The sequence below is a fragment of the Gopherus flavomarginatus genome, chromosome 8, assembly GCF_025201925.1.
Source record: "Gopherus flavomarginatus isolate rGopFla2 chromosome 8, rGopFla2.mat.asm, whole genome shotgun sequence".
Classification (NCBI taxonomy): domain Eukaryota; kingdom Metazoa; phylum Chordata; order Testudines; family Testudinidae; genus Gopherus; species Gopherus flavomarginatus.
In genome coordinates this window covers 33,777,791-34,890,617 of record NC_066624.1, presented here as the reverse complement: position 1 = coordinate 34,890,617, position 1,112,827 = coordinate 33,777,791, and the positions used below count along the sequence as shown (strand labels likewise).

The following is a 1,112,827-nucleotide window of genomic DNA, read 5'->3' as shown; positions in this document are numbered from 1 at the left end:
GGAAAACTCAAATGGGGAGGCACAAGTGCACGAGAAGGGTACAGGCGCACGAGGGGGGGGGCCAAACAGGGCGATGGGGCAGTAGGGAAGGGGCTCAACAGGGCTGGGAGTGGGGCGGAGGGACCAAGGGACCGGTTGCAGGGCTGAGGCAGGACAAACAAGACTACAAAGGGGGGGGGGACGGGCGGGACAGGCAAACAAACTGAAGCCGGGAGTGGATGGGCAAAAAGCTACAAGGGGCAATGGGGCAGGCAACAAGGGGAAGGCTGGGGGGCCTGACACGGAGGGGAAGGGATCAGGTTGGGGAGGGGGGGTGCGTGCACCCACGAGCACTTGTGCAGGGGCTAAAGGTGTGGCTGGCTGCTGCTGGAGGCCCAAACGCTGGCAAAAGGGCGTGGCTGGCCAGGCAAGCAGCTGAGTCCCAGAGGTGGGGACCGAGGCAGATGGTAAGCAGTCCGTGGGGGCGGTGGAGGGGGCAACGGTGGTGGGGGGGGGGTTGGGGGGGGCACAGACGGACCAGGGGGCAGGCTCCACACCACACCCCCCGTGCCCCCACAAACACAGTCTACACCCCCCCCACTAGAGCACAGTCAAAGAGTTACTCAGTTCCGAGGGCCCCCTCCACGGCGGTCTTCAAGGTCGTCCTGTGCACTCCCCCAGCAGCCGGCGGGCCTCTCAGGCCTCACACGCCTCCAGGTTCCAGCAGCTCCCCCGGCAAACACAGCTCTAGCAGCAGCAGCAGCCCCTCCTCCAACAACCCAGGCGGCCAGGCAGAAAGGACCCCACGCAGGTGGAAGCAGCGGTGGTGGCGGCGGTGGTGGGGTCCTGGCTTCTCCCTCCGGAGGTGGAGGAGTGGGGGCTGGCCCACAGGGCCCCCCACCCCTCGTTCAGCAGCAGTAGCAGCAGTCCAGTCAGCAGCAGCAACCCAGGAAGGGAGAAGGCGCTCCAGCTATCTATTGGGTGTCCGGGAAGTGGGCGGGCGAAGCCCGCCCACTGCTAAAGGATCCCCCTCAGCCTAAAGGGAGGACCCACAGGACCACAGAACCCACTGATTTCGGGGGACAACTAAGAAAAGAACAGGGACAGGAGTGAGATCAAAGGGTCATAAGAAGGGAGCCTGAGGGGGACACCGAGCAGAGAACCCCGGACAGCGCCCACTGCTCCGCGAAGGCGGCAAGGGAGCCAGTGGACGCCGCCCAGAGGAACTCCGCCCGGATGCGTGAACGGACCAGGGATCGGAAACAAGCCCCACAGTCGCCGGGGTCTCCATCGGCCAACCTCCTCTCCCTGGTCGCGTGGATGGCCTTTTTTGCCAGGGCAAGGAGGAAGTTGACCAGGAGGTCCCGGGACTTCGTGGGGCCACGGATAGGGAGTGCGTAGAGAAGAAGGTGAGGGGAAAAGTGCAGCCAGAAACGTAAAAGGATGTGAATGAGGAGCCGGTGTAGGGGCTGCAACCGGGCGCACTCTAAGTAAACGTGCGCCAGGGTCTCCCTCACGCCGCAGAAGGGGCAGGTGTCCGGGACAGGGGTAAACCGCGCCAAGTACACGCCCGTGCTCACGGCCCCATGAAGGAGCCGCCAACTGATATCCCCAGTGGGCCTTGGGACCAAGGTGGAGTAGAGGCTGACCCACCGGGGCTCCTCACCCTCCAGAGGTGGCAGGAGGTCCCTCCACTTCGTATCGGGGCGGGACACGAGGGTGAGGAAGTGAAGGGTGTGGAGCACGAGCGCGTAGAGCTGCTTCCTAGGCGCGGTTTGGAAACGGACCGGCTGCAGGTCGTGCAGCCGGCTCGCGGAGAAGGGGTGGGCAGGCCGGTGGGGCCTACGGGGCAGGGGCCCGATGAAAAGGTCCGGAGGGCCTGGGGTAGGGGGTGGGCGGGGCGTGCCCTCCCGCAGGACCCGGTCGAGGTAGGCCCGAGCAGCGGGCGGCAAAGCGGCCTCCACCTCCTGGAGTACGCGCCGGGGAGTACAAGGTCTGGAGAGCCCCATGCGGTGAGCGAGCGTCAGGGGATCCAGCCAGCCTCCCCGGTCATAGTCCAGGAGATCTCCGACCCTGGTAGCTGCCGCCAGGACCAACCTCCGGCGCACCGCGGGGGACTCCGCCACCTGCACACGAAGCTGGGGATTGTGTAGCAGGGGCTCCGCGAGGAGGTCGGCCCCCGCGGTGGCCGCCACGGACCTGGTCGCAGAGAACAACTTCCAGGTCCGGAGGAGGTCCTGGTAGAAGACCGGCAGCCCGGAGAGGTCTCGCGGAAGACCCCTCGGTTCGAGATAAAGGAGCTGCCGGTCGTATCGGAGCCCTCGGAAGCGGCGGAGGAAGGCGTGCGCCAATACGCTCCATGCCGGACTACCCGCACCAAACAGGAGCCTCTGCAGGGCCTGGAGGCGGAAGACATGGACCTGAGTGCGTAAGCACGTCAGGCCCTGTCCCCCCTCCTCCAGGGGCAGGTGGAGGACCCCTGCAGAGACCCAGTGCGTCCCAGGCCAAAAGAACTCCAGAATCGCCGTCCGGAGGTTGGCCAGGAAACCCGGGGCCGGGACCAGGGTGTTGAGTCGGTACCAGAGCATGGACAGGACCAGTTGATTGAGCACCAGTGCCCTCCCCCGAAGGGAGAGGCACCGGAGTAGTCCTGTCCATTTCCGGAGCCGCTCCGTCACCCTGCCCTGCAAATCCTGCCAGTTCTCCGGCGGAGACGGATGCGTGGCGGAAAGGTAAACGCCGAGACAGAGCAGCGGACCCGCGCTCCACCTGATGGCCTGAAGAGCGGGTGGGAGGGAGCCTGCCTGCCACCCGTCCCCGACCACCAGGCCAGAGCTCTTGACCCAGTTGACCCGGGCGGAGGAGGCCGCCGAGTACACCGCCTGGCAAGCCTCCACCCGCGCCAAGTCGCCTGGGTCCTGGACCACGAGAAGCACATCGTCGGCGTACGCCGACAGGACCAGCCGCAGCTCCGGCTCCGGAAGCACCAACCCCGTCAACCTCTTGCGGAGGAGACAGAGGAAGGGCTCGATGGCCAGAGCGTACAGCTGGCCCGAGAGGGGGCACCCCTGCCGCACTCCCCGCCCGAAGCTGACCGGCTCGGTCAGGGTCCAGTTGAGCCTGACCAGACACTCCGCGGAAGCGTACAGCACCCGGAGAAAACCCACAAACTGGGACCCGAAGCCCAACGCTCGCAGAGTGCCCAGGAGGTACCCGTGGTCCACCCTGTCGAACGCCTTCTCCTGATCCAGGGACAGGAGGGCGAACGACAGACCATCCCTGCACCCAAGCTCCAAGAGATCCCGGACCAGATAGAGGTTATCGAAGATGCTACGGCCCGGGACGGTGTAGGTCTGGTCTGGGTGGATCACGTCCTCCAGCACGGACCCCAGCCGCAGCGAGATGGCCTTGGCAATGATTTTGTAGTCCGTGCTGAGGAGCGAGACGGGACGCCAATTCCGTAAATCGCGGAGGTCCCCCTTCTTCGGTAATAAGGCGAGCACAGCTCGCCTGCACGAGAGAGGGAGGACCCCGCCCCGCAAGGACTCGGCCCAGACGCCGGTCAGGTCTGGGCCGAGGACGTCCCAGAACACGCGGTAGAACTCCACGGTCAGCCCGTCCATGCCCGGAGACTTGTTGGTGGGCATGCGACGGAGGGCGTCCGAGAACTCGGCTAGAGAGAGAGGCAGCTCTAGCCGGTCCCGGGCGCCCGCGCTGAGCGTCGGGAGCCTGTCCCAAAGCACTCTGCGAGCGGCAGGATCGGTCGGATCCGGAGAGAAAAGGCGCGCGTAGAAGGTCCGGGCCCTCTCGCACATCTCCGCCGGATCCGTGAGGGGGGTGCCGTCCTCCGCCAGAAGGCAGGTGACGTGCTTCCGGGCCCCCCTCCGTTTCTCCAGGGCGTAGAAGAAGCGGGAGCCGCGATCCATCTCCCGCAGGAGGCGGATGCGGGAGCGAACAAAGGCGCCCCGAGCCCGATGGTCCTCGAGGACCCGGAGCTCCTCCCGCTTCTCCTGGCACGCTCCGCAAAGGGATGGATCCTCGGGGCTGGCGGCCAGACGCCTCTCCAGCTCTAAGACCTCCCGTTCCAACTGCCCTATCGCCGCATCCCTCCGTCGGCTGACGCCCCGGGTGTAGTCGCGGCAGAAGAGCCGGGCGCGCACCTTCCCCACATCCCACCAGCGCCGTGCCGAGGGAAAGGCGCGCCGCTGCCCTCGCCAGGCCAGCCAGAACTCCCGGAAGGACGCCACGAAGCCCGCATCCTCCAGCAAGCTGTTGTTGAAGTGCCAATAGGCCGGCCCCGGCCTCTCCGCACTGAGAGAGGCCGCCACGGTGACGAGGTGGTGGTCGGAAAAAGGGGCCGGCCGGACGCTGGAGGACAGGGCCCGTGAAAGGTGAAATCGCGACATGTAAATGCGGTCCAACCGGGAGTGGCACGACCGATGGGCTCCCACCCGGACATAGGTGAACGTGGAGACATCGTCCGGGTGGTGGTCGCGCCAGACGTCCACCAGGGAGTGATGGTTGACGATCTCCCGGAGGACGTCCGCGGCGGCCTGGCTCTGCTCGGTCCCCGAGCGGTCCCGCTCCTCCAGGATGAGGTTGAAGTCCCCGCCCAGGACCAGGCACTCACGAGGATCCAGGGAGCCGAGGAAGGCGGACGCCTGCTGATAGAACGGCAACCGCTCCGGGGCCGATGTCGGGGCGTAGACGTTCACGAGGTTCACCACGAGCCCCTCCAAGCGGACCCGGAGGTGCAGCAGGCGGCCCGGCACAGCCTCGGCAACCCCCAGCACCTCCGGCCGTAGGTCGGGGGAGAACAGGGTAGCCACTCCAGCACTACGGGTGGTAAGGTGGCTGAAGTAGACCCCGTCCCCCCACTCCAGCCGCCAGCTGGCTTCGGCGGCTGGATCCGTGTGGGTCTCCTGCAGGAAAATCACAGAGTACCGCCCCTCCCGAAGGAAGGAGAGCACCTGGCTCCTGCGGAAACCCACCCTACAGCTCCGGGTGTTCAACGTGGCAAAAATGATGGGCGCCATGAGGAGGGCTGGGGGGGATCCTCGCCGGCAGGGACGCCCACGGCCCCCAGCGGGCCGCGCAGCAAACCGTGACCCACCCCGTAGGCGAGCAAGGAGTCACGGAAGCCGCGGACCCGCTGGTAAGTCGCGGCACCCTGCTTCCCGGTCCTCTTGCCCTCCCCCATGAGGGCCCTTGCGGCTCGGAGGGTCTGATGGAAATCCCCCCAGCGCTGGAGAGCAAGCGCCACCTTGTTGCGGGAGCCCCTGACGTCTTCCAGGAACTCCCGCAGCTCCTCTCGCAGCGCGTGGGGGGGTGGGGCCCCTGGCCCCTGGTGACCCACCGGTGGGGCCTCTGGGACAACCCCGTGGCCCAGGGGGACGGGAAGGCAAGGGGCGGACCCCCGACGTGGCGCCTGATGGGCCGGCGCCACACGGTCCGCCACAGAGCCCGGCTCGACGGGGGGCGGTGGAGGGAAGAGTGCAGCCCCGAGGGGGTCGGGACAGTGAAAAGTAAAGGCCGCCCTCTGGGGGTCACCCTCCGGAAAAGGGAAGGGGACAGCCCCAGGGGCGGCAACAACAGCAGGGGCAGGGGAGGGGACAGGGACGGGGTCAAGGGCAAGGGCGGGGCCGAGGTCAGGGAGAGGGACAGAGAAGGGAGCCGGGACCGCGGGAGCTGAACCGTCAGGAGTGTGCTCCTCGCGGCCAGGCGCGGAGGTCAGAGGGGCAGGGAGGGGGTCCCCAACGATGCCGGGCTCAGGCTCGGCGGTAGGCGCGCTAGCCACGGCATCGGGAGACGTAACACTATCGGTGGGGCCCCCACCCGGGAAGGGAGTCAGGTGCCCCGCACCACCGGGGGAGACCCCCGTGAGCCCGTCTCCTGGCCGTGGGGCACCGGCCGGCGCCTCAGCAGGCCCGGCGGCCGTCAGCGAGGTGCCAACCACGGCCAGGCAGGGCAGGGAGTCTAGGGGACCCCCGGAGGCGGGAGCGGATGCAGCGGCCAGGAGGAGGGAACACGGGGAGAGGGGAGCTGGGGTGAGGACGGCGAGGTCAAGGCCCGCTGGCGGAGGGTCATCCTCCCCCTGGGTAACCGGGGTCAGACCCAGGGCCTCGATATCCTCAAAAATGGAGGGGTGCTCACCCCCCACCACCCCGAGGTCCTCCCCGCTGGAGCCGGAGGCAATAAGCGCCCCGACCGTTGCAGGGGGCACAGGCGGCAACGGAGCAGGAGGGACCAAAGCCGAGGCCGCCACAGAGGGGGCCTGCAAGGGAGGGACGGTGGAACCCCCTGGTGCCACCACGGCGTCCCTGGCTGGAACTGGCGGACGGGCCGACCCCGAGGGCACAGCGGAAGGCTCGGCATCCGTGGCCCCCTTTCTGGTCTTACAGGGGGCTCCCGCTTCAGGTGGTAAGAGCGGAGCTCGAGCCTTCCGCTCGCCCCGCCTACCCTGGACCAAGGTCCAGCCCTCCATGGCGTCGCTGATGGGCTGGGTGTCAGGGGTCGGGTCGGAGGGCAGGGTCGGTGGGTCGCGGACCTGGAGGGGCACCGGGGGGACAGCAGGAGGAATGGAGGATACCCCTCGGGGAGGGCTCTCTCCCACGCCCGGCAATACCCCTGCCACACCCTCCTCCGCAGGCCCCGCCACAGTGCAGGCAGCGGAGGCAGGGCCCACCCGCTCATCTGGGCATGCCGAGGGAGATACCCCTGCAGCCCGAGCGGGAGCAGCGATGGATGGAGGAGGAGGAGGGGCGGCCCCGGGCACCGGGCGGTCAGGGGCGCCGGCGATGACGGGGCCGGCGCCCTGCCGGGGCCCGGGGGGCCCGGGCGCTCCTCCGAGCCGAGCCAAGGGGCAGTCCCTCCGGACGTGCCCCGTCGCCCGGCAGAGGTAGCACCTGGCCTCCCCCGTGGAGTAGTGCACCCGGTAATGGGCCCCCTGATAGGGGACCAGGAAGGACCCCTCGAGTGCCTCTCCGCCACGTGCCGCCGGCGGCAGTTGAAGCTGCACCTGCCGGCGGAACGAGAGGACGTGACGGAGGGCGGGGTCCTTGCAGCCCAAGGGGAGAGGGCTCACCACTGAAATGGGCTTCCCGAGAGTCGAGAGGACAGGCAATAGGGCGGCATTGGGGAGGAAGGGGGGGACAGAGGTCAGGGTAACACGGACCCCCAGGTCCTCCAGCGGCTCCAGGGGGACGAACACACCCCCCACCGCCAGGCCCTTCTCCACCGCCTCCTGGGCGGCAGCCTCCGAGGCAAGGAAGAAGACGACCTTGCCATACATTCTGGAGGCCGCCACGATGGCCGTGGGCCCCACCACCCTCGCCAACGCCCGCACGTAGGTCTCCACGTGGGGCGAGGCGGGCACCAGGAGGCAACGGACGCCGTGCTTCCTGGTCAAGGTGGGGAAGGGGCCTCGGCCGCTATAGATGGTAGCGGAGGCGGCGGCCTGGGGAGATGACGAAGCGGCAGGCGGGGGGGCCGTCGCCACCTGGGCGTACGCCCCAGGGGCCGGGGGAGGGACACCCGCAGAGCTGGTGGAGGGAACAGCAGGGAGGGGCGCCGCGGCCGGTGGTGGGGCCGCGGCAGAGGTGACAGGCTCCGCCATGGAGGGCTTAGGTTTCCTAGCGGGGCCCTTTCCCTTCTTCTTGCCCTGGCCCTTCCCGCCAGCCGGAGGGGGTCCCCCAGAAGCAGAGGGGGCGAGGGACGTGGCGGCAGCAGAAGACACCCCTGCACCCGCCGCTGCCGGCGCCGCAGCGAGAGTGGTGGCAGGCGGTCCGGCAGCAGCGGCAGCGGTGGAGACTAGGGGGGTCGCTGAGGGAGCAGGGTGGGCGGGGGGAACAGGGGCCGTCCCAGGGGTCCTATCCGCCGCATCCCCCGCCATGACGAGTAGGGAGGGAGGGGAAACACCAGAGAAAGGGAGGGGAGGGGAAGCAGGGCAACCACTCCTCCCTGCTAGGCTGTAGGCAGGGGAGGAGGGTGCAAAAAATGGGGGGGGGGCAGAGAAGGGGTCAAGCAAGGACTCGGGGCGGGGATCAGTCACCGGACACGGGAGGGAAAAAAACCGGCTCCTCTAGCTGCACTAGGGGAGGGAAGGGAAACTAAAGCAATGGGGGGGGGTGCAGTGCCAGAGGGGAAAACTCAAATGGGGAGGCACAAGTGCACGAGAAGGGTACAGGCGCACGAGGGGGGGGGGCCAAACAGGGCGATGGGGCAGTAGGGAAGGGGCTCAACAGGGCTGGGAGTGGGGCGGAGGGACCAAGGGACCGGTCGCAGGGCCGAGGCAGGACAAACAAGGCTACAAAGGGGGACGGGCGGGGCAGGCAAACAAACTGAAGCCGGGAGTGGATGGGCAAAAAAAGCTACAAGGGGCAATGGGGCAGGCAACAAGGGGAAGGCTGGGGGGCCTGACACGGAGGGGAAGGGGTCAGGTTGGGGAGGGGGGTGGAGGGGTGCGTGCACCCACGAGCACTTGTGCAGGGGCTAAAGGTGTGGCTGGCTGCTGCTGGAGGCCCAAACGGTGGAAAAAGGGCGTGGCTGGCCAGGCAAGCAGCTGAGTCCCAGAGGTGGGGACCGAGGCAGATGGTAAGCAGTCCGTGGGGGCGGTGGAGGGGGCAACGGTGGTGGGGGGGGGGGTTGGGGGGGGCACAGACGGACCAGGGGGCAGGCTCCACGCCACACCCCCTGTGCCCCCACAAACACAGTCTACAGCCCCCCCACTAGAGCACAGTCAAAGAGTTACTCAGTTCCTGAGGGCCCCCTCCACGGCGGTCTTCAAGGTCGTCCTGTGCACTCCCCCAGCAGCCGGCGGGCCTCTCAGGCCGCACACGCCTCCAGGCTTCAGCAGCTCCCCCGGCAAACACAGTTCCAGCAGCAGCAGCAGCCCCTCCTCCAACAACCCAGGCGGCCAGGCAGGAAGGACCCCACGCAGGTGGTAGCAGCGGTGGTGGTGGCGGTGGTGGGGTCCTGGCTTCTCCCTCCGGAGGTGGAGGAGTGGGGGCTGGCCCACAGGGCCCCCCCACCCCTCGCTCAGCAATAGCAGCAGTCGAGGAGGGGAGCACTCCAGCTAGCAGCAACAGCAGCAGCAGCCCAGGAAGGGAGAAGGAGCTCCAGCCATCTATTGGGTGTCTGGGAAGTGGGCGGGCGAAGCCCGCCCACTGCTAAAGGATCCCCCTCAGCCTAAAGGGAGGACCCACAGGACCACAGAACCCACTGATTACGGGGGACAACTAATAAAAGAACAGGGACAGGAGTGAGGTCAAAGGGTCATAAGAAGGGAGCCTGAGGGGGACACCGAGCAGAGAACCCCGGACAGCGCCCACTGCTCCTCGAAGGCGTCAAGGGAGCCAGTGGACGCCGCCCAGAGGAACTCCGCCCGGATGCGTGAACGGACCATGGATCGGAAACAAGCCCCACAGTCGCCGGGGTCTCCGTCGGCCAACCGCCTCTCCCTGGTCGCGTGGATGGCCTTTTTTGCCAGGGCAAGGAGGAAGTTGACCAGGAGGTCCCGGGACTTCGTGGGGCCACGGATAGGGAGTGCGTAGAGAAGAAGGTGAGGGGAAAAGTGCAGCCAGAAACGTAAAAGGATGTGAATGAGGAGCCGGTGCAGGGGCTGCAACCGGGCGCACTCTAAGTAAACGTGCGCCAGGGTCTCCCTCACGCCGCAGAAGGGGCAGGTGTCCGGGACAGGGGTAAACCGCGCCAAGTACACGCCCGTGCTCACGGCCCCATGAAGGAGCCGCCAACTGATATCCCCAGTGGGTCTTGGGACCAAGGTGGAGTAGAGGCTGACCCACCGGGGCTCCTCACCCTCCAGAGGTGGCAGGAGGTCCCTCCACTTCGTATCGGGGCGGGACACGAGGGTGAGGAAGTGAAGGGTGTGGAGCACGAGCGCGTAGAGCTGCGTCCTAGGCGCGGTTTGGAAACGGACCGGCTGCAGGTCGTGCAGCCGGCTCGCGGAGAAGGGGTGGGCGGGCCGGTTGGGCCTACGGGGCAGGGGCCCGATGAAAAGGTCCGGAGGGCCTGGGGTAGGGGGTGGGCGGGGCGTGCCCTCCCGCAGGACCCGGTCGAGGTAGGCCCGAGCAGCGGGCGGCAAAGCGGCCTCCACCTCCTGGAGTACGCGCCGGGGAGTACAAGGTCTGGAGAGCCCCATGCGGTGAGCGAGCGTCAGGGGATCCAGCCAGCCTCCCCGGTCATAGTCCAGGAGATCTCCGACCCTGGTAGCTTCCGCCAGGACCAACCTCCGGCGCACCGCGGGGGACTCCGCCACCTGCACACGAAGCTGGGGATTGTGTAGCAGGGGCTCCGCGAGGAGGTCGGCCCCCGCGGTGGCCGCCACGGACCTGGTCGCAGAGAACAACTTCCAGGTCCGGAGGAGGTCCTGGTAGAAGACCGGCAGCCCGGAGAGGTCTCGCGGAAGACCCCTCGGTTCGAGATAAAGGAGCTGCCGGTCGTATCGGAGCCCTCGGAAGCGGCGGAGGAAGGCGTGCGCCAATACGCTCCATGCCGGACTACCCGCACCAAACAGGAGCCTCTGCAGGGCCTGGAGGCGGAAGACATGGACCTGAGTGCGTAAGCACGTCAGGCCCTGCCCCCCCTCCTCCAGGGGCAGGTGGAGGACCCCTGCAGAGACCCAGTGCGTCCCAGGCCAAAAGAACTCCAGAATCGCCGTCCGGAGGTTGGCCAGGAAACCCGGGGCCGGGACCAGGGTGTTGAGTCGGTACCAGAGCATGGACAGGACCAGTTGATTGAGCACCAGTGCCCTCCCCCGAAGGGAGAGGCACCGGAGTAGTCCCGTCCATGTCCGGAGCCGCTCCGTCACCCTGCCCTGCAAATCCTGCCAGTTCTCCGGCGGAGACGGATGCGTGGCGGAAAGGTAAACGCCGAGATAGAGCAGCGGACCCGCGCTCCACCTGATGGCCTGAAGAGCGGGTGGGAGGGAGCCTGCCTGCCACCCGTCCCCGACCACCAGGCCAGAGCTCTTGACCCAGTTGACCCGGGCGGAGGAGGCCGCCGAGTACACCGCCTGGCAAGCCTCCACCCGCGCCAAGTCGCCTGGGTCCTGGACCACGAGAAGCACATCGTCGGCGTACGCCGACAGGACCAGCCGCAGCTCCGGCTCCGGAAGCACCAACCCCGTCAACCTCTTGCGGAGGAGACAGAGGAAGGGCTCGATGGCCAGAGCGTACAGCTGGCCCGAGAGGGGGCACCCCTGCCGCACTCCCCGCCCGAAGCTGACCGGCTCGGTCAGGGTCCAGTTGAGCCTGACCAGACACTCCGCGGAAGCGTACAGCACCCGGAGAAAACCCACAAACTGGGACCCGAAGCCCAACGCTCGCAGAGTGCCCAGGAGGTACCCGTGGTCCACCCTGTCGAACGCCTTCTCCTGATCCAGGGACAGGAGGGCGAACGACAGACCATCCCTGCACCCAAGCTCCAAGAGATCCCGGACCAGATAGAGGTTATCGAAGATGCTACGGCCCGGGACGGTGTAGGTCTGGTCTGGGTGGATCACGTCCTCCAGCACGGACCCCAGCCGCAGCGAGATGGCCTTGGCAATGATTTTGTAGTCCGTGCTGAGGAGCGAGACGGGACGCCAATTCCGTAAATCGCGGAGGTCCCCCTTCTTCGGTAATAAGGCGAGCACAGCTCGCCTGCACGAGAGAGGGAGGACCCCGCCCCGCAAGGACTCGGCCCAGACGCCGGCCAGGTCCGGGCCGAGGACGTCCCAGAACACGCGGTAGAACTCCACGGTCAGCCCGTCCATGCCCGGAGACTTGTTGGTGGGCATGCGACGGAGGGCGTCCGAGAACTCGGCTAGAGAGAGAGGCAGCTCCAGCCGGTCCCGGGCGCCCGCGCTGAGCGTCGGGAGCCCGTCCCAAAGCACTCTGCGAGCGGCAGGATCGGTCGGATCCGGAGAGAAAAGGCGCGCGTAGAAGGTCCGGGCCCTCTCGCACATCTCCGCCGGATCCGTGAGGGGGGTGCCGTCCTCCGCCAGAAGGCAGGTGACGTGCTTCCGGGCCCCCCTCCGTTTCTCCAGGGCGTAGAAGAAGCGGGAGCCGCGATCCATCTCCCGCAGGAGGCGGATGCGGGAGCGAACAAAGGCGCCCCGAGCCCGATGGTCCTCGAGGACCCGGAGCTCCTCCCGCTTCTCCTGGCACGCTCCGCAAAGGGATGGATCCTCGGGGCTGGCGGCCAGACGCCTCTCCAGCTCTAAGACCTCCCGTTCCAACTGCCCTATCGCCGCATCCCTCCGTCGGCTGACGCCCCGGGTGTAGTCGCGGCAGAAGAGCCGGGCGCGCACCTTCCCCACATCCCACCAGCGCCGTGCCGAGGGAAAGGCGCGCCGCTGCCCTCGCCAGGCCAGCCAGAACTCCCGGAAGGACGCCACGAAGCCCGCATCCTCCAGCAAGCTGTTGTTGAAGTGCCAATAGGCCGGCCCCGGCCTCTCCGCACTGAGAGAGGCCGCCACGGTGACGAGGTGGTGGTCGGAAAAAGGGGCCGGCCGGACGCTGGAGGACAGGGCCCGTGAAAGGTGAAATCGCGACATGTAAATGCGGTCCAACCGGGAGTGGCACGACCGATGGGCTCCCACCCGGACATAGGTGAACGTGGAGACATCGTCCGGGTGGTGGTCGCGCCAGACGTCCACCAGGGAGTGATGGTTGACGATCTCCCGGAGGACGTCCGCGGCGGCCTGGCTCTGCTCGGTCCCCGAGCGGTCCCGCTCCTCCAGGATGAGGTTGAAGTCCCCGCCCAGGACCAGGCACTCACGAGGATCCAGGGAGCCGAGGAAGGCGGACGCCTGCCGATAGAATGGCAACCGCTCCGGGGCCGATGTCGGGGCGTAGACGTTCACGAGGTTCACCACGAGCCCCTCCAAGCGGACCCGGAGGTGCAGCAGGCGGCCCGGCACAGCCTCGGCAACCCCCAGCACCTCCGGCCGTAGGTCGGGGGAGAACAGGGTAGCCACTCCAGCACTACGGGTGGTAAGGTGGCTGAAGTAGACCCCGTCCCCCCACTCCAGCCGCCAGCTGGCTTCGGCGGCTGGATCCGTGTGGGTCTCCTGCAGGAAAATCACAGAGTACCGCCCCTCCCGAAGGAAGGAGAGCACCTGGCTCCTGCGGAAACCCACCCTACAGCTCCGGGTGTTCAACGTGGCAAAAATGATGGGCGCCATGAGGAGGGCTGGGGGGGATCCTCGCCGGCAGGGACGCCCACGGCCCCCAGCGGGCCGCGCAGCAAACCGTGACCCACCCCGTAGGCGAGCAAGGAGTCACGGAAGCCGCGGACCCGCTGGTAAGTCGCGGCACCCTGCTTCCCGGTCCTCTTGCCCTCCCCCATGAGGGCCCTTGCGGCTCGGAGGGTCTGATGGAAATCCCCCCAGCGCTGGAGAGCAAGCGCCACCTTGTTGCGGGAGCCCCTGACGTCTTCCAGGAACTCCCGCAGCTCCTCTCGCAGCGCGTGGGGGGGTGGGGCCCCCGGCCCCTGGTGACCCACCGGTGGGGCCTCTGGGACAACCCCGTGGCCCACGGGGACGGGAAGGCAAGGGGCGGACCCCCGACGTGGCGCCTGATGGGCCGGCGCCACACGGTCCGCCACAGAGCCCGGCTCGCCGGGGGGCGGCGGAGGGAAGAGTGCAGCCCCGAGGGGGTCGGGACAGTGAAATGTAAAGGCCGCCCTCTGGGGGTCACCCTCCGGAAAAGGGAAGGGGACAGCCCCAGGGGCGGCAATAACAGCAGGGGCAGGGGAGGGGACAGGGACGGGATCAAGGGCAAGGGCGGGGCCGAGGTCAGGGATAGGGACAGAGAAGGGATCCGGGACCGCGGGAGCCGAACCGTCAGGAGTGTGCTCCTCGCGGCCAGGCGCGGAGGTCAGAGGGGCAGGGAGGGGGTCCCCAGCGATGCCGGGCTCAGGCTCGGCGGTAGGCGCGCTAGCCACGGCATCGGGAGATGGAACACTGTCGGTGGGGCCCCCACCCGGGAAGGGAGTCAGGTGCCCCGCACCACCGGGGGAGACCCCCGTGAGCCCGTCCCCTGGCCGTGGGGCACCGGCCGGCGCCTCAGCAGGCCCGGCGGCCGTCAGCGAGGTGCCAACCACGGCCAGGCAGGGCAGGGAGCCTAGGGGACCCCCGGAGGCGGGAGCGGATGCAGCGGCCAGGAGGAGGGAACACGGGGAGAGGGGAGCTGGGGTGAGGACGGCGAGGTCGAGGCCCGCTGGCGGAGGGTCATCCTCCCCCTGGGTAACCGGGGTCAGACCCAGGGCCTCGATATCCTCAAAAATGGAGGGGTGCTCACCTCCCACCACCCCGAGGTCCTCCCCGCTGGAGCCGGGGGCAATAAGCGCCCCGACCGTTGCAGGGGGCACAGGCGGCAACGGAGCAGGAGGGACCAAAGCCGAGGCCGCCACAGAGGGGGCCTGCAAGGGAGGGACGGTGGAACCCTCTGGTGCCGCCACGGCTTCCCTGGCTGGAACTGGCGGACGGGCCGACCCCGAGGGCACAGCGGAAGGCTCGGCATCCGTGGCCCCCTTTCTGGTCTTACAGGGGGCTCCCGCATCAGGTGGTAAGAGCGGAGCTCGAGCCTTCCGCTTGCCCCGCCTACCCTGGACCAAGGTCCAGCCCTCCATGGCGTCGCTGACGGGCTGGGTGTCAGGGGTCGGGTCGGAGGGCAGGATTGGTGGGTCGCGGACCTGGAGGGGCACCGGTGGGACAGCGGGAGGAAGGGAAGGTACCCCTCGGGGAGGGCCCTCCCCCACGCCCGGCAATACCCCTGCCACACCCTCCTCCACAGGCCCCGCCAGAGCGCAGGCAGCGGAGGCAGGGCCCACCCGCTCATCTGGGCATGCCGAGGGAGATACCCCTGCAGCCCGAGCGGGAGCAGCGATGGATGGAGGAGGAGGAGGGGCGGCCCTGGGCACCGGGCGGTCAGGGGTGCCGGCGATGACGGGGCCGGCGCCCTGCCGGGGCCCGGGGGGCCCGGGCGCTCCTCCGAGCCGAGCCAAGGGGCAGTCCCTCCGGACGTGCCCCGTCGCCCGGCAGAGGTAGCACCTGGCCTCCCCCGTGGAGTAGTGCACCCGGTAATGGGCCCCCTGATAGGGGACCAGGAAGGACCCCTCGAGTGCCTCCCCGCCACGTGCCGCCGGCGGCAGTTGAAGCTGCACCTGCCGGCGGAACGAGAGGACGTGACGGAGGGCGGGGTCCTTGCAGCCCAAGGGGAGAGGGCTCACCACGGAAATGGGCTTCCCGAGAGTCGAGAGGACAGGCAATAGGGCGGCATTGGGGAGGAAGGGGGGGACAGAGGTCAGGGTAACACGGACCCCCAGGTCCTCCAGCGGCTCCAGGGGGACGAACACACCCCCCACCGCCAGGCCCTTCTCCACCGCCTCCTGGGCGGCAGCCTCCGAGGCAAGGAAAAAGACGACCTTGCCATACATTCTGGAGGCCGCCACGATGGCCGTGGGCCCCACCACCCTCGCCAACGCCCGCACGTAGGTCTCCACGTGGGGCGAGGCGGGCACCAGGAGGCAACGGACGCCGTGCTTCCTGGTCAAGGTGGGGAAGGGGCCACGGCCGCTATAGATGGTAGCGGAGGCGGCGGCCTGGGGAGATGACGAAGCGGCAGGCGGGGGGGCCGTCGCCACCTGGGCGTACGCCCCGGGGGCCGGGGGAGGGACACCCGCAGAGCTGGTGGAGGGAACAGCAGGGAGGGGCGCCGCGGCCGGTGGTGGGGCCGCGGCAGAGGTGACAGGCTCCGCCATGGAGGGCTTAGGTTTCCTAGCGGGGCCCTTCCCCTTCTTCTTGCCCTGGCCCTTCCCGCCAGCCGGAGGGGGTCCCCCAGAAGCAGGGGGGGCGAGGGACGTGGCGGCAGCAGAGGACACCCCTGCACCCGCCGCTGCCGGTGCCGCAGCGAGAGTGGTGGCAGGCGGTCCGGCAGCAGTGGCAGCGGTGGAGACTAGGGGGGTCGCTGAGGGAGCAGGGTGGGCGGGGGGGACAGGGGTCGTCCCAGGGGTCCCATCCGCTGCATCCCCCGCCATGACGAGTAGGGAGGGAGGGGAAACACCAGAAAAAGGGGGGGGAGGGGAAGCAGGGCAACCACTCCTCCCCGCTAGGCTGCAGGCAGGGGAGGAGGGTGCAAAAAAAAATGGGGGGGGGGCAGAGAAGGGGTCAAGCAAGGACTCGGGGCGGGGATCAGTCACCGGACACGGGAGGGAAAAAAACCGGCTCCTCTAGCTGCACGAGGGGAGGGAAGGGATACTAAAGCAATGGGGGGGAGGTGCAGTGCCAGAGGGGAAAACTCAAATGGGGGGCACAAGCGCACGAGAAGGGTACAGGCGCACGAGGGGGGGGGGCCAAACAGGCAGTAGGGAAGGGGCTCAACAAGGCAGGGAGTGGGGCAGAGGGACCAAGGGACCAGTTTCAGGGCTGAGGCAGGACAAACAAGGCTACAAAGGGGGGGGGGGACGGGCGGGGCAGGCAAACAAACCGAAGCGGGGAGTGGAAGGGGCAAAAGGCTACAAGGGGCAATGGAGCAGGAAACAAGGGGAAAGGCTGGGGGGCCCGACTCGGAGGGGAAGGGGTCAGGTTGGGGAGGGGGGTGGGGGGGTGCGTGCACCCACGAGCACTTGTGCAGGGGCTAAAGGTGTGGCCGGCCGCTGCTGGAGGCCCAAACGCTGGCAAAAGGGCGTGGCTGGCCAGGCAAGCAGCTGAGTTCCAGAGGTGGGGACCGAGGCAGATGGTAAGCAGTCTGTGGGGGCGGCGGAGGGGGCAACGGTGGTGGGGGGGTGGTGGTTGGGGGGGGCACAGACGGACCAGGGGGCAGGCTCCACGCCACACCCCCCGTGCCCCCACAAACACAGTCTACACCCCCCCCACTAGAGCACAGTCAAAGAGTTACTCAGTTCCGAGGGCCCCCTCCACGGCGGTCTTCAAGGTCGTCCTGTGCACTCCCCCAGCAGCCGGCGGGCCTCTCAGGCCTCACACGCCTCCAGGCTTCAGCAGCTCCCCCGGCAAACACAGTTCCAGCAGCAGCAGCGGCCCCTCCTCCAACAACCCAGGCAGCCAGGCAGAAAGGACCCCACGCAGGTGGAAGCAGCGGTGGTGGTGGCGGCGGTGGGGTCCTGGCTTCTCCCTCCGGAGGTGGAGGAGTGGGGGCTGGCCCACAGGGCCCCCCCACCCCTCGCTCAGCAGCAGTAGCAGCAGTCGAGGAGGGGAGCACTCCAGCTAGCAGCAACAGCAGCAGCAGCCCAGGAAGGGAGAAGGAGCTCCAGCCAGTAGGGCAGCCAGAGAAGGGTGGAAACGCTCCAGCTCCTGCCCTGAAGGGGTGAAAACAGCCCTGGGAGGGGGCTGTGGCTAGAGGAAGCAGCTTTTAAGCTGTGCTGATTGGGGGAAGTGGCTGCAGCTGGGGCCATGCCCCAAACAGACTCAGCTGGCCCTATAAAGGCAGAGAAGCCAGAGACAGATGAAGTCTCTCTCTGTTTGTAGAGGGAGATGGGCCTGGCTGCAGGGAACTAGACAGAGACTACCTGAGTGAAGCAGGGCTGGGGAAAGCCTGGGGAGCTCTAGCCTGGAAAGTGTCAGGCTGCAGCCTAGCAGAAGGCCAAGGGGTACTAGGGGTTGCAGATGGCAGCCCAGGGGTGGGCCAAGGCAGCAGGTCCAAACCCAACCTTGCCAGTGATGAGTAGGCTGATACTGCAGTTTGCTCCAGGGTGCAGGGGTTAGACAATGACTGGCAGTAGCCTTATACTAGGTGAAGTGGGAATAGTGGGTGGGGGTTCCCTGGGGAGGGGAGACCTAGAGAGAAAGGAGTTACTGCAAGGGGGCAGCACCTCAGGTAAAAGGGCACTAGGTTCAGGGAGGGACACAGGAGCCAGAGGACAGGTGAATCACTAGCCTGCAGAGGGCACTCTGGAGCTGGAACTGAGCTAATTCCCAGGATTCACCAGCAGGAGGTGCTGCAGGGGTGAGTCCACTCCTCTACACTACCAAAGACTTCTCTGCATTTGAAAAATGCTATATATTAACATACTGACAAACAATTAGAAACATAAAGAGAGAGACAGTGAGGAGTTTCTGCTTGGAATAATGCAAATTGATATGACTCATGGAAAAAACCTCTTCAACCCAGATAGTAAGTGGGAGCTAGAAAGCAGTAATGCCAGAGCTCTAAAGTCAATACAAGTATTCATTTTTGCAGAGGCATAACGAGCCAGGGATGTAAAACACCCCTAAAGAGCTAGTTCACCTGCATCTAGAATATTGTATTCAGTTCTGGTGGGTAACTATCACCAAATGTTTTTGGAAGTAAAGATGTTTTTATTTTGTTTCTCTTTATTATTATTTTCCCAGTAAAAGGAATGAAGTTTAAGATGTGAGAAAATGTAACTTTTTTTAAGCCTTTCTCCAGTTTTTCAGAGAAAAAAGGGGAAAATACATACCTTTTTTTTAAACACACAAGTCCTGAGGAAATTCTAATTCAACAATATTCATTTGAACATTTATCATTTAAAAAAAAAATTTCCAGCTTACATTGGAGGAGGTTAGAGAAATCAGCTGAAGTAGCCTAGGAACTGATATGCCAGAAATGAAAGAAAATAAATATAGATTGGCAAAGCAATGGCTAAGGCAAAGTCTTCAGATATTTTTTTATTTCTGTACAATGATTTCAGTCACCCCATACCCTACTAAGCTAGATACTACACTGATGAGAAAACAGATTAAGTGACTTTTACACAGGGTAACAGGTAGTTTATGGCACAACCAAGAATACAGCCCACGTCTCCTCCTGTGCTTTCACCATGAAACCATCCTCCTTTTGTCTACAGATACCTGAAGGATGTTGTCATGGTATAATCCCCACTCTGAACCTTAGCGTCCTAAAGATGGGGTTCCAGCATGAATTCCTCTAAGCTTAATTACCAGCTTAGTAATTGTAGCGCTGCCACCAACCAGGAATTACAGTGCCTGATACGCTCTGGTCCCCCCCTAAAACCTTGCCCGGGGACCCCCAAGACCCAGACCCTCTGGATCTTAACACAAGGAAAGTAAACCCTTTCCCTCACCGTTGCCTCTCCCAGACTTCCCCTCCCTGGGTTACCCTGGAAGATCACTGTGATTCAAACTCCTTGAATCTTGAAACAGAGGAAAATCCACCTCCCCTCGTCCCAGATTCTCCCTGAGAGAGAAAGTAATCCTGACACAGAGAGAAAATTAACCTTTCTCTCCCTCTTCCCTCCTTTTTCCCCACCAATTCCCTGGTGGATCCAGACCCAGTCCCCTGGGGTCTTACCAGAATAAAAAGAAATCAGATTCTTAAACAAGAAAAGCTTTTAATTAAAGAAGAAAAAACAGTAAAAATTCTTTGTAAATTTAAGACGGAGTAGATACAGGGTCTTTCAGCTATAGACACTGGGAATACCCTCCCAGCCTAAGTATTCAAGTACAAATTAAAATCTTTTCAGCAAAATACCAATTTGAACTCCTTTCAGCCAAATACACATTTGAACTCCTCCCAGCCAAATATACATTTGCAAATAAAGAAAACAACCATAAGCCTAACTCGCTTTATCTACCTTGTACTCACTATTCTGACCTTATAAGAGGCTGTATCAGAGAGATTGGAGAGAAATCTGGTTGCACGTCTGGTCCCTCTGAGCCCCCAGAGTGAACAACAACCAAAAACTAACAGCACACACAAAAACTTCCCTCCCTCAAGATTTGAAAGTATCCTGTCCCCTGATTGGTCCTCTGGTCAGGTGACAGCCAGGCTCACTTTACTTGTTAACCCTTTACAGGCAAAAGAAATATACAGTACTCCTGTTCTATTAACTCCTACTATCTGTTTATGACACATGTGAATTACCATAATAATAGGAGTTCAATTAAAAATAATTGAAGGAAAGTGAGACAGAAAAATTGGGATAAGTGCAAAAAAAAAAAAAAGTTTGACATTGAAATCTACTGGTCTCCCAAGCAAAGTCGTAGAAGTCCAATCATTTGACAGATTTCAAACTAATACTCTAGCAAATGCCCTGGGTTCTAAACTGGGATAGAGACACTAAAAGTATTTTTCCAGCTCTGGCACCTAGACTTAATTTTGTCCTGGAGAGCCAATTTTTCCAATACTGTAATGCTTTACTTTTCCAATGAACACTTTTGTATGGAATTACCCCAAAATATGAAAAAATCATTGAAATGTCCTGCTATATTGTGCATTTTAGTCATTGATGAGAGAAGTTTAGACTGGTCTTGTAGTATTACATCATTCTTCCAGGTTATAGAAGTGAAGGTTTGCTTTCTCCATATCTAAACATCTTCAGTTTAAATGCTAATTAGATTCCATGAAACCAAGTTCTACCAGCCTTACTTCACTTGACAGAAAAACATACTGGGTCCTTGACTCTTCTCTTGCCCTGTTCTCCTTTTTTTCCTAAGATAAAAAATTATATGTACAGATTTTCATTATGACTAAGCAGTGCCAGCTTCCTCATCTAAGAACACCAATGCATGGTTGGTTATTCCACCACAATGCACGATGTAAGATTGAAAACATACATACAAATAGTTGCAAACCAGGTTCATGGATTGTTTTGAAACACGTAAGGATAATACTAACCTATGATTGGAAATATTTTTCCCTTGCAGGCAACATTGTTTTGAAACAGTTGGTTAAGTTGACAAGGCTAACGCGCAGGCAGCTGTGCCTCATCTCTAAGAGTGAAAAGGCTTGTTTAGGGGTCTCTATGAACTGTTCTATACTCTGTCTCTTTGCTAAGACTGAAACATAATTGCCATTTGTGAAACTGGAAAATCCTCAGTATAACAAACAATTTTAATTATGATCTCACATGCTTCTTGTCCTCTGCCTCTACTACCACACACACACACTGCCCACCATACTTAACTTGTGCACATTGTTTCATCCTGAATATTTGCTGATGTTATTAAAGTTGTAATTAATGTTTTGCATTACACTGTGAGGGAACAGAATGCACGTTGCTGACTCAAAGAAATCAATCATGAGTTGTGCCCCCAAAAAATCATGAAACTGGCTAACAGATTAACTCTCTAGGGTCCGTTGTCTTTTGATGTTTCAGCCTTTGTGGTTCCATTTTCCCCCCTCCATGACAGCTAAAACCTTATTTAAAAAAAAAAAATCCACAACTGAGATTCTTACTTATTCACATGGTTCCAGGAAACGGGACTATCAGACCAATCCCAGCTATAAAATCATGAGATTTGTGTTTAAAATCATGAGAGTTGGCAAAACTGTAAATGTAATGGATGTATAATTTGTTTCTTTAACACTTGGAAACAGAAATAAGTTCTGTGTGTTGATATACACCAACAGTGGAAAGATGCCATAACAAATTTCCTCGATTTTTAAATGATGGCTTTTCTTCAATGGAACTTTATTTGGCCTACCCACAGCTCCTTAGACAGTGGTCACATAGTGACAGATGAGGAAATAACAGCAAGCTAGCTGAGCAGTAAGGACATAACTAGAGCTGGGTGAAATTTTTCAACCAAAATGTTTTGCAAATTTCACTTTTAAATAATCAAAACATTTCATTTCAATATTTTCAAAAGAACATTTCAGTTTAAGGTTTCAAAATTACTGTTCATTTAATAAATTTCCTTCAATGTGTTTACACATTTTTTAAAGTTTGAGAATATTCAAAATCAAAACATTTTACTTGACCCAAACCCATTTTTTTAACTTTTCAATTCGCTAGGAACTTAGGAAATATGTTTAGTCCAACTGGAAATCTTTACTTTCTGAAATTTCCAGTGAACCAAAAAATAAGTTATTTACCTGACTCTCCTTATAATACACATTTCTGTAAGGCAAATTGAAGACAAACTATAATATTTGTTTTTTCTATCTCCCCTGGCACCCTGACAATTGTTTAATACATCAACTGAGTTTTATTAGCTTGTAAGCTCTTCAGGGCAGTCTTTTACTGCGTTTGTACAACGTGCAGCTGAATGATCCTGACTGGAATTTCTAGCCAGCACCTTTACTCATATGGACTAGCCCCTTACTCCGCTACAATCTCATTCAAGTCAGCAACATCACTCTCAGTAAGGGGCTACTGAACAGGAAGAAAGGTGACAGAATGTGGCCAAAAGCAACCAATAACGTTTGGTCCTTAACATTGCTTCAAGCATATTTCTCCACACTGTGTATATGGTTCCTGTTTGTTAACTATGTGTAAGAAAAGATGAAATCTTTTACTACTGGCCTATCCTTCAAACGCCCAGGGGAGCAACTTCACTTATTCACTTTAAGTGTATTTTGCATACATAAGTGGTTGTAGGAGCAGGTTCTATGTTTCCTGTATCATTTTTTTTTCTAGAAACAAAGTGCTCTCTGAAAGAAACAGTGGAATTTTTAAAAATTATCTGTTAAAAGAGTTTTTGCTTGTGACAAAGTGGGCTGTAGCCCACGAAAGCTTATGTTCAAATAAATTTGAGGTGCCACAAGTACTCCTGTTTTTGCTGATACAGACTAAAACGGCTGCTACTCTGAAACCTTGCTTCTGACTGGTTCTCATAAAATACAATAAACTGAAAATGACAGGGCTCAATCTTTCTCCCACTTAAAATGGTTTCATACCACTGTACCCACACAGATTTAATTGAATTACTCCTGATTTACACCTTAATATGTAAGAGAAGAATTAGGCCCTGACCCTCCATCTAAAGTGTATGTAGCATATGTATGTAACTGTCAAAGGTGGAGAGGCCAAGTCTTGAGCTGTAAGAATAGAACTTCATCCTTCACCTTTGCTTCATTTGGGTGGTTTGTATTATAATTCAGCCATTGTGGTGTTTAAACATGTCTTTTGTCATCTTTTCCTGTAGAAAACAAGGAAAGTGGGAAAAATACCTTTACATAACTGAGAGAAAATCTTTTGTCTCATAAAAATTGAAAATGTTCACATCCACTTAAACATTATCTATGAAACATACAGTTCAGTGCCTTTCAATTGGAGTTTCTTGGTTTAACTTAATCAAATCTAAGGGTGCTAACAGTGATTATCTGTCTCCTCTTTAGTGCAAGAACATAATAAAACTGGTCACATTAGGAAGAAAATAATTTATTAGTAACAGTACGACAGAAGTTAAAGAAAATACAAGTCATGGAAGGTCATATGCTTTTTGCTGTATTTACTTGGGAGGTTAAACTTTTCCAACTTCTCGCATAAACTTGAATCTGGTGAATTAAAAAAAATCCTTGTATACATGCAGTATGGAATAGGAATGGCATCAAAGGAATTATAATCTTTGAACCATGCCATTTTAAAACAGTTATATTTCTTCAAAAGACTGGGCTGCATTCATTTGGAGTTTTTTCAGCTCAACACATTTTTCATATACTGAAGAGCGTAATAAAAGTTCTCATGGAATTTTATGACCATATGTAATACCCAAGCACTGTAGCCAGTTTGTGGTTTACACATTGTTTCTCTAAATCTTTGTATGACCCTCTCCCATGTTAGAGTATTGGTTCATTGTGACTTGCATACTGTGTTATGAAAGATTCTGCAAACTAGTATAAGAGCTCTATCAGAGTTAATATGCTCTACATGCGGAGGGATAGTTAGTAGGTAGGTGGAACGGACAGTCTGCATATGGATCTTACCACTGAAGTACAGAGGAGACTACCCTGGGCTGCAGTCTTTCCTCCAGGCCTTATCCTATCCCAAACCCCTGGAAAAACAATCAGTAGCATCATGGCTCCATGTGTAAGGAGGACCAGGATTTGAGCAGGAATAGATACTCATCCTTCCCATTTGCCTTGCAGAAAACACTCTCTGAAGATCTATTTAAAAGGCTGAATTTAGCATTAATTCCATGAGGGGAACCTCAGTGAGCCACCTTCCCCCTTTCCATCCCCATACCACTCCATTTCAGAGTACAATCAGGCTTTAAAATAAAATTACACCCGCAAAACCCCACCTCTTACAGAGACAATGTTTGGTCAAACTTGACCCAAAAATTATAGTTTTGAGAACATACTTTCTAATAACTCCTTAGGCCTGTCTTAAATCTTTCTGAAATATTGTCATGGGGGTATTGGGAAAAACATTCTGTTGTGTTCTCTACATCTCACGCACTATGGTATGAATGAAACCCTAAAAGTAAAATTGACTGAAGATTCATTAGTCTATTTTCATTGCCAAGCTAAGAATCATTCAAGGAGTAAACAGAAAGCAGAATAGTAGTAGTTGTCGAGTTGGGCCTGAGGCAGGACTCTGGATTCTAACCCCAGTGCTGCCGTGATTCATTGCATGTCATTGGCCAAATCAGACCCTTAGTCTCTTGTCAGTTTTCTGTTCTGCAGAAATATACCATCTGCTTCACATGGGTGGTGGTGTGAACTGATGCTTAATCCATCTTTGTGGAGCATGTTGAAATCTTTGGATAAAAAGTAAATTACTATGTCTTTCTTAGGTATTCTTTTGTCATATTCAGACTTTAATACCTAACTTAAATATTGCACATGTTCACCTGCTAAAATATCTTCTGAAGGTCTTTGTGGTGTTGCTCTAACAACTTATGGGAAGACAAACTCATCTAATGTAAGAAGGATACAGACAGTACAAGGTTTACTAATTTACTGAAAGGATTTTGAGAATAGACAATGTGTTCTTTTACCAGGGTTTTCGTGTCAATATGACGTGTTTATTATGGAAGTATGGCTGGCTGCATTTCCAAACAACGCATGCATGGGAGAGGAAATCCCACATTCACAGTTACTCCACCACTTCTGAACTAGCTTCATCCGTCTCTGTTATGAAAATGTGTGTTAATGGTCAAATTTCCGGCACATGCAGAAATAAGCTACTGTATATGACTGATTTGTTACATTTAATACTGAAATCTATAAATTGGTTCAAGCAAGAAATAATTACTTACTGGAGAAACAGATCACATGACAAATGAGATATTAGTAATTGAATTAGAGATATCATTTACTGCATCTGATATATTGTACAGTGAGGCAGGTACATCCCCTGCAGAATTAGATGTATTACCTGCTGAATCCATATATATTGCTTGCATCAGAAGCATCACCTCTCAAACCAGAAACATCACCTTCTGAATTAGATAGATTATCTACTGAATCTAATACATAGCATAATAAATCAAAGTTACCACCTACTGATTCAAGAATATTGCATTGAAGCTGTCCTCTCAGTGCATACATCTTTAAGAAAGTCTGAATGTGTGTCAACTTCATTTGTTGAATATTCTATTCTACCTCAGAGAGGAATACCCCATTCAAAGGGAGCCAATAACAAGAAATTTGCAGCTTTCAGTACATTTTCTGTATTTATTACTGGATATGTTCAGGGGTATTGATTAGAAACAGTTGTCGTTTTGTTATGTGGAATGTAACTTTATTTTGCTTCTGGAACTACCTCAAAATATTTATGTTTTTTAAATGGATTTGGATTTTAACCTAAATGAGCTGATACCCACCACTAAGCTTCACAATATTACATTGGTAAAATGAAATAAAAACCATTCACTTACAAAACTCAGTGAGTTTGTATTTATTGAGAGAGGGATCCCATGAATGCCTTTAGTTCCACTCTTGTGTTCTATACATTGTCTTTCAGCAGCATCTCATCTGAAAACATGTATTCCAAACACAATGATCAATAGAACCACAGATCGTCTAGGCAAATGTTTGCCATCTCACTTTTTCTCACTGGCTGCTCCAAAGTGTGCTTGAGCAGAACTTTAGCTATAGACATGTATAGGGAAGGAAATAAAGCAGGAGAGAAGATGTTTGACATGGGGGAAGGAGAGCAAAAAGAGGAAGGCTTATTTTTTTCTTTAACAATTTTTCTTTCAGCATTTTGACAGTCCCATTTTTTATTATTATTTCGACAAGATAAGGCAGTGTCTGTTGCTGGCAAACAGACTGAAATATTCTGAGTAGTGGAGCCACAGCAAAATATGATTATAGTAGCTAGTCAGAGTAAAAATAGTTACATATTATGCAAATCCATGTCCTCTGATTAGCTACTAACTGCTGTCAGCCAATCAAAGTGTAAAGATTTATGTGCTATGTGGTTAATGACAAATAACCATACCATGTTTAATCATGAGACTCTAAAAACAAATGAAGGTAGGGCCTGAATAACCAAGGGGTGAGTAGAGGATAGGGAGTTACAGCTATACATCAGTATTCAACACCCCTGAATTCTGATTGGAAGAGACCATTCAGTTTCAGCATAATTGTTACGGAATATTTCCCAGTCAGTCGTCAGCCTTAGTAATTATAATTTTGTCTACTTTGCAATTTAGATGAACCCAACACCTTTATTTTACACTGTACCTCTGATACCCCGTACAATCTGTAAATTGTGGAGGACAAAATATCTATGCAACACTTCTGCTTATGTGATCACCTCCCCTGTGTGATTAACGAAGGGGTAGGGCTGACCTAGGAGGGAAGACCTTAAAAGCCAGAGGCTATGCAACCAAGGGGAGCTAGCAAACAAGGGATCGTAAACAGGGGAGCTTGAGAGGGGGTTTGTAGGAGGGAGTCATAATATAATTGCTATGGTTAGGAAGGGCTGTGTCACCAGTGCCAGACAGAAAACCAAACCATGGCTGCCTCCACCCAGATCCTGGTGTGGATTTGTGGAGACTGTGGCCTGCATTTTCAACTCACAGAAAACCAGGCTGGGGGACCATCCAGTGTGAGAGGTGCCTGCTGGTGAAATCTCTCAGGAAGAGGAAGAGCTACAGGAGGAAGTGACTAGGCTGAGAAATTCATTGACAGTATTCATATAGAGACTTCCATGGCTGAGGACACTATCCAGCTAGAGAGGACTGTTGTCATGCCACCAGGGAAGGAGGAGAAGTCTCTGGTACAGGGAGGATACTGGCCACTGGTTACTTCTGGCACCAGGCAGTGCTTCACCCCCATTCCCAACCCACCCACCATGGTGGTGGTGAACCATTATGTTGCCCTGGCTATGAGTGATGAGGAATCACCCTCAAAGGTTGAAATGGAGAAGGCATGTACCCCCAAGGCTGGGAGGATCACAACTACCACTCCCAGAAGGAAACATAGGGTAGTGGTGGTTGGCGATTCTCTTCTGTGGGGGACAACAGCACCTATCTGTCACCCTGACATGCTATGCCAGAAGGTATAATGCCTGCCAAGAGCCCATATCCAAGATGTTAACGAAGGGATTGTGGAGGATCATCTGGCCCTCTGACTACTACCCCATGCTACTTATCCATGTGAGCACTAATAATATTGCAAGATATGACCTTCAGATCAGAAGTGACTACAAAGGTGAGGTGTTGGTAAGGTAAAGGTGAGGGAGTTGGGAGCACAAGGGGTGTTCTCTTCAGTTCTTCCAGTCAAGGATAGGGACCTTGGCGGAGACAGATGCATCCTGGAGATGAATGCCTGACTGCAAGAATGGTGTTGCCAGGAGGGCTTTGGCTTCCTTGACCATGAGATGCTATTCCAGGAAGAAGGACTGCTAAACAGAGATGGGGTCCACCCATCGAGGAAGGGGAAGAGCATATTTGGCTACAGACTGGCCTAACCCAGTGAGGAGGGCTTTAAACTAGGTTCAATGGGGGCAGGTGACCAAAGCCCACATGTAACATGAATACCTGGGAGAAGGGTCAGAATCTGGAGGGAGCATGGGGTCTTATAGCAGAACTGAGAGAGAAGACAGAACTGTTGCGGCTAAGAAGATATCTGTATACTAATGCGAGAATTATGGAGAATAAGCAGGAAGAACTCGAAATGCTAGTAAATAAACACAGCTATGACATAGTTGGCATCACAGAGACTAGGTGGGATAATACACATGACTGGAATATTAGTATAGAAGGGTACAGCTTGCTCAGGAAGGACAGGTAGGGAAAAAGAGGAGGTGTTGCCTTTTATATTAAAAATATATACACTTGGACTGAGGTTGAGATAGTAATAAGTGACAGACTTATTGAAAGTCTCTGGATAAGGACAAAAGGGGTAAAAAGACAAGGGTGATGTCATGGTAGAGGTCTTCTATAGACCACCAAACCAGGAAGAAGAGGTATATGAGGCTTTTTTAAACAACTAGCAATCATCCAAAGCACAGGACTTGGTGGTGATGGAGGATGTCAACAATCTAGACATCTGGGCACAAATTATCCAACAAGTTCTTGGAATGTATTGGAGACCATTTTTTATTTCAGAAGGTGGAGAAAGCTACTGGGGGGTGGCTGTTCTAGATTTGATTTTGACAGATAGGGAGGAACTGGTTGAGAATTTGAAAGTGGAAGGCAACTTGAGTGAAAGTGATCATGACATGGCAGAGTTCATGATTCTAAAGAATGGTAGAAGGGAGAACAGCACAATAAAAACAATGGATTTCAAGAAGGCAGACTTTAGCAAACTCAGGGAGTTGGTAAGTAAAATCCCATCGGAAGCAAATCTAAGGGGAAAAACAATTGAAGACAGCTGGCATTTTTTCAAAGAGACATTATTAAGGGCACAAGAGCAAACTATCCCCCTGCATAAGAAAGATAGAAAGTATGGCAAGAGACCACTCTGGCTTACCCAGGAGATCTTCAATGATCTAAAATGTAAGAGTCCTACAAAAAGTGGAAACTCGGTCAAATTACAAATGATGAATATAAACAAATAACACAAGCGTGCAGGGACAAAATTAGAAAAGCCAAGGCACAAAAAGAGATCAAACTAGCTAGGGACATAAAAAAAAAACATTCTACAAATACATTAGAAGCAAAAGGAAGACCAAGGACAGAGTAAGCCTATTACTCAATGAGGGGGAAAAGACAATAACTGAAAATATGGAAATAGTAGAGTTGCTTAATGGCTTCTTTGTTTCAGTTTTCACCAAGAAGGTTGGTGGAGATTGGGTATCTAACATCATGAATGCCAGTGAAAATGAGGTTGGATCAGAGCCTAAAATAGGGAAAGAACAAGTCAAAAGTTACTTACACAAGATAGATGTCTTCAAATCAGCAGGGCCTGATGAAATGCGTCCTGGAATACTCAAGGAGCTGACTGAGGAGATATGTATGAGCCATTAGCAATTATCTTTGAAAGGTCATAGAAGATGGGAGACATTAGAGAAGACTAGAAAAGGGCAAATATAGTGCCCACCTATAGAAAGGGAAATAAGAACAACACGGGGAATTACAGACCAGTCAGCTTAACTTCTGTACCCACAAAGATAATGGAGCAAATAATTAAGCAATCAATTTGCAAGCACCTAAAAGATAATGTGATAAATAACAGTCAGCATGGATTTGTCAGGAACAAATAATGTCAAACCAACCTGTTAGCTTTCTTTGACAGGGTAACAAGCCTTGTAGATGGGGGAAAACGGTAGATGTGGTATATCTTGATTTTGGAAGGCGTTTGATACTGTTTCTCGTAACCTTCTCATAAACAAACTAGGGAAATACAACCTAGATGGAGCTACTATAAGGTGGGTCCATAACTGGTTGGAAAATTATTCCCAGAGAGTAGTTATCAGTGGTTTACAGTTGTGCTGGAAGAGCATAATGAGTGGAGTCCTGCAGGGATCAGTTCTGGGTCTGGTTCTGTTCAATATCTTCATCAGTGTTTTAGATAATGGTTTAGAGAGTATATTTATAAAGTTTGCGGAAGATACCAAGCTGGGAGGGGTTGCAAGTGCTTTGAAGGATAAGATTAAAATTCAAAATGGTCTGGACAAACTGGAGAAATAGTCTGAAGTAAATAGGCTGAAATTTAATAAGGACAAATGCAAAGTACTCCACTTAGGAAGGAACAATCACTTGTACACATACAAAATGGGAAATGACTGCCTAGGAAGGAGTATTGCAAAAAGGGATCTGGGGGTCATAGTGGATTACAAGCTAAATATGAGTCAACCGTGTAACACTGTTACAAAAAAACCCAAACATAATTCTGGGATGTATTAGCAGGAGTATTGTAAGCAAGACACAAGAAGTAATTCTTTGGCTGTACTCCGCACTGATTAGACCCCAACTGAGTATTGTGTCCAGTTCTGGGTGCCACATTTCAGGAAAGATGTGGACAAATTGGAGAAAGTCCAGAGAAGAGCAACAATAATGGTTTAAAGTTCTAGAAAACAAGACCTATGAGGGAAGAGTGAAAAAAATTGGGTTTGCTTAGTCTGGAGAAGAGAAGACTAAGAGAGAGAACAGTTTTCAAGTATATAAAAGGTTGTTACAAGGAGGAGGGAGAAAATTTGTTGTTCTTAACCTCTGAGGATAGGACAAGAAGAAATGGGCTTAAATTGCAGCAAGTGCGGTTTAGGTTGGACATTAAGAAAATCTTCCTAACTGTCAGAATGGTTAAACACTGGAATAAATTGCTTAGGGAGGTTGTGGAATCTCCATTATTGGGGATTTTTAAGAGCAGGTTGGATAAACACCTGTCAGGGATGGTCTAAATAGTCCTGCCTTGAGTGCTGGGGACTGGACTAGATAGCCTCTCAAGGTCCCTTCCAGTTCCATGATTCTATGTGCATTTCAAATCAGCTCCATGGAAAACTACTTTTGTCTGTATATTTAGTGAAAAATTTACTCTATGGCTTTAGTTTGTGGGGTTCTCTGAATATATGAAAATGTATGATAAATAAAAATAGTCTGAAAACAGATATAACTCAAGTATTGCTTTACTCTATAAAAGACTGGATATACTTTCCGACCCCAGTCCTTAGAGACATAGCTGAAAACGGTGAATGCCTCCCTGACTAGGTACAGCAAGTATTTGAACTGGTATCCATGGCTGGAGTTCTCTAAGGGTCTACAGTGATCTTGAGTGATACAAGCTCTCAAATAGGCTTTTTGAGATGGAAATCGCTGCTAGTTTTCTCAATGTAAGAAGTTTTGATACCTCTGAAGATGCAGGCTGCAGACATGGGAGACCGAATGGCTGCCCTGACTTACTATGTTGGGCCCAACTGAACTGATCATATGTCATAGCTTTCCCTTTTCCAAGGAAACTACCTCCTGGTAAGTGTCAAGCCGCCTCAGCCTTGTACTATTTCTGTAGTTTCAGACCATCTGGATCCAAATAATTTGCTAAAGGCTGCCAGCACAGTGAAGAAGTGGCAGTGCTAGGATGTGAAAACTGTAATCTTTCCAAATCACATTTCTCCACTGTGTAAGAAACAAAAAAGGATTTGCCTCAGTAAAGAAAGCACTTTGTTATATGAATCTCTCCCTCCTGTAGTTTTGTATCTTATGTTCAAGAGGTAAACTCTGCAAGTCAGATTTATATGCAAGTATGTTTTGTTGCAGCAAAATCTGAGGCAGCAACATCACAGAGAGATCTAAAAAGGAGCAGATTGGAACTGAATAAACCTTTTTTATAATTTTCCTTACTTGGAGGCTTTCATGGTTTTAACAGACAGCCTGAAGTTTAACTATGGTATACTGGAAAGGTGGTGGGTAAAATTGACTTTCAATTGGATTTAAGCTTCTAAGTGCTGAACTCGCTTTTGAAAGTGGGGCTTAGACCTCTAAGTCCCTGAGACAGTTTTTGAAATATGATTGATGTCCATAAATACATGAAAGGGATAAATACCAGGGAGGGAGAGGAGGTATTTAAGTGAAGCGGCACTGTTGACACAAGAACACATGGATATAAACTGGTCATCAACAAGTTTAGGCTTGAAATTCAACTAAAGTTTCTAACCATCAGAGGAGTGGAGTTCTGGAAAAAGCATCCAAGGGGAGCAATGGGGGACAAAAGAAATCTAACTTGTTTCAAGACTGAGCTTGATAAGTTTATGGAGGGGGTGGTATGATGAGATTGGCTACAATGACGTGTGGCCCATTTGTGACTGCTAATAGCAAATATCTCTAATGGCCAGAGATCGCACACCAGATGGAGAGGGCTCTGGGTTATTACAGAGAATTCTTTCCCAAATATCTGGCTGTTGGGTCTTGCTGGCATCCTCAGCGTCCAACTGATCACCATATTTGGGGTAAGGAAGGAATTTTCCACCAGGTCAGACTGTCAGAGACCCTGAGGGTTTTTCGCCTTCCTCTGCAGCATGGGGTCTGAGCCATTTTGAAGTTTAAACTAGAGTAAGTGATGGATTCTCTGTAACTTGAAGTCTTTACATCATGATTTGAGGGCTTCAGTAACTCAGCAAGAAGTTATGGGTCTATTAGAGGAATGAGTGGATGAGGTTTTGTGGCCTGCAATGTGTGGGAGGTCAGACTAGATGATCACAATGGTCACTTCTGGCTTTAAAGTCTACCCACTTTCTTTTGTATTGGATGAATGCTATTTATTTATGACACCACAGAATTTAAAGTATTTAATAAGAGCACGTAATATAAATAGTAAAGGTATTTATCTCTGGATATAAACTGGATTTCTCTTTATAATTTTGTTACTATAATAAACTTGCAGTAATGCTCAGGATCTTAGAAGCTCACTGTTTGAGGAGCCTAAGTATTAATTATTGTTGTTAATGTTCGCACCTAGAAGCCCTAGTCATGGACCAGGACTCAATTGTACTGCATGATGTACAAAGACTGACAGCTGGGGGCAGAATCCACAGTCAGCCTACCAGGGGTGGCTCTAGGTATTTTGACGCCTCAAGCACGGCAGGCAGGCTGCCCTCGGCGGCTTGCCTGCGGGAGGTCCCCGGTCCCGCAGATTTGGCAGCACGCCTGCGGGAGGTCCGCCAAAGCCACGGGACGAGCAGGCCCTCCCTCCGCAGGCATGCTGCCAAAGGCAACCTGCCTGCCACCCTCATGGCAACCGGCAGAGCGCCCACTGTGGCTTGCCGCTCCAGGCACACACTTGGCATGCTGGTGCCTGGAGCCGCCCCTGCAGCCTACTACCTCAGTGGCACCTTTTCTATTAATGAGGCAATAGTATGCACACCTACCCTGTTTAAAAATGGGCTCGGTTGTTACAAAGTTGATACTTTTTTCAAATATACCTTTAGTCTTGTTATTTCTCTTCAGGAGACTCCTTTTATGTGGTTTTTTTGATATCTCTGTACATCTAACTAACTGCAGAGTATTACTTTGCAATATCCTCATTCCTCCATTTATTCTTCTCTCATTATGTGGCTATGGCAGTGTGTTTATCTAGTTTTTATATAGCTTGGTGCCTGGCAAAAGCAACCAACATTTTTATAGTCTCATGCATGAAGTATTCAATTATGTAAGCAATTCCAACATTATCATAATGGCCTATAGGCCACCCTCCTGAAGGAAAGTGCATGGAGGGCAGAGTAGATAGTAGGGTTAGACCAAAGTGGTCAGGATCAAAGTCCTCAACGCTTATGATCTGTCATGGGAGAGAAGAAACAAAATATGGATATAATGAATGTGAAGGGGTTACATACTGAGGGAACTGGACAGACTGCATAAAGTGCCCAGCTGATGCCACCACTCAGGGTCCATCTGCCTTACATCCTGATATGACCAAACATTCATGTAGAAGACTCTTAACTATTAAAAAGGAATTTGCCTATTAAAAGCAGTAAGATTTTAATGGATCAAAATGGTGGTTTCAAGGAAAGCAGACATTTCCCTAAATTCTCACTTCACAGCTGTTGAGGCAGCAATTACCCAGTTTATTGCCATAGCTGAATATATTGGTTGAACTGGAACATTTTGCCGTGTTGATTTAAATTTGAACTAGAAATAAATCTGATTCTTCTCCCAATCCAGATTCTCAATGTTTGCACCATATTAGGTCATGTCCACCTACTACATTCTGCTTCTGTAATCCTATGAACTCAGTGATAGAACTAGTCTCAGATACACTCATAGCATTAACATTGATTTTAAAAGGAAACTCAGAGCTGAGAGTAAAAATAGTCTCTGTTGGTTGACCGCTCTTTCATAGATCTTCAGAATATATCTGGGAAATTTGATGAAGCTGAAAGGAGGATCAGGGAACTGGAAGATTAGTGCCATGAACTAGAATCTGCTAAAACTAATTTTTACTGGCAGTCTATTTACAATTAAAAGTAGATGACCCAGAAAAATCACTCCCAGCAAAATTATATATGTATAGATTACTAAAAAGGGATGCACAAATTCTGCTGGGCCCAGTTGAATTTTATTCCCCTGCTATTTCTGCATGGATTCATCATTCTCCAGGTCAATTAACACTGTTCTGCCAATTGCTTTTCCTCATCTAGATGGGAAACAGGCATAATCAGCACAGTGAAAATAAGATCCTAAAGTTAGCTAAGGGAGGGGGAGAACCAGCTATTCTTCAACTCCCATAAAATTGATTAGAGATTTGGTTTAGTGAGCCAGAGGTGACTAAGAAATTTAATGTTGAAGCAAAAATTGGACACTCCATGTTGCATATTCAGGGTCTGCAAAAGCATAGCATGAGCTAAATGAGAGATGCATTTCTACTGATACTTCTCAGAATTCAAATTTTACTGGAACATGTCCTAAATATCATGTTGTCCAGACTGACTCTTGCAATAAGTCATCCTTCAGTAACAAATTTGTCTAAAGTTTAGATAAAATATACTTAGCAGCCCTAACAGTGCAGTAGATAGCCCAATGGTCTGCATCAGTCTGGCAATCTCTAGGCCTCTCTCAATAACATGGGTTTTCTGAACTAATGGTTCCTGGTTTCTCTGTACTGTCATCAAGATACCAATTCATGCACTGTTAATTATCTCTTCATTTGGTATCTGAATCTATTCCGAGCCAGGTAAATGGTTGTTGTTTCATTTACTTCAATGGAAGTTGGATCCATGTCTTTTAGGTAATAGAGGGAGTAGTCTTTGTGAAGCAATATCCAAGTCTTGTTCCTTTAGTATTTCCAATCTCTTGTAACTTGTGTTGGCCAGTAGTTAATATAGATAAAGATCTCTGCTTTGTTCTGCCTATGGATATATGCATCTGTGAAGTGGTTCCATTCACCGCAGGTGCACCTCTGGGAACTAGTTCTTGCCCTGTGTGGGACCTTCTTCCATCCGTTAATCATGTTGTGACCACTCTCACTCCCCTTTGACTCAGGGTGCTCTTTTTTTGTGACTCAGCCCTCTAGCCAGGACATTATATGGTCCTCCCCTTCTGGAATCACCAAGTTCCACAGGACAACCCATCCACATGCCATTTCAGGCAATTTTCTATTCCAACTCCAGGTCCTGTGCCACTTTGTCAGTGACTGGTAGGGGAACTCTGGCGCATCCTCTACTCCAGGTTCCAGTCCTGGGACCCTCTGACTAGCAACCTAATCTGCTCAGTATTAGACCCTATTGCTGTTTCCCTGCTCTCCTTCCTATCCCACCTCTCTTTTAATTTGTTTGTCTCTGGGTTTACCTCTGATAGCCTCCTCCACTTCCCATAGCTACTTCTAGGCCTCATGTCAGACTCTCTAGTCCAAGACAGGATCCCAAGGCTTACTCTTCCCCTGGATTTCCTCCTTATCCCTGGCCAACACCCTTTACCTCTAGGGAGTGACTACAGACCTCTGTAGGGAATCCTCTTCTTGTTTTATAACCTAATCCAATCCTATTCTATCCCAACTCCTCCCCAAGATGGGATGCTTCTGACATTAAACCTTATCAAGCCCTGGCTCCCCTCCAGGTGCAGCAGATAAGGTTAATTGGTCCCATCTGGCTTACATTAACTTGCTCAGGGTTTGTGTGGGGAGGACATCCCATCACTTCATATTTTGGTAATGAGATTTGGCTTCATACTCTCTTTTTCTTTCATAAATTTATTTTTAATGTAATGGTTCGTTTCCTTTTAAATTTATTTTCCACCCAATTGTACTTTTAAATATATCATGGAAAGCACAAGGGCTTGATAATCAGACTAAAAGTGAAAAATAGATTTCTGTCCCCACCCATTATCTGTAAATATATTTGGTGCTGAATGAATTAACTAAATTAAAGTTTCAAAGTAGCAGCCATGTTAATCTGTATCCACAAAAAGAACAGGAGTACTTGTGGCACCTTAGAGACTAACAAATTTATTTGAGCATAAGCTTTTGTGGGCTACAGCCCACTTCATCAGATGCGTAGAATGGAACATATAGCAAGAAATATATGTGTACTGAGAACATGAAAAGATGGAAGTAGCCATACCAACTGTAAGAGGCTAATTAAGATGAAGTATTATCAGCAGGAGAAAAAAAAACATTTGTAGTGATAATCAAGATGGCCCATTTTAAACAGTTGACAAGAAGGTGTGAGGATATTTAACGTGGGGAAATAGATTCAATATGTGTAATGACCCAGCCACTCCCAGTCTCTATTCAAACCCAAGTTAATGGTATCTAAATTAAGGAATTTAAGTTTTTAAAATAATATAAGGCTGGTTCTTTTCACCAATATACTCGTATAATTCCATAGGGGAGAGAGTGGAGAATCATGCCCCAATCTTAAAATCAGTGCTAAGGATATAAGCAATTTTAATTAAAGTATTACTTGGAAGGTAATCCTGCATTATATAACAGTCAGATATTCTAGTGTTGTTATCAACATCATTAAAACACTGAATGAACTTGTGAACAAGCAAAATCCCTCATGTGCCCTATAGCAAAGACTCAGGATTAGTGTCCAAAAACTCTCCATCTCCTCTTTCTGGGGGGGGGGAGGGGAGAGGGGAGAGTGAGGTTATTTTGTTCTTAACTTGAATCAAACCTGACCCTGAGCTTTGTCGTGAACTGCCTATTGTTAGTGATTTTCCTACATGACCTTCCATCTTAACTTCTAGTCCCTCCGGCAGATGCAAACTCCTTTCATACTCATAGACAAGAGTTTGAGGTTCATCTGTTGTGGCTAAGAAGGAAAGTCAGCATAAGAAACCTGAATCTCCATATAGAATCCTATAACTTGACCTCCTGTTTCAGTGTACCTAAGGTATCTGATGAACTAAAGGAAGAGACCAAAGCAGACTGTGAAGAACTTCAAAAAGGTCTCACAAAACTAAGTGATTGGGCAACAAAATGGCAAATGAAATTTAATGTGGATAAATGTAAAGTAATGCACATTGAAAAATATAACCCCAAGTATACATACAATATGATGGGGACTATTTTAGCTACATCTAATCAGGAAAAAGATTATGGATAGTACTCTGAAGATATCTAGGAAGTGTGCAGCGGCAGTCAAAAAAGCAAACAGGATGTTAGGAATCATTTAAAGGGGATAGAGAATAAGACAGAGAATATTTTATTGCCCTTAAATAAATCCATGGTACACCCACATCTTGAATACTGTGTACAGATGTGGTCACCTCATCTCAAAAAAAGATATACTGGCATTAGAAAAAATTCAGAGGAGGGCAACTAAAATGATTAGGGGTTTGGAACGGGTCCCATATGAGGAGACATTAAAGAGGCTAGGACTTTTCAGCTTGGAAAAGAGGAGTCTAAGGGGGGATATGATAGAGATATTTAAAATCATGAGTGATGTGAAGAAAGTAAATAAGGAAAAGTTATTTACTTGTTCCCATAATATAAGAACTAGGGGCCACCAAATGAAATTAATTGGCTGCAGGTTTAAAACAAATACAAGGAAGTTCTTCACATAGCCGACAGTCAGCTTGTGGAACTTCTTGCCTGAGGAGGTTGTGGAGGCTAGGACTGAAACAAGATTTAAAAGAGAACTAGATAAAATCATGGAGGTTAAGTCCATTAATGGCTATTAGCCAGGATGGGTAAGGAATGGTGTCTCTAGCCTCTGTTTGTCAGAGGGTGGAGATGGATGGTAGGAGAGAGATCACTTGATCATTACCTGTTAGGTTCACTCCCTTTGGGGCACCTGGCATTGGTCACTGTCAGTAGACAGGATACTGAGCTAGATGGACCTTTGATCTGACCCAGTACGGCCGTTCTTATGTTTTTATATTAAATTCACTATTAACAAGTTTTGCCCATTTTCATTAATATGGAGTTTATTTAAAAAATAAAATCTTGCATTATTCTTAGAAATCCCAGTTCTGTTCCGCTAATTGTACCTAATCATAGTAAGATATAATCCCCATTTGTACACATGGGGAACTGAGACACAGTTTACATACCTCACCCAGCATCACAGAAAGTCTAAGACAGCGCCAGAAATTGAACCCAGATCTGAATCCCAGTCCCAAACCACTTTTTCCACTACATAAATAAATAAATGAAGAGATACATAGGAAAAAATGTTTTGTTATGATGTGGAAGAGACAGAATCAGAGATAATAATCCCTTCCATCCCCCAGGCCGACAAAGAACTTTCCATATGGACTTTTTTTATGCAGGAGGAACTTGTAGTTAGAGTTAAAGAACTCAATTATTTATGCAGTGCTCTTTCAGATCATTTTGCACGCCTTAAGAAATTGGACCAGAATGCAAAAAAGGAATAATTTTAAGTTACGGCGACTTAATGCTTCTCTGCTAGGAATTCCCAACTTCACACATTTTTCTTGCAGGCAATACAATTTTTGCTTTGAAATGAATTCAGTTCCCCTTTGGTGTCATCTCCCTTCTTTGGGGAGCCTGCAAGGCAATTCTAAGAGGTCACATTTTGCATATTCCATGCCAGTAAGAGGAAAAGAATTATTTTACAGTAAATTTAATATCTCTAAAATGGAAAGGGACTACCTACTACCCAGTTCATCACAGATGGCTGCAACTTTCGACCTAAATTAAATGTTCTATGTTAATCAGGCAGTTTGCAGTACTGATAACATTTGTGAACAGGAGAATGAGGATGGGAAACTTCTACCTTTTTAACCACCTGGACAGCAAAGAGCTTTTTGGCATCCTAAAAGTTCAAAACAGAAATGAGCCAGGAGTCTGGAAATTACAAAGACACTTGTCATGTAGCATCAGTGTTGCACCCCCCACCCACGCACACACACACACAGCGCTACTTCCTGCCCTTCCTCAATTTAAAAGGCCCAAGAACAATAATAGATAACATGAGGTTATTGCCTCAGGTAGAGTAGATTCATACAGTTCAAGTCCTTTAAGGGAAGTCTCCAGGACAAAACTTCCTAGTGAATGCTACAAAATATTTGATGAGACCTCTTTTAAGCATCTATAACATTTTTCCAACCAAAATCAGCCTCAGCTGCAGCAAGCCCACAAGTGTCAAGTGATCTTCCCGGATTTTTAATCCTACTATTTTAATCCTACATTTTAATCCTGCACCCTACTCCTAGATCTATCAAGAGAATAGTTAGCCCTTAGTGATTCTATGTATAAGCCTTATCACCATGATATGAGTGTAATTCCTTTCCACAGCATAGCATTAATGCCCGGTATTATGCAGCCATCTGAACTTTTTCCTTTCCAAGTACCGGAATCAGACTCTAACCAGTCTCCTGACACCCTAACACAGTGACTCTCAACCTTTCCAGACTACTGTACCCCTTTCAGGAGTCTGATTTGTCTTGTGTACCCCCTAAGTTGCACCTCTCTTAAAAAACTACTTGCTTTCAAAATCAGACATAAAAATACTGCACAAAAGTGTCATAGCACACTGTTACTGAAAAATTGCTTACATTCTCATTTTTACTATATAATTATAAAATAAATTAATGGGAATATAAATATTGTTCTTGCATTTCAGTATATGGTATATAGAACAATACAAACAAGTCACTTCTGCATGAAAATTTTAGTTTGTACTGACTTTGCTAGTGCTTTTTATGTAGTCTATTATAAAGAAGATCTCTACATGCCCCTAGGGATACATGTACCCCGGTTGAGAACCACTGCTCTAACATAGGGAAAGAGAAGGAAAGATTCTTTCCTGCTGAAATTGAATTGATCAGTCAATCAAAATATTCTAAAGGGGCCATCAGGACCAAAGTTATGTTCCGCATGAATAGAGCTGGGAGTCCCATCCATTACCTCTTCAGTGAGACGGAGAGGAGATGGCCCTACCGCCAAAAAGAGAACTTTAAAAAAAAAAAGTTTGACCTCTGTCTTGGAGACGGATTATGGAGTCATTCCTAACTGCTGCATGAGAAAGAGGACCAAACTAGAATTTGACAGGACCTTACTTGCGGCAATAAAATGGGGAATTCAAAGATGAGTTTAGTTAGTCCTTTTATTTCAAGCTTATACAATTATGCTATCTTTTTCCTTAATGTAATTCAAAGTTTGCCATTTCATCTCTAAAACGTTTTACGGCAACGATGAAAAGCTTACCACCTTTAATACCCAATTATTAACACAACAGAAGGTCAGAGGAATATGACCTCATGAAAGATTATTCTGGTTTCCTGGGCTAAGATGATGATCCTTTTTGATTAGCTGTGAAGGAATCTGAATCTTGGTATATGCTATACTCCTGAAGGACTCCTTGGAAGGAGAAGAGATAAACTTAGCCATTAGGGTGACCAGATGTCCCGATTTTATAGGGACAGTCCCAATTTTGGGGTCTCTTTCTTATATAGGCTCCTATTACCCCTCACCCCCTGTCCCGATTTTTCACTTTTGCTGTCTGGTCACCTTAGTAGCCATTTGCCATCAATGCTAAAATCTCACATGTACATTTTGTAACAGAATATGACTGGTGTATTTTGATTAGAGAAATAAGGGGAAATGCAGGAGATATTATCTATTCAAAAGATTTAGGGATTAGCAGTCAGCACTCTTGTGTTCTGTTTTAATTTTGGTCAAGTGGTTTAGTGAATTGAGCTCTGGATTGAGACCCTAGAGACCTGTGTTTTATTCCTACCTTTGTCACTGGCCTACTGGGTGTACTTTGGCAAATGTTTCCTTATTTGTGAAATGTGGCTAATGAGACTTTCTGGCTTTGTGAAGCACTTTGAGGTCTTTGGAGGAAAACTGCTATGCAAGAGTTAGATGATGATATTGTTGACATCCTGGGTCTGCAATGCCCAAAGTGTCCATAAATTTGGGCTGCCTAATTTGCCACCTAAGTATTTCATAGTGGGCCAAAAGCCAAGGTGCAAAACATTAGTTGGCATTTGGCTTCTGGGTTATATTCTTAATTCTGCCAGAGATGCATCGAGTGACCCTGGGCCTAATAATTTTCCTTTCCTCCTTTGATTAAAAAACAGTATCCTGGGCTCCAATTTCAAAGCATTTTTCGGAAAGGTCACATTTGTATTCCTTTACTTCACTTCAGTGGAAAATCCTCAGAAGCTAAATTTACTAATGAATGAGAACAGGGGAGGGGTAGCCCATCCATATTTTCAATTATTCTCCATCTCAATGGCAATTTATTATAGCTGTAACCTCTCTTGCATGGTAAGAACAACCCACTTTTGTCATCTTAGAATAAGAAAGAGCCCATTTAATTTATCTTAAAAAGAGGTGATCTAACAAAATCAAGAAGAAATCAATATAAATGACACTTGCTTCACTGAGGACTGGGAGTGGGCGCAGTCAATGACAACCACATTTTTTGGCTTTCTCCCTTTGAGAGTTGACTTACAACTGCTGTGGAGGTGGATAAATTATACTTTCATTGTATACTGCATGGGCTGCATCATATGGGGAGCTCTCACTCATATCAAGGCATGTCCTATGTTTGGAACAAGAGCACTGTTTTGTTGTTAGTTTGTATTATGTACGGAAGTTCATATGTGGCCTCGACTCTATACTTGGATCTGCCATGGCATCTTTGGACTAGATCTTTCAAGGTATTCAGGCACCTAATTCCCATTGTAATCACTTGAAGTTAGGTGTCTATATACCTTTGACAATCAGGGCCTTTGTGTCCATGTGGAGCCCCAGTAAAGTGTGTAGAAGTCTACTCACACAGATCCAATTGTAGGATCAGGACCTTGATTTGTAGTCATTCTTGTATGAAGTCAATCACAATACTGAACAAAGTGTGATAATTTGTGTCCTCTGTATTGGTTTCTTTTTACTAAATTGATTCAGTTGCATAACAGACTGTTTTGTATTCCTCTAATAAACTGGTCTATTAATTAAACATTGTCTTACTTAAGTTTATAGGTTTGTAACAGATCAATTGTATGTGTAAGTACATGAGGTTCTATGGCAGCTTAATTAGTTTGTGTATGAAATTCATTGATTCATGATTAGAGTATATTGGTTTGCATGTGTAGTAAACTTTGTTTACAGTTTGTGTGCCGTCTGCTGTGATCCATAATCGTCTGCATTTATACACAGTCCCATCTGTTTTAAAACATATTGGGTTGTGTGAACATTATAATACACTGTGGCAATTTACAGGAGTCACAGATTAGGATGAAGTTATGCATCTGTATTAAATAAATGTTCATATAATATCCTCTATCAATAGATCCTTCCTATTGCATGGAAAAATCAGGTTAGGAGTAAAGCTATTTAGAAATGTTTACATCTGATACTATTTATTTTTTATTCTTATTTTATACAAGTGATGGGACCCAATCCACCAGTCTTTACCGAAGAAAAACTCCTATCAGACTCAGTGGTAGTTTTGCATGCTTAAGAATTGCCATATTCATGTGTATTACTGCACTTCATGTACAGCATAATTTATAGTTTCAGCTGCATTGAAAAGTAGTCTAGAGTAATAAGCACAAAATGAGTGCAAAGTAGGTGTAAAAAGCTATAATTCTACTTTGGTATAAATTGACTCTACAAAGAAGTGTAAGCAGCTACACAAGATGCAAGACAATAGAGAAGCAGGCCCATTATATTAAATACCGTGGACCACCAGGTTCTACTTTAAATCACACTATTGTAAATCTCAACTAATTTCATTAATATCCATAAATTTTACCCTGAGTTATTTCAGACTAGATTTACACGGTTAGCCCCATGCATCCCATCTGAAATAAATCTTCTTCTAACTAGAGATGGGCTACACAGAGTAGTTGAGTTTTTTCAACAGTAAAATGGATGTGTTTTGATTTTCCATTTTTATCCACGTCTCCAAACTGGATGGGTGTGGGTTCAGATTAGTAGCTATAGACCACTTTTACTTTCATATGTTTTACAATTATATTGAGTAAAACATATTTGTTTTGACAATCACTAGTAATGATATATCTATTGTAATAGTATATTAAATGGACTGTAATTATTACATAAAACTATACCATTTTTTCTACATTAGTTTGCAATGTGTTCATGGAGTAAATTTGATAAATATTTTACGGGTGTGAATAATGTCTGTTTGGTTGATCAACTTTGCGAAGTTTGAGTAGAAGGTTTAAGTCTATTACTTTATATGGGACTAATCTTGGCAAGTTTTGAGTGTCCTTAACTGTCATGGGAAGCAGCCAGAGCCTCACAGGTTGTGCCCTAATTAAAACAAATTGAGTGTATATTCCTACATGTAATAGGATTCAATAAGAACTAGGAAGTGCAAAAGTCCTTAATGCGGAAGTGTCTTGGCTTCAATGGCCATTTGGACCATATGCTCACATCCTTACTCCAGCCTTTATTGCCTTCTCCATTCCCCTTTGGCCTTTGTTCTGATGATCTACCACTTGATGTTCTAGTCTTCAGACATCTCCCAGACCTCTTTGGGTCTTTTTCTTAGCCATTACTAACCCTCTCCAATGCAAATCCAACCATTCTTGTGCTGTTCCCTTATCATCATTGCCTCAGCAACTTGCAAAAAATCTTTGGTATCATTTCAGATCCTGGCATCTGAAAAGATGGCTTTCCTGGAAAGTTAAGGTATTTTCTAAACTTCAGCCTCACTCATATGTATTTACACAAATCCTTTGCTATGTCAGACCCAGAATATCCAAAGTATTTGATTTTCTCAAATATTTATGAGTCATGAAAGATTTTCTTTGACTTTTTAATGTATCTAATCTTATTTATTGTTACTAGAAAAAATATCCATCATATAATGTGCCTATTCACAACAGCAACAATAGTTCTATAGATAGTGCATAGATCTGTTTGACATTATTGCTGAACAATTTGCAATTTCAGTATAGAATACTTCACAATCACACTAGAATTACCACAGTAGCACAGACTTCACTGCCCGGTGCTATGTTTCTGCAACATTTTGGCTCTGTAGCTTCAGTACAGCACACTCTCTACTATTAGAGTTTGGCATTGAAGTTTAATGAGAAATAACACTGCTCTACAGCCAAAATACTTCTGAAATAAATGTAGTCCAACTTTACCAATTCTGGGTGACTGAGAACAAAAATGATGCTTAAAATTGTTGATTGGCTCTAGTTTTCAAGATATGCTTTTGGGTCAGTATATACGACCCTTGACTTGGGAATGGCGGAGGATAAGTGAGTTATAAAGTGAAGGGATCTCAATTTAAACCAGAAATGACTAAAATACATCTTTGACTGGATCTATGAATAAATCTATGACTGGGCTTGGACAGTACTTGCTTTTTAGGCAAAACAATGAATGATGCAATCTGAAGCTGGTATTGCGTCATACATGATATGAATTGCATCATGTTATTCCTAGAAGTCATGGATGATGCAATCATAACGAAGCTTACATAACTCTGCTGAACAAATTGCCCTATATCAGCTCTAGAAATCATACAGTGTGGTGCTCTCTTATTTGTCAGTGTTTGATTTTGCAAAGGGACACATTTCTGTTTAGCCAAAGTGAGCAGAGATGCCTCGTACTTGTGTGAACAGCGCAGATAACTTCTGCTATGTTTGTGGTGAAGTGACTTTTGCATCACAAAAGCGCAGTATAACCACTATGGTTAAGAAAGCCTATCACCTTTCTTTTGGCTGCAAAATTGGAGATCAGGACAAGAAGTGGACCCCACACATATGCTGCAACACTTGTGCAACAAATCTTCGCCAGTGGTTGAACAGGAAAAGGAATTCTTTGCCTTTTGCAGTGCCAATGATTTGGAGAGAGCCAACAAATCATACTAGCAATTGTTACTTCTGCATGGTGCCTCCAGTTGGGAAAGGTGTGTCAAAGAAGAAAAAGTGGACTGTGCATTATCCAAACATTCCATCAACTATACGCCCAGTACCCCACGGAGAAGGCCTGCCGGTTCCTGATGCACCAGAATCATTCTCACTTGAGTCAGAGAAGGAAGAGGAAGAGGATGAAACTTCTGGTCCTGAACCATCAATGTCACAGGACCCACATTTTCTCCCATCCTCCTCTGAACCACACCTCATAACAAAAGGTGAACTGAATGACCTTGTCAGGGATTTGGAACTACCCAAGAGTAAGGCAGAGCTGTGGGGCTCCAGACTACAGCAGTAGAATCTCCTGGCAGGCTATCAGGGCAAATGGAGCCCATCAATGCTTGCAGACTATTGCTGGACAGTGACAAGAGATGCTCCATTTAATGAATACAAGAGACAAGCCAAGAAGCGCCGAGTAGACACTGAATAGGGTTAAACTATGTACATAATAGTTTTTTGCCTTTTGTTTCATAATAAATTTTATTTATATAACCCTTTTGCTGATTTTTAAAGTCTTACATAAACAGGACAGGTGAAATATTATCATGTAAAGCAACCATAAACACATGAAAAGACCTAGGTTTACAATTTATGATTAAAACTCTACTATCTACACAATATACATAGACATAAAATGTAAAAACTTAAATATCTTAGAAACAGTAGCCAATCAGTTGTTTTAATTGTCATATTTGAATTCAGCACATCAAAATACATAATAAATATCACATTTTATCTCTGAAGCAGATGACTTCTCAAAAATTGTAGACCAGTGTAATTTACATTTGTTATATTGTATCTGGATGAATAACTGGGCTATTGTATTAATGATGCTATATACCTACAATAGTGTTCAGTACACCACCATTTTGTTTTTATTTCCAAAAAAGTCATGTTCGGAGTATTTCAAATAAAACAGTCCAATACTTGAGTTGTTTATTCAGGCAAAATGCCCAAAGACTTCAATAGGAGTCATGAAAGACTAAGAACCCTAGGGCCTGGTCTCACAAGAAGTTAGAGAAAGGACCAAAGATTGCCCAAGCAAAAAGAGTTCACAGCCCCCAAACTAGCTCAGAGTGCTTCTCTGCAGAAGCTTCCAAATGGGTGCTTTTCTTTGAAAAAAAATTGTGTTGCATCATACACGAGATTTTGGTCACTAGCAATGAAGGGTATGGTGGGCTCAGGCTATTTTTCTAAGAGCATTTGTATACTTCCCAAAACCAGCATTACTTTTAGTACAAGAAGTGCATGGAACAGGATGTGGAGATCCAGGGAGGACTGAAAAGCATTTGTAGAGTTGTATATGTAGCACCTTTGTATGTACTATGTTTTGCTCAGATTCCTTTCCTCATTTTCTTGAGAACTATGGAACTGATCCAAAGTCCATTTTCATAGATTTCAAATTATTTTGGCTCAGTCCCAAATTCACATTCTAAACCCACTCTCACTTTTTAGCAAAACCAATTAAGAATAAAAAGTATGTATTTTTCTGTACAGAAAAGGCAGTAAATAGTTGACCAAAGAGGTCTGTGACCAACATTTTGTGTTTTACACCTTGTGATAGATAGAAGGCTTTAGACATTTCATAAATGTCACTGCATTCAAGAATGGAAAATATCCAGGGACCAGTGCTCAAATGATGTTACTGGTTGCTCAATAGGAGGGCAATGTCCATGGGAGGGCTGCGCATAGGAGGGCTTCCTTGACCATAGGGTGCTATTCTGGGATGAAAGACTGCTAGGAAGAGGTGGGGTCCACCTGACCAAGAAGAAAAGCATTGTTATATCCTTGGGGGCAGCCGGTTTAGGAAAAAATCACTTGAGAGCAGACAGCAGACAGCTAACAAAACTACCATTTATTTACAGATACAGAGCTCGCCTAACCTGCCGAAGCTGGCTGGGCTATCCCCTAATAATCTAACTCAGTTGCCATAGGAACAAAAACCATGACAACCAAATACACAACAAGCATCTTCACACACTGAATAGCCAACCTAGAGAGAAGGGCTTTAAACTAGGTTCAAAGAGGGCAGGTGACAAAAGCCCACAGGTAAGCATGAAAAAGGCAACTTTAACAGAGGGCTAGATGTTGTGTGGGGACATGGAAAATGTAATAGGGTCCTAGGAGCAGCAAGAGTAAAATTAGTTGGGGAATATGCTCAACATCTTAGATGTCTCCACACAAATGCAAAAGCATGGGGAATAAACAGGAAGAACTGGCAGTCCTACTACATGCGCTAAACTATTACTTAACTGGCATCACAGACACTTGGTGGGATACATTCTATTATTGGAGTATTGGTATTGTAAGAACCTGTAGGGCTGGAACCTGAGACGAGGGAGGATTCTGGGTTGCTGATGCTTCCACATCACCACTGGAGGCTTAGACTAAGCCTCTGCTGAGCAGCTTGTGAAGTTAGACACTGCAGGATGTACTGCCCAGCAGGGCCTGTGTGGAGCCCCGCCCCCCAGTCCACTGATTGGCTCATGCTGGTATATAAATGAGGAAGTCTGGATGGGGAGCTGTCTGAGCAATGATGAGACAGCCTGCTTGCTTCTGCTTCAGATTTTTCCTTGCTGTGAACCCTAGACTGTGGCTTCTGGTCCTGCTTTGTCCCCAACTCTGCTACTGGTCTGCTGTCTCCTGACCAAAGTTTGATAAGTGACCTGTGCCCGCAGGCCACCCATGGCCTAGTCCTGACAGCTATAGAGTGATATGGCTTGTCCAGGATGCATGGAGGTGTTGCATTATATACAGAAAGAACATACACACCAGTTCTGAGATCCAGGTGGAAGTGTGAAGCAGACCAGTTATAAATTTCTGGGTAAAGGTAAAAGAGGAAAAATAGGGATCTGCTATAGACCACCAAATCAGGAGGAGGAGGTAGACAAGGCATTTCTAGAACAAATAACAGAAATATCCATAACACAAGACCTGGTAGATAGAAATGGAGAACTACCCAGACAGCTATTGAAAAGCAATACATCAGAACATAATATTAGCTAAGTTCCTGGAATGTGTTGGAGACAACCTTTTGTTTCAGAAAGTGGAGGAAGTAACGAGGGGGACAGCCATGTGAAATGTGATTGTGACCAACAGGAAGGAATGGGTTGGAAATCTGAGGGTGGAGGCAATTAGGGTGACCATAATCATGAAATGAGCGATTTCATGATTCTAAGGAAAGGAAGGAGTGAGCGCAGCAGAATAAGGACAGTGTTCAAAAAAGAAGACAAAAAACCCGGAGAAATGGCAGTCAAGATTCCATGGGAAGAAAATATAAGGATTGACAGAGTTCAGGAGAACTGGCAGTTTCTCAGGGACACAATATTAATGACACAATAGCAAGATAGTCCAATGCAGAGGAAAGACAAGAAGAATATGAAGAGGCCAATATGGATCAAACAGGAGCTTTTTAATGCTCTAAAAATCAAAAACAAATCATACAAAAAGTGGAAAAATTGACAAATTGCCAAGGAGCAGTACAAAAGAATAGCAGAAGCATGTAAGGACAAAGCTAAGCCTTGAAAGCCTAAGAGAGGCTAAGGCACAAAATGAGAACAGCTACCAAGAAACATAAAAGGCAACACAAATAATTCTTTAAATACATTAGGAGCAGCAGAACGATGAAGGAAAGTATACTTCGTCCACTAATCAGGGAAGGAGAGCTAATATGGATGACATTAAGAAGACTGAGGTGTTTAATACCTATTTTACTTCAGTCTCAACTAGAAAGGTTAATGGTGACCAGATACTCCACACAATTAATATTAACAAGAAGAGGGAAAGAACACAAGCCAAAACAGGGAAAGAACAGGTTAAAGAATATTTAGGTATATTCAAGTCAGTAAAGCCTGATGAAATTCATCCTAGGCCACTTAAGAAACTAGCTGAAACAATCTTGGAACCATTAGCAATTATATTCAAGAACTCAAGGAGAACAGGTGAGGTTCCAGGGGACTGGAGAAGGGCAAATACAGTACCTATCTTTTAAAAGGGGAACAAATTGGGAACCAGGAATTATAGACTAGTCAGCCTAACTTTGATACCAGGAAAGATATTTGAACAAATTATTAAGCAATCAATTGAAAGAACCTGGAGGATAATAGAGTTCTGAGGAACAGCTAACATGGATCTGTCAAGAATAAGTCATGCCAAACCAACCTGATTTCCTTCTTTAAGTTACTCACCTAGTGGATATGGGGGAAAGCACTAGATGTGTTATATCTTTTATTTTTTAGTAAGGCTTTTGTGACAGTTCCACAAGAGATTCTCATAAGCAAACTAAGGGAATATTGTGTAAATGAATGTACTGTAATGTGGGTGCACAACTGGCTGAAAGATCATACGCAAAGGGTAGTTATCCATCGTTTGCTGTCAATCTGGAGGGGTGTATCTAGTGTGGGGGGTCCTGCCTGGGTCAGTCCTGGATCTGGTACTGGTACTAGTCAATATATTCATTAATGACTGGATAATAAGTGGAGAGTATGCATATAAAAGTTGTGGATGACTCCAAGCTGGGAGGCGTTGAAAGCTCTTTGGAGGACAAGTTTGGAATTCAAAATGACTTTAACAAATCAGAGAATTGGCTTGAAATCAACAAGATGAAATTCAATAAAGAGGAGTGCAAAGTACTTCACTTAGGGAGGAAAAAATCAAATGCACATCTACAAAGTGAGGAATAACTGGCTATGCAGTAGTACTGCTGAAAAGAATCTGGGGGTTATAGTGGATAATAAATAGAATACGAGTCAACAATGTGATGCTGTTGCAGAAAAGGCTAATATCATTCTGAAGTGTATTAACAGGAGTATCAAATGTAAAACATAGATGTAATTGTCCCACTCAGGGCCAGCTCCAGGGGTTTTGCTGCCCCAAGAAGCCAAAAAAAAATAAAAAAAGCCGCGATCGCAATCTGCTGCAATTCAGTGGGAGGTCCTTTGCTCCTAGCAGAAGTGAGGGACTCTCCGCCGAATTGCCTCAGAATACTTGAAAGTGCCGCCCCGCTCCGGAGTGGCCACCCCAAGCGCCTGCTTGATAAGCTGGTGCCTGGAGCCAGCCCTGGTCCCACTCTACTCTGCACTGATGAGGCTTCAGTTGGAGTATTGTCCAGTTCTGAGTGCTACATTTCAGGAAAGATGTGGAAAAACTGGAGAGAGTCCAGAGGAGAGCAATAAAAACTGACCTATGAAGAAAGAAATCTGAGAGGGAAACCTGATAACAGACTTCTGATATGTTAAGGGCTGTTGTAAAGAGGATGTTGTTTAGTTGTCCTTCTGAACAACATCCTCTTTTATAACAGACCTTTATAATGTTCACTGAAGGTAGTGTGACAGATTTTTGTTACTAATCTGCCTGAGGCTTCAGGTGATTAGGCTGAGGCAGCAGGATCATTAGGAGAGAAGGAGCACACCAAGGGTTTAAGTTTTAAAGCTTTATTAATGAAACGACAGCAGTGAATGTGGGGGCTCCCCACGTCACTCAAAGGAAGGAAGAAAGCATTAGTGCCTTTGCCCTAACCCACTTTCATACTCACACACGCAAAACCCAAGGCTGGCCAAGCCTGGGTGTAATATAAGAAGAAGAGGAAGAAGAAGGGGAAGAGTGGACAAGAGTTTTGTCCTGTGCACAAGCCATCCAGGGTCCGCTGTTGATTTCTGATTTCTTTCTGCTCTTAGAAAGGTTTTAAGTTCTGAGGTCTTTTGGGGACCCTGTGCTCTTTGTACCAGTACAAACCAGCTTTTTGTAGCCTCCTCCGTGTTCCCAAAACACAGTAGCTTCAGGGACGTGACACATTTTTTTTCCCCTCGCTGACTTTCACTGTCTCCCTATTGTTTTTGTAATCCCCTGCTGTCTGGTTCAGCTTGCTTCTCTTTTTTTCACAGTTGGCTGGGGTTGGGTAAGATTCAGGTACAGCTGTAGGCTTTTTGGCTGCATAGAGTTTGTTTGAACGCAGTGACCTTGGACTGGAGCCAGTGTCTTATCTTCGAACTGAGCAGAGGCGTCACGTTAACCCATTCTCTTCTCACTTCCTTTCACTTCAGCCTCTCACAACCTGCAAAGGAATCTTCCACTTCACACTTACACGTTTAACCCTTTAACCCTTCCTAAAATGCCTTGTGATCTTTGCAACAGTGTTAGCAACATACAATGCTGATTTGCTTCCCCAGGGGACCTCCTGAGGGAGGGGGCCACTGGATTGTGACAGTCCCCCCCTTGACCCTGAATTAATATTTTGTTGAGAGAGGTTACCACTTAGGTTTTTATTTTATTTTTTTCTGACACAGTGACTAGGGTTACTGTTGGTTTTTTACATTAACAACAATATAGCACAAACAAAATAGTTAGGTAGCAACAATTGTATACTAGCCAGTAGTGGCTTTTAACTTTATTAGTAACATAGCATAACATATTTTTTTGTTGTCATAGATGCCCCCTTTGGATGGCTGTGACAACGGCGGCTTTTTTTAGATTAAACATGCTGCAACACCGTAAAGGAAGAGGCATTTGTTTGGAATATAGTTAGTTGGTTTAGGGTGTGCGTTAAGGGCAGGAAAACGTTGGATGTAATTTATGAAAAATTAAACACAACATAATTAGAGATCTTAACCATACTTTGCATAACCATGGGACAATGCACCAAAAAAATTTGTGCCTGACAGTGTAACAGCAAATCGAGGGTCACCCTGGGGTAGGGGGGGGGTTTAAACACACACAGAGGTATTGGTAAACACATGAGCTTTAATGAGGTCATATTCCGATGCCTTCCCTTTTCAGCAGATGTGTTGATTTAACATTACAAAAGCAGCCTGGCATTACCTTTTTTTTACATATTATTTGAGAGGGCTTTATAGGCCACAATTGCCAAGTGTTGCCCTTTGCAATTTATATGTGCTGATAGTTCAAACACGTAGTTCGCACATACCGCTTAGCCATGTTATTGGGGGGCATCACCTCTCACACGTCACGATGGACCACCTAGTTTTAGAGGCAGCCTTTTTAAAGGCCTGGTTGGATTTTTATAGCAGAGGCCCACACCCCTTTTATCCTCTGACCCTCCCCCCCTGCCCGGTACAATTGGGAAGGACTTGGAACCGTTTTAGAGGCAAATAAATGTTTAAAGCCCCTAAAATGGCATTAAGGAGGATTTTTAGCATTGAGTGGCTGCCTTTCATTTGGTGGCTGGTAAAATTTGCCACCACCACTGGTGAGGGGGAGATGTGGAGATGCCTTTCTAGAGTTATTTTCTGAAGACTAGGGAGTAGGTGGAGGAGGATTGTATTGCAATGAAGGATTTTGCAGGCCTGAAGCAGCAAGAGTGGTCCGTAATGCTTTGTTCAGTTTAGTGTTAGATATGTCCTGGAAAAGAACTTCCATTACCTCTTGAGACCATTTTACATTCATGTTCTCCGGGTTGTGAAGCATTTTTAAGGGTAGCAAGGATTCCATCAGCCAAAGGATCGCATAATAAGTTTGTTGAAATGATAATCTCAGAGAAAATTCAAATAACTATGTCCATTTGGATCATGTCATCAGCCAGAGAGTTTAATATATAACAGCATTTCTCACAATTCATGAATATGTATTTGACAATATTTTTTATCAGTTTTACCATTTAAGTAGTAGTGAAAACCGCTAAGTGATATTAATGGCACTCTGGCATTATAGGAGGCTTTTTTGGAGACTAAAAATTTCTACCTTATCTGACACAATATGAGTTAGAACAGTGGTTATCAAACTGGGGTCCACAGACCCTTGAGGGGTCCATGAGGCTACTCCAAGTGGTCCACTGGCCCCACTGATCAACTCCTCCCCCTTCCTGCCAGGGTCACTTTCATGTCCAGCTGTCCAGCGGTGTGAAGGAGGCACTGGGAGGGAGATAGAGGAGCACGGTCAGGTGCTTTGGGGCCAGGGTGGAGTGGAGGCAGAGCCTTAGGCTGAGAGGGGGTTGAGCACCCTTGGGGAAAAATAGAAGACAGCTTGGGGGTCTGCAAAAAATTTTAAATCAAAATGAGAGTCCTCAAGTTGCTAAAGTTTCAGAACTGCTGAGTTAGAAAATTATTTGTAAAGGTTTTTCTTTATATATGTAGATTTGTCTCAGCCTTAACCAACTTCCCATTCTTTGTGCCCCGTATTATATGGAGATGCAATTATTTTCATCCAAAACTGAGATACAAAAAAGGAGAATGAGTATTAAACATTCAACCCTATTTTTTTTCTTTCCAGAGAACGGAGTGTGTAGTATAGGTGATAAACCTCATGATTTGCTGGAATGCCAGTTTTAGATACAAAAAGCACTAGAAGGTTCTTTGTGCATCCTCATTTGTGGAGTCTGGAATGCTAGAGAGAAATAACTTTCAGGCTGGAAGGCTGGAGGAGGGGTCAGTTTGTGCCACACTCTCTGTACTATATGTGATACTAGCTTAAATAGAACTCTCACGTTGCAACCAAAGCTATACAATGAGTATATGGACAGAGAGTGTATCATACAATCACAGGAAGTGTGTTTCAATCTGCCTGCTGGGCCTTGGACATGACTACTCTAATGAAAATGGAAAATGGATGCAGTGAAGTGTATTTTCTCCAGGCAGAAAACTTAAGAGATTTTGAGGTGAAATGTAATAGTTAGAGATGGAAGTGATCATTTCATTCATCCTGCTGCCAGTCCAGAAATGTTTCTATGAAGGAAGGATTTGTGTATTCCCTAATGCTTTGTTCAATTTGGTGTTAGATATCTTTTGGAAGAGCACTTCCATTACTTCTTGAGACCATTTTACATTCAAGTTCTCCGTATTGTGAATTTTTCTCACTCCTTAGCCAAACTATTCATAGTTTTAAATTTCACCCTGATTATGGCTTCCAGTGTACAACATCGTGCCAAATTATTGCTCTTCTTTGTTAATGTTTAAATCCTTCAGATATTTATAGATTGCTTGAGTGTGCCACAGTCTGTCCTTTGCTTATTAAGAAACCATTTCTGTCACAACTGTTTTATTCTACATCAAGCAGAGAGGTATGTTGATGAGGCTTTCCGGGACACTGTAGAATTGTTCCACCTCCGGTCAGACAGCCTCTGTGCTGTTAAGGAGGAAGAAAGGCCCAGGGAAGCAGAGCAGTCAATGGGAGCAGAGGGAAACCTTCCCATAGTTGGGACCCTCCTTCCAGATGGTGCTGGGGTTGCCTCTCGCACTGAGGTTACCTCTCCGGGGGAGGGAACACCAGTTGCTAGGAAAAGGCAGGTGTTAGTAATGGGAGATTCAATCATTAGAAACATAGATAGCTGGGTTTGTGATGACCGGGAGAACCGTATGGTGACTTGCCTGCCTGGTGTGAAGGTTGCGGATCTCTCGAGGCATCTAGACAGACTTATGTGTAGTGTTGGGGAGGAGCCGGTGGTCGTGGTACATGTAGGTACCAATGACATAGGGAAGGGTAGGAGAGATGTCCTGGAAGCCAAATTTAGGCTGCTAGGGAAGAGACTGAAATCCAGGACCTCTATGGTGCATTCTCAGAAATGCTCCCAGTTCCACGCACAGGGCCAGGTGGGCAGGCAGAGCTTCAGAGTCTCAATGCATGGATGAGATAATGGTGTAGAGAGGAGGGGTTTACGTTCATTAGGAACTGGGGGAACTTTTGGGATAGGGGGAGCCTATACAGGAGAGATGGGCTCCACCTAAACCAAAGTGGAACCAGACTGCTGGCACTAAACATTAAAAAGGTTGTAGAGCAGTTTTTAAACTAGGAGATGGGGGAAAGCCAACTGCTGCATAGGAGCATGTGGATCGGACACAGACTTCTCTTAGGGGAGAGTCTGATGATAGGGAATCTCCAGGTTATAGTCAGGAACAGAGAACGGAAAAGGATAATGTAAGGGCCGGATCAGATGATAAACAGTCACATAAAAAAGAATCTGGCACATCAGATAAGGGCAGGCAAATAAACAGGGACAAGTTTTTAAAGTGCTTGTACACAAATGCTAGAAGTCTAAATAATAAGATGGGTGAACTAGAGTGCCTTGTGATAAAGGAGGATATTGATATAATAGGCTTCACAGAAACCTGGTGGACTGAGGACAATCAATGGAACACAATCATTCCAGGGTACAAAATATATCGGACGGACAGAACAGGTCATGCAGGGGGAGGAGTGGCACTATATGTGAAAGAAAATGTAGATTCAAATGAAGTAAAAATCTTAAGCGAATCCACATCTTCCATAGAATCGCTATGGATAGAAATTTCATGCTCTAATAAAAATATAACATTAGGGATCTATTATTGACCACCTGACCAGGACAGTAATAGTGATGATGAAATGCTAAGGGAAATTAGAGAGGCTATCAAAATTAAGAACCCAATAATAGTGGGGGATTTCAATTATCCCCATATTGACTGGGAACATTTCACTTCAGGACGAAATGCAGAGATAAAATTTCTCGATATTTCATGGAGCAGCTGGTACGGGAACCCACAAGGGGAGAGGCAACTCTAGATTTAATCCTGAGTGGAGCGCAGGAGCTGGTCCAAGAGCTAACTATAGCAGAACCATTTGGAAATAGTGACCATAATACAATAGCATTCAACATCCCTGTGGGGGGAAGAACACCTCAACAACCCAACACTGTGGCATTTAATTTCAAAAGAGAGAACTATACAAAAATGAGGGGGTTAGTTAAACAAAAGTTAAAAGGTATCGTGACTAAAGTGAAATCCCTGCAAGTTGCATGGTCCCTTTTTTAAGACACCATAATAGAGGCCCACCTTCAATGTATACCCCAAATTAAGAAACACAGTAAAAGGACTAAAAAAGAGCCGTGGCTTAACAACCATGTAAAAGAAGCAGTGAGAAATAAAAAGAAGTCTTTTAAAAAGTGGAAGTCAAATCCTAGTGAGGCAAATAGAAAGGAGCACAAACACTGCCAGCTTAAGTGCAAGAGTGTAATAAGAAAAGCCAAAGAGGAGTTTGAAGAACGGCTAGCCAAAAACTCCAAAGGTAATAACAAAATGTTTAAGTATATCAGAAGCAGGAAGCCTGCTAAACAACCAGTGGGGCCCCTTGACGATCAAAATATAAAATGAGCACTTAAAGATGATAAAGTCATTGCGGAGAAACTAAATGGATTCTTTGCTTCAGTCTTTACAACTGAGGATGTTAGAGAGATTCCCAAACCTGAGCCGGCTTTTGTAGGTAACAAATCTGAGGAACTGTCACAGATTGAAGTGTCACTAGAGGAGGTTTTGGAATTAATTGATAAACTCAACATTAACAAGTCACCAGGACCAGATGGCATTCACCCAAGAGTTCTGAAAGAACTCAAAAGGGAAGTTGCGGAACTATTAACTAAGGTTTGTAACCTGTCCTTTAAATCGGCTTCGGTACCCAATGACTGGAAGTCAGGTAATGTAACACCAATATTTAAAAAGGGCTCTAGAGGTGATCCTGGCAATTACAGACCAGTAAGTCTAATGTTGGTACCGGGCAAATTAGTCGAAACAATAGTTAAGAATAAAATTGTCAGACACATAAAAAACATAAACCGCTGAGCAATAGTCAACATGGTTTCTGTAAAGGGAAATCGTGTCTTACTAATCTATTAGAGTTCTTTGAAGGGGTCAACGAACATGTGGACAAGGGGGATCCAGTGGACATAGTGTACTTAGATTTCCAGAAAGCCTTTGACAAGGTCCCTCACCAAAGGCTCTTACATAAATTAAGCTGTCATGGGATAAAAGGGAAGGTTCTTTCATGGATTGAGAACTGGTTAAAAGACAGGGAACAAAGGGTAGGCATTAATGGTAAATTCTTGGAATGGAGAGGAGTAACTAGTGGTGTTCCCCAGGGGTCAGTCCTAGGACCAATCCTATTCAATTTAATCATAAATGATCTGGAGAAAGGGGTAAACAGTGAGGTGGCCAAGTTTGCAGATGATACTAAATTATTCAAGATAGTTAAGACCAAAGCAGATTGTGAAGATCTTCAAAAAGATCTCACAAAACTAAGTGATTGGGCAACAAAATGGCAAATGAAATTTAATGTGGATAAATGTAAAGTAATGCACATTGGAAAAAATAACCCCAACTATACATACAATATGATGGGGGCTAATTTAGCTACAATGAGTCAGGAAAAAGATCTTGGCGTTATCGTGGCTTGTTCTCTGAAGATGTCCACACATTGCGCAGAGGTGGTCAAAAAAGCGAACAGAATGTTAGGAATCATTAAAAAGGGGATTGAGAATAAGACAGAGAATATCTTATTGCCCTTATATAAATCCATGGTATGCCCACATCTCGAATACTGTGTACAGATGTGGTCTCCTCACCTCAAAAAAGAGATTCTAGCACTAGAAAAGGTTCAGAAAAGGGCAACTAAAATGATTAGGGGTTTAGAGAGGGTCCCATACAAGGAAAGATTAAAGAGGCTAGGCCTCTTCAGCTTGGAAAAGAGAAGACTAAGGGGGGATATGATAGAGGTATATAAAATCATGAGTGATGTAGAGAAAGTGGATAAGGAAAAGTTATTTACTTATTCCCATAATATAAGAACTAGAGGTCCCCAAATGAAATTAATAGGTAGCAGGTTTAAAACAAATAAAAGGAAGTTCTTCTTCACACAGCGCACAGTCAATTTGTGGAACTCCTTACCTGAGGAGGTTGTGAAGGCTGGGACTATAACAATGTTTAAAAGGGAACTGGATAAATTCATGGTAGCCAAGTCCATAAATGGCTATTAGCCAGGAAGGATAAAGAATGGTGTCCCTAGCCTCTGTTCATCAGAGGATGGAGACAGATGGCAGGAGAGAGATCATTTGATCATTGCCTATTAGCTTCTCTACCTCTGGGGCACCTGGCATTGGCCATTGTTGGTAGACAGATACTGGGCTAGATGGACCTTTGGTCTGACCCAGTATGGCCGTTCTTATGTTCTTATTCAACTCTTATTCTTTATTTAAGTTTTCATATTCTGATGCCATAATCATCTTCTGCCAAAAAGTGATATACTTAAGCATTTTAGGTGAAGAACAACAGAGCGTTGCCACTTTAAGAAATAAACATTGGAGGGAAACTTCCATTTCGGCATTTGTCACAGCTTCACTTTGGAAGTTCTCATCCATCTGCTGCAGTAATGTGTGGGGAGACAAGACAAAGGTTCTCCTGGAAAGTGTCTCAAACTTGAACACTGATCCGGCACTCAACATCAGGCAAACTCTCAATATGCTCAATGAGAGTTTTGATTGAAATAAGTAGTATAGAATCAAAATTTATGAATTCATAAACAAACATCTACAAAGAAAAAAAAAGTCTTTCCTGTAGGTGAAACATCAAACCCTTTTCCTGCTGTAGAATTCTAAAATACAGAAAATATAACCTCAGCACTACTGTTCAGTTGTTGTATTTTAGGAACACACGAGTGTGTTATGTATTTCAATGGGAGCACCAATGAGTGTGCATAATTAATTTTGCTCTTGCACCGCTCTTATACTTTAACATGATATTTGCTGTTGTAGAACTGATAAATGAAATTGTTTTCAATTCTTCACTTTATTAATGTAACTTCTGTTCACCATTCACTACACTTGCCTATACTGTAACTTCTGTTCTATATTGTAATTCAAACCCCATTTTAAAACACTCACTCCATTTCGTAAAAGCTTCCTCCAACCTTCATTTTTGCAAACCCTGCTGTAATCTTATTAGTTTAGTTTAGATGTGTGAATGAGGTATGTATGAATGATGGAATCAACCTCCAGCCCCAGCCTGTCCTGATGAGATAAAAGTTCAAATACCAACGGCTGAAGACCTAGACAACAGCCCTAAACAAAGTAAGAAGCATCCACCCTAAAAAGAAAAGGACAACAGAACAACAGAAGGAAGATCAAAGCCAGGTCCAAGGCTGAAAGTCATGCCTGCAATTGATGGGTGATCAATCTAAACCCAGAGGCAGCGTGACACAGCAAGACCTATAGACTTTGAATCCAAACTAAAAGCCTATAAAAAAGAAGGGTGAGATGAGAGACTCTGGGTAACATTCTGCTGCCAACATGGAAGAACATCGGTGCCTGCCCAACAGAGATCCAGCTCAGCCTTGTGCCCAGCTTTCCTGGCCAGTTAGCTGCCACAAGCTACGAACCCAAGCTGCAAAATCAAGCCATGAACTTAAGCTATCTTCAGGACTGGTAACTATGCAGCAGCTGCAGAACACCTGATGAATGTGGATGTGTGTGTATGAATGTGTGTGTGTGTATAGGTATTAGGTATAATGTGTGTGTATAAGAATTAAGATATTAGTTATTAGTCATAAATTGTTATCATAATAAATGTGGCATCTTTGTCTTATCCCCTTTAAAAAGATCCTGCTGGTTTTTACTGGTCTAATATAATTGGTACAACACTGTCACAGCTAAAGAAGCCCACTTGTCACACTGTTAGTTGCAGGGCTGAAGGGAATTGGGCAAATCTAAAATAATCCCTTTCCCTTTCATTCTCAAATTTGCCAACCAATTCCTGACATATGTTTGCATTTACTGCTTTAAAGTAGAGACCAGCAGAATGGCGGATTCCTGGAGAGAAATATGTCATTGGTGATAAACAACCCCGAAGTCACTGGAGCAGATAATGCATTGCATGTCAGAAACTACACCCCAGACAATACTGCGCGTGCAGGTAACACACCAAATGTCACATCTGAAGGAGGCAGTACTTTTTTTCTGCTACTACATCCTCAACAAATTGTAGTACATGGCATGAGTTACTTGCTGACTCAGAAGCATGAAGGATTTTTAGGAGGCAAAAGAATGCATTTACATGCTGTACAAAATAGAGCACAACAAAAAATATAGCACAATTAGCAACCCAGTGCTCATCAAGGATATTAGCCAAACAGTAAATCATGTTAGAATGTAATTGTAATCTACAAACAAAAGTAATTGTTCTTTATAGCTGTACATTAACAAATTAAGCCTGCTAGACAGAAAAACACCAACCTTAATAAGGTTTGTTTGTTTTAAATTTAACACGTTTTATCATTTATATATGGGTTATAAACAATGCATTCATCTTTTAAAGTCTGCAGATGAATTCGTGTATATTAATAATAATTCCTAGTGCTCAGTCTCACATACCACAATGCTTTATATTTTTGCAGCACTAAGATGTAACACATTAATCTTTGCAGCATTCCAGTGGTTTAGGCAAGTATTCATGTTTCCATTTTTACAGGCAGTGAAAAAGAGACAGTGTTAAGTGACCTGACAAGGTCATATGTTAAGTCAGTGGTAGAACTGGAACACAGGGCTTTCTGAGTTCCAGTCACATCTTTCTTCCACTAGCCCATGCTTCCTCTTCTGGAGGAGCTGCCTCAGTGTATCCCAGAGTTTAGAGGAGGAGATGTCCATCTGTATCAATTCTGCCCACAGACAAAGCTAAATTGTAGAGAACACTCTGGGGCAAAAGTTCTTATTGAAGTCCCTCTTCTTGGCCAAAAAGATTCCATAAAGCAAAGGTCAACACTTGCATCTGAATATAAATATGCATGCATATGTGGATATGAAGAGAATGTAGCAGCAATTCTATAATCCATTGGGGGCAGCGGGGAGGCAATGCTGCCAATTAAATAGGCCCCCTAATGACTTAGTGACAAACAATACAATTTTTAAAGGGCAGGATTTGTACAAGGCTCCCTTCTACTGTATTCAATATGTAGCCCCAAATTCCTTACACAAAAAATGCTAAATTCAGCAGTGCACTATCCAGAGGTGATATCCAAAAATGTAGGAACAGTTTAAGTTGGAAAGCATGGCAGGTCCATTTACTATAATGAGCTGCTACTTGACAATATGAGAATATCCCCATTAGGTCTGGTGCCAAGGAAAAAGCTGGAATAGTTCTGAGTCATCATCTGTCTTACCCAGCAGGTAATTCTATTAATGACTTATAGGCCCAGCTTTGTGCTCAATGTTTTAAGGATCAGACAGTTTGTCTGATACAGCAATGTGGTAAATGGTCTACAATAGCAGAGTGTGACAGAGTCAGCATTTTCCCCTTCACAACAGGTAATCAAACAAGTATGAGCTAATAGTTCCAAGCTGAGAAGTGATACAGTTTAAGAAAGTTTTCCCAACACATCATGCATCTCCTGTGGATGATTGAAAGGAGGGTTAGTAATTAGTTACATGAGGCATCAGTCAAGTTACCTTTCATTTGTGGGTTTAGGACAATGTGCAATGGTCTGCTATTGTTATATTTCATTAAATATTTAGAGAGGTGATGGGAGAGTTGAGGGCTGGCTGTAATCAAGGGCAAGCAGGACGATATGCCTACCCAAGGATTTACTATCCTTGAATTGCTCTATTTTTTCACAATTCTCCTTGCACAGCTTTCAATGCCCACAGACATGGTGATTGTGCAGGACACATCAAGCATGGAACCATGAACTGTAAGGAATAGCAATGGGCAAGCATCAAGAGGACTGGTTGGGATGATATCTTCAATTTTGGCTGCTTTCCCAACCTCAATCTGGGCCCAATTGCAACACTTCTTACCAAGTTTTGCTACATTTGGGACAATCCACAGGCACTGGCACACAGCCTAGGTTTTGAATTTCCACGGTGCATGGGCTTGAAATGCCTTCAGGAAGTGAGAGGCATGACTTAATTGACCAATACTATTATAGCGAAAGTCAGTGCATTTTTCAAGCTTCCTGGGCAGATGTCTTCAGTTCTGATGCATAGAGTACTGCCATAGCCCATAGTCTACATAAATGTTGAAGATTGGAGGAGTCATGTAGAGCAGTGGTCCCCAACCTTTTCATCTGGCGGGCACCAGACGAAGGACCATGGTGTCGGTTGAGCATCCACAGAAATGCCTCCAAAATTCGGTGGTATTTCAGCAGCGATGCTCCTGGATGACGTTGCATGACAGCAGCAAGTGACGTCATCGAGAGGTGTTGCCGCCGAAATGCCGCTGAATTTCAGCAGCATTTTGGCAGATGCTCAACCACCGGACAGGACGCGGACGGGCCTGCGGGCACGGCGTGGGGGACCCCTGATGTAGAGCAAGATGGCAATCATCTTGGTAACAGTGAGTCAACTGCAAGTTTGCTGTAGGAAACTGATGGCTTCACTTCTTATGGCAAAGGGAAAACAGCACACTCTGAAGAGCATGTTCATGAAGGTGACTATTTAGGAATTGATATTTCAGTTTGTCTATGCCTATCCAGGTGGTGAGAGTCTGAGATGCCTCGCCAGAGATATAATCTCTCCATACGCTATGATAGCATAAGGAGCTATTACCCAAGTCTTTCTTACTGCATAGATTTTGATCTTCAATGCAGAGGCCACTGTGTAGAACAGCATAATGAACTGGTAACTTTGACCAGATATAGGCCAGCTGCACAGAAGCCTTAGTCATTAGTGGATAATAGTGTTATTTATGCATTATTAATGTAGTTCTGTTAAGTAATCTATGCTGTAATGTAATTAATGATAATTGTTAATAAACCTGCCACTTCTTAATGCCAATGGATGATTGTTAAGTGTGGGCGGGGGCGTCTTAGAATGTACAATTCATACTACCATTCTCTAGCAATGAGTATTCATGCATTTTTCATTACTGGAAGAGCAATTTCTGTATGCCTTGTACAACTACTGAATTTATGGCTATAGAAATGTTGCAAAGTCCAGAACATGTCACATTCAAATATAAAATATACTAGATGACAATATCACATCGAAACTGCAAACTATACATATGACAGCTGTCTATAATAGTCTTGTCAAATGCAGTAGAGATAGTTACATATAGATGAAGGGAGTAGGTAACAAATCAGACCCATCAACAGAGACTAACTTAAAATACACAACCTATGGGTCCAATTCTGCCTTCACTTACACAAGTGCCAGCTCATGTCAGTTTCAGTGATAAGTGAATGCAAAACTGATCCCTGTATTTTTATTTTATTTATTTACCTACTTTTGTCACTCCTAAAAATGGAGGAGACAGTTAAACAGTAGAATTTCTTGGAAGGCCTGCAATGAGAGTCTGAAATTTTTCCAGAGAGCTAAGGAAAATCAGCGTGCATTCTTTCCTGATAGAAGACCTACATAACCTAGGAAACTTCCCAATCAATTCCGTTGTCTTCTATGTTCCATTTCTAATGATGATACTTTCTGTATGCATCTCAGAGCATTAGAATTGTGCAAATCCATTTGCACTACTACAAAAAAATAAGCCAGATTTGATCTGACCAATGAAATAATTTGTTATAGACCAGATTAATTTTACTGTGCTAAATTTGTTCTTCCCCTGGCCCCTATAAATTTGCTCACACCTGGGGGATGGAGAGGAGAGAGACATGCAAGACCTGGCCTTTTAGGCCACTTAGACATAAAGAAAATAATTTTCAAAATTTTCTTTTGCCAACCCTCTAGGATGGTCCTGGAGTCTCCAGGAATTAAAATTTAACCTTTAATTCAAGATTGTCATGTGATGAAACCTCCAGGAACACATCCAACCAAAATTGGCAACTCTAAGCAGACTGTTTGCTAAGTGGCTTCTCTCACTGGGAGCAGATGACACTACTGCTCTGATCTGTACTGGCTGGCTGTTGGTTTCTAGGCAGCGTTTAGCTTGTTGTTTTTTTGATTCACAGAGCCCTGATTGGTTAGGACCTGCCCGCATAAGAGACTGCATAGGGGAGGCAGTGAAGCCCACTCATTACAAAAGAGGGAGGTAGCAGTGGCAGGTTATAAACTCAAGGCCCTCACAAAGAACACCACACTTTCTTCCACCTTGGTTCTAAAGAGCCAAAATCCACCCTTTAGAGACTCTGCTGCAAGGCCCATCATTACCCAGGCCTGTGCGCCCACAATAGCAGCTGGTGCTTGCAGTTGGGGGTATTAGCTAAGTTTTTATTTTATCTTTGGATAATTGTTTTCTGATGTTTGGGTACTGAGCTACTGCTGACTCGCTCTTTGACAAAGGTTCTAGCACAGAATATAAGGTTTTTGTTCTATAAATAGAAATGAAAATACCAAGTAGCAGTATTAGTCATGATCATTGGCATTTACACATCCTCTCCTCATGTGGGTAAAGAAGAGCTAAAAAAGTAGTTGACTTCTGCTTTAGCTCCCATATTATAGCAATGATCCAATTCATGGCCATTTAGTCCCACTGTTGGCAGAGTCACTAAAGCATCCTCTCTGTATGTGAACCAGAAGTAGGTCCAGCTTTCTCGTTGCTGCTTCTCCATGTGAGATGTGGCATCACATGCCAAGCTTGGCTTCCAGAACAGGCTGATAGCAGAGAGATGTGATGACGTGAAAAATAAAATTCTCATAGGTACCAGTGACTTAGCTTGTAGTAAATGCTAACATAGTTATGGTACACAGAAGCCAGAGCTGTTACTGGATTGTCCTAAGTGCCTGTGCTCACGGTGTTGCAAATGTGCTGTAAAGCAGATGACAATGTGCTTGATAGGAAGAACTGTATCCCCCTTTAAAGGAAAATTGCACTGTTTGACAACACAGCAACCTGGAAGTTCAGAAGTTGGAAAACACTTCTCATTCTGACAGAACTCAACCCTAGCTTGGCAGAACATGTCCACTCCAGGTTCAGGCCTTTGCTATTAAAGCTATTTATTTACAGACATATAAGACCAAAAAAGGCAGACTTGGACTGTCCAGTAATCAACCTGGACTTTTATCTCCCACAGAAAATCCAGGAGAACTGAACTTTTGTTTCCTTCAGCAGCATTTACCAAAATATCCAGCACCTTATCTTGTCCCCATCCCTCCTTTCCATGCATCAGAAAACTCTTCCTCTCAAAGAGTGTCACTGGTAACATGTACTGAAAACCTGTGACGCATCCAGTGCTCACTCCCTCTTGTCCTTGTCAGACCTGAATTCAAGACTAGGTGATTGCTTGGAAAGCAGCATTTTAGCAGGGCTTCAGCAAGGGAGAGTCTAAGTAGGGGGCCAAAAAGATTTTAAATACTTCCAAGTGAAGTCTGCATCGCATTAGTGGCTTATTAGCCCTTCTCTTACTAAGGGAAGCTTGATCTAGAAATCGGGTGGGAAGTGATTGATTCTATATCAGAGAAGCTACAAAACCCCCAACTCCCCCTTTTCCATGTAAACTCATCTGTCCTCTGATGATAAATATTCAATAATTTCCAAAGCCAATGAATGTATTTAGCCCCTGTTTTTAGGCTTGTGTTATCTGTTGCTAAATGCTGTTTACCTGTCTGCAGTTTGTAGTGCTTTGGGACTTCTCCCAGACTAGGAATTTCACAAACACGTTTATGCAAGTGAGAAAAGGATCTTGAGGTTTGTCCAGGACTCAGCATTGTTGGTCTTGGTCTAGAGTGGAAATATCACAAAAATGTTGTCTCTTTTTTTCTCTTTCTTCTTCCTAACCCTGATAAATGTGGGTGAATTTGTTTAATTTCCCAAATATTTTCAGCCCTCATAGACTTAGGCATGGGTTTTATTTGAGTTCTGGATGGATATTAGTTATTTCTATTTTTTAATGCATCCAAAAGGTTCCTCATGATAAAGGTAAAGTCACATGATCCGTGCCCCATGGGGGGTCACAATGTAAGGACCCACTCCTGCTAATATGTGCCTAATTTTATTCAGCTGAGTAGTCCCATTAAATTCAATAGGAATGTTTAATGCTAATCATGTGCATATGTATTTGCAGGTTCTGTATGGATGCAAATAAATAATTCCAAGCATGTCAATAGTCCCAAGTGAGTACTCATATGCTGGAACAGACCCTCTTTCAAACATGACCACATGATTGGATACTAAGAAAGTAGATGGAAGTTGGAGGAAGGAAAGGATCGTTATCGGTGCAGTTATTTGAAATCGCTAATTTGTGATATGATACGGTAAAAAAGGCTTGTTTAAAAAAACCAGTACTTCAGCTGGACAATTTCTTGTAGGAAGAAGCAGATCTTGAGGAGGGATCTGAATTATGAGAAGATAAAGGCCTTGTGGATCAGCATGAGAAGGATGTTCCATGCATAGGTTGTTTGCATATAGCACAACAGGATCCTAGACTAGGGTTCCTACGCACTACTGTGATACAAATAATAACTACCAGTAATATACAATTGTATAGTTGTGGCAGATACAGACAAGCAGGGTGTTGGGGTTGGCATCATTGGCGGATCAGCTGAAGCTTGTTTCATCTAAATTGGTTTCATTATCTCTAGCATCCACCCTCTTGATTTTGTATTCGTCACTCTTCCCTTTTTAATGCACAAAGCAAGACAAGTGACAGACTGGGGTCAAGTACAGATAGGCCACTGCTGCAACAACATTGTGTTGTACACACTTGTATTGTGTAACCACAGTGCTTCAGAAACACCAGTAAAAATCAGTTTAATCAGATTTGCGAAGAGCATAAATGTAGTATTGTTGCCTTGTTCTATAGCAGCAGCTGTAACATTTTGCAGCTGCTCAGTCCCTCTGTCTATATTCAGCCTATTGAATTGTAAACTCCTCAGGGGAAGATGCCCTGAACCTGATTCTCTTCTCACTTACACCAGCCTAACTATTGACTTTAGTGGATTTACTCCTGTTTTACATCAGTTAAGACAGAGACATAGCCCCTGTTTAGTCTTGTAGAGCAGAATCAAAATTAGCAATTCTCCATCCCTCCAATGTTAATGCAGAGACTTCTCCATCCAATGTTCTGGATATGGAAACAGACTTGGTGGCCTAAATTAAAGAGGCCCCTCACCGCATTTGATTTTTCTCTATTGGGGAGAAAAACTGGGATTTATGTTTGTTTCCTTTGAAAAGTCTCTAGGTATGTGATTAGGAAGCATGCTATTGACAGTATTCTTTTGTTTATTTTGATCCCAATAACTAAGTGCTTTGGGCTTACTAAAATAGAAGAAAACTGATAAACATATGGGCACAACAGATTTATAAAGTTCGTACACACACTGCTTCATGGATTTACAGAGCCCTCTGGAGCATTAACACACACAGTTGATGAAAAATAAAAACTGCATTGTCTTTGTTTCTATTAATTTAGTAGCAGTTATTAAACTAGAGCTTCCTTTCTGGCAATACACCATGGAACTTATTTTTCTCCCTCTCATATTGGCGCAAAGCCTCGAACCTGCAAACCCTTCTGTGCACATGAATAAATGTTTGCAGCATCAGGCTTAAGTTAGGAATCACTCATTAAATTTAGCGAGTTTATGGCATTGTAGGAGAGACGAGCAGGCCCAATGACTTCTATGCTAGTTTAGCACATCAGCTGTCAAGTTCTAACAATGACATTTTAAAGGATGTAACTGTATTGGTTATATCTGCAAGTAATATTTTTTTCTGCCTCAGTATTTTATAATATACTTACATTATTATATGCCTCATTCATTTATATGTATAAACAATTGTACCTTTGCTTTAGAACGTGTTGTTCCCCTAAGACATGCAAAAAAAGGGGGAAAAGGCCAAGATCTGAAAAAGTGAGGAATCAATTAGCTTAATATCATGAAAATATGTTTTCTTAAAAGTTTTCTGTTTGTACTACAGATCTCAGCCATCCTAGCTAGTTTTATCACCCATGAAAATACAATAAACCCACTTTCTTATCAATTGTTATAATTTTTAAAAAATTCAGTTTTTAACTTTTGCAGACACTTACATACCTCCCCCACACACACACATACACAGTATATTACCCTAATAAGCTCAGAGCAGCCTCTTGGGAAAATTAGCCAACAAGCAGGTCTGTGTTTATTCTATGGCTGTGCAATTTGCTGATGGCAGATCCTTCAGAATCTAATCTTTCTTTCAAAATATTACCCTTTGTAGCAATACCTGCCAGAGGCTGTTGACAGCCTAAAACAATAGCTAAGACAAAGAAGTGAATTGCCCTAATCATTTCAGTGGGGTGTGAACTCTAAGACCTTATGTTGGCATTTGTTGTAATCAGCTGTGAAATAGTTCCACATTCATCTATGTGCTTATCCTACAATCCCAAAATGTCCCCTTCAGCATCTCAATGCTAAAAGCTTAAACTCTTTTCCATCAAGCTGCCTAAGGCAGCTTTTCTGAGCTGGGGCACAGTGAAAGCCTGTATATGTGAAGCTTGTACCAAACATCCAATCAGTACAACAGCCCCAGTATTTATTATTTGTGCTCACATCTAATCCAAATGAAGCCAAATTCCCAGTCTGCTTCACCAAATTGAGCAGAAACTAAGGATGGTACTACAGAATATGAGTCCTGCTTGCAGCAGAGTGCATGCGGCCTTTGGCAGAAAAGTTCCTGGGCCAGATTCAGCTTTGGTTTATGTTACCTTCTGGCAGGCCCTCTCAGAGGTCCAGAGAGGCCCAGGCCACTTCCAGCTTTTGAAGCCCCTGCCATAATAAAAATTAAAAAATGACTACACATGAAAACAAAATAAGGCACCAAAAAAAAAAGAGTGAGACATCATTTGAATATTTATTTTTTATTTAACAAATGCTTTTCTAGCCTTTTTCTGTGCAAATGTACTAATTATTGAGGAAAAATCTAGCTTTCATGCAATGTTACAGTTGATATTAAGCATGGCGAGCCCATTCAAACGCTCTTGTCCCATAGTTGAACGGTGATAGTTCTTTAACTGCTTCAACATGTTAAAGGTGCGTTCACCTGAAGCCACTGATGCAAGCAAACTGACAAAAATACACAATGCAATTGTGATATTAGGAAACACTCCAAAGAGTCCAAGTTTCAGTATTTCTTAAAGCAATTCCTTTGGCTTGCAATCCAATTTAAAGTGCGTGGAATATATTCATTTGAGAAAGATGACCTTGTCGCTGAGCTTTTTTGAGATTTCTTTGTTGGACTGTTGCTGAAATTGTTCAACTGCAGAAAGTACGTCTGCATTACTCAGTCTGTTGAACTGCCAAAGAAACCCAAGAAGGGTACAAATTAGTTGCAGTGACTCAAATTGACATGTAAGACCTGACTAAATAGAGTCAATGATGACAAGGAAGACATTGACCCTATAATGCTGCTCGGCATCAGATTCGGTAGGTAAGTTGGGATTGGTGGAGAACTCAGATGAAATGTCAATATTCTGTGCTACTAATTTACAATCAGTCAGGATCACATCCCATTGTTCACAAATCTGTTGAATGTTATCCCTCTCAACATCAAGTGTAGCATTGCATGCTTCAGTTACCAGATTAGTTTGGTGGATCACTGTAAGTAGCTTCATCCACAAAGATGACATCAGAAAGCATTCAAATTTGGACGCGTGCTTCTGAATAGACTGAAATTCAGTTCGAGCCTGTGCAATGAGATTGAGAGATTCAGGCTCATTTAAAGCCTTTCTCACTGAATTCAAATTCTGTGCAATTGGTTGAACACCTTCAATCCATGAAGACCATCTAGCTTTGGACATCCCATGCAGTGAAACAGGAAGATATTGCTTCAGAATTTCCCACTGTTGTGGACTACTGCTGAAGAAATTATATGTTTGCTGACCAGTTCCAAAGTAAGTAAATGTCTCCTTGCATGATTCAGCACAGTCAACACCTACAAGGTTTAGTGTGTGGTTTCCACAACTGGATAAAATACAGCTTGAATTATGCTCAAGCAGAACTGCCTGTACACCTTTGTACTTCCCATCCATATTAGATCCATTGTCAGAGGTCTGACTGATGCAGACTTGAAAATCTAACTTAAAACCTTCTGGAATTGCTAGTACTCGAGCAGCAATATCTTTTCCAGTCTTTCTCATGAAATTATCAAACAAACTAAACCTTTCTTCAATTGAAAATTTTGAGCTGTCTACATCTTAACATATCAAATAACCATAGTAGTCTGTTCCTTGTTAGAACTATCAAAGTGCTCTTAGTTCTCCAGTCTTTCCCTTAAAATAATCAAAAAGCTTTTCCTAATAGTAAAATACCTATCTATACATCTTGAGCAAGATAGCATCTCCAAGAGCTTTCCTTCTCTGGTGTTATTTACTCCACTTAGAAGAAGAGCCTGTATAATATAAGACCCAGACTCATCCTGCAACTAAGAAGGAAATTAGTAGCCAGGCCTCCCATCTTTTTTCAGTGGAAAAACCTGCTACTAGTTTCTTGTAGAGGGCGGCTAGATTAAAGTTCCAAATGCATATTTCTTTTCTTCTGCCAAAAGGAGTGAGGTAACGCTAGGGGAAAAGAAAACCCTGGCTTCCTTTTTCCTCAGGTTTCCAGCCCTGGGAGCCCCAAACAACTTTTGAAAAAACAAATCCAGCTTCTTTAAAACCATGAAGTCACCTTTCCTAAAGCTCTTTCTATTTTTTTCACACCATACTCTGTCATAGAAGGGTATGTACTGGAAAGTAAGTTTTGTTTGCCCTTTTTATTTATTTCTTTTTATTTTTTTGCCTTTTTATAAAAACTCAGAAATTGCAGTAGCAAGTGTTGATCTTTGCATTTATTCTGAAGGTTTCAGGAACAGTCACTTTGATTAAAAAGTCCATATTTCACAACAATTTCCACCCATTTCTCTCTATATATAGAACAGAAAGCAGCTATGTAAAAACTGTTAGCAAGCAATGACTTTTAAGTTATGACGGTGTAATCGATCTTATTTTAATAATATTAACATACCTCTCCATAAAGAGAGGCAAAAAGTGTTTGCACCTTCCCGTCATTATTTGCATCCTTTCTCAGGGGAGGTAGTCATGATGTTACCCAATTCAGCAGTGACCTTTGGGCATGTCTACATTGCAATTAGATACCCATAGTTGGCCCATGCCAGCTGACCATCGCTCACGGCTGGGTTGCAGGCTGATTAATTGCAGTTTAGGTGTTCGGGCTCAGGCTGCAGCCCAAGCTCTGGGACCTTCCCACCTCATAGGGTCCTAGAGCTCAGGCTCCAGCCCAAGCCTGGAAGTCTATTCTGCAATTAAACAGCCCCACAGCTCAAGCCTCACGAGCCCAAGTCAGCTGGCATATGCCAGCTGTGGATGCCTAATTGCAGTGTAGACACACCCTAAATGGCCAGGTTTTTGTCTCAAATTTGTTATGTTGCAAAGGAGAACTTCCTTCCGTGATGTAGAGGCCTGAAGGAAAAAATGTGGAACTGGTATCAATTCTCATTTTTGTCTAATTAATTCTGAATTTGGAAAGACATGAATAAAACTTAATGTATTCACGTGTGCATGAGATAGACAGATCAGGGTTTGAAACGCAGGCAAATATGACCATAATATTATTTTTTTCCACCTCTCAGATTTTTGAATGCATCCAGATGTCACTGCTCAAGGACCTGATGAAACTGGTTCAATAAACAAAATCGCTGACTTTTTTAAAATAGCAGCATTTGTTGGGTAATTTATCTGACTCTTAATATTCCAGCAGTAGTTTTTAGTCAAAATAAATAACATGGAGTTCTGTGGACAGCCTTGTCATGTTCTTATCTTATTGAAAATGTGGGATGTAAATATAATGTATAATGACAGAAGCCTTAAGACAACTAAATAGTGTGTACATGCTATAAAATCCTTTTGCATCCAAATATCTGTAATATATCAAACATCTATGATCATATAATGCTGTCAAATACCTTTTTGGATAAAGGGAGAGGGCATCATAAGTTCATCCAACTTTTCCTGTACATAGACCTTGCATAAGTATGAGAAAATGTTCTGCTTCTGACACTTACACTGCATGACATTGATAAAATGAAAGAATCAAGCAGTTTACTAACTTTCTAGGAGAATGTAATCTCTGGTATTTGAGATATGGAAATATCTTTGAATGAAAGGACATTACACAGTTGGAATTAAACAAATATCGAGCTCTTCCAGCGACAATACAATAATGGAGCTTGTTTAGCAGGATGGCTGATACCTTATAGGCTACATTTTAACACAGGTTTTTGCACATGAAACATGATGCAATTCTGAACATGAAGATGACTTAAAAAAGCAACCCCTTAAAATTACTGGGAAAACACCACTGGTCAGATACAGAACTGTTTTGTAGGTCTGCATTCTAGAGCTAGTCCATATAAAGGATTCCATAGAATTTACTGGGCTCCAACATAAATACATCACATGAAAGTATTAGCAAAAGACAAATGTTGGCAATGTAGTATAGCAAAGACAATGTTCATGCATATGCTCTGGGAATTCCCTATCACAGCCCTCTTTTGGGAAGAAAGTCATAAAAACAATGCAATTGTTGCTGAGTATTGCTATAGCTTCAGATGGCCCTATTTTGTTGCTAGGATACACTAATCCTTGTTATACTCTTATTACGTTAAAAAAATGGTTCTTGAGAACTATCCTGGCAGTGAAAACATTATCCCAACAAACTGGGAAAACAAAACCATGCCAAACATAAGGTACTGGATTCTTCCCTGCTAAACATGGCTAAGAATCCTTTTGGAGCGCAAAACAAAAGAGAATCCAGTTTACCTGCAACAATAACTGATAACCTAATGTGGACAATTTTTTCTAGAACTACATCCAATTTAGTTTACTTATAGTGCAACCTTTCTCCTGACTGCCCAGGGGAAGACATTTATGGGGATTAACAGATTGGAATAAATGCAATCCCCCCTTCCAGTTCCTTTCCTTTCCTCCTTCATTTCCCCTCTTTTACTGAATATTCTGTATTGAGATAATTCTGATGTATCTACTTGAAGATTCAGATGTCTCCTGATATACTGTAACTTTTATAGTACTTGGTATATTTCAGGCATGGGCACTATGGCACGTATTATACTATCCCAGCTGAAGAAGCTATTTCACAAGGAGTTCTGATTTTTTTTAAAATGTGGCCTCCCTTGCAGATTCTCCCAGCTAGTATCCAGAAATGTAGGTGCAAATTTGTAGGTGTAAATGTTCACATAAGCCTGTAGCTACAATGCCTGATTGCACCCACAAATGGGTGACTTTAGCAAAAGCTTTCAATATGATCTCCCACAGTATTCTTGCCAGCAAGTTAAAAAAGTATGGATTGGATGAATGAACTATAAGGTGGATTGAAAGCTGTCTAGGTCATTCAGCGGAGGGCAATGAAAATGATTAGGGGGCTGGGGCACATGACTTACGAGGAGAGGAACTGGGATTATTTAGTCTGCGGAAGAGAAGAATGAGGGGGGCTTTGATAGCAGCCTTCAACTACCTGAAGGAGGGGCTCTGAAGAGGATGGAGCTAGGCTGTTCTCAGTGGTGGCAGAAGACAGAACAAGAAGCAATGGTCTCAAGTTGCAGTGGGGGGTGTCTAGGTTGGATATTGGGAAAAACTGTTTCACTAGGAGAGTGTGAAGCACTGGAATGGGTTACCTAGGGAGGTGGTCGAATCTCCAAGCTTAGAGGTTTTTAAAGCCTGGCTTGACAAAACCATAGCTGAGATGATTTAGTTGGGGTTGGTCCTGATTTGGGCAGGGGGTTGGACTAGATGACCTCCAGAGGTCTCTTCCAACCCTAATCTTCAATGATTCTTCTATGATTCTATGAGATTTTGTTAGATATCTACATTCTGTCATTTATGTTCTTAAATATTTGTGCCTGTAACTCCCTGCATGAAAACTAGTTTGTGAGCAGAGAAGTTAAGGTCCATTTTAAAAATTAGGGCCAGAGTATATAATCTTTGTTTTTTCTCATGTTTTGAAAATGTCTGGAATATGTCCCAAACTAGATGATGATTCCAGAAGTATGTAGGGAATAGCTGCAACATCATAAGAAACCCTTTTCAACAGCATTGTGCTGTGGGAGCCAGGACCATCTCTTGGATTAACCAGATAGGCTGAGTTGGAGGCAGCACCTCACTTAGGGACACATGCTTCTAACATAAAGAATAGATACTAGAGGTGGTAGAGTCCCCTTAGTTCAATGATTTTCAAACTTTTTTAGGCTGATTACCCTTTCCAAATAATGTAGTCTTCCACATACCCCCATCTGTGATAGGGTCATAATATACCTATGATTAGATTGCCAAGTCTTACTAAATAAAATGTGTTGTCTGCCATTACAGGATTTTTCTTCCATACCTCCTGACAAGAACTTGCAGACCCCTTAGGGGTATGTGACCCCAGTTTGAAAACCACTGCTATCTTATATAGTCCAGCAGCCAATACACCTAAAGAATCAGAGCTTGACTTTTCAACACCATAAAGAACTATGTAGAACAGAAGCACCCACTATGGTTCTGGAAAGGAAATAAAGAATCTACCTTCATGGCTTAAATGTATACTATGTTCCTTAGTTAATTTAGTTTATGGCCAATATTTGCAAAAGTAGGAGGCTAAGATTAGGCTTCTTGTTGGGCTCCGAGAATGGAACTTTCAAAAGTGCCTATCTACTGAAGGCACCAGTCTCCCACTGAAAGTAAGTGAGAGGTAGGAGGCTAACTCACTGATGTACTCATGAGTACCCTTAGCTCACCTGATTTTCAAAAGCTCAGATCATACAGCAGCTCTTAGTGACCACAGGGCTTGGCACTTTTGAAAATCAGCTTACTTGTTAGAACGCTAGATAAGGCAGTGAGGAGCCTAAATTGTACTGCATCTCAGTGGGATTTGGAAGAAGGATTTCAAAAGTGCCTAAATGATTTAGGAACATAGGTCTTATTGTCCTAAATCATGATGGCACTTCTGAAAATCCCACTTTGGCACCTCTGAAAATCACAGCCCAGAGTCCTAATGTTAGGGTTCTCTATTTTTATTTCTATAGAAACAGATCATGCAGTCCTCAGATTAGTAAAACTTCCACTGAAACCAATGGAAGTTTTACCTCAGTGAGGCATGCAAGCCGTAGAGTAGCTTTCATGTGGGGGAAAAGCTCACTTTGGAGAATTTGTTGGGCTTGAGGTTTTGCTATAGATATTAATCTGTACTAAAAACAAATGTATAAATCAGTTCTCATTAATGAAAAATTCAACAAAGATTTAATAATGGGGTGGAAATGGGATAAGGAAGAACTATTCTCGCAATTGGCTTCAATGCCTCCAATACTATAGTTATTCTAAGCACTCTTCTGGGCTTTCAGAAATTGCCAGTCTCTGTATTCATATCATGCTCATCACTGTGGTGTTTGTGTTCTAGACGCAAAAACACAGAACACATCCTTAGTTATGTCTGGATGACTTTATGTGAAACCATTCTGCATTAATTCCACTCTTAGCTGAGATTCTATCCACAGAGATTTGACCTCTGTTCTGCTACATCTACAATATCTTATCTTTCGTGTGTTCATATAAACAATTGAAAATGGCAAATAAATTATTGAGGAGAGCAAAAATTGCATTTGAAGCAGTGACATCTGTAAGAATATATATTGCAAACATTAACTCCAGGTGATTACCAATAGATTGTTGCATATTTGTAACCATTTATGGTCAAGAGTTTATACACAGATTAAATATAGCAAAAAATGATAAACTCATGTTGCTTCAAATTTACAGAAGAAAGAAGATTGAGAAATCCATTGTTATCCTGAACTCAGCTCATTGTGTCTGCATATTTGCAGTACGCATGGAGAACTACATGATGGTCATGCTAAACTGAGAGTCTGAGATCCATGGAGGTACAATGGACTGAAGCAATAATAGAAGATGCAACTCTATCAGTTTGTGTAAAATGGTTAAAATATATTACTAAAATCAAACACAAAGGAAATATAAAATTCCTGCACACATACTCTTTGGAGTTAAAAGTTGGGGAACTGAGTCAGATGCATTTTTCCTACTGGTTTTACAGTTTCTGGGTCATGTGATTTTATGTCACCCTTCCCTGGATCTTCGCCAAAAAAGGGCTTTTTGTTGGTACAGGCTTGTATGTTTTTACCTCAAAATTTCTAGCACGTTTCCTTTGTTCCGTCAGCAATAACATCATTTTCAGCAAATCAGCAGTTCTATGTAAAAGAATTGGCAAAACTGCACTTAAGCCAGCAAGGCCTTGGCCTAAGTGTTACCTCATCTGTACTCTTTCACTATCCATAACTACAAAATCATTAAAATATAAGTAACAAAGCTTTTAGTTTTACCATTTAGCAATCCTTCTGTAATTTTATAATTCAGTGTTATGAGTCAGTACATGTTAGCCTCTTAGTCTATTTGGGAAGGCAAGTGTGGAGAGAATGCTCTGATTCTTTAATGTCAACATTTCTTATCCTTTTTAAACATGGGCTTTTCATTCAAAGTCCTATTTTGGGGAGTGCAAGGACATTACAAAAACTTCATTAGCAATTTTCCTGTGAATACATTTTGAGGGATGTCTCAATTTTAGGGCCACAATATTTAGTTGCTTTTAATGGTACCCCAACCCACTCATACACATGCAAACTGACTCATTATTATTATTATCGGGGTTATCTTGAACTCATGAGAAAAAGGGGCACATTCAGCCTTTATTATTTATTTGTATTGTGGTAACACCTAGGGGCCCCAATCATGGATCAATCATTGTGCCAGGTGCTGTAGAAACCTAACAAAAAGATAGCTCTTGCCCTGAAAAGTTTACAATCTAATTTCCACCTCAACCCTTTTTCTGAATCTTTTTTTTTTTTTTGGCTAAGGTTAAGGGACATAAATCTTGTGTGGGATCCACAAACAGCCTCTCTTTTCCTGTGCAGACCCTAGAAATATTGAAATGGTATATCTTCCCTACTCCACCACTATCTCAGGAGTAGTATGTTCCTATGCCTGACAGTATTTTGCCTGAACCCAATACCACCATGTTTGGTGTTGGCTCACTGTCAAGGCACCTCTAGATCCTTGTGAAAGCCATGCTGCCACCTCCAGAGAAATGGATTGTGGAGATGTCACGTTCATCCATCTGGGCCAAGTATCTCTTTTGAATCAGCCTCCTCCATTCCTCTCCCTCTGCAGCAGAAGCACTGGATGCCTGTATTTTAGGATATAAATAATTCAAGATTAGTTTGGAAGATGTTGCCTGATAGATAGCTAGATTAAGTTTTTCACTTGAGCACCATGAAAAGAATTGGAGGCATTAAGGTGTTTTGGAGACATCCACCTTAGGCAATCTTGATACCCCTAACTGACAAGAGGCAAGTTTTGTTTGTGATAATGCCTCCCCTTTGCTAAATGTGCCAGAGTGTTAGTCCTGATGAGCAGGCTAGACACTTGGTTAGATTTCCTGGTGTGGAGGCTGTGAATTAGAGTGCAAGCATTGATGAAATTCTCTCTAAACCAGTGGGATTCCTTGACTTGAGTAATTCTAACCACCTAGGACAATGTTATATTGAAAAGTCAACGGGAGGGGATATTTCTAAGTCTCTGAGGTGGCCGCCCCAGCTCCATGGGAAAGAATACAGCAACCTATAATATCCATTTCCTAATAGGTCCCACTATTTTAACTTTCTTTTGTATTTTACCTTAAATATATATTTAAGTCAGTACAAAATGTTAAAAAACTAGATAGAAAGACCTCTCTGTCTTTGGTGATAATGGTAGAAGTCAGAAATGATGATATTCTCAGGGTTCAGTGACAGGGCCAAATCAAATGAAAGACACTGCTCCATGCCTAAATCCAGGTTTAAATCTAAAGCCCTTAACAAACAATTTCTGTGGTGTCCCAGCCATTTTCCTGGGCCATGTCCCAGCCTGGAAAGTCAGTTTAGAAAAGAGGAATAGATCTATGCAATGCCCTCCTCACCATTCCCAAGAATCCAAATTACTGGGGATGTATCAAGTACCTAAAAATAAGTAATGTGTCAGTGGAAAGTAATCGTGTTGGAATTGCCATTGACCTCAAAGGCTTTTCACTGTGGTTGAGAGAGCAGTATTTAAACTTCTTAGGTATTGGGGGGTGAAAATGATATGTGGGTTACTATACTCAGAAGAGCTTCTATGTCTGTATATCTTTGGCCAGGGTCAATATCAAGGTCTCTATTATTTCTGGTAAATATTAGCACCTTCTCCCTGTTAGACTTTACTGTTGTCAACTTCAATGGGATTTACGGTTTCTCAGAACTGCTGAGAATCAGACCCTTTATCTGTGGGTGCCTAAATGTGGATTTAAAACTCTAACTTTGTGCAATCAGGTTTGAAAAATTGGGGCTAGAATCTGCAGAAAAACCTCTAGAGAGATCCATGTGAAAGTTGGAAGGTATCTAGCAAAATAATGCCCTCACCCTTTATCAAGGACCTCTTATCTTATCCATAAAAAAGCAGCCTGGCCACTGGACAATATCAAAAAACAAGGCTAGGCTGGGGGAGTATTCATATTCAATCGCACACTCCCCTCCTCTACAGAGAGGCTGAGACAAAGTAGAACACACTGAGAGTTAATACTTTCCTCTGCTGCATCACAAAGTAGAGAAGGAGCCCTGCAGCCAAGAGCAATATGGCTACTGATGATATCATAGTTACAGAGAGTTGTCAGTAGTGGAGTTAAGGGCAAGCCCTTATGTACATCTGGAGGGATCCAATGGGAGTGGCGGGTTTGGATCCCCATGAATCCTTTGCCTTTGGTGCCTTTTCATCTCAACCTCTGGCCCATTTGCATCTCCATTGTAACAATCTACATGGAATTTGGAGTGAGCACAGGTTGCTTGCAGGCTGGAAGAGGTTGCGGGAGGCACCAAGAAGTCAGCTGGTATCTACACTGCTGGGATGTTAGCTGCAGTAGCAGTATCTCTGCAAATAGTTCTCTGAATAAAGAGCCAGTTTAATTTTAGAAACATGGAAACCCATCTCTCATATTGTTACCCAGCATGTGGTACATGAAACACTCATGGTCCTGCAGACCAGAAGTGAGGAGTGTGCAGACTGCATTGTCCGAATCATTGGCATTAATTTGTCTCTCTCCTTTGACCTTTGGCAGACAGATAACATATGGACCTTAGCCTCTGCTCCTGCAGAATCAGACAGTGAACTGCAAAAGTGGCAGATCTACTAATTATAGTCCACCAGAATGTAGCGTTACCAATTCTTGGGATTTTCAAGTCCTGCAACATTTGATATTTTTCTGGCGTCATTTGAACACATGGAAATTTCAGCTTTAATTCAAGTGTGGTTAGCCCTCTTGGTTGCAGAGAAAAGCTTGGAAATGAGAACTGAGTGCAGCCTAAAGTTTCTAAAACCAGAAGCCAAATAAAAGGAGCCCAACATTTATAATTTCTAAAATAATCTCATGATTTTCTAAACTGAGTTCATGATTTTTGTGGCCCTGGATTTGGCAGTAATGACTCTGGGAGGGAAAGGAGTACATGCATACACTGGAACAGAGAAACATGGAGACATCTCACCTCTTATCAGTTGTATTTTCTTGCTCCATTTTGCCCTGTAGAAGAATTGAAAAAATATGCAGAGCTGTGGAACTTTGCAGATGCCTAAAAATAAGCCTTTATGGCTGTTGAAGGAGGCCTTCTTTATCCACAAAGGGCCACTGTCAAAAGCTAGGCCATCTACTGGAGCTGCAACTATTGTAAGTCCCTCAGGATGAGATGCAGAACTGATTGGATTTAAAGCAATCTGTTTTGCAGAGTGTTAATTCACTACATAAAAGATTAGGAATTTTTTCAGACTGTTTGTACCACTGATTCAAATTTGGAGTCTTTGTCCCAGACACTACATCAGACTGAAGTGAGTATTATACTCTCTATACTCCAGCCAGTCATGGCATTTAAATAAGTACAGTTACATTAATTAGATCAGAATAACAAGAAGTTAGCAAAGTGAGTTAAGCCAAACTAAATTAAGGCCACTTTAAAACTGAATAACAGCGTCTGCACAGGGATTTAATTCCACTTAACTAATTCATTTCAAATTCACACCTTTAGTTAATTTAGATTAACTTTCCTAGAGGTCCCATTTTGACAAGCCCTAAATCTCTCCATGCCTTAGTTCCATATCTGTAAAATGGAGGTGTTAGTACTTCCCTGCCTCACAGGGTGTTGTGAAAATAAATATGTGAATGGCTGTGAGGCACTCAGAGGAATTTGTGAGTTTATGTTTCTTAGGTACTTGAAGGTATTAGTTACCATTTGTCAAAATAATGTGGAATGAATACAGAAAAAGATGAACTTTGATTTTTAAGAATAGATAATTCTATTTAATTCATGGAAATATTGAAAAATTCACTGTATATTTGTTTCCTATCCTCTGGTTTCACAGGCCTAATCCTCTTGGTTTTATATAGCGGAAGGTCAGCTTCCACCTATTCTTCTAATAACGTAAATTATTCAGCGCTGGTTTAAATATGCAGCCAAGGGATTTGACTCAGTGATGTCTTATGGCTGTGAATTCCTCAAGGTGCCTGTTTGCTGTGTGAAAGCATATTCAGTGTATTTGGAACAATACCGCTAAACACTTCAGTGATTTTGACAGCTTTCCAAATATCACTTGCAGTTTTTGTCACCACAGAAGAGCAAAGTCTTTATCCATAAAATATGATTGATACATATTGAATGCAGCCATCCCCAAGTTCCAGCTCTCATGGCTTTGTCTAAGATGGCACATGTTTCAGTGTACCACATAACCTTATCTGATGATGAAATTTGTGATTGTTTTCATTGTTTTCATTAGCCTGCTGCTGGAGTTGTACAGGTGATTACTTTAACAGGAAAGTCACTCAGACACACAGGAACCCTGAAACCATTTCATCTAGGTAGGTCAAAATTAGAATTGCACTTGTTCATTGAGGCAGTTACATAGTTTTGCACAGTTTACAATAACGAATTAATCTGATAGCTGTCTTTCAGAATTGGCTTTAGTGCGTTCCAGTTAAATTTCCTAGCACTCTCACAATATATTTTGATGGTTTCTTTTTTCAAATTCAGAACTTCAGACTATTTCGCTTACTGTACTTATTTATAACAGTAGATCAGATATTCCTGTTTTCAGCTGTAAGAAAACTACTGTGTGGGTCCCAATCCTGCAATTCTTGCACAAATACCTTGACTCGGGTGTGCAAAGTATGAAAGATCAGGCTTTTTTTAGGCAAATAGTGTTATTGTCTTGAAAAAAATGTTGTTTGCTTATTTAGAATTAAATATTTTAGGAGAGAACAATCCCAGGGTATTCTCTTCATAAAAGGGTTTGTAGTACATTAACCTACATTCATTTGGTAGCAGTTAAGTGCTGCACAAGCACAGGTAAAATGCTATAGAAAGCAAAGCTTTGGGAAGATTTATATAGTAAAAACTGAGAATTTGTATTATGAATCTACTTTCTCCCAGTGGTAAAACTTGTGATCCATGGTTGTGATACCATATTGGCCATGTGACTCTTGTAATGCTGTCACAATACAAACTCTGAAATTGTGTTTTCTGTGCATTCTCAGTAAGGTGTATTGAAAATATATTGACACTTCCCACTGCCTTCAGGTAACTCCAAAGGGACTAATCTCCATGTCACACATCAGCACTTCACAGAATCAAGTACTAAATACTTGTGGATTATTTCTTTTTTTCTTAAAAAAAAGTTATGTCAGGTATTAGAGTTTGTCTAAAATCCAAACTTAATCTTTAACCATCTAAATATTTTTTAAATTAATTGGCCTTTTAAATTGGACTATCTGTGGCAAAAAAAACCAACAACATATTTAGGCCAATCAGTTTAGAAACTGCTCAGCTATTCCATTTTCAAATTATGGCGTTATCTTGTATCTTGCATCAGTAAATCAATACAATCTTCTACTCAGTGTATTTTGGCTAAGATTTTTAAAAATGGGTGCCTAAACTTAGTATATGGACTGATTTTTAAAAAATGCTGAGCACTCAGCAGCTCCCATTGAACTGTTTGAATTTAGTGGCTGGAGACCAGGGAAAGAACAACCCACTGACACGGTTCACATGGGAGATCTATGAAATTTTAGTCAATATGTTACAACTGACTGCAGATACTGTGGGATCCTTTGATGTGGGGAGGGGTCTATCCAGTTTCAAGGCAGAGAAATGTAAATCCCTATATGCATTCACGCATGCACCCTTCTCAATGAATGAATGCACAGAGAACCTCACTGAGTCTCTTGTCCCCTGCACTGTGGAAGAAAATGAAGGTATGCATGTGAAGGTTTTGGAGAAGGTGCTTGCCCAGTGGTACGCCACCAGAGCTGAGCATCTGCTCCACTGAAGCTTAGGAAGTGTCCAGAACATGTGACTTCTCCAGCTTCTAAGGAGCTTCCTCCCATGCATGTTAGGAACTCTATGAAAGTAGAAGTAGGGCAGCCTGGCTGTCTGTAAGCATTAGGACTCCACAGCCAGGGACATGTCTCCTCTGCTTAGGGCCCAAGTTTTCCAGGAGCTCTGTCAGGCAGAATTTAGGAAGCTCTGCTGTGCTAGCACCTACTCCAAGCCTCCTGCAGGTTTCTGGCATGCAGCCCTGACCGTAAGGAGACTCTCGCCTCCCTCCTAGCTCCACCCACACGTCTCCTGGAAAAGGAGAGAAGGTTAGCTCTAACTTGTAGTAATAGGCTGGGAGATGGAGCAAAATCCTTTCTAAGTTGCGCTAGAGCCCCTGAGAAAGGGGAGGGAGGCAGGGTGGTAGTAGCAGGTCAAACTTAAATCTACATATTGACATTTGGTGGGAATAAAGCTAAGCCACTTAGGTGCTTTTGAATTTTTTTACACTGTTTGAATGTCAGAGTTGGGGATGGGGAGTTCTTTATTGTACGGGAACTTGCTGTGTAATTTCAAGGTCTTGCCTCACAATCTGCGACTTATGCTTCGTAGTGCTTTTGGCCTTGCTAACAAGGCAAATCGGCCCAAATTCCAAAGCACTTGACCAAGGGCTTGTCTACACAGAGAAACTGCCTAGCATAGCTATACTGATATCATTATACCACTGTCATTTAGCCTGTGGGATTTAGTGTGTCCCTTTTCGGTTGAGCTTAAACCACTTCCCAAAAGGCCTAGGCTAAACTGAAAAAAGGCATGCTACTAAACCCCAGAAGTGTGTGTCCACATAGTGAATTATACCGTTGTAGCTATGCCAGTCTTTTTCCCTGTGTAGACAAGCCCTAACTAATGCTGCAACTGATTGGAGCTCTGCTTTCTTCTGAGTATCCTGCAGCTCCCATTGATTTCAGTGGGTGTTATGGCTGCTCAGCGCTTTTGAAACTCAAGCTCCTCTTGCAATATGAGATATCTAAACCATGTTACTTGTTATCCTCTTCTCATTGAAGAATAGATTCTTTCAGTATATGTATATGAGTGATTTAAGTATTCTGTCAGTAGAAATACTGACAAAAAACATATTGCACATAGTGAAATCAGGGAAAAGATGCCTGCCACAGCAATATGTTTGAACACAATACTCCAGTCATTAAGACAATGTGCTGCGATGTAATGCAGATGGCTCTAAATGATATGTGCAGGATGACATTGATTTACTGTAAAAAGTACATTGCTTTACTATAAGATACTAACAAAAAAATTTAACAGTGAACTAAGGGTCAAGTCTATGCTGAATTCCACTTATGTACCCTCAGTTTGTTCACGCTGGTTTTAATGTTGGGATGACAATATGCCCTGTATAAGAAAATATCTTGAAACATGTAGTCAAAACAAATTTTAAACTATTGTATTTTTAGATCAAATTGTTTAATCTTCCCAGGACTCCAGATGGCACTATCCAGTCTTCTCTATGAAAGACTGTGGAAGTTACTGTATATTGCTACTAGTTTTCTGTAGTTCTTAAAATCTTCTTTAATACTGTTGGAGAAGCAAAGACTTTCCTGACAGGAATAAGATATATATGAAGAAAAAGAGCAGAAATAAAAGTGAAGAGTTCAGAAAGTTCAGATTAATTCTCTAGTTGAGGCTTTCACAGACGGCTCTTACTATCAGTCACATTTATAAGAACTGCATTCAGTTGTCATTGACTTGTCATTGATTTCTTACTGATTTTTTCTTCATTAATTTTACAGCCTTGAATTTTCTTTTTCATTATCCAGAGACTCTCTCTGCAAATGAGAGTTCCTAACCTCCTATTAAAATTAGTTATCCTCTTAACTGTGTAGTGCCAATTATTTGATGAAAAATATTTAACAAATCACAATTAGTTGTAGGTGCAAACTGGGCAGTTTTAAAAATCATACGTTTTAAGTCTTAGATTTTTTTTTTTGTATATTGTTCATCATTCATTTCAAATGTTTTATCTGAAAATTATCAGCTGTATCTAACTAATCTGTTTATCTCTGTTTATATTATAAGACACTGCTTCAACTGACCCTTAACTTGGAAAGAGGACAGGCACTCATAAAAATGATTACATAGTATGTGGACTGTGACTTGATACAAGAAGCAATAAGAAAAGTCCTGCTAGACCTTTGCAATTTTTAATTAAAAATATTGTAATGTTTTGAAACAATTTAGGGAAAATAATGTTAAGGTTACTCTTGGGAAAGCATGGAGAATACAGCAACACAATAATACATTGTTGACAGAGGACTTCTGACAAGCTAGAAATGGTGCCCTTAAAAGTGGGCTACTGTCTAAAGGCCGGATTGTCCAAGTGGCATGTGCTGTGCAATGTGGGGGAGATGCGCCACCTGAGGAGTCTATGGGAAGAGGAGGGAGGATAAAAATTAGTTGGCAGTCAGACTGTGCTCCAATAGCGAGTAAGGCTATGGATGTCTAATCTGACGACAAGCTACTGGAACAAATTTTTCACTTGGAAGGAAGAGTGGGTGGCCTGGAGCATTACACACATGCATGTGTACACGCACAGACACACATGCATGCATGCACACATAAACACACACTGCAAAGCTAAAGTGACAGTTGGGAAAGTTTAAGGATTCTCATTAGGTTAACAGGAAGATTCAGGTGAGATACGGGAGAACTAGGATGGAAAGGATGCTAGAAGGTGCAAACAACATGAGGACATAACTCTAATTTAAACAAGGCTGCTAGACCAAAAGTTCCCCAGATTCATATCTAAGACCTGTTATTATAGAAAGATTCCCCACTAAACCACAGTTAATAAGTCTACTTTATTAAACAAGTCTAGTATTATTGGCTTAGGGTAATAGATTTGAAAAGTAAAAATCAATTTCTTCTAAGCACCAATGTGCCATTTTCTTCAAAGCAGTCTCCCCACATAGAAAAATCAACTCATAAGAAAAAACACTGTGGAGGAGGGAGCATAGAATATGGTCTTTCCAAGAAGACACCAAGGCCTTTTTTTATATATAAGGTACGTAGGTAACAATGGAGTTTTATTTATCTTTGGCACTTACATGACCCTTGCTGCCATGGTATCTGAGCATTTCACAATCGTTAATGCATTTGACCTCACCTCACCCCTGTGTGGTAGAGAAGTGCTATTATCCCCATTTTACAGAGGGGGAGCTGTGACATACCAGGGTACAATCCAGACTAATAAGTAGCTGTGTCGTCACAGCCCTGTAACCTGGGGTCCCTTTACAATGCCTTGCTGCTCATAAACAGCCTCCAGCATGTAAATTATTCCCAGCTATGTCTCTGTGTGTGCTGCAGCCAGCCAGCCACACCTTAGCTCTTACCAGCTATAACATTTACCACAGGGGGCCACAACATGTTCCCAGTCCTCAGATTTTCACCCAAAAATGTATGTCCTGTACTGCCCAGCAGTCTCCTGGACAGTACAAGTATACTGTGTCTGTTATTCCTTTATGGGAATAATACACACACAACTTGTTGCCCCAGTTGGAGTTGCCCAGACATTTCAACCTGAACACCTTTGATTAGATAAAACAATAAAACAAATTTATTAACTACAAAGAGAGATACTAGAAAGTGAGTACAAGTGATGGGGCATAAAAGTCAGAAATGGTTACTGGAAAAATAAAGATAAAATGGTTACTACAGTCTAACTTAACAAATTGTATCAGATTCAAGCAAAGTTTCTCACCACGTGATTTCGGCAGTCTTGCTGACCAAACTCTTTAGATCAGGACCCCTCTCCCCAGAACCATTGAATGCTTCCTTTGTCTCTTCAGGTGCAGTGAATGCAATCAGCAGGGAGAGGATGGGAGGATCCTTTGGGTGTGTTTGTCCCTCCTTTTTGTAGCTTCAGTCCCCCTCTTGAAAAACATTTCCAGCTGAGAACCAGGAGCCAAAGAGTTTATGTGGAAGGATATTCCCTGCTGGTTCTTTCACATTTGAACTTCCTTTGTCTTCCCTTCCTGCTTGATGTCTCTGTTTTCTGCTTAAATGCAAATTATGCAGAGCACACATTCCTTTGTTTAGATACTCGTGTTTGCCAACTTCTGCCTGGGTAGGGCTGTGGAGTTTGGGATGTGTTAATAACACCATACAGAAGAATGTTATAACTTCACATACAATGCCGCAACACACTTAATCAGGACAATATTATGACCGGCAAATTATGAGTTTTCAAATGGTGCCTTACCTTGTAGAAAGATTATTAGAGTAGTGTGTCATATGTGAACACAGGGGTATAGTTTGTCACAGGAACTTAGACACCAAAGGCCAGGTTTTTAAAGGTATTTGAATGCGTAACTCTCATTACAAAATCTGGCCCTGCAAGAGTAACTGCATCCAAGGACACACTGGAAATTTGCTGTGGAGCAAGGAATTGAACTCTGCTTTCTGAAGTCTCAGATTAATGCTCTAATCACTGGACTGTTCTTCCTTCCTGTAGGTCAGCATCTGGCCTGAAACTTGGGTCTTTGGATCACTAGCGCAGACCTCTACTCCTTGAGCAGCAGGAATAATTTAATATTGCACAGCTGGCTAGCTCTTTTAGATAGATGGACAGATTAGATTCCTCCTCTTTAGTCAGTTCTATTAGAACGTCTTGGAGAATTGTTGGGAGTTGTAATCAAAGTAAATTTCATCTCTGAAGTTTGAGCAGTTTATATTCCAAAATTATTTAGTCTGGGAATAATGCAAGCCAAGTAAAGCTAGCAGGCTTACTTTATACACGTAACAATTCATTTATTGAGTGAACCCTGAATCAGCAAGTTTGCTTCAAACAAAACTTGTAATAGAAAGACTTGGATAGAGGGCAAAATCTTCATGGTCCTAATCAGGTACATTGTCATAAAATCTGACGCCTTGTTTACTATTCCATTATCTTATGGACATTCAGAGTTCTAAAGAAACTAATTTAAAGAGAGACCTGCAATATAGACAAGCTACTGCAAATCAAAAACTAGTCATCCAAGATGGAAACAAAAGAGAACCCCAATTTACCTGATAAATCTCTAGTAGAATGGTAGTGTTATAATTAATGAACATTAATGAACAGAAAAGCAGAACCACATCAAAATCCTATGGTTCATTAAAGCAAAAACTGACTAGAATTGCAAGAAAACAACTTTGAGGATAATTGTATATTGTGATTAGGTCTTTAGTGAAGGAGAATGTGAGTTTAAGTCTCATTAAATATGATTTAAAAGTAAAGTACAGTCAATAATAGGCTGTAGTAAATGGTAATACAAGTTTCTGAGTTGAGATTTCCTGAAAGCGCATGTGTATTTTGCCCCCTAAAATACCACCTCCTATTTATATAGCCCTTTTCATCAGTAGATCACAAAGCTTTTTACAAAGAGGTCAGTATCATTATCCCCATTTTATAGATGGGAAAACTGAGGCACAGAGAGCTGAAGAGACTTGTCCAAGGTCTTACAGCAGGAGTTAGGAGTAGAATGCTGATCTCTTGAGTCTCACTTCAGTGCTCTGTCCATAGAGCTGCTGATAGGGAGTAAGGTGATTAGACCCTTAGGGTATGGCTACATTTGGAATTTCAAAGCGCTGCCCCGGCAGCGCTGCGGGAGCGCTGCCGCGGCAGCGCTTTGAAGTGTGAGTGTAGTCAGAGCGGCAGCGCTGGGAGAGAGCTCTCCCAGCGCTGCATGTAAACCACATCCCTTACGGGTGTAGCGTGCAGCGCTGGGAGCCGCGCTCCCAGCACTGCTGCCCTGATTACACTGACGCTTTACAGCGCTGTATCTTGCAGCGCTCAGGGGGGTGTTTTTTCACACCCCAGTTGCAGCGCTGTAAAGTGTGAGTGTAGCCAAGGCCTTAGTCATCAAAGCATTTAAGCACATATTTAAATTATCTCTATATGTTTAAGTGTTTCATTGAATCAAGAGCTTTTTGTGCAGGAATGGGTGGTGTTGAGCAATGATCCCCCACCTATAATGCTTAGAAGAAATACAAACACCATTTGCAACAGTGAACAAGCATCCCCCCCCCTTAATGATCTTCAAATAACTATATATCCACAACAGAAAATTTCTTACAGATCTTTTTAAAATGCCCCTGACTTAATTTCAAAACCTTCTTCCTTCAAAGAAGGCAAAAAGCACATAAATACTTACAGTATGAGCATGCTGTGTTTGGAGTCATAAAGCGTGTCTGTTTCTGATTAATCTAATTTTGAAGCGGAACTTGAAAGATTTCTCACCTGAAAAGTTACTACTTCTTCCTCTTCCCTCCACCCAAGATATCTTGATGACTTCAATGACTGAAAAAGTGCTGGTGGGGTAAAACTGAGCATGCAAATTGACAGCTGAAAAGGTATCCATTGAGACATTTATATTGGAAATGGGACTCAAGAACGGCCACCTTAAGAACTGCAACTTAGACACTGAATTGTAAAATTAAATAGGTCCCAGGCATAATTCCTGGTTGAGTCAGCTTCTCTGTTCAGCTGCCCTTGTCATAAGGTGGACTGACCCTTGGTTCTTTGTCCCTGTTCTTCATTTCCACTCATTTCAGAGGTATTCTGTGAGTGGTAGTTTCCACTATACATGGGAACTGAAGGCCTGACAGGAAGAGTCATATAGGCAGACTTCTTTTTGTTCATGCAGCGAGCAAGTAAGATCAGTGATGTGTCTGACTGCTGAGGTGAGCCGGGCAGAGAGCTCTGGGTTTTTCCCATTAAAATTGGCTTTGGGAGGAACCCTGTGAAAGGGGCCTGAGTGTACAAGGATCTATACCAGGTCTGTAAATGTGTTGGTGCAACTCCCTAGTGTAAACATGACAGACACTAATGCTGTGTGATTTGTACCAGCACTTTAAGGTGGGCTGAAACTCTGTTGGGAGCATTCAGATCACACTCCAAGGGCTTGTGCAGAAAACTAGAGAATGACCCCACCTGTCCCTCACTTTATTAAGTTCCTCCAACAAAATATCTTGATCCTCTCTGTTAATGGAGGACCACAGATTATGTCATTTCAACTCAGCTCTGCAAATGTTGCATCTCTGGTGACTAAAATCCTAGTGTATTCAAGATCTGAAAGGCTAGCAGCAGAAGGGTTTCCTGGACAAGCTCAAGGGTAAGCAGCAGCTCTGGGAGAAAGAAAAGCAGGAAAAATTTGGGATTGGACCAGATGATTGCTTCATTGTTTAAGGCTCCAGGGCTCTAGCCCACAGAAGAGTGAGGCTATGATCTCCTGTATGGCTCTTGGGAGCCACTAGTGAGCATTGCTGTCATACCCTGAAAGAAAGGAAATTTCTTAGTGATCCGCCACTCTTTTTCTTTTTGTCAGGCTTCGTGTTGTTGGGTAACGTGTGTGTGTGTGTGCACGTGCGCTCTCCTCCTTCTACCAGCTGAGCAAATCAAAGTTTTTAAATGTATTTTTTCCCTTGAGCAATAAAAACTGCAAACTTAATCAACAGAAAATGCTTAATCACTTCTAAGTAAACTTACTAGTTTTATAAGTCATTCCTCCATGTCTCCTACCCCTCAGATGCCAGCACAAGCTCTCTAATCTCTGCCTTTCCCAGTGTGAGTGCTGCATGCTGATCATGTAGATAAGATTCAGCTGGTTAAAATGTATTGCGGCAAGTGAAGTGTATACTTTCACCTTTAGCTCCATCTCTCTGCTCCAATGCACAAATGTTGTTTTCATAATAGCCGTTTGGCAGGCTAAAACTGTTTTTTGCTTCTGGCAAAACCTCTCTGAACTGTACCTCCTCGGAAAACTGGCAAACAGTCCAAATGAGATGGTCTTGCTTTGCGTGCTAAACAGGGAGAACAAAAGAAAGGGTTCAGGTTCACCAGGACCCATCACTCTGCACTCAGGAAATGGATTATGTGCTTGGGAGCTGCTCACACTGCTCCTTTTAAATATTATTTTGTATGAACTTAGCCCCTTCTTGGGCTGGCAAATCGCCTATGAATGGATCCCGATCATCTCTGTATGTATCTGTTATGCACAAGATTTCTCTGAAGTTTAGAAATTAATTCTGAGGCTGATTATAGACTACCTTATTTGTGTTGAATGTTTGGTGGTGCTGCTTCGGCTCCCTGACTGGATGACTCAAACCTTTTAATCCGGGGAATACCAAACAGTGACCAATGCCCTACAGGTACAACATTTCACACGAATAAGCATTCTGGGTTGACATCTGAAACTTTCACTGTCTGTAAACATTCTTACAGATATTTGGTAGTGGCTGTTATGCTTGTATCACATCAGTACTTAGAAAGCACAAACACAAAGTAATAGACAATCCCTACCCCCAAAAGCTTAGAATTGAAACAGATGAGACAGTCCAGAGGTGTGAGGGGAAATGGAGGCACAGAAGTACCTTTTGCCCAAGGTCACACAGCTGTTCAGCTACAGAGATGGGAATACAACCCAGTCTATTTCTCTGTTTATTGGACTTTGCTGCCTCTGTTCATTTGTGGTTCACTAAATTGGTTGCTTTTATTCATGAAAATTGTTTTTCTATTTGACCAGCAACTGTACAAGATGACCACTTGCTCTTAGCAGGCACTCCTTGCTCATTACTTCATAGGCCAAGTAAGTTCTTGGTAAGCGTCATGGGGAGAGTTACTGGTTAATCACTTTAACCATAATTTAGGAGAAAGAATTCCCATACTTTAATCATAAGATCTTGTTTATGTTCCAAGATATGTTGCCATTGGTGTACAAGTAGTTGTCTATTTTTAACCCTGTAAAATGGATTCTGTCACTTTCCCCAGAAAAAAAAGAGAATTAGAAGCCTCTGACAAGAAAAAAATACCTCTTACATATTTGTGTTATCTCTCATATTACGCCCCGACTCCTGAAAAAATGTAAAGTTTCCTACTAATACACAAACCCATTGCAAAATGTTCACATTTCAGTCTGGAGTGGTTGGTTATGCTTGGTTACAAAGGCCCCGTGATATTAGTTCTAGTCCTCCTGATTGATTGAGTCCTACTGTATGCAGACAGGAGGGTTAAAAGAAGCCATCTTGATTCTTGTTCTCTCAGGGAGTGGCCGTATTTCTACATGCTTGGTTGAGGTGATCATTATTTTTTTTAAAAGATCAGCAGTGGTGAGGAAGAGGTTCTGGGCTGTTTCCTGTGGAAGTTGATTGGGGTGAACAAGGCCGGGGGGAGGTCACCTGAGTAATTCCCAGCTGCAAAACCATTTGAGATTTTAGGCAGAGAACAAAGGTGAGGGTATTTTCTATCTACCAAATGATGCTTGGGTGGGGGGGAAGCAGGAGCTTGAGCTGAGCTCAGCTGCCCAAAACAATTTGATGCAGTATACTCTTCTTCATGTTTTTAAAGCCTTTCACACAGCTTTAGTTCCAGCTAATATCTCTAAAAGTTGAAGTAATGTACTGTAGCTTGATATAGCTGGCAATCTATAGTAAGCTATGTTGTATTTAACCTACTGGATCAAATTCATCCCCGATGTAACATCACTAAGGATAGCTACCTCCAGCGTGCCATGGGCCATTATGGATTCTGTTAGTTTACAGCTGTACTTTCTGTATTATTATATTTAGTGTAATATCAAGAACAGAAGTTCATATTAAGAAATCAGTAGTAACTGGACACTAAAGCCAGTAAAAACTTTCTGAACAGAAAGCTCTCTTACTGAAAATACAATTTTGATCTAACTAAAAACTTTTCTGAGGAAAATGTCAAATCTGATGAGAAAAACAATTCCTGTGGGAAATGTCAAAATGAAAATGTTCCTTTTGACACATGTCATTAAGTTGAGATGAAACACAAACTTTCAGATCGTTCTGACTTATAAGCCAAAAAGCCAAGATAAATTGACATATTTAAAGAAATGAAGTAACATGACATTTATGTCAATTAGGAATGACAATTCATTTTCATTTTGACCTAATGTTGCTTTGTTTCAGACTGAAAAGCCAAAACAAAATTGTTGAAACAAAAATTGTCTTGTTTCAGAATGTTGAATTGAATGACATTTTTTATGTTGAAGCATTTCAAAATTTCCCATGGGAAAACCAATTTTTTTTTCTGGTCAGAAAAATATAAACAAGAACGATGTTCAAGATTTCATGCAGAAAAAAAAACTGGATTTCTGTCCAGCCCGTTGGGATATCATTCAACAGAACCAGGGAGGCTCTGACAAGACTAAAGAAATACAAGGGAGCTTGCAGGAACTTTGTAGGGGGCATTGACACCTTTCTGGCATCACCCCTACACAAACCTAGTGTCCCATGTGGCAATGAAAAGAGGTATTAGAATCCACCTATGGGAGGAGTATGCTGGACAGCCACAAATCAGTTTGATGGTCACTGCCAAATATGGCCTTGATGCCCAGGATGCCTGTATATAACTCCACAAGCACAGATCTGAAACTAGGTGCTGCAGCAGGGTTAGAATTTGGCCTGATGAAATGAGAGAAACAATAGATATTGTAGCAAAATTCTCTCAAAGAAGATTTTTTCCATAAGTCACCATTTGGAGTCAGCAACTCTTCAAGAAACCTTTCAGATAACAATTCTTTCCTTTGTGCCTGGAAGCTGCTTGTTTCCACTCTCTGATGTAAAGTCACATCATGGTGTGAAGATGATCTGCATAGAGTTTAGGCTGAGGCAAGCAGGAAATACAAGTCCTCCTTTAAATGTTGTGTTTGCACTGTCCTAAGCTTGTAGCTCAGTTCAGGGCCACTTTTCATGGCTGTGCTAGAACAGCCTGAAGGGTGCTCTAATTTATGCTCTGCTGCATTGGCAATCAGAAATTGTGAACACAGTTGAAGATTAAGTTGATGAAGGGACAGCCCAGCTCATCCCTTTTCCCCGCTCTGCTGGCACTGGGATGGGGAGTGGTGTAACAGTGCTTACCTGTGGTCTACACCTTAGCCAGTTACATTCATTCTAGGCCAAAATATTATGGCAGTGTGGTGCAGAGCACTCTCTCACTGTTGCCAATTCTTGAAATTTAAGTTGAGTCTCCTGATATGGGAGGGGTTACTTAAAGTTCCAGCTCCTGGAGTCATGTTACTATGTAGAGTCTCAACATTTTATTTTAAATTAAGTTTGAGCTCACTATTGTGGGGAGAAGAGCTAGAAAATATGAACCCTCAAGCCTCAGAAACCAGAAGGCAACTCCCCATGCCCATCTCAATTTTGTAAATGATTTTAAAACCCATCGCATGATATTGGGGGGGTCAGGTTCATGATTTTTAAGCACTTGGAGTTTGCAATACTGTTCATTGCACCAGGGAATCAGATCCCTAGTATGCCTAATGCCAGAGACAGTTTGAAAAGGAAATTAGACGTAAAGCAGTAAAATATATGGTTTGCAAAAGGTATAGATGTGCGATCTGTGCATTTACAACAGACACAACCAAAACTAATTACACTAGATTTTTTTTCAGTTCTGTTCTCTTTAGCTTGCTGTTCTGTCAGGGAGAGAATGAACAAGAACATGTTTACTTCCTTTCATGCTGGAATGAAAGTTTTAATTTTGATTTATGCTGAGCTTCTCAAAGATGCAATTTTTATGCAAACAAGTCTGAGGCACCGGAAGACGTTTCTCAGCCTGCTCCACTTTTGATTCTTTATTACAAACCATGTGCCATTGTCTCCAGGCTCTTTTTGGAAGGATCTTCAGCAACTGGATGATTTTCTAAGATGCTCATTGTGTGTTTAGTGTTGAATAATCTCACAGCCAGGAAATTTTATTATTTGATGCTATCCTTCCTTTTTAACAATAAAGATGTGGTAGATCATCTTGGCTTTGCAGTATTTAACTTGTCAAATTCGGTTGCTGTCTTAAGCCTTGTCTACACAGTGATTCTAGCCACTCTTGTAGCTAAACTGGTACAAACCTCTGATTAGAGTTGATTTGGACCACTGCAATTTAATCTGGTCTCATATCAAAGTAAATTGTACCAATGCAAATTGCACTGTAGCAGAACACTTCATATCTACATTAGGGGTTTGCAGTGATGCAGCTATCTCAGGGTAGACAAGCCCTTAGTCATTTGACAGTGTTGTTTTAGGGACAGATTTTCAGTCACAAGCAACCAAATTTATATTCATAAATGTATGTACAATTGTACATGCACACATGAATATTTGCAAGTGGGGCAAGTGGGGCACAAATTCCAGTTTTGCACGTGTAAACAGTTGGAAATGGAAAATTAACGGCTCAGTTTAGGAACACTGAAAAGCATCGTCCTCTTCAGTACAATTAAGTGAAGTACTGAAACATTAGAGAAAATATCTGAAATATAGTTTCAAAATGAGTCACAGCCCAAGCAATAAATTCTTTTTAAAAGGAATTTGTCAGAAAAAAAATCTGCACTAATATTTGTAATAACTTCCTAAGTAGTATTACAGGTTTTCCATTCCTTCTTTATTGTTTACCTCTAGAAACAATGTCATGGTCACTTTATGGCCTTCTTGGATCAGAAGGCGTTCTTAACATGGGATCCCTCCTACAAACAGCCTACCCCCATTTCCTGCCACAAGCTGAGGAAAGTCCCTGAGGTAGCCTGGCCCTTGCCATTGAGAGCATTGATAGTGAGGACTGTGAAGCAGATGCAGAATTGAATAATGAGACCACACAGAGCACAAATTTTCAGTGTGAGGTGATGTCCCAGTGAGGAAATGAGCCAACACTCTGTACTGGGCCAGGAGAAGCTTATGGCCTTAGGGTTAGATCTAGGCAGAAGGCGTCGCATGAGGGACAAAGCAGGAATATTGTGGCTAGGTCTGCTTTTCAGAGAAAGGGAAAAGTCTCCCTATTAATGAAAAGATGGAAATGTCTGGGTGTCTAGACGTAGAGAAGAGTCCAAAAGGAACCTGGGACTATGCCTACCCTAGAGCTAGGGCTGTGATTCTGCTGTTCATGTTCACATACTTGCGCTGCCGCTCGTCGAGCTGTCATGAGTATCACTGCCAGTGTAGCCATGGTAGCACTGTTAGAGGGAGCAGAGGCATGCCTGGGCCGTGGCAAGTACAAACCGGTGGGTATGCACTCTGCACAACTCAGTCCTGCCTCTTCTGCCACTACCCATGCTACCGCAGCTACACTGCAATTGATACTCATAATAGCTCAGTGTGAGCTAGCACAAATGTGTATGTGTGAGCAGTAGACTTACAGCCCTAAACTGTAGTGTAGAGAGAGTCTGAGAGTGCAGCCCTCTTGGAAATGGAAGGCACATGCCTCCAAAAGAAGGAAATTTGCTTTCTACCTGATCAAAGCATTTCCCTCTTTCAGCTAGGCTTAAGCCAACTTCTTACACCCAGGAGGTTATTTCTCTCAGATATTCAGGCAGCTGGGTGGTGATTTGTTTCCTCCTGATGCACGAGGTGTATAGTTAGGTGTCATTAGCATTTCAGTTTGGAACCTCTTCTATTTCCCACTAGTGGTTTGACAGATGTTGACTAAGATAGGGTCAATTCTTATGGGACCTGGCATATGAAAACATTCAGGTACCAAAGAGTAGCTGCCTATCATAACCTTAGTCCCAGATTTGGACCTTAGCGTCCAAAATATGGGGGTTAGCATGAAAACCTCCAAGCTTAGCTACCAGCTTGGACCTGGTACTTGCTGCCACCACCCAAAAAATTAGAGTGTTTTGGGGCACTCTGGTCCCCCTAAAAAAGCCTTCCCTGGGGACCCCAAGACCCAAATCCCTTGAGTCTCACAACAAAGGGAAATAATCCTTTTTCCCTTCCCCCCTCCAGGTGCTCCTGGAGAGATACACAGACACAAGCTCTGTGAATCCAAACAGAGTGACTCCCCCTCTCCGTTCCCAGTCCTGGAAACAAAAAACACTTTCCTCTTCACCCAGAGGGAATGCAAAATCAGGCTAACAAATCCAACACACACAGATCTCCCCTGATTTCTTCCTCCCACCAATTCCCTGGTGAGTACAGACTCAATTTCCCTGAAGTAAAGAAAAACTCCAACAGGTCTTAAAAGAAAGCTTTATATAAAAAGAAAGAAAAATACATACAAATGGTCTCTCTGTATTAAGGTGACGAAATACAGGGTCAATTGCTTAAAAGAATATTGAATAAACAGCCTTATTCAAAAAGAATACAAATCAAAGCACTCCAGCACTTATATTCATGCAAATACCAAAGAAAAGAAACCATATAACTTACTATCTGATCTCTTTGTCCTTACACTTAGAAACAGAAGATTAGAAAGCAGAACTACTTCTCCAAAGCTCAGAGAAAGCAGGCAGACAGACAAAGACTCAGACACAAACTTCCCTCCACCCAGAGTTGAAAAAATCCGGTTTCCTGATTGGTCCTCTGGTCAGGTGCTTCAGGTGAAAGAGACATTAACCCTTAGCTATCTGTTTATGACACGCCCCCCAAATTGCAGACAGTGGGGAAGCTCACTGGCGTCGATTTCCTTCTGGAACTTGAAAATAAACAGATTAATACAACACATGCACCTTTACATATACCCCTAAGTATATAACTAACAGACTTCTACATTTTAAGAACACTTTTTAACTACTGAATTCTGGGAAACTCTCACGGGAGAGTGCATCAGCTACTTTGTTAGAAGCTCCTGTGATGTGCTGAATTTCAAAATCAAAATCTTGGAGAGCTAAACTCCAACGAAGAAGTTTCTTGTTGTTCCCCTTGGCAGTATGAAGCCACTTTAGTGCAGCATGGTCAGTTTGTAGTTGGAACCGCCGTCCCCAAACATATGGGCGTAGCTTTTCCAGGGCGTACACAATGGCATAGCATTCCTTTTCACTGACTGACCAGTGACTTTCCCTCTCAGACAGTTTCTTGCTGAGAAACACGACAGGATGGAAGTTGTGATCTGTTGCTTCCTGCATGAGCACTGCTCCTATACCACGCTCAGATGCATCTGTGGTTACTAGGAATGGCTTGTCAAAGTCCGGGGCCCTGAGCACAGGGTCAGACATGAGTATCGCTTTAAGCTGGGTAAAGGCCTTTTGACACTTATCAGTCCACTTAACTGCATTTGGCTGGGTTTTTTTGGTCAGGTCGGTCAATGGGGCAGCGATTTGGCTGTAGTGTGGTACAAATCGCCTGTAGTATCCGGCCAAGCCTAAGAAGGATTGGACCTGCTTCTTGGACCGTGGGACAGGCCACTTTTGGATAGCATCCACCTTGGCCTGTAGGGGGTTTATGGTTCCTCGACCCACCTGGTGCCCCAGGTAAGTCACTCTGTTTTGGCCTATTTGACACTTTTTGGCCTTAACAGTTAGTCCGGCCTGCCTGATGCGCTCAAAGACCTTTTCCAGGTGTAGTAGGTGTTCGGGCCAGGAGTCTGAAAAAATGGCCACATCATCGAGGTAGGCAACTGCAAATTCTCCCAGTCCAGCTAGTAGACCATCTACCAGCCTCTGGAAGGTGGCGGGTGCATTTCGAAGGCCGAAAGGAAGGACATTGAATTCATACACCCCCGCATGGGTGACGAATGCTGACCTCTCCTTGGCAGGTTCATCTAGTGGTACTTGCCAGTACCCCTTGGTTAAGTCTATTGTAGAGATGAACTGGGCACGTCCCAACTTTTCCAATAGCTCATCGGTGCGTGGCATTGGATAGTTGTCCGGACGAGTTACCGCATTTAGCTTACGGTAGTCCACGCAAAAGCGTATTTCCCCATCTGGTTTGGGTACCAGAACCACTGGAGATGCCCATGCACTGGTAGATGGGCGGATTATACCCATCTGTAGCATGTTCTGGATCTCCCGTTCTATAGCAGCTTGGGCATGAGGAGACACCCGGTAGGGTGGGGTTCTGATTGGGTGAGCATTACCTGTATCAATGGAGTGGTATGCCCGCTCAGTCCGTCCTGGGGTGGCTGAGAACAATGGGGCGAAGCTAGTGCACAGCTCCTTGATTTGTCGCCGCTGCAGACGTTCCAGGGTGGTTGAGAGGTTCACCTCTTCCACGCCACCGTCTTTTTTCCCGTCATAGTAGACACCGTCAGGCCACTCAGCATCATCTCCCTGGACTGTAAACTGACAAACCTGTAAGTCTCTGGAATAGAAAGGCTTGAGAGAATTAACATGGTACACTTTAGGCTTTAGTGAGGAATTGGGAAATGCTATGAGGTAGTTTACAGTTCCCAGGCGCTCTTGGACCGTGAATGGCCCTTCCCATGATGCTTCCATCTTATGGGCCTGTTGTGCCTTCAAGACCATAACCTGGTCTCCTACCTTGAAAGAACGTTCTCTGGCATGTCTGTCATACCAGGCCTTTTGCTCTTCCTGAGCATCCTTTAGGTTCTCTCTAGCAAGGGCTAAAGAGTGTTGGAGGGTGCTTTGTAGATTGCTTACAAAGTCCAGAATGTTAGTTCCTGGAGAAGGCGTAAACCCCTCCCATTGCTGCTTCACCAACTGTAATGGCCCCTTAACCTCGTGACCATACACAAGTTCAAATGGTGAAAACCCTAAACTGGGATGTGGTACAGCCCTGTAGGCAAACAGCAACTGCTGCAACACTAGGTCCCAATTAGTGGAGAATTCGTTGATGAATTTTCGTATCATGGCCCCCAAAGTTCCATTGAACCTTTCCACCAGGCCATTGGTTTGATGGTGGTACGGGGTGGCAACCAAGTGATTCACCCCATGAGTTTCCCACAGTTTTTCCATGGTCCCTGCCAGGAAATTAGACCCTGAATCTGTAAGGATGTCAGAGGGCCAACCTACCCTGGCAAAGATGTCTGTTAGGGCCAGGTACACAGTGTTAGCCCTGGTGTTGCCTAGAGCGACTGCTTCTGGCCATCGGGTAGCAAAGTCCACTAAAGTCAGTACGTACTGCTTTCCTCTGGGCGTCTTTTTTGGGAAAGGGCCCAGAATATCCACAGCTACTCGCTGAAATGGGACCTCAATTATGGGGAGTGGCTGGAGAGGGGCCTTGACCTGGTCTTGAGGCTTTCCCACTCTTCGGCATACCTCACAAGACCGGACATACTTGGCAACATCCTTGCCCATCCCCTCCCAGTGGAAGGACTTCCCCAACCGGTCTTTGGTTCTGTTCACCCCAGCATGGCCACTGGGATGATCATGGGCTAAGCTTAAGAGCTTCCCCCGGTACTTAGTTGGAACCACCAACTGTTTTTGCGGCTGCCATTCTTCCCGGTGTCCACCAGAAAGAATTTCCTTGTATAAAAGTCCTTGGTCTATAACAAACCGGGATCGATTAGAAGAGCTGAGAGGTGGTGGGGTGCTCCGTGCCGCCGCCCACGCTTTCTGAAGGCTGTCATCCGCTTCCTGCTCAGCCTGGAACTGTTCCCTTGAGGCTGGGGTCACCAGTTCTTCCTCAGACTGTGGACTTGGGCTTGGTCCCTCTGGAAGCGATGTAGGTTATGGGGTTGTTTCCGTTGCTGTTGAACCGCTCTCCGCTGGTGCACCTGAGGGTATTTCAGGCTCTGGCTGAGCCTGTTGGGTATGGCTGTCTTTTGCTTCTGCCAGTTCTGGCTCGCTGGCGCCCTCTGGCGTTGAGTTTGAAGATGTGGTTGCACTGGCTGGTGCTGGTTGCTGTTCCAGTTCCGGGCCTGGGACTGGAGGTGCTGTGGCTGTTTCAGTGGTTGGCATGGAATTTGGGTCCACTACCTCTGTCTGGGTCTCTGGTAACACAGACGGGGCGTCTGTGGACGGTTCAGGAACAGGAATGGGTCTGGAAGCTTGCCTGGTTTGGCTACGGGTAACCATTCCCACTCTCTTGGCCCGCCTCACCTGGTTGGCCAAGTCTTCCCGCAGTAGCATGGGGATAGGATAATTGTCATAGACTGCAAAAGTCCACATTCCTGACCAGCCTTTGTACTGGACAGGCAGTTCAGCTGTAGGCAAGTCTACAGCTTGTGACATGAAGGGGTAAATTGTAACTTTGGCCTTTGGGTTGATGAATTTGGGGTCAACGAAGGATTGGTGGATAGCTGACACTTGTGCCCCCGTGTCTCTCCACGCAGTATCCTTCTTTCCGCCCACTCTCAAATTTTCCCTTCGCTCCCAGGGTATTTGAGAGGCATCCGGGCCTGGGGATCTTTGGTGTGATGGTGGTGTAATGAATTGCACTCGCATGGTGTTCTTTGGACAGTTGGCCTTGATATGTCCCAGTTCATTACACTTAAAGCATCTTCCATCTGATGGGTCACTGGGCCGAGGTGAGTTACTGGAGACTGGTGAGGTGGAAGGGTAGGGTGTCTGTGGCTTTACTTGGGTGGTATGTGGGGTCTTTGGCTGTCCTCGGTGGTAGGGTTTATGGTCTGTGTGCCCCCTGGGGTAATCGTTCCCCTTGACAGTAGCTTTCTTGCTTTCTGCCAGTTCCATCCATTTGGCTCCAATCTCCCCCGCCTCAGCGAGATCTTTGGGTTTTCCATCTTGTATGTACCGTGTGATGTCTTCAGGAACACCATCCAAGAACTGCTCCATTTGTATGAGGAGGTGCAGTTCTTCCAAGGTTTGAACGTTGTTTCCTGTTATCCAGGCCTCATAGTTTTTTGCAATGTAGTAGGCATGTTTGGGAAATGACACCTCTGGTTTCCACTTTTGGGTTCTGAAGCGCCGACGGGCATGATCTGGGGTTATCCCCATTCTGTATCTGGCCTTGGTTTGAAAAAGTTTATAGTCATTCATTTGCTGCTTAGGCATTTCAGCTGCCACCTCTGCTAAAGGTCCACTGAGCTGTGACCTCAATTCTACCATTTACTGGTCTTCGGGGATGTTGTACCCAAGACAAGCTCTTTCAAAATTTTCCAAGAAGGCCTTGGTGTCATCACCTGCCTTGTAGGTGGGAAATTTCCTGTGCTGTGGAGCAATAATTGGCGCCGGGTTGTTAGGGTTGGCTGGCACATGCAGCCCAGCTTTTGCCAACTCCAGTTCATGTTTTCTCTGTTTTTCCTTCTCTTCATTCTCTTTTTGTTGTTTTTCCATTTCTTTTTGGTGTTTTTCCATTTCTTTCTGGTGTTTTTCCATGTCTCGGCGGTGGGCCGCCTCTTCTTCTGCTTGTTTCCTTCGGTAGGCCACCTCTTCTTCTTCTAGTTTTCTTTTGTGTGCTGCCTCTTTGATTTGTTCTTCTCTTTCTTTCATCTCCATTTGTCGCCTGTGTTCAGCTTCTTTGAATTGCTCTTCGGCCTCAATTTTTGCCTTAGAAGTCATGATTCCTGTTTTCTTGTGTTGGGGTGCCCTCAGGTGTTTATCTTCTGAACTGCAGGTTCTCTGTTGCCTCCTGAAGTCTGCCTAGCAACAGTGCCTTTAGCTCTTCTTCAATGTTAAGTAAACCTGAAAAACCACTTTATTTGCATGTATATAGTGCTGGTAATGACTCCTAATGGGAGTGCTATTGCATGACAAAAGACCTGTAACAGCTCCTTAATGGCTTCTTGCTTAACATGTAAGCCACAAACTGCCAGAGAGAGCAGAAAAAAAATTCTCTCTGGTTCCCTTTTAAAACCAAACTGTTTCTCTCTGCTAAAAAGCCCTTAGCAGAGAAAAGAAAAATATAATATTCCTACTGGCTTCTGGATTCTGTCTATATCCCAACCGCTGCTACTCATATCATAACCTTAGTCCCAGATTTGGACCTTAGCGTCCAAAATATGGGGGTTAGCATGAAAACCTCCAAGCTTAGCTACCAGCTTGGACCTGGTACTTGCTGCCACCACCCAAAAAATTAGAGTGTTTTGGGGCACTCTGGTCCCCCTGAAAAAGCCTTCCCTGGGGACCCCAAGACCCAAATCCCTTGAGTCTCACAACAAAGGGAAATAATCCTTTTTCCCTTCCCCCCTCCAGGTGCTCCTGGAGAGATACACAGACACAAGCTCTGTGAATCCAAACAGAGTGACTCCCCCTCTCCGTTCCCAGTCCTGGAAACAAAAAACACTTTCCTCTTCACCCAGAGGGAATGCAAAATCAGGCTAACAAATCCAACACACACAGATCTCCCCTGATTTCTTCCTCCCACCAATTCCCTGGTGAGTACAGACTCAATTTCCCTGAAGTAAAGAAAAACTCCAACAGGTCTTAAAAGAAAGCTTTATATAAAAAGAAAGAAAAATACATACAAATGGTCTCTCTGTATTAAGGTGACGAAATACAGGGTCAATTGCTTAAAAGAATATTGAATAAACAGCCTTATTCAAAAAGAATACAAATCAAAGCACTCCAGCACTTATATTCATGCAAATACCAAAGAAAAGAAACCATATAACTTACTATCTGATCTCTTTGTCCTTACACTTAGAAACAGAAGATTAGAAAGCAGAACTACTTCTCCAAAGCTCAGAGAAAGCAGGCAGACAGACAAAGACTCAGACACAAACTTCCCTCCACCCAGAGTTGAAAAAATCCGGTTTCCTGATTGGTCCTCTGGTCAGGTGCTTCAGGTGAAAGAGACATTAACCCTTAGCTATCTGTTTATGACACTGCCCATCTCAAACCTCTGGGAAAAGAAACAAGTGAAGTCAGGCTAATGTCATCCTCATTGATTCACTGTGTGTGTGCGCGCAGCTGGGCCAGCTATAACTTATGACTCACTACATTGATATTAGGACAGTAAACTCCAACATTTTCCTATGCTAAATATCTGATGCAATATTACAGAGAATATGGCATATCAAGATAAATTCACATATACGGATCTATTTATATGAAGGTGTTAGTTGTCTCCTGGAATTTTCATATCAGAAGGGTTGTACCAAAATCAGCATGGAAACTGATCCTTGCCTATGGGCGACTGCGTGGTCTGATAGCCAATCAGAGTTACCTCTGTACAACCTTCCAGGTCCACACTTTAGAAGTGTTACTAAACCAACAGTTGCTAAATCCCAGTTTTGAAAACAAAATCCCAGGAAAACACATGCTTAAAGATCAGAATGTTTACTCAGAAGTTGCTTGTGCAGATATATTCTGCTGTTGAAATGTACTGCAAATAAAATACATTGAAAAGGTTTATTTTTAAGATTCAGTATTAAGAGTGCATGCCCTGAAAGAAAGAGCTGGTTTATATTGTAGTAACTGTAAAAGCAACCAATATGATGAACACAGTATAAACACAGGAGAAGAAGAGAGAGAGAGACTGATTATCAGAAGTAAATATAAAATAAAACGTTTTCAGGAACTACACAAAAATACTCTGTTTTGACACGCAAAACAATTCAGGTCCCCCTTAAATTATAAACCAAATCTGCCACTTATTAATTTTTGATTGCTGTGAAACTGTACTGAAGCATTTAGGGACTGATCCAAAGCTGATTGAAATCAATGGGAGTCTTCCAATTGACTTCAGTGGGTTTTGGATCAGTGTCATAGCTCATGCAAATCTCACATCCCAGAGCAACACAGATTCTGCATTAGTGCAAAAGATTTAAAAGGGGGGATTTATGCTTTGTTCAAAAATATATTAAAAACAACATCATACGGATAAAAAATATGTCTGACCTTCAATTTGCACTGCAGGATGCTATCATCTCATTCGTTCCACTCTCTGCCATTTTTGAAACAAGAGGTTGTTTTGTCAGACAATTCTCTCTGAAACTGCAACAAAGTTTTATCATGGGACTGAAAAGGCAAGTAATACTGCTATTAAAATCCAGTCTCACTGAAGAATAAATCTACTGACATTACTAAGGTTACCCTTCCAGTGTATTCCAATGTGTTTTACTAGATTTATGATGAATACATGTTGATGCAAAAATAGATTAGATTGGATAGAAGATGTGACAAACAGTGTAATATATTTTCTTTGACTCTGCTTTGAGCTGCTTTGGCTATGCTAGAGTGAGTGCTTGTACACACACAGTATATCACTTCCCTTCAGCAAAGATAATGATATATTTTTCCATACAATATTTAAAATTAAAATGACTCTTATTTACATTTTAGGAAAATATTATAGAACAAGTTCAGTGTATACATCATGCAAATTAAATTAAAATGTATATCTGAAGGAAATTTGCATATAGTCAGGGCACAGAGAATTGTTTTTCTTGAACATGCTCCAGCTTTTTCAATATGGTTTTTGACACACAAGGAGATAAGATGTTTACCTCAGGGTCATAGCACATAATAGCTAATGGGAATTCTATTTTATGCCACTCTTTCATTACAACTAGGAAACATATCCACATTGGGGGACCTTCATTTCCTTTGGGAATGTAGCTCATGGGAGCAGCAAAGTCCCATTGCTCCATCTTGTATTTTTATTCTTGGGATAACTCCATCTGAAGGAGAAATTACCTGGTCACCGCTCTTCTGCCACAAAATACAAAGCTCATCTGAATAGATGCCCATTGAATTTAGTGGCAAGAATCCCATTGGCTTCCGTGGGCAATGGAACAGGTCCTAAGGGCTCAAACCTGCTCTCACTGAAGTCAGTGGGAGTGTTGCTTTTGATCACTGGGAGTAGGATCAAGGCCCTAAATAGAGCTTTGGGAAAGATCACCCTCCATGACGGAGGCTGCAACTTCAAAGCACATGCAAGTGTGGGGAAAGCTGTTGAATTCCTCAGCTTGTTGGCCAGTTTTCAAGTAGCTGTTTGGTGTTTATACTTTACAGTTCAGACACAATCCACTCCTCCTATAGGTGGGCAGGGAGCTGTGAAGTGATGTGAAAGTTCACTGTAACCCACGTGATTAAATTGTAGGTCTAGTTATAGCTCCTTCATCTTTACTGACTAGTGGATCTGATCTGTGGTGAACAACCTTGTTTTCTTAGAAACCCCATAAGACTAGCATGGGAGCCACCTCCTACCATTTTCCTGATCGCTGTTCCCTTTCACCATGCCCTGACAGTGTTGCTAAGTTTCTATTTCTTGTACATGCATGGACAGTCTCTCTTTCTCAGCTCAGTATCAGTCCTGGAGATGGGCTGCCACCAGGGCATGGGCTAATGCCAGATCAGCCATCTCCCTTCTCCCTCTGCTTTTATTTTTTGCATGATCTGAGACATAGACACCTCTGTGGGGTATCAAATCCCCAAGTGCATGAGAACCCATTTGGGGCAGGCAGGCACTGGGTAATGTGAACAATTTTCACTAGTAGGGGAGCAAAGCTGAAGCTTGGGTGCTTGCAGATAGTAGCAAAGTAATCCTTCTTTAAGGAGGTAAACAAATACCAGAAAAGGAGCCCTGCAGAGATTGTTCAGGACAATATCAAGCTGCCAGTCAGGCCTGTGCCTAAGGCCACCTTGGCTTTGTTGCCATCAGAGTCTAAATGGTGCACTCTTCAGCTTAAAATTCTCATTACACTGTGATTGGCAAGTTTTCAAAATTTATGTTCTTTATTCTGCAAAGCGAAACCACATAAATGAGGTTAACAGCCTCTCCAGGAACTAGACATATTTACAATTCCTTGTTTAAAACTGTAGAGTAAAACTTGCTTTATGTGAAGTAAATTGACAAAATAAACCACGCTACAGCAGGTATTTTTTGGCATGGCTGCAGTTCTCTGGTTTTCATAAGCTGGAAATGAAATATTTGCTTGCATACCAACCTTTGACCACTAAGAAGATCTCATGTGCGTCATGCCTGTACAGCATGCAATAATGAAACACTGCAATCTGTTGAAAAAGTTCTGAGGGCAAGTCTACGCTATCATGCTACAGCAGCACAGCTGCATAATTACTCCACCTTAACAAGAGGCGGAAGTTATGTTGGCAGAAAAGCATGTCCCGCCAACATAGCATGGTGTGGCCATGCTCTAAGTCAGGCCTGCACAACTCATAAAGCCATATTACTCCAAAGAAAACAACTGAGGGCTGAACCCCCACCCCGCTCCACCAACCCCCCCCTCCAGTACCGCCAAGCCCCCCGAAACACAGCACCCCACCCTAGTGTCACCTAGCCCACCCTGAAATACTCCCCCCGAGCACTGCCCACCCTGTGGAAACAAACCCTCCTTCCCCAGCACTGCCCCCCCACGGAAACTGCGGTATTGAACCTTGGTAATGTTATAGTGGGCCCCTAAGGTAGTATAATTAAGGTAAAAGAAAAATGGCTTTTTGCTAGAAGTAGAATAAGCTCTTCCCTCCACTTTGTAATCAATTGTCCTGTTGAATGAATGAGGTGTGAAGGAGGAAGACGTGGAAGACAGGCTTCTCCAGACAGCTGCAACCCTTGGAGAGGGGATGGGAGCCAGACCAGATCAGCAGAACAGGTCAGCCACTGACTCCTCGCTCACCTCCTCAGCCCCTCACCCCTCCGGCTTGCCTCCTCACCCACCCGCCTCTGCCAACCCGCCTCTTCAGCCCCCCTCCCTTACCCACCGCTTGCCTACTCACTCCCCATGGGCCGCACAGTGAGCCCACATGGGCCGCATGTGGCCCCCAGGCCGCATGTTGTGCAAGTCTGCTCTAAGTCAAAGTAACTTATGGCACTCAGGGGGGTGGCTTTTTCCTGAACAACGTAACTTACAGCAAGTTAAGTGGTAGTGTAGACAAGGTATTAGTGTTTGCCTGCCAGAGAAGAAATTGGATCAGTCTTGTATTCCTGGTAAACTGTCCACTACATAAAGAAGCACTTATACAGGGCCAAATTTCAAAACCCTCTGCATACCTTCTGAAGGCTCAGGAATCACTATGCAAGGATTGGGAAGGTGACTTCTGCAGTCTCCAACATACCATGCATCTGGACTTCACATGGGGACCTCCTTGGAAACACAGAAGGGGGACTGTATGTGGGACAGAGAGTTTTAAGATATCACACTACATGAGTTGATATGCTGGATTTTACAACCCTTAGAGGAAATTAAAATAGTGAGTGTAACCAGGCTATGCTGTTACTCTGTGCCCTATATCTTGTTTGGGGGAACATTTGGTCTGCCCTCAACATCTGCATAGCTCCCTAGTAAACAGGCTAGAATTTCCCTCTTCTTATATGTTGGAAAATATGCTAAAGTAGTCATTATGTGGGAAGTGAATCCTGTGTTATGGTAGTGAATGACGTGACTCCTAAGGGTGAATCCCATGGTGCATATTCTCAAGGATCCAGACTTTGAAAGGGACTGTCCTGTACTGCTAATATATGTTCCTTGAAGCTTGTTCTACAAGTCTGAACAATCAAATCTTCTCTGTAGTCACAGTGGTTTTTTTGCCTTCCTCTGCAGCATTGGGGCATACGTCACATGAAGGTTTAATCTAGTGTAAATGGTGGAGTCTCTGTAACTTGAACTCTTTAAGTCATGATTTGAGAACTTCAGTAACTCAGTCAGAGCTTAGGGGTTTGTTACAGAAGTGAGTGGGTGAAGTTCTGTGGCCTGCAATGTGCAGAAGGTCAGACTAGATGATCAAGATGGTCCCTTCTGACCTTAAAGTCTATGAGTCATGCAAAACCACTTGCATCTCACTACAAGTCTGGTCCTATTGAAGGCTGAAGGTATGGCTACAGTGCATTATTTTGCAAATATCAAGACATATTTTGCAGGTTTTCCTACAAAAATATAGTGATACCCCCCCCTTTAATTTTTTTCTGATAAAAGTATTTTTATGATGAGATAAAGAAAAGGAAGTATAATTTTTCTCATTTTGCCCTGGGAAACTGAAGCACAGAAATATAAACTGACTATCCATAGTTACACAGCAGATCAAAGGCAAAGCGAGGGACAGACCCTACGTCTCCTGACTCCCAGACCAGGACCCTTCTCACTGAACTATGCGGCTCCCTATAATCAACAGTTATTACCTGTGCCAACTGACTTTCAAAAAAATAGCTCTCATGAGTCAGGTCAGTCTGAATGTAGATGTACATTTTAAGGATATAGCTTGAGTCCAGAATAAATCCTCTTCTGGTTCTCTGAAGGAAACCCTACACAATTCTGTACTGTTCTGTCTAGGTTCTCGTACCACATCCTGCACTATGGTATCTGAGTGCCAAAGCAACATTCCAAACAGGATGCTACAGTATAGGGTATTCCCAGATCTATATCAGGAAACTCCTTGAGACAAATAAGTGATAATGTGTAGGAAATGGCCAAGGAGGCAAACTCAGATGCAGATGTTTTTATTACATTCCCAGCCCTGATTCTCTGCTGCCTTGCCCACTGTGTTGTCACTCACAGACATACCAACAGCTACCAAATCAGAATTATTCACTCTCTCACAGCATGGTCATAGATTGACACCCATTTAATATGTCTTTTAAAGGGGCATGCCAACAGCGAATAAGAGTCTCTGCATCAACTGGCATAAAAGTCTATTGCACTGGCATAGTATCTGGCTGCCTGGCTTGAGGATGATGCCTGTCCCTTACGTCAGTATTCTCAGTGTGTGACTCATGCTCCTTTAAGAGGCCATTGTATGATCATAAAGGTAAAAGAGTCCAGTAGCCTATTCTGGGGCTTCCTGCTCCTGGAAGGCATGTGAAATATTCACTCATCAGTGTAAAACCCCACTCCCCTCTATGAAGAGTGAGAGGTTAATATGACTAGGGATTCCCTTTGTTGCAGTGTGAATAGAACATTCAAAATATTCAATTTGAGTACAATTTGCACTAGTTGAGGTTCTTTGAATAATTCAGATGCATTCATTTACTTTTGATTAGTGGATCACATTCTGCAAAAAGTGAGTATTTATTTTATTTTATGATATGTAGCATTAATAATGTATTACTTTTCTCACAAGCAGCTTTTTAAAGAAAGCACATACAAAAAATTTCAGGGAGACACGGCTTGTGAATCGAGATTAAGGAACCATGGAGACACTTAAGCTGTCATTTGAAGAGGTCTATTGTAACTGCTATTCCTCAGAGAAAAAAATATGCAAGCCTGATAATCATGAGAGAGTGAATACCTTGGGTTAAACAGGTTATACAAAGTTAGACAGTTATAACAATGATTTCAGTACACATGAAAACCAAGTGGCAGAGGGGAGGTGGCTTTCCATAGGCTCTTTGTGACAAGTACTTGCTCAGCGGGTAACCTTTTATATTGTGCATGACGTAGTAGACTGAGCCTCTTTGGATTATCAAATAATGAGTGAAAATAGTAATGGGTAAATAAAGAAATAAAGACAATTAGTAGGGCCACTGGAAATAGTCATCCTGGCAAGCGAGCTCTGCATCACAAATTAAGGGAGGTTGGGTATTTCTAATACATTCTGCAGAATTTTAAGCTGTTATTCAAAGAAGAAAAAAGTTTCTCTAGCCTCCGGTGGTGAAGATATCCTTCTGAAGATTCTGCAGACTTAGTAGAGCAATAGCTCTCAAGAGATGTGAACTGTACCATTAATCTCAGTTAGTTGTTAGCACTGTTAACTGTACAATTGTACTCAGTGGGCATCATAGTTGATATTTTCACTATTGGAATCATCCAGCTAATGGGCTTTATTCTGTGTGGTTGGATTTATTGGCGAGCATGTGCTAGAGCAATACAGTTAAGTTTTAAAGATACTGTGAGAGGCTGAGAGAATCTCTTTGAGATTCAATAAAAGCTTCTTTATTTAAAAGTGTCTTTAAACAAAAAGTGCAGCACAATACTAAAAACATTCTTTATACTGTTTTGGGAGTTTTTAATCATAGAAGCTTATAACCCAGAGTTCATGGCATAAGCCTGGCCTTTACTGGCCCCTCCAACGGAGACAGTTGCCCACATGCAGCTCATACCATTTATGAGCTGAATTTACAAACCACTCACTTAAAGGATTGTAATTTTCTTTAAATCTCTTATTATCCTATTTCAATTCCCCCAAAACAATAATACTTCTTTTAACCGATTATGACAGACATGCCAGAAAAAGCGAGTCGCCCAGCTTTTCAATTACATTTCTCAGGTTACCATAGGCTTTTAGGGTAAGATTTCGTGGATGCTTACCAGAAATAAATGTTCTAACCTCTGAGTCTCCCTCCATTTTAGGGTGCTCTGACTGCTCCAACACCCAGGGCAGACAACTGTGCTTCAGTTCACCCTGGGTAATCTAACTGGATGCATAATCCACCTGTACCATTACAGGAGGGAACCTTTCTGACTATTGGTGCATTGACCTATATCTGTCCTCTTCAATAGACTTTTCTCCGGGCTAACTCCTTTGGTACTAACTCAGAGGTCTCAGAAGACTAGGAGAAGGGCAAACATGATATCTAGCTTTAAAATAAGGAAACAAAGAGAACCTGGAGAATTATAGACCACTCAGCCTAATTTAGATACCTGAAAAGATACTGGAATAAATTATAAAACAATCGGTAAGCACCTCGAGGATAGGATGAAAAGTAGCAGCCAACATGTCAGACCAATCTAATTTCCTTCTTTAAGAGGGCTACTGGCCTAGTGGATAGGAAGGAAGCAGTAGACATTATATCTTGAATTAAGTAAGGCTTTTGACACTGTCCCACATAACATTCTCATAAGCAAACTAGGGAAATGTGGTCTATATGAAATTACTATAAGATAACTGGTTGAAAAACAGTACTCAAAAAGAGAGAATAATAGAACTGTAGACATGTAGGGCTGGAAGGGAATTTAGAAGATCATAAAGTCCAGCCCCTTGCACTGAGGCAGGACTGAGTAAACCTAGACCATCTCTGACAAGTGTTTGTCTAAGCTAGTCTTAGTAACCTCCAATGACAGGGATTCCACAACCCTCTTTGTAGGCCTATTCCAGTGCTTAACTATCCTTATAGTTAGAAAGCTTTTTTCTAATATGCAATCTAAATCTCCCTTGTAGCAGATTAAGCTCATTTCTTGGCCTGCTCTCAATGAACATGGAGAACAATTGATCATCATCCTCTTTATAACAGCCCTTAACATATTTGAAGACTGTTATTGGGTCCCCCCCCAGTCTTCTGTAGGATTGAGCCCCAGAACATGAAAATACAGACATCAGAAGGAAACTGATTAAAAGAAATAATATTTTTTGCTCCCTCTAATAATACAAGTTATCATAGTTTTCAAGTGAACTAGGCCAAAGTGAAGGAATGGACAGTACACGAGTGGAAATAGCACTCAAAAGTCATGTCAAAAGCAATAGCCACAAAACTGTGATTGTCAATATGACTGTGTGGTAGGCTCAGTGAAAACTGCAGCACACAGTTGGCAAGAGAGGAACATTCCAGCTGAGTTTAACACCATGAAAAGTAGTTATTGCTTAAAGCAAATCCTAAAGCAAGGAATTCTGTGTACACACTGAAGTTTGGTGGTACTTATGGAAGTAATTGCACTTTAGTTACTGCAGCTGCCAAAACTAACTAAGGATATTGCCAAAGATGTGCCTTTTTCATCAATGTTATTTTCCATTTAACTTTATCTTGTGTGTATTATTATGGTAATGTTAGTAGTGTTGCAAAGGTAGCTGTGCAAAGAAAGAGCTTTGCTAGGGGTGTAAGTCCCTGTAGCACTTCCACAGCTAGCAGTGTTCCTTCTCTTTATTTGCAAATATCTCTGTTAGTTTGAAGTAACAGGAACTGCTGAATGTTGAATAGTTTGGAGAAGACGCAAGAAGTGTGACTCAGAGGCTAGAGCAAGACAAGGTTATGTTAGTCCAGATGAAAGGGACTGTAACATGAACCAGGATTTGGGCAGTGAGGATTCAGTGAAGAAGATGGATTTAGAAATGTAGAGGGAGGAGTGACAACAGTTGAGAAGACCTTGGATGGAAGGAAGATATCTCCAAGGTTTGAGTGATGGGGATCTTTACAGTAATCCTGGACATAAAAAAGAGCCAAGAGGATTGAGGAGGACTGACCAGACATTCATGTTTGCCATAGTTAGTTTATGTAACAGAGTGGTTTTCCATGAGGCGATATTGAGGAGGAGTCTGGACAGACTGGAAGCGATCAGTAGGAGAGGTGGATTTAAGAATCGCTATCTGTATATAAACTGTATTGCTCATTCTGTGGCTCTGTGTGAGGTGGCTGATGTGAAAGATGAAACAGAAAGAGAAGACACTATCAGGAAGATCACCCACCTTTCCAGTCCCTTTACACCTTGAAAATCCACATTTTTTTCACTCCTACCACCCTTTATTGCCTATGTCTGAGCAAACTTCCTCCAAATAGCGCTGGCTGAAGCTGTTTCCAGGATTTGTTGTGAGCACAGCTTGCTCAGACACAAGAGTGCCAAGTACTTTACAAGCAGGTTAACTGTTTTAAAAATTAAGACTCCCTTCCCACTGTGTGATTCAATTTTAATGAAATATAGACTATTTGCCAACTTGTTTTTACACTATAGCAAACTGCTCCCAGCATCTCTCTCTTGTTTAATTTCTTCTACACAAGAGGAAATACATATTTTTTGGTTGGTTCCTTTGTTCTACAGGTGCACACTCCTAAGCACAGCTGGCTCCTATGCCCTTCAAGAAAGATTTTTCACAGAAAATAAAGCTAGTTGTCAATACAGCATTTAACAAGAGGGGTAGGGGCAGAAAGGCAACAATTGTAGTTCCTGCATTGTTATTTTTCTAAAATATGTTCTGTTTGACACTACAGGTGCACACTTTTGTGCATGGCTGGCTCTTGTGCTTGTTAAGTAAAACTTGTCATGAGGAAAAAAATATTTGCCAACTTGGCTTTAATGTAAAACATATTATTTTATATACATCATATATCAGCCTTCCAATGCACCATTGACAGGAGGCTGGCATGAAAAGGAAAACACGGCCAGTGTACCAGCCAAAATGTTTTGCAGAGGTTAGCAATGGCAACAGTGTTGCTTTCTTTTTTCCCCTTGCAAGCAGAGATTCTGCTCTCAGCTGAGTTGGTCTAGCAGCTAGTCAATCTCTCACAATCAGTTCCCATTGTTCTCCTTTCAAGCTATGATATATATATAAAAATTAAAACCAATTTATAATTTCTAGAAGCTGACATTCCTAGTGTATTGTGGCTAATCTTTTTTGAGGAAGCACTAGTTACATTAAGAGCACCATGACTAGTCTCTCAAATGTACCCAAAAGTAACAACTCATTACAGCCTCCCTCAGATCACACCCTCTCACCCTCTCTAGCTAGTTGCTAAGACCCTGGCTTAGCCATATGCCCCTAAAAAGAAATAATCTTTTCCATCTGCAACTATCTCACTTTCGCTCATTCCTATTTGTTTTTTGGCATGATCCTTTTCCTTTCCCCTCCTCCTTGGCATCACAAATTAGGATTTTAGCTCACCTCTGACTACGATACAATATACTCAAGTGCATTCATTCATTCTTTATCCAATTTTGTACTGGGGATTTCATAGCCTGGCAAATATGCAGCAACCTCTGCATTACTGATAGCTAGGAAATAAAGCTGCCTGCAGCCTAGATCCGGTTGATATTCTGATTACACTAGGGAATCTCTTGGCTTCAGTCTCCAGAATTCAACTGAAGCTGTAGTTTGTCAAAGCACTGTAAATAGACACAATTCAAATTAAGAAAACTGACTATTCGCGTACATATACTAGAATGAAGTAAAAGTTTTAACTTACGCATCTCAATACTTCTGTTGCTCAAAAGGATGAGACTACTGTAGTTAATTTTTATTTAATTTTTGACTTAGGATAGAAAATCAGTCAAGATGCCTGTCAAAAACTCCAAACCCCTTTTAGATACTAAAAACACAAATTGTGCAAACAGGACTAAAACTAGAGATCCCTTCAAATGTGCCAAATCATCAGGACTGGTACTGGCCACATAGTACTTGAGGAAGCTAGTTCTTAGACCTGGATATTTTGACAATTAAACTTAATTCTGCGATTTCACCCAGCCTGACCACTCTGTCGTCACTCCAAATGTATAACAGCTTAATGCTGATTGCACTTAAACTTTTAGCCATATTTTAGCATGTTAACAAGCACATACTAATGAACATGAACAGTGTGAATTCTACTGTAGACATTACACAATTTTTTTTCTAGGGCATGAACAGTTGTTGCTGGTTGTGATATTCCCCAGGGGTACAAGACACTTTACTGCTAACTATCCTTGCATGAGAAATTCTTATTTGTGCCAACTGTGGGTCAACTCCCCACCAGCCTGTGGCAACACAAGCACTGCCTTCCAGGCCTCATTCTCTCTTTATAGATTAGTGATAGACACACACCAACCTCTGAGCATTCCCTGGAGCATCCAGCCTCTTATCTACTGAAAACTGAGAGAATTTACCAGACTGTTCTAAGGAACACTACATTTTATCATAGAAGATTGGGGGTGGAAGAGACCTCAGGAGGTCATCTAGTCCAACCTCCTGCTCGGAGCAGGACCCACCCCAACTAAAACATCCCAGCCAGGTCTTTGTCAAGCTATGCTTTAAAAACCTCAAAAGATGGAGAGTCCACCACCTCTCTAAGGTAACCCATTCCAGTGCTTCATCACCCTCCAAGTGAAATATTTTTTCCTAATATCCAACCTAGATGACCTCCACTTAAACTTGAGACCATTGCTCCTTGTTCTGTCATCTGCCACCACTGAAAACAGCCGAGATCCATCCTCTTTGGAACTCCCCTTCAGGTAGTTGAACATAGAACACAGTTCTGCTGAACACACACCACCTGGATATGTAGAGAAAACAAGAAAAAGCTTATTATCAAAGACCAGAGATTCAAGTGAGTAAGAATATTGGGAATAAAAAGTTTATTTCTTCCTGCTACTTTTCTCTTTGAAGTCTTCACAATCATTCGTTAACATTCAGTTCAGGCTGGAGAGTGGAAGGACCAGTGCACACCACACAATAATCGGTTTACATGTAAACAGGCAGATAGATAAACATTTCTTGCCTGAAAGAATACTTGTTTATCCACCTTTCCTGGTGACCTGTCCCTAGACACTGACCTTAAGAACATCATTTTCAATGTATATACGTAACTCCTTACACAACATCCATGCATCCATTTGCCAATGATAGATGACCAGTGTGACATAGGCTTTTATTAGCAACTCGAAACAGCACCTGTGGTTTGGTGAACTAGAATGTAAATACCAGACCAGAGGAGCTCAGTAACCCCTATTCACACTCTTCCGTACTCTTGCCAGGTGGCACTGGGAGGTTCCTGGGGCAAAGTTGTGTTTAATGTTCATGTTATAGCTGCATTTGTGTTGGGTAATATGTTGGGGCACAGCTAAAGATTTTTCTCAACTAGAATTTAAAGGGGTGTTAGAAGGGATTCAAACATGTTCAAAACTACAGTGTAGATGAGAGAGCCTTCAAGTCCATCCATTTAGCATATGTTAATATCTCCATTGCCTTGGTTATACAGGAGTGTCAGAATCTATTAGCTAACACCATCTAAAAATGCAGCTTTATCTCCTAGTCAGGACAAACCCCGAAAATTCAATTGTAGACAAACCTGATGAGAGTGGAAGACAGGACATAAGCTTGATATTTTCTGAGCATATGGGTCACTCCTTAAAGAAGATGCTGCTTAGAAATTGTTTGGTGGTTCCACATTTAAACACCAAGTTACTGACTATAATTGGAAATACACTTCCCAAGACCTTTTATTTCTAATATTAAATAGACAAGAATGGGCTGGATGTGTGTTTTTATTCTAAGTCTGTCAAGGTTTTTTCCCCCACTTTGAACTTCAGCGTCCAAAAAGTGGGGATCTGCATGATCACTTTTAAGCTTAATTACCAGCTTAAATTTGGTAAGCTGCCACCAGCCAGAAGTCTGTGTCTGGCACACTTCTGTTCCCCCAAAACCTTCCCTGGGGAACCCAAGACCCAAACCCCTTGGCTCTTAAAATAAGGAGAAATTAACCAACCCCTTCTTTCCCCCCCCCCCCGGACTCTCCCCTCCCTGGGTTGCCCTGAGAGGCTACACAGATCCAAACTCCTTGGATCTGAAAACAAAGAGGAATTAGCCCTCCCCCTTCCTTTCCCACCACCAATCCCTGGTGAGTTTAGACTCAAGCCCTTGGATTCTAAAACAAGGAAAAAATCAATCAGGTTCTTAAAAAGAAAGCTTTTTATTAAAGAAAGAAAGGGTAAAAATTATCTCTGTAAAATCAAGATGGAAAATGCTTTACAGGGTACTCGGATTCATATAGACTAGAGGGACTCCCCCACCACCCCAGCCTGAGATTCAAAGTTACAGCAAACAGAGGTAAAACTCCTTCCAGCAAAAGACACATTTACAAGTTAAGAAAACAAACATAAGACTAATCCACCTTGCCTGGCTATACTTACAATTTTGAAACATGAAAGACTGATTCAAAAAGATTGGGAACACTTGGGTGTACCTCTGGTCCCTCTTAGCCCCAACAGCGAACAAAGAACAAAACAAACAACACAAACAAAGACTTCCCTCCACTAAGATTTGAAAGTATCTTGTCCCCACATTGGTCCTCTGGTCATGTGTCAGCCAGGTTCACTGAGCTTCTTAACCCTTTACAGATAAAAGAGACATTAACCCTTAACCATCTGTTTATGACAAGGTCTCTGGGCTAAGTTTGTCTTTAGTGTAATTGCTGGTACTTATGTGCAACTACAGTTTGCTCTGAGTTCTGATAGCATAAAGCACAAAGCTTGAGTGTCTGAATTCCCCCTTGCTGCACAGAGTCTAAAAGGCATTCATATTCCTGACCCCTTTGCATACAAATTCACCACAATTTGACAGCATAAGCTCCAAACATTGTTCACTTTTTAGATCCCTTCCACAAATTTTAATAGTATATTTTGATGGAAATTAAGATGCATTAAAAAAAACACACTAGACTGCTAGAATTGCTCTTGATATGTTGGAATGACAGCTCCTTGGATTAGAAAAATAAACATGAAGTTAATTTATCTGTATGTAAATATTTAGCAGTACTACATTGGCAAAACACTTCTGCAATTCAATGGGTTGAAATACGAAAATGATAAAAGATGTTAGAACAAATCTAAGTAGACTGAAGTACAGTAATTGAGAAAGATGCTCAAATAAAAAGGCTACCTTAATGTGCTGTCTTACTTTAAATGTTCACTCCTGTATGAATTAGACTAGGTAATACAGCACATAATCCTCAGACATGATTCTGTGGATTATTCTGCAGCATTAAAATACTTGTTTAGAATATTTGGAACTTGTTTTCTTTGCCAGTTTCTTGAGCGCATGTTTTTTTCTTATGAAGCCATCAGCCCAGTCTTTCTAATCTTCTGAGATGTCAAGGTCTCATATTAGGCTTCCTACGTTACTGGGCAGCGACAGTGCCAAATGTCTTAGTTGCTAGAACTGGCTCATTTTTTTAAATTAAAACAAACGCTCATCAGCAAGAATAGGCAACTTCAAGTTTGTGTCCATTTACAAAATTATACAAGTCACTTTAGTGTTACACTGACCTTTACATCTTTTATTTATGGTGCACGAATCTTGAAAGCAAAAGCCTATTGGACAACAATTCAGTTGAATGGTATATGTATGTAGATTATGTACCTTATTGTGTTTCCTAATGATTGAAGTCCCAATTTTTAAATTTTAAAACCTGTATGCATCTTGTACTCTCTTTAGTTAAGATTATTTGAAATAGCATCGATGACATTGATCTTCCATATTTCCATGACTCAGGAATGAATTTTAAGCTACAGACATTACCTGTAAATGGTGAGACTGATACTTGGGCTGGAGATATTACATCTAAAGTCATGCCCCCTTTCCCTGCAAGAAGAAAGAAAACTTTTATATAGGGACTCTCTGATATTAACTAAACTTTAACCTGTAGGCCTACAGGGGAGTAGGGATTTTTCAAATAGGCAGAGTCATATTCTGGAAATCTCTAGTATTTCATTACAAACTTTGGTTGTGTTATGGACTGGGATGTAGGCAAGTCTGGCCTACTAGTCAGAGAAGTAGTTATGGTTAGTGGGTGAAGCAGGCATCCAGGTTGGGGAGCAAAGCCAAGAGTCCGCACCAAAGTCAACTGCCAGATACCAGAGCCAGGGCTCAAGCCAAAGTCAGAACCAGAAGTCAAAGCTGAGGGTCAGAGCCAAAGGCAGATACCAAATTCCAGAGCCAAGGGTCAAGCCAGAGTCAGGGTCAGAAGTCGGAGCTGGAGCCAGGATGTGTAACTGATGATTGGAGGTGAGGCAAGCATCAGGCATGGAGCAGGAACACAGTGAGAACAGTAGTGGAGGTAGGAACAGAGCAGGAATTAGGAACAGGGTTGGGTGCAGGAGACAGGCACAAGCAGGGTCCAATGCAGCCACAATACAACATCACTTGTTGCTCAAACTTCCTGTGCCTCTTTCTGGCTTAAATAGCATAGTTGGGCCAATTGGTGGAGCTGGTTATCCTCCAATCAAGGTTCCTGTTGGTCGTGCCTTGGCTGAGGCTATAGTCCAACTAGTTTCTCAGTCCATCAGGTTTCAGTAGAGATATTCAGGCGTAGAATATCACAAGTTTGTTTTTTCAATAGATGCCTTTTTACCAACTTCCCCCTCGCCCCAGCAAAGTATATATTGTTCACTAACCAAATTAACACTGTAGCCTGCAATGGCTGTTCACTGCTGTTTGGCATCTTTGTTTACAGTTTGGTGAAGCTGATCCTTTTACTTTACTTCTGATTCCTTCCCTTCCCCAACTCCCCACACACCCTTTTGAGTATTTCATCCCTCAGTATACAACACAGTCATTGTTTATCTTCAAGCCATGTAATCTTGTTTCATTGTTCAGTGGGTACTTTATTTTCCATTTGGTTAACCTACCAGCACATAAGCCATTTCTTTACTCTGGACATGTTTCTCCCCCACACCTGCAAATTAAAGCTGGTCTATGAATGTTTGGCTAGCAAAACAGACACAGTTACGCAATGAATAACTCGATTCTAATCCCCTGGAATATTTCTGTGTGCACTTACTATAGACCACATTAGAGCTCATTAGAGCTGAAGAAGTTTGGGGCAGTGCTTCCATGCCACTTGATTATCTATTAATCACATAGTTTAGATGGGCATGCATATTATATTGCATTATTATAGGGACTTAGGCTGAGTGTTGCAGTGTGTACAGTTTAGGCATTTTACCTAAAGTGGAATCTTCATGCATTGCACAGGCAGAGTTAGTTCCTGAAGAATAAGGTTCACAGAAGCCAGGAAGCTGAACAGGGAGCCACCTAGGCTAGCCAATAAGAAATATAGAGGAGAGATGTGGCTTAAGGCCTGCCCCACAAAGGGACTTTTGTCCCTAAAATGGCAGTTAGCTGCCTAAATCCCTTTGTGGATCTTACCCTTAAAGGCTTCCACATCAAACTATTTACTACTGTTGTCTAGGGTTAAAGGCAGAATCATAAGTAGATAAAAGCTTCAAATAACATGGTCTTCATGACATAAACATTGATTTGAAGTAAAGAAATAAAAGAGGTCTAGGGTTCAGGTCACATGCACATCACCCAGTAGGTCCTGTGTTTCAAATCTAGCCTTGGTTAGTAGTGAGCAAGATTCATTACCAGCAGGCGGCTGTTAAGTGACTAATAATAATTATTATTATTAATAATGAAATTATGTTCTCAGCTCCATTGTAGTGGACAAATGTTCACAACACTAAGACACCCCCCCTAAACATGACATATTGTCATGCTTGACCAAGAGTGCATGGGTTGAGTGGGTGTGAGAAACTAGCCCTTAGAAGGTTTAGGCGTGCTGACGCTGGTGAATCTGCTTTTAGTATAATGGATGACTTCAATCTCTGGTGCTGTCACTTTGGCAGCTTCCACCTATACAGAATTTGATTATTTTTAAGTATCAAGAAGATGCTTGAATAGCTCCTTTATATATATATAAAACTTTTTTTTTTAGTTTAGTCAGTCATACCACAGAGGAGGATGTGATGCAATACCTTTGATTACAGTTGCTTCTGAAGATACTGTTCACTCAAAAGAGTCAGCAGTGCCCTACTCCACACCCAGCTTACTCCTGAATATTAAATTGTGTGACACTGGAAATGAAATGGCATCTGTAGCTAATGTTAACAGGGTAGCGATTATTATGTTTAACATATCTATTCTTTTTGGACCCCGCTGCCCCCTTGTTTCCTTCTAGCCTTCTTTTTGTTCATGCTTCAACTGTTCTTGCTGGTCTTATGTTGATTGATGCGATGGCAATTTATCGTGAGAACAGGCCAGACTTCACTAGTTTTTATGCAGTTCCAGTATCTCAGGTGTCTTAAGAGGCAATGAAGCCTGTGATCCACAACTTATAGTTTAAATCTTGAAGTTACTTTCTTGCTTCCATGATTTTTGGAGCATTTTGCCCTTGCTGTTATGTCAAAACTTCTGATGCTAACTGGTCTAGTGGCTAATCATCATAATTGACCTAATTACTCCTCTTTATATGCCCTTCTGTGTCTCAGCTGGGTGGGTTTTCAATGTCTTAACTTTCTCCAAACCTCCCTTGCAGTTTAAATATTAGAGAATATTGTTTCCTAAACATGTAACGTTTATCTTTTTAATTCTTCTGGTTCCAGTAAGATAGAATAGTGGGTATAGTGGAAGGCAGTGTCAGAAAACAGTCTCTGTTTCACGTGCTGTGTATGATGTTGTACAAGTTATTTAATGTTTCTGGGCCTCAGTTTCTCAGCTGTAAAGAGGGACTATTTCCATCTTTGCCCTTATGTAGTGCTTTTTAGTCAAGGATCTTAAAAACATTGTCCAAAGTCTTTCCATCTGACTATGGGAACCTACTGGGACCCTAAGTGCAGGTAAGATGCATAGTCTCTCCACAAGCTGCTGCAAGAAGTTATCATTTTAAAATATAGAAAAATTGCTTCTCTAAGCCTCTTCCTATTGTGGTATAAAAAGAAACAGTTTATGTGGCAATAATTGAAGGCACCTTTTAGTACAGTTTTATTATATTCAGTTGCTGTGTGATCGCCTTCAGCATTGCACATTGTTTTTTTCCCAGTCTGGAGACTCATAGAATAAGCATGATTAATTGCACTCCTATTGAAATTTGTTTCTATACAGGTACTACTATATGGTTCTCTTCACTCAGGAAGGTTATCTCATTACATTCTGAGGTATGTTTTAGGAGTAGTCCACCCTAGAACCTAAACTTCACAGACAAGTGTTCAAGTATCTCCTTGATGCGTGACATAATTTCCATTCCAACAATGCCTCAGTACTCTTTCATAGCCAGAAAACCCTGTTGCTGAGTGTTGTGTCCTTTGTTCATGCATGGGTCTCTACTGTATGTGGCTGTGGTATGAAATTCAGTTGTGACCTGCAATATCCTTGAAAAACCTTATTGAATTAAGTTTATGTCTTTGGAATCTGTTATATTAATGCAAGGGTTATGTGTTATTCTGGGCCAGGTTTGTAGGTTACCTCTCTGCTGGGAGATGTGATATGAACCCTAGAAAATGTTATGAACTTCAAAGGAGTGCATTGAACAATGTGCTTGACAAGAGTGGACTTTGGGGACAAATGGTTTGTCTCTAGGGGGAGATGAATGCAAATTCCCCACTTTCAGTTATGCAAAACCTGACTTTTGAAGATATGCCCTGATTACCTATTCCCAGAGTCTCAAGATCAAAGGTTCAAAGTGTATAAAGGAAAAACTAACCAATTCACGAGGGTGCTAGTTCTGAGTTAAAGCTGTTCTGAATTCATAATCATGGAAAACCCCCTTTTAGTCCAGTCCCCTACACTCAAGGCAGGGCCAAGTATTGTCTAAACCATGCATGACAGGTGTCTGTCTAACTGCTCTTTACAATCTCCAGTGATGGAGATTTCACAACCTCCCTAGGCAATTTACTCCAGTGTTTAACCACCCTGACAGTTAGAAATCTTTGCCTAATGGCCAACCTAAACTGCCCTTGCTGCAATTTAAGCCCATTGTTTCTTGTCCCATCTTCACAGGTTAAAGAAAACAATTTTCTCTCTCTTCCTTGCAACAAATTTTAGGTACTTCAAAACTGTTATCATATCCTCCCTCCCAGTCTTCTCTTCTCCAGACTAAACAAACCCATTTTTTTTCAATCTTTCCTCACAGATCATGTTTTCTAGTCCTTTAAACATTTTTATTGCTCTTCTCTAGACTTTTTCCAATTTGTCCACATCTTTCCTGAAATGCGACACCCAGAACTGGACACAATACTGCAGTTGAGGCCTAATCAGCGCAGAGTACAATGGCAGAATTACTTCTCAGGTCTTGCTTACAACGCTCCTGCTAATACATCCCAGAATGATGTTTGCTTTCTTTGCAACAGTGGTACACTGTTGACTCATATTTAGCTTTTGGTCCACTGTGACCCCCAGATCCCTTTTTTCAGTACACCTTCCTAGGCAGCCATTTCCCATTCTGTAGGTGTGCAACTGATTTTTCCTTCTTAAGTGGCATACTATGCATTTGTCCATATTGAATTTCATCCTATTTACTTCAGACCATTTCTCTAGTTTGTCCAGATCATTTTGAATTTTAATCCTATCGTCCAAAGCACTTGCTATTGTTCACAACATCTATAAGTGTACTCTCTATGCCATTATCAAAATGACTGAAGATATTGAACATAACTGGATCCATAACTGATCCCTGCAGGACCCCATTTGATACGCCCTTTCAGTTTGACTATGAACCACTGATAATTACTCTCTGGGAATGGTTTTCCAACCGTTATGCATCCATCTTATCATAGCTCCATCTAGGTTGTATTTCACTACTTTGTTTATGACAAGGCCATGCAAGATAATATCTAAAGCCTTTTTAATGTCAAGATATACCACATCTACCACTTCCCCTCCATCCATAAGGCTTGTTACCGTATCAAAGAAAGCTATTAGGTTGGTTTGACATGATTTGTTCTTGACAAATCCATGCTTACTGTTAACTATCAACTTATTATCATCTTCTAGGTGTTTGATCACTTAATTATTTGCTCCATTATCTTTCCGGGTACTGACGTTAAGCTAACTGGTCTATAATTCTCCAGGTTGCTTTTATTTCCCTTTTTTATAGTTTGAACTATATTTGCCCTTTTCTAGTCCTCTGGAATCTCACTTGTCTTCCATGACTTTTCAAAGACAACCACTAACAGACAAGCTAGATATTTTCAAGTCACCAGGGCCTGATGAGCTACATCCTAGAACACTCAAGCTAGGCAAGAACACTGAGCTAAGTAACTTTTAATTTCCCTGTTTTAGCCTCTGCTCATACCTCATTTTCACTGGCATTCATTAAGGTAGATGAACAATTGCTACTAAACTTTTTTGGTGAAAACCGAAACAAAAAAGTCATTAAGCACCTCTGCCATTTCCACATTTTCTGTTATTGTCTTCCCCATCTATTTAAGTAATGGAACTACTCTGTCTTTGGTCTTCCTCTTGCTTCTAATATTTTTGTAGAATGTTTTCTTGTTACCCTTTATTTGTCTAGCTAATTGAATCTCATTCTGTGCCTTGGCCTTTCTAATTTTGTCCCTACATACTTGTGTTATATTCATCTTTTGTTATTTGATCTCGTTTCCACTTCTTATAGGATTCTTTTTTGAGTTTCAGATCACTGAAGATCTGATTAAGCCAGAGAGGTTTCTTGTACTACTTCCTATGTTTCCTATGCAGTGGGATGGTTTGCTCTTGTGCCCTTAATAATCTCTCTTTGAGAAACTGCCCACTCTCTGGAACTGTTTTCCTCTTAGACTTGCTTGCCAAGGGATCTTACCTATCAGCTCACTGGGTTTGCTAAAGTCTGCCTTCTTGAAACCTATTTTCCTTATTTTGCTGCTTTCCCTCCTACTATTACTTACAATCATGAATGCTATCATTTCATGATCACTTTCACCCAAGCTGCCTTCCATTTTCAAATGCTCCACCAGGTCTTCCTGTTTGTCAAAATCAAATATAGAACAGCCTCCAGAACGTTTCAAGAACTTGGTGGATAATCTGTCGTCTGCTGTGTTATTTTCCCAATAGATGTCTGGATAGTTGAAGTCCCCCATCACCACCAACTCCTGTGCGTTGGATGATTTTGTTAGTTGTTTATAAAAAAGCCTCATCCACCTTCTCTTAGAATTATAGACTCATAAACTATCAGGGTTGGAAGGGACCTTAGGAGGTCATCTAGTCCAACTCCCTGCTCAGAGCAGGACCAATTCCCAACTAAATCATTGCAGCCACGGCTTTGTCAAGCCTGACCTTAAAAACCTCTTAAGCAAGGAGATTCCACCACCTCCCTAGGTAGCCCAGTGCTTCCAGTGCTTCACCACCATCCTAGTGAAAAAGATTTTCCTAATATCCAACCTAAACTCCCCCACTGCAACTTGTTCTGTCATCTGGTGCCACTTTTTGTTTTGTCATCTGGTGCCACTGAGAACAGTCTAGATCTGAGAACAGTCTAGATCCATTCTCCATATCCTCCATTCTTCTCTTCTGCAGACTAACTAATCCCAGTTTCCTCAGTGTCTCCTCATAAGTCATGTGTTCCAGCCCCCTAATCATTTTTGTTGCCCTCTGCAGGACTATTTCCAATTTTTCCACATCTCTCTTGTACTATGGGGCCCAAAACTGGACACAGTACTCCAAATAGGGCCTCACCAATGTCGACTAGAGGGGAATGATCACACCCCTCGATCTGCTGGCAATGCCCCTACTTATACAACCCAAAATGTCATTAGCCTTCTTGGCAACAAGGCCACATGACTCATATCCAGCTTCTCGTCCACTGTAATGCCTAGGTCCTTTTCTGCAGAACTGCTGCCTAGCCATTCGGTCCCTAGTCTGTAGCAGTGCATGGGATTCTTCCATCCTAAGTGCAGGACTCTGCATTTGTCCTTGTTGAACCTCATCAGGCTTCTTTTGGCCCAATCCTCTAATTTTTCCAGGTCCCTCTGTATCCTATCCCTACCTTCCAGCGTATCTACCACTCCTCCCAGTTTAGTGTCATCTGCAAACTTGCTGAGAGTGCAGTCCATGCCATCCTTCAGATCATTAATGAAGATATTGAACAAAACTGGCCCCAGGACCAACCCTTGGGGCACTCTGCTTGATACCGGCTGCCAACTAGACATGGAGCCATTGATCACTACCCATTGAGCCCAACCATCTAGCCAGCTTTCTAACCACCTTATAGTCCATTCATCCAGCCCATACTTCTATAACTTGCCAGCAAGAATACTGTGGGAGACCATATCAAAAGCTTTGCTAAAGTCGAGGAATAACACACCCACTGCTTTCCTCTCACCCACAGACCCAGTTATCTCCTCATAGAAGGAAATTAGGTTAGTCAGGCATGACGTGCCCTTGGTGAATCCATGCTGACTCTTCCTGATCACTTTCCTCTCCTCTAAGTGCTTCAGAATTGATTCCTTGAGGACCTGCTTCATGATTTTTCCAGAGACTGAGCTGAGGTTGACTGGCCTGTAGTTCCCCAGATCCTCCTCCTTCCCTTTTTTAAGGATGGGCACTACATTAGCCTTTTTCTAGTCATGTGAGACCTCCCCCAATCGCTGTGAGTTTTCAAAGATAATGGCCAATGGCTCTGCAATCACATCCACCAACTCCTTTAGCACCCTCGGATGCAGAGCACCTCCAAGAGTGATTTGGCCTTCCTGATTTCAATCCTGCATGCCTGAGCAATATTTTTTTATAATCCTCCCTGGTCATTTGTCCAATCTTCCACTTCTTGTAAGCTTCTTTTTTGCGTTTAAGATCAGCAAGGTTTTCATTGTTAAGCCAAACTGATAGCCTGCAATATTTACTATTCTTTCTACACATCAGGATCGTTTGTTCCTGCAACCTCAGTAAGGATTCTTTAAAATACAGCCAGCTCTCCTGGACTCCTTTCCCCCTCATGTTATTCTTGGTTAGGTGGTCTGTAGTAGATTCCTTACCATGACATTACTCTTGTTTTTTGCTCCTTTTATCCAAGTCTGCTTCCTGTTTCCACCTCAACCTCAGTCCAAGTGTATACTTTTTTTTTATACAAGGCAACACCGCCTCCCTGTTTTCCCTGCCTGTCTTTCCTGAGCAAGCTGTAACCTTCTATACCAATATTCCAGTCATGTGTGTTATCTCACCAAGTCTCTGTGATGCTAACTATGTCATCGTTTCTTTATTGACTAGCATTTCTAGTTCTTCCTGTTTATTGCCCATACTTCTTGCATTAGTATACAGACATCTAAGATACTGATTTGATTCCCCCTCCATTCTCTCTTGTCTCTCCCTTTTACCTGTACAGTTGCCCTGAACTAAGACTTAACTCTGGGGCATTAAAGCATTCCATGGAGAGTTGTTCTAGGACTGATGCTTTCATTATGTGGTACACTGTAATTGCCAAACTGGTGGTGATCTTCTGCTACTTACTGTCCCTTTATCAGGATTCAGAGAACATCGCTTGTCATGGGAAGATTTGTTGCTGTGTGTCAGATCTTCCTCAAATATAAGTGGCCTTGTTGGCTTGAAACTACACACTGAGGTGTAAATTTATGCTGCCCTACTTCATCTATTCCCCTTGTAACCTAGGGGGATTGACCTTGATGGAGGGCCTCTTTATCATGAGGAAGGGCTCCAAGGTACATTGAGAGCTTGATAAGCTTCATTACAACTGAAACTTCTGCTGGCAAAGAAAGACTCTAGTCTGAATTTGAACTGACATGTTCAAAACTAGCATTGGGATGATTGAGCCTTTGTACTGTGGAAAAATCCACTCCTTGCAGCCTGCCAAATGTGATGCAAACCCATGTCTATAGCATCTGAGTGTGTGAAAGGGCTGGGGGTTTTTCCTCCTGTAGTTTTCATCTTGGCTACCTGACATCTTTTGCTGTGTTCAGACCATGTTCTTCAAGCAGTGGCAAGGATGCATGCAAGATGTCCCTGTGGAAGCTAAGGGAAAGAAATCTCTGTAGGTAGGGTAGTAGGGTAGCTACTGAAGTGGTTACAGCAGCTGGTATGTTGCCCATCTTTTATATCGTTTCTCAAGCCTGCTCTCAAAATCCCACTACGTGCTTAAGCAGAAGTCTGCTTTGTACAAGGGATGTAAGACATCAACCCCCCTTTATGTTTCTGCAATATTTATTGAAAAAGGCCAGAATCTGGCCCTTTATCAGGTGGTGAGGGCTTGTGATATCCCAGATAGGGTACTTCACTGCCTTATTCTGCATCTTCTCTGATTTAATATACTGCTTGTTTGGTCCATCTGGTCTTTGAACTTGAGGCTTCTGATCTAGAGCCAAAATAATCAACTCCTTCATTGAAAGTTTCTATTTTGAGTTCCATTCAGACAGATCCCTTCAGGTTTTTAAGTTGAGAGCTAGATATATTTCCAAGTATTGTATGGTAGCCAGCTCCTGATTTGACATTAATTTATTAGCAATGTGACCATGGAAAATACTGAAGTGTTTTGTGTACGGTTTTGATGGCAAAATGGCAAATTTGTGATGGTGGCAGACAGTGGAGCAGGCAGACAATCTACACACACAACTTCCTTTAAGAATATCTGCACGTGAATAAGATAAGGTCATTATTACAAAAGTGTCTTTTGAAATACTGTAACTGGATATTAAATCATTTTGAAGTAGGAAATCAGGCAGTGATGTCTCTTGCTCTTTATATTGATTGTGGCTTCATCCCTTTTGTACACAAGCTGAGAGGATGGTCTTCTTAGCTCAGTAACATTTTATGCTCAAATTTGAGATGCTATACTTTAGGTCTTCAGAAGAACCCAAACCTTTTTTTAATGAATTATAATGAAAAAGAAGCATGTCAAATAAAGAATTGTGTGTGATGTAATTAATATTAACCCCAATCCTAGAAACTGTAATACTCAACTTTGCACACAACTAGCTCCATTGACAAGGGGACTACTACTCATCTACATGAAGTTGAACATTTGTACAAAAAATTAAACACTTGCCTGACTTTTATTTATAAATATCTTTACAGAGGAAGAATTTGTGGGGGTGGGGAGGAGGAAGAGAATGTAGGAGAATTTATTTTAATTTGTGAAATACTATTTAAAACCCACATGTTCCTAGAAGGGTAATCATGAAACCTAAAGAATAAAACAATCCAGAAGCGCAACCTTTGGTTTTGTGATCTAGTTTATTAACAAGAATCTTAATTAACAAGACAACATGCTGTACAGAACCTGGAATAGAACTACTGTGGATTGACTGGACTTCAAATGCTGTTGGACTATGGCACATGATGTCCAACTGCACGATCTCTAAAGTGTGATTAGGGCTGTTTCAATACACAGACATACACTGCTCACTTTCCGATCTGGTAGTATACTACAGAGTGGGGAAATTTCCCAAAAATACAAACTCAAATATTTACAAAAGGTTTTTACTATCGCTCTGAACAAGGGTAGACATAAGTTATACACATTTTTCCTACATTTATCAAATAAAATCTTTGCCTTCAACTTTATTTTGTTTGTTTCTATACAAACCAATTTCCTCCATTATTAGTCTACCAGTGTGGATCTATTTTGGACACAAAGGGGTAACCCATCGGCTAGAAAAATGTCATTGCAACCCTGTTAGGTACAGTTGGTGGTCACCACCAAGTGGGATGTAAAGTGATGCCATTTTTCTGTATCACACAGATAAACAGTACTGGGGATCCAATTAGAAAAAATAATAAAATCACAAAAAATGGCCATAACTCATAGAAACATAATTTAATTTGGGCCAAAATTGGCAGAAAGCCTCTGAAAGGCAACTATAGACTCAAAATATTGCTGTTTTGGAAAATATTTAGCCCACAGTGATATATTTATGCATTTTTACTTTTTTATCTTTGGTTAAAGCAAGTCTGTAGTCACACGACAGTATGAGCTTATTTGTACCATGTTATACATCAAAATATTTGTCACTGTTTGTAGAATAGGCTGATTTGAGAAAAGCATTTCTGTCTGCTATTTTGATGAAGTTATGTACACGTAAGACCTCCTACCCTGTGATTATAAAAAATGTATTTTTGATGTTATCTGCTTGGCTGGAACCATAACTCAAAAGCATACATGATACAACTGTAATGATCTTCTTACGATCACCGAATCCAGTGACAATATATATAAACTACTTATATGACAGTCATGACTCTAAGTAGAAGGTTTTGTGTGAATAACAATGTATAACCATGTACCCTCATGTAATACCTACATATAACCATGAGCTACTGCATGTCTAATGCATCACCACTTCAAGCTATATATACTCACAAAAATAGTCACAGCAATTTGCAGGCAGTTGAAATGTTTCAGTTTCCCCTCCAAATCTGTGTCTGATGTGTTAAATGCTCTGCTGCTGCACTTGCTGTCACATTTGCATGCACTGGAGCACATCAAAGCGTCCCTGTGGCATTTGTACCTCCTTGTTGCACAGCTACACTGCACCAAGGTGAGGATGGCTTCTGGACCACGTAGCAGGCAGCACCATCATTTTAGGATATTCCATGCTATCTATCACCCATGTGTTGATGACAGGAGACTTGAAGAAAGTGAACTGTTATATGATTCCATATGTATGACTGATAATTTGCACGTTTCTGGTGCTGCCTGAAGGAGGCTATTGTTGGTGGTAGTTTCTCACTTGTGGTGTTCTTCTTAGCAAACAACACACAGTACACATTATACAGAGATGATTTCTTCTTATCACAGTACAATAAAAATCCCAGTGAGAATTAGGGTGCTGACTCTGAAAAAGCTGCCATTACCTATCGTCAAATCTTACTAGTGATTCTGTTTGATTCAGCTATTCACTGGTTCTTCATTAAGTCTCTGGTTAGGTAAGGTCTGTCCATGCCATAAATTCAAGGTAGTTGTTCCAATTTATAAAGCCATCAAAAGGCAGAGGCATCACTACCTCCTAGACGGTTGTATCAGCTTTTGAAATGTGATCATGTCTCAGTGTTTCTGCTCTTTGCCCTTAAAAATGCTCATGCTATAGGTAATGAGAGCAGGCTTATAAGTCACAGCATGCAGTTAGGTTACTGAAACACCACAGCTGATGTTTCACACTTGTTCCTGAGAAAGGAGGAAATCACTTCTCTTTTGAACAAAGCTAGGGGGGAAATGAGCAGCATCCACATATGTGTGTCACTAGCCTTCCTCTGAGCTGACCAACACACAGTTAAAAAAACTCAAAAAAACCTAAGAATTATTAGCCTTTCACTTTGATTCTACACAGTGGTGCTGCTGTGAGCAAGACACGGACACATGAGACACACAAAGGATGTGTAGCATTTGTGCTTTCTAAGGGCTCTAAAGTTCATAAGAAGCATGAGATTGGCTTGGAGAAGGCTTTGGGTAATATTTGTGATGCACATTTGGGGTTATAGTCAAGAGACTCCTTTGATACAGCTCTCGTCCCTTCCCCCCACATGAGTTGTGTTTAATTTTAAAGTGCTTTAAAATGCAAATGGGGAGACTGAGACGTGATATGGCAGCCAAAGACCCAGAGTATTGTCTGGGATACAATTTTTGGGTCAGACAGTGACTGGAGCATCCCCCTTCCCCGACCTGTTTTTACAATGGGACAAATTACTGAGGGAACTCCAGCAGAGTTTTAGTTGGTGATAGAGACAGCACTGATGCAATGCTGAGCTGGGGCATGAACTCAGAATGCGTGTGCTCCATACATGTCATGAGAACACAAAACCAGATCCATAAAGGGCGTAAGGTACCTAAGTCCCATTTTTACACACCACTGTGATCCACAAAACTGCTGCTCAGCTGCCACCCAATGCTCTAGGTGCCTAAACTCACTTGGCACCTACGTTTTTGCTCTAAAAGTTTTCTAGGCACCTATATTTCTATCTTTGAGCATGTTTTCTGCTACCTCAGTTTAAGCACTAGATGCGTATCTATCTCATGCCTGAGACTCAGCATGATCCTCTACCAGGGGCAAATAGGCCTTGCCAATCTTCCCTGTGGGACTTGATCTGCTTGATAGGCATGCTCCAAGGCCACCTAACTCCACACAAAGCAGCCAGGGAAGAGACAGCCTCCCTTATAAGGTTTAGCTCAAGGGTGAGGGTACTAGTCCCAGTTTCCTCTGTCTGCAGGACATGAGGAGAGATCTGCCACCTCTCAGATGACTGTGCTGAGAGAAAAAGTAGCTCTGTCTCATCTTTAGCCCAGTGGGTAGGGCACTCACCTCAGATGTGGTAGACTCTGATTGAGTTCCCTACCCTGCTAGCTGAGAAGGCTTCTTCCATCTTTCACGTGAATGCCCTAAACTAGGGGACATTCTGAGGAGGGTTGCTCTTCATCTCTTGTTGAAGCCATTCCACTTTAATTAAATATTAATTTGGCCACAGAAAACATAGAGGTCATTTTATAGTCCAGTGGCTTGGGTACTTGCCATGGACATGGGAGAGGTTGTTCAATCCTCCTACAGTGTTGAGAAGGGATTTGAATGGCAATCTCCTTACCTTTCATATGAATGTCCTAGCAGCTGGCTAGTGGGGCTCCCTCTCATTCTTTCTGCTTGAAGCTGCTCTTCTTTAATTAAACAGTAAGTGGGCCAAAGCAAACATGAGAAGCCCTCTGTAGTTCAGTGGCTTGAGTACTGAGCCAGTAGAGTAGAGATCCTGCTTCAGACCCTGGGCTGTGAGGTAGCCTGATACAGGTTTTCCTCTTGAAGCTGTTCCACTTTAATTAAATAGTAATTGGGCCAAATCAAGAACCTGATATGAGAAGTTCTCAATAGGCCTGTAGTTAGGATATGAAGCTGTGATAATGGACATGGTGATTCAAGTCCTCCCTGCCCAGGCTGCGGAGGAAAAAGCATGCAAATAGGAAGGCAGCATCTCTTACTTCACTTTTAAAATAAACTTTAATTGGGACACATGAATCTTTTGTCCCCAATGGTTAAGATACTCACCCAGGCTGTGAGAGACCCCAAGTCTTCATCCCTACTCTGCGAAGGGATTAAGACAAGGCCTTCCCACCTCTCTGGGTAGTTGGAGATCCCTGTTCCAACCCCTTCTTGAACAGGCAGAACAGGCTTTTGAACCAGAACCCTCCCCCAAGCAAGTACCTTAATCACCAGACTAGGGAGTGAGTCTAACCCTTTTTCTGGTCCAGACAGTACTTAACAAAAATGGAACAGCTTCACCAGTCAAGTCTGAAGGAGCCCCACCTCTCAGCTGTAGACCTCTTTGTCCAATGATTAGAGCATTCAGCAGAGAGGGGGTGTACCCATGTTCAAAGCCCTTCTCCTCATCAGGCAGAGGGGAAAACTGAATCAGAGTCCTCCATATCATACCATTGAACTAATGGTCACAGAGGACACTTCTGCCTCCTTCCCCCTCTCCCTTCGGCTGTTTTGGGGGTGTTAGGCAGGGCCTTCCCAATCTCCTAAGAACTGGTTTAGGCACCTAAAACACCTCTCTCCAGAACTTGGGTTCCTGGCTGCAGATTGCAAGCAGAGATTGGCATCCAACACCGTGAAAAACAGGGCTTACCAACCCGCCTCCTTGCATCGCTTAGGCTGCTCACTGCCTAGCAGGATGCCTTTTGTGGATCCCATTCATTGACGAGAGAGCCCAAGTTCCTAATTCAGGCTTTGGAGATCCCATTATTTTTCCAATTATTTTCTAGACATCTAAAAGTTAGGGATGGCAACACTATATTGCCAACTGTAAGTCCCTCTGTGGATCTGGGCCACAGGGCTGAGACAGGGTATACGTGTTCCATATCACTGGCAAACAGCATTGGGACTGTAAGAGAGATGAGAATGGGCATACCGCAGGCATATAGCTCTGAGATCAGAGGAGGGTGTTGCTGAGAGTGGGAATACTCAGCTCATACCACAGACACATCACTAAGACCCAAAATTGCTGTTAATGCACATGCTTTTTGAATGCCACAAGCACTGACATCAGGGTGGGGAATGCATAATAGACACCATCAGTGCAGGCCACAGCTTCACTCCCAAGACAAGGGTGGGGAAGTGAGAATAAGCAGATTCAGTGTAGCCATAAAAGCAGCAAAGAATCCTGTGACATCTTATAGACTAACAGACGCTTTGGAGCATGAGCTTTCGTGGGTGAATACCCACTTCATCGGATGCATGTAGTGGAAATTTCCAGGGGCAGGTATACATATGCAAGCAAGAAGCAAGCTAGAGATAACGAGGTTAGTTCAATCAGGGAGGATGAGACCCTGTTCTAGCAGTTGAGGTGTAAAAACCAAGGGAGGATAAACTGGTTTTGTAGTTGGCAAGCCATTCACAGTCTTTGTTTAATCCTGAGCTGAGGGTGTCAAATTTGCAGATGAACTGAAGCTCAGCAGTTTCTCTTTGAAGTCTGGTCCTGAAGTTTTTTTGCTGCAGGATGGCCACCTTAAGATCTGCTATTGTGTGGCCAGGGAGGTTGAAGTGTTCTCCTACAGGTTTTTGTATATTGCCATTCCTAATATCTGATTTGTGTTCATTTATCCTTTTCCGTAGAGACTGTCCAGTTTGGCTGATGTACATAGCAGAGGGGCATTGCTGGCATATGATGACGTATATTACATTGGTGGACATCCAGGTGAATGAACCAATGATGGTGTGGCTGATCTGGTTAGGTCCTGTGATGGTGTCACTGGTGTAGATACGTGGGCAGAGTTGGCAATGAGGTTTGTTGCATGGATTGGTTCCTGAGCTAGAGTTACTATGGTGCGGTGTGCAGTTACTGGGGAGAATATGCCTCAGGTTGGCAGGTTGTCTGTGTTGTCTGTGGCAGGCCAGTCCTCGCCCACACACCCTTGAAAGCTGAAATAGAGTCACATCCACTGGCAGCATGAATGTTTGGCAGCATAAGATACTTGTTCATTCCTAGCTCTGTAGCCACTCTGTGCACAGGAATGAATCTCTTCTTTTGGCCAACACGAGTTTTGAAATAGAATTAATCTATCTCAACAATAGCTCAAGAACTTGGGCACGTACATGCAACATCTGAGTCCAAGCTCCACACTAGCACCCTGTTTACTTAACATGTTTGCTTTGCATGAGCAACATCCAAGAATGTGTGTGAATCTGCTTTCTCATGATCTGCCTCAAGTTCTGGTATTGTAGGCACTACTTTCACTGCTCATGCAATGTCATGAAATCCATCAGCAACATATACCTTATGACCAGGTGACAATCTCTGGTTATGCTTCATGATCCAGCCACTAAGTAGAATGTTTGCAGTGGTCAATTTAGTCTTTGAATTTGCTATCATCTTCATTGCTTTGGTAATGGTGTTAACATGGTGGGGTTCCAAACTTCTTGCATTTGGACATTTCCCCTGCAGGCTATTTCTCCGGATTTGATTGATTCTTCATTTGCATAACTGTCACCAACACCACCGCTGTATTGACATTTGCATCCAAGGATAATGTTCAGCAGCTGATCAGACAGCTCCCCAAAAATTTTGCACTTGGCGCTATCAATGCACACCATCTGTAGAAGCATCATGAGGTCAATAATAGTGAATGCTGGCTCGTCGGATGCTGGTATCTCGACCACTGACAGATTTTTCTCTAGCCAAGACAGAGTGTTGCTCTTTTGGGTCTTTCCTAGAGATCCATCCAGAGGGAAAGTGGGACAGGTGCCAGCTCATACTTCATCAAACACTGAATACCTATATCTCTGGACTGGGAAATAACTGACAGCTTGCTTAATATCTGATGAGCAATAGTTATTGCTTGTGTTGTCTGCTTCTCTTTTTGTTTGATTGTTTTGTTGCGATTGATTTAAGATTATGCTGTTTTATGGGCTCAAAGAGGTCTACCTCACTCCTTGTTAGCCTACTGGTTACAGACTGCTTCATTTCTTGTGTGCCATTCTCTCTTATCATGCACAAACTTTCTGCAGTTTCAGGTGGGGACACAGTAGATGTCACACGTGGCTGTCTGTTGTCTGGGTTTATTTCAGGTAAATGCAAAAAGGATTTATCATTCTTTAAGTCACAACTTTTATACTATCTTGGACAGTAGTTTTGTCTGCAGCCATATGCTTTGTGGTGGCGTCTTTGTGGGGAATATGCTGGTGAAGGCAGCATTCCACACAGCTGACTTAAAATGTGTTGTCAGATGATACTTGGTCAGAGCCTTGTCTTTTGTGCAAATATGCTGATGCTTCCCATGGTCCTTGTTGAGAGACTGTTTGATGGCCATGTCATGCCACAAACCACTGAAGGGTAGGGCAGTCCAGTATACTACTCCCTGCCTATCAACTAGGGCAGGGGTTCTCAAACTTCATTGCACTGTGACCCCTTTCTGACAATAAAAATTACTACAGGAGGGGGGGACCAAAGTCTGAGCCTGCCTGAGCTCCGCCGCCCCGGGCAGGGGGTCAAAGCCCAAGCCCCACTACCCCAGGCATGGGGACCAAAGCCCAAGGGCTTCAGCCCCAGGTAGGGGGCCTGTAACCGGAGCCCTACTACCCAGGGCTAAAGCCCTCAGGCTTCAGCTTTGGCCCTAGGCAGTGGGGCTCGGGCTTCGGTCCCAGGCCCCAGCAAGTCTAATACCAGCCCTGGTGATTCCCTTTGAGTCCCGACCCACAGTTTGAGAAATGCTGAACAAGGGCATGATATATATCTGGCTTCTCCTCCTCCAGTATTCTGGCTTCTGCTACATTTACACAACCCCATTTAGCATAATTCACACAACCACACTGGAAGTCAAGTGTAATCATCAGTGCAAATGTCCATGGATTGTTATTGTCTCTCTTACCTATTATGTAATCATCAGTAGTTGGGAGAAATCTGCTATATTTTTGTTCTGAGAACAGTATGTAGTGGAATAGGTTTTTTCCTTGGGTAACCTAAGTGTCCATAAGCTGGTGAGGAGTGACTGGGTGCTGTTCAGGAAGTCTGTCAGAGCATTCGGTGCTTCCAATCTGTTTTTTTCTGTGTGCTTTCTTCACATGATCAAATGCTTCAATGCATGTTTGAGCTTTCTCCAATATGCATCTCTTCTCATCTGCTGGGGGATCATTGTTCATGGAATCACCAAGTGCAATTCATTTCCTCATTCATAAATATTGAGTTCTACAACGATGTCACCAAACCCAATTTCCTGTATCACATGGGCTATATCACTCATGAAATTCATTGCTTGACATATACCTCCCATTTTAAAGTGGTCATTGTCAAATTTGTTGTGACTCCTCTATTAAATCAACTTACGTTTTGCAATAGATTGTTTCATCATATACAACGTAGGTCAGTTCAGAGAATCAAACATATCCTGAAAATATTTCATCATGTTTTACTCATCAGTCGCCTGCTCGAATCACTAGATAGTAGCCAATATTCATAAAATAGGAGACAGAAAAACTATTCTCAGATCATTCCATTCTACAAATAATGGCAAATGTGTTGATGTATTACATAGTATAAACAAGCTCATACTTTGTGTGACTAAAGACTTTTGCTTTAACCTAAAGCAAAAAAGTCTGGGGAAACTGCATACAACATACCACCTGGGGCTAAATATTTTTCAAAACAGTACTATTTTGATTACATGGTTGCACTATCAGTTGTATTCAAGGACATTCTGTTAATTTTGGTCAAAATTGAATTGCATTTCTTTGAGTTATGGCCTTCTTTGTGAATCAACGATTTTTTCAGATTGGATTCCCGATAACATTTAAACATTATGTGATATAGAATAACTGCACTGCTTCCTGTATTTACATCCGTGCTGGTGATGACCACCAGACATGTGCCTAGGATAACAGCAGTAACAGTCTTCTAACTGATGGGTTAACTTAACTCTTGAATAAAACCACTTTTTAAATCTGACTGGTAAGACTATATTATTATGTAGCCTGCTAAATACTGGTTATTGATTGCAATGATTTAAAAAAGCTACAAAAACTGATTTCCTTTAAAGACTCCATTTCAAATATCTTTGTCACAGTAATTGCCTTGCAATGTTGTTTACTTCCTTGCCCAAACCCGGAAAATGTTTGTTCCCATGAAAGGAATAATATTTTCTAGACAAACTATGCTAATTTGTACTACAAAATGATTGTTGCCAAAAAGGCGGGAGGTGAGGGGGGCATCTGAGGAAAAAAAGTGTCATAAAATGACATGATTTCTTTCATGAAGGAAAATGAAATGTTGACATTTTTGTAACACTAGGCAACAGAAAATGCAGTGCTATTGCATAACTGTTATTCCTTCTTTCTTTCTTGGCAGAATTAAGTTTACAGTTCAGAGTGTTTGAACCGTTCTTTAAAGTACATCCTTCAAGGCTGGTTTGCATGTTTTACTTCAAAATGGTAAGCCCCTGGTCTACAATACAGAGTTAGGTTGATGCAAGGCAGTTTACATCAACCTAACTCTGTAAGTGTCTACACTAAAATTTCACTCTTACCGATGTAATTTTCCCGCTGCACCAACTTAATAACTCCACCTCCATGAGCGGTGCAGAGTTAATGTTGCTGTAGTTAGGTTGATGCAGGGTCAGTGTAGATACTGTGAGGCTTACATCAACTGTTGCTGGCTTTCAGAAGCCGTCCCAAAATGCCCCACACTCAGGGCCGGCTTTAGGAACTGCAGGGCCCAATTTGAATACCCGGCCGCAGTCTGGGTATTCAGCGGCATTTCGGCGGCAAGAGGTCATTCACTCACTCCAGACCCCCGGCTGCCAAAATGCCGCTAAAGACCCAGAGCAAGTGAAGGATGCCCCGCCGGTGAAGTGCCACCGAAGACCCGGACCGCCCCTGGGTATTAAAAAAAATTTAAAAGGTGCCTAAGACGCGGGGCCTGATTCTGGGGAATCGGCCTAAAGCTGACCCTGCCCACACTGTTAGTTCAAATGCACCGCTGACACAAGGAGTAAAGTGTAGATGGTAACAAGTGATGTAATTACTGCAGCAGCTGTATGCTGACATAAGTTAGGTCAACTTAATTTTGGAGTGTAGACATGTCCCAAGTCTGTACATAGTGTTAAAAAACAAAATGAAACAATTCCTCTCCCTGACCTCTTTAAAATGAAGAAAGGACCTTCTCATTCCCCTTTTTAATTAAATGTTTACGAATGCACCAGCCATGCCTCTGTCAGATTTTTTTTTAAATTACAGTTAAGACTGTGCAACACTCAGTTTGAAGAAGGCAAAGGTTTTCCTTTATTGTTACACTGTATGAAACAAATCTATTCATATAACTACCATTGTACTGTGTACCATATATAGGATTGTTCCTTTTCCACAAATTCACACAAATAAAGTAAAATAAGTTAAATGACTAAATAAGATTACACCAAAAATGTACAGTCCATGTCTAGATAAATTGTTTATATGTAAGATGTATAAAGAGTCTACAGTGATGTTAGTCCTCTGGGTATTGACACAGGGCATTTCCGCTTGCCTTTCGGGAAAATGTTGCTTCAAGCAAAAAAAATTAAAATTATATATATAACATTTTTAATTATTCTGTTATTGCTTGTTATAAGCAAATCATAACATCATAACTGATTTCTGCAGCTTTATACTGCATTTTCTATGGCATATTTATTGATGCTGAAAAATGTTTTACTTCTCTTGTGACTCCTTTATACTCATATATTGGAATTTCTTAAGCAATACACCATACAACTTTTGAAACATTTACAGGAAATCACAGTCATACTAAATTTAGCCAAAGCTGTTCAGGTAGGCATCTCTTTCTTCTAACTAACAGAAAATAGGTAATTTTAAAATTTATTATCATTATAGGCTGATTAATGCAAATTCATAACTAGGCAGCAACAACCCACAATATATCAAGTTCGATTTTGCTGTAATTCTGGGAGAAACAGTGAAATGTAAGTGTAATTCTTTGTAAGTAGTAGTACTTAATTTGAATGTCACACTTAAAATGATCGACAAAGTTTGAAATAAATTTAGAATAACAGCCAAGAGAGCCATTCAAATGGAATTCACACCTTTCATAGAGGACCATCAATGAGGAAATAACTTACAGATTTGGGGACAAATGTTGAAAATGGATCCTTCTGGAGCCCCCTTCCTTCAAGGGAGTTTTGTGTGGGTGCAGGAAACTTTCTTCAGGGGAGTTCTGTGTGGGGCAGGATGCCTCTGGCTGCAGGATCTCTTCCTGCACTGATCTGTATGGGTAGACTCCTGTGTGATACAGCGCCCCACAAAAGCCAACAGGACTGTTGCTTGAGGAATAATAGTAAGACTTTTAAAACTTGAATCTTTGTCTATTCCAAGTTCTACTAGATGTAGCAGGAATCCTGAAAATTCTCAAACTTCACAGGATGGACTATATCTTAACAGAGAGCACTTCACTGAAAGCACTTGAGAAATTTGTCATTGTAAGTTTTTCTTCTTTAACTTCTTAGTTTTGATGAAAAATGATACTCTAAATCAAAATCATTTTTTTACAGCATGACTGCATCTAGAAAACCTTTAGGTCTCTGAAAAATTACCCTTAAAGTTCTCTGGGGAAGGATCAAGTCTGTTTCCTAAACATTACCATACTTTAGAAAGCAGAGTTGTGTAGAGCAGTGTTTCTTAATCTTTGTGATACCAGGGACCAGCTTGCTGCCTTCCTAAACTGTGTCAAGGAGATCTCAGGAACCGGTGCAAGTCCACAGACCGATCCTTGAGAAACAAGGGAATAGAGAGTTCAGTGATCCAATCAAACCACTTCATACAGAAAGGGTGTGATTTTTTGTGCGGAGGATAAGGTATGGAGAAAATAAACACGAACAACAATAAAAATAGACTAAAAGGACTACCGAAAGCTGAAAGTGATGTTTGTTTTGATTTTGGAAAAATTCTGCCAATGAATTTCCAATTTACATCCAGTAATTTTGGCAGTGAAATGCTGCGCCAGAGAACATTCTCTTGCAATTTCCAGCCTGACTGGAAATCTTACAGGAAGGATTATGTTTGAGAGTTTTCCACCACAAGTTTTCCAATAAAGAAATACAGAAGCCTTTATATAGATTTTGTCTGGATTAATTTGTCAAATTCTTACTTATGCCTGAACTAGAAGTAGCTATTGTGTGTCAATATCCAGAGGATTAACATTTTTTTCCAGGATTTACATGCAACTGGAAGACAGTGTGCCATATCTGTCTTAAACATTATTGAGAAATATATATAAAAAGGAAAAATACACCATTAGATATTCTGAGGTTTCATTAATTAAACCCTATCAATAGGTTAAAAGAGAAGCTTCTTTTATTTTGCACATTAAAACTAAATGTGATTTGAATAGATATACAGTAGGGACAACAATATATAAAGCTACTTATACCTGCTGGGCACATAAGAGAAGCTGTCTTAGCATTCATTGGAACCCTGAACACCTGGAATTTCTATAAATTTTACAAGCAGCTTATATTACAGCATTTTTACACACATTTTTGTTTATAAATTACAGATTTAAAGTTACATTAAGAAGCCTACACAGAATTCCATCCACAGGAAGTAGCCACACATTCCCTTCCCCCTCCCTCCCATTAAACTTAGATTGTCTCTTGATTTAAAGTAGCATTTTAACTGATTTTGTTATGAAAAAAATTGTTTGATAGTGGAATGTATGTATCGTTCCTGACATAATGGATGGACAGAAACAAAATACCAGGAGGAAAATATTGTAATTCTTTCATCTAAGAAAGACATCTTCTTTGTGTCCAATATAGGATTTACTAGCTTTCTTTTATGCTATGTAAAGATTATCTCATCCAGCGCTAGGTTCAGGCAAGACTGTCTAATCTTTCCAGTACATCACCTTGAGCTCCTGTAGAATAACATAATTGGGGTGTATTTATAATTATATCCATTCAACATTCACCTCCTGGCTTCCTCTTTCTTTGCAGAGTAATGTCAGTAATTTTCTTCAGTAAACTAAGCTAGAATGACAAGAGCGCCTTAGTCTAATAGGTTTAGTGTGCAGTATCTACGGTTATATTTAATTCTTCACTGAAAACCTGCAGTGACTGACTATAGGGCTGTAAAATTAACATTTAAATCACCATAATATTCTCTAGACAACAGTAGTTTACAGCCACGGTACTGCATCAGCTGTAACATCTACCCAGTTTCCTTCTGTGTTTATGTAATCCCCAATTCACAAAGACATTAACCAATATCAAATTTGCAAGGTAAAGATATGATTAGTGATGGATTCATGGCTGAAAACTGGCAGGTGGAATATGGGTTGTGACTTAGCTTGCATTAGTGTAGAAAAACAAATTTTGGAAAGCAAGAAACCCTCTTTGTAAAATTGCAGTCCAGTCATCACTACAGACGTATCTATTTAGCAACAGGACATTAAGGTCAAATAAAATATTCAGCTTCATGCTTCATTTAAGCAACTGTTTTTCCAAAATACGAATACAGGTAAGCTGAGTGAGTGCAACTTTAAAATAAAAAGCGAGAGAGATCAGGAAGACTTTTAACACACTTCTCTTTCCTGTCATAGAAAACATAAAATATTGTAAAAATGCCTTGCATCCAAAGAATTAAATCACTCATTTAATTACTGATTTCGAGTAATAGATTGACAAACTGCCTACTTGATCTCTTTTTTGCTATTGACTGATGAACAAATGGAAATGTGCCCGATGAATGTGTTAAATATAATGTACATATAAAACAAAAAAGAGAATTTGAGAGTCATCTATATGACTATTATATAGATTGTGATAGTGCCCAAAATGTGTTGGGAAATTACCAAATAGAGAAACGGTCCCTGCCCTAACAAGTTATTATTTGTGCTATGATGACCCAGTTGGGGAAATAAAATGAACAGGGTTTTGTTTGTTGTGCATACTTTTGACTAACAATTATGGTAAATTTCCTTTAACTCAGTACTAAGGACTCAGTTCTTCAAATTCAATTCAGAATTCTATTTACATAAATATCCACAAGCCTAACAGATTTGTATATTCACTAAAGTTAACTGTTAGGCTGAGACTATATACACTTACACTTTAAAGCCTGAAATAGCTGATTTTGATAGACATGCTTTTATAGCTGGTGCTCATGTATAAAGGTGTTACTCCCAGACACTCCTGCCTGTTGAGATGGAGTGAAGTTTGCCAGGGGTATCACCTTGACTGGATCTTCAGTGGTACAATGTCTTTCACAGGTGTTGTAGAACTGGGGCCGTGGACCACCTTGGCTTTTGTCAGTATCATCCTTCGGCATGGGCCTCCCAAGCGCGTGTCTTCCCTCGGGTATGGTTCCTCGACCCCATCCTTGCTGGAAGCCAAATGATGGCAAAGGAGGGTTGGATTGTTGGTACTGTGTCAAAGAAGGTGGCATCCAGCAGTTGTCAGAATGACCTAGGATAAGACATTCTTGTGTGCAGGTTTCGGAAGCTTCAGCAAGGGCTTTTTGGAGATTAACTTCAATAGCTGGGGAGGGGGAAAAATGACAAGAGATTATCTAGAGTTCAAGAGATTCTGTTGAGAACAGATTGAGGCATACTGATGTGGGCCCCAATCCTGCAAATGCTTATACGTGGTTGCAAGGAAAATAAGCATATGTGTGTGCAAATGCGAAGGGCCATAGTGCTCATTAGCAGATATACGAAGAAACATTAATATTTACGCTAGAGACTATACCACATCTTGTAGCCATATAATTAAAGTTTTCACAGTTCTACTATTTTCCCTCCCTGGACACAAAACTATCACCTGCATTATACATCAACCTGTAAAATCACCCCCTATTAACTAGAAAGTTTGCACAGAATTGGCTTGTACAGAATTTACCATTGTTAAATAAGACCTTTTTGAATAAGTTCTTTGAACATTTGACCCTTTAAAAGAAGGGCAAAGTAAAATGAATCTGGGCACTTAGTCTACTGGGATTCAAAGACGTGCTTGAGAGTTTTAAGAATGAAAGACACTGTAAAAGCTATCATAAAGGAAATTGATTTCTCCATGCCTTCTATATTTGAAACCTTGACGAATCAGAGGGTAATAGGAGGAAAAACTGTAGCCCTCTATAAAGTATGAGGTGTTGAATCACGATAACTTGTGTAAATGCAGCAGGTTTCATGCACTTGAAAAAGGATTATAGACATTTTAATTTGTTCAAAGATATGTTACTTAAACTACATGACAAATTTTTACAGTACATAAAATGTAACATACTGTTCCTGAAATAATGCTGGTCAGTTACGTTGAAAGGCTGTTAACTTTGCTATATAATGAAACTTTTAATGATGCATTTAATTAGACCTACCAGTGCATTATATTCAAGTGTTTTCAGAATGTATGTATTTTTTTGTGAGAATACTGTTTGAGTATTCATCCCAAAACAGCCAAAAGGCTTTTAAAGAAAGATACTTTGTGTTGGCTACATATCACTAAATAAGCAGGCCCTTACCAAAAAGGGTAATTTTTAAAACCCTTTTTAACCTCTGAGCCTTTACCAAAAGAACTTTTAGAAATGAATTCTACCATATTATATATTTAAAAATAAATTATGCATGCAATAACTAACCTCTAAAACTAAAGCAGTGCAAGGTTCTGAGAGAGTTTTTTTTTTTTTTTAGGTTTATATCAAATAGACACTGCAGTGCTGATTTTGGATATTTTTAGAAAGTCTGAGTATGGCTAAAATGTACAATATCTACCTTCATGCAATGGCTGTACATCTATGCTTAGAGATGTGCTGTAATATGTATATACTGTGGGACACACAGAATATAATTATTTTTGTTAGACTACTACTGCCAAGTAGGAAATTGTCTACTATAAAATATCTTGGCTAGCATTATGAAAATACCAAACGCTGGATTACTCCACATAAAATACACTGAAAAAGTGTGTGTTTGGTAATGAAATATCTGGTTGTTCAAAACAGCAAGTTTGTTCTGATAAACTGGGCAGTTCAGCAACTCTCTCGTCAGTCTCTCTCAATAATTTTTTTAATTTAATCCTGACAATGATTTGGCACTCCTGAAATACACATCCGGTTATGCTGGGTAAAGGGCCAGATGGATAGTACTAGGCATAAATGTAGGAGTCAGTGAAGTGTTAAAGGCCAGATGCGTGCGCACGCCCAGACACACACACAAGTTATTACCGATGGACTATTCCAGTCTTTCCAGCATCTCACAGTAACTTTTAATGGCTGCATCTGCTAAGATACATGTAGTCAAGTTTACTTTAAGTTCTTATATAATGGGATTGTGTGTACTACTCATCTACACGTGTGTAAAATTGGGGTAAGTCACATATATGTCACTGACTTCAATGAGTTACTCTAGTTTTACACCAATGTTAATACAAGTAGAATTTGACCATTTTCAAGCATTAGTGAAACCTTTGATACTTCCAGCACCTATGCTTAGTCCCTCATTTTAAATTAAAATGGACATGCGTCTATTTACACATAAATACTTAAAGAAATCAAATTGTTTAAGATTTTTGGCTGTATACAAAAGATGATATAGTCCTTAAACTGTACTAATATCTCAACATCTGGAAGGGACTAAGCATAGCAGTAAATGGCAGACAGCATGATTTCCAGTGAAGACACTAGATGAGGCAATGGTGGACTATAGGCCAATTTCGGAAATATCCGCTACAGCCATTTTGGCAGATCAGTTAGAGCGATGTTTTGCCAGATGAACACTGGGTTCTGAACACACTTTAAATCAAGGATCTCAAACTCAAATCACCACAAGGACCACATGAGAACTAGTACATTGGCCCAAGGGCCACACCACTGACACCTTTTCATATAAAGATACAAAAGTCCCGCCCGCTTGCCCTTGGCCATGCCCCCACTCCACTCCTTCTATGAGGCCAGACCCCTCCCCCACTCCCATTAAAACCCCTTCCCCAAAGTCCCCCACTCCGCCCCTATTTCAACCCCTTCCCCCCGATCCCTGCCCCGTCCCACCTTTTCCCCTGAGCGTGTGGCTCCCCGCTCCTCCCAGCTTCCTCCTGAAAAGCACTAAGCACCACCAAACAGCTGTTTGGCAGGAAACAGGAAACACCTGGAGGTAGGCAGAGGAGCGGGGATGTGGTGTGCTGGAAGGGGGGCCGGCAGGGGAGGGGAGATTGGAAGCTGCAGGAAATATCTCCAGGGGAGTGGGGAGCTTGTGGACCACAGCAAATAACACCGTGGGCCACCTGTTTGAGATCCCTGCTTTAAATGTTTGCAGAGAGACATTCTCTTAACTGACAAATATATTTCTCTGATTTTCAGCTTACGCAGAAATTTAACAAAAGAATCCTGGCAAAATCTAAGTATAGGTCATAAGTCATAAATACTATACAGTTATTTCTTAGACCACAAACTGTGCAGCTCTAATCTTGTGTGCAGGATTGAGGCCCTAGATCAGTGGTGGGCAACTAGCGGCCCATTGGCCGCACATGGCCCATCAGGGTAATCCACTGGCAGGCTGCAAAATAGTTTGTTTACATTGACTGGCCGCCACTTCCTGCAGGTCCCATTGGCTGGGAACAGTGAACCGCAGGCACTGGGAGCTGCGCGAAGTCAATGTAAATAAACTGTCTTGCAACTCATCAGCAGATTACCCTGATGAGCTGCGTGCAGCCCGCGGGCCACAGGTTGCCCACTTAAATGGTAAACTCTTTGGGTGTGTCTACACTGCACACTAAGCCTTGGTCTGTGGGACCCAAGGTTGTGGACTCAGTGTTTCCAAGACTGTGCTTGAGTAGGGTGACCAGATGTCCTGTTTTTAAAGGGACAGTCCCGTATTTAAGCCCTCCTGCTGGTGTCCCAACTTTTTCTTAAAAATGGGTAAATTGTCCCCTATTTTCTGTCTCCTCCCCCATCAGTACTGGTGGGTCCTGCTGCTGACCAGATTCCTGCTCAACAGCTGCTCAGGGTGGGTGTGTAAGGCTGGTGATAGGATGAAGATGCAGCAGCTCCCCCTGCATGCCAGCTCTTGGCCAGCAGGGCAATGGCTGGATCAGCATCTCGGGAAAGCCGAAGACTCACTGGCCAGGAGGAGCCGAGCCCTGCATGTGCCAAAGCCCCACACAGTGCTGGGATGGGGAAGCCTTTCCACCCCTCAGCTAAGCTCTGGAGTGGCGGGAAGTGATTTCCAGCCTGGTCACACTCTGAACCTGCAGGCTCCACTGCAGCACCCCAGGCAGAGGCTTAGCATGGTCTTCAACGCCCCACTCCTCCCCGCCCCCAGGTTCTGCCCCAGGGAGCACCGTCTCCCACTGAGCCATGTCTCTGGCCAGGTTCGCTGAAGTCACCCTATGCTTGAGCATCAACACTGCATTGTAAACACTTTACAAATGCTGGACCTGGGTCTCATAGTCATCCTGGGTCTCATAGCATTAGCATCCATAATGCACTACAGAGACTTTCTGACTTGGGTCTGAAGTTTGAGCTGTGCCTGCACTTCAAAATGGCAGGGCATGAGTCACAGCTGGACTCAGGTTCTGACCTTCTCCCGACACCAGGGTCCTAGGACCTGGGTCCTTAGTGCTTGTTAACCCAAGTCAGACTGAATTGTGAATGGAAAGGCTTAGTTTGCAGTATAAACATACCCTCAGTGGCCAGGACCTTACCTATCTATATGTTTGCACAAAGGCTAGCACAGTGGGCACTTGACTGTGGTAGTACCTGGAGACCTAATCATTATAACATATGTATAATGTACAACTTTCACTAATTCTACTGAGGGATAACACCATCTCAGCTAACCAGCTTTTCTGGGGAGATGAGGGAGCAGAAGAGCAAATAAAATACAGTTAATAAACTTAAGCAAACCCACAAAATCTTCTCTGCAGGATGTCTGACTTTAGAGTAAATGTCCCTCACAGTGTAGTCAACTCTTTGTTAAATAAATGTATATGTTATGCTCATTTTAAAAACACAAATTGCTTATAAGGATTCTTAGCTAATTGTCTTGCTTCAAAAGAACCAAAGATCTGAAAGATAAAAGATATATATTTTTTTAAATCTAAATTGGCTGTGTATAGGAGGTACCATCAGTGTAGCTCTGAGACAATCATTCTCAAGAGACTGAGTATTTTGCAGGAAATCAAAATAATTCAGGATGTCACAATGAATATATTGTGAGACAGGCAAGGTCCCCAATATTTACATGTAAAGGGATCTTGGAAAACCTCAGCAACTGATCTTCAGCAATAAAATGTGCTAGCAAGGATAACTGGGATGCAAAACAGTCTGTGTTTGGTAAGGAGCAAAAAAAGAAAGAAAGAAAAAAGACAGCAGTATGAAATATTATGTTTTTAGCCCAATGAAATAAGAACCATTGTTGGAACATAATTCATCAGCTCTTGGCTGAACCTAAAATGAAATATAGTAAGAGTTCTGCATGAATATTCACCAGGCACCATCTTTTTTGTACCTGCTTTTTCCAAGCAGTGTTATGTATCTTTTTTCTTTCTGAGACTAATTCATTCTCCTTTTTCCTTCTACTTTGTCATTCTCTTTTCTTTACCATTTTGGGCCTCTCTGAATAGCAATTTGGCACTGGTGCTTCATTGATGTCTAAACTAGGATTTAGTCATACAGTATTTTTTTTTAATGATTCTCTATTAATAGGAAAGAGGAGCTTCACACAGGTGAAATATTATACTAGGAGTACCAACTGATGCATAAATATTGCACCTGATTTCTGAGTATTCTGATTGCGGATCATTGTTACTGATCTAGAACAGAAAAAGATCATTGTCTTTATGCAGTTATGTTCCCACTCACCATAAGATTTAGCTCTTTCATCTCAGAATGGGGTTGCTGGTTGGAATGAGAGGAATAAAGAGGCTGCACAGCTAAGGTAAGTGTGAAGTTCAAAGTTTAGGAGACCAGTTGCCAGAGGCAGCGTGACTGACCATGGTGCTTTCTGGATTCACTCCCTTGGCTTCCCTCTCATGTGGCCTTTGTGTGCATGTATATACCTGTGACAGGTAGAGCTGGGCAAACATTTTTGTCAAACTTTTTTTTTTTTCAGAACTGCCAGCGAACTAAAAATCCATTATTCACAAAGCTCAACTGGCAAGCAGCACTGACAAGTCACTGTTGGATTAAGGGTGAGACGGAATTTTCCTGAACCTCTTTTATTGATTGACAGGCGAGGGGTTGAAATACTGGTTCTCATTCTGTCCCTTGCCTCATTAGTATTTTTGTGAGAAATCATGGGTACATCACCTCACCAATCTCACTGGCACCTGGTCCTGCCTCCACCAGATGAACTGAAGAAGGCCCTTGATGCTTCCTGCCTTGTAGCTTTTGAAGATCATATTTTCAATAGCCACGTGTTGCTTTCCACTTGCTACTGCAATGCAGAATCTCTAAAGATCCCTCTCATATGCCACAAGGAGTGGGGCTATTTTCCCTGAAACCAGGAAGGGGAGGATATATTCTCAATATCTACATATAAAAATAAACAATATTGGAAAAAGTAGACCTAGATTGGGTTCTGATATTTCTGTCCTTATGGACTCTCACTATAGAGCACTTATCTATCCTCACCAGCTCTTGTATCTTTCCCATTTATAGTGTGAGTTGTGTTTTAAAGAAAGATAGCATTTTCAGTTCACAGAATGGACTGTACTCATTCACAAAAATACACTTACTATTTTTATTTGAACCTTAGACTGCTTTTGGCAGCTAACTGGGGGATCATGTTTATTTTATTTGTCTGCCCCAGAATGAACAACACTTTTAAAGGACTACTCTGCCACATGAATTCCTGTCTTCTCAGAGCAGTCAAGTCTAACTGGAAGCACAATAGCTAAAAAGCTTCCTTCATTGTTCCACAGCCTTTGTCATTTGTAGGGTAAAGCAGTTTTCAATAAAGATATGTAAAAGCCAAGTTTCAAACTCTAGTATTTCCAGTAGCCAGTCTTCAGTTCAAAAACTGATCATTTAACCTTATTTGCTTCTCTAAATATGTGCAGATAGGCTTTTTGCCAAAGAAAGAGCAGGACAGTACATACAGTACGTGTAAATATCGTTTGACTACTTTTCCCCCCCAAGCATTAATTGCTCAGGTTGAAACAAAGAATCATAGAAAGGTAATCTTTTCCTTTCAATACATAAAGGAACCCAAGAACCCAAAATTCACACAAACAGGCATAGACACATGAAATCTGTATGTTTGCAACAAAACTGTGTATTTCAGCGCCACTATTTCAAAGCAGCATTCTCTATATTCCACTGTGAAGGACACTTATTTCTGAGAGCATTTTAAAAAGCCAGGGTTATCAACTGCTAATTCTCATTAGGTTTGGTTTTGATATAGAACTTCTGTTTCTCACTGTTGAGGTTTGTGCACGGTTTATGAATGACTATCAGTTCTGTGACACTTGATGCTGAAAAAGATGATCATATGGATAAGAATCAGTCAAGACATCTGGTTCCTGTTACCATTGTGCCACAGACTTTCTATGTGCCCTTGAGCGAATTACTTGGGGTCAGATTTTCAAACATGCTCAGCTTCTAAGCTTGATGCCTCAGTTTTTAAAAAAGCTGAGCACTCAATGTGCGAAATTCTTCTGAAAATGTCCATGCCTCAGTTTCCTCATCTGTATAACATGGGCAAGAATTGTTATCTATCTCACAGGCATGTGAGGCTTTATTCATTAATGTTTGCTGCGCATGTGGATATCTGTAGATAGAAATGTATAGACATATCTAATCTACCTTTAAATGTACTGTATCATTGCTGGCTTTGTGCCTGCTTTGGTGCACATAGAGGACTGCCTTTAAAAAGGAAAATTAGGAAACAAGTTAAATACATAACTTAAAATATTTAGGCAGCCTAAGTTATCTAGTTGAAGTCTTAACAAAAAGCCAGTCCTGAATATGACATGTTCCGGATGTGACCCATCCAACATTCCATTTAGCACACTCTTGTTTCATTACAAAGCAAGCAACAATTAGCACATAATTAAGCAAATTGCCCATAATTATGCCATCGCTGAACTATTTTTCACATTTTCACAACACATCCCATGCACAAATACATAGGTTGTGGTGCCAATGCTATTCTGTCAGCAGCAAGAAGTGCCTCTCATTTATTGAAGCATTTCTTATTAAAAAAGCTCCAGTAGCATTTTTAGTGCTATCTGCTCAGCAGGAACTCACCAGAGTGATGCTGATGAGACCCTTAAACTGCTCATGTTGGCCAACAGCTAATAAAAAATGGATCTCTCTTTTTTTGTGCAGGAGGTGGTACTCAATCTAAGATGGAATGCAGCCTTAATATAGGGAAATTATGGTCCAGAATTACCCTGGTGACCAAAACTAGCCACTTGGGTAACATATTTTAGAAACCTTAGCTATGTAAGAGACCAGAAGTGACAGTAAAAATTGAGGGGGTAAAAAAGAAAGTTGAAATGGTCTGTTAGTATAAGCTGGGTTGCTTTAATAAGGTCAGCAGCAAGATGCTTTAATGTAGAAATCCTAAATGATTGCTGTTATAATATACTCTACCTTTTTGCTTTAATAATAAAATAACTTTGGGAGCAGATTGCTATGAATATTTAAGTTTCAATAAATTGAAGAAAAATAAGAGAGAGAGTGATTATTCCAGGCTTTGAAACACTTTATTCAAAGACCCACTAAAGCACTAGGCAGCTTTCTTTAATTCTTCAGTCTGATATACAGGTCCCATTCTCTACTGGGCCAAGACAGAAATCGTACATTAATAATGGGAGACCCTCCATCTCTTCTGTTTGGGTCCAATCTGAATGTGCATTGAAGAATTTAGATACTTATCTGAGCTATCAGAACTTTCTGAGCCTGCAGCCTCTGGCTGGAGATTTTTCAAGAACAGGCTTCCTGCCACCTTTGATTTCAGTCCAACATGAAATGAATTGTTTCCTGACAGGAGCAAAGCCCAAAGGTAAGTGGGGAACATGGGTCGGAAACAAGACGGAGCGTGAGCTATAATGGCAGAGAGAAAGGAGGGTTAGGGCAAAACTGGGAGGCAAGATCAAACCAGTATCTTAGATGCCTACATACAAATGCGAGAAGTATGGGTAATAAGCAGGAAGAACTGGAAGTGCTAATAAATAAATACAACTATGACATTGTTGGCATCACTGAAACTTGGTGGGATAATACACATGACTGGAATGTTGGTGTGGATGCGTACAGCTTGCTCAGGAAGGACAGACAGGGGAAAAGGAAGGAGGTGTTGCCTTATATATTAAAAATGGACACACTTGGCCTGAGGTGGAGATGGACATAGGGGACGGAAGTGTTGAGAGTCTCTGGATTAGGCTAAAAGGGGTAAAAACAAGGGTGATGTCATGCTAGGAGTCTACTACAGGCCACCTAACCAGGTGGAAGAGGTGGATGAGGCTTTTTTTAAACAACTAACAAAATCATCCAAAGCCCAAGATTTGGTGGTGATGGGGGACCTCAACTATCCAGATATATGTTGGGAAAATAACACAACGGGGCACAGACTATCCAATAAGTTCCTGGACTGCACTGCAGACAACTTTTTATTTCAGAAGTTGAAAAAGCTACTGGGGGGGAAGCTGTTCTAGACCTGATTTTAACAAATAGGGAGGAACTCGTTGAGAATTTGAAAGTAGAAGGCAGCTTGGGTGAAAGTGATCATGAAATCATAGAGTTTGCAATTCTAAGGAAGGATAGAAGACAGTATAGCAAAATAGACAATGGAGATCAGGAAGGTGGATTTTGGTAAGCTCAGAGAGCTGATAGGTAAGGTCCCATGGGAATCAAGACTGAGGGGAAAAACAACTGAGGAGGGTTGACAGTTTTTCAAAGGGACACTATTAAGGGCCCAAAAGCAAGCTATTCCGCTGGGTGGGTAGGGAAGATAGAAAATGTGGCAAAAGATCACCTTGGCTTAACCAGGAGATCTTGCATGATTTAAAAAAATAAAAAGGAGTCATATAAAGAATGGAAATTAGGACAGATTACAAAGGATGAATATAGGCAAACAACACAGGAATGCAGAGGCAAGATTAGAAAGGCAAAGGCACAAAATGAGCTCGAACTAGCTATGGAAATAAAAGGAAACAAGAAGACTTTTTTTCAATACATTAGAAGCAAGAGGAAAACCAAGGACAGGGTAGGCCCACTGCTCAGTGAGGAGGGAGAAACAGTAACAGGAAACTTGGAAATGGCAGAGATGCTTAATGACTTCTTTGTTTCGGTCTTCACCGAGAAGTCTGAAGGAATGCCTAACATAGTGAATGTTAATGGGAAGGGGGTAGGTTTAGACGATAAAATAAAAAAAAGAACAAGTTAAAAATCACTTAGAAAAGTTAGATGCCTGCAAGTCACCAGGGCCTGAAGAAATGTATCCTAGAATACTCAAGGAGCTAATAAAGGAGGTATCTGAGCCTCTAGCTATTATCTCTGGAAAATCATGGGAGATGGGATAGATTCCAGAAGACTGGAAAAGGGCAAATATAATGCCCATCTATAAAAAGGGAAATAAAAACAACCCAGGAAACTACAGACCAGTTAGTTTAACTTCTGTGACAGGGAAGATAATGGAGCAAGTAATTAAAGAAATCATCTGCAAACACTTGGAAGGTGGTAAGTTGATAGGGAATAACCAGCATGGATTTGTAAAGAACAAATCGTGTCAAACCAATCAGGCAGCTTTCTTTGATAGGATAATGAGTCTTGTGGATAAGGGAGAAGCAGTGGATGTGGTATACCTAGACTTTAGTTAAGGCATGATACAGTCTCACATGACATTCTTATGGATATACTAGGCAAATACAATTTAGATGGGGCTACTATAAGGTGAGTGCATAACTGGCTGGATAACCGTACTCAGAGACTAGTTATTAATGGCTCCCAATCCTGCTGGAAAGGTATAACAAGTGGGGTTCCACACGGGTCTGTTTTGGGACCGGCTCTGTTCAATATCTTCATCAACGACTTAGATATTGACATAAAAAGTCCGCTTATTAAGTTTGCAGATGATACCAAACTGAGAGGGATTGCAACTGCTTTGGGGGACAGACTCATAACTCAAAATGATCTGGACAAACTGGAGAAATGGTCTGAGGTTAAACAGGATGAAGTTTAACAAAGACAAAAGCAGTGCTCTACTTAAGAAAGAAAAATCAGTTTCACGCATACAGAATGGGAAGAGACTGTCTAGGAAGGAGTATGGCAGAAAGAGATCTAGGGGTTATAGTGGACCGCAAGCTAAACATGAGTCAACAGTGTGATACTGTTGCAAAAAAAGCAAATGTGATTCTGGGATGCATTAACAGGTGTGTTGTGAGCAAGACACGAGAAGTCATTCTTCTGGTCTACTCTGCGCTGGTCAGGCCTCAACTGGAGTATTGTGTCCAGTTCTGGGCACCGCATTTCAAGAAAGATGTGGAGAAATTGGAGAGGGTCCAGAGAAGAGCAACAAGAATGATTAAAGGTCTTGAGAACATGACCTATGAAGGAAGGCTGAAAGAACTGGGTTTGTTTAGTTTGGAAAAGAGAAGACTGAGAGGGGACATGATAGCAGTTTTCAGGTATCTAAAAGGGTGTCATAAGGAGGAGGGGGAAAACTTGTTCACCTTGGATAGAACAAGAAGCAATGGGCTTAAATTGCAGCAAAGGAGGTTCACGTTGGACATTAGGAAAAAGTTCCTAATTGTTAGGGTGGTTAAACACTGGAACAAATTGCCTAGGGAGGTTGTGGAATCTCCATCTCTGGAGATATTTAAGAGTAAGTTAGATAAATGTCTAGACAGTATTTGATCTTGCCATGAGGGCAGAGGACTGGACTCGACCTCTCGAGGTCCTTTCCAGTCCTAGAATCTATGAATCTATGAATGTTACGTCCTGATCAGAAAGTGAAAAATCCTTCCCAACATTTTGATACCTTGGACAAATAGTTTAATTCAACATCATATCTCAAAATGAGCAGAACTGGGGTGAGGCACTTAATCCAAAATGAATTGTTCAATTCTATAAACAGAATCTGCCCTTACATTTTGGGAGAGTTTCTTTGGATATAGCTCTACAACTCCCACTCAAGTAAATGGGAATGCTTTAGTTCAACTCCCGACAAATTTCAGAAAATGTAAAGGTAGATCATTGGCAGGGTTGCTGGAGGGTGATGGCTCCACCCTGCTTCCATTTTCTACCAATGCATTCCTATTCTGAAATTTAAGTAGGGGCTATGTCTTCACTGGAAAAAATAAAAAAGGTGTGGTTTTACATTGAGGTAGCTAACTTGATTAGGCATCTCAATGTAAAAACCTAGTGAAGACAAAGCCTGGGTAGTTTTACCTTGATGTAGTAGCTCAACACAAATTCAGGTGGCAGTTATAGAAATCACCATGACTAGCTACACTGAAGTTAAAAACTTGTGTCCATTAGAGTTTTACGCTGAGACACCTATTTTAACGGATAAAACCCCACACTTTTTGCAATGAAGACAAAGCCAGAAATAAAACTCTAATAAACAGTTCAAAACATAAGCCTTTTTAGGAGACTTCCAGGATCCTGCATCTCCTTCCTAAATCTGGATCCTTGCAAATGTAGTGAAGCCTAGGGCAGAATATAAATTCATTGGATTGTGTCTATGGGTTAGTGACATGCTGAGACTGGGCTAATGGGAGCAGCCAGGCAGTTGATTGCACTGTTAGGGAGGGAAGATGTTTTGAGGTAAAAATAGTGCCACCAAATATTTTTTCTTTCTTTCTGTTAAGGTGTACTGTGATATATAAATCCCTTGCTTACGAAGAAGAGAGTAGACTCTTTAAAGTGGAAAGGTATAATTGAATAGTTTGTTCTCAGTGACCAAAAACGTTATTCATGCTCTCATCAGATGTTTCTACAGCATGTCAAATCTTGGTTAGATGCAATTCCTTGTTTTCCAGTGAATCCACCTATCCTTGGTTGATAGAAGACAAGGACAGACTTGCTGGGCCTCAGATTATGATGCTGTTAGGTAACAGTGATCATGCAAGAATATAATCCAGTTCTTGGACCTGATTTTTTCAGAGGCGCGGTGTACCCACAACTTTAACTTCAGTGTGATTCATGAGTCCTCAGCAACTGTGAGAAGCAGGCTTTCAATGTCTACTTAATGAACCACACAAGCTAGAAAATACTGCTATGCACACTGCTACAGTAATTTACAAACATATTGAAAACGACCAGTAGGCCCTCAGGCCAGGCTAAACAAACAAACAAAAATCAAACAGGGCAGCACAGGCCATTTATTAGATTGATCAGGACGTTTTTTCAACATGTCAAGCATCCTGGGCCAGTGTGCTCTTATCAAAGAGCCAATCCAGGGTCTGGTTAACTGTGCCATTTTCAGCCTTCTTTTACTATGACTGGCCAGCCCAATACATGGTATTGCCAACCTAAAAAGCTTCAAAATCATGACTCAGACTCCCAAAATCATGATATTATTGGCACAAAACATGAGTATATATACAAAGATTATACTAGTCCTTTTAGTTGGTCTTTTGATTTTCAAACTCTCTCTGCCCCCCACCAAAGTGTGTATGATTATTACAGTGTTGCCTAAATTTATACACCAAGGTGATGATGGTCTCTATTAAAGGAGTTCTTGCTGGAAGACCCAACTGAGATCAAATTACAAATGATACAATTATAACTTGCTGTCTACAGGGACTAAGCTTCCAACTTCTTCCCAGACCCTAAAATTCCAATGAATTAATTTTATGCCCCCACAGCCTGACATCTATCCTGGCCCCTCAGTGCACCTGGTCTCCTCCTGCAGCACCAGGGTTTCTTCATGCCACCCTCACACTTTTTTGCCTGGATGGAGAGAGGAGTGACATAAGAATGTCCCCTTAGCTAGTCAATGTGTACAGGTAATATAGGATTGTCCATTTAAGAGTACAGTCACATTTCATATATTATTTATAAATGAAAACTTAATATGCAAAATTATAAACATGTTACAGACACAAGTAGCATGTGGTACTAGATGTTTTTCAGCACATCATTAAAAGGGATTATTGCTAGTTATAAGCACTAGTTATAAGTATCCTATTGGCCTCTGGACTCTATAAGAAACAACTGATTAAATAGCTATTAATCATTTACTACCTCTTTAAAATGATGCCTTCATATAAAGTATGACCAAGATTAAAATTGAATTTTATACTAGGCAATAATTTAAATTACTACACTGCTCACATCTGTTTTATGGGATTCAGGGCCAGATTTGTAATCATAATTAAGCACCTAAAATGCAGACAGGAGTTTAACACAGTTTGGAAGTCAGGGCCTAGATTTTAAAAAGTATTTAGGTGTTGCAATGCCTAACTGATTTAGGACCCTAGATCTCGTTTTCAAAAATGTCTTAGGCACTTAAGCCCAAATCCTCAAAAGTATTTAGATATTTATATGGGAGTTAGAAACCTAAACATATTTGAGGCTCTGGGCCTTAGGCACCAAAGTTCCATTGACTTTCAGTCAGAGGTGAAAGTAAGCCGGTCTGGTCTGGTACAGCGTACCAGCAAGAGCCAGTACGTCATGCAGGACTGCACCGGCTTCTGCTGCTGGGATTAAAAGGGCTCTGATCCTTATGAAAAGATTCCTGTTTGGAAAAGGAAACCTGCTTGAAAATATCAAAAGAGTATCACTCAGCTTAACAAAAAAAGAGCTTGCAAGAGAAATAACTGCATGCCTATTTTCATTAGCAAAAACACAGTTGGATATGTTCTCTGCAACAGAAAAGGTGGTGTCACGCAAACGTGGCACTTCAGAAACAAAAGAAGGGATAATTGACAGAAAACTGCTTAAACCCTGGACATTTTGTAAAAGTATCTATATTCACTTTTACCATCACTAATTATTCAAGTACCGTACCTCATTAGGAAAGCATATAAGAGTCAATTACCACCAATTAAACAGATGTGTATTCACTTAAGTTCAATTATTTATTTAATCAAGACCTAGTACAACATGGTACGTACTTTCATTACATACATTCTTTAGGAGAATCTTTTGTCTTCTGGCGATTTTTGGTCAATATTATTATTTTAGATGAACTTGCAATAAGGTAAAAGCAGAATGAAGAGAGAAAAGAAAAGAAATCTTGAATACTATGAGTAAAAACCACTTTTAGATTCCTTTACTAAACATCATTTTAATTCAGATACATTCTTGCATCCTATTAAATGTAGTTTATCATCACTTATATACAATTATTTTTCAACTATTTGGAAAATGTGCTTTACAGATGAAATTTGGTTACTGTTGTACTGAAAACATGGCAGTTTTTCCCGGGAAAAACTGAGAAACAGATATGAAAAAAATATAATGCATGGGATTTTTGTTTTACCAGTAAGGATATCCTTTACTGTGCAAGAAGTCTGTTTGCTTCAGAAAATGTAAATGAATAATCCCCAGTGCAGCTTTTTTGTATCTTCTGCATATAAACCTGGGTTAAGTATGTAAAATAATTTCTTGATCCCTTTAAAAGTACCAAAACTGTTATATAGCTGCAAGATTTTACTAGAAATTACTGAATTCTCCACATGAGGTGGAAGAAGTTGGTATACAGAGAGCTCAAATCCTTAAATCTTTATAGCCTCTCTTGCCTAGGCAATATTGAATGTTACATATAAGATGTTCCTGTAAATGCATCTGCTACTGACATCTTAACTGGTTGCAGGCTGAATAATTTTGTTCTCCTCCAAATGTGCTGTGCACGTGTGAACACAACTATGTACCTACCCTTTGTCTATCATTTACTGAGTTTAAAAAGGAAAGAAGAAGTGTGAGGGTGAGAGAGCTCAGATCTCCCAATTCTGGAAAGAATAAGGCTAATCTAATTAAACATATTTCAGTAGGTAATTTCTAAGTGCTATTAATGGCAGTGTGATGCACTCCATATGTTTTATGAAAATCGGTTTATGAGTGTGAATATTATGTAACTGGAATATGCTTTAAGCAAAAGGTCTCTTGTAAGGTAACATAACAAAGGTTATAACTTACTGAATATATTCCTCCTATTTGTATGCATGTATCATTCTTGTATCTGAAGCTAGAAATATGAAGTATAGCTCTGAGGTCCTATTGTAATTATGCAAAGTGTGGGCCATTAATGGCGGTTTAGAATCTTGATGGCTCCCACTGACTCGGACAATTGGTTGTAAATGGTTTATTTACCTGCAAGACTTCCCATGTATATGTGGGACAACCCAGGAAGAATGGAGACTAGGGGTCTTACAGTGACATGTGACCATGTCACATGATACTGGAATCCATCTTAATTCTTTGAGCTGGGGGGGGACAAGCATAGACAAAAGACTCCCGCCTTGTGCCAAAGCTATAAAAGGGGGTGTAGCAGGACAAAAGAGGCTGCCACTCATGAGAAAACCCCTTCTTCTCACCTGGGATGTCTGCTGGAACTAACAAGGACTGTACCAGAGGAAAGATTGGACCCAGACTAGGAAGGAGTCTAGTCTGTGAAACAAGCTTATTGGAACATCTCTGAGAGTGAGATGTTACCTGTAATCAGTTTCTTAATGTATTAGGCTTAGACTTGCATGTTTTTGCTTTATTTTGCTTGGCAACTTACTTTGTTCTGTCTGTCAGTACTTGAAACCACTTAAATCCTACTTTTTATACTTAATAAAATCACTTTCATTTATTAATAAACCCAGAGTAAATGATTAATACCTGGGGCAGCAAACAGTTGTGCATCTCTCTCTATCGGTGATATACAGGGCAAACAATTTATGAATTTACCTTGTATAAGCTTTATACAGAGTAAAACAGATTTATTTGGGGTTCAGGCTCCCAGAAAGGCTGAACACTGGGTGTTGGGAAAGTCTCTGTTAATTGAGAAGCCCCTGGCTGAGTGGATCTCAGTTAACTGCAGAGAGGCGTGGTTCAACCTCTGGGTCTGTGCTGGAGCTGACTGGAGTGTCTAACTCAGCAAGACAGAAGTAGAGGGGCATCTGTTCTGGCAGGAGGGTTGTTCTCAGTGTTATCTCAGCTCATTGGGTGACAGTCTCGAGGGGAGTCTCTGTTACCAAATCCGTCAAGGGCAGTCCTGGAAAATGAGAGCCTCTACAATCCATAAACTAGGTACAGCACAAGCAGGAACAATGCAGACTGCACTAAGCCTGAACTGCAAGAACAACCTCTAAGATCTCAATGCTCACCATACCATTCAACCTTCAAACTCTCCACTGATGATCACTGAAATGAGGCCACAGGATGGCTAGAAACTGCTTTTGAGATGTGTAAGGTTTTCTCTTCTTTGTAACTAAGCAAAGGAGGAACCTTCCTCACTGGGCTTCATAAAGTATCCTGATGAGGAATGTATTGCAAAGCATTTCCTCTCTTTTTTAAAAATCTCTTTAAGATTGTTACTGTTGAATGGAAGAATTTCATACAGACTGCCATAAAAAGAAAAAAATCCTACAGCCTCTGTAGGAAGGTTGTGCTAAGTGTAAGGTCTTTCTGGAGGCTAAATTCAGGGTCTCCAATCCTCCTCTTTTACAGTGTTCTGCAAGGGGCTATGGGACCTTGCTCAGTAATAAGGATTGTGATGTACAGAGATATCATAAACAGTAGTCAGTAAAGGTGAGCTGACCTCTTGATTACCTGGCCCACAGCTCAGTGCACAATCTCCTATTCTCTGATGTATATATACAGTGAGTCCCCATCTCTCAGAACATTGCCCAGACTTGGCAGTGCAACAGAAACATTCTGAGTCATCTGAAATACAGAGTCACGCACAATTCAGTACAGCAGAGAGCTGTGTTGTTCAGTGTCAACAAAGATACTAGTAAGACCCAACTGAATCACATAGTTTTATAATGTGGACATCTGTCAAATTGAAAATAGACTAAGACCACTAATTTGTTTTACAAACTGGTAGGTCACTACCCAGATAGTAATTGCTATGGATAACTTTGGCCCCAGTACTCATATCAGCTCCGCGTAGACAGACCCTTGCATCTGTATGGAGTCTTGTTGACCTAAGTGGGGTCTGCCAATGGAAATTGCAGGATTGGAACTTTGTTTTTAATTACTTGGGAATCATTCCAAATGGGGAATTCAATGTAGGCACTTTAGTCATTGCCACTCCCTTGAGCCATCTATGGCCCTGCTAACATGTTTAAAGAAAGGAAAACAATTACATTTGTTTTAAAATCCCACATGCAATCAACTGACAAATGATATGTATGCAACTCAAAGGGATACATTTAGAAGAAGAGAGGTCCACTTCTGCTCTAAAATGTGCTCATACTGTTTCTGCTGACTTTACTGACAGTTGCATAGGTACATCCAAGTGCAAAACTTGGCACTAAACATTATTTAAACCTGTCTTCTTTAAAAAAAGAATATAAAAACACAGAGTTGAATGTGTATTAATATTGTATTACATTAAATTTTAATTGAATTATCTCTCTTAAAAAAACTTTAATTAGCTTTAACTACACTGCAGCAATGCATTTCGGCATCTACCCATGGCTCAGATATTTTCATTAAGACCTAATATTCAAGACAAAACAATGAATGTCTGCTGCCAAAAAAGCTAGTGTACATTCTGTCTTTGAGTTCCTAGCCAGGGCCGGGAGAGAATGCTTTGAAATTATAGTTTCATTTGGATGCATACTGTCGTCCAGAAAGCAGTCTGAAATCAGATGCTTCTCTAACCACAAACACTGGGACAGCTATAATAATATTCTAAAAACCTTCATATGGATGTTATACTGCTATTATAATTAAATCTGTATTTGCTTTATTAGTCATAAGATCTAGGAAAATACTCAGTTTTATTCATGTATTTAGCTTGATTTTTTTAAAAAGCCAATTCCAATGGCTCGTAACAGTTTTACAATATTTAAATACAAAAACCAAGGGCAAAATCAATTAAATATATATATTAACTACTGATACAAGCTACCTATAGTAAATTTCCTTTCCATAAAAATAAATTAAATCTTCCTAGAATGATCCATTACACATAACTTAACTCACACCATCTCTAAATTCCTGATTTAAAAAATAAGTATTTTTCAGCATTCCCTAAAGATAAACAAATATGGATTCTACCATAATAAGGGCATGAGTGGAGCACCTTAAACTAAACTGTGATGGGGCACCACACTGGGCTCTAAGGCAGTGCTTCCCAAACTTGGGATGCCGCTTGTGTAGGGAAAGTCCCTGGAGGGCCAGGCCAGTTTGTTTACCTGCCCCGTCCGCAGGTTCTGCTGATGGTGGCTCCCACTCCCAGTTGGCCTGGGGCAGCGGACTGCGGCCAGTGGACTGCAGTTGCCACCAAGGGAGTGGGTGGACAGAGATTGCAGGTTCCCTGGAATGGAGGTAAACAGGGTGTAGCACAGCAAGAGTGCAATGTCACTGAAGAGATGCTGTAGTCCTGAGAGGGGCACGGGTCCTGGAACAAAAGTGATGGCGGGGAGGCAACATCAGAGGAGGGTGCCGGGATCAGAGCTAATTCCCATGACAGCTGGCAGGAGGCACTAGAGTGGTGAGACCTGCCTTGTCACAGTACCCAGAAATCAATACAGAGCACTCAGATAACGTGTTCTTTGCACACAGCACATCTTAATATTTGGGCTGTTGCATTCTGTATTAACTTTAGCTTGCAAAGTGAAACATGGAAAACCACATATAAATGTATGTGTATGCACATGTTTGAGACAGTATGACATCACTGAACTGTAGCTACTTCTTCTAGGATGTTATGTGGTTGCTCTTTATAAGCAGTAAAACACCCTATAGAGTGCAATTCTGGATAGCAATGAAGAAAACCACATCTGACCAAAGGCACAGGAGGTTGAGCAATTACATATAATTAACACTGGTCCAGGACATGCATTTAAACACACTATTATTATGAAAAGTGCCATGAGACTTTCAATTACTGGGAGTGGCATAGTGCTACCAGTAGATTGTAAAGACACCACCTCCAGCAGCACAATTCTTGTCAGTGCTATGACTTGGATATATAAGTACTCTCAATTTGCTGAATGGCTAGAACTTACCAGTTCACTCATATCCCTTTCAGCTGGGAAAGAACCAATACCACTGTTACGATGAAAAATATGCATTAAACCAAATACAGACATCAACATGAAACAGAGGTGTGGATGTAAAATTCAATTCACCAATTCCCTTCCATATTTTATTTAAATCTTAAAAGTGTCTTGAAAGCACTTGGAGTTTGGGTGGATATCACCTGGATATTACCTTTGATTGGCACATTATAAACATGCACATCCAAATATTTTGGTTATAGCATGTACATAGAGCTGGTTAACATTTTTTCACAGAACAGTTTTCTGTAGGAAAATTCAGTTTTCATCAAAATCTGAATGTTTTCTGGGCAGGTGTTGCTTTCAATTAATATTTTGGCAGAGAAACTCTAATTATATATAAATGTTTGATTTGTTGCTTTTGATCTTATACAAATTATATTTATTATACTGAATATTGTCTATATCATATTTAACATTTGTTTTGACATTATCATAAGGAAACATTTTTGCCTTATCAAAATGACATTATTCAGCATTATTAAAACAAACTGTTTCAATGTTTGTTTTTTTTAAATGTCTGTTTCACAAGAAATTTTGAAATTCCCATTTTTTGTTCTGATTCACAAGGAAAATCAATTTCAGAGCGTCAGAATTTCCTGCAGGACAGACATTCCTTTTTCTGATCAGCTCCACACAAACAATATTACTGAGACTGAAATCCTAAGAAAGCTACTGAGCATTTTAAAATCACACTGTAGAAAAAGTCTTCATTTCAACCAAATACCTGCTACATTATGATGATCAGTCAGTACTAAGAAATATTATTGGCACGCCATACCTCCTAAAACATTTGCTATGGATTAAAATGAGCACATAGCAGAAGAAACAAGAGCTAACTTAATCTATCACATTTTCATATTCTCTGTGACTCCCCATCATTGCCATAGAAGTACAAACCCTAAATTGCAGCTTAAACCTTGAAAATCCAATAAAAAAAGATCATAATTAGCCTAATATGTGGGGGTCAACAGATCAAATTTATTAATGAAAAAGCACAATTTAATTTTCCTGAACTGGTTGGTGGAGTTTCAATTCTGTTGTGCTTATTAGTCTGCTTAATCATGTTGTACAACCTTGGCTAGAAAGACAGAGTGGCAGAACAAGACCTTGGCATACACTGTGTCACAGCAGGACAAAGCACCTCGCCTCCCACAGCCTTTTTTCCCCCATCCCAATGTGAGACTTTCCTCGATATGGCTGACACAGGGGTGGGTCTGTCACTTGGAAAACCCTTTGAACCAGGGAACTCTTGATCACTAGACAAAGGTTTGTAACCAGTTCTCAACACTAGTGTTCTGACACTACCACTTTGTCAAATTGCCAAAGCACACCCTCAGCTGCATTTTAAATCTGCTCTTCCTTTCATTAAAGGAAAGAAAAACATGGAATTCAGAGAAAGGGCAGTGTTTGATTAACAACGTTCTTATCAGTGCATAAATGAAATGTGAAAGGTAATAATTACATTTGCCATTACTTAGACTTAAGTCTCTTATGTTTTCTATTTCCTCTGTTTCTGGGCAGCTGGAGCAATGACTCATTAATAATAATAAAGTCATTTAACCCTGCAGGCACATTACAAGGAGAAAGATGTCATTTGTTATCAACGCAAACAGAACAATCATTGGATGGTACAAAAAGACCATATTCATTGCAGAGGATAAAAAGGACATTTTGCACTCATTCTTAACATGACATCCCAATGTGCTACTTAATTATCAATAAACATAAGGGGACAGCAAACAGTGTATGAGGGACTACTAATGGTGTATTGTCCTGCAGTGACATTTCCATAATCACTTTAAATCTACCCTATACATATGTACTAGTTAAAGCTTTCTGCTGATGAACTTGTACCCCCCAGTAAGAAATAAATTATGCTTTGTAGTTGTAGTGCATTACAGCCCTCTTTAATGAGTGTGTGAATATGATACCTGAGTTATATGGTCTCTTTATGTAAGTGATACAAGTTGGCAGTCTGTTGCACTTGTGATTGATTACAGTCTGACTTAAAAATAATTTGATACACTTGCAGAAATCTGGGAATTAAATAGAACACAAGTACACTTATTACATCAGTGTAAGTTGTCAATAATAGTCACCTAAAGTTATGCGCTTCATACGGTTTTTGTAAAAACAATATCATAGTAACAGTAATACTACCCTATTAATTGTTCCCAACAGTAAATTATGTCTATTTCACTTTTATAAAGCCACTTTTAACATGTGTAGGAGTCCAATTTTTCACCACATAGAATCAGACAAGAAAAATGAGCTCCAAACAGTTATATACATAAAGCCAACTTTAAAGATATTATCTGATGTACATAAGAACTTCTATTCATTGAGATGCAATTTTTAAAAAATAAGTATAACCAGAGAACACTAACCTACAGACAATATTTTGCAATAGCATTGGATACAATGATAAAATCATATATTAACACAGGTTGCTACTAATTCAGTATCTCCTGATAATATTTTTCAAGAAGTATGGTCTTGGACCAAGGAACTCCTGAATTTGTATCCTGACTCTGACACTGATTCTTCCTGTAGCCTTGAGCAAGTCACTTCATCTCTATTCCTCAATTTCCCAATCTGTGGAAAATAGAGGTAACATGTATGTCTCCCTTGGACTGTTCAGTCAATATTTGCAAAGTGCTTTGAATATATAAAGCGATATATAACTACCTAGCAGTTTTATCATTATCACGTGGCTCAGAAAAAATCAACTCAATGAATCTGATATGTATTAAAAGCAGGGAGTGCCTACAAACACAGGATGGCAACAAAGCCAATTGTGAAGATAACTTTTTTTTAATACTGTTCTGATTCTCATTACAACAGTTCTGTGAGAAATACCTAGATTCATCTACTTTAAGTACATAAGTGAGTATTTCAGAATTTACTGGACAATTATTTTGAAGAATTACCGAGATATCTTTCTGTTCATGAAGTAAAATGTCTAAAGGAGGAAGAAGGGACAAGACACTCTATCTTCCCCCCTAAAGGAAATATTTATTTTCAGATTTATCCACAAGGAATTCAGCTCTGAGGAAAATCTAGTGAATGTCACACTATGATATGACAATGGGAAAAAATGAGACTGAGATTTCATGTGAATGAAAATCACTGTAATTGGAGCTTTATCTAAATCAGGCTAGAACTTTAAAATTCTTCTTTGTGTTGTACACATCTTACACATTCATCTAACCATCCTGCGTATGAAAAGGACCCTAGTACAAACCTAACAACATGAAGTCTAAATTACTCCTTGGTACAAACAACCCCTTCCAAATCCATTCATATTTTCTAGAGTTACCATCATACATTAGTGTAAAACTTTATGAAATTTATGGCAAATATATTTCAGTGTATGACACAGACTTGCATATCAAGAATAAGAGAGTCAAATCCAAAGCTTATGTTTTCATTATTAAGATAGCGGCACCACAGAAAAAGCTAAATGTGAAATGACATGTCTTGTGAGGCATCAATTTAGTGTTTAAAAAAGAGGTCTAGTCAAACTGACAAATGGAAATAATAGGAGCACTAGAATTTTCACATCAATTTGAGGTAAAATGTTTTGAATTACAGTCATTTTTATCCTATTTGATAAAGAAAATTATCTTAAATGGGTGATAATTTAAAACAGCATAATCCAGATTTCATTGTGCATCAGACATAACCATGATGTGTGTGTCTGAATGATTTGTAATAACATACAGTATTTTTGAATAATAGTTCAGTGCTACATTCAGAATATGCATTTGAAAGAAGGAACAGAATGGCCAATTGGAGCTTACTTCATTCATTTACTTACATACATTCACATTCTCATAAGACCAGAAAATCACCTACTGTGACACAGTTTTACTATCTCCTTGGTGCTCACTAGGCACCGATGGCACCTTGAGAAAATGTGCCCTGACTCTGAGAGTGTACTGCTAATGCAGCTTTCATCACTTCAGACATTCATCTGTGTCCAATTTGTGCATAGATGGTGCTTCTTTCCTTTTCTATGACACTCTTCCAACTACTAAGACGTTCGTTCCATGTAAGTATTTTTGTCTACAAGAAACTAATAAACAAATGCCACAACTTCCCTCCTTTTTCCTATTCTACCTCACCAGAAACTACATGCTCTTACAAAATCCACTCTGTTTAACAGTTTTCATTCGCATCTGGTTTATTTTAAACCAAATATAACATCATGTCCCAGCTTCCCTGTAAAATTATCTTTATTTCTCAAAAATAAAAGTAAGTAAAATGAAACCCACCTCATTTAAATCATGGTGAGTATGATGCTAATGGTGGCTGTGCCTTTTTCAACCTAAGAATAAAAAGCTAAAAACCCCTTTAGGTCCTGGCCAACTGTAAATCCTTTATGCTGGGATGATGCTTGATACTGGTATATATTTTTTTCAGTTCAACAGCTAAGCAAAAGATGTAAAAAGGTGTATAATAGAGAGTATATCACTTTGTTGATCTGCTACTTTTGTTAGATGTACACAGGGGCAGCTCCAGGCACCAGTGTAGCAAGCACGTGCCTGGGGTGGCAAGTTGTGGGGGGCGGGCTGTCAGTCGCTGTGAGGGCGGCAGTAAGGCTACCTTCCACAGCGTTTCTGCGGGAGGTTAGCCGGTCCCGCAGCTTCGGTGGCAATTCGGTGGTGGGTATGCTGAAGGCGTGGGACTGGCGGACTCCCACAGAAATGCTGCCGAAGGCTACCTGACTGCCATGCTTGGGGCAGCAAAAAACATAGAGCTGCCCCTGGATGTAGATTGGGCACCACATATCCTCAGAAGACTATAGTATGATGACCTTAAGAAAGCACAAGTCTATGCCACTTAAATTGCATTTAAGATTATTTTGAAGACTTTGTGCTGGCTTTTGGCATAGGGTGAATTTCATCCTTTGTGACTAATAAAAGGGTTGTCTTTACACAGAAATGGTTTCAAGCACCAATTGTTGGGGTGAGAAAGAAAGATTAAAAACAGATCCAGTTCTCCAAGAAAATAAACATCAGTGCTTAAAAACAGAATGGTTTACTACTGTTCTTCAAAGAATTTCTTTTTAATTTGAATATAGAAATTTCTTCCTTACCATAGCACATTATCTACATAAACTGAGAATCCCAAGGAGCTGCAGTATAACTAAGGAGCTTCCAATTTCATAGTTCTGAACAGATCTTCCTTGTAAAGCACAATATAAAATGATTTTCCGGATTTCCAGATATACACTTAATAGACCCTAATTGTCTTTGTTAAAATTTAACCTTTATTTCTCTTGATGACTGTTCATATGATTATATTGAAGAAAAAAAAACTGCATTGAAATCACAGATTTAATCTCATTGTAGACAAATTTTCATACTTATTCTAAGATCTAACATAATAATGCTGTAAAAAGAGGCTTGTAATCAGCATTCAGACTGTTCAGCAATTTATCACCTCTGTTCCCTGTTTTGGAATATATGCCTCAATCAGCCATTTCTCTATTGTATTTGACAGTTGCTCTCTGTTGCCTATGTCCATTATGCAGGGATGTACCCATTAATACTGCTCTCAACTCTCATAAAATCAAGAGTTATTGCAAATAAACTCCTGAATTCTAAACCAAAAAAGTCCATCTAATGGCCAGGTTAGTTTGCCTGATATTTCCTTATTTATGGATTTATGCTTGGGGATGACATTAGAAGTAGAGAGAGAGTTAGGATGGTCCAGTGGTTAAGGCAATAGCCTGAGATTTGTGAGATCCAGATTCCATTTCTTTCTCTACCACAGATTTCCTGTGGGCAAGTCGCTTAGTTTAGCTATGCCTCAGTTCTCCACTTGTAAAATGGGGATAAAAGTACTTTCCTTCCTCACAAGAGTGCTGGGAGGTAAATAGATTGAAGACTGTGAGTTGCTCAGATACTATGGCAATGGGGTCCACCTAAAATAAATACAACAAAAAATGATTTTACAGCACCTCCATTTGAGGACATACTTAAAAAGTGCCCAACTTCCATTGTGAGAGAGAGCTCAGCACCCAGCTCTTTTGAAAAAATGGCCTTTCATGTCTGAAACTGCAGAGCTCTTATGAAAATCTGGGTGCCATGATCTTTGGGATATTCTGGCCATCACAGATACACATTATTTAAATATCTGCACACCCAACTGAAGTGATCTCAGAATGGTTCCCACCAGAAATGAAAGTTCAGATCCTAAAACTAAGCCATACAATTTGTTAGAGACCGCAGATCCAGGAGGGCATGACTCGTTTATTGTTTTATTTAAGCCCTAGAGAAAGTACAAGCTACAAATCTGGGCTAAATGCTACTATGGCGAATGTAGAAAGCTTTCATTGTGCTTGGCACACAATACCCGAGTATGAAGAGTGTGCATACCTGAATCTCTGAGAAACCCTTTAAACTTCTGTGGGATAAATGCAACCATTTTAAGAGTGGTGGGAGGGAAAGAAGAATTTATACCTGTTCTGACAATTTGCCAAATGGGTCCTTTAAAATCTCTCTGTAGTATTTAATTAAACAATATTGAATATAAAAGAGCCTAAGAAGAAAATTACCAGCATAAAGCTTATTAGCAGTGTTCATGTGCCTGTTATTGCACCTTTCCACCTATTTATCCATTAATTAATCTATCTTCCCTTAAAAATGCCATTAATATCCTTACAGTTAATTCATTATAGCCTATTGCTTTCATTCAAGTCCATGTTAGCAGAATATTTTCATCATAAATCAGCAGACATGAAGAGGCAGATTGGGATTCTGACAGAGAATAATTTATTGTGGCTGAGAAGAAGCCTCCCACCAACTGGGATGTTTGAAAGTTGGAAGATGAAAATGTAATGACAAAAGAACCTCTGCAGAAAAAGAAATTAAAGGCTGGAGGAGAAAAAAAACAGAGTTTATGGCCCAAAATATGCAGGGTTACTGACACCATTTCTTTTTACACTCCCAGACCTTACACCTCACTCTCCTGGCTGCCTCAATCATTAAAGATTTTTCTTTACCTCATTTGCATTGTGCAGAAAGTACAAGGTGTGCAGTGACAACTCAACATACTAAAAAGGTTGACAGTGAATTTCAAAGCTTTTCAGAAACGTTATTGATCCATTCAGAATCACAAACTGTTAATCAATATGCACATTTAGCAAAGGGCTTCACCTTAAAGCTACATAAAGTGATGTCACTGGATATTTTTTCACTCATAACATACTTACTATGATTATAGTTTCTGTAACGGTGACTAATAGAGTTCTAGGACTCTGGCAGCTCCAAGTATTATATCACATTTTCTAGGAATATACAGATTATTTGAGTCTCAGGAGCAGAAGCGTACAACCGCATTAATAATGTGCTATTATGTACTACTATAATGGAAAACTGTCCCATTGTTTTTGCCATTATAACTCTACTATATTGTAGAACTGGAAAGTTTCCTGTTACTGTCAGGTACTGGGCGCTGAAGTAACATTAATTGTAGAGATTTGTTATAAAACTTGCAAACACTTGAATAACCACATTGTGGACCAAATTCTGGTCTCTCAAGGCACAGATCTGACTGGAGGATTGGGGGGCCGGGTTCTCCCCTCCCCCGAACCCCACGACCAGAGGCTACTGTGTAAATGCCAAATATGCTCCCAAATTCTGGGGCAACTGAAATAATGAATGACACAGACACTTCTCCAGGATCCACAATAGTTTTATAAAATTCTTTTTACGCACACAATTTCAGGTACTTGCCCTGAACCCCATCGCTTTTTGTGGCATTTTGTGCAGGTGATTGTAGTCTCAGGGTTAGGTTTAGCTATATCCCCGAAAATAGATCGAAGGAGACCAGAACCTGTGCCAGACTGTTCAGGAAATAGGGAGTTCACTTCCTGACCCTGGCCAGGTCCTTTGCACAAATATTAGGGGATGATCAGACCCTAACTAGTTAAATATGCAGGTTCCATCTGTTCAGTTTTGTGTTTTCAATGGCAGGCCAAAGAGGAATGCAATTCTGCGTTTGATTAAATGGTATCCAAAGCATGATACTGACATTATTCTGTTGTTGCATTTCTGCATGCATTCGCAGGAAATACACTTCAGAGTTTTAATCACTGCTTTTCTACTGTATGTTAAGGACACCTTGAAACCATAAGAAATACACTGACATAAAGCTATTATGTAAATGTTCTGTAGAACTGCTTAGTATATACCATTACATTATATATTTTTTAAAAAGTTGCACCGCCAAGCACTCAAAAGTTAGGAAATGCGAGTGCAACCTGATTCAACCACTCTGCATATGCATTAAGATTCAGTCTTTCGTTACATGATCATATACTTTTTTCCTATCTGACCTCTGCCTCACTCAGCAAATGGATAATTATTCAATATTTCTCTTTTTCTGTGAAAATTAGTGTGTGGCCACAGACCCTTATTTAAAGAATACCATCCAAATCCTGCTCCAAATACAGAATTATTAATTTCCTCACGGATATTTTTAAGGTGCTGTAATCATGGTATCTGAGTACTTCACAAACATTAATGGATTTATATTATTTATCCCTGCAAAATTCCCATTGGGGAACTGAGGGACAGAAAGATTAAAGCCAAGTTGTCAAAAGTGTCCACTAATTTTCCTCAGCATTTTTATAGCACTGTATATAAAAGCAAAGCACAGCTCCAATCTACATCAGTTGCAATAGTGAGCACCAAACAATTCTGTAGATCTGATTCCAGGTGTCTTACGCAGGCACCCAGAAAAGATGGAGCACACAATTAGTGGCCACCCTTGAGCCTGAGGGTGGAAAACTTCAGCCCAAACTGTTGGAGTTTGGCAAACTGTAAACAGGGTTTGATAAAGGGAAGTGTGGCACTACCAGCTTCCCTACTAATACTACAGTACAGTAATTAAAGCTAATCGTGTTTTGTTGAATGTGTTTTGATGACAAATGATTATTAATTTCTGAGCTTTCTGTTGAGTTTTACTTTAGAATGTTTATCAGTTAAATATAAAGAACGTGTTTTGAAATGAAATAGTAGTTTCAACTTTTTTTCACATCCCTCATAAGTAGCGGTTATACATGCAATTTATAGGGGGTTTTTAAAAATATTTTTCTGATAACATTTTATTGCTAAATAAATCTGTTTCCACCTATTTTTGTTTAAATTGTTTTGTTAGTTTATGAAATAATAAGGTTTTATAGTAAATTTAAATTTCACCAAAATCTAACTTTACTTCAGTCAATTTTGTATGTACTTAAACACTACAAATGTCAGGCTGTGGCATGAAATTGTTGAAATACACAATTAATGTGGTTTCATAAAAGGCACTTGTGACAGGTGTCATAGCTACAGGAGAGATAAATATTGATTCATGTTGGGGTGTGGAAGGTAAGTCACTGAAGCCCATTTCACATAGTCCACAGTTTCACTGATCTCAATGGAACTACTCAACGTTCATATGTCTGTAAATGGAAATTACTTAAGTTCACTCCTGAGCTGGAACTAGACTTGAACTGGTGATCGAAAATCTCTGTACCCCATTACCATTCCTTTCAAGAATGAACTCTGCACCAGTTTACTTTGAGCTTTGAAAATATGACAATACTGTACAGATATATACGATAAAATGCCGGCCACCAAAATGTAATCTAATTTAGATGTAGCCATAACAGTTCAAACACATCTCCAAGAGCATTTAGTGTCCTTAACTCATAATACCATATACAGAGCACACTTTATTATTCACTGTATGGGAAGTCTTTTCCAAAGGACTTTTAAAAAAAGAAATTAAGAAAGCTAAGCCCTTCCTAAGGCTGGATTCCAATATTCTTTTTTAATGTTCTTCACCTGAGCTGCAACGCTAAAGCTGCTGGACACTGCCAGCTGAAGCTAATGGGATTTCTTGGTGCACAGTACCTCTTAGGATCTGTCCCTAAAAGAGTGTACCATCAGTGTATGTCAATTATCACATGTGCTATCTTGCATGTATCACTGTGGGTGAAATTTGCTCCTGTACAAAGAGCTAGTATAAAGCCTGCTTAGCGGGACTTAAATCAGCTTCTTCTGGCCCTTTACACAGGATGGGCTGAATGTCTCTCATTCTATTTCTAGAGAGAACATGGTGAAAATACAGGCAAGTGGTCCTTCGCATAATATCATTTTCAGTGAAACATAAAAGCATAATAGAATACAGCAGAAACTCTCCTGTTTTATAATATATATTAATGTGTAAATTTGTTACAACAACCTTTTTCCACAAAAAAAACTGGTCAAGGTTCATTTAAAGAATAGGCACAAATTAAATTGTTATAAAAATAGCTCTCTCTGGGAGTTGGACTAGATGACCTCCTGAGGTCTATTCCAACCCTAATCTTCTATGATTCTATGACAGGAATCGGCAACCTTTGGCACGTGGCTCTCCAGGGTAAGCACCCTGGTGGGATAGGCCAGTTTGTTTACCTGCCGCGTCACAGGTTCGGCTGATCGCAGCTCCCACTGGCCACAGTTCACCATTCCAGGCCAATGGGAGCTGTGAGAAGCTGCGGCCAACACATCCAATGACCCTGGTGAGCCGCGTGCCAAAGTTAATGATCCCTGTTCTATGATATGAAATTTGATCATCAAAATACGATTTTGACCAAAAGGCCCTCTTTCATATGGTGATCAATTTATATGTGTATCTCAGTCCAATATATTCGTTGCTGCAGAAAATGCCAAAGAGTCAACTGTGCTTTCAGACGTAGTCAGTGCAACTATTCAGTAAGAACCACTGCAGTTCAATTAATTATATTGCACTACAACTCTACTCTGAATTATCTGGGATTCCAACACTCCCATTCACATATTTTTCAATTAGCATAGAGCCCTGTTTTAATTTGCAACTTAAGTAGTGTCAGTAAAGTTAATGTTATAGGAAAAATATAGTTGCGTGTTCAAGGTGCGGGACTGGGGTCTGCCACAAACTTCCAGTGTGACCTTGGGAAAGTCACTTAATCTCTCTGTTCCTTCCTCCCTCCCCCTATGCAAAATGCAGCTAGTATTACAGCGCCACTGTGAGGATAAATATATTAACGTTGGTGAGGCCTCAAATGCTCAGGGCCATAAAATATCTGTGTTTTCAGTATTAAACTGATATACGCTATCAGGTCCTAGCAGAAGTGTCTTTCTCCAGCTTTGTGTACCCCACACAGTGGCCAGACAAAACACCAGGCCCTGTGCTGGGAGGTGGGGGGCGCAGCTCTGATAGTCAGGAATCAGACATCTCAAGGGGAGAACGGGAGGTTTGAATCTTCTCAAAATAAGCAGCTAAACAGCAGATTGCATACTGTGTTATTGAACTATAAAAGTATATTCAGTAAAGTCTTTTATGAAAGCTGGTAATGTTCGGAACTCAATAGTCATTATGAGCTATGTTTACAGATTGCGGTTATGAATTTACATTTTTGCGTGTATAGTAAGCTGTGCTCAAAGTTTGTGGTGCAGTCAGGAGGGAGGAGTTGCGAGACTAGCTCCAAGCACCCACCCTTGAACAACCCAGGAAAAGACAAATGATGGGTCATTAGAGTTAATAGGAAGACATTGAGACATCCCAGCTAGAATTTCCCCACCCTGAATAACCATGTATCACCATGACATAAGAGAAAAGAAAAAGGGGGAAAAGCCCTTTAAAAATGAGGCTTAAAACTGAGGTTTTCCATCCAGAAACTATGGGACAGTTACTTTGCGGCAGCTGTCTATGAGATGCTAGATGTCCTGTATAGTAGGTGATATGCTGGGAAACTATTCAAAGGCAATAGGTAACTTGTGTTAGAAAAAGGAGTTTATTTAGTTTGACAGTGTAAAGCCTGAGCCTGCGTCTTTGTGTTTCTGTGACTTGCACATGGTTGCTTTTCCTTACTGTTTCATCTTTGAATCTGTCATTTTTCTACTACATGAACAGTTTATTTTTACCCCAAGGAGGTCTGTGCTGTGCAAACGGTGTGGAGGGTGTGTGCCAAAGTAAACTGGTATCTGGGGCTGTTTTCACATCTTCAGAGGTGACAAACCAGTTTGGAAAAGTCCAAGTGTCCTGTAGTTAAGAACTTGGAGTGGATGGATTTGGGGACACTTGGGATGGGAAGAGTTGTTGGTGTCAGTTTGCAAGGTGTGACTAGGCTGGTGGAAGCCGGGGGAAACCTTGTGTTTGTGAGCAGGCTACTAGTGTCAGGGAATTGACCCACTGCCGCACAGCAAAAAGGCACCCAAAGTTACAGGACATGGCAGGTGATGACAGAACCACTTACTGGTCTGAGTGATCCCAAAAATGTCACAAGGGGATAGGGATTACTCCCTCCTAGAACACCTGGGGGCACCAGTTACCCCCAAATGAAGTTGGGAGGAGGCAGAGCCATGGCCCTGTCCCCACAGGCAAAGGAGCCTGTGGTAAATATCCACATTATTCCTGAATTTTTGGGTCCTCTGTGAGGGATTTTTCCCCATTCCCCAATTCATTCTGTGCCTACCTGGCACAATCAGGTCCTACGGAGGAATATGTTGCAACAATCCCAGGCAAACAAGCAAGCCCTCCTCCCCTTGTCTGTAAACTACTGTATCAAACACAAACTGTCTGAGCACAGCTATTTCATGTTCTTTTTATAAGTCTAAGGAAGATGACTGCAATAGCTCAGAAAGCATAGGGTTAGATGATGATACATATCCATCAAGGGGACAAAGCGTCCATAAAATGCTAATACTTTCACCAAAGGGAAAATCAGAGAATTATATACAATTCTCACAGTGACAGTTTTTAAAGCTCTTAGACCAGAGGTGAGAGCATTAGAGCTGAACACTAGTCACTGATTATGTAGATTAGGGTCATCCAAACTTTGACCCATTGACTGTGCACACCTTTAGATTACACTGTGTCTCACCAGAAACTACAGCTGCCAGCATGTAATACTCTGTTTTAGTCCAAATGATCACCTATCCACTATTAATCTACAGTAATCAACTTATTTTTAATATTCCTACTGGATTTCCTGCCCAGAAGCTGATGTCCATGAGAAAGCAGCAATGTGAACTGTGAATGTGAAGGCCTGGGAAAGTTCGATGCTGTAGGTACTGTATTAGGGATGTCACACAGCAAAACTGCCTCCTACTAACTAATCCTGTTCTGTACTGATAATCTATGATGATGGAGCAATGTTAATGTGTCCTGTCAAACACTGGGAAGCTGTGATATGTTGTGCGCATATTTAATAATAAAAGATCTATGATGATACTTTTTATCTCAAGGCGTTCTACAAGTGCGACTCATTCAATGACATAAAGAGAATTCCACAGACAGTCTATCACTGAAGATTCAAAATAGAATTGAGTACAGAATTTTAACCCATACTTAATAATTTCTGCTATTTGCTGATTATGTATGTACATTCATTTTGAAAACAATATTTTTTTTCATTCCAGTCAGATAAAACAATGAAGATGCCATTTAGATTCTATACTGAGTTTGGGGTAAATTAAAGTGAGCCTCAAGCGCTAAAACAATCAATAGCATTTATTGATTTTGAGCTTCTGTCCATTTGTAAGTGACATGCTAACAACTAGCTTTTCACAGTCATTATTAAACCTATACATTATTCCGGAAGACCAATCCACTCTTTCAACAGTGCCACTACCATAAAGAGTTAATGAATTATTTTAATACAAGGTCATAAAAAAGGCCTAGAGTAAATGGTTTGATAGCGGTATCAAGCCCTGGTGTATTTCCAAAGATATTACCCATCTTAACTTAATTAAATCCAATTACTTAATAAAGTTCTAGTTAGTAAACCAATATCCTAATTTCTTGGAACTTGTTTTAATGAACTTGTTTGGAATCAGATTTTTTTCCCCTTTGTGAACCAGATTCAAATGTAGTTGGAAATGTCTCCATTGAAAATACAATCTCTGTTGGAACTGATTACCTATATAAATCATCAGTGGATTCCTTTTTAAACCATACACACTCCACAGATGCAAGCACCAAAAGTAGCTCTGAAAATCACATGTAGATTAGTCCAATTGTACATGAGTGAGTAAAATCTACTTTCACAACCTAAGTGTCCTTTTCTGAGATAATGGGGACCATCTCGATATGAAGAGTCTATTGAGTAAAAGGTGGTGAAGGTCTGATAAGCCGTGCTCCTTCTCACTTATCCCTGCAGTCAGGCTACACTTTTTATCCCATAAAGGTGCATACTTTTCCCTGGACAGTCAAGTTACATACAACTGTGGCTATTAAAGGAGAGAAAGGTAGTGCATTCTGAAGAAAGGGAAGTATACTTACAGTAGTGAGTAATCTGCTCTGCCTTTCTGACCACTGCTCCCTCTTCAGAAATAGTACAGACACTTTTACAGATTACTTTGATATAGACAACAGAAGATGAAGGGCCAAATTCTGAATTGTTGCATAAAGTAACTTAGACTCCATTGTATTCACTCATGCTCCCCTGAAACAACTGACAGTTGCTTTATCCATATCTGAAGGCATTAGGTTGCTGTCACATAAACAACGAGGTGCTGGAAAATGTAAGGTACAGTAGGTTGGGGCTACTTTTAATTTACACCTTGTTGCTCCTCTGCATGTAATTCAGACCAACACAGACTCCCCTCCACATGGCAGAATAGATGAAAGTAGGCCGAGGGAAGTCTAAATAGGAGGGAGGAGAGGAAAAGAGGTCTAACCTACACCACCTAATGCAACTATTCATACTTTGACCCCACACTATTAATGTTACAATGATTAGCTAAAGCAGGCATTGATGGTGAAGGGAGAGAGAAAGCAAAAGTGTGTGTATGTGCACACGGGTGGGAACAGACAGAAATTAGCTTATCCAGTGTACAAATATGTTTCTCTTTCAAATGCATTCTGAGAGTAGAGGAAATGTGTGTGTGGCTGGGTGTAAGATGTGCGTGATGACAAGGTAGTTGGGGACATACTGACACGCAATTAGTAAGACTGAATATAAGGTACAAATAGAAACTCAATTCAATGTTACAAATGGGAAATAAAAACATACTGCATGTTGTATGCTAAAATACATTGTTAGTCATGAAACTCTGGGCACATACACCATATTCTGTCAACTTCCTCCTCCTTGTCCTTCGAAAGTGAGAAGGAAATATAATCTATATTTGACAGAATTCCCATTCCAGCAACTCTCCTCTGCAATATTCAGACTGCTTTTTCATACATCAGTGGATGTCCTGCAAGATAACTATCGGCCTGCACACATCACCTAAGCGTGTATCTGCTACTTGGACTCAGAGATAAGCCATTAAAATAAAATGTTCAAAAAGTGATCTGATACCTGTCACCAATTCATGTCTTTAGTCACACAACTTAGCTAGACTATAACAACATTTTCTTGATCAGAAAAAGAAACAGTCATTCCATGCTTCACAGCTTTCCTCATAAGACTGCTACAACTTCCCGCTTGCAGCTTAGCCATCATCCAACCCCGCTGCTGATCTTTCTTGTCTCACCTTGTCACATGCTCTTTTATGGTTCTTTCACTGGATCCAAATATCCTTTCACATAACAATCAGTTTGCCCTTGTCTTCAATGTTCTACATAGCTGTGCCCCTGCTTTGACCTTGTCTCATGTATCTGATCATTTCCCTGCTCAGATACAAGATATGTATCACTTTCCTATCCTCCTAAAAGCTGCAAAACACTTCACCTCCATGTTACCTCTTGCTTCTAGAATGTCATTCCTAACCCTGCAGGCATTCAGTCTCCCTACTTTCCTACTTCCTCCTTTGCAAAGTCTACTTCTTTCTACTGTCTCTCACTCCCAAGCCAAACTAATAAATGAACATTAGGAAGTGGATATCCATGTCCCTGGAGTCCAAGGGAGCGAAAAGGATGACATGAGAAAGAGAAAGGCATTACCCCCTCTATCCTTCCTTGAGATGAGAAAATGTAAGGTTGAGAAGAGGAGATTCAAATCAAGATGGCCTCCAGGAGTTCTCATGCCAGCACTTGTAAGTAGATCCTGCAGGTGTTGCAACCACTATTCAACACCGTCCCCATTACTGTGATGAAATGAGGCTGTCTGATTCCCAGGATGGTTGTTCTGTTGTAAGCAATTTGCAGACCCTGGTAGAGATTTGTTCAGTGAAGTGTATTTTCCAATTTGAGTTTTAAGAAAGAATTAGGGAGGCCATTTGTCTAAAGAGTTTTAAATATAACCAAATTTGAGAAGTCTCACAAATTCATAATAAGCATCCCGAGTGCAATCTGCACTCTTCATCCAGCAAATAATCCATTCAGGATGCCTGTTAAATTCAACATAGCTAACATAACATTTTCTGGACCTGCAAACTAATGGGAACTGCAAGGACAAATGTTATTTACATATAGCTATGCTGATGATAAGTTTGGGATGTCATCAAAATGCTATCACAGCACAACAATCCCTGCTGGTGTACCTGGATACAACCTAAAACAATGTAATAGTGAGCATATTTCTGTTTCATTGAAATAATGGCATGCTGGAAAAACCTCTAAAACCTACAAATTCTTGACACAATCCAATTTGCAGTATGAAGACACGTGAAAAGATACATAAAAATTAAAAAGCTTAGGCAAGCCATTGTAATAACTGCCACTGAATTTGAAGGGTTAAGATTATGTCCACTTCAGTGCCAATGCTACATGAGGTTATGATTTGGTTCACTATTTTTACTCCCATCATTTACCATTTATGTAATGGTCATTATATCCCCAATCTTGAAGATGTATTTTTCATGAGGGTCACCTCCTCACTTTCTGTGATTGCAACAGAAATTGAGGAGGGGAAATAATTTGCTTGCCGTATAATGATCATAAAGGAGTGTTTCCATCAAAAATTCTATTGATCCTACTCAAGTCCAAGACAGTTTTGAAGCCTTCAGGGTTTCATTGGAGGCCCTGTTAACTTTTTAAGAGCATGCACTTGTATGCAAATCCTTTGGTCTAATGTTCCATCTCTTCTTGAGAGATCACCTTTCTCTTTGGTAGTTACTATATTAACTAGTCCAGCAAAAGGGGAATAATCAGAACAGAGAATCATGAAGTGTCCAAAACAAACTTATCATGAAGCTAGTGGCTTCATTCATTTCATATTTTTTCCAATTCACAGAAAGGCTTAAGTAACATACTAGGACTGCCAAATTGTATTCTTGTTTGCAATGTTGAATAAGGATATGTCTACACTGCAATTAGAAACCTGTGGCTGGCCTATGCCAGATGGCACATGGGGCTGTTTAATTGCGATGTAGATGTTCAGGCTCAGGCTGGAGCCCAGCTTTGGGACCCTGTGAGGGTGATGAGTCCTAGAGTTCAGGTTCCAGCCCAAGACTGGCAAGCCTAAACCCTACATAGCAATTTTCAGCCCCACAGCCCAAACCCCGTGAGACCAAATCAGGTGACTTAGATTAGCCGGAGGTATGCTGCAGGGCTGTTATCCCCATGTAGACATATCCTCAGTCCTTGCCCTCAAAGGAAACCTTCAAAAGATGAGCACAGGAATGTAAATTCATAACTCTTCTGGACACTAAAAAACATGATCTTAACAGAGATGCTGGTTTTATGGCTCATTACAAGAACTTGTAACACACCCTACTGCCTGCTAATCCTTCATTGCCCACTTCATTTGAAGTAGTCTCCTTCAGTATGTGTGAACCCCTTATCTTTAACAATCTGTCCCATCTTGTATTTAGATTGGCCTAGGCCTGCCAATCCTCCAGGATTGCCCTGGACTCTACAGGAATTAAAGATTAATCTTTAATTAAACATTATGTCATATGATGAAACCTTCAGGAATACGTCCAGCCAAAAAGCTTGCACAGTGGTTACCTTCTCCAGATGAGAGCAAGAACTTCTGCAACAGAAGTTGATCCAATAGAACATATTACCTCACCTACCTTTTCTCTCACATTTGATTCTTGATCGTCCAAGCCTTCATGAGCAAGCTAATACTGAAGTGTGAGTGTGGTCGCAGCACCAGCGCTCTCCCAGTGCTGCACGTAAACCACATCCTCTATAGGTGTAGCTTGCAGCGCTGGGATCCGTGCTCCTAGCACTGCGGCACTGATTACACTGAGGCTTTACAGCGCTGTATCTTGCAGCGCTCAGGGGTGTGTTTTTTCACACCCGAGCGCGAAAGTTGCAGTGCTGTAAAGTGCCAGTGTAGCCATGGGCTAAGAGCTGATGCTTAGGTCTAGGGAGTGCTAGCTCAACTCTAATTTTGGTGCTGGATTTCTTCTTCTTAGTTAGAGAGGTTTCAAGGTTACCTTATATGTCTTATGAAGAATTATTGTGGTAAAATATACAAGAAGAATGGATTACTGTTTTCAGAAGAGAAGATCAAAAATGAATACACAATAATTAATTAAAGCACCTATTATGCCAAATAGTGACCATATCAATGAATAAAGTGGACACTTCTTAAAGTTTATACTTGAAATACAAGCCACCAAATCAGCCCTTTTCTTTCTATTAGTGATCGGACACAAAACATCTAAAATTAGTCCAGACTGCTATATATTTGTCAAAATAATCCCATAGGGTAACTGTTTTTAAAACTTCTCTAATAATACATCAGGATCCCACAGTCTGAGATATATTTTGATTTCTTGTGCTTTGGTACATAAATTCCAATGACAGTTTATGCCATTCATTGTATAGCAGTTGTGTTACCAACCAAGGTGAATACTTCACAAAGCATCTTGGGAAGGAAGAAAAAATAGGTGAGAAGAAAAAACTGACATTGCAGTATTGAGTTTGGCATGTGTTTCAACAGAGATGGCTTGGATTAACTGAAATTCGTTTTGGGGGATGCACATCATGTTATCACAATTCTGACAAGATCAGCAAGTGTCACTGCAGATGCTAGTGACAAGATGCCAGAAGGACCGATAAAAGAATAAAAAATAAACCCGTGGGAAGGGACTGGGATGCTTCCTTTACTGTATTTTACTGATATTGGTTGCAGAATATAAACCTGTATTGAGGGGGAGAAGAGGGAGGGAGAATACTATTCATGACAAGGATTATCTTGCCTGGAGCTACTTGGGCATTAAGGAGTCTGTTTTAAGTGAAGAGACTTCAGATCATTTCAGATCACTTTTCACAGATCTGCTACAACTCATTGAAACAGTTGCTTTAATTTCCTTCTTGTCCCTAGAGGGAAGATGAAATGGCATTTTAAAAGGTGACAATGGAACACACAGGGCCTACAAATAATTAATTTCCTATATGGGCAACGAACAAGGATTCCATTTCAGAAAAGGTACAAAGCACAGTCCTGTTTCACTGCTGTTTTTATAGACAAGAGGGAAGTAGAGTGAGGGTGGTAACTTCTTCAGTATAATAAATTACCAATTACAAAACACAACAAATGATCAGCTGCAGTTTGCTTCCCATGACAAGTGAATGTGGTGGGCTTGCACTGATTAAACAAAATATGCTTTAAAATTGAGCAATTGTTGAAAGCTACTAAAATTCATGCCACTGCAACATGCATTTTTAATCCTGGTAACAGCATAAGCAAAGTAACTGGGAAAGTTCATGAAGAAATGAAAACACACACACACCCAGGTTGTACTCCTAGGTGGAAAGTCTAATCTGCATTTAAATAGAATTTTTCCAAATAACAAACAAGAGCCTCAAGCAACATTTATACAGAAAGGCTTGCTGCTAGTTCATAGTGTTTTATTATAGAGCCTAATCTTTCTATCTCTAATTCTCTCTCCCCTTGTATGCTCACTTCCCTACCAGTTTATCAAGGCATCTCAGCAGCTCTGAGCTCATGGCAGCAACAGTCACTGGTGGTATTTCCTCACTAGAATTTTGTACGCGCAGACTGAAACGATTTCAACTTTGTAAGGTCTGCAATTCAAGGTGAGCTATGATGAACAAAGCAGCCTTTATTAAAAAGAGATTCGGGGTTGGGGAAGTCTTAACTGAAAAAGCTGGAGTTGACTGGCTGAAAAGGATGCACTCCACATAAAGTAATACTAATTACAATGGAAACGTAACACTTCCAGAGCATAACTAGAATATGCCGTGATTGTTATGTAGCTGCAAAATGTTACTAAAAATGTCTCTGATCCCTTTGAAAATGTCACCATTAGAAATATGCTTCTACTCAGTCCTTAAAAGTTAAGAACAGAATACGTAAATTATACATTTTGCTGAAGTTATGTCCTAAAATCGCCATATAAAAAAACCCATTGTTTACTGTTGTACTGCATGAGGTTCCTTGTAGTTTGTGCCTCTCCAAGTAAGTTACAAAAAACAATACTTGCAGAAAGTTATGTTCCCTAAGTAGAAATCAAAAGAATGCCAAAGTGAAAACAAGGTCAATTATAACTTAATTTCATTTTGGACAGATACTGTGCCAACAATGAAAGTCCTTTAATATAAAAATGGATAAGCTTAGTTCTATCATATCTAAAAGGGAAAGACAATTTGGAAAGTTGTTGGTATTTGCAAACGTTGTTAACTCATGTTCAACAAAAAAAATAAATCCTCTACGATTCCAGTCAAAATGGATATAGAGAGTTTTACAAAATGCCTGCACTACATTCATTTTTTTTAAAAAGGGACTGTAAATATACAGATGTTATAAAAGCCTGATCCACCTCCTATGAGAGTCTTTGCACTGAGTTCACTGCACGTTTTAACAGGTCTACAGAGAATTTCAATATATATCAACTTAATAGGCATTATACTATGACAACTACTAATAGTGTCAATGGAGACTATAGGATGGTAAATGTCAGCACAAGTGATCAGAGGAACACACTGCTACTCTAAACAACAACAAAATACTAGGAAGTATTTACCAAAATAGGTGAATATTACAGACCAAGTTTTCAGCTTAACATTAATTAACCCTCAGGATTTTGCACCATAAAAAGTAAAGAATTTCTAACTAGGTAATCTGCAAGCACCAGGGCTGCCCAGGGGTGGGTGGGGGGCAAGTGGGGTAATTTGCCCCAGGCCCCGGGCTCTGCAGGGGTCCCCAAGAGAACGGGTGAGGCTCCCGCCCTGGCCCGACCCCGCCTCTGCCCCTCTCCAGGAGCCTCAGTGCATCCAGGAGCGTCCCTGAACAGCGGTGCAGCATGGCTCCAGCGGGGCCTGACTTCTGCCCTGCTCAGAGATGTGTGGTAAGGGGGCGGGGCTGGGAGCTCAGGTCCTGCTGGAGCTCACAGCCCCGCCCCCTTACCACCCGGCTCTGAGCAAGGAGGCACTCAGGGGCCCCGTCGGAGCCAAGCTACACTGCTGTTCAGGGATGCTCCTGGATACGATGTGCTGAGGCTCCGGGTGAGGGAGGAGCCAGGGGTAAGGAGCCAAAGCCGGGGGGGTTGGATAAGGGGCAAGGAGTCCCGTTGACAATCAGGGGACAGGAAGGGGGCAGAGGTTGGGGGGGCAGTCAGGGGACAGGGAACGGGGGGGTTGGATCATGGGCGTTCTGAGGGTCTGTCAGGACTCAGCGTGGGGGTGGATAGGGGTCAGGGCAGTCAGGGGACAGGGAGCAGGGGTGGCTCCCCGGGGTGGTGGTGGTGGTGGGTCTCTGGGGGACGGTGAGGGGGCAAGGAGCAGGAGTCTGAGGGGGGCAGGCAGTTGGGGGGCAGGAAGTGGGGGAAGTCAGATAGGGGACAGGGCCTGGCTGTTTGGGAGGCACAGCCCTCCCTACCCTAAAGCCCATTCAGCAGTTTGAGGCTTGCAGAAGAGCCAAGCTGTTAGCTTTTCCATTAGGACTACCATCCCTTTCACTTCTCAAATACCAAATTATAATCTATATTTAATTTCAGTGCCATAGGGAGATTCATGTCAGGGGAGGGAAGCTTCATTTAAAATTAGCCACTGGGGAAGGGATCACATGAGAAGAGCAATATCCTACACCACCTACCTCCTTCCCAACTCTGCCAAGGGAAACCCCCCCCCCCCCACACACACACATTCCCTGAGGCTTCAGAGGGGTTAATTCAGTGGTTCTCAAACTTTAGTCCTGGTGACCCCTTTCACATAGCAAACCTCTGAGTGCGACCCCCTCCTTATAAATTGAAAACACTTTTTATATATTTAACACTATTATAAATGCTGGAGGCAAAGCGAGGTGGAGGCTGACAGTTCGCGACCCCTCGTAATAATCTTGTGACCCCCTGAGGGGTCCCGACCCCCAGTTTGAGAACCTCTGGGTTTATTTAATTTTAGCACTCTGTGTCCATTCACATGCATGTGCTATTTTGAGCATGTCAGTTTTCACAACATAGGCTCATCCCAGATTCTGGAACAAGCTCAAATGCTCAGTTCATGGAGCATGTACATAAGCTATGCTAAAGACAAACCCACAGTAACTGTCTCCAGTTTGTGAGGGACCCCATGGAGCCAGTCTCTAGGAAACAGATAAATGCATGGAGATTAAGTCCATTAACGGCTATTAGCCAGGATGGGTAAGGAATGGTGTCCCTAGCCTCTGTTTGTCAGAGGGTGGAGATAGATGGCAGGGGAGAGATCACTTGATCATTACCTGTTAGGTTCACTCCCTCTGGGGCACTTGGCATTGGCCATTGTCAGTAGACAGGATACTGGGCTGGATGGACCTTTGGTTTAACCCAGTATGGCCGTTCTTATGTTCTAACCTAAATGAATCCAAAGTTATGGACACAGATATGAGTCAAGGAAGCTAGCAGAGTATCAGAAACCTGGAAAAATCTCTGACTGGATGGGCTCAGGCGTTTGGTCACAAGCTGAGGTGGTTCAAAAGTTTTGGAATTTTTTTAAGCAGAATTTTTTATTGTTTCTTTAAACAATCAAACACAGCAAGCAGCAAACATTTGGCCACACACTTCTGAAACCGCAAACCATATTCAGGTTTTGGCAGACTAATTTCAGCTTTTCCATTAAAAAAAAACACAACAAATTATGAAGGAAAGCAGTCCATGATTTTTTCTGCTTTTTAAAAACCCCTAGTTTTTGATCCCAAAAAAGTTTTGACGGAAAATAGTTGTCCAATCCTTTTAATGAGCTTTAGTGCCTTTTAGCACTAGCTGATTCTGAGAACCAGTGATACCTTGTAAAGAAGTTTTCTCAAAACTGGGTTTGTGCCGAGATCCGGAAGGTTTATTTTTCCCAGGGCCGCCCGTGGGGGGGGAGCAAGTGGGGAATTTGCCTGGGCCCCGTAGGGGCCCCCACGAGAATATAGTATTGGAATTTTTTTTATGGAAGGGGCCCCTGAAATTGCTTTGCCCCAGGCCCTCTGAATCTGCTGGGCGGCCCTGGCAAGCACAGTCCAGCTACTTCGACATTTAACTAAGTAGTAGGAGCATATCATTGCAGGTGCAGATGTCTTCTGCCTACAGACTGTAGCTACAAATCGATGGCCATGCTTTAAAAATCTAGGATGAAATCCCACCCCCGTTGAAGTCAGTGGCAAAACTCCCATTGATTTCAGAGGGATCAAGACATTAATCCTGGCCTTCAAAATGAATGATACCTCACCTCACAATTCGCCTTCGGTTTGGAACGATATTCTATAGATTTTGAGGGCTGTAAGAAAGGGACAGTGTTATCTATGGGGACTGCATCAAGGAGGGGGAAGAGGGCAGACCCCCCCACATAAAATCATGTGAATCTGTGATTTCAGATGGTTTCTTATAAAAACGTAGATGGTTTTGACTTGTTTTTTTTATTAATTACTATTTTTTTATTATGGCAGCACCAACCAAAATCCCAGTGCGGTAGGCACAATACAGAGATATAATAAGAGCACCAGTACAGAAGTTTAAATTGGCAATATTCTATGATATTCTATGATTCTATAGTGGTGAAGCACTGGAATGGGTTACCTAGGGAGCTGTGGAATCTCCTTCCTTAGAGGTTTTCAAGGTCAGGCTTGACAAAGCCCTGGCTGGGATGATTTAGTTGGCAATTGGTCCTGCTTTGAGCAGGGGGTTGGACTAGATGACCTCCTGAGGTCGCCTCTATTCTATGATTCTAAGTCAGACAAAGGATGGGGGAAAGGGAGTATCATTATTATTCCATTTACAAGTTCAAAATTGAGACCCAATAACATTTAGTGGCATGCCCAACGTCATGGAGGAAGTCTGTAGCAAACCCAGAACTTCATCGCTGATCTCCTGATTTTACTTTGAGATGAAGTTCATTTGAATGCAAAGGGCAAACAAGTATTATATTGAGCACTTGGCTTGGACCAGGAGAGGGGCAATCTCACAAACACAGACAAAGCACACTTGCCAGTTTCTACTCAGCTTTACATTTTGAATAATTAGAATTCCTTACTCCTCCCCAACCCATCTTACACATTTATTCCTTGGGAATGTCAGCGACGGTTAAAGGCAGTGTCACGGCCCTCTGTATAAGCACAATAGTGATTAGTAAAGAAATTGGATGCTGACATTTAATTCTCCTCTCACTAATGTGTAGAACAAGAATTACCACTACTATATTTTGCTTGTCATCAGCCATAAGCTTAAAGATTTGCTGGAGAGAATATACACTTTCAAGTTTGGAACACTTATTGAAGATTTAAGATTAATAAATATCAGATTTAACCTACCAATTTTGGAAGGTGCCTGGTTGATGAGTTCTGAGAGAGAGGCCTATATTGTTTGTCTGCACTTTACAGAGTATTACAAAACCTCCTGACAAGTTAGTTTTGTATTTTGGCTCAGTAAGTTGACTCTGGGCTAACCTAACACTGGGCACAGTGAAGAGAGTTCTCATGAGATGGTCTACTCAGTTCCAGCGATCTATATTTTTTAGATGGAAGCATGCTCCCAATTGTGCAGGGTCGTCTTTGCACCTGATGAATTGTGCTGACTGCACTAAAATCTGTTAGTCACTTTCACATATCAAGATATATGAAAACTACTATAAGTCCGCCCAGTTCAACCGCCGTTGAAAAAAATGACGCTGCACAACTGGAGAAAATGCTACAGTTATATAGACGAAAAAGCCTAGATGATCAATGTGTGAGTTAAAGGGCTTTGGAAGTACAAAAAATAAAAGGAATGCTATAGAAAATGTTAGAAGAAGTTGTCATAAAACTGCCTCCTTTATTACTTTTCCTCCACCGCCAGTTTTCTCCTCTAAGAGACTGTCTCTGCTGCAAGCTCCCTGTTCCTCAAAGACCTTGCTTCTTGCAAAATATTCTGTGTGTTTCAGTCTCCATATTTTCCTTCAGGACTTGCTCTGCTCTCAGCTGAACCTTCTCTCTCATCAGAGAGAAGACCCGCTCCAGGAAACTGAACAGGTTTGTTAAATCAAGTTTCTGTGGCTCAGCTTTATAGATGGGTAGGTGCCTGGCTGGGGAAAAGGTAAAGTGTGAGGTTGGAGTGAAGATGCCCATCGTCTGGGATGATAAAGAGTATGTCTGAAGAGTCAAGATTGGGATTCAAGGAGCCAAGGTGAACATTTTCAAAGAATGGAAGCAGCAGTGGGAGCTTAACAGATTAGCTGGCTTTTCTTTACAGAAGTGAATTAGGTTATGGCAGATAAGCAGAATGACTGTGTTTCACTGACAAATTGCAGAATTGCCTAAATCTGAACTTCTATGAGAGTATGTGAGTGTGGAATTTGGAGTTTGTGGTGACTGTGGTTATATAGCTACCCAGTCATTGTTTTAGATTCCCAAAAAGTCAAGACTATTGAGGAAACATTTGTAAAAGGAATAATTTATAAAATTATTTCTTCTGCATAGACAAAAAAGATATAGCTTTGCTCTTAAGAATGATTGTTAGTTTTGAACTAAGCTCAATTACTTGAGTGTGTGAAACAGCAGAAATAGTCTGAAGTGCAAATCTCAACACCACTTTAACTATGCAGTCTCTTACAATGCCTCATACACACACGTGCCTCAAAAAGTGCTGTTTAGAAATCCACTAGAATATGCAACTATTAACAATGTTTACCCTTTTAGAATGGTTCTATTTCCAGATTTGTCAGTGTCCCACTGTGTAGTCTTGGGTAAGTCACTTAACCTACTATGTCTCAATATTCTCAGCTGTAAAAGAGGAATAATGATTATTTGCTATGCACCCTGCTGTCTTTGAATGAGTGCTGAGTATAATATCTATAATAAGATATATTTATGTAAGTAGGATACATTTTGAGTTGAAAAAGTAATCAGATGATAGTGGGTTAGATAGAGCGCCTCTGAATCTAGCTGTGAAAAGAAACAGATAACCTGTTACATTTGCTCCACCTGTGTATGTTACTAATGCTTTTATAATGAAGTTCTTCTGGATTTAGCATGTGGCAGATTAAGAATAATCTAATTAGAAAGATTACAAAAATCACAAAGTCACGTTTGGGAAGGAAAGATGGAATATGCTTATGAAGACTATCCTCTTACTTAAATGTCAAAGAGAAAAAAAAGTGTAACTGGTCAAAGCATGCAGTTTTCCCCATCACCCTCTAACAGGTAACCTGCCAGATTGTTCAAAAGAAAAGGCTGGGACAGCATCTTCTGAACAGAAACTGAACCTCAGGTTTGTAGTGGAATGTTTATTATTTGACTAATACTTTGATGAAGACTATTAATGGAAGCTCGCAAATATGATAAGGCCTTCTCTTCTGGAATGAAAACTCAAGACCACCATAAACTGCATTCTCAATGTTCTCATTTGAATTCCTAAACTAAAAAATCCTTCAGACACTAATATAATCTATCCTTTCCGTAAAGAAATGCAAGCATCAAAAATTACACCATAACTGTATTAACAATAAATCAAATCACTCCCCATTCCTTAAAAAAAACACAAAAAGCAACAGTAGATGGAGTCAATAGAAATGTTTAAGGAGGGTATATCCTTAATTATCCCTCATAACAGCTAATTTCCTTACATTTGTGCTTTCAGCACCAAAAGCCATCATCTCAATACTCCTTAAGGCACTTTGCTGTCCTACTTACTATATCACTATAAATAGATTTTCCAAATTGGGATTATATTTGCTAGAGATCTCTTAACCAACATTTTTTAGTAAGGAAATTTTTACTAATTTATGGAGTTTAAGAGAATTAGTTATTTGGGAAGGATAGATAGTTATTTTAGCAAAAGGAAGATTTAAAATGTGTAGAAAATTCCTTTAGGCCTATATTTCTCAACAACTTTCCTTTCCATCTGCCCTGATAGCATCACCATCTTATGATCTCAAACTAAAACCCACCTTCACTGAAAATAACATTGGGCAGTGACTAGTTTAGTGCTATAGGCTAAGAAGATCTGCTACAGAATTCTGTTTCTTTGGTATTGATCCAAATCTTACAAGCTCCCTTGGCTGTGACTCAAACCTTGCAAGTCTCTTTCTAGATGTCTTGATCTTATGAAGTCAGTTTATTAATTCACCAGAATCCTCCTACATTTTCTAAAGTCATCAGTACAGAAGAAAATGAAGAAAGATTAGTCTGAGGACAATTAGTTCGAGTAAAGTGATATGAAGTGACTTTTCTGTACTTACAATGCAGACACCTGGAAAAATATACATCCTAGCCTGGCAGAGAGATCTTGCATTTATACATGATGACTAGGAATCCCCTAGAAGAAAGTTAGGTGTTTTTTAACTTGAAGGATTGCTGAAGGGGCTGCAGAAAATGAGATGACTTTTCACCTTCTTTTGTTTCAGAGAGAATTCCATTCACTGTGCAATTTACATCTGGAATCTTGATGTGCCTTAAACAGCTCAAAAGCCTTTGAGTTTGATTTCCCTATGGAACTGGAAAAATACTGAAGTGGCTGCATAGGAAGGTGATTTCCTGCTCACTTACGCATATAGTAAACACTCAGAGGAGCATATTTTACAAATAGAACTTTCGGCTAGACTATTTTCAGTATACAGCCACTGCAATTAATTTCTAGTGTTCCAAATTAGAAATCAGGAAATGCCAATCTAAGCAAATCTCTTGGTTGTAGAGATAAAATTGCCTTCTTATGGATTTTTGAATTCTTTATGATAACTAGCCTTTTTCAGAAACATGAAATTCAGAACCAGGGCCGCCCAGAGGATTCCGGGGGCCTGGGGCCATGGGCGGCAGGCGGCTCCGGTGGACCTCCTGCAGGCGTGACTGCGGAGGGTCCGCTGGTCCCGCGGCTCCGGTTGAGCATCCTCAGGCACGCCTGCGGGAGGTCCACCAGAGCCGCGGGACCAGCGGACCCTCCACAGCCATGCCTGCGGGAGGTCCACCGGAGCCGTGGGACCGGCAAGCAGCAGGGGGTTCCCCACGCGGCGAAATGTCTAGAGCTGCCCTGTTCGGTGGCGGGGTCCCTTCTGTTCTGGGACCCGATGCTGAAGTGCCCCGAAGACCCGCAGCAGGGGCCCCCCGCCGGCGAATTACCGCCGAAGTGGGACCCGCCGCCGAAGTGCAGCCCGCTCTTCGGCGGTAATTCAGTGGCGGGGAGCCCCCGCTGCGGGTCTTCGGGGGACTTTGGCAGCGGGTCCCTGAACGGAAGGGCCCCCTGCCGCTGAATTACTGCCAAAGACTGGGTTGCACTTCGGTGGCAGGTCCCACTTCGGCGGTAATGTAATGGCGGGGGGGTCCTTCCGCCCCGGAGCGGAAGGACTCCCCCACCAGCGAAGACCGGGAGCGGAAGAAGCTCCGGGGCCCGGCCCCGCAAGAGTTTTCTGGGGCCCCCAAGCGAGTGAAGGACCCCGCTCCAGGGGCCCCGAAAAACTCTTGTGGGGGCCCCTGCAGAGCCCGGGGCAAATTGCCCCTCTTGTCCCCCCTCCCCCGGGCGGCCCTGTTCAGAACTGAGGGAAAGCCTCCATTTTTCTTGTGCACTCTGAATTATCTGGAAAGAAGGCTCTCTGGAGAGTGAAAAGGCACTTTATTGCATTTTTAAAGTAGATCCTGAATTCCTTTTATTGTAATTCCATTGAACTTTGTAGACTTCTGGCACTTCAGAGGTTTTATATTTTGAATACGTTTTATATTTTGAATAACCACATGCCAAAAATAAATTAGAGCGTCTTTTGAAATGGCAGACAGAATCCAATTGTCTGATGCTATTTTGCCCCCCAGCATAAAATGTTTTATTCTTATTTCCAGAGGTAGTAGATTTTTACATTAGCTATACTCAAAGACAGTTGTTGAAAATTCCAGCTATCCTTTGTTTTCTGCCCCAGAGAAGTACTTACATGTTGAACAGCAGGAATTAAAAGATCACCCGAAAGAAGGCGGCTTTTCCTTAAATATATAAACTCTGAAGAAAAAACTTCAGAAATGAGAAAATTCTCTGGAGAGAAAACTGAAGGGATCTAGTAACTTTTTCCACTCTCACTCTCTTAGAATCCTCCTATAGGTCACTATCAGTTTGTAGGTGAGTGAGGACAAAATTTGATCCTAAATTTCAGCAGATGAGAAGCAGAAAGCATTCCAAAGTAGGTTTACCAGCTTCTCTCTGTCATTGGAAAGCTTAGTGTGGGCTTAGTGATCAATAATCAATTGATTATTGCAAATCATTCTAATTAAATGAACAAGCCACTTCTGTATGGATCATAATTTCCAGGTCCGCTGGACTTTTTCTCCTTAAAAACGTCCACCTCAAATTTTCTCTACACTGAACCTGACTGCATCATCTTAAAAGAAATATTTATGAACTCTACAATACAGGGGCAAATTTCTGGCTCTGCTGCATTCATGACTTCTATTTTAAGCCCTTGAGCCTTTCAAGTGCTGAGCACATTTGACTGTCAATGAGCCAGTATAATCTGAAGGTGCCAAGCACCTGGCAAGATCAGAACCCAAGAACTTGAAGGTTTCTCCAGGAGACACAGGTTATAATATGAGTTGTGAAAGAGCTCTTTGATTGTCAAGAGGCAGAGATTACCTAAAAGTCATTATTCCCCCAAGAGTGTCTGTAGCAATTATTCTCTTTGGTGAAGGAAAAGCCTGCAGTATTAAGGATTCGCTAGAAGGAATCAGTAAGCTCCTTTAGCTAAAGGAGCTCAGGATAAGGAGCTGAAAATCCCCCAAAGAAAAAATCTTATTTCTCCTGCACCCTTAATAGGGTTGGGGAACAGAAATGATCACACAAAAGTGCAGCAATCTGGCAAAAGAAGTTACCAAAGGAAAATTGCCTTGAGGGTCATATGATTGTTCTTAATCATTTTCAATTTCCTTACAATGGTAAGGAAACATACTCAACTGGGTATTAATACGAAGAATGAGGGAAGAAATACCTTTCACTTGAAAACTCAAACTAAATAAGGAATTTTGATTTTGTAAGAGGAGAAGGCTGAGCAATTACTGAGGCGTTGGCTAGACTTGCAAGTTACAGCACAATAAAGGAGCTCAGGGCGCACTAGCTCACTACCCGTCCACACTGGCAAGGCACGTAGAGCACTCTGACTCCACAGCTATAGCGCTGCTGGTACTCCACCTCGGTGAGTGGAATAAAGTTTGATGCGCCCCCGCTGGACTGCCGCAGCACCAGCGTGGATGCCCTGGTCCCATAGTGCGCTCTGATCGGCCTCCAGAAGTGTCCCACAATGTCTGTGCTAGCCACTCTGGTCATCACTATGAACTCTACTGCCCTGCCCTCAGGTGACCAACCGTCAGACCTGCTCTTTAAATTCTCTGGGAATTTTGAAAAATCCCTTCCTGTTTGCTCAGCCAGGCTTGGAGTGCTATCAGCTAATCTTTCCAGGTGACAATGCCTCCACGTGCCAGGCAAGCCCCAGTATGGAGCAATGGCAAGTTGCTGGACCTCATCAGTGTTTGTGGGGAGGAAGGTGTTCAGTCCCAGCTGCACTCCAGCCGTAGGAATTACAATACTTTCAGGCTGATATCAAGGGACATGATGGAAAGGGGCCATGACCGGGATGCACTGCAGTGCAGGATTGAAGTGAAGGAGCTGTAGAACGCCTACCACAAAGCCCGTGAGACAAACTGCCACTCTGGTGCTGTCCATGCAACCTGCCATTTCTACAAAAAGCTGGACGCGATACTTGGGGGTGACCCCACCTTCACTCCAGGGACCACCATAGACATTTCAGAGCCCAGTTCAACAAGGCACGAGGAGGAGGAGGAGGAGCTGCAAAGTGGGAAAGAGGATGCTGAGGCAAAGGAAGACACCCCGGAATCCCTAGATGCATGCAGCCAGGAGCTGTTCTCAAGACAGGAGGAAATTAGCCAGTCGCAGCAGCCAGAGCTTGGGGAAGGACAAACAACAGAGGAGGGTCCCTGTAAGCGACTTTTATTTTGGGAAGAAAGTTATTCGGTGCAGGCTCTTGGGGTGAGGAGAGTTAGGGCTGCATGCATGCCTAGATGCGGAATAGGGTATTGATGTGCTCTCTCACATCGCAGTAATCGGCCTCAGTGATCTCTTCAAAGGTCTCATCCAGGAGTTGGGCAATGCGCTTGCGCATGTTTCTTGGGAGAGCCACTGTGGTCCTTGTTCCAGTCAGGCTAACTTGTCCGCGCCACTGTGCCGTGAGGGGCAGTGGGACTATTGCTGCACACAGGAAACTACATATGGGCCACAGTGGAAGCCGCATTGCAATGGAAGACCCTCTTCTGCTTCCCAGGTCACCCTCAGCAGTGAGATATCTTCCAGGACGAACTTCTGTGGAAAATGTGGGGACAGTGTTCAGTATAGGGGCTCCCTGAAGCTGTTGGCTCTCCCCAAGGCACAGAACCCCAGAGGATAGTACAGCCGTGAAACAATCAGTCACGCTTGACCCTGTGCTTAGTCATCATTTTGGGGTTATGTGTGCTCGCTTTGGGACTGGCAAATTATGCTATTGTATAGACTGTGCTTGTCCTTAAGTACAGGGGAATCATTGTTCCGTCTGGTGTGAACAATGCTGCCTCTGCTAAGTGTTGCATTTTGCCTTTACATATGCAACCTTGAGATCTCAGGTGTCCGTGTTATCACTGGACGAAAGACTTCAAAGGATCAGAAAGAGGTCACGTAGAAGGAAGACATGTTGCATGAACTAATGCAGCATTCAAGTAATGAAAGTCAAAAAGTGCAGGAGTGGTGGGAGAGTGAAAGGAGAGTCCACCAGCAGAATGCGGATCGCTGGCATTAATGCAAGGAGTGGCTGCTAAGCATCATGGAGCGTCAAGCAGACTCGATACAGGCGCTCGTAGCTATGCAGGCAGAACATTACCGCGCCCACTCACCCCCTGCAGCCATTGTCCCCAAACTCTTTCCCTTGTGCCCCCATTTCACCTCCAACCCACTTTCCCCAACATCCGGGTTCTTACCACCACCTGCTGCCTCCAACACCTGTTGCTTCACCACCCAGCCCTGAAAACTATGACCCTTACTCACTGCACTCAACCTCCATCACCATGCAGTATAGCCATCCTGAAGTGCAGCACTCATTGCACAGCACTTCAGACAGGACATACACAAACCTGCGATTGTACCGTTCCCCACCCCACCCCCTTGCCCTTTCTGTTTCAATAAATGCATTTTCTTTTCAATAAATGGATTTTTTGGCTTTGAAAACATTCTTTATTATTTCACGAAGTAAAAGATACCTTAGCCCAGGGAAACAACAGCCACTGCAAGTCAGCGTAGCAAACGCAGATTCCTACTAACATTGGAATTACTGCATTTCACTCCCATGCAGGGCACCAGACATTACTGGTGGCTTTCAGCCTTAAATTGCTCTCTCGAGGCATCCCTAATCCTTGTAGCCCCACGCTCAGTCCCTCTAATAGCCCTGCTCTCTGGCTGTTCAAATTCAGCCTCCAGGCATTGAACCTCCAAGTTCCATGCCTGAGTGAATCTTTCACCCTTCCCTTCAGAAATGTTATGGAGGGTACACCACATGGCTATAACCCCGGGGATGCTGTCATCCGCCAGGTCCAGCTTCCCATACAGAGAGCACCAGGAGCCCTTTAAATGGCCAAAAAGCACACTCCACAGTCATTCTGCACTGGCTCAGCCTGTTGTTGAACTGTTCTTTGCTGCTGTCAAGGCTCCCTATGTAGGGTTTCATGAGCCATAGCATTAAAGGGTAAGCGGGGTCTGCAAGGATCACAATGGGCATTTCAACTTCCTCTACGGTGATCTTCTGGTCTGGGAAAAAAGTCCTGGCCTGCAGCTTCCTGAAGAGGCCAGTTCCGAAAGATGCGTGCGTCATGCACCTTTCTGGGCAGCCTGCGTTAATGTCAATGAAACACCCACAGTGATCCACAAGCACCTGGAGAATCATCGAGAAATACCCTTTCCAATTAACATACTCGGAGGCTAGGTGGGCTGGTGCAGAATTGGAATATGTGTGCCATCTATTGCCCCTCCACAGTTAGGGAAACCCATTTGTGCAAAGCCAGCCACAATGTCATGCACATTACTCAGAGTCACGGTTCTTCTGAGCAGGATGTGATTAATGGCCCTGCAAACTTCCATCAACACGATTCCACCGGTCGACTTTCCCACTCCAAACTGGTTAGCGACTGATCAGTAGCTGTCTGGAATTGCCAGCTTCCAGACTGCAATAGCCACTCGTTTCTCCACCGGCAGGGCAGCTCTCAATCTCATGTCCTTGCGCCACAGGGTGGGGGCAAGCTCCTCACACAGCCCCATGAAAGTGACTTTTCTCATCTGAAAGTTCTGCAGCCACTGCTCATCATCCCAGACTTGCATGAAGATGTGATCCCACCACCCAGTGCTTGTTTCCTGAGCTCAAAAGCGGCGTTCCACGGTGTTGAGCGTGTCCGTGAATGCCACAAGCAAACTTGTGTCATATGCATTACTTGAGTCGATATTATCGTTGGAGCTCTCACTCTCACTTTGGATCATAAGAAATAACTCGACTGCCAAATGTGTCATGCTGGCAAGACTTGTCACCATACGCCTCAGCAGTTCGGGCTCTATTCCTGCAGACTAAAAGGGAAGACAGAATGTGCAGTACAAAACACATTGAAAGATGGCACCAAATGTGGACAGAAGCAAAGGAAATGCTGGGATGCGAACTGGACGCTGGGACAGGACTCAGAATGCCCCGCAGTCCACGCCCCCTTCCAACAAGTCACAGTGTCAGAATGGGAAGAGGTGCTCTGTGGGACAGCTGCCCATAATGCACCGCTCCCAATGCCGCTACAAGTGCCGCAAATGTAGCCATGCCAGTGCGCTTGCAGCTGTCAGTGTGGACAGACTGCAGCGCTTTCCCTACTGTGCTCTCCGAAGGTGGATTTAACTCACAGTGCTCTACACGTGCAAGTGTAGCCATGCCCTGAATCTCTAAAGGAAACACATCCCCTTAAAGAAGAATGTTGCTCCTGAGCCTTGCTTAGACAAGTACTTGGAAAGAAAACAATTATATAAGATAACATTTTAAAATGCATCTAAGTGACTTAGGAGCCTATGCCACATTTTCAAAAGTGACAGGCCAAGTACATTGGAAACTTGTATCTAATGTTCCTTAGGGGTGTTACTTTAACAAAAAATTACTATTCCAGCAAAAGCCTTAGTGCACCTACTATTGTTATAGTTGAGAAATCTTTTTGCCAGTATAGCTTATTTCACTCTGGGAGTCACGATAAGTGCAAAGCCAAAATTTAGCTCATTTAGTGCATGAAACAGATCATCAGCAGGTTTTTTGCCAATATGAGCTGCATCTATACTATGAGAGTTTGCTAACAATACAGGCAAACCTTTATTACTGTCGACTAGCCTAAGGCAATTACAAGACTAAGTCTCATTGATTTTCAATTCAATATTCATTGTTTAAAATGAGACGTGTCTATATGAATCCTTTAAACCATTTTAAGCTTCTGATGCATTGTTTTCATTCCCCTTACCGGTACTATTTTAGAGGTGGGGGAAGGCAGTCAAATGCCTCAATTTTAAGGTTCTACTTAGAAGACAGGAAATACTTAACTGAAGTAAAGTAATGGCAATGTTTGAATTTCTGAAATCAATATGCTGGCTGGTAGATGAAATGGGACACCAGATCAGAGAAAATTTTAACATGTACAGTACATCTCCCTCCATATTTTATTCCATTGAGATTTTACTTTCATCTTATACAGTAATTCACTTAGCATGATAATGTTATTGGTCCAAAGCAAACTTCTAGAAGAATTTTGTATCTTTCAAAATTCACTTGTGCTTCGTGTGTATAAATTTAAATTCCTGTTAGGAGGGGATGGGGGCTAAGGGAAGAAAGCTTACATCCAAAATGCAGCCAATTTATTACACATCTGTAACTCGTCAAAGTTGTTCTGATTATTTAGCTGTCAATTATTTACAGGAAGCTGTACCTTCAATACCTTCCTTTTCATGAGCTTATTTTAGCTAATGCCAATTGTTTAGTCAAGTGAAGAGGGGGAAAAGGCAGGCATTGAGGGTAAATCATAACAACAACATGATGAGGATATGTGGCATAATTTAGTTTACCTAGATTGATCTGTAGCAATGTGGCTATTTTACTAAATTCTGTATAATCTTAACAGAGAATGCCAGCAGTGCATCTGTAAGGCATCCGTAACAATGGAGCCCTGGCCCAGTTAAGGCCTTTAAGTATTACAGTAATACAAATACTTGTGTCCTGTAAACTCTTGGGGCCAGATCCTCCCACCCGTTCTCATAACGTACAATAAATTTATCTGTGAACAGCCTCATTTTGGTCAATGGGGTGACTCAGCACAAGGATGGTAAAATATAATCGCCTAGCCAGCACTGAAATGCTATATGGTTTCAATGTGTATGAACAAAAGCAATTTTACTATTTGACATTTCTTTCTGTTTTTAATCATGAACTGTCCAAAATGGAGGTTGTAGAAAATTATTCATTGCAGTATTCGTTAATTGTTAGCTTTCAGAATGAAATGATACTTTGTGATTTTCCTTTAGATGAGAGAGGTCCTGATCCAAACAGCCCTGCAAATTCCAACTTCTAAAGTCACATTTCTTTGGCAGCTGGCTTTCATGTCCTTCCCACTCTGGATTAGAGAAATGAGATCATGAATTCATCTCTGATATTGCTGATGGATCAAAGAGGGGCTTATTAGAGAAGAAAAAATAACAACAGCACTTTGCACTTCTGAAATGCCCTTCATCCAAAGATCATAAATGACTTCACAAAATATATTGTAGGGGACGTTTTAATGAATAGCTGCCAAAAGAAGTGGTTTAATGCTCCACCCTCTGAATGAAAAAGCACGTACTTTTAGTGGAGCGATAAAAGCACATATAAAAGATGATCATGGACATAAAGGGCTAAGTAAAATGGTGTCCAGAGTTGCACATGCATTCAATTATGGGTGCTATTTTATGGGTATGAATAATTGTAGTTAGAAATAATAAGAACATATGAATGGCCATTCTGGGTCAGACCAAAGATTAAGGCTAAGATTATGCTTGTTGGAATCCAGGACATTTCTCGCTTCAGCCACGGGGCCGTGGGGCTGGAGCTGTCAGTGGCTCTGGCAGCTCCCAGCAGCTGTGGAGGGACCCAGAGCTCTGAGTCACCAGCCTGAGAGCTCCAAGCCACCGCGGCCAGCAGGGGCCCCCACAGCTCTCAGCAGCTGAAGGTGGGGCGGGGACCCAGAGCTTGGAGACACTGGCCATGGAGTCTGGTCGCTTTTACTAAAAATAACCACACAAAATCTTAATTTTACCAATGGTCCATGTGGCCCAGTTTCCTGTCTTCTGATAGTGGACGTTGCCAGATGCTTCAGAGGGAATATACAGAACAGGGCAATTTATCAAGTAGTCAGTCCCTGTCATCCAGTCCCAGCTTCTGGTAATCAGAGGTTTAGGAACACCCAACACATGGGATTGCATTCCTGACCATCTTGGCTAATGACTGCACCACAGCTAAAGGTGGGGCAAAAGTTGTCTGGGCTTACCCAAAGAAGGCAGCTCTGCTTTGTAGTTGGTTGGGGAGGGAAGGTCAGAAACTGCTGCAAAAGGTGCTTTGCAGCAGTGACTCACGCCTCCTCCCTTCTCCCAGGAATGTGCATAAAAGTACGAAACCTGGGTGGGGCAAGTCTCTAAGGCTTGCTGTACGACCACATGGAAGCAGCACTGCCCCAAGAAAGCATGGCTCCACAAAAGCAGCAAACAGCATTGGAAATAGCATGATTCCAGAGACATGGAGCAGGGGGGCTGTTACACCATCCCGCCCCCCCAGCCCCAGGGATAGGAAAGGGCAGGCACAGGCAAATTAAACAGAAAGGGGACAGTGGAAAGAAGGGGAACTAGCATCCTCTGCCAATGTACTTCCACCCCCAGGCAGGCTGGAAGCTGCAACAATCGGAGTTTGCAAAGCAAACAAGCAACATGCCTTGTGGCAGGGGGTGGGGATAAGGAAGGCATTGTACTTCTCTGTTTCATGTACCAGCCGGCCTTGCAAGCTGCAATCGGGGAGGGGACTTGGCAAGGACACAAAATATGCAAGTACAACATAACAAGGAAAGCTCATAGTCACCACCCTGCACTTTAAGTGGGAGGAAGGGGGGAAAAGGGGGTCCAGCTGGCTGTGAGATCAGACCAAGGCTTTCTGGATAGTGGGATGAAGGGAAACATAGCTGCTGGAAAAGCAGTCAGTGTGGTGGATGACTCACCACCTAGGAATGAGGAGTTATAAACATCAGTTTGGCCCCTCCTCTCATTTCACTAGGAGCAAGCCAGGGGTCTCCTGGGAGGGGGGGGGGAGCAAGGCAAGGGACAATTACTGGGGGGCAGTGGGCGCGGGAAATAGGGACAAAGCAAGGCCAAAAAAAAAGTCAACTCTTTCAGGATGGCGGTAATGCTGACCCTGAGGGTGAGTATAATCTAAACCACACAGAGGTTGGAGAAATGGGTGGCAGAGGTGGTATCCGGCCTTCCAGCCTGGCAAAGGGTGGCAGTTGCAGGGGCCACAACCAGGTGCAGGGACCGTGCTCAACCAGTCACTCAGCGAGTTCACCTAAGGGAAACAAGAGTCAGTCGATTGGGGTATTAAATACTCTGGGCCCAGGAGTGGTAGATCGAGAAATCTGGGCAGACCCACCTTGGGGGGGCACCTTCAGTGGGGGGCAATGACAGTATTACACAGCTGCTGCAAGCTAATTTGCATTTACAAACAGCAGCTTCAGGCAGCTAGATGTGAGGGGTCTAAACAGGGTGACAAGGTAGGCCCAGCGTGGGCTCAAGTTTCAGCAGCAGGACAGGGAAGGGCATATGGCAAATCATCGGCCATCAGGGCATGTAACCGCAGGGGACAGAGTAGACACTTTTAGGGGTCTATGAGGGATCAGGGCTCTGCAGAACTCCCTACATGCAGTCCTCAGTACGGTTATGCTGGGGTAGCTTACCCGATGTGAATTCACCTACTCAGTGCAACTAAATATATAATTCACTCACAGGCAAATTTCTCCATGTAATATCCCTGTGGCACAGGAAGGTGTTCACAGACAGTAAACATGGACAAGGCAAGCAAAAGAGCAGACTGCCCAAGAAGCCAATGGTGTCTGGAATATGAAAAAATTTGGGAGGTTGTCCTCGTCATCTAGGCAGGTGTTGTGATACAGGCCTACCCAGACAGCAGCCCAGCCTTTGTTAATTATATGAATATTATTAGACGGGCACCCAATATGTTTGGGGACATGTCATAAGCAGCTTACATTAAGGGCAGCAACACTAACTGGAATAAGGTAGCATCACATACTATGGTTCAAGGGCATAACACCAAGGCTGCCAGGGGTTTGTTCATACCGCAACAAGCTCGAAAGGAGCCCCAGGCCCATAATAGTATTTGCTGGACATTTAATAGTGGTCGTTTCCGCAACCCCTGTAAATACAGGCATGTTTGCAAGATGCCTGCCACCCTCAGTTTTATTTCCACAAGGCTATGCTCATGGGCTGTTCAGTATCCTGTGCAACCTTTCAAAAATTCAGTACAATGTTGCACTGGGGAGTGGTGCAGCCAGTGGCACTAAACCAAATTTTGTTTGCAGGGCGAGCTGGGTCAAATGACTGTTTTCACCTGTCAGGCACATTCCAGACCCTGGCTAAATAGTTGGGTGAAACAAACAAAAACTCTTTCACTACATTAACCTACATGGGCTTGGAGCTGAACTTTGCTTGCAGGATTGTTGCCCCAGGGTGGGCGTTTTTGTGCTCAGCTGGCAGCGGCAGCAGCTGGCATTGCCAGACCACACAATTATGTATGAGTCACTACACAGATGTAGTAAGACTTGTGGGTTTGGAAAAGTTTTCTAACTCAATTTAATGGGGTATCGTTGTGCAGGTACAAATGGTTATTAATTTGGGGCCAATATAAGGGTGTGCCTCTGGCACAATAACATGGCAGTGGTACAGGTGATCAATCGCCAAACTTCCAAATCGCACAGCATTGGAAAGTTGGTACGGGCATTTGTTCTCCAATGCTTAACCTTCAAAATCTGTTTTTTCTTCCAAGCACATGCTGGGCATGGATAATGGGATAGCAGAAGCCTTGTCTCATTTCCAGTTTGCCAGATTACGTAAGCCACGGGCTCTATGGAACCTCGGAATGTCATGTGGTTGGCGGAATGCACGTTATTGGATCCAGCATACAAGTTGTTCCTTTTGTTTTGTTTTAAGGAGTCCTGTCAATTCAAGGATTCAGAATATGGATCACCTCCATTAAGGGCAGTTGCTGCAGTACCAGGTCAAGAACAATGCAGCTGCTGGTGCCCCTTGACAATCACACATGGGACAGTGGGTTCTTTCTCCTCAGTAGGGCTGCTAGCCAAGAGGTCATTGGCAGATGTCTGGAAACTCAGCAGGGTTGGGGGGCAGGCAGCCAAGCAAATGGCTGGCGCCTCCTTGTGGCGGATGTTCAGTGCAGGGAGGGCAGCCAGTGACCAGATAAATGGCCTGGTAAAGGACTTAAAAGGAGGTTCTGGATAAAGGAACAGAACGGGGAAGGAGGTTCGCGGACTCCTATGACTGGATCCAACCCCTTCCATTCTCATAGCCCTCCTAACCCTCTCACGAGGCTGGTGGATGGTAAGGTCCAAGCCATGGGTTGGCTGGGGGACCTGGATGGAAAAAAGGGGGACTGGTGAAATGCCCGGAAAACTGAGTTGAATAAGCATGGATTAAACCAAGGGGGGGGCTGGCGAAAGCCCCAGAGAATTGATTTAAATAAGCATGGATTTGCCTGCACTGTACACTTTATCCGCCACGTAATCTCAGACATCTATATAATAAAATTGCGGTCGATTAAAACCCATAACAAGTCTCTTGTCCTTCTTGTGGTATACCCAGACAATATCCTCCATGAATTTATCTAATTCTTTTTTGAATCCAGTTATACTTTCAGCCTTCCCACATCCCCTGGCAATGAATTCCACAGGTTGACTGTGCATTGTGTAAAGAAGTACTTCCTTAGGTTTGTTTTAAACCCGCTGCTTATTAATTTCATTAGGTGACCCGATTCTTGCATCATGTGATGGAAGTAAATATTCACTTTCTCCACACCATTTACGATTTGATAGACCTCTAGCATATCCCCCGCTTAATCATTTTTTTCTAAGATGAAGAGTCTCAGTGTTTTAATCTCTCCACATATGGAAGCTGTTGCATATCCCTAATCATTTTTGTTGCCCTTCCTTATTTTCCATTTTTAATATATCTTTTCTGAGATGGGGTGATCAGAACTGCACATAGTATTCAAGGTGTGGGTGTACCATGGATTTATATAATGGCATTTTAATATTTACTGTCTTATTAGTTATTCCTTTTCTAGTGGTTCTTAACGTTCTGTTAGCTTTTTTTGACTGCTGCTGCAGATTGAGCAGATGTTTTGAGAGAACAATCCACAGTGATTCCAAGATCTTTTTTGACTGGTAATAGTTAATTTAGTCTCCATCATTTTGTGTATATAGTTGGGATTATGTTTTCCAATATGCATTAGTTTGAGTTTATCAACATTTAATTTCATCTGCCACTTTCTTGTCCTGTCACCCAGCTGTGTGAGATCCCTGTGGAACTCATTGCAGTCACCTTTGGACTTAATTAATTTGTATAACTTCACAACCTCACCTTTTATCCTTTTCCAGATAATTTATGAATATGTTGAACACCACTGGTCCCAGTACCCCGCTATTTATCTCTCTCCACTGTGAACACTTCTCTTTAAATTACTGAATTTAAAGGCCGGATTCTGCCTTGTTCTTACATGGGTGGTGAACCTGGGGAGGGCATAAAAAATGTATTCCAGCCCCTGCACAGTCCAGCTAAGGGCCAGGCAAGGGACTGCTCCTGAGGGCACATGGCAGGACAGAAGAGCTGGAAAAGAGGTAAGACCCCCTATTACCCACTGGGCAAGGAATGTGGGAGGGTTGGTGGGGAAGATAAATAAACTGAATCCCACCAAGAGTTATATAAGTGGGTGCAAAGAGGCTGCATGATTGGCAGAACAGGAAGACATTCTTCCTCCAGAGCCCTTCTCTGGGCCAGTGCAGCTCCGTACTACTCATCACTATTAATTTGGTGCAATTGGCACACTATAGCCCAAGGCACATTACCTGGTGTCCTGGCCCAAGCAATCAAATGTCTTATTTATAATGAGGCAAAATGAAAATAAAGAACAACTATGAGAAAAGTGTACTCTTTTGAGGATGTTCCATGAAGTTGCATCCACTTATGCCTGATATGACATTGGATGTGACTTTTCAACAGTGAGGGAAAGCCAACCTAAAGAAAGAAATCCTATAAAACATGATGGGGATGTGGTCAGCTGAGAGGAACAACTTTCTCCTACCAAGAGACGAGGGCAGTTGTGAGTGGATATTTGAGTGAAGAAATCAGTATTGAGGTACACCACAAGCACTCAAGAATCATGAGTCAGGCCCAAAAAAATCAAAAGATTTGCTTTAAAAATTATGAGTTTAAAAAAATAATAATTTGAGATTCTTCTGTTTATTGAGCCTTTAGGATTAATGTTTTCAAGCTGTTCTCTGCAATCACGGGGGCTAGAAACTTACTTTTTTAAAAAGAAAGCTGAAATTCTAGCAAAACAACATGATGCCAGGAGATGGGACTTTCAGAAAAATGCCAAATACTACAAAACTCACAGTAAAACCATGAGAGTTGGCAACACTGGTAGAGAAAAATTGTCTATATACCACACAACTGCTAAAGTTTATTGAATCATGGAACCATCTAAACTAAAACCTTTACACAAAGTTGTACATTTTACTAATGTCTCCTGCAGTTATTTTGCTGTTTGCCACATTTTTGCTATGTTTAAGTGCTTTATCACAGTAATTGCTTGTTCTCAAGAACTACTAAAATGAAATAATAGCATTCATAAAGTCACTTAGAAGTCAAAAGTAAATAAGAGTTGAACTGAAGTAATTAGACCATGTAATATAAATGATTAATCCATTAGAGTTCACAGCAAAGGTAAGATGCTGATATTACATGTACAATATTGCTAATGGAGAATGGATCTAAAAATTTTAATTAGATGGAATTAAGTGGCCACCTCTCTTAATTAGAATGAATACTGAATTTAAAGTAAATCAGAGGGAAAACTAATTTTACAAATAGCAATATAAAGTTCCCCCTCCCCATCTTTTGGGCAGCCCTGTGCATCCTGACTGGATCTCTCCATTAGTTTACTTTATGTCCCTGCTGCTCCCAACACCATTCAGGCCGAGCACCTTCTTTCAGCTGGGGATGACTGGGCAAGATTCACTTTAGAGCCTTCACTGCCACTTCTCACTCAGCCAGAAGGGTTATTGTTGAAGCTGAAACACACACTCCCTCAGGAGCTGAGCATGCCAATTTCCTTACCACTCTAAGCATTGGCCAGTCATAACAGTGAGATGAAAATAAAAAGAGAACAGAATTGCTTACTATCAGACCACAATAAAACATTCATTTCACCATTACTGTGGACAATAAGGAGACACAAGTTATTGATATACATGTATCTACCCTATACTCAGTTATACTTTATCTTGGTAGTCTATAGTATCTGTGATAGTATCAAAGATCTGGGAAGATCATTTCAAAGGGGAAAGTCTCTCAATAAACAGCAAAAAAAGGAGGTCTACTATAGCTGTATGCAGAACCTTAGCATTGCCCAAGATACTAGGATTGCACATCAACTTTAGCCTCAAAATATCACAATTTTAGACTCATTTCTAAAGAGAAAAGCTTGTTAATTTGAGGAACACAGGTAACTCCTGAATATTAAGATTCTTAATGAAGTTGGGCATTAACATAACAAATCACACTTCTCCCACACTCTTACTAGGATGCATGTGGAAACCATGGCAACTATCTTGATGTACAAATTTTATTCTCACACAAACACAGAGTACTGCAAGGATTGCTATCTAGATAGTCTTAGAGCTGCAATCACTTTTTAGCTGTGGCCTAATAATATTAGTAATTGGAGTTTAGCTGTATTATTCCAATCAAGCAACAACAAAAAAGAGACTGTTGCTAATATCGAGTCTTCTGTGCTTTCTATGTCAAGATATCCAGTAGTGATTAATAATAGAGCTGTCTCAAGTAACTGAGTAATTAATTACACTAGCTTGAATTTTACTGAATAAAGTCAGGTAGCAGACTTTCACAACTTGGTCTTCTTTTCTTCTTATGCTTATGGGCACAAAGGATGCATGTAATTAAGATCATTTAGATAACTAAATCAGGTACCTAGATGGCCAAATGATTTAAACTGTGGATGCAGAAAGAGATACTTGATTAAAGTCGGTCCAGTGATTTAAAAAAACACTTTGAACAGTATTAATCATCCAGTTTTGAGAGGCCTGCTGCACTTTAGAGATCTCTTCAGCACATCTATCACCTCGAAGGTACCTAAACGTTTTCCCAAGCACTCAAGTTCTTCTTCATTGCAGTTTTTCCAGGATACTATTTAAAATACACTGAGGAGAACATCACTGTCCTAAATAAACTCTTCCATTCCTCCCCGCTAACAAGGTACAGAATGCTGCCTGTAAGACAGAGGCTAGGGCATTCTCAGTAGAATAAATAACTGCAAGTTCCCCCTCAAAGTTTCAACTGCGTGGATGGGATATGAAGGGGAAGATACAGTTTGATTCCATAGTCCTCCAGAAACAATGTGTGGACTGTCTCGGAAAACTTGTAGCATTCAAGAGTTCTGCAGATTCTATTGTCCCATCCACATTGTCTTCCAGTTCACTAGATAGCGAAATCACCTATTCTACTGCTGTTCCTGGACCTCCCCCAGCTTCAGGGGGATGGGGGCTTACATAGCTACATGGTTCTCTGACAAACTCAACCATGTTCAGGAATAGATTTGTTGAAAGTCACAAACCTTCTAAGTGAACCTTTGTCCAAGGTCATTGTTTTGCAACAAAATTATACAAAATGCATGACATGGTATAATTTCCACATAAAACCAAGAGAAACTGGACATGTTTTGTTCAAAAGTCAAAGAAAAATGTAGGGGGGTTTGCAAATCCAGGAAGACTGAAACCAAAAAAAAGCATTCATATTTGCATACACACATCATCATATCTCACACAAGTTTATTTGTAATTACTCTGTTTCAGCTGTCAGAGTAGCAGCCATGTTAGTCTGTATCTGCAAAAAGAACAGGTGTACTTGTGGCACCTTAGAGACTAACAAATTTATTTGAGCATAAGCTTTCGTGGGCTACAGCCCACTTCATCGGATGCATGCATCCACTACATGCATCCGATGAAGTGGGCTGTAGCCCACGAAAGCTTATCCTCAGATAAATTGGTTAGCCTCTAAGGTGCCACAAGTACTCCTGTTCTGTTTCAGTTGTGTATTTAGACAAAATATTTTTTCATATTATGGGCATATTTTGGTGCTCAGTACAATCTACCAATTTTATGCATCTAATATACTATTTAAAATATAAAGTTGTATTTCTGAGTGCACAAAATTATATTTGGAATTCCACAAAGTCAGAACCTTTGTTTCTTTCTGACTTCTGAAAGTATTATTCTTAATACTCACAACTTGTTTGGTTTCCTACATATATGACACCTTTGAATTTAATTTACATGAGATGAGAAATCTCATTTGAATAATACAGTGCAGAGTCTTAATAAAGTACAAAGTGTGAAAATAAAACTGGGACATCTTTACTTCATACTGGCTCTCCAGGCCTGTAACCATCATTACAGACTAAAAAATCTGTTTTGTCTATCTTTCATAAACAACCGATGTCAGGTTATCACACTACTGTTGTGAATAACAGCATATTATTAGTATTTACATACTACATGGTACTGTGCATTTGTCTAATGTTTAGCTTCTATCTAACTACCTATTTACCTATATGGCTATCATCAGAACATCTCACAAGTACTTAAAAATAGAAATAAACATACTCTTTATTTCTTACTATCTCTAGGGAGAAATAACTTGATTATAGACTAGTGGTTTTATTTGTCTGTGATGTACATGTGTGAAAATTGAGGGGTGCATTCGTGTAAATTCTATTTCCAATATAGGCACCAATTAAAAGAGAGTATTTAACGATTTCACTATTGTTCCCCATTGCAATTTCTATGCACTAGTGCAATATATTGGCACTTTTGCAAGGCACCGATTTCCCATTCCACTGGAATGTTGGTACTTTAATTACAATGTACTGGATACGTGGGGCATGATTACACATAGGTTCAAAATTGGGTAGGTAATTGATTTTTTGTTTTGTGAGAAACTAAATGGATCATTACTTAATCTGTGGAAAACTGTGAGTGGCTGATATGTTATGGGTTTGCTTTCTTGCTTCCTGCTATAGAAACCTCAGAAGGCTTTGACTCAAAGATTCCTTTCCCTTTGTATTTCATTGTCCTATATCCTGGAGTTTTATGGGGCTTCTAGTTATCATATGTCACTGTCTTTTCTTCCAGATGACTTGGTACAGAGTCTAGTCAGCTCTTTTCCCTAGGATGCTATCTGATCTCAGAAAGGTCCCTCAATGTTGCACCTCTTGGGCAAATTATTTCAGGCTTGTCTTGGATTGAGATCATGATTCAATTATGATTTGGAGTCTGTGGGTCAAACATACTCCTGGTCCGTTCAGTAAAGAGAGTCGCCTCCTTGACAGGTTTCGATTGGTTCAACACTTTACAGGACTGCTGACATTATAATGAGCAACTAGTTTATAATGAACAACTACTATAAAACACATATAGACATTGGGCTTTAGGGTTGCAGCTCTACCTTGAACCATGTGATTTTGGTTCATTCTGTGCCTACTTCAAGTTTTTAAACAAGAACTAATAATTTCCAAACAATTATTTGCAGCTTTTTTGGATAGATCCCAAACTCTGTAGAAAAATTTTACACTCATAGTTATAGGTTACCCTTTTTTAACAGCCCTTGTAGTGAATGAAAATCTGTTTCTCTTCTAAATGTATATTTCTGGTTTAAGTCAGTAAGGAGAAAGTGAATTACAAATGGATTATATTAAAAAGATTTCTTGCCTTGCTTGAACTGTTTTTGCGACTCCAAAATAATTAAAAATTCTCAGGAGAATAGCTGAATTTCCTTAGTCTTCTTACTGTTGGCATAGTCTGCCACTGGGGCAAATGATTGCACAGGTGTAATTGAGCTAATCAAAATAAGGCCAGAGCTTTTATCAAGCCTATTTTCTATTATGGATTACAACACCCTTTGATCTGTGAATTCCTAATATTCAGTGCTACAGTGTTTTGGTGTTTTGTTTGTTTGGTTTTTTAGGAAAAAGTCATGCAAGAGTGTTCAATTTGCAACTGCACGATGACATTTCAGTTAATTTAAACAGAGCTAATAGCTTTATCTGTCTTCCAGATCTGTCTTCCAGAAGATACGACTATTTTCTGAACAGTGGGAGCCCTGGAGAAGAACCCTTTAGCCCCATCATCCTTCTAAATCCTTATAGGAAGAAATTTACAATACTGCGCTGAACTCTGACTTTTGCTTACAAAGCCTACAAGAGAACAGTGAACAGTCGCTGCTTGATTAGGGGTTAGTTCTTCACCATCTCAGCTCAAATAGAATGACCCTGAATAGCATTCTCTTTTCCTGCACAGATAACTATTCTCTGCTGTATAAGTTACTGTCTTATTGAATGCTTACAGAGAAAGGAAGAAACTAACAAATAGAAGGAATGTATGCAAGCTATTACCATAGTGAAGCATGATAAGACCATAAAAGGGAACATTTGGAGACATGTGGAAACACTTTTAAAGGACTTCCATAATTGCACCTGAAATATCTGTGATCACATATCATGTGTATGTTTAATTATCACAGTGGAGAAATGTCTTCAAAAAACCCATTTGTGCATGACCCATTGTGCATGCAAAAAACTCACACTCGACACACAAACAGGAAAACTGCTCTTAACCTGTTTGTTTGTTCAGTTCAGCTAAGGTGTTTACACAAATAGATGCTCGTTTGCATGCTCAAAAAAGTATTTTTAACAGCAAACATTTTAACTCACTTATAAGGCAGGAGCAATTAAGGAAGCCTTTAAAAAGTTACCAGACAAGGACATAGCAAATACAAATTGAGATTAAATTTGCAAAGCTCTTTTTATTCTTTATTCACCAAAAAAGACACAAATAAAACAGAGAAAAAGAGTGCTGAAAATAAAATATTATTAATATAGTTTGGCTCATCAGCCCCGTGAACTCTAAAACTTGTCTTTATCAATTCAATTCTATTGCTCCAACACCCATCTTATTGTCATTTGACTATGCCAGTAGATTGATCAACGAGTCAATTACTGTTTATTATCCTCCTGCCACGGCTACTCTCCTTCATCAAAATGTATGAACATCAATAAATAACGGTGAAATAGAATTAACCTGGCGTGCCAGAGGGATGGCTGCAACATTAAATGATAGCTGCAGTAGACTGTGATTATCATTTCACTGCAGGGAAGCACAGCTGTGTTCTGCTGTTAGAGTAACATTCACAACCATGGAATAAATTGGAATCAGTGTTGGAAACCCTGATTCAAATGCATCTAGCATGAACTAACCACCCAAAAGAACAGAAATGGCTCTCTCACTTTCCTACATGAAAGATAGCAGCAAACTCATCTGTGTTCATCATTTCGGAAACCTCTCCCTTCAACTATCTTTTATTTTCTTAGACCAAATCCATCTCTTCAATATTTTTCCCTGCTTCACACTTTAGGGGACCTTAAAGTAAAGCAATATTTATATTATCTTTTATAAATCATAACCACAAATATGAGCTGTTCTCATACAGGCGGACAATACTGTATTATATACTAAAGTATCTTTTGTTATGTCAAAGCATATTACTCACACGTACAGATTAAGCCAAACGCCCTAGGAAGAATGCAAGTAATGTGACAGCCATTTTATAAATAAGACATAGACAGCTTTAGCGATGGTCCCAAGGTAAAAATGGTGAATAAGTGGTATTGCCCAACATTCCCAACTCCAGTCCTCTGCTCCAATATCCAATCTATATTTCCTTCTGACTGAGTCAGCCTAATGTATCACACTATAGCCTGGCTTCACAAGTCAGTAGTGAATTTCCACTTTCTCAACTGTAATGTTTGGACACTTGGAACAGATCCATGTTTGCACTAATTAATACTGCAGCAAAAAGAGTAAATCCAGGTGTTTGACCTGAACTTCAATCTCTTTGAAGACATAACATTACAGGAGACACACATAAATGAACTACCATCACCAGAAATAAAAATGAGTTCACCCTTTAGTGAGTTGGAATTACCAGTGTTCAGGGGTCTAAAAGTGGAAAAGGGAGACTCAAAATGCTTCAACATTTATCCTACTTGGATCAAAGGGACTGGAATACATGGCGGATAAGAATGATTTGGAAATGGTATAAAAGAGAATGTTAATGTATAGTCCTCCAGTTCTGTTTTACTTCAAAAAAGGGAGTTGGTTAATTGAAAAGTACAGTTAATCACAATGAGGAAATTACAACATCATGGCACTCCTGTGGATGTGGAGGCCGTGGACATGAATCCTATGCTGAGCATAAGCATCACAGCTAGCTGACAGCACATGCACAGAACTACCGTAGTGGTAGCAGCAGCTTTGCAGTCACAAAAAGTACCATAACAATGGGCTTGAATCCCATATCCAAAACCACCCTGAAGTATGGGAAAATTTAGGTTCAGATTCTAGTCTCTGTAAATTACATGCATATAACAGTTTAGTTTCCCTATTTTGTAGCTTGTGTTCCAAAACGTCATCCAAACCTTTGGTGAACCTTGGAGGAGAATAAATTAAGCATAGAAGAGAAATCATGTTGCAACATGTGGCAGACATTTAGAGAAATCATTTGGGCACAAAAATAATTGTGATGATTATATAAAATAACCTCCTCCCCCCAAGAAGCGGTGAGTTGAATGCTGCTTTAATGAGTTGATGGTGAAGTCTTCATAGACTCATTTTGATTTAAGGGCAGATGGGACCATCGTGATCATGTAGTCTGATCTCTACCTGGACAATACAAGTCAAAGAACCTCACCCACCCACCCCGGGCTGAGTTACTGAAGTCCTCAAATCATGGTTTAAAGACTTCAAGTTACAGAGAATTCAATATTTACGCTAGTTAAGCCTGCAGGTACCCGTGCCCAATGTTACAGAGGAAGGTGAAAACCCCCCCGAGTCTTTGCTAATTTGACCTGGGGAGAAATTCCTTCCCGACCACAAATATAGTGATCAGTTAGACCCGAGCATGTGGACAAGACCCAGGAAATAATTCTCTGTAGTAACTCAGAGCCCTTCCATCTAGTGTCCTGGGTTTGGCTGTTGTAGATTTTTGCTACTGGCAGTCACTGATGGGTAGGTTGGATGGATGCGTGCGCTAGAGAGGAAGCAGATGCACTGTGCTGTGCAGTCTCTGTTTGCATTATAGTATGTCAGCTTATGTCCAAGCCAGTCTGCCTACGGAGGAGGAAATGACATCAGAGAGCAGATGAGGTTGAGGTTATATGGGGTCATGAAACTGAGGCCCTGTAGCTTGACTAGAATCCAGTAAAATACAATATGCTCAGTGAGGACCATGAGATGGTTGGAAGGGGAAGATTACTTAAGCAGCAGGATAATGAGAATTACCATGCAGATAGTACTGTGAAATTACACCTCCTGGAGCTCTAACTTTTATTGGATTAAACTTGATTACTTCAGTAACTTAACTAAATCATGTGAAATGTGCCATGTGCTATTTTGTCAGATGAATACATGATTTCTGATTGATTTATATCTTTAAAGATTGAAACTGGCATCATTTTTGGAGGGGCTTCTTGCCATAAAGATAACTCTAAAATGCTAGAGCATATGGTAAAATTTAGATTCCTTCCTCCTTATTAGTGTTCTCATTTGGCATAATTTGTCATTTTCTGATTACTTTAATAGCGGAGAAGTCCTAATTCAGCATGCATAATTTTTCAGCAAGGCCCAAGCATAATTTAAGCACACAAGGTCAATGGGACTATTCTGGAGCTTAAAGTTATGCAAAGGCCTAAATATCTTGCTGAATTGGGGCCACATTCAGAAAATTATTTACATATGATTCTCCTTTCCACTGAAACAATCAGACCAAACCTTCTAAGCAGATTTCCACTTGCTTTGGTGACAAAGGGTAAAATGGAAGAAAAAAAAATAGTCTGTGCTGTTGCAATGTAATAGATTTTGGGGTGTAACTCACAAACTATTACAAAAACATCCTTAACATATTGTGTATGTCAAAAATAATTTGCATAAGCAATGGACGCAACTTGAAATATTGCCTGGCACATTTAAGAAGATCTTTTGAAAAAGTAGTTCTTCAAGACCAGCACATGCTTTATAGGAAACTTTGTGGGCGGAAAAATTGATCCCACTGATTATTCCTCACTTGAAGTCTGCAAACTGCATAGCATCAGATTAGGCCTCAATAAAGACTGGGAGTGGTTGGGTCATTACAAAAACTAAACTTAATTTCCCCAATTCTAATTTCTTCCTACTGTTACTCACATATTCTTGTCAACTGTCTGTAATGGGCCACTCTCTTACCACTTCTAAAGTTATTTTTCCTCCCTTGGTATCCTGCTGTTAATTGATTTATCTTGTTAGACTGACCTCACACTTGGTAAAGCAACCCCCATCCTTTCATGTATTTATACCTGCTCCTGTATTTTTCACTTCATGCATCTGATGAAGTGGGTTCTAGCCCACGAAAGCTTATGCCCAAATAAATTCATTAGTCTCTAAGGTGCCAGAAGGACTCCTCGTTGTTTTTGCTGATACAGACTAACACGGCTACCACTCTGAAACCTTCAGCTCTCAGTAAACTGGCACATCTCTCATTGACTTAAATGAGAATTGTGCTCACATATCAGAAGGCTGAATTTGGTCTGTTAACCTCCATTTGTGCCACTACAGTTGTTGCCACTGAGAAATGTTTATGATGTTACAGAGAGAGATTTTATTACTATAAATGCTAGACTGCATTCATGAACTGTTCAGAAACTAAGATCTTATTTAAATCAATATAGTCTATGTATTTTTTTTGAAATAAGAAATAACCACAATAGCAGTCTTGTGCTTTGTTTCTACATTTTTTTTCCAGTTTTCTATGAGGTAAGAGCAGTTCATTAGGAAAACAGACTAAGAGATGAATTTTGTTATAATGAGTGAGTAGCCATACTGAGAAACAAAAACAAAGAAAATCCTATATTGTTGTTTTTTTGGGGAGTGTTTGTGCCTCCAAGAGATACTATTTAGTACCAGGCATTCAAGCTACCTGACTATAAATTAGCTAATTTAATCAAATATTCTCAGTACAGATCATGCTAGAAATTAACCTGTAAATCATGACATTTATATATTCCATTGTTTGCAGTGTTGTTGTAGCCATGTTGGTCTCAGGATATGAGAAAGATAAGATGGGTCAGGCAATACCTTTTATTGGATCAACTTTCATTGGTGGAAGAGAAAAACTTTCAAGCTTCACAGAGCTCTTCTTCAGGTCTGAAAGAGGTAACCAGAGGAAGAGGTGTCACATCTAAATACAAGGTAGGACAGAGTGTTAAGCATAAAGGGTTAACACACATTGCAAGAAACCACTTAAAATGAAGTGAGCAAGTAATACCTCTGCAGTCATAAACAAAGAAGGTTAGTAGGTTATAAATAGTTGTAAAGAGCCTGTGGCAGGGTGGACTAGGCCCTGCTGGAGGCCTCGCAACCCTGCATCACCCTGTCCCAGAATAGAGCAGCGAGAAGTCCTCCATTAGCCAATCCGGGGCCATAAGAGCCCTACAGAAAACAAGCAACAGAGCAGAGAAGTTCAGTTGCTGTATGGAGCTCAATGAGGGAGGACTGGAAAGATCAGCAGGACCGTGGAAAGATCACTGTGGATAGCTCACCAGGCAGAACTGAACCCAGGGAAGGCTGCCAAAGAGTCTGGCTGGATGGATGAGCAGTAGGACCATCAAAAGGCCATTGTGGACAGGCTGAGCCCAGGGGACTGAACACAGAACCTGACCAGACCAGATCAGGATACCAAAATGGGCCCTGCTGTTCTTGTTGCAGACTGAGCCCAGGGAGGGTTGATGAAAGGCACCAGCTGAGGGTACCGAGATGGGCCCCGGCTTGGTGGTTGAAGAAGGCAGTGCCTCTGGGAAGAATCCTAAGAGCTACAGCCCCATACCAGGGCCATAATAAGAACTTGAGACTGTATATCCCGGGGGGGAGGAGGGAGCACTGTATGTGGCTCAGCCGGAGAACTGAGTCACTGAAGACCTGCCGAGAGAACCAATATACTACCCCAATATAAGAACTAAAATCAAAAGCAGGCTCACATCCAACCAAGAAAAGGGGACCATCCACGAGAGGTGGGTGCTGCCCCATGAAAAATAACTTTATGAGGGCACTACCGGCCAAAGAAAGGGGGCGCTCATGAAAGGTCTCGTTACAGACCCATAAAACTAGTGTCTACATTGAGACCATGATTTTTAGCAGAGTTATGGATTTAAGTTCCCAAGCTCATCTTCAGAAGGTTTTAGGCAGGTTTCCTTGGAGGATGAGGACTGATTGGTCAGATATGGAGTGATCCCTTTGTGAAAATTATTCACAGGGTATTTTTGTCTTTTTCCAGATCTGAAAAAGTGCTCTGTGAAGCTCAAAAGCTAGTATATTCCACCAACACATGCTGGTCCAATAAATGTTATTACCTCACCTGCCTTGTCTCTATATTAATATAAATATTTGGAGTTCATTTAGAATTAATTTTGAAAATAAAAAAATGATGCAAGTATTTTATGAACCTGCAAAGTGTTCAAAACCATCTTAAGCTGTATTTGGGCACATAAAGCTTCTGGTGCCCTAATGCAGTCTCTTCAAAAACTAGAGATTTTTACACAAAATAAAAGAGAGGCATTTTGAGTAAGGGTCGGTGCTCCTAAGCTTTGTTGTCTTGGGGAAGAAAGAGGAGTGCCTGTGTGAACAACTTTGCATGGAGGTATAATCACCAGGGATTCAATGGTCTGCTCTCTGAATTTTTAATATCTGAGTCAATACATTCAAACTGTAAAGCTCCCTTTAGTGGCTCAGTTCAAAACATGTTCCAGCGTAGTCCCTTTCAATTTCCAAACAAATATGAACACACTAATCATTAAGTACAAAGCATGAGAATATTTCCCTGAATTCCCCACCCAAAGAATCACTAAGTTTTTTTATACATTTTCTTTTCAATTCTAGGATCTATGTTCAGATGTCACTAAGGCCCTGTTACAGCATGTGCTTGGATAACTGGAATTATAGACACTCCAGCTCCTGCTTTCTGTTGCCAATTCCTCAAATCATGAACAGTAAATCTGACAGAAAGAGGGAGAGAGGTCTCAAGTTTAAGATTTTCCCTGTTTCTAACCAAGGACCAAAAACTTGTATGATCATTCAACCCTAGTAAGTGGGCTGAGAACAGGAGAATTCCATAGGACACACATGGAGAAAGGTTTCAGTGGTAGCGCGTTAGTTTGTATCAGCAAAAAAACCAACAAAAAACGAGGCGTCCTTGTGGCACCTTAGAGACTAACAAATGTACTTGGGCATAAGCTTTCGTGAGCTAGAACCCACTTCATCAGATGTATGAAGAAAAAGATATAGGAACAGGTATAAATATATGAAAGGATCCTTCCATATAAGTGAGAGAGCAGAAACAGAGCCTCACCATCATACCTGCTCTATCCTAAATACCCCAACGTCCTCACCATTTTCCTCCACGGTGAGGGGAATGGAAGATCAGACAATTCATACTGCTGCTTAGCTCTGATTCCTTACAGTGCTGGATAAGTTCCTGGAAGGTAGGACTATCAACAGAATTGGTAGGGATGCAACACTATGCTCTGAATGTCACTAGCCTCTGTTTGCCAGAAGCTGGGAGTGGATGACAGGGGATGGATCACTTGATGATTGTCTGTTCTGTTCATTTCCTCTAAATCATGTGGCATTGGCCACTGTTGGAAGACAGGACACTGAGCTAGATGGACCATTGGTTTGACTCACTATGGCCACTTTATGTTCTCATGGATTCCAAGCCACATAGAATTTTCAATGCTTCTTTCTTGGCATTCCCGAATCCTGCCTTCTCTGCAATAACAGAATCTGTGCAGAGGGCCCCCTACATGCACATGGAAAAGAGGATTTCTTTCCATATCTCTCAATGTGTCTGTAAAGAGCACAAAGGCCATACACTAATGCATACCTGAGATTTGCCCCAATATCAGGATATAGATTTAAGAATAAAAAATATTACATCCACTCTGCCTTTAGATTGTCCAGCTGCAATAAACTTAGTACTAATCATGGCCTACAGTTTGTTTTGAAGCATAGGACAGAGGTTGGAAGGAGGTGGTCTCAAAAGAGTTCAGACTGTCAGCTTTTTTTAAAACTTCAAGAACTTGAAGGCAATTTCTACAAGATTTTTTCTCTTACAAGTTAAATCCTTTTCTCCTCCTCCTGTTCCACTCCTCTTAACAAAAAGCAGCTCATAAACCAAACTTTAATCAACCTGAAAATCCCAATTTTATTTCTTCAGCTCCCTAGGGGGTCAGAACATTTTGAGAAATCTTTTATTTTCTAAACTCCCCCACTTCAGGACTTCTGTTTGCTGCCTACCTTCTCTCAAAAAAAAATTACTTTCATTTAGGATTATCACCCTCCTTCCCTTTCATGCACACACACATGCTTCTTCAGCCTCCTGTGATTGAAAGTTTTTAAAGCTCTGCAATTTAATTGGAAGAAACATGATGTGAGGGATTAGCAACCCTCAATTCAATATGCAGAATTATGTTTACACAGCCAAGAAAAGATTAATCTATTATTTCTTTAATTTTGCTCCTGTTTTCAAATCACAAAAATCGAACACCCAGCCAGTACACTGGGTACTATATGGAGAAAATATGCCTGCAGCACAAGATAGTATCACTAGCCATAAACACTGTTAACAATGATTATGCTGAATTTTCCTAGAAAATGTGTATAGTATAAATACATTGTCTTGCTTGAATCTTCTTCCCCGCTATACAGATTTGATTTTCGGAACAAGGTTCTGATCCCTTGATCACAAGGCCGGCTCCAGGCATCAGCACAGGAAGCAGGTGCTTGCAGCAGCCAATGGAAAGGGGTGGCACATCTGGGTCTTCAGTGGCAATTCGGCAGCAGGTCACTCGGTCCCTCTCGGAGGGAAGGACTGGCTGCCAAATTGCTGCCGAAAAATGAAGCAACACGGTAGAGCTGCCGCCGAAGTGCCACCGATCGTAGCTTTATCTTTTTTTTTTTCTTTGCCACTTCGGGCAGCAAAAAAGCTGGAGCCGGCCCTGCTTGATCAAGAAATCAGTTGATGTCAATGGACTTTGGATCAAACTCTGAATGAACTTTAACAATAACAAACCATGACTGTGTCGGTTTTAACAACTTATTAATGTTGCCATTGTATTTGTAACATATACATTTGCTCCAACTGCTCTTAGCAAAACACTGGTCTGGCTAGAAAGTATTTTGCTTTAAAATTTGGACTAGATCAAGCATAATTAACTGTACAAATGAGATAATAAATGTTGCTTCTTCCACTTTGCATATTACAATTTTTTAAGTGCAGAACAGTTTAAAATCTGATATTTGTGAAGTTACTAAGTCCCTTTAAGGCAAATTTATGGTTAGGATAATGGCAAGAATGAATAATAAAGCAGTCTTAGAATAGTTGGATAAGGAGAAATGCAGCCAGGACAAACAAATGAAAGGAATGTTTCCTACAAGGCCCCCTTCTGTGGTTCCCAGAATGACTAGCACTGCCTCTAAGGTGGTGAGATAAGATTTCTATTGCAATTTAGGGAATCACTTCCTACAAATGAATAGAGTTATGCCTAGGCCATCAGTGTTGAAGGACATGAAAGCCTCCCAGCAAAGACTTTTAAAAAAAATTGTCTTGTTTCTTCATCCTCTTACCTACTTGTTTGCTTTTATTATTTGATATGAACTCTGTGCTGCAAGGGGGAAATACAAAAGAAAACTTCAAACAATTAAATTTCACTGTTTCAGTCAGAGGCATGCTCAGAATTTCTTGTTGCAGATGTAGTTATTTCCTTTAGACCTATTTGACTGGCTAACATCAAGAAGTGGTTTTGCATGGTCTGTGCTTTCTGGAGTTTAAGCAGGAATATATGTCTTTGATTTTGAAAGATGGTTTCAATGTGAGACATTCAAATTCACACAGAACACCTGCCAGACTAAAAGGAAGGCTGGAATGTACGTTTTAATAACAAGACACACAAAATAAAATCATTGAGTTGGATTTTTCTGACAATGGAAGTGTTAATATTTCTCATTTAGCAGCAGGACCGTCTGGGGCAAATAAAAATCAACGGCATTTCTAATTTGTGGAAATATTTTACTTTAAACCACACAATTCTTCTATGAGAAACAAGTCCCAGCCCAAACACTGATGCCATGTGGACACGTACAAGTATATCAAAACTTTTTTATATCTGAGCTACTGCTTACATTCACTAGATCCAGCCAGGTTCATATCCAGAAGTAATGAAGTGTTATGTCTCAAAATAACAGCAAATCAAGACTTTTTCTACATATCTGATGTGTCCACAGATAGCTCAATTGTTCTAGTGATATTTATAGGTAAAAAGTGAGGGGGTTTTGGATTTTTGCGGTCTCACTCTTTTTTACAAATCACAATAATTTACTAAATTACTAGTACACAATACTGTACTAAATTTAAATTAATTACACAGATTATCATCATTGTTCCCACTGTGTACGCATAATATCCAGTAAACTACTTGCATCAGCAACCATGTCTTTATTCAACTGTAGAACGCCATGCACACCTCTGTAACTATCTGTAAATGTTAAATGACAGAAATAATGCACATAAATACCCTAACGTAAGAACCAAACTGCTACTTGTTCTGCCAAAATGTCATTTCTGTGCATAAATCAGTTTGTGCTGAAAATCTCTAGATCTGGTTTAAACAGGATCATTAGTTTGATTGGGTAATGTGAACTAAACCACTGAACTGTAATTAGACTCTTTAAACATTTTTCTTTATGTTCTTTATGTTTTGTGTCATTGTTCAAACAGACTTCCAATAGAGTAACTTCAACAACAGCAGTTAACAAAGGAGTTCTTCTGAGGAACTAATCTCAACTCCACACTGAATGTTATGAATTTAGCTCCTTCAGGACATTTAAACTGTATTTGTAAAATATTATTTAGAACACTAATGGGTTTTTTTGTATAAAATCAATATGGATGACTGTAACTTGCAAAATAATGGTCTATGTTAACCAGTTGGCTAGTTTACTGCAATGGAAAATGTTGCATGCATCTGGGCAGGCTACATTTCAGGGAGATGTATCTATCTACTCTTCCTGTGAGGAAGATTGCACAGTTCAGATACAACTCAATGAACTGTGCAGCTGGTATCACTCCATCACTTTCAAAAGTACAGGTAAGAGAATAGGGATTTGCATGAATGTGCTGATGCTTTGGAGAAATGGAGGACTACTTTAATGTGTCCTTCACACAGCAGATGGTACGTGAAATCTGTTTCACAGCTGATAAGCATTCTAAAGGCTTGTAAAGATTTGTGGCCACTGCTCTAGTGACAGAGCAGAGTTATGTGATCAGGTCAAAGGTACCAAATTTCTTGGTAACAGCACCCATTTTATAGAATAGTTGAAGCACAGATTCTTGAACTGTGGAAATATACCTCAGTTTTGGTTAAATCATGGACATGATGAAAACAGTTACATGTCCCCCAAAGAATGAAACACTGCTCATGTTATTTGACATACTGTCCCTTAAGGTTACTTTCACAAATAGATTTTTCCCCCAATCTTCTTCCTAATAAGGATGAAAGATCTTTCCTTTTCTAAAGCCATTACCGCCACAGTTGAGACTCCCCATGAATGCCAATGATTGAATGGCCTGGGTACTGAAGGACCCTCTCTACCACAGAAGTCGTCCATACAAATAATATCTGAGACAGAATGACAAGGTGTCATGGGTCCTGTTACTGTGATGAATATCCATTGTTGTTAATGACATTTGCTACATTTTCCCAAGTGCCACACTAAATAGCTATCCTCCAATGAATGTCAAATAGCATGTATAAATATAATTTTACTTTTGTAATCTGTCTTTCATGTCAAATATACAGCGCTAGTGAAATGGTGCCACCCATGAATAAGGTATGGTAGTGAAAAGCAAAACCAGGACAGCGCATTCTACTCAAGAAGGAAACCAACTGTTACAAATAGTGCCATAAAAGCTGTAGTGTCCACCCACAGCAGAAAGAATTTTGGTTTTCAAGTCTCATCTGAAGGACAAACCAAATTACACAGAACTCTGCTTATCTACCAGAGAAGCATGAAGGCTAATTTAATCCTTTCAGGATTTAAATCTGAGTTTGCAGGGAATGTGAGTGTTGCAAACGTGATGTGAACACCACACTATCAATCCACTAGAGTTTTATATAAACATAATTTGCACTTACAATTTTTCAGTTTTACTTTTAACCTCCTCCTTTATCTTCACTCACAATAATGCAGGAATTGTCATATTGGAGCTGACTACTTCTTCATCTGGTCTGGTAACCTATCTCTGACAGTGACTCAAAAAACAACAGAACATACACCACAGCTTAGGCTGCTCAGTGACCCCAGGAGTATTCAACAAATACCTATTTTGAGACATCTTTGCAAACAGTAACCTATTCTTCTGAGATCAAAAGTCTCAGTTCATTCATCTCTTTTCTAAGCCTAGAGTCCCAGTCTTTTCAATCTCTCCTCTAAGAATGTCTTGCCATTCTGCTAATCATTTTTGAGGCCTGTCTCTAGATAGCCTATTATTTCTGTTATTTCCATTTTGAGGTAGGGTGACCTACTGAACACAGTACTCCAGGTGGGAGCATAAAATTGATTTATATAAAGGCATTATGATATGTTTAGTATTATTTTCTTTCTGATTACTCATGTACCTTCATGTTTTGCTTACATTTTTGACTAGTACTGCATACTGACCTGAGGTTTTCAGTGAGCTGTAAAAGCTTGTATTGGTTATTTTCCTGAATGGTTACAGTTCATTTAGTACCCAGGAAAGTACATGAGTAGTCAAATTATTCTTTCAAATGTGCATTACCTTGCATTTATCAATACTAAGTTTACCATTTATCAACAAATCTATCATTTTGCTGCCCACTCACCTAGGTTTGATAGGACCTCTGAAGTTCCTCATTCTTCTGTAGTCTAGGCCAGTGGTTCTCAGACATTTTTTTTTCACAGACCCTTGAAAATTGCTGAGGGTCTTGGAGGACACTTAATGATCTTTCCAAATGCTGTTTATACCGTCAGCTAACTATTGTAAAGCGCTTTGGATAAAAGTGCTACACAAAAAAAAACAAAAAACTTTTAACTGTTTTTGTTCCACAAATAAAAGCACACAACTCATATTTTAATATCAGTAGTCTTACCTTTCTAATGTGATAGACGTGCCCTCTTTCCCCTGCTGTGGCAGCCCCCAAACTGGGTCTGGGAAGGAGGGGGGTCTCTCCCCGGCAGCTGCAGCCCTGGAGCTGGGGAAAGTCATCTCTTTATCTGGCCACCGCAGCCCTGCACATCCCAAATTCCCCCCACTCCCTCTTCTCACCCCATTGCCCCCTCCCATCTACCCCCTATTCCCCCCCAAGCAGGGCCAGCTCTAGCCATTTCATCACCCCAGGCATGGCGGCACGCTGCGGGGGGGCGCTCTGCCGCTCGCCGATCCCATAGGCGTGCCTGCGGATGCTCCACCGGAGCCGTGGGACCAGTGGACCCTCCACAGGCACGCCTGCGGGAGGTCCACTGGAGCCGCCTGCCGCCGTCCCGGCAACCAGCAAAGCGCCCCCCGCGGCATGCCACCCCAAGCACACGCTTGGTGCGCTGGGGCCTGGAGCCGGCCCTGCCCCCAAGACCACCATCTCATCTTACATGTGCATCTTTTCTAGGGTCCAGGCACCTAATTACAGGAGCCACGCCTGTGCGGCTCCATTATTTAGGTACGTGGCCCTTTATTCTCGCATGTACGGCCACCCAGGTGCGCACCTTAGAGGGAACTATCCATGGACCACCTAAATGGAGCTCGCGAACCACTGGTGGTCCACGGACCACAGTTTGAGAACCTCTGGTCCAGACCAACCCACATAACTATGTGTCATCTGCATATTTCACAACCTGCTTGCTAGCTCCGTTTTACATCAACAAATGTATTAAAGTGAACCTTGGAGCAAACCACTTCCACTCTTTCACCGTGTTGAAAATTGCTAATTTATTCCTGCTCTTTATTTTCTGTATGTTAGCCAGTTTCTAATCCAAGACAACACTTAATTTGCACTACATGACCACTTAGTTTGTTTATTAGCCTCTTGTCTGGGACTTTGTCAAAAGCTTTTTATGGACCAAATGAATGTCAGCTGGTTCTAGTTTATCCACTATTTCATTAATATGTTCAAGGAATTAACAAATCAGAGAAGCATGATTTTCCTTTATAGAAGCTGACCTGGTTTGTACATATATTCTATCATCTTTAGCCACAGGTTTTATAATTCTTTCAATTACTGTTTCAACTAGTTTTCATGGTACTGAAGTAAAACTCACTGGCCTGTAATTTCCCAGGATCAGTCCTTGCACTTTTAAAAAAGAGAGATACAACATTTGCTACTCTTTCTTCTGGTGCTATTGTTATTTTAACATATACTGTTAACCACTTGGCCACATAACTAAGTTCCTTGAGAACTCTTAGGACTGGTCTACACTGGGAACTTGCATGGGCATAGCTATGTCTCACAGGAGTATGAAAAAAGATATAGCTATGTGGACCTAACCCCTCGTGTGCACAGTTCTAAGTTGATGGAAGAATCCTCTTCGGGGGCTGGATCAATTAGAGCGATAGGAAAACCCCTCTCATTCTTATAGTGAGTATCTGTGCTGATGTGCTACAGTGCTGCAGCTGTGCTGCTGTAGCATTTTAAATGTAAACATACTCTAAGATGATTAGTGTCTAGTCCCTGGGGCTCAGTACTCTTTAATCAATCAATTTGATACTGCACCAAAATTACCACCTCAATTTCTAACAGAACCTCATTTTTATTATCTGTTGTGATGTTTGCACCTTTCATGCAGAGGGCCTGCAGCCGACCCTGCCCAGTTGTCAAGCAGTCAATGAGTGCATCTGGGCCACAGCAAAACCACCTGAGTGGGGTCTTAAGAGCAGCAGCTATAGCGGCTCTGTCATAAACAGATGGTTAAGGTTTAATGTCTCTTTTACCCGTAAAGGGTTAAGAAGCTCAGTGAAACTGGCTGACACCTGACCAGAGGACCAATAGGGGGACAAGATACTTTCAAATCTTGGTGGAGGGAAGTCTTTATTTGTGCTTTTTGTTTGGTTCGTTGTTCGCTCTCGGGACTGAGAGGAATGGGACATCATTCCAGGTTCTCCAGTCTTTCTGAATCAGTCTTTCATGTTTCCAAATAGTAAGTAATAGCAGGCAAGGCGGATTAGTCCGATGTTTGTTTTCTCAACTGGTAAATGTGTCTTTTTGCTGGAAGGATTTTTACCTCTGTTTGCTGTAACTTTGAATCTCAGGCTGTGGAGGGGAGTCCCTCTAGTCTATATGAATCTGAGTACCCTGTAAAGCATTTTCCATCCTGATTTTACAGAGATAATATTTACCTTTTCTTTCTTTAACTAAAAGCTTTCTTTTTAAGAACCTGATTGATTTTTCCTTGTTTTAGAATCTAAGGGATTGAGTCTAAATTCACCAGGGATTGGTGGGGGGAAAAGGAGGGGGATGGTTAAATTCTCCTTGTTTTAAGACCCAAGGGGTTTGGGTCTTGGGTTCCCCAGGGAAGGTTTCTGGGGAACAGAAGTGTGCCAGACACAGACTTCTGGCTGGTGGCAGCGTACCAAATGTAAGCTAGTAATTAAGCTTAAAAGTGATCATGCAGGTCCCCACTTCTTGAACCCTAAAGTTCAAAGCGGGGAAAAAACCTTGACAGCTCAGTGGCTGCTCAATGCATATATCTGCAGATTCTCTGCCTCCCTATGCCTGCCCTGCTCCAAGCCCTGCACCTAGCCTTGCTCCAGCCTAGACCCTGCCTTTCACCTGCTTTCCCTGACTCCAAGTAACCCAGTTCTAGGGTGACCAGATGTCCTGATTTTAATAGACAGCCCTGATATTTATACAACCCATATATCACTCTGGAGCTAATTAAAAATTTGCAAATGACAACTGACCAGACTGTTGCAATATGGGAGATTCAGAGGAAAGACAAGGTCACAGCTGATTTTACTGATGCCTAAGTGTTGTATCTTCTCATTTATAGAATATTCTCAACCAGCTATATTTGAGTGGACTGGAAATGAATTATAAAGATTCACTCTTACCTTGCAAATATTTCAGAAAATTCTAATTCTATATTAGGTCCCTAAAATGTTATTCATAGTTTGACTACTGTATGCACAAAATAACTGATAAGGCATATTGATTACTGCTCTTGTCAAACCTACATTTCATTGTTGTGCTTCAGTTAAATGAATAGAAATGTCATGCTTGAATAAGAGAATATCAGTAAGAATATACTACCAACCACCTGACCAGGATGGTTGATTGTGAAATGCTCAGGGAGATTAGAGAGGCTATAAAAACAGAAAACTCAGTAATAATGGGGGATTTCAAATATCTCTATATTGACTGGGTACATGATACCTGAGGATGGGTTGCATAAATAAAGTTTCTAGATACCATTAATGACTGCTTCATGCAGCAGTTAGTCCTGGAACCAAAAAGGGGAGAAGCAATTCTTGATTTAGTCCTAAGTGGAGCACAGGATCTGGTCCGAGAGGTGTCTATAGCTGATATGCTCAGTAACAGTGACCATAATGTAATTAAATTTAACATCCTTGGGGATGGGAGGAAATACCAAAGAAGCCCTCCACAGTAGCATTTAACTTCAGAAATGAGAACTACAAAAAATGGGAAAGCTAGTTAAACCGAAATTAAAAGGATAGTTGCAAGATCGAAATGTCTGCAAGCTGCATGGAAACTTTTAAAAACACTGTAATACAGGCTCAAATTAAAAAGAATAGTAAGACTGAAAGAGGACCAAAAAAATGCCATGATGGCTTAACAACTGAATAAAAGAGGCAGTTAGAAGTAAAAAGGAATCCTTTAAAAACTGGAAGTCAAATCCTACTGAAAAAAATATAAAGGACCATAAGCTCTGGCAAGTCAAGTATAAAAGTATAACTAGGCAGGACAAAAAAGGATTTGAAGAGCAAACAAAAAAGACTTAAAAACTAACACCATTTTTTTAAGTACCTCCGAAGCAGGAAGCCTGCCAAACAATCAGTGGAGCCACTGAATGATCGAGGTGCTACAGGAACACTCAAGGCAAGGCCATTGTGGAGAAGCTAAATTAATTTTTTGCATTGGTCTTCACTGTGGAGGATGTGAGGAAGATTTCCACACCTGAGCCATTCTTTTTATGTGACAAATCTGAGGAACTGTGCCAGACTGAGGTGACAATAGAGGAGGCTTTGGAACCAAATGACATGAAACCATAAGAAGTCACCAAGACTAGATAGTATTCACTCAAGAGTTCTGAAGAAACTCACATATGAAATTGCAGAACTATGAACTGTGATATGTAACCGATCACTTACATCAGTTTCTGTACCAGATGACTGGAGGATAGCTAGTGTGACCCCAATTATTTTTTAAAAGGCTCCAGTGGTGATCCTGGCAATTGCAGGCTGGTAAGCCAAACTTCAATATCAGACAAACTGGTTGAAACTATAGTACATAGCAGATTTATCAGACACATAGATGAACATGATACGTTGTAGAAGAGTCAACACTCCTTTTGTACAGGAAAATTATGCCCCACCAATCTACTAGAATTATTTGAGGGGTTACCAAACATGTGGACAAGGGTGATCCAGTAAATATATTGTACTTGGACTTTCAGAAAGCCTTTGACAAGGTCCCTCACCAAAGGCTCTTATGCAAAGTAAGCAGTTATGGGATGAGAGGGAAGGTCTCGCATGTATTGGTACTGGTTAAAATACAGGAAAAAAAGGGTAGGAATAAATGATCAGTTTCAGAATGGAGAGAGGTAAATAGCAGAGTCCTGTCCCCCACAGGTTTGGTCCTGGGACCAGTGCTATTCAACTTATTCATGAATGATCTGGAAAAATTGGTAAATGGTGAGGTGGCAAAGATTGCAGATGATACAAAATTACTCAAGATAGCTACGTCCAAAGCACACTACGAAGAGTTACAAATGGATCACACAAAACTAGGTGACTGGGCAACAATATGGTAGATGAAAGTAAATGTTGATAAATCCAAAGTAATGCATATTGGAAAACAGAATCCCAACTATATACACAAAATGATGGAGACTAAATTAACTGTTACCATTCAAGAAAAAGATCTTGGAATCAAGGTGGATAGTTCTCTGAAAACATCTGCTCAACGTGCAGCAACAGTCAAAAAAGCTAACTCAATGTTATGAATCATTAGGAAAGGGATGGATAATGAGACAGTAAATGTCATAATGCCACTATATAAATCCATGGTATGCCCACACCTTAAAAACAACATGCAGTTCTGGTCACCCCAACTCAAAAATGATAAATTAAAAATGGAAAAGGTACAGAGAAAGGCAACAAAAATGATTAAGGGTATGGAACAGCTTCTATCTGAGGAGAGATTAAAAAGACTGGGACTGTTCAGCTTGGAGAAGAGATGACTAAGAGAGGATATGACTGAGGTCTATAAAATCATGACTGGTGTGGAGAAAGTGAATAAGGAAGTTTTATTTACCCCTTCACAAAACCCAAGGTAGGTCACCCAAGGAAATTAATAGGCAACAGGTTTAAAACAAAAAAAGGAAGTACTTTAGATAATGCACAGTCAACCTGTGGAACTTATAGCCTTGGGATGTTGTGAAGGCCAAAAGTATAACTAGGTTCAAAAACAATTAGATAAGTTCATGCAAGATAGGTCCATCAACGGCAATTAGCAAGAGTACTACAGTACCAGACAGTGATATCCAAAAGACAGTGATCAGATCTAATGCATGCTCATTCACTCTAATTTTAACTGAAGAAGAGAAAGAGAAGCCTAAGGAGAACCCATTTTGTTGGTTTCACTTTTGTTAATGACTCCCTTTGCCTGATCTTTATTCTCTTGTTTTCCTTGAAAAGAGATTGTGGCAAAATTTGTATCTCATAGTATCTATCTTCTGAGCTTTTCTAAGAACTACGTTACAGAAATCAGGTTTATGTATCATAGCAGGTCTTGTAGCTGATTTCCTCATATGCATGCTTTTGTTTGTTTTTTTCTCCTACCCTAAGATACGCAGCACAATTTTCATCCCATCATTTTGGCTAAGAAGCAAATCTGACAATTTATTACAGCCCTCCTGTGACAGATAATGGTCCAACTGATGGAATGTGACAGAGCAGCTTAACTTCAAGAGCCACTACTTCTTCCTAAAACTGCTGTCACTTTTGCTTTTCTCAAAAAATGATAAATTGCTAAACTGCTAAATGATTTTCCCGCTGCTGTTTTAATTTTGGTATGTCTTGTTAACTCAGGAGGCATCCAAGAAAGTGGAAAAAAAATAGGTAGATGTAAAAAAAAATTTTTTTTAAAGGTACATCATTTTCTAACATAATCACAGTGACAGAGTAGCGTGGAGAAATATGCTATATGTATGAATGAATGGGTAGTGTGTTAACTTGACAAAATGCCTTACCTTCAAGGCTATAATTAATCCTTTACATAAAAATAGACTGCTTTTAATAAATGCTATCTCTCTCTTCTTTGGTGTAAAGTGATTAGTCCAAAAGAGATACTGAGTTTTCCAAAGTTTTCTGTGACTATTGGGCATTCCAGGTAACTTATTTTCTATTCCTAGTCATTTTTCTTCATCAATTAGTTTGTAAAATCAATATAAAGAACTTAAATTGGCAGGTAGATTCTCATTCTGGAGAACCATTTGTTATTTGACCACAATACTCGGGTAAGTTTGTCTTTCTCCCTCACAATACCATCTTTTCAGTCCTGATTTCATACCAGTGTTACAAAATATCAATACAATATAATGCTCTAAAGAGACAGTAAATGTATCTTTAGAGGGTTCTACTAACAGTAACAAATCAAATAGATAAAGGAACAATGCTACACAAATAAATGACTCCTCTGAACACACAGCCCCGGGTGACTTGAAATCATTGTTTCAAAGGCAGGATGTTCTTTTTCTCCAGAGGAATTTCACAGTTATTTTTAAAAGGACTGCTACAGACTCAAGGAGTGAGGTAATTGATTTTTTGAGACTGGATACCTCCTAGGATTCTGTATATATGGAAAAGGATGACAAACTTCTTACTAAAAAGAGTCCCGTTTACAACGAGGTACAAAAAAGTCTATGGAATAAACAAAACTCCAGGAAGTTTTAAAACATACCTTCTGAAATGTAGTATGTACACACAAAACTACAGTTTGAAAAACCCTCAGGTTCTTTTTTCTGTATATCAGTTTTTTTAAAACTAAACCAAACACTTTCTCCTTCCATGAAGTTCACTGACTTCAGTTAGAGCATCATCACAGATGGGGATGTGCTTCTTTATCTACTTCTCTCATGCACTCAATAATCAACAGCAGCTACAATATTTTTCTCAGTGAAAATACTCCCACTTAAAATATTCACTTCTATCTTTAAAACAAACCATTGACAACCATACAGTTAATACAATTAATCTTTTCTAAAACAGTGTATCTGTAAATTAAAATAATAATAATATATTATTATTTATCTGCATTAGAATAGCACTAAGGAATACCAGTCAGTATCAAGGCCCACTTCCTCCCCGCCCTCTGTGTGAGGAGCTGTACAAAAAGAAGGTACCTAGCCCAAGAGTTTATGTTTGTATTTTAGATAGCAGCTTCCATCCAAAGGATTTCAACATGCTTTACTAAACTTAAATATTATCTTGACAAGACCCAGTGAAGTAGGCATAATCCTTATCTTACACATAAGGCAATTGATGCTTGTGCCTGATTTGTGTCGAATCTCTTTTGGATTTGGCCTCAAATTTCTCTATTTGATCTCAAAAGTGAGGCACCCAAAATCACTAGTCAGCTATAAAAATTTGGGGCTGACCTCTCCAAGCTCCCACAGGAAATCTCAGACAGAAATGAAAATAGAACCAAGGTCTCCTGACTCTGAGTTCTATGCCTTCAAGCGCAAAAGTATTCCTATTATCATTTTGTTCTGAAAAGTAGAAAATTAAGTATGACTATAAAAGAAAATAAGTCTGCAATGAAACAGGAATCTCCTCACAGCATCAAAATAACCCACACCTTTTTGTTCTGTACTCTTTAATCATACACTTCAGTAGCCATAATTAAATTATTTTGGGTGCCCCCAATGGCTAAATGGTTCTGAAGGGTTCCATGGCACACATCAATTTCAACATAAGTATGAAAGAAGCAGCAAGAGCACTTACAGATGAGTGCACTGTGAAGCAGGAGGGAGATGTTTTCTTTTTAGAATTTTATATTTCTTTGTGTAGCTTCTTTCCAGGTTGTAAGCCTTTTTGAACTCAAATTTCTTTCCGGGACAAAATGCATTAAAAGAATAAATGTTACCACTGTAAAATAAAATGGCAATGTGATTGTATTTTAGGGCTAATTCTTGTTCCCCTGCCCAAGGAATGTTTTTGGTTGCCTACTATACTAAAGCAGAACAGATGGATAACAAGTAAAAGAAGAAAATTGTTACATTAGAAATGTGTTATAAACAAGAGACCATCTTTTTGTTATGTGTCTGCACAGTATCTAGCGCAATGGGGCTGACGCCTCTAAGCTGTACAGCAATTCATCTACAAGTGCAAAAGAGCTTTTTAGTATAATCTGTACTGTGTTGCCACAAAGTCCGATACAATCAGTATTGCCAAATGGAGCCAGTATTTCTATTGAATCTGAACTCCAAAATGTTTCTGGGTGCATTAACTGTGCTGTACAAATTAAGAACCTGATCCTTCAAACCCTTCCTCCTGTGAGTAGTCCATATGACTTTCCTGGGCTTTCTTATGGGTCCAGTCTAGCACCTACTGAAGTCAATGGAAAGATTTCTCTTGACTTCAATGGGCACTGGACCAGACCCTAAGTGCACAGCATTGCCTCTAACTTTAGGTTCACTTTTTGTGTACATGGACTTGGCAGACAGCTACATGTCTATTTGCAAATTATGCTGTGATACTGCATAGGAATGCCCCTAATTTCAACAAAACCCCTTTGCGCACACAGAAATGGGGAAAAAAACCTACTTTAGTCTGATTTACTATTTTAAATAAAACACCCACAAGTTAAGGCTCTGATTATATAACTGATAACATGTGAGCAGATGGTTGTTCCAGGCAAAGTACCAGTGAAGTTCAAGGGAAAGGAGGGATGTGAGGCTCCATGCCAGTGTAGCAACTGACCTGCACTTTATTAATTGCAGGTTTGCAGCCACACATTGGACTCAATTTAAGGTGTTTTTTTTAGAAATTAAATATTTACATATCTGACATACTTTTCTGCACTCACACAGTGCAAATCAAGATCATCTGCAATGGGGAATACATTTTGGCAACTGATCTGTCCATAATGTGTTTAAATTGCTCGTTTTTTTTTATTTTATTTTATTTTACATAAGATAGTCGAGACATTCACCATTGTGTATTGGGTGCTACACAAATTCCGCAATAATTTTTTTATAATGCGTAATTACTATCTTTACACTAAGGATGCTTTTATCCATGTTGGACAGGGTTTTATTCATCTACCATCTTTTACTATTAATAGGAGTTGTAAGAATCGAAATCAGTATCTATTGTAATGTGACTTTATCCCTAAATATATGTTTATACAATCCAACTTCATCCTACTGAGTTAATATTTCATATTTTAAAAAATTTTGAGGTAGGAAATTGTACTAGAGTATCTCAGCTCCAAACAAGCTGTTATGACCTACCTAGTGAATAGTGCATCTTAACACTGTCTAAGATCAGCATGTATACATATGATTTATCATGCTGGCATATACAGTTCTGTGAGATAGCCTTTTGAATTCATAAATTTTCATAAAAAAATAGACAAATTGAGCACAGATCCTGTAAAAGCTTTGATTTAAACTCTTAAGCCAGGATGTTCAGAGTTAAAGCTGAAACTCTGTTTACCTACCACATCATATTCATGCAGCATAGGTGTCTCCAAAGAGTGGGTGATTTTGCACACCATATGTGCTGCAAAGTGGTCCTAAAAGGAGAGGCTATGAATTGTCTAGAGTGAGGAAATTCCATTTTATCATTCTTTGAATGCTTGTGTCTGTGTGCATGTGCATGTGTCATTTAATGAACATTTCCTCCACTTAAAGCGACCCAACACAGAATAGCATCTCTTATAGGTACCAGGCAGGATCCTGTTATTTCTCTATTTCAAAATGCTTTGTAGAGTACTCCTTCAAGTTCCTGTAAAATTACACATACACCTTTTCCACTGAAAGTGCAAAACAGTGTTACTATTTTGCTCAACAATCCAGGTCACACTGACCTTTACGATGACACTATTTGGATAACTACAATATGAACACATTTGGGGAATAACTTTAGACTTCTGCTCAGTCCTATTTTTAATGTAAACAAGGTCATTTTCTGTTATAACTATTAATTACATGAAACAAAGCAACGCTAAACATGTTAGTGGATTATCAGATGGCCTTTTAATTATAGTAGTGCAGAGTACTCCAACAGAGTTTGTTAGAATTTCCATTACAATCCTCTACTTGTGAGGGGTGCATAATTTGAAGTAAAAGGTCACTGCCATCTGAAACTTGACTGAGGATCTCAGTCCAGACATTTTTAATTTAATGAGAGCAAACTTGGAAAACAGGAGATGTCGTGGTTTCAGAATACTGGTCACTAATGTGGACAAATGACTGAATTTTTTTCTTTTTTGGGGGGTGAGGGGAAAATAGCCTGATCTTAGGCTAGCATTCCCCTAGTTTTAGTATTTGTAGTTGTCTCTTATTTCAGATTCAAGTTCTTATATTTTTAATTGCTTTTTTATTTTATTTTATAATTCATTTCATAGCTCCACTCGACCAACCTTCCTCCACCCAGGGAAACCTGGTGGATCAGAACCTCCAAAAGGCAAGCTGTTTCCCTCACATCACACATTGTTTTTATAATATCCTCATACAAATGGTCATAGTGGATCACAAGTTGGATTATGCCCTGAAGCACTGGGAGTTTCCACTCTTCCAATATTCTTTCTTATTTTTTAAATACTTATTTCAACTCAGGATATTTTGTACCCACATAAATGTTCAATCCTTTTTTTGAAACCAGCTAAGCTCTTACCCTCTATTATATCTTTTGCCAATGAGTCACACACATAAATTGTGCTTTGTGTGGAAAAAAATATTCCTGTTATCAGGTTTGATTTTTGCCAGCTCCTCTTGTTCTTGTGACTAACAACAGGGGGCATGATTACCTCTTTAAGGCCTGGTCTACACTGGTGGTGGTGGTGGGGAGATAGATCTAAGTTACACAACTTCAGCAATGTGAATAACGTAGCTAAAGTCGACGTATTTAGATCTACTCGCTGCAGTGTCTTCACTGCAGTGAGTCGACTGCTGCCGCTCCCCCGTCGACTCTGCCTGCACCTCTCACAGCAGTGGAGTACAGGAGTTGATGGGAGAGTGCTCAGGGGTTGATTTATCATGTCTAGACTAGATGCGATAAATTGACCCTCGCTGGATCGATCACTGCCCGCCGACCTGGTGGGTAGTATAGACGTACCCTAAGACAAATAGTTTCAGTCTTTTCAATCTCTCTTCATATCAGGAGTAGTACTCTTCATTTCTGTTGACTAAATGGAGGGAGACCTAGATCCCTAGGAAATGGATTAGGGGTTGTTGTGTTGGTGAATGTTAGATTGGGTGTCATGGGGTAGGACAGTTCTTTGGCATTGGCTGGGACTTCAGTGGTTTTGGTCTGGCTTTAAATGGGCAAAGAAAGAATGTGGTAGTTGAGATGGTTCCATGGGCACCTGGGAACACAGCCTGTCCAGTGGTTCAAGAGCTAGGCAGCAGGCTCAGGAGACCTGGGTTCAATTCACTGTTCTCCCATAGACTTCCTATGTAACCTTGGGCTTAGTTGCCCTCTCTGTGCCTCAGTTCCCCAATCTGAAAAATTGGGGCTAACAGTACTCTCCTACTTCACAGGAGCGTTGTGAGAACAAATACATTAAAGACTGCAAGGTACTCAGATACGACATTAACGGGGGCCACAGAAATACCTTAGATAGATAGTTGTGTAGTGGTCGAGGAGCTACATTTTGCAAAGTAAAAGAAAATCAATCCAGAGAAGAGGCAGAGGAAAAAACAAAACAGACATAGGATTAATGATTAATGTTTTTTTTAAAAATGAGGAAAATCCTAGTGGTCAGGCAGAGAGGTAGTTAGATTGCATGTTTTCAGACCATTTGGTTTTTTTGCCTTTTTAGATTGGAAGTTCTTTGGGACCATGGCCTAGCTTATGGTTTTGTACAGCACCAGGTGCATTTTGGGGGCTATCACAATAAAGTAATAGTAATCCCCAGGAGACACAATCTCTACATGTGCCAGTGCATCTCTTTTCATTGTACATGACAGGGCATGGCAATTTTGGCTACCTGAGATAGCTGCTTCAGCGAAGCATGATTTTGCCAGAACAATGTATTGTGGCCATAATTTAGTGGGAGACTGTTTATGTTATGCGCCTTCCTAAGATAGAAATGGATGAATTTTAAAAATAAAACTCAGTTCATTTATAGTGACTTACACACTTCCAAGAGAGACTGAAACAGGGAGGGATGTATATATGTGTGTACATATACTAGGGTGGGATTATGTAACAGGATGAAATACTGAGATAAGATTAATCTCACCAGTGTAGTACAATAGGCTAAAATAACTTCAATGAAATAAGATCAGTTGTGATATGAAAATGCCTGTGATGTACAAGGTATTAGACAGATAAAAACAAAGACTACAGACAAGTAATAACATCTGCCAGCTAAATTGGTTTATACTTTCTGTCAAATAACTCTTAAAGACCAAAGCAGCATGGACATTTCTAAGATTCTGAAAATCATTTGAGAAAATACAACCCTCAAAGTGCAACTTCTTCATGTATCAACTCTCTAGGTTCGCCGGGGTCGGTGACCTAAGCCCTGAGGTAAGTGGGGAAGTGGGATACCAGGAAGAAACACAAGGAGGAGGAGGGTGCAACAGGAGAGGCCTCCTGATTCATACTGAGAAAGCAGGGCAATCAGCTAGTTATCTTAGGCGCATGTACATGAACGCAAGAAGCCTGGGGAACAAGGAGGAAGAATTGGAAGTCCTGGGACAGTCAAATAACTATGATGTGATTAGAATAACAGAAACTTGGTGGGGTACTGGAGCACTGTCTGCATGGATATAAACTGTTCAGGAAGGACAGGCAAGGGAGGAAAGGTGGAGGAGTTGCACTGTATGTGAGAGAGCAGTATGATTGCTCAGAGCTCCAGTATGAAAAGCCTGTTGAGAGTCTTTGAGTTAAGTTTAGAAGCAAGAGCAACAAGGGTGATGTTGTGATGGGTGTGGGCTATAGACTTCTGGACCAGGAGGATGAGGTAGAGGAGGCTTTCTTTGGACAATTAACTGAAGTTTCCAGAACACAGGCCCTGGTTCTAATGGGGGACTTCAATCACCCTGACATCTGCTGGGAGAGCAATACAGCAGTACACAGATAATCTAGGAAGTTTTTGGAGAGTGCTGGGGACAACTTCTTGGTGCAACTACTGGAGGAAATAACCAGTGGCTGTTCTCCTTTTCACCTGCTCCTTACAAACAGGGAAGAATTGGTAAGGGAAGTAGAAGTGGGTGGCAACCTGGGCAGCAGTGACCATGAGATGGTTGAGTTCAGCATCCTTACAAAAGGAAGAAAGGAGAGTAGCAAAATACAGACCCTGGAATTCAGAAAAGCAGACTTTGACGCCCTTAGGGAACTGATGGGCAGGATCCCCTGGGAGGCTAATATGAGGGGGAAAGGAGTCCACGAGAGCTGGCTGTATTTTAAAGACGCCTTAGTTAGGGTACAGGAACAAACCATCCCGATGTGCAGAAAAAATAGCAAATACAGCAGGCAACCAGCTTGGCTTAACAATGAAATCTTTGGAGAGCTTAAACACAAAAAGGAAGCTTACAAGAAGCGGAAACTTTGACAGATGACTAGGGAGGAGTACAAAAATATTGCACGAGCACACGGGGGTATAGTTAGGGTGACCAAAACACAACTGGAGTTGTAGCTAGCAAGGGATATGAAGAGTAACAAGAACGGTTTGTACAGGTGTGTTAGCAGTGAGAATAAGTTCAGGGAAAGTGTGGGACCCTTAATGAATGGGGGAGGCAACCTAGTGATACATGCCTGACTAACCTGATTGCCTTCTACGATGAGATAACTGGCTCTGTGGATAAGGAGAAAGCAGTGGATTTGATATATCTTGACTTTAGCAAAGCTTCTGATACGGTCTCCCACAGTATTCTTGCCAGCAAGTTACAAAATTATGGATTGGATGAATGGACTATAAGGTGGATAAAAAGCTGGCTGGATTGTCAGGTTCAACGGATAGTGATCAATGGCTCGATGTCTAGTTGGCAGCCGGTATCAAGCAGAGTGCCCCAGGGGTCGGTCCTGGGGCCAGTTTTGTTCAACATCTTTATTAATGATCTGGATGATGGGATAGATTGCATTGTCAGCAAGTTCGCAGTTGACATTAAACTGGGGGAAATGTAGATATGCTGGAGGTAGGGATAGGGTTCAGAGTGACCGAGACAAATTGGAGGATTGGGCCAAAAGAAATCTAATGAGGTTCACCAAGGACAAGTGCAGAGTCCTGCACTTAGGACAGAAGAATCTCATGCACCACTACAGGCTGGTGTAGACTGATTAAGCAGCAATTCTGTAAAAAAAGACCTGGGGATTACAGTGGATGAGAAGCTGGATATGAGTCAACAGTGTGCTCTTGTTACCAAGAAGGTTAACAACATATTGGGCTGCATTAGTAGGAGCATTGCTAGCAGATCAAAGGAAGTGATTATTCCCCTCTATTCCCTCCCCATCCCCCGAAAGGGCACATGACATATGAGGAGAGGCTGAAGGAACTGGGCTTGTTTAGTCTGTAGAAGAATGAGTGGGGATTTGATAGCAGCCTTCAACTACCTGAAGGGGGGGGCTCCAAAGAGGATGGAGGTCAGCTGTTCTCAGTGGTGGCAGATGACAGAACAAGGAGCAATGGTCTCAATTTGCAGTGGAGGTGGTTTAGGTTGGATATCAGAAAACACGATTTCACTAGGAGGGTGGTGAAGCACTGGAATGAGTTACCTAAGGAGGTGGTGGAATCTCCATCCTTAGTGGTTTTTAAGGCTCGGCTTGACAAAGCCCTGGCTGGGATGATTTAGTTGGGGTTGGTCCTGCTTTGAGCAGGGGGTTAGACTAGATGACCTCCTGAAGTCTCTTCCAACCCTAATCTTCTATGATTCTAATGCTGGGAACAAAAATTTGAGCATATTTGACCTGAGATACTGATTCAGTAATTCTATGCTTCATCATGACCAGTGTCCATTATCTCATATTTCCCAATAGTGCTACTTCAGAAGAAAGTGCAGAAATGCCAGAGTACAATGAAATACACGAGAGAACAAATTAGTTCCAGATTCAGGCTCTCCACGCCTTCAAGAGGTTAAACAAGCAGCCACGATTACCAGGGCTTAGTAATACCTTGTCCAGCTACTCTTTTGCTGTAAGCACCCTGTGTTTCAGGGACTATGGAGAGGCTGGCATAGCCTTGCTCCAGTTGGAGATTCTCCTTTATACCAGCTTAAGTCTTCAGAGTTCTGGTTAGGCTGGTTTCTGGTTGCTCTGCACCACTTCCATGTACAATAGCCAGAATGGACACAAAAATCAGGCCCTATGGATTTTTGGTCAGTAAAATATCCTCCAAGTAGAAATGAGCCTGGCAAATCTATTTCAACACTTATGCATAAATACTGATAAAATAAGTAGCTACCATAACTACTGGTATAATTGATACTGACTTGTGTGCTTTTGTTTGGTTAAATGTACAAGCAGGCCAGAGGTATGTATTGCATACACATTAATTGGCAGGAAATATTTAATGATTACTATACGTCCAGATCAAATGTGTGCTGGTGCTTAGCTTGCAAGTTTCCTATCTCACCCCTCCTCTCCAAAAATGAAGGGCATTGATGTAGATCATTGCATTTTTCCAATGTATTATGTGAAGTCAGTATTGTCAGTGAAGAAAGCATGGATTACTACAGTACTGGTCTGTAACACTCAATAGAGAAAACAAGTCTTATTAAAAATCAAATATCAGTCAGCTTCTCCTGCACAGAAACAAAGTGAAAGGTGAACTGTTTATATATACGGCATGACTGCAACACTCAACTATACTTTATTTTTCATGAGGTAAACTGACAGTGACATTTAATGAGGAACAGAGGACAGATTTTCAAATCTATGAAAATCTTTGACAGATGAGATACAGAAAGGCACTGAGATACTATAAAGATGTCAGGGCAAAATAAATCTCAGTGTTCTCAAATGGAAAGGACAGGATTTTCATTTTTTTTCTATTTGGATTACTCTGTAATAATTATTATATATTCCCAACCCAATCACCAGTACTCTGCATTCAGTTAGTGTTTATCCTTCCTTGCTTTCAAAGGATTGGTGAATATCCTGCGAATTGAGAGAGTGTGAGCTCTTTCTTTAGCTCTCATTAGAATAGATTATATAAATTCACAACTTTAATGACATGACTGCTTGAACAATTATTATTATGATCTATTTCTGGTACCATTCTTAATAAGCCTACCACTTTCCAATACACAACAGAAAGAGATTCTGTTCTAAAGAGCTATGTTTTATTCAGAGTCCCACATAATGCCAAATCCCTGTGAGGGTCAGGAAAATGTGGATATTGACATTCAACACCTCAAACACATAGGTCAGAGGGGTTACTTTAGATACCCTTTCAGTTCCAGGGACATCACCAGACTCTGGAATCTTAAATATAAATCCCAATTGTATTCATTTTCCATGGCACAACATTATTTTAATGGTATGGAGGGACCCTAACACAATGATCGAGCTAGGAAATACCAGAGCAATTTGGCATCTATGGATTTAGGACCTTCCTGCAGATTTTCCTATGTTCTGCAAGATGTGAGTAATCGTTAAAAGCTTCCAGTCCTTCTAGTTCCAAAGATAGAATACATATAGTACATGAATTCACGGCCATTTTTTTTGTTGAAACAATATAGCATTAAACAAAGTGTGAATTGTCCTCATTTGTCTTGTTCATTTGTTAATATAAAGTCTAGTTTTGACAGATTAAATGTTAATAGATAGTTTGGCCAAAATGAAAACTAGCTATTGAAAGTAAACTGTGAGGCATTTAATGTATTCAGCCGATGATATAATAAAATTAAAATAAGTATATTAGCTTCCATCATGAACAATAAATCACCACATAACGTATATAAGATTATGTTATAATTAAAGGAAAATGTGTATAAGCAATGAACATTTATGTTTCATAAACATAAAACCATATCCTGAAAAGCTAACTCAGATTAGTATCTTTTGGAGGTTGATGGCAGTATTTGCGTAAGGATTGGACTTATATATTTATATATATATAAAAAGAATTTACAAACTATACTTCTGATCCTGTAAACACATTCCTCTGAATGAGTAGCTCCACTGAATTCAAAGAAATAATATCTATGAGGTTAATGCATATTAATATTATCTAAGACTCCATAGCTACCTTATAATTCAGATTTTTACTTATTCACATTTATACACACCTCAAAAACAAACTGTTGAAAAACCTGAGCTTTAAAAAATATGAGGGGCTAATTTACCATATTGGTAATATTTACACCTTTTACTGACCAATTTAAATTAATATTTTTAAATGACCTCCTTTGCCTTCTTTGTGTATAACAATGATATTGAACATTAAAATATGAGCCATGCCACCTGAAAAAAAATCAAAATCTTACACATTTAGAGATGAGCACCACATATTCATTTAAACTCCCTTGGCCAGAGGTTCTCAAACTGTGGTCCACGAGCTCCATTCAGGTGGTCTGTGGGTAGTTCCCTCTAAGATGTGTGCCTGGGCAGCCACATACAAGAGAATGAAGGGCCACCCACCTAATTAGTGGAACCGTCCAGGCATGGCTCCACTAATTAGTTGCCTGAACCCTGGAGAAGACGTGCATGTAAGGTGAGGTGGTGCCTTTGGGGGGAACAGGGAGTAGTTGAGTGGGGGCAGTGGGGTGAGAAGAGGGGATGAGGGGAATTTGGGATGTGCAGAGCTGCGGCAGCCAGAGAAAGAGGTGACTTTCCCCAGCTCCAGGGCTGTGGCTGCTGGGGAGAGACTGCCCTCCTTCCCAGCCCCATCTCGGGGGTTGCCACAGTGGGGAAGAGAGGGCACACCCATCGCCTTAGAAAGGTAAGACTACTGATATTAAAATATGAGAACAAAAAAATGTTAATTATTATTAAGGGTTTTTTTATATAGCGCTTTATCCAAAGTGCTTTACAATAGTTAGCTAACGGTACAAATAACATTTGGAAAGATCATTTAGTGGTCCGCTGAGACCCTCAGCAATTTTCAAGAGGTCAGTGAAAAAAAAATTGAGAACCACTGCCCTAGATATTTGAAATGTCCTACTATATCTCCAAACAAAATAGCAGACATGATTGTCACTGAAATTGTTCTCTTTGTGTGACACTATGCTTCCCTGGTTCTCATGTGTAATCCCATTGAAGTTACTGAGATTGCTCACATGAATCTAGTCAGCAAGATTTTGCCCTATAATCCCATTAATATATTGTAGCAGGGTGGACCACTGCTCCGACCCTGAAAGGGTTAAAACAGCCCTGGATAAGGGCTGGGGCTGGAGACAGCAGCCTTTTAGGCTGGGCTGATTGGGGGAAGTGGCGGCAGCTGGGACCACACCCCAAACTGAGCAACAGGCCCTTATATAAGGCAGAGAAGCCAGGAGCACAAGCAGTCTCTCTCTGCCTGTAGAGGGAGAAGGGCCTGGCTGCAGGGAGCTAGTACTGGGGGTTGCAAGATGCAGCCCAGGGGTAGGCCAAGGCAGCAGGTCCAAACCCTCCTTGTCAGTGATGAGTTGGCTGATACTGCAATCTGTCCCAGGGTGTGGGGCTAGACAATGACTGGCAGTAGCCATACACTGATGCAAGGTGGGAATAGAGGGCGGGGGTTCCCTAGGGAGGGGAGACCCTGAGAACAAGGGCTCACTGCCAGGGGGCAGCACCCTATGTAAAAGGGCACTGGGTCCAGGGAGGGACACGGGGCCAATAGCTGGAAAGGCAGATCACTGGCCTGCAGAGAGCGCTCTGGACACTGGACTGAGCTAATTCCCGAGGATGACCAGTAGGAGGCACTGCGGGGGGGGGGAGGAGTCTACCCGTGTACATATATCTATATAGATTACTTGAGATTGACATGGAAGTATTACTTATGAGTAGCAAAGCCATGAGTGAGTTAGATAGTTCATCCTAATTGAGTGCCAAGGAAACCTTTCATAATTGGGTATTTTGTTCATGCCAAATTTTCTCAGAAAAAAAAATTCAGACGTTTTTAGAATTCTGAAAAAAACCTGAACTCCAACCTTATTACTTGTATTCCTCTGCCTGCCACATATAGCTGCTTGAATATCATGAGTCCAATATGAAGAATGAAACTAGAGCTGGAGGAAGATTGGCACAGGTGGATAGAGGGAAAAAAAACATCCTGGAAGCCTCTATATAATTTAAAATAGTTTTTTTTCTGTAAAATTATTCTCTGTTTTTTTTAGGGTTAGATTTTCCCTGATCTACCTGTGTTAGAAACAAAAATTGTAATCCATTGAAAAAAGAGGGGCACTCAGATAATATAAAGCATATTTGTTTCTCTCTCTGATGGTTCACTTGATACTGAACCTTAAATCTATTACTGGCCCAGTAACGAATGCTACCATTACTGCCAGCGTGATGTTGATCAGGTTATTGGTGGTGGTGTTTTTAACATATGAAAGCTACTCAGAGATGTTATATGTTATAGGTAGTCCCAGAGAAGCAGAGTGCTGTTAAGATGAACAAAGGTAAATATACTTGATCACATAGGTATTGCTCAGTATACATGGACTTGTACACAAACAAAGTGTATCTACAGAAGTGTCTATACCTCATTATATATTTTGCCAGCTTCCATACAAATCTCTGCATGGTAGAAACAAATTGTTCATACCAATGAGGATAGAGTGCTTTTGTATGTCTTTAGTGTTAATTAAAATAAAATTATAATGCTAAAACAGAAAAAAAAGATTAAATTATCACAGGAAGCATACAAACGAAGATATTTTTACCACAAATCTGTACTTGCAGTTATTTTCTTATTATTCAACAGCAGAGGAATACATATTTTAAGTATATAAATATGAAGTATACAAAACTGCGATATGTGCACATTTGACGAATAACTTTAGATATCTGCTTAGTCCTGTCCTAGAACTACTTCTAATGTAAACAAAGGCATTTGCTGTTATAATTAATGACATGAAACAAAGCAATACTAAAACTTTAGTAGATTATCAGATGGCCTATTAGTTATACTGGTGCCGTTCCTGGCAGGAGAGTTAAGCGTTTGACAGCATTTCCATTATAATCCTCTGCTTTTAAGGGGTTTATAAATTTGGCTATAAAAATTCACTCTTGGCTGAAAACCTCTGCCCTGAACAGATTTTTTTTTATATTAATGAGTAGAAACTTTGTGGCAAAAAAAGGGAGGGACATAATTGATTTCTGAATATTGTTTCATAATGTGCACTAGGGATTGTGTATTTCAGAGGAAAAATAAGATCGTGATTCAAATCCAGCACTTTTTTAGCTTGATCTAAATATTCACTCAGTTTAGACTGGTGGCCTGTCTTTCACATACTGCTTTTTGGTTTTGTATTTCTTACCTCTGGAAGGGAGAGATTTCATTTTTCAGTTCCATGAAAGAACCCAGCTCAGCCCAACTAGTACTAGTTGCCCCACTATGTGGCAACTTATAAGCCACTAGTTGCCACACTATGCTCTGTTATAGGCTCATTGTATAGCTTTGGACAGAGATGGCCAAATTATTCATTGCACTTTCTCTTTGCAAATCATCCACAATCTGGTCCTGATCTCTGAGAACATGTTTACTATATGTATTAGATGACAAGCTTATACAAACAAGTTTTATTGTACATGTTTTTCATGAACAGCTAATTTGTCTATTCGAATATTTTTTGTGGTATGCAATGCAACAGACCATTTAAATAACTTGGTATAGTTTCTGCATCTTGGCTGTTTGACTAATACTTTTTAAATGGCAGTTAACTAATCCTAAATGAGGAATGATCCATAATGAACTTGAGATTGGAATTTTCAAATGTATAATAAATGTGAACATTTTTTTTGTTATTTTGGGGAATTCCAAACAGTTTAAAGAATAACTTAAAAATTGCCATTTGAATGTTTACAAACAACAACTAAGATCAAACCAAACTCACTTTTTTTATTCCCAAATTAACTTTTCTGTTAGTCAACTACCACATGACTTGGGCAAACCTCTTTTCCTTAGCTTCAACAAAGGTAAAATGGTACTAATGACCCTTGCAGTGCCTGTCTCACAGGGTGTGTGTGAGGATTAATTAGTTCCTACAATACTTTGAAAATGTATAGGGCTATATAACATGCTATGTAAGCACTAAGTATTATTAATATTATGATTATTTTATTTACATTTCAAATTTGATTGAACCACCTCATTTGGTGCCAGAAATGCAAAGCACGAAACAAGCTTCCAAACAAGAGCATCTATTTCAATGCAAAACATGATACAGGACTAAATTTGATCCAGTGTGCCAATGCTGAATTGCCAGATTTGGCACATGGAGGTTCCACTGAGGATGAAGCTAAATAAAATCCTCCCTCCCAGGCCTTGGCTGCTATTACAGCCTTGAGATTGTAACAGTCTTCACAAGGAGTTCCTCATACCACTTGTGGGCCTGGTCCCCATCCCTAAACTAGGGGTCTGCTCTGGCCTAATTTTTAGACCCAGCCTGGACCTGAACCAGACTCAAGCTTGAGAGGGTCCAACTGTTCTCTCACTCAGTGTGGCCCAGAGCCAATACTTGTAGTTGAGTTCTATTGAGTTTCAATCATGTTGCAGGGCCCTATCCTAAACAATGGTATATGGGGATGTCATTGAGCAGGATTTCCTGCTCTTACTCCCTGACAATGGTTGTTCTTGCACACAGTGTATCTGCACACACATGATCCACTGTACCTGGAAATTTCCAGGGCTGCAGAAGGGAAGGGGGAGAATTTGTCACTAATCAAAAGAAAAAAATTCAACAGGAAATTCAGACTCCATGACACAAGATATTCTGGTAGGTGGGAAGGAATAGCACAGGCACATCATTAGTGTTAAGGCTGGTGCTCATATGTAAAAACTGCCAAAGTAATAATTTATGCTACTAATATACCAAACATTGCCTTATTATTTTTCTGTAAAAATGTATGTAGTCCCTAATCCTTCCAGTAGTCACCCGGAGGCTCAGAACCAATTAGTAAGGAAAAAAAAAGAAAAGAAAAGATAATTAAGCATGGTTCCCTTCCATTTTTTTCTAGCCAGCTAAAAAGTGCAAAAAAAAGTTTTGGATGAAAATTCAAAGTCCACAAATGGATGAACCCATCACTGTGTACCACATAATTAAAATGCTGTATGTAACTCAACCATTTCAAGGTGTTAAATATAATTAATACATTTACCTGTATTTTTGTGTTGGCTTCCCAACATAAATTGCTTTAATTGTGCTATTTATGGTAAAAGCATTAACATAAAGCATCGATAAATCAGGCCCCTTGTGTTTTAAGCCATTTAATGTGTGCAGCTCAGTCACAGTAATGCTATGCATGGAGAAATACACAATATTTTTTCCATTTTATTTGTTGATAACATTGTTCCTGAGGGACACTAGCATATTTGAAGCATGGTTATGTATGCAACATATATTCTTCTTGCCTTTTATTTCTTTCCTATTTTTTATTTTTAAGCAAATTTGAAATTAAGATTCTGAGAATAGATGAAATGCACATTTGTTTGTTTCTTTTTAAAGAGATTTGAATGGCAAAATGCTCACTCATGCTTTCAGGCAAATCCCCCTTTCTTTTGAATGCAAAACCCATTTTAGTTCAGTAGATAGATAACAGATCACACAGGAAAGTCTAACAGGCTTCTGTTGAAGGGATGAGCTGCATCTTTTTTATTTTTTTAAATTCTAGTCACTTTACATATGACAGCTCCAGAGCAGTTATAAATCCTTAAGACTCCACATCAAAAACCACCATCACAATTGCCACTTATTGGCAATATGGTTGGCAGATAGGCCAAAGACTGAATAGGCCATGCAGAATGAACTCCACCCTCGCAGCCTGTCAAACATAGATCCTCCAGAATACAGTTGAAAAACATTTATTGGACAATGCTGCCCCACTGCCTGTGCTGTACGTGAGGACATTAGTCTTTTGTACTGTCAATCTGATACCTTTCAGAGACACAGACAATCAGTCAGAAAAAAAATATTAAAATTTCCTTACAGTGACAACTTTTTAGGGACCCAATTTCAAACTGTATCTTGTGTTCGTTTGTACTAATGACCACTGGCAATAAACTAGCAGGCTGTAAACAGATCCAGCACTTTACAATGCAAGAAAATAAATGGAACACAGTATGATGAAACAAAAATTACACAGTGGGGCCATGACCTATAGAAGTAAAAATAATAAATGGGAAGATTAAGTTAGGGGGTTCAAGACTCATTAACTGACTAATGCAAATGCAAGAAATGCTGCAATAAAATGTAATGAAACAAACGCAGAAATTTAAGTAGGTAGTCCACAGAGAACTTATAATTTCATGTGGACATCAGAAAGCATATTTAACCCAAAGCACGAAGTGTTAGAATAGGACTTTGCATTCATAACTAATTTACAGTTTTTGGACAACAGCAAACGTGAGTAACATTCATTTTCTTGTGCAGCTCACCCTGCTCTCAGAGCCCATTCAAGGATAATCAGCATTCCATCAGAGAGTCCAGTCTTGCCGAGACCCCTGTGAATAAGGCTTCCAAGTCAAGGACCTTTCGTAAACCTAGAATTTCCATGTTTTGTTCCATATTTATTTATATTTGCTCATAGGCTCTGTAAAAGCATCAAGATCTAGAGATGCTTGTTCTTCCCCCAGCTGATGATTTAATTAAGACTAGAGTCTAGACCTGGCAAACTTCACCTTTCAAACTAGCATTTATATCAATGTAGATTTTCTAATAAAACATTAATTTCACTGTCAGTTCACTATTAGTATATTAAAAGAGAGTCTCTGCATTAGGTCAGAAGTAAACCCTGGGTAAATCACAATTTTATTTCTTTTTTTAGAAATTCACAACAGACTAACGGGCCAAGTATTTTACTTCACAGCGTATAAACAGAATTAATTTTACAACCCACCTAGATAGCATGTAAAGATCCTTATATACCACTCTCTGCTGTGCATATTCACAGAAATCTATTCTTCCACACGCAGAAGAATGGTACACACAGGTGCATAACAGCTGAGCTGTACAGTTTCCTAAAGTGATTATTATATGAAATACTTTATTAGATCTATTTTTTAAAGTTTTTTTTAAATCATGATTTGTGGGTATTTTCATGATTTCTGTGCACCAAAAACATGATTAACATAGGGCCCTAGTCACAAGGCAATTGACTGTGGTCACACCATGGGCCAGATTAGACATGCCACGGCATAAAAGTGCAAGCTGGGCTCCTTGTAGCTCCCACTTAGAGCCAGGCACAATCATAGTCCCTCCACTCTCATGAGCACATGGACTGCTCCTTCTAGTCACACTGACAAGGGCAGGGAGGGTGTAAGGTCATGCCACTATCTTCCACATCAGCTGCATTTAGGAAGCATACCACATCCCCTAAACAGCTATAACAGTGGGCAGACTCCTCTGACTACTCCCACTTGGGTAAGGTGGCTCTATAGTGCCCAACCTGAACCCAATATGAAGATAAAGTAAGAATATGTAGAAGCTATCTAGTCTATTTCTGCAACTACAGACAGTTCAGACAAAGTACCACAGCTCTAATTCATCTCCTAACAGACCACAGTGGAGTAGTCTAATGGGAAAATCACTCTGCATATTAATACAGACATCAGATTTCTCTCTAACTATTCCTTGGCATTCAAGGTTAATTGTGCAATAATTGAACTCTTCTACAGTATATTTATTAAAGGTTAAAATGTACATGTCCATGTAAACACTTCATTAGTTTGCTAATATTAGGCATAACAGCAGATTTCCAGTTCATAATATAAAGCTGCGAACAGAGTAACAGTTTTCTAAATATTAGGAAAATAAAATACAGCATTGGGAACTACAGTGACTGATACTGTTAAAAAAAGAAATGAGAAATGTTTTAATTCCAGTATTATTCATTATATTACCAAATTGAGAACATTTGGAGTATTGTAGGATGAAAAACACTTAAGTTTTTGAAAACTGTATATATACTGAATACAATTAACATTTTCCTAATGCAAATCACAGTAAACAGAATTTTAGATTTAGTTCAAAATAATTTCCACAAGAAACCCAAAGTCCCCGGATGTCCTAAAAATGTGTTGAGGTATTAGAAACTAGAATCCATTTTTTTGTGTGAATTAGGGCTGTCAATCACAGTTAACTCAAAAAAAGTAAATGTGATATCAGTTGAAATGTATTTAACATTTTTGGATGTTTTTGTACATTTTCAATATTGATTTCAATTACAACACAGAATACAAAGTGTACTTTACATTTTTATTACAAATATATGTACTGTAAAATGATAAACAAAAGCAATAGTATTTTTCAATTCACATCATACAAATACTGTAGTGCAATCTCTTTATCATACAAGTGTAACAAGTGATTTTTTTTGGATGCATAACTGCACTTGAAAACAAAACAGTGTAAAACTTTAGAGCCTACAAGTCCACTCAGTCCTACTTCTTCTTCTGCCAATCGCTAAGGCAAACAAGTATGTTTACATTGACAGGTGATAATGCCGCCTGCTTCTTATTTAAAATGTCACCTGAAAGTGAGAACAGGCATTCACATGGCACTTTTGTAGCCGGGGTTACAAGGTATATGCCAGTTATGCCAAACATTCATATGCCCCTTCATGCTTCAGCCACCATTCCAGAGGACGTGCTTCCATTTTGATGATGCTCATTAAAAAAAAATGTCAATTAAATTTGTGACTGTACACCTTGGGGGGGGATTGTATGTCTCCTGCTCTGTTTTACCTGCATTCTGCATATATTTCATGTTATAGTAGTCTTGGATGATGACCCAGTACATACTTGTTTTAAGGACACTTTCACAACAGATTTGACAAAACACAAAGAAGGTACCGATGTGATATTTCTAAAAATAGGTACAGCACTCGACCCAAGGTTTAAGAATCTAACATGCCATACAAAATTTGAGAGGGATTAGGTGTGGACATGCTTTTAGAAGTCTTAAAAGAGCAACACTCTGATGCAGAAACTACAGAACTCAAACTATCAAAAAAAAAATCAACCTTCTGCTGGTGGCATCTGACGCAGATGATAAAAAGGAACATGCGTCAGTCTGCATTGCTTTGGATCGTTATCAAGAAGAACCCACCATCAGCATGGCTGCATGTCCTCTGGAATGGTGGTTGAAGCATAAAGAGACATATGAATCTTTAGTGCATCTGACACGTAAATATCTTGCAACGCCAGCTACAACACTGCCATGCCAATGCCTGTTCTTACTTTCAGGTGACATTGTAAACAAGAAGCAGGCAGCATTATCTTCTGCAAATTGTAACCAACCTTGTTTGTCTGAGTGATTGGCTAACCAAGAAGTAGGACTGAATGCTTGTAGGTTCTATAAAGTTTTACATTATTTTATTTTTGAAGGCAGTTTTTTTGTACATAATTCTGCATTTCTAAGTTCAACTTTCATGATAAAGAGATTGCACTATAATAGATGTATGAGGTGAATTAAATTTTTTCTTTTTACAGTGCAAATATTTGTAGTAAAAGTAAATATAAAGTGAGCACTGTACACTTTGTATTCTGTGTTGTAACTGAAATTAATATATTTGCAAATGTAGTAAACATCTACAAATATTTTAAATAAATATATTATTGTTTACCAGCATGATTAATCATGATTATTTTTTTAATCATATGATTAATCACTATTTTTTTTAAGTGCTTGACAGCCCTGGTAGGAATGATTTAAAAATGGGTTGATATGTTATATCAGTGGTTCCCAAACTTGTCCCGCCACTTGTGCAGGGAAGCCCCTGGTGGGCTGGGACGGCTTGTTTACCTGCCGCATCCACAGGTTCAGCCAATTGCGGCTTCCAGTGGCCACGATTCGCTGCTCCAGGCCAATGGGAGCTGCTGGAAGCGGCAGCCAGTACATCCCTCGGCCCATGCTGCTTCCGGCAGCTCCCATTGGCCAGGAGCAGCGAACCGTGGCCACTGGGAGCCACAATCAGCCAAACCTGTGGACATAGCAGGTACACAAACCAGCCCGACCCACCTCACCAGGGACTTTCCCTGCACAAGCGGTGGAACAAGTTTGGGAACCACTGGTCTATATCCATGTATTTTTAACTGATGGTGATTATATAGAAGGGATCCATTTAAAACTGAACACCATTTTTTTAATTGAAACTATATGGGTAATTCTATAAAGTAAACCTATTTTGGAGAAGAAAGGGAAAGGGTTTGGTTCCAAAAAGTTGTTAGTCAATATGTGTTAATATTTTGCACTAAAATATGGAGAGTGACACCCAATGCAGATGCCCCTTGGTGCCAATAAATCCCTATCAAGTGACAACAAGGGAATTTAAGAAAATCTAAAATATCAAAACCAAAACCCTTACCCCAAGCAGAATTTTTATCCTGTAAATGCAGAGATGCCAGAGACTCCATGAAGTCCACTAGGGATTTCACTGTTGCTATTGATTTTATGTGTGTAAGCAGTGTCAGGATAAGCTCTACACTGACATCTGGTGGAAAGAATTTCAGAGAGTATATTTGCATAGGCACGCCTACCCTATCCCAGACTGCTGAGCGGTGGGACTGCTTGGTGACAAATGACTCACCCTCAGTTGGGTGGTACTTGCTAGACAAGGGACATGGGTTCCAAAACCCAGAGAATTGAGAGAGGCTGGGGACAGGTATCTGTGTCTGGTGGTGCAGATGCCTTGTGGAGCCAGAAGCACCAGTTGCACCCCCTCCTCTCTCCACTGTGGAATGTCAGAGTTGATTTTTTTTTTATTCCCTCAAGAATCTAGATACAGGTTACTAAGCTGAAATCACTTTGGCTAATGGTGCACTAGCACTGGGGCTCCCCTACTATGAGCTGAAAATCACTAAAGAGCTGAAATTATTGAGCTGAGAGCACTGAGTACTGTGCTAACTAGTGGGGAGCCCAAAGCTATACTGTGGAACAGAGCTGCTGGTGGAGTGGAGCAGTTTGTGTGGACGGCTGGAGCGGATCACGGGACAGCTGGTGGAGCAGAGCGGCTGGCAGAGCGGAGTAGCTGTGAGACGGGTGGAGCGGCCCACAGAGCGCACTGAGCTGAGCAGTTTGCAGGGACAACTGGAGCAGCCTACAGTACAGCTGGTGGAGCAGAGCAGCTGGTGGAGCGGAGCAGTTTGTAGGGACGGCTGGAGGAGCAGAGTGGAGCGGCCGGTAAAGCGGAGCAGTTCGTGGAGAAGGTGGGAGCAGAACCCACGGAGAGGCAGGGCAGTTGGCCCCGGACCACGTAAGGTGCCCCTTTCTACCCAGGCTGGGGGGAGGGACCTCTGCAGATAAACTCTCGAACTTTGGGGGCTGCACTGACCTAGGACAGAGACTTTTGGGATCGTGGGACTTTTGGGACTGTGGGTGATTTGGGGGGTTGCTGGACTCAAGCGCCCAGGAAAGAGGACACAGCCCAATTTCCTGGGGTGGGTCTTTGCTCACGGTTGGGTCTATGAACTCTAGTTGAGGTGTTTTTCCCAATTTAGTGTTTGTTGTTTATCTCATGTATTAAACCTTTTCTGCTACACCGAGACTCTGTGCTTGCGAGAGGGGAAGCATTGCCTCTTTGAGGCGCCTAGGGGTGTGTGTAAGATTTTCCCAGGTCACTGGGTGGGGGCTCGAGCTGGTTTGGCATTGGGTTATTGAAACAGAACCCCTGGATACTGAACCCGGCCCAACTCAGAGGGGCAGAAGGGTTACATGTGGAAGGTGCTTAGGCACTATACTGATGAATGGCAATATAAAATCCTGATAGATAATGAATACACACACTAGCTGCACTGATTATGAATGTGTCCGGATTAAGAAGAGCCAAAAGAGTATGTATGAAAAATGGTAACTACTTATGACTTCTCATATTCTGGTATCCTGTCTAGTGGTTATAGCAAATGACTGAGTGTTCCTGTCCCTAACTCTGTACCTAGCTGTCTGTGTGATCTTGGAGACACCAACATCTCTCTGTTTCACATAGGTAATGTGATACAGCATGGCCAAAGGGCAGCAGGAGATTGTTAGCAGGGAGCCTTATTCCCTGCAAGGGGAGGAAGGTTTGTTATAGATTAATTAGAGCACCTGAAGCCAATTAGAGCACCAGCAGTCAGTCATGTGATAAAAACCCCCTGCTTCAGTCAGACAGTTTGGGAGTTGGAGCAGGAAGGTTTGGTTGGATCAGAGAGCAGTTTGAAGGAGTTGGAGAAGAGAACAGTATTGAAGAGAGACAAAAGGAAAGTTTGGAGGAGTGCTGCAGTGGGCTGAGAAATCCAAAAGAAACCCTAGGTAAGAGGCACCTGGCTTGTGTAACAGGAGGGCAAGAAGCCCCTTCCCAAGCTGAAGGGCAGGAGAGGGAAGTAGCCCAGGGGAAGGAACGGCTAGTTCAAGTGGTTCACAACAAAACCTCAGGACCCCTGGGTTGGGACCTGAAGAAGAGGGTGGGCCCAGGTCCCTCCCTCTCCACCCCACTCCTCAAGGACACTAGTGGGGTAATTCAAATACTGGTTCAGATGCAAGCAATGGTGCCCTGAAACCTTTCCCAAAGAAGAGACAATGCGAGACCCAGCATAACAGTACCAGCAAGTTGCCACAGTTTAAAAAAAAAAAAAAAAAAAAAAAAATACTACTTATATGTCCTTGTATAGAACTCTGAGATATAAAGTATTGTTTTCAGTATGTCACTGGTGGGCATTATAAATAAGCTTCAAATGGGGCCTTGACAGAACATACTGTAGCTTGTGAAGACACTCCTTTGCTTTACCTCTTCCTCTAAACAGATATGAATACTATATTATACTGTATATAGCAACCTATAATAACCTAAACCCTGCTGTATTTAGCAACCTTTTTACTGGATAATCACATGCTGACATTTTTCTAACTCCAGTGTTTTTGGACAAGTTTTCTATTTTTGATCAGTCAGCCTAAGAGAAGGGAAATTCTGAGGGGAGTCACAAAGTCACATTCCGCTACACAAAATTTTGTTATGGGAAGCGCCATGGGCATAATTCTAATGTCACTTATAAATTGGGAATGGTGCCTCTGAAGTTTTATACCAATGTGAATGTTTTGTAACTGTGCAGGAAGACTCAGACCCTATATCACTAATCTGGTGAGTGTCCTGTAGCTTGTGAGTGATATGCTTCAGTTTAAGACCTAACAACAGAATTATATGGAAGTAGAAAACTGACTACAGTGCTATATCTCTAAGCTGAAATATCAAGTCCTCTGTTGATAGAAGGATCATCTTACTGACACTTAAAGATGCATTTTAAGAAAAAAAATGTACTCCGTGTATGTGCTTAATTTTCAGTGCAAAGATAAGAAATCAGAATTTTGCTCTTGGCTTATGTATTTGCAGTGGGCCTGCTATTTGTTCAGCTCATTGTTTGCACAAGCAAAAAATGTTCATTGGAAAAGTAATGCAAGAAAGGGCAAAGACACATTTTTACACTTAACTGTGACTTGTGCATGTTGAGTAAACACATGCATTTCCTCGTGTTAAAAAAAAAAATTGGAATCACAGCCATAGAGCTGTGTTCAAGCTCCTTTTTGTTTGTTTAACCACTTTTCAGTTTTATGCAATTGAGTTCCAGTGTTATGGTCCTGCTGTCCACAGATTCCAATGTAATATGGCTTGTGGATGTTTCTTGCTGTATTTCATTTGCAGCTGCACAGAATTTAAAGCAATTAGCTGTTAATGTTCCTGGCTGTTTTCTAGTGTTTTGTCTTCCCTATCATGGGGCTGCTTTTCTTATCTTGTACAGTTAAAACCCGTCAGACTCATATGCTTGTTGCACACGCAAAAAATGTGAGTGAACTGCATGGGCTACAGTTGGTTCTTAAATGTTAGAGAATACTGCTTGTTTGTTAATTTCCTCTTCGCTGTGCTCCAACACATTGGCACTGCTTCTGAAATGTCGGCTAAAGTCAGCTACACACAGTTTATGGTTTAAATAAGTACAAAACTGGAGATCCAACACTTATTAACCCAGAGGTCCCACTAGTACAATGAAGTAAACTGCTCAAATAATGCTCGTAACAGAACCCAAAGCAGACGACGACATAAGCCAATAGGTTCAAGAGAGAAATCCACACAGCAACCCATTTCCTGGTGCATCTGGGCATGAATGAGAAGCATGTCTAATCTATGCTCATTTAAAAAGGCCCTCCGCAGACTCTACCACTCACTGTATTTTGTAGCCCACTCCCTTGCTATGTGGAGGTATGCATTAAGCCAACATGCACCTGGGATACACAATATTCAGTGCTGTTCCCATAAAGTTATGATATTTTCCACTACATGCATCCGACGAAGTGTGTATTCACTCATGAAAGCTCATGCTCCAATACGTCTGCTAGTCTATAAGGTGCCACAGGACTCTTTGCTTCTTTGACAGATGTCAAGACACTCTAAAAGAAAATCCCCACACCTCTAACAATGTTTCCTAGCTAGATACATAATCCATGTTCCTCTTGGTCATCCCACTAGCTAGCTCAAGGGAAAGCCAAAAATGCTAATGTGTGTGAAGTGTGGCAAGAAGCCAGCACTTCATTAAACCAAATTTGCTGCCATAAGGCACAAAAAACACGTAGACACCAATTCTGCAATAGGTGCCTATCCACATGGTATTCTCTGAAGAATCAGGTATCAGATGGTAAACTGTTTGGGGGCTACAAAATTGCCTTTTATTTGTTCTGCCAAATGTCTTGCAGACACTTGTCAAGAGAGCAGGTAGGTGGGAAGATCCCCTTTTGCTGTTGAAGAATAATCATGCCTTCTCCCTGCTTGTAGCTGATTTATGGCTCAACAGGAAGGGCAAACAGCCAATCAAGTAAACAGTAGAGCAGTGGTTCTCAAACCTTTTTTTCACGGACCACTTGAAAATTGCTGAAGGTCTTGGCGGACCGCTCAATGATCTTTCCAAATGTTGTTTGTATCGTTAGCTACTGTTGTAAAGCGCCTAGGATAAAAGCACTTATATATATTTTTTTTTGTTCTACAAATAAAAGCACTCAACTCATATTTTAACATCAGTAGTCTCACCTTTCTAATGCAATGGATGTGCCCTCTCTCCCCTGCCACAGAGCTGAGGCTGGGGAGGAGGGACGCCTCTCCCTGACAGCTGCAGCCGGGGAATGTTGCCTCTTTTTCTGGCCGCCTCAGCCCTGCACATCCCAAATTCCTCCCCATCCTCTCTTCTCACCTGACTGCCCCCTCCCACCTAGCCCCTATTCCCTCCAAGGCCACCACCTCACCTTACATGTGCATCTTCTCCAGGGTCTAGGCACCTAATAAGTAGAGCCACGCCTATGCAGCTCCACTAATTATGTGGGTGGCCCTTCATTCTCTCCTGTGTGGCTGCCCAGGTACACACCTTAGAGTGAACTATCTGCGGACCACCTGGATGGAGCTCGTGGATCACTGCTGGTCTGCAGACCACAGTTTGAGAATCCTCCAGTCAGGAGAGGGACTCTTCATATGTGTTTTAGAAAGCCAGCCAGCAGCAGGACAGGGGAACTGAATCCTTTCTCTTGCTAGAGACTGCCAAAGCACACTCATAGTGCACTTTTTGGAAAGAGTGTTCATATTTATTAATATAGTTTTTGAAGCAAATGTGCTAATGAGTTGTAAATAAAGGTTGAAATGGATTCTTTCAATAATATTTCTTCTTGAAATAATATGCCAGATTAATCGATCACTTTTCATGTGAAAGTACAGTACATTTATATTTGACTATTGTTTACATGACCTATGCAGGTTAACAGTCCTCTAGAGTCTCTATTCACCTAACATGTATATGGCAAAGATGACAAGAACTGAACTAGAGGGTCTTTTCTAGGGGGTGAGAATTCCATCTCCATGCCCATTCAGCTTTTGGCCTCTGCTAAGGCTATCAGCAAGCCTGTCAACTGTGGTGTTATTTTTGTTCTGAGACTAGTGGCTTTAGTGCCCCGGACATTATTTGAATGTAGGCAATTCTTAAGATTGGTCATTTTTGAAAATTCGAACCCAAAATGCTGTTTTAAAAGAACAGATATTACCCATTTCTAAAAAATATACTCTAGGATTTTTATTTGGTTTTTTGAGGGGAGGAGGGGATTGTATGGCCTGTGTTACACAGGAAGTCAGACTAGATCATTATGGTCCCTTTTGGACTAGTAATCTATTAAAACCATTTTCCTACATCTCTTAGATTTTACTTACAGGTGCTATATTTCCTTTGATTTCCCCTTCCCCCTCTTTTCAGAGCAGTCACATGGGTAAAAATGAAGACTCTTTTTCCTTTAGAATCTAGTTAGTATTTTACATCTAAACCTCTGTTCTGCATTCTGACAGTAAGCTTTAATCTGGTAATCTAACAAGAGGAAAAGGCAGTCTCAGCAGACGTGCTCCGACCTTGTGTTCGACCATATTAAGAATTAATACTTAGCCTTGCCGTACAACCCAGCTTTAATAAAGCTACCCAAATCCTCTTGGCTGCCTCTTTGGCAAGTCAGCATCCATCAAAGTATTCAGCTTTTGTATTTGCTAATTCAATAGGCAGCCTGACAGGCAGGTTTTAAGATTCTCATTTTATGAGATAATAAGGCATTTTACATATTTCAAATTTTTGCTCTGACAGAAAAATGAATTTTGATAACTTTTTTAAAAAATATTTTCACAATAAATGTTACCTATAGGTTTAAGAATGTTTTTGATCATTCAGTTGATTAACCCTTTCTACTGCCAAGTTCTTTATTAAGAAGCTGGTTGTAGGTGTGGGAAAGATGTAACTGAAAGCCTGTTTTAAATCCACTGGACTTTTTTATGATCGTAAAGAAGTGAGAGTTAAATCTTCTTTGATCGAAAATGTGTTATAAGCAGCTGTGCTTTCAAATACTATCACATGTTTTTCCTGTATTTGTAGCACACTTTAATACACTCAGTTAAAATACTGTCAATTCTAGCTGGTGTAATTAACCCCTTCATTAATGTAAAGGCATAGAGATGCATCCTCAGCAAAAACCACCATGGAAACATAGAATGTGCTGGGTATTTTTGTAACCACACTGACACACACTATTAAGAGCATACTATATAGTATCTGGCTGTATATTTAGCTCTTCATGAAGATTCTTGTTGTGATGTACTGACTTGTATGTGTGCTGGCCATGGCTCTGCAGTGAAGGAGGAAAAGGATGCTGAGTCTTTAAAACACTCTACAAACATCGATTTACTGATCTACTTACCTACTAAAAAAAACAAGTGCACAGCACTATATGCGTACTAAGTATTATTACTAAGTTGTGCTTCAGAACATTCCTCTGAGTTGGGTATAGTTGTACCCAATTTACAAGAATATAAACTGAGGCACAGAGGTTAAATGCCAAAATCAACACAGAAAATTGTGGCAGAGTGACAAACAGAACTCACAAGTTTCAACTACCTGATCTCTGCTCTAAATACTCCCCTCTACAAATAGATTTGATCAGATATTTGATTGTGCCTTCTTTTTATAGCTCAAAAAGATGGAGACTACTAATACTTTTGGGATGAAAACCTGGCCACACTTACTTCAATGGGCCTAGGATTTCACTCCTGATACCTGATGGAGATTCTCTTTTACTCAAGTGTTCTTTGGGCCTAAAGATAACTGTTCTATCACCGTTGCCAATTTTGTCATTTAGCTGATGTCCTTGGTTCCTATAATATTACAGATGTCCAGTTTAATCGGAGATTTTCAAACATTAAATGGTTCAGTTTTGAAAATAATCCCACCCATCAAAACAGTCAATAAGGAAAAAAACAAACATTTAATTTTTTTTAAATCACAAAACAACCAAAAGGCCATTTTTTTCTATTTAAAGTTTCCTTTCAAATTTATTCAAAAATGAATAAATAAAATGTTCTTTTGGGGACTTTTTTGTTTTTGGAAACCAGAAAATTGACATTTTTTTCCATTTGAAAAAAAAAAATAAAGGAATCAGTTTTCATGTATAGATGGCTCCAATCCTGCAAACACTTACATACGTAGTTAACTTTAAGCACACGAGTAATCCCAATGAAGCCAATGGGACTCAGGTGCTTAAAATTCAGTTTTTGTTTCAGGATTGGGTTCTGTATATGGCTACACTTGCATATCACATTAGTGGTTTTCTGTTATGGCATTAACTTATAATACATGTATTTAGCACTTTGTGCCTTCAAAATGCTGTACAGACATTATCCCAGCTTCATGTCACATCGCCAACATGAAGTTAGTATTGAAGAGTGTCAAATTCTCATGTAAAAGAGGCACTCGACCTATCAGCTGTCTACATGGCTCATCTTCACTGTAGCATTAACAATCAGACAAGCGTTTTGAGTTTTAATTTTTTTCCAATTCACTGTTTATAAACAACAGAATTTTCAACACTGTGGTATTTTGACAGTATTGTGGTTTGACATCATAATATAGTGTTTAGAAATGTCTGTGTACAATTCAGAATGTCAGGGTATCCGATTCCTGTCAGCACAAAATATAAATCTGGCCAGTCATCTGAGTTGTAATTTTGTTTACCACAAATTAACATCCTGGTTACTACTGAATTCTTACACAATTACCCCGTAAACAATTCTAGCACTGAGCACCTCAGACTAGGAGAAGAGTCATATTTTCACTGCCTGTGACTCTGTCTTGTCCTGCCTTGCTAATATTGTGGGTTTTGGCCTCATAATTCAGGGGTGAGTTAATTGATTGACTCCTACACTATCACCTCTATTGTAGCCAGAGACTGCAACAGTTTTTCAAGTCTTGTAGCACCTTGCTGGTCTGCTAACCCTATGGTGACATTACGGTTAAAGGTTATCAGCAATCCAGTACCAATGACTATATTTTCAAGGTGGTTGATAATTGTGCCATAAAAGAAATCATGCCAAGGTGAAGCTTGATGTATGAGCTCTTGCACATACATCTATTGAGTTATGAATTCTAAAAAATAAGTCACTCACATGTTTTTCAAAATATAATTGTACGGCAACACGAGCAAGATTGAATGTGGATGTTATGGTGATGTTTTACACTGTTACTTGCATGGCTGTTTGCAGAGACGGTCTATGACAGGGTGGAGTGGTGTTAGGGTAAGGGGATTGTTTTTTCCTTGTGTGTGTGCGCACAGCTCGTAGCACAACCGAGTCCTGACTGAGGCCTCTCGGCCCTACTGCAATACAAACTATTCATAATATATAAATATTGACAATAAATAGGCACTATTTTGAAAAGTGCCAAATTATTATATATGAACTACTTGGCCTGAATCTTCATCAGTGGCCACCTTAACAAATTTGTTTCAGTAACTAAGGATGGTAGACACCAATAACCCATGCATGAAATATCTTGGCAGTGCTCTAAAGAGAGGTTTAATAAATATTTCATAATACCCTCCTTCTAATAATATTTCAAAGCAGTGTAATTTACAGTTGACAGAGAAGGAATGCATGTTAAAAAAAAGATGTACTATTTTCTTTTTACAAATGTCAGTAGGGCTAAAAAATAAATTACAAACTCATTTAAAAGCTTACTTGATTGGACAAAAGCATGTACACTGAAATAGATCGACTGCTGTTCCAACATAATTATATTTTCTGGCTAATGTTATATTTAACACTTTAATATAGTACTACAGGTGTTCATGGCTGCGTTTTAGCAAGTAAAAGCATAGTCTAGGTCAAGAAGAGCTCAGTCTAAATCCATGCTGAAAGCTGAATCTCAGGACCTTTCCTCTTCTATATACAACCAATTGTCTCCTTAGAGTTACAGGGAGTTAGGCATGTACTTCAGTAGCAGAACAGACTCCAATATATTTAACATCACTGCATCATTGCACAAGTATAATATCACATGCTGTCCTAATACTCTTGCAGCATCCAAGGCGCATAAGTAGGTTGGCTAAGCAGGTAATGATTCAATAAAAGCTGGAACACTGACATTGTTTGTTATACTTCAAATTGAACAACTAATGTTACTCGTGGTCTAATGGTATTGTGAGAACATGCTCACAAACTATGAAAAAGAAAAACGATGAGCTTCTTCACACAAAGCATGCTAGATTATCCCTTTCTTCTGTGTCTTTATTACGGTGCTCTATTTTGCTGCTTGTAAATGTGGCCTATTTCCTGAAGCTTATTTTTAGTTATAACAATCATGCTGAGAAAATTTCCAAGGAGATGGGGTAAAACATCCAGGAGGGTAAAGAAAAATGAAGACATTTTTCTGCAGAGGGGGAGAGAGAGAGAGAATATAGAAATATATGCATATATTTGCTTGTCATATCTTAGACATAAAAAATATGCTCAGAAAATGCAAATAAGCAACTCTGCTTGCCTACAGTGTTCAGTGTTAAACATTAATTAAGTTAACAGAGCACTTAGCTGAAGGCTAAAGGCTAAAACATATCTCGGATAAAAAAAGGTTCAAAATGAAAGCATTTTGCTGATAGGAACTACTTAAAAATAATGAAAGGTTTGATTTATTCATTTTTACTAAACAGATTTTAAAAATGCCAATTGACATATGTAACATAGCACAGTAATAGCCTGTGCCTTCAGAACTGTGATGCCAAGAGAAACAAGATTTCATAGATTCACAGAATAGATTATTAATTTTAACAGAAAGATATTTAGGCTCATTGACAGGAGGGATTCTAACTGGAGGCATTGTGGCAGAGGCTCGAATTCTGCTGCCCTCTCAGCCAAAGCAACTTGGGGAACTTTATTATGTTTATCATTAAAAGCATTTTTCACGTGCAGATCTCAAAACGTTTTAAAAGAGGGTGAGCATTATCATCCACCTACTGAATGCTATGCTTCATGGGGAAATCCTGCATGAACAGAAGAAGATGGGATGGACAAGATGAGCTGATGGCAGAAAATGGAGATTGAAAAGACTTCTAAAAGAACGTCCTGCTGTACTGGCCAAAGTTTGTGAATCCAGAATACATCTGCAGCATTGTTTCCTGGTGTTTATATTTCCACACCTGAGTTCTTAGTGCAGTGTGTATCTATTTTCCACTCCATTTTGGAATTCCACACTAACTTTCATGCAGCATGTGTAATCCTTATCTGATGCTAATGGAGCCCAAGGGATCATACAACTATAAAGCAAACATCCATTTCTAAAAACAAGCCCTCTCTAAATGAGTTTTTTTCATTTTACTTTAATAAATTCCACCTTTTACATTTTGTGTCAATTGTATACTGTGAATATTCAGAATGCTATGAGCATATTCACACTAATTCCAAAGTGAAAGTGTTTTTCCAGCAAAATAGCAGCTGAACTGTAATTATGTTATAACCAATCGTTATAAAAGATGGCCCAGCAGTGGTGAAAAGAGCTCAGGTCAGACACTTAAAAGTGGTATGAAATGTCATGGTTAATTTTTGATTTATCTAGACTAGAGATAGTCTGATGAATTATCCATGAATGTGAGAAGTCATCTTTGGATAATGTTACTGCAATACTGTATAACATTATCCAGAAGAACAATATAACTACGTTATCTACCTTAGATATGGTATCTGCTAATCACTTAATATTATACTGACAAGGTATTTAAACTACAGTATTACAGACATATGGAATATTACTGGAGAACCAAAATTACATAAATAATTGTCAAGATTTTCATATGTTTTTACAGCTATGAAAGAATGCTAGCTGATTATTCCAGGGTAAACATCTTAAGTGTTAGATAACACTGAACACTCCTTTCACTCTTTCTTTAACATGTTTGTTCTCTAATTATTTGATGTAGTTCTGACAGACAATGAGCTGATTCTAAACACCAAAGCTTTTTTCACAGTAAATAAGAAAGCAGAAGTGCCTAAATTAGACAGTGCATTAAATGAAAGAGAATGGACACATTTGAGTAATAAGTGGGACCAAAGGATGCTTTTGACACTATAATACATACACTGTATATAGCATAGGGCCTTAACAGCCTTTGTTTATTTTAAAATCATGGGGACTGAAGGAGGAGAAAAAATGTGGATTGTCAACTTAGCCCCGGTCTACACTACAGGGTAAGGTCGAATTTAGCGACATTAGGTCAATTATATAATTGAGTCTACACGAGCAACCCCATTCCATTGACCTAAAGGGCTCTTAAAATCTACTTCTGTTCTCCTCCCCAGTGAGGGGAGTAGTGCTAAAATTGACCTTGCTGGGTCAAATTTGGGGTACTGCGGACTCAAATCGACATTATTGGCCTCCAGGAGCTATCCCAGAGTGCTCCAGTGTGACTGCTCTGGACAAAACTTTCAACTCCAATGAACTAGCCAGGTACACAGGAAAAGCCCCAGGAAATTTCATTTCCTGTTTGGTCAGCGTGGCGAGCTCAGCAGCACAGGTGACCATGCAGTCTCCCCAGAATTGCAAACGAGCTCCAGCATGGAGCGAACGAGAGACACTGGATCTGATTGCTGTATGGGGAGAAGAATCTGTGCAGGCAGAACTCTGATCAAAAAAAAAAGAAAAAGAAATGCTAATATATATGCCAAAAACGCACAGGGCATGATGGACAGAGGCTACAACAGGGACACACAGCAGTGCAGCGTGAAAGTCAAGGAGCTCAGGCAAGCCTACCAAAAGACCAAGGAGGCAAACAGTTGCTCTGGGTCATGAGCCCCATACATGCCGCTTCTATGATCAGCCGCATGGCATTCTGGGGGGGGACCCTACCACTACCCCACCACTGTCCATGGGCACCTGCAAGGGGGGAGTCTCAAGCAACACGGAGGAGGATTTTGTGGATGAGGAAGAGGAGAAGGAGGAGGAGAATGCACAGAAGGTAAGCAGTGCATCCGTTCTCCCTGGCAGCCAGGACCTTTTCATCACCCTGGAGCCAATATCCTCCCAAGGCGGAATTCCCGACCTTGAAGGCAGAGAAGGCACCTCTGGTGAGTGCACATTTGTAACTACAATACAGGGTTTAAAAGCAATAGTGTTTAATGTTTGATCTGCCCTGAAGACTTGGGATGCATTTGCAGCCAGTACAGCTACTGGAAAAGTCTGTTAACATGTCCGGGGATGGAGCAGGAATCCTCCAGGGCAGGGGCAGGCAGAGGTATGCAAGCTGATTTTCAGCTCACACTGCCTGGGTCCTGGCCACCAGTCCGGGGGGCTCTGCATTTTTATTTAATTTTAAATGAAGCGTCTTAAACATTTTAAAAACCTTATTTACTTTACATATAACAATAGTTTAGTTAGATATTATAGACTCATAGAAAGAGACCTTCTAAAAACATTAAAATGTATTGCTGGCACATGAAACCTTAAATTAGAGTGAATAAATAAAGACTCAGCACACCACTTCTGAAAGGTTGCTGACCTCTGCTCCTGGGACATTTCCATGAAGCTTTCCTGGAAGTACTCTGAAAACCTTTGCTGAAGGTTTCTGGGGAGGGCTGCCTTATTTGGTCATCTACGGTAGGCCACTTTGCAATGCCAAGCCAGTAGCAAGTAGTCTGGAATCAATGCAGCACAAAGCATGGCAGCAAATGGTCCTGGGTTTTGGTCACATTCAGGCAACGTTTGGTCTATATCTTTCTGTGTTAGCCTCAGGAGAGTGATATCATTCACGGTCAGCTGGTTGAAATAAGGGAATTTTTGTAAGGGAACAGTAAAAGGACCCCATTCATGCTGGGCTGTTTTCACTTGGCTAAAAGGGAGCATCCCTGAGAATAGCCATGCAGCAAAAGGAGGGGTGAAGGGATCATCCCAAATAGCCACGTGGAGGGGTGGTGGGAGGTGTGTGCTGTACATCCACCCAAAAACTGCAGCCTCTCCTTTTAAATGGCGAACTCAATGGCATTGCTTGCTATGGGAAAGGAGGGTGTTGCAGTTTGAAAACATTCCCACATGTCATGAAGGCATTAGAAGCCAGACTTGCATACCCTTTGTCTTACCATGGCTCCCTGGAAACCAAATTCTGTTGCCCAGCAATGTGTGGTGTGTCACCATACAGCAGGCACTCGACATAAAAGGCAAAATGCGACCTTGTACGTAAAGCACATGTGCTGTCTGCGGTGAATTGCTTGATTCACTGTGAAAGAGTCTCCCTTCTGTTCTCAAAAACATAGCATCTTAAATTTTACTCTCCCTTTATATCCCCCCGCAGGTGCAAATGTTTCTATGCTCCCCCTATCATTTCTGTCCCTGAGGTTATCGCAGATTAGAAGGAAAAAAAAAAAGGCACTCGCGATGACATGTTTTCCGAGCTCATGCAGTCCTCTCGCACTGATAGGGCACAGCTGAATGCATGGAGGCATTCAGTGGCAGAGTCCAGGAAAGCATTGAGTTAGTGTGATGAGAAGAGGCAGGATGCCATGCTGAGGCTAATGGGGGAGCAAACAGACATGCTCAGGCATCTGATGGAGCTGCAGGAAAGCCAACAAGAGCACAGATCGCCACTGTACAACCGCCTGCCCTCCTCCCCAAGTTCCATATCCTCCTCACTCAGACGCACAAGATGCAGGGGGGTGGGCGGGGGAGACTCCGGGCATGCAGCCACTCAACTCCAGAGGATGGCCCAAGCAACAGAAGGCTGTCATTCAAATAGTTTTGATTTGTAGTGTGGCTACAAAAAGCAATGTGGCCTTATCCTTTCCTCCTCCCCCACCCCACCCTACCCTGTCCACCTTATCAGTTATTTCCCTTTTTAATTAATAAAGAAAGAATGAATGGTTTCCAAACAATAGTGACTTTATTTCCTTTGCCAGCTGTGATCAAAGGAGGAAAGTGGTTTGCTTACAGGGAATTAAAATCAACAAAGGGGGCAGGTTTGCATCAAGGAGAAACACCCACAACTGTCACACTGTAGTTTGGCCAATCATGAAACTGATTTTCAAAGCCTCTCTGATGCACATCGCGCTTACCTGTGCTCTTCTAATCGCCCTGGTGTCTGGCTGTTCAAAATTGGCAGCCAGGCGATTTGTCTCAACCTCCCAACCTGCCATAAACATCTCCCCCTTCCTCTCACAGATATTATGGAGCACATAGCAAGCAGTAATAACAACTGCTCCTTACTACTGTCCAGGGAGGGAGAGAGGGGAGACTGACAACATACCTAAAACCACCCATGAGAATGTTTTTGTCCCATCAGGCATTGGGAGCTTAACTCAGAATTCTAATGGGCAGTGGAGACTGCGGGAACTGTGGGATAACTTCCCACAGTGCACCGCTCTGTGAGTTGATGCTAGCCATGGTAGTGAGGACACACACTGCTGATTTAATGCACTTAGTAGGGACATACACAATGGACTGTATAAAATCGATTTCTAAAACTCAATGTCTATAAAATTGACCTAATTTCATAGTGTAGACATACTCTTAGGGAATGGAGAAAACCCAGCTCTCATGGAAGCAGGTGCAACACAGCAATCAACAGAGTCACACCCGTTTACGTCAGAGCTGAATTTAGCCCACTGCTTAAAGAAGCCCTGCAGAGTGAAATTGCCAAGTTTCTATCACTCTAGTCATTTGTTTCCTGTCTGTTTGTTTAAAACAGAATTTTTTTCCCTGGTATCACTTTAGTTATAAATTATAATTTAACATAACATTATAAATTATATAGTTATAAATTATAATTTAACATAAAAAGCACCTTTGTTAAAATCCTTTGAATGTTTGTATTCTTTCTTCTGAATTTACAGCTTCATGGCTTTTATAAACCATTTAAAAATAATTACCAATCTATAGCCCGAGCTACTTCTGTCATTACAACTACAAACATTCATGTAAGTGTCATATCCATCAAATATGAACTAGGCACATTTGCTACTGCCTTATAAGGCAGCAAATCATATTTCTCCCTCTTTCAGATTTCACTTGGCTATGCCTCAGTGTCCTAATGCTTTAGACTAATATTTTTACTTTATTTTTTATTTCAACTTTTTTTCACACTTACCTTAGTGGTAACTACTGTGACAATGATGTCAATGAATTACTTCACTAACAGTTCAAAATAAGTCAAAAAAGAAAGAGGTGTTGAGACCTAAAGTGCTGAATGAGCTCTAATACATTAAATAATCAGTTAACATGTAAAAAAGCAAAACAATTTGACCCTAACCAGCAACTTCCTTGGTTTGAAGAAATGAATTAATCTTCAGAAATAAAGCATCACTCACCCATCTGGAATCAAATATTAAAGACAAATACAGGAGACAGGGGTGAAAAAATCACATCAGAATGTCTGTATGTCTACAGGAAGACAACATTGTTTTGAACAAAATTATTAAAAAGAGAATACAATATTTGCCTAGTGCCAGGCACTTGCTTTGATTTGCCATGAAAAAGATTAGTTGATTATCGTACTATAACTAAAAATCCTCTAGTTTCTATTTTCTGTCAACTAACTTAAATAGCTATACCTACAAAACTTTTTTCTGAGGATTTTAATAATTACATCACATAATGTATGTTTTACTGCAGCTTATAGATATAGTACACAGAACAAAAAATTCCCTGAATGCAGAATATTTACAAACCTACATATTTCCTCCCTCCTGTTCCCTTGAGTCGAGATTCTCTTTTTAAAGTGGGTACCATCAGATACAGATGGTCACATTTTCAAAGGTTTCTGCCCATAAGTTACCCTCTCACACTTGCATGTGCAAATTACCATAATTGTGTTCTGCAGGACTTATGTGGCATACAACTTTACCAAATTTGTGTGTGAAAATACCTGCTTCTAGGTGCAACCCTACCTCTGAAGATTTGGCCCACATTCTAAAGCTCAGTGAAAAGAAAAGTTCTTTACTACACAGTATCACCTAATGGTCAGCCCTGTTATTTTCTCTCCCTATTACAACTGAAGGCACTAGCCTCTAGAATGATGTGGAAAAGCTAAAACCACTGATTGTCTGGTCCAGGCACATCATTCCCAGGAGTTGTTTGGCAGTGAATCGCATGCCTTTGGAAAATGAGGCAGTTTGGCTTGCTTATCAGTATAGGAATCTTCTGGAGAAAATGTGCCATATAAATTAGTGTCCATGCATGCCTCTGTCCACATGGAACCAGGCCTGCTTAAATGTCTGCAATAATATTGCCTTCCAGAGGGTGACAGAAGGATATGAGCCTTAATACAAGTAGAATCCTCCTAATTTGGCTGCCATTGTGGCTGGTCTTTCATCCCAGTAAAAGTAATTTCCAATTATCAGAGATAGAGAGAGCTTATCATGTTACTGGATAAGTGCATGGTTTTTGGAGAAAGCACTAGAGGACTAAGCATTCTTTGCATCTAGGGACAGCTGAAAGAAAATCACATGTATAGCAACAGAGAGGAAGGATGGTCCAGTGATTAGGGCACTAGCCTGAGACTCAAAAAGTGGGTTCAATTTTCTACTCTGCCACAGACTTCCCGTGTGACCTTGGGCAAGTCACTTTGCCTATGATTTACTTCCTCATCTGTAAATTAGGACTAATAGTACTTTCCTACCTCCTAGGGATGTTGTGAGGGTAAATATATTAAAGATGGTCAAAGACTATGGAGTTGGGAGCTGTATTAGTACCTAAGATAGACAGTTAGTGCGAAGAGCATGCTGGGAGTGGTCAACAAAGTAATTTATATATTTTCTGCAAATGTCACAGATACAGAGACACCTAAAACTGTTGTCAGAAGAGCAGACAGACAGACTAAACAAGGGATAGATACACACAGCACCAGAGCGTCAATAAATCACTGGTATGCATCACTGTTATTTGGGAGTACTCTTCTCCTTGAGTTGCAATCACTGCTACCAAGTACACATCCTGATTGTACTAAAGGAGACCATCTTTGTTCTTTGGGATGGACTCATATTGCACCTTTGGGAATCAGATCTTGATTCTGAACTTGCTGAAGCATAGTGGTATTCAGATCTGTTATGATTAAGCCCATTATGAAGAAAAAAATATGAAAATTTCAGATCCAGATTCAGATTCCAAACATCCCTGATTTTATTATATGTTTGGATAGGAGGGTTTGGAACTCAAAGACTGCACATCTCTATTGATTTATCCCCTTGCATGGTGATGAAGTCTCCTTTGTACATTGCAAACTAAAGTCTTGTAGTCTGATTATTTTTGGACCATAAGGGGACACATAGGTGAACAGATTTTATGTTTCTGATTTTTGTCTTTTCACAACATGTGAAATCACTGTTGTTGCATTCTTGAGATACAAAGAAAAATGCTACCTACCCACTACTTTAAAGAGTAGATTAAGTAGCAAGCCTTACATAAGCTTAAATATACCAATAGCTATAATGTGAAGGCACATGTATTTCATTCCATTTTATACAATGTGATTTATAGAAAAGCCCACTTTTTATGTTATTTTGAATCTGTCAAATATAACTTCTTAGGTATCATAAAATATTAATTTCAGCACTTCAACTTCTGAGGCTTTTTGGATAACCTTTGGATATACCCTATGTGGATAATGTTTTTATAAGTAAAGAACAGCAGAAGTGTCATATATTGTATTCAATCTTACAATCCTTCAAACATGTGATCAAAGTGCTTGTAAGCAAAACTTATATCCTGGGAAACTTGAAGAAAAATATAATAGAAATGGACACTTGAAGATCAAATACTCAAAACAACAGTCAGTAGGAGCACATAATGTCATTCAAACTTTTAGAGAAAAAACGTAATTCTGATGGTATTGTAGGAGCTGCAAGATAAAGGTGAAGGAGTATTAAGTCAGACTGCCACTAAAACTGAAAATAATGTAAGACTGCAGAGAGATTTGCTAATTAATTAGTTAAAAAAAAGCTTAGAGACAGCCAGTAGGGAGTATTCTCTGTGCAAGCACTGCTATAATTAATTAGTGGGATTGTGTATTTTAATTAAGGCTTAAAAGCAACTGAATGGTGCATGTTGCAATGCTGATTTTGAATTAATAATTTGTAAATAAGAATTCTAGTTAGAAGTTAATGCAAAGTGAAGTACAAACACAGTTCTTTTTTGGGAAAAAGAGTTTAAGAAATCCTGCAGAATAACAAGTTAAAACAGTATGATATATCAGCTTGCAATGTATAAACAAAAATTGGAATTCTGCTACTTTTAAAATTTCCTTTTTAGTCTTTGTTTACACGCATTAGAAGGGGCACACCATCCAGCCTCTGATAACTGGGTCCCAGAACTGAGACATCCACCATCTGTACTTGGTTTTGAAATCTTGGTCCAAAGTCCTTAATGCATGGTTAGACAGTAAATCATAACTATACTACAGTTTCATATAGTCCTTTGTTAGTAAAAAGGCAGTTGGTTGAAAGTTAGTCAGAATTGCAAAGAGGAATAGTCCTGTCAGAAATGAATTAGTGAGCACAATGTAGGTGAGGAGATCAAAAGTGAAACATAAATTGTTGCAGAAATAAAGATATTTATCTCATGATTATCATGACCAAATACTTATATGTGGTAGTAATACAGATATATCTAGCATGATTGTTCCTATAATATACATCATTCATCAGTGTCCATAAGATTTATCTACATGCATTGAAACTACCCTTTAATAAATATACTACAAAGCTGAAATAGCTGAGGATAACATATTTTAGTTCCCTGGAAGTCTTACTGTTCTCAAGGTCAACAATGCACATATTGTACTTTGGAATTAGAATCACAGGCCTGGAAGGGACATTGAGAGGTCATCTAGTCCAGTCCCCTGATTCAAGGCAGGACTAAGTATTATAGACCATCCATGACAGGTGTTTGTCCAACCTGCTCTTAAAAATCCCCAATGATGGAGATTCCACCACCTCCCTAAGAAATTTATTTCAGTACTTAACCACTCTGACAGTTAGGAAGTTTTTCCTAATGTCCAACCTAAACCACCTTCCTACAACTTAAGCCCATTGCTTCTTGTCCTATCCTCAGAGGAGAACAATTTTTCTCCCTCCTCATTATAACAACCTTTTACGTACTTGAAAATTGTTAGTATGTCCCCTCTCAGTCTTCTCTTTTCCAGACTAAACAAGCCCAATTTTCCCTCACAGCTCATATTTTCTAGATTTTTAATCAATTTTGTTGCTCTTCTCTGGACTGTCTCCAATTTGTCCACATATTTCCTGAAATGTGACACCCAGCACTGGACTACAGTTAAGGCCGAATCAGCACAGAGTAGAGCGGAAGAATTACTTCTCGTGTCTTGCTTACAATACTCCGGCTAACACATCCCAGAATGATGATTGCTTTTTTTTGCAACAGTGTTACACTGTTACACTGTTGACTCATATTTAGCTTGTGATCCACTATGACCCTCAGATCCCTTTCTGATGTACTCCGTCCTAAGCAGTCATCTCCCATTTTGTATGTGTGCAACTGATTTTCCCTTCCTAAGTGGAGTACTTTGCATTTGTCCTTATTGAATATCATCCTATTTACTTCAGATCCAGTTTGTCCGGATCATTTTGAATTTTAATCCTATCTTCCAAAGCACTTGCAACCCCGCCCAGTATCTAAACCACTGATGAAGATATTGAACAGAACTAGACCCAGAACCAATCGCTGCAGGACCCCACTTGTTATGCCCACTGAACCACTGATAACTACTCTCTGGGAATGATTTTCCAACCATTTGTTTGACTTCCTCTGCCTTCTAAAGGATTTTGGGATACTTCTACACTGAACTCTCAGGGCAGGTTCTGACACAGTTTTGAGCCCAAGCCTCCCTTCTGTCCACACACAAATCAGTCTGACGTGGGACACCAAGCACCCACGACCTGGGCCCTAGGAACCCGAGGGGAGGGGGGATGGGTGGGCGGGCGGAGCCCAAGTTCTGCTGAAACTAGGGTCCAAGCCCTGTTATTTTGCATTGTGGATGCAGCTCAAGCCACAGTTCAGAGTCTGAAGGTTAGCATAGTGCAGTATGAATGAGTTAGCACAGCTGTAAGACCTGGGTCCAACAACTGTAAACAGATTTACAATGCAGTGTGAAGGCTCAGACATGGGCTTGGAAACACCAAGTTCGCAAGCCTGGGTCCCACAGACATGGGTTTACAATGCAGTGTAGACACATGCTTGGAGACTGCCCACGAACTTGCCTGAAAAATAACAAAAACTGCACACCTCATCACCATCACCACAAAAGAACCAACCACTGCAAAAACCCAACAACAAAAACCACAACATTCTATACTAAATTCTAGTTGCAACATCTCCAACCACAATCTTCTCTCTAAAATCCAAATCTCAGATTCTTATGCACAGTTAGATCAAATAGGCTTTCTACAGGGACTCTCCACAGGGAGCACTCTGGACAGAAATCGTGTCCCTCCCCAACTTTAGCATGAAGGCAGGCATTACTGCAGACTGCAGGTTTTAGTAGTGATGTAGCTATGGTAGTTAAAAACTCATAGTTATGGACCTCAGTGGCTTTGCACACATACTACCAATGCCCTCCTTGCCATTCTGCAGTGGTGATAACTTGCCCTGTGGCATAAAAGGGCAGAGAGTCCCTCTGTGAGAACCCATCACAGCCTTTCTATTGTCTTTAGAGCTTTCCACAGTGAGGGGCAGGATTTGTCCTAAGTTTCCCATGCAAATAAATATCTAGGAGAAAAAATCTGTTTGTGGATATGCTTCTGCTGCTTTTTCAGTGGGCTCTCAACTCCAAAGCAAGCTCTGAACAAAAGACTTCTGAGAAATGATGTTTACCATAACATGATAGCAATTATCTGTCTAACAACTATTCTGCGTATCACTGCAAAAATGCCAGGAGAAAGGAGGCTGGCTTTGCTGAGATAAGATGGCTTTTGTCAAAGTTACAGATGTCTTTTTGGGAAATATTTTCCCCCTGTCCTGTAAGCAGTAGTGTGAACTTTACAGTATTGGATTTATTCATTAAAAGAACAAAAATAGAACTACATCAAGTTGTGTAAAGTGTAGTGTATGCATTGAAAGATAGAATAGAATATAGTGGGGTGAGAATAAAGCCACTGAATGTGTGCAGCTTATTGCTATTAATTAGTTAGTGGGTAAGCATAAATAGGAAGCACAGAGTCTGCTGGTGTTTGCTGAGCAGTGTAAATGCTGAGTATTTTAATCCTGCAAAAAGGGCAACGTGAAATCTAATTGGCAGCCTTTGTTATAAATATACAATAGTAAAAAAAGAACAACATTTAGATATTAAATCAGTGCTGCTCAGTGAAGCCAATACATTGAGGACCATCAAAATCTTCCAGGAGGTACACAGTGCATTGCCAGTTTGGGCCTTTAAAGACTGAACAGAACTCCTTTCCAAGAGCTTGCCTGTGTGGCAACTGGGACTGAAGTAATTAAATCAGTTGCAAATCACATCTTCAGTTAGTTTGATGCAAGTGTGTTGATTTGTAACTGACTTAAGTTATATTGAAACAGGGCACAATTATCCTGAAATTTGAGCGTCCACTCACAGACTTGCACCAGAATGAGAAATGTGTGAATTACAACCGATTTTGGCTATTTTGGTTCCAAGTACCATGTAGTCAAGCCCTGAATTAGTGCTGGCTTGACAGCAATTCAGAAGAGTTATCACATTGTGGGCCCAATCCTCCAAGCACCTGCACATGAAGTTAAAGTTAAGCATGTGTGTAAGTGTTTGCAAGATCAGGGCCTTTGTTTACAAAATTTGCTTTGATTTTCTGTGAGAAAAGGATCATTTAAGAAATCCTTTTCTACGTTAAAATTGCATGCAGAAGTTTGGATGCTTGAGAGCAGTGGCATATAAATAGCACTGGAGATCAAAATCTTATAGATGAGCACAGCACATGGGCAGCAGCAGCGGTAGCTTCATTAAGAGAGTAAGAAGGAAGGATCTCATTCTCCTTCAGTCACCTTCAACCTTTTCCTTCACTGCTAGAGATTGCCAAGAAAGGTGCCTAGTAGTGCCAGCTGTGTGATGATGGCTTTGTGATGTCAGGACCTGTCAGAAATGGACTGGGATTATTAATTCATTTTTCATAAGCAGTGAAACTTTCAATCATTAGTGACTGCATTCATAAGTGACTGCATATATTAGTAACCACTTTCAGTCATTAGTGACTGCATATTAACCCACAAAATATACAGTAATAAACAAACTTTTAAGTGCCCTGGAATGGACACCAAGGAGGAGCAGTTCTTTATCACAGGTTGGTGGTCTATTTATTATCAAGATGTTGTTGCTTTCCTTATTTTGTTCAGGAGGAGGTAAATTGGCAATTTGACAGGTTCAGGACCCAGTTTCATCCTAGCCTGCAGCCATCCTTCCATCTGTTAGTGTCTATTTGTTCAATATCCGATCAAGTAAGAAACATAATAACTTACTAGAAATGACCAAGAAGGTAGCTAAAGAATTTTTGACCAAATTCAATCTTAGAACTATGTCTCTCTCTTTCCCTTCCAGACCACTCAACAATTCCAGATAGAGGCACATGCTTAATAGTGACCCTAAGATCGATGGAATCCATGAATAAATGTTAATGTTAAAGCAACTTAATTATTCAATTTTGATGAGAAATAGCATATAGAACACTGCAGAATATGCCTCTGAGCAAGAACATCTATCCTTAGATTATGTCTTGTTAAGATTCCAAGGAAATGGGTTCCAAAGATATTACTATACATCTAGTGACTGAGTGATCTTTTAAAAATGCCTTTGATTGAATGGCATTCGTATGGCAGGTATGCAAGAGTGCATTCTGAGTGCATTTTCAAAGTGACCCTGTCAAACTCATTGTGACTGTATCTTCTTCCTCTGAACTTTTGATAAAACGTTTGTGATTACATGCTGATTTTGTCAGAAACTCCATTCAGGCATGAACAATGTATCTGCTGGCAGCAAGGTAATCATGTAGCAAGTTTCTTTCCCGCAAATATTATATCACTGAGATCTCATCTTTGCCTATTCATTACCAAAGCTTCTACGCAATATATTTGTATCTTCTCTGCTTTCATATATAGAGTAGCAGCTGCTCCAATACCCTAAGCTTTGTACCTTTTTTAAAAAAGAAACTAGAGTGATAGAAACAAAATGTCAAGTTTTCACATGAGAGGTCATAAGCATTGTATTTTTGAGTATTCACTTTGGTATGCTGTCATAAACAGATAGTTAAGGGTTAATGTCTCTTTTACCTGTAAAGGGTTAACAAACAGGGACCCAAACACCTGACCAGAAGACCAATCAGGAAACAAGATACTTTCAAATCTAGGTGGAGGGAAGCCTTTGTTTGTGGGTTTGGGGTTTTGCTTTGTTCTCTCTAGGCTCTGAGAGTGACCACACATACCTACAGGCTCTCTAATCTTCTGTTCCAATTTTGTAAGTACAAAAGTAGAAAGACAGTTTAGTCTCTTTAATTGTTTTTCTGTATTTGCAACTGTGTATCTGGCTGGTAGAGTTTTACTGTGTATTTGGGTGAAAGTATTCTAAATTGTATTTCTGCTGGAGAAAGCTTTCTTTCTATTGTCTATAAGCTGAAACACTCTGTAACTTTTTACCATCAAAATTGCAGAGATAGACCTTTTATTTTTTTCTTTCTTTTTATTAAAAGTTTTGCTTTTAAGACCTGTCTGATTTTTCCCCTTGTTGAGGCTTAAGGGAATTGAGTCTGTACTTAACAGGGAAGGAGAAGGGAGGGGGAGAAAAAAAGGGGGGGAGAACCCACCTGATTTCCCTGTGTTGTGATTCAAAAAGTTTGAATCATGGTGATCTTCTAGTGTACCCAGGGCGGGAAAGATCTGTGAGGAAGAAAGGAGAAGGGGGAATCCCTTTGTTTAGATTCACGGAGCTTGAATCTGTATATTTCTCCAGAAGCCCAGGGAGGGAACACCTGGAGGGGAGGAGGGGGAAGGGAAATGGTTTATTCCCCTTTGTTGTGAGACTCAAGGAATTTGGGTCTTGGGGCCCCCAGGGAAGGTTTTGGGGGAGACCAGAGTCTATCAGGCGCTCTACTCTAAGTCCTGATTGGTGGCAGCAGTATAGGATCTAAGCTAGTAATTAAGTTTAGGGGAATTCATGCTAGTACCCATATTTTGGACGCTAAGGTCCAGATTTGGGAATTATACTATGACATATGCATATCACTACTAAACTCATTCCATCTTTACCAAAACTCAAGCAATATCAACCGTATATTTTTTACTGCTATGGTACACATTTATTTGCATTTTTTTTTTAAATAAGTGAAAGGATGACTGGCATCTGATATTAATGTGACACCATCTTGTATACTGTGGGTCAAAAACTAAACGCAAAGCTAAGCCTTCATGTTCGTCTTCTTTTTACTTCCCTTGTCCTACAACTGCACATACGATAGACAGGCAGAAACAATCTTCATGAAACTGAAACAATTTTATAGAGGTATCCTGGATGAAAACCATTTAAAGTGGGCCAGCTTTCTTGACTCTTCTCTTTTTTCCTTTTGTTTATGTTTTTGGAGAGTTTTGGAATTCACAAAAAGTTACCACCCCCACATTCATGTGAGACTGACAGAATGTGGGCACATTACAACACTCCTAAGGAATTTCATAAGGCAGTGGAATTCAAAATTGATTTGTTGATTGATTGAAATCAATTGAGCTATGACAACTTACACCAGTTGAGGATGAGCCCTTCTATGCTGGAAACACACATTCTGTTTTGTATGCTGAGCTTCAGCCCAAGAGTGAAGTTTTATTTCTGAGATCTTCTATGCAAAGTCACAGCTTTCAGCCATTTTTTTCCCTTTGTAAAATGCATATTAAAATAGAATCAATAATAGAGCCTTACCTACTGTCTGGTGCCACTACTGGGAACTGCTGTTTTGTTTTCACTGTCTTTCAGAACAGGAAAAATCCTGTGTTTTAAATAAGTTTATCATAATGATATATATGGTTTTAATTACTCTGTATCTCTGCCAAGAACATTTAAATATTTTGTCATCCCACCCTCACCCCCCCCCCCCCCAAAATCTATGTACTATTCCCTTTCATTTTAACGAGCTTAATTTAAGCTTTTGTTTATCATATCTCTGAATGGGGAAAAATGAAGTAGAGGTAAATATAGATTTCTAACTTCTCTTTAATAATTCTTCATATCAGACAGCACAAACCCAGTAACGGCTGCTCAGAGCTTTGCAAAACGTTGGCAACTGTGTTTAAAATGTTCTACATTAGGGTATTGGATGATCTCTAAAATCCTACCTTCCTTTCTGCACACATAAAGGGCTCAAAGAAGATGAAATATTATTTTAGCTAGCTTATGGTGTAGAATGTACAACACTTTGCAGTAATGCAGTTGTAACTAATGAAGGTAGAGACTTGCCACTCCATCAGGCTAGGACAAATTTTGCAGGCTAGCAATTACACTCCTCTCTTTGACATTGCCAGTGAAATATAATCTTTGGTGCTATTTAGAACTGAGAGGTTGTAAATTCTCCCATAATAAATGATCATTAGGTAAGGAACAAAATACTTCGAATAATTCCTGCCTTTGTCTCTCATACTATGTATCATTTAGGATTATTGCTATATCTGATGTGCTCTATTTGGATTATATACACAAAGTAGTGTACATGAGTGATTAAACTCAAGTACTGAAGGTGTATTCACGAGATATGAATGGATTGTCTCATTGAGTTTCCATAAAGAAATAATGATACCTTCCCACATGCCAGCTTTTAAAATGTGGCCTATAAAAATTTCAATAAATTTATTCTTTAGAAAAATGCAGCTTCAAAAATACCAGCAGTTGTATGTCTCCTATTTCTTATCTCCCTTTTCTCTGCTCTCATTGTCATAAGCTACTACCCTGTTTGTTGCTGGTTCATAAAGGGTAATATATCTGTTGAGACAGTGAGATATAGAGATCACTTGATATGGATGTCAAGAGACGTATAGTGTAATTTTCACAGAACAGTCCTGGTAGTTGTGAGATTGAGTGTGTTAATGTATGTGTGAGAATATTAAAAATTGTATTTGAGAATCATTAAAATTAACAATACCTTATTACTGAAATACCAAGCATTGGCTGTAAGTCTGTTATTAAAATAGATGGCCCCAAACAATAACCCCAAATCCTTACAACAATACAGACCTTTATGCTTTATAGTATAAACCCATCCCTAACTATTGAGGGGTTGGTTGGAAACCTTTGCTGGTGTAGGTGTTCCAATAGCTGCCTACTCCGGGGTTTCTTGCAACTTCTTCTGAAGCAGCAGGTACTAGTAACTGTCAGAGACAGGATACAGAATTAGACAGACAGCTGGTCTGAACCAGTGTGGCTCTTCCTATTTTCCATTCCCATGCACCTCTGAATTCTGGGATGCTTGAAATTCAAATCCAGAGTCTGCATTTGGGTATGCAATGTAAACAAAGGGTTAGTGGGACTTGAGTCAGCTGACCCGTGTTAGGAAACCCTGGACTTGGGCATCTACATTGCAACCATTTTTTAAGTCTTTTCTCACCCATGCTCAAACCTAGGGGTCAGCTATCCACACTGCAGTGCACAGACCTGAGTCAAAGTAACCATATCCCAGAAGCCCTAATGCCAATTCTCCACCCCTGAAATGTGGCTGCACTAGCCCTAGGAGTGTGGTGCACTGTGGGAAAACTTTACTGCCTGCCCTGCCCATTACTAGGCAGCAGCTAGCTTTGCTTGATTGGTTTGCTATCCATTGCAAACCCAGGAGGCTCTCTAACAGCGTGCTTGCAGATTAGTGATCAAAAGATAATGGATTAATGCTGACCTGAGCTGCTGCCACTGACAAACTGGGGAGGGGTGGCTTCCATTTTCAATAGAGTGGATTACAGATTATTTGGACAGAGCCAGGGCTGGCTTTAGCTTTTTTGCTGCCCCAAGTGGTGAAGAGGGGGAAAAACAAGCCGTGATTGGTGCCATTTTGGTGGCTGCTCTCCCGCGCTGCTTCAGTGGCAAGTCCTTCCCTCCTAGAGGGACCCGCCACCAGATTGCTGCCTAAGACCCAGACGTGCTGCCACTTTCCATGGGCCGCCCCAAGCACCAGCTTGCTGCGCTGGTGCCTGGAGCCAGCCCTGGACAGAGGACTAAGGAAGTTGCCCCATGCAATTGTGGGATATTTCTGGCTGACTCCCAGGACCCAAGTCAAGCGGAGCTATGTGACCACTGCAAAGCAATAGGGCTAGGACCCAGTTTCACTTGAGCTCAGACCCTCCTGAGACCCTGGGTCGGAGCCCAGGATTAGCATAATTGCAGCATAGATGCAAGAGGGATTAGGCCTGAGCCAGGGCTCAAGCACAGGCTTACACTACAGTGTAGACATACCCTTTGAATCCATCTAGCACAGCACCAATGTTTCTAATGAGGCTCCTTCACCAGCGCACTCTGGCTGATTTGAACTTCCTTGTCTCTCTCCTGGGAAGGACTGTGAGTTGTTGTGTATGCTACATGGTACCTTTTCTTGGTATCTTACCAACTTTTATTTGCATGAGACTAGGGAAGACAGCCTATAACTAAAGAAAAGTTCCCATGTCAATACTGAGGTTTAACATTATGTTTATGCAGACAGAGAGCCTACTGTACACTATACAGACAGCAGAAAAGGGCATCTGAGAAAATAAGTTTAAAAATAGAAATCAAAGTCATTAACCAATAAGGTTCCTGGCAAAATGCTCTAGTCGCCTCACAGAATTCCTTGCATGCCGGAAGGACTGTTGATAAAAACAACCTATTACAACCACTTAGAAGAACAACTAGGTTTTCACAATGTATGGCATCCAGCTGTGTAATATATTAGTAAGCACCCAGATGGCAGATTGTTTTGAGAGAAGGGACATAACTTTTATTAACTGCATAAGAACACAGCTCAGACTGAGCTGTCTGAGACCTATGAAAATACATAATAAACACTGAGCTTGTTTAAAAGCTTAATACAGTGACTCCTTGTTTCATCAACTATCTTTTGGAGAAAAATAGTGTTTAAAATTATTTAATTCAGTAACTTGTCACAGTATCTCCCCATCTTATACACAGAAGCCCAAATGAGAAGTTTTCGTCAGAGATCTGACCTGCCATGATAGCTCAAGCGGAAAGAAACCTTGAACCACACAGGGAAGTTCTCACATATGACAGAACTGCATACAATGACATTCTTTAGGATAGACCAGATCTGGTATAAACATGAATCCTTACACAGCAATTGACTTCCAGGCCTGTTACTGAATTAGAAATCTATATAATGTAACATTGTATTTGATGTACTAAAATCTGACAAGGATGACACCATAGCTGGGGGAGCCAACCAGTGTGTTAAAATAGCTACCTAGCCACCTGATAACTGTGCCCTGACATATGTCTTGTAGTACTGCCAAAGAAACTTTCTGCCATTTCTTAACCACCCCCAGCACTGACTTTCAGTCATATTGCTGCAGCTGTCAGCCTGATATTTCTGGATGCAGTGAGGTCATTCTTCAGCATTCTCAACCTTGAAGCTTTCCAGGGGAGAAAGTATCTGATCTTTAGACTTCTAATCAAATCTTGTACATTGCAGAGTAGCTAGTAACCAGCACCTTTGCTTTTGTAACCTTGACTCTTCCTGACCAAAATAATGGCAACCCGCCAGAATTTGGAAATTACAATCTGCATTGATTGCTAAATTTGAATTACTAACTTGCCTCTTGCTCCTTCATATATTAGATATTAACTCTTACTGTATGATATTTCATCTCTCTCTATATCTGTTCCTATTCAGTCTCTGACCTCTCTACTGAGATGTGCATTTGTGATGGTAGCTTTGTGATGTGGATAGCAAGAACTGGATAGAGCCAATCAGTTCATAAAAATACCAAACTAGCAATGAATATTACTGTTATTGGCTAAAAATGTGAACTGACTTAACAAAAATGTGGTTTAATTATGTTTGCATGAGTCACACTTTAATGTTTAACATTTAGGCATAAATGTTAATCGAATTACTTCTCTTCTGACCTTCCTTTTGTTCAATTTGTAACTACATACGAATTTGTTTGAAGTTTTACAAGGATTTCTATTACTGGAGAGACATTAGCAATATATGTACTTATGGCATATAATTATTTTGTGTAGCACTTTTTGATCTTTTAATAACGTAGCATTCATTCTAACGATGCAGAATCATTTACACTCCATTTATGGAGTCTGCAATTTTAAGATAACTATTTCATCTCATTTATCCCCTATTCTCTAACTGAAAAAAAGTTGTTAGTCCACATCAGAAATTAACATATCCACATTTCATGGTGCAACATGCACTTTTTATATCAAATAAAACTTTTTTTTTTTCAAGAAAAAAAACTTTCTATATTTCAGCACCTGCCCATGGCATTTTGAAACATTCTTCAGATTCATTCTTTTGCAGGTTGAAAACAAGTGGACTAAGCTTCATCTTGAATTGTATTTTTGTACATGAACTACAAAACCTTGGATAATTGGGGTTAGGGTTTAAAATGGAAATATTAGTTTTGCCCACTTCAACCATTTGCGGTAAAAAAAGCGCCTGACTCTTTTCTCACACCAGACTGAATCTGGAGTAACTGCACTGACTACACAAAAGCAATTTGAAGTGAGAGACAAATGAGGCTCAAAGGCTCTCAGAGATCCATACAATCCTTGGGCTGATCCTAATAAGTTTATTCCATAGAATTATTGCCACCAGACAGAATTTGTCTCACCTGTTTAGAGGCTCCCGATGATACCCGTTCTACAATAGTGGCCCCAAACACCATCTCTGACAATAGTGCTTTGAAGTGGTCACTGTAATACTCTCCTACTCTTGAATGTGAAATTTACAGTTGCTGTGCCTCAGTGGTGGATCTTTCTGTCTCAATTCACTTTTTTAAAGCACGCTTTCAAAATCTCTAGTTACAAAAGAAAAGATTTATAGAAACATACTGCAGGTACAGAATACATAAAAAGAAAAAAAAACACTAAGTAGATTGGACTATACAAAAAAACAAAAGCCTGAACACATCTTTGTCTTTATTACATTTATATTTCTATGCTACACTTCTTCAGAAACAGACAATTATTTAGGCAACAGGCTAACCCTTCATGCACAACACTGCCATTACAAACCTCTGCCACAAGCTGGTCTCTTCTCACCTCTCATTATGCAGCTACATTCCACAACATGGATTTTCAAAAACAAGCGCAGCTCCAAATTCAGTTTTCCTTAGGGTCATTTTGTCTATGTCAACTGCCAAACCTGGGGCCTGTACTTAATACTACTCTGCAGTGCTAAGTTTTCAAATTATCATTAATAACCATTCACATGTAAAAGGCTTCTTTTGGTATGCTGTAGTATTTCAAAGGCTTGCAAAAGGACCCTTGCAGACAAAGGTACATTTTGCATCAGAAGTGTGGAGTTAGTAAGGTGATGCTCTGATGTTTGTGAAAGCTGAAGCCTTTACTCCAAGATGTATGAAGATGGCAGTTCTAACTTGATGAAGTCCTGTGTGAAAAAAATTACATAGACGATAGGCAAAATGAATATTTCCTTCCTTAGTAATTAAGCTACGTTTTGCCACAAAACACTTCACTAATACTTGATTTAACTCTGTCATTTGCATTAGCCAAGTGAATAAATGTAATGGAACGCTGAATAAGCTGAGACCCAAGGAACAGGCATCAATTTCTCATCATAAAATAGAACTGCAAGGTGCTCTACATCTTCATCCACTACTGATGTCAGGATGCTCAGGGCCTGACAGGATTGGGAGCTGCATATTATGTGGTAAATCTATGCCAAAGAGTTCAGGAGAATAAGAAATATTTAAACAATTTCATTTAAATGTTATGCTATACCCTATAGTGGCTGCATCTCACCATATTGACTCTCAGCTTTCAATTATATCTAATTAGCATAATAAACAATTTTCTTTTGGGGTACATAATAAAATTAGCTGTTAGTTTGCTACCGCCTTTCCCTAAATTATGCACAAGACTGAGGCAACTAAAGAACACTCTGGTCATGCAAGGTTTGTAAACAGGATGTTAAAAGCTAGAATTTATATCAAGAATGTTTTCCATTTAGGCCTAGACCCTTTAATATGATCTGTCTCACTGAAACGTTAAATACCCAGGCAGAGTCCAATGAAATCAGTGGGGGCTCTGCATTAGAACCAGTGTCCACCCATGTGGAACAGATGGAAATATTACAGCCTTAATAAAGTGAGGATCTTTTAACATACATTTTTGTGTGTAACTTCCTATGTTTTAATTTTTTTTTCAAAAAATCAAATGGAAAAACCTATATTCCATCATGTTGAATCACCCCAATGGATTATCAGCACTGCACAGACCTTTGCCACTTGACTTAACAGAGTAACTGATATGAGTAGCAGGTTGTCATCCTCTATATGGACCAGCACTAGAAGGGGATGGGATACTTTGTCAGTCAGTTTCACAGCAGAGGAATGGGGAGACTCAGGAACCTTCTTCCCCATTCTCTTCAATCTGTTCATGTTCCAGGCCTGTCAAGGGGGGGGGACAGATAGCTCACTGGTTTGAGCACTGGCCTGCTAAATGCAGGGTTGTGAGTTCAGTCTTTGAAGAGACCATTTAGGGATGTTGGGCAAAAATCTGTCTGGTGACTGGTCCTGCTTTGAGCAGGAGGTTGGACTAGTTGACCTCCTAAGGTCCCTTCCAACCCCGATATTCTGTGATTCCCCATCTCAGCTTCTTGAAGCAGTCTCATTCTCCAACCTAGCCACTCCCAGTCTCTACTCTTCTGGCTTCTAACACCAGTCTTCTTGCCCAGCAAGTTCTAGTCTCACCTACTATATCTCTCAGTCTCCTTACCATGCCCATTCCCAATTCTCCCTTTCCAGGTAGCAGTTTCCCTTCCTTCCACTTCCATTCCTCCAATCTTTCCCCCCCAGTACCTTGGTTTAGCCAGTCTTAGTCTGTCCTCTGACTCCAATCCCCTTGCCCATACAGACCCCAACTCTCAGTTTCCCTCTCCCCCCTCCGGGCTAGCCTCCAATCCCAATTTTTACCCCCTCCCCAGGCACCTTGTCCAAATCTACTACTCCCACCCCCCAGCAGATCCAGTTCTTGTACCCTCTGCATTTGAATTGGGCAGATTCCTCTCCCATTCTACCTTGCCCATCAAGGAGATCATTAAAAGCAACGCAAAAACAAGCTCCCTGCTCTCAGTTCTGGTGGCCAGATCCAGAATGCCCTGCAGCAGAGCTGTAATTGCAGGGAAACTCCTGCTCATCCCAAGAGTGGAGCATGCCCAGAGTAGACAAAATTTGGGGGGAATTTAGCTGCAAAAATTTAAGAATTCTCTACTGAGCAATTTCAGTTTTTCAAAGACCTACAACTGGAAATGTTGGCCAATCTTTAGATATATATATATGCAACTCTGTTCTATTTCGTAAATGTCTTCAATGCTGGAGTTCTTAATAGAAGTGTCCTGAAATGGGTTATTATAAGAATACTCAAAACATTCTAATGCACTCTGTTAAAGCAATCAGAAAAAAGAATGGATAGAAAATGTTCTAACATGCAAATTTAAACATTAATAGCTTGTAAATGTGGAACTTATTTTCTTTTAACTTGCTTTTTTTTTCTCTCTTCACTGAGAATTATTAAACAAGCCAATTTTGATATTTCAGTTGGAACATATGCAAAAAGTGTATTCCCCACCCCTGACCCCAGTTCAAACAACTTGAATGCCATTAAACTGATGTTGGGCTCACCTCATCAGATTCACTTTTAGGCTGAGACCAAGTATGGAAAATGTTAGCCAAGCAGGAGATTTTTTTTACAATGCTATGAGCCAAAGTGGCTCTAAACACGACTGGTTCAATATTGACTCAGAATGAAGAATACCATGTACTGAATGGCATCACGACTCCATGCAGGATCTGGATTTTCCTCAGAGTTCCAAGCATTGACCTAGCTCAATCTTCTTTAGTTTGAGACGTGGCAATGTCACAGCTTAAAGTGGTACAGCTTTGAAGCAAAAAGGAAAGGTCTGGCACAGATGGGATTTACACTTTTTTCTGTACAGACCATGAAAAGACCAAGCTGTCCCTATGAAGGAAGCCCTTCTGATCCTGTGTAAACCTCTGCATAAATGTCTGGGGGAAGATCCCCAGCTGGTGCAAATGATCACAGCTCCATCAGCTGAGGGGATGCCCCTGCTCTTTTTTCTAATATTGCAAAGTGGTAGAAACGTGTGAAGCCAGGTTCTTGACTATCAGCCTATGAAAACCATTTCCTCACAGCTGATTAATTGAGGTAAGGTCACAAATTGTGACAAGCCGTTTCCAGCAGCTGAACTGTATGATAAAGGATGGAATTAAACAGAGATCTGAATATGTTCGACCAGATCCTCTGGTCCACACCACCTTTTTGCACTATTCAGGCAGTGCAAAGTGGTTGTATTCTGGCCAGATGTGGGCAATGGAGAATTCCCCTTGTGAAGAGTAACTCTACAGATATAAAGTTGGCAGACACAGCATAGTTGCTCCTCAACTTGTCTAATTTGTGCTAGGGTTGCATGGTGCAGGATCAGGGAGATGCATTTGGCTCCCACATACTACCTCCCCCATACCAAACATAGCTCTGGCACAGGGGAGAATTCAGCCTAATCTACTTAAAAGCCTAGAGAAATGAGAACTGAGAGAAATTAGAATTTTCTGTCCCATGGAAATTTTGACATTTAAACATTTGGCTTTGGTCCAAATTGGGACAAAAAGTTGAAATTTTGAATTTTTTTGCAGATTGAAAATTCCAAAAAATGTCAGTTTGGAAATGACAAAATGTTCCCTATAGAGAATTTTGATTGTGTGGAACTGCATTTTCCACTGTAAAATCATTCTGTGGGAAAATCTGCAACCACTTCTATTCAAAACATTAAGTGTAAGACAACAGTTTTCCATCCCATTTACATCAAAACAATGTTCTCTCGGAGCTAAAAAGACACATCCAATCAGTCTGCCTTATTTTTAGTTCACTGCAAGTGTACAGGAGTTATTCCTGCAGTCAGAAAAGAAATGCATCTCTTTATGGATGTAAGGGTCAATTCACATGGATCAAAATGCAAGACTGAGGGCACAGTCTCTTCTTCATCTATGTGATGGAGAGGTAGCATGATCCAGAGGATAAGGCACTGGCCTGGGAGTCAGGAGACTTGTGTTCAATTCCTGGCTCTGATATGTAATCAGACATTTTTGAGGGGGATGGATAGCTCAGTGGTTTGAGCATTGGCCTCCTAAACCCCAAGTTGTGTGTGAGTTCAGTTCCTAAGATGGTCCATTTAGGGAGCTGGGGCAAAAATCTGTCTGGGGATTGGTCCTGCTTTGAGCAAGGGGTTGGACTAGATGACTTCCTGAGGTCCCTTCCAACCCCAATATTCTATGATGTCACTAGAAATCTTGTTGAGCTCCAATACATTACAATCCCAAATGTTTTCCCAGAGTTAACAGAAAACGTGCCCATCAACTTAATATGGGCAGATAACTCCAAGTAACTATTACTAATAGTGCAAGCAACATCAACACTTGCAAAAAAGAGAGAGAGTGGGAGAGATACACCACCAGGAACTGTACAATGCTGATAAAGATCTGACACAATAGAGATTGTGCTGGCATAGGATAAAGTAGATTTTGAACATGGAGCCGAGTTCGGAAATAGTCACTGCAAGTCAACTGAATGACTGCAGCTGTTGGTAACAAATGAGTCTCGTTAATTTGGCTATCTAAAAAGATAGACTCAACTTATTATAGGGAAAGAAGAATAAAGCAGCAGTCTGTAAACAAAGCTAAAATAATGAGATTACTCCAATGTCAACTCATTGGAGACCTATTACAAGTAGTAAAGTTTCTGAAGCAAGCAGCTACACTGCATGTTTCAATGTAGTCTAGAAAGGGGCAATGGTAAAATACTATATCAAAATTTTCAGAAATTGCCAGTTTGGCTTATTATATTTGACAGCTGTGTTTCATGGCCTTTTTTACATGGAGACCAAAAAGAAACCTGCAGGGTATATGCATGTGTTTTTGTTTTATTTTGTTTTTTGTCACAAGCCGCCTAAATCCCATAACTCTTTGTGACTGGAAAGGACTGAAGTACTGCAGTCTTGGGAAGAACCCATGGGTCATTTTGGGGTGCCATGAGGGGGTGCTGGGGCTTGTGGGTGCTGGTGGGGAGAGTTATGGAGGGGCTCAATAAGGAGTTATATGGCAGGAACCCTGGAACCCTGCCTTGGAACCATTTAAATGCCTGTTATATGGCTGGTTTCCAGCATAGCTAAAAGGATAAAATAAATGGTTCTCAGTGGTAAAAGACCTGGGATTTTACTGATGGGCCTTGTGCTCATTGTGGAGACCTCGTGGCCCTTGCAGGCCCAAGTCCACACCCTTCTGCACCCTCTGTCCCCCTTGCAATGGGGAGGGTGATAGGAGCACAGCAAGCTAAGGAGAGCCACTCTGATTTAGAGGTTAGATGGTAGCACTGGAGTCAATTAAAGGCCTGGTAAAGGACAATCTGGGTGATTGGCAGATAGCAATTAAAGGTACTAAAAGCTGGACTGCAACTTAAAATCCATCCATGTGTCTGTCCTCATTTTGCCACTGTGTCCAGATCAATTTCCAGACTTCAGTTAAACTATAAAACTTTACACAAGCTAAGGATTTGCTGCCCCAGGCTGTTAAGGGACCAGTCCTGCAGTCTTTACAACTATAACTCACACTGAAGTAACTGAGATACTCTTGGTAAACCAAACAATATATGACGAATGTTTATTGCCACCTGTTGAATACAGGTGCTAATGAATTCAGAGAGCTGTGTAAAAGTAATTTAGTGCAACTTTATAGAATTACTGTAAAAAACTAGCTGCCTGCATTAGGAAACAACTTAGAGGATTTAGGAGCACAGGTCCCACTGTAAGGCAAAAGGAATTGTGCTCCTAAATCCAATAGCTTTTTGAAAATGTTTCCATTACTGTGCAACTGTATGAATATATAATAACTGGTAAATTAAAAATGTATATAACATGAGTTCAGTGAGATAATTACAGAAACAAGAATTGTATGGTTGTTAATTCTGTCCAACATGTTTACATTTCTGTAAAAAAAAAAATAATGGGCCACAAAGATATAGCAGAATGAGTACAGACTGCATTTAAAATAGGTGACAAAGGTATAAAGTACAATCTAAAATTGAGGCAGTTAATTTTTCTACACAGTATGCTAATGCTATATCATAATCCAGAACTACTGCAGGATTAACGATGGAGTAAGCACTGCACATGTAGTACATTTTAGAAATGTCAGTGTAAAGTATAAAGCTTGCTTTTCCTTACTGTTCAAATATTTGGTTTATGAATAATATGATTTTATAGAGAAGCAAAGCACATAGAAATATGACAGACAAAAGGAAATAAACCATGCTTTCATTTGATAATTTCTTTGGATTTACAATCCAAAACAAATGTTCAACAAACATTTTTTGGTTCAAATTCCGTTTCTGAAAACCTTTATTCTTCATTACAACTTATTTCTTCAATTTGATTTTAAAAAGAATCAGCAACTTATTGTTGTAGAGGTACTTTGAAATTTCATATACATTACTATGGAAAATAAAGTCTGCCTGGGGCAGACTGTGTGACAAAGTGCTTGCTTTTCATCTCTGAAACTGCTATTCCAATCCAGCCCAGACTGCAATGATCAAAACATCTTTCAAATCTGATCACTTGTAAAGGACACCAAAATAAAATAAATAAATTCATTGGGTCTGTATCTAAGGAAGATGAAATGCATACCACAAAAGTAATTCAATAGTCAAAGATCTGCCCTGTTAATCTCTAAGATTGGAAGTAGAGGATAGAATATGAAATATTTTAGGTACTAATAAAATGTTGAAAATTAGAGGACAGGCTCTGAGCCCCCAAAATGTTGGTTCACTGGCAGAAAGCAGCTGCATAGCCATCTGCATCAGGTTTCCCTAACAATGGAGAATTTGCAGTTTGTGTAAGGTCTGCTATGCCTATTCCCAGCACAGAGGATATGGCAATGGGTGGTGTGGTGCTCTGGGAGTCCCTGGCTCCTGGCTCCTTGGGGTCTATAGCAGCAAATGCAATTGAGGGTAGCCTTGAAACTCCTCTTACTTGCATTCCTTTACTGGCCACAAGGACTCAGTAGACATAAAGATGATTTAAAGCGACATTTTCCTTAAATATTTTAAGGTTTGGTTGCTCAGAAACAAAATATTTTATATAGGCAATCTCCCCCCCCACACACACACACACACACCCACAAAATCCAAGTAATCCTCCTCTTTTTATCTATGAAAATACACAATTTATAAATCCAAATGTTAAACAGATTTCCCCATCAGAATCTATTTATACGATCATGTATCTTCAAGATATGTCATTTACATGGCTCTCACAATAAATTGCACTGGTTTGTGTTCATTAAAATGTTCACTGCTGGAAATGATTACAAGCAGATATTCTATTTTTCTTTTGTCCGCTGACATTATTTGACATGATCTTGTGGCAACCCTATAAATAACTCAGGTCTCCTATCCGCTGTACTTATCCATCAGCGGTATTTAAAAAGTATACGTAGTAGATAACCCTAGAGTGAAGACTAGGCTACAATTCACTTTAAGGTCTTCACTAGCATTGTAAGGGCAAATGATCAACTGAGACATGAATGAATGAAAGACCCAAGAGGAATACTAGCCCTCTCTTTCATCAACAGAAGTCATCCATTAATATCCCTACAATCCAATAACCTGATTCTGCAACTCTTAATCATGTCTAATGTTTGCTCACACAAGTAATTTCCTTGAAGTCAACATGTATTAGACAAAAAATCAAGACTTACCGCATAGGACACTAGTAAAACATTATATTTATATAGAAGTCTTCAAATTTGTGTTCATCTGTGTCATAACCTATTCCCAGATTTGGATCTTAGCGTCCAAAATATGGCGGTTAGCATGAAATCCTCCAAGCTTAGTTACCAGCTTGGACCTGGTAAAGCTGCCACCACCCAAAAAATTAGAGTGTTTGGGGGCACTCTGGTCCCCCCAACAACCTTCCCTGGGGACTCCAAGACCCAAATTCCTTGAGTCTTATAACAAACGGGAATAAACCATTTCCCCCCCCCCCCCTTCTCCCTTCCAGGTGTTCCCTCCCTGGGTTCCTGGAGAGATACACAGAAGCAAGCTCCGTGAATCTAAACAGAGGGACTCCACCCTCCCCGTTTCCAGGAGAAACAGAAGTACCGAGAGCTAATCTCTCTTCCCCCCTCACCCACAGGGAATGCAAAGTCAGGCTAGTAAATCTAACACACAGATTTCCCCCTGACTTCTTCCTCCCACCAATTCCCTGGTGATCACAGACTCAATTCCCTGGAGTTCCCCACTAAAGAAAAACTCCAACAGGTCTTAAAAAGAAAGCTTTATGTAAAAAAGAAAGAAAAAATACATAAAAATGGTCTCTCTGTATTAAGGTGACAAATACAGGGTCAATTGCTTAAAAGAATATTGAATAAACAGCCTTATTCAAAAAGAATACAATTTAAAGCACTCCAGCAACTACACACATGTAAATACAAAAAAAAAAACAAACAAACCTATCTTTGTACTTACAACTTGGAAACAGAAGATTAGAAAGCAGGAGACAGAAAATTCCTTCCCATAGCCGACAGGGACAGACACAAGACAAAGACCTCAGACACAAACTTCCCTCCCCCCAGATTTGAAAAAGTCTTGTTTCTTGATTGGTCCTCTGGTCAGGTGTTTCAGGTTACTCCTTTCCAGGTGAAAGAGGCATTAACCCTTAGCTATCTGTTTATGACACGCCCCCCAAATTGCAGACAGTGGGGAAGCTCACTGGCTGCGATTTCCTCCTAGAACTTTAAAATAAACAGATTAATACAACACATGCACCTTTACATATACTACTAAGTATATAACTAACAGACTTTTACATTTTAAGAACACTTTTTAACTACTGGATTCTGGGAAACTGTCATGGGAGAGTGCATCAGCTACTTTGTTAGAAGCTCCTGAGATGTGCTGAATTTCAAAATCAAAATCTTGGAGAGCTAAACTCCAATGAAGAAGTTTCTTGTTGTTCCCCTTGGCAGTATGAAGCCACTTTAGCGCAGCATGGTCAGTTTGTAGCTGGAACCGCCGTCCCCAAACATATGGGCGTAGCTTTTCCCGGGCGTACACAATGGCAAAGCATACCTTCTCACTGACTGACCAGTGACTTTCCCTGTCAGATAGTTTCTTGCTGAGAAACACGACAGGATGGAAGTTGTGATCCGTTGCTTCCTGCATGAGAACTGCTCCTATAGCACGCTCAGATGCATCCGTGGTTACTAGGAATGGCTTGTCAAAGTGCGGGGCCCTGAGCACAGGGTCAGACATGAGCGTTGCCTTAAGTTGGGTAAAGGCCTTTTGACACTCATCAGTGCACTTAACGGCATTTGGCTGGGTCTTTTTGGTCAGGTCGGTCAATGGGGCAGCAATTTGGCTGTAGTGTGGTACAAATCGCCTGTAGTACCCGGCCAAGCCTAAGAAGGATTGGACCTGTTTCTTTGACTTTGGGACAGGCCACTTTTGGATAGCATGCACCTTGGCCTGTAGAGGGTTTATGGTTCCTTGACCCACCTGGTGTCCCAGGTAAGTCACTGTGTTTTGGCCTATTTGACACTTTTTGGCCTTAACAGTTAGTCCGGCCTGCCTGATGCGCTCAAAGACCTTTTCCAGGTGTAGTAGGTGTTCGGGCCAGGAGTCTGAAAATATGGCCACATTATCGAGGTAGGCAACTGCATATTGGCCCAGTCCTGCTAGAAGACCATCTACTAGCCTGTGGAAGGTGGCGGGTGCATTTCGCAGCCCGAAAGGAAGGACATTAAATTCATACACCCCCGCATGGGTGACGAATGCTGACCTTTCCTTGGCAGGTTCATCTAGCGGTACTTGCCAGTACCCCTTGGTTAAGTCAGCTGTTTCAGTGGTTGGCATGGAATCCGTGTCCACTACCTCTGTCTGGGTCTCTGGTAACACAGACGGGGCGTCTGTGGACGGCTCAGGAACAGGAATGGGTCTGGAAGCTTGCCTGGTTTGGCTACGTGTAACCATTCCCACTCGCTTGGCCCGCTTTACCTGGTTGGCCAAGTCTTCCCAAGATTAGAAAGCAGGAGACAGAAAATTCCTTCCCATAGCCGACAGGGACAGACACAAGAAAAAGACCTCAGACACAAACTTCCCTCCACCCAGATTTGAAAAAGTCTTGTTTCCTGATTGGTCCTCTGGTCAGGTGTTTCAGATTACTCCTTTCCAGGTGAAAGAGACATTAACCCTTAGCTATCTGTTTATGACAATCTGTTATTCCATTTTTCTATTCAGCTTAGAAATATTTTATGTAATTTCCCTTTCCCATTCTACCCAAGTCCTTTGGTCAAGGAGAACCTAAGAAAGAATTATTCACCAAAGAGAGTTCACGTCATAGCCAAGGTCCTATTTGAGTGAAATAATTTTCTAATTTGAAATAAAAAGGATTACTCATTAGGTAAAGGAAGCAAATCCATAAACTAAGCAAATTCTTAAAAGATTGCATTTGTATTGAAATATATTTTTCTCTTTCAGTTTTCATGTTGTGCTTGCTGGTAGCATGTTGGTAGAGCTTTTTAAAATATATTTTACATGTCCAGATCATTATTTTCAGTGAAAAGGGATAACCTAAGTTTATACCAAAAAATCACAATATTTGAGGCTACAAATACATATTTAATCTTAGACTATATTAATAATTATCAATGTCATTCCAAGTGAAATATGTTACTGAATAATATATGGATAATAATTATAACTATAGCGATTGCAGAAATAGATATTTGATCTGTAAGTACATTCTCCTTTCAAAACCTGAAATACTTTAATGTAATAAGCCTACATTTAACACCAAAGGGAGAAGGATATATTTTTATGAATATGTATTGCATAGTTGTTTCTCTTCTGTTACTTATTGTATAATAAGTCCCATGTGTTATTCCTACCACAGAGAATCTCTGATGAGCCTTGAATTTACTTCTCCTAAATTATAGTCTCATTATGAAGTAACCTCAGAAGAAATTTTCTTCTTATGTTCAAGAACAAAATTTCTTGTACTGAAGGTTAAAATATGTAGTGAAGTCAGAATGAAAAACAAAATGCTCAGAAGCATGCAATGCCATAATAATGGCTCAATACCTATTTTTTTTAGTTCTGTGAAGAGTATTAGTTTTATTAACAATCTACCACAGGTACAAAAAATATTCAGTTCTTTTTGATGTATAATTCAGGTAATTCTACCACATCTCCTGCTGATTGCAAAACTAATAAGTAGCAGCTTTATCATACTTAAGTAGCTTGCATAGTATTGTAACCACAAAAACGGTAAAGACCAAGTGAAATTTGGTGCAGGTGGAGGAAAGATTGACTTTAAAATTCTTGCACTATACAAAATACACAAAATAATAAACGTCAATGTTATATGTATATGTACTAAAATAATGAGACACCGGTTTATGTTGAGTAGAATGCTGACAGATATAAAAAAAATTCTATAATGCGTGTATGAGTTTATTTTTCCTGCGGACACAGTGCATTAAACCCTTATGTTAAATACAAATAGCAACTTTAAATCTATCCTAATGCCAATGAAAGCTATAGAATTGCAGCATTGATGTCATTAAAACAGCTTTAGTCACTCAACAAGAGAAGTTGCTGTTTTACAAGCCATTTTAATTCACTGATGTCATAAAGACCACTGGAAACAGTTCTATTACCACAGTAAGAATTTGTTTTGTACAAAGCCGTACACATTGCCTAAGGGGTTTGGGCACCCAAATCTCAACATTAAAGAAATGGGTCCCAAATCCCTTAGGAGACTTTGCCAACCTCAACCTGAATTTCCTAAACCTGTACTTTGAGGTAAATGGAATGTTTGGTTTTTTCCTAGTTCACAAAAAGAGTCCTACAGAAATGTGATACATTGCTATACACGCACCCAGGTCAGGTATACAACGCTATACAAAATCCGATCAGGAAGAACAATGGATAAAGTGTTTTCTCCTTCTTCTTGGCATATATGAGGGAATACTGGTAGGATCATGAAAAAGTAAGACATAGTAAGATATAATGAAATGATAAAGCAAATTCCACAGTCTTCAGATGAGTAAATGTATTTGCTTTGGGCTTTTCTGAATTTGGAAAGCAACACAGAGTTTGGCTGAATAAAACTCAGTATACAAATGATCCATGTGACATGACCTCAGCTCACAGCCAGGGGCAACTAGTCTAGAATAAAGCTCTTGCACAGAGACAAAAAAGATAAAAAGAAAGTCAATGATACACTTTGATTGGATCTTCTGGTTTTGAAGTAGCAATCCACACTGTTACCATCATCATGCAGTACTATGAAAAAACCCACCATTTTCTGAAATATAATATGATGCCCATGGGAGCCATCAAATGGAGAAAAACATTAGTACAGTTCACCATCACCAAACAGGCATTCTCCTTTCCTCATTAGTAAACAGAGTACTCAAAAATTAAACCACACAAGCAGTGCCACAGGAATGATTTTCCTTTCACTTATGACAGAAAACAGATAAATGAAAGTGAATCAGCCCCATAGAACTTCAGTTATGCATAGATCTTGATCCACTAGACAAAGCATTTGCAGTAACAGCACAAGGAAACAACAGCGCATTGTTATTATTTAGTGTTTGGCTTTCTTTTCGCCACCAATCAAATCACAGTCTTGTCAAACAGGGAGAAAAATGTTACTCTCGCTTTACTTTTGCGGTTAATTTCTGGGACTGATAATGGTTTAGCAATAATTTACATTAGTCCTCCAGGAACATTTTAAAAGACTGAATTTGTTAAAAGCCTTGAAGTCTTGAATGTTAACCTTTCTGGTGCTTTGCAGATTTCCAGAAAGTTTGTATTTGTATGGCTCCCACATCAATCAACAGTAAAAATACAAATGAAGTCAATAGGAACAGTTAGGACAATACTGAGCACTTTTGAGTATCTCACTCATTATGTGCTTGCAGATGACGGATATCTCATATAATACCTAATGAAGGAACTTGATTATTGTGTGCATCAAATCTGGTACTCACAGAATTAAAATAGAACATTTGTTTTGTTTTTTTCTTCTAAAGATTTTGTGAAAAGAAGCTAGATTAACTATAAAGCTAAATTAAATGTCTGGGATTTTCTAATGCAAAATTTCTACATTTCTTAATGCATGTCTTTTAAACAGTAAAGTTCAACTATTTAAGATGCAGCTTCTGTTAACTGAAATATCTCAAGGTCATCTTCCCTCCCCCCGTGTTCTCTCCCTGCTAACTGATGGGTGAAAGACCTTAGGGTTTAAACAAACCCTGTAGCATGGCAAACAGCTTCAAAGTGAAATACAGGGGAATGCTATTACATTTCATATTTCCAAACATGGTGACAATCTTCTCTCTGGCCTGGCAGAAAACCACCACATATATTATATACAGAGAAACATTTATGAGAAGTAGAAAATCATGTTCAGCACATTTCACATCAATTATAGCTTCCTATGCCCCCCTGCTAGTACACTACTTTCGGGTAATTCCTTGAGGCAATATATTATAGGGATAAAACAGAAGTGCAGAAATTATTTCCTAAGGAGCATCCTTCTAGCCTTGATACACATGTAACTACCATTAGAATACTGTAGAGAATGGGCCACTAATACACAAACGGACATTGTTTTTGCATGTTTTAATGAGGTTTATAAAGAGAGACAGCTCTTAGAGTGATGCCTTTGCTTTCAAATTAACTCTTTGACATTGCTAGACTGATTTTTTTTGATGTCTTGGGTTAGTGCAGAATTTATTTCCATTAATGTGGGTGAACACAACCTGCCCAGTATCAAACAATTACACTTCAATTTGTTTAATTAAAAAAAAAGTTGGATCATCACGTATTTATTTGTTTTTAAAGAGGGCTTTCCTAATTTTAATAATTTTGCATGATAGAGAGAGTTTTGTAGCTTTGCTGCTATCAAATCTGTAGGGATAAACTTCAAAGACATCTCAAGCACTGAAATCTCTCTCTTTTAAATAAAATTAATCTTTAAAAGTTTTCAAAGCAGCATAGCTTAAGAGTAACTGCTCTTTTGCACACATCTCTTCTACCTATTACATCTGATACAAGACAAAAAAATTAAATATCTGCTGTGATACAAGTAAAACTAGATAATTAAACCCCCTGTGCTGTATGAAAGGAAATCATGACATAATGTAAGGAAATTAGTTTTCTAACTCATTTGAGGTTATTTTCCCACTAGTAAAAATCAGTTCTATGTTTTCCATTACATATTACACACATCTGCATACTACCACTGAATATGAACACACAGTATCTATCTAGATACTGAATATGAACAGACAGTCCTCATCTAGTTCTCTGACTCAGGCAAAACTTGTTACTTTATTGGGAGTTTGTTTGGAGAAAGGACTATAGGATTTGGTCCTGAGGTGTAAACTGTACAGTTCCAAATCAGACAGGATCAAATTCTGCCTCCAATCACCCACATAGTCAGTGGAGTTGCATGGAAATACCTGATGGCAACTTTAGCCCAAATTCTGCACATGCAGATGAATTTTCAAAGGATCTCCTTTGAGTCCTCTGGTCACTTATTGGGCACTCAGGTGGTAAGGGTAATTTTCAAAGGAGAAAGAGGGCAGTGCTTGCTCTTTGAAAATATGCATCCAGTAATAAGTGGATATGAATTCAACAGTCTTTTCATGAGTCACCTGTGGCCTGCTGGGACAGTACAATGACTTCATCAGCACATGAATAGAAAGAAAAACCTAAAATAAATGGGAAGAGTAAATGAGACACTAGTTTTTAAAAGTGATGTTAGAAGCACCTTTTCCTGTTCTGTGTTTCAATTATGGCATAGCAATATTCAATGTTTCATGTAATCTATGGGAAATAAATATCCCCGTACTTTACCTGCAATTTACCATGTCAGGTGTTAATTCTTGAAAATGAATTCCTAGTTTTGATGCAAGTATCAGCTTAAGAGTAAATTTAATGTCATGGTTAGAGCAAGAAGGAGACAAAGCAGAAACAAGCAGATCATATAGAAGAGATTTGCAGCCCTGTTCCATTCCATTCTGCTTGTGGAATAGATAGTTCTTATTTATTCATTTAGTTTGATTAGAACAGAAGACTGCAGAATCCCAAGGACTGGTTTCTAGTGTAAACAGATTTTAATACCTTATTCTCTACTTTGGATATTATTCCAATTTTTCTTAAGATGTACACAGTTCTGAAAGATGAGCCTACTCAAGTATCTTATGCTTTTAAGCTGTACATAATTTTACAAGACAAGCCTATGTCGTTTCAGGCAGACGAAGATTTTCATTTCCAAGAAACTTGCCAAAACATAGTTTTTGGGAAGCTCAGTTTCCGTCTCCTCCTTTCCCCGATACAGTTCTGTCACAAGGGAGGCATAAAGGTTAAATAAGGGAGTGTCAGGTTTTCCATTCAGGGAACAGACAGGATACCTTTATTGTGCCATCTATGTTGTAGAGGGATTTGGTGAGAATTTTAACTATTAGTTATTGTTTTCTTGTTTCATTCATAGTCATTTGTTAGTCTGGTAACACTTCTGCTTTTCTATTTAATATTTATTAAATCAAAAGCATTACAATACATATAAATATCAGACATATTTAGTCATGTTACTGTTGAAAATGTGCTTTTTAACACCCAAATTTCTGGGTTTTCAATAAAATGCTCCCAAACCTCATTTTGAATTCAAACATTCTAAAGCTACTGCAGTATCAATATGAATCTATGACCTACAGAGTGAGTCCGTAGAGAGAGAGAGAGAGATTACTAAGGCACGTAGTGCATGGGGCTGAGGACTGGGTTTTCCACTCGCTGATAACTGCCCTCTTTTTCTGGTGGAGTGTATTTTTGTTCATAGCTAGGTACTGGCAGAGTTTCTTGATTTTAAGCATTAACTGCTGGTCAACTGCATTTGGTATTACTTTTTATTCACTTACAGATGTGTACTCAAAGCAGTAAGTGCATTTTTAGACCAAAAATATATAAATTAATGAAAATAATGCAACTGTGCTGGAATAAGGCATGGGCCACAAGTTAGAGGAGTGTGTGCAACATGGTTGTGTGTTGCAAGGTCGGGGAAGAGTGTCATGGTCAGATGCCATACAGGATTCCTAGGTGCCAAGTAAGCACGTATCCATCATCAGTATCTCTGTAGTTTACCAAGGACGAGTACCAAGGATCCTGAGGGTTAACACATTTTACTTGTACATTGACGTGTCTTAATCCTCCAGCCCCCCACTAACTTGGTTTGCTCTCTCCTTTGTGTTTTAAAGTTATCAGCCACCACTGCTCTTTTGTTTTTTAAACAAAAATTAATGTAAGAACATTTCCATTTTTCTTTTCAAATGTGTCTAAAGATGAAAAATCTGAACTTCCATATTACACTTAAGAAATGTACAGAATGCTAAATGCAACTCTGTAGATTAAAGTAGCTTTATCCTGGGTTTGCACCCAGTAGTATTATGGTGAGCAATTATAAAGGGGTTAAAATAAAACAAAATGTACACATCACTGAAAGCCTATGTATAGGGTGACACAAATGAGAACAACCAAATTTAGAAATCACAATATTCCTAAACATTCCATTCCTATATGTAGAAAAGATATACTGCATTCCCTTTTTCCCGTCCATCATAACTGCCACAAAAATATTGTTTTTGTCTGTTTCCTCATGCTTCATGTCAGCCCAAACAGGAATTATTTTAGGAAGTTTGGAACAAGAATGGCTTAACTAGTTTCAAGCTATTCAAATGTAAAATAAACCTAACTTTTTCTCTCTATCTCTATATATTATGTATAGTCCTGTAGATCTTGCCTTCACTATCATCTTCAAAGTCATTTTTATGAATACAGTGAAATACTAGCTGCCTGAGCATCCCTAACATGAACAGGGAAAGTGCCTCGTTCAGATACTAACTGCTTCATACAATCAAGTCTCCTCAAAATGAAACAGCATAATTCATATTAACCTTAATGGGTGGTAGATGCACACATCAAAGGGAGCATTAACTCCTGCATCTTTTTTTCATTTTAAAAAGTTAACAGGCATGATATCAATATGATCTATTTTACTGGGCTTCAGTTTTGTACAACATGCCCTATATCTGGGACTAGATCTCTTTCTGCAGAACCCTGTGATATAAACAGACATATCATCAGGCTCCATAAAAATTTTGATTTAAAGATTAAGATTCTCACAAAGATCCATGTGGCATCCAACTGGAAAAACCTGGGACTGAAATACCAAAGATGGCTGGGTTCTATTGGGTCACATACAAAATACCAAGGAAACTGACGCTTTATGTGGTTCGCCTCTCCTGTAGAATTCTATTATCTTGGCACTTAACTTTGTACTGTAAGTATGACAAATTCAGACTCTTCTTAGAACAGTCATCTGAGGTCTGAATTCCAAAAATGATAGTTACCAGCTTCTTTAGGAACTGACCATCCTCTAAAACCCACCAGCTCCACTGACTGAGAATCATACTTTATCAGCTTTTAGAGACTCTACAAGTAGTTAGGTGTCAGACTGATCTTTCCCAGTTCCCTTCTCTTTTAATCTGTTTGCTGATTTGCGAAAATTGCTATCCTTTTAAAATTGTATTTCCACTATGTTAACAAAAAATAACATAATAAATAAATAATAAATTACATAATAAATTAGAAGGTATATAAAGGGCTTCTCATAAGGAACCACAAAACTCCTGCATTATAACTATTGTTATAATATCTATTATTTAAACAGTACTAATATCTATTATTTAAACAGATATTTAAACAGTAATATTGCTTGGGTTCCAAAACTCCTGTATTCCTCATATACAGAGTATCATGCAGGTGTGTTACATAATATGTCGGTCAACTACTGTCCTTGTCAGATAAGACTTAAAAAAAAGTTGATTATAATTATAGATGACTGGAACTAACGGCCACATTATAAACTATGGGGAGATTAATGCTGCAATGCAATTAGTAATGTGATCTGAACAAAGATATGTTACATCACAGATGCTGGAGTAAGTGCTTGGGCATGTACAGGTAAAGCAGTCTAGTTTGAAAAGGCCCATTAATTAAAGGCCCATTGAGTGAATGGGAAGGCTCCCACTGACTTCACTGTTCATTGCACTGGGGAAAGCTCTTGTGTTTGCTTTTTTGTGTACATTGCTCCAGGAAGAGGGGAGATTTTGAAGAAGGAAGAATGAAGAATCCAGTATGCTAAGTGTCTAGTATATCCATTTAACATTTGCTTTTCCAGTTTTTGAAGGAATGTACTAGTATGGACAATCCAAAACACTCCAAAGCATTCTCCCCTAATCAAATGAATCCAGAAGTTGAGGTTTTAAGACCACCATCAAATGCTCACCATAATAAAGTCTGGCAACGCTGGACTATGCACAAAGGGCTGGGAAGTTGCAAGCTAAACTAAGAATTCAGACGATGTTAGCGTAAGTATCCCTTAGATCAATGCAGCTCCCCCCATCCCCTTTCATGGGAGTCTGGAGAAGTGAGACAGATATGATGCTGTGGAGGCTACCATCAAAATGTCAGTTAAGAACTCTCTATCCTGCAAATGAACAAAAAACCAAGCTGAATTCTTTATACTCAATTTCACCCCTTCAGAAAAATCCCAAGTAAACACAGCATAGCCTGCCGGACAACAAATTTGAGTTTTGTTGTACCAAATGGGGGGAAATATCTCAGAATTTAGAGTCCTCCTTTGAGAAGGCCCTCCCTGTAGACTTACAGCTCTGGAAACAGTTACCTCAAATATTCTTGATCTCAACTTCTGCATTAAAGAGAGGTTGTCTCTAGGATACTATAACAAAAACCCTTGTTAGCTAGATAGAGCAAAACCAATACCACATAGCACAGTAGCAGGAATAGTAAGACTGCAGGAAGCCTGGTTTTCAGATACAAACTCTTGAACATTCCATGGCTCTAGCAGATTAATCTAAACAGCAAAAATAATGTACATTGTAAATATATTAGCTATGCTAACTTACTAAACCTTTATAGAGAATCAAAAACTGAGCATTATTATCAGACAATTATGCTAACATGTGTTAGAACAAATGGAGATTTTTATAAACATTCTCTGAGTTACACACATATTTAGTCTTTATAATGAGTCACATCCTGGAAAGAAGGAAAATGCTTGCAGAACTGTTTCACAGGAAAGGAATATCTGCTCTGATTGTCATGCTTCTGTAAACGAAAATGAATCCAAAATGGACAAGAAGAATTAAATGCTGTACCATAAAGCATCTTAAAATCAAGTTAGCAATTACACAGCCTTGTTGACCACTGGCAGGCTCCATGTACAAGTTCATTCAGTGAATGGCTCTGTAAACGAGTCGACTCACCCCCACAGCGCCTCCTGCTGGTTACTTTGGGGAATTAGCTCAATTCCAGCTACGGAGCACCCTCTGCAGGCCAGTGACCCACCTGTCCTCTGCTGGCCCCCTGTGTCCCTCCCAGGATCCCAGTGCCCTTATCCCAGGGTTCTTGCCTCCTGCAGTACCCCACAGTCTTACTGGGTTTCCCCACCCCCAGGGAACCCCCACTTCCTATCCCCACATCACCTCAGTCATGGCTACTGCCAGTCTCTGTTTAGCCCCCGCATCCTGGGGCAGACTGCAGTGTATTAGCCAATCATCACAGGCAACAAGGGGTTTGGACTGGCTGCTTTTACCCACCCTCCGGCTGCCCCTCTGCAAGCCCAATACCTGGGAGGCCTAGAACTAGGCTCTGCAGCCTGGGGAGTTGCTAGCCTAGGGCTTCCCAGCTCCTAAGGCCTTTCCCCAGCTCTGCCTTCCTCTAAGTCCCCTGGGTAAGTACCCCAGCAGCCAGGCCTGTCTCCCTCTCCAATCAGAGAGAGACTCCCTTTGCTTCTGGCTCCCCTGGCCTTCTTATACCACCTTGTGGCTCAGTTTGGGGCATGGCCCCCAGCTGCAGCCACTCCTGCCATCAGCCCAGACTTCTGGCTCCAGCTACGGCCCCTTCCCAGGGCTGCTTTTAACCCCTTCAGGGCAGGAGCACGGATCCACCCTGCTACAGGCTCACAGAAGAAGATTATAATGGAAAATCTCATGAATATGATTAGGCTATTTTGTAAAGGACACCAGGTACTTAACTAGAGAAAAAAAGATGCCTCAGTCCAGTCTCATTAGCATTTGGCCTACATTATTGGCAAGGAATGGCTTCAGGCCAAAAGTGGCCCTCTTGAGAGATTTTATTCTATTAAACAGGAAACACACTTGTCCAACAGTTCTCATACCCCCAGTGGAAAATTAACTTCTTCATTAAATTTGCGACTGTATCAAATTTAATGAAGATATTAATTTGGATAAAGATCCATCCAAAATGAGAGAGTGAACTAATGAAAACTTTGTCATCTGGAATAAAACGTTTCAATGATTACGTCTTTGTGTTCACAATAAGAAGACAGATGGATGCAGACTAATTCAAGAAATATGCTACTGAAAAGCATGACAATGCTTTGCATGTTGAACCTAAACAAACAAGGGCCAATCTTGGAGACCTAAACCAGAGAAGACTCGCAGTGAAGTCAGTAGAAGACTTGCATGAATAAAATGAGCAAAATCTATAAGGTTTGGGCCCATGAGCTGAGTCCTCTGGATCACTGGATAAAAAACTAATTGTGCATAAGACTTATTTATTGTCCATTTATTAATCTGTCTAATACAGTAAGTCATTTGACATGTCATTAGTTATTTGTAATGAATATTTAGTAAAATAGTAGATGTACTTTTATTACACCAGTTATGTTTAGAAGCATGGAATAAAGGAATGTGTTTTACAACTACTGGTATATATATTTTTTAACATGGAGCTTTGAATGGTCTCAGTTCAATTACAATAATTCCAATAGAGGAGAAATATTTCACATTGAGAATCAAAGATAGAGAGAAAAAAATGTGCTGGCAGCAGGGCTGCTCATTCTGGGCACATTTAAGTGAACAGACCAGAAAATATGACATTTTTTTCTCTCTATGTTCTAAATTGGCTTTTGTCTAAATGTCATATTTATTTTCCTAGTTCAATCTGCACCTGTGGCCTTTTGGGCCTAAATTTATGACAGATGGACTGGACTCTGGACTATTTAGCAGAGTAGTCTCTCTCTGTGAGTTTACATATCTAGGCCTTGGGGTGCTATGGCAACAGCCCAATGGGCTTACTTTTTAGCACAGGCTTTGTTTCTGCCTCAAGTATTCAGCCTTGGAGCCAAATATTTAAAAAGGATGGACCAACCATTGTGTATGACCCAGTCGAAAATTACCGCCTCTCTTCAGCATTATTATGGCAATCAGTCACTGACTTCTACAACTAAATTTGGGAACCTATTTTTAGAAAAACGGGCATGCCAAAATAACAGGATCTGTGAGTGGGTAAAGAAGTGAAATGCAATCAACACTGCAGCAATATTATCTAATAGCAGAAAACAATAAATGAATCAAATAATTTAAAAATGCTTTAAAAATCGCATGTGTACGTGTGTTCTATTTAACAGTCTTAATCAATACAACTCCCAATTTCTGCTTTTGAACAACTGAAAATAAAAGCACTATGCTGTTTAGTGGGCCACTCAGGAATCATTTCTGGACAACATCTCTGTTTACTGAGCCTGGATTTTTAAAAACACAGAGTAGCTAGTGTGTCAAAGTATGGCAGTAATTTTACTGTAAGCATAAAACTCTCTACCGGAGCAGACAAAAATAAAAAAGGTCTGACAAACATCTGGTGCAGAAAAGCCTTGAAATAAACTGCCGTTTTGACTTCCATACATGTTGCATGTATGGAAGTCAAAGCACTTGCTTGGTGGGAAAAAAGGGATCATTTGGTTTGAGCACTTAATCTGCTACTGACTTCCAGGAACAACAATATTTCATACTGTAGCCTGTGTATGAGGTGATCTTAGAGAGGGTGTGCTAGACACAGAGTGATCAGTGCAGGAAATATGAGTGCACATATCAGGTCTGGACATGAATAAGCATGACACATCTAAGCATATTTTGAGGCAGTGCTGAAATACATTCATGTATTAATTCTGAAAATGTTTGTGTTAAAATTTGGAGTTTTATCAGTAAATGTTTCATTGCCATTTAATTTTTCTATCACTAATACTGTGCTACTAGTCCCACTCAAAACAGTGGCCAATGTATCCTGCTATCTCTTTGTATGAAACGAAATGATCACTCTGAAGTAAGCAGAAAGGGGTAAAATTTACCAAATAATGAACTTATAGGAAAGTTGTGGTGTGAAATATGGAAGCAATACAAGTAACAAAGATACAATCTGTCTAGTACTATTCCTAGATCTGTCACTGAAGTTGCTGTCTGATTGCAGGCATCTGATTTTGCCCATCTGTGCCTCAGTTTCTCCATTTCCATCATGAAGATAATGATATTCAGCATCCTTTGTAAAACATTTTGTGGACTATGGATGAAAAGAGTTGGTACAGGTGTTGTTCTATGCTGGATTATTATTATAAAGTCACAAAACTATGAGCCATTTTGATTTGAAAATGCTGTGGTGAGCAAAAATTCTCCCAGACCATGGCTACACTTGAAATTTCAAAGCACTGCCACGGCAGCGCTTTGAAGTGTGAGTGTGGTCGGAGCACCAGCGCTGGGAGAGAGCTCTCCCAGCGCTGCACGTTAACCACATCCCTTACAGGTGTAGCTTGCAGCACTGGGAGCCATGCTCCCAGCACTGTGGCACTGATTACACTGAGGCTTTACAGCGCTGTATCTTGCAGCGCTCAGGGGGGTGTTTTTTCACACCCCTGAGTGCGAAAGTTGCAGCGCTGTAAGGTGCCAGTGTAGACAAGCCCCCAGATGGGCACATCCTCTTGGAGTAAGAGGATGCCCAAGAAAATCAACAGTCCAGTCTGACAAACAACTACATCTAGTGGTGAAAAACTTCTAAAGAATTGGAGAGTAGAGTTAGGCCATCCAGAGGTTTGCTTCAATTCTAGTTTTATCCAAAGTGTCCTAATTTAGAAGCCATATTACTGAAGAGAATTGAGATTTAACATTTTCTCCCTTGATCTCTGTAGAACTAGATGTTCTTTTGTTCTTTATGTTTGCAACTTGTTACAATAACACAGTATGTACTGATGTTTTGTACTGTATTATTGTTCTGCTCTGTATTCGTTTGTTCAGAGATTACCATTGCTTTTTTGTGCACAGCCAAAGGAGTTAAAGAAAAAATACCCATAATGTCCCTTCAGACTTTCTGATCATTTTTTGCAATCCTGAGACAGAAGTATGACTTTTCTCTTCTCATTAAATACAAAGGTTGCAGGTTAGTATCTTTGAACCGACGCTCACTCAGAGAGTGCAAACACAGATTCTCTTTCAATTCCTTACCAGAGGCTGGCTATATGATTGTTACAATAAACTTTAGAAACTGCTTCTAACTCAGCAAACATCTTGCAGTATAACAAAACGAATTGGTGATACAATAAGCTTAATAAGTGTTCCCTCTCTGATGCCATCTGACATGATGTGAAAGCTTTGGTGGATTGTATAATGTTTTAAGAAAATTTAACCATTGTAAAAATCAACTAAGCTTCACATTTGTGGTAAGACCCTTTTATCTTCTACTGAAGGCTGTTACAAATTTCACAAGACACTAGGATCTCTCTGAAGGATCTGTCTAGGCAGCAAACAAACTCCTTATGAGATATTTGAGCTTTTTGAAATTACTATCTTGATCTTTCCCCCCTCTCAGAAAGCTGTTTTAGATATATTTCTTACAAAGTGGAAAGTACTCGAAAAACACAAGTGTTCAAAATTATATTTAGTTTTAGTCCACTGAACATTCTGCAAATTATTAGAATGTAAGAACTATTATTTTGAAGATATGGCTTTTCTTCTTCTTATTTCTTTTACTTGGGCTGGCTTAGCCAAAATCTAGATTCATTTCAGGTCAAACTATAGATCTACTAATTATCAGGATCTCCACACAAAAAAAATATGTGCATGATCTATACCCATATAATTCATCTCGGAGGAACTCCATTAACTGCCTAAGTCAGTTAACAGATATATGGGCAGATTCTGCCACCCTTACTAATGTTGAGCAGCACTTTACACTGGTTTCAGTAGACTACTTGCAGAGTAACTCCGTGTAAATATGGGCAGCAAATGCTAGCACGTATATATATACAGATCAATACAAGAAAGAGACAACATGTACCATGGAAGCAGAAGATAAATGTTGCCTTAGAGAAAGCGTGCACAAAAAGGGAATAGAGATAGAGACGTGATAGCTGTAAGAGAGAATGGTCCATGAGATGGAAAAGAAAAGCTTAAAGGAAGAACACCAGGTCCTCAGAACTTTGTTCAGGTACCTAACTCTGGGAGATCATTTAAACTCGAAGATGGGTAGGTTTGTATGTTTACAATACAAGCACTACTGTGGCACAGCTGCAGCTGTGCCACTCTAGTGTACACACTACAGGGACAGAAGCAGTTCTTCCGCTGACCTAGCTGCATCTAGCGTAAGGATTAGGTTGACTTTACTACATCGCACTAGGCATCAACATTTTCACAGCCCTGAGTGATGTAGCTAGATCAGTCTATCTTTTAGGAGTAGACCAGGCCTTGGACACTAAGGTTGAAATTTTCAGAAGGGCCTAAGACTTTTAGGCACCCCTCTTCTCACTGAAATTCAGTGGAATTTGGGGGTGACTAACTTCCTTAAGGGCCTTTGAAAATCTCAGACTGTGTTTACATATTCCATTCTGTATATAAACTTTCTTACATTTTATGTGAGTTCCCATATATTATTAGTTTCCTATTTTGCAAAAACATTCAGGCCTGGATTCTTCATTCCATCTGAGCAGGATGCAGTGGAAAAGGAGTGACTGTAGGAAGTAGGGTTGCCAGGCATCCAGTTTTTGACTGGAACGCCCTGTTGAAAAGGGACCCTGGTGGCTCCAGTCAGAACCGCCGATCGGGCCATTAAAAGTCCAGTCAGTGGTCCTGCGAGTGTAAGGCAGGCTAGTCCCTGCCTGTCCTGGCAATGTGCTGCACCCCAGAAGCAGCCAGAAGATCTGGTTCCTAGGCTGGGTGGGGTGGGAGGTGCACAGGGTTCCGCATGCTGCTCCCGCCCTGAGCTCCAGCTCCGCACTCCCACTGGCCGGGAACTACAGCCATGGGAGCTGCAGGGGCAGTGCCTGTGGGCAACAGCAGCACACAGAGCCTCCTGGCCCCCCGCCTTGGAGCCAGACCTGCTGCTGGCTGCTTCTGGGGCGCAGCATGGGGCCAGGACAGGCAGGCAGCCTGCCTTAGCCCCACTGAGCCGCTGACCGGAGCTGTCCGAAGTTAGCCCATGCCCCATTCACGAGCCCCAACCCACTTCCCCAGAGCTGAGCCCCCCCAAACGCAGTGCCCCGTCCTCCACCCCAAACCCCTCATCCCCAGTCCCCCCCTGGAGCCCACACCCCCAGCCAGAGCCCTCACTATCCCTGCACACCAACCCCCTGCCCCAGCCTGGAGCCCCCTCCTGCACACCGAATGCCATATCTCCAGCCCCACCCCAGAGCCAGCACCCTCATCCTAGAGCCTGTACCTCCTCACACCCCAACCAACAGCCTCAACCTGCAGCCCCCTTCTGCACTCCGAATCCCTTTGCCCCAGCCTGCAGCCCTCTCCTGCACCCCAAAACCTTCAACCCCAGTCCCACCCCAAAGCCCTCCCTCCAGCCAGAGCTCTCACTCCCTCCTGCACCCCTACTCCCTGCTCCAGCCTGGAGCGCCTTCCTGAACCCTGAACCCCTCATTTAGGGCCCCACCCCAGAGCCTGCATCCCCAGTTAGAGCCCTTATCCCCTCCCTCACCCTAGCCCCCTGCCCCAGCCCAGTGAAAATGAGTGAGTGAGGGTGAGAAGAGCGATCCCCGAGGGAGGGGTAATGTGGTGAGCGGGGAGGTAGAGGTCTTGGGTAGGGGCGGGGCAAGGCCAGAGTCTCAGGGAAGGGGAGTAGGGTGGGGTGTTCAGTTTTGTATGATTAGAAAGTTGGCAACTCTAGTAGGAAGCCCATTGTGGTTCCTGGATCCAGGACTAGCTGTGGTGCAAGTTAGAGATACACTAGGACCTTGCACGGGGAGGATTGGACGTACTAGAGAACTGGTTTAAGGCCACTTTGTGTTGTTTGTGAAGACTGGAAAATCCAGGTCTCAAACTTTTTGATGCTAGGAGGTCAACCTGGGAGACACTTTAAATGTGCTCATTTCAAAGTCAGAAAAAGAAAATAAGGGAGCAAAGCAGAAATGTTTCCTGTAAGACTTACTTTCATGCTTCTCAGATTGAAACTGTTTTTTTAAATAACAGAGATTTTTATGCATTTAAAAATGAGTTACATGATGATTACCTAAAGGAGTATTAAAAAAAATATGCAGGATAATTCCATCAAGGCTTTTTAAAATCCTATATGCAATTTGTCAGTCTTTTCAAGGGGTTACAGATCTGAACTGCAGTGGTAGAAACAACCATTTATATGCCATTATTCATTCCCAATACTTATTCATAAGCGCTGTATTACACAGTTTTCTGAGGGCGTTAACTATTTCAACTTTTATTCAGCACATGTACTGTCTGCACTAGTCATTGGTTGGGTCATACATAACTTACTCTTTTGTGCATTCTCAATCCATTTTGTAGTCTTATTTAAATGCAGTATTATTTATTGTAATGTATAGAAAATAGCCACAATCCAAGGTGACTGCTAAGACAAAATGAGAGAGAAATAGCTTTTATCATTACTTCCCACACAATGTTATTATCTATACAGGTGTGCCAAGAGTCAGTCCCCTTCACCTCTTCATTTCTAAGACAGTTCAGAACCTTTGTTTCATTATGCAGATGTGAGTGCTCTAAAATAGTTTCTAAGAAGCCAGCCAAAGAGAAGACTGTGGTCACCATATAAACTGAACGGAATTTAGCAAGATGAATTTAAATTCCCGGAAAGACCAGGAAAGACCCTGGATTTTTACTAACAACAAAAATATTTCAAAAGTCCTGTTTAAAGGGCATTTGTCACCCATGTATTTCAGTGACTTACAATCTCTAATCATTAGTATTGTGCATGTAATACCCACGTACACATGCATATACACACACAGTATGTTAAAATAACATTGTTAAGGCAGCAGAGTCAAGTACTCAAAAGAGAGGAAATGCCCGAAGTAAGACTGCCTGTGCAACGTTAGTTCAGCCTCCTTGTACAGACACATTATGATACAGTCATTAATTACAAGGACACACAATATTTCTCCCCAGAACTCCTGCCCCGCTCAGTGCACAAAATTGACAGCACTCACTCAAAGGGCAGCTCTTCAGTATTTTGTTTTCTCTTCATCATTCAATGTGTGGCTATACACCTTACTTATTGCACACTATTCAAACCAATCACCGCAGCACTTTGTGTGTTCAAAGCACAGATCCCCTTTACTTCAGTTGCAGCTGTGAGTATTCAGTACTCACAGGATCTCATGTCAGGCTCCCAGAAAACAAGGAACATACAGCTAGTGATCGCATATAAAAAGTTTGGATTAAGAGACTTGACTAGCCTTATGTAGGAACTCTGTCACACAAAAAAGGATAGATCCAGTTCCCCAGGACAGCAGTCAACTGCCTTTATCATGAAACAATCATTTCTCTCCTTGCAATGCCCTGCCCCATTCACTACTGGAGCTGGTTGACCATGGTGAGTGTGTCAGGTGGCTCCTCAAGAACTGCTTACTGAGGTCTGAGGCCTTTGACAGCTTTGAGGCTGTCTGGGATACTGTCTGAGGCTTTTGAGGTCCTGTCTGAGGTATTGTCTGGATACCCGATTTTTACCCTCTACCTTCCTTCACTCCCATTCCTATTTTTTTCATTTGTTGTTTCCCGTAATTACTTGTGGACTTTAGCTATGGGTGGTCTAAGACCCACCATCTCGCAGGTCCACAACAGGTACTAGAGCTGGTTGGAAATTTTCTATCACAAAATGCTGATATCTACTCACAGTACTGTCAATTCCAAACATTCAAATATTACAAGTTAAGCCTTCGAAATCATGAGTGGCTGAAAATCATCAGAGTTAAAGACAAAAACAACTTTTGAATTATTTTTATTTGTCGTCCAGTTCAGGACACTTCAGGATGCACTTGGGTCGTGTTTTTAAGGTTTTCTGTGCATCCATAAGGACTTGAAACTTACTTTTCCTTAAAAAAAAAAAGAGAAAGAAACTGTGATTTTCAAGTAATCAGGACCTGAGGCTTTCAGTAAAACACCAAATATCATGAATTCAGGATAAAAATTATGAGATGGCAACACAAAGTTATATGTACATCTCCCACATCATCACATGCATTTGTGCAATCTATATATATAATCCAACTCCAGAAATGAAAAAGAAGCTGAAATGAAATAGGATGGAAGTTACTAATGAAAAGGGAAATACAGTTCTTCATTCTAGAAGTGAAACTGGATAATGCTGTTTTTTCTAAGGCTCAGATAAAAACAAGATGACGTAACTTGTAACCAGTCAGCAGACATGTTGCCAATGTCTCTGGTAGATTAGCAATGACATCCCCGCCCCCCCCCCCCACCCTGCTCCAGCTGCTTACCAATAAGAGTGTAATTTTAGTGCTGACCATCACTCTAGCTGAGATCCTGTCCTCAACAACCAGGCTTTATAGGGGGTCTGTTGACTACAGACACTTCCCACACTCCCAGCATCCCAATCTTTTTGGCTGGTGTTGTGCCCGGTCATATGCTCTGCAACCCTCTGAGACTAAATTACAGATTCGTGACAACAGACTAGCATGAGTGATAGCAGCCTAAGTGACACAGCAATTTTCTACAATCAACCAAATTATCCCTTCTTCATGGAAGAGAAATAACATTAAGAGGCACAATCAAGTACACAGGAGTCAAGAATATAGAGCTCATGGCACAAATTGTTAAATTGTTCTAAGTTGGGTGTGCAACCAGCTAAAGGCATTTAACATAAATTGGCCACTTAGGTATTGGCACACTTTCATGTTAAACAAAAGCAAACAAAAGAGATCTTGCACATGTCTGTTGTCCAGAAGAAACTCCACAAATGAGACATCTTAAGTAGAAGCAGATCAATACTGCTGAGAATAACTCTAAACAGCCAGCATGGGAACGATGGGAGGTATCACTGGTAGTAATGAGAATTCAGATAGTCATAATCAAAAACTAGTTTCCCTCCATGCAAACTGGCTATGGGATACTGTTATTCAATTCAGCCATGAGTCAACAAATTAGTACCATGTTTTAGCTCCTGATTCATTAAAGGACTTAAGCATATGTTTAGCGCTGAAGTCCATGGGACAACTCACATACTTACATTGAAGTATGTGCTTAACTGCTTCACTGGATCAGGGCCTTAACATGCACAATTAACAGTGTTATGCTTCATGTTACTTCAAGAAGAACTGTTAAAGGTCAAACTGCTATCTACTTATCTTGCCATCCACCTACTTTTATAGCTTAAATCAACTAAATATCCAACTGCCATTAATCCTAAAAAGAGAAGCATATAGTTTCACAGTTTGGAGGGTATATATACAAAAGAATGTACAGTCGTCGGCAGGCAGGCTCGATTATGGGACCTCTGGAGCTTAGTTCATGAGCCTCTACTGCATGAGCTAAAAGCCAACTGGCTGTAGAACAGACTCATACTAGCTCTCTGTTTCAGGGGTCTCAGTGCCACTAGATGGGACAGACCACCACACTCAGACAGTGTGGGGGTTACACTAGCATAGAATTCTGTTTATATTGTGAGCGTGACATAACCCTAGTCTCTATGGAACTCTAGATATAGACACTCAAGGTCATGTAGAAATACACAAGTAACGATAACTTTTTGCTGAATTCAAAGCATAATGACTGGAGTATTGGGTGAGATGCCAGTACATCAGAAAAAAAACAAATGCGACAGTTATGATAGTTCAGAATAGTTGTGTCACCAGTCTTGTACTGAATGTTTCTCACTCATATTCCCAAAAAGGGAAACTGCAGAAGAATATGGACACACTTTTGCACACTTTAATCAGTTGCTATTCATTCTAACATTCATTCTTTCTAGTTCTGGCTTTCTCCTTCTTTCACTATATCTTTACATGTTACTTATCCTTTTCTGAATACAGAAGAGCCACACTTCTCATCTCTTCAAAACCTTACATCTCTCTCACTTCTTTCTAAAAAGCATTTTGTGATACTTCTTATGAGGAATGATATATAACATAAATGATATTGTGTTCACAGTAGGGTACAAGTAGGTATTGCTATACAGACACTATCTGATTATGTGAGGATATTGAATAGTACAGGTCTTTTCTGGGTCTAGAATTATTTCCCATTATGCTGCCTAATGATCCTGTGATATTGGTGACCATTTGTAATAATGGATGTTATGACCCATCTGTCCATCCCACCATACTTTTTGATGCCACATTGAAAAGATAGGAAGCCATTTGGGTAAAATACTCTATTAAATCATAACAATTTAACTTCTAATAGGTTTTATTATTACTTTAAATTTTATTGTAAATTTGTTTCATGCCTATTGATTTTGAGGGTATTCTACCCTTATAATTAAATATCACCAAGTTCTTCAGTATTAAATCATTTTCATATTCTGACTTTTACAGTAGACCAACCCTCTTCATTTACTTTGATCTCTTCATTTACCCTTTGATCAAGTGAAGATGTTACAATAACAGGAATATATATGCGCCATTTTCACATGGTCTCCAGTTTAGTGAATACAAAACCAGACTCTTACCCATATGCAATTTTTAATGAAAGCATAGTGTCTATGCTGAAAAGCAGCTAACACACCAAAGAGTACATATTATACAACTTTAAAACTGTGCTAAAGAACCATATTTTAAAAATGTGGGCGAGAGGGACAAATAACTAGAAAGTGATTCTTTTTGAAAGCAGCTTAGCTTAACACAATTTAGTTACAGTGAGAGCAGGCATGTGTGTTAGCTTGTCAGTTGGTCCTGCCATACAACTCCAAAATGTACACATAACATTCAGAAGTTAGTATGCAGACTGGTAATTTCGAGGCTAGAAATAAGCACAAAGGTTTGGTACATTGCAATGTACATCTCTCCCGCACACCAAAAAAAGTCTCTGAGCATTGTTTTTGGAAAGTGGGTTAAAAATGGTTGACTCTTCAGCTATTGGATTACATTCAACACCTTCATTAATGATCTGGATGATGTGATGTATCAGCAACTTCATGGATGACACTAAGCTGTGGGGAAAGGAAAGTACGCCGAGGGTAGGAATAGGGTCCAGCGTGACCTAGACAAATTGGAGGATTGGGCCAAAAGAAATCTGATGAGATTCAACAAGGACAAGTGCAGAGTCCTGCACTTAGGACGGAAGAATCCTATGCCCTGCTACAGGCTGGGGCCTGACTGGCCAAGCGGCAGTTCTGCAGAAAAGGACCTGGAGATTACAGTAGATGAGAAGCTGGATATGAGTCAGCAGTGTGCCCTTGTTGCCAAGAAGGCTAATGGCATATTGGGCTGCTTTAATAGGAGAATTGCCAGCAGATCGAGGGAAGTGATTATACCCCGCTATTTGGCACTGGCGAGGTCACATTGGAGTATTGCGTCCAGTTTTGGGGCCCTCACTACAGAAAGGAGGTGGACAAATTGGAGAGAGTTCAGTGTAGGGCAACGAAAATGATTAGGGGACTGTGGCACATGATTTATGGGGAGAGGGGGAGGGAACTGGGCTTATTTAGTCTGCAGAAAAGAAGAGTGAGGGGGGATTTGATAGCAGCCTTCAACTACCTGAAGGGGGGTTCCAAAGAGGATGGAGGTTGGTTGTTCTCAGTGGTGACAGATGACAGAACAAGAAGCAATGGTCTCAAATTGCAAAGGGGGAGGTCTAGGCTGGATATTAGGAAAACAATTTCACTAGGAGGAGGGTGAAGCACTGGAATGGATTACCTCAGGAGGTGGTGGAATCTCCATCCTTAGAGGTTTTTAAGGCCCAGCTTGACAGAGCCCTGGCTGGGATGATTTAGTTGGGGTTGGTCCTGCTTTGAGCAGGGGCTTGGACTAGATGACCTCCTGAGGTCTCTTCTAACTCTAATCTTCTATGATTAAAAGAATAACATAGAGCTGGGAAAAAGTTTTGGGGGAAATTTCTCAACAATTCTGGCTTGACTTTTCAGCTGAAATTTTGAAATTTTCTAGCCAGCTGTAGAATAAACAGAATTTCAGAGGGATGAATTTTTGCTGAATGAGATTACTGCCCCTCAGAAGAAACACTAAGATTTCTCTGCAAATATCACTGTACTTGAGCATCGCACAAGCAATGTAAGGAAAATAATAAGTTAACTGAAATTACAAATTAACAAAAAAACAAAAACAAAAACAAACCCACCACCCACAGTAAAATTGATATCCCTACCTATTTTATAAGGATTTGGCGATAACCTGTCAATAGAGCTAGCATCAAAATTTGAAAGTATCTTCTTTTATTGTAATAAACTGAAATCTTAAAGAAATAACTTTTAGAAAGAAGCTTTTAGAAACTTTGCTCTTAAAGCAGATTTTAAGCAGTTATTATAATCATTGCATATTCTAATTTGCAGTTTCAGGTTCAGAACACTCATTGGTCTGACTCTGCCTTTGCCAGCATTATTACATACCTCACGGTATTCTGTGTATAGAACCTGAGGATGTCAGGAATTGTGAAGGTGTCCCAGCGTGTTTGCCCAGTGAAAGCTCTTTACAGAGGCACCTGGGGCATCAGAAGACAACTGTGAGTCACTGTCATCAAGTCAGTAGAGATGTTTAAATGGAAGTCACTGGTAATGCTTAAATGCAAGGAAGACGTGGCATACTGGGCCCCGATAAACGAAAGAAGCTTTAAAAGAAAGGGATGAGAAAGGGCCTAAATCAGTGCAAGAGCTTAAGGAGAGACAGTCTCTGAAACAATGTTTCATGTTAGCTGAACATCGCTGGAAAAGCAGTGTGAGATATAGACAAGCTAATTCAGAAAGAGGAGGCTGACAAGAATCTGGACCTGTTTGAATCAATGCTGTAGCTATTAACAGGTATCTTCCCAAAAGCTTTCATACACAGACTACCAAGCAGTACGATAAGTATTTCCACTGGCATCTCAGCCCATCTATTTCTCAACAAGCCCATAGTGTATCCTCATCAAAATCACTGGATAGGGAATGTTTTTCATGGACTAGTCTTCTGTGAAAATTTACATAAAAACAGCAAGCTCCTTTGGTTATAAAGTAGTGTTTTACAAGGCAGGTTTGCAGTTTGTTCTATCAATAGTGCTTGTTTAAGCATTACAGCATGAGCTACTTCCTTTTTTTTATTAACAATTTTGCTGCTCTTGTGCACGTTAAGCAGTTTCCCAGTGAAGCAGAAATGAAGCATTAAACCATGTCAAGAAATGAAATCCTAACATTACCATAAAAAATACGATATGTGTAGTATTCAAGGGGGAAAATGGTTATTGACGCTCAGTTCTTTCAGAGAAACAAAGCGTTAAACATCTCGTCAAGCTCTGTCAATTCCTTTCTCAGATTTTATACTATGTGCTTTTTACCAAACCTGGTTAAATCTTTACTCTCTCATTGTCAACATCCTAGTCAGTTTACATCTCCAAAGGCAGCTCCAATTACACTTCCTTTCTGCTTTGAGCAAGCAACGGATGTTTTCTTCAATGGTCGCATCAGGCAATAGCAGAAGTATTCAATAATATAGATAAAATGCAGTCATTAATGCACAAATATTTCTCAAGATATAGGCTTTATTTTTAATATAGACCCTCAACTTTCCTAGAGTCTTCTAAACATACAATCAACTGCCACTGTCGCTTTGTTCAGATTATAATTGACAGTAATTTTCTGAGTCACAGTCATCTAAATAACTGCCTCACCCAGATTACATGAAACTAAGCAAGGTCATCGCCAACAAAAGCAGGTGAGGAAACATCATTTCTCAATAATAAATCAGGAATTAAGTGGGATTTAAATGGTGCGCAGGCCTCATGAATACCTTCTCCACAGGGATGAACTTCACTCTCTAGAAACAAATTTCCATTCTCTTTTTTGCGCTAGAGGCTATAGTGTGTGAAAACGGATGACTTATACCAATGCAATTACATAGCAGCAATGTCAGGCAAGCACAGAACAGGCGAAGTGTAAGAGTAATACCAAGATCTCAAGTTCCTGTTCTTCAATGTAAAATCAATGGCCAGGAAGGTTTTTATCACCCACATCACAAAAGATGTCTTTAATCTGATTTGCATTACAGAAATCTGGCTAGATGATGTTGCAGACTCTCTGCTAGTCATCTCACAGGTTCCTCATAACTCTGTAGACCTAGAGCCACAGAATATAGCTACTCCACTTCCTTTCCTATCTTATTCCACTACAGACTCAAATGCAAAAGAAACACTATCTTTTAAGTGCATCCATTTACTCTCCTGATCCAGAGAAAAAACCAACATGTGCATCCTGCTAATCTATAGTCTGACCTTCAACAACAAAAGGTGTCCTAAAGGAGGGGACTAAGGGTTCTACATGGTGAGTTCTGTGTGGCAAGCCAGGGTGTAAATCTACAGCACACCATTTTGCTGCACACAAATACAGTGCAGTAAGATACCTACACTGAAATATAAACCCCATGGCTGACCCACATCAGCTGACTCGGGATTGCAGGACTCGGGCTGCAGGGCTATAAAACTGCAGGGTAGATGTCCGGGTTTGGACTGAATGAAGCCTGGGGTCTGGGACCACGTTGCGGGGAGAATCCTGGGGTTCAGCCTCCAGCCAAAGCCTGGACATCCACACTGCAATTTTACAGCCCTGCAGTCCCAGCCCCGTGAGCTTCAACATCCACACTGATAACACCTCTAGTGCATAAACCCACAATTTCCAGGTTTGATTTTCTCACACATAATCTCTGGGACTGTCATACCTCAGGCTCAATTTTCAGAATGGGCCTGGATGAAGGGCACATAAGAAACACCTTCTATCCTGGACCGACTTCTGCATCCTCCAGGCTGAGATCAGGACTATCCCAATATACAAACAAGAAGCAACAAACAGACATGCAGTCAAATGCAGTCAAAATTCAAAACACCCTTGGCAAATAACCCCACCTATAGCCGCAGTGTACATAATCACTTGGAGCTATCATAAAATAAAGCCCACTTCTGGAACTGAGTAAAGCTAGTAAAGATGATTAAAGACTTCAGGATTTAACCCACCAGGCAAAGACAATTTGCTTATTTTTCCTTGTATACCTTTATTTTTGTTCTATAGGAGAAGTTAGGCTGCAGTAAATGTAAACAGTTCAGACATTGAAAAGATACGTCACCATCTTCCTGCAGAAATGACAAGCCTATATGTGAATACAATATTTGAACATATTTAAACCTATTAAACTGTCCAAGATCGTTATTGATTTCACTGTGTATAAAACAGCTGAAGCATTAGACAGCAGTCATTCCTAGCCATAAACATAAAAAGGGATCTTTGTGTCTCCAGCAAATATATAATGTCATTTTTAATGTAACAGATTATTTCACTTGAGAATCAGTCTTGAATGAGTCCTTGGTGTCTGATTTTACACATCTGAGTCACAAAAACAATCAGCAGGGCAAGACCATATCTTCATTCCTACAAACAGAGTAACGTGTCAATCACATGGTTGTACATGTACATTGCCTGAACTCTATCACTCTGTCTAGTCCTGGAGAATTGTCCATTCAATCATGGGTTGGGTTGTAAATCCCTCATACTTCTAAGTCCTCCTTCCAGGATTCAACCTTTTGGTCACATTGCTTAGATACAATTGGGGCTGGGGGTTGACCTGATCTCACATTGTTGAAACAGAATGATTTCAAAATGCAGTACAGAATGTGTTTATGTGAGCTTGACACACCAGATATACTCCTTGAACACATGATCAGTGAAAGGTAAATTATGAGCATGCAACATCATCTTTGTGAAGTGCTCACAACTGGTCTCATCAGAAGATTCCCTAGCCTTCGGTGATGTGTTTGATCCCAAGCTTATGCAAAGTATTATTAAGCATAAAATGAAGCCATTTTCATGGATTTCATTTGAAGCACTCAGTCTTACAACTATCACTAATACACAGGGGATCTCCTTTGTTAGATTTACCCAACTTTTCTTCCCTATCATTTCAAAGAACTAGACTTGTCCTACATACCTGCATTGGGGCATATAACAGAAACATGAAATGATCATGTCTACTTGAGGAGTATGTTACTACTCGTATGACCAAGGATAACAAAATCTGGGCCATTACCCTGATCCATATGAAATACTGTATATGAGGCTATCTGAGTAACATGTTATCATGGGTTTGTTTAGTAGTGTGAATTTTATAGCTGATGTAATTTTGTTAAAATATGTAAATATATAATAGAACTCCTATGTTTTTAATAAGTTTTGAATATGTTTTTCAAAAGTTCAACTTTGTATTTTTGCTCTTTCACTCATATGGTATGTGGATATATGCAGAATTTGCAATTTTAAGATAATTTTCATTAAATCATGAAGGGATCACCAGAAAATCAGAGATCAGGTTGTATATGATCCCATGGTTTTCAGTTTTTGATGTGTACATTTAAACTGATATTCTTCTGTTGAAAGTGAGTGTGCTGGAGAAGTTATTAATGCATTGATATCACACTGGTAGTGGGATAATGCTTGGAAATTGGCATTGTTTTGGTTTTGATAATTTCTTATAATTTTTTTTTCTTTTTAGGGTTTACATGATTGTAAGGAAATACACTTGATCAATTCTGATAGTTGATCAACCCAATAATTTATGTTTTCATCCATTGTAATTCTAACTATAATTCACTTCTCTGAAAAGAAAATTCAACACAAAAGATAGATTATGTAGTATCATAATTACATTCATCTTTAAACTATTCACCAACTTGAAATACATTTTATATTGACATGGATGACAAACCACTGAGGTCTTTAAAAGTTCTCCTTTAGTCATGCAGTGCCTGATTCCAGGTTCTACTGATAAGTCAAGGTAAGAACAGTGCAACCAGACTTTGGTTTTCATGAACAACAAATTTCCCCTTCCTTTCTTATTTATAGAAATAATGATGATTATATTATTTTAAAATAATTACCCCCCCACCCATTCAAACAATAGAGAAATTAAAAAGGAATTAAATTGGATTAAGGCAATGTTATAGCACTCTGCTGGTGTAAAGTGGCCCAAATTCCAGCTTCGCTGGCAACAGCAGAATCACTAGAGTTTATGGGGATCTTTTGATAGCACAATGCCACCACAGGAGCACCTATACCACCCATTCCCTGCATCCAGCACAAAAGGTGTAGCCAGTGCATGCACGCACCATGCCAATCCTCAGCTGTCATAACAACACCGTGGGGATATTGGCAACTGGCACAAGTTATATTAGCCTTCAGAGGAACCATCCCAGAGAAGCCCCAGGGTTAAAGTAAGGTTTTCACTATCCACCCTTAACTGTGCTAAACATTTCTTGGTCACATCTATGGATTCAGAGCAGCGACTTGAACATTGGTCTCCCACATCCCAACTAAGTGCCCTAACCACCAGGCAATTGTGTATTCTGAGGTGACTTTCTCTCAATCTCCCTGTTTCAGCTATTCCACTTTACATAGACAATTATTCATTGGGGCAGAAACAAAGAGATTGACTCTACAGCTTGGCGGTTAGGGCACTCACCTGAAATAAGGGTGAGCCAGGTTCAAGTACCTGACTCTCCCACATCCTGGGTCAGTGTCTTAATCTCCAAAACAGGCAGAATCGTGATTTGAACCTTAGTCTCCCACATTCCAGGTGAGTGTCCTAAATATCAGTCTATTGGTTATTTTGGATCAGTGTGTTTCTCTCAATTCCATCCTTGATCTGACACTCCTTTCCTGAAGAAAGTTTCAGTTTTGATCAAGTGGCAATTTCTGATGAAAAAACACTTCCTAAAAAATTTCCAACCAGCTCTACCTTTGTAGGCTTTTCTATAACTTATTGGAAATGTATACATAGTTACAGTACAGGTAGTGTGTAGCTGGCAATCCCACATTCACAAAGCCTTGGCTCTTGTTCTAAGAAACATGCAGTGGTGAGGTGAAGCCAGTTTGCAAGAACCAGTTGTTAAATTTAGAAGCCGGGGTACAACCGGTTGTTAAAGGGGCTGGCGGGTGGGCAAACTCCACTTCGCAGGCCACATCTGGCCCACAGGACGATCCTGTCCAGCCTGCCTGAGCTCCCAGCTGGGGAGGCACCCCTGGCCCCTCCCCCATCTGTTGGGTAGGGAGTGGGATCCTGATGGGGTGAGTTGGGTAAGGGGTGGGGTCCTGCGGGTCAGTTATGGTGGGGGATCTCAGGAGGGGGTGGTCAGGGGACAAGGAATGGGAGGGGCTGATGAGTTGCAAGTTCTGAGGGGTATAGTCAGGAGCAGGACTTGGGTTGGGGTTGGATGGGGAGCGGGGGGAGACAGGCACATGGGGCTTGTACTCACCGGTTTTTCGGCGGCACTTTGGCAGCAGGTCCTTCACTCACTCTGGGTGAAGGACCCATTGTCGAAATGCCGCTGAAAGTCTGGAGGAAGTGAAGACACCTCCCTCCGCCGCCGAAGTACCACCGAAGACCGGTAGGGAACCGGTTATTAAGATTTTGGGAGCTCATCACTGGAAATATCCATGGAATTATTACACGTCCAGTTACAGTGACCATCAAGGGATAAGAAAAAGGAGATAGGCTGAGATTTTTGAAGGGGCCTAAAGTAATTGGTGCCTAAATACTTTCCCGGCTGTAGCCTTTAGCTAGAGTTGCACTTGAATCTTCACAGGGATAATTTTAAGTGAAGTGGTAGCTAGAAAGAGTGGATTGCTCACTGGTGGTGGCACTGAATTTTGAACAAGTAGTTTTACAGATATCAGCAGGTGGAGTTGTCTCTCAAAGACTCCTAAAGGGAAAAAAAATACCGTTTTAAAAAGGTGCTATAGATCAGGCTCTGGCTCAGAAAAGGAGCATAGTTAGCACACTCAGAGCCTTTTAACATTTCCCTTTCCCATTATTTCTCTTTCAATGTACAATTGTATTGAGCTTTTCCTGATTTCACTTAATATCCCCATTGACAAATACTTAAATCAGAGCCTGGTATAAAACACACACACACACAAAATAAAATAAAATAAAATAAAATAAGAGATCTGGCTCACCAGGTGGGTTTTCCCCAAGAGCTTGCAGCACTAATTATAAATCTTAGGTACTCAGCAGTAATAGCACATGAGTAACAGCACTGTCACTGCAGTGCTAGTTATTTCTATTTAGCAATTATGCTTTCATGTTTTTACTTGCCTGTCAGACATTATCTACATTCACAGTTTAATCTACAGTTTAGCAAAGAGTATAGTACAAAAGTGACAGCTTAGTCACTGTTAGAATTTTGACTTAATCTCCATGAACAGAATATTGTAATGTATACCATTTGTGGATACTTTGGCCATCTAGCTGTATTAGTTAATGATGAAACCTAAATCAAAAAGTATATAAACAGATGAAACTCTTAAATAGTGGTGTTTATTTTTACTGATGGGCCTTATTTTAAATCTCTACTCTAAAATTACACTTTTTTTTTTAATTTAAGCTTTAACTCCTCTCCTATAAAGAAAGAAAAATGTAAAATTCCCAAAAGACCTAGCTTGCTAAATTGTCCAATCCATCTCCAGTCAAGTAACAAAAACACATCAAGTGACACCACACATTTTAAAACCATATGGAGTGCTAAACTGAAAACAACCCAATTAAAGCAGAGCTTAGTGTGCAAAGCCTGGAGTGAAACCAAAATTCAGGTTTCTTACAATCTTAATAATAAAGTAAACCGAACAGTGTTGTTAAACACTGATAATTTCTGTGGTGTTATATCGCATGGATCACATTTCAGCATACAGCCAGAATGATGATAATTTTTTCAAGACAACAATGGAACAGTAGGCAAAAGAGGTTGTAAGAGGTCTTTGTTCACAAAAGTAAAAATGTGAAACCCAATGCTAATTAAAGTGAAACTCTCCATTATCAGATGTATATAGAAAATATTAAGTTTCTTTAATTGTAGAGCTACAATAGCTTAACAGTTGATAGTACAGTCAGCATCACTTAATAAGAACACAGATGCTCTTAGAGCACTGGACTGGAACTAAGGATTTCCTGGCGCAGTTCAGAACTCTGCCACATAATTCTGTCTGATTAAGGTCAAATAACTTAACCTATTTGTGCCTCAGTTTTGGAACTGGAAAGTGGAAACCAATAATAGTTGCCTATTTCACAGGAATTTTGTGAAGATGAGCTCATTAATATTCACAAAGACCTCAGATACTATGGGGGAGCACCACCATTACCAAGAAAATTATGCTTTATCATTTAATCCTTTCAAGACAAACATCTTCATGCAACTTTATGCATGACATTCCGACTTCAGTCAGCAAAAGAACCGACATGATATCACAATCTGCTGTTCTTTCAAAGACGTAGAACAATGTCCATTCCAACAGTGCCTCGGCTCTCTGGATACTAGCCTTCTTGGATGGCAGGCAGGTGCTAAACTTTTAAGTGCAGATATTGTGAACGGGAAATGAAAAGAAAAATTGGAACTGTAAGATGGGCTCAGCGCTGCAAAGTGTTGAGACTCCCTCAATCAAACTAGCACTAATGGTTGATAGTGCACATTACAAGATTGGACCCAGCTTCATCACTCCTGATAGGTAGCAAACTATACAGGAAAATGATGGTGAGAATTTATTGTATGATATGATCTCATATTGCAGTAGCATTTTCATAAACCCAAGGTAGATGTTTAATTATTTTTTTCCAGGCGTAACAAAAATATATTAGAACAGAATCAATAAAGGTATATTGAAACCTAATTACGTACTGAGTCTAGATGAGCTATGTGAAACCTCTCAAACCTCACTGCCTAAAGTCAGGCATCTCAGTTGGATACCTTAATAAAGCTAAATAGGTTTTCAGTGGTCTTGAGCACTCACAAGACCTCTGAAAACCAGGTCACTTTTTGTGTGTGCTTTAATATACAGTTAGGTGCCGAGTTTTAAATGTTTTGACATGTCACTAGGTGCTGCATAATCATTTCATACAAACTTTGTATCTTCTTTATACTTCAGGAGAAGTTAAAAAACAAAATAAAACAAAAATGGTGCAAGAAACTGCCTAGCAGAAAGAACTTTCATTGTATAGGTAATGATATTTATGTAAAACAATGCAAACACACAGGCCTGAATTCTTTGTCTATTTATTCCTGCACTTGAGGCATGAACAGGATGGTGATGGGGGCACAAAGGTGACCTTAAAGCACCTTTGTGCTTACCATGTTGTGGACCAGCTCTGTGCCTGCATGGCTCACAAGTAATGAAGTTAAAGCAACCTCAAGTATGCACTAATAATTCATATTCTGCTTCCTATGGTTCCCTTGAGAATAACTGTACAAAGTTGGTCATAATTCCTTTCCCACCTCCTCTTTCCTTTCATGCCTTGTATAGTCCTCACATCACGGTCTGGGAGCAGGGTCCTTTGTGCCTTTATATCAGCTTTATAGCACCAAGGGAGACCATTTGCGCAGGAGAAATTCCCAAGGGATCATTTACACTTCCTTTCACTCCTCTCCTTCATGCTACTGTGAATCAAGCCTGTAAACTTAAAAACCTACGAATTACCATGGCAAAAGAGCAGCTCATCAATATAACGGAAAGCACATGAATAAAAAATAATACATGCTTCAAACTGAAATATCGATTGAAAATGAAACTTTTAGGAGTTTCAAACAGTGGGTTTGGTGAGCATCCTTTGTAGACAAAGGCTTTAAAAATATGAAAAATCTATTGATTTCCTACAAAAGTAATATCACTATATAACAGCTCTTTTGTTTACCAACCACCTTTTAAAATGGAAAGGATGTGTTGCACCACCTATGGCAGGATATTAATCCGTCTTATATTTAAATCATTGTCAGTATGTACTTTATTTTCCAGTCTAGGGGTGACCTCCAAATGCAGTATCTTCTTATTCACATTTTTTAAAAGAATCCCTGCAGGATCTCAAGGAATCTGAGCGAACCTCTTTGCAATGATTCGTATTTGTTAATACTCACCACTGCAGCACAGAGTAATTAAATAGTCAATTAAGAAAATGCCATTTGTGTGAGCTGTTTTAAAGCAAAGTTGAATATTTGGGGGAAAAAAATGCATGAGCATGAGGAATTACTCCTCTTCAAGACCATCCCCTATAAGAAAAACCCATTGTGACAGGTTGGATCACATAAACTCCCTTGGGAGCTGCCACCCATGTGCCAAGACTACTTCTACCCCTGCCTTCCCTGCCAGCTCGGGACCCCAGCACCCTGTCTTGCTGAGCCAGACACTCCCGTCTGCTCCAACTAAGACCCAGTGTCTGAATGACTTGCCCCAACGCTGCAGGTTTACCTGAAAGTGGCTAACAGAAGTGTTCCTGTCTTTAATATTCAGATGCCCAACTCCCAATGGCGTCTAAACCCAAACAAATAAAGCTTATACAGGGTAAACTCATAAACTGATAGCGAGATATGCACAGTTGTTTGCTCCCCCAGGTATTAATACATACTCTGAGTTAATTAATAATTAAAAAGTGGTTTTATTAAATACAGAAAGTAGGATTTAAATGGTTCCAAGCAGTAACAAACAGAACAAAGTAAGTCACCAAGCAAAATAAAATGCGCAAATCTATGTCCAATCAAACTGAATACAGATAAGATCCTAACCAGTTCCAGAATGCTCTCTTTTACAGACTAATCTCCTCTTAGCCTGGGTCCAGCAATCACTCACACCCCTTGCAGTCACTGCCCTTTGTTCCAGTTTCTTCCAAGTATCCTGAGGGGCGGAGATGCTCTCCCTTTAGCCAGCTGAAGACTAAATGGAGGGGTTTAAATAGACTTTCTCTTGTGGGTGGAGACCCCTTCCTCACTCCTATGCAAAGTCCAGCTCCAAGATGGAGTTTAGGAGTCACCTGGGCAAGTCACATGTCCGTGAATGACTCACAGTTTTTACAGGTAGCATCCATTGTTTATATGCTACCTTGAATGTCCTCAAGTAGACTTCTTATGTGGATTGGAGCATTCCAAGATCCATTTAAGTGTTTCTTGATTAGGTACTTAATTTCAACATTCCTTTCTCCAGGAACTGACCAAATGCTCTACTAAGGTTATTTAGAAATCAAGACAGTACACAGCCAACATTCATAATATTGTTAACTTCGAATAGAAAAATGATACATTCATACAAATAGGATTAATACATTCAGTAGATCGTAACCTTTGAGATATGTTACATGGCATATGTAGCATAAAACACATTCTAAGTATATTTCCATAAAGTCTTATGGGAGGTACCGCCACACCCATATAAACATTCATAAACAGAAATTCACACCAGTCCCTCTTATGCACAGGCAGCCCTGAACTTCAGTAGCAGTAGTATCCATTAAACAGCATTAAAATACAAGGCAGTTTTCTAATGAAAAATGTTAGCACTGCATCATGTTCGCTCACATCACACCAGGCAAAACAACCTAACCTTGTTTATTGTTTCACTTATGTTATATGATCAACTAAATTGTTTCAAACAGTACAAGAGTAACAATATAATTCCCGCAGTCTAACACTTCAATATCTTTTCCTGGTTAGGCAGAAACAACTCTGTCATACATGTACTGTACTATATTAAAAAATGATCAGTCAAATGCAGTGTAGATCCACTCGGAGGCAAATATTTGTAAGGAATGTTTTTGTCTCTGGGATCCCTGAGAATATAAACATAAGTGAAAGGATCGGATGAGAATGTTAATGGAGAAAAATCGAATGGAGTTTGTTTCCTCTTTGCAGGTTCCTAAACGTGGGGAATTCATCAGAGGACACTGTACTGGCAATCACCCCAAACGAGGGCACAGGGCAGAGCTCAAAAGCCCCTAGCTCCTTCAGAAACCCAAGGAGAATTAGCGTAACCAGCAGCATAGGGGAAGAAAGCAGGAGTAGCTGTGCTTCCCTGGCCTCCCTTACACCATCCCCCAAAAGGAGGCACCAATACCTGAGCTCTAAAAACCAGATCTATTTAAGGCATTTCCAGTTAGGCACTCAAAAATGGAGACACCCAAAATCACTAGTATTTTGTGAAAACTGAGAACCACAGACTGAAGTTACTGCATGACCTTATTATTGTAACCTTGATCCACCCTTTTCTGCACTTTAACCCTGTTGCTTGTGTCACACCAACTACACTTGGTCCACCAAAGGCATCCACATTAGGCTCACAGCTCCTCAGCCATCACCTCTCTTGGATAGTGGGACATGTCCTGTGTCCCAGCAACACAGATCCCTGCCCAGACCATGAGTTTCCCAGCAAGTCAGACTGCCACAGCAGTCCTGCTTTGCTGTCTCCCCAGAGGCTATAAACAGCAAAATTGCCCACCGTTATAAGCTGCCACACCACCTTTCCAAACAAGCACATGTATTCTTAAGGTGAAAGCACTGCAGAGAAAACATATACATATTAAAAACAATAAAAGAACCTACACACATATGAATAAGCTTACCAGCGAGCACCCCAACTATAACAAGGGCTTTGGCCTTCAAAGGGCTTTTTTCTGTGGTTACGAGTGCATAACAGCTGTTAGCTCAGAAAACCCATGAATCTGTGAGTCTCTCTTTATACAACTCAGGCCTTTGATCTTTGGATTCCAGGGATAGGTAATGAGCAGATAAAGGTCCCCACCTCAGGGCAAAGCTTCAAAAGGTTAAGTTTTTGTTTTACCACAGGTGATACCCATTGCAATACATCTCCCTCTAGAGATTTCCTGTGAAACCCACTTAGCTTTGTTTGTCCCAAAAGTTTATTCTTGCTTGGCACATTGTATCAAATAGTCCTCTCAATTTCATAACCCTTCCCTGGGTTCACATTGGCCATGTCTCCCCCCAGAAAAGTTACAATCCCACAATAATACATAAACTTTAAATTTATAATACAATGGATTCTAAAGCTATTTAAATTTATTTCAATGAGATCTTCCGAAGTTATTGCAGGGGATTGCCATATCTGTCACTTGTCCCTTCTAAATAAGTGGGTATAACTAAGGTGCTTGACTGGCATCCTGAGGAAACTCATTGACTTATTTCTGCTGCTGTAGAACTGATAAATGAAATTGTTTTTAATTGTTCACTTTATTAATGTAACTTCTGTTCACCATTCACTACACTTGCCTACACTGTAACTTCTGTTCCATATTGTAATTCAAACCCCATTTTAAAACACTCACTCCATTTTGTAAAAGCTTCCTCCAACCTTCATTTTTGCAAACCCTGCTGTAATCTTATTAGTTTAGTTTAGATGTGTGAATGAGGTATGTATGAATGATGGAATCAACCTCCAGCCCCAGCCTGTCCTGATGAGATAAAGTTCAAATACCCATGGCTGAAGACCTAGACAACAGCCCTAAACAAAGTAAGAAGCATCCACCCTAAAAAGAAAAGGACAACAGAACAACAGAAGGAAGATCAAAGCCAGGTCCAAGCCTGAAAGTCACGCCTGCAATTGATGGGTGATCAGTCTAAACCCAGAGGCAGCGTGACACAGCAAGACCTATAGACTTAGAATCCAAACTAAAAGCCTATAAAAAAGAAGGGTGAGATGACAGACTCTGGGTAACATTCTGCTGCCAACATGGAAGAACATCGGTGCCTGCCCAACAGAAATCCAGCTCACCCTTGTGCCCAGCTTTCCTGGCCAGTTAGCTGCCACAAGCTACAAACCCAAGCTGCAAAATCAAGCCATGAACTTAAGCTATCTTCAGGACTGGTAACTATGCAGCAGCTGCAGAACACCTGATGAATGTGGGTGTGTGTGTGTGAATGTATGTATGTGTGTGTGTATAGGTATTAGGTATTATAATGTGGGTGTGTGTGTGTGTGTGTGTGTGTGTGTGTGTGTGTGTGTGTAGGTAATAGGTATAATGTGTGTGTATAAGAATTAAGATATTAGTTATTAGTCATAAATTGTTATCATAATAAATGTGGCATCTTTGCCTTGTCCCCTTTAATAAGATCCTGCTGGTTTTTACTGGTCTAATATAATTGGTACAACATTTTGGTGGAGAATAGCGAAAGGGGGATTATGGGTATTTTTGCCTCACTTACTGTAAACCAATCTGTGTGCACACAACCGGCTCTACAGAGCACGGTTCTATTCTTGGTTAACCAAAACCTGCTGGCCCCCGTGTGGGTAGCAGGAAAATAAAGAACTCTTAAAATTGTTAACAAAATGTGCTGGCCTCCGCGTAGGTAGCAGAAAAACATATTTTGTTAAACAAAACCTGCTGGCCTCCGCGTAGGTAGCAGAAAACATTTTTTTTTGTTTGTTTTGTTTTGTTTGTTAAAACCTGCTGGCCTCCGCGTAGGTAGCAGAAAACTTTTTTTTTTTTGTTAACAAAATCTGCTGGCCTCCGAAGAGGTAGCAGAAAGAAAGAAAGAAAGAAAGAAGGAAAAATCAGGGGCAGCAAGAGGGTCCCAGGGGCCAGCAGTGCTGCTTGCTGAACAAAATTAAAAATGTTAAAGAAAAGGCAAGGGAAAACAGTCTCAGAGGGAGGAATGGAGTCAAAAGTAGCTTCTACCTCACCTTTTATTAAAAAGATAATGTCTTCTAAACAAATCCTGCAGAGATATGGGCACAGTCCTTAGACTGAACAAGCCCTTGCAAATATCTGCACCATTTTGGATCTAGAGGCTAGCTTGGCCCAATATATTCTCATATGTCAACCCCCAAATGCAACAAAAAGAAACACTGCAGGGATCTGGCTGCTGTGGGAGGCTTGTAATGACAGCTACCTCCACCTAACAGCCTGTAAAAAGAAAAAAAAATCTCTAAAAGAGAAACTATTTCAACTAAAAGAAAAAAGAAAAAAAAAAAGGAACATTTGAGACCCCAGAAGGGGCAGACTTTTGGGACCCCTCTGGACAGTGGGAAGGGGGATATTTGGGTAGATTCCTCCTCCCAGGGCCAAAATGCCATTGCAACAGTAACAACAGTGCCTGCTTCTGCCTCAGACCTCCAGGCCATGGCAAAATGGCTGGGAATTTTAAAATGAAAAAAAAAAATCTAAAGTCACAAAGAAATGAACCACCTAATTAGTATTTGTGCAGCCCCAAGTACCAAAAACACTGTGGCAAAGACTGAGCAGGGTCGGCCATGTGGGAGCACTGTGCTAATTTGTTTCTAAGCTTCTATTTTTCAGGCTCTGAACCAGAACATCAGGAGGGCTGGTACCAGCTGAAAAGTTATAAAATACCACGGTTATAGTGTTGCGACAAAGTCTGTGTTCAGTGTTCTGTGTTGCAAGCTCTGTGTCTGTCTCTAGTGGTGTCCTGTGCTAGCATTGGGTCCAGAAAAAAAAAAAATACTACACTAGACAGGACAAATGTCTTTTCCTCTCTCTACTTCCCCCAAGTCCATCCAACTTAGCAATCACAACTTGTGTCCAAAAAACTTTGGTCCCCAGTGCATCAGGTTTATTTTTTGTTAGGTTATCTAATAGTCATTTTGCTGTTAATTTTTGTTATTGATACATTTGTATTGTTAGTTAATTCCACACTTTCCTCTATGCACTCTGGTTCTACTCCCCCAAGCCCTAAAGGGTAGTTCTTGGGTCCCCATAACCTGTAAAACCTTGGCCCATAATTGTAAGGCCCCATCTTTCAGGTCCCCAAAAACCTCTTAAAAACAACTGTTAAAAATAGGGAATTCTGCAACATTTTAGCAACAAAATGTTACTTTAAGTCCAAATCAGCTTAGCCTTGCATGACAACTGTGGTCCTCCTACAAAATCTTATTTGCTGTGTGTGCTTAAAAAGGTCCTGAATTCAGTAACTTTTATTATTTGATGGCTATTGCTGCATCAAACTTGGTCCTCATTTTATTTGTCAATGTACCCAATGATTGTAATGGTTTTATTGTTTTCATTTATGTGTAGGTTATATCTGGTGTTTAGTCAATTGTAATAGGTTTAGTTATATTCACCTAGTTATAATTATTTGGTTTGTTTGCAACAGATCACCTTGCCCTACAATGTCAACAACTACTGTAATGGTCATAAATCAAGGGGCAAAGTGTTGAAGCAGCCCACCTGGTCAGCAGTTCTAAATATAATTTTTCATCCCCTCATTGTCCTATTAGCAATCCTAACTGTTATGTTGGTTCTGCCTTAAAACAATTACATAAAGTGTGACCCATTCAATGCCCCTGGATTGAAGGGTCATAAGGGGGACAATGTAGAACTGATAAATGAAATTGTTTTTAAGTGTTCACTTTATTAATGTAACTTCTGTTCACCATTCACTACACTTGCCTACACTATAACTTCTGTTCCATATTGTAATTCAAACCCCATTTTAAAACACTCACTCCATTTTGTAAAAGCTTCCTCCAACCTTCATTTTTGCAAACCCTGCTGTAATCTTATTAGTTTAGTTTAGATGTGTGAATGAGGTATGTATGAATGATGGAATCAACCTCCAGCCCCAGCCTGTCCTGGTGAGATAAAGTTCAAATACCAATGGCTGAAGACCTAGACAACAGCCCTAAACAAAGTAAGAAGCATCCACCCTAAAAAGAAAAGGACAACAGAACAACAGAAGGAAGATCAAAGCCAGGTCCAAGGCTGAAAGTCACGCATGCAATTGATGGGTGATCAATCTAAACCCAGAGGCAGCGTGACACAGCAAGACCTATAGACTTTGAATCCAAACTAAAAGCCTATAAAAAAAGAAGGGTGAGATGACAGACTCTGGGTAACATTCTGCTGCCAACATGGAAGAACATCGGTGCCTGCCCAACAGAGATCCAGCTCAGCCTTGTGCCCAGCTTTCCTGGCCAGTTAGCTGCCACAAGCTACGAACCCAAGCTGCAAAATCAAGCCATGAACTTAAGCTATCTTCAGGACTGGTAACTATGCAGCAGCTGCAGAACACCTGATGAATGTGGGTGTGTGTGTGTGAATGTGTGTATGTGTGTGTGTATAGGTATTAGGTATTATAATGTGAATGTGTGTGTGTGTGTTTATAGGTAATAGGTATAATGTGTGTGTATAAGAATTAAGATATTAGTTATTAGTCATAAATTGTTATCATAATAAATGTGGCATCTTTGCCTTGTCCCCTTTAATAAGATCCTGCTGGTTTTTACTGGTCTAATATAATTGGTACAACACTGGTGTTTCTGCCATTTCCTTTCATAATTTCACATATCAGCTATTTCATATAATAAACTTTCTGCTAGCAAGGCAGCAAACAAGCTTCAAAAATCCGTACAGAGCCATTCAATCCCATATAATTTCTCTCTTTAGAACCTATGGGGCTGAGCTCTCACACAACTGTTCTTACTCCTAAACCTTTGGATGTAAATCAGAGACCTGGTCCCCTCATGCGTATCTGTCATCCAGTTTCTAGGGGAGGTGTGTGGTCTGTCGCTTTGTCCCTTAAGGGGTCAAGCTGCCCAAGCGATGGATTGATGTTTCTCCCCACAACTTGGAAGTGTTACAAGCAGCAATTCTTTGGACCAAAGGAAGACTTTGGTAGGGCATTTCCCACCCTGGGTAAGTAAGTATCATGGATTTGGCAGTGCACTGCAGTGCTTCAGATTCCTTACTTTTGGCTGGAGACACTGCCATCACCGTGCTCTGAATTGCCCCAGTTACCTGGTAATGGTAGGCAGAAAGCTCATCCCTGTCAGCTACCCTGTTTTCATTTTGCTAACACAGTCTTTGTAGGCCTGAAGCCGACTGAGTGGATTTGATGTATCCTTTCTGCTTTCAAAACCATAATATCATTCCTAAAAAGCAAAGTCTATGGAATACCTGAAAATATACCTACAACCAGCATCCCTGACCCTTCCTGGGTCTGCATAGAAATCTATGCTATAGGCAGAGTGAAGGTCTATGCCAGGCACTCAGTCACACCACCTTCCGCTCCCTCTGATGAGTCTATGGATCTGCATCCAGGAAGGTGCAGCATGACATGTGGGCAGTGGTTAGGCATGTGACAGCTCAGAATGAACACCATGTGCCATGTGTGACTCCTTCCTTCCAGAGATTCACTCAAAGTTAACTCAGTGAGTTTAGGGTGCAGCTAGGCCCTGTGGGCAGAATGGGCAATCCTGGGCAAAGTAACCTCACTGGCCATAAATGGCACATTGCTTTTCCCCTCTTGTCCCACTGGGTGTGGGTTTCAACCTGATCCCTGTCCTCTGATCCCATTCCATCCCTATTTGGTTTTCTCTTCAAACCAGGACAACTATCTCCACATTGGTCAGCCCATTTCACAACTATACTTACCTCTCTGGAATTTTTGTTCTGTGAATTGTTCTATCCCCCTTAATTCGTAGTCCTGATAGACCTTGGTCACCTTCCAAACAGTTCCCCGTTTCCTTACATGACTCTATTTTGAGTTGAAACCTCAACACAGGTCATATCCCCTTTTTTTTTCTGAACTCCCCCAAACCTTTTAAGATATGCTTCAGGAGTCAGTTTAAATTTTACAACAAAGCTTGTTTACATCATTCATAATATGTAAGGGTGAAAGCATCCAAAGCCTTTGCTCCCAGGAGGTAGTGGAGCCAGATAACATGCCATGTCCACCTGCCCCAACTTGTTTAATTCACACTCAAATTCAAAAGCATTTAGACACAAATACTTTCTATTCTACTTGGCAATTCACACTGTTATATATCCTATCTTTGACACCATATATGTATTTTGTTACTTCAATCGCTATATCTGAACTAAAACTTTGGTTTTAGGCTTTTCAGGCTAATGACTGTCTCTTCCTGATGTGTTTGGAAGGCAGTTGGCATGGTTATGGTTGCGTAATAATAATGATGATAATAATAATTAAAATTAGCAACCCTCTTGGCTGTATCAGCACACAGAGTGAGGATTAAATGCAATGGGTGAATTCACTACTTCTAATACATTTAAAGGGAAAGTACCAATTGCTTTATCCTTTTGTCTTCAGCAGTCCATAGCCACCTGCTATACCTTTTCTCTTCTCCCTATGACCTTGACTATACTTGCGGTGCCATGTAGGGCCCATGTAACTCACATTGCAGTTAAAGGCAGGCTGTATCCACACTCACCGCAGTGTGTAGCAACAAGCAGCAGTGAAAGGCTCTGGCACAGGAACCTATGAGAGGAAAGACTCTGGCAGCAGGACACTACACTGCTAAAAATAGCAGTGTAGATGTGGAAGGCACTGCTTGGATGAGTAGAGAGTTGTGTAGGGTTTGGGCATGTAGGGCACTCTACTAACGGTAGTCTAAGTTGTGTCTCATTGCCCGTGATGCTACTTATACCCATACTAGCTAGACATGTAGAATGTGTACTCTACATACTACCATAATTGTAGACCTACCCTGTGACACCACCTTACTCTGATGCCAGATTTTTCATTTAATTTATCCATATCAAGTGCACAATCCAGGTTTATTACACGCTGCAACACTATTCCTAGGTGCCCAAGTTGAGTTAGTAGCTAAGAATTTTTTCTTCTCCCTATGCCAGGTGAGAGAAGTATGGCCTTGGCACTGATGTCCATGCCTTTGTCACCTCAAGATTAGCCTGCTTGGATGTAGTCCTAAGAGGCTACATATTAAAGCCAACTTAAGCTGGTGCAGAAAGACCATTTATTAAGCAGATTTAAATGTCAAGAGCACATTATATCTGTCCTCCAAGATCAGCACTGGTTGCTGGTAAGCTTCTGAATGGAATTCAAGGTGCCAGTTTTATCCTACAAAGCATTATGGGCCAGATTTTTAAAGATATTTAGGTACCTAAAGATGCAGAGAGAAATCTAGTAAGATTTTCAAAAATACTAAGACTTACAGAGGGAGTTAGGCACCTGGGCGCTTCTGAAAATCCAGTAGTTGCCTATCTGCATCTTTAGGCACCTAAATAGCTTTAATAAAAATCTGGCCTTAAATGTTTCGGAACCTAGTTTCTTGAAAGACTGCTTCCTCCCTGGGGTGCTACTACCACAGCTGAGATCAGTAGAGAAGTTTGAGCTGAAACCTCCTTGACAGATGATTTCACAGTGATTTTCTTTCACACAAAACATTTTGCTGTCTCAGAGAGTAAGAAATACAAGATCTCTGACTCTGAGTGTGTGTGTGGGGCGGGGAGAATCACTCTTTCAAATTGATATTTTCTTGGGAACTAGTTAGTCAGACAGTCAAGCCTGCAGATGAGCTGTCAATTAACAGAAGATTCCTACCTCTTATTTTTTCTTTCTCCTAATTTATTTTATAAGGTCTCTGAGTGGTTTATAAAAATGGAATATTTGTGTCCTTCCTTGTTATTACTTGTTACTTGCAACTCTTTGGAGCCCCAATAATGGATCCTATCCCCACTGTGCTAGGTTCTATATAAATACCAAACAGAGAATTTAGAATTTACAGTCCATTGTTCCCACTAATTCCTACATGTGGCATCAGAAACTTCCGGGGGCATACATTTGTTTGTTTGTTTGTTTGCTTGCTTGCTTTTTGTTACTGGTGTTACGTTCTCATTAGATTTTACCGAGTTTAGATATTGAACACTTTTTCTGAAAGAAATATGTATATTTTAAAATTGCAGAATGGGAAGTGAGAGGAAATACCACTTTAGATTATGACATATTTCTTTTGTGTGGCCCATATACCTTCTATAAAAAAAATTGTTAGTTTTTTTGGTGTTAGAGAGTATAAAATATATGCAAAAATGACATAATAGATATTTTAAAATGATTTGTTCTTCACATTGATTTACAAAAAGGGAGTTTATGTGTTTTCCAGCCAGGTCCTTTTGGAAACATTAATCATCAAAGGAGAAGAAAATGCCTAGCATTGCATCAGGACTACAGCACTGTTCACACACTTCTAATGCAGTCCCACACATCTGGGATCACTGCATTTACAAGTGAAACTTTCCGGCTCCTGCTAGTGAACCTTGTGCACCTCCTTTAAGCCTCCTTAAGCCTTTTTAAACTGTTAGAAAGTGAGGTGGTAGAATTCTCCTGCAGCTCCTACATTTTTAGTTCTATGAATTCAGAATCTGCCTCTCTTACAGAGTGTTAATTCAACAAGAGCATTATCACTCACAGGTGTTGAAGGGCCACTTAACTTCCTTCCCTCCAGTCTCCCACCTCCCCTGTCCCCCGAAAACCACAACAACCCATTTTTCTAAAGGTCAAATATCTCAAGGGAAAAAGTCAATACACAACTTTTATAAATATACTTAATGTGTAACGAAAACTTTCCCACAAATGCAGCAGTATTCTCAGGGAGAATTTTATTAAGGAAATTGTCCAATGTGTCATTCATTACAAGCAAATGCATAATGAGAAGAAGGGAAACAAATTCACTACCTGTAAATTGGCTTTCTTCAATTTACATCAGTGCCCAGGCAAAGGTGAGAAAAAGCAAGCTGTTGTGGCTTGCAGAAAGTAAAATGTAATTTGTTTCTTTGTTTGTCAACCACAATGTACTCCAATTTCCAAAAAAAGGGACAGAACATCAGCTCAAATGAATTTTATATTTTTTTAGTATCAGCTGCAGTGTGCATCTAACAGCAGTGGGATTCATTTCCCTCTTAACTGCAGTATTCATTTCTATCACTGCAGAGCTTCGAAAAATCAGGACTTTGAAAAAGGGAAGATAAGCATCAAAATACTATTTAGTAGCAGACAAAATCAAGTATGTGTCGTATAATGATCTTGTGTCAATTATATGCAAATAGGAGTGTAAAACTAGCTTCTGTTGATTTAGGTATAATTATATAATATTTTGTTCCCGACTTCCTACATACAAATGTTCCAGAGTAGATGCCAGTAGATATTTAAAAACTAGCATCTCTTCAACTCAGCATTTTAAACTATATGATAAGTAAAGAAGAAGCTCTGTGCTCTGGAGCAGAACAACATTTTTCAGATAAATCTACCGCTTAGGACTGTCACCTGATGTGCTGGAATTACCTCTGAACCCATTTTCCCTGCCAGCTGGGGACTCCAGAACTCTGCCTTATTGAGCCAGACACGCTAGCCTGCTGCAACACAGACCCAGGTCTGGTCCAAGCCCCCAAAGTTGCAGACTTTAACCAAAACCTGCTCAGCAGGTTACTTGCCTCCAGCACCCAGACACCCAGCTCCCAATGGGATCCAAACCCCAAATAAATCTGTTTTACTCTGTATAAAGTTTAGACAGGGCAAACTCATAAATTGTCTGCCCTCTATAACACTAATATTAATCACTTACTCTAGGCTTGTTAATAAACAAAAGTGATTTAATTTTGTTAATAAAAGTGATTTTATAAAGTATAAAAAGTAGGATTTAAGTGGTTTCAAGTAATAACAGACAGAACAAAGTAAGTCACCAAGCAAAAACATGCAAGTCTAAGCCTAATACATTAAGAAACTGATTACAGGTAATATATCACCCTCAGAGATGTTCCAATAAGCTTCTTTCACAGACTAGACTCCTTCCTAGTCTGGGTCCAATCCTTTTCCCTGGTACAGTTCTTGTTAGTTCCAGTAGACATCTTAGGTGGAAAACAGGGGCTCTCTCATGACTGGCAGCCCCTTTTCTTCTGCTCCACCCCCTTTTATAGCTTTGGCACAAGGTGTTGGAGTGGCTGGTAAGACTGTGTGCTGTATTTTTCCAGCAGCAAGGTTGCAAGAGAGATGCAGCACCAGAAAGAGAAGCTGCATCTTTTATCTTTGTTATTCTTTTCTCTCCTCCCTGCGTGTGTTTGTCTTATTCTGTCTTAAAGGAAGTATGATCGAACTCTAACAAGAGCAACAACAACAGCCCCAGCCCATCTCAACTAACTTCTCTTCTCCTCAAAAGCACAGTTACTACTAGCTTTGTTACCCTCTACATTCTGTCAAACAGGGGGCTTTTTTCCTTCTAAAGATTCTCTACAGCTAAAAGAGAACAAGGGATATTGTTAAAATGAAAACTTTACTTAATGTTTTTGCCCCTTTTTTGACCCCAGTGGCTAGTCAAAGTTTAGGGCTCTGGGGATGTTCCAGTTGGAAGTAGAAATTGGTGATAGACAAAACGGCATCCAAGATGCACCTATTTACAAAGAATGCCCAAAGTCTTGTGTCTCGGAACACAGAAGGAATAAAGAACAAAAGGAGCAGTTTCTTAGCTTGCAGCCACACCCCTCCCCTCCCCCCCGGCTCTGTAGACAACACCAGACACAAAAGCTTTCACTCTAGCTTTTTCCAGGGGTCACATTGCGCTCACTGGCTACTGCTTGGCTTTCTTACTTTTTTTCCTCTCTATCTTGTTGTCTGTTCCCCGTTTCTTTGTGTGTGTTCTCTCACACCCTCATAGCCACCTGGTCACAATACCAAGTCAAACCCTCTACCCCCAAGGTGCTAGTTTCTGGTGGGGGGTTTATTTGGCTTTGTTTTATGTGTGTCCCCTTAACTGTCTCTTGCAAATATTGTAAATGGAGGACTCGTTCAGGCATCAGCTCAAACAAGGTTTTAACTCAACCCATAACAAGGTTTCATCCAACTCATAACAGTACCTTACATTTCAAGTATGTTGACTCTTTTTCCTTTATGTTCTATATCACTAATAAAAAGTTAAAAGGATTCTTAATGGTGCATCTTCCATGGTATTAAGCAAGCTCAGGTCTCTGTATACCAAACCCTGAACCTTGTTTAACACTGTTTAATGCGGGACAGTGACTGGGTTCTTATGTTCCAATGAAATTAATACAACAGTGGGGAGTTGCAGCTGCTTACTTCCTCGCTGTCCCACTCTGTGAGTAGCAGTATGGGTAGCAGGGGTGAGATAGTAAGGGGAAAATCCTTATGTGCCCCTAGTATCATGCATGGTCTCACAACCTGGGCCACAATCTGGCCTTGTGTTTCAGCATTGTCTAACTAAGAACTCAGTCAGATCACTTGTAATATTATAAAAACAATAATGTACTCCACTTAGCTGACAAATTCCTACAGAAAAAAATGGGAGGTTGATGCACAAGTACTGCAAGCTAAGAACACAAATTTGTAATGGAAACAGAGCATAAAATTCCCACATAATTTTAAATTTTACTTTCTAATCTCTGTGATTGTTTACAATACTTTTGTTAAGAGGCAACAAGAAGAAAAAATCATTTACCTCTCCAAACAGAAATCAATTTACATTGCTATTCACTGAATGTTAATGCATTTCTATCAATTTTTTTGAATGAATGAACTTTTCATTTATCAAAGTAACATTGTTACTGTGTGACTAGGTATTATTCCATCTAGTATCAATAGATCAGTTTGAAGTTAGAATGGAATCTCAGTCAAATGACCACCCAAAAGCAAAATTAGCAAAAATGTCCATTCATGAAAATAAATATACCTAAATTTAAACTATATGTTCATTCATGAAATTGCTGGTAAGTTTAGACAGCTATTTTATATGATAAAGAAAAAATATCAATCCCACAATATGTGCACAATTTCCATGTCAAGTATTATCCATCATTCAAATCTTGTTCTAACATTAGCATTATTTTCATTAAAGGAAGAAGAATAAAAAACAAGGAACAAAGTCAGGAATGAAACATTTTAGAATCAATAATTCATTGAGACTCAAGGTCTTTGTAGAGAATGTAGGAAAATATTAAACATATGTAGGTGACACTCCTAGATCCCTTTAAACATGAAAAAAATTCAGTTAAAAGAGACAACAGAACTGGTTTCTTTCCCCCTTTATTCCCACCCCTCCAGAGACCCACACTCTCTTTCATTCATTTTGCGGACTCTATAATGTATAAATGCCAAAATAATCTCACATTTTATTTAAAAAAATCCACACCTTTTCACTATGGAGAAAGTTTTGACAATATGAAATGATCACCAGCACTGACAATTTGTCAGTGATATTTCCTACAAGTCAAGAGTAATTCAGTTCCTTCTCCAGCCATCTGGAGTGGGGTCTCTGGAGTGGGGTCAGTGGGGTCTCTGATGCTCACAGAGGAGGAAACAGTTCAGAGCCTGAGGAGCCCCAAAGAATCACCCTTGATGACATTCTGGAAACCCTAAAGCCACTCCTGGGACTGGTGGGTGTACATTAAGCGAAGCAAACATTTCTATGCAAAATAACCCCGATATATAAATAGTTTGCACATACATATGCACACATGGCTGCACACAATACATAATAAAGCCTTTCATAGCTGCTTGCCAATACTCGCACACTCCCACAAACACTGGGCTACATTCTATGCTTCTTCTTTTGAGAGTTGCAATACAGAAGGCACAAGCCATGGGGAGGTGGGGAGGCTGCTATAGGCCCTGAAATGGTCTCCATAGAGAGTTAGCACAGCCTTTAACTTATGGTAGCTTTAATTGTCCTGCCTATCGACTCATCTGGAGCTCAGAATCCATGTAGCACTGAGCACAACTTTGTCATACCACTGGATCAACCTCCCGCACATGCCTTAAGTCAAGGCCTAAGAGTAGGGGCAGTTTATGGATAACTACATCAAGCTTATATTGCTCCTGCTCTGGGGGAATTATCCCCTGGCCCACTGTGGCCATGTTACGCAGCAGCCAGAGTATGGGCAACAATCTGGCCTGGTGTATGTCTATAGACTTAGAAAACATGAAGACAGAGAGTATAGTTTTTAGGAATGCTGGAAAAAAAATACACAAAACTTAAGAAGCTTTTATCTTCCATGCCTAATAAACATAAAGAAGGGAAATATAGTTAGAGCCATCTCGTACTGAAAATATATGTAGGGGTAGGCAAGTTCAAAAGGTCTGATCAGCTGCATTCTGGTCTGGTTGTAGAAAGGAATACACATAACACATTGTGGAGTTGCTTGAGAGATTAGAGAGGAAATCAGCAAATTTGGGCTGGGGATGAATTCTGCAAAGTGACGTTCCAGAGTGTGCGTATGCAACATGTAACATTGTTTTAAATTTTACCTAAAATTTATTTGGAGAGCAAAAGTGGACGTATAAGTATTGGAAAGTGATGAAGTTTGTATCATCCCATTAACTAGTACAATAAGGCCTAATGTACATTCCCATCAAGACATGCTAAAAAAAATAGCTGAAAGGAATGTGACTTGGAGATGCCAGCCACAAACTATAATGGACTCATTTCGAAATTATTGAGTGATTCAGTGCTATTTATACAAAAGTGACTCTAAGCATCAGCTAATAAAAAAATACAAAAAATTGGGCACATTTCTACTATACCAGCTGTAAGTGGGTGGGAGAGAATAAATTACAGAAAATGAGTTAAGTATAGGATGGACTTTCTGTTCTTGTCAAGAAATAGCACATAAATTACCAAGGACTTTTGTTCTGAGGGAAGGAATGTGTAAAGATAAAACAGTGCATTGTTGTTACAGTGAAGATTGTCAAGCCTTCTAGAAATTGGAATAAACTTCAAAATTTAGAAGAACGTTTTTGCAAGCTTCAGCTGTGATCAGAGCTAGGATTTTGGTTTGGCTCTTCTGTGCTCCCTATTTCTATTCTCACAGTATCAGCCATATGTCTATGTACCAAAATAGATGGGTCAATCCACACAGAGAAAAGTACATTAATGCAGATAACCTTTGTTCCATTCCACATGCGGATTTACAGTGAAACACAGGATGCCCTGCCACGGGGCCCCCCAACAAAGGGGGGCCCCAGGGCCAGGTAGCTGTGGGGCAGAAGCTTGGTCCTGCCAGCTCCTGGGGCTCCTGCTGTAGGCTCCACACTCACCAGCAGCCAAGGTCTCCCCTCCCCCGCCTCTTCCATGCCTCCTCCCCCTCCCAGCACTTATCTCACCACCAAAGAGCTGTTTGCCAGTGCTCAGGTCGCTCTGGGATGGAGGCAAAAGAGGGGGCCACAGTGCACTGTAGGAGGAGGTGAAGAGGTGGGGGTGAGCACTTGGGGAAGGGGGTGGAATTGGAGCAGGGCAGGGCAGAGCAAAGACAGGGCACCTGCACTTCGCCTGCACATACCACCCCCAACTCCCTCCCGTGAGCTGCTCAGGGCATGGGGCTGGGATGGGGCAGGGGGTTGGGAGCACCCCCACAACTCCAGCCCACACCCTCAACTCCCTGCCCTAACTCCTGCACCCCCAGCCCCCTGCCCTCCCTGACTCCTGCACCCCACCACATCCCCACCCCCACCCTGAGCAACAAACAGGAGCTCCTGCACACACACCCCCACATCCCCACCTGCACCCCTCACACCAAATAGGAGCTGCCCCATCCTCCTGCACCCCACCACACATCCCCATCCCCACCCTGAGCAACAAACAGGAGCTCCTGCACACACACCCCCACATCCCCACCTGCACCCCTCACACCAAATAGGAGCTGCCCCATCCTCCTGCACCCCACCACACATCCCCACCCCCACCCTGAGCAACAAACAGGAGCTCCTGCACACACACCCCCACATCCCCACCTGCACCCCTCACACCAAATACGAGCTGCCCCAACCTCCTGCCCCATTCCTGAGACCCCTCCCGCACCCTAACTCCTGGCCAGACCCTGCATCCCAAGCCCCAGCCTGCTCTGGCACCCTAACTTCCTTCCAGACCCTGCACCCCCAGCCCTGGGCCCCCTCCCGCACCATAAGTCCTGGCCAGATCCTGCACACCAATTTTTTTTACATTTTTTTTATAAAGCGCTCTTATCCAAAGTGCTTTACTATAGTTAGCTAATGGCAGGGGGGAGATAAGAGAGTATGTTCTTTTTCTTAGCTGGGTCCCAAGTAGGGGCTCCAAAAATTGAAGCCGAGCACAGGGCCCCACTAACTCTAAGTCTGCCACTGTCTCATTCTGCTTCTTAGCCTCACTGGGCCCTGGATACTACAGCTCCTTTAGACAGCCGTTCGGCAGCTGCCCCCAGAAATGCCCCATCCCATCTTTGGGACAACGGATGTTCCCACAGCTTGACATGGAAATCAAATTAAAAAACCCTCATCTGTATTAATTTATGCTACTTTTCTCCAAAGTTTTGGAATGGGGAAGATTTCCAGAACACATCAGCCCCCTCTAACATCATGTAGCTATAATCTTGCAGAGGCCTCTGTCAGGGTTCCTTCCCCACTCTGAACTCTAGGATACAGACACAGGGACCCACATAAAAGACCCCCTAAGCTTATTTTTACCAGCTTAGGTTAAAAACTCCCCAAGGCACAATTTCTCCCTTATACCTTGGATTGAGTAACGCTGCCACCACCAAGTGATTTAAACAAACATTCAGGGAGGACCACTTGGAGCCCTATCTTCCCCAAATATCCCTCCAAGCCCCAACACCCCTTTTCCTGGGCAGGCTTGAGAATAATATCCTCACCAATTGGTACAGGTGAACTCAGACCCAAACCCTTGGAACTTAAAACAATGAAAAATCCATCAGGTTCTTAAAAGAATTTTAATTAAAGAAAAGGTAAAAGAATTATCTCTGTAAAATCAGGGTGGTAAGTACTTTACAGAACAAAAGACTCAAGAACACAGAGGATCTCCCTTCTAGGCAAAACCTTAAAGTTACAAAACCAGGCACAAACCTCCCTCTTCCACAAAGGAAAACACAAGCCAAAATAAAAGTAAACTAACGCGTTTCCTTGCTAAATACTTACTAACTTTATAGGAGCTGGATTGCTTACTTCCTTGATCTGTGTCAACAAAAGCCCACAGAACAGACAAACAAAGCCTGTCCCCCACCTCCATACCCTCCAGATTTGAAAGTATCTTGTCCCCTCATTGGTCCTTTTGGTCAGGTGTCAGCTAGGTTACCTGAGCTTCTTAACCCTTTACAGGTAAAAGAGGAATTAACCCCTTACAGGGTAAAGAGGGATTTTATGCTATCCTTAGCTGTATGTTTATGACAACCTCCATTTAAGGGTTTCCACGAGCTCAGGGGAAAGGGAGAACACGCTACTGAGATGGATTTTCCCCTCTTCCTCAGGCCCAAAGTGCTTTAGCAAACATTTTGCATAAAAGACAACATACAAACAACAATTCCCCTTGTATCCTGTATTGTCTTTTCATTCCCAATAGCCGTAGACAGGTTTTTAGGGTTTGTTCTGAAATAAAAGAGTCAAGTGCTTTAACTGCTAAGGCTTCAAATGAAAATCCAGTTCTAGGCGATAGATCCACTGTAGTTAGACAAATTTCATTGGTCCATGGCGTTAGTTTGCTTGAACCTTACTACAATAGTGGATTTTAATTTTCTTTACTAGGGAAATTTATTTCAAATATATCCTCTAAATTTGACATTGAATGGAATTCCAAGATATGGACTATAACCAACATGTGGTGCTGAGTCAAATGGGAAGCAACTCCTGCTCATGATAAATTACATAACATTATACAGAGCGGGGGGGAAAAATTTCTCTAAGGACCCCAGTAATGATTAGCAGCCAGTGCCTGGACCAACCACAGCCATGTGCAGAAAGCAGTGTTGCCAAATCCTGCAATTTTATCTCAAGTCTCACAATATTTGGTGTTTTTCTTAAAGCCTCAGCTCCTGGATGCATGTTATTACACGAGAATCTCAGCTTTCATTCATGTGAAAACATGAAGTGAGTGCATCCCAAAAACTCTGAAGCCAGCAGGCAAATTAGAAGAACATTTATGATTTGAGTAAAATCCCATGATTTTTAAGCCAATCTTATGATTTATGGAGCAAAACTCATTACTTTTCAATGCTCAAGATTGGCAATGTTGGGAACGTACCCATCTATTGTCTTATAACAAGGTTTCCTCCATTGTAACTGAGCAACAGCACGTGCACTGCGGGATCAGGGTCAGAAATCAGAACTGGCTCACCAGCTGTGAGGGCAAGGTTAGGCAAAACCGTCCAGGCCCAGAGTAGTCTTGTCCCAAACACATAAGGTGGCAGGAAGCAATGGTAAAATATGAAAAGGGCATCGCTAAATATTGCCTTGTTTAGCTTTATTAGTTCTCAATCTAAGTAACACAACACAGTCTGCTATAGCCCAAATGTTATATGACATTTAAAGGGAAGCAAACTTTTTAAAAAACATTCTATTATGCTGTATCGGTTTGAAAAATGACGTAAAGAATGATAGCCTTCATATCCACATTGAAAGGAGCTGCTTGTGTAACATGGTTTGTAAATCAGCCCAATTAGCTCATCACAGTGCTTGTTGCATTTCCCGAAACATGAGTTCTCCAACACCCTGCATTCATTCAACCGACGACCTTCTCACGCATAGTTTGTAAGGTGCTATGAGTCAGATTCTTTTCTCCTGACTACCCAGTCCATCATTCTTCTGCAGCTCCTGCCATTCTCTGATGAATATTTCTGATTATTTATAACAGAGCAATGGTAGGCAGCATTAGAAATTGAACTCAAGCAGAATATAGCTGCAGTTCAAGATATAATGCTCTATGTCTGAGCTTTCATTCACTGTGTTATCAATGACCTTAATCCTGACCCTTCTGTAAATGCCAGAGGTAAATAAGTCTGCTTTTCTAGCCTAGTACAAGGCATTTGATTAACAAATACTGAGTAGTTGTGTGTGATTGAATATGTCTATTTATATGTATCTGGCTCATATTGTTATTCATAAGCTTCTGTCTTCTAATTCATCTTGATTTCTAGAGAAAAAAGATAGTCTCTCTCTCCCCCTATCTCACTCTCAATACCAGGAAACGATTATTCTGCGTTGAACATTGCTATTATTCATTAAATAAATTATGTGACAAATAGCCTTCAACCAACTAGAAAACTGTTTGTAATGTAAAAATGTATTCACTGAATAATATATTCATCAACAACAGCAACATTTGTTGAACACTCAAATAATAATATTTGACCAGCTCAACTCCAATGAATAAAGGTATAGCTGGAAAAGATGTATAACTTCATGGAAGATAAGTCCATCAATGTCTATCAGCCAAGATGTTCAGGGATGCAACTTCATGCTTTGGGTGTCCATAGGCTCTGACCACCAGAAGCTGAGAGTGGATTACAGGGGATGAATCACTCCATAATTGCCTTAGTCTGTTAATTCCCCCTCAATAACTTGGCATTGGCGACTGTCAGAAGACAGGATACTGGGTTAGATGGACCATTGGTCTGACCCAGTATGGCCGTTCTTATTCTCCATATGACACAGTATACTTAAACAGCTGTGAGAAATTATTACTCCAGGAGCGCACACACAGCAAAATTAAGTAAATACTAATTCTCAAAATTCTAAACAAGGAAATATTACTGTTGCACATGCAATTTTTTTTATGACTCTTCTTTTGCAATTGAACGTCTTCAATCAGTTGGTCACTGGCGCAGAAGAAAACAAAATAGGACATCAGATTGTCATGGATAAAGGAAAACTGACAAGGTGGGTGAGATATTATTTATTAGACCAACTTCTGTTTCTGAGAGAGACAAGTTTTTTAGCTTACACAGAGATTTTATTTTCTTGTCTCTTTCACGAACAGAAGTTGGTCCAATAAAAGATATTTCCTCACTCATCTTGTCTCTCTAATATCCTGGGACCAACATGGCTACAACAACACTGCATATGAAAAATTTTCCTTGTGTGACCCAGAGAAAGAACAAGCAAAAGGCAGGCTATTTCTAAAATCTCTACATTCCAGCGCATACTGTATGAGGGCAACTTAGTTACTGAATCTGATATATATATTTTAGCTGAGTAGAAGCCTTATAGATTTCTTGTTTAAAAAGTAAAACAGCTGAAAAATCTATATTTTGCTTTGTCATTAGCACTATTCAAAAGCTCTTTTATTATCTGTTCAGGTGAAATTTCTCAGAATTTTCTCAATTTCCTTCCATTCCTAGCCTAATACAAAACACCCATATTTTCACCAATTTCAGATGGCATCAGCAAAGCTTTATTGTCATAGTATCTGTTTCTTTGTTACCAGTGCTTTGTGAAAGTCTATAAATACCATACAAATTTCTACAGAAAACATGAAAACTAGCCCCCACTGCCACCAAATACCTAATTTAAACTAAAAATACACTTATATGATGTAATCTATACTATGGAAAGTATTCCAGTCATCTCACGTTGATATGGGTATTAACATATTTCCCATTCCCTATTTTATGTAATAGGTTTTTTTTAAAAAGCATCAGCTAGTAAAATAAAAAAAAATGAGGAATAAGTGGTTGTATGATAAATGCTTAAAACTGATTATGGCTTTAAAGAGCTGTCTCTTAACAGACATTCCTGCGAAGTCTGACAAAAAAAGAAACCATGTAACGATGCTGGTTCTGGCGGGACCCAACTGAGAATGCCAATTCAGGACAAATTGCTTAAAACAGGGCAGTTACAGCCCAAGGCTGGGATTTTTCCACCTCTAAGGCAAACCAAACCAGCCAGCCAAAGAGGACTTTGGTCTCACTCCACTGGCTAACCACAAGTCACACAAGCAATTCCCTAAGACACTCCAGTTTTCCAGTATTATCACCAGTGCCACTCGTCATGGGGATGAATGGTTATGAAAACCTACACCCCAGTAAAAGAAAAAAGGTTCTCTTGATCCCAAAGAACCAAGCCCCAGACCCAGGTCAATATACAAATCAGATCTTACCCACAAATTAAGCTGTTGCCAATCCTTTAGAATCTAAAATCTAAAGGTTTATTCATAAAAGGAAAAAGATACAGATGAAAGCAAGAATTGGTTAAATGGAATCAATTACATATAGTCAGGGCCGGCGCTTCCATTGAGGTGAACTAGGCAATCGCCTAGGGCGCCAGGATTTTCGGGGGGCGGCATTTTGCCGGGGGGGGGCGGCAGGCGGCTCCGGTGGACCTGCCACAGTCATGCCTGCGGAGGGTCCGTTGGTCCGTGGCTCCGGTGGAGCTGCCGCAGGCATGCCTGCGGATGGTCTGCTGGTCCCGCGCGGAGCCGCGGGAGCGGCGTGCGGGGCGGCGAAATGGCCGTGCGCTTAGGGCGCCAAAAACTCTAGCGCCGGTCCTGAATATAGTAATGGCAAAGTTCTTGGTTCAGGCTTGTAGCAGTGAAGTAATAAACTGCAGGTTTAAATCAAGTCTCTGGAGTACATCGCCCGCTGGGATGGGTCATTCAGTCCTTTGTTCAGAGCTTCAGTTTGTATCAAAGTCCCTCCAGAGGTAAGAAACAAGATTGAAGACAAGATGGAGATGAGGCATTAAACTTTTATAGTCTTTTCCAGATGTAAGAACACCTCTTTGTTCCTACTGTAGAAAATTACAGCAAAATGGAGCTGGAGTCACATGAGCAAGTTCCTGCATACTTTGCTGAGTTACAAGGTGTATCTGCCTTTTCTCAATGGGTTAATTGTATAGCTGATGGTCCTTAATGAGCCATCAAGTAAGCTAGGCAGACCTAACACCAATTTGTCTGGGATGTTTCCCAGAAGCATAGCATAAGTTTGAAATACAGAGAGTATGGAGCCAATATTCATAACTTCAACTACAAAACTGATACACACATATAGACAGCATAATTATAACCAGCAAACCATAACCTTGTCTTAGACAGCTCATTTGATCCCCTTTATACAAGATTTGGTGCCACTACAGGACTTTGGTTGCAACCATGTTCTATATGGTCCCAGTTCAAATCAATAATGTGACAAACCATAAAAAGCATTCAGATGATATATTAATCTGAAAAATGTAACAAAGCGTAATAAACTCTTCTAATGCTAAGGGGGAGACCGTGCATGTAGGAATGAGCACTTCTGGTGAGGAACATAAATCTGCCACTATACATGGAACTGGGGAAAAAAACCCAACAACCCTGTTTTCTTATATTGGCTTATTCATCTCACCTGTGATCACTGTTGAGTCCCACTGCACTAATCCTCCACCTGCCGTCCCTTCGCTTCCGTGACAATATTCAGAGTGCCCTTTAGGGATTATCCAGTGAGATAATGGCTAGAACTGTGTCCACTTGATCTACTGAAAAATTTCAGCAAGGCCATCACTATGCTGGAGAGTTGCAGCGCTGGTGGTGGGTTTACAGCGCTGCAACTTAGTAACTGTCCACACCTGCAAGGCACATCCAGCGCTGCAACTCCCTGGCTGCAGCGCTGGCTGTACACCTGGTCTGCTTGAGGTGTAACGATTGCAGCGCTGGTGATGCAGCGCTGCTCGTCAAGTGTGGCCACCAAAAGCGCTGTTATTGGCCTCCAAGGTATTAGGAGGTATCCCAGAATGCCTGTTCACAACAAACCGGAAGAGTGGCTGAACTCCGTCCGGGCTCCCTGGAGCTGCTTATCTAAAAAACAAACACAGCTGCTGTTTGCTCGAGTGAGCGGAGGCAGGCAGGGAAATTGCTTTGGAATGTTCACAGCTGTTTGCTTTTGAGTAGAGAAGCCACATGGCAGAGGGGGTGGGGGGAGTCCGTGTTGAAGCAGCTACTTATGTGGTCTGAAGGCTATTTAGGAGTGCATAATTTGCATTTAGTGAATAAGAGAGGGGTGGGGGAAGGGCTCGAAACTCTTAAATTGATTGCAGGTTGGTGATGTATATGTTCCAGTCCTTAGAACTTTCAGGGCAGGGAGCTGACAGCTCCAAAAATCCACTCTCTCTCTCTCTCCCCCATGCTCCCCCTCACCCCCCTCTTTTGAAAATCACGTTGCAGCCACTTGAACGCTGGGATAGCTGCCCATAATGCACCACTCCCAACCGCGCCACAAATGCTGCAAATGTGGCCACACAGCAGCGCTGGTAGCTGTCAGTGTGGCCACACTGCAGCGCTTTCCCTACACAGCTGTACGAAGACAGCTGTAACTCCCAGCGCTGTACAACTGTAAGTGTAGCCATACCGCAAGTGTAGACTTTTGGATGAAACAGTTCTATAGATTAGTTCCTTGTGCCTTCCCCCGCTCCCACCTCAAATACCAAATCAAACTCTTTAAGATGAGCAAAACTTCTCTCCAAATAAGCCAATCCTTCATACAGCGAAGTAACTACAATTAGAGACATCTCTGTTTTTATTTAAATCATTATGAAAAGCAGCTCCCTTTCTCAGGCTGTGAGGCTGAGAATGACATCTGTGCAGACATCGTATTGGGCCTTTCTATATCCAGGACATTGTCTTATTATGATGATGATTTTGACATAAAAATAAGCTCTGAGATCAATCGGAAAGATGTCCCCAAAGCATTGGTCAAACAAATAATAATAGAAAGAGCAGACTGTGATACATAAACAATCTTGGGCATAGTAAATTGTACTGAATTTTCTCACAAAATGTTAAGTAAATACCTTATATTTATATAGGAAGTAGTTAAAATGACGAGCTTTTCCTCAAGGGGAGTCCAAGTGTAGTACATAAAGGAAGGACAGGACCAAAGACAAACCTATATACTTAAAGATGATATATGTGGTGAGTCCAGCACAAGACAAACTATAGAATTTTGCATTATCCTGCAGGACATACCATGCTGGGTCACCATTTTGGATTCTTTCTTCTGAGAAGAAAATGCTTGTGGCCATAGCTAAGAAGATTGTAAATACTGTTTCTTATAATTATTTAATACTTATTAATACCAACTGTGTTCCTAGCACCATACATCACACAAAATAAGGACAGCTCACACAACAAAAAATTATCATAATTTAATATGGGACATATTCTTCCACCTTTACTCAAATTGAGCAAAACCACAATTCATGAGTAGTCCCATTGATTTCATTGCTCAGTGGGAGAAACTGGCTCTGTTTCTTCAGTGATGGACCCTGCACTAGGATTGGTTTTTAAAATGCTTTTTTAAAGTTCAGTATTCTACAGAACTGCACAGTAGCACAGGATTTTGAGTGAGCCTGATGCCTCATTCCCAGTCAAGCTGGTGATGATGGTGCTTATCAGTCCTTGGAGTGAAGCTCTTGTGGGAAAATTTGGAACAAAACACCTGGGTGAAAACAAAACTGAAGGAGCACTGCATGTGGCATACTAAATATTATATTCACCTTTAGTATTTCTGCTGCTGACAAAATAGGACATTCTGCTACTGAAAAATTAATGAAAAATGCTATAATCATGGAAGACGAGGGAAAGATGAGGAATGGGCCATGGGGGAGTTTATACAGACTTATCAAAATTCTGTGATCTAGTGAGTTTAAAGAATTAGGAACTAAAGCATTAGGTACTAAATCTGAAAAATATAACGGTTTTGCCCTGAGCATTTTAAATTGGTAAATGCATAGATCATAGACAAAGGCAATTAGTGAATATGTTAGAAAATTGGTGATGTCTTCTTGATATGAAGCTGAAGATGCCAGAGGGTCCAATTTGAATCCCTTTGAAGTTTTCAATTTTAGTTAATGATAAATCTCTGTCCGTAGGAGCTCTGCATGCAGATGTAAACAGACAGCAGAATTCTGTTTGGGTCCTGTCTTTTCCCCCTAAGCATTCAGCCATATAACCTGATGATCTGAAATAAATGAGTAATATTATGATTTCATGAAACTTAGATTTATACGACAGAAAAGTTATACGCAGCTCTGAGGATAGGTCAGCAATTAAGGGTTTGCATTTACTGTACAATTTGGGTGGACTGTGAGAAATGAGGCTGTTGGCTTTCTATCTTCAGCCCTCCAAGAAGTACACCAAGATTCTGATCCAAATCTTACTAAACTCAACAGGAGTCTTTCAACTGAATTCTATGGCCTTTGGGTTAGACTCTAAAAGCCTACTAACTATACACTCTGAAATGGCTTATTGCTGTTGGGGTATAGTCACTGGTAATTAGTTCTGCATTTAAAGATTTCAAAATGTTTTGAGTATGTCTTTCCACTATGAAAAGTAGTTTCTAATAATGTTTTCTGAATTATTTGGACCACTGTTCTCATAAACCCAGCTTCTATTTTAAGCAACAGTTTGTGACCCAGCCTCACATTTCCCCTCACTTTCTTTTATAATATTGGAAGATTCACCAATGGAAGAGATCCCATTTTCAAAAGCTGTTGTTTCAGGCTATTTGCTGACTCTTGTAGAATCTTGGTTCACATTAAGATAAGTAGACCTCAACCATTCATTCAACAACAAATTCTTTAAATACAATAGATTTGATGAAACATACTCAACTATAATTGCAGAATAGATGTAAATGACTGTGATGACTAGCAGGTGAAATATTTTAAAAATGCAAAGTAAGGCCCTGATAAAGCAAGGTGTTTAATCATGTGCACAACGTTAAGCAGATGAGTAATACAATGGAACTTGTGCTCTTTACAATTATCCATAAGCTTAAATAACTTTCTGAATTAGGGCCTTAGGATCTCAAAAATCAGTAGTGCATTAGTCAGAGTGATCCCAAAATGGTTTGCTTACAAAATTCTTCATGGAAAAAATGATTATAACAAACTAATTAACAGATTCAAAAAAATCCCAGTAGGTTCGTTATATACTCAGTGCCTGATCCTGCACCAATGATGTCACAAAAACTTTGCCTGAGGCTCAGAGAAGATTTGGGGAGAATATATTAATTATTATTATATAACAAACAGATTTAATCCTTACCCTAAGAGCAAATCACAACTACAAAAATGGAGACATTACATTGTCTCTATAATTAGATTAAGTTACATGGTTGTTTACTTCTTGCTTAGTTAAATAAACGTAGTATTTTAGTTTAGTTTGAGAAAAACAAATTCACTGGATAAAAAGGTGAATTCATACCTAAGAATGTTGTACCAATCAACAAATTGTAATAAACAGCATGTTTGCAGAAAGGTTACTGCTCATACTGATTATAGCCTGGATTACTGTTTTATGAACCTTTGAACATAAAATTACATTTGTCTGTCAAGCCTTTCCTGGTAAACAAAAGTATTAAATGAATTATGACTTCAAATGAATAAAGATATGACATGCAATATGTGTAAAGACCTTACTGCTACAAAAATTATACTCAGGCATTGACCAATGTCATTTTCGTAGTTTTCCTTATATACCTGCACACTATACTAAAATGGTAATTTACAGAGCTATCATTTTTTGATAAGCTATGTTATGCAGACAGCACAGGGCAATCTCATGTCTCTCATGGTGAATAATAGCATGAATAATTCATTAAGAGCTCGTGGGAGTTAAACTCATAGTATTCAAAGTTAAGAATTCCCACTTCTCCGTGCATAGAATTACTTGCTTGCTTATCCTGAGAATGTGTTCATTTAAAAGTCATTGTAAAAAAAAAGCAAAACAAATAAACAAAACTATGTGATATGTCTATTTTAACTTGCAAGGTAACCCATTAAGATATTAATAAGAGGCTATACACTGAGAATGATTGCATTATATAATTTACATATGTTACGAACACTAAGCAGTTAATGTTTTTTTTAAGCATATTTCGTTCTTTAAGGTTAATAGTATGAGTGGCTACATTTAATTCAACCATAATGAAAACAAAGCAAAATCAAAAGACTGTATCTAGGTGGGTCATCAGATCATTTAAGATAAATAAAACAGACAAATATGAGGCAGAGAGATATCTTTGACATTGTTGGACCAACCATGCTATTAGCATTCATGCTATCAGCCATACACAGTGATAGTCATTTGATTCAAAAAATCTAAAGAGAAAGGCCGCAGACACAAGCCAAAGTTATTGGGGTGATGGTCCGTGTTTATTAAAAGCACCAGTCACACACCTAGCTGCATTCAAGTCTTGCTAAACAGAAAGTACTTTCACAGTCTCTGCCATGTGTGAGCTCTTCTGCATGTGGCGCCCAATTCTGCAGTATGCTGAGCAGCTCCTGAGAAATGCAGACAGCCCTCAAGTCCTTCTGACATCCCACTAAACCAACTTCTCTTGAAGCCCATAGGGACTAAGGGTGATGCTTCAGACCTCTCTGGAGGCAGCTAGGTGATCGATTCTCTTTAACCTCCTTTGGAAATCTGTCCCACAGTAACTGTAATTTAAAGTGTACCGAGGCTGGGATTTGCAAAGAAGGCTAAAGGAAATTGATCACCTAGATCTCATTGAAATCAATGAGATTTGTTCACCTAATGCTGATAGACTCTTCTGAAAATCCCAGTATAAGGCCCCAATTCAGGAAAGCCCTTAAGCACATGCTAAAGTCCCAATGACTTCACTAGGACTTAAGTCCCAATGATCCTGCACTCACTGAAGTCAATGGCAAAACTCTTTAATGGTAAAAGACCAGGCTTTAAATGCATGCTTAATGTAAAGCCTGAACTTATACTCCCCTTTCTGAATGAAGATGCTTGCCTGAAGCACTGACTAAAAGAATAAAAATGATTTGACAACACTCTGCATGGGAAGCCATTATTAATGCACTGAAAATGACAGACCATAAAAGAGAAACAATTACAATTGTATGACTTTTTACCCCTGTATATGAAAGAATACATTGTGACCAATATTTACCTGATTTCTACAGCTGAGTCCTTCTTACCTGCTTAGCTGAACCACAGTTTTTATTTATTGCTACTGCAAATGATAACAAATTATTAATCTGTCTACAGATGACATTTACTCACAGCATAATGCAGAAAGCTACACCACACGAAAAAGTAGCACAATAACTTAATAAAGCCTGACTGCGAGTTCCCTGCCTCTGCCATTGGTAAAATAAATGAGCTAGATTTCTATGCTCCCAGTGAAGTAATAGTCCACTCTATGAAAGCTATAATTATAAAGTGGTGTTGAACTTTAGAGAAAGTGTCACTTAAGCAGCTTGGGAAACTGAAAACACAATCAATCATATATTATTTTTTTATTCACACTTAACAAATAGTAAATTGCTGAGAGGAGAATTGTAGCAACAGAAGCACTGCTTCGTAATGTTACCAAACAGAGATACAGGACACTGGGAATTTCTCCACATTCAAGTGAAAAGGAAAATACATGTGAAAAGTTTATTGGTAAGGAAGATAGGTAACAGTTTTTTGAAGCAGTGCAATTACAATTAACAATCAACTCCTACAACATAATATCGATGTTCAGCTCAGATGCTAATTTTTTGGCCAACAAAATACGCATTCGAGTGTAAATACTGCAGAAGAGCACAAAAATAAGACCTGAGATTATGGATACTCATTTCAGAATTCCAGCAGGCAGTCTCAAAAGTAAAATATCAAAGAGATCTTCATCTTAAATTGCAAACAGAAAGCAATAGCAACAAAATTATTTTAATTTCTTCTTCATTTATATACCTAGCATAGCAAGCGCAAAGAGGACACAAAACCCATTAAGAAACAATGGGTGTGCATCTCCTGAGTTGCATTCTAAAAATGTACACAGAATGTCTAATGAGTCTTAGAGCAATGTTCCCCCTCACATAATCTGACTTGCAAAGCATTCTTTCCCTGAAATAACAAAAATACTCATTTGTAGTTTTCAAATTATTCACAACCATTTTACTATCAGGGGATAGAGTGAAAGTATGTACATGTATGTATATGCATGTGACTGAAAAAATAACTCAGGTCGTAACTCAAAGTGGAGAAAATTAAGTAGAAAAAAAAGAAAAAAATACAATTAGGATGGCAAGAAATGTGAATTGTTAGTATTTATTTTTATTCACTTAACATATCTATAAAGATCAGTAGTTCACATACATAATCCTGTTTTCTTTCCACATTATCTGTTACTGAAAATAAATGGGACCCTCATAATTACATAGTGTAGCTCAGCAGTCGTTTTTCTTCTATATGGTTGGCCTAAACGACTGTACTCCCCTCTGGCTGAATAGTTAAATGATTATAAGAAATCCTCCCACTGTTCACTTTAAATTAACAAGGATGGCTTGTCTGTCACATGAGGAGCTTTTAAATCACTAACCTTAAAATCTGTTCTAGAGTGTGCACTCTAAAAGTTAACTTCATGATGATTTAATTGGTTGCTATTATTCTCTGTTTCTAACTACAGATTAAGCTAACTGTTTTCATTACTCCAGACCAGGAGTAGGCAACCTATGGCACGCGTGCTGAAGACGGCATGCGAGCTGATTTTCAGTGGCACTCACACTGCCTGGGTCCTGGCCACCGGTCCGGGGGCTCTGCATTTTATTTAATTTTAAATGAAGCTTCTAAAACATTTTAAAAGCCTTATTTACTTTACGTACAACAATAGTTTAGTTATATATTATAGACTTATAGAAAGAGACCTTCTAAAAACGTTAAAATGTATTACTGGCACATGAAACCTTAAATTAGAGTGAATTTATGAAGATCCGGCACACCATTTCTGAAAGGTTGCCGACCCCTGCTCCAGACTAACTCCAAGGTTAATTTTCCATTTAAAAATAAGATGAATAATGGGAAGATACTTATTGATAAATACTGCGTTTGTCATCTGAAAAAGAGATTTCATGCTCCAGTAAAATCTTCTATGGACTCCTAATTTAAGTTAGGTTGGTAGCCTAAGGGCAGTTAAGCCAGATATTTAGGCAGTAAAGAAAGTATGAAAGTACATATAGCACAGAAGCAGAGGAAGGATTCTCTGGGGAGATGCTGTGTGAAGAAGGAACAGGGAGGCAGCAGCTAGGATGACATAGTGACAAAAATAAGGGCAAAGAATTGAGTGACTTGTACTCAGTGACAAAGCATGCTCAAGCAAAAAGCTTGTGAGGGGGAAAACAAACGTGAAGCTCTGTAAACCTGAAGTAGATGGCACAGAGTGGGTGCCAACTGTGAAAAGAAATGAGATGGACAAGGATTTGGTTCCGGCTATACACCTCTACCCAGATATAACGCAACCCGATATAACACGGTAAAGCAGCGCTCCAGGGGGGGAGGGGGGCTCCGCGCTCTGGCGGATCAAAGCAAGTTCGATATAATACGGTTTCCCGTATAACGTGGTAAGATTTTTTGACTCCCGAGGACAGCATTATATTGGGGTAGAGATGTATTTGGATTAACTAAGTTGAGTTATGATTTACAGTGCAACATTATTGGCCCACAAGCTGTAAGAATCATTAAGTGGAGACAGCTTTAGTACATTTGAGTGAATATTTTCTTATCTTTGCCTTTTCTCTGCACATATCGACTTAAGGAGAATTTTTGTTTGTAGCGAAAATAGAAATAATCAGTATTGCCAACTACTCAAGTTCAAAAACCATGAGATTGGCTTAAAATAATGCAATTTCATTTTCTTTGCTTTTCTTCTTTTTTAAATCATATTTTTGGAATATGTTTTCTGATTTTTGAACTCTCAAGCTTTCTGTGTGTGAGAGAGAGATCTCCATTGGAAATGCACAACTACAACACATAGGGAGAATTCTTGCCTTGATTTTAGAAAGGGCCCGACTCAATTCAAATCTTCATCTTCTTCCTAGCCTCATCTGAAAACTCTTCCTTTCTCCTTTGCTTATAATTGTTATTTCTTCTGTCATTTTACTGTTACTCATTATTTAAACCTAACAGTACTGTTCGACTTTAAAGTAAGTTGGGATACACTTCATATGAACGAAGCTAAACAAAATAACAGTGTATTACAATATATACAGTCTTGCTAAGTCTCATGATTTTATCACAAGTGTCACAATATTGTCAGCAACCCCCAAATGCTGGAATCATGTTTTTATGTGAGAGCTTTCTTTTAAAAACAAGAAAAGTAAATTTCAGGCCCTCATAGTTGTTCAGAAGAGCTTTAAAATGTGATTCAAACATTCCAAAATCAAAAAGGCAAATAAAAAAGACCCCCACATTTATTATTTTTTAAAATGTTATATTTTTGAAGCTACTCTCAAGAAGTTTGGGGGTGTGAATCAGGATTTTTAAACATCTGGGACTGGCTGTCTATGCACTTGCTAACCACTGCAGATGGGAGATATGAAGCATATTTAAAAGCTCTGATCAAGAATAAAGTATCTGATAAAAACATACACATGCTGATCTCCCTCTCAAATTAATGAAAAGTTAAACTTGAAAAGACTCTACAAAACTTATTAGAGAGCTTGTTAATCCTGCTGTAAATCGGATTCCATCAGTGTTCCCTTTTACAAACCCCAATATTCAGTCATTTATAACTCATTCATCAGGCTAGAATCTGGAATACCACTTGTCAGTTCAGATGTACTCTTTAAATAGTATCCTATCAATCAGTCAAATAAAAATCAGTCAAGACATTTCTAAACTTTTCATATAACAACAACATATTTCTTAAAACTTTGTTAGGGAAAGAATCTAAAACAGTAAAAATATATATAAATACATCTAAAACAAAAGCAGAAACTAACTCCTCGGGAAACAGCGGATGGTTTTTAGATACGGAAAATGTGCTCTGTTATGTTAGACTAGCATAGTGGTATGTGTGTTGTGTCAGGCTTCACAGCTTGTCTACAGACTGAGAAAGGATAAAGTTCTGCCCTGTATTCTTTTGCATAGAAATGCTCACTTTCTGCTCTGCAATATGTGGCTCTGTAGTTGCATCTAAAAGGGGCTTGCCTATATGTTCATTTATAATACGCTCCATGGAACAATGATATCTATATTTCACTTAAGGGGGAGATCTTGCAAAATACAAGTGAGTACAATAATTTTTTAAAAATCCTTAAATAAAAACACACCTGGTACAAGGGCAGAAGGGATAAACACAAAGTCTTCTTGGTTCCGTTAAAGCCAAGTAGAACTTCCATCTTGAACACTTTCAGAAGTCTGTGTTTCTAGTAGAAAATAAAGCAAGTTGGCATATGCAGGATTCACATATTTTCCTAATTTGAAGAGACTGCACTATGTTCTATTACTGCATTTTAACTGTGTGCAGGATTTGTCAGTTTTTCAACTTACTGTGAGTGTGTGTGCATATTTAGACTATTTTATCACATTTGTTAGCCATGTGTATCATTTCCAGAATCATCATACTCTGGAGCTCAGTGAAAGATGCACGAACATTTTCACAAACATGCCAATCTTCCTTTTGACAATGATTACAAGTACGACCTAATTGTATGTGCCTCTCATGATATTATACACATAGTTTGAAAACATTAGGTCTCAGAAAGCTAATCACAGCTCTCCAGTTAGCTTTAACTTAAAGTACCTTATTTTTTAAATGCAATTAGCATAATATATTCTACTTAATCCTCAACACATTTAGTTTCACAGGTATCAGAAAACTCATGTGCAAAACTTAATGAGCATGAGGAATGGCAAAATATCACTTCTACCTTGTATCACTTTAATAAGCACCTATAATCTATTTTGCATTTAGTGCATAACGATGCCTCTGTAACTCCACTGTGAAATGAACAGGATGTTTCCAATAATAATAATGTATTATGTGGAATAACAGTATGTAGAATTTGCTATGTAGATTCAGGGCCAGCGTCAGGATTTGGGGGGACCCTGCAAAGTTATCTCAGGGAGTCATCATCCTCTCAGTCTCCTCTTCCTCCTTCCACCTTTTCTCTTTTTCATCCCTTGGTTATTTGGAGACTGAATCTCCCCTGTTTCTCCATGACTTATATACTCAGGAGGAGCAAGAGGCCTGGGGAAAGCAAGGAAAAGTAGAAATAAGATGTCCTGCTAGGCAGATAACCCAGATGTTTCATAGAAGAATAGGAGTCTCATTGAGAGACCATGTGTGTAACATACACAATTGAGTAATGGTAAGAAAAAGGTAAATATGTGGATACTCCCACTTGCCCAAGAGCAGGACAACAAAGTTCCTCTTCATCCACTCTTGTTATATTAAAGAAAAAAAAAAGACAATTAAACTCAAGGTAAAATAACTGTAAGACACAACCACACCTTTTATTGCACAAGGTATTGAAAAGGGTGTCAAAATGGCTATTCTTGACCTTCAAGATGAGAAGGCCACCCAATTAAAAAAACCAAAAAAATGCCATGTGACAATCACTATGAAAATGTGCCTTTTCCCAGAAGTGTGGCATTTCCAAAGCGGCAAATTCTGACTCAGGTGTTTCCAATTGCACTACTCACATTTTCTATAATTCAAGGTCCCAATCTTGCAGTTAGATCCATGGGGATCCTGGCATCTGCATGGGGCCCCAACTGATTTGAATGGGACTTTCTCTGGGCATAACAGTCCATTGAAGTGGATCCAATTGCATGACTGAGTCTCTAAGACCCAGATCCAAGGTATTTAGGTTCCTAACTTGAGTTTCTCGGCCCAATTTATCAATCAATCAATAACAGATAAAATCTGATTGATTAAAATATATTAATTTTAATATCACAATGTCCTCTTAATGCTCTTTTGTTATTTGCATTGTACTGATATAGCTTCTTGACATTACACAGCACATGGGAATTTCACTGGATCATCGAGGTCACAACATTAATCTCAGAACCATGTTACTTCTTTTTTAAATCAATTGCTTAATACATCCCACCAACCTTTAAAAAGTGCTAAGCTTTTTTTTTTCCTTTTTACACCTATGCTGAAAGCATAACTCTTGAAATTAGATTGCTAAGGAGGGAAAAGATATGTATTGAATACTTCACATGACGGATGTTTAATAATACATTTATTATCACCCCTTCGCTATAATGAAAGGGGTGAAGCTTCAAATGAAATATGAACAATCCTACAAGTGAAGCACTGAGATTAAATGTATTACTTACCAGCCTCTCCAGCATGTCCTCAGTATCTATATCACAAATGTGTATTATTTGTAAGATTGTTTTCAAGATCTTCCCCCTAACTCTATCACCTCCTCTCATGTTATATGGTAATCATATTGTGTCTCTATGAGCAATGTTTTAAAAATGGTGACAAAGAATCCTAATTTAATGATCAAACAAGGGGTGAGATCTGCACATATAGCAACCTGCATGGGGAAAGAGGACTTGGCTGCCAGCTAGGTTAGGGAGATGGTAGAGAAGGACTAGTGGCATCTAAGTTGTATGGAGGGCACAGAACAGACAGGGAGAAAGTGAATGAACAACATGAAGAAAAAGGATGGGAGAGAGAAAGTGAAGAAGAGGGAAAATGAAGGATATGGGGAAGGACAGGGAGGATAGGGTTGTCATAAACAGATAGCTAAGGGTTAATGTCTCTTTCACCTGAAGCACCTGACCAGAGGACCAATCAGGAAACCGGATTTTTTCAACTTTGGGTGGAGGGAATTTAGTGTCTGAGTCTTTTGTCTGTCTGCCTGCTTTTTCTGAGCTTTGGAGAAGTAGTTTCTACTTTCTAGTCTTCTGTTTCTAAGTGTAAGGACAAAGAGATCAGATAGTAAGTTATATGGTTTCTTTTCTTTGGTATTTGCATGAATATAAGTGCTGGAGTGCTTTGATTTGTATTCTTTTTGAATAAGGCTGTTTATTCAATATTCTTTTAAGCAATTGACCCTGTATTGTATCATCTTAATACAAAGAGACCATTTGTATGTATTTTTCTTTCTTTTTATATAAAGCTTTCTTTTAAGACCTGTTGGAGTTTTTCTTTACTTCAGGAAAATTGAGTCTGTACTCACCAGGGAATTGGTGGGAGGAAGAAATCGGGGAGATCTGTGTGTTGGATTTGCTAGCCTGATTTTGCATTCCCTCTGGGGGAATAGGAAAGTACTTTTTGTTTCCAGGATTGGGAACAGAGAGGGGAAATCACTCTGTTTGGATTCACAGAGCTTGTGTCTGTGTATCTCTCCAGGAGCACCTGGAGGGGGGAAGGGAAAAAGGATTATTTCCCTCTGTTTTGAGACTCAAGGGATTTGGGTCTTGGGGTCCCCAGGGAAGGTTTTTCAGGGGGACCAGAGTGCCCCAAAACACTCTAATTTTTTGGGTGGTGGCAGCAGGTACCAGGTCCAAGCTGGTAACTAAGCTTGGAGGTTTTCATGCTAACCCCCATATTTTGGACGCTAAGGTCCAAATCTGGGACTAAGGTTATGACATGGTGGTAGCGGTGGGATATAGACAGAATCCAGAAGCCAGTAGGAATATTATATTTTTCTCTTCTCTGCTAAGGGCTTTTTAGCAGAGAGAAACAGTTGGTTTTAAAAGGGAACCAGAGAGAATTTTTTTTTCTGCTCTCTCTGCCAGTTTGTGCCTTGCATGTTAAGCGAGAAGCCATTAAGAGACTGTTAAGGGTCTTTTGTCACACAATAGCACTCCCATTGAGAGTCATACCAGCACTATATACATGCAAATAAAGTGGTTTTTCAGGTTTACTTAACATTGAAGATTAGCTAAAGGCACTGTTGCTAGGCAGACTTCAGGAGGCAACAGAGAACCTGCAGTTCAGAATATAAACACCGGAGGGCAACCCAACACAAGAAAACAGGGACCATGTCTACCAAGACAAAAATGGAGGCCGAAGAACAAATCAAAGAAGCTGAACACAGGCGACAACTGGAAAAAAGACAAAAAGAGGTGGAGCTGAAAGAAAAGGAAGAAAGCATCAAACTGGCAGCCTACCAAAGAGAACAGGCAGCCAAAGAGGCAGCACACAAAAGAAAACTAGAAGAAGAAGAGGTGGCCCACAGAAGGAAACAAGCAGAAGACGAGGCAGCCCACAGAAAACAGATAGAACTCCAGAGGGAAGCCCACCAACAGGCCATGGAATTAGAAAAGGCTAAGCAACAGACTCCAGCCAACCCTAACAACCCGGCGCCAATTATTGCTCCACAGCACAGGAAATTTCCCACCTACAAGGCAGGTGATGACACCGAGGCCTTCTTGAAAAATTTTGAAAGAGCCTGTCTTGGGTACAACATCCCCGAAGACCAGTACATGGTAAAATTGAGGTCACAGCTCAGTGGACCTTTAGCAGAGGTGGCAGCTAAAATGCCTAAGCAGCAAATGAATAACTATAAACTTTTTCAAACCAAGGCCAAATACAGAATGGGGATAACCCCAGATCATGCCCGTCGGCGCTTCAGAACCCAAAAGTGAAAACCAGAGGTGTCATTTCCCAAACACGCCTACTACATTGCAAAAAACTATGAGGCCTGGATAACAGGAAACAACATTCAAACCTTGGAAAAACTGCACCTCCTCATACAAATGGAGCAGTTCTTGGATGGTGTTCCTGAAGACATCACACGGTACATACAAGATGAAAATCCCAAAGATATCGCTGAGGCGGGGGAAATTGGAGCCAAATGGATGGAACTGGCAAAAAGCAAAAAAGCTACTGTCAAGGGGAACGATTACCCCAGGGGGCACACAGACCATAAACCCTACAACCGAGGACAGCCAAAGACCCCACATACCACCCAAGTAAAGCCACAGATACCCTACCCTTCAACCTCACCAGTCTCCAGTAACTCACCTCGGCCCAGTGACCCATCAGATGGAAGATGCTTTAAGTGTAATGAACTGGGACATATCAAGGCCAACTGTCCCAAGAACACCATGCGAGTGCAATTCATTACACCACCATCACACCAAAGATCCCCAGGCCCGGATGCCTCTCAAATACCCTTGGAGCGAAGGGAAAATTTGAGAGTGGGCGGAAAGAAGGTTACTGCGTGGAGAGACACGGGGGCACAAGTGTCAGCTATCCACCAATCCTTCGTTGACCCCAAATTCATCAACCCAAAGGCCAAAGTTACAATTTACCCCTTCATGTCACAAGCTGTAGACTTGCCTACAGCTCAACTGCCTGTCCAGTACAAAGGCTGGTCAGGAATGTGGACTTTTGCAGTCTATGACAATTATCCTATCCCCATGCTACTGGGGGAAGACTTGGCCAACCAGGTGAAGCAGGCCAAGAGAGTGGGAATGGTTACACGTAGCCAAACCAGGCAAGCTTCCAGACCCATTCCTGTTCCTGAGCCGTCCACAGAGGCCCCGTCTGTGTTACCAGAGACCCAGACAGAGGTAGTGGACCCAGATTCCACGCCAACCACTGAAACAGCCACAGCATCTCCAGTCCCAGGCCCGGAACTGGAACAGCAACCAGCACCAGCAAGTGCAACCACATTTTCAAACTCAACGCCAGAGGGCGCCAGCGAGCCAGAACTGGCAGAAGCCAAAGACAGCCATACCCAAAAGGCTCAGCCAGAGCCTGAAATACCCTCAGGTGCACCAGCGGAGAGCGGTTCACCAGCAACAGAAACAACCCCATCACCTACATCGCTTCCAGAGGGACCAAGCCCAAGTCCACAGTCTGAGGAAGAACTGGTGACCCCAGCCTCAAGGGAACAGTTCCAGACTGAGCAGGAAGCAGATGACAGCCTTCAGAAAGCGTGGGCGGCGGCATGGAGCACCCCACCGCCTCTCAGCTCTTCTAATCGATCCCGGTTTGTTATAGACCAAGGACTTTTATACAAGAAAATTCTTTCTGGTGAACACCGGGAAGAATGGCAGCCGCAAAAACAGTTGGTGGTTCCAACTAAGTACCGGGGGAAGCTCTTAAGCTTAGCCCATGATCATCCCAGTGGCCATGCTGGGGTGAACCGAACCAAGGACCGGTTGGGGAAGTCCTTCCACTGGGAGGGGATGTGCAAGGATGTTGCCAAGTATGTCCGGTCTGGTGAGGTATGCCAAAGAGTGGGAAAGCCTCAAGACCAGGTCAAGGCCCCTCTCCAGCCACTCCCCATAATTAAGGTCCCATTTCAGCGAGTAGCTGTGGATATTCTGGGCCCTTTCCCAAAAAAGACGCCCAGAGGAAAGCAGTACGTACTGACTTTAGTGGACTTTGCTACCCGATGGCCGGAAGCAGTAGCTCTAGGCAACACCAGGGCTAACACTGTGTGCCTGGCCCTAACAGACATCTTTGCCAGGGTAGGTTGGCCCTCCGACATCCTTACAGATTCAGGGTCTAATTTCCTGGCAGGGACCATGGAAAAACTGTGGGAAACTCATGGGGTGAATCACTTGGTTGCCACCTCGTACCACCATCAAACCAATGGCCTGGTGGAAAGGTTCAATGGAACTTTGGGGGCCATGATACGAAAATTCATCAACGAATTCTCCAATAATTGGGACCTAGTGTTGCAGCAGTTGCTGTTTGCCTACAGGGCTGTACCACATCCCAGTTTAGGGTTTTCACCATTTGAACTTGTGTATGGTCACGAGGTTAAGGGGCCATTACAGTTGGTGAAGCAGCAATGGGAGGGGTTTACGCCTTCTCCAGGAACTAACATTCTGGACTTTGTAAGCAACCTACAAAGCACCCTCCAACACTCTTTAGCCCTTGCTAAAGAGAACCTAAAGGATGCTCAAGAAAAGCAAAAGGCCTGGTATAACAGACATGCCAGAGAACGTTCCTTCAAGGTAGGAGACCAGGTTATGGTCTTAAAGGCGCAACAGGCCCATAAAATGGAAGCATCATGGGAAGGGCCCTTCACGGTCCAAGAGCGCCTGGGAGCTGTAAACTACCTCATAGCATTTCCCAATTCCTCACTAAAGCCTAAAGTGTACCATGTTAATTCTCTCAAGCCTTTCTATTCCAGAGACTTACAGGGTTGTCAGTTTACAGTCCAGGGAGATGATGCTGAGTGGCCTGACGGTGTCTACTACGACGGGAAAAAAGATGGTGGCGTGGAAGAGGTGAACCTCTCAACCACCCTGGAACGTCTGCAGCGGCAACAAATCAAGGAGCTGTGCACTAGCTTCGCCCCATTGTTCTCAGCCACCCCAGGACGGACTGAACGGGCATACCACTCCATTGATACAGGTAATGCTCACCCAATCAGAACCCCACCCTACCGAGTGTCTCCTCATGCCCAAGCTGCTATAGAACGGGAGATCCAGAACATGCTACAGATGGGTATAATCCGCTCATCTACCAGTGCATGGGCATCTCCAGTGGTTCTGGTACCCAAACCAGATGGGGAAATACGCTTTTGCGTGGACTACCGTAAGCTAAATGCTGTAACTCGTCCGGACAACTATCCAATGCCACGTACCGATGAGCTATTGGAAAAGTTGGGACGTGCCCAGTTCATCTCTACAATAGACTTAACCAAGGGGTACTGGCAAGTACCGCTAGATGAACCTGCCAAGAAGAGGTCAGCATTCGTCACCCATGCGGGGGTGTATGAATTCAATGTCCTTCCTTTCGGCCTTCGGAATGCACCCGCCACCTTCCAGAGGCTGGTAGATGGTCTACTAGCTGGACTGGAAGAATTTGCAGTTGCCTACCTCCATGATGTGGCCATTTTTTCAGACTCCTGGCCCGAACACCTACTACACCTGGAAAAGGTCTTTAAGCGCATCAGGCAGGCAGGACTAACTGTTAAGGCCAAAAAGTGTCAAATAGGCCAAAACAGAGTGACTTACCTGGGTCACCAGGTGGGTCGAGGAACCATAAACCCCCTACAGGCCAAGGTGGATGCTATCCAAAAGTGGCCTGTCCCACGGTCCAAGAAGCAGGTCCAATCCTTCTTAGGCTTGGCCGGATACTACAGGCGATTTGTACCACACTACAGCCAAATCGCTGCCCCACTGACCGACCTGACCAAAAAGACCCAGCCAAATGCAGTTAAGTGGACTGATGAGTGTCAAAAGGCCTTTACCCAACTTAAGGCAACGCTCATGTCTGACCCTGTGCTCAGGGCCCCGGATTTTGACAAGCCATTCCTAGTAACCACAGATGCATCTGAGCGTGGTATAGGAGCGGTGCTCATGCAGGAAGCAACAGATCACAACTTCCATCCTGTCGTGTTTCTCAGCAAGAAACTGTCTAAGAGGGAAAGTCACTGGTCAGTCAGCAAAAAGAAATGCTATGCCATTGTGTACGCCCTGAAAAAGCTACGCCCATATGTTTGGGGACGGCGGTTCCAACTACAAACTGACCATGCTGCACTAAAGTGGCTTCATACTGCCAAGGGGAACAACAAGAAACTTCTTCGTTGAAGTTTAGCTCTCCAAGATTTTGATTTTGAAATTCAACACATCACAGGAGCTTCTATCAAAGTTGCTGATGCACTCTCCCGAAAGAGTTTCCCAGAATTCAGTAGTTAAAAAGTGTTCTTAAAATGTAGAAGTCTGTTAGTTATATACTTAGTGGTATATGTAAAGGTGCATGTGTTGTATTAATCTGTTTATTTTCAAGTTCTAGAAGGAAATCGCTGCCAGTGAGCTTCCCCACTGTCTGCAATTTGGGGGGCGTGTCATAAACAGATAGCTAAGGGTTAATGTCTCTTTCACCTGAAGCACCTGACCAGAGGACCAATCAGGAAACCGGATTTTTTCAACTTTGGGTGGAGGGAATTTAGTGTCTGAGTCTTTTGTCTGTCTGCCTGCTTTCTCTGAGCTTTGGAGAAGTAGTTTCTACTTTCTAGTCTTCTGTTTCTAAGTGTAAGGACAAAGAGATCAGATAGTAAGTTATATGGTTTCTTTTCTTTGGTATTTGCATGAATATAAGTGCTGGAGTGCTTTGATTTGTATTCTTTTTGAATAAGGCTGTTTATTCAATATTCTTTTAAGCAATTGACCCTGTATTGTATCATCTTAATACAAAGAGACCATTTGTATGTATTTTTCTTTCTTTTTATATAAAGCTTTCTTTTAAGACCTGTTGGAGTTTTTCTTTACTTCAGGAAAATTGAGTCTGTACTCACCAGGGAATTGGTGGGAGGAAGAAATCGGGGAGATCTGTGTGTTGGATTTGCTAGCCTGATTTTGCATTCCCTCTGGGGGAATAGGAAAGTACTTTTTGTTTCCAGGATTGGGAACAGAGAGGGGAAATCACTCTGTTTGGATTCACAGAGCTTGTGTCTGTGTATCTCTCCAGGAGCACCTGGAGGGGGGAAGGGAAAAAGGATTATTTCCCTCTGTTTTGAGACTCAAGGGATTTGGGTCTTGGGGTCCCCAGGGAAGGTTTTTCAGGGGGACCAGAGTGCCCCAAAACACTCTAATTTTTTGGGTGGTGGCAGCAGGTACCAGGTCCAAGCTGGTAACTAAGCTTGGAGGTTTTCATGCTAACCCCCATATTTTGGACGCTAAGGTCCAAATCTGGGACTAAGGTTATGACAAGGGTAGGAGAAAGACAGTGGGAAGAAAAGGGGAGGGAGACACAGGGGGGAGGTAAGCACAGAGAGCAAATGGAGCAGATTGAAACGGAACAGCACCAGCAAAGGAGGATTAAGAAATACATCAAAAGTAGAAAGTGTGATGACAAAAATACCACCTACTAAAATAAATAAATACCAAATAAAAGAAGAAACAATGCAGGAAGACAGCAGGACAAATACAGCTCAGAGCTGCTATATTTTGTTAAGCACTTTAACAACATCTGTTTTTAAGTGCAGCACTGTCAAAAGAGCAGGGAATCTGAGGTATTTATTAGGGGAATTAAATTGATGGAGGAATTTGTGGCACTTTAAATGTTTCCCTGAATTAGGTGACACTGTGAGAAGAAGGCTTGGAAAGAACTGGTTCATGTGAGTGTCTCACTTGTGTAGAAGTGACAGGAAGAATGAAAAAAAAACCACAAAACCAACCTTGAGAATCACTTCATTCAACCAAGCTGCTTCACACTTCCCTCTGCTTTGAAACTTAAGTCAAGGATGATTGCTTTAGGCTAGATAATATAGCGTGAGCCTCCTCTGCATAAAAACAATGTCTAATCTAACCTCATTTACAGCCACAACATGCATTGGTTCAATTAGTGAAAATGGAACATGTTTGGATTTAGACAGAACAAGGGCTGCTTTGAATGTAAGTGATAGTTTGTTAAATTCAGTTAATGTTAGTTATGCTAATTCTTTTTTCAGGGGTGAACTTTTTCCTGTTAACAGCTTTCCCTACAGAAGAAAAATTGAACTAAAATTCATCGCTGTAGCTTGGTTTTTTACAAGTATTTGTTGTGTTGTCGGTATGAGGCAAAAGAGATGTTAAATTCTCAGTTCCCACTGGAGAATTGCCTTTTTTAAGGCTGCTGAAGTCACTAATGAAAACGGAGTCAGATGGCTGTAATCTTATTTCAAAGACTAGACACTTTGATAATCAACACTCACTACAAAAATAAATGTAACCAAGTGTTACAGAATTCAGTAACTTTTTGCTAAAAAGAAACAACAAAAAACAAAATAATCCACATGCTTTAAGGCAGCATGTGCTCAAAAATAGCAGTTTTACTGCACACATTTTCAGTAAATGTACAAATGGTTACCACTCCACTAACTGAAACTGAATGAGAGCTTGGTTAGGCAGTGAATGCTAAGGATTACTAAAAGAAATGCACAGGAAGTTAGGCCTGATCCTACAAACACCAGCTGGACTTTACACCCATTGGTCTCCTTGCTGCCATTCAGCTACTGCCTCACTACTCCCGGCTGTGCTCTGTGACATGACAGAGATGAGCCACATGTAGGAGAGATTTAATGGGCTCTCTGCATAACTTTGCTAGTTGACAGTCTATGCTTTTGGAAAAGGAGGCATGTTGCTTAAGGCAGCTCCTATCCCCACCATGGATTCTGCCTGCTTGTCTGAGCAGGTCTTCGGTAGAGGGTAGGGAGCAAGATGCATGTCCCAAAAAAGTTTCATCAATGCACAGCCTGGAAGAACAGATGTGCTATTGTTACTACCTATTAGTATGTGTCCTTGACAAATTTTAAGCAGATCGACAAAACACATTCATTTTCTGAAGTTTCAAGCTCTACATTGTCCGGAGTATGTCATTTCTAGATCCAGACTCTAGACAGATGATAGATTTTGCAAAATTACCTTCTCATACAAAAAAGGGAAACTTATCTTAGTTAAACATAAGCACTGTGTATTTGTACTGCAATTGCAGGGGAATTAGTCACTGTATTATAAAGGGCAACTAAATAGTACACTTTTACTGCTCTTAAAAGGCTGAATACATTTATAAATAATCATTACAGGTCAGTGTAATTACTTACAACAGTTACAGTGTACTTATTTAAATTAGGGTTATGAAATCAGGGAAAAGTGGCTGGTAAAATGAAACAGATTCAAATTACTGGAGTCTCATCAGGGAATGAACATCAAAATATAGGTTTGTTTCTGGATAACAAACAAATTGTAGGTGCTTTTCCAAAACTATCCATATCTCTGGATCCTGTGAACTGTGACTAGAAAGCCCATGAAAATGGGCTCAAATTGATAAGATTTCTACTTCTTCCTGACTATGCTTGGACCCAAAATTAAGCTCAAATAGACTCTCATGTGATATTTTGGCCCTTTCAATATCTGATCCAACAAGAACCAAGATGTGTAAAAATGAACACACTAGATTTTTACAATCCAAACATCTGAATCCTGAAAAAAGTTTTGGCACCCATCCTTATGTTAATCAAGACTGGTTCAGTAAGAGAGTAACGAGAACACTTTGTGCAGCAAAGACTCATCAAGAATGCTATATGAAATATAGACCTTCTCAGCAATTTTGATGAGTCTATACCCCTGACCACATGCCTGTCAAACTGCTCGTGTCATGCCATTAGATTTGAGACCACACAAACTTTATTGTGTACAATTGCTATCATATAATACTCAGTAACATGATCCTATTGCTTCAATTACCTGTAATGAAGTCTGGAGAAACTGAATTCTTGGTTTCCGGTTATACTTAGCGTTTAGATTTTCTTTCTTTCTTTCTTTTTGTTTGTACAAAAGTCCATAGAGTCTAAACTAACTTTTACAAAAAATGCTTATGTTGTGAATACTAAACACACCATCTATAGTTCAGAGTCTCCTCTATTTCGGCATTGTTAACACTGGATTTCAATCATGGTCTTAAAGAAAGCCAGTGATTAAAATCAGTGGAGCCACCCAATTCTATTCACCATTTTGTTAATATATATTGGCAGCTTATACTTGGAAATTAAGTCTCACAAAGGGAACTTGAAAATGTGACTCTCTGATATGTTTTGTTAGATATTATCTAGCAGATAAAGTCTTGCTTATTGCCAGGTCTTCTCTGCTCTTCTGATTGCAATCTCATTTCACTTGTCCTTGGCATGTCGTGTTTGCTATGACCTCCAGCTTGTTAAATATTCAGCAGAAAGTTTATGGACTTTCCCATAACCTTGATTAAAAGCCTGTTGGGAACCTGAATGCTGAAACAAGAACTTTATTCGGGAAGCAACTTGAGTGCTCCATGCTGATTTCTGTTTCACTCATAGCACTTATAATCAGCAGTCACAGGCATAAAGATGAGGCTAGAGGTAAAATATGGAGAGTCAATCTTTCCTTGTTTAATAGTTATTGTATTATCATGCTAAATTAGGCTTTTATCATGCAACCTGAAAGAGGATAAGTTGGTTCTTCACACATCATGGAGAAATCACTAATATGTTCCTCCTTGTAACAAAATAGAAAAAAAATTCCAACTACTATTCATTCTCAGGAATCCCAGTGATTTACAGATCCAAAGACTATCTACATATGTGGATCATTTTAATTCACCCACCACCTTTGGAGTAGGATTTTACTACCATTTTGAACACATCAATCACACTGCACAAAAAGTTTTCAGATTGGAAGGGCTTAATGTGCTCTTGAGTTAGTTCTAAAAATTCACTTATAACAGGGGTTTTATAAGGCTACATAAGCAACAAGTGAACAAAATTCCTCATTATATAGTACAATGAAACAAAAACTGAAGCCATTTCTTCACAATAATAAGATATAATAATACTTGGCACTTTTATAGAGCTTTTCAACTCTGAATAGCCTGGCAAGCGTTAATCAAACTGCACCACAACCCATAACACTCTACTTTTATTCTTCCCCAAATACACAATGAAGGTAATTGAGACACAAATGAGGTAACTGGTTCAAGGCTGCAAACTGATGTTGAAGAGACATTATTAGACTCAGGATTTTCTATCTCTGTCACATATCAGCCCATTAAACCACAATTCCTGAAATGAAATGAATTTCAAAATGTAAGAAAATAGAAAGTGCATTTTGTGTTTCATTAATGACCTTTTATTTAATCTCCAATGAATTGGGGTGAGTTGGTATAAATACACACAAGCACACACTGATATTATACCTAACTATAATCTCTCTCTCTCTCTCTCTCTCTCTCTCTCTCTCTCTCACACACGCAGAATATCCAAGGGCGAAATTTATTATGCTCTTTTGACAAACACACTTTGAGCAGCTTCAAACAGCTACAGTCTAACAAAAAAACCCAACTATTAGAAATTAGAGTTTTCTGTAGTGGTGATCATCATAGCACATAAAATTTAATCCTGCAATGACTTATCAACATGCCCAGATTTATACATTATCTGGAGTCCCATTCTGATTAGCGGGGACTATGCCCAGAGTGTAAATTTAAGTATGCACATAAGTCTTTGCAGGATCACAGCATAAACACTGAATAGGTAAACAGAATGGTGTAAATCCACCATGGACTTCACTCAGCCTGATGCTCTTTGCTTGCAATTACAAAGTAGTGTGTATTTTTATTTTTACTTAAGTAAGGTCAGTTATGGTGGAAAAGTATTAGCATCCACTGGTATTTGTCACTGAAATATTTTCTCTCTTTGTCAAAATGTGGAATTTCCCCTCTTGAAAATCTCCCTGGCAAGTGGTCAAGATTCAGTTCTGAGCAGTTAGAGATAATATTTATAAAATTTGTCCATGTCTACACAGATAGATAGAGAATTATATACCCATATTACATATCTATGTAGTTACAGACATATAGAGAGGATTTGAATACAATGCACTTTCAAACCTTAAATTACAGCAGCACTACCGGCAGTTCTATAATTTTGCCTCTAAAGCAGATTTTCAATAGGCAATGCAGGAAATGCAAAAGAAGCCAAACTACATATAATTATTTTATACAGTTGTATTATGAAACCTTCCATTGACTCCCTCTAGAAAAGTAACATTTTGTTTAATGATTTTTTAAATAATTTATTTTGCTAAACAACTTTCCATTTCTGTAATAAAATCTGCCAAGTCTGTAACGGAGAGAATGTGGAAAAATTAAAAGAAAAAAGAACAAGTAAAAGGAATTCACTTGCAAAAGGCATAACTTGATGGAGCTCATTTACATAGAGACATTTCAGATGGAGTAGCCAACCACTTGCATTCCATTATTACTTTCAATACTATTAAAACACAAAGTACAACATTGTGTATGATGGTATTTAGTGTCAGGTTAGAAAGAGTTTAATATTGCTGGCTGCTATATATACAATGAAGCACCCACCAGATAAGTCTGTATTAGACAAAGAAAAGGAAGTGACAAATAAACTTAAGGTGGCCCAACACTTCACATTACAAAATTCTGTTTTCAGGTGCTTTTAACTGTGCTAAATTAACATACTTGGGCTGAAATTTTCTGCCTCAGGCTCAATTTTTTTTTAATGGTTCAGCCATTACTCGGAACGAGGTACAGGGAAAATACATTGGTTTACCCATGTTAAAAAATATGCCTACTGTCATTTCATTCAGAAGCTCTAGTGCCTCCATGCTTTGGAACAGGGATTTAAAATTTCTCAGGGAGGTCTTACTGATACAGTAAGGTACCTTTTGCTGTTTTTGTGAAAAATTACCCACATTTGGGTATGACATAAATCACTGAAAAATACCGGTTCACACATGCTCAGTAGAGACTTATTAGAGATTGGCACCTAAATCCTCCATAGATTCCATCTTCACTGAGAATGATTTAACTCTTCACACCTCCTGTCTACAAGTGGAATGCACATTCATAATCCCCCACAGCAACTGAACACTTCAATCCTTAGCGCTGCAGAGGCTAAGTAATTGCTCTTCCTGGTTGTCAAGGGCCACAGGAATGTTCCCCAAGTTGGCTCCCAGAAGTGTGGATGAGGAGGAGGAAGCTTAAGAATGTAAGAAAGGCCATACTGGGTCAGGCCAAAGGTCCATCTAGCCCAGTGTCCTGTCTTCCAACAGTGGCCAATGCCGGGTGCCCCAGAGGAAATGATCAGAACAGATAATCATCAAGTAAACCATCCTGTCGCCCATTCCCAGCTTCTGGCAAACAGACGCTAAGGACACCATCCCTGTCCATCCTGGCTAATAGCCATGGATGGACCTATCCTTCATGAAATCATCTAGTTCTTTTTTAACGCTGTTATAGTCTTCAACTTCACAACATCCTCTGGTAAGGAGTTCCATAGGTTGACTGTGTGTTGTGAAAAAAATACTTCCTTTTGTTTGTTTTCATTTGATGACGCCTAGTTCTCGTGTTATGAGAAGGAGTAAATAACAGTTCCTTATTTACCTTCTCCACACCAGTCATGATTTTATAGACCTCTATCATATCCCTCCTGTAGCGGGGCAGTCACTTCACTCTGGCCCTGAAAGGGTTAAAAGTCAGCCCCTGGAGAGGGCTGGGGCTGAGAGCCAATAAGAATAGGCTGATTGGGAAGGCAGCCACAGCTGGAGCCACAGCCAATTAGAAGACAGCTGGCCCTATGTCATAAACAGATGGTTAAGGGTTAATGTCTCTTTCACCTGTAAAGGGTTAAGAAGCTCAGTAAACCTAGCTGACACTTGACCAGAGGACCAATAGGGGGACCAGATACTTTCAAATCTTGGTGGAGGGAAGTCTTTGTTTGTGCTTTTTGTTTTGTTCGTTGTTCGCTCTCGGGACTGAGAGGGATGGGACATCATTCCAGGCTTTCCCAATCTTTCTGAATCAGTCTTTCATGTTTCAAAAGTGTAAGTAATACCCAGGAAAGGTGGATTAGTCTTATGTTTGTTTTCTCAACTTGTAAAGGTTTTTTTGCTGGAAGGATTTTTACCTCTGTTTGCTGTAACTTTGAATCTAAGGCTAAGGAGAGGGGGCCCCTCTAGTCTATATGAATCTGAGTACCCTGTAAAGCATTTTCCATCCTGATTTTACAGAGGTAATTTTTACTTTTTCTTTCTTTAATTAAAAGCTTTCTTTTTTAGAACCTGATTGATTCCTCTTTGTTTTAAGATCCAAGGAGTTTGGCTCTGTGTGAAGCCTCTCAAGGCAACCCAGGGAGGGGAAAGTCTGGGGGGAAAAGGAGGGGGATGGTTAATTTCTCTTTGTTTTAAGACCCAAGGGGTTTGGCTCTGGGTTCCCCAGGGAAGGTTTTGGGGGAACAGAAAGTGTGCCGGACACTAAATTCTGGCTGGTGGCAGTGTACCAGACCTAAGCTAGTAATTAAGCTTAGAAGTGTTCATGCAGGTCCCCACTTCTTATACTAAAGTTCAAAGTGGGGAAAAAACCTTGACACCCTATAAAAAGGCTGTGAGCCAGGAGCTGGGTCAGTCTCTCTCTCGCTCTTGAGAGAGAAAGACTTGGGGAGCTCCAGGAACAGAGCAGGGCTGGGGAAAGGCAAGAGGACCTGGGCAGCTCCAGCTTGGTAAATCCCCAGGCTACAGGCCTCGCTAAAGGCCAAAACAGGTATTGGGGTTGCAAAGATGCAGTCTGAGGTTAGGCAGAGGCAGGAGGTCCAACCCACCCCTTGCCAATGGTGAGTGGCTTACAGACTGCAGTCTGCCCCAGTGAGCGGGGGCTAGATGGTGACTGGCAGTAGCCACTGAGGCAAGGTGGGTGAGAGGGTTGGGCAGTGGTCTCCAATCTTTTTTGTCTGGCGAGCACCAGACGACGAGCCGTGGAGGACTATGGCGGCAGATGAGTATCTGCCGAAATTCCGCTGACAAGCGGCAATGTCAATAGGCATCGCCACCAAAATGCCACTGACAAGCAGCAGCTTCCAGAGGCATCACTGCTGAAATACTGCCGAAAATTGGCATTTCGGCAGCAACACCTCTGGATGACGCAGCTTGTTGGTGGCATTTTGGCAGATGCTCGTCCGCTGGCCAGTACACAGGTGCACTTAGATGCCCCGGCGGGTGCCATGCGCCTGTGGGCACCGCATTGGGGACCCCTGGGAGGGGAGACCCAGAGCATTGTGGGGTACTGCTGGGGCAGAACCCCGAGGTAAAGGGCACCGCGGTCCAGGAGGGACTCAGGGGCCTAAGGCGGGTGAGGAGGCGCTCTGTATGCTGGAGAGCTAATTCCCAGGATAACCAGCAGGAGGCACCACACTGGAGAGTCTCACTTCACTACACCCCCCTTAGTCGTCTCTTTTCCAAGCTGAAAAGTCCGTTTTATTAATCTCTCCTCACATAGAAGTCATTCCATGCTGCTAATCATTTTGCTGCCCTTTTTTGAACCTTTTCCAAGTCCAATATATCTTTTTTGAGATGAGGCAACCACATCTACATGCAGTATTCAAGATGTTGGCATACCATGGATTTATAAAGAGGAAACATGATATTTTCTGTCTTATAATCTATCCCTTTCTTAATGATTTCCAACATTCAGTTCGCTTTTTTGACTGCCGCTGCAGAGTGGATGTTTTCAGAGAACTATTCACAATGGACTGCAAGATCTTTTTCTTGAGTGGTAACAGCCAGTGTAGACCCCATCATTTTATATTGTGATGGGGCAAGGCCAGATGGCTACAGTAAAGTACTGAGAAACAGGTATGTTAGCCCCAGGCTAAACAAATCCCTAGGACCCTGGTAACCAAATGGCAGTTGCTCCAGGTTAATCAAGGCACCTGGGGCCAATTAAGATCTTTCTAGAAGGCAGTGGATATAGCTACTTTAATTAGAACACCTGCAGCCAATCCAGGCAGGCTAATCAGGGCACCTGGGTTTAAAAAGGCGCTCACTCCGGACAGGCAGGGAGGAGCCAGAGAAGAAGGAGCGTGAGTGAGGAGCTGGGAGCAAGAGGGCAAAGAGCTGAGAGTGAGAGAGTGAACTGCTGGAGGATTGAGGAGGACAAGCATTATCAGACACCAGGAGGAAGGTCCTGTGGTGAGGATAAAGAAGGTGTTTGGAGGAGGCCATGGAGAAGTAGCCCAGGGAGTTGTAGCTGTCATGCAGCTGTTACAGGAGGCACTATAGACAGCTGCGATCCACAGGGCCCTGGGCTGGAACCTGGAGTAGAGGGTGGGTCCGGGTTCTCCCTCCCCCAAACCTCCCAACTCCTGATCAGACACAGGAGGAGCTGACCCAGACTGTGGGTCCCACAAGAGGGGAAGATCACTGAGGTGAGCAAATCTGCCAATAAGCGCAGGACCCACCAAGGTAGAGGAGGAACTTTGTCACAATATGTATAGTTGGGATTATGTTTTCCAATGTCCATTACTTTGTATTTATCAGAGATCTGGTTTGACTACAGAGGAGTGAGGAATAGGGCAAGGGAAAAGTGGCAGGAGTTTGGTAATTGGAGGAGAATTAGGATGTGGGTTGGAAGCAGGAGCCAGAGGGGGATACAGGGGAAAAGGCAGAAGACAAGAAAGAGAAAGGAATAAGGTGATGGGGGTGAGGGTCAAGAGCAGTGGAGGGTGAGCACTGGCAAGAAGAGGAGACGTAGTCAGCAGCAGAGGGAGGAAGACAGGACAGAAGCCAGGGAGTGGAAAGAATAGGGACAAGGGCTAGAGCTGAAGGGGGGGAGGGAAAGCACCGGAGTCAGAGAGGGATGATAGCAGTAGGAGAGACAGGGAGAGGCTTGGGGGAGTACAGTAGCCAGAGTCTGTAAAAACTAGAGAACAGCTCCCTTGGCATTATATCTGAGTCTCAACATTCTTGCGCTGTACTGTAAATTACTGTGAAACCCACTGGCAAAATATGTGCCTCACCCCTGCCCACACACACACACACAATTCCCTCAATGGCAGGTTCACATAGAAGATAACAGCCTTCTATTACTTCTACTGAGTTAAACCAAGAAGCAGATACCAAGCCTGACAGTAATCCATAAGAGGAGGTCAATATGGTTCCACATGATAATTTTCTTTTTTCAGTTTTTAAGTTTTAAAAGAAATTTAGGAAATTACATAAAACAAACTACAGTAAAAGAATGTTAAGGCTGCAAAGTCAAGCACTCAAAAGTGAAGAACTACCAAAATTGAGACTGCCTATGCAATCTGGTGTGAATGCTTTATGATACAGTCCTCCATTACAAGATCACTCCTCCCCCTCCCCCCCACAACCCCTGCCTCATTCAGTGCACAGGATGGACCTGCTCTGGAAATATTTAAGGAAGGAGACCGCTGTCTGAACTCCTACCTCATTTGTTGCAGAAGTCAGCAGGTGTGTAGTGAAGGCGACAGGGGACTGCAATAAGAAAACAGACTGTCTCAAGGAAAAAGTAGTTGCATGCTGCCCTGCACAAATGGATTCTATATCTCTGCTTGTGCCCCAAAGTTCCTATAAAGATCTATTCAAGTGAGTTAAACCAAACTTTCTACAGGTGGTTACTAATTGTATGTTCCTCATTTTCTAGCTGTCCAACTTACACCCCTGGTGTCTGCTTTGCGGAAGTCCTGAGCACTCACGGATGTAGCTGAAGTCAATGGGACCTGAGCTTTGAATGTATAAAGTACTATGTAATGCTAAGTAGTCTGAAAAATCAGCCCTTCATCTTTCTCATTGGGCACCCAAAATTAGTGGACACTGACCTTAATCTCTCTGTGCCTCAAGTCCCCATCTGAAAAATGAGAATAATAATAGACTCTCACTTCATGGCAGTATTAGGAAAATAAATTAATGTTTGCAAAGCACTCAGATTATAGTGATAAGCACCACAGACAAATCTATGGGGAAATCAACAATTCTCTATGTAGACCACAGCTTGAATAAATAAGGCATGGAGTCATATATTGAAGAATGAAAATAAAACAAATATTGAATAGCTGTTCATTCAATGAGCATTATCCATCTTGTGCACTGAATGAGGCAAGGGTCCTGTGGAAAAATAATATGTGATCATGTAATTGAAGAGTGTATCGTAAAACATATATGCACAAGGGAGCAAAACAAAGGTTGCACAGGACACCTTAACTCTGAAATTTCTGCTCTTTTGACTACTTGACTTTGCCACGTTTATGTTTTTTAAAAGCTTTTAATGTAATGAAGTTATAATTCAGCCTTATTGTGGGGGCTATTATGTACCCTCAGCCTTTGCTGAAATGAATGAATGTGAAATGAAAAGCCAAACAAAAACAACTTTTATAACAAAGAAGGCACATTAGAAACACCTTTCCTTTTCAAAACTGCAAGAAGAAAGGCATCTGGCTTGGTAAACAGAAGGTGTCTGCCACTCAGTCCAAGCACTAATGGTGTTGTTTGTGAAATTAATGGAGTTATGCCATTAATTAAATACCAGCTTTCAGTGCAAATTTTCCAGACCGATACATTTTCCTTCCCCAAGTGGGCCAGTACTTATTGTAATGAAAGACCTCATGACACAAAAAGGAAATGCTGCAGTGCAGTGTGATGTTCTGGCAGAATGAAGCTACAATGCAATAACTCTAAGATATACATGGATTTGAGCTGTTCCCATAATAAACAGACCCTATTTGGTGAAAATTGTGGCTTTGAGTGGGTGAGAAGGCCCTTGCACACTAACAGCAACTCCCAGACACTGTGACAGCAGGTGCAATACCTCTGTGAAATACAGGCCTTTACAATACCCTTTAGCAAATTGCAGTGTGGGCTACTCCCAAGGTGGACAAATATTTGTTCTTCTGTCTCCTTGGTTTCTAATACTGCTGGTGGTGCTAGAGTCAGATAGTAGTTGGTAGGTGTCAGATGCTGTGGTGATGGGCACAGAGTGAAAACCTAGAGAGAAATTCTCTGTCCTACACAGAGAGAGAAATGGTCACTGTATGCCAGGAGCAGAAGAGCATCACAGAAGTGATTGTGAATGCAGGCCAAAGAGCTTTAACACTGAACTTTATCTAAATATCATGGAGGTCTCAAAACAGAACAGAATCTTAAGTAATATGCTCTCCACATATCAACAATAGGCAGAGCTCGAATACAATTTAAGCCTGCAGAAAAAAATATTTCTTTTATGGCTTTAAGATGGACCCATGTCTTTGCCATGATATGTTTTTCTGCGTGCGGTCGATAGATTATTCCAGGAACATCTAAAAATGCCCATATGTTTAATACTCTGTTGCATAAACAGAGCATTTAATTGCTCCCAGTGAGATTCTGTGTTCATAGAACGTTTATTATCCCATCTTACCTACACTATTATTATTCTATAACAAAGGATGCACACTCATTAAACATATATTACTACAACCACCATGAATGAAGTATTTTTTTCTATTGCAGTGGACCATAAAATAGCAAGCTGCCATAATCAACCAGTTTACAGTGTATGTGGATTATTCATATTTGCATGTACCATATTTAGAGAAACAACAGCCTATTAATTCAATTAAATTATTATTATTAATTTCCAAAATATAAACCTTATGTTATTCCTTCTTAGAAACATTATCAGGCAGAAGACAGCAAATGTTCAATAATGACCTAGAGCATAGATGATCATATGAATTAATGGATCATCAACATCCATGAGTGTGCTCTAGTCACATAAGATGATGTGACCTGGACATGGGACATCATATTAAAAGTCAGGCATTATATTAAGAATCAATTAAGAATGAATTTTCTTCTACAGACAAATACTGTACTTTTCTGTTTCTCACTAGGAACATTACTACACTGCTGTTAAACACCCACAGCTGGCCCATGTCAGCTGACTTGGGTTCGTGGGGCTCAGACTGAACATCTATACAATTGCAGTGCAGACATTCTGGGCTGGAACAATTATAGGCCCTGCAGCCTGATTCCTGAGCCAGCCACAGGCATTTAATTGCAGTGTAGACATGCCCTGAGGGACTGTTCCAAAATCCATTGCAGTCATAGTGATGACTCCCATTGACTTCAATGGGCTTTAGTTCAGGTCCCAAAGGATTAAATCTTAAGGTAAACAAACAAAAAAGTGGATATTTCTGGGCTGATCAGCTTTAGTAGAAAATAAACAGTACAAACACTAAGTTTTTGTTATATTTGATACATTACTTTGTTATTATTCCACAGTAAAACCCTGGAGTATATTTCTAACTTAGAACAGAAAAGCACCTTCAGTATAGACTATCTAATACAGAAAATAAACCAGTTAAAAATCACATGAACGACCCCTTAAGAGGCAATGAAAAGTATTATCTCCACAGCTATAGCATTTCTAATTAATAGTTGCTGTTCACCTGCAAATCATGTATCCCACTGGAATCCACTAAACGATTTTATAGTATATTCCTTCCTTACATAATGAAAGAATCAAGCATTTTTTTGTGCGTGTGCTGCAGCAATTTTTTAACAACCATTTACGTTTCAAGAATGTAACTTAAAGTTATAATGCTATATTGCTGGTGTCCTATTACCATTCCTTAGTGCCTAGCACTGCTCTGTGAAACTTTAATTACAAACCCCAAATGCAAGAAACCTCTTTTGTTTCAAGTTTTGTTACCAACTCAATCTATATCTGATGAAATGTTAATGAACCTTTTGAGCAGATGTAGGCCCATTTTCAAGCAACTCTGGACTAATTTATTTTATTGTTTGATGTCCAAATTGTGCAAAATCTCAGATTTTGAAAGAGTCAGTAAAAGCTAGGTGAAAAACTCAGTGGTTTGATTGAGGTTTGCTTTGAATTTGTGTTTCAGGTCCAAGTGAACCTATACTGGGAACCTTCAGGGGTGGAAATCCTTGCAGATCAAAAAAGCAAGTGAGTCAAGGCAATTGTGTTTCACGTACATCTGAGTACTGTGGTACTCCAGCTCTACACCCATGTAACTGGTGTAAAAGTGAAGTATCACAGTGGTCAATCTACCCTAACTCAGGACTGATCAAGTTAAACATGCAAAATAATTTTCCTCAGCACAAGGGACTGCAAATATTACAGCACTATTGTGAATATAACAGTCAAATATTACACATATATATTCAGTAATATGAACCAAATTTGGCCTTCAGTTACAAAAGTGCAGCCCTATTAATTTTAATGGCATTGCACTTTGGGGCAGAATATGATCTATATTACTGTACATACAATTTGTGTTGTCTATTTTACATAGGCAATCTCTCCCTTCTCTCAAACTGTGTGCATGTGTGTATAGAAAAATATAAAGCTGCAGGAACACAGGGCTTCTATAGCAGGATAAGATTATTGGCACCATTTAGGGATCATTGAGCCTCATTTCATGCAAAAATGATGTCTGTTTGCAGCCCATTTCTGTAGTTGCTTTTCAGAGTGCAGTAGTGGCTAGGGAACTGAGAGAATACAAATGAGACATTATCATTTGATCTACAGCATTTTCTTAAAATTGCAAATCTTCCAACAAGAACTCTCATGCATACCTAACACTATCTTCATTAGGTAATTACTCATTATAAATCAGCACAGGCTGTAGTCTGATACTCTGTTCAGCATTCCAGTTGCATGGAGGATTCTTGTGAAACTGGAGTTAAATATTCTTTAAAACAATTTTCATTGTTCAAAAATCTGTGTGTGTGTGTGGGGTGGGGTGTTATTTAAGGATAGTATGTTGTGAAGCTCATAGGAAACTGCCTTTGTATCTTGCAGTAAATCAGTGTAAACTGCGTTATTATGAAGTTATTTGCAGAGGTATGCTGCAAAATCTTGTATCTTAACAATCATTTCTTGGACCTAGAGATAACAGAGTGGTGAACAAGCTGGAACTGCAGTTGGGGACTGGTATTGAGGTTAATGAGGCCTTTCATCTTTAGGACACTGGTTTGACTCCATCACTGTAATGAGTGATGTTCCCTACCTAATTAGACACTATGTAAATGAGCCTGGTGGCAATGCTCCAGTTCACTGTGGACATTCACAAGACCCAACACCATAAATAGCACTAAACTAGCAAACTTGTCTCAGGGCCTAAAGAGGCTCCACTAAGACTTCTTCCCTAGAGATATTCCCTAAAATCATTGCAGAGGCATTCATCGGCATGGGAAATATGTATGGCTGTCTCTAATCTACCTGTTCTGTTGATAGAGGTCTTCCGCCTATGGGGCTATCAACACCTCTTGTGAGCACAAACCTCACACAATTTATCTTTTTCATATTTAAGAGGCTAGGGTTTCTTGTGCAGATTGCTGACTAATATGAAGAAGGCCTGCCTATGAGATGAGTTGTTTTTAAAGTCTACTTTGCTAAGTATAGAAGCATTATCTTCACATACTTGGAGACACAAGGTGTCATGTGTTTTACAGGTAGAGCCACAAGTATATTGTAACGAGTCATCATTTTACCTAACAAAATTGCCTCATATAAAAGTAAGCTATGGTATGTACAATGCACCTTTAGCTCTAGTCTGTGCAAAAGTAACTTCCTCCTATTTTCTTAATTTTCTCACATACCTTAAATGGAAGATATAGAGCAAATACCTATTCTGTGAAGCTGTTTTCTTGGTCTGGTGTGTGCAAATAGCAACAGTGGAATGAGCAGCAGGGTTTTGAAATGTAAATATGTAAAATATTTTCTGGGATACAGGCAGTGAATGCAAATCTACTCTAGTTACCCAGTTCCATGGTAGGACTAGGGCAAGAAGGAGGTACTTTTACAGTGTGCCATTCTCAGACACATTGTCAGAAAATGGGTATTTTAGAAACAGATAGCACAACAATGAAAACAATAGTCATAGGAGGAATCACATTATCCACAACATGGTGGGGCTATGCATTTGTTTGTTTGTCTTTGGAAAAATTAAACTATTCTTCTATTGAACTTCTGGAGCTGAACCCTTAGCCCTCATTGCAGCTGAGGGTTTAGAAAGCACAAAACAGCTGGAAATCTTCTCTACAGAGCCATCTAATGATTTTTCCTTGACAAAAGGGAATCCTTGGATAGTGCAAAGCTGGTGTAGCCGGGTCTGTGCCATCTCTTTTGACACTCTCTAGAGCTCTGGGATGGATTCCATAAGCAATGGCATTCGATTAGAGATTAGCAGGCACAATATTGATCTCCCTGAGGATTTCTTCTTTCCATCCTAAAAATTTACTTCTATAGCATTGGCCATCCTCCTTTTATAAACACTAAAGCAATTAATTAATTTTATTATTTTAGCAATACCTATCTCTTCCATCAATAAAATGTCCCCAGACATCTCTCAAAGCTCCTGGTTCCTCTTTCATACATACCTTGCTACTAATATATTGGAACAATTTATTAGTATCTGAACCTCTTGTTTCATATTTCTGTAATTCTCCTACTCAATTTTTTTCCTATACCTCATCACTTCCACTGTAGTTTTTTTGGTCTCAATATCGGATACCTTTCCATGTGCCTCTCTCACCCTTTCTTACCTTTTGCACTTCCTTGTTCATTTGCAATGACCCCTCTTTGCTTAGAATGTATTTACTTCTAAGTAGCAGCATAATCCTTCAACATCCATTATTTTATCGTTGAACATACTCCATTTCATAAGGAAACAGATCAACAGAGCCAGACGTGTACCCAGAAGCCTCCTACTGCAAGACAAACCCAAGAGAGAAACCAACAGGACTCCACTGGCCATCACATACAGCCCCCAGCTAAAACCCCTCCAACGCATCATCAAGGATCTACAACCCATCCTGGACAATGATCCCACACTTTCACAGGCCTTGGGTGGCAGGCCAATCCTTGCCCACAGACAACCTGCCAACCTGAAACATATTCTCACCAGTAACTGCACACCACACCATAATAACTCTAGCTCAGGAACCAATCCATGCAACAAACCTCGATGCCAACTCTGCCCACATATCTACACCAGCGACACCATCACAGGACCTAACCAGATCAGCCACACCATCACTGGTTCATTCACCTGCACATCCACCAATGTAATATACGCCATCATATGCCAGCAATGCCCCTCTGCTATGTACATCGGCCAAACTGGACAGTCTCTACGGAAAAGGATAAATGGACACAAATCAGACATTAGGAATGGCAATATACAAAAACCTGTAGGAGAGCACTTCAACCTCCCTGGCCACACTATAGCAGACCTTAAGGTGGCCATCCTGCAGCGAAAAAACTTCAGGACCAGACTTCAAAGAGAAACTGCTGAGCTTCAGTTCATCTGCAAATTTGACACCATCAGCTCAGGATTGAACAAAGACTGTGAATGGCTTGCCAATTACAGAACCAGTTTCTCCTCTCTTGGTTTTCACACCTCAACTGCTAGAACAGGGCCTCATCCTCCCTGATTGAACTGACCTCGTTATCTCTAGCTTGCTTGCTAGCACACATATATATACCTGCCCCTGGATATTTCCATTACATGCATCTGAGGAAGTGGGTATTCACCCACGAAAGCTCATGCTCCAAAATGTCTGTTAGTCTATAAGGTGCCACAGGATTCTTTGCTGCTTTTACAGATCCAGACTAACACGGCTACCCTCTGATCCATTTCTCTCATTGTCCTTTTCCTCCCATTTTATTTATCCCATTTTATTCCTTTCAGCAACTCTGGTTTTCTTCCAAACTTTTTTCTGAGGAAGCAGAAAACCTGATTTTTCATCTTTCTGGTCCCACTTTAGGACAGGTGGACCAATCCAACAGATTATCTTCTATCTCCTCTTCTGTACTACTCAGATTTAAAGTCAATTGTTACTTCGTATGGAATTTATTTTTACATATGCATGGAGGCTGTCATGATCTATCTCTTGATGTTATACTTTCCATTTAATGGCCAAATTCAGCTGCATCACCTGTTGCATCAGGGCATTACCTAGTTTGTTTTAGCAGTTGTAATTGCAACCAGTAGTTGTAATAGTTTATGGCTCAATAGTTCTAATTATTAATAGTTCCATGGTTCTTTTTAATTATTGTCATTCTCTCATCAGCTGCTCTATTTAATCAATTGTCTCTAGCACCTATCAGTGATAACCATAATCTAACCTCACTAATTTTGAGTCACAGAGTGTTCCTATAGTGCCCATCACCATACTTCCCAAGTGCTGATTCTAGCCCACCTGTAGGACTTCACTCCTATCTGTTATTTCTCAGATTTAGTTTGGAAATAAGACTTCTGCTGTTCTCACTGATTTCTATTCCTTTTAAATAGAGGTAGAGTACAGGGTTTGGAAGAAGCTGAGGATGAGGCCAGAGAAGTAGGTGGGACCACTGAAAGTGGGAGCAAGGGAAAGGATTTGAGGAAGCAGAGACAGGTGATAGGAGCAGCAAAAGATGAAAATGATACACAAACCTTTAAAATCTGCTGCGTGCACCACTTTCTTTTTCGCAATGCATGCTGGTTCCTAGTCTACTTGCTGCCAAGCATAGTGCAGAAAGTGTTTCTGAGAACAGTGTTTCCCTGTTCCCTTAATCTTGTTTGCAGGACCTCCAGTACACTTCTTTCTGTCTATGACCCTGAACCAAGAGTACACATGAAAAATATTTCCCATCAACATCTGCCAGAAGTTCAACGATCTGTAACAAAGTCGCTTTCTATCGTAGATTGTAAGACACAACCAGCCGTATGAGATGAAGAGTCAGAAGAATTGTACCATTATCTGCATTTCTAAATGTATTTATACAAGAATCATTGTGGCATGTGCTGCTACCAAATCACAACCATCTCTTTTAGTTTAAGTCCATTATACCTCAGACACATTTTCTCGTGATATATATAGAAATATTTGAAAAAGTAGAAAAATAATATAGCAGAATAAACAGACACAATAGAACAATTGGCCAATAACTCTCCATTCTCACTGGCTTTCAGTACTAAAGTAGGAAATAAATTAAAGTAAGAACACACACACATGAATCAGAATCAGAATTTTCCCAATTAAAGTATCCAGTTCACATGCATTGAAAGGTAAAAGAATACTTTCCCATCAGTTCCTCCTGCTCTTTTCTAACTTTCCAATGCTGACTCTTCCCTGTCGATGGCCCTGACTCACAGAAAATACATCTCATCGACTCTCACTCTGCTCCAGAATTGTTCTTTACCAGTGGCTGTATAATGGTTAGCGTAATGACTAGGTGTGCATAACAGACATTTGCTGACTCTGTTAGCTCATACTGCAGACACGGTTCTCCAGTTCTAATTCTAATGTCTGTTGTCTCTCACTATTGATTCCCTTTCTAGAAATTACTAGCTTTGATAAAAAGTGTTCATGGCCGATAACTGAAGATAATTTTCTCACTGGCACCCATGTTTAAAAAAAAAAGGAACACAGACTTCCACATCACATAAATGGTATAAAATAGGATGGCTAGGTGGTTGGTTCAAACAAATGTAACACAACAAAAGCAACACTATTATTACAGGTACATGTATCATAGCTTCTGTAGCAGAATAACTTTCTTGGCTATTACATTAGTCCTCTTAAACTGGAGTTCCCTACACAGTAATTTACACATATATACACTTTCCCACAAGCACCTCCGTGATGGGAGGCAAAAGCTAAGCAGATAACCAGAAGAACAGGGATGAAACTGAAACTTTAGTTCAGGATTTCAAGGCAAACCCCTTATTCTTACAAAATAGTTTTACTGGATTTTAATACTCTGACAGAGCCAATAGGACTTTCAAGTTTTTAAACTGGAGATCTACCCTGAAAAAGAGACTTTGTGAAAATAGAACGGTGGGGTTCCATAACCCTTGTCTCATTGATTTCCACACTAAGGCCTGGTCTACACTAGTCTGTTATTTTGGAATTAGCCAAGTTAATTTGGAAAAAAAAATGATTCCGTCCACATGACCAAACCGTTTTTATTTTCGATTTAAAGGGTTCTTTAATCCGATTTCTGTACTCCACCTCAGCAAGTAGAGTAGCATTTAAATTGAGATCGCAATCCCGGGTTAAAGGTATTGTGGACGCAATTCAACATTATTGGCCTCCAGGAGGTATCTCAGAATGCTCCCTTGTGACTGCTCTGGACAACATTCTCAACTCCGATGCACTAGCCAGGTGGGCAGGAAAAGCCCCGGGAACTTTTGAATTTCATTTCCACATTGGTCATCATCAGCACAGGTGACCATCAGCACAGTCCACCATCACAAGAGATCATGCAGTCCCAGATTCGCAGATGAGCTCCAGCATGGTCTGAACAGGAGGTACTGGATTTCATCGCATGTTGGGGAGACAAATCTGTTATGGAAGAACTATGTTCTAAAAAAAGGAACGCAAACACGTATGCTAAAGTCTCCAGGGCCATGATGGAAAGAGGCTACTCCAGAGACACAGAGCAGTGTCATACAAAAATCAAGGCGCTCAGGCAAGCATACCAAAAAGCCAGGGAGGTGAACGGATGCTCTGTGTCACAGCCCCATACATTCCGCTTCTATTGTGAGCTGCATGCAATTATGGGGGATGACACCACCACTACCCCACCACTGTCCATGGACACCTGCATGGGGGGAAGTTGCACGGAGCAAGGAGGAAGAGTCATTGGAGGATGAAGAGAAGGAGGACGACAGTGCACAGGTAGCAAGTGGGAAATCCATTTCCCCCCCAGCCAGGAACTATTCTTAAGGCTGGAGCCAATAGCCTTCCCCCACTCCCAACGCGGACTCCCGGACCATGACCCTGGAGAAGGTACTTCTGGTCAGTAAGAGCCTGATCGGAGCCAGGCGGGGGGAGGGGGCAGAACCCAGCCATGCTGGGCTGTTCGCATCTAGTTTAAAGAGTTCATCCCTGCTCAGAGCCTCATCGGAGCCACACGGTGGGTGCCGGGGGGAGGCGGGGATGTTGTGTGACACGATCGTCCCAGAGAGCCCACAAGCCCTCCTTTTATATGGCAAACCCTCCAGGCATTGCTTGCTATGGGAAAGGGAGCCCAGCAGTTTGAAAGCATTGAAATGAATGTAGAAGAAGCAGAACCCCGCATGCCCCTAGACTGCCTGCAAGCTGAATTCTGTTGCCCGGCCATGTGTGGCGGCTTACTCACACCAAAGTGTCCCCTTTGTTCTTTTAAATGTAGCTTTTAAAATACTACCCTCCCTTTTTCTCCTCCCGCAGGTGCAAATGTTTCAACGTGGCCCTTATCTACACAAATGTGTCTGAGGTATAATGGACTTAAACTAAAAGAGATGGTTGTGATTTGGTAGCAGCACAAGCCACAATGATTCTTGTATAAATACATTTAGAAATGCAGATAATGGTACAATTCTTCTGACTCTTCATCTCATATGGCTGGCTTACTATCTCAGTTCACGATGGTCAAAAAACGGCGGGGAATCGTTGCCTTCTGTAGCTTCTACGGGAGCCCAGGACTGAAAACATGGAAAAATTAGCTAGCGATGCAAGAGCGGAAGAGTAGAGTTTGCAGCGGAAGCTGTGTGGCTCAGTTCACGATGGCTGAAAAATGGCAGGGAATTGTTGACTTCTGTAGCTTCCACAGGAGCCCAGGACAGACAACATGGAAAAATTTGCTAGCGCTGTGCTGCTCGGTTCACAGTAGCCGAAAAAAAGGCGGGAAATGGTTAGATAAAAGATTAGATAGAAAGACAAGAGGATATGCGAGGTGGATTCATAGTACCAAGAGACAGGAGGTGCAGTGTACTGCACCGTCTGCTGGCATTATGCTGTCTGCCATAGCTTTCACGGAGGGAGGAGCGAGTGATGGCACACACCTAGAAACACCTGCAAGAATGTTTTTGCCCCATCATGCACTGGGAGCTTAACCTAGAATTCCAATGGGCAGCAGGGACTGCAGGAACTGTGGGATAGCTTCCCGCAGTGCACCGCTCAGACATTCGATGCTAGTCTTGGTACTGTGGACGCACTCCGCTGAATTCACGTACTTTAGTGGGGACACACAACACCAAATGTATAAAAGCGCTTCCAGAAATTCAAATAGAATAAGTTTGAATTAATTTCATACTGTAGGCATCATCTCAGTTTGCAAACAAAGCTGTGTATTCTAATAGCCACCCTCACAAACTCATACTGGGCTCTGCCATCAAGGTAGGTTGTCTCTCTCTCTCGCTCTTCAAATTTTAAAAATGCAGTGATATTTCTTACACACCATCAACAGAAAGAGAGATTCTGATGGCGTCAGATACACCAGTGGAGCCCCTTAAGGTGGTGTGCACGTGTCACTGAGGGTTTAGTTCGGCTTGTAGTATCTTTACTATCTGTGATGACACCTAAAATGGGAAAAGCCCAGTGTGGGTTTGTGAGGCTTGCAATTCTAAAAAGAACAATGCTCTACTTGCAATCTAAGAAAATTGTATATGCAAATCAGAGACACTATGGACCCACACAATGCCATTTCTATGGTAACTTTTTAGGGTTGAACTAAACTTAAAGGCCCTGATCTTTCAAACACTTATGCTCATGCTTATCTTTACTCCAAATGTTGTTAATGGGACTCTCTAGTACTTAAAATTAATTTTTCATTTTTTATTTACATTTGCAGGATAGTGTGGGATATTTCAAAATTAAAACAATCACTCCAACATAGAACAAACTATGGCATTTTGAAATTTTCCACCAAACCAAAATTTGCGATTTCATTTAGAAGAAGCTGAAAAGACATTTCATTTTGACTTTTTCTAAATGTTTCAAAAGCTCCCCTACATGCTAGGAACTCTGGCAGAATGCCAGCCAGGGATCCAAACAACTCTTTGGGAGTTAAGGCTCCCAGACTGACAAGGAGCCAGGAGCCTAGAAAAGCTGTGGAGCCCCTGCTCTGGAACACTCTCCTGGGAGGCTTCCCTGGAGCCAGGGATGCTGGAAGTTCTGAGAGCTATGACTCCCTGTGTTTCCATGCTGCTGGCCTCCCATCAGCCCCCCAGGCAGGCTCCTGAGTAACCAGGAGCCTGCAAGCCCTGGGGTCCCCAGCTGTTGGAGAGACGGAAGCCTGGGCTCACCAGCCATCCGCCAAACAGATCTCCACAGCACTACATGGAAAGATGTAAGGAAACCAGGAAGATGTGTGAGAGAATCCTGTCTGGGATCCATGGAAAATGCATCAGAATCTAAATGTTTCCACAAACATTTCAAATTCAAGAAATCAGCATCTTCCAATGGAAAAATATTTTTTTGGACAATTTTAGACCAGCTCTATTGACTGGAAACTTGGTGGGATTAAGCCTCAGTCCAAACAGGATTCAAACTCTGACTGTCATGGAGTGCAGTTATTTCAAACCTGAAGCTTAGACCACTAAGGGTCATATCAGGCTCTAATATGGAAATTGAGAACTTTACAGTCAGCAGCAAGTCAGCAGAGAGATTAGGTTACAGACTGTCATGCTGCACTCCCATACTACTACCATTGCTGAGCACGGCCCACAGCATCTCCAGTAGGTGCAGATATGTCAACTTTATATAACATGTTTAAGAACGGCTTCTCATTATATTAACTTCTCGTAAGCTTTACTGACCAAAATGGGCTCAAAGTACTTATGAAGGAATCTCAGACCTTCCATTATAAATCTCTATACTGAGAAGATTCTGTGAGGAAAAAAAATCTGTTCATTTTTGGCATTTAAGGTCTTAGCTTTAAAAATTGAAGTTGTTTATTTAAAAAAAATATATCTGGAAATATATTAAATGTCACGGTTGCAAAAATGGATTAAGATATTTCAGTAGTTCATAGAAATAAGCACTGGCTTTTACTTAAAATGAAATTGTGTAAGAAATTTAGTCTATGGTATAATTTGGTCTTAATTGCTTTTCATAGCTGGAAATATAAAACCTAGATTACCGAAGTTCTAAAATAGCTTCCTATGATAAAGAAGCAGAACATTCCAGAAAAAACATTTTTATTTGGAGTAAGCTACACGTGCAATTCCTAATGGTTATATTAAGTGATATGGCATACACACCTCTACCTTGATATAATGCTGACCTCAGGAGCCAAAAAATCTTTCCGCATTATAGGTGAAACTGCGTTATATGAACTTGATTTGATCTGCCGGCATGCACAGCCCCTCCTCGCCCCGCGCGGAACGCTGCTTTACCGCGTTATATCCAAATTCGTGTTATATCGGGTGGCGTTATAAAGGGGTAGAGGTGTATATTAATCACAAACAATTATCAGATATGTATATGCTGTGCTTATTTTATGCACACAGACACACACATATATATATACACAAACACACAGTGTAATACAACAGAGAGTCATAATGCAGATGTACATAGTAGTTACAGCTAGTCAAACATAAAACTCAAAATCCAGAGTGAAATGAATTCCTTTGCCTCAGGAGCTTTGAATTTAAGGGCTCATACAGGCACAGTAGAGTAGAGATACTGGTTATAGTGTAGCTGGTGGACATTGTATTTATTTAGCTAGCATAGAAGATGTGGAAATTTTGAAGTGATTTAAAGAAGTGGGGTTTGTAGAGGATCTTCTGGGAGGTTGTTCCAAGGACAGGTAGCAGTATGAAAGGCACTAAAAGGCACAAGAATGGGAGATGACAAACAGATGAACTCTAAAAGGTTATGGTTGTTCTCAATTCTCAATCCCAAGGACAGCTATAAAGAAAAGTATCTTGAGAGGAGCGTAAAAATGTAAGCCTCAAAACCTCAAAGATGTGTGGTCTTTGTCTGGACTGGTGGAAAAAAGGGTAGTGGCTCCTTTAAGAGCCCTTCCACCCCACTGCTTAGGGGATGGAGGGGGAGATAGCTGGAGGGCATAGAAGGCATCACCTGAGATGGTGGGCAGGCCAGTGAGGCTCAGGTAAGCCATTTGCGCCTGCACACTGGAGGAGGGTATATTAATCCAGTCCCTCCAGCCTGAGCCCCCTCTCATGCCTGGGTTAGCAGCTCCTACCCATTGGGACTATCAGAGGACCAGGTATTTCTGGTCTGCTGTAGCCACTGCTCTGGTCACCTTCTTTGGACCTGGGAAGGAATTTTTCCCTTGCTGACTGATTGGCCGGGGTGGGGTGGGTATTTTTGCCTTACCCACAGCAGCTCAGGGACCTGGTGGAGGTGAGTCATGAGGTTGGGTTCAAGTTGCTGCAGCTTAGCAGGTATCCAGTTCAGGTACCCATTCCATAGGGGGCCCAGTGTCCTCATAAACTGGAATTAGAAGTGGATTTGGAAGAAGAGATCCTCCTAAAGAAACTAAAGGAATGGGACTGTGCAGTGATTTCCCTACACCCCCCCTGAATTTCCCCAACACCCCCCCCCACAGTTTTGTGAGCTAGTTACATACCAATTCAGTGACTTTTTGGAAATCTGAATTTAAACTGAAACATTAATACACACTTTAAAGGCTTATACAGTGTATGATAAAATATGTGTATCTGAAAAAGTATAATAGATTTGAAAAGTATGAACATAGACTAGCTTCCTTGCTTCCTTATACAGCTGTTTTTTATGATGCCAGTGCATTCATTTCGGTGGCGTTGGCCAACCTAATAATTTCAAATGATGATTTGTAAGCAAAATCTAAATGAGCTCTCCCTGACAGCTAGTGATGAGCTGGAGCTGCAGGGAAAGGCTTCAGGGCCAGATTATATTTACATTCACACCTAATCTACCTAGGCGTGCAGCAAACAGAGCTGTGTTGTCCAAGTGATAGATTTTGGCTGGGGTTGGGTTACAAACCACTTGAATGTGGGGGAATGGGGGATGAAATGTTGTTCTTATTGTATGAGTAAAGGGCAGTAGAACTGTAGCCTGTGATGATTAGAAGATATCAAGAGAGAGCGTGGGGACCTGTCCCTCTCCACTGTTTAAAGACAGAGCTGATTAGGCTCCATAGATAGTCTTTTGTTCTGTTAAGTGACCACTGCAGCTGAAATCACTGACAATCAGGTCTAAGTGCTTAGTCCTGTTGTGGGGACAGTGTTCCTGTGAGTACAGTGTTTTTGTGTAAGAGACAACCCAGACTGCACTAGCAGCGAACGAGGTTCCCGCACTGAGAGCTCAGCTGAAATCACTGAGAGCTGATGAAACCTCAAGAGACCAACTCGCAGAGGTCACAGTGGCAGGTGGCAGCCGAAGGTGACTGTGCAGGGCCATTGGCAACAGAGTGGTGAAGTGAGCGGTGGCACAACGAACAGACGTGGCCAGAGCGAACAGTGAGCAGCTGGAGGAACAAGCAAAGTGCCTTCTTGTCACCCACCTTGAAGGTGTACTCACGTGAAAGCATCTCTGAACTTTGAGTCTCCACTGACCAAGGACAACACCGGTGAGTGGAGTGTGGTGGAGGGAAAAGTGAGGGGCATGTTAAATAAACATTTGTTTGTTGGACTATATTTTAGTCACTTTGCTCCAGAATGCTAGATTTGTGACTGGGAATGGAAACTTATATAAATATGTTTCCTAGTAGGCCAAGATTTTTAAAATGCATTATTTGCCAAGATTGTTATCTCACATTGTTGTTATCTTGGGAGGTCATTATATTGGGGAGTTTCTCTACCAAACAGTTTTATTATTATAATTAATTTTTACATAAGAATGGTCATACTGGGTCAGACCAATGGTCCATATAGCCCAGTACCCTGTCTTACAACAGTGGCCAATGCCAGGTGCTTCAGAGGCAATGAACGAACAGGTAATCATCAAGTGATCATCCCCTGTTGCCCATTCCCAACTTCTGGCAAACAGGCTAGGGACACTCAGAGTATGGTATTGCATCCCTCCCCATCCTGGCTAATAGCCACAGATGGACCTGTTCTCCAGGAATTTATCTAGTTCTTTTTATAATCCTGTTATAGTTTTGGTCTTGACAGCATCCCCTGACAAAGAGTTCCCTGGGTTGACTTTATATTGTGTGAAGAAGTACTTCCTTTTGTTTTTTTAAAACCTGCTGCCTATTAATTACATTGGGTGACTGCTAGTTCTTCTGTTATGTGAAGGATTAAATAAAATTTCCTTATTCACTTTCTTCGCACCAGTCAAGATTTTGTAGACCTCTATCACATCCCCATTAGTCATCTCTTTTCTAAGCTGAAAATTCCCAGTCATTTTAATCTCTCCTCCTGTTTCATACCCCTGATCATTTTAGTTGCCCATCTCTGTACCTTTTCCAATTCCAATATATATATTTTTAGGATGGGTGACCAGATCTGCACACAGTATTCAAGATGTGGGTGTACCATGGATTTATATAGAGGCAATGTGATATTTTCTGTCTTATTATCTATCCCTTTCGTAATGATTCCCAACATTGTTTGCTTTTGTGACTGCTGCTGCACATTGAGTGGGTGTTTTCAGAGAACTATCCACAATGACTCCAAGATCTCTTTCATGAGTGTTAACAGCTAATTCAGATGCCATCATTTTGTATGTATAGTTGAGATTGCTTTCCCATGTGCATTACTTTGCATTTATCAACACTGAATTTAATTTGCCATTTTGTTGCCCAGTCACCCAGTTTTGTGAGATCCCTTTGTGGCTCTTCACAGTCTGCCTGGGACTTAACTATCTTGAATAGTTTTGTATCATCTGCAAATTTTGCCACCTCATTGTTTACCCATTTTTCCAGATGAATATGTTGAACAGTACTGGTCCCAGTACTGACCCCTCAAGGATACCACTATTTATCTCTATCCATTCTGAAAACTGATAATTTATTCCTACCCTTTGTTTCCAATCTTTTAATCAGTTACTGATCCATGAGAGGACTGCCCCCTTATCCCATGATGGCTTACTTTTCAAAAGTCGATTTAAATTAAATACATTTTTTTTAATTATCATTTTTTTTTAGAAATCTAGATCTGTTATGTGTTTTGGTGTAACTTGCATTTTCCTTATGTTAAATTTGCATAATCCTAACAAAACATTTACTTTATTCATATCTCTTTTATATATCTCATTGGACCTGACACCCCCCTGTAAATTTGAACACTCCCCCTAATTTCAATTCCTGGGGAAACCACTGGGACTGTGGCTTCTAATGTCAGTCTGGAGACAGCCACCTTTCCCCAACCCCTTAACCCTCGTATGAGGGGGAACAAAGTGTGCAGACAACAGCCTCGGGACCAGTTGTAGAGGGGTTGAGGACTGATGGCAGCCCTTCACTTGGTGGAAATAATTATAGATGGGATGATGACCTGCACTATATGAGTTATTGCAAGAGATTTGAGTTGAGTTAATAAAGTTGTAGGTGAATTAAACCACATTTCCTGTATCTTTTCTTTCTTCCCATGTGTCCAGAACAAAAGAATCAGAGATGTAAGTGGGAGCAAAGTCATGTAGAAAATTGAAGGTCAGGACCAGAGTCTAAACTGACTGTAGGTTAAAAAGAGAAGTCAGTGAAGAAATGTAAGGAAGGTGGAAATATGGTCAGAGGACACCTGGCAATTTCATAGACCTCCACCATATTTATCTGATCTTGGCAATTTGCATGGTAAAATATGTAGCTTTTGCTACATATTCTAAGGAATATTTGTAGTGGTTCTGATGCATTTAAAAGTAAATTACCTACTGAAATATATGTGGTCACGTCAGCAATTTGAGGACAGACATATGCATAGAATTAAATGCAGATTGCAACTTTTATTAAACTTTTAGCACAAGGGAGGAACACTACCTGCCCATCACGCATACTCCCCTATACCAAAATCCCAGGTCTTTTCCCTCTGGGAGCCATTCATTTTATTCTCTTAACTGCACTCAAATCTGGCCATGAGCTGTGATGAGTAAGCAACACCTCCCCAGTACCTCTTTTAGGCACTATGAGCATTCCTACTTAACCGAGTGTGGCTTGCAGATGCTGCAAGTAAGGCAACTAACTCCCTGGTCCTCTGCCAATTTGGCCCATAGGAGAAAAAAAATCCTTCCTGACTCTCCTAAACCCTGATCAGCTAGTCCTGCAGCATGTGTCAGACTGGGTTCCCATTCCCAGTTCTGGTAGGTAGCATGGGCTTCTGGAATGGAGCCAAGAGAGGCTCCACATGGCCCCTGAGCTAGGCTAAATCCTGGGAAATGGGGAATGCTGGACATTCAGAACCTCTTTCCCCCAGCTGGACAATGGGTACCAGAGACTCCCATGGGAGGAGCTACCTATTGTCCCTTGGCAAGTGCATCCTTCCCTTGCTCATGGGACTGTCCCCCTTTCAACACCAATCCCCTCAATTTCCCCCACCCATTCATGTGGGTGGGTGGCAGATACAAACGTGCAAAAACCTACACCCGTACAGGCTGATTCCAAGTCCAGATGACTCAAACGCTTTATTTCATGGGTTTGACACAAAAAAATAAAACAGAACTTTTTTGGCACCGTTCCATTAACAACTTCTATTTTCTTTTCCCTAAAGAAAAAGGCAACGTGCCTAATAAGCTGGAAGGCCATGCATTTGTTTAAGAAATACAGTAGTCAATCATGACAAAGCCACAATATTCAACATTCAAGTGGGCTCCATCCTTTAACAGCCAATGATACTTCATAAAATAGAGAGAATTCTGTTGATAGCATTTTCCTGTCTGCATTTTTTCCTCCTATTTATGTTACAATAGACACCTGAATCAAAACAGAGTGTTTATTACTCTGGAGTTCAGCGACTCTGCAAAACACAGTTTTCTGCTACATTAAAATTAATTCCTCTTTAAACAGTTATGTCATCAATAAGGATAATAATAAATTGAATGAAGAATCAATTGGTGGAGTAAGTAATTACCTAAGCAATAAAGAATTTGATTCCACACAAATACCCTTAACAACAAGGGAAGGAAAATTATTAGCATATTTTAGACATTCACAGGCAGAAACAAATCTGCTGAGGCAAGATACTTGTTCTAAGCTTCTCACGAGGTACTAGCAGCTTTCGCTCACACCATTTTCTTCCTTTACAGCAGCTTGAGTTGAAGGAAGAACATCAGATTTAACCTTGAAATTCCTGTCTTTACTGGTTTGCCCCATAATCTTATTATTTAAAGGTTGGTTTTTTTGTTTGTTTGTTATTTACCATCTTACCTCAGTGTGTAACATGACTATGTTATGGATTAGAGCACATTAACTGGATGAAAGTAAATATGATGACCAAGAATCAGACAATTGCTGCCTGAAGCACTGTCAATACAGTTCCAGATCCATCGCCCTAGCAGATCTCCAGCTTATGGACCAGAAAATCCTCCACAGGAAACCCAGTAGCTATTCTGTTCATGTGCTTATTTCTAACTTGCACATTATTATTGAAAGAGCTTTTGGCTGGAGAATGGTATTTTAGCTCCAGTTTCTGTCACTTTCCATTAAAAAGAGAAAAATACAGTTACAATATATGCAGGTTTACAATTCAAGACAATTTTCTGAGCATCTTGCCATAAAGCAAAGACATATAAGGCCAAAATCTACTCTGACTTGTCTCTCATGTAACCCAAATAACATAAGTGGGATTGCAAGAATGGTAAAACAAGAAGTCGAAGGATTTTAATCCAACTGAACTACATTCACATACCAGCAATGATAATATGTACTTGGAGGGTGCATTGCCTAGTGGGCAGAGCACTGGATTAGGATTAAGAAGATCTGGGTTCTATTCCTGGTTCTGTTACAGGCAGGTTGTGTGACCTTGGGCAAGTCACTGGCCTCACTCTGTGCCTCAGTTTTGTCATCTATAAAATGAAGAGTGCTTTGAAATTAACTAATTAAGAGTGCTATATTATTTGTATTACCATAATACCTAGCAGCCTTAGTCATAAGACCTTGGTATTATGTTATTATGGTTATTTCATATCACTTGGATAAGAGACTTTCAAAGAGCAGCTAGGTTTTGGTGATGCTTTTACATGAATTAGCACAGAATGATGCTATAGAACATTGTGTTGTTTGAGTCATCATTTTTCTTATAAGTTATAAAGAATTTCCTGATCACTTTCATTAAAAATCTCATGTAACATTCTGTAGGCCTGTTAATCTGGGGGTCCCAATCAAAATTGACTTGGATAGCTACATTCTTCCTGTCTAGACTCATCCTGCAATTTTTATTGGATACAATATTTTTCCTCACATCCTGCTGTAAACTGTTGTATAGTGTTATTGTGTGTTGGTAAGGTGGTATATTCAGTCTAAATATGGTTGTAACTTTGTGGCAGGTGAGGTGATCTGTAAGTACAGAAGTTTCTTAAGTCTGTCAAAGATTTCGGTCCCAGGATATTGATATGACCTTACAAGTATCATCTTTTCTCGTTCTTATGCATCTAGGATAGATGGAATTATACAGAATAGAAAATATTAGCATAATAATGGTATTATTTCCTAGTGATCACATTAGATATTGCAGAGAATTAACCACTGAAGTAGATAATTAAGTGGACACTGACAGCTGACAATAAAGTGTGATAGATTGGTAAGCAGTAGACATTCACAGGCAGTATTTTATAAACATATGTCAAGGGCAACTCTGACCTCAAACTCAGTATTTACAAAATATTAATAAGGGACCAACAGGTGGCGTAGTTCTCCTGATATTTTGCTAATGTGTATGGTTCAAACCTATGTCCTAGATTGTGCCTTTAGGCATTCCACTACCAAAGTATATCCTTGGGAGACATGACTCAGACAACTTTCTGAGTTGCAATTCCTTCAGATAGTAATTAACTACTTCCAAAACAACAGCAGAAGCATGTTAGCAAATCAAAATATTTTATTACCAAGACGTGGCCAGCTACCTCCTTGACAACTTTATTTATATGATTACTCTTGGGGGAATTCTGCATCACTGTGCATGTGCAGAATTCATGTCCCCGGCCAGATTTCTTTTGCTTCCCTGCAGAAAAATGACTTCAGACAGGGAAACAAAGGGAAGGGGCATGCATCCCTCCCCAGCACTACAGGCAGGTTGGTTTGGGTGCCCAGTGGTGTGTGTGTGTGTGTGTGTGTGTGTGTGTGTGTGTGTGTGTGTGTGAGTGAGAGACTCTGTCCCTTTTGCTTGGTATTACAGCATGCTTGGCGTGGAGGGGCAGGGCTTTGGGGTGTTTCTGAGAAGGTAGGTGTAGGGCAGGCTTTGTCCTCTCAGTCAGAGCAGAATGTAGCAGCCGGCCTGCTTAGTGAATTGTTCCCATTGTCTCTGTGAATTTTTCCAGGAATATAAAAACAGGTGTAAAAGTTTTAAGGCTTCTTTACATTGTTAGAGTGGTGTAAAGGACAGTGTGGCCTTATAAATGCTTATGGTACTTTAGTGATTAGAACCGGTCTACATTTTTGGACTAAAAAAAATTCCCTATGAAAATGTGCTCTATGAACAGTTTGCTACTGCTCTTCCTGGAGATGTTCAGTAGCCAATATAATTTGTGAGTTTAGTTCCCCAGCACTCATTTGCTCTTCAGTTGCCTATGATGTAACACTGAGCATATAGCTGCATATATTTGTTAACTAATAATGAGAAAGAAAGAAAGAAAGAAACCTAGCTATATTACTATTAGGCAAGGGGATTTCCTCCAATGCTCCCCTCTACCATTCTTCACTAAAACCTCTTGTGTTTTAGTTTAAATAAAGTACAGAAATAATTGAAAGGAGAGTGATTATATTATGTTATTTTAACAAATAAGATATGCAGAATTTTACAGAATTTTAAAATATTGGGCACTGAATTTTTAATATTTTTGGTGGAGAATTTTTTGGCATAGAATTCCCCCAGGAATAATATGATATATCTCTTTCCTTTTCCCTGTCTCTCTCTGTCTGTCACAAAAACCTTACAGCGTTATAAGGACTATGATTGGAAAGAACCTAACACAGGTTAAGCTCTACCAGAAACAAACAGTACTTAAATAATCTTGAGGGTGTATCTCACTGCAGCACTGAACTAAGGGTGGCAATACCATACCATGTCATCTTCACTTCTGCACTGCTACCTTCAGAGCTGGATGGCCCGAGAGTGGCAGCTGCTGAAGGTCCAGCTCTGCAAGCAAGAGTGCAGAAGGGTAGCAATATACCATACCATGCCATCTTTACTTCTGTGCTGCTGCTGCTGCTGGCAGTGGCTCTGCCTTCAGAGCTAGGCTCACAGCCAGCAGCCACCACTGTCCAGCTGCTCAGCTCTGAAGGCAGTGCCAATTCCAGCAGCAGCAAAGAAGTAAGGGTAGCAGTACCGCAACCCCCCTACAATAACCTTGCCACTTCCCCCACAACTCCTTTTTGAGTCAGGACCCCTACAATTACAACACTGTGAAATTTCAGATTTAAATAGCTGAAATAATGAAATTTATTATTTTTAAAATCCTATGACCGTGAAATTGACCAAAATGGACCATGAGGTAGGCCCCTCATCATGGCAGGGGTCTACTACAGACCACCTAACCAGGAAGAAGAGGTGGATGATTTTTTTGTAAACAACTAACAAAATTATTCAAAGCACAGGACTTGGTAGTGATGGGAGACTTCAACTACCGAGACATGTATTAGAAAAATAACACAGCTGGGCATGGATTATTCCACAAGATTATCTTGGAACGTATTAGAGACATTTTTTTTATTTCAGAAGGTGGAGAAAGCCACTAGGGGAGAGGCTATTCTAGATTTGATTCTGACAAACAAGGAGGAACTGGTTGAGAATCTGAAGGTGGAAGGCAGCTTGGGTGAAAGTGACCATGAAATGATAGAGTTCGTGATTCTAAGGAATGACAAGAGGCAAATGGCACAATAAAGAAAATGGACTGGAAGAAGACAGACTTTAGCAAACTCAGTGAGTTGGTAGATAAGATCCCATGAGAAGCAAGTCTAAGGGGAAAAACAGTACAAGAGAATTGGCAGTTTTTCAAAGAGACATTACTGAGGGAACATAGTGGGGAGGTCACCTGCTTCTGCCCTGAAGGGCTTGAAATCAGCCCTGGGAGAGGGCTGAGACTGCACTGCTGCTAGGAAAGCAGCAAGCCTTGGCTGATTGGGGAAACGGCCACAGCTGCAGCTAGGTCCCAATCAGGCCACAGCTGGCCTGTATAAAAAGGCGAGTGAGCCAGGAGCTGACACAGTCTCCCTCTAGCTTCTGAGAGGAAGGGACCTGGCTGCAGGGACCTGAACAGAATACCTGAGTGGAGCAGGGCTGTGGAGCCCCAGGCTGGAAAGCCCCAGGCTGTGGCCTAGCAGAAGGCCAACGGGTACAGAGAGTTGCAGAGGGCAGTCCGGGGGTAGGCCAAGGCAGCAGGTCCAAACCCAACCTTGCCGGTGATGAGTAGGCTGATACTGCAGTCTGCCCAAGGGAGCAGGGACAAGACGATGTCTGGCAGTAGCCTTATACTGAGTTGAGGTGGGGATAGTGGGTGGGGGTTCACTGGGGAGGGGAAAAGAAGAGCAACAAAAATGATGAAAGGTCTAGAAAACATGACCTATGAGGAAAGATTGAGAAAACTGGGTTTGTTTACTCTGGAGAAGAGAAGACTAAGAGGGACATGATAACAGTTTTCAAGTACATAAAAGGTTGTCACAAGAAGGAGGGAGGAAGAAAAATTGTTCTCCTTAACCTCTGAGGATAGGACAAGAAACAATGGACTTAAAATGAAACAAGGGAGGTTCAGGTTGGGCATTAAGAAAAACTTCCTAACTGTGGTTAAGCACTAGAATAAACTGCCTAGGAAGGTTGTGAAATCTCCATCACTGGAGGTTTTAAGGAGCAGATTATATAAGCACCTCTCAGGAATGGTCTAGACAATACTTGGTCCTGACATGTGTGCAGGGGATTGAACTAGATGACCTCTTGAGTCCCTGCCAGTCCTACAATTCTATTTTGATTTGATGATGTGTTGAGTTACACTACAGCATATATGCAAATAGCTGCCAGTGTGATTGATCTACTATCCTGGCATAGCAGATTTGCTATGATTGCTACATGAAACGAAAGCAAAAGCATGTGACGTGATGTTCGAAGCCTTGTTGATTAATGCAGCACCTGCTATTACTGCACATCAATGTCACTTGCAGTGGAAAATTATTAATGCTTTGTTTATATTCCAAAATAAAGAGCTTCAGTCAGGATCAGGGCCATATGTGCTTGGAACTGTACTAAAATAGTCCCTATATCAAGAATTTAAAATAAAACACAGCAAATGGGTGTACACAAAGAATCATATATATTGTGAGAATGAGGATGGTTAGAACATACATGGTTAGAATTAGCTAATGCACACAATTAGAATTTCACTTGTCACGTCAAAATCACTGAATTTCACAGGATTAGAGTGCAAATTATAAATAAGCACAGGTCCTTCTGTTCACTTCAAAAAAGTCATTGACTCTCCCAGTTGGTTTGCACCAAGGCCTGAGTACCAAGATTTTGATGAAACACAAATCTGATGAAAGTTTCATTGTGAATATTTCACACAGTTCTCTCAAGATTAATTCACACAATGGAATTTTCCCTACTCAAAAGGATATGGAAGCTGGAGATAATATCAGGGCACTGCATTAGCCAAATCAACAAGCTGACCTGGTAAAGCAAACCTTCTGGTTATTTTGATATGGGACTTGACTCAAGACCTACTGCAGTCAGTGTGATTGATTTTAATTGATTCTCATTGATTTAAATGGGCATTGGATCAAGCCCATGATGCGTTGGAAATTCACAAAATATAGATGAGGACAGCAATTTATCCAGTATAATTTGGTTTTTTTTTTCAAAGTAGAGAGGAGAAATAGATTAAAGTCATTCCAAGAGTGAAGAGGAATACAAAGATATTTCCTTTACTTAACAATACATAGAAGAAGCTAGAAAAAAAGACTTTTGAGAAAAAACCCATAATTGTTTCTCTTGGTTAGCTCCATATATATCTTTAATCACACCCTATTTCTCTACTTCAGTTAAATTCAGTGGGAGGGAAGTCCGTTAGAGAGAGAAATTAAGAAGTGAAAATGTTAAACCAGAATCACATATTTACTCATACAAGGACAAAAATCTCTAGGATTATTGATTAAAAGCACTTTTACTCAGCAAAACACTGCCACTTCCAGCCCATTGTCTTCTGGGAATCTTCAGCATTCAATAAGGATGTAAATTAACAAACTGCAGAATTCTTGTTAAGACAGATTGTCTATAGTTATCTCTTATTAAATGAATTTCTTGATATGTTTACTAGTTACAGTGAATTCAGTAGATGCAAGTAATTATGAAGCTTCTAACTAAACTGAAAGAACAAGAGATATCACCAGAATTTTGGTATATTGAGGAAATTCTTCCAAATTAAGAAACATTTCAGACCTTAGTTCTTCTTCTTTCCTTTTTTGAAGGAAATTAGGGAACAGAATGCTACCAATGACTAATATTTCACCTGGACAGAAGTTACCCTTAGTACTGCTGGTTATCTTGACTTGTGAAAGAATAAGAGGAACAAGTGGCAAAGACGGTATTTTCTTATGCTCAAAGATAAGTGAGAAGCGAGAATTTAAGATAAAATAAGTAGAAGATAGACAGAAGGAGGTCATAAAATGAATTGCCTCGTGGCTCATAAATAATAGAAACATAAATGTCATATGAACTTTATTTTATGGTGTAGGTGGCCTAATAAACAATTAGAAGCAAAGAAAGGCTTATTGTGAAGAGAAGGCCACCTATTCTCTGTCACTGAAGGCAGTTATTCAAGCTCAGTGACATCCCAGACCTTGTAACATCAGCTTTCAATTGGTAGCGGGTGCCAGGTTCTCAGCTCTTGTCATTTTCAAACAGAATGGACAAGATAAGGGATTGCTTTACTCAGAGTGGCCTGCTTCTCAGTGATAAACCTCTATCTAATCCATACTAGATTTAAGATACCTAAGATACACTCATCTTCAAGGCTGTCACCAGAATGGAACTCTATCAGCAACTTCAACTTTCATACATTACAGACTACTTTCCATTTTGATCTATGCCCTTTGTAGCTTTTCAGGTTATTGTTAGCATCCAGCCCTTGATGCCCTCTCAAACACAGGCTGCCCTGAATTAGATTCCATTTACCCAACCAAACTCCAATGCCTTTATTTACTATAAATATGACAGTCACAGAAAAGGACTTTGAAAATACAGAGGGAAGAAATGTGTTCTCTTCTCACCTCCTCCCCAGACTGCTTGCTAGAGTGATGTATTTTAAAACTTTCATAAACCTCAAACAGAAAAATAGGATTTTCCAAAACCATGTCAGTTTAAGTGATAACATGAATGCATATCACAGAGCATCTGTTACTAAATCACTGTTTATAGCTGCCAAGGCTCATTTATTATACAAACTACTATCAAGTGTGCCGTCTTCTCTCTCAGGTAATGGCAGATTTCTGAACTCTAGGGTGAATCCATTCTTTCTATCTATTTATACACATGATATTTGTATTATTTACATTTCACATTAGGGAATAAAGTGAGCAGGTATTCAGAGACACAAAGTTAATGGCTGAAATGATCTGTCTTATCCCAGTATGTGGTCGAGGAAATGCAGGAGAAAGTAGAGGCCTACTTTAGAAGAACAGCAGCAATGTGATAAAATTTTCCAACGGATTTTCTGTGAAAAGCAGACTGTGTATCAAGGGGAGTACGTGTGTGTGCTTTTATCTTTCCAGAATAATACAAAATGCATTCAGAATGTTGAGGCATTACTAAACTCTTAATGTCAATAATTACATGTTTGAAATTTCTTAAAAAATAATTCTGATTCTGAATGCTGCTTACGCACACATCTCCAGCTCTTATAAGCCAGGAATTTTCAAAAGAGACTAGTGATTTTGAGTCTCCATTTTGGGGCACCAACTAGAGTCACCTTAGCTTGATTTTCTAGAGTGAAAGTGCTCAGCATTGTTGCAAAATCATGTCCCTTTAATGAGGCTCAAAGTGGGCACTCAAAAACCAGGCACCCAAAATTATACAGTCACTTCTGAAAAGCTTGTCTGTTGTGTCTTAGGTACTTAGAGAAGCGCTCCATATCTCAAGCACATGAGTAGCACTACATGGTAATGAAAGTCAAAAACAAACTTACTCACAATGCACAGAACTGGATTTGGTTTGGAAAACAAAAGGTCAAACCAGGTTTTAATATTTAAAACTAAAACTACGACTGTGTTTAATCTATGCCCTATTCATCCAAACCTGTGCAGTTTGAGAAATTATGATTAATGTTTCCAGTTTTCATCATTTTTAAAAGTTATGGCTATATTTAATCTCAAATATCATGAATCTCAAATATCATGAAGGCCTGGTAACCTGCTAGGACTCCACAAGCCTTCCAGGTTATACTGCCATGCAGGCTCTAGCCTATTTCTTTTGTCACACAAATAGGAAAGATATTTTAAAGGGGACATGAGGCTCAAAAATGACACTCTGCTGGCTGTGCTCAGAAATCACAAGCAGGTGGTTGACCAAAGGGTGAGGGGAAGAGTCACAAGTCAGCCCATTCTACCCTACATTTTAGAACCACCAACATCCCCAGCTGCCAAATTCTTTCCATGGTCCCTTTTGAAGTTAATCTCACAACGCAGACCCCACTCTAATTATCAAATCTGAAACTCAGAGGTTTCAGAATGATTTATTTGGTTTTTTTCATCATAGGTTTGTACAACACCCCCCTCCCTCCCCACGCACAAGTAGTTTAAAATCTCAAAGCAAAACTCAGTCAGAACTGCTGAGTTCCTCCTGGTTTCATATCCAAGTCATGTGTACACACAAATTTCATGTGATTTCAGTTCCAAACTATATGCTGGTGGTATACACCCAAAACAGGCCCTGGCTTTCTCAACTATTTGCATTTCTTTCTTAAACAGCTTGAGTTTTCAATTGTAACAAAAACTGAAGCCAGAGGTTTCTCGTGCTTACTTAAGTTTTCTTGGGAGTTCTAGCTAAAACCTCCTAACAATTTTAGATATTCAAAGTCCCACCCTACCTAGGACTATAATAAGAAAGTTTCCCCAATATTCCTTTTCAAAATCATCCTAAATCAAGCTACCTTGTTTTCAGGTCACCTGTAGGACATTTCTGATCAATCAGTCACATCAATTACACCAGTCAAAGCAGAGGAGGAGGTTGAGGCATTATAAGCGATGAAATATCCTTTGTTCACAAAATATTTCATAACTGACTTCTTGTAATTCATGACAGTTTGTATTGGACAAATATGCTATTCATACACAGTAATTTTCTCCTGTGATTTGAGATGAGATTCTCCCAGAAACCTTTTTGACTTATCTTATCCAGAAAACATCTTATCCACATAGTTCTGAAAGAACACTTCATCCAGTTCTCTGGGAATCCACAAACTCAGTTTGATAGCATCTCATCATTCAGGTTAATTTATTAGGCAGGTAACAGCTCTGTGCCCATGCTGGCCAGGCATAGAAAAAGGGGGGTATAGGTACAGGGTGATACCATTATTCCAAATCATGTCACACACTGCACAGTTAATAGCTAGGAAAAATGTGTATAAATATCTATACTTCTTGAACCTAGTTTGTCTGGACATCATACTGATCATGTAAGGATAAGTTGCTTTGCAGATTGTGTAATGACCGATTACTTATGTCCTCACCTTGTCTATATTTCAGGCTTATCAGTTCAAGGTGTTCCCACATACCTTAATTAGGCTAAAAACATCTTCAGCACACAACCTGTCACACCTTTGTTTACAGTTTAACCTTGCATTCAAATCTAGCCATATATATGTTTACCCATAGCCAGCCAGATCTATGACTACAGTTTGCAGTTTAGAAAGGAACAGCTAAAATATTTTGAGAATCCAATTTAACTTTCAGCTGTATAACCCTTAGTGCCCTTAAATGTGCACAATCAAGATATAAAGTTACATTATTAAGCTAGTTACAAAGGATATATGCATTTAAATGAAGATGTTCAACCTACCCTGATTTTTATTTTCACCAATTTCCCACCTTTTAAATCAAATATCCAACTACTGATTACTCGTAGTGTTTCATATATATATGATTCATGGCAGCAGTCTCAGCAGGTCATCAAAAAGGTTGGCATTTCTCAAAGTAGTACAGTACAGTATTCAGCCTTTACATTCTCCCACCTACATACAGGCTAATTAGATTAAAGGTAGAAGATCAATCAAACTGTACTAGCTCAGAAAGATTAATTACTTCAGCACTCTGTGAATTAATTATTAGTGTACAGCCATGGGGACAGGCAAACCCAATACAGTAAAAGGAGAGGGACTCAGACAGACAGATGTGGCAGACTGGGACATATTTCAGCTGCGATTTATTATCTTTAAATGACTAATGACAGCATTTCCCCCTTTGTGTCGAAAACAGTGCTTTAGACCTAAATGTTATGGCAACTCGATAACTTCTCAATAACATAAAGACAAATGTCAGTATTGCATTTCAAAAGTGGTTGTAGAATTAAAGGGGGGGGGAATGATTTGTGGAAAAAAATAAAACTACAATCTTTTGCTTGGTTGTTAAATGCCATTTCACAGTTCTTCATTATTCTGATACTGCATGCCAAATGCTACTCCGACTAATGCTGTCATATCTGATGATTCTGAATGTGAAATGAATATTTACAATAAAGCATTTTCTCAAAATCCAGCCATGTCAGGACTTTTAAAGACAGTGTGAATTAGTGATCTGATTGCATTGAGGATAATTCCCTTCTCTCTCCATCTAATCTATTCTACCTAGGTATCTGATTTCTCCTCAGATTCATCTCATATTCATTCCTTCAACACCAGTTCCCCACCCTACTGATTTGGGGAATTATTTGCACATCCATTTTCTAAGTACTCTGATTTGTGTTCTCTCTCTTCCTATGTTTTGTCATACATTGACATGATTGATAAGCTGGTAAACTGACTTTCACTGCAATCTAGAAATAATTATCACCACTGCCAAATATGCGGCCACTGTAAATCTATGACAATGTAATGGTGGCCAGCGTTTATTACCATGGTACAGTAACAAGGTGGTAATCCAATGGTAAAACAATTACTGTATATTGGTGGGCAAATCTCAAAAGCTGACTCAAAGCTCAAAGCTAGCAGTTGATAAAGCTATGCAGGTTACAGAAAGCTTGAGTTTTTGTGGCCTCTTTAATTTACTGCTTGATACACACAGCAAACATTCTTCTCAGGTGAGTGTGCCCTCAGACAAACTCCACCCAAGTATCTGTAAGGGGTGTCAGTCATGCACTTTACTGTAGAAGACTTTGCATTATTTGGAAGCTGGACCTTTGTCCAGAGCTACAGTAGTGGAGAACAAAACAGGCTAAATACTTTACACTGGCCAGAAGAATAAAACACAAAGAGGCCAGCTGGTCTCTGTGAAAAATCCACCAAACCAAAAAATCCACCCAAGACCAATTGCTTGGCTCAAGAGGATCTGCAAACAAGAATTCATTAACTACAGAAAAAAACCTAACAACTAAGTATAGCTACAAAGAACAAACTTTGATCGAGCAGAGATTCCACAGCTGTGGGGCCCAGAGGAAAGAGACACACTAAGGGATGGTTGGGGTACAGGCTCTTACATGCTCAGAGATTCTAGGAGACTTCACAATGTTAGCTGTTTTCAGTGCTATCAAAAGTTCCATGGCTCACAAGCAGCAACATGAATCTAACCACTGGGGACCTGCAGACAGGTGGTCAATTCAGTAATGGTTGGGATTCTGTTATTTACAGTATCTACATCTCTTGAGAATCTAGGAAATGATAGATTTCTGATGCTTCCTGTTTTCACTTTGAGCATGTGTCCTGAGAACAGTCTCATTCACACTATTTCTATTCCTGCTTCTGATCCAAGTCAGAACTGAGGGCCAGGACAAGTGACAAATTCTGGGGAAAATTAGACAAAGATTTTCAACCCTGAAAATAAATGTGTATAGTTTGAGAATGAGTTGGTTAGTATTTCATTCACATGGATTCATCTTTCCCTAATTACAATGGAATCATCCCAACCTATTCATGACAAATTTAAAAATGTTAGGACAATTCTTACTGTCTCCCCATGGCCCATATCTTAGGTCTGATTATATATTAGGATGAAGAATCTGAAACAGAAGCACTCAATCATATTCCTTGTCTATCAGTAGGGTGAGCAATGACTGATACTTTATCAGTATTTTTTGGGGAAAAAATAGAAGATCTTTTCGAAAAAAGAGCACATTCCTGTTGGGATACACCAGAGACTCTCTGTTCAGCAGGGGGGCAAGAGACCCAACACCATCCACAATCTCTTATCTCAGCATGAGGGCTGCTGTCCAACTGCGAGGACAGTTTTTCTTACAATGTCAAAATAACATATTTCAGCAGCAAGAGTGTTTCTAAACATCACACAAGGCAGCATGGGAAGAAATGTGGCCATTTTCTCCTATGGGGAGACAATTCATATTGATTGTTTCCTTTCAGTTGGAGACTAATAGTTTCTTCTGCAAATCTACATCAGATGGATTATACAATCCTGTTATTAATTATTTTGGTGGGTGCCAGGCAACACTTGCAATAGGTAAGGTTGCAGACCAGTTACCATTATTAATCCCTGTATTTACAAGCTAATTTTATGAAACATTCATCCTTTCAGCTAATATTTTCTGTGGTTGGCATTCACCCTACTGGTGGGATTTTGGGGGAGGGACTAGTGGTACAGGTGGTATATGAGAAAATCCCTCCTTCAGCTGCTTGTGCGTTAAAGAAGAAGGGAGGGAGGAATAGAATTTTCTTACTGTAGAAAAAAAGAAAAATTTAACCAAATTGTTTTGACAGGGCTACAGAAAAACTGGATGAAGTTTGAAACTTGACACGAAGGTGAATTTATACTGAGTTGTAGTACATCTGCTTGCTTAAAGGGATAGTGAAAAATATAAACAACTGCAAATAAAATAGCTGTTAAGCATGCTCAGAACTTAGCTTAGGGTGACCATATGTCCCGTTTTGACCAGGACAGCCCCTTTTTTAAGCCATGACCAGGACATCCCAACTTTTTTGGTAAAACTATGCATTTGTCCCATTTGCTCTTGCCAGTTGATGATCAGTTGTCAAAAGCAAACTGGACAAATGCCGTTTTCCCAAAAAAAGTTGTGGGCGACCCATAGTGGGGTTCAGAGGAACATGTGGTAAAAGAACAGCAACATCAGCCCCTCTCAAAAGAGCAGCTCAGGGGATTGGACTGGCCCTGCGGGGGGAAGAGGAGGCTTGAACCAGTCCCACATAGGTGGGAGTCAGGGACAGCTCAAGCCAGCTGTGCAGGGGCAATATGGGGGCTTTGGGCCAGCCCATGGGGTGTCCCGTTTTCCCTTTGGGAAAATATGGTCACCATAACTTAGCTGCTAAAATTCACAGCTGTGCCTAACACATATCTTCTCCCTCAATTCCTTCTCTGATGTCACTGCTTATTTCCCCTAACTGGCATGACAAGAGCAGAAAGAGGAGCAGCTAGCACAATTTGCCTAAGGAACATTGTTACTGTCTTCTAAGAGCTGTCTGCACAGGCAGTCCTTTTCTTGTTGTCTTCTGCTTCCTGAGTTTTTTGTTGCTCTTTTTAAACAAAAGAAATTAAATAGAAAAGACTCTATTAATATTCAGGTGAGCTTTCATGATTAAAATCAGAGGGAGCTAGGAAAAGCAAAAGAAGGTCTCAGAAGCAACACTAACTCAGCTGGGTTACACCTACCTTCTGGAAAATATTTCTAGTTAAACACACAGCATAATGAGAGCGGGAGTTGGTAGCAATCTACTTTTAGGGTTACTAACGCTTTCCATTATAAAGGATCCTTGCTTTAACACCTTTCATTGTTTGCAGCAGGCTTTTGAAATTCAGCAGGTAGAAAGCTTTGGAGCTAATGTGCCATGGAATTTAGCTGAGTTACAAACTACTAAAAATCACCGTATTTCCCTTCTCTGGCTAGTGTTCCTCTGGAAATTTTAATCAGCAGTATCAAAATAGCAGAGCATTTTGAAGAGTTGGGCCCAGCCCCATATCATAGCCAAAACAGAAGCAGCATCACAATACTGTACCAGGTTGTTGCCAGAACAGCTGTAGCAAAAGGGTGAGGGAGCCAGGGTGGGCTCTCCTGCCCATGACCTGGTACACAGCCCCAGCATTCCAACCTCACCTCTGGGGGCATGATAAGTAAGTTAACTTTGTCATTTCCTGACTTGAAGTGTGAAGTCTTAACATTGCATTAACATTGTTTCCTTCATTTAACAGATTTAAAATCCAATTTGTTCTCTTTAAATATATTACAATTCTTCCTTACAATTGGATTCACAATTAAAGACATGTTTCTGCTGATTTGATGTGGGAGTCAAAAAGGGAAAGAATTTTTTTTCTGAACAGCTTATTATTTTAGGTAATTTATTACCAGAAAAAGCAACTGATTGGGCATGCAATGTATTTAAAGGAAAACTGAAAAAGAAGTTGCATAAGTTAGTTTTGTTGCTTAAGGATAACATTAACTTCCTCTAACAGTTTACATGCTTGTTTATTCTGCTATTGACTAATACAACAGAGTTTATTGGCATCTGCTTTGCATTCCGATGCATTATACAGCACCAGCACTGTTTGTTTCTCCAGAGCTCCTTCATGAGTGAAAAATTATACTAACAAAAGCCAGAGAGCTTTAACTAACACTTCTCCAATTTTTAAAAAATATATAATCTAACTATTTTTAAAAGGACGCTGAAAAGGTGTTTTTCTCAACATTTTAATTCTTATATCACTTCCCTCCTTCCTCCTCTGCCAAGAAATCTGAAACCAAAACCAATTTCTTTCCAATATTTGTTTTCTTCGATCACATGCTCATACTAGTTTAATTATTTTAGGGTTCCTCATAACTCTTATGCTGGTGGCATTGTTTTCTTAGGGAGGAAAAGGGAGAAAAAAAGAAAACCAAAACACTCCCTCTAATTTTGAGGGGTGAGTTGGGGAGTTTCACATCTCTAGATATAGCTACCCTTACGAGGATCTTTTGTTTCTTTCAATGATTTGCAACAGTCATTTTGTTGTAACTAGTAAGTTGATATTAATTCTGTTTCAACTGTTACTGTTGATATTTCAGAAGAAAGCCCAATATTAGGACCAATGGATCAACTGATAAATTATAATTGGTAATGTCTTTCAGTGCTTATTTGTTTTAAAAGTTTCCATTTTAGGACAGGGCTTCCAAATATTAAGGTAACCCTCATGCTCATGTTGTTCAATATTTATCTTTCGATAGGAGAATAAATTATTATTTAAGAATAAATTTCTTAAAACGAAAAGCACCGAAGAGCAACACTTAGGAGAAGCAGGAGTAATCAAATGCTTGTGGGTATAACCCTGTTTGATGGGAGATTTGTCACCTTTGATAGGGCTCTTAATAAGTTCTGGGTCAGTTCTAGCTGAGTAGTTTTATTAGAAGCTTTTCACATTCACAGTGTATAGCCCTGCTCCACAAGTCTGGGTAAAACTGCATTCAGGCAATTTGAAGAATATCCTGAAGCCCAATATTCAGATCAATGTTTCAGATTAAGAAACTTCCAATACTATAGAGAGGTCTTGAGAAGGAATAACGGCCATGCTCCTCATTTTATAGTAGTCTAAGCCACTTCCTATGCCTGCACTTCATTTTACTTCATATTCTTATTTTTTACATTAGCCATGTGTTCCTGAAACAAACTGAGCTAAGATTCAACTTTATCAGGCCATTCTGAATTAGTCCAAAATTAAACTTGTTTGGTGGAGGAAATCAGCATTTCCACATGGTGGCTCTCAAGCATGGAAGGAGAAGCTAAAGATAAATGTACAGATATTAAACAAGAAATATCTTGGGAAACTTTATGTACATGTGACAAATTTAGCCAACAACGTACTCAATTCTTGGACAGTAAGTTTAACATATTAATTGGTCAACAAGGTATTTCTGCTCCTCCCAGCTCCACTGTGACACAAGTTAACTTGCAGCAATGAGCAATTTCAATGAAAAATATGCCAACATTTTTCCCACAATGGTACTGTACTTCAATATTTTCTGTTGTGTAAATGCACAGGGGTCAGATCTATTTAAATGTATACTTGTATTGCCTGCTGCTAGGTATTTGCATCAGATACATGCCACAACAGTAATAGTTAGAAGATCCACAAGCAGCTGTGATCTTCAAATCAAAGGGGTGACGCCACACTGCATCAATTGTATATGGTAGTTAGGTTATCAAAAAAGGATAAAAGTTAGAGGAGAACACATCTTCACACTACAGGAACACTAATTATTCTTGGTACCAAGTTTAAAACCGAGCTGTCAGATAATTAGTCATCTCTGAAACAGGTGACTAAACTTTCTGCAAATTTCACACTCAAAAAGACATCAGGTGTCTGCTCAGTCTCTGCATAGTGAGATGTGTCAATGGCTTTCAGTTGTCAGTGTGGATATTATTAGACTCAAACTGACATTTCAGAGGCTTCCTAAGTGATCCATTTTTCTTTTGATCTAAAGCTGTAGAAATTGGGTTAAAAAAAAGCTCGGATTGGGTTCAGCTCCAAACCTGAGCCTCATTTTAAGTGGCAAAAGCAGCATCTGTGCACTTTTGCCTAATGTAGTGATTTCTCTTGCATCAATTTTACTCTGATGTCCTTTGCAGACAAGTTAAGGCTAAGAGTGCACCATAGTCATACATACCTATCTCCTGCGTCTAATACTTACTTTGGTGAAGTATGGGTAAATAACAGAGTTGGGTGAATAGTAAAAGAAACAAAACGTGGATATTCATTCAAGTTTGAAAATTATTGTTTTTGATTGTATGCAACCCCCTTTGTGCTTATGTTCTGTGAAAAGCTGAGCTTTTTTAGCATGAATACAAATAAAAGTGAATTTGAAACTCAAATAATTTAAGGACATTCAAACAAGGAATATTTCAGCACTGTTTCGAAAACCATGTAAACCTATACAAACAAGCCAACACATCTGCTGAACACTTCAGCTACTGAAGATGCCCAGTTAACTGTTCATGAGCCATTCATAAAATACATCATATTTTGTGAAGAAATTCACAAATATTAAAAAAAAAAAGAATTTGATATTTCTGTGAACTCACAAATATTTTGCCAACACCAAAAATCTCAACTTTCAAGGGTAAATTGTTCATTACACTTTTTAATTCAGTTGTACTAAACAAGTCTGTGAAATACCATAAACGACTAATATGATATCCTCTTGTAACATAATTAACAGCTCCAAAGACATTGTTAGGATAAACTCATTTTCTTTCTATTGTTAAGTTAGATTAAAATGTCATCATCACTCCCTTCTAACTCTGTTGGAGACATTAGGATCTTCAGTTGTTCTGTGAAATGGAAGTAAGTGTGTTTCCTTCTTTTGACCCTATCTAGAGATGAATTTGACATTGTTACAGTGAGGATTTGGGAAGTCTGTCAGTGTCAAATTTATGAATTCTGTGTGTTTATGCCCTTATGGCTGTCTTTTGCTGTATATTTTCATCATACCTTTTGTGCTAAGAAGCGGGAGAATGGCACTTGGTTGCCTGCCCCTAAAAGGGCTGGTCATTAAGGACCAACAACAATTGAATAACCTGGTCCTAAAACAACTGGATGGTTACAACCTAGATAAAACCAGTTTTCGCCAGCTTATCTGCAGAGGAGTGGGAAATGAAAACAAACAAAAAACAACTCCAAAAAACAGGAGGCAGGTCACAGAAACCAGGTGTTCGGCATGCTTTTTGAGCTAGGAAGGACTGTCTGACTTTCAGACCAACAGAAGTTGAAGTGAGTTTGCTGCAGGAGTCAGAGAGTACAATCCATGACCAAGATGAGGAGACTGAGTCCCAAGGAGTGAGGATCAGGGACTCCTGAAAGTGACAGATGAACACCCAAAGGGCTCTCAGACTGGTGAGGACACTGGAGGGAGGGACTTGAGAGCAGATGTTGTTGGTTTTTGCATGGATCTGTAAATCTGTATGCTTTCTGCATGTTTGTTTAAGAAGTTACTTTGTACAGCCTCTAAGTGCCTGGCTTCAACTGGCATGTGTCTCTGAATGGGTTAAATGGTAAACCAGACTACCTTTGGTGGAGTTTGGGGAAGGGTGTGTTTAAGCTGTTGTGGAGACTTGTGGGGTTCAGTACTGGTCTTGGGGCCTAGGATAGCTGGACTGTGGGGTACCACTTTGGAGAAGGGGTATCATCAGGACACCTATATGTCAGGAATGAGCCTAAAGACCAGAGACAGTTTCTGAAGCCTGCCTAGACCCAGTGGAGATGAAAAGCACCTAAATCTGGTGTTTGTCCAATAAGGGAGAGCTTGTTATGCTGAATGACAGTTACAAAAGAGCCTTTTGTTCTACTTCTAAATCAAATACACTGTTGTAAGTTGGCCCTGAGTACACCTTGACATGTCAGCTTTGCCTACCCACTTTCCGATGTCATCAAACTCCAGTGCCACTTGTATAATTAAGCAATATGACACAACAAGCAATGCCTTTCTGGGTGATTACCTCACACCATAGTTGCCCTCACAGGCACTAAACAGAGGACATTTAATTTCTGAAGAACAGCAGTGATTTCACAGAACTGCATGTTGCCCAGAGGGCTCTGCTGCTTTATAGAATGCAAAGTAGGGAAAAGTACGGAAGGGGAAATGTTAAAAGCCATTCCGGTCTTGAGGAGCATCAATGTGAATAAAAAAGGCAGCAGTGACAACCAACCAGAAAGCACCACTTCTCTCTATCATGCCAAAGCCATAACAAACCCCAGCTAATAAAGATGCAAATCAGCTACAACATCTACAGAGCATTTCAACACAAAATAGTCAAAAATACTTGCTTTGAACTTTTGTCATTTTTGTCTTTAAAATGTAGAGGTTAGCAACCAGTATTTTCCCATCTTAATTTAGCATTAAACTTTAATTAGTGGCTTTAAAATTATCCCATTTGTGACTTATTAACATTTAAGGACAAATATGCCTAGAGAGCATCACTTACTGGACTCCGGGTCCGAATTGCCATCTCCTTCTGTCCGACTGTTGGGTGAAGCCTGTTCATAGTACTCCTCTTGGGGGAAACCAAGGGGCAGAGGATGCGATGTGCTAGCACTGCTGCTGGGTTCATGGTCTCCAAGCCCACTGTCACTGCAGCTTTCCTGGGAGCCGTCTGGTAGGTGAAACGTGACACGGCGTTGCGACTGCAAGGAAAGAAAGAAAATTATATGGTTTCAACTACAAACTGAGTAATTGCTTAATGCATCCAATGTAGGAAATATATTATTTCAGCTATCTGGTGAGGACACATTAACATTATCTACAGTTGTGCACAATTTCAGGCTTTCATGAACAGGCAGCTCTGCTTTCAAACCTGCTTCATCTGACAGCAGGCTTTTCCTATTTTTTAAACTGTAAACCTCGATGCAAAATGAAAGACGTCTCATGCTAAAGAGATTCTGTCAACCTTCACAGGCCTTTGAAGCCTTCCATAAATCAACTTGGAGATTTCAATCACCATTTGAGATGGAATTTATTTCTCTGCTCATTTCTCTAGTTTTCAAAATATATTCTTTTCATTATAAGCTACTCCCCTATTTTAAGGCCAGAGAATGCGAAACATTTGTAACTGATATGGCTGATTCTTTCAGAATCACAGTAATAACATAATAACAATAAATCTTACAATGAAAATAAATCTTTTTTAAAAAAATTATCTAAACAAGTGAAGTAAAAGTAGTCCCCAGACTTTCCCCTTCAAAAATTGTAGGGACATAAGCTTTTGTTTTGATTTCATCCATAATGCAAAGAGCTTTTGGGCCAGTTTTTTGAAAGTATTCAGGTACCTAATGAGATTTTTCAAAAGCATTTAGGCACCTAAAACTTAGGCACCAGCTGCCTACCTAGAGCTTTTGAAAATTCCTTATAGGTGCCTAAATACCTTTTGGTGCACCAAAAGTCTAAAGTAACAGACCTGAGCTAAAATTTCCCCAAGCATCCTATTTTCAAAAGTGACTTAGGCACTTAGAAGCCTGTGTCACTGGAAGTCAATGTTCTTAAGTAAAAAAAAATCTTCAGCCCTCATGATTGTGGCTTGAAAACATGAACCTTAAAGGTCCAAGAAAGAGAAAGCACATAAAATAGCCCCAAATTAGTATTTTTAATATTTCATGATTTTTATGCCATTCACGTGATTTGAGGAGGTGAATACAATTCCTAAATGCTTGGGAATAGCAATGCTACAGGTTCAATTTTTTGGGCGAATAGTCATAAAAAGTTGGTATATGCATTGTCAATTAAATACATTACATATAGCTACAGATCACTATACATTTATTTTAAAGGCCTGATGAAGACTGTTGTAAACTGAGACATTTCTCTGGAAAAAATAGATTTGGCTATTTTTTTAACCTCTTTTGTTACTGAGAAATTAGTACACTTGTTCAGACATTGCTGGAGTAAATCATGATATTGTCAAGGCCCTGACATTTTGTGGTTTCATATTCAGTTTAACATCCCATGAAAATCATTTTAACAGACTGCGTACTTACAGACAAATATTAACAAGTAGAAAAATTCTCATCACATGTTTTGTTGACTTAAGACAAACACAGTGCCTTAGGTCCAGTATTAATTATACATAGACCTTGGTGTGTGCTGGAGTAATGCTCTGGTCACTCAGTGTGCTTTTACTACACTTCTCAAGCAATCTGGGCACTGTCTGGTGGCCAAAATTAAACCTGATAATGCCCATTGGAGGTAACAAAAAAGTGTAATTTTGGGCCTTTGCTTCTCTCTATCAATACAGATGGGGAAGGGAGAAGAAAGGCCCTACTGACAAAAGGGAGACAGACATGAAATGGAGGAAGGCAGCTGCTGGGAATGGAATGACTTACTACTCAGAAAGTGTGAGAGTTCACAAGAACACACCCTTTATTTAATTGAATCCTCAGCACAGGCCTCTGCCAAGACAATAAAATCTATGATGTAACTTGCATCGTCAGTTATTCCTACCCTGTTGTAGCAGTTATTATAGCAACAGTTCTTCTACTTTTGCTTTGACACACTCTAGAGAGGTATGGGTTGGTGGGTCGATGGCTGCAGAGAAACCAAGTAGCGGCAGCACCTCTCCTTTGCTGTTATTTTTGCTAAGGTCCTGATGAGTAGAGCACAGGCAAAGTAGAACTCCATGTATGCATGAAATTCGCAATCTTCCTCTGCAGTCCTGTCGATTTTGGACCATGGGGAGCACATCTGCTCCACAAGCTCACCAACCTCCCTCTTGGAGAAAAGGAGGCAGGTGGGGACGGAGAGCAGTACAATGGAAGGCTAGAATGATGAACCCACACTTTATTTCATGTGATTTTCTCACTCCCATGCCTGTTTTCTGCTGACAAGGGCCAGGATGTAATTGTCTGCTTTAGATTTCAAAGACACAAAATATCATTGGCCAAAATCTATCCTCATATACACCGATGCAAACCTACTAGTATTTCCCAGAATTCCTTTTATGTCAGTGTTTACATAATATATATAAAATATATAGTAATCTCAGACCTATTAGATGGCAACTGTTGACAAATGCCAACTTTTTAATGGTAGCCACTGACTACGACAGGAACATTACGCAGAATGTTCTGGGTCACAAAGACATCACAGTATTGTTGTTACAGCATCGTATAAAACAGAAGGACTTATGTCCTCCATCAACCATTTATATGAAGGCCTGACAAAAGTAGCATGAAGCAAACTAGGTAACATCCTCTCATGTCTATAGAGGTGCTGGTGACATAATAATCCAAAAAAGGAAATTCATAATCCACAAGAGCAAAATTATTCTGCTTTGTGGAATGAGACTTCCACTCATGGACTTACAAAATTAATGTATTGGCCCAGAGGGCTACACTATCATTTTTGGTTAAAAGTGAATCTCGACTCCGGAGCGATCATGTCCATTATTCTTTATCTCCTCAATGGGAAGGTATAACTCAAATTGATGTTAATTGGACTTACATTTAGCACATAATTCCCTTTAAATCTCACCCTGCTCTCCTCACCTTCTATCTCTAGATTCTTCTTCCATTTGGTTTTTGCGCCTTCTCCTCATCCTTCTTTACGTGCCTCCACCCCTGAGCATAACATTCTGAAGTCTAAAAATCCTTACATTTTAAAGCTACATGGAAGTTATTAGGAACACCTCCAACATCACTTTCTTATGACATCAAGTACTGGACATCACAATGGATGTAAACATACACATTTTAATGAAACAACTGTAATATTCCATGTAGAATGTAATGAACCACACTGAAACAAAAATGTGACTGTAAAGAAATGAAGTTTTCTTAGCAAACTTGTGCTCACTGCATCAGTTTTATGCCCAAATCACACCTTTGTTCAACAACATTCAGATTTTTCCCAAAAATAAGCATAATACTGTGGTTTGGATCATCTTTACGGAAAAAAATCATGAGGATCCCATTGCAGAAGTCTTGTACTAGAGACAGTGGGGTCTCACCCCAGCAAAAAAAACTGCTAAAATTTCACAGATTATGGAGATCCACAAGAGGCCAGACCTATCTATACAGCTGTTCTATGTCTCTGTACCGGTATGGCACTCAGTGCAGTCCTCCAAAAGCTACCTGGGATTCAATCTGACTGTAGCTGTCCACAGGACTCCTGGAAAGAGACGCTGTGGAATGTTTTGCATGAATGGATGGGGAACAATGTGTACTTTCACCCGCAACTACCACACTCCTGTCTAGTCTCTGATCCTTTCCCCAGCACAAACCCACAGAGACCCACGAAGTGCCCCCCACAAGGCCCTGAGGAAGGGATGGTTCCACAGAGATGACTGATGTCTACTGGCCCAAATGACACAGTGCTTAAAATATCCATGGCTTCTTGAAATCCAATCTATACTACTACTCTCACCGTTGCTACAACTGGTGAAGCTGAATAATAGAAGCAACGGTGACGAATTTACAGGGGGAAAAAGAAAAGTCTAACTGCCTTTATGCCCTGTGATAATCAAAAATATGTGCACAATTATGCATGTAATCTGCATATATAAAAAGATAGTAACTGCACAGAACAATTAGACATTCAACTGCATGCGTAAATATGTAAAAATAAGGCCCTTACAGGATATTAATAAGAAAAACAGTAACACTAATTAACATACATTTATAATGTCTATGACTCATCATATTCCAGTGCATATACTATTTGCCAGGTGCAGACACAAAAGAAACTATCCCTCTGAATATTACTGTAGAACTAAGTATATTCAGATGGTGTTACTCCTCCTTTGTAATGTGCTGTTGGGCACTGTTTGACAAGGTACTAGACCACAGCAGATGGACCTCTAGTCTGCTGTACAGCAACAGCTACTATAGTATTGTCTTCAAATTATGTTATTCCACGTTGCTCCCAAATTCAGGTTTTTCAAAATTAACTTTTTACAAAGCCTGAAACCAATCAAAATGTTGTCATTTTTTAAAAACAAATGTCTATTCCTCTTCAATGTTTGCAGCTCAACAACACTGTGTTAGTGCATTAGGACTTGAAAGATAAGTTGACAAAGTCACCAGAACTTATTTTTATTGTTCAAAATGAGAGGAATGAAAACAAATGGAGCCTGTCAAACTAACTTGATATATTTTTGATGAGATTACAAGCTTGGTTGATAAAGGTAATACTGTTGATGCAATGTACTTAGATTTCTATAAGGTGTTCGACTTGGTACCATATGACATTTTGATTAAAAAACTAGAATGATATAAAATTAATGTGGTGCACATTAAACGGATAGGTCTCAAAATGTAATTTTAAATGAGGATTCATCATCGACCAGATGATGTGTGTTTCCAGTGGGGTCCTGCAGTGATCTGTTCTTGCCCCTACACTGCTTAATATTTTTATCAATTACTTCAAATAAAATATAAAATCATTACTGATTAAGTTTGCAGATGATACAATAAATGTGGGAGTGGTCAATAACGAAGAGGAGAGGTCACTGATTCACAGCACTCTGGATCGCTTGGTAAGTTGGGTGCAAGCAAACAATGTGTGTTTTACTATGGCTAAATGTAAATATACATATCTAGGAACAAAGAATGTAGTTCATACTTACAGGATGAGGGGACTCTATACTGGGAATCAGTAACACTGAAAAAGATTCAGGAGGTTAATCAGCTGAATATGAGTTCCAAGTGTGATGCTGCTGCTAAAGGAGCTAAGGCAATCCTGGGATGCATAAACAGGGGAATCTCAAGTAGGAGTAGAGATGTTATTTTACATCCATATTTGGCACTGGTGCGACTATTGCTGGAATACTGTGGCCAGTCCTGGTGCCCACAGTTCAAGACAGATGCTGATAAATTGGAGAGGGTTCAGAAAAGAATCATGAGAATGACTGAAGGAGAGGAAACATGCCTTACATTGATAGACTCAAAGAATTCAATCTATTTAGTTTAACAAAGAGAAGGTTAATAAGGGGTGACTTCATTACGGTTTATATTTAAGTATCCATATAGGGAACAAATATTTCATAATGGGCTCTTCAGTCTAGCAGAGAAAGGTATAACATGATCCAATGGCTGGAAGATAAAGCTAGACATCTCCAGAGTAGAAATGAGTAATTTTTTAACAGTCAGAGTAATTAACCATGAGAACAATTTACTAAGTGTCATGGTGGAATCTCCATCACTGACATTTTAAAATCATGATTAGAGGTTTTTTTTCTGAAAGAGCTAATATAGGAATTATTTTAGGAAAGTTCTGTGTTCTACAAGAGGTCAGACTAAATAAAAATAATTGTTCATTCTGGCATTGGAATCTATGAATCAAAAAAACAAATTGGGAAAAGTAAATTAGTTTTTAAATATTATTTCGTTTAACATAAATTAAGGTTTTATTAGTAGGAGACTAAAATATCTGCCTTAAAAGTATATAGGGCCTGATGTTTAGCTGGTATAAATCACCATATCACCACTGAAGTCAATGGAGTTACCCCAATTTACACCAGGTAAGGATCTGGCTCATAATCTTTCATTTGAAAATGTCTTTGCAAAGTTTGACACACTTGATAATACAATCTGATAACAAAGCAGTTACCTCTAGAGCAATTTATCAACATGAGAGAAAAAAAGTACTATTTTTTTCCCAAGTAACAGTGTTGCTATTTTCTTAATTCATGCAGAAACCACAACAACAATCTGGAACAAGTCATACTAATAAAATTTTGCCAAAAGCAGGGACTTATCTTCTGTCACATATATTTTGGAAATTTCCTCCTTGAGGCATTTCAATTTCAATTTATAAGATTACAAAATATCCTCAGACTCCAGCTGTTTTTCTATTTATCTCCAAAGGGAGTGTATATAGATTGTAACAGAATAACAAGGATTATAGCCTGTTTTATTCATTTGATTACAAGTTACCACATTTTAAAAAGAAAGAAAAAAATCTTGTATTTTTATTGGCTTTACAGAATATTAATTTAGGATTAGAACCTTAAAGGAACTTGAGCTAAAAACCATAACTTTCCTCTCAGCTCCTTTTCAGTGTAAAGAAAGACGTGCAACATTTTTTAGTTTGAATTCATTTCTTTGACTATTTAGTGCTATTAAATTTGTTCTTCAGTGAAATTAAAAGAGAATGAATGTTGCTTCCAGAGATGCCATGAGCACAATCAGAATTTCTGTCAGAGGTGTCATCTGGCAGCTAAGAAAAGGCTGCATTTTGTAAAGCAGCCTGTCTCTGGTGGGATCAAACTGAATTACGAAAAGAAACCAAACCAAAAACCAAAACCAAACAAAACAAAACTCTTACCCTCATTATTCCAAGCTATATGAAGACTGATCAAAGCCTCAAACTACACAGGGTTCATTGTTTCATGACAACAATTAGACTGAGGCAGCGGGACCAATAAAAGACGAGTCTAAGTAAATAGCTTAAGATACATTGGAGGGATGATTCCTGGAATTATACGCCGGGGGTTTGTTAATTTATAATCAAAAAACTGAAAAAAGAAAAATAGAAAAAAAAAGCCGATATCAACTGACTTGCATTAAACTATTAACCTTGTTATCTTCATTCATTGAAGCAAATTAATATCAGTTTAAAATATGTGTGTAGAAAAAATAATGTTTACATTACTATTTTAGTTTATGTTGGATTAATTATATTCCTTAGTTGGAAATTATGATTTAAACCAGCACTTATTCAAATACACACTCAAAGATACTATGAAAACAGAACAAAAGGTTATTTCCATCTTTTTCTCCAATGCTCAGGCCCAGTGGACAAATGAGTCATCTTTTTTTTTTCCTTTTTCTTTTTCTTTTTCAATGCTAAACCCTATTATTTTGCCATCACTGCACTTTCTCATTTTCTGATACTTTCCATAGGTCAGAGAAATATATACCATAAATATCTTGACTATATAATCATCTTCAGTCAACACCAATGGCTCTTCTAGACACTGCTCAGAAAGGCTTCCCAGTCAGATCACTATTTCCAGCTCAGTTTTTCCTATATTTACCCCCACAGAGTACTTACATATAATCTTTTGTTCCACATGCTTTTGACACAGAGACACAGCATCTAATTTTGTTTTCAGATGTCATCAGTATACAATACTCTATGAATTGCATAAAACAAACAGCAGAATGCTTACAGGTCAAAAGCATCCAACCTCAGATACAGAAAAATAATTGTTACTGTTGGACCCAATAAAAGAAAGCCAATATTACTTCTCTTTTGCCTAGGTTTCATAGACTGCGCTGCTATAGTTGCAACATATTCAGTTTCCACCAATGATTATACAACTCCTACTCCCAATAATTCACATACACATTCAGCTCAGACCAATAACTCTAAGATATCTATGTTTACAATGTCAATTTAAATGTGTCACTCTAACCTTTTATGATTTATAATTAATTAAAGTTACAGACTTCTCATAGGTGCCTTCCCCCTTCTCCCCAGATTTGGATGGTGGAATTTTGAATGAAGAACAAAGGTATGTGTATTAGTCCTAACAAAAATTTTATTTAAAAAAAAGGCCTGAAATCTGCAGCAGCAAGATCCACACGGACAATAAGCACATGGTTCACTGGAGTGATGTCAATTTACACTTCAGCTTGCCGCACATCAAGTGTTTGTGTAGACATGCCTTGAGGCATGTTTTCCAGGCTTTGAATAATTCTTGTAGCTTTTTAAAAAAAATTCAACATCCTTCTTGAAGACATCAAAACTGGACACGGTATTTCAGTAATGATCTCACTAACACCAAATACAGAGGTAAGACCCTCCCTAATCCGACTTATACATCCAAATACTATGTTCACTCTTTTAGTTATAGCATCACAGTGGAAGCTCATGTTCAGTTGGTTATCCACCATGACACCTGCGTCCTCTTCATAATCACTGTTTTGCAGGCTATATTCCCCCATCTTATGTGTGACCTACATTCTTTGTTCCTAGATAGATGACTTTGGATTTGGCTGTATTTAAATACACATTTCTCAAATGAGACAACTTTGCCACATGTTGCAGGTAAGTCTATATAATTGACTTGTCCTCACCATTATTTACCATTCCACTTATTTTTGCATCATCTGAAAAATTTACCAGCAATGATTTTATATTTTCTTCCAGATCATTGACAAAAATATTGAATAGCATTAGGTCAAGAATGGGAGTCCCTTAAAAACACTCCAATTGGATGACTATTCCCCATTTACTTTTTGTGATTTATCAGTTAATCAATTTTAATCCCTATAATATGGGCTGCACTGATTTTGTATAGTGATTTTGTGCCTCTCTCTTTTTTTTTGGGAGGGGGGAAGGAGAAATCAGAATACCATGAGGGACTCAGTCAAATGCCTTAAAGCAGATTCATGTCAAAACTCTCGACCAAACTTATGATCTCATAAAAAAGAAGTTTATTTATCCAGACCTATTTTCCTTAAAACCATGTTGATTATCATTAGCTATACTACCATCCCTTAATTCTTTACTCATTGAGTCTCTTAGCAGCCACTCTATGATTTTGCCAGGGATCACTGTCAGATTAACTGACCAATAGCTTCCCAGGTCATAAATGTTGGCAAAACATTAGCTTTGTTTCAGTCCTCTGGAGCTTCCCCAGTATTGCAAGTTTTTTTCTTTAAATCAACATTAACGGTTCAGAGAGCGCCTCAACCGATTTTTCTAATACTCTTGGGTGCGAGATATCTGATCTGCTGCTTTAAAAATGCTTAATTTAATAGTTGCTGTCTAAAAGCCCCACTAGTTACTATTGGAAGATATAAATATGTACATCTTGCTTCTTCCAAATATAGCATAAAAAATCTGTTGAATGCCATTCTATCTTTTCTGCATTGTGACTGATATTTTTACCATCCTATACCATTGCTAGGATTTCAATTTTTCTTCATATAAATCTCATTTGTTAATCCAATTTGGAGAGGATGATGTCTAGTAGACATAATCCATCAGTTTGCCAAGAGACACAAGAGAATTTTGTTGGAGAGTCTCACACAGTTGACTGACCAGTTGAATGCAAATAAAACATTATCCGTATCATAGATTTCTCAATGTTTTTAAATGAAATAAAAGATTGACAATTTATAGATTACAACTATGTGCACTGCAAAAAGGAAGTTTTTAAAAAAAATAAAATTTCATTTTTAAAAGGTAATTCTGTTTTATTTTAGGCTTTTTTTGTTTACATTGTGGGTAAAATTTTCAAAAATGCCTTTGTAGTTTAGGAGCCTAAGTCCCATTAATGTGTGCCTAATGAGTGACTAAGGACATGTCTAAACTTACCTCTGGAGTGATTGATCTAGTGGGGGACACTGTGGTAAGTAGATCTAAGTATGTCATAAAATATCAGGGTTAGAAGGAATCTTAGGAGATCATCTAGTCCAACCCCTGCTCAAAGCAGGACCACCTCCCAGACATATTTTTGCACCAGATCCCTCAAGGATTGAACTCACAACCCTAGATTAAGTAGGCCAATGCTCAAACCACTGAACTCTCTCTCCCCCACATTTTTGTTCTATATCTGGAGTTATTTTCATAGATGAAGTTGCATAACTTAGCCCAACTTAGCTCCTCCCCCTCCAGTGTAAACCAGGCCTAAGTACCGAACTCACTTCTGAAAAGGGGAGCAATTGGAGGTGTGATTACAGCATGTGCAGAATCTAGCTAGCACAGCTAAAAATAGCAGTGTAGATACAGGGGCACAGGCTGTACAAGTGTGCTGGAGACATAGCCATGTACTCATGCTTTGCTAGCCCACACTGATGAGCATGCTACCATGTCTACCCTATTTTTAGTCATGCCAGCTACAGCAAAGCTAGTGCAGGTATGCCAATGCATGTAGCAATCATGCTTCTGGTTGCAGTGTAGGCATACTTCGAGATGCTTGAAAAAATTGTATCAGTTATTTCTAAAGGAAAATTAAAATGTCATAAATAGTTGAACTGTGTTGTACCTAGATATTCCAGAAGTACAACTTTTGCTAAACTACTGCTTCTAGTAAAACAAACAAACAAACAAACAAAAAACACAGAAAAGCTTTTTTGCAACCTGTTTTGTTAAGGAGAGAAGAAAGTATTCACAAAAGAAATGGATGCATTGGTTAGACTGATATTCCATTCCTCCTCTTGAACCTTGTCAGAGCCACTGAACAAACTTACTGTCAATTTGATCAAAGCTGCATTTCATTGATTTCTTAATAATTAGCCAGAGGGGCTACATCTTATGAACAACCTAATCCTCTCATGCCAAAAAAACCCACATCTGATGTGTTAATATTTTTTTACACAACGTCTACCAATTAAATTATCATCTTTCACACTTATCAACATCACAAAAAACAAAGAACTGTAATAAAAGAGCAAATAAAAACTGGAAAATATAACAGCATTTAAATTGTGTCAAACATTTAATTTAGCATTGGAAAGGCAGTTATTGTATACTAACGAGATGTCAAAATGACAGTTAAAAGCACATTTTTAAAGTTTAATGTGTGTAAGATATTTCAAGTTGACATGAGTAATTTAAAATTGCTCATAAAAAATACACAGATGTACTATAGCTGTTGTGCTAATAAAACTAACTGTAGCTGAGGCTGTGAAATAGTTTCCATTCTAATCCCTTGTTTTCATAGGCTCCTACCTTTCCAAGTTTGTTCATTTGGGGGTTATAATTTTACAAGTTTGGTTCGTGATATACTTCTATTTTATTTTTTGAAAGTTTGAGTAAAGTCCTTTTAGTTGTGAGAAGGTAAAAATAAGAAAATTATAATACAAGCCATCAATAATATAAGCAGAAACTTTTGGATTGACATTTGATGCTGCTATCAGCCACAACTGGCCCAAGACAACAGATCTCATCTAGCCATTCTAAACAGAAATACCTCGGATAATGCAACAGTGATTTTTAAGGAGTATTTCTTTTAAAGTGAATTACAAAAATATTGCCCTCTATGAAAAGAACCCTACTTGTAATTCTTAGCTCTCTGCTTTCCTTAGTGCACGTGCAGAAGTAAAAATAGAATTTATATTGTCATAAATGTGCACGCTCTATTTTTTTCATTCTAGCATCAGTCTGTTGATTGTGGTTGAAGTAGGTGTATTTCTTCTTAATGTGTTAGATATAGATTTATGGAATAGTATATGTTGCTCCAATGCATTATTCATTGTCCTCTGGACCCTAGTTTTGTACCATGACAGTCAAGGTTAAACCATTAAGTGCCTGCATGAGGAGGCAGTTTGAGCCACAGAGACTCAGAATAAGTATGGAGAAGCTGATCAAAAATCCATTTGCTATTATTTTTTCCATTCAATTTTTCATTTAAACATCAAATGCTTATGAAGAAGTATGAATGCCCAGAATTTCACAAGCCATCACAAGGATTCACATAAAAAGCTTGAAAATGTGCCTTCCCCATTTTTAACAAAATTAATGGATCTAGTCTTTTCTTTAGTCTCTCACAGAGAAAGGATCCACCTGTCATTCAACTCCGTGGTTTCCATCAGAAAACAAACTGGTATTATATCAAAAGCAAATAATTATTTATTTTGATTTATTTAAACATGAAAATTAAAACATTATCAGAAAATAAAATTCACCCTAGTAGACAGGGCCCGGCACAAGTTCCAATGTGCCACTTATACCTACTTAAGCCCATTAAGTAAAATTCCCAATGAAGACAGTGGCATTAATGAGTTCAGGTGGCCCTTAACTCAGATGTTAAGGGGTGCACAAGGCTTTCATGGGCTTTTTGGCAATTGGTTGAATTTCAAGTTTAAGGTCCAGATGATCCACTGAGTATGATACTCATTGGCGTGGCTGGAATATGTAATTTTCTTTCTTTATGGTAAAAAACACAATGGCAGATCTTGATAGCTACCATGTTCCTAACACGTAAGTTTCTTTATAGGTCACAGATAGGGAACTGATCTTTCAAATATCCTGATACCAGGCCATTTAGGACATCAGAAATCACAGACAGAACTGAAGTGAGTGGAGCATGTCGCATACTACTACCATGCATTTCTGCCTGCCTGTCTATTCCACCCGGCAGCCAGGTTGCCACCTCCTGCAAGAGTGGCAAGAAAGTCTTTTTTTAGCTCTTTGGGGTTGTAAGCTGCAATAGTCCAAACTTAATTTAATGAGCTGTGTACCACAGTGGCTAGGACAGAAATGACAAGTCAGAAACTAGAGAAGGCCTTTCTCAATATTTTTTTTTAACCATGTTTAACCGTTATGATTCTTCTTTGATCCCAAGGCCCTACATTCTTCTGATGATGGGAGGGTAGATGCCCATAATCACAGATGAAATTCATCAGAGGGGTAGCCGTGTTAGTCTGGATCTGTAAAAGCAGTAAAGAGTCCTGTGGCACCTTATAGACTAACAGACATATTGAAGCATGAGCTTTCATGGATGAATACCCACTTCATCGGATGCATGTAGTCCCGACGAAGTGGGAATTCACCCACGCAAGCTCATGCTATAATACGTCCGTTAGTCTATATGATGCCACAGGACTCTTTGCTGCTTTTACAGATGAAATTAACATTGTAGACCCAGATTCTGAACGATGATATGCATGGGCGGACCTATATAGCCAAGACGCTGGGAGGCCTGGGAGCTGGGGCTCTGGTGGCTCTTTGTCTCCTGGGTCAGCTGGCTCTTCTGGCTGCCTGAGAGTTGGACAGCCCTAGGCAGTTTGCTGCCTCAGGACTCAGACAGCCTTGGGAGCCATCTGGCTTGCCAGGACAGTACAGAAGCCCTGGGGACCTGATTCCAAGGCAATCCACATTGTGGGCTGCCCTGGAGCTGGGGATTTGGAAGCCATGGTGTCCCTGGCTCAGGTTAAATTTGCATGGCGGACTGCCGCAGAGCAAGCAGACATTCCCTAGTAAGCCATCACGCAAGCTGTGGAACAGTGGGTTGCAATACCTGCATGGGGCCCATCAGAAGCCTGATAAAATCTAATGGTTTCTGCTTTACATTTCAATTTTGATGAACTGGCAAATTCCAATAAAAATGCATAACTGGAATTTTTCTGTTCAGCTCGACTTCTTAATCTCACAAATACATTTTTTTTGGCAAGCCACTGAATCAACATGGCTGTCCTACAGGTCAGAAACATTATGACTGTGTCATACAAATATAAAATACAAAGTACTGCTGACAGCCTGCCAATATGTGAAATTACACTGAATTGTAAGAGTATAGAGTCTCAATGAGTAAAATGTGTTAAAATAAATTTATTTTATTGAACAGTAAAGATTTTTTAATTCATCCTAACTAAATAATGAAAGCTGCAGAATGTTTGCTACATTAATTATAGATTAATTACAATTGCTTTACAAATAAGACTCATGTGTATCATTTTTAAATGTTTTTGTAACATTTGATCATTATCACAATGGGTGCATGACTGTAAATGACAATTGCCCCTATACCTGAGGGAGAGGAGGCTTTTACTTTACACACACAAACAAATATCTTGGTGTGCCACTACAGTACATACTGTTGTGTTAATTTTATTCCACCTTCCAACACATTCACTCACAATAAAGAGGATAGTCCTCTAGAGCCCAATTATTACAAAAATATACACACACAACATCTAATGTCTATAACCTAAATAAAAATTAGCCTGTGTAGCATCTGACCTGCTAAATCTCAATGGGCTTCCCAACCATTATTCCTTATTCATGAATTAGACATCTTCTGCTTCTATGGCCATATACAAACATCACATTTGATAGTCCTTAAAGTCACCTTCTGCAGCACCAAACCCCATAGTACTGCTTAGTCTGATTGCCATTTCTGGAACTCAGGCCACTGCCAGTGGTGCCAGCGGAGTGCCATAAAAGTGAGTTAAAAAACTCTCCTGAAGTTTTAGTGCAGACGGGGGTTTGACCTTTTGTTAGTTGACCTGAGAGGTTGAGATCCCGCTCAGCACATAATCTGAAAACAACTAAGGGCTAGCAAGATTGAAAGATATAGAGGATATCAAATCTTCCTCAATGAATGGGAGAAATATTCTCCTGGCAGGAAAACCAGGCATATTCCCCCCGCCCTCCTCCCACACACACACACTATGGAAAACAAAACTAACAAAGAGTTTGAAGATGTCCTGCCTCCTTTCCTTATCATCAGGTGCTGCATTGCAGAGATATTATAGCTTTCAGAAGGCTAAAAGTTTTTCAAAGGATAAATCAGTTCAAAATATTTCATTACTGAATGTCTCAAGACATTCGTTTTACAGCAAAATTTTACCAGCCTTCAGTCTTAGATATAACTAAATATTTAAATAGCTTACATGGAAACTGACCTGGTTACAATGGAAGAGCACAATACATTCACTTTTTGTAGCTAACTCTTGATGTAAGGATGTTGCCATCTATTAGCATCATTGGCCTCTCTGTTGGCACCAGTTAGCCTCTTGTTGTCATTCTCAGGAGCAAAGCTAAAAGTGAACGGGCATTCGGATCACAGCACTCTCGGCCCCTACTCTCTCCTGAACAGAAACCTACTGGAAAAGCTGCAGGCAAAATTAATTTTTTCCTTTGATGAGGGCCTGCTCCTGCACCACTGAGGTTAATAGGAGTTTTGCAACTAACATCAATGGGAGCACAAACAGGCTCCTGAGCCCCTACGTCCTCACTATCTTGAGTTTGTAAATGAAAGCAGAGTTTGGCCCATTGCAAGGAAGCTTGTATTGCTGCTGCTCATGCTAGTGTTCCTCTGTGCAGATGCAAAGGACAGCATTCTCTAGGGTTTTTACTCTGGCACCTTTCATTGGCACTACATTTATTGAAATTACAGAGTCATGAGGAAAAGGTTCAAGACAGCTTCTCCCTAATGAAAACAATTTCAAACAGAGGAGATACCGTGTAAACATGCCAACTGAGAAGGCTAAACCCATCACAATTCTTGTCTGGTGCAGGCAACCTAAAAGACATTTCATAAAACTGAATACATTTTATTTTTAAATATTACTTTACTTTTAAGAAGAATGAGGAGCCCAGTGTGAATATCATTGGCTAAACACTGTGTAACATTTTATATTAATGTATACTTTCAGCACACTCATTTTATCCCAGAGCTGTTCTTAGACAGTGCATTGCACTTTACTTAATTTGATTAAAATCAGAAGGTTTCTCCTTGCAGCACTCTTCTGTCAGCATACACAAACCTCTAGCCTGACTGCGGAGGTCAATAACCCAGCAGATAAACATGTTTTCTAATTTTTTTATGAAATATTATAATTCAAAACCACAAAAGGAGGCGGTGCTACTTTCTGCCGAAGAAAGTAGTGTTAAATGGATGTCTAGAATACTTACAATACTTATAAAAGGGGAAAAAAATTAAAAATCAAAGCACTGTGCAGTATAGTTGTAGGCTTAGTTGTTTCTTCTTCTTCCTTTTTTGTTTGTCCCCACAGACAACAATTTTCCTCTCAAATAATCGGAATATACGACATTAGTCTCTCAAATCACTGCTCATATAGTGTCAGTAGAGCCACAAACACTCCCATTAACCATCCCATGTTCTTTAGAGTCTTGCTGGTTCATTTCCAAACCATGTGGACTCATTCCTTTCGAACATTAAGATTACTTACAGCTCCTTTCTTCAAGGAGTAGAATATATAGCATAAGTGACAGAAGTAAAAAGCATACGTTGGGTTGCATGAAGAATTGTTCATTTCTGTCCTAGGAGGACAGAAATTTTGGCAAAGCCGATTCCTTCTGATTCCTTCAGCTTGTTAACATACCACATACCACATGTCTGCCAGGAGGCTACTGCTGCTTTACTATTCAAAGCAAGACCAGATTTATGAATTTTAATATGAACTGTATTAGGGACAGCATTGCGTGGGTGCGCAAAAACACATGGAGAAAGGAGCAATGAGTACTCATCCCACACCCCTTTGTGACTTGCAAAGGGCGCCACCACAATCAGATCCAATCCACAACAACAAAGATCTGTCATTTTATAATCCTTTACTGAGTTAATGAGTCACACTATTTAAGTGTCCTGCAGAAAGCCATTGTTCACTACACATTCTCAAGGCATTTTAAAAGAGGCACGTGAGGATCTACAGCAAGTGAGAGCTGTAAAAATATGGAAACAGGTCACATGAGGTAACTTTTTGTTGCTGTTTAATTAAAGTAGGAACACTGCATGCCATGGAAATCAACGTATGAGATGAAAAAAAGAACTCTGTGGTAAGTAGGCAGGTAAATGTTAATGTTCCCCATTACAAACAGCTCAGACAGCCTAAGGCTAGATACATTTCTGAGGCCCTCAGTCTGAACGGGAGAGTCAGCCCTCTTTAAGGAAGATCTCCAGGCAACCACTACCTGACCTATCAACATACCTCCAGTGTTGCCAGGAAAGTATTCTGGAGACACAGAGCTGGTGTGGAGGTCCATAGGCTCCCACTGATTGCCCAGCATTCTGTGTGGATCCCTGTTGATCCATAGAGTTTGGAAGTGCCTGCCTGTGGAGTTTGATAACCCAGCAGATAAACATGTTTTCTAATTTTTTTATGAAATATTATAATTCAAAACCACAAAAGGAGGCGGTGCTACTTTCTGCCGAAGAAAGTAGTGTTAAATGGATGTCTAGAATACTTACAATACTTATAAACGGAGAAAAAATTATAAATCAAAGCACTGTGCAGTATAGTTGTAGGTTTAGTTGTTTCTTCTTCTTCCTTTTTTGTTTGTCCCCACAGACAACAATTTTCCTCTCAAATAATCAGAATATACAACATTAGTCTCTCAAATCACTGCTCATATAGTGTCAGTAAAGCCACAAACACTCCCATTAACCATCCCATGTTCTTTAGAGTCTTGCTGTATCATTTCGAACCATGTGGACTCATTCCTTTCGAACATTAAGAATACTCACAGCTCCTTTCTTCAAGGAGTAGAATATATAGCATAAGTGACAGAAGTAAAAAGCATACGTTGGGTTGCATGAAGAATTGTTCGAAATGCCTGTTCCAAGGGTTGAGAGAAAGTAAACCACATCCTCCCTTATTGAGCCACTGGGGAGAAATCTCTTGAGATTTTCTACTGCTTTAGACCCTTTTCAAGGGTCTTCTTGCTTAAAGGGTGGTTGGGTTCATACCCATTAGAAAATGAGCTGCAATTACGCAAAGGTAGAGTTTAATACAGCAAAGAGCACCATGATATCCCTCATACTTTAGAAGTTCTCTTATCTTTTCTTGATAAAGCTGAAATTCCAGGTCACTGCATAACAGCACCATGATAGTCCAGAGGACAATCTACTTGTGTTTTTGTTACTTAGAAGGAATAAGTTAATATTGTTGAATGTAACCGAGAACAAAGGGAGCTTTTGTAGGAAAACAAGCAAGATGGAAGAGTGTATTTACTTGAGGCATTTGCGTGAATAAAGAATCCAGTGTAATCCTGCTCAGTACATTCTTACCTCCATCAATGCACAGATCATGCATGCTTTACACCAAACAAAATATATACCTCACACATCTTCAAAGCCAAATATTTAAAAGTGACACTTGCAGTGTTATTTACATTCATTCCCCTACTGTTTTTTAATTAATTTGACCTTTGGTCTTCTTTTTTGTCTTTAGTAGTAATATTTAAATCAGAAGCAAGCTGACTTGTGAGCTTTACTATTCTTTGCAAGTCAACAACCAAATGTATATTTAAGAGGTGGGGCGAATGTATAGTGTGTAATTAGCATTATCCTCTTCATTTTTGTTCCATTTCACAGAACCCATTAATAACTTTCAGTAAATAATACTGAAGCCACGTCGGCCTCAGACAAATTATTCTATTTTAAACAATAAAATTGTTGTTTGATGTACTAGATTTTTAAATTAATTTTAAAAACAAGCACGTGAACAGGCAGAGGAAATTACAAGCAGTAATGTCAGTGCAAGTGACAGATGAAAGGAAATATCCATGTCACTCACTTACACCTATCTAGATAAAGATGCTGCCAAGGACCACAGCTCAGAGAGAGGTGGAATTCATCTTGTCTGCATTTCAGATTACTTGTCCTGCCCCAAATACACCCTCTGCATTCTCCTACTTGTGTTCTTCCCAATTAACACCCCTTTAAGCAGCACACCTTTTTATCCTCAAGCTACTGAAATGTAAATTTAAAATCTCTTTGACCTGCAGAGAAAATATCCTCCCACTTTTAAGTAGTGACATTAAAAAAACCTGTAATGGCTGCAGTCTGTATTCTTCTGAATATAAAACAAGAATTAATTATCCCCATAGCTGTTAGTGGGAACTGGGACCATGGATCATATGAAGAGGGAAGCCTAGATGGTGTATGATCAAAAGAAGAACACTTGTTAGTATATTTATTAATTTATTTATTATTATTTACACGGTGCACACAGTGGATGCACCTTACTAGAATATAATACATCCTGAAGCCTTGGTTATGGCTCAGTGTGATTGTCAGATATCAGTGGCTTTCTACAGAATAAGCTTTGCTCATTTTATGCCTCTTCTTGTTGTCGAACTGAATCATCACAGTTCATCTTCAATACCAGGGGCTAATCATCATTTCAGAAATAACCTTACCTCATTGAAACAGTGTAGGTTGCTGATGGAAAATAAGAGGAAAGCAATGCTTACTCTAAACTTTGTTTCCACTTCATTGCACTTTAAAGATGTAATTTTCATTGGCAGTCAGAAACAGCATCAGCAGCTGACTACAAAAGGGTAATTTTTGCTCCCTTCACTCAGGATAAGATGGTATTGGGGGAGTACCTGTAATTAATAATTGTAGCCAGTATTTATATTATATGTTCACATGGAATGTTTTAAAAGTTCTCTAGGGAGGAGCTAGGTGGCACAATGGGAGGTTGATATTACTGCAATAATTAATAAATAATAAAATAACAATAATAATAATTAATAATGATAATAAATCCATCTGATATTCATGAAGAACTTTTCATTCATAGATCTCAACACATTTTACAAAAGAATCTAATCATCATTGTCCCTGTTTTACAGATGGGGAAACTGAGGGACAAGGCGGTAAAGTGACTAGGCTTTCATCTCTGGAAAACTGAATTCAGATTTCTGCTCACACTCAGAGCCAAAGCAACCCATTAGGCAACCTAGGAGGTCGCCTCGGGCACTAACATTTGGGAGTCGGTGACCGCGGCAGCCGGATCTTCAGCCACCCCGGTCCTCGGTGGTATTTCAGGGGCGGGACCTTCCACCGCCTCTGTCAGGGGTGGTATTTCAGGGGTGGGGCCTTCCGCTGCCTAGGGCGCCAAAAAAGCTGGCAGCATTCCTGCTCACACACAAGCTTTGGTCTCATCTGAGTTGCCATCCTCCCCCACCCACCCCCATCATAAAACTACTACACAATTTGACACAAAAGTCAGTTACTGCCAGGGGTGAAAGTAACTTAAAGGACTTGCCGGTACTCCAGAGTCCTGCGGAGGGGGGGGCCTCAACCAGAAGAGGCGTGGCCTCTATCAGAAGAGGTGGGGCCTTTAAATCCTGGGGCTTTTAAATCAGGATTTAAAGGGCTCAGGGATTCAGCTGAAGCTAGGAGCTGAGCCCTTTAAATCACGCCTGGAACTACCAGCTGCAGAGGTGGCTGGGAGCACTGGGGTTTGGGCAGGGGTGAAAGAAATTTACATTTCTTACCCATATGGTCTAATCGCAAGCAACCCACCTCTCCTACGTACTTTATGGATCCCTCCCATTGCATGACATGGAGAGAGAAAATAAAGCTACTATTACTACTACCAGTACTGTCTGTAATAACTTTACTATTGGAATAAGCCTGAAAAAATGAAAACTCACTGTCACATTTTTCTCCGTGTCTTCCCTCCTCCTCCAGCCAGGCTGTGGACACTAGGCTCCATGCTTTCTCCCTGCCTGGCACTGAGCAGCAGCTGCAGGGACTTCCCTCTAGCTTGCAGCAGGGAGCAGGGAGACTGGCTGAGGGAGGAAGAAGCCTGCCTCCTGCATAAGAACAGTTTAAACTCAGCTGTTCCCTGCACGGTTCAGTAACATTTCAAAGAGGATCTGCAAGCAGTTTGGACATCACAACCATGATCCTCTGCTGGGGAGGGAATGGGATAGATTTGAACTTGGAAATGGTTCCTGATTTTGATTGTGTTTTTTGTGTATAGGAGATCCCCTCATCCCGGGGGCAGAAAAGAACTGCCCCTGCCATGGTCACACACTGTTCTTATGGAGGCAGCAGCAGCAGGCATCTCAGCCAGTGTCCCTACTGCAAGATAGAGCCTAAAGGAGAACCCCTGTGGGAGTGGAGCGGGGAAGGAATGCAGAGCCTTGTCTGCAGCCTGGCTTGAGGAGGGGGAAGGAGGAGACGAGAAACCAATGTGACAGTGAGTTTTCCCCTTCCACCTGCTTTTATTAGCTCTGGATTTAAGTGGTGGAGCCAAATGCCTGTATTTGTTGTGTATATTAGTATTGGAGACAAGATCCCTTCATCAGATCACGAAGGATGAATATAGGCAAATAACACAGGAATGCAGAGGCAAGATTAGAAAAGCAAAGGCACAAAATGAACTCAAACTAGCTATGGGAATAAAGGGAAACAAGAAGACTTTTTATCAATACATTAGAAGCAAGAGGAAGACTAAGGACAGGGTAGGCCCACTGCTCAATGAGGAGGAGGAAACAGTAACGGGAGACTTGGAAATGGCAGAGATGCTTAATGACTTCTTTGTTTTGGTCTTCACTCAGAAGTCTGAAGGAATGTCTAGTATAGTGAATGCTTATGGGAAGAGGGTAGGTTTAGAAGAGAAAATAAGAAAAGAGCAAGTAAAAAATCACTTAGAAAAGTTAGATGCCTGCAAGTCACCAGGGCCTGATGAAATGCATCCTAGAATACTCAAGGAGTTAATAGAAGAGGTATCTGAGCCTCCCCAGATGGGGGAGATGGGGGAGATTCCAGAAGACTGGAAGGGGGCAAATATAGTGCCCATCTATAAAAAGGGAAATAAAAACAACCCAGGAAACTACAGACCAGTTAGTTTAACTTCTGTGCCAGGGAAGATAATGGAGCAGGTAATCAAAGAAATCATCTGCAAACACTTGGAAGGTGGAAAGGTGATAGGGAATAGCCAGCATGGATTTGTAAAGAACAAATCGTGTCAAACTAATCTGATAGCGTTCTTTGATAGGATAACGAGTCTTGTGGATAAGGGAGAAGCGGTGGATGTGATATACCTAGACTTTAGTAAGGCATTTGATACGGTATCGCATGATATTCTTATAGATAAACTAGGAAAGTACAATTTAGATGGGGCTACTATAAGGTGGGTGCATAACAGGCTGGATAACCGTACTCAGAGAGTAGTTGTTAATGGCTCCCAATCCTGCTGGAAAGGTATAACAAGTGGGGTTCCGCAAGGGTCTGTTTTGGGACAGGTTCTGTTCAATATCTTCATCAACGATTTAGATGTTGGCATAGAAAGTACGCTTATTAAGTTTGCGGACGATACCAAACTGGGAGGGATTGCAACTGCTTTGGAGGACAGGGTCAAAATTCAAAATGATCTGGACAAATTGGAGAAATGGTCTGAGGTAAACAGGATGAAGTTCAATGAAGATAAATGCAAAGTGCTCCACTTAGGAAGGAACAATCAGTTTCACACATACAGAATGGGAAGAGACTGTCTAGGAAGGAGTATGGCAGAAAGAGATCTAGGGGTCATAGTGGACCACAAGCTTAATATGAGTCAACAGTGTGATACTGTTGCAAAAAAAGCAAACATGATTCTGGGATGCATTAACAGGTGTGTTGTAAACAAGACACGAGAAGTCATTCTTCCGCTTTACTCTACGCTGGTTAGGCCTCAACTGGAGTATTGTGTCCAGTTCTAGGCACCGCATTTCAAGAAAGATGTGGAGAAACTGGAGAGGGTCCAGAGAAGAGCAACAAGAATGATTAAAGGTCTTGAGAACATGACCAATGAAGGAAGGCTGAAGGAATTGGGTTTGTTTAGTTTGGAAAAGAGAAGACTGAGAGGGGACATGATAGCAGTTTTCAGGTATCTAAAAGGGTGTCATCAGGAGGAGGGAGAAAACTTGTTCACCTTAGCCTCCAATGATAGAACAAGAAGCAATGGGCTTAAACTGCAGCAAGGGAAATTTAGGTTGGACATTAGGAAAAAGTTCTTAACTGTCAGGGTAGTTACACACTGGAATAGATTGCCTAGGGAAGTTGTGGAATCTCCATCTCTGGAGATATTTAAGAGTAGGTTAGATAAATGTCTATTAGGGATGGTCTAGACAGTATTTGGTCCTGCCATGAGGGCAAGGGACTGGACTCGATGACCTCTCGAGGTCCCTTCCAGTCCTAGAGTCTATGAGTCTATAATCCCGGGGGCAGACGAGGACTGCCCCTGCCATGGTCAAACACACCCTCCCCATTCCCCCCAGCTACTGTGAGTGAAATTAACAAGGATGTCAGAAACCACTCCTAACCCCGAGGGCTGAACCACTCAGGGAACAGCTGAGTTTAAACTATTCTTATGCAGGGGGCAGGCTTCTCCCTCCCTCAGCCAATCTCCTTTTCTTACCGGTCCTCCGTACCATCCCGTATCTGCTTACTTTCACCTCTGGTTACTGCTCAGAAGAGTCTGAGGACCGCAACTGAAAGGTTGGAACATGAACATTGTATGGAAGAAGCTTACGAACACCCACCAGCACTAGCCTTTCCTCAAACCAATGCCAGCTCCTTATTTTCACATACACTAAATTTACAGCCTTTTATTTATTTAGGGTTTTTTTTAAAGTATCCATATAATTTTTAATGTCTATCTAGAAGCTTTCTCTCTCCTATGTTAGGTATGAGATGTGTATTTCACTACTGTGGCATATTAACAGGAAATAAAAACTCTAGAGAGGCACTTCTGGTCTTCCAAAAAGCTTTAGAAACCAAAACAACAACAAAAAATAGTAAATGCTACACAAGATCATACGAAATACTGTACAGTAGGACAATGAATAGCTCATGAAAACTTTGACTTGATTAAACTCTGTAATAAAGTCACAAGCTGTAGGAGCCTGAATGGGATGCCGGGCTCAGATGTTAGTTCCTATTAGGTCCCTCCAGGCTTACTGAAGGATATATTTTGCTGTGCTACCCTTCAGGCAACACCTTAGAAAAATCCACGCTCATGATAAAGCTTTGGCTGAGGTTTATGTTTTGTCACCTACATTAACAATAAAGGCAAGTCCGAGGAAGGGAAAAAGTTTAGACCAAATCTAGTTTGTACACTCTATTTGTAGCATAGTGGAAGTATTAGCTCACAGGGACAGAAAGAATTGCTGCTTTGTTGTACAATTAAGACCCACTCCTCCTATCCCCCTGCCAAAAAAAATACTGCCTCCAGAGAAATCTTAGGTGGCAGACAGGGCCAGCAGCACATGTCTTTAGCAGCTGATAAGCTAGCTGAGCAAAATTTCCCATCACTATTCTCATATGATACTGTGTTCCAGCTTCCAATGATTTATTTAGATTTCCCCCCCTTAATATACAACCTGTTTTCCTTGGCTTAATTTCAGCACGTTAGTCTGCTTCGACCAGTCTAAGAATTTCCTCTCCATCTTTGATATATTTTTTTCCAAATATTTTATGCTGGCCCTTCACTTCAAAACTACACTGTAGTCTCACCTTCTTTTTTAGGCCTTGGCTACACTGGTGCTTTACAGCGCTGTAACTTTCTTGCTCAGGGGTTTGAAAAAACACACCCCTGAGCGCAGCAAGTTACAGCACTGCAAAGCGCCAGTGTAAACAAAGCCCCAGTGCTGGGAGTGCGGCTCCCAGCGCTGCAAGCTAATCCCCACAGGGAGGAGGAGTACCTGCAGTGCTGGGAGAGAGCTCTGCCAGTGCTGGCGCTGCGACCACACTCGCACTTCAAAGCGCTGCCGCGGGAGCGCTCCCGCAGCTAGCGCTGTACAGCTGCAAGTGTAGCCATACCCTTAGTCACACTCTACAGCTGATGGCACAACACTGAACATATCACCCTCCAGTTTTCCAGGCACGTTATGCTCTTCGGAGAGTGACTGAGATGGGAATACCAGAGTACCAGGAAGTTTGAAATAAGGAGCAGCCCAACAAACACACTGCCAGATCTACTGAGTTCCATGTATATCCAGGAGGAAGAAACCAAGCTGTGTTGAGATAGGAAGCTGAAAGCATGGAAAGAGATTGAGGCTCTTCGGGGAAGACAACTGCTTTCCTAGCGGTTCAGACATGTACAGGTACCATTTGAACCGAACCTCTGTACTTTACAAGATTTGTCCATCATTAGCTGTGAATTTCAGACCTCATTCATAGAAGACGACAAATACCCAACAAAAGAGTGAACCAAAGTGACTCAGTGCAGTACTATGTTCTCATCTCCTGCTGCTCAAGAGTTACTTTTGTGAGTCAAGTCCATGAAATACTCATTTATTTTAAAATAAAAATAATGACTGATGCAAACAATCTCTGATGAAAGGAACGAGGCTATTCTGACAGGAGAAGTAATTTTCCTAAATTGTCTCTTCTCAGTCTGAAAATGATACAGTAATGTTTTGCATGCCCTTTCTTTTAGCTCAATGTGACCCAAGCTGGCAAATTTACATTCTACCACTGTTTACTTCCCAATGTCAAAATAACTGCCCTATTTTTTCACAATTAAAGACTACTAATCCACTGCTACTACAAAATGCATTCTAATTCCCAACTACACCCCCTACAGACTCCCAGGACAAAGAGAAAGCACAGAGTGACTACAAACAGGAGATTTTCTGGTTCCAGTCAATAATTTACCTATCATTCCACAATTGGATATTTACAGCCAGAATAATTTTGTAAAGTTCTTTAAAATGCTGATGCACATTCTGATTCTTGCTAGTGAGACATTAAGCACTTTGCTGCATCCCCTGAGTTTTCGTTGTCAGTAAACCTTGTTCTCTCAAGGAGACAAATACAATAATAACCATAGAATCATAGAAATGTAGGACTAGAAGGGACCTTGATAGGTCATCCAATCCAGTCCCCTGCACTGAGACAGGACTAAGTATTATCTAGACCATCTCTGACCATCACTCTAACCCAGTGATACTCAGATTGAGGCTCACGAACCATAATTGGCTCTTTAATCTGTCTCCTGCAGCTCTTTGCACTCTAACCCAGTGATACTCAGATTGAGGCTCACGAACCATAATTGGCTCTTTAATCTGTCTCCTGCAGCTCTTTGCATCACATATTAAAACACTGTGTGATTTAATTATTAACCAATCTAAGTTATTCACCAATCAGGATGTTTTTACTATGTCATTGATCAATTGTAGTTGATAAAATAATATTTGCTCAGTCATTTTGCTGTGAGAGAGGGAGCGAGAGAGAGAGAGAGAGAGTGTGTGTAAATGAAACAATGAATTCACACTATTGTGGCTCTTTTGGGTAATGTTGATCATTAATTTGGGTCCTGAGGTCTGAATATCACTGGTCTAATCTGTTCTTAAAAACCTCCAGTGACAGTTTCCACAACCACCCTAGGTAATCTGTTCCAGTGCTTAAACTACCCTTACAGTTAGGAAGTTTTTTCTCATGTTTAACCTAAAATCCCCCTTGCTGTATGTAATTTAAGCCTATGACTTCTTTTCTTGTTCTCATTAGATATGAACAATTTATCACCCTCTTCTTTATAACAAACTTTTACATACTTGAAGACTGTTATCATGTCCCCAACTCAGTCTTCTCTTCATCAGACTAAACAAACCCATTTTTTCAATCTTTCCTTGTAGATCATATTTTCTAGACCTTTACTCGTTTTTGTTGCTCTCCTCTGCGCTTTCCCCAATTTGCCCACATTTTCCCCAAAGTGTGGTTCCCAGAACTGGACACAATACTCCAGCTGAGGCCTTATCAGTGCTGAGTAGAGTGGAAGAGTTACTGCTCATATCCTGCTTACAACACTCCTCCTACTACATCCCAGAATAATATTCACTTTTTTTGCAACAGTATTAGATTGTGGATTAATATTAATTTGTGATCCTCTATAACCCTTGCTGGCATTATATCCCATTTTGTGCAATTGATTATTCCTTATGAAGTGTAATACTTTGCATTTGTCCTTACTGAATTTCTCCTGTTTATTTCAGACCATTTCTCAAGTTTGTCAGGATCATTTTCAATTCTAATCACGTCCTCCAAAGCACTTGCAACCCTTTCCAGCTTGGTATCATCTAAAAACTTGATAAATTTACTCTCTATGCCATTATTCAAATCATTTATGAGGATATTGAATAGAACTGGATCCACAACAGATCCCTGTGGACCCCACCTGATATGCACTTCCAGCTTGATTGTGAACTATTGATATGTTTTTCAACAATTTGTGCACTCCCCTTATGGTAGGTTTGGGTAAGGTGTGGCAGAGTTCTGTCCTTGCTCCCGTGGGTCTTGCGCTTCTAGGCGGTTTATGCTAGCCTCAGTGACTCACTGTGATCCTCCACGTAGTCCTTCTCTCTCTAGGGCCAGGGTTACAGTCTACTGGCCCCTTTTCATCATAGGCCTGCAAGGAGGTTGGTGAGAGAACTCCCATAGTCTCTGTCCAGCCTCCTGGAAAGGTTGGAGGGATAAGAACCACCTGGTTACCCTTGTGTTCTTTTCCTTGTTCCACTGCATCAATTGAAGAGGGGCATGATCAGTCACAAGGATAAATCTGCGCCCCAAGCAGGTAGTAACGCAACATTTCCATGGCCCATTTTACAGTGAGGCACTCTCTCTCTACTACTGCATATTTTTGTTCCCTCGGAAGGAGTTTCCTACTGAGTTAGAGAACTGGGTGTTCCTCCTCCCCAACCATCTGCGACAGGACAGCCCCTAACCCTACCTCGGATGCATCTGTCTGTAGGATAAAGTCCTTGTTGAAATCTGGGGCTATCAATACGGGGTTACTGCAGAGGGCAGTCCATAAGTCGGCAAATGCCATCTCTGCTGCATCGGACCATCTGACTGGATCAGGACCACACGCCTTCACTAACTCCGTTAGGGGACTTGCCCTTGTAGTTAAATGGAGGATGAAACGCCAGTAATACCCCACCACCCCTAGAAATGCTTGGACCTGCTTCTTACGACTTGGCCGAGGCCAATTTTGGATGGCCTCTAACTTATTCAGTTGGGGTTTTACCAGACCTTTTCCTACCACGTAGCCAAGATATTTGGCCTCCGTGAACCCTACAGCACATTTAACAGGGTTCACTGTAAGGCCAGCTCGCCGGAAGGTATCAAGGACCGCCCTCACTTATTCCAAATGGGTCTCCCAATCTGGGATATGAATCACCATGTCATCCAAGTAGGCCGCAGCATAACTGGTATGGGGACATAATAACTTGTCCATGAGGCGCTGAAAGGTAGCTGGAGCCCCATGTAGTCCAAAAGGAAGGACTGTATATTGGAAGAGACCCTCTGGTGTAGAAAACGCCATCTTTTCCTTTGCAACTTCGGCTTGGGGAATCTGCTAGTACCCCTTTGTCAAGTCTAAGGTTGTCAAGTACCAGGCATTCACCAGACGGTCCCCTAGTTCGTCTATGCGGGGTATAGGGTAGGCATCAAACTGGGATACCTCATTTAGTCGACAGAAGTCGTTGCAGAACCTTGTGGTGCCATCAGGTTTGGGCACCAACACTATTGGGCTGGACCACTGACTGTGGGATTCTTCGATGACCCTTATCTCCAGCATTTTCCTGACTTCTGTTTTTATTTCCTCCCTTTTGGCTGCTAGCACCCAGTAGGACCTCATAGTTACTCTGGCCCCAGGGTTTGTGATGATGTGGTGATATGTCCCAGTTGTGCGATCCGGCTTTGTCAAGAATACATATTGATACTGGGCAATCATCTCAGTTACCTCTTTCTTCTGGGCTGTCGTTAGATCAGGAGACACCCTCACCTGTTCAGGATTTTTGTTTCCTGGGTGCAGCTCTTCGCGAATCACTGTGCATGCCTCTTACACATGCCATGGTGTCAGAAGGTTGACATGATATATCTGCTCTACTTTTCAACATCCTGGTTGTTGCACCTTGTAATTCACTTTCCCTATGGGTTCAACTATTTCGTAGGGCCCTTACCACTGGGCCAACAGCTTACTTTCGGCCGTGGGTACCAGTACCATTACTCGGTCACCAGTTTGAAACTGATGAAGCTTGGCTTGGTGGTCGTAGTAGGTTCTCTGGGCCTCTTGGACCTTCTCTAGGTGTTCCCTCACTATGGGAGTGACCCAGGCTATCCGATCCCTCATCTGTAGTACATGTTCTATTACATTCTTCCCCTCACTGGGTTCCTCCTCCAAAATTTCCTTGGCTATGTCCAGGATGCCTCAGGGGTTGCATCCATACAACAGCTCAAAGGGGGAGAATCCAGTGGAAGTTTGGGGGATCTCATGGATGGCGAACATGAGGTACGGTAGTAGGTTGTCCCAATCTTTCCCATCCTTGCTTACCACCTTTCTTATCATGGCCTTGAAGGTTTGGTTAAATCTTTCCACCAGACCATCGGTTTGTGGATAGTAAACTGAGGTCCGCAGCATCTGGACATGAAGCAGGGAACATAAATCCTGATAAAGGACATGAATGGTGTTTCCTTGTCTGTGAGGATTTCTTTTGGTAGCCCTACCCGGGCAAAGATTGCCACTAATCCTTTAACAATGTTCTTGGAAGCTGTATTTCGTAAGAGTACAGCTTCTGTGTACCTGGTTGCATAGTCTAGGATGACAAGCACATACTGGTGGCCTCGGGTCGTTTTCTCTAGTGGCCCCACAAAATCCATGGCGATCCGCTCAAATGGGATTTCGATGATTGGCAAGGGTACCAGAGGAGCTCTTAGATGTGGACGAAGGCTGTGCAGTTGACATTCAGGGCAAGAGGCACCCTATCGCTGGATGTCTTCATGTACCCCCGGCCAGAAGAACCTGCGTAAGATTTGCGTCTGGGTTTTCTCCACTCCCAAGCGTCCTCCAAAAATGTGACTGTGAGCGAGGCTTAATATTGCCTTCTGGTATTTCCGGGGGACTAGGAACTGGCGTACCTCTTGCTCCTGCGTTTGCACGACCCGGTATAGGAGATTCCTCTTGATCACAAAATAAGGCCCTGGCCCCCGGGCCTTTCCCTCTATGGGTATCCCATCTATCTCAGCCACCTCCTTCTTGGCATTTCTGTACCTTGGGTCTTCCACCTGGTCCCGTCCAAAAGTCTCTCTCTCTGGGCTTAACAGCCTGAACTCTGAGGGATCTGTCTCTGCCCTCTCGGCTGGCTCCGTGAGGTTGGGGTTGGAAGTGGTCTCTGACTCCTCCTCTGTCTCAGGGCCCTCCCCTTCAGTTGCCCGTGTACATCTGCGTACACGGGCGACCCTCTGTCCTTGTATCAGGATTCAGGTACCCAAGGCCTTGGATGCCCTTCTTTCTCTTTTGGTCTTCCTGCCTTTCCCCGGGACAGGGAATAGCTCCTGGAACATTTCCACGAAAAATGGGAGGTGACATTCTGCTGCGGAAACCCCCTGAAGTTCAGGCAGCTCCTCTCCCTCTAATTCCTCCAGTGGGAGCAAGTTTCCAAACCCGGGGAAATCTCTACCTATGAGCACGGGTATGGGAGGTTTGGGACTACCTCTGCTTTCGCATTGGTGACTTTTCCCTGAATTTCAATTTTTACTGGTATGATGGGGTAATAGCTAACAGTCCCATGAACACAGGCTACCCCCGTACGCTTGGCCTGCATTAACTGGCTGCGCTTCACTAATTTACCCGAAATCAGGGTGATGATACTCCCCGAGTCTAAGAGTGCCATGGTTCCTACCCCATTCAACTTTATCTGCCTTGTATATTTATGTGGGGTGACTGCGACCCCTATAATATTGAGTAGGCTGCATGGGTCTGCTCCATTCCCCAGGTTACATTGCCTTGGCTCTATGACATTGGGGCACTGGGAAGCTATGTGCCCCAACTCCCCACACCCATAACACCTATAATTGCTTCTAGTCATTCCCCTATCACGTGCATTAGGGGATTTAGTCCTAGGATTCCCCCTACTCAGGCCTTGCTTTTCCTTCTGGGTTCCCAACTGGTTTTCAACCTCCCTCTTCTTCCACCTAGGACTTCCTGGGGGTTTGGCCGCCTGATCTTCCATGGTTGGGGTCAAGTGTTTGTTTCATTAGGGGCCTTCCTTGGGTAGTTGGGTTAATTCCCTGGCTGTTATCCGTCTTTCCACCAATGTGATCATTTCATCATAGGTAGATGGATCGTTCTAGCAGACCCATTTGCGGAGATCTGGTGGTAGTCCCCACATGTAATGGTCTGTGACTAAAGTCTCTAAAATCTCCTCCGGGCTGCATGCCTCAGGCCGTAACCACTTCCAAGCGAGGTGTATGAGGTCGAATAGTTGGGACCTTGGAGATTTGTTCTCCCTGTATTTCCACTCCTGGAACCTCTGGGCCCGTACCGCTGCTGTCACCCCGGATCGTGCTAGTATCTCTGCCCTCAGCCGGGAATAGTCAGCCGCATCCTGAGTGGGCAGATCAAAGTAGGCCTTCTGGGCTTCTCCGCACAAGAAAGGGGTGAGAATGCTGGCCCACTGCTCCAGGGGCCACGCCTCACACTGTGCAGTCCTTTCAAATGAGAGGAGATACGCCTCTATATCATCGTCTGCTGTCATCTTTGGCAGACAACCGGTGGCCCTCAGGGTTCACGTCTCATTGGACCCCAGGGCCTGGGTGGTGAGGTCCTTCAGCTGGTCCACAACCTCGCGCAGGAGGGCTCGATCTTGGGTCACCTGGCTCATTAATAATTGGTTGGTTTCCTGCTGTAATCTCATGGACTCCTATTGTGCCATCGCTTGAGCCCGGGTTGCCTCCTGCTGGGCTGCTGTGGCTTGCACCAGTGCTCTCACCACCCCTCCTCCATGGTGGTACAAACAACAACAACAAAAAAACCCACAACCAAAAACCCCTGTGTACTTTTTTTGTTTTGTTTTTTATTTTGTTTTGTTTTTTGTTTTTAGTAAACACCTCTTTATTCTGCTACGCTGTGAACAATCACTATCCCACTCTTAACACCAGTTGTGGCAGAGCTCTGACCTTGCTCCCGTGGGTCCTGCGCTTCTAGGCGGTTTACGCTAGCCTCAGTGGCTCACTGTGATCCTCCACGTAGCCCTTCTCTCTCTAGGGCCAGAGTTGCAATGTACTGACTTCTTTTCATCATAGGCCTGCAAGGAGATTGGTGAGAGAACTCCCACAGTCTCTGTTCAGCCTCCTGTCCTGACAGGGGCCTGACTTCCTGTAGTGGTGGGTTGGGGGGAACCCGGGCCTGCCCTCTGCTCCGGGTTCCGGCCCAGGGACCCTAATGGTAGCAGTTGTTGGCAGCCTACCTTTCACTGCCAGAGTTGCTACATTTCCCTATGCCACTTCCCCACAGCTCTCCTGCTTCTCCCTTCTTCACCCTTACCTTAGGGCTCCTTTAACGATGGTCTGAGGGTATCTGTGAATAACAGAGACCAGTTCATTAATGGAACTGTTCAAATTAGAGCTGTGAGAATCCAAGAGCTGAGAAAAACCTGCCTGATGAGCGAGGCTTTTACTTAAAAAGCTCTATAGGTTCATAAGCCTTAAGAGAGCTTCATTATAGCAAACTAATGTAACTTTAAAATATGCCCACTTCAGCTGTGAAGCTGCATTCAACACCAATGCTCCCTCCAGAGTTTGCCACTCTTTCTAAGAGAATATTTTGGGCTTTGGGAGAGTTCAGGATATAAAGATTAGATGCTGCAGAGTATACTATTTTATAAGCTCTGCTCTGAAAGTAAGAATTTCATTTAGCACTATGCTTTATTTAAACTTTAAGCCAGTCATACAATCTGTCCACTCAGGCTTTCAAACTGCTTCAAAGGAACAGAATGACATCCCTCCACAGAAACAACAACAGCCTATAATGTGCACCCGAATACAGCACAGTAGCACCTTTCATTTCAAGGATTACAGAGGGCTTTTACAAATAATTACAGTGAGCCAAATACAATAAGAGTTCCAATATCCAGATGCATAAACTGAGGTATGGTGATGTTGATCTATTCAAGGCTATGCAAATGGCAAACAGGGTTAAAACCTGACTATGTACTAGACCAGAGTTCCCTTTTTTCCCTGGTAGGAGGCATCATTTAAAATAATGTACCTACAAGTTTCCATTCATGGAGAAAATACCAGTGGAAATTCTTGAGTACATATTTTCATACACGTTTTGAAAAACAAAATAGACACAAACTTTCCATCAAAATGTTAGAGGGGCTGCCATCCTGCAGGAAATTATCTTCATTGTTTCCGGAACTGTCCCAAACTGAAGGACTTCTGGTCTGCTATTAGAAAACTTATGCAAATGTTATTTAAGGGATATCTCTCCTAAACTCCTATTATTAAGGTGCAAAGAAAATACTGAAATATTTATTTTTAATAAAAGACATAGCAACTGGAATCACATAACTAGACAGTCTACTCAGGAAGGATCCAATATTTTTAAGATGTAAACACAGTATCAAGGTTCTCTATAATTCAAGCTTCACTCATTAAATATCTCTAAATGTAATTCACCAAGTCCCAAACACTACTGTCATGAAAAGATGGCACATTAAAGGGCATTTCTACACTACAAAGTTACATCTATTTAAGTGAGTCGACGTACAGCCATCGCTGTAGTTAAGCCATTGATGCATGTCCACGTTACACTCCTTTGGTCGGTGGAGTACATCCACATTAGCAGCTCTTGCATCAACACAGAGAGCAGTGTACCATGGGCAGCTATCCCACTGTGCAACTGTTCACCATCTACCACAGGGTGTCCTGGGAAGAGTTTGCAATGCCTTTTGGGGGCAGGCTCAGTGTCACACGATGCAGCTTTCTCAGTCTCATCATTCCATGGGCTTCCTAGTACATTTTGCACTGCTTTTCAGCAGCCCCTGTAAACTGCCTGCCCGCCATCTCTGTCAGAAAATATGGATCCTGCACTACTCTCCAGTATTGTGATGAGAGTTATGAATACAACATGCCTGATCCTACAGTATTTCCTGAGATTCAAGTCTGATGATGCTGTGTTGTCTGTCCTGCTGTGTGCCATGGACAGAAACAATTCAAGATTGCTGTTGGCATTCACGGAGCAGCTGAACACAGTGGATTGTCGATTCTGGGCTCAAGGAATAAGCACTGAGTGATGAGATTGCATCATTATGCAGGTCTGGGATGACGAGCAGTGGCTCCAGAGCTTTTGGATGTGCAAAGGCACCTTTCTGGAACTGTGTGCGGAGCCCACCCCAGCGCTCCGGAGAACTAACAGTAGGGAAGTGAGTGTCAATTGTTGTGTGTAAGCTGGCAACACCAGACTGCTACCAATATGTCGCAAATCAGTTTAGAGTGGAAAAATCTATCATGGGGGTTGCAGTGATGCAAGTGTGCAGGGCTAATAATCACCTCCTGCTACACAGGACTGTGACTCTCAGCAATGTGTATGAAATAGTGGATGGTTTTGCAGCAATGGGATTCCCTAACCGTGGTGGGGTGATAGATGGTGCACACATCCCCATTTTGGCCCCAGACCACCTTGTGACAGAGTACCTCAACAGAAAGGGGTATTTTTCTGTGGTATTGCAAACCCTAGTGGATCACCAGAGTTGTTTCACTGATATCAATGCAGACTGGATGGGGAAAGTGCACGATGCATGCATCCTTAGGAACACAGGCCTGCACAGAAAGCTGCAAGCAGGGACTTTCTTTCCAGACCAGAGGATTACCACTGAGCATGTGGAAATGCCAGTAGTGATCCTGGGAGACCCAACCTAACCCTTGCTCCTGTGGCTCATGAAGCATTACACTAGTCGCCTTGAGAGCAGCAAGGAGCACTTCAACAATAGGCTCAGCAGGTGCAGAATCACTCATGAACAGGACCATTCCTAGGGGGGTGCAATGCCCGGGACATCCCCCCTGCCCCGTCTGCCCCCCACCACCACTTCACCCTTTTCCCCAAGCCCCTTTCCCTTCTCTTTCCGGCTTCTGCCTCCTCCCCCGATTGATGCCAGGAGCCAGCAGGGTGGGGCAGAGCGGGACAGGCTGGGGTCACTGCTGCTGCTTCCCAACAGTGAGTGCAGGTCCGAATCCTGCTGTTGGTGCCAGGGCCCCTGCTAACTCCCCAGGCCAGCCTTCTCCCTGCCCCCGCACCTTAACCTCACCCTCCTGGGCTGGCCTAGCACTCCTTCACTACATGACATGCACAAAGAACCATCCCTAGGGCATGGCAATTCAGGGCGGCCACTGCGGGGCCCCCCAAAGCACGTACCCTAGGGACAGCCCCGATTTGCTGTACCTTAGAGACAGCTCTGCTGATGAATGTGTCTTTGGTTGCTTAAAAGGGCACTGGTGCTGTCTCCTCAGCAAGTTAGACCTCAGTGAGGAAAATATCCCGATGGTTATACCTGCCTGCTGTGCGCTTCAAAATATCTGTGAATCAAACGGGGAGAAGTTTCCCCAGGTGGGGAGTGTGGAGGTGGAGCGGCTGTCTGCTGCTTTTGAGCAGCCAGATACCAGAGCTGTAAAAGGGGCTCTAGGCAGAGTTCTTCGTATCGGGGAGGTTTTGAAGGAGCATTTTAATAAAGAGCATTTAATAATGTGTGTTTCAGGCAATTTATTTTAGACTGTGGTATAAACCTTGTAATGACTACTGTGTGTCTGCTATTATAACACTGCAAATGTACCTATTGGTACTGTCTCTGAACAGTGCCAAAACAAGGGCGAGGTGAGTGAGACACTTGCCTCGAGCACGCAAAGTGGAGGGGTGCAGCTCTACCACGATCAGCGGTGCTTCGGCAGCAGCTCTATTGCCGCGGCAATTTGGCGGCAGGTCCTTCCCTCCGACAGGGACTCAGAGGCCCGCCGCCAAATTGCCACTGAAAAGCCTGGAGCCGGCCCTTGCCTCGGGGGGCAAAATTTCCTTGTTACGGCTCTGTCTCTGAATGTTAGCAATAGTCTCCATATGTTGGAGTATAATAAAGATTCATGCACTTTCCATAAGTACATTTTTATTCCACACCCACACAAACATATTTATGTACTGGTAACCTAAACTTCATACATACAGAGGAAAGTATCTTTAAAGGGGAAAGAACAGGAAATTCAGAAGCACATGCCAATGAGGCTATCACAGCTGCATGTATGTCCAGCTGTCATTGTGCAAAATGTCCCATGGGGTGGAATGGCTGGGATACTGCGGAGGCCCCTGAGGAAACGAGGAATGGGGAGCGTGGAGAGATGCAGAAAGGTAGTTCTATATGGACCACACGGGGAGGCAAGCACAGAGGTGTTCAGCCTGAAGTTCAGTCAGGCACTGCAACATGTCTGTTTGCTCCCTGAGCAGCATTATCATCTATTCCTGCTCGTTTCCTATCCTGACTATCCCTACACAATTTCTCACTGATTGCCACCCTCCATGCTTTCTGCTCACAATCCAAAGCACCAGACAACTGCAGCATCTCCTTGAATATGTCTGCCTTACTCCTCCAGTTTCTTTTCCTTATCTGAGTGAGGCACTCTGCCAATGTGCAGGAAACCATCAAGGGCACATCTTCAGCTGCTAAAGAAACAATAGACAGAGGTGTTATTGTCAGTGCACTTACATCCTTGATCAAAACAAGTAAGAAGCACAACTCTCTCTTGGCACTCACACTGTACAGTGGTAGCCCCACCAAGAAGAGTGTGGCCTGGAGGAGAGAGGGTGAGTTGGGACAAAGGAGGGTAGCTCTGGGATAGCTCAGTACTAGCACATAGGGCTACTGAACTGAATACTAGCATCGTTTACCACAGGCGGGGATGATTGCAGCAGATATCTCACTTCTGAGGTTAAGTGAGGCTGAAAGGGTCCAGTTCCTGCATGCATGCAGCTGCAGATGGGACCATATGCTGCTGGCCTGTCTGCTGCCATAGTGCCTACTGAAGTAATTGTGAGTAGCACGGCAAAGTTTCCTACCACAGGGGAAGAAACAAAGCAGCCCTCCCAAGAAACCATTCCGCTGAGAATTGCAGATTATCTCTAGGAAAGTTTCCTAGAATTCTCCATGGAGGATTCATGGGACACCCCATTATGCATAAACAAACCTTTTTGCAAGGGCCTCCTCTGCCTAGCCTTACAGGGAAATGAGACGCAGACAGAAACTGCTCCTGTGTTTGTTATTTCACTACCTTTTGTAGCCCAATTAAAAAAGCAATCCCTACAGTATAGAAGCAGAGTACTTACCAGAGGTTCCCTCCACAGTTGGGAGCTGGACTGCTGGGATTGACTAGACTGCTCAGAAGTCTACAGAGGCCCTGGCTTGCCATGTCACCAGATCTCCCTGTCACCTGCCCCCAGTCCTCCTCTGCCACATCATCCTCTGAGTTTACTTCAGTGGCCGTAACTCCAGCCCCAGCAAATATCCACAGGGCTCTTGGCGGTGGAGGTGGGGTCACCAAAGAAGGGCATGCAGCTCCTCGTAGAAGTGGCATGTTTGTGGCTCCACACCAGAGTGACCATTTGCCTCCCTTGCCTTCTGGTACACCTGCCTCAGCTCCTTGATTTTAATGTGGCACTGCAGCACGTCCCTATCATAGCCCTTCTCCACCATGCCCTGAGTGATCTGGCCATAGATATCAAAGTTCCTGCAGTTGGAGCAGACCTGTGACTGCACAGCCTCCTCTCCCCACAGAATCAGTTGCTCTCCATGCCAAGCAAACAGGAAGAGCAATTTCAAAACTTCTCAAGGCTTTCCAGGAAGGGCAGCACAGTTCAAAACAGTGACCAGAGTGGTCAGGGTGAGCATTGTGGGACACCTCCTGCAGGTCATTTACAGTGACATAAGCAACATGGTGTCCATACTGACCCTGTGTCTCTCTAACTATGTTGCAATCTCTATGCCTCTCATCCAGGTGGTTTTATTAGGACAGTGTAGCAGGCGAGTTAAAGCAACGGGGACAGGAAGAGCATTGCAGTGTGTATACCTCCATAGTTAGGTCAGCATAAGCTGCTCACATTGACTTAACTTTGTGATGTAGACATACGCTTAGAAAGGAACCAGGACTGAATACAGGATCAGAGGAGGAGGAGGAGGAAGTGTCATGTAATCAAAACAACTGTTAGGTAAAAGTACCCAATTGCATACTCAAAGGAAGAATAGAAGGGAAAACCCCACCTATCTAACATAAGTCTATAAGGGCTGCTTTTGCTAGAGTTCAAATCTCTTATGAATACCTGGCTTCAGCTCTAGGTCAAAGTATATTCAATTAAGCAACCAAAATCTCTTTTTTTAATAGCACTGGGAAGAGTAATTGGAGTAATAGAGTAAATTCTATTTCCTCAGTGGCCTAAAAGGTACTGTAGTATAGACTGCTAACCATTTGTTTGCTTCACTTCAGATGTCAACCGCTGGAAAACCTTTGGCTAATCAAGACTTCACCTTCACTTAGCAACCATTGGCAACAGGCCAGCCAAGAATCCTTGTTAGCTTCCTCGTAGGAATATAACACAAAAGAATTAATTCATCCTTGTTGTACAAAGATGAGGTTGCTCTATATTCGTATTGCTGGATATCTTTTACTCAACAGGCTCCTGAGAAATGCATTAGCTGTCACATCTAGCATTTTGGGTTCAGGACATATTATATTACTTTTCAAGCCACTCAAAAGCAGAACACAGATTAATTGATTCCGCATCCATTTCAAAAGCCTTTTGTTGGAAACAAATATTTAAACAGTTATTTGTGCTTGAGGTCAGAAGATCTAGCAACTTAATGGTTAACCCAAAACCTGGGAAAATAGGATGAGAGGGTAGGTCAAGTCAATTTCAAGACAACTGATGGCATCCTCGCTACTCAATTTTATTTCTATTATTTTGTTCATTGAAATTTCTACATTACTGTAAGGTTTGACTTCTAAACCATTCTGAGGAGTCTCTCCCACAGCTTCCTGTAAGCTTAACAATTTAATTTGGGCTTCTGATCCTGTCAGAGATTGCTTGATACAAGTAAAAACAAATTGATTTTAGATATATTTTCAATTACAGTTGGTGACTATCTTGTGCTATAATGCAGACAAGCAAATACATTTTTAGTTATCTCTTTTAAATGTTTCTCTTGTCAGGTTAAAGCACGTTAATTGGAGTTATTTGGCTTTGGATGGTAAACTGCTAAGTTAATTAAAAAAAATACTAACCAATACCATTTTCTGTTAACCATTGTAGGTAACCCATCCAGTGGTCTAATCCTCCCATCTAGTAAGCACATTCTTAGGGTCATGGAGAACTAGGCAGTACAGTAACAAATCCCTATTGCTCTTGTACACTACGTAAGACTCCTGCCTCACTGCAATGTAGAAGTGAAGAAGCTCCTTCATCCTCTTCTGCACTAGCAAAGCACATGGAAGGATTTCCATTTAGCCACATAACATTACATCATATTGAATACAAGTATTATATAAATAAGAGCAAGTTTCAGCTTCTGCTTTATCCCATAGAACTAAAACATTTCAGGTATTTACATAATTATTTTTTCAACATAACTAATTAGATATTCACTCAAATTATATACCTGCACATATATCTGCATAAAGTAATGTAACACACCTCAAAATGTTTCTATTAATTCTCCTCAAAAAGAATCAGAATCACACATACCGATGTGTATGTATATACAAACACATATACACGTACACCCCTACTCTGTCAGACTTTCCAAAAGTTTCTAACTTTCTACTGCAACAAACATCTTAATCTTTTATCATGCAGAGCAAAAGCCAAAATCTGACAATTCTGTTCCTTTTAAAGAAGGAATGTTCCCTTCAAGCTATGCTCACTAGCTTAGATCAGTTCACAATCCAGAGGCGTAACCTAGGGGTAGGCAACCTATGGCATGGGTGCTGAAGGCGGCATGCGAGCTGATTTTCAGTAGCACTCTCACTGCCCTGGTCCTGGCCACCTGTCCGGGGCCTCTGCATTTTAATTTAATTTTAAATGAAGCTTTTTAAACATTTTTAAAAACCTTATTTACTTTACATACAAATATAGTTTAGTTATATATTATAGACACAGAAAGAGACCTTCTAAAAACGTTAAAATGTATTACTGGTACGTGAAACCTTACATTAGATTGAATAAATGAAGACTCAGCACACCATTTCTGAAAGGTTGCCGACCCCTGGCATAACCCCTTGCTGAATTCTGAAGTGCGAAAAGAGGGTGGGAGTTTCACTTTAGCTTTTTAGCAATGACTTTGAGAGTCGGTTCTATAGTACTTTACGCACATCAATAATCACCAGGAAGGCAAATCAAGTACTCATGTGTGTAAAGGCTATAGGGTGAGCCCCTTAATCAAGCCTGTTAATTGTATTACTTAAACCCAACCCAAAAATCACAAATAAAAAAATACCAAGAGGTTTTTAAAACGTGTGTTTATGTAGTAAAATCCCTTAAGAGGAAGCAGTTAGTAGCCAACATGCTGGCACCTAAAGAACAGAGATCATTACACTTCTGAGATGAACTTAACGTTATTTAACATATACCTTTTCTCGTGTGCTGAGTTTCACCATTAATAGATTTGCTTAACTCAAGAAAAGCCTGATTCATACTGGATACTAGTTAGAGGTTTTAAAATTCAGGTGGCATGCTTTTTAACAAACCAAGTCTATTTTCCTACTCAGAAATCCATTTCAGACTTTAAAATGCATTTTTTTATTTCCCACCAGTAATGCATTTTTGCATCTTTGCAGAGAAAATATATGAAAATCTATTTGATTGATTTACACCAGATTTAATAAAGTGACAGAGGACCAGGTGAATAACTTTAGAGACAGAAGTTAGGAAGAGTCAAGGCTCAGTGCATGTTAACTTCTGGTAAAGATCTGCACTCAGTTCCTTTCAGGGAGAGAAGGGGCAATTATTCACTGCTGATAGTTTAAACATAACTGATTGTGCAAGGTCCTTTTAATTGTTTATAACTTAGCTAAAACATCTCAAAGGTTGGGCGAATTACTACATTGTTTTCCTATTTTGAACTTGAAAAGCATAAAAATGAAGCATTTGTCATTTTTTATGTTTACTTTTATTATTATGTTTTGATACAGAATCTATGCCAGTAGAATGATAATTCATGTAAACTCCAGTTATCCAATTGCATGACAGGACATTCAAAGCCACTGGATAAAAGCAGGTTGGATAAACAAAATTCAGTTTTTATACGAGTATCATATTAGGAGACAGAGGAATTTCAGAAAATCCAAAATTCAGATCAGAGTTTACCTGTATCTACTGTTTGGCTTAAGTGCAGTTGTTTTAAAGATCTTTCTCTACATTTAACACCCATCTATACAATATTTTAATGGATATTATTTGGTGTAATTAAGTGAATCAAAAGGGAGCTCTTTAACTGGGTGATAAATCCATCTCTCTTCTCCATGGGTAAAGGGGGTCCCAGCTATAGCCAAACTAATATAGTTCCATTGCACAGGGTATTTCAAAGGACTCCTCGTACAGCTGTATATAGAACCTCTTCAATAGTGGGGCTAGTGGATCTGCAGTCGTGAGGCACAAGCTCTACAAAAACAGGAATCATGGCTATGGAGTGGATTAACTGCCACCATACAGCCTCTTCACCTATGTATTCCCACTCCCAGTCCATTTACCTTGAGTGGACTCTCCAATGAGGATTGTCTCTTTGATCATAGATGAGCAGCAAAGTACCATTACCATGAAATGGGAGATATAAAGACAAAGTCCCAGCAACAGATCAGGAGGAGAATGTATATCCAATGTGTGTCGAAGTTAACATATAAAGTTATTTTATTTTCAAGAATTGGATTATATATTGGGTACCTGTGTTAAGCTACATCCGAACCAGTTATGCCCCCTTCCCTCCCCACAGTGGAAGACGAAATATGAAGAGAGGTGGCAACATACTAGTAATAACTGAGGCAGCAAGAGAAACATATTCTTACATTAAGTGAGAAAATAGCCTTGGAGGGGGGGGGCAGAAGAGGGGAGAGAAGGGATACTTAAATTATGCCTATAAACACAATGGCTTAAATCTGACATGATATTTATCTTCACTGATGAGGTGACACCTCGTAAGTCTATGGTGATGAGCCTCATAGAATGCCTATAAATAAAATAAATTTCAGACATCCTCACTATTTATTTAGTGTGTTTACTCCTTTGATATACATATATAATTTGAATGTCTGTCACAAGCAGAAAACTATGGAGTAAATAAATGGAACAGGCTACACACACACACACATATAAATGGACAAAAGCTTGGTGTGTCATCAGCTTTTTCCTGCACGATGGCAGGTATTGAAAATGTGATATTTGATCATCTCATCTGTGTGGTAGCAGGGACTAAATTTCTACACATGATGCTTGTCAAAGAACACAACAAATCACCACCACATCCATAAGGCTGGCACTTCAAAGAGAGAAACATAAACTTCTAAGGCAGATGAGGAAAAGGAAAAAAAGAAGCATAAGAAAACGCAGTAGCAGCCTCTCAACACTTCCACTCCCTTTCCAAAAAAGACAGGCCAAATCCAAACAATATCTGGGGTAAATCAAAGTCTGAGTCTGAGCAGCCCCAAACTGGTAATGAAAAGTCTGTGCATTTTCTCTGTAAATAACAAATCTACTCCTTTTCTCAAGTGCTCACTCTGTGACAGGGCTGGACATCTTCCAGGTAAAACACATAGGGATAGATTGTGCATTTATGGCTCCCACCCTGTGTAGCTAGTGCTGTGGAGCTGCACTACCCCAGAAGGGAGAATGTGTCTCAAGCAGTCCTGTTCTCTCCTGGTGTTGCTCACTGCTCACAAGGGACACATCATCCCCTGTGTCCATCGCTGCTGCCCATCTCAGCAGGTTAACGGGAGAGGGAGATGTGAAGACAGGACCATGCTCTGTTTGTGGTGTCATTCTCCCTGAGCATGGGGAAAAAGAAACGCAAAACACAGGGTGTGCTGCTGTGCCACGCAAGTTAGGAGGAAGTTTTCTCATTCACCCCTCTACCATTCTGTGGTCACACAAGAGCTGCTCACTATCTGTCCTTCACATTTATACAGTAACTTGCTCCAGCAATGCACTATAATAAACATATCTTTGCTGTGCTACCTCCTTAATGCTCCAAGAGCTGAGCTGCTGTTGAAGGTGTTACAGAAAGAATGAAATATGCAGTTTCATAGATTTTAAGGCCAGAAGAAACCATTGTGATCATTTAGTCTGATGACCCACACACTAAGGCCACCCAGTGATTCCTGAATCAAGCCCAATAACTTGTGGTTAGCTAGAGCATCTTTTAAATAGACATCCAATTGTTCATGTTCATATAGAATACATATTCTATTGTAGACCAAACAAGAGCATATTCACAATAGGAACTAGTTCCAGACCATATTTAAGCATTATTGATAACAATTTAACATCTTTAATCTCTTTCACTTAATCACAGCACAAACAGCTGGTCCTAAATTCAACAGGAAAATATACAGTGAAGTTATTTTTAGGCTCAAGCATGTGGATCAACTATGGAAAAAGTCAAACGGCCATGAAAACTCTGCGTGTACAATATATTAATGTGAAAATATAATCGGCTGATTCTGAGGAACAATACCTAGCCCTGAGAAGACGGACAGAAGAACATTTCTCGCTCAGGCAGACAGTTTAACCTGCTCAAACAAAGCCTTATTATTCCTTTGGAGTATCACTTCAATCCCACAGCCTTATTGTCACTAATCCATAGACTCTACCGAGCAGTGACATCCCCCATACTTCCCATCACTTGCTCATTTGGATGTCCTCATTATTCTCTCAAACACTCATTGTCTGGACATGCTGACCCAGCGTGCCTTTTCTGTCATTACTGGAACTTTGAGAATTTGGAAAAACCTATATAATCCTGACCCATATGAGCAGAAAAAAAATGTTACTGAATGGAGTGATGAGCATTCTCTTTCCCCTCTCCCTCCCCTCTTTTTTTTGTAAAATCCTTTTTTTTTCGTTTTTCCTTTTATTTGAAAAACAAATGGCAGCTAAAATTCCACAACAGCTAAACGTAACCAGGCTAGTGAAAAGGAGGAGAGGACATGGATAGCAAAATATACTGTGACTAAGGATACTGTTCCTATTTACATTGCAGGTTAAAAGTGTGTCAGATTTACATTCTATTTATTTCTAAAGGCCTGAGGGTTTAGTCCATTTATTGTCCTTCTGGGTACTTGGTCTGCTTGACACACAAGGAGAATATTTTAAGCTTCAGAATAGGATGCATTATACTGTGTGTGCATTAACACAGTTTGATTACTGTCTCACTGGCGAAGTATTTATGACAGACTGCCCATAGATGCCACAGCTAAGTATGGCTCATAAAAAGAGTTCTTCCATGTGCAATTTGATTTACTATCTTGGACAGAAAAAAAAAACAACAGAAGAGCATAAAACCATGACAAAATGAGCAGCATTATATATTTTATAGGGTTATAATTAATATTCTGAATAATTTAACAAAAGGAATATTGTTAATTATCTGGGTTCTGTCAGTGCCCTCTATGTGCCTGATGATTTCAAAATGTACAATAGAGACAGTCCCTCTTGCAAAGAACTCAGCATTTAAGAAGGCAAGCAACATACAAAAGGGTGAAGAAGAAGGGTAAATCATATAATCATATTTTTATCAGTGACAACTACCCGCTCTAGCATTCAGCCAGGACTTTGTTCGTTGGTGTCACCCTTTGTGGTACACACCTTGTTCAACATCCATGTCTCTGGGTCACTAATAACTTACCTGTGTAAGATGGGGCAACCATGTCTGCTTTTCCTAACTCTATTTTGAAGACCCTGCAAATCTCTTCAAAATCCATCAACTGACTACACCTCCAGCTGTGGGATTTGAAAAACACTGAACTTGTATTTAACTGGATTAAATATAACATACACGTAGCTGCATTCAGTAACCATTCAACTTCTTATGTTACTAGGAGAAGCCTAATCCTGTAAGGCCCCAATCACAGTTCCTGACCCCCTCTGTGATGGTGCTCCTTCTATCCTGAGAAGCCAACCAACTCCCAAAGTTCCAAATGGACAATCTGAAAGAAGCTTCTGTCCAGCAGTCCAGGCTTCTATGCCTCTGTGCACTCAGTGATACATGTTCTTTTTGTTCGTTGTCCCACAAAACATCCCATCACAGAATTCTGCTTAATGCTTACCCTGTAACAACATCTTGAATCAAACTATTTCAAATTAACAATAGTTCCTTCTCCACAACAGGTAATTTCTGGTAGTCACCAGGGTGTAGAAAATTGGTCTTGAAGAGAGACTTTCAGGGGGAGAGGATAGCAGCCTTATAGGAAAGCTCAGGGAGGATGTTCCATGCTTAAAAGGAGGCATATAAGAAAGCAGAAAAATGGCTGTGGATGAAGTGAACAAACAGATGGTCGAGACCGGCATCAATAGTGGGATGGAAAAGGAGAGAGACAATACGATAGGAGGCAAGATGGATTTAGTGAGGCAGAAGTAAATCATGTAATATGTTGATTCCTTTACTGAAGTATAAAGCTTTAAAAAATTAAATCCCCAAGCAGTTTGGACTTGGTATGTTGTGAAGGCTGTGGTTGTAAAGGAGGTTGGGAAAGCCTAGTGCAGTAATTCTTAAACTTTTTTTTACTAGTGACCCCTTTCACATAGCAAGCCTCTGAGTGTGACCCCCCTTTATAAATTAAAAACACTTTTTTATATATTTAACACCATTATAAATGCTGGAGGCAGAGCAAGGTTGGGGTGGTGGTTGACAGCTCGCGACATCCCATTTAATAACCTTGCGACCCCTTGAGGGTCCCGACCCCCAGTTTGAGAACCCCTGGCCTAATGACACAGAGTAACTATGCAAATTCTTACATTCAACCTCTGAGCATGTCCAGCATGCCCAGGATGTGAACTGTATGTTTCTACAAATGCAGTCAGAGTCAGCCTTAACTGACTGCTTAAGATGTTAGAGTGCCAAAAAAGAAAATAAACTCATTTTCTCTCAAGAAAATGTCTGACATCACTACAGTGAGAGCATAGACCCCTTTAGCCCCTGTTGAATGCATCTCTTGGTGGAACAATATATTTCAACTTCTCTCTGAGACTGGACCTCTGGGCTGCAGCAGAGGGTAAAACAATAAAGGCCTATACATATGGGACTTACTTACACCTTAATCTTTTCTTCCCAGCTTTTATACATTCCCCTCCACCCAGCTAACTCCATCTCTGGCAGGGAGAAGCAGCCTGTCCTGCTGCAGCAGGCTCCCTGCTGCTGTGTCTCCTCAGACTGTCACCTTTCACTGAAACACCCTGGATAGTCTCTGGCCACTCACTCAACCCTACTTTCTTTTCTAGCATTTTTGAAGTTTTAGGGTCCCCTTCGCTGCTAGACTCAGCTTTGGGAAGAGTACCTTCCTAGCTTGGATCAAGGCAGACCGGGACATTCCCCAACTGCTAATTCCACTCAATTGCTTCCTCAAGGAGCCTTATCTTTGCCATTCTTTTGTTTTTTGTGTGTTTCCCCCTTTACAGCTTCCTTTGATTTAGCATTCAGGCATGTTAGTAAATAGATAACTCGATGGGGATATGATATTTATAAAAATTACTATGCATAACTCCCTCAGTTCTCCATAGAGCTATATTCTAAAATCACACCACAATGAATACACAAAGAAACATCAACCCTAGCCAGGAACAAAAGAAGTTTGACTGTAGAATTTTAAACTATATTTAACTAGCACATCATGCTCTTTGACCTGGTTAACTATTTGTACCATATTTTCAGAAATATATTCTCTAATCACCTCACTCCCCAATTTCCCCAGTTTAGCAGTGCAGCAGCTCCCTCAACCAATTCATGAGCAAGGTTATCTTGGTTTTACAGAGCAAGGAAACACTAGGAAACCTTGTAAATCAGCTGTGAAAATGGGTAACTAAGAAAGGGAGACGTTAACAGGCGATATAGATGGTTGTGTGCACCCAGCAAAGAAAAGAAGTGAATGTTCTACAGAGTGTGCAAATAGCCTGATGCCTGACAAAGTTAGAAAGTCTTTATTCTTTCTCTTCTTTATGAATGCAGACTTTAAATTCAATAGCTTTACCACATCATGTTCTACATAGTCAGAATGCTTAGTGAGCGGCTCACTGCAGCTCCAATCATTCCTCCATTTGTTAGAGGTCGCTCCAAAAGCAATGTCTTCAAATCTAGCACCTGGCCATAAAATGATAATTAGCTGTGATAAAGAGGGAGTTAAGCCTTTAATCAATAGCCTTTCATGCTGCTCTGACAGAATGTAGCAAGAGAGGTGGTACAACTAATGAGATGAATCTCCAGCAGAGAAAGAGTTCCAGCACCAAAGAGTTGTGTAGCAATCAAGAGGGAATCATTTAAACCCTATGAGCTGTAGATAAAACCACATCAGGGCAATCTCTAGTAAATTTCTTTTTGTTTCTGCAGCAAGAACAAAGGCACTAGTTTCTGGCTCTTTTTGTTACCTCAGCTTCTGTACTGCTAACCTGCATGAAGCCTTAAAAAATTGGAGGCCTATCTGCAAACTTTAGCTTGTGTTCCTGAAAGCTAGTACGGTTATATTAACAATCAGAACCGACTGCAGAGAGTCAATTAGGTGTGGGAAGTGTTACTGGGGTATGGAAGTAATACAAATCATCCTTCCCACAAATGTAAAGTTACATCCATCCTGTACAGTAAAGAGATGCCTCTCTCTCCAGACAAGCCTTAACTGCTTCCTGTTACCAAAACTTTGAAGATTACACCTTTTCTGGTATCTTCTCTCTCCCATTGCCAAAACTTTCAGCTCACAGCGAACAACTTCTACAATGCAGTTAAGCCTTTCTTTTTTTTTTCAATACAAAAACTCACCTCACACTGAATGTTTGGCTGCAGCCTACAATAAATTGATTTTCATGCTAAAATAAACGGCATGGAACACTATACTTATTTTATTGAAATACTGAATTTACTACAGTGTGTGTCAGGGTGAAATGGGGACGGTTGATAGAGAACTGGAGACCAGGAAACTGAAAAAAATGGTCCTTGGCAATGAAATACAGGAAATAATAACACAGTATTATAGAAATGTTGTTGTTTCCTCATTGTTAGCCTTGTCAGGGCCCAGTCCACATCATTCCCCAGCACTATATACCTAAAGTAACACTGCAATTGTTTACTTTGTTTTTGACAATTATAAGAACAAATAATAGTTGACATAAGTGGAGACCAGTAAATTAACCTGGCACTGTACATTTGAAATACTGTTGTATGGTGATTAGCAAAATACAGCACCACAGTGAGGGATCACATGCCTAATAACCCAGGCAACGGAGCCTGAGCACTATTCTAGTTAAACCAGATGGAGGGAAAACACGCTATTGCACCTTTTGCAGCTAAGAGGATGAAAAATCTTGCCCAGAGTCCTGGCTCACAGATAAGAAAGCCAGACAAAGATGCATGCATGTACACCTTTTGAAGCGGAAGCCATGCATGCACATGCTATAGTAAATTACGATGCGTCAATGTGCCCAGCAAAAATTATTTTTAAGTCTGATGCTATTCTATAATATTACAGTCAGCTAATTTTTCTAGCAGTGATGTCTCAGATATGGCCTGATTCAAATAGCCTCGGGAGGGAAAAACAGTTTAAAATGTCTTCAACTTCCTCCCAGATCAGCTCCTCCTAAGTGCTACAAAATCGGCCATGCCCTCTCTGAGAATCAAAAGCCTACAGACTTGATGGTACCACTCTTCCCTTTTTATAGCTATGCTGTACTCATCCCATAAGGAAACTAAAACATGCCTAAGTTGACTAATCACACAATGCTAATAATGAAATAAAGAGTTCCTTGCAATTCACAGGCTGAAATTTTTCTGCATGAAACAGTCACTGGATAACTCAGAACAACAAATTCATAATAAGGGAAGTCTGTGTGTGAAAAGAAAAAAAGGCAAAATTTGTCAAACTGCTTGTTATGAATTATTTGTCTAGCTCTGCTTTGGAAATCACTTCCCCTTAATATATGCCAGAGCACGGGTCTCATTTTTCTAGGAATGATCCAATTTGGCCTGGTTTTCTTTGCAGCTTTATGCTGTCTGAATCATTTTGTTTTATTTATTGTATGTTTGTGGGAGAGTGGTGACAAACAAAGTGCCCTTTGGGGAAGAGTCCGGGATTTGCTGAAAGATGGACTAGATGATCTAACAGGCTCTTTTCCATCATGAATGCTTAAGTGCATTATTCATCTATCATTTCCACCTGTTTTACCTCAGCATGACTGCGCTGTCCTCAATTAATACATGTACAAAAGAGGACTCAATCCCTGAGATGGCAAGGATAAATTCATCCTTGGTATAATCACTGATTTCATAAGAGTTACACAATGGAACGATTTGGCCCTGTGATTTCATTTGAATATTTGCTGGGCCAATAAATAAAAGAGGTGTCACATTTTTTACAGTGCTTCCATGGGTTCTGTTCCAAGGTGACCACTGAAGTCAATGATTTCAATGAGCTTAACATTAGGGTAACAATTAAGCAGAATACAAAAGATACATTAAAAGAGTGCTCTGTGAAAATCAAGGGTCACTCCATCTCTCCCAAACAGCATTTTAATTGCTGTTCTTGAAAAGTCTAAATATATTAACTTTTAAAATATCCTGAATGGATAAAAAACACAACTATCTCTCTTGCTTATTCTTACTCCAACACCCTTCCCAACAACCTCCAGTTAATATATTCAAGAAAAGAAAAACAGAAATCAATCTGTTCAAATATATCCAATTCCAGACATTTCAGAAGTGATTTCAAAAACTGGAATTTCTATTGGGGCAGAGAGAAGCAACCTGAAATCTTCTCTTGAACTGTAAAGAAACTGCCAGTACTCACAGAGGACTGACTTTTCATTCCCTCACTCTCTGAAGTTTAGATTAGGCTATAACAATGCATTTATTATGAAAATCACAGTAAAAAAAATCGGTGGATGTCGCTACTGAAGAGTTGTGCTAACTCAAGCTGTAGCCCATAGCTGTATCTCCAATGCACTACCAGCTCCACTGTCAGCAGCAAGTGATGTTCAGTCTGTGTTCCCAGATAGGCCAGCTGGCTCAAACCAACACTAAACTTGATTTTTGTGTGTGGATGGGAGTCAGGTTAGGGGAAGAACTCGCATTACACCTTGAGCCAACACTGGTACAAGTGCTGCAGGAACCAACTAGAGGTCGTGCTCCTCTTGAACTGCTGCTTACAAACAGGGAAGAATTGGTAGGGGAAGTAGAAGTGAGTGGCAATCTAGGCAGCAGTGACCATTTTATGGTTGAGTTCAGGATCCTCACAAAGGAAGAAAAGAGAGTAACAAAATACAGACCCTGGACTTCAGAAAAGCAGACTTTGAGTCCCTTAGGGAACTGATGGGCAGGATCGTCTAGGAGACTAATATGAGGGGGAAAGGAGTCCAGGAGAGCTGGCTGTATTTTAAAGAAGCTTTATTGAGGGAGCAAACCATCCCAACGTGCAGAAAGAATAGCAAATATGGCAGGCGACCAGTTTGGCTTAACAGCAAAATCTTTGGTGGGCTTAAACTCAAAAAGGAAGCGTACAAGAGGTGGAGATTTGGACAGATGACTTGGGAGGAGTCTAAAATTTTGCTAAAGCATGCAGGAACGTAATCAGGAAGGCCAATACACAATTGCAGTTGCAGCTAGCAAGGGATGTGAAAGGTAACAAGAAGGGTTTCTACAGGTATGTTAGCAACAAAAAGAAGGTCAGGGAAAGTGTGGGACCTTTACTGAATGGGGGAGGCAACCTAGTGACACATGATGTGAAAAGCTGAAGTACTCAATGCTTTTTTTGCCTCGGTCTTCACAGACAAGGTCAACTCCCAGACTGATGCACTGTGCAGCACAGTATGGGGAGAGGTGAGCAGCCCTCAGTGGTGAAAGAACAGGTTAAGGACTGCTTAGAAAAGCTGGACATGCACAAGTCCATGGGTCCAGATCTAATGCATCCAAAGGTGCCGAGGGAGTTGGCTGATGTGACTGAAGAGCCATTGGACTGTGGACTATTGCCTGGAGCAGAGACTTGAGGGCCTGAAGATGGACTATTATTGGAGAGCCTGTGTGGCCCGGCTCACCAAGCAGCAAACAGGGTGGCCTCAGCTGCCACAGGGGAGGGCACATGGACCTCAACGGGGGCCAGGTACCTTGGGCTGGAAGCCATTGCCGGGGCCTAAAGACTCCACCCGGGCGGGACACTATGGAACTGTGAGAGTGCCCCCTGTGACGTTAACGGGGGGCTCCAAACTTGTTGGGCCTGTGGGGAACCAGGGCACAAGAGGAGGGAGTACCCTCACGGAACTCGCAGGGCCCAGGCTAGCCCTGAGGTGGTCAGGAGTGGGCACGGGCTGTGCCTTCTCGGCCACAAGGAGGCCCGGGGAAAGTGGCTTAGCCCCCAGAGAAGGAGGGGGAGGCTGGAGGACCAGGCCAGGTCTGAAACTGCTCCAAAGGAGGGGGTGGTGAAGACCAGGGGCCCAGAAGAGAGGGAATCTGGGGCAGAGGGGCCCCAGCTCCATAGGGGAATCCATGCGGGGGCAAGACAGGCCACGGTGGAGACCCAACCAGAAAGGGGAACCCATGTTGGGGCTAAGCAGGCTACCGGGGGCACCCAAACCCTTCCAGAGGGTAGGCGCCTGCCCTGAAGGGTTAAAAACAGCCTGGGAGGGGGCTGTGGCTGGAGAAAGTAGCTTTTAGGCTGGGCTGATTGGGGGAAGTAGGCTCAGCTGTGGCCATGCCCCAATCAGGCCCAGCTGGCCCCTATAAGAGGCTTTGAGCCAGAAGCCCAAATAGTCTCTTCCTCTGCCTGTGGAGGGAAAAGGGCCTGGCTGAAGGGTGCTAAAGACAGAGTACCTGAGTGAAGCAGGGCTGGGGACAGGCTGAGGAGCTGGGGAGCTCTAGCCTGGAAAGCTCGAGGCTGCGGCCTAGCAGAAAGCCCAGGGGTAGGCCAAGGCTGCAGGTCCAAACCCTCCTTGTCAGTGATGAGTAGGCTGATACTGCAGTCTGCCCCAGGGCGTGGGGCTAGATGATGACTGGCAGTAGCCATTCACTGAGGTGAGGTGGGGACAGAGTGTGGGGTTTCCCAGGGAGGGGAGACCCTGAGAGAAAGGGGTTACTGCCAGGGGGCAGCACCTCAGCTAACAGGGCACGGGGTCCAGGGAGGGACATGGGGGCCAGAGGATAGGCGGATCACCGGCCTGCAGAAGGCGCTCCGGAGCTGGAATGAGCTAATACCCAGAAGTCATCAGCAAGAGGAGACGCAGAGGTGAGTCTGCTCGACTACATGCCCATATTTAAAAATGGGAAGAAAGAGAACCTGGGGAGCTACAGACCGGTCAGCCTCACTTCAGTTCCCGGCAAAATTATGATTTCCTCAAGAAATCCATTTTGAAGCACTTGGAGGAGAGGAAGGTGATCATGAACAGTCAAGATTGATTCACTCAGGGCAAATCATGCCTGACTAACCTGATTGCCTTCGATGATTAGATAACTGGTTCTGTGGATATGGGAAAAGCAGTGGACCTGATATATCTTGACTTTAGCAAAGCTTTCAATACGGTCTCCCACAGTATTCTTGCCAGCAAGTTAAAGAAGTATGGATTAGATGAATGGACTAGAAGGTGGATAGAGTGCTGCTAGATTGTTGGGCTCAACGGGTAGTGATCAATGGCTCAATGTTTAGTTGGCAGCCGGTATCAACCGGAGTACCCCGGGGTTGGTCCTGAGGCCGGTTTTGTGCAACATCTTTATTAATGATCTGGATGATGGGATGAATTGCACAGCAAGTTCGCAGATGACACTAAACTGTGGGGTGAGGTAGATTGCTGGAAGATAGGGATAGGGTCCAGAGTGACCGAGATAAATTGGAGGATTGGGCCAAAAGAAATCTGATGAGGTTCAACAAGGGCAAGTGCAGAGTCCTGCACTTAAGAAGGAAGAATTCCATGCACTGCTATAGGCTGAGGAATGATTGGCTAATCAGCAGTTCTGCAAAAAAGGACCTGGGGATTAGAGTGGATGAGAAGCTGGATATGGGTCAACAGTGTGCCCTTGTTGCCAAGAAGGCCAATGGCATATTGGGCTGTATTAGTAGGAGCATTGCCAGCAGATTGGGGGAAGTGATTATTGCCTTCTATTCAGCACTGGTGAGGCCACACCAGGAGTACTGGGTCCAGTTTTGGTGCGCCCACTACAGAAGGGATGTGGACAAATTGGAGAGAGTCCACGGAGGGCAACAAAAATTATTAGAAGGCTGGGTCACATGACTTACAAGGAGAGGCTGAGGGAACTGGGGTTATTTAGTCTGCAGAAGAGTGAGGGGGGATTTGATAGCAGCCTTCAACTACCTGAAGGGGGGTTCCAAAGAGGATGGAGGTCGGCTGTTCTCAGTGGTGACAGATGACAGAACAAGAAGCAATGGTCTCAAGTTGCAGTGAGGGAGGTCTAGGTTGGATATTAGGAAACACTGTTTCATTAGGAGGGTGGTGAAGCACTGGAATGGGTTACCTAGGGAGGTGGTGGAATCTCCATCCTTAATGGTTTTTAAGGCCCAACTTTACAGAGCCCTGGCTGGGATGATTTAGTTGGTGTTTGTCCTGCTTTGAGCAGGGGATTGGACTATATGACCTCCTGAGGTCTCTTCCAACTCTAATATTCTATGATTCCTCTTTCTTCTCCCTTACCAGAGAGGGAGGGAGGAAATGTCCTATTGCTTACTGGAGAGACAAGGGAGCATAGATGCTCTGAGCTGCTGGGCTCTTTCTGCTCCTTCCTCTCCCCTCCCCTCTGGTGAGAATGATGTTGGCTCCTGAGAAGAGGAAGAGCTCTGCCAGCCCTCTGCAGCAACCCTGATTGGTTGCTTGTCACCAGGAGGTAGGTGAGTGGGCAAAGGTGGTTTCCCCCCAGATCTTATTGGAAATCATGAGGGGGCTGGAGCTTTTCCCATCATTGCAAGACTGGCTATAGCCCTGGCTGAAATCCTGTGACTCCTGGAAAAATCAGAAAAGTTGGCAACATTCAGACTGCAAGCCCTTCAATGTGAAAACTGTTAATGTGAGCACACGAAAGCCTAACCTAGCTTTCCAAGTGGCTAAGACTAGAAAGCTGGCTATGAAAAGTCAGACTACTGCGCATCCAGAGGTTAGGAAAAGAGCTCTTTCTACTAAATATTTCTGTGTCTTATTAAACATTAAGTCAAACCTTAAAGTTTTGCAAAGCAAGCTTTCACAAAAGCCTGTCTTTCTAAATGAAAGAATAATCACCTAGCATAATGATTCCTAGAATAAATTTGCACACATAAAAGCTTCCTGCATATTGTAAAACCAAGATAAGAGGTCAGGCAACAACAATGCTGGCTGCACAAAAGGAAAGTTGTTCCCAATAAAACAAAGCAACAAAGGGAAGTAGACATTAAAAATCCATACTGTGAGCAATAAGATAGGTTACTGTCATGGATATAGACCTGTCTTTACAATAGGACCTGCAGTTCTGAAAGCACTGAATGGAACACACTGTTGCTAATGAGTTCTGCAGTGCCGTTAACCATTTGAGCCTTAGACATTCAGAAAAGACAATGTCCTATGCAGTCCAAATTATTCTGAGACTAATCTCAAATGAACTGTGTTCTAAACTGGAGAAATTTCCCCAAATATTAAAACACTTCTCAGGCTGTATTTAACTCATCTCAGACAGAGAAATCTTGCTAAAACAAAAGTTTAAATTAAACATCAACTATTGAAAACAATAAAACTGTTAAATTAGAATAAATGATGTATTATATTTTCATAAAATAATGAATGTTCAATAATTTCTGAAGAACAGTTGCAATAAATGAAATATATTAAAATATATTAAATACAATGTTGCTTGAAAACTGTTTGAAATTTTCATACACTTGACATTATTAGTTTGTTGTAATACTTTGAATGCCAGTAGTTTTCAGATTGCCAGAACAATGAATGTGCAGAAGGAAATCTATTTATTTTTATAGTCTCAAAGGAACTACAGTGATAATGATACAGAAATGAAGCTGTAAATTTCAGCGGTATCTAGAGAGTTCAGCTGAATCATCATGGAACATGCTCTCTTCCCCATTATAGAAAGAAAAAAAACAAAGACATTATAGAAACAAAACAGGTAGTGGTTGGACACAAGAACAGTTAGTTGAAATTCAAGTGGACTTGGGTCTCATCTAATACTTAAGGCTAAGATTTTGTCATGGATATTTTTACTAAAAGTCATGGACAGGTCACAGGCAATAATGAAAAATTCACAGAAGCCCGCAACCTGTCCCTGAGTTTTACTAAAAAATCAGTGACAAAATGAGGAGTCCGGGCAGCTGTGGGGAGGTGGGAGCTCTAGGGGCCCCCGCCACCTTCGGGGGCTTGGAGCTCCAGGGTCCTCCTCCGCTGATAGCTCTGACCTGCAGGGATTCCCCCTGCTGCCTGAAGTGGAAGGGAGCTGAAGGGGTCCTCTCTGCCACCCACGGTGGATGAGAGCTGTGGAGATTTGCCTGCTGCTTGCAGCAGCCAGGAGCTGCAAGGGGCTTCCACTGCCAGGGGCAATGGAGGTACCCCACAGCTTCATACCTCCATAGGTTGCAGGGGGGACCCCCATAGCTCCCAGCTGGCGCTGGCTGAAGTCACGGAGGTCTTTGGAATTCACAGATTCCGTAACTAAATCGTAGCCTTACTAATAGTTTATTACTTCTTCTCTCAGGATGAAATTCAGAAGGCCCAGCACAAGACTTATACATTAAAAGAGGGTCTTTAGGCCTTATAACACATCTGATATGAGTTGACATTTACCATCACTAAACATTACAAAAATAAAGGAACATTTAAGCCAAAAAATGCTTGTACACCATGGGATAGATTTAATCTTAAAAAAAATGTGACATTTACACATACATTTAAAAATGACACAACACCAGCAGATTTTTAATTACAAATTAATCTTTTTTTTGTGTGACAATGTGGTGGAAGAATAAGACATTCAAAATTACCACAGTAGCTATATTACAAATATAACTGAGCTTTCACTATGTCCTGGAGGCCATACCTAAGTGAAACCAAAGTAAACAGATACAATTATTCAGTGCAGCCAGATCAAAGAATACATGCTTGTTTGTTATTTAAATCTGTTTCTGTGCAAGACACTAACTAATCAGGTAGATATAGTTTAACAAAGGTCAGCTGGTGTAAAAGAGCAAATGAGATGAAAAGAAAAACAGCATTGCTGGCCTTAGGTCTGAAGCAACACCACTGAATAATGTGTCAAAATCAATTTCTAATGAAAGTTTACACTATAGATACTGCCTTCCAATGATATCCCTTCAAATAAATCAAATCTGAAAGCTGAAGTACTGTAGGTTACTTAAAATTGATGAAAACATAAATGTTCTTGCTTTATTAAGGCTGCACTGCCTAAAGTGTAAACTCCTCATAAAACTAAGCTAGATTACTCTAAGCAGGGCTTTCTGATCAATGGCGATAACAGCCTGTTGGGCTGAAGCACAGAGTTTTAAAGAAAGATGTGAATTTATGGGGAAGACCGAATACATTTCTGTATTAACCATGTTCTAACTGAAATCTGTATTTTTAAAGAAGACAAACCTTTGGGAAGGGGGAGGGGTGGAGGGAATACAGATCAGCATTCAATTCAACGGAATGGAAACTCAGTTTCAATTTGATATCCAGTAATTTTCTTAGGAGTCATGGAATAAATAAGCAGCTGATTTAAATACTCCGGAAGGAAGTCAACTAAAAAGGCTTGATTGAAGCATGATAATTCACTAGAAGCAGTATCTATGCTTTTATTCCAGGATTAAACCTTTGTTGGTAACAGTTTTTCCCCTTAAATCAGAAGATCATAGATTCAAGTTAAATTCCAGAACTTCAGTAACAATTTTACTGAAATCCATCCAGTTTCTCTCTTATGGAGTACCATGATTTTGAAAACTGAGTGTCTAAAGTTAGACCCCCAAGTTCCTGTTTAGATTCCTAAATAAATGTTAGTCTGATCTTTAAAAGTACTGAGCACCTGCATACCTTCTTAAAGTTATGGGAGATGCTAGGTGTTCAGAACTTTTAGAAGTCAGACCAAAATTTATTTATGAACTTAAATATGAACTTGGAAGCCTAACTTTCAGGCATTCAATTTTGAAAATCTTAGCCTTGGGGTCTTAAGCAACAGGCCCTTAGCTATTCCATTCCTACCAAGTTACTACTCTATTGATATTTAACTTGTCACATTTACAAAAAAACATTTTAGGATACCTAAATTATGTAAAAGCTCATCCAAAACATCAGCACGCAGTCTTTTTTATGTAGTGTTTTTTGTTCATGTACCACTTGAATTCATAATTTTACTGATTTCTATCTGCGGTTACATTAAATATAGCTTTGTGTATATATATATATATTTTACACTGAGTCAAAATATTTGAAAGAATAATTTTGATAAATAAATGGCAGTTAATTGAATGTAATATGTATTGGTTAATTTATAATCCACATTATTATAGGCATGAAACATGTTAACAATGTTATTGAATGTTAACATGAAAACATTCAAAGAAAACAAACTAAACTGAAGTTTGCTTGCTGGCCAAGTCAAAGCAGTTTTATGAATAAAGTCAATTAATTTCTACTGCATCAAAGACATGGAACAAAGAGTTTGACTTCTGCTTTGCTATCCAGATGATCTCCCAGGAGTCCCTCAATGGAATCAAAGTTTAAGCATTTACCAAGAACACAGACACTGAAGGACATCCTAGTGGTCTAATCAAACAAGACAACAGGAGCTTTTCTTTCATTCTCTAAATGCTCTGCTTGGCTAGCTGAACCGTGAAGCAGCAGAAACAGAGAGGCCTGGGCTTCTTTCAAGCAAAGAGTAAATATAATAGTCCGATTCTCATGTTTAGTACAGTAAGAAAGAATAAAAGCTTATGTTTGCACAGACTCCTTTGGGGAGCTCTGAGAGAACTGGAGTTTAGGGACGTAAACTGATGACACCAATACACAGATGCTCCTGGTGCAAATAAATGATGGTGTTTCCAATTAAAACCAAAAAAACCCAGAATCCAAATAAATCCGGGCCCAGACTCTGAGCTGAATGTGAGATGTTTTCAGCACAGCTTGGAGATGTATGAGAGCAAAGGTGGTTGGTCATTGGCATATGCTCCTATAGCCACTTGGGGTCATTCCAGGGATACCCAGAGCTCACTGAAGCTTCCAAACACCCCACCTTTTCCCCAGCCATGTCCTTTGAGGGAAGAAGGGTAGCATAGAGCCTATACACAAATAAATGCTAAGTCCTACACCAAGGAGATGAAGTAAACCACCAAATAGGAGAGGATGTAACCAAGCAGCGTCACTCATCACATTCAAGTGTTTAATTCCATTTTGTCTCATTTATGCCATTCTTAAAGGAAGAGTTATCCAAAGCTCTCTGAAGTCAATCAGAGTCTTTCAGTGGGCTTTGGCTCACATCCAAGTGGAGATTCAGAACCGGTACTGGGAGGCTGGGAATAATGGTGACAAGATCCACAACAGGAAGTGGTGGCGGACAACACAGAAAAGTTTGAGAAGTTCTGTGTACCCCGTATGTTGTGAAACAGTCAAGGCAAGGAAAACTGAACTTTGCTATGGAACTAACATTTCATATCTGCACAAGTGATCAGTGCAGCAAAAATTCCTCTTTGTTAAACTACTGGGTACCCTAGGCTAAAAGAGTGTAAGGGGCGGTGAGGTGCTCAGATTTCCTGGTTTATGAGATCACTCAAAAATTAGTCTTTTAATAGAAATTTCTATCCGTTGGAATTAGGAAGTCTGGAATATGAATCAAAATGGGATCTTCCATTATTTTAATCCTTCACTGAAAAGTTTATAGATTCATAGACTCTAGGACTGGAAGGGACCTCGAGAGGTCATCGAGTCCAGTCCCCTGCCCTCATGGCAGGACCAAATATTGTCTAGACCATCCCTAATAGACATTTATCTAACCTACTCTTAAATATCTCCAGAGATGGAGATTCCACAACTTCCCTAGGCAATCTATTCCAGTGTTTAACTACCCTGACAGTTAGAAACTTTTTCCTAATGTCCAACCTAAATCTCCCTTGCTGCAGTTTAAGCCCATTGCTTCTTGTTCTATCATTGGAGGCTAAGGTGAACAAGTTTTCTCCCTCCTCCTGATGACACCCTTTTAGATACCTGAAAACTGCTATCATGTCCCCTCTCAGTCTTCTCTTTTCCAAACTAAACAAACCCAGTTCCTTCAGCCTTCCTTCATAGGTCATGTTCTCAAGACCTTTAATCATTCTTGTTGCTCTTCTCTGGACCCTCTCCAATTTCTCCACATCTTTCTTGAAATGCGGTGCCCAGAACTGGACACAATACTCCAGCTGAGGCCTGACCAGCGCAGAGTAAAGCGGAAGAATGACTTCTCGTGTCTTGTTTACAACACACCTGTTAATGCATCCCAGAATCACGTTTGCTTTTTTTGCAACAGTATCACACTGTTGACTCATATTAAGCTTGTGGTCTACTATGACCCCTGGATCTCTTTCTGCCATACTCCTTCCTAGACAGTCTCTTCCCATTCTGTATGTGTGAAACTGAGTTAATAATAATGGAGCTCTATTTTATGTTTAATATACACTATCATCTTGTATATGGCATGACAGAGTATGATTAACCATTTATATTGCAATCACTGACAGTTACAATCATATCACAAACTGTACTCTGCAAAAAAAAACCCTGCATCTGAAGGAGATATTACTGCACAGCAATACAATTTCTTTTTATGGAATATATCAGCAGTGTCTAAGAGCTAGTCAAGGAGAAATAAACAAGCATCTTGTAATTTGCTGATACTATAATGAAAGGAACTAGCAAGATCCTCACAGATTAGCAGGCAATCAGTGAGAGTTTCACTGTACGCTAACTGCATCACCACTGGCAAATGTGAAGCATGTTCAGGAGTGCTAATAAGGGAACACTGACAAACATGGTGTTATGTGCTTCCCTTAATAAAATAAGAATTTTAATCAAAATTAAGGTAACACATTACAGACCCTATTAAAATTCTGTAAAAATGCTATAACACAAGATGGTATTTTTATATACCCCCTCCTCCCTCAAGTGTAGTAAATTCTAGCTTTATAATGTTGGTCTCTGAATAACTATCTAATATACATTGAGTTGTATACCTATATTCAGACACATAGTGCATACAGCTGCTGGGGATAGAAAACACACACACTCTGTGTGTGTGTGTGTGTGTGTGTGTGTGTGTGTGTGAGAGAGAGAGAGAGAGAGAGAGAGAGAAAAGTTGGGTGGTGGAGGTGTAAACCTGGGGGTGTGGGGTGTCCTTTCATTGTTTTATCAATGATTGGAATACCTGTGGGGCATAGTCTTGTTTCCATGACATCAGTGATTAAGCCAAGTTGGCCACTGTTGAAATGTTTTATTACTATGCTAGCTTTTTTTGTAATACCATCCTGGACATATAATTCTATAATAATGTTCATGCTGTATCTTTTTATGATTATCTCTACCTGAAGAAAATCACTCATATTTTAAGTGAGGAAAATTATTACATTGTGCTGCAATCAGGTAAGATCAGATGGGTGAAAGTTTTTCACTGTGATACGATTTTCAGTGACTATGACCCCTGCCTTTATGGAGGGGCTATTGCAACATGAGAATGAATATTAGTAATCACTGTGGTCCTAACATTAGCTTCTGATCCTAAACTTCGACAGCCCTGTGTAGTCACTTAAACACCTGCAAAAAGAGATGCAATGTGAGTGTAGAACAAGGCACTCACTGTGGACAGGTATAAATGATTATACAGGGTGCAAAGAGCTGCATAATCAGGTCTTCTATTTCAGCAGGTCTGTGGCTTTGATCTCTACAGTCATATAAAAACTAATGGCCACACAGAATAGCACAACTGTCAGCCACTTCCTTTCAAATTTCTTTGTAAATAGCAAATGTCAAATTCTAGATAAAACAAGGAGATACACAGAGAGGTCCAAACAAACTTTGCTATCTGAGTGCAGCTGAAAATAACTTTATAAAGTTTGCACATTACATAGTCTCCTCCAAGCTCAGTGAAAATGAATTGTTAAAAAAAAAAAAGCATAACTATGGTACAGACAAAGCAAAACTCAATCTGCTAGGTGTATTTACATAAAGCAAGGTATATACATTTGCCCAGATAAGGAATACTGCTGGTCTAAACTTGGAATTTCAGTTCTGTGGGAAATTCTGACATTTTGAAATTTGTTTTTGTAAACTAAGAAATTGAGAAATTTCCTGTGACTTTTTTTTTTAAATCATTCATTTTGGATAAATGACAATATTCCATTTTGATGAAATCAAAACATTTCCTCTGGTTTGCAATGTTCATGTTTTATCTTATAACTTAAAATATAAAATAAAATACGTTTTTGAAATAATATGTCCTTTTTGAAGCAAACAAATAAATCCAAATGTTCCGATCCAAAACTGAACATCTCAACCTTAACAGAACACTTCATTTCTATATTTTTTTCAAAAAATTTTTTTGTCAGACTCAAGATATCCCCCGTGAAAGTTTTGATTTCATTGTAACAGCATTTCTGATGTAAAAACATTCCATCAGAAAATGTTCAACCAGTTTGACTGTCAGGTATAACTTGACCACATAAGTAGGGACTTTTAAGAAAACAAAATACAAAAACAAAAAACTAATAAATAACACTCTTCTATTAAAATGTGTCAGACAAAATGAGAGACAAATTTTAGTGCATACAGTACATATGTGTATGTACAAAAGAAAATTATGGTCAGAACAGAAAATATGTGAGCTTCCAGTTTCTAAAGTGACTACTTGAAAATGGTAACTTCTAGCTCCATAGATCAATGTCATATCTATTTATTAGCAACAAAAATATGGAGAGCCAATTTTTGCCCTCAGTTATTTATATGCAATACCATCTTAACATGCAATCATAGAAGTGTAGGGCTGAAAGAAAGCTTGAGAGGTCATCTAGTCCAGGCTCCTGCACTGTACATGCATAACTGAAAGAAACTGATTGACAGAATATTTACTATTGGCAAAGATGCATGAGCTAGAAAAAAAACAAAACAAAACACATGTCAGTTGGACTTTTAGATCACAATTTAAAGGGGGAAATACCTTTTTACTCATAAGCTGAGCAAATGTGAAGTGGCAGCCATTGAGCGAGAATACATGGTATCCCATGATGCCATTGTTACAGTTAGTGTTTCAAACAGAACCACATTGATACTGCATTAAGCACAAGACATATCAGATGGATTAAAAAAAAACATGAAGGTAGAAGAATGTACAAATAAAGGGGCTTGGAGGAATGTGGTTACTACCTACCATCAAGAGGTTATGTGCCTCAATTAACTTGAACCAGACTGAATTGCTATAAAACATCCTGTTTTGAATTCAGGGAGTACAAAACTGGCTTTATTTTCAAAACATAAAATAAGGGAAAGAAAATCAGTAAGATGAAGGTTAAAGTCAACCTTGTAGAAGTCAAGATAATTTTAGTTTTCTGAATCACAGAAGTTTCTGATTAGGGATTATTGTGTCCTACAGCCTGGAGAACAATAGGTATGCAGTCACTGTAAGTAAACATCTTGCTTTGCTTAGGTTCCTCAAACTCTGGAAATCAACTGAAAGGCTCACTTTTTCCCTTTGAATGGAAAAGTGCTTAGTACAAGTTCAAAAGCTTCTAACAATGAAATGCAAAAACACAGAAATGACTGCTCTTGTCTGTCAGTGAGCAAATATTTTAAGACAAAAAATATTGAATATAGGGTGAAGTTGGAGCAGACAAGAAAACATGTTCTATACTATGGTAAGAGTCTGAAAACAATATGAATTCTATAAGAGAACTCGTACATTTTATGCTGCCTCCTGCAAAGTGGTAGATGATGGGGGGGGGGATCTCCCTGTAACAGACCTGTGCAACAAGGGGAAGTCATACTCTGGTTCTCACTGCTGGGGTACACAGAAGGTGGAGGGGGTGGACAGCCACAAATTCTGCATGGGTTATGGATCCACAACTACTACCCCCTGCTGATAGTGGCAGTGGGGGAGTGCTGTAGGCTGAAAAAACAGCTATTAGAACTAGTCAAAGAGTTATTTTTCCTCAGGGAAAATTTAAAAAGAAGACAAAACAAAAAACAAACAAACAAACAAAAACATTTCATCTGAAAACCAAAATGTTTCAATTTGGAAATGTTGCCACAGTGCCTCATCGGATTTGCAGTTTGGGTGCGTCAGGCTCTCATTCTCCTCTGAGCTCCCTGGGCAGACTATATCTCCCATGATGCATCATGGTTGCCCCTCTTGAAGAGAAGAGGTAGTGCAAGATGGGATATGTAGTCTAGTCAGAAAACCTGGCTAATTGAGAAGAAAGGGGACATGAGGCAGCCAAATTAAAACTCTGACGAGGCACCAATGCAGCATTTCCAAATTGAAATATTTCAGTTTTCAGGCTTTCATTTTTACCTTGAAAAACCATACTTTTAATAGCAAGTCAACACTTCTTGTGAAAAAAAAAAGTGTTGTTGAAAAGCCAATTTTCTGTTGAAAAACAATGTAGATGGAAAATTTTCAGCCAGCCCTAACGGCTAAATGTGTTACTCAGACATTGTAAGGGATACACCTCTCAGCATCCGGCGGACATAATAATTCCAGTTCCCTCTGCTGGGATGGTGTACTCCCTTACCTCCCCATCCTCACTGAGACTTTAAAGAGGCATAACTGAGCTCACTCTGCATGCATGTGTATTATATCTGTTTGTTTTATATATAACAAAGATATTATATATATATAAAAACATGCTCAGATAGATATACTTATATCTCCATATAAAAATAAATTGCAGGAGTTGTTGAATACCAAGAAAATATCTATCTGAGATTGTAAATTTGTTGTACGTCTGACCTTTAAAAACAAAGCAACTGTGATTCTTCTCCCTCCCCTCCCCCGGGTAAAAACATCCCAAAGAGCTTTAGAAGCGAAAGTCCCACTGATTTTCAGTGGGAATTTTGCTCCCAAATCCTTTAGGCACACTAGAAAATCTCCTCTACTAAGTATAATCAGAAGATCAGTACTCCAGAAAAACCTACAGCTCTCTGTTTTACGATAATTTTATACCAGCACTCAATATAATTCAGTCCACTCTAGCACCCAAGTCCTTATCTTGTATCGGACGCTTTGTAAAGCAAAGCTGAGGAAAAAGAAATCTACAAATGAACAAATACTTAGACGTCCAAATTAACAAATATAATCCAAAATTGCTATTCAAGTTTAGCACATCTCTATTTACGAATTTAGAGGTAAAGAGAAGTATTTTTAAATTGAGAAATTAGGAACACTTCACTCATGTGCTCCAATAAAGTCCCTGTGACCAAGAACTTAGAATATCTAGAAGGACCATTATGATCTCTCTTTATATATATTACACATCTCATTGCATTTACTATATATTGAATCACATATTTTTGGACTGGTTTGGTTACTTTGCAGGAATCAATCCCTGTGCAGTATGTGCTGTCCACACTCTGTCCATTGTCCAAATTCCTCTTTACCTAATCTCTACATTCCGAACTTCCCCTGTTATCTAGTTCATAGTAAACAGTTCCCTGCATGTTCTCCCTCTTATCTTAGCTGGTTAGACATTCTTTCTTCTTAGCCTACTGACTGCTTTACTTATCTTATTTAGCAGATTCGGTTTTCAACCTGATGATTCATTACGTCCCTACTTCTATCTTACAAAAAATGAGGTCCCCTTGCATGTGTTAACTACGCATGTCCAGCCGGGTCTCAGCTACAATCATCTAATCTGACCTTCCTGCACATTGTAGGCCACAGAACCTCAACCTTCAACTTCTGCAATTGGCACCTAACTTTTGGCAGAGTTACTGAAGTCTTCAAATCATGATTTAAAGACTTCAGGCTACAAAGAATCCACTCTTTACTGTAGTTTAAGCCATGCGTCACTCTGCGGAGAAAGACAGAAAGGGTCTCTGACAATTTGACTTAAAGGAAAATTTCTTCCCAACCCCAAATACGGTGACCAGTTCGACTCTGATCATCTGGGAGAGACTACCAGACAGCTGGAAAAGAATTCTCTCCAGTAACACAGAGCCCTTCCCCATCTAATATACCATCTCCAGCCACTGGAGATACTTTTAATAGCAATCACTGATCCGTCATATGCCATTGTAGGCAACTACATCATCCTCTCCATAAACTTATCAAGCTCCATATCGAAACAAGTTAGATTTTTTTGCCCACACTCTCCTTGGAAGGCTGTTCCAGAACTTCACTCTTCTGATAGTCAGAAATGTTTGTCTAAATCCATGATACAGTAAGTTGTCCAAAATTGATTGTACCTCTTACTTCATCACCATCTTCACCAGATAATAAAACCACCTACTTCTTAACTTTGATAAGACATTGACTGCAGCTAGGTTTTTTCCCTTCTCAAGATTCTTAATCCAATAGTTTGTTGACTGTAAATAGCAAACATCAAAGAATAATTATTAATGCAATTATCAAACTTTAATGCTTATCATGAATGTTAAAAAACCCCCCTGAAACATTCAATAAATCACATTCTGTACTTAAGGAGATTAAAGCTTCCAAAGAGTGCAAAAGACATTTATGTGTTTTGATCTGAAAAGGAATGTGAAATAATACTGATGACAACAAATCACATCACACACACACAACTCGTTGTCCTTAAAGAGAGAGTGCTGAAGGAAGGCAGCCTCTCAGAATAAATGAGGTAGGAAGGAACAGCAAAGTTCTGTCCATCAAAGTTAGCTCCAAAAATCTAGGTCAAAACACTGCACTGGAATCACTGTTTAAAACAGTAGGCTTTGTTGTTCCAACCTGTGTTCAACAAGCATGACTGCTTTGCTCTGAGTTTTAAGGACAGTAAACTGATAGGAGTCTCCCCTGTCTCCAAACAAGAGCTACACATTACTAGAGTAAAAATGTTATTCCTCCTGGAGCTTGGATTATTGACAAAAAGGTGATTCCAAAGTAATCTGCATCAATGCACACACACACAACCCAGATACTGAGCAATGCGAAGAAACTGATGGGGCCAACAGCAGAGAAAGAGACAAGAAAAGAAAGACCCTCAAGGGTTGAGGGAAGATGAGAGGTCTTGAAAAAGGAAAACTCTCTCTCTCTCTCCTACACACACAGTTTGTCCCAGGGCACCTAATGAGGCTTTAGGGATTTCGTGCCACACAGGAGGGCTTTCTTAATACTGCAAAACAGGTGCACTTATGTTTTTGGCAAAAACATATTTTGTTTTGAAATATTTTAATAGCTTGTAAAATGCAAGAAATTTCAGCTTTCTGATTAGGGGCTTGATGCTATCTGTTTAGATGGAAACAGATGGTGCAATATTTTGAATGTTATTTAGTACATTTTTTTAAACCCTAATTTTTAGAAATGTTGTCATAAACGTAGGCTGAGTCAAGATGCTCTTGAAAACCTTGGCTTTAAATTGTATTTACTCAGCACTTATGTTTTCAATCGTGGCAGCTTTTCTAATGTCCCTTATTCTTTTCTCTAATCCCACGTATTAACAAAGACCTTGACTGATTAAAGCATAACACTAGTGCATTATTTCTGGTGATACTTGATTTTAAAAAATGCATCTAGAGAGTAAAAAAAACTATTTGTAAGCCATTAATGTCATATTTTACATTAAACATTACATTAAATCAAACTGCATGAATATGTAATGGCATTCAATTTCCCGTAACTTCTAAAATTACTTAATGAGCTACCATTCTTCTGAATGAGTTACTTCAGTCATTACTTATTAAATAACACTTGCCAATTATTGCCAGGAATAATGTGATACTGTTATTTATTGAACAGTCTATTTTTTCTTTGCTGGATATTCCTCATGCTGTTGGGGTGGAGGGGAAGGGAGGAAATTCGGAAGGAACAGACACTATATGTTAAAAAAATCGTATCTGCCCTCCACAAAAGTCAGACATGAAAAGCAAACTCATCTTCTAACACATTTCCATTCCTGTTTTTTTTTAAACATGAAATCTCCCCCCAAGCAGTCTAGCTATATTTATTTATGGGTGCCCAATAATACCCAGGGAATATCTATGGGCCTCACACACTACAGAGCACTTAAAAAATAAAAGTTAACCGCAAGCTAGGCTGCACCTAATTCCCCATTTTTATTTTCAGCATGGGAAGAGTAATACCTCAAAATATACTATAGACCACTGAAGAAAAAGCTAAAGCTATTATTACTATAATTAAACTATCATCACTGCCAACAATAAATTTATCCCATTTTTATATAGTGTGTAAAGGTTACAGAGCATAACAGAATCTTGTTTTACTAGTATAGGAACCCTTTCAAACACTGATTGATTGGTAGGAATTCTTCACTTAAATAATATATATGCTAGAAACAGAATCTTTCCTTGACTCAGGCTATTGAGGTGGGGGTAGGGGAGAAGTAAAACAAAAAGAACAAAAAATCTGTTCTATTTTACCCATAGCTCACAGGAAATAGGAACATCAAACACTTCTATAGGTGACTTTAAATGTACCACACCTCTATGTTCTGTATGCACTGATGCACCACCAGTTTTATTATTCATTTCATACTTGCTGTTGTATCAACCAGGCAAGGTACTAACAACTTCAACAGGACTTTATTTTTACAGTGGAAACCTCTGTACCAAGCTGCTGCTGCATCCTCTGTAACTCTCACTCAGCCTCCTCAACTCCTTTCCCCTCCTTTCTGTTTCCTGTCCTTTCAGACTCCCAACAGCCAGTGCTCCCAGTTCTAATAATTACAAGCACATCTAAACCCCACATTTGCTTTGGCTACTCTGTCTTTGAGTAAGCCTGGTGTTTTCTAGGTTCAAAAGTTATGAAATGCCTTCATGTAGCAGCCCGATTGACCCTTTGGTGATGGTCAGCTATCTGATACACAGGAATACTCTGGCTAGATGGATTTTTTTTAAAATGAGCAATGATATATTGCCAGAGTAATCCCATCTTCAAAAGACTTAGTGATGATTCTATTATCACAGGGGTTTGAGTATTATAATCTTTGAGGTAGAAGATGAGGTATAGGTGCTTTGCTCCAACAAATAACTCATGAATCTCCATCTGGGCTGCTCACTGACATTAAACAGACATTTCTATTTTACAGGGGAATATGACTGCCTGATAAGAGAGCCATGACCTTTCCTTTTCCTCTCTCTTTTCCACAACAAAGATAGTCTACTTCAAAATGTCATGGAAGGTGTAAGAACTTAATCTCAAAACTGTCATAGGAGCTGATAGATTCATTGTCAATGCAATATCTTTCTCCACTTTTAATGTACAGGCAAGAATCCCAGCAACCTTTGCTTTTCAATCAAGTAAACACCTGAACCTAACCTCAGTACAAGATATAGAAAACAAATGACAATTGATTAGGCTGGTGATTTGGTATTCTTGTTTAGGTGTTCAAAACAAGTTTGCTGTTCATAGTTCATACAAGACCGGCCATCGTTTGCCTAAGTGGGTATGAAGCTAAGGGAACCTGACGTTTGTTTTAGACTCAGAATCCAACAAGCTATTCCCTCAAGTCAGCCAGACCAGAGAGATTTTTCTATAAGGTGAGTTAGTGGGGTAGTGTTTTGTTTTGTTTTGATGTCCTCAACATCAGCTCCATGTTTACTATAAGAAAGCTACTGATAGTACAATCAGTGAGGGATATTTTTCTATTTCCAAATATATTAAACTCACAGAGAAAAATATATATTAAACAATAGAGTTCAGTTTATAACATACCTGCCTTAAACAAAAATTACATCAGTGAGTTATTACAAAAAGCTAATGGTTGGAAAATGGCTCTGGTCTAGGGTCTTGAACCTCTGATAGACCCCAAATGACTGGGACAAGGGTATTCTAACAGACATATGTAATACAATGACAAAATGTTCATTGTGTCACCAGTACTGCCTAGTTCACAAATATAGCAGTATGCTATTGCTTCCTGCTAACGGAGTTATTCCTTAAGGTTAAGTGGTAGAGATCTGTACTTTGGTTCTAGAGGTTGGAAAATCAAACCTTGTTGATGACACACGTGTGCAGCCTTTATACATAAATCCAGGCAGGGTTCTACCTATAGAAGAATACAGGATGGCCATAAACATGACCATAAAGTCTGATATTCTGCTATAATTAGTAGCCTCTGTGATTCAATAGGAGAGCAACAAAATTATAATACATCTAAGTCCATTCTGTAATTATAAACCATGAGGGTAAATTTCTCCCTGACCACAGCAGATGATCAATTTATTCCCTGAAATTTAGGCCTAAGCTTTTTGGGGAACAGTTGGTATTAAATGGACTTCTTCGTTCATCATTCACAAATAGCATCTTGTGCAGTCTTCCTTCCCGTTTACAAAGCAAATTTATTGCAGTATGCTCGTGTCCTTCCCATGCATGTGTGTATATATACGCACATTGTACAAGTAAGACAGAATATGTGTGTGTGTGTTTATATATACACAGACATATATTCTACCTTAACTATCTCCCTTATTCTTCTGTTATGATTTAGATATAATTTCTTATTCAAGATACACTTAATTTAAAATCATTTCAGGGAAAAAGGGGTATATCAAGCTTCTCAATAGAAAAGTCATTTGATTTCCCTTATAGCAAATGGTTCCATTTAGAGGAGCAAGCTAGAATGTTTCCCAATCAGGCTTCTTGCTCATTAATGTCATCATCATCTATACAATAAGGCTTTTTCACTGGTTTTGAATCAGGGTGAATATGATGCTATCATAGGTGGCACCCTAACAGCAAAGATCAGTGGTCTTATTTCAAATGTAAAGAGCATCAGCCACATTAAAGGCTCTAACCTGTGGAGTGCTGGGCATCTGCATGCAATGGACTGAGCACCTATAATTCCCACTGACTTTAACGAAGATTGAGGGTGCTCAGTGCTCTGGAAGACTGCATCCTAGATGAGTATAAAGAAATAGTAATAACAATCAGGCAGTTTTTTCCCCTTATCTCACTTTTTCTAATGCAAAATTTTAAAAAGGTATCGACTTCATGTAGTTTTCCTGTTTTAACTCAAGAAAGTCATTAGCAAACAGTGACTTTTTAATGGTCATGATTAAATAAGGGACCCATTATTTCATTAGTGCAGCCTTCACAGTTTTTACTTGCAAAATCTTCAGCTTAATTACTACAGAGTATAAATGTAAGTAATCCAATAATCAGTGGGGAAAAAAAAAGATAAAAAGAATGTTATATATTCCTTCAGATACTATAATTTAATCCTGTTCTATTTAAATTTCTTTTCACTGCAACTGCTTAAAGCTCAGGCTTTGAACTGAACCTCTTAAGATTTGCCCCCTCTGATTCTGAGCAGGGGGAAAAAAATCAAAGTCTTAAAAAAAAAATCAGTTTTCATGCCTCAGCTATCGGATACCAAACAGCACGGATCATCCATTGATGACTGAGCACACTACAGTAGACTACAAATTAAGAAGTCATGTCTATTGGGATAGCAGCTATTTGAAAGTAGTCAACTAGCATGTATGATTCAATACGTCTGAAGTTTACCAGATACTGACAGTATCATGTAGGCAGGATCATGTGTGAAGCTTTGAATGTGGATGCAGAATTGTGATATAATCACATAGCATGTGGGGGAAATACACTGCAAAACAGTAAATTATTATTTTGTAGCAGAAAACACCGAACTTTTGCAAAAAGCCTAACTTTATTTATGTGCAGTCTTGTGAATACAATTATGGGCTTGAAAATAAACTACAGATTTTCTATTCAAAAGTGTTTGTACTTTTATATAGACTCCTTTCTGTATTCTGCCTATAGTATTCCATTAAACAAAGGAACATAGTGTTCATCTGCAAGTGAAAATTTTGCTCACTTCTATCCCAGCATGTATCAGTCAAATCAATACTGAGTGTAGCTTGAATCGTCTAAAACACCACTACTTGATTTACTCTTACATTTCAGAATTTGTGAAGGCATGAGAGTGACAGACAGAAGGGGCAGCCATCAATACACATATAGAGAGAGATGCACTGTCTGAGGGTAGTTATATTCAAGGTCAAAGATCCAGCTACAGCTGCAAGCTCTGGAAAATACACTATACAGTTTGGAAGGGGTTAAGATGGTGAAATGGATTAGGACTCTTGCCCTTTACTCCTGAAGACCTGTTTTTAAATCTTAATTTAAGACATAGTGAGAAATTTGTTTTCTTTACCGTAGACCCCCACTCAACCACATACTAATGTTGATCATAACTTACATACCAAAACAGGTAACTATACCCACAGAATTACTTCTAAAAGCATAATTGCCAGTTTTGTATTTGCAATAGTTATGTATACTATTTCACAGGCATAACAGTTATTCCCTGCTTTGAAAATATAAATGGTGGACTAAAATAACTCCACAAAATGGAAAAAAAGGAAGTGACTTTTTTTTTTTTTACATTCAGATTTATCTGAAACTTCCAATCACTGTCTGGTAAACTAAATAAGGCAGCTATCAAACTGTATATAATTATGTTTTCATTTACTTACAAATTCCAATTTACAACTAAGAAATATCACTTTTTGGATTGCTTCCCAAAGGCACATGTTGTGATGTTTTTCAGGGTTAAGCTAATGAGACTGCAGATTCTGTGACCAAGTTTTTTAAATGGCTTCATTGTCATACATTTTGCTATGATCTGATTGGCCCTGTACGATTCTGGAAGACACAAAATTGCAAAACCTTATTGGACAAAAAAAGATAAACGTTAATGAAGCTGTCTATGCATTGTATGTCATACAAACTAAATCTGTAATGGGATTATTGTTTGCAAAATTTGTAAAATAAATGAAGTTTGCAGTGCAGCAAGCTTGGAAGAAAATTAATGAATTCACAGCTGTTCACCTTAACGAACAGCAGATTGGGAATATATTATTAAATTCAAAAGGAAATCTTTGCATATGTTGTCAGAAATTGGGTTTTGATCTTTACAAGTGTTGTGCTGATATGAATAATCAATTAATAATTTATTAAAGACTTTTTCCAGATTAACCATGTCTCTATAGTTTATTTTATTTTACTTTTTTTCTTCAGAGACCTCAATCATCCAATGAGTGACTGGGTCCCTATGGAGATTTAATGAATATTAGGTACTTCTTGTTAGAAAGAGTTCTCCAAAACATTTAAGGGCTTGCTGTTGAATTAGCATGTTACTCATAGCTACAGAAACATAATTCTCATATCATTAGCGTCCTTAATTTTGGGAAAGATTGTCATTAGCCCAATGTGCCTGCATAGAGGCAAAGAGTGACTAGAACTTTGCCCTCCTCCAACCGTCCTGTGTGAAAGCCAGTGCAGCTGAGCCAGCATGGAGGGAATAGGTATATGGCTAGCACAGATTACTTGCTTCCCACCCCAAGAACAGCTGGGGGACTAAATTGTTATTTCAAGTGTTCCTGGGCCAATGTAGCTCTATGCTGCCTCCTCTTCTCAGGGCTCATAATAAAGCTCTCTAAACTGTAGATCTAATTTTCCATTATACTGTCTCTTGGTCAAAGGCAAAAATGTGGAGTGGATACTTGATTGGTTAAAATAAAAACTTTCAACCACCTCAAAAAGTACTTTGGCAATATGCCTTTTGCATATAAGAGAGCAATTTAATATTTTTAAACAAGTCTCCTTTTTGTGTTTGGCAATTGAGGAAGCTATTCTGATGGGTAGGAAAGATAGAAAATGTGGCAAAAGACCACCTTGGCTTAACCACGAGATCTTGCATGACCTACAAAATAAAAAGGAGTCATATAAAAAATGGAAACTAGGTCAGATTACTAGGTCAGATTACAAAGGATGATATAGGCAAACAACACAGGAATGCAGGGGCAAGACTAGAAAGGCAAAGGCACAAAATGAGCTCAAACTAGCTATGGGAATAAAGGGAAACAAGAAGACTTTTTATCAATACATTAGAAGCAAGAGGAAGCCCAAGGACAGGGTAGGCCCACTGCTCAGTGAGGAAGGAGAAACAGTAACAGGAAACTTGGAAATGGCAGAGATGCTTAATGACTTCTTTGTTTCGGTCTTCACTGAGAAGTCTGAAGGAATGTCTAACATAGTGAATGCTTATGGGAAGGGGGTAGGTTTAGAAGATAAAATAAAAAAAGAGCAAGTTAAAAATCATTTAGAAAAGTTAGATGCCTGCAAGTCACCAGGGCCTGATGAAATGCATCCTAGAATACTCAAGGAGTTAATAGAGGAGGTATCTGAGCCTCTAGCTATTATCTTTGGAAAGTCATGGGAGACGGGAGAGATTCCAGAAGACTGGAAAAGGGCAAATATAGTGCCCATCTATAAAAAGGGAAATAAAAACAACCCAGGAAACTACAGACCAGTTAGTTTAACTTCTGTGCCAGAGAAGCTAATGGAGCAAGTAATTAAAGAAATCATCTGCAAACACTTGGAAGGTGGTAAGGTGATTGGGAATAGCCAGCATGGATTTGTAAAGAACAAATCATGTCAAACCAATCTGATGGCTTTCTTTGATAGGATAATGAGTCTTGTGGATAAGGGAGGAGCGGTGGATGTGGTATACCTAGACTTTAGTAAGGCATTTGATACGGTCTCACATGATATCCTTATCGATAAACTAGGCAAATACAATTTAGATGTGGCTACTATAAGGTGGGTGCATAACTGGCTGGATAACCGTCCTCAGAGAGTAGTTATTAATGGCTCCCAATCCTGCTGGAAAGGTATAAAAAGTGGGGTTCCACAAGGGTCTGTTTTGGGACCGGCTCTGTTCAATATCTTCACCATAGACTTAGATGTTGGCATAGAAAGTCCGCTTATTAAGTTTGCAGATGATACTAAACTGGGAGGGATTGCAACTGCTTTGGAGGACAGGGTCAACATTCAAAATGATCTGGACAAATTGGAGAAATGGTCTGAGGTAAACCGGATGAAGTTCAATAAAGACAAATGTAAAGTGCTCCACTTAGGAAGGAACAATCAGTTTCACACATACAGAATGGGAAGATACTGTCTAGGAAGGAGTATGGCAGAAAGAGATCTAGGGGTCATAGTGGACTACAAGCTAAATATGAGTCAACAGTGTGATACTGTTGCAAAAAAAGCAAACGTGATTCTGGGATGCATTAACAGGTGTGCTGTAAACAAGACACGAGAAGTCATTCTTCCGCTCTCCTCTGCGCTGGTTAGGCCTCAACTGGAGTATTGTGTCCAGTTCTGGGCACCGCATTTCAAGAAAGATGTGGAGAAACTGAAGAGGGTCCAGAGAAGAGCAACAAGAATGATTAAAGGTCTTGAGAACATGACCTATGGAGGAAAGCTGAAAGAATTGGGTTTATTTAGTTTGGAAAAAGAGAAGACTGAGAGGGGACATGATAGCAGTTTTCAGGTATCTAAAAGGGTGACATCAGGAGGAGGGAGAAAACTTGTTCACCTTAGCCTCTAATGATAGAACAAGAAGCAATGGGCTTAAACTGCAGCAAGGGAGATTTAGGTTGGACATTAGGAAAAAGTTCCTAACTGTCAGGGTAGTTAAACAGTGGAATAAATTGCCTAGGGAGGTTGTGGAATCTCCATCCCTGGAGATATTTAAGAGTGGGATAGATAAATGTCTATCAGGGATGGTCTAGACAGTATTTGGTCCTCCCATGAGGGCAGGGGACTGGACTCGATGACCTCTCGAGGTCCCTTCCAGTCCTAGAATCTATGAATCTATGAATCCATGAATCACTGAACAAAAACACTAACCCAGGAACCTACCCTTGCAACAAAGCCCGATGCCAACTCTGTCCACATATCTATTCAAGTGACATCATCATAGGACCTAATCACATCAGCCATACCATCAGGGGCTCATTCACCTGCACATCTACCAATGTGATATATGCTGTCATGTGCCAGCAATGCCCCTCTGCCATGTACATTGGCCAAACCAGACAGTCTCTATGCAAAAGAATTAATGGACACAAGTCTGACATCAGGAATCATAACACTCAAAAACCAGTAGGAGAACACTTTAACCTTTCTGGTCATTCAATGACAGACCTGCAGGTGGCAATTTTGCAACAGAAAAGCTTCAAAAACAGACTCCAAGGAGAAACTGTTGAGCTGGAACTGATATGCAAACTAGATACAATCACTTTAGGTTTAAATAGGTACTGGGAACAGCTGAGCCATTACAAACATTGAATCTATCTCTCCTTGTAAGTATTCTCACACTTCTTATCAAACTGTCTGCACTGGGCTATCTTGATTATCACTTCAAAAGTTTTTTTTTCCTTATTTAATTGGCCTCTTAGAGTTGGTAGGGCAACTCCCACCTTTTCATGCTCTCTGTATGTGTATATATATCTCCTCAATATATGTTCCATTCCATGCATCCGAAGAAGTGGGATGTAGCCCACGAAAGCTTATGCTCAAATAAATTTGTTAGTCGCTAAGGTGCCACAAGTACTCCTGTTCTTTTTAAGTCTTGTTGGCAGCCCAGCCTGAGCAGAGTGGGTATCAGAATGCCAGTGCCTCCAGCAGAAGGAAAGAGAAGGCCTTACAGACACTGTCACAATATTTTATGAGCAAATATTTTGCAATAAATAATTATAAGTTATATTCCCATCAGCATGGAAATTAGATTTGCTACTCATGGTGCAGTTATTCAGCAACAGCAGCAGCATTTGACTTTACTCATTTGACAATGAACAGTGACATCCAAAAAGAACTTCTCTCCAATCTGTAAAGTAAGGAGAGAGATATTTATTAAAAAAATTTTTAAATAATGGAGATATACCCATCTCCTAGAAGTGGAAGGGAAAGGTCATTGAGTCCAGCCCCCTGCCTTCACCAGCAGGACCAAGTACTGGTTTTGCCTCAGATCCCTAAGTGGCCCCCTCAAGGACTGAACTCACAACCCTGGGCTTAGCATGCCAATGCTCAAACCACTGAGCTATCCCCTCCTCCCTTTGTTGCAGGCTGTGTGTAAGGGATATGATCACAGCACACAATCCAAGTAACATTCTCCATTCCTCATCAAAGGAAAAGATGGAGTGATACAAGAGGAAAATACAAGATTTTAATTTTCACTGTTGCAGGACATTATCCATTCTGAAACAACCTCTTGTGTTGAAAAACAATCCACAGGGAAGCAAGGAGACATAATCTAGGACTAAAAGCTTTACACTATTCAGAAAACATGAATGAGAGGAAATAAAAAAAATCATCACTGGAAACTACTGGGTATCACATGACCAATGTGGCCAGCAAACATTTTAATGGCATGGCACCTTACTCATTCACACATTTGACTTGGCAGCAACATGCTGTGCTATTGAGATAGAAGTCATGCATTTAGAAATGGCCTCAGTACTCTCAATTTCTGTTCAAATGGAAATCTAGATGCATCCTTAGGGACATAGCAGGGAAGGTGCCAGTGAAACAGTATTAACTACCCTGCAATTTCTTCCTGCTAATCCATACACCAGATCATAAGAGGAGACAGAAAAAAAGATTGAGAGAGAACTGTCAATGTGGACTCTTTGGCTGTATTATGGGGTCTGGCTTCAGAGCATACAATTCAAGCTGGGGGAAAAGAGTTCAAGGAGGCTTGAAGTTCAATGTTGCTCTCAAGCTGCTGTAATTTACACCAGCTGTAGATAGCCCCAAAGGACCCAAACCACAGGATTGGCATAGCACCAGGGATGGGAGAGACACAAGAACCTTTAGGACAGCTCTGTGTCTCTGGAGCACCCCCTTTCCCTGTGTCCCATTAAGATGACTTGATCAGATTCCACCAACATTACACACAAATCGGCTGCACTGCACCTTATATCCTGCCCTATATATTCACTGTACTCATTATCTATCATACCCATTTTTAATACTGAGGGATTTATATTCCCTATTCTCAGGGAAGAGAGCTAAACAGATGTTTAACAACTGAAAAAGGTTGAATTTTCACATGTGTTAAGATACTTCATAAACACACACGCACGGACTGGGACAGTGATGGGCCAGAAGCACAAGGTGTAAGACAGAATGGCTACACAGATGCTTCCTGCTCAGACTCTAATAAATCTTAATGAACATTTCCTTCTCATGTGTCACCTGGATGTTTTCTGTTGCTCACCATGTAGGTGTGATTGACATATTTTGGAAAACTGAAGAATGATGACTCAATCCATTAATTATTGGAGCACGAAAAAGCTTGTGCCTGTAGGTTAAGACAGTTACCTTTTTCTGCAACTGGTGTTCTTCAAGATGTGTTGCTCATGTTCATTCAACTTAGGTGTGTGTGCTCGCCACATGCACCAGTGCCAGAAGTTTTTACCTCAGCAGTATCTGTAGGGCACCAGCTCCGGCGCCCCCTGGAGTTGTGTGCACATGCCACAGTAAATAAGGCGCCACTAGCTCCCCCTTCCCCCTAGTTCCTTCTTGCTGGAAACTCCGACAGTTGGGAAGGAGGGCGGGTTGTGAAATGGACATGAGCAATGCATCTCGAAGAACACCAGTTAAGGAAAAAGGTAACTGTCTTTTCTTCTTCGAGTGCTTCCTCATGTCCATTCAACTTAGGTGACTCTCAAGCAGTACCCCTCAGAGGTGGGTAGGAGTTCACGGATGTGCAGATTGCAACATAGCACTGCTGAAGCCAGCATCATCCCTGGCCTGCTGATTGATGGTGTAGTGAGCCGTGAACGTGTGCACTGAGGATCATGTTGCGGCTTGACGGATGTCCTGGATTAGGAAGTGTGCCAGGAAGGTCACCAAGGATGCCAGTGCTCTGGTCGAGTGGTCTTTGACAATCGAAGGCAGAGGGACTCCCACCAACTCATAGCAGGTGCGAATGGAAGAGGTGATCCAGTTAGAAATCCTCTGCATGGACACTGGGAGGCCCTTCGTCCTATCCACTGTAGAGATGAAAAGCTGAGACGACTTACGGAAAGGCTTTGTCAGATCTAGGTAGAAAGCCAGGGCCCTTCTTACATCCAAAGCGTAAAGGCACCTCTCTTCACCAGTCTCATGCAGTTTGGGGCAGAAGACCAAAAGGAAGATGTCCTGGTTCATGAGGAAAGAAGAACCACCTTGGGAAGGAAGACTGGATGAGGCTAAAGCTGCACCATGTCCTTATAGAACGTGTATGGCGGTTCTCAGGTCAGGGCTCGCAGCTCGGAGACTCGCCTTGGTGACATCACCACCACCAGGAAAGCTACCTTCCACGATAAGTGAGACAGGTAGCACAAGGCCAAAGGCTCAAAGGGCGGGCCCGTGAGCCTGGACAGAACCAAGTGGAGATGCCACTAAGGGACCAGGAACCTAACTGGTGGAAAATGTCACTCAAGACCTCTGAGGAACCTGACCGTCACGTCATGGGAGAAACTATCTGGCCCCGGATTGGCAGATGAAAGGCAGAAATGGCCACCAGTTGCACACTGATAGAGGAGTGTGCCAGGCTCAGGTTCCTCAAATGAAGCAGGTAGTCTAAGACTGACCACACTGAAGAATGAGAAGGGGAGATGCCCCATTCAGCCACCCAGCAGGAGAACCTCATCCACTTTCCCAGGTAAGTCTGACTAGTCAAGGGCTTTATTGAGGACCTTTTGGACCCCTTCTGAACAGGCCCGGTCCTCAAGGTTCAACCAAGCAACTTCCATGCCGTGAGGTGGAGGGACGCAAGGTTGGAGTGCAAGAGTCAACTGTAATCCTGTGACAGCAGGTCCAGTTGGGTCAGCAGGGGCCATGGAGGGATCGCTGACAGGGTCGGTAGCATCTTGAACCAGTGCTGGCGAGGTCACAACAGGGCAATCATGGTACCCTGAGCCTTGTCTCTCTTGATTTTCACTAGGACCTTGCTGATGAGCAGAATCTAGGGAATGTGTACATCAGGCTTCCTGTCCACGGTAGGAGGAGGGTATCAGAAAGGGAGCCTTTGCCCAGACCCCATTTGGAGCAAAACCTGTGGCACCTCTTGTTCTGCCTGATGGTGAACAAATCCACTTTGGGAGATTTCCCCACCTCTGGAAAATCATGCTGGCTACCTCCAGGTGGACCACCCACTCGTGGTGAGAGAAGTCCCTGCTTAGGTGTTCTGTTGGCATGTTTTTGGCACCTGGAAAGTGAGACAATTCTAGGTGGATTCTGTGGTCGATGCAGAAGTCTCAGAGATGGAGTGCCTCTTGGAAGAGGGCCAAGGATCATGCTCCCCCTTGTCTGCTGATTTAGGAAATTGAGGCTGTGTTGTCTGTCTTACCACTCTGCCTGACAGGTGAGGGAGGAAGACCACACAAGCCCTGAGATCTTTGACATTTATGTGTAGCGTCATTTCCTCTTGGGACCACATACCCTGGTTCTGGAGAGTGCCTAGGTGCACCCCCTAGCCAAGGTCCGAGGCGTCTGAAACCAACTTGACTGAGTGAGGAGTGCTGATGAAGAGAACTCCTTCCAGGACTTTCCTGGGGTTGGTCCACCATCGCAGTGAGGTAAGTATTGTTGCAGGAATGGTATCGACCTTTTCCAGGTGGTCCCTGGACTGGGAATAGACTGTCAACAGCCATTGCTGCAAGGGTCGCATCCGGAGCCTGGTGTGATACACCACACATGTGTACGCTGCCATGCAACCTAGGAGGTGCAGGCAAACCCTGGCAGTGGTCAGGGAAAACACGGAGACTTCTGTGATGAGGTCTGACAATGCCAAGAATCTCTCCAGCAACAAAAAGCTCCAGCGCAGGTCGAGTCAAGCACCGCTCCAATGAACTCTATCCTCTATACAGGTTCCACGGGTACCATGGCACCAACCAATGGGCCTGAGGCTACGGGGCCAGTTTCAGTGCCAACAATGTAGCCAGTACCACTAGTACCGGAGCTCATCCCACCATCAGGGAACCTCACTTAGAACCAGGTCAGGACCTGAGCAGTCGCTCCCGAACACCCAGGCCAGAGCAGAATGGTGGCTCTGTCCTGACTGATGATGGTCACTCCGCCTGGAGTATGCTCTGGAATGGGGTGTTACGGACTGGTGGCACTTCATGGAACTGTGATGGCCTGGAGCCAATGATCTACATCTCACAGTTGACAAAAAGTACCGGGATGAGGAGTGGGACCATGAGTCAGAACGGGCCCAATGCCAAGAAGCGCCCGCATGTGGTTCCCCTCGTAGGGGATCAGTGATGGCCTGAGGAATAGTAATGTTGATCCCTCGACGGGTCCCGGGGGCGGTACTATGGTCGCAGAGATATCAGGTGCTGGGACCGGTACGCCTGATAAGGGGTGGGAGGGGGGCGCATGCCTCCAGAATCTGCGCCTTGTTGCCAGTGAGCTGCACCTCAAGCCTCTCTGCCTATGTCCAAGGTCCATGGACCAAATTGGACTGCCTATGTCTGCCTCGCATGGACAGAGGTGTGGCAGCTACGGGAGGGTAAGCACTGGTGGGGCGACTGCCATGAAGGGGAATGGTGCCACTGATATGGGGACTGTGGCAGTCCGAACATGGGGTTAGCCTGTGACTGGGGAATTGCAGGAGCCGGTGAGGGCAGCAACAGGAGAGACATGATCTACTGTGCCGTTTACAGGGTCTCCAGCATGGACAGTAACAGGAACTGATGGAGGCCTCTGCCACTATGTAAAGGTGGCTGGCAGAGAGCACGCTGGGCTCCACCGAAGCTTGGGCCTGAGATCCTGATGGGGATGAAGAGTTGCCCAGCATAGGACCTTGCTCGCTCCCAGTCTTATCCTTTCCCTTGCGGGAGGTTGGAGACCAACCTCACATCGATTTCTTGGGCTTCTTGGTCGGAGCAACGGATGGGGATCGGTGCCGGCCAGTGGATGGTCCCGGTGAGGCACTGTCTACCAAGGTCATAGTGCTCAGTGCCAAGTCGGAGAGTAGTTCTTGTGCCAGAGTGAGGGCCGACTCCATGAGTGCTCTTAAACAAATACTGCGCTCCTTCTTAGTCCTTGGCTTGAAGGACTTGCAAATTTTGCCCTTTTCACTGAAGTGTCCTTCGCCCAAGCAACGCAGACAGCTGCTGTGTGGATCACTAATGGGCATGGGCCTCTTGTAACGATCACAGGGCTTAAAGCCTGGGGACTGGGGCATGCCCTGTCCCGAGGCAAAGTCCCGTTCAGGACCTACGATGTCTCTAACTATAGCTAAGGGATTTACAAACATGAACACAAAACTATATACACTATAATACAAGAATAACTAATTTGTACAAATGAGAAGTAACAGCACTAGCTGAAGCAGCAATGGTTCCAGCACCATCACTGATGGCAAGAAGGAACTGAGGGTGGAGGGAGCCGGTGGTGCCTTACATACCACGGCATGTGCCCACCACTCCAGGGGATGCCAGAGCCCGTCCCCTACAGATACTGCTGAGGGAAAAACTTTAAGCACTCGTGCATGTGGTGAGAACACACACCTAAGTTGAATGGACATGAGCAAGGTCTCAAAGAAGAAAGAATAGTTCTTTATTACACAGATTCATTTCAGGTATTTTATAATGGCAGACATACAAAGATAATAAAAAAAGGATTCACAGCTGGACCAGAAAAAAGAAAATGCAGCAGTGATGCAATATAATAAATGAGCCCACAAATGACAGCTTTACTGCATATACTGTATTTACTGCCCATACATTTTGTAAGAGAATATTTAAATACTTTAGATAGAACATAAATAGTATCAAACCAACATATTAATTAAGATTCATTAAAAAAACCCTCTATCACAGTAGCTCTCAACCCAAGGACTGCTTGCAACCCAATCAGCACACAGCTGTGGCCCATGTGACATCCTCAGGGCCATACAAGTAGTATTGGCTGTGGTCCATATAACACATTGCAGGCCACATATGCACCCCACATGGTAAATAACCACTGCTCTGTAGGAACCCATCCTATGTCCTGGTTGTCCATTGCATAAAACAAAATCCACAATACAAATAATGATACCAGAGAAAGCACTATTTTAGAAGTGAAACACTCTATTAATTAGCAGTAGTATCAGCTAGCCATAGACCGGGACCCCACTATGCTAGTCACTGTACAAACACAGAATAAAAAAACACTCCCTACCTTAAGGAGCTTACAATGTAAGCATAAAAGGAACAGATGGATACAGACAGATTGATGGGGGAGCACAAGGAAAGGAGACACTATTGGTCAGCATGAAATCAGTAGTCCCAGAATACCAGCAGCCCAATCACTGAGAAGATTTTTGCACATATCAGAGCAAAGGGACTGATCATGAAGAGTCTTAAAAGTGCATAAAAACAGCTTATGTCTGATGTGATAGAGATGGGATGACCTGGTCAAAGTCATGGACAAGGAAAATGATCTCTGCAGCACTCTGAATGGATATGAGCAGGGCAAGGAGATGGTTCCGAGTTTATGGTGGAATAAAAACTGCTAGAGTAGAAAATAAACATAGGAAATATGTTAGGAGATACACCCAGAAAAATGATTGCACTGTTACAGTCACTGGTGTCCCCATTAAAGACTGGCCATGCATCCCAGATTCCTGGGAGAATACAAATCAGCTGCATTTTCCAACACTAAGGAAAGGAATGTGAAAATTCCCATTGTGAATTGACTCTCAGGAAACTGTCCAGTGCCCAGGAGGATGTAACGTGGAGCAAGGTGGGAAGAAAGGTGGCAGTTGAGTGGAAGGGCTTGGTCAGGACTCATGCTTTCAAAGATTCTTTCTTTGTCCCAGAGAGATGGGCCATACGGTCAAACATGGTGGCAAGTGTAGTACCTACCTGCATTACCTCACTGCAGTTTACTCAGGATTAGAGCTCTCAACCTTACAACCCTAAAAGATAGCACTCTGGCTTACTATGAACATTTTCTGCTAGTCTTTCTCCTATTGCTGCCAACATTCCCTAGAATGTTTCTATCCAATGACACTTATTTACATTGAGAGCCAAAAAGGTGTACATTCATATCTGGCAGAATGGCTATATATCACACAGGGAAGCTGCATGCAAATATAGTGCAACGTGTACACACAGTTATGATGGGTGAATTCAGAAGGGGTGAATGCCCCCTTTATAGTTCCTACAGGGATCTTAAAGCAGTGAATTTTAATGCTCTGAAAAACTGTACCATGAACAGCCCTAAGCTGCACATAGTGCTTCACTTAAAAACGCGAGAGATCAGACAAAAGAAACAAGGTTTTCCACTGCAAAGGAAAAGTCTTTACTCTACAAAATGTAAATCCTGAGACAACATATCAGAAAAAAAAGATGTTGATGTCACTTCATGTCATGTTCTGACAAATAAACAACTTCCAAGATCAACCGGTGTGGTTTGGATTAAAATTTGGAAAGGAGTAGGGAAAATGACATCCTAGTGCTTAGACTGTAATAAAGAGAGTTTACAGCATAAAACCCAAATAACTGATCAAATTCCATAGTAAACAGTACAGAAAATAGAGGCACTATCTTTAAGATTTTTTTTGGCCAAGTCAAATGCATATTATGATTCTTATACCTACAAATACATGAAGGAAACCTGAGTTTCTCTTCATAGGTTAGAAAGGTCCAAATGAGGTGACTGAGAGCACAACCTGACACAGTCACTGAGTTCATTGTAATACTTCAAAGCAGCAGAGAGGCACAGGCCAGCTGCTTGGGAATATTGTAAAGAATCCTTTGATACCCCATACTGAGAGATACAACGATAAAGAGAGATATTGACACTTGGAAGGAGAAGAAGGTTTAGTAAGAAAATTCACACACACACGCACACACACACACACACACGCTCTGCAAACAGTGACACTGGTGACATTACAACTCAGAGGAAGGCCATGGGTAAGGCTGCACACAGCTCTGACTCCATGTGCAATGGAGGACATATCCAGTACCTCAAAACCCTTAAAGCCTAGAGTACAAGGAAGAAACAATGCAGTGATCTACAGCTTTAGTTAAAGGGCAATACACCACTGAAAGGTGACTGCAAAAATAGTGTAGTTCCACGTTATTGGGTTTCAATAACTCTGAGAGTCAAGCTCGGTCCTCCCCAGGGATCATCTCAGTGATAAAGCTTGCACAGGCCAAATTAGGTCCTTAGTGATGTGCAATCTGTTTTCAAATTATGCCCTAGGTGACATACAAGCCCACTGCTGTCCATGATGCTCCACAGGTATTAGTGATTGGAACAAATCTGTTGATGGTCCACTTCAAGGAGGAGAATCCAATTTACTGTCACTTAGCACTGTTGCCTTTGCAGGAGTAACAGGAGTAAAAAGCAGGATAATCTTATTTATGTCAGTGCAGTTAGCAAATATGGCTCTAACCGCACGAGGAACACCGTTGATGAATAAAAAGGTGCCCATTTTCACTCACTTTTCACATTGGGACCACACTTCAGGTTGCAGCTCAACTACAATTATAAGCTAAAATCACTCACTCAGAACTTTCTCACAGATTCCCCTTCCGAGCCGAAAGTTCCAGTGGTTGGTCTCAGCCCAAGAAACAGAAAATCCATTCAGCTTCTTTCTGAGTTTAATGAACAGGAAAATATTCAAGTTATGTTATAAGTAGCTGATAGCCTGTGGTTCACTGCTTCTCTTTTATCTGGGTTAGTAAACTTACAATGGGAACACCTAGTTTTAAACTAAATACTGGAATTTAATTTTTTTTAAAAAGAGATAATACAGTAAATTAAATATTTTAAACTATTCCAAATGGAAAAAGTGCTCAACATTCTTATTATTCCCAGTCAAATCTTCGGTATTATGGAATTAAGCATGAAGTAGTATTAGAAATTTACAGGAAAAGATCATGAAATAATGTTGCAACTTTAAAGTGCTACATATAAGAAAGCCATATTAGAAATGCTAAATTAAATGTACATCACAAAAACCAACCAAACAAGCAAACAAAAGCCACTGAAACTATGCAGCCAAGATCCCCTGGAAATCATAATTCTTTTCCATACCACTGCTGATCTCCTTTCACTGAAAACACGAGGTTGCAAATTATTAATAATTGCACATAATGAGTTTAAAAAGTCAAAAGCTATTTATTTTACAGATGGAGCAACCCAAAACACCTACTGAATAGTTTGTATCCAAATTTCAAATCAAGGTTCACTTTTAAGACACCTCTAAATTTAAATTTATTTCATTATTAATTTAAATCAAACTGTACGGGGGATGGGGGAAGAACCTACTCTATCCAGATCGGAAACATTCCAATTTTTAGATAACTAGAAAATGAATTACCACAGTTAACAAGAACTGATAATTGGGATTATAATGGGAACAGTATTTGGAAACTTAACTACGGAACTGCTATGTAATTTGGTGGGCTCTTTCTGATATTTGTAAGCACCTACAAATTCCAAAAAGGTGTAGCAGAAACAATGACAGAATAGAGCAGTCTTGAACTTTAAAAATACCCAATAGAATGCCTTGTACTGCTTGGACTATTACGAGGCATGCTTTGATTTGATGTTAGGGAATGGATTTAAAATAATTGTTATCTGAAAGGAAACTGGCCATCAGCAGCTTTGTTAATAGCTTTGTTAATTCAGTTTGTTTATTACAAGTCCTCAACTGCACTGAATATTAATGCTATTTTCTCCAAGACGTTCCAGTGAACCTAATCCTGAGATGTGAAGCAAATAATTAACAAGTTGCATAGAGAACAATTGGGTTCATCTCAGCTTTGCCTGCACATGTATGCATCGAAACATACCTTTCCTGCAGCTAAGGGCCTATTTGGGTTCAAGTGAAATTTGGTTATGAATTACTTTACAAACGCAACATTAAACCTCAAGGCTAAGTTGTGGCCAGGCCACATTCTTAAACATTGCCACTCGCAGGCTAAACTGATATTTTCTTATGCTCAAATGTGCGTGTGTTACTTAAAGTAACCGTACTGATGTTAAAATAAACAACCAAGCAGGAAGATGCATAGTCCAGGAGCATATAATTTGGAGTAATACAGTGAAATTCAGCAAAAGTAAATGTAGTGCTACATATCTGGAAAAGTTTCCTATATGTAGAGTTGCTCAAATTTTTTCCCCTTCTGATCATCAGGTTTACTTCCCCGTAAAATTCTTTCCAAGGACAAGGATAAAGAAAATAAAGGAGATGAAGAACTGAACACTTAGTATAATAATCTCAAATCTAGTTCCAAATTGACGTACTCACATCATAAAAACAAACCACTATTGGTAGGGTCACCAAAGGACTAATGGATATGAAGAATGAAGTGTTCTCTCACTGCTCTACGGGTGAGACTTCCAAAATCATGTGATGATGGAAAACTTCCAGTGACTGTGCGGTGGTTATTTTTGTTTCTTTGATTTTTGCCTGAATTCTCGGCTTACTGTCATCTCTTCACAAAATCCTCTTGAAGAAATCATATAATCAGTGAAGGAAAAGGCAAATACAACTTCCAGAAGGAAAAACAGAATTAGGTTTTACTTAGAAGAGCTGAGCTAAATTTAACATCTGTCTTTCCCTGGAGTTGAAAGGACGGCTTATAGATTCACAGTGAACAGGTTTTCCAACAACATACAGGGATGACTGAAGGGAGAGTAAACATTCAGAATGGGCTCTTGGTCAAAATGTAACATTTGAGTGTCTGATCACATTTATTTCCCTCTGAAACAGTTTTAGGGCCAAATTTTCACTTACACTAAAGGCCCTTAACACTAGCAGAGCAGTGCAAAGAGGCCTTTGCACAAGGACCTTAAAAATGACATGAAATATGATTTCTAGTTAGTAATGATCTGAAATCTGATTTTAAGTTATATATGAATTATGCAATTACTATGCAGTCTATTTAATATTCCTTTTCTGCCGTATGGCACCATCTGCATCCAGTCTAATCTCACAAGCTAAGTAATATCAGATTGGATCAGTACTTGCATGTGACAGGTTCAGTGGATACCTAGGTTCTGAAGGAAACAATGGTGGTGATTCAGTAGCACTCCTCCCTCTGAGTTAGAATTTTACCAAATGTCCCAGCACAATGTTAGGAGGAACTTATGCAAGTGGCTTTCTTTCTGACTGCAAGAAAAACTAAGGTCCTCCTAAGCATTTGTTGTGATTAAATATCCTGGGGCACTGTTTGCAATAGCAGAGATGCTAGACACAGTGCCCAGGCTAAATTCTAAGTGAGCTTACTGCATTCTGCCTTGCAGTCTGACAAATATGAAATTTCAGGGAACAATGCAAACAATATTTCTTGAAAATTTGTGTATCCCCAATCTTCCAGCCATGTCTACTCTGGGTCAATCAAGTTCCCAATGTCTTAGGACTCACTTACCATAGAAAACACATCTATCTACCAACTAGGTTCTTATATTGGTACCTATTACCTAATATCTAAGTGCTTCTTCAGACACTACTCACTTCTTGCCCCAATGCAATACTACTGTAGTTGTGCTCAGCTTATCCTCTCAAGCAAGAATTATCTTGGTTTATTAGAGGGACAGTCTCCGTTGAGCTAATAGAGTCTGAATCTGCTTTACTTAAGGGCACATGGCCATATTTAATTATTCTATTGAGTTTTGGGGATGGTGAGTAGAGGGGATGGGTATATATGTCGGTTTTCTGGTTGACCATTTTTGACTATAAGGATTAGGTGCTGGTAAATTAAAGGAAACATTTTTTTTAAATGTTGTCAAAAGGTACCAAGAGCCTGGGATAGGTGCGTGTGTGTGTACACCAACCAGAAGCAGAACAACCACAAAAAGAAAACCTAACCAACCTTTTAGGGCTCTGTGCATTTATTATTGATTCACAAGTCAAAGATGTAATTTTTGTTACTGGCAGTTTCCTTCAAGTCATGAACAGAATTAAAGAGCGGCTGAAAGGGTCTGATGTACTTTGGATTTCTCTGAATCAGAGATCATATTAGAGATCAGAGGCCAAAGACCTGGACCGTTCTATTTTTCACACCCTGGTGTTATGTACTTCTGACATGTGACATACAGAGAACTGCACTTCATTGAAGTGTAGAGGCCTCCAAAATTCTAAAGTAGCTTGGTGAAACCTATTTCACACCTTTTAAAATGTGATAAATATAAAAATTAGATACAGAAAAACTCTATTCAGTAAATATGAAACACATAGGGACCTTGCTGCCAATATAAAACGAGTCCTTCAAAGGTCCTGAACCAGTGGACCTACATGCTTTATACTGCAGCCCAATGTGCAGTCAGTAGATTGCAACAACACAGGTGAAAAATGAGAAATTTTGAGGGCAATTGAGCACAATGAATTTTCACAGTGGAGCAGCACAAAGTCATTTAACACAGGTGTTTCTGAAACTCCAGTACAATGGACTTTCTTACAATGTTCAATGACTCTAAAGATTCACCCTTTCACCTCCATGCCTTGGCTAGCCAATATAAGCTCATTCTTGGCTGTCGTTTGTTTGTGTGTGTATTTAGATATAGATATATACACACACACACACACACACACACACATATATACACATTTTGCATCTCAAAATTTCTAGGTATGTTACACTCAATAAATTGGGTTTTTTTTGCAAACCATTTCATAGATATTGGAAAAGAAGAGCCTTTATACACTTTCTCAATTGCAAAACAAACTCCAGCCCATCATCAAGCCGCACCCTTTCTGAATTAAATGGTGAGAGGGAAGCTAAGTCTTGCAGTGTGCCCTAAAGATGGAGAAGTCCAGCCTTTGAATGACCAGTGGTGAAGCAAATTCCAGACCTATTCCCTTCAGATTTTTTTCAGGCATCAAACAGGCTTGTAACTGTCACTATATCACACAAGAAGCAAGATGGTTTTCAGGTAACCAGGATCCAACTAGTTAGGGGCTTTATACGTCAAAAACAACAATCTTGAAGTTTACGTGGAAATCACCAGCAGTGCATATCATGGAGCACAAGGGCAATATGCTCTCTATGAAACTTACCTTAATCTTGTCATGGGACTCTGATAAAAGATATACAATCTTTCACAACCAATTTGGGGCAGGAGACCCACCGCTTCCTACTTTTAAGACCAGTTACAAGACCCAGTGGCACAGAACATCTCCTGTGCCTTTCGATTCATATGAACTAGCCCACTGTCTGGATTCATCTGGGTTTAAAATAAGGGGGAAAGAGCTTATACATCCTCCAGTCATATATCTGTTATGCATCAGAAATGGTAATCAAATTACTTGGAAAAATGTTATTAGCCACTGTTCTTGCATTTGAAAAGCTTGAATTGAAGAGCAGGGTCTACCGGCTGACACTCCCTAATTATGATAGTAGCCCCAGGCATTGCCAGTAAGTATCACTGAATGCTGTGCCTAGCCTTCTCCTGCATGCAACCCACTGTAATTTTACAGCACTGGACTCAGTTTCACTGACAGACTTTTCTACTACAGTGCCACTCATCTCCTGAGTGCCTTCTTGCAGCTTGGTGTGGCATTGCAATCCTTCTCTCATCCCTCATGCTTCCTGCAGGCTTCCAGCCAAGCTTGGTGAGTCTTCAGTGACTTGGCCCTCCAGCCAAGTCACAAAGTCCAAATGAACTCCATCTGGGGTATTAAAGGTCCAATCAATAGCAGTCTATTTACCTTACCTAGGATTTTCAGCCCCAGCTCTGAGCTTTTAAATTCAGCCCTTTGTTCCCAAATAAGCTCCATTCCCTTCTTTACTCCTCTTCACCTGTGGCCACTGGGGCAATTTGGGCCTGAACACTACACCAGGTGCCAGCCCAGGGACCCTATAAACAGCAGCGACATATGGCTTAATTTAATTCATTGCTGCTTTTTTCCCTGGGCTTCTCCCCATCTGGCCCTTTTAGCTTCACCATCAACTCAGGTTCTTGGGTCCTCTCTCTCCCTGCAAAGCCAGTAATGCCACATACAGCCCCAGTGGCCAGAGAGGAGATCCCGCCTTGCCCTGCTGGTCCCAGCCAGGGACTGGCCTGCTAAGGTCAGGCAGTTCCTTTTATCTGGCCTAGCAAGGCTCTGATCGGTCATTGCTAACCCCTCTAACCCTTGGAGGACCAGGATCTCTGGTTTCAAAAATGGCCACTCCAGAGAGTCCTCTCTAAGCAAACCTAGAGGATCCATCTGCACTGCGCTTTTCCTCTCAGGTTGTGCTTCTTGGGGCGCGGTGCAATAGGACCGTGGAAGGGAGCTGCAAACGCTGAGTACACCCAGTGACAGGGACTTTATCCCTGCAATACCTTTGGGTACCAACAAAAATCAGATCTAGACTGTTTGAAAGTCTGCTGCCTTACCTAACTCAATAACTTATTTGTAATTTGTCAGCACAGGATATTTTTTGTCCAGCTTGTCTGTCCACCAAACATGTTTCTGGTCAATATCCAGTTATATTTCTCTAGGCATGGGAACTAACAGTACTGGCATTATTCTGAACAACTCATACTCTCCTTCTGTAAGATTGTGTTGACACAAAGAAAGCATCCTGTTAGCACTTCTGAGATGGACGCCAGAGGTTTTGGTAATTCTTAAATAAAACTAAATGTTTCACTAATATTGCTAGCTATGTGTTCGAATGGAAGAATAGATTTGCCAAACTCCTGTACGTTACTACTGTCAGACCAGCCAAATTAGCTTTGTGCCTTGCAGCCACAGGCTGTCAGCTTTTCACACAACTAAATGGCAGAGTTGGTTTTACTGCCAGCACCTGAGAACTGTGGTCAACAAGGTACAACACATAGGTATTATTGCTCTATGCCTTCAGCACAACTTGTCAAAACAGTTAAGCACATGATAAATGTCACACTCCCAACCAAGCTCTGTAGTTTTAGCTAGCTGCCTTTTGTAAGAAAGGAGTTTTTAACTGATTTTCTCTTTAGCTGGAACAACAGACAAGTACTGTACAGGATTCCTTTCAAAGAAGGGGAAGCAAGAATGCATTTGCAGTGCCACGAAAATTGCTCTGTGGAGACAGAGTGGGTCTATAAATTATTAATGAGCTTTGTTAATATTGGAAAGCTAATGAAAAGTTACAGAGGATCTTTCATATTTTCCATCAAAATCTAGCCTCCATGTTTGGTAGCAGAAGCAGACACCTTTACAAAATAAAACAATGTCCCTATTTGCCAGATAAAGTGTACAGTGATTTTAAGAGCAGATCACTACACCATGGTGCTTCTAATAACAAGGGCTCTTTCTCTACCAGCTTCTCAATGCTGTCACTGTCATGAATTTCAAGTCCTACAGCTCTGAATCTTTAGTAGCAATAAGCAAATACTGTGTGTTGCACCAGGTAGGTAGGAATCTCTCTTTTCTTGTGGCATAAATCTCCCATTTCTAATTCTGAAGGGTTGAGAGACATCAGACCCTAAACTTAATTTTTACCTGCTGGATATTGCAAATACAGCGAACCCTTATGGAAGAGAACCATATCCCATGACACCTCTCTGAAAGGATGAATAGTGCTAATTAAAGCAACATTAATCCAACACTGCCAAGTTCTGCAGGTGAATCAGCAATATTCTATGTTCCATATTATTGCTTTTTGATCTTACAATACCAGTATGGATGTCTGACCCTGATGGACTCATCAATCAGCAAAACCAAGACTGCCTCTGTGCTATACCCAGATCTAAAACCCAACATAGAACAGTCCAAGAAATTTGATTTGGACTTTCACCACTTTCTCAATAACCTTTTCTAAAATGCTAGGTGCAAGGCAGACCACTGAGTCGATATTGCTGCTCTATGAATATAACTTTTACATTGCAGACTCATCTCTATGTCTGTAGGATGTAGTTATAAAGTGCTTTCTGCTTCATACTAGCTAAAATTTTGTCATCAGTGTAAACTACAACAGAAAATATTACTTGTAGCATCCATTAGTGCTCCTGTAGCTATTTTCATGTGGAAATGGGTGGTATTTATTATTCTTTCTGATGAAACAGCTTTTCAGAGAGGAAAAGAATATTGTACACCAAAAGAGCAAAGAGTATGCATTGGTAAGAAACATTCATAAAACCCCTTCCAGTTTGTAAGGATACAGTAATAGTACCCAGATTTTGCCCTCAGGCCCAGCTAAGTGAGGTATCTCCCTATCTGCACTTGTCACTTCACAAAGTCTCTAAAGGCTCTCAAAGCCCAAAGTGTCTTCAGGTTGCTGACAGGCATTTGCTCACTGCATCCTTGTACATTTAATAGCCTGATGTGGGTCCTCAGCGCCAAGTTGGAAATTAATCTGTGAGAATCTCAGAGATAGGCAAACATGGGATGTCAGAAGCAATTGCAGTCAAGATTGGCAAAGCAGAACATCATCTGTAAACCTGCTAGCTTTTCTACTCTGGTGTTCGACAGCTGAAATAGGATAGGGAGGAAAGTCTACTGGTGAAATATAAATGGATGGAGCAAGATGTAGTCATTTTTAGCGAGTGCAGCATTCACCCCTCTCACAGGGAAATAATGTAAGTTAGTTTATTTATGGAGATCTTTTGAGAAATGACTGTGAATGAAACAGTCCTAATTTGCGTCTCTTCTGGGTTTTTTTTATCCCACTCATCTTTTTTCTCTTTCCAGCAAACTTCATTGCTTCTCCTCACACTGCAAATAACTGTTGATTTGCAACAGCAGCTATGATTGAAAAAAAGGTTTAAAAATCTAAGAGATTCAAATGGATTCAGTAAGCAGAAAATGTTTTTTTTTACGAGTTGTATACTTCTTCAGCTTCAAGATGGGGTGGGGACTGTTATTGAAGTAGGTCATTGGAGTTGCTCATTTACAATTGGTACAAAGTGCTGCCATCTTGATCTCTGGGAAGTCTCACAGGATTCTTTTCATGGTGTTAACAGCCTTTGGCTGAGTGCTGTGAAAATGTTTCCATCCAATATGAATCTAGCACATTTGGGGCATTGTGCCAGCTTTATTCAGTCTCATATTATTACACATTAGTGAAGAACAGTGCTCTGCAATTGAAAATTGCTTTTTTCCATCCCAAGAGCCCTTTCAGCTCAGTGAAAAACTGTGCAAGGCTCAGATATGTTAAGCCCCAAGAGCCCAGGTCCAATTTATCTGGAGCATCAAGTGGCATCCTCCCAGGAGGGGAATCTGCTTGTGCAGTGCTCTTTATAGCTCCCTCCCATCAAGTACCAATGGTTCATCCTCAAAAAAACTCTAAAAAGTCTACAGATGCTTAAACTAGAAATGGTCCTTGACCATTTAGATCTGAGCTTTATAGTTGATGTCCATCTCTATAAGAATTCTGTATCTGAAAATATTTGAACTTTGGAGCTCAATATCTACACTTCACAGCTAAGACTGTATCTGAGATATAACAGGTTTCTCCTATAGTAAGAATAGGTAATAATGGCAATATTTTAGACACTGTGATGTGGTATCTCTTGTTAAATGCTGACTTTTTAATGGCAACCGCTATAACTTCCTTGAATAAACAGTACGCAAAGTCAAAACTATTTTTAGGCATCCCTTCATATTAAGTTTAGTCTAATATTTCAACATAAACTCGATATATAATGCAATTACTGCTTTAGTGCTACATGCTATAATCCACTCTGATGTAAATCATGGCCCTGATCCTGGACTTTGTTCCAGCCACCTTGTGTCACTCTCCTACACAAAGGACCCTAAACCCAGCGGATCCCAGCTCCTCTGTGTTGGAAGGTACTTGAGTGTAACAGCCGCCTCTTCCTGGTTTCCGGTGGAGGGGCCATGACTGAGGAACAGGAGGCAGAGCTGGTGATCCCCTGTGGCCTCACTGCCATAAGGGCCCCATGATTCCAGCAACTGGGCCAGAACAAAGCAGGGAGTCCAAAGACACCACTGACAATCCTTACTCCCTAAGAGTCTATATGGCCAAAGCTGTGCCCAGGCTGGGCCTACCCAAGCTGGCATGAATCCAGGTAGTACAAGTAACTAGCAGTGAAGACAGCACAGTGTGGGTATAAGAGCTGACTAGCAAGTCAAGTACATACCCAGGCCCTGTGCCAGGCTTGTTCTACCCAAACTGAAGCCTGTGCTGCACTATCTTTCACTGCTATTGTCATCCACACTAGTTGGATTCAAGATGACTCAAGTAGGCTAGCCCATGCACAGCTTCTGCTCTGTAGACCTATCTGAGGATGCACTGTATTATGAGATGTGAAACTGGCGCTATATGTCTAATTTCTTGCCATGTATCTTTGGGCTTAATAATATTGGGAGTTAATCCAATAATCCTACGCAAAATGTTTGCAGCAGTATTAGCCCTTGAGAAGACAAAACAGAGCAGGCAGGTAGTGTGGTGTTAACTTTTCATTGTATAAACAAATATTTTATTATCTGCAACCTTTTGGGTGAAAAATGCCCTTTTTAAGCTTTTTTAAGGGTTTCACTGACATTTAGACTATATGTTATAGTATGTATCCATTCTTTAACTGCCGCTTAATATACCTGGTATGTAGAACAAATCACACTTACTTCACTGGCCTATGTAGCTGGCACGTTACCATGCAGTAGCTTCCCAGAACTTCAGAGCATGCCACACGGAGGCTAAAGAAGTGCACAGCAGTGACGTAGTTAAAAGGTCCCAGGTATACTAGTAAACAGTATGTTTTACATTTGAGCTGAAAAAATGTGTTCTTTAACAGATATCCTAATAAACTGCTTGCAAACACACACACAGACGCCTACCATATACAGGGCCTAAATCTTTTAAATAGGAAATAGCCACATTTGGGAAAATTTGAAACGAAAAAGATTTATTTAAAAAATATGTGCCCAGTGCTCTGATTGTACTATAATAAGCAACTGTAAGCGCAGATTTAATTCTGCAATGTCACCTTTCCCATTTCTTCAGTGTGAATCCAGTTAACCTTCAGATTGATCACCAAAAACAATTACTATTGTGATTATAATTACTGACTTGACTCAAGTCTTCAGCTCAATAGAGAGTCATAAAATTATTATTTCCAAATTAAATAAAATTCACCATTTCTATAAATGCACACTGACTCACATATTAAAATTGACTAGACGGTTCTTTGGAAGTGAGGTGGCCAGAAATACACAGGGAAGGAAGAAAAATGTTTAGAACATCGCATTGCAGATGGCAGCATTTCTTGTTACTGCTGTGCTTCCTGCCTCTATTTTTGTCTGTTATACAACTTAAAAGTTGGTTTCTGCCTATCCTTCTCTGCACCTGTTACGGCTTATGTCATATACAGAGGAAACTGATGAGCTCAGCAGTCAGCATGCCGATAGGGGAGCAGCATGCAGCAAATAAACCATTATACTATTCTTTATATTGATTTACTGGCAGAAGACAACATAAAAGCAGAGCTACACCAGCCAAACTGGGGCAGTTGACAGGTATATGGAATGAAAATATGATAGCAATTAGAAGCCTTGACTAAAAAAAACAAACATACACACAAACCACCACTGCTATTTCTTACCTAACTTAACTCAGAAATACTCCAATGTCTGCTAACGGTCAGATCATGCCACCTATAGCTGCCTAAAGAGGAGACACCCCCCTCTCCCATTTGGAGATCTCCTGAGGTCGGCACTGGCAGAGGCTTGTTCATCCCTATGACACTATCCCCATTTTCCTTAGGCCCTGCAGAAGCCTTTGAGTGTAGTACTGTATCTGCGCTGGAGCAGAAAGTGCAACGTTGAGTAGTCTGAGGCAAGATTAAAGTATTGTTGCAGCAGCACAAGAGGGATACACACTGTCCTTCTTCTACACTACAGAAATTAGGTGATAAAAGATAATATCTTTACCATGAATTAAATATCCATGGAGCAGCTGTGGCCAGGTATAGTATTTCCAGTGTCTCCCTGTGCTAGCAGGGAGAACACAGGCCTGAGCTGATGCAGAGGCACGCGGTCTCCATAAAGGTGCCTTGACTTTTCACAGATACCAGGGTAATTTGCCACAATTGAGGCTACACTCTATGGCCTTCCCCGCAATCCCAGCTGCTGGGAGGAAGGTGTCAGAGATCTATGATGGAGAATTCTTGCAGAGATTTCCTCCACCACTACCTCATCCCACAGGCTTTTCCAAGGGAGAGGATGATATGGGCATAATTTTGCAGAAAACTGTAATACTAGAATTTTGCTCAAATAGGTAGTGGTGGTATTTTGGGTGCTGGGGAGGAAGAGGACCTCACAGCCAGGTTTGTATTCTATACTTTGTAGGTTTAGGCTTTCTTTCCTCTAGCTATGGCAATTTGTGATATTGCCACAAATAGTTACAGTATCAAAAAACATTGGACAAATATGGAAAAACTATGACAACCTTTTCTGATAAAGGAAAGGTAACAAGCACACTTGCAACAGCTGCATGTACAGCTGTGTTTCCAAGGCAACACCTTCCAATTTATATGGCTACCGGAAAGAGGAGGATTCTGTCTTAAATGGAGTATAGAAAAATGGACTAAAGCAGGAACTACAGGAACACTGAAATCATGAAGCCCATGCTGATTTCAACTGTTGTAGTCGGCGAAAGAGTGGGTTGTGTTTTAGCGAAGCCCTGGCCTTTAGATCTGTCACATAGGTTTTTCTTTGTCTCTTAGGTTCCAGATTGCCCATTCGCTGGAGCCACGGGGAAATACTATTAGCAAAAATTGATAGTGCATTTACTGCCACTTCGTTTAGTTTCAGAGTAATGACACAATCCTTCCCATGTTATTTGCTTGCTTAAGCAAGTAACTAACCAATTAACAAGCCAGTACATTGTGATAAACAAATACTTCATAAACATTTCATAGAGAGAAAAAGCCCATTACTTTCTTCTTAATACCACTGTTGTGCTTAAGTGAACAGGAAGTATTAAAGTTTTTGATTTAAAAAGGAAAATCAAGCAAAGGTCTGTCTTGTATGGACTAGATTATAAGTGAACTAAATTATTAAAAAACAATTTGCATAAATTGCAAACCATAACCTTCTTCAGCTTTTGGAATACCATGGTTACTGTAGTATTCACACTATTTGAATCCACTGCAATAGATTAGGACAATGGTCTCACTATGAGTGCATCAGCTCTGTACAAATCGTATCTATCCTATCTTTTCTGTAGATTTAAAGAGACTTTAAATAGACAACGTGTAGTAGGACATGATTTGAAGTGCCATGAGCAGGTCAAAAAATATTTCTGTTTCTGTTTTCTTTTTTATTACAAGACCAAGGTATCATTGCAGAAGCTTTCCATCATATTGTTTGGCTGCAGTGGGTCACACATTTTCCACTGGTATATTAATGATACACTTGATACACAATGACTACTCTTAACTATATATAGTTAAATGACCTTGTGTATTTAGCATGTGATAATGAAAAGAAATAACAGTGCTTGATAAGATGACCAGATTCCAATACATTTCAGGGCATTGCTTTTCTCCCAGTACTGCAATAACATTCATATGGATACTTGCATTCATATATCTGTGCTAAATAATACATTAGTGATTATACCCCTAATAAAATGATTGCCAGTCATTAATACTGATAAGTACTTGAGTATAACATTTCTATTGGCTGATATGTTTGGGTTTTACTATCCACTGCAGCCACAAAATATAATTTTATTTATATTTGTATCATAGTTTGTGTATGTGTATGTATGTAATAGTGTATGCACATAGACAATAGGATAGAATTACGCTTGTACAGACTAGCTTAGTTTTAACATTTGCTTATTTCTGAGTGCTTCATTTTGCAACCTAAACATTGTTTTATATGTAACATCTATATGTGTGTGTGCATATAGATATATGGGCTGAGTTCCATTGGACTCAGTTATCTCTTTACTGGGAGCATTCAGACCACCCTGTACAGGGCTGGCTCCAGGCACCAGCCGAGTAAGCTGGTGCTTGGGGTGGCAGATTCCAAGGGGCGGCATACCGCCCAAACCCTTTTTTTCTTTTTAGTGCTTCGTTGCTTCCGCCGCCCCTGCAGGTTTTTTTCTTTTGGTTTGCTGCTCCTGCCGCCCTGTAGAGGGCGTCAGCGCGGAGGAGGGGAGCTGCTGGGAACTGTGCCAGGTCTGCAGCAAGCCTGGCACAGCAGCCTGCATCCTTCCCTGCCCACCCACAGGAGCGCGCGGAGCCCTCCCAGCAGGTGGCGCGGCGGGAGGGGCTGCATGGTGAGCACCTCGCTTAAGGAAGCCCTGGCCGCCCCCTTCTCTGTCTCTCCCGCCCCCGCCAGCTGGGTTGTACACTCCGCTGCCTGGGGTCTGCAGGGCTGGGAGTCCCCCTGCACCGCACTCCCGCCACCCCGCAGGTACCGCCCCTTGGAATCTGCCGCCCCAAGCACCAGCTTACTCAACAATTTAGTCCCTCTGCCCCCACATGAAAGAAAAGGGAAAGAAATCGTTTCTTGACTTCTTTCAATGTCACCCTATGTCTACTGAATGCTGCTGGTAGACGCAATGCTGCAGCACTGAAGAGCAGTATCTGCTCCTTTCCCCTCCCTGGTGGCAGATGGTGCAGTAGGACTGCTAGCCGTCCTTGTCATGAGCCCGTGAGTGCTCCTGGCTGGCCTCAGGTGAGGCTGGCTGGGGGCGCCTGGGTGACAATAGGAATGATTCTTGGTCATTCCCAGTAGATGGTACAGAACGGCTGGTAACCGTCCTCATCATAGCAACTTGGGGCTGAGCTCCATCAGCCCCCTTCCTTTCGTGTGTAAAGAAAAGATCCTGTACTGCCTGGACTATCATAGCAGCGGGATGCTGGGCTCCTCTCCCCCGCACCGCTTAATGTTCTGCTTTGACTGTCATAGCACCGGGAGGCTGCCTCCCCCGCATTTTATCTCACTAAAAACTCAGTGTTTCTTATTCCTGCATTCTTTATAATTTCATGACACAAATGGGGGGGACACTGCCATGGTAGCCCAGGAAGGTTGGGGGAGGAGGGAAGCAATGGGTGGGGTTGTTGCAGGGGTACCCCCCGTGAATGGCATGCAGCTCATCATTTCTGCGGGATCTGACATAGAGCAGCTGTGCTCTCTGATACACTGGTTCTCTAGTACACTTGCCCCATATTCTAGGCAGGATGACTCTATTTTTAGAAACCATAAAGAAGGGAATGACTCGGGGAGTCATTCCCAGTTTTGCCTTTGCGCCCCCGGCCAACCTCAGCCAGGGGCACCCATGATAGCAGCAGACAGTACAGAACGACAGATAACCATCATCTTACTGCCAATTGACAATGGCAGCAGACGGTACAGAACAACTGATAACCGTCTCTGCTATCATGCAAAAGCAAACGAATGCTGCTGTGTAGTGTTGCAGTGACGCCTCTGTCAGCGGCATCCAGTACACATACGGTGACAGTAAAAAAAAAGCTGAACGGGCTCCATGGTTGCCATGCTATGGCATCTGCCAGGGCAATCCAAGGAAAAAGGGCGCGAAATGATTGTCTGCCGCTGTTTTCCCGGAGGAAGGAATGAGTGACGACATTTACCCAGAACCACCCTCGACAATGATTTTTGCCCCACCAGGCACTGGGATCTCAACCCAGAATTCCAAGGGGCGAGGGAGACTGCGGGAACTATGGAATAGCTATGGAATAGCTACCCACAGTGCAACGCTCTGGAAATCAACGCTAGCCTCAGACCATGGACGCACACCGCCAAATTAATGTGCTTAGTGTGGCCGCGTGCACTCGACTTTATACAATCTGTTTTACAAAACTGGTTTATGTAAAATCGGAATAATCCTGTAGTGTAGACGTACCCTGTGATCTGTACTCAATCGATATTTAATGACTGTTTTATGTTAAGGAAAAGATAGTAATGATTTTATATAAAATTTCATGAAACCACCTTTCTTTTGCACTTTACTGGAAGGAAAAAAAACGTTGTTCCTAGCTAATAAAACCTTTGGAAAGTACATATACTAACAGACAGCTGAGATTCCAGGATGATGAGTTTCAGTTGAGATGTCAGGTTATGGTGACATCTTAAACAGAATGAGACAGAGAGAATGAATCTCAAGGGATTTGGACACAGTCAGCAAGTTCCAGGTATGGAATTAGGGGCCTGTAAGTCAAACCTGTCTGGCCTTTGTTTATTTGTTTCTGTACATGAATCTAACAAGGTTTTCAGTCAGCTCTTGTCAAAAATTTCTTTGCCATTCACCCCTTCGGTGCTTTAGCTGTGGAACCACATCAGTATCAATAACTGAGCAGCAGTAAGAGTCTGATGGATGTAAACTCCTCTCTAATAGAAAGAGGTTTGTAATTCACAGATGAAATATCAAATCCATGAACATTTTAGGGATGGGTAACATGAATTATGAGAGGGTAGTGCATGGTTTACATGCTTCATAGTGCAATCTATGCATATATCGTACTTCTCTTTATATGAAAGTGTATGTATGAGAGTGTAGATGGACATGAAATCAGTAGGAACTGGGTGCAAAGCACCTCTGAAAAAAGCAGACCCATATATAGATACCTGCACCATATATATATTATATATTTATTAGTGGGTATATAGATAATATACTTAGTGTAGGAATCTCTATATTTTGAATATACACATAGAATGGGAGAATATATAAGAATATATTATGTATAAGTAGCCTCTTGCTTCTGTGATATTAAGATCTTATTAAATTCTAAGGCCAGAGGATTAGACAGACTTCACTGTGGTAAAACATGATAAGACAAACTTTTGCTTTGACCACCCAAAGAGCCTTGCACTACAAAAAATCTCACAGCGAGGATGGGCTCTTACCAAAATTCCTTTTCTTTCTTAAAGGAGCCCACAATACATACAAATAAAAACAAACAATTTTCTACTACTTTGTTTGAAATGAAGGACTCCGCTTTCTCCCCTTACCAGCTGCTTTTCTCCTTTAGGCAAATAGAAGCAACAGAGCAGTGTATAGTGGAAGTCTCGTCATGAAAAATAACGTGGTAATATATACTACAAGAACGTGGAGGTGAGAAAGAAGTAAGAAAAGGGTACACCTAAGACTTGCATAAATTGAAAGAAAAATGTATTACTAAATTACATGGTTAGCCTGGCACATTACAAGGGAATTTCTTACCAGTACTACAACAGTGACATTATCTTAGATAATCCTTTATCGTATATTTCCCATCCCAAACTAAGTCATAGCATGCCAAACAAAATTTCTTTAATCAATAATCACCCAATAGTTACTTAGCTTCACTGTATATTACAGAGGTGCCGGTCATGGTTCCATAGGTTAGGGCTTAGTTCCGTTTTGCACAGGAATTCAATCTCTGATATGTATGAAAAATATAGTCTCTCTTCTCCAAAATTATTGCACTTAATTTTTGAGTAAGAATTAATTTGCTGAGAATTTACAAGTAAATGTGTTAATTCATTTATGAGCTAAAATTAATTAAGAACTGGGCCTTTTAATAAATTTAGTAAGTCTTTTCTTTGTCTCAAACGATCTTAATGATAGAATAACATAGACTCTTCAAAATTTCCATATAGTTAAATTTAATTGAAATGCTGTGCATGTTATTGTTTGAAGAAATCAGGCTGTAACTAAGTTAAGTTTGAACTCCTGTTGTAATTACATAGACTATAGGTAGATTCAGGTCAACAAAGTCCAGATATCCATCAGAATTATCTCAACCAAATACCACACTTCTTTAACAGCTAATTTGCAGGCAACAATTCCAATGACTCAGTAATATTTAGGATATTGGACACATGAGTAAAGAGTTCTTGCTGGCGAACAGGAATATTTTTAAGCTCATTTTTAACTTTTCTCCTTGCATAATATTCTAAAATGTCTGTTTCTTTCATGTCCTAATAAATCTGGATCAAAGTGTGTTTAAGAAAGGCAACTTCCAGACACCACTTGAATCACACAAGAACACTGTCATAAACAGATGGTTAAGGGTTAATACTTCTTACCTGTAAAGGGTTAAAAAGTTTACCCAGCCTAGCTAACACCTGACCAGAGGAACCAATGGGGGAACAAGATGTTTCAAAAAGAAGGAGGGAAGTTTTTCCTTCGTTTAGAGTTTCAGTTTCAGCCGGAGTGAAAAAGATCAAGGAACCAGCCTCTTATCAGAGTAGTAAGTTTTAGAAAGGGATAAATAGGTTTATGTTTATTTTCTTTGTAACTTGTCTTGTTATCATTAAGGGAATTATCAAAAATTGGTTATTTGGGTATGTTTTCTTGTGTAACTAAATTTGTACCCAGGGGAACATCCTCTGTGTTTTGAATCTGTTGTCTGTGAGAGTAGCTGGTATGCTAATCTCTCCCAGAGGGTTTTCTTTCACCTTTCTTTTCTTTAATTAAAAGCCTTTTTTTCTTAATACCTGATTGATTTTTTCCTTGTTCTTTTTTTTTTTTGATCCAAAGGGATTGGATCTGGACTCACCAGGGATTGGTGGGGGGGAAAGAGGGGGGAATGGTTAAATTCTCCTTGTGTTAAGATCCAAGAGGTTGGATCGGTGTTCACCAGGAACTTGGTGAAAAAGCCTCTCAAGGCTGCCAGGGAGGGGAAAGTTTTTGGGGGGACAGGGAGTGCTCCAGACACTGAAATTCTGGATGGTGGCAGTGTTACCAGATCTAAGCTTGTAATTAAGCTTAGAAGTGTCGTGCAGGTCCCCACACCTGTACCCTAAAGTTCAGAGTGGGGAAGGAACCTTGACAAACACAATTATTAACCCACATACTTTTTAGAAGCAGGTGGAGTTGGTACTATTTATAGTAGCAATATATACATCTCATGGTGTGTACAGTTTAAGGGCTATATTCTGATACTTTTACATACAGTGAGTCCAATGGGGCTACTCACAGTGTAAAGTATTCAATGTAAGTGTCTCAGAATCTAATTGTAATGTGACTGACATGCATGCCTGGTTATATGGAATTGAAATATGTATGAGCAGCAGAGTTGCCATTCTTTTGTCCATAACCATCTTTTGTCCATTCTATAAAAGACTATACTTTGTGTTGCATCAGTAGATACAAGTACCTAGTCAGTTACTCGTTGCAATCGTGTTACACATTATGTCCTCAAGAAAATGGTGCACAGTTTTTCAAAAGGGTGGGTGGATATTTGATGCAGAATTGCTATACACAGAAAGGTAACAGGGTTTTGGTGTTTTATTTCATTATAGATTTAATCTTACAGTGTGAGGATGAGGGCTCTGAACTGGCAGCACTGAGCCACTCTAGTTACACAATCAGGCACTGCAAATTATTGGGCTGGCCAAAATACTGTACTCAGCAGAGGCAGCTAGGCACTGAACAGCTGTAAGTTATACTGGGGAGAATTCTCCTCTGTTTCACCTGTGTAAATCCAGGGTAATAGCACTGAAATCAATGAAGTCACCTCAGATTTACACAGGTTTAAAAGCAGGCTCTGGTTCAGTGATTTCATAGAACCACTAGACATATTTCTCCATCAATGGCTGGGCCATTATGTCTACCCCTGCTACTAATTTCTTTTAAATGCGACTCTTAAGCCACTAATTTAGCAGTGAGTGAAGACTTACAAATGACTGCGATGTACCTAGTGTGCATTCACTGGATTGCATGTAAGCACTACTATGCCCTATCACCACCTCCTGGCATTCTGACATTTCTTGCTGTTTGTCAGTGCTCAGTACAGTGTGAATGTAGAGGTTTACTGAGCACATTTCTCTATACTATGTCACAGTTTTTGCACAGATACTGTGCTCTACAGCTTGTTTCTCCTTTACTTCTATCATCAGGTCTATAGATATAAGAATTTAACATCTTTGTAGGTATAACTGGAGTACTTCTTGTTCAAGGTCATTGTGGCTTTGTTTCTTGTGTGAAACAGAATAACCCTTAAAGTCAAACATTCCACAAATAAGGCTTTAGACTGACTAATCGGAGCTGCAGTCTATTCTACATCTTGTTTTCTGTCTACAAGCACTGTCTGCATTTATCCAACAGTTCTGTAATTCAGGAGAGTTGCAGAACTGTTGCAACATACTCAGGCCAGTGCTTGCAGTTTTGATGGTTAGTAACCTGCACAGGCATATTGACTGATGTTAATATAAACACATTCTGGATTTAAGGCAGGAAGCAACACACTCTGGATCTGTACTTGTTCCAGGGAAAACTGTTACTTCTCATATTCTAAAGAAGGGATTACTGGATTCAAACACTATTACTAGTTCTTTAATATTAGAATCTTGAAGAGGTGATGTCGTAGAACGTAACACCTCTATTCTCTCAGTGATATGGGAATCTATACACAGGATATGATAAAATTCAAATATATAGTAAATGGAATGTGTTATTTTCCATTTTCTCCACTGTGTCATTTTGATGTGTGATTGTTAAAGATGGGATTGAGCCATGAACTTCAAATCTAGATCAGGATCCAGTTTCAAATGTTCCCCAAATCCAGAGGGGAAGGCTATCATGATCTGGTTCAGCCACCTCTAATCATTAGGCCATGCTCTAACAGATCTTGTATGCAGACATCTGAGCTCCATATCCAGATTCCATAACCAGGAGACAATTCTCTATCCAGGGAGGCTAGGCATTGTAAACCACCCTCCAGATGTCAAGTGGGCACTCTTCCAGCACGAGTTATTGTCTGCAACACTGCTCCACAGTCAGAGTGTGGAGAGAAAACCAGGTCGATTCAGTGCACAGTTGCAGTAACCGTGGATGAATCAGAGAATAACCTGTTCAGCCTGGTCCAGGATCTATGATCAAGTGGGCCAGGAGGCAGATGCAGTGATGGACACCTGAATGTACTTACTATGTTAGCTGCTCATTCCCACTAATTTTTCCACACTGTAAGAAAGTATTTTTCAGCCTCCTGGAAGTGCTGATCATAGTAAATGGCCAATAGCCCTCTTTTCCAGAAGTGCATGAGCTGGGGTGTGGGAGGCAAGAGATCAGCTGAGGTGTCACACCTGAACCTGCAGGAATGGAATTCTTCCCCAGCATACAAGCAGACCTTTGAGTTGGCACTTCATGTTGTTTCCTGTCTGAAGACAGGATAATTTTCAGTCTCAGAGATTAATTTGGCCCACTGGACTGATTCTGATCCTATCGACATTAAAGGCAAAAATTCCAATTTATTTCAGTGCGAGCAAAATTGGATCCTCTGTATTTAGAAGAAAAAAAAAACAGATAAGAGGTCTGTAAAAGAACACATTCCTGTTGTGAAAGGAAGAAAGGTTTTGCCTTCTCCTTTGCAGCTATTGTTAACACTTCAATACTACGGGGAACACATCAATTAGTGCTGAGCAAACCAAAGCACCACAAGTATAGCAATGTTTTATCTTTGGTAATAAGGTTGGCTGGTCCTTACTTTTTTAAAAATTGAAAATACTGAGCTATAGATTTATCATATATTATTTTCAGTCAGTTCTACCTGGACAATGTAAAGGCTGCTAAGAGTTATAATCAATAAGTAAACAAAAAAATAAAAGATTGTATTTACAGTACCTGTCAGTGGTTTTAATGCAATCATTGTAGTGTAATACATAACATTACTGCAGCTTTTTTTAGTCTACAAGTTATTCTCCTCTCTCTTCCAATGCTAGCATAAAAAATTACACCAGCGAAAGGAATGCAGTTCTGCCAAACTCATTTCCCATTCTTAAATAAGAAGTAGCTTTTCCTGCAGAGCTGACATTCATAAACGATACAAAACAAGAACTTGTGTCAAGGAAGTCCTGGGGTTGGAGGTGGGAAGGAAGAATGACACACAAACAATAAGCAGACTCACTATTTTTTATTTGCATCTAGATCTGTAACACTGGTGACCATTTTCCCTCTCCTTACTAAGTCATGCTACAGAAAATATATACATAGCTTCCTTTGCTTTTGCATGGCGTGTTTGTTAATGCACAACTTCCCCACTCACATTTAAAATGGATTTTTTATCTATCACAGTTAAAACAGTTTCTGTTTCTGAGATGAATAAGAGGGAAAAGGTCCACAGGGATGCTTTCTAGAGCCTTTCATTTTATTTGGTTTTATGGAAGGAAACCCAGCCGAAGATTTACCAGCACATTTCAGAAGTGAAAAATGTAATTTTAACAAGTTTGAATTAGTGTTATACAGGTAAAGAAATACATTATTCCATTTAATTCACTTAGTAGAATTCTGCAGACAACACTTTTCACTTATGGCATTCAGAGGTAACAGGGTTCCCTCACAACTAAAATAAATATGTACCTGGACTGTAACAATGCTCTTCAGTGGTATCTAGTGAACTTCATGAACTGATAGTAGGCATGAATCTTTTTTATTAGGTGAAGAAAATCGGCTAAGTGTTGTTCCATTCTCCATTCATTTTTAACACTTTATTTTTGCATTCCCATTGAATGTCAGATTGTTCCATGCTCTAGTATAGAATACTTCATCACCTGTACCCATTTCCGGACCAATTTATGAACAATGAGCAATTTACATAGTGATTGAATTCAGCCCTCTTTCTGTTATAATAAGGTGTGTATGTTGAAGAGGGACTATATGAATAGACATGAAGCCAGCAGACAGGAGTCTTGATATTTTGTATTATCTTACTTTTGCTATTTGCACAGGATATTCTCCCATCCATTTTGATGTGTTCAGTACTGATGATCATATTACAAATTTACATCCGCATTACTTGGCCACCAAATGATTGGTAGGTAGATAGAGCATTACCTGGCCATCAAATTATTAGATAGATAGAATGACAGACAGACCTTCTCATTATAGATGCACACAAGAAGGCCAACTGCACCATAAGAACAGACAATATGATGCTTACTAAGAAACTCTTGAAGTGCAGACAGAGTAGCACCTTCAGAGACAAGGGAGGAGCCTCTTAAATAATTGAAATGGAAAAACAACAAGGGAATCTCTCTCGAAGTGTTATACAGCTTTCTTGATTTCAGCACTCGCTCATGCAGAATAAACCACATGTGTGAGGTGAGGCACAACAGTGGTGGAGGGTGTGAATATAACAGTCTGGCTTTTAGCTCATTGCTGGCACAATGCTGGACTTGTTGAGTTCACATCCACATAGGAAATAGTCACTGTATCAGAGATGACAGTGTCTATCTCCAAGTTTCAATGCAATGTTCTACATGGCGTTATAGCAGTGTAAGATAGACAGTTTTCTGGCATGTGTGCATCTGAAATTCATACCGTTAAAAAAAAAAACAAGAGGACAAAGTAAGTCATGCAAGGTCTGGACAGTTTAGTATATGAAATATTAACACACCATCTCTGAAAGTTTGCCAGTTGTAAATGTTGAATGAGAAAGGAACAGGATCACTGTTTCACATGCAGTAGTAAGAGTACTTTGTGTAGCTGGGATGTTTATTAACAAATGAGATTAAAGACTTGACAGAATGAAGTTAATGGCAGGAGTTTTGCTGTTGACTTCAATGAGACCAGAATTTCACCCATGAAATTTGCTTGGTGTCAAGCTTTATTTCATATGTGAAATTTAGTCCAGGTTCATCAACAGATACGCAAAACTGGTCAAGTAAACTCAGGCCATTTTGTGGTTCAACAGTGAAAACATGTGAAATTCACATTGATATAAAACCAGGGGAAAAATTGGTAGCAGTGAATAAGCTGATACTAGACCTTAGTGAGTATGGACCAGAGTCTGATCCCAGTTACACCAGTGTTAATCTGGAATAAATCAACTACATATGCAAATATCTAGGGAATATCCATTTGCACATGCTATTGGGCCATATGCATGCACGCAGTTGTGGGGGTTTGGTGGTGAGGGGAGAGAGGGAGGTTAAGAGGGCAGGAATAGAAGGGCGCAAAATGCTCCTGTATAATTAAGGCCCGCTGAAAATATGGATTAAAAGAGCAAGAAAACTTCACCCCCAAATTTTATATATGCTCCCAGTTTCTGTGCCCAAAACATGTATATGTAGGTAAATCAGGCATCTGCCTGTCGAATGAGCTTTACCTAGCTCTTACACTTCAGCAGTATTTAATAAGAAACATACAACTTCCTCTTTGAATCTTTTATGGTAATTTTTCGCAGATTCCAGCAAAATACCTCAACAATTCTTAAAATTCATTCTATTTTAGAGAAGGTCTAGAGAATGCTACATTTGTTATGTATTTGACCAAACTACCATTTGATCATAGTGCCGTCAAGCACATGAGCATTTGAACTGATCTCCCAAAAGCAATAATGGTTTATTGATACAAATTGAAATAAAGTCTTGGTTTTATGGCTTAACGAGCTTGAGGAAGTAATTTGTACATTTTTCTGCATTTAAGAGTTTGCAGTGCCGGAATAATCCCTGCATCACTTGATTCTCATATCAGGGGATATTTGTGTGGGTCAAACTCGGCAATAAATGGACACAAGTACACAAGACTAACATTACATTTCTGTTTTACGAGAACTGAGCTCAGTGAATTGATTGCATTATTGATTATGGCTAAAGTCCACAAATCATTTAGTCTAAAACTTACCTTTAAGAATCTAATCAGCCCTCTGATAACTTCAAGATTAAGCGCAGGCTTGCTTATGGGCTTGGAGACAGTATCATAGGTCCCAATAGCAATATGCGAGTGTTCAATAAAAGGTTTGCGAAAATGTTAGAATCTTTAGGAAGGAATGAAAAATTACTACCATCCAGTAAGTGTGCGCTTTAGTTGATTTTACAGTTAATACATTTTTATAGGTTCTTAGGTACCACCGCAGTGAGGATAGCACATATAGTATAGATTATATAGGCAGAGTTGTGAGCGATAATATTTCTCTGGCTAGGTTTTCTGTTGCTATAAACTCTAGAACTGGTTGGGAACATTTTGTAAAAATGCATTTCCAAAGAAAAATGGGAACCATTTTGCAACAAAAAATCTTTCTGATTTTTTGAAAAGCTCCAGTGGACTCACAGTCCTCTGGGGTTTGGTAGGCCTCCCGCTAGGCATCACATATCTTTCTCCATGCACTTGTATGCAATCTCCTTGGCTTCCCTGTGCCTTCTCTGCTACACCATGCACTTCTGGTTCACTTCTTCATACCTTATTAGGACGTTCCTTTGGCTCGTCCATCTGCTGAGAATTCACAAGCTCAGCCATGGAATATTCCTATCTAGGCCCCGGCTGTGCATGCAATTTATCAGTGAGCTGGACTGCAATCTTTCAGGTTCTCATATTGCTCTATACCTTTTGTCAAAAATCACCATTTCCAATCACCAATTCCCCACTACAACCGCTTCCATATCCTACAGCCATTGTAGAAACTGGAGCTGCTGCCTCTAGATTCTTTGCTTCCTCTCCTCCCACAACCTCATCTAGGGACAGAAAATTATTAAACAGAAACAGGCAATATAAAGCAATCTTTCAATACTTAACCATTATCTATACCTTTTCATCAATTAAAGATGTCAAAATAAAATTTTTTTATAGATGTAGAAAGGTAATATTTCAACTCTATGATAAGGAAATTAACTAACATCACAGCTAGTCTGAAATTTGGTTACATTGTCAGACCTTACAGTCTGCTACTAATTACTATATCTACTGTGTACTGTGCTAGTCATTCACCTTGCTAACATGCACACACCCACACACTTCTCACACTGCTTATTTATTTTTATGGACAATCTGCCTGACTCGATTTCCTTTCTGTCCCAGTCCTCTCTGATAGTAACTTATTTGTGGAACTAAAATTCTTGCCTGGTGCAGTGAGATCTGGAAACTTGCTACTAATTACTGTGGTAGTAATTGCTAACCCAACTAGTGGCAATGGGAAATCAAACTTCTGTCTCTGGAAGGCCCCAGGGACTGTCAGCGAAGCACCTTTTTATCAAGTGGCTTCTTTTTCTCTTTCTGAGAATGCAGTCCTGTTTTGTTTTGCATTGTTTTTCTCCCTTCCTGAAAGCATGTAAGCCAAGCTACAATAACCAGAATACCAAGAAACCTTGCACAATAGACTCTATACATGCTCAAAGAAAAAGCAGACTTTAATTAGATTATTTCACTAAAATTGTTTTGTAATGACTATTGAAGGCACAGAAGAGGAATGCTACAGCTATAATTATAGCATTTGACATACTAACAACTTAAGTACTAGATTCCTCCAAATTTATCAAGCCTTTCCCCTTCCCTGACTTTCTATTGATGCAATATTTAAAATGCCCCACACAGATTCATGTATGTGCAGCAGACAACTGATTGGCACAAGGTGGTTTGTTTTCCTGAATGATGCCAGGATGATCTTCACTCACAGTCTTTTATCGATCCTTGAAACAAATATCATCCTGTACTGGTTTCACTAAGCAGGCTCTCTCTTGTTAATTACCGCTCGCTCAAACCTTTTGGTGTTTCATTAAGGTGAACAAATTGGAGGAATTAAATAAACAATCTATGTCGGACGGCTGCTGTGGCTCTCTCTCCCCTAGTATTTAATTCCCCAGAATGCCAATAATGAAAAGTTTTTCCTCTTCTTTTTTCCACAGTTTCTGACATTGAATCACAACAAAGTGGTGAAATGCACTGTTAGAATTGACTAGCTCAAGTTGGAAAATAGTTTGAAAGGCTGGGATTTTCAACTTGCAGATCCTTTTCGACTTGAGGGATGGTGTTATAACTTGCTGAAGGTATACATTTCATCATCCTCTGTGCACAAGATTAGAAAGGGTCAGTTTTCCAGCCAAGATACTCTAAATGGGGAAGATTTCCAAAAAGTAAGAGTAATATTTTAAATGTCTTTCTGAAACTCACAGGAAAATGTTCCACCCTAAGATGGAGGTACTTCCAAAATTCCTTTACAATTAATGCAAAAAACAGGGAGCCTCCCTCAAGAAGAAAGAAATTTGGCAGGTCTGTGAAATTTCTAATAGGCACTCCAGAGTCAAGCTATTTGAAGAAAAGGCAGGGCTCTCCTTAATATGTGAGCAATTACTTGGCTTAGTCAGTATGTTGTCAGGTGTGATGAGGCCACTGCCCCTCACTGGCAGAAAAGGGTTAAAAGCAGCCGTAGGGAGGCTGTGCCAGACGCAGCCAATCAGAGAAGGGCTGAAGGAAGCAGCAAATCAAGGCCAAGCAGGCCTATATAAAAAGAGAGCTGCAGGGCAAAAGAGTCAGTTCTCTGCTGGGAGTCCAAGGAGGAAGGAATGTGTCTCTGGAGAACTGAGAGAACTGCCAGCACCCTGCAGAGAGCAGTGCTTCAAGCAGGCACTGAGAAAGCTAGAGAGAGCTCCTGGCTGGCTGGCTGGCTGCTAGGACCTGCAGGTTGAGGCCCTGAGGTAAGGGAAGAAGAGGGTGATGGAGCCACATGGGAAGTGGCCCCGGGACAATGGTCTGCAGTTGCCACTGAGGGAAGTGGCTGGCTAGAGACTGCAGGTCCCCTGGGGTAGGGGGCACAGAGTGTGGCACAGATGGAGGGCAGTGTTGCTGAAAAGGATGCTGTGGTCCTTGGATAGACATGGGTCCTAGAGCAGGAGTGATGGTGGCAAGGCACCGCCCAAAGAGGGCACACTACCTTGCAGGCTAATTCCCAAGACAACTAGTGGGAGGCACCAGAGTGGTGAGTGCCTCCCTTTACATCAGACTTCTGGAAATAGCTAGTTAACACTGGGCCTGCTCAGCAGTTTAACTAGTATTAGCATATATCAGAGGGGTAGCTGTGTTAGTCTGAGAGTCGTGTGCCACCTCTGACAAAGTAGGTATTCACCCACAAAGCTTATGCGCCAATATTTCTGTTAGTCTATCAGGTGCCACAGGACTCTTAGTATTAGCATAATTATTCCAGTGTAATGTGCCACCACTTGTCAAACTTGTCAAACAAAACATGATTTATTTTGCCAAAAGGTTCACAGAGTTTAGAGAAGAGGATTTAAAATAATAAACAGACCTACATATATAACAGTTTACCCACACTTGGCCTCCCCCTTTAGCATCTGGGTAGACTTAGCTTAGCCTTGATGCCTCTCCATGGACACCAAGTTACAGCTTGCTTGGTCCAGACCCTTGACTCCCAGTCAGGATCTGCTTGTAGGTCAGCCTCACAGCACACTCACCACTTCCTTTCTGTCAGAGGCACCTTTTTAACTGGTCTGAGTCTTTTGATTTTATAGGATCTCAGTATTGGAAAAAACAAAACCTGTTAACTGATGGAACTTGGAAGCAGCATCTCCCAGTAATGGCCCCACTGTTCTTTGCTGCCTTGAAGGTAGTTGTCATGGTATAATTCCCAAATCTGAACCTTAGAGTCCAAAAATATGGGGTACCAGCATGAATTTCTCTAAGCTTAATTACCAGCTTAGATCTGTTAAGCTGCCACCACCCAAAAATATATAGTGTTTTGGGGCACTCTGGTCCCCCCAAAAACCTTTCCTGGAGACCCCAAGACCCAAATTCCTTGAGTCTCACAACAAAGGGGAATAAACCATTTCCCTTCCCCCTCCTTTCTTCCTCCCAGCTCTTTCCCGTCCTGGGGACACTAGGAGATCACCGTGATTCAAACTCCTTGAATCACCACACACAGAGGAATGTTACCTTCCCTGCCCTCCTCGTTTCCCCTCACCCAGAGGCAATACAGATTCAAGCTCCGTGAATCTAAAACAAAGGGATTACACCCTTCTCCTTCCCTGTTAAGTACAGACTCAATTCCCTTGAGCCTCAACAAGGGGGAAAAAATCAGACAGGTCTTAAAAGCAAAACTTTTAATAAAAAGAGAGAAAAAAAGTAAAAGGTTATCTCTGCAATTTAGATGGTAAAAAGTTACAGGGTCTGTCAGCTTATAGAAACTAGAAAGAAGCCTCCCTCCCCCCAGCAAAATATAATTTAAAATACTTCCAGCAAACTACATATTTGCAAATACAGAAACAATCAAAAGACTATAACCGCCTTTCTTACTAAAAATACTCACTATTCTGAATATATGAGACTGTAGCAGGGAGATTGGCAAGAAAACTGGTTGCATGTTTAGTCCCTTCCAGGACCCAGAGAGAACAAAGCCAAAACCACAAACAAAGGCTTCCCTCCACTGAGATTTGAAAGTATCTTGTCTCCTGATTGGTCCTCTGGTCAGGTGTTGCAGGTCACTGTTTGTTAACCCTTTACAGGTGAAAGAGACATTAACCCTTAGCTATCTGTTCATGACAATAGTGCCTGAAGCTTCCTTATCTCTTACTCCTTATTTTCTTTGCAGTCTGTGCCAGCTCTACTCTGATTTAACCCTTTGAGTTCAAGTAGGCATCAAGACAGAACTAAACCAAGAAGTATGTCTGAAGAGTCTGTGAAAACCATTGTCAAAGTCTGGGATTGCTAGCACCAAATCTTTTCTCAGAGCTTCTTTCAGCTCACAGAAACACTTCTGATACCATTCCGTCCAGATCACCTTGTCTGGGACCAACTTTTTATTCTTTGTTTGCACAGCACCTTGGTCCTGGTTCAAAATTAGGGCTCTGAGGCACTACAGCAAAATAAATAATAAATTATTTAATTTGCATTGTCACCCCAGCACTAGTGATTTTCCTTACAGCCGCCACTGAATCTGTGGATCTGCAGGCAGAATTAGGAGAGAAAGATTTAGATTTTTAAGATTTTTACCCTGAGTGGGACACAGGCTACATCTACATTTGCTGTCAGCAAACACTGCACTTTTTTCTGGAGGCTGCCATGTTTTACATCAGATTCAGATCACACAAAACAACAGAGGGACTACTGTAGTAAGAAGATGAATGGAGTCTCATTTTGGCTTCTCAGTGGGCGGAGTTGTTTTTGTGCCAAGAGGCCACATACCCAACTCTAACCCTCATTGTAACAAACAATTCACTTTTTATCAGTTCTATACCCTTCTATAAATGAAGAGCTTTAGTGGACAATGTGCTATTACCTTGAATTCTGGAATAAAATATATAATTAATATATATTTACATACATTTCAATGGACACTGGCCCAAAGGAACACAATTACGACACAAGGATGTGGAAATTCCAATTTACTATCTCTCCCTTCCTCCCTTAACCACTCCACCTCCCTTTTCCCTTCAGTTTTCTATCTACAGCTTGTCTTTATCTGAAAGGTACCTATCAGCTATTATGTGGCTGACTGGTAGTGATGAGCCTGCCAAAATGTGACAGCCTTATCTACAGCACAGCCCTGCAAATTGCCAACCATTGATCCAGCAGTATGTGCCAGCTGATTAGTGCAAAGCTGTTTTGATTTCTTTTCCCGTAGGAAAGAAGTGAACGTCTTTGTCTGGTGCCTACTGGAAATTATTTGTCAGTGCAATTCCCCACCCAGTCAAAGAAGCTGAAAATAAGACTCTAGCTAGATGAATTAAGATATGACACCCTCCCTCCTTACTTGACCTCAATCATGGACAACTATTACTCCTGAAATGTAGAAGAAAAAAGAGTCCAAATCTGATCTGCATTAAGCTGAATTTACATAAATCTCTCCCTCAACATACATAGCCCAGCCTTGTCATTGTTTTATTTAATCTTTTATGGTAGCTAGAAAGATCAGATTCTATCAGGAAAAAAGAAATGTGTAAATATCTGTGCTGTGTTATGAGAAGCAATAACCTTCTCCCAATTATACTTTGTTTAGTGTTACAATGAGCTGTTTTCTTGAGATTTGGCAAACAAGTTCTTCTGGGATCACTTGGAAAAGCTCACAAGCTCAGTGTTATGTATTCACCTCTTGTCTGAAACTAAAAGTAAACCCTAAAACAGACAATGCTATATTTATATTCAGCTTCATTCCTGTTCTCTCTCTCTCTCATATTATATTACATATGTATTTCTGTCAATAATTATAAATGATGGATAGCAGATTGACAGGAATGGAGAGTAAGTCTTCACTTGTTTGCGAAGTGTCAGCTTCAATAGTTCAACTGTTTCTCAGAATGAGGTTAGGGAAAAATATGTTGCTTTGCCCCTGTTAAAAGAGAATTCTTCCAACAGTTTCCCTGAGTTCTAGTGCCTCCATGCTTTAAAGCAGAGACTTGAAATTTGGCAGAGAATTTGCCCTGATGTTCTTGTAAAATGTTTGCCCCAATTTCTATCACTTCTAAGCACCTTCAAAAAAAAATCAGTTCACACATGCTCAGCAGGTAGTTGTTTGAGATTGGCAGCTAAGTTCTCTGAAGATTCCATCTATACTGAACACGCTCTATCCCTTCACAGCTCCTACATGTAAACTGGACTCCATCCCCACAGAGCGACTGAACATGTTCCATCCCAGGATATCACAGTGTGAGAGCAGGACTTTCTTTGCATATGTTCATCCTGATTGACAAGGCCCCAGAACAAACTGACCGCATAGAAATTGCTTCCCATGCTCTCTCAGTGCTTACCTTGATAGCCAATAGGCAGCAAATATGAAGTAGGAGGAAGTTCTTGATTCAAATCTGCAGGGGTGAAGAAGAGGCAGAAGGGGGAGACAGACTGCAGGAACCAGAGCATATGGGACAGCAGAGGGAACAGGGCAGGAACCAAGGGATGAGGATTGAATATGAAAGGAGGAAAACAAGCTGGGTGTGTGGGAAGGTTGGACAGGAGTGGGGAGGGAACAGAAGGAGGGCAGTCTGGAAGTACAGGCGCAAAAGGGTCTAGAACAACCAGAGCACAATTCCTTCCAAAACCTGGCCCTGAACCCAGGAGTCTTGAGCAGGGCCGGCTCTAGAGTTTTCGCCGTCCCCAAGCAGCATGCCGAATTGCCGCCGCAGACAGTGGGGGCAGTCCGTGTGCCCTTAGGGCGGCAGGTGCATTTCCGCAGTGGCAGCAATTCGGCGGCAGCTTCTATGTTTAGCTGAAGCCGCCCTGGACAGCTAAATATAGAAGCTGCCACCGAATTGCCTTGGAATGCTCGTGCCTGGGGCTGGCCCTGGTCTTGAGTCTCAAGTCTCATCATTCCCCTGCAGTCAGCAAATAGCTGAGAAACTTATTGAAAAGGGTGCCTCTCACCCTCCTCTAGTACTGGTATACATAGAAGATAATGGCCTACTTGTATGGCTGTGTGTAGTATCCAACGACATCACAGCATCTTGAGAGTTCTCTTGTAGCTGTGAAGTCTGATATGCAAGGAGTCAGGTTGCGAATGGATGTCACACAAGAACGTGCAGGCTCCCACTGAAGAATTGGCATGACACTTAGTCCTTTTTTCAGTCAGTTTTTTGCATCTGTCTTTCTCAAAGTGTTTATAACCTTTATTGATAGTTGTTCTCCACGCAGGTCTGTCCTTGGCTGTGTCCTCCAAGTTAATAATATTTACGATACATGAGTTGAGATTCTGCTTAAGGGTGTCTTTGTGTTGCCTGCCTTTCTTGAACTTTACAAGTTTCAGGTCACCACAGAGGACTTTTTCAGGAATCTGTCACCACCCATTCTGATAACAATTGGTACATCTAAGCTGAGCTTTGATAAACATTGCCTTGATGCTAGTTGTTTTTGCTCTTCCAAGCATCTGTACAAGGTGAGGGACAATAGACTTCGACATTACAGAATTTGTCATTTTTTTGTGGTGAGTTTTTGTTTTTTTCAATAGGAAAAACATTTAAAAATACATCAGAAGAAATTTAAGGATCAGAAAGTCAAGAATCCAAAAACCAGAAAATACTGGGCTGTGCTCTGAATGAGGCAGGAGTCCCATGGGGGAAAAGGTATGCCATCATGTACTTAAAGAGTGTATCATACTGCATACACATAATGGAGCCAAACTCAGATTATAGGCAACCTTAATTCTAGCATCGCCTAACTCTTGAATGCCTGACTTCACAACCTTAACATTCTTTTATCAAAATGTTTTCTGTTTTTGTTTTGTTTTTTAAATGACAAAAGTGACAGCTTCTCTGATGGTTGGTTGAACAACCATGAACAGTTGGCATAGGAGGATTTGGTGGCCCTAGAACACGGAAAGATATTTTTAAAGCCTGATCTTCTTTGTTTTTTTTTCCAAAATATACCATGGACCATGAAGGGAGCAGGGTCAGCACTGAACTTTTTGGATATCTTCACTCCGAATGGTTTAACTGTCTTTTCCCTCTACTTGTACATTTGATCGATTTAATTAATTTTTGCTTCTCTGGCATTTTCCTTCCACCTTCAAAGAGCTCTCTGAGCCCTAATGCCATTCAATATCCTACTCTCTCTCCCAGATACTTGATAGTTTTCTTTAAACTTCCTCTGCACATTTGTTTTTGATGGATTCACAACTGCCTCCCCAGACACTGCTTTCTGATTAATCTTCTGTGTCTCGCCCTAAAACTCCCTAAAGTAAAGTTGTTTACTAATCTACTTAGTATTTAAAGAAACTAATCTGGCAATATATATCTAAAGCCTGCTAAGTTTAACTAGAGAGAGACCTTGCTGAGGTCAGTTTGAGTGTATTAGGAAATCCATCCTAGTCCTGCTAGTTGTAACAGTCTCATTGCCCCCGCCCCCTCACAGAACATGTTTTGTATTGATGGATCTCCTCTGGCTTCAGGCAAGACAGAGTCTGTGTAGTCAGCTCGGGGTTGTATCATCTTAGCGTAAAAAGGGAACTTAACACCTCTCATTACATAATGAAAGAGATGTGAAATACACTTTATGGCAGATGAACACCCTAGAGGGAATAGGGTTTGTCACACTTTATAACACTTCTTTCTGACTGCTGCATTACCTTTACTGAACTTCAGCATACCAGAGAGATAAATCAAAGTAGTACAGCCCTTTGAAAATGTAAAGCGCTATGCAAGAGCAAAATAGTATTACCCAGTAAATTTCCTGCCTGATGTCTCCATCACAAGAGTGGAGAAGCGACTTTTTAGTTCCTTGGGAAGACAGGACCTGGAATTAGTACAATTCTGGTTTTAATTTTTCATTAGTATGTTACTCATGCTTTACCCCTTTGAGCTTTCAATCTTAATTACATTAGAAAACACACAAGAATAAAAAGATATAACACCAAAAAAGTAATACTTAAAGGGGGAAAAGATATGCTGAAAAAAGAATGAATTACAAGTCGATTATTGTACTAATTAGTAAACATAAGCAAATTCAGCTATAGGTACAACTCAAACAGACTTTTCCTCCCTCCAGCTCTCTCTTGTGAGAGCAAAATAGTCATTCAGAAAATTTGCTTTTATACAGTTTTTCTATTAATAAATTATACCTTATTTTCTGCTTACCCAGGGTATAACTACATCTACTGATATAAGGCACAAATCCACCAAGGCATGTAATTTTAAGCATGTGATTAGCTGAAGCCAGCGGATCTATTCACATCCTTAAAGTCAAGCATGTGCTTAAGTGCTCTACTGGGTCCAGGGCCAAAATGCTCAGCAATTCTATTAACTTTTCATCTTAATGTCTTCATCAGAAGACTGGCACACAAGTGAATGTATAGTTCCATGGGAACACAGAGCTTGAAATTACTTCAGCACTGTTTTTAATTCCCATTAGGATGCCACTTACTGAAAGCAGAACTGATCACCTACAGGTTTAACTGCAGCCCGCAGATTACTCGAGTCTTTATGTACCAGAGTCAATTACAATTAAAGCTAGCCATTTCCTCCCACCCTCCATCTAACCAATGTCCCCTGCAAAAAAGAAAACAAACAAAAACTGCACTGAAAAACAATGAAGAAAGCAAACAGTGTTCAGTCAGGACCATTGGTAAAAGGAGACGACAGTACTAGACCCCAAGACAAACTTTTATGAATTCAGTATGTAACAGCCTATTGACAATTAGCAGTAAATTATACAAATAGATAAATAGACAATTAGCAGTAAATTATACAAATAGATAAATGTTCAGGTCTAACTTCAAGGCTGCATTCTCCAATTGACTGCTTACAAAATAAAGATTTTACTGACAGCCTGGGATAGGGACTTTGTAAGATCAAATCACAGATGATAACTGTAAACTCCCTATCATTTTTGTTTGTAAAGCATCATGTAGCATGACTGTGCTCAGTATTTCATAAAATCCCAACAGTCAAAATAATACAGCAATAAATAGAAATCATAATGAAGGCCCAAATTCAAACCTAGCATAAGAAACTTTAGCACCAGAGTTCAAGTCTCCAACTCCACAGAGAGCAGGACAAATGGTATAATAGGTAAATTTTGGCTGTTTCAAAGACAATGTGTGGAAAGAGCCTGACATGCCCTACGTCTTCCAACTTTCTGTTTCTGTTGCCCTCCTTTTTTGCCCTCATAGAAATGTAAGCTCCTCTCATTTTGCACAGCTACTGAATGTCAAATTGGGGTACATTATACTACTTCACTGTATACACCGAATTTGTAATTTTTAAACTCATTTAATGCCTGACATCATTCAAAATGAAATAATAAATAATAATATTAAGCACTTAACTAGGCTTAGATTTCAAAGCATTTAACAAAAGTAGCTTCCTATCATTATCCCTATTTTATTACGTTCATTGGCGCTGAACTGCACCCTCATACCCCAACTCCAAATTCTTGGGAATTGCACCCTGGCAGGAGCCTTTCATCTGCACAATCTGGGCTTCCCAGAGATCAAAGAACCAAGAACAGCAGGAGCAGAGTGATGGCATCCATGCCAATCTACTTCTATTCAGGCTGAATAAACCTGTTCATTACATGCTGGCTTGAAGGTTTCTATAACCTTCAAACTCTGTCCCTCTTCAAGTAAATAAGTGATTTAGATTAACGGTCCCTCCAGAGAGTTAAGTTCAAAACCCTGCTTGTAGAGAAGGCAGACTCTGAAACCCACATTGATCTGCCTTTAATTACACAGCATTGTTCTCACTGCCTACAGAACAAATACAAGAGCAGCATTCTGTTTATGTTCCACAATGTCTCCAAACAACCAGTGCCTCATAGCAACTTATTCTACCAAAAGATCATGGAATAGCATCTAAAGTGATGTTTGCGCAAGTCAGGAAAACTGTCTTTTGTCTTTGTCAATGAACTGTATATTCCCTCCTTCACAAATACATGACTGTGCATTCAGGTATACTGACACAGGCTAATTTCCTTCCAGAAATTAATAAATTCAATTTTAAAGAGAGTGTTTATCAGAAAAGGCAATCACACAGAGTGCTGCAGATTCAGCAAACAGACAACTATGACGCTGTGCTCCTTATGCAAAGAATTAAGGCCTTTATCTCCCAGGATCGAATCCTCAGGTCTATGTCATGTATTTATTACTCTAGGCATTTATACCATGCTTGTTTCACAGCACCTAAGGTCAGTCACCCAGTGTCAGATAGTCTGACTAATGTTGTATATTCTCTGGTAGCCACTCAAGGATGTTATGTGAAGGAAGGAGCGTTTCTGGCTATCAGGAATTTGCAACTCAGGTGGAACCAATTCCTACTTTCCAGTTACTTCCTTGCGTGGAACACAGCTCCGTATTCTGTCTGAATTTCTGATACAACTCTCCTCTCCCAGCTGTGAGTTTCTCCCTCAAGCTGGGAACAACCCGGGGAAAGCAGTTGGAGCTGAGATCAACCACACGGAGCAAGCAAGGTTAGCACTTGAGAAGAGATAGGCAAGGAACGGGATGTTCTGATACTTTGCATGAAAGAATAAGGAGTCTTGCATGTGAGAAACGGTAGCAGGGAGAGAGGCAGAGCAACTACTGGGTTCCAGGTGAGTGAGAAGAAGAGAGGATGTACAGGAACAGTCTTGCTGCAGTGAGCTAAAGGGTAAGTGGGCTTGTTTTGCAGGAGTTGGTTCAGTTTTTCTTGGTACATATTTAAAGATATTTTATCAGGTAAAATGCAGAGAGAACTCTGACCGATACTAGCTTAGCGTGAATGTGTAACTCCATTCACAGTATGGAATAACAGTCCTGCTCAAGCTTTTCTGAACCATACGTTTGCTGTCCCATTGGGTTAAATGCCCGCCACGGGTAGAGCAGAACCTGCCTATCACAGCTGTGTTTGTCTGTCTAGGTTCTTGTAAGGCAACCATCACTCTGGTATCTGGAAACCTAATTCTGTGGGTTAATGCTCCTTTCATGGAAAAGGGGTGCCAGCCCTTCTTTAAAAGGTGGTGATATGGCCCTTTCCAGTTCCAAGCGCAGGGCCAGGTAGGCAGGCAGAGTTGCAGAGTCTCAATGCGTGGATGAGACGATGGAGTAGAGAGGAGGGGTTTAGATTTATTAGGAACTGGGGAAACTTTTGGGATAGGGGGAGTCTATACAGGAAAGATGGGCTCCACCTAAATCAAAGTGGATCCAAACTGCTGGCACTCAACATTAAAAAGGTTGCAGAGCCATTTTTAAACTAAGAGATAGGGGAAAGCCAGTTGCTGCAGAAGAGCACATGGATTGGACAGACTTCTCTTAGAGGAGAGTCTATTGATAAAGATTCTCTAGGTTTTAGTCAGGAGGGGAGGATGAAAGAGGATTAAGTATGGGCCAGATCAGGTCAGAAACATTCACATAAAAAAGAATCTGACACATCAGGAAAGGGCAGACAAATAAACAGTGACAAGTTTTTTTAAGTGCTTGTACATAAATGCTAGAAGTCTAATAATAAGATGGGTGCACTAGAGTGCCTCATGTTAAAGGAAGATATTGATATAATAGGCATCTCAGAAACCTGGTGGAATGGGGACAATCAATGAGACACAATCATTACGGGGTACAAAATATATCAGAAGGACAAAACAGCTCGTGCAGGGGTGGGGGAGGTGGCACTATATACAAAAGAAAATGTAGAATCAAATGAAGTAAAAATCTTAAATGAATCCACATGTTCCATAGAATCTCTATGGATAGTAATTCCATGCTCTAATAAGAATATAACAGTAGGGATCTATTATCAACCAACTGACCAGGACAGTGATAGTGACGATGAAATGCTAAGGGAGATTAGAGAGGCTATCAAAATAAAGACTGAATAATAGTGGAGGATTTCAATTATCCCCATATTAACTGGATACCTGTAACCTCAGGACAAAATGCAGAGACAAAATTTCTCAAATCTTTAAATGACTGCTTCTTGGAGCAGCTGATACAGGAACCCATAAGGGGAAAAGGCAATTCTCGATTTAGTCCTGAGTGGAGCACAGGACCTGGTCCAAGAGATAACTATAACAGGACCACTTGAAAATAGTGACCATAATATAACAACATTTAATATTGCTGTAGTGGGAAGAACACCTCAACAGACCAACACTGTGGCATGTAATTTCAGAAAGGGGAACTATGCAAAAATGAGGTTAGTTAAACAGAAATTAAAAGGTACGGTGACTAGAGTGAAATCCCTGCAAGCTGCATGGACACTTTTCAAAGACACCATAATAGAGGCCCAACCTAAATGTATACCCCAAATTAAAAAACACAGTAAAAGAATTTAAAAAGAGCCAATGTGGCTTAATAACTGTATAAAAGACGCAGTGAGCGATAAAAAGGCATCTTTTAAAAAGTGGAAGTCACATCCTAGTGAGGTAAATAGAAAGAAGCACAAACACTGCCAAAGTAAGTGTAAAAATGTAATAATAAAAGCCAAAAAGGAGTTTGAAGAACAGTTAGCCAAAAACTCAAAAGGTAATAACAAAATGTTCTTTAAGTACATCAGAAGCAGGAAGCCTGCTAAACAACCAGTGGGGCCCCTGGAGGATTGAGATATAAAAGGAGCACTTAAAGACGATAAAGTCATTTCAGAGAAACTAAATGAATTCTTTGCTTCAGTTTTCACGGCTGAGGATGTTAGGGAGATTCCCAAACCTGAGGCATCCTTTGTAGGTGACAAACATGAGAAAATGTCATAGGTTGAAGTGTCACTAGAGGTGGTTTTGGAATTAATTTATAAACTTAACAGTAGCAAGTGACTGGGACCAGATGGCATTCACTAAAGAATTCTGGAAGAACTCAAATGTGAAATTGCAGAACTATTAACTATAGTTTTTAATGTGTCCTTTAAATTGGCTTCTGTATCCAATGACTGGAAGATATCTAATATACACAAATATTTAAAAAGGGCTCTAGAGTTGATCCCGGCAATTACAGACTGGTAAGTCTAACATCAATACCAGGCAAATTAGTTGAAAAAAATAGTAAAGAATAAAATTGTCAGACACATAGAAGAACATAAATTGTTGGGCAAAAGTCAACATGGTTTCTGTAAACGGAAATCATGTCTTACTAATCTATTAGAGTTATCTGAAGATGGCAACAACATGTGGACAAGGGAGATCCAGTGGACATAATGTACTTAGATTTCCAGAAAGCCTTGACAAGGTCCCTCACCAAACGCTCTTACGTAAATTAAGTTGTCATGGGATAAGAGGGAAGAGCCTTTCATGGACTGAGAAAAGACAGGGAACAAAGGGTAGGAATAAATGGTAAATTTTCAGAATGGAGAGAGGTAACTAGTGGTGTTCTCCAAGGGTCAATCCTAGGACCAATCCTATTCAATTTATTCATAATTTTATCTGGAGAAAGGGGTGAACAGTGAGGTGGCAAAGTTTTCAGATGATACTAAACTGCTCAAGATAGTTAAGACCAAAGCAGACTGTGAAGAACTTCAGAATGATCTCACAAAACTAAGTGATTGGGCAACAAAATGGCAAATGAAATTTAATGTGGATAAATGTAAAGTAATGCACATTGGAAAAATAACAACAACTATACTATAATATGATGCGGGCTAATTTAGCTGCAACAAATCAGGAAAGAGATCTTGGAGTCATTGTGGATAGTTCTCTGAAGACCTCCACGCAGTGTCCAGCGGCAGTCAAAAAAGCAAAAAGGATGTTAGGAATCATTAAAAAAGGATAGAGAATAAGATGGAGTATATCTTATTGCCCTTATATAAATCCATACATAAATACTGCGTACCGATGTGGTCTCCTCATCTCAAAAAAAATATACTGGCATTGGAAAAGGTTCAGAGAAGGGCAACTAAAATGATTAGAGGTTTGGAACGGGTCCCATATGAGGAGAGATTAAAGAGGCTAGGACTTTTCAGCTTGGAAAAGAGGAGACTAAGGGGGGATATGTTAGAAGTATATAAAATCATGAGTGGTATGGAGAAAGTGAATAAGGAAATGTTATTTACTTGTTCCCATAATATAAGACCTAGAGGCCACCAAATGAAATTGATGGGCAGCACGTTTAAAACAGATAAAAGGAAGTTCTTCGCACAGTGCACAGCCAACCTGTGGAACTCCTTTCCTGAGGAGGTTGTGAAGGCTAGGACTATAAAAGGGTTTAAAAGAGAACTAGATAAATTCATGGAGGTTAAGCCCATTAATGGCTAGTAGCCAGGATGGGTAAGGAATGGTGTCCCTAGCCTCTGTTTGTCAGAGGGTGGAGATAGATAGCAAGAGAAAGATCACTTGATCATTATCTGTTAGGTTCACTCCCCCTGGGACACCTGGCATTGGTCAGTGTCGGTAGACAAGATACTGGGCTGGATGGACCTTTGGTCTCACCTAGTATAGTATGTTCTTATGAAGGCATCTCTGCATGTTAATATAACTATCACATTCTCTCAACTCCAATTTTTGGACATGATTGTGTCAGCGCATCTCTAGGCATATCTTTACCTCCAGAGATCTGTTCCATTGAAATTCTAGAACTTGACACATTTCTCTTGACACTCCTAGTTGCCAATTTCCTCCTTTGAACAGTCTATGGCAAGGTGTCCATGCTCTTCTATCTCTTAGCAACCTTCAATGTCATCAATCACAATTTTTTGTTGACTCCTATATCATGGGAGGAATTCATTTTCCCCATCCCTGTCCATTAATAAGTTTATGCCCTGAAACATGAGGATTAATAACTTTTATAATTATATCCTGTGGGTGTAACTACAAATATATTTTATGCACACTGTAAATATCTAATCCTTTTTTAATCTTCCTAAGCTATTTTACTCAGTAAATGAGGTCACACATGTTGTGTTAAAAGCCATACTTTCTACTATCTAGTTTACATTTGTTATTTGTAGTCTGATATTATTTGGCATACAGGCAAAATGTAAGAGGATGGGAAATGAGTAGGAACTATTTTTTGTAAAAGAAGATCACCTTTTTGTTTCCAAAAATTTGGTCCATTTGGAAACAGAAGTTAACATGGAAAGGCCAAAACTCTGACTCCACAAGAGGCAGAATCCTGGACTTACACACTAGCTAGTGAGAACACAAATCTTTATTCAGACCCCAGCAATATCTGTAGTTGTAGTTGCAATATCATACTTGTAGAGTGAGTTTAGGCTTCAAAAACACATAGTCCATAGCAAGTTCAAGCCATGTACCACAAACTGGTTAAAAACACATAGATCAACTTTTGTCACACAGTGAGATATCACTATTTTACCTGATGTCAGAAGCGGGGGGAAAAAACACAATTAATTGAGCTTTCTCATATAGCACTGTATTGCACTTGTGAATAAATTATGACTTTGTAATGGTACACAATGTATTGGCTAGAGCTATGCAAAATAAGCTATTTTGCTTTTGCCATTTTTGCATATGAAGTTCTCGCTCATAATGTCACCAACTTACAGACAACATTCAGACCTATATCTCCTTTTTGTTCAACTACATTTATCAAGGCATGTCAGGAACAAACTGGCTTAGGTTCAAACCAGGTAAAATGTAATGTTGATGGGTTGGTGAAAGCATCTTGAGGAAAGGATGGGGCTGAGTCTGACTTACACGGATGTTTTTTTTCTGCCTTTGCCTATAGATCATGCTGGGCCTATCACTGTTCCCATTGCCAAGAGACAGCTGTAGCACATAGGGACCTTTTCTAACTACAGATGACCTTGTGGTTGCATCCATTTCTTTCCAGTATGGACCTCATCACCCCATTCCTTTGTAATTTCCTATCCAGATCACAACAATACAAACCACTTGGTGTTCCTCTTGCACTGCTCCTGCAAGATTCAGCTAGTGTAGAGCACTTGTCACTTTTGTGGGGTGCGAACCTTTAGTTCTTGAGAACCTAGTACCAGCACTCAATAAAGTGCAAAAACTCTTCACTTCTTGGTTGTAGTTCAAAATGTTGGTCATGACATATAATAACCAGTGAATGGGAAACATGTCACTGAGTTCAGTGATAGCTGGATTAGGCCCTAAAGCCAAAAATTTTAAAGGTATTTTGACGTTGCTCATCTCACTGTTACTTTTAAAAATCTGAGCCTAAAGCCCTAAGTAATGTGGGACTAATTTACCCAAAAAACTTCCTCTCTCCATGTTTCTCATAGCACTACTTCTGCCTATACTAGACCATTTAACCCATGAAGAGACAGAAGTGTTTTCTCAATAGATAGTCCTGTGCCCCCAGAATCAGCTTTCTTTGCATCAATGGGACTATTTGTCAGAGTAAGGGTTTAGATGGTTGTATTCTAAATGTGCGTACACACAGACAAATGATAACACATACACACTACCACACAAAATGCTAATACTTATGTTTCATTATGGAATTTCTGGCCCTGCCCTCTGCTACTAAAAACAAAACAAAAAACCAAAAAATCAATCATCTGTATGTGCTCTACAACTGCTAAGAGGAAGTTTACTATGTGAATAATACAATGAAATGTAAATCAATGAGCTTGAGATTCATTTGAAAAAAAATCATTATATTCAGCGGCTATTAAATAGTATATATAAAATATATATAAAATGCAGTAGTTAACTGTTGATCACTATGTGTTTGTTTTTCAGCACAGAGAGAGGGACAACCCTGGCCTTATTATTTCATTTAACTAAACAGATAATCAGTAATTCCTACTAGCCACCTGTTCAGACATAAGCAGTTGGCAATTTACCACAGGCACCATGGCAGAAGTGAGATTTGAAGGAGGACAGTGTAGAGCTTCATGGACTAGTGCAAGGAAGGAATTTCATGCACAATGGGCATCATGCAGGAAGTGTGCCTGTGCTCATGGGAGAAGTGGACCAGCAGGCAACAGAGATGGTCATTGTTGGTAGAGCAGAGCAGGATGATGCCATAAGTTGCATAAGCAGATACCATGCAGGGGCTTTAAATGTGAGGGCAAGAATTTGAAACTGGTGCACTGGAGGAAGGAGAGATAATGGAGGGACTCATGCAGGTAAGCCAGATTGTCAAAATGGTAGCTTAGGAAGTTTATCTCTTAGCAGTAGCATTCTGAATAGGCATGCATGATGTGAGTATCAGGAAAACTAGAGAGAAGGAGGTTGCAGTAGATAAGAAGGGAGATAAGGGGCTGGAGTAGAACACTATGGGCAGAGAGAAAAGATCAGATCTTGGGAATGTTATGGAGCAAGAAGCAGAACATTTTGAATACTGTAGGGAGCAAAGGTAATGGACTTTAGTGTCTCTGAGGATGGTGTTGCTGTCAACAGTAACAGGGATGTTGGAGTGGGAAAAGTTTAAGCACAGGGAAGTGGGGAGGGATAGCTCAGTGGTTTGAACATTGGCCTCCTAAACCCAGGGTTGGTTGTGAGTTCAATCCTGGAGGGGGCCACTTAGGGACCTGGGGCAAAATCAGTACTTGGTCCTGCTAGTGAAGGTAGGGGGCTGGACTCGATGACCTTTTAGGGTCTTTTCCAGTTCTATGAGAGGCATATCTCTGTATATTTTTAATATTTTTGATCATATGCAGAAAAACAGGAAATTCAGGGCCCCAAAAGTGTGCAGAATACAATCTATGTACAATCATACATATGGCTAAAATCTACTTCCATACCTTTTCATTCCAAATGAAAGTCTCGCTTTCTCCTCACTTTGTCCCCATCAGGTGCACAATTTAAAATAATTCAAATTAAGAGTAAAGCCAGCCAACATTTTTTAAATAATAAATTCTTATTCTAGAATTACAACACATTCACTGAAGAAAAACTATTCTGCATTCTAGCAACTGCAATTGCCTTGGTTTTCCATGGTTTCATAATGTGCCATTAAATAATAATTATTTGCCATAGAAACTACAACAATATGTAATTCATATATGGTTTTGTGCTGCAGATATATAGGTCAGTTTCATTAAGCAATACTGCTAACATGTAATGGGAATTTCTGTATTTCCAAATTGTTAAAGGGGAAAATGTTTGACAACAGGGAGGCATAGCTATTTATCTCAGTTTGAAAATCATGTTTAGAAAACCATTTTCCTCCAAACTTTTCCCCATGAGTTTCTTTCCTTTATACAGTACATCAAAGTAGTTTTTGGTTTAGCAGGCATCAAAATGCATCTACACCGATAAACTAAGGTATACAATTGCCAGTTTGGCAGCAAAATAATCTGAAGTCAGTTAATTTATGTATACATATAAACATACACGTCAAAGAAAAACACAAACACTGTTTGGTGTTGTGGTTGACCATAACAAAGTCCATTAGCCCCAGGCACTATTAGCAAAGAGGGTGAAACACTTTGGCTAAATCAAGAATGATCCTGACATTTTGCCTTTACCTTGAATTGGGTCCAATCCTTTGTATGTATGTTCAAAGAAGCTTGGTAAGTACCCACATTCCTCTCCCTGTTCTTCAGCAGACCCCCTAGCTATGGTGAAATCCATTTTATCAACAGAAGGCCTGCAAATCTCACCTGGCCCAGCTGTTCCCCCCTCCCCTAATCTCATGAGTCTGAATACCTTGCCTGGGGCAGTGGTGCAAGCTGGAGTGTTGCTGATGTGCACCGAAAACACACCACATTTACTGAGCATATGCAGCTAGCCAATGCTAGAAGGGAGGGCACTAGTTCTTAGACTCCCAGGAAAATATCACTATTGAAGATGGGGAGAAGGAGGTGTGGGGAGTGAGAGCTTTGTGAAGCTGGGGAAATAAATATCAAGGATCTGTTTCAGATTATGGGAAAACAAAGGATTGGGTTTGGGAGAAGAATCTCACTGGACAGAAGGAGAGATGCACAAGACAGAGAAAGCTAAGGCCCAAAAATACTTACATTCAAATGATGAGGCTGCTATTCGTGCTTTGTAGATTTTAAAAGGCAAGAGGCAAAAAAAAGTGATTGAGGGAGGTGATAACAAGAAAGTGCAGAAGATTTCTTGAGTGTGCTTATTAGACTACTCTGCCTCAGTACTACTTCTATTACCGCTGCTGAAGAGTGTCTGTTGGTATTAAAGTAAATAACAATTGGTATTCAAGTTCCATCTGGGAACCTGTGAACAATCCATCTGTGGGCAAAAAGGAAAGCTCCTCATTCCTCAAATGCATACAGAGCTACAAGAGCATATTTCTCAACTATCACACTCTACCTACAAGATGCAATATTTTTCAAATCCAAAAATTGCTTGAGTTTTGTTCTCAGAGGAGAAACAAACCATTTGCATGAATTCCAAGTGACACTTTATAGACATCTCAGGGTTTCTTCTTCAATTCAATACTTCTCAGATTAGTTTGAGAAGAGGAAGAGTTCCTATACCTGTTCACTTCTCATGTACTTATTCTCAGTAAATACACAGAGAGCTACAATATTTATCCCTCAGTATCTCCCTGTATCTGGCACACAAATTCATATTCAGGCTGAGAAATCTTGGTATCCCAAGATGCATTCATGCAACTTTTGTATAATGTTAAAAACATGTATTTTAATCAATTATCCTCATTATTCTTTTTGGTAACTTTTAACAGAATCTGAGCAAGATAATTATCTACAAATGCAACCAGACGAGCTTTTAAGGAGGTAGAACACAGAATCAGTATCAAACAATATATTGTAAAAATGCTTTCAAGGATGGGCATATTTATCTATGTTCTCCTCCACTGCATATATAACAGTTATAGTTTTGCATACCAGTAGTTAACAAGCCTTTATGGTAGTAACATTTCTTGAAGCCATTATTTGGATCTGAAATGAAATGTCTTCCTAAAGAACGATACCAGATTCTGTACAATGATGGAGCTAAATTATTTAAATGTAATTATAAATACACGCAAGGCACAGCAGCTATTAACAAGTACTGCATGCTGACGATGTATAATGCATTACTATGAGGTGTGCTATGAATGTTAACAGTTTCTCCTATGTAGAGGGGTTTTATCCATGTGCCTCTTTGGGCGCAGAGGATCCCCATCTTTTTAACTTCCAGCCAAATCCAACTGCAATACACCACCCAGGCTGCCAAAATATTTCTTTAAAGTAAAAATAATCTCTCACTTATTGTTTGAAAAAAGACAGCCAATCGAGAGGAATATTTTTAACATGCACTGTGTGAAAAGACTAAATTATATCACACATATGAGACCACTAGGAAAACACTGCTTAATTCACTTTTGTTTGCACATTCCCAGTACTATACATTGGAGCCACCATCCATGCTGTCAAATCCCTATGGAAATAGAAGCAATTCTCTTTTAGAATAGAGTACAAGAAAAACAAGTTGACACAAAGATTTACAGTTCATCCAGGGGAAAAAAAACATAGGCTGACTTTTGGTACATATCAAGAAGCAAATAGAGTTGGCTAGGGCTTTCAGAAGGGGGAAAAAACATGCTGTGGTACAATAGAGTGGGACAGAAAATGCAGAAGACAGCATAGGTAACACCTTACTCCCTTGAGTCTGCTGTCCATATCACAATCAATGTTTCCTCCATTGTGCAGAGCAGGGATTTGGAGCAATCAAATTTTTGAATTGCTCCACTCCAGCTCCGGGCAAAAACCTACTGGTCCACGCTGTAGCTCCAGGCTCCACTCTGAAGCCCTGGTGCAGAGCATAGATGGATAAAACAAAAATTATACAGACATTTAGAGATTATTGTGTGGTAGTCAACATATTCTAACATGTATGTTTCATATTAACCCTTCAAGGGACAAATATTGGAATAAGTGGCAGTATGAGATAGCAGTAAAGATGCCAAAAGGAAGAAACAGAAGGTATAGCCTAGGTTCTGGTTTTGGGCCTGCTACAGACTTGCAGTCTGCCCCTGGGCAAATTACTTAAACTCTCTGTGCCTTAGTTTTCTTCAAGGGGTTATTACAAATAGGGAACAGTATTGCCAACTATTGTGATTTTATCTCACAATATTTGGTTTTTTCATTAAAGCTCTAGGTCCCACAGACATAATTACATGCTATTCCCAGCTTTAAATATCCAGATGTGTTTAATATATCTGTAAGCAGAGTCAGGATGAGCTCTACCCTGACATCTGGTGGTGAATTATGGGGAGTGTGGAAAGGAATTTTAGGTATTTGCATTGGCACACCCACCCCACCTAGCATAGCCCACGGCAGCCTGGGATGGTTATTTTGACAGCTCTGGGATCCCCAATTTCTTTGTTATTGGGGCAGGAGGAATAAAGTGTTGTCACCCTGATTCTGCGAATGAGGAACTATGAGACTGCTTTATGACCGAGATGTCTCAATATCAATTAAGTAGCACTTGCTAGACAACGGACATGAGTGCCAAAACCCATTGAAATGAGAGAGGTTGGGGACTGGTGTGTGTACCTGATGGTATGGGCCCCTTTTGAGGGCCTGGAACACCAATTGCACATCCTCCTCTCTCCACTGTTGAAGAGTAGAACTAATTTTGATTCCATTAGGAATCCATCTAGAGGCTGCTGAGCTGAATTCATGTTGGGCCAATGGTGCACCAGCACCGGGGCTCCCCTACTACAACCTGAAATCACTAAGAGTAGAATCACTAAAAAAGCTAAGCTTACTGAGCTGAGATCACTGAGTGCTGTGTTAACTAGTGGGGGAGCCTGAAGATCTATCGCTAAGCGGCTGGCAGAGCGGAGCAGTTTACAGCATGTTGGAGCAGCCCATGGAACAGTGAGCGGAGTGGAGCGGTTTGTGGGGACGGTTGGAGTGGCTCACGGGTCGGCTGGAGGAGCAGCACAGCTGGTGTAGTGGAGCTGGTCGTGGTGAAGGCTGCAGCAGAATTCCACAGAGAGGTGGAGCAGCTGGCCCTGGCCCACGTAAGGTGCCCCTTAACACCCTGTGTGTGCCCCCACCCCATTTCCACCCAGGCTGAGGGGGTAAAACTCTGCAGATAAACTTTTGAACTCTTGGGTGGCATTGATCAGAGACTTTTGGGTTGTTGGACTTTGGGGTGATTGGACTTAAGACCCTAAGGGGGAAAGGATATTGCCAAACGTACTTGGAGGTGGGTTTTTGCTTATGGTTTGTGTTATAATCCTGTTTGTGGTGTTTCTCCAACGTGATGCCGCATTGTTTCCCTCCTTTATTAAAAGGATTTTGCTACACTCAGACTCTGTGCTTGCGAGTGGGGAAGTATTGCCTCCCTGAGGCGCCCGGGGGGGGGTGGTACGTAATTGTCCCAGGTCACTAGGTGGGGGCTCGAGCCAGTTTTGCATTGTGTTATTGAAACGGAACCCCTGGATACTGAACCCGGCCCTTGTTGCTGCCAACTCAGAGAGGCAGAAGGGTTACATATCCATTAGGGATGTAAAACGTTAACCAATAAGCATTAGTCTTACTGGTCAACCCACCTTAACCATTAACCCCCAGGCCAACCGACACACCGGCCCCGGCAGCCCGGTAATGACCTCAGCAGCCCCGCACTGGCTAGAGCAGCACCGCCTGTCCGGACCAGGTCCAGCCACGCTGCCTGGCTAGAGCAGAGCTGGCCCCGGGCCCAGCCGTACTGTCGGGTGGAATTGGCCCCAAATGCTTAATCAGTTAACCATTTAAATGAAATATTTTAATAATTTAAACAGTTAACTTTCAAAATGGTATTTACAACCCTTATATCCATGGAACCAAGGAATTGTCCCCACACAAATAAGGCCGCATGAACTCTAGCAAAGGGACTCTGTTACTCTCTTGCAGTCTCTGCAATGACATCACTTACTCAATCCCAGGCCCAAGGTGTCTACTGCCTAGCCACAGTAGAACAAAGCAATCTCCCCCCAGTTCTCTTCTTGTACTGGCTTTCCAGGGAATTGCAGAGATGAAGGAGGGATGACTTTTTCTAGCAAAGTAACTGCCTAGCTCAAGGGGTGATGATTTGATGTTTCCTTTCTGCAGTGCCTGCAGACTCCACCCTGCCTAGTCCTGGCCTTATAAGGAAGTAATTTACTAAACTCAGGACTTGATTCTCTTCCCCAACAGAGGGCTCCAAATTACATACAACCCCCTTTGTGCCTAAACAGGCAGCTACACTTGAGTGGCAAATTCACTTCTGGAGGAGGAGAAGTTGGCTGCTGTTTGTGCTCCCTCAATGGATTCCACCAGGGCAAAACAGACTTACATTTTCAATCACTGCTCTACATGATCTCTGCTGGCAGATGCTGAAGCAAATGATATGCTGAATCTCTCCCTGCCTACCTTCTGTATCTACTGCCTCTGCTTCTCCAGTAGAGTGGATATTGTAGACGCTCCTGAATTTGGGTAGACTGTTCCCCACCGGAGGCCTGCAAACTTTTCTCCAACCTTAAACTCGAATTAAACTCTTTCTAAAAGTAGTTACTATGTACTATAGCTGATTTACATCTTTTGAAAAAGAACAACTCTACCACTGGTCCTACTGCCCTTTTCAAGGAACAATGACTAGAAGCTAGCATTGAAGATGAATATCCCTTGTGTTTACAATTTCTGAACTGTAATTGACTCCTAAAAGGGAGCTCTAAAATACATTGTTCATACATTGTTGTTTAGCAGGGACTGCCACAAACTGATGATAATTAGACCAAAGCACTTAATATGAAGTTCATTATTTTTTAATTGTCTTTCCTAGTAAATTAAGAACTTTCCCTCCACTTAATTGCATCAATGCATGAGAAAGCAAGGTGCAAAATTTCCTTTTGTACGAGGAGAGCTGAATGGAAATAATAGTTAGAAATACAGATAAAGCATATTGTTAATTAAAGAGATTTAGTTCTCAAAGAATGGAATGAAGTGATACCTTTCACTCAAGAATCTGTTTCCACCTGCTATCCAGGCTTCTTCTGAGGACATATTTTTACATACTACTTTTCAAACTATGAGCTTAAATCTTGCAAACCGTTACTCACATGAGTAATCTTCAGTCACTGAGATGTCTGCTCCTGACTCCCACAGACTATTAACAAGAGGACATGCCTCATGTTTAGGCAAATATTTAAGAGTTACAGGGGACTGATGATCTCTGAGTTTGGGGGGGAAAAAAAAGATACGTTCCTCCCTTTTTTAATTGCTTTCTGAATCCTGCTCCTGGTGTGAGTAATTCACTTCGACCAAATAATTCCACGTACCTATTTTGTGCTCTCTCACCAATCACCCATTCTCGCACAGCCTATGGCCAGATCTTACAAGATTACTGCATGTGTTCTACCTTCCAGCAGTGTATGGAGGAAAGTCTCTTACCCAGAGAAAGCTGCACTTGGGGAACAGGAGTTAACACGGCCTCCTTAACAATTCCATATCATCCCGTTTACCTGCATGCATGTCACAGCAACACAAGAAACACAGCTCCCAGTGTTAACTGCTCATTTTTTGTCCCTATGACTAATTTCCACTTCTGCGGACCCGAAAGGGAACTGACACGAGAGAGAGAATTTCTGCCTATCAGTCCCTGTTACATTCATTTAAGGCAACTAAAACCTAGAAAAATTGTACTTGAGACCTTAACTGGTACATTTCAAACAAAGAGCACGGGAGGGAGGGAGAGAGAGAAATGGGCTGGTAGATCTTTAATTGTACAGCAACATGTTCTAGTGCCCATTAGTGACTGGGAACATGGGCATAAACAATTTGTGTTTATTCCTTTATGTGAAATATGCTCCTGTTCCCACTTAGTAATGAGCATTTCTTCATGATTAAAGATGTGCCAGCAGGACAAATCAGCAACAATCATGTACGACCACTAATATATGTAGGTGTGATTAGAAGTCAACTAGCTTTAAAAATAAGTTTAATCATTGTTCACTAATGCGATTTATTCATAATTTTGTTACATTTAAAACAAATGAGCCTGTGTCAGTGATGATTGGGTTGCAATTACACTGCCCCCTTATTTCAGAAGGTAATAGAAAAATCATTTCCTCAGAATTAATAAAGATAAAAATCTTCATCATAATCATCACTACCACCAGTTTAAGGACTTTGTTATTATTAATACTAATTTATATTGCAGTAGCACTGAACAATCCCAGTCATAGACTGGACCCTTTTATTCTACTAACACTTAACAAAAGTGAGAGTCCCTGCCCTGAGGAACTTAAAATTTAAAGAAGCTAAACGTTTCATCTAACTACTGTTACTATATACCATTATATACTACAGAGAGCTAAGTATTATTATTAGGTTAGGGACAATTCATTTCACTTTCATGGATGTGATTTCTCAATACCTACATGCTTATATGAGCCTCATCACCAAATTTCTGAGTACCTCACAATCATGAATGACTGTTTCCTCACAATTTTATAAATGGGGGACAATAATACATAGTTTTATAGATGGGAGATACTATATACAATTTTATAGATGGGGAACTGAGGCACAAATAGATGAAATGACCACCCCATGGTTGTTCAGTGACAGTGCTTGAAACGGAACCCAGGTCTCCTGAGTCCCAGTCCAGTGACTTCAGGTTCCTCAGCATTATGTAAGCACCGTTAGGGCCACATTGCAGCTCTTCAGCTCTGGTTGTGTTGGCGATGGGGCAGAAGCTCATTGGTCCAGCAAGGATTCATGGAAGTACGATACTTTAGGGAGGATTAATGCCCCCTGGTGTCTAGGGGAAGTGCAGCTGATCTGACAGCTTGCAGCTTGCATTCCTCACTGTGTGGAGCCAGCTCCAGCAGCCAATGTCAAGAGGTATCCCATTCCCAGGTCTTCTTCACTTACTTTGGGGATGTCTACAATGCAGGTGAAGTGGGATTGTACCATGTGTAGTCATGCCTTAATCTAGATAGCATGAGTAAAAATAGTAGTGCAGATATGGTAGCACAGGCCCTGGAATGGGCTAGCCACCAGAGTAGAAATCCGTCAAAGACCTTAAGTACATACTCTGGTTGCTGGTCTGTGCTGTCACGTTCACACCACTATTATTACCAGTTCTAGTAGAATAAATTGTACCCATGCTACAATCCCACCTTCACTTGCAGTTATGCACATTCTTATGGGAGTGTAGTGCCACTGGCAGCGCTAGACATGCAAATTCACTGGCAGTGCTACACATGCACAATCTTTGTGTCCAAAGGGCTTGATTCTCCATTCTGTTACAGAAGTTTTACACGATGTAACTCCAATGATTTAATAATAATAATACTTAATAATTAATACCACCTACCTATTACAAGCAATTTTCATCCATAGATCTCTGAGTGCTTTACAAAGGAGGACAACTATCGAAAATCCCATTTTACAGATGGGGAAAGTTAAGCACCATAATATTAGTGTATGGAATTGACAATCAGGCCTTTGAGTGCAAGGACTGCAGTTGTTCCTGGCCCATGTGCAAAGGGGAAGCTCTTCATATCCTCTCACTACTCTTTTTGTGCTCCTTTGTGGCACACATTCCGGCCCTTACCAAGCATGCTGAAATACTTCGCTTATCAAAAAATTTACTTCACAGTTTATCTCAGAGGGAACATTAAGGTCAGTATTTTAGTCTAGCCTGGTCAGCAAAGTAAACACCCAGTGGGGATACCTTTGTTCAGGTTTGCCAAAGATGCTAATTTCAGGAACTATTGTAAGCATTTCCAATATTTATGATCTGCTAGCTGCTTATAATGAAAAAATTTACAGGATCAACAGTGTAGGAGACACTATCCTTTAGATTGATATTAACGTTTTGGACAATCAAGCTGCAACCCACCTGTAACTATTTAGTAAATATAACACAATAAAACAGGTTTCATTTTACATAAAATTCTCCAATCCAACAGACCTGTCATAAGATCCTACTCATTCATATCTGGCACTGGATTACAGATACATTTTAAATATAATGCATGCACAAATGAATGGCAAAAAGATGTTATTTCAAACTACACCTACATCTCCAAAACATTGCCTAAGGAGAGGGCCATCAACATGTACGAGAGTAAAATTGTTCAAAGCAGCTACTAGTATAAGGTTTATGTGAGCATTAACATGAATGAAAAAAAAACAGGATATAACTGGTTGTATATAAAGTAGAAAATGATAGATGGACAAGATTGGTTTTTATTTTCTTGTTTCAGTTCCATTATTAAACCATCATCATATGAAAAGTGATCCTTCTGGTCTCAAGAGTTCGTTACCTACCATGGCAGCCACCTCCATGTCTCACAGTGCCTTTAAATGTTCATTCTGTCACCTACAAGAAGTGGACTTATGTTGCTTTTTGAATGTACATTGCATGTCATGAATCATTATAATTTTTCTCTCTCACTTCACGAGAGTAATAGACACTTTTCTTTAAGCAGCACAGCGGTACGACTGGACAGAGACTTGACATAACAAGCAATGGGCTGAGATGTAAATTTGTGTAAGGGAAACGTGCAGACAGTGACAGATTCATTAACAAGTACGATTAGTCAGTTCTCAGGCTGTCAGCTTGTTTTACCATCTTACCAGCAGACACCTCCAACTTTACAGCAAAGAGGAAAAGTTTTCTGGTTTTTATTTCTTTCTTGGGTTTCTCTAATACTAGAGAAAGTAAGGAATGCTAGGGAACTGTGATCATTATCTCTGCTCCATTTCCTTGTGGCAAGAAGAGTGTTTATACTACCACCACCACCACCACCCCCGCACCCCGCCACCCACGCACCTGATTTGCTGTTTTTTGCTGTTTTCTGCTACTATATAAGACCAGGAGATGTGACAATCTCTGCTGTAACCTACAGCACACTCATTCATGATATCCTTACTGAAATTATACTAAATTAAATAATCATCATGAGTGTGTGAATAAACATAATTGGAAATGCATAATTATGTGAGATAACAACAAAATTAAGTTTAATGAAGTCATATAATGAAGTAATTATGGCGGTAATGATACTACATAATGCATTTAGGATATGTACCTTGGCTTAATTGAAAAACAAAACATTTTAGCAAAAAAAAATACTTGATGAAAAGTGAATTCCACAAAATTCACAAAGAAATCCCTACAAAGAAATCAGTAAAATGGAGAATATTCTGACATTATGGACAGAATGACTAACAAATTAACTTTTTGATCAGTGCTAGGAAGTCTTCTCAGAAAGATAATATTTTAAACATTAGAACTGAATCTATTCAAATCAGCCAGAGAGAGAGAGAGAGAACTTGCTTTAAAAGCAGCTCAGGGGCTTTTTGGGAATTTGGGTTCATTGGGAATTTTGCCACTGATTTAAAAGGAAAAGCAAGTCATAGCAAGGAACAGAGTTACCTCAATACAGAGATTTTATTTTCAGGACATTGGGCATTCAAAGGAGTATTTATAGTAAGGATAAAGTGCTCAGTAAATTAACTGGCTAAACACTTCAACAGTAAAATCGTACCAAGAAATCAAAAGAAAAGAAACCCCCAAATGTGTAGATTGCTACAAGCGATCTGTTGCATGAACAAGTCTATTCTAACCCTCTGTCATAAGCATTTGCAAGTCTGACCTCAGATATTTTTCTAGATACACCACTATGTTGTTAGCTTTTGAGCAATGACATGTTGTCCCTCTAGAAGGCACATCAGGAGAGTGGAAGTCAGAACTCCTGGGTTCACTCTGCTGCTGACTTGGAGGCCTATTCCTTTTGAAAATTCCAAATGACTACTGTGGAAGCAAGATCAAGTCCTTTGTGCAACCTTGTGCAAGTGACTAAGCTTTTCAGTGCCTTCATTTTCCTGTATGTACAAAGGACATACCTTGCAGCTTTGATTGGTGAGGCCTAATTGACTAATGCAAGCAAAGTCTTTCAGATACAAGGTTGAAGGGTACTATACGAGAGCATGATCTTGTTGATTGGTCAGTGACTTCAGAGGGTTTTGAATCAGGATCCTTGCCTGTTTTTAACAAAAGATGTGGCAAACCCATTAACTTCTCCCAAGATTTGAGCAGCTGGACAGTGGATATCTGATATGTTCCCGTCTCAAATGGTTTCTCTTCTTATTCACATTCCAGTATCAGGATTATGATAAATTCATAGATATTAATCACAGAGCCAGTCTCCATTGATTATTTTGTTAGTTATGCCTTGTAGTAAAAATTCTGTTATCGAAAATCTTATGTATGGATCTACACACCTCGTCTTTCATCTATGAGGCCATGCTGTGCACAGCCAGCAGAGGGAGATGTTAACATTGGCTCCGCTAAAAGGCTATCCACCACTATGGTACAATCATTATTACAGGTTTACAGTACAATATCTGTCAAAATATAGGAGCTTAGTTTGATGAATAAAAGAGGTATGGTATGTGCTGATCTTTCAACAGTGGGACGTCAAAACTCTCATTTTGACAAAGTGATAGATTGTTTCTTTTTTTCATGGCATGTGACCATGATAAGCTTCAGAAAGTAATACTCTGTCTAGGATTAAATTCATTTTAAAGAGAAATGAACCTATTTGAAGGCCTACTTTCAACATTTAAAAATAACAAAAAACACCTTTAAAAAATCCCAGCTCTTCTCTGAGATCTCTCCCTCTGACTCAATGCAAACTGAGTCAGAAAGGCTGAGCGAAATTAAAATATTTCAGTCCATTCAATGAGAGCTTAACTTCAGATCTAGCAATTATAATTCCTTTCTGTGACAAGGAACAATATTGTTACATGTAAGAGATGAGATATTCTGCCGCTTTCAGGGAATTTGTAGGTAAGTTTACACCTCAAGTCACAGTTTTCATAACAAATGGAAGACCAAAGAGTAAGGAAAGCATCCTAATCAAAGGCTGGTGATAATGGAATGGCCTACATATTAAACTAGTTAGGCAGTAATCCTATGCCATTAAAATTAATAACAGTTCTGCCTGTGATGGTGATAGCGCCAGGATCAAGACCCAAAGAAGTGAGTGCCCTGCACCTGTACTCCCTCCCTTGGCCCAATAAAGGTAACCTCCGTTATACCTCTAATTCCCTGGATGTCACTTCCCTTAGGCAGAGACTCATGTCTCTCTCTCTCCAAAACAGGGTTTTTCCAGGCTGCACAGTTCCCTGCCTACACTGTGAATTCACCAGCAAGGTACCCCAACTAAGCAGGCCTGCTTCATCTCCCTTATCAGATGCTAACGCACAGTTACCATACAGCGTTTTCTAAGCAAAAACAGTTATTCTTAAGGTTAATGCTTTACAGATAAATCATATTAAAAACAAAAAATAAACCTACACATGTGTTAATAAGCTTACCAGAGATCTCCCCAACTCCAGCCAAGGTTGCCAACTCTCCAGGATTGGCCTGGAGTTCCCCAAAATCAGCATTGATCTCCCGGTGACTATTGAAAGCAATCCAGGATATTTTAATAGGATATTTTAAGAAAAAGACATTATGTCATGTTGGGGGGGGGGGGAATCTCCCAGAATAACTTCAGTCAGAAGTTGGCAAGCCTAACTCCAGCAGTCTCTCATACCCCACCAAGGGGTTTTCCTGTGGTTATGAATCTATGAGTCACTTCTTTATACAGTTTGAGTCTTTGATCTGTCCACATGTAACAGGTGATCAGCAGACAAAAAGTCCCCTGCTCCAGACAAAAACTACAAAAGGCTGAGTACTTGCATAACGATAGGGGTTACATGTGCAAACACCTACTCCTTGAGATTCCTGGGAAACTCACTTAACTTTAAAAATGACATTGTTTCAACTAGTCCTTTGAAGCTCATAACACTTCCCAGGGTTTACATTAGTCAAGTCTACTCCCTACATATGTTACATACAATCCCACAGTAATACATAAACATTTTAATAAATGAACTCCTAAAGTTCTTGAACTTATTCAACAAGGTGTAACTTAATTCAACACAGCTTGTCCAGAATATTGCAGGAATTTGTGTGTGACAGATATGGCAATCTAGTAATTAAAGCACGGAACTGGGTGTGCAGAGTTCTAGGTGTTATTCCTTATGCTATAGTTAAGGTTAGTAAAATACTGTAATATACTTGAGTTAAAGGCACAAGAGTGTAAATGTGAAATTCATCCCTGTGCGGTGGCTCAGTATAAAGTCTGCCATACCACTCAAATTCTACTTAAACGCCAACTTGAGGTTTTTAGTAGTATATAGGCCTCATTCTGGCTTCTATACTTGGGGTGAATTTCCCCCTGTATAAACATTTAACTATCACACAAACGTGTACTATGTCTTTTAGTTTCACTGCAGTTATCAGTTTCTTTGCAGAATTAAACTTCCCATTAAATGATTTCAATAAACACTATAATATTGACAAAAGGCCATCATAAAACATGACACCAAATGAGATTAAGATTGATATATTATTTCCAATACAAATACACTACGAAGACTAGAGTCCACAAGATCTAATGACTGAAATCTCTTTCCATTATTTGGGATGACACTTTTACTATTCTTAAATATACAGCAGTTACAGTTTGTACATGGGATTATCTTCTAATAAACCATTCCTTTATTTTTCCCCAGTAAAATAACATTTCTACAACAGAAATATTACAGGATTAATAGAATGTGTTCCATTTCAAAGACATTTATTCCATTTAGAAATTACTGCCACAGTAACCTTTTAACAGTAGGATACAATGTTACATGCCATAAAGAGATCAACATTCAAAGTACAATTAAGAGTCTGATTCACCTGGCAAAATTAAATGCATCACCAAGTGATACTGTACTTTGATTTCATCAAAATAAAAATCACAATCCGGACTCTATGTTTAATTCTAGGTTAGTAATTGCAGATTTACATGGGGGAGGTACTGCACTTAAACCAGATTAACTTCTTAGGCTGTCTGACTAACCCTTTTTCAGCCCTATTAATCTTCATTGTTAATCTTGCTACTTATGCTGCTCCATTTATTTCATTAATATTTGCACTATTGTAAATAATGAATTGCCCAGTTCACATGTTTAAGTCATATTTTCCAAGACCCACTATTTTTCCATATTTTTTTCCTTTCTTTATCATCTCTCAGCCACATTTTGACATTCTTAAACTGAGAAGTACCTTACTCTGCAAATGGCCGCATGAAGACTGAACGCTGGTTTTTAGGATGTCGCAGGTTTGACTAATTTCCTGTTTTACGATCAGGAAGGAATTTTTCCTAATGGGACAAATTGGCCTAAGTCTCATGGGTGTTTTTGCCTTCTTTACAGCACCACAGAGGCACAGTTGGGTTGAAATCAATATGATTTGAAAGTTAGCGTTAGGAAAGATAAGACTGTTTAGCTTGTCCACACTTCACATGTCATAATTTGCAACATTTACAATGAAATATTGCTATGCTGAATTAAATGAAATCCAACGCCAAAGATGAGTGTGGGAACTGGGCATGTGTTTGAACGGGAGAGGATTTTTGGGAGTAGGTGGGTATGAAGTTATGAAGCCAGAGGACAATTACAGAGAAAGGACCCCCATGAAATTTAATAAAATTACACCATCAGGCAGAGTTGCATACTATGTGGTTATTCAGAAACAACTATACAGTCATAGTGTTATTGAAACTTCCTCAGATAGTCAGAGTACTACAAACTGTACAGTTATAGATCTCTCTGTTATTCCTCTGCTCTCACTGGGTGAGGCAACTCTGCTTCAGCAGTATGTACAACTACGACAATAGATTTAAACATTACTTCACTGACCTTTTCCATGCATACAAATATTCAGTACTATGGAGCTTTACACATAATTTCCAGGATCAAGCTGACACTATAAGATTATTTACAGTACAAGTGTGATTAACTATTCAGTACTACTCTCATGCTTAAAGTTGACAAACAGTTGGTATAAGATTACATACATAACTAGAGTCCAAAACAAAGGTTTCTTCTTTTCACTAACTTACTAACATGTCATCTTACTGTATGAGAACGTACAATTTGGAGAACTAAAGCATTTTGATTCACTATCAAGTTAGATAGCAGGTATCTTGTCTGAAATTATCTTGTTGAAAAAGAGCTGAGCAAAAATATAAACAAAAAAATGTCTGCAATATCTATGAACCTCTTGATACTGCACTTCACTTGCTACCCAAATTATTTTCAGGCAGTTTAGCATATCTCAGTGAGGTTTTCAGATTACAACTGAAATGCATCTAGGGTGACCAGATGTCTCGATTTTATAAGGACAGTCCCAATTTTTGGGTCTTTTTCTTACATAGGCTCCTATTACCCTCCATCCCCTGTCCCGATTTTTCACACTTGCTGTCTGGTCAGCCTAAATTCATCTCTCTGAAGTGAAAGGAGAGTGTTTTATACACTAGACCATTGAGCACTAGGTCTCTTGTTGCATAGCTTTTCGGAGAACCCATCATGCATTAGTAACAGGCAATCCAAAATAGAAAGCTCAAAAATTATAGTTTAGAAAAATATCCTGTGCAAACATAAAAACTATATTTTATTGTTAGAAGAAAAGTTTCTGTACACAACCAATCTTAGATTGCCTAAAAACTTCTAGATGAAAGTGACTCTATCACCTGGAGAAAATTGCTTTCATTGTCAATAATACCTTGGTGTTTGCCTGCAGTCAAACAGGTATTTCTGTAGAAGGCAACCCCAATTTGGTACCAGCATAGCCCTGGACTTTATCCTAACATTTCAGTATTGTGCCAAGATTAAAATGTTCATTTTACTTTGTACCTTTTGATTTAGGGAAGGATATAACAGAGAAACATGTGACATTAGCAGCTAATAAATACCACATCTTAAAAAATATAAACAAACAGCACTATTTTATTGTTAATAAATCACATGAGAGACATGATTTAAAAATCACAAAGAACTTAAAGTTTCCCTCTGTCTCTCTGTTCTCCCAATCTCTGAATTTTCTATGTTTGTCACCTACATTTCCTACGATATTGTGTGACTCAATTTCCCTGTCTATAAAATGGAGACATGAATGGTTTCCTAGATCAGAATGGTAATGGGAAAATAAATTTATTAATGTTTGTATAATGTGCTTCAAGATGGAAATCCTTTGAGAAGGAAGATCAAAGTATTATTATTAAAGGCATTTTTATATTTCCTAACTCAGAAACTTGGTTAACATAACTTTGTACTTTCTGTTAATGCCTAGAACAAAAATATAAATAAAAAATTATTTAATAATCTCAGTGATTCAATATAATAACAATGTAAGATTAATTTTTCATTAGTTTTGCTGAAGTGTGTGTGTGTAGGAAGAAACTAACATAGTCATCTCTTTACTGCATTATTTCCATTGTAGAAGCAAATTAGAATCTACTCACAGAGCTTAGTTCACCAGTAGAAAAGCTAGAGCTGACTGGCAACGTTCCTAAAAGATGGTGTTATGAGGGTGGGGGGCACATAATTTTACAGTCAAGAAATTACAAAGATACATAAGGAATGACATGAACATTCCTTAATAAACATATCAAGGCTTGCAGGCTTTTCAATTTCTATGGTTTGGGTATTTTCTTTATGTTGCCAAGGACACCAGAATGAAATAATAATTCAAGGTATTTCAAACAGTTACCTCCAGCACATATTCAGTGAAACTCTTCTCCTAGGAACAATTAGATTCAAATAGCTCAAGATGTATACAGATGTACATTCATCTAAAAAAAACCCCAACAATTTCCAACACTGCTCTCTAGCTAACTGAAGAGTGGACAAGTGAGCAGATTTTATTAGAAATATGGGATAAACTTTGTTGCTGTGCAGCATTTATTTTGGCATTCTCCGGAAAACCATTCGTCACAGTAGGAAAGGTGCTAACCCCATTGTGTTAGAAAATAATTTGATTCGTGGCACTTGATATGGAATCATCTTGAAGTGAAAAATCAAGCTTTAGACACTGCATCAAAAGCTGTAAATAGTGAAAAATGTATTAGGAAGCATGAACTCCATCTTGTTGGGTAATAATATGAAACAAGTCCCATATTAAAAATACGGTACTTTAGGTGACTAGGAAGTGTGTTAACTGAGTGACTTAGTAATTTTGACATTGGCCTTTCAACTCATAGATCCTGACCTAAAATCTGCTTCTGGAAGCAGCTACAAATTGTTCCAACCAGAAGACTGAAATCAAAGCTATGAGGACTTGGAAAAACCCACATGGCAACAAATCCACAGAGAAAGTAATTAAGATATCTCTACATTCCTTGCATAACAAAACTAGTTTGGGATTTGCTAACTGGCCAGCAGCAGTAAATCTCTGTTGCACTCTCTCTCTCTGACATATAAATTTCGCATTACAACCATCTCTGGTACTTAGGCCAAAAGCAGTACTCGCATTCAACTTGCTCAACCAGCCACTAGAAGCCCTTACTAGGATTATACAAACTCTGCAGCATATCACAACAACCCCATGCAGCTTTGGGCGGTAGGAGAACTTCCCCTATCCAACACACACTCACACAAGCACAATCTTTTCCCAGGGTGTCTCCTCAGTCACAACTACTCCGTTCCAGAAGTCCCATACCTTCCTTTCTTGAAGTCTTTTTTGGGAAGGGGTTGCCCTCTCCCACACCATTCTGGGTCTTTAGGAGGAACTGAGTTGTCCTCCATTTAGCAAGGCTTCTGTTGAGGAGTAAAGACTGCTAGTAAAAACTGTTACTAATAAGATGTTGGGAGGGTAATTGGAGAGGTGAAACATTCCTATGCCCTGTGACAACCTCTGTTCTACTGAACTGACTGCAAAGATGCCCTGTGTTCTTAGTAGCTCCATGCTAGGAATCATACAACTTGAATCAAGCACAGGGAACCATTGGATGAGATTATGAGGTGCCTTTGCCCATATGTTCACTAAAGCCAGCAGCTAACAGCAAGAACATTCATACTTCTCTCCCACTGCCCTACGGAGTGTACAGAAGTATCTGTATACTCAGAACCTTGTATGAATTGTGGGATCTATAACATATACAAGGACTTACCCTTTCTTATACTGTTTGGGGGTATCAGCCATCCAGTGACCCCAAAAAACTTCAGGGGGAGGAGCCTCCATAGAGTGGTACAGGAGGACAAACTGTGCTTCACAAAATATGTGTGTGTTCATATCAAGTGATACCATTAGCCCTTTCCCACAAAAGGGTTGCATTATGGATCAAAGAAGAGTCTGAATTGAGGCTTAATGAGCTGGCATTCAGCTTTTTACAAGCCTTTCTCATCACTCCAGGCACTATCAGATTATTTTATTCCTCCCTATACCAGGGTAAAAGTTTCTTTATGATAGAACAGGGTAAAAATTGATTCCATACACTGCTAGTTCTTTTGTCTTGAAAAATAGCTGAATTAATTGAAAAGGTAAAAGCAGATCTGTTATTACTCAGTAGCCAGAATTATTTCCTCAGGTTAGTGTTCTTCACTAACATCATGCTAATTTTAAGTATAGCTTTAATTTATTTTATTCTGATTATTTTAGAGCATCTACAGCCCACACTGTTCAACAATAGCTAAAGTACAATACATCTATATACACACACACACACGCACCCCTCTTTCACTAAATACACCAGTGTTTTTTAGTCCTTGTTTTGATGGACAGCTCCTACAATGTCAGTAGACATAGCAAATAAAGCCTTGGTCTACACTACAAGTTTTGGTCGAATTTAGCAGCGTTAGACCAATTTTATCCTGCACCCGTCCATGCGATGCAGCCATTTCTGTCAACTTAAAGGACTCTTAAAATCGATTTTGGTACTCCTACCTGATGAGGGGATTAGCACTGAAATTGACCTTGCTGGGTCGAACTTGGGGTAGTGTGGATGCAATTTGACATTATTGGCCTCTGGGAGCTATCCCACAGTGCTTCATTGTGACCATTCTGGACAGCAATCTGAACTTGGATATCCTGGCCAGGTAGACAGGAAAAGCCCTGCAAACTTTTGAATTTCATTTCCTGTTTGCCCAGCGTGGAGAGCTGATCAGCATAGGTGACCATGCAGAGCTTATCAGCACAGGTGACTATGGAGTCCCAGAATCACAAAAGAGCTCCAGCATGGCCCTAATGGGAGGTATGGGATCTGATCGCTGTACGGGGAGATGAATCCGTGCTATCAGAACTCCATTCCAAAAGACGAAATGCCGGAACATTTGAAAATATCTCAAAGGGCATGAAGGACCCACAGCAGTGCCGCGTGAAACTTAAGCAGCTGAGGCAAGCCTACCAAAAAAACCAGAGAGGCAAATGGCCACTCCGGGGCAGAGCCCCAGACATGCTGCTTCTATGATGAGCTGCATGCCATTCTAGGGGGTGCCCTTACAACTACCCCACTCCTGTGCTTTGACTCCATCAATGGACTCTCATGCAACAGGGAAACAGATTTAGGGAACGAGGAAGAGGAGGAGGAGGAGGAGGACACTGAAGTTAGTGCACAGCAAGGAAGTGGAAAAAACGTTCTCCCCGACAGCCAGGAACGATTTATCACCCTGGAGCCAGTACCCTCCCACCCAAGGCAGGCTCATGGATCTTGAAGGCAGCGAAGGCACCTCTGGTCAGTGTACCTTTGTAAATATTGTACATGGTTTAAAAGCAAGTGTGTTTAATGGTTAATTTGCCCTGAAGACTTGGGATGCATTCGCGGCCAGTATAGCTACTGGAAAAGTCTGTTAATGTGTAAGGGGATGGAGCGGAAATCCTCCAGGGACATCTCAGTGAAGCTCTCCTGGATGTACTCCCAAAGCCTTTGCAAAAGTTTTCTGGGGAGGGCAGCCTTATTCCATCCTCCATTACCACGGCAGGCCAGTAGCATATAGTCAGGAATCATTGCATAACAAAGCATGGCAGCGTATGGCCCCGGTGTTTGCTGGCATTCAAGCAAATTCCGTTCTTTATCTCTGTGTTATCCTCAGGAGAGTGACATCATTCATAGTCACCAGGTTGAAATAGGGGAATTTTATTAACGGGACATTCAGAGGTGGCTGTTCCTGCTCGGCTGTTTGCCTGTGGCTGAACAGAAATAATCCCCAATGTTAGCCATGCGGTGGGGGGAGGGGTGAAGCGATCATCCCAGAGAATAGGGTGGGGTGGAGTGCTTTAGTTGGGTTTGTGCTGCACATAACCCGAAAACCACAGCCCCTCCTTTTAAATGGCCAACCCTTTTTAAATGGCCAACCCAACAGGTGCTTGATATGAGACATGAGGGCGCTGCTGCTTGAAACCATTCCCACATGTTATGAAGGTTAAAGAAGCCAAAAGACTGTGGCTTACCATGGCTGCCTGCAAGTCGAATTCTGTTGCCCACCAGCCCTGCGTGTGCGATCTCTCACACCAAACCAGCAGGCCCTCAATATAAGTCAAAATGCGACCTTGTACAGAAAGCACACGTGCTATGTAATGTTAACAGCTTGGTTCACCATGGAAGAGTGTACCCATTGTTCTCTAAAATGCGTCTTTTAAAATACTACTCTCCTTTTTTTTTTCCTCCTGCAGCTGCAAATGTTTCAACGCTCCCCCTATCATTTCCATCCCAGAGGCTAGCGAAAATTAGAAAGCAAAAAAAAAAAGGCACTCGCGATGACATGTTCTCTGAGCACATGCAATCCTCCAACACTGAAAGAGCCCAGCAGAATGTGTGGAGGCAGACAATGTCAGAGTGCAGGAAAGCACAAAATGAACGCAAGGACAGGAGGGACACATGAGAGGAGATGTGGCGTTAGCGTGATGAAAGGAGGCATGAAGCAATGCTCAGGCTACTCGAGGATCAAAATCACATTCTCTGGCGTATTGTTGAGCAGGACAGGCAGCAGGAGGAACACAGAGTGCTGCTGCAGCCCCTGTGTGACCAACTACCCTCCTCCCCAAGTTCTATAGCCTCCTCACCCAGACGCCCAAGAACGCGGTGGGGGGGCCTTGAGGTACCCCAATGCTCCACCCCAAAGGACTGCCCAAGCAACAGAAAGCTAACATTCTATAAGTTTTGAAGTGCAGTGTGGCCTTGTCCCTCCCTCCTCTCCTCCTTCACCACCCTAGCCGGTGCTTCCCTCCTCCTCCTCCCTTCCCAGGCTACCTTGGCAGTTATCCCCCCATTTGTGTGACAAAGTAATAAAGAATGCATACATTTTGAACAACTTTATTGCCTCTGCAAGTGGTGATCAAAGGGGGGAGGGGTGGACGGTTTATTTACAGGGAAGTGGAGTGAACCAAGGGGACAGGCTTTTATCAAGGAGAAAACTAACAGAACTTTCACATCGTAGCCCCATGACCAATCATGAAACTGGTTTTCAAAGCTTCTCTGATGCGCACCGCACACTGCTGTGCTCTTCTAATTGCCCTGGTGTCTGGCTGTGCATAATCTGCAGCCAGGTGATTTGCCTCAACCTCCCACCCCGCCATAAGCATCTCCCCCTTACTCTCACAGATATTGTGGAGCTCACAGCAAGCACTAATAACGATGGGAATATTGGTTTTGCTGAGGTCTAACCAAGTCAGTAAACTGTGCCAGCATGATTTTAAACATCCAAAAGCACATTCTACCACCATTCTGCACTTGCTCAGCCTATAGTTGAACAGCTCCTGATTACTGTCCAGGCTGCCTGTGTATGGCTTCATGAGCCATGGCATTCAGGGGTAGGCTGGATCCCCAAGAATAACTATAGGCATTTCAACATCCCCAACAGTTATTTTTTGGTCTGGAAAGTAAATCCCTTGCTCCAGCTGTTGACACAGACCAGAGTTCCTAAAGATGCGAGCGTCATGTACCTTTCCCGACCATCTCATGTTGATGTTGGTGAAACGTCCCTCGTGATCCACCAGTGCATGCAGCACCATTGAAAAGTATCCCTTTCAGTTTATGTATTAGCTGCCTTTGTGCTCCGGTCCCAAGACAGGGATATGCATTCCGTCTATCGTCCCACCACAGTTAGGGAATCCCATTGCAGCAAAGCCATCCACTATGGCCAGCACATTTCCCAAAGTCACTACCCTTGATAGCAGCAGGTCAAAGATCACTTTGGCTACTTGGATCACAGCAGCCCCCACAGTAGATTCGCCTACTCCAAATTGATTCCAGGCTGACCGGTAGCTGTCTAGCATTGCAAGCTTGCAGAGGGCTCTCACCACTCACTTATGAACTGTCAGGGCAGCTCTCATCTTGGTATTCTTGTGCTTCAGGGCAGGGGAAAGCAAGTCACAAAATTCCATGAAAATTCCCTTACGCATGCAAAAGTTTCGCAGCCACTGTGAATCATCCCAGACTTGCAACACTATGCGGCCCCAACAGTCTGTGCTTGTTTCCCAGCCCCAGAATCGGCATTCCATGGCATGAGCCTGCCCCATTGTCACTAGGATGAACAAATTGCTATGGCCCGTGCTTCTAGAGAAGTCTGTGTCCATGTCCTCATCTATCTCGTGACTGCCCTACCTTCGCTGCTGTCGCCTCCTCGCCTGCCTTTGCAGGTTCTGGTGCTGCGTATACTCCAGGATAATGCGCGTGCTGTTTACAGTGCTCATAGCTGCCACAGCGATCTGAGCGGGCTCCATGCTTGCCGTGCTATGGCGTCTGCATGGAAAAAAGGCGCAAAATGATAGTCTGCAGTTGCTCTCACGGAGGGAGGGGCAACTGAAGACTGTAGCTATCCCACAGTTCCCGCAGTCTCCGCCAACCATTTGAATTCTGGGTTGAGCTCCTAATGCCTGATGGGTCAAAAACATTGTTGCGGGTGGTTCTGGGTACATGTCGTCAGGCACCTCACATCAGGCATTAGGAGTGCAACCCAGAATTCCAATGGGCGGCCGAGACTGTGGGAACTGTGGGATAGCTACCATAGTGCAATGCTCCGAAAGTCAGTGCTAGCCTCGGTACTGTGGATGTACATCGCCGACTTAATGCACTTAGTGGGGACACACACAAACAACAGTATCAAATCAATTTCTAAAAAATCGACTTCTATTAAATTGAACTAATTTCATAGTGTAGACATACCCAAAGAGAAAGTTTCAGCAGCATTATCCATCTCTCACGCGTCAATCCAGCAAAGCACATATAAAGTAATTAGCTTTGAGCACTTCAGCAGCCTTACCAACTTAAATGAAACTACTCATGCTTAAAGTTGAGCAGATGCTTAAGTGTTCTGTCTGATCTGATTAAGCCATATTTAATGGTCCAGGCTTTGCAAAGGAGGACACATAGAGTCATCTATGACTATGACTTTTCCATTTTGTCATATCCCTTTTCCCATGATATTTTGTTTGTTAAGAAAAGCTATGTTCTAGGTGAGTAAGTGGAGGAAATGCTGGGGAATGAATCTTCACTGAGGTATACAATACAAGGAAAGAAAGTATGGCAAACAACTGAAGAGTTGCATTGCTAAAAGGACATTGTGCAGTGCTGATATGAAGCACTAAGAAGATGCACAAAAATATACCATTTTAACCTCTGTCCTATAGTAAATGATATATGTTTTTATAAATGAGCCACTCACAAAGTTTGTCCCTTCTCACTCTAACTGGGCATAAACATAAAAAAGCAAAATAAAAGCAGAATATTTATGAAAAGTGTTCTCTTTTAGCTTTATGGTCTTGGGCAAGTCACTTCACTTTTTCTTGCCTCTGACAGTCTCACCTTTTCTTGTCTTTTCTCACCTCAACTTGCTTATCTATACTGTAAGCTCTTCACGGCAGAGATTCTCTCCATATGTCTGTATAGCACCTGGCACAATGTTTCTACAATTTCAGCTGCTACTATCTGATTACAAATCAAGCTAGTTAAATGGGAAATTGTACTCCCTCACATAAGGCAAATGCAATGTAAAACTGCATCTGTAGTAGCAGGGATTAAAGCTCAAAAACTTTAGTTCAAAATCTTAATTACTTACACTTACAATTAATATTACATTTATTTATTCTTATTTTTGTTAGAATACCAATCCCAAGTTGTTCAACAATGACAACTATTCAATATATAAAATTCAAAAAATGCACTCATTGTTTGCCCCAATCAATCCATAATATTTGTGTTTAAATCATTAATCAAAATCACTCAACAGCAAAACCTGTAAACCAGCCTCCCTTTAAATAAATTAAAGGATTAAAATCAGCCCCAATGTAATTAATAACATCTGCACTGCAATCAATGGAATTATACTATTATTTAGTTTGCATAATCATTTTAAGATATTGTATTGTCCTATCATACTATAGAGCTCAGTGAGTGGGTGGGGAAAAAGCAAACATCGTGCCTTTCCAGTTGGTTGGTGCAGCTCTAACTAAATGTATTTGAATTATACAGACAACTGTGGCTTACAAAACCTTGCAGAGTTATTAAACACTTCACTTTTCAATCAGCCAAGAGGAATGCAGTAGAAAGGACAAGGAAAATGATCATGTCACAGATCTTCACAAAATATAATGAACATGACAGAACATACTTAAAACTAAAACAACTTAAGGACCACATCCTGCAAAGACATTCTAATACCCTACAAAGTCCTATTTAATGGGCCACAGTGCAGCTATAACGGCATGCCTGCATGGAGAATGACACATATTACAGGACAATAAAGGGAATCAGGAATGCCACTACCTATCTGTACCAGTTCTGTGAAATAACAGAAATTTCAGCCAGTACCTTTAACTAGCAGTACAGTTAATAAAAAATGAAAATTTAAAACAAAATATTAAGAGCCAAATCTCACTCATATGCCTCTGCTTTTACTTCAGTATCAAAAATCTGACTCCATTTTACCTCAAATGGCAAATCTAACTGTACTGCTTATCCACATATGTAAAATCCTTACAAAAGAATTGCCACAATCACAGAATTTAGGAACACGCTGGATCTTAAAGACATATTCAGTTGATTTCATACAATACCTCCTTGAAGGACACAGTGCATATGGTGCCTTATAGTTAGAAGAACATTTCTGAAAATCCTGAAGACCATAACAGGGTCACTACAAAATACAGATTCATTCGTCTGAATGTAACTGATACACCCAAACTGTCACAGCTTCTTTCATACTTTGTCTTCTTTGATCACAAGTATCCTTTAACCACTAACCTTGAAGGTAGCACACAGATTAAATTCAGTCATAAGACGGAAATACTTACAGTAAGTTGCTGTTAGCAATGAAGGATCCTGTGACACTTGCATCTCGGAATTATTTTATATGCCTATGAAAGCTGAGTGATAGCTTTCATTCATCTCATCTTTATCATCATTCGGTAGCACTTCAGTTCGCCACTTGCTTTCATATTTTCACAAAATGTCACCAAATACGGATACAAAGAAAGAGGAGGAACTTATTGCATTAAGAATCACTTGCTCCAGGTTTTGTTTAACAAACAATGAGACAGAGACAAGAGTTTTATCTGTTTCTTTTGAAAAGCTTAAGAAAATCTCAAAGAAAAAAAGTAACTGCTAGTTATATATGGATGCTATATAATTGATCATCAGTTTCAAACAGATGTACAGGAAGATACCTAGGGGTTCAAGTACATTTTTCACTTGAGGAAGTTTTGTTAGTTGATGTCTTTCTAATTAGATAACTGAAAAAAAGTGTTGAGTGAGATGAGTCTGGGGTTTTTTAAACTGACACCAATAGCTCTGCTCACATCATAAGAAAAACACACAAGAGACAGTCACTCATTAACACTACAACGAAGACAAAAATATAGCTTCTGTGTTATGCTGATTTATTCTGATATAGCTAGCCCCAAAAGAGTTGTTTTTCTAAAAGTCTAGCTCCATAAGATACAAAAGTATTCCTCAGTGTTATTGGGGAAAGTGGGGAGAAATACATAGTATACTGTCCTGTGAGTGCAGGTAACAGTAACCTGCCTTTTCTAGCTTGTGGCACATGGTTAGTATACTGCAGGAAGCACTCCAGTGAGGGTGCACTTCTGGTGCTTCACTATTAAAGATACCACCAGGAACACCCATATTGCCTTAATATCATTCTGTGCCCGTAAAACAAGAAACATTAATAATAGAGACTTGTAATATGGTTTCATGCACAATAAGTATATTCCCTGAATGCATCTCTTGGGCCCCATGTAAGAGAGCTTCATATACCATAGAATCAATGCCTTATGCACACAACAGATTTCTTCAACAGGCCATTTATCAAAGGGACTCAATAATGCCATTTTAGTGTCTAAACATGCTTTATTCCTTTAAGGATTTAAGGTAAGGCTTGATTATTTAATACACACACATACACAGAGGAAGTCTGCAGCAGAGCTGAGAGTAGAACCTTGACCTCTTGATAATCCCCTCCATGACAAAGCCATCTCCTCTTCTCCCTTGTCTGTGGCCACATACCCACGCACACAGCAGAAGGATGTCTTTGCAGTTAAAGCTGAGGCAGGTTATCAGGAGATTAAGTTCTATTCCCAGGTCTGCCACAGACCTTCTGGGGCTCCTCGGGAAAGTCTTTTAGACTCTCCATTCCCCAAATTGTCTATCTGTAAAACAGGGATAGAGCTATCCCTCCTCATAAGGATTTCTGAGGATAAGCCTATTAGTGTGTCTGAGGCACCCAGATATTATGTGACAAGCATAAAAGAAAAGCCTCTGACTAAAAAAAAAAGTACAATATTTGCATAAATCATTCAGCAATACTTATACACTATATCTAGTGTATTATTCCTCTTTCTGCAAACAGCCCTACTCTAGGAGACTGACAATCATACAACTGGTGCAAAAGGCTAGTGCTTATCATTTCAACCAAACATCACTTATAAAAACAACAATAAAGAAAAATAAACACACTGAATTTGCAATTTGAATATTGCCAAAACAACTCTGTCTATTGCAGACAAAAGTTAATCATAATCCATCCATCATGTTTCTGATCAAAGCCAGTGAAATATAGTATTATTAGTCATCTATCTCTTATGAATGATGTACTCCAGTTTGCAGATACAGTATCTCATATGGTATATGTTCATCACAAGAACAGAGACAGATAGCAACCTATTTTACATGACGGTGTTTCTGAAAAGTCACGAATCTCCATATGTTCTTCTCTCCCCCAGCACACATGGAAGAGGATCAAGGTGGCAAGGAATTTTTTTTTTCCAAAAGAGCACTAAGTCAAAAAGGAGAGAGAGAAAATGCACTTAAATACCTAAAACGTAAAGATTCAGCCTTGAATTAGCAGCACAGGTGGGGACAGGTGTTGTTCAAATGACAGGTTCCTTGTCACGAGACAGTATTTCATGGGAGTGGACCCTTCCTTCCTATATCAACAATTATTCACAAACACAGAAAGTAGCAGAGCCCAGGACAAAGCTTCCCTATGGCCAATGGTGTGTTAAATACAAAAATGAATACAATACCCACATAAAATTGAAAACAAAAAAGGGACAGCAATAGAAAAGAGGGTGTGGTGTCCTTCACAGGGACAGGAACATTCTTAACACTGTTGATTATACATACTGCATCACTTGTTCTCTCAGTGAAGCCACGGAGGTGAGAGGGATCACATCCATCATGTCTATACCTTAGAGAGGTCTGGTAAAAGGAATTCCTGAGTGTGGGCAACTGATTATTACAAAGGCTAGATGTGGAATGCAACATGGAACAAAGATGTAAAGTAAGCATCACAAAAATCATTCATGTAGGAAATTTAAATACTGTGAAATGTATTCCAGAATAAATTATTGTTTTTATAATCTGAGTTTCATAATTCTTTATTGCTAATGTAAATAATTTCAACAACCAAGTGAGGGGACACCAAATTTCTATGGAATGCAGGTATCTTTGGAGCCAAAACAAGTAGCGTATCTCAAAAGGAAGGACATGTTTTCTGCCATCTTTTCTCTCTTTCAATTGACTGTATCCTTAAAAGCTGGTTTCTCAAGGAAAAAAACTATGCGTAGAACCTCCCATTTGATTTTGTCACATGTAAAAGAACATTATGTGCATTGCCTTACAGCTTGTTTTGTGGACTACACCAAGTTCTCTTTATTATAGTTCAGCTTTTCCCTTAGTGTCTGCGCAATATAAACTGCACATATTGTGACATTACCAACTGATCATCTTGGGGTTTCCAAAGCTTCTGTTTTAATTCAACTTGTCTGGTTATCAGCCAGAAATGCCTAAGAATTCTGTGCCGGAATGCGATTTCCAATTTCTGCAATAGCTACTGAGGTCTTTATGGCTAATCTGGAACATAAGGTTTTAAATCAATTCAACACCCAGACAACTCTGTGCAGACATTACATAGAGGGCCCACTATCATCAATAAAAATGATACACAACATACTCTGAAGTTATTTACAAATAGTTCCTACAAATCACCTTTAGTAGAGTATGGAACAGATCTCAGCAACTATTTCTGGAATTCCAGAGATTTACATAGCAGCAACAAGACATTCACAAACTAACTGTTATAAAAGGGACACCAGTTCAGGAACCAGACTGGGTCTGCTGCATATTATAAGCAGAACTGTAGGACTGGAAGGGACCTCAAGAGGTCATCTAACCCAACTTCCTGGACTCATGGCAGGACTAAGTATTATCTAGACCATCTAAGCCAGTCTTAAAAATTTCCAATAATGGAGATTCCACAACCTCCCTAGGCAATTTATTCCAGTGCTTCACTACCCTGACAGGAAATCTTTCCTAATGTCCAACCTAAACCTCCCTTGCTGCTTCTTGTCCTATCCTTTGAGGTCAAAGAGAACATTTTTTTCTCTCTCCTCCTTGTAACAACCTTTTATATACTTGAAAACTGTTATCATATCGCTCTCACCCCCACACTTCCATACACACAGAGTCTTCTCTTCTCCAAACTAAACAAATCCAATTTTTTCAATCTTCTCTCAGAGAACATGTTTTTTAGACCTGTAATCATTTATGTTGCTCTTCTCTGGAATTTCTCCAATTTGTCCACATCTTTCCTGAAATGTGGTGCCCAGAACTGAACACAATACTCCAGCTCAGGCCTAATCAGCACAAAGAAGAGTGGAAGAATTACTTCCTGTTCTTGTTTACAACTCTCCTGCTAATACATCCCATAATAATGTTTGCTTTTTTTTTTTTTGCAACAGTGTTACACTGAATCTCATTTAGCTTGTGATTCACTATGCCCCCCAGATCCCTTTCTGATGTACTCCTTCCTAGGCAGTCATTTCCCATTTTGTATGTGTGCAACTGATCGTTCCTTCCTAAGAGGAGTACTTTGCATTTGTCTTTTTTGAATTTCATTCTATTTACTTCAGACTATTTCTCCAGTTTGTCCAGATAATTTTGAATTTTAATCCTAGCCTCCAAAGCACTTGCAACCCCTCAAACTCCGCAAACTTTATAAGTGTACTTTCTATGCAATTATCTAAAATACTGATGAAGATATTGAACAGAACCAAGACCCCAGAACTGATCCCTGCAGGACACCACTCAATATATCCTTCCAGCTTGATTGTGAACCACTGACAACTACTCTCTGGGAATTGTTTTCCAATCAGTTATGCACCCACCTTATAGCAGCTCCATCTAGGTTATATTTCCCTACTTTGTTTATGAGAAGATCATGCGAGACAGTATCAAAAGTCTTACACTAAAGTCAAGATATACCACATCTACCACTTCCCCTCTATTCACAAGGCTTGTTACCATGTCAAAGAAAACTATTAACTTGGTTTGACATGATTTTTTCTTGAGAAATCCATGCTCTTATTTATCTCCTTATTATCTTCTAGGTGTTTGCAAACTGATTGCTTAATTATTTGCTCCATTATCTTTCTGGGTACAGAAGTTAAGCTGATTGGTCTGTAATTCTCTGGTTATCCTTATTTCCCTTTTTATAGATGGGCACTATATTTGTCCTTTTCCCGTCCTCTGGATTCTCCCCCTCTTCTATGACTATTCAAAGATAATCTCTAATGGCTCATATATCTCCTCAGTCAGCTGAGTATTCAAGGGTGTATTTCATCAAGCCCTGGTGACTTGAAGACATCTAAGTTGTCTACGTAATTTTTCACTTGTTCTTTCCCTATTTTGGCATCTGATCCTACCTCATTTTCACTGGCATTCACTATGTTAGACTGCCAATCACTACTAACCTTTTTGGTGAAAATCAAAACCATTTGCATCCGTTTAAATGAAGTGGGTTACTTTGCTGGTTAGCCAACACACAATGTTTGTATCTCTACTAACTTTAGAAGAAAACTGAAATTCTCAACTGACTGACTGTTTAACCAACTGCAGTTAACTTTTCAAAATACAGAAAATGGAAAAGAACATGAAAAGGAAAAGATTATTGAAAACATACCCAATAAATAATGTGAATGAAGCAGGGTCAAACACAGTGAGAAGGCTTCAATAAGAACAAGCTAATAAAGTCATGGCTTCTATGTGACTTCTGATCAAAGACATTTTGGTAGTCTCACTTAAGAAAAAGGGTACTATTTTCAAAAGTGCCTAAGTGACTCAGGTGTTTAAGCCCCATTTTCAAAAGTGTCTTAGGCATGTAGGAGGATAAGTATAATTGGAATTCAATGGGACAAAAATTCCTTTTGAAAATTAATCATTAGGTGCCTTTGAAAATTTTACCCAACATCTAGAAAAATACTTTCCATTCCCAAATGAATCCATATGCATAAGATCCAGGCAGAAGCTTGGGGCCAGATTTCAAACATATTGAGAACTGCTGCTCCAATTATTTCAATTAGAACTGATTAGATTTCAATTACCTCCAGAATGAGGCATAAGATTACTACCAATGTGACCTGGTTTATATTGGGAAAATTACAAGCATCCCATGTTTATTATTATTAATACTAACAACATGTTGGACCTCTCAAATTAGCGAAAAAGAAGCAAATTAAAGAAAATAGAAAACCACTGTATGTTCAATGTACAAATAATGGATACTTCCATTGACTAATCCTAAATTAATGCAAAAAACTTGTTGCATGGAAGGAATAATAGAAAAGAATAAAATAAAAAGCAGAGTTGATGACTGACTTTTTTAGACTGTTATATGCGCTATTCTTTTAATGTGCTTTTCTTATGATTGTTGAAGTACGAGTGTCCTGAATTCCTTTTCAGTAACAAATTTTATTTTCCCCAGTGGTTTTAGAAAGTATAAATTTGTCTATATTTCATGTTTGTTGGTTTGTCATTATACTCTTGAGTCTTTCAGTCTTCTTCTTTATACATTTGTTTGGTATCACTGCCAGAGGAGCAGCAGGCAATGCTGGTGGAGGGGATGGACCCACATGTTATCTTTGACTCCTCCGTCCACAAAGGGATGGCATTCATGGGTTACACAGCTACTCGTCCTCACATCTCAAAACACTCTCCTCCTTTTACAATTATAATGTTTATCAAAGAAATAATCAGAAAATACATGTTTTTAAATTAAAATGTATTCAATTGGTTTATTTAAGTGGAAAAAAATCTTTTAAAAATCCTTTGATATTTTCTTCATTATTTTGAAAAAAAGTCTCCCTCTTGAATTGACAATGTGATTTCTAGATTCAAATTGTCTATCCATTGCCCATTCCCTCCACAACCATTTCATAACATGTTTCTCTCTTTCTAGCAGTTAAAATCTCTAGTGTAACATCTTACTTTCTGTATTTCTATTTTTAAATCTATCAGTAGATATATTATAGGTCCAAGGACACCATTCCTGGGCTTCTCTCCTCTTCCTTTTTTTGCTTGTACTCTGACTTAAATGACTGTGTTTGCTGGAAAGAGAAATATTTTCAGGGCATAATGATTGCCCAGTGCAGCCACGCTGGCAAACAATACTTTAGAGTGAATTTTAGCACTTGTCTCTACGATTTTTCAAAAATAACATTAAATCCCACAGAGATAGATGGATGCACTCTCTTCTCAATATGCAAGCAGAATGCATCTGGAGCTTCCACACTTAATGAACCCAGGATCTCTCAAGCTAAAGAGTGACTACAGCTTTAACTGAAGGATTAAATCCCTTAGTTGAGAGTAGTAGATTCATATCCTTTGTGGATCAGCCACAGTAGAGTTCATGTAGCACACACCAAACATTAGGTCACAAGCATCTAATTCATCTGGGAATAGAGGGAGCAATTATTCAGAGAACTGCCAACCCTGAAACTATACAAATATGGTAGAAATGAAATGTTTAATCACAAATAGACAGATGTCTAAACTAACTATACTAGGCAAAGCTTCCTTGCGGGTAACAAAACACACTAATCACTTCCAATCAGGGAAAACAAGCACCTAGCCACTAATTTAGGAAGGTATAACAATCATAGTTGATTAGGGTGATCAGATAACAAATGTGAAAAATTGGCACGTGGGGTGCGGGGTAACTGGAGCCTATATAAGAAAAAGACTCAAAAGTCAGGACTGTCCCTATAAAATTGGGGCATCTGGTCACCCTACAGTTGATGCACAGCATGGGTGGCTTTCCATGCAGCAGGGTGCATGGGATCCCATAAAAACTGCTCCCCAGAAAAAACTACTATAGCAAAATTAAGCAGTTCACATTTCCTGTTTGGATCCTATTGCTGGTTTTGATTCTGTGCTAGGAATCCTGCTGAGGATGCTCGTGACCTTGTGGAATGAGGTTAGGTAGCGGTGAAACACTTGCCAGATCGTAACAAGTACAAATACATGAAGTAATCCAGGACAAAATTGTCTGTGAAAAGATTAGGAGACCCTTCATCCTGTCAGCTACAGCTACGAACAGTTGGGTGGACATTTGGAATGATTTAGTTCTTTCTATGTAGAAAGCTAGGGTTCATCTAATGTCCAATGAGTGAAGACCTTGTTCACTCCTATTTGCATGAGGCTTCAGGTAGAAGACAGGTAGGTAGATTGTCTGATTGCTATGAAATTGCAAAACCACTTTCAGGAGGAAATGAGTGAGGATGTAAATACACCTTATCTTTAAAGAAGACTATGTACAGAGGCTCTGATGTGAGGGAAGAGAGTTCCGAGACCTGTCTGGCTGAAGTGATGGCCACTAAGAAAACCACTTTTTAGGAGAGGTATAATAAGGAGCATGTTGCCAAAGGTTCACATGGTGGTCCCATAAGCTTTAATATGACCAACTCCCAGGTCCAGGAAAGAACAGGCTCTCTTACTTGAAGGTATAACATTTCAGTCCTTTGAGGAATCTGACAGACATGTCATTTGAAAAAACAGACCGGTTATCCACCTGAGGGTGAACTTGATATTGCTGCCAGGTGAATCTTGATAAAGGAAATTGCTAAGCCTTGCTGTATCAGGTGCAATAAATATTCAAGTATGTGTTGTATGGAAGAAAACATGGGTGAGACTCTGCATTGGGATGCCCAAACAGATAACTGCTTCCACTTTGAGAGGTGAGCAGCCCTGGTGGAGCTACCTCTGCTACCTAGTAGGACCAGGAAAATTTGTTCTGACAAGCTTGTTCTCTTGGATTTAGCCATGGAGCTTCCAGACCGTTAGATGAAGGAAGCAGGATTGGTCCTGGGAGATCAAGTCCAGTTGCAACGGAAGCAGAATTGGAGTCACCACTGAGAGGCTAGCAGAGTTGAGAAACCAGGATTGGCAGAGTTATGTTGAAGCTATGTGAATAACCCAGGCCTGGTCCCACTTGATCTTTAGCAGCACTCTGTACACAAGCAGGTTTGGGGGAAAAGCATAACAACATTGTCCCATCCTAGGTAGTAGAAAGGCATCCATGACAGAACCCAGACTGTGGCCTCACAGGGAGCGGAATTGGTGACACTTCCTGTTAACCAGGCTATGAGAGGACTCTTTCACTACCTCCACCTTATGCCCAGACTTAAGACCATCCTCTTCAACAACCCTTGGTGAGCCTTATAGTCTTACGGGGGAGGCAACCTGCCCCCTTCTGAGACTGCCTCATCAGGGGAAGAGGAGGAGGAGGCCAGCACCAGCTGTGGAAGCTCATCCTATCTTTCTGCATCAGCAGGATCCTGTTGGGCTGACTCTCACCGTTCAGTACCAGGCTTGGTGCCAGAGTCTGGACCAGGTGCTGCCCTGAACAACGCCACCCTTCCTTCCGAGGCCACTGAATAGGAGTGTCTTGAATAAGCCTGTGAATTGGGGGAAACCCCAGTGATTCCAAAATGGCCAGTGAGCCTTTGTAGGCCCCCAACGAGCTCCTGGCCACCACTAACTGGTACTCCTGTGCCTGGGCTCGTGGATGAGCTAGGAGAGCAGCTCCTCAGGCTGGAGCAGTAAGACCTGATCTCCAACTCAAAAGATGACAAGTATCTTTCTGGTGATGGTACTGAACAATGAAAGGATCCAGCGGGTTCCCTCTTGTCCACCAGCATCGATAATGCTGACTCATGGGGGTGACAGGATGAGAAGGTCTCTGGCAGCAGCAAACACTTCCGGTGTGATTGGCATCAAGATAGTATCAGAACTATGCTGTGCCACAGATGGAAAGGCTCTTCCAGTATGACTCAACAGAGGTTGCACAGGTGCCAGAGTCAATGGTGCCAACTTCCACAGTACTGAGGTAGAGGAAAGCTTTGGCTTAGATGACAATCTACTCTGATCCCCAGGCTAAGCAATATTCTGTGCTGGGGATTGCCCCTGTTCAGCAGGTTATTTCTTATGCCTTTTTCTAGGCACTGAGGATGGCGGTCAGTGATGGGAGGAGGAGCACTCCTTACCGATGCTGAGGCATTCAGTGCCGAGTCTGACTGGCCTGGTTTCTGAATCTGGAACATAGCCTTGTTGCAGGATGCACAGGGCTTAAAGCCTGGTGACTGAGGCAAGCTTTGGCACCGGAGAATGGACAGAAACTCTGCTAAAGCACAAAGTTACAGAACTTCACTAAAATTAGCTAAAACTGACTACAACCAGCTATGTTCAGAAAAAAGAGGACGATGACTACTAAGAGAGCTTCCAAAAGCAAGGAAAGAGTCATCCCAGCAACTGTCATGTGCAGTAAGAAGAAACTGAGGGGGCGCCAAGTCGGCTGAGTGTCGACGTACGCCAGTAGGGAGCACTCAAGTCACCCTGACATGTACCATTGAGAGAAAAAATTCCGATGACCATGCTCACGGTGCGCACACACCTAGAGTGGATGCACATGTGTAAGGCTGCGCCTCTATGACTTTTGCAGTGACTGGTGCTGGCTCAGGGGCTAGGGGCAGGAGGTTGGGGAATGCTGGGGGGGAGGGTACTTACATCAGGGTGGGGGGTCTCCCCAGCTCCCACTGGCATGGCCCCCCTGCAGCTCCTAGGCAGCAGAGGGAGTCTCCACACAGCTCACTGCCCACAGGCCTCGCCCCCACAGCTCCCACTGGCTGCGATTCCCAGCCAATGGAAGCTGCAGCAGCCAGCGTCTGTGGCTGGAGCAGCAAAGCCCCTACTCTGGCCCCTGCCTCTGCCGCCTAGAAGCTGCAGGGATGTAGAGCCAAATAGGAAGCCCTGCCAGCCCCTCCAGCCCCTTCCCCCCCCAGTACCAGCTGAGTCACCTCCCCCAGCACCCATGGTGCCCTCGGACCACCACTCGTCCTCAAGCACACCTTCCCCCGACCCCCCCAAGTTTTAGTCAGGATGGGTATTTTTAGTAGAAGTCATGGGCAAGTCACAGGCCGGTGAATTTTTGTTTACAGCCCGAGACCTGTCCATGACTTTTACTAAAAATACCCGTGACTAAAACGTAGCCTTACATGTGTGCAATCACTCCAAGAAGAAAGAACTGGAGGGCTGTTCTGTAGGTCAGGAAACTCACCAAGTGGAATTCCCTGCCCTGCTGATCTGCTCTGTGGGTCCCACTGTAGAGCATATACAAACACATCAAGCACTATACAAATTATAAAATGATTCTGAACTCTTGAGTTAATCAGTTAAATGCAATGCCTCCAACTAGATAAATACACGACCAAATCCCTCAGAGTAGTAACTTGTTTCTTGATTTCAATGGACTATTTAAGAACCAAAATGCCACTCAAGGAAAGAGTGGCAAAAACTGGCCAATACGCCTGGCAGTATTTCAGTTCTCAAAGTGGAAAAGCTATTTTAACAATCAAACCTGGGAATCTGCAGGTTACCATCCTCTCTTAGCAATATTTTAAATACAGCATATAATTATGAATCACATTTTTGCCATACCAATATTATTTTAGTAAGGCTATATTGCAAGGAAGTGATAGTGATTATGTAGACGTTATTCTTACATTTAAGTCAGTACTGAACCAGGGGTACTGTATGCTACTAGCCAACAGTAGATCTTCATATCAATGAGACACAAAATTGTGATCCTGACCTGTAATAACCTTAGTCCCAGATCTGGACCTTAGCGTCCAAAATATGGGGGTTAGCATGAAAACCTCCAAGCTTAGCTACCAGCTTGGACCTGGTACTTGCTGCCACCACCCAAAAAATTAGAGTGTTTTGGGGCACTCTGGTCCCCCTGAAAAACCTTCCCTGGGGACCCCAAGACCCAAATCCCTTGAGTCTCACAACAAAGGGAAATAATCCTTTTTCCCTTCCCCCCTCCAGGTGCTCCTGGAGAGATACACAGACACAAGCTCTGTGAATCCAAACAGAGTGAATCTCCCTCTCTGTTCCCAATCCTGGAAACAAAAAGTACTTTCCTATTCCCCCAGAGGGAATGCAAAAATCAGGCTAGCGATCCAACACACAAATCTCCCCTTGATTTCTTCCTCCCACCAATTCCCTGGTGCGTACAGACTCAATTTCCCTGAAGTAAAGAAAAACTCCAACAGGTCTTAAAAGAAAGCTTTATATAAAAAGAAAGAAAAATAAGTACAAATGTTCTCTCTGTATTAAGATGATACAACACAGGGTCAATTGCTTAAAAGAATATTGAATAAACAGCCTTATTCAAAAAGAATACAAATCAAAGCACTCCAGCACTTATATTCATGCAAATACCAAAGAAAAGAAACCATATAACTTACTATCTGATCTCTTTGTCCTTACACTTGGAAACAGAAGACTAGAAAGTAGAACTACTTCTCCAAAGCTCAGAGAAAGCAGGCAGGCAGAAAACAAAAGACCTTAGACACTCAATTCCCTCCACCCAAAGTTGAAAAAATCCCGTTTCCTGATTGGTCCTCTGGTCAGGTGCTTCAGGTGAAAGAGACATTAACCCTTAGCTATCTGTTTATGACACGCCCCCCAAATTGCAGACAGTGGGGAAGCTCACTGGGGGCGATTTCCTTCTAGAACTTGAAAATAAACAGATTAATACAACACATACACCTTTACATATACTCCTAAGTATATAACTAACAGACTTCTACATTTTAAGAACACTTTTTAACTACTGAATTCTGGGAAACTCTCACGGGAGAGTGCATCAGCTACTTTGTTAGAAGCTCCTGTGATGTGTTGAATTTCAAAATCAAAATCTTGGAGAGCTAAACTCCAACGAAGAAGTTTCTTGTTGTTCCCCTTGGCAGTATGAAGCCACTTTAGTGCAGCATGGTCAGTTTGTAGTTGGAACCGCCGTCCCCAAACATATGGGCGTAGCTTTTCCAGGGCGTACACAATGGCATAGCATTCCTTTTCACTGACTGACCAGTGACTTTCCCTCTCAGACAGTTTCTTGCTGAGAAACACGACAGGATGGAAGTTGTGATCTGTTGCTTCCTGCATGAGCACTGCTCCTATACCACGCTCAGATGCATCTGTGGTTACTAGGAATGGCTTGTCAAAATCCGGGGCCCTGAGCACAGGGTCAGACATGAGCGTTGCCTTAAGTTGGGTAAAGGCCTTTTGACACTTATCAGTCCACTTAACTGCATTTGGCTGGGTCTTTTTGGTCAGGTCGGTCAGTGGGGCAGCGATTTGGCTGTAGTGTGGTACAAATCGCCTGTAGTATCCGGCCAAGCCTAAGAAGGATTGGACCTGCTTCTTGGACCGTGGGACAGGCCACTTTTGGATAGCATCTACCTTGGCCTGTAGGGGGTTTATGGTTCCTCGACCCACCTGGTGCCCCAGGTAAGTCACTCTGTTTTGGCCTATTTGACACTTTTTGGCCTTAACAGTTAGTCCTGCCTGCCTGATGCGCTCAAAGACCTTTTCCAGGTGTAGTAGGTGTTCGGGCCAGGAGTCTGAAAAAATGGCCACATCATCGAGGTAGGCAACTGCAAATTCTCCCAGTCCAGCTAGTAGACCATCTACCAGCCTCTGGAAGGTGGCGGGTGCATTTCGAAGGCCGAAAGGAAGGACATTGAATTCATATGCCCCCGCATGGGTGACGAATGCTGACCTCTCCTTGGCAGGTTCATCTAGCGGTACTTGCCAGTACCCCTTGGTTAAGTCTATTGTAGAGATGAACTGGGCACGTCCCAACTTTTCCAATAGCTCATCGGTACGTGGCATTGGATAGTTGTCCGGACGAGTTACAGCATTTAGCTTACGGTAGTCCACGCAAAAGCGTATTTCCCCATCGGGTTTGGGTACCAGAACCACTGGAGATGCCCATGCACTGGTAGATGAGCGGATTATACCCATCTGTAGCATGTTCTGGATCTCCCGTTCTATAGCAGCTTGGGCATGAGGAGACACTCGGTAGGGTGGGGTTCTGATTGGGTGAGCATTACCTGTATCAATGGAGTGGTATGCCCGTTCAGTCCGTCCTGGGGTGGCTGAGAACAATGGGGCGAAGCTAGTGCACAGCTCCTTGATTTGTTGCCGCTGCAGACGTTCCAGGGTGGTTGAGAGGTTCACCTCTTCCACGCCACCGTCTTTTTTCCCGTCGTAGTAGACACCGTCAGGCCACTCAGCATCATCTCCCTGGACTGTAAACTGACAAACCTGTAAGTCTCTGGAATAGAAAGGCTTGAGAGAATTAACATGGTACACTTTAGGCTTTAGTGAGGAATTGGGAAATGCTATGAGGTAGTTTACAGCTCCCAGGCGCTCTTGGACCGTGAAGGGCCCTTCCCATGATGCTTCCATCTTATGGGCCTGTTGCGCCTTCAAGACCATAACCTGGTCTCCTACCTTGAAGGACCGATCTCTGGCATGTCTGTCATACCAGGCCTTTTGCTCTTCCTGAGCATCCTTTAGATTCTCTCTAGCAAGGGCTAAAGAGTGTCGGAGGGTGCTTTGTAGGTTGCTTACAAAGGCCAGAATGTTAGTTCCTGGAGAAGGCGTAAACCCCTCCCATTGCTGCTTTACCAACTGTAATGGCCCCTTAACCTCGTGACCATACACAAGTTCAAATGGTGAAAACCCTAAACTGGGATGTGGTACAGCCCTGTAGGCAAACAGCAACTGCTGCAACACTAGGTCCCAATTATTGGAGAATTCGTTGATGAATTTACGTATCATGGCCCCCAAAGTTCCATTGAACCTTTCCACCAGGCCATTGGTTTGATGGTGGTACGGGGTGGCAACCAAGTGATTCACCCCATGAGTTTCCCACAGTTTTTCCATGGTCCCTGCCAGGAAATTAGACCCTGAATCTGTAAGGATGTCAGAGGGCCAACCTACCCTGGCAAAGATGTCTGTTAGGGCCAGGCACACAGTGTTAGCCCTGGTGTTGCCTAGAGCGACTGCTTCTGGCCATCGGGTAGCAAAGTCCACTAAAGTCAGTACGTACTGCTTTCCTCTGGGCGTCTTTTTTGGGAAAGGGCCCAGAATATCCACAGCTACTCGCTGAAATGGGACCTCAATTATGGGGAGTGGCTGGAGAGGGGCCTTGACCTGGTCTTGAGGCTTTCCCACTCTTTGGCATACCTCACAAGACCGGACATACTTGGCAACGTCCTTGCCCATCCCCTCCCAGTGGAAGGACTTCCCCAACCGGTCCTTGGTTCGGTTCACCCCAGCATGGCCACTGGGATGATCATGGGCTAAGCTTAAGAGCTTCCCCCGGTACTTAGTTGGAACCACCAACTGTTTTTGTGGCTGCCATTCTTCCCGGTGTCCACCAGAAAGAATTTCCTTGTATAAAAGTCCTTGGTCTATAACAAACCGGGATCCATTAGAAGAGCTGAGAGGCGGTGGGGTGCTCCGTGCCGCCGCCCAAGCTTTCTGAAGGCTGTCATCCGCTTCCTGCTCAGTCTGGAACTGTTCCCTTGAGGCTGGGGTCACCAGTTCTTCCTCAGACTGTGGACTTGGGCTTGGTCCCTCTGGAAGCGATGTAGGTGATGGGGTTGTTTCCGTTGCTGGTGAACCGCTCTCCGCTGGTGCACCTGAGGGTATTTCAGGCTCTGGCTGAGCCTTTTGGGTATGGCTGTCTTTTGCTTCTGCCAGTTCTGGCTCGCTGGCGCCCTCTGGCGTTGAGGTTGAAGATGTGGTTGCACTTGCTGGTGCTGGTTGATGTTCCAGTTCCGGGCCTGGGACTGGAGATGCTGTGGCTGTTTCAGTGGTAGGCATGGAATCCGGGTCCACTACCTCTGTCTGGGTCTCTGGTAACACAGACGGGGCCTCTGTGGACGGTTCAGGAACAGGAATGGGTCTGGAAGCTTGCCTGGTTTGGCTACGTGTAACCATTCCCACTCTCTTGGCCCGCCTCACCTGGTTGGCCAAGTCTTCCCCAAGTAGCATGGGGATAGGATAATTGTCATAGACTGCAAAAGTCCACATTCCTGACCAGCCTTTGTACTGGACAGGCAGTTGAGCTGTAGGCAAGTCTACAGCTTGTGACATGAAGGGGTAAATTGTAACTTTGGCCTTTGGGTTGATGAATTTGGGGTCAACGAAGGATTGGTGGATAGCTGACACTTGTGCCCCCGTGTCTCTCCACGCAGTAACCTTCTTTCCGCCCACTCTCAAATTTTCCCTTCGCTCCAAGGGTATTTGAGAGGCATCCGGGCCTGGGGATCTTTGGTGTGATGGTGGTGTAATGAATTGCACTCGCATGGTGTTCTTGGGACAGTTGGCCTTGATATGTCCCAGTTCATTACACTTAAAGCATCTTCCATCTGATGGGTCACTGGGCCGAGGTGAGTTACTGGAGACTGGTGAGGTTGAAGGGTAGGGTATCTGTGGCTTTACTTGGGTGGTATGTGGGGTCTTTGGCTGTCCTCGGTTGTAGGGTTTATGGTCTGTGTGCCCCCTGGGGTAATCGTTCCCCTTGACAGTAGCTTTCTTGCTTTCTGCCAGTTCCATCCATTTGGCTCCAATCTCCCCCGCCTCAGCGATATTCTTGGGGTTTCCATCTTGTATGTACCGCGTGATGTCTTCAGGAACACCATCCAAGAACTGCTCCATTTGTATGAGGAGGTTCAGTTCTTCCAAGGTTTGAATGTTGTTTCCTGTTAGCCAGGCCTCATAGTTTTTTGCAATGTAGTAGGCGTGTTTGGGAAATGACACCTCTGGTTTCCACTTTTGGGTTCTGAAGCGCCGACGGGCATGATCTGGGGTTATCCCCATCCTGTATCTGGCCTTGGTTAGAAAAAGTTTATAGTCATTCATTTGGTGCTTAGGCATTTCAGCTGCCACCTCTGCTAAAGGTCCACTGAGCTGTGACCTCAATTCTACCATGTACTGGTCTTCGGGAATGCTGTACCCAAGACAGGCTCTTTCAAAATTTTCCAAGAAGGCCTCGGTGTCATCACCTGCCTTGTAGGTGGGAAATTTCCTGTGCTGTGGAGCAATAATGGGCGCCGGGTTGTTAGGGTTGGCTGGCACATGCAGCCCAGCTTTTGCCAACTCCAGTTCATGTTTTCTCTGTTTTTCCTTCTCTTCATTCTCTTTTTGTTGTTTTTTCCATTTCTTTTTGGTGCTTTTCCATTTCTCGGCGGTGGGCCAACTCTTCTTCTTCTTGTTTCCTTCGGTGGGCGAACTCTTCTTCCTCTAGTTTTCTTTTGTGTGCTGCCTGTTTGATTTGTTCTTCTCTTTCTTTCATCTCCATCTCTTTTTGTTTTATTTCCAGTTGTCGCCTGTGTTCAGCTTCTTTGATTTGTTCTTCGGCGTCAATTTTTGCCTTAGAAGTCATGGTTCCTGTTTTCTTGTGTTGGGGTGCCCTCCGGTGTTTATCTTCTGAACTGCAGGCTCTGTTCCCTCCTGGAGTCTGCCTAGCAACAGTGCTTTTTTCCTTTTCTCTCTCTAGCTAATGTTCAATGAAGGGAAACCAGAAAAACCACTTTATTTGCATGCATATAAGTGCCGGTACTTGCCTCCTAATGGGAGGGCTATTGCATGACAAAAGACCCTTAACATGCAAGCCACAAACTGCGAGAGAGAGCAGAAAAAAAATTCTCTCTGGTTCCCTTTTAAAACCAACTGTTTCTCTCTGCTAAAAAGCCCTTAGCAGAGAAAAGAAAAATATAATATTCCTACTGGCTTCTGGATTCTAGTCCCACCAGCTGCACACCATGTAATAACCTTAGTCCCAGATCTGGACCTTAGCGTCCAAAATATGGGGGTTAGCATGAAAACCTCCAAGCTTAGCTACCAGCTTGGACCTGGTACTTGCTGCCACCACCCAAAAAATTAGAGTGTTTTGGGGCACTCTGGTCCCCCTGAAAAACCTTCCCTGGGGACCCCAAGACCCAAATCCCTTGAGTCTCACAACAAAGGGAAATAATCCTTTTTCCCTTCCCCCCTCCAGGTGCTCCTGGAGAGATACACAGACACAAGCTCTGTGAATCCAAACAGAGTGAATCTCCCTCTCTGTTCCCAATCCTGGAAACAAAAAGTACTTTCCTATTCCCCCAGAGGGAATGCAAAAATCAGGCTAGCGATCCAACACACAAATCTCCCCTTGATTTCTTCCTCCCACCAATTCCCTGGTGCGTACAGACTCAATTTCCCTGAAGTAAAGAAAAATTCCAACAGGTCTTAAAAGAAAGCTTTATATAAAAAGAAAGAAAAATAAGTACAAATGTTCTCTCTGTATTAAGATGATACAACACAGGGTCAATTGCTTAAAAGAATATTGAATAAACAGCCTTATTCAAAAAGAATACAAATCAAAGCACTCCAGCACTTATATTCATGCAAATACCAAAGAAAAGAAACCATATAACTTACTATCTGATCTCTTTGTCCTTACACTTGGAAACAGAAGACTAGAAAGTAGAACTACTTCTCCAAAGCTCAGAGAAAGCAGGCAGGCAGAAAACAAAAGACCTTAGACACTCAATTCCCTCCACCCAAAGTTGAAAAAATCCGGTTTCCTGATTGGTCCTCTGGTCAGGTGCTTCAGGTGAAAGAGACATTAACCCTTAGCTATCTGTTTATGACATGACCGAGCGGTGCTCATTAAAAATCCCATGAACCCTTCTGGAATAGTAAGGGTGGCTGGTGTGTCTTAAGTGAAATCTGGTTTGGTAATTATATTTAATTTACATTAAAAAATCCTCTCTGTGTTTCATTTGGATATGTTATTTTTCATATTCTGCCTTGAACACTTCTGCAGAGTTGCAGTGTGCTGTTTAATGACTACTGCCTTTCACCCTCAAACTGGCTGTACTTCAGTAATGTTGAAGTGGAGATTAAAAAAAAAATCACTGTGCTGCAAAATCAGTGTAACTATTCTACATCAAGCACTTTGGAATCTTGAGAGGAAAATCCTATATTTTAACAAGTTTTAGAGAATCATATTTAAGCCAGCCCTTTAGAATTGCAGACGTAGAAATTAGTACTTAGATTACTCGATTGGGCAGCACAAACAGGCAGTCAGACATCACTAATATTTGTTTCTATAGTTCAGAAGGTTGCAATTATTTGCAAATGCAAAGCTGTGTCAGCAAAAATGCTCCGTAGAATAATAGCTAATCAGAAAAATTACTATAGAATGAATATGCATCCTAGTGCATAATGTACATATATCTATGAAATAAGTCTAGCAACATTCCATGCAGTCAGAGAATGTACGTTAGAAAGTACTGCAGGAAACTAAATGTAATGTCTATTGAAAGCTGACAGCTAAGGGATTAACGAGAATCAGTTTAGTAAAGAAAATTAATTCTATTCTGGGTTTTACCTGGGACTGTCACAGGTGAAAAGTATTTAATGAACTATTCCAACGAAATGAGAAGAGTGACAGTGTCCTCTACCTGTCTGACACCAGCTCAGACTTTGTTCAATAACACTTATCACCTGTTGGTGTCACAGGTAAATTCCAGACAGCAGCTTCTTACTGTATTAGCTATTCTCCTGGAAACAGGAATTAGTCATAAGCAGGTGAAATGCAAACTCATTTTACAGTACCTTATGGTGGTATTTTGATATTCTAATTATTTGAATCTTACCTAAATCCATTTAATAATTATATTTTGCATTACTATAACAGCTTTCATCACAAGATGTGTAAGCACTTTACAAACACTACTTATTGTGAGATCAGTAAGTGTTATTTCCTTTATAGAGATGGGGAAACTGAATCACACACGGTTAAGTGACTTGTTCAAGACCACACAGCAAGTTCCTGACAGTGCTGGGAACAGAATCCAAGCACTTTGCTTTACTTTTCTGTTCCTTGATTATCTGACCTCATTCATTCTGATCAGAAAAATATATTATCAATAATTTCCTTTCTCTTAGCAGCATCACCTACGATTCTGGGCTGTTCCTCTCCACTCTGCAACTCACAGAGGTGGATCAAAGCTTTTGTGTCATCTACTCTGGCCACACTCCCTCTGCTGCCACTTGCTGCCTGATGATATACAGACTGTAAATCCATAATATTTGCATAACAGGCACTCTAGAGTCAAAGAAATAATTAAGTACATTTGATACAGAAAACAGCCATATACTAATGATCTTACTTAATGTCCGACCTTTGGCTCATGAGCCATCTAGAGTGGATAGAACTGTGGAAGACAGTGCTAGCAGAAAGAAAATTATTGGTAAGAAATTTTGCATTCTGCAGCCCAGCATCTGTCATAGTCCTGAACATCTGAGAAGTAGTGAGCAGTGCACAGGTGTACCCAGGGTTATGAAAAAATTCAGCAAGAAAGAGAAAAGGGAAGTATCTTCCTAGCAAACATGTTCAAAGAGGCTACATTAAATCTGGGCTACCACTAGCAACACCTTCATGCCAATAGAAACCTCTTTAGAGAGGACAGAAAGTCCACCTTATAGTGCTTAATGAAGGTATTAGCTGTTGACCAAGTTGTTGCTTTGCAAATTTTCCAGGGGGACACACTTGCTCATTCCATTCACCAGGCTGACAAGGATCTCGTGAAATGCACCTTGATCCCTTCCAGAACAGGAACCTCTGATGCCTTGTAGATTTCCATATTGCATAATCTAAACCACTGAGTAAATTGAGGACTTGGAACTCTGAGTCCCTGGCATTTTGGATAGAAAGACACAAATAGGGAACCGAACTTTCTCATGGAATCTGTATGTCAACTGGCTGTGTACAGGCTGGGCACAACTTACCATCTGTCAAGTCCAGGATGGCTGCCTCACAAAAAATGAGGCATCATATAGATTTTGCCTAGTGCTTTCTTGGCAGTTTTGCCATGCCTGTACAAGGCAGAAGAGCTGGCAGGGAGACACTGCAGCGCAGGCTCGAGGTGAGTTAAAGTGCCAAAGTGGATGGAGGAGGATGAAATTAGAAAAAAACAAATCTGCTTGCCACTGCCCTAAAACAGAGTAAAAGTTAAAGACAGAAAGAAATGGGGGTTGGAACAATGAAACCACCAGCTGACCATTGTCATGGATGCAGAGCAACTGGGTGCAAGCAGGAGCACCTGGGGCATGGCCATAGCACACAGAGCCAAAGCTCTGACTCTCCTCCAGAGCTGCAGAGAGCAGGGGAGCAGCCAGTCAGACTTGTGCAAACAAAGGGCTGCAGAAAGGTTAATTCTACAGAAGTTGTTTGATACAGAGACAAACCAGAGCTCTGTAGCTTGGGGTGTTCAATATAGTCATTGAGCTACTTACAGACATTACCAGACAGAGATTCCAAATATTCTGTCAGAGATCAGATGGCATCCAAAGACTATAAGCGTTATCTGCCAAAAAATTGCTGTGGGGGGGAAATGTGGAAAATTGCCCACATCTGTGACAATAGAAAAGATGAATATTCAGCAGCTGAATTTGAAAATATAATGAGTTAATATTTATACTATAGAAAAAACAAAACAAAGCCCACCAAGTGAGAATAGTGAGCCAAATTCTATTCTCAGTTATACAGATGTAACCTTACTGACTTTGCCTAGTTTGCTCGGATATTAGTGAGAACAGTATTTAGCCTAGTGTGTTTCATAAACATTAAAGGAGTGGTGTCAATAGTTTTGTAACTTTTCCATTTGTTTTGATTTCATTGTATTGTTTGAAGAATACTCCCAGAAGACTAAAAACCACTTCTCAGATGGTTCCATTCCATTGTTTTCCTGTCTAAAGGTAACTGAACATTAATATGGCTGCTTTTGAATGGCATTTTCCTCAGCCAATATAACATATTGCTCAATTATCATTATTTACACACCACTAATGATGCCAGCATATCTCTGGGAATTGTGGGTGAAATTCTGCCTGAAATCCTTAATCACACAATCACGTATGCCAGTGAGAACAAGTGCCTTTTACTCCTGCTCTAACACATAGTCCTTGTGGACAAGGTAGCATCAAAACTCATCCCTCTTCCTGGGCATTTTATTAACATACAATAACACAATGAAGTCCAGGTCAAGGCCCAGATTCTGCAAGCTGTTTCAAATGGGCTGACCCTGGAGTTTAGTGGATACCCAAACAGGCATCATAGGTCTGCTTGAGTGGAGCTGGTGGAAGATTTGTGGGACCAAGACTGTTGTCCTAAAGTTCCTAGCTCTTTCATGGATACTCAGCCCAACCTTTAGGTCTTTTCTATCTTAATCCCAATATCCTGTGTCATGGGACCCTACTTCTAAAGCCTGCTTTATTCCCTTCAGCCACAAAGAGATCCATTTTATTATTACGGATGTGTATATTTACTTGCTAGTGTGGGATGAGAAGTACGTTTTGTTATTACTGCAGAAATGAACTATTTAGGGGCAAACTTTGTATACATCAAAATAAAACATATTAAGACCATATACTTGTCTGACTGAAATGTCCTCAATTTATATATTATTAAAACAAATCCTAATGCAAACATCCTGGGATCTGAAAGTCAGTCCAGGTTCTTTCTGGTTCATGCAATATCACCAATAATATAGTTCCTGCAACTGGAAATAAGGTGACAATTCTGTTGAGGAGGCTCACACCAGAAAAGAACCCACCTTGTTCTCTCTTATTTGTGTTGTCTGTTCATTGGTAACTGGAATAAAACCTTATATTTCTCTAAAAAAAAAGAATAAACCAGATATGATTTTTAATTTACACAGGGAACTGGTCTGTTGGGACAGAAGATGCCATTTTTACATTTAGTTATTTTGATCTTATGTGTTCTTCAAATATTTTTTTAAGAAGTTATTTAACTTGATGTAAACCTTTCAAAATGTGTTTTCAAAAGCTATTAACAATAATGAAAGCTCTTTAGGAAAACAGAGAAGCCTTATTATAATCTGCTACTTAATAAAAAAAGTAGACTTTAATTCTATGTCCATCAATATTTCACTAAGTAAATAACAAAGCTAGTTACAAAAAGAATATAAAAGCGAGGCATGAAATTCATGGACCTCTGTTTGACTAATGTGTTATGAACAAGGGAGAATTTTCTTAGAGTGTTATCTATATAAAAGGGAGCTGGTGATTATTTTAATACAAAATGTATTTATTAAAGAACCATATATGGAAAGAAAAACTAATAAAACAGTAGTGACACAGTGGGTTCTGTAACATACATACAAATTCTAGGAGTTTTTATGGAGAGTTAGAATTAAATATGAAACCTTTGACCATTGTTAGAGATGTATATTTTAAAAAAGACATAACAGGATCTGGCTACCACTGGACCCAATTATGTGTGCTCAAATGGTTGCTCAAGATCCTTTTGATGTACTTGTTGGGTATCACCTGTTGACAGTGGTGGAATCTCTCTTCCAGGTTCTTTAATTCTCAACCAAAATGGACAGCAGGGGTACAGAGTCTGGGAGTTCATGAGGTTCTTGCACTACTTATTTATTTAGATTTGTAAACCAAGAGACACCTGTCTGACGCTCTAGGCACCTCTGGCAATTAATTAAAAATACTAGCTGGTGTTCTCTGCATACTAGTCACATCCTATCTATCAGCAAGGATTACTGAAACCATAAGATTGCATGAAAAAGCAGTACTGGTGCAGTACAATCTCCCTTGCCTGTTTACTCAAAGATGAGTGAGCAGGTCATCCAAGGATCCTGCAAAGCTCTGACACTGAGTGATTGGTGAGCTGCCACCTCCATAAGTTAACGTAATAAGCATGTAAAAGGCTCCTGCGAAGTACTGTATGAAGCTGATGAAATATATCAAAGGGCACCCCACGGCACAGCACCCTGGAACAATGTGTCAAAGGAAAACTATAAGGCTAGAGGAGGGATCTCTCACAACTTCTGTATCTCGTTTACATCACTCAATTCCTTTGATACTGGTATATTAGCATGATAATGTGTACTTAGTGGGGACAAAATGAAGAGTAAGAGAGAAATAGAAGACTTAGCTGGACTCCAAACTCTCCTACATAACATCTCTATAAGAGCCCTCCTCATGCATTTCATGGACCATGAAGAGCCGTTTGACAAAATAAACAAGAAAACACTAGTTTACTAATAGGAATGACCTATTTAAGAAAAAAAATGGTTAAGTAAACATAAATATTCCATCTTTAATAATGTTTCTCTCATCAAATACCAACTTTCCATTCTTACACACACAAAGTTCCCTCTGACTTTGGAGAGATGCATGCACATAAAGGTTTCTGGATCATTCCTCTAATAACTAAAGCCCAATTCTGGCAGCTTTAGTCACACTGAATACCACCTTACTTCATGAGTAGGCCTTTGAATTCATGAATCAAGGTACTACTCAATGTGAGTAATGAGCAAATATACTTGAGTTCACAGGAGAAATTTCAGAAGATTAATTCTGATGTATTGAAGAGATGAAATGGGTAGTTAGGTACAATGGGATAAAAAGGTGCAGCGTGACTCTTGCAGGCAAACAGGAAAGTGTGAGGTCTAACATATGTTCTCTCAAACACTCACATGGCCCACACACATTTATGTTTGATATGAACACACTGACTGCACTAGTGACAGCTGTTTCAAAGAAGAGTGGCCAGAGGCAGGCAATGACTTTTACATTCACAGCTACTAAAGCTACTATTTCAGTTACCTGCTTGCCTTGCCTGATAGAAGCCACTTTGTAAATTCACCTCAGGCAAATATGGAGAAATAAGTAATGCGCTCCTCTGAGAATCCCAGTCAGTTCAGCTCCTGCCACCTTTTGTTTAGCACTTTGGTGAACATACTCTTTTACAAGGCTGACCATTTGCTCATGGCCTGAGGGCAATTTAGTTGCAGACATTAGTATGAAAAAGACTGTGTTGAGCACAAACCTCCCCACATAGGGATCTGTAAGCCAACTTTAATGAAGAAAAGGCCAAGCTTTTGAACCTAGAATCCCCACCACCTCAAATATACCTCAAACAAGGAAAAGGAAGGTCAGTGGAAACAGAAATCCAGAGCTTTTTATAAGATTACTCCCAACAAAATCTTCAAGTATTTTTTGCATATCTTTCTACACACTTATAATTAGTTCTCCAACGACTTTTGTAATAGCTGAAAGACAGCAGAATACATTGTGCAAAACAGTGTACCGTATCTGCTTATTTGTGTGATATTCACTATTCTCTGCTGCAGCATGCTTACTTCAAGAAAACTAAAACTTGTAATTAACAGAAGTTAATTAATTCAGTGGATTCATTAACCTTTTTGAACCATGTAACCTGAACACCAAATTAATCAGTATTATGATGCCAAAATTACTTAAGATGTGTGGCCCTTTGGACTACATTTTCTGCAGAAATACACCAAAAACAAAAAACCAAACAAACAATTAAAATAACCGCCTTTCAAGTGGTTTCAAACACATTTAAATGTAGGTATATTTGGATCTAGAATTTTGGTTTAGCCCACTATAAAGTTTCAATCCAGGTTCTGGTTTGGGCCACTTGTTGAATTTGTATCTGGCTCAAAGTTCTCATTTCAAGCAATCTGAAAGTTCATGATTGTCTGGATATGAGGTTTTGGTGTGGGTCCATCTCTCTCTCTGTTAAAGCTAATTACAGGCGGCGCTTGTAACACTGCCTATAATTAAAGCTGTCTGACACTTTTCATTATAAGATCCTGTTTTACTTGCTTTAAATTTTGCCAAATAGTAATGAATCAGGCTGAAGTTCTCCATGCCAAGTGTCTACCTCCGTCTGAATTTTTCATCTGATTTTGAGAACAAGACTAGGAAAATAAGCTGTTTTGTCAATGTTAAAAATGATAGTTGCCTTTTCTTTGAAAAAGCTCTGTATTTTGCACTGGTGTACTACTGGACCACTGCTGGACTACTGTTTATGTGAATTGTCCACAACTCAAGAAGGATGTTGATCAACTGGAGAAGGTTCAGAGAAGAGCCACAAGAATGCCTAACGGATTAAAAAAACACGCCTTACAGTGACTCAAGGAGCTCAACCTATTTAGCCTCACAAAGTATCTAGATGTGGAATAAATATTTAATAATGGACTCTTCAATGTAGCAGAGAAAGATATAGCATGATCCAATGACTGGAAGTTGAAGCTAGACAAATTCAGATTGGAAATAAGGCGTACATTTTTAACAGTGAGAGTAATTAATCATTGGGACAATTTAGCAAGAGTCATGGTGGATTCTCCATTACTGACAATTTTCAACTCAAGATAGGATGTATTTCTAAAAGATCTGCTCTAGGAAAAATTTTGGGTAAGTTCTATGGTCTCTGCTATACAGGACATCAGACTAGATGATCAGAATGGTCCCTTCTGGCCAAATCTATGAACCCCTAGTTAACATTAAAATAAAAAAAAATAACTGAATCGGGTATAGACAGTACATTAACAAATTATTCATATTTTTCTATGCTGCCTAAGAGAATCAATGACAGAAGGATGTCACTAATCGCTCCTAAAATTCTGCTCATGTGGTTTCCAAACTTTGTGGTAGGTCTGTAACCCAGAAGACCTATCAGGAATAAGGAATAGGTTTCATACACTATTTACACAATGGATCGTAAAAGACCATAAAAGTGGGGCGAGGGAGGGAGAAGAGACAGCTAAGCTAATTGCTGGCACCTACTTATGGCTGATGTCCAGTGCAGGTACTCCATAGGGAAGGTGACCAGATAAATGGCTTAGAAAAGGACTTAAAAAGGAGGTGTTCATTAAAGCAATGGAATGGGATGGAGGGGTTGGGGACTCCTATGACTGATACAGCTTGGAGCCAACACCCCTTTCTTATAGCCCACCATAACCCTCCTATGAGGGGCAGTGGAGGGTAAGGTCCTAGCCATGGCTGAAGGGACCTGGATGGAAAAAGAGGGGGAGCTGGTGGAAGACCCCTCATGTAATTATGGAATGAACATGCACTGTACACTTTATTCTGCCGGGTACTCCCAGACAGCTAATAATAAAGTTGCGGCCTGATTAAACCCATGTCAAATGTCTCCTCTCCTTCTTTCAGTACAGCCGGACAATAGCTGTCATGTGGACAAGCGTGTTCTGCAGTTGTTACAAAAAGGTAAACATTGAGGAATGGTCGAATTATGTTATTTGCAAAATTTGCAAATGCAAAATTCATTTGTTAGTGACTATGATAGTGATTGTCACTATGGAAGGTATCAAAATGAGTTATATAAACTAAAAATCCTGATTATATATCACATTCTTCTCTCCTCCTTACTGCATGGTCTAATAGAGCTTTTTCCATCTCTATTATTGTATGGCTTTTAAGGTAATTACATGCCTACTCATGTGTAATAGAAAAGAGAAAATACCAATGATGCATTTATAGTAATCAGTATGTCACCTGCACTAATTGCAAAATAGAAAATTCTTGAAGGAAGAGTGATATCATGACTTTTAGTTTATGTTGTTGCAATGTTCAAGTGAAACAGCCTTACCAAAGCTCACACAAGAGAAGAATGGCAGAGCTTGAAACAGGACTTGGATTCCTGGGTCCCAAATTGGGACTCCCAATCCAGTACACTATCCACAGTAGTACTCTGCCTGATACTAGTGACATGAATTAATATTTAAAGGGCAGGAGTTATCAGGACAGTTTTTTTTTTATTTCTCTCTCTCTTTCTTTCCAGTACATTTGTTTTCATCCAATATTCCAGTTTCTCCCCAGCTGCACATGCATTTTCAAAAATAACTGTAATTGTATAGTATGTATTCAGTTGCTAATTCTCTTAACGCCCCAGGATGCTTTTCTTCTGGACCAAGAGATTAGAAGTTCCAATTTTCTGTGTGTTCCCTGACCTCCCATTTATCAATAATTATTATTAAATTCTCTACCACTCACTGATTACTCAGACTTATTTCCTTTATTTTTCTTGTTAAAGCAAGATTTTAAAGACTTTTTAACATTCTGAAAAGGTATTGGTTTTAGATATCAGCAAACAGATGAAAGATTATAAAGACTGGATGTGTTAGAAAATATACCAGAGTGACAACTTGAGAACAGGTAGATAACTCTAGTTGATCGATGGCAACAATTCAGATATAATGTGATCAAAGATGGCACTGCCTCCTGTGCCCTATATTAGCTTATATTACCCAGTATGGGGTCAGGTTGACAACGTTTGCACCAAGAAGTAAAGTTACAAGGTAGGGAAATGATTTAGCTAAAAGTTAAAGTAACTTCTAAATATTTCTAATACAGCTTCAATAAATGGATTTCCTCTCAGCATTTTAATTATATAAACTCTGCAGAAGAAATTGAGCTTTTGTAAAGAAGCTGGATCATCAATATTGCACAATCATTTTAGCACAGCTACAATTTACCATCTTAAGAGAAGATGGATGTGGAAAACCAGTGTCCCAGATAATATCATTTCACTTTGTAAACATGCTTTCTTACAGTACTCCTCTGCATAGTCCCTCTCATCTCTTTACAGCTCTCATTTACTAACTTTTTCTGTCATGGTCAAACTATGAACTGACACCAAAGTAGTTCTTTTTTATTGCTAGAATTTATCATAGCGTAACAGCATTATAGGAACATTCACAAGATGCTGTTAGCAGTATGTTGTTTCTGCACAGTGGGAAAGGTGGTATTGGTAAAAAAATAAAATCAGACTTGAAAATTGATTCCAGAACTGTGGAAGTGCACAAAAATGTAGCTAAGCCTTGCCTAACATCTCTTTTATAGCACTGAATTATTATTATTTTTGAAGTATTTGTTTTATGGTGATTAATGCTAATGTTCATCACACAAAAGGACAGTGTGAGAAGATTAGTTTGTAGGGACATACATACTTCATATGAATTTTTTTATTTTAAATTACTGTCATCTTGATGAGCTTTAAAGTAACTCTCCACTATCAAGATGGTGGTTTCAGAAGATAAAATTGTCTGACCCATAGCCCAGTTCCAAATAGGAAAGTTATTCTAACTTTCTTGTTTGCAAGTGGGGATGATGGAATTTATTATAAGCTTGAATTTATTTTTAACTTGCTGAAGAATGAATGCTTGTGTGACTGGCTATGTTGTGTTAGGATTTATTTGTAGGGTGTGAAAGTGAATATGTGGCTGTGTGACAGCATCCATAAAGTCCACAGGGAGAAGGGGTCAGAAACAAAAAAGGTCCCTCAGGTTTAAACAACCCTAAATAATGTCTCAAGGATGCTCATTAACATATGTTCTGTGTTTAAATGTCCTAGGAAAGCTATGATTATATTCTATAATTTCAACTAAATAGCAGTTTTTAAATTTTTGCTTATCAAGAATGTCCTATTAAAGTGTGCATTATATCTCTGCTGTGGGTGGGTGAGGGGCTGGGGAAGGAACAGTCTAGCCACCACATAAGAATTGAAGTCTAAGGAGGAGGCTGTATAATGCACTCTGAAGATGTGGCTTATACATCAGATAATAATTCGGTTTCAGTATTAAGCTGTTGTGCTGGGGTCTCACAGAATACAATGTAAAACATTTACACCACTTTTTTTTGTTTCTTAGAAGGACACATTTTTCCACAGAATTTTAAAATCAACCTTTTTTTTTCTTTTTAAATATATTAAATTAAGATTCTATTGGAAGAGAATCACAGTAGTCAGGCCAAAGAAACAGACAAAAAATCCTCTCACAAATAACCATGTGCAAGTGACATTATGGATTTGACCTGAACCTATATCTGCCTGGATACGTATCTGAGCCAACTCAGAGCCCTTCTCAATTCAAAATTTTGAAGTCCAGTTGCAGGACTTAAATCTATATCTGACATATTAGTGTCTTTTCAACACAAGCCACATTTTCTCTCCATTGCTGTTACTTACTGGTTGCACAGCTCCTACATTCATTTTGTAATGCCACTTTTTTTCTGTTGTTCATCTCAGCCCAAAGCTCTGATACCGTTTCAAAAATACTGAGAGAAACAGGCATTCCTGATATTTAAATACTGCAACAGATTAATGAAATCAGTTCCTCAGAACTTTAGGCTCTGGGGACAGCTAGTATAATGTTAAGAATCCATCAAAGCACCTGCACTACACAGCTTCCAACTTTGGACTTAACTCAAGCTGGCACTGCTCCTCCATTACTTTCTATACTAACTTTGTTTTAAACATTAACTCCTGTGCATTTCTACCAAAATCCATATCTTTTGGCAAGAGATTACCACTGCCACTGGTTTAATTTTATCAGACCTACAGCATTAATTACAGCTATTCTGGGAGATATTACTAATTAATGAAACTAATTAGCTATAACAAAAAATGACCACCATGGTTTACAAAAAAATTCTCCTCTCTCTTGAAAAGCAATTTGGTATTGCATATATCTCAGTGTGCTTACTCCTATTGAGAGGCAGCAAATTTTGAAATAAAATCTCTTTTATGAAGTTAAATACAGTGTGTGAATAGGAGCAGCATTTGAAATCTTTGGTGTGGAATTACATGCATGCTTAGATGTAACTTGCACTCCCAGCAGCACTTTTTCTTTTAATTCCTCCTTTCCTAAATTTGGATGATGGTCAGCCTGCTGAGGGGGTTGAACTGTCAATGAGGACATCTCATCAGATCTCATTCGGTGATAATTTTTCTTGCCAAACAAACACATTATTTCTGTTGTTCTTTTTACATTTTTCTGAGTACTTTAAAGTTCCAGCTTTCACTTCCAGCTGCTAATTTGAGAGTACTGTCTCCGTGTCTGTCAAATTTTGCATCATTCAGGGCATGTCTATTAAATTGCTCATATAAGTGTGTCTATATTCCTGATCTGCTACCCAGTCCACAAGAAGCAAAGCAGTGTTATGAGCCCGCAGGGAGAGAGGATTCAGCACTACCACGCTCCCACCTGGCTCTGACAAAAGTAGGAACAACGATAATACATAGCCAGAGTGTTGCCACTAGTACTAAGCATTGACCTGCTAAACCCAGAGTTGTGAGTTCAATCCTTGGGGGGGGCATTTAGGGATCTGGGGCAAAAAATCTGTCTGGGGATTGGTCCTGCTTTGAGAAGGGGGTTGGACTAGATGACCTCCCAAGGTCCCTTCCAACCCTGATATTCTATGATTCTAAAGACCCGCAAGTCTTTGCAGTCCAGAAACACAAGGACCTAAGTGGGGACTAGACTCTTCCCAGAGATATGAGAGAGAGGGGGAAGGTTCTTTGCAATCTTTCCCCACCCCAAAACCTTCTTTACTCCATGTGTATACACCAGCAGTTGACAACCTTTCAGAAGTGGTGTGCCAAGTCTTCATTTACTCACTCTAATTTAAGGTTTCACATGCCAGTAATACACTTTAACGTTTTTAGAAGGTCTCTTTCTATAAGTCTATAATATATAAATAAACTATTGTTGTATGTAAAGTAAATAAGGTTTTTAAAATGTTTAAGAAGCTTAATTTAAAAGTAAATTAAAATGCAGAGCTCCCCAGATCAGTAGCCAGGACCCAGGCAGTGTGAGTGCCAATGAAAATCAGCTCGCGTGCCGCCTTCAGCACACGTGCCATAGGTTGCCTGCCCCTGGTATATACCATACACAAGAGAAAATACGAGCAAACGAAGGTCTAAAAATCTGGTTTTTACCTTAAAAATAATGATAAACATTTACATGGGTGCTCTAAATATGAAGCAAAACTCCACAAAGAGAATTAGTATGAAAATCTAATATAAACTCTCAGCACAAATACAGTGTTTCCATCTTTAGTCCTACAATTTTAGTAGAGGTTTTAACGTACTGTAATTGCATACTAAAATGCTCTTTAAAATCTAAATGGCCATTTACAACCCATCGATAAGATGGTCAGTTACTTAACAAATGTTATTTTCTGTCTAAAACAAAATGGAAGAAATTGTAGGTTTTTAATCAGTAATGATTATTTAGAAGTGTGCAGACAAATGCAGAAGTATAACATTATGTAGCATTTGGCCTTGTTCCAGCAAAATGTTAATGTCTTCAGAAGGCCTACTCAAGTGCTTAGAGTTATACAAGTATCTAAGTGTCCTGCTAGACTGGAGCCTTACTCAATTGAGTAAAAAGTTACTTGGTTCTTCCTAATTATACTGGACTTCCACGTCCATAGAGAAATGAAAAGTCACAGTGATCACTAGTAGCACATTTTCATGTATCAGCAGCAAAACAGTTTGTACTTTTATAATTTTTGAAAGCACTGAGCTCTGAGAATGAAATTTCCCTGGTTGGCATGCACTTTTTTTTTTTTTTTAAGTTTGATAGAAAGTCATCCAGCCATTTTTTATATATTTCTCTTGCTTTCAAAAGTATAGACCACTTTTTACTTATACATTTACTTTTACGGTAATAAGTGCTATGCTTGGCAGTAAATATTCAAAGGCTCAGGTCCTTAGCATGAAAATAAAATGTCTATACATAACTTACAAAGTAAGAGCAATGAAATCCCATTCTTAATTAATCGAGGTGCTCAGAAATTATGGTGACAGGGGATATATAAGTACATAGATAGCTAAACTGTATTTTGCGGCACTGCAGAGCATAGGGCACCTAACATTATATGCAGGCCTGTGAAATACATATATGCCTCATGGTGAGTTAAAGGTAGAAGCAAATTAAGGAGACATACAGCAGGGGCACCAACTCTGGGGCTGGAGCTACAGGCACCAACTTTCCAATGTGCCAGGGGGTGCTCACTGCTCAACCCCTGGCTCTGCCACAGGCCCTGCCCCAACTCTACCCCTTCCTATCCCTTCCCCTGAGTCTGTCATGCCCTCGCTCCTTCCCCCACCCCCAGAGCCTCCTGCATGCCATGAAACAGCTGATTGGGAGGTGCAGGAAGGGAGGGAGAGGCACTGATTGGCGAGGGTGGAGGATCTGGGAGCACAGGGGGGTTACTGATGGAGGGGGCTGCTGACATATTACTGTGGCTCTTTGGAAATGTACATTGGTAAATTCTGGCTCCTTCTCAGGCTCACGTTGGCCACGCCTGACATAGAGCCTTACAGGGCTGCCCAGAGGATTCAGGGGGCCTGGAGTCTTCGGTGGCAGGGGCCCGCCTGGGACCCGCCGCCGAAGTGCCAGAAAGACCCCCCGCCGCGGGTCTTCGGGGCACTTAAGCAGCGGGTCCCAGAGCGGAAGTACCCCCCCCCCCCCACCGCTGAATTGCTGACGATGACCCGGAGCGGAAGAAGCTCTGGGGGCCCGGGCCCCGTAAGAGTTTTCCCGGGTCCCCGGAGCCAGTGAAGGACCCTGCTCCAGGGCCCCCGAAAAACTCTCGTGGGGGCCCCTGCGGGGCCTGGGGCAAATTTCCCCTCTTGCTCCCCCTCCCCCCCGGACGGCCGTGGAGCCTTAAGGCTGAAATCCACCCTCAGAAACAAATGCATGGGAAATCAATGGGAATGTTCATATGCCTCTGTTAGCAAGACGTGGGCCCTTAACATTAACTCTCTTTCAGTTTCCCATTGGGTCACACAGTCTTGATGTTACTTAATCACAGCTTTTCCCCCTTTTGCCTATGAATCTGTAGAGCAATCAGTGCTCACTATATTCTAGTTCCTTGGGGAACCTAAACTCCACTCTGTGTGCTCTCTTTTAATAAAAATGCATCCCGAGAGAAACTTGGAAACCTGCAGTTAAATGGAAAGTATAATTCACTTGAACCTATGTCTCTGTGTGCCTGAAAGGTATATCATGCAAGTAACATAAATAAAATATAAATTGTAAGGTAATGGAAAAGTGCCTCGTTAACTTTTCTTTCTATTTCCATACAGTCAGAATTCCTTAGAATAAAAGAAAAAAATCTAAATAATAATTTAATTTAGATTTAGTAATTTAATTTAAATTTAGTAATTTAATACCAACTGAAAAAAAGACGACACTTATTTACCAACATCTAATGAATGATAAACTGACTTGTTTATAGTACAAATTGTTTTCTTCAACAAGTATTTTAAAAGGGGTGACAAAAACAAAAGTTATGGGCATAGAATTGAGACAGCTTATTGAGCTTATGGGCTACAGTCAGGTAATTAAACCAACACCACATTTTATGAATAGATATTAAAACAGATGAGCAAACAGAGGAACTGAGAATTAGCATCCACCATGATTAAAATAGAGAGGATCATATTCTGGCTTCTGATATTCATATTCTGGGTTTCTGTTGGTTTCAATGTGAGTTGTATGCACATGTACATAGCCAGAATATGAAACTGTTTTGAATATATATTAAATATATAATATGCAAAATACAATTCATGTAGATAGATGCAGACATACACACACTTGCACAAATGGAAATTGCTACTTGACCTTTCAGAGAGTTTCTGTGAGGTGCCTGATATACTGTAATGCTATTATTTATATATCCAAAACTGATTTCACTGAGGTTAAGTGCCAAGACAAAACTGTACAATATTACAGTAAAAGAACACAACAGGCCATATATTAAATCATTATTATTTTTCCACATAAGCAAATAAATGATAAGTATGTAAAATGTGACATCTGCTCAGAAGGAAGCAGGATGACTTGCAATGGTCAGGCTGACAGGCATTCCGGCTGAAATGTGTATGTTCTGATCCAGTTAGGATTATGTTCATGTCCCAGCTTTCAACAATGGATAGTTCACTCATAAATACCATAACACACATTGTCCTCTGCATTACTAGGTAGGGATTGGAAAGAGAGAAGTGCACCTCCACCTTCCCATAACTCTGCACACGTCCCTCCAAAGCATATTCCCAGGAACAGGAAAAAAAGTGAGCCAGAGTCAAAAGGACAATTTACATGGTATTATTCCCCTCCTCCCTCTGCCATCTCTATAGGAATTAATTGTATGATTAATCTGGTCCGTTGTGAAATAAGACTGTTAGTACCTATATGCTACTTGTATGATATTTATATTAGACTATATATGTAGGCATAAAAAGTTTGTACTAGATCATGCTAATATATTCTAGATACAATGCTGAGAGCTAGTTATATACCAGCTGAGAAATTTGTTCAATTTCTTTGTTAATATCTCTATTTGATACAAAAATAAACTGTAAATATGAGCTTTAGCCAGTTCAATGTACTCTCTTAGCTATAGACTCTCTGTGAAGTGTGAACTGCACAGTTTGAGCTGAAGCAGTTACTGTAGCCTGTTATTCCTAGTACAAATGCTCAAATGTTACATCCCCTATGCAATCTGCCAACATTATTGTATTTTATGTGCATTTCTGTGTCTTCCCTTTCTAGGTCATCAACTTCTGAGTGAGCTGTCTGAGCCATATAAAACACTGTTTAAGGTACAGAGGATCAAACACTAATTTGGGGACACATTACAAGAACAGCTACAAGATGTTCATATTACCAACACAGTGCATTTATAATTCTTATAATAATACTTCGCACATCAACATCACTTTTCGGCTAAGGATTACAAAGCACTAACAAACATTAACTGCTTGAGCTTCAAAGCACTCCTGTGAGATAGGTAGATATATGATATTACTTCATTCCCCAGTGAATGAAGCCACCTACAATGTCAAATATGACAAATGTTTAACAATACATAGCAACGCTACACAACAATTGAAAAGTGAAGAAACAATGCCATAACCTAGCTGAAAGTATAAGAGCAATGTAGGGAGGCACAAATAAATTACTTGTGTTAGAATGTGTCCAGGACAGCTAGGTCAATATCCCTATTATTTGTCATAGTGGTATGAAATCTAGAGTGACCACACGTTGTCTGGTTATATTTCTCTTATGAAATCTTTTGTCAAGCTGAAATGGTTCCCTTTTATTTTTTTTAACTACACCTCAAAAGTGTTGACCCTGAGAATTCTAAAGATTTTAGTAACAGAAAAACACTGTTTGATCATTCTCTATATTAACAAGAACATTCTTATAGATTAATTATTACTTTTGTAAGTGAACACACTTCTGAAAATAGGAGTGTTAAAAAACAAATGCACAGCAGCTGTATCATCTACCTCAGTAACGTCTCACATTTTAGCACTAGTGACTTTATACATCCTTTTATATGATAATTTGGGAGGAGAGGAGAGGAAATAGGCATTTAGCACTAACAAATAATAATAGAATACATTAGTGCCACCAGAGGTCACTCTCTGCAGAAAGCAAAGATCACACTTTGGATCCTAATTCAGCAAAGCACTTAAGCTCATGCCTAACTTTAAACATGTGAAAATATCCACAGAGTCCCAGGGGAATATTCAGATGATTAAATTCAGGCACAAATGCCTTGATGAAATGAGGTCCCAGTGAGATGTTCTGCCACCTCTCTATTGCAATTTATTGCCACAAAATCTTCATCTCTGCAGGCAAAGATAATAAAATATTTATTATTCATAACGCTAAAATATTTCCATTGATATACCATGCCGTTGCTAATTTAAGGATGCAACTTGGATCAAACCAGAATAAAGGACACAGTGCAAACCTATCTGATATTTATTTTTTTCCTCTGGATTTAGCAGAATATTACCCAGAATATCAAGGAAAATAGTGCGATTAAGCCATAACCTGAATTTAAAAGGTGAGCTCAGAGATTAGAGGGTATGTAGATTTATAGCTTTTTCTTAACCTTTGAAAACCTGGTTTCAAACAGAGCAGAAATAAGAAGACATAAAAGAATCTGAAGATCTCTGTCTGTGACCTCTGATCTCATCACAAAACCTCCACTAAAGTTAGCACAAATGGCAATCCCTTTTTACAAGTCTAGGACCAAAGTTGAAAGTCAAGCTACATATATATTGGCAGTAAGAAGACTGATACAGATACCATCTTCAATACACTTGACTCTAGGAAGAGCTAACAGCCCTCACATTTATGGTCAGAAAAAATCCACTAAACTCACCAAAAAATAAAATAATATATAACTTCGAGCTTGTATACACATACAATTCATTTTCGAAGAACTGAGAAATAGAAATGTTGGCTCTGAAAGGATCATCAACCAAACTAACTAACTTTGCTAAAGACATACAACATGGTACTTCTTACCTAAAAGCAAAGTCCACTGGATGCATTTCTTCTATAATATGCCTCAGTCAAACAGACTGGTTCTTTCTTATTAATCTCATGACATTAATAGATCCTAACTCCTGACATCAAAGGATGATCACATCCCCTTCCGCAGTTACTAATTTATTTGCTTGATAGGACTAAGCAGATGTAATTAATTGATGGAGTGAGGAAAAGAAAAGGAGGGCAGAGGTATATGTGCATAAGCATGTAATGCCATGGTCACTAATAGAACCAGAAAAGCTTATCTCACACACCAACAGGAATGCCTGTGGACAAACTGGAATAATGTCTATGGAATGACAGACTGAGAAAACATGCTCCAAGAACATACTTACCTTAAATAAATAAAATCAACAAACAAACAAAAATCATGTCACATTCACACATCTAGGGTAACCTTACCTAGGACCCAGCTCTGCACTCATGTGTTCAATAAGTATTTTCATAAGAACATAAAAACGCCCATACTGGCCCAGACCAAAGGTTCATCTAGCCCAGTATCCTGTCTTTCAACAGTGGCCAAGGCCAGGTGCCCCAGAAGGAATGAACAGAGCAGGTAATCATCTAGTAATCCATCCCCTGTTCCCCATTCCCAGCTTCTGGCAAACAGAGACTAGGGACACCAACCCTGTCCATCCTGGCTAATAACCATTGATGGACCTAGACTCCATGAATTTATCTAGTTCTTTTTTGAACCCTGTTATAGTCTTGGCCTTCACAACATCCTCTGGCAAAGAGTTCCACAGGTTGACTGTGTGTTGTTGTCATAAACAGATAGCTAAGGGTTAATGTCTCTTACACCTGGAAAGAAGTAACCTGAACGTGCCCAGTTCATCTCTACAATAGACTTAACCAAGGGGTACTGGCAAGTACCACTAGATGAACCTGCCAAGGAGAGGTCAGCATTCGTCCCCCATGCGGGGGTGTATGAATTTAATGTCCTTCCTTTCGGCCTTCGACATGCACCCGCCACCTTCCAGAGGCTGGTAGATGGTCTACTAGCAGGACTGGAAGAATATGCAGTTGCCTACCTCGATGATGTGGCCATTTTTTCAGACTCCTGGCCCAAACACCTACTACACCTGGAAAAGGTCTTTGAGCGCATCAGGCAGGCAGGACTAACTGTTAAGGCCAAAAAGTGTCAAATAGGCCAAAACAGAGTGACTTACCTGGGGCACCAGGTGGGTCGAGGAACCATAAACCCCCTACAGGCCAAGGTGGATGCTATCCAAAAGTGGCCTGTCCCAAGGTCAAAGAAACAGGTCCAATCCTTCTTAGGCTTGGCCAGGTACTACAGGCGATTTGTACCACACTACAGCCAAATCGCTGCCCCACTGACCGACCTGACCAAAAAGACCCAGCCAAATGCAGTTAAGTGGACTGATAAGTGTCAAAAGGCCTTTACCCAGCTTAAGGCGACGCTCATGTCTGACCCTGTGCTCAGGGCCCCAGATTTTGACAAGCCATTCCTAGTAACCACGGATGCATCTGAGCGTGGTATAGGAACAGTTCTCATGCAGGAAGCAACGGATCACAACTTCCATCCTGTCGTGTTTCTCAGCAAGAAACTGTCTGAGAGGGAAAGTCACTGGTCAGTCAGTGAAAAGGAATGCTATGCCATTGTGTACGCTCTGGAAAAGCTACGCTCTGGAAATGCTTAATGACTTCTTTGTTTCAGTCTTCACTGAGAAGTCTGAAGGAATGTCTAGTATAGTGAATGCTTACGGGAAGAGGGTAGGTTTAGAAGAGAAAATAAGGAAAGAGCAAGTAAAAAATCACTTAGAAAAGTTAGATGCCTGCAAGTCACCAGGGCCTGATGAAATGCACCCTAGAATACTCAAGGAGTTAATAGAAGAGGTATCTGAGCCTCTAGCTATTATCTTTGGGAAATCATGGGAGATGGGGGAGATTCCAGAAGACTGGAAGGGGGCAAATATAGCGCCCATCTATAAAAAGGGAAATAAAAACAATCCAGGAAACTACAGACCAGTTAATTTAACTTCTGTGACAGGGAAGATAATGGAGCAGGTAATCAAAGAAATCATCTGCAAACACTTGGAAGGTGGTAAGGTGATAGGGAATAGCCAGCATGGATTTGTAAAGAACAAATCGTGTCAAACTAATCTGATAGCGTTCTTTGATAGGATAACGAGCCTTGTGGATAACGGAGAAGCGGTGGATGTGATATACCTAGACTTTAGTAAGGCATTTGATACGGTCTCGCATGATATTCTTATAGATAAACTAGGAAAGTACAATTTAGATGGGGCTACTATAAGGTGGGTGCATAACTGGCTGGATAACCGTACTCAGAGAGTAGTTGTTAATGGCTCCCAATCCCTGCTGGAAAGGTATAACAAGTGGGGTTCCGTAGGGGTCTGTTTTGGGACCGGTTCTGTTCAATATCTTCATCAACGATTTAGATGTTGGCACAGAAAGTACGCTTATTAAGTTTGCAGACGATACCAAACTGGGAGGGATTGCAACTGCTTTGGAGGACAGGGTCAAAATTCAAAATGATCTGGACAAATTGGAGAAATGGTCTGAGGTAAACAGGATGAAGTTCAATAAAGATAAATGCAAAGTGCTCCACCTAGGAAGGAACAATCAGTTTCACACATACAGAATGGGAAGAGACTGTCTAGGAAGGAGTATGGCAGAAAGAGATCTAGGGGTCATAGTAGACCACAAGCTTAATATGAGTCAACAGTGTGATACTGTTGCAAAAAAAGCAAACATGATTCTGGGATGCATTAACAGGTGTGTTGTAAACAAGACACGAGAAGTCATTCTTCCGCTTTATTCTGCACTGGTTAGGCCTCAACTGGAGTATTGTGTCCAGTTCTGGGCACCGCATTTCAAGAAAGATGTGGAGAAATTGGAGAGGGTCCAGAGAAGAGCAACAAGAATGATTAAAGGTCTTGAGAACATGACCTATGAAGGAAGGCTGAAGGAATTGGGTTTGTTTAGTTTGGAAAAGAGAAGACTGAGAGGGGACATGATAGCAGTTTTCAGGTATCTAAAAGGGTGTCATCAGGAGGAGGGAGAAAACTTGTTTACCTTAGCCTCCAATGATAGAACAAGAAGCAATGGGCTTAAACTGCAGCAAGGGAGATTTAGGTTGGACATTAGGAAAAAGTTCCTAACTGTCAGGGTAGTTAAACACTGGAATAGATTGCCTAGGGAAGTTGTGGAATCTCCATCTCTGGAGATATTTAAGAGTAGGTTAGATAAATGTCTGTTAGGGATGGTCTAGACAGTATTTGGTCCTGCCATGAGGGCAGGGGACTGGACTCGATGACCTCTCGAGGTCCCTTCCAGTCCTAGAGTCTATGAGTCTATATGTTTGGGGACGGCGGTTCCAGCTACAAACTGACCATGCTGCGCTAAAGTGGCTTCATACTGCCAAGGGGAACAACAATAAACTTCTTCGTTGGAGTTTAGCTCTCCAAGATTTTGATTTTGAAATTCAGCACATCTCAGGAGCTTCTAACAAAGTAGCGGATGCACTCTCCCGTGAAAGTTTCCCAGAATCCAGTAGTTAAAAAGTGTTCTTAAAATGTAGAAGTCTGTTAGTTATATACTTAGTGGTATATGTAAAGGTGCATGTGTTATATTAATCGGTTTATTTTAAAGTTCTAGGAGGAAATCGCCGCCAGTGAGCTTCCACACTGTCTGCAATTTGGGGGGCGTGTCATAAACAGATAGCTAAGGGTTAATGTCTCTTACACCTGGAAAGAAGTAACCTGAAACACCTGACCAGAGGACCAATCAGGAAACAAGACTTTTTCAAATCTGGGTGGAGGGAAGTTTGTGTGTGAGTCCTTTGTTCTTTTTCTTGTGCCTATCTCTCTCTCGGCTATGAGAGGATCTCTGTTTCCTGCCTTTCTAATCTTCTGTTTCCCAGTTGTAAGTACAAAAGATTAGATAGTGATTTATATGGTTTTTTTTTGTATTTACATGTGTGTAGTTGCTGGAGTGCTTTAAATTGTATTCTTTTTGAATAAGGCTGTTCATTCATATTTCTTTTAAGCAATTGACCCTGTATTTGTCACCTTAATACAGAGAGACCATTTTTATGTATTTTTTTTCTTTTTACATAAAGCTTTCTTTTTAAGACCTGTTGGAGTTTTTCTTTAGTGGGAAACTCCAGGGAATTGAGTCTGTGCTCACCAGGGAATTGGTGGGAGGAAGAAGTCGGGGAAATCTGTGTGTGTTAGATTTACTAGCCTGACTTTGCATACCCTCTGGGTGAAGAGGGAAGTACTTCTGTTTCCAGGACTGGAAATAGAGAGGGTGGAATCCCTCTGTTTAGATTCACGGAGCTTGCTTCTGTGTATCTCTCCAGGAACACCTGGAGGGGGGAAGGGAAAAGGTTTATTTCCCTTTGTTGTGAGACTCAAGGGATTTGGGTCTTGGGGTCCCCAGGGAAGGTTTTTGGGGGGACCAGAGTGCCCCAAAACACTCTAATTTTTTGGGTGGTGGCAGCTTTACCAGGTCCAAGCTGGTAACTAAGCTTGGAGGTTTTCATGCTAACTCCCATATTTTGGACGCTAAGGTCCAAATCTGGGACTAGGTTATGACAGTTGTGTGAACAAATACTTCCTTTTGTTTGTTTTAAACCTGCTGCCTATTGATTTCATTTGGTGACACCTAGTTCTTGTGTTATGAGAAGGAGTAAATAACGCTTCCTTATTTACTTTCTCCACATCAGTCATGATTTTATACACTTCTATCACATCCTCTCTTAGTCATCTCTTTTCCAAGCTGAAAAGTCCCAGTCTTATTAATCTCTCCTCATATGGCAGATGTTCCTTACCCCTAATCATTTTTGTTGCTCTTTTCTGAATCTTTTCCAATTCCAAGAAATCTTTTGTGAGATGGGGTGACCACATCTGCATGCAATGTTCAAGATGTGGGAGTACAGTGGAGTTATATAGAGGCAATATGATATTTTCTGTCTTATTATCTATCCCTTTCTTAATGATTCCCAACATTCTGTTCGCTTTTTTGACTGCCGCTGCACATTGAGTGGATGTTTTCAGAGAATTATCCACAATGACTCCAAGATCTCTCTCTTGAGTCATAACAACTAATTTAGACACCATCATTTTATATGTATAGTTGTGATTATGTTTTCTAATGTGCATTATTTTGCCTTTATCAACACTGAATTTCATCTGCCATTTTGTGCCCAGTCACCCAGTTTTGTGAGATCCCTTTGTAGCTCTTAGTAGTCTGCTTTGGAAGTAATTATCTTGAGTAGTTTTGTATCATCTGCCAAATTTGCCACCTCATTGTTTACCCCTTTTCCCATATCATTCATGAATATGTTGAAGAGGACTGGGCCCAGTACAGACCCCTGGGGGACACGACTATTTACCTTTCTCCATTCTGAAAACTGACCATTTATTCCTACCTTTTGTTTCCTATCTATTAACCAGGTACCGATCCAGAGAGGACCTTCCCTCTTCTCCCATGACAGCTTACTTTGCTTAACAGCCTTTGGAGAGGGATCTTGTCAAAGGCTTTCTGAAAATCCAAGTACACTATATCCACTGGATCCCCCTTGTCCACATGCTTGTTGACTTAAAAGAATTCTACTAGATTGGTAAAGCATGATTTCCTTTTACAACTACCATGCTCTTCCCCAACAAATTGTGTTCATCTATGTGTCTGACAATTTTGTTCTTTACTATAGTTTCAACCAGTTTGCCCAGTACTGAAGTCAGGCTTACTGGCATGTAATCGCTGGGATCACCTCTGGAGCCCTTTAAAAAAAACTGGTGTCACGTTAGCTATCCTCCAGTCCTTTGGTACAGAAACTGATTTAAATGATAGGTTAGCGTCTATAGTTGGTAGTTCTGCAATTTCACATTTGAGTTCCTTCAGAACTCTTGGGTGAATACCGTCTGGTCCTGGTGACTTACTACTTATTAGTTTATTCATTTGTTCCAAAACCTCCTCTAATGAAACCTCAATCTGGGACAGTTCCTCAGATTTCTCACCTAAAATAAATGGCTCAGGTTTGGGAATCTTCCTCACATCCTCAGCCATGAAGACCAATGTAAAGAATTTATTTAGTTTCTCCGCAATGGCCTTATTGTCCTTGAGTGCTCCTTTAGCATCATGATTGTCTAGTGGCCCTACTCGTTTAGCAGGCTTCCTGCTTCTGATGTATTTAAAATAGATGCTATCACTTTTTGAGTCTTTGGCTAGCTGTTCTTCAAATTCTTTTTTGGCCTAATTATATTTTTACACTTCATTGCCAGAATTTATGCTCCTTTCTATTTTCCTCACTAGGGTTTAACTTCCACTTTTTAAAGGATGCCTTTTTGCCTCTTGCTGCTTCTGTTACTTCATGGTGGCAGTTTTTTGGTTTTCTTACTATGCTTTTTAATTTGGGGTATACATCTAAGTTGAGCCTCTTAAAAAGTTTCCATGCAGTGTGCAGGGATTTCACTTATGGCACTGAATGGCACTGTATCTTTTAATTTCTGTTTAACTACCACATTTTTGTGTAGTTTCCTTTTCTAAAATTAAATGGTACCATCTTGGGCTGCTGTGGTGTTTTCCCCGCCACTGGGATGTTACATTTCATTATATTACGGTGACTATTACCAAGCAGTCCAGCTATATTTACCTCTTGGACCAGATCCTGTGCTCCACTTAGGGACTAAATAAAGAATTCCTCCATTTAAGGAGTCATCTTTATCTCTGCATCCCGTTCTGAGGTGACATGCAGACAGCCAATATGGGGATAGTTGAAATCCCCCATTATTACTGAGTACTTAATTTTAATAGTCTCTCTAATGTCCCTAAGCATTTCACAGTGACTATCATCGTCCTGGTCAGTTGATCAGTAGTAAGTAGATCCCTACTGCTATATTCTTATTATTCGAGCATGGAATTAATATCCTGAGATATTCTATGATACAGTTTGGTTCATTTGATTCTATGGTTTCTTTCACATATAATGCCACTCCCCCACCAGCACAACCTGTTCTATCCTTCAGATATATTTTATATCCTGGTATTACTGTGTCCCATGGATTATCCTCATTCCATCAAGTTTCTGTGATGCCTATTATATCAATATCCTCATTTAATATGAGGCACTCTAGTTCACCCATCTTATTATTTAGACTTCTAGCATTTGTATAGAAGCACTTTTTTAGCTGTCTGCCATTACATGACGTAATTGAATGGGACTCTTTTTAACTGTTTCTCATCAGCTCCTACCCATATTTTATCATCTTCCATCCTCTCTTCCTTACTAGGACATAGAGGATCTCCATTAATAGATCCTCCACTAAGGGATGTCGCTGTCTGAACCATGCACTCCTCCACACCTGTAGGCTTTCCCCCAAACCTTAGTTTAAAAACTGTATGGCCTTTTTTTATTTTAAGTGCCAGCAATCTGTTTCCATTTTGGTTTAGGTGGAGCCCATCCTTCCTGTATAAGCTTCCCCTTTCCCAAAGTTTCCCCAGTTCCTAATAAATCCAAGCTCCACCTCCCTAACCCATCATCTCATCCACGCACTGACACCCTGCTGTTCCACCTGTCTAACTGGTCCTGCACATGGAACTGGAAGCATTTCAGAGACTACCACCATGGAGGTCTTGGACTTCAATCTCCAGGACCTCTCTCCTACTCTTCCTTATGTCATTGTTACCTACATGTACCACAACCACCCGCTCTTCATCAGCACTACACATAAGTCTATCTAGATGTCTTGAGAGATACACAACCTTTGCACAGACTGGCAAGTCACCATGTGGTTCTCCCGGTCATCGCAAACCTAGCTATCTATTCTTCTAATGATCAAATACCCCATAACTATTACACGTCTCTTCCTAAAAACTAGAGTTTCCTCCCTCCCAGCTTTATGCCTGCAGGAAATGAGTGTGGCGAACTGGGGAAAGATCTCCGTTTCAGTTTTCTACTTTATAAAGCCAGGGTAATAACACTATTTACCTCACATTCTTAATTTTTTTTTAAATCACTTCGATATCCTGGTATGAAAGATCCTGTAGATGGGCAAAGCATTCAATATTGTTAATAACAATAGTCTGCCTTAACACTTAAGTACTCTTAAGATGTGCTCTCCACATTCCTTTCTCTATTGCCATGTTCTCTCAATGTGACACTCATGGTTTTATGGTCCAGTTGCAGGATTATGGTTATTATTAGTGATATTGATTAATCACAGTTAACTTGCACGATTAGCTCAAAAATTAATCATGATTTAAAAATTAATCACAATTAATCACAGTTTTAAACACACCGTTAAACAACAGAATACCAACTGAAATTTATTAAATATTTTGGATGCTAGCTACATTTTTGTATACATTGTATTCTGTGTTGTAACTGAATTCAAAGTTGACATTTTTATTATAAATATTTGTACTGTAAAAATGATAAACAAATGAAATAGTATTTTGCAATTCATCTCATACCAGTACCTTAATGTAATCTCTTTATTGTGAAAGAGTAATTTACAAATGTAGATTTTTTTGTTACATAACTGCTCTCAAAAACAAAGCAATGTAAAACTTTAGACCCTGCAAGTCCACTCAGTCCTACTTCTTCTTCAGCCAATCAATAAGACAAACACGTTTGTTTACATTTACAGGCGATAATGCTGTCCTCTTTTTATTTACAATGTCACAAGAAAGTGAGAACTGGCATTTGCATGGCACTTTTGTAGCCGGCAGTGCAAAGTATTTACATGCCAGCTATGCTAAACATTTGTGGGCACCTTCATGCTTCAGCCACCATTCCAGAGGATGTGCTTCCATGCTGATGACACTCGTTAAAAATATAATGCATTAATTAAATTTGTGACTGAACTCTTTGGGGGAGAACTGTATGTCCCCTGCTCTGTTTTACCTACATTCAGTCATATATTTCACATTATAGCAGTCTTGGATGATGACTCAGCACGTGTTGTTCATTTTAAGAACACTTTCACTGCAGATTTGACAAAACACAAAGAAGATACCAATGTGAGATTTCTAAAGATAGCTACAGCACTCAACCCAAGGTTTAAGAATCTTAAGTGCCTTCCAAAATCTGAGAGGGACAAGGTGTGGAGCACGCTTTCAGAAGTGTTAAAAGAGCAACACTCCAATGTGGAAACTACAGAACCTGAACCACCAAAAAAAAAAAGAAAAGAAAAGAAAATCAACCTTCTGATGGTAGCATCTGACTCAGATAATGAAAAGGAACATGCATCAGTCCGCACTGCTCTGGATTGTTATCAAGCAGAACCTGTCAACAGTATGGCTGCATGTCCTCTGGAATGGTGGTTGAAGCATGAATGGACATATGAATCTTTAGCACATCTGGCACGTAAATATGTGATGCTGGCTACAACACTGCCATGAGAAGTAGGACTGAGCGGACTTGCAGGCTCTCAAATTTTACATTGTTTTATTTTTGAAAGCAGAGGGGTTTTTTTTTACGTAATTCTACATTTGTAAGTTCAACTTTTATGATAAAGAGATTGTACTAAAGTATTTGTATTAGTGAACTGAAAAATACTATTTCTTTCTTTTTTTTACAGTTCATATACTTTTAATCAAAAAGTAAATATAATGGGAGCACTGTATACTTTGTATTCTGTGTTGTAATTGAAACCAATATATTTGAAAATGTAGAAAACATCCAAAATATTTAAATAAATGGTATTCTATTATTAACAGTTCAATTAATCACAATTTTTTTTATTGCTTCACAGCCCTTGTTGTTATTATTATTAATTTCTATTATGGTACAGTCTATCTTAGGTACTTATATGCCCCTCATTACTATGGTATCTGAATGTTTCACAGTCTTTAATGTATTTATCCTCACAACATCTCTATGAGGATGGAAAGTGCTATTTTCCTCACTTTGTCAATGAGGAACTGAGGCACAGAGAGACTAAGGACCAGATTTTCACAGGTATTTAGGTGCCTAAAGATGCTGACAGGAGCCTACTGGGATTTTCAAAAGCACCTAAGCAAGTTAGGCACCTAACTCCCAGGGCTCATATATTTAGGAGATTTCTTGAGACATTTAAATACCTCTGTGTATCTGGCACCAAGTGACATGGCCCAAGCTCACACTGAAAATGTATGGTGGAACTAAAGTAAAGCCAACTGAATCCAGGTCTCCCAAGTTCCAAGCTCACATCCTAATTACTAGACCATCCTTACCTTTTGGGAGCCCTAGTCATGGACCACAACCCTGGTGTGCTAGGTGCTGTAAAAACCTACAATAAAAAGACTGTGCCTGCCCCAAAGACCTTACTAAGTATAAGAGATAGCAGGTGATTACAGAGAGAGACAGGGGAGCACAAGAAAGCAGTACTGGTCAACATGACAAGCAGTGGTTTCAGCACATAGCTGCTTAACTGATGTCAAGATTTTTGTAGACATCAAAAGCAAAGGCAAGTTTCAAGGAGGATAACGAGATGGCTTTCCAAATATGTATGGGGAGCTCCTCCCAAACATGAGGGTCAGCATGGGTGAAAGCACAAAGGTGCTTGTTTGAAAATGTAACAAGTGGATGATGCAGGTTGATATCACTGACAGAACAAAGGATGGAGTCGACATTGAAATAATGTAGGAGAGAAGTTTGGTGATGTGGGGATGGAACATGAAGGGCCATAAGAGTGAACACAAGCAGTTTGTGATTGATGCCATGGAAAAAAGGGGAGCCAATGGAGAGATGCAAATATAGCAGTGACATGGTCAAAGTGATGATGTGAGGAAATTATCTTTGCAACAGCATTTTGAATCTCTAAAAGTGGTGAAATATAGCATTTATCAAGGCTGAAGAAGAGGAGGGTGCAGTCCTCGAGATAGTGAGACCTGGACATGTAATTGTAGAGGGGAAAGGCCTCATGTACGAAATGTTATGCAGGAAGAATCAGCAAGATGTATACACAGCCTTGTTATGAGAATATCTGAAACAACCCAGGTAAAGATGATGCACAACTTACAGGTCTGAATGAAAGGGAAGATGGTGATTGAGAAAGGAAGAACAGGGGACAGATGGTCATTTTTTTTTCATTCTCCATCACTTGTCAAGCAATAGGAGAGTTTATATGTGTGCGTATGTGTGTGTAGTGCTATTTTTCAGCAGCTCAAGCTTTGTTTTAGTAAAAACAAAAAAATGCAATCTATATTTTATTAGAAAAGCTTTAAAGCTCTCATTAAATCAGATTTTGTAAATGTTTAATGTTAATATTTAATTCTTGTCTGATGGGGATATTTAGAGGGGGAAATTATTTTGTGTTGGTTGTACAGCTTGATGCTGAAAGCATCTGATCAGAATGTGATGCAGATACATCTTGACTAGAGACATTTTGGCAGGTGCTGTCATAGCATGTGCATTATGTATTAGCAGAAAAAAAATACTACTGTATTTTGTATTTTCATGAACTCAGCAGTGATTATACACTGCTTAAGTGAAACGCTTTTGATAACTGCAGTCCATGTATCACATACTCACTCCAGTGGGGAAAGATCCTTCAAGAATGAGACTGAATACCACATTCCCCACAACTGTATATGTAGGCTGCTCATGGGCTACAGTATATATCAGCCTGGCTATTGTCTCAGTCATAATGAAACAAAAATATTTTATATACAGCTATTTTCATGATTTCTGTGTAATAGTAATGTCTCTTTGCTTTCAGCTAGTTCTGTCATTCTCCATCTACCTTCTAAAATTAGGTTGTGAGTTTGTAACAAGAGAGCTCTGCTAATTAGAAAATAAGTAGGGTCTATTTCTGAAATGATGTCCTAACCTCAGAAGTCTTGTGTGATATCCAGGAATATTCCCTCCACATCCCTGACTGGTGTTTGAGGAACTCAGAGAACAAACACGTTCTATAGTGATATCTCAGGTATAACCTAGAAATGATGAATGCCAGAATAGATAACCCCATGTTTTGGGACTGTGGTTTAGATGACCAGGGATACTGTAATCAAACAATTTTTAACATTGACAGTGACCATTAATTAAAATTCTCTCAGTAACCTGGGACATGACACTTGACAGCTAGACATTAGCTCAAAACGGCCATTCAGAATACAAATATACAAAGGACTTGACTCTCTTGACAAGCCAGACAAGTATCAAAAATCATTCATGTCTATTCTCATTGATAGCTTGAATAATCATGACGATGTAACACTAACGTGCTGGCTACTAGTCAAGTCAGAATATATATGGTGTGTAGCAATGCTCACAGCCCATTGTTTGCTGGTGTGAATATAACTCCTGAGCTCACTTACAAAGCTTTACTCTGTCCACATTTAAATCTCTTTTTTAAATACCCAGTGCTGCAGTGAAGCTTATATTATATATGCACTCAACTTGATTGTATGTGATCTGTAAATTGTTGCTATTCTCATTTCCTTTCCCTAGCCTCTTTCTACTTGTCTGTCCTTAGATTGTGAGGTCCTTGGAGCAAGGACCATCCTTCCTGGGGTTTCCAAAGCACCTAAGACCAGATTTTCAAAAGTATTTTGTCACATAAAGATGAAGATAGGAGTGACTAGTAGGTTTTTCAAAAGCATTTAGGCACCTTACTGTCACTGATTTCAATTAGAGTTAGGTACTTAAGCACTGCTGAAAATCCCACTAGGCACCTATCTACTACACCTTTAGGCACCTAAATACCTTTAAAATTCTGGCCCTTAGGGGGCATTAGCATGAATTAATAATAAATAATAATTTCAAAGTTGATAACTCAAGGTACAAAGATACTGGGCTACAGCCTCCTTGCTCAATTCATGTAAACAGTTCCTACTGAAGTTAGTAGGATTACTTATGTCAGCAAGCTAAGAAAGATTTGGCTCATAATGTGAAGCAGAGTCAGCAAAAGGCCCATGGAGTTCTGGACCACACTTTTTACTGAAATCAACATTATGAAGTCACTTTTTCTAAGACACGAAACATCAAGCAGGTGTCTAGTTTTTTAACTTCATTATATTGTATATCTTAATACAGGGGTTCTCAAACTGGGGGTTGGTACCCCTCAGGAGGTTGCGAGGTTATTACCTGGGGGGTCATGAGCTGTCAGCCTCCACTCCAAACCCCGCTTTGCCTCCAGCATTTATAATGGTGATAAATATATAAAAACGTGTTTTTAATTTATTAGCGGGGTCACACTCAGAGGCTTGCTGTGTGAAAGAGGTCACCAATACAAAAGTTTGAGAACCACTGTCTTAATGTCTTTAAAACTGTCATTCTGATCTGATTTGACCATTAGCCAAGGAGAGAAAAGAGAATGCAGCAATTCCTACATGCACCAGAGGCTCCAAAGTATTAGCAGCAAAATGGAAAAACATTTTTACTTGCCATACTTCAAAGAAACTACAATGAATTTTCCTTTAATATGCAATACACGTATACTATCAGCTGTGTTGCATGACTGGAAATGACTAGTTTCTGTAAGTAAAGGTGTGCAATAGTGACTGATAATATCCAGGGGAGGAAAAATGCCTTATTATTAAGGGCTAAAATGCTAACAAAGAAACCAATTTCTTAAGTGGCACAAATTCTCCATTCCTCTCTAACTCCACTCAGCACAAGAATGGATAGCTCACTGGGAGGTCTGGAGACATCTTTGTGCCATCCCATATTCTCAACTTGGCCACTCGAGTAACTCTGAACAGCCTGGAAGGAATTCTAGTTTTCATTCACCTGCACAGCCCCCCAGTGACCATTTCACAACTGAGAAAAGCTGAAGTTCAATAGCACACTGGCTAAAACCCCATCTCCTGGCCACAACCTTCCTTTTGGAGGTCTAACAGCAAAATATTTATACCACAGTATTTTTAATTTTTGCAATGTCTGCATTTAAATAGAGCCTTTCCACCATTATTTTTGCATTGGGGAACATGTTTAAACTTGAAAAGGAATGGTAATGAGTAGTATTAGATTTATAAAGATATATTTTCACTTGCGTTTTTAAGAAAAAACACAGTTAAAAACAAAATAAAATAAAGAACAAAAAAGAATGACAAGTTCCTTCTCTTTCAGTACAGGAATTACATCCCTAATTGTTTAAACAATAGCTGAGATACTACTTTGCTCACCACCAAGGAATTGCACAGACCAGCAAGTAAAATTCTGGCAAAGGGTTAGCTGTAAAATCTAATTTACAACTCATGACATGCCTGTGCCTTGACAAAAGAATTACTTCTATTGAAATCACTGTATTCTCTCCAAGCTAGTTTAAAGCCAAGTTGTTCCAGGGATAGCACCCATAGATAATGAAAAACAAACTCAAGGGAAAATAAGTCACAATTTCAACATTAAAGTGAAGCACTGAGCAGAAACAATAAAAGATGGAATATCTATGGCTAAGAATCATTTAGCAAAACAGCATACGTACAACACTGGAGAGCTGGTATCATATACTGTGGGCAAAGAATTTATAGGCACACACACAAATATATCATTTGCCAAAATGGAAAACAAGATAATGGAACACTATCACCATCTGAAATGCAGCCAAAGCTTACACTAAACTCAAAATCCTGAGTTAAAGGAAGTAAGGAAAAGAGGAAAAGAAAAAATATATATATATCCACAAACCATAGTGCTGGGTAGGCCATAAAGTACATGATGCTAAAGGATAGGGAAGGAAAGATGGTCTAGGGAGCCTCAGTTACCCCATGTGTAAAATGGGAAGACAGATACATTAACTCCCCACTTAATGTCCCCTCTATTAACATTGTTTCAATCTTACGTCTCTGCTTAATTACAGAACATGCTCCATTTAAAGTTGTGCAATGCTTCGCTATAATGTCATTTGGCTGCCTGCTTTGTCCACAGCTGGCAGTCCCCCTATCAGCTCCCCTACAGACATCCCCACAGCACCTCCCGCCGCCGGCAGAACCTGTGGATCAGCGCCTTCTGTCTCCTCCCCCTGCCTCCTGCCCGCGGCAATCAGCTGGCTTGCAGTGTTCAAGAGGGACGGAGGAGGAGCGAGGACTCAGTGTGCAGGCTCCTTCTCCCTCCCCTGCCTCCCGAACTCCACAAACCAGCTGATTGACACAGGCAGGAGGCAGGGGAGGGGGGGGAGCCTGTGCATCATGTCCTCGCTCCTCCCCCCTCACTCCTGCCTCCTGAACGCTGCAAGCCAGCTGATTGCCACGGGCAAGAGGCAGGGGAGGGAGAGAGGAGAAGCGAGGACACGGTGTGCGGAGTAAAGACGGGGGGAAGAAGAGGAGAGTTATGAGTGGGGGTTTGGGGGAAGGAGTGGCATGGGCAGGCCGAGGGTTGAGCCTCCCGCCCCTGGTGCTTGCAAAGTAGGGGAAGCTGCCACTGCTGCTGCGCAGCATGCTTCTCCTAGCCTACAGCACCTTCAGCCTCCTTGCCTGCCTCATTGTCTCCAGTGCCAGTGGGCTGTGCCTGTGTGGGGTAAAGCAGGGGCACCTCCCAACTATAGTACTGTACTGTATGGCAAAAAAAAATTTCCCTGGAACCTAACCCCCTATTTACATTCATTCTAATGGGGCAATTGGATTCGCTTAACATCGTTTCACTTAAAGTCACATTTTTTCAGGAACATAACTACAGCGTTAAGGGAGGAGTTACTGTACTTATTCTTCTTTCTAAATGTTGTGAGAACTACAGATAAAATATCTCATATAAGCGCTAATTATTATTAGTTACTGTTATGGTCTTTGTTGAAATTAGGTTAAATAATCTAAAGCCTAATATGAATGAGGAGAAAATGAGTTTCTGCAGGTCTCTCACAGTATGAATATAATATTATAAGTACAGTATGTGTTCTTCTTAAAGGACAACTTTACATGATAACATTCTGCATCTTTTGCAACAGATAACCAATTCTGCATCTTTTGCAATTAATAATCAAACATATAAATGAGACTATTTGTAAATAAGTTTAATAAACTAATGACAAATAATATCTTGGGCTGGTGGGCCCTGATCCTGTAAGCACATACATGTGCTTAATTTTACACACTGTGAGTAGTCCAATTGACTTAATTAGGACTACCCACAGTGCATAGGGGTATGGCCATATGTTGTCTTCACAGGATTGGCCAAAGTAGTCTCTCATAAGAGAAGAAGAGGAAAAATATATAAATCCTTAGGACAATCTTGAACATGTCAAATAAATCTCGTGGCATATATATTTCCAACGCATGTCTCCTATCATATGGAAGTGCAGTGAATGGAAAGAAATGCTGTGGAGAAATGTGAAAGATTGTTATGCTAATATAAATGTATGCTGGCTAATACTATCTTTATATATATTTATACAAACACAGTACAGTTCACTGTTTTACATGCTATTTCTCAATATTTATGTTTTTCCTTTTGTTATATATGCTCTTTTTATTGTGTTTAAATAAAGACTAATAATCATAGGCTCCGGGGCTGGAGCACCCATGGGGAAAAATCGGTGGGTGCTCTGCACCCACTGGCAGCTCCCAGACCCGCACCCCCCCACTCCAGCTCACCTCTGCCTCCGCTTCCTCCCCTGAGCGCACCGCCTGCCCGCTTTTTCCCCCAAGCTCCCAGTGCTTGCACCACGAAACAGCTGTTTTGCGCAGCTGGGAGGGAAGGGGGAGGAGGGAGAACGTGGCACGCTCAGGGAAAGGCGGAGTTGGGGAGGGGATTTGGGGAAGGGGTCCAAAAAGGGCAGGGAGGGGGCAGAGTTAGGGGCGGGGACCTTGGGGAAAGGGTTGGAATGGGGGCAAGGTAAGGGCGGGGAAAGTGTGGAGTCAGGGCCAGGGGCGGGAGTAGGAGCACCCACCGGCACTGGGGAGTGCTGGCACCCATGTTAATAATAATTTCAACTGATATTATAAGGACTTCCTCCGTCCTTGAAAAATCTTTTTTATTCGTGCTCTGTTATGATTGCAGAGCCTCAGACTGCGTTATATATCAACATTTCTTGTATATTCCTGGCACTAATGAATCACAGCCATTTACAAGTTGGGTGAAATGTGTCATCCTAATGACACCTCTTTGCTACACTGTATTTATTATCTGTCAGCAGGATCCCAAACTGCAATAGTCAGATGCAAGTGAGGCACCGCGACACTGCTTCTGACGTCCTGGATCCTTGCAATAGACAGATATTTCAATGAGAAATATTACTGATCTCTGCTATGCTATGCTCCTTTACCCCTGGGAGCACCAGAACTGGAGCCACTCATGCCCCAACTCATCCCAACCCTAACCCATCCCAAACTCATACCAATAAAATATTTATACAACTTACCATTATCATGTATGCTCCTGCTCTCTGCTTATGTTATACATAAGTATCCTCTCACAAGGAAACCCCACCCTTTGTGCAATTCTAAGGACTGCTGGTTTACAATCTCCTATGAACGATTGTAATGTCATAATACAATAATATGTATATAATCATTCAGGTGTGTGCGTGCGGGGATAAAATGGGCTTTTTCCTCCCTTTTGTTCTACTTCACTGTTCAAGGTGTTGCCAGGGCAAGGGAGATCATCATTTTAAAAATTTTAAAATTCCTTTCACAGGGATTGTTATTGTAAGTATGGTCTGATTTAATACAAATTTAATCTTGTAGGCATTAGATGGCTATACTATGTAATGTATACAGCTTTGATAATTTCTGAGCTGTGTTACATATCTGGGGAATGAACAGGACACGGGGTCAATATGGAACACATTCTTCCTATTGTTCACAAACAATGTATAATACAGGAAGAGCACAAGGCATGGAATTTGCTTGAAGGGAAGAGTAACAATAATTTCTTCAACATTTTTCTTTCTAGCTTTGGCTACTTCACCCCGCTCCCCCCCACCCCCGGCCCTTCTGCCCATTCATATAACATACACATAAGAATGTCAGAATACCAATCTCATGTAATCATCCTTGGTTTTAAGGAGTCTGTCTATGGAAACTGTCTATTAATTTACATGGAATCAAACTTTAAGAATGAGCTACTGCCATGTTCTAACCATCAGAGTGCTCAAAGTACACATGCCAACATACAGGTCAGCAAACATAAAGAAAACAAGCTAAAAATGATCAGTGCACACAGAGGAAAAACTCCACCAGAAACAGAGATCCATCCAACCAGATTACTTGTATACAACTACAGACAGAAGTCGATCAAAATTCTAAATAATTCAATACCACTGATATCTATATGAACACAAATCTCTAACAAAGAATGAAAATTAATATGATCCCAATTACAGATGTGTGGAAACATATTTTTAGAAGAGGACAGATTTCAAGCAACTAGCACTGAAGGAAGAGTCACTAATAAACAACTAAAAGAAATAATGCAAAGTTGGAAGCATTCTGTAGTGAACAATATATCAAAGTATTAACAGCGAGTTATTGTTTGTTTCAGTACTGACCTTATATGTGTGTACCACCACATTCACTTTTATTTCACCTGAAAGGGATTCCATCACCTTTGTACTGAGGAGTGCCTGAATTGCCTCCCAGAAGACTGGTTTAATAAAGCACACAGAGTTGGTGAAAAGTCATAGACAGGATGACAAAAAGGAAGCAAGGTTGCCATAAAGTAAGTTCAAGCCACACAGAGGAGAAGAGGGGAAAGCAAAAAGTAGCAGCAAACACAGTGAAATTGATTACCCACAATCTCAGAGCTAGCTGGAGATCCCAATTTCTGCAGGTAGTTTCACCGGCAATAAAAACTACCCAACAATATTAGATGCATGAAAAAATAAACAGCTTTCTCAAAGCACAGTATAAGCCTAGTGCTCAGAACCTTGGGTTTGCCAAATTGTATTGTAAGAGTAAGTAGGCAATTCAAAAATTCATTTCTGTTTTCTGAATACATTTGGTGTCAGCATGACAGATTTTTTTCATGCTTAATTGTTTCCATAATGCTGCATAAAAGAGACTTTTGTTTCTTTGTTTATTGTGTTTTGAAAAACACTTTTCAGTTGTCTACAATATCATTTAAAATTACAGATCATCTTAGGGTGGTCCTATTTCATGCTGATAACTTCGAAATGCACACTTTAAATGCTGCTTTGTGTCTCTCAAACCTGCAGACATCTGCAATAAAACGGTAACATAAGTGAACAACAAGAATGCAAATCGTCTTTTTCATTTACTGAAGCTAAAATATTCCTTTGCAATCAACAGAAGCATATCTACATAAAGTATGTGTTTTTCTGTATTGTTGTTCTACAGGAATATTTAATACAGTACAGAAATAAGTTTTAAAACCCTCTCCCCCCATCTTCAAAATTAAGAAACAGGATGAAGGACAAAAGTTACTTAAAAATGGATATACATGGGTACCACTAACAAAACTCTATACTTACATATGCTGGCAGTTAAATTTTAAAATCTATTGCTCTCAAATGATTTATGTATTCAGATTAATATAAATGCCAAAAAGGGCCCTGTACCATATGCTCAAAATGCCCTTGCCATTACTTAAACATACAACAAAAATAAGGTCCAAACACAACTAAAGTGCAGCAATAAGATTCAATAAAATATCTACCAGTAAACCAGGCAACTCAGAAATTCTAACCCCCTCTCCCTGAATTGTTTTGGCACCCCTTACAATCTCTTCTCTTCCCCAATTTTCAGATATTTCAGTGAAAATATGTGCTTTGCAGTGCAGTGTTCTGAAGGATTTCATCTATCCTATACTTTATGAGGCCTGGTCTACACTACGCGTTTAAACCAATTCTAGCAGTGTTAAACCGATTTAACACTGCACCCGTCCACACAACGAGGCCCTTTATATCAATATAAAGGGCTCTTTAAATCGGTTTCTTTACTCCTCCCCAAAGAGAGCAGTAGTGCTGAAATCGGTATTACCATATCGGATTAGGGTTACTGTGGCCGCAAATCGACGGTATTGGCCTCCGGGAGGTTATCCCACAGTGCACCATTGTGACCGCTCTGGACAGCAATCTGAACTCAGATGCAGCGGCCAGGTAGACAGGAAAAGCCCCGCAAAGTTGTGAATTTCATTTCCTGTTTGCCCAGCGTGGAGCTCTGATCAGCATGGGTGGTGATGCAGTTCCAAATCCAAAAAGAGCTCCAGCATGGACCGTACGGAAGATACTGGATCTGACCGCTGTATGGGGAGACAAATCTGTTCTATCAGAGCTCCATTACAGAAGACGAAATGCCAAAGCATTTGAAAAAAATCTCCAGGCTGTGATACAGAGTCCACAGTACAGTGCTGCGTGACAAGTGTAACAGAAAGCCAAAGAATCAAATGGACGCTCATGGAGGGAGGGAGGGGGTACTGAGGACTCCAGCTATCCCACAGTCCCCAGCAGTCTACGAAAAGTATTTGCATTCTTGGCTGAATTCCCAATGCCTGTAGAGTCAAACACATTGTCCGGGGTGGTTCAGGGTATAGCTTGTTAATTTACCCCTCTCCCTCCCCGTGAAAGAAAAGGGAAAAAACGGTTTCTTGACTTTTTTCAATTTCACCCTATGTCTACTGCATGCTGCTGGTAGATGCGATGCTGCGGCAGTGAACAGCAGTATCCTCTCCCCTCCCCTCCCCAGTGGCAGAAGGTCCAATATGACTGCTATCCATCATTATCATCAGCCCGTGAGTGCTCCTGGCTGGCCTCAGGTGAGGTAAAAATAGGAATGACTCCCAGTCATTTCCAGTAGATGGTACAGAATGGCTGGTAACCATCTTGATCATAGCAACTCGGGGCTGAGCTCCATCAGCCACCTCCCTTTCATGTGTAAAGAAAAGATTCTGTACTGCCTGAACTATCATAACAGTGGGATGCTGGGCTCCTCTCCCTGGCACCATTTAATGTCCTGCCTGGACTATCATAGCAGCTGGAGGCTGCTTCCCCCTCATTTTATCTCACTAAAACCTCAGTGTTTCTTATTCCTGCATTCTTTATTACTTCATCACACAAATGAGGGGACACTGCAACAGTTGCCCAGGAGGGTTGCGGGAGCAGGGAAGCAATGGGTGGGGTTGTTGCAGGGGCACCCCCTAGAATGGCATGTAGCTCATCATTTCTGCAGGATCTGACATGGAGCGGCTGTGCTCTCTGGTTCTCTGGTTCTCTAGTACACTTGCACCATATTCTAGGCAGGACTGACTCTATTTTTAGATACCACAAAGAAGGGATTGACTCGGGGAGTCATTCCCATTTTTGTCTTTGCGCCCCCGGCCGACCTCAGCCAGGGGCACCCATGACAGCAGCAGACGGTAGAGAACGACTGATAACCGTCTCTGCTATCTTGCAAAGGCAAATGAATGCTGCTGTGTAGCGCTGCAGTACCGCGTCTGTTAGCAACATCCAGTAGACATATGGTGACAGTAAAAAAAAGCTGAACGGGCTCCATGGTTGCTGTGCTATGGCATCTGCCAGGGCAATCCAGGGAAAAAGGGCGTGAAATGATTGTCTGCCGTTGCTTTCATGGAGGAAGGAATGAGTGATGACATTTACCCATAATCACCCGTGACACTGTTTTTGCACCATCATGCATTGGGGTCTCAACCCAGAATTCCAATGGGCGGGGGAGACTGCAGGAACTATGGGATAGCTACGGGATAGCTACCCACAGTGCAACACTGGAGAAATCGACACTAGCCTCGGACCATGGACGCACACCACCAAATTAATGTGCTTAGTGTGGCCACGTGCACTCGACTTTATACAATCTGTTTTACAAAACCGGTTTATGTAAAATCGGAATAATCCCGTAGTGTAGACATACCCTTAGTCTGTAATTCATTAGTGGCAAATTTATCCCAAATGTTGAGATATGTATAATGCAATAGCATTCACGCTATTTGGACATAACTACTGATACTGAGTGAAAATCAAAATTAGCACTGAGGAATACTGCACAAAAATGCCATTAATATTCACTTGAATTCAAAAATCGATTTGCTCTAACTATGCCCATACTTTTTGTATGTGTCCTTTCTTCACAATTTCAAGCAGCTGAGTTTTATATGTACAAATGCTCGTGGAAAGCTAAATTCATTCTCACACACTCACACGTTAGCACTAGCATTGGTGTAATTTAGAGGAAATATGACTATGCTTGGACATAAAGGAACAACGTTCTTCAAACTTCCAAACACAGCCCTCCTGCAGAGGCAATTAAATGAGCCAGGAATGAATCTAATCACACTTCTCATAACTAGAATATCACACATTCATTTCCTTTGTGTAAATGAAATGAGAGAAAACTACTGTAAACACTGCAACCAGCAGAGAAATATTTACAGCAATGTAACATTTTCCAGGTATGATGCTCTGACAACAACTTTGTAGCCCAGAAAGAAAAAATTCCAAGGTTTTCTAATCCCAATTTTCTGCTCTCACTCCCCGAAAGAGCTAAAGACCCAGGGGCTTCATGAAACCCACTTCTGATTTATACCCAGCCAAGAAGGAAATAGAAACACCAAGATGTGACCAATCACAAGAGACCAGTACAGCTCAAATTTTAAAAAAGGACCAAATATTCACAGCAAATTGTCCATTTCTCCACAAAACTAAAAAAAAAAAAGAAAAAGAAATCATAAAACTAATAGGAATAGTAAATACTATTGAGGGAATTGTATACAAATTCTGACAGCAGAAAAAAAGTAAGATAATTATTTGCAACCTATTATAATAATAATAATCTTGGTAATATATTCATCTTCATCATGCTGTCTTCAGCTCAGAGCTTTAGCCTCAACTACTTTCACTCACCTCAGTCAAATTTGATTTGATTTACCTAATCACTGGGTCAAGATATTAATTAAATCCCTTATTTAAATCACCCACGCTGTTGATGAGTAGTTATGCAAAAAAGTAGTCCTATTGGCTTCAGTGGGACTACACATGTAACCAGGGCAGCTCCAGGCACCAGCACACCAAGCGCATGCCTGGGGTGGCAAGCCACAGGGGGCGATCTGCCTGTCAAATCCGCAGGACCGGGGACATCCCGCAGGCAAGCCGCCGAAGGCAGCCTGCCTGCAGTGCTTGGGGCAGCAAAATACCTAGAGCCGCCCCTGCATGTAACTACTTACCATTAGCAGTAAACATTCTACAGTCTGGCCCGAAGATGAGACCCAAAATGAGACACTTTTTTGCTACTAATTTATAGTGTCAGTCAAGGCTGGCTCTACAGTTTTCGCCGCCCCAAGCAGCGCATCAAATTGCCGCCACGGGCGGCGGTGGCAGTCCGTGTGTCCTTGGGACGGTAGGTGCATTTCCGTGGCGGCAGCAATTCGGCGGCAGCTTCAATGTTTATCTGAAGCCGCCCTGACAGCTAAACATAGAAGCTGCCGCCAAATTGCCCTCACCGCGGAAACGCACCTGCCACCCTAAGGGCACATGGACTGTCCCCGCCCTCCGCGGCGGCAATTCGGCGCACTGCTTGGGGGCAAAAGAACAGGGACTTCCGCCCCTTGCAGAATGCCACCCCAAGCACCAGCTTGGAATGCTGGTGCCTGGAGCCGCCCTGGTGTCAGTTAAAGAACTCAGTTCTATAATTTTCACTCAAGATGGACATTATTTCAGATTCGTTCTAACTGATTCTATCGTTAGATATAATGCTATCTCCTTCTGCAAGATGTAGTGCCTGAAGTATGGTTGATCTGCATCAAATATTGAAGAATCAGAATCTTTTAACTGTCTCCCCAGCTTTAGTATCTGCAGTCCTATATTCCTGTATCAAGGCAGGTACTAACAGCAAGACAATATGAATGTATAAAGGTAAAAGATCATCTGGGTTCTTTTATGCATGCAAAAAGTCCTTGATTTGTCACAGTTTCAGGATAACTGCATATACATATTTCCTTCCATGGTGCACTTCAGGAGTTCCAAGTCAAGTCTCATGTCTCCAGCTGTCTGCAGGCAGGGACCCTTATCACACTCCGTCCTGACCATGGTAGGTTTAAAGCGGCACAACTCCCTGCCTTACACTGTGTCAACCCCAGCAAGCCAGTCTGCTTAAGGGCCAGCACCTGTGCATTGCTTTGTCTCCAAATGCTATGAATGGTATATTGCCAGCAGTCAGCAAGTTATCACATAGCTCTACGGAAGCACACTTATTCGTAAGGTAAAAGCATTACGGAAAAAAAAAACAGAACAAGATTTAAACACACACTAAATATACCAGTCTCACACATCAGCTATACCACATCAAAGTCTTTCCACCATTCTGCAAGGACTGGGGCCCCCTCCTTGGCCAGAAGGTCCTGTTGATCTTCAGGATCAGAAAGCATCATTTTTACAACAAAAGTCCTTCCTTTGTCCATTGGTATCTGAAAACCCAGTTTGAAGCAGTATATGCAGACCTACTCAAGGGGTGGTACCCCCCGAATGCATTTACCACCCACGTGATTCACCTTAATCATCCCACTCACTGTTTTTGGTTCCTGGAGGAACTGTGGTAACCCTCACCTCTAGAGTTTCATACAATCCCTGGCCCACATAAACTTACTACAACATGGTCCCCAAAGATATTGCATGGGATTGCAATAGCTGTCACAGATACCATATGAGTTTTAATGACTAATGTGTAATTTTATGTATCCAGGTAATTTTGATCTAAGTGCAGAATTTGTTTAGGAAATTTTATGCAGTGACATAGAGTCGTCTTTGAGTCCCCAAAGCCTTTTCTACTTCAGTGTAACAGCCACTGTATGGCCTCTTTCTACTGATTTTTTGATACCTCTATGCTAATATTGATGAGGAAGGTTCTGATGCCTTTGAACTTTACTGTAGAATAGATTTTCAAAGGCACAAATGAGTGTTGGCCATCTTATTCCCACTTACGTTCAATGGGAGCTTTGTGCCCAACTGCCATTTGGGTCTTTGAAAAATCTACACTGTGCTGCTTTTGATAAACCAATGTTTAGAAGTGCTCTGTTTATTTTTGGAGAATAGCTTTGAGGATTTTACATAAAACTTTGGCACAGATTTTAGCATCAGCGTTAATGACAAATGTAGGCTGATAATTGCCATAGATTTCCACATCTCTGCCAAGGTGCAGCATTACAAAAATGAGGACATAGCTGGGTGACACAGGTAGCCTGCAAATATCAAAGACAGAACTGTACTCTTTGCATAAGACAGAGTCCAACATTTCTTTACAAAAGGTATAAAATTCCCTGGGAGCCCATTTCTACCAGATGTTTCCCAGTGTTTAAATGCTCCAATTACCCCAGTCTCATGTAAGGGTCTCTGTAGTTTATCCCTTTGTGTATTCAATATGTAGATTTTGGAAAATTCTATTAATTCTCCATGCATCAGGGTGTTTATTTTCACAATGTAGTTTAGCATAAAACATGTTGATGACTTCATTTCTCTCTTCAGCTGCATTTACCCTCTTTTGTATGCAGGCTACTTTATTTCTGCCATTCTGTTCTTTGAATCGGTAAGGCCAGAAGCATATTTGTTTTTTTCCCCTGATTCCCAAGACTGAGGCCTGGTCTACACTACGTATTTAAATTGAATTTAGCAGCATAAAACCAATTTAACCCTGCACCCGTCCACACAATGAGGCCTTTTATATCGATATAAAGGACTCTTTAAACCAATTTCTGTACTCCTCCTCAACGAGAGGAGTAGTGCTGAAATCAGTATTGCCATGACGGATTAGGGTTAGTGTGGCCGCAAATCTTTGGTATTGGCCTCCGGGCGGTATCCCACAGTGCACCATTGTGACCGCTCTGGACAGCAGTCTGAACTCGGATGCACTGGCCAGGTAGACACGAAAAGCCCCGCAAAGTTTTGAATTTCATTTCCTGTTTGCCCAGCGTGAAGTTCTGATCAGCACAGCTGGTGATGCAGTCCCAAATCCAAAAAGAGCTCCAGCATGGACCATACAGGAGATACTGGATCTGATCGCTGTATGAGGAGACAAATCTGTTCTATCAGAGCTCCGTTACAGAAGACGAAATGCCAAAAGCATTTGAAAAAATCTCCAGGCTGTGATAGACAGAGGCCACAGCACAGTGCTGTGTGACAAACGTAAAGGAAAGCCAAAGAATCAAATGGACACTCATGGAGGGAGGGAGGGGGTACTGATGACCCCAGCTATCCCACAGTCCCCAGCAGTTTCCGAAAAGCATTTGCATTCTTGGCTGAGCTCCCAATGCCTGAAGGGTCAAAAACATTTTCCCAGGTGTTTCAGGGTATATGTCGTCAATTTACACCCTTCCCCCTCGAAGAAAAAAGGGAAAAAAATGTTTCTCACCTTTTTTCAATGTCACCCTATGTCTATTGCATGCTGCTGGTAGACGGGGTGCTGCAGCGCTTAACACCAGCATCCCCTTCCCAGTGGCAGACAGTACAATATGACTGCTATCCGTCGTCATCATCAGCCCGTGAGTGCTCCTGGCTGGCCTTGGTGAGGTCGGCTGGGGGCGCCTGGGTAAAAAATGGGAATGACTCCTGGTCATTCCCAGTAGATGGTACAGAATGGCTGGTAATCGTCTTCATCATAGCAACTGGAGGCTGAGCTCCATCAGCACCTCCACCCCTTTCATGTCTAAAGAAAAGATTCTGTATTGCCTGGACTATCATAGCAGTGGGAGGCTGGGCTCCTCTCCCCCGCCACCCTTTAATGTCCTGCCTGGACTATCATAGCAGCTGGAGGCTGCCTCCCCCTCATTTTATCTCACTAAATAAGTCAGTGTTTCTTATTACTGCATTCTTTATTACTTCATCACACAAATGGGGGGACTCTGCCACGGCAGCCCAAGAGTGTTGGGGGAGGAGGGAAGCAACGGGTGGGGTTGTAGCAGGGGCGCCCCCTAGAATGGCATGCAGCTCAACATTTCTGCAGGATCTCTGGGGCTCTGACATGGAGCGGCTGTGCTCTCTGGTTCTCTAGTACACTTGCCCCATATTCTAGGCAGGACTGACTCTATTTTTAGACAAAACATAAAGAGAATGACCCAGGGAGTCATTCCCATTTTTGTCCATGCGCCCCCGGCTGATCTCAGCGAGGCCAGCCAGGAGCACTCATGACAGCAGCAGACAGTACAGAATGACTGATAACCATCACCTCATAGCCAATTTACAATGGCATGGCAGACGGTGCAATAGGAATGGTAACCGTCTCTGCTACCTTGCAAAGGCAAATGAATGCTGTTGTGTAGCACTGCAGTACCACGTCTGTGAGAAGCATCCAGTACACATATGGTGACAGTGACAAAGGCAAAACGGGCTCCACGGTTGCCATGCTATGGCATCTACCAGGGCAATCCAGGGAAAAAGGGCATGAAATGATTGTCTGCCACTGCTTTCATGGAGGAAGGAATGAGTGACGACATTTACCCAGAATCATCCATGACAATGTTTTTGCATTGGGATCTCAATCTAGAATTCTAATGAGCAGAGGAGACTGCAGGAACTATGGGATAGCTAAAGGAGAGCTACCCACAGTGTAACGCTCCGGAAATCGATGCTAGCCTCCGTACATGGACGCATACCGCCGAATTAATGTGCTTAGTGTGGCCGCATGCACTTGACTTTATACAATCTGTTTTACAAAACCGGTTTATGTAAAATTGGAATAATCCCGTAGCATAGACATACCCTAAGAAATACATGATACACACACAGTCTTCGGAAGAAACTGAAGCCAGAATTTGAGACATTGCAATGTTTCAATAGTAAAAGAAGAGAAACAGATTTTTCCTCTAAATTTTAATTTTATTATCTTCCACCTCAGTCACCTCAGATGGACCATGCTGTAACAAACTAGCCTGTACTGAATACAGTCCATACATCAAGTTCTTTTTTAAAGGCTTTAAACATTTATAAATGTATGGAAAGTCACAACTTTAATGCACAGTACTTAAAAAAAGTTCAAAACTTAAAAGTTAAACATTTAAATCAGAGGTGTAAGAGAGAGGCTCCTTACAGCCTCCTGGGACCAGAATGTTGGCCCACATGATGAACTCCTTTATAATATTCACTCTAATTGTAGCACATCTTGAAATGATTATATCTATTGTTAGAAACAGGCCTTGTCAGCAGTAAGGACACAGTGATTAATAGAAATTTCTCCTTAATTCTTTTGGATATGAAAGTCTAAAGTCACTATTGAGCCATAGACCTCAATTATTAAGTGATTAATGAAATTGTAATTGCCACCCTTTTGTTCAAATTCATCACCTGGTTCAGTATTAATCATTACAGGCAAAGCACAGTTAAAAATATTTTACAACTGCTTTACCATGGATGGATAGTGGAAGTTTAAATGGGTCAGGGAAATGATCTTCAATGCAACAGGCCAGAGCTGAAGTAAATCATTAGAGATGACTTAATAGTAACTGACTTAGATTCAATTGAAGGACAAACTTGCAATTAGGGGCATGACTATCCTCTTCAGGGTGATGTCAACCTCAGCTATTGCCTTGTCCCAGTATTTGAAGGAGAGGGAGATAAATTTACATTGAAAGATAAAGCTGAATTGAACATCATTGTAGAGAGATAGTATACAGAACCTCTGATAGTTAAGGTGGGGGATCCAGTCTAATAGAAGGATTTGGTTTTTCATTCTGATATGAGAACATTTGTTTTAAAATTGTCTTGACTAGTAACTGTAACTGCCCACACACACATAAGCATATTTACCTTTTGCTAGTAATGCACCTCTGAGTTAGGGACACCTGAAAGTTTATATTCCAACCTCCTTCCTTTTTCTTTCACTCATACCTTCGTGAAACCTTCGGCTTTCGGGCTTAAGTTTTCCAGGCCTTGTCTTTTCCTAAAGTTGCATATATTTGTAAAATTTGAGCCAAAATAGGCTCAGCAACGTTTCAGAAAGAGGGTAGTGAATAAAACCTTTTTCATCAGCCCTAGTCTACACTACAAACTTATGTTGGTATAACTACATCACTCAGGGTGTAGAAACGCCACACACCTGAGCAACACAGTTATATCAGCTGACCTCCTGGTATAGACAGAGCTATGTCGATCGGAGGGCTTCTACCATTGACATAGCTATTGCCTCTTGGGGAGTACCTACACTGAGAGGAGAAGCTCTCCCATTGGCGTAGGTAGTGTCTTCACTAAGCTCTACGGCTGGGCAGCTGCACAGGTGCAGTACTGTAAGTGTAGACAAGCCCTTACAGAAAAAAATTCTGCAACGTTTATTTGAATTGCTTTAGCGCTGTTGCAGCTGGGCAAAGAAACCTGAAATTTGGTGAAAATCACTCCTATTTTTCTTGATCTATAGTGTAATTAACAACTTTACCCTCTAATGTGAAGCATAAGCTTTGCATATCACCAGGGCTGGCTCTGGCTTTTTTTGCCACCCCAGGCAAAAAACAAAACAAAACAAAACAGAAAACTGCGGGGCGGCCGGAGCGGCAGAGCAAAAAAAACCGTGCAGGGCATCTGGAGCGCGGGTGCAGGGGGACTCTCAGCGCTGCAGATGTGCCCCAGGTAGCAGAGGAGAGGGGGAGGGAGAAAGAAGGGGGGCGGCCAGGGCTTCTGCCACACCACCTGCTCGGAGGGCTCCATGCCACTCCGGTCGGCAGGCAGAGAAGGACGCGTGCTGCCCTGCTGGGCTTGCTGTAGACCTGACACCAGCTGGGGCAGACGGAGGCAGCAGCCCACTCCCAGCAGGGTGCTCCCCTCATCCGTGCTGCCGTCCCCCTACAGGGCGGCTGGAGCAGTGAACCAAAAAGAAAAAAGAAAAAAAACTTGCGGGGTAGCCGAAGCAGCGAAGCAAAAAAAAAAAAAAAAAAAAAAGAATTTGAGAGAATGCCACCCCAAGCACGAGCTTGCTCGGCTGGTGCCTGCAGCCTGCCCTGATAGTCACCCCTCTCTGAAAGGAAAAATGGAATGAAAAAATGTGGGAAAAAAAGAGTGAGGCTTCCTCTCTCTGTGTTGATGTAGAGGAGCCTTTTTTAAGAGTCATGGGCCCTATTTACCATCACTCTATGCGCTTGTTTACATCAGAGCAAAGTAGGTAGAAAACATTTTTAAATCAGAACAGTAGCATTTACACCCACTTCATACTAATTTAAATGTCTACGCAAGGTGCAGGGCAAGAATGATTTTCCCCCAGTCCATTTAAATAAAAATGTGTGAAAAGTTGAATGAATGCTGGCCAGCCTCTGAGAAACGAGTGAAGGGAAGGAGGGTCCTTGTGGGCCTCTCCCCCAACTCATATTGTGCTGGGGGCCAGCCATCATCCTGCTAGTACCTAAATGATATACCTTTTGGTCCCCAGTGGAACTCTGAGCAGGGCCAGCTCCAGGCCACAGAGCACCAAGCGCGTGCTTGGGGTGGCATGCAGCGGAGGGCGCTCTGCCAGTTGCCAGGAGGGCGACAAGCAGCTCCGGTGGACCTCCCGCAGGCGTGCCTGCGGAGGGTCCGCTGGTCCCGCGGCTCTGGTGGAGCATTCGCAGGCACGCCTGCGGGAGGTCCACCGGAGCTGCGGGACCAGCGGACCCTCCGCAGCCACATCTGCGGGAGATCCACCGGAGCCGCGGGACCGGCAAGCGGCAGAGCGCCCCCCGTGGTGTGCTACCGTGCTTGGGGCGGCGAAATGGCTAGAGCCGACCCTGACCCTGAGGGAAATGTTTTATACAGAACTGGACTCATCTGAAGAGAAACACCAAGGAGTGGGTGTGAGCTGATACATCAGGGGTTAGGGGAGTGTGTGTAGAAATTGTCGAGGGGAGAGGAAGAAGGAGTAGACTGGGACACATCACAGTGGGTGATATATGGTGTGTGTTTGTGGGAACGGGGGGATCACAAATGGGAAGGAACAGACAATCCTTGGCTATTTTCTCACTTTCTGAAAAACTAGCTCTGTGCATTGGGCAGAGTGTTTTCAGCTGGGGATGACTACACGCCTCCCTTACTAGAAGAAATCACCTTAGAAAATAAGAAGAGATGGACCCTGACCACATTTAGGTCTACATGCAACAGCCACCTCTTCAATAAGGCCTTCTTCCAGAATTACTTCCCTCAAGATCAACCATAATTTGAGAGTTTGCAGAGAGTAGAAGACAAAAAGGAAGAAAAATAAACCCACCACCATACATTCTCCCCAGGAACAAGCAGGAGACTGTGAGAATGCATGGCGAATGTCATTTTTAATTGTTGTACAACACATACATACAAAATGACCGGGGTCTTAGAAATACCTGGTATTTCGACAAGAGAGAATAGATACTGTGCTGAATTCAAAGGTTCTCACATATTTTTACATGCTCCTTACTGAGGCATATTCCCATTGAGCAATGACTAAATTCATAGCTGAAAACTGTGTGAGAAACCCTATAGTTAGCCTCATTTGAATAAGAGCAGCATTCCATCACCATATAGTCAAGTCATCTTCATTCAAAATATCCTTCCCTCTCCATAAAGTTATGCTTCTTCACTCTCGTCTAAAAATAATAAAATAAAATTTTAAATAACCAAATACTAAGTTGGTATCCATCTATGGGTGCCTGACCTGACCAGAAGAAACATGAGTCCACAGAAATAACCAGTCAAAAGAGACACAACCAGTTGATGGGGGAAAGGAAGAGGGAGAAAGAGGGCCAAAAAGAAAGAAATCCTTAAAGCCAAAATATAATATTTCATCAGAAAAACCACAAATTTGTCACCCGTATCTGAAAAAATGGTCAAACACTCCTTCCAAGTTGCAAATTTGATTGGTAAATGTGAGCTTTAAAACATGTGTTGGGTGGGGCAAATAATGCTTGTTAATTTTCACAACCCAAAATTTCAGTCTCACAGGGAAAATAAAAGACCTTATTTGCGAATCTCTGATGTAATTCATGCAAGTGTGTGCAAAAGGGTGTTAAACTCTATAACAGAGGATAAATAAATAACTACAGTGCATGCTGGAGTAGGAGTCAAATGACTATAGGGTTACATTACACAGTTCAGTCAGACAATTGGGTCAGTTAATATATGAGCTAAAGGGTGGGACATCAATCTCTTCAGATGTCTGGAAATTCAGTAATGTGTATACCAAGCAGAGGTGAAAGTAAGCTGGTACGGTCCGGTATGGTGTACTGGCAAGAGCCAGTACACAGCCGATCGTACCGGCAGGGGGCAGCTTTCCCAGACAGGCAATTTAAAGGGCCCGGGGCTCCAGACAGTGGCCAGAACCCTGGGCCCTTTAAATCGCCACCAGAGCCCCGCTGCCGGAGCCCTGGGGTAGCAGTAGAGGCCGGGAGCCCTGGGGCTCTGGTGTAATTTAAAGGGCCCGGGCTCTGCTGAGCCCCGGACTCTTTAAATCACCTCCAGAGCACTGCTGCCAGAGCCCCAGGGTAGCGGCGGCGGCCCAGGTCTCCGGCGGTGATTTAAAGGGCCCAGGGCTCCCAGCCGCCGCTACCACAGAGGAGCCCCAGCCCTTGATTTAAAGGGCCAGAGAATTTAAAGGCCCCATTCTCTTCTGGTTGAGGCCTCACCACTTTCCAGTTGAAGCCCCGCCTGCAGCTTAGGACTTCGGCGTACTGGTAAGTCCTTTAAGTTACTTTCACCCCCAATACCATGTAACATATTGTTGTTCAACTGAACAAAGATGATACACAAAAAACAAAAAAACAACAACAAATTCTTGAAATGTAAGGAAATGAGTAGTATCATTTCAGTTGAGTTGTCCCACACAGTTTCTGTAATGTTACAGCCAGGTTTCATTATAAGATTTGCTAAACTGGCTATCAAATGGAATTTGGCTTGGGAATTATGAAGCATGTGCGATTCCCATTTGGAAACCAGTTGATTGCTCTGCAAAATGGGTTAGATATTTGGCTCCACATAACAGTGAGCTGCAGTGGTTCTAAATCTCCGTCTGATTCTGCATTGCAATTTGTTTGTGAATTAAACAATATCGTTATATTTAATCAGCTTTTAATGTAAGAACCATGTAGCATTGAAACACTAAGTTTCTAAATATTGCCAGGAAAACAGACTATTCTGTACTTTCTTCTCAAATACCTATTTCTTAGCACTGTACACTACAGTATTAGAAAATTACTAAAACTCTTCTAGAATAGGTTAAAGAGTTTATGGTAAAATACCTATTACTCATTAAAAAGAGGCTGACACTTCTATGCTAATCTTAATGATGTCTTATTTTGGAGATCTAGGAAAAATAAGGTTGGATAATTTTTTATATTAAAAGTAAGCTTAAAACAGAACACAGCCACCTGATTCTCCTCTTAGTTCAATACAAATCAAGAGGAATGAAAGAAGGATCAAGCCAACCATGGGTATGTCTACACTTTATTCTGATTTTACATAAACCAGTTTTGTAAAACAGATTGTATAAAGTCGAGTGCACGCGGCCACACTAAGCACATTAATTCGGTGGTGTGCATCCATGGTCCGAGGCCAGCGTCGATTTCTGGAGCGTTGCACTGTGGGTAGCTATCCCGTGGCTATCCCATAATTCCTGCAGTCTCCCCCGCCCATTGGAATTCTGGGTTGAGATCCCAATGCATGATGGTGCAAAAACAGTGTCACGAGTGATTCTGGGTAAATGTCGTCACTCATTCCTTCCTCCGTGAAAGCAACGGCAGACAATCATTTCTCGCCCTTTTTCCCTGGATTGCCCTGGCAGACGCCATAGCACGGCGAGCATGGAGCCTGTTCAGTTTTTTTTACTGTCACCGTATGTCTACTGGATGTTGCTAACAGACACGGTACTGCAATGCTACACAGCAGCATTCATTTGCCTTTGCAAGATAGCAGAGACGGTTATCAGTCGTTCTCTACCATCTGCTGCTGTCATGGGTGCCCCTGGCTGAGGTCGGCCAGGGGCGCAAAGACAAAAATGGGAATGACTCCCCGAGTCAATTCCTCCTTTATGGTATCTAAAAATAGAGTCAGTCCTGCCTAGAATATGGTGCAAGTGTACTAGAGAACCAGAGAACCAGAGAGCACAGCCGCTCCGTGTCAGATCCTGCAGAAATGATGAGCTACATGCCATTCTAGGGGATGCCCCTGCAATAAACCCACCCGTTGCTTCCCTGCTCCCCCAACCCTCCTGGGCTACCGTTGCAGTGTCCCCCCATTTGTGTGATGAAGTAATAAAGAATGCAGGAATAAGAAACACTGAGGTTTTAGTGAGATAAAATGAGGGGGAAGCAGCCTCCAGCTGCTATGATAGTCCAGGCAGGACATTAAAGGGTGGCGGGGGAGAGGAGCCCAGCCTCCCGCTGCTATGATAGTCCAGGCAGTACAGAATCTTTTCTTTACACATGAAAGGGAGGGGGCTGATGGAGCTCAGCCCCGAGTTGCTATGATGAAGATGGTTACCAGCTGTTCTGTACCATCTACTGGGAATGACCGGAAGTCATTCCTATTTTTACCCAGGCGCCCCCGGCCGACTTCGCCTGAGGCCAGCCAGGAGCACTCACAGGCTGATGATGACAACGGATAGCAGTCATATTGTACCATCTGCCACCGGGGAGGGGAGAGGAGAGGATACTGCTGTTCACTGCCACAGCATCGCATCTACCAGCAGCATGCAGTAGATACAGGGTGACATTGAAAAAAGTCAAGAAACCATTTTTTTCCCTTTTCTTTCATGGGGGGGGAGGGGAGTAAATTAACAAGCTATACCCTGAACCACCCCGGACAATGTGTTTGACCCTACAGGCATTGGGAGCTCAGCCAAGAATGCAAATACTTTTCGAAGACTGCTGGGGACTGTGGGATAGCTGGAGTCCTCAGTACCCCCCCTTCCCTCCATGAGCGTCCATTTGATTTTTTGGCTTTCCGTTACGCTTGTCACACAGCACTGTGCTGTGGACTCTGTATCATAGCCTGGAGATTTTTTTCAAATGCTTTGGCATTTCGTCTTCTGTAATGGAGCTCTGATAGAACAGATTTGTCTCCCCTTACAGCGGTCAGATCCAGTATCTCCTGTCTGGTCCATGCTGGAGCTCTTTTTGGATTTGGGACTGCATCGCCACCCGTGCTGATCAGAGCTTCACACTGGGCAAACAGGAAATGAAATTCAAAAGTTCGCGGGGCTTTTCCTGTCTACCTGGCCAGTGCATCCGAGTTCGGATTGCTGTCCAGAGCGGTCACAATGGTGCACTGTGAGATGCCGCCTGGAGGCCAATACCGTCGAGTTGCGGCCACAGTAACCCTAATCCGATATGGTAATACCGATTTCAGCGCTACTGCTCTCGTTGGGGAGGAGTACAGAAACCGGTTTAAAGAGCCCTTTATATTGATATAAAGGGCCTCGTTGCGTGGACGAGTGCAGCGTTAAATCAGTTTAATGCTGCTAAAATCGGTTTCAACACGTAGTGTAGACCAGGCCTATGTTTTCATCCTTTCAATATTTGAGGAGTTTGTTTTACATTCAGATATCTCAAAAGCAATCTCTTTTAAAATGCACATTGCTTATCAGAAAAAAAAACAATAGTTCATTTGAGGTTATCCAGTTGTCAAAGCTAACTGAATAGGGCCTGATTCTGAGCACCTGACACTCAACTGTCACAGAAGCCAATAAGAAGCAAGGGCACTCAGCAGTACACTAATTTATTATCCTATGTATTCAATGTGCTTTAGTTTACAACAGAATTTACACTGGTCCACACCCCAGGCAGCCCACAGATGTTAGATATTGTTATTAGGGCTCTCGATTAATCGCAGTTAACTCACATGATTAACTCAAAAAAATTCATTGTGATTACACAAATTAATCACGATTAATCACCCTGTTAAACAATTGAATACCAATTCAAATTTATGAAACATTTTGGATGTTCTTCTACATTTTCAAATATATTGATTTCAATTACAACGCAGCATATGAAGTGTACACTGCTCACTTTATATTATTTTTATTACAAATATTTGCACTGTAAAAATGATAAACAAAAGAAAGAGTACTTTTCAATTCACCTTATACAAGTACCGCAGTGCAATCTGTTTATCATGAAACTTGAACTTACAAATGTAGAATTATGTATAAAAAAACCTGCATTCAAAATAAAACAATGTAAAACATTACAGCCTACAAACATAAGACCGGGCGTTCCACTGGAAAACTGGATGCCTGGCAATTCTATTCCAAAATATAGTCTCCTGCCATCCTGAAATATACAAAAACACACAGAGTATGAATACAATACTTCCTTTGTAATGTTTTTGTATGGTTTCCCAATTTCAGTATTTTGGAAATATAAAATAGTTAATTTTAAGTTTCCCAAATGTGGTTAGCTGGAAAAATTAGTGTGCACCTGCACACATGCAGACACACACATTAAGAGCCTAATCCTGCACCCATTGAACTCTGTAGAAAATCTCCCACTAGTTTTCTTAGTGCAGGATCAGGCCTTAAGTGTATGTGCATAAGTAGATGCAGACACTCCAACCTAACTTTACGACAATCAGGCTCTTAAATTCCAAGATTTTAGATATATTATGACAATGCTTTAATCCTTTTTTGTCAACTAAAAACAACTGTCAGACTCCAATAAAGTTTACAAACCTTTTAACTCCTAAACTTGCATTGTCATCACCTATCTGCACTAATGGGCATGCTATTTTTATTATAAAGAGTACTCAACAGTTCTTAGCAGCTTCCATTCATATCACATAGCTCACTAGTTCTCTCTCACTCTTTTATACACTGTATTTTCATTTAATTTGCAATAAACAACTTTAGAAATTGGATGCCCCACAGATTCAATGCCAATGTAAGAATAAGAATAAACAACACAGCTGTGTTAGAAATATTTGTATAAAATGCAGTCAGTTTGCTCTGCAGAAGGAAAATACTACATCGCTTAATCACCAATGTATGCATACAATCTGCAAAATATATTTTTGTGGGGATTTTTAACAAATGATGACATATTTGAAAAGTTTAATTGTCTAAATCATTAGTCAGATGAGTGCTCTATAGTTTTGCAGCCTGTATTTAAACTGTGAAGTTATTGATTGGTTAATTTTTTCACTGCTGCTAAGTTGGCACTCAGATATTTTAATAAGCCATCAGTTCAAATGAATGAAATATAAGGATGCAGCTGATGCGACATTAGAATATAAAGTAAAAAAGAACTGGAGCTATAAACATATAGTTGTAGTTTAGGCAGACACACTTTAAAACAAACCCAAATATAATAATTTCTCTGAGTAGACCTTCTCTTGGAAAATGAGGCCTTTCTGCACAATAGAGCTGATGTTATTAAAGGGTCACACTTATATTAGCCTCAGTAGACTCAGGAGGGAGAATAAAGTAGTTGTCTTTTACCAATTGGCCTATATTACACAGCAATATGTCGGGGCATGGGGAAATGTCCTATTTTGTTCCTGCAAGATATGTATGCAAATTGTCAGATGGAATGTACCTTGCCTTGTGGAAGAGTGTTAAACAGTACGGACTAAAGAAAAAAAAACGGGGGGAGAGACACAGACAAAGGCAAGCACATTGTACGCCTGACACGGATCAGCTTCACCAATTAAATTGCTGTCAAGGTCTGAGCTTGACTGAACTTTTTGCATCACTGTTTTCATTTAACCATGTCAAACAAAACGCTGTTATTTTGGGCATAGAAGCAAACAAAATAGGTGCAAAGTAGGTCTCGCCACTTTCAGACCCCAACTATGTGATTTAGCAATGGGGTATGTAAGTATATACAGCAGTACAGATAATACAAGACAGATACAGTGTCATTCTTTTGTGGTACAGCCAAAATATTGTCTGTTGCTCTTGAATCATATGGACAGTGCACACAATTAACCTGTTCCAGAGCTGCATAATATTTGCAGCAATGACGTGTGTTCCTCTAGTCAAACAGAACTCTAGCTAGCTGAAAATGTCTTGTATTTAAGCGAATGATGAATGTTCTATAAAAAGGCAAGGAATATCACAACATGTGTGTTCCGTCAACAGAGGAGGGATTTAGAAAGTGTTAAGAATTCAAGTCAAGCACCATTGAAGGATCCTTGCATTTCAGCATCAGATGATGATGTTCCGAAAAATGCCCCAATATTTTAGAAGTTTGTTATAACTAAGTCAAAACTGGCTGTGTGTGTCTATCCCCTATGGCGAAACTATGAACTCCACCTACTTCCATGCTTATTTAGAGTTCTTTAAGAGATAATTAAACAGATATAAACAGTGTCAAACAGGAGTGGATTGCCTCAAACTCAAGTAATGAAAGTATGTGACCTTTTTCTTCAGAGCACAAAAATACAACAGGAAGAGCAAAGTACAGTATGTCCTTTTCTACTGCCCATGCTAAATCTAATTTAATTTCTCCTCCCTCCTCACACACCCACACTCTATAACATCACATACTGTACCATATGATGAGTTATGTCTAAAGACACCTGCATCTGTTATTAATCAAAATAACTTAATACTTTTCTATCAATATAAGTCAGCTTGCATTATGCCATCATGTTATTTCTATGAATAGAAAGTGAACATTCTGTCCCTGGTCAGAGGTAGCTATGGACATGAACATCAGTATAAGAGCTCCTCCGTGCAGACAAAAAGCATATCCCTTGGTACCAGATGTAATTCTATTCACAGTTCTTCCTAGCATAGATATTGTAGGTGTTCCATGTTAGTCAGTTCTGTTATTACGAACAACCTTTCAGGAACTGAAAAACTGCAGCTTTCCTGTTGAGACTTGTAATCATTATCTATTCAGCTAAAGGATTTACCAGTCCTGCTTGTCCTCATCAGGGGAAAAAAAAATTGATCCCCTTCTTGCTAATCTCTGTGAGGCCTTGCAGAGTGGTCTAAATTAACAATGCATGTAGACATTGTGGGAGATTTCTAATAAAGACTCCTTATAATGGAAGATTGTATTTTCCTTTGAGAACTTAATAATCTCAACCAAAACGTATAGCTGAGAAAGGAACCTGATGTAGTTGTGGCAGTTTGATTATGAAAGACCAACTGTCTTGCCCCCTCCACTTCCACGCACTGTCCTGGTGCATTTATTTAAGCTCCCTATTAGAAAGTTAAGTGTGCACTAGGCTATGCATTACAGAAGAGGCAGATGACCAGTCTGAAAGTGCCTGACAGGTGAAAATGACATATAAAAATGTACTCCTCCAGTAAATTTATGGGACCAGGTAAAGATCACGTCTGTAATACGAAATGGGAAGACAATACCCTGCCTGTCCTAAGGCACCTATGCTGATGTGACACAGTCAGGGGCGGCTCCAGGCACCAGCACGACAAGCGCATGCCTGGGCCGGCAAGCCGCAGGGGGCACTCTGCCAGTTGCTGCGAGGGCAGCAGGTAGGCTGCCTTCGGTGGCATGCCTGCGGAGGGTCTGCTTGTCCCAAAGGCAGCCTGCCTGCCATGCTTGGGGCGGCAAAAGACCTAGAGCCGCCCCTGGACATAGTTCCATTCCCATGTCACTATTCTGGTCTTTGGTGGTAAATTATATTAATTTTATCTTTTATGTTGGATACTTGTATAACACTGAGCAATTGATGAAGCGAATAAAAATATAATCTATGAGACTGAAACTTAAAATTTAGAAATTTTCAACACACTACCCACATGTGTAATGAGCACATATATTCCTTTCCAATATAAAGTAGGACTGTCAATTAATCACAGTTAACTCACACGATTAACTTGAAAAAAATAATCGTGATTAATTGCACTTATAACAATAGAATACCAATTGAATTTGTTTAAATATTTTTAAGTGTTTCTACATTTTCAATATTGATTTCAATTACCACACAGAATACAAAGTGCATAGTGCTCACTTTATATTATTTTTTATTACAAATATATGTACCGTAAAAATGATAAATGAAAGAAATTATATTTTTCAATTCATCTCATACAAGTACTGAAGTGCAATCTCTTTATCGTGAAAGTGTAATTTACAAATGCAGATTTTTTTTTGGTTACATAACTGCACTCAAAAACAAAACAGTGTAAAACTTTAGCACCTACAAGTCCACTCAGTCCTACTTCTTATTCTGCCAATCGCTAAGACAAACAAGTTTGTTTACATTTATGGGAGATACTGCTGCCTGCTTCTTATTTACAATGTCACCTGAAAGTGAGAATAGGTGTTTGCATGGCATTTTTGTATCCAGAGTTGCAAGGTATTTACATGCCAGATATGCTAAACATCCGTATGCCTCTTCATGCTTTGGCCAGCATTCCAGAGCATATGCTTCCATGCCAATGTTAGTTAAAAAAAAATGTGTCAATTAAATTTGTGACTGTACTCCTTGCAGGGAGAATTATATGTCTCCTGCTCTGTTTTACCCATATTCTGCATATATCTCGGATGACGACCCAGCACGCTTGTTTTAAGAACACTTTCAGAGCAGATTTTACAAAATTCAAAGAACATACCGATATGAGATTTCTAAAAATAGCTACAGCACTCAACCCAAGGTTTAAGAATCTGAAGTGCCACACAAAATCTGAGAGGGACCAGGTGTGGAGCATGGTTTTATAAGTCTTAAAAGAGCAACATTCTGATGCAGAAACATCGCCAAAAAAGAAAATCGACCTTCTGCTGATGGCATCTGACTCACATGATGAAAATGAACATGCATCAGTCCGCACTGCTTTGGATCGTTATCAAGCAGAACCCATCATCAGCATGGTTGAAGAATGAAGAGATATATAAATCTTTAACGCATCTGGCACATAAATATCTTGGAATGCCAGCTACAACAGTGCCATGTGAACACCTGTTCTCACTTTCAGGTGATATTGTAAACAAGCAGGCAGCATTATCTCCTGCAAATTGTAACCAACCTTTGTTTGTCTGAGTGATTGGCTGACCAAGAAGTAGGACAGAGTGGACTTGTAGGCTCTAAAATTTTACATTGTTTTATTTTTGAATGCAGGTTTTTTGGTGCATAATTCTACATTTCAAAGTTCAACTTTCATGATAAAGAGATTGCACTACAGTACTTGTATGAGGTGAATTGAAAAATGTTTTGTTTTTTGCAGTGCAAATATTTGCAATCAAAAATAAAGTGAGCACTGTACACTTTGTATTCTGTGTTGTAATTAAAATTAATGTATTTGAAAATATAGTAAACATCCAAAAATATTTAAAATGAATGGTGTTCTATTTGTTGTTTAACAGCATGATTAATCACACAATTAATTTTTTAATCACTTGACAGCCCTAATATAAAGCCATCTGTGGCTAGTTCTATGTCATCTGGTCTCCCACTGATGAGTTTCCATAACTAAACATGTGTACAAGTTATATATATATATATATATATATATACACACACACACACACACACACACACATATAGTTTGTGTGTCTCTCTCTATATATATTACATAGACCAACCCTACATTAAAAGTGCATTGTTTGTAAAGTCAAGCATTCAAAAGTTAGGAAATGCCAGAAGTAAGACTGCCTGTGCAACCTTAATTAGTCCTCCTTGTCCATATATATGATGATATATTTTTAATGATATGATAACATACTATTGTTTCCAATCTGAACAGTTTAGCAAAGCAATAAGCAACTGAAAACAGTGGCAATCTTAATTGCAGGCAGTGCTACAAGTCTCGCCTATAACATATAAATTTGGTTAGATTAAGGAAATTTAACACTAGAACACATTTTAAATACACAGGATTGTATATATATTCAAGAAAGTGATGTGGGGAACTGATCAATTAATTTAACCAAATAAACATTCCTCCAAGTACCTTTCAAAGAAATGCCACCCACATCACAGGTTGAAGAACCTGATGGGGCCAGAGTGAAAGGGCAACAGTCCCAGTAGCAAGGGAAGAAGAGACAATAGGTAGCTCCTGGGAGTCTCTGGCACCCACTGGCCAGCTGTGGGGAGGGGTGCTGATTAGCCAGCATTCTCAAGCTCCCAGGATTTAGCCCAGAGAGGGGCCATGTGGAGCCTCTTTTAGCTGCGTTCGAGCAGCCCACCCAACCCACCTGTACTGTCTGTCAGTCTAGCTGCTTCCCTGTTTAGAGGGTCAAGAAGGAATTTTCTCTCCATGTGCCAATCAGCAGAAGAACAAGGAGTTTGTTGCCTTCCTCGCAGCACTTTCAAGCCACAGTCGGTTGAGTAGGAAGGTGTTACTAACTGAGGTACTGGGTGGTGTTTATTCGTCACAACTTGCGCCTAATTTCCAATGTGGTTAAGAGAATAAAATGAATGATTCCCAGAGGTAAAAGACCTGGGATATTGGTGATGGATGTTGGGCTTGTGTGATAGGGTGAGGCCTTATGGCCTATGTGGGCTGAAGTCCCCACCCTGTTGCACCACAGAGAGAGCTGAGTCCTGGGCGGTAGACTCACAAGAGCCTACTTTGTGTTATCAGTTACATGTTAAGGAGCCCTGTAACCCTGGCACCCGTTATGAGTTATATAGAATCATTAGACTGGAAGGGACCTTGAGAGGTCATCTAACCCAGTCCCCTGCTCATAGCAGGACTAACTATTACTAGACCAGTGTTTCCCAAACTTGGGACGCTGCTTGTGTAGGGAAAGCTCCTGGCAGGCTGGCCGGTTTGTTTACCTGCCTCATCCACAGGTTTGGCCGATGGTAGCTCCCATTGGCCGCGGTTCGCTGCTCCAGGCCAATGGGGGCTGCGGGAAGTGGCCGAGGGACATATGTGTATGTGTATGCAAATAACTGTTCCTAAGTAGAGTTCTTTGCATTTGTCCATATTGAATGCCATCTTATTTACATTGGACCATTTCTCCAGTTTGTCCAGATCATTTTGAATTTTAATCCTATCCTCAAAAGCACTTGCAATCCTTCCCAGTTTGGTGTCATCCACAAACTTTATAAGGGTACTGTCTATGGCATCTCTTAGGCCGGTGCCAAATTATTATGAATTGCTGTGACTGATATGAACAAACGTGGCACGCATAAGTTTGGTATGTCTTGGTATGTCTGAACTTGCTAAAGGATTCTGGCAGCAGGATTCTCTTAGCATTAGATAAATGATGTGGAAAATTACTGGAAGTGCTGAAACTGTATTTGAATAGTTAATAACACTTCGATCTGCATTCACGTTTTAACACTGAACTTTAGAATATCAGCAGGGACCAGCTCACAAAGCAAAGAAAATGTAATATCATGCGATCAGTGGGCTTGGAGCAAGCTGACCTGGGTCAAAGTGACTACCTCAGATGGCATCACACTGAGAATTTAAGTGAATGATTGATGAGAGGGTAAACGATGATTTAGCTTCGGCGAGAGTCCCTACCAAAATATTAATTACAGTAAACTAGTAATAAGACACACACAGGGCATATTTCTAAAACATGTGACAGCTTTGAGAACAAAAGGGTATATATGCTAAGCAAAGTAAATTAGCTAAGTTAGTATTCCCCAATTAACATCTGAAGAGGTTTGAGACTGTGAGACAGCAGTCATCAGGGGGAACTGAGACTCCTCCTCGAAGGACTTTTGTGGGACTTTAGAACCAGAGATTGTCAAGGTAACCAAGATCCTGCTTTGGGGGACATTTAACAGACCAAGTATCTAAGAAGGGGAAAAAGAAAGGAGAAGTTTCAATCTAGAATTAGTATATATATATACCTGCTTTGCTAGCCAATCTCGATATTGTGTAGCGCTAACATAGTTATTGAAGGTTTATGCTTGGGGAGCTGAGGCTTATAGGCTTATATGTACTGGGTAACCTTAATAGCTCATGTGATTCCTTCTCAAATAAATTACTGTGCATTAAACATATTGGTTTCCGAATTCTCACTGATACCAGTAACACCTGCCCAGCTGCAGGCCAGTAAAGATCCGTATCAACGCCATCTAAATCACTGTTGAAGATATTGAACAGAACTGGACCCAGAACTGATCCCTGTGGGACCCCACTTGACATGCCCTTCTAACTTGACTATGAACTAATGATAACTTCTCTCTGGGAATTGTTTTCTAACAAGTTATCCACCCACCTGATAGTAGCTCCATCTAGGTTGTATCTCCCACGGTCATGCAAAACAGTATCAAAAGCCTTACTAAAGTCAAACTATACCACATCTGCCGCTTTCCTCCATCCACAAGGCTTGTTGCCCTGTCAAAGAAAGCTATTAGGTTGGTTTTATATGATTTTTTCTTACAAATCCATGCTGACCATTACTTATCACATTATCTTCTAGGTATTTACAAATTGATTACTTAATTATTTGCTACATTATCCTTCCAGGTACTGAAGTTAAGCTGACTGGTCTGTAATTTCCCAGGTTGTCCTTATTTCCCTTTTTACAGATTGGCACTATATTTGCCTCTAGAATCTCTCCCGTCTTCCATGACTTTTCGAAGCTAACCACTAATGGCTCAGATATCTCATCAGTCAGATCCTTGAATATTCTAGGACGTATTTTATCAGGCCCTGGCCACTTGAAGATATCTAGCTTGTCTAAATAATTTTTAACTTGTTCTTTCACTATTTTAGCCTCTGATCCTACCTCATTTTCACTGGTATTCACTATGTTAGATGTCCAGTTGCTACTAACTTTTTCAATTAAATGCCTGCTATAGAAAAGTATGGGTGATAGGCAGGTAGCACCCTCCCTGTGTTTCATACATGTCTGTCTTAATGCCAGGCATATCTGTTCTCATTTTGCAGCTGTGCTCACATCAAAAAGCACCCCTTAAAAGTGAACATTATATTCTGGTATCCAAATGAAGTCAGACCTCCTCCTTCTGCCCAGGACTGTGCACAAACAAGCCCTGGAACTTGATGAAAGCTGTTTGAAGGTGTACCGTAAACTAGAACAGCAGTTGCTGGGTCTTAAGTTGGCATCCACTTAACAGTGAAGTTTGAATACACTCAATGTGAGCTCTGGTTCCTAATATACCATTCCAGAATTACTACTTTGACTAATTGGCCCCTGCTCCCTCTCCTCCACTTGGGGAAAAGGAAAATCTAAAGGCACAGTATCTGAATGGCCTAGTACTGGTCTGGAAGCACCAAGAGGGCTATGTGGTTCGAAATCAGCCCTGTCATACCATAGGTGCTATCATGATGCTCATTCTGTAATATGGTAACATGCTTTTAAATAGAAAGATCTAATGAGTATATTCCTGTATAATATCTTTTTAAACAAAAGCTAAATGATTAACATTCAACTGCCTACAGAAATAAACGGGTTGTTTTTTGTTGTTTTTTTTGCGGGGTGGGGGGTTAAGGGAGAAAAATGAGTACTGCAGTCTTGCTTCCAGAATTAAATCAAATGGCCATGTAGCAGAGGAAAGTTGGGGAAAGCAGTTGTGGAGAAAAAGAAATATTTTGAGTGAAAGCAGGGGGATGGGTTGGGGAGTGTTATAGCACAAGACTCATTCCCAAAGGTAAACAGTCCCCCTGGCAGCAGTGGGACTATTAGTACGAGTAACTGTTCACCAATGTGAGTAATGCTGTCTGGCCCTTAAGTAAAACTTTTCAGTATTATATTTTTACTTACTTTTAGTCTGCTGCCCCTTTCATAAATCGTAGTTATAGTAGTAAAGAAACTACTCAGTAAAACATACATATTAAGGAAAGCACTTAAGCACCACTGAAATCAACAGGACCTAAGCAGAGGACTAAATTTAAGCATCTAAGAGTTTACAGTCTGATTCTGAACACATGATGAAAGACAACAGGTGGGAAAACAAACAAATGGGACAGGAGGACAAGATTAACGGTGAAATACTCCAGTATGGTTTATTAGGAAGCAGATATCTCATGACCACTGCCTAGCTATAGTCTTGTCAAGCACAATGATAAATCTCCTCTTAGAAAACAAAACAAAATGAAAAAGGCACTCTTGTGCACATGCTACGTCTGTAATAACATTACTGGATTATCAAATGTTATCCTTTGCCAAGGTGGCCTCGACCATTAGTTCTAGTCAGACACAGCTTCCTTGTGTTCTTTCTTCCATGCTTTTGCCCTTTTGAGCTATTCAAGCTGCCACAACCACAGAAGTGCTGTCACAGCAAGTTGAAATCACACTATCCGCTTAGTCAGAAAATGAGAGCTATCTTTCCTTCATGGAAACCACTTCATACTTCAGCAAGCACTACAAAAAAATAGGAAGTGCACTACGAACAAGGACTATATAATAGAAGTATAATTGAAATGGCTCCATTGCTGCTTCATCACTCACAGTGGCTTGTTAAATTTTAAAATCTCTTGGGAAACTAGTGGGTATAGTAACTACACTCCAGAGTTTCAAAACAGCCACAGCAATGATAGCTCCTGCATGACATTGTTGGATTATTCTAATTATATCACAAGAAAATCACTATATTCTTGTATTATCACTTTTCCTTAATTTAAGGACATAGGTTCCTTAGCAAAGGGAAATAGGCACCCAACTTTCATTACTTCTCACCAAGATTTGGGCACCTAAACTCCTGAGGCTTTTTGGAAAATCTCAGCCACAAACTCTTCATGGGGAAAGGGATTGTTTTTCTTAGTGGAATGTTACAGTAAGGAAACAACTTATCATTTCAAACTACAAGAAGCAGTCTAACAGAATGACTCAGGCCAATACACAGACACATTAAGCACACTGAGATCCAGTTTGAAAATAAAAGATTCCCAAAGCAGTCAATATTGTAAATAATATGAAGTGTATTTGCTCAGTTCAACATAAAGGGCTTGGAAATGTTTTGAGGCAACACTCAGTAACATTCTGTATTAAGGGCCATCACAAAAGCATAACAAACACGCTGCTAAGTATGTCCACCAGCCAGGAAGATCCACAGGGGATTCCCACAAGGTTCCATCTTGTCACTCTTTCTATTCAATGTTTAGGAGTTGTCATTACTGGATATTGTGATGACTTTAGAGATGCAACTTTATTATTACTACTTGTTATTTTTATTACCAAAGAGCCCAGGAGTCCCACTCATGAAGAAGTAGCTCATTGTGCTAGGTTCTGTACAGAAAGAACAAAAAGACAATTTGTGATGCACACCAGCTTACAACAGACAACAGATGGACACAGACAGACTGCAAGGGGAGCACAATGAAACAATGGGATGATATTGATCAGCATGATAGGCTGTGGTCTCAACACACCTCTGGCCTAACAGTAGTCAAGTTTTTTGTAGGCATCACAACAAAAGAAAGTTTTAAGGAGGGTACTGAAGGAGGATAACGAAGTGACTTTGCTGATGTTTACAGCATGCTCCTCCCAAACATTAGGGGCAGCATGAGAGAAAGCACAAAGTGGTTTGTTTGAAAATTTAACAAGTGCGTGATTGAAGTGGCATCATCTGCCAATCAAAGGCAGAAGTCAACCTTTCAATACTGAATGAGAAGTTATAGGTAGGTGGGGATAGGCCCTGAAGGGCCTTGAAAGTGAAGGCAAGTAAATGATAATTGGGGTTACCATACATCCTGTTTGGCCGGGACATTCCTTTTTTAAGCCCTGTCCTGGCTGTCTTGGCATTTTTGGCAAAAGTGGGCATTTGTCCCATTTGCTCTTGCCAACTTGATCAGCTGGCAAAAGCAAATGGGACAAACGCCCAGCCATGCACAGTGTTGGAGGCAGGACTCAGGTGGGGCACAGGCAAGAAGGATGCCAGTCCTACATGTGGGAAGCAGGGCCGCCCGGGGGGGGGGAGGAAGTGGGGGAATTTGCCCCAGGCCCTGCAGGGGCCCCACAAGCCCTGGCTGAGAATCCCTTCCCTGGCTACTCACCTGGTGGTGGTCTGGGTCTTCAGCGGCACTTCGGCGGCGGGTCCTTCAGTGCTGCCGAAGACGTGGAGCGAGTGAAGGACCTGCTGCCGAAGACTTAGAGCACCGCCCATTGAGTACAGGCGCTGCAGCGGGTGGTGCCTTTTTTTTATGTCCGCTCCCCTGCTTTGCCCCAGGCCCCCTGAATCCTCTGGGTGGCCCTGGTAGGGGGGGCCAGCCCTTCAGGGGAAGAGGGAGCTTGGGCCACCTTGCATGGTGTCACATTTTTCCTTTTGGAAATATGGTAATCTTAATTATAATTTACATCTAGATGTTGAAGGTAGTTGGCTTTTTGAGTATTCCTCAAACCTGTATTCTGCAGGCTCATTACTCTCCAGTGCCCAAATTCACCTTTCATATCAATAATAATAAGTTGAAAGAATTACATTGGGGATGAATTTGCCACCCAGCTTCTAACAGAGGTTGAGTTTCTAGATGCAGATACTATATAAATCAGCCTGGATAAGCTAGAAGTGATGGCAGAAGGAAATATCAAGAGCAATGGCCACAGTTGATGACTGCATATGGCCAACTTTGCAAAATATCTCACAGCCTCAGAGTCCTATTGGATTAATTTTTTCTCCCAAGTAACACTGGTTCTCTGGGGTGCTCACTATGGCTGGCCAAAAGGTAACGATTGTTCTTCTCAGATACAGACATGTCTATTACTTCCACATTAGACTACTGTCATATGCTCTGCTTATGACTACTCCGAAGGCTACATGGGATCTCTCCTTAGCATAGAATGGGAAGGATTCCTCTGAGCAGGCTACACAACCTCAAAGAGTATCCTTTGAAGATTAACAAGATTTGCAATGACCAACCACAAACAAAGGAAATGCCTCAGTATTCCTCACCAAGGGAATACCTCCCAAGGAAAGCCATGGACTCATTTAATATTTCATGCAGTAAATTGGACAATCCATTTTTGATTGTGTATTAAAGGCTTGTCTGAAGTCTGACTTAATGACACCTCATCACTAGGCATCAGAAAAATACAACAGAGGACATAAATTGCCAGGGGAATGAAAACTTCTTTTTGGGAGACTCACTATCCTCACAGGCAGACATCTTCTAGAGCAATGAACTGAGAAACTGCTACATGCATGTATGTTTTTCAGACTCCAGACTTTGCCTTTGTTTTTAAGTCTCCTAAGCTGTACCAGTGTAGTTTTTCTTCGGTCTCAAAAATGAGATTAAATGTCTCTGTCCTCTTTGTTTAAGTGTGTTTCTTCAATCTAGATCCATAATACTAAATTAGTATATCAGAGAATACTAGTCTCATTCATTAGTTAATGTAACAGATTTACTCAAGAAACTACTGACAGTCTCTGCTGCCTTGCCCCGAGTGTGAAAAGTGAACCAGGAGGGATATTACACCAATGCAAAGTGGCTACATGCTTCCTTCTGCTTTGGCAAAAGTAACATGCCCAGAAAGTGGGTAGCACTGGAAGAAAACTGAAAATGGCCTGGGTATCTGCAGAATATACAGATTCCATGTCACCATTCAGCAACTCTGGCTGGGAAAGGTCACAGTTTCTGGAAAAGGAATCTTAACTTACAGACCACATCTTCTATGCAAGAAGACAAAAAACCTAACCATCACAGGCTAAAATATCTAAAAACGAAATCATTAAGACTAACTCCTATTAATGTTAATCTTTTAAGGAACACAATTCTAAATAGTCCTATTTTCCCCAACAGACTTGTTTCTTTGAAAAATATCCTCGGCGGAATGAATGGAATATCTCAGAATAACCTGCTTGACCCCAACCAGCACAAATAGTATTCATTATTATTGTTAAGCAATTTAGTAAATGGACAATTGGGATTTTCTTACGGTGAAGTTAGTTACTAGGCTTCACAACCTTCCTCTTAACTCTTCGGTTCAGTCAGATAGATACACTCCACTGATCGAGATTTTGAGACCGAAATCGAAAGAACCTAGTGAAACATGTTTATTATAACCCAGTTATGAAACATTCCCTGATAACATGGATTTTGAGGTGTAAATGGATGAAGGGAAATGGCTAATTTTCATTCCCAAGGGCTTGTCTACACTTAAAATGCTGCAGTGGAACTGCTACCCTGCTGTAGCGCTTTAGTATAGATACTAGCTATGCGGAGGAGGGCTTCTCCCACTAGTGCAGGTAATCCAGCTCTGTGAGAGATGGTAGCTAGGTTGATGGAAGAATTCTTCCACCGATCCAGCACTGCTCTACGCCAGGGAGTTAGGTTGGTTTAGTCATAGATGGATTTTTCACACCCCTAAGAGACACAGCTATACCAAAGGAAATCTCTAGTGTAGAGCAGGCCTGACTGTTAGCAAATGACTTGTCTACACTTAAAACTGCACAGTGGCACAGCTATGCTGCTGTAGCACTTCAGTGTAGACACTACCTACATCGACTGGCGCGGTTCTTCCATTGGAATAAGTAATTCACCTGCTCAAAAGATGGTAGCTAGGTCATTGGAAGAATTCTTCTGTCAATCTAGTGTTGTCTAGATGGGAACTTAGGTCAGCTTAACACTGCCACTCAGAGGTATGGGTTTTCCAGTTATGCTGACCTAGTTTTATAATGCAGACCAGGCCAAAGAGTACAAATTCACTAGAAAGCTCCCAAAGTTTTAGAGCAGAATAAGCAACATTTGCCACTTGTCAGTATTTAACAACCAGCACCCCAGTGACTGATTTTGTTCAATTCTCTTTTTTTCTTTTTCAACTCATGTATTTTGCTTTTAGCTGCAGTAGGTTGACAACACATCTATCATGCTTAAACAACCCTGCAAAAAGGCATTTATTTTCCATAGCTGTATTTATTTGGTCGTTTGCCATTTACAATACTTTGTAAGATTCCATGTAATGAATACATCAGGGTTTTGTTGTTTGTTTGTTTTTTCCTGAGTACAATGGTAATTATCAGTAATTTGTCTTACTTTTCTCTGTATTTTTCTCTATGCAATCTTATTACTCTGACCATCATCCTCTCTTCACCTTTCCTTTTTATTGTGTGTAACCCTCACTTGTCTTATATTAGCCACTATTTAGGCAACTGGATCTAGTATCAGCATGGTACCATACTTACTTTAGCTGGGCTAAACATGGCCATCACGGCCTGCTCATGCAGATGCGTTAGCAGGATTGAGACCTTCGATTGTAAACTTTTTGGGTCAGGGACCAGGCTGTCCCATGTGAAGCCTCAATCCTGAATGAGGTCCCTGGACACCTAAATAAAATAATTATCAAGAACAATATTTATGAATAAAACTCCACATAATACACATAATCATAATTATTATTTCTATTTCATATTTGTGAATGTTCAGATATATAGAATTTATGTTTCTAAAAAGTGAATTTAGTGCAATGAATCAAAAATTTAGAGGGCTAAACTGTAGGATGACCAGATGTCCCGATTTTATAGGGACAGCCCCAATATTTGGGCCTTTTTCTTATATAGACTCCTATTATCCCCCACCCCCATCCCTGTCCCAATTTTTCAGACTTGCTGTCTAGTCACCCTACTAAACTGGGATAATATAACTTACTGGGGAAAAGGTTTGGGGGAAGTTCAGGTGTATGTTATCTGGCTTATTCATTCTGCAATCCTTTGTCATGGGCACTGAGAAAGAGAACTTTTAAACTAACAATGATCTAGCAATGACAGCTGAGAACTTTACTCTATGATTTTACCTGCTTTGGATCTTAGACAACTAGGAAAAGATTTATTTCCGAATAACTAAAACCAGCCAAATCCTTGAATGCAAACAAAATATGAATAAGTGGGAATTATGTAAACAGATCAGCATATTGACTTGAAAAGTTCAGGGTTGTTTCCTCATGACAGTGCCTATATTTCTCCAATCTGAGGTTAATTGCTAAACTAAGTAAAGTTGGCTATTGCAAATGGAGGTATAAAATATATTTATGGTTGGGTATCGATATGGCCAAAATGAGGTCAGATTAATTCAAGATACACTATTTAACAGACAATGTTCCAGTAGGAGGATTAATATACTGTAGGCCTTCAGTAGTTACTGGAATAGGAAAGCACATAGTGGAAAGACCTAAAAAAAACTAAAATGGAGAAAAAACATGGAACCTACTACTTGCAGGGTGGGTTTCTAGGCCTACCATCAGTGTGTGTGTTTAGGGGGGAGAGAGGAGTATGTGGATACCTCCTCTTCATGAGAGTGATTTTCAGCTACAACCTGAGCCTTCCTATCCGTTAGTTAGGCACCTGAGACAGTCAAACATCCTATCAGGAAGCACTGCAGAGGGATGCAGAAGGAAAAGGAATTTGCTTCTTTAAGGATTTTGTCACTTTTACTAAAGATTGGCAAACCACCCTAACGCCTTTGTTCAAATCTCAAATGAAACTCAGACTTTATATGAGGTAGTCAAAACTTATTTTACCTTCTTATTTATCATTTTCTTCAACTTGTGTAGAAAAAGATGAATCAGAATACTCTGAGGAAGGCTATTTTTTGCCTTATTCACAGTTGGTTGGAGAATGAAGTGTTGAAAATCTCACAAGGAAAACTTCTTCTCGGGATATAACCAGTACGGCCGGGTACAAGTTTTTTGCCACCCCAAGCAAAAAAATTTTCCCGTGTCCCCTGGCCCCACCCCAACTCCACCCCCTCCCCACCCCATTGCAACCCCTTCCCCAAATCCCCGACCCCACCTCCTCCCCCGGGCGCGCCACATTTCCCCTCCTACCCCTTCCTCCCAGGCAGGAGGGGGGAGAAGCGGAGCAGCGGTGCGCTCGGAGGAGAGGTGGAGGTGAGCTGGCGGGGGAGCGGTTCCTCTGCTCCCCCCAGGGTTACTTCCAGCAGCCCTCCCCGCCCCCCCCCCCACAGCTCACCTCCGCTCCATCTGCTCTCCTGAACGTGTCACCGCCGCTCTGCTTCTCTCCCCTACCTCCCTGGCTTGCCACAAAATAGCTGATTCATGTGGCAAGCTTGGGAGGGAGCAGGGAGAAGCAGAGCGGCGGTGCACTTGGGAGCACAGGTGGCAGTGGAGCAGAGGTGAGCTGGGGGGGGAGCAGTTCCTCTGCCCCTCCCCCCAGGGTTACTTTCTGCAGCCCTTCCCACGACCCCCACCGCCCCAGCTCACCTCCGCTCAGGGCTGGCTCCCGGCTTTTTGTGTCCCAAGCAAAAAAAAAAAAAAAAAGCAGCCAGAGTGCCGCCCCTTGGAAAGTGCTCCCCAAGCACATACTTGGAGCGCTGGTGCCTAGAGCTGGCCCTGATAACCAGCCCAATTTTGTGGACCTGACAGGCTTGGCAGGGCCACACAGAGGATTCAAGGGGCCTGGGGCAAAGCAATTTTTGGGGCCCCTTTCATAAAAAAAAGTTGCAATACTATAGAATACTATATTTTTTGGGGGGCCCCTGTGGGGCCTGGGGCAAATTGCCCCACTTGCCCCCACCTCTGGGCAGCCCAGAGGCTTGGATAGTTTTGCTAAGAATCCAAACTGTTGGACAATTATCCAAACTAAACTGGAATTTCAGTATTAACCACAAACTTTTTTATTCCTTTTATTACACTGAAGTTTGGAATATGCAGAGGGAATATTGAGCCCTATTCAAATAATTCCAATGTAAATATACATGAGACGAAGACTTGTCTATTGATTCAAGTTCCCATTATTCTTACCTGGAAATTACAGGGTGTTGAATATATATCATCAGAAAAATTCAAACAAATTTTTTTTCATCAGAATTCATTGAAATCAAAACATTTGGCAGAAACGGTTCAATATCAACAAAGTTCTGACAGAACTCTGCCTGCCACGCAGGTTTGCAAACCTGTCTGATTTCCCGCCAGCTCACTTGCCCAGCTCTTTGGCAGCTGGTCTGGCAGATTGCTGGGAAGCTTGGGCTTCTAGCCTCCTGTCTGCTTGGCAGCCTAGTTTCCCAGGGCTTCCAGGGTCCAAAGCCCAGGGACTACCACAGACTACCCTAAAGCCAGGACACTATTCCCTTTCATGGATAATTGCATTTTTGTGTCTGTTTTGTTTTAAACTGGAACAAAATCAAATTTTGAAATACCAAAATCCTCCACAAAACAGAATTACCTTTCTCTAGGGCTGAGCACTTGGAAACCTAGCCCCAGCTGTGGATGCTAAACACTTCTAAAATTTCTGGCCTTAGATCTTGATCCTGTAACTTGATGAGTGGTTGATCCCCAGCACCCACTCTGAGCCCCACTGATTTCAGCATTCTAGACCCCGAGAAATGAAGAAAGGATAGAGATTTCTGCAGTGAGACTATTCCCTGTCAGGAGAGAAATGAATGCACACAGACCCACACCATGCTCTCTTAGTCTATTTTTTGTTTACAATGCGCACACTATTCCTAGTACTGCTTTGAGCAAGATTGGACGCAACAGAAAACACTGCGGAAAAACATACATAGTAATAACACCACTTTCATAGCTGCAGGAAAGAACTAACTCAGCCTTCCACTTCCAGTCAGGCTGCTCTCACACACAAACCTACTCCAACTACTACATAAGAATGGCCCTACTGGGTCAGACCAAAGGTCCATCTAGACCAGTATCCTGTGTTCCAATACTGGCCAATGCCAGGTGCCCAAGAGGGAATGATCAGAGCAGGTAATCATCAAGTGATCCATCCCTGTTGCCCATTCCCAGCTTCTGGCAAACAGAGGCTAGGGACACCATCTCTGCCCATCTGGCTAATAGCCATTGATGGACCTAGACTCCATGAATTTATGCAGTTTTTTTTATTTTTAACCCTGTTATGGTCTTCGCCTTCACAACTTCCTCTAACAAGGAGTTCCATAGGTTGATTGGACATTGTGTGAAGAAATACTTCGTTTTATTTATTTTAATCCTGCTGCCTATTAATTTCATTTGGTGACACCTAGTTGCTGTGTTATGAGAAGCAGTAAACAACACTTCCTTATCTACTTTCTCTACACCAGTCATGATTTTATGGACCTCAATCAGATCTCCCCTTTGCCTCTTTTCCAAGCTGAAAAGTCCCAGTCTTATTAATCTCTCCTCATACGGAAGCTGTTCCATACCACTAATCATTTCTGTTGCCCTTTTCTGAACCTTTTCCAATTCCAATATATCTTTATTGAGATAGGACGACCACATCTGCACACAGTATTCAAGATGTGGGCATACCACGGATTTATATAGAGGCAATATGATATTTTCTGTTTTATCATCTTTCCCTTTCTTAATTATTCCCAGCATTCTGTTCATTTTTTTTGACTGCCACTGCACATTGAGTGGATGACCCCGAGATCTCTTTCTTCAGTGGTAACAGCTAATTTAGACACCATCATTGTATATGTATAGTTGGGATTATGCTTTCTAATGTGCATTATTTTGCATTTACCAACATTAAATTTTACCTGCCATTTTGTTGTCCAGTCACTCAGTTTTGTGAAATCCTTCTGTAGCTATTGGCAGTCTGCCTGGGTCTTAACTATCTTTATTAATTTTGTATCATTTGCAAATTTTGCCACCTCGCTGTTTACCCCTTTTCCAGATCATTTATGAATATGTTGAACAGGACTGGTCCCAGAACACACCCCTGGGGGACACCACTATTTACCTCTCTCCATTCTGAAAACTGACCATTTATACCCTTTGTTTCCTATCTTTTAACCAGTTACCAATCCATGAGAGCACCTTCTCAGGTATCCTGTGGCAGCTTACTTTGCATAAGAGCCTTTTGTGAGGGACTTTGTCAAAGGTACCGTACACAACCTAAGCTTAACTCCACTTCAGAGGTGTAAGATCTCTCACTCAAATGTCACCAGAGTCTGCTCCAGCTAGGTGCCAAACCACTGGAGTGCCTATTTTAACAGAAAGAAAGGTATTTTAAACCTGCTACTTTTTAAAAGTACTTCCTTGTGATATGGTAGTGTGGAAACAACTGTCTACATTACTACCCAAATTCCTTAAGAAATGAGTTAAGCCCAACTTCTGGAAAGGTGGCACACCACATGGATTTTTTATGTTCATATTTTAGTTTCTTTTTTAATATAGTCACCCTTAAAGACTTACCATTTATCAATGCTAACACTATTTGGCCCCATATACCTTTAGAAGGGGGAATTATTAGTAATATTGTAGGTACCAAACAGTTAAATATATTCTGTCCTCTATGGATGTACCTAGGGCAAAGCTGACTAGCATATATGGTGCTCACAAATTATTTTAATGTTTACCCAGAATCACAGCTGATACAAACAGTGGTGTATGAGTCCAAATGGATATCGGTTTTAATGTACAATTGTGAGGCCCTTCAGAGATTATAAAATAGACAGTATTAAAAATATATATAAGAACAGACTCCTTTGCCAGAGCTTACATTTTGGGCCCTTCCAACTGCTCTACTTGTTTTTAGAGTAAATCTAAAAGCAAACTGAAAAACTTTTGTGTAAAAGAAAAGTAAATCTGATTAAGAAGCCAAGCTATTAACAGAACTTAGTGCAGACTTAATTCATGATCATTATAATCACCTTAAAACAAAGTAGTTGAAAAATTCTTCTTCCTTTACTGCTATCACTTTCCAAGACTTGTATTCATTCTACAGCTGTATTCATTCTAAAGCTGAGGACATCAGCTATATTTAGGGCAGGGTTAGCTCTCTGCTCTGTTTTGGGCCTCAGGGATTGCATGAACCATAATTCAAACATAATTAGATTGAGTGGGGGTGAATCCTGCCTCTGCTTTTTTGACTGACGATGCCCTCTTCACAACAGAACCAAGTATAGTTCTGCTGAGTAAGGGAGAGCAAGACTGTAGGGGGCAGCACATGAAAAAGCAAACCCTCCGCTCTGTAGGGGGATACCTGCATGGCAGTGCAGTAGATGGATAGAGATGGGCCTAAAATCTTCCACTGCAGTGATCCTTTTTTTCCAACATCAAGGAACGACATAAAGGATTGTGAAGCCTGCTTCAGCGGTTGGGCAGAGTAAACTATGTGGCGTTTCTAAAGAGCTGAACTTTGGCCTTGGTGGGAGATTCCTTCCAAGAACTGCACAGTGCCCAGGCCACCTGCTCAGGCTGGGAAGAGGATTTTCATCCCAAACAAGAGCTATTTGAATTAGGTTTATGTCTCCGTTTTCATCTGGGGACAAATTTTGCAATTCTCATTCAGGAAGAAGTCTGTAAAAAAAGTCAATAGGAATTCTACCAGGATAGAGACAGCAGTTTTCAGGTCTGATTTATTTCTTTATTTTACACTGGTTAATTTGAATGATTCTTTCTTTCTAAAGGGAAAAAAACACAGTATGTTTTCTATGAAGTTCACTCTTGTATAACAGACCAGCATTTATTCTGCTTCTTACACTATGTGCAATACTTGCTAACTATGCTTCCAATCCAAGTTGTTTTTTTACTCTTGCCCAAATGCTCAATTTGATGGGGCAGACTGACGCTCTTATATGCAGCATGGCGAGAGAAAAATGTAAAATGGTCTTCTACTTTTTAAATCAATTTATCACAAGGAATGCAATGCCCAATAGTCTCCATTATTTCATTCCTGATTAGCCAAAATCAGCTACCTTAAAAAAATAATAATCCAAACTATCTGCTTGTCTTAAGTTTGGATACTTAGCGTAATGGAAGACACCTGAATTCCGAACTGGAAGAAGAATAGAAAAGACTGTAAAGAATAACTACCATACATTTTAATTTAAACAGACAAACTAAGCAAATCAGTGAGCTGCACGCACACGCAAAAATGTCATTACAGGAAAACCCATCAGAATTAAGAATGTCAGGCAGAGCTGAGAGCCTTGTCACATAACTTTACACAACAAATTGCTGAACAGAAAGATAAAATTGAGTGAGTATAAATGACTGGAATCCACTGTAATTAGCATCAAATTTATGGATCTTGACACTCCAGGCATTGCCAGGAAAATCCAGAGGGAGAGAATACAGCTAGCATATGCCAGAGGATCAATGTAAGGATCAGGTGTTACTATTGGCAGTGGAGTAAAAGAGGATGACATTAGATGGGGATAGTTTAAGAAAAAGGGAATGGAAATGCAGGATATATAGTTAGTCATCCATTATATTTTTCACAAGCATCCTCTACCACAGTGTTTCACAAACTTGGGACACTGCTTGTGTAGGGAAAGCCCCTAGCAGGCGGGGCCAGTTTGTTTACCTGCCACGTCCGCAGGTCCGGCCGATTGCAGCTCCCACTGGCCATGGTTCGCTGCCCCAGGCCAATGGGAGCTGCTGGAAATGGCGCGGACCGAGGGACATACTGGCTGCTGCTTCCAGCAGCTCCCACTGGCCTGGAGCAGCGAACCACAGCCAGTGGAGGCAAGATCAGCCGGACCTGAGGACGCAGCAGGTAAACAAACCGGCCCAGCCCACCAGGAGCTTTCCCTACACAAGCAGTGCCCCAAGTTTAGGAAACATTGCTCTACAATTTATATTTGATTATGAGAGATAAGTACTATACTTAAATTAAACTAGTGCATAGCATGAGTGAAAACTTACTGGAGAAACTTCCTAAAGGCCCGCTATAACCTGGTCCAGTCAATACAGCTTCTTTGGGACTTTTTAGCTCATAAGTAGGGCCCTACCAAATTCATCGTCCTTTTTGATCAATTTCACAGTTGTAGGATTTTTAAAATAGTAAATTTCATTATTTCAGCTATTTAAATCTGAAATTTCACAGTACTGTAATTGTAGAGGTCCTGACCCCAAAAGGAGTTGGCAGGGGGAGTGTTTGTTTTAGTGATTGGCTGAAAAAGAAGTAGGACTGAGTGGACTTGTAGGCTCTGAAGTTTTACATTGTTTTGTTTTTCAGTGCAGTTATGTAATAAAGAAAAATACATTTGTAAGTTGCACTTTCATGATAGAGGTTCCACTACAGTACTTGTATTAAGTGAATAGAAAAATACTATTTTGTTTGTCATTTTTACAGTGCAAGTGTTTGTAATAAAAAATAATATAAAGTCAGAAGTGTACACCCTGTATTCTGTGCTGTAATTTAAATCAATATATCTGAAAATATAGAAAAAACATCCAAAATTTAATAAATTTCAATTGGTATTCTATTATTTAATGGTGTGATTAATACTGCGATTAATCTCGATTAATATTTTGCAGTTAATCATGTGAGTTAACTGCAATTAATCAACAGCTCTAGTAAAAATCTCAGATATACACCGATACAACGCGGCCCTCAGGAGACAAAAAAATCTCAGCTTATTATAGGTGAGACCGCGTTATATCGAACTTGCTTCCCCCTTCCCCCATTCCTTGTTCCCTGACCGCCCCCTCCAGAGACCCCTGTCCCTATTCACCAGGGCCGGCTCCAGGGGTTTTGCCACCCCAAGCAGCAAAAGAAAAAAAAAAAAAAGCCGCGATCTGCAGCAATTCAGCGGCAGGTCCTTCGCTCCGAGCGGGAGTGAGGGACCCTCCGCCGAATTGCCACCGAATACCTAAAAGTGCCGCCCTGCTCCCAAGTTGCCGCCCCAAGCACCTGCTTGATAAGCTGGTGCCTGGAGCTGGCCCTGATAATCATCCCCAGGACCCCACTCCCTACCTAACCCCCCTGTTCCCTGTTCCCTGACTGGTCCAACCCCTATCCACACCCCGTGCCCCCTGACAGGCACTCACTGGCAGCAGGACAGGAAGTGGAGCAGTGTGGCCCCAGCCCACTCCACTCCGCCAGCTCCCAGCCGCAGCGCTCCACTTCCCGCCACCGGTGAGTGCGGGGAGGTTGGGGAAAGGATGCCTTCCATACTCATCTGCGGCAGGAAGTGGAGCGACATGGCCCCAGCCCGCTCTGCTTTGCCCCAGCCATGTCACTGGGGGGGGGAGGGGAGGTTGGGGTAAGGTCCACACTCACCTGCGTCTGCGAGCTGTCGGAGCTGCTCCAATTCCCACTGTCAATGAGTGCAGGGAGGTTGGGGAAAGGACGCCCTCCGCACTCACCTGTGGTGGGAAGCGGAGCAACATGGCCCCAGCCCACTCCTCTCTGCCACCTCCCACCCACGACGCTCTGCTTCCCACTGTCAGTGAGTGCGAGAGGTTGGAGAAAGGACGCCCTCTGCACTCACCAGCAGCAGAAAGCAGAGCGATGTGGCCCCAGCCGACTCTGCTTTCCTTGCCCCAGCCCAAGCCACGTTGCTAGGGCAGGGAAAGGTCCCGCACTCACCTGCAGCGGGAAGCGGAGCACTGCGGTGGGGAGGTGATGGAGTGGAGAGGGCTGGGGCTGGGCTGCTCCGCTTCTGCTGCTGTCAGTGAGTGCAGGGGGGATCCCTTCCCCCAAACCCCCTCCCCCGAGCAACACGGCTGGGGCTGGGGCGAGGGAAGCGGAGCGGTCTGCTCCTGGCCCCCTGTTAATCCCCCAGGCCACTCTGGGACTGCAGGGCCCCCAAAATTGCCCCCCAAGCTCCTGCTTCCTAGACCCTGGGTGGGAAGCCCCTGACCGCCCCCGAGACCCTCTGCCCCTTATCCAGCCCCTCGGCCTCGGCCCGGCACCCTTAACACGCTGCTCAGAGCAGCGTGTCAGAGCTTTATCACGTTGTATGCGAACTCGTGTTATATTGGGTGGCGTTATATCGGGGCAGAGGTGTATATACACCCACTGACAGAGAATATAAGAAGCCCAGGTCTACACTATACACTTCTGCTGGCATGGCTATTTTGGTCAGAGCTGTGATTTGTGACCAAACGCAGCTGTGCCAGCAAAAGACCCCAGTGTAAATGCAGTGATACTTTCAAACTGTGTTAGAATAAGCTATGCTGCCGAAAGCACAGTTTTGCCAGTGTAAGCTTCATCCACCTAAGCATGCTATATTAACAAAGCACTACAGACTTGGTCTAAGGTAATACTACTCTATGGAGTAGTATTCTATCTATGTCAGGTACTTATATGGCCCCATTACCCTAGAATCTCAGCACCTCACTATCTTTTTTAACACCTCTCTGAGGTAAGAAAGTGATATTACTACACTTCACAGATGGGGAACTCAGGAACAGACAGACTAAATGACTTGCCCAAGTCCACACAGGAAGTCTGCAGAGGTATAGAGATGGGAACCCTGGTCTCCCAAGTCCTAGCCTATTTCCCTACTCAGGAGAGAGAGAGAGTGTGTGTGTGTGGGTCTACAATATTAAAGGTTTTATAATTCTGAGTTTCAGAGCAGCAAGTTATTCATAATAAAAGCATGAATTGTTATTTAGGGTATCCAAAAGAGTACCCATAAAACTTTTATACAACACACACCATCATGTAGGTTTTAGGTTGTTCCAGAGCCAGCACAACCCATTAGGCGACCTAGGTGGTCGCTTAGGGCGCTAACATTTGGGGGCTGGCAACCGCAGTGGCCAGACCTTCCGCTGCCTCTGTCGGGGGCGGCATTTCGGGGGCGGGACCTTCCGCCACCTAGGGCGGCAAAAAAGCCGATGGCGCTCCTGGGTTGCTAACATGTTACCAAAAACAAACAAAAAGCCATCTCTAGAATTAGTAATGTTTTAGAGATGTTAGTAATATTTTTTGGTGGTGCTGTTTTAAACGGGGACTCATTTTTTGTATCCTTAGGTACCTAGGACTGCATCATGTCCACCCTAAACCCTAGCCTAGAATAATTTTGAAGAAGAAATTTCTACAACTAGTGGCATGGGGAGGAAATGTTTCTGGAGCAAATTGATATTTTATTTTATCATCTTCTGTTTGAAGCTGCAGAGACAGTTGGAATGTTAGAATAAATACTGGGGAGATGGCTTAGTAGACAGAGGATAGGCAAAGTACAAAATAAATTAATCACCTGGCTCTACAATTTTTCACAACTGCGATTTGTCCCATGGATATCACATGCATATATGAGGTGTATATATCACACTACAAATAAGTGCACGTGTACATGCTGTGATGACTGTGCCAATCATGCTCTTTTTTCTTGTGACAATTTGTAGATTTAAAAACAAACATCTGTGGGTAGTGTCATGGATAACACGCACTGACTACAGTATTCCAGCATCAGCTATTGTCATGCTGTTTACAACATCAGCTGCTCTGTGCCTCAAACATGTGTAAGAGTTTAAAAATGAGTGTAATATATATTGTAAATATTTTTGGTGCTCTCCTCTTGGATTTTGATGGGGTGTGCTGAAGCACTAGAAGACAAGTGCAAAATGTAGACTCCACATGTTATAGACATTTGCGATATCTTCCAAACCACAGTCTTGGGCAGCAGCATCAGAACCACAGTCTGGATCTGTGTATTTGTTTTCCTAATGTGTTTGTCCTTCACCATGAAAGCTGTTCAAATCCCCTTGGTAGTTAAATCAGCTAGATCTGTTTTGTAAAAAGGGCACTTCAAAATTATTAAAGGGGAAAAATAACACATTATAAACCAAAACAAATTAATGAGTTCATGTATAAAAACAACAATACTGCACAGAAAACTACCTTTCCCTTCAGCAAATCTCACAGAATGGGACAGATGGCAGAAAAAATGTAGCTGCTTTATTTTGGCATGAAATGCATATTCTGCAGGTGCTAATTATGTTTCCTAAGAAATACCTGTTTTTAAAGAAAAGTGTATTAGAACATAAAAAGCAAAATTTGCATTTTAAGGCAGCTATGATAATTTCCTTTGTAAGTAAGTAACAGTTACTGTCAAAATTATCTATATACTGTACATTTAACCAAAATATTCCCCTCCCAACATTCATTTTCTTCTCTCTATCCATGCAATAAAGTCTTAATCCTTCATTCTGATATTGTGATTGGTTTCCCTAGAAATCAGTGCCATGGTATAGAATTTTGATTTGTGCTTGAGCGAGTTGAAAAAAGAGAGACTTGTGATGGAGAAACTTCCATACAATCATATCCTACTACAAATGATATGAAGTGATGAATATTCAGCTCACTTATTTATTGTATTACTCTCATTAACAAAAAAAGGAAAACACAAGAGCTAAATCTCTTCACATTGATATGAAGTCTGTATACAGACACCCTCTCCCCAACAGCTCTTGAGTTGTTTGTTTTTAACAAAAAATGTTTGCATCTTTTAAAAAACAAACTTGGCAGTGTCCTTTAAATCTTTTTTTAAGTGTCTTAATATTAAGTATGTATGTTGCCCACTTCATCTTCAGAGCACCTGATATATATTAACTAATTTACAGCTAGGATAGGTAACCAGTTTTCCAGGTGAGGAATTAATAGAGAGATTAAGAGAGTCAGTATCAAAAATGGGACTAGACGGTCTTAGAAAAAAATCATTCAACAGATGGGTCAAGAACTCAAACTCATCATCATTCACTGAGCTAAGAGAATGATTTTTCACACCATACTGGCCAGAGACAAAACAGATTTATACCACTGATTGTACAGTGTAGTGGGGGTCATATCCTAGCCTCAGTTGTGAATGATGGCTAGTTATTAATCATGTACTTCTGAACCCTTTATATTCAATGGTTAATAAATCTTTGTTTTGATTCTACTTCCACTGGGATCAATAGCAAAGCTCTCATTGGTGTCAGGCTGGATCATGCTCATTGTGAACAATTTACAGACTACTAGGTGAAATGAAGAATTCAGAGTCTTGCTATACTTTTCTTCTTGTTACAATACTGTGGTGTAGCTAATTGTATTCACTCTCTTGTCTCAGCAAATACAGGTCATGTAGCTGGTACTTTCAGAGCTGAAGGCAAACTCATTCTTTTGGCATTTTAATCCACTTCATGCCCCTTGTTTTACAAGCATCATACCTGTGAACAGCACTGAGGTGACTCAGCTGAGCAGCTGTAAAACTCAGTGACAATGTGCTCTAACAATTTTGCTTACTATTTCACACTGCCTCTCCGACTAGAAACAATTTAATAGGCAAGTGGAATGGGTATGATGGTGGGTATGATGTAGCAGGATAACTATTTTTATTTTAAACCTAATGCAATCAAATCATACAAAAAAATCTGAACAGGAGTGGTAGAAAGGTTCACAAGCATCATGAATTGGGAGAGAAGGACAGGGGAGTTAAAAAAAAAAAACACAATTGACTGGGGAAGGACAGAGGAAGTATGGTCCAGTATTAGAACATGAGCCTAGGAATTGGGAGAGCTGGGTTCAACTCCCTGCTCTGCCACAGACGTCCCTGCATGTCCTGGGGCAAGTCACTAGCCTCTCTTTGCCTCAGTTCCCCATCTATAGAATAAGGATAAATACTCCGGGAAGGGATGTTGTAGGGATAAACACATTAAAGATGATGAGGCACTCAGAAATTGTAGTGATGGGGGACCCAAACACATTGATGACAGACAGAAATAGTATTAATTTTGCTAATCTTTTCACAGACCAACATTTCTGAATTTCTCCTATTCCCCTCACTCAGGCTATCCTCTCTCAGAGCCCTTCCACCTAGAAGACAGATATTGTTTTTAAGCTTCCAAATACTGAGGTCTGAAAACATGAATTTTGCTTACACTCTCTGAAGCAGACTATCCCCTGTATCCTCATATGTACAGATATTTCAGTCAGTTGCTTTATTCAGCAGCCTATGTGTGAGTTTCCCATACACATAAAGTTTTCATCATTTTACGCTAGATATTACATTTAACAGCTCTTTAACATCAAACTGGACAATGGCAAGATAAACACATATGTTAACTATAACTATTTTTATATTCATTATTTTAAAACTTGTGTATTCTGAGCACAACTCATCTACACTGCAATCGGAAGTGTGATTGCAGCTAATGCTTCCTGCCCTAGCTTTAATCTGGCTAGCGCACAGCTAAAAATACAAGGTAGTGCAGTGCAGGCTAGGAGCAGAGTATACCTAGAGTTCTAGGCGTGTTTGTACAGCCTGTGCTGCCGCATCCTCACTGCTATTCTTAGACATACTAGCTAAACTACATGAGCTACAATCACAGCTCTGATAGCAGCATAGATATACCTCACAGTTAGTGAGGATGGATGGTTTTGTGCAAATGATTTCAAGTCTTTGTGCCACAGCTCCACATCTGTCAGATAATGGAATTGTTAATGCTTCCCGACCAAACGGGGTTGCTGTCAGAATAAATTCAAAAATGTTTGTGGGGTGAAGTCATGGGATCCATTATGAGTACCTAGGCAGAGAGTAAGCATTTTGTCCTTGAAGAAATTAGACAGCACTGTTAAGGCATAGGTAAACCACAACAGGTCAGTGAAATCAGTGGGAGCTAGGCACCTTTGCACCTTTGAAAATACCACTGAATATCTACCTGAATTTTTAGGTGTCTAAATGCCTTTAGTAATCTGGCTCAACATTGATCATACCACAGAATGCTATATTTTCCTCAATTCAATATGCACCAAAGAATGGCTAGAAGAATGCTCTTTGCTGAGCAAAGCATCCTGCTTCCCTGTTACATCTGCAACAAGGAGCATGTTGATGGGACCCATTTTAAGATGGCCTGTGTATGCACTTTCTGCATTAACCACAAGGATTCTGGCCAGACCAGACATTTCCCAGGTAATGCTATGGCTGCTGGGGAGCTCTTCTGCAGCTAGCAGCTCATTCCCCATTTACGCTGTCATAAAACCAAGGACATATTAGATGTAAAGTAAGGAACAGGAAGAAAATGCTCAGCAGTGTGCACCAGTGTGATTAAGCAACAACACAGCTGCTGTGGCAAAAGATGTTCTTCAAAATCAGAGCACATGAAATGAAAAAAGAATAAATATTTAAAGGGCCAACGGACAAAAACCTTTATAGTTTCCCAATTTTCCAGACTTGGCAGCTTTGACATTTGGACGTTGAAAGTAAACGGAACAATTTGGCATAGATACACATACAAGTGACTGTCTACTGAGATACAGACGTAAACCTGACGGTGACATAGATGTGCCCATTTATATCACCCTGTGTCCAACATCTTATCAGTATTTTACCAAAATCGGCCTTATATGGTCTCTGCCAAAAGCTAAAAGTTAATGATTGTGATTAACATTACTATGAGATGCTTGTACAGGAAACAATGTTAGTTATGTAACATGTAGCATACTGCATTCCAAAACTGCTGGAAATGAAACATACCTGAGGCGCGGGAATCTCAGGGCTGACTCAATCAACACTGAGAACAGTCCATATCCGTGGAGTCAGCCCAAGCTCTATGCTCACTGTCTGGACAAGACACAGGCTTGAGTGTTTACAAAGACAAGAGAACCCCAAGAGAAGCCTACAACTTGGGGACTGCCTGGGCTAAGAGACAATAGTCTGTAACTGTACCAGAGAAGAAGAAAGGACAGAAGATGTTAACCATTATAGAGGAGACACTCTGGCAGCAGGAGTGTTTCATGAGAATGTTAGTTTTCTCGACTGGACAAGCGCTGTAACGACTGACCACTGGGTGAGAAATATCTTATTAGAGAGGAAAGTAGCTTGTTAATAAGTTAGGCATAGATTGCATTTTATAGTTTTTATCTGTAACTTTATGTTTCCAAATGCTTATACTCACTTTTATTTAAATCTTTATTTCAAGCTCCCAAATAAATTTCAATTTGGTTTTACTATAGATACATCTAAGTGCCTTGTTAAACAGAGAGTGCTGAATGGAGGTGAAATCAACAAACAGAGGTGCACTGCTTCCATGGAGGCAGTGGGTCAGTGTACATGGCAGGTGTCCAGAAGATAAGGAGTTGGGCACTCACACGTAACAGTGTGTGAGATAACTGCTAGTCTGCAAAGGGAAAGGTGGGGCTCGTAGAGCTCCGAGAGGCAAGTTGCTGCCAACACCTGGTAATTGTGGACACCTTCCCCACATGGGCACCCCACGGTGAGTAAATGGTGTTGATTCACCCTTGGACACCTGGCTTAATCTTGGACAGTGTTACACTGACACATTCTCCTTCACATGGTTGCGCTACACACGACACTGTACAAAAGAGATACACCATGGGTGAGGTAACATCTTTTACTAGACCAATTTCTGATGGTAAAAGAGACAAGCTTTTGAGCTACACAGAGCTCTTCTCCCAGACCTGAAGAAGGGCTCTGTGTAGCTCAAAACCTTGTCTCTTTCACCAACAGAAGTGCCCCAATAAAAGATATGACCTCACCCACCTTGTATCTCTAATATCCTGGGACCAACACAGCTACAACAACACTACAAACAATTTTGTAAGAAGTCTAACATGGATCTTCCCGTAACCCTGGGAGAAGCAGAAATGAAGTTAATGGCTGGGCAAGAGAGCAGCTGTTCAATCTTCGGACTTACTCCCTCCCTTGAAATGCTCTGCTTTAACTTATATCACCTGCTGTATCCAGACAATTGGAGAAAAAGGTCTAATAATTGCCAGTGCTGACGTACCAGAGGTAAACTCACTGGAATCTTTGTCTATGGAACACTTATTTATTTTAATTAGCACTTAACAGCTTATAATAGAATTGTGGCTTAGCTGAAATAGGACAGTTTTTATCATGTAATTATGTGCTGGTCTGAGAAACTGATAGATAAACTTGAACCAAAATGGGATTTTTTCTTCGTAATGGCCTCCCCTGCTGAAATCAATAGGAGTTAAGTGCTCGCAGAAGACTCCTGTTTCCATGACCCTCTTTTTTTTTTTTTGCTGATTCTTTGTTGCTGATTCTTTTGCTGATGCTGCTTGAGACCCACTCAATTGACCAATTTTTAGTGCCTGTATGCAACAGCAATGCTAAGGCCTCAGAAAAACCTCTTATGTTGCAACTAACTGTATTTCTGGAGTGGTTACTCATCAAGGCATGCAGCTCATTTTAAGTTATAATTATCTGGAGACTCAAGCCTGAACTAAGATGTCAGTAGATCAATAACAAAAAAACACAAATAATTATGGAGGGCAGGCTACCCAAACAGCCATGCTCTTTCTATGTGTGGGCCTTTGTTTTAATTACCAAAACTAAAACTGCATTAATTTACAAAGGCTTTAATTGAGATTCAAAACAGACCAAAAAACAAAACAAAAAATAAAACAAAACAAAACGTTAAGGATGAAAATCCATCCTTAGCCAAGTTAACTAAGCACAGACATTTCAGTATGTAGCATGCACTCTATAGTACATCTAAACTCAACCATCATATTCCAAAGGTCCCACTTAAGGAGTGAGGCCATTTTACGGGAGTTAGGGACAGGAGGACAGTTTCACTTTTGACTCTGATTTTTTTGGCTTTTCCAGGTTTAAGCTAGAAAATTGTCTTCCTTTTCCAAATAACTTAATCTCCCAATGACAATTTATAATAATATTTAACCATATTAGTTACCTAATAATGCGCCAATGACTACTCTTTAGTTAGAATGAGATAAGTGGCACCACAATCTCCTGCAATTAATGCAAAGGAACATACAAATGAAGTTAGGAAATGTTGCATTTTACAGCTCTGTAACGGACTCTACATGTATTTTTTATTTATTGATTCATTTTACTTTTTCTATTTGATTTTTTCTAAATAGCTTTTTAAAAGGAATGAGAAAGTGCTATTTATTTATCTGAACATTCATCCACTGAAATCTTATTTCATTAGCCTTTTCAGATTGACAACTGACTGGCATTAGGTGTCTCATATATCTGCAGTGTATAATGAGGAGATTTTGTCTGTATCAGTATTTACAGTGCAAAGTGGCTTCTGAAAACTACTCTGAATATTTTTGTTATTGCTCTAAAGACTGGAAACTGATCATTTCAGTTTCTAGACTCAACAAAGTTAATTATCAGTGCCAATAAATAATTAGTCCTCCCAACCCATCCTGTAGGACCATAGCTTGATTTTTCAGATAAAAGATTTTTATATTAAGATTAGCATTAAACATAGCTAGTCCAGGTTCTTTACTATTATCTGGAGTTGCAACTAAAAAAGGAAACTCTGTCTGGCACCTGGAAGAAGAGATCGGGTTTTTGCCTTTGTAGATGGCCAACCACAATACACATTTTATAGTCACGTTAGTTAGCACCAGAAAAAAATGTCTCTCAGAGTTTCCATTATTATCCTCAATTTTACTGTATACAGTTGTTAGGCTTTTCATTAAAATAAAGATGTTTTCATTCCCACTTATGTAGAGAAACAGTTCTTCTGTGCTACTCCATGCTGATTAGGTCTCAGCTGGAGTATTGTGTCCATTTCTAGGAGCTACATTTCAGGAAAGATATAGACAAATTGGAGAAAGTCCAGAGAAGAGCAACAAAAATGATTAAAGGCCTAGAAAACATGACCTATGAGGGAAGATTGAAAAAAAATGGGCTTGTTTAGTTTGGAAAAGAGAAGACTGAGAGGGGACATGAGAACAGTTTTCAAGTACATAACAGGTGTTACGAGGGGGGAGAAAATTTGTTCTTCTTAACCTTTGAGGATAGGACAAGAAGCAATGGGCTTAAATTGCAGCAAGTGAGGTTTAGGTTGTACATTAGGAAAAAATTCCTAACTGTGAGAGTGATTAAGCATGGGAATAAACTGACTAGGGAGATTATGGACTCTCCATCATTGGAGATTTTAAGAGCAAGTTAGATAAACACCTGTCAGGAATGATCTAGATAATACCTAGTCCTGCCATAAGTGCAGGGGACTGGACTAGATGACCTCTTAGGGTACATCTACACTATGGGATTATTCCAATTTTACATAAACTGGTTTTATAAAACAGATTGTATAAAGTCGAGTGCACGTGGCCACACTAAGCACATTAATTCAGCGGTGTGCGTCCATGGTCCGAGGCTAGCGTCAATTTCCGGAGCGTTGCACTGTGGGTAGCTATTCCATAGCTATCCCATAGTTCCCGCAGTCTTCCCCACCCGTTAGAATTCTGGGTAGAGAGCACAGTGGCTGATGGGGCAAAAATCATTGTCATGGGTGGTTCTGGGTAAATGTTGTCACTCATTCCTTCAACCGGGAAAGCAACGGCAGACAATCATTTTGCGCCCTTTTTCCCTGGATTGCCCTGGCAGACGCCATAGCACAGCAACCATGGAGCACGTTCAGCTTTTTTTTTACTGTCACCGTATGTGTACTGGATGCCGCGGACAGAGGCGATACTCCAGCGCTACACAGTAGCATTGATTTGCTTTTGCATGATAGCAGAGACTGTTATCAGTCGTTCTGTACTGTCTGCTGCCGGTGTAAATTGGCAATGAGATGATGGTTATTTGTCGTTCTGTACTGTCTGCTGCTATCAGAGGTGTCCCTGGCTGAGAGCGGCCGGGGGCGCAAAGGCAAAACTGGGAATGACTCCCCGAGTCAATCCCTCCTTTATGGTTTCTAAAAATAGAGTCAGTCCTGCCTAGAATATGGGGCAAGTGTACTAGAGAACCAGTGTATCAGAGAGCACAGCTGCTCTGTGTCAGATCCTGCAGAAATGATGAGCTACATGCCATTCACGGGGGGTGCCCCTGCAACAACCCCACCTGTTGCTTCCCTCCTCCCCCAACCTTCCTGGGCTACCATGGCAGTGTCCCCCCCATTTGTGTCATGAAGTTATAAAGGATGCAGGAATAAGAAACAGTGACTTGTTAGTGAGATAAAATGAGGGGGAGGCAGCCTCCAGCTGCTATGACAGTCCAGGTAGGACATTAAGCGGTGCGGGGGAGAGAAGCCCAGCATGCCGCTCCTATGACAGTCCAGGTAGGATAGAATCTTTTCTTTACAGAGGAAAGGGAGGGGGGCTGATGGAGCTCAGCCCCCAGTTGCTATGATGAGGACGGTTACCAGCCGTTCTGTACCATCTACTGGGAATGACCGAGAATCATTCCTATTTTCACCCAGGCGCCCCCGACCAGCCTCACCTGAAGCCAGCCAGGAGCACTCACGGGTTGATAACAAGGACGGCTATCAGTCCTACTGCACTGTCCGTCACCGGGCAGAGAAGAGGCGTAGATACTACTCTTCACTGCTACAGCATCGAGTCTACCAGCAGCATTCAGTAGACATAGGGTGACACTGAAAGAAGTCAGGAAATGATTTCTTTCCCTTTTCTTTCACGTGGGGGGGGGAGTAAATTGATGAGCTATTCCCTGAACCATGCCGGACAATGTGTTTGAACCTACAGGCATTGGGAGCTCAGCCAAGAATGCAAATACTTTTCGGAGACTGCTGGGGACTGTGGGATAGCTGGAGTCCTCAGTACCCCCTCCCTCCCTCCGTGAGCGTCCATTTGAGTTTCTGGCTTCCCGTTACGCTTGTCACGCAGCACTGTGTAGCCTGTAGATTTTTTTTTCAAACGTTTTGGCATTTTGTCTTCTGTAACGGAGCTCTGATAGAACAGATTTATCTCCCCATACAGCGATCAGATTCAGTATCTCCTGTACGGTCCATGCTGGAGCTCTTTTTGGATTTGGGACTGCATTGCCACTCGTGCTGATCAGAGCTCCATGCTGTGCAAACAGGAAATGAAATTCAAAATTTCGTGGGGCTTTTCTTGTTTACCTGGCCACTGCATCCGAGTTCAGATTGCTGTCCAGAGCGGTCACAGTGGTGCACTGTGGGATACTGCCCAGAGGCCAATACTGTCGATTTGCACGCATACTAACCCTAATCCGATATGGTAATACCAATTTTAGCGCTACTCCTCTCGTTGGGGAGGAGTACAGAAACCGATTTAAAGAGCCCTTTATATCGATATAAAGGGCCTCGCAGTGTGGACTGTAACGCTGCTAAAATCGGTTTAAATGCGTAGTGTAGACCAGGCCTTAAGGTCCCTCCTATGATTCCAAGATACAAGTTCTAATTATTTAAATTTTGATGGTTTTGCAAAATAACAGTGACTGTTCCATGTTGAACTTCATGAACCACATTTTCTAATGTTTCATCACCCAGCAAGTCAAGGGCCTGAACTCATATACAGAGCAAAGCAAGAGTGTCTTATGTGCACAGATAGGGTATGGTGGTCTATTGAGCTGATACATCAATACTAAATACCTCCAATATGTAATCTAACAGTAATATTAGGGTTCACATTTTCAATTTGGGAAGATATATTTGTCTTTTGCTGTGTGCTGAACTTTATAGCATAGCAGATCTCCCCACCTGTCCATAAATGAGGGTTCACAGCATTGGCCCCTTCTACCATGGGGGAAGGGAGAAGAGGCGCCAACTCCAGCCCCCAAGAGCACAATGAGAGAGAAACTCTCTGAAAGAATACTCAGAGATTTTACCTGCAAAAGCCCCTCCCTGTGTGTTTTAACATGAGAGGGATGGCTTGGCTTCTGGTTAGGGTGCAAAACACTTACGGAAAAGACAAAAATTCTGTGCCTAGCTCTGTCTGTGGTTACAGGCCATTGAGGGTGCATAAAAATTACACAAGTTGATTTACTTTATGAAAACTGATTAGTAAACCCCCTGGGGATTTCTTAACTGTACTGTGGCGGTATATAAGATTAGCGTAGCAATTCCCATCATCAAATGTATTTACTGTTAAAATATTGGATTAGTGATGTTGTTATCCACTGTTCCAAGATTAAAAAGTGATTCTTTAAAACTGTGTAGAAAAATACTCCACTCCATCACTTGTAATTAGGCTTGCAGTGAAAGTGTGGGTTTTTTTCCCCTTCCTGTTAAAAAATTCTGCTCACTAAAAGAGAAACACAGTTCGCTTACTTTGCTTTGTAAAGATAAAGGGTCAGACTTGCTCGATAAAATTATCCCTGTGTATTTCATTGCACCTGCCAGTCAGGCTCCTCAGCAACATCAGGCGGTCATAAATAACCAACATCCCATACCTTGTACTACCAGGTCTATAAAATGCACAATGATGTACACGCCATCTGGGAATAATCATAAGTGAGATTTTAATCACTGGACAGTTAACCCTTCTGAAGAAAGGTCCTTTTTTTTCCAAGTGTTTTGTGAGAAGGGGGTGTTGTTGACCTTCAGGGTCATCATTTTCTGGGTTTTGGTTGAGAATATGGGCTGAGGGATACGGGGTGGTCATTAAGAGTGGTTATCTGCTATATTTGTTAGCCTGGACTTTGACCAGACAAATCTTTGTTCTTTGTCTTTGATTACATTTTAAAGGTATAAAGTGTCTAGAGTTGTTAGGATACGTGCTTAAAAAGTAATAAACAAAAAGATTCAACTGCCATTCATTTCCCTCCTCTCATGTAATGCTGCCAATCATCTCTGAAATTCCTTGGGTACTTTAGATATAGAGTGGGGACAGTGCAAAGGGTGTGAACAGAGAAAAGTTTAATAATGTACAAAAAGATTCTGAAATTGACGCAATGGTAAATATACCCTAATGGCCTTAGTGGCAAAAGCTGGCAAGTGCCCACTGCTGCAGAATTTACCTAGCCAACTCCTGGCATTATTCCCATTACTTATCCTAGTAAACTGGATCTCTACCCTTAGCATTCTTCTTTCTTGCTCTAAGTTAATTCTCCCTCCCCTTGATCTCTTAATCCATGACACTGACGTAAAACACTATAAATGAGAGTACCCAACGCTAGAGCTCAGTTTGACTTTAAATTGCCCTATGTCTAGCTGACCATCAGAAATCTAGGCTATTTGCATGTATTCTAAACTGCAGCTGACGCAGTTTTGAACAACCTTGACACAGTTTATCAGCCCAATGTTTAATCAGGCAGTGCAGCAAGAAAACGTAACCACAACAATACATGGTATTTAAATTTCAATACAGTGTATAAACTGATGACAAGCTCATCTTGGCAGCTACTATCATGTACCCTTTTCCTGGTGCTCTCTTCCTCTGCAAAAATCTTTTCTACAATTTTTACCAGAGAACTAGATATAATATAGTTCTAATGTTGTCATACGTTTTATGTTCCACACAGGAAAGTTCAATTTCAAATCACTGGGTTCACAGTGAGAGCAACAGAGAACTGTTTGAATTAATTAGGAGTCATAGTGGAGGTAAAGGATTTTGACAGTGCGTTCGGACTCACAAATCCATAGCTTTGACGGGACTCCCTTTTCCCACTCGTGCAATGAAGTGTCACTGAGAAAGCTTTGCTGGGATTCAGTTTTCCTGGAAGAGGTCAATTGAATTTCAAACTGTCTGGCACAGGGATCTATTTATAACTGCTATAATCGGCTGGAATTGGTTTGGGAGGACCGAAACCACAATGGAACTGGAAATAAAGAAACACCTCCACAAGAACACTTATTTTGTCTTAAAGCTGCACTCTATATGCAAAACTGTCCAAACACCAATATCGGCTTGTGTCTCATCAGGAAACGCATACAATAGTCTTTGCTTCAGTGATGTGCACGTGACCAGATCGGCCCCTGAACACTGAAGATGTGTACAGTAGGGTTTATTTCCTTTTGTTGATAAAATGCAACCTGCTACTAAGTGGCTGACTTTGAATTCTCAATAAATAACCCAAATTTTTCTATGAATTCCAAGAGAACTGTTCAGTGTCCCTTTTAGAAAAGGAGCACTCATTCATCCATGTAAATATCATATTCCCATAAATAGCAGCTGTTTCTTCCTATGGTGCTTCCCACTAGACTTTATGCATATTCCGCTTGCTTTTAGAGTTGGGAACCAGTTTTCTTTATGGGCACCATTTGTACCATTTGCCTGTTGCTCATAAAACGGACAAAGCCTTTATCTATACCATGAATTTTCACTCACTTTATATAAAATGTCTAAGGAGGGATTTGCAGTAGCCTGAATTACATCCATGAAAGAATTAACAACTAATTTAATTTTCTGCTACAATAATGGCCTCAGTGTTTTACATTTTGTTGATCACATTTCTTCCATCCAAACAAAAAAACTCATAAAAATTGTATCTGGTTTATTTTTTTTTCTAAATAATTAAGTACGAAGAGTGCCCAAAACATTACATTTTAAAGCTATTCAGTCACACAAGCAAATATGAAGTAAAATAAGGATTTGTTTCTAATCTGAGATAGGTGGATATAGAATGGCAAACATAATATGTTAAAAATCCCTTGCAGCATGAGTGAATGCAACATACTGGGTGGTGCGTGTATACAACTGCCCCCCGATAAAGGTCATCCTTATTGTTAGTAACTATTCCTTTAGCCTAGAGGACTAGAGTCCTGTGCTTTGGGAGCTCATGATTCAAGGCTTTTACTTTCATTTTACATGCACATGTTTTACCTAGCAACAGGGATGTCTGTATATATGAAAGCACAGTTGAAGAGCATATCATTCAAAATCAGCAGTAATTCAATCCCATGTCCATCAGACCTCAGTCAAGTCTTCGGATAATGAGATGCTGATTTTCAAAGAGCAAACCCAAAGGTGCATCAACAGTCAGCATCATGCCTCATGTAAACATTCACTTACTGCAACAGTTCACACAAACTAGAGATTGGGAGCACACAAGTGGGTGTTCAGTTCCAATTGTGAGTTCCTATGTTGGATTTTCTGCATTCACTTGCTGTAAATAGATAGTAAAATGTCATCAGCTCCAATACGTAATTCGTTTTTAAAATCAGGCCATAAGTGCAGGCAGAGCTGCTTGAGAGGAGTGCTAGCAGTTTAAAACGTCAGGCAGAACTCTAACTATAGGTAGACATTACCAGGTGGAAAACAGTACTGTATTACAGTGGGTCAGTCCTCTTCGGCCCCCTGCCCCCAATATTTATCCATAAATGAAGGCAGGGCTGATATGTAAGAGACAAATAAAGGAGATGGCTCTAAATTCCTAAATTTAGCATAATACACAAATTAGTAATAAATGATTTGCCAAAGTAAATACGCCAAAATAGGATCCTATAAAGCATTGTGTGTTCCTGAAGGTAAATGTTGCATATCAGTATTCCCATTCATCCATCTCCCTGTCTTCTGATTTGAATAAGCACCACATATTTTCTGGTGGGTCAAACTGTTAGACCTTAAGATTTAATATGTCAAATTCATGAGCCTTCACTTTAAGCTGTCATTCTGTTGGCTTAAACAGAATTCTATCCCAGAAGTTAATGAGCTGTTCATAATTTCCTAAGACACCATTTGGATACTGATTTAATTTTAAATTTCTGTTTTGTCACTGGTTTATTGCAACCCCCATTATAATGATGCGTGTCAGGTAAAAAGTCCATGAATGACATGAGCTGAAATCCTTACATTTTTTCTAGGGTATGAAACATGTGAGGGCGAGGGGTGAGAAAAAGGAAGCAGACCTTAAGAGGGCTTAGCCAAATAACATAGCACTAACAGCCACATGGGACTCTCAGAGAAGAACCTAAAGCAAATGCCTCGTGATGCTACAGACCAGAGAGCTAACCATTACAGTGCTTCTTTGGAGACTCAAATTGATACTATTAAGACTCACAGAAATGAACACTACTATATTATTAGGGAAGAAAGGCAAACAGAGAAACTTATCAATAATGTAGTTCCTACCAACCTGGGGCTGAGTCCATGATTCCAGGCTTGTCTCTTTCAAAGGGCTCTGGGGTCTTCCCATCTCTTTTGTGTGCTTTTGAAGGGAGGAAAAAAAAGGTGTCAGGTTATCTGCTCAGCCAATGTATTCATATTAACACTCATTTTCTATTGTAAGTTACAAATTATAAAAGACATATGCATAAAATTCAGACAACTATCGTCCACCAGAATTGTCCGTTCTTCCAGAGGTCACTGGGATAGGTCTTTTTTTTGACTTGGTACATAACCCGGTATTCATGCAGTAGTAATGTAGTGAGGAATCCCAACAAGATTGCATCAAATGCTTTGTTGAATTGAACAGCAGCACTTTTTCAGCCTTTCTTGAAAGCCCTTTTATAACATTGGATATAAAATTAATAGATAGCTCTGATACAGCAATTTTCATCTAAACATCTCAAAGCGTTTAAAGATGGGGACACTGAGGCACAGAGAAGGGAGGTGGCCTTCCCATCACCAGGGCCAGCTCTACAGTTTTCGCCGCCCCAAGCAGCGCACCAAATTGCCGCCGTGGACGGCAGAGGCAGTCCGCGTGCCATTAGGGCGGCAGATGTGTTTCCGCAGCGGCAGCAATTCAGCAGCAGCTTCTATGTTTAGCTGAAGCTGCCGCGGACAGCTAAACATAGAAGCTGCTGCTGAATTGCCGCCACCGTTGAAATGCGTGTGCTGCCCTAAGGGCACACGGACTTCCCCCACTGTCCGCGGCGGCAATTTGGCACGCTGCTTGGGGGCAAAACAACAGGGACTGCCGCACCTTACAGATTGCCGCCCCAAGCACCAGATTGGAATGCTGGTGCCTGGAGCTGGCCCTGTCCATTACCACACCACAAGACAGTGGTAAAATCTAGAATAGAAGCTAGACTCCTGATTTCAAGTTCAGTGTCCTGTCCACTAGACCACATTGCCACGTCTCATTTATTTAGGCAATCAAGGACGTACCATGAATATAACATCTGTTACCCACAAAGCAACTGCAATTAATTTAAGCATGGCCTATTAAACAAAAAAATCAAACAGAAAGCTCCCCGAAAACACCTACTTTTTAAACACTGTGCTATTCAGGTTTCTTTCATGCTTTTGGCTGATAGCCTTCACCTTTCCTTAAAGCTCTTTATAATAGGAGCTAAGAAGGATGTGCTGCTTAATAGCTCATTGACCCTTAAACTCTGAGAATTCTAAAGAAGTGGCAAGACTGACCTCAAATCAAAAGTCTTGACAATCAGATGGCTTAAAGGAACTCTTGAAGAATTATATTTGCTGACTCTTCATATTCCCAAGTTAAATTACTCGACATTTCCAAACCACCTTGCAAACTTGCTAATGTGTATAATTGCTCAACTCTGCTCATGAATGTTTTGGACTTTGACTATAGGGACTGAGGTGCCAGTTCAACTACCAGAGAGTCATTATTAAAGTCTTGTGTGAGTATATCATGCCTACCCACACATATAATTGGTCTTATGATAAATAGCAAACATCACACTTTTCATAACACTAAAGTGGTCACTACCTATTTTTGGCAGTCTTGCTATATACCGCAGAATAATAGATTTGGTAAATAGAAAGACATCATCTGACTTCCTGAATGGCATTAACTAAGATTTTTCAATAAAACTAGAAGAACTAAACTGAATGTTGGCTGGAAGCATTAAATAAATCTTCTAGCTAAATGGTCAAATAAATATATCTACTCTGACGCAGAGGCTGATATACAACAATAATTGATAAAAGTATCCCAGGCGTATGCTATTACAACATTCAGACTAATATACACTTTATTAACAGTAGTTCTATCACCAGAAGCTGTGTATTTTCACACTGTATATGTTCCTCTGTACACGATTCCTGTTTTGGACTTTCCTACGAAATTTTATCTGCTGTAGTGTTGTTCAAGACAGCAATCAAATTTAACAGTCCTGCTAAAGACAGAGATGGTTCATAAACCCATACATTACTCCAAAGAGGGAAACAGCATGATCCAATGGTTAAAGCACAGGATTGGGCCTCAAGAAACCTGAGTTTTATTAGAGACTCTGCCTGTGACTCATGGCGAACCCATGGACAAGTCACATACCTGCTCCTTGTCTGTTTCTCCATCTGTAAAAGGGGAATAATATACACTTTTGTGAAGTTCATTACCATCCTCTGACAAAAGGCACTATTAAGGGCCAGGTTTTGTTATAGCATTTTTATTTTGGTAGCTGCAAAAGTTTACATTCTGACATGCCATGTTATGGGAGAGCCTAATGACATGTCATAATTTATCGCAACAGTGTCAAATCTGAGTGCCTCAGATCATTGCAAGGAGTGCAGTATAAATACCTAGACACACAGAAATGTGATCAGCCAAAAGATTTGCTGTCTATCATAATATATATTTTAAGTATCTGATTAAAATGAAGGATGTCAAAAATACATAGTTTGTAGGCTACCTCAGCTATCTTCTGTTTGTATTGATCATTGGGAGTGCCGAGTTCAAATGACTATTGAAATAAACAGAGAATTCAATTATGGTAGGTTATATAATGGCGGCATGTGTGTGGGGGCATCTTGTTTTAAAATTGTACAACAGGGGTCAGCAACCTTTGGCGTGTGCCTCGCCAGCGCAAGCCCCCTGATGGGCTGGTTTGTTTACCTGCTGCGTCTGCAGGTTTGGCCAATCGTGTCTCCCACTGGCCACGGTTCACCGTCCCAGGCCAATGGGGGCGGCGGGAAGTGGTGGCCAACATATCCCTCGGCCCACATCACTTCCCGCCGCCCCCACTGGCCTGGGATGGTGAACTGCGGCCAGTGGAAGCCGCAATCAGCCAAACCTGAGAACGCAGCAGGTAAACAAACCAGCCCAGCCCACCAGAGTGCTTACCCTGGCGAGCCACATGCCAAAGGTTGCCGACCTCTGTTGTACAATTACGCATCCCTGTAATTTGCCTGCGGTGTTGGATGATGTGATGGCAATTGAACATGATTCAGTGTTTAAATACGATAATGAATAAATCAGTTTTTTTCTGAAGGAAAAAATACCAGATTTAGTGTGAATCAAATCCAATTAAAATAGGCATATTTGTTTTATATTCTGTGGGGGAAAGCTATGTTTTTTTCATATATACACAAATATAAGTAAATATATTCTACTTTTAAGCAGCATAAACAACACACATTCATATATATTATTAATTAGTAGTAGTAGTAAATATTTCTACTGTAGTCAATATATCTACTGTGGCACTACCTAATGGCAAACCTCATGAGAAACACATTGTGTTAAGTGCTGTACAAATACTTAAAATATTTATTAACTAGTTTGGATAAAATAAGAACCCTTCCAACCATTTTGTCCATTTTTAGTATCAAATTCCAAAAAGCCTTTTAATGAGGTTTGGAAATGTTAGATAAATGCTTTTCCACTTCCAGTTTCTGTCCAGGATAGGCAACATAACTGCTCAAATACTGCAAAGAAAAGCTGTTCTTTTCATAGGGTATTTCCTACTAAGATCTTAAATGAAAATTCTACAACTCTGATAAGGAAACATGTTTTCACAAAATTTCCAGGTCAGTTTTCCAGTCTCTAGAAATTCAAAACCAGTGGTAACTTGAGTACTACAGAAAGAGGCAGGAGGGGGAACAGGAGGATGCTTGGAAACAAATAAAGAGTGGGACTGAGATCAGGAAGAGGAACTGGGCAAAACTCTTTAAGATAAGTTATATTTTCATAATAAGTGAGCAAAAATCCATAAAAGTCACTGGAAAGACTACCATTGACTTCAGTGCACTTTGGACCAAGCCCTGAGGATGTAACTTTTGAAAAAAATTGCATGCATACACCAACACTTTATACCTTGCTGAGTGGCTTTCAAACATTAACAAATCAATCATCAAACTACCCTTGGTGAACTAGGTATAGTAAGAGAAATGTGATCACTGCTCCAGTCACCACTCACATACTACCATCTCAGGAGTAAAAATATGTTCAGAAAGGGCACAGAACAGGAAGCCAAGGATAGCATCCTTTCTCTTTCAAGTGGCAAGGGAAACAAGTGGTCAGGATCTTCATTTTATTTTTCAACCATAGTATGAATTCTATACTTGACAATCTTCTAGCTTGCCTTGGCAGAAGTAAGCATCATATATCAGGTGTTACTTAAAATAATCACTGTCCCAGTTGGAGGACTATTGCATCTTGTTTTTAGCAACCAAGCACCCATTTCTAGGGAAATGCAAGTGGCACGATGCTGCAGAGTTATAAAACAATTCTTGTAATTTTTAATGGATGATGCTGAGTGTCACCAATGCTGTTTTAACAGCCACTTCACTCTAAGAATCTGACAAGTGCAAAAAAAAATGTGCCACTCAACCTTCAAAAAATAAATTAAAATTGCTGTGAATGTATGTTCACCATTTAATTAAATGCAATTCCTTGAGGGAGGAGGTAAATTATTAGTGAGTCCTAACCTGTGTAGTTGGACTGGATATGCGCAAAATGAGAAGCTATACCAGACAACCAGATTCCTGCTCCCATACTGTCAATTTCATAAACATGCAAGCACAGAATAAATAATGGCCTAAATCTGATGTAACATTTATCTCCATTTTACAGAAGCATCTGATGACATCTGGATGGCTGATGTACTCTGGATGGCTGATGTAAGAGTTAGAACTGGAATTAAAAGTAGTAGCTGTCAGGTTCCCACTTACTTCTTTTTAGACCTAGCTTTCCTCCCTCTAGCCCAGTGGTTTTCAACCTTTTTTCATTTGCGGGCCCATAAAAAATTTCAAATGGAGGTGCGGATCCCTTTGGAAATCGTATAAATCATTTGTGCATTCTCAAGAATCCACAGATCACAGGTTGAAAAGCATTGTTCTATGATAATGACAACCTTCTGCAGACTCTTTGAATATAGTTTGTGGAACCCCAGGGATCAGTGTTGAAAACCACTGCCGTAGTCAAAACAGGTTAGAACTGACCCGAGCTAATTTTCTGAAGGTTCATTAAAAAGTTACATTTATAAGGCATTAAAGAACTCTGTAGCTCAATTTTAACTTGGCCAGAAGCCATAGCCTCTCTGTGCAAATAAGCCTAAAGGGCATCAGGGCAAAGGAACAAAAAGAAAATGTTCAGGATTAAATTATGAAGGTATTGAAACTGTACTGATTTCCAACAGGATACCACATTTCATCAAGACGTATAGGAAGAAGAAAGTCTGCTAGTTCCCTGCAAATGCAGAATAAGCGGGATTACCACCAAAGTCCAGTATAATCGAAAAGTAAATGGGTCATTATCCTACAGTAAATAATTTTCTTTGTACAATACAACAACCAAAAAACCCACAACAACTCTACTCTATTAGACTTAACCTATTTATTACTGCAGATTTATAAAGAGAGAGGCTGGTTTGCTACAGTACTAGAAAATATAATATTCTATACCATCTCTTCCCTGTTAGAGACATTGCAAAGTAATCCACATTGGAAAACATAATCCCAACCATATGTCTAACATGATGGGTCTAAATTAGCTGTTACTACTCAAGAAAGAGATCTTGGGGGTCATTGTAGATAGTTCTCTGAAAACATCCACTCAATATGTAGCGGCAGTCAGAAAAGCAAACAGAACGTTGGGCATCATTAAGAATGAGATAAATAATAAGACAGAAAATATCATATTGCCTCTGTATAAATCCATGGTATGCCCACATCTTGAATATTGTCTGCAGATGTGGTCACCCCATCTCAAAAAAGATATATTGGAATTGGAAAAGGTCCAGAAAAGGGCAACAAAATGGATTATGGGTATGGAACACCTGCCATATGAGGAGAGGTTAATAAAACTGGGACTTTTCAGCTTGGAAAAGAGATGACTAATGGGGGATATGATAGAGGTCTATAAAGTCATGGCTGGTGTGGAGAAAGTATATAAGGAAGTTTTATTTACTCTTTCTCATAACACCAGGGTCACCAAATGAAATTAATAGGCAGCAGGTTTAAAACAAACAAAAGGAAGTATTTGTTCACACAACGCAGAGTCAACCATGGAACTCTTTGCCAGAAGATATTGTGAAGGCCAATACTATAATGGAGTTAGAAAAAGAACTAGATAAGTTCCTGGAGGTTAGGTCCATCAATGGCTATTAGCCAGGATGGGCAGGGATGGTGTCCCTAGCCTCTGTTTGCCAGAAGCTGGAAATGGACAACAGGGAGTGGATCACTTGAGGATTACCTGTTCTGATCATTCCCTCTGGGGCACCTGGCATTGGCCACTGTTGGAAGACAGGATGCTGGGCTAGATGGACTTTTGGTCTGACCCAATATGGCCGTTCTTATATCCTCCCCTTCCCTCCCGTTTCTGTCTCCTACCAGTTGACAGAAGAAGCAAGGACAGAGCCCTTCACCAATCCCAACAGCCAGCATAAAGAAGGGATATAGCACCATGACCATAAATTTAGGCTCCTTTGATTTTTGCAGCACCAATACTGGATCCTGTGGCAAACTAACAATTAGTCAGCAGCCTGCAGAATGTGAGGAAATTATTCAGAGATGTGTTTTTCATTAAACATAAAACAAATACAAACAAGTGTGTTCTCTACAATTCAATAAAATTTTCTGGAGGGTTTTTTTCCTATGAATCTAATGCTATTGCAGAATTTAGCTGTAGAAAGCGTCAGAATACCAGTCCCATATGCCACATAGTACATAGGTCCTTATTTGCAACTACTTCCTTTGATGTGGCTGTAACCTTTTGGGGGCAAAGGATGCTCCTGAAATCACACACTGAGTGTCTAGGAGACTTGACCTGGACTACAGTAGCAAAGCAGAAGCTCAGGACTCCGTTTCCCAGACTGCATAGGGTCTAGGGTATAGATAGAACTGGCTAGCAACACTGTCGAATCAATCATAAACAGGACTCAGAAACAAAGGGTTTGCTTTTACTTTTGGCTTTGGCTGTGTTTGCAATGTAGCATGGAGAGCAGCATCACAGCCAGGGAGAACCCTTCTACCCTCCACACTCCTACCAACAGGAAGACTCTCACTCCTTTGGGGATTTCTGTGACATTGAACGGTGTCACTTCAGCAGAGACCAGACAATAAGAAAACTGGGAAGAGTCACTGTCAGGCTACCAAAAGATAGCTTACCTGCACATTGGAATCCAGATCGCAGTCTCAAGGACAATCTTACCATGCATGCTGTGGGTACTTTTTAAGAATTCCCCTATTTATTTATTCTGCTATTTTGTTTTAAGCCGGCCACCGACTTCAGTGCTGCATCACACATCAGAGACTGAGCCTCAACTCACTATTTACCAAGCTACTGGTAGCAGGGAGCACAGGGTGGTTTGTACAAGCTGTACATTTGGAAGGAGTAGAGTTTATATATTGTTGGTTTTGTCTTGTGTTATCCTGATCCCTTTTTCCACTGTTCCTTATCGTGAGTTCCCCACACCTAATGAAGTCCCAGTTTCTGTTCTATTACTCTGGATATTGTGATAGCTATTTTATTTTTTGTGCTCTGACTGACACTTCTCTAATCAATTACATGCTAAATATTTCCCCAACGGACAAGTCCTCTGTGTTCACTGCCCTGGAAGGGGTTTCTTTGGAAGGAGGCACCAGGCATCCTTATATATGAACCTAGGACCCATAGCCTCAAGGAGAAAAAGAGAGAAAGCTGCAGTCATGCATCAGGATTGGGGTTACTTGGATGAAATGACATGGTCACTTAATATGTCAGGTTAATGTCTGTGTCACTTACTCAGTAAGCCATCCTCTCACTCATTCATTAATTTAAGCAGCAGGGAAACCAACCACTCAGAATCTCAAGCTGATAGGCCTCATCTTGGAAAAGACAATGCTTTTCAAAGTCTGAGGTAGCAAGTAGAGTCAATCATGTAGAGCAGTGGTTCTCATCCAGGGGTCCAGGTCCCCCTGTGGGGCCATGAGCACGTTTCAGGGGGCACTCCAAGCAGGGCCAGCATTAGACTCACTGGAGCCCAGAGTAAAAAGCCAAAACCCCACTGCATGAGGCTGAAGCCTAGGGCCCTGAGCCCTACCACCTGAGGCTGAATCTGAAGCTTGAGCAATGTAGTTTTGCAGGAGCTCCTGTGGCATGGGGCCCCAGGCAATTGCCCTGCTTGCTACCCCCTAACAGCAGCCCTGGCTTTTATATGCAGAAAACCAGTTGTTGTGGCACAGGTGGGCCATAGAGTTTTTATAGCATGTGTTGGGGGGGGGGGTGCTCAGAAAGAATATGGTTGAGAACCTCTGACATAGAGTAACAGAAAGAATGACTATCTTCTAACAAGGAATTTTCTTAGAATAAGGAAAGTGATATTATCCAGAACAGCTTCTCTCCTTCTGCTTGATTGTAGAACTTCTACCTAGAATCTTCCCTTGCTCCCTTAGGCCAAGCGACCACCTACAAATCTAAACATACAGTAGAAATAGTCTCACCGAGTCCTTTTGTTTATGCTCCCATTACTTCCTCCCGCTGACATTTAAGCTTAATACAGAGAAGGAAATGCTATTCATAATGAGATGAAGATGCATTGATTGATTTCAGTCTGAATGGCACGTTATGGGTTCATCTGTTCAGTTAGAGCTCCCTGAGCTCCTATAGATGAACCAATTACAATTTCTGTGGCAGCTAGGCATGATTTTTACAATAAATTAGGTTCCCTTCACTGCACGTTTAGCAGAACACCAGCAACTTGAGAGGTAACTTCAGCATCTCTCCAGCTACTGCCTCTAGAGCTAATGCACACTGAAACTGGAGAGCTGAGGGACCCTATGCCTAGGAGCACCATGCCTAGCAACATCCACTCTCCCAACAACAGTCAGTCAGGAGGAGCTTGCAAGTGTTAGACTATGGGAATCCCTAGGGTACCTTCCCAAAGCAGTCACAACCAGCTACAGCAGAAGGCACCGGGAGTAAGAGAGAACCTTCCAGCCCCCACTGAACACAGAAGGGCTTCTTCAGACACCAGGCTGAGGGGCTTCCCCCTACCTTCTCCACAGCTGGAGCAGCTGAAAGAAGCCTGCAGAGGTAGACTGTGGAAATCCCCAGACCTTCTAATTTGCTTCCATAAAGCAGCTAGCAACAGCTGCAGCTGATGGATCATGTCTCAATCAACCCCACCTGTGTAGTAGGAGGCCTGGCACTCTACTTTACTTTGGCCCTCTCCTTCTGGGGAGCATCAGCAGCAAACAGGAATCTTCATAGTTCCAATTATCAGTCATTTAACTCTGAAATTGAGACTCTGAACCCCGTTTCTCCTGCTCCTCTCTTACTTCTAGGACTCTTCATCTGCCTGCCCTTTGTGGTCCTCATCCTTTCTCCAATCTCTTCTTTCTCCTTTCTACTTGCTTTCATTTTGCTACTCCCTTCCCCTCTCCACTTCAAGCTAGTCAGTACCTCCATATGTTACTTGTGTAACATAAAACAAATAGTTACACAAATAATTAAAAAAGACAGAATTACCATGCTGTGTCTCTGCAATCAGCCTGGGCATCTTGCTCATATGTTATGGCCAATTCCCAAAGTAAACTCTTTGCTTTGTTTGTCTGTTGTCTATTTTATATTGTAAGGTAATTGAGTCCGAGATGGGGTCTCACTACGTCTGTCTCCATGGGGTCACCATCCTGCTTCCAATAATAATAAATTGGCAATACAGATTATGGTCTCAGATCTATATGGAATTCGTAAAGCCTGCCCAGAAATTATAGGGGTTCCAACCCTGCCACTTGGCAAATTGGGATGCAGGCACCAGGAAGCTGTGAGACTGGCTGAAATTCATGAGATTTCCTTTTATTTTTAAGTCCCTTTGGATAGCAAGAATGTGTTTTCTGAACTCTCAGAGTGACTCTCCCCTCTGTGCCTGTTTTTGTGTGAGCACCATTGTGTGGAACACAATCTGAAATGGCCTGCAAATGCTCCTGGAGAGGTGGGAGGCTTATACTTCTCAATAATGGGAAAGACCTTTCCCCTGTTCATGTCCCCCACCCCGCCCTTGGGGCTATCAGCAGCAGTTTCATGGGGGCGCTGCCCCGCTCTGTCCCCCCAGATGCCACTCTCTGCCCAGCCCTCTCCCCTGCAGGACAATCCTTTGCCCAGATCCCTCTCCTGAGCCTTGCTATTTGCTCAGCCTGTTCCCTGCGGCTCAGTCCCCAGCGTTACTCTCTCCCTCCTGGGACGCTGCCCAGCTCGCCTGCACATTTGCAAGGCAGAAGGGAGCGCGCAGCCTTCTGGCCCCTGCACTGCACCCCCACTCAGCTCACCTCTGCATCCGCACTGTCTCCGTGCACGAGAAGAAAGGAGCAGGATGCGGAGAACGCACCAACCCGCCGCCCGGCGGCTCCACCTGCCTGCAGTGGCCGCGCAATCCGGCTTTGCACAAGCTTCGAAAGAGCCAGCGAGCCCCACACTGACCTCTGTGGGGGGCAGACGGAACTGCAGTCCAATGCTGGCCTCTGAGGCTGTTTACAGACTCCAGCCTGGCATTAAATATAGCTCAGGCAGAAACCCTCAGCTGTTATGTTAAAAAAAGAGGGAGGAGGGTGTAAAATCATAGGCTTGTGAGAACTGGTGCAATAAAAGGATTTGGAAGTGCTCTGGGATGGAAAGCCCCATATAAATAGCAATTCATGTCATAATACTGTAACATCAGGGTTAGCTGAAGAAATAAGGCAAAATTACATTATTAAAACCCAGACTTTAATGCAGCCATAGTCCTAACAGTGGTCCAGAGCTATTGACAAGCCATGACAGACAGCATCAATAGTTCCAGTAGTATGCCCCCAATCTCTCTCTCAACCCACACCCTCCTGCAACCCTGCTAATGGGAGAGGGAAAACACATTACAGTACCTATTTTGGTGAACAGGAAAATGAAAGAGGAACAATATTTTGAGAGTGAGTGTAACATACAGGTGTGGCTCCCTATACTACACTACACCTAGGGGGATGAAAATTAAATGTGTAAATCTCTTTCTCATAAATAAATTAGTTATATTGCCATTTGGAATTGACATTCCTTCTTTGATATGGATACAGCCCAGAAAACAGTGACTCTGGAAAACTGTAGTCTCAACCTGCCACAAAAAATAGATTATATTAGATCAGGGGTCCCCAACGTGGTGCCCGCTGGAGCATCTAAGTGCGCCCACGTACTGGCTGTGGACAAGCATCCGCCAAAATGTCGCCACCAAGCTGCGTCATCCAGAGGCGTTGCCACTGAAATTCCACCGATTTTCGGCGGTATTTTGGTGGCGACACATCTGGATGACGTTGCTTGGCAGCATTTCAGCAGCAAAACCTATTGACATTGCCACTTGTCAGTGGAATTTTGGCGGATGCTCGTCCACCACCACGGTCCTCTGGTGCCCACCAGACGAAAAAGGTTGGGGACCACTGTTTTAGATGAACCAGCTCCTCACTGCAAACCCAAGTTAAATAGTGTTAAATCTGCTAGTGTAACAACATCATGAGATGGATCTTATTAGGTTTTTTTTTAACTATTTCCAGATGTGTTATTTGACCAAGATAAATGACTATTGACATTTCAATAGGCCATATCATCTATCCTCTTTTGGGATGCAAGCCAACTACCATTGTACACAAATGGGAATTTTCAAATGGGAATCTTTCCACTGACTATAATACAGTCTTTCCACTGACTACAATTGGAGCTGGTCCTTGCAGTCTTTTTGTCCATATGCTAAATATGTAGATATTCCAAGCCGGAAGTTACATCCTTTCTATCCTGCTTCCATACAGACGTATGCAGTTCAAATAAAGTAGGTTTATATAAGTTGAAGAGTAAACTTACAACATGACAGTTTTTATTTTATGTATTTTGTTTTTTGGAAAAGTCCTAAAATTATCCCAATGGGTTCTACTACCAACAACATTAAGAGTTACTGATTATGGTGAGAAGCAAAACCAGGCTGAAATTAAAAGATAATATGATGCATTTTCCTCTGATGCCATACAAAATTGCTACATCAACATGAAGAGCATCTGACACAAAACCATTCCACTTCTGCCCTTTACAGGAAAGTAAATAAAGTGCTTTATGAAATTGCCTTCTTTTCAAGCTTAAATACTGTAGTGCTTAAAAAGAATTTTAAGGAACAGACAGCTAGATAGAGCTATTTCAAAAGCACCATAATAGTTATGTGACTTTAGGAAATATTTGCAGGTATTGTAAAATGCATACTTCAGCCTTTGTTAGTTATCCAATTTAAAGCATACTCCTGTCAACTACATTTTTAGCCTGAAACCGCACACTACTTACTAATATTTCCAGCCCGTAGTAAATCAAGAAACATTTGTACTAATTTCAGTTATCATCACACTGAGAATGCTGTACCTCTGAGGAGTAATTTATCCCCATTAGCAATGCCTTCTGATACTTGTAAGTTGATTTCAGCTAACTGTACACATACAGTCACTATCTCAACATTCCAAAATCCCTGATGTGCGATAATGAACAAAAAATACACTACGTTATTTTAAATGAAAGAAACATGATCTGATTCAATTTTTTTTTTATAGAATAAATTCTTTTCTATACCTTCATTTTCCTGTTTTTAGATTTATGATGTACATAGTATTAATAAGAAAACATTAGAATTACATGGATTAGAAGAAAATATCGGTAAAATATAAAGAACAGCTGAAATAAAGACTACATTCATGATTCATTAATTTTTCTTTATTAAGACTATGTGATGGGGAGTTCACCCCACCTAAGGCAGAGCCAGTAAATTAGGATAATTAAGATGATAGGCTGCACTTGGGGGAGGAGGGGGGGAAACAGGGCTTGAATGACTGATTGAGGACGAAGCCCAGCTGGGGAGGAACAAGAGGGGCATATAAAGCCAGGAAGTTGGCAGCAGAAGTGGGCTGTGGGGGAAATAGTTTGCAGTCATCTCTAAGGAGACAGGAAGTGTGTTTGGAGCTGTAATGCTAGGTAATCTGCAGTTATTCTGTGGGAGAAGGGAGTTTGGGCTAGTAAAACCCAAGAGGAAGCTAGGAGGTAGACCTGAGAAGTAGGAAGAAGCCTAGGGAACCAGTAGCAAGGGGTAGGACTGTGTAGACTTTGGCTGCTTGTTGTAGGGTCCCTGGGCTAGAACCCAGTGCAGAAGGTGGGTTTTCCTGCCAGCCATTAGGAAGTAGCACAGGGGCACTGGAGATCTCAACTGGACAGCTGGCTGGAGAGACTTTGTTACCCTGGAAAGGTATGATTATAGTGACCAGGATGGAGGCTTAAATCATACAGGAGCACTCTGAGTCCTGGTGTGAGGAAGGAGGCATCAGATGTGTTCAGAGCTAATCCCTAGATGTGGCTAGAAGCAGATGCCCCAGCTGTGAATGACTGCTACGACAGACCCATATTTGAATCTCTTCTCTGCAAGTGAACAAGAATGACAGGTGTACAAAACAGCCAGTATCCCACACCTTATCCTCTCGGAGTCCAAATCGTGATGGATGGGGGCACTATCCACTTCCTTCGCTGGCTGGTGGTTGGGGATTGATAGCAGCATAATCTGCACCTTGTTACAGACTGGAGTAGTTGCTGTTCCTATGTTTAATTCTCTCCATCCAGGAGGACATTCAGCCTGCCTGACTTCTGTCAGCAGAATGCCTCATGACATTACTGCTGGCGCAAAGCCCCCTGCACTTCCAAATGCATCAGAGGCCTCAAAAGCCACAATTTAATCCAGTGAGATTCTAATGATTCTGCCAACAGGCAGCTTTTATCTTGCTATTACCTCTTCAAAAGATGTAATAAATCACCTGGTGGATATACAGCCAGCTAGCTTATGCCATGATTTCCAGAGCACCCACAGCCGTACTGTCCTGAAGTGGAGCTGCTGGTGCCCAGTACTTCTTAAAATTAGGCCCCTCATGTAGTTATTTATTTCATTTATTCAAAGTTATCTATGGTAGTGTTGGAGAGAAGAGACGGGGGATGGATTGGGCTGGGGCATATGGAAGGGGGCTGAATGACTTGTGTATACTAGAAAAGCTCACAGAGGTTTAACAAAACCTGACATGAGATTTGCCAGATGGTTCTGTGCTGGATTGTAAAACTTTAAACTAATCTTCATTTAAGAGTTTTAAGGGTTGTATCCCTCTTATAAAGCCTCTTGCTCTTTTGCTAGGTTGATTCTAGTAAATTATAGATCAGACTTTAGAGAACTGCTTCTATGAACAGAGGCTTCTTAAATCTCAGCTAAACTGAGCAAGAAGATTACATGTTATTATGATGTAGCACAGCGGGATTTTTCCACAGCAAACATAATGATGTAGAGGAGGATAAAACTATCATTCTGTGCAAGGAGGTCATCCATAGAAGAACAATGCCTTTTACACAGCTCTAGTAAATCCCTTCATAGTAAATGTTCATGTGGCAAAGTCTTTTTTCTTAATGATTTCATAAAGAGACCCTATCATAAGCAGAAACCAAATCTATATTTCAAGACCCAATGATCAAACATCTCATCAGGAGAGATGAGGTCATTTGGGAAAAATGATACCAAATATAACTAGAAAAAATGTCTCTCTTTCATGGGCAATTTTAGTTTAATTGCTTCCTACTGGTTTTATGTCAGGAGAAGGATTTTCTGAGTCCCAAGTGAAATGTCAAATGCTGTATGTGGTATTTAAAATTAAAATGCTCACTAATCTTAAAAGTGCACATGTGTACTTTTAACTATAAATCATATTATATAAAAAAAAAAAAGGTAGCAAAGCCCCATTGAAGTCACCAGACAAGGCTAAAAGCCTTTATGACTGCTGTCGATGTTTGACTCCTGGTACTGGAATTCAGAGAAGGCACCACGCTGCTGTACCTAATATACAGTGTGGTTATAAGTGTCAGACACTAAGTGGCTGCTTTTCCAACTTTGCACAGGGACAAGTGGAAAATAACTTCCATTTGGTAAACTCCAAAGGCAGCCAATTCCCTATATTTTGTTATAAATTTATTTTAACATCAAATACATTACTAAGAACCTATTAGACAGCTGATATAAGTACTTAAACCTGTGCAGTCTTGAGTCTGTAGCCTATTGGATTAACCCTGAATTACAGAGTTTCAATATGTGATCCTAACTTTGAAATTACTGTACTAGTTTTTCTACATCAAAAGGCTTTTTTCCCCTAGTTCCTTAATTGTAACATTATTTGTTGCAAATAAAAACTTTTGATTTCAAGGCAGTCAAGTGTTCTATTAAAGTCAAAGCCCTGGGAATTGCAAAATGTCCTGAATAAGAGTCATACATATTTGCCGCACAACTTGCACAAGTTGGAGACTTGTCACAATTTTGGAATAAATAAGCAAATATCTTATCTATAATGGTCTAACATTCCAGATTTTGTTCTCTCCTTCTGTTTTATTCATTTGCTGTACTGTCTTGAGAAGCCAACAGACTCTGCTTCATCTTGTCTTAGACTGTACACAGTTGCTAATATACTTTAAGTGCAGGTGTCAAAAGTCAAGAGATACCAGGGCCTTCTTAATCACAACTTTGATAGACTTTCTGAGTGCAATAAATAATACACACCTTAAATTTTGGTGAATTAGGTCTGAACAAATGGACCCAAAGAAACTTCTTAAGGGTATAATTTTGATCATAAACACAGCACTTCTCACGTTTGTGTATGTAAATTTCTCAATGACAATAGATGTTATTCCCAGCCTGTGGGCTCTGACTTGAAAGTATTTATGTATATAAACACTTCATTGTGACATTATGTGCAAAGGTATCACCATAAGAAAAAAATGTAAGTATCAAACAACTTGTTTTTGAAGTCTGGGCTCTAATGAACTTGTAAGCAATGAAAATAAATGTACATAAATCCACCTCACAATTCAAAGTGTCATGTTAAATAATGGAGTATAGGGTAGCAAAACTGCACACTTTTAAATTCCTTGAATATTCTCCCTGGTTATACTCCTTTTGTTATATCTGCCATTTCTTGTTTATCTCTTCATAAGGATACATCTTTGTTCCAAAGGACATCCAGGAGGCAGGCACTTCAGCCTCTAAGTATAATTTTTTTAAATGTCCAAATGAGTGACTAGAAAAGAGGTGATATTTTCAGTAGTGCTGGTCTCCCTTCTCTACAGAATGACTGGATTACGTTTTACAGATATGCAGTTTCTTGTGGCCTAACAATTGGAATTTCAAGCGTGTGTGTGTGTGTCTCTCTCTCTCTCAAGCATGAAATCTGGACTGGGAAAAGGTGATAAGTGTTAAAACTGCCAGGAACTAGCCAGGAGCACCAGCGTACAGAGGTCTGGATCGGAATCCATAATACCCCATTATTTCAGGGAGAGAGTGGCTGCCAAGAGTGTATTTTTCAAGCTTTGGAACACGGCAAAACTAAATAAAATGGGCCACTATAAATTAGATCTTTCCAGAAGGTTGGTAAATATGCTTACTCATCAAAAACAGCAAAACAAATCTATAATGCACAAAAAGGAGTGTGCTGCACCCTGTGACAAATTGAGGAGGAGGTATGTCCGTGGCTCCATTTTGGTTTTGTGAAAACCATGATGAATGTCAGTCTTTATTGTGTAACTATGGTGGATTGTAATATCACTCTTGTGCTTGGGGCCTGGTGCCTAGCTGCTGACCCTAGGAATGATAGAGGCATCAAGGACTATCAACTTTGACCAACTCTCTGCACAGGAATAGTGGCAAGTATCAGAGGGGTAGCCGTGTTAGTCTGGATCTGTAAAAGCAGCAAAGAATCCTGTGGCACCTTATAGACTAACAGACGTTTTGGAGCATGAGCTTTCGTGGGTGAATACCCACTTCCTCAAATGCATGTAATGGAAATTTCCAGGGGCAGGTATATATATGTGTGCTAGCAAGCAAGCTAGAGATAACGAGGTCAGTTCAATCAGGAAGGATGAGGCCCTGTTCTAGCAGTTGAGGTGTGAAAACCAAGAGAGGAGAAATTGGTTCTGTAATTGGCAAGCCATTCACAGTCTTTGTTCAATCCTGAGCTGATGGTGTCAAATTTGCAGATGAACTGAAGCTCAGCAGTTTCTCTTTGAAGTCTGGTCCTGAAGTTTTTTTGCTGCAGGATGGCCACCTTAAGGTCTGCTATAGTGTGGCCAGGGAGGTTGAAGTGCTCTCCTACAGGTTTTTGTATATTGCCATTCCTAATGTCTGATTTGTGTCCATTTATCCTTTTCCGTAGAGACTGTCCAGTTTGGCCGATGTACATAGCAGAGGGGCACTGCTGGCATATGATGGCGTATATTACATTGGTGGATGTGCAGGTGAATGAACCAGTGATGGTGTGGCTGATCTGGTTAGGTCCTGTGATGGTGTCGCTGGTGTCGATATGTGGGCAGAGTTGGCATCGAGGTTTGTTGCATGGATTGGTTCCTGAGCTAGAGTTATTATGGTGTGGTGTGCAGTTACTGGTGAGAATATGTTTCAGGTTGGCAGGTTGTCTGTGGGCAAGGACTGGCCTGCCACCCAAGGCCTGTGAAAGTGTGGGATCATTGTCCAGGACGGGTTGTAGATCCTTGATGATGCGTTGGAGGGGTTTTAGCTGGGGGCTGTATGTGATGGCCAGTGGAGTCCTGTTGGTTTCTTTCTTGGGTTTGTCTTGCAGTAGGAGGCTTCTAGGTACACGTCTGGCTCCGTTGATCTGTTTCCTTATTTCCTCGTGCGGGTATTGTAGTTTTGAGAATGTTTGGTGGAGATTTTATAGGTGTTGGTCTCTGTCTGAGGGGTTAGAGCAGATGCGGTTGTACCTCAGTGCTTGGCTGTAGACAATGGATCGTGTCATATGCCCGGGATGGAAGCTGGAGGTATGAAGGTAGGCATAGCGGTTGGTAGGTTTTCGATATAGGGTGGTGTTAATGTGACCATCACTTATTTGCACCGTGGTGTCAAGAAAGTGGACCTCCTGTGTAGATTGGTCCAGGCTGAGGTTGATGGTGGGGTGGAAGCTGTTGAAATCGTGGTGGAATTTTTCCAGAGTCTCCTTCCCATGGGTCCAGATGATGAAGATGTCATCAATGTAGCGTAGGTAGAGAAGGGGCGTGAGTGGACGAGAGCTGAGGAAGCGTTGTTCCAGGTCGGCCATAAAGATATTGGCATATTGTGGGGCCATGCGGGTGCCCATAGCAGTGCCACTGATCTGGAGATATATATTGTCATCAAATTTGAAATAGTTGTGTGTAAGTATAAAGGCACAGAGCTCAGCAGCCAGTTGTGCTGTGGCATCATCAGGGATAGTGTTCCTGACAGCTTGTATTCCATCTGTGTGTGGGATGTTTGTGTAGAGAGCCTCTACATCCATGGTGGCTAGGATGGTGTTTTCTGGGAGGTCACCAATGTATTGTAGTTTCCTCAGGAAATCAGTGGTGTCAGGGAGATAGCTGGGAGTGCTGGTGGCATAGGGTCTGAGCAGAGAGTCCATATATCCAGACAGTCCTTCAGTGAGAGTGCCAATGCCCGAGATGATGGGGCGTCCAGGATTTCCGGGTTTGTGGATCTTGGGTAGTAGATAGAATAACCCTGGTTGGGGCTCTAGGGGTATGTTGATTTCTTCTGGTGTTAGTGTAGGGAGTGTCCTGAGTAGATGCTGTAGTTTCTTAGTGTATTCCTCAGTTGGATGTGAGGGAAGTGGCCTGTAGAATTTGGTATTGGAGAGTTGTCTGGCTGCCTCCTTTTGGTAGTCAGACCTGTTCATGATGACAATGGCACCTCCTTTATCAGCCTCTTTGATGATAATGTCAGGGTGGTTTCTGAGGCTGTGGATGGCATTGCGTTCTGCACGACTTAGGTTGTGAGGCAAGCGATGTTGTTGTTCCACGATTTCTGCCCGTGCACGCCGGCGGAAGCATTCAATGTATAGGTCCAGGCTGTCATTTCGACCCTCAGGAGGAGTCCATGTGGAGTTCTTCTTCTTGTGCTGTTGGTGGGAGGGCACCTGTGTATCAGTGCACTGTTCAGTGTTGTCCTGGAAGTATTCTTTGAGTCGGAGACGGCGAAAGTAGGCTTCCAGATCGCCACAGAACTGTATCATGTTGGTGGGGGTGGCAAGGCAGAAAGAGAGTGCCCGAGATAGGACAGACTTTTCTTCTGGGCTGAGTGTGTAGTTGGATAGATTGACGATATTGCTGGGTGGGTTAGGGGTACCACGGTTGTGGCCCCATGTGGCAGGTAGAAGTTTAGACAGCTTACAGTCCTTTTTCCTTTGTAGAGAGGTGAAGTGAGTAATGTAGATCTCCTGTCTTATTCTAGTGAAGTCCGTTTGTATAGAAGTTTGGTTATTAATCAGAGTCTCCAGGTTGGAGAGCTCTTTTTTGATGTTTTCCTGTTTGCTGTATATAGTGGAATTCCTGTTGGTTGGGTGTGGGCCTGAGGTGGGGTTACAGCCTGGAATTTCCCCAACAGGAGGCTCATGGGGAAGAAAGTGTGAGAGTGCATGTTTTTACCCCTACTTCAGGATAGCAAAAGTGTGAGCTACCCCAAGATAAGAACACAGTAAAGACCAGGCACTTTAGTTTTACAATGAGATAAACTTGCCAAGATCAGTTATATACCCCTGCCTGAGATTAACCGTGGAGAGATTACCTCATTGTAAAACTTAAGTGCCTGATCTTTACTGTGCTGTTACCTTGGGATTGCTCACACCCATTTGCTATCCTGAGGTAAAAATGCAGCTTTTTAGTGGTAAAAACAAATCCAGAGTCTGTTTTAAAAGGTAAGTGCTCTCTAAGCAGGAAAGCAGTCCATCACCAGGACACCCAAAGCACATGGGATCTTTATAAAGGAGAAGGCAAAAACACTGCTTTTATTGAAAATACAACAATTAGCATATGCTTTTTAGACACACACACACACACACACACACACACTCCTGCCAGTTGATGTTTATAGTTACCAGTCTGTTGTAGCTTGAGTCAATCTAGTGGCCAGTTAGATTGAGCACGAGGGAGGAGCTGGGCTCTTGTCAGTTGCGATCCTATGCTCCGAGGCTTTGCAGGACTAAACCCAGAGTTCCATGGCAAAACACCCCAGCTTTATAGTTGTAAATTCTCATTTGAGTCCATGCATTTTGCAGTGTCATCCTGTAATCATTAGTCCTTAAGTGGTGTTAATCTTGGGGTTTTCTGCTGTTATCATTTGATAGATATTGTCGGGCTTCCCATCATTATCTCCTATTTCTTGTCTCGCGTTCGGGGGTGCCTGCCTCATCTCTGAGGTTGTCAATGCTGCTAACATGTTTAGCATCGGATACAATGGATGTTTTCTGATTGTCTCCTGGTCTTTCCAAGTCTCTCACTTTTTCTTGATCATCTGGACATTTGTGATGGCTTTCACACCTTATCTTTTCCTGATGCATTCATTCCTCATTCACACAAACAGTCTCTCACAGAAACCTTCAAAGGTATACAGACAGCGGTATTTTATATTCAGCTGAATATATTGTAAATCAAACCTTGCTAAATCTTATAACTAAAACAATTCACACTGGGGCTTCAGGCCCTTAACATGCCTATAATCTCCTTAACGTAGACACAATACAAGATCCTGTCTCTTACTTTCTAAACCTTAAAACAAAGAAATGTATATTTAACTAGAGTGCCTAATTTGCAATACATATAGGAAACCATAGTAGACATTATAACTCATCCTAAAACAAAAGGGTGACCATAGTCAGTCATAAGGATTGTTCTGGTCTGTCATTCTTTTCGGCTATTCAAAAAAGGTGGCTGACAGTATGAAATCAAATCATATATTAATTCTCATAGTACAATTACAAAATCCTGCTCCTACATGGAGGCAGGAGAGACCTAGCCTCTCTTAGAGCTGTGGTTCTCTAACTTATTTGATCATGCCCCCTTTCTTTGTGTCTGTAGTAGTTTATGCTCTCCCTCCCACCACACAAGTACATATACTGATAAAAAAATCAATATGCAACTCTCACTAAATATTAAAAAGTGGAAGGCAGTGATTTAAACAGAGCCATGTAAGTATATACTAATGTAAATTTTAAGTAAGATACTCCTTACTGGCATCACATTGTTGTTACTAGTGTGATGGGTGTGCCTGGTTTGTGGACCAGAGCAATTTCATCCTGGGTTGGATGCTTGAGATATCTATCCAGAGATCCCTTTATGGTGCATTGCCACCCTTACTCCTCCACTGCTGGTGGTGGTAGCGCTGCCTTCAGAGCGGGGTGGCCGGTGAGTGGTGGTGGCTGGCCAGGTGCCCAGCTCTGAAGGCAGGGCCACTGCCAGCAGCAGTGCAGAAGAAAGGGTGGCATAGAATATACAACTGTATGAACACATGTAAAAAATTTGCTCTTTATGCCTTGACCAACCCACAAAAAATGTGTGATTTCTCGATTGAAGTATGTCTAGAGCAGTGTTTCCCAAACTTGGGATGCCGCTTGCGTAGGGAAAGCCCCTGGTGGGCCGGGCTGGTTTTTTTACCTGCCGCGTCTGCAGGTCCAGCCAATCGCAGCTCCCACTGGCTGCAGTTCGCTGCTCCAGGCCAATGGGAGCTGCTGGAAGCAGCGGCCAGTATGTCCCTCAGCCTGCGCCGCTTCCAGCAGCTCCCATTGGCCTAGAGCAGCGAATCACAGCGAGTGGGAGCCACGATCAGCCGGACCTGCGGATGCAGCAGGTAAAAAAGCCGGCCCGGCCCACCAGGGGCTTTCCCTATGCAAGCAACGTCCCAGGTTTGGGAAACACTGATCGAGAGGAATGAGCTTTGGTAGTTATGCATTGCTGTAGGTAAAATGTGCACAGCAAGGTTTTGTTGTTTTTTTCCCCCTAAAGCTTCTCACACCCTCCCACTTTGAGAACTTCTGTCTTAGAGGACTTGGACCAAACCTAGGGACTCAAAAGCAGGTGAGTTCAAACTGAGGAGAAAGGCTTTCAGGAGTTGGGTGTTCTCCATAAATCTGTAGCTCATGTGCTATTGAAGAGTAAAGTGTGTTTGTCTAAGTCTGTATCTCATTGCTTTACTGCCACATGGTCCCCGAAGGGTATAATAGGAAAATCAGAGCTCACACAACCAGGTGGACTTTTGGGGCAAACATACGTAAGAGCTAGGATGCTTGGGAGGACTGAGTCATTGGTTCCAGGGTCTAGGCAGCTGAACTGTGAGGTTTCACTGCCAAGAGCAATGTAAATTACGGGGTCTGCACTTGGGGAGTGTGCCTGCGTAATCCAAAGCTAGGAAACATTATTACTCAGTACCCAACGAGTTTAACAGCATGTGGGACTCAGTGGTTACATCCTATCATAAGAGTAGTGTCCATTCAGAGAGCCAGACGGGACCATATTGTGACATGCAGAAGGAGGCCCAGGAAGAATTGTGCTTCAGAGGGGTTTCTGAAAGGCAAAATGTCTTGCAGTGCCTCCTCATCCTTCCTTGCCAGGTGTACATATATAGCATCCCTTATTTGGGGCTGTGTTTAATCACATTATCTTGCCCAGTTTTCGAGAATTAGTATATTTGTAGTTGGCACCATAAAGCAACCAAAAATAATGTATGTTGGTTGTAAAACTATTTCTCTTATTACCAAGAACCAGCTTGCTGATTCATGAATGCCTGCAGCACTCATCAGTTTAAACAGTGAAATAAACAAGTCAGATGCTCCTCAGGTGGTATCAGCAAGCTACAGTGAGCTGTCGTTGGCAGGCCCCCCACCAAATGAAAAATCCCGCAAGGTATACAGAAGTGCGTTTGGAAGTTTTATTTTCTCTTATCAATGGTCTAATTTAGACAATGTATTAAGCGTGTATCAGAACCCATTGTGCCACATTTACACAGAAAGCAAACATATTACTCTGTGTACTGTAAACAAAAGGCAAATAGGGTAAAGCATTCAGGAATTGGCCAGGCTGAGTCCCTGCTGGTCATAAATGGAATAGATATATTGCTACTGTTGGGCTCAAAAGGGTCCTGTGAGCTCTATCAATAGAACTTGTGAAAATATAACTGAAGAATTTTGGGTAATACCTTGGTGAGATTAACCTTATTTACAGATATACTCACATGATTCTCCAATCAAATGTCATACTTAACAGAAACATCATGTGGCCAGAATAGTCTGAAATCTGAATAACTCAGATGTCTACCACACTAGAATCCCTATACGTTTGCATATAGTTATGTTATCTAAGAGAATGGCAGCAGTGAGGCAAATATCAGATACTTCGTTTGTCTCTCTCTCGCTACCAGTTTTCCTTCCCCTTAAAGATGCAACTCACCAGACACTTAAAATAGTTGAATGTAAACATTCTGTCTAGCCCTTCCATTGGGGAAAACCCTCGTCTGGTCCATAAATTCACACCAAATTCAGCTTATTAATTACAGCAATTCAATACTCTTTGCCATGCCAGGTCAAACTTCATTTCTGAAGTTTTAACAAATACTCCAGTTTGATGGTAGCAACTCAAGTATACTAATAAGTAGAGATGGGTGAAGAATGGTCATCCATTTTGCAGTGGATTGAGAAATTTGGTTTTGTTCCAATTCAAAATGAAAACCAAACATTTCAAAATTCTTTGCAAAGCAGAATTACCATTCTCTGTCCAGCTCTACTGGGAGCTAGCAACCCTGTCAGCACTGAGAGCCCCAGCTAAGGGACTGTCTGCCTGGTGGGCTGACCTGGAACAGTGGACACTGGAAGGCCTTCATATCCTGCCTGGCTGGCTACTCTACAGTTGGGGAGCTTGGAAAATTCATGAGTGCAGGCTCCCAAAGAACTGCAAGCCAGGGCTCCCAGGCTTTGGGATCCCAGTTAGTCCGCATAGCAGGCTGCCAAGGAGCCACATTGGCAAGCTGGCAGGAAAACAGGCACGATTGTATCAGAATTTCAGCAAAACTGAATAAGCTGCACAAAATGTTTTCATTTCAACTAACTGGCACATTCTGAGAAAAAAAAATGCTTTGTTGAAACTTTTCAGACCAGCTCTACTAATAAGTTTATAAAACTCTGAAGCAGCTATAATTGTCCCTTTTGTTACAGTAGCTTCAGAGAGCAAAGACCTTAAAACTGCAGAATCAGAAAATGTAAATATTTTATATTTGCTTCGACAACTACTTAGAAGCCTTTTTACATTTTCAAAAGCAACTTTTTTTTTAGTCTCCAAGTGAGACTCTCTGAAGGGATCTGATTTGCAAAAAGGGCTGAGCATCACATTTTGAAATCAGGTTCCTTTTAAGGTGTTTCCAAAATTAAGGCAGCCAAAATCATTAGTCACTTTTGAAAATCTTGACCTGTATCTAGTCACACCTATCTATTTTTTTTTCTAACATTAGCAATAGCGCTATTTCCTAACAGACACTTATGTACTATTGTGAGCACAGGTGTATAGTGATTTATTTGGATAGAAACAAGGATATACTGCTTGGAGATATATGATGTTGACTTTATTTTAATAAGGTAATACCATATCTTAGGCTGAGAAGCAATAAGATGGTTGTCAGTCCGGGATATGGTTATTAGTGAGTTAACAGGACACATGAGTTATATAACTGACTTCTTAGTAAAAGATTAGGTGTTTAAAATGAAAGAAGAAAAAAATAAAACAAAAAAATGTAAAACTGTTGTGAAAGGTAAATACAGTTTTTATTTTAAAAAAGCTTTTTGGTTACTTCTCTCTTTTGTCATTTCCCCTTCTCACTCTTACTGCTGAATGTTAGTAAGTAGGTATTGTATAAGTCTTGAGGACGTCAAAAGGGCAATGCTCTGCAGGACCTATGGCTTGAGACATATCAGTCTTTGAACATCTTCAGAGCATAGGTTTTGTTGTAGGTTTTGTTTTAAAAAAGGTTATTTCAGTGCCTGTCTTCCTTTTTAAAAAACGGTATTTCTACTGCCACTCTCCATTGAACATACTCTATTTTCTGTTGCTCATGATTTATCTACATTACTATTGTTTTTACCTTCAAAAAGAGAATAGAAACTAGTTCCCAATCTACCATATATACTCGTTCAAAATCTGAATTTTTTTTTAGCAAAAAAGGGAAGCATCAGAGAAGGGGGTCGGCTTATGAACCGGTATAGAAAGGGAGAGGTGGGACACAGCCCCTTCCCCCTCAACAGAGGGGGCAAGGAGAATCAGCACAGCCAGCAGAGCCAGAAGGGAAGAGGTGGGGCCAGAGTCTCTCCGCTTCTGGCCACGCTGCTCTCCCCGCAGACTCTGAGGCAGCTGCAGCTCCAGGGCTGGCAGGCTGTGACCGCACTGCTCAGCCCCGCCCCTCAGAACAGGCTGTGGCTGCCTGGCTTGGCCCGCTGGAGAACGCTACGGCCGCGCCGCCCGGCCCAGCCTGCTGGATCATGTTGCAGCTGCGCAACCCGGTCTGGCCTCTGGAGCAGGCTGCAGCTGCACCACCCAGCCTGCGGACACTTGAGGTAAACAAACTGTCTCGGCCCTCTAGACACCATAAAGTTGGCTTATGAATGGGTCATAAACATTTTCAATTTTACTTATCAATCATGGGGGAGTCAGCTTATAAACGAACCAGCTTATGATCGAGTACATACGGCACTCTTATTTAAAATCAAATCCTTCACCAATATGATATGCAATAATTTTAAAATAACAGGTACACAGAGATCAGGGGGAAGATCAAATATCTTTAAGCAGATGACTTTCTGATAATCATCACCAAACTAAACATCTCAATGTCCTTCGTCTTTATCATACTTCTATATGTAACAGAATTTATCCGAACAACAACCTGAGGGGTTCATGGGAGACATACTAGTATCTTCATTTTACAGAGGAGGAACTGAGGCACAGTGAGATTAAAAATTTTGTCTGTGGTCATCAAGGTATTCTGGGTTCAGTTCCTGTCTCTCCCATAAATATCCTATTCCTCCTCCTCTGCCACAAGAAACATTTTATCTTCTTGTTTGGGCATGGCAGTCTTTTTGTTCCTGTTTAGAAAGTACCTCTGATTGTGACGCTCTGTACATCGGAAGAACACCCAGCACCCCCTTGTTCATCTTTGTAAAATGACTGTGTGGTATCCAATGCAAAGTTTGTCATGTCGGATGTCCAAGGGCAGCTGTAGGCATTTTGCCACCCCAAGCACGGCAGACAGGCTGCCTTTGGTGGTTTGCCTATGGAGGGTCCACTGGTTCTGCGGCTTTGGTGGATCTCCCACAGGCAAGCCGCCGCAGGACCAGCGGACCCTCCGCAGGTAAGCCGCCGAAGGTGCCGTCCTCACGGCGCCAGCAGAGCGCCCCCAGTGGCTTGCTGCCCCAAGCACGCGCTTAGCGTGCTGGGGCCTGGAGCCGCCCCTGCGAGTGTCTTTAGAAGGCTCATGATGCACTGACAATTGTTGTTATAGTGATGTTATAGTAATTGTTCTCACAGTAATGTTATAGGTTATAATTTCATATATATAGCTCTGAGGTTGAAAATGTGTCTTCATGGCTAAAAAAAAACCCATGCAAAAACTCTTCAAGAGCAGAGAGGTAGTTCACACCTCATCAAGGCATGTATGGGACAAACCCAGCTCAGCCTCACAGAACAAAGGACACTGGCCTAGGCAGCAACAACAGGATCTGTTGGACTCTTGAGTGAGTCACCCCCCTTCCTTTGGGACTGTGATGAGGTAATGACCACCTGACTCTGAAGGGCAGGGGGGGGGGAAGCCAAGAGGGAAGAAAGGACATGATAAAAGGGAGAGACTTTGCCATGCTCTTCCTCTCTCTTCCACCTACATCTACAGACACCACATCAAGCAACTGATCAAAGGGGAGAGCCTGGCTGAAGAGCAACCAGCTAGCCTGTGATGGGAAGCATCTAAGTTTGTAAGGGAACTGAAAGTGTTAAAATCAGCTTAGAATGCATTTTGCTTTTATTTCATTTGACCAAATCTGAATGGTTATGCTTTGACTTATAATCACTTAAAATTTATCCTTGTAGTTAATAAATCTGTTTATTTATTCTACCTGATGCAGTGTGTTTGGTTTGAAGCATGTCAGAGATTCCTCTTAGGATAACAAGCCTGATACGTATCAATTTCTTTGTTAAATTGACAAATTCATATAAGATTGCAGTGTCCAGCAAGCATAACTGGACACTGCAAGATGGAGGTTTCCAGGGTTGTGTCCGGGACCAGAGATATTGGCTAGTGTCATTCAGTTGCACAATCCAAGGAGCAGCTTACATGTCAAAGGCTGTGCGCGAACAGCCCAGGAGTGGGGGTTCTCACAGCAGAGCAGGGTAAGGCTGGCTCCCAGAGTCAAGGACTGGAGTGACCTAGCAGATCACTGATCCAGGTAACACCAGAGGGGACCATCACACCCATATTTTGGGTGCTACCAAAATCTAAATAATACAGTATAGTGATACTGTGATAAAAAAGGGAAGCTGGTTTTCAAAGTAGTACAGAAGATGACATTTTGGAGGACATCTTTCAAAACACATATGTTTTCTGGGACTACTAGAAATTCAAACATTTTGGGCACATGCACATAAAAGTATATAGGCAAAAAATATAAAGATAAAACACATCTTATGTCAGGTGTTCCCTCTTTCTAGAAGATGCTTCTGTATTATTCAAAGTTATTCACCATATTTTGGGGGGAAATAATTCTTGTTCTATACCGCTTTTGTGAAGTTTGTTCCAAGTATGCAACATCTGAAATCTGAAATTTAAGCAGAGTGATTTGTGACCTCAGTCACATGCTATGTTTTTCCTTAAGGTCTTAAAATCTTAGAATGTCTGTTGTCAGCGCTAACCAAGAGTGTGTTTAATTCACTTTCCACCAACATTCACCACTATTTACTTAGATTTGCTGTTTCCACAAACCTCCTGCTCATAAAAATCACTTGCAAACATGTCTGCAGAAAACAAACACAAAAGTCACTCAGTTCTAAAATTTGCAAAATATGATCACAAAGAATGATATAAAGTATCACTCTATGGCAAAAAAGAGAAACACTACAATTATAATGTGACTAAAAATATATATTTGTTTCAACAAGCCACTGGCATTAACCAGTGAACTACTTGCAAAACATGAGAAATTATGACAAAAGTAATAAGCTTGGGTTATCAATTGAAAGTATAGATCTTAATGTACAGAGTTATGTAAAAGATTATTGCTCCAATCACTGTATTTATGCTGCTACTCTTAAATACTTTATTTATCCCTGTTAATTTCTACAAGTTTTTAAAATTTGTAATATACTGCAAATGTAAAATATGCTGGTAGAGATAATGTTCTACAGAAATTACTCTTAAAAAAACTATAGGCAATATATAGGGAACATAGCAAGAATTTAACAGACATTTAATAGAATTAGCAATTTTTTCCCACCCAGCTTGCATGTGGAGCTAGAAGAAAGTGTATCTGCAAGAACTGACACTACCATTTTCAGGCAGTTAACTGTGAGACTGAGGACATAAAGAACACTTCAGACTAACTGTCTTATTTTTTTACTTCAGTGGATAAACATATCCATCATCATGGATTACTTAGACCTTAGACTACAGACCTGCAACAAAGGTAAGAGGAAAAAATATGAAGTGAAACTAAAAAAGGAGCCGTGCTTTGATACAGGAGACGTTCCTACAAATGTTACAGAAAATGACAAATTGGCTATTAGGAAGGATACCTTTACCTTATTCCTGCTGTTATATTCCAAAATAGAGACATGAAGAGTTTTTCAAAGTAGCCATTTGAAATAAAAATCATTGGAGCCTTACTATAATTAAAGTCTAGAAAGTTGATGATTTTTAAAAGCTCATTTAACACAAGAAATATGAAAATAAGTGTTTGGGATAGGACATGATTGACAGAAATGAAGAAAATGGTCATCAGTGGATTTCTAAACTATCTGTGCTTAAATGCTACTTATCTTGCACTAAACACATTTACAGTGAAATAATAAGTTGCAGTGGGATCACCCATACCAGTTGCGTTCACACAGCTTGTTATGAAGTATGTTATTCTCTTCATATAAAACAGACCAGAAATTATATTTACTAAAAAGATGCAGATAATATTCTCATGCCTCATGTAAATCTTGCCTGATCTGCTATGAATATATATTTTATAGAAAGCTATTAGAGGACTGTTCTATAGAGACCAAATCCTGTGGAGTGCTGAGTGTCTCTCCCTTGGAAGTTGCACACAGCATTCTTAGATTGAGGACTGGGGAAATGTGCTGATGATATCAAAATATAAGGTCTGATCTTATTGCCATCGACTCCAATGGTTTGTAGAAAAGAAAGTAACCTAGATCAAGGGTCTTTATAGTTGTCAGTAGATATGAGTTATTGCCTATGAATTAGAACCTTGACAAAGGGAGACAGTATCAATCAGGAAGTCATTTAAAATTCAGATGTTTCCGAAGTAGGAAAATGGATATTGCATTGCCCTGTAACTACCGTTAACTTAGATGTATCATACCACGGAGTATGCCATCCTGACATCCCCATTAAAGCACAAATAGAAATATTAAACTGTAGGACTTCTCAGTGTTTTGAATTAAAACAGAAGTTTTCTCAGTTCTTTCTTAGCAGATCAGAACCTCCTGAGAAACGAGCAGTCTGAAAAAAAGGAATAGACCTCATGAGGTTTGTTCACTGCAACAAAAAGCAGTTTTCTAAATGAAAAATTGATTACTGGAGTATAGTATGGAACAGAAAAGTATTTTGAGAATGTACAAATCCACCCAAACACTTATTTCCTTTTATTTTCTTTTTTCTTTTCTTTTCCAAGTGGTAGGATACTTGCATTGTTATTAAACCCAGTGAACTGGAAGTGCATTCTAGTAAGCATTCTACTTCACTTCAGAATTCCTGTGTCCAATACCAATGCAGTTGTCAGGGTGGCATGTCCGAGTCTTCAGTGGCAATTTGGCAGCAGGTCCCTCAAGCCCTTTTGGAGCGAAGGACCAGCCGCTAAATTGCTGCCGAAGACTGAAGCAGAGGTGGTAGAGCTGATCGCGGCTTTTTTGTAGTTGTTTTTTTTTTTTTGCTGCTTGGGGCAGCAAAAACCCTGGAGCCGGCCCTGGCAGTAATGCACCTGGTATAACATGTAGAGCTTTTAAACTAGAGCAGGATTTACAGGGGCCTTTCATCCCAAATTAAGGCATGTGTTTTGCCCTGTCAAAGTTCTGATGAAACCACACAAGCCCATATTTTGGTGATGAACAATATGACAGAGTAATGGGGGAAAATGGGTAAGAGCTTGAAAATGTCCTATTTCCCCTTTCCCCCCTGCACTCCAGGGCTCTGGTTCTGGACGCTGGGTGATAGAAGACATAAAGAAAAGAAAGCTCAAAGTAAAAGATAAACCTTTTGAAACTGATGATGAAAAAGACAATTGTACACTGATTACACTAAGAGATTTTAAGCACTGCAAATGTAAAAAATCACAGCTAAATAAAGCCAGTAAGTGACATACAAAGAAAAAGACATGAAAGAGTTCTCTCAAACACAGATTTTTGATATGCAGTCAGCAAAGCTGGACAAAATAAGTATGTGTCACAGGACTGATGTTAGACAAGAATATTAATAAACAAAGGTGGGAGAGGAATTTCAGAGAATGTAAAATCTTCTGTTCCATGTTAAACACGGGGAAAAATATGCATTTATTTTTAAACAGACAAGGGGCCTAATTCTTCACTCCACTGTCCATTGGGAGTCTTTCATATCCACTTTTCACATGTGTAAATGACTGCACAAGTTGTATGACAACAGAACATTAATCTTGGAAAAGAGTATGTAATGTAAATTTAGATACAGTTATGAGCCACACTTCTGTAACAATAAGAACATAATATTGTTGTCATAAGCAGGTGTGGTCTCCAATTGATCCACAGCTGCAGCTCCCATAAACACTACTGTAGTTTACACAAACCTATAGAGTTAAGCATATAGCCCAGCTTACAGTTCATATCCTTTCCAGTGGCTTTTGGATTTTTAGCCAATCAAATTATGCTTCATTATATTCTAACTAAAGAATAGGTAGATAACTGAGTAGGGAGAAAAGGTTAGCGGTTGCTAGTTTTATTGATAAACCATCTAGGTAGATATTATACCTGGGTTTCTGAAAGTACTCTCTGGTTTCTGGAAGATTAAATTGGATTCCTTTGGATGGATAGATGTTCCATTAATTGTTTGCAGCAACTGACATAAGTAACATTTTTAAAGGAAGTGCTCCCTCCCTACTCAAACTTTTCTTCATTTCACTTCAGGCTCAGAGAACACTCCGTAACTCCCATTGAAACTGAGCAAAATGGAGGTTCCAAGAAGTCTTACTGATCTTTTTATGCCCTCACACACACATTTTAATCTCCCCTTTACACTCTTTTGTTCCAGCAAGAAATGCAGAGACCACTAAAGGATGGATTATTTTTGCAGTACTTCTGCTCTAACAGAAATCTGAAGGTACCACAAATCGAACAGGAGAACCTATTCATTCATAATTACTACTTTGTGGAGACTCAATCTACAATTCATCTCATCTTTGTATGAACATCTGAATTTCACGGTGGTTCTTCTGGATCAAACCAAATATTCTGAGGTTTGTCCATCATTTTTTTCTACTTTTATTAAAAACACAATAATTGGAACTTACATGTCACTTTAAAAAGCATTGCCAAAATTAATTATCACAACATGAGTGTGAAGTACACAATTTCCACATTTTGCAATTAGGGGAACTAAGGCATAATGAAATTAAGGCCCAAATTTTGAAATATGTCCATAAATTATGAGTGCATTACTTGATACTGATAAGGTCTGATTTTCAGAGGTACTGAACTCCTACTAACTTTGACTGTAGTTGTGAGTGCTCCACAACTAAAAATTGAAGCACTCAAAATTAGTGGGCAGGCACATTTCAACATGGGGCCTAAATAATGTGCCCAAGGTAAGACAGTGATTCACTGAGAGTCAGAAGTAGAGCTCAAAATTCCTGACTTCTGGTGCCATGCTCAATCCTGCAAAACAAACAGCTTCTGGTTGTTTTCGTTTTTTAAAAAGGTTGACTATTATGACGTGATGCTGTCGGCAAAAAAGCAAATAAAATTTTAGGTTACATTAACAGAGGCATAGCATTCAAGTCACGGGAGGTGATAGTACCACTCTATTTGGTGCTGTTAGGCCTCAGCTGGAGTACCATGTCCAATTTTGGTCACCAATGTATAGAAAAAAAAATGTAGAGAAACTGGAAACGATCCAGAAGTGAGTGACAAAAATGATTAAAGGAATGGAATACAAGTCCTATGAGAAAAGGCTGAAGGAACTGGGTATTTTCAGTTTGAAAAAGAGCAGGGGCTGCAATCACAGCGGTCTTCAAATACTTGAAAGGCTGCCATAAAAAAGATGAAGAAAAGTTGTTCTCTCTTGCCAAAGAGGGCAGGACTAAAGGGAATGGGTTCAAACTACAACATAGCAGATTTAGATTAAATCTCAGGAAAATCTTCCTAACTTTAAAAATAGTAGGGCAACAGAACAGACTGCTTAGGGAGATCATAGAACCCTCTTCATTGAAGGTTTTCTAAAGGAGGCTGGATAGCCATCTGTCTTCGATGGTTTAAACACAACAAATCCAGTATCTTGGCAGGGGTTAAACTGGATGACTCTTCTGGTCCCTTCTAACCCTACGGTTCCATGATTGTATCACATCTAGGCAGCTTTAAAATATACATGTTCTTCCATCATTCCCTGTATATTTCCGTATTTGGGGATTTTTTGTTTTGATGAAATTGTACACCCATGATAATATCTGTTTGGAATTATACATAGTTTTAAAATTCATTATCTATTTGGTTAAGCTTGAAATTTTACAGTGTCCTGTGTTTTGCTATGTACAATCCAACACATATGGCATAGTTGCATAACTTTTGTATTTTTCCACACGCATTCATATGGCCATTGATAATTGTTTTCCTAAATCATAAACTGATTGTGTGTGACTAGAGGAGAAAAACTCCCGAAATATAATGAGGATCTACTTCAAATATTCAAGTTTTGTTTATCAGATATGTTCACAACCTTTTTGATTGTCCACATAACAGACTTAGAACGTGGCTTACATTAGTTTAAACTGTAAGCTCTTTGGGGCAAGCAGAATTTCTTTCTGTGCATTTCTACAAACCTTAGCACAATGGGGCTTAGGTCCTAACTAACTTGAATGTTATAGGGACAGTATAAACTTTGGAATATACAATAATGCATTTTTTTCAGAATTGTGTTATAAATATATTCCCCATTTGTGGCATTATACTGGCACTGTCTAGTAGCAGTAACACTGATTCAGTACATACACTCATGAAGGTAGGTCTTCTAATCCTTGATTCTGCAATAACCAGTAATTGCTACTGTTTATGTTTTCTGCAGCAATGTAAAAGTGCCAGAGAGTCCGTGCTGCATGAACATTGATTTCTCAGTTTGCATAAATCACAGAACCCTATGTGCTAATAGGCCAACAAAAGACACATTAAATTCTCAGCAGAGCCATTTATGCTATTATGACCTACCAAACGACTACTTCTTGCATTAGTGTTCTTCCATCTTCCATAAAAAGCCAATCTAAAAATTTAATAAAATAGCTTTCAATTTTTAATCAACTCTATAGAGAGAAAAACCAAAGAAAGTCACACTAAATTCTAAACATTCTTCAGTTTGATTCAAGCCGAGGCTCACAATTCCATGGTGAGGAGCGGTCCCCCTCCATCAATATTCTGACAACAATTATTCTGTTTACCCCAACGTCTCCAGTGAATTATCAAGCCCAGGAATAAATTCTCTGCCTCTCCAACATCCGCGTTCGATTCCCCAGTCCCTTCTCTCAGCTCCCAAAGATACATTTTTTTCTTCTGTAATTTTATCCTCTGACACCCACAACCTGAGCACTCCCCAGCCCTCTTCAGACTACCAATCCTATTGCAAAACCCGAAGCGGCAAAACAATCCTCTTCCTCCTCCAACCACCATCAAAAAGATCTCACAAAATTAAGTGATTGAGCAACAAAATGGCAAATGAAATTTAATGTGGATAAATGTAAAGTAATGCACATTGGAAAAAATAACCCCAACTATACATACAATATGATGGGGGCTAATTTAGCTACAACTAATCAGGAAAGAGATCTTGGAGTCATTGTGGATAGTTCTCTGAAGACGTCCACGCAGTGTGCAGCAGCAGTCAAAAAAGCAAACAGAGTGTTAAGAATAATTTAAAAAGGGATAAAGAATAAGACGGAGAATATCTTATTGCCCTTATATAAATCCATGGTATGCCCACATCTTCAATACTGCATACAGTCTGGTCTCCTCATCTCAAAAAAAGATATATTGGCATTAGAAAAAGTTCAGAAAAGGGCAACTAAAATGATTAGGGGTTTGGAATGGGTCCCATATGAGGAGAGATTAAAGAGGCTAGGACTTTTCATCTTGGAAAAGAGGAGACTAAGGAGGGATACGATAGAGGTATATAAAATCATGAATGGGATGGAGAAAGTGAATAAGGAAAAGTTATTTACTTCTTCCCATAATATAAGACCTAGGGGCCACCAAATGAAATTAATGGGCAGCAGATAATAACAAAAACAAATAAAAGGAAGTTCTTCTTCACACAGTGCAACTCCTTGCCTGAGGAGGTTGTGAAGGCTAGGACTATAACAGGGTTTAAAAGAGAACTAGATAAATTCATGGAGGTTAAGCCTATTAATGGCTATTAGCCAGGATGGGTAAGGAATGGTGTCCCTAGCCTCTGTTTGTCAGAGGGTGGAGAAAGATGGCAGGAGAGAGATCACTTGATCATTACCTGTTAGGTTCATTCCCTCTGGGGCACCTGGCATTGGCAGACAGGATACTGGGCTGGATGGACCTTTGGTCTGACCCGGTATGGCCATTCTTATGTTCTTATGTTTATGTTCTCTCCCAAGCTCTCTCTGATAAGCCAAAGAGGAAAGACTGGTATGCTGTTGAATGTAAACAGGAATGTATGCCCCATTTTAAACCCACTTTTGAATGCCACCCCAAGTATTGTGCCAGTATGTATGTACGAACCTATGTACACACACATACACGACATCCACTGCCAAGTTCCTCTGTGATGGAGAAAGACACAGAGCCACAGGTAGGCAGAGGAGAAGTTGGGAGCCACTGCCTTCCTCCTTTTATCCTCCCATGGCTTAAAACAGGGGTCAGCAAGCTCTGGCAGCGGCTAGCCAGGGTAAGCACCCTGGCGGGCCGGGCCAGTTTGTTTACCTGCCACGTTGGCAGGTTCAGCCAATTGTGGCTCCCACTGGCTGTGGTTCGCTGTCCCAGGCCAATGGGGGCTGCGCAGGCCAAGGGATGTGCTGGCCGTGGCTTCCCGCCGCCCCCATTGGCCTGGAGCGGCAAACCGCAGCCAGTGGGCGCTGCAATTTGCCGAACCTGCTGACAAGACAGGTAAACAAACTGGCCCGGCCCACCAAGGTGCTTACTCTGGCGAGCCACATGCCAGAGGTTGCCGACCCCTGGCTTAAAATGCAGCATACATGCCTGTTTACACTCAGCAGTATACCAGGCCATTATTTGAGTTCACATACAACTGCACCACTCATTGTTTTGGAGAAAGAGGAAACCAAAAAGAAAGATATGTAATAAGAGAGCATGCAATCATGACAAAGAGTAAGAGGCTGTCGATCTCAGGGCAGAGTCTTCCAGCACAGTTATCTTTTGGCATAAATCATCAACTGCACCTATATTTATCCAGGAAACATTTCATTACTATTAATATAGTTCCACGGTTAATGGCACACATGACGTGCCAAATGCTGACTGAGAAAACCCAATACTTGGAAGTTTAATGAAAGCTTAATTGGATTAGCAGCATTTTGAAGATCAAAGGAACCTCATATTCCTGACAACACAAAACATATGATAATTCATAGATTTTCTTCTAAAAGTAGTTAAACAGGAATGTATGTCCATTTTAATCCCATTTGTGAATGTCATCCCACCTATTGTGCCACTAATATACATATATTTATAGTACCAGCATTACTGAGAGATGGAATTTATCCAGTATCTTGACACCCACTACAGACCCATATGGGCTATGAATATGGTACCTATTTAAGAGTGCACATCAGTACTGTTACAACAGTTTATGACAGGAAGTAAGAATACCAACACTGGTTGAAACTCTTCTACTTTTTCTCAGCTCATGTGATATGTTTGTCTGGAAGCACAGGATTACACTATTATTGATAATGTGTTTGCTGGGAACTTGCAGTGTTTCTCTACTCCTATAAAAACCAAAAGCTTACAGGAAAACTATGCCCACAGTTAGTCTTTTTCACAGCCGCATCACATTGACAACTCATAGTCATCCAGTGATCAACCAATACACCCAGGTCTTTCTCCTCCTCTGTCACTTCCAACAGATACGTCCCTGGCTTATAGCAAAAATTCTTGTTGTTAGTCCCTAACTGCATGACCTTGCACTTTGCACTATTAAAGTTCATCACATTTCTATTACTCTAGTTTTCAAGTCCTCCAAATCTTCTTATACGATATTCCAGTCCTCTTCCATATTGGCAATACCTCCCAACTTTGTGTTATCCGCAAATTTTGTAAGTACACTCCCATTTTTCTGAGCAAGGTCATTAACAAAAATGTGAAATAAGATTGGTCCCAAGACCAATCCCTGAGGAACTCTACTAGTAATCTCCCTCCAACTGTACAGTTCACCTTTCAGTATGACCCACTGTAGTTGCCCCTTTAACCAGTTCCCTATCCACTTTTCAATTCTCATATTAATTCCCATCTTTTCCAATTTAATTGATAATTTCCACTTTGGAGAGACTCAAAGAGCTTGGCATATTTAGCCTAACAAAATTAAGGCTGAGGGAAATATGATTGCTCTCTATAAACACATATGAAGGATAAATACCAGGGAGGGAGAAGAGTTACTTAAGTTAAGTGCCAATGTGGACACAGGAACAAATGAATATAAAGTGGACATCAAGTTCAGGCTCAAAATTAGGCAAAGGTTTCTAACCATCAGTGAACTTCTGGAACAGCCCTCCAAGGTGAGCAGTGGAGGCAAAAAACCTAACTGGCTTCAAGACTGAGCTTGATAAGTTTATGGAGGAGATGGTATGACGGGACTGACAACGATGGCATGTGGCCCATCGGCAACTGCTAATAGCAAAAATCCCCAATGGCTGGAGATGGGACACTAAATGGGGAGGGCTCCGAGTTACTACAGAAAATTATTTCCCAGTGGGTCTTACTCAGGGTCTAACTGATTGCCATATTTGGGGTCGGGAAGGAATTTTCCCCTGGGTCAGATTGGCAGAGAACCTGGGGCAGTTTCGCTTTCCTCTGCAGCATGGGGCACAGGTTACTTGCAGATTGAAACTAATATAAATGGTGAATTCTCTGTAACTTGAAGTCTTTGAACCATGATTTAAGGACTTCAATAACTCAGCCAGTGGTTACGGATCTACTTCAGGAGTGGGTGGGTGAGGTTCTGTGGCTTGCAATGCATAGGAGGTCAGCCTAGATGATCACGATGGTTCCTTCTGACCTTAAAGTCTATGATTTCTGTATTGTAGTTAATTTATATTATTATTTTATATCTACATTACTATAGCTCCTAGGAGACCTATTCATGGACCAGGGCAATGGTGTGATAGCTGCTGTACAACACATAACAAAAAGATGGTCCCTGCCCCAATGAGTTTACAATCTAAGTTCTTTCTCTTTAAATTATGCTAAATACAAATGCAGAAAGGATATAATTTTGTTTTTATGGTAGTTGTACGTGGCTATCTTGTACAATACATTTATGTAATATACTTTAAGTGTTTCCGTGTTCTTCCACTTCCATACAAATCAAACTTTAATACAATTTGATTTATTTTTCTCTTGGTTTTATATATCTATATATAATAAAATATTAATAACTATTAATAAAGTGTGTATGTTAACCTTCAGGGCATGGTGCAAAGTACATCAATTTATTTGTGCTTTTCCCTGAGGGGTATATATTTATACTCTATTTTAATATGTGAGTGAATATATTTTTCTAGTTAACATTTAATATCAATTTTGTATTGTCTAAATTTGTAAATGCACCCAGAGGCAACAGCGCTGTTGCATTATTAAAGGTAAATAAATAAGCAAATTACATAAAATATTTTCATTCAACAGCCCAAGCTCACACCAATGTTTATCATATAGGACCCAATCCTGCAAACACATGCCTAAATTCTAGACATAATCAGGCCCTGGTGTTAGAAATGAATAGCACAAATGTTACAGACTGATACATTTCACATTAGTTTATCACAGTTCATATCAAACCCTTGGAAAGCCTTAAAAATATTGAGTAATGCATAAAAAATGTACTTCATAAATAGCAATTCTCTGACGGGAAAAGATTCAATTCTCCCATTATCACATGCCCCCATCCACATTTTGTATAAACTATTGTTTCAATTGGCTTCTCTTTTTGAAGAGCCATATTCTTCTATAGCCAATTGCTTGATAAATGTGTTTCTGATTTTGGCTGTGGAATTTCCCAAAGGAATTATTATACAATTATCTGAATTTCATACTGTCATAAAGAGATAGCTAAGGGTTAATGTTCTTTTACCTGGAAAGGAGTAACCTGAAACACCTGACCAGAGGACCAATCAGGAAACAAGACTTTTTCAAATCTGGGTGGAGGGAAGTTTGTGTGTGAGTCCTTTGCTTTTTGTCTTCTGCCTGTACTCTCTCGGCTATGAGAGGATTTTTCTGCCTCCTGCTTTTCTAATCTTCTGTTTTCCAGTTGTAAGTACAAAAGATAAGATAGTGATTTATATGGTTTTTATTTTGTATTTACATGTGTATAGTTGCTGGAATGTGTTAAATTGTATTCTTTGTGGATAAGGCTGTTTATTCATATTTCTTTTAAGCAATTGACCCTGTATTTGTCACCTTAATACAGAAAGACCATTTTTATGTATTTCTCTTTCTTTTTACATAAAGCTTTCTTTTTAAGACCTGTTGGAGTTTTTCTTTAATGAGGGACTCCAGGGAATTGAGTCTGTAGCTCACTAGGGAATTGGTGGGAGGAAGATGTCAGGGGGAAAGTCTGTGTGTGTTAGATTTACTATGCCTGACTTTGCATTCCCTCTGGGTGAAGGGGGAAGAGAGATTAGCTCTCGGTACTTCTGTTTTCCAGGACTGGGAATAGGGAGGGTGGAATCCCTCTGTTTAGATTCACGGAGTTTGCTTCTGTATATCTCTCCAGAAACCCAGGGAGGGAACACCTGGAGGGGGGAAGGGAAATGGTTTATTCCCCTTTGTTGTGAGACTCAAGGTTTTTGGGTTTTGGGGTCCCCAGGGAAGGTTGTTGGGGGGACCAGAGTGCCCCAAAACACTCTAATTTTTTGGGTGGTGGCAGCTTTACCAGGTCCAAGCTGGTAACTAAGCTTGGAGGTTTTCATGCTAACACCCATATTTTGGACACTAAGGTCCAAATCTGGGAATATGTTATGACACATGCTTCCATATCTTTGATATTAAATAGCCTTTTCCTTTCAAAGAAGGCATACAATGTTTTTCTTTTTTTTTGACCCTTTTAAAAATATTTACTTGTTACTGGTGTTTTCAGGGTCATAATATATAGAGAGAACTCAATGGGTGGACAAGACCTATAGCAATCTAATTGCAGCAGAAATTCCTAGATCAAATAGATAGATATGTATGTATGCAGTAATAACATTCCATGTGTGTATATGCATTATAAGCGGGACATGTAGCATAGCCTATTAAGGTGCAGAGCACTTCTCTATATATGCTTATAACTTTGCCAAACTAATCATTTGGGCTGCATTTTTCTCCATGGGGGCCTCAGTCTGAAAATGGTCCAGCTCTTTCCAAGAAGGAGGCAAGTAAGAATATATTGTATTGCCCATGTTAAAAAGAATAATATCTGGTAGCCTTTTTCTTTGAAAGGCTCTACTGCTCTTATTCTTTGGAACATGCCTGAAATTTGGCAGGGAGGTGACCTTTCTGTAAACGATGTGCCTTTTGCTGTCCCTATGAAAATATGTCCAAATTTGGCCAAGTTATTTGCCTTTGAAAAACTGCAGAGAGATTTCTTAGCTTTTAGCTACATACACGATCAGTGACTTTGTTAGCTCAAGTAGCAGAGGTCTGTGCGGTGGATCTAAGGGACCCAGCCCTGCTGATGACCCATGTTGGCATCAATATGATGCCACTTGATAGAATTTTGGGGGTTTTTCAGTTTGCTTTTATAGGAAATTACACACAAAAAGCTATGTTAAAAGAACACTAAGGGAGCAAAGTCAAACACTCAAAAGTTAGGAAATGCTGGAATTAAGGTTGCCTCTCCAACTTTATTTTGCTCTTTCCCACCCCAGTTCACATGGCATTATGATACACTTTATAATTATATGACACCACACTATTTTCTTCCACAGGACCCTCTCTCATTCAGTGCACAGCATGGCCCTGTTCTGGGGCTGAATTAGGTTTATGGAGTGAAGTAAAGTGATGTCTGCAGGACCCCTGTTTCATTTGTGGCAGTTGTTAAGAGTATGTAGTGAGTGAAGCAGGGAATTTGCAGGATGAGAAAGGACACTCATGGATAAGGCAGCTGAATGCTGCCTTGGAGAACTGGAATCTCTCTCTATCTCTGCTACAGAGATCCTATGTGATGCTGGTCAAGTCACTTAAACCAAACTTTTCACATGTGATAACTAACTCTGTGCTCCTTATTTTCTGGATGCTTGACTTAAGATACTGGGGTCTGATTTGCAGGAGTACAGACACGGGCAGGTATCAAAGGCAGGGAAAGGCACAGCCTACCCAAATTGCCTGTGTGGCCCCACCCTACTCCACCCCCAAGCTCCCTCCTGCTTCCCGACGCAGTCTGCTGTGGCTCTTGGCTGGCGGCCAGGCCAGTGGTGCTGGAACTGGGTGGGGTGGAAGGGGCAGAGGACCACAGCCCACCCGCTTCCCCTCCTCCTCAGTTCACCTGCTGCCCATGAGTACAGAGTACTCAGCTGCAATTAAAGTCAATGGGAGCTGCTGTGAACATATGAAGTACTGTATAATGCTAAGTACACTGGAAAATCAGTTCCTAGGTGTCTCTGATCCGGCACCCAATATAAGTTGATACTTTTGACATTAACCTGTTAGTATCTCGGCTCCATCCTCTCGCCTATAGGGGTCTTGTGAAAATAAATGTATTTATATTTGTGATACCACAGTGATGAGCTCTATCAAAAGGCCTATGAGGAAATAAATAATTATTTTTTATTCAGAGCACTGTTTGAATTAATGTGCAGTAAACAAGGACTGGGGCACACAATGAACGATCAGGAGAAAAGAAAATATTGAGCAGCTGCTCATTAAGTGAACACCAATCATCCTGTGCACTGAATGAGGCAGGGGTCCTGTGGAAAAAAAATACACCTCTACCCTGATATAATGCTGTCCTCGGGAGCCAAAAAATCTTACGCGTTATAGGTGAAACTGCATTGTATTGAACTTGCTTTGATCCACCGGAGTGCGCAGCCCAGCCCTGCCCCCTGGAGCGCTGCTTTACCATGTTATATCCAAATTCAGGTTATATTTGGTTGCATTATATCAGGGTAGAGGTGTACATCATTGTGTAATTAAAGACTGTAGCATAATGCACATGCCCATTGTGGGGGAAGGAGGAGAGGGAATTAAGGTTGCAAATATAATTCTGGTATTTCCTTTTGAGTGCTTTACCTGGCAACCTTAATATGTTTTGAGTTATATATATTTAAACATATAATATTTATTATATATGCAAACACATAAACACACCCATACAGCTACACAATCTGACAAGATTATTTATTTACAGTTAATTTCACATTGGTGCTTGATAGCACAAGAGAGCAAGGGCTTTGGGGTCTGTTTGGGAGTACTCTGATTCCCCCAAGAGGTAAAACAAAGTGTTCAGTCAATAGAATTCCATGCAGATATAAGATCCACTCACGTGGATCATGAGGATACACTATAGCACCAATTGTAAGTAGGAAATTACCCAATATAACTAAAAAAATCAATGAGACTAATATTGTCAGCAAAATGTATACATACACAGAACCATGGTATTGATCTAAAGGGCAGGTACACTTTCCCCTAACATTGAATTCAATAAGCTATGTATAATCAGGCCTCAGGAATATTAATCTACACATTTAATAAGATCACTGTGGCATCTTAAAATGTCTGAGTGTTTCGTTTAGCTTTTCGAAAAGAGGCAGTTACTAAATGCCCCTGAGTGTGACAGCCGTTTTGTTTTGTCAAGTAAACAATTATCACGAATTTTAAAATCTCTCACATATCAAGTGTGTATATGTGTTCAGCAGCAGTTAAAAAAAAAAACCAAAAAAAAACCCAAAAAAAAACCAAAAAAAAAACCAGACAACCTTCTCTAATCCCAGTAAACTACATTTAAATAGCATTACCAACTGCAACATAATGGCAGAAGCCTCTGATTCCAAACATACTTTAAGCTGACATAGCATTATTAGTTTAGGCTGTTGTACCTTTATTTTAAGGAGAGGTAAAGTGTCAGCTTTAACGTTGAATTTCCTGACTTTTTGTCAAGTTGTGTCACAATCTAAGATGTTCCCTTGCGTGCTCAATTATTTTATTTACAGCTTTTCTTTCTTTCTGTCTTTCTTTCATTCCCTCTCTTCTCTGTGCCTGAGAACTTTTACTTTCCTGTTTCAGAGACAATAGAGCAAGTTGGCCCTCTACTGAACTGACACTGCTAAGTATTCTTTAACTGGCACATTAGATAATAAGAATCAGATCTAACATATTTGCTTTTATTTCACTTACTTTTCAGTTTTTCCAGGCAGGGCCGCCCGGGGGAAATGGGGCAATTTGCTCCAGACCCCAGAGGGGCTCCCACGAGAGTTTTCAGGGGCCCCCATGAGAGTTTTCGGCGAATCTTTGGCAGCAGGTCCTTCACTGAACACACGCGGCTCAAGTGAAGGACCCACTGCCGAAGACCTGGAGCTTTTTCCGCTCCGGGTCTTCGGCAGCAGTTCGGCAGCAGGTCCTTCACTCGCTCCAGGACCCGCCGCCGAAGTGCCCTGAAGACCCGGAGTGGAAGGACCCTCGCCGCTGAAAACCCCAGCCCCCTGAATCCTCTGGGTGGCCCTGTTTCCAGGATGCTTTGCACATGAGATAGGGGCCAGTGTTTTGGAGAATCTCCATATTTGTGTGTATTCAGACAATCTCATCAATTCAAAACCACTGAAAAATAATTTACAATAGCCATGGAGCTATGTCATACTAGAGAATATTAACAAATATCCACCTTGTTGCTTTCTTATAGTCACTTTGGGAGCCATTCATAATTAGTATTATAAAACCTAAGTAATTTGGCTTGATGTAGCTGTGTTGCATGGAAGGTTGGGTACAGATAATCTACCCATCAACACAAGGGTAAAGTAAACTGGTACTGTCACATACTGTTCCAGTCCATGAGCCTATGATCTGGAATAGCATTTGTAACTCCCTGGCAACCCTCATACAAGGACTGTGGGTTCAGTGTCTCTTCCCCTGATCTGACAGCAAACATACCCTCTGAGCTGGCCTACCTAGCTCTGTTCCCACAGCCACTTTGCCTTTGTGCCCCTGCCTCTTAACCTCCACCTCAACCCCATGCTGCAGCAGCTTTGGGCCAGCTCTATGCTTCAGTACTTTGGGCTTCTCTACAACAGTGAACTTCACCCTATATTTGAGCCTCTTTGGTACTCTGATGTGGCAGGGTTGTTACAAAGCAAAGTGAAAAACTAATTTGTCACAAAATTGCTGTCCAGCTTCACTGTTTTGAACATGGGCAAAAGTATATGTAATAGCCAGCTCATTCTTTGGACTTCCCTAAAATCTTGGTTTTGGGAGCCATACAAGGAGTATCATTATTATTACATTATTGATAGTCAGACAGCAGTCCTAGAAGGTCTCCACTGTGCTAGGTGCTGTACAAACTCATAGTCAGGAGGTCCTGAACCAATAGCTTACAGTGTGACTATCCATTCTACCATGAACCTTAATCACCTTCCTCTGCAGCATGGGGCACGGGTCACTTGCTGGAGGATTCTCTGCAGCTTGAGGTCTTCAAACCACAATTTGAGGACTTCAGTAACTCAGACATAGGTTAGGGGTTTGTTACTGAAGTGGATGGGTGAGATTCTGTGGCCTGCATTGTGCAGGAGGTCAGACTAGATGATCATAATGGTCTTTTCTGACCTTAAAGTCTATGAGTCTATCTCATGGACTTCTCCCACGTGGATAAAGTGGCCAGTGAGAGCTAGCTGTCAAACTCCACTCATGAAAAACAATACAAGATGATCACTAGCTAAAGCCCAGGGATGGAAATGCAGCATTTAAAAGCATCTAGTAGAAACCTCCAGAAAGTGCTTGTAGTTACTGCCAGACTGAATGACTCTGACAAATGCATTTCAGAACTTAGAAGATAAAGATCTGATTTTCTTTTTTGTTATGAAAGCTTTGTTTTAGAGGCTCCCCTCCTCGTGTTATACAAAGGCTCCATAGACTTGAAAGCAAAGAACAGTAGCAGTCACAGGCTTAGCTTTGTTCCCCTGCAGGTTTACTTTTATGTGAAATCTACTTTTTAAATCTTTGCTTTTTCTTTACACACTTCAGCCACGGAGCTAAGTCTTTGCTGATGAATAATATATGCACTCCTTTTAAATATAAAATGCTCTGTTTGACTGGAAAAAGTTCAGAGAGATCACATAAGGACAATATAGGTGTGTTTATTGTCATTTTAAGTTAACCAGGCTACTGAGTAGAGAAAGGTAGCAATGTTGTTCATACTTTTCTCTCATTAGATCTCCATGATCCAAAGATAAGAGCCGCTTAAATTACAAAATTAGTATTTTCTTGTTTCCTGGAGGTGAAGTGTAGCTATCTCTATTGATGTTTTCACGTAACTATGTTTATAGAAAATGAGCAATAACTCTTATGTGATATCATAGAATCACAGAAATGTGGGGCTGGAAGGGACTTCAAGATATCATCTAGTTTACCCTCACATCACACTAAGGTAGGATTAACTATATTCACACGATCCACAAACTCATTAAACAAGCTGTTCCAGTGCTTAACTATCCTTACAGTTAGAAAGTTTTTTCCTAATGTCCAATCTAAATCACCCTTGTTGTAAATGGAGTTGATTATTTCTTGTCCTACCCTCAGTGGACCTGGAGAACAATTGATCACCTTCCTCTTTATAACAACCTCTTATATATTGGAAGATTTAAGTTCCTCCTCAGCCTTCTCTTCTCTAGACTAAACATGCCCATTTCTTTCAATCTTCCCTCAGAGGTCATGTTTTTAAACCTCTTATCATTTTTATTGCTCTCCTCTGGACTCTCTCCAGTCTGTTCACATCTTTCTTAAAGTGTAGTGCTCAGAACTGGACACAGTACTCCAGCTGAGGCTTCACCAGTGCCAAGGAAAGCAGAACAATTATCTCATGTCTTATATACAGCACTGCTGTTAATACACCCCAGCTAGTCCTCTGTGGCTGCCTGTATATTGTATATAAGGGCCTGTATATTGGTTGGCCATCTGGTAGGCTGCCTCATTTAAATAAATAATTACTCTATGTTGTAACTGTCACTAACTAAGTAGTTTGGAAAATAAAACTGATGGGGGAAGGAGACAAGCAGTAAGCAGTAGACCAGGGTCATTCTGCTCCTCCTGCTCCCACCTAGCTCATCATCTTTTTCCACTTGCCCCTGATTCCTCTAATTAGATAGGCATAGATGCATAGGATGCATAGCTGCTGAAGTTGCTATTGTGAAGGACGCTATTTATGTGCTATCTGGCTGTACTTGCTTTTCTGTTGTAAGTGGACCAGTAGGCAGAAGGGCAGTGAGGATACAGAAGAAAGGATAGTAGCAATTCATTGTACCATGATGGCATATGTGGGATGGTCCTTGTTCCACCATCCTTCTGTCTTAATGTTAGTAACTTTTAAAATGTGTGATCAGAATTTGGTTAGCCCTTGGGTAGCTCTTACTGAAGATTTGAATTCTCAAGCCAATTTCAGGCTTCAGAGAAGGTATGATAGTAGGGAAGTACTGATCCTGTTCATGGAGAGGAGCAGGACTATTCCATGCCACGGGATGTCAGCAAACCCACCAAGAGACTGGCAGAGGTTAGCCTAGTGATGGCTCTAGTGCTTTGAGATAGAGCATTAGCTGAATCATAATGTGTGTCAACTTACCAGGAAGGTCAAATGGTTGACTCACCCTTGAGACCATATAGGACAGTGACATCAGTGACAAACCAGATTCTGAGCTTTGTTAGGTCTTTAAATAAAGTGCAATACTAGTTAATGTCCTTTAGAATTCTTGCATCCTCTGAATAGCATGCAAGTGATATATAACGAGCAACAACATTATCTATATTTCATTGGAGCTTCACAGAAAAGAGGTACCCAACCTGATTTGCATGACTGGTCAGAATATAATGGGGGGATGTGGTGGGTATTACTGGCCAGTCCTAGAACTCAACAGCAGTCATTATATTTTGTTCATAAATAGTAATCATATTTTGTTCATAAGTAGGGCTTCACAATTTTCAGATTAAATGAAAGTTAGCCAGTAAAAAAATCTTATCATTTAATTTTTACTTTTAAAAAGCCTCCAATTCTTTTTAATCTTTTGCTGACTCTCTTGTTTTGTGATACCACGTAGGTATGTCAAAATAAACGGAAATGTGTACTTCCTCATAGACTTACAAGCTACTTTTAATACAAACAATGATATTGAAGCATAAATCACCAACATCAGATTCTGATGCTCTTACAGTGAACAGCATCTTACTCCACAAACAGCTGTCTATTACTACTACTTGTTGAGTAAGGTGCTGCTCACTGTTGGCAAAATAATCTGAATCTGGCCCTAATCCATCTGATGATTGTGGCAGCAATTTATAATGCTGTTAGCATCATAATTAGATTGCAGATTTAGCAGTACAATATTTAAATAGTTTCTAGCATCAGTAACAGATTCCAGTAAGAGTGATCATCTTATATTTTACACAAAGAGGTACTGAGGCAGATTACTTCCGCTATTATTTAAAATATACTGATACATTCACCTTCACCTGATTTAGCAATTTTTTTGTTCTTTTTGTTCAGGTGAATTTGTTGCTCATAATAATGAATATATAAAAACAATTAGTAATTAAATAGCACATTTCAAAGTGCTATACAAATATTAACTAATTAATCCTCACAATTACATAAGTATTATTATCCCCTTTTTTCAGTTTCAGACAGCCAAAACACTGGTTAAATGAATTGTCCAAGGTGACATAGTGAACCAGTGTCAGACACAGAACTATTAGATCTCAGGAGTTGCTGGCACTTAGAGCTGTGCTCAGTTCAGTAGACCACAATACTCATGGGATGTAAAGGACTATGGCCCTGAACCTGCAGAGACATAGGCACAAACCGTGAGTAGTCTCATTGACTTAAATAGGCATTGGATCGGGTACTAATACTGAACACAGCTATGTAAATACAGGGAGATGCTGTACAATCTTCCCAATGAAAGAGTAGGATGAGACTAAATAATTCATTTTCATCAATTTCTTCACATACATTTGAACCCAAGTCCCCAGAGTAGTTGCACAGGGAATTTTAGCTTTAAGTAACTTTCTCAGGGGTATGGGAATTACATTAAATAATTTGGGTCAAACAGATGTAGCAAAATGCTGGCAAAAGAAAAATTAAAATCTGAACTAAAATCTGAATATTTTAACATTATACCTGGTTTTAGGCATAATGCATCAAATCATCATAATAATTACACATATAATTAAGATAAGATGTGTGTCTGGATCTATTCACTAGCAATTTAAGCACCCTTACCTGCCCTATGATGTTAACTTTTGTAAGGATCACAACTGGCCTCACGAGCATAAATCACACAGAATTGGAATTCAGTGAACAGAATTGCTCAATTTGCAACCTGCAGTATTGGAGTCAGATTTTGCAACCAGGGAGAGGATGGGTCACAGTGGTGGGTTGGAGCAAGAGCCTACCCCAATGCACTCAGCAGCGGCAGCTCCTGTCCTGCATGACTGGGTGCAGCTCCCCACGCTGGCTCTCTGGATCACAACATTCAGATCTGGCCTAGCTGCCCCTTTGTCATGAGGAAGGGGCAGCTGAGGCAAATCTGAGAGACTTGTGTTGTGGCATGGGGCATACAGTTACAGCACCATGCAACTGTGTGCTCCATGTCACAACACTTGGAGCAAGGGTCCAGGCCCCAGCTCCCTGGGACAGGAGTCACCACTGCTGGATGAGTGCAAGGTTGGCTCGTTGTCTACCCCATGTGAAAATTCATTTTGTACACCTCCTTTTGTCAGTTACAAAATATGCTTTAAAAGGTACCCCATATACACCTAAAGGCTGCCAGGGAAGGAAGGACAGTCGCCCCCTTGACTCTTTCTTAGCTCTGACACTGATTACATGTCTTGGATGGAGAGGGACTGTAAGAAGGCAAATAAAAGGGGATAGAAAAAAGAGTCAGCACTGAGATAAACCGGCCAACAACACTGAAATACCTATTAAAACTTGAACTTAAAAAAAAAAAGTCACAGAAAAAGGAAACAAACAATTCCCCTAGATTAGATGTATAACATTTGGAGCAAACTGGAAAGACACCAGACTCGACTCTACTCTCATGGGTACAGATAGAAAGAAACACAGAAAGATCACAAATGATACCTTATGAAAAAGCAACGTCTACTTCGAGTATACTAACAGTATATTTAGAAATCCTACTTCCACTAATGGGAATGGGATGACATTTTGTCACTCTATGTCTTCGTTTTCAAACTGTAAATGCTTTATGCGAAACATAGCTCCAAGGCTGTCAACTGAGCTCGACAGTTAATGTTCCTGTAACTCATCAACTGCCAAATCACGTTATGCCATTTACCTTGTGACTGGATTTTGAAAGTTATCACAAAAGTATTTAGCTAATCGCACTTCAAATCTTGTTTCTTTCCCAAGCTTGCATGGCCAGCAGCCATCCATGTATTCAAGACTGAACAAAAAAGCTCCATGCTTGCTGGATAAGCGCGTTATGACAAGTCATTAGTGTGCCAGCCCACTGATGGATTTCAAAACTGAAACTTCTATGAAACATGCAACTAAATTGTTTAAAATTCTCTCTCCAGTCCAAAAGGTCTTGTAGCAGGAAACTTACAGCAACAGCATTTGTAAAAACTTAATTTGTTGGTACTTACGGAACAGGGCTGGCTCCAAGTTTTTTGCAGCCCCAAGCAAAAAAATTTTCCCATGCCTCCCGGCCCCGCCCCCACCTCTGCCCCTTCCCCACCCCATTCCAACCCCTTCCCCAAATCACCAGCCCCGCCTCCTCCCCTGGGCGCCGCATGTCCCCTTCTACCCCTACCTCCCAGGCAAGCCTGGGAGGGAGGGGGGAGAAGCGGAGCGGCGGCGCGCTCAGGGGAGGAGGCGGAGGTGAGCTGCGGGGGAGCGGTTCCTCTGCCCCTCCCAGGGTAACTTCCTGCGGCCCTCCCCGCACCCCCTACCATCGCAACTCATCTCTGCTCCACCTGCTCCCCTGAGTGTGCCGCCACCACTCCACTTCTCCCCCCTCCCTCCCAGGCTTGCCGCATGAATCAGCTGTTTTGTGGCAAGCCTGGGAGGGAGGGGGGAGAAGCGGAGCGCTCGGAAGACCAGGCGGCAGTGGAGCGGAGGTGAGCTGGGGGGTAACCCCGAGGGTTACTTCCTGCAGCCCTTCCCATGCCCTCCACCATCGCAGCTCACCTCCGCTCAGGGCCAGCTCCTGGCTTTTTACACCCCAAGCAAAAAAAAAAAAAGGGAGACGGAGTGCCGCTCCTTGGAAAGTGCAGCCCCAAACATATGCTTGGAGCACTGGTGCCTACAGCCAGCCCTGTTAAGGAATGTGAAACAAAGGGTTCTCTTTCTCTGAATGCAGAGTTTGAACAAATAACTTAGTATCAATGATCTTTACAATTGTTTTCCTTCTTAGGGACCTAGGAAACTTCTGTATTGTTCTTCTTTTAGAGTCCTTCCTTAAACATAATACTAAGGCAAGGTAACAAACACCGACAGATGACTCAAGGATTGGTGCTAAGAGGAAGGTCTGGGGATGATCAACCACTGAGAAGAATTCACAGAAGAAAGAGTCTGCTTGACTGATAGACTCCACTTGTGTACTGGTGTATTAACCTTCTGGGATCAAGTCTGGCATGCTTGATAAGAAGGCCTTTAAACTAGATGTGAGAAGAAGGCTGGGAGTGACTTGTGAAATCACACCACCACCTGCCTTCAATACACAGGAGGAAAGTCAGCTAAATGGAAATATAGTAAGGGATAATGGAATGCCACAAAGTAAGAGTATGGGCAGCATGAAGAAGGAAAACACAAATATTGATTGTAGTAGTAGTCACCTAGGAGTTACAGTTAGTGAAAGGACTATAGCTAATACAACTAGAAAATTGGGTGGGATCCTAGGAAATCTATGTTTCCCTTGTGTAGGACTGTTTCCCCTGCAATATCGGTGCCTAATCCCTGCTGCTGATCTCCTGGTAACCTGACCCTGCCTGCCTCCTGACACCTGATTCTGCCAGCTGGCCTGCCTTGGACTCTGACTTCCTTATAACCTCTTGTTATCTGACTTCTGCTCTGACCTCTAGGTCAGACTGCACCTGTCCCAGTTGTGATGTGACTGGAGATTTTGGAGGAGGTGGGTGTAAGCAAGAGAGGAATCTTGGGGGAGGGAGGTCAGCACTGGTCCCAGAGGATAGACAAGAAAGAAACCAACAGGACTCCACTGGCCATCACATACAGTCCCCAGCTAAAATGCCTCCAATGCATCATCAGGGATCTACAACACATCCTGGACAATGATCCCACACTTTCACAGGCCTTGGGTGGCAGGCCAGTCCTCGCCCACAGGCAACCTGCCAATCTGAAACATATTCTCACCAGTAACTGCCCACCGCACCATAGTAACTCTAGCTCAGGAACCAATCCATGCAACAAACCTCGATGCCAACTCTGCCCACATATCTACACCAGCGACACCATCACAGGACCTAACCAAATCAGCCACACCATCACCGGTTCATTCACCTGCACGTCCACCAATGTAATATACGCCATCATTTGCCAGCAATGCCCCTCTGCTATGTACATCGGCCAAACTGGACAGTCTCTACGGAAAAGGATAAATGGACACAAATCCGATATTAGAAATGGCAATATACAAAAACCTGTAGGGGAGCACTTCAACTTCCCTGGCCACACTATAGCAGACCTTAAGGTGGCCATCCTGCAGCAAAAAAAACTTTAGGACCAGACTTCAAAGAGAAACTGCTGAGCTTCAGTTCATCTGCAAATTTGACACCATCAGATCAGGATTAAACAAAGACTGTGAATGGCTTGCCAACTACAAAACCAGTTTCTCCTTCCTTGGTTTTCATACCTCAAATGCTAGAACAGAGCCTCATCCTCCCTGATTGAACTAACCTCATTATCTCTAGCTTGCTTGCATATATATACCTGCCCCTGGAAATTTCCACTACATGCATCTGACGAAGTGAGTATTCACCCACGAAAGCTCATGCTCCAAAATGTCTGTTGGTCTATAAGGTGCCACAGGATTCTTTGCTGCTTTTAGAGGATAGACAGTTGGACTTCAGAGGTCTCAGCTCTCAGGAGGGAGTGCCAGACAAAGGATCTGTACCTAAGACTATGCCTAGAGACCCCAATCTAGGAGAAGTACTTAGACTCTGTTCAGAGTCTGGAGGCTTAAAGCACGTAGGGATTCAATGACTGGATTCCCTCACTGCTGTCTGGTGAGCATCCATAAGAGAGAACTCAATAGATCTGTGATGTGTGCGTACATTGGTAGATGTGCAATTGTATGATTGAAGCTCAGCCTTGATGCACATTATAAAAGGATGTTTGATAAGAAGTCAGATGGAAAGGAGAACTCAACTACTATGGAGCAAAGACTGAGTCACATTAGAAACATAGGGAAAGATCACACCCAAATATTGGGACATTGACAAGACAGGGAGCTTTGCCTAGCCAGCTAGCAAAAAGAGAATTATTTTATATTTATCCTATAGGGACAATCAAACACCCCAAAATATATTCTGGCAATCAAGGCTATGCAGATTTTCTAGATACAATGCATTTATTCTATTTAAATTTAAATATCTTTAATTTTCTCTATCTTAAACTAAACATTGCTTTATTTAAGATCAACTGGATTTATCAGAAGACTGGTTTGGGATTCATGCTTTGAGCCAGTCCCCAAGGAAGGAAATAAAAAAGTCAGAGGAACATGAAGAGAGTCACAGATTCCTGCTCAGGCACTTGGTTAATGGAACCAATGTTCACAGGAAGTAATTCACCAGCAGATTCTGCCCGGGGTGCCTAAAATGAGTGCCTGGACTGAAGGTGACACCCATTGTTTAATATTAATTACTTTCTTTCAGTGACAGTACAAAAAGAACACATTCTAATGATACATTTATGGTTTGACAGCCTCTCGGCTGTTTATCCTTCTTACTCTTGAACCAATGCAGTTCTCCTGTGTCATTATGTACCTATTATTAGTACCTTAGCGAAGATGGGATATGTCAGCATTTACACCTTCCGTTTTTAATACTTATTATGGGACATGTTTCAACCTTGACTTCAAGATTATTGTAACATTTCCGACTGAGAAAGAAGTAAAAATAGCAGGTAAAACTATATGGTTTGTGACTGAAATTAGGGTGTTTGAGGGAAGAAAAATGCAAGTGCACACTTTAAATGACAGGAAACTGATTACTTTAATGTTCATAATAATGATACTTGCCAACATAAACTGATGGCTCTATTCATTATTACAGCCAGTGGTGACATTTCCTGTTGTCATTCAAAAAAACTAATTGCCTCTTTTGTCAGGTATGAATTTCTTTTGAGAAATGTTAAAGAAATTGTGTCTGGCCACGAAGATACTGATGGCTAGAAGCTTCTCCTATTTAGTAAATCTGCTTTTCCGGGTTTGTTTGTCATTTATGCTAAAGTTTTAGGAGCTGTCAGGATGGTGGTTATTTCCTTCTAGAGTTGAAGAAAGAAGACAGAAAGCATTATGAAAAGTAACTTCCTAGCCCTTGTATAATAATCTAAAGCATGTATTATTTCTTTGGAGGACAGTGGCCATTTAATCATTCCTGAGAATCCTACTTATCAAACTGCAAGTTTCTTCCTATAGAATATAAAGAAACAATCTTACATAATGTTTCCTCCAACGATATTCCGATTAAAATGAACACATCTGTAGGCAACTAAACAAACCAGATGGTATATGTTCTTCCTTTGGCCATTCTTAGTTACTGTAAGAACTAAATTCAGAAGACGCCTATACATTTATAGCCCAGCGTAATACTTACAGTGTGGTATCACTCAGAATTCCAAAAGTGATAAACACACAATTAATGACTCCTCTATCTAATTCTAACAGATCACATTTGGAGAATGGATAGCTTTTTGGGTACACGTGTAATTATTAGTGCTCCTTTGTTTCCATGAGAGTTATTTTTCATCCTTCTATTTCTCCAAGCTGTGATCATAGATATTTCTTTTTTACTGACCTCTGTGTGTGGGAGGGAAGGTGTCTCTTTTATTTCCCCTCAACAACTTTGTGTAGAAGGTCTTTCTGAACATTTTTCTTCTTTGAAGACACACAAACAGAGAAATGCTTTTTGGCTTCTACCTTGAATGAATTTAATCACTTAGTTTTTTAGGTGTGTTTTTTTTAGTTATTCCATTGTGCAAGTCGAGTACATCAAATTATTAGGAATTACACAAGGGTTATTATTAGTTCTTACTTGCCATAGCTACTACATTAATAACAAACAGTACTGGAGATGATAAAGTACGCTTTGACTTTTTCATTCAGTGGAAAAAACATTTTGCTGTATTTAAGTATAACAGATACATTAACAAACCAATTAAATGTGTTTTATCACTCAAGAGATGGACACTGCTCTCTTCTAAATTGCCTTAAAATCAATAATACATATCAATGCACATTATTACAGAATGGCAGCAGAGATGTATGGTTTTATATAATTATAGTGCATACATGACTCTCTGCAACAAAGTCAACTGTCTCCTGCACTGACTGTCCTTGTATTGTATTATCTTGGTTTGAACATGTGACATCATATACATAAAATGGCGCAAAATGGCTCAGGATCCTTATGAATAGAAGAGTTTTAAACATTATTTTTAAAGATATATGCCTTTTAAAGGGGACAGTAGCCAGTAGGCAAAGCGGCTGAATACATTAGCGGTTAACCATTTTACTCAAGGGACTCACGTTTCATTACCAATACTATCAGTCAAACCGAAAATAAGAATTGTGGTCTTAGCCCATTTCTAGGTCTCAGAAACAATAGGGCTGCTTGTCAGAGCACATGCCCTAAACAGAGAGAATTTTGGGTGGCCTAGCCTAAGGCCTGGTCTATACTACGCGTTTAAACCGATTTTACAGCGTTAAACCGATTTAACACTGTACCCGTCCACACTAGGAGGCCCTTTATATCGATATAAAGGGCTCTTTAAATTGGTTTCTGTACTCCTCCCCGACGAGAGGAGTAGCGCTAAAATCGGTACTACCATATTGGATTAGGGTTAGTGTGGGCGCAAAACGACGGTATTGGCCTCCGGGCGGTATCCCACAGTGCACCACTGTGATCGTTCTGGACAGCAATCTCAACTCGGAGGCAGTAGCCAGGTAAACAGGAAAAGCCCTGCGAAATTTTGATTTTCATTTCCTGTTTGCCCAGCGTGGAGCTCTGATCAGCACGGGTGGCAATGCAGTCCCAAATCCAAAAAGAGCTCCAGCATGGACCGTACGGGAGATACTGGATCTGATCGCTGTATGGGGAAACAAATCTGTTCTCTCAGAGCTCTGTTACAGAAGACAAAATGCCAAAGTGTTTGAAAAAAAAATCTACAGGCTACACAGTGCTGCGTGACAAGCGTAACGGGAAGCCAGAGACTCAAATGGATGCTAACGGAGGGAGAGAGGGGGTACTGAGGACTCCAGCTATCCCACAGTCCCCAGCAGTCTCCGAAAAGTATTTGCATTCTTGGCTGAGCTCCCAATGCCTGTAGGTTCAAACACATTGTCCAGCATGGTTCAGGGAATAGCTCATCAATTTACTCCCCCCCCCACGTGAAAGAAAAGGGAAAGAAATTGTTTCTTGACTTCTTTCAATGTCACCCTATGTCTACTGAATGCTACTGGTAGACGCGATGCTGCAGCAGTGAAGAGCAGTATCCACTCCTCTTCCCTGCCCAGTGGCGGACAGTACAGTAGGACTGGTAGCCGTCCTTGTTATTAACCCGTGAGTGCTCCTGGCTGGCTTCAGGTGAGGCTGGCCGGGGGCACCTGGGTGAAAATAGGAATGATTCTCAGTCATTCCCAGTAGATGGTACAGAACGGCTGGTAACCGTCCTCATCATAGCAACTGGGGGCTGAGCTCCATCAGCCGCCTCCCTTTCCTGTGTAAAGAAAAGATTCTATCCTGCCTGGACTGTCATAGCAGCGGCATGCTGGGCTTCTCTCCCCCGCACCGCTTAATGTCCTGCCTGGACTGTCATAGCAGCTGGAGGCTGCCTCCCCCTCATTTTATCTCACTAACAAGTCACTGTTTCTTATTCCTGCATCCTTTATAACTTCATGACACAAATGGGGGGGACACTGCCATGGTAGCCCAGGAAGGTTGGGGGAGGAGGGAAGCAACAGGTGGGGTTGTTGCAGGGGCACCCCCCGTGAATGGCATGTAGCTCATCATTTCTGCGGGATCTGACACAGAGCAGCTGTGCTCTCTGATACACTGCTTCTCTAGTATGCTTGCCACAAATTCTAGGCAGGACTGATTCTATTTTTAGAAACCATAAAGGAGGGATTGACTCAGGGAGTCATTCCCAGTTTTGCTTTTGTGCCCCCGGCCAACCTCAGCAAGGGGCACCCATGATAGCAGCAGACAGCACAGAAGGACAGATAACTGTCATCTCATTGCCAAATTACACTGGCAGCAGACGGTACAGAACGACTGGTAACCGTCTCTGCTATCATGCAAAAGCAAATGAATGCTGCTGTGTAGCGCTGGAGTATCACCTCTGTCCACGGCATCCAGTACACACACGGTGACTGTAAAAAAAAAAAGCTGAACAGGCTCCATGGTTGCCATGCTATGGCGTCTGCCAGGATAATCCAGGGAAAAAGGGCGCAAAATGATTGTCTGCCGTTGCTTTCCCGGAGGAAGGAATGAGTGACAACATTTACCCAGAACCACCCGCGACACTGATTTTTGCCCCATCAGCCACTGGGCTCTCAACCCAGAATTCCAAGGGGCGGGGGAGAATGCAGGAACTATGGGATAGCTACAGGATAGCTACCCACAGTGCAACACTCCGGAAATCGACGCTAGCCTCAGACCATGGACGCACACCGCCGAATTAATGTGCTTAGTGTGGCCGCGCGCACTCGACTTTATACAATCTGTTTTATAAAACCGGTTTATGTAAAATCGGAATTATCCCCTAGTGTAGACGTACCCTAAGTAACGAAAAGCCCAAGTGCCTCACAATCTCTCTTGCAGATTTCAGGTGAGACTGTAGGTTTCTACACTGAAAGGAAGCAAATAAGGTCAAATAAGAATAAAAGACAAGAGTGAAGAGGTGCTGATTACTATCATTATGTAACTTGGAGTCTGTCTTATGTTGCCCTTGACTGGCTTACAACATACCAGTGGAATCTGACTAACATTTCATTCAAAGATATAGAAGCATCCCTGAAGCTGAAAGTGATTATAGGTAAGTGCTTTAATAACAACATTTCCCTGGGACATCACAACAGAGCCCTAAAAATGGCTTCAAATCATCTTTATGCCTTTGCCAGAGAAATAGTGTCCGGAAAATGAGACAAAATTAATTTTGTTTTTTAACATATGGCCAATTGCCTCATTTTCTGGCATAACATGAAATGTTACAGACATACTAAAAAATCCAGAGTTTGATTCAGATGAATTGGGAGGCTCTAAATTTAAATTTAAATCTCTTTGATTTTGACTATATCCATAGGGAATGACACTGCTTGCTTACAGCTTTAACCAGCGTAACTAGAAAATTACATTCCAAGACTGGTGAAACTCAGAGGGTCTATTATTTCTTCCCATTCCTAGAAAGATATAGATGTGGTGTGTTTTTTTCTCTTTTTCATTTGTCTGTTTGTTTTTTTAATAATCTGTAGATCTCAAAGTGTTTTTCATTATCCCTGTCTTACATGGCATTAACTTACTAAAAAGAAGGTCAGTGACATAGTCAGGAACAGGGCCGGCTCCAGGCCCCAGCATGCCAAGTATGTGCTTGGGGCGGCATGCTGCAGGGGTCGCTCTGCTGGTTGCCGGGAGGGCGGCAGGCAGCTCCGGTGGACCTCCTGCAGGCGTCCCTGCGGAGGGTCCACTGGTCCCGCAGCTCCGGTGGAGCATCCGCAGGCACGCCTGTGGGAGGTCCACCGGAGCCACGGGACCGGCAAGCAGCAGAGCACCCCCCACGGCGTGCCACCATGCTTGGGGTGGCGAAATGGCTAGAGCCGGCCCTGGTCAGGAATAAAGTCCAGAGCCAAATATCTCAAAAGTGACTTGTGATTTTTGGATGTCTTAGTATTAAGGGGAGAGCCCAATTTGAAAATCTTCAAAAAGCCTCAGAACTTCTTAGAAACCCCAAAACTGAAGCATAAGGAATCACTAGCCTTTTGTGAAAATTATGCTCATCTCTCCTACCTCTCAGTTTAGTGGCCCCTGGGCTGCCATTATGATGTTTGTTGAAACATATTTAAAGCAAGCTGGAAACAGCTTTTGAATTACGGGGTGCTCTGGGACTTCAACAAATCTGATGCTAACCCTTAATAGTAAAACTCACTCTTAAATACAATCCAAGGTTTATAAACTTGCTTCTCAGTTTGTTTAAAGAAGCTAGCTTGATTCCACATTAATTTATTAACAGGGTTTTATAATTTAGTTGCATTCACTCACTCCAGATTACAACATACCTTACAAGATTCAAATCAAGAAGGAGAATTTTTCCCCTGAGAAATGGGGAAATTAGCTATTTTTGCATTTTTTAAATTATCAAAGTGCAAAAAAAAAAAAAGAAAAAAAAGACCACCCTCACGCTTTTGTCTTTTATTACGCACAGAAATATTTATTTTTAAGCAAAACTGTTTAGGTCCTTGTGCGCTAGCATTAGCTCATGCCTTGGGGGTATTTGAGAAATGCATATGCTATTTATTTGTAACAAAATAATTCCTAGGGATTTTTAGCACAGAAACTTAATCCAGCTGTCACTCATATCTATTTATACAACAACAGATTTGCAATGGTTGTGAAGGAGCTGTGATGATATATTGGATTCATAATCTGTAAAATAGGGATTTACATTATAGGCCATACAGGCTCCCTTGGGGTCTTATGGCTATTCTGTTTAAAAAAATCTGATTTTTAATAAATGCTTGACTATGTATTTTACCTGATAGGCAGAAGCAGCTTGTTATGAGGCATCAAGGTCAACTGGCTGAATAGAGTGTATTTATTAAGTAAGTGTATATACATTTCCAAAAAGGGCATGTGAGCCACACCATTGCTGTACACACAGAGCCACCACCGTCTTTGGTGGTTATGGATTCCTGTAAACTTGGCATTGAAAACTTTTATCCCATTTGTTAGCTTAGAATAAGTAACAAGAACGGTACTTGCTGCAGGCAGGCACTAGAGGGAGACATTGTCACACTGATGAAGTCACTATATTACACAAGTTAGAGGAGCTGTCTGGGCACAAGCCCTCAAAGTCACAGAGGAGTGCTGGTGGTAATGGCTGTAAGTGCCTGTCAGTCTTCTTGCTCAGCTATGCTTTTGTAACATGTTTGAAAATGGCACAACCTTTGCACTGAGGAGTTCCCAAGCCATTACAGTGCCTCCTCCAATAATGGCCAAATCCATGCTTCTGTACCCAGCTGAGATACTTAGCTTGATGAAGTCCTTTTCCAAAGCAAATGAGCAACACTGGAATCACTCCATAGAGGCTATTCAAATGCCGGGACTAACATTCGTAGCGCTTGCACCCCTAGCTCACTACAGATATGGGTTGGAGGCAAGCGATGATGGGAAAGGATAAGGGGATCCATTAGCCCCAGCCTCTCCCCTAGTCATACCCAAATATTTCTGGTAGTTTATCATGCATGAAGCTCCAGGAAATCAGATTTTTGCTGGGCAAGGTTTGTGCACCCCAGATGCATCTCCCCTTCTCTATTTTCAGGTGGGAATCAAACTACTGCCAGGCAGCTATTAACAGTAAGCCAATTTTGTTTCAACCACACTCACTCACAGATTGGTGTACAGTTATCTAGTGGAGTATTTTATAGCCACTTACACTCTGCCAAGTACTGTCCTTGCTACATTTCCCCTTCCCTCCTGTTGGTGTATAAGTCCCACTCATTTTGCACTTCCATTTCTACCCTTTTCCCTACAATTTTACGCTATGGTTTAATTCACTCTTGTATATGGTCCTGGCTGAAGGACTTAGATGTTGCAATGAGTTTAATCTTTGGTAGAGCTCTGTGCAGACACAGTGGTTTGCCCATGAGAAGCAACCAGCAGGCCTGAGTCTCAGATTTGAATTACTAGCCATATTGTAATTTGTGTATCAGCCATCAGACTATTAAAAATCAGTGTGTGAGGAGCTGTTTGTTTGTAATATATATATATAATTTCTTTTCAGGAGCAAGGACTATGAATCATCTTTTCCCCTGAAATATACTTTTCATACATTAACTATAGGGGGTTGAGGGCAAATATCTTTCCTATCCTCATATTCCTGTTATGAAAATGGAACTATTTTCATTCTGGCTTCACACATTATTGCACTGACTCATCTGACGTGCTCACAACAATACCAAAACCTGTCTTTTGATGTTTGTTTGCCTGCTCCTGGTGATGATTCTTTGTGATTAAATGTGATGCCCACCAAAAAACAATATAATTTAATTATCATAACTGCCTAATAAAATACACTAACATCACAACTCCACAAACTCATATGTACATGTGTACCTTCAGTCACGTGAATCAGTCCACAGCAGGACAGCAATAATTTCATTGTAGGGGCCTTTCTAGCCCTTGACATGTTTTGTGATGTTAATGGACAAAAGGATCTCAACCTTGTAATAGCAGCAGCTCCTCCTTATGGCTCTGATTGAGGAAGGTACTTAAGCATGTTCCTAGCCTTAAGTATGTGAGCAATCCTATTGTCTTCAATGATTATTCATGTGCTTAAGTTAGGAATATACTGAAGTACCTGGCTGAATCAGGATCTTTGGGCCTGATCCAAAGCCACTGACGTCAGTAGGAGTGTTTCTGTTTATTTCAATGGGCTCTAGATCAGCAAACTTTTACAGGATCAGAGCAGACAGTAACAAATGGTCATCCGCATGGGGACACGTATCTAAAATACTACAAGAGTCCTACTGCGCTGCAGGAGATAATGCTTTTAACATTCTCCATTAACATTTTCAAAGCCTGATCTACAAATGTCTTCAAATTAAAATGTCATCATGTGTAGAAAAATTCCTTTCCCCCTGCTCCCCACTATTATAATAAACATAATGAAGCACCAGTACTGGTAACCCTGAAGGAGTCATGTACATTTACAGCATAAAAAGAAAAGAAAAATAACTTGGTTGTGATGAGAATACCAAGATGGTATGAGTGTAGTAGGCTGACTAGGCACTGATTGAACTTCTGAATACATGCTGATTATGATCAAGAAAGCAAAATAAATAAATAATAACATGATGAATATTTGAGAGCTCATCAACAATTATTTATTGGGATTTTTAATATTAATTTAAATTTATCTCAGCAGGAAAAAAAAAAGACATGGCAGCAAGATCCACTTCAGCTATAAAGCTATCCTGAAGTGTGATAGATTTAATTTATAAAAACTTTCCTTTGTAGCCCTTGACATGTTTTGGTGATGTTCATGGACAAAAGGATCTCGATTTTGTAATACTAGCAGCTCCCACACTTTCCACTTCCTCAGAGATAATTAAATGTGCATCACACATCCATTGTGGGAAGGGGACAGGCCACAGCTATATACAGGACATTGATACTGCAATAATACCAGCATCTATCATGATCACTACAGTAAATCATATCATGTGACAAAATCTTGACTTAAAAAGAATGCAGAGCTTTCCCATCAGCAATACGACCCTGCTCCAACTCAGGGAAACTAGTAATTTCTACCTACACATATGATGAAATTCTTAATTCCATTGCCCTTCCCCAGCATGAAGCTGCCATTAACTGGGAACTCTTTCCTATTAGTTAAAAAACTATGTATGTTAATACTTAGATATCAGTATAAGGCCTTGTCTACACTGGCAAGTTTCTGTGCAGTAAAGCAGCTTTGTGCATTGTGACTCCCAAAGTGTACACACTGCCAAGCCTCATAGTGCGGAGAAAATGCACAGCTGCTGCCCTGTTAAAAAAAACAAACCTTGATGAGACATGTACAGCTTTCTGCACCTGGGCTACAGTGCTGTGGTGCCAGTGTAGACACCCTGGTCGATTACAGTGCTGTGATTGGCCTCCAGCAGGTGTCCCACTATGCCTGTTCTTGCCTCTTTGGTCATCAGTTTGAGCTCTACTACCCTTTCCTCAGTGATCAACTGTCATCCCCACCTTGTAAATTCCTTGAGAATTTTGAAAGTCCCCTTCCTGTTTGGTCAGTGACACATGCAGTGGTCTCAGCACATCTCTCCAGGTGGCCATGCCTGTTCCACGCACCAGGTGATCCCCTGCTGGGAGCCATGCTGAGCTGCTGGACCTCATCAGCATTTGGGGAGAGAAAGCTGTGCAGTTCCAGCTGCACTCCAGACATAGGAATTATGATACCTATGGACAGATTTCATGATGCGAGACAGAAAGAGACCACGACCAGGACACATTGCAGTGCAGGGTCAAAGTGAAGGAGCTGCGGAACGCCTACCACAAGGCGCAGGAGGCAAACCGCCACTCCAGTGCTGCACTCATGAGCTGGACTCAATACTCGGTGGCAACCCCACCTCCACTGTGAAGTCCTCTGTGGATACTTCAGTGGCTGGTGTGCCAGTTGAGAGTGGACTCAGCCAGGAGGAGATATCTTCAATAATGATCACATCCTGTGGAAATGTGGGGACAGGAATGATTATAAGGCTCCCCCTACAGTGCTGGCTCTCCCCAAGAGCCACATGTCCAGTGTACAGTACAGTTCTGTAACATTGATTTCCCCAGCAGCTACTCACCATTTTGTGGGTTTTGTGGCTCGTGTTTGCTTGTCTGGGATCAGCCAGTTAGTGACAGGTATGTGAATAGTGGCTGTGTTTTAAATCACTGAATCATTGGTCTGTGTGTTGCAAACACTACTGCTTCTGTAAAATGTTGTGTTTTGGCTTCACAGATATGACCTTGGAAGCCCAGCCTCCCTCTTTGTTACTGCTGGCTGAATGGCTGCGCAGAATTAGAAAGTGGCCATGCAGAACTAAGGAGGTGTTTCTGCATGATGTCATGATGCACTGTGCAGCCAAAACACAGGAACTGAAGGAGTGGCAGGACAGCGAGAAGAGAGACCAAAAGGAGAACATGGTGAGTCAGAATGAAGCCACGAAGTTATGGAGTGCCAAGCAGACACACTCCAGCCAATACTAGCACTGCAAACCAAGCAGCTTCGTGCCCGTCCTCCCCTGCAGCCGCTGTCACAAAACTGTTTCCCATGTGCCCCCCAGACACCACCAACGCATTCTTATGAACCTCCTGGCTCCAGTCTCCACCCCTGGCATTCTGCTCCTCCTCCATCACAATCCAGCCTTGTGGACTCCCAGTACCCACTACACTCAACACCCGTCCATCTGCAGTTTAGTCCTGCTGAAGTACAGTACCCGCTGCGCTGTACTCCAGAGGAGAAGGTTGGATATGATCCCTGGACATATACAAATCTTTAACCATCCCAGGACCCCACCTCCTCCTGGAACCTTCCCTTCACCCATCCCCCTCAGTGCTGATGGTTTTTTTTTGTTCGTCTCTCTCCTCTGTTGTTGTTTATTAATAAAATAATTGTGTTGCTTTGAAAGCAATCTTTATTAATTGAAAGTAAACAAAGCCATGCAAAACAACAGGCAATTTTCTTAAATCGTCATAGTGCATCATCTGCACCAATTACAATCACCTACTAGCATTACAAGCCCTTCACTCCTGAGTATAACAACCAATATTAGTAGCTTTCAGATTCAAATTGCTCTCTCAAGGAATCCCTGATTCTTATGGCCCTGCGCTGTGCCCCTCTACTAGCCCTGGTCTCTGGCTGCTCAAATTCAGCCTCCTGGTGCTGAGCCTCAGTGGTCCAGCCCTGAGTGACGCTTTCATCCTTCCCATCACAAATATTATGAAGCATACTGCACACAGCTATAAGCGTAGGAATATTGTCATCGGTCAGGTCCAGCCTCCCATATAATCAGTGCCAGCTGGCCTTTAAACAGCCAAAAGCACATTCAACAGTCATTCTGCACTTGCTCAGCCTGTTGCTGAAATACTCCTTGCTGCTCTCAAGGTGCCCCATGTATGGCTTCATAAGCCACAGCATTAAGGGGTAGGCAGGGTCTCCAAGGATCACAATGGGCATTTCGACTTCCCCTACGGTGATCTTCTGGTCTGGGAAGAAAGTCCCTGCTTGCAGCTTCCTGAACAGGCCAGTGATCCAAAAGATGCGTGCGTCATGCACCTTTCTGGACCAGCCTGTGTTAATGTCCATGAAATGCCCACGGTGATTAACAAGCACCTGGAGAAACATCAAGACATACCCCTTCCAATTAATGTACTCGGTGGCAAGGTGATCTGGTGCCAAAATTGGAATGTGTGTGCCATCTATCGCCCCTCCGCAGTTAGGGAAACCCATTTGTACAAAACCATCCACAATGTCACGCACATTGCCCAGAGTCACAGTCTTTCGGAGCAGGATGTGATTAATGACCCTGAACGATTCCGTCAACATGAGTCCAACAGTCAACTTTCCCACTCTGAACTGGTTAGTGACCGATTGGTAGCAGCCCGGAGCAGCCGGTTTCCACAGTGCAATCGCCATGTGCTTCTCCAGTGGTAGGGCAGCTCTCAATCTCATGTCCTTGCGCTGCAGGGCTTGGGCAAGCTCATCACACAGTCCCATGAAAGTGGCTTTCCTTACCCGAAAGTTCTGCAGCCACTGCTCATCATCCCAGACGTGCATCACAATGTGATCCCACCACTCAATGCTTGTTTCCTGAGCCCAAAAGCAGCGTTCCACTGTGGTCAGCACTTCCATGAATTCCACAAGAAATCTCGTGTCATAGCTAGTACATGTGGCAAGATCAATGTCACACCCCTCTTGCCGTTGTAGTTTAAGGAATAACTCCACTGCCACTCATGATATGTTAGTCAGAGTGAGCAGCATACTGATCAACAGTTCGGGATCCACTCCTGCAGATCGAAGAGGCAGAGCGCGCAATACACAAATTGTTGAAAGATGAAGCCAAATGTGGATGGAAGTACAGTGATTGCTGGGATGCGAAGCAATGCATCATGGGGCATTGTGACAGGACCCAGGATACCCCATGACCCCTCTGCCTTCCCACAACTCTTAGCGGCAGAAGAGGAAGAGATGTTCTGTGGGATTGTTGCCGGAGTGCACCGCTCTGAATACCGCTGCAAGTGCCGCAAGTGTGGACACGCTACTGCACAGGCAGCTGACACAACCGCGGTTTCCCTTCAGCACTCTCTGGGTGGTGCTGTAATTCTGCCAATGTAGACATACCCTTGGAATCATTAAATGGTGGTGGAGGGTTTCTACACTTAAAGTTAGCAGTTAAGACATAGATGCTGCAGCCTATTAGACCTCGAACGTCTTAACACTTAAGCACATGTATAATTTTAGAAACGCAAGTTGCAATAAATGGCACTGCTCATGTATACAAAGTTATGTGTGGGCTAGGAGAGGAGCCAAAGGCATAGCTCCTGCACTGGGATCTGCTAGCACAGACTTTTACTAAGTGCCAATGAGTACATCAGTCAGCACTGGAGCTTAAAGAACATTTTACATTATAAAGGCTTGTGTACGGCTGGAAAATCATGAACATTTAAAATTTTCACTGGAAACATGCAAAGCTTGTTAAGATGAGCTCCATCTCCTTTGCAGAGTCACACCTCGCTCCTGCAGAGCCCCCTTCTTCCCCCCCCCCACCCCTGGTACTTCTCTTTTGCTCTAGGACTGATCATCTCCAGTAAGCTCTAAGAACAGCCTGATTTTGTAGCCGTAGGAGACTTGCACTTTCCTTATGGCCATGTAAACAGTGCCCAGATTTGGCCCTGGAGAGATGTGAGGGAGAGAACAGCAACAACTCTGCTTGAAACATTAAGCATGTAGTAGGTGAGGATTATTCATATAATTAGTGATTAATGCTCTTTGCTCTTTTGGTATTTGCAGTGACAGCAGATTTTGCAGTAGTTGGTTTGCCGGTTGGTAAGCTAAGACACATGCTACTGCTGTACTGCAGCCTGTGTGTACCACTGTTGATCCATCAGCAGAACTTGCCACATGTCAAATATCATGGATTGAGGTTTAGAAAGAGTCCACAGCACCAACCTGAGGGCATTTTGTGTTGTTGTTTGAACTGCTTTCTCTTCTTTTGTTATCTCACTCTTTCTGAGTTTATCCCAGGCACCATGACAAAGTTGTCGAATGTTGATTTAAAAAAAAGAGAAAAAAAAAAGGAGGATCCTAATCCTAGCATTCTTTTTTGCATTACAAGTAATCAGTTCCAATCCCATTGTTTTATTTCAGGTATTAAAAGAGTGATATAACCCACCAGAAAATAAAGACATGAGTATAAAACATTCTCCTAAGGAAATTCCTGTGCCTAACATTCTGGAAAATGCCAGCACACTAATAGTTATTCATCTACTACAATAACAGAATTGGATTTTTTTCCAATACACATCCATGTCCTGTTAATGCAACACTTTGTTCAATTCCTTTTGCTGCCAGTTTGGTCAAGATAAGCCACTCACACAATAATTAGCTATATGTTTCCAAACTTCATCGGACAGCAAACTCTAGTTCATAGGTACTATGCATCCATATGAACTTCATGCAAAATGACATAGCTGCACTCAACAGAAATGACATCTTAGACAATAGGAATTTACTTGATGACAAACAAAAGTTAGTTATGATTCCAGATAGTGACTTTTCAAGATGTATCTTGCAGTATGTTATCCAATGTGAAGCTCTCAATGTGACATATCTTTTCATGTGTCCAAAAAATGACAACTATTGTACACAACTATTACTATAAATACAACTTTACAGATTTGCATTAGTGCAAACTTTAGCCTAACATATAAATAAAATAAATGTAAACTTTATCAAACGTGACATGCTACATTTCCAAAGCATTTTTGGTCTTTTAGGAACTCTGAATAAAGGGATAGACTGTTGAAATGACACATCAGATTCAGAAGAACATCCCTATCAGTGACAGCAGTAGATGAGCTATAAAAGTATGTAATAAACGAAATAATCCATGGGCTAAGAATTTCAAAACAAAAGCTTAGAGCAAGAGCTTTAAAAACACACTAGAGATTGTCTTTATGCCTTTACCTAAATCGCCTGAGACATTTTCAGCATTCAAAGCATTCATGAAGTGTTCATGAAGCATAACAGAAGCTACATAAGCAAACATAAATCTGCTATACTGTATAACAACCTCAGGGACAAAACAGCTCTTTTGCTTGGAACTCTTAAGGTAGAGTATTGAAAGGGCCACTGAGAGGTTCGTATGGAATTACATGTTATTGGTTCCTATTACTCTACATTTGCAATGGTCAAGGAGAAAAGGCTCTGTGCTCAGCAGGTACTAGAGTACAAGCCTATATTTCTGGATTACATACATGACCAGGCTATTCAGAGCCAGTTCTAGGTTTTGCTGGGCCCTGTGAGAATTAAGATATTGGGTGAGTCAGGCTGATGTCTGCTACCAATATAACAGATATGTCATGAGCAGCTGAGGTGAAGTTGGGGAATATGTCTATACTGAGGGAGGGGAATTCAGGTGGGTTTTGCAATATGAAAGTGATGGATTTTCACCTCATTTGTCACACAGGGATAGACAGATGATTGGACCAAGCAGCTGGCACTTCGTGCTTGAGGTAAGCTGTGTGCCTGAGTTCATTCTTCAATGTGGAGGGGAGGTAGTGGGGACAGCAAAATTGATGCTATCACAGATAAATACTGAAAGCTGGGAGAGTTTCAGACAGAGAAGGGGCCTAGGGAAGCCTCACGCTGTACATGTGCCTAAGGCCAGACCTACAGATGCATCTCGGCTATTAAAAGTATGTGCTAAGATTCACTGGAGCAGATCCTCAGCTCATGTAATTTCTCATATATCCCTTGAAGGCCAGCAGGAATTGTGAACTGACTTCATTACAATGCCCCTCTCCTCTCAAAACACTAATCCTGATTCACCATAACAAGAGACCATGGCCACAGTTCAGACACCTCTGCATAGCGGTGATGGCTTATCCAATCCCTATATTATAGCATGGAAACACAGCACAGACTGTTGCTGCATATGTACTGGTTTCCTAGCATGTATACACTCATGCACATCTGTTAGGATGGCTTCCTGCCCATTCATAAAGGTGGACTGCCAGATTTGACAAAGCACAGGTGCCAATAACATAGGTTTAGAATGATAGGCTGCGCAACAAGAAAATGACTACTTCTCTGCAAGAAAAGCTCTTGGCAGTGAGCAAAGCCAAATTTCAAACATATGCTTAATTACAAAAGATCATATTTGTTTTTACTTTTACAAGTTATACCCTTAACAAAAGCCTTCCTCTGGTATCACTTTTTTCTAATCTGCTTCAGTGCTGTGGAATCTTCATGCTTGCCAGAGAGTGGTTTAACGTTCTCAGAATTACCTCTGAAAATCTCTAAAGACAGTGTCTCTTTAGCTATCACCTGGGGCTTGTCTACACTTGATTTTTCACACCCATGAGCAATGTAGCAGGGTCAACCTAACTTTTTAGTGTAGACCAGGCCCGTCAAACGTATGACTCAAGAATATAACCTGTTGAGACATACAGGTATTTGTTAAAGCAGATTTCTCTATGTTGTTGATGCCGGTTAGAGAACTCTAAGATTTTCTTCCATGGGATCTTCTCAGAGTCTCTGGAGAAACTGCAGCTACTAACCAAACCTCCATAGTACACAGGGTGGATAAAAATCCATGTGTTTGGTTTTTTTAAAATAAAAAAAAATCTGATTTTTTTAATTTAAATTTGATTTTTTTTGATGAAATGCTTTTTGAGGAAAAATCTATCTAAAGATAGTTTTAGATAAGATATATTATAGTGCAAAGATGTCTCGTCATGGAATAGAGATTATAAATTCTAATTCTATAGTATGAGACAATATATTCATGTAATATTTAAGAAAAATTTTGTAAATGAGTTCCAATAGCTGCTACAAGTGGCGCAGGCAGAGGGACGTGCTGGATGCCGCTTCCAGCAGCTCCCATTGGCCTGCAGCAGCGAACCGTGGCCAGTGGGCACCACGATCGGCCGGACCTGCGGATGGGGCAGGTAAACAAACTGGCCCAGCTCGCCAGGGGCTTTCCCTACACAAGCGGCATCCCAAGTTTGGAAAACACTGGATTAGGGAATCCAATTTTATGGGGCTCCCGGGGCTTCTGTGGAGATTATTTAGGTTAATCTTTCTATCTATCCAATGAGACTCATTGCTCAGTCTAGAAGATACCAGATCAGAGATGTTTAAGTTTTGCAGTTCTCAAACTTTGAGACTTTGTGTCTCCAAAGATAACATGCTTGTTAACATAAAAAATGTATTTAAATAAATAAATAAATAATATATAGAGGTGAGAAATAACAGACTTCAACCCTATTGCCCCTCTGCACATTTGTGTACATAGAGTCAATCCCTTACCTCTTTCTAAAAGTGCAAAGTTTCTAAAAGTTCAATGAATAGAAGATCGTTGGGGGCAGAATAGATCTGGACAAGGAGAAGAAGTCTGGAGAGAAATGTGAAAAGGGAGAGACAAGCAGTAGAAACAAAAGTGAAACCGTTTAAGCAGCAGATTCCAGAATTCTTGAGGTCTTTCTGAGTGTAGCCTCATTCAAGAAATATATGTTTGCTGATGATGTTTTAAAAGAAAGTCACACCAGTGAACTGGTGGAAGTCACTTAAGCACTTGGATTCAGAGACTTTTGAACTGATAATCTCACTTTTAACAGCAGTAGCTTCTTCTGCCAGTGTGGAAAGAATATTTTCTTCCTTTGGACTAATTCATTTCAAATTGAGATATTGTTTGGGACCTGAAAAAGCAGGAAAGCTTGTTTTTCTTTTCCAGATTATGAACAAACAGGAAAATTAAGATGAAGATGGATGAGTTAGCTGCAGAAGCAAATATTTTAAGTTTTTCATGTTGACCTGGCTGATGTAGTTGATTACATTTATATATATTTGCATTTACCTATTTTAGTTCAAAACAATTTTAAGAAAAACAAACCTAATTTAAAAAAAATGGAATATTTAACTAAATTCAAAAATTCATATGCTTGTTTTGTTAAAATATTGTTTGCTGTTGAAGAAAAAAATCTAGAATACATAACACTGTTGTTTCAGTTAAATAAAACAATTTAAATGTCTGTCTGGCGATGTTCTCCTCCTAATACAGCATGGCAAGAAAATTCTCCAAGTATTAATGATTAACCTGTTGAATTAAAGATAGTTTACCTCCCAATGACTTCATAAGTATCTGCTTCAATTACCTTTATAATCAAACAATCATTTGTTTTCTGATATAGCTGTAAAACTAATATGAAAAGTTTTTGAAATAAATCACTTTAAAAATGTACCTTCTAAAAATGAAACCTACATCTATCTCTGAGTTGTGAAAAATATGTATTAAAGTTATAATAACCAACAAGAATGCACTTTTATGTAGAAATCCATGATTTATTGAGTCTTCCTGACTAGTGATTAAAATCAAATCCACCCTGATAGTGCATGCCCTGTATTAGTCTTTGAATCAATGCTTTTCTGATATTCACAATACATTTATTTTCCCAGCACTCTTCACAAGAAGGATGAAGTCAAAGCTGTAGTCTTTTCAAATGTATTAAGGAGAGTTTTGCCCTTATTGTACAAAATAACAGAGTCCTTGTGAATATAGGGAAAATTATAGTACTGTAATATGAGTTCCCATGAATATAGAGATGACTTGAACCCACACATATGATTGTTATACACAGGGCCGGTGCTCCATTTAGGCCAACTAGGCAGTTGCCTAGGGTGCCAACATTTGAGGGCGCCAAAAAGCAGCAACCCTAATTTTTTTTTAAAGCCTTTCAGTGGCCGCTGTGCTGGGAGGGAGAGGGAGTCAGAGTCGCCGGCAGCCAGCCCAGGGGTTCCCCTGGGTCAGCGAGCCACCGCCAGAAGGCAGCCCAGGGGTTCCCCTGGGTCAACGCGCCCCGCCGGCAGCCAGCCCAGGGGTTCCCCTGGGTCAACGCGCCCCGCCGGCAGCCAGCCCAGGGGTTCCCCTGGGTCAGCGCACCGCTGGCAGCCCAGCGGTTCGGGCTGCCGGCGGCGTGCTGACCCAGGGGAACCCCTGGGCTGGCTGCCGGCGACTCTGACTCCCTCTCCCACTGAGCGCAGTGGCCGTTCCATCCCATGTGATTCTTCTCATTGCCAGCGGTGGCGCCGGCATCTGGGCAGAGCTCCACAGCTCTGCTTAACGCACGTGGCACGAGCCTGGCGATGGGAGCGACAGCAGGGCTTCTGGAGCAGAGATGAGCTGGGGTGGGGAGGTGCCGGAGGGCTCCCCGGGGGGTGGGGAGCTGCCGCGGGGGGGGACGCCTCAGGGCGGAGCTGCCGCAGGGCTTGGGGAGGGGGGGGGGCGCAAGGTGGCAGTTTCGCCTAGGGCGTGAAACTTCCTTGCACCGGCTCTGGTTATACACAGTGGAGAAAATGCATTGTTGCTGTAACAGGCTACAACTCAGAGAAAAAGTTGGAAAGGTTTGTCTTTAAGATTAAAGCAATCAAAAATATGAAAATGGAAGGCATACTGTCATTCTACACTACTGTACATATTATAGAATCACATGAGAAAAGGTGCAGGAGAGCTTTTGTAGTTTATGAATGATCACACTGATATGTTTTGACATCACAGCTCAACAAAGGTATGGTGAAACACCCCAGGACACCTGGGTTCTGTCTGGACTAGTCAAAACATATTGTAAATGCTTAGTTAGAACTAGGAAGGCACTATTTCTGTCACCTGTCAAGGTATGCTACATCGCAGATGGAAGGAAAAACAAATTAAAAAACACTTCTCTTTCAGGAAAAAGTTATATTGGATGAGAAGATTTGGAAGACACTCTTTGCCAACGATGTATGTACTGTAAGCACGAGACTGGTGGAAAGTGTTTTTCGTGAGGTACCCAGCAAGTTGACAGAATCTTTCTGCCCCACTAGAAAAGGGGCGTAACCCAGAAGGGTGAATCCTAAGGCATGTTGCCCAGTCATGTGTCTCAAAAGCACGCATTTATTTGTTACTGGAGCACAGACCAACATTTTCTAAGAGTTGCCCAATTAGGGAGAGCTCCCTTTTTGGTTTCCCTACTTGAGACGGCACTTAAAACGCTAGTCTCAGTGGCTGTTTGATGGTTGCAAGGCCAATGTGAAGAATGTATGATCTGCAATACCAGATAAAATCTTTGATGGATTAAAACCAAAATCCTGTTGTGGCAGCTTCAGAGGAAGCCTCTAATCATTTGTGCACTCTATTCTAATCAGTTGGGCACTGGAGAGTTTCCTTTGTGAACTTTGCTGTGATAAGCATATATCTGAAATGACAAGTTTTGATTACTCTTTTCTCCATATGTATAACACTAATTATACTGGGGCCTGCTAACTTTGAGTGACTGTACATTTTATAATATACCTGCACTTGGCATAATAAAATTAAGCATTCCCTTGGAAATCAGATATTTAGAATATTTCCATTTCCTTTTTAGACAAGAAGACCTAACTTTAAACTAATGTCTTTGATGTTGACTTTTCATTGCTAATATAGAACTTGGTTTAAAAATTTAAAAAGCCAGGCATCAAAATGCATGAAAAAGCTGTTAGAAGAACTCAGTGATACAGCAGTACAAAGCCATTGGATTTGCTGGCCGCATCTCTTGTTTGGATCTGAAGGGGAAAAAAACAAACTTGTCTGAGAATCAAAGCAGAATAATCTTTATGAACCTTCTGCTATGATTAAAGCTGGACAAAGTGTGGGAAGAAAACAAATGTCTGGATTCAGAACTAGGTGCTCTCACCTCATGCAACTCCAGGAAGGCTTGTAATGCATTTTCAGATATCTATTCGGATTTCTTCTGATTCTTTCTGAGAAATGTTTGTCTTGCCCTTTGCTCCCAGGAAAATGAACTTGCTGGGCTCTCTATGATTGGGTTTTGGGATGCCTATGCATACTCCCAAGCGATTGAAATCTACTGACTGACCTCCTGCTTAAATTCCTCTCCACCTACATAGCCAAGTGAGCAGGATTTCATAGCAATGCAAAAACCTTTGACACAGACTGCACGTGCATCTGCAGCTTGTGACATAACAAATACCCTGACTGCCGATGTCAGTAGAGGCATAGAAGCAGCAGGTCTGTGAATGAGTATTTTATTTAATCTTAATTTTTTTAAAGAAAAAAAGGCTGAAATGCATTTTCCATTCATTTGCCATATTCAATATGTCAAGTAAGAGATTATTCATCAGGGAGGTTTAATACTGCTGAGAATGTTAAGTTGTTTTTTTTTTCCCTCTCCAGTGCTTGAAGTCAAATACTTCTTTTGCATTGTGGTAAGTGCAGTTAAGCACACTGTGCAAATAAAGCCAACATAATGGAGACAAGTGTTCATTTACATGTACATAGAATAGCAGCACCTAGGACTGCTACTGCTATAGAGGGCTCAATCCAACTCCCATTAGAATAATTTGTCCTTAACGGGAGTGGGATCAGGTCAAGAGATAAGAGCCTCTATTAATGATGGTTCCCCACAGGGGTTAATAAACATTTTGAACTGGGTAGGTTCTGAAACTTCTCCAGGATCATATCTCTCTGTCTCTCCCTATTTCATTCTTTCTTGTAGAGCTGTGGAAGCTTCACAGAACATTGTGAAGTGCATTCTGTATAGAGCCAACTCTCCTGACCTCTCTATTTTCTGCTTTTCTTGCCCCCCCACCTCTTTTTTTTAAACCAGACTAAAGGACCCTGGCATGACACCACATCTGCTCATTTGCTACCTCCTCACCTGAACCCATAATCCTCTATCAAAATGCACAACACATCTGTCATAAACAGATAGTTAAGGGTTAATGTCTCTCTTACCTGTAAAGGGTTAACAAACAGGGACCCCAACACCTGACCAGAGGACCAATCAGGAGACAAGATAGTTTAAAATCTCGTGGGAGGGAAGCCTTTGTTTGTGGTTTTTGGGTTGGCTTTGTTCTCTCTGAGTCCTGGACGCGGCTAGAGGTGTAACCAGGTTTCTGCCAATCTCCTGCTACAGTCTCTTATCTGTTCAGAATTGTAAGTAGAAAAGGCGGTCATAGTCTTTTAATTTGTTTTCTTTTTCATTTGCATATGTGTACTTGCTGGAAGTAGCTTAAATTGTGTTTCTGCTGGAGAAAGTTTCTTTCTATTGTTTATAAGTTGAAAGACCCTCTAACTTTTTACCATCTAAAGTGCAGAGATAAACCTGTTACTTTTTTCTTTCTTTTTTATTAAAAGCTTTTCTTTAAGACCTGTTTGAGTGTTTTCTCCTAGTTAAGGCTCAAAGAAGCTTGAGTCTGTATTGCCTGAGGGAGGGAATGGTAAAGTTCCTCCTTGTGTTAGATTCACGGAGTTGAATCAGGTGATCTCCTAGTGTTCCCAGGGCGGGAAGGAGCTGGGGAGGAAGGAGGGAGGGGGAAGGAAATGGTTTATTCCCCTTTGTTGTGAGACGCAGGGAATTTGGGTCTTGGGACCCCCAGGGAAGGTTTTTGGGGGAGACTAGAGTCGATCAGGTGCTCTACTCTAAGTCCTGATTGGTGGCAGCCTATCAGATCTAAGCTGGTAATTAAGCTTACCGGAATTCATGCTACTACCCATATTTTGGACGCTAAGGTCCAGAATTGGGAATTATATTATGACACCATCAAATAATCATAATGTCACAAACAGGTTTGTGAATCCAAGAAAAGATAACACAGCATAAATAAATGAACACATAACAATAAAGATAATGACTCACACTGCATTGACATGGGGCCACCTGGAAAGATCCTGTAGCATTTCATAAACTGTGCCACCCTCAACATCCACTAGTGTCAGGTAGCACAGGAAAAAGGGAGTGGTGTTATTTTCCCTCTTCTCTGTTAGTCAAGGGCTATGCCTGCACTTCCACAGATGGAAACTACACTGTCATCTGTTTCAGACACATCCTTTATTTTCCTTTGCAGTTTCTGTCCTGATTCCATGAACTCCAGAAATTGGTTGCTAGAGCTTGCAAGCAAAAAAAAAATTAGCTACTTGTTTATTCAACTTTGCACAATCAAGCTGCAATATCAAAGATATATTTGTTAAATTGTGTGGCAAACCCCATTGGCCTTAACTGCACCATAATGAGTGTGCAAAAGATTTGTGGGAACAGACCACAGCCATCTTAAAGACAAGATTAATAACCAACACCAACATCTAATGAATTTCAGGAAGAAAGAACCAAAATCAGACCTGATGGAACAGATACAACTACACTGAAGTCAGATCTGACACCAGGTCTGAATATAACCCAAAATATTACAAATCTGTTACTTAAATAAGCAAACAAACAAAATTTAAAAATTAACAACCCTCCCTGAGCTATAAAGAGGAGTGACTTTAAATCAAGCTTGCACTTCCCAGTATTTTAAGGCAGCCGAGGAAGCCGCCTTAGTACTGCTCTATTTATAACCAGGCTGCCTTCTAGAGGCCCAGGACAGTCAAGAATAGCTAGAGTACTGAGGTACTCTGACCCTGACCTTTAACTTCTTCAGCATACCTGAGGCCAGTATAGCGCCAGTTTACCAGTTTTATATCAGCCACGTAAGCTCCATACATAAGGAATATTCCCTGGGGTGGAGAGATCAGCCAGAGAGTATGTGGAATTGGGCCCTGCTGAGAACAAAGATGATTCAGGTAACACTGTTTTGGCCACCGAGGCCTTGGCTACACTCACACTTTACAGCGCTGCAACTGGGGTGTGAAAAAACACCCCCCTGGGCGCTGCAAGATACAGCGCTGTAAAGCGTCAGTGTGATCAGGGCAGCAGCGCTGGGAGCTCGGCTCCCAGCGCTGCACGCTACACCCTTAAGGGATGTGGTTTACATGCAGCGCTGGGAGAGCTCTCTCCCAGCGCTGCTGCTCTGACTACATTCACACTTCAAAGCGCTGCCGCGGCAGCGCTCCCACAGCGCTGCCGGGGCAGCGCTTTGAAATTCCAGATGTAGCCATACCCCCAAGACGCTTTTCCCAATCAACTGACGTCTGACTTGTAACTTACACAAAACTTAACCTGTTGAATTTGTCCCATTCTTTCTATTTCAGCTTTCATTCTACACTATTGCAGGGCTTTATTAATGCTCTCTCTCAGATGTGTTGCTTTGTTAAGTGTTTCATTAGGCACGCTTCGCAAGCCAATTATTGAGCAATAGTAGAGAAATATGCTCCAGCTTTGCTTGAGCTAGTGCTCTAAAAATAAAGGTGTAGCCACAGCAGCACAGGTACAACATTTGTAGGCAGCTAGCCCATGCTACCACCCATGCTGATGTGGCCACACTGCTAGTTTTAGCATGCTAGCTAGAGTCTACCTGTTCTGGGAAGCACACACACGATGCTATGTAGCCATACCCTAATGGTCACAACACACTGAAAACATAGAGTTTGTGTACACATGAAGTTATACTGCTTTCGCTACACAGGTAGAGGTAAAGCCATACAGCCGTCCCCCACTTGTGTGGATGTAGAATGGAAGGGAATAAATTATACCAGTATAAGGTACCTTTATAACAGTAAAATTGTGTCTACACTATAGGTTATATTTGTTGAACTATTTTAGTAAGAAATCACACCCTCAACCAAACTAGTTATACAGATACAGAAGCTGTGTACAGACCAGGTCTACATTAAGGACCAGTTTAGTGTGGGCTTGTCATAATCACTCTCCTCTTTCCCTACTAAAATGACAAAGAGGGTGTTTGGCCTATGAGCACCTATGTTGGTTGTACTCTGCTGCAGGATTATCCTCTGGTGATTGTCCTGAGCCAGTTATTGAGGTTATGGGACAAAATATACCAGTGAAATAGTGCAAATTAGTTGAGTATCTGGCTCAACATATTTACCCTTTTCTGGTGCTATTTCTACTGAGCACTCAGACACCTGAAGAAATCTCAGAGCACATCACATGTGGTGTATTTCCTTATTAGCACAGAGTTAAAAGGGAAATTTTTATTATATCAGACAGTATTTTAACATAAATGGAAATAAACATTTCTGTTTATTTCTTTGAACTAGGCTAAAAACTGTGTGAATGCCTTGTCTAATTTCTCAAGTTATCACCTTAAAGTGGTATTCAGCAATATATAATACTGAGGAAAGGCATCTTTCTTAAGTAGATTTGCGTTATACTTTTAAGAGGGTGTGCAGCATCTAGGAAGCTAATGTTCCATTTCTGTATTCACCTTAATGCTCTAAAGCAGTGGTTCTCAAACTTTTGTACTGGGGACTCCTTTGCCTCTGAGTACGACCCCCGCCCCTTATAAATGAAAAACACTTTTTTAATATATTTAACACCATTGTAAATGCTGGAGGCGAAGCGGGGTTTGGAGTGGAGGCTGACAGCTCGCGACCACCCATGTAATAACTTCACAACCCCCTGAGGGGTCCCGACTCCCAGTTTGAGAACCCCTGCTCTAAAAAGTGTCCCTCTGCTTCTGCTATAGTTCATATCTATTTGGTGTACAGTAGCACAGGGATCAAAATTGACACAACTTAATAAAACCACGCACAGAACCAGGTGATTTTTCATCTCAATGTTTCATTTACACATCTTGAAATTGGTGTGAGCTCTCTCAGATATCTTTGTTCTTTGATTTTTCATGGTTTGGATTAGATTCCAAAGGTAGAATTAAAGAAAATAAAAAAAAAGATAAGGCCTGTTTCAGACCTTATTTATCCTGGATAAAATCAGGAGCAACTTCATGAATGTCAATTATAAGAATCTGCCTCTAAGTGAGATACTCTGGAAGTCCTGTTGCAGGATGACTAGTGTTTCAAAGTGACAGGAACTTTCAACATTAGCAAAAGCCAGACTGTGCCATTGAACTAGGGCCCTTGGGCTTGATCTAGCTCCTACTGATGTGGCTGGAGCTGGAGCAGGCACGTTGATCCTCAGGTAGTAAAAACTGTCATAGATCCACTGAATTCAACAAAGTTATGATAATTTATGACAGCTAAGGATTTGCCTCTACATGTCTATGATTTTGTGAAACATAAGCAGATCAATATAAATAAAAGCATACTGTATCAGAGTACACAGGTCTTTCCATGCATCCCAGAACAAGACTCCTGGCGATGATGGACCCCATTTTGGTTCTACCATTAAGGTGAAGCCTGACTTAACTAGACAGTGAAGGGTTGGTTTTTGTTTTGAAGGGGTGAGGGCATTGGAGGGGTGTTGGAGGTGGAATGTTAAATCCTAGTAATGATTTTTTTAGCACAACCTCAAGAAGATGTTCTCAGCTGCTGTAAGAAAATGTCCAGGGAAGTTCAGAACTTTAAAAAGAGGTAGGCTTATGTTCATTTGAGCAGGGGATTGAGTTCTGGAAGTCAAGTCACGGAGCTCTAGCAGAAGCACAGCTACTGGAGATTGTAATATTTGTTTATAAAAGGATTTCAGCTGCATGAAGGGAACTTAGCCAGAGATTATGATGCCTTTGGGGTTTCTGTAGTTGCACTTTTCTGATTTATCAAGAACCATGCGAAAATAAATCTGAAAACCAAGGAAAGGTTTTGTGGATACACCTGGGTCCCTCTGAAATTTCTCTCTCACTGCACACATCTTTGCTCTGCCACAGATACATTGCTATTGGTCTAAGAGAAAGTAGGAGGCTCAATATATAAGACTAGATTGTGATGTACTATTAAAGATGAGTATAGGTATAGCAATCTAGCCTTTACCATTTATGAAAGAGGCGGCTCTTTTATTCACCACACCAAGATAGTTAAGTTATCTTAGAATGACACACAGAAGAACAGTACCACTCCCTAGTGGAGGAAAAAAATGTAACTTAGGTGAAAGGCTAAGTTGATTTGTCCAGACAATGAATTCAGCATAGATCCAGTGCTTTAAATCTGTGGTTCCCAACCATATAGGACTTATTTCCCAAACTAGACCTCAGCTAGTCAAGTATGCACAATCTAGACTGCAGTGGAGCTTAGCCTGTCATTGCAAGATGGGAATTTGTCTATTCCCCAGCTCGACTGCAAATCAGAACATGCACATTAAATAGATGTGAGCAACAGTGGACCCCACAGATATCAACACAAGGGTTGATCTGCTAGAAATTAGGAGTACAGAGTATGAATACTAATTCACCTATACTAGGAGTGAGATGAAACCACACTGATATCAGAAGTTCAGGGTTTACAGAATGTCCTCATAGCAGCAGAGAAGGCAATATAGACAAAAGGGAAATTAAATGCAGTGACTCAATGGAATATGAGTCCTTTCCAAATGGCAGTAATTGAGATACAGTGGGGTACTTCAGCGTAGCAGACCATTAGATAGTCTCTGAAAAAGTTATCTGACCTGTTGATTGCTAGCATAACAACAATGCAAATACTTACACAATATTTGCCTGTAAATGTTCTGTTTAATACCTTGCTACTGAACTTTGACCTAATTAAGTTGTCTGAATTTTGCCTGAGAGAACGGAAGATTTATCTTTGAATGTGGCTTATGGATTCACTTTTCTAAATTAAAATACTCTCCTTGCCCAGCTCAAATGAGGGTTTGATAATCCTTTAACACCATCCTCTTGTTCTGTTCTTTTAATAAACTAAGTACCTTGTCTCGTTCCAGTATACGCTTGCTGATCCAGTAATCAGTCAAGCCACAGGCTCATAAAAATATGACACGCTCTGATTTGTAAATGTTACCACTTTTATAACTGACACCTATAATGAAAAATGTGATCTGGAATGAAAAGTTGCTGTTGCATCCAATAACATGAATTACCAATAAAATGGTATGCTGTTCCACAACAAACCATTGTAGTTATTTTGATAGAATTATATGACCAAAAATGTGAATGAAATGAAGATAGTGAAAGTAAACCTACTTTCCACCAGCACTGCAGTGTTCTGAAATTCAGTGGGTTACTGGTGAAATACTAGTCACTCATTTGATTATATGTAAATATACTGATTTAGCAAAGCATTTAAACACATACCTCAATTCTTTGCTGAACTCGGATGGACTTAAACAGATGCTTAAATACTTTATTGAACTGTGACCCTTGCACATTTCATGCATGTTTTCATTTAAAGTAGGTAGACCAAAGTTCACAAAACGACATAAAATATGTTGTAACAATCATTTTGGTTTTAGTGGAGTCCATGAGAATAAAGAAAAAACTCCATCAATGGTGCCATTCTATTCATATTACAATATGACCACAAAGTAGATATTTGGCACTATACAAATAAATAATAAGAAGCTTCATTATCTTTATCATCACTCGTCTTATAAATCATTGATATTGCATTCATACTCAATACAATGCCTTAATCTGACCTATTTATACTCAGGTAGAACAGAGATTAGATATAAACAGAAGTCGTTGAATTAGAATTGCAACCATGCAGGTCAAATGAATACAGGCAGACTATACAACAGCACAATAAAAACTTCTTTAAATGTAAACCTAACTCAGTTTGTGCTAATCTATACAGCACAAAAGCACACAGAGGAAAAAGATCAACATAATAAAAATTTTATATATACTTTCAGAAAGCCTTTGACAAGGTCTCTCACCAAAGGCTCATAACTAAAGTGCACAAACATGGGATAAGAGAGAACATCCTCCCATGAATCAGTAACTGGTTAAAAGATAAAAAACAAAGGATAGGAATAAATGGTCAGTTTTCATAATGGAAAGAGGTAAAGAATAGGATCTGTACTGGTACCAGTGCTGTTCATTCCACCATGAAAGGTCCCTTTAAATGTGTGTTAACTACTTATACTAAACAATCTGGTCAAATCTTATGTTTAGCAGTGACAATGAGTTAGTTTCCCAGACCTGAAGACAACGACCTGTATAGCTTGAAAGCTTGTCTCTCTCACCAACCGAAGTTGGTCCTATAAAAGATATTACCTCAGCCTGTCTCTCTAACATCCTGGAATCAACATTGCTACAACAACACTGCATACATAAGTAACCATGTGGCATTATTATAACTCCTGTCCCTCTTCTTATCCGTTTATGACTAACTAGTTGAATCTTGTTAGATTAGACTGTAAACTCTTTGGGGTAGGGGCTGACTGGTTCTTTATATCTTTACATGGTACTGTTAGTTGGCCCAATCACTACAGTGAATACAGGCAGGACACACATAACTTTGGCTAAAGTGAAGGCCAAAATTTGTATCAGCTTTTAACAGAAGTAGGGGAAGGGCATAATCCAGCAGCTCCTCTCCATGCAAACTAAGCAACAGGATAACGCCAATGCAGCTCATAAACAAGCAGTCACAAAAGCAGAGCAATCATTAAGAGGAGGCTACTACTAGGCCTTCATCTTTTGAATCCACCCAGAGATCAGGATCAAAATGGTCTCAGTTCCCCCCCGTTCCCTTTCTTTGTGTGCGGAATGAGGGTTGATGTGGGAGGTGCCTCTTTCTGCAGCAGACACTGGCACCCTCCCCTAGCCATGCAAAGCAGATCAAGGATCCAGACACATTTCACAGAACAAGTACCTTGGACTGCAGTGGCAGCACAGCCCACCCTAACAAGTTGGGACTTGTGAATGGTGGCCCACACTCTGAAAGAGCATTATAAACTTCCACTCACACAGCTTGGGGTTGGGGGCAGGAGGGTTGGTTTTCCATTGGGCCAATGAGGTTTCCATATAATCCATTTTAAAATCAGTCAGGTCACACGGAGGGAGCTAACCTTCCCCCCTCACCCCTCTGTCCAACACACACACAGAGCTTGAGCTCAGTCCCTATCTGAGATTCCCAAGTTGAGAGGAAGGTGGACTGCTGCTCCTTTCCACCCCAACCAGTACTTTAAGTTTGTGCTTTCCCTTCTGGTCCAGCCAAATCTCTCCCTCAGCTGACCTTGACACCAGCAAAGGGAAAGTTGCATTTTTCATGGTGACCACTGAGTTGCTAGACTTCTGATTGTAGGTTTAATGGCTCTCTCCCAAGTGTTTTTGTGCACCAGTAATTATAGTGCTTAATATTATATTTAACACTAATTTAAGAAATATGTGACTAAAACTACAAATTAAAGGTCAGCCATTAGAATATTATGAGCTGGAAATAAGCTAAGGGAATCTTGTTAGTTTAGCAAGGTGCTAATCCCTTGTTTCATATCAGTGCTAAAGTAGCTCACTGGACATTTTCATACATGCAGACTTCTAAACCACAGTCATAGTAAATATGCAGTTGGGCCCTTTAGAGCAGTGGTGGGCAACCTGCAGCCACGGGCCACACGCAGCACATCAGGGTAATCCGCTGGCAGGCCACCAGAACATTTGTTTACATTTGCATGTCTGCTCCCAGTGGCCTCGGTTTGCCATTCCCGGCCAATGGGAGCTGTGGGAAGTGGTGGCCAGTACGTCCCTGTGGCCCGCGCCGCTTCCTGCAGCTTCTATTGGCCAGGAATGGTGAACTGTGGCCACTGGGAGATGCAGGAGGCTGTGCAATGGTCTGGCGGCCCGCTAGCAGATTACCCTGACGGGCCATGCGCAGTCCCTGGTTGCAATCACCACTGCATTAGAAGGTGGGACAAATGAAGAAAAATTAACATCCTCAAGGACTGTTACACAAGGTTCTGTAATTTCTTTCTCCACAAACTTTGTTTTATACTTTAGTAGTGCTGACCTTAGCAAATAACTAGAGTTGGTCAGAAAATCTCCCTCAATTATTTTTTGGCGGTAAAAGGGTTAAACGAATCACATCAATGTTAATGAAAAAGTCTTCTGGCAGTCAGCAAACACATAGTAAATGAGTACATCAGCAGAAATCACAGAAAAGCAAATGCACCCGTTTACTTTTAAAGGGCAATTATTTGACTTATAAGTAACAGACAGCTAGTAAATAGATATAACACCTTAACTGGGAATTCCTACTGACAGCATTTGGCAGGTGAGATTCTGGGCTTTCTGTGTCAAAATTCCCAGTGCACAGTTCTGGAATCAGTGTTCTGTCACGTTATAATCTAAGAAATTGAGCTCATCTGCAGTTCCTATGAAAGCAGTTTAGGAAAAGTTTGCATCCATTTTTCTCTATTATCAGTCAGTTTTATACATACAATGAAACACTATGCGCCAAGGTCTAGAATAGCACTTAAGTATTATAATGTGTACAGAGATCATGTTCCCACAGCAGGCTAATGCCATATACAATACCTGTTTGTACATTATGTTTAAATCAGAACCTCTTTTAAAAAGTATGCAGGTGCTGCACATTAGAATGCTTATAAGTGATCAATGAGGCTCTTCTGAAGCAGTTCTCATGGTTGCAGTGCACCATTCAAGTATCTCATTCTAATGAATTTCTGCGGGTGTCTGACGTGTTTTGTTTTGTTTTCAATTAGCCATGAACAATTTAAATTTGTACTGGAGCTGAGTACAACAGAGCTAACTTCAACTGGTGCACTTCTGGGATCACCAGTAACCTCAATTTAAAACAATTTCCAACAGAAAATAAATATCTCCTGCGAAGGCTTTTACCATGGAGTGGGAGATGCTCTAGCAAATACAAAATACTCATGTACAGCTGTTATGGAAGAGCACTTTTAAAAAAAAATGTCTGCGGTATATGATATCAGTTTCAGGACAATTCACAATGGAGGATTAAGACTAAATGGGTCTCAGATATAATACAAGTAAAAAACATTTGCCATTTCTACCCTACCCTCCTGCCCCAGATGACCATGCCAGGCTCTCTGAACTGTCAGTACTATCTCCTGCTCTCAGTGCCCCTGATCAACCTCAGCATTCTCTGATGCTTGCAACCCCCTTGGATCCAAACTTTGTGAGCTCATGCCCTCCTCTAGGGTGACCAGATGTCCCGATTTTATAGGGACAGTCCCGATTTTGGGGTCTTTTTCTTATATAGGCTCCTATTACTCCCCACCCCCGTCTCGATCTTTGACATTTGCTGTTTGGTCACCCTACTCTCCTCCCAGCCCAGGTGCAGGGTTTGTGGATTCTCCTTTAATCCATTGAAAAGGTGCTGGAACTAGGGCTGCTTTTGCACCCCTGGCTTGAAATGGTTTTCATTATATACAGGGTTTACAATTTGGTTCAATGGCTCTCAGCACTCCCACTATAAACATTGTTCCAGCACCACGATCCACTGCTGACAGTTTATGCCAGTTTTTGTATAATAAGGAATGTTAAGCCTCGATTTCTCTTGGCACATCTGTGGGCCGGATCCAGCTACCATTAAAGTCAATGGAAAGGCTCTGCACTGACTTCACTGGGCCCTGGATCATGCCTTATTTTCTTTTCAGCAAAGTATTCCTGTAACAAGCTCTATCACGTTGCCCAGTGGATGATATGATCAATGATATACCCTATCTGTCTTCTTTTGAATGATACATGCATAGCTTGTATTATTTAAATTCTGTGCCAGAAGTATTTTGAATTTCTCTCGCTCAACACTATGGAAGTTTGCCCCCCTCCTCCACACAAAAAAATGTTCTGGAATCCTGAGAACCAAAAAACTCCAGATCTCTTATGATGTTACATATTAAGATGTGGGTGATCAGTAATTATTCACTGTTGTCAGGTATTCACATTTATTTTAAAATAACTATAGTGCAATAATGACTCAAAATGTTGTCATAATGTTGCAACCTATAGCGCCTTGAGCCTTCCCTACAGAAGGAGTTTATAAAGGCATTTCCCATGAAATCAGACTTCTACAATATAACGCAGTGGATCCCAAACTTGTTCCACTGCTTCTGCTGGGAAAGCCCCTGGCGGGCTGGGCCGATCGCGGCTCCCACTGGCCGCGGTTCGCTGCTCCAAGCCAATGGGAGCTGCTGGAAGCGGCGCGGACTGAGGGAAGTAGTGTGTGTGTGTGTGTGTGTGTAGGCTGTAAACATAAGATTTGCATATCATCCCTGAAGATGTCTCAAACTTTAAGTAGGCAGAAGGCGTGAACAAGAAATTTACAATTCACCTGAAAGATGCTTCAAATCTCATGTACACAGGGGACTACTTTCTCTGCACCCTGGCCGGATGGGGTGGGGGTTATTCCTCAAAGAGAGGAGGAGGGTACACATTACCTCTCCTCCTCCATCTCTACTCATGGGAGCAAGATTGTTTGAAAAAATCACCACTGAACTAGGGGGAAGTGATCCTAACTGGAAGGCTTTCCAATTAGTATGGATTGCTGAAAGTTTTGGGTGAGAGAAATCCTTTTGCTTTGAAATCTTACTTAGCGTGGCAAAGCTTACGAAATAGTTTGCATGTTTATCTTTTATTTCTTTTGTAATCAGATTCTGACTTTAATGCCTTTACCACTTATAATCACTTAAAATCCATCTTTCTTTACTTAATATACTTGTTTTATTCTTTTATTTAAATCATTGTGTTTTTATTGAAATGATTGGGGAATCTCTTCTCATGTTAACAAAGGCTGATTCATAATCATTCCCTTTGATGGAATGATGGACTTTTAATGAGTTTATGCTGTTTGGGGTAGGGGGCAGAATGGGTGGTCCCCTAAGCAGTGCAAGACACGCATTCCTGGGGTGGAGCTAGGGAATTTGTGAGTGTTGCCCTGTATGTAGTCCATGAGCGGCTGGAAGAGCATTCATGTAACTTTTCTAGGAGTGACTTTACATGCTAATGGCTGTGTGTGAGCATAGTCTGGAAATGATGCTTGTCACTAGCAAAGCAGTGTAAAAAGCACCGTAGTCTGGAGTGTTAAAGGGACACAGCGGTTCAACAGTTCAGATTGTACCCTGGAGAATGTCTCAATTACTTAGGCAAAGATAATAAATAGGAAAGGTATTCAGGACAGACTACTGGAAATATAGTTTCTAAACCGAGCAGATGTTTTTGTCCCACTGAATAGCCAAGTACTAGTAAGCGCTGCTCTGAGTAATAATTGTTGGAAAGATTGGACTCCTAAGACTATAGAATTGCAAGCTTGAAATCAACCTTGAAATAATCTACAACATATATTTATTTTGCTAATGTGACAGGAACTTGTCAGATCATGGTTTGCTGGCTTCTGCTGTCATTCCTAAATGATTTTTTAAAATACGATCTGTTTTATGTACAAGGTATTTATTTTAGCTCTTTTAATTGGGAAACAATAAGCATACAATAGCACAAAGGTGCTTGCAATATTTAGTATCACATTTCTATGGGTCTTCTCTCATTGTTTCTTCTTACATTACAGATCCACGTTTACTGAAACAAACTGTTGTTAAAGCCAGAGCTGCTGAAACTGTCACTAAAATATGTATTGTGCAAAAGTGGAACAAAAAACTGTAGACGTTTCACTGTCTTCGATTAGCCACACAGTTCCCTGACACCTGCAGCAGTACATTACAGCAATTGATTTATGGATATTAAAAAGCTCTACCTGCAGGTCCAGATAACACTTGGGGAAAGCTAGAATTTATTCCATGCCCACCTGAAGCTAACACAAACATCAACTGTACAATTATATTACAACAGATAATTATCTCATCTCAATGATGTCAAGTAGGCTAAGCCATGGTATGGGATATAAACCAGCACTAGCGAATAAAACAGGAATCTGTTATGTCACAAATGAACAGAAATGGCACCATGTTTCAGCAGGGAACACAAAGACCACAGGTCTAACATCTGCTGTAAATAAAACAAGGGGAACACTCTATTGCTTGCAGCTGTCCAACCCTATTGTGTATAATTTTGTCAACTCCTGGATCAGATAACATTGGGGAATGTGTTTCTTTTATAATTGCAAAATCCACCATGCCTCCCTCATTGCTATGCATGGCACCATAACTGCCTGAATCTCTCCAGGGCCGGATTTTTCTGTTGTTGGTTGGTTTTGTCCCCCTCGCCCCTGCCCCTGCCCCCGCCCACCCTGATAATACAATGTCCTTATGAAACACATCCTTTATAAATTAACAACTTAGCCTACATAAATAGTCAGACAAAATGCATTTATTTTCCCTATCCCTTCCTTAAAATATAAATCTGCAGTCGATTTCCACAGGTTTTTTTTTTTCTTCCTGATTAGAATTCCTTCAACCAGCAATGGGAGGGAGTAAGGGAGAGAAAAGGCTATTTTGTATAATGATTCTATTTCCAAGAAAAAATAAAGTATACAAGAGCATACTGAAAATGCATGCAGCCATGACTAGATTAATATTAAGATACACATTATAGCATGAAAATTGTTGCCAAAGTTCAGTCATTTAAGTAGTATAGTAGTAATCAGCCCTCATTAAACACATAGTTTGCATGTTCTGGAATATCAATCAACATATGATTCTAATAAAGGAAGCCAGTGGGTGAGTGAACATTGAGCTGCGATGCATTTGGTGTAAACAATACATCCCCTAACTGTATTTCATATGCACATGAATGGACATTGTGACTATACAGCAACAGTCTGTGGGAAAATGTAGGGCTGGTGGCAGATTTTCATTTAGGACATGATTTTTTAAAAGAGGGAAACATCTTATAGAATAATGCTCATAAAAAGCAAATTTCTTACTTTAAATCTTAACTTATGGGCATATCTGCTTCATTTCCTGCTGGAATTAATGATAACATTGTATTTGGCAGCCAGAAGAGCTGTTTCAAGTCTCCTGAATCTGATCTTAGTAATTGCAGACAGTCCCCTTTGCTTGAATAACAAGGTTTTCTGAGCTAATTATTCCTCTGAAGCGTCCCTCCCCAAAAGATTTTATGTAAAACAGAACATAAACAATTAAGAATGAGAAGTCAAAGCAGGATGACACCATTACACTCTGATATACACAACAAAAATGTGCGATCAACCACTAGTCCTGCAGGTATGTTACACTGAAAGTTCTTACATTGTATCTTTCATTTTATCCTAGATGCTTATTCCAAAGGGCCAATAGTGCAGAATGCTAGAATTAGAACTGCGACCTTTGAAATCTAATATGTAAAAAAGATTAATTCAAATTAGCACAGAATGTGAGGAAGATAATGTGGTTTAAGAGCAGAGTTCTTAACAGCACTACATCACGACTCCCATTTTAATGATAAAAACATTATTGTGATATCTACTTAACAACAGGGGACAAATATGTAATGCTCTTTCATTGTATTTTACGCTCATCTGTAAAACTTCTACTCAATTGGATTACTTCCTCAAGTAATTGTTCATCAGCATACATAAGGGTTCCACAACAGAGCCCTTTATTTCTTGGTCCCAGAACAAAGCTAATCTGATATTACTTTACTCTTGTAAACAGAGATCAAATATCTGCATTGCAGTCTTTGCAAACTCACTGATGAAATGTTACTAGAAGTAAAACTGAGAAAATCTGATTCCCTATCTCTAATATAAACACTCTAATATCTGTAGGGATAGTTGACTCCCCACTATGTGACAGCAGGAAATAATTATTGTAAGTGCAATAGGATGCCATGATTTTTAATGCTCTTTCTGCTAAGGTTGTCAGTTTATTATTTATCTGCTTACCTAGATCTAGTTAACATTCTGGACAGCTACACCAAGCTTACTGTAACCTGCACATACAACACAGGCGTCTAGGTCGTGTGCTTGTAACAGATAAATTGAAAGCAGTCACTCCACAAATGGTAAATCCAGTACAAAGTTTTGAGAACCACTGTGACATCTGTTGCTCCCCTGGACTTCACTGGAACTGTGGGTGGTCAGCACGTCTGAAAACAAGGCCACCTATCCTGATGCCTACACATAGATGTAGATGTCCACCTTCAGGCACCCAGGTGTGGCAATTTTGGCCATTCATGATTACTTATACTCCCATTATTGTTTTTCCTCAAGAAGTAGTATTAGATACAACAGGGGTGGGCAACTTCTGGCATGTGGCTCGCCAGTGTAAGCACTCTGGTGGGCCAGGCCAGTTTGTTTACCTACCGTGTCGGCAGGTTAGGCAGACCACAGCTCCCACTGGCTGTGGTTCGCTGTCCCATGCCAATGGGGGCGGCAGGAAGCGATGTGTGCAAGGGATGTGCTGGCCGTGGCTTCCCGCCGCCCCCATTGGCCTGGGATGGCGAACTGCAGCCAATGGGAGCCGCAGTCTGCCAAACCCACCGACGCAGCAGGTAAACAAACTGGCCCGGCCCGTCAGGGTGCCTACCTTGGCGAGCCGCATGCCAGAGGTTGCTGACCCCTGAGATACAACAACAATTAGACATTAAAGGCCTGATCCAATGCCCATTAAGTCAATGGATTTAAATTGACTTCAGTGGGCTCTGGATCAAATTTCAAAGGCAATTTCTGTCCTGGGATAACCACAATGAAAGTCAGTGGGTATTGTATACATATGCATCACTTTAACAGAGTTGCATCAAGATCCTAGAGGATTGCTCTATTAAAAGTCCTGAAAGTTGCCTTTTGAGCTTGCAAAATAGTTACTTGAGTTCTCTGTATGCAATGTGCTCTAAACAGGAGGGAAAAAACAAGGAGAAACCGTAAAAATATAAGTAGATTTCATTGATTGCATGCATTATTGGAGGTGATGCACCACAGCTTGGATTCTGTCTCTTTTCTTAAATGATGCCTTAAATCAACATATATTTGCAAGACTGAAATGATAAACTAAATGACAAAGTAAAGTACATTATGTAATAAGGTAGTCAGTAGCCCTGTCCTATTTAGAATTCAGAAAATTAAACAAATTAATCACACTTGTAAAAGAATATTTAACAAAATCTGATTAGTTTAGATTGCCTTTTATTTCTAAGGTTTCTCTCTTAATCTCACCATAATACAGTTATGAAAATTGTGAGAGCCCAGTAATAATTTTTCTGCTTCAGAGGTTGCTGTTTTCTTTCTTTCTTTCTCTTTCTAAGATTAGATCAAAATTATATCTTCTCAAGCCAATTCAAACATCCATTCTCTTCAGCTGGAGGAATTCATGCTTTCTTATTGCCCCCAGTAAGCTTTGTTATCTGTCTTATGCCCACACATCAGAGTCTTTAAACTACAAGAGAGATTAGCATCACTCTCTTGGGATATTCAACTGCCTCATCACAACCAATTTGTCACAATGATAGTCTAATTAAATGCATTATTCTTATTCAGAGTAGAAGTGAATGCTTGAACTGTTTCTTTTAGTAAGGCACATAAGTCCTCTTCTCTTCCCCAGTCTATACTTTTTTTTATAATGGCAGACCCCAGAGGAAGGCCACAGGCCCTCACTACAATGAAATCACTGAATTTTCAGCTTTTTTTTCTTTCCGTTTCCTATAACGGTTGGATGAATAAGCCCCCATGTATTAAAGGGGCTCATGCTTCAGGGTAAATACGGAACTGTGTCTTGGCTGGTCCTTTTAATCAGTCTATTTCTGTTATCCCAAATGAAGCAAAATGAAGCAACCAAGGCCTTAAGAATTTTCTTTTAAAGCCTTGAGATGTCAAGTTGACTTGAAAGGTAGATGCAGATTTTGGGACACTGTCTTCAGTAAATACAAGGTCAAACATTCACAGAACAATTTATCCTGTAAAGCCAGTACTTCTCTCTAATAGCATTTTAATGAATACATCAAACAGCAATACCTTTGTATTTTCTTTCTTCTTTTGGCCATTTTGCAAAAGTCTCTTACAGGAATTCAATTGCAGGGTTTGGACTTCTAACAGTTGCATGTGGTGCTCTGCAAACTAATATGAAACTAGGAAGTGTTTGTGATGAAAAATATAGGTTTATGTACTTTTGAGTGCTGACCAAGCTCTCTTGTGACAAATGAAGTTTGGAATAGATTGCCTTTTTGTAGCATTTCATTGCTTTGTCGTGCTATAAGTAAGAAGATGATCTGTAAGTGCTTTTACATTAGCCCAGAGTTTACATTATCTGTTGATGTTTGGTTGTATTTGTCAAGAATTTTTATATTCTCAGATTCCCTAGCCATTTTTTCTCCAAATTCAGCTAAACTCGAGCCTTAAGAACCACTTATGCTACACTGGGAATTGCAACTGAGAAGAATTTCTTAAATCCATAAAAGCTTGAATGTTAGTTGCAGGAAACTACATTGTGATTGTGTAGTTCCATATAGTGGTCTAGTTGTTTTCTTTCATGGTTGAATAACCAATAATGCCTCATCTGGCCACAAATTTCTGAAGTGACTGGAGATTTTAGTGGCCTCAATATTTGGGTGCTCAACTTGAGACATCTTTTAGATGCCTGATTTTGAGAGGGTAAATATATGGCACTTTATGAAAATTAGGCCCTTCAAAGGTGTTTCATGTTGAGCACCCAAAAATCAAGGCATCACTAGTCACTTTTGAAAGCTTTGGCCAAAACATTCTTCTATAGTGATTCTACCGAAACTTTTCAGACTTTTGTTTTTCCATTGGTACTAGCTTGTTTATCTGTCTATGCCTGTTAAGATACTGGGCCAGATCTTGAGGTGCTCAGTAGAGCTCAAAGGAGGATTACAAAGATGGCTGTAAACCACTATGGTAAATCCATAATCCTCAGCCTGCTGGGCACTGGATCAGTCCCAAGGAGCAATTTAGAGCCACCTTAGGATCTCTCTTTGTTGCATTGGCTACAATGGGCACCCAGAAAACCTCTCTTCTGCTTACATCCCCAGAGCTGGGATTATCCCCTGCTAGCCAAGTAAACTGGCTTTCCAGTTCTGGAGCAGAACACATCAGGTGAAAGGGGAAACAAGATCTAGACAAGTATATGCAGCAAGGGAAGAATAGAACAGGGCTTGTCTATTTATTTGACTAAGGGTTTGTCTGCAATGGCACTTTACAGTACTGCAACTTTCTCACTCAGGGAAAAACACACCATTGAGTGCAGCAAAAGTTTCAGCGCTGTAAAACGCCAGTGTAGACAACTCCCAGCACTGGCAGCTATGCCATTCGTGGAAGTGGTTTTTTTAGAGTGCTGAGAGAGCTCTCTTCCAGCGCTCTGCTGCGACTACACAAGCCATGTTAAGTTGCCAGTGTAGACTAGCCCTAAGTCACAGTTCACACAAGGCTTGATTCTCCACTCCTTTATGCACATGTAACTTCACTGGAAAGGTCTATTCTTACTGGACAAAATAATAAAAAGAGAATTACAAAAAGCTTACAAATGAAAATAAATATGTTTTAACAATAAATGGCTTTAATTAGCATACAATGTATTTCATATACATTGTGGGCCAGATCTGGTGGCCCCTAGTCACTTCAAGGGGTAACTTACTCTGCAAGTATTATAGTACCTTAAAATCTATGGGTATGCTCACTGGGAAGGATACCACTCAGCGTGAGCAAAGGTGGCAGAAAATGGCCTTGTCAAAAAACTTGTTCTAGCCAAGCTAAAAAGTGAGAATTGCTATAATTTGTATGAAAAGCAGCATGATAGGAAGTGAGGGTAAGTATTACCTTAGGGTATGTCCACATTACCCACTGGATCGGCGGGTAGCGATCGATTTATCAGGGATCAATATATCGTGTCTCATCTAGATGCGATAAATTGATCCCCGAACGTGCTCCCGTCAACTCCAGAACTCCACCGGGGAGAGAGGAGGAAGCAGAGTTGACAGGGGAGCCATGGCCGTTGATCCCGCTCTGTGAGGACGGGAAGTAAGTCAAAATAAGATATGTTGACTTCAGCTACGCTATTCTCGTAGTTGAAGTTGTGCATCTTACATTGACACACACACACACACACACACAGAGTAGACCAGGTCTTAGATGGTTGTTTCCCTGATCTCTGCCCATGGTTTTTCTGTATGGCAGCTATGTGTATGCAATAATTTGGGTTCTGAGTAGATTTTACTCGATGTGAGCTCAATCTTATGAGCTTTCTGTACCCAACCAGGAAAATTTTAAGCAAATTCAATACTCACTGGATTAAAATTAAGTATGTGTTTAAATGTTTTGCTGGATTGGGATAAGCAGGCTCAGCACCTTGCTAGATTGACCTCTGTGGCCTTGTGTGATGTTGTGTGATTGAAGTATGACCATTTGTATCATTAATATTGCCACCGATATACAACTGCAACAAATCTTACACAAAGTATGTCATATAAGGTGTTAATTGAAAAGTTATGGTTTGCCAAATATGATTATCCTGTTTATATGCATGCATCGTCTTTGTATTTAAATTTATAAATATTGACTATGAACTAGTATTTCAAATGTGTCTGTCCTGGAGTAATATCCAGCAGCTAATTTACATCCAGTCTGCCCAGCACATTGTGAATGAACTATTCAAGTTGATCGCCCATTAAAGAACATTTAACTCTCACAATGGGCCATAGAAGAAGGTTGTCCCCACTCGATGAGCCTTCCTGTGGATTATTTAGCAACAACATAGGTAATGGCTGCTCCTGTGAGTCATCAAAACATGTAAAGACATGTGACTTGCTCATGTGACCCTAGATTCTATTGTGTGCATGTAATTTTCCACAAAATAAGACTGAGAGCATTCCCTCCACATGGAAGAAGGTATAAAAGACCCTGGAAGCATCTCCATTTTGTCTATGATCTCTGAACTATGGACGTACACTAAAAGGAGCATATTGACTATGAAACGAGGGCTTTCTGATCTCTTGGAAATTAATAGAGACTTTGCAAGCCAACAGTCTACATCACTGCTAAAACCATGATCCAAGAACTTTGTGATCATTTTGTGTATATGATTTCTTTGACCATTTTAACTATCTATCTCCTTCTTTTCTCTTATTAAAAAAACTTTAGATATTAGATACTAAAGGACTGGCAACAGCTTGATGAGCGGGTAAGATCTGAATTATCTATTGACCTGGATATGTGGCTGATATTTTGAGATAAGAACCCTTTGTTTGATTAAATTAGTTTTCAGTAACTACCCATCACAAAGTCTAGTGTTTGAGTGGTGACCCAAGGGCTGGGATGCCTAAGGAGACTACAGCTTAGATTCTTGTTAACTAGTGTGTTGAGACAGAGGTTTACTTTTGTTTCTGGCTTGGTATATCTAACAGAGTAACACCCAGTTTGGGGTGAGTCTGCCCTATTTCTCAGCAGTTTATCCTGAATCTGGCATCCTCATCTGCGACCCACTGAGACATAGTAACACACTGTTACCAAAGCTACTTTACAGATCAGTTTGCAGGATGTGGACCTGTAACATTACAGAGAAACCCAATTAGCAAATGTGTATTGATAAGGTGAAAATGGGAAGCTAAATACTGAGGAATATCTTGTGGAAAACTGCCTATTTGTTTTCATATTTAACACGTATAAAGGCCCAAATTTGACTTGAGCTGGATATTCATTTTTTTGACATTTTCAGAAGGAAAAAATCCCTTTTTGTGTGTATTTCACTTTAGATACAAAAGAAAAACCTACTGGCCAACATTCCCCTTCTTAAAAGAATACTTTATAATTAATGTCCAAGACTATGAGTGAATTATTGTTTAGTACACAGTGTCTGTTCCGTTTGCCTGCCAAAGCATTGCACTACCAGTATTTAACTCGTTACTTTGTCAATCCCTTTGAGATAGTAAGTAAGAAAGGCTTTTTGTAAAACTGAATTCCACTCTCTAGCCTTCTAGAGGCTAACCCTTTTCAGTCCAGATGTGTGCATGGCCTTTTGCTTTACTGTATTTGCAATACAGAAAGAACTGGCAACGCTGAGCCTTCTGCTGGCACATCTAACTTGCATGCACAATAAAAATGCATCTCAATTTCCACAGAAATTCTTCACATAAAGGTGTATGATTATCAAAAAATAGTCAGTGACAAAACTACATAACTGGAGGCACTGCACTGCAGTGCTTATTTAGAAGGGGTAAGAATCTCAATAAAGATTCCATCTACAAGAAACTTAGCTGAGCTTAATGGCTAAATATAAATAATCAGCATCAATTTGTGGAAGAAGTCAGAACTAGTCAGCGTAATTATGTCCAAATCAGAAAAAAAAGCAGTAGGCATCTTCATCAGCCAATTACCATAATTTAAAAAACATCTAAATTCTACTTGATGTGATTACATAATTTTCATTTATAAATCAACGAACAATGTCATTAAATGTGGGGTTTTATAGCTGCTTTACAAGGGAAACAATTTGAAATTAAAATCAGGCATGTTTTTCCTGAGCATCACTTCAGTAAAACCAGAAGTCATGAACATTTACAGTGTTTATTTTAAAAAGATGTGCACATCCATGAGTGCATTTGAGGAAGCAGTGAAAGACAGAGCTTCTAGAATGGTAATCTGCAAGAACCACACTAGTTTATACTCTGGGCCACCAATACATTTTTACAATCAGCACATATTAGCATATTGAAAACTGTTGCAATACTTGGGGGATGATTAAACCCACTAGTAATTAAAACTGAATGCAGTTATAGCTCCATATTCTGTTTGCTTCTTCCACCAGCTCCTTCTTTAGATTACAGCAAACAAGACAATTTTAAGGTACATTTTTCTCTGTTACTCTAGATTTTGCTTAATTTAACACTATAGCATCACTGCTCTCAAAACACAAATGCTGCAGAATTTCACTCTGGTGTTGTTATTAATTGATATCTTGCATGTTTGTTTTAAAAAACACTGCTTGAGCATGGGCAGCGAATATAATAGGCCAGGAGAGGTTAACCCTCCCCTAACCCAGGCCATGGACCCACCCACGCTCCACCCTAACACCTTATCCTCGCTCTCCCTGAAGCCAGTGGGGGCTCAGCTTGGGTCTGTGGCCTGGAGATTGGGCTGGTGCTCAGGCCAGCCGGTTGGCCAGGGGCAGGGTGGCTGGACCTGTCCTCCGAGTGGCTGAGCCGGGCCGGGCCGGGGCCTAATCTCCCCAAAGGGAGGTGTTCATGTGCTGCCCATGTGCTCTAGTTCTTCTATAACTTGTGTTGGCCTGCAGGGAAGTACAGGACAAGACCTACAACAAGAAGGGAATGTGGAATGGACTCCTTTTTATAAACTGATTTAACACCTCACTATTCTAGTTAACTGTAGCTGAGGTTTATAAATTCCACTTTAACTTGTTTAACATATTAATTTTTATACCCTAAATACATTGGTACTCTCTCCTGTCACTTAATTATTAGATTCGATTTAGAAATACAGCTCAGATTAAAAAAAAAAAAAAGAAGTACTGTATTTTCTACCAGTTATGCTCTCATAATGATTTCACATGCATATATTGCCTTTCATTCTGAAGAATCCCAGAACACTTTACAAACATCAGAAACTATATATACACTGGTGAAAACTGCTTCATGCACCACAGAAATGAAACCTCCTCTGGGGTGAGACACAGCATCTACTTAACAGAACACAACAGGATGTAAGAATAAGGAAAGAAGAAGGGTTCCCCCCCCCCAGACTTGAAGGAGCAGCTTCTGAGCTAGTGTAAATTGGTGCAATTCCACTGTAACCAATAGAGCAAGCCTGAATTATAATGACTGAGGTTCTGGTCATTTAGGTGCAGGAAGAATTTTAGTTTAGTAGAATGAAATTAACTGAGTAGGTACTTGGCCAAGACACTGCCCACCCACTCCTAAAGAATTACCCTGGGGCCATTATATGTCTAGAAATGACCAGGGCCTTGGTCTTATGTCTCCTCCCAAAAATTGCTATCAATTATTTAATGCAACATTCACTAGCTGCAATAACATTCCTGTCTAGATTCATTCCCCACTCATTCCAATACATAAAAACTTCAGGGATGTTCAGGTTCAGGGTTTAGGTTCAGGCTTAGCTCTATAGAAAGATGTATCCTTTGGTTTGCCTGATACTATTTCTTCAACTAAATACATTCCTAGCTACAACAGACATTCCACATTAAGAAAGGTTAAAGTCTAGAGGACCCCATTTCCTTAGAATACAGCAGAATTAATTGATGTGTTTAATCAAAGAGATGCTACTTGGCAACAGCATAAAGCTTCTATTCTCTGGAAATGCTACAATGTTATTGGCAGACTGGCAGCAAGTAAATAAATACAAAACAAAAAAAACACAAAAAAATGTATGCTTGAATCAGAGCTCCCAGTTTGTATAATTTTTTCTGAAAGTCAAACTTTGCACCTCTCCCCTTTTCTTATATGGATTATTAATCTTCTCTTAGGATCTGATAGGTAGCAAAGGGGAACCATATTGAAAATCATTGAAATTGTGAAATAAAAAACACATGCTGACGCCTAGTGGAGTAAGGAGTTATATACATTATTTATGGTTTGCTTACTGGGTTACCATTGAAAGGCTGATGTACCTGTAATAGTGTATCTAATCTCATGCCTGGCATTAAAAAAAAAAGCATATGTACATGTGAACACATAGGTTTGTATTGGCCAGCTCTCTTACATTGTTTCTCTTTCCTTTCTAGACATTTCTGCAAAATGCACCTAGCAGGTACAGAGCAATCACAATGCTCATTCCTTCAAAGGTAACCTCTCTTCCAATAGCAGATCAGCAAGGTTAAAGTAGAATCATAGATTTGGAAGAGAATTCCAGGGTCATCTAGTTTAACCACCTGCCAAGATGCAGGATTTGTCATTCTAAACCATCTAAAACAGATGGCTATCCAGCCTCCTATTGAAAACCTCCAGTGAAGGATCTTACACAACCTCTCAAGGCAGTCTGTTCCATTGTCCTACTGTTCTTAATGCTAGAAAGAGTTTCCTGAGATTTAATCTAATCTGCCATTCCGTAGTTTGAACCCATTGCCTCTTGTCCTGCCCTCTGTGGCAAGAGAGAACAACTTTTCTCCATGTTTTATGTGGCAACTTTTCAAGTATTTGAAGACCAAGTAAACTTTCTGTTGTCTTCCTTTGAAGATAAATAATATAGCCAGATCCAAAACAAAATCTTCTTGTTCTTTGGAAAAAGTCTTAGGCAGCTGCACTCATTCCCCTGTAGTGCCATTCTCAAGGAGGACTCTTCTTTATTTGTTTCTTTTAAATAGAAGTATTATCATCATGGGCTAAAATATTTGGCAGACAGGGTAAAAAGGAACAATCAAGTATTATGGCAACAAGTCTTGTGTGTGCAAAGTGTATCTCATATGCTCTCCACAAAACACAGTATTCCAGCGTAAGCGGAGTATGTGCCAAAAATTCTGTCATGCTCACTGATCAATATGTTCAATAATTATTTTGTTAATTTCCCATGTTGCTTATTTCAGTGGAAATGCAGCTGTTGATTTTCTAATTGGATCAATTTTTAAGAGACTATTGTTTCTTCTTCATGTTCTTCTGACTCTTATGTCTGCCCGGACTTGAACTATTTCCATAGTGCACATTTCTTAGAAGCAAAGCTCCTGTACTGTGCATTGAGATTCAATTTAATATTTATACCACTTCTAATAAAAATTATTGCACAGTAGATTTGCTAGGCAAACAGATTGCCATTTGAGGTATGTTGACACTGAAGCAGGGAGTACTCGAGCTAGCACATTAAAAACTAGCAGCGTGGGCGTGGCTGCATGGGCAGCAGCTCAGGCTAGCTACCTGAGAACATAACCAGGGAGTCGGGCAGGTTTTAGATGCCATCCCAGCCACACTGCTATTTTTAGAGCGCTGTCTTGCACAGGACTAACAGGAGTCTATGTACACAAGCTGGGAAGCATGCTCACAACTGCAGTTTTCAGAGTAACAGCCGCATTAGTCTGTATCCGCAAAAAGAACAAGAGTACTTACATATCCTTGATGTCTCGTGTTTTAGCCATTTAAGACACAAAGCTGTTCCAAAATACCTTCTTTGACCTTTTCGGGTACATCTACACTGTAACAAGTGGCGTAATTTCAAGCTGAGGTAGACAAGTTTGCTAGATTTGACTGAGCTATCATGCTAAAAACAGCAGCATAGACACAGGAGTGCAAATTGCAGCAAGGGCTAGTACAATTCCATCCGAGATGACCAGTGAGCACTCTGGTTGCTAGCCCATGCTACGTCCCACACCAACACAGCAACAAACCTCTATCAAAGCTAGCACATATACATCTACCCAAACTGGAAATTACAGCCAACTGTTGCTTAGATGTATCCTTAGTTGGACAGATCCACCAGTCAGCCTTGTTTTGTACGGGTCTCTCTCTGTGCTGAAGAAAACAAGCCTTTACACTGCCTTTCTTCAGTATCCTTTCCTACCAATTTACAGTTCCCAGGTCTTCCTGAGAACCTCAACTCTCAAAATGCCTTGCTGTTCTAGGCAAGAACTTTGAACAGGGCTGGACCTGGGACTCCTGATAAGAAACTGCACACCCTGTAGCAGTTGCCAAAGTCTTTATTACTCTTAAATAAGAATACAAAACCATCCATAACAGCATAAAATAGAGACAAACAAAAGCAACCAACAAACGTGAAAACCAAACAGGCAAATTCTGCATAAAAATAGTGTCCTGGAGTGCTATTCCACATGCCCCAAGGGTGGAAGAGGGAGACCTTCACACGGTCTACCCTGTTAAGTGGGAAACCATGACTAATGTCATCAAACCAGCGAGCCAAACATAGATTGTCAACCTCCCAGTCTAAAGAACGATCAAATAAGCCTCCCTTTTCAGGGCCAAAGTTCTAGCCTGATTGAACCTGGGGTAAAGATTTGCCAATTGAATGTTGAAAGCCACTCACAGTCCAAGTGCAACTAACTGGACAAAATGCTGAAGTCAACCAACATCAACATCCTCATCCCCCAAGAGACTCATGTTGCCATATAAACCACCTAGTGCAGAGTGGCCTCAACCAACTCTGTCAATCACACAGGACTCTGCTGTATTTGTGGGTAACTTCATTAGTCACCATACACAATGGGAACTATTCAGCAAACAACACTGCAGGTGAAGAACTGACATACTGGGCATTGGTAAATTATAAACTCCGTCTTTTTTATGAGCAATAGCCCGTCACTTTCCACTCTGCAAGATAGAGCGGAGGATACTTGCCCTTCTCTGATGCTCATTTCTAAAGATGATACAGGTACACCAATACCAGCATCATGGATCATTCTTGGCAACTTCCCCAACAGCCGGCAGAGACCAGTGTTGACCCATATTGGCATTCAAATCCCAGATTTCTACTCAAAAACGGTGCCACATTGGAACTTCAAAAAAGCAGATTAGGCCACTTTCACTAGGACTGTGGAGAATACATGGTCCCCAATCCCGAAGATTTAGGACCATTTTACGGAGTTCCTAATCTCCATTGCAAAGAAGAACATCACCCAGGGATATAGGTCATTGTACACTCCTTGATGGACTGGAGAGAGCTAGCTCCTCAAATAAGATGAGTGTAGAGACCCAGAAATTGGAAGAGCCCTTCTGGTATCACTGGATGAAGCAAGGCTGAAACAATGGCTTGACTTCATACATTTGAGCAGACATGCCTGTAACCTGCTAAGACACCTGGAGGATACAAATCCCACTCATGCCACTAGGCCACAGGTGAAGGCTCATGCCATCGCTACTAAACTTTTCTGGACAGAGCAACAGCCAGTGGACAGACAGTATCACAAACAAACTCAGCATCAACTCCGGCAGGCAGTGTCCACAGGCACATCGCCATTCCAATAGTCTGGACCACTCACAAGGAGATCAATGCAGCCATGAAACTGGGAAAAGCAGTGGGAAAAGATGGCATCTGTCCTGAATTCCTGTATAACCTGGGTCCACTAGCACAGAAATCGATGATGATGCCACTTTTCACCTACATCCTGTAGACCAGTGAAATCCCCTGCGTATGCAGAGAAGCCAAGGCGATTGTATTCCGAAAGCCTGGAAAATTTGCAGATGACCATTCTAGTTGTAGGTCAGTCTCTCTCCTGAGCACCAACAATAAGGTGATGAAGTGTATGATTCTGAACTGAATCGGGCCCCGCTGTGAACGCCCACTTATTCAAGGAGCAAGCTGGTTTCCGAACACACAAAAGTTGCTGCAACCAGGTCCTGGCCCTCATACAAACATACATCGAGGCCAGATTAAAAACAAAACAAAACCAAAAAAAAACTGTAAGACAGGTACCACTTTCATTGATCTGTCAGTGGCATATAACACAATCTGGAAGGATGGAATGCTATTGAAACTGGCCAAAGTGATCCCCTGAATATAGACTCCCACTCTGTTGAACAGTATGGTTAGTGGCCAAAGGATGTGCATATACCTCGGAGGTCAAACTAGGAAGATAGATACTCTGATAATAGGCGGCCACAAGGCTCTGTATTTGCTCAGAAATTCTTCAATGGCAACATGACCAGTATGCCTGAAACAATAGTGCAGAAGTTTGCATATGCTGATGATTTGTCACTTGCAACTCAGGCCCATAGATTTAAAGAACTTTAAGTGACTCTTACACCTGACCTTAAGATAATGCAGGAGTAGTTCCAAAACTGGTGGCTGAGCAAAGTGGCAGCCTTTATTTTCCACCCTGACAATAGATTCACACAAAATGTGCTAAGTGTTGAGCTTTGTGGTAAAATGACCCAAAGCCAGCATATCTTGACTGCATACTCACCTTTCATGACCACCTCAAGAAAGCAGCTTCCAAAGCGAAGACTCACATCAACATTTAAACTCATAACTCACATCCAGAAGTTAGTGGGAATAACCTTGGGTCAGTCCTAGGACCAGTCCTATTCAATTTATTCATAAATGATCTGGAGAAAGGGGTAAACAGTGAGGTGGCAAAGTTTGCAGATGATACTAAACTGCTCAAGAAAGTTAAGACCAAAGCAGGTTGTGAAGAATTTCAAACAGATCTCAAAAAACTAAGTGAGCAACAAAATGGCAAATGAAATTTAATGTGGATAAACGTAAAGTAATGCACATTGGAAAAAATAACCCCAACTATACATACAATATGATGGGGGCTAATTTAGCTACAACGAGTCAGGAAAAAGATCTTGGCGTCATCGTGGATAGTTCTCTGAAAATGTCCACGCAGTGCGCAGAGGCAGTCAAAAAAGCAAACAGGATGTTAGGAATCATTAAAAAGGGGATAGAGAATAAGACTGAGAATATATTATTGCCCTTATATAAATCCATGGTACGCCCACATCTCGAATACTGTGTACAAATGTGGTCTCCTCACCTCAAAAAAGATATTCTAGCACTAGAAAAGGTTCCGAAAAGGGCAACTAAAATGATTAGGGGTTTGGAGAGGGTCCCATACGAGGAAAGATTAAAGAGGCTAGGCCTCTTCAGCTTGGAAAAGAGGAGACTAAGGGGGGATATGATAGAGGTCTATAAAATCATGAGTGATGTGGAGAAAATGGATAAAAAAAAGTTATTTACTTATTCCATAATACAAGAACTAGGGGTCACCAAATGAAATTAATAAGTAGCAGGTCTAAAACAAATAAAAGGAAGTTCTTCTTCACACAGCGCACAGTCAACTTGTGGAACGCCTTACCTGAGGAGGTTGTGAAGGCTGGGACTATAACAATGTTTAAAAGGAAACTGGATAAATTCATGGTGGCTAAGTCCATAAATGGCTATTAGCCAAGAAGGGTAAAGAATGGTGTCCCTAGCCTCTGTTCATCAGAGGATGGAGATGGATGGCAGGAAAGAGATCACTTGATCATTGCCTGTTAGCTTCACTCCCTCTGAGGCACCCAGCATTGGCCACTGTTGGTAGACAAATACTGGGCTAGATGGATCTTTGGTGTGACCCGGTATGGCCGTTCTTATGTTCTAACAAGATTGGGATCAACTGCACCGGTTTTGGCCCAGGCACCGGCCTTGGCCCAGGCATAATTAGGTGCAGAGTAGTGTGGAAACTTGTGGATAGGCAGCTGAATCAGATCATGCAAACCATCACAGAAACTTTCAAATCAGCATGTCTGTCATGGCTTTCTGTATTAGTCAACATTGAAACTTCAGCTATATGTTGAGAGATAGTCACAGAACTTAAATGTGCTGAAGACTACCCAGAACTTCCTATCTGGTTATGGATCACATATCCAAACAATGCCTGAAATTGCAAAAACCACTATGGACCACATGCAACCACCTAATGTCTCTGGATCCAACCCAGAAATGGCAAAGTGTCTGGACCTCCACTGTTCTATATAGACAGATTATCATTGACCTAACAAGCCACTGAAACGCATCCAAACAAAACCTGGCAGATGCAACTACTTGATGGACAAGTGGAAAATCAGAAGCTTCCCTTCATGTGACTGAGGTGAGAACATCCATACTATCACATACATTGTAAGGCAGTTCCCCAAGATGAAATGGATGATAGCCACAATGTCACAAAGGAAGCCTTGAAATGGCGTATAGACCTACAACTGCATCTATAGAATGCTGCTCTGCAGATACCATATGTGCTTGCGAGAGAGAGATCCTTAGCATACCCATGTTCCTCACACTTGCACATCTGTGCTTTATTTCACAGAAGATACAAAATCTTCCATAATATATTAAATTCTTCACTGTTACTATGAATATTATAAATGGGATGTTCACATGAAACAATTCCTGCCATGTCTACATGGAATTCCAACCTTTTAAAACTGTGACACAAACTTCCATCTTCTAAGGATCAATGACTTTGCACAAGCAAGGGCAATTGCAATGCAATTTGTAAAAGATTGTATAACCCATGGACTGAAGAAAAATCATGTAGCAAATATTTCTGATTCAGCTGGTTGCTTCTGATACCATACTATTTCTATATCATTTATAATATTGCCCAAGGTTTTCAATTATATTTTTATGATATTTCTAAATAATATGAATTACCATCCTATTCCCCACACTGCCAACACATCTTGTTGTCTAATAGCATCCATTCAAGCTAGTGTCACGAGACCACTAAATCTTTTCTCCTGCTGATTATAGCCCACCTTAATTGATTACTCGTGCTATAGTTAGTATGGCAACATCCATTTTTTCATGTTCTCTGTGTATATGTATCTTCCTACCATATTTTCCACTGCATGCATCCATTGAAGTGAGTTTTAGCTCACGAAAGCTTATGCTCAAATAAATTTGTTAGTCTCTAAGGTGCCACAAGTACTCCTCATTCTTTTTGCTAAATCCTGTGTGATTTTTAAATTGTTGTAACTTAAATGGTTTTTAGAAGGGAAACATTCATACAGAAGAGTTGTGATGACATACCTTGTCTGTTTGCAGCATGTGACATGCCATGTTATATATAAGAAATGACAATAGAGGTTTGTGGACGTTAACTCATGTAAAAAAGGGCTGAGCTGAACATCCAAGAGAAAGCTCGTCTAGAAGCGCTTAGACAATGACAAAGATAGCAGGGCAGAGAAGTATCCACATAAAGTTCTAAGCTAGGAGTATTAGGAACAGAATCTCTGGCCTGGTAAAGCCAGAGAGACAGGAGCAAATATGGCTTTATGCTGCCTCTGCTGTTCCCCAGTTTAGGGACATGCCATGGGTTCTTTTCATTTCCTGGAGCAAAATAGGAGAGGCACACAACTGCTGCGCCAGCTCTTTGCTACATGGGAATCCCTCCTATATGGAGGCAATCCTGAAAGTACTCAAGATGAACCAGTTTTCCATCTGCTTATCTTAAATGGACCCAAAAACTGGGCCCTAATGTTTGCTAGCATTGTAAGTTAGTAGGAAATGGCCTAAACCAGGGATTCTCAAACTTCAATTGCACTGCGACCCCTTTCTGACAACAAAAATTACTATATGATCTCAGCAGGGGGGACCAAAACCCAAGCCCACCCAACCCCACTGCCCCAGGCTAGAGAGGGGCCAAAGTCAAAGCCCAAGGGCTTCAGTTTGGGCAGAAGGCCTGTCATCTGAGCCCTACCGCCCAGGGCTGAAGACAAAGCCTGATCCCTGCCACAAACGGCTCAGGCTTGGGCTCGGGCTTTCGCTCCAGACCCCAGCAAGTCTAACACCAGCCCTGGTGACCCCATTAAAAAGGGGCTATGACCCAATTTGGTGTCCCGACCCACAATTTGATACCCACTGCCCTAAATTAAGTTAGAGTCGCTTGCTTCTTAATAAACATTCAAAACAAATACTTTTATATACATACAGTTTCTCCTTGTTCTTCAGCAAGATCCTCCAGGCACATGTATATAATCTTACAAAGATAGTAGCAGCCTTGTCCCATTAGTTCTGAAGCCAAATATACACATTCCTATGGCGCGGACTGAGAGTTATGTGCAACATAACATGCTTACTACTACACCAGTACATTGCACCCTTTATAGTACTGTGACTTTGTCATCTGTGGTTGTCTCTTTCTGTCATTCTGAAATAGTGTATTGGATTCTTTACCCGCCAAAAGGGGATGCAAGTTAGGTATGATCTCTCTAAATGATTATATTTTGGGTCTGATCCTGCTCCCCATTGAAGACAATGACCAAACTCCCATTGGCTTCAATGGGTTCATAATTGGGCCACAACACTTTAATGCAGCTCCCAGCTTCTTTGGTTGTAAGCAGTATCCTCAGTTTCTGAAAGAGGAACAAGGAACCTCGGCAGTGGATCCTTACAGTTATATTTTTTCTCCTGCATTGACATTTGCGGTTGTTCAGACCTGGGGACTTAGCAACCCACGACAGAGGTGGGCAAAGTAAGATATCTGGACATGGACTGGAATTTGCCCAGTGTAAATACATCTCAAATTATTCAGAGAGGTTTGACATGCCAGTCTATCTTGTGTTAACTTCATATTTCATTTATGTTATTTCTCCTTTCAAGGCTCTCAAAACCCTAAAGAAATAGCTGTTTTTACTAGTGGCAATTATGACATTGCTAGTAACTGATACAATGCATTTTTGCTAGAAGTATTATCCTTTCTATTCTTTTTAAATTCAAATAAATTTTAAAACTTCAATGTGCATCACAGTAAATCACACCAAATATGAATGCATAGTTCAATTAATTCTGTGCATTCTTAGAGGCATTGAATAATTTGCTAATAAGTGTTAAATTAGCTGTTACAATCAAATTGCTCACTTTACTACTAATAGCAGGTACAGAGGGTTAGACATTTAAAATGTGGACCATCTCCATGCCTCAAATGTGGTATTTAGATATACAAGTGCACTTTCAAGATGTGGCTGTCGAAGAAAAACTAAATCTCCTAAAATTGTGTGCATTACAGCAGGAATGCCTTTACTCTACATAAACAGCTAAAATAAATGGAGCCATTCAAAAATGTTATTAAACCTCACATCGATAGCAGGTAGGTATTATTCTACCCATTGTACAGATAGGTAAAGATGAGACAATGTGAGATTAAAGGCTTGTCTTCGCTACACAGTTAACTGGATTTATAACCTGAGTCGTCGTTCCCCGCCCCACCCACCCACAAATCCTAATCTCAGTTGTGGTGGAGCTTTTAATTTTAGCTGGCTGGCCCATCAGGGGGTGTAGGCTACAACTCCAGTTAGCACAACTCATCAGATGTTTGCCAACAAGCTCACTTTGTCCTGCTAATCCAATCACTGTGTGCAGTTCAAGTGCTATTCTGCTGCATGGCTGCTCTCTCTCCTGCTAAGTACTCAAGAGGCGTTAACTCAAGTTATCTATCCTTGAGTTAACTCGGCAGTGAAGATATAGCCTACAACATCTTTTCCAGTCACATGTTGAGTCGGTGGCAGAACCAAGAACAGAAGTGTCCCGTAAGAATGAAAAAACTGAATCTTTACTGTGGAGAATGTTGTTGCACCAGTTAAATAGAAAATTATGTTTTCCTTGATGGCACAAATATACCTTTCCCTCCATACTCCTTTACTGTATCTCCTTAGGTCTATGCAGATATGGACAGATATTTTATAACAGGTGCCCACTCTGTTAGCTGAGTAATTTGTTCTATTACATCTATCCTAACCACTTCTTCTCTAGCCTACCACTTCTTCCTTCACTGTGGGAAGCAGCGGGCTTGACACCCGTAGATTCCCATGGTCTCCTCTTTCGCTAGGATCTGAACTAGTTCTTCTTCCGGTATCTCATTTTTGATGAATACCATCCCAACATCTTTGTATATTTCATGATGCCTATTTAAGTGGCTATACTTTAGTCCAGGTGATTACTCGGACTGGCTTCATCAATGACAAAGGTATAAAACCCAAACTCCTTACCTTTTTAGCTAGTATGAGCACTGAACTGACCCAGGGCTATTGAGCACTATTTTTCTCTGCTCCAGCTTAGTGCTAGGCCTCACCGCCCTAAAAGTCATGGTGCAAATCAGTCTCCTCTGGCCTTGAATTAATTTTAAATTTAACAGTTTTCAGATTAACAGTCCAAGTCTTTCCATAGATGGTTTCTTTGGGCACATATCACAGGAAACAGGCATCAATCATCCTTGCTTAGGCTATCAACCTAATATTACATTTATCCTCTTAAGAGCCATGAAGCCCTGACTCCCTGCCCCCATTATAAACAGGTTTTTTTTCCCTGAAAACAACAGTAAGCCATAAAAAATCTTGGCTTTATAAAGAGCTATCAAATCTATACAATTGTGTGTACGAAATTATAGATGTGACAATGCAATATTAACACTGATAATTAATATTAACAACAAGCATGCGTCTTTTCAGAATGACAGTTTATTTCCCTTTGTTGTGAGACTCAAGGGATTTGGGTCTTGGGGTCCCCAGGGAAGGTTTTTGGGGGGACCAGAGTGCCCCAAAACACTCTAATTTTTTGGGTGGTGGCAGCTTTACCAGTTCCAAGCTGGTAACTAAGCTTGGAGGTTTTCACGCTACCCCCATATTTTGGACGCTAAGGTCCAAATCTGGGAATAGGTTATGACATGAGTGGCAGCGTTTGTGGGAAAGATAGAATCCAGAAGCCAGTAGGAATATTATATCTTTCTTTTTCTCTGCTAGGGGCTTTTAGGCAGAGAGAAACAGTTTGGTTTTAAAGGGAACCAGAGAGAATTTTTTTTTCTTTCTCTGCTCTCTCTTGCAGTTTCTGGCTTGCATATTAAGCAAGCAACCATTAAGTAACTATTACGGGTCTTTTGTCACACAATCGCACTCCCATTAGGAGTCAAATACCAGCACTATACACATGCAAATAAAGTGGTTTTTCTGGTTTACTTTACATTGAAAAGATTAGCTAGAGGAAGAAAGGGAAAAAGGCATTGTTGCTAGGCAGACCCCAGGAGGCAACAGAGAACCTGCAGTTCAGAAGATAAACACTCTAATTTTTTGGGTGTTGGCAGCTTTACCAGGTCCAAGCTGGTAACTAAGCTTGGAGATTTTCATGCTAACCCCCATATTTTGGACACTAAGGTCCAAATCTGGGAATAGGTTAGGACAGACAACACTTACTATTTTGATTTCCAATGGAAACACTGATGAATGGTGTTTTCCTGGAGGAAAAGAGGAGTAGAAACATTGTCTTGACTGTAACATATACACTTCCTCAGCAATAGGAAAACTTTGATTTCAAGGAAGCCTTCTGAGGTTTTGATTTAGCAGTCTGAGGTAGTGTCACAGCTAATTGTGGAATAAGAGATTTCTATATGTACCTGGGTTGAACTCATTATTTCACAAGCAAATAATATATTATGGCAAAGTCATACAGAAACTTCGATAATGCAAAAGAAGTACATCAGCAAGTTGAATGTCAGACATTTTTTGTTAGACTAGAATTGACTGCAGAAAGAAATTTTAGGCTTAACACAGTATCAGAGAGCAAAGATATGTCTCCGTAGGACATAATCCATTTATAAAATGCAGGCCTGAAAATAGCCTTTTAGCAGCCAATTCTGGGATTACTCAGGCCCCATCTCTCAAGTTGTTTTGAAAGGCACATGGAAACATCAAGAGGAGAAACAAAATTAGATCTGCAGCTTGGGTCCTTAATTCCAAAAGGTCAAACTTTAAAAAAATAAGGGAATTAATTAGGGAAGTGGACTGGACTGAATGACTAGGGATCTCAATGTGGAGGAGACTTGGAATTACTGTAAGTCAAAGCTGCAGAAACTATCTAATGCCTCCATCCCAAGCAAAGGGGAAAATATTAATAGGGAAGGGTTGCAGACCAAGATGGATGAGCAAGCATTTCAAACAGGTTACAAAGAGAAAGCAGAAAGCCTACAAAGCATGGAAGATGGGATGGACAAGCAAAGAAAGCTACCTCTTGGAGATCAGAAAGTATGGGAAAAAAAGGAGAACTGCCCCAACCCAAGCAGACCTGGACCTTGCAAAGGCAATTAAAACCAATAGTAAAATGTTCTATAGCCATATAAAAAGAAAACAAGGAAAGAAGAAGTGGGACTGCTAGGCACTGAGGACAGGATGGAGATTAAAGATAATCCAGGCATGGCCCAAGATCTAACTAAATACTTTTCCTCAGTTTTTAAATAAGGGTAAATACGGAGCTTTGGGGCAGTGGCATGGTGGCTAATGGAAATGAGGATATGGAAGCAGAAATTACCACATCCAAGATGGAAGTCAAACTCAAACATCTTAATGGGACTAAATTGGGGCCCCCTGGATAATCTCCATTAAAGGAACAGGCACATGACATTGCAAGCCCAATAGCAAGGATTTTTAATAAATCTGTAACCTCAACGGTTGTAACCTATTACTGGAGAATTTCTAATATAGTGCATATTTTTTTAAGAAAGGGAGGAAAGTGGTCCAAGGAACTACAGCCCTGTTAGTTTGACCTCAACTGAAGGGTGGGTAAAAATCAATGATTTAAAACAAATAATAAAACAAATCAGATTTTTTTATTAAATGTTTTTTGAGGAAAAAACCTATCTAAAGATAGTTTTAATTAAGATATATTATAGCTCAAAGAATAGGGATTATACATTCTAATTCTATAGTATGAGACAATATATTCATGCAATGTTTAAGAAAAGTTCTGTAAATGAGTTCCAATAGTTCATGGATTAGGGACCAAATTTTATGGAGTTCCAGGGGCTTCTGAATAGATTATTTAGGTTGATCTTTCTATCTACCTAATGGGACTCAATGCCAAGTCTAGAAGATACCAGATCAGAGATGCTTAGTTTTGCAGTTCTCAAACTAGATTTGTGTCTCCAGAAATAACATGCTTGTTAACAGCAAAAATGTATTTAAATAAATAATTAAATAAATAATATATAGAGGAGAGAAATAACAGTCTTCAACCCTATTGTCCCTCTACAAATTTGTGTACACAGAGTCAATCCCTTACCTCTCTCTAAAAGTGCAAAGTTTCAAAAAGTTCAATGAATAGAAGATTGTTGGGGGTGGAATAGAGCTGGACAAGGAGAAATCTGGAGAGAAATGTGAGAAAGGAGGGACAGGCAGTAGAAACAAAAGTGAAACTGTTTGAGCAGCAGATTCCAGAAGTCTTGAGGTCTTTCTGAGTGTAGCCAGTTTGGTCTCATATATCTCATCTCTCTCAGAGTTGTGAAGAATATGTATTAAAGTTATAACAACCAACAAGAATGCACTTCTATGCAGAAATCCATGATTAAATCGGGTCTTTCTGACTAGTGATTTAAATCAAATCCACCCTGCTCAATTATAAGCAGGGTCTGAGAAAAATTTTTGAAAGAGAAAGTAGATAAGGTCATAGAGATAAATGGTAATTGGGATAAAAAACAACATGGTTTTACAAAAGGTGGATTGTGCCAGACCAACCTGATCTTCTTTGAGAAGATAACTATTTTTTTAGACAAAGGAAATACAGTAGATCTAATCTACCTGTATTTCAGTAAGGCATTTGATACAATTCCATATGGGAAATAATAGTTGAGTTGGAAAAGATGGGGATTAATATGAGAACTGAAAGATGGATAAAGAACTGGTTAAAGGAGTCCTGCTGAAAGGTGAACTGTCAGGCTGGAGGGAGGTTACTAGTGGAGTTCCGCGGAGATCGACCTTGGGTCCTATATTATTTCACACTTGTGTTAATGACCTTAGCACAAAAAAGTGGGAGTGTGCCAACAAAATTTGTGGGTGACAAGGAGTTGGGAGGTATTGCCAATATGGAAGAGGACTGGAATATCATATAAGAAGATCTGGAAGACCTTGAAATTTGGTGTAATAGAAATGGGACAAAATTTAATAGTGCAAAGTGCAAGGCCATGCATTTAGGGACTAACAACAAGAATTTTTGCTATAAACTGGGGATTTGTCAGTTGGAAACAGCAGTAAGAGGAGAAAGACCTGAGTATTGGTTGATCACAGGATGACTACGAGATGCCAATGTAATGCTGCTGGGAAAAAAGGAGAGGAGATTCAAAGAGCTTGGTTTGTTCAGCCTAACCAAAGGAAAGCTGAGGGTAGATATGACTGCTCTCTATAAATACATCAGAGGGATAATACCAGGGAGGGAGAGGAGTTATTTAAGTTAAGTGCCAATGTGGGCACAAGAACAAATGGATATAAACTGGCCATCAGCAAGTTTAGGCTTGAAATTAGACGAAGATTACTAATGATCAGAGGAGTGAAGTTTTAGAACAGCCCTCCAAGGGGAGTAGTGTGGGCAAAAAACTTAACTGGTTTCAAGACTGAGCTTGATAGATGTATGGACAGGATGGTATGATGGGACTGCCCTACAATGGCATATAGCCTATTTGTGACTGCTTGTAGCAAATACTCCCAACAGCCAGTGATGGGACACTAGATGCTGGTGGCTCTAAGTTATGACAGTGAATTCTTTCCCAGTTGCCTGGCCATTGGGTCTCATTGAAATGCTCGTGGTCCAACTGACCACCACCCACTCTTGTAATAGACCCATAACTTCTAGCTGAGTTACTGAAGTCCTCAAATCATGATTTAAAGACTTCAAGTTACAGAGAATCTACCATTTACACTAGTTTAAACCTACAAGTGACCTGAGTGCCCCATGCTGCAAAGGAAGGTAAAAAAAGCCCAGAGTCTCTGACAATCTGACCGAGTAGAAAATTCCTTCCTGAGCCCAGATATGGTGGTCAGTGGCTAGAGGTTAATCAGGAGAATTAGGGTGACCTTGAGACATACCCTATAGCAGTGTTTTTTCATTTGTGGTCCATGGAGCTCTGGGCATCTGCAGACTATATCTAAGATTTCCCAAGCGGGCTGCACCTCCACTCAACATTTTTCAGGGGTTCGCAAATGAAAAAAAGGTTGAAAACCATTGCCCTATAGGAATAAGCACAGGACTAGAACCTCTAAATTCCTGAATTTTGTCCTCTCTCTGTCACTGTCTGGCCTTGACAATGCTTAGCGCTCATAACATTTTATAAACACTGTGCCAGTTCATTGGCTTCAATGGATGCCAATTTACACCAGTTGGGGGTTTGTCTCGTTATTAGATCAAATTGCACCTGTGAAGTAGGTCAATATAATCATCCCCATTTTACAGAGTGGGAAATTGAAGCTCGGAGAATATGACTACTTCAATGTCACAGAGCAAAGTGAGTCTAAATCAGGTTTTGAACCAAATTCCTCTTCATCTTTCAAGTCCTCCAAATACCTTCTCTGTGAACTTTTGCAATGAAGTCCAAATTCCACTAGGCTCTAAGGTATCTCAAAGCAAACTGTCTATATCTGTCCATTATAAACACTTCATAAAAGTTCTAGTTGAAAACGGTCTAGTTATATCCTAGAATGAGGATATACTGCTCCTTAGCCAGGTGAGGCTGACTACCCCCAGAATAGATTTGTAGCCACTGGAGAAAATCACAGATGATCACACTCAGAAGATGTCATTCCTGCCTTGCAGAAAGCAATAAATACATTGTTATGGTATAATCTCCCACTCTGAACCTTAGCGTCCAAAAGATGGGGTACCAGCATGAATTCCTCTAAGCTTAATTACCAGCTTAGAACCTGTAGCACTGCCACCAACCAGGAATTCCAGTGCCTGGTACACTCTGGTCCCCCCAAGACCTTGCCCGGGGAACCTCAAGACCCAGACCCTCTGGATCTTACCACAAGGAAAGTAAACCCTTTCCCCTACTGTTGCCTCTCCCAGGCTTCCCCTCCCTGGGTTACCCTGGAAGATCACTGTGATTCAAACTCCTTGAATCTTAAACGGAGAGGAAAATGCACCTTCCCCCCTCCTTCTCTCTCCCCCTCCCAGACTCTCCCTGAGAGAGACAGTAATCCTAACACAGAGAGAAATTAGCCTCTCTCTCCCCCTTCCCTCCTTTCTCCCCATCAATTCCCTGGTGAATCCAGACCCCGTCTCCTGGGGTCTCACCAGAATACAAAAACAATCAGGTTCTTAAACAAGAAACTTTTAATTAAAGAGAGAAAAACAGTAAAAATTATCTTTGTAAATTTAAAATGGAATAGGTACAGGGTCTTTCAGCTATACACACTGGGAATACCCTCAAGTATTCAAGCACAAAGTATTCAAGCACAAAGTAAAATCCTTTCAGCAAAATACAAATTTGAACTCCTTCCAGCCAAATACACATTTGCAAATAAAGAAAACAACCATAAGCCTAACTCGCCTTATCTACCTAGTACTCACTATTCTGAACTTATAAGAGCCTGTATCGGAGAGATTGGAGAGAAACCTGGTTGCACGTCTGGTCCCTCTGAGCCCCCAGAGCAAACAACAACCAAAAACTAACAGCACACACACAAACTTCCCTCCCTCAAGATTTGAAAGTATCCTGTCCCCTGATTGGTCCTCTGGTCAGGTGACAGCCTGGCTCACTGATCTTGTTAACCCTTTACAGGCAAAAGAGAGATGAAGTATTTCTGTTCTATTAACTCTTATCTGTTTATGACAACATTATTTGTTCTTAACAATATCTTTATATGACTTTGTGTTGATCTGTGACGGAAACCAAAAAGCAGAATATTTTGCCTAATGTACATCAAACTTCATAAAATTGATGGTGGCTAGATTGAGTTGTAGCTAGGTTAGTTATTAGTACAGAAGTATTTTGTGGCTAATTTTTGAAATTAGGTGGATGCCAAGTACCTGTATGAAATGAAACATTAAGTGTTAAGAAATTACAGTTTTAGAGAAGAAGTTTGCACAGTAATAAATTCCACTGACACTACTTATGTAACCCACCTCTAATTTCAATGCTCCCTGCATGTGGAAGAGCAGGAGCAATACTGTTATCACACACTACTTATTAACATGCAAAGATGTACCTGGAAGCTCAGTGCACATTGTCTTAGCCTATTAATGAGCATTTCATGGAATGTGTAGCTAATAAACTGCCTCTTGATAGAAACACTGAGTTGTGTCCCTAGTTTTACTGCCCTGCCCTTGTTTTGATGTATAAATCAAAGCTGAAAAGAACTGAGGTATGCTGGAGAATAGGTACCTTCCCTGTAGATTTTTTTTATAACTGTGTCTAAAACATTGACTTTGGCTTTTTCATATCAAATGCATATATCCCATTCAAATGGGAAGCATTCCTCAGCTTTAAAGAAATACTTCCCTGCATATAAGGCACTACCATCCATGTTCTAAGGAAAGTTAATCTATCATTTCTTCTGTGGTCTTGCACAACAAAGGAATATATTGAAATCACACAAATGACCGCCAGTTCTGTTCTCCAACCATGTGTGGCCTCCTGGGGAAATTCAGACCTCTGTTCTTGATCTGTGTGTGAACACACGGTAACTGTTTTATGTCTTTTCCCCCACCAGTCTCACTGTCCTGAAAAAGTAAAATGTCCTTAGAAGGCTTGATACACCTCAGTACAAAGAGCGGTATTAGGGTGATTACCACGATCTGCTGAGGTCCTCTAAGAGGATTAACATTTTTTTGCGCATGTTTCTTTCATGACCTTTGTAATTGACCATAATATGGTACGTTATGATTCTTGGCAGGCTCTCCTTTATTTCATTTACTTCATAGTGAAGGATGTGTGAGGAGATGGATTTTTTTCTTTTTTTTTTTTTTTTTACTATTCTTTACATTATTTCAATATGTTCCATTGCTCTTTTCATTTCATTTGCTCAGTACTGACACATTATATATATATATATATATATATAATGCACCTGACGAAGTGGGTATTCACCCACGAAAGCTCATGCTTCAAAAACGTCTGTTAGTCTATAAGGTGCCACAGGACTCTACAGCTATTGACAGTATTTGTTGTTGGGAAGAATGTGGGTGGCACTAAATTAATACACATCTAATCTTTCCTTGTGAAAAAAACCATCAAATCTATCCCTACTCGTCACTACTAAGGTCTGAAGAAAAGACCATTTGAAAACATAGCAACTTACATTTTAATATTGATAACTGAGACTTTAAAACTGTTGGAAAGAAGAAAAAAATCAATGAATGCTTCTGTCTCTGGTAACACAGATGGGGCGTCTGTGGACGGCTCAGGAACAGGAATGGGTCTGGAAGCTTGCGTGGTTTGGCTGCGTGTAACCATTCCCACTCTCTTGGCCCGCTTCACCTGGTTGGCCAAGTCTTCCACCAGTAGCATGGGGATGGAATAATTGTCATAGACTGCAAAAGTCCACATTCCTGACCAGCCTTTGTACTGGACAGGCAGTTCAGCTGTAGGCAAGTCTACAGCTTGTGACATGAAGGGGTAAATTGTCACTTGGGCCTTTGGGTTGATGAATTTGGGGTCGATGAAGGATTGGTGGATAGCTGACATTTGTGCCCCCATGTCTCTCCACGCAGTAACCTTCTTTCCGTCCACTCTCAAAATTTCCCTTCGCTCTAAGGGTATTTGAGAGGCATCTGGGCCTGGGGATCTTTGATGAGATGGTGGTGTAATGAACGGCACTCGGTTGGCATTCTTTGGGCAGTTGGCCTTGATATGTCCCAGTTCATTACACTTAAAGCATCTTCCAGCTGACTGATCACTGGGTCGAGGTGGGTTACTGGAGACTGGGGAGGTGGAAGAATAGGGTGTCTGTGGCTTTGCTTGGATTGTAGGAGGGGTCTTTGGCTGCCCTCGGTTGTAGGGTTTATTGTCGGTGTGCCCTCTGGGGTATTCGTTCCCCTTGACAGTAGCTTACTTGCTTTCTGCCACTTCCATCCATCTGGCTCCAATCTCCCCTGCCTCGGTGAGATTTTTGGGTTTTCCATCTTGTATGTACCATGTTATGTCCTCAGGAACACCATTCAAGAACTGTTCCATTTGTATGAGGAGATGCAGTTCGTCTATGGATTTAACATTGGTTCCTGATATCCAGGCCTCATAATTCTTTCCAACGTAGTAGGTGTGTTTGGGAAGTGACACATCTGGTTTCCACTTTTGGGTTCTGAAACGCCGACGGGCATGATCTGGGGTTATCCCCATTCTTAATCTGGCCTTGTTTTGAAACAGTTTATAATTGTACATTCGGTCCTTTGGCATTTCAGCCGTCACCTCTGCTAAGGGTCCACTGAGCTGTGACCTCAGCTCTACCATGTACTGGTCTTCAGAGATGCTGTACCCAAGGCAGGCCCTTTCAAAATTTTCTAAGAAGGCCTCAGTGTCATCACCTGCCTTGTAGGTGGGAAATTTCTTGGGATGTGGAACCATAATTGGCGAAGGGTTGTTAGGATTGGCTGGAGTATGCTGCCCAGCCTGCACTAACTCCAGTTCATGCTTTCTCTGTTTTTCCCTCTCTTCACTTTCTTTTTGTTGTTTTTCCATTTCTCGGTGGTGGGCCACCTCTTCTTCTTGTAGTTTTCTGTGGTGGGCTGCATTTTTGGCATCTTGTTCTCTTTTATGGGCTGCCTGTTTGATCTGTTCTTCTCTTTCTTTCAGTTCTACCTCTTTTTCTCTTTTTTCCATTTGTTGCCTGTGGTCTGCTTCTTTGATTTGTCCCTCTGTATCCAGTTTTGTCTTGGAAGGCATGGTTCCTGTTTTCTTGTGTTGGGGTGCCCTCTGGTGTTTATTGTCTGAACTGCAGGCTCTCTTTTGTCCCCTGGGGTTTGCCTAGCAACAGTGCCTTTTTTTCTTGCTCTAGCTAATCTTTTAAACGTAAAGTAAACCAGAAATACCACTTTATTTGCATGTGTGTTTTGCTGGGTACTTGACTCACAATCGGAGTGCTAGTGTTTACAAAAGACCCTTTGTCACAGCTTGATAGTTCCTTGCTTAATATGCAAGCTACTGCCAGGAGAGAACAGAAAAAAAAAATTCTCTCTGGTTCCTTTTAAAACCAAACCCTCTCTGCTTAAAAGCCCCTAGCAGAGAAAAGAAAAATATAATATTCCTACTGGCTTCTGGATTCTATCTTTCCCACAACGCTGCACACCATGTCATAACATTTCTTCCCAGATCTGGACCTTAGCGTCCAAAATATGGGTGTTAGCATGAAAACCTCCAAGCTTAGTTACCAGCTTGGACCTGGTATCGCTGCCACCAGCTAGGACTTATACAGTGCCTAGCTCACTGTGGTCTCCCCAAAACTTCCCTGGGGGACCCCCAGACTCAGATGCCTTGAGTCTTACAACAAAGGGAAATAACCCCCTCCCCTTTTTACTTCCTCCCAGGCTCCCCTCCCTGGACGACCCTAGGAGATTCCCTGCTTCCAGTCCTGGAAACACAAGTACCGAGAGATCTAATCTCTCTTCCCCCCTCACCCAGAGGGTATGCAAAGTCAGGCTTAGTAAATCTAACACAAAGAGATTTTCCCCCTGACTTCTTCCTCCCACCAATTCCCTGGTGAGCTGCAGACTCAATTCCCTGGAGTCCCCACTAAAGAAAAACTTCAACAGGTCTTAAAAAGAAAGCTTTATATAAAAAAGAAAGAAAAAGACATACAAATGGTCTCTATATTAAGGTGACAATATACAGGGTCAATTGCTTAAAGGAAAAAAATGAATAAACAGCCTTATCCAAAAAGAATACAATTTAAAACATTCCAGCAACTACACACATGTAAATACAAAAGAAAACAATATAAACCTATTGTCTTACTATCCTTGTACTTACAACTTGGAAACAGAAGATTAGAAAGCCTGGAGATAGAAAAATCACTCTCAGAGACGAGAAAAGGAACAGACCAAGAACAAAGGACTCACACTCAAAACTTCCCTCCACCCAGATTTTAAAAAGTCTTGTTTCCTGATTGGTCCTCTGGTCAGGTGTTTCAGGTTACTGGTGTTACCCCTTTATAGGTAAAAGAACATTAACCCTTAGCTATCTGATTATGACAGCTTCATCTCCCGTTCACAGAGATTAGGATATTGAAACAACTCTCTACGGAAACTCAACAAGGTCAGCTTTGACAATTACATATAATCAGAAGACAGATGTTAGACTAAAGCTCTTGGATTGGGAGGGAAGTCGTGAAGCAGTTTAACCAAATCAATGGAAAATAACTTTATGTTTTAATCACTTACTCAGTCATCATTAGCGGTCCGGTAACACTGAATTAGATCCTCAAATAGAGTTGTCATCGGAGCATAAGAGAGTGACAGCTTTGAAAGGCACAATTAGGAAGTGATACAGTAGCGTAACCAAAATGACATACAAAGAGAACTGTGACGAATCCAATGGAATCTTATTGCTTCGTAACCTAACATGGTACTCAACAAAGAGTGTTTATTTTACACAAGCTGATACTGGATAGCCATTCTGTAGTCTGGCAAGTTACCTTTCTGTCCTGCTCTTCAGCTGTTAAGCATCCTAGAAAACCAAATAACATCTCCTAATCTTTGATGAATTAGATACAATTTGATCTTCATCCAATACTTTAAACAGGTGTAAAGCATAAAACTTTGCACAGCTATTTTCTCTACCCACTGTATATTCAGACACCACCTCCAACGGGTTGGTCAAAACTGACATTGTGTCTTTTGCAGCTGCAGTGGTAGCTGAAGAAAATGTTTATCATATCACAATAAAAATCTATTATCTCAATGCTTCTTTCCAAGAACTGGAAAATACTGCAACGTATCCTGATAAAGTTTCTTTCTTTATATAACACGGTACCCATCACTGCAGTATTTGAGTGTCTCCCAAGTATTTTATCCTACGAGTTTAAAAGGATTATTAACCTCTGTGATGCTTCTCAGGGCACCTAGGACTGAGAATCATCTTGTTACCACCTGCCTCCAGCACAAGGACGTGTTGCTGATGCTAGACAGGTAGTTAGCTCCTGTAACACGGTCAGCACCCACCTCTCATGGGCACTCCATTTTCTCTGGCAGATATACCTGCAATCACAGTTCTTTTACAGGGCAGAACCAACCTCTCGCGGATTGCCCCCTTCCCTTAGTTCGGAGTGAACTTATTTTTCTTTTTTGGTCTTACACCAGGGTGGTGCCTGCCTCTCGCAAGCACTCCTGCCCCCCGGCCGCTGGTTCTCTTGGCTGATCTACGGCAGCTCAGCCCTCCTCTCGAGCCCACAGATGCTGTTCCCCGTTCCAGGGTATACAGTCCAAGTTCTTTCTCAGCCCCAGTATGGGGCAGTAGCTCTTCTCACATATTTTCCATAAATACATCTCTCAATTATTATGATGACCTATGTCACACAGACTTTCAACAGAGAGCTTACATGACCCCTTTTGGTGAATCCATGGGATCCCTGTACCCCCATGTACCTTTGTGCCCTCTGCCAGTTGCCATCGAGAGGTGTTTGGTCATGTTGAGGACATGAAGCACAGAGAATTTCAGTGATATGCCCATGTTATAAAAGACAGTCTACAGCAGGGCCAGATATTTTACCCAGCTCTCTTGGATGCCAGGCCAGGGTCTTAACCACAAGCTCTTAACCTTGTCAATGCAATGGTAATATAAATATTTTATTTTGTATTTGTACCACTGTACATTCTACTTAAAATGTTCTCACACATTTTCTGATACTGAATCAATCGTTAGCTCTTGGTAGGATTCTCACTTATAAAATATTACACTAACATGATGGATTAATAGATACTAAAAATATTTGGTTTTACCAAAATGTAAACAGATAAAGGTGGAAAGCACTTTGAAGAACATCAGCTATTCAAACAGCTGTACTAATTGGGCCTAAGTATATAGAAATGCTAGAAATGTTCATTTTTGGAGCTTAGGGGGAAGCCGCAAATTAAGATGATCCTGAAATGAAGAGTAATTGAATTTCAGCAAGAGGCACCTGAATTTAATTCCTAGATCCAATAGGTGGAGCTTATCAGAGCACAGAATTAGTGGACTAAGATACAATTTTATTCAGCTGCAAAACTGTTTGTTTGCAGCAAGTATATGACTAACCAGATGAATCTACATGTACTTAAATATGAACAATGCGGTTTCTTTATATCAATATTGTTCTCTGAATAATATCTTCATGCGTGTCAGGAAAAAGACACATCAACTGGTTAAGCAGTTAGAGCAGAGAGATAATTTTAAAAAAAAATTACAAGTATCAAGCGATTGGAATCCAGCTCAGAAAGTATAAGGTTAATAAGGATCTTAGTATCAGTCTCCAAACCTGTAAAGACCTGGCTATAAAAAAATAACAGACAGAAATTAAACAATATCAGAACCTGAATAATCCTCCTTTTAGTCAAGCAACCTAAAGACTTGAGGGTCTAGGCAGGCAAAACTATGGCTTCCAGAGCCTCAGAAAAGACCACAGGCTTTAGAATAGGCCTGCTGCAAGGCAAAAATTGGATTAATGCACCGGGTGAACTGCAGGAGGAAAAACAGCTCCACCATAGGTATTTTGAGATGTCTAAGCGATGGGGATTTTACCACATGATCCCTTTAAAAATTCTTTCCTAGATGAACAACAGTCAGTCAGGGAAATACCTGCCTTCAACATTCGGGTTTAAAGAGTCACACATGATCAACCTTTCAAACATGACCCTTCTAGAACTACATTACCTGCTGATTTACAAAAGGCAGCATCCTCTTAAACAGGTATCACTAGAAACAGCTGCCTTGCCGCCATTAGCTAATGAAGGCAAATGTGGTCTAAATATATCCTAGAGATCTATGGCAACATTGCATATGCAGACTCCTCAGGTCTCTACAGGAAGACATTTGCTGGTTACATGTTTTCTGTAGGTTGAATAGAATTGCTAATATATGTATTTATGAGTAGAAGTTTTTCATTCATATCTGTCGAGACAAAGTAGATCTCTCTGACAAAGTAGTTTTACACTGTATTTTTTTACAGGGTATATAGAAAGGATTATGTCTTAAAAATCCAATACTGAAATACCAAATATTTTCAGCTTTTCTATTACTCAGGTTTGGGGACGGGATTTTGTTTTTTTAGTACAAGCCAACTTTGTCATAATTATCTTCCATTCATATCACTTTAATAGGAACTGCAACTACCAGTACATCTCTCCAACGATCTTTAGAGTCAGTGTTTCTATCAACAGTAATTGTGTACCTGGTCAACTGTGCACAGCCATAACCACAAGTAGAGTGCTAATCATATCTGCTCAATGCTGAGTCTAATGTGTGTGCACACATACACAGTTCTTTATGCTGAGTAAACAAGACAGCTAGAAGGAAGCTCTGAAGAATTTCTCTTCATTTATGTTTCTGGAGCAAGTAGCTGAGTGAAATAGGAAGGTAGAACACAGTTTCTCACAAAAGTAATCTGAGCATATTTTGCCCAATACCAAAAAGAACCTTCAACTTTTGCTTTCAACTGACTATTCTCAGATCATAGGTATAATGGATCTATGCAATATAACTTTAATAAGGTTACCATCAAAACAGGGGTGCAGTATTCACTGAATGAATACATAGAGGAATAAACCACCTACTAAGAAACAATAGCTGGGACTGTTCTCTTTCAAGAATTCTGATGGTTTAAGAGAAAAGGTGGCTTAATTAAATTACAGGCCTGATTAAAAATGCTTTTCAAGAGTGTCCTATAAAACTTTCTGAATTGTTTACTCCAGTGGTTCTCAAACTTTTGAACTGGTGACTCCTTTCACACAGCAAGCCTCTGTGTGTGACTCCCCTGCCCCCTAAATTAAAAAAAACTTTTTTTTAACATATTTAATACTATTATAAATGCTGGAGGAAAAGCAGGGTTTGGGGTGGACGCTGACAGCTCGAGACCCCCCACGTAATAACCTCATGATCCCCGGTTTGAGAACCCCTGGTTTACTCTGTGTATGAACTACCTAGTCCACTTGAAACAGAAAAGCCAGTATAACAGTAGCAAAACATTTGACAAGTATATAATTTTATCAAGGAAATTTTAAAAGGAAAATGTCCTGCCATCCACAAAACAGATGTGGGAACGGGATTTATAGAACAGATTTCCCAATCACTACCTACAGCAAAAGTTAACTGGATATATCCAACTGAATTGATTGCAAGCATCTAACATGGTATGTCCTTATTTCTTGGGTCAGCAGGGGAGGACACCATTGTGAAATCACTGAATTAAGCCTCTGCTAGGAAGGAAAGAGCACCTTGGCATTGCTCTTGAATGATGCTAGACCTATCCTTCTGGCTAATATGTGGATCAATCTTAACAGATTCAGAGAGGGTGACTGTCATAAGAGACTTTTGAGGATGCAGACTGGAAGCAAAAGAGGAAAAAATGGGGGGGAGGGGATTGGAAAATCTCAACTCCTCCCCCCCAAAATGTTATTTTGCAACTAAGGATATGTCTACACCACAGTCTATGTTCGCATAACTTATGTTGCTCAGGGGTGTGAAAAAACCATCCCGCAGAGTGACATAAGTTACACCAACATAAGCGCTCATGTGCACAGCACTGTGTTGGTGAGAGAGCTGCTTTTGCCGCTTGTGGAGGTGGTTTTATTATGCCAACAGGAGAGCTCTCTCCCATCTGCATCTTCACTAGATGTGCTGTATTGGTACAGTTGCGCCGCTGCAGTGCTGTATGTAGAGATGTGGTCTAAATTCATTTACAATTCTCTTATTTCTCTCTTTCGCTAAACAACATAAAACAACCCAGTGCTGACATGATCTGAATGTACATTTTAAAAAGCTTCATGCACGATGATGTTAATGTAAAGTGTATTTGACAATTTTTTTTCCTCTTACTTTCTCCAGGAGGACTTACAATTATTTTTAATCTCTACAGAGTTGAGCGTTCACTACCCTAAGGTAATTCCATGACAAGAGAAACACAGAGTGGGGTGAATCCTCCTACATTGTGTTGATTCTGATCTTGAAATTTTAAATGAAGTCAGAAGAGAAGCACATCACATTTTATACCAGAAACATTTTTCCAGTTCAGAAGTTACAGTAAAGCCCGCATTCAGGCACTCCTATTTTACAAGGGGTTTTTTTTCCCCCTTGTGTTTAAAGACTACCAAACTTCAAACATAATGATCCATCATTTCCCAAATCACATTGCCTCAGCATTGGGACAGCCTGCAGACAGTTCAGCAGTATTGATCAATTTATTTCTAGGTATTTCTCTATGGCCACGTCCAGACTAGAAATTAAAATCGATTTTAGATACGCAACTTCAGCTACGTGAATAACGTAGCTGAAGTCGAATTTCTAAAATCGAGATACTCACCAGTCTGGACGGGGCGCCATCGATGTCCGCGGCTCTCCGCGTCGATTCCGGAACTCCGTTCGGATTGATGGAGTTCCGGAATCGATGTAAGCGCGCTCGGGGATCGATACACCGCGTCCAGACTAGACGCGATATATCGATCCCCGAGCAATCGATTTTAACCCACCGATGCCGCGGGTTAGTCTGGACGAGGGCTCAGTCTATTCTCAGTGTTTCCAGCTATAGCAAGTGATGATTTTAATTACAAAAAAACCCATGATGAAATATTGTCCATACTAAAAGATATACAGTGAGGAGCAATGATGGAAAGACTCAGAAAGGACGGTATTACTATAGTCAAAGGCACATTTCAAAAACACAGCCCCTAAATTTTCAAAGCAGAACATGGGGATTTTGCCGAGTGGTTCTCATTAACATCAAAGTGTGCAAGACATCTAAATCCCTGTGTGCAGCTTTGGCAACGTAAGGGATGTTGTCTTGAAAACTATATATTTGATTCAATGCAGGAATAAAAATAAAAAATATGCACAGATCACTGCAATACAACAAACCCATGGTTGCTGCACATTTCTGTGCTAGGGAATGATAGTAAGCCAGGAATCTCTTATGTCTTACTAAGGGCCACATCTGTTCCCTTGGAGTACTGTGTGTGAGTGCATCTCTGGTCCTTCACACTCCATTTCAAGTGGTAAAAGGCTTTATGCAGGTAGAGTCTTGGCTTTCCCTCAGTCCCATATACTCAATGTGTACCCGGGTATAGCCACGCTATATCTAAATAACTATAGGCCTGATTCTCCCTGCCTTCGGTAGTCACTATGCAAAGAGAGTCCAAATGAGACTAAATGTATATAAGTCCAAAACATCTAAATCAATTACAAACATATACATGGCTCTTACTGAGCTTCCACCGTTCTCTGAGTCATTATAGTTACATACAGATGGGTTCTAAATTTATCAGTAGTTAATTTGTTCCTCTCCCTGCGCACTTATCTGTAGTGAATTTGTCTGCCATGGTTGCTTAGCTCTGTTAAGCCTTTCAGAAGTTCCTCACATAAGGTGAATGGAATTTTCCCTCACTCAACCCAGCTCTCCCTCCAGCCTGGGACAACTTTACTGGTGACTGCCTAACAGCTGCACCCTGTGAGGGACACGTAGTTCAGAACCTCACCCTGTAGTGGGAGTGAACCAGGCCTTTCCACAGACAAGCAGTAAGGGGCATAATTGGGACCAAGCAGAATTTATGGGTACACAGGACCTATCAATATGGGACCAAAATTACCACTTTGAGATTTCACTATTTATTTTGTGGAAATTCAAAAAGACTGACTTTGTAAACTATTAAGGGTATACATTGTATTAAGCTCTTCTGTTATGCATATTAGCAGTAGGCTGACCAGATGTCCCGATTTTACAGGACAATCCCGATTTTTGGGTCTTTTTCTTATATAGGATCCTATTGCCCCCCACCCCCTGTCCCGATTTTTAACGTTTGCTGTCTGGGCACCCTAGTTAGCAGTAAGATGATCAACTACAAAAGAAAAAAAGTCAAGAGAGACACATACAAAGTAACTTGTTCCAAACTGAACAATAAAATCTTCATAGTCTCGCATGGATTCAGTAGCTCACAACGGACATAACCAAGTATCACTTTAAAGTGCTCTGCAGTAAAGAAGCTGTTGCATTATCTCCTGCAGTTGCCGATCTGAGTTAAAACTCTATCAAAGGAGACCGCCCACATTTACAAATCCAGATTCAGTTGCGCAACTTGGGGCTAAAGATGGCCGGGAGAGAAATTATTATTCAGCTCAAAACAGTAACCCAGAAGGTGTGACCTAAGTGCCTTTCACCCTACTATCCCCAGTCCTTTTATCATATACCTTCAGTATGTTCCAGAGGACTAAAGAAAGAGCCCATAGTCAGTTGCCTATTGAAAGAGGGAGACAATGATAATAGCAGCAACAATAATATTAAGAAAAATCTTGTAGTTATGGAAGATAAGAAAAGCAAGAGCTCTTGGACTACAGAGGAAGGGAGTGGGAGGAAACAAACAGCGGGAGATACAAGATAACAAGGGCTGCAGGGGAGGTGGAGCAGCTGGAGACACAACAGGGAAGTAGAGCAGCAGGATATCCAAGAGGGAGTGAGACAGCAGGAGATGCCAAGTGGCAGAATGAACTCATGAAGATTAAAACCTGGGTAGTTTGGAGTCAAATCAGGAGGATACATGAATAGGAGGGAGCAGAGCGATCACCTCTTTTGTTCATGCTATAATAAAAAACCCATCCACTGAAACGTTTAAAAGCAACAGTAAATAAGTGTCCATTTAGAACAAAACGGTGGAATCTCTCAAGGGGCCTGAGCACAGCTTTCTAATAACTCAATCCTGCCTGCATAACAACATTATCTGCTGATTTTTATTTTGTTTATATTTAATCTATAAACTCATATTGCTCAATACTGAATTACAAGAAAAACAAGAGGCCAGAGGTGAAATCCTGGCCTCTTCTGAAGTTAATGGGAAAACTTCCATTGGCTTCAATGGGGCAGGATTTAATTTAAGATCCTCAGCTGGAGAAAACTAGCATAGTTCCAATGAAGTAATAGAATTGTGCCAATCCCAGCTGAGGATCTAGCTCTTAGTGTTTAAATAGTGTACAGGAACTCCTCACTTAACATTGTAGTTATGTTCCTGAAAAATACAACTTTAAGCAAAACAATGTTAAGCGAATCCAATTTCCCTATCAGAATTAATGTAAATGAGGGGGTTAGGTTCCAGGGAATTTTTTTTTCGCCTGACAAAAGACTATTTTTGTCTTTTAGAGAGAGAGAGAGAGAGTATAAGTTTTAAACAAACAGTTTAATACTGGTACACAGTGATGATGATTGTGAAGATTGGTTGAGGTGGAGGGGTCAGAGGGTGGGATATTTCCCAGGGAATGCCTTACTGCTAAATCAGGGGTTCTCAAACTGGGGGTAGGGACCCCTCAGGGGGTTGCGAGGTTATTGCATGAGGGGGTCACTAGCGGTCAACCTCCACCCCAAACCCTGCTTTGCCTCCAGCATTTATAATGGTGTTAAATATATTAAAAAGTGGTTTTAATGTGGGGGGGCGCACAAAGAGGCTTGCTACGTGAAAGGGGTCACCAGTAAAAAAGTTTGAGATCCACTATGCTAAATGAACTAGCAATTGACTGAGCCCTCAAGGGTTAACTCTCACAACACTCTACAAGGCAGCAGGAAAGGAGGGAGGGCAGACAGAGACACATACCCTGTGTGTGAGAGAAAAAATGTGCATTTCCTCTTTAAGTAGCTGACCCCAGGCTTAAGTAAACTGCCTTGTTAATTAAATCAGCTTGCTGAGACCTGAGATGGCAGCTACTGCCTAGAAGCTCTTTCCCTTCCCCTGCTCTATAAAGATGGGGTAAGTTGGGTGCAGGACCGGGGGAAAGAGAAGACACTCTGACATTAGCTTCCCTTTCCTCCCCTCCCCCAGCACAGAAAGCAGGAGTCTCTGGGAGCAGCTCTAAGGCAGAGGGCAGGAGCAGCACATGGCAGGTGGGGGAGGAACAGCTGCTGCACAGGGAACATAGGGGACTGGGGAGCTGATAGGGGGAGTTGATAGGGGGGCTGCTGGTCCACGCTGGCTCCAACCACCCACCGGCTAGCTCCAATCGGCTGCTCTTCCTGCAAGCAGTGGACAAAACAGGCAACTGCCAAGCAACGTTAGAAGGGAGCATTTCACAACTTTAAACAAGCATATTCCCTAATTGATCAGCAATTTAACATCGAAACAATGTCAACCGGGACGACTTTAAGTGAGAAGTTCCTGTATTTTAGAAGACATAGTGTACAGGTATATCACCAAGTTTCTTCTGTTATTTAACTGTATATCAACAATAAAAATAATATGTTCAGATCATTTCAGGATTTTCTTCCCCTTCCAAAACAACAAAAGCAAAAGAATAGGACAACTAGGAAAATCAACACTCACTCGAGCAAAAGAAGCTGATTAGCAGGCGGAAGCAATTAGAAAAATTGTTGTGTGAAAGTGTTGTGACTATTCTATAGGTGGAGTATTTCCACTAGAGCTAGCCATTAAAAAAAAAGTCATATAAAAATGCAATTCCATCCTCTTGCTTCTCCCCAGCCCAATTAACTTGAATGTCCACCTTTTTCAAAAAAGCTTTATAAAACTGGAGTACTTTTGGATCTGACTCCTAGGTGACACAGCTAGTTCACATGGATTTAGGTTTCTTTATTTGTGGTTGCTCTGCCTTTGTGTTTTAAATGACGTTTTGTTTTTCAGATGAGATTTCCAGGTCATGTTTTTTTAAATAAGCAGGACTGTTTTATTTTTGTACTTGTTTCTATTTCTCTGTCAGAAAAAAGATCTATACAATTTAAGATAAAATCACAGAAGAGAAAATGTTTTAAAGTATAATGTATACTAAATCTATTGTGGCTATGTATGCTAATTTCATAATCGTGATAAATCACTCTATTACTATTTAACTAGCTAATAATTATATTTAATTTATTTAAAATTATACTTAATCATCCATTGCATTTGTTTGATGTAAAAACAATCAAAAAGAAACTTTTCTGCTGAGTTAATTTCAGACTTAATGACAGTATCTGTTGAATGTTACCAGCAAAGTTTTCAGTGCTTCTTTTTCTATATGCTAAAATAAATAGTACATGAGTAAAGTGACTGAACAGCCTGAAAAAATGTGGATCCACTGACAAGAAGAGAGAATGTTTCCATGTGAAGTGTTTATCTCCAGGGAAAAAAAAATCATGACTCCCCCTTCTTTTGGTACTCAATGTTCATATTCCAAGGACCAAGTACAAGAGACGCAAACAAACAAACAAACAAACAAACAAAAACAAACACCAATTCCAGCAGGATGAAGATTCATAAACACACTTTGATTGAGTTTTTTTAAATGTGCATGATTTTGATTTAGTCTGATAGTTTAAAATTTACATCCTAAGTGGTTGAGTACTTGAATTTACTAGACTCTGCTAAGGTGCACTGGCAGGGATGTGACCTACTAAGGCTTTTCTGTCTCTTATTTCTATAAATAATTTAAGGTAAATCAGACCAGTGGGACTTGTTCTGTCCCAGATCTCCTGTCTTGTAGGCTTTTGACCCACTGTGCATCAGTATACACTCGCATATTCAGTATTAGATTTCTTCTTAAATATTAGGGGTGGAGGTTACAACGTACATTAGGAGATTTTGCTGCTATTAGACGCTGTGTTTGCCAAAGGCAAAGTGTCTGCTTTAGTACAGCTGTAGGTACTGTGATTACCTTTCCCCTCCATATAGAGGAAGAAATAACTTTTAAACTGAGGCCTTGTCTACACCACAAAGTTGCAGCGCTGGTGAGGGGGTTACAGCGCTGCAACTTAGGAGGTGTACACATCTGCAGGGCATTACCAGCGCTGCAACTCCCTGTTTGCAGCGCTGGCCGTACACCCGGTCGAACCTCGGGTGTAGAGGATCCAGCGCTGGTGATCCAGCGCTGGTCATCAGATGTAGACACTCACCAGCGTTTTTCTTGACCTCCATGGAATAAGCAGGTATCCCAGCATACCTGAGGAAGCCTCTCTGGTAATCAAGCAGGTATCCTTCCCCACGGTTTGCTCTCGCATTCCCCGAACCCCCCGCAAGCAGGTCTCCTTCCCCGCGGTTTGCTCTCGCGTTCCCCGAACCCCCCCGCAAGCAGGTCTCCTTCCCCGCGGTTTGCTCTCGCGTTCCCCGAACCTCCCTGCAAACCGCGGGGAAGGAGACCTGCTTGCGGGGGGGTTCGGGGAACAACCGGAGCAAACCGCGGGGAAGGAGACCTGCTTGCGGGGGGGTTTGGGGAACACCGGAGCAAACTGCGGGGAAGGAGACCTGCTTGCGGGGGGGTTCGGGGAACGCGAGAGCACACCGCGGGGAAGGAGACCTGCTTGCGGGGGGGTTCGGGGAACGCGAGAGCAAACCGCGGGGAAGGAGACCTGCTTGCGAGGGGGTTCGGGGAACGCGAGAGCAAACCGCGGGGAAGGAGACCTGCTTGCGGGGGGGTTCGGGGGAACGCGAGAGCAAACCGCAGGGAAGGAGACCTGCTTCCCCGCGGTTTGCTCTCGCGTTCCCCGAACCCCCCCGCAAGCAGGTCTCCTTCCCCGCGGTTTGCTCTCGTGTTCCCCGAACCCCCCTGCAAGCCGCCCAACAGCGCTGCAGTGTGGCCACATCTAACACCACTTGCAGCGCTGGTTGCTGTAAGTGTGGCCACTCTGCAGCGCTGGCCCTATACAGCTGTACTAATACAGCTGTAACAACCAGCGCTGCAAAATTGTAGATGTAGACATACCCTAAGTGTGAATGGGGATTTGAAATGTTTTAGAATGTAGTCTCCTATTAGTGCCATTGCTGCAGCCTTAGTCTCGGTGTTTTAGAAGCTGTTCACTGCTGGAAATGAGACATTGGGTGGCAGAGGACAGGGCTCTGATGTAGCACTGAGCTGTCTCTCTTTCTTGGGTGCTTGGCTGGCTGGTTCTTGCTCACTTGCTGAGGATATAACTGATCACCATATATGGGATCAGAAAGGAATTATTAAAGCCCTGCAAATCTGTGGATATGGATATCCGTGGATCAACTTTTACAGATAGTGGATTGGATGCGGATACAACCCTGCAGGGCTCTAATTTATCAACACATGATGCTGCTGCCGCTGATGTTGAGACCCTGCAACATGATGCCCCATCTCCCCCATCCCTGCCCCTGCCCCACCCCTTGTCCCCAAGCTGCCACTCCCATATCGTCCCTTCTCCCTGAGGCCCCACTCCTGCTCACTCTTCTCTGCCCCCCTCTCCCCGATGCTTACTCACCCTTAGGGCAGGTAAAAAGTGATGGGTCCATAGTCCCCCGGTCTCCCCTGTTCTGGCACCCCTGGCCTCCTCCCACCCAATGGGAAATTTGCTCGACAGCTTTGTATACCCAGCTTGTGGCTCCCGGTGGAGAGTCCATAAACAATCCCTCCCTTCTCCCCCTGCCCCAGGAGCACTCACTCCACCTTATTTGCATCCCAATGGCTCTCAAAGCAGGGAAGCATGAGTCATAGGTAGGAGAGTCATTGTGAGATGGCCTGTTGCTGCCAGTGTGGTTTGGATGGGAATACAAATAAAAGATGGCTAGTAGATTGGATACACATTGATTCTGGTGGATCCACAGTTTTATCTATGCAGGGCTCTAGGAATTATCCCTCAACTCAGATTGGCAGTGACTTTGAGGGATTTTCACCTCCCTCTGCAGCATGTGCCTGCAGGTCACTTGCCAGGATTATTTGGGTCTCTCTCAATTAATCATTTCCCCCCATTGCTGAGGGCCGTGGGCACTGGTGCAGCTTGGTCCCTCCTATTCTCTCCCTGTGTCATATGCTATCCTAATATTGGGGTTGTAATACTTTGTTCTGATTTTGGTTGTTGGGTTTAGTGTGTGGTGGTGCCAGACGGTGATACACATGAAGCAGGGCCGGCTTTAGGAAGTGTGGGGCCCGATTCGAATAGTTTTGAAGGGGCCCCTGCAGGGGTGGCTCACCCATCGGCGCTCTGGGTCTTCGGCGGCACCGAAGGACCCGCTGCCAAAATGCCGCCGAAGACCTGGAGTGAGTGAAGGACCCGCCACCGAAGTGCCACCAAAGATCCGGAGCACTGCCAGGTAAGTAAAAATTAAAAAGGTGCCTAAATTAGGCATTCTTCTTTAGGGCGCGGGGCCTGATTCGGAGGAATTGGGGGAATCAGCCTAAAGCCGGCCCTGACAGGAAGTCAGACCGGAAGATGTGGTGGTTCTCTCTGGCCTTAAACTTTGTGACTTTAAGAAGCTAAGATTCAAACTATACAAGAATGCCCCAACCATGAGTATATAGAGAACTACATTGTAATGCTGAGTTTTGAGCACAATTCTCCATTGATTTCAGCTCAATTCTCGAGGAACAATTTAGCCACAAATTTTCAAAAAGGGCTTAGTGATTTTCGAGAACTCAGTTTTGAGGCTGCCTGGAGGGGCCTTGTGAGGGCAAGAGCTCAGCACATTCTGAAAACCAGCCCCTTGAAGGTGCCTCAAATCAGACACTCAAAAAGAAGGCACTCAACAGCAGTAGCCACGTTTGAAAAGTGTTGACTCAAGCTCTTTACAGACTGCTTAAAGACTCTTTGTCAGTATGGGATAAAGCTCCAGAGTCAAGCATTTGGGACCAATAGAATTTTAAAGTGGCTATTACCAAAGGATTTTGATGGTCAGATTCTGATAATCCAGTAGAAGGGAGAAAGACACAGAGAGAGACTCACAAAAACCAATTCCAGCAGGATGAAGCTTGTTCAGAAAGTGGACTAAACATCTTAATTTTGAATTAAGTTGGTATTTTAAAATACACACCTTAAATGGATAAATATGAAGCCCCCTGAAGCCAAGCTTTTTAGTCTAGACTTACACAATTCAGATCTGAAGCTGTCTAATACAGCAGTAGATTGAACCTTATTTGTAAATGAATATATTTAGAGAAAAAAATATCCAGCTCTCGATTCTCTTCTCTGTTTACAGTGCAAGAACTAAGAATAATGCCCTTTCATATTAAGCAAGCAGGAGACTTGTAGTATTTGCTCTTTCAGTCTTAAGTGAGCTGAAGTCTTGCATAAAATGTAAGCACTCTAAAATTGTTCTTCATGATAAAGTCCTAAAGGATGAGCAGTCTAATGGATCTCAGCTACACTTTGACAAGGAGAACAACTGACAAAAAATGATTTTCAGCCAAGTTCTTTTGAGCGTCCCAATCAATCAACATTTGCAGTCAATTCTCAGACATTACTGGGAAATGTCATGGAAAGATTACAAGCTTGTCAGTTGCACCAAGGAATTTTACTATATTAATGAGGCTGATAATTTTCCTTGTTGAGATGAGAATACTGTTGGCATATTGGGCAACAGTCTGTTAATGGAACATTCTTAACAGTCCTTTTCATTTTGTGACTCTTCTCCATTCATCCATAGGATTTACACAAACATAAGGAAATCAATACTTCCTCCTTACCAAGGACTTTGGACTTTGAAGCACACTCTTGCCTTAAGTCTGAAGGTCTGAAAAATTGGTCTGAAGAAGAAAGGTTACTTGCTATATAGAATTAAAAAAAAAAAACTCATAAGAGTCAGGATCTTCCTTCACTCTGATGAAATATTTGCACTTCTGAAAATTATACAACAATCCTGTGATGATGGTATTGTTAAAGAAAAGAAAATACAACGTATGCGCAATATGGGTACTTAACATTGCTACAAGAACCTTAATTGTGTATTTGCTGACATGTTTATTATAAACAATGCCCACTGGTGTGGAGTTTTGTTAGACAGAAATCTAAATAAATAAATATATACATATTTTACCTGTGCAACTTGATTATTGCTATAAACACAGACTTGGAATTAAGTAAATTGCAAATTACTGGCAATAATCTGTGTTGCTAATTTAAACAATTCACTGTAAGTTTCAGTTACTCCTAGAACTGGTCAGAATTTTCTTTCCCTGTGAAAAAAGACAGATACCTTTTCCATAACTAGTGTCCTTCGAGATGTGTTGCTCATGTCTATTCCACAATAGGTGTGCGTGCTCGCCATGTGCACCGGTACCAGAAGTTTTTCCCCTAGCTGTACCTGTAGGGGAGTGCCCCAGCGACTCCTGGAGTGGCGCCTCCATGGTGCGGTATAGGGGGCACTGCGCACTCCCCCCACCCTCAGTTCCTTCTTGCCAGACAACTCCAACAGTGGGGAAGGACAGCTGGATGTGGAATAGGCAGGAGCAACATATCTCGAAGAACAACAGTTACAGAAAAGGTAACTGTCTTTCCTTCTTCGAGTGATTGTTCATGTGTATTCCACAGTAGGTGATTCCAAGCTATGTCTGTTGGAAGTGGGTAGGAGTTCACAAATTCTCAGGATGGAGTACAGCCCTGCCGAACCCAGCGTCATCCCTGGTTTGGGAGGTGATTGCATAGTGCGAGGTGAACATGTGAACTGAAGACCATGTGGCAGCCCTTCAAATGTCCTGGAGAGGGACGTGGGCCAAAAAGGCAGCCGACGAGGCTTACGCCCGAGTCGAGTGCGCCCTCACAATTGGTGGCTGAGGGATTCCTGCCAGGTCAAAAGAGGTATGGATGAATGAAGTGATCCAGTTGGAGACCCACTAAGTGGAGATCAGCCGACATTTCATGCACTCAGCCAAGGCGATGAACAGCTGCAAGGACTTTCTGAACAGCTTAGTCCGCTCTAGTCACAGCACATCTCACATCCAGTGTGTGGAGATGGTGCTCCTCACCGGACGCGTGGGGCTTGGGGCAGAGGACTGGCATAAAAATGTCCTGAAAATGTGATAGGTGGAGACCACTTTTGGGAGGAATGAAGGGTGTAGGCAGAACTGGACCTTATCCTTACGAAACACCTTGCATGGGGACTTGGAGGTCAGGGCCCTGAGCTCCGAGTCCTGCCTGGCCAATGTGATTGCAACCAGGAAGGCCACCTTCCATGAGAAGTGTGACAAGGAGCACGTGGCTAGCGGCTCAAACGGGGGCCTCATGAGATGGGCCAACACCAGGTTTAAGTCCCACTGCAGGACTGGTGGCCTAACATATGGGAAGAGACGATCCAACCCCTTAAGGAATTGGCCAGTCATAGCATGGGAGAATACCGTGTGGCCCTGCACCGGTGGATGGAAGACCAATATGGCTGCCAACTGCACCTTGACTGACGAGGGCACCAGGCCCTGGGCTCTAAGGTGAAGCAGGAAGTCCAGAATAAGCTGGATCAGGGCGGCCACCAGGGAAATGCCCTGCTTGTCTGCTCATCTGGAAAACCAAGACCACTTTGCCAAGTAGGCTCTGTGCGTCGAGGGCCACCTGCTTTCTAGGAGGACGCGCTCAACCCCTTCTGAGCACATCCCTTCCTCACCACTGAGCAGCCACACTGTGAGGTGGAGTGCCTCTCGACTGGGATGGAGGAGGTGGCCTGGTCCTGGGAGAGCAGGTCCAGGCAAGATGGCAACGGCCACAGCGGGGCAACCACCAGGACCATGAAGGTCCTGTACCAATGCTGCTTGGGCCATGCCGAGGCAATCAGAAGGACCTGGGCCTTGTCTGTCTTTATCTTTTCCAGGACCTTGCTGATCAGTGGGAATGAGGGAAAGGCATAGAGAAACTGGCCTGATCTGGGCAGGAGGAGATAGTGCCTGTCACCCCCCCAGCCCCTGCTCCCAGTGCAGCACTGGAGACAGTGACTGTTCTGCCAAGTCGCAAACAGGTCCACCTGGGAAGTTCCCCACACTTGGAAAAGTCTGTGCACCAGCTCTGGATGGAGAGACCACTCGTGCTGAGAGGAAAAGTCCCTGCTCAAGTGATCTGCCCACGTGTTCCGGACACCCGGCAGATGGAAGGCCTGTAGGCAGATGTCGTGGGCTATACAAAAATTCCACAGACTGAGGGCTTCACAGCAGAGGATTGGGTCCCGCCTTGCCTGTTGATATAGAACATCGAGGCCATGTTGTCTGTGAGGACCCTGACCACCCGGCCCTCCAGGTGCAAGTGGAAGGCCATGCATGCCAGATGTACTGCCCTGAGCCCCTTGACGTTTATGTGGAGGGTCAGATCCTGAGCCGACCACAGACCTTGGGTCTGAATGTTCCCCACATGGGCCCCCCATTCCAGATCCGATGCATCAGACACCAGTTCCAGCGATGGGGCCTTACCCCTGAATGAGACCCCTTGGACCATGTTTCTCGGGGAGGACCAGCACAGTAGGGAGGCGATCACTGGTTCGGGTACTGTGAGGACTCTGTCCATCCTGTCCCTGGCCTGGGAGAACTCCGAGGCCAACCAGAACCGGAGAGGCCTCATCCTGAGTCTGGCATGACGGACCACATACATGCACACTGATATATGACCCAAGAGCTGGAGGCATGGTCTGGCTGTTGTCACCGGAAACCTTGTGAGCGTGTCGATGAACTCCTTTGATGGGAGGGAGTCTCTGGCCGACGAGGCGTCCAGGACCCTCCTGATAAATTCTATGCGTTGTACCAGGACTAATGTGGACTTGGTGTTATTTACCAACAGGCCCAAAGTGGTGCACATGGACAGAAGGAGCACCATGTGATTCCGCACCTGCGACCGGGAGCTGCCCTTAACCAACCAGACATCCAGATAGGGAAAGATCTGGACCCCTCGATGCCTGAGGTATGCTGCTACCATCAACATATATTTCGTGAATACCCTGAGGGCAGTGGACAGGCCAAATGGGAGGATCGTAAATTGGTAGTATTCCTGCCCCATCACAAAATGGAGGAAGCGTCTGTGCCCCTTGAATATACGAATGTGGAAGTACACGTCCTGCAGATCGAGGGCGGCATACCAGTCCCTGGAATTCAGGGAGGGGATGGAGGCCAGGGTGCCCATGTGGAACTTGAGCTTCACCATCTACTGGTTCAGGCCTCGCAGGTCCAAGATGGGCCTGAGTCCCATTTTGGCCTTTGGGTTAAGGAAATAGTGGGAGTAGTACTCCCTACCTTTGAACTCACCTGGTACCGCTTCCACCGCTCCTAGGCCCAGGAGCCGCCCAACCTCCTGCTCGAGCAGAGCCTCGTGCGAAGGGTCCCCCAAGAGGGACGAGGACCAAGGAGGAAGTAAACTGGAGAGTGTAGCCCCGGGAGATGGTGTTGAGGACCCATTTGTCCGAGGTCAGCTGCGACCACTCCAAGCACACAACTGATTGGAGAAGGGAAGTTTTATTGAGGGTGGATTGCTGACGAAAACTGGTGGATTGCTGACGTCAAAATTGCCTTTTCCCCCCCGCTTGCCCTTGGATGTCCCAGGTTGGGGGGCAGGCTGAGACTGCCTCTGTGGGCACCTCTCACAGTCCCAAGACTTCTTATAAGCGCCCTCATATTTTGGATGGGTGGCCTGAGCAGGAGTCTGCTGCTTAGGTTTAGCTGGAACTGGAACATAGAGACCCAGAGTCTGGAGAGTCATGCAGGAGTCTTTCAGGCTATGAAACTTTGTATCTGTTTGTTCCGCAAACAGAACTTTGCCGTCAAATGGGAAGTCCTGCAGGGAGGTCTGTGCCTCGCTGGACAGCCCAGAGAGCAGGAGCCACAACACCCTTCTCATGGATACCACGAAGGCCACGGACCGCGTGGCCGTGTTCGCCGCATTCAAAGCTGCCTGCAGGGTTGCCCTGACAGCCACTGTACCCTTCTCCACCAGTGCTTTGAACTCCTTCCTGTCACGTTCCTGGAGGGAATCCTCGAACTTGGGCAGGGAGCCCCACAGATTAAACTCACACCGGTCCAGGAGAGCCTGGTGATTCGCCACCCGTAACTGAAAGCTTGAAGATGAATAAATTTTGCTTCCAAAAAGAGTCCAGCTTCTGTGAATCTTTATTTTTTGGCATAGGGGCTGGCTGGCCCTGCTGCTCCCTGTGGTTGACCGACTCAACCACATGGAGTTAGGAGCAGGGTGGGTGTATAAGTACTCGTGTCCCTTGGCAGGTACAAAATACTTGTGTTCCACTCTCTTAGAGATGGGGGCCAGTGAGGCAGGTGTTTGCCACAGGATGCCACTCCAGGGGTCACTGGGGCGCTCCCCCACGGGTATTGCTAGGGGGAAAACTTCTGGCACCAATGCACCTGGCGAGCACGCACACCTATTGTGGAATAGACATGAGCAATCACTTGAAGAAGAAATTTATATTAAAACATTTTAGGCAAAATATTATGTTTCACTTTTTTTGTCAGCTAGCTCTAGTTATTTATATATTTTAGTGGCAGGAAGTACATTTTCTCAGGTAGATACCTTTTCAATAAATTTTGTTTTCTTGAAGAAAAAGGCCTATGACAAATAAATCCATCTCCAGAGCAGAGCTCCTTGACTGTAGCTCATTCAGGGGCATAACCCAAAGCCCAACAAAAGTCAATGGAAAGATGCCCATACTCATTGAACATTAGATAAAGCTTCAAGTGAAGTAACCTAAATATCTATAGCTGATTTCTCCTCATCAGGTTGCCAAGATGAGAGGAGGAAGAGATGAGAGAGCTCTTCTTTTGCTGCATCTGTGACAACACATAGCAAGAATCATTAAGACCATCAATTTAAAAAGTTTGGGGGGGTCTTCTTTTGGTGGCAAGGGGAGATCGGGTAGGGTGACCAGATGTCCCGATTTTATAGAGACAGTCCCAATTTTTGGTCTTTTTCTTATATAGGCTCCTATTGCCCCCCACCCCATCCCAATTTTTCACACTTGCTGTCTGGTCACCCTAAGATTGGGAAGGAGAGAAGTAAATACCTATAGACATCTGCTGCTGTAATGAAAAGCCTTTGGCTTAGTTTCTTCTTTTTTTTTTAAATAAATGTGGGGTAATAAATGTATATATATTTATTTACAGAATTGAAGTCTTTCAGCAGCCTTGAAAACAAACTCTTCATGCAACTAAGCTGAAAGCAATTTAACCTTTCATCACAAGTCAAAATGAGTGAATTACAGCAATTGCTGCTATTATCATGTGTCACAATATACTCTGAGCACATTCAGAGCAGAGCATCAATAAAAAGTTTTGCAGTAGTGTGGAGTACATATTAAAGTATATTGTTCTGGCAAGCAGGAATAGCAATGCTAGTGTTATCAAAATGCTCTCTCTGCTGAGTTGCTAAGTGTTGACTACTACAAACTGAGCAAGGGAAAGTTAGAACATGCAGTTAGCAGAGCGTTTAACAACTGAGATGACAAAGCATCTTGGTGCTAGGACACAAGTTGGAGATTGTATCCTGAGGGAAGAAAGGAATACATATTTAAATTGCTATCTCATAATTTGGGGAAAAGATGAAAGTTCTAGTGGAGACGCAGATTTCAGATTTAGTACCTAAGGCCTCATCCAGAAAGTCATGTAAGTAAGTGGATAACTTTAAGCACTCAAATGGTCCCATTAAAGGCACATCTGTTTAGGTGCTTTGGTAAATCAAGACCTGACAGTCCAAGCCTGCAAAACTTCACACAGGAGTAATGCTCATTCACAGAAATAAGTCCATTGACTTCAATATGGATTTGAGTAACAGTTTGAAGGTTTGGCCCCTAATGTACTGCATTTGCATTGTGTCTGATTTGTAATGTGAATGATATACTTATAGCAGCAGCTCAGTAACACATTAGTAAGTCACGGATATATCAGGAATGCTCTTCAGTTTTTCACTTCTCAGGAAATTACCCTTTGATATAATATATCTGAAGCTTTTTATCTGATCAAATATGGGCCGTTTTATCCTTTTCGGGTATTTTGAAAAAGTTGCATTGTCCACAGTTGAGGTATCGGGGAATGAAGAAAAGTGTTTTGCATTCAAGAACTGTGTCTAACGGCAGAGTGTCTTATTTAACACTTGAAATTTCCATAGATAGCACTTATTGTCCTTGAAAGAATCTATTTCCATAGCTGAAAAAAATATTGGGCCAGATTCCAAGCTGCTGAGTATGTGTTTGGTGCAGCAGTGGGGAGAACATCAGTGAGCTGGTTATGTTTCTCTGATTCTCTGCTAAGCCCCTGGCAAAGACACCTGAAGCATTGTGTTCTCCAGCCACATATCCTCCCTCCACCATCACCACCAAGGACTACAGTTAAAGATAACATTAAGAGCCAGCTAACGGTCTGGATTCCTCCACAGCAAGGGAGACAGGGCCAGATTTTATTCCCTTTGTGCAGCTATGAGGACCAAAGAGGACAACTGGGCCTTGGTTTATCAATAAAGTTATTAGCCTGAACAAAATAAACACTCTTCACATTTGCAGTGGGTGGTTTTCAGTTTTGCAGCATATGGCACAGAGAGCTTCACATTCACACAGAATAGCATGGGTATAACTGGAACTTTACACATCACTGTGTGATCTTTTATGTGAAAGCACTGAAAAAAGTAAGTATAATGTGTTTATTTCTATCTCACACTGCTCATGCAAAAAACAAATTTGACAGAAAACTAATAAAAAACAAAACAAAACAACCAAACTCCTGAAGTATCTCCAGCTTTTCAAAATATAATGTATTTTTAATGTAGCACAATATGTATCTGATGTGCACAGATGCAAAAAGTAAAGCAGAAAAAAGCAGCAAGATACATAACCACCTGCCACCAAAGCAGAAAGGGACTAAAATGCCCCAAGCAGACATCAGCGATAAAACATCAAATACCCCTCTGAAGTCCTAAGTTAGGCAAATATTTGATATATTCCACTGACTTCTGATGGATACAGTGCTTGAGATTACTGTCTTTTAAACTTTGGCAATACTCATAGCTTATCATGTTCAAGATTTTGAATTTAAAATTGAACGTACAGTAACATCCATAATGAATTCATATAGACAAAGCACTTCCACTAAAGAAAAAAAATCTTTGAGATTTAGTTCCCAAGAAAGAGAGAGATTTCTTAATAAACCTCCTATGCTCTCCTCCATCATGTTCACATTAAGGCAGATATCGAGCCTGGGGTTATGTTACCTGCATTGCCTATTTCTCCCATGGTCCAAGAGACCACGTTAACAGGTTGCTAAGGCAGCTGGGTCTGGGAAGGTGGAGAGGACAGATGCAGAGATGTCAAAAACCTGAAGTCATCTTTCCTGAGTACTTTCAGGACATGGACATAGAAAGAGGCTCTGTTTATATTTTCACCCTTTTATTTAGGGAAGCTATCTCAGAGAATTTGGACAACTGGACACCTTGGACAAGCTCATTCCTCTCTTCTGTTCTCTGGCTAAAACAGGCTCAGAACCATGCAAGATCCAAGTTAGTACACACAACACTGAAGTTCAATTGAGATAGAAATGCTTCCTCCCCAGGGAGAAGAATTGAGTCCTGACAAGGGGGAACCTTGATCTATGTTCATTCTAAGCATATTGTTCTGATAGAACATAGTGTCAGCTCTTTTGTCTCTGTGCACGGAGTTGGGATAAAGGACTTCCAGCTACAAGTTCAACAAAACCAAACACACAAGCCTGCCCAAGTGAGGCTATTTGATATTACAAACACACAACAGGCTTCTCCTTTGGCCACTTGCCCTTTCCTGCCCCAAACAATCATGGATGTTCATGGGAAATTGAAAAAAAAAAAACACCACCACAGGGAAAGGAAAAAAAAAACACTCCCTGACCACTCAATTCATATCTTCTTTAAAGGACTGACGTGTGTGTGTCTGTGTTCCTTCATTCAAATACACACACACACATTCAGAAAACAGTTTTCAAAAGGTATTTACATTTTTATTTCTCAGAGTACGATAATGCCTTTATACTGCCCTACTTTGCCAAGTCCTAAAGGAAAGAAATGACATTGGCCTGCCTGTTGACACACAGGCCAATTAGATTACTACGGAAACCCACCATACCTGAATGCAGTATAATTATGTAGAGACAGAAAAATGCAAAGATAGGCGGATTTCAAAACACAGAAGACAAGAAGTCTGAGAACAAATCCATACTAGCAGCCTCATATAGAAGTTAAAATGAAGGATGCTACTTCACAGCATTTTGCTGTCTTTGTAGAAGGCTTTGTTACAATGCAGACTTCTAAATTGACTTTCTGTTTTAAAGAAGCAGAAATCCCTGAACCTCTTGATCTGCTACAGGAAATAAACCTTCACTAAAGCATTACTGCTTATATTAATATGATAGCAACTCAATTTATTCAAGTGCTGATCAATGCTAAACAATTAGAGAAGTTCATGTATTATGTATTTCGAAAGAACCTGATGCTTTTCAGTGAAATGTCACAAGGTTAAACAACTGGTAGACATTGGTTCCCTTGAGCCTAATTTCAGCCACAGCGCTTGCTACCCACTCGATGGAGAAACAATAGCAAAATAAAGCATTGTTTGGAACACATAATGAACTGCCCTTATAAACCTCAACCTTCAGAAGTCATTATACTTTACAATTTGATACAGCAGACAATTACTGGACCTCCATTTGGCTGGCAGCATCAAACTTTGCTATTTCTTAACCATGTCTCAGTAATTATTGACAGTGGAATTGTCATAGATTGCCCTGTTAATACAAATACATTAGCAATTAAAACAGCTTGTTATGTATTTCCTGTCAGGTGTACTGCAGTGCCTTTAAATCTGCCTCCATTTATCACAGATAATGACTATTTTAGGAAAGATCCTAGCTATAAAGCTCTAAAACTTGCTTTTCCCCAGGTTGGGCTGTTTTCTGTGATTATTTTCCATACTTCCAAAGTTGCAAAAAAAGATGTGGGTATGGACTGCAAATATTGTATTTTTCTTGCCTATGGTCAGTTTACAACTATTACCAAAAAATGTCACACTTGTGTTTTTTGAAGTTGGACTACATTGCATGTTTTGAATTACATAACAAAATGTCTCTGCTTGTCTATGCAGCACTGTGTTTAAGAGCTCCAGTAAGTACTTAATTTACATCTCAAATATGCATGCATAGGATAAGTACACAACACTGTAATTCAGTTGCTAGAAGCAGAGAAGCATTTTTGATTTATCCTAACTTCCCATCACATTAGGTAATGGAACTTTTTACTGCACTAAATAACTAATAATAAACAAAATAATGAAAAGCCATAGTAGTTAAAAGGACAGCCATAATCTATGAATCGCAATATTCCACACCTTGCTTTCTTACTTGGCATCTGCTCCTTTAACATTTAGCAAGTATATGACATTGTTCCTAAAGCTTTTTGTACATGATCCTAGATTTCTTATGAGCAAAGACAATGGGAAACAATTAAAGTTATTGTGGAATCAGAACCTGGGTGCTCAAAAAGAGAATTATGCATGCCAGGAATGCCAGTTTGCTCCTCTTACAGTTCACAGAGATGGAGAGCGCATGATACCACGAAACACTGATAAAAATGTTCAGCGACACTAATGCCACTATTTATATCTCAACATGTATTGCAAAGGTTACTTAACATCTCCTCAGATTAACATGTTGTTCAGAATCAAATTAAAATGTATTAGAATTTTGAATACTTTATAGAGATGATACGTTACCATGATTCACAGTTTCAATTCAGTGAATAAATACTGATATCTAGAGCACATATGTAATATATAGATATGGATTTGGACACACAAAATGACACCAAAAGAAAAAACAAAAAAACTAGGTGGGGATGAAGTGTGCAACAATGCTGAATAATTTAAATAAACTAAGGGCTGGTCTACAGTACGGGGGGGAAATCGATCTTAGATACACAACTTCAGCTACGTTTCACGTAGCTGAAGTCGAATATCTAAGATCGGATTACTCACCCGTCCTCACCGCGCGGGATCGATGTCCGCGGCTCCCCCGTTGATTCCGCAACTCCGTTGGGGTTGGTGGAGTTCCGGAATCGATATAAGCGTGCTCGGGGATCGATATATCGCGTCTAGATGAGACGCGATATAGCAATCGATTTTAACCCGCCGATATGGCGGGTAGTCTAGACGTAGCCTTAGAAGACCTTCTAGTTCATGTGTGGTGGAAAGACTGCAGAGCAACAAATGAGATATAAACATGTATAAATCATAACATATTTGATTCAGCATCAGTATGTCTTACATTTAACCAGTAAATTTGTGCTTCTACTGTGAAAATTGAAATCTATGTAAATAGATCATATTCCCATGTATATTTCTTGCTTTTCTGTGAAAAATGGAACTTTGATGCATTTTATTCCAATTAGTGCTGGAGAAGACAGAAGGATGGTCTTGTGGTTAAGGAACTGGAACTTCTCTGTGCTTCAGATCAGCATAATTATATTATTATTCCTTCCTTTGTCCCACTCTTTGTCTTATTACAAGCTTATTTGAAGCTAATTATAAACTAATTAAATGGAGTTACGCCATCAGAGAATTTGGCCCAATGGTTCATTTTTAAATGAAGGCAAAATTTCACCTCCACATCTTTATTGATTATGCCATTATTAAAAAGAAACCAAAAACCAAATATTATTTTACTTAAAATCTCAGCGAATTAGATCTGAAAACTAAACAATATAGAGCACTACTATGCCATTTGTAGAGTTGATTTTCAGACTAACGATACATCAACACAGCACACTCATGGTGGAAGTGTGTAGAGCAGTGGTGGGCAACCAGCGGCTCATGGGCCGCATGCAGCCCCTCAGGGTAATCTGATTGTGGGCCACGAGACATTTTGCTGATGTTGACTGTCTGCAGGCATGGCCCCCCGCAGCCAAGAACAGTGAACTGTGGCCACTGGGAGCTGTGCAGGGCTGTGCCTGCAGACAATCAACGGCAGCAAAATGTCTAGCTTCCCACAATCAGATTATCCTGAGGAGCCGCATGCGGCCTATGGGCCGCAGGTTGCCCACCACTGGTGTAGGGTATGTATAGCTACATGCTGCAGCAAAGAGCAGACTGCGTCCACACTGTGACCTGTAGCTATGCATAGCAGTGAAAGGCTGTGGCAGAGGGAGGCAGCAAAGAAAGGCTCCAGCAGCTCCACATGGCAGGGAAAGGCCCTGGCAGTGGGCAGGAAGCAGGACACTAGCCTGGTAAAATTGGAGTGTGGCTTGGGTGAGGAGAAAGCCATGTAGGGTACATACCCACAGAGTTCTGGCTGCCTGTACTCACCTAAGCAGTGCACCACTGTTTATCTGTGCTGGGGTGTGTGTCCAGTGTATATACACTGCATGCCGCCATAGGAAGCGTACAGTATAGATTAAAACTATAAGTGCTTTGGAGTAAGTACTAGGGACTATAATTTTTTATTTTTTTGTACCAATAGACAAAACTTGATTGAGGTCTTTATGTGCTACTGCAATATAAATGTTAAATAATTTTTACTGTTGGTTTTTCATAATGATTCTCTTTACTGTAGTTACCATTTTGGACTTCAGCAGGCAGCTGTGCTCCTAAGTAATTTACTGAACATCAGCTTGAGGATGAATACATTTTCCTTCCAAAAGAGTCCAGCTTCCGTGAATCTTTATTTTACATATGCTCTGGAAGTATCACTGAAAGGATAATGGAAATACACTTCTCACACACACACACGACTTGTGGCAATGTTACTGGTTTAGATAAGAACACACTGGAGCATAACTAATGTAAAGAGAATGTCTAAATCTGCATCATACTCAGGATCTTGCTCTCAAAACACCAGGTGATGCTCAGGGAGGGGTTGTGGAAGGGGACAAAGTAATAGAGGGAGCGATAGCTCAGTGATTTGAGCATTGGCCTGTTAAATCCAGTGTTGTAAGTTCAATCCTAAAGGGGGCCATTTAAGGATCTGGGGCAAAAATCTGTCAGGGACAGTACTTGGTTCTGCTGTGAAGGCAGGGGACTGGACTTAACAACCTTTTAAACGCCCTTCCAGTTCTAAGAGCAAGAAACCAAATAAAAATCAACTGAAATCAATAGGATGCCTACCTCACTCAGGGTTTGATCCTGTTCCCACTGAATCTATGGCAAAACTCAATTGACTTATGGTGTAGGAATCAGGTCCTCTACCTTTCGCTTTTTAGCAATTAACACTGTGGGCCCTGGTCCTGCAATCCCTTAGTGTGTCAGATTCCTATAGACATCAAAGTAGCTCATGCTCCATGACTCTGGCCCTGTCTGGTCTCAAAACCAGATCTCCAATTCACATTTCAGATTTCCAGTTTTCCTCTTCCAATGGGTCATTTTTAAAAACATCTCTTTCGATGGAGGAAGCATTCTTTTCCTTCCTTCTGGATCAAAACAACTTGCCTCCTACTGGCTAGTACATTTCAGCTGGCTTCAGTTGGAAATTGTCTCCATTCATGTAACCATTTAAATGTAAATCACTAGAACCTGAGGGGGTGAGGGGAATCTCTGGCATGTGCCTACAAGGCTCAACAAAGACAAGGAAATAAGAAGAAACCCCCTTCATTTAAAACAAAAAATCTCTACAAGAAAATCCAAAGGACCATATTGACATTAAAATATATTGTTAGTGAACGATATACGTGATATTAACAAACACAGTGAGGTAGAGAACAAAGACATAGTAACCGCATAGGCGTGCACATGGGGTGTGCCGAGTGTGCCCAGGCACACCCTAATGCCCAGAGGCCGGATCTGGCCCCTCAGGGCTTTGGATCCAGCCTGTGGGATTTGCCCCCCGTGGTGCCACAGGCCCCGCACTGCTCTCAGAAGCGACCGGCACAGCAGCACATCCCTGGAGCTCCGTGCATTGCTCCAGGCACTACCCCCCGCAGCTTCCATTGACCGTCAACAGAACCGTGGCCAATGGGAGCTTTGGGGGAGGTACCCGGAGGCGTGGCAAGGGTAGCCCACAGAACTCTCCCTCCCCCCCGGGACCACGCAGGGACGTGGTGAGTGGCATGGCACAGCATGGTGCAGTGTGGGACCAAGGCAGACAGGTAGGTGGGCGGGCAGGGATCACGCAGCTGCAGGTAAGTGGTGCCGGGCCGGACTCCATACCCCTCCTGCACCCCTGTCCTGAGCCCCCTACCACACCCCTCCTGCACCCCAACTCCCTGCCTTGAGCCCCCTGCTTGCACCTCGCACCCCAAACCCTTGCCCTGAGTCCCCTCCTGTACCCCGCACACCAACCCCCTGCCCTGAGCCCCCTGCTGCACCCTGCACCCCTCCTGCACCCCAACCCCCTGCCCTGAGCTCCCTGCCTGCACCCTGCACTCCAACTCCCTGCCTGCACCTCGCACCCAACCCCCTGCCTTTAGCCCCCTGCTGCACCCTGCACCCCAACTCCCTGCCTTGAGCCCCCTGCCACACCCCACACCCCTCCTATATCCCAATCCCTGCCCTGAGCCCCCTCATACACTCCACCCCCTTTCTCTGCCCCAAACCCTTGCCCTGAGCCCCTTCCTGTACACTGGACCCCCCCACACCCCGCACTCCCTCCCACACATCAACCTTTATGATGTTCATCTTAAAAAAAATAAATAAATAAAATTCTCTGCGTGCCCACCCTAATGAAATGTGCTGCACACGCCTATGAGTAACAGGATAATTTACAACACACAAGAAAGTGGTAGCTTGAATCACTTGCTGAAAGAATTAATACTAGATAAGAGACAAGAATTGAGAGACATAGTCTTAGGTTTCTTTCATCTATTTTTTCTCCATTTTCCTGTGGGGCAGAGTTCCTTAATTAGGATCAGGTAGGCATATGACACGATGCTCATTTTATCCTGCCAGCGGAAGGTGCCTAGTCTAGGAGACAGACTTTCCTGTTTACTTCTCTGATGTCCAAATCTCTGGGTTTTAAACAATTTGCATTCCTGAGAATCCTGAGCTAAATAAAATAATTTTTTAGAGCAATAATATGTGTGGATCAAGGATGGTGCAATTTACAAGAGATAACTTCAATACTTTCTGTGGCTTTAGGGCTGTGGAAGCCTGCACAAAACATCAGAAGACCTGGGGGAAAATTGCCATTCAAGGGCCAAAGAATCCAGTTTGAGCTTTTATTGAACTGGGTCATAAGTAATGGCATAACTGCATGGGTTAATATGCTGACCTTTCTTCTCAGGAGACCTGGATTCAACCCCTGATTTAGTTACTAGTGAAAAGGAGTTTTGAAGTCTCCATCGAGTTCTATACAGATAATTGTCCACATCACAAAAGCACCATGCAATTAGCAGTCTGTGCTCCACAGGGGACCAAAACTGGAACAGAAGTATATGTCAGGTCAGGACTGAGATGCAATGACAGAACTGCAAAGGGAGGCTTGCTCATAGCAATTCTCCTAAAGGTTATTAATCTCTCGCTTTCATCAGCGACATTCACTTTCATGTGCTTTGCTCTGTTATGGAGCTACATGTAAATAGCAAATAAAATAAAACAAAAAAGCGGTAAAGGGTAAAACCATTGACTTCAAAGGGAGCAGAGTTAGGCCAAAGCTTAGTCTTTTGAAAACCCTATATTAAAATCATAATAATATGCACCAGACTCAGTGAAAATGGTTGTAATCTGTTTTTAATATGATGGTGTCCTATTTACAAAATATGATAATATAGGACAAGACAGATTTGCAACTAAGCTTAGAGTATTTCAGTTACTTATTATTTCATAAAAGGGAAATATAACAATTGACAGTTTAATACATTTTCTTTCATTAGCAGCAAAGGGAAAGTCTCAGTGGTACTTGGTAAGATCATAAAGCATATCTATGGTAACATAGTTAATAGATTATAGTCATGAGTTTAAAGTTGTTTTTCAGGCATAAATGGTACATATAGTTTTGCCTTTTAAACTAGTAGTTTATTATATGTTGATAATGGTGAGGCCAAGCTGATGATAAGTTGTAATGGTATGTTTGTGTTTGTTTATATATGTAAGATTGCTGATCTAAGCAGTTTGTTACTGCAGGGTTACATAAAATGAAGGAAGATACATTTTGTAGACAAACACTGATCTCAGTTCTGCAAGATACTTATGCATGTTCCTAAGCATATAATTATTCCCATTGTGACTATTCACATGAACAGTTGGTTGAAAAATTTCAAAATATGAAATTTTGACAGTTTCAAATTTGATAAAAAATGCATTTTCACAAAAATTTCATTTACTTCTTTCACCATCTATAAGCCTGTGACTGAAGTCAGTCATATGCTTAAGTACCTTGTCTTAAAACATAGCTAATTTTTTGTTTCATCTACAGGAAGTGTAAGAATCTGTAATTCTAGTTTAAATAAATAATCATCATAACTGCACAGATGGAAAATCTTTTTAAGCCTTCTCAAGGCATAAACCTGATAGACAATGTATACTGTATTAAAACATCTCAGAGTTACTACAGTTCTCATTGTGAAGCTGTGATACAAGATTTGACATGACATGCTTCATTACATTGGTGTTGATTTCAGACTTCAAATATCAATAGAATCAAATGTGCACCGCAATTAGCTTTCATTAATCAGCTCACTTTCTAGAGCTGTAGAATACCACACAGCAGACATCCTCTGCATCATAGAATGAAGGCCTTAGCAACCAGTTGCAGCCAATTAACTCAAAGTAAAACACACTAATGAAGATATGCCCTTAGAGTTCCATTGACTTCAGCAGTAGGGTGACCAGACAGCAAATGTGAAAAACTGGGACGAGGGTGGGGGGTAATAGGAGCCTATATAAGAAAAAGACCCAAAAATCGGGACTGTCCCTATAAAATCGAGACATCTGGTCACCATATTCAACGGAGCTATGTCAAAAGAGAGTTTGGTCCCTCATTTTTAAGTTAACAACTTCCCTTTAAAAGGGTCAATATGGAGAGCAATAGAATGGAGAAAATAATGTGTACAAAATTCTACTCTGCAAGAGCCCTTGAGAGACTTTAAGCTTAGATTACTTGTTCGATCAATTGAAGCAGAATTTAAGAAAGAATTACTGATCTTTCATTAATAAAGAAATAATTGGATACAACTAAACTGGTAATTAATTAGTTAAATCAAAAATAGAAGTCAGATATAACCAGCAATGTAGCTCTGAGTGATCATATAGTAAGAGAATGGGTAGCTGGGAGACCCTATAAGGTCACGAGGCAACTCTGCTCTGGCTTTGAAAGTAGGTCAAGGCAAACCCAACTACGGTACTCCTAATTCTCCAGGGGAGCAATTATCTTAGCATAGCTACACCCCCAGAGTTACTATAATGAAAACTTTCAATTTTATATGTAAATAAATTATTTAAGTAAATCACTTTGATCACTGAAAACTTAGTTAACATTAGAATATTTCAGCTGAGAGATATTCAGAGATAAATTTGTCCACAATTGTGCGCAACAGCTGTTCGAAATCCTCTAAAGACTGGGCTGCATTGTAATGAAGGATATTTACAGCTTTGTTTATATTTTATTTACCAAGTAAATGCTCTGGCTTTTTCAAATGGTCAAGATCGTATTTATTTCCATGGAATACATCCTTCCAAACAACAACGTATTAGAGCAGTATTCTATTTACATCTCCATGTGTGTGAGCCAAAACCTGATATAGGATTGTTCCCATAGATGCTGAGGGACAAGAGCTTTGATTGTAAAGGTCATGAGATATAGAATGATGCTACTCTGGCCTTACTAGGCTTTGACTCTTTTCTCCAATTTGCACAAGTTTGAATTAAAAATGGGAAAGGAATCAGGTGCTTGAAACGTGACAGTTTCTAGTTCACTTTCCTGTCATTTAAAAACCTTTGGATCATTTTAGACGTGCACTTAGGCTACTATGTATGTGAAAGGTGAATTGCAAAGAAAATTAATTGTGTTTGTGCCCTTTTCTTCTCTTCTACAATGTACAAAGATTGCCTTATTTTTAAAAACAAATATGTTTGGTGTGCCTTTTTTAATCTTTATCAAGAAAATTCATTCTTGACTTTCCTGGTTTTGCCATGAGATCCATATGACTCAAACTGGACTGGGTTAGGTAATGATATCAAAACAGGCTCAAAGACTTAGCTGCAACTGTCCCTGTTTAAAATGACACAGAAAGAATGCTGGGCTGCATTTTCTACTGGTATAAATTGGCACAGCTTCATTAAATCAATTTATGCAAGTTGAGAATTTAGCCCAGTTGAGTCCTGGGATACATCACCTTCCCCATTCACTTACAAACTGGTAAACAGGCGATCAAAGTTTCAACCAATTGTGAAGGTGAAATTGTTTTATGATAGAGAAACAATCACAACAAAAATTCTTTAGCAGATGTGCTTCACTGTATAAGAACCAAACAAAGGTCTGGAGCTCAACTCCTCTTGTGCGGTTTTTTAGACTACTTAGCGCTCTGATACACAAAGCAGATGCCACCTTCCTTTCAATATTCCTATAATTACACTAATGTGTATACAGTCAATTTGTTCAACTTTTTGTATTACTACTGAAGCACTTTTATTCCAGCCTCAAACCACATTCAGAGGCTACCTGAACTATCCTTCAAATCATATCAGATTTCAAGTGCAGATTGCAGTTGAGTAATCTCCTCTCCTCTTGTTTAAACTTTCTAACACAGCTCTGCTAGAAACATATTTGTGCACACCAAAGCTTACTTGTCATGTAGCTATGTTGAGCTTTATATCACATTTTATTTTGTTTGGACATCCACATTGCAATCTAGTGAGTATTTGGGAGGCAAAGAACATCATGCAGTCCTTTTGACAGCAATTCCCATAAACAGTGAAAGCAAAGCTAATCACCACTGTATTAACGATCTCTATTACATTCAGCCATACTGTTGCAGACTTCAGCCTGCACTTCTGTAAGACATAAAGGAGACAGAACTGACAAACGAGTGATTTTTACTTTTTTGAGATTCAAACATTTTAAAGTTAGAAGGACTGATATTAAGTTTACACCAGTGTAAATCAAGTCAGAAGTCAGACATAAAACCTATATAAATAAGATCAAATTCAGAGTCTGGAATTCAATTGTCTTTCTATTTCATTACTATTCATGTTTCAATTGAAACTAAACCCAGAACAAATTAATGCTTAAAAAAATAATCTGGATTTGGCATAAGAATAGATAACACACAAAAACTTTCATTTGCTGCTATTACTTCCTGGATGTTCTTCTTGGTACAGACCCCATTACACACTGCTAAGAATGTATACCAAAAATCTGCTCTAAAACAGCTTAAAACACTCTATGCCTCCCTTAGTGGACAGCCACTCAGTTTCATCTCTGCAAGAAACTCACTTGCCACCAGCTCAGAACATTGGTTTCCTAAAGTTTGTTCCAAATACAAAAAGCCTCCTTTAAGGCAACCTGACAAGGAATCCATGGCCCTAGACAAACCTACAACTGCTAATATAAAATACCATCCAGTCTTCTCATATGAATTTGCAATTCATAATCTTTGTCTTAAGTGACTGACATCTAATGCATGACCTTCAGTTCCTTAGAGCAACCATGTGGTGAGCCATGTTTTATCATTTAATAGTTACTAAACAAAGTACAAGAAGTTATTTCAAGCTCCTTATCAAAACTGTTGGATGCTGCAGAGTACATGAACTAAAGTGTTAGGGATGAAATTCACCAGCAGAATTTTTATTAATCATCTGAGTTGCATGATCCTAAGTATTACTATTTGTCTGTGGTAGTGCCTAGAAGCCTCAGTCATGAACCAGGACAGTCTCTGCCCCAAAAAGTTTATAATCTAAGTAAGTGAGAGTATGGCTACACTTGCACTTCAAAGCGCTGCCATGGCAGCGCTTTGAAGTTTTGAGTGTGGTCGCAGCGCCAGCGCTGGGAGAGAGCTCTCCCAGCGCTGCACGTACTCCACATTCTCTACGGGTGTAGCTTGCAGCGCTGGGAGCCGCGCTCCCAGAGCTGCGGCACTGTTTACACTGAGGCTTTACAGCGCTGTATCTTGCAGCGCTCAGGGGGGTGTTTTTTCACATCCCTGAACGCGAAAATTGCAGCACTGTAAAGCGCCAGTGTAGCCATAGCCTGAGACTTAAGTGGTGCTTTGTGCTGACCGTCTACAGATGAATACACCAGTGTATGCTGTAGCTCTGAATTATTTGTCTTTGATTAATTTTATCTTCTTATTCTCTTCCAGGTCAGTAATTTCAGAAAAAGTGAGCTGTTCAGTGGTAGCCTTGTTAGTCTGTATCAACAGAAAAAAAAACTAGGAGTCCTTGTGGCATCTTTTAAATGGCTTGTCTAGTTTTTGTAAAGTCTGGCCACGAAGGCGTTTGTGGAAGGTTGATTTTTTAAGAGACTTTCTAGTTTTGAGAGTTCATTCTTGATCTTCTCTTGTTTGCTGCATAGAATGTTGATCAAGTGGTTCCGCAGTTTCTTTGAGAGTGATGTCTGTCTGTATCTGCACAAGTTTTTTTCATGAAGTGATGGTCACATAAAAACCACTCTATACCAGAAACCTACTGATTGCTATACTTACCTACATGCCTCCAGCTTTCATCCAGACCACATCACATGATCCATTGTCTACAGCCAAGCTCTAAGATACGACTGCATTTGCTCCGATCCCTCAGACAGAGACAAACATCTACAGAATCTCTATGATGTGTTCTTAAAACTGCAAAACCCACCTGGTGAAGTGAAGAAACAGATTGACAGAGACAGAATGATACCGAGAAGTCACTTAAAAGACAGACCCAACAAAGAAAGTAACAGAACACCACTAGCCATCACCTAGAGCTCCCAACTAAAACTTCTCCAGCCCATCAAGGCTCTACAGTCTATCCTGAAGGACAATCCATCACTCTCACAGAGCTTGAGAGACAGGCCAGTCCCTGCTTACAGACATCCCCCCAACCTGAAGCAAATACTCACCAGCAACTACACACCACAAAACAAAAACGCCAACCCAGAAACCAAACCCTGCTACAAACTCCAGTGCCAACTCTGTCCATATATCTATTCAAGGGCCACCATCATAGGACCTAACCATATCAGCCACACCATCCAGCGCTCATTCACCTGCACATGAACCAATATGATATATGTCATCGTCTGCCAGCAATGCCCCTCTGCCATGTACATTGGCCAAACCAGACAGTCTCTATGCAAAAGAATTAATGGACACAAATCTGACATCAGAAATCATAACATTATAAAACCAGTACGAGAACACTTCAATCTATCTGGTAACTCAATAAGAGACCTCAAAGTGGCAATTCTTCAACAAAAAAAATTCAAAAACAGACTCCAACGTGAAACTGCAGAACTGGAATTAATTTGCATACTAGATACCATCAGATTAGGTCTGAATAAAGACTGGGAGTGGTTGGGTCATTAGAAAACCTAAACTTAATCTCTCCAATACTAATTTCTCTCTACTGTTACTCACACCTTCTTGTCAACTGTCTGTAATAGGCCACTCTCTTACCACTTCAAAAGTTATCTTTCTTCCCTTGGTGTCCTGCTGTTAATTGATTTATCTATCTCCTTAGACTGACCTAACACTTGGTAAAGCACCCCCATGTAAAAGAAGCAGCGTGATATAAAAAGACTTCCTTTAAAAAACAGAAGTCAAATCCTAGTGAGGCAAATAGGAAGGACCATAAACACTGCCAAATTAAGTGCAAGAGTATAATAAGAAAAGCCAAAGAGGAGTTTGAACAACGGCTAGCCAAAAACTCCAAAGGTAATAACAAAATGTTTAAGTATATCAGAAGCAGGAAGCCTGCTAAACAACCAGTGGGGCCCCTTGACAATCAAAATACAAAAGGAGCGCTTAAAGACGATAAAGTCATTGCAGAGAAACTAAATGGATTCTTTGCTTCAGTGTTCACGGCTGAGGATGTTAGGGAGATTCCCAAACCTGAGCCGGCTTTTGTAGGTGACAAATCTGAGGAACTGTCACAGATTAAAGTGTCACTAGAGGAGGTTTTGGGATTAATAAACTCAACATTAACAAGTCACCGGGACCAGATGGCATTCACCCAAGAGTTCTGAAAGAACTCAAATGTGAAGTTGTGGAATTATTAACTAAGATTTGTAACCTGTCCTTTAAATCGGCTTCAGTACCCAGTGACTGGAAGTTAGCTAATGTAACACCAATATTTAAAAAGGGCTCTAGAGGTGATCCCGGCAATTAAAGACCGGTAAGTCTAATATCTGTACCGGGCAAATTAGTCGAAACAATCGTTAAGAATAAAATTGTCAGACACATAGAAAAACATAAACTGTTGAGCAATAGTCAACATGGTTTCTGTAAAGGGAAATCGTGTCTTACTAATCTATTAGAGTTCTTCGAAGGGGTCAACAAACATGTGGACAAGGGGGATCCAGTGGACATAGTGTACTTAGATTTCCAGAAAGCCTTTGACAAGGTCTCTCACCAAAGGCTGATATGTAAATTAAGCTGTCATGGGATAAAAGGGAAGGTCCTTTCGTGGACTGAGAACTGGTTAAAATACAGGAAACAAAGGGTAGGAATAAATGGTAATTTTTCAGAATGGGGAGGGGTAACTAGTGGTGTTCCCCAAGGGTCAGTCCTAGGACCAATCCTATTCAACTTATTCATAAATGATCTGGAGAAAGGGGTAAACAGTGAGGCGGGAAACTTTGCAGATGATACTAAACTGCTCAAGATAGTTAAAACCAAAGCAGACTGTGAAGAACTTCAAGGAGATCTCACAAAACTAAGTGATTGGACAACAAAATGGCAAATGAATTTTAATGTGGATAAATGTAAAGTAATGCACATTGGAAAAAATAACCCCAACTATACATACAATATGATGGGGGCTAATTTAGCTACAACAAGTCAGGAAAAAGATCTTGGAGTCATCGTGGATAGTTCACTGAAGATGTCCACGCAGTGTGCAGAGGCAGTCAAAAAAGCAAACAGGATGTTAGGAATCATTAAAAAGGGGATAGAGAATAAGACTGAGAATATATTATTGCCCTTATATAAATCCATGGTATGCCCACATCTCGAATACTGTGTACAGATGTGGTCTCCTTACTTCAAAAAAGATATACTGGCACTAGAAGTTTCAGAAAAGGGCAACTAAAATGATTAGGGGTGTCATAAACAGATAGCTAAGGGTTAATGTCTCTTTCACCTGGAAAGGGGTAACAAACAACACCTGACCAGAGGACCAATCAGGAAACAAGACTTTTTCAAATCTGGGTGGAGGGAAGTTTTGGGTGTGAGTCCTTTGTTCTTGGTCTGTTCTTTTTTTCTTGGCTCTGAGACAGACCACAGGAATCTCCAGGCTTTCTAATCTTCTGTTTCCAAGTTGTAAGTACAAGGATAGTAAGACAATAGGTTTATATTGGGTTTTTTTTTGTATTTACATGTGTGTAGTTGCTGGAGTGTATTCTTTTTGGATAAGGCTGTTTATTCATTTTTCTTTTAAGCAATTGACCCTGTATATTGTCACCTTGATACAGAGACCCTTTTATGTCCTTTTTCATTCTTTTTATATAAAGCTTTCTTTTTAAGACCTGTTGAAGTGTTTTTCACTGGTTAAGGTAAGAAACGAAGGGAGGGGGGAAAATCTCTTTGTGTTAGATTTACTAAGCTTGACTTTGCATACCCTCTGGGTGAGGGGGGAGAGAGATTAGATCTCTCGGTACTTGTGTTTCAAGGACTTGAAGCAGGGAGTATCCTAGGGTCCCCAGGGCGGGGAAATCTGGGAGGAGGTAAAGAGGGTGGAATCCCTTTGTTTAGACTCACAGAGCTTGAATCTGTATATCTCTCCAGGAACCCAGGGAGGGAACACCTGGAGGGGAGGAGGGGGAAGGGAAATGGTTTATTCCCCTTTGTTGTGAGACTCAAGGAATCTGAGTCTTGGGGTCCCCCAGGGAAGGTTTTGGGGAGACCAGAGTGAGCCAGACACTGGAATCTTCTGGCTGGTGGCAGCGATATCAGATCTAAGCTGGTAATTAAGCTTTGGAGGTCTCATGCTAGTTTCTCATGATCTGAACTCTAAGGTTCAGATCTGAGTAGGAGAGTTATGACAAGGGGTTTGGAGAAGGTCTCATATGGAGGAAAGATTAAAGAGGCTAGGACTCTTCAGCTTGGAAAAGAGGAGACTAAGGGGGGATATGATAGAGATCTATAAAATCATGAGTGATGTGGAGAAAGTGGATAAGGAACAGTTATTTACTTATTCCCATAATACAAGAACTAGAGGTCACCATATGAAATTAATAGGCAGCAGGTTTAAAACAAATAAAAGGAAGTTCTTCTTCACGCAGCGCACAGTCAACTTGTGGAACTCCTTACCTGAGGAGGTTGTGAAGGTTAAAAGAGAACTGGATAAATTCATGGTGGTTAAGTCCATAAATGGCTATTAGCCAGGATGGGTAAGGAATGGTGTCCCTAGCCTCTGTTTGTCAGAGGATGGAGATGGATGGCAGAAGAAAGATCACTTGATCATTGCCTGTTAGGTTCACTCCCTCTGGGGCAGCTGGCATTGGCCATTGTCGGTAGACTGATACTGGGCTAGATGACCTTTAGTATGACCCGGTACGGCCGTTCTTATGTTATGTTCTTGCTCCTGTATTTTTTACTTCATCCATCTGATGAAGTGGGTCCTAGCCCGTGAAAGCTTATGCCCAAATAAATTTGTTAGTCTCTAAGGACTTCTTGTTTGGTTTTTTTAGAAAAAGTGAGCAACATTTTAAATTTTTTGTAAGAACTTGCACAGTCAGCTCCTCAACAGAGCAAAAATTCTGATGTAAGTCACTCAGATGAAAAAAAGTAAAGTAGAAAAATGAAAGAATGCCATTCTTCCTTTTTATAACTGTCCTCATTCTGCCAAAAAAACTAAAAGTCATTAGCAGTATTAAAAAAGCTGAAGGTGGTACCCCCTGCTACCATTACAATTACTAATCAAGAAAGTAGAGAATACTTAATATACCCGCCTCCCTCAGCTTTCTATGTTGAACTTCAAGAAGTTCAGCACTTTTATTTCTAGAATACAATTACTAGAAAGAAACTAATGATTTAAAGGTCTAATGATTGTGATTTCCCTACATGATTTAATTAAGGATAAAGTTTTAAACATATTTTGGACTTTGAAGTAAATTGCAAATCTAACTAGGGAAGATTCCAGAGCTGCCAAATATACCATCATTCTTATACTTGTATAGTAATGACACCTTTATGCCCCTCTTAGGGGGATAAAGAGGTAGGTAAAAAAACATTGCAGGTATAATGATAATAAATTAAAGAAAATTAAGAAAAGCGTTGGTAAACAAATATTTTCTCATGTTTCCAATCAGCAGCCCTAGAATGTACATTATTTATCATTTTGTAAAGAGGTTACTGTTAACAGAAGTATCATGATCTACAGAGTAAGTAGTATGCAACAAGTTTCTGAGCGTTAGTTTGATTCCCGGAAAAAGAGTAGTAATAATATTCAGAAACAAACAGAGCTGGTTATGGAACTGCACACACTGTTAAAATATGATTGAAATAAATAAAACTGAATTTAGAACAAGGAATAAATTGGATGGCTGCATAGATTAGCCAGTTGTGTGCACAAATATTAGACCTGAATATTATTTTGGAAAACTCCTTTGAATGTGACTTGGTCCCATCCACACACAATGATCAGCTGTTTTCAAACCTACCTTGGGGGAAGCAGCACTTCAACAGTTCTTGAACATGGCTCAAAACTGCCAACACATCCAACATTCACCTAGTTCAGGTGCAAGAAAAATGTGCTCATGATACAGCCATCCAAGTATCACATTACATCTTTGTGATACAGTTTGTGTACATACAGTTTGTGTATAGGAGCATTTTGAAAGGTATAAAGTACTTATCACATAAGGACACAATGAACAGTTCTGGTGGTGGAACTGGGGTATACAACCCTTTTAACTGCACAGTGCTCATTCATTTACCCTTTCCAGAACTACTACTAACCATTCAAACTTCTGAATTAAGTTTCCATCTGTCATTTTTATTTTTAACAAACAACCCACTACAAAAATGTTTGCTGCTTTCCTGCAAGATTTCACTAGTCTGAGGCATTCCATCCTGAGCAAACAGAAGATTTAAAGGCCAAAGTCTCACTGTTCATCGGATGAGAAAGGGGTCCGTTATCTCACAGGAGTGGAACAGGACTCCCTTTCTCCCATGATCCATCCCATTAGCTGTGGTCTATTGGGAAATAGCAGATTCTAAACTCTAAACCTAATGATTTACAGACAATCTATTTTATATCATTTGGGGGGTTCCAAAGTGTATTAGTTATCCTTCCATCAAGGCTTCCGCTGGACTTAGTGTAGTACTAAGGCAACTTAGATTTACAGGCAAAGGGAACCAAAATAGCGCCAAATAAAATATTTTTAAAAATCTTGCCATTTCTCTCATATGAGGTGTCTGTCTAAACAAAATATAAAGTACTGCTGTATGATGCTCTTATTGGCACTTATTTCAGATAACCTATGACTTCTTCACTCAAGTATATTGCAAATATCCCAAAGTCATGAAAATAAATTCTTGGTGACATAACAAATTTATTGTATTATATAGCTATATCTACAGCTCCATATAATATAATACATATGTGCACATATATGCAAACAGCAGGATAATATATGAGTTATTTCTGAATTGTAGAAAATAGAGCTGTTCACTAATCGCAGTTAGATCACACGATTAACTCAGAAATTAATCATGATTAATCACAGTTGAAATTTATTAAATACTTTGGATGCTTTTCTACATGTTAAAATATATTGATTTTAATTACAAAACAGAATTCAATGTACAGTATTCACTATATTACTTTATTACAAATATTTGCACAGTAAAAATGATAAAAATATAGTTTAATTCACCTCATACAAATACTGCAGAGCAATCTCTTTATTATGAAAGTGCAACATGCAAAGGTAGATTTTTTTTGTTACATGGCTGCATTCAAAAACAGAACAATGCAAAACTTTAGCGCGTACAAATCCACTCATTCCTACTTCTTATTCAGCCAGTCGCTAAGAGAAACAAGTTTGTTTACATTTATGGGAGATAATGCTGCCCACTTCTTAATTGCAATGTCACCTGACAGTAAGTTTGATTGGACATGTAGGTTTTAAAGTTTTACATTGTTTTATTTCTGAATGCATTTTTTTGTACATAATTCTACATTTGTAAGTTCAACTTTCATGATTAAGAGATTGCTATATCTTTTCTTTTTCTAGTGCAAATATTTGTAATAAAAATATAAAATGAGCACTGTACACTTTTTATTCTGTGTTGCAATTGAAATAAATATATTTGAAAAGGTAGAAAACATCCAAAAATATTTAAATAAATTGTATCCTATTATTGTTTAACTGTGCAATTAATCACAATTAATTTTTTTAATCGCTTGACAGCCCTGCTACAAAATTATTATGAGAAATTATCTGCTACTGGAACTAACGGTGATTATTTTAAGATTCGACATTCATATTATCGCTCTCTCTCACATCCGGTAAATTTATGGATTGATAGCTAGACCCACATACAGAAAGACACACATATAGAAAGTATGCATGTTTCCTTTGGCTGGAATGAATATTAATTCAATTAGTGGGTACTTGTGCATGACTGCTGTGGGCCATGATCTGCAGTAGTCATACTACTGAAGTTAAGGTATTTACGCCTGATTTACATTGATGCAAATATGAACAGAATTTGGACCTTTGTATGTCTCCTAAAAGGAGACATCCTACTGGTTTTAGGAAACTGTTGAGGATTATGAGAGAGAGAGGCTAATACTTCTCTAAAGGAAACCTAGCAGAATTTCATACTATGCGCTGGGAGTCTTCTGTGTTACAAAGCCCATAGAGGCCTTCATACATTCATATTAATTTAGGCTTCTTCAAGATACAGGCTTTGTCCCTCTAATGAGTAAACTGATTTCTCTCTTTCAGTTCCAAAACCAAAACCAAAACCAGCATTTTATGCAGAAGTCTTCTAAACTAGGCCAGCAGGGCCACTGTGAAATAATTCGAATGCAAACATAAATGAGTTTGAGCAATTCTAATGCCAGGAAAAATTTAGTACCCAGAAATTTAGAGTGAACCCAGCTGTCATTTTTTTTGTGTTTTTTTTTTCCTTCACTGCATTTAGCCCTTAATACTTTGTTAGCTGGGAAAGATGCAAAAGTAGCCAAATGTTAATATAAATAAATATCTCACGCAGGGTTTTCTGAGAAATGGTAATTTGAGAATTGTAAAGATTTGATTAGGGAATCCTTAGACTCACAAAGGCTATAAGGCTTCATTTTACTTTATAGTATAATTCAGTCTTTATCAAGATGATTATATTCTAGTTACTTTTAATGCTAGTCAGTTACACACTATAAGCATCAAAGACATATCAATAAAATCCAGCAAGGCTGTGGTATAATTGATCACAGACCTTAGGGAAAACACTGGGAGAAACTGCAGCTGTGCCTAGTGCTTATTTTTCCTAATGATAATCATTGGCTTCCCACATACCTATTAGATAGGGAAGGTTTTGCAGAGTCAGGTTAGCTCATCCTTTCAGCATAATCTCTCATTTCAGCATTATATCATGAAAATTAGAAACAAGTGGGAGATATTTTTCTTAATTAGTTTGCCCCTAAAGTCACCTAAAATTTTAGACAAATGAATACACTCATGCTCACTTCACGTGGAGACTAACAAATCATATAGATAATAACATAAAAAAATAAAAGGGAGGATAAAGCTCTTCCACTTGGAGCCTACGTGTAGATATTGTACACAATTACATTTCATTAATAGGGATTGGTATTTTCATTCACACTGGCTGTACATCACCCACAAAGTGATGTGCAAATATTTGCACTTATAAAGGTGACAAGGTCATTCCACAGTTGTTCACTGAGTCACATAAGATGAAATCCATTGAAGTCTATGGCAAAAGTCCCATTGACTTCCCTGGGGCCAGGATTTCACCCATTATGTGTTGGCTGCAAGTATTTTGGATGCAAACCAATTTATTCAGGAATACATCCTCAACTCCTTAAATATAATGAATTTTATGCAGATATTCATCTGAAAATTGCTAGGGGATATGTGAATTTTTTTTTTCCTAATCAGTTTCTATTTCTGAAGAAAACTACTGGGGGAAAAAGTGGGAAAAAATCCACCTCCACTCCCATACATGGGTTTTACTAAATGGAATACAGCACACATACAGTGTGATTCACTTCATATTTATTTTTCAAATACAAAAAGGAAGAGTATACATTTTTTAAAAAAAGCACACAAGTAACTGAGGAGACGAAGTCCCATTTTCGAAATGGGACCTACGCTCCTCAGGCCCGGATCCTCAAATGTATTTAAGCACCTAATGAATCAGTGGGAGCTGGGCATCTAAATACCTCTGAGGATCTGGGCCTAAGTCCCTTTTGAAAATGGAAAGCTTGCAATTCAGTTGCAATTCCAGTCTACTGACTATTTAGGTCTACCACACTTTTGCGCCAGCTCTTAAATATTTATATGTGCTTCCACAAAAGAAAAAAAAGGCATTTTTCAAACAGCTCTCATAGATACACTTTTACCAAAGTTGTGTTGTTTTTGTTTTTATTTTCAGGACACAGCTTATTATAAAAATTTTTACTAAACTCATCAAATTGTGCTAAAAATATATTTGATTGATATTTGATTAGCTTGCTCAATAGGTCTTTTAAAAACTGACAAAATTGGAAATTTAAGTGATTGAAATAAAAATGTAGTGCTAATATTTTTTTCTAAATAAAGAATACTATAGACAGTACTTGTAACACCATCTATTATTGAGGATGCCCTACGCTTTCCATTATGAGACGCTGTTTTCAGCTGATTGTATCTTTGTCAAACTTTTAAGGAAAACAATACACTGTATAACTGCTCATTAAGTAAACATAATCCATTCTATGTCCTGAATGAGCCAGGGGTCCTGTGAAAAAAAGAATGTGTGATCATATAATATAAGATTGCATCAAAATGCACATGAGGAATGAGGGAAGGTTGCACAGGCCAATGACAACACAATTTGAGTATAGCTGAAATGAATAGTTTGTGAAATGAACAATCAATTGGATGAAAATTTGCATCAACTGCAAAAATGAATGCATTGTACTGATGTGAATACATTCTCTCAATTAAAGTAATTAGGATTCCTTGTGTAACTAAAGGCTCACCAACTTGAATAAAAGTTGCACAACTGGGATCACAGAAATCAAGACTGAATTGTTAATGATTCACTATCAGAAAAAAAAAGTGCTATTCTTTTCTTAAATTCACTATAAGAGAGCAGGGGTGGAACATGATTGTGTTTTTTCTACTGGAGAATGCTTTTTTGACCAAACTGAGAATTTTGTTTATTTATTTGGTTCATTTGTCTATGAAAACTTAAAGAAATCATTTTAGTGGTAAGAGGTATGGCATGTTAGAGTTTTTTTATACTGTAAAATAAATGTTTTCCTTTGAAGGAAATATACTCTAAATCAGTAAATTGGCACAACCTATGTAGGAATAGTATTCTCTGAAGGACTTTCATATTGGGTATTCCCCCGGTATATTTTTTTATGAGAGTAGGATCTTTCTGTAGAAACTTTAACTGTAGTCTCAGCGTTGCATCAGAACATAGTGTAAGATGAATTTCAGTTTCCTGTGGGAAGAAGCAGCTTCTTTCAACCTGCAGAATTTCAGCTAGCTTTGTCCCCCATGGTGTATTTCAGTGTGTGATAGATTAATGTACGTCTGTATGTATCTATATCAAACCCAATTTTTTTGTGAGCATCATTTTGATTATAACTCAGTTCTGTGCCTATACTCTTCTTTTTACCCTTCACCTTGTGCTGAAACCTCCAGGGAGGTGTCAGGACAATTCTTGCACCTAACAGAAGGCTAATAATGCAGAGCACTCGATCATTTATCTGGAGGGTCTCCCATTCACATGCAAGCTCGCTAAGACAATACATTAGCTGCCACCTAAGGACCCTCTTCAACTAGTGAGCTTTAACCAAGCAATGAATCACCTGATGACTGACTTGAAGTCACTGAGGAGAATACCTGACCAGGGAGTGGGGTGAGGTAGGGTGGGGGGAGGAAGGGGAATGGAAACATAAAAAGGAAGCTCTCTCACTGAGCATTTTAGAAAGAGAAAGGTCAGCAGACCAGAACCAGAAATACACAGAACTGAGCAGGAGGAGTAAGAGGAATCCTAGACCCTCCTGAAAAGACACTGACCAAATCCCAAAGGACTCCAAGTGGTGAGGAATGTGAGGCAAGGTTTTGCATCTAGGTGTTGTGTTTTTTCATAGGTCTGTATCTCTCTTGTATTGTGTATGAAGAAAGTGTCTGTGCATTTATATATCAGAGGGGTAGCCGTGTTAGTCTGGATCTGTAAAAGCAGCAAAGAATCCTGTGGCACCTTATAGACTAACAGACGTTTTGGAGCATGAGCTTTCGTGGGTGAATACCCACTTCTTCAGATGCATGTGGTGGAAATTTCCAGGGGCAGTATATATATGCAAGCAAGCAAGTTAGAGATAACGAGGTCAGTTCAATCAGGGAGGATGAGGCCCTGTTCTAGCAGTTGAGGTGTGAAAACGAAGAGAGGAGAAACTGGTTCTGTAGCTGGCAAGCCATTCACAGTCTTTGCTCAATCCTGAGCTGATGGTGTCAAATTTGCAGATGAACTGAAGCTCAGCAGTTTCTCTTTGAAGTCTGGTCCTGAAGTTTTTTTGCTGCAGGATGGCCACCTTAAGGTCTGCTATAGTGTGGCCAGGGAGGTTGAAGTGCTCCCCTACAGGTTTTTGTATATTGCCATTCCTAATGTCTGATTTGTGTCCATTTATCCTTTTCCGTAGAGACTGTCCAGTTTGGCCAATGTACATAGCAGAGGGGCATTGCTGGCATATGATGGCGTATATTACATTGGTGGATGTGCAGGTGAATGAACCAGTGATGGTGTGGCTGATCTGGTTAGGTCCTGTGATGGTGTCGCTGGTGTAGATATGTGGGCACAGTTGGCATCGAGGCTTGTTGCATGGATTGGTTCCTGAGCTAGAGTTATTATGGTGCGGTGTGCAGTTACTGGTGAGAATATGTTTCAGGTTGGCAGGTTGTCTGTGGGCAAGGACTGGCCTGCCACCCAAGGCCTGTGAAAGTGTGGGATCATTGTCCAGGATGGGTTGTAGATCCTTGATGATGCGTTGAAGGGGTTTTAGCTGGGGGCTGTATGTGATGGCCAGTGGAATCCTGTTGGTTTCTTTCTTGGGTTTGTCTTGCAGTAGGAGGCTTCTGGGTACACGTCTGGCTCTGTTGATCTGTTTCCTTATTTCCTCGTGCGGGTACTGTAGTTTTGAGAATGCTTGGTGGAGATTTTGTAGGAAAAAAACTTCAGGACCAGACTTCAAGGAGAAACTGCTGAGCTTCAGTTCATCTGCAAATTTGACACCATCAGCTCAGGATTGAACAAAGACTGTGAATGGCTTGCCAACTACAGAACCAGTTTCTCCTCTCTTCGTTTTCACACCTCAACTGCTAGAACAGGGCCTCATCCTCCCTGATTGAACTGACCTCGTTATCTCTAGCTTGCTTGCTAGCATATATATACTGCCCCTGGAAATTTCCACCACATGCATCTGAAGAAGTGGGTATTCACCACGAAAGCTCATGCTCCAAAACGTCTGTTAGTCTATAAGGTGCCACAGGATTCTTTGCTGCTTGTGCATTTATAAACTCCTTTGCAGGGTCTGTGTGCTACCTGCTTACTCTGTCATCTACACCCTGAAAAGAGAAACAGTAAACAAGAGAGTTGACAAGTTTGATGGAACTGGGAGTGTGCAACAGCTGCTGGGCAGGCTTGACAAAATCAGTGTTAAATTCAGGGCGTCGGCAATTGGACTGTGGGGTCCCCAGTGCCAAGATGAGCGTCAGACATGGGCTCTGCACCGGGAGTGTGTGCCTAGATGCCTACAGGCAGAGATACAGTGCCTCAACACTGTCCAGTCCCAGCAAGTCAGGAGCAATGCAGCCCAAGATTTGGGTCAATTTCAGCAGCCTGGAGAGCATCCAGGAGAGAGTTCACCCAGGATTGTAACAAAGAGTCCAATTTATTTGGCTCTCCTTGCAATCACAAACCCTGAACATCCTTGGTAAGATTCACAAGCCAGTCTGAAGTAGAGAGGGATGCATTCTAAACTCACTTAGTATGTCCCAAGTGTTGACCTATTTTCCCCTTCCTGGTACCCCCAGAAAGACTTAGCAAAAGGAAGAAAGGAGGCCAGAATGGTATGTGCTAATTCTATCCCACTGACCAACCAGATAATTGCTGCAACTCTGTCTTATAATACCTGGTAGATGTCCCTGTATTCTTAGCTTAACTGCCAGGAGAGCAGTAGGAAACCCCTACAATTAAAGGAACTTTGGTGTCTTTAAGTCATGGAACTGTGGCAAAATATACTGTTTCAAGAGCAGACTCCTCAAAATGGTACTTACAGGTTGAAAAAATACAACCAATAAATTATACAAAAGAGTTTATAAGAATTTAGCTGTAAGAGTAAAGTCAAATTCAGTTAATAAAAATATCTTTTCATAAATTTAACCCTTAATCCTTGATAACCTGGCCAACACAGGATAGATGGCAGAACTAAAGCCACTATCAAGACTGATGCTGCTGAACTTTTAGCTTCCTTGGTATATCTAGAACCCAGAAGTTTGGCATGCTAGTGAGAACAGTCTGCCTAGCCAAACAAGCTCAAATATTGTTCCTTTTGGGATATTACTGAATTGTAAAGCTGTTTCGCCTAAACTGACAACTCTTCTGGCAGCATCAGAGATTTAACAGATAAGCTGGCTTGTCACTCTCCCTTATGTTGGTCCACTGGTTCTTCAAAACAAAAAAAATGAACACCACTCACTCACAATAGAGCTTGAATGAAGAAAAATCCCAAAGAGTGCCAATCTCTTCTCTCAGGAATGACTGAAGTTCAATTATATTGTAACCCTGGTTTCCCTTTAGCTTGTCATAGAATAGCAAGATTAAAGGTCTGTGTCTCCTCATGTCTTGAGAAATACTTAGAATGATCTGCTAATGGATGTGACAGCTGCAGGTAGTGGCAAGACTGTAAAATATTATTGCAGTAAAAGCTTGAATCGAATCCCAGGAGTAACATAGGCTCAGAAAGGACAGATTCTTGCTCATGTGAATGGGGATAACTCGAGTGAAATCAGCAGATTTTACACCAAGTGATATGAGCTGAGGATGTGTCCAAGAAGTGTTGGGCCTATTCAATTAGAAGGACAGCAGAAGCAGTCAAAGCAGAATGTAACATCTTCACAGTGCTATCTGATGGTCTGGGGACAGGCACAAATGTTAGTGCCTCAGAGGAAGATGGGTAACAAGGTGGCAGCTGAGAATCTCAGGTTGGAAAAAAAAAATCAATCCCCTCCGACAAAATTACAATCTTAAAAATGGAAATAATCCATGTAATAGAATTTCAGTTAAAAATAACAACCACAGGGATAATCTGTTTGGTGGCATGAGAGGAACCATTAGAATTGTAATATGAGGGCAGGAAAAGGCAGAACCATAATTCCCAGTATTCATGCCCTCTTTTCATATATCAAATATCAGAAAAATATGATACATTAAGCATCTTCTACCAAAACTGCTTGCATTTGTCAGATGATGATTATTAATTCTTTGTACTGCTACATACCCACAGATTGCAATCAGGACTCTGCCAGGTGCTGTACAAACTCACAATGGGAGAAACACCCTAAGGATCTTATAATTAGAGATGGTTGGAAAACTTTTTTCCCTACATGGAAAAAATAGATATTTTTGTATATGAGACAAAAAACTAAAAATCTTGTAGGTTCTCAATGAAAAATTTGAAACAAGGAAAGTGGACACTTTTTGTGAAAATATCTTCTCTCAAAAACCCAAGTTTCTGTCCCCAAGTGCTTTGACAAAAGTTTTTGACCAGTCCAACTTACAGCACTTTCTCCCTATATAATAGCCTGTCTGATCATTTCTTTGCATTACTATTTATATTTTGTTACTTTAATGTCATCATGACATCACGGTGAAGTAAACATCCTGTTCAAAATACTTGATATGCTGAATAGTATAGCCACGCTTCATCACAAATCTCCTATTTTAGAGCAATAATGGAATCTTCTGCAGGCATCAATAATGAATTTGAATACAACATATTGGTTTTCAAGTGTATTAATTGAGTTAATAAGATTTATAACAAGATATTAGATTTCAAATAAGGAACTATATTTACTATTTGCACATTGAAATGTCTTTTCTTCTTCATGTAGGAATTATCTAGGCTATCAGAAGATAAAATGATTTATATAGGACTTGATCAGTGGCGTATTATCGCCTAGGCCAACAAGGCCTAGGCCTGGGGAGGCAAATTTGCAGGGGCGGCACTTGCGCTCTCTGAAGGTTGTTCCCCCTCCCCCCTTTGGTACTTCAGTCCTTCTCAGAGGGTTTGGGGGGGGGGGGGTTTGTTTCTTTTTTTTTTGCTTCAGGACTTTCGATCTTGACGCGGCAAAAAACCCTAGGCCTAGGGGCGGCAAAATCATTAATCCGCCACTGGACTTGTTACCATTTCTTTTAAACTCAGATACATTGTCTAATGAAATAAACAGAATGGTCAATAAATGGATCAACATGCTGACATTGTTCTAATAAGAATGTAATAATCCAAAGAAAATCTCTATTACAAAGAAAAACAAACGAAGTCAAGCAACATGCATGTGTTTTGCTAAATGTGCCATTGAAGCAATTATGTGAGGGGGCAGTATGACAAGTTGTTTGCAAGGTCATAGTGGTTCTGCCTACACTAGAGATGCAACAGTGCTATTAGGCTCCTTGATAGTAAGAGCAATGCTGAAACATACTCCTGACTAACATGGTTTGAACTGCAATGTAGACAGGGCCATTCTGGTATCCCAAACCACAAACCAGCGCTCGCTTGTGTGGATTGATTTCTTTCTTAGGGCTACATTCTGCAAGGGCCACCCTTTGTGAACAAGCGCTTGGCTAAATTTAATTTTTTGTTTAAAGCTTGTAATGTTACTTAAAAAGCAAACAAAAAAGATAATGTAGTTATAACTTTAAATTGCTTTGAAATTTATAATTACATGTAAAAATTACACATAAATTTACATTTGGATGTAATTCAAGAAGGTATGTAGCCCAAGTGAAACCTTTTAATTGGCTTCAATTGGGCTACTTGCATACTTAGAATTTAAGTACATGCTTAGAGCCAGGTGTTCTCAGCAACTTGCAGGAGCTAGCCCTGAGAGAAAAGATACACACCATTAAGATCGGAAAGTTTGAGAGCCACTGCTTTAGCCTGACTGCTGTACCCCTTCTAGAAGTCTGATTTGTCTTGTGCATGCCCAAGTTTCATCTCACTTAAAAATACAAAAGTGTTGCAGCAAACCATTACTGAAAAATGCTTACTTTCTCATTTTTACCATATAATTATAGAATAAATCCATTGGAATATAAATATTGTACTTACATTTCAGTGTATAGTATATACACAATTCACCAATGCCACCTTTACTTTACCCTTTGAACCTCAGTTAAGACTTGGATCTCACTTTTACCAAACTAATTTCATTCTGTTGAAACATTATGAATTGATTTGATAAAGTCTTCTAGGTCTTTTTTCCACTGCTACAGTGGAAAAAATGTATGATTTTGCTTTAATAGTGCTTTTCAGTATAGCTACTGATTTTCATCCACTTTTACCAAGCAGATGGTATCTGTTAGTTTATCATAGTTTTGCTTTGGTTTGTTTGAAAAACTTTAAAGTTTTCCTGATGTGTGTGTTACAGCAATTTATCACATTATCTCAAGTTGAAATAGCCATGTTAAAAAAAAAGTGACCATTTGCATGGGCTGATATTGAATAGCTGACATCATACATTCCTAATTTAATTGCTGATCTGCTGCAGAGACTTACTTTTCATCATAGGCCCTTCAGTCTCATGTTTTTATGCCCCTTTGTTTAACTCTCTGTAGCAGAACCAGCATGAAAGATGCCTTAAATGATTAAGATGTAGAGTCACATTCTATATTTTAACACACATCTTTGTGATTCTGTCTATTCTGGCAACAGGATATTGCCCATGCCAGTTATGTTACTTTAAAAAGTTTGCCTGGATTTTCAGAACTAAGAACATGCCCACTCTACAGGATAGAGGGCCAAAAGACGTCAGAATACAACGAGTCTGATGCACCTCAAGATTGTACCATCACCACTATTTTTGGTTTTTATTTCATGCCGAAAAGAAGAAAAATGTAATGAATGAAAACTCGGGGCAGGAGAAAGTTGGGCACCATTCTGTAGCTCTTACTCAGTCTTCATTCGGACAAAACTGCTATTGTTTATGATGGAGGTCTTCTGTGAGCAAGCATTAAAACCTGAAAGATGATTGCTTTTTGAAATGGATGATAAATAACACTGGTTTTACTTACTGCAGTTTCAGCTCAGAATAAGAAATGTTAATTTCCCCTTGCTGTGACTACCTGCACTTAAAAAAACGCAAATATCACACTTATAATGTCATTTTTGATTCTGGTTCTCTCTGCACATCCACTTTTCACGAGACCTAACTAGTTTTCCCTACCCCCTTTCATTTTAGTGCTACAATTGAGAATATGAGGATAAAATTGGTAACAGAGACCCAATCCATCAACTGAACTATATATACATAATTGTAGTTTTTTTGTTTTGGTTTGCTTTCAAAAATTACTTTAAAAGGACTTCTTTTTCTTATGATGTGTACAACTCCCAATTCCAAGTTGTTGTTTTTTTATTAAATATAAAGCAAGGACACGCTATGCATCTACTGAACTCAATGACAAAAATCTGAACGATTTCAATGGGTGCAGGTTCAGCTCCCTGAAGGCAGAAGACAAACAGGGAAAGACAGACAGGAGGTTTGATATTAAAAATAAGAAATGAGCAATTTTCTCTCTTTTTTGTAAATAATTAATTTGATGAAAAATACATTTTGGGAATGAAGGGGAGGAGGAACCAAAGTATTCACAAACTCTGTTTGAATTTGGCCAGTTGTTGAGCCGGGAAAAAAGTATGGAAGCTATCAAAACATTTTGACTTTTCTAAACCAAACATTTCCTTTTGACAATTTCAAAACAAAAATGTTCAGATTTTTTGTATTAAACAAACATTTTGTTTAAAAACTTGACTCATGCTAAAAGGGGGTGGAAAAACACCAAAAACCAACCCAAATGGGAAAAAAAAATTCAGCTCAAACGAAATGTTTGGTTAAAAAAAAAAAACTAAAGAAACTGAGTTTCAGTAATTAAATAAACAAACAAACAAACAACAGGTCAAAGTATTTCAAAGACAGATATTCCAAAAAATAAATTTGTTTTTATCCCAATACCCACAATAGGCACGCGCTGTACACAAGTACATTTAAAATGATGGCATACTGTATCTCATTCCACTCTGGGGAAGTTCAGAAAAATCAACTTTGCAAGGAACTCTTTTTAATATTTTTTATTTGCACAACCGCCAACGTTATCTTTGAAAGTCAGAATACAGGGAAATAGCATACAAAAATGTTATTCTCTTTTACAGAAAGAAAAGTTATAATCTAACTTCATCAGTATCTTGTTTATTTCATAAATTCTTACTGTCTAAAGTCTCTAACAATTCTTCTTATAGACTGCATTTAGTACAGGTCTTAACACAGACATTCTTCTACCACTGAAATTGTACCAACTTCTTTTTTTTTTTAAATTGTCCTATAGATTTTTATAAACTATTTATAGAAAAAAAATCAAGATAGTATCTTCCACAAGACCAGGGGCTTTGTGTGTGGGTGTGTTGCTGCTTGTTTATTCTTTTTTTTTTCTTTTTTTTAAAAAACACCTCTGCCTCACAAGTGTAATTTAAATCTGGAACGTATCTTGGAAATAGCATATGAATATATGATTGGAAAATACCTTGTGAGTGGTTAATTTTCCTGTTTTGATTCTGAAGTGCAACAACAGACCTAGGAGCTATAAAAATAATTTTGATCCTGGAGTGCTAGAAGGGCACTTGTCTGCTTATTACAGTGCATTTAGTAATATGTTTATGCCATACAAATACCAGAGCTAGCAAAGAGTTTAACACTCAGATTTAATTTCTCAGCTTGAACATAATTCTTCAACAGAAAAGTAAAATTAAATTCCTTAATATTTGTGCCATGAAAGTAGCAGCAAAGAATTTAAGACAGCTATTTAATTTCAGTTAAGGTAAGGTATTCAATCTGAGAAAAGTCATACTAAAATCCTTATTACTGTCATGAAAGTAGCAGCATAAGGATTTTAGATTCTGCCTCAAAAATGTAACTAAAAATATAGAGCATTTTCCTCCAGTTCCCTCATTTCAGCTCACCCATGTTGTGATTTGGAATTGTTACATAATTTAAATTGTCTGCACATACACACACACAAGGTATACACACTCTAGTACTGATTCAGTTTGGATCCAGTATATATTCTTTAGCTATGATGCCGGTCACACAGCTATAATTAAAAAGTCAGTCAGGGATTCAATTTTAAAGCACTCCCTTCAAGGGTTTATATTAACTGCATAATCAAACTGTGGGGGTTAGTATAAAATTTAATATTAAAAAAAATCCTCACTTAGAAGTGGTATTTTTTTCCTCTACATTTATCTTCTCACAAAGAGGACAAAATGTAAAATGATAGCTTAAAGTGTTTCACATTTTTATTATAGGTAGGGCTGGTACCACAGCCTATTATTATGGTTGCCAGATAATTCCCATTATAAGACTCTTTATCAATTGCTGAATCTGTGACAGACTTTTACTGTTTGGGCTGAAATTTTCCATGTTGGATGTCTGCCTCAGGCTGAAAAATTCTGGAAAGTTTCGGTCACAACTGTTTAGCCATTTCCAAGAACATGACTAAAGAAAAATAAAGAAAAATGGCAGAAGTGCTAAATGACATTTTTGTTTCAGTTTACAACAAAAAAGTTGGCAGCGATTGGACGCCTAACATAGTGAATGCCAGTGAAAATGAGGTAGGATCAGAGGCTAAAATAGGGAAAGAACAAGTTTAAAATTATTAAGACAAGTTAGAGGTCTTCAAGTTACCAGGGCCTGATGAAATGCATCCTAGAACACTCAAGGAGCTGACTGAGGAGATATCTGAGCCATTAGCGATTATCTTTGAAAAGTCATGGAAGATAGGTGAAATTCCTGAGGACTGGAAAGGGCAAATATAGTGCCATCTATAAAAAGGGAAATAAGGACGACTTGGGGAATTACAGACCAGTCAGCTTAACTTCAGTACCCAGAAAGATAATGGAGCAAATAATTAAGCAATCAATTTGCAAACACCTCCATAAAGTGGTAAGTAACAGTCAGCATAGATTTGTCAGGAACAAATCACGTCAAACCAACCTAATAGCTTTCTTTGACAAGGTAAGAAGCCTTGTGGATGGGGCAGAGCAGTAGATGTGGTATATCTTAACTTCAGTAAAGCTTTTGATACTGTCTCACATGACCTTCTCATAAAGAAACTAGGGAAATACAACCTAGAAGGAGCTACTATAAGATGGGTGCATAACTGGTTGGAAAACCATTCCCAGACAGTAGTTATCAGTGGTTCACAGGCATATCAAGTGGGGTCCTGCAGGAATCAGTCCGGTTCTGCTCAATATCTTCAACAATGATTTAGGTAATGGCATAGAGAGTACACTTATACATTTTGCAGACAATATCTACGAGGGGTTGCAAGTGCTTTGCGGGATAGGATTAAAATTCAAAATGATCTGGACAAACTGGAAAAATGATCTGAAGTATATAGGATGAAATTCAAAAGGACAAATGCAAAGTACTCCACTTAGGAAGGAACAATCAGTCACACACATAGAAAATGGGAAATGACTGCCTAGGAATGAGTATTGCAGAAAAGGATCTGAGGATCATAGTCAATCCCAAATTAAATATGAGTCAACAGTGTTACACCACTGCAAAAAACCCATCATTCTGGGATGTATTAGCAGGAGGGTTGTAGGCAAAATGCAAGAAGTAATTATTCTGCTCTACTCCGTGCTGACAAGGGCTCAACTGGAGTATTGTGTCCAGTTCTGGATTCACATTTCAGGTAAGTTGTGGACAAATTGGAGAAAGTACAGAGAACCGCAACAAAAATGATTAAAGATCTAGAAAACGTCCTGTCTGTGAAGATTGAAAAAACTAGGCTTGTTTAATCTGGAAAAGAAAAGACAGACATGATAACAGTTTTCAAGTTCATAAAAGGTTGTTACAGGGAGGAGGGAGAAAAATTGTTCTCCTTAACCTCTAAGGATAGGACAAGACGCAATGGGATTAAATTGCAGCAAGGGCAGTTAAGATTGGGCATTAGGAAAAACTTCTTAACTCCCTAGCTGTTAGTAGTTTCATATGAGTAGAGACACTTCAAATCCCCCTCCCTGAGAGAAGGGGCCAGGAGGCTGGAAAACAGTGTAAAGATGTGGATGTATTGGTGGAGGGACTGAGACACTGTAAATAAAATACACGCCGGTGTTTAAAAGGAAGATGGTCTCAGGGCAGTCAGTGTTCATGGAAGAGGTAGGGCTACAGTAGGTGTACCCTGTCACACCCAGCCATTCAGAGGTATCAGACCTTAACAACTACATGATTCCGATTACTATCTTGCTTTCTTCCCTCCACTTTGGTTCCAACATGCTTTTAGTTGGTCATATCTCATAGCAGAATGATTTCACCACCTGAAATCAATACTGGACCATAGAGAAAGTACAAGCTTTCCACCTGTACCTCTTCCAAACAACTGCTAAAATCATATTGGGCTTAAACTGGCAGGAAAAAAAAACATGGTTATTAAAATAGCATGGTAAAATAACCTGCTAATTCTAGATCAGGGGTAGGCAACCTCTGGCACGCATGCCAAAGGCGGCACGTGAGCTGATTTTCAGTGGCACTCACACTGCCCGGGTCCTGGCCACCGGTCCGGGGTGTTCTGCATTTTAATTTAATTTTAAATGAAGCTTCTTAAACATTTTTAAAACCTTATTTACTTTACATACAATAGTTTAGTTATATATTATAGACATATAGAAAGAGACCTTCTAAAAACGTTAAAATGTATTACTGGCACACGAAACCTTAAATTAGAGTGAATAAATGAAGACTCGGCACACCACTTCTGAAAGGTTGCCAATCCCTGTTCTAGATATACTTTAGCGGAGTATTTTTTTCAGGACCAAGACACTTGTCAAGCACTGGCTGTATTAATAATTACTATTACAGTAGCATCACACAGGCACTATTTAAATAAAGAATAAGACAGAAGCCCTTCCCTGAAGAGTTTAGAATCTATATAGAAAGGAAAGTCGATAGAAGGGAAGTAATATTATTCTCATTTTAAAGGTGAGGAACTAAAACACAGAGATTAAGTGACTTGCCCACAAATCACAAAAGAAATATGTGGCAGAGTCAGAGTTGAACCTGGATCTTCTGAATTCCATACCAGTACCTTACCTATCCTCTCTTTCTCTCTCTCTTCCTGGTCCTGGTCCTAAGCAAGTGCTGATCTATAAAGTCATATTCTTTGTTTCCGTCACAAATACCATCTTGCAGAAGGCCATTGGCATTTGAAACAAGATGCACACAAGTGAAATACTCTTCTTGAAAAAGAGATTGCATAAAATTTGTCTTCCTGTTCCCCAGTGTCCAAACACAGGCTATTGTCTATAATATGCCCATGACCAAGTTCAACATTGAAATGTAATTGATTTTATTAACAACAGGTTTTGTAAGATACAGTTTTAAAATCCACAGACCCTGTAAATCTATGTCTTTGTTTATTTCATAATGCTTAAAAATGCTGATTAGGAGCAGGACTGGTTCATGCCCTAGAAGGATTCCCTAGCCCAGGGATCAGCAACATTTTGCATGCAGCCTGCCAGGGTAAGCACTCTAGCAGGCCAGGCCAGTTTGTTTTACCTGCTGCATCCGCAGGTTCTGCCAAATCGCAGCTCCTACTGGCCGCGGTTCGCCGCTCCAGGACAATGGGGGCGATAGGAAGCAGTGGCCAGCACATCCCTCAGCCCATGCTGCTTTCTGCAGGCCACATTGGCCTGGGATGGTGAACCGCAGCCAGTGGAAGCTGCGATCGACCAAACCTGCGGACACTGCAGGTAAACAAACCAGCCTGGCCCTACGGGATGCTTACCTGGTGGGCCGCAGGCCAAAGGTTGCCAATCCCTGCCCTAGCCTATGAAACCATGTCCGTGTTGACCAAGTTCAGTGGCAGGTGCAGAGGCTCATTGATGCAAAGTTTTCAAAAATGCCTTAATCCATTTTTTTTAAATCATATTCATTTGGCAACTGACCCTTTGTGTAATATACTAGGGTTCAAAAACTGCCTGTCACTAAAGCAGCTGTGATTTTAACTTCACCAGTACAAGGGAGATCTGAGTGTGCACATCAGGCTCCTTTACCTGCTACCATGGAGTTTCACAAGGCATAGTTTCTTGATTTTTGTTTCTGTAATATCGCCTGTTCTCTCCAAGGTACCACACTGCTGTAAATTAGCAAAATGAGCTCCCCTGTGCATTCTCAAATTGAATGCATTGCATATGGAAAACAAATTCCAAATCAAGTAACCAATTTGCATTGCATAAATTGGATTGTGCTTCTGTTTTGCTAGGTGCAAAGCAGTAATGTACAGCTTTTTTGTTTCTGTTTCCAATTTATTTGGATGATTTTTTTTTAGTTATTTCCTGGATTAGTTACTTGCTGTAACCACAAATAGTTAGATATTGATAAATCCTTATTTCTAATCCATAATCCCCGTTTATTTAGTTGACCAATCTCCCATTGCATGAAAACTATCCATATATTACTATACGATGGTTACCCATAGCTACCATGGATTCACAACCCAGTCCTATTGGTAATACTTGATCAAATCTATCGTTTCAAAACCTATTTTTCAAAAATACAGTTAGGTCTTACTTTGATGATATAGTCAGGAGCATTTATTGACTTAATGTTTGCTTATCTTCACTGTTTTTAAGCACTTAAATTTTACCTGTGTTATAACTAGTAATTGTGTGATAAGTAGTTACAATAGGCACACAAGTAATATTTTAATATTAAATATTGTTTTATCAGCATTTATACACTCATGTATAAACACTGTATATAATATACAGATATACAGGTAGATATATACACACACACACACCTCTCACATCTGTGTTTCACCATTTATCTACAGTAAACAAAATCCGTAAGAACTTCCATAAAGGGTCAGACCAAATAGTCCATCTAGCCCAGTCTCTTGTCTCCAACAGTGGCCAGTACCAGCACAGGAGATGTGTACAGAAAAATACCCATTGATGGACCTATCCTCCATGAACTTACCTAGTTCTTTTTTGAAGCCAGTTATAATCTTGGCCATCACAACTCCCAGAGCAGAGTTCCTTTTTGACCACTATTGCGCACTGAGATGAAGTTCCCAAAGAACTATCTGAGGTGAGTCCAAAATTTCTCTCTCGAGTGGTAATAACTAGTTTAGAACCCATCATTATATACGTGTAGTTGTGATTAGTTTTTTCTACTTTGCACTTATCAACGTTGAATTTCATCTGCCACTTGGTTGCCCAGTCATCCAGTTTTTCAATCAGCTTGGACTTAACTATCTTGAATAATTTTGAATAATCATCTCCAGTTTTGACACTTAACTGTTCACTCTCTTTTCCAGATCATTAACGAACATGTTGAACAGCACAGGTCCCACTACAGATACTGGGGGAACCCTGCTATTTACCTCTTTCCATTGTAAAAACTGACCATTTATTCCTATGCTGTTTTCAGTTTTGTGAAATAGGCCTTATTAAAGCAACAAGTGTGTGTGTGCGCATGTATGTGCCCACACCCATGTGTGTGTGCGTGTGTGTGTGTGCATTACTGGTCTGGACTTTATCCTGTTTGCACATTAGCGATGTCACACAACATGATCACTTATATCTAAGTTACCTTAGATTATTAGTTCCTCCTTATCTGTTAGGACAAGGTCTTAAAGAATCTCCCGTGTTGGCTATAACAATTTCAGAGTTAGGAAATTGTGGCCTATAATGTTTAGAAATACCAGGGATGTTTTAGTATTTGCAGCACGAGACCCCCATCATGTCATTCAAATTGAAGTCTCCCATCATGATGATTACACAGTTTCCTCCCACCCCCACACACATTATAGGTATGTGCATAAGGAGTGGGACATCCTGTTCCCTAGTGTGATTTAGTGTTCTGTAGTAGATGCAAACTAAAACCACTTTTTATGCTTTATCTGTGTTTACTCAACTGCCTTAGTTAGAGGTCTCAGCATAGATACAAGAATTGCTAGACAATTTCTTACTTTATTGCCATTTTACAGGTCTTTCCAATTCATATAGCCAAACAACAGCGGGTCGCTGACAGGTATTGGTACGGTTTAGTCCTTGTGGAATTGCACTGTGTATAGATCCATAATATGCTCTCTTTTCACTCTTACATGCTGTAGTGCAAAGAGCTTCTCTGCTTACCTAGGTGCTAAATGGCCCTCATCACGATAGCAACTGAGAGCCTCCATAATAGTCTGGGGCTGACAAGACCCCTCGGTGCAGACTCATTGCTGCCTAACCCAGGAAATACTATATTTGGCCTCATGTCACAGATTTTAGTCTCAGGCCACTATCCTATCTAGGATTTGCCATGCAGCAATTAAGTGCCTGATCCTGAAGGAGGCCGAGCACCTTTTTGAATCTGGGCTTTACTTAGTTCAGACAGAGGAGGACTAAAACAACCCCAACAATGATCAAATATGACTTAAACCGAACAGGCTTTGGCCCTAACAAGTAGCAATACACTTCTATAAAAATGGTGTGATGTCGCCCTGACATTTCATTTTGGGAGGTATGCTGCCTGCCGGGGGCCCATATCTGAGACGTTATGGAGGCATTGTCGAGGATTATCCACCCCTCTGACTACTACCCCATGCTACTCATCCATGTGGCACAAATGATACTGTGAGGTGTAACACTGAGTGGATCAAGAGTGACTACAGGGCTCTGGGAGTACAGGTGAAGGAGTCTGGAACGCAGGTGGTATTCTCTTTGATTCTTTCTGTCAAAGGTAGGGGCCCGGGCAGAGACAGGTGCATTGTGGAGGTGAATGCCTGGCTGCAAAGATGATGTTGCCAGGAGGACTTTGGCCTCCTCTACCACAGGATGCTATTCCAGGAAGGACTGATAGGCAGAAATGACTTTCACCTCTCGAGCCAGTCTGTGTCCTATTTGGACACAGACTGGCTAACCTAGTGAGGAGGGCTTTAAACTAGGTTCGACAGGGACAAGTGAGCAAAGCCCATGGGTAAGTGGGGAACATGCAGACCTGGGAGGTGGATCAGAAATAGGAGAGAGCATGGGCCATAATGGCAGAGAGAAAGGAGGGTCAAGGCAAAACTGGGAGACAAGATCAAATCAGTATCTTAGATGCCTACATACAAAAGCGAGAAGTATGGGTAACAACCAGGAAGAACTGGAAGTGCTAATAAATAAATACAACTATGACATTGTTGGCATCACCAAAACTTGGTGGGATAATACACATAATTGGAATGTTGGTGTGCATGGGTACAGCTTGCTCAGGAAGGATAGATGGGGGAAAAGGGAGGTGTTGCCTTACATATTAAGAATGTACACACTGTACTGAAGTAGAGAGGGACATAGGAGATGGAAGTGTTGAGAGTCTCTGGGTTAGGCCAAAAAGGGTAAAAAAAAGGGTGATGTCATACTAGGAGTCTACTACAGGCCACCTAACCAGGTGGAAGAAGTGGATGAGACTTTTTTAAAACAACTAACAAAATCATCCAAAACTCAAGATTTGGTGGTGATGGGGGACTTCAACTATCCAGATATATGTTGGGAAAATAACACAGCGGGGCACAGACTATCCAATAAGTTTTTGGACTGCATTGCAGATAACTTTTTACTTCAGAAGACTGAAAAAGCTACTGGGGGGAATCTGTTCTAGACCTGATTTTAACAAATAGGGAGGAACTCGTTGAGAATTTGAAAGTAGAAGGCAGCTTGGGTGAAAGTGATCACGAAATCAGAGAGTTCACAATTCTAAGGAAAGGTAGAAGGGAGTACAGCAAAATAGAGACAATGGATTTCAGGAAGGCGGATTTTGGTAAGCTCAGAGAGCTGATAGGTAAGGTCCCATGGGAATCAAGACTGAGGGGAAAAACAACTAAGGAGAGTTGACAGTTTTTCAAAAAGACATTATTAAGGGCCCAAAAGCAAACTATTCCGCTGGGTAGGAAAGATAGAAAATGTGGCAAAAGACCACCTTGGCTTAACCACGAGATCTTGCATGATCTAGGACAGATTACAAAGGATGAATATAGGCAAACTACACAGGAATGCAGGGGCCAGATTAGAAAGGCAAAGGCACAAAATGAGCTCAAACTAGCTACAGGAATAAAGGAAAACAAGAAGACTTTTATCAATACATTAGAAGCAAGAGGAAGACCAAGGACAGGGTAGGCCCACTGCTCAGTGAGGAGGGAGAAACAGTAATATGAAACCTGGAAATGGCAGAGATGCTTAATGGCTTCTTTGTTTCGGTCTTCACTGAGAAATCTGAACGAATGCCTAACATAGTGAATGCTAATGGGAAAGGGGTAGGTTTAGAAGATAAAATAAAAAAAAACAAGTTAAAATCACTTAGAAAAATTAGATGTCTGCAAGTCACCTGATGAAATGCATCCTAGAATACTCAAGGAGCTAATAGAGGAGGTATCTGAGCCTCTAGCTATTATCTTTGGAAAACCATGGGAGACAGGAGAGATTCCAGAAGACTGGGAAAGGGCAAATACAGTGCCCATCTATAAAAAGGGAAATAAAAACAACCCAGGAAACTATAGACCAATTAGTTTAACTTCTGTGCCAGGGAAGATAATGGAGCAAGTAATTAAGGAAATCATCTGCAAACACTTGGAAGGTGGTAAGGTGATAGGAAATAGCCAGCATGGATTTGTAAAGAACAAATCATGTCAAACAAATCTGATAGCTTTCTTTGATAGGATAACAAGTCTTGTGGATAAGGGAGAAGCGGTGGATGTGGTATACCTAGACTTTAGTAAGGCACTTGATACGGTCTTGTATGACATTCTTATCAATAAACTAGGCAAATACAACTTAGATGGGGCTACTATAAGGTGGGTGCATAACTGGCTGGATAACCGTACTCAGAGAGTAGTTATTAATGGCTCCCAATCCTGCTGGAAAGGTATAACAAGTGGGGTTCCACAGCGGTCTGTTTTGGGACTGGCTGTGTTCAATATCTTCATCAATGACTTAGATATGGCATAAAAAGTACGCTTATTAAGTTTGCAGATGATACCAAACTGGGAGGGATTGCAACTGCTTTGGAGGACAGGGTTATAATTCAAAATTATCTGGACGAAATGGTCTGAGGTAAACAGGAAGAAGTTTAACAAAGACAAATGCAAAGTGCTCCACTTAGGAAGGAACAATCAGTTTCACACATACTGGGAAGAGACTGTCTAGGAAGAAGTATGGCAGAAAGGGATCTAGGGGTTATAATGGACCACAAATTAAATATGAGTCAACAGTGTGATGCTGTTGCAAAAAAAGCAAACATGATTCTGGGATGCATGGACAGGTGTGTTGTGAGCAAGACATGAGAAGTCATTCTTCCACTCTACTCTGTGCTGGTTAGGCCTCAACTGGAGTATTGTGTCCAGTTCTGGGCACCGCATTTCAAGAAAGGTGTGGAGAAACTGAAGAGGGCCCAGAGAAGAGCAACAAGAATGATTAAAGGTCATGAGAACATGACCTATGAAGGAAGGCTGAAATAATTGGGTTTGTTTAGTTTGGAAAAGAGAAGACTGAGAGGGGACATGATAGCAGTTTTCAGATATCTAAAAGGGTGTCATAAGGAGGAGGGAGAAAACTTGTTCACCTTAGCCTCTAAGGATAGAGCAAGAAACAATTGGCTTAAACTACAGCAAGGGAGGTTTAGGTTGGACATTAGGAAAAAGTTCCTAACTGTTAGGGTGGTTAAACACTGGAATAAATTGCCTAGGGAGGTTGTGGAATCTCCATCTCTGGAGATATTTAAGAGTAGGTTAGATAAATGTCTATCCAGGTCTAGACAGTATTTGGTCCTGCCATGTGTCATAAACAGATAGCTAAGGGTTAATGTCTCTTTCACCTGAAGCACCTGACCAGAGGACCAATCAGGAAACCGGATTTTTTCAACTTTGGGTGGAGGGAATTGAGTGTCTAAGGTCTTTGTTTTCTGGCTGCCTGCTTGCTCTGAGCTTTGGAGAAGTAGTTCTACTTTCTAGTCTTCTGTTTCTAAGGGCTTGTCTACATCAGAAAGTTGCAGCGCTGGTGAGGGAGTTACAGCGCTGCAACTTAGGAGGTGTACACATCTGCAGGGCACCACCAGCGCTGCAACTCCCTGTTTGCAGCGCTGGCCGTACTCCCGTTTTTGTCTCGGGTGTAGAGGATCCAGCGCTGGTGATCCAGCGCTGGTAATCAAGTATAGTCACTTACCAGCGCTTTTCTTGACCTCCGTGGAATAAGCAGGTATCCCAGCATACCTGAGGAAGCCTCCGGTAATCAAGCTGGTCTCCTTCCCCGGCTTGCTCTCGCGTTCCCCGAACCCCGAGCAAGCAGGTCTCCGTCCCTGCGGTTTTGCAGGGTGGTTCCGGGAACGCGAGAGCAAACCAGGGAAGGAGACCAGCTTCGCCGCGGTTTGCTCTCGCGTTCCCCCGAACCCCCCTGCAAACCGCAGGGAAGGAGACCTGCTTGATCAGGGTTCGGGGAACGCGAGAGCAAAGCAGGGAAGGAGACCAGCTTCGCCGCGGTTTGCTCTCGCGTTCCCCGAACAAGCAGGTCTCCTTCCCTGCGGTTTGCACGGTGGTTCGCGGAACGCGAGAGCAAACCGCGGCGAAGCTGGTCTCCTTTCCCGGTTTGCTCTCGCGTTCCCCGAACCCGAGCAAGCAGGTCTCCTTCCCTCCGGTTTGCAGGGTGGTTCGCGGAACGCGAGAGCAAACCGCGGCGAAGCTGGTCTCCTTTCCCGGTTTGCTCTCGCGTTCCCCGAAACCCCTTGAAGCCGCCCAACAGCGCTGCAGTGTGGCCACATCTAACACCACTTGCAGCGCTGGTTGCTGTAAGTGTGGCCACTCTGCAGCGCTGGCCCTATACAGCTGTACAAATACAGCTGTAACAACCAGCGCTGCAAAATTTTAGATGTAGACATGGCCTCAGTGTAAGGACAAAGAGATCAGATAGTAAGTTATATGGTTTCTTTTCTTTGGTATTTGTATGAACATAAGTGCTGGAGTGCTTTGATTTGTATTCTTTTGGAATAAGGCTGTTTATTCAATATTCTTTTAAGCAATTGACCCTGTGTTGTATCATCTAAATACAGAGAGAACATTTGTACTTATTTTTCTTTTTATATAAAGCTTTCTTTTAAGACCTGTTGGAGTTTTTCTTTACTTCAGGGAAATTGAGTCTGTACTCACCAGGGAATTGGTGGGAGGAAGAAATCAAGGGGAGATTTGTGTGTTGGATCGCTAGCCTGATTTTTGCATTCCCTCTGGGGGGAATAGGAAAGTACTTTTTTGTTTCCAGGATTGGGAACAGAGAGGGAGATTCACTCTGTTTGGGTTCACAGAGCTTGTGTCTGTGTATCTCTCCAGGAGCACCTGGAGGGGGGAAGGGAAAAAGGATTATTTCCCTTTGTTGTGAGACTCAAGGGATTTGGGTCTTGGGGTCCCCAGGGAAGGTTTTTCAGAGGGACCAGAGTGCCCCAAAACACTCTAATTTTTTGGGTGGTGGCAGCAGGTACCAGGTCCAAGCTGGTAACTAAGCTTGGAGGTTTTCATGCTAACCCCCATATTTTGGACGCTAAGGTCCAAATCTGGGACTAAGGTTATTACACCATGAGGGCAGGGGACTAGACTCGATGACCTCCCAAGGTCTCTTCCAGTCCTAAAATCTATGAAAGATATACTCCTGGGGGAATTCTGTGCCAGAAAATTAAAAAGATTTTGCACATGATATTTTAAAATTCTGCATATTTTATTTGTCAAAATAACACAATATAATCACACCAGTTTCAATTATGGTGGTAATTTATTTCAAAATACCATCAGCAAGTATATCTGTAATAATACAGACAACAAAAAGTTTCAGTAAACGATTTTTTGACGAAGATTCCTTACTAGGTGTATTAATATGGAACTCCGAATAATAATTTATTTAGAATGACAACACAGAACCATATTTCCCGCACCCCTCAGACGCAGTGTAAAGGCTTGGGGGAGTCAGGGTTCATGGAGGAGCTGAGGGAGAGGGAAGTAATTGCTAGGAAGGAGCCTGGGAATGAACTTGAATGGTTGTTGGGTAAAGGTGGGAAAAGTATGGACCAGGGTTATTTTGGAGTGGGAGGGGATTGTTAGGGAGAGTTTCCCATGCAGATCCTGGCTGACCCATAGCCTCTCCCATTCAGTCAGGCACATCTGCTCCTATCCCCATGTGCCCTTTCACCTCCCCCACTCAGCCAGCCCCTGGCTCCATATGTCCCTGCGCTCCTTTCAGCCAGACTCCTCCCTTTATGACCATGTGTCCCTGCACCCCCTGTGCTGCTGTGTTCTCGTGGGGGCATAAGACAGAACTGCAGCAACTTTTCAGCAGAAGCTATTTTCTGCAAAAAAATTAAAAATATGCATGGCACATGAAATATGCGTACACACAGTGGTGCAGAAACCCCCCAGGAGTAAAGATAAAATAAAAAATGTCAAAAGTCACAGCTTTCCAGCTATAAATAGATCACAAATTGGTTGTGTTGTGGCAACTGTAGCATCTTCTGAAGTCTCTCCCCCCTGATTCATTTTCAATCTGGCTTTAGGCCTAAGTACTGTATGGAGACAACAGTGGTCCTGATGCTAAATAATTGTCTATTGATGGACAAAGGACAGATGTTCACGCTAGTTCTAGATTTATCAGCAACTTCAGTAGTGTAAACCCAGAGGCTCAGTTGACTCCCATGGTTGAGGGCCTGACAGCAGCATATAGCGTGTATCACCAGAAGATCTGGCCCTGTATCTTGGCCAGACTAGGAAAGTGAAGATTCTGAACAATTAACAGTGCAGTAAGCATGACACAAACTAATTGGTGGCACGGTAGCCTAAGCTGTTTCACCATCCCCTTCAGTGACCTCACATACAAGTTATACTCTGTCACTCCTTAATGTTTGAACCTACCATACTCTCAGGACTCTCAGGAGGAGTGAGCACCTTCTTAAAGCTAACCCCTGGGCTCTCTCAGAATGTCAAAGAGAGCAGACTAACCCAGCCCAGCAGGCACAGTGAGAATACTCATTGGTACAAAGTTGAAATGAGTGCACTTACACCACTTTTCCTTCCTTCCCTCGTGCTGATGTGTTAGGGAAAAGGGAGGCATGCAAGAAGGGAAGGGGGACTGCGACAGGCCCAAACAATGCCAATCTTTGATCAAGTTTTGGCCCTTTCTGCAGTTGGTTTAATTAGAGCAGCTCTCAGGTTGCTTTGAACAGTTAAGAGGTGCCCAGCCTGGCAGAGAGCAGCACCAGGATCAGAAATTTGCAGAGAGCATTGAGGAACATCCAAACATAAGCTGTAGTGTAGACATAGACTTGATGTTATAATTTGCGTCACTCAGGTGGTGTGAAAAAGCCACCCTGCTGACAAACATAACTTGCCCTACTGACAGCTACTGCCATTCATGGAGGTCGTTTTCTTATGCTGACATGCGAGCTCTATGCCAGACTCACTGCAGTGATATATGTTTAGATATGCCCTTAGTGCGTTCAAACTTAGGATCTTTCTTGGTTCCATTAGAGAAAAGATCCTGCTGTGAAATCCCGATTGGATCTGCTTTCAGAGTCGCCCCCCCCCCAACCCCCACCTCCAAACACACTCTTCAGAGGCATAAGGAGCTAGGGTTACTGTTCCAGCTCATCTCTAATTGCATCCAGTTCTATCCAGCTAGCCTGAGTTTTTTTCATACCCATGGAAAAGACTTGCATGTAGTATGGGTCTGAACAATGCCATACTTACTCCTTATATACACCAGAATGTACATGGGGAGAGAGAGAATAGTGTGAAAACATTATTTCAGTGATATTTTGAAGAACATACTTTAGGACTGAGAAGCCAAATCAGGATAAAGCACAGATTTTTTTTTCCACCCTAGAAGGCCCGTCCCTGATTCCCCACCCCAAACACATTTACCCAACAACTACTCTCACCACTACCTCCTCACTGGCTGCTTCACTTTCAATATTGAGTTTCTGTTAAATAAACAGCTACTTGATGGCTCCTAAATTAGCTTTTTCTAACAGGTACATAGTATTGAAAGCAGTCCAGCCACCTGGGAAACTCTGTTGAATGTGACAGAAATCAAAGAGAGAAAATGTTGCCTGCCCTCCTGTATTCAGCTCAGCAGGAAGCCTTCCCCACCCAGGCTTCTTGTAAATTTGCTTTTCTAAAGGTCTGACTGCTTCTAACATTTAGCATCTACCAGAATAGCAAGCGTAGCAGGTTTTCCTAAATTCCAGACATGTGTTACCTTTTCTAAAGGAATGGAAAGTTAAATACCACAAAGCTGCTAGAAAAGCTCTGTGGAGCAGAGAACTGCCAGCTTGACAGTTATCCTGGAAAAGGAGACTATGTACCTATACCCATTGCTCACAATGGCTTTGTCATCACTGGTGCTAACCTTGTGCTCAGTCTCGTTTTTCCTACTTCACACAGTACATGTTCACAAATCCACACACTGTTATCAGTGCCACATGGTGAGGCAGCCACCACGCTGTGAGCTATAGGGCAGATTATGAAGTTGCTTTTATTATGTTGTTACCTATGTGAATACACACAGGGCACCCTCTCCTGAGTATCACTGTGCCATCTCTATGTGTTCTGACCCCTGCCTGGAAGTGGTTTACCTCATATTCCTCTGCTCAATGTCCACGGTCCCACCCTGACTGCAGTTTCTCCAGGCTTGCCCAGCTCTACTGCCTGAAACAGCAGCACAGTGGCTGCTTGTAATGAGGTACTGTCCCTTTAAGACTGGAAGAGGTAGCAAGGCCAGTTACCCTGTTCCAGGTTTCCAGAAAAATCAAAACAGTGAGTGAGAGGAAAATGGTCCCTGTTAACTGTTGGTGTCTGGGAGAGGGAAGACATGGGGAAAAACTTACACTGTTCCTTTAAGTGACCACGACAAGGTGCCTTGCAGAATGGTGGGACACGGCTTCCTTCTCTCCCACCTGGTACAGATTGGTATTTGGGATTATTAGACCCATTGAGGAGAAGTAGAAGTGTAGTCAGATGACCAGGCAGGTGAGGCTTCAAGCCTAGCCGAGAGGCAGCTGTTGAGGGGAAGAACTAAGCAGCATCAAGTGTCTAAAAGCAGGGTGGTGAAACCCTGATCTAAAGGAGTGAACTTGCCAGTCAGCCCCACAAAGAAGAAACCCTAAATGCAGAAATGGGTGAAAGGAAGCTCAGTTAGGGGAGCTGAGCTATGCTGAATATATTAAAACCCAAGAAGGGGACAATATTGCCTTAAAAGATATTTTGTTGTGAGTAGATTATTTCTGGGAAGCTTAGAGGAAAAGTGAGGCAGGGCACCTGCAGGGCCACACCAGGCCATGAAGGGGGTGCACTAGGATGGCACATGTCTATACTTTGATAAGATGGTATCATCATGCATCCACTTGGCCATATGAATCGTCCAGAATCCTGGTGCAGCTCTGGGCTGTAGTGAACAAAACACACAACTTTAACAGTAGAATGGGAAAATGAAACTGAATGAAGGTGTATCAAAGAAGCAGTGAGAAGAATATAGAATTGAGCAGACTAGACCAGATCAGAAAGCAGTGCAGAGAGAAGATAAAGGGACTAAAGGTGAGCTACTGGAAGGCCAGGAATAAGAGATCCAATGATGCCCCAACAATCTGTTGGTTTTACAGTGAATTGGACTGTGTTCTGAGCATCCACACAAACACAGAGCCCCTTTTTGGCATGCACTCATCTGTGGAGCTGGGTCATGCATGGGTTCAGAACTTGGATGTCTGGAAAGTTGTGACAGCAGGCCTTGGATGTGGAGCAGGGAGAAGAAAAGGTCCAGGGGTGGCCCTCACCTTGGAGAGGAGTTCAAACCTGATTCACAGTAGCTGTTCCCCTCTCTGACCCAGGAAGAGCAGAGCCTGGTGGACATTTCCCAAACTAAAAAAGCAGGGGAGGAATCAGCACTTCAGGCTGCGATCACTGTTATTATGAAGCACATACTCAGGTAGCAGGTTTCAGAGTGGTAGCTGTGTTAGTCTGTATCAGCAAAAACAACAAGGAGTCCTTGTGGCACCTTAGAGACGAACACATTTATTTGGGCATAAGCTTTCATGGATTTTAACCCATGAAAGCTTATGCCCAAATAAATTTGTTCGTCTCTGAGATGCCACAAGGACTTAGGTGGGTTGTTCTTAGTCTATAAACCTCACTTCAGCTTCAATACGAGGGCAGATGCAGTGGCACGAGGCTCCTCACTCTCCTAATCACACTATTCAAAATGGCAGACAAGTTAAAAGCTAAAAAGGTTGGTAGCCACATCCTAGCCACAATATAAATTGGCATAAAATTATGCTTTGAGATATTCAGTACCATCCAATCCCCTGCATATTACTAAGCCCTGCCACCAGTGCAGCAGCCAGTTTACTGGTGATCTGACTTTTTGTCCATTCTCAGAGAGTAATAAATAGTGTGACCAGACAGCAAGGGTGAAAAATCGGGACAGGGGGTGGGAGGTAATAGGAGCCTATATAAGAAAAAGACCCCAAAATCAAGTCAGTCCCTATAAAATTGAGACATCTGTTCACCCTAGTAATAAAATAGATTTTTTTTCAAACCAGTAAAAATTCTTGGCAATTGCCAAGGTTCCTTGGTAGGGGAAGCCTCTGCTGCTGTTGCCATAAATTGTAATCTCTGTCCAGTCATTTATCAGTTAATCTGTCAAGAGTCATACAAAGTTTTCCTCAACATAAATGAATGGTTTCATCACCAATGCCTGGAATAACATGTCTTTCTTTCATTCTGGTATCTAAAGCAACAGATCTAGTAAGGTTGCAACAGTCTGAAAAAGGTGCAACATAATAACAGTTGCTGCTACGCCTTCTCATAACAGACACCTGCCCCATATCCTCCTCCTCCACAAAAAAATATATTGGATAGCTGGAAGGTACAATTTCTTCTCTTGGGACAACTACTAAGGAAAAGTTCTCAACAGGCAGACGTGATCACAAAAGCATGTGTAGTTGAAGAAGCAGCAGAATATGGAGAGTGAGGCTGAGGAGAAATGGAAAAAGAGGTTGCAGTGAATCAAAGAAAGGAGAAGAACCTGATTTCAATGCACCACGATTGTGAGATGGATTGATATACAGAGTTTCACAGATGCAGGTTTGAGAGATTCTTCAGGGTCCTGAGGTATGGGAGCAAATTACTAGGAATCAGGATCCTCATGGAATTATCTGAAATGACAAAATGTGGTGAGCTCTTCCTGGGGGAACCTAGCAATGAGCCATGAAACACCACACCTTCACCTGCATCATCTTCACTCCACACCTGATCCAAAGTGCTATAAAGAGAATGGATATCCTAAGATGTTTACAGTCCTGATGAGTGACAAAGTTTCTTATGTTTACACAAACTTTCACTGAGTTAGGGTAACTGATATGCCCACTTTTTTAGTGCCAATAAATTTCAATGAAGTTGGAGAAAGGAATCGTTATTTCTTTAATGCATGAATACACACTACATTTGAATGCAAGACAACAGCCCAGATGTGCCATGTAAGCCCATTATTCAGCCCCCTCCCCGTATTTGCCATGGAGTTGAAATATGCGAGCACAAGCAGCATCCCCTTATGGCCTTTGCTATAGCAGGTGCTATGGAACTAAGGTTTGTCTGTAAGACCACTCCAATTCATAATTCTTGGCAACCTAGTCCATCCCAAAGTACTCTCTCTCAAGCTCACAAACATTGTGAAGCACACTGTAATAACCTTAGTCCCAGATTTGGACCTTAGCGTCCAAGATATGGGGTTAGCATGAAAACCTCCAAGCTTAGTTACCAGCTTGGACCTGGTACTTGCTGCCACCACCCAAAAAATTAGAGTGTTTTGGGGCACTCTGGTCCCCCTGAAAAACCTTCCCTGGGGACCCCAAGACCCAAATTCCCTTGAGTCTCACAACAAAGGGAAATAATCCTTTTTCCCTTCCCCCCTCCAGGTGCTCCTGGAGAGATACACAGACACAAGCTCTGTGAACCCAAACAGAGTGAATCTCCCTCTCTGTTCCCAATCCTGGAAACAAAAAGTACTTTCCTATTCCCCCCAGAGGGAATGCAAAAATCAGGCTAGCGATCCAACACACAGATCTCCCCGATTCCTTCCTCCCACCAATTCCCTGGTGAGTACAGACTCAATTTCCCTGAAGTAAAGAAAAACTCCAACAGGTCTTAAAAGAAAGCTTTATATAAAAAGAAAGAAAAATAAGTACAAATGTTCTCTCTGTATTAAGATGATACAACACAGGGTCAATTGCTTAAAAGAATATTGAATAAACAGCCTTATTCCAAAAGAATACAAATCAAAGCACTCCAGCACTTATATTCATGCAAATACCAAAGAAAAGAAACCATATAACTTACTATCTGATCTCTTTGTCCTTACACTTGGAACCAGAAGACTAGAAAAAAGAAACTACTTCTCCAAAGCTCAGAGAAAGCAGGCAGCCAGAAAACAAAGACTCAGACACACACTTCCCTCCACCCAGAGTTGAAAAAATCCGGTTTCCTGATTGGTCCTCTGGTCAGGTGCTTCAGGTGAAAGAGACATTAACCCTTAGCTATCTGTTTATGACACACACAACATGCCCAATCACATGGATGGTGTTAAAAATGCTGCAATCCCAATGAATCAATAAGCAGTAACATCTTACCTTTAGTCAGCCAAAGGCACATTCTACTGTACTTGCTCCATGTGTTGTTAAACTGCCTCTTGTACTGTCGGTGCATATCAGGATAAGGCGTCATCAACCAGAGCAGGAGAGGGTATGCGGGGTTTTCTGAAATCACACTGGACAGGGGCATGCCATTGATGAGTGTGCTGTTAAGGGAGAATGTACCAGCTTGTCCACACTGAAATAGCCCAGGCTATGGAACACCTTGGCATCATGCACCTTTCCAGTGCATCTGAGGTACAGTAGTCCACGAGGGCCTGCATAACAATGGAGTAAGTATGCTTTCCTCATTTGCTCAATATAACAAGGATAGGATGGAAATGTATGTCCCATCAATTGTGCCCACGCATTTCCAGAAACCCAGCAATTCAAATCTCTCAGTTATTTTAGGAATAATTCCAATTCTGACAGAGACAGCAAAGCATTAATCGCCTTGCAAGCTTCCACATACTCCTAACTGAAAGCCACTCCCTCAGTCTTTTCTGGCCCCCAAACAGCCCTTGAAATCCCAGCCAAGAACTCCTAAAAGCAATTTGTTCAAACGTAGGAAAAAGAAAGTACCTCCATACAAAGCAGTGGTTCCTGGTCATTAGGCAGAACAAGATCCATACATTCAGGAGGTTAACAGCACACCATCATAGCAGCTGGGTACTGCCAGGAAATGAATTTCCCAGGCTTATCAGATTTCCTTCCACAAACTCAGGTTCCCTTCCTTTAGCCCTATGACCTCACTCCCGATCCTGTTTTTTTCATTAGTTGTCCCATGTATTTATTTGGTATCACAGACCTGTGGATCCTCCCCATAGGCTGGGGGGAGATCCTTTAGCAGTTGGCGGGCTCCGTCTCCCCTTTCCTGGATACCAACAGGACAAACCCAAGAAAGAACAGCCAAGTTGCCCCACAACAACTTGCAAATGGAAGCACTGAGTGATACAGTGAGTTATAGTGCTATGAATCTTGGAAAATGAGCCCACACAGCTGCTTGTACAGTGCCAGTGCAGTGGTAGGATGTGACGCAGGATGCCACTAACAGTGTGTTCATGCAGTAGCAGGGCAGGCTACAATGCCTTGACAAGCATTCCTACTTACCCTGTGGCTAGCATACAGGGTAGACAAGGCCAGTGTTAGCAGCCTGACACCTTGTCAGTAGCTCCTCAGTATACCTGGGCTACATTTGAGATTGGTTTCTGTTTCAAAGAAGCAGACTGAGTTCCCTCTCTATGACCTAATTCTGCCCTCAGTTACACTAGTGTTTTATCTCCTGAATTTTGGCTTTGCTGTTTGTAAAACCACCTGTGAAGAGCTACACCCAAGGCATGGATTAATTGGCCAATAAAATATGCTCTATTGCAGGCCTGCACAACATGCGGCCCGTGGAGGCTCACTGTGCGGCCCACGATGGGGAATCAAAGGGCTCTGGGCTGCCCGCAGCGGTGGGGAGCCCAGAGCCCTTTAAATCCCAGCCGTGGCTGGGATTCAAAAGGCTCTCAGCTGCCCACAGTGGCGGGGAGCCCAGAGCTCTTTAAATTTCAGCTGTGACTGGGATTTAAAGGGCTCTGGGCTGCCAGCAGCAGCGGGGAGCCCAGAGCCCTTTAAATCCCAGCCACAGCCGGGATTCATAGGGCTCTGGGCTGCCAGCAGCCGCGGGGAGCCCAGAGCCCTTTAAATCTCAGCCACGGCCAGGATTCAAAAGGCTCTGGGCTGCCGGCAGCGGCGGGGAGGCCAGAGCCCTTTAAATCTCAGCCGTGGCCGGGATTCAAAAGGTCTGAGCTGCCTGCAGTGGCGGGGAGACCAGAGCTCTTTAAATCTCAGCCGTGGCCGGGATTAAAAAGGTCTGAGCTGCCCGCAGCGGCGGGGAGACCAGAGCTCTTTAAATCTCAGCCGCGGCCGGGATTCAAAAGGCTCTGAGATGCCCGTAGTGGCAGGGAAATCCCAGCTGCGGCCGAGAGCTCTTTAAATCCCAGCTGCGGCCGGGAATCAAAGGGCTCTGAGCTGCCCGCAGAGATTCCCGGCTGCGGCTGAGATTTAAAGGGCTCAAGGCTACCCGGCAGCTGCAGGCAGCCCAGAGCCCTTTGAATCCCAGCCCACGGCTCCAGCGGATGGGCTAGGGCTGCGATTTAAAGGGCTCGAGCTCCCTTCCGCGGCAGGAGCTCTGGTCCCTTTAAATCCCTGCCCCAGCCCTGCAAAGCTCCAGTTTCTCCCAGCCGCCGGAGCCCCGGACCCTTTAATTTGCCCCTGACAGCTCCCAGCCACCTCTTCAGCTGGGAGCCCCTGATTGATTTAAAATCAAGTATCACCTCCTCACCCCCAACCTTCCTTTTTGGCCCACAGCTCTTTTGGTGGAGCGGTGCTGGGGAAGGAGGGCTTGTTTCTGCAGGGCTGGGCGATGCTGGGGCGGGGTGTTTCTGTGGGCCGGGAGGTCCTAGGGGGGGTGTTTCCGTGGGGCTGGGGGGTTTCGGCCCTCAGCTGTTTTCTTTGGAGTAATGTGGCCCTTGCCGCTTTACGAGTTGTGCAGGCCTGCTCTATCGTAACATAATGATATAATAGAACCAAAAGATGAGAATCTTCTGACTTATTTTAAGATGCTAAGATGTAATGGAGCAGTCTGAGTACAACATAATGTATGGATATAAAAAACGAACAAGTTAAGAAAAAGTATCAGATCCAACTTCAAAGTAGACATGTGGGTTTTGGGGTTTGTTTACACACCCCTCCCCCATTTTTAATGAAAATCCATTCTGTTCAACTTCTAACCTAAATTTCACTCTTCAATACAGAAAGCTGCAAAGAGTTCAGCTTAAGCTCTACTAGTTAATATTATATCCCAGTAAGTTTTATTTTTAAAGCATTATTTCAGATATACAGGTCTGATTCGCCCCCTCCCCCTTTGTATGTAGACTCACAGGTTAATCATGAAACTTATCACTTCAAAAGAATGAAAAATATTTCTTGGAGTTATCTGGTTGTAGAAAGAAAAGGGATAACTGAGGAGAGGAAAGTCGGAAATTGCAAGAAAGTTTATAGCAAAAAAAGAAAAAGCCAAAAAAAAAAAAAAAAGCCCGGTGTGAAATTCAGCAAGGCCTCACAGATTTGTCAGTGTGGATGATGGGAATTTTAGAATTGCATGAAATTAAAAGAGCATGTTTACACATTCTGAGGTTCTGACTCAGTTTAACTCCCACTGGAGTTAAAAGGAGATTTTCAGAATAAGGTCGTTAAATTGATCTAATAGAATGAATCATAAATAATAATAATTATGATTAATAAAATAGAAAAGTGGGTGCTGTAGATGGCTAAATGAACGCTACTGAGATATTGCTGCATTTCAAAGGATGGATTTAGGACTAATCAAACCTTCACAGTTAGATTTTGACAAGTTATTTTTCTGCAATTATTTTTCTCTAGGTTAAAATGGCCTTGGCTGTAAACTTAAAATCTAAATTTTAAAAAGGAAAAGAAATAGTGTAGTCCTTCTGTCTTCCATTGCATACTGTTTTATTTATGGATCTCTTTTGCCTCAGAAGTTTAATGAAATTTTCACTGTGACTTTACTCCTGTGTGATTTATAATACATCAAACAGGGCAAATCAATCAGCACAGGCTTAAAAATCAGCACCAGTTGATTATGCCCCTTTAAAACAAATATACACACAAGTCATTTAGGGATGGGACATGGACACACATTACTTAATCTCATTTTGCAGACAGAAAATACCTGCATGCCTGCTTTTGTGGAGAGAGTATCTAAATGTTTTTAAAGTTCTCATAAAGCTCTCCATAAAATAAAACAAAATAAGCACAACACAGCAGCAAATAGACATTTCCTTTATTTAATAGGGACCCACGGCTGGCCCAGATCAGCTGTCTCGGGCTCATAGGGCTCTGGCTGCAGGGCTATAAAATTGGCTTGGGCTTATAATGCAAGCAGAGAAGGTCACAGAGCTTGGTCTCCAGCCCAACCCAAACATCTATACCACAATTGTATAGCCCCACAGCCCAGAGAGATGCAAGAGCCAGCCACAGCTGTGTTTCAGGTCTTTTATCACAGTGTACATGCACCCTTAAGTTCCCTTACCAATGTTCCTTTAAATGGGACACTTATGCCCCATCTGCACTGGGGAGCTGAAAAGGGATAAATACCATGGTATCTCACAAAGTTGCACTGGAAACAAACTATTTTAGTGGGCATGAACCTCTGCTCTTAAGCTAAGGAAGTGTGTCCTATAATTATAATATGGATTTATTTAACTAAACTGTTATGTTTGGCTATGCTTTAAACTGTTTTCTTTGTTAGTTTGGCAACTCCTTTCTCCATGTTACAGTGAACATAGAGAGCCAGGGCACAAGGTAAATCTAAACCTGCAGAGAGCACAGGACAGGGATGTGTGTATGCAAAGGTGGAACATGTTCTGATTCAGTAGCGCATTTAAAATCAACACTTATCATATATAAATGTTCATAAGCTGAATATTTTTGGTAAAAAAGTGACGCATCAAAGAGTGGGGGTCAGCTTATACATGGGTCTACACCAACATTTGATGATTTCAAACTCTATGGAATCATTGAATTGAATATCAAATACAGGGATCAGGAACCTTTGGCATGCAGCCCACCATGGTAAGTACCCTGCTGGGATGGGACAGTTTGTTTACCTGCCGCATTTGCAGGTTTGGTCGATCGCAGCTCCCATTGGCCATGGTTCGCCACTCCAGGCCAATGGGACGACAGGAAGTGGTGGCCAGCACATGCCTCAGCCCGCGCCACTTCCCACCACCCCCATTGGCCTGGAGCGCCGAACCGCAGCCAATGGGAGCTGCGATCGGCCAAACCTGTGGACGCAGCAGGTTAAAAAACTGGCCCGGCCTGCCACGGTGCTTACCCTGCCGGGCCACGTGCCAAAGGTTGCCAATCCCTGATCTAACACATTGTAGTTTTGTTTACCTGGAGCGTCTGCAGGGATAGAGCCTCTCAGCTCCCTGTGGCTGCGGTTCGCCGTTCCCAGCAGCTCCTATTGGCTGGGAACGGCAAACCGCAGCCACAGGCAGCTGAGGGGCTCCATTCCTGCAGACGCTCCAAGTAAACAATACGTCCCGACCTGCCAGCGGCTTACCCTGACGGGCTGGGAGCCAAAGTTTTCCAACCCCTGAAATATAAGGTCAGTTTATGAAAGGGTCATACAGTTTTTGCTATTCTTATCTATCTACTTTGGAGGGTCAGCTTATAAATGAACAGGCTAATGTATGAGTATATACGGTAACTTAAAGCATATGAGTAGTTCCAGTAATTTCAGTGGTGCTACTTAAGAATGTGCCTCAGTGCCACAATAGAATTATAGGGGAAGAGGAGGATTACGGGTTGTGAATGCCAAATGGCTTGCTTTAATTTAAACAGTTGTGAGAAATAAGGGGGCCCGAAACTGAAGTGAGGTAGCCCCTAAAAATAGTAAACCCTCAAAGCCCGCCTGTAATTCAAGCACTGCCTACATGCTTTGCTGAACTGTGGCCATAAAGCACATTTTTATTCTACTCTGCTCTTGCCCCAGGGCTGCTGTAATTAACAAACAGCTGCAAATGGCCACAAGAGTCTGAAAATGCAACTGGGAATCGGTATGGAGTAGAAATGGGTCCCAGCCACACTCCTTTTCATGCCAGAGCACTCCCTTTCCCTCGCTATGGCTGGCAGCAGCAGGAAACCCCTACGCCAGTTCTACACCAGATTCCGCAAGGGTGTTCTTTGCTGGGCTAGTTATACCAGTACTAGATGAGACCCAGCGTACAGCCCAAAGCAGCCACAGCAATTCAGGAAAGATGGCCTAGAATATCCAGAGAAAAGGGCTCAGAATTAATAATCAGCAAATTCTGCATAATTATACAGCATCCTTCATCTCAGGCTCACAAAGCTCTGTACAAACCTCAACTACAGAAGCCATACAGCAACTCTACATAGTATGTGTCGTTTTAGAGTTACAGATGGGTAAATCAAGGCAGAGAAAGAATTATCTAAGAAGAATCATATTGAGGGGGCATACACTCGGAAATATAACTCAAGAGTCCTGAATGTATGTCTTATGCTCCAGTCACTATAACCAGCCGCATTCCTGTATCACACACAAGGCCCAATCCTCAGTTAAAACTCCTTGCTTTATATAGTATGTGGCTAATTCTTGACACCTCTGGCTACAGGGAATATTTATTCCTGTCACGTTCCCATTACCTAAACTATTGTGGTTTTGTGAAATTTTCCTTTCTATCTTAACAAAAAAAAAAGGAAAAAAAAGAAATTGCTAGATTTTAAACACACTGTAAATGAAGTAACAATCTTCCGAAAGAACATAAACAAACACACTATTTCTCATATGACTGCAGCTATAATGGTCTGGAAAACAAGACATATTGAGGGCCCACACCATTTTTTAAACTTACTGGACCAAATTGTCAAATGGGCCTTACCCTAGCATCTATTTGTAGAGGCAGGCACACAGACACACGTACACACAGAGAAGTATTAATGCCTGAAAAGTGTGCATTCAGGAATTTGTGAGTGCAAAGTTTCTCAAACATACAGATGGAGGGCATTTTTTTTCCAAAAATTTGGTGCACTATGAACAGTTATTTCATATCAGAGATCATTATCTGTGTAACTGTTAATTTTATTAAATTGAAATAAGCTATTTCATATCGTTCTCTCTCAGTGTTTTCTCAGCACTGAATTTTGACTTACCAGCGCAATTCAAATTACACTATATAAAATGTCAAATTTTGTGACCTATACTATTATATATACTCTATAGATGTCCCTAGAAGATTCTTTAAAGCAGCAGCTCAAGTTCAAATCAAGAACTAACAATTCTCCACAATAAAAATTGCTGGGTTTTTCCTAGAGACTCCATTCAATATTACAGACCTATTTTACAACTCATATTATTGTAACTCAAAAAAGTGCTGACATTTCCTTCCAAACCTTCCTCTCTTTCACTCTAAAGAGAAGAATTTACAGCAGCCAAAACAGCACATGGCTGAGTATAAAATAATGATATATTATTGCATTTCTTTCTTGCTATTAGTTCAAGGGATCTGTGAACTAGAGGGCTGGACCATTCCCCAATTATCTGAACAGCCTAAAAACTACATTGCATACCTGGGTACTGTTAACAACATACCAGTGCATCTAGAATAGGAATACATTACATGGTATTAGAGCTTCATCAGTGTTCTTTGTTACTGCCTTCAGCTACAGAGCAACAATTTTTATGCTGTTTAGATCTATAGGTATTATATTGATTCAGTGGTTTCCTGTTTATCACTTTCTGTTTACTTGGAATGATTTTTGCTAATTTTATTACTTTGCCTTATTTAATGCCCCAGAGAGGATTTATTTAGTCTTTGTTAGCTTACCTCAGAAACAATGTTGTTGATGATGGATTTTTTTCTCCCCCTCAGCTTTTGTGGGTTGCTTTTGTTTTTGTTTTGTTTTTGTTTTGGTTTTTTTTGGACTCTAGCCTAGGGAGCCACAGGACAAAGAATTAGATCTAGAGAGATGCAGTGAAATGTTCTCCTAGTTATAACAATTTCCCCAAAAAAAGTTCATATTTCCCTAGAAAAGTACTTTGTTAACCTGGGGTTTAAGGTTGAAAGAGCCTTATCACTTACTTCAACCAAGAAACCACAAAATGAATGCTGTAGTTTTTTTTTCAAGCAGCCTAAAAACAGAAAACTATTATTCCATTAAAAAACAACAACCCACCAAACATTCGCAAGTATGCAAAGAAGAAGGCAAAGAACTTTAGATCTGCACCCATCAGCGCCACCCTGAGAACAGCTAACACAAAACTGTGCTGACTGGTAAAGGTTATCTCAATTACAGAAATATACTAACACTTCACTGTTAATATTAACAAAAACTTGTCTGCAGGATTGGCTCTGAGTTTCTGGTTTTCTTGGTGATATTACAGGGACTGAGTTAAGGATCACAAAGTAAGAAGAAGTTCTTCAGATCTTGCAAATTGCATGTAACTCTTAACAAACGTTGCATATTAGGCATGAATGAACCTCATTCCAAGACAGACAGACAGACAATCTCTCATCCCCACAGATGACTTCCTCCTATGGATTCCCCATACTGGACTACTTTCCTCCCTGTGTAATTTTTCCTGAGCTGATCTTTGCAGACTGGAACAACTAACTTTTAGGGTTCACTCTCAGACACTCCTCCTATCACGACAATCTGCATCTAGCCCACAAATATTTGCAAAGTGCCTATCAGGCCATGCACACTTGTCAAAGCCTGCAGAAAGTTGAAACATGTATTTCAGCAAAAATCATAAAACCAAATGTCACTATTTGTGAATTCAATGATATTATTCCCCCAATTCACTCCTTTGAAAAGATGTTTGACAAATATATGTGATTTTCAGTCTTGCACTATGAGTATGGCTCTTTTTTTTCAAATGCACATTGCATAATAATTAGCTTCCTATGGACCTGATCTAAAGCCCACAGAATTCCATAGCAAAAATTTCCATAGAATTCAATGGGCTGAGATAAATCAAAACAAAGAAAGGTGGAATACTTCTGTGGTTACAAACAAAAACAAAAAAAACAAACACACAAACACAAACTACAGTAAAAGCTGTATTATCCAGCCTGTTACCAACCAGAAAGCTCTAGAAATCAGCATTTCTAATAGGGTTGCCAGGTGTCCAAATCTGGGCAGCGCTCACCTCGGACAGCTTCCTGCAAGTGGCGACATGTCCCCAGTACTCCTAGGCAGAGGTGCAGCCAAGCAGCGCTGCATGCTGCCACTGCCCTGCCCAGAACACTGGCTCAGCAGCTCTCATTGTCTGGAAACCATGGCCAATGGGAGCTGCGGAGGTGGCGTCTGCAGGCGGAGGCAGCATGCAGAGCCACCTGGCTGCTCTTCCACCTAGAAGCAGCAGGGACACATCGCCGCCTGCAGGGAGTTGCCAGAGGTGAGCGCTGCCTGGATCTGGCACCCTGAAACCCCTCCTGTGCCCCAACCCCCTGTCCCACACCCCAGCTTCTTCCCTCCCTTGCTAAGTATAACTCTTAGTTAACCAGAATTTTTGACTAGCTGGTGCCCCCCATTCCTCCCACATACTGGATAACAAAGCTTTTACTGTACTCCACAAAAGTTTGAATCAATGAGAGTCATATTTTGAAGTAACTGCCTCAGTGAGATGAGGTTAGTCACATACTTGAAGTGAAACTCAAACGTTTACTGCTAGGATGCATGGATTTACCATGAGGTTTACAATTCAAGTATCCCTACCTATTTGAGATCTGTCCCAGTTCTACAAATGCAGCATGAAACTTCATTACCTTTACTACCTGAATAGTTTTCCCATAGTAAAGAAGGAAAGCATCACTCCTTGTAAAATACTTAGAACCTCACAGGCCACGTAAAAATGCAGATGTGTGATCTACTTGTTATTTATCCTGAAAGGAAGATGCTGTTGAGAAAATAAACTGTTTAAAAATAAATCCCCTTCTGACAATCCACAAAACAATAGAAAATGTATTCATCTCCGTTCAGCTCACAGTTACTGGCAGTGAAAACTTTAATAGACAACATAGTCATCAAAATTACTTTGTCACAATTCCACTGAGGTTTAGCTAATTCTTTCAAGTCCATTTCATTAGTCTGAAAAAAAAAGTGTTTAAAAAAGTCAAATCCTGATTTAATAAGAGGTGATTTGAATAAATTACTCCATTCCTATGTTCATTGAACTTTAAATGAATTGCTCCACATCCATTACCAAGCAATTAGAAATATCCTTAGGAAGTTGGACAACATACTCATATGAAATTGCTAGGTTGAACAAAGAGTTTACTAAGAATTTCAGGCTTACAAGATGAAGAATTATGAATAAGCAGAGCTTTTCTCATTAATTCTATCAATCACATATGAATGCAAGTTGATGCCTAACAAATTGATGCTGGCACTTTAAACCTAAAGAAGGATTGACAATGTGTTTGCCCAGTAAGTGTGAGCCATTTTAAGATTACTTAGAATTTTATAACCCCCTCTGCTCAGCAAAGCCACAGCAGTAATTAGAAATCAACTTTTCTTACAGATATTCAGCATCAAAAAGTTTGTGATCAAATTAGTTAATGTAGCACAGAGTTGTGCCTAAATTTGGGAGAAAAATCACAAACTTTTTCCACACATACTCATTTTAGAAATATATTAGCATGTGTCAGATTTCTTATGGATCCATGACCCACAGCAGCATGAATGTGAGACATCAATGCAACAGATTAGAGCCATCTCACCCAGATTCATGCAGACAGACAAACAATTGTAAACACTGAAAGAAGGATTTTGTTACATTCAGAGACACTTTGGTAACAATGGAAGTTTTCTTAATGTTTTTGGTTTTGGGAAGAGTATTTCTACACACCGGAGGTAAAGAAAATCTAGGAGATTTTCAGCCTTTTCCTTGTGTTTGTTAAATGACTTACAGCCTAATTTACTGAATTTTGCCAAACTATTATTTACTTACATTGACAGTATTGGGGGGAAATAGATTGACATCTACTAATTAATGTGTGCGAAGACTCTTGGAATAAAATGTGGATGATCAAAGTCTGTTAGAGTACACAGTATGCTGGCATTCTTAGGTGATCATATTCTACAAGGAAGGAACAATCTTGGTTCCGATACCACTCTCCCCTTTTTCTCTATTGGGTGAAAACTGGGATTGCAAACACTTTTAAAAATAACAGGCTCACAATGAGTGCAGAACAGATTCTTCTCCTTTTGCATCCCCATCAAACACCAAAAGCTGAAATGTTTTGAAACAATGTTTTATTGTATGCATCATTCTATTATCCCTGTGTATTATTTATCCGTCTTTACTGTAAGCTCCACACTACTCCCTAGGGTTTGCAGTGTAATTTTCTAGGGTCTTCTATATTTTAGGTGAACGGTTAGGGGCTATTACTGTATTGATGTTAATGCATAAGTACTATACACATAATCCGACAGCCTGCCTCTTTCATGGTCTATATGTCTGCTCTATATTCTCTATATTTGTGTGCACCTGCCAAAGTGAAGAAGTCTATGGTAAAGATTGCAAAAGGGTTTACTATTTCCTTAATATGTATGCATAACTCCCATAGATACTAATAAGATGCAGGTGTGCGCATCAAGGTGTGAATGGCTTATATTATCTTTGATGATGACAGTTAAATTGAAGCACAATGTAAAGCAACAAAGTTCTGTTAGCTCAAAGATGCATATTAATTAACCTGCCTCTTCTAGCAGTTGAGCTGTTTAAGAGCCAAATATTGGTGTCACTAGAAGAAGTCCAAATGACCTTACAGCTACAGGATTGGGACCTTAGCTTGCACTAATGCATTTAGTACAAGGACTTATTTAGGCTCAGAGCTTGAATAATACAAAAGCTGTATTCCTAGTGTGGAAGTTTAAAATCCCAATTTTCCATTGCTTTTCATTTGTGATCTTCCAGCATATTGATAGAAAGTAGTTTCTAATTTTAACTTTTAGGCTTGCCCTGGATTACAGCAGGAAAAAACAACCCTTTATGTCTTTATGATAATACTTTCCTACATATACAAAATATGAAAATTCAAGTTCAATCAGCTCTCAACTCTGGATTTCAAAAAGCTGTATACATTTAGAATGATTTTGTATTACGACGGTCACTACTGGATTACAAAGGGGACAAAAGTTCAAACCCAATCCACAGGACCACTCTACTCTGAGAAGAGAACCAATTTAGAGCTATTATAAGAAAATAACTTTCATTAAGCTTTCATCATTTGCAGTCCACTACAGATCCAACTCTGCTTTCTAAAATGTCAACATCTAAAAGTATGATCATTCTTTATTATGCTGGAGGAAAATAAAGATACATCAAATGGAAATGAAGAAATATCGCTTTCCCTTTGAATTGACAGACAAGACCAGGTATAATTCCATTCCAGAAACGAGGCTCTAATGCTTCAGCACCTGCATTTATTTTATCTATTTACAGTAATAAAATCAAACATATATAGGCATCTGAAAGTTGTATATAGATACACAAATATATATAAATTTTGTCCCTCTTTCCTCTCTATTTGCATGTTATGGAGTCATACATTCCAAGGCCAGAAGGGACCATTGTGGTTATCTTTTCTGACTTCCAGTATAACACAGGCCATAGGACTTCCCCAAAATAATTCCTTTTGAACTAGAGCATATCTGATGCAGCAATTTCCTAACATCCACCAGTATTCATAAGTTGTTCATGGACAGTTCCCCAAATAGTGACAGTATTACCTACCACATTTCCCAGAGTCACTACCTTTGATAGCAGCAGCTCAGTGATTGCGTTGGCTACTTGGATCATAGCAGCCTCCACAGTAGATTTGCCCACTCCATATTAATTCCTGATTGACCTGTAAGCTGTCTGGCGTTGCAAGCTTCGAGAGGGCTATCGCCACTCGCTTCTCAACTGTGAGGGCTGCTCTCATTTTGGTATTCTTGCACTTCAGGGCAGGGGAAAGCAAGTCAAAGTTCCATGAAAGTGCCCTTATGCATGCGAAAGTTTTGCAGCCACTGGGAATCATCCCAGACCTGCAACACTATGCGGTCCCATCAGTCTGTGCTTGCTTTCCAGGCCCAGAATCAGCATTCCACAGCATGAGCCTGCCCCATTGCCACCAGGATGTCCACATTGCCAGGGCCCGTACTTTGAGAGAAGTCTGTGTCCATGTTCTCATCACTCTCGTCATTGCCCTGCCGTCGCCTCCTTGCCTGCTTTTGCAGGTTCTGAACATACTGCAGGATAATGCATGAGGTGTTTACAATGCTCATAACTGCTGCAGTGATCTGAGCAGGCTCCATGCTTGCCGTGGCATGGTGTCTGCAGGAGAGCAGAGTTGCAGCAGAAGTGATGGCTGACAACGGATGCCACAAGAATAGATATTTACAGAGAATGACGAGAGGACCTGCAAGGTGGATTCGTGAAAGCAGAGTAGCAGTTGAAGCGGGAGCCCATGACAGCCAACATGGAGAAATTCACTATCAATTGAGACAAGAGCAGGAGAGCAGAGTGGCAGTGGAAGCAGTGGTTGGAATACCAGTTTTGCAGACCTATTGCACCATCTGCTGCCAGCAGCACTAGGACACAATAGGGGTGGTGTCCGTTAGCTGAGCTGAGCGGTCTGCACGCTTGCCGATGGTCATATAGAGGACCTGCGAAGTGGATTCATGGCAGCAGGAGAGCAGGAGAGCAGAGCTGCAGCGGATGCCACAAGAATAGATATTTATTCAGAACGACGAGAGGACCTACAAGGAGAGCAGAGTTGCAGCAGAAGCGGCCATTTGATGACAATGGTTAGCAGTCCTACTGCACCATTTGAGGGGAAGGATAGCTCAATGGTTTGAGCATTGGCCTGCTAATCCCATGTGAGTTAATCCTTGAGGGGGCTGCTTAGGGATCTGGGGCAAAAATCAGTACTTGGTCCTGCTAGTGAAGGCAGGGGGCTGGACTCGATGATCTTTAAGGGTCCCTTCCAGTTCTAGGAGATGGGTATATCTCCATATATGTATGTCTGTTGAAAGTAGTACAGCATCCACACAGAAAAAAGGCACAAAACGATTGTCTGCCTTTGCTTTCACAGAGGGAGGGGAAACTGACAACATGTACCCAAAACCACCCACAACAATGTTTTTGCCCCATCAAGCACTGGGAGCTTAACCCAGAATTCCAATGGGTGGCGGAGACTGCAGGAACTGTGGGATAGCTACTCACAGTGCAACACTCCAAAAGCTGAAGCTAGCCACGGTACTGTGGACTCAGTCGCAGACTTAATGCACTTAGTGGGGACACATACAATCAACTGTATAAAATTGCTTCCTTAAAAAAGCCACTTCTATAAATTTGACCTAATTTCATAGTGTAGACATACCCTATGATGTATGGGATTGTGATACCCAGTGCAAGCAGACAGTTACTCTAGCTGTCATCAAGCTAGTGTGCTAAAAATATAGTGCAGCTGCAGTAGCAAGCAGGAGCATGGGCTAGCCACCCCAAATACAAACCATCCCAGACTCTGTGCGTATGTACTTGGGGCGGCCACAGCTACACTACTATTTCCAGAGTGCTGGGTGAAGAAGGCAGGGCCGCCCGAGGATTCAGGGGGACTGGGGCAAAGCGGAGAAGCTGCGGCGCTTGTACTCACCTGGCGGCGGTTCGGGTCTTTGGTGGCATTTCGGTGTCAGGGAGCACTGAAGGGTGGCCCTGCACTCTGGTTCCTCTCTTACTATGCTATATACATCATCTAATTAACATAATTTGTCAAATTCCTCTCTCTCTTGGGCAGTGTTCCCTGGGGTTCCATAACATGCACTGCATAGTTCTATACATCAAAGAAACAGCAAGAAGTGAAAATCCTTTGGTGTGCCTGTGCTCCTTAATACTTGGCTTCTGGTCAGCTACTCAATGGAGAGCTAGTTAGGGCATTTAGATACCTATCAGAAATTTCAGTGCACAGATCAACAAATCCCCGAGTAATTTGTGTCTAAGGAAACAAGAGGCTTAAAAACTTAATTAATATATATCAGTTGTCTTGTTAAGAGGACACTAACTATGCTTTCCTCAGTGAGTTGTGTGACAATGCAGCATGCTATGTAGGACAAACTCTAAGTTTTAGCCTTATCCAGACAGTAGAAAGGTATTACAATAAAAGAGAGCTAGGCTGGAAAGGATATAGCGATCCAAAATCTACTAGGTTGCCGTACTATTTACCTCAGCATAACAGAACAGAATTTGGCCCAGCAACTGCATTTGCTAGAAGAACAGATATACTATTTTGGAGAATCAGTGTTCATTTTCTTTCTGTTTCTTCCTAACACGTTTCTGAAGTATTTTTTCAAACTTTGTATTGAGGTTAGGGTCTGCTTTTAAGCACACGCCAGCTGGATTTTGTGAACATGCTAATGTAACCCCTGCAAACACACTCTGACTCTGAGACCCCTTCTCAAAGCTGAAACAGTGGTTCTCACACTGGGGGTCGGGTCCCCAAAGTGGGTCATGACCTTGTTTTAATGGGGTCACTAGGGCTGCTGTTAACAGGGCTGTCCCTAGCTATTCTGGGGCCCTACACAGCCCCCCAGGCCTTCATGATGGGAAACCAGCCCCCCTCCAGCACTCACCAGTGGCGCTGCTGGAGCCCGGTCACTGCACTTCTCACTGCTTGTGAGTGCAGGCCTGGCCCTGCTGCAGTCCTCAGGGAGTGGGGACAGGGCTTTGGGGAAGAGGTGGGGCAAGCACAGAGCAAGGGTGGGAAAAGGCGGGGCAGGGGCTTTAGCAGCATGCAGCTGCGCAGGGCACCAGGAAGGTGTCTTACGCAGCTGTGTACTTTGCGTATGGGTAAGGACAGCCCTAGCTGTTAGACTTGCTAGGGTTCGGAGCTGAAGCTGAAGCCCAAGCGCCACCACCTGTGGCTGAAGCCTGAGCCCCACCGCCTAGGGCTTCAGCCCTGGGTGGCAGGGTCAGGTTACAGGCCCCCTGCCTTGGGCTGCAGCCCTTGGGTTTCAGCTTTGGCTCTTCAGTCCAGGGTGATGGGGCTCAGGCAGACTCAGGCTTCGGTTCCCCCTTCTGGGGTCATGCGGTGATTTTTGTTGTCAGAAGGGAGTCGAGGTGCAATGAAGTTTGAGAAACTCTGAGCTAGACCATGTATAAAGATTTAGAAGTTTGCTATTGGTGCCAATCTGACAGACCTGGTCCTTTAGTTCAAGCAGTGGTGGGTCATGCTTTTAGATCCAGAGGTCCCATGTTCAATTCCTTGAGAAGACACTCACCACTGATGTCAATACACAATCGAGATCTGTTTCAGGTATGAGCTTGCCTATTTGTACTTGGGTTTATTCTGCAGGTGATTCTTAGTCATCTATGTTTGAAAACTTGGCTCTGAATGAACCCCTCATGTAACAGACATTTTTTTTTAAATTATGCTATATAAATTTTTTTAATTTATATATTTATGCTATATTTATTTGAATAGCATAATTTTTTAAATTATGCTATTCAAAGAAGGTCCCCATAAACTTTGTGGTAGAACAGAGTAACTTGCCAGTTTTGCCTAAGGGCATGTCAGCCACAAACAAAAACAAATTAATAAAAAAAAAAGTGTGTTCTTAAATTCTGGTAAAATAGCAGTGAAGACACAGCAACTTGGCTTTTAACTCAGCCACGTTGAGTTAAAATACACAGGGAAACCTGGGATTGAATCCAAACTGCTAACCTGAGCTAAACACTGAGTTACCATGTCTTCACTATGGGTTAGTTTACTCAAGTTATGATTTTATTTATTTATTTGCAGGGAAGATATACCCTAAGACAAATATAGTCCCAGTAGTTATTCTTTATGATTACCAATTTCACTGAATCCCTGCTCCATTTGTCAGAGGAGTGGATTTTTCAAGGGAAAAACAAACAAACAAACGATGATCTTTCTATTTAAAATCTTCTGCTCACACAAGTCTTTGCGGTGACGCAGGAGTAGTAGTTTGTGTCATGCTGTGTCAGACTGTCAACTCCTTGTTTAGCAACCACCATTTCCTTTCAGTGTCTCCAATTTGGCACTTCGTATTGTAACCTTCATGTTGGGACGTGACCTTCACATTGTATTGCAACCTCCAGTGTGAATTAGACTATCTATTTTGTAGTGGAGACTTGACATTAAGTAGAATGATTATATCTGAGGAGGCATGACAGAGCAATTAAGGTCCATCACTGTGAACAACTCTCCCGTTCTGACTCTCTAAGCAGAGCTGAGCTAGGAGTTGTGGCTTGAGTCCATGGCCCAGAAGCATCAGAGACAATGTTTAAGGGGGAATGCTCTATGAATGCGGGGGCAGAACACTGCCACACCTCAGAAGACTGGGCTGAAGACAAAGAGAGAAGGCAGGACAGCTCTGCCTTGCCTAAAACACTGACCAGATCAGACCAGGCAGGGGAGGGGTAGGGAGAAAGAAGAAGGCATCTTGCATCTCAAGACTGGTTGTTGTTTCTCCAAGGTCTGTAACTCTCTAGCACTTTCAGCTCCTTCCTCTCCTACTGCGTTACCCCTAGAGGAGTTAGACTGAGAAGTTCAGCATATCCACAGCAAGGTGGAACTGAGAGAGCCGTATAATGAACTGGTGGGCACAGGCAGGCTGAGGCACTGGGCTTAGGGTTTTAGGTGGTTGGTTGTGGAGCCCCACGACCCAAGTAAGAAATGCAGACCTGAGGCTTATGTCTAGTGACTTGTCTACACAGGGAAGTCAGGGTGCTGTAAGCTAGGGTGTGAAGTTACAGGGCACTAGCTACTCCATACAAACTCCCCTGTGTGGACACTCTTACTTTGCACTCAGAATGCCCTCAGGTGGTTTAGCTCAGTACACTTCCAACGTGCATGAAGCTAATGTACAGTAAGACTGTCCACATGGGGAGCTTGTGCCAAGCAGCTAGTACACACCAGATACTGTGGGCTTTTCCCCATGTAGACAAGCCCTTAATGCCTCATATCTAGAAACAGTGATGCAGCTCTGTCCAGACCCAGGAGCCTTAGGAGCACATAGGATCCAGCAGTACTGGCCACTCACACCAGCCTGGTGTCTATCCAGAGACGGAGACAGGTCCAGGTTGTGACACATGCATCTCTGTATCATGTCCCCAAACAAATGGATACAGAAGCATTTCCACAACATGCAGAGGTGAAAGTAAACTGGTATGGTAAAGGGCCCAGGGATTTAAATGCCCTTCCCCGGTTGAGGCCAGGCCCCTTCTGGTTGAGCCCCCACCCCAGCTCAGGACTCTGGCATACCAGTAAATCCTTTAAGTTACTTTCACCCCTGACAACATATCTAAAAAGGACCCACACTCTCCTCCAGCACAGGGTGGAACCATATGCTTATGTGACCTCAGGATGTGAGACAATCAGTTTCTTTGCTCTATTGATTTGTGAACACGTGCACAATACCGTGTTGCTTTTGTTTAAGAATAACCATGTTTAGGACTCTGGGCCCGTAAAACACATTTTTATTGACTGGTCAAGAAAAACCCTAATATGACTTTTTGCAGCCACCAAATCTATGCCTTACACAGATTCCTAAGGTCACAGTTCTTTCCTTTTTGCCTGCTTCTCTGCAGAAGTGAGCTTTGTGAGTAGCACTAAGAGGGCAGTTTTCACAATCTTTATTTAAATATCTTATAAAGTTCATTGAACTCAGCAAAACACCTGATTAAAGTAGTAAAAATACTTGGCATGGGCATTTTATTTTTGTTTGTGGTTCAAAAAAAGCCTTCCTGAAAATTGCTACTCAAAAAAATCTTTACATAAAATATATAATATAAGGTGGCATTCAGGCTCTTTTTATTTTGAACTTTAAAGGGCTAATGACAGTGATTTCACAAGCTTTGCCAACCCTGCATGCCTAAAGGCAAACGTTTGCTAGTTTGAATCTCTGATGAGCAACTGCTTGGAGCTTTTGTGAAATAGGCACATTTGAATAAGGAATGGGTTGTTTTCAGCTGACTGCTTTGTTTTGTTTTTTACTGTAATCAAGCCCTTAGAGTAACATCAGTGATATAAGTCAGTTAGATACAGGAAACATGATATAAAGTGCAGTTTGCAATCCAGTTGATTTTTTGATCTGTTTTGTACCATTCTGGACAAAATTCAAAGGTAATGTTGATAGTGGGGAAAGTTACAAAAAGAGATAAATAATACACCAAGACCAGGAAAGGCAGGGTTTCAGCAAGGGAAAAACAAAAGAGATACAGGAAAGGGGGAAAGAAAGCTTATGACAGAGCCTCTCCTCAGCCTGGTTTAATACTGGTGGTTTGCTTTGATTAACCCACATGCAACTTACATTACCTCTCAGTATGGCCCTTTCAGAAAAAGCATCACAGGAAAGCTATAGATCTTGTATGCTCATTAAAAAAAATGAATGTTCTAGATAAGCTTTTCCTTTGTCATGTATTTTTCCTCCTTGTAAAAAGAAATGGGAACATTTTTAATAAGAAAGTGAAAGCATCACTACAAAATGTAGGAGTAAACTGCATCTTTGAAACAGTGCACTGCTTTAAAGGGAGCAGACAGGCACAGTGTCATCAATAATTTGGGAGGCAGGGCCGCCCGGGGGGGGGGGGAAGTGGGGAAATTTGCCCCGGGCCTCATAGGGGCCCCCATGAGAGTTTTTCAGACCCCTTGGAGTGGGGTCCTTCACTCACTCTGATGGCCCCGGAAAACTCTCACAGAGGTCCTGAATGCAAACACTGTATTTGCGTGGCCCCTACCACAAGATGCATAAAGATGGGGAAAGTTCTTTGTACCTTTCTTCTTGACTCTGTGGGCCCAAGCGGGGCCAGTCACAATACAGGGCTAGACCTGCAAGTCAAAGGCTTTCCCATAAGTTCAGACAATTTAGATTACACTTGAAAAATAAACCTGCTAAATTTTCTCAGCTGCTCATCTCAGAAACATGACACTTCTCCACAGTTTGACTGTCGGTCTTAACTGCAAATATGACCATTTTGTAGTGTGGATGCAACCTAGCATCACTCAAGAACCACTAGCTCTCCAGTACAATCCCACAGTTCCCTCAGTGTTCCCAGAAAGGGCAGACAAGTTCTCTCACAATGCACTGCAAAAGTTCCTAGTGCAACTCAGCTTACTGGAGCACTAAGAATCATGGGATATTACCCCCACCCCCCCATCTCAAAACAAAACAAAAAGTCTTAGGGTCACACACAAGTGAATACAGCACCACTGTGGACAAAGAAACTCTAGTATTATTACACAGTGCGGCCACTCTCAGTCAAACGAGGCTTATCTGACACAAGCAACTCAAGTATAGATTGCTCTAGTTCTGCAGTGATGATATAGCTAGATCAAACACAGGGGTTCTCAAACTGGGGGACGGTGTCATGAGCTGTCAGCCTCCACCCCAAACCCCGCGTTTCCTCCAGCATTTATAAAGGTGTTAAATATATACAAATGTGTTTATAATTTATAAGGGGGGGGTTACACTCAGAGGTTTGCTATATGAAAGGAGTCACCAGTACAGAAGTTTGAGAACCACTGATCAAACATATCTAAAAAAGGTATGTAGAATGATTTGCCTGACATTTAAACAATCTTTTTTTTTTTCCAGCCCTACGAGGAGAAGGCTGCTGGCTACAGCAAAGGGCCAGGTTTTCCTCAGTGATGGCAGAAGCCTAAAGTACTTAGGCCCTGAGTCTAATTTACATTAGGACCCCCTAAGAACTGGAGATTAATCTCCACTTTACATACTCTTTATGCTACCAGCATGGTGTAAAGGAGGCTTAATATAAATGAGAATTAGACCCTTGAAGTAAACTTCAGGCCTCCAGGATGAAAATTCAGGTCCCCAGGATGAAAAACAAACAAACAAAAATCCCAAACAGCTCTTCATAACTGTACACTGTAACTTGGGAAATTCTGGGTCAGATTCTCAGCTGGTGTATGTTCACATAGCTGACTTTAATGGTACTACAGCAATGTATATGACCTGTCAACCTGACAGGCTATGAAAGTTTTTTCTTCTCTTCCTTGTTTTAAAAAAATAAGACAACCTATAAACCCAGAGATAGCTCAGTGGTTTGAGCATTAGCCTGCTAAACCCAGCCTTGTGAGCTCAATCCTTGAGGGGGCCATTTACGGATCAGGGGCAAAAATCTGTCTGGGGATTGGGTCCTGCTTTGAGCAGGGGGTTGGACTAGATGAGGTCCCTTCCAACCCTGATATTCTATGATAACCCATCCTAGTTTTAAACTGGCCTTTGCACAGAGGAAGATTCAACACTAAACATACACAGAAACAGATTATCTTCTCATTTGTACTGGTGTAATTGGTGAGATCAGTGGAGTTATTACTTATTTACACAGCTGTAAAAAGTGAAAGGAGAGTCAGGCCCAAAGCATTCACTGGATGGTACATTTCTTCATACTGAAAAAACAGAATGAACAAGAGCAGTAACAGGAATATTTCATCATTCACATTAATAATGTACATGTAAGTGAAGCCAGACCAATTACCAGGAAGAAGCATTAGTCAAAGTTTTATTTAAGAAGAGGGTGGAGGAAATACTTTACCAATTAGAGTAAGAGACCGTGGGGGTCTCCAGTTTTTTGGTTTTTTTTTTAAAACACATCCTTGAAAGGGACCTAGTTAAACAGGTTTTCTAGCGTTCCTGCTGGCTCTCAGAGCCTGAAGCAAATGAGGTTTTCCTAAGTTCACCAGCTCTAGTTTCATCACTTCATAGAGACATAACTCCAATAAAAAGAAAAGAAAAAGAAGCTGGAAAGTGAGTTTGAATTTCAACAAGGTTCATAGTTCTAAGATTTTCATTGTAAATATGCAAAAGCAACTTAACCTACAGTTTCACAAATGTAAAGTGGTAATATGAAACAGTCATAATCACGGCAAGTTTTTCTCCAATATTCCAAGGTAATCTAAGTTGCGTTAAGAGGCCATGTGGCTTTTGCAGTTTTGTGAGCAGTAGGATGGGTGCCTGTATTTCTGCAGAACACAGCAAGTAACTGTGACACAAAGTGGTCTGTGCTAAGTGCATCTCACTATTAGGGTTGCGGGGCTTTGAAATAACAGCTTGGGATGCACCATTTCATACACCTTTGGAAAGCTCAATGACTGTGCAGAGCTCACTGTTCCCTACTCCACACTGGCGGGGCTACTGCAGGTGCTTCTCTGAACTTAGCCTTTGCATGGGTGCCGAATGAGGCAACTGCACCAATTACACTGTTTTCCTCAACTGTTAAGGTTACGTTAGTTTTTCTCTCTCATGAAAATGGATCTTTCTTCCTTCCACACATTCTAAAATCATAGTTTGCCTACAGGATAGAAGTGAAATAGATAGGGCAGATAACCCAGGATTTGCATGATTTTAATTGCAGTGAATGTGTGTGTTATAACTGTCCTGACTGATGTTTTTTGTCTACAGAAATAAGACATTACTCTAGCATGACACAACTAAGGGTATCCACACACCCTAATGGTACTCTTATTTTAACACAATTCTTCCAGGAAATATTCTCCTCTTCCCAAATAGGCTACACTAAGGATTGACTACTTTCACTGCCTCCACATCTGTACTGTTTCTCTTTCACTGCCATCCAGCAAGAGCAGGTGTAGAAGAGAAACTTGTAAACAGAATGACAGAAAGCAGCTAGGAATCACCTGTTTTAGAAGTGTTTTTGGACAAATAAAAATCTCTTGAATTAGAGGTCAGAGAAACCACAACCCAGTGCCTGTGTGAGCCTAATTCACATCCAGGAGCAATGATAAAGTTTTCCCCTGACAGCTGAGCTTTTAAGACACTTGGGCACTGAGCAGGAATGGTTGCCAATTATCTGAACAGAACTCACTACTAGTCCCCTTAAAACCTACGCTCCTGAGTCAAGTGTATATATTCCCCCACGCTAGGACAGAGAGGCCCTTCTTTGATCAGAGGAGCTATTTCTTTGGGGAATCTCTGGACCTTCAGCATCTCTCCGAATCACTGGTCCCAATTTTAGTGTAGTGACAGGAGAGCACTTCTGTGCTCAGACTTGTCTGTAAGGTGTCTAGCACAACCACTGTGCTATATAAATAATAAACAGAACAACTGACAGAGCCTTCTACTTTTGCAAAATGTTGATGGGCAAATGTTTGATAATTATAGTCTGTAAATTTGTAGCAAGTTTATAATTATACCATGTGAATTTGTAGCAAGCTTAGTCAATTTTTGATTTAGACACACTTTGTGTGTATACACATATACACATATCAAGGATAAAGCTCAAAGATATTTATGGTTATCTCTTTTGGAATTACATCATACAGTTGTGACTAGCCCCCAAATGTTTGTCCCTTTAACTTCTGTAGACAAGTTTCTGGCCTCAAGGTCAGGCCTCTTCATGGTGCTCTCGTGAGCTGCCTTAACAGGGTAACTGAACATGCTCCTGAGACAGGGGAATTCCTGAGTAGTGTAAAGTCTGGCTCATTAATTTTAAGTCATTTGCCTCCACAGGCATAGGGTACAGTCCTGGGTGGGCACATGTGTCCCTAAGGAAAAGAGAGAGCAAAGCCAGAGGGTATTGAAATTCAGAGAATAAGGAGAATGGAAAAGTATCTTAGGGCTTGTCTACATTGGAAATTTACAGTGATGCAACTTCCTCGCTCAGGGGTGGGAAAAAACACCCCCCTCAGCACAGAAAGTTTCAACGCTGTAAAGTGCCTGTATAGACAGTGCACCAGTGCTGTAAGCCACATTCCCGTTAAGTTACATTAATATAAGAAATTACATTTGTGATTTGATTTGAGTTTTATGATTTTGTAATATCTTGTTTGGTGGTTTTGTGTTTTTTTTTTCAAAGAACACTATATTATCTAATAAATAGAAAGCCTCTATTTACAAAATCAACATTTTACATGTTATTTTCAAAAAGTGCAATTCAATTCACTCAGCACATCAAATGATTCATTACATAATTAGACTATGCATATAAATCTTTAATGGCCAAGATTATGGGATACACTCAGGCTGCTTTAAACTGCAGTAATACCACCTTTAGTTCCAAAATATTTAGGCCCAGCTCCATGAAGGGACTTGCGCATTGTGACACAGTGCTGTAGCATCTAACTTTTAAGCACCTAGGAAATCAAATACTGTGATGCACACCGCCTGAGTTAGGTGTCTGTACTCCCTACACAATGAACAAGGAGAATGTGATCCACAAAGCTAGCACACTAGGCAGGGAGCTACTAGTAAGACCCAGCCCTCTCAGAGCTTCCTGTCTATTTCTGCCAACAATCCATGAACAAGGGGGAAGATAGGCATTTGGCCACCTGAGTAATGTGCTGTTAGCAGAGACTTGCTTAGAGGCCACTTAACTCCATAAAACAGTCTGAGAGGGTGCAGGAGGAGAAAGAGGTGGCGTTCCTTTATAAAGTTTTGCCTAGTGGATATGGCACTCACCCAGGATATGGGAGACTCCCCATTCAAGTCCCCCCCTGCCACTTGAGGAGCAGTAGGGAGTTGAACAGGAACAGAGTGTGGCAGTGCACCCCATAAGGCTTTTTGGAAATAAGCTTATATGAGATAACTGGAATATGTTTTATGCTATATATGCCATGTAACATCTCTGTAAAGGTTATGATCTACTGAATCTATTAATCCTGTTTGTATGCATGTATCTTTTTTGTATTCTAAGTTATATTATTGGCTGTATACTTGCTTGCTTTTTAAGTAGCCTTTGTAAAGCATTTGGTCAGCTTCTTGAGAAAGGAATGTGCAAATTAAGTGTCCAATCAAGAAGCATTTAAGGGACAATGGATCTTGGAAGGCTCCAATCCACATAAGAAGTCTACATGAGGACGTTCAAGGTAGCATGTGGGCAATGGCTGCTGTTTGTAAAAACTGAGTCATGCATGAACATGTGACTTGCCCAGGTAACTCCAAAACTCCATCTTGCAGCTGGACTTTGCATAGGAGAGAAGAAGGGATATTCACCCACAACAGAAAGTCTATTTAAGTCCATTTTGTCTTCAGGGGGCTAAAGAGCCTCTCCACCCCCCAGGATACCTGAAAGAAACTGGAACAAAGGACAGTAACAACAGGGCGGGGAGAGTGATTGCTAGACCCAGACTAGAAGGAGACTAGTCTGTAAAAGGAAGCTTACTGGAATTCCTCTGAGGGTGAGGTTTTATCTGTATTCAGTTTTCTTAGACATAGACTTGCCTGTTCTATTTTATTTTGCTTGGTGATTCACTTTGTTCTGTTTGTTACTACTTGAAACCACTTAAATCCTACTTTCTGTATTTAATAAATTCACTTTTTACTTGTTAACCCAAATACTTGGGGCGGGGGAGAGAACAGCTGTGCATCTCTCTATCAGTGTTATAGAGGGCAAACAATTTATGAGTTTACTCTGTATACGTTTTATACAGGGTAAAACGGAATATTTGGGGTTTGGACCACACTGGGAGTTGGGCATCTGAGTGTTAAAGACAGGAACACTTCTTAAGTTGCATTCAGTTAAGTCTGCAGTTTTGCGGCACGTGGTTCAGACCCTGGGTCTGTGTTGGAGTAGACTGGCATGTCTGGCTTAACAAGACAGGGCGCTGGAGTCCCAAGCTGGCAGGGAAAGCAGGGGCAGAAGTAGTCTCGGCACATCAGTTGGCAGCCCTCAGGGGGTTTCTGTGATCCAACCTTCACACAGAGAACTCAGGCTCTAGCCACTAGGCTACAGAGTCATTACAACTCTTTCATTGGCCCAATTATTGAGTTACAGTGGAACAGATTCAATAGGAGAAACAGAGTCCCCTCTTCCCCTCCTTCAGAACATTCCATAGCCTAGTGGTTAGGGTACTCAACTGAGAGATGGCTGATGCCTGATCAAATCTCTTCTCCCCCTCAGAACGAAACTGTGGGAAGAGGGCCCTCCCACATTCTGAGTGAATACCCCATCCACTAGACTGGGGATTATAAAGGAAAACAGTCACATCCCTGGCGGTTTTGTGAAAACTTGCCTGAGGAACACGCTTATCAGATCGAGTATTCGTCTACCTTCACCAGATCGCAAACTGCTCTGGGGTTAGGTGGGAAATAGTTGTCCTGACACCTAATGGGGGACAACAGTGCTCATGTCCAGAGGCAAAAAGCTCAGGTGCAGCGTGAGCTTAGGCCCCTACAGGGTTAGATGGTAGCCAGGTGTGCATTTTCTGGATTGTGGGGATGCCTGTGACAGATCTGGCAACATCTTTGGGGACACACTGTATTAAGTTTATGCATCACAGTGGGCCAGGAACTGTATAGACTGCTCTAACAGGAACTAAGAAGAAACACTGGAAGGTGATTAAATCCAATCAATCACTGAGACTAAACAATTCCAGAGAAGTTCCTCATCTTGGAATGGTTTGCACATACTGGTTCATGCTGGGTTTTCCAGAGATTAGGAAAACAAAGAAAGGGGTTTTGGACTAAAAAGGCTGCACTTAAACTGATTCAGGACCTTTTTTCTTATCCAGCAAATGGAAGAACCTTCTGTCCAAGAGCCCTAAGAGCTTGTGGAAAGGTTGGAAAGATTTTGGCCTACTGGGGCCCCACAGGACTGAGGAGTGACCTCTGGTGAGCTTTTAACATACATATGAGTACTTGTTTTTATACTTTTTTCCCCACAATGCTTTTACCTCAGGAAAAGATGTGCTTACTTAGAAAGAGCTATGTGATAACTTATAACTGCTGGCAATACACAGTTCATAGCCTCCAGAGACAAAAAAATGTACAGGTGCTGGAATTTAAGCACACTGTCTTGCTGGGTATATCACCATGTAAGGCAAAGACCTGTGAAGCCTTAAAACCCCAGTCAGGAATCAGATAGATATTGTCTCTACCCAGTCAGTGATGGCTCAGACCAACAAACCTTAAGTGAGTGTCCTCAAGGGATCATAGAGGACAAATACAGGTGCAGTTACCCTGAATCTGTGACAGTGCTTAAAAATGGGATGTAAGTGCCTAAGTACCTTCATGGATAACACCATTACTGCCTGGCTTTTCAGTGAAAGTTATAATATAGGAGTTACCTTTTTTTTTTTTTTTTTTTTAAGTTAGAAAGAAAGTAGCTGGTCCTAATATATCTGAGTAATGTGATAGTCTGCCCAATCTCCCTTTAAAAAAATAAAATAAAATCAATCAAGACAAGAAAATGGTATAATTCCTTTTATTTCTTTGCATCCTATCAATAGGTGTTCATACTATGACAGACATTAACGGAATCATGTGAATTGTTCTTTTACACAACTGAATCTTGCTACTTCACACTACCCCAAAATCAACACAAACTGATTTGCTTTCAACTTCTCAAAGAGCACAAATCCTATATTGGATTAAGAGTTCATTACTGATACAAAGATTGTGTAAGATTTGCTAATATACTATGAAGTGTGTTAAATTTAGTAATTTAATTTTACAGCATGTTTCAGGTTGGAAGTGTTGTACAACCACTAAATAATCCTCATACTTTGTTAGGTAACCAATTAATATTATGCTCATTTTAGAGTTGAGAAAACTGAGATGCAGGAAATATTTCATTTGCCTAAGATCACACAGCAAACCAGTGGCAGAGCCATGAATGAAAAATATATTTTGTTCAGTCCACTAGACCATGCTGCCTTCTGCTTTGTTATCAATATCTAATTAAAATTCAGTTACATCTGTCAAATGCTTATGATATGTTGTATTACAACATTTGTTACTTACTTATTAGGGCTATTGATTAATCTCAGTTAATTCACTTGATTAACTCAAAATAATTAATCGCCATTAAAAACATTGTGATTAATCATAATTTTAAACACACTGTTAAACAATAGAATACCAATTGAAATTTATTACATATTTTTGATTTTTTCTACATTTTCAAATATATTGATTTCAGTTACAACACAGAGTACAAAGTGCACAGCGCTCACTTTATATTAATTTTGATTACAAATATTTGCATTGTAAAAATGACAAAAGAAATTGTATTTTTTAATTCACCTCCTACAAGTACTGTCGTATAATCTCTTTATCATGAAAGTGCAACTTACAAATATAGGATTTTTTTTTGTTACATAACTGCACTCAATAACAAAATAATGTAAAACTTCAGAGCCTACAGGTCCACTCAGTCCTACTTCTTGTTCAGCCAATCGCTCAGACAAGCAAGTTTTTTTACATTTATGGGCGATAACGCAGCCCGCTTCTTATTTACAATGTCACCTGAAAGTGAGAACAGGTGTTTGCATGGCATTTTTGTAGCTGGTGTTGCAAGGTATTTACATGCCAGATATGCTAAACATTCATATGCCTCTTCATGCTTTGACCACCATTCCAGAGGACATGTTCCTATGCTGACAATGCTTGTTTAAAAGAAAGTGTTAATTACATTTGTGACTGAACTCCATGGAGGAGAACTGTATATTTCCTGCTCCATGGTCTTACCTGCATTGTGCCATATATTTTGTGTTATAGTAGTCTAGGATGACGACCCAGCATATGATGTCTGATTTAAGCAAACTTTCTCTTCAAATGTGACAAAACAAAAAGAAAGTTCCAATATCAGATTTCTAAAGATAGCTACAGCACTCAACCCAAGGTTTAAAATCCAAAATCTGAAAGGGATGAGGTGTGGAGCATACTTTCAGAAGTCTTAAAAAAGTAACACTCTGATGCAGAAACTACAGAACCCAAACCACCAAAAAATAAAATCACCCTTCTGCTGGTGGCATCTGACTCGGATGATGAAAATGAACATGCGTCGGTCCACACTATTTTGGATCGTTATCAAGCAGAATCCATCATCAGCATGGTGGTTGAAGTATGAATGGGACATAAGAATGTTTAGCACATCTGGCAAGTAAATATCTTGCATTGTCAGTGTCATAAACAGATAGCTACGGGTTAATGTCTCTTTCACCTGAAGCACCTGACCAGAGGACCAATCAGGAAGTGATTTCTGTTTTCTAATCTTCTGTTTCCAAGTGTGAGTACCAAACATGGTTTAGTTGTTTTTGTATTTACATGTCTATAGTGGCTGGAGTGCTTTGATTTGTATTCTTTTTGAATAAGGCTGTTTATTCAATATTCTTTTAAGCAATTGACCCTGTATTTGTCACCTTAATACAGAGAGACCATTTTTATGTATTTTTCTTTCTTTTTATATAAAGCTTTCTTTTAAGACCTGTTGGAGTTTTTCTTCAGGGAACTTCAGGGAAATTGAGTCTGTACTCACCAGGGAATTGGTGGGAGGAAGAAATCAGGGGGAGATCTGTGTGTGTTGGATTTGCTAGCCTGATTTTGCATTCCCTCTGGGTGAAGAGGAAAGTGCTTTTGTTTCCAGGACTGGAATTACAGAGGGTGGACTCCCTCTGCTTGGATTCACGGAGGTTGCTTCTGTGTATCTCTCCAGGAGCACCTGGAGGGGGGAAGGGAAAAAGGATTATTTCCCTTTGATGTGAGACTCAAGGCATTTGGGCCTTGGGGTCCCCAGGGAAGGTTTTTGTGGGGACCAGAGTGCCCAAAACACTCTAATTTTTTGGGTGGTGGCAGCCGTACCAGGTCCAAGCTGGTAACTAAGCTTGGAGGTTTTCATGCTAACCCCCATATTTTGGACGCTAAGGTCCAAATCTGGGACTAAGTTATGACAGTCAGCTACAATAGTGCCATGAGAACACCTGTTCTCACTTTCAAGTGACACTGTAAACAAGAAGCAGGTAGCATTATCTCCTGCAATCTGTTTGTCTGAGCGATTGGTTGAACAAGAAGTAGGACTGAGTAGACCTGTAAGCTCTAAAGCAGGAGTTGGCAAACATTTTGTCCAGAGGGTCACATCTGGGTATTGAAATAGTATGGCAGGCCATGAATGCTCACAAAATTGGGGGTTGGGGTGCAGGAGGGGATGAAGCTCCAGCTGGGGGTGTGGGTTCTGTGGTGGGGCAAGAAATGAGGAATTCAGGGTGTGGGAGGGGACTCTGGGCTGGGGCGGGACTGGGGATGAGGGGTTTGGGGTTCTGGAGGTCAGGAGGGAGATCAGGGCTGGGGGAGGGTTGAGGTGCAGGAGGGGGTCGGGGTGCAGGCTCTGGATGACACTTACCTCAAGCAGCTCCCAGAAGCAGCAGCATGTCCCCCCTCTGGCTCCTACAAGCAGGAGCAGCCAGGGGACTCCGCACGCTACCCCTGCCCCAAGCTCCACCCTTGCAGCTCTCATTGGCCGTGGTTCCTGCTCAGAACACCAGGAGCACCAGAGCGGGGCAAACCCCAGATCCCGCTCCCCAGCAGGAGCTTGAGGGCTGGATTAAAACGTCTGGAGGGCCAGGTACGGCCCCAGAGCCATAGTCTGCGCACCCCGCTCTAAAGTTTTACAATTGTTTTATTTTTGAATGCAGTTATTTTTTGTACATAATTCTACATTTGTAAGTTCAACTTTCATAAAAAAGAGATTGCACTACAGAATTTGTATTGGATGAATTGAAAAATACTATTTTGTTTTTTACAGTGCAAATATTTGTAATAAAAATATAAAGTGAGCGCCGTACACTTTGTATTCTGTGTTCTAATTGAAATCAATATATTTGAAAAGGTAAAAAACATCCCAAAACACTTAAATAAATGGCATTCTATTATTGTTTAATCACGCAATTCATCACGATTAATTTTTTTAATCGCTCAACAGCCCTATTACTTATTCCTAACAGTCATTCACCTTGGATCCCCGTCACTAGGGCAAAATTAGCCCACTTCTATGGTACTTGAAAATGTTTTTACTCTATCATATTACATGTAAGTGAAGAAAGGAATCTGCAGATCTATTAGATTTTAGTATCACAAAACTAGATACAGGGCACTCTTGTCCTGCAAGATCCACAAGCTACCCCTTTCTAGTTTTCCTGCTGCATTAGAAATACGTCGCTATGTTACTCTCATATCTCAGTCTTCCAAGGCTGCTTGCTCTGAAGTCTTTGGTGAAAAATACCCCTTTTATGCAGTTGACAAGACAAGCTGTATGTTGCCTTCACATGTCAAGATCAATAGTGGAGGAGATGGACCAAAACAAATATATTTCTGTGGCTTCCAACTTAATATAACATCAGCATGTAACAGCTGAATATCAGAGAAAGAAAAACTGTAAGTTTTGGTTTTTGGGCTCATAACTCCAGATTCTAATTCTCTAGTTGACAGCTCTCCCCAGTTCTGTATTTTGCCCGCTTCACAATCTGGCATTCTGTCCACATAATCCCTACACTATCAGCAAAGATAAAGCAGGTATGAATTCCTAATGTACATTTATTTATGAGGTCTTCTTATTTTACAGATCAACATTAATTGCAAAAAAACACCAAGCAGTTCATTTAATCAAATGCAGCCTAATCTCTGATCACTTGAACACATAATCAGCCTCACACTTGTGCCCACTTGAGAATTATTGATTCCTCCTATTAAAACAAATACAGGTCCAGGTGATGCATATTATAATTACCACAGCTAATGTGATTACTACATGTAAATTGATTACTATAATTAGGAAGTGGTTATTTGTATGGCTAGAGACAGAGAAAAGCAAATTGCCTGGTAGGCTTTAGCAGAGTAAAACGACCCAGACAAAAAAGAAAATGTGGCTGCAATTAATTATATAGTCGGTTTTAAAATATGTCAAACAAGCTATTCTCAGCACAAGGTTAAATTGTTCTGTTCTAGAGAAGACAGTAATATACAGTCATGTTCTGTTGTCAGTGAAGTACTGAAAAATAGAAACAAATCCTATAAAGAGAGATTATTTTCCTGTCAATGATGGCTCATGGCAGACTAATAAGATATCTCCTCCTACAAAGCAAATGTAAGAAAATTTCCTCTTCTATTCCAATATCACAGCAATATTCCCTCAACACCCGACAACAGCGTTCCTGAATACATATGTTAATGGTCAGCATCAATGCTGAATGGCCTTGTTCACATTAGTTTTTTTTTTCCTTTAAAGTGGAAAATAGTGTTCTTGATATTTTCCTTTTCAAGTTTTTATAAAAAGATATTCAGCACCAAAAATGTGAGGTAAATTACTTTCTTCACCATTTACAGTATAAAGAGAGAATGCTGGACACAAACATTTTCCTGGGACACACACAAAGGTGTCTTGAAGTCAAACGGGGATCCCTTAAGCATGTATTTTCTAATTTCATGAAATTCACCAAACAGTGAAGCTTAATAGAGGATTCCAACTGAGGACTATAGTAATAGAGATTTTATTACATTGTGCAATACTCATTCTTCAAATAGGAATGCTCTGCCAACTTGGGTGTTGAAAACTGTCCTCAATCACTAAACAGTTCAGCCTGGTAAAGTTGATGGATAACTGTATAGTGCCCTAAGGATTTGTTTTTACCAGAGTTTATTCTAGAACTTGACATTTGTCTCTACTAACAGTTTAAATACAGAAGAGAATTGGTACCATGGGATTAGATTCACAACAGAGCTTAGATGCTTCAAGCCCGATGTTTAGGCATCCTGCTGCCTAGTGGAATTCACTACCTCAGGTTAGGTTCCCAAGGCTCCCTATATGATGCATGCAGAGAGTTAGGCACCTACACAGACTCTCAGAAGCCAGCAGCTGCCTGAGCTAGCCTCTAGGAAATGCTGAGGAGAGAAGCCTGGCCTAAGCCTCACCCCTCAAAGGGAGTTAGGTGCCTAAGCATGATCAGTCCTTTCTTTAGGAAAACTGAGGAGGAGCCGAAGGCAGTGGCACCTTTGTGTACTTACTAGCTAAGTCATTAGCACACTCACCCAGGAGGTGGTTCAAATCCTCACTCTGCCTGATGTAGAACAGGGATTTGAACACAGGTGTCCCATGCCCTAACCAATGGACTACAGAATATTCCAGGGTGGAACTCTTCTGTTTCACTTTATGCATAATACTTGAATATTCATTTAAACAGGAACTAGAACATGGGTCTCCCAGCTACATACCCTAATTTCTGGGCTACAGAGCAATTTTCTCTAGCTCAGTGAGTAAATATTTCATACAAACTGGAACAGCTTTAACAAGAAAGCTTGACAACCCTCCCCCCCAGCTCAGTAGGGCATCAACTTGCCTTTAAGTCTCTACTCCATAACAGATAGAGAGAGGAATGGAACCTCACTCTCCCACATCCTGGGTCAGTGCTCTAAGCAAAAAACTATTGGGTATAAGGCAAGCGATGTTACCATCACCACTGATTTTGTGGGGGCCCATTCTAGTAGGCATGTATTTAGGTAGCCTTTGAGCACAGCTGCTGGGATTAGGGCACACAAGTGAGATAGGTGGGGAAATGCCTAGTTTGTGAATCTTGTTTTGAGTTAAGCACCAAGCAGCTTGACTGTGTCAGAATTTAGATTTGCATGGAAATTTAGGCACCCAGGGGTCTTCACTGATGGAAACTTTGGTGCCTAAGAACTTTAGGCACCTGTAGAAGGCAACCGAGCAATGGTTTTGTGAATGCCAGTGGCCTAAATGTTGGATTTAGGTCCGTAAGTCCCCTTTATGAATCTAGCTCTTGATTCTTTAAAGAGATTTCCCAGTATAACATGGCCACTGGTTAAATGTGTTTTCAAGATATTACAGATGCAGGATGTTGAGGAAGAGGGGTGATTTTTTTTTGTTAAGGCACTTGACTAGCACTGAAGTTCAACTCCCAGCTCTGCAAGAGAGCGTGTGTGTTCTTGGGCAAGTAACTCAACTTATCTGGGACTGATCTCTTAAAATAGGAATAATACTTCCTTTCTCACACCCTTCATCTGTCTTGTAGACTGTTAACTAACTGGAGCAGAGTCTGTCTCACATTATATAATTGAACAGTGGTTAGCACAGACTCTTATCTCATTTGGAGCCTCTAAGTGCTACTGTAATACAAATACTAAATGAAAAAATGTGATCATTTTGTACCAGAAACCATTAATAAAAATTCCAGAAAACCACGTTTTAAAGATCAGCTTTAAAAATATTTACACTGGTCTGTCCTGCAACTAGTTCTCTTGTCATCTCTTCAATAGACAGATGCTCCAAAAACAGAATAGCCAATATGTATAGATCATTTTTATTCAAAGACTCCAAAATGCTCTATCAAACTTTAGTGTAATATAATATAAGGGATATGTGATTCCACAAAATTGGGATCTGAAGATGAAGTTCATAACTGGGTTTCCCCTGCTATATTTACAGACGAGAGAGAACGTCAGCATCAATGTCAAAGACATTACTTTGAAAAGTTCTCTCGATTGTATCTTCACCTTTTTAACCAAAGTTCCTGTTTGTATGACTGATCTGCGTGCCACTACTTCCTCCCCCTCAGATAAGGATTCTCAATCTGACATTCGTAGGCAGGGCCGGCTCCAGCTTTTTTGCCACCCTTAGCGACGAAGGGGAGAAAAAAAAAAGCCACGAACTGCGGCACTTCGGCAGCAGCTCTACCGCGCCACTTCATTCTTCAGTGGCAATTCGGCAGCTAGTCCTTCCCAGGGACTGAGGGACCCCGCTGCCAAATTGCTGCCAAAGACCCGGATGTGCCGCTCCTTTCCATTGGCCACCCCAAGCACCTGCTTCCTGAGCTGGTGCCTGGAGCCAGCCCTGTTCACAGGATTGCCCCAATAACTTGACCAATAGTGAAAGGAACAAGGCAGAGCCTTAAAAAAAAAAAGAAAAAAAATTAGATCTTCTAATTTATTAATGGAAAATGATGAAGAAACAATAGAACACTGGATTCATGGATGAGCACATCAATTATCTCTACTTTAGTTTTTGTTTTAAACACGTGTGTATTGTACTATTTGGTTTAGAAATAGAAACACATCCAGTATTACTATTTTCCTGTGTTAACATGGTCCTATGAGTGAAAGGCCACTTAGCAATTAATGCAGCAGAGTTGGGTGTTTGACTTTCCTGGTGAAATACGGTCTTCTGGGACTAGCTTCTTTCCCTTCTTACTCAAAGAAAAAAAAAAAGTCATTTGAGAGGGTTTAGAGAAGATGGCAAGGTGAACACTTCTAAAATAAAGTTAGTTTGAACCAAGTGCTGAAAGCCTTAAAGAAAATATTTGTGAGGAGTGGAGCCAGCAAAGGAAGAGAGATATCAGTTGTCCCAACTGTGGTGGTAGATATTCCCATATGAAGTAGGGAAACATCTGTACTGTATGAAAAACTAGGGTATATTAATTATGTCTCTACCACATAAATTTTAGGCATTTTATGTATTGAAGAGAACAGACCACATATTCTGCCACAGCGTCTTGCCAGAGTATTTTCCAAGCTGCTAGAAGGGATTATTTGTAGAGATGAGCCTGACTCAAACTCCTGCTTTGGGACCCTGGTCCATAGATGTAACTGCTATTTAGAGTAGGCCAACTAGAAAGATCAGACCTCAACACTATCTTAACCCTCATCATACAATGGTTTTCTATTCTCAGTGGGTTGTTACTTTCTGGAGTTCCTGTTTCTTGAGGTGTATAACAGAGCAGTAAGAATCTCTATCTGCCATTGGTCAAGCTTCACACTGACACACATTAAGGATGGATCAAGGACCAGTATTTAAAGTTGAATGATCATATATTTTAACTCATTTGTTGCAAAAATAAATAAATAAATTAAAAAAAAAACCCACAATGTGAATGATACTTGCAGCACTGAGTGGGAGTCCACACCTATCCGACTTCCTCTCTACTCACAACTTCTCCTGTTGGGTGGGTGCACCCCACTAGCTGCACCTTGCCACTGTCACTACCATATCTCAGTGCATAAATCCAGGGGGAAAAGAAGGATCTCTCACTTCATGTACCCTCTTCCCCCACTTCTCTTTTCACATGGAAAGAGGGCAAGGAATGGCTGTCACCATAAATCTGTTTCCCCTCTCAAGAGGTTGGCAGGTCCTGATATCCACTTCATTAGCATGCCATTCACACTAACCTCTGATATCCCTAAGACCAAAATTTAGGATAGGTGAAGATCAAAGGTCTGATCTGGTATACCTAGGTGTGATGGGGCATACAAACCCCATACTGGCCCAGAAGGGGTTAAAGAACAATACTGGCCCCAGGTAACCCGTCCAAACATGCTCCAACTGGAGAAGTTGAGATGGAAGCAACCTGGCTAAGAAGGGAAGATTACAGGCTCCTGAAGGCTCTTGACAAGGGCACTGGTGAAGCTTCCATGAGGAAGTATGACCCTATGCTGAGCCTGGTTGGGGCTGACAGTTGGGTTACCTTTTATTTTCTTCACACATTATGTGGGACTCAAAGCGGGGAGAAAAAAGCAGCAGTAGGAAGTGACCCAGGGAGGGTAACTCAGAGGACAACTTCAGAGGATAGATACTACTGACCTTCCTTGGGTCCTGGGTCAAAGCCCTGTGGAGTGAGCAGACTTGGGCTCCCCTACCACTGCCCCTATGACAGAAGAGACTCATCCACCTTGTTTGTGCTGCTGAGTGGAGTGTTGCCATCTCTTAGGAATGTGTTTACATAGCTACTTGAGCATTTGGCATGGTTTTGTACCATCCCCTGGGGTCAGAAATGTGCTTAATTAGTTAGCTGACACTTACTGTGTTACTGTTGTGCCAGAGGCTGCTCTGATTCATATTCAGAATTAGACCTTGATGGAGCTCTGGGTCTACACACCTCACCACACCTCTGGTTAGAGGAGGACCAGGACTGTAAGACCAACTCACTGGGAGGGGGTACTAAGAGTGCTAATGACTGGGCCACCAAACCCACTAAGGACTCCATTACACTAGGGGAGAGGAAAATAAAGACAGATACCCTGGCATCCTTCACCAAAAAAGTAAACTGTCAGTGGGTTTGCATCACAGAAATGGGATCTCAGCCAGGCTTGGATGAAAATGCTGGAAAGAACTTTGGTTGAGATAAACTTCTTTAAACAGAAAGATAATATCTTAGTTAAGTGCAGGCCACAGGAAAATGTATTATGATTTTGTTTTATATGTCATCCTTTATTTCCACTAATTCTGTTTGCTATCATCTCTCTCTAAACAAATCTAAGTGTTGTGTGTTAAGCAAAGCTGTGGTGTGCCGTTCCTATGGGAACAGTCAGCCTAGTAATTCTGACTACATAGTGGATAGAGGAGCTGAACATCATAGACTCATGGGTGACTCAGGGTTTGCTGTGTGCCTCTTGTAGCCTGTAAACACAGAACAAGGCCTGGAGGGGAGTGCCTGTGTTGCCAGGGAGCTGACCCCAAGCAGGCCCAGACAGGGCTCCCTCACAGGAAGGGCAGCTGGTAGTGAGGTGTCTCACTACCCGGGGTCCCCCAGGAAGCATCACAATAGCCAGTCATCCACAAGATGCTTTTCTAGGTGATGCTCATAGGACTGCCACATTGAAGGACAAAATATAAAAATGTAGGCGCCAAATACAAAAAAGCTGAATCAGCATCCTTGTTAAGAGTCAATGGGGCTTTCGCTTCAGTAAGGATAGCAGGATCTGACCATAGGTTTTTTTAGAGAGACTCAATTTTTTTTTAAATTAATTCTTATCACACTTAGACATAGGCAATTTACTAACAGTTATTAAAGCAAAAAACAGTTGGCCAAAGGATAACTATTGTGTCTTGTCCTTACAGTGAACGGACTTGGACTCCAATGAGCTTTTCAGGGAGTGAATTCCAAAGCTGAGGGCTCCCAACCAAGGAAGCCCTGCTGTCAATCATGGAGTTTTCGTACGGATCAATATGACCCCTAATCACAAGCTCATCCTGCTAGATACCACACACTGCGGACATGCTTCCCTCAGACACAGACTATTCTCAACATGTAAAGCTGTTTCTGTGAAATATTGCAAGTTTACTGCCCAAAGTTAGGTACCTTTATACTTTCAGAGGTACGAGTTACCAGCAGCTCTCACTGACTTGGATTTAAGTAGCTATTTTTAGGCACCAAAGTTTGAAAGCCTCAGCTTATATTCCTTACAGTACAGTATCACTTTTATAGTTTGCTACATGGCATTTCACAGACAAGCTACTGCTTTCCTTAGCAGTGCTAGAGAAGCAGTAGGGCAGAACAGTCAATGGGGCCGAGCGGCTGCCAGCTGCGCTGCTGGGTGCGCTCTTCTGGCATAGTCAGGGCTTCCACATGCCTGCCCGGCTGCCTTTGTCAGTACCACCTCGCACACACCCAGGAGCTCTATGGCCCACCTGGGCAATTTAAAAGGGCCTGGGGTTCCTGGCTGCTGCCACCACTACCACAGCAGTGGTGGTGGCTGGGGGCTGCCGGGCCCTTTCAAATCGCCCGGGCCCCTGGGGAATTGCCCCCACCCCAATCATTGGCGGGAATGACTGTTGTTCACTCTTAACACAGGAAGTTTATGTTAATGACAAGTTCAGTAAACAAAATAACTGTTCTCTTCTGCAGTGCTGATGTACAACCGACCTGCTCATTATTTTAGCCCTTTAAACTTTAGTACTGACTTAGATAATGTTAAACCAATAGTTCCATTATAGAACTCCATTTCCAACTCAAAATAATAAAAAGGAAAGGCATTTTTGTGTGGGAACCATTCTGTGAGGATTGATTCCACTACTGAATGCAAAAGAGAAGCTACATCTGCCCTTCCAGTCACAATTATTGAAAGTAGACATTAAGACAGTTAACTGATAGAGGAGAGGAAGCTATACACAGGGAGCAAAACCTCCACATACAGAACTCGTATTTCCAGGTAAATTTCTCATTTCCTCTTATGTCAGTGATTCTCAGGTGTATTTTTTCCATATACTCTACTAGCAAGGCAGAGAGAAGATAGAAAAGGATGGATTTTACAAGCTAAATGCCGGAAAATAAAATATACAAATTAAAATCTGTAAGATTCGACTCCAAGGGGAATAACAAACATGTATCCTGATCTCATTTGTCAGAGACAAAGAAACAGAATTAATTGAACTAGGTTTTCATCATGTGTTGTCGAGAAGTCATTAAAACTGTTCTCTTAATAATGCATTGAGATTTATGAAAACCAATCAAATAAGCTGAGGTTATCATTGCAACTGACAATGCTGCCCATTTGGGATGCTCATTACATTTAATGAATGCACCAGTCTTAAACACTGCAACTACACCACGTACAATGCAGTTCTTTCAAAGGTATTCCTTCCCTTCTCAGTGTCAACATTTGTCTACCTTCATCAATCTGTGAATGTAAAAGCAGCAGCCACCATCATCTCAGAGAGATGACAGGGTAACTTAAAGTAAAATAGTGTTTTAAGATCAGCCCAAAGTTGTATTCTAAACTTTCTTTTTCTACAAGAACACAAATTGTGTACCTGATTACAATCTAACTCAATTCTTGGCATCTGACAGATCACTTAAAAAAGAAAACACAACATTGTATGGGCTCTTATATGTGGTTCATTCACGGCTGTAAATGCCTCCTGGTCTCAGAAGATGGCATCACAAACGTCTTTGCCTCCAGCACCTGCTCTTGACTGCTTCATCAGCCTTTCCATTGCCTCTCTGGGGCTATGTCCTCCGTGGTCTAGCCCTTCAGCCATATAATCTCTTAAATTCAGTCCCTTTCTGGGGTGATAAGTCAAAATATGAGTCCAAATAATACCTAAACCAATAATTCTTCTGCCCCTTTGGCTATTCTGAGGTTCTCTGCTCTTTGCCTCTGTAGGCCCTGTAGAATTCTTCTTTACTGCTTCTTCCTAGCAGGTTCCCCATTGCCTCCCCTCCCACAGGATTCCTGCAGTTTCCCTCAGATGTCTCTGCTTCTTACAGGCTCCATGTAAAGGCTCCCCACATGGGCCTGAAAGCTCTCTGTGGTTTTCTCCAGGCTAGCTTCAACAAGCCTTTCCCAGAGGACACAGGAATTCCTCATACTCCTCTCTTGGGAACTCCCCTGACTGCATTCTCTTCCCTTTTTTGTAGTTCTCCTTGACACAGTTGGGATCACTAAGATTGAGTCCCTACCAGGAACGGTTGGGGATGGGCTGCTGGTCAAAGGCAAGGCTGAGCCTGATTCCCCTTACAGGGCCAACCAGCCTGTGACAGAGTCCACTGAAGGAGTTCAACTCCACTTTGAGAATGAATACCTAAGTTAAGTCACCACAGATTTCAATTAAAAGTAGTAATGGACAATCAAGGTCTCTATTCAGCGAGGTACTTGAACACACGTCTAACCTGATTGATGGGCACAGTCCCATTGACCAGAACAACTGTTTCCTAGAGAAAAAGTTAGACTTTGTCCACAAAAAAAGTGAAAATCTTTCATCTCTTGCCTCCTTGCCTCTAGTTTTCTGACCAACTCTATTTGATGCCTTATTTAACTATCTTGCTGTGGTGGAGTTTAAGCAAGTAAGTGATATGTAAATCTCAGTAACATATGATGTCTTGATAAAGAAATTATCACATTTCAATGAGAAATTTACACACACACACACAGAATGTGTGTCTGAATACCAATGGTGGTATTACTATCCAATGGAACACATACACACTCCCTTTTTTATTAAGTATTTATACCTACAAATCATCAGCTCACCCCCATTCTTCTAAGCCCTGGGTTCCTTCACTTGATTACAGTAATCAACAGGTTTTGGCATTTCTCTCACATACCCTTGCTGCTCAAGTATTTATTCAGAATATGGGCCCTCTATAGACTAAATCTGATGTACAAGAAATGCAAATATGGATTATTCATATTATTTCACATTGATTCACATTTCATTTGCAGTCTGCAAGTTACAGTTGAATTAGGGGCCTTAAGGAAAATATATATATATATATATATCATACCTAAGGAAGCAACTAAGGATTCTCCTCAACCCCAGTGTAGTGGACTGTAGTCTGGTGGCTGCCTACTGAACATCCCCTTGTGATGAGGGTTTCCCCTGTAGCCATCCCCCTGTTCCCTCAGGCCTTTTAAAGAACTCATTCCCCAGAAACCTTCTAACCTCAAATCCTTTAACTCATTTTTCACCAGTTCTCCTCAGAGATTTAAAAAAAAAACAAAGAACAAAACCCAGAACCCCAAACAAATATGAGTTTTTCAGCTCACCTTCCCTCCTTTAACTCCCTCTCACAGGCTTCACCTGGCTAGGGCTCTACAGGAACCACATTTGTTTCACCAGCCCCAGCTCCAGTCTCCCAAGCAATTCTTTCCAGAACCCAATAGGACCAGGCTTCCTACCTCTAGCTGTCTTAACTATTCTTTCAATCACATTCCTCCTTTCATCTTCCTGCTGCCTTTTATATTGGAATCACCTGACCTCTCTCAAGTGGGTGGGACTCTCATCTTGTTATCAGGGCTGGCTTAGGCCCAGACTTTCCAGCCCACAGGCAAGCTATCCTGTTACAGGGACATTCTGGATGGGTAAGGTAGAGAAAGGGAGGTAGGATGGGACAGAATGCAATGTGCTCTGGCAATTCTGGATGGGGACGTGGTCCATTGAGGGCTATTATCTGCTAGCAAAAATTAAAACAGCCCCAAATTGTACCAACAACCCCAGGTTCAATAAAACACTTCTCTCCCACCCTCTCTTCAGGTGCTTTTGAATGCCGCTGTAGAGCACAAGCTAGCTATTTTTTGTTGTTGCTGTTGTTGTTAGTGTCTCTGATAGAATATAAGCAGATGTCAGTCAGCATGTTATGGCACCCATTCTTGTTGCATATATAAATAAAGCATGAATAACTATGATGCCTTGTGGTGTCACCTACTACTCTTTGCAGCTATGTTATCACTAGGATATACTTAAGTTAGCGGTTGTTTCTAAGAATGCTTCGTGATTGTGTTACAGGGGTACATGAACTCTTGCCTTGAAGTTCTCCCTTTGTTCACTTTACATGTTTGTTTTTCCTAGCTAGAATTTGACTTCACTACATGATGTACCTAATGAGATTCTTTCCCTAGGGAGCCATCCTCTAAACAATGCTGATTCCCTCACTTCTAACATTTCACAAGCATATATTTCCCAAAAATGCTACAAGGTACTCCTGAGGTGTGACAAAAATCAATTTTTTATTGTCTTTTACATCTCTGGGTCTGATTCTACTCTCTCTTATGATTGACATTTCCAGTTGCTTTGGTTCCCTACTTAATGGTTAAAACAAAGGGATAAATGCAGTCTGTTACACTAAAGCCCTTTTACACTCTAACAATCTCACACAGACATTTTCCACCATGACCTTCCCCCATTTTTACCTGTTCAAGACCACTCAAATCCACATTTTCAAGATTTTTCTCACCTATCAAAACTAAAAATAATGGAAGAAAATTATCTTCATTCCCCATTTATTAGCGAGAAATTAAAACACAGGCTATGTAACTAGAATGAGGGAGTCAAAAGGGAAGCACACATGTAGCTTTCCATCTGACATTTGTACATAGTTCATTCAGTATAGCCATCTCTCAGTGTAGGTGTGGACACTCATAATGGCTGCTGAGTTTGAGAAAGACTTCTAATAGCCCTGATGCAGAACCAGTGAAATCAAGATAAAGCAAATCTGTATCATTCACTATCCATACAGGTACTTATATGGCCCCCATCTGTGTAGAATCTGAAAACCTCACAAAAAGTCATGAATTTACTCTCATGACAACTCTGGGAGTATAAAAATATTATTTTCCTCATTGTACAGAGGTGAGTTGAGGCACGGATAGATGACATATTGTGTACCAGGTCCTTTGAGGCCCTGCGGTCCTACCACACCAGAAAAGGACCAGTGAAGGTGGGTCCTCCAGGGCTGCCTAGAAAATAGGATTCTTTTGAAATGCAAAAGAAAGGCACAATCCCTCAAGGCAAGCCCACTGCAACCCTAATCCTCAACTACAAGGCAATTCTGCAACCCTCCCGCTTCAACAGGCACGTATGGTATCTAGAGCAGTGGTTCCCAGACTGTGGGTCAGGTCCCCCCTAAACTGTTTAGGGGGGCCGAAGCCAACTCCCACAGGAGGTGAGGAGGAAGTGCCACCCAGCTCCACTCTGGTCCCAGCTCTGCTCTGGTCCCGCCCCCAGCTGTGGCCACTACTCCAGGCCACGTCTCCGCACTCAGCCCTGGCTGCCAGCTCTGCACCCAGCCTCAGCCCCAGCCTCGTCTGCCAGCCCCAGCCTCAGCCTCCGACCATGACCCAGCTGCAGCTCCGCTCCCAGCCCTCCTCCCAGCTCCAGCTCCGCCTCTAGCTGTGGCCCCCGCCCTTGGATCTCTGTCTGGCCATGGCTCCAGCCCCAGCTTTGGCCTTAACCTGTCTGCCCCCTCTCCCCTTGGAGCCATGGCCCCACTCCTGGTCCTGGCTCCTAAAAACATCTCCTGGTGGGAGCACAGACAGGGGTAAGGAGTGCACGACATGAAAAGTTTGGGAACCACCGATCTAGAGAGAAAATACATATAGATAAGATTGATAAAACAAACTCCTGTTTATTATCAATGATGTTATCAGCATCTTTTGCAAGTCTCCTCACTCTCGCTCAGGGCTTAAAGTAACTTAAAGGATTTCCCGGTACTCCGGATTCCTTAGGACGGGGCGTGGCCTCAATTGGAAGAAGCATGGCCTCTACCAGAAGAGGTGGAGCCTTTAAATCTGCAGGCACTTTAAATCACCATTGGAGGGGGATCCTGGCTGCTGCCGCTACCCTGGGGCCCTGGCCTCTGGCAGAGCTTTAAAGGGACGAGGCTCACTGCGGTAGCGGCAGCGGGGAGCCCCTGGCCCCTTAAATCATCACCAGAGCCCCATCGCTGGGCTTTGGTGCGATTTAAAGGGCCCCAGAAGGTAGCGGCAGTGGGAGCCCTGGCCCTTTAAATCACCACCCGAGCCTCGGGGTAGCAGCAGCAGCCAGGGCTCCGGTGCTGATTTAAATGGCCCGGGGCTCCGGCTGCCGCTACCACTCCAGGCCCTTTAAATCATCCCCGAAGCTCTGGGGAAGCGGTGGCGGGGCTCGGGCAGCGATTTAAAGGGCCCAGGGTACCTGCCACAGCTACCATCCCGGACCCTTTAAATTGCTGCCCAAACCCCGCCGCCGCTTCCCCAGGGCAGCAGGACTCTGGGGACGATTTAAAGGGTCCGGGGTTCTTGTAGCTGCTACCACCCTGGACCCTTTAAATCATCCCCTGAGCCCTGGGGAGGCGGCGGCAAGGCTGTGGCGAGTATTTTAAGGGACGGAGCAGTAGTGGCTGCCAGAGCCCTGGACCCTTTAAATAGCCACCGGAGCCTGCCGTCGCTTCCCCAGGGCTCCGACAACAGGACTCTGCCAGCAACTTAAAGGGCCAGGGCTCCAGCCACTGCTGGGAGCCCCAGGCCCTTTAACTTGCAGCTAGGGGAAGCCGATCCGCCCTGGTACAGCGCACCGGGTCTTGCTGGTATGCCATACTAGGGCGTACTGGCTTACTTTCACCTCTGCTCTTGCGTGATTCTCTCACACATATGTGGTGCACTTGCGTGTTGGTGGACAGACAGCTGCTATATTTTCAAAAGTGTTTATCTGTTATCACATTAACTAGGAACACTGCAGCATCTTTAGCTGGACACAGAAACTTTTACCATTAGATATCCCGGTATATTGTGATAATAATGTAAATCTTTAGACCCATGTAAAAAAACCCTGGCAGATTAAATTATTTTCCTGGCACCTGAGAAATCCATAAAAAGACCTGGCCAGGCCGGTCAAATACCAGCCAGATGGTAACCTTACTAGAAAGGCTACAAGACAGCAGCCATTCACAGTGAAGCAGACTCAGTTAAAAGGAGCTGCAGAGCCCAAGCACAACAGTTGCTGGCTGGGACCAGAAGGGTGAGGAAGGACTGGAAGGCTGTGAGACTCTCCAGGTAAGAAGGCCTGGGACAGACCCTGCTCAAGCAGGGAACAGAGAGAGAACCCTGAGTTAAGGGTGAAGAGGAAGGGGTGATGTGAGAAGTGGCCCACAGAACAGCTGCAGCAATGGAATTAAAGGAAGCAGCACCTGGCTGCTATTTGTAGAGTCCTTGGATTGGGACCTGGAGTAGTGGATGGGCCTGGATCCTTCTCCATCCCTGGGCACTGGCAGGGTGACCAAAACCCTGAGAAGGGGACAACTTTTGTGTAGAAGCCCAAGCACAGGATTGGAATTTAAAGGGCTCTACGATGGTGCTGAAGTCCCTGTAGAGGGCCAACAATTAGCTGAACTTTATTACCCTGGGAAGGGGACAGACCTTGGAGTGACCTGGCTGGAGAGCTGGGGCAAGAAGACTTGATAAGGCAAAGAGTCTCCAGGGAGAAAGGACAGGTTGGGACTTAAAGCTAGCTCACAAGGGGCTGAGGTCTGAGCCCAGAGACAGGGCTAAAGACTCTAACAAGGGCATAGGGACAAGCCGCTGGACCTTTCACCCCAGAAGGGGTTGGTTGGTTTGTTTGTTTGTTCATTCACATATTGACTCTCTGTGACCTGGCCGGAGGCCTGGGCCACTGAAGACTCCGCTGACAAAGTTTACAGCTGACAGGGGGTGCTGACAGCAGAGAGAGTGTGTCTGCAGATTTGCACCCAACTGACAGGAGGCACTTGCAAGAGGTGAGTGTGCACTGTCACACAGATTGATAGATTTAAGGCCAGAAGGAACCATTATGTTAAGCTAGTATGACTTCCTGCATAACACAAGACTCCCCCAGTAATTTCTGCATCAAGCCTGTAACTTTTGCTTGAGGCCCCCTCATCTTCAATGAGGCTCTGTGCAGGCAAGAGGGTGCCTCTGCACGAAGTGCAGTACAGCTAAGGCCCAAAAGTATTAGACTAACATCACCCAGGAAGCTGTGCTACAACTAGGAATTGAACACTTAGTACTAAGCCAGTGCCTTAATCTTCCTTCCCATCAGAAATATTACCACAGGAAATTTAAAAGGGTCCACCACAGCATGCAAAATGCATGCCTCACTACAACCATGATATAGTTTGCTTGCCAACATACACAGGATCATAATTGTACTTGCTCAAAATGTGGGATCATATTCTTTTCAATATGTATCTGTAAAAATTAAAATTTTTCTTTTGGGCTTCATGGGATCTTCCCAACTCCCCTTTCCTCATCTTTTCTTTCCCATTTAGATTTTATACATCTTCTTTTTGTAAACATATTTAATCTGGAGGGGAAAGCTTACCACCTGGAACTCTTTAGTTCCTTTTTTCAGACAAAATATATCACAAATCTTTGGTTCACTGATGACATTCATGGCCTGGCAGGCAGCGAAGATGAACTTGCCAACCTTGTGAAATGATTGGATGAAACCTCCACAAAATATGGCATGGAACTCAGTGCAGAGAAAACCAAGCTGATGATAAACAAATGTGATGGGATCAGCTCACATATCACTGTCAGTGGACAAGAGCTGGAGACAGTGAAACAGTTCAAGTATTTGGGGGCAATCATCATTGATGAAGGATCCAAGGCAGAAATTCGGGCAAGAACTGCATAAAAAACAGCAGCAGTGACAAAGCTAAAGCCCATTTGGAGGAATAAGAACATCTCCCTAGAATCCAAACTGAAACTGCTGCATGCATTGGTCATCTCCATTTTTCTGTAAGCGTGCAAGACATGGACACTTACAGCAGAACTTCAATGGAAAATAAAGGTAGTAGAGATGAGATACTTCCGTAAAATCCTGGGCATCTCATACTTCGACCATATCACTAATGAAGAGGTCTGCAACATCATCACCCAATGCGCTGGGTCACATGAAGATCTCCTGACGACCATGAAGAAGTGCAAGCTGAAGTGGTACGGCCATGTAACAAGATAATCTGGCCTATCCAAGATCATTCTCCAAGGGACAGTACAGGAGAAGAGAAGAAGAGGTAGACAGAAGAAGAGATGGATTGACAACATAAAAGAGTGGACAGGAATGGACTTCACGGAGACTTGAGCACTGATACCCTGTCATCAGGATGAAGACAATTGGTTGATTGCTCATCAATGATGGTGCCCAGGGCCACCCAGAGGATTCAGGGGGCCTGGGGCAAAGCACTTTTGGGGGCCCCTTCCATAAAAAAAAGTTGCAATATTATAGAATACTATATTCTCATGGTGGCCCCTGTGGGGCCTGGGGCAAATTGCACCCCCTGGGCAGCCCTGATGGTGCCCCAATGACCAGTTCGGTTATGGGAGTGATGATGATGATGATATTTATCAGAGGAAGATTTGTCTTGGAGACTTGGGAGAAATTGAGAGGATGTAAAACTGCAGAGAGACCACCGATTCACAGCTTCCTTACTTTCAGCTTTTGTTTATATGTGAACGTTAAGGGGCAAATCTCTTTCCCAATGCCCAACCCATGTTACTTGTGTGGGAGCTTGACCAGGGAGGAGAGAAGCCAGAGATCAGCTGGTATGCTTTCCTTCTGAATCCACAATCAATACTGCTGCTATTAGCAGAGCTCCCAGATTCTTACTCTGAGCTCCATGGGCTGAGTTCCAGAAGGCAGGTGCAGTTTAGGAGTCGTGATATAAATACAGCTCTTTCTGGTGAGCCATGATACCAGGAAGAGTGAGCCTAGAGAGAACAGAGGTGTCTGCTTGCATGAGTGCCTGGGAACGAGTGTGGCATGTCCATGCAACTTTTGTAGGTTTTAGATACTATACCCCTTCCCCAACCAGACCTAACCTTTCCTCCCAAGGAAGAAGCAGCATGTGAATTCCAAGACTTCATACCCAAGGACTTTTCCTCAAGAACATCTCTTCCATAGGAGGGAATGGCAGTAGGGCCCACACTCCAGAGTATAAGGTTATAAATACTCTTCTTCTGTGGCTGGAGGAAAATTCATGAGGATTCACACCTAAAATAGATTATATCTGCATACACATTGCATGTGTATTCACTCTATATTGCATATTCAGATCAGTCTGTTAATTCCATTATCTTTTCTAATGAAAGAAAGAACTAAAGCATAATGGTGGGAAAGATTACCTAGGACAGCAACAAATTAAATGGGGGAAATTGATGCAAGAGACTGGAGTGACCAAATAAAATGGATTATGATTTGGATTTGCAAACACTTTCTAGTGGAGCCCTGCATGGGAGTGGGCACCTGAGATGGCTGGGTGAGTCTGGGATTTGAGGAATGCTGAGGAAACAGGGAATAAAGAGTCTAAACAGAACGCAAACATTTCCAGCCTGGAAAATAATTCTGACAGGAAGGGTTCTTGCACACCCTGCACAAATCTAGGGACTAACCCTGCATCAGTTCCCATAACCTAGTCAAGGACTTTTCCCTAAGGCATTCACCAGCTATTTAACCATTAAATACCATGATCTGTGACAACAACAGCCCGTAATGGGATAGTCCATGGCAAAGCGCATATCCTGAACACAGTTAAACACAGATTAAGCATGTTCATCTACACAGTAATGGGGTTGAGAGATACCCTAATTAATAGGGAAATGCTATTAATAAGTGCATCAGGTTTTAATCCAGATCTGTAGCAGATCTGCTTTTCTGAATAACCAAATGAGCAGCTCCTGTTGCTGATATGAGAAAAGAGAAAAAAAATCCTTAATCCATAGTAAATCACATGCTCTGAGTCTATATAACTCATTTAGGGAAAAGAGGACAAAAATCATCTGGGTGGGGGTGGGATGCAGAAGTGCTTTGCCATATTTTCTATTATATTAAAGCCTTAAAGAGTCAAAATATAACAAACTAACATACCTCAGAAGTACTAAAGGCTTGTCTCTCAGCTTCTATTTGCTGTCAGAATTCTGCAACTGAACCCTCAGAACAGAGGGAAAAAAATGTCACTTAAAAGGATCATGCATCAAGTCTAGAAGACAAATTACTCACTAAAGGTGAAGTAACTCAGTTTTCAAGAAAAAGTAGCTGTGTTATCATTAGAGACAAAGCTCTCATGATCATACAGCCACTTGTATCAAAAATTCAGCCACCTTATTTTCTATGAACAATTTATCTTCCACATTAGATTCATTATCCTTGTAACTGACAAGACTTCCCAGTCTGAGTTCCTGCTCTCATACTTTAAACCCCTGTTAACTCATCAGCTGAAAGCTGACTTTTTTTAGCCCAAGTACTCATTTCTAATCCCCCCCTGCCTTATTCTCCTACCCTTCCTTTTTCCTTTCAGTTTGTAGACTAACTTTTTAAAAAATCAGAAGTTAGGTGTCCTTGCCAACCTTCATAAGTCTCCAAGAACAACCAAGTGAGTTAGCCTAATTGAATGATTTTGTTTCTCCTGAAGTATGCTAAGTCGCAAGTCTTTGTTTTTCTATCAGAACCTCAGGCTATTGTAAATGAATTCTCTGCTACCTTTGAAGGGAGAGATGAAGAAAAATTCCCCAAGTGCAAAATCAAACAGAAATGAGAGCCTCTTCTACTTTACTTGAAATATATGTCTTGTCCTGCTGTTTCTTTAATGTTTTCTTTTATGATAAAAATCAGTGAAGGACAGGTAGCTCCCTGCCCCCAACTTATTACAGAAGTGTATTTATGGCTGCAATCCATTTTAATGCAGATTAATCCATCTGTTTGTGTCATATCAACAACATTAAGTTTTCTTCTTAGGCTTCCCACAGTAACCTAACATTTTTACAGGATGTTCTCTTAGGAAGCAAAAGCTCTCCCAGAGTTAGCTTGTTGATACCTGAACATTTTGTTAAACTCTGCAATCTGGCTGGCATTTAAACACTCAGAAAATGGTTTTTAAATTAACAATGCATCATTATCCAAGACAAACACTTAAAAGCAATTCAAGTCTCTGCTTGGTCACTAACTTCATAGTGCAAATCTGTTCAGCCTCCAAAGCTGCATTGACATGTGGAAACATTAGTAAATGTTGCCCTGAGGCTTGCCAAGAGCTTCTCTCCTGATTAAACTAAACCTTCACACAATGAGGCTGCCCTTTCTAATAGTGGCTATTTGTTTAATCAACACTTTTTTTAACAATGTATATTCCTTTGGGTTCTAATGGGAGATCTGATATTATACAAATAACCAGGCTCTGCAGTCCTCTAATTAAAAGATGCATAGATGAATACTCAGAACTTCTCGGCCTGAAAGAACCTAAAGTCATTATTTAAACAAGGGGAGAGAGATGGAACCTTTTGTGCTTCAATTAAGGGGAAAAAATTAGGGCTACACTATACATTTCATACTATCAATAGTGTAAGAGAGTGCAAATCACCTCAAGTCAACATCATTGACTGTATTCCTGAAACAATAAAATCTTAGATATTAATCAAACCTATCCTATTATCACCACAATACAGACTATTCTGTAAGGTATGGTAATAATATTTATGCCTTTCATTTCAAATGGGTCACAAGAACTGAATCACGTAGGGTCATTTTACAGCTTCTAGAAATAGACCAATATTTCCAGGTACAGCTCCTCCAAGGAGAATGCTGATCTCCAAGGAAGGGTCCCTCTCCTCCATGTGTACTAGCCTCATCCCTGCTCCACTGTTCCACACCAGGGAGCGGGCAGGGCTAGACCCCTTTATGCAACAAGAGAGCAATGGCTCTTACCTGGCAACTCCCTGAAGAAGACATTGGGGGATAACAGCTACCCAACAACCCCTGAAGATCTGACACAGGGAACATGGGACTATGGGTGTCCCAGCTACAGGTGGGAGTAGAAAGAAGCGGTACAGATTGGCAGGAGAATACAGACCAATTATGATGATGCTTTGCATCACCAAGGTGTGCAAAACTGCAAAGTGTAAACCCGTTTTCCCCTCCCTGCCCTCCACTTTCCCCAGCACATAAACCCTGTTTTCCCCCTCTTGTCCTTCCTTATGACTAGACCTTCTACAATGGGTAGTTTTAAAAAAATATTTAGAAACAGGAATAATTGTTTGCCATTATTTTTCATAACTGAAAGTTTCTAATTCAGCCCAAGCTGGTGCATAAAATCTTGTTCAGAGAAACTCACCCAGAATTGCCCTCTTTAAAAATGAGTGTCATGACCCATTGTTAACGAGTCTGAGGACATATTTAGCTCTTAGCAAAGATAGTCACTTCCTCTGATAGTTCCCAGAGGGAGTGAAGCCAAGCTGTGTTCAGAGACGACTTTTCTATGCTGTTAGGAAGCAGGGAAGAGCAGATAAACGGAAGTGGTAGTCACCTATGCCTAGGGCAGATTATGCCCTCAGTAACATTAAGAAATATAGCAGCCATTTTGAGAACCATCTTAACTGAGAGCAGATTGTGGCCTCAGTCCCACCCAATAGCGTGCAATTATGCACAACAGCTAGTACATTAGGTCCTGATATGCTGGAGTACTTAAACATGTGCTTGAGTCCATCTCTATCCAGGACAGCACTTAGATACATGTTCAATTTTAGGCATGTGCTTAAGTCCCATTGACTTTGATGGGATTTACAAACATGCTTACATGCTGTCCTGAATGGAGGCCTAAATTATGTAGGGGAGAAATTATAATGCCGCCCTGATGTTTTCCATTCAAATGTTTGTCTAATGAAACACTAATAGCTTTGAACATTCATAACACTTAACACTTTATCTAATCACTAATGTGATCCTTAAGATAGTATTTATTAATTATTATTATTATTTAGTATTTGTGTGACTATAGAGCTCATGACCCGTAGTCATGGACCTGAACTTCATTGTGCAAGATATAGTACAAATCTCTGTATGTAGCACTTTCCATATACAGGGTGCTGTACAAACTTTAATTTCTATGCCTACCATAAGGAATAATTTATTTGATTGTAAATTCTTTTGGTTTTCAGAATTCTGTTCTAATATTTTTAATACAGCTGTGAAAGCTTGAAGCTACAATACTGAAAACTAAATTCAGTTAAATTATTTTCCTCCTCTCCCTTTTTTTTAAGCAAAGCTCAGAAGGTTCCAACACTATTTCAGCTCAGCATCTAACATTATATTAAAAGACAGCTGCAGGAAAAACAGAATCTCTCTATATGAGTGAATTCAATGACCCATAAAACACAGCAATATTCAGCACCATTTAAATTAAATTTAAAGCAGTTTTCCTGAGTTCTGTTTTTAATGAATTGTACAGCTTGAAACTTGTTGAACAGGAAGACCAGAAAATAATAATGGTAATAATTAATACAATTTTGTACACCTATATTTTAATTAACCTAACTGGTTACGTTAATATTGTCTAATCCAAAAATAAATGTTCATTAATACAGCTTGACATAATCAATTTAATATTGTTTGTGGCACTAATTTTACTTGACTTAAGCTTTTGGTGAAATTCTGACATTTCTATAAATAAATAAGCTGTTGCGAGCATTTGCTGGCTTTATAATGACCCCAAAATATCAGAGTGCACATTGCAATTACTGTTGAAATTGCATTGTTTTAAATTATGTGCTTGGATCACTTAAACATTTAAATGGTCACTCAGCATGAACCTCATTATGAATAGTGGTGACAGCTGTCAATAACTAATAAATATGTATTATGTGTGTTACTTGAGAACAAAGTCATTAAAAACAGAATGTTTCCCTTTTGCACGATGTATTTAGTTGTCTGCATTATTGGACTCAATGTTTATGTCAAGATCAGGAGTAAAGTTAATGTTCACAATACTATCAGCTTTAATTCACTGCTGCTACTCATGAAGAAAATAAAGTCAACATTAATTTTATGTGCCTACAGGTGTCAATATGAGACACGCCACTAAAAATAGCTCAGTAGAATGTACGAAGACTCCCAAAAAACAGCATCAGGGTCAATTCTTGATCTTCCCCAAAGTTCAGTTACTGTTGTTGTTGTTGTTTTGTATTGTCTTTCTTTTTTTAAAGTGATAAATTATGAGACCAACTCAGACGTGGGATCAGAATGGCAAAAAACTGTCAAGAAGTTTAGGTTTAGTCCAGATTTGAACTTCACAGCAAGGTCTCCTGGGCCAAAGTCTTATTCTTTTTGCCCTGATGAGTGTAATTCAGGAGCAACATCACTGAAGTCAAATAAGTTAGTCTGATGTAAATTTGGAGCAGCTGAACAAAATTTGGTCCTCTCTACATAATGGGGCAGACCAGCCTCAGCACAAAATATCATCCTTTGAGGAGCTTTGGACCTGGACTTTGTATCTCAAGCCTATGTCTAAAAACAAACCAAAATACTTCATATTATTTCATGCCATCATTATATTAAGCTGGCCACAAACTAAGGACATGTATACACGATGGGGACTATAGCAGCATAGTTATAGCTATGCCAACATAAACCCATCACACTGATTCAACCTGGTTTGAGTATTAGCTTGCTAAACCCAGGGTTGTGAGTTCAATCTTTGAGGGGGCCACTTAGGGATCTGGGGCAAAATCAGTACTTGGTCCTCCTAGTGAAGATAGGGTCTGGACTCAATGACCATTCAGGGTCCCTTCCAGTTCTATGAGATGGGTATATCTCCATATTATACAGCAATGGAAGGGTTTTTTCCATTGCTGCAGGAACACCATCTTCCCAAGCAATGGTAGTTAGGCTGACAGAAGAATGCTTCTGTTGACCTATCTTCATCTATGCTGGAGGTTAGGTGGGCATAACTATGGCACTCAGAGTTGTGGATTTTGCCCACCCTGAGTGCTATACCTATGTCAACTGTGGCAAGGCACTTTCTCAGTCTCCCCAGTCTCTGCTGCTTTTAGCCCTGGTGAGACAGGCTCAGGTTAGGGGTTGTTGTAAAAGTGGATAGGTAGGGTTCTGTGGCCTGCCTTGTGCAGGAGGTCAGACTAGATGATCATATTGGTCCCTTCTGACCTATGAGTCTATGAGGTAATGCAGTCCCCCTTGGGACACAGGGGAAGTTTGTTCCCCTTATCTCCACCAGTCCTGGTTAGTGAATTCTTACCCCCTTGTGGGAGAAAGTACTGCCTCTCCTCCTGGAGGGTCTCGCTGTTTTACTGCTCCTGCACTCCTGGCAGCAGGGCTCCTTCTCTCTCTCCTCTTCCCCCTTCCTTCCACAGGGAAGGGTTTAAAAAGGTCTCAGGCAGCCCCAAGTTGGAATCAGCTGATCCCAATTAACTTCAGGTAGCTCCCCCCTCAATTGATTCTAATTTGCTACCTTGGTAACCTTTCACAGCTGAACCTGCTTGACCTGTGGTTGCCTCCCAGTTGATAAGGAGGAGAGCCTTTTAACCTTCTGGTACTGATTCCTACCCCTCCCTTGCAGCTCTGTCCTGAGTTTATCACATATCCCCCTCCCCCTGCTCAACACGACAGGGTTGGGCTACTTGGGTCGGCAAACAATGTACCCTTGAAAGGCCATCCGCGTTGCCATGCTTGATTCCGGACCTATGTTGTACTCTGAAGTGGAAGGGCTGTAGCGACAGGAACCACCTTGTCACTCTCGCATTTTTCTCTTTGTTTTGGTGCATCCACTTCAGAGGGGCATGATCCGTGACAAGGGTAAACCTCCGTCCGAGTAGGTAGTAGCAAAGGCTTTCTACGGCCCACTTCACAGCCAGGCATTCCTTCTCTACTACGGCATATTTACGTTCCCTAGGCAGGAGTTTCCTACTGAGGAACAGGACTGGGTGTTCTTCTGCTCCAACCATTTGGGAAAGAACCGCTTCCAATCCAACCTCAGAGGTATCCGTTTGCAGGATAAACTCTTTCTCCCATTCTGGAGATACCAGTACTGGACTGGTGCAGAGGGCGGTCTGCAGTTCTGCAAAAGCCTCCTCAGCTGCGCTAGACCATCTTACTATGTCCGGACCACGGGCTTTCGTTAGGTCTGTTAGCGGGCATGCCCTGGTGGCGAAGTACGGGATGAACCGCCTGTAGTACCCAACCAGCCCCAGGAATGCTCTGACTTGTTTCTTCTGGACTGGTCGGGGCCAATTCTGAATTGCCTCTAACTTGTTGAGTTGGGGCTTCACCACACCTCTCCCCACTATATACCCAAGGTACTTGGCTTCTGTTAGCCCAATTGCACATTTGGAGGGATTTGCAGTCAGCCCCGCCTTCCTTAAGGTGTCGAGGACTGCTTCCACCTTTCCCAAGTGCGTCTCCCAATCTGGACTATGTATAATGACGTCATCAAGATAGGCGGCTGCATATTTGCCGTGTGGACGCAACAGTTTGTCCCTGAGCCGTTGGAAGGTTGCAGGAGCCCCATGTAAACCAAAAGGGAGGACAGTGTATTGATACAGTCCCTTTGGTGTTGAGAAGGCCGTCTTCTCTTTGTCGGCCTTGGCCAAGGGAATTTGCCAATAACCCTTAGTCAGGTCAAGGGTGGACAAAAATCGTGCTTTCCCCAGTCGGTCAATTAACTCATCTACCCGGGGTCTGGGGTACGCATCAAATTGGGACACCTCATTCAGTTTCCGGAAGTCATTGCAAAATCTCATACTGCCATCCGGTTTAGGTACAAGGACCACTGGGCTTGACTATTGGCTATGCGACTCTTCAATGACTCCTAACTTCAACATTTTCCTGACTTCCGTTTTGATCTCTTCTCTTTTCGCCCCCGGGACCCAATATGGCTTGACATTCACCTTCACTCCAGGCTCTCTGAGGATGTGATGGTGAACCTCAGTAGTCCTGCCTTGCTTTTCTGAGAACATGTCCCGGTTGCGCTTTATCATGTAGATCACCTCAGATCGTTGGTTAGGGGTCAATTCTGGGGATATTCTCACTTGGCCAGGTGGGTTGCTCTCGGGAGGAGGTCACCTTAGAGTGACCACATGAGCTTCCCTGTCTTGCCAAGGTTTCAACAGGTTTACATGATAGATTTGCTCCAGCTTCCGGCATCCAGGCTGTCGGACCTTGTAATCGACTTCTCCAATGGCTTCTATTATCTCATATCACCCCTGGCATCTGGCCAGGAGCTTGCTCTCCGCTGTGGGTACAAGCACCATTACCCGATCTCCCACCTGGAATTTTCGGATTGTCGCTTGGGGATTGTAGTATGTTTGTTGGGCCGCTTGTGCCTTTTCCATGTGTTCTCGCACTATGGGGGCGACTTGGGCTATCCTGTCTTTCATCTGCAACACATGCTCGATGAGGTTTTTCCCTGGGTTCGGCTGTTCTTCCCAACTTTCCTTGGCAATGTCCAGTATGCCGCGGGGGTGGCGACCATATAACAGTTCGAATGGGGAGAACCCAGTTGAAGTCTGTGGTACCTCCCTTATCACAAACATTAGGTACGGTAGCAGTGTGTCCCAGTTCTTCTCATCCCGGTTCACCACCTTTCGTATCATGTTCTTCAATGTTCTATTAAAACGCTCGACAAGGCCGTCTGTCTGCGGACGATAGACTGATGTCCTTAGGGTCCGTATGTGGAGCATTGCACATAGATCCTTCATTAATTTAGACATAAAGGGAGTCCCTTGATCCATCATGAACTCTTTGGATATTCCCACTCTAGCAAAAATTTGGATTAATTCTTGAGCTATGATCTTGGACGTAGTGTTCCGTAGGGGAACGGCCTCGGGGTACCGGGTGGCATAATCTATCACCAACAGTATGCGCTGATGGCCTCGGGCCAATTTTTCTAGTGGCCCTACTAGGTCCATAGCTATTCGCTCAAAGGGGACTTCAATAATCGGCAGAGGTACCAAAGATGCCCTTAGGCGTGGTCGGGATCCATGTAATTGGCATTCCGGACAGGAGGCACAATATCGTCGGACCACCGCATATATTCCAAACCAAAAAAACCTCTGCAGAATTCGATGCAGGGTTTTATCTATTCCCAGATGGCCCCCGAACAAATGGCTGTGGGCTAGCTCCATCACTCCCCTCTGATGTTTCTGTGGTACTAGGAGCTGTTCCACGACCTGCTCTTGGATACAGACTACCCTGTATAGCAGATCCTTCTTGATCATATAATATGGCCCTGGGCCCTTGGCTCTTTCTTCCACAGGGACCCATTCACCTCAACTACTTCTTTGCGAATATTACTGTATACTGGATCATTGGCCTGATCCTGCCCAAAATTCTCTAGTGAAGGTCCAATTTGCCCAAACTCAGGGGGTTCGACTTCCCCCTCCCGCTCGAGGGAGGTTCCTGGGGAACTGGGCCCAGCTGCTGGCCTCCCAACCTCCTGTCTAGTTTCCTTGTCAGTCCAACCAACTCTTTCCCCTACGAGTATAGGCTTCTGGTTCTGGGTCAGGATTCTCGTTCCTCTCCTCTTATCTGCCCTCCTTTCTCGCCGAGTCTTCCTGGGCTTCCCAGGGGGCGTGAATAAATCCTGGGCAAATTCATGGAAGGCCGGGGGGTCACTAACTATCGAGGCCATCCCATTGCTCTCTGGGTCGTTACCTCCTTCTGACTCCCATCCAGGAAGTAGACTGCTGAACCCAGGGAAGTCTCGTCCTATGAGGACTGGGTAGGGGAGTTTCGGGACCACCCCCACCATCACCTTAGTGGGGTTTCCCAGGACCTCCATTTTTACTGGGATGGTCAGGTAGTAATTGACATCCCCATGGACACAGGATATCCCTGTGCGCTTGGCCTGGGATAGTTGATCATACCTGACCAGCTTTCCCGAGACCAGCGTGACTGCGCTTCCTGAGTCTACTAATGCGGTGGTCTTTATGCCATTCATTTTGACTGACCTAGTATATCTATGAAGGACCATCGCTACCCCTACTAGATTTATCAAGTCACATGGCTCTTCCAGATTTCCCAGGTCGCATTGCATGGGCTTCTCTAGATTTGGGCATTGGGCAACTATATGCCCTATCTCTCCACATGCATAACATCAGTTTCCTGCTCGGGGCAGCCCCCTAGTTTTCGGGCTGCGAGGCCTTACCCCCCGAGTCTTTCTCTCCCAGTCCCCAAGTCCCTCCGAGTACTCTGGCTGCTCTTTCGCCTCCTTCCTCCCCTCCATAGTTCAGCCCAGAGCTATAGCAACTCGGGCCTTTGGTACATAGACTTGCCTCCTATTGTGGCGCCTCCCTTCCCCGGTGGTCCGAGAAAGTTCCTGTGCTGCTAGATGTCTCTCTACGAGGGCAACTAGCTCATCATAGGAGGAGGGATCATTTTGACTGACCCATCCTCATATGTCCAGTGGTAGCCCTCTCATGTACCTGTCCAGAACTATGGTTTCCACGATTTCCTCCGGCCAGTGGGTCTCAGGGCGCAGCCACTTCCTAACTAGATGGATCAGGTCAAACAGCTGAGACCTCGGGGCTTTGTTGACCCAGTATTTCCACTCATGGAACCGTTGTGCCCTTACAGCTGTCATCACGCCAGACCTCGCCAGGATCTCCGCCTTTAGCTGGGAGTAATCTGAAGCTGCTTCTGTTGTCATATCAAAATATGCTTTCTGTGCCTCCCCACACAGAAAAGGAGAAAGAATACTGGCCCACTGGTCTTGGGGCCAGGCCTCCCGCCTGGCCGTTCTCTCAAACGCAAGGAGATATGTCTCCACATCATCATCCATCGTCATCTTCTGTAAGTAGTGACTTGCCTGCAGGGGCCGAGTCCCAAGGGGGCCGTGCGCTAGGGTGGTCAGGTCCTTTAACTGGTTCACAACCTCATGCAGGGTGGCTCGATCCTGAGCTGCCTGGCTCATCAGTAGTTGATTTGTTTCCTGCTGTATTCGCACTGCATCCTGCTGGGCAGCTATCTGCACCCTGGTAGCTTCTTGTTGGGCTGTAGTGGCCTGCACCAATGCCTTCACTACATCTTCCACTTTGGGTTGTTATTTTTTTTTTGGTTGGGGGATGCTTTACCTTGCCCCGAGACGACTTGCCACGAAGTCTCACTCACATCCCACCCCTGACACCACGTGTAGCAAGGCACCTTTTCAGTCTCCCCAGTCTCTGCTGCTTTTAGCCCTAGTGAGAAAGGCTCAAGTAATGCAGTCCCCCTTGGGACACAGGGGAAGTTTGCTCCCCGTATCTCCACCAGTCCTGGTTAGCGAATTCTTACCCCCTTGTGGGAGAAAGTACTGCCTCTCCTCCTGGAGGGTTTCACTGTTTTACTGCTCCTGCACTCCTGGCAGCAGGGCTCCTTCTCTCTCTGCTCTTCCCCCTTCCTTCCACAGGGAAGGGTTTAAAAAGGTCTCAGGCGGCCCCAAGTTGGAATCAGCTGATCCCAATTAACTTCAGGTAGCTCCCCCCTCAGCTGATTCTAATTTGCTACCTTGGTAACCTTTCACAGATGAACCTGATTGACCTGTGGTTGCCTCTCAGTTGATAAGGAGGAGGGCCTTTTAACCTTCTGGTACTGATTCCTACCCCTCCCTTGCAGCTGTCTGTCCTGAGTTTATCACACAACATAAATTTTAAGTGTAGACCAGTAAAAACCTCATTGTCAAATTCCTCTAAACTCAGCTTTTCTATGATGCCTAGAAAACAACGCTATCTAACAGCAGAGGCAGATGGGCAATTCAGACTGCCAAGGCTATTGTTTATACTGTAAAAACATGATTTTTTTTTTTTTTTTACTGTTGCTTCATCCTTCAGATACGTGCATGTATGGAGCCAAACACCAAGTGGCTTTCTAATCTTTGACTAGGGCCCCTAGTGGCTATCAAAGTGCAAATAACTAATAATAGAATGTCCTTTAGGTATTAGGAAACTGGTTAACTGGCAGAAAGATGGGGTAGCTGTTTCATAGGGATACAGAGTGGTGCCATGCTGGAGTTAAGGTACAGTTTAAAGCAGGGGTCGGCAACCTACAGCATGTGCGCTGAACATGGCACGCAAGCCAATTTTGAGTGGCACGCTGCTGCCTGCCACGGTCCTGGCACCCAGACCCACTCGGCCCCACCGCTCTCCCCTGCGGGGGCAGGAGGCAGAAGCTTGGTCCTGCGGCAGCCAAGCTTCCCCCCTCCTCCGCTTCTTCCTCCAGCATACAGCTTTCCTGCTTCTCCTCCTCTCCTTCCCTGTGCCAATCAGCGGATGGCCCTTGCGAGAGGGAGGGGGAAGAGTGGCAGCATGCCCACTGCTCCACAGAGGAGGCAGAGAAGAGGTAGGGACAGGGCCTTGGGGAAGGGGGTGGAACAGGGCATATCTCTTCCAGCCCCCTGCCCTGAGCCACTCAGGGCAGGGGGCTGTGAGCACCCCCATGAGGTGAGAACACCAGCCCTCTGCCCTGATGCCTGAACCCCCCTAGCCTTCTGCCCTGACCTCTGAACCCCGCACACACCCAGCCCTCTGCCCTGACCCTTGAACCCCCACATACACTGAGGCTTCTGCCCTGCACCCGCACACCCCCTAGCCCTCTGCCTTGACCCCGAGCCCTCTCACACTCAGCCTTCTGCCCTATGCCCCCACACCCACACTGTCATCTGCCCTGTCCCTGCCGTACCCCCACTGCCCTCTGCCCTGACCCCTGAACACCCCCCCCACACCCAGTCTTCTGCCCTGCACCCCCATCCCCCATCCCTCTGCTCTGACCTCTGAACCCCCCCACACCCCAGCCTTCTGCCCTGCACTCCCCATACCCCCCAGCCCTCTTCCCTGACCCCTAAATCCTCCCCCACACCCAGCCTTCTGCCCTACACCCCCCCACACACAGCCCTCTGCCCTACCCTTGACCTCTCACCCCCGCCCCCAGGTCTGGAGTCCCGGCTGCTGGCCTCTTGCCAGCCAGCATCCCGGCCACAGGCCCCACTCAGCCCGCTGCCAGGCTAGGCGAACAGAATCCCAGGCTGGCAGCAAGCTGAGCAGGCTGGCGGCTAAGATCAGCATTTTAATTTTAAACGAAGCTTCTTAAACATTTTGAAAACCTTATTTACTTTACATCAGGGGTGAAAGTAACTTACAGGACATAACGGTACTGCCGGAGTCCTAAGCGAGGCGTGGCCTCAACCGGAAGAGGTGGTGCCTCTAAAGATTTAAAGGCCCTGGGGCACCGGCTGTGGCTCAGAGCCCCAGCACTTTTAAATCAACCCCAGCCTCCCAGCTGTAGAGGTGGCTGGGAGCCCCCGGAGCTCAGGGGCAAATTAAAGGGCCCGGGGCTCCAGCCACCGTGGAGCTCTGAGCCCTTTAAATCCGGCCTCAGCCCGACCGCCGGAGCCGCAGGTGGGATTCAAAGGGTTCTTGGCTGCCGACTGTGGCGAGGAGCCCAGAGCCCTTTAAATCCCCGCCACAGAAGCCGGAGTGGAAGAAGGGTGGGATTAGCAAGGAAAGCTATCTTAGTGAGGTCAGAACATGTAGGGATAAAGTGAGAAAGGCTAAAAGCCAAGTAGAGTTGAACCTTGCAAAGGGAATTAAAACCAATAGTAAAAGGTTTTATAGCCATATAAATAAGAAGAAAACAAAGAAAGAAAGTGGGACCGCTACACACTGAGGATGGAAAGGAGGTTAAGGATAACCTAGGCATGGCCCAATATCTAAATAAATACTTTGTCTCAGTCTTTAATAAGGCTAATGGGGAGCTTAGGGGTAATGGAAGGATGACAAACGGGAATGAGATATGGAGGTGGATATTATCACATCTGAGGTAGAAGCCATACTTGAACAGCTTAATGGGACAAAATCAGAGGGCCCGGACAATCTTCATCCGAGAATATTAAAGGAACTGGAGCATGAAATTGCAAGCCCGTTAGCGAGAATTTTTAATGAATCAGTAAACTCAGGGATTGTACCGTACGACTGGAGAATTGCTAACGTAGTTCCTATCTTTAAGAAAGGGAGAAAGAGTGATCTGAGTAACTATAGGCCTGTTAGTTTGACATCTGTAGTACGTAAGGTCTTGGAAAAAATTCTGAAGGAGAAAGTAGTTAAGGACATTGAGGTCAATGGTAATTGGGACAAAGTACAACATGATTTTACTAAAGGTAGATCATGCCAAACCAACCTGATCTCCTTCTTTGAGAAGGTGACAGACTATTTAGACAAAGGAAATGCGGTAGACCTAATTTACCTCAATTTCAGTAAGGCATTTGACACGGTTCCACATGCGGAATTATTAGTCAAATTGGAAAAGATGGGGATCAATATGAGAATTGAAAGGTGGATAAGGAACTGGTTAAAGGGGAGACTACAACGGGTGGTACTGAAGGGTGAACTGTCAGGCTGGAAGGAGGTTACTAGTGGAGTTCCTCAAGGATCGGTTCTGGGACCAATCTTATTTAACCTTTTTATTACCGACCTTGGCACAAAAAGCGGGAATGTGCTAATAAAGTTTGCGGATGACACAAAGTTGGGGGGTATTGCTAACATGGAGAAGGACCGGGATATCATACAGGAAGATCTGGACGACCTTGTAAACTGGAGTAATAGTAATAGGATGAAATTTAATAGTGAAAAGTGCAAGGTCATGCGCTTAGGGATTAATAATAAGAACTTTAGATATAGATTGGGGATGCATCAGTTGGAAGCAACAGAGGAGGAGAAGGACCTTGGGGTATTGGTAGATCACAGATGACTATGAGCCGCCAATGTGATATGGCCGTGAAAAAAGCTAATGCGGTTTTAGGATGCATCAGGCGAGGTATTTCCAGCAAAGATAAGGAGGTGTTAGTACCGTTATATAAGGCATTGGTGAGACCCCACCTGGAATACTGTGTGCAGTTCTGGTCTCTCATGTTTAAGAAGGATGAATTCAAACTGGAACAGGTTCAGAGACGGGCTACTAGGATGATCCGAGGAATGGAAAACCTGTCATATGAAAGGAGACTCAAAGAGCTTGGCTTGTTTAGTCTAGCCAAAAGAAGGCTGAGGGGGATATGCTTGCTCTTTATAAATATATCAGAGGGATTAATATTAGGGAGGGAGAGGAATTATTTAAGCTTAGTACCAATGTAGATACAAGAACGAATGGGTATAAACTGGACACTAGGAAGTTTAGACTTGAAATTAGACGAAGGTTTCTAATCATTAGAGGAGTGAAGTTCTGGAACAGCCTTCCAAGGGGAGTAGTGGGGGCAAAAGACATATTTGGCTTTAAGATTAAGCTTGATAAGTTTATGGAAGGGATGGTATGATGGGAGAGCCTAATTTTGGCAACTGATCTTTGCTTATCGCCAGATAAGTATGCCCAGTGGTTGGTGATGGGATGTTGGATGGGATGGGATCTGAGTTACTGCAGAGAATTCTTTTCTGAGTGCTGGCTGGTGAGTCTTGCCCACATGCTCAGGGTTTAGCTGATCACTATATTTGGGGTCGGGAAGGAATTTTCCTCCAGGGCAGATTGGCAGAGGCCCTGGAGGTTTTTCGCCTTCCCCTGCAGCGTGGGGCATGGGTCACTTGCTGGTGGATTCTCTGCAGCTTGAGGTCTTCAAACCACAATTTGAAGACTTCAATAACTCAGGCATAGGTTAGGGGTTTGTTATAGAAGTGGATGGGTAGGGTTCTGTGGCCTGCTTTGTGCAGGGGGTCGGACTAGATGATCACATTGGTCCCTTCTGACCCTAGAATCTATGAATCTATGAATCTATGTGTGGTCCGGCACAGCATACTGGCAAGAGCCAGTATGCTGTACCGGACCGTACTGGTTCACTTTCACCTCTGCTTTACACACAACAATAGTTTAGTTATATAATATAGACTTATAGAAAGAGACCTTCTAAAAAACTTTAAAATGTATTACTGGCCCACGAAACCTTAATTAGAGTGAATAAATGAAGACTCGCCACACCACTTCTAAAAGGTTGCTGACCCCTGGTTTAAAGGTACAAAACAGTTTGGGACTCTTGTGTTGAGCAGTTGCCAAGTCTCCCTGACACCATTGAACTTATCGTCTACACCTCAGCATAACGTGCCTCAGTCACTACTGGTTATTGTTCTGTCCCTCATGTCAAGAATCAGCCCTCAGGAAGTAGGTTGCACACTGAAGGGGAGAGAAAACCTGTGCAGGCTGGTCAAAAGCAGCAAATTAATCCATGGGGTGGTGACTGGTTGCTTCTATTCTCAGGGATAGGTAGGTGGTGTTCGGGAAGGAAGGCAGCTCTGCTAAGCAAAAAAAAAGAGGGAAAATTGGAAACATTATTACTCAGCTCAAACATTCCAAAGGTTAGATTATTTAGATAAAAACAACTCTCATATAAAAGTGAGGAGCAGCCCATATCCTCTTTGTCAAAAAAGCACTTATTGGCATCTGCTGTATCTCTAGGATGCATTTTTTCCATTCTTCTTAAGTAGTTGTGTTTGGGGAAGTGGTTGGAGTTATGGACATGCAGAAGAATGGTTGTCATAAGCTCCAGGACCCAGAGAAATGACCATCAGCTTTTCTCATTAATCAATCTACTAAGCATGATCCTCTTCCTCCGCCCCAAAAAAAGGACAAACACTTCTGCTCACCGAACCCCATCCCTACCTTGTTAGCACATATTGTCATTTGATTCTATACATATTGATTGCGTGGAAATAAATGTTTGGAGTTGATGTTTGTTCCATTTTTCAGCTTCATGATTAGTTTGTGGCAATACAGCCCATCACTGTAGTGCTTTAGAAGACTTGCACAAACTGTGTTTGTCTATTCTTGTGATAACATAACAATACTTAATGGTGAACAAATGCTAACATGCCTTCTGGTAAAATTGACAAACTGCAGAACAAGGAAAATACTAGCAATGTCTTTGAAGAGATCCAGGGGGAGGTTAGAAGGATGCAGAATGATTCCTATTCTGGCTTTTAAAGAAAAGAAAGTTTCCTGTGGAGGGTCACTACACTGTACTTTCAAAGTAAAAGTGACATTGAGTATTAAATGTCCCCTCACTATTAATTTATATGGTATCACCTGCATGACTTTATTCATAATTCAGACAAAGATAATATTTTGGTATATTATGTGATGAACTCCATCAAAGATGCTCAGGGGCTTATTTCCCAACTGATGCAAGATACATTCTTTGCATGAACGGTGGGACTACCAAAAAACAAAAGCCACAGGTTTGTTGTGGGGCTTTCAAAATTGTGTGTGTGTGTGTGAGACACAGTAAAATAAAATAAAAACAAACTTCAACCTGCCTTGCATTTATTTCATAGACTTTTTTAAAAAATGGGTTGATAGCCTCCTCAGTGGCTTTAATAATTACCAAGCAAACAACTGTTTAAAAAGTTATCTAGACTATAGCTTCCATGAGAGATACAGCAGCAGTACTACTGTCTTTCAGTAAGCAAGTTCACTCCCCTGGTTGTCTGTGAAGTGCGCAATGTACATAGACATTCATGTTTCCCAACAGGCTTTACCTCACTGCTCGATTACAAAGACTACTGCTGGAGTACATTTCCCAGCTTGCTTTGGTCCCATGAGAAAGAGATTGGCAGGAACTTTGATTACTGAGGCACGAGGGGAGTTCCAACCTACCTTACTCCTGGAAACCTGGTTTGGTGTACTGAAACTGCGGAACACAAAATGGGCTTCTTTATAAACTGCAGCCTGTTTTCCAGAGACCACTTTCTCTTTCTCAGTGTCCCCCTCCACTAAGCCCTAGTTATTCTTAGAGGTAAAGTGAGGATGGGTTACTGTTCCCTTCGTGTGTCTTAGGGGACTGTACACCAAATTCCAGTTTACAGTAAATTTACTAAACAAACTGGTGAAATAAGTTTATCTCCCTTTTCTTCATGTTTTATTTTATATAAAAGAAAAATTCCTGCAGAACTTTGAGTATGTATTGAATCAGGGTAGGGGTCATCTGTTCATAGTTCAGATTAAGAAACAAAGTTACAAATAAAATAAAAATAATCTCCAATCTAGGAACCATACCTATTTATGCACACTGACTAATTTAAGGCATCCCTTCTGCCCTCTATCCATTTTGAAGCATGGATTTCTGACTATTTATATTGTTCTATGATATATCACAAGGAGTATGGCTATACAATTCAGATGAAACTGCACAAAGACTTCTTCTCCGTGCCTGGGGAAAAGTAACACAGACACAGATATTGCTGCTATCAGTACAATTGCTGTCCTGCTGTTTTAATCTGTTTGCAACAGGACTGTGGCACAGTAGTTCATGGCAAATAGCAGTTGCAGTTTGCTGACTTTCAAATGGCTTTCGCTCTAGTGGAAGTATGTGCTTTTGTTGTTGCCGTGTTTTCTTTTTTTTTCCTCTTAAGCTGTAGGTTCAGTTACATTAAACCTGGCATCCCTAGTGTAAAAAACCATAACCAAAACCAAAACCATGGTCATCATTTCTGCCTGGAAAGTAAATACAGAATCCTCACTAACTCTTGGGCTGCTATGAACAAACATCCTTAACAGAAAAGTTCTATTAAGTTTCACAGCTTTCTTTTAAAAGGTTATCCATTTTTTTCTGTTAGCAGATGCTTTTCCAATAAGTTATTTATAGGTTTCATCGTATCACTCATTATGGGGATCCAAAGTGTAATTCTCTCTTTGAATCTCTATCACTGGTCATCTGCCTACATTATGAAAGCTTTTTCTAACACTTTAACTCTAAAAACAGTGATATAGTGAGGGCTTAGTAATCAATTGTTTTTATTTGTTTCAACGACATTTCGATGTGAAATTCAAGATGGCAATACTATGGAGCAGAGACAGTGGCAAACAGCGGTTTCCCATGTGATGTGAGGCCACCTGAAAACATGTCAATTGGCAGTCCAAGTACTGAACACATAGTTCACAATAGCTGTCAGATTAAATTAGATCACACACTTAAGGTGTCCCTACATCTAGACTCTAGGCATCTGTTAAGTCCAGGCAAATATGGAACACCACAGCAGGTACTAACTTTGAAATAACCTGCAATGACCATCCAGGTAACTCCTCCTATTACATTTTTGTTTCGCTGCCTCTGTGCTCACCAGGCATCTCTCAAGTTTTCAAGCACAGGGTATTGGTGAAGAATGAAGGAAACCACCCCACTATTCAAAGAATCAACTACTGCTTGCTGCAGGCCTCAATGAACTATACATTTAGTTCCCTCTACAGTGAAGAGGGAGTACGTCCTTTCTTTTGCAAATTTTGTATTGTACCATAGTATTGCCCTACTGTATAAGAGTTATTAGAAACCCGCTCTTTCTCTTCTACTCATACATTTTCCCATCTAGCCACCTTCAAAACAGCATTAAGTCTAATTACTTTTTTAAAGAATGTGAAAAGGAAAGAGTCAATAGGTGGTGAATTTATTTAAATTATCACGTAGTCCGAAATGCTGCAATGGGAATGCAAGCAAACATTTATTCTTGAGTCAAGGGTACCTCTCTGAGTTAAAGCACCAGGTAAATTGCACTCTCTTGTTCAATCCAAGTCACAACCATCATGCTATAGATCATGAGCTTCAGAAAAACAAATGATAGAGAAAGGCAGTTATCTCCATCATTAAGCAGCTGTGGATATCAAACATGATTCTGGGGAAAATCAGATATCTCGCATACCTATTGTACTTCTGAAAACTTCAAACAGAGTTCCTTAGATTTCATACAATTAATGGATAAAATGAACCCTTGTGACAGCTGCCACATTCACTAGCGAAGAGTTGAGACTGGCCACCTTTGGACAGATTCAAAATGCAGTCATACTGAATTATAACAGGTGACGCAGTGAAATTAACAAAGAATCAAATAGCAAAGCAGATTGGAATGTTTTTGCCAAATGTTGCTTCACAAAACCATCTCATTAGACAATAAAATGGGCCAACATACTGATACTGAGTGGGTAATTATACTATACATACTGAGAGAAAAATAGTGGGTATAAACGGTAGTGCAAGGCACTTGGCATTCAACTTGCTAGCTCTCCACCCATCTCAAGGGAGCAATAAAATGAACCAGAGCATGGGATAGTTTTTAACATTCAAGCATTCAATTTCTTATTCTGACCTAATGTCAAGATGAAGTCTCTAGAGCATTGACACAACCCTAAGGAAAGTAGTTATCCTCTACACTTTGTGATGTAATAAAAGATTACCCAGCTCTTTGGAGATTTCAGTGTTATTCAACAGCTGCTTGTTTTTCTGTGTTTCTTTATATCATGACTGTGGGCTGGGATGTCCAAAATCTCTGTTTGCAACATCTGAATTATATTTACTCTTTAAAGAACACATAAAAATCTTTCTGTATAAAACTTAAGAATATGACCTGATTTTATTATAGATACAGTTATACTGAAGTAGAATGTGTGTGATAAAACTGGCATAATAATGAGACCTCACACAATGTTAATTAACAATCAATTTGTCCTTTTTTGCCACTCTCTCAAGATTATACACATATATACACAGACTCAGGAGAGGTGCAGGTGGATGACAGTTACATGAGCACAAACAAAGCAAGCCAGAGAGCTACATATACTTTTAAGTGCCTCAACCATGAATGATGACTGTACAGCTTCAGATGAGGGAAGGGAGCGATGGTGTGTAACCGACAAATGTGTGAGCAATATTCAAAGGCACCAAGAAAACAAGGATTATATGAGCTGTAACCTGCATGAAATTAAAGGTGTGCTGTAATCCTAAAAATGACAAATCTCACTGCAGTAATACATATGAGATACATGCACTCACTTCACATTAAACAAAAATGCTCTAAATTTCCAGTACCTACCAATAAGCCCTTAAATAAGCTAATTGCAGTACATAACACAAGAGTCCCTCTGTTGAAGGTCTTCAGAGACCTTAGTATACATAGGATTATTACTGAGAATATAGGACATTCATGTATTAGTATGTGTTGTATGTTCTATAAATCACCATAGTTCAACTTTTCATAACAAGAGTTTAGACCGGGGTTGGCAACCTTTCAGAAGTGGTGTGCCAAGTCTTCATTTATTCACTCTAATTTAAGGTATCACATGCCAGTAATACATTTAAATGTTTTTAGAAGGTCTCCTTTCTATAAGTCTGTAATATATAACTAAACTATTGTTGTATGTAAAGTAAATAAGGTTTTTAAAATGTTTTAAAAGCTTCAATTAAAATTAAATTAAAATGCAGAGCCTCCTGGACCGGTGGCTAGGACCTGGGCAGTGTGAGTGCCACCGAAAAATCAGCTCGCATGCCGTTTTTAGCACGCGTGCCATAGGTTGCCTACCCCTGGTTTAGACTAACCCAAACTATGTCAGTAAAATTCAACCAGATGAGACATGCACGTGCCCACAGACTATTTTGAAAGATGCCTTCAATGCAAATAAAATCTATTTTCAGAAGTCACACAAAGATGTTATGAGACACTTACAATAAATATTATGTAAAACCTCCACTAACTTTGGGAAAGTACCTAATTAATTTCTGTTAAAGCCAGCTAAATGCTTAACCCCAGTGAATAGCAGCGCTAATTATTTAAGAGATTTATGTGATTCACAACGTAACGTTAACTTTGAAACCAGTTGCTTAACAAAACCAAGCACCCTCATGGCATTTCACTAAAGCAACTTCCACTTAATGTAGTTCAGCAGTACTTTACACAAAACATTCAGTAGAGATGTTGATTTTTCCATCACAGTGGAGATCCAGATGTGTAGTGAAATGGATTTTAAATATGTAAATGTTTCCAAGTCATACTGAAAGTACTAGTACTGGACTGATATTTAACTCAATATTCAGCAGCAGTAAGTCTTGCAATATGTTAGATGAGTGTTATTTAAATCTGTTTGCACATACAATTTTTGAACAGTCAAACAGCCTTTCTGGCAGTATTCTATTAATACGAAATATTTTGTTACATAATTTCTTTATATAATTTAGGAAGAATTGCAATAAGGAAAACTAGATTTATATAGAAACTGAATAAGCAGATACAGTATGCATTCCTAACTTTAGCCAATCTTCCAGTAATTCTAATATTGTAAGAGCAGTATAACATTCAGAAAGGGAGACTATGTCCCAAATTCTGGTCAACTAAAGTAACTCCTCACTTAAAGTTGTCTCGGTTAACGTTGTTTGTTGTTACGTTGCTGATCTATTAGAGAATGTTTGTTTAAAGTTGTGCAATGCTCCCTTCTAAGTCGTTTGGCAGCTGCCTGCTTTGTCCACTGTTTGCAGGAAGAGCAGCCCATTGCAGGTAGCTGGTGGGGACTTGTAACCAGGGTGGACCGGCAGCCCCCCCGATCAGCTCCCCGCTCCCCTAAGCCCCCTGTGCTGGAGCCGTCCAGCAGGCTATCAATTGCCGGCAGTTCAGCTGTCCCTCCCCCCACTGCCATGTGCTGCTCCTGCCCTTTACCTTGAAGCTGCTCCCAGAGATTCCTGCTTGCTGTGCAGGAGGGGAAGGGGGGCTAATGTCAGGGTGTCCCCCTCCCCCCTGCTCCTGCACCCTGCTTATCCCTTCTCCATATAGAGCAGGGAGGGAGAGAGACACAGAGAGTTGGGGCAGCAGCCGTTGTCTCAACTTCCTGATCCACTTAAAAAGACAATGCACTTAAGAATGGGTCAGCTTACTTAAAGGTGCAGTGTGCATCTCTCTCTCTCTCCCACACACAAGGTGTATCTCTGTCTCTGCTTGCTATGCTGTCTCCCCTCCCTCGCGTTTGTGCTATCTTGTGTGAGAGGCTACATTAACAACGTGTTAACCCTTGAGGGCTCAGTGCTAGCTCATCATTTAGCAGTAAGGCATTCCCGGGAAATATCCCTCCCTCTTCCACCCTCTAACTTCACCACCTCAACCAAGCTTCACAATCATCATAGCCGTGAACAGTATTAAATTGTTTGTTTAAAATGTATACTGTGTGTACATCTATATACTTGGGTTAACCCCTTCACTCCTGTAACAGTTGTAACCATTTGCAAAACATGGCTCTGAAGAGCAACAGAGTTAAGGGAGATCAGAAAGAGATCAGTTGAGTCATATCACGAAATTTATTGCAGACAAAATATATGTTACTTAAGGCAAACATTTGGATGTATTTTATAACTACTCTTGTTTAAAATACAACAACATTCATACTTGTTTAATTATCTATTGAGAAAATAAATGTGCCCTGGACTGTACATTCTTAATAAGGTTTGCTTAGAAGCTAAGCATAAACAAACTCCAAAAAAGATGTTTACAGAAGAATTCAGTACAAGAGTTGTTATTACGAGCTGTACTTTATAAGAAGCCCTCGACGGGGTGGGAGAGGGGAGGGTGTTCTGTCCAAACTAGCCCTGCATACTGACAAACACTGAGGGTATGGCTACACTAGAAACTTCAAAGCGCTGCCGCGGTAGCGCTTTGAAGTGTGAGTGTAGTCGCAGCGCCAGCACTGGGAGAGAGGTCTCCCAGCGCTGCACGTACTCCACATCCTCATGGGGTTTAGCTTGCACTGTTTACATTGACGCTTTACAGCACTGTATCTTGCAGCGCTCAGGGGGGTGTTTTTTTCATACCCCTGAGCGAGAAAGTTGCAGCGCTGTAAAGAGCCAGTGTAGCCATGGCCAAAGAACTAAAGACAGGTCTGTGTTCCGAACACAGATTTGAGAAACATTAATTTTATAGATGCTAAGAGATGTGAAGAGCTGCCAAGCCATTTTTTTGAAAGGTCAAGTGTTAAAGTTAACAGAAATACATAATAAGCCGTAATTGACTCACTGAAAATTGCAGACATTTTAAAATTATATTCTAAATGTATTTTACAAGCTCAGATAAATCCAGGTAGCTTTAGTTAGATAATACCTATTGTGGATGGACTCATTTGAGTAAGAATCAAAGGCCAAGGCCGAGACTCAAGCTAAATCCAAATTCAAACTCTTGTGAGATTTGGGGAAGAATTGTGGCTAGCATTTTGTTGTTACTGCTTAATTTATTTTCATTGGTGTGCTCCTTTGGCTTCCCAGCTTCTGGCCAGGGCTGGGAGGAGAAAGCCTGATACACTTTCTGAAAGACTCGTCTCTAACTTGATTGTAATCAACAAATACCAATATTGAGCAACTTGCTCCAAGTGCAGGTACGATTTAGATAAGCATGTAAAATTTCCTGGGCACTTCCTGGAATACTATTGTTTTTTGCTTATTAATTGTCATCTTGCTATTGGGTTATTGTGCATAAACTGTCAGTTTCATCCTCATTGCTCTGCTACTTTCCTCTCTAACTTGAAACTCACCAAACTCTTTTTCTCTCCTCTCCCTTTCATGCACACATGGATCCTCTACCCTTGCCTTTTTCCTATTTACCTCCTCTCATCTAGGGGATTCTGCCATTTCCTAACTCCATATTTCCTCTTCCTTCCTCCTCCTCCATCATCCTCTCTGTGCTTGTGAAATCTTTGCTTCATCTCTGCCTTCTCCTAGTAGCTACTATTAACATATGTGACCTCATCTTCCCCATGTAACAAAGTAGTGAAGTTTTGATGATTGCAAGAAAGAAATAGCAAGTCCCAGCAGTTGAGTAAAATATTTTAATCAATATGCAGAACCAGGTATCAGGTGTTCTCTCGATCAGCTCTTACATACATGGCTGCACTTGCCTGCATGTATGGAGGAAACAGGAAAGCTAGATAAGGGAACAGAAGAGAAGAAGGGAAAGAGAGGTTATGATAGCAAAAGAAAGCAAAAGGAGCAATATTAATAGGATATAAATTAGTATGCATTAAAAGGGCACAGATGTCCATGAAACTGAGGTAGAGATATTATGGATCTATCCTAGGAGAATATTTTAAATATTAACAATAGGGTAAGGTAGCAGCACTGAATGCAAACCCCAGCTCCAGACATCATGTATTCAAAAGAGATCAAAACAGAGACAGCTGCTCACAGTTTGAATGGTCATTTACAATGCCAAGCAGTCAAATGATTTATTTTTATTCAGTTTATGTAATTGAGGGAAAATGTGATGAGCAGAACTGATCACTAGATTGAGGAGCAAATTTTGGAAGGAAATGTTAATTGTGGAGCTGTACATACTTGAATTTAGTAAGTTCAATTTAAATGATATAGGGCTTCAGAAAGGTTATTTATCCACACTAGATTTTCCTCATTTCTACCATGGTACACAGAGAAGTGGCAGTATCTCACCTAATTCCAGATGGTTATTTTAAAAATATACTTGAGTTGTTGCACATAAAGTTAAAAATGCACAAGTCAAAATGTCCTAATGAAAAAAACAAAGGAACACTGTCCCATCTTTCATTGCTTGTGGATTTCTTTACTTTCTTTCTTAAATTAATGTAAACTTCTGTTCTCTGTAAGACATAGTCTGCACTGCATCCCACAGTGACTGCATGTCAGTGGTTAATTAACTGATTCATGTTCATACTTAAATTTGTCAAATATTTAAAACACTTTGGGATCCTTTGGGATGCAAAGCCGAATAGGAAATATTTTATCAATTATTTATTTATTATCCTTTATGTGTCAGTGGCACAGGAGGAACTAAGGTCTATCCATTTCTAATGTCCCCAACACAGTAGTATCTGGCTGCCCTACACACATTTAGAAGTGGATCCTTTCAAAGACAGAACTCACCTCTTCTCAGTGCAGTGGTCACTACTGTATGTGGTTGGCTTCTGAGACAGTATTGCCAGAATGATTCAAGAAAGGATTCTTCGGAAATGCCTGTACAATGGATGGGGGCCACCCTATGCTCTAAATATGGCAAGATTAATTAATCATTATTATTATTACTATTCTTTAAGACCCTTCGGGGCTGAAACTTTTAACTATTATACAGCTTGTGGACTACTTCAATTAGTTTCTATCCTATGGGACTGTGACGCTATCTGATAACAATATGACCATATAGATCACTGTTGCAACCACAGTTATATATTTGCAGCAAATCTTGTACAAAAGTTGTCAAGTGAGGTGTCTATGAAAAGGTTATGATTTGCTGGTTATGGTTATGCTATATGTATGCATGTACCATTTTTGTATTTGAAGTTTTTTGGGTAAGATCTAAGTTATATGTTGACCCGGGTGTGTGGCTGGTCCTTTGGGATCAGAAGAACCTATTGTTTGATGAGACTGGATGTAAAGAACCACTCATCTCTGAATCCAGTGTTTTTGGTGGTGATATAAGAACTGGAATGCCTGAGGAAACTGCCTTTATGTTTTCTTGTTAGCCAGTGTGGTAACACAGGAGTTTATTTTGTAGCTTGATTGGTATATCTTATAAAATAATAACCAACAGTTTTGGGCTGTATTTGCCCTATTTCTCAGCAGTTTGTCCTGAATTTTGCATCCTCAGTCGAGGAAGGGTTACAGGGATTGCTTGCAAGAGTAAGTGGTATTTATCTTGAGTAAGGGTTGGTGAAATGGGAGACGAAATGTGACAAGTGAATTTAAAAAGCAAGAAAGACTGACTGTACTCACGAAAATCAAAGGGTTATGAGGAAATAACATTTTATTTAACCTTAAACTAGAACAACTGAACCTTGTTGTAAATGTCTTTGATTTTTATTGGGACTGTGATAAAGTAGTCTAAAATTTAAGAAGAATTTAATGTTTTTCCGTTATTGTTTTAAAGTATATCTCCTGTTTATGTGCTTGTCATGGAATAATCCCCCACTCTGAACCTTAGCGTCCAAAAGATGGGGTACCAGCATGAATTCCTCTAAGCTTAATTACCAGCTTAGAACCTGTAGCACTGCCACCAACCAGGAATTACAGTGCCTCATACACTCTGGTCCCCCCCAAAACCTTTCTCGGGGATCCCCAAGACCCAGACCCTCTGGATCTTAACACAAGGAAAGTAAACCCTTTCCCTCACCGTTGCCTCTCCCAGGCTTCCCTTCCCTGGGTTACCCTGGAAGATCACTGTGATTCAAACTCCTTGAATCTTAAAACAGAGAGAAAAATCCGCCTTCCCCCCTCCTTCTCTCTACCCCTCCCAGACTCTCCCTGAGAGAGAAAATAATCCTAACGCAGAGAGAAAATTAACCTCTCTCTTCCCCTTCCCTCCTTTCTCCCCACCAATTCCCTGGTGGATCCAGACCCAGTCCCCTGGGGTCTCACCAGAATAAAAAAAAATCAGGTTTTTAAACAAGAAAAGCTTTTAATTAAAGAAAGAAAAAACAGTAAAAATTATCTTTGTAAATTTAAGATGGAATATGTTACAGGCTCTTTCAGCTATAGACACTGGGAATACCCTCCCAGCCTAAGTATACAAGTACAAATTAAAATCCTTTCAGCAAAATACAAATTTGAACTCCTTCCAGCCAAATACACATTTGCAAATAAAGAAAACAAACATAAGCCTAACTTGCCTTATCACCTAGTACTTACTATTTTGAATCTATAAGAACCGGTATCAGGGAGATTGGAGAGAAACCTGGTTGCACATCTGGTCACTCTCAGAACCCAGAGAGAACAACAACCAAAAACTAACAGCACACACAAAAACTTCCCTCCCTCAAGATTTGAAAGTATCCTGTCCCTGATTGGTCCTCTGGTCAGGTGACAGCTAGGCTCACTGAACATGTTAACACTTTACAGTCAAAAGAGATATGAAGTACTTCTTTTCTATTAACTCTTAACTGTCCATTTATGACAGTGCTATATTTGTGTGTGTGCATATATCTTATATAGTCCTTCTGCTCTTACTAATAATGTTTGTGGTATTGTCATTTTAAATGTGAGAGAAGAGTATTCTCAGTACTGAAAGACAGGCTAGTGATAACTTAATGCCCTTTCATTTAAAAATAGGGTTATGAAAAATACAAACAGCAGCCACTATTGGCTGAATGATTATTCAACACAGTGCTAAGCTTGATGGGGTGGTATCAACTTGATGAAAAAAAATCTTGTAATTCATATGGTTTTATTTTCTGTAACCAAGAACGCCTATAAAATAGCATTCAACACCATTATAGCCAACATTCAATTATGTGAAGCCAAAGTTTTAACAAGGAGCTCTTTCAAGATTTTTCTACTGCAGATTCCAGCCACACTGCCAACATGTTGTTGCTAGAGCAGGGGTAGGCAACGTAAGGCATGCATGCTGAAGGCGGCACGCGAGCTGAATTTCAGCGACACTCACGCTGGCCACTGATCCGGGGGCTCCGCATTTTAATTTAATTTTAAAAGAAGCTTCTTAAACATTTTTTTTTAATTATTTACTTTACATACAACAATAGTTTAGTTATATATTATAGACTTAGAGAAAGAGACCTTCTAAAAACGTTAAAATGTATTACTAGCATGCGAAACCTTAAATTAGAGTGAATAAATGAAGACTTGGCACACCACTTCCGAAAGGTTGCCGACTCCTGTGCTAGAGTAACAGGCAGTGGGGTTCAAATGCTGAATCCCCTATGGACTCCTCGAGATTCTGTTTGGGGGACACCCCAGCACATCACATAGAATTATCCGTGTAGCTACTGCCACAGTCTTGACAATACTAGCCACATTTGCAATGAGGCCAGAGCAAGCAGACATCTCAATCGCAGTCTCAGAGCAGACAGGAATTTTTAACAAGCTCAGCCAGGGTTGTTTTGGGTGATGCCACAAAAACATTTCCCTCCCCCCAAGTGTACCTGATTTTTGTCTGCAAATATCATACCACTAAGCACAGGGCCAGCCTAATGATCCTGGGGAGAGGCAGTTGTATCTTTTGTGACACAATCCAAATTTTAAAAAGGCTCATTTCATATAAAAATGTTCCAGAAGGGACTGTTGGGTCTTTTCAAAAATATTTATTTTGAAAGGTGGCTTTGCTGAGAAGGGGCATGCAGGAGCTACTTCTAGCTCATCTGTGTGCCATTGCTCAGTGATTTCTGAAAACTCTAAGTATTTGTTAATCAATGCACATTAAAAAGAGAGACTCACAAAGAAACAATTATGAGTTCATCCTAAACAAACCTTTCTTAGTGATTTCATTTATCAGCTCCGATTAAAAATTAACTACCATTTTGGGGGAGCGGGGTTGCTATTATACAGATTATGAAATATTGCTTCCTCTTTCATCATTTATTAACTAAAGAGAAAACTGTAGAAGACAAAATTCAATAAATAATCACATACACACGTAAAAATCTTTTGATTGCAGGTTTGCAATAACAGGTCACGTGATAATCCTATACCTAAAGCAGGAGATCATATTTCCAGTCCTAGATTTAGGGCCAAATTCATAGCTGGAGCAAGAAGATGCAAGTCTACCAGCCTTTTGGCTCTACTAGCCTGTGTAGACTAGGGAGCTATGTAAACTGAGCCACTGAACAGTGATACATGATCGCACATCAGGAATGAGATGAATGGAATTCTGGAGGTCAGTTAAATCAGTCTTCTTGGCAGGAGGATAATCATGGTGAGATGTTAACAGAACACAGGAGTGTTCTATTCAAGAGGAAACAGAACGCTTAATTGAAGATGCTAACCAGAAACCTCGTTGCAAAAACTCTTGGATTTCATCATCCAGCTTGGGTTGCCTCTACCTAGAAGAGGTAAGAAATGTGGCTTATAAGCCAGGAAATTTCCCTACAGTAAGGGAAGTTTCAGAGATTGGCCGTGAAACTAGTGCAAGTTAAACATGAAATTAAATAAAAATGAAATAAAGCTATGAAAAGAATCTAAAAAAGACAATGATATTCATACCATCCAATACCCAGAAACAACAGAGTGCTTTAAAGGAACCACTGACTTGACACTATGCCAGACCATTTCTCAGAATGTGCAATGCATTTCACTTTTATCTCAATTTCCTTGATCCTTTTAAAAATATGTATTTTTACCATAATGTTCTCCAGGCCATTACTTTGCACACATACTATGTGTGACAAAGTTCCTCTTCTACCTTGGTGGGTCCTGCACTTATTGGCGGATTTGCTCACCTCACAGATTCACCATGTGGGTTGGGAAACAGCCCAGAGACATTCCCCTCTGGTAGAAACCACAGTCCAGGTCAATTCCTCCTGTCTCTGATCAGAAGTTGGGAGGTTTTGGGGAGAACCCGGGCCCGCTCTCTACCCAGGACCCTGTGGACTGCAGCTGTCTAGAGTGCCTTCTGGAACAGCTACATGACAGCTACAATTCCCTGGGCTACTTCCCCATGGCCTCCTCCCAGCACATTCAGTATCCTCACCACAGGACCTTCCTCCTGGTGTCTGATAACTCTTGTACTTCTCAGTCCTCCATCAGCACTCACTCTCACTCTCACTCTCACTCTCACTCTCACTCCTTGCACCTCTTGTTCCCTGCTCCTCACACGTGCACCACAAACTGAAGTGAGCTCCTTTTTAAACCCAGGTGCCCTGATTAGCCTGCCTTAATTGATTCTAGCAACTTCTTGATTGGCTGCAGGTGTTCTAATCAGCCTGTCTGCCTTGTTTCCATAAAGTTCCTGATTGTTCTGGAACCTTCCCTGTTACCTTACCCAGGGAAAGGGGACCTACTTAACCTGGGGCTAACATATATGCCTTCTATCACTCTCCTGTAGCCATCTGGCCTGACCCTGTCACATATGTTACAGTGTAATAACCCAGGGGGTAGATTTAATTTAGCTGTTCAATTTCTGTTTCAATTGTCACAATTCTATCAGTCTTAATTTGTATGTGTCCACTTTCCTTTGTAAAGAAAAACAATGATTACAAATAATTAGGACAAGCCCTCTAAGCCAAGCAAAGAAGTATATTGTGATATCTAAATCTAGGTACTGATCATATGAGTGCCTCCCACATTTTTTAAAGAAAAAAAGACAGGAACTATCTCACTCTTTTTCCTCCCTCCTAGCCTGTAGGAGAAATACAAGGTTAGCTTATAGTTTTGGTGTGTGTGTGTTTGTGTGTGATTAGAACTTATTGAGGGAAAGTTAAGTGGAAGAGAGACATTTTGCATTCTGCTTCCATAAATAAAGGTCCCCAGTGTTCGTGGTACTGCTCTGCTGAGTGTATTTGTTTGATGGAAAAAAGCTGTCATGGGAAGTAACGGACACGGTGGAGAAGTTGGTTCCCAGACAAGTCACTTCAGAACAAGATGGAATGAGGAGGCAGGCTGCAAGCAGCAGGTCCCAGTGAGAAGGAAAGAGTAGAGGATCATCACAGTGGTGATTGAACGAAATTGTAGGAATGTTGGCGAGTGGAGAGAAGGGTCTATTTGGGGGTTGGAGAAGAGGGAGGGACCAGGAGCTAGGAGGAAAATAATTCATAGCAAATCTGTTCCCTTTCAGTCCCTTAGGACAGTTCATATCAAGGACGACTTATCTGGCAATGTAAGCATTAAATTTTTTTATACAAAATCCAGACAAATAAAATATGGAGAAATAGGACTAATGCCAAAGTCAACGCAAGGCACTGCTGGTCTTTAACTGTGGCACCAGACTTAAGGCCAGCATCAAAGGGTAGTGGCTACAGTTCATTTTTTACCTCAACAAAATGGGAGCATATGTGTTATTTTATATCCACTGTACAAGTTATAGTCTTTCAAATTAATTCTGAATGCATGCACATGATATTGTAAATAAAAACAACTGACACTACACTTTAGTTTAGTAATTTAAGTGTCACCATATTTACTCATACAAGGTTTGGCGGTTTAAAAGCTTTAGTCCTAAAGGATTATAAAATTAAATTGAAATTAATCACAGTTTATAAAATAAAACTTCATACATTATTTCCCTTTACCATCTGTCTAGCTTTTTTTTTCTTCAGCCGACCTGCCAGAGATTAATACTCTTAGGAGCAGCATATCTTGGAATTGTGATTATTGCTACAGACGAGCAGCATATTGTGAATATATACAACACGCACATTACAGGTTAGTGTCACAGAAATGATAACATAATGTATCTACTGTGTGAGAAATGAGGAGCACAAAACATTTCTCTAGCAAATGGGATTTTAATCACCTAACTTAATAGCAAGTGTAGTACAAAGACCTTCTGAAAGAGGGGTTTGGGATTTGATATATTAATGTCATTTGATAGTTTTGGCCTATAGTCACCAGTTTGAATTCCTTCATCTGTATTTCATGGATGGTCTGAACTATGCCCTCAAAATTAGTGGGCACATATATTGTGAGCAGACAAATTTAGGGGGTTTCTGAGTACAAAATTGCTGACAGGGCTATTTTCACTTGTGCAATCAAAGAGAGATTACTGAAAATTCATTTCTACGTATAGAGCCTGTGAAATAGTTAGCATGCCTTCTGCACACAAGGAACTTCCTTAAAAATCCAAATAATCAGTCTCTACTTTACTATAACAAGAAAGTCTAAATAGCTTTGGGACCTGCCTACATGAGAGACTGCTTCTCTCCCTGTGGACCTTGATGCCGCTGGAGCTGGTGGACGCCCTTGAGGTATAAAAGAGAAAGAGTTCATGGCAGGATATTCTTCATGAGCAGCCCCCTGAATTCTGAAACTTACTTCCTGTTTGGAACTCCATCTGCTGATCTACAAGGGAAACTAAAACTAGCTAAAAACTAGGCTTATCCATAGAATCATAGGATTGGAAGAGACCTCGAGGGGTCATCTAGTCCAGTCTCCTGCACTCATGGCAAAACTAAGTATTATCTAGACCATCCCTGACAGGTTTTTGTCTAGCCTGTTCTTAAAAATCTCCAATGATGGAGATTCCACAACCTCCCTAGGCAAATTATTCCAGTGCTTATTCCATGCTGGAGGGAAGGAGGGAGAGAGGAATGGGTATTATAACGACAGCCATTTGTGTGTGAGGTGGTCTTGTTTAGGTTTGGATTTATCAGTGGTCGGTTATTTTCTGGTTTGAGGTGAAGAAAAGCTGCTGACTTTGTTTAGTTTATCCGATTGCATCTCTAACTGACAGCAAAGGCATCTAGAGCTTGGGAAAAGCACTTCTTTTAGATATATATTAAAATAAATGGGAGATTCACAAACTTATTCATACTACTCACCAGTGCCCAGACATAATGTAATGCACTAAGAGAGCAACTGAAAGGTCACCCAGGAGAACCTTCCCACAAATCATGTGATACACTAAAACAGACTCTGACAGAAACAGACTCTGATTTACTCCTTGACTGCTGCCTTTCTATTTTGGCTAACAGCACAAATAGTTAGTCGTATAAATCTGAATCTCACCAGGGAGGAAAGGACAGTTAGAATCCTTACATTCCTCTTCTACGTTGCGAGATGTTTGACTTCTTCTGACTGAAACCTATTCTACTCACAACATACATTTACCATTCTACATTTTGTCTGGATCCTGATACTTTTGCAAGCCATGGAAAAAACGCACATGTACTTCGACACGCAGAAGGTCAGGCTTAAGATGATCAAGCTGATGAAACAGACCAGATGAAAATCTTACTGGTAATATATTTTCATAACATTTTGGGGTATTTATTTTTGTCATTTTTATGCAGTTCTAGTTAGGACAAATTATGTTACATCTCTTTTGCATTTAAGCAATTAATCCATTATTTAGATTAGATAATTTAATGTCTTTATCATCAAGCTGGCTATGGGTAGCCAGGTAACCATGGCCACTCCTACTTTTACACCAAGGAAATATTTTCTATTGAGATACTGCTCTCCTGGTTCTGTCTTCACATGTGCTATAATCAAAGATGGAAGCTAAATTGTTTTTAGATCTATTTCAAACCACTGGGTAGTGAAAATCTTATAAAGTGTTTGAACATGATAGCTGGCAGAATAAAATAATAATAATTAATCACTACCTGTTAATTCAGCTAGGGAGAGTCCCCAAGTGCTTCACCTGAGTAAAAGAGATGCTTCTGAGTTCCAATTTTGTACTATGAAATGCAGAGCTGTGGCATGCTGTTGCCTCTGCAAGAAACTTGAAGAGCCACTAGAATGATTAGTACTGAACACAAAAGTCTACAGCTTGGCATGCTAAGGCAATTAGGATGCCTACAGTGTGACACACAAACCCCTGCACCACTTACTGAAGGATGCAATTATGAATCTCATTTGATTTATTTTTTTTAAAAAAGGATAACAAATTAACCAATGAATAAAACTTCAGAAAAAAGTTAGCAACCAAAACCATAACTATCTGTCCACAGCTACTAGACCAGATTGGCATAGCATCAATATTTAAGTAAGATAAATGATGCAACACCACATTAATAAAGTTTCTTAAATAACTTATTTCCAGTAAGTATAGCAAAATGTGTAACCACTCACTAAAATGGCCATAGAATAAATATATTTCTGCCACGGAAATTGCTTTCTTCTTCCTAATGTCCCCAACCTTGACATTTTTCCAAACCCTGGACTTGGTAATGAAAGCCAACGAGCACTCCTGCAACATGCTGAGCACCCTCAGTTCTCATTAGCTACAATGGAAATTGAATATGCTCAACATAAGGTAGGATTCAGCCCCATTATATAATAAACTAATAAACGTAACCCACATTCCAATAAAAAGAAACCGTGTAACTGAGACAGCTGCATCAATTTATCACCATAGTCATTTGTTTATATGTTATATCCCCATCCACCAATCTTCATCTCCTTATATCTTTTAGGCCTCTATCCTGTAATGAGCTCTGCATGGATGGGCGCCTGTGCTGTGAGAAGCCCCACATAGGTACAGAGCAACTTGCAAGATACAGGACTTTGACTGTAAGCCCTCCAGGGCAAGGACTGTCTGTACATATTTGTACAGCACCCAGCATAATGAAGCCTCTGGGCACTGCCCTAACATGAATGTTTAACAACAAGAAGAACAGAGAGGCCAAAAAAAAAAAACCCCAACCCACCAATCTTTTCCATTCCACTCGAGAATGCCAATATTTATACATTTCCTCAAATACTCATGGCTATTTTCCTTTTACAAGTTTCAAAGTGATTCACCACTCATTTCTCATTTCTGCCACATGAGCAGCACTTGCATCAACTTGCCTTAGGTTACTTGCACTTCTCTGTTTTATCTGGCTTTGGAAGCAAATTGCTTTTGGCTTTACCCATCACATTTATCCTTATTTTAAAATAAGAAGCTTTAAAAGAAATAGTCATAATAGTATAATCCAGAATGATGGCACCAAATGAAACAAAATCATGCAAACCCTAGCGCTTGTGAAGGTGCAGTATTAGCATGTGACTTCAAGTTTGCAGAAAAATATAACTGAAAGCAATATAGCACAACTCCATGCAGTGCAGCTGGGATGCAACTCTCTGCAATAATAAGATATTATAACACAAAAACTGTTATTAATACAATTATTTAAGTCAAAATCTTGCTTGTGCCTACACACATGTGCAATGAGGGGGAAGATATAATAGGAACAGAGCAAAACCAGTATTCAAGTTCTGTACCCTTCCTATGTTGTTGCTTTGGCTATCCTTGTGTTACCCTATATTGTAAGCGCCTCTGGGCAGGGAACCCTTCTTTATTTCTTCTTTAAAATGTCATATTTACCTGTGGTACTATACACCAACAATGGAACTTTGCCATGGTACACAAAAATGTACTACCAGATATATGATGCTAATGCAATGCGACCTGCATGACATGACCTATGAGGAAAGACTGAAAAAGACTGAGATGGGACATGATAACAGTTTTCAAGTACATACAAGGTTGTTACAAGGAGGAGGGAGAAAAATTGCTCTCCTTAACCTCTGAGGATAGGACAAGAAGCAATGGACTTACATTGCAGCAAGTTGGACATTAGAAAAAACTTCCTAACTGTCAAGGTAGTTAAGTATTGGAAAAAATTGCCTAGGAAGGTTGTGGAATCTCCATCATTGGAGATTTTTAAGAACAGGTTACACAAACACCCGTTGGAGTGGTCTAGATAATACTAAATTCTGCCTTGATTGCAGAGTACTAGAGTAGAGGACCCCTCGAGGTCCCTTCTAGTCCTATGATTCTATGATGTACAGTATGGTGAAAGGGATGTTGCTTAAGGGACAAAGTGGCATGGTTATTCTGCCACTCTTATTAAGATTGAGTAATTCATTGTCTTCAAATTTCAAAACTGAGTCCAGATTGCTTGTAAGGTTTTTGAATCTTAGAAATATTTTCAAAGAACCTGACATGAGTTTCAACATTTTACAGAAACCTAAAATGCCGCAAGTTTTGGGCTTGTTTTGGCTTTTATTGCCAACATTTTTTATGCCTCTAGCTGAAATCACTAAGATGGCTAAAAGTGTCCTTGACAGTTTGTGTGGGGAAGGCACAAACAGCACTGTTGCGTCCTTCCAAAGATGAAGGCTGGGAGAAACTAGTCTTCTCAGTTTTCTTCACAAAATCCTGGCAAGAACTGATGGAAGAGTCCAATTAGTTGGTTGTTTTCCAGTGGCTTTTTCCCCTCTCAAATGAATTTGCAAAGCCAGACAAGTGGCTGTAATGCAATTCAACTCCATAGAATGAGAGATAAAGGTCACATTTGCATGAGAAAATTGAGTTAGGTGAGAAAAATGATGAGGCCAGGACAAATGAATGACTATATCTGCACCATACACCTTTGGGTAGTGCAATGAACGGAGGTGACTCCTTTCTAACCACTGCCACAGATGTTCATGTTAAAGATATTTAAAATGAACAAAATCTGTTAAAATCAAGTCACTCCAACAGAGCGCCTTTGTGGCAAATGTTTTGTTTGCCAGCATTCTCTTTAGAAACCAGGATGGTTATTGGTTACATAGTAATGAACAGATACTTGTTTACAGTGTATTTTCAGCCAAAGGGTCTCCTCTGACCTCTTTTTCTTTTCTTTTTAAGATTCCTTGAAATGCACATGAAAATAAGATTAGTAAAGACAAATAGTACTAATTCCACAGGCAGTCCACTTGCCAGGCTCCCAAACTGGACTATATTAATCAAAACTAAATGGTTTCATATTTGGTTCATAATGAATTCACTCTGTACATTTAAATCCCTCCATGGCTATATTAACATTAGTCCTTCTCCAGGATACAGTGGATAAATACCTCTTTTAGTCTGGAGACACTCACTTTCCAAAATTGTCCAAGAAAATCAGGCTGCAAGTGATCATAAAGTTCTGTCAGTTATTTAATTTACCAGATAGGAATAAGAAAATCCTCCTATGTTAATGAGAAAAATCCTAAAACAGAAAGATATTTCTTATTGTTCAAAGAGGGGAAGAAAAAACTGTAATACCTATAGAGTTTGATAGATATTAGAATTATTTCAGTGATCCTCTTATCTCTCATCCTGCATATGGACCATTTAATGAAAAACAAAAATCTTCCTCATACTAAGGTTACAAAAAAATGAACAACTTCTTAGTAAGAGAATACTTAAAGTAAATAGTAAGTAAGTGCTCTGATCATGTAATTTGGGTTTTTTCCAACCAGGACCTTAGAAATTGACCCCATTTTATTAGAAATGAGTTTTCTCCTTCCCAGATATGATTCTTATTTTAATTAATTTCTTGGAATTCAGTAATTGTTAGATTCATGAAACCTTGAATTTATTGGCACTAATTTTATCAAAACCTGCTGTGCAAGCAGACTCTATGCAAAAGGATCGTTTTATAGTTCATCCTAGGAACATCAGTACTGAATTATAATACTTTCCAGCCAGTCATGACAAATTGTGTGGCATGGTTTCATGATCTGGGGCTGCATTCTTTTGGGGTAAATTTCAGACTGACCTGATTCCCACTAGCATGAGAGGCTAAATTAGGATGTTCAATCTGACTGCTTTGATTTTGTACCTTGAACATGGGTTGGGTGATTTGGGGATTAATTTGCTTTGAAAGTCTGCTTAAAACAAGCATGCTTTTTTACAGGCATTCACACATTGACTCTAAATTCCCTTCCCCTAGCATCCCCTCAACTCCTGTCCATTCATTTTCTTCTGATTTTGATTCTCTCATCACAATCTCACATCCTTAACCTCCGAGACTTCAGCTTACATGTTGATGTTCCATCCAACCCTTGAGATTTCCACGTCCTTGTTCTCGCCTTCTCATTTGACCTTCAACCCTAGATCAACACTTGCATTCATGAAAATGGCCACTTGCTGAAACTTGTCTTCAGGGAACACTGTTCTTTCATTCATTTTTATATATCTAATTTTACTTTCTCCAGTTACCACCTCATCTGCTTAAGCATCTCTTGCTTCTTGTATTCAGCGTCCACCCAATCCCTACGTGCTTCCAATCCATCACTATCTATGACTTCTTCATGACTCTAGGCCTTCCTCTCCCAGCAGGCTCCTCCATAAACTAATTGTTGGTTCACTCTACTCCGCTCCACTCTCTCCATAACCCTTTAGTCTTGTGCTCCTCTCTTCCATTATGAAATCCACACCATTATGCCTCAAGGGATAGCTCAGTGGTTTGAACATTGCCTGCTTAAACCCAGGGTTGTGAGGTCAATCCTTGAGGAGCCCAGTTGGGGATTTAGTGGGGAATTGGCCCTGCTTTGAGCAGGAGGTTGGACTAGATGATCTCCTGAGGTCTCTTCCAACCATAATAATCTATGATTCTAAGTCAAGCTCACACTCAATATCCACTTCCTGTTTCAATTCCCATGCCCACACACTCTTCCATCATGACACATATGTTTTCTCTGCCATCTTCGTGGTCAAACAGCACTACTTCTTCTCTATTCCGGTTGATATCCATGCCCACAATCCGAACTTCCTATGATTTCCTCCCTAAAATTTCCTTTGGTGGTAGGAATGGGGGTATCAGCACTAGACCATGATTTGAGATTGATTCTCTTCTCTGGCACGTACAGAGTCCTTTTTTTGCTTATGGTATACAAGAGTTTCTCCAAAGAAAAAAGTTCTCCCCAGGGACAAGGAGAATCAAAGTTTAAAAAGGTGTTCAGTCTCCCGGTCACCCCTGTGAGGCTCAGCTTAATCTGTAGGTTTTAGTGTCCTTGATCAAGGCTATAGTCCACCTCTAGGCCCGCTCCTTTTGATAACCTCACTCTGTACCTGGTCCCTACAGTCTCAGGGGCAGTGGGGTCTTCAACTGTCTTCCTCTCTGTTGAACAGTCCCTGTAGCCAGCTGTTTCCAAGGTCCAGGAGTCTCCTAGTTGCCATCCTTTTCTGTGGCAGGCTTTCCCCTTGTAAGCTTCCTCCATCCAGCCAGAGCAAGACTAGCAGGCGAGTCTCGTTAGTGCTACCTATTGAGATCCAGGTATATCTGGTTAGTGCTAGTTAAGCCCAGAAGAGCTCATTTGCGTTCTCTCTACTAGGGTGAGGGTGTGCCCCCTCACATTCCTTCCTACACAATCCTGCAGGTTCCTCTGTCTATGGGCAAGATCTTGCTGACCTCTTTCACAGATACGATGAACAAGATCTGATGGATGCTTTTTTAAAGCACTTTAACTATTTTTTTCACATTTGAATTTCCTGTGATATGCTTTGGAATGCAAAATACCTTTTCTCCCCTCTTTTAAATCTGTATGTTCATTAGATCAGTAGCTCTCAAACTTTTTTACTGGTGACTCCTTTCACATAGCAAGTCTCTGAGTGTGACCCCTCCTTATAAATTAAAAACACTTAAAAAATATATTTAACACCATTATAAAAGCTGGAGGCAAAGGGGGGGTTGAGGTCGAGGCTGACAGCTCGCGACCCCCCCCCATGTAATAACCTCGCAATCCCCTGAGAGGTCCCGGCCCCCAGTTTGAGAACCCCTGCATTGGATTGTATCTCTTGCATTGCATTACTTTGTGGCTCACTGAGCTGCATCTCATAAAATCTGCTTCAAATATTGCAATTCTCTCCCTCAAAAACATTGCCAACTATAGCAGCAACACATATTACTATAGTTGTGTTAATTTTATTCATTGTAACAGCCTAAATGTTCCACCCTAACTGGAACATTTGTTTACCAAGTCCCTGATGTCCCTTTTTCCTAAGCAATATATCTGTATAACTCTCCCCTGATCCCACCCTGCAACACACACATGCACATACACACAGACAAAACCCTTTAACAGGCACAGTGAAGTGTAGCAAGAGACAAACTGGACTGATGTAGTGGGTGTCCACTGACCTCAAGAGAACAAGATCCAGGAATACTTGACAGGAAGTGTGCTCAGGGTATGTCGACACTGGAAACTTCAAAGCATTGCCACGGGAACAGTCCCACGGCAGCACCTTGAAGTACCAGTGTGGTCAGGCGTGAGCGCTAGGAGAGAGCTCTCCCAGCACTCCTGGTAATCCACCTCCACGAGGGGATTAGTTCCGAGCACTGGGAGTGCAGCGCTCGGAGCCTTATATACCAGCAAGTTAGAGAGCTATAAAATATAAGTATAGACAAGCCCTCAGACTCAGTGGTTAAGTATTGCTGCAAGTCTGTCTCCTCCAAATTCTACAGCCATAGGAAGGAGGATGATGAGCTGCTATCAGTTTATTTTCTACTTGACATGTCCACAAAACACAAACCATCACTGCAACCCCCACCTATGCTGAAGTCAGTGATTCATAGTCCTGATGGGCACAGCTGTAATAAAGTCTTAGCATTAAGACAGAGGATTGAATGATTCACTGACAAACTAAATTTCCAACTCCCTCCCTGAAAGTCCAGGTTCAAAGACACTGGCAGTAGGGCACGGTGGAGGAGGATTGCTTCACACTATACTTAGCACTAACAATCACATATAACTTTTCTGGGGGCGGGGAGTGAAAAGCCACATTGATAGACCTCAGATATATTCACTCCTCCTCTTCACAGGGACAATCCTTCCAATAACGTGCAGATGCAGGGGATGGGGACGGGGGCTGGGGGAGGTGGGGATGGAGTAAAAGAGAAGAAAGAATGAGGAAATACCAGAGGTTTTACCCCAAATAGATTTTGTTCAATTAATGTATAAGAGGTGTATGTTACTACTGTGTGCATCACGGTGAAGACAAATGGTGCAAAACATACAGCCACTAGGTCACATGATGAAACTCTTGTCCCTAAGACTTGGAAGCAAGATTAAAATGTAGCCTTATTAAAATTAGACTAAGAAATTAGATGGATACGTGGGCACTGTGCGGGCAAGATGCACCAGTACATATGAGTTGCACAACCATATAGTAAACTGAGGAACCATGAGACAGAATCTTCCCTGACCATTAATCTACTTCTTCTGGGTCTTTCAAAACCCAGCATTCCACAGGATTAGCAACATTAACTCCTGGACCATTGACAGATTCTGCTAGGAGTGTGAGTGTGTGTGTGTGTGCGCGCACACGCACATGTAACATTATGATGTTAGGTATTGAAAATGCCATTTAGAGATGTTTTAGACACTTCTAACATGTATGAGGTACAATTTGATTCTACCTCTGAGACCTGTATATTTGGACTCATGGTACTAAGTATATCTGGCCTAAAAAGATGTGTAAAATATTCCTAAAGTAATTTCTGTGACATATATAGAAGGTATGATGGTGTGGTATGATATTAAACCATAACTGGCAGTCATTTGCAGTGACTGATAAATTATTCATGACTTTGCCACTTGTCAGTAACGTGGTGTATTCCAAATTCACTCTGATAAAATCTTTATACCACCTCATGAGGTATTCCCTTTATCATGTGCATGTATTGAGTGACCTGGGGTAATAAGACTAAGACATTTTAAGTAGAACCTTATCAAATATGCAGGGCTGCCCATGGGGGATGGGGGGAGACAAGTGGAGCAATTTGCTCCAGGCCCTGGGCCCCGTAGGGACCCCCACAAGATTATAGTATTCTATAGTATTGCAACTTTGCTCCAGGTCCCCTGAATCCTCTGGGCGGCCCTACAAATATGAAGTATAGGCTATTTCTGAAAACAGTAGCATGCATTCTCAGATATGTTACCTTATGTTTATCCAGTTAAGTAATAAAATCATATATTGAAAGAGCTTTTATTGTGTCAGAACAGAATTCACTTCCCACACATCACTGTTATCCTGAGGGTTCTATTTGAATGCTAATAGCTGATGATTTTAAGAATCAGGTCAAAATTTCTTCTCTTCCTAAAAAAGCCTGGCATTCTTGTGCTAAAGAAAAGTTAACAAAGCTGTGAAGCATGATATAAGAAAGAAAGACAGAGACTACACAATTAAAATGGAAAACAAAGCTTCAAATAGCTGATTCTAATGCGTAACATTTAACTGTCCTTTAAGAAAAGAACAGTGTGTCTGGAAAATGAGTTCTATTGTGGTCTTAATTAACAGACTAGGAAAATCTTCCTATTGACAGAAAGATATGTTCTACATCATAACAGTGCAGGCTTTTGCTCTACAGCATGATGTACAAAAGAGCTATACAATATCTTTACCTGGAAACATGGATTTTATGCCTTTGGTATGTTCGATGTTTCTAGTTCACTTGTTCTTGCAGTTATTGCATTATAGCATTAGTCGAAGCAGTTATTACTTTCTTTGTTACACTGATGGGGAATTTTGCCACAAATTTTAAGCTAAAGGAGCAAATAATCCTGTGGCACCTTATAGACTAACAGACGTTTTGGAGCATGAGCTTTTGTGGGTGAATACCCACTTCGTCAGATGCAGGTGGTGGAAATTTCCAGGGGCAGGTATATATATGCAGGCAAGCTACAGATAATGAGGTAGTTCAGTCAGGGAGGATGAGGCCCTGTTCTAGCAGTTGAGGTGTGAAAACCAAGGGAGGAGAAACTGGTTTTGCAATTGGCAAGCCATTCACAGTCTTTGTTTAATCCTGAGCTGATGGTGTCAAATTTGCAGATGAACTGAAGCTCAGCAGTTTCTCTTTGAAGTCTGGTCCTGAAGTTTTTTGCTGCAGGATGGCCACCTTAAGGTCTGCTATAGTGTGGCCAGGAAGGTTGAAATGTTCTCCTACAGGTTTTTGTATATTGCCATTCCTAATATCTGATTTGTGTCCGTTTATCCTTCTCCGTAGCGACTGTCCAGTTTGGCCGATGTACATAGCAGAGGGGCATTGCTGGCATATGATGGTGTATATGACATTGGTGGACGTGCAGGTGAATGAACCGGTGATGTTGTGGCTGATCTGGTTAGGTCCTATGATGGTGTCGCTGGTGTAGATATGTGGGCAGAGTTGGCATCGAGGTTTGTTGCATGGATTGGTTCCTGAGCTAGAGTTACTATGATGCGGTGTGCAGTTATTGGTGAGAATATGTTTCAGGTTGGCAGGTTGCCTGTGGGAGAGGACTGGCCTGCCACCCAAGGCCTGTGAAAGTGTGGGATCATTGTCCAGGATGGGTTGTAGATCCCTGATGATGCGTTGGAGAGGTTTTAGCTGGGGACTGTATGTGATGGCTAGTGGAGTCCTGTCGGTTTCTTTCTTGGGTTTGTCTTGCAGTAGGAGGCTTCTGGGTACACGTCTGGCTCTGTTGATCTGTTTCCTTATTTTCTCGTGCGGGTATTGTAGTTTAGAGAATGCTTGGTGGAGATTTTGTAGATGTTGGTCTCTCTCTCAGGGGTTAGAGCAGATGTGGTTGTACCTCAGTGCTTGGCTGTAGACAATGGATCATGTGATGTGTCCGGGATGGAAGCTGGAGGCATGAAGGTAGGCATAGCGGTCGGTAGGTTTTCGGTATAGGGTGGTGGTAATGTGACCATCACTTATTTGCACCGTGGTGTCTAGGAAGTGGACCTCCTGTGTAGATTGGTCCAGGCTGAGGTTAATAGTGGGGTGGAAGCTGTTGAAATCGTGGTGGAATTTTTCCAGAGACTCCTTCTCATGGGTCCAGATGATGAAGATGTCATCAATGTAGCTCTCGTCCACTCACGCCCCTTCTCTACCTATGCTACATTGATGACATCTTCATCATCTGGACCCATGGGAAGGAGTCTCTGGAAAAATTCCACCACGATTTCAACAGCTTCCACCCTACTATTAACCTCAGCTTCAGTGGACATTAAATTGGCACCCAAATGTTTTGATTTTTTTTCCTATCCAAAACGAACTTTAAGACTGTCACTGAGCGAATTATACTGGCCATGAAGATGAATAGATGCCAGTGATGCCAATATTGTTGAAGAAGAAAAAGCTGACAGAGCAAATTAAGTCACTGACTTTGCAAGAATGAATTTGGTCCAATATGTTTAAAACACCAAGGCTCTGATCCTCTACACTTTCTTAGACATCTGCATAACTTTACTTATGTGAGTAATGTTGAAGTCAACTGGTACACCTGAATATGAGTAATATTACTAATTTGCAGTTTTGCCAAAAACCATGAGACTTTATAAATAAACATGTGTGGTTCTATGTATTTGCCTTCTGGGTTTTGAGCTCTTTAGGTTAATATTTTCTCCATGACCATCAAGACAAGAAACCTGCTTTGGAAAAAAAAAAAGAGAATGAAAGCTGAGACACTGTGACAAGCTCCCTGTGACAGGTGCCACCTGGAACTGGGGTACCACTGAGCCCCCTGACCCACCAGCCGGAGTTCCCTCTCACACTGTACTGCTGTGACAAGCTGCAAAGTCCTCTCCAGCATGCACTTTCACCAGTATACATACAGGTAGGGACACACCCAGCTATAGTTACATGCAGGATCTCTGACCAGCCCCTGCATGGGAAGGCTACAGCTAGCGCAACTACCAGCTCCTCAGGCATGCACCCACTCTGGAGTATAAACCAAAAATTATACTGTCTTGCACTGAACAGGGAACTCATCACATGTCCTTGTAGAGTCACAGCAGCCATCACTCACAGGCTGTTTGGAGCATTCACAGGAAAGCTCATCAGGTGGGAGATAAGCTACTCCTAAGGCCTATTGTTTTTTTCCTAACTCATCATTGCCCTGAATAGGCCTTCCCCACCCAGCTATCTCGAATGAAAGCATCTTGTCTAGTGGGCATTCCCCAGGTGTAACTACATTTGTCAATATTCACAACTTTAGATACAAAAATGATACATGCATACAAATAGGATAATCATGTTCAGCAAATCATAACCTTTTCAATGACATCTCACATGACCCTTCTTGCATAAAATACATTATAATTATGTCATAGTCATATTGTAACAATATCACAGTGAAGAATAAAGATGAGGTGCAGTGCCACAGTGCCCTTAGGGTTCATATTTTCTCCATGACCATCAAGGCAAGAAACTTGCTTAAAAAAAAGAATGAAAGCTGAGACTTTCATGTTACCACAGGATTCCAGGAACTGAGGACTGAAGAGCTACACCAGTCCAGCAAAAACATCAGAAGGCACAAATGCGTGTGTAGCAGGGCCATCTTTAGCCAGTATGCAGCACCTTAAAGTACACAGATGCGTAGGGCACCAGGAAATTTGGGGCACCAAATTTCCTGGTGCCCTGCACAGGCGCAGCTGCATGCTGCTCCAGCCCCTGCCCTGCCTCTTCCTGAGGATCCCTCCCCTGCTCCGCCCCAGCCCTGCCTCTTCCCACCCCTGCTCTGCCCCAACTCTGCCTCTTCCTGCCCCTGATGACTACAGCAGGGCCGGGCCTGCACTCAGCAGTGGTGGGAAGTGCAGCGACACAGCCCCAGCTGTGCTGCCAGTGAGTGCTGGGAGGCGGTTCCCCCTACCCCCCAAGCCAGCCCCGTTAAGTGGCTGCGTAGGGCTCCAGAATAGCTAGGGATGGCCCTGGTGTGTAGCATATACTTCCCTGCATGGCCAGAGAGCTCTTATAGCTAGTGTGGAGAAGCACAGAGCCAGAACAATTGTGTCATTGGGATGGGAAATGCCTTCAGGATTAAACAGAGAACAAACCCTAGATTCAGGAGAGCATGAGGCTGAAAACTTGCCCTTCTCCCTGCATGCTTGGCAGGCTTTGGGCGCCTGACATATTTAATGTACAGGACGCAATCTGGCATGGTGTTGAGTATTCTGGTTCTGATCCAGAAAAGCATTTAAGCATGTGCTTAACTTTAAGCATCTGAGGAGTCCCACTGAAGTGATGGCTGACCACTATTTGGCCCTGTATACCAGGAACATCCTTCACCACACTATGCGTAGTTACCCAAGCACCACAAAATATTTTTTAAGCATTATGTATACTAGACAACAGTATTTCAGTCTTTTCTCCTGTTAAAATCCTTGTCATCCCTAAAGGATGTAGCCAATTCTCCACTATCAGGCTAATAATGGCAAAGCACAGTCACTAAACACGCTGCCCCCCCTTTCTCTGTCTGCCTCTGCTTTCTGATTACTGTCTGACCAGTTAATTTCTGAACCTTTTCAAATGGCACTAATCAGGAACTAAAGCTAGCATCAGCTTTGCAAGGCACAGATTCCTGCCCCAACTGTTTAGAGAGGATTTTCAAAATAGGCAATTCTTGGCCCTCCCTGATTATCCACAGACAAGCTCATAATCCAGCCGAAGGTATTTAAGAAGTCAAGCAGTGAAATAAACAATGTTGATTACAATCAACTGATCTTTTATTTTCAAGAGATAAGTAGAAAATTTCAGTGTAGTAATCTTGTGCCATCTGGTTTTTGGTTTTGGATCGAAGGGGGAAATGGAGTTGGGTGAACGCAGAGGGGAAAAATCACATTGAGGCTGTCCTTTAAAATAGCCAGCACATCTTATCTTTAGCAATCTTCTTCTCCTCTCCTCCCCCCCTCCCAAGTCAATCAAGAATTTCAGACAGGATTACTGTGATTAAAATGTTGCCTAAAGTGCTTTTTTAGTTCTAAACAGGTAAGTGTTTAGGAAAAAATGATTGTTGTTAAACAGACTTGAGCTGGAAAAATCTCCTTTTTAGATGGCCTTTTCCAGGTGAAGAAACTGAGAAGAAAAAGTCCTAATCAGCAACAAATGTACCACAAAGTAAGAAAAATGTTATGCCACCTTCAACAGATCTGTGGCTAGTCTGGATACATTAACATTTTATAGTCAATTTTCCCTTTAAATAGATCAGTGTTCTATACTAAGGAAAAGTACTATTTTAAACATTTCTTTCCTGAAGGAACAGAAGCACAAGTGTAAACAAAGAAATAAAAATGCAACAATCCTTCTACTGAATCCTGAAGTGCCTAATGTGTAACAATTTATTGCTCCTATGACAGAATGACAGGTACTGACTCCAATCTGTCAGGTGACTGGGGGAGACTGGCATATCTCTACTGAGAATGAGGTATCTGACATTGGGTAAGAATAGAAATTAACCACTAATTAATATAGATTTCAAATACTTTAAATACATTTACCCATTTCAAATGAACTGTTGGAAGTAAAGTGCTTCTGCTTTCAAAGGCTATCATCTTGGGCCTGATTCTCCACTGCATTGCACCTTTTTCGTCCCTGCACAAAGTTGGCATGAAGTGTATATACAATACTACTAGGGTTTGCAACCGTTCAGCACAGTATAAATGTCTAAACAAGGCAGGCCCATTATTTGAAAAAATGTGGATGGATTTATGATACATATGCATACTTTTCACAATACCGGTGCATTTTGCTGGATGTACAGTATCATGACCTGAACATTCTGGATCAGAATGGTCCTAGGAAGACACTAGAGAGAAGAGGCAACCTGATGTGTTTTTGTGGGAATTTTATTTTCCTTTGTGAAACTTGGCACTTTTCCTATGCAGACATATTTAGATCATTTTCCAGATCCCATGAAGTAAGTTCCTACAATCCAAGTATGATTGCCATGCTTTTCAGCTGGTTACTCTGTATCGTAGTTTGCAAACTGATATGCATTCACTGAACAAAATAAGATATGTAATTGTGCTCATTTTTGTAGGCCACATGGTAAATTGCTATTTCCAAAGGACAAGCTTCAAAAATAGCTGAAATCTGATGCAGATAGCATACAGCAAAAGTGTTCTGAGTGATAGGGACTGAGTGCTGTGGTCAGATCTATAATCTTTACTTTAATTCATATGAGCAAGGAGTTTAAATAATCTCACTTGCATAAATTAGGACCCAAATTCTCCCATCTGGGCAATTCTGCACGATCTTGGAGAGGGAAGGCAATAAAAGGAGACTGTCTTGCACAAGATAAGAAGACAGGGCCAAAGTTTGAAAGAAAATAGAAATAGATTGGCTAAAGCACAATATTTTCCTAATGTCATTCTATGGTAGCATGAGTTAGCCCTTTCATATAACCAGCATACCAAAATCAGATTTCATGCATACTTCAATCTTGGGTATGACTTCTGTTATCTTCTAGGCTCTGATTCAAAGCCCACTGAACTCACTGGGAAAACTGCCATTGATTTCAATAGGATCTGGATCAGGCCCCAACACAGATTCTTATACTGCACTCATCACACTAGTGTCTGAACCCTTGAGCCTGTGTACCTCTCCCCTGCGATCAGCCTCTTTCCTACAGCCTTAAGACTACAAGAGTTTTAATAATTTCTGATCAGTTTATTAACAAACTGGGCTAGCTCCTCAAATCTCATTTCTAATCCCATATCACTCTTCAGAAATACAGGATGGTTTAGGTGGTTATTAACATCTCTTTGGGGATTATTCCATTTTAACTGTTGATATACTGGATAATGTATTTCTGATATAATCAGTAAGAAACAAAAAATAAATCCCAAATGTTTAAATATCTAAAGCACTGACAATTTCATTATGAGAGTTGGCAGGCACTAGGTGTTAGAACTGACGGTTAAAGATAGCTACTAGGTACATTCAAGTGCTTCATACTGTTGTATTGTATGTGGTTCATTTATATTATTCATAGAATTATTTGAGGATTTTTCCTAGAGAAATTCTATTGTTTACCACATGGTTTAGGTTTGCAAGAAATATTTTCAAACAGTTTTCTAAAGAATTTAATTTTTAAGGTATATTTTACACAGCGGAATCATAAGTACTGACAAAATACTCGGTGGGACTTGTTACAAGACCAAATAGATAGAAAAATAAGAAGTTGCTCTTTATTTTTCAGTTTATCTGTACTGAACGAGAACTCAAGGTTCCTTCTGAATCTCAAGAATAAACAATTAGAAACTCAAAAAAAATTCCAGAAAATATTAAGTAATTTCCATTTAAAAGACTTTTGCCACACAAAAAAGAAACACACCTAATTCAGACATACCATATGTAACATAATACCATAATACCCCTCCTACCAGTTAGATCAGAGTTCATTTAATGAAGATGTCCATAGTTGACTAAATTTAAATACAAAGTTTCTGATATACAGCACAATTAACTATGCTTCTCATATAAATGTTTTCCTTGATAACGGAATGTGCTTACAGCTTCTCTGCTCCTAATTACATAATATTTAATTAGAACAAGCTAAAAATATTCACAAAGGTTGCCTCAATGCCAGTTTATGTTGACAGTTCAGGATTAACATATCCTTTGAAAGAGTCAGACTGTAATTCCAGAAGAGATTGTCTGAAAAGGAGAAATAAGATGAACCCACCAGGAACCCAAAGTAAAAGTAATCAGTGACACAAGGTTTTCTGAGTGAGAAAATTCTTATTAATATTTTCTGATAGTTTGTGATGTCTCATTAGGGTTGCCCACCCTCCAGGACTGTCCTGGAGTCTCCAGGAATTAAAGATTAATCTTTAATTAAAGAGTATGTCATGTGATAAAACATCCAGGAATATGTGCAATCAAAATTGGCAGCCCTACATCACATAAATTTTGCACCCTCTAAATTGATTTAAAGTATCAAGGGCTCTACTCTATGAAGAGACAGGTTGGTGCTCATTGCTCTGTCTCAGAAGTATCACTTCCCTGCTCTTGCATGCATATGCAGCACAGGATTTTCCAAAACGCATAGAAAGGTCTGTCCTACTGCACTATAGGTTAGACTCAAGATCTAGTCAAATATTTGCAACCATGATGGGAAAAATGTTGTTATGGTTTTGGTCAGGGAGAAATCTTCAAGAGTTCATGAGTGCAGGATATGAGACTAGGGCTTCAGTTCAGGAAAGCACCTCAATTCAGGAAAGCACTTAAACATATAACTTCAAGCACATGCTTAAATTCCATTGAAGTCAATGGGATTTAAGCACATCTTTAAGTGCTTTCCTGAACTGGAGAATCTTGGTTAGAGTACTGACTAGGGCACCAATCCTGTATCAGAATCTAGATGTTTACAAGGATCTGCCCCCAGATCCAAAGTCCACTGAAGCTGACTGACCTTAAGGAGCTTTGGACCAGGCCCTTAGCACCAAGACTTGGGTGTCAGATCACATGTATGATAGGAACATTCTGCATGGTTCTTGTGTAGTCTCCTGTGACATAATTATATTTACAAAAACAAAACCCAACACTTTGGAACATCTAAGTGAATGATATCAAATGTAATCTAAACAGATGTAACTTTTAGCTAACAGATGACTTACGTATCCAATAGCAAAAGGTCTATTTTATCAATATGTGTGTGCCTCATTTTCAGAAGTGCTGAACACCTGTGGTGTCCCGATTTTATAGGGACAGTCCCGATTTTTGGGTCTTTTTCTTATATAGGCTCCTATTACCCCCCATCCCAATTTTTCACACTCGCTGTCTGGTCACCCTATAAGCAACTGTAGCTTCCATGTATTCCAGCAGGAGCTTGTGAGTTCTCTGTATTTCTGAAAATCTAGCCCTATACAGACTAAACTCAACAGTTTCAGTTCACATGGCTTTTGTTTCAGTTCACTTGATCTTAGACCAAACTAAAAACTATAAACTCTTAAAATAAAACACAGCAAAAAATGCCGTATTTTATATAGAAACCCAGAAAAACTATGAGTTGTGAAACCAGAGATAAACCCTCAACATTACCCCTGGGTTCACTCAAATCTGGCATCAGGTTTATTCACAAAACTCAGTGACCCTTCTGATGAACCTGAGCTGAGATTCAAGTTTGTAATGAAACCCTGAACCATGCTAGTTGTATGTAGTTGTGGATTTCGAAACAGAAGTTTCTATGAGCTCTTTTATAAAATACACCACACTCCAACTGTAGCATTTCCTCACTGCAGCTGGCTTGCTGTACACTCCATTCCGTACCCCGGAGGTAGCTGGATTGGCTACTCTGATTCATCCAAATCCAGCTTAGCCATAGAGATGGCAGTACTTCCCAATGTTGTCCTATTCAATGTTAGACTGCCAAATGAAGGTGTCCAAATTTGGACATTCTGAGCTGAAAAAAATACATTTCAAAAAATGTAAACTCCTTATATAGCTCCTTACTTCATGATTGAAATTTGCATTTATACTATGTTTAGAGGGCAGATTTGTTTGATGACTTACCTGTTCTATAATTTGTTTGTTCCTTTGGCTGGTGAATTTATCCCAGCCCTGTACTCTTCTCCCCCGTAGTAAGCAGCCTACCTTTGTTAGGTGCTATATATGATGAATGATTAATATCCGACTGTATGATACAGAGCTGTATTTTGACTGAAGGTTTTTTAAGATAACATAAACCACAAGAACCAAGTTCAAGTGGGTCGTACATTTAACAAAATCCCAAGATAATCACTCAATCGCCTTTTACATGCATAGTGGGAGAAGCAGTACTCAAAGCATCAGCCAGGTACTGTCCGTAATTAGTACAAAGTCTTTGGATAGCACAGAACTTTAAAGGCAAGTTTACTATTCACTATCCATGCTACTAGGAAGATCATGTTATTGGGGAGTGCACACAGGTTTTTTTAGTTCAACATTTATATAGCTCAATTGTTGTATAAAGAGAGATTAATAAGACTGGGATTTTTCAGCATGGAAAAGAGATGACTAAGGGGGGGATCTGATAAGAGACCTATAAAATCATGAATGATGTGGAGAAAGTGAATTAAGAAGTGTTATTTACTCCTTCACATAACACAGCAGTTCAAAAAGGAATTAGATAAGTTCACGCAGGATAGGTCCATCAACGGGTATTATCCATGATAGTCAGGGATGCAACCCCATGCTTTTGGTGTCCTTAAGCCTCTGACTGCCAGAAGCTGGCAGTGGATTAGCAGGGATGGACCACTTGATGATTGCCTGTTCTGTTCATTCCCTCTGAAGCACTTGCATTGGCCACTGTCGCTGGGCTAGACTGACCATTTGTCTGACTCAGTATGGCCATTCTTATGTTCTTATGTATAAATTCAGAACGCTTTGGCTCGTTTCCTTTAGGTTAGGGCAGATATTGGCAACCTTTGGCATGCAGCCCACCAGGGTGGCCAGGTTGGTTTATTTACCTTCCGCGTCTGCAGGTTCGGCCAAACGTGGCTCCCACTGGCTGCTGTTCACTGCTCCAGGCCAATGGAGGTCCATTGGCCTGGGACGGCGAACCACTGCCAGTGGAAGCCACAATCAGCTAAACCTGCAGACGTGGCATGTAAACAAACCGGCCCGGCCTGCCAGGTGCTTGCCCTGGTGGGTCGCGTGCCAAAGGTTGCTAATCCCTGGGTTAGGGCATACTAGTAAGATCAAGGACTCCTGGCTTCTATTGCTGCCTATGCCTCTGACTTGCTGTGTCACGCTGGGCAAAGTGCTTAATATTTTCAGAAGTGGTCACTGATTTTAAGTGCCTCTGTTTTTGGGTGCCTAACTTGAGAGTGGTTGGTTCCGATTTTTCAGTTGTTCAGTATCCACAGAATCCACTGGCTTTCTGCTAGAGTTGTTATTGTTCAGCACCTCTGAAAATCAGGCTCCAGGTCTCTTAGTTGGGCACTCAGAAATGTATACTTTCAAAATCAATGAACCACTTAAACAAAATACCATCTTTGTGCCTTAGTTTCCGCAACTGTAGGACGGGCATAATAATAAATGGGTATTATGAGGCTTTTTTCTTGTAAAGTAATTGAGAGACTCTGGGGAAAAGAGCTATGTAATAATTGCAAGCTCTATTATTACTGAAATGATATTATATTTTCATGCATGCTGATTATTACTTATGAGGGCTGAGTTAAGTGGACCCACTAGTTGATGACAAACTAATACTAATGAAGGAAAGTAAAACATTTGTTTAACCACAGCAGTTTGTCTACAATATTTATAACACCCTTGTTTATGGTTATTTTTATTTGCAAGGGCCAAGATTTTCAAGTACCTAATTATTTTAGGGTCCTCAATTTTGGGGTGCCAAACTTGAGATAACTTAAAAAAAGTGCTGAGAACCCTGCTTCTGAAAATCAGACCACTTTAAGATGTGTCAGACTGGCCTTTTACATTAATACTGTTCATGCCACCCAAACTATCCTCCAAAGTTTAGTTTTCTGTAAATGTACTTAGGTTTCATGCATATTATTTAAGATAATGCCATTTTTGGGGGAGGGGGTGTTATTGCTAAGACCCTGGATCTCAACACTCAATTATCTTCCTCCACAGAAATTCTGAAAGCCAAAGTCTTACATAATTACAGCCACACATGTTACAAAAGAGGTGCCATATTTATTAATATTTCCCAGAATAAGAATCCTGAGAAATTAGGAAGGCATATCAAGCTAACTATTTAGGCCCCGACCCCGCATAGGAAGAGTCTGAAACTCATTTGTTTGTCCGTTTGAATCCACTTGTAGTACTGGGGCATTACTGAACGGGCTAACAAAATCTGAGAGACAAGGTGGGTGATATTGTGAGACTGACATTGCTATAACAACACTGTATATAATAAAATCTGGTAAGCCCAGGGACCAACTATGAAAAAAAAAGAGATGGAGGAAAGAGAACTATAATTTCTTTTACTCAAATCTGGAAGTGTTTGTCAAACTTCATAGCAACCTCCAAGGACATATAATGTGCTTTGTATCTTTCCTCCACTATAGGTTTTTTTGGTCGGATATCTCCCTTCCCTTTCTTGCTTTCTCTTTTCTCTCACTTGCAAAGTATATGGAGAAGATAGCAGTGGTCTGTATTGCTGTTATGAACATTCCCAGACAATAAATATGTATGCTTTAAATTCTCCTGGGTACTAATGTGCTCCTTAAAAAAAATCAGTACAATTTTCTGAAGAAATGCTTAGCACAGTTATATAAATGAGCAGAGTGGGTGACTGATAAAGTATGTGTGATGCTATGCACAGATTTTGTACAACTTTTTGTTAACACTGTTTAGACACTATCAGTATAATGAGTCTAACACACAATTCTCACTGTGTGAAAGGAGCATGAAATGCCTCTTGTCTCGGAGAACCACCAAGGAGTAAAGATTTTTTCCCTCCTTTTCTTTTCTATTTTCAGTTTACCGCTGTCTAACTGAAGCATGGGTAGGCTGTGCACACTATGCACCAGCATTTGTAATCTCTCTCCCCCTTTCTCCCTTTTGTTTTTGATTTTCTTTCATTCTTTCTCTCTCTCTTTTTTCGTATGAATTCCATGGCATCTGCTTCCAGTTCATTCTCTTCACCAAGAACTGAGAGACTCTGTGTGTGTGTTTGGAGAAAAGACTTCCAAAACGGAGGTCAACCTATGTATAGGCAAAGAGCCTCCCATAGGTGCAGTTAGTGATTTAGAACAGAGTGGTGTGTATGAAACTTTGGCCTCGATGGCAGAGAATCTAATTTGGTTGCTCGAGTACAGCTGAACAAGAGTCAGGAAGTTAACGAATGAAGCAATATGGCTTGTGCTGTGGTCAATACAAATTCTAATACAGTTCTGTCTCCTTTTTTACACACACATAAGAGGTGCAGTGCTTCACTGCTTTTGCTTTCCCATTGCCCAACTGAGTTAGGAGCTTTCATTACATAGAGATGGTTTTAGTGAAGGGTATGAAGAGAGAATCATAGGGTCATGAGGATTATGCTTGTCTTCATTGTTGAGTAGGTTTTCCCAGCCTTCCTGCAATCTTGGGTGACTTCAGTGCCTCTTCTTACCTCCATTTGGTGCAACAATTGCAAATGTCTCTTGGCTATCGACTATGACTCCATTATCAACACCTGTGGCACCTCCAGATTCGATTGCTGCAATATGCACCACAGGAGACTTCCCCTGGAAGCTACTCTGGTGCTTCAGCTGTTGTGGTGGCAGCCTGACTGTTTAGTGGGCTGTGCAGAGGGAGAATATTATACTCCATTCCCTGCACTTGCTTCCTGGGTGCAATTAAAGGTGAGAATACTGATCTTAAAAGTCCTGTATGAGCTGGATGCTAGATACTTTAGGATGAAATCCACTCCACCATTGTGCACTCCAGTAATTCCATTGCACCTGGTCCCTTCTCTCCTTTCCCATCCCAGGGCTGGTGCAGGGACCCTTTGTAGACCACATAGTTTGGGGGATATGATGAGCCAAAAGAGCATCGTCAGAATAATTTTAATTGGTAAATTACAGGTACATTTCCATACAGCCATAATTATTTGTCTAATTTTTACCAAACTTCTCCCCCAAGTCCTTCTACTTCAGCGTGAGATGCAGCATGTGAAATTAGGTTTATTTGGGGGGAAGTTCAGGAATTTAGGTTTATTTGGGGGGCAAGTTTGGAGAGTTTGTTATTTATCCGGTTTCTTACTTAGCATCCATCACTATAATGACTAAGCACATCCAAAATGCAGAATTACAATGGTTGGCTCACAAAAGAAAACTAGCTTCAACCTTACTACACTCCATAAGAATAAAATACAACTGTATTGTACTGTATATTTTCTAAATGTTAGTATCCCACTGTTTGAATGGAAAAAGTGGCAGGAAAAAACAACAATTTTGTGATGCTTCCCATGGGTACCCAGGATTGTGAGGCAGCTCACTGCCATCTGCCCTTAGCATGGGGGAGTCTTGGCTGTGCCTATGATGGATCAGCTTCCTGAAACCAGGAGCCTCTGGCAACACAGGCATTGCCTTCCAGGCCTCCACAGGCCTCATTCTTTCTGCACAGGTGAGTGATAGGCACAAAATGAGTCCTCTGAGCAAAGCATCCCTCTGGAAGGTCCAGCTCCTGTTTCACTGAACACTAACAGAGCTCACAGATTTCTACTCCCAAAGGAATGCTACACTGCAGCTTGTAGGATTCAACTCAGGATCACCACTCTGCTTAACACACAGCACTTATATGTAGTGAAAACAAGAATAAGATTATCGAAGAACAGAGATTGGAGTGATAGAAAGTAAGAATATTGGGAACAAATGGCTACATATAAACCAAAATCACAAAATTTTCTAGAGCCTAAACTTAACTCATAGGACATTCCCCTATCTCCTACAAGATAGCTTACCCCAAGTCCATGGGCGGGGGGTGAACGTGCCTTGTGGGAGGCTAGCCCTAGGCCCCTCCCCCTCTGCCCAAGGCCCCATCTCTCCCCTCCCCTTCTGCTCCTCTTCCCTCCGTTGGAGCCTGCAGCACCCCACCCCATGGCTGCCAGCCCCCCTGTGCACCCCTAGCCCCAGATGGTGCAACTGAGCGCCACCACTCCCAGCACCCGAGCACTGAGTGGGTGGCATCACTGAAGTGCCCCCAGCCCCAACCCTGGAGTGCTGGGCAGGCAGCGTGGCCAGAGCGCCCCCACCCCGAGAGCACCGGGTGGACGTACGAGTGGGTGGCGCAGCATCAGCCCCTGGCCTTGTGCGCACTATCCCCAGCCTGCCTGCCCCAACCTTTCGGTCACAAAAGAGCAAGAAGGCAAGGGAACTGGAAGTAGGCAAGAGGTGGCCTGGGGATGGGGTGTGGGTGGGGTTATGCCATGCTGTTTGGGGAGGCACAGCCTTCCCCTGCCTATGCTAACGCTACCCATCGCCAAGTCCCTTTCCCAGTGTTTTCAACTAGTTTGGCTGAGATCCCTTGTCATTAGATGAAGTCTGCTGATGGCTTGTCCTCATAGATTGAAGGAATACCTGGGGGTTCATCTGCACTCCAGGCAGAGTTTTAAAAGTTCATTGTCTTACTCCTAAACTGGATAACCCTGTGTTTTTTTGTTTTTTTTTTTCCTGCAGCCCCTGCTGTCTATTGATTAGCATTTTGTTCAGACTGTAAATGGGAGTCCATTGTAAAGCATACAATTTGCACATGACCAACCAGAGGGAGATAAGCCTCTTCCTCATGCCTGATAGGACTATGCGAATCACTTTTTGGTGACCTTTTTTAACTCCCAGACATAGAGAACATAATGTTTAGTATATATACATAACTTCACATATTATCTGCACAAACATCTTCCAATAAGTATGATGGCCATTGTGACACAGGCTTTCATTAGAGATCTTACATGATATTCTTTGGTGGACCAGTATGCAGATATCATACCAAGGGGATTCCTGTAACCCTTACGCTTCCCTGTGCCCTCTACCAGTTGGCATCAAGGGGTCCTTGGATCACACACACACACACACACACACACACACACACACACACACACACACACACACACACACACCCCACCTCTATTTCTTTGTATTCATCTGGCTATCTGCCTGCTCCAATACCTCTATATAGAGAGTACAGACATCTCTGCATCTCTACTGAAAGCATCTATTACGCTGGCAGTTCTCCGGTTTCTGTTAGCATACTCAGGGAATCACTTCACACTGTGCCACTTGCTACTCCTATCTATAATAAATTTGTGCTTATGTAAATACCTCTGCCATATCACTTTTGTGGATAGGATTATACTCTCATTAGTATGGCAACTCAAAAAGCTGCACAGATTTTTTTTGGATAAACATGATACACTTAAAAAGCTGGTAGATTCCCTTTCTGAACTCAAATATCATTTTAAAAAGAAATATTAGTGTGGGACCATGATTTTCCTTTGCAAAGTTTCAGTATTTTCTACATCTTTCCTACTGTTGTGGATGCCACTTGAATTTGGAGAGTTTCTATGTAGGTATCCTTTTATTTAGGACATTGTTATTTTGATATAGCAGCATGTGATTCCATAAGAACAACCTTTTTTTTTAAAAAAGGCTACTCAGAAGAACTGATTGCAAAAAAGCGGGTGCCTGGGGAGACTTGGTGCTGTGCACTGGAAGGAACTGCTGGCAGTAAAATAAATTGATAAAAAGGCTGTGTACTTCCTCACAACCACAATGAGAACACAAATGAGAGTTCCCATGTGAGTTCAAGCCACAGACAAAACAAACTGGCAATACATGTGTAGCAGATTACAGTACTACATATGGGAGTGATGGATAGAACAGATCAAATGCTTGAAGCATGTGCTGTGATACATGGCCTGGATTTAAAAACGAAGAATAAAAATCAGGGGAGATATGTGGTCCAATGACAAATGTAGAAAGTTTTGGTTGAATACCAAAGAGAAGCAGATGGAAGGCTGGCACTGTGCCTGGACTTCCAAATACAAGTCATTTCCAATCTCCTGTTTGTCAGTGTCTGAAGCTGAGACTCTGTAAAATGTCTTCCTGACTTACAGAGTGCCATTAGTAATGACATTCCTCCCATCTCAAAGAATGGTAAACATGGCATAAAGCAGAAAGAGCGTCCTTCATAAAAGGATCGCGAAGTATTGTTGTTTCCAGTATCTTTTGCATCCAGGTTTGTATGGATCAGTGCTGAGATATGAGGATATGTGATTTATCAAGCACACTAACATGTTGCACATTAATTGGTCCATGAAGACCCTGCTGGTGTGCACTACAGGTTCCCTTGTACGGTTTAGTGTAGTGTTGCTTGAAACAGTACTACATTAAAGCTCACTAGGGAACATTACATATACTACTGTAATGAATAATGTGTATCACATGCATTACTTATTACAGTATATATAGAGAGAAAAGCGCCAACCCAACACTCTCCCAGGCCAACCCCGATTTTGGACTACATAAAACTCAACAATTGCTAAAAATAACCACTCCCTTCCAATTAAATAAATCCCCAAAACAGAAACCTCATTTATAGCTGAATAGGGTGATGTGCACCTGACAAATTGTGCCAGGCAAAGAACAGATCTCAGACCTGAAAAGCTTACTGTCTAAGGCCTGTAGTGTTTAGTGCTGTCTTCTACCTATTCATGTGCTTAGGCCTGCAAATACTTATGCATGAGAGTAATATTACTTGCATGAGTAGTCCTAGTGAACTCAGTGGGTTTACATGCATGCATAGAGTTACATTTGCATGTGCAGAATCAGGCCTAAGAACATGAGCAAGTACGATTCAACACAATTACAATAATGTGATACAGTGTGTTGTGTGGTTACACAGCTGGACTGCTTTATGGAAAAGGTGGAGGGAGGGGAGCTGAAAAGTTTTAGCAAAGTAGAAAGAGAGAGAGACTGGAGTATGTTAAATGGGTATACTGCCTGACAAGATGTGTTAATGATGGAATGAAACGCAACAAAAGAGTCTACATAATTTGACTGCAAATGGGTTCCAAATGACAATTCCTGATTATTGACAGAAAAGGAAGCAAAATGGGAACAGGAGGAGGGAGCTAAAAGGATAAAAAGAAATATTTGGAAACACTGCTCGTATTCCCTTTTGTTTATATGTGCTCTTGTACGAGAAGGGGTGAATGGTGTATTGAACTCAACTGTATTGCTTTCTGCTTGACCTCTGCTATGTGCTCGTTATTGCAGGAAGCTAGGTTTCATGATAGAATACCAATTTTTTCCCCACTGCAGTCCCCTGCCTCTTAGTATTTCACACTGGTAAACTTCCTGCCCTAATTCTCCTCTTGCTTACACTGGCTTTACACCTGCATAACTTCAGTGGAGCAACTCCTGATTTTCAGTGATATAAATGGGAAGAGAATCAGGTCTTCTCTCTCTTTATTTTTTTTTTCTTTCTGATCAACAGGCTTGCACTCAAAAAAAGAGCAAACTTCCCTCTTTTAAGTTGATGTCCTTTTGTTTTCAATTGAATATATTACTTACTAAACAGCAAAACATAAGCTTGAATTATTTAGCATATCAGGGACTTGGCTGGAGCTCCAGAGAAAGTGCCTCAAGTACAATACAGTGCATCCCTATTTTATACACCATTGAACAGAACATCTACAAATTGCCCTGGAACTCACACACTGCCATAGGGCTCACTCACATGATTCCCAGGCTGTGGTTACTTCTAATGCTCTGCTAATCGTTCTGTGCTCTAACATGCTCTGGAGGAAAATCTGTATGTTACCTCAAAGTCAAAGAGGAGTCCCACTAATGAAATTAAGCGAAAGGAATATAATGTGTTTTTGTCAACGTGGGCCCCTGAAGCTAAACTTTGGAGGGTGATGTACATGGATTATTCAGTAGAAAAGCTTTTAATTAGTGTTACTTTACACTTACTCTGCAAAGGACTAAAGGAATCAAAATAGTCCATCATGATTGTTGAATGTAACTAAGTAAATCTGCAATAAGCTAACATCACCCTAATGATGTGCTTGAAATCTACCTGAAAGCTAAGTAAGGACTAGTCATACTTAATCAAGTTGCTTTCATGGAATGTACAAGTTCATTCCCTGGGTGTGTACATGAGAGTTATTTTAATAAGGGTCTGGCAGTCTTTTCGTCCTGTAACTTATTTTTAATTTTCTTTCCTTGTAGTATTTTTTTCTAAGGTATCTATCTCCAAGAATCCTAGGCATGGAATTTACAGTGCATTGTAAACAGCAATAAAAGACGGTTACTCACCTTTGTAACTGTTGTTCTTTGAGATGTGTTGCTCATATCCATTCCAGTTAGTTAGGTATGCACACTGCGCATGCACGCTCGTCGGAAGATTTTTACCCTAGCAACCCCAGTGGGTCAGCAGGGTCACCCCCTGGCGTGGCACCGCTATGGCGCTGGATATATACCCCTGCTGACCCGACCGCTCCTCAGTTCCTTCTTGCCGGCTACTCCGGGGAAGGAGGGCGGGTTTGGAATGGATATGAGCAACACATCTTGAAGAACAACAGTTACAAAGGTGAGTAACCGTCTTTTCTTCTTCGAGTGATTGCTCATATCCATTCCAGTTAGGTGATTCCCAAGCCTTACCTAGGTGGTGGGGTTGGAGTGAGATGTCGCAGAATGTAAGACTGCGGAGCCGAAGGCTGCGTCATCTCTAGACTGCTGAACCAGGGCATAGTGGGAGGCGAAGGTATGGACCGAGGACCAGGTAGCTGCACGACAAATCTCATGAATGGGTACATGAGAGGAAAGCAGCCGTTGAGGCCTGAGCCCTGGTAGAGTGCGCAGTGATGTGGCCCGATGGAACCTGAGCCAAGTCGTAACAGGTGCGGATGCACAATGTCACCCAAGAGGAAATCCTCTGCAAGGAAACTGGTAGGCCCTTGATACACTCGACCACCACAACAAAGAGTTGGGGGGTCCTGCAGAATGGTTTTGTTCGCGCGATATAAAAAGTGAGTGCTCTACGGACGTCTAGGGAGTGCAGCTGCTGCTCCCTGCGAGACAAATGTGGCTTTGGGAAGAAGACAGGTAGGAAGATCTCCTGGTTAACATGGAAGGCTGATACCACCTTGGGGAGGAAGGCCGGATGTGGTCGCAACTGCACCTTGTCCCTGTGGAATACAGTATATGGGGGGTCCACCGTGAGGGCCCGAAGCTCGGAGACTCGCCTCGCTGAAGTGATGGCGACCAGGAAAGCGGTTTTCCATGAGAGATAGAGAAGGGAGCAAGTTGCTAACGGCTCGAATGGGGCGGACATGAGTCTGGTAAGAACCAGGTTAAGGTCCCATGTTGGGGTAGGGTGGCGTACCTGGGGGTAGAGGCACTCTACGCCCTTAAGGAATCTAGACACCATCGGGTGTGAGAAGACCGAGCGGCCATGTTCCCCTGGGTGGAAGGTAGAGATGGCCACCAAATGGACCCTCAAAGATGATACCGCTAGGCCCTGTTGTTTGAGAGACCACAAGTAATCCAAGATGGTGGGGATGGAGACATCGGTGGGAAGGAAGCTCTGCTCCCCACACCAGCACGTGAAACACTTCCACTTGGCCAAATATGTTGCTCTAGTGGAAGGCTTCTGGCTACCCAGGAGCACCTGTCGCACTGGGGCGGAGCAACGCAGCTCAGCCTGGATCAGCCACTCAGGAGCCATGCCGTGAGGTAGAGAAGCTGAAGGTCCGGGTGACGCAGTTTGCCATGGTCCTGAGTGTCAAGGTCCAGGTGAAGAGGCAGAGGGACCAGTTCGACTATGGACAGGTCTAGCAACATGATGTACCAGTGTTGCCGAGGCCACGCTGGAGCTATCATGATTAAGCGGGCTTTGTCCCTGCATACTTTCAGTAGGACCCTGTGGACAAGTGGAAACAGTGGAAAGGCGTAGAGCAGGTGTGTCGTCCACGGTATAAGGAAGGCATCCGCCACTGAACCCGGTGAGAGGCCTTGAAAGGAGCAGAACATCTGGCATTTCCTGTTCCCATGTGACGCGAAGAGGTCTATCTGGGGAAACCCCCACCTCCGGAAGAGCGAAAGGGCAACGTCCGGGCGAAGTGACCATTCGTGGGAAAGGAAGGATCTGCTGAGGCGATCCGCCAGTGTGTTCCGAACTCCTGGGAGAAAGGACGCAATGAGGTGTATAGAGTGGGCTATGCAAAAGTCCCACAGTCATAAGGCCTCTAGACACAGAGGTGAGGATCTCGTGCTGCCCTGCTTGTTTATATAGTGCATGGTCATTGTGTTGTCGGTGAATACTGACACACAGCGGCCCTGTACGTGCTGCTGGAACATCTGGCAAGCGAGGCGGACCGCTCTCAGCTCCCGGACGTTGATATGGAGGCTCAGCTCTTGAGGTGACCAAAGGCCCTGGGTACGTAGGTGCCCGAGGTGAGCTCCCCAACCCAGGGATGACGTGTCCGTTGTTAGGGATGCCGAGGGCTAGGGTGGATGAAATGGGAGGCCTGCACACACCATGGAGGGATCCAGCCACCACTTTAAGGAGTCTAGGACGGTCGGGGGAATGGTGACGACCATGTCCATAGAATCCCTGGCTGGTTGGTATCGAGAGCTGAGCCAGGATTGGAGAGGCCGGAGGCGCAGTCTGGCGTATTTCGTTACAAAGGTACAGGCCACCATGTGTCCCAGGAGAGCGAGGCAAGTGTGCACCGAAGTCAATGGCGCCTCTTGCAGCCTCTCGATGATAGCCACCATAGTCTGGAACCGTGGCAACGGGAGACAGGCTCTGGCAAGACTGGAGTCCAGGGTGGCGCCAATAAATTCTATCCTCTGAGTGGGGATCAGAGTCGATTTGTCCACATTGATCAGTAGGCCTAGATGTAGGAAAAGGTCCTTGACAATGCAGACGTGATGGAGGACTCATGCTTCGGAGGTCCCTCGGATGAGCCAGTTGTCCAGATACGGAAATACGTGTATCCGACTGCGACGGAGGTGGGCGGCGACTACAGCCATGCATTTGGTGAATACTCTTGGGGCTGTAGAGAGGCCGAACGGGAGGACTGCGAACTGAAAATGTTGGCGGTTGGCTACGAACCAGAGGAACCTCCTGTGAGGTGGGAAGATGGCTATGTGGAAGTATGCATTTTTCATGTCGAGGGCGGCGTACCAGTCTCCAGGATCCAGGGATGGGATAATGGTCTCCAGGGATACCATACGGAACTTCAACTTTACTACCATGTATCTGCTGAGTTCCCGCAGATCGAGGATAGGTCTGAGAACCCCCTTTGCCTTGGGGATTAGGAAGTATCAGGAGTAAAACCCCTTGCCCTGCTTGTGCTCCGGAACCTCCTCTATGGCTCCTTTGGTGAGGAGCGTTTGCACCTCCTGGAGGCGGAGTTGCTCGTGAGAGGGGTCCCTGAAGAGGGACAAGGAAGGGGGGTGGAGGGGGGGTTTGAAATAAATTGGAGGTGGTATCCAAATTCCAGCGTGCATAGGACCCAGCGATCTGACGTTAGCTGGGACCACGCAGGGAGGAAGAAGGAGAGATGGTTGGAGAAAGGAGAGGATGGATCCTTTAAAAAAAGTGGTACAACGCCCTTGGGTGCACCTTCCAAAGGAAGGTTTTGGCCCGGAGGAGGGCATGCAGGAGCCCAGGTTCTGGCTCACTTGGTTGCCCGATTGTCTGCGGCGACCGGTTCTGCCTCGCCTCCTGGCGAAGTCTTGCCTCTGCCGGGGCTGACGGTAAGGGTGGTGCGGCTGGGGTCGGAAGGGCCTGCGCTGTGTCACTGGTGTGTGCATGCCCAACGAGCGCATAATGACCCTGTTATCTTTTAGGCTTTGCAGCCTAGGGTCAGTTTTATCAGAGAACAGCCCTTGCCCCTCAAAAGGAAGGTCCTGAATTGTATGTTGGAGCTCCGGGGGGAGGTCGGAGACCTGCAGCCACGAGATACACCGCATAGTCACTCCTGAGGCTAGGGTCCTGGCAGATGAGTCTGCGGCGTCCAGAGAAGCCTGGAGGGAAGTTCTTGCCACCTTCTTTCCTTCGTTGAGGATGGTCGAGAACTCTTGCCAGGAGTCTTGCGGAAGCAACTCCTTTAATTTATCCGCTGCCGCCCAGGTGTTATAACTATAGCGGCTAAGGAGAGCTTGCTGGTTGGACACGTGGAGTTGAAGAGCCCCTGCCGAATAGACTTTGTGCCCTAGCAAGTCCATGCGTCTCGCCCCTTTGATTTAGGGGCTGGCGCCTGCTGGCCATGGTGTTCCCTCTCGTTGACTGACTGGGCGGAGGATGGACATAGAGATATTCATAGCCCTTGGAGGGCACCATATATTTACGCTCTACTCCTCACGCCGCCGGTGGGACAGAGGCCGGAGACTGCCAGATCGTAGTGGCGTTGGCCTGTATGGTCCTAATGAAGGGAAGAGCCACTCTAATGGGGGCATCTGATGACAAAATGTCCACCACTGGGTCCTGTACCTCCGGGACCTCCTCAGCTTGCAAGTTCATATTTTGTGCAACATACCTGAGGAGGTCTTGGTGGGCCCTGAGGTCAATCAGTGGAGGACCGATAGAAGAGGTTCCAGCTACAGCCTCGTCAGTGGAGGATGAAGAGGAAAGACCTGGAACCAGCGGGTCTCATGAGGATTCTGCCTGGTGGATCGTCTCCGTCTCCCCGGGGAGTTGGGAATCCTGAGGCTGGGTCAACCCTTCCTCCATAGGGGGAGGAGGAGGGCGGGTGATCGTGGCTTCCGGCACCCGGTGTTCTGAGGTGGCCGAACGCAATGGACCTGGGTGAGATCCTTGGGCCTGATGGTACGCCCAAGGCATCCAGAAACCCCACTGCTGCGGCCCATGATCTTGAGGTTGGGCTCCTGAAACAATGCAGCAGGCACATTGGTGTTCGGGGTGTATGCACTGTCCACCTGAGAGGACATGGACGGGTGCCAGGACGGCCGGGGGAAGCAGAACAAGGCTGGTATAAGTCCTTCGCTCTCGTCGCAGGAGATCTCCTCGGTGTCGGGGATCCGTACCGGGAGCCATAGTGGTGCCGAGAAAGAGACCGGGACCTGCATCCAGCATGGTGCCGGGAGGTAGACCTGGATCTCGACGGCCTGCAGCAGGACCGGCTGCGTGAGTCTCGGTGCCGGGAGCAGTGTCTAGAGCCGGAGTGATACCGAGAGTACCGGGCAGGACGAGAGGTGGATCGGTGCCGCGAGTACGACCGGTACCGCCTAGGTGAGCGGTGCCGGGACTGCGAGCGGCGTCTCGACTGGGACCATCCGTGGGACCTCGAGTGGTGCCGGGACCTGGATCGAGATCAGTGCCGGCTTGCTGAGTCTAGCGAAGGAGGTCTTACAGCGGCTGGCTTGCCTCTGGAATGCAGTACCTGCACCGGAGGTGCCGGGGGTTGAGGCAGGACAGACTCAGTCATCGCAATAAGGTCCCTGGCTGAGGCGAATGTCTCCGGTGTGGAAGGGACCATAAGCTCAACCACAGGCTTCAGCGGGGAGCTCTCAAGGACCGGACTCAACGGCCCTCTTGGGACCGGAGTCGACGGTACCACAGTCGTCGGTGCCGCAGCAGGAGTAGGTGCCGGGCGATCCGAATGAGTCTACGTCGCTGGCGTGGTGGGAGCTGAGAGTCTTTGATCAGGTCCCTGTGCCGGAGAAGGCCAGTGCCGAGGTGTCTTGGCGGAGCCGGCGCGGTCCAGTGCTGGAGGAGCGCTGTCAGCGCTCGGTGCTGAGGACGGAGGGTTCAGGGCTGCCTCCATAAGGAGAGTCTTTAAGCGAAAGTCCCTCTCCTTTTCTGTCCGCGGCTTAAAGGCCTTACAAATGCAGCACTTATCGGAGGTGTGCGATTCCCCCAGGCACTTTAGGCAAGAGTCATGGGGATCGCTCGTGGGCATCAGCTTCTTACAGGCCGAGCACGGTTTAAATCCTGGTGAACCGGGCATGGGCCCTGGCACCGGGTGCGGGGAAGGGCTAATGCCCGAACCTCGCTAAACTATGTACACTAACTAACTAAGAAGTATAAAACTAATTACACTATAGACTAGGTTAATTATATACAACAAGAGATCAAGTGAACAAGGAGAAGCTAGGGAAGTGGAGGACAGCTAAGCCGCGCTCCACTGTTCCAACGACCGACATGGGCGGTAAGAAGGAACTGAGGAGCAGTCGGGTCAGCAGGGGTATATATCCAGCGCCATAGCGGCACCATGCCAGGGGGTGACCCTGCTGACCCACCGGGGGTGCTAGGGTAAAAATCTGCCAACGAGCGTGCACGCACAGCGCGCACACCTAACTAACTGGAATGGATATGAGCAATCACTCGAAGAAGAACTGAAAGCTTTGGTGAAGGGATTTTTTTTAAGGCTTGTGGAAAAATATGCAAATACTGTGCACGTGCACAGATATCGATTTCTAACCAGCCTGATGTGTTAATGTAATTGCTTTAATGGACAATTGTCTACAACTTGTAAACTTGAATCAACCTATGTCACTCTTTTACTAAAAGATCCAAAACTGTATTGATTCAAATACTGTCTCTTAAAACCAAGATAATCTTTTTTTTTGGAGACTTCAAATGTAATTGATAGATTACGTCTAAGTAACACAAAGCCAACGTTGTCAGCAGCTGAGTACCAACTGTCCTTGACAGTTCTGACATTTGAAACAGTCAGTTTTGCACTGATTGATTTACTGAGAATGGTCTCATTATCTATAGAACATGTGGTACTGAGATGACTTGATTCTGACCTAGGTATTTTTCATCTGCCTCTGAGCAGTCACCAGTGGTGGACCCCTACCAGGTTTCAAAGTAATTTTTTTCCTTTGTATTCCCTAATTGTATGCCTCTTATTTCCTATCAGTCTCCTTGTGTGGCTCCTTTGTGCTGCAGCCATTAGGTGACACCCTGTACAGGATTCCCTAGGGTGAATCATTGTCACTGCTAACCACTTATCCAGTGGCTGCCTAGGGCTAAGTTATGCTCCCAACTGATACGTAATGTCCTCCACTTCATGCTCCATAGAGGAAACCAATTATCATGCAAATTTAGTAAAATCAAAGTATTAGAAGTGTCTGATTTAAGATTAGGAACCCAACTATGCATTCCAGCATAAGAATACAGGTTTAAAATGGCAACCAGCTAGCCCGCTGAGTCACATTTCTTTTTCCTTCTTCCTGTCTAACGCCTTGAAAAGTATGGTTAGAATATTTTGTGATGGGTAGGAGCACTGAGCACTCTCATTTGCTGCCACTGAAATAGATGAAACACTGTCTACATTTGGTTGTTTGTATTCTGATTTTATACTATGGCTCAGGAGGTCATGATTCTATCCTTTTTTCCACTAGTTGGGCTCCACAGATGACACATACCACAAAACCAATCAAAGGAGGAAAGAGGGCACCCTAAATTATTCAGTGTCTGTGCATTTTTGACCTTTTACTTGTTTGTAAGGTTGCTAGCTTTTTAATCTTTTATCCACTGTATTTCCTGTGAATTCTCAGAAGACTTCCTCCTCTTCCATTGCACTGACAGAAAAGCTTTGCTTTAAAGAACTTTTTCATTTCATTTTTAAGAATTAGTTTTTTACTTTTAGAGAATGACAGTTAGAATTAGAAAAGAAACTGCCTTCAAGAAAAGTCCTAAGAAGAAGATATACTTCACATTATGAATACTCTTCAGGAGACCCAGAAACTCATTGGCATTCTTGACATACAAGATAAAGTACAAGGTAAATACTGCAACTGTTCAATTTATCATTCGTAAATCTTTTTCAGAGTACTTGTCTAATCATAATGGGCCCTGTTCAGCACTCCTTATTCAGAACTGGCTGAAGTTATTCAGTGAGACTTTTGCCAGAGGAACAAGTGCTGAGAGTAAGCCACAATGATTACAAATAGCGACTGGGCAAATGTTAAGAAGATCTAGTATTTCACTTCTTCATATTTAAAACAGGTTTTTAAAAGATGGTGTACAGAGACATTTATATGTTTAAGAAACTTCTTGTGACACTTCTAGAAAAATATATAAAATTATATCCTTAATTTTAAAAGTATGGGCCAGATTAGCTCTCCCACCCCCACCCCCCACCCGTTGATGTACAACAGAGTATTTGCATTGAGGTCAAAGGAGTTATTCCAATTTACACCCATTGCTTGTCCAGCACTTTGTTTTAAACCATGCCGCAACAAGGTCACGTTACAGTCAGAGCAAACAGATGCGAATAATAGTGAAAACATGAATTCTTTAGAAAGTAGCATAGTATACTACAGACTTGATTGAAAAATGCTTTCTATTTACATAGACAAAATCTTCATTATGTATTTCATCTTTTCTGTAGAATTATTCTAGATGGCCAAGTATGGTAGTTTGCATCTCTTTTTTATGTTCTAATTTAAATTAAAATACTGCAACTCTAACTTGGAACCAAACTGTAATCCATCCACATTTTTCTGTAATGAAGATGATCTACATGGGGAATTCTCATTCTTGGCTTGTTGGGACACACTGTGCCAGACAGGTGGTTTTTTTTGCTGTTTTTTTTTTTTTATCATAATTGAGCAGGATTCCTGGACTAGGCAGTGGAAATAGCTTCAGCATAGAAAATCAGACAGAGAAGTTACAAATTTGCAAACAGTGTCAGATTCTTTTGTGCATATTGATTTATGGTAGGGGTTCTCAAATTGGGGGTAGGGACCCCTCAGGGTTTCACAAGGTTATTGCAAGCTGTCAGCCTCCACCCCAAACCCTGCTTTTCCTCCAGCATTTATAATGGTGTTAAGTATATTAAAAATGGTTTTTAATTTATAAGGGGGGGTCACACTAAAAGACTTGCTATGTGAAAGGGGTCACCAGTTCAAAAGTTTGAGAATCACTGATTTATGGTTACAGAAGGCTTCCCTCTGTGCTCTTCCACCCACCCCCTTTTTTTAAGACGGTGTGCTTACATAGAAATATGACTAAATACTCATGAAGGGACAAAGCATTTCCCAGAGTTCAAACAATTAGTCTACAGAAAATCTACAGTAAAACTAATATTGAAGCTAGCACCAAACTAAGAAGATATTGAAAAGGCAACTTCAATTCAGGGATGACTCTTGTGGTCAGGTCTTCTGCCTGAAAGAATGTTCCAATCAAATCTTAGTTAAATGGACCAAATTGATGGGTACCAAAATCAAGCTAGCAGTTGTTCTCTCTCTTTCATAAGATTATTAGGATCCCCGTGGTTATTTTTAAAGCTGGTGTAGAATGGTGCTAAGATATTTGTTCTGTTTTATTTAATTATTTTTATCCACTAACCAGACACATTTCCTGGGATAAAGACTTCAGTGTGAAATCTATTACTTTAGCTAATCAGTGTTACTGAGATGACATTAGGTGATTATTTTTCTAAACATCATCCCACTTTTTATATATGTGATTACGCATGCCAGCATTTTGACCTTAAGTGCTACACATGACTTCTGTGAAAATAAATATACAATCACAAATATCTTTCTTATTAAGAAATAAAATCATAACCTTAACACTCAGATAATGCTTTTCATCTTTAAAGTGCCATGTGAAAATTAACTGAGCTTCACACCACAAGCAATTAGGTAAGGATTACTTGCACAATCTTGGACTCCACTCTGGCCACTCTGCATTACATTGGGCCTGCAAAGCCTCTCTAAAAAGCTGATATAATCAGCTAAAAGAGGAGGACTCCAATTTAGGTGGATCCTTTGCTGGAGAAGAATTGCTCATCACAACTCCTAAGGGTATGTCTACATCTACAATTTTGCAGCGCTGGTTGTTACAGCTGTATTAGTACAGCTGTATAGGGCCAGCGCTGCAGAGTGGCCACACTTACAGCAACCAGCGCTGCAAGTGGTGTTAGATGTGGCCACACTGCAGCGCTGTTGGGCGGCTTCAAGGGGGGTTCGGGGAACGCGAGAGCAAACCGGGAAAGGAGACCTGCTTCCCCGCGGTTTGCTCTCGCGTTCCCCGAACCCCCCTGCAAACCGCAGGGAAGGAGACCTGCTTGCATGGGGGTTCGGGGAACGCAAGAGCAAACCGCAGGGAAGGAGACCTGCTTGCATGGGGGTTCGGGGAACGCGAGAGCAAACCGGGAAAGGAGACCTGCTTCCCCGCGGTTTGCTCTCGCGCTCCCCGAACCCCCCTACAAACCGCAGGGAAGGAGACCTGCTTGCACGGGGGTTCGGGGAACGCGAGAGCAAACCGGGGAAGGAGACCTGCTTGCACGGGGGTTCGGGGAACGCGAGAGCAAACCGGGGAAGGAGACCTGCTTCCCCGCGGTTTGCTCTCGCGTTCCCCGAACCCCCCCTGCAAACCGCAGGGAAGGAGACCTGCTTGCTCGGGGGTTCGGGGAACGCGAGAGCAAACCGGGGAAGGAGACCTGCTTGATTACCAGAGAGGCTTCCTCAGGTATGCTGCGATACCTGCTTATTCCACGGAGGTCAAGAAAAGCGCTGGTAAGTGTCTACACTTGATTACCAGCGCTGGATCACCAGCGCTGGATCCTCTACACCCGAGACAAAACGGGAGTACGGCCAGCGCTGCAAACAGGGAGTTGCAGCGCTGGCGATGCCCTGCAGATGTGTACACCTCCTAAGTTGCAGCGCTGTAACCCCCTCACCAGCGCTGCAACTTTGTGATGTAGACAAGCCCTAAGGCATTCACATTCCCTGCAGCTGGCACAGGTGGTGAGGCTGGCTCCCCCTCTTCTTTGGTGATCCCCATTGCTGTAATTGCTCTGTGGAGCACTGCTAGCCCATGTCAATTAAAGCATTCCTTAGGCTGCATTAATTTACGCTGAAGGATCAAATCAGCACAGAGACTTACTTCATTCCACCCATACCGCCTGTTGGTGTCACCAGGTATAACCCTAGGTAACTCGGGAGGGTAGTAGACCACAAGTGTTAATGAAGCCCTCCTGTTGCAGGCCTCAGTGAACCATTGTTCCTCCATGTTCAACACTTTGTGTAACCTAGTGTAACCTAATATGTTAAGAGCTGTAAAATGTACTGTCAGCAGTTAGTTTTCTGATTGTAACAGCCAGTTCCCTGCTGTAACACACTGGAGCTAAATTGAAGCAAGTTTCAAGGCCGCTTTTAGATACAGCATACATGTCTCTGCAGCAGAAAGGGGGAGAGGGAGGGGAAAGACAAAGAAGTGTGTGAGAAGAAAATGCTGCAGCCGGACAGAAGAGGGAGGGGAAACGGGGGATTGCTAGTCAGCAAGAAAAGTTCTCATGGGATATAAAGGAACAGACTGCTTGTTTTAGGTGTGCTTGATTTGAGGCGTCAGTCTCCATGCACCGCTTTGAGATCTCAAATAAACTTGGTTTGCTTCTCCACCCTGCTGTGTTTATTGGGGCGGCACACCGGGCGACGGACCCCGCCCCCCCGTTGCCTGGCCTCGGGCACTTTGTGCCGGCAACACGCCTGTGTTCTGTTGTTTGCTCCTCAAATTTAACCAACAATTATACCCACTTTCTCTATTTTACAGAGGGAGAAACAGAGGTGGAGAAGAAGTAACTTCCCAAAGGCTACAAAAGAATCTAGTATCTGACCCAGGTTTAGAACCCCAAAGTTCTACTATAATTTACAGAGGGTTCCAGGGGTGCTGGAACAATTTGTATAGTGGGGCTGCTGAGAGCCTTTGAACCAAACTGTAAACCCTGGATATGGTAATCACTTCAAGCCAGGGGCTGTGGCAGCACTCTCTGTACACCTAGTTCCAACAGCTACGGGGGGGTTGATTTTCAGAAGTACTGAGTGTGTGCCACTCCCATTGTCTTTATTTGGAAAGGAGGAAGCTGTGTACACCTGAGAATCAAGGCCTAGGTGAGCACATAAAAATTGAGGCCTCCAAAAGAAGTGGACGCTTCAAAAAGTTTGTCAATAATCAATGCAAATACTGAAAGCAGAAACAGAGACCTAGACACAGCTACATCTTTATCGTTTTGTTTTGGAGGAGGGAGGGCTAGGAGGAGTTGCTGGAGATTTACCCTGGTTTTAAAACAATAAACAATACTCATTTACTATGCTTAAAATTCAGGGAGTGTACTCAATAAATTCAGTTATTATATCAGATGTTACAGTGGTGGGACAATATATTGATTTTTCTGTGCAATTTCTAGCTTCCATGCGTGTGTGTGCAGAATGAGCTTCAGTGGCTTTGATTTTTTTATTTTGATTTTTTTAAATGCAGACTGCTAATTTTATGCATGGCTGAGGTCCTCCTCGGTTAGGAAGCTGCAAACTGAATTTTATACTGTCATTATATATGAAAGCATCAGAGCAATGGGTGTGCTTCACAAAGAAAAATAAAGGCAAAGACACATCTATCCAGCTGCCACAGTATACCTATTATAAATGCATGTTTTGATTCTATTCATCATCTGTATTTTATAAGCCAATAGATAAAACCAGAATTGAGAGAATCTCTCTCAATTAATTTGAACTCTTCAGATTCATCTTAATTTTGAAAAGGTGACATGCTAGCAAAGAATGTATGGAGTGTGAGCAATGGCCATTTATGAATGAACACTTGAGAGTTATTTTGTATTTTTGAGTCAAAAGGCCAAGCTCTGCTGACCTCAGTTACACAGACTGTCTGAGCAAGGAGAAAAGGAATTGCCCCCAGAAGATTGAGAGTGATAGCCATGTTAGTCTGATTGTTTAGCCCAGATTTTGCTTTGATCTGGCAGTTATTTTGCTCCAGATTGCGGTTATGCTGGAATGAATATTCTGATACTCAATATTAATGCAAATAACTAATTTATTTGGTCAGATGTATTTAACATTTAGGATTAGGACACGTCAAGTTCTAAACTAAAATGAAACTGTTTTGTGCAGGGCCTGCCTTGGTTTTCCAAGGTCTCATGTCAAGTTAAAACACACACTGCACCTTCTCAGTCTCTGGGCAGATCCCATTCCCCTCAAGCTTTTGTACCCAACGAGCAGCCAGCCACTTCCTGCCTGGCTTCAACAGAGCATTCTAAAGTAAACCCCTTTCACCTGTTCATGGTCTTAGTTGCCCTCCACTCCAATATCCACTTGAAGGTTGTGCAGACATCTGTTTGCCAAGTTAGTTTTAATATACCCAGCAGTATAATATCAAAACAGAGAAGTACACTTCTAACTGGGAGATAGATGAGAAGAAAACCAGATGACAAAACAGTAAAGACTGGGCTTTTGAGAGCATTATAGCTTTTTGGTTTGGGTGGGTGTGAAAAGAATCCCTGGATGAACTGGTGACTGTATATACGATACATGATTAAAGCCAACACTGGTTTTTCATAAATCCTGGAATGGGATCTCCTTGATTTGTTTCAAAATCCTAGTGAGGGAGAAGAAAGGAATCAGTTTGGAGCATTACAGTAGTTAGCTCTTAAATCAGTGTCCATATTTAAAAAAAACTCATTGCTTTTGTATCACACACAATGGTAGCACAGGTAGATTTTACTCTTCACTTTTCAGAATTGTTAAGACAGCACTTAACTTAATTTTAGTTTTAATTACTGTTTTTAAAGAAGTTGAGGTGAGAAAGAGTAGGATATAAGCGCATAAATTTGAGTTAGGGTTAAGGTTATGGATATTTTAGAACTATGTGGCAGATATATTAATCAGAAACTTTTTAGGAAGCCCTATTTGCATTATGATTAACAACACATTTCTCAACTACCTAAATAATCTAAAGCCTATTCAAAAAGGAGTTAGATTACTACTTGCAGTTCTCTGTTTTAATTTGACATAAGATAAAAAAAAGGGCATGCAATGTTCTCACCAAGAACATGGGAATCTTCGTGTCAGGAAGATCATTGTACATTTGATCCAGTTAGATGGCTGAACCAAAGACTTGCAATTAACCTCTAGTGCGTTGAGTTAATGTTTTATTACTAAATTATTATGGATAAGCTTAAAAAGTTAAGGTAACTCATGTTTCGGTGTTGGAATCTCATACTGATTTATGCAGCTAGACAAAGCCCTTAGGCCCAGATCTTCAAACGTATTTAGGTGCCTAACTCCCACTGACAGTAAGGTTAAACAAGACTATACTCCCACCAGTGACTGACCTCATTTATATCTAAAGTGCTTTGTCTCCACTGCTTTTACCTTTTTAGCTCAAGCAAGTTAGTTACCCTGAGGCAAAAACACACCTTTGTTTAACAGAGAAGACAGGGCTTTTCTTTTAGCCTCTAGGATTACAACGTATTGAGTGGCCAGTATTCTCCATAGTTGGCCTCATACTTTGGAGCTTAAAGTTGCTCACTGTCTATTAGAGCCTTTGACAAACTGCAGGATGAGATTTGCAGACCTTTAAATTGGTCTTTCCTGATCCAAACCAGGTCAGAGATTTTTTTTTTTAAATAGGATATTCACTATTAGGAGTAATATTCTAAGGCAAACAGCAATAGGGTTGTCTTTAGCTATGCCTTATATTCACAGTTTGGTCAAAAGTGCCATATAACAGTTCAAAGCCTGGGAAGAAGGATTACAGACTTGTGAGCAGAAGAGAGAATAATTTGGTCACAAGGCCAGAGTGAATGTGATAGGGCTGTCAGACTGTACTGATGCTGCTAACATTTTGCAGAGTCTATTTATTTCACAGAGTATTGCAGTATCTATTTAAGAGGGAGGCAGCCTGATAAGGTTGTTAGTAAGACATGCCAAATCCTAGCCCTGCTCACAGGAGAAAGTTAGGCAAAGTTTTTCATGCCATTTTTTCTCCAGATGGGGCAATCTTGTATTCAGATAATTATTAAGATAACTGTAGTAACTGCTAATAAAATTAAGTTTATTATCAAAGCTGACAACTTTGTCTTTCAAGGGTGATAAATTAAGTTTTGCATTATGTTTGAGAAAGCATCCTATACAGTGTTGCGTGGCAGATCGGAGTTCCCACTCTGTTCTGAAGCTGTAAGTACTCTGTTTAATCCAAACTCACTCTCTCTTCTGGGGTTTGGCTTCACTGGTAACACAAATAACACCAACAAACTTGGAAACCTCAGATTATGCGCTCTTCCTAAACTTGTTTATTCCTAGAGTTCCTGGACAAAGACCTCTCTGTCTCAGCTCCCTGTTCTCAATCTCCTTATATATGAGTGTAATTAATGAGTTCCACCTCCACTGTGATACTAAAGAAATCACTTAGCATGTTTTTGTGGGGTTCCATCACTCTCTCATCTTGTAAAAGTACGATGTGAATCTTGGAACCAATATGTCTATTTCATTTTGGGGGGCTGTTGCCAAGAAAATAAATTTTTGGCAAGATGCCTGGACAACGCAAATTGTGAATTTGCTAGTGTTGGTTTGTTAGGTTCACTTTGACAATATGGAAACCATTCTTCCAGCATGAGATGGTAGAGACTTATAAAAAGATGATTTCAATGTATCAAATATGTTTTGCTGACAGCCCAATAGTAGTTAAAGATGGAGGTGGTTTCTTTAGTGAGGTAAGTAATTTAAAATAAGGCATAATAGCGGCTTTAATAAGAAAGTGAGGTCTTGTTAACTCTAAACAGTAATAACTATTCTGAATGTATAAGCCATCTTTCAATGTCTCTGATATGGGAATAAAGAAAACAAAGATTGATATTTATTCATCCATGGCTTCTGCCCCAAATGTAGTCAAATTAAGAAAAATATTATATAATCATGTTCAGGTGACAAGCTTGCAACCCATCTTGACTATACATATCTAGAACAGGGTGTAAATTCCTAGCAGCCCTAATGAACTCTCACCAGATTGGCTTAGTGAGGGAGGAAATTCATTTGGAGACATAAAAAAGTTACCTAGCTAATACATCACACCAAATTCACGAATAGTAAACCAAGAAGGAATATGATAGAGCTAAGCAGTAACCACAAGTTCTTTTAACATTAAAGAAGTTTCTGCCAGGCCCTTTTCAAATACATTTCAATACTGCACAACCAATCACTTGAGCTGTAACAATTAAAATATAATCCCCCCCTACTGAGGACAAGTTCAAGTTAAGGCTATCACAGAATCATAGAATCATAGAATATCAGGGTTGGAAGGGACCTCAGGAGATCATCTAGTCCAACCCCCTGCTCAAAGCAGGACCAATCCCCAACTAAATCTTTTCCTACTACTTTTATTTAAAATAGCACTGGAACCAATAGTGATGAAAGTAAGAGGTCATCCACATTTTCTTAGCAACCTTGGAATATAAGACATCAAGGTATCTGAATGAGCTATTATTGATAATTACCAATTTACAAGAATCCTGTCCCTAATCACCTGATCACAACCTTTGGCAAAGTCTTAATTCTACAAAATAAAGTGCAATATAACAATATATATTCGTCTCAGGATTATTTTACTCTTCCCCATGTTAAATCTCCATTACATTGGCCAAACGAATAATAATTTTGAATGTGGAACCTGTTCCTGACCTTAAAAGTACTCTTCCTTCCATCAACATGTGCAGAGCAAACTGCTGGAATGCAGGAGTCTAGATTCAGAACCAGAGCCTACGTTCTGAGTCCCTCAAGGGCTAATGATACCATCATTGCAATATGCTGCGCCCATAAGCAATGAGTAATCTTACATTGCTCTCTGATGACTTCTTCTAGCTGATGGTAGAAAAAGACTTTAAAAGCTCTATATTAAGCTGTGAAAAACTAGCACTTTTTTTTTGTTACTATTTCACCTGAGTATATTCATAAGCTCCAGTTGTGTTCAGAATATCAGTCCTAACACAAAGACACTTTTTATTGAGCGAATTTTGTGCTGAAAGATACTGAACTGATAGCCTTTGAGACTGAACTTGATCTATCATCTTATTCACAGAACTGGTGCTGTACAACATGAGTAGTGACAGTGTAAGCTTCCCTATGTACCTATAAGTAACATGTATATGTAACCGCCTGTATGACCCCAATATGTCCCCAGCACATCCACTGCACTGGGGACTGCTAAGTGAGGAAAGGTACCAAACACTGTCAAAGAGTCACAAAGTTTAAGGCCAGAAGGGACCACCAGGTTACCTAGTCTGACCTCCTATCACAGGCCACCAATATCACCCAGCACCCACACACTAAACCCAACAACTGAAATCAAACCACAGTATTACAGCCCACAGAAGATTAGATTATTATGTGCCACAGGAAGCAAATAGCAGGGACCGAAGTGCACCAGTGCCCAAGGCCTCTACAATGGCAGAGAATTGCTTAAGCAAGATATACCCAGACAATCCTGGCAAGTGACCCTCACCTCATGCTGCAGAGGAGAGAGAACTCCCCAAGGTTACTGTCAATCTGACTTGGGGGAAAATTTCTTTCTGTCCCCTGAGGCATGTGAACAACAACCAGCCAGACAAGCATCTGACTGTAGAGCCATTCTGATAGATTTGTGCAAACTCAGGTTTTGGTTTTTGTTTGTTTTTTTTTTGCAGGGTTGCTGGTTTTACTATCTATACAGCCCCTTTATGCTGCCTGGGCAGCACAGAAATGCTGCAATGGATCAAACATTCTATCCCTATTTTTCTAAATCACCCATCACCAGAGTATCTAGAACTTACCGTTATATTTTCCCATATATATATTAGGGGACAAGATAAAGCCCCTCTTGAACAGTTTCTTTCTTTCTTTGTACCACACTTTCAGTTTAGATTATATATTCCTTTACTGAAATCTAAGCCAAAACCTCACCACTATGTATCAGTTTAAACATATAATAGAGTCTGCTTTCTTTCTTTACAGTGGCAGCAGAATTTAGCACCATATGAATAATCATTGTCTGCAGTACTTTAAACAAAAGGCATCTGTCAATGGTAAAGTGGAACACTGGAATATGCTCTCCCTTCATTTTGCACGCAGGACTTCCAGTAATGTTTCTAAAGGTTATAGAAATAGCAATCAAAATATATCTTCTATGTTGATAATCCCCTCCTTCCCTCTCCAAAGTGACATGATGGGCTCTCTTTAACCTAGTAATTGACCCAGTCCTATCCAGTCAGGAAGGTCCTATTTAACCTTAATTTCTAACAGCCGGTCCTGTCTTACACCTAATTATAACGACATTTAAGCCTGTCAGCAAGAGAAATGCCTTAATATAAATTTATGTAATTAGCACTGAATTAACCAGTATTAACCTTGACTTTAATGCATCAAAGTTTATACTTTGTGGTTTTCTTTTTATTTTTAAGATCTCAAAATTATTTAAAATGCTTACAATAAAGACTCTGACAGGATAAAAAATATATAATTTGTTTGATGAATAAAAAAATTGAAAGCAAAGCCTGTTTCATCTTTCAATATTTAACTACAATTTTTTTAGTTTAAGGCTGCTTTGTCAAGACATACATATAGTTGTCTGCTCTGAAATAATGTCACATTAGGCCAGCTCCTATCTAGTGTATGGGTATGGCTACACTTGCAGCTGTACAGCACTGGGAGTTAAACCTGTCTTTGTACAGCTGAGTAGGGAAAGCACTGCAGTCTGTCCAAACTGACAGCTGACAGCGCACTGTCGTGGACACATTTGCAGCGTTTGCAGCGGCATTGGCAGCGATGCATTATGGGCAGCTATCCCAGCATTCAAGTGGCTGCAACATGCTTTTCAAACTGTGGGAGGTGGAGCGTGACAGGGGGCATGGGGGGAGAGACAGTGGATTTTTGGAGCGCGGACACTGTGTCAGCAGGTGCCTTGCAAGTTCCGACTCCCCTCCCTCCTCCACTCCTCTCTCACTCACTGAACGCAAACAGTGGCTGTTTGTTTTTTTCCTCACAGACTAGATAAGCAGCCGCTCGCCGAAAGTATCAGAGTGGTAACCATGTTAGTTTGTATCAACAAAAACAACGAGGAGTCTTTGTGGCACCTTAGAGACTAACAAATGTATTTGGGCATAAGCTTTTGTGGGCTAAACACCACTTCATCAGATGCATGGAGTGAAAAATACAGTAAGCAGTATATATATATTACAGCACATGAAAACTGCTTACTGTATTGTTTCACTCCATGCATCTGATGAAGTGGGTTTTAGTCCACAAAAGCTTATGCCCAAATACATTTGTTAATCTCTAGTCTAAGGGTGCCACAAGGACTCCTCATTGTTTTTGCTGATACAGACTAACACAGCTACCACTCTGATACTTTCTTAAAGACAGCAGCAAACATTAAGGATGGGGTTTCCCAGAGCATTAGGAATTGGCCTAACTCTACTCCCATTTCAATAAGACTCCCGTAAAGGGAACAGAGTTAGAATGAATACCTTTGAAAATCCTAAGCACATACAGTGGCAGCAACTCCTGGAAAATGGAAATTGCTTGGCACCTTGCAGGTTGAAGCCCATAGATTGAAATGCTGCTACCACTGATTTCCATTAGGGATGTGATTGCTCAGCATCTTTGATAATCAGTACCTTGAGAGAGCAGCAGTACTCAACTGGGTGAGCTAGAGAGCATATAATGGCCCTTGACCTGAACTTCTCTACTTTAGTTGTTTAAATTATGAACCTTAATGTTTGACTTTTTGTTCAGAATTAACAGTGTCAGCAGAACAATTTTTATTCTGTTGGAAGCAGGTTCAGATGTATTAATTTAGATGGAATATGGGGCCCAAAGTCATTAACATAACCCAGTCACCGTCAACCATGAAGCAAGATCCAGGGTTCAGTATATAGAGATCACAGACTGTTTAGGACTCTGGCAAACACACCATTAACACCCTTTCAACCTCTCATTACAGTTAAAGACAGAAAAACAGTTAAAACATTTGAAATGTAACATTTCTTATTCCCTTCCTCTTTAGCTGGAGAAAGTTTTAGAAGGGAAAAACCCTTAACAGTCTCATAGATGGTATCAAAGATAACTATCCTTTTGAGTAAAAGAGAAGACATTAATTGAGATAGGCTGGATCTCTTGTTGTTGCTGTTGTTAATGTCCAAAAGTGGGTTTTGGGGGGGAAAAGAAAAAAAGTTAACTGATAGGGCTGGAGTTGTTGTTATGGCTAAAGTCTGATCCCATTTCATCCCGGGTGATGTTTGGGATTCAACTGGCGCTGGTATAGGTGGTGATATGATCTAGATTCCTCTCTCTAGTCTGGTCTGGTCTGAGGATTAGAATAATGAAGGCTTTGGATCCCAGGTGATGGCAGTCATGATGGTGACGCTTCCTTCAGTAACCTCCATTTTTTTCTTCCCTCTTTTCTTCCCAAAGCCTTTTTCTTTAAGGACCCAAAAAGGGAGTGATAGGAATAGCCCATTCCCTCATTATTTTTCCAACCAATTAGGGCTAATATCCACCACACCAATTTTGTATCCACCATATCTTCTGTTTTTACCAACCATGATTGCAGCACAGTCCTTGAATCATATCAACGTGGCTTTTTTTTTGTTTGTTTGGACTAATTTAGTCTCCGTCTGGTTCTCTTGCACCTGTTTATAACATTCATTATTGAAAGAAAGTTGGCCTACTTTCCATCAACATTTGTTATTACTGGTTACTATAAATATGTAGGCCCAATTATCACAACAGGAATACTGCAATGCAGTCAACTTTAAGGGAGGATCTAGATAGAAATCCCCTTCTATCACCTGTGTTTCATTTCCTTGTTGTTAAGATGTGGCTACATTTTCTGCACAACACAAAATAAAAATGAAATTGCTTCATTATTGTACCTTCCATATTCATTTTTTGCTTTCCTGTTTCATGCTAGTATGCTTTGTTGCATGTTAAATTGGATTATGAACAACTACTTGTTCTGTAAAGCAATTAGCAAGCTTTAGCCATTGATTACATAAATAAAATCAAAGTGGACTGAAGGACGGCAGATTAATAAATCCCTGAAGTTTTGTGGTAAGAACTAACAAAGTAAGGTGATGTGGAAGAAATGGATAATTTACGTCAGCCCAGCCATATCACATTTAAATCAGCATAATACTTCCAAGACACATGAGGAGTTACAGCAGAAAAATGACCTCCAAGGAAGGGCATACTAACATAGATGTCAAGTTTCAGAGGGTAGCCGTGTTAGTCTGTATCCGTAAAAGCAGCAAAGAATCCTGTGGCATCTTATAGACTAACAGATGTTTTGGAGCATGAGCTTTCGTGGGTGAATACATCATGGGTGATGCATCTGATGAAGTGGGTATTCACTCACGAAAGCTCATGCTCCAAAACGTCTGTTAGTCTATAAGGTAACATAGATGGTGGTACTTCCTAATAAACAAACTTGGGATGTAGAGGTACAAGTGGAACAAAACTGGACTTTTTTTTTTAAAAAGCCTCAATGGCTCTGTCTCCATCTAATTCATGATGAGATTCCTCTTTTACACTCACTTGACTGCAACTGATACACCCAAAGTGGGCATTAATGTAAGATTTTCTATTAGTTTTACAGAAAATCTCAGGATAAAGATAGAGAGAAGTGCTGGAGATATGGAGGATTCAGTGTTTCCCTCCTACATACATGCAGCAGACCAAAAATAATAAGTTTTAACTGAAAGGTTCACTTTAGGTTTAAATTAATATTAGGTACTTCTCTTTTATTCCAGTTATCAATCCCAGGGTATGTCTACACTACTCGCCTGATAGGCGGGCTGTGATCGATCCAGCAGGGATCGATTTATTGAGTCTAGTCTAGACACGATAAATTGACCCGAGCGCTCTTCCGTCATCTCCTGTACTCCACCACCAAGAGAGGCGCAGGCAGAGTCGACGGGGGAGTGGCAGCAGTCGACTCACAGTAGTGAAGACATTGCGGTAAGTGGATCTAGGTATGTCAACTTCAGCTACGTTATTCACGTAGCTGAAGTTGTGTACTTAGATCGATCCCTCCACCCCAGTGTAGACCAGACCCCAGTCTCTCACTTACTGATGCAGAGAAATATTGGCTGCTGAGAGCCTTATTGGTGGCAAAATAACAGGTACCACAGCATATTGGAAATCATCTACACCTCCAAGGAAAGGTAATCAGTACAGTGGATTGAGGGCCAGACGTTTATAAGTATCTAGGTGTTGCTGTGCTCAGCATTGCAGTGCCTAACTGATTTAGGCACCCACATCTCATTTTGAAAAATAATTTAGATACTAAGGAGGCAAAATCTCATTGACGGTTGATAGGACCTAGGCTCCTAAATACTTAAACTTCTTTTAAAGATACTTTTAAAACTCTGAGCCTCAGTGACACAGCAATTCTTGAAGAAATATGCATACAAAAGAAAGGAAGAACTCCACACACTGGATGCCAGTCTGGGTCAAATTTTAAAGGTATTTAGGCACTTATCTTCCATTTAAATCAGGAGCCTAAATCTTTTACAAATCCGTGTCTTAGTCTTTATTTTTTAGAATACACTGGCTCAGTGATAACTATGGCATGGTGCTATACATCGAGTGATCTACCAAATGGCCTAGTGAAAAAGTGGCAGTCAATTATGGACTGAAATCACCGTCTAATGACAATTATATACTTCCATGTGGTACTTCTTGTTTCTGACACATGAGGCTATGTTCTGAGTATCATCTTTCTCTCTTTTCTTATGGCTTGTTTCCCTTGAGGCATCTTTCCCTCTCTTAGTTTTCTTACAACATAGAGCATTGAATAAATGTAACATATTGTATGATACGGTGAATATGAGTTTATATTGTACTTACTTACCTTTGTAGTTTTTCTAATTTCATTCTAACTGTTATAGAGGTTTTGTTTGTTTGTTTGTTTTTCTTCTTACAATAAAAGCATGTAATACTAACAAACAGTAGAAGACTTCCACAAATTAATATGTCCGACTTTTGTTTTCAATTAAAAAACCAAGGCAATAGACCAAGGTCTGGGTTTAATGGTACAGTACATGCTTTTCTATAAGAGTATCTAGCATTAGCCAAAGAAAAACCTTAAGAATAACTGAAGCTTTATGTCCAACTTTAAAAAAATTGCAATTAAGAACATCTCTTCTTTCATTGTATGATAGAAAAAAATAAGTCCACTGTATTTTCCTTTCTTTCTTCCTTTTGAATTTTCATGTGAGTTTGTTGTTCGCGAGAGGCATAGGATTGGCTGCCCTCAAGCCTGAAGTCCTATATTTATTCACGTTATCAATGCAAGCTTTACCACAGCAGTCCAACAATGTGCCTCAGCCCTTACATGATGGAGACCAGTTCTGTTGGTGAGAGTATTGCTCAATTACCATGCTAACTCTATCTTTGGAATCTCTAGGGAGACAACTAAGGAGGTATCATTAGTACCATTTGGGGTGGTAATTTATGAAATAAGGGGTAGACATCACTCCATTGCAAACTGGAAGAGGCCACCAGACTTTGTAACACACAGGCCACCATACAGCTATTGGACAGTAACAATTTTCGGTCACCATTGACCTGAGCTCAAAATTAAACTTCATGTTCACATACTGGAGGAGCATATCACAGTATGCCCTGCTCTCATTTTCCTTAGCATCACATATCCTTCAGAAACATATGGGCATTGGCTCTTGCATTCATCCTACACACTATCCCTCAAAGGGCAGAGAAAGCGCAGGAGGTGAAAGCTTGTTGTTGAAGCAGCAATAGCTCCTGGGAGGGTTTCCCATATTGAAAATGACTTGACTGTATTAATATATATTGTACTTCTTAAGAACTTTGACTTTCTTTCTCTGCATTTGGAAAGCCCCTTGTGCATTTTGTGAGCTGCCACACGCTAAATAATTAGAATAATAATTAGGAAGTGAGCATCTCTTTTACAATGGCTGCTCTTTAACTTTAAAGCAACCTACTCCTTAGTGGTCTTCCCTAACCTATGCAGTTTCAACTCTGTGCTCACATGTCGAGGGTTTTCCAAAGGTTAGTGGAAGGAAAAGCATGCAGTGGAATTGCTGTTCTCCATCTATGCCCCACATCAGATTTTCACCGGCTTTTGTTTGCTAACCTCCCTTCAACTAAAGGGGAGAAATGCTGTTGCTGAGTTATCACTGTCTGGCCTTGGTGAATGCAAAAAGCTGTCATGAAGTCATGGCATGAGAGCAATTTGAAATACCTAAAGGGAACAATACTCATTTAAGTATCAGAGGGGTAGCCGTGTTAGTCTGGATCTGTAAAAGCAGCAAAGAATCCTGTGGCACCTTATAGACTAACAGACGTTTTGGAGCATGAGCTTTTGTGGGTGAATACCCACTTTGTCAGATGAAGTGGGTATTCACCCACGAAAGCTCATGCTCCAAAACGTCTGTTAGTCTATAAGGTGCCACAGGATTCTTTGCTGCTAATACTCATTTAGACTTAGATGGTTAATAATTAAAATGTAAATTTGCCACACAGCTTCCTGAATGGGGATTCTCTATTGCATCTATTTTGTTTTCACCAAAATGTTTCTGCTGTAAACTGCAAATTAGCAATATATGGATAAGACTCAACAGCCACTAATACCGACCTCTCTTACAACATGCCATGAACTTTATCTTGTAATGATGCAGTGCCAGAAAAAATTGACTACATTGACCAATGCGTCATTGATTGAGCTCAATACTTATTACTGTCAGAAAGCAGGGTGACTGACATTTCCTGTAAAGGTTAGATGCTATCAGAGAAACAAAAATGTACATTTGGCATGGATGAACTTTGCAAACAAGATGGTGATTGCATTGGATGCATGTATGTGTTGCTGCATTGCCATAAAGATACTGACGCCCTGCCTTCTGTTTGCCAACACTGAAGCTGCACTTTTTGGTACACCAGATACTTATTCTCCTCAATTCCTTTTCGTTTTTTTTTCTTTGTAGGTTCTGATGATGAATTAAATGCTTGCATGAACAAGGGATGAATTCACTGGGATCCTTATTTTACCCAGGTTGTGGCAAAGAGCAAAGAAGAGGAATCAGGTTGACAGAAATAGTTATACTAGAATGCATAAAAAAATAACAGTCGTATTTCTTAAATAACTGTACTGCATACAATATGTTCATACAACAAATATGAGGGGAAATATCAGAGTATATGTAAGTACCATACTATGTTTAAACAACAAGTCTTATTACTATTTTAAAACAATTTATAACAACCTACCATATGTGCAATAATAATATACAGAAATAGGAATGAATACCCTAAAATTGCCAATAAACTGGAGTGAAAAGATCTGGGCACAAAACTCTTCCACCTTGTAGCGGGGTGGTCACCCACTCCTGCCCTGAGGGGTTTAAAACAGCCCAGGAGGGGGCTGTGGCTGGGGCAAGCAGCTCCCAGGCTGACTGGGGAAGCAGGCACAGCTGGGGGCCATGCCCCAAACTGACCTCAGCTAGCCCTCATAAAAGGGCTGTGAAGGGAGATGGGCTTGGTTGCTGGGGAGTGTACCAGGGTACCTGAGGTAGAGCAGGGCTGGGGAAAGGCAAGAGGAGCTGGGGAGCTCCTGCCTCGCAACTTACCAGGCTGCTGGCCCTGTGCAAGCCCAAATACATACTGGGCTTGCAGGGAGCAGCCCAAGGGCAGGCAGAGGCAGCAGGTCCAAATCCCCTCTGCCTGCGATGAGTGGCTTGTATACTGCAGTCTGCCCCAGTGAACAGGGCTAGATAGTGACTGGCAGTAGCCTTATACTGAGGTGAGGTGGGATAGTGGGTGGGAGTTCCCCTGGGTGTGGAGACACAAATTGTGGGGGTACTGCTGGGGGCAGCCCCCAAGAGAAAGGGGCACTGGGGTTCAGGAGGGACATGGGGGCCAGCAAAAGGTGAGAAACTGGCTGACAGAGGGTGCTCTGGAGGCTGGAAAGCTAATTCCCTGGATGACCAGCAGGAGGCACTGCAGTGGTGAGTCTTGCACCTTTACAGAGTGGTGGAGAATGTGGTCTCCATGTGATCTGCCCCTGATACAAGGGGCATGGTAAGGATGGTGGGACTATTGCCTGGACATTTGAAACAGGATGATGGATCCTGGGTACACTGGGGCTTACTTTGTAGAGGCCTCAGGGGTTACCCCTAGTTGAGGACAGAGCTCAGTGCCCCAGTGAAAGGTGGCTGAGGACCCAAAGGCACTATGGGAGGTGCAGTGGGCCCTTCATGAATAGTTGGGCTGGCTAGCAGAGGAGCAGTAGGCCTTGGTGAAACTCCTGGGGAGGGAGTTTCAGAGAGAGACTGACGGATGAGCACCAGGACCAGGAGGTCGGTGGTGGACCGCAAAGCTTGTTATGCCTGCAGGCAGAAAGGACATCTAAGATGGGACTGCCCCTGCTGGGATGGGTGCAGGGTGCCTCAACCGAAGGAGGGACAGGGACATATCCCAAAGATAGTCTGCTGGGTGAGGGAACCCAGGCGGTTGTCGATTTGCTGGGCCTGTGGGCAACGAGGCCACAGGCAGTGGATGTGCCTAGGCCTGGGGCAGAGGATCCAGGTCTGCCCTGATGGAAGGATGGGACCAAGATGGGCCCAAGGCAGAAAAGGGGTGCTGAGCTTGCTTTTGCTGCTGGGAATGAGGCCACATAAGGAAGCACTGCCCCCTCCAGGAAATGGGGCTGGGGGGCAGCCAAAGAAAGTGCCTGGAAGCCCGAGATGGGCAACACTAGACCAGGTGGCGGATGTGGTGATTGGGACGGAGGGGACCCTGCAAGAGTTTGGGACCCAGACCATCATAGAGCCAGTCAATGGGAAGGAGACCCAGACCAAGTGAGCTCAACAAGAGGCCGGGACCCAGATGGTGGTAGAGAAGTTAGCAGTGGGAACCCAGACCCTGACAGAGGAGGGTCTGGGGGACCCTGACCTACGGGCATGGCTCAAAGCTGCAGAGCTGGGATGGCGGAAGGCAAAGGCCCAGACCCGGGAGATGGCCTGAGGGTGGGAGGCCTTGGAAAGGAAGCATGCGGCCCTGAAGGGCAAACTTTAGGGAGCCCAGGCTGAGAAGCCCCCTATCCCCAAGGGTGGGGATTTTTTGGGTGTGTGTGTGTGTGTAGTAAGGTGGTCACCCATTCCTGCTCTGAAGGGTTTAAAACAGCACAGGAGAGGTCTATGGCTGGGGAAAGCAGCTCCCAGGCTGATTGGGGAAGCAGGCACAGCTGGGGGTCATGCCACAAACTTACCTCAGGTAGCCCTTATAAAAGGGCTGTGAACCAGAGGCTCAGTCTCTCCTCTATCTGTGGAAGGAGATGGGCCTGGCTGCTGGGGAGCATACCAGGGTACCTGAGGTGGAGCAGGGCTAGGGAAAGGTAAGAAGAGCTGGGGAACTCCTGCCTGGCAACTCATCAGGCTGCCGGCCTTGTGCAAGGCCAAATACGTACTTGGGTTGCAGGAGGCAGCCCAAGGGTAGGCAGAGGCAGCAGGTCCAAATCCCCCTTGCCTGTGATGACTAGTTTGTACACTGCCATCTGCCCCAGTGAACAGGGGCTAGATGGTGACTGGCAGTAGCCTTATACTGAAGTGAGGTGGGGATAATGAGTAGAGGGTCCCCAGGGGCAGCCCCCAAGAGAAAGGGGCACTGGGGTCTGGCAGGGACATGGGGGCCAGCGAAAGGTGAGACACTGGCTGACAGAGGGCACTCCAAAGGCTGGAAATCTAATTCCCTGGATAACCAGCAGGAGATGTCGTGGCAGTGAGTCTTGCACCCTTTCACACCTATTGAAAATTAATCTCTTCACTGCTTATTTAGAATTATAACTTATGATAAATTCTAAGAAGAATATAGTGTTTTTAAAGTACATGTGGTACATTATTGGTTGAAAGAGTAGAGAAATTGCCACAGTAATTGACTGTCATGGCTCTATAATTTCTTTTAGCTTTATTTGTCTTAAGATTCAGTATTTTGGAATTTCTTCTAGTCCCTCCATTTCTCCTCAAAACTTTAACTGATTGTGATGTAGGGCTCCATTCTGCATATGTAAAAGCCTACCCTCCAATTTTCAAATTGTTTACGTATAAAATGTATACCATACAACTTTAATTCAAACTAAGTCAAGGGACTCATTAAGAGGAAATTTTGATATATTACTTTACCATCACACTAATTGTGATGTGAGGAAAAAGAAGGCAGTGGTCAAAAGGGGGTGAAGAAAATAGAAAGAGGAAAACTTAGCCCAAGAGAATAAATCTTTCCTCCTTCTCCTTCTAAAACGTGTATACACCTTAGAATATTTGTGCTTACAAGTTAAAGGGCCCAGGACTCCTGTAATTGGACACTTTGCCCACTGTACTCAGTACAAATATCAAGCATACAGCTCTTCCCTTTTCACCATTTTCTCAATGTACTCTGACCCATACAAAGAAAATTCCATTCTCCTGTTAGTGACTGAGTATTCCTTAAGTCTGTAACAGCAGCACATGCATTGGGCAGTGATTCAGTCACAAAATGACTTCCTCATTCACATTTGTGTATATGTGTGGAGAGATTCCCCTCAAAATTCTAGGACAATATTGAAAAGTCATGTTGATTCCTCTTCCTCCATTGTGATCATTTGTTTGCAGTTGTAATTTATCACTTAGCCTCCCTCCTGGTATATGAATTAAAAAAGTATACTCCTTATCTTACTACTATTCAAGGGAGACAACATCTTTCTAGGAATATTTACCACTCATGTCCAGAGAATGCTGGCAGTTCCTTAGTTCCTCAAGGAGAAAGGTTCTGTATGTATTGAAATACCATGGAAAATATGCGCTGTGCACCAAGACTCAAGATTTTCCTCTACTGTATGGTCAAATAAAGGGATTCTTTTTGCCTATATTTTAAATTCCCATTGAATTACAGCATTTGCCAAACCATGCAAAAAATACCACTATGTGATCACATTTGGGATGTTCTTTAGCTAAAATGTCATGCAGCCAACACAGATGCCCTACTGCTCAAAAAATTCTATATGGAAACAAAAAAAGGCTGTGCTTCTGCCAAAAAAATAAACCAGAATACAGCAGAGTTTTAGATATTGCTTTCTCTTATTTTTAGTCCTTGCAGTAGAGATTTCCATTCTTCTTCCTTCCTTCCCTGTTTCTAGCTCTGAGTATTAACAAACTCAAGACACTCTATGCTTTGTAGCACCAGAATGAAATCAGATTATAACCAAACACTAATAAAATGTTTAACATTATAGTAGCATTGTTTCATCTCTACAAACTAAAATGGTAAGAATGTTGAATCATTATGTGAAACCTAAACTCTTAGACCTCTCTGGTCAAGCTCATTTCTTTCTCTACTGGATTTGTACTTTTAAAAATGATGGTGACTAGTTAGTGCCTGTTTTCTATGAAAATATGAAGTGCAAATGTGCAAAATTATGTAGAAGCAACGCAGAAAACTATCCTGAATACTTTTATTTTCTTAAACACCGTGTCAGTCTAAAATAAATTAGCCTAAAATACATTTTTGGATTTCAGCTCAACCATAGGATGGTACAACATAAGAGGTGGGAAAAAAACTACATACTGTAACTAATTTAGTTTTGCCTCAAAATTGTTCCAAATTCAGTGTCATTAGAGGAGCTGTAGGAACAAATTGATAAACCAAACAGTATTAAGTCTCCAAGACCTGATGGTATTCACGCAAGAGTTCTGAAGGAACTCAAATGTGAAATTGCAGGACTACTAACGGTCATCTATAACCTATCATTTAAATCAGCTTCTGTACCAAATGACTGGAGGATAGCTAATGTGACACCAATTTTTAAAAAGGGCTCCAGAGGTGACCGTGGCAACTACAGGCCAGTGAGTCTCACTTCAGGCAAATTGGTTGAAGCTATCGTAAAGAACAAAACTGTCAGACACAGATGAACATAATTTCCTGGGAAATAGTCAATATGATTTTTGTAAAGGGAAATCATGCCTCACCAATCTACTAGAATTCTTTGAGGGGGTCAACAAGCATGCCGACAAAGGCGATCCAGTGGATATAGTGTATTTAGATTTTCAGAAAACCTTTGACAAGGTCCCTCACCAAAGGTTCTTAAGCAAAGTAAGCAGTCATGGGATAAGAGGGAAGGTTCTCTCATGGATTGGTAACTGGTTAAAAGATAGGAAACAAAGGGTAGGAATAAATGGTCAGTTCTCAGAATGGAGAGAAGTAAATAGAGGTGTCGCCCAGGGATCTGCATTGGGCCCTGTCTCATTTAACATATTCATAAACGATCCGGAAAAAGGGATAAACAGTGAGGTAGAAAAATCTGCAGATGATACAAAGCTACTCAAGATAGTTAAGCACCATGCAGACTGTGAAGAGCTACAAAAGGATCTCTCAAAACTAGGTGACTGGGCAACAAAATGGCAGATGAAATTTCACGTTGATAAATGCAAAGTAATGGACATTAGAAAACATAATCCTAACTATACGTATACAATGATGGGGTCTAAATTAGCTGTCACCACTCAATAAAGAGATCTTGGAGTCATTGTGGATAGTTCTCTGAAATCATCCACTCAATGTGCAGTGGCAGTCAAAAAAGCAAACAATGTTGGGAATCATCAAGAAAGGGATAGATAAGACAGAAAATATTATATTACCTCTATATAAATCCATGGTACACCTGCACCTTGAATACGACATGCAGATGTGGTCGCCCCATCTCAAAAAAGATATATTGGAATTGGATAAGGTTCAGAAAAGGGCAACAAAAATGATTAGGGGTATAGAACGGCTTCCGTATGAGGAGAGATTAGTAAGACTAGGACTTTTCAGTTTGAAAAGAGGCAGCTAAGGGGGGATATGATAGAGGTCTATAAAATCATGAGAGGTATAGAGAAAGTAAATAAGGAAGTGCTATTTACTCCTTCTCATAATACAAGAACAAGGGGCCACCAAATGAAATTAATAGGTAGTAGGTTTAAAACAAACACAAGAAAGTATTTTTTCACACAACATCAAGGGGTGTTGTTAAGGCCAATACTATAACAGAGTTCAAAAGCGAGCTAGATAGTTTAATGGAAGATAGGTCCATCAATGGCTATTAGCCAGGATGGACAGGAATGGTGGCCCTAGCCTCTGTTTGCCAGAAGCTGGGATTGGGTGACAGGGCATGGATCACTTGATGATAACCAGTCTGTTCATTCCCTTTGGAGCACCTGCCATTGGCCACTGTCAGAGGACAGGATACTGGGCTTGATGGACCTTTGGTTTGACCCAGTACGGCCATTCTTATGTAGACATTAGCAATGCTGAACAAACGGTTTGACATGATATACCTGCTTTCTCAAGTAAAGTGTTTTGGAGCGGAGGACAGATGTTTATTTTAGCTTCACCATCTAGGAAAGGGACTTAAAATCCCCCACCCATTTAAAGAAAGGCAGGTAAGCCATTTGGATGTGGCAGAGAAAGATCATTTAAATATGTAAAATGTTCAAACTTGACAACAATTATGCTTACTTTTTGCATATGTACAATATTTTGAATTTCCACATACACAACTTTACTACAGTATCATGGTCAACAATACAGTTCACTAGTGCCAGATTTTGATACCTTTTTCATGTTCACTAGTAACTCACACAATGAAACTAATTAGAATACTTGAGTAAGGTACTGTCCACCTTGAATATAAGTTTATAAGAATCTGGCCTTAAGATAGAGACATCTGTTGGTAAATGTTAAATTATTAATAGCAAATGTTCTACCTTTTCAACACAGCAGAACTGAATCTACTTTTTCCCACATTAGGAAGATAAGTAAATGGCTCCAAGGTTAATACGTGATCCTTTAAACTAAATGCCTCCATTAAATATAGATTTACATTCTTGACTTGGGCTCTTTTAGACCTGCCTGCTGGGAAAAAAAAAGAATGTGGCATTTTTCATCAGGATTTTATCTTGATAAAGACGTCCTTTTGCTACATATTTGATATGCATTTTGTTCTTATAACAGCCTCTGCATCTAAAATGTTATCAAACTCTGACAGAATCTCTTCATCTTAATAAGGCAAAAATAGGCAGTGTGTTCTCATCCTTATTTTCTTCGGATTATCAATATGAAGGGCTTGATTGTCACAGGGCAGTGGAAAGGGGGTTCTGATCTTATCTGACAGACTTTATTTTGGGCTTGATTTCACAAGGAGAAAAGGTTATCTGTCTAGTCTGGCACATGCTGGAATATCTCTGGAAATTTTTTATGTAAAGTATTGGGTCTCCATTTTTATGAATCTTAACTGCAGTATGGATAGCCTTAAAATGCATCCTGTGCTTAATATGGCTTTGATTGATATTTTCAGAGTATCAAGCAGTCAGTTCTGCCTTTCAAGACTGCACATCAGCTTCACAGGGAGCAACAGGGAACAAGTCAGTAAACTCTTGTAAACAAAATTATCATACATTTGACATTACAGCCAATCTAGCCACAGGGGATTTCATCAAAGCACTACAAAAATAAACCACTTATCTTAGTTTTAATGTTTTCACTTTTATTTCCTGCGGATGTCCATTCTAATTATAGCTAACCTTTGGAAGATAACCATGTATTAGTTTCTAAAAAAGTTTCCCCTGTACAAAAGGCAAGAAGTTGTCCTGTTATAGAAAATGACAAACTTTCATGAGCTGCATTCACTACAAAACACATTTCCATTATGCTATGAAATTTTTGCAAACTATGTCATGGGCTGTGGAGATGACTCTCAAGAGTAAACCCAATATGCAATATTTTAGAATTTATATGCAGAGGTTGGGATGACATGCAGACATGCACAAGTAAAAACATGGCCACAGAGTCCTTTATTAAATGACCTCTGTGTGATGGTAAAGCAAGTACAATGATTGCACTTTCATCTACAAGAAAATATGAAATAGAGATCCACATACTGATATCTGGGAAAGGTTAGTATTTGGGCATTCATTTTAAATAGGGGCAAAAGGATTTTCCTTTATTTTAAACCACTGTGACAGGGTATACCAAGCGTCTGCTGCCCCCGGCCAGAGGCCTTTCCACTGTGGTACAGCCCACAGACATTGTCCTTTTTGGAGAAAAAGAACAGTGAGTTCAGGCCTCCAAGAGCTCCCCCGAGAGGCCACCTAGGATCAATAATAATTGGTACTCCAGCAGCTAGAATTGCTGGGAGCATGCAGAAGCCAATCAGGGCCCAGAAGACAAGATAAAAAAGGGCTGGGCTGTTTCTTACAGGCAACAGTTCAGGGAGGATCTCCAAGAAACCCAGCTTCTCAGGCCCTAACTCTGACTACATCTTTTTGCTTGGACCAGTTAAGGACTGTTCTATTTTATGCAATTTGATGCCGAGGTGGACATCTTGAGTTAAATACCAGTTTATTGCTGTGAAGTTAAGGCAGCATGCCCCACGGGCCCTGTGGCTCCTGTGATAACTACATACAGAAAATACAAAGGTTTAATTTGGGCTAAATAAAGTAGTAGATGGTCCTAAGGCTGCTACTTTTGATGTCCTGGTTAAAATTAATTATCTATATACACCAAAAGTGCTTTGTATGAGCTAAATGCAATGGGTATTGAAGTAAACATCTCCCACTGTTTTCAGTGAGTTTTGGATTAGGCCCCTGGAGTGTATGAGAAAGAGGACAAAACACCAAGGGAGAAAAAGAAAGAGAGCATTACATCCTATCACACTAAGACCTATGTCCCTCTATACAGAAAATTTCTTTTGCACTACTCAAGACTTTCCTCATCTTGGAAACTTTTTAAATACCATAATTTGAAACACCTTTTTCCTGCAATTTTAAACAACTTCTCAGAAAAATGTGGCATGTAATATTTCATGGGCAATGGGTTATTTTCAAGGAAGTTAAGGTGAGGTTTATGTTTTCGGCTTCATATGGAAAGCTACTATCAACCTTAACCATAGGACATCAAATGAAACTCTAAATCCTAGAATCATAGAAATGTAGAACTGGAAGGGACTATCACAGGTCATTTTGTCCAGTCCCCTGAATTGAGGCAGGAATAAGTATTATCTAGACTATCCCTGACAGGTATTGTCTAACCTGATCTTAAAAGCCTAACCTGATTCCACAACCTCCCTAGCTAATTTGTTCCAATTAGTTTTATACACTGTTTTTCCCCACCACCTTCAGTATATCTTTGTTATTAAAGCCAGCTATATTTTATTCTCCTTCCGTTTGCTCCTGCCTTCTATTTCCTGCATGTAATATAACATTCAAGCTCGTATTTATTCCTTCTAATATATATCATTAGGCAATTCATACACAGAACTGAAAATCAGCACAGCTCAGGAAAGCATGGACACGTGACTGGGGTGTATGCTAGCAAATGTTGCCATAGAACTCCTGTGAAAAAGGAGAGGATAGTGCTTAAAATCATCTCAAACTAAGCAAACGTTTGGCTCAAGACCCCACCTAGAAACTTTCTTAATCTTATATATTCTAGAAATTTAAATTAAAAACTAGTCATTCCTAAGGATGTTACTTCTTCACTCAGCCAGGAATTGGAAAAGAACCCAAGACACTCAAACTAAACAGAATCCCAGAATGGTATGGCATCTCTCCTTTCCTAGGCATTTCCAAAATCTCTCTTACTCATTTGAGCAGTCTGTTGAGGCCTGGATGCTCTTGTCATATAAATGTAAAGAAAATTAATAAAACCAACCACCTAGCTCCTCACAATAAATAAATAAATAAACTCTAAAGGAAGTTTGCTCTTCATTCACAAGCTCTACCTCAATTTTGTTGCACTCAGATGGCTTTTTAAACACTGAAATTTCAACAGCTGTTAAACAATAGAGTTCTTTTGGGGAAGGAAAAAACAAAAAAGGAGTGTGATCAAAGAGTTTAAAATGTATTTCTGTTTTACACATCAATGTTCCTGAGAGAAAAGTGTCTTCATATAAAAATGTACTCTAACAATTATTATTATTATTGCTTTACGGTACAAATCCTGTTTTAGCACTCTACCTGGCCAGTGTTGAATGAACCAGGAAGTTTTCAGAACTGACTCTAATGATGCATGAATGGGCTCAAAACACCAGACAGAGGTGGGAGGAATAGGGGAATTTGGATTTATTGTAGAGAAAAGGACTAAAATTCCTAAGGCATTAGGAAGAATGAAAGAATTGGTTGAACTGCTATAGTTGGGTGCACTGTGCCTCTCTAGACCACACAAGTACTCAAAATAATTCTTGGTCTGTGTTTGAACTGCCTCCATAAACCAGCATAGATTTGCTTCAGTTTTGTTCAGATGTACAGCCACTGGGTAGCAGCTTTATGTTACGTGTGCGTGTGTGTGTGTGTACACATTTTGTGAATATCTGAGTCAGACTGGTGTTCATTACACATTTTGAGTATAGTTTGTTGAGATAAGTCACCTCCTGGAATTTTCCTTTTTGTATCTCATTGACTGAACCTATTGTATTACATCAGAAAGGTCAGATGAGTTAGAAACCATTTGGTTTGGCTACTTTTCAGCTGTGCATTTAGGTCAATCTGGATTGAGTCAGAGGGAAAATCAACACCATTGACTCACCACTGTGTGACTGCTTCTTTCAGGACAGCAGTAGATTAGTATATTATCTTACTCTGTAATTCTTTCAGTTATTAGAAATTGTATCATTATTATTTAATATTTTGAATCTCAATAATTATAGCCCAATCTTTAGATATTTCACTGAGATCAAAGTTCTCTTGTTGCATCAGAAGTGTGTGTGCATATTCCTGGCAGAGGCCTCTGCATTACTTTCACAATTCCCCCAGTTACTGGGAACTCACTGCCTCATTATTATTTTATATTTCAGCTCACATAATTAAATCCTCTTTGTCACTGTTATAAACAGATAGTTAAGGGTTAATGTCTCTTTTACCTGTAAAGGGTTACAAGCAGTGAACCTGGACCACCTGACCAGAGGACCAATCAGAAGACAAGATACTTTCAAATCTCGGGGGAGGGAAGTCTTTGTTTTGTGTTGTTTGTTTGTTTGTCTGTTCTCTCTGGGTTCTGAGAGTAACCAGACGTACCTACAGGCTCTCTAATTTTCTGTTCAAATAGTGAGTACAAGTAGAAAGGCGGTTTAGTCTTTTTGAGTGTTTTCTTTATTTGCAAATGTGTATTTTGCTGGAAGGATTTTAATTTGTATTTGTGCTGGGGGGAAGGCTTCTCTCTAGTGTCTATAAGGTAAAAGACTCTGTAACATTTACCATCTAAATAACAGAGACAACTTTTACTTTTTTCTTTCTTTTATTAAAAGCTTTTCTTTTTTAAAACCTGCTTGATTTTTTCCCCTTGTTAAGGCTCAAGGGAATTGAGTCTGTACTCACCAGGGAATTGGTGGGAGACAGGGAAAGAGAAAGGGTGGGGGGAAGGTAGAATTCCTCTGTTTTAAATTCATGGAGCTTAAATCTGTATTACCTCTTGGGAAGGGGAAAAGAGAAGGGGGGAAGGTGCATCTCTCTCTGTTTTAAGATTCAAGGAATTTGAATCACAGTGATCTTCCAGGGTAACCCAGGGAGGGAAAGCCTGGGAGAGGCAACGGTGGGGGAAAGGGTTTACTTTCCTTGTGTAAGATCCAGGGGGTCTGGGTCTTGGGGTCCCCTGGGAAGGTTTGGGTGGACCAGAGTGTACCAGGCACTGCAAGTCCTGGTTGGTGGTAGCACTACAAGATCTAAGATGGTAATTAAGCTTAGGGGGATTCATGCTGGTACCCCATCTTTTGGACGCTAAGGTTCAGAGTGGGGAATTATACCATGACAGTCACTGTTCTCTTTTAATACAGATTTTGTCTCTTATTATTTTTAGTGCTGGATTGTGAGCTTTGGAGAATTAAGTCTTCCATATCTCCACAGTACAGGTAACAGCAACAGATAGCAGCATCACTGTGTTCTTTACACTATTCAGCTGACAAACTTTAGGACATAATTAGGCAAGCCAAAATATTTCTATCCAAAAATATGTAGATATAATTAGCCTGGTCCAATACCATGCAGATGGATCACTCCGTAATATTATTGTGTTCAATTTGAGAATCCAGTTTATTGCTTCATACTTGCCATAGCATGGCCTAGCAGCAATACAAAGGAATATGCTCAGTCTCTGGTAAGGGAGAAAACATTGGAGGGTACCGTATAATATATAGTGAAAACAGGGAGAAACTCCCAACTATAAATTAAATGAAATACCAATGCAAGGGAAGTGAGAGAAAATAGTATTGACATTTCAAATAACTCATATTTTCATACAGGTTTACCATTTTAGGGCTGTCTGAATCCTGAAAGATCATTTTGAGCCATCAAACAGAAATTTGTATTGAGATGTATTTATGAACAGGAAACTGCATCCCCCTCCACATGGATAGTGTCATTATACAAGTATCTCTCTGCAATGCCATTTGTAAAGCTTCAGATGAAGGAAGTGAATTTTTTTTTCTTTTCTCTCTTTTTCTTTTTTTTAAAAAGGAGATATATTTCCCCTTGATCCAGCTGGGTCAGTCTACTGAAACAGGAACAGATTACTCCACACGGCCTGTCAGTAATGCAAAGATTCCAGTTTTTGCCAGACTTATGTGGTACCATGATTTGGATGTTTTCTGGAAGTGATGCCTCATGCCTCTTCCTAGGATTCCTGTGTAGAGACACCCTTAGTTTATAATACTACGGAAACTAGTGCTGGCATTTATCTGTGTAAACTTTGCAAACAGATTGGTCATTTCATTTACTATGAAGTATCATATGTAATATCCCAATCAGAATGAGAGCACATTTTCTATCATAAGTTGGAGAAGTGTTCTCAGGGTCTTTTGTTTGTGTGTTTTTGTTTTTAAGGATCTCCCCCTATATTGGGTAGCTAACATTGTTCTGCTGGAGAGACTAAATATTGGCTCTGGTATTAATTTCCTGGCATCTGACCATATTCAGCTCTCTCTATATATCCCTGCTCTATCCTCCAGTTGCTGCCAAGTCCTTCCTATATATGGATAGCATAATGTCAATGTACAAACGAAAACAACACACCAGAAACAGCATTGTAAATATCTCATTGATAAAAGACTGAAAGTAGTGTAATTTATACACCTAGGGCAGTGTGGTGGGCAACATGTAGCCCACAGGCCACAAGCGGCCCATCAGGATAATCCACTAGTGGGCTGCTAGACAGTCTGTTTACATTGACCATTTGCAGGCACGGCCGCTCGCAGCTCCCAGTGGCCAGGGTTTGCCATTACCAGACAATGGGAGCTGCGGGAAGTGGCACGGGCTGCAGTTCCCATTGGCCGGGAACAGCAAACTGGGGCCACTGGGAGCTGCAGGTGGCCATGCCTGTGGATGGTCAATGTAAATAAACTGTCTAGTGGTCCGCCAATGGATTACCCTGGCGGGCCATGTGTGGCCCACAGGCCGCAGGTTGCCCACCACTGATCTAGGGCCAGATCCTGAGCTGTATTAGAGTAGCTCTGCACTGCTCCATCTAGACAAATCTGGGCTTACTGGTTTATTTTCCTTAACAAAGCATGATTTTAGGCCACTTTGTAATTAGAGATGGTCAGAAAACCAAAATATATCAGTGAGAAATTTTGACTGAAAAATATCCTTGACAAAGCTCTACAAAATACTTACAACTTCTTCATTTGCTAAACTGATTGTAAACGTGGCTTCTGTTGTGTGAGGCACATTTATGGATTTGACACACTTGGGTTACACTGCCTAACAAAGAACTTTCAACGGCATCCATTTTCATGACAAAGTTTTATATGTACCCTCCTATCTCAAGCAGAATGGTGGGCCTTGCCAGTAAGCCTACTGCAGTATATTGTGTGAGATTCTATAGTTATCACATCTTTATGGGAATTTAATAAAGCTTAGACTTAGCTATTACTGAACAGCAGCCAAGCATCTGATTTGTTCTCCTATGTTTGTTTATTTATTTTACATACATCTTGGTACCATCTGGGCTCATAAAAACAAACAGTTCAAGTAGCTAATGTGTTAAAAGGGGGCACTGAAATAATGAAATCCTTCTTTTAATGTGTTTGATTTCATATCCATTTCACAACTCATGTTGTCATTTGCTAATTCCAAAATGACTTTTTGTAAGAGGATTGTCAGTACAGATGTTGGAATCCTTAAACAACTGAGCACGTGCTCTCTTATCTGTGTTTAGTGTTTCAAAGCCAAACTACTGTAACTAATAAATCATTCTCGGTTGCTGAAAGCAAACAGATAATTGTGCTGCTTTATATCTTGTATATAGAACATTTCAAAAGAATGTTTTTCCCCCAACTAAGCCCTCCTAAGTATTGTTATTGACTGCATGATCCATTTCTATCTGCTTTCAATATCCAGCCTTCATGCTGAGCTTTTGAAAAGGTTTGATTCATTTCTTAATCTGTGAATAGGGCAATTGTGATGATGTCTCCTTAATCAACACTTAGGCTGGCAGAATTAAAGAGAATCAAAATGAAAACACCTATAAATAAAATGATTAGAAAAAAATCCCAAATGGTTATACAATAAAGACTAATTTGAATGTTCAGCTAGCATCAAGGAACAACATGATTTGGGGATTGATCCTGAAACCCTTACTCACTTGAGTAGTCCTATCTCACGTACTTAGACCTACTGGAGTAAATTAAATTATTCACATGGACAAATATTGCACATGTGAGTAAAAGACTGTAGGATAAGACACTTAGGACCAGATTTTTAAAAGGTACTTGGGTGCCTAAGTCCGATTGAAATCAATGGGCATTAGGTACTGAGTGATTTTGAAAATCCCACCATTAGTAAATAGCTCTGTATTTTAACATTTGTAATAATGATGTATGTGTACTCTGATTTTAGGGCACTCTAGGGTATGGTATTTTTTTTTTTCAGAACAACATACTGTAGCATTAGTAGAGAAGTACAGAAGGAGGGGTGGACAAATCCCTCCTTGGACGTAAAATGTTAGAAAGATGTAAGCTCCGTAAATGGGAATATGAGCTAAATAATCCTCTCCAGGAAAGCAGTAAGATTTTTTTTTCTGTGATCCTTTTAAAAAGATGAGATGCCATGTCCCTTTTGGATGCTCTTATGCTAGCTGGAGATTCAGGGTCAGATAAATCTCCTTCTAAAGAGACAAAGAACTATTTAAATTCTACAATGTTTAACTGTTTATCTCCCTGGATGAGAAGGCATCACAGAACAGAATGAGGTACACAGGGGAAAATACTTTGTTTAAACTAGTGATACAGCAAGCTAGTCACATAACTGTCCCAAATATACCGGTGCAGTATCAATTCATGCTGGATTTATTTATTGTAATTATTCTTGGATGCAGTATTAGTGCAGCTGCGCAATGGTGGACAAGAGACAGGATGATAATGTTGCATTACACGTGTGTTTGAAATGCTTAATAGAATATTTAGGAAGAAGCATGACAAGAGGCATGCAATTTGGAGAAGGGGATGAAGGCTTTGGTGAGATGGGATGACACAGCAGAGCATAGTACAAGACCAGCACTATAGAAGGAAAAAGGGCAGAGATGTAGACAGGTTGACACTGTACAGAGACTTTAAGGTAGAGACAAGATTGTCTCCTGTGGTGAGATCTCAGCCTACTTGCTGGGTGGGCTGTCAGGGAATAAGTAACCCTTCCTTGCTTTTGGTGCGTCTGTGCTAGCCCTGGCCAGTGTGTTATTTTCTCTTCTAGTCTGCTGCATTTTTTTTTTCATTAGAAACCACAAAGTAAAAGCTTTGGAGGGGCTTCCTGAGAGAGCTCACTCTCTACCATAGTGGCCTGATTCCTGAGCACATGAAGGCCTCACTAGGGCTGTTTTAGGGATTTTTTTCTTATCAAGACTGGCTGGCTGAGCACTCTACTCAAATAAGTTTGAGCATAGATCTTTTGGGGTACAATCTTTGTTCGGTCCCTTTCAATTTCAGTGAGATTGATGATGTTGTGAACCATTTTCAGGAGGAGGGTGTTCAACTTCTCTTTTCTGAGGCTGATTTATAGTACCCTTTAATGCCAGATTTTCCCTAGAGACATAGCAAAGGCTGCAATCACTAACCCAAGTACATTGAAGGCATATGGTCACTCTGAGGAACAACCTAAAATTTGCCAAGCTCTTTCAATACATTTAAACTTTTTTTCCACCTTTTACGTTGAGCTCTTATGGCTGATGTTTTCAAAGTAGCCTGTGACACTTAAGTGTCCAAATCCCATTGAAACTCAATCCTATCTCCTAGAACTGGAAGGGACCCTGAAAGGTCATTGAGTCCAGACCCCTGCCTTCACTAGCAGGACAAAGTACTGATTTTGCCCCAGATCCCTAAGTGGCCACTCAAGGATTGAACTCACAACCCTGGGTTTAGCAGGCCAATACTCAAACCACTAGGAGTTAGGCACCTTTAGATTTCTTTGAAAATCACAGCTCAGATAGTTATGAATTAGTAAATTGCTGCAATGCTCTATCACCCCAGAGATGGCTCCATTTTTGTGGAAGGTGATGTGTTTATATATATTAATTTATAAAACACTTATGGATTCTGAAAGGCGATCTCCACACTGAACATTTACCCCTTCAGCTCTGACTTTACACATTTTAAGATTGTACATCCTGACACCCATCAAAAGTCACAGCATTTTTCTGACACACCATATGTACTTGACTTTTATGCCAGGAACTAGCATGTCAGCTTTCTTGTTGTTTAGTAAGCTGACCAAATTCAGTCTTGAGTGGCCAGCAGCAGGCATTGCCTTCATCCAACTAAGCCTGTGTTGCTGTTAATTTATACAAGGCACTTGGGTAGACAGGTGAATTTTTTGGTTTGCACTTTGATGGGACAACTCCTTAGACAACTAAACCTGAAAAGAGTTAGGTCTCGAGTTCTTCTCCTCTGCTTCTGCCTCAAAGGTAACTTGAAACCTGTGAAGAATATAGTTTTGGAAAGGCAGTTTTCTGTGGCTAATGCACATCTGTATCCAGGCCTTTATGACAGGAAGATACAATTACAGCGATGCTCTCTGTGCAAGTTCTTCTTGCTGCTTCAATCCAAAGCTCCCTTCCAGAGCCCACACCTTCTCCTACACTCCAAGTCCCTGCCCCAACCCTAAGCCCTTTCCTGTACCCAAACTACCTCCTGGAGCCTGCACCCCCTCGTGCACCCCAACTCCCTGCCCCAGTCCTGAGTCCCATCCCGCACCCAACTCCCTCCCAGAGCTTGCACCCACACCGCAATCTCCTGCCAGAGCCCAAAGCCACCTCCCACCCACCAAACCCCTCAGCTCCACCCCTCCAACCCAGAGCCACCTCCTGCACCCCAAACCCCTCATCCCAGACCCATCCCAGAGCCCTCACCCTGCACCTCTGTCCTAGCCTGATGAAAATGAGCAAGGAAGTGAGGGTGGGAGACAGCAAGTGATAGAGGGAGGGGGGATGGAAGGAGCAGGGGTGTGGCCTCAGAGAAGGGCAGGGCTTGTGGAAGGAGCGGGGCAAAGGGTGGGGCAAAGATGTTTAGCTTTGTACAATTAGAAAATTGGCAACCCTACTTTTAAATGATTCAGCTAAGTCCCTGACAGTGCTGTCCTTAGCAAGTGAAACTACCTCCTTCAGTGGATGTAACAAAGAGGAGCATCTCACATACTTTTTCCTTTGCTTTTCCTTTTTGTCCAATATGCATAACTTTCTACGAATCCAATTCAAATCAACCAAGTGATACATTTAAGATGTCTTATTCTAGAATCACCTTTCTAGCATCTTCTACAGATAGTTAAAACATTTGGATTTAGAACAACTTGAACATATAGGGCCAGATTTTGCCAACCTAACTCATGCTGAATAGTCCTTATTCCACAAAACATCCCACTGATTTCAAAGATACTCATTGTGGAGAGAGATAATAGGACTGGTTGCAGAGAAAGTTGTGGGCGAGTAAAGGTATGAGCATCTGCCTCATAGTGTTTTATCTGCAAAAAGTTTGAGCATGCATTTCAAAATAACAAACACTACTGGACAGCACACAATAACAAGATATTTCTGCCATCCCAACTCTTCTTCCCAAACAAGGTTCTGACCTTGCAACCAACTTCGAGCAGACAGTCCCCTTTGCTTGCATGGAGCCCCATTGACTTCAGTTGCAGGATCAGGACCCAGGTCCTTTAGCTCTGCACTGCTGTGAGACAGTTACTTTCAATTAAACAAGTAGGACAAGATTACATAATATTTTTAGATTCTACCTATTTCCCTTGAAATGTTTCTTATGGATGAATTAATTCGAGACTCGAGTCCTGCTTCTTCACATATAGGAGTGTAAGAACCTTCACCTCTACAAACATGAGTGTGTTCTTAAGTCTAAGAAAATGAAAACTATCCACTTACATAAACGTATACAAGAAAGTCCCATTAACACAAAGAGAAGTATTCCAGTTAGGTCTTGAATGTTGGCAAACTCCCCAAACACAGAGTGATTACAAGGCAGCACTCAGTGATAACTATGTACATCTCTAGAAAGCATTTCACCATGCAGTGTCATGGTTCCATTTCTACTAGTGAAGAGGTTGTTTGACAAACTGAATGACATTTACCCCAGATATTTAACATTTGCTTTGTTGGTATTTAAGTAGCTTGTAACATTGATTATGTGCTTCAATTATTAGTACTTGGTAACATTCACCTTGGCAAATAACCAGTGAAGTCCCTGATGCATATCTGGGGCTAGACTGGAGCAATCAGCTCAAGAACAAAATCTAACATCATATTCTAGAAACAAACATAGAACTAAAGTAAAGTTATCCAGCCCAGTAAAGGGTGCCCTCCCTTGACCTAAGAATGATGAAATATCTGATGAGGATACAGGCTAAAATGCAACTGCCTATTTCAGTGGTATGTGTGTATGCACATTCAGCTTCATGAGAAAAGTCAAACCTCATTTCTTTGACAGCATCATACAACTCTCATTCACAAAATAAAGTGTTACTTGCTGAATAGGCTGCAGCATTTATCCACACCTATCATAAAGCTGAAATGGTTCAAAACCCTGGTTCAAAGGTAGTAGAAATATTCTATCTACCACTGCAAAATTCCTCACTTTACAAAAAAGCTCCTAAGGTGACAGCAAACTTACTAAATATGAAAAATCCACGTGTGTGATTTCACTATCTAAATGTAAATTTTGTACGTACGTGTATATATTTATACAGTAAGTAGAGCTGGTTGAAATTGTTTTAGCAAAACTGGAACCGTATCAGCGTCAACAAAATTGTCATCAGGAAGTTTTCACAAAGAGAGAGACAGAGACACTCTCTGTAACCTGGTGGTTAAGCCACTGTCCTGAGATGTGGGAGACACAGGTCCAAGTCCCTGCTTTGCCACATGCGGAATGCTCTGGGATGCAAAACTGTGCCATGAAGAGCTGCCTCAGGGAGGGTAAAGACTTCAATCTGTGCCAGTACCATAATCACTGCACTACAGAGAGTTTGTCTCTCTCTCTCATTTTGCAGGTGCTCATTTTTGTTCTGATATGAAAGAGATAGATACAGACACATGTAAACTTACATGCTAGATAATATATTATATATACTACATATTGTGTTGCATGTGCATACACACATACCACATCTAATAGTAACTTTTCCAGCCCACTAGAAGATGATTCTTGAACATTCTTGAATGTTCCCTGGGTAAGTAATTAATCCTTTAGTAGGAAAGACAGAAAACAGCTGAGCTACTCAAGAGAAGTGGTTCTTAACCTATTTACCATTGTGGGCCACATGGGCCACATCCAATACTACCTCTATGGCCCTGAGGATGTCACATGGGCCATAGCTGTGTACTGATTGGGCCACAAGCGGCCCACGGGCCACAGGTTGAGAACTGCTGCTCTAGAGTATACGGTCTTGGGAGAGGTGTTCTTTCTTAGAGATCACTAAAACATTTACAATATTTCACTTGTGGTAAAGTGGATTTAATAATTTCTCTTCCTAATCTCTGTCAAAACAATGTGTGTGTGTGTGTGTGTGTGCACGCGCGTGTCCATATATTTTATAGTAGATATTTATAGACCGATAGCAGAATTTAAAAATAGTTCTTCTCCAAAGGGTATTCAAGTAGTCTTCAAACAGAATTTATTTTAGAAGTAGATAAATAAGACATAAAAGGAACAGTGCTTGTAATTCAGTTTGAAAGCAAAAAAATATATTTAAAAAAATCTTTGTTAAAAAATATTTTACAAATAATACTTAAGACCAGGATGTACCATAAATATATGCAGCATGATAACAGAAAACATTGAAATGCATAAGAAAATGAGACCTGCATTACAGTATATGTTAAAAAAATTTATATCACATACCAGCTTAGTTTTTGACAATAACCTATTATACATTAGCAGTCCTCTGCATAATGAAATTCAGGACTACAACAAATTCCCTCCAAGACTAATAACTTCTTTGTTATGACAGAGAATTTACATGGAGCTTTCACACAAGATGCATTTTACATGCCATGTGTGATCTTTAATATTAGCTTTCCCTTGTTTGCACTGATGCTGTAGCTGTATTGGTCTCAGGATATTAGAAAACAAGTTGGGTGAGATAATGTATTTTATTGGACTAACTTCTGTTGGTGAAAAAGTCAAGCTTTTGTGCTTACACAGAGCTCTTCAGAAGATGATGACAACCTGAAAAAGGTGAAGACCCGGAAAAGAGCTGTATAAGCATGAAAGCTTTTCTTGGACCAACAGAAGTTGGTCCAATAAAAGACATTACCTCTCCCTCCCGTTCCTTATTGTTATTCACTTGAAATCAGAGTAAACAATAAGAAATCTGTTTGAGATTATGAATGGTACTAAACTTTGGTAGACAAGTATTCACATATAATCCAGGCATCGATAACATGCCAGAGGAAGCAGAAGAACAATATCTGAGGGCCATCTTTGGCTATTTGTGTTGTAGGGCTAAAATCAGTAAAGCTTACCTAATCTGTTATTGGTTTCCTGAACCAGCTGAAAGAATATTTCTAGTATCCCTTCTATACACAAACACAACTCCCAGCAATGGCAACAGGAGTGACATATACACTGAATACAGATACACATCTTCACAAGGTTTGTTGAGATTATGGTGATTAATAATAAAATCTAAATTCTGAAGTTTCAGTATAGCCAAGTTTCAAACTAAGATAAATATGTGATGGCTATTGCAAAAGAAAATATGTTTAGTCTTCCATTAAAAAAGCAGCATTTGTATGATTTACTATATTTTCACTTGTTCAAAACTTTTGTCTTCATTGACTGTGGGTTCTATTCAGCAGGAAGCAGCACTTCTATTGGTGAATGTAACATAGGAATCACACTGATTTTGGCTCAGCAATCACATAAACTTAGCTCTGTATCAGGACACAAATCCTCATTAAAAGTTCAAAAAGTACTTATCCGCAGAATATTTTTCTCTGGATTTGCACTCCAATTATCCGTCGCCTCTCTAAGATCAGTATAGAACTAAACTGACCTGTACATATTTAGAAAGTGGCCTTCGATGAAGATGAGACCTTAGTGAGAATGTACCATGAGACCACTTATGGGGAAAGAGCTCTCAGAACAAGTCTTCTGCCAGTCTGCCAAGGAGGGTTTTTTTTGTTTTTGTTTTTTAACTAATTCATAGATGTAAGAAAACAAAAATTAAAATGCACAACTACGAAGAACAGAAGGGACTGTCCCATTAAAAAAAATAGTGATCAGGTATGGGACTTGAAAAAAATTCTTTAAAAGTTCTGTTTTCCTTGTGCATTAGCTACATCATGTTTTGATGGATTTGGTCCTGAATCACCTGAGGAGTGAAGTAGGCATAAAGAGAGATTTAGGCACAAACCTTAGTGGGAGTAAGAGCCTAAATACCATTCACTGAGGATCTGGGCTTTACTCCTAACCTAACTTTTCCACCCACAGATGAGTTACTGGCTTTAAAAAAAACAAACAGCCTACTGAACCTTCTCTAAATCTAGCCTTTTTAAAGTTATAAAATCATGTTTTTCCCTCCCATTTACACTTTATAACTGGCATCGTAACCAGAAAAAAGTAGCTCTTGAAAATTTTCCAACCGACAGCAAAAGTGGAAGTGCCAGGAATTGAATGAGAGAGCTTGTTCTCACAATATTTCCAACTCATTATTTCCAAGACTCAAAGTTAACTTTTGGGCGCTTATCCTAATCAAACTTGAACATTTCACCTTTGAGTTTTACCTATGGATCGTCTACAGCCTCAGTACCCACAGAAGTCATCCAAAAAAAGTATTCTGAAACCTAGCTGAGTTCCTGCTGAACTGCACTAGTGGGTACGGAAGTCAGTTCTTCAAACCATAGAAGACTTTGGGTGTTTCCTTTTATTAACGACCCACATTATGTGGTATTTAAGCAAAAAGTAGTTATAGGAGAAGGTGCTGATCACATTTGTTAGACCAAATTCTCTCACTGAGACTCAATGTCATCCATAAGAGTACATTAAATATAAAGACTTCCCTCCATCTCAACATTGTAAAATGCAGGCAACAAGCCAAAAGAACTGGCTAAATTGTGGTGCTGAAGGAAAACTCAATAAATACCATTACTGTTGAAACTTGTTGCTCAATTAACTTGCAGAATTAGTACAGCAAAGGGAGTATGAATACGAATGGTGAAACTGTCTTGTAAATAAATCATCTTCTTCCCAGGAAAAAGATTTCACTATAACAAATGAAATATTCTTCTACAACAGTCATCTCTATGCTTATGCAATACAATATGCTAAATTACAATACATAATTCATTATTAATAAAATTTATTATATTTTACAGACCAGATAGCCAAATAACCATTTTTTTTTAAAAAGAGCCAGATAGCAAATGTGAAGGGAATGTCATTGTAGACACTTTGCAATCCGAGAACTGAGCAATGGAAACATTTATGTACAAGCCTGTTTTAAATACTTTTACATCAAACATACAGTAGCATGTGAGAATTCCATTTGGTAGTCTAACTGATGAATCATTAATAAATTTTTCCATTTAAAGAAAATTACACATTGTATACAGCTGAGTTAAAAATCAAAGACTATACCCCCTTTTATTCTAATAAACTAATGTCATATGAGTCTTCATATAAGTGCAGAAAACAGGGTTCTTTATACTCCTTCTGCTTCCTAAGAAATTTTGTATTTTATATAAAACACTAATATTGTTAAATGATGCACACACCCTTTTAAGCATTATTGCCTAAAATATGGTTCAATAGATATACAGGAACCAATAACCAAGTTGCAACTGAACGCATTAAGCAAATTTTATCTGCTAAATCAGATGTGCTAAACAACAAATGCTAATGTAAAGCAATTTAACTTTACAAAAATAAATGTTAACCAAAAATAGTAAAATAACCCCAAACGAGGACAACAACAAAAGCCTGCACTTTTTTCCTTGTGCTGGCTAAAGATGCAATAATTTTTAGGTGTAATCAAATTTAAGGTATTTTCTACTTTATCACTCTAAGAGCAAACCTTTTTATTTTATTTTTAAAAGTATTTGAAAAGATTAAGAATATGGCACCCGGTATACAGAAGTTATCAAGATTTCAGCAAGCATAAGGTAAAATAATGTTTAGTTAAAAAGTTACGTGAACACTTGCCAGTAATTTAAAAGGTGAATGCTTACTGTAGTAGTTTTGTGAATAAGTAAGCAGGAAGTAATTATTTTCCCACTATTCCTATTGAGCCTATAAAAATAAACAGCAATGATTTGATCATTTGTAGTTATGATCCATAGCAGCAATATCAGTATTAAAAATCTTGTGGAAATAACTATAAATAATAATTAATTCACAACATGGCTTATGGTGATACAAGTAAAGCGATAACATGTACTTGATTTGAAAAAATGCAGGGAGTATAAAGAACTTTACATTCTCTTTCTTTTTTAAGTATGCATAAAATTTATTGCTCCCTTTTTCAATATATATAGACATTAAAAACACAACTAATTGTTTCAACACAAATAAATAAGGACAAAGGTCCTGGAACAAGAATGTGTTTACAAGCAACATAAGAAAAACAATAGATTTATCTTATCATAACCATCATACACACAGACTGATGGGTCATATTACGTTTATTTTTCTTTGCAAAACAACATTATAGATCACTATAGCACAACAAACTAAAGTCTCTTTGTCTATCTTTCTTTAAAAAAAAAAAAAATCTTGCCCTGGATACCTTTCAGTAGGGCAGCTTGAACAGTTCAGCGCCACTTCCAAACCCCTCTGGAGATCAGACGATAAAATTCTTCGGCAATCAGAGACAGGACAAAGGGCTTTCTCGTGCTATTTCCATGTTTTCATGTTTGCTGGCTTAACATCATTGTGTACACGTACGACTTCAGTACATAACATCAGATGCGATGACGTTCAGAGCTGGCAAACAGAGAAACAGCATGAGAAAAGCCCTTTCCTGCATCATTTCCTGCATCCCGTATACCATAAAAGTTTGCCTGTTAAATTTCAACTAGGTCAATACCTCTGTGTTTTGTGGGGTACTCCAAGTGTTGAAGTGTACTTCCACAACAATTTTTGACTAAAGGATTATATATATATATATATATACACACATTGCACATGTTTGTGTATGCATACATACAAACACCAAATTTGAGAACAGAAGTCAGAGGAATAGTAGGCATACTAAGTAGTAGTACATTATCAGTCCTCCCATTAATTTATATAACCAGAGCAAAAACTGAGTCCCTAGCTGCTTCTACTAAAATGTATCTAGAAGAAGAGCACATGAGCAAAAGCATGTAATTGTGTTTGACGGGTTTTCAGCAGACACTTGACATGCTTCCAGGCCACAGTTCACAAGAATGTAAAACTTTGCTCCAAAAAGTCACTTTGCTCCAATCCTGGCACCACCAATCAAGTGTATCAGTATTAGCAAAAGTTGGGGAAGTGAATGGCTGATCAGATCAACTGTCTCAATAGGCAAGAAAATGCTATCGGGAAACAAGCTCACCAAGAAAACACCAGCCAGTGGTTAGGACATTGCCGTAGGCTGCCCATCACTATCAGTGATTGTCAAAAATTCTGCGAGAGAATAAGGGATGAAATAAATGGGAGAAATCATGGTAAACAAAAATCAGACCTCATTGATGATCAAAATCATATTATGAACTATGATTATGAAACAAATCGAAGTGATATCATGAGCAGAAAAGAGTAACATGGCACATTCTCAACAGCTATACTTTCTGAACGTATTGAGTGAAATGTGATAAATTTCAGACTAAAGTGATGTTTTGCTATCATTCAGAATTTCGAATTTTCTCAATAAAAACTGATTTTTTTCAGTTTCCTGGCTCCCTTCCTTTTTCCAATTCCCCCAATCTCTCTTTATTTTTCTGCCTCGGGGGAGGGGAAGAGAGAGGAAGAAAATGAAAAATCCAAACTGAAATTTTTCTGTCCAATTTTCCATTTTCACTTTTAATTGAAAAACTGAAACATTTTCCCAAGAAATAAAAAGAGATTTTCTAAACTTCCCATGGACAAAAATTCCTTCTTTTGACCAGCCTTACTTCAGTAGAACTTCTTATGTACATTAGTGAGAGATTCAGAATGTGCTTTAAGCTTCAAGCGCAGAACATCTCAAGATGTTCACAACTGCTACTTAACTGCACATATCTGGCAGTACACTTCGATTGGGCCAGGGTTACCAGCGATGATGTTCAAGCCAGAAAGGGAACAAAACAACAAGAATAATTAGAAATACCATAGCAAATACTTACAAATAAGCAAAACTTTTTGAAGACTGTAAGCTAACATCCAACCACGAGGTTCAGAAACAAACGTTCTCCGGGGACAAATGATCCCATAATTGCCTGTGATAGGGTTTCCTGAACTTTCTCTTAAGTATCTGATACTGGTTACGGTCTGTGACAGGATACCAGTCTAAACAGACCACAGCATGGGATTGCAGAGCTATTAGTATGTGAGTGGGGGAGAGGACTGTGCTTTTACTTGTAAACTAAGCTAACGTGGTTCTCAGAATAATTGAGAAATAAATATGGAACCCCACAATATCATTTTCACAGTCACATTTAGAAACATAGCCACACTGAGCCAAATTCACCACTGGTGTGAGTGCAAGTGCACTGAAGCCACCAGGAGTGAGCATGGCACTAAGTCCAACAAAGGCAGTTTATTTACAAGGTGTCTAGCTCCCATTTTATTTATTTTTATTCAGTGGGAGTAGAATGTCTAACTCCCTTAGGCCTCTTTGAAGATCTCAGCTAGTGTCCCCAAATACCAAGTGTTAGAGAAAAACATCTGTGCCATTCCTATGTCCTTCATATCTGTGAGTGTACATGCTGATGAAAACTGTCTGACTGATAGCCCTGGTAACTGAAGGCTTCTATAAATAGAACTGCTACACTGCTGGCAGTGGTAGTGCACATTTCCCACACTGCTCAGCCAACATGGCTCAATTCTGACTTGGAGCCAGACAGGAGTTCAGTCTCTATGCCTGTTCAGTCCGACTTCCATGCTCATGTTAGTAACAACAGTAGTGACAATTCTGGTGGAGGCACTTGTTTGTTTCTCTATGGTTGTGGACATTGGTCCAGTGGGAACTAGAAAGAAGCACTAAACCAGGGGTCCCCAATGCAGTGCCTGCCTCCGGGGGCATCTAAATGCACCCGTGTCCTGGCTGGCGGTGGAGCATCCGCCAAAATGCCACTGAATTTCTGCGGCGTTTCGGTGGCATTTCGGTGGATGCTCCACCGCCACCATGGTCCTTCATCTGGCACCCGCCAGACAAAAAGGTTGGGGACCACTGCACTAAACTCATCTCGCATACTGTAGGCCACTGCAGACCCACATGATATTTATAACTATGATCGCTAAAAATGTGGATTAAATTTGAACCAGATCACCCTATGTATTAATCTGAATCTATGTAAATACTAAGTTTACTTGACTATTTCTGTTTAAAAACATCTGCTGGAAATCAATCATTCTTCTTACAAAAATACAGCTGATGTTATTGACCTAACTCTCCCACTGAGCTGCTCTCATGCTCAGTTGTGCTTTCCTTTGCTTTCTGAGGGCAGATGAGGAAATATTTGTTCTAATTTCTACATCTCAGAATAAGGAGTGATGTTAGAAAAAAATCACAGGACCCTAATATAATCACTGCATGTCCTTCAGGAAATGCCATCCACCTGCCTCAACAGGTGAGGGAACTTGATGGGACTCCCAGTGAAGGGGGACCGTCCTAGCAGCAAGGGAGGGAGACACTCACTAAGGGACATTAGGTAGGCCCTCCTGCTGGGAGTCTCTGGCCAGCTGATGGGAAGCAGTGTTGACTGACCAGCATTCCTCAGCTCCCAGGACTTAACCTGGCGGTGGGGCAGGGGGGAATGTGGAGCCTCTTTTGGACAAGAACATCTACAGGAATGTGAAAAGGACAAGGAGAGGAAGTATAGTACAGGAAAAGATTGCAAAGTTTTAAAGAAGTCTTTTGGCATATTGTCTCTTTGGCCTCAGTTTTCAAATATGGCATTTACTTTAGAGCACTCTTCATATATGTAAGTTGATGTCCAGATATCCATTTGAGGCACCTGCTTTTTAAACAAATGTTTGGCCACCCAACTTAGAAAATTGTGCTCTACGTCAATACATAAACCATATGCCAACTCATATTGCCTCTTTCTGCCTATGTTTATTCACTACCTATTGTGAGTACAGAATGACAAATGCGGAGAGAAATGCGATACATGTGCAACCTTATCAGTGTATTGTATTGAAAGTTTTACCCTACTCCCACTAAGCTTAATGGCAAAAGTCCTATTGACTTAAAACCTGATCCTTCTGCTGTTGAAGTTTGCTTTATAGCAAACAAATATACCCTGCCCCCCAACATGACTAGCAAAGTTGGCTAATAAAAAGCTGATGACTTGGAAGACACTCACTGTCACCTCTATTTTATAAGTCCCTGATTGTCCTATCCTGGAAAACAGTGCATTATTACTAAGCCCTGGTCTATACTACGAGTTTAGGTTGAATTTAGCAGCATTAGATCGATTTAACCCTGCACCCGTCCACACGACAAAGCCGTTATTTTCTACTTCAAGGGCTGTTAAAATCGATTTCGGTACTCCTCCTCCAACGAGGGGATTAGCACTGAAATCAACCTTGCCGGGTCCAATTTGGGATAGTGTGGTCACAATTCGACGTACTGGCCTCCGGGAGCTATCCCAGAGTGCTCCATTGTGACCGCTCTGGACAGCGCTCTCAACTCCGATGCACCGGCCACGTAGACAGGAAAAGGCCCGTGAACTTTTGAATCTCATTTCCTGTTTGGCCAGCATGGCGACTGGCAGGTGAGTGCTGATCTCATCAGCAGAGGTGACCATGATGGAGTCCCAGAATCGCAAAAGAGCTCCAGAATGGATCAAACGGGAGGTATGGGATCTGATTGCTGCATGGGGAGACGAATCTGTGCTATCAGAACTCCGTTCCAAAAGACGAAATGCCAAAACATTTGAAAAAATCTCAAAGGCATGAAGGACAGAGGCGATATCAGGGACCCGCAGCAGTGCCGCGTGAAACTTAAGGAGCTGAGGCAAGCCTACCAAAAAAAACAGAGAGACAAATGGCCACTCCCGGTCAGAACCCTAGACATGCCGCTTTTATGATGAGCTGCATGCCACTGTACGTGATGCAGCCCCATTACCCCACCCCTGTGCTTCGACTCTGTCAATGGAGTAGCATGCAACAGGAATGCTAGTTTTGAGGATGAGGAAGATGATGAGGAGGAGGTTGAAGATAGCTCACGGCAAGGAAGCGGAGAAACCATTTTCCCCGACAGCCAGGAACTGTTTCTCACTCTGGACCTGGAGTCAGTACCCCCAGAACCCACCCAAGGCTGCCTCCCGCACCCGCCAGGCGGAGAAGGGACCTCTGGTGAGTGTACCTTTGTAAATATTATACATGGTTTAAAAGCAAGCGTGTTTAATGATTAATTTGCCCTGGCATTCACGGCCAGTACAGCTACTGGAAAAGTCTATTAACATGGCTTGAGTGGAAACCCTCCAGGGACATTTCCATAAAGCTCTCCTGGATGTACTCCCAAAGCCTTTGCAAAAGGTTTCTGGGGAGGGCAGCCTTATTCCATCCTCCATGGTATGGCCAGTAGCACGTAGTCTGGAATCATTGCATAACAAAGTATGGCAGCAAACACCGGGACCACATGCTGGCATTCAAACAGAATCCGTTCTTTATCTCTCTGTGTTACCCTCAGGAGAGTGATATTGTTCCTGGTCACCTGGTTGAAATAGGGTGATTTTATTAAGGGGACATCCAGAGGTGCCCATTCCTGCTCGGTTGTTTGCCTGTGGCTGAACAGAAATGTTCCTCACTGTTAGCCACGCCGTGGGGGGGAGGGGTGATGCGATCATCCCAGAGAATTGGGTTTGTGTGTGAGGAGGGGTTAGTTGGGTTTGTGCTGAATATTAACCCGAAAACTGCAGCCTCTCCTCCTTTCAAATGGCCAATCCATTTTAAATGGCCAACCCAATGGCTGCTTGGTATGGGAAATGAAGGCGCTGCTGTCTGAAACAATTCCCACATGTTGGTTAAAGAAGCCAAAAGACGGTGTCTTACCATAGCTGTCTGCAAGCCAAATTCTGTTGCCTAGCCCTGAATGAAAGATCTCTCTCAAACTGGCATACCTTCAATAAGAGGCAAAATGTGACCTTGTACCGAAAGCACATGTGCTATGTAATGTTAACAGCAAGGTTTACCGTGAAAAGAGTCTACCCACTGTTCTCTAAAATGTGTCTTTTTTACTACCACTCCCCCTTTTTATTCCTCCACCAGCTGCAAATGTTTCAACGTTCACACTATCTTCTTCCTAGAGGCTAGCAAAGATTAGAAGGCAAAAAAAAAATGCACTCATGATGAAATGTTCTCTGAGCTCATGCAGTCCTCCCACATTGAAAGAGCCCAGCAGAATGTGTGGAGGCAGACAATGTCAGAGTCCAGGAAAGCACAATATGAACGTGAGGACAGGTGGCGGGCTGAAAATGATAGGTGGCGTCAGCTTGGTGACAGAAGGCAAGAGGCAATCCTGAGGCTACTTGAGGAACAAACTGATATGCTGATATGCTCTGGCGTATAGTTGAAGTTCAGGAAAGGCAGCTTGAGCATAGACTGCCGTTACAGCCCCTGTGTAACCAACCGCCCTCCTCACCAAGTTCCATGGCCTCCTCACCCAGATGCCCAAGAACGCGTGGTGGGGGCCTCCGGGCACCCAACCACTCCATGCCAGAGGACCGCCCAAGCAACAGAAAGCTGGCATTCAATAAGTTTTAAAGAGCAGTGTTTTAAAGTGCTTCCCTCCTCCCCCACCCCAACCTGTGCTTCCCTTCTCCCCCACCCCTCCTGGGCTACCTTGGCAGTTATCCTCCTATTTGTGTGATGAATCAATAAAGAATGGATGAATGTGAAGCAACAATGACTTTATTGCCTCAGCAAGCAGTGATCAAAGGGGGAAGGGGAGGGTGGTTAGCTTACCGGGGGGGAGGGGGCGGACTGGCTTCATCAAGGAGAAACAGACAGAACTTTTACACCGTAGCCTGGCCAGTCATGAAACTGGTTTTCAAAGCTTCTCTGATGCACACTGCATCTTCCTGTACTCTGCTAACCGTCCTGATGTCTGGCAGAGCATAATCAGTGGCCAAGTGATTAGCCTCAACCTCCCACCCCGCCACAAATGTCTCCCCCTTACTCTCACAGATATTGTGGAGTGCACAGCAAGCAGTAATAACAATGGGAATATTGGTTTCGCTGAGGTCTATCCGAGTCAGTAAACTGTGCCAGCGCGCTTTTAAACATCCAAAGGCACATTCTACCACCATTCTGCACTTGCTCAGCCTATAGTTGAACAGCTCCTGACTACAATCCAGGCTGCCTATGGACGGCTTCATGAGCCATGGCATTAAGGGGTAGGCTGGGTCCCCAAGGATAACTATAGGCAGTTCAACATCCCCAACGGTTATTTTCTGGTTTGAGAAGAAAGTCCTTTGCTGCAGCTTTTGAAACAGACCAGAGTTCCTAAAGATGCAAGCATCATGTACCTTTCCCAGCCATCCCACGTTGATGTTGGTGAAACATCCTTTGTGATCCACCAGTGCTTGCAGCACCATTGAAAAGTACCCCTTTTGGTTTATGTACTTGCTGGCTTGGTGCTCCGGTGCCAAGATAGGGATATGGATTCCGTCTATCGTCCCACCACAGTTAGGGAATCCCATTGCAGCAAAGCCATCCACTATGACCTGCACATTTCCCAGAGTCACTACCCTTGATAGCAGCAGCTCTTTGATTGCATTGGCTACTTGGATCACAGCAGCCCCCACCGTAGATTTGCCGACTCCAAACTGATGCCCGACTGACCGGTAGCAGTCTGGTGTTGCAAGCTTCCACAGGGCTACCACCACTTGTGTGTGAGTTGTGAGGACTGCTCTCATCTTGGTATTCTTGTGCTTCAGGGCAGGGGAAAGCAATTCACAAATTTCCATGAAAGTGCCCTTACGCATGCCAAAGTTTCGTAGCCACTGGGAATCGTCCCAGACACGCAACACTATGTGGTCCCACCAGTCTGTGCTTGTTTCTCAGGCCCAGAATCGGCGTTCCATGGCTAGAACCTGCCCCATTAACAGCATGATGTCCACATTGCCAGGGCCCGTACTTTGAGAGAAGTCTGTGTCCATGTCCTCATCACCCTCGTCACTGCGCTGCCATCACCTCCTTGCCTGGTTTTGCTTTTGCAGGTTCTGGTTCTGCATATACTGCAGGATCATGGGTGTGATATTTACAGTGATCATAATTGCAGCAGTGATCTGAGCAGGCTCCATGCTTGCAGTGCTATGGCGTCTGAGCTGAAAAAAGGCGCAAAACGATTGTATGCTGTTGCTCTGACTGAAGGAGGGGTGACTCACGACATGGTTTACAGGGTTGGCTTACAGGGTTGTCACACAGAATGGCCCCCTCAAGGATTAAATTCACAACTCTGGGTTTAGCAGGCCAATGCTCAAACCACTAAACTATCATTCCCCCCACTATTCATGGAGAGATGGAGGGAGTGGGGAGCAAATGAATACAAATGAATACAAAACAAATCTGGTCTCTTTACTGTTTTGATCCATTCCATCTCTCTTATACATCTCAGGCTGGCAGCAGACGGTGCAGTATGACTGCTAGTCATTGTCATCTCCCATTTATGTCCAGGTGCCCCTGGCTGACCTCACCAAGGCCAGCCAGGAGCACACACATCTGCCCAGGCACCCTCAACCGACCTCACTGAGGTCAGCTAAAAGAGCACCCAGGAGACAATGATGAAGGCTACCAATCGTAATGCACCATGTACTGCCAAAAGGTAATGAGCTGCTGCTGTGTAGCAATGCAGTACCACGTCTGGCAGCACCCAGGAGACAAACGGTGACGGTGAGCTGAGCGGGCTCCACGCTTGCCATGGTATGGCGTCTGCACGGGTAACCCAGGAAAAAAGGTGAGAAATGATGTATTGCTGTTGCTTTCACGGCTGGGGGTGAGGGGGCTGACAACATTTACCCAGAACCACCCGCGACAATGTTTTTTCCCTATGAGGCATTGGGAGCTCAACCCAGAATTCCAATGGGTGGCGGAGACTGCAGAAACTGTGGGATAGCTACCCACAGTGCAATGCTCCAAAAGTCGATGCTAGCCTCAGTACTGTGGATGCATTCCGCCGAGTTAATGGTCTTAAGTGAGGACACACACAATCGACTGTATAAAATCGATTTCTAAAATATCAACTTCTATAAATTTGACCTAATTTCATAGTGTAGCCATACCCTAACAGTCTCTTCACAGTCTATCACTTTGAAAAGCTTCTTTAGTACATGAATTTCTAATACTTCACAAAAGAACACTTGCTATTCTACAAGTTTCCATGTATTTGTGGTCACTAGGACTGATGAAATAATTACTGTGAAATTACTTTTTAAAAAATAACATGGATTATCATTCTTTCTCTCCCCTCTCAGACACACATAAGAGGTATTACATATGTATCATGCTTCTCCTTCTTCAGCCTTCTCGATCACTCCAGTAACATCCTCATTCCCTCCCCTTTTGGTGGTTCACGGCATCTTTGGCTGGTACTGGTCTCTCTGATTCCTTCAGCAGTAGCAGCCCTGGGCTGGTTGTGCTATTTATTCACTTTTCCTTTTGGCCACTCAAAGTGTTTCAGTTTTTTCATGAGAAACCTTCAAATGCTCTCTTCTGTGTTTTCCCCTCTAATTATACATATATTTAGCACATCTCATCAGAACAAATACTACAAGTATTTTCCATCGTGTTATAGATCAGTTAGACCAGTGTTCTTCAATTCAAGGCCTGAGAGCCAATGGTGGCTCCCATGGACCCTAAGTGTGGCTCCCTGTCGATTGCGCTCTCCAGCGACAGTGGAGCTACAGCTAAGACAGGTTCCCTGCCTGCCCTGGCCCCACGCCGCTCCTGGAAGCGGCCAGCACACCCCCATGGTTCCAGGAGGTGGGACAAAGGGATGGGGTAGCAGAGGTCTCCGCAGGCTGCTCCTGCCTGTAAGCACTATCCCCGCAGCTCCCATTGGCTGGGAACAAGGAACTTTGGCCAATGGGAGTTGTGGGGACAGTGCCTGTAGAGAGGGGCAGCATGCAGAGCCACATGCCCCTCCAGGGGCTGGAGGGGCACATTGGCCCCTTCCAGGAGCGGTGTGGGGCCAGGGCCGCCCCCTTCCATGGGCAGGTTCTGAATAGCTCTTCCACTGCGCAACCTGCGGCCTCCCAGAGCCAGCCCCCAATACCCCCTCCTACACCCCAAGCCCCTGCCTCAGCTCATAGCCCTCCCAGAGCCCACACTCCATACCTCCTGCTGCACCCCACACCCACTCCTGGAGCCAGCAGCCTATACCCCCTCCTGCATCCGAACATTCTGCCCCAGCCTGGAATCCCCTCCTGTACCCAAACTGCCTCCCAGAGCTTGCATTCCTCACTCCCTCCTGCACCCCAAGCCCCAGCCCTGAGCCTCCTCCCAGAGCCTGCACTCCATACTGACTCCTGCACCCCATACTCCCACCTGGAGCCAGCAGCCCATACCCCCTCCTGCATCCGAACACTCTGTTCCAGCCTGGAGTCCCTTCCTGCACTCAAACTCCCTCCCAGAGCTTGCACCCCTCACCCACTGCTGCACTCCAAGCCCGTGCCCCAGCCCTGAGCCCCCTCTCAGAGCCAGCCTCCCTATACCTCCTTCTGTACCCCAAGTAATATTACCAATAACTGCAATATTACCATATCAACAAATAAAGAACTCAGAGTGTTCAACCGTCTGTGTCGGATTGATGTGGCTCTCACATTGAAGGTTTTTTACCAAAGTGGCCCCCACTTCAAAAATAGCAAAGAGCACTGAGTTAGACCAATCCAAGCAGTAACACAGAATCCAGGACCATTTTTTTAGCTGTGTAAAACCCAAACCAGGTTTTATTTGCTAAGATGGGCCAGGAGCCAAATTTTAAAGCTTTAGTGGGTCCATATACATGTTTTCAGTGATAGTTCAATTCCTTTTCAAATGAGGATGGTCAAACTAAAGGTGGGTTTTGTTTCATAATAACTGAGTGATATTTTGGTTTTGCAGAAACAAAACCAGAGACAGTTCTGATTAGAGACCCATTTATCCCAGCAACCTGAAATTTGGGAGGGAAAACTGAATAAATAATTTTGTTCCTTCTCTAGTTATGCTTCAGAGAGCTTTTTGTTTGTAAACTGATGCATTGCAATAACTACTAGTGCCGGGATAAAGCACATTTTTTTCACAATTTGGAAACATTTATTCTTTATTTTTAAACACTAGAGCATTTGAGTTTCTAATGTAACCTACTCTCCATCAGGTCTCAGCTCTGTCTACAGCTTTTTGCAAAATCAGTGAATGCATGAAGCAACAGTTGCATTAATCTCAAACATGCCATTCATCTCTGAGGTTGGAAGAAGGGTGAAGAGCATGACAACTAAAGTACTGTGCTGCTATAAGAAGCTTTTCTTTAGAGTTTATTTAGATTTTTCTAGTTTTTTTTAAGTCTCTCCACTCGCTAATAGAACTAACTGATAACTTCAAATTATCCTGTCTTGAGTCACTCACTTTTATCCAATTCACATTCTTAAATGGAAATAAGGCCATTCCATATATAAGAGACAGAGTCTTTCATTATTAGGACCAAATTTAACTGTTTAAAACTATCTATTAGAACTGTAGACCAACAGTTAATTTGGTTCTCTTTACTTTTCTTAAAAATATGATTCCCTTTATGTAATAAAATCTAACACAAAGGCCAGTTAACTCCTTTCTTGTTTCAATACTTATATAGGTTCATTAAAAAATTGTTCATATTTTGCTTAAGTAATGAGAGCATTAATTTCAACATTTAAAGGAAATGCTGTTTGCAAGTGAATGTACAAGACTTTATACGATATGCTGTTAAAGTTTCCCCAGCTCAGTCTTCATTGCCAGGACACAAACAAAGTTAAGTCTAAAGGAGGAGGACTGCAGATTCAAACAAAATTAATACCATAATCCCAATTTGTGCTAATGTTTCACTATACTCATATTCACAGAACTGCCTTGAAATAATTTCAGGGGTGAGGAATGCTCCAGAGGCAATGTGCTTTTCTGCACCATCATGGGAGTAGGAGTGCTCTGACAGCAGTTCACACAGGCTAGAAGAACAGTGAATGAGAGTACCTACATTTCCGTGCACCCATGCCTGACAAAGGAATTGCCTTCCATTTCTTTCTAACAGCCCTCTCGGGCAGATGGTTGGATGGTTCCAAAGGTTGCCACATGCCTAGCTGTCTCTGCTAGGGGGAAGGTGACAGAATGTAAGGCCCTTGAGCAGGTAACGGTGGATTCTTTCAGCTCACAGGGCCTGAGCCAAAGCACCCTGAATTTAATGGAAAAACTCCCATTGATTTCAGTCGGATCTGGATCAGGCCCAAACAGGTGCCGAGAAAACAACCTTCAAGTTCCAGAGTAAAATCAACACACACACACACACTTCTTCTATTGCCTGATTTAAATTCAAAATTAATTCACTCAAATAGCTTTAACAGAAGACATTCAAATCTTTAACAAGATATTGAGCCCTCCCCACCATTGTCTCTGCTATCTTAGAAATATGAAGAAATCCTTTTCTATTCCATTTTCTATTAATGTCTCTCAGCAAAAGATAATGCTTTGTACAGAGCAGGGATTTTGTCTACCTCACAGACTGGTGTTAAAAATAAAAAAGTAAAAGAAAAAGCAGTGGCAATCTTTGTATGCTGTAGATATGCAGTTTGAATGAGAACATTTCTTCAGGCCCCCTTTACTTTCACCACATTGTTAACAAAATTGTCTACAGAAAACTAAGTCAAACCTATGGATCTGATCCTTAGCTAGGGTCAATCATCAAAGCACCACTAAGGCCTACACAGAGTTACCCTAGCTGAGGATCTGTTCCTGTACAGAAATAATTGAAGTGAATCCCATTTTATCACCACAAATATTTTATTAACTTATTTTCCTGCATAGATACCTCATGACTAACTCAGATAAAAACATGGGAGTTTTCTTTGTACTGAGGATAGGCTACCGATGGAAGAAAGACTCAGACAAATAACAAACCCTTATCACAAATGCATTAACGCAGCTTTCCAGAATCTGGATTCAATTCTGATGTGGTTCCCATTGCTTTAATAAGCTTTCATTAATGTCTTATAATGTCTCTATGATCTGTACTTGGGCATGAAGGTAACATAGTGAGGACAATGCTTGTGATGCTTCTAAATTTCCCCACTGGCTTCTTTACTGCTTTATATTGTTGATTATGTCAGCTAGTCAGCTTTTTAGTACCCTGCATGGTAGGGTATGTTTCTAGTCTGAAAATGGCACTCAACCTCTCAGTAAAAAAAAAATCTTTCCTGTTTTTGAGAGACCTTGAGGTACAGCTCTGTTCAAATGAAGGCTCCAATTCTAGACTCCATTAGCATTAAGAACCACTTATCAGATGCTGCAAAGCTTTATTGCTTTCCACCTGGCCTAGATTACTTAGATTCCTGAGCATACAATACTAGTGAGGACAGTGCTACAACCTCTCTTTGTTTTACAGAGCTGCACAGCTAAATACTATGTTAATGCAAGAAGTACCATACTGCCATCTACAGACAGGAATATCCCCTAATATAATCATTCAGTACTAAATTTTCCCACAGCCAAGAGTCACTTTATTCTAATTTTCTCCTTTTAACATTGATGAATCACAAACTGTTTACATTGCAATATCTCAGCCAAGCATGAACTTTCAGGCTTTTAATCTTTATAGACAAAGTTATTCTGCAGATCTTAGAGGTACAGACAAAGAAAGAGAGAGTGAGCAGCTAGAAACTTTGTATTACCTGTCTGGTGTTGATGGGGCCTGGGGTCTTGAAGCCACCTTGACAGCTGCATTCGGAGACACTATACGGGTCCGAGCTGCTTGAGGAGCACTTGGAGAGCGAGTCACAACCCACCACAAAGGTGTTATCCAGAGGCAGTTCTTGAATGACATGGTGCTTCTTAGGGGGCACAGGAGTCTCGGGTTTAATTTGAAAGGTGGGCTGTGGAGAGGCAGACTTGTAATGCTTTGCTAAATCTGGGCTGTCAGGCTTAAATGTGGTTGGTGTGGTGGCCCAGTTATATTTTCCCATAGTCTGTTCTTCTAGCTCTACGGGAATGTCTAAAGTGCCATTTATATGCTCATGGGCAGGATCATCGGGCTTAGATTCTTCAATTGTCACAAAGTTGAGAAGGAGGCTTTTAGGAGAGCGCTTCTTTTTCTTCTTCTTCTTCTTGATCTGTCGGTTCTCCTGGTTTGGGGAGACCCATTCCCCACTCTGCTTGCTTTTTTGGACAACCTTGTGCCGGGGTGTCTGACGGCATCGTACCAGAGCAGTGACAAAAATGACCAAGATGACTGTCATGGTGCCTGCAATTATAGCAATGATGATTTTGACATAGTCATTGGTCTGTGGGGTTATCTCACCATCCCCAACATTCTGGCCCACTGGTGTTTCCATATTTCTGCGCACCAGCTCCTGCACATATGAACCATTGGTGATGGTCTCATTTACAAATAAATGCACCAGTGCTATGGTATAGAGAGACTCTGGCTGTCCTAAATCATTGACTTTTATCACCAGCCTGTGTAAGCCATGATCTGCTGTGATTACCTTCTCTTTCAAAGTAATGTTGCCTGTTAACTGATCAATTGTAAACAAACTTCTCGAATTCCCACCTATAATGCTGTAGCGGAGCTCTGCATTCATCCCTGTATCATTGTCAACTGCAAAGACTTTAGTCACCACAGATCCTGGATTGGTGGCTGTGGGAATCAACTCATAGGAGTAGTTGGATGAAGGGATGACAAAAACTGGCCTGTTGTCATTCACATCAACTACATTTATGGTCACTTTGGCAGTGGAAGAGCGTTGCACTCTTCCTCCATCGATAGCCTTCACCTGGAAAGTGTAAGAACCTTGTTGCTCTCTATCAAATGTAATATTGGGTCTTATTACACCAGTAAGTGGATCGATAATGAAATTCTCTCTGCCATTTAATATAGAGAGAGTAACTGCAGCATTCTCTCCAGAGTCAGCGTCAGTAACGGTGATAAGCCCCACGGTGCCATACATGGGGAGGTTTTCTGGCACATAGAAATTGTATTCATTATGGGTAAAAGCAGGGCTGTTGTCATTCTGGTCCAGAACTGATAGTGTCACAGTAGCATTGGTCTGCAGTGGTGGCATCCCATTATCCTTAGCCAGTACAGTGAACGAGTACCTGTCCTGCTTTTCCCTGTCCAACTTTCTCACTACTGTCAGAACTCCTGTGCGGCGATCCAGGTTGAAAATGGCGGGTGCATCTGAACCCAGCATATAGCTGATCTCAGCATTGCGTCCACTGTCTGCATCTGTGGCACTGATCTTGGTCAGCTGGGTCCCAGGAGCATTGTTCTCAGGTATGGAAAGTCCTATGACAGGCTGTGTAAAAACTGGGGCATTGTCATTCTCATCTTTGATTTTGATCAGCAGCATTGCAGACTGATTCAAGGGAGGTTTCCCTGAATCAGAGGCCACTATTTTAATGGCATATTCTCGCGTAGCCTCATAGTCTAGAAATGTGGCAGTCTCCAACAGAAACTGATTATCAAATACTGGCTTTAACCTAAAAGGGACATCATGGTCTGTGAAGCAGGTAACTTTTCCATTCAGATCAGCATCCTTGTCCATTACTGTAATCAGGGCAATTTTTGTATTGAGTGGTGCTTTCTCAGACAGGAGCACAGTCCCATTCACTGGATTGATGATGTATCTTGTGTCTATGGATGGGACATTATCGTTAATATCGGTGATATTTACTGTCACTGTTGCTCTTGATGGAATTGAGCTGCCATCACTTGCCAAAACAGTTAACTTGTGTACGGGTGACTCCTCTCTGTCCAGTGGTTCCTTAATTGTGATGAGGCCAGTGGTGTTATCTAAGGCAAAGAGCCTTTTGGCCAGACTGGAGATCTGATTGCTGAAAAAGAAGTGGATCTGTGCATTTGAACCCAGATCAGCATCAGTGGCATGGAGCTGAGAAACTGAGGTGCCTACTGGAGCATTTTCTGGAATGCTAACTTCAATGTCATTTTCCTTAAAGACTGGGCGATTGTCATTCACATCAGTAACTGTTACTTGTAGGATGGCTGTACTGGATCTGGGAGGTGTTCCACCATCTTCAACTTTAATCTTCATCACATATGTGTCTTTCTGCTCCCTGTCCAGGATCTGCTGGACTATCAACTGTGGCCACTTGTCTCCCTCAGGTGTTTCAATTATATCAAGTCCAAATACATTTTGACCCTAGAAGACACAGAAAAGGGAACAATTTTTATTATGAAAATATATTACAAATAGATAGACATCTTTATTGTACACATGGGATCCCATGAAAATACCTTTATAGGTGTATTTATACTGCTAGATTAAGCCTTTAGCCTTTGCCTTGAGCACAGAGCTGGTGGTACCTGTGCCTATCTAGTAGCAGGCCTGAGCAGGAATGGTGTTTCAGAGCATCAAGATTCCTTTTACAGCTCCAGCTCAAATTACTGCAACTCCTGAAAACATGTGGCTTACTTCCTATTTTACACCTAGGCGAGGGGTGGAGGGGAGAGAGATGCCAAGGCTCAACATCAGACCCCATGCTCACAGAGGGGCAGGATCCACGGAGCTAAGGGTGTGCCCCACAACAAGCCAGGACCCGAGATTTGGGGAGGGCAAGCAAAAGGATAGGGGGAATTAATCCCCAGTTCAGCAGAGCAAGACAAGGGTACAATCTGTACCATTTAGAGAAAAGAAAAACTACACCATATTGAAAAGGGGATTACCACATAATTTAAGATTCAAGTGGCACAGTCACAACTGAGACATGTTAGGTTATTAGAAATACATGAAAATCAGGAAGAATTATTCCCCTTTTCATCTATGTATGTATCAATCACTATGTATTTCATATTTGCTGTGAAAAATACATTCCAAGTGTGAAAATAAGATGTTTTTTCTTATCACAGGACTATTACATTTACACACTGAGTAATAAGATCCTGTAACAGGGTTTGTTGAACACTTCATGCCCTTCTTACAGCATTTATATGTGCAGACACTTTAAAAACACAGCTTTTCCTTAGACTGCGGGATGGACAGAGCAGTCTAAAGTAATGTGCTGTCCTGCAGGTGGGAGACTGGAGTCCGATTCCCAATGCTGGTATCTCTCTAAGCCAGCAGATGCTGGGACTCTTGCAAAGGGACCATACACATCCCTGAAGGAGAAGGAATTGATTAGCAATGATCAACAGCAATTTCTCTGACTGATGAAGAGTGGTATTGACAAATTCCAAAGGGAATCCTGACAGCATTATCTCCCCAGAAGGATGGGGGCCATAATGCAGGCATTGAAAATAGGTATGTAACATGGGTGAAAATGGGGCTCAGTGAGGCTCAGATAGGATAGTGGGGCACGGAACAGTTAGGATTTTATATATGTATGTATTTGTTTTTAAGAACATTAAACTCTTGTTATACCTGTCATGTTTATCGTCAGAAACCGTGCTGCGGACCTAGCTCTTGCTATACTCATGATGGGACTGGTTCTGTCACCCTTACTGACACTGAGTAGTAACTTACTGCATGAGTATTTTCATTGACTTTAATGTGTCTACTCAGCAAGCAGCTAGTAAGCATGAGTAAGGGTGGCAGAATTGGGCCTGCTATTGTTTTATTTATTCATTTTAATTTATACACAAATTGCTAAAAGATCATCTCTCTATGGCTCTAGATTCTGCCAATAAAATTTACAAAGACAACTGTTAGTTTAATTTACAACTAACATTAACCAGATGTAAAAATGAAACATCAGCTCTTCCCATCTACATCCTCATGACACCCCCACCCATCACCAAAGTTTAGGGGGATGAGATAGAACAGGCGTCCGCAACCTTTGGCATGCGGCTTGCCAGGGTAAGCACCCTGGCAGGCCAGGCTGGTTTGTTTAACTGCCGCATCTGCAGGTTCAGCCGAACGCAGCTCCCACTGGCCGCGGTTCACCGCTCCAGGAAAATGGGGGTGGTGGGAAGTGGCGGTCAGTACATCCTTCAGCCTGTGTGGCAGGTAAACAAACCGGCTCGGCCTGCCAGGGGGCTTACCCTGGCAAGTCGCGTGCCAAAGGTTGCCAGCCCCTGAGATAGACTTGGCAGTGTGCACTACAAATCATGCAATTTAGGGTATTTAAGACCCTGTATGGAAGAGGGGCTTCCAGTGTGGAGGATTCCACATTTGCAATGGTTAGTAAAAAGCATGACTACACTGTACCCTGCTACCCACAATTAAATCAGTACCTATATGGGCCTAATCCTGCCTTTGTGCATCTTCCATTGTCATCAACAGTACCAGGCCTCTTGCAGATTAGGGCAGAATATGACTCTATCCATTGCAGCAATAATTTCCTTTGTGGCAAAGCTGCAATATCTCCATTTCAAATAAAATAACCCAACTCTTTATCCCTTGTACTGTGTCTGTCACCCCAATAAGTAATGACCTGTGACAATCTATAGCAGAAATGTGAATTGGAAAACAGATCTTAAAAGTTATGAAAACAAATGTAGATCTTGCTTTTTTCACTGGAAGATGAGTGAAGATGCCAACCCTGCTAATCGTGTCCGACTCAAGTTCTATATCCTTTAATTTCTAAAGCAGTGACCCCATGACAGACCTTCTCTTTATTAAAGACAAGTGAATATTCTCCCTCAGTGATAGGATTATCATTAGTGGATTACTGCAGGCAACCGTGCTAGCAGTTGTTTAATTTGGACTAAGGTTCTTATTTGTTGCACAAATGCTGAATTAAATAAACTGCTCTTTCAACACTGATTTCCACAAAAGCCTAGTAAGAGTGGGGGAAAAAAATCAGCTTTCCTTCCGTTCTTTATTTGCACACAAGCTGACAGATGTGCATTGATTATTCTGCCATTAGCTCCTGCAACTACAACAAACACTATATACAGACTTCTAATTCATGAAACTACATACCCAATTTAGCTCTTCTTTAACTATCACATATGACAAGAGACACATTTTTCATTATAGCATATGATTTTGGCTTAAACGTAGAACTTCAGTTCCCTGTCACTAGCAGTAAACTGCTAGGGAAACAGCAAAAAATCCAACACAAATTAGAATCTTTACTGAAAATATCAGCATTTTAGCAAAATGTTTTATGCAAAAATGATACCATATAGACTGGGATTAATTAAATTCAGATTTCTATAGAAATTATTCTAAAAAATACCAAATATAATAGAGAACTAGCTCTTCTATGCAAATTTTAAACTGATCTACAGCAACACACAGAACACTACATTCCTGTTATATTAGGGTATGTCTACACAGCTGCCAGGAGCAAGTCTCACAACCTTGGTTGCCAGACTTTTGCTAATAGGTCTCGTGCTGGTGCGCTGAAAATAACAACGTGGAAGTTCCAGCTTCAGAACTTCAGAGTCCAAGACTGAACATAAAAGCAATGTCTACAGCTATTTTTAGTGCACTGGCACGGGCCCTGTCACCGCGTCTGTTGACCCCAGCAGCTGTGTAACCATACCCTCATAGATTAATTTTAAAATGGTAAAGACAAGTTATTGTTCTCCATTAAACCCCAGGGGATAAGATCTTTCCATATGAGGTGTAGATTCTTATACTCATCTTTTCCTTCCATCCCTTTTGTTGTCTAAGTGATAGCAGTGAATAGTTAGGGTATGGCCTAATCACATATATCTAATGATTCCACCCTTCTGGCAGAATTCCTCAGAAACATCCTATAGAAAATTTTAGAGAATTATGTCCCTGCCATAGAATTCTTTAGGTTGTTTAAAAAAAAAAACACCTACAGAAAGGATGTCAGTCTATAAATTTCATAGATTTTTAAAAGTAGTATCTATAAAACCATAGTAGTTTCATTCCACTTAAATGGTATAGGGCTTGTCCATAAAGAGAATAGTGTTTTCTTATACATTTTTAAATATCTTAAGGGTCACTATGCTGACACAACTCATGCACAGCTGTAGTAGATGCCTTTTGTAATGACGATAATAACTTTAATACTCACAAAAAAGTATAAATACACACAAAGCCTAGCTTAGGATGCCTAGGGTCAAAGGCATATATAAAATTGGGCAAAGTACATACGTGGCAGTAAAGCCAGTCAAATTGACAATTAATGCAGATTTTTTTTAACAGACCAATTCAAGCAAACCTATTGGTACGTATTATTGAAATGAATAAGAATAGGGACTGTGCCATTAAATACATACTTTAATACACCTATCGTGAGGATGGAAAGCTCTCCCATTTTAAATAGTCTTTGAAAAATGATGAAACATTCAACAACAAAAGGAACTATGAAGCTCTGACCAAGTCCTACATGAGTAAAGCAATTTAGAATTAAGAGTGATAATCCAGGCTGAGCTATCAGCTTTAACTCTCACCAAACAAACCCAGAGGATGAAATTCTGGCTCCACTGAAGCTAATGGGAACATTGGCACTGACTTCAAGAGGTCAGGATTTCACCCACAGGGCTAGATTCTGACACCCTTATTAACAAACCTGTCCCACTGCATCATTGGGATTATTCCTGGTGTTGGTGCTGCTCAACAGCAGCAAAGGTATCTGAATTTAGCTCATAAGAAAAATATAATAGAAAGTTAGCACATATAAAGTATTGTTCACCTTCAAAGTGCTTTACAAACAGTACTCTTAAAACTGGGAAGTATTGTCCCAATTTTTTGATGTGGGTAACAAAGGAATAGTTAAATTATCTCATTTTAAGACATGCTAAGCACTGTAACTCCCATCTATTCAAGGCAAAAGAAGCTTCTCTTTCCAGAGCCAGGATTAGCATCAAGGAGCTCTTGGCTCAGACCATGAGACTCTCTCTCTCTCTCTCTCTCAAAAGAATAGCACAGTGATATGCACTTAAGCAAAGGTATCAGCCCAGATTTTCAGCTTAAACTCTGCTTCTTTACAATATAAGACCATTCACTTCACTGGAGTCATGCATTACATTGTGAGGTTCCTGTAATTACAAATCAGTATTTTTGTTGAAAGAACTCCCTGCCATATTTACCTGATCATTCGTAATGGATCCAAATGTCCTTTTCGGTGCTGTTTTGGGCTGTCATGTAAATACAAAATTAGAAAGTTTTTTAAAATGTGTAACATTGAAGTAGACTTGTAAATACACAACTCTTTAAACACAGACACTCAACACAGTGAAGTGGAACAGCTCTTTCAGTGCTACAACAGGCTAGCATGCTGGGACAGTAGACAGGGCTCCTAGGGTCCATTCCTGTACAAACTTACTTCTGGCCTATGTGATTCTGCAGTATCACACGCTGTCTCATTGAACTCAGTTGGATTCAGATTCTGGAGTAAGAGCTAAGCCTAGCAGAAAATATTTGCATGATTGGGCTCTTAGCTGGCAGATTACTGACTGGATGAACTGGAAAAGCAAAGCCATGGGTCAGTGCAGGCGCCATTAACATGGCCTGCTGTGGCCAAGACGACTCAGGAAATTAAGTTTGCAAACCAATAAATGGATATACAGTAACAGCTCCATTGGATGCTGATAAACTGATAGACCACAATGGTTTCTTAAATAAATAAAGCCCAAACCCCCCCACTATGGTAAAAAAATTCACATTAAAAATGTACACTACTGTGTGATGCATAGCACTTTGGATTTTAAAAGGGAATCAGTGTTTGTGATTGCTGTTGAGACCATCAGAGAGTTAAGGGGTAGATTCTGTAAGGTGCATGGTGTGCTTATATTTCACTGAAGGAGAACGCTCAGCACCTCACAGAATCAGGTTCTCATTGGCAAGAAGGCCTTGTTTCTGCAGACATGTTTAACTTAAGGCAATTTACTCACAGTGCATAAAATTAACCATATTTTAACAGGTTGAGGACCTAAATCTTTTTAGCAGATTTTACAAATGACAAAATCTATACAGAATGTATATAAGAAATATTCAAAGTGGTAATAAAATATACAATGAGCAAGTGGGCCCATACAGTTTAACCATTCTAAAATGCAAGAACCTACCATACAAAACACTTGTGGTTAGATAATCCTGGCATCAAACAGTGAATCAGACATAATGGTTTCCTGACTCCTTGATACAAAATTATTTTAAACAGATAAGTCATTTGCAATAATAATACTTTAATAAGAAAATCTTCAATATATAAGCACCTTGCATCCAAATGATCCTAAAATGCTTTAAGAACCCTCCCCTGAAATAGCTCAGCTGTTTGCTGGCTGATGAACATTTCAGGTATAGCCAAGAAGGAAACACTTGCACTTCTTTGAACATACAAGGTAGGTCCCAATATTCTGTTGTTGCCAAGAGAATTCCTATGGAACACTGTAGCACAGCAGGTGCAGTCAAGAATGAGCCAAGAGAAAGGATTACAGTAACACAGACACAAGATTTCCAATGCAAAATTATACAGGAGCTGCAAAATGGGACAGATTAGTTTTCAGATTTTGTTTTTTAAAAGCATGCATTTTTCTTTCAAACTTGACACTTTGAATGTGAAACGCGTAAATATCCACAGCAAAGTTAAACCCACTAAATACAGAGTTACTATAGATAATAAGTAAATACTAGCACATTCAGAACCATGGTAGCAGGAATGTCGCAACTCTAATGAAAAGGAATACAGGTCTCCAGTCTGCTGTCACAATGTGTGATTCAGATTTGTATTCATTCTGAAAGATTGTGCTGCATTATGCTTCTCTGTCATTTAATGCACATCAACTTTCCGCTTTCCTTTCTGCAATACTGCATGCAACTTAGGTTCCACGGGGGGCGGGGCGGGGGAGGAGTGTGGTGTACACATACTGAAAGACAGCAAGATGGCCTCAAAGAAGAAACTGAAATTAGAGATCTGTGAAATATTTGCAACACAAACAGAAATCCACAGGAAATTTGCCTGCTGTTGGGTTCCATTATAAACTGGTTGAAACTCAAGCAAGGTTTGTCAGAACATCTGCTGAGGTTAAAGTACTGAGGCCCGGTTTCAAGTAAACTTGTGTAAATGCATGGTTTTGTATCAATACTATGCACGGTTGCTGTTTCATATGCTGTTGATGTAAATCCTGCGAAATATAACAACAATCTATACTAAGTTTTGCTTAGACAGTCAAACCCAAAACTCAAAAGTGGAACTTGGGGGCTCTGAATTTCCATAAATCTAAGCTAAAGGAAATGCCTGTACAAGAACCTGTATGTAAATATGTTGAGCTCCTTGCCTAAAACTGTATGAATATGAAAAATCCAAGGGCAAAATCCATTTGGTGGAATACAAATTTATCGATGAACTTACAAGTGCCTAAGTATTTCTGAACCTCAGTTTATGGTTTTAAAAGAGCTACCCTAGCTGTAAAGCACAAGCAAAGCTTTCCTATCCATACACTCAAAGCCTAACTATTTACATTATAACAATAGCGAGCATAATACTAGGCAGGGGCTCAGCACAAAGTACAGATAAGGAACTATTATTTCAAAAGGGAGAGAAAGTAAGAAATACAATGGGCAAGTCATCAGAGAATCAGTAAGTGGTCCAAAGTATTGTAATCTGAACAAAAAGGAGGTTTAGGGGGAATACACAAGCACTGAATTGCTTGGGAAGCTAAATTTAATGTTATTGCAGAAAGACTGAGAGTAATGTCTCTTGCTGTTCCTTACCACCACAGGGCAGTCTGTCCTTTCTCTTCAGAACTCTTCCCAACTTTGATTTCCCCAAATCTCCTTTGGATTTGACTTCTCTGACAATTTTATCCATAAAGCTGTCTCATATTTCCTGAGCTAGTGAAAGCTGATGAATGTTCTTTGACCCAATTGTGAACAGGAAAAGGTCTAGCACACAGAATAATTGCCTTCCATGCCCTCATATAAGTTCTTTACACATGAGTTTAGCAAAACATACTAGCAGTTTCCTTAAATTTAAGCTTTATACTGAAGATGACAAATGTCAGTACAGTTGTCCTGACATGAAGGTGTCATTAGCAGTTCTATGGCCCAACTAAGCCCTGACAAACCTCTCTTCACCATTCATGTTAGGGGTGCTGTAGTGATGGTTAACAAGACAGATTTCCAGTTTTGGCATAGGAACTGTATCTTCCCATATTACAAGTTGTCCTATAGCAAAGTAAGCAATATAGTGACAACCTAAGTTTGTGTAACAATACTGCAAATCATGTATTTTTCAGGCTCTCTCTGATCCTGGGTTACCAGGGCTGCCACTTTTAACAGTTTTCCCTCCAACACAAATTCTCTGCATCACACTATTATGATGCTTGTACTGTGGTATCAGCACATTGCTTCATCTCATCAGGATGTAAAGTCATGACAGCATGAAATAATTTGAAGGTCACTTGAGTGGTTCTGCAAACTTAGCTCAAATGGACTCCTATCTAGGTGCATCACCAAAGCAGCCAAGTATCTCACAAGCATTAATTAATGTATCCCCACAATACTCTGAGGTAAGGAAGTATTACTACTCCCATTTTAAAGATGGGCTCCTGAGATAGAGAGAGTACATCACTTGTCCAACATCATGCAAAAAGTCCATGGCACATCCAAAAATTGAACCCGCTCTCTTGAGAACCACTCCAAGGCCTTAAACTCAAAATCATCCTTCTTTTAGGGACAGTTTCCCCAGAACAAGGACAGGTAACAAAAGTAGGTAGGAGAACTAGAAAAGTGGATTCTCTTCCACATCACATCCCATTATACATGTTGAGAGACATACACACACACTCTACTGAACAGGAGATTGATTAAGTACACGATGGACAGTTTAAGGTATTGAATATGACTGAGCATTGTTCTAAATGCTTCCATTTTTCCACAGCCTAACGGAGGGTTTCAGAGACATTTCCTGTCCCAGCAATTTTCCCCTTCTTTGTAATGGCACTAGGATTTTATACAGGGAAGAAAGGATTTGGGGTTTACGTTAGGTATCTCATTGTTCTTTATTACAAACTTGAATTTTTATGATAGCATATTCTACATGTCACACCATTATAGATTTGATGCATTTGCCAGTTAAGGTTAACAGGGACCAAAGAACCAATCATCTGTAAATACATGATTACACATTTCATGGATATCACTTACCAACACATAATTGTGGTTCAGGAAGTGTCAGGAAGAAAGCAATTCTGGGTACTCTCTCAACTAGAGCTAAATAAAGAGCCCATTCTGCTTTGGCCACCAGAACAAGGCACCTTGAGATTCTAAATTTAAGAGTTATTGGATGACCAGGAGTTTGAGCAATGTGGACCTGCAAAACACCCTATTCCTTCCCTTCTCTGTAACCAGGGTAGTCTGTCAGGAAGAAGATGATTCAGACTGACATCCATTTGTTCACAGGAAAACAAAGCCAACTGTGTTCCTTACCTTAAAACAGATTCTGCTCAGCAAATTTACCACTTCCATCCGTTTCAATGGGAACTGAGGATGATGGACACGTGGCTTTAGAAAGACAAGACAGATGAGGTAATATTTATTGGACCAACATCTGCTGGCGAGAGGGACAAGCTTATGAGCTATTGCAGACTTTTCCTCAGCTTTCTGAGCTCTATGTAGCTCAAAAGCTTGTCTCTCTCACCAACAGAAGTTAGTCCAATAAAAGATATTACCTCACTCACCTTGTCTCTCTAATATTCTGCGACAACATAGCTACAACAACACTGCATACATGTGGCTTTGGTTCATAAATCATGGAAAACAGAAACAAAAAGCCCCTTGACACTGTTGAAAATTAGTGCAAATATACAGAAATTCATACCCACTAAGTCTATACCTCAATCTCATTTCATTCCCTCCCCGCACTCTAAACAAATAACTGAAGAAAATATGCACATGCCTCCCAAATTTTCTTTTAAGAGACAGAAACTTTACTCAGTTATATAGGTGCAAAAAATAAATTTGAACCTCTGATTTTGTATTTATACAATAAAGTTCTTTCGCATCATATCTTTTGCATCATATCTTGTAAGCCAAAGTGGTTGAAACTTTTGCTTCTTGATTGTATTGTTTACTTTTAGGAAAAATTTTGATAAAATCTTTGTGTGGGTTACATGGGTAACACAAACACAGACGCTTAACTAGAGATATAGGTGCCTAAACAAGTACAGTAAAAAATAAAAAAAAACAAAACAACGTTCTCTTGATTTACATCATAAAAGGGCATTCTTTCATATACCCATACTATACCTTAATGTCAATGTTTTCATTGTTTTATTAATTATGATATTTAAAAGAAGAACACATTGATCTCAGATTCAGGAAACTTCCAATTCACGTTTGCAATTATGCACATTTACAAAATGCCCAATAATCTCATGCAATAGAGCTTTTTCCCTGTTCTTCTCTCCCCTCCCCCCCGCCCACACACACACACACATTCACAAATAAGCTTTGGGGGGATTGTAGGCCTTGGGGCAAAAACTGCTGAAATACATATGATGGTAAGACCTTCCAAAACTTTTGTTCTTTGCCGGGATTTGTAAACTCAAATAGAAAATTTGTGTTGAACATTGAACTCCTCAGGGAATCATTTCTACTTCTGAGACAAAAGAGATGCTTTTCAAAAAAAAAGTTATCCTTTTTTGTATTGTTCTGGGAAAGACATAGTTCAGCCACCTTACTAAAATTTGAAAGGTGCTTGACATATGCATGTACAAGATACCACTTCACTGCCTATTGCAAGGTAATAAATAACCCTGCACTTTCAGAGTTATAAATCTGGTACAGTTGCCCAGAAGAAGCATCTAGTGCCAGTAAGTACTAAAAATAGTTTCAGAGATTGGATTCTAAAACTGATTTAAAAGAGGCTGTTTACTGTGTTGATCAGGGAATGCTGGGGATAGAGCAAAAATCTGTTTCTGAACTTTTCTGGTGCTTGATTTATCAGGAAACCAACCTGACGCCCCCTTTCCCCGCCTCCAATTTCCCTATTGTCACTCATTGGTATATATCTGAATCAATACAACCAAAGCATGAGTTCCAAAAAGATAAAATATTTCCATTCTGTACTGTGACAGAACCATTCTGGAAGTAAACAATGAAAAAAAATGACAGTATGCTGTATAAATTTAGTGAAAACTACAATATATAAATCTTCATTTTGCTAAGTATCATCATTTAGCAATTTGTGATATTACTGAAAGTACCTTTCTTGTGACTTGATTAGGATTAAAAATCCTAGGATGAAAAGAATATTTTAAGTACACAATTTACTCCTGAGGGAATTCTGTGCCAAAAAAAAATAAAATTCTGCATCAAAAAATTAAAAATTATGTGCACAATATTTTAAAATTCTTCAAAATTCTGCAAATTTTGTCAGTAAATAAATGTGATTCTAACATGGCAGTAAGGAGCACAAATCACTGGCTGCATTGAGGTGGGAGATCACCCAGAAGCCCCCAGTTCCCCCGATACAGACACTCAGCAGTGTAGGGAGATGGGACACAGTGGAGAGGTATGGGTGTGGGGGAGTTGGGTGCTGGGGGAGTGAGGCTTGATGAGGTGTGGGGCTCCAGGTGCACCTGGTAGGGGATCAGTGGGGTGGGGTCAGGGAGTGGGGGTTCATCAGAGGGGTCCAGGTGTAGGGAGGTAGGGTTTGTCAGGGTGAAGGTTCAACGGGCGTGTTTTATGGGGGACTCTCAGCTGCTGTCAAGGGTACGCTACATGCTGGGCTCCCGCTTCCCATCACAATTCCCCTATTCCCTTCTCTTCTCCATTCTCCCTCCCCTCACTCCCACATTCCCCTCCCCCTGCCCTATTCCACCCCCTTTCCTTCCCCACTGCCTCTTCCCCACACCCCCTCACCCACCTCATCCCTTATTTTCCCCATCCCCCCTTACCCAGCCCCACCATGGGCACTCACTGTTGCATGGAATAGAAAACAGGAAGCCTTCCAGCACACAGAAGAGGAGCAAGACTAGCACTAGGACCCAGGAGGTAGCATCCAGCTGCAGAATCAGGATATTGCGGGGAGGGATAGCTCAGTGGTTTGAGCATTGGCCTACTAAACCCAGGATTGTGAGTTCAGTCCTTGAGGGGGCCATTTGGGGATTGGTTCTGCTTTGACCAGGGGGTTGGACTAGATGATCTCTTGAGGTCCCTTCCAATCCTAATAATCTATGATATTTCTACACTATGAGATTATTCCAATTTTACAGAAACTGTTTTTAAAACAGATTGTATAAAGTTGAGTGCACGCAGTCACACTAAACACATTAATTTGGCAGTGGGCGTCCATGTACCGAGGCTAGCATTGATTTCCGGAGCGCTGCACTGTGGGTAGCTATTCCATAGTTTCCGCAGTCTCCCCCGCCCATTGGAATTCTGCGTTGAGATCCCAGTGCATGATGGGGCAAAAATGGTGTCGCGGGTGATTCTGGGTAAATGTCGTCACTCAATCCATCCTCCGTGAAAGCAACAGCAGACAATCATTTAGCGCCCTTTTCCCTGGATCTCCCTGGAAGACGCCATAGCATGGCAACCACGGAGCCCATTTAGCCTTTTGTCACTGTCACCATATGTGTACTGGATGCTGCTGACAGACACGGTACTGCAGTGCTACACAGCAGCATTCATTTGCCTTTGCAAGCTGGCAGAGATGGTTACCAGCCCTAATGCACCATCTGCTGCTTTGGAAATTGGCGATGTTGGTTACCAGTCCTTTTGTACCGTCTGCTCCTAGAAATTGGTGATGATGGTTACCAGTCCTTTTGTACCATCTGCTGCTGTCATGGGTGCTCCTGGCTAGCCTCACTGAGGTCTGCCGAGGGAGCACGGACAAAAATGGGAATGACTCCCTGGGTCACTCCCTTCTTTATGTTTTGTCTAAAAATAGAGTCAGTCCTGCCTAGAATATGGGGCAAGTCTACTTGACAACCAGAGAGCACAGCCACTCCGGGTCAGAGCTCCAGATATCCCGCAGAAATGATGAGCTGCATGCCATTCTAGGGGGTGCCCCTGCAACAACCCCACCCGTTGCTTCACTCCTCCCACTCCTGGGCTACTGTGGCAGTGTCCCCCCATTTGCATGATGAAGTAATAAAGAATGCAGGAATAAGAAACACTGACTTAGTGAAATAAAATGAGGGGGAGGCAGCCTCCAGCTGCTATGATAGTCCAGGCAGTACAGAATCTTCATTAGACATGAAAGGTGGGGGGAAGAGCTCAGCCTCCAGCTGCTATGATGAGGACGGTTACCAAGCCTTTTGCACCGTCTGCCTCTCCAGGAGAAACTTAAAGAAGGGAATGACTGGGAGTCATTCCCATTTTTGCCCAGGCGCCCCCTGCCGACCTCACCAAGGCCAGCCAAGAGCACTCACAGGGTGATAAGGACGGTTTTCAACCATTTTGTACCGTCTGCCATCAGGAAAGGAAGGGGAGGGGATGCTGCTGTTCAGCGTCACAGCACCGTGTCTACAAGCAGCATGCAGTAGACATACAGTGACATTGAAAAAAGGCGAGAAATGATTTTTTTCTCTTTTCTTTCACGGGGCTAGGGGGCAAACTGACGACATATATCCTGAACCACCCCGGACAATGTGTTTGACCCTTCAGGCATTGAGAGCTCAGCCAAGAATGCAATGCTTTTCTGAGACTACGGGGACCATGGGATAGCTGGAGTCCTCAGTACCCCCTCCCTCCCTCCATGAGTGTCCATTTGATTCTTTGGCTTTCCGTTACGCTTGTCATGCAGCACTGTGTTGAGTCCCTGCTGTGGCCTCTGTTTGGAGATTTTTTCAAATGCTTTGGCATTTTGTCTTCTGGAACAGAGCTCTGATAGAACAGATTTGTCTCCTCATAAAGCGATCAGATCCAGTATCTCCCGTACAGTCCATGCTGATCAGCGCTCCACGCTGGGCAAACAGGAAATGAAATTCAAAAGTTCGCGGGGTTTTTCCTTTCTACCTGGCCAATGCATCCGAGTTCAGATTGCTGTCCAGAGCAGTCACAATGGTGCACTGTGGGATAGCGCCTGGAGGCCAATACTGTCGAATTGTGGCCACACTAACCCTAACCCGACATGGCAATATCGATTTCAGCACTACTCCCCTTGTCGGGGAGGAATACAGATATCGGTAATAAGAGCCCTTTATATCGAAATAAAAGACTTCGTTGTGTGGACGGGGGCAGGGTTAATTCGGTTTAATGCCGCTAAATTCGGTATAAACGCGTAGTGTAGACCAGGCCTCAGCATAGTGGAGACACAGCTTTCTTCAGCTGGGCAGCTCTGTGCTTGCAGAATGGGTGGCGGAAAGTGACATGTAACTTCATGTGCCCCCTCCATGCTTTGCCTCTGTTTGGAGGGGGGGAATCCCCCCCAAAAACTGCACCCATGGTCGTCCCCAGCGCACAGATTCCCTTTGCTTCTCTGTTATTTTCTGCAGGGAAACACAGGAAATTTGCAGGGTGGGTGGTGTTTTCTGCAGGTGTGCAGTCCCACAGAATCCCCTAGGAGTAAAAATTTGATAGGTAAATACATAAACATACCCAATACTATACATCACCTAACTGTGTCCCATTTCCAAGGCATCTGTTACAACAACATAAACTGATGAATGGCATTTTCTGTTTGTTTGGGGGGTTTTGGGCTAAGAAACCAGACTCCTACAAATGTTCTCATTTGTTTTTAAGTGTGTGTGTTTTATTTTTTATACTGTCTTAAATATCCCTGCTAGTGATCTAAGTGCATCCAATTTCTCCCTTCCCTTAGAAACAACAAAAATGATGCAAAGATCTAAGCAATCTAGTCTGTTCTTGGATTACACCCTGTATTATATACTTTAGAGATTTCTGCCCCAAATTTTATATATTTCAGATCATGGATTTTCACTATGAGGAAGGAAAGTAAATAAAAATATCTTTTTTCACAGAACCATCATGATGTCTTATTGGTTATTATTGTCACTTTTTCCCATTCTCTTCCTTTACCTTTGGTCATCTGTTTATAACTTCTGCTACATGTGTCATCTTGACTTTAAACTGTCATCTCTGAGGCAGGTCTTTGTTCTGGTAGATGCATGATATATTTTTCAGCATTTAAAAATAATGAATTGAAAAATAGTTATTTTAGAAGACTAATGACCAATTTGCAGGAATGAAAACCACACATTTCAGTAGGCAGCTTTTACAACCTGCTCTAAAGCACAGCCTCAGAGTTTACCCTCTTCCTGAATCTTGGCTTTAACAGCTATAAGCTTGTCTTCCATGCAGTTAACTCAAGTAATAACATAAGTGTTTTCCCTAACTCAACTCCTGTCCATATTCGAAAACCTTTCACTGTGGTCATGCTTTTAACTTGAGCTGCTTGGCCTGTCAAGCTACAGCATCAGTTAGCACAACTTGTCAGTTGCCAACATGACCATTCCGTTGCATGGACATAGTCTAGGTCCACTCAAGTGCCACTAATCCTGCAATGCCTTCCCACAATTCCCATTGTGTGAGAGGCAAAATCCATGTCCTCAGCTCATGCATTATAAAGTGTTATATGAAAACCAGCTGCTGGATAGGTCATTCGTCCTGCTTACAGATTTAAGACTCCACTCCCATCCCCATTTAGCTTTACCATGCAAAAATTGGTCCACCGGGCCGTATGCACAGGAATGCAGAGAAGAATGTGAATCTGAATGAAATGGTTTTTGACATTCAGTATTATGGCAGTATTTTGACATTCAGTATTATGGCTTTCAGTAAAGGAATGAAATCCAAAATAAATGACTGAACATGAATCTAATAACGGAAACAATAAACTTCCAGTAGCCAATGCATTGTTAAGGTTTTTCCTTATTATGCTCTTACACATGATCAGTTTAGTTCCAACCACTGCCCAGAAGGGAAAGCCAACTAATCATTTCACAACAATGTGCATATTAAAACAGCTCTCCATGTTCAGGTTTGCTGATTTCAGAGGCAAAGAACAAAGTATGCTATCACCTCATACATACCCTTTGATATGTAATGACAATCTTGCAAACTGATATGTGTCAAGTATTGCATTACAGTCATAAAATAAGTTATTATCTCAAACACATTTCTCATAGATAAATTAATTCTATAAAGCCCTTTGCTCTAACATACTGGGGAGAAATGAAACAAAGGAAAGAAAAAAATCCCCCTTGCATGCATGTTACATTAGCCAGGTCCTTTTACAAAAGGAAAGAGAACAATTTTCACATTTCTTTGTTACGATGCTCATAAGACTCAGTGCACTGCAGTGCTGACATAAGATTCACCGAGCCACCGAAAGCTAATATGAAGTTGAACTTCAATCCTGTTGTTCCAAAGCAGGTTCTGAAAGTCACCTCTCTTTTTTAGGAGTTCTCTTTAAATATTATCTGACCAGCACAGCAGGAATGCAGAGTGTCATTTCCCAGTTCTGCCAAATAAATCTGGGTAAGTGTGATTTTTAAAGTCCACACGGAAAATGGTATGTACTTATAGTGAAATGTTGGAAATTTTGAAATTAAGTCTTCAGATGAAACCAGAGGTTCAAATCCTGCCTCTATAAATATGAAGAGTTTATAGAAATTGTATATTTAAAATTATTTGACATAGCAGCATATGAAGCAGCATGTAAACCCAATCTTTACTTTTCTTTTGCACCCACTCAGTCTTCCCTGTATGAGTGTGTAAGTGGAATCTGTGTAACCTGTTCAGATTCTCTGAAATGAGAAGCATTATGGAAATAAAATATTTATTAATTTCAAGTAAAATGAGAGTGTAGTATATTATTGGTAAGGAAAACAACACGGACATGTAAATGTTACTTACTCAGGTCCAATTAAAACATGCAAAACAGAAATGGATTTCAGTGAGATGCATCTTTCTAGAATCATCTTTAAAGAGAAAAGAAAGCCTAAATATTTCCTAAAACTGCTGTGTGTTTTTGTTGCTGTGGTGCTCTCAAAAATGAACTGAAGAACTTTACTATCTTCTCTGCTCTGCTATGCAGTTATTCTTGCTAAGGGCTATTGGCAATATTGACATTTAATCTAAGCATTTATACAAGTCATCAATGTGGTATCTAAGTACCATGCAGAGACTATCAGAACAATGATTCACTATATAGGTATGCAAAGAGGCTTCCTTCTCCTCAAGTCAGTTGGGACAATGAGTATTGTTTTGTTTATTCAATCTCTCTCCCTCTCCATCTCTTCCTTCTGATCTATTCTTCAACATACCAAACATTCAAGCTTCCTTCACAATGACTTTTGTGACCCACAAAAAACACATAGGCCAAAAAAGGCCAATGCTGCATTGCCTGGTGCTCTGCTAGCTGCAGCTAGCATTCAACAGAAAATTGTTGGGGTAGGAGGGAGAAGAGATTGAGGAGTTGCGGACAGAGAAACTGAAAAGATAATAGCACAGCCAAGTCTCAAGGAAGTTTCCTATGGGCCCCCAAATCCAGTCCTCACTCTCCAAATGGTAGCTGCCCTACCTTAAGTTGCATTCAGAATATGGAAAAGCCTCCAAAATGAGAGCGGCAGCAGTATCAGAATTACATTTAAAACTTCATTCTAAAGAAAACCCACCTGTAGACTCTCTATTTTCAAACCACAAGACTGCCAAAAAGTCAAGGAACTATATTATTATGTGTGCATTTATACAGCAAACATCACAATAGCCCTAGTACAGGCCATTTTACAATTCAAAGACAGAAAAATCAACAGCTCTACAGATTCAAACCCAATAATGCAATCAGGTTTTCTTGTTGTTCGTTTTTTGTTAAGTTCACCCACCATCCAACATAGGTATTTAGCATATTTACAAGAGGCTCTAGGTGTTGTTTACAGCTCCAGACCTGAATTTTAGGGTGACATGCTCATATATAAGCAACAGCTATTGGACTTTGTGAGTTCAAAACACTTAAAGTCAATAGAAAGTTTTCCAAGTTTTGGGACTCATCTACTACAGGAAATATACACTTTTGAGAACTGAGAGCAATCTTCTCCACAAACAACAACATTCATGTGTGACCAAAAAAAAAAACAAAAAACAAAAGGGGGTTCATGGGGTGACATTCATTCCTGTGTAGCAGGCCAGTTCAAACCTTTATGCATCACTTTAGATCTATTCTGAGGACTTAATTTGGACTTAAGTGGCATCTAGACCTTGTGCTGGCTCTCTGCACAAAGGTGAATTTCACCCATGGGCAACTACTAGTTCATTATTGTGAGGCATACACCTCTACCCCGATAACACCTCCACCCAATATAACACGAATTCATATATAACTCGGTAAAGCACCACTCCGAGGGGAGGGCGGGGCTGCACACTCCGGCGGATCAAATCAATTCGATATAACTAGGTTTCACCTATATCACGGTAAGATTTTTTGGCTCCCAAGGGTAGCGTTATATCGAGGTAGAGGTGTATTATTCTTAGGATTAGATAGGGAACAAAATAGAAGCTAACATGTTGTTCATCCCATTAAATGCACTATAACAAACAGGTATGAAAAGTCTCTAACAGCAGTTACTACAACAAGCAAAAGAGCAATGGTGAGGTCAAAATGGAGGGGAAAAGCAATCTCAGAATGAAAAGATACATAATATCCTCTTCTCAAATGCCTGGAAGAGCATCCCACCACAAAAAAAAACAAATAAAAACAGACAAGACAATTTGTTAATAAGAGAAAGAATATAATTTGACTTTGGAACATAGGCAATAACCAAAGCAATAATACACATCACATTAAAGGAACCAGCAATTATAAACACAATGTTATAAAAATGTACTTGAATACTGACAGCTGATGACTCAGAATTCACACTCCTTTTTCCAGTGTTTCTAGTTGTTTCTTTAAAATTATCTGCAATGTTCTTTGCTAGATTGCCCCAGCTCCAAAAGCTCTATGGGACTCAAGTGTTCAAACCAACTATTCACAAAACACTAGCCTGGGAGTACAAATTATATTGTAATAAATCTTTTTTTCAGAAATAAAAATAACTATACTGCGGTCAAGTGCCAGGCTCCATGGTTGATGTACTATTTAAATCTGTCTTTGACAGATAAAAATATAACATTGGGCTTTCTCCCCATCTTCCTTTCTTTTATAACAATGAAAAACTATTTTGTTCTGTGCTGTGTGGGGAAAACAGCAAGGGCTAAATTAATTGTCTCATTCACTTAATGGCAACTTTAAAAAAAACATTTTCTGATGTAAAATTTTTATATAGGATTAATGATTCTCTCTGTTGTCTTTTCTCTTAAAATTTTTAACTACACACACACAGAGCACGCATACACACGCTTGATAATATAGGGGAAAGTCTGTATCTCCCAGACCCAATTTTATAAAATATATTTTAAAAAGAAGAAATTTGGGGAAAATGTAAATTTTCCTCCCTCCCGTCATCAAAAATTTACACTCCAGTGTATAGCTGGTTGAAAAATGGATGGCATTGGGGGGGGCCGGGGGGGAAGAGGAGGGAGAATCCCTTTCCCCACCCCAAAATGTTCTGGAAATTGTTCTTTCTTTTTTGTTCTTCTTTTGTCAAAATTTCAGTTGCAATTTTCTGATCCGTCACATACACGTTTAACAAAGCTTTCAGCCACCAGGCTACCCTCCTTTCAGTAAACATTGCTCTTAGTGGAAACTCAGTTGTTACTATCTTGTTACTACAGAAGTAGTAGGACACAGGATTTTTCCACAGTAAATTTACTCAGGATGGACAGGACCAAAGCATAGCCACAGTAAGTGCTCAAAAGCAGTACCTGCTAATGCTAATCATTACTGCTATTAAATATTTATATTACGGCAATGCTCAAAAGCAGCAATCAGGATTGTGCTGGGCACTGTACAAATGCAGAGTTAAAACAAGAGAAAATCCTGGTGCTGAAGTGCTTCCAATCTAAAGAAGTTTAGTTCAGCTTGGTACTGACCTAGACTTCCTTGATGGAAGGTTTTGGCACCAAGAGGAGGTTTTGGGAAGCTTCCATCTGCACAAAGGAACTATGGGTCCTGTCTAGACTATTGATTTAGACCACTGCTGTCCAGCCATTTGACCCTATGTCAAAAAATGAAAGCCATGTGAAGGCATGCCAGATGCTTCTCATTTCCACACAATACTGATGGAACCTGCATTGGTGTGACAAAATGTGGTATCTCTAACCACTGAGAGGGGCACCCTAAGTCATATTTTTCATGAGTGGATCTGTCAGACACATCCTTGAGTGGGGTTCTTTAGTTTACACTGCTACTTCAGGGATCTTAGGACTGTAGAGGTATGGAGTGCAGAGAACAGAGAAGAGTGCCTTGACTGTGATCCCATATGGACTTGTAAGGGCCTCATGAGTAGAAAGCCAGCAGAGTCTGTATTAGAGACTATCAGACCTTGCTGACAGACTCCTAGACTCAAATTGTGTTTGAGAACTGTGAATCAATGACCTTAATTTTGAGGACTCAGTCCACAAGGAGTAGCACAGTGAACAAGCTGGTAAAGATCCTGACTCACAGGTGCTGGAGATACTGAGGAAGATCCAAGTAGTCCGTCTTCAGACTGATTACCAGCCCATGAATTTTCAAGGCTTTGATTACCTTACGGGTAAATAAATAACCTTCTAGTTGAGGTTCCTACCAGGGCTGTTCTGTTTGATCACATCTAGAATTCAAAACCAGCTGAACAGAATAGTACTAAATTAGAATTTGCACTTGAATTTAAAATCAATCATGCCAAGTCTGAACAGAGATTGAGACTATCTCAATCTGTGATGGCAGTGGCATTTTAATATATTAAACCAAGGACAACAACAAAAATCCAAACCATATTAGACATAAAAACATTACACATAAATACACTAAATAAATACACACATGTACACAAATACATAAAGTTACTGGGTTAGGCACTCAAAAAGCTAGGAAATGACAATTTAAGATGCATTCGTATCAACATCAACTTTTCATTTAACAACAGATCAAGAATTAACATAAAGGCAAGTTTTTATAGTTTTCCTATCTACTGTAAATATATGGGTGCACAAGTTCATTCCAATTTTATAACATGCTTTAAAAATAATTTTGGAAAGATGTATGCACTACACTAAAATTTCAGAGTAACAATTTCATTGGCATCAAAATCTACCATTTCATTTGAAAATCTAACCATGCAGTACAGACAGTCGGATATCATCTCTTTGACAAGTGTTGTTTCACTAGATTGCCAACTGGGTCATTCTTACTTGATTTCCCACTCCTGGCCTGTATGCTACAATGCTTTTTAGTTATCTCAGAACTGCTCTGTTGTATCCCACATGCTCCCTGTCACATCCTTATATCCAAACCAGAAGAAAACTTATCCCTCCAGCAAACTTAGGCTACAGCTAATATAAATAGCAGGTTTAGTTTTTAAATCCAGTGAGGTGCAGGAAGGAGCTGCTCCCCTTTGCAGTCTGTGAATGTGACTCTCAAACAGTTGAAAACAAGACAGAAAGGGCCTTTTAAGCCCTACTCTTACACCCAATGTTACGTTCAGTTGTGCACTTGAACTCTGCTAAACCTCAGATGGGTAAACACCTGCAAAGCATCACTGAAAAGAATTAGTGTGCAGATTACCAAAGCACAAATCAATGAGATATTGCTCCTGTGCAGGTGTCAAACAGATAGTTACAGGTTAATGTCTCTTTTACCTGTAAAGGGCTAAGAAGCTCAGTGAACCTGGCTGACACAAGACCAGAGGACCAATGGGGGGACAAGATACTTTCAAATCTTGGTGGAGGGAAGTCTTTGTTTGTGTTGTTTGTTTTGTTCGTTGTTCGCTCTTGGGGCTAAGAGGGACCAGACGTACACCGAGGTGTTCCCAATCTTTCCGAATCAGTCTTTCATTTTTCAAAATTGTAAGTATAGCCAGGCAAGGCGGATTAGTTTTATGTTTGTTTTCTTAACTTGTAAATGTGTCTTTTGCTGGAAGGATTTTTACCTCTGTTTGCTGTAATTTTGAATCTCAGGCTGGGGGGGCGGGAGTCCCTCTACGCTATATGAATCTGAGTACCCTGTAAGCATTTTCTATCCTGATTTTACAGAGATAACTTTTACCTTTTCTTTCTTTAATTAAAAGCTTTTTAAGAACCTGATTGATTTTTCCTTGTTCTGGAATCCAAGGGATTGAGTCTAAACTCACCAGGGATTGGTGGGGAGAAAAGGAAGGGAATGGTTAATTCCTCTGTTTTAAGATCCAAGGAGTTTGGATCTGTGTAGCTTCCCAAGGCAACCCAGGGAGGGGAAAGTCTGGGGGGAGAAAGGAGGGCGGATGGTTTATTTCTCCTTGTTTTAAGACCCAAGGGGTTTGGGTCTTGGGTTCCCCAGGGAAGGTTCTGGGGGAACAGGAAGTGTGCCAAACACTGTATTTTTGGCTCGTGGCAGCGTACCAAATTCAAGCTCGTAATTAAACTTAAAAGTGATCATGCAGGTCCCCACTTTTTGGATGCTAAAGTTCAAAGTGGGGAAAAACCCTTGACAGCAGGTAATACCATAAATCTCACAAGCCACCTGGACACCTCCTGGCCCCTTTCCTGGCACTCGGTAATGCCCTTAAACAGGGCTAAGGCATTTATTATAGAAAACTAATGGCCATGTTCCTCCTCCTAGTACTTGCTAGTCCATAACTCCCACAGATGTCTTGGACCTTCCCTGCCCTAATAATTCAGATTAGTAAAATTCTACTGTATGTTTGTTTCATGTAGCATTCTGTTGTTTTTAAGTCACTTTTCTGTGTACATGTTAAACCACAACACTTGGTATTGAGAAAAAGCCCTTAGTTAGTTCAGGATGCCTACGTTCTAATGCTTAGACATTAAAGGAGGTTACTTATACCCACAAAAATGATAAACTCTTTTATTACAATTTAATTGGAAATAGACAATATTGTTTAACCAAAACAAATATCTTATTTCTGAAATGAGTTAGCCTATTTAAAATTCAGATCACAAAGCAGATTCTCATCCACAAATATTTCTGTTATATGCAGCATACAGGGTCAGATTGTAAACTGCCAGACTCGACACAGAGATTCCTTGAGAAAACCTAGCATCTGGAAAGTTGGAAGTGCTCTGTCAGTATACTCTATGACAGTGTTTCCCAAACTTGGGACGCTGCTTGTGTAGGGAAAGCCCCTGGTGGGCTGGGCTGGTTTGTTTACCTGCCGCGTCCGCAGGTCCGGCCGATCGCTGCTCCAGGCCAATAGGAGCTGCTGGAAGCAGCCCGGGCCAAGGGACATAATGGCTGCTGCTTCTAGCAGCTCCCATTGGCCTTGAGCAGCGAACCACGGCCAGTGGGAGCCGCGATCGGCCAGATCTGCGGATGTGGCAGGTAAACAAACAGGCCCAGCCCGCCAGGAGCTTTCCCTACACAAGCGGCATCCCAAGTTTGAGAAACAGAAGAGTTACAGGGAATGGCCACCACTCGGCATGAAGAAAAGTTGATAGTGGTGGGCTTGGACTGGCATTAAGATCAGAGTTATATAATACACTTATTTGTGATTTTGAAACCAGCAAATTGGTATAGTTCACCGATGAAATTAAACTGTTTCAGTTAGTAAAAGCTACTGATGTTTATGAGAATTTCCAGATAGATTTAACTAATTGGGGTTGTAAGCAGCATCATGGCAAATGAAATTTAACCAGTGTATATGAGTAAGAATAAAATATTAAGAAGTTTGTACTGATAGGCTCTGAACTTTGGCTTACCCTGTACATTGAGGGTGATGATCTTATAATTACTTCAGTTAAAGGTAAAAAGATGGAGGAGTACTTGTGGCACCTTGGAGACTAACAAATTTATTTGGGCATAAGCTTTCGTGGGCTAAAACCCACTCTTTAGCCCATGAAAGCTTATGCCCAGATAAATTTGTTAGTCTCTAAGGGGCCACAAGTACTCCTTTTCTTTTTGCTGATACAGACTAACACGGCTACCACTCTGAACCCTGACACAGTTAAAGGTAATCAACTTACTAGTACAGTTTTAAAAAGCAACCGCGTGTACTAAAATGAGGTCCTGAAACAACTGAAATGAGATTTTTAACAGCAGACTTCCATGCAGAGTTCTTTACTCAAGTGTTGTCTCCTCAGCTCAACAAAGAAACTGCAGAGACTGAAGACTTAGGCCTGGTCTACGCTACGTGTTTATACTGATTTTAGCAGCGTTAAACCGATTTAACGCTGCACCCGTCCACACAATGAGGCCCTTTATATCGATATAAAAGGCTCTTTAAACTGGTTTCTGTACTCCTCCTCGACGAGAGGAGTAGCGCTAAAATGGGTATTACCATATCGAATTAGGGTTAGTGTGGCCACAAACTGACGGTATTAGCCTCCGGGCGGTATCCCACAGTGCACCACTGTGACCGCTCTGGAAAGCAATCTGAACTCGGATGCACTGGCCAGGTAGACAGCAAAAGTCCCGCAAACTTTTGAAATGCATTTCCTGTTTGCACAGTGTGGAGCTCTGATCAGCACGGGTGGCCATGCAGTCCCAAATCCAAAAAGAGTTCCAGCATGGATTGTACGGGAGATACTGGATCTGATTGATGTATGGGGAGACAAATCTCATAGACTCATAGACTCATAGGTCAGAAGGGACCAATCTGATCATCTAGTCTGACCTCCTGCACAAGGCAGGCCACAGAACCCCACCCATCCAATTTTATAACAACCCCTATCCCAGGACGGAGTTATTGAAATCCTCAAAAATGGTTTGAAGACCTCAAGCTGCAGGGAAACCACCAGCAAGCGACCCGTGCCCCACGCTGCAGGGGAAGGCGAAAAACCTCCAGGGCACCTGCCAGTCCGCCCTGGAGGAAAATTCCTTCCCGACCCCAAATATGGCGATCAGCTAAACCCTGAGCATGTGGGCAAGAGTCACCAGCCAGCACCCAAGAAGGAATTCTCCGCAGCAACTCAGTACCCATCGCATCCAACATCTCCCCGCAGACCATTGAGCAGACCTGTGTGGTGGTAATTCAAGATCAATTGCCCAAATTAACGATCCTATCATAACATCCCCTCCATATACTTATCAAGCTTTGTCTTAAAGCCAGGAAAGTCTTTTGCCCCCACTACTTCCCTCGGAAGGCTATTCCAGAACTTCACTCCCCTAATGGTCAGAAACCTTCGTCTAATTTCAAGTCTAAACTTCCTAATATCCAGTTTATACCCATTCGTCCTCGTGCCTACATTAGTACTAAACTTAAATAATTCCTCTCCCTCCCTAACGTTAACCCCCTTGATATATTTATATAGGGCGAGCATATCCCCCCGCAGCCTTCTTTTGGCCAGGCTAAACAAGCCAAGCTCTTTGAGTCTCCTTTCATAAGGCAGTTTTTCCATTCCTCGGATCATCCTCGTAGCCCGTCTCTGAACCTGTTCCAGTTTGAATTCATCCTTCTTGAACATGGGACACCAGAACTGCACACAGTATTCCAGATGGGGTCTCACCAACGCCGTATACAATGGTACTAACACATCCTTATCCTTGCAGGAAATACCCCGCCAGAGCTCCGTTCCAGAAGATGAAATGCCAAAGCATTTGAAAAAAATCTCCAGGCTATGATACAGAGTCCACAGCACAGTGCTGTGTGACAAGCATAACGGAAAGCCAAAGAATCAAATGGACGCTCGTGGAGGAAGGGAGTGGGGACTGAGGACTCCAGCTATCCCACAGTCCCCGCAGTTTCCGAAAAGCATTTGCATTCTTGGCTGAGCTCTCAATGCCTGTAGGCTCAAACACATTGTCTGGGGTGGTTCAGGGTACATGTCATCAATTTACTCACCCCGTCCCCGAGAAAGAAAAGGGAAAAAAATCGTTTCTTGACTTCTTTCAATGTCACTGTATGTCTACTGCATGCTGCTGGTAGACATAGTGCTGGGGCAATGAACAGCAGCATCCTCTCCCCTCCCTTCCCCGGTGGCAGACAGTACAGTGCAGTATGACTGGTAGCCGTCCTCGTCATCAGCCCATGAGTGCTCCTGGCTGGCCTCAGGTGAGGTCGACCGGGGGTGCCTGGGTAAAAATAGGAATGACTCCCGGTTATTCCTGGCAGATGGTATAGAACGGCTGGTAACCGTCCTCATCATAGCAACTGGGGGCTGAACTCCATCAGCACCCCCTCCTTTCATGTCTAAAGAAAAGATTCTGTACTGCCTGGACTATCATAGCAGTGGGATGCTGGGCTCCTCTCCCCTCCACCGTTTAATGTCCTGCCTGGACTATCATAGCAGCTGGAGGCTGCCTCCCCTTCATTTTATCTCACTAAAACCTCAGTGTTTCTTATTCCTGCATTCTTTATTACTTCATCACACAAATGGAGGGACCCTGCAACGGTAGCCCAGAAGGGTTGGGGGAGGAGGGAAGCAACGGGTGGGGTTGTTGCAGAGACACTCCCTAGAATGGCATGCAGCTCATCATTTCGGTGGGATCTGACACGGAGCGGCTGTGCTCTCTGGTTCTCTCATACACTGGTTCTCTAGTACACTTGCCCCATATTCTAGGCAGGACTGACTCTATTTTTAGATACAACATAAAGGAGGGAATGACCTGGGGGGTCATTCCCATTTTTGTCTTTGCGCCCCCGGCCGACCTCAGCGAAGGTCAGCCAGGAGCACCCATGACAGAAGCAGATAGTACAGAACAACTGACAACCGTCATCTCATCGCCAATTTACAATGGCACAGCAGACGGTACAGAACGACTGGTAACCATCTCTGCTACCTTGCAAAGGCAAATGAATGCTGCTGTGTAGCGCTGCAGTACCGCCTCTGTCAGCGGCACCCAGTACACATACGGTGACAGTGACAAAAAGCAAAATGGGCTCCATGGTTGCCATGCTATGGCTTCTGCCAGTGCAATCCAGGGAAAAAGGGCGCGAAATGATTGTCTGACATTGCTTTCACGGAGGAAGGAATGAGTGATGACATTTACCCAGAATCACCCTCGACACTGTTTTTGCACCATCATGCATTGGGATCTCAACCCAGAATTCCAATGGGCGGGGGTGACTGCGGGAACTATGGGATAGCTACGGGATAGCTACCCACAGTGCAATGCTCCAGAAATCGACGCTAGCCTCGGTACATGGATGCACCAAATTATTGTGCTTTGTGTGGCCGCGTGCACTCGACTTTATACAATCTGTTTTATAAAACCAGCTTATGTAAAATCGGAATAATCCTGTAGTGTAGACATACCCTTACAGTATTGGATCTGATAGCCCAAAACCACTAACTGATGCCAGTTACACTGTCGCCAATCCTGTAAATCAAAAATAAAGTGTTTAAAAAAAAAACAGCAACAAAAATTGTGCTCTAAGGTTTCGGCTCAGCAAAATACATAAGCCCATCTTACGAGGCATATGCTTATGCCTCTTAATTACCTTATGCATGTCAATAATTTTCAGTGTTGTTTGCAGGTCTGTTGTAGCCACGTTGGTCCCAGGATATTAGAGAGACACAGTGGGTGACATAACTTTGTACTGAACCAACTTCTGTCCGTGAAAGAGAGACATTTTTGAGCTACATAGAGTTCTCAAAAGCTTGCCTCTTTCACTGACAGAAGCTGGTCCAATAAAAGATTACCTAACCTACCTTGACTCTCATAATTTTAGCACATTCTTAAGTACCTTGATGAATAGGGTCCTACATTAGCACAATCCTTTAAATTTCCCAGTGCTTAAATCCTTTATTTCTCCTTGATCTTTTTCTGTGGATTTTAAAGTAGACAAAATGAATTTTTAACTTTGTTTGCTTTTAAATACAATGCCTTCTGGTCACAGTGACAAGGTTCCTATATGGGATCTCAGGATTTAGTCCAACAGGACCCATTCTTCACAAGCTCTATGGGCTGTTCCTGTGACGTGTGGATTTTTAAAGTTCTTAACAGTAGGAGCTATTCTAGACAACAGAATCAATAGATTATGAAGCAAAGTACTTAAGTAACTAAGGGGCCATTACTGCAGATATCCACAAATACACGGCATAAGTCATTACTATGAATGGTGCATGGTATAGTTCTGCAAAAGATGCAGGGGATTTGGAATAAATGACCCCCAGTTGGTCTCTTCTAGTCCTACAGTTCTCTCCAACTTTACTGAATAGTGCTTTTCCCTCAAAGAATTCCCCAAACTAACTAGCTAGCTGGAGGGAAAAACAATGTTAATATATATACAAAAAATGTTTAAAAATATATCACAACAACTGGTAATATTCCCTTTTCCCCCTCCATTAACATTATTGAGCCAGCGAACTGTATGAATGGGGGATCATACAGAACAACAAAATTTATACTTTTAAATAATAATAAAGCACTACAGGCCTGATCGAAAGCCACTGAAATCAACAAAAAGACTCCTATTAACTTCAATGAGCTTTGTATAATACTTTATACCAGCTTTGTATAAGACCTTATGTCATGGTACAAATCCGCACTCTGAACCTTAGCATCCAAAAGATGAGGTACCAGCATGAATTCCTCTAAGCTCAATTACCAGCTTAGTACCCGTAGCGCTGCCACCAACCAGGAATTCTAGTGCCTGGTACACTCTGGTCCCCCCAAAACCTTGCCCGGGGACCCCCAAGACCCAGACCTTCTGGATCTTAACACAAGGAAAAAAAACCCTTTCCCCTACCGTTGCCTCTCCCAGGCTTCCCCTCCCTGGGTTACCCTGGAAGATCACTGTGTGATTCAAACTCCTTGAATCTTAAAACAGAGAGGAAAATTCACCTTCCTCCCTCCTTCTCTTTCCCCCTCCCAGACTCTTCCTGAGAGAAAGTAATCCTGGCACAGAGAGAAATCAGCCTCTCTCTCTCTCTTCCCTCCTTTCTCCTCACCAATTCCCTGGTGGATCCAGACCCAGTCCCCTGGGGTCTCACCAGAATAAAAAAACAATTAGGTTCTTAAACAAGAAAAGTTTTTAATTAAAGAAAGAAAAACAGTAAAAATATCTTTGTAAATTTAAGATGGAATATGTTACAGGATCTTTCAGCTCTAGACACTGGGAATACCCTCCCAGCCTAAGTATACAAGTACAAATTAGAATCTTTTCAGCAAAATACCAATTTGAACTCCTTCCAACCAAATAAACATTTGCAAATAAAGAAAACAACCATAAGCCTAACTCGCTTTATCTACCTAGTACTCACTATTCTAAACTTAAAAGAACCTGTATCAGGGAGATTGGAGAGAAACTGGGTTGCAGGTCTGGTCCCTCTGAGCCCCCAGAGTGAACATCCACCAAACACTAACAGCACACACAGAAACTTCCCTCCCTCAAGATTTGAAAGTATCCTGTCCTCTGATTGGTCCTCTGGTCAGGTGACAGCCAGGCTCACTGTTCTTGTTAACCCTTTCCAGGCAAAGAGATATGAAGCATTTTTGTTCTATTAACTCTTACTTATCTGTTTATGACACCTTATACCAACAGTCATAGCCTTTAGATAAATCCCTAAAAGAAAGCTTCTTTGCATTTCTACGATTAAGAAAATGGGGACTGACCCATCCAGGTGGAACTCTGCACATTCTAATGATTAATTTGTTAGTCTGCTGCTTTTGCTGAATTGCTAGGTAGCTACTCGTAGTCTTGCAACTTTCCTACTGGCTCTCTGGATTCTCAGGAAGCTTCCTGATGCTATCCTAAGGTAGTACTGCATACTTGGTTTGTGTAACTGATTTAAATCTTTTTATAAAACAAACATGTTTTGCTCAAAGATTTCCACTCAAAATTAACTAGGACACAACAAAAAAACTTTGTTTCACTCTGCAAGAGTTGTAACTCTATACCAAATTGTTTTTATAGAAATTTAACATCTCTGTTCACTATTTTTACTTGAGTAAAAAACACCAAAAATGCTCCCAGACATATTGTACTTTATTGAGAAAAATTCTTTACTCCAATGTTTTTTTCCTCCCAGAGAAAATCCCATTTCTCCAAGCCAGGTACCCCCATTAAAAACAACAAAAACCCCAGACTAGAAATTGTTCCCCTTTTACCTTAGCATAAAACTCTAAAGAGTGAGATTTCCAATCTATCCTCTGCTCTTTCACAGAAGGAATACACTGTTTTCTCCATGCCCTGAGCCAAATTCATACTAACATTAATGGACACAACTCCAGCAAAGCCAGTGGACTTGTGCCCAGTCATGCTAATCTTAAATTTGGCCCAGTGATTTAACTCAGCTCTGACACCAAAAAACATCCTTCTAATTCAATCTGAAAAATGCAAAACTGGATGCCTGGTTGACACTGGCTATGTCTACAATGACCTGCAGTTTGAACTACTGGGGTTTAAGTAGCAATATCAACAAAAGTGCTGTGTTGCAAGTGTTAACTAAAAAATTCCTCGCTTGTATTAATAGAGTCTTGCTGGAAGAGTAACACATTAATGTGAAGTAGGAACCTTTTAGTTTGCACTTGCAGCATCTGCATGGGGGAGTTACAGAGCACCATTTTGATGTGCACTGTGGGGCTGTGCAATCCTTTAGGGTTTGTCTACACTAGGACATATATGAAAGTTAAGATGACTCAATTAAAGCTGTGAAGTTATGCACATAAATTAAAGCATATTCAATTCCTGTGGGGACATTCTCATTCAGAAGTAAAGTGGCCATAGTTCATTATAGCTTAATTCTCTAGGTCAGTGGTTCCCAAACTTTAACAATCTGTGAACCTCTTTCACTAAAATGTCAAGTCTCACGAACCCCCTTGTAAAAATGAGTATTTCCGGGGATTTTCTCCTTTATCTGAGTATAAATTATAAAAGCAGTGATCTTGGAAATATAAAATTTGTTTTTATGACATGCTTATTATATACTATTTATTATTAATTATTATTTATTATTACAGAATTTTTATTACATTATGAAAATGGCAACACTCTTCCAAGATCTCACTTTCATAACTTGTATCACTTTGAATAAGCCTGTTATAAGACAAGGCTTCTACATTTCGCCAAGGAGTATCAGATGTGAAACAGCATGAAGATATTTAAGAAGCGAACTCAACGAGTTCCTTCTACACAAGTATTCAGGTTTTGAGCAGTCCAGGCAAACAACACACGTTACAACAAAGCTTAAACTTGTTCTTCATAATAATTTAAAAAACAATATTAGCTGCCTATTAATTTTAAAAACAGCAAAAAATATCCACTTCCCTTTCCATTTCTTATAAGGAGTCTTGAAGTTTACATCTCCTCACTGTGATAAATATGCTAGCTTTGAACAGTTTAGCTCTTGGAAGTCCAGGGGCTCCAGGCTGCTGGCCCTGCTGCCCGGGGTTCTTAGGGACAGCTCTGTCCGCCATTAGGGAATTTTTTCCCAAGAACCCTCTGTAATATTTCACGAACCCCAGTATGGGAACAACTGCTCTAGGTGGAACAGTCCCCTGGCCAAAACACACTATCTTGGATGTGTGGCAGGAGATAAATCCTGCAGGATTCTCCTACAGCAAACTAAGGATTCCATGCTTCAGAATGAAAGTATCTACACAGGTTTATTACTCTTTAACTTCTGAGCATTAATTTTACAGGTTCAGTTGGTTCCTCTAAACTTTTTTGAGTCCTGATGAAGACAAACTCTTAGATGATTTAGACACTCAGCATATAATAGGCCCAGATCTGTCAAAGAAACCTGAAGAGAAACAATACAAGTTTGACGCTTATGTCCAAAAGGAAATATGTCTCTCTATAAACCCAAAGAACATTCAAATCTTGTCCTCATACATATTTTCAAGTGCAGAGTTAAGAACCCTCACTTTGACTTTTCAGATTTTTGTGCAATTATAATCTCAATTTTAATGTCACAAGAAGCACTGGAAATATAGCAAGCCATTCATCCACCACTTTCAAAAAAGTGACCTCTGAAAGAGAAAGGTTGACTATCTCCTTCTCTCTTCATGTCTGTCTCACAATTGCTTTACAAAGTGCTTTAAAAATAATTTTAGAAGTCTTTATTTCCTTAATTCAATAGTACTTTTATAAACCATTATCTGGCTTCTATCTCATCCCAATGTATCACTTGCCCCACATACAAGCTAGCATGTTTTACTCAGGGAACCGTTACATACATGCATTATAACAATTCCACCTAAAATGAAACAAACAAACAATACTTCAAACTACACCTATTGCTGTAACATCTCCTTTTAAAAAAAAACACACACATCTGTAATCTGTGTTTTGTCAGATCTAGAGTTTAACCTCAGAAGTCCTTAGGGTGCCAGAACTGCTGAAGTGTGCCTCTTGGTTCTCACACCCTATGAATCTGTAAAGCAACGTTCTTGATCTGCAAAGACACGCAGAAGAGATCTCGTTGATATACACTAGAAAGATGAACTCTATGGTAATCTAGAGATACACTTGAGCTGAGCTTTCTACATTTGCTGTGTCTGTGCACAGAAGACAGGGAAAAATAATAAACCTGGAACATACCTGGATCTAAACAAGTATGTATCTGATAACTGAGCAGAAAGAATCTGTTATAATGTTCTACGGTAGTCTTTTGCTATGTTTAGGGAAACAGAATGTCAGAAACTAAACATGCTATTGGGCATTTTTTTTCTACCTCATGAACACTGCACAAAAACACTAGCAATCATCAAAAAATGTAAAATGTCTAAGATGACCAGAAAGGCAGATTATTGATATACCTTATTTCAACAATATGTCATATCAGCAATGAACTAATTTCAATTTGAGACCAGTAAGATTATACTTAAATAGCCCCAAGATTCATGCCAAAGACTAAAATTAGAGAAAGGTATTGAAATCAATCTGTGTGAGTTTAAAATACTCTGAAAGGAATGGCCTCATGACTAATGGTCTAACGGGAATCCTACTTCTCTCATCTGACCATTAAACCAAATGCAGCCCTGAAGAAAGTTCTGCCATCAAAGCTGCAGTCCTGAAGAAAGTTCTGCCATCAAAGTTCTGCCATCAAAGCTGATTTAGAGAGAACAGATATGAAAACAAGGGAAAGAAGAGCAACCATGCCCTAGCAAAGTAGATTTTTGTGAACTTAAAATATAAACGGCCTTTCAGCATTTTGGAGAAATAAGAAATGCTGGTTGTCTCAATAACTAATACGGACTATGCCAGGTTACAGTAAACTTCCCCTTCCCTCATCAATAGGGTTAATTTCTTTGTGTAAAAAAATGAAAAAGTACAGTATTTGCTTATAACTACACCAACACCTCCCGACTTAATGCACCCAATTCTCCTGTCTCTTACCCTGGAGTAACTCTATCAAGGCTATCAATGTAAAACTATTGTAAATGAGAAGAGAATCAGGCCCAATATTTGATTTTTGTCAGCTAGTGGTATTCCAAAATTAAACATGTTGCAGCTTTCTGCTACTGCCAAATGCTTCTCCTCTTGCTAAAATTACTTGCAAATTTTGAAATCCTGCCATACCTCCTCTTCATTAAAGTTCCGGTGGCTGGTAAGGGCAGATACAGCAGTCAGTACAGCACAAAACTATCAAGTCAACATTTGTAAACTTATTCTCCATTTGATCCATGCAGTTTTTTGTGCACTGTTTAACAGACCATTTCCTTAAGAGAAAAAAAGTTGGTTAAAGCCCAAATGAGATGAACAATCTTTGGATTTTCTGCCCCCTTCAGTATTCCCTTGTCAGCATTTGTTGGACAACATGTGAAGTAATATTTCAGACTTAAAAATTATTATAAGGACTATACTTAGCAGCATAATTTAAGACTTGTAAATAAAACGGTCAGCCTGCTCCTCCCTTTAAAGGGAGAAGGCTGAAGAGTACAGAACAGAAAAAAAGGGTCCTGTTTAAAAATACAAAGGTGCTCAGATCAGGAAATGTATGTTTCTGTGGGAAGACACTGAGCAGAAAACTCTACTTAGCTGTCACCAGTAGCTGTTAGTAGATTAAGAAAAGAAACAAAGAGGAACTGATACCTTGGCCTGAGGCCAATAAAAAGCCCTAGTTACCCTACATACATATTTGCAAGTTCCTGGGGGTAATTATTTAGCGGAATGCAGTCTGCCAAGCAGAAATTTCAGACCAAGATATCTTCAAATCACATCACTCACTTCTTGAAGAATGGTCCTACCTTAACTAAGACAGAAAAACCATCCCCTCAGTCTACATTCCAGATACTGAGACTATGATACTGCCAGAAGGAATGCAGACCTTCAGCTTTTGCAAAAATTCTATAAAGAGCCTTATTTTTGCTTGGATTACCAAATGCAAACCCATTCAGAGAGTACGTTACAGGAAAATGACACTAGAGGGAAAGGATTATCACAAAATATTTCTCAACATTTTTTGCATAGCACAGAGATTTTGTGCAAGCTCTTGGGACACTGCAATTATCACAGTGGGCATTCCAGCAAAAAGTGAAAGCTAAGACAAAAATGGGGAAACAAATATGAAGTTCTTCAGTGGGAACCCCAGGGTTGTGAAAATTCATAAAAGAAGAGCACTTCTAATCATCTTAAAATCTTCAAAAGAAGGACACTGCCTCACTAACATATAACTCTCCCAAGGACAAGAGCCTGCAGTGATGTTTACTCCTTGCAGGTGACATGAAATCTACCAAATCAGATTAGGAATCCTTAAATGAAAAATAATAAAAAAGTGACCCCACTTGTAATACATCTATAATTATGAGAGGTTTTAATGAAAAAAAAAACCTCCACTGTAATAAAGGATATTATAGGAGACGAGTGTATGCATAGCTCAGGGTGGGGAGATGGATTAAAATTTTCAAGAAAGAAAGAAGAAAAGTACAGGAAATACTCCAAAGCGAGTTTCAACCGGGGAGATTGAAGACTACAGAACAGGTTTGATCTGATCCTTACATTAATGTTATATTTTCTTTCATTTCTTTTGATCTTTTCTTTCTTTCTATTTCTAAATTGCTCTCCTCCTTCACAGTTAAATGAACAAGCAAGAAACAGTCAGTATCTTTAGTTCAGGAGAGAGCTGATCTAGCTCCTAACAGAGGGGAAGAAGGTTAGAATTAGACATGATTTTCTGGTCATCTGTGCAGCACTGGCTCTTCTATGATCTTTCAAAATGCAAAATCCTCTTTCCAATGTTGATTAGTGAGGAAGTACAACCTTGCAGCTAAAGCACAGAGTTAGGATAACTTAGTTCTAGTTTCCGCCACAGTCTTCTTGTTTGGGAAGGCTAAAACTTTCAGATGTTAACTAATTTGTATCTACGGGAACTGAGAGTGCTCAACACCTCAAAAATAACGTTAGGTGTCTCATGTTGGGCACCCACCATTTAATTCATCCAAATTGTGTGAACACTTTTGAAAAATGGGCTAAACTGTTTCAGTTACTCCAAGTGCAAAATGTGGATAGTAACACCCACAGAAGTGGTATGAACTGTTTAATGTTTGTAAACGACTTGGAAATCCTTGGCTGAAAGATTTTACAGTGATACAAAGTACTATTAAAGATTATTATTGCCTTTAATTAGATTCAGTATTTTCTGTCTTACCTAATGGTTCATTAACATGCTAATGATGCCCGAGATTCAAGCCTAGTGTTATACAACACTTGAATAGGTAGTGGTGACACTTGTATTAAAGAAATGTAACTAAGATAGCTGTTGGACTTATCACTGATCACTGTTACTTCTGGATAAGAATCCCAAACTTAGTCGCTCTATCACGTGAACTAGTGATTAAAGAATAATCAGAAACTCAAGAGAAAACTGAAAGATGTATTTCTTTACAGATAACCAGAGTATGCAAATACAATGGCCAATGGAAGATCACTTCCCAGAGCTGACACAGAACCTCATAAATAGATTACTGCAGGGGAATAGAGGCAAACCCTATAGTGTGGTGTGGGAAGCACATGTAATATCCATTAACTGGTGACATATAAACATTGAACAAACATTAAAATATTAATTTTAATATTAATATCAATTTACCACTTTTGAGCATCTAAAGTTAGTAACAGGGGAACTACCACTACCACACAAGCATGTAAAACTGTCCTAAGACTATTCAATCCGCAAATCTAATATAGTACAGGGGAGTCTCAACTTTAATAATGGGACAAGCTAGTAACTTATGAGGGGTGAAGGACGTGTCCATTCATAATATATTTGTTATAAAAAATACAACATGTAGACCATAATAATTTCTTGTACCAGTTTCTGACTAAGAGACTTCCCAGAAAGAGCAGCTCACTAGCTGTGTTCTTCCAGTTTCAGGAAAAGGGCAGCTGCTGGCCACAACCAGAAATCCAGAGACTATACTTGGCTCCTGAGTTACATTTTCTGGGTGTCTATGAAAGCAGATGGAAGTGATGAAGAATTTTCATGATCAATCAGCAAGGGAAAGTGAGAGAGAGGGAAGGAAACCAGACAAGCACCTTATGGAGAGAAATTCAACACATGATGACAATCCTATACATCACTCCAGGACAGCTGCAAATCAAGGTTGTACTCTGTGAGCCCAAGCCCGCTTTATCGCTATTGCCTTTGATAACTCTGAGAAAAGCTAAAGATAGGCAGTTATGAATGAAAGAACTATAAATACTAGTAGGGGAATTGCCACATTAAGCAGTTATCCATTTAAGGAACAACTGATAACTGCAACTGGTAAGGCGAAATCAGATCGTTAATCCTGAAACAGCAACTGATGCATGGGGTTGCTCAGCACCTAATAGTTATCACTGGCGGGGGGGGGGGAACCCTCAATAACTCAACGCAGCACAACACACTGAAGCTTTTACCAGTAGAAAAAACTGTCAATAATTCATTGTGGTAAAGCACTGCAATTACAGATGAACCAACTGTCACTAACTCATTGAAGCTATGAAAAGTTTACAGACCAGTAAAGGCACACCAGAATATAACAAAACTATTAACCATGGGCTGTAAAGCATAGATGGACATCTGGTTGTTTAAGAATGACCAACTGATAACAGCTCATGTTAATTTCATGAAGCAGAAAAGCCACATTCCTCCTTCATATAAACCCTGGCACTTCACAGAGCTGTTATACCCTAATAGCTCCCCATGCATTAAGGTAGCATGCATTCAATGTTTTTCCAAAGGTATCTTTTGTGAGCAAATTTTGGCTTCAGACGTATATTAGCTCTTTAACAAGCAGTTCTGATTTAAATAGATGAATTAGTCTGCTTTACAGGTTAAATAGCTATCAAGATATCTTTATAGAATATGAGAAGTATACACTGATCAATGAAGCATTATGTCTATAATGAATCAATAAGAGTTTAAATTTGATTTCACAAAACTGCTTTGAAAGTATTCATCTCTCAAACACTGTATTTTTACAACTTTAGACTATCAGGAAATAAATGTAAAACTTTAATATTTATTATGTATTGATTTACAGAGCATCTTTTACAAACCTCAAAGTGCTTTACTGATTTACAAAATATATACAGTACACAGAGGGATCTAATTCAGTACACCCACCACTGAAATGTAACCACCTCCGGGTTGAAATGTGGCAATCACTGCTAACAGTACTAGCAGCCATAAACAAAAGTATAGGGGCAGGGAAGGGATGTGAAATATCTAATCTGATTATAGCAGGAGTGCAACAGAAAAGGTATCATGATGATATATAGTTTTGTTTTGGCATTTAAATCCATTTAATTAGGCATTAAGTAACCCCTTCCACCCACACATACACACTGCAAAAAAGTCAGTTATACCGTCCAAAGTAATAGCTAACAATTAAAACCAAAATCTTAAATGCTTTATGAAATTCTGTGTTTAAAAAAATATAGCCCCAAGAGATGCTTTAAGGGAAGATGTAAGATAACAAGCCCTTTAATCTCTGGCCCCAAATCTAAAATTTTCCAAATAGAGAAAGTAGCAAGTATTACTCAGATAAGTTAGTGTGGCAAGTGTACTCTCTATTAATATTTAATCAGTATCAATGGCTTTGCTATTTATTTATTGTAGAAGAGACACAAAGACACTAAGGATTAGTTTGTTAACAGGTAATATTTCCATGCTGACAATCACACGGATAACTGTAACACACGCAAAAACTAAATGCCCAGCCCAAGCCCCACTGAAGTCATATAGAGTCTTTCCAATCCATTGACTTCAGTGGGAGATGGATCCACTATGGAGGAATACCTCAGAAGACTTAATGTTTTCACTTACAAAGAGCGTTTCTTTACAGATTTTGTAGTATATCTTCTATCTGTAGACTCTTTAGCTAGTAAATTTTTTTTACAAAGTTTACTGATGATTACATCTAAACAAGTACTTTGCCTCAGTTTTTAATAAGACTAGTGAGGAATCTAGCGATGATGGAGGGATGATAAACGGGAACGTGGATATGGAAGTGGATATTACCGCAACTGAGGTAGAGACCGTACTTGAACAGCTCAATGGGATGAAGTCGGAGGGCCCGGACAATCTCCATCCGAGGATATTAAAGGAACTGGCGCGTGAAATTGCGAGCCCGTTAGCGAGAATTTTTAAGCAATCGATAAACTCAGGGGTTGTGCCGTATGACTGGAGGATTGCTAATTAGTTCCTATTTTTAAGAAAGGGAATAAAAGTGATCTGGGTAATTATAGGCCTGTTAGCTTGACGTCTGTAGTATGTAAGGTCTTGGAAAAAATTTTAAGGGAGAAAGTAGTTAAGGACATAGAGGTCAATGGTAATTGGGACGAATTGCAACACGGATTTACTAAAGGTAGATCGTGTCAAACCAATCTGATCTCCTTCTTTGAGAAGGTGACAGATTACTTAGATAAAGGAAATGCGGTAGATATAATTTACCTAGATTTCAGTAAGGCGTTCGACACGGTTCCGCATGGGGAACTGTTAGTTAAATTGGAAAAGATGGGGATGAATATGAAAGTTGTAAGGTGGATAAGGAACTGGTTAAAGGGGAGACTCCAGCGGGTCGTATTGAAAGGTGAACTGTCAGGCTGGAAGGAGGTCACTAGTGGAGTCCCTCAAGGATCGGTTTTGGGACCGATCTTATTTAACCTTTTTATTACTGACCTTGGCACAAAGAGCGGGAATGTGCTAATAAAGTTTGCGGATGACACGAAGCTGGGGGGTATTGCTAACACGGAGAAGGACAGGGATACTATTCAGGAAGATCTGAACCACCTTGTAAACTGGAGTAATAGAAATAGGATGAAATACAATAGTGAAAAGTGCAAGGTCATGCATTTAGGAATTAATAATAAGAATTTTGGATATACGTTGGGGGCGCATCAGTTGGAAGCGACGGAGGAGGAGAAGGACCTTGGGGTACTGGTTGATAGCAGGATGACTATGAGTCGACAATGTGATACGGCTGTTAAAAAAGCAAATGCGATTTTGGGATGCATCAGGCGGGGTATTTCCTGCAAGGATAAGGAGGTGTTAGTACCGTTATATAAGGCGTTGGTGAGACCCCATCTGGAATACTGTGTGCAGTTCTGGTGTCCCATGTTCAAGAAGGATGAATTCAAACTGGAACAGGTTCAGAGACGGGCTACAAGGATGATCCGAGGAATGGAAAAACTGCCTTATGAAAGGAGACTCAAAGAGCTTGGCTTGTTTAGCCTGGCCAAAAGAAGGCTGCGGGGGATATGCTTGCTCTATATAAATATATCAGGGGGGTTAACGTTAGGGAAGGAGAGGAATTATTTAAGTTTAGTACTAATGTAGGCATGAGGACGAATGGGTATAAACTGGATATTAGGAAGTTTAGACTTGAAATTAGACAAAGGTTTCTAACCATTAGGGGAGTGAAGTTCTGGAACAGCCTTCCGAGGGAAGTAGTAGGGGCAAAAGACTTTTCTGGCTTTAAGACAAAGCTTGATAAGTATATGGAGGGGATGTTATGACAGGATCGTTAATTTGGGCAATTGATCTTGGATTACCACCAGATAGGTCTGCTCAATGGTCTGCGGGGAGATGTTGGATGGGATGGGAACTGAGTTACTGAAGAGAATTCCTTCTTGGGTGCTGGCTGATGAGTCTTGCCCACATGCTCAGGGTTTAGCTGATCGCCATATTTGGGGTCGGGAAGGAATTTTCCTCCAGGGCGGATTGGCAGGGGCCCTGGAGGTTTTTCGCCTTCCCCTGCAGCGTGGGGCACGGGTCGCTTGCTGGTGGATTCTCTGCAGCTTGAGGTCTTCAAACCAATTTTGAGGATTTCAATAACTCGGTCCTGGGATAGGGGTTGTTATAAAATTGGATGGGTGGGGTTCTGTGGCCTGCCTTGTGCAGGAGGTCAGACTAGATGATCATATTGGTCCCTTCTGACCTATGAGTCTATGAGTCTATTGTTCCTAGTGCCTAACATTTTCAGAATTATTCTTTTCTCCATTTGTCCACATCCAATCATTTGTAAGACAGCTGCAAACCTGCCATTCTCCTTAGACAAACTCATTGTGAATGAGTGCTACAAAGATCTATAAAATAGTTGCAGACTCACAATTTTCCTACTCAGGCCAAAGTAAATTAATAAATAAAAATAAAAGCCTCCAGCAGCTCCCTCTATTGGTAAAGATGAACTCAAGCTTTCTATCCATTTATCGTTTGCTTATATCCTTCAGAAACAAATGCAGCTGGAGAGTAAGCTTATTTGGAAAGTTTGAACAAATGTAGTTGAGCCATTTTTGAGTTGGAGGGGTGGAGAAATAATTCTTTTGCCCTACACAGTCAGATATTGTATCCTCACATAACTCAAAGATTGCTAAAGCTAGAAACATCAATCTTGGCATGTTTTGCAGATCTCACTGACACTTACAAATCATGCCAAATTTGAAAAAAGTCAGTTATAAACTGAATATGAATTCAGTAATTTTAAGAGGGAAATTTGGCACTTTTCTATCAGTTTTATTCCCTATAATTCAGGTTGCATTCTACTGCTATTTTACTTGATAAATGTAATTTTAATGTAGTTATTAGTACACATCAGAAGTGTACATCATACAAAAGGCAGCAATATAATTCATATTTTAAACAAGTTGCTAACATTTCAGAATCAACCCAAACTTTTGTTTTTTCTTGAAATGTGAGTCTTTGTTTTTTCAACCTTAATGCTTCATTCACAAAACTGTGTTCAATTTATCCTGGAATCAATGTGAAAACTAAAAAGTGTAATTTTATGGGAGTAACCTGTTTTCTGTAAAGCTTTCACTGTGATTTATAAGTGTGGGCAAGAATACTGTGTTAATATTGTTTGTATTACTGTAGCACCAAGGAGCCCTAGATATGGACCTGATCCCATAGTGTTAGGTGTTGTACGAACTCAGAACAAAAGGCGGTTATTGGATGTTTTGCCTACCCTACAGATGTTTTAATTCAACCCTAATGTTTTAATTCAACTGTACTAGGTTTACAGGAAGAAAATTTGGATTTTAACTATCATCTGTATATTCAATTTCAAGAGGGTTCTGGAAACAAAATCCTTATTCCATCATGCTCAGAAAGCATCATCATATCTTTGATAACTAACATAGTGATCTGTCTGGACATCAGCAAAAGACTATATTCATGTAAGATAGATCAACTGAAGATCTCCACTTGACATATTTGTCCCTTCCAGCTTAGGTCTATCAACCTTCCCAAACAAAGACATGCTAAGTCATACATTACTGCTCCATGACAGCTAGTGTGAAAATCGGAGCCTTGAATGTAGGAAGATATACTAATTTGTCCCTCGCCGTAACTCACTGAACTCACCATGCCTGGAAGCAAGGCTTTCTCCTACAGGCTTTAGCTAGGCCCCTGAAGAGAAGTTAGGATAATGGGACCTGACAGTTTTATGGTTGTGATGCTACAACCACCCTATAGACCCCTGTATCAACCAACAAGAAGCATGGTTTGCAGTTATGCTGACTTGTGACTCATTGAGCCCAAGCCACCACCGGTTAGTTACTTAGAGATGCTACTTCATGGCTGTAAGGATATAAGATAGATATCTTTTCCCCTCAAGAATAAAGTCTGGTAATAGTGCTTCAGACTGAGACTGTTCATAGCTGATCTCTTGGGTAGGGCTACCTTGGTCATTTTTATCCTGAAATCTGGGGTTAAGGGAAAAGAATATTTGTCCTACCTGTTAACCATGTTTTTGCAAGAAGGTAAAAAAATCTGGAAATTATTATTCCTCTATTTTGCTTTATCAAGTAGCATTAACCAATCAGTTTCAAGATCAAAGAACCTGCTATTGAAGGATCACTAACCCAGTTTCAGGGACTGTCAACTAAGCAGTCCACCTGCAGACTGAGGCACTGTGCTCGGTGTGTCGTAAAAGAGATGGCTTGCCACCCATGTTCACAGTCCATGACCATGATCCAATTCTTGGTTTTACCCAACCAGTTGATATAGACTACCATGCCACATCCCTTGCACTGCTCTAGAAAGAACAGTGATGCCCTATCTTCACAGACTAGCATCCTAAAAAAGATTTTCTATTTAGGATCTTAAAGTAGCATGCATGTTTTCTGAGGAAATAACTGTTAACTCCCATATGCCTGCTGTCATTGATTCCTCTGGATAAAGGGATGAAAACTATCTTTCAATAAAAAAAAACCAGTGAGACTGAAATCACATCCAGCAGCCAAATGCCTAAAACCGTGATATATGTAGTGATAGCTGAACTGAATGGGAAGGATTTGCTCATCAAAGACCTGCTGATAGTCACAGCAATACTCGAGTAAAGCAGTGTTCATTATTGAAAGCAAGACTATTTCACTGAAAACGTAACAGCTGGATCACAATCCTGGGGCGGGACACCCTTTGACGGGGTGCTGTTAGCAGCAATAAACTGAGCCCTTTGGAAGCCAGCATCCTGGTTACTTAGAGCACCCGGGGCACTAGGAGTACTTAGAGTAGGAAGGACTGAGGTAGATTGCATTTGGAAGGGTAGAAGGGATCACTTGCACCTGTAGGGAGTCTGATGAGGTGATTAACTCACCAGCTGGGTAGCTCTGAGAAGAAAGCAGGCAATATAAAAGGTTAAGTGATGGTTCAGTTCATGAGGGGAGCTTCACACAGATACTGCTATATTGTGATGTGCTGGAGCATAAACAACAATAAAGACATTGGTGAAGGTTCCCTGGTGGACTGTCTATGCTGCTTAATTTGCACAGAGAGTTTACCAGCCAAGGTTTCCAGGAGCTGAACTGGGAGCCATTCACAGACCCATAGGCCTGAGCTGGAACTAAGGCCTCATTAATCTCTATCTGCAACCTCCTACTTTCCCTAGAAGTCTTTCTGTGTGTACCAGACTGCTGAATACTCCTTTTCCTTTAGGATGACCAGATGTCCCGATTTTATAGGGACAATCTCGATTTTTGGGTCTTTTTCTTATATAGGCTCCTGTTACCCTCCACCCTCGTCCCGATTTTTCACATTTGCTGTCTGGTCACCCTATTTTTCTTAGAGCTGGAAAGAACCTTGGGCCTGCAAAGGGAAGATGTTGGAGGCTCTACGGGGGAAGTCCTGGGAAGGTCTTGTGGAGGGAGAAGGGCCAGCTGTGAGTAATGGGATGTTCAGTAGCCTGAGACAACAGACAAAGAACCATTTGAAAGATTGCATGTGCAAACTTCTGAAGGAGACCCACTTAAGTGGTAAGTGAATCTGTGCATAAAATACCACTGGCCCAGCTTCACAGAGAAGAGAGGGAGAACATCCAGCAGAGCCTGATGAAGTTGGTGTAGAGAGCTCAATATCCCTCTTTACTGTGCATCCCAAATTATCAGTAATTTACATTTTGGCTGTGAGATTCCATTGAGGTGTGTGGGAAGAGAGACCTCAAATGACCCTCTTGTTCAGAAGAAGAAGTGGGACCCAAGAAGTACAAGGGAAACACAGACCTTGCTACATTCATTATCATGTCTGCTCCAAATGCTAAGAAGCCAGCTTTTCTGAGGTGCTGCCATCATTTTGGAGCCATGCTTGATAGAAAGATTTGATCCTTCAGAGGGTGGAACTGGGACTGGTGAGAGAGAGCAAGCTGCTCACTTAAGAGAAAGGTACGAAAACCTTCCGGCAACTGATTGGTTGGAGCTACCTAATTGAGAGGAAGGAGATGAGCAACCCAATTTATAGATTGCTTAGCACTCCCCAAGCTGAAGCATCAGGGTAAATCCTCATTTTATAATACTGGGGAACCCACTTCTAACTTACTGTAGCCATTTGGAAAATTATTCTCTGATTTTCAGAGGTGCTGAGAGCATGCAGCTCCTAATCACTTCAATGACATTTGTGGGTGCTCAGTACCTATGAGCAGCAAGCCATTATTGTTTCCAGGTGATGCACTGTTTTGTACAAATGTCACTAAGTAGGGTTTCTAAAATGTTTCAGACAGTCATATTTCCAATTCCCTTTGTTCTCCTATGACCCTCGTAATGGGCAATGTTTTCTATATCACAGCAAGCTGAAAGTAATTTGTCCTTTTCATATATGTCCAAAGTAGTATTTTCCCAAAGCCAGGAAGTCACCTTTAAAAGTCACAGGGTCTTATCTCTCCGGTTTCCATTTCTCACTGTATAGTTGATTTAAGCACCTGCATTGTTAGCCACCCAGCCCAAACCATCTGAGCTAGACCAGAGCAGTGGTGGTTGGTAGGCAGTTATTTTTCACGTAAACTGGCAGAGGGGCAACATCTCTGTTCCATTATACCTGGACTAGTTCCAGTTCTGTCAACACATCTCTTTTATCAAGAGCAACCTGATAAGAACACAAGGTAAAAATTCACCACTGCTCTGACATTAGCCTTTGTTTTAACACTGAGCATTTTTTTTAACTATACAATACTATGCGATTTGTTTCTCCACATCAGATTTATTTATTTAGATAAATGCTTTCTCTCACATACATTGTATCTTGTGTTGCACAAAAAAAACTAGTCATATGTCATGGAAACCCCCTAATTTTTCAGCCTTTGGATAAGCCCACTGGAATTCTTATATGGGAATGCACTGATGCATAAAACATCTGATGGCGTGTACAAAATACAATTTAAAAAACAATGTTTATAAAACAAAAAATGATAAGTTCAAAATCAAACTAATGGTGACCCACCCATCCTCACATTAGGCAAAAGCCTCCAGGAAAGGAGGAGCCTTGCACTGTGCCCTGAAAGACAATACACTTGTCTGGGTCAGACAAGTTGAAGAAACGAATTTCAGAGTCAAAGGCCCTCAACTGTAAACCTAACAGGACTTTACAGATCGGAGTTAGCACCTTGAATTTTACCTAGAGATATACAAGGTGCAGCTCAGTGTGGTTTTTGAAAACAAATAGTGTAAAATATTCCTGGCAGGTAATACCTCTGAGTGGGCTACCACGTCCTGCACTAACTCAGCATGAAAGTGGCCTTCACATGGAGTCCTTTTGTAGAGCGCACTATTTTACAGTGATCCAAGTTTAAAATGTCAAACACATCAAAGTGACTTCAGAGCCTAACTCCTATTGACTTTCAATAGGACTTAGGCTCCTAACTCACTTAAGTACTTTTGAAAATTGTACCTGAAATCTACAGATCAGCAAAGGATGAATTGCACTGCAAGGTCCAAGGCCTCAAGAAAAGAAAGATTTTAAATAGATGTTTTTGAGTGACACCATCCATGACTCCAGAAGCAGGCAGGGATCCTGCAATCTACCTCCAGACTGTAAGTGACCCTCTTGATGAGACGCACTGGGATATAGCTAAGAAAAGCTACTGAATTCTTGGCTATGACAGCACCGAGTTGTGTCATAGGAGTCAATATTCAAATCTAGTAAGAAACTCTACCAGCTACTTTGCTACAGCTAGTTTAGTAGTATGTAGAGCCCTCAGTTTGTAAGCTAGGAACCAGAAATGTTGGCTTTTAAAAATTAATGTATAAACCGGGGTCGGCAACCTACGGCATGCGTGCCAAAGGTGGCACGCGAGCCAATTTTGCCTGTCATGCGGCCACCAGCCCCACTCAGCCAGCTGCCGGCTGAGTGAACGGAACCCCAGGGCGGCAGGAGGTTGAGAGGGGCCAGTGGCTGGGACCCCAGACCGGCGGCAGGTGTGCCTCCCGCCCCACGCTCGGGTCCTGCAGCTCCCAGAAGAGTGAGTCGCTGGGGCATGGGGCCCTGAGCCTGCTGCAGGGGGGGTGGCGGCTCACACTCCCAGGTGCTGCAGAGCCCGAGCACGGTGAGGGGGGAGCCAGGGGGCGCGCGGGGACTGCCACCCGCATGCATCCACTGCAGGAGCCCCACTGCAGGAGCCCCCGCGCCTCCCCAGCTCCCTCCTCACCACACTCGAGTTTTGCGGCTCCCAGAAGTGTGAGCCACTGCAGCTGCTGCCTCTCCTGCAGCTCCCCCCACCACCCTCCGCCTCAGCACTCTGCGGGGAGGGATTGTGCATGCACCAGCCTGGCAGCATGTTTTACCTCCACATGGAGCCAGCGTCTGACCGGCATGGGCATGGTAAGGGGAGTCCCAGGAGGCAATCAGGGAGCAGGGGGAGGGTTGGATGGGTCGGGAGTTCTGAGGGTCCTGTCAGGGGGTGAGGAGTGGTTGGATGGGGCGTGGGAGTCCTGGAGGTCTGTCTGGGGGCAGGGGTGTGGATAAGGGTTGGGGCAGTCAGGAGACAGGTAGGGTCCTAGGGGGGCAGATAGGGTGGGGGGGTCTCAGGAGGGGGCAGTGGAGGTGGGAAGTGGGAGGGAGTGGATGGGGGAGCGCTAGCGCAGGACTCTCCCCTCTTTTTTGATTGTTGAAATATGGTAATCTTAGGCGAGAGGGGAGCCGGGGGGCACATGGGGGCTGGTGCCCGCATACATCCACTGCAGCCTGCAAGAGACCCCGGGGGGGCAGGAGGGGTGGGGGGGGCATGGCTGCTCCCCGCTAGCGGCACTGCCACCTTTGCAGGGCTGCTGCTCCCCTGAGGCTCACTGCTGCCACAAGTGGGATGCTCTGGCTCTCCAGTGCCTCCAGAAGGTGGCTCCTCCCTGCTGAGCTGCTGCAGTAGCCCAAGACTGGCAAAGCCAGTGAGTGGACTCAGGGCGGGGACTCAGGGAGGGGTGGGGAGGGCTTGCGGGGGGGCTGCACACCCTCCAGGGGAGTTCAAGCCCCTGGGCATGGCTGGCCCCTGGGCAGGCTGGCTCCTGGGGTCTATAAAGGCTCGTTGGGATTTTTCCCTCAATGAACCGATGTGCCGGGGGGGGGGGGAAGGGGGGGGAAAGGTGTAAGTTTCGCCTAGGGCGCAAAATATCCTTGCGCCAGCCGTTTCCCAGGGGGTGAGTGAACCCCAGGTTAAGAACCACTGCACTAACTGATAAGATCTGCATTTTAATTTAATTTTAAATGAAGCTTCTTAAACATTTTAAAAAACTTGTTTACTTTACATACAACAATAGTTTATAGACTTATAGAGAGAGACCCTCTAAAAATGTTAAAATGTATTACCGACAAGCAAAACCTTAAATTAGAGTGAATAAATGAAGACTCGGCACACTACTTCTGGAAGGTTGCCGACGCCTGGTATAAACTATGAGGCTAGCCTGTCCAACCCTTACTCATGAGCCCAACATGTGTGAATTTATGGTAATGTAGTCTACAATGAAGCTTCAACTTCTGGACGTGGTCCTGTTGCATCTGTAAGCCTTATCGTGATCCACATGAATCAAACATGTAGTATCAGTGTTAAAATACAATTCTGATTCCAACCTTTTTGTTCTGAGAGTTCAGATCTAGGAGCACATTAATATTTAGAAAACAATTTTGAGATGGGCAACAAACTTTATTTCACACAATTCAAAAATTACCCGAGGAAGAGATCGGTAAAACTTTACAACATAAATCGCCACACAATAGTAATGATATCAATGATATGTTCACCTAAATTAGATATAGTTCTGCTCTATATATTTTAAAAGCTCTTATAGCTCTAAAAACAGTATATACTTTGTTAAAGAAAAAATATCTCATTTATGATGAAGTAAGATCAATGAGCACTTGCTTTCCTTTAAGCATAAATGCTGTTTAACAACATTACCATCAGCTTGTGGCTTTTAGGAACACAATGTTTAGTTGTGCATATATAAACACACATACACACATGCATCCCCACATACACACTATATCAAACTGTCTTCAAACATGTTTAGGAGATGACCAATAGCTGTAATGTCTAGAATTAGCTTTTACCTTGAAAAGCTCTGTTGATGCCAAATGAATTTTTCTGAAGACTGATTTGCCCTATCAGTCCAATTGCTAATATTTACCCATTTCACTTCAACCTGATGCATTTTCTTGCCTTGCTAATGGATACAGTTAACAGAAATAGGTGACCTCCTTTTTACGGCCTTTTGGAAAATAAAAAATATTTCCCTTCAGACAGGAAAGGGCTTTTGTGAAGTAAGTTTTACTGAAACTAAAATTGTGGAGGAAAAAAAAAACAGATGAGAAAACTCTGGAGCTCTGTATCCTTCCAGGAAATTCAGCAGCTCTGGGAATTCCAGTCCTCTCAAACAAATTCCTCTCAAACAAACCTCCATGCAAAACCTTAAAAGGTGCTTTTTGTTTAAGAATTATTTTAAAAATCTTGTATAATTCCAAAATCAGTGTGTGTGAGCTCTTGTCACATAATTAGATGACTCCTTTGTGTAATGGTGATTACATAGTTTCTATGGACTGCTTTTAGGAATGTACACTGACAGTTGTAATGGCACAATATTTAATTTTGTTTTGTTTCCACGGCTTTGGAGACAGACCCAAAAATTTGTGGGTGAAATTAATGCACAAAAGGGGGCACTTGGAGCCACTTTAAATCTTAAAGCAATAGGAAAATGTATCTATGCATACCTGAAAATTTCCTTTATTTGGCTACTACAGTCCACAGATCCATTACAATGGGTATTTCAGTCTCTTTGCAGCTTGGGAGCAGAATCATGCCTCCAGTCACTGACAGCACAGGAATGCTGCACCCCTTCTAGTTCCCTCCAGTTAAGGCAACTTCCAGAGCCAGAATAATTTGAGTCTGCTTTTCGAAATTACAGATTCTGTTAAATATATTTTGAGAAAAAGCACTAGTGCAGAACATGGGGATTTCCCTCTAGTGAAACAAACACCAATCTTTGGATATCCATTTCCATCTCCATTCTGATCTTTATGTTTCTAGAGTAGGCCAGATCAGTGGACCTTATTACATGAAGAAAAGACATTTTCAGGTAAGCAAAGATAGATACATTTTCCAATTCCTCATCATGCTAAGGTCCACAGATCCATTATAACAGGACTTTCACAGGAGAGTGTCTGTAAAGGTGGGAACCAGGATCATCCATTACATATGGACATCAAAATGTGATATATTATATCCTCTCCAACCCCTAGACACTAGGGAATGAAGAGTTCTCTCAAAAACATAGCATTAGCTAAAGACAGGATAACCAATATGTAGAATTTGGTGAATGTACGGCAAGATCGCCATGTGGCTGCATAGCAGATCTCAACACAAGAGACAGGACTACTCTGCCCTGAGATTATCAGTGTTTCTGGACAGAACGTTGATGCTTAACTAAAGAAAGACTATTTCTTAAATTTACTTTGATAATTAGTGCTACAAGCATTGTGGGACTACATATCTGATTTTAAAGTACAATATGGGGCTCGAAGAGAAAGTTATCAGAAAGTCTTCTTTAATGGATGGGAGGTACAATGACACCTCCTACTGGGTTTCAATCTGGATAGTGCTGTAAGAAGTAGAATGAGGTTCAAAAGTTGACATTGTGATCCTGTATGACCAAAAAAAAAAAAAAAAAAAAAAAAAGATGGTTGTCCTAAGGAAGCATTTCATGTTGTGAGTTGTACAAAATGTCCTTTTTTTCGAATGTGCAGAAAACATTACACTAGAGAGACTTGACCTTTTTGCTTGGACACTCTTATACACTCACAAAAAAGCCCTCCTGCAGGAACTCAAGACTATGTCTCACCTGTTAAAATGCTAGTTAAACTATGGACTTTGCACCAGCCAACAGAATAAGTTGTATTTGTTCATGTCCTTTTAGCATCCGTAAGAGAGATATCAACTTCATCACATACCCATTTAGAACCTATCTGATGCTGAATGGAATATTATTTTTGCAATAACAGATTTCTTCTGTGAAACAGGGACACTAGAAGCTCCAATCCTAAGATAATGAGGCCTGAGTGCCACAGCCTCATTGGCCAGAAAGGCATAAACAATATTACTCCTGCTCTCTTCTCATCTTTTGTATTGCAGTGGGAAAGCATATAGCGGAGACATTATCCAGCTTTGTGAGAATTCCTTCCCCACCTCACTTCCCAGGTCCTGACATGTGAAGATGCCACAGGGTACTTTATTGATTTATAATAAAAAAGAATATTTCTGGATCGACTCTGCTTAATCCAATTTCTACCATGTAAGTCTTGCTGTTTCTCTCTCCCTTGATGGGTAGGGCACCCAGAGATGGGAAACTTTGGTCTGCCCAGGACAGAAGACAATTTTCTCTCTGGAATAAAGCTGATTTTCGTGATTTATTTATGAAAACTGTATCAGGCCTGGTCTACAGTAGGAATTTACATCCGTCTAGCTATGTCTCTCAGGGGTGTGGATTTAGACATAGCTATTCCAACCTAACCCAGCGTACGCAGCACTGGATCGACAGAAGAATTCTTCCATCGACTTAGATATCACCTGTTGAGGAGGTGGATCTATGCTGATGGAAGAATCCCTCCCATTGGCATAGATAGTTAGTATCTACAATGAAGTGCTACAGTGGCATTTAAAATGTAGACATACCCTCAGACACATTGACTCTGACAAGTCTGTTATTATGCATGGAAGGAACAGTGCTTTGAAACCTCAAAGAATCACTGTGTTCCAGCTGGTGGATGCTGCTCTCTCTCTCTCTCATACCTATTCCCTGGCTTGAATTGGGATCTGACTGAGCCCGTTCCAGTACCCCCAGTTGGCATCAGACATAAGGATCACTCTCTGCTTGTTTAACTAATGGGTGGATCCCTTCAAAATAACTGATTCTCTACATTCACCAGTTGAGTGTTCAGGATATATACATTGGGACACTGATCTCTGCCAATAGATGTGATAGGTGAGGTGTGAAGGGCATCTACAATTACTGGTTTTATATGAATTCTTGTCCATTGAAGGACGCATGTAAGAGGATTCTCAACAGTCTCCAGTAAGAACTGGATTTCTGTTTCTGGGACACCATCCTTTTCCTTATGGCCATGATCTTCTTCTGTTACCTGACAGTATTAATCCTCAGCCCAAGCCTATGCCTGACTTCCCTAGCTCCCAATGTTTGTGTTCATCATGAATCAAAAATATTTCAGAAACGATATCACTCTGTGTGTTTGTTTCACCTTTCTCTGTACAGAGACTTGAACAGAAAAATTGTCCAGAAAGCAATAAAACTGAATATCCTTCTTCTTTAAAGCCAGTTTCAATACTATCATGACAATGGAAAAGTATTTTTTCAGTTTAAATGGTAATGATCCAAGTTGAAAAAAAGAAAATAGAAAAGAGCCATCCATATCCCATACAATATGCCACCCATATGCAAGATGGAGAAATTACATCTATATATAATTTTATTATAATTATAGTGGCCTACTGGTACTTCTCCCCTCATGGAGACAGGGAATGGAAAACTGCCTGTTCCTGGATCCAGCCATTCCAATCCTGCCTAGCTCCTTTCCTGCTAGTTGGAAGGCAGGCTGAGATGACCCCATCCACATTGCGCTGTGAGGGAGAAACAACATATTTCCGAACCAGACAGTGAGTAAGGGGGTGAAACACTGGACACTGATCTTTCCTTTTGCCTTTGGGTTTTCTCAGCCTACTTCTCTCCCTGAAACTGCAGGGGCACAAACTGCTGCAAATGCCTCATAGGAGAAACAGAGGTGAGGGGATAGTCTCCCTAAAAAGCAAATGCAGCTCTAGGACATGGCTGGGAATTAGATACAGTATTGAGCCAAATTATTAGTCTGTGATTTTCAATAAAACGTTGACATTTTCCTCAAAAAAAGGTTCTATATCCAGGAGGTCTGGCTGAGCAATATGTGGCTGGAGAGGAAACCAGGATTGGAGGGAACTTCAGGGGCAGGGCATTCCACTGCTGTCAGTGACCCAGCCCTGGTCTACACTACAGAATTACTACGGTATAATTACATCACTGCAAGTGAACAGGGTAAATTACCCATTGTAATGCATCCATGGACCTTAACAGCATGAAAAAAGGGCATCATGAACATTACTCCAAACAGGGTAGGCACTGTCTATCTTGTCTGCCCTGGAAAGCCTCCACTGGTTTGTACTGTCATTGAGCCACATTTCACACAAGGAGAGCTTTCCCTTGGAGTTTAAATGGTCAATAAAGTTAAAGCAAAACCAAAGTCAACAAAAACAAAGAAATAAATCTTCATACAAACAGGACAAAAAGGGTTTCCACAAAATATATGGAGATATACCTATCTCATAGAGCTGGAAGGGACCATGAAAGGTCATTGAGTCCAGCCTTGTACCTTCACTAGCAGGACAAAGTACTGATCTTCTGCTCCAGATCTCTAAGTGGCCCCCTCAAGGATTAAACTGACAACCCTGGGTTTAGCAGGCCAATACTCAAACTGCTGAGCTATCCCTAAGCCATGCCAACATGGTTTGTCTTTGCTTCACTGAGGTTCCATGGCTAGTTTATTCACTGCTAAACTCTGACTACCACAGAGATCCTGGGTTTAGGCCCTTTTCTTCTAGCAGAGTTCTCCCCTGCTTGTTAGTTTAATCCATTCCATCAGTGTTGCCTGGTAAGCCTTTTAAAAGTCAGTTAACCCACAATCTGCCAATTCTGGGATAGGACCTCTGCACCCTACCATAGTATCTTATAGCTTTTAAATATACATATATATACACACAATGTGTGTATATGTACACATATGCATATAAGCACACACAAAGAACAAGATGTTCTTTTTCCCCGTCTTGTTCTTTTTGCATTTTGATAACAGAATTTTTTTTTCCAGTGAAAAATTCTAAGTAATTGGAAACATTATTATACATCGTGAGTGTATCAATGACTACTTAGGGAAAAATCAGAGCTCCCACTACAACGAGAGCATAGTTTAAGCACTAAATTCATCATTGCCCTGTGGCCAGCTTGTCAGCTAGGCAGGCATAAAAAGGGCCATAGGGCAAGTGTAAGGACCTCCTGGAGAATATACCTGGTACAGGGAAACTCTGCACTTCTTCCTCAGCAGCCTCCAGCATGGGGAGCATTCCAGATAGGACAGGAATGGCCAGAAGAGTGAGGAGGCCAAAGTGCAGAAGGCATCACCAGGTTGCTCCTGTGCACTAGCAATTCTGCACCCCTATGAGGGCCCACATGGATCACTACAACAGGGCAGGTCCAATGTCTGTCCTAGTCTGGAGAATGAATCTGATTGGGGAGATGCAAACTGCCCTTTCTTGATCCCTTTTGCTTGTAAAATGAATTTAGCCCTAAATGAGAAAAATAAAAGTCCCTCACTCTAACCTAAGCAGAACCCATATTACCAATTAAAGCTTTTAAATTGCAAATGTGCTAGAGAAACTTAGATTCTTGATCTGTATTTTCATGCACTGCAGTTCATATTCTTTATATTATGGATGAGATCTTACAAATGTAAACAAACAAAAATCCTACATCCTGAATTTCGGACTGGATCTGACAACCACTGTCCCTCAGGCTATGTTTAAATACCTGAGTAGCACTGCATATTGACAGTCATAGAATTAAGAATGCAACTGATTGTTATTTGGGTAGCAATGAACCTTGAAATATTGTTGGTCAACAAGCCTTCTCCACCAATGAATCGGACTTAAAATTCAAAAAAGATTCTGCTGCAGTTAGTTCTGCTAGAAAATTTCTTAACTTGCTGATACCAGCAGAGTATGTTCATCCTTATTTGCAGCTCTATATGAGCTAATTCTCTGGAGTCTGAATAGGCATCTTCTACAATACAGTTATCCATCCTCTACAGTATGGGCTCCAGGAGGATTGTTAATAACAGATTCAGAAGGTGCATAATACTTAGGTATTAGTGGGTTACTGTATATTTACTAGGGACCTTTGATAACACTAGAGTAATGAAGTCAGAAGTTACCTAATCCTATTAGTGTCAAACTCTGTAATTTTCAATAAGACATGACAATATTAATAAAGGCCTGTTTACAAATGGAATGAGCTTAGTGTTGACAGTTCTTTCACAGAAGGTGGACTGTTGATAACAACCACCCCTGGCTTTCTGTGACCTACTTAAAGGGCCAGTATACCACTTCATTATCCTCCCTCATGCTGCTGGTACCAGTGTAAAAGAGCTCGTCCATATGAATTTCAATGTAGTCTGATTAGCTGCAGCACATCTTCTCCTTCAAGCCTGGTTTGAGAACATAAGTAAGGGTCACTGCTCTACATCCTTTTTCAAGAAATGAGAAGAGGGAAAACAGGCACAAACTGCAGATTAAAGCAGCAGGTTTTTGGGATATAGTATCAGACCTGACATACAGCTCTGTAGAGAAAATTCAATTTATTTTCCAGTTGGAATAAATTTACTCCATTAGCCTAGTATGTGTCATCGTGGGCTCTTTTTGCAGAGACATTAGCCATTCTCCTTTAATCTCTTGCTCAATATTCACAACAGTGTATGGCTCTGAGCAGCAATGGCATAAGGTGAAAAAAGATAGCCTCCTTTAGGCCATAAAAATTAATTTTGTATGTCCCCCTCTGTTTTCTCTCCATTGTTATTTTCCATTGCTCAATCAATTTGAATCAGAGCTGCTAGCTCTGTTCATAAAGAGTGATTTCATAACTCACATACAGTAAAGTTAGATTTAACTACAAATCCAGCCTCACTCTATAATCCTGGCATCACATGTAAAAACTTAATTCCTTAGGCTATGTCCACACTTACAGTGGCATACATATGCTGCACAGCCCCCAGCACAGAAATAAATACCTGCTCAGAGATAGCTCTCAAACAGCTCCAACAATTTCTATTTAAAATAGAAAATGATATGAAGTAAGAAATGCTACTATAACTCTATAATGCAGATATTTCAAGAGAAAATGCTATTATAATCATTTAGGGAATGGATATCACAAGCTGACATTCCTTTACATGAGTATATTGAGCCTAGGAGGGATTCCTTTGGGAAACACATCTCTAGCTGCATTAAAGGAACAAATGCCGATTAAATGCACCAGTCTGACATGAAGCATTGTTTAGATGTCATGGTCCTGATTCTGGCTTCTGCTAAGGCCCCACCACCCCTCTTCCACTGGTATAAAGGAGAAGTAAAGTCAGCTGGCCTGGATATCTGGTATCCCCTAGATTAGACTACAGCTGGCATAATGACTCTTCATTAGCATGTGGGAAACATAATCACAGGAGAGAAGGTGTCCTGAGTTTTGCCGCACTTCAACTATTCTCATCACAGCCTCTTGCATTGCCCTGGTCTATTCTAGTTTACACTGGTCCTGAGCCAGCCAGAGAATCTGAGGGGCCATCCTGGGGTCCACTCCCCTAAACTGCACAGTAGCTCAGAATCAGGGCTGATACCTTTACCTGTGGAAGGGGAGGATTTTCTTTTAAAAGAGATTAATATACAATCCACCATGAGAGAATTTAATTTCTTAAGTGATCTGAATCTGGATTTCTTCAATAATGCTAGTTAGGGTAAATCTCCAGCCCATGAGACTTTCCGGAGAGGAATATAATACTTAACATATAAAATTCCCATTACAGGCTTACCAAGCAATCTTCTCTTCCATTATTCCTTTAATTCACCTCTTAATAGACCCAGATGCACCACACTTTCTATAAAGCTCTCCTTTCTAGTTCACTAAAGAAACTCTTGAATTGTCAATCCGGAGAACACCTGTGCAAAGGATTCATGACTGTGACCTTACGTATGTGGTCAAACTTGTACATTAGAGCAATTTCCAGCTGATGAAACTTAGTATGACTCGTGCTGCCTCAATCAGCATGAGAGTTGTCCACCTGTGACAGCTGATGCTCGTGGACCACAGGAGAACCGTTTCCAGGATTATTTTTATTTTACTATTTATTACAGCACCTACTGCCATCTGTAGGTGCCTCAGTTGCAGAAACCACACATCCACACACACATTGCATAAGCTACTTGATTAAACAAAGCAAAAAACAGTCAGATAAATGACAGACAAAGGATTGCATTCCTAGGTGGGAACTGCAAGCTCTAATACTCACGAGGTGGTATTCACTCAAAGAACAAAGAGCAAAAGCTTGCCAGCCACTGTCATCTCCTTTGATATGGTATGTGGTGAGAAATGATCTCTCAAATAGCTGGTTCCAGGCCATCAAGGGCCTTATCACCAACACTGCACAATGCACCCAGAAGTGAGTGGGAGCAAAAGAGAGACTTGAGCACAGATGTTATGTGAGCAGCCAGACCTCTCAGGAGTTGTGGGTCATGATGACACCAAAATACTGAGTCCAAACTCTACTAGGGAATCCCATTATTCAAGTCTGTTCAGAGCAGGTGACTCTGGTTGTCATATTTTGCAGACCTCTCCCCGGAAAGAAATGAGCAGATGCAACCTCATTTTATTTTGGAACTTCAGTTAGGTTTCAGGGGCTCTCCCTAGAGCAAGTGATTTATTAACTTCACAACTCAGCCAATTCCCTATGAACCGAGGAGACAATCATTAAATTGAAACTGAAGAGAAATATGTAATGACGTGGTCTTGGAAGTGATGGCCTGAGCCTACGACAAGCAGATAATATGCAGGAATATGTATTCCGTTTGTCTTCAGAATCCCTAATTACAAATTACTCTGCAAAACAACGCTATAGAACCTTCTGCATACCACTGCTGGGATTAGTATTAAAGGAAAAAGAACGAATTAACAAAAAATAATCATTTCCAAACCCCAGGACCAGTCACGCAGTATCAGGCTGACTCCTTACCTTAGCATTTTCATCAAGAATAATATTCTTAAATATCTTCAGAGAAGGCAGACAAATATGGTACATCCTAACTTCAGAGCTAATCCTAGTGATTGACACCTGGTCTGAGTATCCAGGTTAGCCTAGACCAAGTGCGAGCAGCCATATTGCAAAGCCATATCTGAGTTACTGAGTCCTCAGTGGTGCTGCACTCATCTATGGTGTGTGATTTCTGGGAGTATATCCCATGGTTCTTTGTGCTGCAGAAAGTGGGATGCTCTATGATTCTTTTCCAGTGAACTGTGGGAGAATCTGTCTGGGAGAATCTGTCAGGGGAAACTGTGGCATCAGAGAACTAACAGCACTCAAGTGACTTAGCCAGTGTCTTCACTATAAAATGAAGTGGGTGCGTTCTAGCCTCAGTGAAAGCAGCATCTGGCCCCAACCCCCACACCCAGTTAATCCAGTTTCGCACAGTGACCCCTGTATTCACACCCTACATGCTGTTGTAATAATCTTTGTACAATATCAGAGGGGTAGCCGTGTTAGTCTGGATCTGTAAAAGCAGCAAAGAATCCTGTGGCACCTTATAGACTAACAGACATTTTGGAGCAGGAGCTTTCGTCGGTGAATACCCACTTCATCAGATACATGGAGTGGAAATTTCCAGGGGCAGGTATATATACGCAAGTAAGCTAGAGATAACGAGGTAAGTTCAATCAGGGAGGATGAGGCCCTGTTCTAGCAGTGGAGGTGTGAAAACCAAGGGAGGAGAAACTGGTTTTGTAGTTGGCAAGCCATTCACAGTCTTTGTTTAATCCTGAGCTGATGGTGTCAAATTTGCAGATGAACTGAAGCTCAGCAGTTTCTCTTTGAAGTCTGGTCCTGAAGTTTTTTGCTGCAGGATGGCCATCTTAAGGTCTGCTATTGTGTGTCCAGGGAGGTTGAAGTGTTCTCCTACAGGTTTTTGTATATTGCCATTCCTAATATCTGATTTGTGTCAGTTTATCCTTTTCTGTAGAGACTGTCCAGTTTGGCCGATGTACATAGCAGAGGAGCATTGCTGGCATATGATGGCGTATATTACATTTGTGGACATGCAGGTGAATGAACCGGTGATGGTGTGGCTGATCTGGTTAGGTCCTGTGATGGTGTCACTGGTGTAGATATGTGGGCAGAGTTGGCATGGAGGTTTGTTGCATGGATTGGTTCCTGAGCTAGAGTTACTATGGTGCAGTGTGCAGTTACTGGTGAGAATATGTTTCAGGTTGGCAGGTTGTCTGTGGGCGAGGACTGGCCTGCTACCCAAGGCCTGTGAAAGTGTCGGATCATTGTCCAGGATGGGTTGTAGATCCCTGATGATGCATTGGAGGGGTTTTAGCTTGGGACTGTATGTGATGGCCAGTGGAGTCCTGTTGGTTTCTTTCTTGGGTTTGTCTTGCAGTAGGAGGCTTCCAGGTACACATCTGGCTCTGTTGATCTGTTTCCTTATTTCCTTGTGCAGGTATTGTAGTTTTGAGAATGCTTGGTGGAGATTTTATAGGTGTTGGTCCCTGTCTGAGGGGTTAGAGCAGATGTGGTTGTACCTCAGTGCTTGGCCTTGGGTGGCAGGCCAGTCCTTGCCCACAGACAACCTGCCAACCTGAAACATATTCTCACCAGTAACTGCACACTGCACCATAGTAACTCCTGTCTTTGTCTAGGCACAGAGTATGGGCGGTGAGGCTGGGGACGGAAAGGCCTGCTTTGGGTCACCGGCGTATGCATGCCGAGAGAGCGCATTATGACCCTGTTGTCCTTCAGGCTTTGCAGCCTGGGGTCAGTCTTCTCCGAGAAGAGGCCTTTACCATCAAATGGCAAGTCCTGAATGGTATACTGCAGCTCCGGTGGGAGGTTTGAAACTGAAGCCATGAGATGCGCCTCATGGTAACACCCGAGGCCAGAGTTCTGGCTGCTGAGTCTGCTGCATCCAAAGAGGCCTGGAGGGAAGTTCTGGCCACCTTTTTCCCTTCCTCCAAGAGGGCAGCAAACTCTTAGCGGGAGTCTTGAGGGAGAAGCTCCATAAACTTTCCCACTGCCACCCAGGTGTTATAATTATAGCGGCTAAGCAAGGTCTGTTGATTTGCCACCCGGAGCTGTAGGGCCCCTGCCGAGTACACCTTGAGGCCTAGTAGGTCCATTTGCCTAGCCTACTTCGATTTCGGGGCTGGCGCCTGCTGGCCATAGCATTCCCTCTCATTAACGGACTGGACGACTAGTGAGCAAGGAGGAGGATGGACACACAAGTACTCGTACCCTTTAGAGAGCACCCATATATTTACACTTGACTTCCCTGGCCGCAGGAGGGATAGAGGCGGGGGACTGCCATATAGTATTGGCATTCACCTGGATGGTTCGAATCAACGGTAGGGCCACTCTAGTGGGGGCATCCGCCGATAGAATGTCCACTACCAGATCCTCTACCTCCGGGACCTCCTCCACCTGGAGGTTCATATTGAGTGCTACCCTCCTTAGGAGGTCCTGATGGGCTCTCAGGTCAATTGGAGGAGGGTCCGAGGAGGATGTTCCTGCCACCGCCTTATCTGGAGAAGAGAAAGAGGAGATGCTGGCGATAAGCGGGTCCTGTGTGGCCTCTTGCTCTTGGGTGACCTCCTGCTCCAGTGGAACTTGGGAGTCCGATGGGTGAGCTGGGGCTTCCTCCGCAGCAGTCAGAGGGAGACGGCTAACCGTCATCTCTGGCACTCGGTGCTCTGATGAGACACAGTGGGACGGAACTACTGGTACGCCTTGGGCCTGGTGGTATGCCCAAGGTGTCCAGAAAGACCACTGATGGGGTCCTTGGTCCTGGGCCTCTTAGAAGACTCTGGTGGGCACCTCAGAATCGTGGTCCTGAGCATAAGAGCTGTCCGCGTGGGAGGACACTGATGCATGTCTGGATGGCCACGGAGGTGCTGAAAAGCCCTAGGCAGAGTCTCTGTCTCTAGCAGACCTTGTTCTACTCGGCACCGGGGACCGGTACCGGGAGGCATACTGGTACCAGGAACGAGACTGGGACCTGCGACCGGAGTGGTGCCGGGAGGTCGACCAAGATCTCGAGGCTCAACATCGAGAGCAGCTACGGGAGTCACGGTGCCTGGAGCGGTGCCGGGAGCTGGAACAGTGCCGAGAGTAGTGGGCCGGCGAACGGGATACCAACCAGTACTGTGAGTGCGACTGGTACCGAGGAAGAGAACGCTGCGAGCGGCGTCGGGAGCGGGAGCGCTAACGGGACCTGGAACGTCTGCAGGACCGTGATCATGAATGGTGCGCTGCTCTGCTGTGCCGACAGAGGATGGTCTTATCAAGGCAGGCTTGCCGATAGACTGTATTACCTGCACTGGCGGTGCCGGTAGTTGAGGCAGCATCGACTCTGTCATGGCAATCCCTCGCCATTGAGAATGTCTCTGGCGTGGATGGAATAGTAAGCTCAACCACAGCTTTCTCGATCTCGGGGAGAGGAAGCGGTGCCAAGTCGACTTTGGTGCCGGTGCCGAGAGGCCTTGGCAGTACCGGCGCGGTCCGGTGCCGAGGAGGTGCTTCTGCCTGCCGATTGACCAGTGCTCAGTGCCGAAGGCGGAGGGGTAAGAGCCACTTCCTTTTTTGTTCTCGGCTTAAAAGCCTTGCAAATGTGACACTTATCTGTCAGGTGAGATTCCCCGAGGCACTTAAGGCAGGAGTCGTGTGGATCTCCTGTCGGCATCGGCTTATGATAGGCCGAGCACGGTTTGAAACCTGGTGAACCGGGCATGGGCCCCGGCACCAGGTTCGGGGAAGGGGCTAATCCCTGAATCCCTCTTAACTATACACTAACTATGAACAATAAAAATTAACTCTGAACTATATAACTTTGAACTATATACACAACAAAATAACTAGAGAACTATGAGTAGCTAGGGAGGTGGAGGTCAGTAAAACCGCACTCCACTGTTCCAACGACCGACACGGGCGGTAAGAAGGAACTGAGGGGCGGTTGGGTCGGCAGGGGTATATATCTGGCACCATGGCGGCGCCACTCCAGGGGGCGCCAGCCGACCCACCTAGTGTTGCTAGGGTAAAAATCTTCTGATGGACGTGCACGCAGCGCGCACACACCCTAACTGGAATGGATATGAGCAAGCACTTGAAGAAGAAGTTGATGTTATGAATACAAATCAGAAGTTCTGAGTTGTAGAAAGTTTATAAGGGAAGCAAAAGGCCACAAGGAGAAACCTGTGGCCTTAACCTGTGGTCAGGAAAGTTAAGGCCCATAAGAAGGAGTTTTTTAAACATATTAGGAACAAAAATAATCCTGACAATGGCATTGGTCTATTATTAGATGGAAATGGTAGAATTCTCAATAATAGTAATTAATAATGCAGAAAAGGCAGACGTGTTCAACAAAGATTTCTGTTCTGCATCTGGGAAAAAATCAGATGATATACCGTAATCTCATATATGGTGGTGATGATATTCTTTTCATTCCGCTAGTACCTCTGAAGGATGTTAAAGAGAAGCTAGTAAAGTTGCACATTTTAAAGTCAACAGGTCCAAATAACCAAATAATGGACAGTTAATGTTGATTTTCAGTAGTCTTGGAAACTGGGAAAATTCCAGAAGACAAATAAAACCAATGTTATGCCAATTATTTGAAAGGATAAATGAGATGACCCAGATAACTATAGGCCTTTCAGCCTGACAACAAACCTGGGCAAGATAATGGGGCAGCTGATACAGGACTCAATTAATAAAAACATTTAAAAGGGTAATACAATTTATGCAAATCAACATGGTTTTGTGGAAAATAGATCCTGTGAAAACTAACTTGATATACTTTTTTATGGGATTACAAGCTTCACTGATAAAAGAGATAGTGTTGACATAATATACTTAGACTTCTCTAACGTATTAGATTTGTTAGTGTATGACATTTTGATAAAAAACTAGAATGACATAAAATTAACATGGCACACTAATTAAATGGATTAAAAATTGGCCAACTGATAGGTCTCAAAATGTAACTGTAAATGGGAAATTGTCATTGACTAGGTATGTTTCCAGTAGGGTCCCACAGGGATCAGTTCTTGGCTCCACACTATTTAACATTTGTATCATTGACTGGGAAGAAAACATAAAATCATCACTGATAAAGTCTGCACAAAAATTGGGAGAGTGACAAAGAAGAGGACAGGTCACTGATACAGAGCAATCTGGATCGTAGTAAACAAGGCACAAGCAAACAATATGCATTTTAATACAGCTAAATGTAAACATATTAATCTAGGAACAAAGAACATAGGCCATACTTACAGGATGTGAGATTCTGAAAAAGATTTGTGGGAAGGGAGATAATCAGCTGCACATGAGCTCCCCTCTGTGATGCTGTGGCCAAAAGAGCTAATGCAATCCTGGGACGCATAAACGGGAATCTTGAGTCGAACTAGAGAGGCTATTTTACCTGGTGTCCACAACTCAAGAATTAAGTTGTTAAATTGGAGAGAATTCAGAGAAAAGTCACAAGAACAATTAAACGATTAGAAAACATGCCTTATAGCGATAGACTCAAGGGGATCAATCTATTTAGCTTTGCAAAGAGAAGTTTAAGAGGTGACTTGATTAAAGTCTATGCATCTACACAGGGAACAAATATTTCACAATGGGGCTCTTCAGTCTAGCAGAGAAAGGTAGAACATGATCCAGTGGCTGGAAGTTGAAGCTAGACAAATTCAGACTGTAAATAAGGTGTAATTTTTTTTAACAGTGATAGTAATTAACCAAAGGCCATGGTGGATTCTCCATCATGGACAATTTGTAAAACAAAATGGGATTTTTTTCTAAAAGATCTGATCTAGGAATTATTTTGAGAAAACTCTATGGCCTGTGTTATACAGGAGGTCAGTTAGATGATTACAATGGTCCCTTCTGGCCTTGAAATTTGTAAATCTATGAAAGTGCTGTGTCTATGTCTAAATTAGAATAGCAAATTCCTTTGGCTACCAGCAGAAAATGACTTGCATAACTGTATATTTTCTTAGAACGTTCTTAGAAAAAAGGGAACCTAACTTACTATGTGCTGCTAAAGTGTTATATTCTAAAATAGTGCAACCTATTGAAAACCTATCTGAAGTAATTAGTAATGTATTCTTGCAGTGTCTGACCAATTGCAATTGCTACTGCACTAACAGGATTGGCGAAAATTTTTTACAACCTGCAAACAGTCTCTTAGGCAGGATAACAATGTGTGTGATTTATTTAAGTCTATCTAGATGCTATTTGTTCTGCTAGATTCTGGTCCTTTATGCAAATATAAAAACAGTCTTTTTCTGAAACTCAGTCAGCACTTCTCCTATCTGTCCTCCCTACAGCCTTCTCTAAGCAAGCACCACAGGAAGTAACACACAGGATAGATGGAACTGCCTGCCTGTTAGAGTTCAGATACTTCAAACACTAGTACAGTTGAAGCAGAGAGTCAGTTATAAAGTTTTAATGTGTTTTACAATGAATCACTTAGCTATTTATTAGAAGTTCTTGCCTACTGAGGCACATCCTAGAAACCTAGAAAAAATGGACAGGAAAGAGGGGGTTGGATGCTAGCCTCAGATGGTCAGTATAAGCTTTCTAAAAGGAAATCTCTATAAAATTTCTGTGCAGAACACTAGACAAATTAAATCCTGCATTAGAAGAGTATAAGTAATGGCCTCAATCTTGCAACGAGTTCCATTGGAGCATATTCCTGTGCTTGTGTGGAGCTCACTGCAGGAACTGGGTCAAATATACTTACCTGGAAAAACTATTCCTATTTAAAATTAGATAATTAGTTACCAAGGTGCTAACTACATAGATTTTTAATAATAGGCAATAGATTCAAATAATGATTTGTTCTGTTTTATCAAAAATGCACTGAGCATACTCTTATATCAAAATGACTTTGTAACTGATTAATAATGTATTTTGCAATATTCTAATGAATTAGAATGCAACAATTTTGACTGCTTTTACCTCATCTGGAGAGGTGTAATGCTATCATTACTGTATATTAAAGGCAATCACATATATTGAATGCCTTTAACAGTATAAATGTTGAGGAAAGCAGGTACTGCTGAAAAATCATCTGAAAGTAGTCATATTTCCAACCAGAATTAAGACTGCTTGAAAACCTGGCTATTAAGGACCTTAAGCAGTTCAGATGAGTTCTGAGTGTGAGGTTGTTTCACAGATAAATATTTATGTAGCAATAATCTTCTCCACGTATCACAAATAAACTCTGCACTCAAGCAGGCAGCAAGTAAGGCTTAGCTAAAATATTAAAAAGTAAAATGTCAATAAAGGGCTAGAAGTAGATAATGCCCTGGAAGTACTGTACAGCTTGTGGTTGTTGCAAATGAGTTGCAAATTGGTTGTTGTGTTTAAATCTAGAACAACACAGCCACTTTGTTGCAGTATATTTACTACACAGTCACTTTGTTGCTTCTGCAGGCTGAGTCCACTGCACACACCAAGGGTTTGCATCTCTCTATACCCGCCACAAACTCCATGTGTACCAAACTCCCAACCTTTCTATTTGAGGGACTCCCTGCAACTCTCCATCCACCTCAATTAAAAGCAGCCTCAAAGCTACTCTAACTTGTGCTCAGACTGCCCATACCTCCCCCCGCCTCCCGTAAGAGCTGTGATCAGCTGAGAATAAGAGAGTATAGCAAGAGCAACAATGCCCTGGCAGCATCCTGACCTCAGACCCTGGGACATCCTCTGAGTCAGATGCTGCATTCATGGTACAGAGGGAAGGGTGTTATAGAACCACCCCAGCCCAGGGATCCCCCCTCCTGATGCCAGTAATAGTCACCAGAATGTGGATGCACTACTGATGCAGTATAACGGGGCCCAAGGGTAACAGAGAAATTATTCCCACTTCAGTAGGATTAAAATAAATATTTTCAGGTCTGATTTCTCAGCCCTTATTCAGGCAAAATTCTCACTAAAGTCAGTGCAAGCTGACATTGATCATGGAACTGCTAGACCAAGCCTACCTAAAATTTATTCTTTATACCATAAAAGGCATGTTGCTTTCTGCTCATGGTTCTGTTATCACCTCGATACTGATAGACTATTTTCTCCTCTTAAGAATAGCTCCATTATTTAACTAGGTTTAAAAGTTCAATTTACTGGGCATAATTCTGATCTCAATTTCTCAAACATAACAGGCATCGCCACTGTTATAAAGAAGGTAGTATGGTGTAGTTGGGAGGAGAATTTGGTCCACTGAACGCTATTTGGTAGAACTGCTCTTTTTCTTTTTAAAAACAGATACCACATTTGTTCCACATTGTTTCTTGGCTGGGACCAAGGAACAATGTGGGGTGTTCTGATGTGGATGCTCACACATTGAAATTGTACTTTCATTACTCTTTTTTTTTTAAATTGCAAGTTGTCCATTAAGTTTGTTAGTTAATTCTCTTAAGAACGTTGCAATGCATAGTAAATGTACTGGCTGATTTCTACAGATACCAATATTCACATTGGTTTCCCTTTATTAACAAGGTTTTCATTCTTTCTGAATTCTCCAAAGCCTCTTTTATTTTTCTTGCTAAAGGCTAGGTTTTATAACAAAGGCAATTCAGTAGCTCAGCCATTTTAGAGTCACCATTAATGTCATTCCCTCCTCATTTATTAATGGGTCTACTACCACTCCAGTATTTCTTTTTTCCCCCCATGACATAGTTGTTAAAGCCCTTCTTTTTCCCCTTTAGCCAGCCTCAACTCATTCTGCTTCATTTTCTTCAGAAAAAATGTTAAGATGAATTAGATTTCCACCCAGCACTGCAACATTGAGGGTCATTTTAAATAAATCATTTTCCATTACCTATTTACTGTAAATCCACCTAAAACCACAGTTAACAAATGAAGATCACCAATGAATCACAATAACACTTTCCTCTCAAAATATGCCAGACTTGTGATGACTTTTTGAAAGTCAAAAGATTACTCTATTAACACCTCCAATGCCATGAGCTTCTGCATGCCCAAGGCGTGTGAAGCCTTCCCATTATTTTTAACGAGCAGTCAGGACCTACACAGCCTACGTCCACAAGACCACAGAAGTGCCCCTTTGTTGCCTGTGCATCACAGATCCTAAGTGTGTGAGAAATTTAAAAGGAATGCTGCTGCTTTTTAACAGCTTTCCATAAAGACAAGTGATAATTTCCTCCCTTTGTCATTAGCTAGTATCCACTTCACCTCAAGTAATTCAGGCAGTAAGCTACTTTTAAAAAAACTAAAATTAAGCAGTATTTTATTTTTATTAAATTGCTGGCAAGTACCAGTCTCAGTGTTTGTTAGATATCTAGCCAGCCAAATGATGCAATAGCCTGCATCCATTATGCATTCTTGCAGGAGGCGGCCAGTAAATCAGGATGCTTGCTGTCGAGAGAGACTGTCTAGTGAACTGTGCAGAGATATGCCCAAGTCCTTCAGGGAGCAGGAACATTTTCAGCCTCTCATATGCTATTCCAATAGGTTTTAGGATTTAACTAGTTTTTGTTTTGAACTCTCCAGTTAAGGACACCCATATACAGAGAAACCTTCACTTGAGAGCCACATAACTTTATGTCAAACAATTATCTGCCTGCAATTGTCTCCTTGCAGTGACCATAAATCTTCCTCATCTATCTCCACACACTTACATTTTATTCTTTTATTCTCTATTCCACATCTATCTGCATTTCAGCCCATCCCCTCTCATTGCCAAAGGAGAGAGAAGCTGGTATTTTCCAGTACTTTCTGATATGTAATGTCAAATGCCCTGCTTGTTACAAGCAAATTGGCATTGTTACAATGGCCACTGAGAATAACGTAACTCCCCTCCCCTCTCTCCCCCACAGACCTACCCAATCATTAGAGAAACAATCTGATCAAGTCAGTTCAGTGGAGGGACTAGTCATTCCTTCTTTGGAAGTGCTCATCTATATCTGTCCTTTTATGTCCACTTTACAGGTCTCTTTTGTTCTTTCAAATGCCTCACTGCCAGGGCTGCTAATCATATGCACTAAGCACATGCTAGCATACGGGCTGTTTACAAAATGTGTGTGTATATATGACAAAAAACAAATAAACCTTCCTTCTTGACAAATAAAATTGCTATGAGTTGGAAACCTCTATAGTACACCTTCTGTTTACTGGGCCAGATCTTTAGCTGATGTAAATCATTATAGCTCCACTGCCACCAGTCGAGGATCCGACCAATAATCTTGAAAGTTTTCTTGATGCATTTATGGGTCAAATTCTGATCTCAGATGCACAGGAGTAAATCTGGAGTTATTCATGCTTTACACTAATATAACAGAGAGTCAATGAACCTTCCTTGTGTCTTTTATAATGGAAAAAGGTTCCCCTGGGCTGATTTTCCACTGTTCAAATCTAATTTGCAAGCAGTAGGAAGAATTTAGTCCATCGCAAGCTCTTGTAAACATGCCTGTCACACTGTGATTGGTGAGTAAATGCCTTAGTGGTCTGAGAAGACTTTTGGCCCGTTGCATAAAAATCATATACCCCTTAACAGATTGGTGGACACTTAGCACAGACATACATGCACATCATGTTATTTATCAGGTAACAGTGTGCACACATACATATATACACAGATCTTCACAAAGTGATAACATGATGTGCTTTAAATAGGGGCACACACTTAACATTTTAGGACAAATATGGTGCATCTCTAGGATGGCAATATAGGGTACTTCTGCATTTCAGTGATCTAGTGAAGACCAGCAAAGTTTGTGGACTAGTAGTGACATCAAAACACACAGTACTATGGAAGAATAAAAGACACCCACCTTAAGAAGTTCATAATGCTGAATGCCATTCACTCCAATGTCAGGATCGACGGCAGAAGGGACAGAATAGCGGGAATTAATGGCTGTGTTCTCAGGAATGGAGATGTTAATGACTGTTGAGGGGAAAAGGGGAGCATTGTCATTGATATCCTCTATCAGGAATCTGATCTTGACCAGTCTGAAGACTTCATCAGGCAAAACTGCTACCTCCACCTCATAAAAGCAGCGGTTCTCACTAAAAATGCCAGAGCACAACTTCTCCCGGTCTATGCGGTTGGCAGTAGTGAATATCTCACCAGTGTTTTCCTCCACCCGGACTAATGGCACATCCCCAGTCTTATACACAAGCTTGAACTGAAGAGGTGATGAAAGGGACACATCCGGGTCCAGTGTCAAGTTCAGATCCTTAAGCAAATTGCCAATCAGGACATTTTCCGGCAGTTCTTCCCTCACAGTATAATTCTTCTCTTGGGCACCGGACTGAAATACAATGCAGGCTAATAAGACTGCCAAGAGGTAGGTTCCAGACAGCAAGTCCATCTCCAGAATGGCTAATGAGTTCTCCTGAAGAACACCAAGAGTAGCTGGAAAAGAAGAAAGAAAGGAAGAGATTATTAAAAAGCCCTAAAGCAGCACGCCAGCCAAATGGTGGAAATGCAAAAGCCAAGTGATTTGAGAATCATTGCAAAACTAGGTCAATGAAATGCTATCTTTTACTGTGACCATTTTTACATAAAACGAGCAGCAATAAAGCAGATAATCCCTTATATCTGCTTTTTGTTGTTCCCACTTCATAAATGTTGAGTTCAGAATGTGAAGAATGGATCCTCCAAAAATACAAGGGTCCCCATGAGAGAGTGTTCTTCCCACTCTCTGCTCCCAAAGACAAATCCTCCTTTCCAGCCCTCCCTCAGCCACATTGGTACTCATCTTTCTCTCACTCCCAACTCCTTGATCTTGTTCCCTAGCGAGGCAGCCAAGTCAACCTCATCTCATCTCAGCAGGTGGTTTGCAAGCTGCTGGGGTGGGCTAATTCACTTCTGCATATGGATCTCTGCAGACCACAGAGCTGGGATACAAACCGTACTGCTCTTAATCCACCTCTGAATTTCGCATAACTAAAACTACATTACAGCTCTAATCATTAAAATGTTCTGTCATCTAATATAGCAATTCACATGCGCAAAGAAAACTAATCAAAATGATGTCTGAAGACTTCAGCCAACAACTGATGGAAAGTCCAACTACTAGCACAACACACAGCAATCAGTCCACTTCAGAACCAAGGAAGGACTTGATCCAAAAACTACTGAAGACAATGAAAACACTGCCACTCATTTCAGGGGGCTTTTGATCAGGTCCCAGAAAAGCAGTAATCAAATCACACCAATGGTCTGTTTGCCTGCCTGGGTGCTCCTCTTTCTGCTTCAAATGTTTAAAGCTCTTATTATGACACAAATCTAGGACCAGTTGTCATGAACTAAATTACTACAGACCAGCAAGATGAGCTCCTAATGGGTTCAATTCCACAAATGCTGAGAACGTTGTCAGATAATGTCCATCCTGGACACTTGCCATTAAGTGGGAGTTGTGATTTTTTTTCTTTGGTAGGTTAACCAATGTTTTTTAGGGGTTGATCTCATCCTGTGATAAGTGGCTACTTTTATTATGCTGGAAAATCAGCAACAGGCATTTTTCATTGTATTAAAGTAATTCTAAATCAGGTCAAATTTGAGTCTGAACAACCTGCCAATGTTTCTTTCTCTTAAATACTCTCATATTCAGTGAAACCTAGTTCATGGCATCAATACTAGAACAGGATACGTATGTGTTTCAGGGAGAAGGGGAAGAACATTCAATATCATTCTGCCTGTTTTCTGAGCTGCATACAAACTGTATGCTGTACATACCAACACAGATGCCTGAAAACCCCAGACTTGTGGGGGAAGGGAGAAAGGTGATTATCTTTAATTTCAGTATGAGTGAATCCCTCCAGCAGAGTAAATTTCAGGAAAATTATAAAATGTAGAGGTCTCCAGTTTGGGGATATAATGTGACACTACATCAATGTACACAATCTTTCCACTGTTGGTAGAAGAGTCTGCTTCTCTGCAGCTCCTGACCTCTGACATCTGCAACAGCCTTCCTATGGGCCAGACACTCAGCTGGCATCAATTTAAAATTAACTTGTGAAGTCAATGGAACAACTTCAATTTACAACAACTAACGATCTGGTCCTCTACATCCCCCTTACCAACTCAACTGCATCTCTTCTTAATGTTCATATACATAAAAAAAGATGTTTCTTTCCTTGCTCTCCTAATTTTATTCTCCTTCTGTTCTATATGATTTAATGCCATAAACTTAATCCCAAAATGCTTTACTTGGAAGATGCATCACAAAATAAGGACCTAATCATGCAAATCTTTACATACCCAAGAAGACATTACTCCCTATTAACTGTTTTGGGGATACTCAATGAATGAGGATTTGCATGACTGGATATTAAGTTCATGTCTCATGGTACTATATTATCTGCAGCATTTTGATAATTCAGTGTAAGGTTTAATGCAACAATACACAGGCATTCAGGAGTGAAGGAACAGTATGGTACAAGCAGTCATTTTAAAAAATCCATTATTAGGGAATACTAATGCACTTTTAAATATATAATTAAGAAAGTTAGCGGCAGTTCCCAATGATCAATAACAGTAACAGTAGTGTAGTATGCAACAATGATTCCTGTGACACCTTAAAGACTAACAGATGTATTGAAGCATAAGTTTTCGTGGGTGAATACTATAGTATACGCATTTGATGACAGGATTCTGATAATACCATACAAATATACTACTATGGATATTGTATTATTTTTATACCTGAGCATGTACTATATTAATGACAAGCTACCACCAACAATCCTCACATCCTGTTAAAGGGGACACACACACACACAAACACACACAGAGCAATATGAAGAAATTACTTCAAGAAATAAATGAGGTGGGTTTACATTTTATTTTCATTATAGTTGGGATAAATACATTTATAACATTTCCTTCCACAACAATAAGGAAAAATATATGCTGGCCACAACGAAGAGTTAGTGTTTAAAAGGCTGTCAAGGCCTCAGAATGGCATTATGTTCTTTAAATATTCTGGGTGTACTGGAGAGAACTGTAAATATCAGATATAGAAGAAAAATGGCAGTAAACATATACAGAACTGGTAGCTGTGGGATAGTATTCTTAACCTTATTGGTTCATTTGTGAGCACAGGGATTACAAAACTAACTCAAGGCTTTACCTCGTGTGAATTATAGTCCCAGTGCTAAGATTGCTTGTGAAACCATGAGGATAAAATAACGCACAGATAATAATTATAATAAATATAATCATAAAAACAATGTATACATATACACACACATCTATAGACCTGTACATATAAAGATTATACTGGACAACCTTATAATTATTAATATAAAGCTGTTACTCTGTCCTTAACTCACCTAGGCACACTGCAGCTCTAAACACAATATACATTCTTACACCTGACATCACAAGCTTATATGCAGTAAGTTAATAGTGGAGTTTCAACCTAAACTCAAAGGGTCTTAAATTTTGTTTTTATTTTTCAATTTAAATTACAGCCATATGATATATCTTACATTTCTTCATTAACAATTTAATATACTTCTCGTAAGCACACAAACCATGACATCCATTAATAACAGTTGATGAATTGTACCTTGAATGTGAGACATGCACATTGAACACTGTAGGTCTGACTCTCTTCTCTCTTCATTATAAATCAAGACTAACTCCACTGCAGTCAATAAGCCTGACTGTCTTTGTGCAATCATTTTCAGTAGTGCAAAGTAGGGTATAAAAGGACACCATGCTGATCTGGTATTCCATTTGCACAGGTGTAAATTATACAAGTTGCAACGCAGAGCTGGTCAGAAAACAGAATTTCCATCCAGTGGGAAATTCTGACATTCTGAAATTTGTTTTCATTCCAAATTGGGATGAAGAGTTAGAATTTCAACAACAACAAAATTGTGGAATGAAAATTACTTAAAATTTTGATTTGGCAACATCAAAACAACCTTATCCCACATTCTGTTTAGATAATGTCAAATTATTATAATATATATACATACATATTAAGTGTAATTATACATATACTTATATTAAAATTAATATAAAATTCAAAACAAAATAATATTTTGATTTGGAATCATTTCATATTTATTTCTGTAAAATTTTGTCAAAAGTACTATGTTCCAGCAAAACATTTTGATTTTGATGAATACCATTTTCAACAGGGACCTTCCATTGCAAAATTTCCAATCAGCTTTACTGCAAGATCGTGAAAAATCAGGCCCAGTGGAGTTACATGAATGTAAAATTGATGTAAGTTAAATCACAATCATGCTTATGCATACCTTGGTATTTTGGTTAAGGTAGTGAGTTCCACCTCTTTGCAGTCAATTTTAGACCCTCCAGCCCATACAAACTTGCTTCTGGTTTTTATTCTTCTAAACTAAGCAAGTACATACACATATTGACTGGGGTTTGGAGTTTTCATGGAAAACTGCTTACCCTACAGGTTGAAAAAGTGACTGACACTGGTTTACAATTCTTTAGCTGTGGAAACAGGGACTATTTTGAAGTGATATCTATTTTCCCTTCCAAACCAGTCGGCCTCAGT

At 41.5% G+C, this 1,112,827-nt stretch overlaps 1 protein-coding gene across 3 annotated transcripts; it reads right to left on the bottom strand.

Annotated features, from left to right (window-relative positions):
* Positions 1-137,911: 137,911 nt before the first annotated feature.
* On the bottom strand, positions 137,912-1,108,694 carry PCDH11X (protocadherin 11 X-linked). 3 transcript variants are annotated; one of them, XM_050965003.1, is made up of 6 exons: positions 1,108,115-1,108,694; positions 1,045,403-1,045,450; positions 1,038,105-1,040,591; positions 678,843-678,914; positions 413,789-413,987; positions 137,912-142,101 (listed from the first exon to the last, which is right to left on the bottom strand). In XM_050965003.1, the coding sequence occupies exons 1-6, from the start codon at positions 1,108,652-1,108,654 to the stop codon at positions 141,713-141,715; spliced, it is 3,735 nt and encodes a 1,244-aa protein (XP_050820960.1). In that variant the 5' UTR covers positions 1,108,655-1,108,694; the 3' UTR covers positions 137,912-141,712. The 3 variants fall into 3 exon arrangements, with proteins under 3 accessions (XP_050820960.1, XP_050820961.1, XP_050820962.1); XM_050965004.1 differs by lacking the exon at positions 1,045,403-1,045,450; XM_050965005.1 differs by lacking the exons at positions 137,912-142,101; positions 413,789-413,987; positions 678,843-678,914 and adding an exon at positions 1,022,473-1,025,022.
* Positions 1,108,695-1,112,827: the final 4,133 nt, after the last annotated feature.

Coding starts and splice junctions, on each gene's coding strand:
- PCDH11X (XM_050965003.1), bottom strand. CDS start 1,108,654: ATGGACTTGCTGTCTGGAACCTACCTCTTGGCAGTCTTATTAGCCTGC. Junction 1,040,592..1,045,402: donor GATCCATTACGAATGATCAG/GTAAATATGGCA, acceptor TGTGTCTTCTAG/GGTCAAAATGTATTTGGACT. Junction 142,102..413,788: donor CAATTCGGACCCGGAGTCCA/GTAAGTGATGCT, acceptor CCCCCTCCCCAG/CTATTGAAGTTAATCTCCAA.